The sequence below is a fragment of the Cimex lectularius genome, unplaced genomic scaffold (assembly GCF_000648675.2).
Source record: "Cimex lectularius strain Harlan isolate CLEC.00 unplaced genomic scaffold, Clec_2.1 scaffold20, whole genome shotgun sequence".
In the NCBI taxonomy this organism is placed as follows: Eukaryota; Metazoa; Arthropoda; class Insecta; order Hemiptera; family Cimicidae; genus Cimex; species Cimex lectularius.
This window is the reverse complement of record NW_019392641.1, coordinates 1,174,234-2,324,961: the sequence shown is the minus strand read 5'-3', so window position 1 is coordinate 2,324,961 and position 1,150,728 is coordinate 1,174,234. Positions and strand designations below refer to the sequence as shown.

Here is a 1,150,728-nt window from a genome sequence, read left to right as displayed (position 1 = left end):
TTCTTTTTCCTTCCACAACCTGACTACTTCATAAAAATATTCAATATCATCTCAAATAAGATGCTGATTAATTCAAGATAAGTTGGGTTGTCTTTGTTCCTTTTAACCAAAAACAATAAAATTTTAGGCTTTTGTCTTTTCCCTCTAATGTTCTTAGTTTCATAGTTTATTTTCATTTTTCAAAATAATAAAAAATTTTCAAACACAATATTCTCCAAACATACAGAATGAAATTGTACCATGTTGGCATGATTTGGATAAATATGTTATCACTATAGTCATAAGGTTAGCAAAAAGGACATATAATTGCATACAAATCCATGCTCTACTTGAAATATATAATACTTGGGGATTGCAATGTTAAAGCATCCAGCTAATTACCACGCTAGCGTTTCAAACCCTGGCATAGCCATGACTCTCAACGTGAAGTTCACTTTAAGCCTCCTGTTTGACAGAAGTTACATTAATTGAACCTTACGAGAGGAAATAATGTGCATAAGAGGCTTATTTTAAAATCGTTTATTACTGCTGTAGTTGAAGAGCTTATAATTTATAATTATGTACTTTTGAAAGTTCACACGACCTATCTTATTATAATAATTTAGCCCAATCCACTTTTAAATACACAAAATATTCTTGTAAAATTAGTACAAATTAGCAAACTGTTGGCAAAACCTTCTATTATTCAAATTACAAACATGCTTATGTTTAAAAGTATAAATAATCCATCACAAGTTAATAATATAAACTAATAATTAAATAATTAAAAAACATGTATAATTTTCTTACTCAATTTTCAAGTTGATGGGGTAAACAAGCTACCTGGTAACCAAGGAATGACTGCATTGATTCTCTACAATATTCGTTCAAAAACAAATCTTGACCTAAGTTTATGACTTTAGAAAACTCAGTACAAAAATAAATGTATATAAATATCTAAGTTATTTTACAAAATTTAATTAAAATAAGTCTAAATCGTTATACAGAATGTGAAATTTTCTATTTCAATCAGAAACACCCAAATATAACTAAATTTCAAATTAATGGAGATTGAGATAGGTCAATAATCAAAAATGTCGTTATATTTACAAGAAATATGTTCACAATTCATTTTTCAGCTTTTTAGTAAATCCCCAGTCTTGTAATAACTCATTGCACTGTGTCCTAGTGAGCTCCCGGAGAGGAATCCTTTTCAACTCCTGAAATTTGTTTAAATAAAAAAATTAGTTAATCAGTATTATAAATTATTTTAATTGATTTATTGTTTTTTATGCAAAGTATGGTAGAGTTGGAAAATTAGTGACACAAGCAGGACTCGATCCCATGACCTCCGGGGTACTGATCCTGTACTCTTGACACTATATATATTACAAATGATATTCTATTGTTACCTTGTATTCCTCAGTAAAAAGGACCAGTTCTGGTGGAGCCCTTGGCGTATTTTTAAACACCACTCTTTCACTGTTAATGTAATAAAATATTCCTTCATTCTTAATGGTTTCAATTGAAAGTACAATAATTCTTTATTAGGCTAAGCCCCATTTTGAAAGTCTTGTGACTTATAGTTTAACCTTTCATATTCTTACATACTTAAATCTAAGTATTTGAACTGTATTCGCTTAATAATCAATAAAACTTTTTTTATTTTTTTATTTATTTATTTTTTTTTTATTTTGCATATTAGCCATGACGAATTCTTATATATGTTGTTCCAATTGGGGGTTATCGAGAAAAAAGGGCCAGAGGCGACGGTGGGAATCGAATAAAACTTTAGTGTGAAAGAAGAAAATCTCAAATAATTAAACACCAAAATTATGTTTGATTAAGTTTGTACATCAATAATGGCATATGACTAACATAATAAAAAGCTAAAATATTCTTGCAAACAAGAAAATTTATAAGCAATTAAATAACAGAACATTTTATAAGCATTTTTGCTTATTTTATAACAAATAACTATAATGTATGAAAAATAGAAACTAATTTGAAATGTGCAAAAAGGTTTTTAGAGGGACAATAAAATATCAATATTTCTGCCCACTTAAGTGAACATTAATGCAGCTTGGTTGCTTCCGATCAAATTTGGTTGTCTATTCTCTCTGTCAGACTTGTTTGTGACTTTTTGCCATCTTCAGTGATGGGTGCATGGTCACAATTTAATAATATTATGCTTCAACCTTCTTACACACTGACCAACCATTGAGATGACAAAATGTCAGAACACCTGTCATACCGAAATGATGACAAGGAGAAGTCTCACAACATAAATTAATTCTTAAAAAAGATATCCATGATTAACTTTGGTTTTTGACCAGTATAGTTGAAATTTTGAAAGGATACTACAATGGGACATCATCAAAAATGAAACTTTTGACATCAGGAAGATTCCGAAGAGAACAACCACTGCAACTCTGCAAACAATTACAATATTATAAATTTAAAAAAATCTGTATTATTACTTTTACATTTAACTATTTATGTAAAACTAATTTAACATATTTTTCATAAAGATTGGTTTATTCATTTTTCTTCCTTCAGAGAACCTTATAAGCTTATTTCAGGTCCTACAACAGTGTTGAAGTCATGGTTTGAACTCTGATATTTCTTTAAACAAAAAAAGCATTTAGAACTTTGCTGTTTTCTCTTAAAATTGAGTTTGAATGTTAAATTATGGTTCTTCATTCAATCCTATCCTCAATATTAAGAGGGCAAGACTGATTTTGTCTTGAAGTGGCCAGTGGACATCTGCCTTTCTGAGGCCTGTTCTGTTCAGGAAGCACAGGATGGCCTGTTTTTATGTCAATTTAATAAATATTTGATAGATTTTTGATTGAAGTGGCTAAAGAGCCATATTCTAAATACAAGTTATAGCTCATGACCTAAGTCCCTGCCTTCATACTTTTTATGAGCTTCCATTGCATATATAATGACTTTTTTGAAATTGATTTGTATAAGCTCAATTCTGCACATGGATATACATACATACATGGACTGAGCTTGTCACTCCTCATAGTCAACTGGCAATTTCAGCTTTTGCACTTTATAATAATGCAGGCATTGAGAATCACCAACTTCAGGGTCAGACCTCGGTCTTATTCGTCCAATCCCCCCTTACTATCCACTCTATTCTAAAGACGGAGGCAGCCAAAAAATAAATAAAAACACTCAATTAATTATACACAATTTTTTCAAAATAAAAAATTTGCGTCACAGGCGGGATATATGTATGTTCGTTTTGCCTAATGTACTGGACTTTAGAAAACAACTGAAATGTATACCAGTAGATGCAACACACAAATACTTCGGACCTTCTAACACAGGCGGGATTCGAACCCACAACTTTCAGCTAAATACCCTTACAATTGGAATAAACGGGGAGTCGAAACGGGAAGTTTGTGGCATGAGCGACCGAAGTGACAGTAGCTCAAGTGGTATTTAGCCACTATTTAGCTGAAAGTCGTGAGTTCGAATCCTGCCTGTGACATGTTTCATTTTAAAAAAAATGTGTATAATTAATTGAGTAATTATATAATTAGGAATAAGCTGATAAAAATAATTAAAAAGTTAGTAGAAATAAAAACATTTTAAACCATTTTTGGTTGTCTCTGTCTATAAAATAGAGTGGGTAGTAAGAGAAAAACATAAATTTTGATAATAACCTACTGAATAAAAATAAAAGTAACAATATTATCAAGATTTGATAATATAGTTTTTTATTTATTATACTTCTTAAATATATTCTTTCATATTTCAATAAATTCATTCAGTTAGGGTAGTTGGAATACTTGATACTCTTCCATCACCCTCCACACATATTATATAACTAACCTAATTGAGGGTTTGTGGGGTTCTCAATATTCTGCCAAGGCCATTGTGCTCTACACATTCACTTCAATAAATACATTCACTCTCACCATACATTAGGGACTCAAAACACTATCACACTACTTTATACAGTAAAACAAACATTCCCTTCAAGAATTAGAACAGGGGACCTAAATACTTGCTGCCATGCTCAAGTATAATTCTCATATCGGGTGGCATTCGTACTCTCAATCTGGAGCCACGGAATTGCACTTTTAAAATAGGCGGGACACATCAGGCAACTTTTCTTTGTAGGCTGGACACAGCAGCAATGAATGCAGGCTTTGGCCCAAAAGAGAGTGTCAACCTTGCATGGCCTATCCTTAATCAGTTGAGGATGACCCTTCTTCTATAAGTCAGGTCCTCCGAGGGCCACTTATCAACAGGGCTCCTGATACACAAGAGCTTCTCTGCCGACCTGCCCATAGGTACTACCACTTTCTTTTATGCATTTTTAGCATCACAGGGCCAGATCACGGTTAAATCCAGAGGTTTGGGATGCCTCAGCTGCCTCGTCTGCCTTTTCTTTACCTTCCAGATGTGTGACTAGGGACCTAGACAACATCACTGTTTGGCTGAGATGCTATAGTTCATGGATATTTTCAACAATAATACAATGAGAGGGTCAACAGAGGACCTGTCACGGAAAGCAGTGAGCAAGGGAGTCACCTCAAGCACATACCAAATATGGTCTTCTAATAAATTTTGGAATTTTTTTGTGGTCATTACCACTTTTTTTAAAACTTCATTATGGATACAGGAACTGGAGTTGGTCCCCCTAAGCACTGCAGCTTTCTAGCTTATATTATATTACTTCTTAGTCCATTTTGGGGGCTTGGAACAACAGGTGTGTAAATTGAGCCCCTGGTGTTCTTAAATCAAAGTCAATTAAAGAATGAATTTAGAGTTGCTGAGATCCAATCCCGCCCCGGACCTTCTATTGATGAGTGCCGACTTTCATTGTGGGACTAGTCAAGAGCCTGATGCTTAACCACTCATCCACTGAGTTGTGAAGTCGTGCATAATAGTCATGGTGTCCAAGGGAATATTGACGTTTCTATCTAAGTTGAGTTGTTTTTGCCATCATAAGTAGCTTATTATATGAGTTTATGTTCAACTGATTTAGATCTGTGGTAGGTAACACATCTTCACAGCAGCAATCAGTGTAATTCTCATGGCACCCAAAAAAAACTAAGAGTTTCATATATTTTTGACTGCATCATCGGACTGACCACTCATGTACAATGTTCAATGGTACATCCTGAATTGTTTGCCCTTGCTTGCAACATGAGTACAACTAATTTTGCCTTTTCCCTGGATATATGCAGAGGTGGTATGTCTAAGCCAGGTTTAGTTAGAATCGCAAGACTGGCCTATTTACACATAAATTTAAGTTATATATTAGTCAACCACAACGAACGAAAAATCAATCAACCATTCCTTTCAAAATAAAAACGTTCGTTTTTCTCGACTCGACACTTGAAATTATTTCAGAAAGGCAGGTTTTGTTCATTTTTACCTGAATTTCTGCTTTGGCGACCGCCTCGGTGATTTCAGAGTCGTAAGTTGACAATACCAAGACGACACAGGCAAATAATGTGCCCAGTTTAATAAAATGAATCATTTTTGTTTTATTCAGCCAAATTATGATTCAAAAGTATTGCAAATTAATCTAATTATATAAGAAATAAAGTATAAATGAAGCGACGACAAAAAGAAATGGAAGAAAACCGTTAACACGTCGCAAGTGATAAGGATAAAGGAACGTCCTTGCTAAAACATAAATACAAACTACAAAGTGATTAGAATCCTGCTACAAAGAGATACGTTGTTGGATCGATGGTTGGTCGACCATCGATGCCTTATTATGTAAGTGTAAGATATTTTAATTTTTAACTTTCTAAAATCTATACGTATATTTATTTATTTAAGGGGCTAGCCCACGTAAATGTAACAAAAGTAACAGTTTACAATGTAAACTAATATTTACACACACAAAAAATTATACAACGTCTAGAAATGCACTTTTATAAAATCTGGGAAAAATAAAAATTAAACTAATAACAAAAATAAAATATAATTAAAAATATAAGAAATTAACAATTTAATTAATTTGATAAAAGTAACAACTACAACAACGATGACAAAAATAATACTAATAATACAAAATAATAACGAAAAATATGCAGTAAAGGATTTTTACCAGTTCCCAAAGCTTTTTCAAGGACAACTGTATGTATCCTTCAGGCCTGGGCTTTTCCTGTCCCAGGGGGAGGAATTTTTGCCAATTTTGCTTCTTCCTGGCAATATCTGCACAGACAATTCTGCTGCTCTGAGTCTATACATATGCTTCTGGAGTCAGCAGAGCCAGTTAGCAGTCAAACTATTATTCTAGTCTTACACGTCTTAGGATTTACTAGTTCTGCCATTAGTTTCTGCAATGGTCCTTTGATGAACTTTTTCACATGCCTCTGTCCTGGGCTACATTCCCTTATTTTCAATACATAGTCTGATGAATCCACGTTTTTGGCTGTTTGGTACGCCACAAAAGTATTCTGGGCCAATAGGTGTCCTCATCGAATTTTACATGGCTAATTTATCGCCCTCTTTGTTGCCCCTCTCGTTCCCATATAAGGGCAATGTTGTCGTTTTCCCCAATGTTTGACAGGGCATTGATGCAATCTCAAACAACTCAGGACTTTACTACTGATGCAGTAATTGCACTCAGTGCAGCCAGGTCCGAGGTCAGAATAGATGGCTAACCTTTTTATAACAATACCTAGCCTTTTAATCTCCAATAGCCAATTTTCAACTGTTGTTGTTCAGTTGTTCAATAGCCACAGTCTCTGCTTGAAAGACAGTTTTCAGTATTAGAAATATCAACCATTTTTTCACTCAAAAACATTATATTGTTGTATTAGTAACAACTGAATTTGCTTTCTTCTTCAGGTCCATACCTTTATCCAGAGTGTTTGAAAGACAGTGGCATATTACCCAAGGTTTATATAAATTGTCCTTGGTGTTCATACATTAGCTAACTTACATTCATACTTTGCACATACACTCACAACATACACACAAACGTGTGGTGTTTAGTGACCGTTAGGCCAATGATTATTTGGAGATCATGAGATGCGGTCTAGTGTGACGTAGGTTTTACAATGTTAGAAACGTGGGCACTCTCAACATGGCACACAAGAATGACACATCTACACAGAAAACAAACACTTTGATCCCTGAAGATGATCTCAATAAAGATCGAAACGTTGGCATGATAAAGAAAATGTTTTTCTAAAACCTATGTCAACCAGACCGAATCTCACGATCTCCAAATAATCATACACACAAACAACACAAGCTTTACATACTCATTACTTTTAAAACAAATTTATAAAAATTTATAACTTCGAATTTTGTCTTAAACATTTATATAATTGACCTTAGGCTATACATATTCTCATATGAAATAATTTCTTGTTAAGTCACTATTCACTTTTAATATTTTCTTAATTGGAGTGATCTATTTTTTTAAATAAATTGCAGTTCAATTTTTGTGTATCTTTTTTTTTTCATATTTTTTCTTCATATTTTCATATTGTTAATACTTCAGTGTCAACGGCGCTTTACATGACTGATGAATTCCGGTCACAATTGCTTCTGTTGTTATATTCGGAGCAGCACACAAGTTGGTAAATATGTAAAGGTGTTTTCGCACATACAGATTCTGAAACATTAAAAGTTATATTATTCGTTGTTGCTGTTATTAAAAAAGAAAAAAGTTTACTTTTGTAACTGATAGACATTTAGACGAAAATGTTTCGATTACTCGCTTGTAACAGGGCATATTTTTAGTTCCTAGTGTAGATTTTGAATTGATTATTTTTATTCTTTGAACCCAATCTATCACAGTTGCTGCTAACACCCTATTAACTAAGGTCTGAATAGTTTTCCTCATCTGAAAATTATTTTTGATTAGTATGTACAGCTATTTGATTAAAAATTGATGTAATTGATCCTGCCTTTGAATACAGAAGAATCTTATGTTTTAACAAGTTCTTCTTTTTTTCATTTTTTTCGTGGTCGTATTTTTTTGATAGTGCAATTAGAGGCACATCGATGTTATCTGCGACATCCTGTAAAATTAATTTAAAGAGTTAGTTATTTAAAAAAGAAGAAATGGTTTGAACACTTGCATTTGGCGCTATGGATATATTTTCTTCTTGTAAGTTGCGTTCCATATGGAAACCAATGAATTCTCTTAATTTTGTGTTTCCTATGTCGATGTCACCATATTCTTCAACATGGCTTGTGTTTGTTAAGGTTCTCACTTTTTCAAACTGATGATTTATGTCTTCTATGCTGCCTTCCTATCACAAAATTAAGATTTATTATTTTTATAATCACACAATAAATCAGATGGGTTACTCGGCTAGAGTCGTTAAGCCACACTGAGGTGAAAACGTCAGATAAAAACGTCCCTATACTTTCATCCCAAAAACAAGCGAATGAGCTTTCATGCGGATCTGCTGCAGTCATTACAAGTACTGGAATAGGAGAAAAAAGTCATTCCAGTTTTTTAAAGTTTCTTAAATACTTTAATAGAATTACTATTAAGATCATCTTGCAGTATATCATCAAACATCGAGCCTGAATAACAAGCTTCTATGTAAAATAGCATCTATAAAAAAAAAAAATTATAAAATATAAGATCGAGGATGAGAAAAAACATTTAATTTAAATAGAACTTCTTCTCAATCATCTCTCCAGCGATCACCTTCTTGAATTGTTGCTTCGAGGCCATGTCATTCAAGACATATGCAAGATCATCAGCATATAACATTTTATCTTGAAGGGACAGGTACCCAGGACTACCATGGTCGACAAAATTTACAAAAATGGTGTCATTTGGCCCACTGAAAATTGTTACTTTGAATGTAAATTTTTTAAATGAAAATCAATTCCCTGAAGCAAAAATTAGAATAAAAGAATTTATACCTGAGTATTACTTTTTCGCTGCCGATCCCTCTGACCCCAGTTTGATTTCCTTTAAGGACATTGAGAAAAACACTTGGATTTACGTCCTAATTGTATCAAAAGAAAAAATATTAACAACGCGTTTAAGTCTTTAAGCAAAATCACATACACTGCCAGTGTAATCTTTCGGTACGCCCTTGTAGACATTCGGTCCTCCTGGAAAGTTTATAATCTTCCCTGGAGTCGGATTTCTGAAATTTTCAATTTACAGAATATTATTTCTGAATATCGAACAACTGAAAATATTTTTAGGCAGATTAAAGGTTCAGAATTAACTGCTAGAAATTAAGTTTTTATACAAACTTTTTATTAAAGGCAATATCATCGACCATCATTATTACTATCTGCTCGTCGGGTATGCCATTTGAATGCAATATTTGATATGCGTGGCATATGTCAGCCTGAAACACGATGAAAGTTTTTTAAAGGGTATACTGAAAATTTTTATATACTGAATAAAATCTTTAAAGAAAGAAAACAAAAAACAAGGAAATAAATAAGAATAGTAGTTTCTGTAAATACCAGTCCATCTGTCAGAATACCTGATGTCTGTAATTATCGAATCCCGATGAACCGGCCACTAGTAAAGCCCATGCTTTACCACCATTTGGAAACGCGTTATGAATTTTATGGGAAAGAGACAAATGGACAACAAAAAGGAAAAAAAGGAAAAGCACGCTATTCTTCATGTTCAATTTGATTCACTCTACACGAGAAGTGTTTGGTAGTGGACTGCAGAGCCTGTTATTTATCACTATAAAGGCCTTGACCTTTCAACTGTTAAACCATTTGCCACAATAATGATTTATAAGGAAACAAAATTTAAGATTATTATTATCTGGGCAAACGAATTTGTACGTGATAAAACTTTGATATTTTTTTTTAAGAAATGGACACAGTTTAGTTTTTATTCCTTTTCATGAATTTTTTAAATAAATAACATTTACTAACAATTTACCATTATAATAATGAATCAAAGTGTGAATCACAAAAGTACTTGTAGTTTGGTCATTTCTTATCATAGCATTCGTACTGAACAAAATCATCATTGAAAATAATTTATATATTGTAGGATCTATCCTGTAATTGTTGTATTATTATCATTATAACAGGAATGGTTATTATTATTATTATTATTATTATTATTATTATTAATTTTTAAGGGCGTTTTAACGGCTAAGGTCATTTCACGCCCTAACATCCAAACCTTCTATCTTAGGTTAGCTATATCTCTTCTGAGTGCTATAAAGCTCTGACTCCAAACATTCACTCGTAATCTTATTTATCCTATTGCCATCCAAGCTTTAATTTTTCTTTTTAAAATTCTTAATTCGGAAGGCCAAATGCATACAAAATTCCCATTTTAAATTGCATAAAATTTAATAAATTTATAAAATTTATTTCTGTTTCTTTTTTTAATTAGAATTGTGAATTTTGTTCCATAATTTAAAAATNAAACAACAGGAGAGGGAGTCCTATTTAGAGGAGGTAATCGATTTCGAAAACCTTCTCGGCCCACTGGGCCGAGAGGGCCTTTGAAATGATTTTGGGAAATTTTGAAAAATTGAAAAACAGATGGCGTTTAAATAAAAAGAGAAAAACTAAATAAATAAATCTTGCCCAACCCTGAAACCAGGTTTCTAGAGAGATTCAGGCCCCACACTTCCCAACACTTCCCAATAGGGAATGCGAGCTACAAACTAGCACCCAGCAGACTTGTCTAATCGTCCAAAAAACTTATCCAGTTGAACTCACCTCACCAAAAAACACTTCAAAAAACGCTGGGCTGACAAAGGGACGTCCTAGCTTCCACAACACACCACTGTCATACACTTATTAAACCAATATACCTCAAAACTTCGGTTTTTTCTCGGAGCGGAAATTCTTGTTTGTTACACGTTTTATAGTCCTATTATTATTATTATTATTACTTTAATTTTTAAGGGTGTTTTAATGGCTTATCTTAGCTATATCCGTTCTGTGTGCTGTAAAGCTCTGACTCAAAACATTCACCCATACACTAATCTATCCCATTGCCATCCAAAGCCTTAATTTATCCTTTTAAAATACTTAATTTGGAAGACCAAATGTATGAAAAAACCCATTTTAAATTATGAAATTTATTCCTGTTCTTTACTTAGAATTTCGAATTTTTGTTCCATAATTTACACATTTCGTCAGACTAGCAACAGTCTCAGCATGAGTATATCATTGTTATCATTGTTATACTTATTATTATTCCCTTCAATTACTATGAATACACTATGCTACTTAACAGTAATAATAAAACAAAAACACAATAAAACTTTTTTTGAGGTAGCCATCTATTCTTATTAAAAAGGAATTGTTATTAGTTGTAATTTTGATATGGATAAAAAAATTCTGAAATTTTTTGTAAATTTTATTTGTCGATCAGAGTGTTGCACTTTATTTCAAGAATCAATCCTTTTTGTTTCTCAATACTTACTGAATACTTTCATAAATAAAACACGCTCATTTTATGCCCAGTACTTGGTTTACAAATTCTGGTGGTATTTGTAACATTAAAGGAGGACAATTATAGTTGCTGAAAGAGTTTTTATTTTTCAGCAAATTGAAAAGGAGGCTTTTCAGTTTCAAAAATTTAAAAGAAGCAGAACAAGGAGCAGAGTTCAGGACTGTTTTAAAGGCAGATCTCAAAAAGTAGATTTCAACAGTCAAACGAACTAGGTCTCTTTTACAATTGAATTGAACTTTTACACAAGTTAAGAAAAGTGAAAACAGTATATAAAGAAGTTTAACATGTCATTCTGTAAATATTCTGGTTGTTGCCTTAAAATAAAAAGAATTGTGACCTGCAGACACGATTTTTTTTTTTTTGTCAAATGACACCATTATTGTAAATTTTGTAGACCATGGTAGTCCTGGGTACCTGTCCCTTCAAGATAAAATGTTATATGCTAATGATCTTGCATATGTCTTGAATGACATAGCCTCGAAGCAACAATTCAAGAAGGTGATCGCTGGAATCTAGAAATTCTATTTAAATTAAATGTTTTTTTCTCATCCTCAATCTTATATTTTATGTATATATATATATATATTATACATGCTATTTTACATAGAAGCTTGTTTTTCAGGCTCAATGTTTGATGATATACTGCAAGACGATCTTAATAGTAATTCTAGAATGACTTTTTTTTCTTATTTCAGTACTTGTAATGACTGCAGCAGATCCGCACGAAAGTTCATTCGCTTGTTTTTGGGATGAAAACATAGGGACGCTTTTAGCTGTTTTCACTTCAGTGTGGCTTAATGACTCTAGCCGAGTAAACCATCTGATTTATTGTGTGATTATAAAAATAATAAATCTCAATTTTGTGATTAATTTATTGCCTTCTTGGCAAAGTGGTTTCAGAAAGGGAAGATCTACAATTGACCACAAAGTTGTTTTAGAGGTTGACATTCTGAATGCATTTAATAATGGCGATAGAGTCCTAGCTGTTTTCCTAGATCTAGAAAATGCGTCCGATTGAATATGGAGACGATTAATAATAAACTCACGTATTAAAATGGGTATTAATGGTAATGTGCTAAAATTTATTGTAAATTTTCTATCTGATAGACGTTTTAGAGTGAGATGCAGGACGGCTAAATCTAAAGAATTTATCCAAGAAAATGGGATGCCACAGGGTTATGTTCTTAGTGCCATGTTCTGCACCTATGCAGATAGATTGGTAATTTTATTTTGTTAGTTATAAGTCCTACTTAATAATATAACTAACAAAACAAAGTTACCAATTCAGATAATGCTTTATGCTGATGACATTTGTATCTATCTAAAGGGAAAAAATTTAAGTGTAATGGAAGAAAATATTCAGGACGCTCTGAATTCTGCTTCCGATTGGCTAACCAAAAATGGTTTCAAGATTTCATTGTCAAAAACTAAGGCGGTCCTTTTTTGCAAAGAGAAGGCCTCATACTAATATGTCACTTAAAATTCATGGCACACCTGTAGACTTTGCTGATTCTGTCCGATATTTAGGGGTAATCTTCGATCGTACTCTTAATTGGTCTAAACATTTGAAAACACTGAAAGCACAATGCTCAAATTCTATCAATTTTCTCCAAATGATTAGTGGAACGACATGAGGTGTTGATAGAGCTAGCATGCTAAAAAACTACCGATGTCTCATTCACTCTAAACTGGACTATGGGAGTTGTGCAAACAGCTCTGCTAGTGACAGAACATTGTCCATGATTGAACCGATACAAACACAGGTTTGCCATAACGGATTTAGATGGCACTTAGATTTAGTCCATCTATTAGTGTGCATGCAGAAGCCGGAGAATTGCCACTCAAACATCGGAGATTAAGACTTGATTTGAACTTTGCAATGAAAATTCTCTCATGCTTCCCATTTTCCATGTGGAAACTATTCCGTTTGAAAATACCCTGTGTTGTCATCGAAAACATTTTCCATCTAGAGTGGCTGCTCATTTACAATTAATAAATGCTGCGATCCCCCCTCTCTATAAAACTGGAGTTTCACTTAAACCACCCTGGCTGCTTCCAAAGCCTAATGTATGCTTAGACCTTACTAAATTTTCAAAGCAGAATACTCCCCCCTATATGTACAGTCAAGAATTTTATAAAACAATAGATATATTTTCGAATCCAACACTGTTTTACAGATGGTTCAAAAAATGATGTAGGGATGGGTGCTGCTTTTTTCACTTATAATAATAATGCACAGTATATATTTACCCTACCACCTATATGTAGCAGCTACACTGCTGAGCTTATAGCAATAGCAAAGTGCTTAACAGCCCCATCCAGGGAAACGATTGTCATCTGTACTGACTCTTTGTCGGCGCTATTGGCACTTAAAAATAACTTTTCTGTACATCCATTGATACAAGACATCCCATTTTCCATTGAATCTCTGCAAAATCAGGGAAATAGAGTAGTATTCATGTGGATTCCTGAACACTGCGGAATATTTGGCAATGAGAAGGTGGACCATTAGGCAAAGCAGGCCGTCCTTAATGGAGTTAAAATTACAAAAAACCCAAAATCCGATGTGACAGCTTGGCATAAAAGAAAGTTGGCAGTTATGGCAAAGAGAATGGGAAACAACTTCTAATGTCAAACTTAGGGAGATAAAAGACTGTGTAAAACCTTGGGCCTCATCTCATAGGGGTTCCAGGCACGAAGAAGTTGTCCTTGCTAGGCTCAGAATTGTTCATTGTAGGCTTACTCATTCTTATCACATGGCAAAAAAAGATACTCCGCTTTGTGATGTTTGTACAGAAAGAATAACAGTTAAACACATTTTGCAAAAAATATGAAGGAGAAAGACATCGGCTGGAAATTTCAACCAACATCAAAGACTCGCTTGGTGATGACTCCGACCAAATAGACAAACTACTAACTTTCCTTAAAAAACTAAACTAATTTCTGAAATATGAAGATCAAATGATATAATTTAATTAAAAAAATATTCATTTCTTGCAATAATCTGTATTTTACTCAATGTTGGGAGGTGTCTTGGGGTGCGGTTTGGGTGCCCGTTGGGTGATGGTTGTGAAAGGGTATCCAGGGCGCGTGATACTGCCAGGGCCCTGGTTTCCGATGTCGGGGGGTTCCTGGGCTGTGGCCCACTCACAACCCAGCTTGAAAGCTTTTAAGGCGGGAAAAAAAATTCGAGAAAAACCCGAAAATATCGAGAAAAAAATTTGTCCTTTTCGATGCAAATTTCGATTTTAAATGTAAATTTCGATGCGTCGGTGGCCGCAACGGTTTAGGCATTGACACGGCGCTCATCACTGTAAGGTAAAGGTCCCGGGTTCGAATCCAGCGGCCCTGCATTCAAACTCGAGATACATACTTCCAATTTTTTTTTTTTTCAAAAACACCGGCACCCTGAGGGTTGATATAATCCCTGATGTTGCGAACCCTGTAAAAAAAATTAGGCTCGTTGGACACGTAGGTTTGAAAAATACAAAAAAATACAAAAAAATCAAAAAAAGTATAGTCTTTTTCGATGTAAATCGATCTGCTGAGTCGAGTGGGAAAGGAATTAGGCTCGTAGAACATGTAGTTTTCAAAAAAAACGCACTCCAAAAAAAATATCGAAAATTTTTTTATTGTCTTTTTCGATGTAAATCGACCTGCTGAGTCGAGTGGAAAAGGAATTAGGCTCGAAGGACACGAATTTTTCAAGAAAAACGCAACCTCCCCCCCCCCCAAAAAAAAAAAAAAAATCGAAACAATTTTCATTGTCTTTTTCGGTGTAAATCAACCTGCTGAGTCGTGTGGGAAAGGAATTAGGCTCGTAGAAGTACATTTGTACATGGGCTTTCTGGCTTGACACAGGCTTTTTTATTTCACTTTGGCATACAAACGGTATCTGCATATGAGGAGTTCTCTCCAGTATATAATCCTATCCTATCCAAAACTGTATTTCTCTTCCTTTTCGGCTATGTCCCAAGAAGAATTTATTCGTAATTTACATGGTGGATCGGAAGGTGCTAACGGAAGCGGACCCAGTTTAGCGCTTTCGTTAAAAACAGTTTTCTTTTTGCACTGAAAACACGAAAAAACTTTATAACTATTTTTATGGTCGAAATTGGAGATAAATAGTGGCGTATTATTTCAGTTTTCATCAAAATACGATCACCTGTCAGACGATTTAAAAAAATAAATAAATAATATGTTTTGAAATATTATTATATAAGTGTATAATTGAAAATAAACTGTCTGGGTTTTCACAGAATAACAATAACAATTATAATATGTTAACAGGGGCAAGAGTGACATTTACTTCAGTTTGGTAACTTTCATTCTTATAATGAAACGAAGAGATTCTTCGACTGCGACTTCATCAACTGCGGAAACAGGTTCGGCGAGAAGACGTGGTTGTTGCCAGACCCCCAGCTGCTATTGTCTATGTTTATGTGTCCTCCTTTGGACAATATCTGTCACAGTCGGAAGTACAGTACTATTCCATTTTGGATTGATTGATTTCGAAACTTTGGTCGACACTGTATGAATGAATTTGAATTTGTTGCATCTACAAACTCCATTGGTTGATACTGATACTTTTTCACGACAAAGTGTCGGTTTTTAAATATATTCGATGTTATAAAGAGTGGCGCAGTATATTGTAGTTTTAGTTCGAATTTTGTATATATATTTTAGTAATAATTTTGTTAATAATTACTATACATTCAAAGAACGTCAATAAATTATTGTTTACAAACCTTGTCAGTTGGGAAAAAAAAACAAGATACGAAACAGATCTGAATAAAACTCAAATGTTCAGTCAAAATTGGCCTACGGCTCGTCATTATAAATTTTGGGTAAAACTAAATATTTTCCAAAGTTTGTTGTATTTTTTAACACAGCTGTTGCCAACACACATCCGGCTGTCCCCAGGTACTCAGAACTAAAGGTCTTTCTTTTTTGTTACGGATGTGTGCAATGGAAAGGTTCACACCGCCACTATTTTGAGCTCAGAGCAACAAGAAACCCACTCCATATGGCATCCTGGGCAGGACCGCTCCACTTACCTACTAGTTAAACAATTAAATAATTTATTAGCTACAGTGAAGCTATATATAGAGTCTGATTGGTGGGTTGTTCACGTGGCATAGGATTTTAGTGGGTTTGGTCAGCAAGCACCGACCACAGGGGAACACATCAGGTTTTTCTCGAGTAAGAGGACGAACAAAAGAAGATAGTCTCTTATCATCTAACGTAGGCTATTACACTCACATACCGGGCTATGGTAGATGCAGTTTTGTAAAGGTGATATCGCAAACTGTTTTGGTTCAGACGAAGTCTGCTGATGGAAGTAAAAATTTTTCCTTGGCCCGTTCATATTGATTAACCACGGCGCTATTTTTGATTGGATGCTATATAAAATGGCAGAAACTTAGTTACGCGAAAATAAATCAAACTGGCTTTATTATTTCTTCTTAGTGAACGAGCGATGCATGCGGTATTGAATATATGCATAAATTTATAGATTCATGGGGTTGTGTTCCCTTTAAGCAGTTCTATCACCAGTTCAGTACTTATAATAAATCGGTGATTAGGAACAAAGTAGGTCCCAAAACAATTTACTCAGAGGAGAAGTTTCCGCGAACTACCTGGGCCAATCAAAACAAACAAAATCAAAATATAGTCAAAGCTGAGGCTCGCATGTATCTATGTTATAATAGAAGCGGTGAGGTCCCATAACTTGTATGGAGAAAATGTTACAAAATATGTACTGCAAGGAAAAGTTTAATACCAGCAGAGAAAAATTTCTAGATGGATTAAAACTTAATTAGAAGAAAAATGCCAGGCTGGGATAAAATCTCTACTGCGATGCCCAACGTGGACAAATATCCTATTTCAGTTAAAACGCACCAGACCAAACTAGGCGCTAAAATGAAATGGGAAAGATGAAAAAATCACGTTCAAGAAAAGATCTAATTGTAAGAGTGTTTGTTTATCCTAGTTATTTTTGTTTTGTTGCTTGTCTGACTTTATTTGGCCAACCAATCGCCCTAAACGAGGATGGGTCTCGCATCGATCATGTTATGCAGATCAGAATTGCTGGTCGACAGCTCCAGTTTTTACTTGCTATCGACATGACATCAATTACATGCGGATTTCTTTATACTCTCCGAAAGCCAGTGTTTTGTCTTGTGCAATTCCTATATATGCTGTGAAACATAACTTTATGTGCAGTATTACAAATTCTATTTGGTTGGCTAAATTTGAGCACCTGAGTTCCAGTACGATCTTGAAAGAAAGGTTGTAAATTTGGCAGCACGTGATCAGTAAGCAGGATTTTGTGTTATAGAATCACTCGTTCTACACACCTTTCGTTCAACTTTGATAGTCTGATAGTGAAATGAATGATAAAGTGTAAAATGATCATTTTGCTTTTTAACATTTATTTTGTCGTTCCCGGTCATGCTAGTATGACTAGCCTTGTAGATGGAGTTTCTTAGACCAGGACGACCTCTTCTGCATACCGCCTCAGGAATAGATCTAACAGTAGAGAGTCAACCTGACTTAATTCAATGCTCCAAATCAATTGAAAAGTACAGCAGGAGAAAGTAAAAATAAGGACAAACCAACTGCTAATCAAAAAGGGATATATCAGAATAAGCAATTTCTTTTTTAAAATTTATTTCGAACTAAAAATTACAAATGTATTAAAGGAACAAGAGTAAAACAACTATTAAACAAACAACAGCTGAGATCACAACTAATATAGTGACGAACAAAGAGGGGTTCCATTTAGGTTTGTCGGTTGACGATTCCGTCGTATTCGCCGATCTGTCTTCAAAACCTACTGGCCCCTCAACTGCCGATGGCTGCGAAGGAGGTGCAGTCTCTCCCGGAGACCCAGGATTGTTACCTGATCTCCGTGGTGGAATGAACCGGGGAGCAGAGCCGCACCCGTAAGGATTGGTGCTGAAGAGGTAGCGGAAATGCCTTTCGTAATTCTCGTTAGATCCTGGAGGAAGATGGTATATCGCTGGCGGGTACATCCACTACTCGATATTCATGCACCAGTCACGACATCTGTTTTCTCATCAGTTTGGCCAATTTAAAGAATCTTTGAGCGAACATTAGCGTTACATTTCTGTTTTCGAATCATATTTATTATTTGTTAACAGTTGGGAGATTGAATGTATGCGTGATTTTGTGCGAGCATGTGTAAATTCCCTTGTAATAACACCTATTATTATATATACCTATGCAGATAACAGGGTTATCCTCAACATCCATCCAAATAACATTCAAGAGTCCCATGGTGCAAAACATAAAAATTAATTTAAAAAAACAGCCAGGTGACTTTTACCTTCCAAAAATGCCTCTGGACAGTCGCCAAGGTTTCAGTGCTTAGTATATTGGTTCCAAATAACAATGATACAGTACTACAGTCATACTAGGGCTTTATATAAGAAAAGTAAGAAATATAATTAAATTTCGCATTTGATCGGTTTATAAATCCGATGGTTATCTTTTACAGAAGCACACCTATTAATGCTAAATCCAAATAATTTATAGTCATAAATAAAACTTAAATCATAGTGAGAGAATGTAACAAGTTTACCTTTCTTGAGAAACATTTGATTTTTAGCACCAACGTTCGAGGTTGGTTAGAGAATTTTGTAAAGACCGGTAAACGACGAACTTAATTATAAGCTAATAAAGTACTGGCCGGAAAAAAACGCATACGACTTGTTCAAGAAGCATGGGCAAAAACATGCATCTTCGGGTAAAATCATGGCAGCCATTTATGTACTTAACCCGATTACTAAAGTTTGAAATTGCCAAAAACAGCAACATTGCATGTACTTTGATAAAAAATGATGAAAGAGAAATGCTTATAATTTCGGTTTACTCCACAAAATTCAAATATAGAGGAGGACCTCGATTAAATAACAAGCATAATAAATAAATATAAGCACATCCCTTACCTTATAGGCGGTGACTTTAAAGCCTACAGTCCTGCTTGCAATACTGACACGAGAGATAATGCTGTTATTGAATTCGTAATCTTAAGTGATTTGTGAAGAGTCGCCACATACCTTCCAGCGACCAAGAGGTTCCTCAGTAAATACTGCAAAAACAACATACGACGTTACATTTTCGATCATCCCTTTCCTAACCGAGAGACATTGGTGTTCTTCAAGGCTCTATCCTGGAACCCATTCTGTTCCTAGTATATTTCAACAAAATACCTCGCCCAAAGAACTTAAAAATGGCTATCTTGCGGATAGATACATTATCGAACAGATAGAAAGCTTCTGCAACCGTTGAAAAATTAAAATTAATTACAATAAAACCAAGGTAATAGTTTTCAGCAAGCCGTAGATCGTTGTTTCTCAAGAACATCCAAATTGAAGGTGTAACTGTGTGATTTGAAAGATTGATTGATTGATAGCGTTTTATTTTTCCACGTAGCATTAGGTTTCTCGGTCCTCTACATACAACGTGGATTAATTTATAAATAAATGTTATATTATAAAATACATTAAATAATTTGAGAGAGGGAGAGAGAGTGACTGACTGAGAGAGGCGAGAGAAATTATGTGAGAGAGAAAGAGAGAATAAGTGAGCGAGAGAGAGGGCGAAAGAAAGAGCTTGAGACAGAGAAACTAAGTGAGCGAGTAAGAGAGAGAGAGAGAGAGAGAGAGAGAGAGGAGAGATAGAGAAAAACTAGAAAGAGTAAGTGTGTAAGAGAGTGCGAGAGAGTCAGAGAGAGAGGAAAAGTTGAGAAAGAGAGAGAAATAGAGAAAGTAAGTGAGTGAGAGCGTGCGCGAGAAAGTAAGTGAGAGAAAGAAAGAGAGAGTGCGAGAGAGAGGTGGAGAGAGAAATAGAAAGAGTAAATGAGTGCGAGAGAGAAAGATATAAATCGAGAGAAAGTAAGGGAGTGAGAGTATACGAGAGAAATAAGTGAGTGATGCGAGAGAAAGTAAGTGAGAGAGAGAGAGAGAGAGAGAAAAAAAAAGAGAGAAATAGAGTGAGAGCGTGCGAGAGAAAGTAAGAGAGAGAAAGAAGGAGAGAGTGAGTGAGAGAGTGCGAGAGACAGGAGGACAGAGAAAGAGAGAAATAGAAAGGGTAAATGAGTGCGAAAGAGAGAAAAATATAAATCGAGAGAAAGTAAGGGAGTGAGAGTATACGAGAGAAAGTAAGTGAGAGAGAGAGAGAGAGAGAGAGAGAGAGAGAGAGAGAAAAGAGAGAAATAGAGTTAGTAAGTGCGACAGAAGGTAAGTGAGACTGTGTGAGAGAGAGAAGAGTGAGGGAGAAAGTGTTCGATGGGTCATACGAAAGACTAGCTTAGACTATACGAATTTTCGACAATTCGTTTTGTTCAGTGAATCCCTCACCTCTCTCACTACTAATTTTTTTTTTGTTTATTGCCATTGTTTATAATTGAGTGGAAAAGAGGAAGAAAATGTTAAATATATATTTTTTATTGGTTTTCTTAAAATATATGCATGTATTCTCTATTTAACGTTTTTGATATACAATAATAATAAAGTGTTGTGTTGAAATTGTTTTTTCAATTCAAATTTTTTTGAATTTTTTCATTAATCCGAATCTTCTTTGCATCAATAAGTGCGAATTACTGAGCTCTTTATTTTTAATTAGATTGAAATGAAGATATTAAAACTATTTCCTGCTCCCCCGATTGTTCCAGTAAGAATACTTATTTTACTGATCTAATATATCTATCAATCATTTTTTTATCGTTTTGATATCACAATAAAAGTTTCGCGGGAAAAAGTACTAGATAGTATCGAAATGAGAATGCCGATACGAGTGAAGTATCGATACTTGATCCGCAGGCTAAGGCGCGATGTGTCTGCGCTTCTGGTTCCGATCGGGGATCAGGCTCAGGCTCAGGGAGTAGTGACAGCCGACCGCCGACCAGTCCCGGCCACGGTGTCAGTGTGCCTCCGTCCGCCGTGCCCTTCTCTGACGCCCGGGCCTTGCTCGCGCTTCACGTCCGAAGGCCAACGCAAAACGCCCGCGCCTCGTCCCCTCTACATTGACGTTTCGCCCGTGCCGTCACCGGGCGACCTCTTCGCCGATCTCCGACCCTCGGCCCGTTCGCGTACAGTCTGCCCAGAAAATCGCCTCTCCACGGCCAGTCTTTTAAACGTAATTTCACTGGAGGGTGCGAAATGACAACCGAGGAGAGATTCAACGCGGCCGTCAGCGTGATACGGAACCTTCCGAAAAATGGTAACTTTTGTAAAAAAAATTATATCACTACCAAAATTATATGATCACACTCGAATGACAACGACGTAAAGAAACTACATAAATGACTTTAAAAACATTATTAATCTTAAATGACGATAGATTCACAGTTATCAATAAAAGCAAAACAAAAAAGTAATGGTACTTTATCAGTAATGAGACAGATAAATTTTCCAATACCCATCTCGAGAAAGATCTGGAATGACTCGGAAGTATTCTGTTATCCCCCTCTCGTAAGAAAAAATTAACAAGACCGACAATTAAACTTTCTCCACAGTTAGAAAGTTGCCCTTTGCTTTTATTTCTAAATTCAAACATGCATCCACTTTTGTGATTCGACAGTTGTAGGCTATCATCCTTGTCAGATAAAAACGTCAATGTATAACAGTTAAATAGTTATTTTTAGGGGTCTAATCAAAATATTTTTGTTATGCAACCTTATGAACAAAAAACAAAAACATGAATAAATGTAATGACTGTTTTGTAGAAACAGCTGTCATTGTTCTTTGGCTAGAAATGGTACCAGTTACAATAATCAGCCTACAAAACCAGGTCAACTTGGCATGATAAGCTGTCATTATCCTCAAGAAATTTCTGAAATGATTAAATTTTGTAACAAAAAAAAATCACAACCCATATTGTATCAAATAGAATAGAACAACATTAAATAACACAAATGAAAACACAATTTGCAGCGTTATTGGCAACCATCATGCTAGAATTGCCAATCTCAGCCAAAAAATAAACTTTTGAATTATTATAAAAACATTATTGCCCATTCTTAAGATTAATTGTTTAAGTTTTCATTACTATCATATCTGCAAGCTGAAGTATGCTAATTATTCTGTTAATTATACAGTTCAACTGCCATGTCATGGTACAAATCTAGATTTTTTTTTATTGCCTACACTTCTCACTGTTGAAGCTGTCATTGTTCATTGACTGGAAATGACCCCTGCTAAAATAACTATACAAAATCAGTACAACTTGACAAATACCCCCAAGAAATTACCAAAGCTATTCAATCTTGTAGAAAAACAGCAAATCCCTTGACACATCCACAATTATCAAATAGATTTTTTTAAAGTATTTGTTTGTAATCTATACATGTTAGGGTGAAATGTGATCACTCATGATAGATGCCATGAAAAACCAGCGTCGATTATGAAGTGGTGGGTTCTCGGAATGTTAATGTAGAGAGTGCTTAAGCAGGAGGGTTAGGATGGATCGAATCGTTGGTGGGAAATTTTTTGAATCATGAACAGATCAGTTTGTTTACAAAAGGAATTTTGAGCCTGTGGATAATAAGGTTAGTGGTAAATGAGTATCAAGGAGACAATTTGTCTGAGGACTTTCGATTAGGAGAAATGTATACAATTGGATGTTGGATAGTTTGGCAGAATGCCAGAGTTCCACCATCTGTCCAAAGTGGTCGCAGTAAAATTTTGTATATGGTTAGTTTAATGATTACATTAAAATATAATTTCAGGCTAGAATTGCCAATCTATAACCAAAATATAAGCTGTTGAATATATAAGCATTATTAAATTCTTCAATAAGGAAGCTAAAGTATGCTAATTATACTGTTAATTATGTATAGCACAACTGCCAAGTAATGGTACATATCTTCAGTTTCTTTTTTTATTACATAAACAGCTTTTTTTTTGGGGGGGGGGGTCAGTCAGCCGTGGTACTTTGTGGGTCATGTATTTGTATATATGCATATGTATTTGATTGTTGAAAACATGAAGTTATAGACGATAGGCTATGGGGTGAGTCATTGAATTATTATTTTGGTACAGACAATAGTGTAAAAACCATAAATTATTAATTCAACAAGAGTTCATTGGCACTTTTTAATCAGTGGTTGAATAATTAAAAGATTGAAAAAAGGGTATCTGTGTTTGGTATATAATATTGATTAAGCAAAGATTGATTTTTTTAAAATTAGTTAATTTATTTTTCTAGGTTCTTTTATGCCATCAAATGACTTGATGCTTACATTTTACGCCTATTTCAAACAGGCGACAGAAGGCTGGGAAAATAGAGGATTGTGCCCTCCATTTTGGGATGTTGTCAGAAGGGCCAAATGGGATGCTTGGAACAAGCTTGGCAAAATGCCTAAAGAAGAAGCTATGAACAAATATGTTGAGCAGCTTAACAAGGTAACAGAAGCGATCTTTTAAAAATATTTAAATTTTTGACCGAAAAGTAAAGGGATATTAGCTTGAAATAAGTATGGCCACTCTAAATTAAATTTTCCTATTTTATTTAAGATCAATTTTGTTTGATGTTTACGTAATAATGCATATTACTAATAGTAAAATAATTTCTGCCATACAGTAGGAATTAACATCCAACTACCCATTAGGCGTTAGATGTCCTGGACGATGGGTCAAGCCATTTTACAATACATTTTTCATACCGTGAATAAAACGATCATGGCTTTACCAAGATTTAAACCCAGAACTGCTAGCATGGCAAAAATGAGTCGGTTGACCTAACCACTCACTCCCCACATATTACTAAAAGAAAGTAAACAAAACAATTTTTGTGATTCGAGATTGTTAACTACTTGTTATAGTTGAAGGAAGTTTATTAAATGATTTATAATGAATGAATCTAATTTTGCTATACAAGCTAATTTAGAGATATTAAGTAAAAGAACAGATTTATTATTTTATTTTTTAATTGTACTCTAAATCCATAATAAAACAAAATATTTTTAAAGGCAACTTCATCGTGGAATGAACTATTTTCAACCATAATTGTACTTCTCTATTGTAGATTGTCGAGACTATGGCATTGACAGACAATGTGGCCAATTTCCTTACAAGCGTAAGCACATACTCCGGCAATGTTGAGGATATTGAAATGTCCATCGGCCCTACTTTGAGGAAAGTCAGGTCACAACCAGGTTCACCGTTTGGTAATTTTTTATATTACATAAATATTATTATGAGAATAGAAATGTAAAAGAAATTTTGAACTGTAACATTTTCAGTTTCACACGATACATCTCCAAATCGGGAAGTAGCATCTAATCCATCGAGTCAGTCTTCACCACAACACTTGTCACAACCTGTAGATGTAGACGACGATGACGAAGACTTCCTCGATTCTGTGGAGGAGGTATATTTTCTTCTGTCCTGGCTGTTCTGGTTATTGTTTTACATCTTACATCAGTAAAACTAAAATAATCGACTAATCAAATATTATAAATTTATTTAATTGTGTAGCTTGTTTAAAAAATTAACCAAACTATTCAACTCAGTAAAAATTGCCAGACAACAAAATGTTTTAAACAAAGATCGCATCTCACAATCTCCAAATAATCATTAATTAATGGTCACTTAATTCTACACGTTTTAAACAAACTTTGTCTTGTACATTTCCTGTGGTATAAAGCCATTATTAATACTTGTAAATTATTTATACTAAAAATAATAATAATTTATTTTTGTTTTAGAATGCAGATGTATTCGATTCATCTAAATACCATAAGAAAAAAGAAGCATCTCAGAACCATCATGAGTTGATGAATGGAACTGTCAAACCTCACAAAACTAAATTACAAAATGGGAACAACTCCCAGACCGCACCATTATCACAAAAAGGTAGTTTTATCGTTATGCAAGTATGCTACCAATTTTTGAATTGTTTAGAAAGAATTGGAATATTAGAAGAAAAACAATGTTTAGTCTTTTGATGTTGTCATGAAATATGTTTATCTTATTCAAATTTTTAGTTTAATTACTGTTTGCTGCTTTCATAACAGATTTTTTATATTTAAAAGTCCACACAATATAACTTACAAATTAATATACATGACTGACAAGTATGCAGAAATTAACTTCCTATAAAAGTATCTAATATTTTATCATTTAATTTAAATAATTTTCCACATAGTTCGCTATGTGGAATGTTACACAATGCTTACCAAACAGTGCTCCCACTATTCAAACTTGTTTTTATTTTTTTTAACTAAATTTTTTTTGCTATTGAGGAATTTAAATGTTATTTTAAAGTCCATTAATCAATAAACAGCAAGCTACTAAGTAAAATATTTTAATTTCTTTAATAAAATCTGTAATTCTCTCCTGATTAAAATGTTATCGAGCAAGAAGATAAAATATTTTTAATAGAGATTCTGCAGTTGTTTTTGTTTTTCCTATCGTATAAATTATTGATAATGAGGAAATGATCGGAAAAAATGTAATGCGGTCACAAAATTAGAACATTTACCAGTGAGTGAGGAGGAGAGAGAGTGAGAGATGGAAGAAATTACATTTTTAGAAGAGAGTTTAGTTGGATTAAATCTTATGTTAAAAATATTTCTGTAACTTCACAAATTGTAATCCATTTTTAGCACTATTTTTATTCATTTATTTTTTAATTCAATTGGTCATAAATTGCTGTTTAATATTATGTAAAAAAATACCATCCTTCCAGAAAATCTTTTACTATTTTAACCAAACAAAAACAAAGCTAACTTTCAAATTAGGAGTTAATCAAATAACCTCACTAGTATCTTCTAAGCTGAGGTTTATGCAATTGAGAGGTGTACTTAATTCGACTTGAATAGGGCTACCAAAACAAGAACATGTCATTATCATGCCAGATATCCATGTAGCCGTCAAAGCACTAGGCTCAAACATCATTAGTTCAAAATGTTACTTTAAAGTCCATTAATCCATAAACAGCAAGTTACTAAGTAAATAAAATATTTTAACTCTTTAATAAAGTCGGTAATACTCCTGATTAAAATGTTACCGAGCAAGAAGATAAAAAATAGCATTAATATAGATTCTGCAGTTGTTTTTGTTTTTTTCCTATCGGATAAATTATTGAAACTGAGGAAATGATCAGAAGATGATCAAAGTTGGTGTTGTACTGCAAAATCACATTAAACATATTAGGTATGCAGAAAAAAGTCAGCCTCTGCTGGGTCCTAGAACATGTGGGAGTAGGCCACAAGTAAGCTGACACCCTTACAAGAAAAGGGACTGCTGTAGCGCAGACAAGGCCCGAACCCTTCTGTGGCATAGGAACCCACTCAATGAGACAGAAGGGCATAAAGAAAATGAGGGAACAATGGAATTCACACATTGTCATGCAAACAATCCAAGAACCTCCTAACAAATTTCAGAAGGAAAGTAGTAATAGAATGTGTCAAAGGAAGCAATAAAAACCAGCGAATCCTAACAGGATTCTTAACAGGACACTGCAAACTAAATGGACATTTAAAGAAGATAGGTATAATCCAAGACGGTATGTGCAGATTTTGCAAAGCAGAGGAAACACCAACACACCTATTAACAAAATGTGGTTCTACACTTGCCCGCAGGAGGAATTTCTTGCACATACAATGTGACCGTAGAAGAAATTCAACCACTGAAACTGGGCCTACTAATCAAATTCCTTGATGAACAAGGACTCACCGGTGTGATATAGGCCCAGAATGGGGGGATACAACAGCTCTTAAATGCGCAGTATATTACATACCTCGACTAATACATCTACATCTAACTTTCAAATTAAGTTCACTAATTTCATGGTCCGCTTGACCAATTAATATATTACAATTAATTAAGGTTTTTAGTTGAGATAAAAAAGTCAATGGCACGAGCGGGATTCGAACCCATGACCTTCGTGGCCTTGCCATGGGCCAAAAATGGCAAACAGGAGGGAAAATTCAAAAGGTGCGGTTGAGATAGGAAGTTGATGTCCGAGCGGATCGAGGTCATGATAGCTCAAGTGGTAGAGCAGCGGCGTATCAAGCCGAAGATCGTGGGTTCGAATCCTGCTCGTGACACTGACTTTTTTATCTCAACTAAAAACTTTAATTAATTTCAAATTAAGCTTATTCTGTAGGAAAAATATTCCTCTTTCCAACGATGTATAATATGAAATAGTTTTTTAAAGTTTAAACCAAAAAAATATATTAACCCTCTCCCCATCTTGTTCTCTTTCTACACTATTAAAATGTTACACTTCAGTCAAAACATTTTTAACATTATAGAGAGAAACAAAATCATACGTTGAATAATTATCATTTGAAGCATAAAAATTGTACTTAAAAAATCAGAGATAAGGCAAACTTGAAAGAAATTATTTAAAGTATACTTCAGCATATATTTGTTTAGACTTTTGTGATTGTTTTTTTATATTTATTTTAAAGTGTATGTTTTTCTTTGAATAACTCCATTAAGAAATAAGAAGAGGGTTAATTAAAGTTTGATTTAGATTCAGTCAATGAAATTCTGCAAAGAGCGATTGAATCATTACGGCGTGACCTATCGCTTGCCAATGCAAAAGTAAAAGAGCTGGAAGATCGGCAGGTCATCGTAAGTTCAATTATCACACATTGAAACGAATTTTAACATTTTTATTTCATTGGAATTTATATTTTATTTTAGATGGCAAAACGCAGTTCATGTCTCAGCTTGTGGAACATGCGTAGAGAGACAGCTGTCTTTATAGTGTTATGGCCATTTTTTGTCTTTTTCATACTCAACCGATTGACCAGGAAAAAGCAATAGCACGACAAGACCATGTAAAGGAGAAGAAAATGAAAAGCTATCTCAAAAATAAGCAATTCAATTTTTAATCAGAGGAATACATTTTATTGAACTGATGTAAATAATCATCATTTATTCGATGAATATTAAAATATATAATTTTACCAAATATACTGTTTGTGGGCCTTAAGTACGAATTAGAAAGTATAAAAATATGTAATTAAAAATCAAGATTATCTTTGAGATGTTTTGTGATAATAAAATTGTTATTTTGTTTGGATATTTTTTTTACATTATAGAATTTTATTTTAAACTTTAAATAAGGCGGTTAATGAAAAAATGAATTGAACAACAATCAAATCAAATTTAACTGAACAAAGGTTAATTATCGTTGCACCATACAAATCATTTAAATGGTTTATATCATTGGGTCTGCCAATTTGACAAGTACATTAGCTTACAATTAAATTATTTGATAAACATTGACTGCATTTCATAGAATGTATAGAATACATAAATAAATTGTATGAAATATTCTTTCAATTTAATCCATTTACACATTTTTTTTCCTTTCAATTTGTTCAAAACAAAAACAGCAAATGGTAAGAAAATTAATTTTTTCCCCTATTCCTACTAGGTCACAACACAATACAAATTTGTAAAAAGTGTGCACATGCATGTTCCTAATTTTACAAGAGCTGTTAAGGTTGTTAGATGTAATATTTTTTAATAGGAAAAAATAAGATTTTTATAATTATTCTTTAAAAGTAGCATATTTGAGTGATGTATGCTTGCTATTCATCCTTATTTGCTATTGACATATTTCTAACATAAACGCTCAATTAAGTTAAAAAAATGTTGCGTATTTTTACTTTTGTAAGTACTAAATTTTTTTTTTTATTGCTTTGATAACGTTCTTTAAAATGACATGTTAATTTAATAAGGGTTGAAAATGTTCTGAAACTTTCAGAATGGGGACTGCAGTAGTGGAGTGATTATCGCTTGTAGACCCTGCAATCTTGGGTTTGATCCCACCATACCCCGCCAATTTTTTCATGCTCCCCAAAAAGTAAAAAATGAATCAAGCATTTGGCTAAAATGAAAAACATAAGGGTATTTTAAAAAGATATACTAGATTATTGCCAGGTTTGTCTCAGTTGCATCTATTGTCTGCACTGATATATCCAAAAGACAAACCAACATATTTCAAGTATGCCATGTTTTTGGTCCAAAATTGTTTAATTTTAAATTATATAAAAACTTCTTGGTGTTTGTTTAATGAACTTTATTTCATTAAGTCTTAAAGTTGTGGGTGCAAGTCATTAAACTCATGTTGAACCAGTACAGTAAATTATTAAGTGTTACAGAGGTTGGCACAAAGTCAAAACATGTTTAAGAAACATTAAAAACACAGAGTTTAGACGGACCCAGCATTGGTTCTACATCTAAGTTTTAATATGACATTTTATATTCATACATTAAGACAGTAGCAATTACTTAGAGTTATGGGCAAAAAATAAAAGACAAACTTGATGTCATTATATATTGAACTCATGTATAATAATATTACACAAGTATACTTATTATATTTGCCAAATAAGAGCATAATGGCTTATTTTATTCCAATTCTGTGTGGATTGAGGAAAGTTCACTTGTTGTATCAGGTTGAAAATCATCATTATCATCATTGTTAGATAACTGATCATCAACATTTTCTGAATTTTTACCATCGGAATTTGTTTTCTTTTCACTTTGTGCTTCGCTTAATACTTGGTGTTGTTCAAGATTTTCAGCATCGTTTTTGTCAATTGTAGCTTCCACGTTTTTCTCTTTAGAATTTGTTGATTGTTTAGTTGAAATGTTCGAACTCTCCGATGGTATGTCCACTTCTTTTATGGCTGATACACTGGAGTCTTTGGCCTCTTCGTTACTGGAACTGTCGATAGATTCCACTATTTCCTCTGTTTGTAATGGCAATTCCTTTTCATTTATCTCGATTTTTTTAATTTCATCTGGCGATTGTCTTTTGAGGACAGTGTAAGTTTTTATTTCAGCCTCGTCTGCAAAGAAGTCCTTTTCTGAGACGTTCAAAAGTTCTTCCTTGATCGACTCTTCATATGAACTTTCTGATGACACATCTACATTCTTAAAGCTCACATGGTTTTTCAATATCTTCTCATCCTTACAAAACAAAAAAATAAATATTAATACTTCTATAAATTGGTTTAGGTATATTTCAATATTTTATACATAAAAGTGAATACAAAACAAACAATAAAAAAGAAATAAAACAACTTGCCATGTAGAAAATAGATAAAACCTTGGTTTCTACTGAATATAAGCTACTCGTTTGATCAAGTTAAATTCATATTGTTTTAGAAGTGCTACTAAAAAGGGTTTATTTTCATTGGAATAATTTTGCAGCTCTTCAGAGAAGCAAACCCCAAACAATAAAAATTAACAAAAGCTAGTATATCTGCAAGCTTTCTCTGCTGTCATTGTTTTTCATAAGAAAAATTAAATTATATAATCAAAAACAATCACAATGTTAGACAGTTGGATGCATGGCAAATAACAAGATTTAGTGATGCCTTAATTACTTTTTATCATGGCAGTTTTTAAATAATTTCCTAAAATGGAATATGAATTCAGAAACATTACAGTACACAGTAATGTTAAAAAAATTCAAATATTTTAATAAACTTAGGTAAAGCTAAACTGTCACCTTTTCGGTACCATAATTTTTTACAAGTCTTCCTGGTTCGTTGAAATCCTTAACTAGAACATTTTCAGGTGAGGAGATGCCAAGTGAGCCAAGTATGTTATGCTTCATTTTTGAATCAACCAGTAATGTATTCAACGCATCAACAGCCTCGTTATCAGCATGGGTTTGTTCACAGTCTTTTGCCTTACGGTTTTCATTCTGTTCACTTTCTACGTTTTTTATTTTAATTGGCATTCCAAGCTCACTTCTTAATTGGTTAAGTTCTTTCTCTCTCAGTGCCTGAAATAAAATCATGATTTTCTTTGATAAATTCAAAACTGCATATTTTTTGAAAAATTCTGTCATACAGGATGGAGAGATTAAACCATTTTACATTTCTTTCATACTATACTCAATTAAAAATATACAGGATGGGCCGAGATTCGAACCCAGGTTACCATGCCCAAACCACTTGGCCACTAATGGAATTTGTTATCTCTACCTTACTGAGATTGTATTTGTTCTTCTTGTCATGCTTGATGAAAATTCTTTCCAAAGTGAAATCCGTGTAAGCCCCCCTCTTAAGCGCTTCATCCGTTATGTCCCTCAAAAACCGTACAGATTTCTTGTCAATTGGCCTGAAATGGAAAAAAGCTAGAATATTCCAATTCAAATAAACTTAAATTTAATTTTTAAACCTGTAACCATTGAAATTTTGAGTTTGAATAGCTTTGTTGACTGTGAACCTTACTGGTATGGTGATGTTCCCAATTTTCATGCTCTGATTTATTTTCGGACTGTCCTTTAAAAATGAAATACTTTTTCTTTATAAAATTATATACAAAAGAAGGTGCTTGCTTCATATCTAACTTACAATCCATACGTTCTTAAAAATATTACATTTTGTTTTCTTTTGAGTACTCTTTTAATAAATTATTAATTTCTATAGTGTTATTTCTATAACTATAAAACTTTATGACAATTAGTAACGATGCAATAACCATTGATCATTATCAATCTTTTCAAAGTAAACTTCACATACCTTGGTACAATTCTGTTTTGGAGGGTTAGGCCTAACAGCATTTTGCTGTGCAGAGTATCTAAAATTAGGCATTTTGCTAAAATTTTCTGACAAATAGTTGGGGATGCAATATTAGGTAAATATACATATTTTTACGCTGCTGGACAGTCTTCCTGAGGTTGGTGTCTACCTTGGGCTTAGCGCAGTAAAGACGGCGGTAGTGGTTTGCCATGTTCTCCCAGACAATGTTTTTCCCAGTGTAGTCGAGAGGGTAAGCTGAAAACATAAAAACCCAAGTTTGATATTACTAATGTATGATTTTTTAAATGTTTAATTTATTCCAGACATACATATATACTAGGCATTTACACACATATATACTCATACATATTTATATTAATACAGTTGGTAATTTCTGATTATTTTGGTCTTAATGCGTGCTGCTATTTACATCAAGTTTAAAACAATATCAAATGTTTTATAAATGTTTTCAATACTTTCTCCAATATTACTTTTTTTAGGTCAGCGGAATCCTAGTTGGCACCCTTTCTTGTTCCAGTAATCTTCAATCAAAGATGAAATGAAATTTGGTCATTACTCGTTACCAATCATTTTCGTCTATCTATCCTTGCTGGTTTGGTCTGTCAGATACGTTTCGACATTTTGCCATCTTCAGTGCTGGATCATGAATTAGACATTACATTTGTTATTCCTAGCTCTGTGCTCAATGACATAAGGAAGAATGTAAAATTATTAACTGAACAAACCCCCTTGATGACAGGCCATAATTGTAATGTTTTGGTCTTTCCATTTAAGTTTTGTTACTAAATCGGTAAAGACCAAATTTCACATTTTATCACCCCACAAATCACATGGAGAAATATCACAGATCTGGTAAATGTTAGGGGTGTGTCAATGATTCCCATTTGAACAAACAATGACTAATGTGTCCGTGTTCACTTAGAACTTACTTTTATAGTGATCTGCCAGTTCTCCAACTCCTTTCTATTAGCTAAATTTAAAAAGAGATTTCTGGTAGTTCTCATAATACTCTATGAAATGCAACTTCTCGTTTCTGAGCGATCAAGTGTTTCCTTTGACTCAATTAACGATTTCATCACTCCTTATTTTGCCTCTATGTCATTTATATTCATCGTCTCATTTCCTCTTGATGTCTTTGGGGAAATGGACCTGTAATTTGGGTCATTTTCAAGCATTTTGGTATATCAGATGCATTTCGGCATCTTGTCAAGACTACCACTGAAAATGGCTAGAAGTTCAAAATATATCTGACAGAACTAAAAGACTGAGGATACAGGACCAACAAAAATTACCATGTTGATTCTTTCAATTGTTGGATTATGAATATGTGGATTATCAATATCTAGTTTACTTACTTAAGCTGGAATTACAGGCCTATGTGGCCCTTAGCCTCTCTCACAAGACAGGATTGGTCTCTTGCCACCTCTTTCCAGTTAACAACTCTCATCGTCCTTAAATTTTTTCAACATCATCCTTCCATCTGATTCTCGGTTTCCCTTCCTTCTAGTTCCTTCCGCCTGTTCTTATATACTTATTCATGGTTTTTTCTATGTCATACTTATTTAAGGTTCATGTTTCAGCACCATAGCCTATCCTGTGCAAATTAATGCTTTATATAGATGCATCTTTGTTTAACGAGACAATAACTGTGAGGTTGAACAGCTTATATTTGATCATTTAATGGTAATATTTTTGTTTTAATTTCTTATGTTATGTTTTGTGATGTTAAAACTGATCAAAGATATTTAAATTATCTACAACTTCAAATTTGCAATTTTCCAGGGTGACAGTCTATGAAGTTGTTCGACGAGATAAGGAAGCCATTTTTAAATATTTGTTGCCTTTTCCTTCATGTATGTTCAATCCCACTATTTTTCCTTTATTTTCAAAAGTTTCAAAAACAATTTTTAGTGCTTGAACTTTTAGGCTTTAGATTACTATATCATCTGCGCATTTGACAAGTTTTATTAATGATGCTCTCTTCTTTTACAGTACTCTGGAATAAGTAATTAAATAGTGTAGCCAAGAAATCACCTTGTTTGACTTCATCATTAGTATGGAAGGTGGCTCCTTTCTTATATTCCAGCCAAGACCTCAGCTTTGATTAATATTCATTTTTATAAGTTTTCACATAATACGAAGCGCTTTCCTCGGTGTCTCTTTGCACACGTCTTTTGGTGTGAGAATTGCCTTACCAAAATGGCTGTACCGTAACTGGACTGATGCTTCACATTCACAAAGGACATATACCAATGTCTCTGGCTCCTGACAAAGTCGGCATGTCTCTGCTTTGCCCATCTTTTTTAGATGGTAGTTAAGAGAGCACTGGTAGAGATGTAGATGTAATTTTCAGGGTATTCAGACCCTCAGACCAAGATGGAACAATTTCTGCCATAAAATATCATGACTAATCGAATCAAAAGCTCAATAGGAATCCACAAGGCGAGCATAAACTGCACTTTTTTGCTAACTCCAGCTTGTTCTTCCAGTAGTAATTTAGCTGAATCTTCTCAAACTAATAAGCGACTGAGCATAATATTTGTAAAGATTTTAAGAATATAATTAGCTAAAGCAATTCCCTATAGTTGCAACAATATAACATTGAATGTATTATTATAGCAATGTAAAATAGACAAATATAAAACAAAAATGGCAGAATAACATACATTCATAACAGCCAACTTAAGAAGTCTTGTGGATCTTGTAAAAAGTTTTCAGCTTGGTAGATGATAAAAATAGTCATGCAAAACACAAACCAAAGAAATTATGTTACTTATTCATGATTTTGTTTATCATTTATTGAGTAAAATTAATCACCAAAGTATTTTTTAAAGGATTTTAATAAGTTCCATACTTTCTTGTTGAAGTCTTTGCCTCCTCAATTTCAATTCTAATGGAAATTTTGTCAATGAAATGATTTTATAAGTTTTGGGGGGTGAAATGATGACAGTCGGTGCAGAAAGGGGGAAAAATGGGAAAATTGGTAAACATAAGGATTTCACTCAATCCAAAGGTCATTTTGTCAGGAGGGAAATGTAAATTCTATTGCTTGGTTTTGTAATGTAAAACTGCAACTTACTGTCTCTCATCGAGTATCTCTTCGCTGTCAGAGACATAGTCAAAAAATTAGGAATCTTCAAAAGATTAAAACTGACGAAACGCAAACGACGAATTGCAAAAATAAAATAATAATTCAATTAACTATTGATTGCCAGGTCGAAATCGACCTTGTAATCAAACCGAAACGCTTGTGAAGTTTGAGACAATTTTTTTTGTTTTGGTTCGGTTGCCATGGTGCGAAAGATCTCGCCTTGGGGGAGTCTTCAGAAAAGACCTTGAATTTACAGATATTTTTTTCTGTATTAAAAATTAAATTTAATTAAGTGAAAGACTGAAAAGGAGGAATTTATTTCGAGTTTATTTGACGGGTTGGGTTTTTTGCAGTTCTTCCAACCCCCCCGTTTCTGACGAATAATCGAAAACTTTCACCAAGTTCGTAATGTTATCCTAAGTCGCGCAATTCCGCTCGGAAGAGAGGCTTCGTTGACAACGATATCGACGATGTGTGTTTTTGGTTACGCCCTGGAAACGATAAGGGCTATAGGGTGCATTGTGCAGTAGCGTGCCGAGTCCAGTGACGACGGGCTGGATCACGCTCTAGATTTTTGACAGCCTGCAGAAACGATGGGCATGTGTGTGGATTCAGCAGTAGCACTGCAGAGAATAGCTAGACATACGAGCGACGTGACGTCTTGCGATTTCAGCGATAGGTTCCATCTCGCCTCAGGATCTGGGTACGCTGGATCCTCAAATCGTCACGCCATTTCACAAAAAATAAATCTTTATAAACGCAAACAGTCGAGTTAAATAAGCATGTTTTACTGAGAATCCTTCGTTTATTTCACATCTGTAAGAACAAATTTTCCATTGCATTTCGTTATGCAACTAATCATCACGATTAATGAAAATTTCATTGTCGGACCTATTTTTATAATCGTCCTTTTTTTAGTATATACAATTTATTTATACATAAATTATTGATTGTCGTTCCATAATATAAAAAGAGAATTAAAATCAATTTAATATAACATCGTTTCTATAGGGACAAGTCGGTCGCCTTGTTCGAGTGGAAGGCAAGCACAGGATATGTTGAAGTGCTATTTTCACCGTTCACCGGGCATAAATATGCAGTTACGAGTGTAAGATTCTCGCCGAGATACCCGCTTCTTGCATCCGCTTCTGTTGATGGCCACATTAATCTGTGGAATATCAAAGTGGGTTTTTATCCGAACTACATTTCAATATTGTACGTTTATTGTGGATCTTGGTTTCTAGACAGGAGACTGCATCCAGACCCTGGTCCAGGCTAACGGAAGCGGGGTCAGGTGTTTGTCTTTTTCCCAGGACAGCAGCCTGTTGGCTTCTGGAGGAGAAGGAGGCATACTGTGCGTCTGGTCGATCACGCTTCAAAAGATTACACTGATTAAGTATGATCATTTTCTTAAGTAATACACTTAAGTTAAATTATTGAGTATTTGGTAGAGACACTGCTAATAACAATTCCAAAACATTTGTTGTTATATTATTCCTTTTTATGCGAGGTGATGAACCTGTAGATTGGTTTTTCTAATTTTTGGTGTATCACATGAGTTTCGGTCTTACGCCATCACTATTCGCCCACCACTGACAATCAAAATCTTGAGCATAGGCAGACCAAAACACCCAAAAATGACCGAACTACAGATTCTCATCTTGTTAATAAATAAAATTCCAAGCTGCAAGGGTTCAACCACCTACAATACAAATAATAAAACAACAGATTTATTGTGAGATTTTCTTTTGCATTCTCGAGGGGATGAACGTCTATATTTGTTGTTTCTGAATGTTTTGGTCTGCCAAATGCATTTTGGCATTACTGCATCATCACTCACCCACCACTAACAACCAAAATCTTAAGGAAAAGTTGACCGAAATGATCAGAATTTTCCAAACTACTGGTTTATTGTGAGATTTTCTCTTGATGTCTTCAGTGTGATGATATATAATTTAGTTGCTTTCTATCATTTTTTATGATATGCTATTGAACAAAAAGGACAAACTGACATATAGAATTTGGAGACGGAAATGAAAATTCCTGTCATTTTTGGTATATTAAACGTATTTCAATGGTGAGGAAATAGGCAGGGTGGGTCAAAAAACACCACTTAAGATGAGGAGACACTGTGTGGTTGACCAAAATGATTGGAACCAACTAAGCTACAGATTTAACATTATTTTGCAAAGAGAGAAAGATTCATCGCTTCTCAACATCTTTAAATCATTGTCAATATTCTTTTAAAATACTGTAGTGCTTAGTTAAAAAATTGATTTCTTAGATCTATTTTGTAATATTATTAGAAACTGTTATAAGCTTGTTAATATAATATTATTGATATTGTCTAGCTTCTTCATAGGATTTTGTGATTTTTATTAATATTGAAGAAATTTTCAGAGCAATACATGGACATAATGAAGAAAGTGTACAAGGCATATCATTTTCACCAGATCAGCATATTATAGTTTCTGGTGATGTCACAGGTTGGTGGAATCAAATATTTAAATTATTGACCTAAATTTTTGCCTTGGTAAAAAAGTATGTGCTGTGTATTGAAATTTGTTATTTTGTGAGTAGTGGAATTTTTTAGATATACTTAAAAATAAATTAAGCATATGGCCTGTGGTCACTTTTTTAATGTTATATCAATAAATAAATATCAATATTAATATTGTTAAATCAATTTGAAAATGTTGTATGTAGCTTGTATGTTCATAACATGCCAGGAAAAAATAATCATCAATGATAACATATTTTGTTAGTGATATTATTTATAGAAATCGCATGTTCAAAATCAGGGATAAGTAAGTTCAAAGGTTGATAATTGGTCTTGCCACTGATTTTAAATATACAAATATAATATAGGATTTTTCACAATTAAGCATTCTTAATGCTTTAACTTTTTAAAAGGTACATTCAAAATTTGGTCTTTGGCCGCTTTGAGGGAAGAAGCCGAACCATCGGCTTTAGTCACATTCCGGGATGCACACGACCTTGGTATTAACTATCTCGAGTTTTCCCCGGAATTCACATTGCATACTGGTATTTAAATAATCATTAGTTTTACTTCATAGTTTCATTATATTTATGAAATTTAGCCAGTCATGGCCTGTTGGAAAACATATACCTCTTGGCCACTTGTGGAAACGACCATACGATCGCACTCTGGCAAGTGCACATCATCACAGATGACAAGCAAAATACGTTCTGTCGTGCAACCGTATCAGGCCCTACGACACGTTTTATTGGACACAATTCGGCAGTCACTCAGGTGCGGATTAGTCCCCGAGGGGACCTCATCGCATCTGCATCCATAGACAAAACAATTAGAATTTGGCAGGTAAAGCTTAGTTATCAGCTTAAAACATTAAAAAAAAAGAATGAATAAAACTTGTCTATAAAATATCAAAAAGTCAATAAAACTCTCATTTACTATCACTTTTGCTATAATAGCTAAACAGTTGGTATATAACATTTTTCATAATTATATTGTTTTAAACAGATATCAAGTGGACGTTGTTTAAAGACTTTGGAAAAACATTCTAGATACGTGACTTCGTGTGCTTTTTCATCAGATCAATCACTTCTGGTATCAGGTGGTTACCAATTCGGTCGATTAAAACAAAAACTACTTGTCTGCCACTTTTTCATAGCCTTCTTTTTTTTCAAGGCTCCAATGACAAAGCAATAATAGTTTGGGACTTAAAAGGAAATCTCAACCTCCACTCAGACATTGTTGGCCATGGATCAAGACATTCTGTAAATCATCTTTTTTAACTGACGCCATTAATCTTTTTGTACAGATTTTTCTTTTCTGATAGAACGATTTTTTCAGCCACAATTCTTTTCAAGTGTGTTGTCAAACCCAAGTAAGGAAAAGGATGTTATACTTCTACATGAATTAGAAAACCATCTCTCTTCTGTTAATTCTATTAGTTTCAGTAAAGTTTTACTTGTCTCAGGTGGCAGGTTTGTTTATTCTTTCTAAATTAAAGTTTGCTAATATTCTAAAACTTCGAATATTTGATTATGTGGTTTGCTTTCACTAACTATTCTAACTATATTCAAAATAGTTTTTCTAGTATTTTCTCTTCATCTCAAATAAAAATTTCTAGTATATTCTATTATCTCATTTATTTAGGTTTTGTGCTTTTATATTTTCAAAATCAAAATTGTGGTTTTAAATTAATTACATTTCCTGCAAAAAGATTAGGGAGATTAGATTAGTAGGAATCTTAGTTTAAATAAGCCTTTCACACCGAAAGAAGACATGTTCTTCTGTGGATTTTTATCCCTTTGTTTTCTGTCCTTTCCACTCTATACAAATGCCTCCGGAATCTGTAGTGTTCAATTAGCAGCAGCAACTATAATTCTAGTTCTAACACGTACTAGATTTAGTAGTTCTGATATCAGTTTCCGTGATGATCTTTTGATGAACTTATTCACATGCTTTAGTCCTGGGCCTCATTCCCATTGACGGATCCATATTTTTGGCAGTTTGGTGTGCCAAAAAAGGGTTCAGGGATAATAGGCATCCTATTGTACTTTCCCTGACAAATTGCTCCTCTGCCTTGTGTACTCTGGTACCCAGACAGTTATTTTTGTAAAATAATGCAGTATACTATTGATGCAGTAATTGCTCTCAATATTGCCTAGTTGTCCGAGTAGATGGTATTCTTCTTTTAACAATACCTAGCCTTTTAATCTCCTTGGCAAAGTTCTCAATAGACAGTCTTCGCTTTAAGGACAGTGAGATATTGCATAATGATTGTTTGAATTCTAATCCTTGGTATATTACTATGAAAAGATAATTCACTTGTTTCCGGTAACATTTTCTATTCATTCAATTCAAGAGGATCAAGTGAACGAGTGGGCGTTAGGGCGTTCGACTTGTATTGCCTCACTAGCGGTCCTGGGTTCGAGTCTCCACATAGCCCATTGATTTTTAATTGATAAATAGCATGAAAAATGTTTTGTAAAATGGTTTGACCCCCCATCTGCAACTCCCAGCTGATAGAAATACATTAAGCCCTCCTATATGACAGGCTTTACTTTACTTACTTTTTTATTCATTCAATTCATATACTATTTTATTTTATTTTATTTTTAATACCAATATAGTTTACAATTGTTGCAATTTATTCCCTCTATTAGATTGTTTTGGAATTTTTGTGGCATTTTGTACCTTCTCTTCTAAAAAACGGCCTAAATTAATGAGATAATATAAATAATCCATAATTTAATAAACACAGGAGGAAAATAAAAATTATAATAATTTAACAAAATAGAGGTCAATATCTTTTGAATATGAACAGGGAAAAAAATGCTTATAAAAATAAAAATTTCAACAAAATATAGTCACCAGACACTGAAAAGTAGTGTTTTACAAAAATCTTTTTGGCATGTTATCTTATTTTCATTTATTATGTGCCATTATTTTTATAATGTTAGATTTGATTTTAGTGATCATAAGATTAACATTTGGAGATGGACCGGTGCGAATAATATCACCTTGCTACATAGCATAGAAAATGCCCACAGGTTGTCTTTTGTTTTTATTATATTTAATATCGCCACTTAATATATTTTATTACATTCACAGGTACACAATTAATCAAGTTGATATTTGTGACAAGACGGGGATATTAGCTTCTTGTTCTCTAGATGGGACAGTCGTTATCTGGGATCCAGAAGTATGTATCCCAGCCGTTCCCTTTCTCATCCTTTTTTAAATCAATTTTACCTTTAGCTAGGGAAAATTAAAAAATCCGGATTCCATGTGAGCGGTTCGGGTGTTCGCAGTGTAAAAATTTCTCCCGATTCCCACCTAATAGCAGCAGGTGGAGACGATGACCTGCTTCACATCTACAATTTGGACACATATGAAACAATTGCGTAAAGATTATTAAACTGAAACAATAAAATAAAATAAAATAACCAAAAAAACCCTTTTAGAAAAATGTCAATGGATAACGAAAGCTTGACTGGGATTAGTTTCACACCCGATTCCAAATACATCATGGCAGGAACAGGTGAAGGGCACTGCAAGCTCTTTTCGCTCATGCCAACCGTCACACCTATTTATATGTTGGAAAATGCGCATGATTTGGGAGTCTCTGGAATGGATTTCGCAGAAACAGTTCATGCTCAATTGAGTAAGTATGCTAGTTTTAAATAATATATAATACATAATTCAATGTCGACACAGTTGACCAATTTCTTTTGTACATGGATTTTGTAAAGTTTAAAAAGACAAGTGTGTGTACTTTGAAGGCAAGTCTTGATTGATTTTGTAGTATGCATTGTCAGTCTTAATGTTAGAGAGAGGCCTGACTGGGGGAGAAAAGTGTTTGTAGATGATGAAGACGGGAATGTAGGGTGTGGGAGGTCTCCATTTGCTACCAGGTGTCTTCTACACATTGGATACAACCTCAACCAAAGATGATGTGAGTGTCAAGGGCTCCTAAGAGGCAAAAAACCACGAGGACGAGATAACTTGTCAAACTGAATGAGATACCTGACTCTAGTCCCCAAAAGTTCAAAGACCTCATGAATATCCCTTCTATTAAAACATTATTTTTATTTTCTATTATTTGCTAGCACAAACAGCAGATATGGTATTGAAAACTGGGGCAAATATGACCTGATCTTTCTAGTGCTCAAAATTTGTCATTTTGAAATTTGCAAATCCAGTGTCGTCCTGTCATTTATTGTTGAGAATTGTATGTCAAAGCATGAGTGTCTATCTTTCAGTAACTTGAGCATTCAGTTGGCTGATCTTTTTTGACTGTCAAGTGATAGCATTTAAACATTTTAAAATGGTGGCTGTCAGTGGCTGCAACGGTTTAGGCATATGACTAAGGTTAAGGTCCCGGGTTCAAGTTCAGGGTGTACATACAAATGTAAATTTTTTTAAACAATTTTTTTGGTGGTTGGTATCAACTGTCTGACAACCAAAACGAGCATGAATAAGCTGATCAGGATGATAAAACCAGAAAATTTAAAAAGTTTAATTTTGTGTTTGATTTAAAAAGTGTAATAATTTGCATAAAATTCTAATTCCTAAATATATTGAATGCACTCAATGATGTAATAACTTAAAAATATTGCTTATAATAATTTGACACTTATTTGAGTTTTATCAACTTTTTTGTAGTAAATGATGGCAGGTATGAATTAGTAACTGCTGGCCAAGATGGTATAGTTAAAGTGTGGAACATAAACATCAACTGCTCGCCAGCAGTTTCTATAGTGTGGAATTTGACCGGTACGTGCATAGTTTTTATTTTAATTTACTCTCTCCTTGAAAAACTTCATTTTTCCAGGACACGGCGGAAGTGTCACGTGCGTTAAGTATTCACCTTGCCTGGCGGAGTTAATAGCTTCAACTTCGATCGACAAGACGTGCAGATTATGGGATCCAGTAATACCACATATATCTAGCAGTTAGTTTACACTACAATTTTCTCATGCTTCGTTAATTTTGCAGTACTCTGGGAACTGCCTTCATGTCATCGAGAGCCAACAGCGTGTATTGACGTCCTGCGCATTTTCACCGGATGCCACAATGCTTGCTACAGGTATTTCTGTTCTGAATTAATCATATTTTATTAACACTTTAAGGTAAAAATTCTATATAGGTCTTCTTTTAAATTATAAATTTTTTTTAGTAAATTAAGGAAGTAAGATAAAAATAAGGTTTTTTTATAGGCTCATTGGATAAGAATATTATGATTTGGAGATTACCGGGCATCATAAAGTTTAGATCATTCATGGCTAATGATAATTGTATTAATAATGTAAGTTATTATTTTATTTATATTAATCTCTCAAATTATTTTGTCCCAAGGCGAAATATAAGGCTTTTAATTTCATTACAGATCGAGACATGGAGTGTTGATGTTGTCAATAAGTGGCTACAATCTCAAAATTTTCCTCCAGGCAATCTAACTGGTAAAATGCTTTTAGAGACATCTATTGAAGATATTTTATCTCAATTGAACATTGGTACTTATTACTTATTCTTCATTTACACTTATAAACAATTGAACTTTCAAGAATTAGATTGTAGAAATGAGATTATTTACATCTATTAATTGTTGGATTTTTCAATTTTTTTTCAGATGATATGAGAAAGGAGCTTCTAGCCACAAGATTAGCCGAGTTAAGAAATAAAAACAAAAGCGGACCTCCTCATGAGTTTTTGTGCCCGATAACACACCAAATCATGCAGGACCCTGTAGTCGCATCAGGTAACTATTTCTAAAGCATTTAAGTGCCAATACATCAGTTTTTCCTAGATAATAGCTTGCGTATTTTTTCAGATGGCTTCACGTATGAAAGGTCAGCGATACAGTCGTGGTTTGCATCAGGGCATTGTACAAGCCCGATGACGAACTCTTACATGGTGTCGCAAGAGTTGAATTCTAACCGGTTGCTCAAAGAAAACATTGTGGCCTACCTTTCATTCTTCTAAACTTTTTTTTTATAATCACAATCACAAAAATTTTTTCTTTAAGTCTCAATTCTTAAAAGGTGGTTTAACCACGTGTTGTTACATATAGAAATAACTCAGGGTTTATAACGTGCCTTATGAAATGACTGTTAACAAGTTGTCATAAATGTTGATTTAAATTGTTTTGGCAATCATATTCAAATTTTTATCGCTATCGTTATAATAATACAAAACTTTTCTAAATTTATTATTCTTGCATTATTATACAGAAATTTATGCTAATATTAACCTTAAAGCAATTATAAATTAAAATAATATGAATTCAAAGTTTAGCTTTGCAATGCGGTGCTTATGATAATAAAAGCTTCTGCCAATGGGGGGTGCACTTTAATAATGTTTTTCCTCTTGGAAAACTCCCCAATGGTTAAAATAAATAGAATATCTAAAAATATATTTCAACAAGTTCCTTAAACGAACCTGATTACTTATAAAACTGAATGATAGTAACAATAATTAAAATTAATAATAAACAATAATAGATTTTTATAGTTAATAAATTATATTTAATAAGTTTTAACAGCTCTTAGAGATGTCAATTAAATTATTTAAAATACAGTCCAGAGCAAATCTCTTTTAACACGATAGAAAGTTTATTCTCAAATAGTCCAGCGTAATATTTATTAAATTGTAAAATAAACTTTACGTAAAAAATTATGTATTTACGAACCGACTGGATTGTTTTAACATGCACAATTAGTTATATGGAATGATCTAATTAAAAAAAGAGACCTATGGTTTCTAACCATATGCCACTAACTTATTTGAATTCTTAGATGTAGACAATAATTCGGCTTAAAATCATTATTCAAGTTATTTATTTAAGTATTTATTAGATGAGATTAGTCTATTAAAAACAAAACGAGTCAGCATCGTCAATCAATCAGAACGCTTTTTTCTTTCTGAATCGGGTTATGCAATTAATCTTAAAACATTTTAATTGTCTTTCACACGGATCCTTGCAATCATTCATAATTCAATCACTTTTTTTTTCAATTATTTAAATATTCTTATTAATAAATCATTATTCTTATCATAAAAGGATAAAATTAAGGCTATAATTTTTAATTTTTTTGGGGCTTGATTAAATGATAAAGGAAACATTAGTTAATCATTGTAGTACTTAGGATAAGTGTAGAGGCTATAAATTTATTTTTATAAATCCACTTATTTTTTATATGTTGTAAGGCTTGTTAACAGAAATTAAAGTTACCAAAGTTATACTTTATTTTAATTAACTGACTTATACCCCAAGTTTATTAGTGTCTATCAGTTTGAAAATGTCAAAATACTTGTCTAGCGTTTTGCCATATTTAGTGGCCGGTCATGATAGAAGCAGAGCGTGACAAATGGCTAAACCAATGACTGAAGATGGCAAAAGGCCAAAACGCTTCTGACAGATTAAAATAGTCTTGTCAATATACAGAACAAAAAAATCAGAAACATGATTCAGGCTATCCAGCAGCCCCCATGAGAAATTCTCATACTTTATAATTAATCATTACTTTTAATTAAGGTTTTTAGTTGAGATGAAAAAAAGTTAATGGCACGAGAGGGATTTGAACCCAAGACCGACTAGATACGCCACTGCTCTACCACTTGAGCTATCGTGACCTCGATCCACTCGGACGTCAACTCCCCATCTCAACCCCACCTTATGAGTTTTCCTTCCTTTTGCCATTTTTAAAATGTCGTGTAATCGGTTTGGATTCTCGACGACAATTGAAATGGCGACGGAGAGCTTTAGTGAAGTGTACTTCAGTTAATTCATTAAATTCACTAATTTCGTGGTCCGCTTGACCAATTAAACATTACAATTAATTAAGGTTTTTAGTTGAGATAGATCGAGGTCACGATAGCTCAGGTGGTAGAGCAGCGGCGTATCTAGCCGAAGGTCGTGGGTTCGAATCCCTCTCGTGCCATTAACTTTTTTTCATCTCAACTAAAAACCTTAATTAATTGTAATGTTTAATTGGTCAAGCGGACCACGAAATTAGTGAATTTATAATTAATGTCATGCAACTAAAATAAAGTGAAATTTCATTACTTTTAAGGGGGAAAAACATTAATTTTTATTAAGCAGGGAGACTTAATAATACATGTTGGGTGAAGCCATAACAGTAACTTTTTCACAATATAATATATACCTTTAATATATATACCTTTAACTCTTGACGTGAAGTCTTGGGGACGCAGTGGATATTTTTTTCAAAAATTTCCAACTACTAATGGGCAAAAAAATTTTTTTTTATTACCTTCAAACTAGCACTCTATATGGCATGCGAGTGCCATTCTTTCCACATTTTTTCTTTTTGTGGCCTAGTTTTGAAATTATTAGTCACCATCATCAGTGTATGTGTAAAGATTTTAAAACAGACGTCAAAAGTAATTACTGTCAGTGATTTTGAATGACGCTAAATTTAAAGAAAAAGTTAATATAGGTCACGCGTTTCTGATATTAGTTTGTCAGAAGGCCGGTAAGAGGTTTTTACTGAAAACACAGCATCAAAGGAAAAAATGTTTATCACAAAATTATCTTGAAAGTGAATATGACGTTAAAATGGGCATAATTGCTATTTTATTATTACGTGCTAATTTTGTTGTACAATCATTTTAAAAAAATATATTTTAATGTAATTAATTTAGTATAAAATGAAAATAATTATTTTGTTTCAAGCTTGGACAAAACCGCATGTTTCATGTGAAAGTCACATAAGGACCAGATTAACCAAATGGTCAAGGTTGGTGCTACCCTTCTGGGCAGTTAGGGGTTGACACGATTGATACTAGTTGAATTGACCTTGGTCAGTTACAGTTAGTTTATGTGTCAAAATCAGTGCCCAGTGATTTGTTAAAAGTTGGATTTTGAATGCAGCAGTCGGTTGAAAAATGGAGACGAGTGGGTTAAGCCTTTGTCAGATTTTTATAGAGCGAGCGAGCTTTAGAAGGAAAGTTGGATAAAGGCTTAAACACCTCCTTTGTGGATTTTAAGAAGATAATAAACATTGTTTTTTTAAATGTGAAGACCTGGATGACTTTTTAGCATCCCAATAATGGATTCCTTTAAAAAAAAATAAAATAAAAAAATCCTGACTGATCTTTGAATACATCCTGAAATACTTTTGACCAAAAGAACCCTACTAATATTACTCATTTTATAAGTAAGTCTACTGTAAATACAAAAATCAATAAAATAAGTTTAAAAATATAGGAAAAATTAAGAACAATTCAAAATTTGGTAAAAAAGGTAATTTTTAGTTCATAACTATACAATACAGATATAATACACAATGTAGTGTGCGTGTGCAGTGTATACACACGCACTCAACATATTTATAACAAAAAAATATAGTATACATGTACAAAATTTAATACAAGGCAAAGTTACAAATTTTAATTTTATTTATTCCAATACATTTGCTTTGTACAAAAATTTGTTATTGCTCTTTTGTTTTATAATTTATCTCCTCTGCTTTCTTAATGAAAATATTCACTTTCACACTAAAGAATGGTCATTTTGCATCTTTGAATTAAATTAATTAAATATCTACAAAACAGAAATTTTACTGCATTCAATGCAATAAAACCACTTCTTACAAATAATTTGCATATAAACAATAATACAATAATTACAAAACCGCAGCTACATGTTAAAAATTGTCTTTATGTACTGGATTTCTTTTCCACACAAACACTAGATCACATCAAGTTTGTATTTTTTTTCTCTACAATATAATATTATTTTGTACTTTCTCATATTTATACAATAAATAAATAAATACTATACAAGATTTATCAGATACAAGCTGGTGAGAATTACTGGATCTTAAATTGTCTTTCTTCTTACTATAATAAAATAGTTCACAATATCAAAAAGTATTAAATATAAACTGCCTAATTTATCTTCCCATCCAATACTTCTCACCATATCTGAGACACCGTTATACACACACAAGGCAGATAATATTCTTATGTATCTCAAAAGAGTGAGAGCAAGAGAAGAGAAAGGAAGGAAAAGAGAAAGGTATAACAAGGAGGGGGAAGGAATGTCGACCCTAGTCTTGAAATTGGTAATCCGAAATGGGCATAGGAGAGGAAATTTGTAAAATAAATTATGTACACATTGTTGTAGATTCATTTTGTACATTAAGGTCCATATAAAAGATGAGGTAGGGTGTTATTTACAAAGGGAGTGCCCAGGGCTTACAGTGGGCTCGGAGTGCGGTCACTCTCCGCTTGATTAAAAAACTGGACGGTATATTGCATGTAAGGCCGGTAAGGAGCCCTTTTGTTGCCAGGATCGTGCGATATCTGCGTTGTCCTACAAGGGTGGATATCGGTCAAAGCCTTTCCCGAAAACCACTTTGAACACATCTCGTTAGCCTCACGTCCCACATGCAACCTTGCCCACGCCGAGTGCCATGAGGAAAACCTTGAAAACATCCGCCTTGAAAGTCGACAGTGACTCTAAAACAATGTTTAAAATTACAGATTATTCAATGAACAAATATGATCAGTATTGACATAATTAAATTTTAACAATAAGGATTGCCAAGAAACGACTTTCATAAGTTGTTGATTCTATCTATTCCTCTGCACTAGCAGGAAAAAATTTTACCAGGGGTACTTGGGTGGTTAGGTTCAAATAAAAATGGCCAAAATTAGAATTCTCTTAATCCATTCAGAAATCAAGCACTTGCTTCCCCAGTGAGGTACTGAAAGTGTACTACTCACCCCTACCTTCACTAATGCACTGTGAGCACTACTCAGTAAGTTGGTTAAAACGGTAAACAACAGCTTTGTCTAAAAGCAGTAGAGGAGTCGGTGGCCACAATGGTTTAAGGACAAAGTGCTCATCACTGTAAGGTGAAGGTCCCAGTTTGAACTCCAACCCCTGAACTCGAACCTAACATGCTTACAAATGGGATTTTTTTAAGCCCTGCCCCCCAGGGGTTGATATATGACCTCTGCTGTTGTGAACCCCATAAAAAATAAAGAAATAAATAAAATTAAAAAATAAATACCATACATTTATTATTATTAGTCAAGTAATAAATAATTTATTACTTGGGTTTCTTTTCAAGAACTAGACAATCATCAAACCAATTTTCTTTTTATTGATATCCAGGCATCAGTCTACATAATAAAATAAAAAATTTATATCTTAAATTGTATTTTTTCCAATAAACATATGTATTGTTATTTACCCAGGCCCTGAATATGACCTGAATAAAAGTCGAAACATTGGCAAAAAATGAAAAAGGTGTTTTTCTAAACCACCTCATTCTTCACTGCTACTCACAATTTCAACAAATTATGAAACAGCAGGTAAGAAACATAATAAAAAAATGTGAATATTTTATACAAACTATTTATATAACATTAATTTTAATAAAACTTTGAAAAAACAAGATACCTAGTGTTTCTCATTATAGTAATTTAAAAGTTTTTATTAAAATTAATGTTACATAAATAGTTTGTATAAAATAGTCACATTGTTTTTTGTTATGTAGTCTGATACCGCCGAAATCGATATCAATAAAAAGAAAATGAGTTTGATAGTTGTCTAGTTTCAGAAAAAAAAAACAAAAAAAAACGAAGAAATCAAAAGTCAACAACCAGAGAAGAGTAAAAAATAATTTATTAGATTTTACTAAATGTAATACTTTAGTATTTTTCCAATATTAATTGTTTAAAACTTTCTATTGTTCTTTTGTTAGATCTGCACTTTTTCCAATAGTTTTCCAAATTCCAAATTCTCCACTCTCACTAGCACTAAAAGTAATAACTTAAACAGCATGAACTTCCTTCTTAACGTGAAGAGAGTAGAGTGTGATATAATGCCTTCATTAACTTTACAGAGGTAGGGATGAGTGCGATATCACACTCTCAGTATGTTCATACAGGATGAGTACAATATTATCTATCCTTACATGTGGTGTTTAGTGACAGTTAATGATTACATGGAGATTGTGAGGTGTGGGCTGGCTAACGCTATTGACTAACTCTCACTAAACACCACACAATTTAAACAATGTTTATAAATCCCAGGCCCTGAAGATGATCTCAATAAAGATCGAAACGTTGGTATGATAAAGAAAATGTTTTTCTAAAACCTATGTCACACCAGACTGCATCTCACGATTCAGTTACACATTAAGTTTTTGTTTCATCTAAATGTAAATTTAAAATGAGACCTGTAATTTCTTGTAATACCCTAAAATGCTGCGCGGTGCATCATGGGGAAAAACAATCTTCTGACTCTCAGAGCATGCACCCTCACAGTGCCTTCATAAAGTTAGGGATGAGCATGTGATATGCTCTAAGTACCTCACTTGAGTAATGAATAGTGCTGAGCGCCCTGAATGGGTTAAAAAAAAGGTAACAATAAAAGTTAAAAAAGTACATCCATCACAAGGGAAACACAATAAACAAAAGAAACTATTTCTGGCAGTCTGACAAATTTTAAAGGATGATAAGAGAAATAACAGAAACATGTAATTCAATTTAATAAAATAGTCGACAAACTCACCTCTCTTGCTCTAGCCATAGCTCCGTGTTTAAAAAGAAAGCTCTCCTTTATTGCTACATATACCTTTTTATCGTTATTGGAAGAACCTAGACATTTATCAGTTCCTCTGCTATCTCCTTTTATAGTCCTGATGATAACAAATGAAATATTAAAAATATATATATTTATAAAAACGAGGCTTATTATGTCGGGCAAAATGTTATTCTTACTTGTCATCTAGTTTGTTTTCTCTCCATTTCCGTTGGTTTAAATTCCTGATCAAGTACACCGCTTTGCTCCACTTCTCCCTGTCATTGAGGCTCACACCCTGAAGAAATTAGTACAGGAATGAACTAACAATAGTTTTCAAGTTTGAACTTATTTATTATCAAAACAACCTTACCGAGTCCGCTTTGTCAGAGACAGACATCGACCCTGTATGACGTGAAACTTCCCGTCCTGAGAATTCATTCCACTTCACAGATCCTTCGCTGCCCTTAGACCTAGAAACATCAGAGCATTCGGCTCTTCCTCCATTATCCTCTTCCTCTCCGTCACCCTCGGTGTCCAGCATTTCCAGTGTGATTTTGCTTTCCTTCTTGTACTAGAGGAAGAAAAAAGGAGGATTATCATTACGAAATTATCAAGAAAAAAAATCAACACTTACAAAATACATTTTGTAACAGCTATCACCAGCGAGACAAGATGACACAGCCTTATAATACGCAGCTTCTGCGCCCAACCTTGAGTTGGCAGTACTACAAAGCCCTCCAGTGCTTCCTTTATTGCTGAACCTCATATGCAACTCAGTACATTCGACACAGTTTTCTTCGGAAACGAGATGTTGAAGCTTAAAAAATAAAATAAAAATAAAAAAAATGAGCCATTAAACAAAGATCAGGACTCACATAAAACAAAAATGAGTGATTCAACTAATTGTATAGAGAATAAAAAATCACCTGTCTCACAGCATAAGAAACTATTCTATCTAATGTAAATCCAATGTAAGCATGAATGCCGAACATGTTTCTCAGCATATCCTCGTATGTTTGCGGGTCTAAACTACAATCCAGCACACTCTTCACCATATCGAGCATGACGGCATAGCAGTCTTGACAGTGTTCTGAAAAGGTAATTTGAAATTTTACAATTGATTTCAATGCATGTGGTGAGGAAAACGAGTACCAAATAAAATATTAATTACCGTTTGGTTTTAATCTAAGTGCAACTGCTGTAGATTGCCGCCGGTTTAAACTGTTTATCGCCTCTTCCTCTGCAATCTTAACCGACCGTTCAGACATTTTTGCCAATCTCTCGCATAATATCTGATGCAACCTAACGAATAGGTACCAATGGTTGTTGCCGTAAAACAGAGAATATGACTCATCCTGCAAAAAAAAAAAGTGAATATGAAAATGTGATAAAAGAGATCATGAATGTGAAAATTCTCACATGATTGTGGGGATCGTGTTTCTGTTTTGTTAAACCATCCTTTTCATCATCATCGGGCTCCTGTTTGATGTCAATAGCCATTTCTTCAGTAGAATTCATATCTGAGGACGGCTCTGGCAAGTTCTTGGGAGCAAGTTCATGCACCGGTTCGCTGTTGTTGTTGCAAGTTGGCGATGTAGACTCCTTGCTCTTGCAAACACTGTTGACAGTCGTCCCATTGTTCTCTTTATTTGTTGAAGGGTCGACATCCATTTTGTCTGGAATAATAAATTTACGTTCAACTATCCAGTGTTAGGTAGAAAAAAGATTGAGATTGAAATAAACAAATAATTATTATTAATATATTACACTGAAACAAAAGACTAAAAATTATAAACTAATGAATGAAAATTTATAATTTCTGTATTTTGATACTTAATTTTAGAATTACTTATTTTGCCAAATAATTTGCATTATGTGGTGGGTCAACCAATTTTCACATATTTTTTCCTAACACTTCCTTCTTCTTTAACTAATGGGCTCATCACAACATGACTGGGCTCATTTTATTCACGGTTTTCTTGTCAACATTTTGATATAACTTTTATTGCAAATAGTTATTTTAAACGCTGTTCAGTGTTAAAGAACTATCTGAAAATGCAAACCAAAAAATTTCCTAAGTCCTTTTTATCTCAAGAACGGCTTAACTTATTCACTTTTTTTTTTACTAATGGACATTTCGCTAAAACCTGCCCCTAATTAACATCATTATTATTTTTTGTCAGGGCCTGAATTTTATTTCCAAAAAAACTCTAGACAGAACCTTTAGTTTGTTTTACTTATTCAACTAAAAAAATAAGCAATTCAAAATATTGAACAGAAACTGAGAAAAAGGAACACTAAGGTAAAAAACATGACTTTTCACCAGAGGATTATTAGTTTCCATTCGATTTTTCACTTTTTGAAGCTGCACAAGTACTGCTGATGCTGATACATTTCTGCTAGATAGCACAGTTTAAATTATATTGAGATTAACCATTCTTAAACGCCATTCTGATCTGTGAATATTTTAATTTTTATTTTAAACAAGCACTTCCGGTGCTCGAAAATTGCCACCGATACAGAAAATGTTTTAGTTTCATAAAAATAAAAATACATTAAAAAATGACTTTTTTAATGCCAGCATTGGTTAACCCTCCCCATTGTTAAAATTAAAAAATAACTAAGGGTTGTAGAGGTTTAAAAAAAAAAAGAAATCATTTGGATACCTCCGATCATCCTAGCTTGCTTAATGCCACGTGCATTTCTCCACATCAGGTGTGATTGTTTATAAGAAAAATACTGTGATGTTAAAATGTAAATTATTATGAATTATTTAATAGCATTTACCTAATATCGACCAGACATCTATTTTTTAAAAATATTTTTTCAATCACTTTCATAAATAATATAAAAACTAATTTCTGTAGGCTTGTATCTGTCTTTTAAATCAAAACTTGCCAACTTAAAAGTTATCATAAGCCTTTTGGTTTTTTGTAAGGAGTCGCAAGTGATGAAAGTTTATCAAGAGCAACTTCCATGTATCAATAACTCCAGTTTTTCTGCATTCGCATTGTTAAAACTTGTATTAAACATACCATTGTCTCGTTCATCATCGCTCAAATCCTGCCGTGGATGGTGGAAAAGGTCTGGAAGGAAGTGTTTCAGCAATTGCTTTATCCTCGTTTTGTCCTGTTTGTGGATAGCCGTCTGACGCTTGACGTGGTGAATGAGAAGGTTGGCCGCATCATCAAGGACACTCTTATCACTATAGTTCAGTACAAGATGGGGGCCTGTCCTTTCACCGTCACCATTCTCATTCCTCTGCAACATAGAAATAATAAACCAATCATTTCCATCTTTTTTTTTTTTTTTTTTTTTTTAATTTTGAATTGTCTACTCCGTACCTGACCTTAGAACAAGCTTGAAAAGCTAAGGTCTTATCAAAGTATTATTAATCTAAGGAGCATCATTGATAACTGCATTGATCAATATTTAGAACAAGCAATGTTTAACTCCTGGGCATTGTTATATTGAACAATTTTCTAATGTACTCCATATTTTAACTTAATTAAGAGTTTTTAATGGTGACAATTTTTTAGATGTACGTATGTTTACTAAAATTTCATAAAAATGGGCACCTCACTGCCCATTCACACCTCACATTCTCGGGATTTATGGTAAACAGTATTTATTGCCATTTGTCAGTATAGATACCTGAAATTAATTTCTGTGATAAATATTTCTGCATTTTTTGGTTGTTTCCTCTTTTTAATCAGTCAGATGTACATTTATGAATATATTTAAAACAAATTCTAACACAATAACAACTTAAAAATATTTTTAAAACATGTAATAACAGTATCACAAGAAAAGAAAAACAAGCTAACAGGCTTTGTAGCAGATCCTAATTAAATCCCAAGTGTACAAGCCCAAAATCTTTTTCTTTTTTTTAATTTTGAATGAAATTTAGCTTAGTAAGTTCAAAATTATAATAAGCTGCTACATAAATTTTCACATAATTAATAAACCATACAGATAAATAAATAAATGTTCTTTTTTATAATCCGAATATCTCTGGAATGGTGTTTCTGTTTATAGTAGTTTTGTCAAACCCCACTCCTACTGGACATAAAATACATTTCAAAGATTATTTAACACATTCAATTAATACTTTTTTAAATTTTTGTTAGTTAATTAGTCAATTAAACAATCATTGGAGCAAGTGTCATGTAAAATTTTGAATTAAAAAAAAAAAAAAAAAAAAAAAAAAAAAAAAAAAAAAAAAAAAAAAAAAAAAAAAAAAAAAAAGGAAAACACTCACCTCATCATAAATTACTTCTATTTCGTTATAGAGAGATTTGGAACGGAGAGTTTTAAGATCATTTTGTTTAAAATTAATTCCTTGGTGATCTAAAGACTTGAGATAAAACTTTTCATTTTGGTCTCTCCACGTTTTGTTGAAACCCTGAAAAAAAATTAAATGAATTTTGTCCTCATGCACAATCAAGTTTTGTAATGAGCAGAAATGGCCCAATAAGAACCTTTTGAGCTTGTCGCCATTCTATTTCTTTGGCTTTCAACCTTCGTAGAACAACAGGTACAACGATGCTTGGGCTCTTTTTAAGACCTTCTACAACATCCACAGCCTTATCACCATATATCCTACGAATTGCTCTTATATGTATTGTTGGTGATGAACCACCAAGAGTGTCATCTAACCTAAATTTAGACAGTTCCTCGGAAGACATCCGAGACATCTTCTTTTGGATCCCGTCTAGAACTCTGATTGTAGCCGCGTTACACTCAATAACGAGATCCAACTGAAAATCAATGTAACTATTAATTTTTTTACTTAAAAAAAAAGAAAAGAAAAAGAAAATTTCAATCCCTACCTCAAATCTCTCATCTTCACACCGATATATATACTCTTCAAATTGAGTCTTCCGAGATGTGACAAACGTGCTGTCCTCGCTCCATGTGGGGAAAGACACCCAAGTGTCATTAAGCACCTGTTTGCACAGTAAGGACCTCCCACTACATCGAGGTGGAGGAATTGATTTGGGAAGAGCACAATAGCTTGCTCCTATTCGCTTACAGGAAGAAAAGTCTGAAAGGAAAATGCAAATAAATTACAAATTTAAAAAAAAATTAATACAATTGATTGTGAAATCACTAAAACAATTATACACAAACCTATATCAGCTGTCGACGCTGTAGGTAGAAGATCAGGTCTTGAATCTGTCCCCCGGTGGCTGACACTTCGATGTTCAAAAGATGTTGCGCTTGGGTGAATTGATGGGATCTGTGGTATAGGTAATGGCGTCGGAAGGGTGCTGCCGGTGTGTTGTGGCCCGGGTTGGTGTACCGGTTGATGAGGCTGATGGTGATGCGGATGAGTCTGATGTGACGACGAGGACACCGGGAGTGGGGGAGACCCGGGAGCTCCTCCGTTCCCGATTTCCCCAAGCAGATCTTTAAACCAACTCAGTTGTTCAGAGTGCTTCGCAAGCATCGGTGTTACCAACGTAAGCAATTCTGACTTTGAGATGACCTCTTCGTTGAAAAGAAGTAGACAACGAAGGAAGTTCTCATACACTGACTGGTTTCTTATCACTCTCTTTATCTAAACAATTAAAATTTTAATCAGTGTTAAATGTTAGAGTTAATCAAAATTTACATTATCACAAAAGTCTTAATTTTTAGACTATGAGACATCTCTCATCTCTTTTTATTATTATTGAGATATTTATTAGTCCATAAATCATAATGGTGGAATTATAAGTTTGCTTTTTCTGGCCATTTTGGTCTGCCTATTCTTGCTGTTTCTTTTATTCCTCCCCCCTTCAAATGACCAAAACAGTGAAGATGAGCAGATCATAATGGTTGTTTAATGTTAATGGTCTTTGGTTAGCTTGGATGATAACAATTATTTAAAAAGTAAATAAAAATAAAATGATTACAGGTTCAAAGTTTTCTCCTGAGCTGGGAAAACCAATTGATTGATTCTTCTGCCTCTTTGTCGGAGGTTGGGGTAGAGGTCCTTGGTGCGGAAGAGCCGGGCTGTGCGGGCGAAGGCTGCTGTCCATCGCCCGTGAAATCGTCAGCCTTTCGTTGTTATAAAGCTCAGCGACGTTTCTCTTGTTGGAAATTCCATCACGCCCACTCACCATCTTGCACAAATTTCCTTGCGGAGAAGACTTTGAGTTGTTCAGAGGCTCTCCGCTGCCACCTACTGATGAAATTCTCCCACCTTCGACATTCTGCCCCGAACGGTTACTTCCTTGGTACTTGGAGCTCAGATTTCCTTTTCTTTCGCTGATTTTGGCACCCTTGAAACAAGGATAGTACATAAATTAGTTTGATTTAGAAATAAAAATGAATGATCCACCAATTGTTGATAATAAACAAAACCAATTATGTAATTATAAAATTTAATACTGATTGAATTCCTTCTTAATTTAAGGGTAAATTTTCAGTTTTTCGAAACTAAACTAGTTTATATACACCAGTCTACATTAATGCATTATAAGCATATTAAGTTAAGTTGTATACTTAATGGATAATGATATTGTTGTTAAAATAATTTCTTTCAGAATAAGAAAAGTACTTACGAGTGATGCTAAAGATAGAGAGTTGTGGGATGTAGCATCAGGCAAAAACTGTCCAAATTCAACCAACAGATCATCATGGTTTTCAAACAACTGAGCGACTTGGGAATAAACTTCCGCCTCCGTCAAATGTTTTCCACCAATGCTTATTCCTCCTGTGCTACCGCTCTAAAAACAGCAACAATTATTAGCACACAAAAGAAAAGAAATGTCTGTATTTATTATTACCTTCACAGTTTTCTGCTCTTTCTGGTAAGTATGAAGGATCTCAAGAAACTTCTTGTATTTATCTGGCTGACCTTGAAACCTATTCTTGATCTTGTTTACATAATTGATAGCATGATTAAATTCAACTGGCTGATTGGTGGAGGTCTGCTGTAACTGGACTGCCGAGATGATGCTAGCCTGGTGATTAGCCGTTACAACACTGCTTGCATTGGGTGTCAGCACAAGGCTGGGCATGTTGCTAACGCTTGTTAAGGCAACAGCAGCACCCTGGACAGTGCTTGTCGGAGGAGTCACTGAGAGTGGTAACACGCCACCAGATGTGCTTATTCGGTCATTGACAGCACCTTTTATAGTCACTCCAGCAGAAGGTGTTCCAACAGAAGGATTAATACTTGAATTTACACCACTAAACATCAACAATGTTATTTGAGATTACAATACTTATTATAATATAATAATGCTGAATATTTTTCATACCTGTATACAGTTGATGGCGGTTTTTGCTGATTCGTCACCACTACACTCTGAGACTGGGTTGGTGTTAAAGGAGGTATTTCTGATATTGTTTGTAGTCCTAACGGATTTGACACTGATACTTGCAATGAGTAACCCTGTAAAACATATGTAATTTAATTAACAAATAATTTCCAACGGTGAAAATTAACAACTCACAGTATCGTTTGCTTGAACTTCAATTTTATATCCAGGTGGGAGGAAAGTGTTGAAACCAGAGATTAGTTCTGGGTAACCTTTGAATAGTTGAGACACTCTTGCTATAACTCCAGGAGTATCAATGCTGAAAATAATGGAAAGAAAATTACATCTTGCTCTGTTAATTCGGCAAAGAAATTACTGAAATTAACTAGGTTGGTGATAAAATTCATAGCACTAATTTTTTTTCTAAAATTGTTAAAACATTTGATACACACTTTAAAAATCATGATTGTCTATGCGTCACTGGGTGAGGTGAGCTTACAGGCCAATGATAAAGACATGAATGAAATCACTCTTTTATTATAGGACAATTATAATAAAAGAATTTAGATTAACGAAACTGAGAAGCAAGCCAAAAAAAAATGCTAAGCATAGAAGAGCAATGTGCCAAATAAAATCTGATTTTACATTACAACTAAGCTTTTCCCCCTAGTTTTCTATAAATAAACATTTTAGTATTTTCAGTAGTTGAAGTCTTAGTCCGATGTATCTAATAGAAAACAGTCCAGTCAGTCCAAAAACAATATGACATCACAAGAATAGCACCACACTTTAAGCCCTAAAGATGACCCAAATAACAGTCGAAACATCAGCAAAAAAAAAAAAAAAATGAAAAAGGTGTTTTTCTAAACTATCTTATTCTTGACCGCTCCTCATGACTTCAGCAAATTATGAAACAGCAGGTCACTAAGAAACACACACGCAAAATTTATTTTTGATTTGTGTCGAATTTCAACTTTCCCCCTTGTACAAGTGATCCTTATTCCTGTTAGCACTGTTAAGAAAAGATCTCGGAACAGCAGAGCCCTTTTGAAAATTATGTGGAATTTACAGTGATAATCTGAATGTGTGAGTGGTTCCGACATTTTTGCAATGAGAGACGAATCAATGACCAAGCCTCTTTGTGCAACACTTAACGAGTTTAAAAATGACGACTTAGTTGCAATGGAGGATAAGGACAAATTAAGTATACCAGAGCTTTCAAAGATTTTAGGTTAATCACACGACAAAAGAAAGAAGATCTCTGGGTTATCTGAGAAGCTGCCTTGGGGCAATGAAATCAACACCCACTAGCTCTCTACAGGTCGAAGCCAAGATATCTCCGCTCAGTGTCAGAAGACGAATGTCAGCAGGCAAATTCTTGGCTAAGCGAATTAATGACATCGACCACCCAGTATTGAGAAGCCTTGACAAACTAGCTCCTACAAGACTAACAGGATTAAGATCCACAAACCACCAAAATTTACACCTCCTTCTAGACACACACATGAAATTAAAGCAGTTAGTATTGGGAAACTCGATATTAGAACCTAGGCAATATGCACATTGGAAACCTGTGACTAGGCCGAGTGTGATATTAAATCCAAATCACCTAATAGGAAAGCCAGATGCGATTAATTGCTGCTATGAGAGGCAATTGCAGTTTTATCAAAGTTGTATACACAGATGGGTCAAAGTCAGACAATGGAGCAGGCGCAGCAATAATGACAACAGAAGGAACAGTATCCCAAAAATAGAAGCTTCCAGAAATAACCACCATCTATTTGGAAGAGCTCATTGCTGTACTACAAGCTCTTAAGTATCTAGCCGCAGAAAATCTAAAGCCGGGAATACACTTACCCGATACTACACCATGCGACACTACCTGATGCAAATCCAAACTTTGATTTTCCATAAAGTTGCATTACCCCTGTGCATATCTGCCCTATGCTAAGCCACGCTAACCTACTCTACGCTCTGCAATCCCCACTGTTCAGATTTACGTCGAGTCGCATCAAGTAAAGTTGAAGACAAAAGAACCGGACACTCATATTTTTATTCAAACTACACACCATTTTTGTCGAGTAGCATCAGAACAGGTCACCCATATTTTTTGTAGTTTATTTCAAACTATGTATATGTAATTTTGTCGTTATATTAATTACAACATTCTTATTTTAATATAACCCAAATTAAACGAGATCAAAAATTCACAAGTTTTTATAAAGATTATTTAATTACGATGGTTAGGCAGAAAATTTATCAAAACACCGGAATAACTTTATTTAAAACAATTAAATTTCGCTAACAATTTATTACATGGTTGTGCTCGTAAAATTTAACTAACAATTTATTTCATGGTTTTGCTCAAAATAAGGCATTAAGAACAATAGGGGCGTTGCGATTGTGATACTGACTTGTGACACACGCTGTCGACTATACGTGGCGTGTGCTTGACATCGGATAGATGTGCACACCCTGCCAAAACGTGGCAAGGCGTCAGGTAGCATCGGGTAGCGTTGCATGGCATTGCTGCACCTGGCTTAACACACAACAACGCAGCCATCGTATCAGACAGCCTTAGCGTACTAACGGCTTTAGAACATGCTAAAACTGAAGAAAACCTACTGATAGAGGAAATACTAGGGGTAGTTGCCGAATTGAGGAAAAATTAAGTAAAGTTCACTTCATATGGGTCAAAGCACACGATATGAATAAATACAACAAGGAAGTAGACCTATTGGCAAAAGATGCTGGAAAAATGGAAGCCCATTTAAATTGATAACATCATGCAATATCAAAGCACACATCAATAAAATGGCCAAACAAAATTGGCAACAAGAATAGTCGAATCTAAACGAATTAAAGGGAAATATTATGCAAGAATCCAACCTGCCGTTCCCTACAAACCATGGTTCCACAAACTGACTAGACCAAGGAACTTTTTCACTACCATTATCAGGCTTAGACTTAACCACAACCAACCTCCACACCATCTAGCAGAAATATCCCTCATAGAAAATGCAAATTGCGAATGAGACGGAGAAGCATATGCCGACCCGGAACTTGTCATATTAATATGCCCTAGCAGAAACAAAGGTAGAGACGAATTATATGAGAATTTAAGAAAGCCTGGAGTAGTGTTCCCAACAAATATATCAATATATTGAGCGACACTAAAAATATACCAGTATTGGACAGCATAATGACCTTTATAAAAAAGAATGACATCAAAATATAAAAGGCAACAATAACATGTATTAAAAATAGATAGTAAATTCTATAGTCGGGTGTCGGTGATGACTGGGGGGGCCCTCAGTTGGTGTCGGGTGCCTCGTTGGGCTCTGCAGAGGTCGTGGGCGCATTTGCCCTGGATCTCAGAGGAGATGTGGTCTTTTCCACATAACTATTGTAAATGGTTTTGTCGTCCACATCTTCTTGAAAAGACCTGATAAGACTCGAGATGCAATGACCCCTCCTGGCACTCATCTGGTGCCCGGTTGTGGCCGGGCTGCTCCCCCGAGTTTCACAGACACCAAAGGAAAACACAGGCCGATGCATTGAGGCAAAGAAAAAAAAAGTTATGTTGTGAAACGATTCAAGTGTTCCTCATGAATTGTCCCTGTGGAACAAGGAAGACCGCATAATTTGTTGCATTAAAAGTGGGTTCTTTACAATGGTTAACCCGAAGTAACTTTTACATGAACAATGAAACGCTGCTATCAATGTAGAATATTCGAGTAATAATTTCTTGGGAGCTGTTACTATGCAACTAAACCCTTACGACAAAGGTACAGTGTACAGTTGGAGTGTCTTGGGTCAGTGTTGAAGGAAAAATGTCTAGCCCTAGTTAACACCAGGCCTCACACAGCTGCACTTAGAATAAAATCGCCGAGATAACGATGACCACTTAAAAGGTGACCACAGAATGAACACAAAGGCTCTGAAAATCAGACTTGCAGATTTCCTCTCATATGTCATCAAACTTTTTACAAAAATAGGTATCTGCTGCTAGAACATTGGCAATATGTTATAGAAACCAAAGGATTTTTTTTTCATCTGAAAACCGGAAAAAACCTATGTAAACACCTAATATTTATACTGGTAATTGGATATGTTTTTAAAATAGTTTTTAGTTAAAATTAATTAAGGTTTTTAGTTTAAATAAGATAAATAATTGGTCAACCGGACCACGAAATTAGTGAATTTAATAGTTTTTAGTATTGAAATCAAACAATCTTGCAGATGGCCTTCCAATTTTTTCAATACTTTTGATTAGATCTAGGTTAGTTCCTGTTCTTTCTGGCTTGCTTGGTCTCATTAGTTTTGTCTATCAAAAATGTTGGGTCCTCATGAAGAAATGCCACTATTACAACAGGAGAACACAAAACATTTTTAATAAAACAACTAATGAAACTAAAAGAGAAATGTGTGTCAATAAATGACTGAAAAACACATTAAAGCCACACATATATTTTTTTAATATTTACGCTTAGAGCTTGAACAAGCTAAAATACTTAATTTTCATTACGAAAGTAATTGTAACTTAGGTATAACTACAACTATCTATGTATAGTTTAAATGCTGGAACATTTAGTATTGAATATAAATAAATGGAAAAATCCTAAAACCAAATTATTAAAAACCAAGACTCACTTCAAAACTTAGAGAACTTCAAAGTAACATTTGACTGTATAAGAACATTAAATCTCTACACTACAGAAATTATTAAAAAAGTCGTCTGACTTTGAATACACTATTTAGTTATTAATGACTGTCATTTTTATTACCACTGAGATTTGAATTCTTTCATTATCTCCAAAAAATCATTGTAGACTTGAGGCTGAGAGTTAAATTTGTATTTGACCTGGTCAAGGTAAGATAAAGCATCTTCCACCTTGAGTCTTTGGAATTGCGCCCCACCACTACTGCTTGTACTTGAAACAGTGGGAGGTGTGCCGCTGCCTCCACTGCTCCCACCTAAGTTTCCTCCACCACCCCCACTAGTTGTACCGACCTGGAATAAAATGAAAAAAATATCTCAATTAATTTTATAACTTTTTTGGGTTAATTTTGGCAAAATCTTCATGACCTACCTTTCCATGTCTAATATGCGACTGAACAAGGATCCCTCCATGAGGAGTGCCCCCCTGAAGACCTGAAGAGCTTTGAGTCTAGAAAATATTTTCAAATCATTTATACTGTGATAAGTTTAATTTGATAAGGAAAATAACTTATTAGTATTATGTAGTAGTATATTAGTACTTTCAATTTAAATTTCAAATTGAAATATTTTTTCATTTATTGACATAAAAAAAAATTCTAAACATAATTTACATTTAAACCATGCAAAATCGAAGACAATCTAATTTGTTATCCTTAAATAAAGCAACTTTAACATACAAATAAAATGACACTTATTTCAGTCACCACCACTTAATTATTAAAAGCTCACAAAAATTTGTAACATAATTTGTTCCATCAAAATGAGTTTACAAATATAAACCGTTTTACAATAGTTCTAAATTTTTTTTAAATTTATTTATTGTCTTTTGTAAGCAGACAAACTGTTAAAAGCAAAACAAGTTAAAGGATAAATGGTTAAACAAAAACTTACCTTTATAGCTGTGATAGAAGGCATAGTGGCATAGTTTGTTTGAATCTGATACTGTTGCACAGCTGGAACTTCTGACTTAATTCCTTGACTGGTATAGTTAGTTTGGACAATGTTTGGGGCTGAAAAACAATACAAATACGTTGTTTTATCACTACAGTAACTTATGTTTTTTTTAAATATTTTTAAATGTATTACCTGTATGCGGAGTCCGTTGTGTAAGTATTGCCGGGGTTACCCCGTCTACCTTCGTTGTTTCTTCGACCCTTCGCTTCATTTCAACACACACCGACCTCCCTTTAAAACAAGAATACATTAAAAAGCTGTTCATCACAAAATTAAATGTATAATCAACATTAAATTAAGGTATAAGGATTATCCTAATTAAATATCGCACCAATGGTAAATATTCTTTGGTATTTTAAAATTTGATGTGAAGGGTTGGGCCCAGTTAAGATTAAATCGCTCAATAAAAGTTTATGCATTGGAATTTTGAAACAAAATAAGCTTATAAATGTCCAAATTCTAGTAATATGTCTTCAAGCCGGTTAAACACAATGTTAAAAGTTCAACAGCAGAGAGTTACCATTACAATTTTAATACAGAATCGAGTTATTCAAATCTGTAATATCAGAATCATAAGATTTTAACGTTTTTTACATGTTTGAACCATTTTAATAATCTATAAACTTAGGAAAAAACGCTGAACAACGTAATACAAATTGAATAATTATGTACCTTTGTGGCATTGCAAATTTAAATTTGTTGTGCCAATATGTAACAATTTGGAACATGAAACAATATAAATATTTGCTGTTGTTTTCCCATCTTCCCAGTTGTTTAATGATCTCTTTAAATTTTATATGGTATCTTCAGGCAATCACATCACAAATGACAAAAGAAAACGTCACGACAAAAACATTTGTATCAATTTTGAGATATTATAATAAATATCAACCTTATAAGTTTATATTTATAAAAACAGAAACCAAGATAGGTGGGTGGCTTTTCTATTATTATTTATTATTAGTAATTACTAAATTCACTAATTTTGTGGTCTGCTTGACCAATTAGTAATTACACTTTTATTACACTGACAGACAAAAAATTCTGTCCTTGTACTTGTAAATGTTTTGTTTTTTTAATTATTATTTTCAACATTTATTTCATTTTGTTTACAAGATCTTCCTACTTTTGAGTATATTTTGTTTCAAAAAGTAAAAATAAACAATAATTGCCCAAGAAATTAAATAAATTAATAAAGATGATTTTTAGTTTTTTAATGACACGTGTTCTTCCTCTTTCATTGAGACACATTCATCCTCTTTGAAACACACCTTACATATTTTCTACAAGCTGTGAAATGTCCAGTTGAACCAGATTAGCCCATTTTTCATGAAGAGCACATTCAAGATTCTGAAATGAACCTGAAAGGGTTCTACAAGTTCTTATTCATTTCCGGAGCATATCATACAGGTTCGATAGGATTTAAATCAGGAAAATACTCTAGCCAGGTTAACACTAATGTTGTGGTCTTCCAGAAAGGATTAGACTAAGTGAGCAACACGTGGACTACCTCCTAAGTATGGGATATTGATGTAATCGAGGGGATAAGCTACACATGAGGTTCCACATAGCGAGCAGATGTGACGAACCAGCTCTGTACGACACCCCATTGATATACCTGCCCCAAACCGTCAAAGACCCACCTTAAAAGGATCTGGTTCGGGGAAAAATATTATCCTACATCACTCGTTTTATCACCATGAAGCATTCTGGAGACTGTACAGCAAATCTGGACTCATATGTAAAAAGTACAGCTGACCAACAGTTATCGACAAAAGTTCTGAGCTTTAACTGTAAAAGTTACAACTTTAAGCTGTAAACCCCCATGTGTTCAGATCAATTCAGGTCATCTGACGGAGAGAAAAGTTTTCCCCCCTTTGAACTGTTCATTGAAATATTTATGCACCACAGGCACAAAGGCACACCAATATTTATGCACCATCCCTAACCATCCACCAAAGGCACACTACTGTTGTAGATTGCTAGGTGAAATTATGATAATATAACGTGATTCCTGAAGACCCCATTTAATATTAAAAGAAATATAAATATTGTTTATAAATCTGGTCAACAATTAAAGGAAAATTCAGCTAAGCATTATAATACTAAAAATCAGTTGAACAACAAAAATAACGGCATGAACAAAAACCCAGACCAACTGCTTAATAAATAAATGATTTACTACATAACAATTTGACATAGTTTTAATCGTACCCTTTTAAATACGTGTGATCTTTGAAACAGCACCTGACACTGTGGTAGTTGATACTCAAGAGAAAATATAACTTTTAGAACATACACTTCGCAAAGAATTCCAACCAACAATATCAAAAAGTAAGGAAAGTCGTCAATGTTTTCATTTAAAGTAATAATTGGAGGGTTTCATCATCTGCATCGAATAGTATTCGATGAAAATTCATCCCAGTACGACAAATATTCGGTGCCTTTTGGACAGTCTACCTCTGGTTAATACGCAAACACAAATTATAAAAAACATTATATGGGATCTGTGAACTATACCTAATACTGTAGTAGTTGCATATTGATACATAGAGAGTACAACTTTACAGGATAGACTGCATAATTGCTTGACAAAGAATTCCTTGCAAAAATATTAACAAGTAAGAAAAGTTGTTAATACTTTCACTTGAAGTCATAATGTAGTGTCTAACCATCTGCATTGAATGCTTTGAATGGTTTTATTGTTGATTAAAACTCATCACAGTACGACAAATATGTAGTGCCTTTTGTATACCATTGGTAAATAGGCAAAATTATTAAATGAACATTATCTGTAAACTGTGAAACTGCATCTGATACTGTGAGAATTGCATATTGATAGACTGAGTGAATATAACTTTACAGGATACACTTAGCATAATTGCATGGCTAGGGAATTTGTTATTTCCATTGAAGTAAAAATTGGATAAAAATCATTTTGTTTCCCAGTATGGCAGTCACTTTTGAATAGTTATTGTTTTTATTACAACTTATAGGGTTGGTAGTTTTTTGTCTCTAGTGTTGATTGAGTTAATAATTTGTGCTTTTTGACAAGCAGAAATCGAGTACTGTATGTGAAATGATCGGCAGAAATTTTTAAAAATTTATGGGGCCAAATTGACACAAAATCACACGTACGTCACGACCGTCTTCGCCTTCCCCGACCTTCACATCACAAAATTCAGTATGTTGCTCACGACTTTAACAATGGAAAAAATGTGACGTTTTAAGTGGAAAATATGAATATTTCTACATGTTTAATCTTTTTACGTTACAAAATGATAATGAGAAAGCGGTTTGCAAGCAGAAACACTTTTTGTTTTTATAGGCGACTAGAGAAAATAATGAAGTCTCTAGGGTGCCTGGTTACTGCGCGGATCCATATAGGTATGGATTTTTTGTTTTCAATTTTTCGAAAGAGAAAAACGTTATTAGAAGGATTAATTTTTCCCAATATGTTTTAAACTTTCACCAGAGAAAATAAACACAAGGGGAGAGAAAATTGAAGGAAAATGCCGAGCAGGGATGTTGGCGGACCTGCTTCCCCCTCCGGACTTTCCGCGGAGAAGTCGACGAATCAATAAGTCAGAGGACTCGAGTTCCCGTGGTCTATTAAAAGGCGGTTGGGTTAGCTACGCTTCCAGGTGGTTTCTCGTCCGAACCGGTGGTCGAATGTTTTGTATTTCCATTTCGGACTGGATTTCGTCCCGGGGGAGCCCGCCCGGGAGGCCGGAGCCGCGATGATACGAGGTGAAATCCGTAGCAGAGCGGCCGAGTTGCGCAGACGTGATTGTTATTTTTGTAAAGGCGCGTTACCCGAGCGAGAGCCGCGCTGTTGTCAAATCCGGTGTTGCACGAGCCGGGAGAATTGGCAACGCAAGGCTAACGTCTCCCAGAAAGAGGAGAGACCGAAAGAAAACCAATCGGCTCGGAAAAGCCGTTTAATAGACGAAAATAAAGGTCGAATGGAAAAATTGAGCTTTATTCGATTATTGAACTAAGAGAAGAATAGAATTTAACTTCATTAATCTATTAAAAAAATGGGAACAAAAGAAACCTCATAATTCAAAAACAGTAAATAATGTACTCACCGATACATGTGTCATTTCGAATTCAGTGACGCACTTATCGTTTTCTTCTATTGAGAACGCACTCCTGTAAGAGATCTACTTCACAAAGGGGCACGGATAAGTTGTTAAAATCGGTCGAAATACTGAAACTTCCTCTCCGATCTCGAAAAGAGACATCCGAGTGGTAAATCCGACCCGGCGGGACGTACGGATCCGTTATCGCACCGCTCCTCGGGGCTGTGAATATCCGTAAAATATGAAAAGGCGAGAAGAGTGAAAAGAAGGACCGTCCGTCGACATGTAGGCTCGTTTGGGTTTTGAAGTTGTGACTTGTAGCAGAGTGGGCGAGTTCAAAGGAGGTGCCCCCACCTCTACGCCAGCTATAAACTCCTTCCCCCCGAACCACTTCGGCTCGCCCTACCTGAAGCAGTGCGCGTCACCAGATTAGGCACAGCAGAGAACAGCACACTGCACAGGCCTCTCGCCTAATCGAACAGACGGCGTGTAAAAGCGCGTCTCTTCAATCGACTCAGGTCGCTCCATCCTACCCAAACACATAAAACAGTGGGAATCTACCAAAAAATTTCACTCTAATAACAAACCGCACTTTCTTCTTCTATTATACAATTAAACTTTATTATACCTCATCCAGGAAGACTAGTTATACTTTAAAAAACACCTATCACAACCTTAAATAAAAATTACGTAGTTTCCTTCAGCCCAGTTGCCTATTATCTCCTTTATATTCCTAGACTTACTTAACTTAATCAATACAAACATCAAATAAACAATATTAAACCAATTGATATCTTCCTTAAAAAATTGCATCATGGATAACTAAAGTCATCCATTTGCTTGAATCCAAATCGGAAGAACTAGCTAAATTGAGTGTTTTTCCTTCAGTCATATCCGTTCTTGTTACTGGTATGATGGTCCTGGCAAATAGTGTGCGGCTTGCCTTTTGGTAACTGCTTCAACTTTGAAGTAGAAAAATAAAAATTAACGCAAAACCGATTATGTGACCTGTTGATTATATATTAAAATGCTGGATACGAGCATTGATATTCAGTTTAAACTGAATTATAAAGGCGTGAGTGTTTACAACTCAGTTTTTCATCCAGTTTCTACTTTTTTCCTTCAGTTGTGTCAGTTCTTGCTTTTGGTTTTGTGGTTGTTTTGTAAATAGTTTGCGGCATTGCCTTTAGCATTTTTCCTTTTGATGGCTGCTTCAATGTTTGAAGGAAGAGAAAAATAAAAATCAATGAAGAAATAGTTAATGAACTATATGAGCGTGGTGGTATAAACCTGCACCGAGAATTGACCAGAAAAGAAAAAGTCCGTACTTTTCAATAAGTGAAAGAAAGCTACAGCAGATGATGATTTATTCTTGGATCTACTTAGCTTAACAACACTAAAATTTAATGAACTGACTACCCAGAACCGGATATCTACCTAAAAAAAATTGCTCATAGCATGGCAATAATACCAAAGGTCATGCATTTGCCTAAATTCGTACAGAAACTAAACTCAGTGTTTACAGGCAACAACGTTTTTCATCCAGTTCTACATAAATGGAACAACGCTCCCGCTGCAGTCGCGAAATTTTCCAGTGGAAATTTATACGAATTGTCAGTTGACCGAAGATAACTCAGATCCCAAATCTAAGGGCAATTAGATGTGCATTTACTGTGCAGTTACTTTAATTAAGGGTTTTTATGATACGCTCAGTTTATCTGTCAGTATCCTGTCCCCTCTGTTCTCGTTCCAGATAGGAAGAATAAAACATAATGATTAATTAAACTATGATGTGGCTAAACACGCCGAACGTTTCCTGACCAGTTTCTCCATTTTTCTTTCAAGCCATCCATTATCGGAGTTGATTCAAGGAAAAATATAGGCTGTCTTCCATTAAGTCTTGACAACGAATTTCTAGGGGATGAACACATACAAAGCTTAATTACTGTCCGAACTGGGATATACTTGCTTAAGCATCTACAGATAAGAAAGGCCATCCCTCGATTCGACAAATATGGCTTTACCATGGTCCTCAGCCTCTGAGGCAAAAATTAAAAAGTGCAAACCATCCCAAAACAGCATTTTTAAGATATTTAAAGTTTCTTCTCTCTTTCTCTCGCTTATCCAGAAACACTAAATATGGGGGGGTGGCCGCAACGGTTTAGGCGTAGACACGGCGCTCATCTCTGTAAGGTAAAGGTCCCGGGTTCGAATCCAGCGGCCCTGCATTCGAACCCGACATACTTACAAATGGGCTTTTTTTTCAAAAACACCGGCACCCTGAGGGTTGATATGACCTCTACTGTTGCGAACCCTCGTAAAAAATAAAAAAATAAAAAAGATATTTAAACCGGTGCTCCTTCGTATGTTAGGAATCAAACATACCACAAACGACCCCTGATGTGACGACAGTTATTCAAGAAACCTGCGGACGACACCGTAAAGCACTCCAAAATCAACCCCAACCATTATGGAGGGACAGAACGGACAATTCTCCACCCCCTCGGCCCTTGAGTCGACTCAAAAGAAAAAGACGTTCTGGTGTGGCGAATGATAATATAATGTATTATAGAATATAACTCGATTCAACTGTGATAAAAATACTTCATAGAAACACCCTTTTACAGCTTAAGAGTACACTTTTTACAACTGCAACTAATTTAATGGCTACATAAATAAATAAAAAATTGTTTTCAATCTATAACAAACGTTAAACATAAGTAAAATTTGACAGATTGAAGATTTGTTTTCTGTATATTAAAGAATGAAAATGGGCCAAACAAGGTATGGGATTCTGTAAGAATTCAGCATTCATTGGCGATACCACGCAAATAGATAAGATAGTTGAATAAGCGTTTCCATTTAATCTGTAAGTATCAATAACATACAGATTACAGATAGTAGAATTGTTGATGTGGCTAACTAAATAGGCTCTTGCTTGTGTCCATCAAGTAAGACTATTATGCTCCTTACTTCACTATCAACCTCCTGGCTATTTATTTGCTCCAAAAGTTTTCCTAATTAAGTTTGATAGATTACACATTTCTTTCTTAAGTAAGTATTTCTGCCACTCCCGATATTTTCATACTACTATTGGTCGACAATGCTTTGCTGCAGCAGGTTTGTTGTAAGCTCTTTATTATACCTTTTTTCGTACATCTTGGGGTGTTTTTCCACCTTGTTTCCATTCGGAAATTCCCTCCTTTTGTTCCTTCCGGAAATTCCTCCTTGGCCGATTGAAACTTTACAGAGTTCTGATCTTACTGAGGACTAGCTGTTGTTATTATACGTTCCTTTTTCTTCTAGAACACTCACATATTATCTTTTGCCATTCCTAATATTTTCATATGTAGGCTATATTCAGTCAACAGACCTGCAATATACTAAGCTTTTTCCGGCTTTTCTAAGCCAAATCCACAGGCCTGTTGCAAGTGTATTATGATAACGTACAAAGCGGTACTTTAACATAGTGGTGCAACTTCATTAAAGATTATGTACACATATGTAAAAATAATAAATGCCTTGAAAAATTTCTGGAAAATCCATTAAAAGACAGCTAGATTTTCAGGTGGCAGTAAGTCGACTGCATAAAGGGCTCGGAACCATAAGGCAAAAAATTTAAATAATGGAAAAGACAATCTGAAACTTTCAACCGAACCCCTTAATTGGAGAAAGAAGGAAAGCACAGCTCGATTTGTAACTGATTACAGGAGATTTCGATGTTAATCAAGAAAAGGACGAGTCAAGTCAGCACCAATTGCGAGAAGAAATGGATTATTGGATCGGTTTTTATAATACGTATAATCGACAATTAAAAAATATTCCTAAATAATTTTGGCTTATTTTATAAAGGCATATCGATACTATCACAAATTTAAAAGAAAACCTACGTTGTCCCATAATAGAAATTTTTATTTATTTATTACCTAAAAAGTACATAGTGTCAAAGTAGCCTTTCATGAAGTACTGTGTTGATGTACTACCTGAAATATAAGGTGTGTGCATTGAATGTCCAAAACTTAGGCTTTAAGTAGTTTTTCTCTACAAAACGTTCGATAAAAAAAATTCTCGCTTGTATTTGAAAATTTTTGAAAAAATAAAATAAATTTAGAATGTTAAACGAAAAAGACGAGAAATTAAGTAATTTTAAAAAAGCTAAAATTTTATTTAAAATACCTATATTAAATGATGGGTAGGCCCTTGGTAAGAAATGAGAACAACAATTTTCAATAAACAACACCATTGGTTTATTCATGAAAGGTAGATGAACCATAATAGCCATTTTTTTTATACCTCAAAAGTGCATTGGGTGGCCAAAATTTAAATTTAATGAAGTAGTTTTTCTCTACAAAACGATGTAATAAAAAAAGAATATTTTTCTTGTGTTTAAAACCTTTTGAAACAAACCAATAAATTTAGAACTATTATCATGGTAAAATCAATTATGGTTAACTGGAAAGGAAAAATTAGCATCTCCTATACTAGAACAATTTCAAATTGAATTTAACCAAAGCGTTCATTTAGACTTTTTTTTTGTAAATCGAAAAAAAAAAGTGGGCACTTGTTAATAAGTGAGATAAACAATTTTCAATAAACAATACTATTTCTAAACGATTTTGGCTTCATGAAAGATAGTATGAGCCACAATAGCCATTTTTATTTTTTCACCACACCTAAAAAGTGCATTGGGAGGCCAAAACTTTCATGAAGTAATTTTTTCTCTATAAAATCAATTACTCGCTTGTATTTGAGAAATTTTCAAAGATTCTGATAAATTTAGTAGTTATGAAGATAAAATCAATTGAGGTGAACTAGAAAGGAAAAACTGCCATCTTCTATTTCCAGCGCTTTTTCCAAATGAATTACCAAAAGCCGGTACATTACGTGTTTTTTGGGTCAAACGAAAAATTAAATTTACGAAACATTAGTATAGTAGGATATTTAATTTTTATTTTTTTCCCCCGTCTGCGAAGTAAACAGTCGAATGTGAGTGGAAAGGTGTGCGCTGTTAAGTTCTGTTCCTGTTTCACAGCTGGTCCCCAAAAGAGGTCAATAGAATAATCCCTTCCTCCACCGCAGACTTATATTTCACAACGACTTCTTCTTTGTTGGATTTTTAAACACGGATTTTTTTTTAAGACAGAAAGCGCGGTACAAACGCGACGTGGACCTTAGGGGAAAATAATAAATGGGTATCAATCCGACGGTTGACCGACGCATAATACGGTTAGACATTCATGCGTGAACTGTTTTTTTTTTTTTTTTTTCTTTTTAAAAGGGGAATTTCTTTTAATTAATTCCACAAGTTATATAACGATTGTTTAGACAATCGGCCAACTGAATACTAGAGAAATTTAAAAAAAATTAAAATAAAACAAAATCCTTTTTTTGTATTTTTTATAATAAGATGCCGATGAACGAATAACGACATACAGACCCCTTGTAGACCACACAGTGATAATAAACCAAAAAGGTACTTACTCGAAAATCTAGAATCCTCCAGTCGGTCATATCGAGCGTTTTCTCTCCAGGACGAAAGCGTTTTTTGACCGTTTTCCCTTTTTTTCTCAGGAAAATGAAGACGAATTCGAAAGACGGGCGAGTTTTAAGTGGCCAAGACTGTAAGGCATATCTCTGAGCGTCTGAGATTCCGACTCCTTTGCCTGAACTGGTTTTCAATTTCTTATTTACAAAAGTAGATCGGATGTCGCTGAGGCGAGTTTCACATGCGAGGGCGCCTTGAGCTGAGGGCGAGCCGACAGCCAAGGTTGCAAACGATGGACGAAACCTTCCGAGATCGGTGAACAATTTTCAAAAATTGAAAATTAGATTTTATCAAACGTACAGCCTACGTCTTTATTAAGTATAATTTTACAACTTGCCAAATGATTATTTCATTAAATGCGTATAACTAATTTTTTTTAAACTCGCAAATCTTAAATTTCTTCCATTTTTCAAAACACCTCCCACAACATTGTTGGATAACATTTAATCAACTTGCTTCATTAATTTATTAATTTTTAAGTTTTTTATCTATTAACTTTAATTAAATCATTTTTTTATAGATGAATATTCATACCTGGTGGAAAAACATCCCAAGAGAGGCCAATAAAAATATTATATTATTAATGCCTTATTTGGCAAAAGTAAATAATTCTTTACAATAAATACCATAATTCAAGTGTTTAAATTGAAGAGTCTTTTCTTTTGGTATATTCAAGAAACTTAGTGATTGAACTATAATAAAAAATAAATTACCTTATTTTGTTACATGATTATAAATTAATAACATTTACATTTTATTTATTATGATAATAATAACATACTTTTTTATCAATAAATTATATTTTTTCCAAAACAAACAAGTTCATTTTCCATAAATGTATATAACCGAATTTGTTAATTGGCAAATCGTTAATTGCTTCCATTTTTCCCACGACAATTTGGATAACATTTAATCAACTTGCTTCTTTAATTTATTGATTTTTAAGTTTTTTATTTGTTAACTTTAATTAAACTATTCTTTTATCAATGAGAATACTCATGCCTGGTGGATCCAGGAGAGACCAATAAAAATGTAATATTATTAATGCCTTATTTGACAAAAAGAAATAGTTCTTTCCAACAAATATCACGATCTAGGTTTTTGAATTATAGAATATTTCTTTAATATATTGAAGAAACTTAGTGATTGCACTATAATAAAAAATAAATTACATTATTTTGTTACATGATCATAAATTAATTACATTTGCACTTTATTTATAATGATAATAATAACATACTTTCTTATCAATAAATTTTATTTTTTTATGTTTTCCAAAACAAAGCAGTTCATTTTTCATATATGATTATAACCAATTTTTTAAATTTGCACTTCTTTAATTCCTTCCATTTTTGAAAATCACTTCACCCAACTTTATTGGATAACTTTTTATAAACGTGCTTCTTTAGTGGTTTATACTATTTTATTGTCAATAACAGTACATATACATGCTGGGAAGACACCCCCAGGATAGACATATAAAACAAATATTTATTTTTTTAAGAAATATAATTTATTTGAAAAAAGAAATAGTTCTTAACAATAAATATCATGGATCCAAGGTTTTTGAATTAAACTTAAATAAAATTAAACAGTATTTTCGTTTTGCATATTTAAGAAAATTGATTTAACATTTATATTTTTTTATAATGATAACGTGTAGTATAACAATTATAATAACATAATTTATTTAACAATAAATTTGATGTTTTCCAAATCAAACCAGTCATTCCGTAAGACTTATTGAATTATGGCATATTATGAATTAACCGTAATGGCCATGGATTTTCAATAAAGAAGTATAATCAATTTTTTAAATTTGCAATTATTTCTTTACATGTTTAAACATACCTCACTCAACTTGTTGGGCAACTGTATTATCAATTTACATGTTAAATTGTTCAAACTATTTTTTATCAAGAGATTCATACCTAGTGGTATGAGTGTCTTTAACACAATAACACTGGTAATACCCCTAAGATAGACAAAAAAAAATATTATTATTTGACAAAAATAATTAGTTTTTTACCATAAATTTCATGGAGTCCAGATTTTAAAAATAAACTGAGCAGGAATTAGTCCACTAGGGCTGCTGAAGGGGCCAATAACACAAAAGGATTTTTCTAATATTTTTCATGTATACTACAACTTTGGATAATCCAACAAAATCAAACAAGGTTGAAAACTCGAACCACATTTAGCCTGGTTAATGAGAACATAGTTAAAATGAGTTTTTAATGGAAGGTAAGTGCATTGGCTTGTATTTAGTTTCTAAATATGAAAAAGCCATGTATGCAAAGGGGGTTAGTCTTATTTTTTTAATAAAGAAGTTAAACACCTCTTCAAATTGTTTAGATAAAATGCTCCTCCAGGCCTATGCCTCACGATATATTTAAGCCTCAGAAATTAAGTTGAAAAGTTAAAAACTTCTTTGTTTATATTACCTTATCCTTTGATGGGACTATGGGAGTATTTAATGTATTTCCCAGCCTCTTTTTCTTTTCACATTTTATTGCCAATACGTATTTTGTGTTTAATGCAAAAGCCCATTTCCAACGCTCAGAAACAAACTCCATCAAATGTTAAATTAAGTACAAACGTTTTAGCTTAGTGTTAAAAGTTAAACTATTCTTTTCAATTACCAGAGACCCAATTTTTATTGATTAGTAGCGAATGTTCTGCATTGTTTTGTACCATATTTATGAGTTTACATTTTTCTCTTAACTTATTAATACAATGCTTTGTTTGATATTAAACCCAGACAAATCAAGTGGCAATTATAAGCATGCTGGTTATTCCTTAAAAAAATATGTACATCAGTAAATCATGCAAGGTTGTGAAATAATATTGTACTTTAGAGGACTTAAATAATAAAATAAAAGGTTAAAATTTAACAGGAAATCAATCTAGGATACAGAGATAAAAGCCAAACTGGGTACATATAATTTTATTGTTTTTCTCTTATTTACAATATATTTCAAAAGGTTATTAAATTGTGGTAACCAACCAGTCTTATAGTAAAAGATAAACGAGGTCTGATAGAAGTAAATCATTTGACTGATGAGCTTTCAGTGATTACTTCACAAATTTAGTGCAACAGGATAACTTAACACATTTGGTGCAAATTTAAAAATAATTTGTATGTAGATATGCTCTTCTAAAGTACAAGATAGTTTGTACATTTTGTGCTTCACTGTGTATATAATATACAATAATGGCTATACTTGTGTCATCAATATTTACACAAATTGTTCAAACACTTCCTGCATTTTGGAAGAGACCATCTTATTAAAAATTCTAAACCAAGAATGGTTTTTTAATGGTGAAAGCTCAAAAATCAAAAGTTTCCTTCTGCTACTTAAATAATCTTTCATTCCTTTTTTCACTTATCATTACAATGGATTGTTTCGGGGTAATTTGAAAATTAAGTTTTAGTGATAAAATTGTTGAATATGAAAGATAAAAATATATATAATAACAAAATATCAACTTCAAACAACAATATAACAATATTTATTTAAAAAATGTAACACACATGCACTCACTCACATTCACATACAAACACTGCCTTCTGGAAAAAAAAAAAAAGAATGGAATGGTGTTGGTTGTTTAAAACTTTTGGGTGGCAAAACTTGAAAATTAAAAACTTTTTCCTGATGACATGTTTCGTGAGATGCTTATTACACTTGAGCTCCAGTCACCCGGGGGCGTAAAATTTCTATAAAACTTTGTTGACATTTTGTTGAAAATAGGTAACACTTCATTTGCTTCATTCGAAAGAGCCTGAAACACCATAGGAAGGAACACTAAACATTTGTTTATTTCTTTATTCGTATTTATTTTTATTTAGAATATTTATTTTATTTTATTTACAATAAAATAGTTAAGTGCCCTAAGTATACAGGGTACAGTAATTAAATCATTTCTAATGCCTAATGTAAAGCCAAAATATTTTCATACCTTCATATAAATAATTGCATCTGTCCCAAAACCGTCACAGGACAAAAGACAAAGATCACCATGAAAATACCTTGCATAGAGTCTTGAAATAGGAAGGCCATAACCATATCCTGTAAAATTAATTTGTATAAATGTAAATTATGAAAACAGAAAAAGGAAAAACAAAATTGTGGAATTATTGTAAGGTGAACCTGCTAAAGGCACAGTATGTAAATCCGATTGTGAATTTGGTTTAGGCGCAGTACTGAACATATACTGGAATAACTGATCTATTTGGCTCCTTGGGATGCCTCCACCTTGGTCAGACATCTGAGACAACATGTAAAAAAGTTTACCCAAATAGTAAAGGTAATCCATAAAATAGGAATACCTTGATGCATATATCTTCTCTACCTCGGACAACGGTCACCTCAATAGGGGGAAAATTTTCTTTATGGTATTCCATTACTGCTCTCATAGAATTCTTAAAAAGTTCAAACAACATGTGGTACAAATGAGATGGCACATATACTATCTTAATTCTTTCTTGTTTTTCAAGCTCTGAAAAAAAATTGGTTAATTTTGCTGTTCAGCTTTATATCTAATTATTATAATCAAATCATATATATAAATATTCTGATGTGTTGCCAATTATTTATATTCTATTTCAACAGGAAATACACTTTATAAATCACAAGCGTGTTGTGAGGTGGGTAATTACAATTTCATTAGTGTTTGAACATTTCTAAATAAATAAATTTGAATTTAAAAGTGTGTGAAGGAATATATGATTTGGTATTCACATAAAACAAACCATCATGTTCGGTGACAACTAGCTTTGGTGATGCAAGATAGTATCTATCACAGAGGAAGCTCGCATTTTCATATGCATCATAGACAACAGCAACAATATCGCAATTAGGGTCAATGCAACCGATGTGCATTTGCTTTGGCTCCTTTACTATTATTTCATTTCCAAAAAGCAGGGCTGGAAAGAGAGGAATAACACGTATTAAAACAAAACTCCTGGTTTTGTTCTCATTAAAAATGAATTTTCAAATAGACATAAAACCTCACTGTGTTGATTGATAAGCATTCTTATGCTGATGCGGGACATGAAGAACCGATCGAGGAAATACTGTATGCTAAGCTCTGTCTGCGCATCGATAGAATGTGACTCTTTCAACTCGAGTACCCCTTGTGCCACTGTTGGCACAACATCTGTGTGTCTATTGCGTATCTTGATCAACGAGTCGCAAAACCTTTTAAAAACAAATTATAAATCCGAGCTCATGGGTCAAATTGTTAAGGTTTACCTGTCAAGAATGTTCGGCGTGTAGTCAAGCTTCTCAAACTCGATGATTTCATTGAATGACTGGGCGTACCAATCATTAACAAGGGTAACAGAAGGCATTTTGAGTAAATTAGCCGGGAGAAGGTGAATCTCTTTCATAATATTGGCTAGTCTGACAGGAATCTCCTGGCGTAAAAATAGATATGATTTCTTCTCGCAAGCACTTAGTCCTAATTAAACAGATAAAAATAATATTAGATACAATAATTTTACAAGGCAATTTAGTGAAAAATGTATTCTTTAACTGCCTGAATTCACTAAATTTTAAGTTAGATCCCAGGTAATGAGGGAATTTCAGGCGAGGCAGCAGACATACGAGCTAAAAATGTAGCCTTATAACAACCTGCAGTCCCATGTACATTTTTTGCATAAATTAATAGTCACATTAAAAAGAACTGGAATCTTCAGTTACTAAAGAACACAACCAAGGCAACAAAAACCTACTAAAAAGTAACCCAATGAGAGAAAGAATAAATTGTACATTTACAGGAAGTGAAAATACCTCTTTAAAAAAATAGGAATGTTAACAGTTGACCAAATCAATTAGGTCTAGCCTGGCAGTAAGTCATTCTTGTGAATGTGAATAAAGTGTTTGGGATCTGGTTTGTGGTCAGATCACATTCTTATGATCTGACCAAAAACCAGATCCTAAACACATTAATCGTTGTGGTCGATTTCTTCTTCATCAACAATGTGAATGAAGAATTTTATACTTGATTAAACAAACAAAAATCTTCCAGAAAAACCATTAGCAGAGATCGGACACAATTAATAGAAGTTTAAGTGCTAAAGGGGGAAATCCCTACATCTCCAAATGGAAAGAGAAAAGAGCTAAGAACAGACCTAAAAACAAACAAAATTTACTTGTAGAATACATAAATGGTTTATTAATACATTGCTTAATACATTAATACATTACTAGATTTTATTGAAGATCATGGAATATTACTAAGTTATTATTACTTTGGTCTCATTTTGACAAATACAATCAAAAATATTCTAATAGTATATTTAGTATTTTGAATTTTATTTATATGTTAATTATATTGCATATGTTAATTGCATTGTCTTTAATGCATGGATTAATGGATCAGTAAATAAATCATTATCATACCAAATATTAAATAAAAACTAGTTTTTAATATTGAAATATTTACTGTAAGGTGTAAATCAACTTGATACTAAAACTAAAATAGTAACTAGCAATAATACATTGTTCCATTCAATTTATTCCATGAGCCGTAAAGGAATGACCATGAACATCATTTTAACCAGCAATTATTATTTCAGGATAGACTCCTGTTAAATCATTTTAATATAACGATGAAAATAGATTATCGACCTGCTGGATACAATAAGTTCTTTTCAGAGGAATTCTTTCCGAAGATCCTCTGAAAAGAACTTCATTTTAATACTTTTTGAAAAACAATTTACAAGAAAATATGTACGATGTAAAATTTATATGAACGCAAAATTTGTTACCACCATTTAGAAAATGATATTACTGCATTTCTATTTGGGTACCAGCATATAAATTTTTATGAGATTTCTTCTTGTGATATATATTTTATTCTTTATTATTATATAAACACATACATTGCGTAAGGGAGATTCTTATTTATCGTCATGAAAATATGCCCCTGTGATGTCCGCATTTGATGAAAATACTATCTTAAACAAACAGTGATAACAATAATAAAACAACAACCCCCCACCTATTTATTTTATATTGAAACCATTCAAAATATTAAAAAAACTAACAGATAAATTCCAACCTGAAGGTCAATTGTATAACAATATACATAATTAGATTTAACTCCAGGGGATGATAAAATAAAATGTAGCATTTGGTGATTGATGTATTATTTCAATTTTCCATTAGAATTGTTTTTGATAATTTAATAACTACTAATTCAAATGTAAAGCCAGGTTTGTATGAAAGATATTTGCTTCCTCCTGATATTACATGTGAAAATTCCCTGATATTTTGACCATCTTAACACACATATAAATTGAAATCAACATTAAATTTTCAAATTTTGACAAATACACATACTTGAACCCCAAGCTGAACACATACTTGAACTCCAAGCTGAAAGTATTGTATTCATTAGGTACATATCAAAACGCACTCACACCTTTTCATGTATGCCAGCAGGAATTTTTGAAAATAAGAAATACACTCCTTCAAGCGGCATTTGTCTATACTGATGGATAAAAAAGCTCCAGTCATGGTTGTTGCGTCTACATAAGACCCTAGCTAATTTCTTTACTCTGTGCAGGAAATGTCTGTAAAAACTATAGTACTGAGCTACTGGCAATATGCGAATCACTTAATTTTGTATGTTTTGACTAGTTACATGATTTGTCTGACAGAATCTGCCTTCATGCCTTGGACCACCCTATTTACATGAGCCCCAATGTTCAGGAAATATTATCAACATTGAGGTGTTTCCAACTACAGGGAAGAAGAGTACTTTTGTTTGGATACCTGGACATGCACATATTAAGGGAACCCACTTATCTTCAAATCCGGGACATCCCAAAGGGTGACGATTGTAATTTGCAAGTCAAAAGTTTGGTGTCAATGGAAACAGGTCTGGGCTAGCACACTTGAAAACAAACTCCAGGAAATAAAGAACTCTGTAGACACATGGCTTACTTCATATCAGGGGAGTAAAAAGTGGATCTTCCAAGGTTTAGGATTGGACACTTAGAGCCACCAAGGGTCACATAATGGGCACTCCCATCTACTTGCCATGCATCCAAACACATACATCACATGTACACACCATAGACTTCTATACTCCTCGCCGGTAAACATCAGGAAATACTAGGTGACAACCAGAATAATATACATAAATTATTTGATTTTCTCAAATTGGCATATTTACTCAACAAAATATGAGCTTCTCACATTGTTTGACTTTTCCCTTCTTTTTTATTAAGATAATTAAAATATATTAATACAGAAAATAAAATGTAAAAACAGTGTATGTGCGAGGTCTGGGGGCAGGGAGTCCGGGCGTGTCGTAAAACCCCAGTTGGTTTATGTAATTTTTAACCCCTGCACAAAGGATGTGGTTGGTGCCTACTCATGCCCTCCCAAGCTCGTAATAGGGGAAAACGTGCGCCAGGATCATCTGTTGCCACTACTGGAGTACCTGGGCGACTGTGGCCATCCATCTGCCCGCATACCTCTTACGAGATAGTTATTGGGGCAATCGTGACCCTTGGTAGTTGTCTTCAATAAAAAATGGAACTTTATAAAAAAAATAGTTTTTACGTCTGGGAGAGGGGGAATAAAAATTTCCTGATATTTTGTTAAGTTTGGCTAGTCCTCTTGATTGTGGCACAATGACCGATAATAATTTGCTGCTCGATTCTGTCAGTACATCCTTTTATCCAAAATTGGTCGATCATTTATTCAATAAGTTTTATTCAACCCTATGTTGCATACATGCACAGAATATGCAGATATCGCTGAATTGAAACTTCTGATCGGCAAATAAGAAAGTTGATGTTATTTCTGTTTTATTTTAAATCAAAACTCCGGATTAAAAAAAATCAAACTTACCGAAATCGACAAAATGTTTAATCGACAGTGGAGACGGATTAAACTGCGAGTAGAAGTCAATCATTTTTGACAAGGAGAACGTCAGGTGTGTGATCCTCATAACGCTGGCCACTTTCACATCACAAACAGGAAGAAAGGAAGAAAAGAAAATTATATTCAATTTGTAGAAGTATCTGAGTGATAACGAGTTCTGTGTAAGAGATAATAATCGACGGGATAAACGTAAATAACCTGGGAGTGGGACTCAGAGGCCCGCAAGGACGAATTTCCTTTTGGCCAAGGTCGTCGAACTCTCACTAATCTCTCAAAATTGGGAGGAATGGTTTATTTTCTCTAGATAAACCAAATTCTCGAGGTCGATCTCAAAATAAACCGATACGCCCGAGATATATACATTTTCATGACATTCGCCAAAATATTTACAATTTCGTAGCCTAGACTGCAAAAGTTTTTATTTGTAATTGTAAATATCAAATAAATGTAATTTTAAAAAATCCTTGTATTACACAATTTTGTAAAATAATTTTTAAATAAAAGCCATTATGAAAAAAATATAAAATTCGAAATCATAATAGATCACAATTGTATTGCTTGTTTGACCTTATTTGTATTTTTTTCAGCATGTCGCATTATATTTTATGGCGATATCAATTTAAATTGCTTATTTAATGTTTTAACTATTTTTGTCGAATTTACTTACTACACGAGATCTAAAATATAAATAAAAATTATTCTATTAATCCATTATTTCGATTTTTAACTACTTTTTGCACGTTAGGTCCAACGAATTCAATGAAGAAACCGTTCATATTAAGTTTGTATTTTACAAACCGACGAAGAAATATTATTACTACAGATTTAACTAAGTAAAAAAAATATATAAGTTTATCGCGGTATGTTAAATAATAGATAATGAATTTTTAAACGTGTTATTTCTATTGTCAAAACTTTCAAAATTTTGTGCTGATTTGTAAGAAGGCTAAGTAAACAAGTTTGACTAACCTTCTCTTTTATGAACAGTAGTGTAGTGTTTTGTTCAACGTTGTACTTGTTGTAATACTGGTCTGCTTGTTTTGGTTCGTGGCGACTTGCACAGTCTATTTAAATTTTTTTTTGGCAATTGGAATAAAATGATAAAAGCAATTCTAGTTTTCAACAATCACGGTAAACCTCGGTTGACCAAGTTCTACCAGTTTTTCGTATGTTGTTCCAGTAATGTGAAAGTACCTGTTGCATAAATACTTGATCCTTAGATGGGTTTGTTTTTTTAGACCGAAGATATGCAGCAGCAGATTATCAAAGAGACATTCCATTTGGTATCGAAGAGGGATGATAACGTGTGCAATTTTCTTGAAGGAGGAAGGTACTTTGAGATTTTGTACTTCGGTCTTTTTTTAATTGAATAAATATACCTTTTGTCAGCTTAAAACAGAAGTTCCATAATGTCAGAAAGTCAAAAGAGATTGTCAACATTTTTTTTCTTTGAGGTATGCGAGTCGATAAATTTTAAGTTTAACTTGTTCGCTATCAACTTAGATTTAGGCATCTCTATTCCAATGTTCAATATTGCATTGCGGATATCATTGCATCCTCACTTGAGAAGAAATAATGTTGCTCAGGAGTCTGTCTCGATGTTGAACAGCCTTTCAGTCGAGCCTGGCACCTGGGTTTGTTCTGGAAACACAAGAGCATCCTACCTTCTACACACTGTCTCATTTTTGAATCCTACTTGTATGACAGCTACTCAAAATGAGATCTTGCAGGCTGAAGTCCATGGAATTGAGGGATGTACTTAGTTCAACTTGAACAGAGGGTAAAAAACAAATATCATATCAGAAAATCACTAAGCTCAAACATCAAACATCATCTACACAACCTGGGCATATACAATGATGATACCATAAGCAGATCATGTAATGCGGAGGAGGAAACAGCCACCCATATCATCTCTGAATGCAAAGCAACAGATTTAATCTAACCTATGAACCTATGAAAAAATCTAGGGAATGAAACTGTAGTAGCAGTCAATAACTTGATACTTTTAAGAAAAAGGATTGAGACTATTGCACTGAACTAAGGAACTAGGAAGGTACACTAAACCAGAAGGCTGCAGTGCCTGGGGAGCACAAACCCCGCTTCCTAGTATCCTCATCACATCAGCATACCATACCGTACCAAGCTCAAACATCATTAGCTCAAAGATGGTGCTGAATTATAAAACTAAATGGTTCTATTTCTACACTGTATAAATATTTAAAATAATTTTAAAATGGAAACTCCTTTGATTGGTTGCTGGTTGAAGAAATATACTATTATAGGAATTTTATGAACTCCACTATCTTCTCTCTTCACTTTTTTTGGTTTAGAATGGCAGGTATCTCTTTTTAAGGCTTGTGAGACATTGGAATAAACTCAAAACTTGATGATGAACATAAAATGAAATGCAAAAAAATAAATGAAGAAAAAAAGGTTGTGTAATTCATAAAATCCCCATCACAAAATAATGTGGTCTATGAGGTGATGATGATGTGTTGCTCTGTCTGATGTGTGAGGACAGGCTGACCAAAATGACCAGAAACCGTACTACAAAATAATTCTAATAAATAAAAATAACATTATACTTGGGCATGATTGTATCTCTGGGTCTCTATAATTTTTCCAATTAGCATCTCTTATCTTATGTTATATTCGTAAAAACTTGAATAATTATTGATTTCAACTTCAACTTTGAACCAAGCACGTCAGGCTCTTTAATTTTTTTTCCAGCCTGATTGGAGGTTCTGATTATAAGTTGATATATCGACATTATGCGACGTTATACTTTGTGTTCTGTGTGGATTCTTCAGAGTCGGAGCTTGGGATTCTCGACTTGATACAAGTCTTCGTCGAGACGTTAGACAAATGTTTTGAGAATGTCTGTGAGCTTGATCTCATTTTCCATGTAGACAAGGTAAATAACAGAACTCAATAATTAGACAAAATATAATACATATGTTTTTAACGTTAAAATAATAATAATAAAAATACGAATTTGGTTGTTTCAGGTTCATTACATACTGAACGAATTAGTGATGGGAGGAATGGTTTTGGAAACAAACATGTCTGAAATTTTGGCTAGGATATCTGAGCAAAATAAATTAGAAAAACAAGAAGTGAGTACAGTACATTTGTCTTGACGTCTGTGAGGTGATAAACTGCATTATTTCTGGTTTTGTTGATGATCATTTAGGTCAAAAATATACTTAAGAAATGTTAGTGGAATATATTTAATGATACATTTCTTACCTAAAACTTTTGCCAACTTATAAATTCACTTTGCCTCTTGAGATCTAGAATTAATTACATTTCAGTTGATATTTTAATTTAATTAGAAAGGCACTATCTGGGCTGTAAAAATAAGTCAAGCAATCTATTGTATTTCCAAACCTTTTTATTTGATTATTTATTAAAAAGGTGAACTCTGAAAACTCAAGTAGTATGAGTTAGACTAGTCTTCTCCTACATAACAATGAACACTTGACAAGTGTTGAATAATCAAATATCTCATAGTGTTGTGTTATAAATGGGTTACCATAACAGCTATATATGTTTAATATAGTAATATTAACACTTACAACGCTCTCATCTTCTTAAAATGGTATTGTTTACATAGACCGGCCTAGCAGCAGCACGAGCTGTGAGCGCTGTCAAGAACATGAACATACCAGCACAGCTTAAAGAGATGAAACTTCCTGATCTGCCGCAGGCGATAAAGGATCTTAAGTTCTGACCACGAGGCTCAATTGGGAGGTCAGACGAATCACTTTCCATTCTCAACTCTAACCAGGGTAACAAGTGAGTATGGAATTGTACTCCACCCTCGCCTTTTTTTTTATCTTCCAATTTTTGTTTTGTTTATAGAGATTATGAGCCGATGTGACACAATAATAAATCATAAATCGTATATGATTGTGTATTGTGGCCAAGATCAACTCAACATTCCAACTAAATACTGATGTTCGATCAGAAAGGACATTTTTCACCTGCAGGGAATTGTGTGCATATATATTTATAATATTTTAATAATAATTTAAACAAATATAAATAAAATTTATTAATAAATCTTTTTTTAAATATTTTTATTATTATTTTTTGTTTGTTATATTATTACAAACAACTTTAATTTTTTTAACTACCCTTGCTTTTTGGCTATATGTATTTTAAATCTTGTATAAATTACGTAAAAAATAGAGCAGATTAAAAATATATTCACTTCGAATTATACATTTAGTAAGTCCATCATAACAATAAAAACCACTTTTCCTGCCTCTTTTTCAGCACATTCAATGTGGCTGACCTGGGAAGTAGCAACAGTAGTAGAAACAATTTGCTGCTGTGTGTATGGGGGGGGGTGAAATTGAAATTGCAGCATTGAACGTTCTAAATTCTAAACTATGTCGTATTATATTTAAGTAGTTTTATTATAAGTTATATTGAATTATTACCGAAACATACTTTGCTGATATTAGGACTATCTGACCAAGTTTTGCCTTATAACTTTATATCCATGAACATTTTTTTGTCTGTCTGTCTAAAAGGATAATAAGGATTGTGGCAGTTAACAAAAAAATAAAATAATTTTTTATAGTCTTGATTTTCAAATTAGATTTAATTAATGTAAAGTGCAAAAAAATTATTATTTTACATATTTTACCATCTAATGTAACATAAGGGATACATACTAAGCATCCATTTTCTTTGTGCCATTTATTCATTTTGAGACATTTATAGGAGATATTTGTGCCTTTTTAAAGTGGAAACACCCACATTTCTATAAATAAAAAACAGGCCTATTTAACCCTGGTGATTTTTCATCGATTTCACCTTCAGTTTGTTCCTTGCTGAGTAAGTATCGGCAACGTTCGTAATGTGATAAATTGTATGCAGTTCAATGAATAACTTCATTATTCATTTTCATGTTTTTCAATTAAGTAATTATTTTATAAATTCCAATCAAAGAAATGTTAGTTGCATACAGATTGACTGATCTTTTATTAATAGTAATAATAAACACATATAACATGAATGAAATAAAAATTTCATATAACATGAAATTTTTTTAAAATTTAAAGCAATTATAAAAATGACTAGATATACTGTTGTTTCACTATTAATTAATATTTACTAATGAGAAAACAATATGGTTTTTAAATGAAAATATCATTTTGTAATTTTTTTTTATTAAATACTAATTTCCTTGGTTTATATAGTAGAAAAATTTGACTTTTATTGCATGTTTCTTTGCATTTACAGAGTTTCCTCTTCAGTATCTAATAGTATACAAAAATTGCAATTATCTGATAGTTTCCTGTTCAATGTTATATCAGTATATGACACTTATGTATTTATCCTTATTTTTTCTATGAATGTCATGAGCCAGGGTGCCAGCATACCTTCTTCATTGGCACCTCATCATATCACTGTGGGTTCATTGTTACCCCAGTGGCCTCCTCATGAGCTATCCCTTGCTCCACAAGCAGTCCGCACCCTTCATAATGTTCCCAGTTCCCAGTTTACAGCTTATTGTACTTTATCCCTGGTTCCATATGTTTGGTGGCTCGCAACAAGTGTGAATTTGAGCCCCTGGTGTGCCGGTGTTCTTCCATCAAGGGGGTTGGGACCAAATTCAGGGTCGCTGAGATCTGATCCTGCTCCTTCCATTGATGAGTGGTCCCCTTAGGCGTCAGAAAAAGTCCAGAGGCGACGGTGGGGATAGAACCCACGACCGCGGGATCTACTAGCCGAGAGTCTGACGCCTTAACCACTCGGCTACTGCGGCCCCCTTTGTTTGTATTTACAGTAAGTTTTAATTTGATGTCATCTCAATATATCTTTTAATGTTTCCACTTCTTTGCAATGGAACCTCATCATAGATTGTTTAGGTAAATTCAAAAAGGGAAAATTCAAAATTTAAATTTACCTAAACAATCTGCCAGTATCCCCTTTAATGGCACATCATCATATGACATCAATACCAGATCAGTATAATATTGAAGCATTTGTACTTTGAAATTGCTGACATCTGACAGTTTTCCATTTAATGCCACATCAGAATATGATATCATGTTTACGCTTTGAAACTGTTGTCATTTGACAATTTATTCTTCAATACCAGTTCAGCATAATACTGAAGCATTTGTACTTTCAAATTGCAGACATCTGACAGTTTTCCATTAATCAGCATATGACATTGTGTTTGTGCTTGGAAATTGTTGTCATTTGACAATTTACTCTTCAATACCAGTTCAGCACAATGCTGAAGCATTTGTTCTTTCAAATTGCTATCATTTGACTATTTCCCTTTTAATGCGACATCAGCATATGACATCGTGTATGTACTTGGTGGTCATCTGACAATTTACTCTTCAATACCGGATCAGCATAATATTGAAGCATTTGTACTTTCAAATTGCTGACATCTGACAGTTTTCACCTCAGTGACATCAGAATATAAAACTAGTACTTTTGTTTTGAACCTGCCGTCTTTGACAGTATCCTCTTGTACCCAAACAACATTTAACACTTGTGTGTTAGTACTTTGAATCTTTGTAGCGTTTCTGCTACGTGTGGGTAATAATGACAGTGAATATAAATTGAGACTGGCAGTGAATTTCACTAATCAAAAGAGAAAATGCGTCAGGACAGAGATCGTAGGACGAATATACGAATGGCAGAAAACAGAACCCCACCTCGAAGGAACAGGGCACCTTACCCACATCCCACTTTCCAGCTCCCCTTTCCCCACCAATTATCCCCCACCCACGACCAATGGTTCTGTCATCCTGTGACCAGGTATCAACCCTCCAGCTGATGAGAAACCAGCTGTCCAATACCAACATATTATTATATAAACATTGGGCATTTCTCTTCCTTGAGGAGCATACGTGAGTAGAAAACTTAAATAAACGCCCTTTGTAGGCTGTCATTCAATTTAAAACGGTTCAAAGCCGAGCGAATTGGGATCGGACAGTCGTCCCGATTTCGCAAATGGCCAGTTCAAGTTGGTAGCAGCTCGGCCGAGTTGCTCTCGCCTGTCAGTTCCAAACATGCACTTGGTAACAGGACCTCATACCCTGTTCTCTTTTTGCAGATTTGACGCCTTTTCCAAGAGGGTTTTGCAAGGGAGCAGCGCCGAGACGAAGGAGGAATTATGGAAAATTATCTGATAAAGGCGAGAGGAAAGTCGTTTTCCTCAGAAGGGTTTTTATGACGATTGATTATTTTGGGTAAGTCCCCATTTTTTTATAACTCTTCTTTTTTTCTCTCTCTCTTTCCTATGCCAGTTTCCGTTCTATCGTCGATATTTCTGCCTCGACGAGATGGTTTTTCACTCATTCTCGATGATTAGGGACAAACCCAGTTCTGGGACTTTTTTTAAATTTTTTAATTTGGTGAATTAAAATAGGTCACCAGGCGAGTGAATGTTCTGAACCAAGTGTTTCCTCATACCCTTCAATATTACAGCAAAACACCAATTTATCACTGGTCCTTATGTCTTAAGAAATTTCGACGTCTCGATATATTATTAATTAAGTTAAATTCAAACACTTTCTACAGATATGCATTTATACTGAGAATCAATAGGAGAAGAGAAATTCCTTTTGTCATTCATAATAAAGAGGGTTTCCTCTGTTTTTCCTGTTCTTTAGGTTTTAGAAAATTTTACATTTAGTTTTGATAGGTTTTCATATACTGAAATCTTGTTAAAATCGAAATAATCTTTCATCTTAACACTGTCCTTCTTAAACAATAAAATATTTAAAATAAGCCTTTTAGAATTAAGTCACATCTTTTTTGTTTTAAAATGTTAAAATGGACAAAGAGCATTATACATTTATTTACATGTTACTGTACATTAGTTTAACACTAATTCACATATATTCCTCATAAATATGTTCAATTTACTAGCAAAAGCCAAGATTACTTTTGTTTGAATTTTTTTTTTTCGACAAAAATTTTCGAATAGAAAAAATTATATATCTTAAGATAACCATAGGTCAAGTACATACATTTATTTATTGTACTTGCAATATAAAACAGATTTTAGTACATTTTCACAAAAAATGTCAGTGTTGTATACTTGTGAAGCACTAATTCACATATATTCCTAATAAATATGTTCAATTTACTAGCAAAACCCAAGATTTCTTTGGAGTTTGAACCATTTTTCAATGGAATCTTTTTAAATGTTCAATTGATAAAAGGATGATATTTACAATGTCTTAAGATAAACCATACATCAGTGCATACATTTATGTGTTGTAATTACAATGTAAAACAGATTTGAGTACATTTTTACAAAAATGACTGTTGTACAGTTGTTGCATACTAATTTACTTACATTCCTCTAATATGTTCAGTTTATTAGTAAAATCCCAGATTATCTTTGGGTTTGAATCACATTTTCAAAAAATTCAAAAGAAAAATATACATTATACATGTTTTAACATACGTTATTACAAGAAGTCTTTTCAGAGGATCTTGTATCCAGCAGGTCGATAATCTAGTTTCATACGTTATTATACTTACAATGTAAAACAGATTTGAGTATATTTTCACAAAAAAAGGTGTACAACAGTTAAACATGATTTCACACTTATGTCCCCATAAAACTCCAAGATTATTGATGTCAATTAATTATTCTTTTTATCTAAGATGTTGGTTGAGATGAAAAAGATAGTGTCATGAGTGAGATTCAAACCCACGACCTTCGGCTAAGTCCAAGCCGAAGGTCATGGGTTTGAATCTCGCTCATGACACTATCTTTTTCATCTCAACCAACACTTTAGATAAAAAAGAATAATTAATTGCAATAATTAATATGGTCAATTATGACCACTAAACAAATATGGTTTACTGTTGAATAACTTAAAAGTTTCAAATAGAAAAGGAACATTATAATTGTATTTACATACGTCTTAAGATAAACCATGTCACTTAAAACATACGTTTAAATATTGTACTTACAAAGTTGAACAGATTTGAGCCATTTTCAGAAAAACGATAATGTTATACATGTTATTAATATATTCAAGCATCCAAGCAGCTTGAACATATGAATGAATACCTTCTAGTTCAAATAATTTTTCCCCCAACAAAAAAGTAATAATTTTGTTTAAATGTTCTAATGGAAAAATAATATTATAAATACAATACATTTATGCATGACTTAAGATAAACCATAAGATCATCCATGCATTTATGAACTTACAACGAGATTTGAGTACATTCAAATTAAAATAAAAATGTTGGATATACAAAGATTACTTTGAGTTCAATTTTTCCTTTTTTCAACAAAAAATATAAACAATTAATAGCTTTGTTATGTTCGAACGGAAAAATAACATTATAAATATATTTATATATGAATTAAGATAAACCATAAATTCATCCATTCATTTATGTACTTGCTATGAAATTTGAGTATGTAAAATTGACAATGTTGTACATCAGCTAATTGAAATATATTTCTCATAAATATCTTCATTATTATTAAAGGTAAGGTAAATTATCATTTAAGGTAAACAAATTCATCCATACATTTGTGTGATTACAAGAGATTTGAGTACATTTTCACAAAAATGACAGTTTTGTACTAATTCATATATATTGTTCATAAATAATAGCTTCGAATTTTTTTTAGCAAAAAGCCCCAATTACTTTTCAGTTTGAATAACTAACAAGCAAATATTTGTCTTGCTATATGTATCATTTTTCAATTATGCTAATTGTAGAAGCTGTAAAAAGTAGAGCACAAATTTATCATAAAATAAATGATATGTAATTATTGCAAAAAATTAAGTATGTATCATTACAAGTTCAATGGCTGACATATCTAATTGCTTGCTCACAATTCTTTGTAAAATTTAGTTAATTTTCTCCTTGTGTTTAAACACTGTAGCTTAAATATTCATTTCATCTGCAAATGTAGCAATTTGATTTATTTATTTGTTTTTTAAGTTGGAAGTTAGTGTGACACATCCAATGGGGTCTGGAGGTCATTTGTTTGTCGATGTTGGTATGATGTTGATAGAGGGAAGAATAGGCGAAACTGGGACGAATCTCGGATTTAGAGAAGGCCCTCATTGCCCTCAGTTCAGTAATTCTCCCTGTCTCCATAAGTGCCAAGATTCGTCTTTCCTTGTAAGTTTTATCACCCTGTTTTTGTATTGAAAATTTGTTTTGATTGTGGTTTCATCTTGCTTAGTGTGAAAGAGCTTGCAAGCTGAGGAAGCATATGGCCTTGTTGAGTGAAAATTGTGCACCGATGTGTATTGATGTCCTGTTATGCCCAGATTGTCTTTGCGGGCAGAATCGAGCCAATTCTACTAACATTTGCCAAGTAGCTTCTCCAACTGATTTGCTGATTGAGCAATGGACAGTCTCCATAATAAACAGGTGAGTCTTTCTCATGCACTTTTTTACTCTAGAAAATACAATGTATATGTTTCAGCCGAAACAGTGGGGGAGTGAATGTGCCTTCTGGTGCTGTGACAGAACGAGTCTTATTGCAAGCTCTTAGATCTCAACTTCATTTTTCTCAGCTCTCTGCTTGGTATTCTCTTGGAAAAATTAAACATGTATGTTACCGTTTGTCCCACCCGGTCGGGTGTTCTGGATTTACAAGGACACCTGTGGAACATCATTTTCCAATTGCAAATCTAACCCCAGACACATATCTGAAGGTATGTGATTTTAACATAATCTTCATTGTTTTAATTGAATGAGATCAAATTTACTTTAACTGTATGTCAGTAAGTTAAGATTAATTTACTCTAAAAATAATAATATTGTGTAAAACTAAGTATAATAAAATAAACATACATAATAATCAAAAGGACGACCAAAGATGTATACCAACATGTTCCCTCCCTTAGTAATAATAATTTGAAAATATATAATTCTTTATTGGCTTTTAAAATATTTTTGCTTTGAAAAAGTTATATTTTTGTCTTAGGTCAGTTTAAAGTCTTTACCAAGGATGGACATGATGCCTATTGTGCATTGCCCACAACATTCTGGTCCTTCAACCCTTTCTGCAACTGTCACTGTGTTTAAATCAGTCTTTGCCGAGTTAGGCCAGTGTCTGTTGGACCCGCCAACCCGTATACCGGCTGTGAGAAATGGTCAGCTTCCACCCTCCTCAACTTTAATGTACAACTTCTGTAACTATTTTCATATTTGAAGGTTTCATGCTGTGGAGAGACAGTAATAAAGATTCGTCACCTGCAAGAAGGCGGAGAATTTCACCACCGAAATTGAACAAACCGTCAAGTCAAGTGTACATAGGTATAAATTCCCATAACGATTATGCCTGTATTCTACCTGTTTGTACAATAATTATCATGTTATAATAGGTGTAGTAGATGACAGAATGCAGAGTGGTTGTAAATACATAGGAAAGCATCATTGTGAAGATGAAGTTGAGATTTCTTCTTGTAGCAAGAGCATATCGTCCAATCAAATTAACACCCAACAAAGCTGTTACTTTCCAAATTACCAAATAACAGGTAAAATATTATAAAATCTCTAAAATATTTTAACTTTATATATATAATGTAATTTTTTGTAATGTAAAAATCCCGAGACATGTAAATTTTTATTTTTTACCTAGTTTCTAATGAACCAAAAAGTTGATCTAACTCTCCAGGACAATGGAATACAAAGTTATATCTATAATTTTTTGACTCATAAGAAACTGGATGAAAAATAAAAGTTTATATGTACTGAGCTTTTTCCCAAAAATTCCCCAATAAAAAAAATGTAAGGGCAACAGAAGTTAAACTCCCACTGTATTCATTCAGGTACTGATAAAAGAATATGGTTAAACATAAATAATTGTGACTAAATAAACTTAATAATTAATAGTTAATGAAGCATTATTCTATTTATTAGAATATTCATTAAATATATTGCCTATTAAATGGAAATGACACTTAGTAAAAGCTATAAATTAAATATCGCTCGAGAAAGAAAAGTAGAATCAACAAAATAATATTATTATACATTGAACAATCAAAAACAATGTAGATTTGAACAAAACATTTCAAAAGCACAGATGGTAAACATGTTTTGTTTCATCGGTTATATTATGAAGGATTGATCAGTACCTAAAAAAGAAAAACTGAGACAGAGATTGTAAATTTATGAAAATTGTGTTATGAATTTGTAATTGCTTACTTGACAGGCTGAAAAGGAAGAAAGGCTAGCAAAATTCAGGAAAGGAAAAATTTTACTAATGACCAATTCAAACATATCTTCATTAGTACTTGTGGCACTAACAAATTAATTTCTAATAATTAATTATTACTATTTTTTCTAAAGCTAGAAGCTTGTTTTCTTTTTTCTTTTTTTTTTTTTGTAAAAATAAATCATAAAATGCACGGTTTTTTGTATATTTTTTAAATTAAAAATAAAGTAAAAGTAATAAATAAAGTTAAAAAAAAATCTAGATTGAAACATGCAAAAATACCTTCACTAATTCTAATCCTCTCTAACATGTAATTGAAATATCAACTGGAAAATATTTAAATAAATTATACTTATACATGTTTTGTGCTTTTTTTCAGGGCCAAAAGAAAAAGACGTATCAAGTGTAGGAAGAAACAACTGTGATATATCTGACGGACAATTGTTGGACGAAAGGTAATTCCTGTTTACCAGTTTAATTATCACTGTATATTTTTGAAGGATCGTAATGATTCGTTGTTCCCTGTTCAAATTGTCATAGGCTAAAATTGTATCAAAATAAGAAATAACTGAAAATTGACAAAACAACAAAAATGGATTTCTACTTACTTTTTTAAGGGGCCAGATGCAGCATTTACTGCAGATGGAGAAAAACAAAGATATTAAAATGAATGTGGGAAGTAGCAGGGCCGAGGTCCTCATTACTTCGATGCTCAAACATAGCAAAGTCCCTACTGCGGTAAATCCTCTTAAGCGTAAATGGGTGACAGGCTTTGGCACATCCCAAGAGGCTAGTTCAAAAAAACTTCTATCTGAAATAACCATCAGTAACAGTAAGAAGTTAAACCAAGAAAAAGAACACAATGATCTTGCAGAAACATTTAATCGGCTTGATATCTCCAACAATGCAATTGTATGTATTTTTTGGATAAGTCTGGTCATTTTAATGATTGGTCCCAATTGTTTTACTTTCTAGAATGAAAAGCCGAAAGAACGTTTCAGCTCAAAAAGAAAAGTATATGGAGAGGACTCTGTTCGACAGCTTAATAATGTAAAGACGTTAGCCATACCTTCACCTTCCAATCGTAATTACCGCCTGTAAGTATAGATAAAATATTAATAGCTATACCTTTCTCAAACATTGCAATTTTAGTTGTTGGACGACAGATTCAAGTTCAGAAGAGACAGAAGGAGAAAGTCCGGTTGGTATGACCAAAGCGAAAAATCACTTACTTAGTCAACGAAATTTAGCGTTTTCTGTGAACCAAAAGGATAAAAAGTCAAAACTTCTTAGGCCTTTGTTAGGTGAATAGAAAAATAGCACACTTCTCTTGTTTCAATTTTAAACGAATCTCTGTTTTTAGGCAATTATGAAGAAAATCTTTTATCGGGTAGATTACAACCTTCTTCAGTGATCAATGGTTTCACTGCTGATCTTGGCGCTAGCGGAACATTTTGTCCTCAGCATCTTCGTTTACCTGTAACAGTTTCGTTTTTTGCAATAGAGCCACATTCTACCCCATACTTGGTATACATTTTTTACTAAGGTGTTTGGATATGAAAACTTTTATGGGAATTATTTATAGGATTTATAATTTAAATAAAAAAGAAATGTTACCAGTTTCAAACTGAACAAACTTAAAAACAAAATTTTAGAAAACCAGCTATTCACAAGTAAAAAATAAATAAATAAATAGAAATAAAAAAGTAGGAAGAAGGTATCTTCTTCAGTTTCTAAGTTGCTTATAAAAAGACCACACCCATAACTTACTTTTTTTTTAATGTTTGTTATAATTTAACATACATAAAGTTTTGTACATATTAAAAAATCAACTGAAACTTCAATCAATCATGTAAATTTCAACACCCAACCCCATCTCACCACATGAATAACCATGTAAATTAATTTCATTTGAGAGAGAATTTGACATATTTTCTGCTATCTTTAATAAAGTTCTTGGACATTTTCTGTAACTAAGAATAAAAATTTTGGTTCATTGTCTGGTCACTTTTTTAAATTGTATTTTTAATTTTCTTCTTATTTCCAAAAAATATTTTAGTCCTTTTAGAGTATTGAGTTAAGTAAATCCCATTTATAATATTCATAAATAAAATTATACAATTAAAATCCATTTTAGCTATTATTTAAAGTTTTTACAATAGATATTCCTATATGATACGAGTGCTTAATCTTACTATGAGATGTCGCTCTGGAGTATCTATAGACATGAACTTCTTTATGATGAATCTTTCAGGGTGAGATCTTCTTGAATAAGAAGGGGTATACCATCCCACCGACCGGTACTATCCAGCTCACTCTACTCAACCCATTGGGCACTGTGATCAAAATGTTTGTTGTCGCATATGATGTGACTGACATGCCTTGCAATAGCCACACTTTTATTCGTCAAAGAACAGTTTCAGACCCCCAACGACCAAGTCATTACCTCATTCATCTCAGGTATCAAAGGAATTCATCCATCTTGAATTGACAAAAAGAAATATATATTATGTCAATTGCTTTTTTTACAGGCTAAGGAGGTCTAAATCTGGGAGAGTTTCACTTGGCTCCGATATCAAGCTAATTGTCAGCCGTCAGTATGACATTGACAGCTCGATAAGGCTTGATCTGGACACAGCAGAAAACAGTTCAGCTCTCAAAGTGATAACAGTGATGCCATTGAATCCAAAGTATACAGTGATAAAATAAAGCACATAATTTTCTTTCCCTCTCTCTTTTTTCATTTTAATTCGTTGTTGACCATAGAATGGTCTTTAATTAATAAGTACCAAAAGTATTGATTGAATGTTGTAAATTGAAAATATATTTATCAGTGGAGCTATATTACATTTGTTTCTCCAGGAGGTTTCCCAATTTGTAGTATTATTCATACAGAAAATAATGATATGTAATGAAATTTACAAGAAAAGAGGATATATAAATATTGGTAGGTTGATAGATATAAATATAAAAAAGATAAAAGTTTAAATATGGAGAGGGGGGGAGTGAGCGTGCGCTTGTGTAAATATATATATATAAATATATTTTTATTAGATAGTAAAAAAAATCTTTCTATAGTAACCAGAAATTCCAATTATTTAAAAATAAAAAATGTAATTTTCTTATGCTTTCATTGAATAGTCTTAAAATTTTGTTAATTAATTATGCTCTGAAGTTTGTCCTTATGTTTCACAAGTTGTAGGATGTATTGTGTATTATTTTTCTTTCATTGCTAATGTTTTGGAATGTATGAATTTTCAATAGATTAAAATGGAAAATTTGTTTAATAATATGACATGTGATAACTGAAATATTATCTCATAATATGTAATAAAGAAATACACTACGTATATTATAAATAACAGTATCTTATATTTCCATATCAAACAATTTTCAGTTGCACTATGACATCCTAAAATAAATATCTATATACATCATGTAAAAATGAAGCATAATCTAACAGAATAAGTTGAAATTCAATAAAGAAATATTATTCACAATAACCCAAACCAGCGCCTACTGACACAGGCAATATTCTTTTAATGCATTCTTTACTATTCGTACAGCATCAGCGGTTTGGATGAATCCCGGTGGTTTGGTCTGAAGAGCAAGAGCGCAAGAGGTCCCAGCTTTGACTGCATCATCTGTATGCCTGTTGTCCTCCCGCCCTACATGTCCAGGTACCCAAATGAATACCACCATTTTTCCAAGGTGTTCCAGCTTAGTGCATAGCTAGCAATGGCAAGAGGTGACTTGTCTCTAAACCCCAGAGCGCTTACAACCGTCGTGTACACACTGCAGTGCCTTTGCTAATCCTCACAGACTAAATCTTCACCAGTCCTTAAAGAGAAGGTGAAAACAGTGAACCCTGATTGAGTTCTAGGAACGCACTTCGGTAGAACAATAAATAAAGACTACTAAAGATTATATAATTAAATAAAGGGGATCGCTGTTGCCCAGTGTTAGGGTTTCTGACTCATATGTCTTGCAAGCAATTCTGGGTTTGAATCCCGACAGAGCCTTCAGCCCATGACTTTTTAATTGATGTTGATATGAAAAATATAATTCTGATTCTAATATAGTAATGTGATAATTGTATTCCATGCTAGCCTCTTTGATGGCACCAAGATCTGGATGAATTGTGACACTCACTCTTATGTTGGAAAATTTCTCCCTCAAATTTTCTGTAGTTATATTAATAGAAATTGTTACCCCATGGTTTGTTTTATTAAAGGTGTTGGGAATCAAACCAAATGGTTGAAGCTATTCCTACTTGGCGCCACAAACATAAATATTTAAACTTTTTTAAAATAAATATTTCATTTTTTTTAACTGCAGAAATCACGATTATGTTAAGATAAAGATATAATATACAAATACTTGTTCATGATTATAGTTTGGTTCAAGTTTTCAGTAGAATGCTATTAGAATGGTTGTACAGTTATAAGGAAGAATGGTTTATATTCTAAGTAGAGCTGAAGAAAAATATTTTTATTAATCTACCACAATTTACCTTAGAATATGAATAAAAACTAGAGGATCTAGAACAACCTGTTATAAGGCATTGTTGTAATTATTTCAATTAATCATACTTTTTATCTTAACTAAGTCTAGATAAAAATTATAATTAATTGAAATAATTAAATGTCAATTATAACTGCTAAATATATAAGGATTGTAATTAATTACAACTCTCAACACGACACACAAGAATGAGACAATTACGCAGAAAACAAACACTGATCGAAACGTTGGCATGATAAAGAAATTGTTTTTCTAAAACCCACGTCACACCAGACCACATCTCACGATCTCTGAATAATCATTGACTAACGGTCACTAAACACATTAATATTACACTTCTTCTGTTTCAAATTTTAAAGGATTATGGCAATTATTTAGGGGGCGTCGGTGGCCGCAACAGTTTAGGCGTTGACACGGCGCTCATCACTGTAAGGTAAAGGCCCTGCATACAAACATACAAAAGGGCTTTTATTTCAAAAACACCAGTACCCTGAGGGTTGATATGGCCTCTCCTGTTGTGAACCCGCATAAAAAAAAATAAAAAAAAATAAATAAATAAAATGAAATAAAGAAAAGGATTATGAAATTAATAAAATGACATCTTGAAAAAGACTTTTATTTAATATATAATACAAACAAATAAAAGCTTCTATGTACATATGAAAAAATAAAAATAAATACAATTTTAAATTGGCTTTAACAATATTACTGCAAAAAGATGAGTTGGACGAAGGATCATAAAACATCTGTATTATGTTATGGGGGGGGGGGTGAAATCATACTAACATTCTGATTGTCAGGTATATATTCAATTTCATCATCTTACTAACAATAACAAAAAAATTAACAAAACAAAAAAATAACAATAAAAATAATTAGTTTATCTCATTAAAATCACAATGATATTACTAAAAACAAATTATAACATTTAATCTCTAAATTAGTTGTGGGTGTGATGTTATGTCAGAGTCAATTTGTGTTTAAATGATATAGAATTATTATTTTTGAGAAATTCACTATTGAACGTTGTTAATAAACAGATTATGACACTAAAAATTAAAGTTTATACTTAACAGAAAATATATTTGCATGCCTCATTAATCTTCCACCATCTTTGTGCATGTATGTATGTGCACGTTCTATTACAATGTATGAACATAACCTGGGGTGGTGGGATTTAGTCTGTTATTTAACACATTCAGTATGGAGGAGTGTTTGCTTTGAGGAAATATTCTGCCTGCTCTATCTGGCCTCAGTTTGACCCAAGCTATTCTATCATGTGCTTCGCCCAACTCATTCAGACTACTGGATTTTTTTACTTATATTAATTGTTATAGAGAATATAATTTATTATTATTTTAGTTGGTCTAAATAATCAGTGATTACTTTTAATTATTACGCTAAGTACTAAGTAAAAAGTGTGACCTAATTAGGTTCCCAAACAATGAAATAGTGCCAACTGCATGGGGCACACTCCTGAGTGTTCTAGTTTTTTGAGCAAGTCAGTTCCAGACTCAGCTACAAAGGCCGTCAGGTGCTGCCGTACTGAATGTGTTAAACTAAACAATTAATTTTATGACGAATGTGAAAGCGTAAAAGAATCTTGATTTTACAGCTGAGTTAAAATACTTTTTTTTAAATTAGTATACAACTTGGAGTTTATTAATAAGGTAGTGGTGGGATACTTGAAGTAGTCTTACTATATAATAAAATACTTTTTTTTTTTAATTTGTTGAACTGTGTTGTCTTTGCTATCACATTAAGAAATAATACTGACTAATATGTATATCATCGAGTGTATTTTTACTTTAAACTTGTACATAATTTAAATATAATCTATTAGAAGCGATTATTTATACAATTTGTCTTTACATAATCACAATTTCTCTATTTACATCTTTTCATTACCATCAATTTTAAATCCAATAGAGGTAGATTCTGGTGTAGATGTTGCTAATGTCAAAGAGGGCTCATGGACAGTTTGGATCTGTAGAAGTTCAGGTTCGCTAACACTAGTGCAGACAAACCGGCTCAAAGAAATGCCTGCTTTTTCTGATTTGTTTTCTAAAAAATATTATTATATATTATTTATTTATTTATTATGTAGTTTAAATTACCTGGGGATGGTTTGTTCCAACAGATATCAGATAAACGCGCCCTGACAGTGTCAATAGGTACTACAGTGCTGTCTGCTTCCAACATTTCAGAACTGACGTCAATTTCATCACTTCCACAAGAGACTGGAGTCACTCCTCCACTACCTTCACAATCTACAGTCTCTTCTTCTGCAGGATAATTGAATGTTAAGGGTATAAAAGATGACAATGTTCAAAATCACAACTCACCTGGTGAAATTGGTGCGAAATGCATTAAGTTGTCCACTGTCTTGAATACCTCCATACTGTCTCTATGGTCTCTTCTCGAGAGAGTAATGGGATTCATACCGAGTCTGAAACAACACAGCTTTAACATGTCACAAAAAGATATAATTAAAATAATAACATCGCCACAATATCAAAATACCTCTGTGCAAGAAAGAATTCTGGAAGTGGGGTAGGAGAGGAAGCCTCACTTGATGAGACGAAACTCGGTGGGTCAGACCATCCCATGCCTAGAATTTTTTATTGGTTCAGTAATTTGGTGGACAACATTCGTATTGGAAAGAAAAAAAAAAGTTTACAGTAAAATAGGTCTTTAAAACATTTTTCTCCTTTCGTTAAATAAAACATTAAAATTGATATTAACACGTCACTACTAATATGGTCATTGTGATATGATTGAATCTTTCCAATTATTTGCATAACATTAAAATCAAGAAAAAGTGAGAGAAAGAAAAAGAAAATCATGGAACCTATTTGAAAATAAATAAATATAAGTTAAAGGAAGACCGAGAGCAGTACATTCTTTAAGGTCAATAGGGGTTGGTCAGGGAAAAACCCCCATCGCACCTTAAACAAAGTATTTATACAGAGTTTTTAAAAATTTATTTTTATCTATGATATTTCTGTTCTACTCTCGACAGGTTCTGTTGTGCATGAAGTGCATTAATTCCAATTCCTAGCCTTCGATGTTTAGCTTGATGGTGTTGTAAGCCGGTCACCTTCTTACCATTCTTACATTTATTTTTTTTCTTCTTATAAGGCTGGGTTCTTATTACAAGTTGGGAATAGCGTTAATATAAGTTAAAATAGTTGTAAAGAATTGTAAACATATGTTTCTTATGGGGCTGTAAATCTATCTAGCAGGGAGCAAAGAAAGGTTTCCCAAAAACCAAAGAGTTAATTAGTGTTGGAAGGTAGTTGCAGAGACGGTTCACCATGCGGAAAGTCACCATAAATTTGAGGTCATCAGCCAAAAGGAGGTTGTGTAATGGAAGTTCCTTAGGATTACAGGTTGTAGCGTGGCCGACCAGGTTATGACCAACTATTGCAAGAATGGAACTTTTCTTTTCTACTCAACCCCTGCTGAAAAACTGATATATAAGGGATTAATTTGAAAAGCAAATTAGTCAGTTGAAGGCAGTTGGAGAGTCAGACCCAGAGTCAGCTAGACAGAGGGTGTGGGAGGACACCTGCACAACTTCAACAGTCAAAGAGTGGCCCTGATGCAGGACGACTTGTCTGTCAAGGGTGTTGGAAGCAGTGGGAAGGAGGATAAACTCAGTCAGCCAAAGTCAAGGACTTTATTAGAAATGAATGGTGGAGTGAGTGCGGTGTTCAATCTTTTTAAAAAGATAGTTCCTACTCACAGTAATTGTTTTCCTGCGATCTGGACGAGCTTTTAGCGCATCATCAGGTTGAAGTTCTACAATCACGTCTCTCAACATGAATTGAATTTGAATATTCGTGACAAAAGATGTGGTTGTAGAACTCCTTCAACCTGATGATGAGCTAAAAGCTCGAAATCCGGATCGTTGGAAAACAACTTACTGTGAGTAGGAACTATCTTTTTAAAACAGATTGTAAAGGACTTTGTCCTGATGGGTCACAGAGCAGTGGAAGGCTCAAACACTCAGTTGTATGTTTGAACTTTATCTTCCCTCCACACAAAAAGTAACTAAGCCAGTTATTTATTTTTATTATTTTTTCCCACTCCTGTCTCCACTGAGAGATGGGCATACTTTTATCTGCAATTGTAGGCCATAACAGAAGATGATTTAATTGATAATGAAAGTGATAGTAGTGAAAGAGGATTGGTAATCATGTCAGGGAGTCTGAAAATAATTTCCATTTTTGTTTAAATTATCTTTCATAAAATTAGTGAGCAACGTTCATTTATAATAATATATTAAATGTGAAAAGCTTTTTTCATTTTAATTATTTTAATTTTTAGCCTCATCATTACACAGTTTTGACAGGGGTCATGGACAAGGAATTAGAAAATGTCTAACTCATGTCGTCCAGTGAAATATTGAAAGACTATGACCCAAGTAGCCTCCTATCACATACATCCAAGTTTTAATATAATTCACATTTTACATTAGTACAAATATTTTTTATATTGCATCAGTATATATGAGTGAAAATATACAGATTAGTATTAGTATATACTAAATATATTAGTTTTATATAGATTTATTGTAAATTTGCATGCATAGCTTAACAAAAAGTTAACCTACTGTAAAATGAAATGTAATTGTCAATTTAAATATTTTATTTTTTATTTTTTTTCCACAGAAGGTTTAATGTTCATGATCCATTTCATCAAACATAACAACGAGTTACAATTGAGCAGCTTTCTGTATTTATAGAATGAATGATCTTTCATTAACTTAAGACATTTTGTTTGGGAACGTGTATATGTACTTTATACAATGTATTCTTCATCATTGTTTGGTGTTGCTCCTATTTTCACTTCCTCTTCTTACAAAATGAAATTGCTCTGGAAAAGTTTCAGTAAAATATTTTCCCATTTGAAAAAAAAAATGAGGTATAAAATATATCTTAATAATGAAAAATGTAGTTTCCAATAAACACCAGTTGTATGTGTTTGTCCATGAAATTTGTCCTTAATTGTTTAATGATGTCGGATTTTAATTTTCATTAAAATTGTCGTACAGAATATTACCAACAATTTATTTTAAATTAGACCCATAAACACAATATGACAAAAATACACAAAAACATATATTTCAAATATGGTTTTTTAAATTTTTTATGCAGAAAAAGGAGAAATAAATCAATTCAATTACCTGGGGGTGATGACAGGCGAGGACTCGATGGAACTTTTGGTGGTGTGGATGCCGGCGTCTTGAAGGAGCGAGCCATCCTATCCAAGAAGGAGTCTATCTGCTTGAGAGAAAGGGCGTTGTGAAGCGTCTCCAATGGCCTGATTGGCGGAACGCCCCCGCAGCCTTCTAACTCATACAGTGAAGATTAAATTTAAAATTTCCAATCATTACAAAAATAACCTTTTGACATTTTAACAAAACAAGTTGTGCCATTAGTTCAACTAAATCCAAATTAACAATGCATTTATGTTTTTTTTTATTCTTATTTTTAAAAGAATAAGAGATGTCACAATTAAATCTGGCCCAAACTAAGAAAATGTTTAAAATGTAAGACACAAGTGCATGTTGCATTTTGCGTGCACAAAAACTACAGTTTAATGTTAATGTACAGTTTTTAAAAAATATATATTAGCATCAATTCTTTTAATTCAATTGGAAAAAAATCAAAAGAATAAGCCTTTAAAGTACCCCAAAAGAATATCATCAATCACGAAAGGTGTGTTTGTCCATAATATAATCATCTTGATCATAAAATAAATTATTAATAGTGAACAGCTGGCAGTATCCACACACCAAATTTGATTGCCAAATAGCTCTAAATATGAAGAAAATAAAGGCACACGTGTGTTGTATGATAGGTTTTGATGAGGTGATCAACATTGCTCTGTCAATGACTGCTGTAAACTTAGACAACTTTGAAAATTTCTGATTATTATAAATTCTGCTTGAATTTTTTTAACACTTCAATGGCTTATTTGATATCAGGGTAAATTTGTACTTAATAAAACCTATTAGACTAAGCAAGTAAATTAGAACTTGTCAACTGTATTTACACTACAACCTGAAGTAAGTGAAATATATACAAGCCCATTTTAGTAGAAAACATTTATGAAATACATATACAGGATTGTCTTCAAATAAAACATTTAACATTTTAAACATTTTTATCTATGATGAACATTGATGACACATTGCTTGGTGGAATACTGTGAATTCACAGCCACAAAATAATACATCTTTCTTGTATCATAATTGTAAGGCAATTGGAATTAATTTCTAGTCATGTTTTTAGATTACTCAAGATCTGGTCTTGTTGCACACAGATTTGTGAGAACGCTTATGTAGAACTGAGCTTCCTACTCCTAAGCTTAATGAGGGAGCCTTAAACAATGGCGTGCAAGTCGTAAAGAGGCTGATTCCTTTTTTAATCTAATCTAAACTAGACCTGGCTAATAATGTGAGCCTTAATGTGAGTTAAGCCTCTGAAAAAATATAATTTGTGCAGTTTGTTTCTCTATGTTACAAGTAGATTAAAATTTAAAAAAATATTTTTTCTATTATAATTAGTGCACTGTGCAAAATTACATTATATTATAATTTACTTCCATTAACGTACCTGAGACCGATGCGGTATTGGGAATGATGTCGGTGAGATTTGGAGCTGAAGCTGCTCCAGAGATGACAGCTGTGGAGAAGACACTTCTCGCAGTTTTGTGCTGCCCAATCAGAAAGAAGGACGGAGAGTCTCGACTGGAACCTGAGGCTGGACTGACTCTAGTCATTGCACCAGGTCGCTGAGCACGGAAACCAGTGACACTGTGCCTCTGCCTGCGTCTTATCTCTGTATGGGATGATGAACGGTATTTGTGGCTTTAGTTGGAGCAGATCATGATCACACAAAAGGGAACAAAAGTCAAGTGTTACAAACTTTTCTCCTTGATGATTTGTTATCACTATTTAATTTGTACATTTCCACTTAGACATGTGGAAGTAAAAGAAGAGTGATAATGATTAATTTTCCTATATATTTTGCTGAGACTTTTAAATTTATAGATTTGTAACAAAGTTTAACTGATTCCTGATAATCACCAAGTGGATATTTTGTTCCTTTCTCACAAAAATAATACAAATCACATTATCTAAACAAAGTTAGAAAAAAAGTGAATATCTAACCCTCTAATTAAAATTTTAACTACATTAGAGAAAAACCACCTACAATGGCAAATGTATTTTCAACTTTCTCATGTCTTCTTAAACTAACTCATTGACATACAAATTTATTGTCACTCTTTTCGACACCATGGGACTACCATACTTTTTAATCAACATATTTCTTTATTGATTAACATTTTTGAAATAATTACTGATTTTTAAATTTCATTTACTTTGTCTTTAAAGCACATAAAATATTAATTTATATATATATTTATATAATCTCTTACAGATTATTATAATACAGGACAAGTTGAAAATAAAATAAGATAAAATCGAGAGGCATTGAACAGTAGACGGCTCACTTCCAAACACCCTGGTCATTTATTTTATTCTCACTGTATTTCACTGTCAAGCAAATAAACGAGTTAAATAGATTTTACGATGCCCTGAAATATGTCTGATAGACAAATACAATAGTAAGCAGACAATGTTGATCCGGAAAAGCCAACAACTGGAATTTGATGAAATTGTTATTAGTGCTATAGGCAAAATTGTAAACCCCAAAAGAGAAAAGACTCTTTTGAACATAGAAGTTCACTACATTTTTAAATGCTATCAAATATAGGAAAACTATTTTTTACAGTTATTAAGTACATTCTTGGTAATTAGACAACCAACACCGCATCAGTCTGTGAACTTAGAAAGAGCTAAAAAAAATTAGCTTCTAACAATTTACTTTATACATAAATATATACCTATAGGCTTATTTTCTTAAACAAAAAACTATTACCAAGCATATTCAACTGTTGGTTCACAAATGTAGCAGTGTTACTATGAATGCCATAACTTTGTCGATCCCAATTCATTGTTTTTCCTAAAGCCCTTGAAGGGATGCTTCCTAAATGATAATGGACTATTAACAACAAAATTTAAATGAGTAGTAAGCGTTGGTTACTGGTAAACACACACTATATTATTATTAATTTTGTTATTAAAAATATATCTTTCATATATTTTTCCTTATTTCTTTGCTGTCATCAACTATTTTTTACAATAGGATATGACAATTCTTTTTTAATAGATATGAAGTAATTTCCTTGTAAGTAAGCAACCAACACCGCATCAACATGTAAACTTGGAAAGAGCTAACTAAAAGCCCTTAACAATTTACTTTGTGAATACGAATACTTTAGTTTTTTAGGGGAAAAAAAAGGATTTACCAAGCTTAATCAATTGTTTGTTTACAAATGAGGCAGTGTTACTACAAATGTCGAAATTCTGCAGTTCCCAATCCAGTTTCTGTTTTCCTACAGCCCTTGAAGGGTTTCCTGAATAGTGATAATACAAACATTAATAGTATTTCATGGATTTTTTAAACTCGATTTGTATTATAATGAATTTCAGTGTTTACAGTCAGCACATCTAGCACAATTTTTAGTTTGTTTGTGAAAATAAAAATAAAAATTTCATATATTCAGATAATATTAACAACTTTAACAATTGGTTTTTGCAGAAAAAACAATAATACTTGTAGTGGTATAAGATTTGATAAACATGTGTGAATAACAAATTTTCAAGTGGAATAATACAACACTAACTTTTGCAACAAACCAAGTAAAGTCTAATAAACAAACATCTAAACCATAACAGCAATAGTGAATTATAGTTAATGTATTTTTAATTATAAATGTGTTATATTAAAAAAAAATAACAAAAACAAAATACATATAACTACAATTCACTACCATCACTAAAATCCTTTAGATATTTAAAAATGATTGTGTAGTTTGTTAGAAAATAAATTTTTGACTTTACTTACCAACAGTAGTAGTAGGTTGTCGTACCGATTGTTCATACGATTTTGATTTTGTTTCAACACCAGGATTGGTTTGAAGCTGCTTCTTTTGTCTGAGAGACTGCCTCTCATCTTGGGTGCCATGGTTTGTTGGTTTCGGCCTTATGGGTATGGGATCAGATATAACATTGGTCCCTTCTTGTTTCTTTCTAATTTCTGGAGAGGAGGGCGGTGATTCCTATTGACATATTTGTGAAGTGTCATATATTTCATTGTGATAACAACAAAAATACAAAATACAAAAAATAAAAACAGACCACTGAGGAATTTTCTGGAGAACTTATAGAGTGGTTGGATTTATTCCCTTGGTCATTCCTCGAATGAGGCCGAAACCCAGGGCCAGGAGGCAAATCTTTTTGGACACAACAATTCACCCCAGGGCTGAAGTGAAGTTCCACGTGGAATCTAGAATATTTCTAATTTTAATTGAGTCATATTTTGTACAACTAATTATGTATGAGTAAATAATTGTATGTTAAACTGAGGATTTTCTTTTGTAGAAGAGAAAAACAGTCTTAGTACAAGTGTCCAATTTGGCCCTCTGTCTATTAGGTAATTTTTCCAATGTTTTGTTCATGCAACTTTTGAGGGATTTTAAAATGACCATTTGGCCAATCCAAACCTAATTTTCTTAACATGTTGACTGCTTCCTGTTTAGCCATTTTAGTTACCCACGTTGGAATCCAATTTATCATGTAAGCTAGCTCTACTTCTCTGGTATTTAAAAATGATGTAATTGATTTTTACATTTTTTTATAACATTTATCTAAGTGATATAAATTATGACAAACAGTTGTGTTCCCTGCAGTACTAAGTGAATGAAGTAGGCAATCTGCAGAACAGTTCAATTTGGTTGTGTAGGTGAGTAAAAGTCATTTCAATTATGCAAAATTTGTAAATAATTAATTAAATTAACAAAACACCTACACAGAACACTAAATTATATGGTTTTCACAGAATAAATAATTTAATATTGCTCAGGACAGTTGGCATCATGTGCATGTTGTGTCTTGTCTGTCGCAGTCTATATGTTAATAACAGTAATCCCCTCCCGGGCATGAGGGTAAACTGCGTCCACCCACATATTACACATCCCCCTACCTACACTTACACTGACATAAGTACACTAACAGTACACACCCTAGGGTTACCGTCCCTAGGAAGGTTCTTGAGACGAACTAAAAATCTCACGTCCTGGGATTGGCGACCCAGTACGTACATAACTCCGCCACACCTAACACTAGGTGGTGTGAGGGCGGGGGACATTGACGGTGTCTGGGCCTCCGTCAGCATGCCACCACTAATACACAGGCCGATGCACGCGGCCAAGGGCCTCGGAACCCGAATATAACAAACGCACATTACCGTGCACAAAACACAACAAATACAACATACAATTCTCTTCTGGAGGGGGGGATCTCCTGGTCTCTTTGGGTGTCCGTGAAACCTGCTCCTGTGAGGGTACCGGAGGAAAACTGGGTTACGGCACTCCCGGGCCGCGAGGTAGTACAGGGACCCGAACCCCGGACTAGCCACCGGGGAGGCTGTCCTATCACCTCGTGTATAATGTTGTGATGCCTAGTACTGCCAGCTGGCGACTGGATGGTTACCGTGCTGGGCATCGCGGCGGGCCCTCCTGAGGCCACACAGGGTGCGGGCAGATCGGAGAAGCACCCGAATGGGCCGGGGGATCACCTCCAAAGGCTGAGGATTGCACTCACATTGTACACATACAATCTTACAGACAAAACACAAAACTAATGACGATGAAAATGTTGAAGAAAATGGAACAAGGAGTAAAAGTGCCTACTCCGCCTAACCCGGGCCCGACCAGCCCAACAACACCCCCTCCCATCACAACACTCCCACCTCTCCCCAAGCCCTCTGCTTCCCAGGCCCATATCCCTCCACCCCTTGCACTCCCTTCAAACCCCCCACCACAACCATCCACTCCTCCTGCCATGATGGAGGATGACGGCTTCGTTCCCGTAGNAAAAAAAAAAAAAAAAAAAAAAAAAAAAAAAATAACAGTAATCAACTGATGCAATTATTATTGCAAAATTTAGATCCTGATCTATCATTAATAATCTGTCCAAAATCAGTAGGGAGGAATCTGCCAATGAGGCCCAATGCCCCCCCCCCCAGCATTTGCTGGAAAAGTTTTGTATACAGTTAATGTATATTGAAGTAAGATTTCCTTAAATTATAAATTCTTTTACATAAGCAATAATTTTTCCTGATGAATATCTATTAATTATTAATATGCATATGTAAAGTGTAATTCAATTTTCTTTGGATTTGAATGAAAATGTTAAAAATTTGTAAAATCTTGGTGAATAACTTTTCCTATGGTTTGCTGGACAATCAATACATCTATATAATTTTATTTTAATTTGGTCATTAATAATTCTATTAGTCTGCCTATCCTTGCTGAAGATGGCCAAATGCCAAAATGTATTTGACATTCCAACCCAGCTAGGATAGACATACCAAAATGATCAGTAAGGACCGAATTAAACATTCGTTCATCCTCAGACCATATTTTTAGTGAAATGAAATCTAAACTCTTATTCTATGAGGTATACAATTTCAAATTAATATTTAACTCATATAGTTAGTAAAATGATTATGAATAAAATATTATTGCTTATTATAATTTCTTATGATGACAATTGTAATTATATGTGTAAAATATGAAAGTCAAATTATATTGCATATTATTGGTTGTATTTAGTTTCTAGCTAGTAAGACTACTGACATAATGAAGTTACTCAAACTACTTTTAAACTTCAATATTTAACCGACAAGTTTTTTGTAAATAAGTAACTAGTATCTAAAGTATGTCACCTTTGTTCTGAACTTGGATCTTTGGTTGGATCTTCATAAAGTAATATCACAATCTGAGACATATAATTAATTTCAGACACCATGCTCACATATTCCATCGCCCTTCTCCACTGTTCATCCCTAGAGTTCTGCAATAATGAAATTTATTGTAAGAGTGCTGCATGTTCCGTTATTTTGTAGACATTGAGGCACTGATAAAAATAGGATAAAAACTCTGTAAGTTACGTCTAAATATTAAAAATTTAGCATATACTAAATCAATTTTTTTTAAAGAATAACAAATATCCCTCCAGTGTTTTCTGTTGCCCCTTGTATGCTATGTGTATTTTAATTTTATAAAGTAAAGTACTTAATATTTATAATTAGAAAAAACATTAAAATAATATTAAGTGTAATTACATATACACGTTCCACAACAGGAATTTTCACTGGTTCTTTTATTCTTGGATCTTCAAAAAAGGAAATAGACATTTCTGATGTACTCACATTTTCTTCGCCATTATTAATCAGCCCTCCATACCTTAGTACTGTCAATAGGGAATGCAAGTGGCTTTCACTTGTGAAATACAGTCGGGTACGGACATGTCTCCCAGGACTCGAAACCCCATGTGAATACCTAGTGTACAAAAGTATATTTTTTGGTGTGTAAAAAAAGATACTATTTATAAGGTTAAAAAATTTACCATGGATTTAGCCTATTGACGTTCTCTTCTCCAGTCTCCTCAATATTCCTTTGGAGATCGGCGCGTATTTTCTTCAAAAGAGGTGTACAAATACCTTGACTGATTGTTAGCTTTTCAAGCATTGTCATGCCATATTCCTGCAAATAAATATAATTATTTTCAACACTGGTTGAGAAGAATCTGCAATAAATTAGATCTGTTATTACCTGAGGTATAACAATATCAGCAAGGTATTTTGCATTTATGTACAGTTCTTCAGCTTGATCAAACTGCAGCGTATGCTGGTTATGTTGGAGATCATATTTTATACAATCATATATGTCGGGGATTTTCGATATATCGTACGTTTTATTTTTCTGACAGAAATCTTTCTCTATTTTTCCCCAACGCCTTCCCATCAGCTCCCAAGTCTCGCCATGATACAGTACTGCATCTAGAATTTAAAAACAAACTATATTTCATTGTATTTTCACAAATCGGTTGTAGAGATGATGACTTTTACTTCATGTCAAATAGTTTGTTTATGGTTTGTTGTGAGAATGTTGATATATGAAAAGGTTTTTGATTTTCCTCATTTCTCGAATTTTATATATATATANAATATTTAAAATAAACAATTCTGATCTATTATAATAAAACAACCTTTTGTTTTTGGATCGTCCTTCTTCAGTTTGACAATATTGACCAATTTTTGTATTAAATCTTGAACCCTTTCGCAAGCTCTGACAGGATTTTTCACAAAGTCAAGAGCCAGATTGATGGAAATGGCATTACAAGGGTTGATCGCAATTCTATCTTCAGCAGAGAAATCACGATCTTCCTGCATGAGGGAATGCAGCCTGGATTTTGCACTGAAAAAAATTACAATAATAGATAATCTCTCTCTGATTTCCTAAATTTACTTACATATCTTGGTGTTTGCTTGCATCGTAATCATTGTCGAGCAAGCCGTTGGTGTTTGCTGACTTCACCATTTGGACGAGGATTGGTGTGAGTTCCCCTTCAAGGGCAAGGAGTCCTTTAGCAAAAGCAGCAGCTGTCATTTGAACCCTTCCTTCATCAGAAGCGTATATTTTTAAATCGTGGCGGTATGTGGAGTGTAATCGGAGTAAACCCAACCCCTGAGTACCAGCATACTCTCCTGTAATTAATTAATTTCAAATGTTAAAAAAAGTTAAAATATAGGTTTTATTAATGTCCCCCACTTGTTCTCAACAATAAATAATAAATTATACTCAAAAGAAATTATTAGTAATTACAATTTCTTTAAAAATTGAGAACACTTATAATGATGTCTTATAAATTATTTACAAAACAAAAACAGAAACTATCAATTGTATAACTAAATAATATAGTCAACTATTAAAAAAGAAATTGATACTACAATCTGACAGCCTACAACAAGAAAGAATAAGCAAGCAAAAGAGAATAATCAAGGACAATCAAGGTAAGAACAATTGTGAAAAAAGATAGATATAAAGATAAGATCATAAAATACCTTTTTATGATCCTGAAGACAAAAGTAATTTTAATTTATGTTAAAAGAAAAAGAAAAAATGATCTGAACACAAAATTATTTTGGATGATCAACAAGAAAATTCATCAGGGCTCTGGCTTAACAAGGTAAATCAATTTTAAGCATTGCTGTAGTTCAATGTTTTTAGAATTACTCTCTATTTAGATGTACTCCTAAAAACTATCTAAAAGTCTTATTTTTTGAGAAAACACGCCTGAAAATGTTGTAGTTATTAAACAAATGTACATATTTTCAATTATAAACAGAAACTGATAAGAACAAAATCTAAATTTTTTTTTTAATAATTGAACTTGGTTTATGTAATATAGTAGAAGTAATATTTTTCTAGTTAAGTTTATAAGGTATGGAGTAAACATTACGTAAAACATGACAGCAAAAATTGATATACAAAATAAATATCAGATTATCACATGATATTATTTGTTCTCTACAATATTACACTGATCCTATGTAGAAAATCCTTGTGGAAGATCAAACACTGTTCTAAACGAGTTGAAAAAATAAATATGTGGAATTAAATAATGTGAACTTATCAACATGCTACACCCATTCCTTGATTAAATGAAGTAAGAGAATATATTTGAAAGGAAAAATGACATCATTATAAATGTAGATAAAAATATCGGGTGTGTGCATAAGTTTTTTTTCAGTATTCAGAAAAAAGTCAAACTTCAAAACATAAATATTGATAAAGTATAAATAATGATATAAATATAGCAAATTTTATTTTTAATTCAAAACTTAATTTCCTTCGTTTCTTATTACACACTGCCAATGTTCTGGTAGCTGAAATACCCCTTTTATGTAAACGTCTAATGTCTTAGAAGATGAAATCTGTACATCCGAATTTCAGCGTTTTCATCCCCTCCTTTTAAGTGGTTGTCTAGGGAGCAGAACAAGTAAAAATTGGAAGGGGCAAGGTCTGAGGAGTATGGAGGGGCAGGCATTTGTTGCCACCCGAACTCAGCAATTTTACTCTGAATGAGTGCAGTTGTGTGAGGCCTGGCATTGCCGTAGTGAAACATGACACAGTTAAACACTAGAGCCAGATGTTTTTTCTTCAATGCCGACCCAATGCTCTAGCTGCACACAATATACCTGTCGTAAAGGTCTCAATCCGTGGTAACAGTTTACAATAAATTATTCAACAAATATCCCACCCAGGCAATAGGACATTACAATTCTCATCCCCAGTGATCAAATAGGAAATTAACCCTTATGATTTATTCCTATTCAGATGTGAAATGCTATAAGCCTTGCAGTCTTCCTTGTTCCTGAGGGGAACCCTTGAATTGAGTTTCACAACGTAACCAATTTCTTCTTCTTTCTATTGTGTGATGTACTTGATATTTCTCTGACAGCTCTGTACAAATAAATTTTCTCATCCTCCAATGCCACTAAAATAAGTTGTCACTTTTAAGCTTGATCTGATTTGTCTCTATCCATTAAGACATCGTTGGAACTACTGTTGACTTTCAGTAAATAAGTGTAAATTTTACATCAATTTCAATAGACATGTGCTGCTCGATGCCTGAAATTGAAGTTTATAGTAAGCATGCCTCAAATGAATTTTCTCTGCTTCCCTGTTGTATGCATCACAGTTTATGCTAAATTGATTTTTGGGATCAACTATACATTTTTTTTTACAATCTCTTTCAATAGGGCATTTCGGGGGCATTGGTGGCCGCAACGGTTTAGGCATTGACACAGCACTCATCTCTGTAAGGTGAAGGTCCCGGTTCGAATGCAGTACACACATTTTATTTTCCCTCCCTAGAGGTAATGATGGATCACCTTCAAAAAAGTCAAAATTTGAAAATAACTTTGAATTTCATAATTGAAAAACTTATACACACACACCCAACATATATATCTAAGGAAATAAATTTAAACTTAATCTAATACGTCAAAAGTCCAATTACAGGCGGGTATTCATAATTTAGGAAGTGACCAGATAATAGTCTACATTTACATGTTGTGCAACTCAAACAAGCAAGTACAGTAAAAGATTTTTTTTAAGGATAAAGCAAGGAAAGTGCAATTTGCGAATAGAATTAATCTTGAGAATGAAATATAAAAACACATTAATTGATTTGATTTGTAACTACGTACAATAAACAACATATAACATAATTATGTATACAAAACATATAAGAAAAAAAAAACAATTACAATTCTACAAGGCTAACTAGAGAGTTAAAGGGAAAAAACACCTTAAAAAGTCAAAAGAAAATTACACAATGAGAACAGAAAGAATGTAACTATCTATAAGGCAATAGATAAATAAATACGACAAATAAGAAAAAAAATATCAATTGTCAGGCAAAAAAAAGGAAAATTCAATTATGAATTTATATGTGTATTATTCAATCTACAGTAGAAAAATACACAAAACCTGGTTACAGCAAGAAAACTAGATGCACTTGTTTTAGAAACTTTTACTAATAAAATTATCTGGAATGTTCGTTAATAGTTTACAGTTGAAAAGGGAATTTTAATACAAATTAATTACACCTATTTATAATAAAAAATAAAATTGTTATTTTAAACATAAAGTTTTGGAGACTATAATTAAAATAAACCTTATTTTATACAAAACAAAAAATAAAAATAAAAATAAACAAACCCAGTTTCAATTTACTTGATATTTAGTCAAAATACGACGTTGCAACCGAGAGGTTAAGCACTTCAAATGGATACCCACAAAAGGTAGTGATGTGCAAGGCAGAGGGAAACTTTTTGACGAAGAAATAAAAAGTAAAAGTGAACTGACCAGTGTAATGTCTACCTTGTCCTCCAGGATACATACACCTGAAGATACGGCCAAGTTCTTCCGCCTGCACTCGGCCTGCCGGTGTCAATTCTCCTCCCCACTTAACTATTAGCACTAGGCTTGGCTCACTTGGACCATCTGAAATAAATTGAATTATTACTATATTTTTAAAGTTGAATCTTGAATTCTCATACAAAATAGCAAATGTATGTTTGTCTAGTGAACTAATCTTGCACATGTTTTGTCTCAGAACGTTTTAAAAACTGTACTTAAGAGACAAACACAAAAACTTTTGAAATTAACAAGAATAACCTAATAGATATATTTTTACTACTTAAACAATATTTAATTTTTATTTAATATATATTTTGTTATTAGAGCACAAATTGTAGTTAATTATAGAGCTGTATATAGATTAAATAATTTTACATAAAATGAGCTATTTGTATAATTTTGAACTTATTTTAAAATTTTAGATTTTATTATACTCTCTTGCTTCAACTCCTAAACATTTACTAGAGAAAGCATCTCAGTATTAACAAAGGCAAGATAAAAACATAAAAGTACATTTTGTAATCATGTTTGAATTTCAACTCCGCTTCTTTGTATGAACCAGGGTTGTCACTCTGGTTTGCCCTGATGATCATGACCTACTATGAGCATGGCAGGGTGTGACCAGATAAAATAGGCTATCATGTAGGGAAAGTACTAATACGATGTGAACGGGGAGACAGAGGAGGACCTCCTGTCTGGAAGAAAAGCAAAACATAAAAGAAATGAGAATGGCTACTTGTAAACATCCAACTGCAGGTAGTTCTCATCCAGGAGTCCTGGTCATACAAAGGTTTGTCTTGTAAATATAGCAAGGTTGTAAGGGATACCAAATTAGAAACCATAATAACCTCTATATTGCAGAATTTATGGCAGATCCCAATAATTAATTTTAAGAAGGAAGTAGAGGCGATGACATCAATTTCCAGGAGGGGAGGGCACCATACTCAAGGGGTGTTACAAAGATTGGTAAAAGAGGGGCGTCGGTGGCCAACGGTTTAGGCGTTGTCACGGCGCTCATCACTGTAAGGTAAAGGTCCTGGGTTCGAATCCAGCGGCCCCGCATTTGAACCCAACATACTTACAAATGGGCTTTTTTTCAAAAACACCAGCACCCCGAGGGTTGATATAACCCCTGCTGTTACGAACCCTCGTAAAAAAAGGAAGAAAAAAAAAGATTGGTAAAGTAATGCAATAGAAGAAACAGTCTCCTGCTTATTGGGTGTGGTGTCAAAACCAATTATGAAACTTGAGTCACTCTTAAAATTTTTGGGGATAGAAAAATTACTAACTTTGAATGGGGGAGAACCCAGTTATGTTACCAGTACGACAAAAGGTGCTTGAAAGACAGCAGCTGTGATCCTAAACACTGCTACGTTACACTGTAACATTATTTTACATACATACTGTTAAGATAATACATAATATACAATAAATAACAAAGAAAATTGTGATCAAATTTACTAAAAATGAAAGTACAGTATCAAAATAAGATATCACCACTTTTTTTTTTTTAACTGTTTATTTCTACAGTTAATTTATGATTTGAACAAAATTTTCAGAGTTAAAAATTATTTCTGATCTAATATTTTAACCTTACAAATACAGTTGTTACCCTACATTGAGTCTCACCGTCATCACTGCTCGAGCTTTTGGGACGACCTTTAGGTTGGTACTTCATCTGAACTTTACGGTTTATACCCGAAAAGTGACCATACCTTAATAGGGGAAAGAAAAAGAAAATTAATTTAAAAAACAAAATATACACATAATGTCTAGTAGTAATTTCTTATTGAACATACATTTCTAATACACTTTTTAATTGTTCAAGCTTTGCTTGTTTTTCTGCCAGCTCGGGAGCAGCCCTCTGCTCGATTTCATTTAGTAGGAACCTAGCAATGTCCAGTACTTCCTGCAATTGCTTCGGCCTTTTCAATTTGACATGTCCATCTGTTAAACCTCCGTACTTCTCGAATATTTCAAAAAACCTGGCAGAACATTTTATATGAATGCGTTGCTTTTGTTTGTAATTTTCAAATCTGACAACTCACTTCTGATGCCTTACTTCAACTTTCATTTTCTGCTTTGGTGTTCTGTCGCCGTGTCTTATTACAGCTACAACACATCTCAGTTCCATCCTTTTAAAAAACAAAAATAAATAAAATGCCATAAAAAAGTAAATAGTTAAGAAACAAAAATGTATATTTACATTTTTCCAAAAGTTGTAGGTACTATTGGAGGATCATCAAGTTGAAACGGTATAGACCAAGGAATGTGAAGTGTGGGGGCCAGCTCTCTCAATATCATATTGCCCAGTATCTTTGCACAGTCATCATAATATTTATTTGAATTCTTAACAAAACTAAATCCATTGACATCACAGACAAATGATTTTCCATTGGCTCTAAAAATAGGTTTTATGTACTTACTAAAATTCGTCTTTAGCAAAGTAAAAATTAATTATTCAATTTAATTTAATAAAAAAATATATTATCCATCCAATTTAATAAAGAACTAAATAACAACATTCTACTTTTTATTGCAATACTTATATTGCAACCTCAAGATTTTTTTTATGTGATGATATATACAATCCAGATATAAAAATATATATATAAAAAATACTTGTATTTTGTTGATTATTACAACTATATGTATTATCATTGTATTACAACATACTTATATTTATGTAAATCACATTAAGCAAGATCATAAATTCATGAGTTTTAGTTAAAAAAATCTTTAATAATGATGGTCTGAAAAGAAAATTCACCAAACAATGGAAAATCATTTAGTGATAGATTACAATTTAACTCATAATTTATTATCTTGTTTTGCTCTTAACAACATGTGTTACTTCCTCTGGCCTTGTGGAGGGCCTTAAGTCTCCTCAGCATTGAGTAAATAAGCGATCGGATTTCACTTTATTAAACAGAATCCCATTCTTCAACAAGAGCCTTGCTAGAGGCAGCAAACAAATTCTGTAGAATTCAAGTCAGTTCTCCTGACGTTCGTGCTGGCCAAATCATTGTGGTAATCCCTATCCTCCAAGTAACGGGTGACAATTTAAGCTACACGCGCCGAGCATTATCATTCAGTAACATGAAGTTGTTCCAAATAAATGGAATATATGGGATCACAGCTTCCCAAAGAATTTCCTTAATGTACCTTAGTGCAAAGATCCATGATGTATGGTAATCAGTTCAGTACGGGCATGGACATTGATTCCACCCCATACATAAGTGACTGCTTTAGAAAAGGCTATGACCAATGCTTGGCACATGAAGCAAAGATTATTGACATCTTCACTGCGAGATGTATACTAGGCTATTCTTATGAAGCCTTCTGATGGCAGTTTTAGAGCTTACCCTTACATTAAAGACATTTGTAGTTGATTACCTATTAAAGAAGCCACCATAGTGGTAAGAGCAATACAAGGATTGTCTCTAGCCGTTATACATTGAAGACAACCACCATCTTTTCAATCAAGACTCCCAGTGGCCCTAAACTGCTGTACCTAACATGGATGTTAGAGCGGGAAACACCCAGGATCTCGGCTATGTAATGGATGTTACTTCCATCATTAGATAAAGCATCTGTCCATTAAGATTTTCTTGACTTAAAACCAAACTTTAAAAAAAAAAATTTACACAAATTTGTTTTTTTTTTCCCAAAGAAAGCAATTATAAAAATCAATTAACACACTCAAAAAGTTATTTCTGGAGAGGATGAAATCAAACTGATTTTTTTTTTTTTTAAATCTAAAGAGTGTAAAAGAATATTAGTAATGCTATAAAGATAAACATCCAGTTTTAAATGTTGTGTTTATGTTTTAAGTCAACTATTAATCTTTGCATCTAGTTATTACGGAATGTATGTTTTCACACAGTCACAGCACTAGCACTAATGTTAATACTGCACCCGGAGGTCACATGCCAATGCTGCTGGCACTCAGTGTGAGACATTAAGGATCAGGAGTGAGGTCTCCATTAAAGGTAGCCATATAGGAGCAGGATTTCCTCAATGTTCAGCCTGAACAGTCCAAGCCTTGAGGACTTCCTAACCGTGTGAGAGAAATCCCAAACAAAACTCAATACTTTTTCCACCTTGAAACTAAAACCACGAGAACAACCAACAACTACCAATAGTCAACACAGAACTAAATCTTTACCTTGAGAAAAATCCTCTTCTTGGGGGTTTGGTAGAGGAAATCCCAAAGGAAATCTTACGAGGATTTTTCCTTCCTAAGGATTTCCTGTACATGTATGGCTACCTTAAGGCATCGTGGTGGATTCTCAGATTGGGAATGTGAATAGAGGTTAGGATGGATGGAGAAGTTGAGTGAAATTTTTGGAATTGGGAACAAACCCATATTATCACACCATCTTTTTACTTGATTGAAGGCATTTGGAATTTAATACAATATGATGAAACAATTTTATCATATTTACCCTTTATCATTACTAACATGTCATCAGCATAACCTACAGTAAGGTATCTTAGCATATTTACTTATATAATTTGGTCATCAACTTCCAACAACCAGTCAGGAACCATACAAATTGAAATGTTTTGGTAAGATTCATTTGGATATTTCAAAATATTTAGTTGATTTTTAAATGGACAATCAATAATAAAATTTTACACTCTTTCAACTTTCCCACAATAAAAAGTTAGGTCTAAAACTGTTTATAAAAGAGAATTGTTATAAATGAAAACCTTTTTCTCAAATAACATGCAAATTAACTATAAACTTAAATAAAAGTTATTAATAGTAGTAAAATACCAATAAATAAACAATTACCAGATATTTATTATTATGTATAATTATTCAAAAATCGTGAGATGCGGTCTGGACCCCCCAGACTGCATCTCACAATTTCTGAATAATTATCGATTAACGGTCACTAATCACCACATATTATTATGTATGTTTACCTTAACAAGTCAAAACCACAAACAGTTTGTTTGAAAGCAAGGCACACTTTCCGTGAAATAAGTTTTTCTGCATTGCTCAAAATGACAGGGTATCTAATTTCCTTGCCCTCTGAATCACGCTCTACTTTTCCATCTAACGCGGGTGACTTTCTGGCTTCCGCGTGTGCATAATCCGGGCCGACCGTGTACACCTGGATATAAGGCATTCCGTAATTTACAAGTGGAAATTTAGACATTTATCACTTCACCTTCACGTCTGTGCCATCAGTTGGCATAAAATCCTCATAAATGTAAGACCCTGTTTTTCTCACTCTCGACTCAGGTGAGTATACGCTGCTACGGCTCCCAATTTTACGAAATAGGCGTTGGCTCCCACCTCCAGCTGATGTCGGATAGTATATATAAATATTATGGTCTTCTGCAGAGACCGGCTTCTCAACAAACGGTTTGTTGAATACAATTCCATTCACTTCGACATGATCCTCCGATTCGATCAGTTCATGCTCTGCAATATTTAAAAAATTTCACTGATAGTTCAATAAAAAAATAATAAATAAATGTAATTTAAAATGCATACGCATAGGATCTGTTGAATCCCTATCAAGAACTGCATACCTTGGAATTTCAATACCTTGACTCTCTAAAATTGCATAAACTTTCCTTCGGTCCTGCAAGCCATTAAATATAAGTAGATTTAATTCCCTTTTTGAGGAAACATACATGATGCTATTTGATTAAAAATTAAATAATAATAACAGATTATGATCTGCCTTCAAGAGCACTCTTACACATGTATATCTCTAGTTAGAGTAATATGTTTTGTAGTTTTCATTACAATAATGTTGAAGGAAAAATTTATGTGAATATATTTGAATAATTTATTCCTTAGAATCTATCTATTTATTTATTTTTAACTTAAAAATATACACAAATACAAAAAATATATGTAATCTTAATTTAATTTTATGGATGAATTGGTTTATTAAATTTACCTTTCTGTATTGAACCAGTACATATTGAAAAGGCTTTAATCCAGCAATGTCATTATTTTTTTTATTGAATGGTTTACTTAACTTATAATTCACAGAAATATTGTATTTCTAGTATTACAATGACAATCAATGGATAATCCATACGAATATTTTTTATCAGTGAGCAGAATGTGTCAATAAAATTAAAAATAACAAAACGGAAGGACTAGAAGGTAGACCTGTGATCAGAATAATCTTGTAAACATTCTCCTACAATTACTCAATACCTGAATATCATACTGCATGTTCAAGTTGTTGATGACATAAGGGTGACGCAAGTTTGAATATTGGAGCGCTTTTTCCAACGGGAAACCCTTGGAGTGAAAAGAGATAAGGCAGTCGCACAATGGCCATTCTTCCACTGGTTTCTGTGCCAAAATCAAATTGTTAACAATTCAATAATCCATTTATTTAATAAAAATTTAATCTACCGATACAATGACTTCTTCGGGGAAAACCAGGATCCGAATGTATTGGAATTCCGCCAGTCTTGTAAGGATTTCCCGCATGGGTTTCGATTGTGATTTCTTGGACATGGCACATATGCCGACAACGACCTGTTTACCACTTGCATCTTCGTCTCCATCACTCGAGCTTCCCTTTAAGGTTTAAGAAAAAAGGCTTGAGTTTTAATTTAAAATAAAATAAATAATAATAATATTGTACCGAAATGCACTCATCTCTGAACTACACAATTAAATGTCCTTTGATATCACTGCTGAGATCAAATAAAAAGAGAAAACATGACAATCACTTTTAGTTCAACACAGTAATTGCACAAACTTAAATGTACAAACTCCAAAACACAAAACTATACATAATATAATGAATGAACAAACAATGATAAAATTCATTGACTTGTTCTCAAATGTACTTTTCCAATTGACTAACGAAACTTCAATAAGGATAGTCGTGTTTTCACTTTTAAAAGTTAAGTACCGAGTATAATGTTTATCTATGTGTGTGTTGTGTGTGTATGTGTCCTTTGCTCTGTTTGTCTCTCTCTCTGTATATCTCACTTCCCCTCTATCTCTCGCTCTACCGCAATCCATCTCTAGCTCTGTTTCTCTTACGCTCACTCTGTCTCTTTCTCTATTCACTCTACCTCTCGTTACCTGTCGCTCTATTGCCCATCTATCTTTCACTCTGCCTCTCATCATCTCATGTCTCTTTCTGACTCTCTCTATATCTCCCTCTACTCCTCTTTATCCCACTCTATCTCTCAATCTCTCTCTCTCTATATATACATATATATATTCTGCTCTGCCTCGCCTTATCTCGCTCTGTCTTCTTTTATATTTCACCCACTAAAATTATGTGCCTAAGTTTAAATTCAATATGTTTCACTAAAAGTCTTACTGAATAGTTTATTGAAAAATCCATCGACGCCGGCTCTTTGATTTTTCCTGCTTTATTTTTTGGCTTTTTATTAAACAATTTCTAGGAGTGGGAATATGATCATTAATTCAAAAGGCAGGCCATTAACCAATGCAACGGGTAAAAATTCACCTTGCTCAGATCGGACCAAAATTCTTTGCTAAAGAAGCACCTGGCTTTTTTCATATCTCTATGCCAGCATGTCCTCAGATTAAACTGCCAACAGAATTTATTTAAAAAGTATAACTAAAATTATAATTATGAAAAATAAATTTCCTTTTAAAATATACTGCAAAATTATATGATCTATATCTAAATATCTCGGTAGGTTATTGATTGTACTTTATTAGTGTTTCATCATGAAATATAATTTGAGAAAAATCTTGTGAAAAACATCTTCATATAGAATGCTATCGGATTATTATTTCCTCATACCACGGGGAAAAAGTGGCTTTTAAATACATTTTTGTCAAATATGTAATATAAAAATCCTATTTTAAGACTTAAGTTAAATCCAATTAAAAAGGAATAGCATTTTCTTTTAATATTAAGTAAGAAATTAGTTTTAAATTTTACTACCTTTATAGTATTACTGGTATTATTTATGGTATTATTTCAGCTGAACAAACTATCTCCTTGCAACAAATTATTTGTGTTGTTATACTGTTTTTTAAAGTAAGTGTTGAAAAAAGGATTTAAAACTGGCTAACAAAGCGTAATGCGTAATGATGAATTACATTTTGCTACTATGCTACAAAAAAATAAAATAAAACAACTCTCAGTTTTAAGCTGTGTCACATAGTTACAATATCCTGAATATTGAGCACTTTGAGCATTCTACTGAAGACAATATTCTCTAAAAGTCAACTATCACTATCTGATCAACATACTATCTGTACAGCCTTTTGATAGGAGGGGGACTAAAAACACTGCCTTCAAAAAAAAAAAAAAAAAAAAAAAAAAAAAAAAAAAAAAAAAAATGATACGACTATTTCCATATGGCTATCAAAAGTGTTTCATAATCGTATAACCAGAAGTGGGAGAATTTGAACTTTAATGAAAACAACAAACCGAAGGACAAGGATAAAATTTGTTGAATGTAAACTAACAAATGTAATGTTTGTTAAAAAAGCTCAAAACACTAGATTGATTTCATTGTTTACAAATTAATATTGCATTAAAAATTGCTTGAAAAGGCAAACATAGCAACAATTAAAATAGAAACATTCTCCTGACATTCAGCATCATAGATATATCAACTACTGTTTAACATCTGCTTTAGAAGACAGCTCAAATATCAATAAAACAGGCCAATATAACACTTTTCTCACTTTGTAGTTATATAATTATTTACTGAAGTAGTAACAGAATGGTCCTTGGTATGTCATTTTAAAAGTTATGCAAACATTACTTTTAAAGAGCACTGTATTTCTACAATATTACCAGGTAACCAGAAAAGTTTGTGCAGTTTTTCATTTTTTATTGTTTTAATACCATTAATTAACATTTCTATTTACACAGGAGCATTAGATGTTTACAACAAATAACACCAAGAGGATAATGGTCAGTTCATAAAGAAAATGTGTCGACCATAAAATATTTTCTTTAGCTTGAGATGTGGTCTGGTGTGACATAGGTTTTAGAAAAACATTTTCTTTGGTGCCAACATTTCGATCTTTATTGAGATCATCTTCAGGGCCTGGGATTTACAAACATTGTTCACTTTTTTCCACATCCTACATGTATTTGTTAAATTTAAACAATGTTTGTTTCTTTTTTCACACATTTTCTTTAGCAGGGCTTCCAAACCCAGAATTGGTCTGGTAGATCTGTCTTGAATGACAACAAATTTAGGAAAGCTAGCAAACTTACTTAGAGTTGAATAGTGTTCAATGTAAGCAATGAAGCATTCACTCTTGTTTCATCGACTTGGGAAGAAGTAGAAGCTGATCAAATGGGTTCCTCATAAATTGACAATGGTAACAAGCTTAAGAATCAAAACATTTGCCCTTCATTGCTTTCATGGCACAAAGTAGATACGTTTTTTGGCCAGATTGTCAAATACAACGAAAGAGATCCTGTACACTGCACAGTAACTCATTGGACAAATGACCCTACCCATTGACACAAAAATCAATTATTCACCAATAAAAGTTGACCTTTAAGTTAGGTGGAGTACGGAAGGCATTGAACAATATGAACTCCTTACAAAAATTAAGCTTGGTTGGGAAGTCCTACCTCACCCTCTGTACTCTCCAGGTCTGCATGACTTCACGTTATCTCGGCAATTAATTGTGACAATGATTAAACCCTTTAAACCGGCATCAACTTTTCTGGTTGCCTGTTAAAAAGATAATGTCTTGTGATAATTTCTTGATATGCAATGGGCCACTGCCAAATCATTTAAAATTTTAAAATTTAATTTCACAAAATAATAATTAATTCTATGCCATTTTAAGATAAATAAACACATTTTTTTAAATAAAAAGCTCATTACTTGTTGGTTAAATCATTAACTAAATAATTAAATTATTTAATCAATGTTAATTTTTAATATAATTGCTGTTATTACATATAATGAATAATTGATATTAATGCCTGTTAATTTTAAAGAAACTTATACAAATTGCATACTTAAACCTTAAAATCCCACAAGGTTGTTTATATATTTTGCCATTTTAAATCAAATAAAAGCAAAAGTAACCACAAAAATTTTTAAAAAAATCACTCAACTCATCAAATATTTGCAGAAGAAGTTAATAGAAATTTGATGTTTACTTGTTACATTCTCAATCAACAGATGTTATTGTAAGCAGTGCAGAGCAAAAAAAAGGGTTATATAGGAGGTGTGCATACAAGTTCAACATTTTTACGATCACTTCTATGATCTTATTATTTTAGCGTACCCTGAACCAACAATAGGCGGGAGAGCCATCCGCATCAGTGATATAAATTTGTGGTAATCGTACAAGATTTAAATCATCGACCATCTTAACTTTGAATAGAGGTGTTTACCGGTGATCGATGTACTGAATATAATTAATGAAGGGGCTCTTCTGGAAATATCTGTGAAATAAACAAATTTCTTAGTACAGAATTAACCCAGTGCATGACCTATAGATGGAAATTTTTTTTCAATGGATTTTTATTACGTTTGTAAATGACAATTAGACGTAAAAAATTAAAAATTGGCATGCAGAAAAACATTGATTATGCATTCAAACCATAATTATTTGATAATTTATCACCACATAAATTAATTAATTCCTTCTATTGATAATACAGTCAAGCCCTTCACTAACATATAATTTACTTTTTAATTATGTTAACACTACCTGTATTTTAATTGTGAGGGGAATTTTTGATATAATTTGATATAAAAATTACAGATCAGTTGGAACAAATTTACATTCCATTGTGTATGTCAAACCTGAAATACAATTTCATTCCAAGTCTTATTTTTTTACCAGTTCTATACCTTGTTAAGTTTTAAAGGGAAACTGATAGACAGGGAATAACTTATTTTGGGCTCTAATATAATTTTAAATTTCAGACATTCGTTTTAACTGAGAGGGTTAAGAATGAAGGTTTTTCATATATTAAAAATTGTATGTGGAGGCGTCGGTGGACACAACGGTTTAGGCGTTGACACGGCGCCTATCACTGTAAGGTAAAGGTCCCGGGTTCGAATCCAGCAGCCCTGCATTTGAACCCGACATACTTACAAATGGGCTTTTTTTTCAAAAAACACTGGCACTCCGAGGGTTGAAATAACCTCTGCCTGTTCCAAACCCTCATTTAATAAATAAAAAAAAATCTAATAATAAATAAATAAAGAAATCACCCCATCACCACGGGTCCCCCCAGAACACTGTTCCTTGAGCCTTTCCGGCTTTTTACAGTGTCCAGGTGGTCGGTGTGAAAGGGGGGAAAAAAAAACATTGTATGTGAGAATGAATAGTTGCCTTACATAGTGGCCAAACCTCTGAGGGTGGTTAAACAACAGACATCTCGTTTATATAAAATGGTCTGGATCAAACATCAAATTAATCATGAAAAGATTCTCGTGAACATTTCAAATTTGTTTAATTAAATATTTTGTAATTTACCATACATCCTTTTCTTATTGGCATAGATATTACATATATTAATCACATATTCATTTTTTTTAAATCATTAGTGTATTAAAAAATAATATTAATAAAAACAAAATAAAGATAGGATCAAAACTGTTGATAAAAAGTATTTATACACCTTTTTTGTTATTGTTTTCATTTCCTTTTGCGTTTATTTACTCCCTTTTTATGTTTCTATCAGTTTCACTTTAAAGCTTCAACAGTTGTTTTGGCACTCATAAAACAAAGAAATTAATCACTTTTAAAAAAAATGACAAAAATATGAAAAAATTGCAGATTTTTTTAAACTCGAGTTTCTTCACAGAGTGATATGTTGTTAAACAGCAAATCAAAATAGAACCATAGGGAAATTATCCAAACAACACTTAATAATCCAATTTTAAGGCCAAATGGATGACACGGTCCATAATACCTTTGTTCAGCAGAAGTCAAAGTAGACCAGCATTAAAAAAGCATCTAATCGAAGGACAAAACCAAGCAAAAGAGTACATAAAAGCAGACTGCAGTCTTGGGACAATGTTGCTTTCTGGGATGAGCTTAAAAAAAATAAAAAATATTACGCTGCAAAAATGCCTAGTATAATAAAAGCTTAACTTAATGATCCTTAGTTACAACACCTACACAGTTGACTGCCTGAAGCTTTTGCTTAATCTAAACATAATCTCTTTATAAAAAACAAAAGATTTTATAAAATAAGAGCTTTGAGCAATGAGGGTGACTTTGTAAACTAGACGCTTGTCTCTGAGGAGGGTAAAGAGCCTTTTGCACATCTGTTCTGCTTCCCTTGCGTTTTATTAGAGTCTGTAGCTTTGTTAGTGGCTCCTCAGTTATATTTTATGTATTGAGCAGAAGAAAACTTTGCCCATGAGATACCTTTTTATTAAGCCTTAACAGATCTATCACAGGTTTTGGCCCTTTATTGGTTTGTTATAAGCCTGAGGAAATTTTCTTTGTGACTTTTGCCAGCTTCTGTCTTGGCATGTTGTTCCACGAGGTATGGTGTAAACATGATCCATTTAAAAATTGATTTTGTATGTACATGCTTTAGACTGAACCTCCTTGTAGTTTGTCTGCTTTTTCATTGACCTCTTGTATTTTGTACCCAGACAGACAATTCATTCTCTCTTTTATTCCCAGTACACTTCAGTCAAAGATTTTCCATCATGTGATGCAATTGCTTTGAATATAGTTTGGCTAATAGAGTAGATGGCTATCTTTTTCTCTTCTATTTACAGCCTTAATATCTTTGGCACTAAGTCAATTCGTCCCCGTTTTGTCAAGCAGAAAAGGTGCCAACTTTTCATTTAACCATTTTATCCTCCGTAAATACCTGATCTGGTGGCATGTTTGGTTTTTGAACCATGTATATACCAAGAGGAATTTTTCCTTTCTCCCATGCTACCCTTTCTTGTACCATAATTTGGTCCTTTTTCAATACTACCTAGTAGTCACTGCATTCACGGGTATGCTCAATTCAGCATCCGTTCTGAGTTATACTAAGTTTTACTGTCCTTTGACATGCGCCTGTGTTCAGCTGATTGGGGTTTTCCCTTGATGATAAATTTGAAGAGGTGGTAGATTTAGTAATATCTAAAGGTCAGTACAGCACAAATACTTTTCATCTCTGTTGTATGAGTGTATGACCCAACTATGAGCGTATGGCCAGGGGTTTCATCAACAAACAATTATTTATCGTAGGTGTTGAAAACCCAACATTATAAGAGCTATAAGAATAATTTAAAAAAGCAAATTTATGTAAGTAATTGAAGGTTAAAAAACTATCTATACACATACTGTTTGGATAATTGTGCCAACTGACGACGAAACGACTGTCCAGATTGTTAAGGATTGTCTTGAGTACTTGGCGAACTTACATTCGACCTCTGTAGACTTAAGGAACTTAAGAGGGTGAACATTGTAGATAAATACCTTTGTCGTCGTGGATCTAAGTACTTCCGCGGTCTCATGTCCTATATAGAACGCCGGACGAGTCTTTTTCAACCCTTGGTATCCATGCTCGAGCTCCGTGTAGGACATACTCAAAACTAAGCCGGCTCGTTCATCGTTAACAGCTCGTCTTAGCTCCACACCGTGAATCCGTACAACCGCATATGCTATCTGTCCCTTACCATCGTGTTTCAAAACATTCTGACCTTTTACAATAACGACACAATCCTTATCGGCAGAACACCGACGAAAGAAGTTTCAATCGGAGAGGAGTGTCATCGAGTCGTGACCGACAGCCTGGGTGGCCGGCTCAGCTCTGGTCAGCGATCTGCAGTTAGTCTGAAAAGACGGGACGATAACATGAAAACGGTGACACCCCCTCGATAAAACTGACCAAAAAAAAAAGAAGAGAAAAATAAACAAATTCCGTGTTACTTCCACGCCCTCTCGCTAGAGCTGATCAAACTGATATTGAACGTAACAAATTTAAACTTTTTTTAACTTATAAATAAACGCACTAGGGCCAGTATTTAAAAACGGAACGTACCACCATTGGGTGAAGTTCGTATTTAAACAACGACAGATCAAGCAGTCAGACTTTGAAATCTGAGCAGGTATCGCTAAAACATCATCTCAGGGTAAAATTTAAGAATTGGGGGATGGTGATGAAATTAAGAGGAGAGCACTATGGGACAGAACACTACGTGCAAAACACAAAATGAAGACCTCCATCACCCTCAGCTCATTATCTTAAATTACCAAGTTCATGGTACCGAAGCGGACCTGAACCTTTATCAATGGAGGACACAATTATCCCACAGTGTATTCAGCAAAATGAGTTTCTCAGCATAATAACATAAAGCTTTGTTTTACCTGTCCTCTTGCATGGTTGCAATTTGAGGCTGGGAACCTTTAAAGATGAGATGTGGACTAATAGGAGAGTGCTCCGAACACATTTTTAGAAAATTTTATTCTCCCTCCTCACAATCCTGGAACTAAAAAGAGTAAATATGTTAAATTTTATTTTGAGGCCATACATTCGTAAAATATAAGTTATTACATAAATACAGTATTCGTCTAATATTTTATATTATGTTCTTTTATTATTTATACAGGTAAATACACCTAGTAAAAGTTCTATAAAAGGTTAAACTTTCAGTAATCAACCATACACTGGAGAGAAGACTCCTCCAACATTATTTACAGTTAAAATTGCCTGCAAATAAACAAAGACAACTTATACAACTAAGACAGTGTAAAAATAAAATTGTCTGTAAATGGTCTCCAACATGTAATTGACACACAATCAATGTGCTCTGTCAGTTATCTCTTTGAAAAACTAAAATTGAGGGCTTTCATTGTCAATGAATGATATTTTTAGATGCATGAATATATTTTTGCATTTTGTAATTCTTTATTTTAGGTTTAGCGACATGTATTTAGGTTTCTTGTTTAACACGTCTTCCCCCTAACATATATGTTATGTAAGTTAATCTTTATTATTTAAGAATATGGAATATTTATTTTTAATTTGTTGGTCCTTGCTATTATTATTAATATTAATTAATTAAGTATACATCTTTATTTTTCCTTTTGACTCCCCTCTGTAATAGCTATTGCTGAAATGCAGTATGATTCTTTCTATCTTTCTGTAACATAAATTGTTGTAAGTATTGTTTTAATAAACATATGTATGAAAATAAAAAAGACGTGACAAGGAATGATAAGAAATTTAAAGAAATAACAGAAATATATAAACAAACGCAATTGCTATTATCCATATTTAAAAAAAAGAAGTTTTATTGACTTAAGGAAAGTAAAAAATGTCACAATTTAAAGGAAGTTTGTTCTAATCTAAATTGTAAAAAATTTGTATTGTAGTTAGATTTTAGAAATATTTATTGTCTCGTATTACACTGAGGAACATGGAAATTTAGTAATCTGATTAAAAGTTGACAGTCAATCATATTATCAAAGAGTTTGTAAGTAAATATCAGGTCACTATTTTGTCATCTTATGTTTAGTGGTTGCGCTTCTGCGTATAATATAATAAGTTTGAACAGTGTATGTTCTAGTAATTTTAAACCATAGAGAGCATATAAATCATCGCTGTACGTTTTTATTGAATTACTATTTTCTGATGTGGTAACCAAACTACTGAATAGTATTCTAAAAGAGGACCGTAGTCTTAAACAGTACAATCATTGTTCCGCATCCTTAAAATTTGTTGTAGTTTTATGTATGAAATCTAAAATTTGATTATCCTTATTAATTACTGAAGTGCAATGTAAGTTAAATGTTAGAGTGATTCCAAGGTTTTTAATGCTCGTTTGTTTGTCCAATTGGATGTCTTGTATGGAATTATTGTAAAAGACAATGTTACGTTCAAGACTATAACTAACAACTTTATACTTATTTACATTTAGTTCTACGATGTTGCATGAACCTCACTCTACAATATTATTTAAAGATTTGTGCAGATGATCAGCATCATGGATGGAAGTTGTAGCTTCTTCCAACGTAGAAGGCATATAATATTACAATACTCCCTCTTAAATTATGTTTCTTTGTAGTTTAAATCTGTCAATTGCATAGTGTGTAAACGGTAGATGCTCAAAATTAAATCATAATGTTCTTCGATTGTTCTATCTTATCGATGCCAGTATCAAGATATCTGTGGAAATTCGATGTTGCTCGTATCGCCTATCGCCTAGTATCGGAACGAAGAGTGCATAGGTAAACATGGCCGACTCGAGTTGAGTTTAATCTGTTTTGAATGCACCAAGTTTTGGCAGTCGGCGGTGATTTCAATGTCCGTTTCATAAATGTGGACATCGTAGGAGTCGGAACGTTCGCTCAGCTGTGTTACCGACCATCCAAAACGCGAACACACATACGAAAAGCGATGTTACGAGGCCGTTGTTGATCCCCTCATCTCTGTGATAATCCGAATTAGCGGTGCCAACAACTGAAAAAAAACGAAACATAATCCTTTAATATGTTGGAAAGCCTCCTGGCTTCGATACCCCGTCCGACGTGCATATGTGTTCACAGCTTCGTCTTGCTGCTTTACGTATCAGTTTTGGCCGCCCGAACCGACGCTCATGAAAGTATGTTTACACAGTTGATTTTTTATATACAAAAATACTGAATTCAATTTGGCATGAATACCTATGAAATTATACAAATTTTACATTTGTTCGAGCGATATCACAAAAAGTGGTTGTGTTTTTGCCATCCGTTAATTTAAACAAAAAATTACATTGTCTACTGTGATGTCTAGAGCCAGGATTTATATGCAATAAAAATCCTTAAATACACTACATAATATGATTTATATTATTATTTAAGCCTCAAATATGCCGTATAGTTTGCACTAAAAATATTAAAATACACAGTTTGAATGTCTGAGCCATCAGCCTGGCATTGACTAATTTTTTAAACCTAGACATACTTTTTGTTTTTTCCTAGTATACATTCATTTTGACTAGAAGGGATAGGGATAAAAGTGGCGGACACAAAGGCCTTCTGCATCTTGACCTGAGTAGATCTATTGTTCTTTCCTGTTTTTATAACTCACTGGCCAGCTTCAGGTTGTTAATCGACGTCCGTAGCTTTGCTAGTGGCTTGCTTGTGTCTTTTCCTGTCCTAGTTGCAAGAACCTGCAGCAACCTTCACATAAACATAAAATGTATTCTGCAGTCTCCTCTTCCTGGCAATATCTGCACAGTGTTTCTTCTGTCTCTGCTCCTATCCGGGGCATGTGCTTTCTTAAGTCAGTGCCCTGTCAGGAGGCCAACCAGAATCCTGCGATTGCCTTCCAGTAATTCCTTTGGAAATTTTGCAATGACTATGAATCTCTTTGCGTGCCTCATGCCTGTGGTATTGTTCTACCAAGTTTTGGACTCATTAAGGATTGATTTTGAGATATATCCTCTTTTGTGGCACGATGCTAGGCCACAGTAGGATTCAAGACCAAGAGAGTCCATGTTGGCTCTCTCTATGGCCAACATGTCAACTTTTTCGATGCCTCTATGCCCAGGGACCCATTCCAGGGTCAGGTCATTAGTGCCGCTGACTTATGCCAGGAATCGCATGAGGCTAGGGCCTTTACTGCTGTCTGGCTGTCAGAGAAGATGGCTATCTGCTCCAAGGAATGCAATCCTCGCCTTTTTATTTCCCTGGCACATGTTCTCTGACTGAGAAATTGTAGGATATTTACCTAGGTTTACCATCAGTTCAGTCATAGGATTCATCCCGAAACTTCAGCCCCTGTGCCTTTGTCAGTTTTGGAGCCGTCAATGTACCAGTAGGAGTTTGCCTTTAGAGGTGTACCTTTGACCCATTCTTCCCGTTCTGGTATATTGTTTGACAAGAAATGAGATAGAAAAATCTCTGTCCCACATAAGACTATATAATTATATAAGTCCCACATAAGTACTAATCCATGTATGTATTTGATAGTCAAAATTGACTGTATTAATTATTTTAATTAATTAAGTTTAATTTCATGATCTGAATTAAAATTTCCATTTCATGGTTGCTCCCAGTGCAGTTAGTGCTGTCCATGACGGATCCTCCACTGATCCTCTCTTTGTGCTCTTGTTGGAGCGATGCCATGAACTGGAGTGTCTTGGCAAAATGTTAGTTGTTGCCCAGGTACCTGGTGAAAAAAAAGGCAGATGAGGAAGCCAAGGCTGGGACGTCTTAACCACTGGACTTGCTTCGCAGGCTGGTCCTCTGATGCTAAAAATGCTTTAATGCTTATGTTTAAAAAACATTAAATCAAAGTGGTAGCATGGACAATGGACCTGATTGGTGAGCAGCTCTTGCTTCTCAAGAGCACTGTCGATGGGTGGCCCTCAGAGGACTTATTTTGTGGAGGATTTTGTAATCCTTTCCTGATTAAAAATAGGGTGTGCGAGGTTGACTAATTTTGGCTGGTATGCAAATAAAGGTAGCTTGATGTGCCCCATATAATAGTCCCCTGTTCTGATTCTTGGAGGGTTGTTTTATTGTATGTCAGTACTTAGAGTTTTGTTTCCCTAGTGTGTGTAAAAAGTAAATGTATTTATTGGTGTGAATGTGTACTGTGTAGGACCGATGGCAGAATTTTGAGTACCACATTGACAATCAATTAGATTAGTTATATAAGTGTAAACTACAGCGTTTATCGTTCAATAAGTATTTGTAAGTCAAAAAAGACGTTTCAATGTTGACAGAGGTAATGGGTGATTACCAGGGTGTGTGGTATCTTAGTTGCTTTGGTCTGTCAGACAAGTGTGGCATTTTGCCATCTTCAGTCATGTGAGGATTGGCTAAACAAAATAATCTTAAATGACCAAACCAAAAAAATATACATATATTTTCTTATTTTGTGAAATTTGGTTAAATAGTCTAGTTATAAATAGTTAAATGTGAAGTTACCTTGTGTAATTAAGCTGGTGTGATGCAATTATCCTCTAACTTTCAACTAGTGCACACATCTGTATTTTCTAAATTTATATGTATCTTTCACTCCTTATAAACATTTCAGCACTTTTGCCATAATGCCTTTTAGTTGCCCATTTAATCAAAATGAAAAGAAACAATATTTTTGTTGTTACAATTATATATATTTTATTCAGATGAAAGCAACAGTGTGTGGTTTATTAAAGAGCCAGAAGATGTGATTGTAACTTTGGATTCCGGTGCAATACTTGATTGCATTGTTGGGACATCGGATCCTAAAGCAGAGCCTATTATACATTGGCGTAGCAACGATGGCCAGGCAATCGATTTCTTAGGCGACCCACATAGTTCAGTGTATGAACAAATTATTTACAGTATGATTTTTTAATTAAATTTCATGTTTTTAAACTTATATTTACAGGTCTCAACTTCCTAATGGATCTCTTGTTATTTCAAAAGTCGTTGGACAGGAGCTTGTGAATAATGAAATAATTGAGCGATATTCTTGTATTGTTGAAGTCATTTCGGTTGGTAAAATAGTCAGTCGTACTGCCACAGTTACATTTGCCAGTAAGTTTTATCTAGTAAAACAAATATCAATACTTACACAAAAATTTAATTATAAATATTTATTATTTTAGTAGCACACAGTTTTTGAATAATTATTATATATTTAATTAAAAATTAAACATAACTGACTTGTTTTATGTTAAAATATTTAAACAGGCTATTTCCCCACCCCCACCCCAATAAACATACTAAAACATTTCACGATATATCTGTTTTTTGGTATTGTACCTTTCAAAATCACAAGAGTATCATTCATTTTTGTTTTTTTGCAGAATTGCCTTCATTAGATAAACAGCCTCAGAGTTTGAATGTTTATCCAAAACAGACGGCTCATTTCGCCTGTCACAGCAACAGCAAACCACAGCCGACCGTGACATGGATAAAAGATCAACTTCCACTAGTTCTAGATGAAACGAGGATGATCGTCCTGCCTTCGGGCTCGTTGGAAATTGACGAAGTCCAAGTATCAGATATTGGGAGCTATCAATGTAACATCTCTGGATTGGCTGGTTATCGACTAAGTGAAAAGGCTTTCCTCACTGTTTCACAAGATCTTGGTACAATTCTTGTTTTGAAATAAACGTTTCTTTTATATCTATCTTTGTGTATAAAGTATTATTTATTAAACATTTAACACTTCAAATATTTTGCTTGTACACAATGTGTATCGAGTTTTGTATCGTACTATGGTATATGAAATAAGGTAGCTGTCCGGAGATAGTCACCCCACAACTTGAGCCAGTATTTTTAAGATTTATAAAAATTAAGGTGATATGTTCATTGTAGTTATTATTATTATTATTAATTTTTAAGGACGTTTTAACGGCTAAGGTCATTTCAGGCTCTAACATCCAAACCTTCTATCTTAGGTTAGCTATATCCCTTCTGAGTGTTATAAAGCCCTGACTCCAAACATTCTCATAAACTAATTTTTCCTATTGCCATCCAAAGCTTTAATTTATCCTTTTAAAATTCTTAATTTGGAATGCCAAATGTATGCAAAAATCTCATTTTAAATTACATATAAAATTTATTCCTGTTTTTTAATTAGAATTTTGAATTTTTGTTCCATAATTTAAACATTTTCCATAGGCTTGTATGGCTAATAATAATAATGGAGTCAGATTAGTATAGGCTCATCCTTATCCTTTTATTCTTCCATTCAAGTATGATAGATAAACTAATACTACATAATAATAATAAGAAACAATAACACAATCTTTTTATTTATTTATTTTTTTTTTTGGCAGCCTCAAAAATTTCTGAAAAAAGAAAGAAATCTTGCACGCACAACTCTCATTCAAACATTAGCAGGCAAACATTCAATGGTATAACAGTTTGGGAAAGGGCCTAAATCTCATTATAAATTCCAATAAATTTGAGAAAGCTGAAAAGTGCTCTTCGAAAGGAACACTGGGGACCCAGTAACTCCTGTAAATCACTCGAAAGGTTGAGCTTTTTTGCCTAAAGTCGACCAAAATGTGTTTTACTGTCAGAATACATTGTCCACTTCACATACATCAAGGACAAGTTAGAAGGTTGTTGCCTATTAAAAGCCTATTATGGATTAGCCTGATGTGACCTATTCGCAATCTAGAGAGAATGACAAGTTCTTTTCTTTCAAGTTCCTCAGTTGGCCATTTATGTACAACTGGCTTAATTTCTTTCATACTATCTCTACAGACATTCCATCTTGCCACCCACTTTCGTTTGATAATGTTTTTAACATAAACGACTATATCATCTGGGTGGAGAGGAAATTGATCTGTTCTTTTTGGATGGTTTGCAGCGTTCTTTGCCTGTTGATCAGCTTTTTCATTTCCAGAAATGCCGACATGACTAGGAACCCAAATGAATACACATTTGTTAAATAATGTTCTGATTTCATAGAGATATTAGTGAATTTCATTGTAGTTAATTAATTTTCTTCTTCGTTGCTTTCCATCAGATGATATAAGAAATTTAATATTATTATGTATTTTTATAATTAGGATAATTTTATTACATACTAATATTTGTACTTTTAAGGGCATACACAATTATAAAGTCATGGCTGTCTGCCTACTTAAACATTTTATTAAGTGTTCTTTTTTCTTTATTTAGTTGTTTTTCCTTTTTATTTTCTGGAAGTGGCGAGAATAATGAACTCAACAACCTTTTTTTCCCAGCTCCCCTCTTCGTCGCTTTGGAGAGTTTATAAACAACTACATATTTTACATTATATGTATACTAATTTTGAATTTAGTTGACATATTGAAAATAACATTTCTCAAACCTATTAAAATGATCACTATATTGTGGTGTGAATCATAATCTGTTAACTGCCAAAGGTATAATCACATGAAAACAAAACTTACACAACCTACTTTTACAATTTACTTTGCCACTAATGTATACAAAATTGTTTAACAAGAAGTTGTAAATTTTTCAGAGGGTTCGTCAAGGAAAACAAGCCCTGAATTTATTGCTGAACCAAATGAAACAGTTGGGTTTGAAGGTGACACTATAACTCTTGACTGTGCAGCCAACGGTAATCCAAGACCATGGATCGATTGGCTGAAAGACGGCATTAAAGTTGATATGGCGTAATATAGCACTTCCATATTTGTTTTTATTAATTTAATAAAATTAATAAATCACTTTCTTTCTTTCTTTTTTTTCCAGTGATCTAGACAGTCGGTATGAGAAAGTTGGTACTGGAGCTTTGCAAATTACAAATGTGAGGGAATCTGATGCAGGCCATTATCAGTGCAGGGCAGGGAACAGTGTGGATTCAGTTGATACGCAAGCAACTCTATCCATTCATGGTAATATTCATCAAAGTGAAATATATTTTATAAAATATAAAATTGATTAATTTTAATATTTTATGTTACAGTTGCCCCAAGATTTGTAAAACATCCATCATCAATCATTGCAAGTGTTAATTCTGACATTGAACTCGAATGCAAAGTTTATGCCAAGCCTGAGCCGAAAGTCTATTGGCTTAAAAACGGTGATCATGTCGCCAACTCTAGCTTATACCTTCAAGTGGTGAATGGGTAAGAAAAAAAATTGAAATTTCTTATAAAAATTGCACAAACCTTCTTACACTGTTATTTTGTTATTTCATTCTATTTTCATTGATTTCGTCTCTTAGTAGTTCTAGTTAATTTATTGATAACATTTTTTACATTAAACGAGCTAATGATAAACAAACGATCTATATATTTCTCATAGCTTGTTTAAAGTTAAATCCACAATGTGGTTTGATGGAATTAAAATTCTATGATGCTAATAAAACATTATAATTACAATAATAAATATATTTATTTATTCTAATTTAAGAAACAACTTGCGTATTCTGGGGGTGATGGAATCAGATTATGGCATTTTTCAGTGCCTTGCATCTAATTCAGCTGGCAATATTCAAGCTGCTGCCCTTTTGACTGTGACCAGCACTGGTAATGTATTTATTTTTAGTGGTGTATTTAATGATAGTGACTCCCCTGATAGATTTTAACCAAAATAATAAAAACATCTTGTTTTTTCTGTTATTTTTTTATTTTATTTTAATTTTTTTACACAATTGAATATTTTTGCCTTTATTTATTTTTTACTGTTTTATTTTGTTCATTTTATTGTTTAGTTTTTAATTTTTTTTGTTTCTGTTTCCTTTTTGCCATCCTCTTTCCAAATCATGAAATGCTCCACCTTTTAACATTCATTGGCAAACAGTAACAAACTCTAGCAAACCTTCCATTCCTTGGTCTTCTTTAGAGAGCATTAGGTCACAAACCGGTCCTCCAAAAGAAGTAGAGGAGATCGCAGTGAGGCCCAAGATGGTTACTCTTAAATGGAAGTCGCCGGCTTCAATTCAAGGTGAAATTCTTGGCTATAGCATTTTTTACAAGGAGCAAGATTCAAACAGGTATGCCCATTTAAACATTTTCACATGATCAAGAAATTTATAACTTTTTTTTTTCTTGTTTCCAGGGAACGTGTCGTAAACACATCGAGATCTAATCTGGAAGAGACAAATATCTCAGGGCTCAGTCCCAATACAACGTACATTTTTAGAATCGCGGCAATCACTACAGCAGGTCTTGGCGAGACAAGCCGCGGCCATCTGGTCATAACGGCGCCAGAGTTAAGAGGAGTACCAAGCCCTCCTTTAAATGTTCATGCAATTTCATCCACTACAGAACTTAGAGTCTCTTGGTCAGAACCACATATAACAAATGGAAAGATAGACAAGTATAAACTTTATTATTATGAGGTATGTTTGATTTTTTCTCTCTCCAATATTATCTTAAATGTATACGCTCCAATTTATTTTGCTCTGCATTTGTATTGCATACCAAACAGTTAAAAATAAAGTGTAGTTTTCAGGCCAGTTTAAGAAGGTAACTTCTGTAACTGGCCGAAAGATAACAAAATTAAGATTCTCCAAAATGAAAAATAAGAAGGAAAAGAAAAAGTTATAATTACAAAAAATAGTAATTACTGATAACTGATTTATATAAGCTCAAATCTGCACATGCATGTAAATACATACACTCATGTTCATAGTTGAGCCTATGACTTTTCGCAGTCCACCAGTGATTACAGCTTTTATAATGTATAATTAATTAAGGGCGAGCCTTGAGAATTACCCACCCTCGGAGTTGGCAGTTCGGGGTCATACCTTGATCTTATCTGTCCAGCCGAGGTTGGGCTTCAGTGGTTGACAGCTAGGTCATTTCAGCCCCAACACAATCAGTTGATAGATCCAAACACTCATTATTTTTTCCCTTGTTTTGTTAATTTTTATTTTATTGGCTCCAATTCACTATTAAATACTTTCTTTCATATGTACACACCATTCCCTCATTTTGCATGGTGGAGTATTTGAAAATAGTAATTGTAAAAACTGTCTAATGTTAATATACTAAACTTTTGTTTAAAATAATTTTGAAGGACTTTATTGCTATTGGTGTATTTAAAAACGAATTAATAGCTTCTTTGTACATATAATAAAAAAAAAAATAATAATAATAAAAAGATCAAACTAGTCTTTTCCCCATATTTTTGATCTTTTATTATGTGAAGCAACCCAGTATTATTTGAATAAGTGATTTATAAATATTGAAAATATATTAAATATTCAATGAGGCAATATATATTTGCAAAATAGTTGATTTAATATTAAACACTCAAATTGTGATATTTCTCTATGTGGTTTGTGGGTGATAACCCTATAATTTGATCGTTACCGATCATTTTTGTCTGTCTATCCTTACTAGTTATCTGGCACTAAAAGAATAGGCAAACCAATATGATGGTAATAACCAAACTACATTTTTCATTTGTAAGTTCATTAGTATGATTTTCATTTTACAGTTTTCTTTAAATTTTTGTTTAGTATGATTCTTCAGAGGAACACCACATTGAAACGGAAGACACATTTTATACTTTGACAGGTTTGAAAAAATTCACAGAATATTTTGTATGGGTTGTGGCTTACAACCACTACGGACCGGGCATAAACTCTGATGAGATTACAGTCAAGACTCTTTCTGACGTACCTTCTGAACCTCCTACGAATGTTACCGTTGAAGCAACCAGCTCTTCAGTAAGTCGAATAAAATGATTTCTTATGAACTTGTATCACTTATTAATTTTACTTACATCAGAGTTTAACGGTGCGGTGGGATCCACCATCACCTGAGGGGTGCAACGGTGTAATCACAGGTTACAAGCTACGATACAGAATGCGCGATCGTAGAGGCCGTTCTGAAACTGTAACCACAGCTGGTAACAAGAGAGTTCATGTGCTGACTGGACTTGACAAAAGCAGCGTAAGTTTATTAAAAAAAAAAAAAATGTTAACTGTATTAAAGGAGTTTAATATTTACAATTTTTGAATACAGATATATCAAGTAAGGATTTGGGCTATTAATGTCAATGGAACTGGACCCCCTACAGATTGGTACACGATTGAGACTTACGAAAAAGACCTTGATGAAACGACAGTTCCTGATAAACCATCTGATTTAAAAGGTGATTTGTTGTCATTTTAAGGAAATTTAAGAACAATAAATTAACAGTTGGGGTTTTTACACTTTTGTTTAAACAAACTATTATGGGTTGCATACAAGAGTAAAAAAGTTAATTTCAAATATTTTAATAATCTAGAAATGTATCCTTACATGCACAATACTATGCTGATCAATTTGGCCAAGCTGGTTTGAGATGGATACATTTTCTTTGGCCTCTTTCTTCCTCAATCGATAGAGGCATAATCACTCTGCATCTAAAAGTGCCTTTGGTTGGTCGCAAATTGGATTTAATTTAATTGTTACAATCATTCATTTTTTTTAGTTTTGATATTTTCACCTCTTGGTGTAAAAAGTTGATTTATAATTCATATATACTATTTTCACTATTAAACATTAGCTAATACTCTAAGCAGATAAATAAAGCTTATTTTGTCCAAATTCATCTTTTGGTTTGGTGGTATCTCACGTGTAAGAGTAAATGGCACCAGCGCAGCACGGGCAAAATTGAGGTGCTAAGGTGAAGTGTGGGGAAGTATGAGTTATTTTTAGATAGTCACTAAATAGATCTACACAATGGTATAACCTTTAAACTTTAGGTGCAGTAGCCTCTCGAAAGTACACGTTTCTTTTGACATAACTTAACTTGTAGGACCCTCCATGCTGAAGACGTTCATCAAATTCACACTAAAAAAAATCCATCTTGATAAATTGATCAGAAAATTGTCATCTTTTCAGGAAGTAATAGTAATTTACTACTGAAGGGTGGTCTATTCTCTCCTGGAAAATGGGCTAATACCCATACTAGATTGTTTTATTTCCATTAAATATTTATTACTCCTCTATAAATGCCCCCTTCCCTTGTTGTGAGGCGAATATGGATAATTTTTGCCATGTGAGTGCTGGTTTAAATATGCCTTTTGGGATTTTGTTAATTTATTTCTTACTCTTGAAAACATATAAGAAGAATTAATTGATTGTGAGACAAGATTTTCTCTCACAAACAATTAATTATTGCTTTAAAACATTTGCAATTTATTACGAACATACCACATCTAAAGTGTCTAGATGATTGATTTAGAGTCTTCCAAGCCTTGCATTAAAGAAAAAACTGAAATAATGCTAATTGTAAAGTCTTTTCTTTAGATGTTTCTCTTGCTCCCTCTTTCTATTTGGTGTGTATTTGTTATACTCTTTTCTCAAAATGTTGAGCAGAAACTAGGGCCAACAAAAAAGGCTATTATTTTTGGTGGTTATTTATTTACATTGTGTAATGCTGTGGTAAACTAAAAAGAATTTTTATATTTTTAGCGAAAGCAAATGGAGATTCGATAACAGTAGTTTGGTCACCTCCAAAAAATACAAACATTCTTGTTCGTGAATATATAATAACATGGGGTAAAGGTATACCGGATGACTATGTTGAAAAACTCGATGGAAAACAGAGGCATTATGTAATAAAAAATCTTGGTTAGTATTTATTCCCTGAAAAAATCGCAGTACCACAAAATTCTGTTTTTCAAACATTTTACTTTTCTCAGAACCTAACTCTGAATATGTAATCTCGTTACGGGCTAGAAATGAAAGGGGTGATGGACCATTGGCTTATGAGAACGTTCGGACCAAATTAGAAAATATCGCAGAGCCAATAACTCCTCTCCTTCCGCCGATTGGGCTCAAAGCCACTGTTGTGTCATCAACATCAGTCGTTCTCTTCTGGACAGACACGACATTAGCCCCAGATCAGGTAGCACACTCAATAACAACATTTATTATAAAAGCTTCAATTGAAATTTTTTTATTGAATTGAATAAATTGAAAATTTTTAATTCTGAATTGAATTGCAGAAAATTTTCTTTTTTTTGACAAAATTATTTTATAAATTTATCTCTTAATATAAATTAACCTTGACTTTTAAACTGTTCTTTAAATATATTAAAAATTTAAATTTGTTTTACAATATTATCACATCTGAATTATTGATTTGAAATTGTTTTAATTTTAGGTAGTAAATGATGGGAGATACTACGTTGTTCGATACAACCAGTTTCACCCCTCTTCGTTAAATACAAGATACAGATTTCACAATTCAACAGTCCTCAACTACATGATCGACGATTTGAAGCCATTTACACAATATGAATTTGTTGTTAAAGTAGTAAATGTGAGTACGTTTATTTTTTTTTAATTTGTTACAGCCTAATTAGGGGTCTACTTTGTATCTTTTTATTTTGAGTATGAATTATATTTTTTTAAAAAGTACCAACACATTTGGAATTTTGATCTAAAAACATTGCAAGAAATAATTTAATTTGATTATTATCAATATTTATTAATAATTTTTGTAATTAATTTTTAAAAAAATTAGCTTGAGTTGAAGTTTTAACATTTTTACAGAACCATCTTTTCACAATTATTGAAGTAAGATTGAGATATTTTTCTTGTCAAACAGGGTCGTAGAGACAGCCCTTGGAGCATGACGGTTGCAAACACAACATGGGAATCTGCCCCTGGCTCTCCTCCAAGGGATGTGACTGTTGTGAACCAGAATTCGCCCGGTACTGTCAGTCTTTCCTGGCAGCCACCCAAAATCCCGAACGGCCACATAACAAGTATGATTAGAATGGATTTTTTATTGAAACCATGATAATTTCAAAAAATAATTGTTTAGGCTATGTCGTATCATACACGACAGACCTTCAATCAAAAGAGAGAGACTGGGTAACCGAGCATGTGCCAGGTGATAAAATGTCAACCCTTATCAAAGCACTTTCCCTAGACACGACCTATTATTTCCATGTCAAAGCAAGGAATAAAAAAGGATTCTCTATCAGCTCTCCGGTAGTTTCAATAACAACACCAGCCTCTGGTAATTTCTTTTTAAAAAGAAATTTAATTTAAAAAACTTATATCTGATCTTCTCTGATATGCATAATCTTATTAAGTCTACTAAATATGAAAGTTTGAAGTTTAAGCTTAATGACTTTGTTGTATTGCTTTCTTATCCTTTTTGAATTGAATATTATCCTGATATCTTTGTATTAGCTTTTGGTGCTATAGCAGAGGTTGGAAATTTAAACAAAGGTGAGTTATATTTAATTTATTGATGTTAACTTCCTGTTTGTTGTATTCTTGTTGTATTCTTTTATCATTATTTTTATTGAACTTTCTTTACAGGAAAGGGCCTTAGTAATACTACCTTAATGTACATAGTTATAGTAGCATCATCAGTTCTCATCACTTTGATCGCAATCTCTGTTGTGTTCCTTTGTTGTCGAAAGTCAAACCCCACAACCCCCGATCGCAGCAAAAAAGGGTGTGTGAAAATCAAAAATTTTACTTTTCAAGTCTGTAATTTTTAAAAAATGTCGAAATAGATTAGCTGACTCGGTCTAAATCTATTAAAAAAAAAAAAAAAATGTATTTAATTTGTCAAGGTATCCAAAAGGTGGAAAGGCAGGAGCCAGCAACATAAAACCACCTGATCTCTGGATACATCATGACCAAATGGAGCTCAAAAACCTTGACAAGAACCAAGATGGTATCAGCAGTAATGTTGGCGGTGGAACTCTACCAAAATGCAATGGAGATTCGACTCCTCCAAGAAGTGGCACATTGGAAAAACATCAAGATCAGTCCATTCATCGCGACTACCAGGCGTCTTATATAGGTATACATTTTGTGAAGTTAACAAAACAAGAACAATATTGGAATACCAGAGTAAAATTTCAATTAATTTTAAACTCATGTCTCTTCTAATTTTAACATCTAATTCTACTGCTGTTATTAACTTAGTGGGTGCAGAAAAGTTATACAATTGCAATGTAATGGATTTTTAAGATTGTAAATTTTTTTATACTGACTTAATTTATAAGGATGTTTTGCCCTACAAAAATTTGGTTGGTTTATACTCATAAAAATATTCTCACTGGTATATTATCATCGATTTAATTTTTACTCAACTTGGACATTATTTAAAGGATGAAAGCTTTTTTTTAAGCGATAGGTATTTTGCTAAAGAAATATCAAGTAAAGGTCAAACTAGTAGTTTCTGAACTATCTGGCTTTACAATTTTCGTACATGGCATCATAAGGACCCAAGTGAACTCATCGTTTCATTTACAATTTTTATATTTTAAATGCACATTTCTGTTTTTTCCCCTGTACCTCATTCATAGGATTAATGAAGCCTTACAAATAAATTGTAATTTTATACATCATTCTAATTTAATTTTCTACAATGGGGGTCAGTATATTTGTTGTATTACAGGCAAATTTAAGCTTAATGTTAGATGCATTTCCTACTTGTTATAATTCTTTGTTTAAACTTAAAGGGATTTAGTTTCTGCATTTTTTATTTGTTTATTCATGTATTAGTGTTAAAAGTTACCTTTTGTTTAATAGGTTCACACATTTTATTTAGTTCATATCACTTTTTATTTCTATTATTTTATTTTTGCCATTTTAACAAACCAGGATCTCAGTGCCAGCCATTACTTATGCCGGAAGAAAGGATTTCGACATTGAGGCGTGGACCCAAACCAAAACTTATAACTTTGCCGATTGATAATTCACACTTTAGGGAACGTAAGTCAAAAAGAACTTCTCTGTATTTCCCCAGTTTATATTTGTTGTATAAGTACAACTTGTTTTAAGTTTTAGTTTGAAGGGTTGTTACATGCAGTTCGTTTCGAAATATTTTAAAAATATTAAAATTTTTTGGGTAAAATTTCCAGCTGTGGCAACAGCCGCTCCAATCGGGGGGACACCAACTTCGTCTGCATCAATCAATCCAGCTGAGATGCGGCCACTCTACCCGAGGACCCAGTACACCTCAAGGGCCCATGTTACCATCGATCCTACAGGTTTCATAAAACGCAACATTTTGTTTTGAATAAATGAAAACGTTTGTTTTTTGCAGCCACTGAGAGCCCTTATGTTGTTCAACCCTCTACTTCGGTGACGTACGATTCAGCAAACCAGAATGTCGGAGTGAGAGACAATCAATCTAATTATGGGTATGGATTCAATTTTATTTAGTTTTTCTTTCCCAAAATAACAACAATATTTTCCAGAACAAGTGAAAATGCAAAACGGCTTCAAGGGCACCCATTAAAAAGTTTCAGTGTCCCTGCACCTCCTCCGCAGTCAGCTCCGACAACTCCCCAGCAAAAACATATAAGTAAAAAAAATTTTTAGTTTCTAGTTAGTTAATGAAAAACAAATTGGATATTTGCAAAAATGTGTTATCATTATGAAAATGAAGAGAAACATGAGGAAAAATGATCTTTTTAACACTAAATATAAATTTAGCTACTTTTAAGTGTTAACAAAAATACATGCTCACCTACCAAAATTTGTAATGTATTTTTTTAAAAATTAATTAAATAATGTTTTAATTGAATGATACATAAGCTCTATTTAAAAAATTTGTATTTTACAAAAAAATATTTTAATCGCCACAAAAAGCAAAACACTTCATGTATTTAGAAATAGAAAAATTTAATTTTTTTTCTATATTTTAAACAAATAATTGTGTAAAAAAACTGAAAAAAAGATCAACGGCTTCTTTTGTACAGAATCTTGAAATCCCTCTCGTCACCAAATAATTCCACCAGATCCAATCTTCCAAAGTCCAAGTACAAAAATTCTTTTTTCTTGGATGGTCGAATGTCCCCTTTTTGTTTCTGACGGGACAAGGCCTAGCCCGATACCCTGTTTATGTTATGTAACAATATAAAATATTAATCCATAGCTTGATCATATCTGACCACTTTTGGTCTGCCGAACATGTTTCAGCTTTTTGCTACCTTCAGTGGTGGTTTTGTTTCATAATAGCGTTTAATACTCACTGAAGATATCGGCTAAGAAAAATATTACTCAGGCAGTAGGACTGACTGTATTTTATATAATAGTAAATTTCATAATTGATATACTGTTTCTCTAACTTTAGTGCAACAGTAGAAAAATTAAAAAAATCTAAGATACTGGCTGAATTAAATTTTATATATTTGTAAATTTAAATATCAACAACTTTGTGGTTCTTTTCCAACATGCTTGTATATTGATATTCATACAAGTCAAAATTTTAACAATTTCTAGCCTACGTTTTTAAAATATAGCTGGTTTTTTAGTGGAAATATGGTTGTTTGATGTTTGTTTTTAGTCACTGTACGAGCACAGGGTTCAAGTCCTTTTAAGAAGTCAGTGTACGCAGGAGGAACATCAACATCCCCCATCCCAAAAGCCAAACTGTCATCCGACGAACTTCCAAGAATACAGGTACTTCTTGAATGAAACATTTATTTTGTAAATGAGCATTTTAAAATTAATTTTTTTACAGGCATCATATAGCACTGAGGAACTTAACCAGGAGATGGCAAATCTCGAAGGCCTCATGAAAGATCTCAACGCCATCACAGCATCCGAATTCCAATGTTGATTAATTTTAAAATACAACCATTTATTTCCCCATCCTCACCCTGTTTTTGTACTTTTATATTTAAACCAATGTCAAGTAATCATTTCCCAATCATGAAAATGCTGAAATAAAAAATCAAAATCACCGATTGACCAAAGAACAAGAACTTAAAAGTCAAACATATCTATTGAACTTATTACGTTTGGTGACTGAAAAGATACTTTTCATGAAGTTGAATTTTATGTCATAATTGATAAGTCTGATACTTTCTTTGTATATTAGATCTCATTTTGTTTTTCCTTTAATTAGAAGTCTGACGTTACAATTGTAAATAAGTGTATTATTTTCTTCTTTTTTTTTTCTTCAAATTATTTAATTTTATGTATTTATAATTGAAGTTTAAAAAGTAAGTGCCATTTATTTTCGTTTTATACTTTTGTACATTTCTGTTCTTTTTTATTTAAATATTGTGTTAGTATGTAATATAAACATGAAACAGACAATCGTTTGTAAGTTTGAACATAAAAGTAAATTTGATTTAAAGAAAAAAGGACTCAATTTAATGGCGTGGATTGTTAAAAGGCCCAAATAGCTCATAGATGTGAAAACATTTTTGTCAAAAGTGCCTAAACAAGAGAAAACAATAATAATAGACAGAAAATAAGTGTTTGCCCCTCAGTGTGATGTATTTATTTATTTATAAATGTTAATAATAGTTCTGTTGTGTTTGTAATGTAAGGCCGGAATTGGTCCGAATATGCTGCTATAAATATATGAAATGCTTTCTAACCAAAATTGAAAAAAAGTTTATTATAGTTACAAATATTTTGTATGGTCGGTTATACATACCAAAATAAATGTGTAAAGGAAAAACATCATTATAACTTTATTATTATTTATTTTATACAAAAATATTTTGAACGATGTTTAACTGATAAGCCAATTGAAGTTTATGTACGTTTAAACAAATTTTCATTCCATTCATGTGAAAAGACTAGCATTTGTATTTTGTACAATTTATCAATAAAACTACAATACAAACTCATCTGGGGAAAATTATTTCACAATTTACAACCTTTCACTTATCTTCAAGCTCAACAAATTTTATAATATATTACTGGAGGCAATTTTTTAAGTAATTGTAAACAATAAACATAAATTAAAAAATAAAACCCCGATACAAGTATTCACCAAGAAAGACATTAGGCAGATTTGATGTTACAAGTCGGTTTTATTGCTGTGAGAGAAAAAAAAAAGAGAATCATTTTTAAAAACTTTTCTTCGGACTACTATTGCACTATACCACACTATTAAATATGTAACTTTTTCAATTTCTAAATCTAGTTTAGGATGAACATAGTTTTTCTTTCTTAATTAATTTCAGGATGCTTATTTTCTCTTTGTAAATTTGAAAAATCAAATTTAATAATGTTTGGTCGTTTCCAATATTTTTTGCCTGCCTATCCCCTCTGGTTTGGTCTGTAAAAGGCATTTTACCATCTGCGGTGCTGCGAGTTGGCAGAAAGCTGAAACAAGCCTGACGGACCAAAGTGACAGGAAACGACTGTACTAGATACATCACCCATGGAAAAATATAAATTTAACATTAAAATTTATAAGTATAATTATTCGGAAATCGTGAGATGCGATCTGGTATGACGTAGGTTTCAGAAAAACATTTTCTTTATGGTGCCAACGTTTCGATCTTTATTGAGATCATCTTCAGGACCTGGGATTTGCAAACATTGTTTAAATTTAACAAATACATGTAGGATGTGGAAAAAAGTGAACTTATACAATGCAAAAAAAATATTTTTTTTATATTCAATCAGTTTTTTTTTTCACTTTGAGTGAGCAGAAACTTTGATTGAATATAAAAAAAATTTGCATATGTCACACCAGACCACATCTCATGATTTCCGAATAATCATAGACTTACGGTCACTGATCACCACACATTTATTAATATATTTCATCGACAGTTTTATTGAAATATTATTAGATAAATAATTAAATTCAGTACAAAAATACAAAAACAAATAATTAAACTTGCTTTATGCTAAAACTGAACCTCGCTCATCTTATCGAATAAGAATTCAACAAATTATCAAGTCTCAAGTGAGTGAGGCTGCAGATCCATTACTACCTGCCTGTTAAAACAGACCAAGTCTTTTTGTTTCAAACAAATCTGTTCCTGCTACTCTTAATGAGAGACATGAAAACATCAGATATCATAAAAGGCATCAGTATCCATATTGGTATCATAATATACACCGTTGGAATGTTGGAGATGATGTTCTCCAGTTTTAAGCAGAGTATGATGATCGATATGAGTTTGAGCAGGATGGCGAGCAGGTACCAGAGCTTTCTCTGGACCGAGTTGGGCAAGCGGTCCACGCTGTTCCTGCAGTAGGACATCATATTGAAGAAGACGTAGATCATGAGGATGCTGTCATAAAACCATAGCGGGATGAAGACAATGAACCAGTTCCACTGGATCCGCGAGTCCAACCGGAGTACAAGCAGCACAAGGAACACCAGCAGGACAAACCAGGTGAAAAGAGCCCGGTGAAGAACTGCCATGGATGTCCAAAAACTACGAGTAGCAACAACCCAAAGATTTACATTTTGAAACCTATTAGATGCGGTGCAGAATAGATATCGATTATCCTACTCATTACCTGCATCGAAATAATGGTATTGGTACTTCGAATGTATCGAAACAGAATTATCGATACCACTTGTAAGGGTTTAACAAATAATTTCTAAATTTTTTATTCTTATTTTGAAAATAAATTTGTACCTTTAAAGGGACAAATAGGGCTTTAAGCCCCTTACATGTGCATGTTTGAGAAATAAATTTAGTTTTGTAATCATAGTTATTCAGATATAGTGAGATGCGGTCGGGTGTCTCTACACATTTGTAATCATAGTAAAATAACAATAACAATAGAATAAAACAATAATTTTATTGTTTTTATTAATAAAAATATTATTTTCTTACATTAGCTAATAATAATAACAGGTATTTTTGTCTATAGCAACATGGAAATTTTTAAGAATAATTTCTTTTTTAAATTTTTTGGCTTTTGTTTAAAAAACAATAATTCCATTTGGCTTTTTTAAGTAAATTCACTGTCTTAACCTGGAAGGTGTTTTTGAATTTTTAATTGAAATTTGTTGATCACCAGATAACATTCTAAAATGTATAAGAGAATTTTATTGTGCCTTACACAAAAATTTTTGCCATCTCATACACATTATAAACCTGTATCACCAATTCTGATTACAACTTAATTTATCTGGAAGGATTCTGTTGCTGTAACATTTTACCATTACTATTGCCACAAGTGTCATAACACCAATTTTAAGTAATAGATAATATATAAATTCCTCTGGTTGTTGACTCAACCTCTACAGGTATCTGACAAAGATCCTTTTCTATATTTGAAGCCTTTGGGGAACTTTCCAAAACGCCTGTTTCATTCACAATTCTGTAATAACCACTGACAGTGAATACTTGTGAAATAATTTGATTTTTTTAATCCAATCCACAAAAATAAATTTAAAATATTGATAACTATTTTAATAAAAGCTTACCTTAATGCTTTCCTCAAGAGATCCAACACTTTGAAATTGTTGGTGTAGGAAATTTATTCCTTATTAGAAATTTCAGGGATAAAAAACTCACACATTGCTAGGTACATTTATTTGTAACTTCAAACCAGCAGTATGCATTTTCTTGTGTGTATTAGTAAAATTTTAAACTATGACAGTACTTTAACTAAAGAATCAATTATTGTGGTTTCACCTAGAACTGTGTGAACAAGCCTTTACAAATAAATTGTTTGCTTATAAGGTATTAGTATTATAGGGCAATTTCCACCTTTTGTTTTTTAAATTTTATTTATTAATTTGAAAATTTTGTACCTTTAACAAATATGTATCAACAATTGTACAAATTTAAAATGTTTGAACAAGACTTTCTGATTGCATTACATTTATTTTTTTGTCCAGATTAAAATTATAACAATGCAAAAATTTACTTGCATAAAAACATTTTAAACTAGAAAAAAAAGCTAATGCAAACAAAGAATAACAACTAGAAGAGTGTGTTTAGTTTAGGAACTCTTTAGGAACTAAAGTTGTGTTAGGTTTCAATACTATAGAAATATGTCAAAATGGAATGTACAAAATTGTTAGAATGAAACATAACAAAATGAAAAGCAAATTTTTATGAACAATATAAAACACACGTGTTTAAAGGTTAATTTTTATTACAATAAAAATAATCTTGTTGAAAAGACTTTTTATCATAAAGATTTCATGTTATCTAGTAAATATGCATTACATTAACGAAGAAAGGACAATTGGCTTCTTAAACTTCAGATCATTAAAAGAAAAAAAAGTTTATTTTGTGTACAAATAAATGGCAACAATTAGGCCGTATAGACCCAACACTTCTGCGAAAATCAAGATGAGAATCATTCCAACGTAAAGCCTTGGCTGCTGTGCTGTCCCACGGACCCCAGCATCGCCAACTATGCCAATGGTAAAACCTGCGGCGAGCCCACTGAAGCCTACTGCGAGACCGGCACCAAAATGAAGAAAACCCTTGTACAATGGGTATTTTTCTGGCACATCCAAAGCACCTGAGATGAGCACTGCCACGACCAACCCATAAATGGCAATAATACCGGCCATTACAACAGGAATAATAGACTTCATGATCAACTCAGGCCGCATCACGGACATGGCTGCAATACCGGTCCCAGACTTGGCAGTACCATAAGCTGCACCTAAAGCGCTGAAGATCATTGCTGAGGCGGCTCCCATCACTCCGAAGAACGGAGAATAAATTGGATTCGTATCTGTCATAATACTTAGGTTTTTCTTAGCTAGTAGTCAGTCTTTTATGTATGCAAGTTTGAATCCTTGCTTTAAATATTCTTGTTAGATCTTCCAAAGTCAATTAAATCCTGCAATTTAAATACACAATAATTAAATTAACTCTGTACATATGAGAAAAATACTGTTACAATTGTCACAAAACAAAATAACATTAAATTAACTCAAACGATTTTTAAAACACAATAATTATATTGGTTTTTGGAAATGAAATAAAGAATTATCTTTAAATAACTTTAAAATACTCTCTTCTATAAACATATTGACTGATTTTATAAATTTAATCTTTAGTTAAAATTTCTGTGGTAAAATAAACTCTACAGGATAAAGAAAATTCATTAATTATGCGCGTGTTAAAATGAATGGATAGGTGTAAATTTATGAATAATTTTCACTTTGTGGTCAAGAGTTCTAAAACCTTGGAATGAAACAACCAGTTTTTATTTTATTCTATTTTTTTTTTTTTTAATATATTTTCACACTCCCCTGTCCTCTGATCTGCGACAACTTCTCTGGGCCAGATGAGGGGATATGGGAGTCCGAAGTGTAAGCAAATTATTTAAAAAAAAAAATAATAAAATAAAATAAATAAATAAAAAAACTAAAACGAAACTGATTAGTTTCGTGCCATGTTTTAAAAAACTTGACCACAGATTACAAGAACACAACTTTGGGAAAAAACAAGATAAATCTACAATTTTCAATTTTGCATTATTAACCATGATATTAATATTACAAGTAAATTATTTAAATAATAGCTCAGAACCAATATGATAATTTTATTTTTTAGCGAATATATTGATGATTACCAATTTCAGAACCAAAGAACACTAGAATTGGATATCCTAACAATCTGTCATAATAAATCTAAATTATTTCTAAATGGATTCGTAAGATAAAAGTATTATCTTTCCCAACGTCATTTTCAATGGTTCTTTTGAAAAATCGTGACAAGTTGAACAAATAACTCCTGACATCCATCAACTTTCTATTTAAATTCAACAAACAAAACAAAACTGTTATCATGAAATTGACTGATGAAAAAGCCAATGTGACTAGATAAGTTATAACATTCCTAGGAGATAGACAGAATATTTTCATGAACCCCATGACATAAAGAATGATCAAATGACAAAGACAAACACAAATTCAATCAGATCTTCCAGAAAGTCATTTTTGTTTGTTTATTTTTTTCAAAGAAAATATATTTTATTAAAGTATAAGAAAAAAGAACAATTTACAAGTTAACCTTAAACAACATTTAGTTAATTAAAGTTTAAAATAATATTAACATTAATTTAAGAATTATTTAATTTGTGAACTAAATAGAAATAACAAAGCATAACAATTATAATTACATTTACCATTAAATTAATAGTTAAGTAACAAATGAATAAATAATATGCATAAATAAGTAATGAATAAATATAAAAAATATTTTGATTAGAGTAAGGTTACCATATTACAAACCAATGTCAAACATAATCTGTTTGTCTTTTGAGTTTATATATGAGGTATTTTAAATCCTCCTTGTCGTAGCAATATAGATTGGTGATATGTACATACCGTCTAGCAGCACACTTTTCATAAAATCTCAAAATTAATCTATTTTTCCAGAAGGCGTTAGATGTTTGCTGTAACTGTTTCTTTGCATGGAGCCAGCCTCCTTACATCCTGCGCACCGTGTATTGTGTGTCTCTATTGTTGTATAGACCTCCTCATTTAGCTTAAGGCTTCCTTCAGGCCTGGGCTTTTCCTCTCACAGGAAGCCTACTAAAACTTCGCACCAACAGAGGGACATGTTCCACCGTGTCACGGTTCCCCTCTTTGGTTGGTGGTTCCCCAGCAGTTCTCTTTTAATTTTTTTTTTATTTGTGGTATAAGTAATAGTTTATTTGACCAATCAACATTGGACAAGGGAGAAACAGACCTCGCCATATTGCTAACCATATTGTTTTTAACTATTTGAACTCTAAACAAAGTATAGTAATAAGTTTAGTATCGTCTTTTTTTTTTTTTTTTTTTGAAGTGTATATATATTAAAAAAAAAAAAAAGAATTTTATAATAACAGCTTCCTCTAAAAAGTTACACTTCAAAAAACCTTTTGGTTCAAAAGTTGCCTATCATCAGGTCAAGACATGTTTTGGCCCATCAATGGTGGGTTTTGTAGTCTCCTCTCATCCTTGTTACATTATTCATGAGTCACTGAAGATGGCAAAAAGCCAAAACATTCTGAGAGGCTAAAATGATCAGAAATTATCAGATTACAGAGTCATCAACCCGCAGACCCCACGAGGAAATCAAGCAAGATAAATTAAAAGCACGACAGGAAATTTTGGAGGACCTCATTCGACCATGAAGTGCAATCATGTAATTTCAAGGCTGGTTGAACTTCTTAACCTGTTTAAATATTATAATAATAAGTGATTAAAGTCTCAAGACTGATTCAAGGGTTTCAACTCTTTTTGTCTAGACAAATCAACTGGTTTTGGTATAGTTAAAATAAAAACCTATAGAATTCTATGTGTTTTTCCCCATAATGATATAACTCGATCAGTTTTTAACAAACAAGTAACATCGAACTTAATCAATAAGTACACCTACAAAATAGAATACAGAACATATCAATGAACGAACTTACAGAAAAATAACTACGTATATAACACAATTACGCTGAGGTACAGTACTTCAACGAAGCTTAGGAAAATTAATAATTAACAGAAAAAAAAGTGAAAGTAAAAAATTCACAAATGCCATTTTCTTAAAGCTCTCTTAAAGTGACGTTTTAACGTGAGCCACATTCTCGGCTGAAATTCGATCTGCACGGCTCGAAAAATTCAGACAATTGTCTGTCAATTTTTGAAATGTAAAATTACAGATTTAATAGCTCTTAGATAGGAACGAAACTACATAAATCATAAAAAGAAATGCACTTACCGTTTGAAACGGATTAGAAGAAAACAACCTACGATGCTTCCGTTGAACAAAGTTCGTTTGGAATGTCAACCTCAAAGAAAGAAATAAACAGTGTGGAAGGTTAACGCTGAATGGTTCACTCTACGACATAAAACAAGTTAATGACACAAAAGTGACGTCACACAACAAGAACAACATTTTGATGAATATTCCAACAAATATACTTAACATAATAATATAATATATATTTTACGGAATTAATCCACTTTACAAAAATGTTTAAATATATTGTAGAAATATACAATATATACATATTGTATTTATTATAACAATATAATTAATATTTATAACAATACAATAGCAAAATAAAGGAAAAATTACTTAAGTATTAAACAATATGTAAAGTAAGAAAATACCTTAAAATATACCTAAAAAAGATCACATTTATCATTGTTATTGTAAATTTTTAAATTGCCATTGTAAATTAATATAACATATTTTAAAATATATATAGATAATATTTTGTGGAGTATTTATAAGCATTGTCAATCCCTTTCACCTCAAAGAAGCTGACTCCTCATAGAAAAATTAATTTCTATCCCTACTTCCTTCTCCACTCCTTCAAAATGAAACATATGTAACCATAAAAACATTAATATCTCACTTACACTTTCAATACGACCCACAACCATGACACATCTGCACATAAATCACCCACTTGGATTAAACCTAAAATTTCTGTTGCGTACATCAAGTTCATTTTTAGATCTTACATGTATTTGTATAATTTAAACAATGTATATAAATCCTGAAGATGATCTCAACAAAGATCGAAATGTTGGCATGATAAAGAACATGGTTTCTAAACCTACAACACACAAGACTGCATCTTACAATCTTTATATAATCATAAATAATATTAGAAAACAATTACATATAAGTACAATAAATAAAAATGAGAATATTTTATGCATAATTAGTTGAATTATATTTAGTTAAAATTTTTAATTAGAAATAATATAAAGTTAAGTATGGAACTATTTTCATAAACTTAAATACATGTACAGAAGTGCAAGTTAAATATTTGTATGAAAAACATTTTATTGCTATAAAATTAATGAAAGATACAATATTTTAACTTAAAATGTACATGATAATTCAAGATTTAACATGTCTGCACACTTGATCGTAGAATGTAGAAAAAGAAGAATTAAAAATAGTAAGGTGTGGAAAATTATTGTCTGAACGAATCATTCTGTCGATAGGAGTAATTTTACTATTGCTATTAGAAAGGTAGAAAATATGAAAAAAGTCTGTTATGCCTGGCCATGTAGATAGATACTTTTATTTACAATATTATGAACAAATACAAAAGTAGTAATAAAAAGTATCAAAAATGACAATAACTAAGGCCATCTTTCAGAAGTGTGAACTAATAATCCATTTGAGAAAAGAAAAGAAATTGAATACAACACAAAAATAGTCATAAAGACCAAACATTTAACTTTAACATGAACTAAACTAAATCAAACCAAAAAATAAAATTCACTTTCTTCTGCTAAAAAAATAAACTAATACAAAAGAATAAAAGAAAAGTAAGTACATTACTTGATTAATAATTAAAATTTTTCACTAAAAAAAAAAAAAATCGTTCGCGTTCTTTACACAATTCATTAAATTTAGCTAATGGGTTCTGCTTAAAAGATTTACATCTGACACATGGTGTTCACAACTAAATTTTTTTGTTTCCTGGTGCTCTTTAATATTGGACAACGACACAAAAATAGAATTTATCATTTTCTTTCCTATTTCATAAGGAGCAGAGGTAAATTCTTCCTCGGATGTAGGGTTTATAGTTAAGATTTAATAATTCCCCTATAGCCTTGTCAAGTAGCTTGGTACAGAAAAGTTAATTTGACTAAATAAAAAAGTGTATTTCACGATCTCTAAATAATCAATAAGTAAAAAGGATTGTAAATAAAGTAATTAATTATTTTGAAAACAGAAAGTAAATCTGAGGGAAGTATACGTGTCTTTAGGGTATTTATAGTTTAGTCAATAGATGTTATACAAATTATTTGAAAGACAGTGATTTATCCATTACAGCAATTCACAAGGAAGCTCGTACCTCCCTACATATAATATATATTTATCACGTGTGCTAGTATTAAACATTGCAGACTGTGATATTGTGCAGTAAGAATTAAACAATTTAGTCGAATGGCGTGATTTCTAATTATATGGTAGCCATAAACAGCTTTTGCACAAAAAATAAAATATTAATATAGCCCTTGACTAAAACTTGATCTAGAGGGGCCAATGCATGTTTGATCCTTTTTAAAAAAGGACTGAACTACACACTCACCCCATCATTTATAATTTCTATGCATGTCTGATGTAAACACATTTAGTTTTATGAAAGTGATATTGCTGATTTGGGGCCAATCGCTGGCGTTAAATTTTAGAATGGGCAGGAGGAAGAACAGCATGCTTGTACCTGTGTTAAACAACTCAACAGAAGGACTCTGTCCATGACAAAATGTGTTTGGAGAAATAAAATTGTTAAAGCAAAAGAACTTTTTATATAATAATGTACATAACTTTACATTTAAAATTATTGTGTTCTGTGCACTAAATGAAGCATTATACAGCCCTTGATCACTATGGTGCCTCAGTCCATAAATATGTGAAACGAACGAACTATGGAAAAGTGATATATTGTTATGGAAGAGGACAAGAGGAGGGAAAAGAGGCGCCCCTCCGAAACATTAGAAGAGAACCGGCGGCAACACTGGGACGGTTGGCAACGCTGAGGGGTTGGTGTTGACGAGAGGGAAGAACAAAGAAACGGGACTAACGGGAGTACGCACGGAGAACTGCGCAGTTGTGGTTGTTTGGGACAACGGNAGGGGTTGGTGTTGACGAGAGGGAAGAACAAAGAAACGGGACTAACGGTAGTACGCACGGAGAACTGCGCGGTTGTGGTTGTTTGGGACAACGGCGTTTTGTATTCTAGCGACTTTAATTAAATTACTTTATATCAAATTCTATTTATTTTTAATAATCCTTACAATATATTATTAAATTTAAATTTATTGGATTATTAAATAAAGTGGTATGGACTGTCCAGCAAACAGCTGGAAAAATTATTTAGTCAATATTTTACACATATGCAGTATTTTCATTCAAATCCCAAGAAAATTTAATTACATTTTAATTAAGCATATTAACAGTCATTATGATTATTTATTGAATTCAGTGCACAGAACAGAATTTCAACAAGCCCAACACTTAGACTGTGATATGAGTCCAACAGAGGATGTTTGGTAACAATTAACAATATTCCCTTGCTGTTTTATACATTTCAGGGGAAATGTTTTTCTTAACTTCCCAGTATATGAGAGAATTTGTTCGTAGAAAAAAAACAAAAAACAAATAATAATCACCTAAATAGTCAATTGAAATTCTTGTACCTGTTTAGGTGTTAATAAAATCAAATTCTAAAAAGTAATGGTTCAAAAAATAAAAATTGACAAATGTTAAATGTAATCCATTTATGTTTAGTGTAGTAATTATTCTTTTTATGTAAGGTCTTGGTTGAGATGAAAAAGTTAAGTGTCATGAACGGGATTCAAACCCACGACCTTTGGTAAATCTCAACCAAAATTTTACATAAAAAGAATAATTAATTGAAATAAATTAAATATAATTAAAAAAAAAAAACAATTAAAGTAGTAATATACTATTGCCACCTCAAAACTTTTCCTTTTTCTGTATTCAGTATTGATTTGGATCCTCTGTATATGGATGTTGGAGTGTTTTGTGTACATTTTTAATAATTAGAAAAATACTGCAGCTGTACTTAAGTCTTAAGAGATCACATTTATTAATAAATGGAAAATAGCAATCACTTGTGCAGGTTGTCATGATTGAAGTTTTTGATCCGTAACAGTTACACATTTATTAACAAACAAAAAAAGAAAAGAAAATACAATTTCACTCTACTTCAAAAGTAAGATAGGATGAAAAAAATTACTATTTATTCACTTTAATAAATTTATCATCATGTTTAACTAGTAGTTACACGAAAAGACAATAAACTAGTGGTGCACTTCTTCCTCTTCATAGCCATCCGGAAGGGCATTTTTCTGGGGGTTATGAAATAAAGTATGGTTGCCGTCTCCCCATGGATACTTCTGTAAACAAAGAGGTTTAACATGAGAACGCGCGTAAAATTTCACAATCAGTTGTATCATAAAATAAATTCAATACCTTTGTTCTTATTCTAAGATGTTCATACTTGAAGTATTCTGTTCTTGAATGATCACCCTTTTGGTGCTCAAGATAGCAACTGAGCATGCAAAGAGCACAAGCTGGGAATGCGACGAAAAAAGTCAGTTTTTTCCAAAATTTGTGTCCACCTGAAAAAATTTCCATGATTAACAAATCTTCACTTCTTTACTATATTGTTAAAAACCTAGTACCAATCAAAAACAATTTTTTTTTTAAATTATGTCAATTCCAAGTCTTTCATTTTGAAAATATTGTATATATTAAAAAAAAATATACATATATTTTGTTAAAAACTGTATCCCAAGATTATATATGCGAGATGAAATGTCTTGTATAACTATAGTTTGAATCTTGGCTCAGCCCATGGCTTTGTAATTGAGAATAGTATGAAAGAAGTAGTAGAAGAAAAATTGTTTATTATCCACTATAAGTACGTTAAACATAAATACATGACATAGTACACAAAATTACCACTTGTTAATTTAACCGTCTATCAAGAGCTCAGGTCATCTAAGATATATTACATATAATTACTTTGAGAATTCACAAAATACAATGATTTAAAATAAGAGATTCTAATATCTTCAAATTAAAATTAAATAAAAAATTAAACCTACTAACTAGGACCAATCTCACAGTATAGTGCCATTTTTGTCCATCCCGCACTATTTAGCAGTCTGATTGCTTCATATATCATTACGTAAAGAAACTGAATGCTATTAATCGGAATTCTTTTACTATGGGGGGGGGGGAGCAAATGCATTTAAGTGATGTATATATGACATGTCCTCGCACTTATTCAGATTACATAGAAAGCATTTACTGCAGAAATTTCCCTCTTCTTCTTCAACACCATATGGCTTAGAATTAAGATGCAGTAGTTCCTTTGTATCTTAAAAATCTATCTAGCTGCATCTAACGCCTGAGTTCTTGACTAAACTAACGCATTTAATTTCTGGGTCAATGAATTGCTACTGCTTACACAAGTTAATTTCCCCAACAATTCCAAATATTTGAAAGGGAGCGCTTAATTGTTCGATATTGTACCTTCTAGGAGGAAGAGTAGGGATCAATAGCTCTGCATAGAGAGCCATAATGATTTATTCCAATAATCCAACTTACCATACATTTACAAATAAATGGAAGTGAACGATTGAATCCATTTTTATTACTATATTTTCTGGGTGTGATACCCCAGATTACAATAGTTCAAGAATAGCTCTTATTCTTGTAGCCACATAAAAAAATATATTTCAAAAAATTCTAAGCGTAAAATATATATTTAAAGAGAGTATTTTTGACCAAATGAAATAAAAATGAAAGAGAATAAGTCGGCTTGTTTGGCCAAGGAAGTTCGAACTTTAGTGATTTTTTTACCTCCGTGACCCCCAGCAGTGGCACTAGCGAATTCGATCTCTTTGCTATGCCTGACGGATGTCAGAAAGCTCCTCCTCAAAACCAGGCCCAAGAAGGACATTGTTTCTTATTACTAAATACCGTACGAAAGAGAAACCTGTAATAGAGACCAATTCTGAAAATTCACTGCCTCTACGATTTTATTTCTAGAAATGTCGACATAATGTAAACATCGATTATTGTCGTTTGAACATCGATATTAACTTGCCTGTTAATTTTGGAGAAACTGTTTGAACAACGTTTCAAGGGAGTGCTGCAAAATTTATATAAATTAACAATACTTATTTATTTTAAAGGTACAAACAGGGCTTTAAGCCCCCTTACATATACATTTATTAGAAATAAATTTAGTTTTATAAACAAAGTAAAATAGTATTAATAATAGCAATAATTATAAAATAGCCGAAGGTCGTGGGTTCGAATCCCACTTGTGACACTAATTTTTTCATTTCAACCAAAAACCTCAAATAAAAAGATTAATTAATTGAAAGAAGTAGTTTAGTCAAATCAGTATTTAGACCACTAAATATAATGAAATTACAATAACGATTTTTTTCTTTTTTAGTTAGATTTTATTTCAGTTTTAGTTTTTTTAGTTCAGGTGGTGTTAGTTTATTCGGAAAGCTTTTTACTTACATTGTAAGCATCTTCAGCCCTTATCCTAATATTATACTTTACTAAATCTATTATGTTTAATGGTATAATTAACCAAATTACTTCTTTCAATTGATTTTTCTTTTAATGTAAGGTCTTGGTTGACTTATACTTTACATCTAATAATTTGAAAAATTATTACATAATTTTTTCATTCAATTCATTAGATGTTAAGTATAAGATTAAGTTAAGGGATGAAGTTGCTTACAATGTAAGTGAAAAGCTTTCTGAAAAAACTAACAAACCGTTCGAACTAAAGCATTTATTGACACTCAACCTTTGACAATTATAATAATAATTATTATGGTTTAAAGATTGTGAGGTGCGTTCTGGTGTGATGTAGGTTAGAAAAACATTATATTTATCGTGCTAACGTTTCGGTATTTATTGAGATCATCTTCTGGGCTCAAAGTGTGTATATTCTGTGTAGTTGTGTCGATGTTACTCAGAAAATACTCCTTTTGAGCCCTGAAGATTATCTCAGTCAAAATCGAAACGTTAGCATGGTAAAGAAAATGTTTTTCTAACCTGTATCACACCAGACCACATCTCACAATCTTTAAATAATCAGTAATTAACAATCATTAAACTAAAGATTACACAATAATAATATGTTCCTTGTCAGTCTCCAGTGTGCATGAATTGTCAAGGCTCACATAACACCTTGGCGCGTTTCTGCCCAAAATATAAATATGAAACCCAAGTTTTGGAGCTGAAAGTGAAAAATAAAATAACGGTTAATCAAGCTATCATATAATAAATAAGATTATATATAATAAATAAGAAAAGCAGAAATCAAAAAGATAAAAAGGAAATGGGAAAAAGTGAAGGAAGAGGGAAGAAAAGGAGATGATACATATCATTTTTAAAAACTCAGATGCCATGGAACTGAAACAAGCCAGCGAGGGAGCAGAACATACTTCTCAGGGAAGGAAATTCCATAGTCCTGACCCTGCAAATGTGAAGGGAGGTTAACATTTTAGAGGAGTTTTGAAGGCTTGGGATACGATCGGTGCGTTTGAATAAGGAATATGGGAAAAAGTTTTTAGATGTTGAGGGCATTAATTAATTTAATTTTAAATATATATATATCACAACTAAGTTTACAAGTGCTTATAATTTAAGGTTGTTGAAGCCGTTAATGTAGGAAGAAAAATGATCCCTTGGTTTAAGATCATAACATTATCTAATGCAAGAATGATAAGCAATTTGAAGGCAATGAGCAGATTGAGAGTCTAAGAAAAGCAAAAAAACTGTGCTACAGTAAGAGAATGAAGAAATTATTAGGGATTTAATAAAGAGAACACATTTTAAAGTTGAGCACCATGCATCCAATGGTGTATACAAGAGTTGATAAAAAGAAAATGAAAGGAATACAGAGTCACATATTTTCAGTCAGACTGTAACCTAAAAAAATAAAAGGCAAGAAGTGGCAGCTCTCATATATATCATATACATATACTCCACTGCGACCTAAGTAGATTTATTGTGGAACCCCTATAAATTATAGCCATACCTTGGAAAGTGCACTTTTTCTTAAACACTAAGCACTTTCCTTGGTGCCTCTTTGCGAATCTTCCCTGGTATGAATAATATTTTGGCATTTAAAAAGCCATTTTTTGAATTTCACAACTTGAATTCACAAAAATTTCTGTTGAATCACCTAGTTTATTGTTTATAAAGTATTTTAGTTACAAAATAAAATCAAAGACAATTTCAAAAAATCAAATGCATAAATATTTTTTGGTCATCCTGCATTCTGTATAATGTACAGAAAATTTACACAACACAACTCCATATGGACAGTCCAAGCTTTGAGTATTACATGATTTTAAAAATGTTTACTGAGTACAGAAGAAAATCAAACTATGTTTACTCATTTTCTAAAAAATAAAAAAAATGCAATTAGTATTACTCAGCCACTAAGTGAATTGTAGTAATCTAATTCTGAGCAGTATCTATTTGAATCAGATATTTATTTTGAATAAATACACGTTGTAAATAAATGAAAGCACATACTGATATGAGTGGATATCTGGTCCCTATCCATTACAAAATACTAGAAATCTCTCTAAGTTGCAATGTACCCTTCAGTATGAACATTTATATTTTTCATTCTCCGATCAATAGAGATCAGAGATTAACAAATCAGAGCCAACTCCATTGGGAGACTCCACAGACTTTTGAAAATTATAAAATTACAAAAAAAAGATCAATTTAAAATAAACTGCATGAAAAAGTAAAATAAAAAAAAAAATAAAAATAGATAATTTGTATTATCCATAAAATTTTAAAAGCTCCCGCAGCTTTAAATTAGTTGTTGGAAATCAAATCCGGTGTATTACAAGGCAACATCTTGACCAACCAGCCATTTAATTTGATTTCATTTGTGAATTTGCAGTACTGTGCATAATAATTTAATGGGGGGGGGTAATTAATATTTTATACTTACACAGTTATTTGGATTTCAAAATTTTATATAATTCCTTAATTAGTTAAGTAAACGAGTGTTTGAATTTTTTTAACAAATGGATTGGCAACTGATTGGGTCATGACGGCAAAAATTCTATTAACATTCGGGAAAAAATTAAATAATGAAAAGATAAGAAAAATTTAAATTAATCTCAACGCTGGTACATATTTTTTGTTTTTTTACTATGGATTTTTATTTTCTTTGGTGTTTGATCAGCCTTCTCAGTTTAAATCTACCTTTAGGAAACTATGGATTTTGTTTATTTATTATACCCAATAAAATATTATTAATTAAGGAATATATACAAGCTATTTATCATAACTTGAAAGAATATAAAAATAAATTATAATATTTATTATGTAACAGATTTTTTAGACTTCTTCTCTTTTTAACTTTTCCATGTGGTTTTTGGTTTTATTTTTACATGAAATTTTTTGGACGTGTTTCGGGAATTTACACTACTATATATATATATTTAGTGATATATTTAGCTGTATCTTTTACATAGCTCTATGTGTAGTATATGTACCGCCGAAGCGAGTACTTCCTCTATATGTAGCCTTCTTTATTTATTCTATTGTGATATAATTTTAATTTAATAGATACATTTTTATATTTTTCTTTCTCTTTATATCCACTCATATTTGTGTTTTCTTACATTTACTTAGTAATGTATTAATTTATATATTGTGCTTACAACGTTGTTTGTTTTTGTCTTGTGATATTAGGCTTCCAAGCCTGTGTTTGTAATAAAAAAAGGATTATTATTATTAATAGTAGTAGTATTTAGTAATTGGTCTGGTCGGAGGAGGAAACCGAGTTTATTGGACGGTGCTGCGTTCGGCGCTAACGCGTCAAAACAATTGTAATGCGTTCCAGAGAACGATGGAGGGAGGCAGGAAAGAACGAAACTCGCCTGTTGGCAGTGGTCGCATGCGTGACCAGTTTCTAGTCGATCCCCGAGCCAGTCCGACCGCTTTATCGGTCTCCGACTCGAGTTCACTTTCGTTTTCCATCGGGAAAAAGTCCGTGAGGAAACCGAAAGCATGGCGTCTGCAGAATCTGAAAGGATATCGCAGATCGGCTTGGTCGCGAGGAGCCCCGAGGGTCACGCGGCCAAAGGAATGGCCATCAAAGGCCACGAAGACCTTTGGGTCGAAATCCAAGCGCACACGTTCAAAAACTGGGTGAACGAACACCTGAGGAATGTCGGCGTAGAAGTGCGCGATCTCGCACACGATTTCTGCGACGGAACGAGACTCTGTGCATTAGTGGAAGTGTTGCAGAAGAAAAAAATACGGACCAATTGGATAAAAAAACCTATGAACCAACACCACTATCTAGAGAACGTCACCGCCGCCCTTGCCGCCATCAACGAAGACGGCGTCAAACTTGTCAACATTGGTAATTAGACGTATTTGTACTAACGCAACTGATGAAACTTCTGCTATCAACTGCTGTCAAGTCCCATTTCATCACAGAAACCAAATTTCCGCGCATGCTCAATCAGACAAAAAATATTCTTTTTTAACAACATTCTATATAACTTTGATATTAAAAAAAAATTCTACACGCTAAATATTGGCAATTGTCTTGCCAGAAGGTAAAGTTGAATGAGTCAGTTCTACCAGGTGTCATTTCTTAGACTGATTTTAAATTTTTTTTGTCCGTCCGACACATCGTTCTTCATTGCTTCATTTTTACCGATTTAAAATTGTCATAATGTAAAATTTGAAATTGATCAACACCAGTTGTCATTTGATAGCGGTGTGGTGTTGAGTTAATAGACGGCCTTATTTGGAGTGAGCCTCGTTCCCACTTTTCGTATGTGGGATGTGTTCCTGTTCCGTACTTGTACAAATTAATAAACCGATTGCTCATTTCCATAATTACCAACCGTGCTAGAAATGCTAAAAATACAAATTAAAACGGGCCCAAAACCGATCTGCACGTTTAACCGATTAAACGACCCTTCTACCACTTTCTACAAAGGAATCGAACTGTGAAAAGCACTGTTTCAATCATTCACGGTTGGACAGAAGAGATTTCAATTCGTATTAAGACTCAGACGACTTAAACAAACAAGAAAACTTTTTGCTTTTATAATAATTTCCTATTGGACAAAACACATCTGAGGACTTGCATGGGCTCTGTGTCGAGTATATTTTTTCAATTCTGGGCTCAGGACGTATATTTCTTATGGTTAGATTGTTCAATCTTATTTTTTTTCAAAGGTTTTAGTCGATTAGATGATATAAATAATTAGATTATTACATGTGTGAGTATAGTGGGAGGGCAGGTAATGCACAAACATCCAATAATTAGTAGTTACTTCTATTTTGTTGTAAATAATTGAAATCGTAATTTAGAACTTATGCCCTTGTTAATACGTGCTAATTGGACCTTTTTGACCTATTAACAATTTTTCCTATCTGGGCTGTTAGCTGACATTGTGGAAACCCAGTTATCTGATGATGCTACCGCTATGTAATTAATTATTTCATCCAGCATTTTTTTCCATGGAGTATCGAAACCTTTACAGAAAGTTTCAGGCTATTGGTATAAATAATTTGATAATTACGTGTTCATTTTTTGTACTTGAATATGTGTGAGTGGTCGTGTGGGATGATGTTCTACGCTAAAAGCATCACGTAAAAAAGACCATATTTTATACTGGACCCTTTTGTGTTTTGTATATTTTGGCCAGTTGATTAAGAAATTAATCCTCGTGTTTTTTTTTTTTAAATTTTTCTGCTGACTTGACTATGACCGTGGGCCGTAAGCAGACATTGTAGAAACTTAGCTATCTAATGAGGCTACCGCTATGCGATTAATTATTTCCTCCAGCCTTTTTTCCAATGCTCCATGGAATATCGAAACCTTTTTCAAAAGTTTCAGGCTATTTATACAAATATTTGGATAATTAGTTTTTTCCTTGATTATGTGAAGTAAGTATGTGGGATGAGGTTCAACATTAAAAGTATCACGTAAAAAAAGCATGTTTTTTACAGGTCCCTTTTCTGTTTTGTATATTTTTGCCAGTTGATTAACAAATTAGTCCTCTTGTGTTATTTTTTTTTTCTGCTGACTTGACTATGACGGTGGGACCTGTCAGCTGATATTGTGGAAACCTGGGCTATCTAATCGTGCTACCGCTGTGTAATTTATTATTTCCTCTATCCTTCTCGGATCGAACGTAGAAATTCTAATTTTCCCCTTTTCTTACTTACAGTGGTTGGATATTTAACAATTTTTGTTTGCTCGTTGAGATGGGTCTCAATGAAAAATCAATAAATTAATAGTATGATTTAATTTTTAAAATATAACAAGCAAAGTGTTCAACGCCTTGACAGAGGAATATGCATGAATAAAAGAAAAGAATTTATTTAAATTTTTTTTTATTATTTAAATTTATTAATTTTTAAATTATTTTCTAAACATCAAAATGAAAAATATTTGCTTTTTAGAGATATTTTTTCCATGGGCCACTATTCCATAATTTCTGGTCGATCTTATTTAAATTTACAAATAATGTGATATTCTTCATTGTAGTTAAATCACATTTTGAGGTCTACAGACGTTTCATATCGTTTTGACCTTTCAGATTGGTTTGAGTAGGGTGTCAGGGTTATAAGGAGGGAGAAGCGCCGACACAAACCCAAGTTTAATTACCGAAACCCGTCAGATTTTTCATATTTTTTAACCATTACCCTTACTTAATTATTACCCCTTCGCTAAAATCAAGAAACAGCGGAAGTTGAGCTATCGTTGGGAATAACATATTCGAAATATAAAATATTTATCAACCTTACTTCTCTTCCTTTTTTTAAATTTTCTGTTCATAACCAGGGTTGAGGTTGAAATATGGAACTCAAAAACATACACTCGCCAAAGATCAGCCTCGCTATTTATTTATTATTTTTGCCTGTGCGTTTCGGCCTGTTCTACAGGTCTCTCATTAGGGATCTCATCAGGATCTGACATATTGGCCCTGAGGATGACGATATAAATCGCCGAAAGCTTGCTTGGTGAACCCTAAATATCTACTTAATCGCAGAGGTCTTACGGAAGATGCTTAAAAAATTTAATGTGATTACTGCAGGTCGATATAAACTCCGACTTTAATATAAATGAATAATTCTAAAAACTCCTGTAATACGTGAGACCGGATACATCGCCAGCGGAATTCCCATAACGGTTAGACAAAGGAGACTTCAATTATTCTGAATAAGAACTAAAATGCGCATATACGAGGACAAATGATTTGTGCTCCTACAAAAATTTCAGCTGAGTCTAGTTTTTGGGATTAGGTGTAGATGATTATAGAGAGTCTAGTAACAGCATTACACAGAGAAAACTTACCTATGATACAAAAGCCTGAACAATATTTATTTATTATCATATAACTTTACAGGGAAGGTGTAATATTCGGGGTGCATAATATACTGATCTCTTTAAGAGCTATTGCATCTCCTGTTGTACCTTTTAGCTCACCGGTGAGTCCTAGTTGATCAAGAAATTTGATTAATAGACCCTGTTTCAATTTTGAATTTTTTCTATAGATACGTTGTACATCCCACAACCCTTTCTCGTACGGGCAAATGTAGCACCATAGTTTGCTAGAAGGTTTGTTGGTGTCTCGTCTGCTTCTTTGTAGAATCTGCTTATGCCGTGTTGGATTTACCAACATTCTTCAAATGTCCATTTAGTGTGCAGTGACCTGTTAAGATTCGAAGTTTTTCCTTCTTCCTTTAATGCATTCTGTTGCATCTTTTTTTCCAAAACTTGGTAGAGTGAATTCTACTGTTTCTTCATTGCCATTTTGTCTTTTTGACTAAGATACTCATTGATAGTATGAATCAAATATGCCACAGAAGGGCCCAGGACCTATCAGCGGTATAGAAGCCCCTTTCCTTGCAAGGGCGTCCGCTCTTTCTCATTTCCCTTTACTCCTACATGCCCTGGGTCTCAGCAAAGAGTGACTTTATCTTGCATACCTATTCTGTTTAGTTGAATTTTACACTTCAGCACCATCTTTGAGCTAACGACGTTTGAGCGTAATGCTTTTATGGCTGCTTGGCTGTCTGACTGATAGATATAGGGAAAGGGGGGCCTTATTTTTATTTTGTGAGGCATTTCTATATATCAGTATCGATAGAAACACATTTACCGAAAAGGGCTGTTACGTTTTATTCATCTCCAGAAACACGACATGCGATAGCCGAAAAAAAGCTCTAGATTTGGTAGGGGAAATCGGTGCGATATGTGATAACAGAAACATGATTAAAGAATTTTCTTGGCGTAACTTAAAATATAATTTTATCGATATATTGTATAAAAATGTAGTACAAATTTAGGTGAAATATCTGTGAGAAATATTACGGATCTTATATCTGTGAGAAATATTACGGATCTTATAATTTCCGGAGACTTTAATGTAAGGCAAGTGAGGAGTTGATCTCGCTTAGTTTAGGGAAATTCGATTATCACGTACAACTTCAAGAATTGGATTGTCAACTTTCAAGGCAATTGGTGGCTTTGTGATTTTCTGTTGAATCTCACGTATATACGACATTCTGTTATTTTTAAAGTTGTTCTTTTTGAATCACCGACCCTTCAGCATTTAACCGAATTTCCCTAAACCTGGCGAGATCAACTCCTCATCTCTCTCTTACATTAAAGTCTCCTTGAATTATAAGACTCACAATACTCTAATTGATGAATTTGTATATATGTTTGTGTTGAGTTAAAATATTAAAGAGCAAGAATAGCGTGGTTTAATTTTTGTCCCGAATGGCTTCGCTTTGTTTTTATGTAGAGCTAAACGTCGAAAGTCAGGCATGGTGAAATTGGCAATGGCTCATCCTACATCGGAACCTACACACACACATTCTCGAGGACGGTCTTGCCCAATCTTGAAAGCCAAAACTTACAGAAACGCTGTAAAATATTCGATATTTTCGCCGGAGCACGCAAGGGAATTAACGTTTAAAAGTTGATGTTACTTAAAAAACAACATACTTAGGAAGATTCCTTGAACCTTTTTCACTTCGTCCATATTCCATGCGGTTGTTAAACATAAAAATCGGTCTTTCCTCAGCTACTTGTAAAATTTCCAACTACTCCAAATTTATTTTAGAACTTGTTATTTCCTCGAAAAACCTTTTATTTTTAAGCAATATTTTCGCCGCGAAGGAATGAAAACTTTTATACCTGTAAATTCTTAAATTTCGTGCCTTGTTCATACCACGCTCTAGCTATTTTATGAATTGCATTACTTTTCTAAGCTTAGGCGTCATTATTCTATCCACGGTCTTGCTTACTTGAACTGTGTAGTTTTCCTGGGCTCTTCTGGTCCATGGCATTGCCCCACGATCGGGTGGTAATATAACTTTCTCCTCTTAAGCCTTTTATTTTCATTATCAACTTTATTGTATTGTATATTAAATTTATTCTGCCGTCCTGTGTTGATACAATTGAAATAAATAATTTTCTGATGATGACGCTCGGGTAACACGTTCTCACACCAATATCACCTATCTTTTGGCTCTTTAAGTCCAAGAATGTGGCAGTTTTTGATACATTATTATCTTTATTATTTATCTTTAGGATTTATCTTTTTACGTTATCATACTGGCCCAAGAGATACACTGCCAGGAAATTTATAAAATCTTCCTATTTTTAATAATTGATTGCATTTTATTTCAAAAAGTAAAAATAAAACTGTAAAATAATCCTAATTGCTCACTTAAATAAAACAAACAAAACAATTTTAGATCTAGGTTTTTTTTTTTTTTTCATTTAAATAACGAGGGTTTCTGCCTCTCATTTTAATTATAATGATGTCTTGGCATACTTTAATTATTTACTACTAGTTGGACAACATGCGGACGGGCATTATCACTCATAAAATAGGATATTAGCTAATGTAATCCAAGATTGGCAACTCATGAGGTTCTAGATCCTCCATGAACAGACTCTGGGAAAAATTTCATTCTTGCGTATCACGCACTCATCTGTAAACATTTTTTAATGCCTTTGTAATTTTCAGGAAATGTTGACATTGTTAACGGTAATTTAAAACTGATTCTTGGGCTAATATGGTCGTTAATTGTTAGATATCAGATAGGGAGATCTAAATTTCCACCTAAGAAACTCATGCTGGCTTGGCTTAGGGTAAGTTTTATTGTAGTCGTAAATGAACCAAGTCATTTCATTTATTACTTTATTATAGGCTGTATTACCAGAATGTGAAGTCAACAACTTTACAACCGACTGGAATTCTGGCATATATCTCAGTGCGTTGTTAGACTACTGTGAACCTGGCCTTTTACCAAATTGGAGACGGTTGAATAAATATGAGAGGTTGACTATTTAAACTCCTTCAGAATAAAAATTTAATACTTCAATCTATCTATTTTTTGTTTTGTTTTAGCACTGAGAATTGCAGAAGGGCAATGGAAATTGCAAAAACGAGACTCGGAGTTCCACAATTGCTGCAGCCCGAGTATCTCGCTTCGCCACACCTTGACGAATTGTCCGGAATGACTTATCTATCTTATTTTATGAAAGAAGGAAGCCCTGGTTTCATGTCAACCCTTAAGTGGATCAATAATCAAATACCAGAGAAAAATGTCAGAAACTTTACTGTACGTATTTCCTAGTTCTATCTGAACCCAATTTAAAATTAAAATTCATTACTTCTATTATTAACCTTTTTTCCCCTCTAAATAATACACATTGAATTGTTTGTTTGAATGATTTTATGAGTTCAAATGACAAATTTTAAATTTGTATCATTCGTTCTGATTTTATTTTTATATTTATAGACTGACTGGAATGATGGAAGTGTTTTATGTGCATTAACAACCTCTCTTGGAGCCACTGCAAAGTATCATTACAGCAACGATCCCCATGTGTGGGAATCAAATTTAAACGCAGGTAATTATGTCATTGTTTGCCTTCAATTTTCTCATACCACAATTAATTCTCTAAAAATTTTGATGGCAGACATAAGCGTAAAAATATAAGTTTATTTGATTAATATTATCTGTAAATAATTTATCAAAGTTTAACCGAACAGTAATAAATGATATCTTGAGGAAAAAGAGAATCCACACCAATTTATACTTTACACAAAATTATAAACCAACATAAATATAAATCAGCTTTATAAAATGATCAAAACAACCATCCTACAATAGAAAAGAAGTAAAATAAACAATCCCCATACTTACCTTTCTTAACTTTATACCTCAAATCATGAATTTATAATAAATTCACATAATCAGTTGGAGAGAGGTACAATTGTTCCTAATGTATATAAAATTTATAACACAAACATAACAGACATATTTAAGCCTTGGAAGAATTGCAATGTTACTGAATAGAGAAATAAAGGGTTAATTGGGAAATAAACACTTTTGGAGGAATCAAGGTGCAATCAAACCAAACATATAAACAATAGATATCCCATCCATAGTTCAATTGCATTGTAGCAGTTGTAAGTTTTAACAGATTAAACAACTCTTGAGAATGCTCCTAACCTTTGAGGTTCTCATTACCCATAGCCTACAGACATATGGACAGAGAGCGAAACTTTTAAGCCACTCATCTGATGATGGCTATCAAGCATACCAATACTACCTGGTAAAGTAGAATGGTACAAAATTGAACCTGAGGAGTGTTCGAAGTTGGGTTTTTTTGTTAATCAAGAAAAAAATTAGAACATTTAGAGTACAGCCAAATTGCGAGCTTTCCCTCAGTGCCATCTCAACAAACACATATAATATGGTCAAATTTGTAGCTTTTATTCTAATAATCCTGTCATTTTGCTGGTGTAGTTTTATCAGGCATGTTTCAGTGTTTCACTATCATCAGTGGTTTGAGCTAAGTTGCAAACCTCAACAATACATACACTGATGGCATTTGTAGAAAGAGTGGAAATACATACTCTGAAAACTGCAGTACAAAATTCTTGGGTTGTAGAGCAATAAGAAATTACTGGAAATGACCAAACTACTGTAAAAAACATGTCAAACTGTAATCTGATCCATCTTATTTATTATAGGTCTGGCTGCTGGAAGCAAGCTGGGAGTGGAGCCTATTCTCCGCGCAAAAGACATGGTTGATCAAAATGTTGAACATTTAGGCGTTATGGCTTATGCAGCTAGTTTTCAATGGATTCCCCCGAGGCCACCAGCTACTACCCTTGTACAAGTTACCAGCTCTTCTCATACAACTCGCATTTACACACAGGTAAAGTTTGTAATGTCTACCCTGAAATTTATATAAAGTTTAATTTTTTTCTCTCCCCCCCCAATAGACTACAATTCAAATGGAGTTCCTGGATGAATTGGACAGTAAATTAATTACGGCTGGGGTAGTTGCACCTGAGGGGGAAAAAGTCGATTCACGAATTAGCGTTCACTCATCAGGAGGGAAAATTACTTTCACTCCAATGCGAGTTGGAATGCATGAGGTAATTCTGTTAATCCTTAAACATTTAAGTATTATAATATGTACAAATTAACAACACAAAATCTATAATTCTCAACTTTAACAGAAAGGTAGACATTTTCTTTCTTAAATCTAAATTGCCTTTTAATTTTTTAAAATTAATGAATCATTCAATTACACAGTAAAATTAGTTAAAAAGTAACTTTTCATTTAAAACAGTTTTATCAACTTGATTGTGACATTGATAAGCAGTCAAGTTACTTAACAATGACGAATTGCTCAACTATTAAAAAAAATTGCAAAATCAATGCTGAGAATCAAATCCAATGCCATAGGATATGACAATCAGTTGCTCCCACGATCTTGACCACCAAAATCCAAGTTAATAATTATTTATTAAATTAATTCCTAGACATCAATAAACATAACACAGAATTATTACTTTTATAAAACATCCTAACTTAATACTTTTAAGACATGAGTGTGCAAATAAATTAAAAAACTAAATGAAATAAAACAATACTCTTGAAAAAATTGTTATACTTATTTTTGTAATAACCCTTTTTTTAAAGTAACATTTCAATGGCTAAATTGAATTTGGTGACATGAAAATTGTAAAATAAGATTGCCTGCTAGAAAAGATAAAAGTACTTTTTATCCCAATCCGAAAATATTCCCAGCATAATGTACTTGTTTCTGTAATTATTTTTAAACTTATTTTTTCTTAGATCAACTTTTAAGTTTTACATAGTATTAAGTTCATTATATTATAATATGAGATCATGTTTGTGTCTCAGAATTGACTAGAAGTTTGCTTTACACGCGCACGCACACACACACACACACACACACACACACACACACACACACACACACACACACACACACACACACACACACACACCCCCCCCACACTCTTTACCACGGCTGGATTTGTATAAGTCTATGGGCCTGTCTTCATCTCTACTGCTGCTTCCTTGAATGAAGCTAAATTTTGGTGGAATTTCAAAATGATCCATTCCTTATTGGGTGCTGTTTTTAGTTTGCAGTGGCACATTTCTTTCTTGGTTCTTCTTTTTTGGTTCACCATTGTGCACCTTAAATGTAGGCATAGGCTTCATTTCCCTAGGTACTTAACTACTTGATCTTTGGGGTTCCAAGTGATTTGAGTGTTCAAAATTTGCAGAGTGTCTAGGTCGTCATTTTTTTTTTTAATTTAGCCCCATTTTTTATGTTCTAATATATTTAATGGGCATCATACCCAGGTTGTTCCAATCTACAGTAATTTATATTTAATATTACAGATAAATGTTTATTATGATGGTGAACTGGTCAAGGGTTCTCCCATTCATATTCGAGCTATGCCAGAAATAACTAACATTGTATACACTGGAATGGAACCTTGTGCTGTAGGGTCTATTGTGGAAGTTGTGGTACGAAAATACTTAAATAAACAGGTGTTCTTCTATGAAGTTGTTTTAATTTATTTTTGTTTATTTAAGGTAAATTCTAACTCTAATGGGTCTGAAGCTGGACAAGTCGAAGTTATTGCTGTTTCTCCCACTGGCCGGCTTCTCGATTGCCCAGTTAGCCAAAAAGGCGGTGTGTTTTCTGCCACTTTTCAACCGGATGAAGCGGGAGAATGGAGCATTCAAGTCAAACACTCGGGAAATCCAATTCATGATACACCTTACACCTGTTTCGTATTTGACCCGAATGGAATAAAAGTATATATATTCTTTTTTCTTTGAAAATTATAATTTTAAATTAAATAAATTTTGTTTTAGCTGATTGGAATAGACACTCCAGCCATTCCAGAGAGCATTCATAACTTCACACTGGACGCATCTGGCACTGGAGGGCTAGGTCAAATTACAGTAGATATTGTTAGAGATAAACAATCTATGCCCCATACCATTCAAAGGATTTCTGATTCCATCTACATAGTTTCCTTGCATACTCACAAACCAGGAAAATACAGGATTTATGTTTATTTTAATGGCAGTCAGGTCAGGGGTGAGTGATGACAATTTTAAAACTATAATTTTTTTAATATAAAACAACTATGTTTTAATAAATGTTTTAATTTTATTTTAAGGAAGCCCATTTCCTTTGCGAGTTGGCACAAAAGAACAGATTAGAGCAGAGAGACACTGTCAGTTTTCATTATACATTAATCTTTTTTTATAAAGTTAATAAATAATTGTTATATTTTTAGATTCAGTTAGAAATATGACTTCAGATACAAATGGTAGGTTTTTGGTGAATCAAATTCAGTTTGTCAATTTAATCACTGAAAATTACAATTAATCTCCTCGAATTTTAGAATCCTTGAGATCGTTGCATTCATCATTCGCTAGAGTTGGTTCACCGATAAAACGTGATTTTGCCTCTCCTAATCGTTCACAAAGTCCAAGTCCGCTCAACAGCCCTGTTTATAGAGCAAGTCCTCTATCTGTTCCAACTGCTGGTAACTATATAAATATTTGCCTAGTTAATGGTATATTGTTTTGTATATTTATAACTAAGACAATAGCATAATTGTACCAGATTCATATTATATGGTTCAGTTGGAAATAACAAATGATGATTGATGACTAACTTAAATTATGTTAGGACTAGATGAACAGTTTTTCCTGTTTGTTTTTTAGTTATAATTTTATTGACTAACATGTTTTTTTAAAGGCCAGGTCAATGGATACTCAAGCTCCTCATTAAGTCAATCATATCATCATGTAACTCGAACTATGTCTCCGATTTCAATCCCTGTTCAGCATGAGGCCAATTCACTTCTTAAAATACACTCTCCGTTGCATTCGCCAGGGATGAGGAAATCACCGAGCCCCCTTCACAGTTCTATACACCAGCAAAACTCTTCTATTCTTCACACTTCAAACTACTTAAATTCGCTGGAATCTTCGAGTAATGTCCGAGGTGGTATGCTAGTTACATTTTTTAAATGATGTCATTACAAAAAAAAAATAAATAATTGCAGTACTCTCTTCAGCTGGCAAAAGAAGGGATTCATGGGAAACTAATGATATACATTTTCCTGAAGGTATTTGAATATGCTTATAGATTTTATGATTTTCCTCCTTTACAAATTTCTTTTGTACAATTAGGGTCTAAAGTGTTTGGCAAAGCGTTGCAGTTGCTTCCCCTCAACCGAACTTCCACTCTAGTGCTGGATACAGATGTTCCATTAAATCAAATTACTGTTACCGTAACTCGTAAGTTTTTCAAAAATAAATAAATTTTATTTAAATGTAATCAAACTAGAGGATAAATAATTTCAGCTCCTTCAAAGTCCCCAGTGCCTGTTAAAATGTCTCGTAGCAATGGTCAGCACATTAATATTTACTTCACTGCCGTCGAAATTGGTGAACATCTGATTGACATTAAAATAAAAGACCAACGAGTGTCTGGATCACCATTTAGGTTAATTTCTTTCATTTTTTCAATTAATGCATAATTATTTGTTATTAAATCTTTCATTTCTTTTTTTGCAATTCTATTATTTAAAACATCAACTTTTTTTATAAATAAGTATGTTTCTGTTTTAGGAGTCATGCTTACAATACGCAAGCAATAAAAGTTGGCCAGATGCCGAATGGGATTGTTGGGCAGCCAGTAGAGTTTGAAAGTAAGAAAAAACTTGTGTAAAATTATATATTGTACGGTTTTACTAATTCAACTTCTGATACCATAGTTGATGGATCAACTGCTGGAAGTGGTAATTTGGAAATTCTTGTCAACGGAGGACATGTAACAAGTTTTGTAAGGAATTTGGGAAACCAACGGTTCTTAGCCTCATTTGTACCACATGAAAATCTTAGCCATCACGTTGAGATGAAATTCAATGGTGAATCTGTGCCAGGTATGTTATTAACATGTACATTTTAATATTAGTTGTACATATATTCATGTTGGACAAACATTGTTTGGACAGATTTGTGTTTAATTGATAGAAGGTTAGAGTGGAAAATTCACTGACATCTGTGAACTTTTCATTTGTTTTGCTAAAAACATCTTCATCTTAAATAAATATTTAAGAGTTGAACACATTAGTGTTATTATTTATTTTTACAAATGAACAGTGCAGATATTAGCTATTTGGGCTGAAATACAGACCAACTTTCAAGGATTCCAATAGTTAGAAATTGCATCAAATAGACAGAATCATTTGTTATGTCTCCTTAATTTGAACAGCTACAAATTAAGAGGAATTGACATTGTAAACTTTGGTGTATCATTTTAAAATACATTTGCCTAATTTTAACAATTATTTGGAGATCGTGAGATGCGGTCTGGTGAGATGTAGGTTTTAGAAAAGCATTTTCTTTATCGTGCCAATGTTTTGATCTTTATTGAGATCATCTTAAAGAAAATGTTTTTCTAAAACCTACATCACACCAGACCGCATGTCACAATCTCCGAATAATCATTGACTAACAGTCACTAAACACCAAACATTCCTAATTTTAACATTATTTGAAGCACGACTAATGTAATGTAAATTGGACAAATTTAATTAATAAACTAATACAAATAGAACTAATAAAAGTACTAGATATTCCAAAAAGTCCTGTTGTACAAAATTAATCTTGTTTGTTTGGGTTTGTGTGGTTTGGTTATTGGTTTGAGTGTAACATGTTCTTTCCTCGTCTAAACTTCAGTTTACTCTTTCTAAAGATGGTATTGGATTTGAATCCAGTCTTAGTTTTAAATTAAAATAAATGTGGCCAGTATCAAATCCAATGTTCTATATATTTTGCTTTATGAGTACAAACTCAGTTTCACAGAGGCTGAGGCTGCTTGCAAAATTCACTGGCGAAGACTCTCTGTTCAGAAATGTATGTTTTTGATTTTTGAAATTTCATGATGGTCATGAAATTCTTCAAGGCTTTGCCTGAACCAAAGAAAGAAAGGAAGAAAAGATAATCAATGAACAGCAACCGAGCAATTTAGTTAAATTGGATTCCAACCAAACTTAAGAGCTAGACAACCAACACAATCTCTGAATCAAACTTACATGTAATCAAATATAAAAACGTTTAAACCTCTTTATGACTAGTCTATTGTGCATCAAAAGAAGTGACATTTTTGTTTACAACAGATTTCATTAGTTCAAACATATCCCACTCTTTGGAACAACAATGACCATGATTATGCGGGTAAAATTAAAAAAGAAAATGCCTGGCGAAATGTGGGTGAAACCACATTACTCTACTTTTTCTTGTTTTTAATCTACTTAAAGGCCCAAGGCTACAGCTTCTAACTCGTCCATCGTCCATTATAAAAATATGACAGAATCAAACATCTACTCTTTAAACTGCTTGGAGAGGATTGAGAAGAGATGGATGGGAGGTAATTGAATCTAGTCACCAGGATACTTTTTGTACCTCATACCAGTATCGCATATGCATCTCTCATACGGATCACATTTGTGTGTACTGTGCCTAAGAGCTTTTGCCTCCGAGCAAAATTATTACATGAAACACTAATGTGGAAATTGCTGAATCAAAACTTCTGAAAAATAAAGATTAGAGAAAAATAAAAAGGAAAAGGGAAAAAAAGAAAAGGATTTATGACCTTGTTTCTCACTGGGATATTGAAAACAATGGAGAGAATTCTTAATGAATAAAATATTATTTTCTATGCAAATTCTTTGTGTACACCAATGTTTTACTTTTTCACTGTTTTATTTTAATAAAATTAAATTAAAATTTGTACAGGACTTAGTTATGGTGTTTAATTGCGGTAGACTTTAATGGTAGGACAAGATACAATGCAAGTGGAGTTTTCCTCGGTTATTTTTAATTATGCTAAAATTTGAGTGAATCCGGATAAAATGTTAATTATAAAATATTGTGCTATGCTTTTTAATTTTTTTTTTTTTGTCATTTTAGGTTTTGCGCTGTTAGCATTTTAATGATCGATTGTGTAATTAAAAAATTATTAGGAACGTGCAGGTGAATGGAAAGAAATAATTATTAAAATCTAATTGTTCGGTTTTTATTTTATTCATTTAATTTTATTGTTATCTATTGTTTTTCAGTGAGATGTATGTTAATATTTTCATCTCCGTCTTCCGTCGGAATGTATAATGTGAATCGTTTTGATCTCGATCTGCGCGACTTATTTCTGTCTGGGCCTCGGCGAAAACGGCAGCGATTCTCAGGGCTAATGAATCGTGGCCTGGCAGGATTTAGAAAGCTGGCCCCGGTGGAATTCCAGCCGCAATCCCGTTTTCTATGCGGCCCCTTTAAACGGCGGACGGTTGCCGGTTGTCGATGGGCGAGGGTCCGCGGACGCCGCTTCGCTCCCCGCCACGGCCACGGCGCACCAACCGGCAACCCGGCCGCCTTTCCGTTTCTCCAAAGAACGAAGATGCCTGTCCTCTTCAGTCAGTCCGCGAGTTCCGCGTCCGCGAGTCTCTTCCAACCGTTTTTCCTCCGTCCGCCGAGTTTCGTGTTGTCCGTGCCGGATCCGCGCGCGAGTGCATCGACCGTCACCGGCTGGCCGGGTCCCGGGTCTACGTTTGAAATCACGTTCTCAAATTCCTCGGGTGTCACCTTTGACCCCCCTCCTGATGTGAACCTTTCGTCAAATGACTTTCGTCCGGACTAGAAAAAGGCATTTGTCACTGGAACGGCGACCTCGTTTTAGTCTGGAATCGTTCGTCGAACTGAAATACATTCTAGATTCGATTTGAAACCTATTTGCGATTTAACCGATTAAAGTGAGTTACCGATTTTCGCAACTGAAACACAAATTTTTTTCAGTCCAGTTGCAACACGTTCCACTCTATCTAAACAACAAAAATCATGCCCTAAAGGAGTCTTGAGTTTTTATTTCAGTTTATAAACAAAACCTGGTTCAAAAAAACAACATTTTAATTTTATTGCAGCCAAAATATTGACTGTCTATATATTAAAAAACGATCATGGGTCCGATTAGAAAGGACTCAGTTCCATCGTCGAACTTTCGATGAATATTTCCCCTTCATCAGTCCTCTATTAATAATTCACTAAATTAATAACTTAAAAGGTTAAATTTTTAAAAATCATTTGTGTCATAGAATATACTGATCATGTTTGAACTGGTGCTATATGACATAAATTTAACTGGCTTTTATTCTTGCCACCACTCTTCATTCACTCCTATTACATATTTTCTTTTTGTTATTAAAATTTTTAAAATTTCCATTTGCCACGGGTTCTTATGCCAAAAATTTTGCCGGCTTTGCTGTGTGGAGACGGGCGGGTTTATATATTTTAATATTAAATTGAAATGTGTGGTGATTAGTGACCGTTAATCGATATTTATTTAGAAATCGTGAGATGCGGTCTGGTGTGATGTAGATTTCAGAAAAACATTTTCTTTATAGTGCCAACGTTTCGATCTTTATTGAGATCATCTTCTGAAGATGCCGAAGAAACGTGAAAAAAATGTTTTTCTGAAACCTGCATCACACCAGACCGCATCTCATGATTTCTAAATAAATATTAAATTGAAAATGGGCGCCACGCTGTTTAAAATGTGAAACGGAAACCGCGAACATAAAAAAATAAATAAATAAATAAAATAAAGTAAAAAAAAAAATATTTAGAGATCGTGAGATGTGGTCTGGTGTTTCACGATCTCTAAATAATCATTAATTAACTGTTTTTAAATACCACACATTTCTACAAGAGAAGAACGAAGAACAACATGATCTGATGAACAGATTTCAATTACACATGGACAACAAATAAAATAAAATAATAATAATAAAAAAAGAGTAATTAACTAAATAAAGGGTTGTTGTAAATTACCAGGAAGTAAGGCCCTAACCACCAAACAGGATATATGTGTCCTCTTACACCTAATAATTTTGGTAGGCCAATTAACTGTATAATTAACAAATTCTAAGTAAATAATACACAATATTTACTTACTCAAAAAGACGCATTTATTACTAAGGAAACTAACATATAAAACAATGATAAATTAATTTTCTACTCCAATTAATTATTTTTAATCTAAGAATTTTGGCTGAAATGAAAAATTAGTGTCACAAGCAGGAACCCAAGACCTTCGGCTCAATACGCTTCTGCTCTAACCACTTGAGCTATTGTGATTTAGATCCCCTCAGACACCAACCCCCATCTAAACCTACAACCTTTCGAGTTTTCCCTCCTTTGCCATATTTTCATATTTGGTGTTGGAGGGGATCGAAGTCACAATGGCTCAAGTGGTTCGAATCCCGCCCACGATACTAATTTTTCATATCAGCTAAAAACCTTAGATAAAAAAAATAATTATTTTGAATTCAATTATGACCACTAAACCAATATGGATTAATTTAATTTTCTACGTGTAACACTATAACAAAATGAGAACAAACTTAGACTAAATGAGCTTTATCTTAAAATCTAAATAAACTTTGATTACAAACTAAACGTTCCAGAGATCCAGTGTCCATCTACGCTTCTTGATCCCGATGATGTTGAAAACCCCTGCTTTCAGGAAAATGTGGAGCACCCTTTCCAAAGTTGGGTGGGCCCACTGTCCCCCCAATGATGAAGGAATTTTCTAAATATCCAGCCAGGCCATAGAAATATCCATCTCGAGGCACACCTTGCCTCCCTTAGTCCTCTGTCCCAACACACTCACCTACACTAATCCTCAGCCTATCCTAGCCCGTATTAATTTGAGATTGACACACTACCAACTTTAGTTCAGGAGGCATTATAATTTAGGAGGCACCCGGTTAAATAATAATGCATACATATTTTGTTATGAGCAAGGCTTTTATTTTTTATTTTTCTGTAATGCCAACCACATAAAAGTCAATATTTCATTGCATTACATTTAAGTTTTAAAATTGTCAATAGGACATTTATATTTGTTAGCCTTAACCCCTGGACTTTTTTTTAACATTGTAGTTTATAAATAAAAACTAATTAAAATTGAAGATTGATAGCTAATTATATAAGGGAAAAATTAACTCAAATACTAATAGATTAATATTTAAGTCACCATAAACATTTGCTCAAAAAAAGAATGAGCAAATTTGTCTTTTTTAGAATAAGTAAAAATGAAAAAAATAAAAATAAATAAAACATTCATTACAAGAAAAATGTCAACATTTGTTGTTTGAAAGTGGAAAAACTAAACACAAAAAATTATAGGAAGCTATTTTAAGTTTTATAATCTTGTAACAATAATAGAGAGTAACTTCAACATTATAGTTTAGAAGAAAAGCCATTACAACAAATATAAATTTTAAAATGAGAAAAAACTGCATCATAAAAGTACTCGCAATCGTCTGATAACGCCAGTTAATTACTTTATTTGTTATTTTATTAATGGTTTTATTGACAAACTAGTACGTGAAAGTACAATAATAAAAACTCAAAACTCGTGTGGAAAGAGATAATATAACACCATAAATACCAATTTATGTTAGATTTACAAAAAAAAGTACCAAACAATGTTAATTATTATACCAATGATATGAGAAATTTATAGTTAGTACGCAGTCCTTTGGTTTCTCCTACAGTCCTAAGACTTCTAAACTTTGAACAGCCTAAATTTTTACTGTTATTGAGTCAGATATATTTTTTTTAGTGCTTTTTTAAAATTAATTACTTTGAGATATTTTCTTCCCCCTATCTGACTTTAAATCAAGGTTAAAATCTGGTGAGTGGGTAGGAGTTTTAAGTCAGTGGGATATATAGGAATTTCTAAGTTCTTTGAGCCCTATATTTAGTGTCATATGATGTAAACATCAGCAGTCATCAACAGATGCTAAATTACCCATGCCAATTGAACCCATGGACCCCCACACAATAACACTCCCACTACCATGTTTCACTGTTGGCCTCCAATTCTTTATTAGGAATTCTGTATTGTTACAAAAGATTAAATTTAGATTCACTCCGATATTCTTCCGATTGGTTCTTATATATATATTATTTTTTTACACATCTAGGGTTTTATTGTATTAGATTGTGAAATAATGCGAGGTTTAAAAAATGAAATTAATTCATAAATTTTTAACAATTTTGGATACAGAACTACTTGCCTACACGATTTGCCTTATCAAGGAACAAGTTTGGGCCACTTGAAAATGGATTTTTTATTTGTCTAATTTTAATAATATCCTTGTATTCCATATTTTTGAAAGACACAGTTTTTAAGTTTTTTAAAATAATTGCTCCTACAGGACATAAACTTTGCCTTGATTTTTCACCAATCATTCAAAATAATACCTTCATTCTGTAAAGATATATATAAGATATAATATATATAAGATATATATATATATAGATTCTTAGTGAACAATGACCAATTGATTGTGGTTTTTGCTGAAGAAACTTTCAATTGAATGCTTGCACAATGCAGTTTCAATTGAATAAATATAGTTCCAAGGTTTTGCAGCAGTATTTTGTTTATAAATAATCAGTTCCTACTTTGGATTGGGTTTTTGACATTTTTGATGCTTTAATTTCCAAGTTTATATCTTTCAGCATATATTTTATTGCATTATTTTGGCAATTAAAAATAATTAAAACTAGGTCTATGTTGGGAATAATTAAAAACTTAATTACCTATATCCTTTTTGAACCACTATTATTATAATATATGAAGTAATTTAAATAAATTTAAAGTCTTATAGTTTATTACATTATTTGTGTTATTGTTTGTTATTAGTGTATGTAGTTTAGGAGGAATAGGCTATGAATAGATACTAATTACTGATTTTTATAAGCTCAAATCTGCACATGCTTGTAAATACTTATATTCATGTGTACAGAGTCACTTCTTGCCTGCAGCCTGCTGGCCATTCCTTGTTTTATAATTTACAATAAATTACCGGCAGACCTCTAGAATCACCCACCCTGTCTGGGTCGGTCAGACATGGGTATTATCCAAGTTTATAGATTTTTAATAATCAAGAGAGCGAAACCGTTTAGTTAATATACATCCTCAACAAACAGTTGAATTTATATTATTATGTTGTTCCAGGAAGTCCGTGGACAGTTCTAGTGATGAGTGGGGGACCAGGGCCTAAAATGGCAGCTCTCGGGGAGGCTGTGCGATTGGTTCCAGTCGATACCCTTACTTCTTTTAAGATATCAGCAGTGGGATATGGCGCTGAAGATGTTATCGCGAATGTGATAAGTAAGTATCTTGTATTGTATTGTTTAATATATTTCTAGTAATTGCAATGTGAAGTTTAAAAAAAAAATTGTACCTCTTATGTACACATATTATGTAGTCTTTAAAATTATATTATTATATTTTTATTTTTTATACACTTTATTCAACAAGTTTTTATTTAGTATCTATTATTTTCTATTAAAGACACTAGTGAACTCCTGTAAAATAATTCTTGTCATACCGGAGGGCTTTAGATGCAACTGCCCAGTTGGTGTCAGGAAGGATGGGTTTCACAATACCCATTATATTTCGTGGTCTGACTGACCAACTAACTTCTTTTAATTAATAAATATTTATGTAAGATATTGGTTGAAATGAAAAAGTTAGTGTCACGAGCGGGATTCGAACCCACGACCTGTCCGAGTGGATCGAAGTCACGATAGCTCAAGTGGTAGAGCAGTGGCGTATTTAGCCAAAGGTCGTGGGTTCGAATCCCGCTCGTGACACTTTTTCATTTCAACCAATATCTTATATAAAGATTTTACAATACATTTTTTAAATAATTATCAATCAAAAATCCATGGGTTCTTCTAGATTCATACCCAGAACCGCTAGTGTGGCAAATATGAGTCGACACCCAGCCATGTGGCCACTGTGTCCCTCATTAATGAACACTTATATAATATGTTACAAATTAATAAAATTAAATAACCAACGAGGGAAGTTATATGTTAAATTAGTACAGGCCTTATTAAATTTAAAATAAAATAATAAATTCTTATTATACACAATATCAATATTCTACACTTTTTAATAAGATTACACAATTTTTCAGGTCCAACAAAGAAAATATTACAGTCTTCTGTAATTGGAGAGGGCAACGGTTTATTTCGTCTTGAATTTGTCCCCACTGAGGTTGGAAGCCATGTTGTAGAAGTGAGCGTTGGCGGTGAAAAGTTGCCTGGCGGTCCTTTGGTCGCCAAAGTTTACAATTCGTCATTAATTCGAGTGACTGACGTGGCCAGTGGTGTAGTTGGCCAACTGTGCCAATTTAGAGTTGACGCCAGCCAAGCCGGGGAAGGCCAATTGGAAATATCGATAAATGAAGGAGAAGTGCCAAATCATGTGACAGTTGTTGGTGGTGGACGTTGCCTAGTCAATTTCACTCCTGAACAAAACAAGCCACACCTTATCGACATTAAATTCAATGGAGAGACTGTGCCAGGTAATTTGCTTTTACATTTTAAACTGGTACAAGATAAGGATGCTAACACCTATCTTTATGAATCACACCATGTATAAAATAGATTCTGCCAATATAATTGACTGTACATTTTTTTTAACTCCCAGGTTGTCCATTTGTTTGCTCCGTTGCGGATACAAGTAAAGTCAGTGTCAATTTGTCTAGCCTTGAATTGATACCAATAAATCAACCGGCCAAATTTCATATGAATGTCGATAGTTCAGGTTCTGCAGAGCTTGCAGTTTCTGTAACAGGTAAATATTCCGTATGATTTTATTATATTTAATATTTGTCTCAACTAAAAACCTTAATTAATTGAAAGATATTAATTGGTCAAGTGGACCATGAAAACTAGTGATTTATATTTAATGTTTAAATGCTATAATTATTTTTCTGTTTAAAGGTCCACATCATGAACTCCCTGTGCAAGTGACTGGAAATGTTATGTCAGGCTTTACTGGAGAATTTACCCCTCGGACAGTCGGCCCACACCAAATTTCAGTTCTGTACAATGGCCAGCCTGTGCAGAGTACACCATTCACAGCAAAGGCTTACGATGCTTCTAAAGTTTATGTTGGGACGATTCCACACGGCCATGTCGGGAATCCAGTTCAGTTTACTGGTATTAAGATTAATAATGCATTAAATAAAAAATCATTATATTTTTCTGTTGTTTTTTGAATATGTCTACAACTCAATTAATTATTTTTTCAGTTGATGCATCTCAAGCTGGTGAAGGAAATTTAGAAATAACGATAAGTGCTAGGGGTGTAAATATTCCAACACAGGTTCAGCCTCAAGGCAGCGCTAGATTTATGGTTAGCTTTATACCACTGGAACCAACCCAGCATATCATAAGTATCCATTTCAATCAAGAATCCGTCCCAGGTAAAATTTTATCAAACAAAGTTTAAAATGTTAGTTATTAACAATGGAATTTAATAGGTTCGCCATTTATGGCAATTGTGGCCGGTGATTTTCCCGTAGTCAGTGGAAATTCATTATCCACTGCTCAACTAGGAGTTGATTCACACTTCACAATGAGCAATGTCTCCACATCACTCGATGACATTGAAGTCACAGTTGAGGGTACCTTTCTTTTTTCTATTCTATCAATTTGTTTCTTACAATCTAGATTTGTCAACAGATTGTATTCTTTCTTCTGTCTTTCCAATTTTGCACTAAATTCGTTTAAAACTTCCTAAACCGACTATTTCAGGTGGGGACCATAGACGAATCCGTCACTATTGATTCCCTTCTGCACTTAGCACATTTCCTTGGGTGGTGGAATGGGTAACTATTAACAATTAACAATGTTTCCCCCTTTTCGGAATAAAATCAAACTGTCTAGCTTTGCTTTTAGAGCTTTTAGGGCTGGTTTCTAACTACTTACATATTCAACTCAGAGCATGTAGAGTGTACGATTACATTTAAACAAAATAAATTAATTTTAAACAAAAAGTTACCATTTACATAATAATCACATTTATACTATTAATGTTCGTGATGTACGAATAATTAGACATTATATATTTTCATAATACTTATACTAATTTAGTTGATTAATGGTACTTCACATATCCAATACCATTTCTAAGTTTGTAATATTATTAATACAATTTAGTGAGAGAAACATCCATGTAAATATTTCCTTAAAATTACTAAATTTTAGTTTTTTCAAAACCCAAAACTAATATTCATTTACAAAGACACACTTATCAACAGAGTATTCATAAGAAAATTAATATTAGCTTTACACGTGTAAGCCAAGCATGGTATTGCGGGGCAATAACAATAATAGTTTATGCAGTTATTTATTCCCTTCAAAATTATAAAACGGACGGATTTAGGACCGAGTGGACAGTCAGTTCCTGCTCAAGTTAAGGACACAGGAAACCAGACAGCGAGAGTGGAGTTTTGTCCTAAAGTTGTTGGAGAGCACAAAATTGCAGTTTTCTATAGGTATTTTTTTGTTTTAAAATTTTTGTCCTATAAAAACTACAGAAACGGTGCCAATGGTAATTATTTCATTTTCATTTCTCAAATGAAGGCAAGTACAAGTTGCCGGTTCTCCATTTGCGTGTAAAGTTTACGATGTGAATGCCATTAAGGTAAAACCGATCGCAGAAGGAATCGTCGGGCAAGCTGTGACATTTTTAGGCAAGTTTACTCTACTATATCTTGATGTCGATGATGAATAAACGATTTTTAACTATTTTCAACTTTATTTTTCAAGTCGAGACAAGCCAAGCAGGCCCTGGTAACTTGGAAGTAACTGTTAATGGTGGGCGAGTAGGGACAACTGCCCATACTCAAGGACCCCACATATACGCAATTTCATTTACACCGAGACAAGCTATTGTCCATACTGTCGATTTAAAATTTAATGGAAACAATGTGCCAGGTATCCATACATTACAATTTTTTTCTATCCATGTCTGGAAACTTAATTTTGAATTCTGTTTTAGAAAATTCAATTTTAAAACAAAATTAAACTTCAACAATTTGATTTGTGCAATTAGATAAGTTAATATTTTTTTAAACAGTATTTTGTACTTTGGTTTTAAAAATGGATTTTCGATAACAGCGTGTAATAGTTAATTAATAGTTAATAAATATAATAATTGTGTGCAATATATGTGCCAAGGATCAAACATGTGTGTTCCCAACATTGCAGTACCCCTCTAAATTTATCAAACATACCTTATTCTGAGTTCAAGTGAATTTGATGTTCAGTTTGGAAAATTTGTTTCTGTCATCCTTTGAAGTTTGACAAAAAATCTTAGAAAATTTTAAATCTTGTAAATTGTAAATGGATTTTTATCCATGAAATGTAGTTTAATATCTTCATGAAACTTTCTTCCATTTCTTTTCATTTAATCATTTTTGCCCGCCATCTCACACTGTTTATCAGTACTTAGCATTGAAATAAATGGGGATCGCTAGTAATAGAATAAATACTGACAAATCGAAAATAACCAGATTTGCCAATTGACAATGACTGTTTTGCTTTGAATTATCGAAAAAAAAAAAAATCTACAGCATCTCTCATATATCCTCTTTGATGCAATAAAATGCAATTTGTAGTCTAGTCTTAAGATAGCTTATGTGCACCAGTAAGATATGAGCAAGTTTCTATTGTGGGAAAACTTGCTAGCTAATTAGTACACCATCTCAATCCCCTACACGATGAGCTTTCATAGATTCGTATTAGACCAGAGACTATCTTTCTACTAATGGCGAATTAGATTTATATGCATACATATGTTGGGTGTGGATAAGCATTTTCGTTCAAAAATTCCCTATCTTTTAAATGTCTAGGGTGAGGAATAAGTAAAAATAGGAAGGGCCAATATCTGGAGAGAATGTGGGGCAGCAGTTGCTAGTCTAGTAAATGGAAGATTTTAGTTTAGCCTGGCATTGTTATGGTGAAACACGATGTTGCGTCTATTCACCAAGGATGGACGTTTTTCCTTCAACACTTCCCCAAGACGCTCTAGCTGGACGGTATACCTATGCAGTACCTTGCATGGTAACATTTCCCAATGAATTATTCCTCCCGTATTTTATCTTAACGGGTGTGGTAAATGCCTTGCTGAAATGATTGAGTTTTATAAAATTTCAAGGCTATGCTGGGATTCGAACTGTTAGCTAGAAGGATACAAGAGCGTGAAAAAGAACAATTTGGCCAATACATTCTCCAATTGTTCTCTCCGACAGAAAACAAGCAGCTTTGCCGGTTTATTTATGTACCATAGTTGATATTTAGTGTGTAATTGTGTTTGATATAACATTTTTGATGGTTTGGTTGCAGTTATTAGAGCTACAAGTAATAATTATTGACAATCTAAATCTTTTTAGGCAGCCCGTTTTCTTGTAATATCAGCGATGTAGGAAAAGTTTTCCCTCCATCAGAAGACAAAATCAGTGTGGGAAAAATAGCCAGCTTTAAAGTAGACTGTGGAAACCTGGGCCCACCCCAAGTTCAGGTACTTTTATAATTTATTCCTCGATAGCAGACTTGTACTTCATATTCTGCAGTACGTGCTGAAAGCTGATAAATCATTAATAATTGTTTGCTATTATTAATTAGATTATGTCAGCGATGCGCAATCCGCTTCCAGTCAACATAATTGAGCAAGGGAAACAATACATTGCTTCTTTTACACCCAAACATGTTGGTAAGTTGCATATCACATAACACTGAAAGATATTTGAATTAATAATTCATTCAAATTGATTAGGTGATCATAGTATTGAAGTAAAACTGAACAACAGTCATATCGAAGGAAGCCCGTTTCTACTAAAAGCTTATGATGCTACAAAAGTCAAAGTTACTGATATCAATCCTGGGCCAGTCGGCCGACCTGTGTACTTCAGTAGTAAGTCATCATTTTCAGTTTTTATTGAGAGAAAAAAAAGCAGTGTTTAACATTTGAATAATTTTTTTCAGTCAATGCGAGTGAGGCCGGAGCTGGAAATTTAGAAATTATAGTCGCAGTCAATGGATGCAATGTGCCAAATTATGTACAGAGTGAAGGAAACGCCAAATTCAGAGTTAATTTTAAACCAAAAGAGGCTGCTCCACACAGCTTGAGTGTGAGATTCAATGGAGAACCGATTCCTGGTAATGTTTTATATCTAACACCGTATTTCAGGAAATAATTTTTATCTTTTTTAATCATTATCAGGATCCCCATTTACTTGTGATGTATTCGATCGAGGAGAGGTCCTTGTCAATGGGCTAGGGGTAAAAATGTGTTGTGCCGGTGCTCCGACTTCCCTGCAAGTTGCAACAATTGAGCAGTGCGATGTTCGTGTTACATCTTCAACAGGACACAGACTTCCAGTGAAAATCGATAAAGACACAGAAAAAGGAATTACAACAGCGATGTATACACCAATTGAAGTTGGTATGTATGACGACTGCACTTAAATATATTCAACTCCAATCCCTTCATTTTTGTAACAACAAATTTTCCTTCACCCACCCCCGTTTTAACTGAGTATACTGTGGTGATCAATTTGAGCGTAACGAGTTAATCGTTATTAATAAATTTAATTTTGTATTTCAGGTAGACATGTAGTAGCAGTTGAAATAGATGGCCATCCTGTCAAAGGAAGTCCATTTTACTGCAACGTTTATAATGTAAATAACATCAAAGTCACAGGACTTGGATCAGCCAAGGTAATTTATTTTTATTATTTTAGTTACAAATTCATTCCAATTGTCTTTAATTTGTTCTTTCAGTTAGGAAAAGCTGTTACATTTTCCGTAGATGCAACAGAAGCTGGTGAAGGAACCTTGGAACTTGTTATTTCGACTCAGAACACGACAGTAAAAGCTGAAGTCAACGCAATGTCTAGGGGTCTTTATGATGTCACCTTTGTTCCGCATTTGCTTCAGCCTCATTTTGTTAATATAACATTCAACGATCAAGACGTACCAGGTTAGTACATATGTTAATCCACTAAGGAAAAAAAAAAATGTTTATAATAATTTTTATAGGAAGTCCATTGAGGTGTGATGTAATTGACGGTTCATCAAGCAAGACGACAGCTACTGCGCGGGGAGAAGGCTTAAATTCAGTAGTTTTAGGAACTGTTGGTTACTTTGAAGTCAATCCACACACAAGTGAACTTACAACAATTGATGCAATAGTCACAGGTGATTTTTTTCTATCATGAGATCTCATATTTTGGAAAGAGAATAGACCACTATAATGAATGAATTGTTTACAATCAATTGTAACTAAATTTTAGGTCCAAATAATAAGCAGATTCTGTGCAATGTTGAAAAATTGCCATCTGGTTTGTATAGATGTCATTATCAGCCGTCTGAAATTGGGACCCACTTAGTATTTATCACTCAAAAATCGCATCCGATCACTAAGCAACCTTTCAGCGTTCAAGTTTTCAATCCTGCAGCTGTACAGATATTGGATATTTCTGAAGCTGAGATTGACCAACTAGCCACTTTTAAAAGTAAATTGAAATCCCACTGCAGAAAGCTGTTCGTTAAATAATGCTTTCTTTAATATTACAGTTGACACTGAAGGAGCAGGTTCTGGAGCTTTATCTGTCTCTGTACGAGCAGCGGGTAATGATGTAAAACATACTCTACGTGAGCTTAATGGGTCAAACTTGTACGAAGTGGCTTACACGCCAAAGTTGAATATTACGCATAAAATTCATGTCAAGTATAATGGAGTTTACGCCTCAGGTAAATTTTAATAATTAAATTAAATACGTATATTTATTATAATGTTTAATATTTGCATAGGATGCCCGATTGAGGTTCCAATCCAGGACAAAAGCGGGGTAAGGGCTGTGGGGTTAGGGCTTTACCAGTCTTCAGTGGGAAAACGGACATCTTTCGTTATCGAAACATATGGCGATCCTTCTGAAATGTTTGATGTCATCATTACTGGACCCGGCTCATCTGCCGTTCCGGTAAGATGCTACCAGCAGAAAGACGGAAACCTCCTGGCGGAATTTGTCCCCTCCATCGTAGGTATGATGAACTCGGAAATAATCTAGTCTGACTTTATATTTTATTTTGATTTATTTCTTCTAAGGTTTGTACAAGATAGAAGTTATGCAGAACTGTCGAGAAATAAGAGGATCTCCTTATTATTGCCAAGTTTTTGATGCAACCAAAGTGAAAATTGATAATATATCCAACAACACAATTCCTGTTAATGACAACATATCATTCAAATGTAAGTTTTCAAATATCACTAGTTTTTGCTTCACTACAAAAATAATTAATATTTTTATAAAGAGAAAAATTTATGATGGTTATTATTTTAAGTGAATCGGAAAGAAGCAGGGTTTGCTGAACTTGACGTCACTGTCAGAAGTCCTTTGGGCCAAGACCTTCCATTGGTCATCAAGAGCTTAAATCAAGAAACTGATTTAATTGAGCTCACCCCTCCTTTGCCAGGAAAATATTCGTTTAATATCACCTATGGTGGTCAAAAGATTAATGGTAATTTCAACCTATTTTTTTAAAAATAATTTTTAGTTAAATTTTATATTTTCAGATTACCCTGTGACTTTTAACGTCATCGAGGGTGGAGTGGCAAGAGCGTGGGGCCCCGGCCTGTCAAAAGTATTGGCTGGATCTATAGCGCATTTCAACGTTAGCTGCGTCGGTGTGTGCCCACAGGACAGACCGGTAATAAATATTGTCGGGCCTGGAAGCAACCACGTCAACGCTTCAATTGTACCAAAGAAACAAGATCAGTACGATGTGAGTTATACACCACCAAAAGTCGGAATGTACGATATATCAGTGACATGCGGTGGAAAACATATATCAGGTTAGTTTTTTCCATATCACATTAAAACTAAATTACAGAATTATTTATTTTCAGGTTCACCTTATAGGGTTTATGTGGTTTCAATTGATAACATAAGAACTATCGGTGACAATTTACAAAATAGAATTCTAATGACTGTTAATGTACCTTATAAAATACTATTCGACCTATCAGAAGCCGGTTTAGGTATTTAAACATTAGTATTTATTCTTTAAATTATACAGTACTTTAAAAACCTATTATTTGTTTTAATTTTTACAGGTGAAATAACAGGTGATTGTAGTGGCCCACAAGGCAGTACAGTACCAGTCAATATCCAACAGGACACTCCCGAATCTGCACAAATAACCGTAACACCTCGATCTCCTGGACCTCATACAATATCATTGTTTTACGCTGGATTTCCAATGAAATTTTCTCCAATCAGTGCCTTAGCAGAGGCGGGTAATGGCGGCGTTAGGCTAATACTCACTGGCAAAGGGCTTGCATCAGCAATTTGTAATCAAATTGCAGAATTCAATATAGACGGTTCTCAAGCTGGACCTGGTAAATATACGCATTTTGTAAATTATGTTCTCATATGATTCACAACATAAAACATAATTAATTTTTGTTTAGAGCTACAGAGAAAAGATAAATAATCACCTCTCAATACATATAAATGTGCCAAAAAAAGCACATGGAGATTTTGATTTTTTTCTCTTTAATTTGACTTTGTTTGGTTGTTGACTTGTTTTGGTCGTATTTTTTGTTTTATTAATTTAAAAATGATTTAATAATTATAATTAGACTGAAAGTATTTGTTTTTATCATTGATTCTGAGGCAAAACTGCTTAATTCCTAATTCTATTCTAAATCCCTATTTTGATGTTTACATTGCAAATCATCAACAAGGGCAATTCTTCTTTAATTCTTTAAAGATGCCTTTATTCATTATTGGGTTGGTGGCACAAAACAAAACGATTATTAAATGCCTACAATTAGCGAGCAATTTGCCGTGCCATTGAACTCCTTGAGGGTAGAAGAAATGAGCTGTACCGGAAGGCTGCAAAGGTGTACGTGTAGACAAGGATCAGAAAGAGCATCTAAGAGCCAGGGACCAGCTGATGACCAAGTTATTAGATTTCACACCCTGAGTATTCACTTTTCCACTGCTTTTGAAACATCTCAAAAACTTCGAACCATTGGTGCTGAAACAGTGAGGAGGAGACTTGCAAAAATGAGTCTCCATCCCACAAATCTAGAGACCATCGTCGGGACTGCTTACTGTCTGCAATGGAACACTGACAATGTACAGAAACTGAATGTAGGAATGCAATGTTTTCAGATAAATCTGTTTTCTAATTATTCATAAAATCTACTTCTTTAAGCTTACCGAGCTGCTGTAGAGCACCACAGTCAATGCAACATTGCTGGAAAAGGGTCGTTCAGAGGGAGATAAGTTATGGTGTGGAGTATAATTTCTTTGCAGGCAAACAGTTTTTTAAAGCATTTTTAAAAGGGGGTTAATATAGAAATTTCCGTAACAAATATACTTGAGGAATATGTAGTGCCATTTGTTTTTGTTATTGGCGAGCAATTCTTATTTATGCAAGATAATTCAAGACCAACTTTCGCTACCAGTGTTATGCAGTACCATTGAGAGAGTGTGATTCGCACTCCACAAAAGTGATTTTTTAAATTAATTTTTTCAAGAGATAGTTTTATTTTCACATTAGCCAAATTTTTTAATAAAAAACCTTACTTATAAAAAACATAGGTGTTCATATTACTGAAGACAACTATATACATACAAAAATATCAAAATTTCAAAGTGCGCCACTTTTTTTTTATTAATTTTTTTTTGTAGAGAAGTGTATTAGTTAATTCTTAACCTTCAATATTATTATATCTTATTTATCTAACCAATATTTACTTAATCTCAGGTGTACCAGAAGTTTCTTTGAAAGGGATGAAAAATGAAATAAAAGTCAATCTCCTTCATTTAGATGACAACATTTATAAAGCATCATATCTACCAACAGCCGCAGGCGCGTACTTATTAAATGTGATGTGGTCTGGAAGGTAAATTTTAATGATAACATAACCAACTAAATTGATTCAAACATTCCAATTTTAATTTACAGGCAAGTCAAAGGATGTCCGTTGAAAGTCACAGTCACCGCGATGTGTGATTCCAGCAAAGTGGTTTGCTCCGGTGAAGGCTTGGGCCTCGGAACTGTTGGCAAGCACATCAGAAGTTTTATTGATACTCGCATGGCTGGCCCTGGTACTTAAATAATTCTATTCAATGTTATACGCAAATTAATGCGTGTACTTTTTATTTTTATTCCAAGGTGAGTTAAGTGCACACTGTGTCGGACCGCACAAAGTTGCTTATTGTGAGCTGTACGATCACGGAGATGGTACGTTTACATTGAACGTCAAACCTCAAGAAGCTGGAAGGCATACATTGACTGTTAAATATGGAGGTAAAAACTTCATAAATTGACTATTTAATAATAATTTATAACACAAAAATTATTTTGATGTTCTCATTGGACTTAAAACCTAAAATTAAATGTCCTATATGATTAAATGATGATTATGATTTATTCATAAGCTGGTATCAATTATTGCTGTATACCCTTCACATACTTTTTATAGGAGTTGACGTGCCAGGGTCGCCTTTCATCCTTAGAATATGCGGCGCTTCTGATGCAAGCAAAGTGAGAGTAGTTGGACCTGGAATTCAACATGGTGTGCTTGCAACATTCCAGAGTAGATTTATTTGTGACACTAGAGGAGCAGGTGCAGGACAGCTGTCCGTAAGAGTTCGAGGTCCCAAAGGTATTAACATATATTTGTTTAACAAATTGTACAAACTGAAGCATTTGACTTTATACCAGGTGCATTCAGAGTGGAAATGCAGAGAGGAAGCCAAAAAGATAGAATGATTATGTGCAAATACGACCCGACTGAACCGGGTGACTACAGGGTTGAAGTGAAGTGGGCAGGTGAGCTTGTACCCGGGTCACCGTTTTCTGTAATGATTTTTGATACGCAAGAAGAACTGAACAGATTTTTACAAGTGAGTTTAGTTTACAATAAAGTGACTGTATTTGCTATTTATAATAATATATAACGTATTTTATTTTTTAGGGAAATCAGTCTCCCACATCAGAACTGTATGGAAGTGTGGCTTATTCTACAGGATATGCTCATATAACACCATAAAAATTCTATTTAGTGTAGTGCTTTATTTTAATACTGTAAATATGTACAAAATGAGGAAGAGAGAAAAACTAATATTTGTATTGTGAAGTAAACAATTTATTATTGACATCTGAAATAACTTGTGGAAATTTTGAAACTCTATGGTAAAATGACAGTTTTTAATAATAATATGAATGATTTGATTTATTAAAAAAAATATTAAAACAAAAACTACATATAATCATGAGAGCAATATTAAACAATATTAATGTTTACAAATAAAATTTTAACAAAATGTATTTTGTCTTGTTTTTAATTTTATTTTTTGAAAAAAGATGATATTGACTTCGTACCTTTAGCAGCATTGGCCAATTCCTGAACTTTCTTCCCCACTTTCACCTTCTAAAATGTTCAAAAAGATTAATGAATTAATTATAATTAATCCCTGATGTACAGGAGGGCCTAACTACCAACTACACAATACTTTTATTTTCAAATTATGATCAATTAAAATAACATCGGCGAGGGTCAAAATCAAAGCCAGAAGTGAATGGCAAATATGAGCCAAATACATTGCCACCACAGTCCCATAAATAAATTATTACAACTAATTATTTGAGAGTATTTGATCTAAGTTTGTTACCAATTGTAATTTTTTTAAATTTAACAGAATAACCAAATGGCAGGCCCATTGATCTGCCTGGCTCGTTGGCTGTGTCTAGGTTGGTGGCCCTCTTGGTACCAGGTCTGAGGCATCCCTTCACGTATTGTTTTATTCAAGCTTTAAAGTCTGGTGGCGGCTAATACAGAAACGTAAAGCCAGTTAAAATAAACAAAATTTTAGTTTTAATTCTGCCCAAATATGCTCTTATGTATATATGTATAAACTGAGCCTGACTTCTGGTGGCAAGATGCAATGATCACCTGTTGGGCTGTTTTGGTGGTTTGGGCTCAGACCGTCTTATCTGTACCACTGCCGAACAGGGATCAAGGGGTTATCAACAATAAGGTCATTTCAACCCCCAACCCATGCAATTTAACCTAAACACTCATTCTTAAATAATTTCTTCTCATCTTCATCCTTTCTCTCAAGTAGGGTAATAGAATATTCGTTATTCCTCCATTACACTTTACCACGCATCTAAACAATTATACATAATTACCTAGTATAATTGAAGGTCAATACTTGACATCACCTCTCTTGTACTACACATACACATATATTCATGGATTTTACATTTCCATGAAAGTTCAAGCATCCTGCATACCTTCAATAAACGAAAGATTTATATGTTCAGAATTACCCATTTCCTTCAGTAATCAGAATAGGGGACATAAAGATTTGCTGTTGTGCCCGAGCATAATTCTTATATCTGGCGGCATTCCTACTCATAACTTATAATAAGCCAAGGAATACCCTCTTTATTAATGTGGGACACATTGAGCAACAATCTGCGTGTTGGACATATAGGCGGGCTTTGGTACAAAAATAAATATCCGTGTCTACTGCATATGGCCAATTTTGAATCAGGTTATGATGATCTTTCTTCTCCAGTTTCGATTCTTAGGAATTGCACAAGGACTTCCCACCTGAACCAGTCCACTGATGCTGTCTCTTTTTCTTTACCGTATTCTTTATTGTGTTGTCTTGTTTAGCGTTAGATAGCGATAGTGAGGTCTGGAATGTTTGCTTTCACCACACTGTCTGCACATTCATTGCCTTCTAGCCCTATGTATACAGGTTCCCAGATGACGTACAATTTTCTCGAGACACTCTAACCCAGCATTTCTTTTGATCAAAAACACGACGAAATGATATACTTAAAATCTGTCCCTTACGGCTTACAACTCAAGAAATTAGAGGACAGAAGGATGAATTCTACCTGGATTGCATAAATCTAAGAGTGTGCCAGATCGCATAAATTATGCTATTCATTAAAATAGTTTAGTTTTTTATTTAAATATTACGAGGAATTTTACTTGTGCTTCAAGATCTGAATATAAAAGTAAGCCCTGCCATACAAGAGTGCTTTACGTCAATAGTAGTTTAATTGACTGAAATCTTTAATAAAATATTAAGTTTTTGCAATGACTTGATTATTTTACATTTCATAAAACCTCGACAACTGTATTTAGACAGTCCAATCCAATCAAACAAACTCAACAACAAAGCATTAATGTGTATTACAAACTATCAATAAAGGAATATTATAAAATATTACATACCTTTTCAGGTTTTATTGCAACTGTAGCAGGTTTCTCGTTTTCATCCAGCTTTTGTTTTTTCCTAGGCCCCAGCTCAGATTCTGGCTCGTCTTTCCTTTTGTTTAAATTTTTTACTTGGCTGACGTCTGGTAATTTAAGAAACTTTGCTAACTTTCCCGATAAACTTTCGGATAAATAATCTGACAGCATACCAAATGCGTATCTTATGTAACTTTCTGAAAAAAAATTAAATACTTTTTTTAATTGACTGAAACTTATTTCAATTATACACTAGACTAATTTATGATCTCGTTTTATGAATGATGAAAGAAGAAAGAACATTATTTACAAAAAGAAAATACAACATAGTAATAAATAAAAAGTTCTTAATACACAACTGATTGTAAAACTCTGCAGAAATGGTGGCAGGGGGAATTCAATTTGAAAACAGGTATAAACAAAAATCAAACTAAACCTAAGATAAATAAAATAAAATTGTACCACAAGTACTCTGCACTCCCAAGTGCATTCTTAGAAAAACGAAACAGGTCTGTACAGTTTGAAGAGTTGAGTTTTTTGATGATTAACCTCTTGAAATTTTCTTAGTGCCCAAAAAGAGATCTAAAACTCAGCAAAGATAGAACACTCAGCCAGAAGATAAAAAAAGGTCTTCCCTCGCAATCAACAGATTCATCTCTCAATGGGGAGCAATTAAGGTAGATCCCTAGCCACCCAAGCTTGAAAAACCACCATATATTACAAGGGGACAACATTAGCTTTAAATTATAATCATTTGAGCTACAAAAACCTTTTGAATGGCCAAGTTGCTTTATTTTAATGAGCCAATTTGGAATAACTTTCAACAGTCTAGAACAAATGAATGTTTCAAAAGAAAAGAAAAAAAGTAAGTTTACAATCGTGGCAAGTGAAATTGAGCATTTTGAACCAGGTCAAATTGGCTTGATCACTTTGTCCACAGTAATTTTAGGTAGTCTGTCTTCAGGTAATGAGAGATCTGTTGTTTCCAAGCAGAGCTTGTAATTAGTAGTACAAGTTGGGAGTTAAAATATTTTCTAATGAAGAAACGTTTAAAGGATTCGACTAAATAATAAGTTTGTATCCCCAAACCTGAGAAACATAACACACCATCGAACTCATTTTATTCTATTGTAAAAGAGTAACGCATCATGATTTAATACTTTGACATATCGGTCACACAAAACTGTAAACTAATTAAACATTTCAATTAAAGAATTACTTATTTTTAATTCTCAATGGATAAATTTTTACAAAACTGTGATGCATGTCTTTTTTTTTAAATGGGTTTTTTCAACGATGATATCAAATCAACCTCCCATGAATACCCTCCCTGGTGGTGCTGAATTCGAACCATGATCCTTACACAGCGATGAGTTGAAAAAAGTAAACATAAGCAGTTTACATATAACTTTATCTTGGTCATTTCTGATTATTGTAGTCTGTCTTTTTGTCATTGTCAATTGTGGATTTGTTAATGGCACATCACCCTGCTTACAAATCTGACACATCACTGAAACACATCTGACAGACCAAATCAGCAAGATTACTTGTACGAGAATGGTTGGAGACAAGCAAACAGTAGGGTCATGATCCTGCAGACCTCGAGTAGTTGATTAAAAAAGGCAACATTAATTTGTTAATATCAAACAGCACATATGAAAAAGGCTTATTAAATTAAAAAAAAAAAAAATGACCACCATGATTGCAAATGCTTTGCAATTATTATAAATGTTTCTTTCATTCTTAAAACAAGATTTTTGACTAGAGCTTTATTTTCTAGCATATATGCATTCTTAAAAACAAAGTAATCCATTTGACCTACTGCAACAAGCAGCATGCCTGCACATTGTCTGCGAGTTGACGGAGAGGATTCCATCTTTGATGGACACTTCGGCAGCATTGAATTTATGTAATTGGCATTTGAATGCTGGCTTCAACCATGTGTACTAATATAAATTCTTAATAAAACTGTTACATTGCCCATGGGCTTTTTTTTTAAACAATCCAATAATAATTATTATTCAAAGATTGTGAGATGCGATCTGGTGGGACGAAGGTTTTAGAAAAACATTTTCTTTATCATGCCAACATTTCGATCTTTATTGAGATCATTATAAATATTGTTTAAATTTTACAAATGCATGTAGGATGTGGGAAAAAATGAATTTATACAATGCTAGAAAATTTTAGATTAAAAAAAAGAATTTATACAATGCTAGAAATTTATTTGATTATTTTATTAAAATTTTCTAGCATTGTATAAATTCATTTTTTTAAATTAAACTAAAACCTATGTCACACCAGACTGCATCTCACGATCTCTGATTAATCATTGACTAAACACCACACATTTCTAATAATAATATTCATAGATCTAAAACACTCACCTTCGTCTTCTCCATTTTCACTCTTCACAAAATTTGCTGATGACGTAATATTGCTACAAACTTGGTAACCTTGCCCTTTGAGTGCAGAAACAATCCTATCAACTTTTTTACTAAGCCATTTCAATGTCTTCTCCTCGTTATAAATATATGTATTTAACGTTTCATCCCCTAAATATTAAATTGATGTACAATCATAAATACAATTATTATTATTATTATTATTATTAAAAGGCTCACCTCTTTTGTCAGCTATTTGCTGGATAAATTTTATCCCTGAACTTTTCAAAAGGAGTTCGATACTAGGAAATTCCTCATCATAGACAAGTTGATCTAAAGGGCAACAACGTTTCTCCTTGAAAATACCACAAATACATAGATACATATATATAATATGAGGTTTATGTTGTATTTACCTTTTCGAAATAAGGGAGTATAATAAAAAGTGGATCTATTGGTGTAGAAATGTAAAAATTCCCATTTGATGATATCGAGTTATTAATGAATAAAGACCTGAAATACAATAAAGTAAAGAACAAACAAAATTGTTCATAAACAAAATACCATACATCAACCAACTTTATTAAACTAATTAAAACCTTTTATCATCCAGTTTAATGATCTCTTGAATTGTTTGACCACCATCACCAATTAAGTAAATAGCTTCATTTCCATGTTGTGGATGTCTTAATTTTACAATCTCTGCTTTTTCACTTTTGCAGATACTCTCTGAAAATAAACTTTCGATGAAACGGTATAAAATATATTTAAATATTCAGACAAACTTGAGCAAAGACAAAGGAGTGGGAATGGAAGGCAAAATCAAGTAAGAAGAAACTGTTGGTATAGATATGGATGCAGAAAGGTACAGTATACCAAAATCAAGTGCTCAGATGCACTCAATACAATCTGAACCAGGAATAGTAAAATATATATGGGATTATGGTGATCAAGTGGCTACGACGTCTGACTCGTATTTACAACGCTAGCGGTTCTGGGTTTGAATCCAAGCACAGCACATGGCTTTTTAATTGAGAAATTAAATTGATATTTTGAAATTAATATTGTAGAGTTGTTCTGACCATCATTTGCGACACCCAACAGCCCTCCTGTATAAATTACTTTACTTTTTACTAAAATAAAAACTAATCTATCATATCAAATTGAGACCGAGTATCTGACTCATATATGCCATGCTAGCAGTTCGATTCTTGGCATAGCCCTTGAAATTTTATTTGAGAATGATATGCAAACATATTGTAAATTGGTTTGACCCTTTGTTCAAAACACCAAATGGATAGAGTGTATGACATGATTTCCTTTTCTTCTTTTTTTTTTCCATGGTGAACTGGCAGAGGGTCTTTCTCCACATGCGGTTTAGTTGAGTTATTCAAACACGTTTCGGCATTGCCAACAACAGATCCTACAATTGATAGTTCCATCAACTAGTTTGGTGTGAAGATACAAGGTTGACAGGTACTCTTGAGATCATCACTGCCAAAATGTCTGGTACTTTTTTGTTCAATTGCACAAGCTTGAATTTTTGCGAATAAAGTTTGTAATTCATCATACATTAAAGTTTCCAATGCTTGTTTAATGTGATATTTTTAAACTCCTGCTTCCTAAATTGCCTCACAAGGGAATAAAGCAGCGAATGCATTACAACATGACCAAAACACTTCTGCAGAAGAGGAGTTTGTTCTATTGTATTGCTTGTTACCAATTTCTAATCCACTTATTCTAATAGGGTTTCATGAAGACCCATCACAGGGAGACTTCAACCTTCTTTGTATGCACTCTCACTAAGTGCATTGTGTACTTTGAACCTTCTGAAAAAAGAAGAAAAAAAAAGATAAATTAAAAGCGTCAGAAAAAAAAGCAGTGTCCTGGCTACTTTTGGCCGGAGGCCTACCTAAGGAAAAGTTCCACCACCTTAGTATTGAACTACTGCTATCTGACCCATTTCAAACAAGTAGTAAATGATATAATAAAAGAAAAGTAGCAAGACTGCTCTACATCTGTCTAATTAGAGATTATAGTAGAAGCTGGCCTCTATAATATCAGTATCTATTGTGCATCTCCATTGCTGTCTAGAGCTCCTCATTAAGATTAAGACTTTTTACCAGATCCCAAAGCTTTTTTCAATGACTCCCATGTGTACCGTCAAGTCCGGGCTTTTCCTCCAGGAGTAGGAAGTTCAGCCTACACAAGCCTTTGTACCTCTTCTTCCTCGTGATATCTGTGAAGGCTTGTTTCTGCCACTCCGAGTCTAAGCATATGCCTCCTGAGTTCTGCAGTGTCCAGTTAGCAGTCCTATTATTCTAGTCCTAACTCCTAGATTTAGTAGTTTTGCTGTTAGTCTCTATGATGGTCCTTTGATGAACCTTTTTGGTGCATGCCTTTGTCCTCGGCTAGCTTCCCATTGAATAGAGGGCTTATTTTTAATCCAGTCTGATGGCTCCAAGTCTTTGGAAGATTGGAATGCCAAAAAAGCATTCAGGGCTAATAGTTGTCCTATTTAATTTTCCTTGACTAATTGGGCTTCCTCATTGTTACTATGCCCTGTGTGCCCTGGTCCCCGCATAAGAGTAATTTCTCCAATGTCCGACAGGGCTCTAAAGCTAGGTTTCCACTACACGACTCACTCGAGCAACTGTTTCGAAAAATGTCATCTCGGGGTTAGTGATTTTCATGAGGTGAAAACATTTTGCAACCTAGAGGCAAAACAAGGTGAGCCAACAGTTTGCGTGAGACAAGCATACCATTTATAACTACACCAACTGGTGCATCATCGTTTGCTATCATGGTGATACTTTATGTTAAAAAGAAAAACAAACAAAGAAACTGCCAGTGGTGGATCAAAGGAGTATTTCGTTGGCGGATGCAATACAGGAACTGGCTTTTGGAAGGTAGCAGTTGAAACCATCGATGATACTATTAGAAACTTTACCCTTGATTTTTCACTCCTGTAGTTTTCATTTTCGCTTTAAGAGTACCTCATGGGGACGGAGTTTGTCCCAGTTTGATGCTAATTTCCTTCTCTGCATCCTCTCTCTTGTTCTGATGAGTTTTATCATTTGCATTCATCAAAAGCTGTACTCTGATACATTCAGATAAGTTGAATCCACTCCTCCTGATTCATTCTCGTACTCGAGACAAATGCGTTTACACAGTGTGAAACAAACAACATGAAACACTTTGATGCGCACTAAAAAACTGACAGCTGGTCAGCTCACCCTGAAAACATCCTTGAGCCAAAAGTTTTACAGTTCCAGCTAGGTCTCCACAATGGATACCCAGTTTATGCAATCCCAAATGATTCTCCACTTTACTGCTATGGTAATTGCCCTCAGTACCGTCTGGAAGCCAGTAAATGATACAATAAAATGAGTGTCAGTATTGGTAAACTATCTTAAAAGCTCTTGCATTTCTAGTACATGACCGCTTTACATCCCTTCAACAATTTGAACAGGCCCCATATTCCATTACTAGAAGATTAGTAGGGTCAGTGGAAGAATACTCCATCCCTAATTTTGGACTTATACAACTCCACATTGTGTAAGAGTAAATCAGTCAGGCAGGATGTGATGGGATGACACGACCTGACCGTATTTTATAAATCAAGTTCCTCCCTGAAGATGGCTTGAAACCGAAACGTAAACAAACAAGACCCGGTCAAGTGATTGAACATACGCTATTAATTGGTCTTGGAACTAATCTATGTTTTATTTTTACTCAACGGAAACTGTATGGTTCTGTGTTCTACCTTTGCAGATGAGAACCTTGCGTTTTGGAACCTCTTCTCGAGAAATAATGGGAGACTTCTGGACCTCTTTCTTTGTCATCCTTAAAATACAAGAATAAACGTTGTACAATTAAACTTCACCGATTGAAAACAATCGCGACAATCACTTATATCAAGCCGATCTTTTAAAAAAGGCAGAGCGATGAATACAAACAACAACAAACTGACTGCTAGTCTGCTACTTCATCTTCAAAAAATGACATAAACATAGCCTGCAGAAATTGGGCGGGAATGAAGGAACGATTATATCAACACAAGGCACATCGATACTATAATGATTTTTACCGGATTTATTAAACTGATTAATGTAATTAATTTACTAATATTAGTGTAGTTAACACGAAACATAATTTTATAAAAAATAGTCGCAGAGCTTTAAGAACTAGAAACAGGGGTGTTTTAGAATTTTTGAACTAAAATTGGTTTGATCACACAGTTACATATATGTGCAAACAGAAGAATGTAAAATATAATATTTTATCTAAAAACAAGGTTTTTCTTATAAAACAAATTGCATTAGAGAACATTAGATTCAAACAAAGAGAGAGAAACAGATGTATAGAGGAGTGAGCTTTTTCACAGCTAGGTTTGGACAAGGAAATACAGATGGTTCTATTCATTCCTACTTACTTTTACTTTTTGTTTTCGTTAACTAGTCCTAAGCGCTGAGTAAACAGAGAAGAAAGAACTGGTATTGTTCTTGGGTAAGTTGGGTAAGTCCCGATACCGTTGACATTTGACAGTCCCAGTATCGATACTTATTCCGCATCCCTTACTCGGCTACTCGAAATCGAGTATCGCGATGCCTATGCCTGATGCCAGTCGATTACCTCAAGTTGTCGGACACTCGCTTTACAGTTTACTCCATTCCGTCAAAAAACTTTAGTTTACGCTCAATTTGAACACTTTGGTGGCAAATTGAAGCGTCAGCGACTCGCCATGAAGACGCGAGTATTTCACCCTGAAGTCGGAAATCGGATTCGTGCCGTCCTCTAGAGTTTCTGGAGAGAACTGGAAATTTCCAGATGCGCTGTTCTCTCGAATTCAGCCCCTTGGTGACAAACGCACGATTTTTATTGCGATTTGACGTCTGGCCGTTTTAACAAAGTTCGACGTTGACCATGAAAAGCTTCTCTTACGAAACCAGGTCTCTGAAAAGACCGAGGCTTGGTCCTCCCGACGTCTATCCCCAGGAGCCTAAACAAAAAGAGGTCCGTTCATTTCATTGTTTACATTTTTCTTTTATGTAAATTATATAATATATATAACTTGTATATACAATAATAAGTAAACCGTCTCCTTTCGTTGTGTTGACAATCCTGTCAACAAACATAGATAGACTAAGACAAAATTAACGCACCACTTTTAAAATGTTTTAATGCATTGCACTGAGGTTCATTCACATTTTGGGTTGTAGAAACTAGCCGTTTAAACATTTTATTAATTTACAAAAAACATTATTAAGCTGGGATTCCACTGCGTGAAACTCACTCGCGCAACTGTTTCACGAAATTTGTCTCACGTTGTGGAGACCTAGCCAAGAGCGAAACTACTGACGTGAGAATGTTTTGGGGTGAGCCGAACAGCTATCGGTTTTTTAGTGTGCATTAAAGTGTTTTGTGTTGTTTGTTTTGCTTCGTGTAAACGCATTTTGTCTCGAGCAAGAGAATGAACTAGGAGGAGTGCATTCGACTTATCCGAATGTATCATAGCTACCGATTTTTGTAGGAGGGATGCTAAAGATAAAACTCATCAGAACAAGAGAGAGGATGCATGGAAGGAAATTAGTATCAAAATGGGATAAACTGTAGGTACTCTTAATGCACAAATGAAAACTCAAATGTGGTCTTACAGGAAGACAAGAGATATTCAAAGTCTTCGGAAGTCATCTGGGTAAAGTCTAACAAAATCATCGATGGGTTCTACTGCTATATCCCTGAAAAGACGTTCCCATATTGCAACCACCAACAAAATAATTCTTTGGTCCACCACCGGCATTTTGTTTTTCTTTTTAGCATAAAGTATCACCATGATAGCAAAAGCTGATGCAGCAGTTGGTTAGTTATAAACGGCTTGCTTGTCTTGAGTATACTGCAGGCTCACCTTATTTTGCCTCTAGGTTCCGAAATGTTTCACTCGTGGAAATGGTTAACCTGAGACAAGTTTCGCGCATTGGAAACTCATTTTAAGGTTGGAAAAATTGAAAGAAAACGGTGATCATTTACATTTCCTACCATTAAGGGCTATTGTATCCCTTGTTCTGATAGCACATCAGTGAGTTCTTCAAGAAATTTGTTTAATAGGCCCAGTTTCATGGTTGAACATCTTCTACGGTTCACCTCAACTTTGTGACAATACTGCTCCTAGATTAGAGTGGACTAGAATGAACGTGAACCTCCTGTACATCCCAAAACAATTCCACCTGTGGGCAAGTATAGCACCACAGTTTGTTAGCATACGTGTTGGGTTCCTCTGCTTCCTTGTAGAGTCTACTCGTGCTGTGTTGGATTATATCAATCTTCTTCAAATGCCCATTCAGTCTGTGGTGTCTACGTTAAGAATCGTAGTAAGATTCTTAGTTTTTCCTGCTTCCTTTCCTAACACACTCATTGAATGTGGGAGATATGGGATAATTTTAACTATTTGTTATACTCATTAGTATGCAACTTTAGTCCTAAATTGTAAATTAAACATTTATAATCGATTTCCTCTGAACACCTTTGAGTAGTTTCATTTTATCGTTTGAGAGTTACCAATCATCTTCTGTTCCCATCCTCACAGAATTTTGCTGGCTCAGATGTGTTTTGGCATTTTATCAGATTTCTTTTAGACTATACCCCAGAGATACCAAACCAAGTAGCAGTTACTTTGAACTAACTAGTATAGTTTCGTTATCATGATAACATAGTGGGATTTGTAGTTTACTAGTTTTCTCCACCTCTAGGAAATCATCCACCGAATAGGCTCTGGCATTATGCTGCATTAGCCAGAATCTCTTAATTATTTCTTATAAATACCTGTATGATGTTACAGACTTTCCATGCAAGACTCGGTATTAGCGTCAAAGGAAATTTTACCCCATCTGGGAGACATGCAACATGGGCGAGCGTACATCTATGCTGGGGGGGGGGTCATCTGAACCTGTGAGACCTATTCTCACCTCATCTGTAAATAGAATTTTCTCCCAATTTGACTATGGTCCAATTCACGTGTTCAGCTGTGGTAAGGAGAGATCCATGAGCTCTAAAGTTACATTCATTAAGCCTTTTTTTTATAGCCTCGGTGGAAATAGAAACATTTCAGGCTCACCTTATGAGATCTCTGATCTCATTTCCTGTGACACTGCAGTTGGGCAAGGTCAGGTGAAATAGGTTCTCTGATGTCTGTAGATGTAGGTCAAACCCATCCCTCGCCTTTTTCTCTGAAGCAATGAAAAACAACCCTTCTTCTCTATTGTGTTCACTCTAATATATGACTGGTGCCAATGAACAAAATTAAATAAAATGAAATCAACTTTGGGCAACATTCTACTGTTTGTGTTAAGAGGATTAAAATATTTATAAAAATAAAAAACTAATAAATGAACATTTAAAATAATAACTCATCATGAAAAATATTTTAAATAGTAACTAAAGTGAAAGATAATTTGTTTAATTTTAAAGTAGTAATAATAAGTGGTGCGATAATATTGTCTGTAAGCGGAATCTTATAATCCTGGCCTTTTTTAACAAGTATCTCTGTGCAGTATTAACATTGTGTGTTTTGAACAGGACGAACTGACAGTCACTAACGTGAAGCTCGGCTTTTCTGCATATCAGTTGAGCGATGAATTTGGTACTGCAAGGAATTGCAATGTTACTGCTTCAAAGGTAAAGAAGTTTCGAATTTTCATCCTTCTCCTATCGATTTCCCATTTTTGCTTAATACGTACAACAAAGGTCCCATGAACAATGCACAGTTGCAGTTTCAAAAAAAAAAAAAAAAAAAAAAAAACAGATATAACATAGTCAATCTGTTTTAAGTATCATTGTAAGTACTCACCAAAAAATAGAAAAATGGAGTAATAAAAACCCTAATCGCATGTATAATATTTGTTTCTCAGATTTGGAAGATTGGAGTATCTATATTTTCAAGGTGTCATAACATTGTCATTAGCCCCACACTTTTTTAACGTTGTATTTGCCAAATTTGTATTATTTTTAAATTGATCAAACCAGTCTCTTTCCAATTCCAATATAAAAATAGCATAATATCATCTCACATTGATTGAAATATTACTGAATAATTCTTTATTTGTCAAGATTGGCGCCTATTTTAATGCAATTATTGGAAAAAAAGATGAAATCAACACTCTGCCAGATTCTGGCCGGAAGAGGCAACAAATTAATCCAAAGGACAATTTTTGGCCAGCCACAGGCAGGACAAAAGCGGCAGTCGAGGCTTGGTTCAAAGATTTGTCGGGAAGTAAAGCATTGCTTTCCCTTTCAAAAAAGGTAAGAACCATACATCATTAGGCATTAGTTAGTTTTAATCCTTCCTATTTTTTGTAGGCACCTAATTTTAACAAGAAAGAGGATATCTACCCTCTACTCTGTGATTTTCAAGTACCCATGTTGAGAGCGGCTTGGTTCATAAAACTGAGCTCAGCGTATACTGTGGCTGTGACTGAGGCGAAGGGAAAGAAGAGGCAACTTCCAGATCCAACCCAAGGCAAGAATTATTTGTATTAAATATTTACTTTTCAAAGAAGTTTGTGGATATACACTAATGTTTACATTAATAAATAAAATATATTTCAAAAATAAAAGTGTATTTAAAATGTTCTAGAGTGGACCGCTTCGTTGTTAAAATTCCTTAAAGAGCAACTTAGCAAGTTACAAGAATTTTATCAATCGAGTTCACAAACAACAATGACTGAAGAACAGAAATCATCTCTAAAACTTTGGCACTACACAACTCAATTATCACGCTACTTGTACCAGGTTTGTTGTTAAAACTTTAAAATTTATATAACACAATGCTTGCCACAAATGGCGTTTATTTAAAATGTGTAATAAATTTTGTCCAATTTATTTCCTGTTTAGGAAGGCTTGCTGGACAGGCAAGAAATGCTTCAGTGGATTTTAGAGCAACTTGAAAAGTACAAAAACTGGCCACCAGCAGAAGATGGCCCGCTGCGTCTTGTCCTTCCAGTTGTCCTTCAATACCTCGAGGAATTTGTTCAAAATGAACTTCTCGCTAGGAAACTAGCATATATTTGTATGGGAAGGCTTGCACAACTGTGTAACAATCAAACCGCAGGTGGCGTCTCGCCAAATAGTCCAAACCACAATATGTAAGTGTTACTTAAAATTGTTCTGACATGCATAGAAGAAATTATATTGAAAAAAGTGTGCCAAGTGGATGGACAATATAACTTCCTCACATTTTTTGCTAGCACATGTGCATATATTAATCTATTTGGAATAAAATTTATAGGGATCATCCTACATAATTCCTGAAAATTTCATAAGAATCTGACACATGTTTTCAAGTATATAGCTGTGTGTACAATTGTACTTTTTCACATGTGCAGGCGATATCGTTTATACGATCACAGTGAAATTCATAGGGAATCCAATTTTCGTAATCTCTGCAAATTTCATAAAAATTCGTCTCATGGTTTTGGAGTTGTGATGGTTACAAGGAATTGATCACAGACAGACAAATTTGTTCAGAAGCGTCTGAAATACAAAATGCACAATGCAAAATGCAAATACAAGAGGAAATTTTCATGTAACATTTTGTCTACTTCCCACATGAATACAAGGCTTCCTTATCTTCGATAATTCAGAAGTAAAACAAAATCAATTCTAATTATCTGTGCATGATGAAGTCATCAAGCGAGGGATGGTTGGGAATATGTACACATGAATAATTGATTAATTATCATAAAAATGATTTCATAATATTTTTGGTTATTATATCTCTGTATTGTATAAAATATCTGATAATATTTAATGTTTTTAGGGTTTGTACTACCCAGAATAATACTGTCAGCAACTCGGCTGCTTCTGTCCTAAAGGAATATTTAAATTGCCCTCATCATAAAGATGTTGTTTTGTCTCTAAGTGTAATTATTCAGGTACTAAAAAAATTTTATTTTTGTAATCACTGGTAGATAGTAATTCAGCCATCAGGCTAATTTTTTTTTTTTCATTTCACCCTACATTATTATTTAATTAATACTATTTTTATTTTATTGAAGAACGGACTAGATAATCTCGTTGAGGTCTGTGGGGTGTTCACATAACTTGAATGTTTCTAATGCCTACACTTGCATTCGTCATTCTGGCATTTTACAATCGTTAGTGGTAACAGTGAAACTTCCCTGTGAAGGACACCCATTGATTTCGACCCCTTTGAAACCTAAAGGATTTTTAATATTAATAATAATATCAACCCACTACTATTTAAATAAAGAAGAGATGGTTTTCAAATTCACCAAACCTATTTGTGCAAAGAGCAAAGTTAAACGGCCCTTTGAAACTTTTATTTATTAACAGCCTTATTTTTTTAACTGCATAGTTTTAACAAAGTGTTTTATAAAATAAGGCAAAAAAATTGTTTTTGGTTTCAAAACTGGAGCAATATTGTGTGTTTGTCCAACCTTGGTGTTTACTGATGCTGCATTTTGACTAATCATCTTAAAAGAAATCTTATGCCAATTTCTAAGTATGCAAGCCAACCTTGATGCTTTTAAAATCCGTTTACCCTAAATGTTAAGGCCTTTTCTCGGATAAACGGGTCAGACAGTGGTATACAAATCTAGCATGGCAAAACCATGCAAAAGGCCAGGCTATTTTTGAAGAAAAATTTGTAGGATTGGTTATTTCCAAGTTTGTAAAATTGATCTAAAAGTTCCTTGTTATTCTTTAGAATTTCACTTCCTGGGTCTTTCTGATGGAAAATGTTGTGGCTAAATCACTCTTGCACACTTTTTTTCAGTTTTTAACTCATTTTAATTATATTAATTTTCTCTTTAAGTATCAAGGGGAGGTGTGATATTCTTGTGTTGAAATTCGAAGTCAAACTGAATAAGCACATAAACATGTTTGCGAAGTGGCATAATCAAAATATGCATATCAAATTCAAGACAAAATACGGAAGGCAAATAAAACACATAGGAGAAATATAATTTCTCAGAATTGTCCATTTTCAGGAGACTGCTGTCTGCTTTTGAGAAGAGTTTTGTAAATAGTCGAAAAGGTCGTTTGCCATCCTTTATTGGGAATGTGTGCTTTAGAGAAGATTTTAATGGGAAGACTGGGGGGGGGGTCACTGGGGTATCAGAATTTGTCGGTTCAAAGGAGGCGTCTGCTTTCTAGAGGTGTCTGTTAAGGGAAGTTTAACTGTAATACCATTAAAGAATAGTACAGGGTTGATTGGAAACTAAAAAACTTTGTAAAATATAGTATATAAACACAGTCGATAATTTATATCATGATTTTAGGTCATTACATTAGAATGTCCAACAGCTTTGGTATGGAATAGCATCGGTGAAGGGAAGTCTGCCTCTATGTTAAACGGTTCTCCTTTAGACATTCTTTTATGTTCACCTTCCTTGCTACCAATGCCACAAAGAAATTCCAACCAGCATTTACGGTAAGTTGGTACGATTATGTAGTTGAAAGCCTGAAGTAAATAACACTTTCTTTTTAGTAATCAGTTGAGAGCCGCTGAAGAGATGATAAAACAAAGGAGCCAAGCGGCAGAAAATAAATGGTCCTGTGATAAATGGCAACAGTCGTGTGCGGGAGTTAAGACTCAAAGAGTACTAACGGCTTTAGACGCACTAGATAGACATTCCTTTCACAAAGTGGACACAAACAACTCATTGGATACACTCTACCAAAAAATATTTCCAAATCCACCAGAAAAAAACCAATTTGTTAGTGCTTTACCGTTAAAATAAGTAGTCGTTATTAAACGTATTTTGAATTTTCAGCAAATAGAAAAAGAAGAACCGATTGTTAACTTGTTGTGCTGGTGGGCTGTGAGTGGTGTTCGTTACGGTGAACATAGAGCGATCGCTGTTGCCAAACTCTTGGAAAGGAGGAACAATCAAATTCAACAAGGTCAAGAAACCGATGTAACAGATGACAAAGATTCGGTAAACTCGGCTACACCAGGCCTGCCAGTGTTTCAATCACTTCTAATGAAGTATCTGGACAACGATGCACCAGTGTTAGGTTGTCTCATCATGCACCATAACTTTTAATAATTTGTAAATACCAAATTGTTTTCTTTAATACAGATGACACCAGTAATTATCCCACGAATCGGACAGTTTTTACAAATTTGGTACATTTGTTTTCTGAACTTGTGAGGCATGATGTTTTCTCGCATGACGCCTACATGTGCACATTAATTTCAAGAGGAGATCTTTTGCAAATAAGTGAACAGAATGGTAAAAAACATTTATAGTAAATAATTATGTTGAAATGTAATAATTCATTTTTAAACAGTAACAAATCCAGGTAGTTCAGCAAGGCCCAGTAGTAATAAACCTTTAGAAACACCATCTCAGATACATTTAGACAGTGATCCAACAGCGTTGTTCTATTTAAAACCTAGCAAATTACAGGTTGGAACATTTTTAAGTTATAAGTTTTGATGAAATTGTAAAAATTTAACATTTTTTTAGGAACATGGAAGAGCGATGGAATGTGATGATAGTAAAATTGATGACGATTTGGGCGAGTTATTGCAAACTATTACAAAAGAACAACAAAATTCAATGGTAAGCCTGCAAGTTAAGATTTAATTTAAATTGACCTATTTAGCACAATAAAATGGATTACTAACTTTCAATTAATTAATCTTTTTATGTAAGATTTTGGTTGAAATGAATAAGTTCGTGTCACAAGCAGATACTATACTTTGATCTTAGCCAAAAGGCCGAGAAGCGAAAAGTTAGTGTCACGAGCCAGGGTATGAGTCTACCCAGGCATTTAACCCCTCGGGTCTTGGTCGCCCACTCTACTTAATATAGTAATAGTGTCACAAGCGGGATAAAAAGATTAATTAATTGAAAGAAGTAATTTGGTCAACCAGACCACTAAATCTAATGGATTTAATAAATTACTAAGTAGACTACAAGTTCATCTTAGGAAATCTCACAATTAAATGGTCGATTACTAATAAATATTTTTCCCAGGATGCTCCTGATTCGCCGAAAGATGTTAGTGGTTCATTAGTGTCAGGTGGAATCAATCACCTTAATTCAGAAGTCGATAACTCTGGACTAAACGGAAAACCTTCAAGGCATCTCCTTTATACAACACATTTTCCTCTGCCACAAGTTAGTTTCGACTTTCATTTAATACTGACCCTTATATATTAATTTTACAAACTTTTAGGATGAAAGTTGTTCTCATGAGTGTAACCAAAGGCATGTGCTTTTATACGGTGTTGGACGAGTTCGGGATGAAGCTCGACATGTTGTGAAACGGACAGCGAAAGATATTTGCAAATTGTTTTCTAAAAAATTCAGCATCGATGTCGCTGAAGGTACTTTTAAATGTTATACATTTTTTTATTTGCCAATATGCCAGGCTAATCAACGAAATTGTAACATTCAGGTGGCAAAGTAAAGAAACATTCCAGAAATGAATTCAACTTTGAATCTACAACTGCAAGAGTACAGAATTTATCTTTTTTTGACCAGCATGTAGTTACATGGCAGTGCAGCATTACTGTTTATGAGATGATAAGCTCATTTGCTTCGGGTGAGCATCAACTAAAATAAAATATTATGTAATACTGATCCAGGCTATTACTCAAGTTTTATGATTTTCAGGAAACTCAAATTATCTTCCAGTCCAAGAGCATGTCGCGTTTTTATTTGATCTGATGGAACTGGCCTTAAATATTTATGGATTAATTGATGTTTGCATACAGGTACTTTTTACATACAGTCAGCTTAAGTTAATTTGAATTTCTTAATAATATGAACTCCTCATCAGGTCACTTTGTTAAATCAAAAAATTCTGAACATTTCAATACACTCGGTGATAGGAAATATTTTTCATAACAATTAATTAAGGTTTTTAGTTGAGATAAAAAAGTCAATGGCACGAGCGGGATTCGAACCCACGATCTTAGGCTAGATAGGCCACTGCTCTACCACTTGAGCTATTGTGACCTCGATCCACTCGGACACCAGCTTCCCATCTCAACCCCACCTTTTGAATTTTCCCTCCTTTTTGCCATTTTTCAAATGTCGTGTAATCGGATTGGATTCTCGACGACAAATGAAATAGCCACGGAGAGCTTTAGTGAATATACTTTATTTTAAATTTTTAAATTCCGCTTGACCAATTAATATATTACAATTAATTAAGGTTTTTAGTTGAGATAAAAAAGTCAATGGCACGAGCGGGATTCGAACCCTCGATCTTAGGCTAGATAGGCCACTGCTCTACCACTTGAGCTATCGTGACCTCGATCCGCTCGGACACCGACTTCCCATCTCAACCCCACCTTTTGAATTTTCCCTCCTTTTTGCCATTTTTCATAACAGGGGGAGGAAGGATGCTCTAATTTGAAATGGAGCCCCATGACCTTTTTATAATTCGAACTTTTTATTTGTAATATTCCTTCAAATTTCCACGTATTATTTCTTAATTTCTTTTAATTTTCTCTAGTTGTTAGGTTGGCTGTTCAACGTTCAATTTTACAGTTGATCTATTTCCGCTTTTTCGTTATTTTTACAATGTTTTTTGTATGTACAATTTACCATGTAATAACTTGGAAAAATGCATATCAGCTCTTAACGTTTTTTATTATTATTCGAATATCTTGATATTATGAATTATTTTTGTTGTCCCTTGGGTTTTCAAATTCAAGAGTTGAGTTATGTAAGTCTGTAATGTTTATGTAGGAAAAATTGGGTTTTGTGAACGTTATAGACTATTTTACTCCCTATACCTTTAGTAATATTAATACTAATGCATAGTTTTATGGTATATGATTATAGTGCTGTGCCTATTATCTCGCTGTTTTTTTCCATTAGATGTGGTTCATACTTTAAGAACGGCTAAAAGATCTTAAAAATATTTTTTGTCAAGCCTAATCATCCTTGTTGAATATATTGAAAAGTTAAATCATTTTAAACTGATGTTAAAATAAAATTACATTGTGGCCACAGCGGTTTAAAGGTCAAATGGCGACTCCACTGTAAGATAAAAGACCTAGGTTCGAATCCACTGGCCCTGGGATTTGAACCTGACATTCAGTCCCCCCCCCCCAAAAAAAAAGAAGAACATCAGCACCATGAGAGTTCGTATAACCTTATAGTTGAATTACCCTCTGATATGGGTTGTTCCTCGGACTGTTGAGATAAGCCTCGTCCTAGTTCTTTCTTCTTACGGCTTGTTCCTCTCCTTGAACACACAAACTCTACTCACACAACTGCTGACTAGATGGGTCGTTAATTATTTATAAAATCTAATTACCTTACTACTGGCTTAAAATGTAATGGAATTGTAACAGAATAATTATTACTATAGATTCTCAAAGAAATTCCCGAAGTTGAAGCTCAGCTGGATGCAAAAGGATCGAATTTAGTCAAAACATACACAACGGGGCTTGTTTTGTATATTGTCGGTGTATTACGAAGGTATCACTGCTGTCTTTTATGTAAGTACTTCCTTCACTACTCCTATGTGATTAACTAACTTGTTTATTTATGCTATTTTTTATTCTAGTATCTGGAGAACAGACTGTGGCAGTATTCGAAGGGTTATGCAGAGTTGTTAAACATATTTCAAACCCCGGCGACTGCTCTAGCGCCGAAAGATGCGTACTTTCACATCTGTACGATTTGTATGCTTCGTGCAATTTGCTGAAGACCCGGCCCCACAGCGCTGAGCCGTTCAGCAATGCCTATCCGAAAATCCGCGCCGCCCTTTACTCATCTCTAACCCCGAACCAATCTGGGAATCAGACTATAACACCTTTTCTGGCCGACGTTATTAAATCCGTCCGGAAAGGAAGTATGTCTCAATATTGACAATAGATTATTTTACAGAATAAATTTACAGGGGATGTAATCGTATAAAATGTTCAATTTTAGTGAAAATTGAGCCAGCGTGGTACAGACAGCTGAATGATAGCTCAAATAATCGTTACTCATTCGTATGCAATACAATAATGGCTGTTTGTTCAACAAATGATGTTGATAGACTCAACGATTTGGGACATCTCAGCGCAGAATTAACCGCCCATTGCAACCTGTTGTCAGCAGAGTGGCTAGGTACGTTAATTTAATTATTTACTTAATGTAATGTATGCATATTTTCAGCATTACCATCTAACGACTAACATCTTACTTTGTATGTGTGCTTAGTATATTTTTCAGTTTTCAGAAAAATAAGTCAAACTTTCAAAATATAAATTTATCTTATTTTTAATTCAAAACATAATTTCCTTACTTTTCTATAAATGAATAATAAACTGTAAAAACCATATACGTTTTTATAAAAGTTTGATGACCTAGAGAACAATTTTAGTCAAAAATTACCTTTTAAGAGGTTGTCTAGGGAGTACAAGTAAAAATTGGAAGGGGCAAGGTCTGGAGAGTATGGAGGGTGGGTGACTGTTGCCAGCCTAACTCGGCGATTTTACTCTGAGTGAGTGAAGCTGTGTGAGGAATGACATTGTGATGGTGAAACAAGATGTTGCATCTATTCTCCAGGGCTGGATGTTTATCCACAGTATACCCCTGCTGTAAAGGTTTGGCTATGTGGTAAGAGTTCCCAAAAATTATTTCTCGAATATCCCACCAAACAGACTCTAGGACCTTATGAGGATTCAATCCAGCTCTTGACATTGATGACGGTGTTTCATTCTTGTGGCAAATGATCTTTCAGCTGTAACATTTTTGTAAAGGACACACTTCTCATTTCTAATTTGACCAAATAGGGAATAAACACTTCTGGTTTATGCTTATTAACGCACAAGCCATATGGTATTTCTTATTCCTAAGGGACAATTCATGGGGAACTCATGAATCGAGTTTCACATTGTAACCTAGAGATCGGATCCTTCTTTCCATTGTGGGATGTATATGAAATCATTCTAATAGCTCTGCTTCATTTAATTTGTCTTCATCCTCCAATGCCACTAATAAATCATTGCTTTTAAGATCATTATGCTGTCAATAACAAGGCTGGTCTTTGATTCGTCACTTCATTACAAAAATGTTGGAATCACTGTTGGCACTCATGTTCAGTAACTAAATAAACCATAAATTTTGACAGGCATCAGCCGCTCTATGCCCCAGATTGAAGTCGTGTAGCAAGCAATGCCTCAAATGAATTTTATCTGCTTCCATGTTGTACGCGTCACAGTTTATTCTAAACAGACTTTTGGGATCAACCGCCCCTTTCTTACTCTTTCAATAAGTCTTTTCCGACTAGAGCTAATGGGGCTAGCAGGTAATAATTGATCACCTTAAGGTGGCCATTCATGATCACTCCTAGCAAAAACCACGTCAATGGCAAAACTGAACTGGCGTGCCCAGCTGGGTCGAATATTCGACTGGTCCAAACTCCATCGCGCCACTCCACACGACTATGGTGCAACGACGGCATGGCGCCTTCGTGAATGGGAAAACCTGGCGTGAACGGTGGAATATTGGAGCGCTGGCTTGGTCGTGAATGGGAAAACCCGCGTTTTTTTGGCGCAGTCTCCATCTTTCTGTCACTGAGCAAACATCTCCGTCCTACATTCTCAAAAAGTCAAAAACGTTTATTCTTTATTGGCAATGACATCCAATCGAGATTTTATTGTTGAGGTGATTGGATTGTATTAAAATGTACCATGCTTATGGAAAGTGGTGGACAATGATTACCACGATAGAAATAAAAGAAATTCGGTTCTCAACCAGTTGGTCGACCTTTTCAAAACAAAGGATACAAATGCAACGAGAGATGCGGTATTGATAACCCCTAAGTGCTGAGTTAGTTAATCGTAGTTGAGAACTTAAGTTCTTCGTAGTTCATCCCTGTAGCGAGAAATCATAATGTGGCTGCCAACCTTTCATGTAGAGTGATGATTTCTCTCATGTCTGTCTTTTGTTTTCTAATCAAAGGGGTAACAAGCTGGAGTAAATATAAATAAGACGCTAATCTTTTTTTTGTGTAAGGTTTTGGTTGAAATGAAAAAGTAGTGTCACGAGGGGATTCGAATCCACAACATTCGGCTAAAATCGTGACTTCGATAGTTTGATCCACTCGGACACCAACTCCCCATCTCAACCTTAAACCTTTCGAATTTTCTCTCTTTTTGCCATATTTTGGTGTCCGAGAGGATCGAAGTCACGATAGCTCGAAGGCCATGGATTCAGATCCCGCTCGTGGCACTAGCTTTTTCATTTCAACCAAAACCTTACTAAAAGATTAATTAATTGAAAGAAGTAATTTGGTCAATAGAACACTAAATATAATGAATAAATAAGACGTGAGTATTACTGCTTCTGTTCAGGAGCCACTTCTTACACCATTTCCTCTTTGGTTTTTTTTGCTTTTAATATATAAACAAACAGCAGCGTAGCACAAGAGATTGTCATCCATTTTGAGAAGGTAATTCACTGGCTGATGTTCGGAGCGACTGTCTGTGAAGCAGTCGTGAATGCCCCCTCAAATTTCAGGCTCTCCAAATGGAGCTGTACGGCTTGGCGCATTTGGAGCAATCGTGAATGGCCACCTTTATAAGGCGAAAGTCGAAATTTGATGGGGGAAAATGAAAAAAAAAACCTATGCACACATCCAATACAATACTTGTTCTTGCTGTTATTTTGTAGTAAATTCACAATAGTATTTGGCTTCTGTTCCAGGCGTTCTAACTGCTCTTTGCTACACTTCTAGTAGCCCTTCTTACACAGAAGTTACATCCCATGTTGACATTCATGACCTCTCTATTCACAATTCACTAGCATTATTCACTTCAATTTTAGTTGGTAAGTCAATAAAATTTCTATAGATATATTTAAAATGTAATATTTTAATTAAAAAGATAACTTTTATTTTATTTTTAAGCAAGGCACTGTTTCTCTCTTGAAGATTTTGTAGTCCATGTTGCTCTTCCATCCCTTATGACAGTTTGCAATGAAGGTCAGTTTTTAATTCTTGTTTTTGTTAATTGATAATTTACTATATGTGTGCATGAATGTGTATACAGGTAGAGGTGATGCTGATTTAGATGCTGAAGCAGGAGCTAGGTTAACATGTCATTTGTTGTTAAGACTTTTTAAAACAAGTGAAGTTCCTCAACCTGCAATGTATTCCGTTGGTAAATGAACAAGCTTAATTTGAATTGAAAATGATTTTTTTGTTGGAATCACTTACATTATTAATTTTAGGTACATCGCCGCATCCTCTACCGGTAAACTCTACTTCGAGTATTAAGTTAAGCTGCGATAGGCATCTTTTAGCAGCTGCACACAACAATATCAAAGTTGGCCCTGTGCTAGCAGTACTTAAGGTTTGTTTTATCTGCTCATCTTATTGAACAAATAATAAACTTATTTTTTTAGGGTATCCTCGTTGTCGGTGACGCAACAGCTGGCAGAGGCAGCCGTGGGAAAATAAAGCCTCATAAAATGACTCCTCCTAGTGGACAAGGAGAACTCAGCATTAGTCATATCTTAGGAACTTCAGATTCTTTGGGAGGAGCGCGTGATGAATTATTATTGGAATTGGGGTATTTTTTTTTTAAATTTCATTATAAAAATTTATTATTTTTGTTTTGTATAGATTTTAAGGTATGGTTGTCTTTCTTAATGTTAATTGATAGTCAGGGGAATTTTTTTATCAATTGTCAAAACATTATAATACTTTTTTCCATTTAATTTTAGTGGTGGAAACAATATATCTAGCAATGGAGGCTTGTCAGAGCTAGCTCAGTTGGTTCTTAAAGAAATGTGCAGCGAAGAGTGGGTGTTGGAACGTTGTTTGCAACGGCCTGAAGATCTTTGCACTCAGGATATGATGTTGGACAGTATGTTAACTGCAAAACAGGTAAATTCAATTAAAGATAAAATAGTTGGTTCTAGGGTTCATACATACATTAATAATTCACTTGTATAAACAGAATTAATGTAATAATTTTGTATAGACTTTAATATTAAAGCTTTGATGCAGTTTTGAGAATTGGATTATTTCTTGACATGAAAGTGAAGATTAAAAATATTTTTCTCTGAACTCTGATAAGCCAAAAATTCTGCACACTTGATGTTTTTTATTTTCTGCACCATAATAAAATTATGTTGTTAATTTTTCTCAATTTTAACAATAAATATTTCTTTATATTATCTTCAAAATTGGGATTATGATTTAGAGACTGGATTTTCGGTTAATCATTTTCATTCTCATTATTTACTTTTGGTAAATATTTATTGATTCTCATTCGAGTTGTAACCAAATGTATGCTTTTCTTTTATGCTTACAAGTCAAACAATTCATCAGCACTAGGAAGTACAAGGGGTATAAATATTTAAATGAGCTGCTTGAATGTTTAAAAAAAAATCTGGATTAATGGCTTTTTGCATCAGATTATATAAATTGACCAGAACACACTGAGATTCATGACTTTACTTTGCCTGAGAACACAACCATTGTTCTCACACCAGTTTTTTACAAATGAGTCCAAATTTGCTCTACAACTCCAGGCTTCATGTGGACAAAACGAGTGAGCGGAATGTAATTTTTTTCCCAGTGCTGATGTCCATTTCAAGGTTTTGATGGTTTGGACAGGGATTTCAATGGAGGGTCATACAAAGTTGGTTGTTGTTCCTAGAGGGTTGCTATATGGAACCGAATCACTGGGCAATCCAATATTCTATGAGTTGAACAAGAGCTTGTGCAACCCTTCCTGATAGATTCAAGAATCTTGAAAGGGCTCTTCATGATGAACGAGGTTAACTTTCTGTGAAGAGACTTTTCCTGGCTTTGAGAAAGCCTGCCAAGGCATCTTTAAGTTACAGTTAATACAAGAGGAGGAAATTTGAGTTATTGATGAAAAGCTAAAAAGAAAAAAAAGTTTTCCTGAGCGATTATTGTTTACATTTACTTTTTGAAACAAAATATACTCAATTATTAAAAGTATAAAGATTTTGTCAATTTAAAATCGAATAAATATCAAAAATAACCAGGAAAGAAAATATTTACAAGTTAGCAGAAATTTTTGATTGTAAGTTTAATTCTAAAAACAAAACTAATTTCTAAAAGTTTGTTGAATTATTTTTGTATTATTTTTTTTTACAATTTCTTCCATGCAGTTTTTTTAAATCAAGCTTTGTTATTTTTTTATCAACAATTTATCAGTAATATTCATTTTAACCTTTTAAGGCACAGAGACTGCTTCATATGATATGCTATCCTGACAATCCTGTCAGTACAGATGTGAATCTAGATCAAAAAACAATGATAACAAACATTTTGGAGGTAAATAAAAATACATTTTGTTTAAACAATAATATACTAAAAAATGTAATTATTATATTTAATCAGAATCTTGAGCTCTGGACATTGAGAGTTTCTTGGCTGGATATGCAGTTGATGTTAAAACAGTATGCGTCGAATAATCAAGAGTTAAACCAGTGGCTTGACATCGTTGCTAAAGCTGCGATAAATTTGTTCAACTTGCCAGTATCCAATAAGTAATACAAAATATATTATAATTGAGCATTTTTACTTTTGAAATTAAACCTCAAGTGTTTTCAATATTTACAGAGAAGACAATTGCAAAGGTAAAAACTCAATGTGGTTGGTTGCACCTCTTGTAGCGAAATTACCGTCAACAGTGCAAGGAAGAGTACTGAAAGTAGCAGGTATATTTGAGTTACTCAGTTTTAATAATTCTTTCGAAATTAATTGTACAAAACAATACAAATCTAGGGCAAGTGTTGGAGTCAGGAAATTGGTTTACAAACAGTGCCAAAAACAAGGGAAGTACACCAACAAGGCCATCTTCAGGTCCGCATATGGGGCACCATCAGCCATTTTTAGCACTGGTTTTAACTTGTTTAAAAGGGCAAGATGATCAGCGGGAAGGATTGTTAACATCACTGCAGACACAGTTAACACAATGTTTGCAAATAGTTAAAGAAGTAAGTTTAATATTTGTTTAAATATTGTTCAGTAAGAAATAATTTGATTTTTATTGTTCATAGGATCGCAATTACATATGTGAAAATCATAAGAGCCGGACTGCCATGCAAGACGCTTTGTTATTAAGATTTTCCCTAATTGGCGGGATGTTTGACACAATCCAACGCAATACAACTTTGACTACTGACTGGGCAATTCTTCTAGTTCAATTAGTCATTTATGGTGTTATAGATTTAAATAACAATTCGTAAGTTGAATTTATGCTGTTTTAAAGATGGAAGTGTGATCCAATGGTAATCAATGTTTTTTTTTCAGGGAGCTCTTTAATACGGTTTTAGATATGCTAGCAACCTTAATTCACTCAACACTCGTATCAGATTCACAGTCAGAGAAATGCGAGGAAAATAGAAAACACTATCAAAATTTAATGAAAAAATTAAAGAAAGTATGTTTCCTTGCAATTGTTTTCGTGTATTCATCTTCTTTTTTTTACTTATGAAAATATTTTGGCATGTGTGATTTTAGGAAGTCGGAGAACGAAATTCCCCTTCCATACAATATGTAAAACAGTTATTACCACTTCCAAAGAAGCAAACGGAAGTTATTGCCTGCAGCCCTTCTGGGCTGGTCACCGATATGAAAGGAAATAAGATTGCATTCGACTCGAGTGACAAACACGTAAAGCTAACTCGTCCAGCGACATCTCGCTCACATAAAATTCAAAACGATAATTTATTTTGACAGGGTCTTCAAGTCAGCGAGAAGCAAAGGATAAATCCATGGGATATCCTCGAAGGGCAAAAGAATTTGGCGCCACTCTCTTGGCCTTGGTTTGGTGCGATACGTGTTGAAAGGAGACTTTTGCCATTCGAGGAGACGCATAGGCTTTTACAGTGCCACACTCACTCGCTTGCCAAGAGTTCTGATTTTTATCTTGAGCCACTGCCTCTTCCTCCTGAAGATATTGACCCACCAAAGCCTGTATGTCTGCTATACCTTACTTTTACATTACTATGTTTAAATGTACACAGTCATTGATTCTAGTTTTTATTTTGTTGATTTTTCATTTAACTACTTATTCAGTAAGGGGTAATAAATTCAAATTTTATATATTTCTAGTTAATTTAATAGTATTACATTTTAATTGTCAAAAAATAATAATAATAGTTAAAAAAGTGGTTAGTGGCTGCAATGGTCAAGTTTTTGACATGGCACACATTACTGTACTTACAAATGTTTCTCTCTCTCTCTCTCTCTCTCTCTCTCTCTCTCTCTCTCTCTCTCTCTCTCTCACACCCCAAATTAATGACACCCCGAGGATATAATATGACTGACCAACATAATACCTCTGCTGTTACGGAAAAAAAATAAAAACCTTATTAAATTCTACTACCGAATAAATTAATGTCTGATCAAAATTAATAATTTATGCCTGTGTATATTAATAGTGCAATATACTTTTCCATAATTGTATGTAAAATATGTTTTTGTTTAGTTTTTAGGACATATATTTCATTGAAAAGTGTACATCTATCCTGTATTCTGTAAATTTATATATAATCTATCTATTATCCATTAATATTTACACAAATATAGTATTATCTTTTTTTAATTAAAATTTTAATTGTTAGCTATTATAATAGTAAATTTTAATTTATTTTTTCTATCTTTAAACATGGATATGTTGGAGCTTTACTATGAAATATATGTTTACTGGCTGTTAACCATTATAATTTTCAATTACAAGGCTTGCTTTTTACTTGACAATATTTTTTTATTATTTTTTATGTGTTCTCTACTTTCTCTGTAAGATAGTTATTCTAAAATTTTGTTTTGCTTAATTAAACACCAGTGTTTCTTTAAACCCATTAGTGTCAATATTTAATAAATAATCAGTTCTACAGATTAAGCAAGACTTGTATTTGTAATTAAAGTGGTAGTGGCCAACGATTATTTTTTAGTTCTCTACTTTGAAGCTGGAAAGAACAGAGAACATGCCTAATATAGTGTACTTGTGTGTATTGCGCTCAGATGAAGGGCGGACCCGGTATTCACGAGAGCACGCCACCCTCTGTAGACAGCCCGAGAGGTGGAAAGCGCCACATGGGAAAACAGGCCTTGAGTACAAGAAGGAAAAAACAGACGAACAAACCGGGAACTCCTGTCATGCAGCATGTTCAAGTTAGTCCTCTGAAATCTTATTTTTGATAAATTTTATTGATATGTTTCATTCTTGTTTAAAATGAAGCAAGGTGGCCCGGGACCACAGAATCAAATTGGTCAAATGGTCGGGCCGTATAATACGCAAGGGCAAGGTGGCATATTCCCTGGTGGGCCTCAACCGTCTCAATGGGGTGGTGCCCCTCCATACCAACAGCAGCATCCACAGCAAGTGTACTATCCACAACAGGCTATGCAGCAAGGTATAAACTATACAGCTTTAATAAAGGATTTGTCATTACAAAATTTTCTTAATAGGTGCAGGTAATCCTGCTGGTCCTGGAAGAGTGAACCAAAGCAAACAAGCGTTGTCAAATATGCTTAGAATGCGAATACCACCTTCAAGCCAGTACATAGGGCAAAATCAACCCCAAATGCAAAATTTCCAACCAATGCCTCGTCAAACTATGTTCAGGTACTGTTACATTATTGTTTTGTTTTTAAACATTTTTTCCTTCACTTTACTCCATTTGGACCAATATATTGAAATTTATGTTTTTTGTCATTTTTTGTACCAAGGCAACAAATACAAGGCATACAAACAGGAATGCAGGGTAACAATCAATCAAATCAAATGTTCCCAGCACAACAACAACAAATATACCAAAATATACAGCAACAAGGTATGTAACCCTGTTTTCTTAACATAAAATTCTAATTTCTAGTGAAGGCTGGTATTAATTAAACACAGTTCTACATTTACCCTTATCATATGCTTAGGAATAAATCAAAATTATGGTGGTTACGGAGCTGGTGGTATGGTTACAAACACAGGAATGTTCCCAGACCAGCCTATGATGAGAACTCCCGAGTACCAACAAAGAATGAGAGGCCCATACATGCAGGTAAGTTAGTAAATTATCAAACTCAATTTTTCACACATTAAACAATATTTTTTTACAGCAGGCTCCCAATGTCACTATGTCTTCTATGGGTGGACCTCTAAGTCAGAACCAGCCAGCACCACCTTACACAAGGCCCGGAGCTCCAAACCAGCAACAACAACAGGCACAACCGACTCCACAGCATTTTACTCAGGTATTATAAACCTTTTTTAAAACTTTGTATTTGTGTTAATTTTTTTATATTTTTTTAGCAACAAATGAATCAACAACGAATGAGGCAGCAGCTCATGGCGATGCAACATCAAAATCAGCAGCAGCAGTCACAAAACCCAACAGCAATTGTAGCCCAACTGCAAAGACAAATGCATTCAGGAAACCAACAACAAAACCAGCAACACATGTATCAGCAGCCACCCCCGTATTAATCTCAAACAAATGTTGGGTCCAAAATGTATTTGAAATATAAACTTGATATGCGTATTTCTCAGTAACGCATATTTTTTTTTTAAAAAAAGTATGGTCATGAACATGTGACATTGGTCTTATGTCCAAATTGTGTACATTTTAAGGTAAATTCGCTTCCATGAGTAAAAATATCTTTATGCAAAATTAAAAGTTAATAAGTTTAGAGAAATCGTTTATCTTACATTTTGTATTTTTGTTTTTTTAAATGTATAGAATATGTTTTGTTATTGTTTAGAAAATATAATTTATTTGTGTATTGTAAATAAAATGAGTATTTTTTTTATTTGCTAAGCATGTTTAAATTAATGCTACCTTGTTTTAACCCATACATTAATTTTGTATGTTTAAAAATAATTATTTTGTTTTCGCCAGCCTTGTTGTTTTCTATTTTTGATACTTTTTATCGAGGAGTCGGCCAGTTTTTAAATTAAAAAAATCCGAGACAATTAAAATTTATTGTTTGTAATTTCCCACGAGCCAAAAATTGTTGATCTGACTCTTCAGGATAGTGGGATCAAATTAGGGCTTAACTAGTTCAAATAGCAAGATCAATGTATTTTTTAATGGTATTTTAACACTGAATTAAATTGAAAATGTTTTTTAAATAATTTTAATTATTAATAAATTAATTGTTTTATGGGTTTCCAAACACACATAATTTCTTCAAATAACTGTAAGAAAAAAGGATGTAGTTCATTAAAGTGCGATTCAAACGTGTAAATTTTAGTCAGGGGAGTGGTTAAGGCATCTAACTCATGTTTGCTATGCTCGGTTCTCAGTTCAAATCCCAGCAGAGTACAAAACTTTATAATTAATTATAGTGCGAAAAAAGAATTGTAAAGTGGTTTGACCCCTTGACCACAACTCTGAAAGGGTAGATTAACCCTCTTATACGTCAGGAATTACTACTACTATACCACAAAAGTGTACAGGTTGTACCAGTGGTGTAGCAGCTCTTCCTAGCAAGGGATTTGGAAGATTGTACAAAGAATAAATTTTTCAACTTGAAAATAATTTATACTAATTGTAATGTAAGCAATGGTAGGCTGATGATTTTCTCAACATTTATGCAAGAATAATTAAATTGTACATACAAGATCGAGGGTAAGGAGAATTTGAAAGAAAGAAAAACAGTCAGTCCGTTTGTTGAGCTTTCAATGTATACATCCCATTCATTGGGACTTGGAAACTAGTTCTGATGATTTACAATATACAACAAATATAATCTGTGAACAACACAAAAATTATATGGGAAAATTTTTGATGATTTTGAACTATCGGTTGAGTCAAAAGTTGCAAGTTAGCAAATGAAGCCTTTCAACTAGTTCATCTTGATCTCGTGTAGCAATCTTGTTAAAAATTGGTCAAAATATCTACAAATACTTTCTAAAACTAAGGGAAAATAGACCTATTGCCAACAAATTACCATCTTTTCACAGCTCTCAACAATAGGACTCATCCCCAATGTTTCTGTTGCAATTCCAAATGACTGGACTTTGCTACTGGTGAGGTAGTTGTCTTTAGTGCTGCCTATTTTTTTTTTTTTATAATACCTAGCTTTCTTGGGATAATGTACCATAGTCACTGTCTTCTCTTGAAAGACTTATATGAATTCGATGAACCTGTAGGTTCTCGCCTTCTGTGATACAACCATAGTTAATCCACCACTAAATATGGCAAAAGACAGAGTATGGCAGATCAAAAAAGCAAGGAAAAGCAGTCCAATTCAATTGGAAACAACGAAGCTAAAAGCCAAAATGTTACATAAATGAAGACAATGGAAATTAAGTGATGAAAATTTATTGATTTATATATCTAAATATTTTAAACCTTTTGGTTAGTTAAAATGTCCTGTACAATAATTTTAGGCCGTTACAATAATGACTTTTCCCCTGATGAAAATCTAGAAAATTTCATAAGCCTGACCTTCAGAAAGAAGATTTATTCACTAATTTCCAAACTGTCATAAATATTGTGCACTATGAGCTTTCGATTCTTGGTCAAACCATCACTGTTGGTGATTATAGACCATCCAAAACTTCAGAATTTCGATCCAGGCTCAGGATTCATGATAATGCACGCCTGAAAGCATAAAAATTGCAATGAAAAAACAGACGGCAAAAAACAGACTTTGCCACGTCCTCCATGTTTTCCAGACCTGTCGCTAACAGATTATACAATATACAATAAGACTTAAGCAGAAAAAAGTTCTGTAAAACCAACGAAGTCTCGAGAAATCGGCTCTTTTTGACTTCAAATATAAGTTTTTCGATCGAAAGATTCAGGTCAATGAGGGTTTTTGAAAACAATGGCGATTATTTCAATGAGTGAAGGATTATTTTCCTTAGTTTTATAACTAGGCTTATTATCCCGCAGATCTCGATCTATTTCATAATTGTTTTGTGTGCTATTTTTCCATAATTTCTTGAAAGTCAAGACTGGTTAAACGTTAATATTGAATAAAAAGTTTTCTATTTTATTTTACTGAAGTTATAAATAATTGGAGATAGGAAGACGTCTAAATTCTTTAAGAATAGAGGGATAATGTTATTTTATTTTTAAATTTTAATATCTCTGGCTTTTTATTTTTTTGTTTGTTTTGTTAATTGACTTTTTGTTTGCCAGTTTTCGACCGACCATCGAAGATCGAACTCTCAAGGTTTTCGGTCGGTTTAATAAATTATCCCCAATTGAGAGAATGCCCAAATGGTCCTAGGGGAAGCGGGTTCTTGGGGAAAGTCGATAAAACGCGGCGAGTGTTGTTTTTAATCTAAAAAATTGTTTTTGGGTGGTTTTTATCCCGAGGAAAAGGCAGGAGTCCATTTAATAGTCTTAAAGAAAGGAAGGCGGGGATATTTCAGTGCCCGCGTAATCCGCTTTTTCTCTCTGCCTGTTGAAACCGTGCCTGTACCGTGGAGCGCGTACTCTGTCCAGATACACCGTTGAAATCCGTCTTTTAACAATCGCGATACGAGGAGTAAAGTGCAAGTCTCCTGGATAAAGTCACAAAGTCCTGATCTCGTGTAAAATTCCTCTTATGGCTCCAAAAGACGAGCTCCGACTCAAGAGGCTCGAAACAGGTTTTACGGTGGAAAACGCTCGATAACGCGAGACGGTCCCGACTCGAAAATTCGACGGTCGAACCCGGGCCACTCGTCCTCTTTCTTCTAAAATGATTTCGCAACGCGCGGAAATATCTTGAGTAGATAATCGGGTTGGAGAATAAAATTTTATTAGTGACCTTCCGAGGGAAATTTTGTCACGGTCGGAAAAAAAGAAGGTAATTCCATTTCTAACTACATGGGCTTTAAAGCGTTGGTATCAAAAAAATGGTTTTCAAGTATTTCCTCTTTTTATCTCCTGGTCAGGAACATTTCCTGAGCGTTCCTAATTCATAGAGAAATGAGTATCGAAGAGCCGCAAATCGTGACGAAAGAGGAATCGGCGGAAAGTACGAGCCAGGAGATAACGCCCCCGGACAAGAAAGTGGTACCAGTATTATTCGTCCAGCAAGGTTCTGCAAAGGATGATAGTACCACGGCCGAATCGACCAACACTGCAACTGCCAGTGCCAATCCTTTGCATTCGGTAAGTCTGTTCACCCCGATTTCGACCAGTTATATTTATTGCAATACGATTACGTCTTATTATTTACCCAATTGTCGTCTTGTATTTAGTTTGATTTCAAATTGGCTCTTTTACCTAGATTTTCTACCTGAAAAAAACATTCTGGTGGGGAATATTTTTTTTCTCTAAAAATATGAATAATTCCCTTTGAACGATGTCCTGTTGCAATGGTAATAAATCTAGTCAAAACCACTCAAGAGTACAATGAAATTTAGGTACAGTAATTTCACACAATTTGTTTTGTATGAACTTAAAAATTAATACACCCATAACTATAAAAATAAGGTACAATTATTATACACAATTTATTTTGTATGAAGTTACAAATTAATACATCCATAACTATNATGACTATGAAATTTTGGTTCATTTATTACACACAATTCGTATGCGTGAAGTTAAAAATTATTGCATCCACGATTATGAAATTTTGGTTCAATTATTACACTCAATTTATTTTGTATGAAGTTAAAAATTATTGCATCCACGATTATGAAATTTTGGTTCAATTATTACCGACAATTCATTTGTAGGAAGTTAAAAGTTATTACATCCATGACTATGAAAATTAGGTACAATTATTATATATAATTTATTTTGAATCAACTAAAATTATTACATCCATGACTATGAAATTTAGGTTCAATTACTACAATTCATTTGTTAGAAGTTAAAAAATTATTACATCCATGACTGAAATTTAGGTTCAATTATTATTACATGGAGGTCCTTGAAAAAGCTTTGTGATTTGTTAAAAAGCCTTAAGATGTAGACATCAATAGACCAATACTGGTCATGGTGAGCAGGTCCTAAAGAGGCCCAATCTTACTCTAATTTGAATCCTCAGAATTAAAGCCTCCTTCTCAAGACTTTAACATTTTCAGACAGATCATGACATCATTTCTATAATGAAAAATTATATAAATAATGATGTTTTGTCTTAATCATTTTCTAAACAAACATAAGAGAGATATGATAAACAAATCTGACACCCTTTATAAATTTCTATTTTTTATAAAGTGTCATATTTTAATTTTAACTGTGAAAAATGTCTAACAAATGAAAAGTTAACGTTGGTGGTCTGCAATTAGGGGAAAACATTTTATTGTCACCTGATCACTCCTTATTCATCACTGAAGATGGCATAAGCTGAAATGTGTTTAAATGACTTCTAAACTAAATCTAGTAAAGTGATCAAGTTCTGAGCATGTAAACTAATGAAAAGTTACTCATAAAATATGCAATATGATTTATTTTTGTTTAATTTATTAAAATATATGTGCATAAATACACATAATAAAATATACATAGTGTGTATTTTCTTTAAAACTTAGTGGCTAAACTTTTTTCTTTATTTTTTAACAAAACCTATTAAAAATAATGTGATGATTTAAAAGTGTTTTTTTTTCTAGATTGCAAATGGAAAGTTAATTCCTGTAACGGGGCCGAATAACATCGCTTATGTTGGAACTTTGTTCAAGGCGGTCGTTAAAGGTCAAGATTGCATTCAACAAAAGGTTCTGCTAGCTCCTATGAAAAGTAAGGATGGTGCTGTGGCACGAATCATCCTCCCACGTACAACTCAGACGACTGCGAGCACTACTCCGACTACGTTGACTTCACCATCGTTGAGTCTGATATTGCCTCAAAGCTCGTGTAAACAGACGAACAAGAATTATGTTGTCAGCCCTTCATCTAATCCAAAAGTCAAACAGTCGTCGATCAGTATACTTTCTCGTAACACCGTCGTTATAGATCCGCTGACTTCCCAACCTGTCCAGTCCAAACTGCTCCCGCCGAACATTATCAGGCAGAAAAGTATAGATTCAAAGATTATTACAAATTCTGTGATAAAACCGTTTAACATTCTGCAGGCTAAAAAACTGCTTGCTTCCAGTTTGGTTTGCCCTATCAATTTGTTAAACGCTAAAAATGATAAATCAAAATTGTCAGATAAAGAAAATATAACTTCTTCCAATTCAGCTGATAGTACTAATGAAAGCGAGTCAAAGGATGATTTAACGATGAAAGAAGAAACACCACAAGATGAAAAGAGTAATAGTGATGAAAAAATAAGTATTGAGGATCAAGAAAATGTGGAAAGAGAAATCAAGTCAGAAGTTATAGAAGTAAAAGAGGAACAATCAAGTGAAGAGGGGGCAGATTCAACATGCACACCCAAAACTGAAGAAGATGAAAAATGTAAGTTGAATCTATATAACAGTAATAATAAAACTATTTTTTCAAATTTTATTTTTTAAAAGGATAGATTTCACATAAGAAATTAATATAATGTCAGTGTATGATGTAACTTGATTTAGTTAATGAAAAAAAAACTTGTTCAATACACAAGCTGCAAAACACACAAATATATTTTTAAGGGGGAATTGTTAAAGTTTTATGTTAGTTGAAATTATCATGCTATCTTAATGATGTATGTATATCATATGTTGTTACAACTCATATAATTAAAATTTTGTAATAAATATTTAAATATCTTTCTGATAAAGATTGGACGTTTTGTTCAGTTTTGACATATCAAATTGTAGATATGTTAATGTATGGTTTAAAATTTAAAACACTTTTTAATGTAGATTTTATGAGGTTTTGAATGTAGTGTTGTGGAATTTTTTCATTCTCCTCCAACAGCTCCATTCTTAATAGCTGTCAAAAGTCGGGAATCACTAGGCCACTTTTTGCCCTCTTTGACAACTCGACCCAAAGGTGTTCGATAAGGTTTAAGTCTACATGCTGGCCACTCCAAACATTGAATTGAAGCCCATTCCAAGTAGTCACCAACGATCCTAGCTGTTGAGGCCTTGCACTGTTATGCATAAAAATAAAACAGTCGCCAATTAGTGGTGTATAAGAAACAAATTCTAATAACCCATTTTGAAAGTATCGCGCAGCTGTTATGGAACCCTCGATGAAGATCAAGTTTGTGCGACCTTCCATAGAATGCCTGCCCAAACCATAACACCACCACATCCATAGCTTCTCTGGAGTGAAAACTTTTACAGAGATTTATCGCACTCCTGTTTTTCTTTCGGCTGTCAGAAGACCTCAAACAAAACCTTGACTCATTCTAAAGCTAGATTTTAGTTCAATCTTACTACACCAGTTGACATGATTTCTTGCAAAACTTAACTGAGCTGTTCTATGCCTTGTCACAAATTCTGGACCAGTGGCAGGCCTTCTCCCTTGTAATCCAGCTTGTGAAAGTCTTCACCTTACAGAGCTGTAAACTGACATTAACATGTTGAAGATATTCCTTGACCTCATCAGTGGTAAAATTTCATTTACGGAATACATTCAAAACAATGAAATGATGATCTCTCTGAGATGACACGATGGCGACTTGATCCATGCCTTCTTGAGTAACCGCCAGGATCTTGGTAGCGATGAAATACCCTTCGAACAGTTGCTCTGGGAATGTTAAGTTTTCCCAAACCTTTTCCGCACAAGTTTCATTAGATAAAGAAACCAGTGATCACCTTTCACCCTGGCCACATTCGCTTGACTTCTTCTATCTTCCAACAATGCTATGATTCTAGCTTAAAACTATCATTCACACAAATTTGAAACTTAGAAATAATCCAACTTAAAAAATCAAACCTTCGGAACATTGGAAAGAATTAAAGAAAAACCAACAAAGAAGAGATTGACTTAGATTTATTTACAAAATCCAATTGTAAACCAAGTGGGAGATTTTATCAGTGTTTTATTTACCTTTAATCCTTTAAAACAGACCAAATATTGTAAGAAAATCAATGGAGGATTGTCTGGGAGGGAAGTAAAAAATATTAAGGGTGGCCACTTTTTTGCCTCTCACTGTAGTAAAACTTTTTTATTTTATTTTTAGGCTTAGATAACACTGACAAACAGTTGGACGTCGACCAACCTAAGGAAGAATCAATTAAAGAAAGTAAAAGTGCCAAGGATCCAAGTGAACACCAGAAAGAAAAACTTTTACCACCAGCTCCAAAAGAAAGGGCCAGGAAACGGAAAGGAATTGTTCTGGTGAACGAATTGCCCGTTAAAGTATTTGCCAGCCAACAGGAAAATCTTAAATTACTACCAGGTGCAGAAGAATTCGACCCTTTTAAGACAGTCGAGTGGGACGCCACAGGTCTTGGCGCATTGCCTGGGTGTAATATAAAAGTAAGTGAAATTTGTTATTGCAATGATACCAAAATACAGGATTTTTGAAAGTAGTGCATTGTAGTAGGAGATTTGTGCCATTCTTGATTTTTTTTGGGGGGATGGCATGCAGGACCCAAACCAGCCACAATAGATCTTAGATCGCTTATTCAAATTTTTTCTCGTGGACTTTAAAGGGGTGTAGGTGTATGTGTTGGCCACCCAAACCTTTTCTGCATAAGTTTCATTATATTGACATCTTATATAGCTTAAAACGTTTTGGAGAAAATACTAGTCAACAAAACCATATTTACAAAATTTTACTGTATATTAATAAAAAAAAAGTGCTTGCATTACTAGATAAAATTAACTTATGTGCAATTTATGCTATTTTTCACTTTTCACGAAAATTCATTTCCTGCATAAAACGTATCAATTTGTGGGGAGATGTATTGAACAATACGATAAAATTAATTCAGTGTAAAAATTGCATTAAAGACAACAAAAACATTGTCCCATGTAAAAGGAATCTTACCTAAACAAAAATATCACAACAAAATAAAAACAAGTTGATCAAAAGCTAGAATGTGCTTGATTCACAGAAGCAGTGATTAGACCAGGTTGATTGAAAATGCCTGCAAATTAAATTATATTGTAAAATATTTTATCGAATCCTCCTGTAATTTCATTATTAATTATTTTACTCTATGCAAAAAAAAAAAAAAAAAAGTTACAACAAAGGGTTCTATCACATGTCTTTAAACCTAGCATTACCCTAACTTTATGAAACAGCAGTAACTTTGATAATTTCAGATGACAATCAATGAGTTTGGGATGCTGGAAGTTCATGATGAATCTGTAGTTGATGGAAACTCAAATAGTTCTGGAGATAAAATTGAAGGTAATTGATCACTTATATTTTTATACTGTTAACAAGAACAGTTTATGGCTTTCATATGTAATTTGATCACCTCTATTTGAGATAGTTTTTTAATAAATTAATTTGTTGAATAATTTTATGTAATTCAAATTCCAGGAAAGCGGAAGGATAGAGATCCAGATGAAATTTATTGTTGTGTTGCATGCAGCTGCTATGGATTAATATCCGAATTCTACAATGAGAATTATTGCAGTGTAGCTTGTAAGGATAACCTGATTGCTCAACAACAAGCCATATGTAATAAGACAGAACAAGAGAAAAAAGTTTTCACGGAAAAAAAGAAAAAGAAACTCTTTAAATCGGAGTCGTCAAACCAAAAAAGTACCGATGAGGATGTTGATATTAAGACTAAAACACTTTTGCAATCCCCAAAGCAAGATGACACAGTGAAAGTTAAGAATGACGAAGTGATAGATTTAGACGATGACAGCAGTAGTTCAGATACTCCTCCTGTTTGTAATAAGTTGCCGTCTTTGCTTAAAAAATCCCTACAAGTTACAAAGTGTGAACAGCAAAAAGAAAGAAGAGTTTCTAGGACATCTTTTAAGTTTAAAAGTAAACTGGAATCTATACTCCCTCCTAATAAAGCAGCTAACAAATCTGAATTAAGAGGTTCGCAAATTAGAATTGTCGAAAATGCTGACAAAACTGTAAAAAAAAGATCATCGTATTTTGTCTCCCAAGATTTGGATCCAGGGGAAGAAGTCAAAGTTGAAATTGATTCAAGTTTCAATTTGGTAAGTTCTTACTCTTTTTTTTGTTGTTATATATTCTTTACTGAGCCATGCAGTTTTCACAAATTTGTATTTACAAACAATTGTGCTGATGAACCAATTGTAATTTTTTTAATATTATTTGTTACCCTGCTCGGCCAGAAAGAAAACCATCTGTTGTGGTGAGAGATATCAGACCAAGGCGGTCTGGCGATATAGTACAACAAAACCTTCATCCTCCCCGTCAGATTTATCAGATTTATCGGCCTTTGGGCCTGATTTTGTCGCTACATGCAATCCAGTTATACAAAATCACAAATTTCCCATGCGATCGTTCTACCAACTTTAGTTCTTTTAGGCAAAGATTGAGTTTTGTTCATGGTTAAAATGAGTGATCAAAGAGAAATATTTTGAGTAATTAAGCTGTAATTAAATATTTAAATAATTAGGTGCTGGTATTCCTCTAATTTTTGTATTTTGTTAATATTTCATATACCTCATAATTCTTTTCGTTTTCTTTCAATTTTGCAATGCTAATAGGATAGAGTTGTTTTTTCCCAAACCATACTCAATAACAATAGAGAAAGAAAAAAATGTGTTATGAAAACACTATGCTCACTAGAAAAATGTGATAGCCTAGACTGCTCACACATTCTATGTGACGACCTTATACTACTTACTACCATGACGACTGTTTGATTACTTTCTGTCACGTCAGATCCCTTTCTACCCCTGGGCCTTTTTATAGTTTCTTTTGATTTCTTTTTAGACTCCATTTTATCTTTAAATCCTGATAGGTACTCTGTAGTATGGGTCGATCCTTGGCCTGCTATTGTTTTCAGTTCATACTCACTTTGGTGACATATACTGATGACTCTGCCATTCTATCCTATACTCCGATCTAGTCATAGCTCATTGAACCCTTCAGCCACACCTGTATTCCATTGAATAATGATTCAAAAAATGGCAAAGCCACTAAGTCCCAAAACAAAACTTCATACTCCATCACATCACTCTGTATAGGGCTCTAAGCAAACAACTCACCTGGAATTTTCATACATGACTCAAAAAGATAGAACTGAACTGACAGTTCTGATTTCTCATAAGGATACTAGACTAAAAGACAACAGATCTAAACTCTCCCTTGACAAGATTTGTATGCAAGTCAATACTGAAACCGATAAGGATATATGGCAAATGTTACAATATCCGCAGAATCACCATGAAATTATGAATCTTTAGATCTATCGTCAACACTTCCTTCTATGTTTTCAACCGTCCAGAAGGACCTAAATATTCCCTTTTTAATTATTTATACTTTTAATCTAAGATTTAGGTTGAGATGAAAAAGCAAGTGTCAGTGGGATTCCCTTTTTAAATGAATTTGCACAGTCCACTACAAAAAATTTCACACTAACTTCCAATCTCTCTCTCTAATCCCCACATACAACATATTTCCTCCTGATCTCTTCCCAACAATCCTTGAAGCCTTAAAAGAGAGTGGTCTCAAAAATTACTCTTAGATAGTGTGAATGAATTCTGATTTAGGAGAGATTGGATAGCTCTTCTAATTTTTTTCTTTTCTTTTGAATTGTAGTTCACTGTAGATCAACTTCAGGCATACACCTATTTAAGCCTTATCTCACAATCAAAACTTAATTCTGCAAAAGCTCTTATTATGCCATTACTATGAATTTAAGCTGTTTAATAGAATGTACTTTAGTACTTATATTGTTTTCTATAGGAAGATAAATATGCTTTCCCTTGGGGTCATTATTTGTCCATGACATCATCAAAACCAAGTTGGATTCGTTTATTTAACAACCCTTTTCCAGACTGTGTTAACTCTTTTACTGTAAATACATACCTTGAAGCTATCGATCCTGAACATCAGTCTTATTTCTGTGCTGTTAAAATAGTCGAAGTAAAAGGTAATTATATATAATATTAAAAATAGTTTCATTCAGCTGATTAATTATTTTTTATTTCAGGATATAGACTACGGTTGCATTTTGTGGGGTATCCTGATATATATGATTTTTGGGTTAATGCTGATAGCCCAAACATTTTCCCGTGCGGTTTTTGTTCGCAACATGGTATTCAACTCCAGCCACCTTTAGGGTACCAGAAATCTTTTAATTGGCAGGTTTATCATAAGAACAAAGGGACAAAGCCTGTCCCTTACTGGTGTTTTCCAACTTTCAAATTGAACAATGTAAGATTTGGCAGCGATCGATTGGTAAACCAAAAGATCATAAAAAATGTGTGATTAAAATTTTAGATGACTCACAATCTATTCAAAGTGGGAATGAAACTGGAAGCGGTCGATAAGAAAAATACATTTTTAGTCTGTGTCGCTTCAGTTGCTGGAGTGATTGAAAGTAGAATTCTCATTCATTTCGATTCTTGGAGTGATGTATATGATTATTGGGTTAACATTTCCAGTCCATACATCCATCCGGTAGGGTGGTGCAAGGAGAACAACCATGAGCTGACCCCACCAAATGGCAAGTATAGACTACTTCTTGTAAATTAAATAAATTTATATTTATTTATGTGTGTGTCTGTTTAGGTTACAAACATACTCAATTTTCATGGGATATGTATTTAAAGAAAACAGGAAGTACTGCAGCCCCGGCAAAGGCGTTCTGTCTAAGACCTCATTTAGAATTCAAAAATGGCACAAAGCTCGAAATGATAGATAAAAGAGCTCCGCACTTACTTAGAGTGGCTACCATTTGTGATGTTTTACCGTATCAGGTAAAAGTACATTTTGACGGCTTTCCAGATCATTTCGGCTACTGGGTGGATGATGACAGTTCTGACTTACATCCGGTCGGTTGGGGATTTAAGACCGGCCATCCTGTAGAACCTCCTCCGACCAGCTGTAAATATCTTTCAAATATGTTCTATAAATATTAAATAACATGGACTCTTTATTTACAGCTCAATTGTTAAACGCAACTTGCAAGACACCCGGTTGTGTCGGAGATGGTAATTTTAAGGGTTTAGGCATAACACATAATTGCGTGGAGGAATGCCCTTACAGCTGTGAAAATATTAATTCGGAAAACCATCTGTCAAATCGCCTGAACTGCTTAAAAAAGAATAAAAGGTATTGATTTTATTATTTTTTAAAATCATAATTTATAATAATAAATATATCATAAAGTAAGTTTCAACGAATCTAGATTCATCAGTTTTTGAGTTCTTTATCACATTCTGAGTTCTTCATTATTTAAACTGTCATTCCATGTTAATTTTTTGTTCTTTTTTGATACCGAAACATCTTTGCATTTGTATCACTTTCAAAGATGTATGCAATTTTTCATTCTAAGAACAATTGTGGCTATCAGCTTCATGGTGCATCACAGATGATTATGGTTCCATTCCGACTGAAACCCCTTGAATTTCCTAATAGTAAAAAAGTTTTAAAAAGTGTGACAAGTAAGTTGAACTTACCAAAGGAGACAACATTCAAGAGTACAATCATCCACTTATTAGAAGGGCCTACATAGAAAACTTAGTATGTACATTTCCCCCTAACCATCCCATTGACTTGTACAACTTGGTCTTTTTCTCTGACAAACCAAACTTCGTTATCACTGTTGTTGTTCTGGCTGTATTAGGTCTGGCATTGTCCTTGTGAAAAATTCACCTGTTCAGGCGGGCAGGTTGTTTCTAGACCAGGGAAAGAGATACTCGTTGCAGTTGGCTTGAGTACATTTTTGTGATGGCCTCATGGCAGTTCTTAGTGCACAATGCCGTAAACAGCTTAATAGAACTTTTGAATAATTCAGGTTTCTACAGTCAATTATTTTCAGATGATGGTACCATAATGCTCAGGTAGGGATCCCCTGACTCTTCCACTACTGATGGAAAACGCCGTGGGATTGCTTTATGGGTGGTGTTGTGACAAAGGTTTATCAATTAATCCTGCTAAACTAGAATTGATAATGTTTAGCAGGAGAAGAACATCAGGTAATTTTAAAAACCCTAAATTTCAGGGCATAGAATTAAAGTTAGTGGATTCCATCAAATTCCTTGGTGTGACACTTGACAGGAAACTTGATTGGAAAGGTCATATTAATAAGATATACAGGAAAGGCACTATATCAATGGTACAATATAGGAGAATTGTCGATATTGATATTGATCGTCTATGGGCCGCTTAAGTGCAATAACATAGGTTACTCGAAAATCTCACAACTATTGAGTAAGTTTAAGGGTCAATTATTAAGCGTTAGTGATAAAAAGATTAAACCCCTTCAGGGAAAAAGCACTTTCAGGTAGTCATCCCTTGTGATTATAATTATAGTCTGGATGATGACCATCGTAACATAGACTGCTACACAAATGGATCACTTATCAAAGGTAGAGGGAGTGGTGCAGGAATTTACATACCAAAATTAGGAATTAGCATCTCCTCCCCTCTTGGCAATAACACCTCCGTTTTTCAGGTGGAAATCTGGGCCATCAATGTGTGTTGTAGAACACTTATGGAAAATAAAGTNTATATATATATATAGAGCTATATTAGCTAGAGCAAATGGTTTCATCGTTTACGTTGTTGAAGACTGACAAGCTCCTGACATGTTTGGCTCAAATCCAGTTGGAAAACTTCCCCTCAATTTGTCGTTAATCAAGACAGGAGATTTTACGAGACCGTGGTTCATCTTCAGTCTCTTCATTCCAAAAGCATACTTTTTTAATCACTCTTAGGCAGTGCGTTCACTTTTCATCACTGAATGTAGTGCACATTTTACAGCTGTCTCGTACAGCCTACGACAGCCCTAGTGCCAATTTAAATTTGTACAGTATGCATACATGATTTATGGGTTTTGTAGCCATAAGAAAGAAAATATTTTATAATTTACAATGAACTATTCAAGACTTTCTTTATGAACCAACCATTATCCTCTTGTATTATGTGATGCAACATCTAATCTATGTTAATAAAAATGTCACAGAAAACAACATCAAATGAAAAACAGAATGAAGAACTTTTCTGGTTTCCTGGTAGATTTTTCAATGTTAATGTCTCTCATAAGCAGACAGTAGAAAGAAAAATAACTCAGAATTTTATGGAAGGCATAAAAGTGATAATTTATAAGTTACATTTTAAGAGTTAGATGTATCGACCACTTTTTTTTACTCACGAATCTGGATCATGGTATGGTCATGATGAAAAACCAAATTCAATTGTTACTGTCAAACTTTTGACGCATTTTAAGGTCATCATCAGGGAAAAACTATCTTAAATATATCTACAAACTATAAATAAGTTTTTAATAGACAATTTCCAATTCCTTTGATTAGTTTTTTAAAATTTCTTTTGTTCTTTCATACCTTGGCAATGTTGGAACTGAGTTGGTCTTCATAGAAATTTGAATTTGTTTGTTAAAAACTTTTTGTCAATTTGTAGACATATTTAACATTGTTTTGCCCTGATGATGACATTAAAAGAGGACAAAAGCTTGGCGGTAACAATTGATTTTGCTTTTTCATCAAGTCTATACCAGGTTTCCAGATCACATATTTTAATCCAAAAATGAAGGTTGTAAATTTAATATATAATTTTTAATTTGTTTTCAGATTTGATAATGATGATATTATAGATTTGGATGTAGATGAATCTGATGGCGATGAAGAAGAAGACTCACTTAAAAAACGATGGTGAGCCTAAAAACTGCTGACAATTGAATCAGAGAAATTTTAGAAATGCTTTAAAACAAATTAATTATAGTTTTAAAAATTATAATAAGTTTATTCATTTCAGGTATTTTGTTCAAATGAGAGCAGAAGTTGAAAAAAACAATATGAGGATACCCGAAGACGTAAAACCATCAGTCGACAATGTTAGTAGTTCTGAGCAGTTTTATAGACCAGCTGAAAGCAGTGAAACTCTGAAAGTTAAATCCGTTGAAAAAATAAATGCATTGGAAAATATACGTGTCGGAGAATTGAAAACTAAAGAAGTTAAAAATGAAAATAAAGAATATTTCGAACACGAGACGAAATACAGCATTGAGCCCAAGGAAGAGTCTTTACCTTCAAAAAGTCAGACGGCCACGCCAGAACAAGAACAGTTTAGCGAGGACGGTGTTTCTAGCTGTAGCGGGGAGCAAATGGAGATGGAGACTACTTTCGAGGATATGGAATACGATTCCAAGGAATCTTACTGCTTGAGATGGTCCGTGGACGAAGTCTGTGATTATATTAAACACGTAACTTTAAGTTCTCAAAAATTCCAACTAGAGGTAATTTACTTACATTACTTCTCAATTACAGAATGTTATTTATTTTTTCTCATCCTCAGGAAATCCATGGCGATTCATTTTTAATGCTTTCGCTCCAAGATTTGATAGACTGCATGGGTTTGGATCAGGAACAAGCGAGTTTAGTTTATGAGAAAATTAAAATACTCCGACAAAAAATCAGTCCTAGCGATATGGCTTTTCGGCCATAATTTTAAATGTACTTTCAAGTATGAATTATAATTTTATTGTCAGTTTTTTAAATTATACATTATCATGTAATTGCTTTTGTAATTCTATTGTACAGTGTCTTCATTTTTTAATGAATCATAATTTCTCATGTATAATCTGTACAGGTGACGATATATATGTATATATACCGCTTAATATATGCATGAGGAGGTTGATACATATACATATTGCAAAAAGAGCCTTATTACGTAAAACCTTTTTCTAAACGTTTTGTTGTTTTAATTTTCTTTGTCGAATATAAGGGAAATAAACAATAATTGAAACATTTGTAACAAATTTCAAGACACCCGTTTTATTTCCCCAATATTTGTATATATTGTACACTTTTAACATTCTAGTCATTATATAAAATTGTTTCTATTAAATTTTTTTAACCAACTTTAATCGCATAAATTCTTTTGTCCATGAAAAATCAAAATCATTCCTGATCATTAAAAAAGTATGTATTGAAAAAAAATTCTAAAAACGGTAACACATAGGCCTTTAATAATTATGGTAAGGTCGCAGGGTGATGAATCTGCCATTTTTGATCAATTTAATCTGCTTATTCTCTATATTTATTTTACTGGCCAAAACAGTGCGGGTAGGCAGTCTAAAATGATTGGAAACTACCAAGCCAGAGAGCTGTAATTGGAGTAATCTGATCCTTGTCAGCCCTGAAAGAACGGCTCCAATGGTGTACGAATAAGTAGAGAGTATTTGTAAAGGTAAGCTTCAATTAATACTCAAGATCCTTGTACCCATCATGAAAAGCTTTCACATAATATTCTTTGCGCTCGAGGAAGGAGGATATGCAGTCTGCAATGTAAAAGACAATGGTGAGAGCAAAAGTCAAATAGACAGACTACAAAATTAAGCTAATGTTTTTGATCATGGTCGACAATTTTAAGCATTTTTCTTTTTTATTAAAAGCCCCTTTTTTTTTGTCATTAAAATTATCATTTTTATCACCAAATAACTAGTAGATATTCAATGGCACTTCCTTAAATGCCGAACATTCGATATTCAAATCTTGCCAATACACTTGTTTTAAGTTTCATAAAAGACAATCAATCCAACTGATAAAATAGATTAATCTTTATGTAAGGTATTGATTGAGATAAAAAAGTCAGCATCATGAGCTGGATACGAACCCACAACCTTCAGCTAAATACGCTGCTGCTCTACCACTTGGGCTATCGTGATGGCAAAAAGGAGGGAAAATTTAAAAGGTGGGGTTGAGATGGGAAGTTGGTGTCCGAGTGGATCGAAGTCATGATAGCTCAAGTGGTAGAGCAGTGGCGTATTTAGCCGAAGGTCGTGGGTTCGAATCCCGCTCGTGACACTAACTTTTTTATTTTAACCATACCTTACATAAAGATTAATTAATCGAAAGGTGTTATTTGGTCAATCGGACCACGAAATCTAATGAATTTGATCAAAATGTCAGGTCAATATGATTACATAATTTATATTTGTAAACCTGCTGTAAAGAAATTACAGAACAAATGGCAAACGGAAAATGTCATTTGTATGATTTAATACATAATTGATTTACATGAAAATTATGAAACAGAAAGTATATCGAAATATGACAAAAGATGGTTTTTTCAAATAAATGTCTACAGGGCCCTGTCAAACATTAATATTAAATGTTTTTGTATAAAATGTATATAAAACAATTTTCAATTAATTCTGATACAATCAATATAAATTTTATGTGAAATATGTTCAGTTCTAAAAATACGATTGTGTTTTTATCGCTGAACGAAGACACCTTCTCCAATAGCTTCATATTTATAAGGCCGGCCTCTGTTTCTTCCTCTGCAGAAAAAAAAAAAAATTAAACAATCTAGATAAGTAAAATAAAACAATTACTATATCAAATGTTTAATAATACCTTGAAGGGTGAAAGAAAGTCTTTTTCTCTGACCGAAATTCATCTGGATACATACATTCCAGCGTTATGTCTAAACACACCATGGCCCTGTGCACTTGAAACATGAGCAACGATTGAGCCCAGTTTGTTTCCGTTAAAAGTTCTCGCCAGTAAAAATTCACTTCCTTCTCCATATTCTGTGCGGAAAGAGCAAAAGTTGATTTTATGCTTTATTTTAAACTAAAACCAATTGTTTTACAAACATAAAATCTTACACTCAAGTCAGCATTGTTACTAGAATTCCACACTCTATCATTCCACTCTAATTGAAAACAAAATATCGGAGGAGCGATCGGGTAGTTGCTTTTCACCGATACAAACATAGTTAAAATTGCTGTAAATAAATCAAATAATATACACACACCGTTATTGTAAGTAAAAACAGTTGGTATACCTTGTTCCCTTGTTATAACGCTTTTGAAAAATATGTCGTACTGGGATATATGCTCTGAACTGCTCAGATGAGACGTCGCAGGATGGTGTTTGAAATCGTTCCACGTACACGTCTCCCAGTTTTTTAAGGTGCAGGATAATTTTACAGATCTCATTTCAGTCGGTCCTAATATGGTTCCATTTTCTAATCATTGGAAAAACAAATTTATTAATATGACCTTATAATAAGCAACAATTTTTACCTAATAGTTAATTAAGGGAATTAATTTTTTAAGCAAGGTTGTTTTTACTGTAATAAATTATCTACATGACCCTCGGCCCCACCACAACCAACTTTCAAGCCAAACTGTGCACATGAAATAATCAGAAAAGATATCAAAGATAATCACTATATTTTGTACATAATTGTGTAGTCATCTGTGTAATTTAAACAATGTTTATAAATCTCAGGCCCTGAAGATGATCTCAATAAAGATCGAAACGTTGGCACGATAAAGAAAATGTTTTTCTAAACCTACACTCGTAGGTCATCACACCAGGCCACATCTCACGATCTCTAAATAATCAATAATAAAAATAATCATTCATTCAATCAGGCAGCTCGAAAGCTCTCCTAGCTTACGTATTTCCAGGACAGGCTTCAGTTAAATATCATCAAATTGGGACTATCAACATAAGACCAATGTCAATTATGTCTTTTTTGTTTAAAGTCCATTTGTAAGTACATCAAGCTCGAATGAAGAGCTGTTGGATTTAGGATCTACACCTTACAGTGATGCACACCATGTCAACTGAGTTCAATAATCAAAAAATAAACCCAGTCGTAGGAAACGATCAAACTACTGAAATAAATATATCGTACAGTAGTAATACGTTAGACACCAATGAAAGTTAAATAGTAATCCCGTAAGAATTATACGATCATCGCATTATTGGAGATCGAGGATCAATTATGAATCATTTTTGCATCCTTCCATCACCCCAGGGAAGCCTCAGGGGGAACCAATACCCATAGACTCTTTTCTTCCATTTTGACCTAAAATATCTATTGTCAATAAAGTTTCTTCGAAACTGCTTCAAAATTTTTATCAAGGGTTCTTATATGATTGTTGAATGAACTTTCCAAGGATCTTTCCTATGAAGACGATCGCTGATCCATTAGGGAGAGGAGAGTTAATACTTTATTTCATGAGGTACTGTACTGGGAATTAACTATGTATAAGTTAAAATGAGCATACCAAGATCCAATATTTGTTTCACCAGAGCCACTCGAGACTTTATCCTCCTACTGATCTCTTTCATAATCACCGGTAAGTTGAATTTGGCTATTTTCTGTACTGGTTCCACACCTACTGAATCTCCAAATGTACCAAAATTGAGACCGCCCATTTTCTGTGCCCATAGGTACGGAATACCTACTTTACGTTGATCGAAATTATCTAGGCCGACCTGAAATAAAAATTGATCTAAATAATTTTTCCAGTAATTTGTTAACACTTACTTCTCTCAGCTGATAGTGATTAGCGACATTGGGACTTTCAATTCCGACATCGCCGGAAAATAAATTCATTAGAATGTTATTATTCTGCAACAATGAACTGAAATCGGTGTAGTGTTAATTAATAAAGTTATTAACGTTAAGATGGTGGTGGGAACAGGGGCTAATACCTGGCTGCAGAGCTTTTCACTTTTGTATGAAGAACCACGTTGGGCAGGACTGTTACGATTTTTAGCTTCATCAAGTAAAAAAATTCTAATGTTAAACTAGTTCCATCTACAACAAGCAAATTGAAAAGGTTGATTTCTCTTAGGAGTGGAAGATTGGATAAGATATTTATTATTAATGTCGACATACAGGAAAATAGTGTAAATAAACCTAAATAATACTTCAAAGTATAAAATAATTCTACATTAATGCATTCACTGACATAATTCTGTTGCTACTAAAAAAGTAACTTTTGAATAGTTTAATCAATTTACTAACAATAAATAGCAAATGATAGTCAACAATTTACAGGAATTGAGGTTAAAAAAATCAGCGTTCTAACAAAATGCCCTTTTCCACCATAAATGTTCTTGTAGATCTAAAAAAAAGCACAGAACCATGATATGTTGTGCCTGAGGTCTGTCAAGAAAACATGTACCCGTGGCCATGGTCAATATGCTAAGAATGTTAAATATATAAATATCAGATATTTGTCACGAAATGATGACAAATTCACAAATAATTCAAGTCTTTACCAAGTATATGATGTAACAACAAAACATACAAATTGAAATTAATACAATTTTAATTCAATTTCTCTCTTTGTGAATTTGGTCGTTACCGACCATCCTGGCCTGCCTATCCTCCCTGATGCAGTTGTAAGTAACAAAACTGATGCCCACCATTTACATTCAGCCCACTTCTGGGCTAGTGAGCATGATCAGAGGAGTGGTTATGGCTCGTGTCAGTGCAAAAGCCGAGTACAACTCTCATGGCAGTTTTTTATGCAGAAATCAAAAGGGACAGGCAGTGCAAGTGATAGGTAGGGAACATATACTTAATATTTTTGTATATAATATTCAATAATATGCAGATTGGAGCAACGATCGGATCCTGACATGTTTGACAAATTTTGTTTTTGAGCGACTATTATGGGTCCCTACTTATAAAAACCATCAATTAAAGCAAAAATAGGCAATGCTTGTCTTTTATTCGATTTTTGTATTAGTACCACAAACAATTAGCTTACGAACAATTAAAATGTCGAATTAATTAGTTCTGGGTTAAAAAAGCTGGATTTTGTTTTACCGAAAAACGACGCTCAGAAATAGTTTTTAGCAAATCACTTGAGAATGTAGTTCCAAATTAAAAACCATTTGCACTGTTGAATTTAATATCAAAAACCTTCAAAACAATGTATATTGATGAGTATCTTGTCACTTGAAATAGTTAAGCTCCTATTCGTAGACCACACTTTTTGGCCTATGTTGAACTAGACAAAAATAAGTGTACATTTGCCAAAAACACACACACCAAAGAAAAAAAAATTATAAGGGGAAACTGAAGTTAAACACTACCCTGTATAAATGCAAGGGCAGAGACTAGGACAACGAGAGTGATCAGCTACCCCACAGGATTTTCTACAATAATTTTACATTCTAGTCTGTAATTTTTTTCTTTCAAAATTGCGAAGGTATGATGCAATTAGATATGATGGAATCAGATAATTTCAAGGGTGAGGAGTTTGTGAGCCATGTGACCAGTACAAGATTTTAACTGGCTGCTCAACATGCTGATTGATGTAGCACTTTTGATATAGAGCCCAAATTTTATGTCTCGTTTTTGGACTGTTACACTTCCAAAACAATCAGAAGTAGAATGTTTCATTAATATTTAAAAATATTATTAATGATACATTTTTTTTAAATATTGGCCAGAGTAAGAATCAGAGAATGAGATGAATTAATTGTTCTTGGGGAAAGGAGGATAACATGAAAAAAGGCCAAGGGCGACAGTGGGAACTGAACCTACAATGACGGGTCTATAAGCCAAGAGTCTATCATGCTGACCACTTGGCTATCCAATAAATGATATAATAACATAAAATATACCTTTTAAATTCATTTTTAAATTGACAGACAAAGGATGCTTTGCTAATAGTTTTTTCCGCTTTAGTTCTTTCATTTCCCTTTTTTGACTCTTCCCGACATCCTTAAAAAAGAAGAAAAAATGTAGCACATTTACATTATGAATATTATTTTTTTTTTACAATTAATTAAGGTTTTTAGTTGAGATAAAAAAGTCAATGGGACGAGTGGGATTCGAACCTACGATCTTCGGCTAGATACGCCGCTGCTCTACCACTTGAGCTATCGTGACCTCAATCCACTCGGACACTAACTTCCCATCTCAACCGCACCTTTTGAATTTTCCTCCTTTTTGCCATTTTTCAAATGTTATGTAAAAGTTGGTGTCAAGCCGAAGATCGTGGGTTCGAATCCCGTTCGTGCTATTGACTTTTTTAGCTCAACTAAAAACCTTAATTAACTGTAATATATTAATTGGTCAAGCAGACCACAAAATTAGTGAATTATTATTTTTTTTATGAGGGAAATCACATACACCATTTTCAGATCCTTCGCTCGAAGAGTCCTTTTCAGCGTTTACATCTATAGTTTTCATAAGCTTGGCTTTTTCTTTGTCTCCAACAATGTCAACAATGATATTTTTATCTAAAAATAAAAAAAAAAGTTTAGACCAGACATATCACAATCATTATATCATTATTTTAAATAGTATTTTACCACAAGCTTCACTGTATGCGATAACTTGAACATACAGAAAATATAAAGCATGGGGTAAATATGAAGCAATATCACTGGTCGTGGAAAAACGATACGTCTGTACACCTAGCCTTTCTTGTAAAGGCTTTGTAACCTGAAATTAATAATTTATTAATAAACAGTATAATTTTTAAATTTTCATCTCTTAAATTTGTCTCGTATACGATTTCTCACCAGTTCAATGTAAGAAATTAAACAAGAAACAAAAAGCAAAATATTTCAAATAAAGTTTAATTACATTCAAAACTTCTTTGATATGCGGTGATAAACTATCTAGATCGTTGATTTTTCTCTCTATTAGTTTGGATATTGATGTTTTTCTTTCAACAAGCTGGTTATAAAGCAAAGAAAGCTCTTTTCTTTGATGTAATTCCCATTCTAATCTCGCCAATTGGAGTTGATGCTCATCCGTTTGTGTGATTTCCTACAAGACAAGATTCTATCATGCGACAACCAGAGAATATACAACAGCTACTCACCTTCCTCGAGATACTTTCTGGTGCATTTTTGTAAAATTCGTCAATCGGTACTAAATCTATCCCTAAAGGTTTAGACCTGCAATAATCGAAACAAAGCATTCAGCTTAAGTCAAGTTAATTGCATGCTCTTAGCGGTGAAAAGTCTTACTTGAATTGTAAGCATTTGTCTACTTCCTGCTGCAGTTTTTGAATTTCTGAGGATAAGTTCTGTAATTGTAAATGAAGCACGTCAACTTGCTGTCTGACCTTTGTCACGTTATTCCTTGACGTCTTATTACGAATTTTCTCTATTCTATTAAGTTTTTTCAAAATTATGGTTAAAAGGGCAGCGTCGATTTTCTTTTTAACCACTTGATCTTCCCACTAAACATCAAAGGAAATTAATGATTGATAATAATTTTTTTATAAAGAGGAAATGTTCACTCTTACCCCATCCGGCTTTTTAAACTTCAAATCAGCTATTTCTGTTATAAGTAGTGCAAATTCTGAACACGTCTCTCTGTAAATTTTTAAATCTTTTTGCGAATCCCTTCTTAAAGCCTCGTTGTGTTCAAAAGCTGACACTTTCTGGAATAGAAAAAATTTAAATTTGTTAAAAATAGTGAACAAAATGCAAAGAAAAATACACAATTTAGGATGTATGTATATAAAATTTAAAAAACATCCATACATGATAAATGGTAAGAGGGTACGTTTTGTTATCCGTTTCGACATCGTTTTTAACCGAGTCCGTTTGCTTTCCATTTGTTTCTGCAGTGTCGATCTTCCTTCTTTTCTTAGACGAATCTTCCTCTATGTCTTTTGTCATGACTGAAGCACAAAAACTTCAAAACCTAAAACTAAAAATATCAAACGTATTTTACATAATGGTATATTGTCAGAGTACACCAGTTAAACACCTAGCCATAATTTATCATAGTGCTTATCTTTAAGTCAAAGCACATAATTTTAATAAACAAAAACCAATACAAATGTGTGTATAAGCTCGGAAGTTAGTCATTTAGTATCGAGTTTACAATACAAAATTCACGTTTAGAAATTAATTACTTTTTATTTTTACAACATAAAAGTAAACAATACAATTAAGAAGAAATTCATCTTTTTGTACCATGTCTTACAAACGCTACTAAATTATTTACCTCAAAAATCACTAACGTAATACGTAAACACACATCTAGTGATGCCGGATATGACATAAAATAAATTATAAAAACGTTTTACAAGATCCCAAAATATATTTGAAAATAATAAAACGTAAAAATAAACAACGCCAGACGGTTTGAAAACTAAGCACTAGGCAGTAGCCAGTAGGTAGTAGGTACTGTAGTAAAACCTCCACAATGGTTAAATCATAAATTATTCTATTGATTTGCTGACTTAATTAAAGAATAAATCGATATCTCGTCTTTAACTGCGTTAACAAATTTTATTTATGACAACATATAACACTACATATACACATAACATAAATATAACAGCAATTAAAATTGTATGCAGAATAATAGTTCAAATAAACTGAATATGCCACTTCTGAACAGACAATATATACAAATTTCAACTGTTTTCAAATATTTCAAAAATTGTAATTTTACAAACTATTTCATTAAGCAGCAATTAACAGAAATTTCAAAGGAATTATAAATTGTATCCAAAACAATTGGAATTGGTGAAAGAAAAGTAAAATATTCCATATTCTGACTTATCGTATTAGTAAATTTGAACTGTTCTCACATTTTTCAGCAATTGTTTTGTACCCAAATGGTTCATTAAGCTAAAATTATCTTAAATATCACTGCAGTTATGAATTACAATATTAAAAATTGAAATAAAACAAATAATGGGAGAATTTGGATGTATGACAAGCCAATATATGTGCAAATTTGAACTGTTCTCACCCATTTCAGCAATTGTTTTGTACCAAAATGGTTCATTAAGCTACAATTAACTTAAATATCATTGCTGGTATGAATTATACTAATAAAAATTGAAACTAAAAAATAGATGGAGAATTGAGATGTATGACAAGCCAGGGGAACAAATTTGAACTGAATTTCTCACCCATTTCAGCAATTGATTTCTTATACACTGGATATATGAGTTACAATTAACTTAATTAAAGAAATTATAAATTGTATCAAAATAAGTGGAATTGTTTAAATAAAAGTGAAATATGCCACTTTCTGACCTGTCGGATTAGCAAATTAGAACTTCCTCACATTTTTCAGCAATTGTTTTGTACGAAAAATTAAGCTAAAATTAACTTAAATGTCACTGCAGTTACGAATTACACTATTAAAAATTGAAATGAAGCAAATAGTGGGAGAAGTGTCTCGTATGACAAGCCAATATGTCATCTGTCCGAGTTAGGTTGGCTGTAACGTCTAGGAGGAACTGAAGTCTCCTAATACCACTGATTTGGTTAAAAAGAAATAGCTTGCCCCACAACTGTACGCAAGGTTCGATTTAGGCTTAGGTCGAAAATACATGTATGTCTCTAGTATGACATGTCTTTGGTCTTAAGGGAGAGGGGTGAATTGCTCCAACTGAGCTGCCAACCGTGAACACTGGACAGCATCATCATTTGCTTCTTATGTAACCACAACGTCCCAAAGGGCGCTTTTAACTTCATGGGAATACTCCGCCTTGTTTTAAGAGAGATCCGCCAGAAATACTCTGGGAAATTGAGCTGGATAAAGAAGAATTTATCGCAATCCTTAACGGAACGGATAACTGGAGGAATCTTGTGTACCTTACTCATGCCCTTCATTACCAAACATGTTTGATCGACCACTTCAATTTTTAAAATCAAATTAGTGTATCTTAAATAACAAAAATAGGTATATAAGGCAACTTATACAGACAGCTAAGGCCATTGTCAATAATATCTTTTAGAATATGTAAAGTTAATGTTTTTACTCTTGTTTAAATAAAAAATTTATTCATTATATACAGTTTATTCATGCTACAATTCATAAACATCATTGTATTTACATAAAACATCAATAATAATAAATATGGGGAAGAGTACTAAATGTGCCAATTTTTTAATAAGTACCAGTAAAGTTTGTATAGATATTTCTTTTTTTATATATTTCTTCTGGCATGTACTGTTTATTTATGTTAAATTTATTAAAATATCATATAAATTATAATATACATCACATAAATGTCTTAAAATATAACTAATATTGGGAAATAACCAAAAGATCAGTTGTATAATAATTTATTTATGCATAGTCCCAAAATAGCGAATTCTGCTTTATTTATTTATTTTTTTAATGAATTATTATGGATGCCACTTACAATTGCAGTGCTATTTATTTTAATTATCATCAATAATCAATTTGTAACATTACAATTTGTTGGCAAAGAGATCACTTATTTCTTTCGAAATCAGCCGAAGTAATCATTCTTTCTTACGTTTGTGGTCTTAAATCCCTTTCATCCCTTCTTTTCTACAAGAACTACAAGAGTTTTAAGAGCCAAGTTTCAAATACACAAATTGTTCAGACCTAATTTTGCTAGAGTGCACTGGAGTACTGCTGAGAGTTTGTGGAGCAGTTTAATTTTTAATTTTATTTGTTTATTATTATCATCACTTTTATGTACATATATTCTATTCAAATGAATTTCCTCCTGTTCACTGTATCCTATGCTGTATAAGAACTGTTTGTTTGTACTAGCTTGTAAAGAAGTATTTTCTATTTTCTTTTTCTTTTTAAAAAAATAAAGTTATTTTTCAATTATTTAATCATTTAAAAAAGTGGCACATTCACCTCTTTCTTATTATTTTCCATTGTTAATGGCTAGTGTTCTCTTTATAATTAAATACACGTTTGACATCTAAAGTTACAGTGATTTCTTTCAAATCCCAAAGATCTCGCTGGGAACGTTATTTTTTCTAAATTCACTAGTTTTCGTGGTCCGCTTGACCGATTGATATATTTCAATTAATTAAGGTTTCTAGTTGAGATAAAAAAGTCAGTGTCACGAGCGGGATTCGAACCCATATTTTTTCTGTTAAACCTATGAATTCCAAATTACCGCGCATTTGGAACGAGTTTTGTTTTTTCAGATTTTTACCTCCTGTTGATTTTCTTTGATTATGCTGTCCCTGCTAGCTGCTTTGCACTCATATGAAAATGATGCACAGAAACATCAGCCATTAATTTTTCATTAATTCCGTCGATGTGGACTCTCCTCATTGGATATTTTTACTAGTTTTCATTTTTTTTCGTTTCCATATTTTTGTTTGTGTTTTATAATTATTGTTTCGGTAGTTCATTTTTTCATTTGATTCTTAAAGGTTTCAGAATTCATTTTAATGATATTTTCTAACACTTTAGATCATTTTTAGTTGAATTTCGCACAAATAAACAGTTATAGCAAAATAAAATTTTAATAAATGTAATAACTAAGGAAGAAGAGAAACTTGGAAAGAACAAAAAGGCAGAAGTGGCATTTTCGCTATTTCACAATACCATTGAGCTTTTGTAATTAATGAGATATTTGTGTTAACTAGCATAAATAAGCTATTTTATTTTATTGTATAATTGATACTTGTAGGCATTTTAATAAATAATTAACAAATGGAATAACTTACACATTTGCAGATACCAAAGGTCAGAAGTGGCAAATTTACTCTTTTGCTCTTTTACATTATTAATGAGTTTTTGTAATTAAGGTAATATTTTTTTTAACTTTAGCGCAAATAAACGATATGGCAAAAGCAATGATATACTAATGGAATGAATGTAGAAATTTGCAGATACGAAAAATTAAGACGTGGTGATTTACTCCTTTTTTCTATTTTTCCTAATTATTGATGTTTTATGTAATTTTACGATATTTGTTGACAATTTCTGAAACGCGTTTCGGCATATCGCCGTCTTCAGTGTGTCTCAGACTAAGTACCGTAACAACCAAATTTCAGGTTCATTAAGCCAGTTGTAGCTTTTGTTGAAAATTACTTACTCCGACGACGCGACACCAGAAATTAACAATTAACTAACGGTCTCTAAACACCACAAATGTTCATTATTATATTTTGTGCAATTTCTATTACGTTTTTGTAAATCTGAAAATGTACTGATGGACAAAATAAACACACCACCCTTAAATTTTATTGTATTTGGGTTTATTCATATTTTCCATACCAAAAATAGGTTTAGTGGTAAAATAAGATATAAGATATAGGGTAAAAATAAGATATAATATATAAGTGGTAAATAGGTATAAGACATTTAAAAAGAAAAGTTTATTACCTAATTCTAAAAAAACAATTACTGAGTAAAGAACAAAAAACAGAAAATTCAAAAACAAATATAAATGTTAAAAAAAATTGTTGTCCCCTTTAATGCAAACGTTTTCTTATTCAAAAATTCAATAGATTTCTGATAAAATCCTAAGGAATTCTTTCTCATTCATCAAGAACAGCCGTTTCCAACTCTTCTAGGATGTTTGGACTTGGGTTTCGCCGACGTTGTCGTTGCATAAGTTGGTTCCAAATGTGTTAGATTGGGTTCAAATCTGGACTTCGAGCTGGCCACGCAAGCATTCAATTCCAACCGCATTCAGGTTGGAGTCAGTCATCCACAATACGTGCTCTATGGGCATTATCCTGCATTAGCAAGAGTCTCTCACTGATGTAGAGGCAAATGGCACATGTTCTTCGATTATGTCTTGTAAGTAACTGTGAATTTAGAAATCTTCCGCGCTCAACAACCAATTCGGTGCGGGCGTCCAAGGAACTGCCACTCTAGAGCCTCGATGACACACTGTGGAATGCCACCTGAGGAACCATACAGCATGGGGCGTACATTTCTCCTGTGCGTCTCCATATGATATTACGCCCATTTGAAGATTTGTGGCCAACTCTCACCACATCTGTAAAGAGAACTCGTCCCCAATGTTCCAATGTCCAATTCACGTGTTCCCGTGCGAATTGAAACCTGGCCATTTTCTGAGACGTGGTTACAAGAGGTCCACGAGCCGGATGCCTAAGAACGAAGTGTAAATGTTTAACAAAACAACTACATTCTGGCTTTATCAATAGTATTGAAATATCGATTGGAAATACGAGTAGAATAAATATATTTTGGAACTATTTCAATTTATTAAAAAAGTCCAAATTTTGTCCTGATAAAATGTTTTAAAATAATTTATAAATTTATTTAGAAATCGTGAGATGCGGTCTGGTGTGACGTAGGTTTTAGAAAAATATTTTCGTGCCAACGTTTCGATCTTTATTGAGATCATCTTCAGGACAATGTCAGGGCAAACATTGTTTACATATAACAATTACATTTTAGATGTGGAAAAGTGAATTTATACAATGCAAAATATATTTTTTTATATATTCAATCAAAGTATTTCTACTCACTCAAAGTGTTTGTCTTCTGTGTAATTGTGCCATTCTTGCGTGTCGTGTCGAGAGTGCCAGTGAGATTTTGCTATTTTTCGTTTATATACGTTGGATTTTGAAGGGGTGGGAAAGGATGTCGGTATAGAAAAGACATTTTTGTATAAGACTTCGGCTTCTTTGAGGTGAAAAGAGCCGACGAAAGGAAACAATGTGTTGGTAATGGTTCGGCCAGATTATCCTTTCATGATTATATAGAAAGAGATAAATAGGAAAAGGAAAGTTAAATTGTTGGGAAATTAGACTATGTGAAAAATATTTGATGTGTGGAATGTAATGTGATGATATAGGTATGTTATCTGTATTGAATTTGATTAATGATATTGGCGTAGCTGCGACTGAGTTTACATGTATCTGTTCTGTAATTGATGCTGTGTTTATCTCTGTTGATATAAACCATTTCTAAGAAATTACGTTTATGTTTGTTTTGTTCTGTGTGTAATACTTTTGGATTTTGAAGTCGAAATTGTGTTGGTGTTCAAAATGGTGGGTAGCGAGTGCTGTAGGATTTTGCTTAGGTTTTTGCAATCATAGATATGTTGCTTTACTCTCTTGTCCAGATATTGGGATGTAAGGCCGATGTAAGTTGCCGGACAGTTTAAACAGTTAATCTTGTAGATTACGTCAGATTTATTTGTTAATGGTGTGGGATCTTTAATTTTGGAAAAAAAATTTGAATTGTTTTATAATTTTTGAAAGCTATTTTAAAGTTATCGGACGAGAGAAATGTGTTTAATTTATGTGATAGGCCTTGGATAAATGGCATGGAAATGTATGCTGGTTTGTTTGTATTCGATAGATAATTTATAAAGCTCTGATATGCTTTCATTTTCCAATCTCTTGGCCAATCATTTCTCTAGCGTTTAATCTTTAAAACCATCAACTTGTTACGTTTATGAATAGAAACCCTCTTACACTTGTATAATTCTATCTATAATAACTGTTACTCTTGAAGAAGTACTGAAGATGATCTCGTTTCTAATGGTAAATAAAGTGCACGGCCGGATGGAATACATAATAAAATATTAAAATATTGCGAACTTGTTATTGGTCCCATTTAGGTTTCTCTTTTTAATAAATCCCTATCTACAGGAATTTTTCCTCTTTTCACTTCAAAATAGTTATACAATTCCGGTTTTTAAAAATAGTAATAAAAGTAATATTTGTAATTATAGATCAATTTGCGTACGACCTGCTGTAGGCAAAGTTTTTAAAAGTATCATATTAAATTCCTTAAACCCAATATTTAAAAAAAACGTTATTACTCATAATCAATATGGTTTTCATTCGCAAAGATCACCATCGATATATTAATATCTTTCAGTATTTTCCCGAAGGACTACAAGTTGATTGTATTTATAATGACTTTTCAAAAGCTTTTGATCATTTTGATCATAGGAACCTACTACAGAAATTACAAAAATTAGGTGCACACGGTAAATTATTATAGTTTTCATCCTATTTAGAAGATCGAATGCTTTAACAAATATTCAAATCTGTAATTTCACATAGTTTTCTAGCAATTTCTGGAGTTCCTCCAGGGTCGCACTTTCGGCCTTTTCTTTTTAAAATGTATAAAAACGATATCTCTTATTCTCTTCCATCCGTTATGACCGCATTCGTAGATGATTTATCCTAAAAATATTCTTAAAGACTAATTCTGTTTCAGACTGCTTACAACATCAACATGCCCTAGTAAAACTTAATAAATGGTGTTCAACTTTAATAATATTCTTTAAAATTCTGACAAATATTCAGTATGACTTTCCATAAAATAAAATATCCTATCAAATTTAACTACGCTATATCAGACTCGCTCCTAATTAGACGTGAAATTGTTAAAGATCTTGGCATCATAATTGACAGATAAATCTTCACACTCACATTAATACAACTATTGGTGTAGCAAATAAAACTTTAGGATTTATTATATGGCATACATTTCCATTTTCCAGATACAGTTAAAATTTCATACACTTCCACTGTAAGGCTAATATTACATTGATTACTGTTCACCTCTTTAGCTCAATCCACCCTTATCAGCCGCATAGAAGCAGCTCATCAAAAGATTTTTACGCCTGATAATTACAGAACAATCAAAGAAAACAGAAATCGTTAATGTCGGGATCTGAAATTGACGTATTGCAAGGAAATTCTTTGATTGCATATTATTACATAAATTATTACATTTCGTAACTGATTGCCCATTACTGCTTAACCGAATTAATTTTTATGTTTCGTCTTATCAGTCCAGAAGTCAATAACACTTTTTATTTATTGCCATAGAACTAATTATGCCAAATTGAGTTTTACATTAAGAACAACAAATATGTTAAACTCGTTCAAAAATATAGATATATTTAATGTCAGTTTAAGTAAATTTAAGCACATTTTATCATTAGAAAACTGAACATTGAATCATTACTATTAATTAGATAGTTTTAATACCTAGTTCAAATTGTTTCAATTAATTTTAAATAGTTTCTGTTTTTTATTTTTTGTATTATAAATATTTTTAAATTTATGTATTGCTATAGCCTTTATACTTTTCTGTATTCATTTGTAATTGGGAAAGAGTAAAATAAATAAATAACTAGAACCAATAGCTATCGCAATGTACGGATATAAAAAGCCAAAAATGTGAGATTTACTACAGTTTGCTTTACTCTTTTTTTCTCAATTGTTATTGATGTTGTATGTAATTTTTATGATATTTGTGATTGATATTTATAATTTATTAAATTAATCCATATTTGCTTAGTAGTCATAATTGACCATATTAATTATTTCAATTAATTATTCTTCTTTTCTAAGGTTTTTGGTTGACATGAATTGCCGAAGGTCGTGGGTTCGAATCCCGATGGTGACACTAATTTTTCATCTCAACCAAAAACCATAGATAAAAAGAATAAGTAATTTATACTTTATACGGTATTTTTGTTAAACGTAACAGGAAAAAGCAATTCATGGTTGAAAAGATAAACAAATTGAATAAGAATCAAGATTTTGGAGTATTCAAAAAAAATTGAAGTGACAAATATATTTGTTTTTACTATTTTTCTTTTTCTATTATGTCTTTCTATTATTCTATTATTTTATTTTTTCTATTTTTTAATTATATTCTTTTTTTGTTAAACGTAGCATAAATAAACATAGGCAAAATAAAAATACTACAAGTCCTACATATTTACTAATTAATTGAATTCTAATTGATTAGTTGTGTAATATCTATCACGCTTTTTTAAATAGTAGTGCGAATAAATAATTTATAATAAATTAATGGATAAAATCAATTATTATTATTATCATAAAATTAAGAGATTAACTCCTTTTTGGCATATTTTTGGCATATTCCGTTATTATAGAAATGTTTTTGTAATTTTTATGATTTTTTAGATAAACCCACAATAAATAAAATGTTTATATGAAAGAAATGAATAACAAACAGAATAAATATCAAAATTTGCAGTTATCTACAAGTCAAAACTGACAGATTTACTTCTGATTGCTATTTTCCATTATCATTGATATTTTTGGTGTTGTGATTTTTACGATATTTGTTATAATTTCTATGATATTCTTTTGCAGTACATAGCAACATAAACGGTTTATAACAAAAGTACAATTAACAAATGAAAAAAACACCGTACTGATAATATCAAAGTGGGAGATTTACGTCTTTTTGCCATTTTCCTTTATTTTTTGATATTTTATGAAATTTGTATGATATTTGTTGTAATTTCCATGATATTTTAAACGTAGAATAAATAAACATTGCATATATAATAAGATGTGGTTAACAAATGGGAAAATTATAAATTTGCAGATATCAAAACGCCAGAAATGACTGATTTGTTCTTTTTCCTCGAATTCCATTATTATTGAAATATTTCCGTAAGTTTTACGATGTTTCTAATAATTTTAATTTAATAATATTTTTATATTAAAGAAATGTATGACTGGTAGAATAGTTATTGAAATCAAACATTAATATGCAATTTATATTGCTATGATATTTATGTAAATTGGGCCATAGTTGGGACGGAAAATATTATAAAATATAGAATAAATCATCATAATACATAAAAAATCGACCCTCCTGCGCCATCTGCTGCTCGAGATTAACTCGTAAACCTTAAAATAAGCGAGAAAAACGCAAAATAATTTCACTTATTTGTAATTGTTTGCTAATGATTCTACCCTCCTGAGTCGATTGGCACAATAACTAAGGACGAAAGCAAATAAAATGTAAATGTGAAAATACTGCTATTTTGTCAAACATTTGAGACAAAAAGTCTCTAGCCTTAACTAACGCTAAATAAAACATGTTCCAAATCTCTCAGGAAATTATGATGTATATTTTTCTGTGTCAGCAGATCAATTTTATGTTCTAGATTCCAGGTGTACAAGCTCTACGCAGTTTGAAAAAAGTAAAAAGGTTATTTGTCAGGAAATTACTTGCACTGCTAACCCATACTCCTAAGTCAATATTATCATAAAAAATATCGTAAATGTTGTTATATTAAAAAATCATAAATATTAAGAGACTTCTGCTGATCTGGGTTACCTCAATAGATTAGAACTTTTCCAACATTTTCAAACGTTATCATCTTCCGAAGCATGGTTGTCCAGATAACAGGTCAAGAAATTAAAAAAAAAAAAATCAAGGCTCGCTCATTTGAAATATTTATTAAAGAAGCACAGTTCTCTAACTTAGCTGATGTAGACTGGCCTGGTCTATTTTCAATCCCTTTATCGAAAACGTGCTCACTCATTGAAGAATTTTTCTCTATTTAAAGTCCTCTCTCATAGCTTCCCTTGATTTCAGTTATGAGGTTAAGAGATAAGGGTATCCGCTCTATGCGCAACCCAATCCATGGCTGTATACACTATACAGAGATACTGTATTTGTATAATGAGATACAAATGCAGTATCCTAAGCGTTTCACCCTAGCCACAATGATGAAGCAAAGTCTTACCTAACTTCCTCTCTCGGTCATCTACAAACATACCACACTTCGATTCTCACAAATTTTAATTCTCAAAATTTATTAAACTACTTCGTCACCACGTTCTTGGACAACTCTAGCTCTAAATCCAATACACCCATACAAGTGTTTTTCCTTCAACTAGACTAATTCAATTTTTGAATGGACCGAGACCATGGGCAATCATAAAGTTTGCCTATACGCTTGGAAGTAAGGTATGAATTTGTTCAACTATTCCATTTTTTATAAATTTTTTCTAAGAAAATTTAACGCTATAATTTCTCCTTGTTTTCTTCACTTTCCTCCAAAAAGATCTATTTAATTTATAAGTATAATATAATTAATTAAAGTTTTAGTTGAGATAAAAAAGTCAATGGCACGAGCGGGATTCGAACCCACGATCTTCGGCTAGAAACGCCGCTGCTCTACCACTCGATCCACTCGGACAAAATTAAAAAGGTGGGATTGAGATGGGAAGTTAGTGTCCGAGTGGATCGAGGTCACGATAGCTCAAGTGGTAGAGCTGCGGCGTATCTAGCCGAAGATCGTGTGTTCGAATCCCGCTCGTGCCATTGACTTTTTTATCTCAACTAAAAACCTTAATTAATTGTAATGTATTAATTGGTCAAGCGGACCACGAAATTAGTGAATATAAGTATAATATTGAACCAGTTGCTTTTGGTGCTTCTAATATAATTACAATTATATATATATATATATATATACAAGCTCTACGCAGTTTGAAAAAAGTAAAAAGGTTATTTGTCAGGAAATTACTTGCACTGCTAACCCATACTCCTAAGTCAATATATCATAAAAAATATCGTAAATGTTGTTATATTAAAAAATCATAAATATTAAGAGACTTCTGCTGATCTGGGTTACCTCAATAGATTAGAACTTTTCCAACATTTTCAAACGTTATCATCTTCCGAAGCATGGTTGTCCAGATAACAGGTCAAGAAATTAAAAAAAAAAAAATCAAGGCTCGCTATAAGGCTAATATATATATATATTACGTTTCCTCAGCTCAAAATGACGACCTCGGACGGAATTTAAATCAGTGTGATTCAGTTAGACTTGCAAAACGACCAAAACTCAATGTGTCATGTAAATAATAAAGCATAGTCAATCTATTTAAAAACGACTTACGTTTCCTCAAAGGCATACTTACTGGACATTGCCATTTTTTTAAGTATCATCTAGGCAGGTAAAATCAGCTAAGCTATCAGTTTTCTGCCGTGACTATTTATGTGGGTTTTCGGTCCTGTATGCAGATGTCTTTCAAATTCCCCTTTCCATCTCACCTCCTGACATATGTACAAGCTGCATATGTAAGGATTCAGAAGGATTCAATTATCCCCTGGGCCTCTTAAAATGGGCTTAAGTTAAACGTAGAAAAGTTCCGGGCTATTGGGTTTGGATCCACTTCTCTCCTCCATACCTTACATCCTATCCCACCTTTTAAATAAACCATATTTCCTTATTACTCCTTACTGCTTTTTTACCCTCCAACCAGTTCTGTCGAGCCAGACATTTTATCCCGTTTCTCCACCACTTTGATTACGGATTAGGTGGGTTCGAGACTCACTGGGGAGCTTGAAGATGAGCTTGAACGTCTAATGAATTATTTTGTAGATTCTTCGTCTTCCTTATGACTCCCACGTGACTGATGTGTAAAACGATTTGAAGGGGTTTTACCCTTTCTACCAAGTTCCAACTTTGGATTCTTCCTCTATCAAATGATATTCCCATCTTTACATATATGATCTTATTTTCAGACCTCTTTACACTCCACTCAAACTTTCTGGCTTCTATCCGCCTAAACATAGAACTACTGCGCTCAATCATTCCTTCCTCACTCTATTCGCCTATTCCTTTTCCACTTTTATAAAAATTTATGTATACATACAAAGACGTCAACCGACATAAGGGTTAATTACGCCTTAAAAGTCTGGCATGATGTCACTATTATGGCTAGATTTCTAATTTGAATTTTTGAAAATAGATTAGTTTTCTTTAGAAATCTTATCAGCCTACCAATTGTTATGGTGTTATCTCCTAGAATTTCTGAGAGGCAGCAGTATGGCATATTACTTTTCCTTTCGTCCTCTCATGCTCTGCAGGCTCTGAGAATATGTTTTACAGTAATGGGCACGTTACACATTACACAGGTAAGGGGGATCTTCCTTGGCCATGATATGGCCATGTGTGAGTCTCGTGTGTCCTATTCTTAAACGAGTTAGAACGGATTCTTCATGTCTTGAGGATCGAAAAGAAGATCCCAAAGATTTGGCTTGGGGTTTAACTTCTCTCATTTTAGCATTTCTATTTCCATACCAATCTCGTCGTCACGCTAATTTTTTCCAAGTGCGAATGAAATCCTCATGGGGAGTAAAGCCTGATCGCCATGTTCTATCGCCTGTTTTGCGGCTTTATCCGCTGCTTCATGCCCAACGTTTCCACATTTAAAACCCGTTTTTTAAATTCCTTACAATTTGGCACCGAAGATTTTTAATTGCCATTCTAGAGCATTTCATTTTTTGATTATGTCCATCCTGATTTTTTGGAACTACATATTAAGATGATGGCTAGGAAATGAATTCCTACCCATCACCTTAGAACATTTTAAAATTATATGTACTTTTGTAAATGTACATTTTTATACAACCTTACCAGGCTGCAATCTTTGTAAATATGTTGCATTCAAATTTAATTATTCACGGGAGCTTTAAGTCCCAAGAAGAAAATTTAGTTTTAATCTAATTTCATTTTTTTGTACGAAGATAGGTAATAGTTTATTTTAGAGCGGCTGGACCGGGAAGCACAAAATTTAGCCTATTGTCTAAGGTTCTGTTTAACTATGGAATGACCTCGTTACCAACCATCACATAATGGTTCATTCTACGCCTAGAAAACAAATTAGCTTTGCCGCTGGTCGGCCTAATTTTCTCCACTCATTGAAGATTATCCAAACTCCTTTTTTGACATAAAACTTTATTTCTTTAGAGATCGTAACAAATTTCAGTTATTGGATTTGTACAGAATATAGATAATTGGTGGCCTCGGTAAGTGCGGAAAAATGAAGAACGGCTGCTGGAAGCAACAGCATCCCATGATATCTTCCCATTCCCATCTCTACATACATGATCTCCTTACTTTCAGATATTCTCTACAGTCCCTCAAACTTTCTGACTTCTATCCGCCTAAACATAGAATTATTGCGCTCAGTCGTTCCTTCCTTATCCGTGCCTCCAACCTATCGAATGCCCTTCCTCACTCTATTCGCGTATTCCTTTTCGGCCTTTCAAACCCTTTTTTTAATTCCTTACAATTTGGCTCCGAAGATTTTTAAATGCTTCTTTAATTTCTATACTAAAACATTTTCATTTTTTTGATGGTGTCTATCCTGATTTTTTGGAACTCCATAATAAGATGATGGGTAGGAAATGAATTTCTACCTACTATCTTAGAACATTTTAAAATTATGTATGTGCTCTTGTAAATGTACATTTTTATATATCTCTATCAGGCTGGAATCTTTGTAGATATGTTGTATTAAAATTTAATTTTTCAAGAGGACTTTAAGTACCAGAATAAAATTTAGTTTTAATCTAATTTCATTTTTTTGTACGAAGATAGGTAATAGTTTATTTTAGAGCGGCTGGACTTAGAAACACAAAAATTAGCCTATTGTCTAAGGTATTGTTTAACTATGGAATGACCTCGTTACCAACCATCACATAATGGTTTAGTCTACGCCTACAAAACAAATTAGCTTCAGTTTTGCCGCTGTAAGGCCTAATTTTCTCCACTCATTGAAGATTATTTAAACTTCTTTTTTGACATAAAACGTTATTTCTTTAGAGATCGTAACAAATTCGAAATGTTTTTTCAATTTCAGTTATTGGATTTGTATAGAATAATAGTTAATTGGAGGCCTCGGAAAGTGCTGAAAAATGAGGAACGTCTTGCTGGAAGCAACAGCATCCCAGGACCTGTTGCATCCACCCTGGCCGGGGAGAGGGAAGCTGCGGGGCTGTGGTGGCTAGCGGTGTGGGGCCCGCCGGCAGTCCGACGTCGCCCGGCAAACTGTTCGGTCGTTTCCCACAGGATCTTTCTCATTAGCACTCCTGACCCATTTTTACCTTGACGGCATCGCTTCCTCAACGAGGTGAGTACCACGGCCGGTTCACACGTGCCGCGGCCCGATGAGATATGGGAAATGGGAAAAATACGCTGGGCCATTACGGAAATTTTCCCGAGGGGGAAAATGATAATATGTTTTCTTTATCGTCTTTTCTATGTACTGTGTTTTCATGTAAATAGGAAAAATTCTAGATAAAAATCTTTATTTTTTAATTTTTAAAAACAATAGACCTCACAAACTCTTACATTAATATTTAAACATTTTTCGAATATAAAAATATAGATCTCTTACCATTATTACCCAACCGACAATATTTTTTCAATCGATGGGCACTATTCCTATCTAATTGGCGTCTAATAGAAACATAACAACTGCAAAAAAACCTCTTACCTACGTTATTTTTTTAAAATATATACCTTTCGTGAAATTTAATGATTACCTCAGCTCTCAATAGTTCTGACACCAATACTTAATTTACACACAGAAAAATTTCATTATCTAGACATAATAAAGGAATGTGTTTTCAATATACCAACTTTTCTCCAGAAACTAGTCATTTTATCCTTATACATTCGAGCCTTTATTTATTTATTGTTTTGCTGCAATGTTTTTCTTTGTTTCAAAAATTTATTAGTCTTGTTTATTATAAAAAAAGAAAAAAGAAAATTATATGTTGCTTATTTGTGTGATTGCTCTTGTTTGATTATCCTGATCCGCCTGTTCTCGCTATATTTCCTCTGCCGTGAAAAAGGGCGAAATGTGTCATTAAAATTTGGAACACGCGGACCATTATTCATTTAAAGTTAAGTTCACAAACTTGGCTAAACAGTTTAAATCCGTGGTGGTTATTGATAGTATCTTCGAGAAACCATTCATGAACTTCTTAGGTAGTAGCCAAAAGATTTTACACGGATGCTGTACAATTTCTATCATTTACCAGTTCACTAGTTGTAACAGTTTTATTTGCCAGTCTGACCATATCTGAACACTCTAGTCTGCTTGTTCTCACTATATTTTCTTCTGCTGGTTAATTTGGTTGTTCCGTGAAAATTTAGAAAACTGGATAATTTATGTCTATATAAATTCACCGACTTCGTTAAGCAGTTTAAATCCGTGATCCCTGCGTTCATGGTAAAAACAGGGCTCATAGTTTGATCGTATCTGATCATCCTGGTCCGCTTGTTCTCGTTATATTTTCTTCTGCTGGTTGGTAACGTCAATTTAACTTTGATTGTCCCGTGAAAACGTGGAAGACTGGATATTTAACGTTTACGAAAATTTAAAATTTTGACTAAACATGCAATCCGTTATTCGTGCCTTCTTTTTTATTAATATTTTCTAGAACCAAATCATGACAATCTTAGGTACGATAAAAAAAAATTAAATAGGTGCTGTACAATTTTTATCATTGATCGTTCAAAACACCAGTTCTAATAGCTTTATTTGACAGTTTGATAGCTGATTATTCTGTTCTGCTGCTTGTTCTCGCTCTATTTCCTCTGAAGTCAAAAAGGTCGAAATGGGTCATCAAAACATGCAACAAGTGGTCCAATATTTATTTATGTAAGTTCACAGACATAATTAAACAGCTCAAATCTGTGGTCCGTCCGTTCTCGCTTGATAACCTTAGGTACGGTAGCAAAAATGTTTTACACGGATGTCCTATCGTTGATCGTTCAAAGTAACAGTTCTAATAGTTTTATTTGCCAATTTGGTCGTATAATCATCCCGGTCCGCTTTTCTCGCTGTGTTTTCTTCTGCTAGTTTGTAAGGTTAATTATTCTTTGTAATTTAGACAACCCGCGAGTATTTAGACAACTCGATAATTTACATTTATAAAAGTGCACAAACTTGACTGAACAGTTTAAATCCGAGGTCCGTGCGTTCTCGCTCGTTAGTCTTTTCGAGAAACCAAGAATGAAAATTTTAGATATGATTTAATTTTAGATACTTTAATTAAAGATTAATAAATAATAATTAATACAGGATTAAAGTACTTTGGTATATTCAAAACAGTTCAAAAATCAGTCATATCAATGTTTTAACTGTACCATGGGCATTGAGAAAACTGTATATTTACCTTATGTTAATAATAATATTTCAATTATACAAAATTGACTAAGTAGTTTAAATCCATGATCCATAAATTATCGTTGGTAGTCTGTTCAAAGAAGATAATAATAAAAATCTTATGTACGAAAAAAGTTTCGTTAGTAAAAGTGATTTACCACTATTTCAAGAAATAATGTTCTACTATTTCTATCGTTGATCATTAAAAACATAGCTAATAGTTTTATTTGTCAGTATTATCCTATCTGATCATCCGTTGGTTCTCGCTGTATATGGAATTTCCGTCGAATCGGGTTTGATTAAGATAAAAACTTAAAATACAATATATGTTGTTTTACATTTGGACATTTTTAATACTTGATACTTAGTAGTATTGTAAAAAAACTTTACCACGTTGTTTAAACCTGATGCCCGTACATTTTCGCGATTTGACTTTCGGAACTAGACAAGAGACGCATTTTGATGAATTTTTCGTTGACATAGCGAGTTGTTTTTTCCATATAACATTCTTTATTTACAGCTTTTTCTAGTAAGTAATAAACTGTATAATATTGAAATTTTCTTTTCTATCGATGTGTCCTTCAGGATTATCCATACCTACGTTATTAAGTGTGGCAGGAAGAGCAATATAATAATTTATTCCCTTCGGAGTTGAAATTTTATAATATTGAAATTTTATATACAGAGTCGAGCGGGTTAAGAAATTATAGGTGTAAAATGAAATAAAAATCATAATCACAAATCATTACAAATTTATTAAAATAAGGGTTAGAAAATGTTTTTAGAAAAATCGGCAACAAATTTAATTTAACGCTCAGATCCTACAGTAATAAATTGCGTTTGAATTTTACAGTTTTGAAATATTCAGCAACCCCGATCGCGTACTTGTCGAGTTAATTATTCATGGCCCAACTCGGAGCGTAAGGCGCACAACTTTTGAAAAAGGCTAACGTCTTGAACTGGTTTCAACTTTGGTAAAATGGGGAAAATAGGAAATAATTATTGTCACGCATGCCAAAAGTCGAGTCTAATATCACTGCTAGTAGAAAAATAAAAATAAGAATTGTCGATAGCAAAACAAACGCGAAATCGACCATCTGAAATATTCACAACAAGAGCAAAAATAAACCAATTGAAATGTGCAAAAACAGGAACAAAACTCACTTTCCGAAATATACTCAACCATAGCAACAATTGACCAATAAAAATACCCATAACAAGAGCTATAATTGACGAAATGAAATATGGATAACAAGAGCAAAAAGAAACCAACTGAAATATCAAAACACGTGCGAAAATTAACCATCTGAAATGTGTACAACAAGAGCAAAGATTAATCACCTGAAGTATGCACAACAAGAACAAAAATGCCCATAATAAGAGCAAAAATAAACCAACTGAAATTTGCACAACAAGAGCAAAACTTAACCACCTGAAGTAAGCACAACAAGAAAAAAGATTGGCTAACAAAAATGCCCAAAACAAGAGCAATAATTGACGAAATGAAATATGCACATCAAAAATAAAAATTAACTAACTGAAATGTTCAAAAACAAGAACAAAAACTAACTCTCTGAAATATACACAACAAGAGCAACAATTGACCAAATGAAATATGCATAACTAGAGCAATCTGAAGTACGCACAAAAAGAGAAAAATTGACCATCTGAAATGTCCGCAACAAGAGCAAAATTTGACCAACGGAAATATGGCTAACATGACAAAAAAACAACTGAAATATGAAAGACGAATGCAAAAGTTGCCAGTACATAACAAATATAGTTCATATATTTGGGTTTTGAATTATTGTCAAGTTTTATATTACGAGAAACGTTTGTTTATATAATTGACGAAATCTAAAACGCCCGAGATAATGCTGTTAATGGACATTTTCGGAAGCTCGCTCGACTTCAATGATGTTTATTTTATTTTGTATCTCAGCTTATTTTGGTATTGGACACCTCGTCCTTCGAGGAGACGAAAATGGAAAACAAAGAAGCCGAGTGTATACGGAAAAACGTCCCGCGCAAACGTGAGTTAACTTTGAAAAATCTTCGGTCTCTGCAAATAAATATTACCTTTTTCGGTTTGATAAGCGATAAGGCGGTTTTATAACCCTAGGTGCTCACTTTACACCAACCTGATTTTGGATAAAAGGTCTGAAAAACGTCCAACGAACTGATTAACACACCTTTAATTAACAGAAGCGTCAGTACTGTTGGCAACATTTGGCAGTCTTTGTAGAATACTCGGCCAAATTTGACGGTCTATTTCGGAAAATCAATGCCTGGGTTAAAAACCCTATTTTATTTATACAAAGATCGTAAGATCTATAAATAAAACAGGTATCATTTTGCCTGCATTTACCATGTAAACCCTTTCATAGCTTTTTCATACCGACAAAACAACGATTCAATGTAATGATCCCTGAATATTTCGATAAATAGGGAGCGTTAGTCGGAGCTTTAAACTTCATGAAAGGGAATGATGCTCATGACAGATTATTCGCAAAACAAAATACGCAAACAAGACTCTATATTAGATTAATTGATCGATTGTATTGTTTAGTTAAAAAATAGAAAAAATATAATGGAGAGAAAATTTATTGTCTAGATTTACATCTGGATCCAATAACAATAACAATTTTTAATTGATTATTCTTTCTATGTAAGGTCTTGGTTGAGATAAAAAAGACAGTGCCACGAGCGGGATTCGAACCCACGACCCTCGGCTAAATACACCCTGCTCTACCACTTGAGCTCTCGTGACTTCGATCCACTCGGACACCAACTTCCCATCTCAAACCCACCATTCGAATTTTCCCTCCGTTTTGCCATTTTTCAAATATCTTGTAATCTATTCGATTCTCGGCGACGAATGAACTGGCCATGGAAAGCTTTCGTGAAGATATACTTCATTTTACTTATTAAATTCATTAGAGTTCGTGGTCCGATTGACCGAATAACGTTTTATGGGAAGTTAGTGTCCGAAGTCACGATAGGTAAATAGCAGCGGCGTATTTAGCCGAAGGTCTTGGGTTCGAATCCCGCTCGTGACACTGACTTTTTTATATCAACCAATATCTTACATAAAGATTAATTAATTGAAAAACGTTATTCGGTTAATCGGACCATGAACTCTAATGAATTTAACAATAACAATGTTACACGATATTGATTGTTTGCATAACTTGAGGAAGTTTTTCTCTTTAATTTGTCGACGTGTTTCTGATTAAATCAATTACGTGTATGTGTGGGGAGGGAGAGAATAAAACAAAACGTTGAAGAGAGCAATGCAAAAATTAAGAATAAGGGAGGGAGAGAGAGAGAGAGAGAGAATAATGAAATATAGACAGTAATGATAGTAACTAGAGAATAAAACAATGTAAAAGATATAGACTCAAAGTAAGAAAGTGCGAGATTGATAAGAGGGGGATATATATATATATATATATATATATATGTAGTAGTAAATAAAGAGAGGGTGAAGGAGAGTGAGATGGGGGGGGAGGAGAAAAAATCAGTGAGGTACAGAAAATAGATAAATAGATTGAAATTCATAGATATAATCGGCTAAGTATTTCTACATAGATTCATGTTGTTTTATAGAACAGTTATACAAATTTACCTAAAATTTTCGTGCGACTTTTATAAATTGAAGTGGGCGTTTACTATAAGGAAATCGAGCGTATTAGAACGACTCCCTGAGAAACACCTTTGTTTCAAACCTCGGCTACTTTTTCATACTGAGGAAGAGAGTTGGAATTCTATTCAAATTCATTTCCAATTGTTCTGTGCAAGTAAAATGTTTTTATGGTCGAAAATGAGAAAACGTTATAATAAAACCCTTCTTTATTGTTTTGAAAAGAAAAATTGGTCGACAGGAGGAAAAGATTTAAGGAAATACGATATTTTCTTCGTTTTTTAGTCAATTCCAACAATCAATACATCGTTTATATTCAAATGAATTTAACTAATTATCCGCCTAATTGTCCAGGAATTCCGCGGTGTTTCTGATATTTTTTTTGCTTCATCATTACGTCCTGTCAATTGAATGAATGTGGATTGAATGAAGCCCTAACACCCACGAGGCACTTCACATCGAACGGGAAGCAGGTGTGGAAGCTACTCGTATATAACTTTAACTTTGCTTAAGTCTTATCTGGGAGATGTGCATGTGAAGACTCCAATCCAATCCCTCCAGACTGGAGTTCAATTGAACCCAGATTTCACGCAATTATTGGATTATCATCAATCAATTTTTTGATCCATTAACTCAGAAGAATAATTTTCTGCTCTATATTAAGGATAAAATATTTTTAACGTATAATTTTGTAAGGCCATAAGCTCCACTAATGTCGAGAAACAATCCTAGAACGGATTTTTTATATGAGAAAGCGATAAACGTGCCTGAGCATCCAGTACCGATAGATTTTTAATACATACAACCGTAACACATACTGGTCGGTGGGAACTTGAAGTTCCTCTCTAGAAAACACTGAAGTGTACCTTTTATTATTCATTCGTACATTTTATGGACACACGAGACCAAGGAAATAGGACGATACGAACTGATAAGGTCGGAAGGTTTGTTTGGTTCTAAAATTTAGATGACTAAAGTAACGCACCAAGCCTTTGGAATCTCTCCTTTAAACCAAAAATGGTTAAATAAATGTATTGGGTTGTCCGGAAAATAATGCAGGATTTTAAGTTTTCATTAAAAAAAATCTATATAAAATATTCTGTTTACGTTTACAGGATTACTCATTTGTATGAATGTCAACACTTATTAATCCTCTTCCAAATGATATTGTTTGTTTACCTCTGTAGCATTCCGCTACTTGGAAATAATTCAGTCATCCTTATAATGTCAAAGCGAGAATTTCGTACGATTTTCTTTTACGAGTTTAAACTCGGCCGAAGCGGAGCCCAAACGGCTAGAAACATTAACCAAGTCTGGGGCGAGGGTTGTGTTAATGAGTGCACTGTGCAAAGGTGGTTTAAAAAATTTCGGGAGGGAGATTTCAGCCTTGAAGATGAAGAAGGTCGTGGAAGGCCTTCCTCTCTTAATGATGATGTTCTGCGATCAGTGGTGGAAGAAAACCCCAAAACAACTGTTCGAGAACTTGCAGAGCAACTCAAAGTCAGTAAAACGACCGTCGCTGACCACCTCAAGGCGATTGGAAAAGTGAAAAAACTCGAAAATTGGGTTCCACACTCATTAAACGATCGCCAAAAAAATCAGCGCTTTGATGTTTGTGCATCACTTCTTTGTCGAAACAAAAATGACCCATTTCTGGCCAGAATTGTTACATGTGACGAAAAGTGGATTCTGGACAGTGGCTCGACAAAGGAGAAGCTCCAATACATTTTCCAAAGCCCCCAACTCATCAAAAAAAGGTAATGGTTACGGTATGGTGGGCTTCATTTGGTTTAATACACTACAGCTTCTTAAATCCTGGCGAAACCATCAATGCTGAATCATACTGTAACCAAATTAATACCATGCATCAGAAATTGGCAGTAATGAAGCCCTCTTTGGTCAATCGGAAAGGGCCCATTTTGTTGCATGACAACGCTCGACCACATGTGTCACGTGTAACGTCACAAAAATTATTGGAGCTTGGCTATGAAACTTTGCCTCACCCACCCTACTCTCCGGACCTCTCGCCTACTGACTACCATTTTTTTAGACACCTGGACCACTACTTACAACACATAATATTCAAAAATCAAACGGAACTGGAAAATGCATTTATTGACTTTATCAATTCTAAAAATTCTGAATTCTACTCAGACGGAATTAATAAGTTACCAACACGTTGGGAGAAATGTATTGAGAGTATGGGAAATTATTTTGATTAAAGAACATTGCTTTAAAGTAACTAGTTTCTTTTTTTTTGTTTAATACCAAAATCCTGCATTATTTTCCGGACAACCCAATAATAGTTTAAGTTAACGGACACAGGGAGGTGACCGAGTATGCTGTAGTGGATATCCTCCGAACCCGGATCACTATTGATTGATGATTTTTTGAGTTTTTCTAATTCCTTAAGGGTGTAGGGGTCGTTATATCTATTTCAGAAAATTCTTTAAATTCTTGATGAGAACCAGCTTACAACAAATTATTTGTGAAAACTTCCGTCCAAGCTCCTATGATAATGGGAGGAGGACGTAGAACTGGATATTTTTCAACATTTTCAATTTCAAATTTTTTAAGTTTTTTGTTAGGTGCTTCGGATGGCGGGGCTCCTCGCCCCGCTGTGAGCAGGCATGGTTTATTTAAAAATTTTCTTCCACAATAATAAAAAAAAAAGAAAAAGAAACTAATAATGTGAATAAGAAAGAGATTAAAAAGCAAAGAAAAAGAATTGATTTTTATATGGATCTCTGTAAACTAAATCAGTAGAGCACAAAAAACCCGTCTATTCTTGTCAGAGTTGGTACTGTTTCTGGTAGTTCAAATGTTTATAGTCAGGTGATCTCCCTGACTATTATTTTTCTATTTTTATTACATGTAATAAAGATGAAACGACAAATATCCATATCAGGGGAGAAAAGAAAGTCCATAATAATTTTTAAACAAATGAAGGATTCGTCGTGAAGTGAAAGGATTAAATTGTTGCTTTTAGTAATAGTAAAAGTCGATTGGTCATAATCCAAGGATTGTGTTGTTTCATGCAAGTCCAGATCGGATAGAAAAAGAAGACAATGGGGGTTTAAAGTGTTCCTTTTAAGAACGTAATGAGACGTCAGGGCTGTCAGCACGTTATCGTAACAGTTTCAGGTCCTGCCTAGAGGATCAGACGGAATCGGCGTCCAATCAATCAATCAGGGCCGGTGAGAGTTGATTGCTGGTTATGAAGCAAGTTTACGTACTGTAGGAATGTTGACCCCGGCGTTCCGTAACCCGCAGACACCCATGCTGTAAACAAAGGGGACGTTCCTTAAGGGACCCAGGTCTCGGGTTTTCCTCCCTCCTCGACTATTCAACACATGGGAAGCGTGAATATTGTACGTGAATGGAGTTAATATTCGTCGGTGGTATTCGTATTCCTTCATAGGGACCCTTTTGATCACCTATGCCATGAATGAAAGATTAGGTCTCGGTGATGCGGGCGTTTCTGAGAAAAGGCGCGTTTCCACGACATTCAGAAGGCCTGATTTGGACTTTTCTCCTGGGAACAGGTCCGGATTCTGGACTTAGTTGTGTGTTGCGCATATCTTTCGTTTTATCTCGTATGAGAACAAATTTTTTTTTTCAATAATGAGAGTGGTTGAGAAAAAGAGGTGAGGGGAGAGAGTTAGATAACGAGGAAAAAAGTTAAATATAGATAGTGAGGAAAGAGAAAGGAGGGAGGGTGACGGAGAGGGAGAGGGAGAGAGAGAGAGAGAGAGAGAGAGAGAGAGAGAGAGAGAGAGAGAGAGAGAGAGAGAGNGTGGAAAACTTGTGAGACATCAAGGAAGATAGCAGAACAAATTTGTTTTTCTTCAAGAGATTTTTCTATTACGTCTAATTAGTGCTTAGTTCAGCTGTATGTACGTAAATAGTTGGATCTAAAACTGAGGGATTTAAACGCTTAAATTTTTAAGCTTGTAACAAATCACATCCAGGCTTTTTTCTTACTTTCGTTAACAAATTCAAAATTCGGTTCGTACAGAATTTTCTAACTACACGTCTGCACATTTTTTCAAAATGGCGCCCACTTGAAAAGGACGCATGGAACTTTAATTTAAGGAGGGAGATGGAAGCTTAGCAACGGTGTGGGGTCAGGACCCTGGATAGGGACTTGACCAAATAGATTACTCGCCTTTGTCGTAGCAACCCTATTATCCCACCGTTGACCTTTTTCTATTAAACATCCACTCCAACCCTTGCTATTCCCCCCCCTTTAATGCTCTGCAGGAGACAAAGTTAAATTCTTTTTAACGAAGCATAGAATCAGGGCACTGATTACAGTTTCACTTTTTAACAAGGGCCCAGTTGTTTCAAAGAGAGACATCTTTAAAACAAACGATCAACATAGAAAGGACCTTTTTTCGTTTTGTTTAAACTGTAGCTTATTTTATGAGTAATTCTATACACAACTTCTGAAACAAATATTTATTTTAAGCCGCATATTATTTTAAGTTTTGTTATATTTATAATAATCGTTATCAAATAACGACTGCTAAAGTTCCGCGAAACTCATAATGGCAAAAATTCACGTCAACTACTTGAAATTAGCATTTAAATTTATAAATCCTGTTTGGTTGCTTCCATTTCTCGTTAAACCTCAAAATATGGATTTATGTAGATTTATTGAATAAACAAAAATATTTGTAGAAGAAAGAAGAGGGAAGAAGAGAGAGAGAGGGAGATGGAGAGGGAGAGGGAGAGGGAGATGGAGAGAGAGAGAGAGAGAGAGAGGAGAGAGAGAGGAAGAGAGAGAGAGAGAGAGAGAGAAAGAGTGAGTGAGTGAGAGAGAGAGAGAGAGAGAGAGAGAGAGAGAGAGTGGAGGAAGGGATTGAATAGATTTTACATAAGTAAAGAGTGTGAAATAGTCAGATTCATGTTGTAATGAAAATTTACTTCAAATGTTTTGGAATATTTGTTCTAGTAGAGCGACAACTTGGTAAATTAAGTCATTTAGTAAGGGTATTTATTCGACTTCCTGAAAGACATTTTTTTTTACACCTCGGTTACTTTGTTATACTAAGCAAGAGAGTGGGAAATAATAAAATAAAAAGTGTGAAATGAAGAGAGTGAATGATAGAAACTGGGAGACAGTAAAAGAGACTGACGGAGGCTGTCGTTACATTTTTTGTTTACTTCTTTAAACGGTGTCGCGCATGCAAGTGACAGCATTAACTTAGTATTTTTATGACTACAGGATCTTTGTTTCACAAAATAGAATTTGTATTTTTTGCATGTTTCTGTAAATGCGGTATTAAACCTTTTTTTCATGTTTCATTGTGTGCATATTAGCTGGCAGCCGCCGCGATGGTTTCGACGCTCTGCATTTTTATCGTCCCGCGTACGTCGAACTGGCTTGTTCTTCCGGGAAAGCTCATCTTGTAAAAGCGGTTATTGATTCGTGGCCAGATTATGAGAAAAGCGTTCAGCGGAATCTCAATTTAATTAGAAAACCTGCTCGGCCGTTTATCATCCCGTTTACAGCACCTAAGTAATATTTAACACGAGAAAACCACTCATCGGATACAGATTTTCATAATGACAACACCTAATAAGCACGAGCTTAAAAGGTATCATAATAAATTTAGTCTCGCCCTCCACATTATTAGATAAAGTGAATTGAAGTTTAAAAACAGATATATTTTTTAGTGTAATTTTGTTCTTCGGTCGTCTTGATCAACTACTCGCTGGTTTGGTTAGGATATTTTTTGAATGCCATGGTTGAAAGTGATCATAAATCACTCACAGCACGGTTTATGCTTCCTGTCACATTACTGGGTTCAATTACAAAATCATTATAGCGTGTAAACGGTTCTTTCACGTGGCATGACTTTTCGGTGCAAGTCATGCTGTTGGACTCTAGCCATTTAGCCTGCGAGTCGATGAACTTTTGCCGTCATTTTTGCCAAACAGGGTAGGTACGAAAGACAAAATTAGTATGGTAGGATTAAGATGTTAAAAAACAACTCATCTAAACTTAACTAAGTGACATCTTTTAATTGGAGGAGCCGAATATCCGGAAGATGTTTGCAATCTCAAATCGATCAAAGTCAAGTATCAGATTGAGGAAGTCCTCGAGGAGGGGTTTCCGAGGTCATGGCAGCCCTTGGACTTCGACCTGACCTCGGACCAACAAGTAACACAAATGACGGGAGAAACTGGAATAATTCCTTAAGCGGTGCAGGGAGGGGTCGTTGACAAATGAGCCCATTCACTCTTGTCCCTTTCTCCCCCGGGACTTTATTACAACCTTCTCATTCATTAACGGGGCCCTTTGTGAAAAGTACGAAGGCGTCTCTTTTTACATCTGTCAATTACCGATCGGGCGCCCGGCTTTCGGTTTAATTAACAAAACCGTGTGTAATTAGGCCGTTCACTCACAGGATCCCGAGTTTCTACGATGATGCACGATGATGGGTGTTCTGCGCGTTACGCTCGTCCCCACGGTCCGCTTATTTCGCTGTACCATACGTAACATTTATTGGGAAAAACACGGAATGCACTAGATAAGATAGTAATTTTTATGTGTAAACTGCCAGATCCAGAACTGAAGATACAGAAACACGTCTAAATCGACTAGGAAAAGATAGGCAGACCAAATACAAGTTCAACATCCCACATACAATATGGAGAAATTTAACAATATGATAAACAATTATAAAGTCAGTCATTGCAGAAATTGTGAGACAGCGAGGTGTGCAGGTTGATGAAATTGTAGTTCAGTGTTCTCCGACTAGATCGGTCCGTTTATAGTCGCTTGTTACGCCTGTCATCAGTGATCGATGGGTAGTTTTGTTGCCCGATTTCCAGGATTTTTCGATTTTATAGTATCGAAAAAATTGATACTCGATAAATTGAGCTGGCAAGACGTTTACTTAGGAGATTCTTTAAATATTTCCCCTAAGATATTTTGTAGTCTGGTCGTTTCGGATCATACTGGCCCGTCTTTCTCCGCTTGTTATTTCTGCTACCTCCGACTGTTTCTGTACCATTAAAACTTAGGCATTGTCAATTACATAAGCGTAACAATTGGCTTATTTACCGTAGCTGAAGAAGGGAAAAGATCGGAGCAGTATGACAAAACAGCGAATACAGACGGACCAAGATAATCAAAAACGGCCAAACTACAAACAATTAAATAGCAAAACTATTTAAAAAAACACGTAAACCTTTCTTTTTTTGGGTATTTATTTCTTCTTGTTATCTCATCTTTCTTTCTTTTCCTTCTATTTAATATTTCTGTTCCTTTTAGCATTTTTAACCTTCATTTTCTACTTACTGTTCAAGTACAATATCTTTTCTCTCTGCCTTCTTCATTTTCTCATTATTTCTTTTCCATCTTGATTAATGTAATAATCCGTTAAATCTATTGTGGTTGTATAATAACTTTGTTAGCATAATAATTGCAAATGTTACTTTTCCAGTAGGTTAATGGACTGTGACATGTGCTGAGGATGCTACTTAATAGCAGGCCTCTGAGTTATATCATCGTTTTCACTAGTTGAATGACTAGATAAGTAATTACATCCTAGGCTATGCATATATTTTTGAATCATTACTGTAGTGACCTGCTTGTAAACACTGATTAAAGATCGGATCAACTAAATGGAACGAGTTATCTGATCATTATATTACTTATTTGACATTGATTATTTGACGATCGACAGTAAAAGGAAAAGAAAAATATTTGAAGCTTAAACATCTCTCACCGATACCACATTAAAAATCCAATATATTCCCAATGCGGGTTTGAAAAGAAATTACCTTTTGAAACTTTTTTAATACGTATCGTAATTAAATCTGGTCATAACCCCTCGGGTGTATGAGTTACAACACAATTCTAATTATTCCCCGTATAAGCAGCATGTGGAAAAGATTAATATCTTTTTGATGAAAGAACAAGAAGATTGAAACAGGGTGTAAAAGAACAAACGTAGAATCGCCTCGGGCCGCCGTCTTCCGATTAAAATAAACGGACAAGACTAATAACAAATAATAAACTCACGCACTTACTGTTGTTTTTATGCTGTATCGTCGAAGCGATAGTTCTCTGATTGACGAAGACATTTGAAGATTTAGAATAACCGGTGGACTAGTTATTTTCCCCCCGCAATAAAAAAAAGCTACTGGCGAAGGATTTATCTGTATCAAAAAATGTTTATTTACCTGATCCTTCCATCTTTTTTTCTCTAGTCCTAAAATTAACTTTGTTTGTTTGAGGGGCATCTTTCCCCACCTCAGAACATTGAAAATCTCCGTGTTTTTCTCCGTTAATTTATAGCGTGGGCAATTAAAGTATTGGGATTAAACTTTCCTCTCAAAGGTCAGGGATAATTAGAAGCATTTTTGGACAATTTTAATTTGTTTAATCTTTTCTCCTAAACATTTCTAACCCGATTAAGCCTTTTTGGGAAAACACACAATGTAGTTTAATTTCATCAAAAATCTCAGCATACAGAATGCTCAATATTTCCCTGAAGAAATAAGTGATAAGAATAAGTCGGTTCAAATCTGTCTTGTTGTTTATGCATTTTTCATTATAGGTTTTCTTATCAATTTATTTAATTTCATTACTGATTAATAATTAAATTTGCCATGAACCGTTCACATTGTAATCAATCCACTCACCTTTTTGAGATTCACCACGATTATCACCAAATATGTTTAGATTATTTGTAATTTTATTAAGTTTCGTAGTCCCCTTGACCAAATAAATTCATTTCAATTAATTAAAGTTTTGATTGAGATAAAAAAGACAGTGATTCGAACCCACGACCTTCGGCTAAATGTGCCGTTGCTCTACCACTTGGGCTATCGTCATTTCGATCCACTCGGACACTAACTTCCCATCTCAACCCCACCTTTTGAATTTTCCCTCCTTTTTGCCTTTTTTTTATCTCGAGCAAAACCTTAATTAATGGAAAATAATTTATTTGGTCAAGCGGACCACGAAACATAATAAAATGTAATAAGCAAAATGAAGTATACTTCATTAAAGCTCTCTGTGGCCATTTCAATTGTCGCCGAGAATCAAATAGATTACACAATATTTGAAAAATGGCAAAAAGAGGGAAAATTCAAAAGGTGGGGTTCGGATGGGAAGTTCCCAGTGGAGTGTCCTAGTGGATCGAAGTCACGATAGCTCAAGTGGTAGAGCAGCGGCGTATTTAGCCGAAGGTCGTGGGTTCGAATCCCGCTTGTGACACTGGCTTTTTTATCTCAACCAAAACCTTAATTAATTTAAAAAAAACTGTAATATTCTTTTATTATATATGTATATTACACATACACGCACAGGCAGAGTACCTGTATCGATTCTCCATCACAAACAGTCCTCCTCGCTCATGTAGTCAAGTACAACCTCAAACTTAACCACCTGCTATTGGAGTGCAAGAGCCCAACCGGCCAGACTTCCTTTACTGCAGCAGACAAGAGACAGGAGACTCAAGGGTTAGAAGGGCTACGGCAAAGTATGCAATTTTGAGATCGGATGTCTTGTCATATTTTGTGAAGCTAGTGAATGCCATTTTTATTTTACTAAACAATTAAAACTTTTCATTCACGTGTTCAAAATCTATTTTTTCATTTTTGTAATTGAGTTTGATTAGTTTTTATTTATTATTTATTTTTATACTGTATTTTTTAACAGGTCATTAATCGGCATCATGCATGTAACACACACACACACACACGCACACACGCACGCGCGCACACACACACACACACACACACACACACATACATACACACACACACACAATAAATGTAAGTGTACACACACACACACTCACCCCCCCCCACGCACACACACACACACACACAAATGTAAATTAGATGCCAAAAAATCTTTTTCGATTATCCTAAATCTGTTAAAGCTGGAGTCTACCCAGCATGGACTTTCAGGAGACATTTACGTGGGGTGATTTCCGTTCCCACATTTCCCATTTTTTATCTTAAATGTAAATTTCTTCGATACACTTTGTAGTACGCTTTTATGAATAACAGGTAATCTTGAAATATTTTGATTTCAAGGCGTTTGGCTGTTTTGGTATACTTCCACTTTTAATTTCATTTTGCTTTAGATTTGCATATTCAACGTCCTTTAAAAGAGAAGCCAGGGCCAGGTTGTTTTTTTGCTTAGTTTTGCTGTCTCTTCAATCGGATGGAGAGGAAAACGAGGGTGATTTCGTAAGGGGTGCCAATGTCAAAAGCTTTGTTGACATGATAGTTAGTGGCTTCTATCCATTGGCTGATTAAATAGGCCCAAGGCTATCAGAGGGCTTCGTCCCCATGTGACCTGGGGATCAAACGGCCTCATTAACGTTAATATATCAAATAAAATCGACCCTGTGATGTTCAACATGGGAGGTCCTTTTGCGTCTTGTGTATCCCTTTGCAGAACACAGTTGTTTACGGTTTAAGAACATCTTATAGCAAAGTATTATATCTTTGATTGTTTCCGTTCATTCGGTCAGCTTATCCAAAGAGGTTTTCGGTCGTCAAAAAATAACACTCAGGACACTGACTGACGACGTAGAAATTTGACAGACTGATCAACCAAACAAGGATAGAATAGCGTTCACAAATTATTCCATCCGTAGATCTTAGAAATATTAAAGTGATACAATTGACGCAAAAATACACTGAAACTGCGAAAAGGCGTCTTGACGAAACCAATGAAAACAGACGGACTAGGATAATCAGTAACGATTAAGTTTTAGGTTCATCACTTGACATACCCAACAACATTATATTACATCGTGAAACAATCGAAAATGTACGTACTTTATATCTTTGTATTTGTATTGCTTAGCCATCTCCGATTGTTTCTGACTTCTCTTACTGGTTTTGGCTCTTAGCCATATTTCGGCATTTCGCCATATCAGTGGTTGATCATGTAAAGGAAAACGATTAACAACGAGTAGGACAGACAAAACCAGTTGCAAGCATCAAATCTTGAGATTTCCTTTAAGAGTTTGCGGGATGAAGAATCTATGTTTTGGTTGATCATCAAATGAACCAACAGGAACTCATTTTTCATCACAGATCAAAACAGCGAGGTTAAGCGGACCAGAATAATAAAAAATGCTTCAACTGTAAGGTCTATAAAATCAGGTTTTATAAGGAAGTTCGTCCCCTTTTCTCTATTTTGGTACATATATTCTCACCAGCAGATCAATAATAATCTAAATGACCAGATATAACAAATCAATAAACAATTTCTTAACCTTCATTACAATATTAGTAATCAATAAATTTCTTTTAAGATGAGTAAAACTTGAATTGTGAGATATTAATTCAATGCAAGCTATGTATGATATTTCTGTCTTCTACACGGTGACCAATTTGAGGTTTGGATGATTTAAAAAAATGCAATATTGATGAAATAACTGTTGAACCAACAACTGAAACCATAACGACGGACCAAAAGATTGAGGATAGGAAAACGATCAAACTACAAAAACTTGAACACAGAAACTAATTTTACGCAATCTCCCTATACAACAAATGTTAAAGCCTTAATATTTATAAACTAGATATTAACCTGAAATTCGGTTGTTTTAGATCATTCTGAACCGCCTGTACATACTGCTTATCAAATCGTCATCGATCGTCAGACGGTTTTTGTGTCTATAAGACCTACCACTGAAGAATTTCATCTTTCAGCTAAGATATATTAATGGGGTAAAAGCCATTGTAAGATTGTTTGTGGAGCCACCGAAGTGATGATGAGTTTGTTTGGATCCTATCAGCCTGGTCTCTTTTCTCCTTTGCTTGGTCTGTTAGACCCGTTATCGCATCAGTGGCTTATCTATCAGTTATATTGTAAATTGAGTCCCTTTAAGACTAACAACTATGACAGAACACGATAGGCCAAAGCGGTTGGAAACAACCATACCACAGGTTCTCATCCTGCAGGCTCAAGTGTAAATGTCACGATTTTATGCTTGTGAGTCCGCGGTGTGATGAACCGTGTTCGTTTCTCAGCCTAGTTCGTCTGTCCTGGCTGCTTCGGTATGTCAGACGCGTTTCGAGTTCGTTCAGAATTTGCTCTGTCTGTTATTTCCTCAATTTCGACCCTATATAAGATCAACCACTAAAAAAGGCTATTTCCCCCTGGAGATATACTACTGAGATTGCTCATGTAATAATGGTAGTAATAATAATTAATAGTAATGAAAGTGAATTAGTCGTTTCCTATTACCTGGTTTACCCAGCTTTGCTGTTTCGGTCTGTCAGACAAGGTCCTTAACCACTGTAATTAACAATACTTAGAAATATACAGTTAAAACCTAAGTACAGTGTACATATTGTTTGACGTTCCTGACGCGATGGTGCTGTAGTTTGTTCATCTCGATCACCCTGGTCTGTCTATCCTACTTCTGTCGGTAGTGTCTTCAGTAGTTGGTCTGTCTGTTATTTCTTCAATTGTACGAGTCTACGTAGACTAAAATGTTCGGTATCGCAACCAAACTACACGTTCATCACCCCAGACCAATCGAATTCTCACAATTAATTTTTTTCTAATCTTCAAAGGCTCAAAGCGTTTATTTAATCGTGAATTACAAATTACAGGCCAATAAAAGACTGAATTGTTTTGCCTGGAGTATTCCATTAGACACTGTTCTGCTTGTGAGAACCAATGTACCAAAATAAAGCAATTCATTTACAATTTCGTTATAAAAGCTTAATTTGTAGATGATATTTGGCGTCGAAGAGATGATTTTGTAAAGTGCGCTTTATTATTTATTCTCCCAGTGGGCTTGGGGCTGTTCTCACGGAGACGGGATCCTTCTGGTATGAAGACGAATCTCAGAGGACACCTACGGTAATTCTCAAGGAATACGTCGAGAATTCATTACCGTCCCGGCCCTTGACGTGCCTTGTTCTCTCGGCCCTGAAAAGCGTTCCGGGCCCCTGTTTCCCGTGATGGGAGTTCGCCCAAGGGCTGAATCCTTAAGAGGGGCCCTTCGGCCTGCCAGATTTACGGCTTGGTGCAGGTTAGGAGCCACTGACTCGAATTACACCGTCTCTGAGCTTTAAAAGCTCTACCGGAGCGAATATTCCGACCATGCTCCTTAAGTCGAGCCTTGAACGGTTCAGCGAGCAGACGGGAATTAGCAAATATCACCGTAAAAGGGCTGGGAAAGCTGATATCGGCCCAACAGGGGGGAGGGATTTTTTTACAATTTCACAAAATTGAGGCTTAACAGTTAAGTCTATTTCAGGGTCGGCTCCACCTGAAAAGCTCCCATAATGTGTTTGAACGGGATCGTTACAATGTATTGGATCCGCCTTTTCTCATTCTTCGCAGGCGTTTTGATTTTACCTCTTAATTAAGTATTCTACAATGATCGAAACGCAAAAAAAGTAATCCTATGAGTTGTTAAATATTTGGAAATGTAGTCGAATAATATTATATAAATAATATCATATCAAATATAGCATATAAAACAATGAATTTTCAGGAAGATATTTTCAAAGCACAAAATTCCTGGATTAATAGCAATAATTCTGACAAGAAAATTCTCGTAAAAACATGCTACTCAGATAATTATGTATTATTATAACCTTTTTTCATATCAACACACATTGCCGAAAAAAGTAAAAGAATAAAAATATACAATTTATTCTGCTCGATCAAGAAAATGTATTCTTGGGCATGAAAAAAGATCCAATTATTTATTCGATTTTCAATTTTTCCAATTTTATAAGGATAGATCGGGACATGTTTTTCTACAAAAAAAATCGATACTCAGAAAATGCAACTCAAAATACATCCCATATAAAAAATAAATAACTGTTCGCAACGTGTGTTTTATTGTGGGTTGTTTCGTGGCTTGGTCGGTATCCTTTTATCCGAGCTGGTCAGTCAGGCGACTCATTTTTTCACTTGAAGGTTTGTGTTTTGTTTTATAACTTAAGTAAGGTGATGAACCTTTAGTTCTATCGTGATTGTATAATCGATGTAATAACAGACAAACCAACCACTGAAGCCATAACGAGTCTGTCAGACCAAAGCATTAACGATTAGAAAACTTAAACGATCGAAAACGATCAAACTACCAAAAATTGACATATGAAAAAAACACGCAAATTCACTGTACAATTTAATATTGGCTGAATCAGAAAGCCAATCAAATTTTATCTGAAATTTATCCTTTCTTTATACTTAAGCATAGCCGGTAATGATCGAGATGTACAGTCGTCAAGGAAAATTCAGGATGAAGGAAAGGTGCGATGAAGGTGCCAGTTAATCCGCTGTAAAATTTTCTTTGATAATGGTCATGAAACTGTATTTTGTTCGTTTTAAATAACCCTGGACTATAATTGCTGATTACCAGAGGAAGATTGATTGCCTGCCTCTGATTATCAGAGGCGTTTTGGTTTCAGTAGTTGGTTTGTCTGTTATTTCGTAAATTGTGTCCAACAAGATTAATCACTAAAGAATTTCATGTTTCATCTAAGATGAAAGCTAACTGTAAGATTGTGTGGGTGTGGACGGGTTGATGATCCAGCAGTTCCAATCTGGTCCGTCTGTCCTCTCTTCTTTGGTCTGCCAGTAGAGTGTTGTCTGTTATTTCGTAAATTGTGGAACCTCAAAAATAAAACCTAAAATCTAAGCAAATCTAAAATTTTCATGTTTCCCCTCAGAAATATTAGCTCGCTGGTCCCAATAAGGCACAGAGCCCAATGTTGTCATTCCTTTTCAGAAAACCTATTACGTACGATACAAAAACAATTTGGCAAAATTCGACGCACAAACATTACATAAACCATATTGTAATCTGTCCGTTTCGGTAATTCTGGTGACTGGTCCACCTTTCCTCATTTTGGGTTATGCTGTTTTCATTGTTTTTGTGCATGTTTGTCAGTTAGGTACGGTATAAGTCCAACCAAATAAAATGAGGAGAAATAAGTAAAATTCTTCTGTTATTCCATTTTTTAGCAACTTAAAACAAAATGCCACCTAAACTTCAACATGGAAACGAAGCAAGTAACAGCCCAAACGAAGAAGAATTGCTCAGAAGTTATATATTCAAAAATATCTAGGGAATAACAGTTTTGGCAGTCGAAAAAAGGGGATTTTTCTACGATCCGAGTTGAATTTATTCGCATTCCAGCTCGTTCTAGGTCGAGTGGCTGTCCAGGAGCCCACTAATCCACACTAAAGCAATAGCCGTTTGTCACTCGGTTGAGAACTGGATGATTTATACCTGGGCACAAGGACGGACCGAACACGAATCCAGATTTATTATGACACGCTCTCTTTTGTTGAAACATTAACAACCACTTGATATGTTGAATAAATATGCTTTTTTTTTAAATAATCATTTGATGTTGATGGTGGGTGTTGGTATGCGAGTCGGTGAACATGTCAGGTTGAACCGTCACAGGGTCCTACACTCGCGAGTATTCAAAGCGACTATCTTATCAACTTGGACTTGGACTGAATGATCAGAAACCGAGAGACAGTTCCTCACTGAAGATGGTGCAAAGCCGATACGCTTTTGAATAACATCAACAAGAGTTTAGCCTGACTCAGTAGATGACCCAGTTTTCAACAATAATTTCAAGGAGAATTCAAGGTGAACTACATATATAGGTACTGGTTACTTCTAAGAAGTACTAAAGACTTCAACATCATCCTCTTCCAGAAGTTATTTGACATTTGGCTATTTTTGTCTAAAATTTAGTTTTTAGCCGATAATGATGGTTTTGAATTATTTATTGTGCTTTTGAATGAAGCTAACGAGTGTAAACGTCCTGCATTAGCCGGGATAGAGTCGTGGGTCCTCCATGGCAATGCAAAGGCTCATTTTTCGTTGTCGATGCGGCAAAAATTGTTGCATTTGGACCGGTGCATTCTTCCTCGTCCGACACACTTATTTCTCATAAATATTTTTGTATCAATAAAAGATACGACTATGTCAATGTGCGGATTGTGAAATGGAAACAGTTAAAAATCTATAGTTCATGTCAAGAATATGTTTGATCCGCGTCCTCCCCTGGTCTCTGGGCGATCTCTTTGAGCGCATTTAGCCGGTAAATTGGATCGCAGAGTCTCGCTTAATTCAGATCATGCGATTCTGCCCGGGGGGAGACCCGCGAAACAATGACGGGATGTGGCGCCGGAAAGCGGGGGGGCCTGGCAAATTTTATGTGCCGTAGATGAACGGGCGTCATTGAACTCGTCCGCAGATTAGAATAACGACGGCACTTTGAAAAATAACTAATTTTTTTAATCTCAACACTTTCGAGAGTACAATATACAATACTGACTGGGCTGTTTGCTTTGTTACAGATGTTACCGGCCTGAGGAGAAAACCCGAGGGCATAAACTTTACCAAGTGACTTTTAAAAACTCTTTAGCTGTTATGCCATTAATGAAATCTTAAGTTTTTTTCAAATCCTCATAGGTTGAGAAACATTATTAATATTACAATATAGCTATTAACATAGCTAATAAATAATCTTTTTCTAATGACGATCATAGGCGATAAAATGTATATAAATAATGTAGTTTGTCCGTTCTTAAATCACACTTTCACCAAATCACTGCACCCCGCAATACATCATGTGACGTGACGCGTTTGAGACGTCTGGCTAGGTGTTTGAAGTCTAAGATGGTGGGATAAAGCGGCAATATAGTTTCCTCTACTGTTTCCATTTTGAGCTCACATGGGAGGTCTTAATTTCTGATGTACCAGGGTGCATTGACTATTCCTCTGGTTACTATATTCTGAAATCTTTGTATGATTTGATGATTGATAGACTTGTCTGTATTGAATTTTCCGGTTAGTGAAGTTCACATGTACAGATTTTTCTTTTATTCACCTTTATTCTCCATTTTTTCGTCCATTTTTAAATTTGGGAAATGGAGTTGTTCAATATACGGATCGATCGAGCATTCCTTTCATCAACCACCATATTGAACTTGCCGTGGTATGTTTACTGCTAGATCGCTATTGAAGAGCAGATATAGGATGGGGCCTAATGCACTTCCTTGTGACATTCCAGCATGAATCGGTTTGAGATCCGAATAGACCTGCTTTTTGTTAATTCGAAGTACGAGTCAGCAAGGTAGATCGAGCAGTTTACTGGAATAGTTTCTTATTTTATGGTGTGAGACGTTGTGAGACGTTCATGCCAGACTTTATCGGATGCTTGGGCCACATCTAGGAAAACAACCGAGTATATTTTTTTTATTCAGTGGATCTGGTCAATTGTAAAGTGCTGTGAGGGATGAACAAAAGGAAAATCTCTCTGGACAGAGGGAAAGACAAAAGGAAAAGAGGTAGGAGTGTACTATTTTTTTATTTTTAATTTAGGGAAGGAAGTTATATTCCATCATCCTAGTGTCTGTACCACCTAGGCCTTTTGCTTATCAAAATTATGCCAGTATGTTGCCATATATTAAAAACTAGTAGGCTGCTAGTCCTGCCTGAAGCCAAACTGCTCTGACATAATGATGCTTTGTAGCCAGTACATATTACAATTATGTGCGTATATGGTTTTTCTCCCAGTCACTTCAGTGCACCCGGCGGACATATGTTAAAATAAACCAGCAACGCTGGCACTCAATATGAGGAATTAAGGGTCGAGGACGTCTCGAGGTCGTTTAGGGCGACGTGGTGGATTCTTGGTTGCTGATGTGGGTGTAGAGAGGGTTCGGGCACTAGGGTTAGAATGGATCGAGACGTTTGTGTGGAACTTTTGGAAACGATAATGGTCTGTACTGGCAACAGGAATGTTGAGTTCGTTTTTAATAGTGAGGTTAGAGACTTAGTAAGGAATTTTGACCATTTGTCTGGATGACTTGGAGGAATCCTGCAGTTCCTCTCCGTATCCATTCTAACCCTAGTGCCCGAACCCTCTCTACACCCACATCAGCAACCAAGAATCCAGGTAGGAAGACTTCCTATGCGCCAAGTCTTCGGTTAAGTTGTGTCTTACGTCTGTTGGGATTCCACGACAGTCTGCTGTCTATGAACGGCATCGTCCTACGTCAGTAGCTTCTTGTTGCTGAAGTAGAGAGGATGGCAAGGTTGTTTTTTCAATGTAATTGTACACTGGGTACTTTTACCAAATTTCTTATCCTCCATTTTTTAAGTATTTATAAATGATTTCTAGTGAGTGTGGGAGAGAGAGAGAGAGAGAGAGAGAGAGAGAGAGAGAGAGAGAGAGAGAGAGAGCGAGAGGGAGAGAGACAGAGATGGAAAAATGATAAAAGGAGAATGTCAAATAATTAAAAAAAAAATGTAATTTATTCTTTTTTCCATATTGACCATATCCAATTAAGAAAATCCTAAATATGCCTTCTGGTAAATTGTTTTATATAGAAAAATTAAATTGTTCATATAACTTCAGCTTGCAGTTGCAAAAATTGCCTCGAGTATATAAAATTACAGTCGTGCCGAACACACCAGATGTGTCTTTGATCGGGGCACATTCTGAGAATTTAAATCCGTTTTGATACAAATTGCTATCTAGAAAGGACATTTGTCTGGTTAATGTGTCGAGGGTAAAGAAATGTCGCGTGTGGACAAAAAAAGCTCTAATCTCCTTTGTCTCATAGAATTCAAATCCGTCTCTCCTGACCACATGCCACTCCTTGTGGCATTCAGTCGACAAGAGCGATCATGAAGATCCGGATATAATCTGAAATAAAAACGCTCAACTGATGTTCGTTTCTATTCGTCTGATTCGATTACAAGAGAAAATGCCTTTTTATGGCAATTATTACAATTGTTTTGCAGAGCTGTGTCCATATTTGTCCAGGGCTGTTTGAATATGGATGAAAATATGGTAATTCACGTCGTTCTAGCCGCAGAAGCGCAGAAGACACGTTGATTGTCATTTGCATGAGACTTTTTTAGCGGCCTTACACAAATTGGCGTAATCGAATTGTCTCATTTTTTGAAGGTATGGGTTCGAATAATCAACTTGGGCCCGCCTAGTCTAGTTTTTTTATTCGCATTTCTTTAGAATTACTTCTGTGTCTTTCCGGGACGGTCATACAATTCCAATCTATCGAAATTAACTAGACATTACTTATTATATTAATAATAATTCAGATCAGCGGATTACGCCTAATTTCTCTTTTCTTTTCGTTTTGAACACTGAGATACGTCTGACAAGGTCTCTAAACGATGTTCCGTGTGACAAAGTGTTTAAGTTGGTTATCTTTCCTGATCCCAATTTATCCAGTTGGTGGATAGAGAGATTAAGTGCGTTCACCCTTGTGGCGTTTGTAAATAAATACAACCGGACAAGAAAAGACACCTGGTTGCTATTATTGTATGAAAAGTGCACCGGATCGCCAAGTGTAATTTTAGATAGGATGAGCAAGCGGTCGGAATTTAACCACTGCCTAAGAAAACGCGATCCCTGGCAATGTCATAAAATATATATTTTATGAGTTGACGTAAGTAGAAAACTAAAGTTTAATTATTGAACACACACACAGAAAATGAAGAAAGAATTTTACACTGTCTGACATCCTCGCTCACAACATTCAAAGGCTTTTGAATTTCTTTTTCTTGTTTCCTTTGTTTTATTCCCACTTTTTCTCTCAATCCCTCTATTTATTCATCTATGCTTTGAAGCTTTTTGTCTTTCTCACCCTCGCATTTTTTCTCCTCACTACATCTAACTTCATCACTCTCTCTTTTCGACACACTGTATCCCTAATGATCTCTCCTCTTTCATCCTTCTTAGCCATTTCGTTTAATTCCTTCATGTCCTGCCATCCTCTCTTTGTTATATTTACCCAGGTAGAGCAGATGTTACTAGCACGCCAAGATCTATTGCATTTATCGCTCGTAGTATACTGGTGAATATACCTAGACACCTTTTTTCCTTTTCAGTGCTCTTTTTTTACAAATTCTTGGACAGAATGGGCCTCAGAAAAGAGGGTGTTGTAAGTTCAGTTTTCCCCCAAAAATTTATCCTCTTCGATCCATCTCAAATAAATCCTTGTGCCAATCTCCCATTTAAAGTTTGTGCCCGTATAATGTCAAAGAATTCAAATTTTACTTTTTTCAAGATTCAATTTCCACGATTTTCCACTAGCATTGACAGACCTTAGAATTATGTTTATATTTAAGCTGTCCTGGATGTTTTGATGGTTTTCTATTAGGGCCAGCAAGATAAGATAACGTCAAATACTTCGTTAGGTGATATACTTGTAGTTTGGTTGTCTCCGACCATCCCCTTATCCTCGCTAGTTTGGTTTGTGAGATGCGTTTTTTCATTGATTGGTCAGTGAGGTATTTTATTTGTTGACTCTTTTTATACGTTTGTAAATCTAAAGTTTAACTATAACTCAATAACTCAACTAACTATAACTCAACTGCTATAACTATAGCAGCACGCTGCTGCCAGTTTATTAGTTTCAAAGCCCAAATCACGTCTCATTAGTTAATCGTTCTGTGTCTGATTGTATTCATTGTTCGTTTTTCATTCTTCGAAAGTCTTATGCAGATGAGATCGCACCTCGCCCCGTGTCATTTAAATTGTTAAGACGAATACATTTGTCATAAAAAATACAAGAATGCCTCTAGTTTTTACAGCCGATTTAATAAAATGTATCGTAACTTTGCTTCCGATCAGTCGGATGGAAAAGCCTTTTGCCGGCTCTTGCGTTCGCAAACAATCCAACCAGAGGCGGAAGCGGATCGGCCTCCGATACTTTCACGGATGGATCCCTCGTTTTATTTCTTGGAGGCCTCCTTTTTTGTTATTTACAACCGAATAAATCCATCGCAAAGGGATAAACAATTATAACTTTCTCCCAGCGTGGGCTCACGGGCTGATTAACATACATTTAACATAACGTCTGGATACTCCAGGGGTGTTGGTCAAAAAAGGTACTAATACCCCGGTAATTACCCAGGCTCAGCTCTCGCCTATTAAAGTTCATTTGCTTATCTCTTAAGCTAATTAGATGATTTATGATTAAAATCTATCTTCACGACCTACTGTCTATTTTAGGTTAAAAAAACTCCTCAATTCCAAATATTTTTTAAAACCGAATGATCGTGCGGGTTTTTTTGAACTCAAGCAATCTAATATCTTGGTCCTTAACGTCAAACAAGTCAGGCTATGTTACAGGAAGAATAAATGCTGAAACCGCCTTAAAAAAAGTGAGGCGAGGAATAAAAATATCCATGTGTTCCTTTCGGAGTTTAGACGATCAGAGGTTTGACTTGGAATTAAGAGTTGATATTAGATATCTTGTTGAATTTCTTACGAGCCAAAAGTTCAAAAATGACGTCTTACAGTGTTAAAAAAATTCGGTGAAACAAATCAGTATGATTACTAGTAAATAAATTTAACCATGTATTGTTAAAAATTGGAGACTATACATGGCGTAAGGGAATATCCAGAAGACTTGTTTACAGTGTAGTACCCTTTTTTGAAAATTGATCTGCCTAGCAGATGAGGGATCATTCTTACTCGGGTTAGAATTGGCCATACGTGATAGACACAACACGGTCAGAGAAAGTTTACTCGATCGTCCCTTGTTTTTGGAAGAAATATGGGTGCTCCCTGTACAGATCACAAGATCGAGTTTATTTATTAGCATGAAAGGATTTACGCGGAATGTTGAGTACCCCATCCATTAGATTAGTTGTACAATTTGTCCTTTTTTGGTGTTTAAGGAATATCTAGTACTCCATGGCCCAAATTGATCCTATATAGGAAATAATGTATTTACAAAGTGTTCTTATTAAGAAAAACATGCATGCGCTATGAGTTGAAATCTAATTGTCCTTCCAACATCGAAATAGCGACTGACATAATCCATTTGCCTTTGTTTCCAGGATTATTGGAAGATGGACTGAAGAAGCCGGGGCCGGTTCCGGTTCGGCTCGGACCCTCGGTAAAAATGTGAGACGATGACGTCCCTCTGTGGGAACCTGACGTCCGCGTTGGGGCCGCGTTGCTTCGTCGAACTGTCCGCCTCCGTCTCCTCGGGCGTCCTGGCCTACGTGACACTCCTCCTCACTGTCTATCTCAGGTGGTCTAAACCAAGGTAATTTCAATGTTCTCACTATTTATTGTTTGTTTGTCTACTTGACTATTTACGTAATGTTCAGGGGTTCGGTGTTTTCGAATATTGCTGACTATTTTTTACAAATTGAAAAACTTTTATCAAACGTGTTTTAATTTTATTGCTTAATGTTTTTAAATCCGATATTATTGAGGGGTTTCTATGTTGGTTCTGTTTGGCTCAATCCCAGAAATGAATATATGTCGAATGCCACAGACCTAAACTTACTTCATAATGTTGTTATAGACGTTTGCTTTTTTATTTGCAATTTCTTTCCAATAGCTAGTAAATCTGATCGTATTTTAAGCCACAAACTTCGTTTTCTATCTTCTCATTCCAGTATTATTTACGGCCTAGCGTCACTCTACAAAATTTACAACAATTTCAAAAGAGAATTTTTTGTTTATGAATTTAATTTAACGTGAATATTGCTTCGTTTGCTATTTTCTGTTAAAATTTTGTCTTTGTTTCTATTCTCGAATTGTTGAACATTGCAATTCCTTTAACATGCTGTAAATGTCCTCTAGAAGCAAATTAACCATCAAACAATTGAATGCTCCGTAACATTTCCACAACTTAGCGTTTTCGATGGGTTTTTGGGTAAAGACCACCCCCAGACAGATAGGCATGGTTAGGGGGGATGGATAGGGTTACAAAACAGGTCTGATTTGTAAATAACCCAAAAAAGAAAAATATCAACATAGTTATAAGTGGGGTAAACAGTCGGAAAAACAGACCCTTAAAAGGTTTCAACGCGATCAATCTCTACAGGGACCTTGTAACCGAAATGGGCCTGATACCTGCAAGAAGATAACGTTTGTTTGTCTGAAAAGACAGATAGCCGATCTTTGAGGAAATAAGTTGAAGTTAAGGTCTACAAACGTTAGAAAATGCTCACTGGAAAAAGCAATAAGGCAGCGACATGAAAGTAAATCAGAATTGATGAAATAGACATACTCCGACAGGTGCAAAGTGCAATAGAAATTGCCACCAAAAGATCGCGGTGGCTGAGCGGTTAGGGCATCCGACTCGTACTTGCTACGCTAGTGTTCCTGGGTTCGAATCCCGGCAGCGCCCATGTATTGTAATTGAGAATAGCATTAGAAAGAAATATTGTAAAATTATTTAACCCCTCATCCGTGACACCCAAAGGTTAGTTAGATTTTAAGCCCTTTAAGCCCTCCTGTAGGACAGTAATTTCTTTAGTTTACTTGCTTTTACTTTGAACTTGATGGGAAGAAGGCCTAGGGTTTTATAGAGGCGGCTGTATCGACTTTTTGCGGTTATGAGGAAAAAGTGGGATTTGAATCTCTGTTTGGCTAGGATGTATACATAGTAACGAACTGGGACGGTGAGGTATATACGGAGGATTTTGGAGTAAATTGACTGAATTTTAGCACTCAGAATTTCGCCCCCTTCAGTGATTGGTTTACTAAATAATAGTAATAATGCTTTATTAAACATAAAAAAAGGAAAAAAGACAATTTAGATTTCGAAGCATTTAAGGCCATGGATCTTGAATCCGTCTACCAGAGGTCGTTGATTAAACAATCAGAAACGAAAAAATACATAATAAAATGAAATAAAAGTTATAGCCTACGCAATAAAAAGAAAAAAAAGGAGACACAACAACTGCCAAAATGCGAAAGAGAACAGAAAAACAGGTTATACAATAGAAATCAAAAATTAAACTCATTAATTAATTCATATCTGTAGTTTCACGCATGCCTAGCGTAATGAATTAAGGGCCGCGAATTTGAGCCACTCAAAAACCGTAACAGGTCAACCCTGAGGTGAGTGAAACATCCGTGATGCAACAACCGAAGCTCACCCAGGGATGAGCACTCCGCCAAGAAGTGGGATACAGTTTCAATAGAGCGCGAATTACACAAAGAATAGATTCCCAATTCCCCTCTGATCCAAACAGCCGAGTTTGGTTGGTTTACTAAAGGGACACGATTAAACAAATAAAGTGATAATGTCGAAACAAACAGTTAGGACAAGTGAGTGAACCACGATGGCCTGATACATCCTAACTACAGGTTTCATACACTATATATCGCAGGTCCCATATAATAAAGTATGTTGTACGAATTATTCCATTGTCGATCATACTGGTCCGCCTAGCCTCGTTAATCCCCCTCTGGTCAATGTGGTTGCTTTTACGTTATCCAAAATGCCTTTTGTGTCCTGGCACCCAAGATATTATCTGGTTGGTTTGGTCTATCAGACACGTTATGCATACGTAAGTAAACTAGATCAGATAATCAGTCCGCTACACACGTAAGTAAATTAATTTATATACCTATAATGATGATGATGGATACTAGGAAGCGGGTTTATGCTCCCAAAGAACTGCAGCCTTCTGGCTTATTGCATCTTCCTAGTTCTCTAGTTCAGTGCACTCGTTTCAATCCTTATTTTCAGAAGTATTATTATTTTTTTTTTTGTATCCTAGGTTATGTTTCCATTGAACCGTTCCTTCACATTATAAGTTAATCTGCAAATGGGATCATCGTTGAATATGCTTATGTTATGTAGATGTTTTCCCAGATGCCAGTGACCAGTTAGTAGTGCTATCACGCTTCTGAGCCTCCCCAATTGCAGCAGTGCGTGTATCAGTCTTGATAACAGGGTTGTTTTTGGATAATTTACTGGGTCTAGCCCCCCATTATTTTGTGATGGAGGATTATGTATTGTTATAGTTATCCCAAGAATAGGTCCTATATAACGATTTGCAGATCCTCCTCTGGCCAATGTGGCTACTTTTACGTTATCCAAAATGACTTTGTGTCCTGGCACCAAAGATATCAGGTTGATGTGTTTCTCCAAGGTTTCGAAGATTTTGGGTGCATTCACTGACTAGTTTTGATGTGATTCTTTCACACGCTAATTATTTAATAGCTGCTTGGCTATCCGACCTTATGAGGAATTTTTGCCAGTGTAACCTCTTTTAAGATTTTCCAGGGCAAAAGCATTGATGGCATGAATTTCTGTTTGAAAGATCGAAGTGTACTTCCCGAATGAGTCTGATTGCTCTTATTTTGGGCTTGTACAAAAAGCACCGGATCCGGTTCCATCGTTTGTTTTTACCTGTATACATATCATTGTAACTGATGCTCTCCTGAGTTCTTCCTCTCCTTTATAGTCTGTTGAGACTTTATAGGATGTTGTAAAGAATGTTTCCGGGATAATATATTCCAACTTCATTTGTAAGAATGGGCGTCTGATTTTATTAAATATGGTTGGTGACCGAATTGTTTAGTTACTATCCTATTTGATTGTTTTTGGAGCTTAAATGAGCTTTTCGTACTTTCTCCTGGTACTGGAGGTAGGTTTAACAGAGTTTCGAGTGTACTTGTAGGGTTTGTTCTCATTGCCCATATGATAGGCATATGGGCTTTCTAATCTTTGTGTGCTGCTTAATGCTTGGGAGCTAGTTTCTGTTGAGTCTTGGTTCAACAGATTAGTTATTTTGGGCCTGATTACTGCCGTGTATAGTCATATACGTATACAGAAGAATATTTGTATAAAATGTAAAAATATTGTATAAAAGGCCGCTTGTCATTCTTTTCCGTTTCTTTTTATCCTCTTGGTTCGCTTAGCCTCGCTGGGTTGGGCGGACCAGATGACCTAAAACGGCCAAAGTACAGTTACAATTTCGCAAAACCCAACAAAGTTCATTACAATAAAACACATTGGACGGCAGTATCCCATTTCCTAGTCCGCCTAGCTTCATTGCTTTAGTATTGTATGTCGTACACACTCTCATTGAGTGGTGGGACTGTGCCTATCGGTCGCGTTACAAGGTCCTCATGCTTGTAAAATGTACTTTTCTCTTTAGAGACTTAATTAATTCTTGATCTTTATATACTAAATTATACAGTTTATGCGTTTTTGATCCTCCTGTTCCGTCTAACTTCACTGGTTTGGTCTGTCAGACGCGTTTCCGCACTTTGCAATCTTCAGCGGTTGTAAAAGGGCATAAAAGCGACTCAATTGATCAAATAACACCTATCCCAACTGCTGAAAAGACAGATACTCGTCTGCTGTATTCAGACTATCAAGGGTAGCCGTAGAAGAATAATCAGAGACGTCCAAACGACAAATAAAAACAACAATATAAAAATAAAACATAAAAACAATTGATCAAAGATTCCCTAGTGAATTAACATGCTGTTTTGTTCTTTACATGATTTTATCATCTAGAAAAGTCAGCAAATCGGGTCGAAATTCCCAAATCAATCAAACTGATTGTAAACTAGACTGAAGTTAAACAAATTTGTTTATCGGGTGTTATAAAGAAATATAATTTTTCCTTGTTGAAGCCTAATTAAAACCGATAATTGTTCCCTTGGAATGTAATTTATTCGGAATGTTTGTGTGACAATATTGCGGTAGTGATTCTACCCAATTGAGAGCTAAAATTTGTTGACTGCGGTATTAAGGATAAATATTAGTATTTTATTTATTTTTACTCAATTAATTAATTAATTTATTTTTGTCGTATTAAGCATAAAATCTTATATAGACGTACGCGTTGAAAGCTCTCATAATAAATTAGTTGTGAGTTAAATAAAAGGCAAGATAATACACTTTGATTAATTGTCGTTAAATCTTTCTCGTTGATGGGAATATTTCTAAAATCGAGGTAGGCCAAGTTCTCAGAGGGTTAAAAACGGCTCCATTCATTATGGTACTAATCTGCGTGGGCTAGGAAATTTCATTAGTCCTTCTGCCTCTCGACCTCGTTTTATTCTTATTGGAACTTAAAAGTTCCATGTACACTGTAGCTGAAATCGGCAGCCTAGCCTCTTCGAAGATGGACGGGATTTTTGAAGAGAAAGCTGATGATTGAGCGGTAACGATCTAGTAAGCTATCAATCCAGTTTTAACACGCTAGATCCTCAAACAATCACCACTCTCCTATCTCGAGAATATCTTAATTGTAAGGTAATCAGTGAGAGCCGGGGATGTTGACACAAGGAAAATCACTCCTGATTTAATTAATTTTTCCTTTCGAAACTATAATCTGACCGATTTCTATAAAACCCGGGGATTTTAAATTATTTTGAATTTGATTAAGAACTAATAGTCGTTGGGTAAAGCGGGTTAATCAGGATTGAAGGCGTTCTATTTATATGAAAATGAATTCGTGCCTGGAAGACTTTCGTGTTAAAACGTGCTAAGTTTCACATTTCGACGAAACTATAGGTCATTAACAAGTAACAAAATATGAATTAAATCCACTACTTTTCATATTTTCTAATTCTTCAATACCTTATTAATAAAGTTCAAAATGTTAAAATAATTATCTTGAGTTTAATTAGTTTACTGTGAAAAAACTCGCAATAAACCTAGAAACAAGGTAGAAAATCAAGAGCTTTTTAAAGTATTAAGAGAGAAATGACTTTCTTACGAATCTATGGCACTGTTCAACCAGTTATAATAATATTTTTTTATATTTTCAAAAATTGTGAATACTTTTTTTTTCAACAGAGATGATGCGAGGAGGCTTTTCAGCGGGCACACATTGCGGTGCGTCCTCAGCCTCTTATTCCTTCTGGTCCACTTGTGCGAATTCGGCGAGATCCTGGCCGGCGGGAGGTCCTGGATACTGGCCGGGCTATCATGCTTCTCTTGGTTCTGCGTCCAGGGCTTCTACTTTACGATTGAGGTAAGATCTACAGTTCAACCGATGGATAATAACATATTAGGGTTAACCGTAAGAAAATACAGTTGGCTTATAATTCAGTGCATCTTGAACTATGATGACGATGATAATGATGAATATGGAGACGAGGAAATGGGGTTTTATGCTCCCCAAGTACTGAAAGCCTTCTGACATATTGTACTGTTTCTGCCTTAGTTCAGCACGTTCAACTCGATCCTTCTCTTAAGAAGTATTAGATTATTGACTGTTGTTGATAAATTTTTTTATCCTTTCGTTGTATCTCAGGTTATGTCTCCATTGAACAATTGTTTAGCATTCGAAGATGGTATGGGTGGTGGTTTCATCCTCCTCATTGCATAACCTTCAAATGGGGCCATCATTGAATATACTCATGTTGTGCAGATGTTTTCCCAGTGCCAATGTATATACAGACTACTGTATACTGTAGACAATAGTCCTCTTACATTTGAGGGTAGAACTTTCGTTTTACTATCAACTAATGGTATATAGTCCTATCACTTCTCTGAGACAAGCCCTCTTTAACGATGAGTTTACCAGTTTTAGTGAGGGTTCTTTTATCATAAGCTTGCTGTGTCTGGCACTACCACAGTTTGACCCTTCTCTTTTTATCTTTTTTTGGATCCGTTCTGAGATGGAGGAATCTGTGTTTGCTTTTGCATCTCAAGTTTAGGTCCACGGCCTATATTATCTTCTATTCCTTTTCTGGCCAGCTTGTCTGTCTTTTCATTACCCAAAATTCTTTTGTGTCCTGGCAAGATGTCAGATTGTCACCTTTCTCCAGGTTTTCGAGATTTTGGCTCCCTCCACTGGCTAGTTTAGATACGATCTTTTTACATGATAATGCTGTAACATTGATAGCATGTTTTTCAGCTTAAATAACTTTCACTTACATACAACACCAAGAAATCGGTGGATAATTCAAGATTAAGAATCAAATTATCAGATTACGTACATAAAAACTGATTTGTACATATAGAATTTGAAAATTGAATTTCTAACAAAGTGATGTGTTTTTACATACCATTTCTATGAATTAATACATATTTATTCGGTTTTTGTTATGAGATTTAATACAGATTAAAATGACCTTTAAAAACTTCCGAAATATCAAGAATATTACCTCTCAACTAAAAAATAAAACACAAAACACTAAAACGAGCCGCACCAATGCAGAATAATTTAAAGGAGGCCGTTGGACAATTCACGCTATACTAATTCTCAGTGCTGTTAACCAGGAGCTAAATTTACTTTAACGTTAATAATTTTTTCCTTCGACAACCCCCAGCCCTCCGACTGAGTCCATCCAGGGCTAATGTAGCCCCCGGTGTTGGTAACATTCCAAGAGGCGGTGGCCCGTTAAATAGCCAGGGGAGTTTCTAATAATACAGTCATCGGCTGAGGTGACAGGGATTTCGAGATTTCGGGTGTTTTATGGGCCTGGGAGAGGAAGCTGGATGAACCGACACGGCTCGGCTACATAAATTATCCCTCCGCCCGAACGAAATCGTGGAAAAGACCCTTTTGAAACGACGTTAAACTTATTTTGTCGGAGTTGATTTACTATTTTGATACATAAATCTTAAAATTACAATAGTGTTCCTCATGCATAAGCGTGAAATAATTCACAAATATAATCTGAAAAGAATCTGATTGGTAAAGACTCCTTACCAATCAGAAAACATTCATGACGTTGAGAGATTTCGTCTCGAGGCCTGCAGGGAGATGAACCTGTAGCTTCGTAGTATTGTAGTCTGCAGGACGTGTTTTGCTTTGTAGTTTGTCTGTTTTTTCGTCAATCGTGTCTCTTTTTGACAAATTTTAATTTTTCCTCTAAAATTTACTAAAGGCATTTTCGGAGGTAAAAGATAGTTTTTAGATCTGCGATGTTGAAAAAACGTATAAAAGAGACTCGAATTACACAATAACGCACAGACCCTCCACTGAAGTTGAAAAACCAAAATGATCAGAAATGGCTTTCAGTCCGTGTTCTTAAAGGAATTAAGCAAGTGTTTCGAGGTAAATCAGCGAAGATATGCTGATAAGGATCATAGAGCCCACTAACTTTATAAAATCTGATAATGTCTTTTTCATTTGCTGCCAGTATGTATATATATCGTATGGTCATCTATGATGGTAAACAGATTCATATATAAAGAAGAATATCCATATACAAAAGACATAGCCTCGCACTACTTCGTATAACGTTGTTTGACTGATACGATAGAGCAAGCACCAAAGAAGGGATATCAGATAGACCAAAACAGCGAGTATATGGGAACCGGGATGATCGAGAAGCACCATTCTACAGGTGTTTCTCACAATTTCGGAAATACGTTCGTCCAACTTGCTTTTCAAGTTCCCAAATGCCAGCAGTCTATCTTTAAGAAATACTACGACAAGTTAAATTAAAATAGTATAAAGTAAGTGTAATACTATCGTCCAACTGAATTTTCGGTGTAGTTGGGCCTTTTTGATCAACCTGGCCCGCCTAACCTCGCTGGTGTTGGATTTGATCAATCGTGCCCTTTCGTAAGAACTTAATTGTTCAGGTGTGTTTTGACTGAAAATAGTGAAATGCCAGAACGCTTACGTATTTCATACGCCAGTAGTTTGGTCGTTTTTGATCAACTGTTTTTGATCATTTTATATATTAATCAAAGTTTCATGTTTTTTACGTTTAATAATTGAGTCTTTGTCTCAAATGTAAAAGAAGTAAATTGCTAGGCAACATGAAAAATAATAATTTAAAAAAAAATGACGGACAGATAAAATTTGTTTTAGATTTTTAATTAACATGTCAATATCGCGTATTTCCTCCCTCCTCTTGCCTTAATTACACGTCGAAGACGCCTCAGCATACTTTCTACCAGTCTGGTAGTCTTCGTTGGAGGTTAGCCCATTTTTTTACGAAGATTCCTTTCAAGATCGTGGAGTATCAGGAAGTGATGGACGTGCTCTCGTCTTTTGAAGTTATTCCATAAATGTTCGATGGGGTTGAAGTCTAGAGAAGGGGCTGGCCAGGCTAAGAACCTGATGTTATGCTGTTGAAGGTAGGTTTGTACTGAGGACATGTGGACGAGCATTATCGTGCAATAGAATAGGATTGTCGTCGATTTGATCGAGGATAGGCAACGCATGATGTTCCAAAATTTCATCCGCATAGCGAGTGGCCGTAAAAGACCCTCAACGAACAACAACCAACTCTGTGCGACTCTCCATTGAAATTCCCGCCCACACCACACTGAACTACGTTCAAAAGGTTGGCTCTGGGAAAAATTACAAGCTTAGTAAAACCTATCATTTCGACTTCTCAACACTGTTTCACGCCCATTTGAAGATGGTAGAACAAATCTACATTCATCGGCAAAAAGTACAGCAGACCGATCTCCAATGGCTGTTCTCGAGCAAATGCCGTGAAACTCTGTGTGTTCTGGTCAATTCTGGTCCTCTTATAGGGCGAAAAGCCCATCAGTCCATACGGATTTAATCTTCGAGCAGTGCGTTCAGAAATTTGGGCACCTCGAACTTACTGGAGCTGATGAATCGCTTGAACAATAGTAACGCCAGTTTCTCAAAATTCTCAAAGTCAAAAAGCGGTCATCCCCTTTTACTATTTTATTACCCTAGGGCGTCCAGAACCGCGGCCTTCTATGGTAGGACCCAGTTTCTGGAGAACGTCAAACACCGTCTCGCAGAGTTTCGTAGGGAACTGCAATGGCAATAGCCGCATACCTGATGGAACTTCCATTATCAATAAATGCTACACGGGCAACTTCCTCAGCACTAAGTGGCATTTTTAAGTTTAAAAATTGAAATTAAGAAACAAAGACGAAACTGAACAATTTATTGCTTCAGAATAAAATAAGACTGAATTAACATTTTAAATTGAGTAACAAGTAAACATTTAAAAATCCTTTATCCGTGTTTTGGATTAAGGATTAAGTGTGTTTACCTCTAATTGATATTCCCCAATTAAAACATAGCGTATGCAAATATTTTCTTTAATCCAGAAAATGAAAAAATAAAATCAATTGGTTGGAATTTTTTGCCTGTCAGTGTAACTTGTTATTTGAGTCGCTTTATGACCCCGGTCCTGGAGAAAACACCTGGTAGCGGTCGCCTTTGAACGGGATTATCTCCTGTTTATGTTCCATTTTAATGCCTGTCGCCGGCTTAGTCGATATAAACTGCGGCATGACGCCGTGGCGCGATAACGGATTCGCAATTGGATCCCGAGGGCTGACCCGTCCCTGGCAAAACAAGGTTACACCAAGTGTCGACTTGGCGATTTCGTTGCATCACATAACGACTGATAAAACGGAAAACACCAGCTACTTTCTGCAGTTTTCTTGCAGAAATCTAATTTTTATTATTATTTGTTGTTACTGCTGGTATTTCCTCTCTCTTTCTCGCTCCTTCTCAGCCTCTCTCTCTTTCTTCTCATATTCTGTCTCTCTCTATCCTTGCCTTTCACTATCTTTTTTATTCTCTCTTCCTCTCATCCTTTGATTCCCTCTATAGAATTACTTTCCATTTCACTATTCTCCATCTTACTCGATGCTTCAGTTCCAAAAGGGACTTTAAGTACAAATTATTGAAATTTTTGTAAGAAGAAGAAAAAAAGGGGTAAATGTTCACGAGAGGCACACTAGACGACAGATGCATGTGCAATCTCTTCTAAATTAATTGGCTTTTGTAGTTTGACAGTTGAGCACAGCCAAATGGAAGTTTGTTGACTCGTAGTCAAATGGTTTCCCGATTGGGCGATAAGTAAAACCTTTTAAACAGAATAAACACAGGCTGAATTAAAAATCCATCCGACAGATTAGCTGTGAGGGTCCCGTGCGGAAAGAGTTTCACTTAGGTCTACAATCAAATTCGGATTAATAAAATAATTTTCGACTTCATCTGTCACCTGGATATATCGCTTTCCGGCTGTTCATTTTGACAAATGATCTCAGGCGGTTTAGGATTGCAAGAAATTGACGCTTTTAAATTGAACAAAATCAATAAGACCATCGGATGTAAACTTCTTTAAAAAGGAGACTTTTGAAGGTTGAGAATCTTCCTAATTTATTTTGAAAATCCAAGTTTTAATGGCTTTTAAAGCGGATGAAAGTTTTGAATAATTATTTAAACAACCCGATGTCCCATTTCCAAAAGTTCTGCTTTAATTAATACTGGACGTGATGAAAAGTATGTCGAATAATTTAACCATCAGCAACATTTTGTTTTGAACTCAAATTTTATCAAACAAATCATTCTGAAGAAATTCTTCGTGCAGTGAGTCCAGCAATGTGAGAAACATAGTAAACATGAACTTTGGCATATTGAAATTGCACGTTATTACCCTTGAATATTGGTCATAAGTCAACGGATTTCGGACGCAAATCGGTTTTGAAAAGAACTCCCTAGACAGGTTTTCGATATGCTCCTAAATACTACTAGTTTCTAAGTTTTGGTTCATACCTGTCATTCCTGAAATCAGATCAGATTCTACCATTCAGGTTAATATGTATTGTCAGATCTGATCCTGCCATTTCTTTAGTCAGATCGGATGCTGTGATTTCTGTTGTTAGATCTTGGGCTGGGATTTCTTTTGCCAAATATGATCCTGTAATTTTTGTTGTCAGATCTGTTGCTGTAATTTCTGTTGCCAGATTTGATGCTGTAATTTATGTTGCCAGATCTAGTACTGTGATTTCCATTGCCAGATGTGATGCTGAAGTTTCTGATGTCAGATCTGATGCTGTGATTTTTGTTTTCAGATTTGATGTTGTAAATTCTGTTGTCAGATCTGATGTTGTAATTTCTGTTGTTAGATTTGTCGCTATAATTCCTGTTGTCTTATGTGTGCAGTAATTGTATTTCTTTTGAAGTCAGATATTATTAATTGTAAATTCAAAGTTTTACATAAATTAATTTCTGTCTCAGGTTCCAACTGACACTTCACATAAGCAAAAAAGCATTATTTTTTACTGCTCGGTCTTTGCTTCTTTTGATCAAGAAAATTAAATCCTCGGCAACCTTAAAGCACAAATTGAAATGTAATCTATTTTTTAACTACTCTTCAAAATTTGTGTACACCACTTGAAAATATTACTAAAACTGTTCCGTGGAACAGTGTGCATATAGAATGTATACGTTATTTAATTTGAACAAAAAGAAATAGTTTTATTAGTTAATTTTTGATAAGTAGTGGCAATAATTTGAAATATTCATACCCGATACCCAGATAAATATAAAATGTACGTTTATTTTAAGTTATGGGGAAACAATTATTGCGGCATTCATGTAATTTACACCAACATGCTCGTAACATAATATCCGATTAAGTAAAATATTTGAGTCGCCAAGCATGATTGAGAATAAAAAAAATGTAAGTTGTAAGATTTCATTTTGAGGTCTGAGGGGTGATGAACACCAAAACAGGGAGGGTAAGCAGATCAAAATGATCGGAAACGATCCAAGTACAAATATAAAAACATTTCTTAAAAAATTAAAGGATATTATTGAAGAAGCTTTTCTTTGCACATTCGTTAAACGAGGGCTGTACCTATAATTTTATTTTTATTATCGTTTTCCAAGCATAGTTTATAAATTCTCTTTGCCTGCTATAACATCGCTGAGTTCACTTTTAGATATGCAACCTGCCGTGCTTGCAAAACCGATTATGACTGTCTGTTTGGTGAAAACATTTATCTTTGGAAGAGTCAAGTATGATTTTTACGATTTTCTACTATGTCGGCTATTCTTCGGCCATCTCGTTAAGAAGAACCATTAAAATATTTCAATAATTGTGGCGTCTTGCTCGACTAATCTACCCGTGTCGAAACAGGCCAATGGACCCCGGATGGCAACCCTACCCATTAACAAGGTGTCACACCGAGTTATGCTCATTTCCATAATTATCGGTTATTTGATTATGGGACCCATCGCTCAACCTTCTGCCAAGCTGGCGTTTGGCAAATTAGAAACAAACAAGAACTACTTTGTTTCTTTAAACGATTTCCCAAACGGTGTTTGATAAGTTAGCCTGATTCTCTGTTGCGGTTCAGCGACATATTTTATTGTTTTATTTTAATTGCCACTTATAGGCTTTAGGCTTGATTCTTGGCCATGCAATTAAAATTTCCTTTGATAATTTGAAAAAATGTCACAAATCCACAACTGAAGATTGAGAATAGCTTAATCTCTCCCGAATATCAGTTTATAAGATTCTTTTAACACTACATTGATCCGTAGGTCGCGTTTCAGCATCTTTAGTGGTTGGTCTGTTAATTCTTTTGACAATCGAGCCCAGAAGCTGGCTAAAAGGCAAAACGTGTAAAACATAGTATGTTTGTATTTTGGATTTTAATATTTAATTTTTTTTCTCGATAAGCATTAAAATGTAGTTGTAAATACAATCGCAACTGTTGGCATCAAATGTTCACAATAAAATAAGAGTGGATTATAACATAGAGCCAAGAACAGAATTATGGTGAAATTTCATCTCCAGGTGATGAACCTGTAGTCTGTTTCTTCTACGATCACCCTGGTCCTCCTGCCCTCGCTGTTTTGGCCTGTCAGACGCCTTTCAGCATTTTCAGAGATTGGTCTGTCTATTGTTTCATTACTTGCGTCCCTTGATAAAGACCAACCAGTGAAAAATGTTTATTGTTTTCCATAAGATGTACTTATGGAATGTCAGATTCCATTAGTTGCGATCTGCGAGGTGATAAGTCTACAGTTCGGTTCACTCGACCAGTCGTGTGACCTTATAAAACGGACACGATTGACAGAACAACAGACGAGACCATTCACGGAAGAAAATTCATGTTTCCCCTAAGATATGGACCATAACATACTTTGCTGTAGTTTGTTTCTTTCGCGATCAGCCTAGTTAGTCCATCTGCCCTCTCTTTTTTGGCCTATCAAACTCATTTCAGCATCTTAGGTAGTTGGTCTGTCTGTTGTTTCGTCAATATTGTCCTTTTATAAAGACCAACCACCGGAAAAATTTTAATGTTTCCCGTAAGATGTACTAATTTCAGATTGCGAAATGATAAACCGATAGTTCGGTCCTCTCGACCGGTCAATTGATCTCATAAAGAGACACAATTGACGAAACAGCAGACCAACCACTGGAAATTGCCTAATGTTTCCCCTAAAGGTAGCCATTATTCCTACACATGTAGGAAGTCCTGAAGGAAAAAGCATCCACGATTTCCTTGGGGATTTTCCCTACCGAACCCGCGCTCACAAACAAAGAGAATTTTCTTTGCTAGTTCTGTGTTGACTGGTGGTGGTTGTTGGAAGTTATCGTGGTTTTGGACTCAAGGTGGAAAAAGAATTGACTTTTGTTTGGGATTTCACTCCCTTCGCGGCCTGAAAAAACCTGTTCAGAATGGTACTTCGTTGGGTTCTGCGAGATAATAAACCTGTAGTTCGGTCGTCTATCGTCCTGGTCTGCCTATCTTCGCCGTTTTCGCCTTTTCAGACTCCTTTTAACAACATTAGTGATTGGCCAATCTGATGTTTCGTCCCCTCTTATAAAGAACAACCACTGGAAAAGATTTAATGCTTCTCGTAATATGTACTAATAGATTACATAGGATTTTGCGAAGTGATGAACTTTTAGTTCGGTTTCCGATCTGTCGTTTGATCTTTCAAAGGGACACAATTGGCGAAATAACGGACTTACGAACCATTGAAAATAGTTAATATTTCCCCTGATGTAAAACTAATGGAATGTATGCTTGTATAAGGTATTTAGGGGAATCTGCGAGCTGATGAACCTGCAGTTGTTTCTTCTTGTTTATTTTGTTTTCTCATTTTTAGTAGTTAATCTGTTTCTCAATCGTGTCCTTTTTGCGCGGTAGAAAACCCCCTTCATGATACAAACCAGCACACAAGATATATATATATATTACGAGGGTTCGCAACAGCAGAGGTCGTATAAACCCTCAGGGTGCCAGTGTGAAAAAAAGCCCATTTGTAAGTATGTCGGGTTCGAATGCAGGGCCGCTGGATTCGAACCCGGGACCTTTACCTTACAGTGATGATCGCCGTGCCAAAGACTAAACCTTGCGGCCACCGACGCCCCTTCACAAGATAGTTAAACGGCGAAACACTCCCCAATTTTGAATTTTGGATTGTAATATTTTATTTGTCGCATCGATAATCTTCAATCTGAAAGTTCATTTTTAAAAATTGAATACCTGAATGTGCAAAAAGCAAGCAAATCGAATACGACCGGTAATACAATACTGGATGGACCCAGAGACCGTAACGCTCAACTGTTTCAACTGTTATACAAGTGAATTCCACCAGCCGTCCTATTTCACGGTTCGGCGGATATATGTGCTGGGTAGTATGATTTTGTCCGACATGTCAAACAGTACAAGGTGGTACATTTGTTTAAAAAGCCATTAACACACAGGGTAAAAAGCCGAATAAAAAATGAATTCATTTGGATCTGGTCTGATAACAGATTTGCATTGTGATATCGCCGCAATATATTCCGTTTATGAGGCGGAAAATTCATTAGACAGGATGCAATAATGGAAGGTAGAATAAAAATAAAATCCTAGATTATTTCTACACTAATGTCGCTCTTACACAAGTCAATTTTTTGTTTAAAATTCTAACACCTCTAAAGTCGCATAGAGGAACAAATAATATTGTTATCAGCAGTCGATTCAATTTACTTTTACAATAAAATGGTAAATAAATCCAAAATCGATCGTAAAGAATGTATATTATCAGAGTTCTTCTTGAGTACAGTCGGAAGAATCTCCACTTGGACTCAATCTTCTTCGTTTTAATTTTGAATGTGTCAATTCCCCCTTTTGATTTGTATGGTATGCAATGTTTTTTTTAAATTCCCTATGACGTCTAACATGATTAAACAGATTCAGAAAAATGCTCGTGTAAAGTGAGAAATTGCATCGCTACATCACGTCGGTTATGGTAGCCGGCCAGCCGCTGTATTTCCACCGTTCTTTGAAATCTGTCGAATAAACACCATTGAAATCTTCTTCTGGATTTATTCCCGGTACGTGGATTATTTTTAGACGGCCTGCACATCTAGACGCGCGGATTCACCGTGACGGTCCGCGGCCCGTCACAACAGGACAATAAACGTGGCCTACGGCCTTCTCGATTTACGACTTTATCGGATATTATCTCAGGAAAAATGACTGCGTAATATCTCCAGGATCGGTTTTTTGCAGAAGGAAGAACCGGCTGGCTTTGGTGAACCAAGTCCGCCGAAGCATGCTAAACCACATTTGATCGTGCAGCATCAAACACAGACGAAGGTGAACTGCGTCATACACATACGTGAAAAATAAACAGTCAAATATACCCAATTTCATAAAATAGTTAAAGAAAGACAAACTACAATAACAATTAAACAAATGGAATGATGTTACTGCTAAGGATGCTCAAATGCGACCGAAAGGCCCAAATATGTCGGTGCATAACTATAAAAATTCCAGTGGTTGTCCGTATGTTATGGACTGGAGCCAGTCGGCATTCGTCAGTTTGTGCCTATTTCTTCTAGTCATGTGGATTTTGGACGTATGTACTGGGAGATTTAAAGTTAAGGTCTTCTTATGTGACTAGTCTGTTGCTTGTCATTCTTACTTAGTCCGCCTATCCTCACCTTTTTGGTTATCAGACGCGTTTCTTCATTTTAACGTCTTAGTGATTGATTCGTTTCATGAAAGATTTTACACAAATGATTCGAACTGCTGAAGGTGCACAAATCTGACTGATTATATTGCTATAAAAATGCCAGGTACCACCTTTAGTGTGGCCATTTGTGATCTTCCTGGGAGCATGCTTTTGTCGAGGGTTTGTGGCATAAAGCTTGTCGTTGTTAAGAGTATGAAACTAGTACGCCAGGCCGAAAATATGAAGATAGTTAATCGAAAATGAACAAAAACTACCAAAACTTTGTTCAATTCAGGATTTACAAAATTATAAGACCAATCTTCACCTTTAAACAAAACTAAGCAAAGATGTCCAAAAGAGGGTCGCTTGTATCGATAAAAGGATTGCAATAACACTACTTGAAATAATCAGATGGGATGGAACTCTGAGATTGCAAGGGATTTCTGGGCCGACTTAAAATGAGTGGAATGAGGAAAAGGCAAAATTGTTAGCTCCAGAATCAAGTACTCGAAACCCATGGACAGCAGAATTTTCCGATCTCAGAAAAGAAGATAATGTAAAAAGTAATAAACGGTTGAAATCTACAAAAGCAATAATGAAGGCAAATTAGGTTGTTGTTTACAGTATCGTCCCCTTGTTGGAAGAGACTAAAAACTATTTTGCTCTTGCATAAAACTACATCTCGCTTCGAACTGTTTTATAAATATTTACACGCTATTCTGCCTTTTTTGTTCCACAGAGCACCTTATTTGGGTCCTCTCAGTTTCCATCTGATTCGGGACGATGAAAATTCGAGTTCTGCTATGACTGCCACGGAAAAAAAACTTTGTCAATCCAAAACAAAGTTTCTTCGGATCGATTCGGCCGCAAGGGACTTGATAATTGAATGTGCATATGCTCCCTAGATGTAAAATTGTTTCTTGGACTTAACGTGTTACTTTTAAATATTGCGTTCATTATTAAGAAATATTTGTACTGAGGTATTTGTTTCTAAGTGCATCTTTTACCCCTCATTTATTTTTTTATTAATATAAAAAATCCAAAAGAATATTTACTAAATATCTTATTTTAACAAATCAGATTGTATGACTGACTGTTAATATTTACAGTCATAATAATAAATAATTATAATAATTGTTATAGATTTTTGACTAATAAAATATTTTATTTCAATAAGTTTAATCGTAATGTACATCTGGTTATGCTATTATGTGGGAAATCGGCATGGTTTTCCGAAGTGTGTGACCGAGGCGAAGATTAAGAATGATCATTGAATCTCTCGCGCCCTAGTTCCCGTGTATTACTCAACAAGCAAATTTCACTTCGTTGTTTTGTTATTATGCTGATATACATATTTTTTAATAATGGGAGCCCACGGTAACAGGTTTTAAACGACTAGTGTGTTTGAACTTAAAGGCCATTTTAGAACGAGTAACTTCAGTTGCAGCATAGCTGTTTTTCTTTTTCTTTACTATTAACGAGGTTTAATAATAATTGTGTCGATATTTTTAAAATGAGAGGTCCTTAAGGCATATAAAACGATAGCTGTGAGGTGTTGATCTAAAAAATCAACTTAAGGGGCTCCATCAATAGGTTGTATCATATCAGCATGATAAGCAGTTTTATTAAACCTCGGTTTCATTTAATCTTAGTGTTAAAGAGGCCCGTTTTACTCTCAACTCCATAGACCGACCAACATATTTTCTTAATTTTAGTTATTCTTAGTTATTTGTTTTTACATAATCGACATCTGGTGAAATGTGTAGCTTCAAACTGCCTATCTTCAGCAAGTTTTAGCATGTTATTGCACGTGAATAGTTAATCTAATATCTGTTTAACGGAGGTTAATTTTTTTAACAATCTATTTCAAGATAGTTAAGGATTGGGAAAAAATCTCTTGCTCTTAGATAACAACAATTTGTAGTTTGTTTTCAGAATATGTTTACAAAACGGATAATGGGACTTGACATGCAAAATGATACACAGAACCAAAACTAAAAAGAGACAGACATGTCCAACGGAAAAACATCAGGACATGATATGATATATAGGATCATATATATATATATNATATATATATGTATATATATGATAGGATATGATCGGTGATGAATAACTAAAGATTAAAACTACAAGTTTTTCCACCTTGCAAACCTCACAATTCCTAGCAATATTTGCCTCCCTTGCTTTGTATCATATTTGCATTTTGCTTGCTAAAATTCTGTGTAGTAGGTTGATATCAGTAGCAATGTTGCATGATGATTACTCCTATTCTAATCGGGTTCGGTTATATATAACATATGTTTAGTCCGATGAACCAATCTTCTCGGATAGCCAGGCGGCATTATAGGCAACCTCCTCATTGGTAGTCTGACATTGGGAAAACCAACAAAATCATCCTTGATTGGGTATCCGGGCATACAGGGCAGAGGAGTAACGAGGAAGCCGACAAATTGGCTAAGATCAGCTACCGTCTCTGATTCTATGTTTGGATTCAAATTGCCAAAAAAGTAGATCCATTAGAAGATAGTTTAAAAATAAGTCCTTGCTTCAATGGGGTTGTATCCAAAGACAGAGGAATGCGAAAGAGTTTGTTAAATTACCATCGCAGAAACCGTTGAACTACTAAACCTAGGACGTTTTGGACTGCTCACTGGACATTGCAGACCCTGGAGACTAAAGTATAGGCTCATAGCAGCAGAAAAAGCTTGCAGATGCAACTTATGTTCAAGACGATGAAACATGAACTTTGTTGGTGCGAAGGCCTATGCAGGCAGATATTTCTACTCCTGATAAAGGAAAATCCATCCAAGAAGGATACAAACTGGTGCCCTTGACGAACCTTTTGGTGACGAAACTGGTAAAAAAACTTAAGCTTAACGAAGAAGTGTAGGCAATGCTCCATCATTGCCTACACTTCTTCGTTAAGCTATTATATTATTGTATTAGCCAATAGACCAACATCTTGGTGCCGAAGGCAATAAATACGGCTCCTAGTAATCTCAATTCTAACGTTTGTCCGAGGATCGATGTACTGATGATTCACAAAGAAAATTAAATAAAGTGATAATCAGCCGATGCAGACATTTGTACATCCCTAACTCCCGAATTCTTAAAAATCGTTGGTTGGATTTGGCCGGTCAAACCGAATATGCCAATAATGTATTAGTGTAATGACCAACTTTTTAATGCAAATCAAATATGCTTGTCAAAACCAGTATAATTGCAATACGCTAAAATTATGCTTTAACCCATGTATATATTATCCAATTTGTCATTTAATGATACAGAACGCTGAAGAATCAGCGGATGTTTGTGGTTCATATCAGGATGTAATGGTTAAAACTGATTAGTTGTAAATTACTGCGAAAGAGGCTTTCAAATTTTCTTCTACTAGCTGACCTAGAACTATTTAAATAAAATATTTTCTTAGTGATGTCTATTGAAGGTTATCATTGACCACCATTGATTCATTCTTTTGAGAATATGTATTTAAGAACAGAGAATAACAGAAGATAATTTAGGGATTTGATATGTCAGGATGTATGACTTTAATGATGTGATGTCTTGTGTTTTCAGAAATATGGCAGGGCTCATTATTTAGCCGCGACGAGCCTGTTGTACCTTGTGTGCGGCCTGGTGCGCGGAGTCCTGCTGTACACCCTACTGGAGGAGATCGACATGACTTACGTCTCAACCCTGCTTTCAGCAGTCTCGTCGGCCCTCGCTTACGCCGTCTCTCTGAACGACCTAGTCACCCTAATAAACGAGGTAAGTGGAAAGTAAAATTTCACGCCAGAGGAACCCCGAGTGCCATACCTATCGAAGGCTTGCTTCACATCTGGAAGAGCAGTAGCAATGATGTCTAAAACGCGATGGCACTGTTTAACAGTGGAATGAGAACGTCTGAACCGAAACGGTGATATGGGATAAGGTTATAAGAATGAAGGATGGGGAGAATGTGTTTAAGCAATTTTTCTAATATTTTGCCCAATAAAGGCAAAAGGCTAATCGCACGGTAGGATGCTGGAAGGTTACGTGGTTTTTTAGGTTTTGGAATCATTCGGAAGAGGGAAAATTTTCCAATTTGTTTTAGCTGAAAAATTATTTGTTTATAATACAGCTAAATAAAAATCGATGTTTTAATTTACGAGGTGTTCTACATATTAGAGTAATTATATTCTTCTTGATAAGTTAGTTATCCAATTATAGAATTTAGAAGTTTGTTTCAAATTTAAATGGTTAACTTTAAAGAAAATGAGTGTATTTTGCTCTTACATTATTCTTACAGTCCGAAGTAATTTTTTTTCCCACTAACAGCTGTCCAAACAGGAAGAAAGTAAAATACCCCTCTCTGTGTGATATATTCCCACTATTTGTTATAATAGCCCAAAATAACCGGGATAAAAATAAAAATTGATTTTTATATCCCAGTTTAAATCTCAAAGAAATTAGTAAGAAAATGGCATGAAGATTTTATGGGCTAAATGATACAATGTGAAGGATCGGACTCCAGAGTATCATTGGTCAACTACAATAAACAAACTGTTCTATTTCCGCGTTGCTGTGACAAAATGAACAGAGCTAAGTGGCTTTTTTTGACACTCCATTATTTATAGGTGCTGTGAGAGACAAAGGAGGCTGGCAGTTCAATTGCCGCTAGTTGGCCGCTTTGGCCCTATTAGCCGGCCAATAAAATGACGCAAGCCAATTGACTCCTGGATCATTCATTAACTTCTGAAGCTGTATCCATTCCATCTGGCTATTTCGTTATCGACCCACTGACAATGGGGCCGATCCGTTGATTTCCCTTCAAACGTCAACCCACGAAGACGACTTCTCGTTATAATGATTTCCACAAGCGGTTCAGGATAATCCGGAATTAACGTTGGCCTTGTAACGAATCACGTCGGACCGTTTAAGCCAGTGATAAATGAGAACACTTATTAAAAGTTTACGTCAGTGATAAGAAAAACTTAAAACTTAAATCACATGTGTGAGCAGTCATTCCCTCCAGCTACAGTCCAACTAATTAGGACGTTGCTTTACTAGCTCTGGACTGAAAAAACCTCCTCTTACTTTCTCAGTACACAAATATTTCACTTTAACTACTATTAATTTATTCGAGAAAGTTGGTAAAAGTGGTGCTCGCTCTGCCAAGAGGTTGAAATATTCTATGAACATTTTGTATTTATCAATTAATTAAGGTTTTTAGTTGAGATAAAAAAGTCAGTGTCACGAGCGGGATTCGAACCCACGATTTTCAGCTAGATACGCTGCTGCTCTACCACTTGAGCTATCGTGACCTCAATCCACTCGGACACTAACTCCCCATCTCAACCCACCTTTTGAATTTTCCCTCCTTTTTGCCATTTTTCAGATGTCGTGTAATCTATTTGATTCTCGGCGACAAATGAAATGGCCACGGAGAGCTTTAGTGAAGGTATACTATTAATAATATTAAATTCACTAGTTTTCGTGGTCCGCTTTTGTATTGTATTTTGAAATTATTTCAAATTCAAAACATTCTCCAAAAGGGTTTCAGTTATTTACAATTTAAATCCATATCAAAAACCAGTAAAAAGTTAAACATTTGGTTGAAAAATAATAGCGTTTACTTTGATCATCTGTCTCATCCCCAGTTTTCGGGTTGGACATGAAAATTACAATACCCCTAGGATATAAGCATTTTTTGTTTTCTAGCATCGTGAAAGAAAAGCCTCTGTTCCTTGGTCGAGTTTTCAAGTAACATAACTACTTCATCAGCAATTTCAAACTTTTATTTATAATTTACTATTATATTTAGTGACAGTTAATTAATGATTATTTGGAGATCGTGAGATGTGGTTTTATGTGATGTATGTTTCGAAAAACATTTTCTTTATTGTGCCAACGTTTCGATCTTTCTTTAGATCATTATCAGGGTTCAAAGTGTGTGTTTTCTGTGTCACAGTTTTGTGACGTGTTGCGAATGTGACACATCTACACAGAAAACACACACTTTGAGCCCTGAAAATGATCTAAAGAAAGATCGAAACGTTCGCACAATAAAGAAAATGTTTTTCTAAACATACATCACACAAGACCACATCTCACCATCTCCAAATAATCATAATTTACAATGTTAACAAATATGAATATCTACTTACAATATTGAAATTTATGATTTCAAGCACAATGGAATTGAGTTGATTAGTTAAAGAGATCACCCAACAGTCTTAGAATAAATAATAAATGTAATAAAATTACATAAAAAAAGAAAGAAGTTCTGTTTAAATCTTTATGATAGACCAAATTAATGCTTGAAAAGTTTTCAAGTAGATAGAAGTTTTTTGTCATAAGTTTATCTTTTTTCTCCGGCTTAACCTTTATTAAATTTTTATGTCATGGGGCTTATGCCATTCTCCCATGTAATTTTCAAAAGAGTAGAAGTAGGATTTGGCCAAAAGAAAGATGAGTTCATTAAGTTTTCATCTTTAAGTTTAAAACTAGCAGGAGGATCTTGAATTACAAAAGAAATATCTTTTTTTTTCATCGATTTATCTTTTTCATGGGTTTATCCGTTTCTCAGGTTCGACAGATATTAAATTGGGGTTAATGCAATTCTTCCATGGAATTCTCAATGGAGTCGAAGTAGGACAAAATAAAGATGAGTTAATTAATTTTTCATCTTCAATTTAAAAACTGGCAGGAGGATCTTGAATTTCAAAATTTCCGTGTTTTCACCCCTTTTCTCATGTAACTCAGAAACTACTAAAGTTAGGGTGTGGTTTTGACGAAAAAAAAAAATAAATAAATAAAAATAAAATAATAATAATAATGATACGTTTATTTGATTTCTCCCCTTCGATGTATAAATACATAAATTAAGTGCTTGAAATTCCAAATTAAAGACTTTTAACTAATTTAGTCGTTTAATGCTTAAGAGAAATTTAATTGTTGCATATTCTATCCTTAAATATAATTCCAAAACGAATCGACTACGGTTTGGGGTTTGACAGGGAAGATAACTTCATACAATTTCGTACTCATAATACAAAACCTAATTTAGTAGAGGTTTCAAAATCAAAATGGGATATTTCTCTCTAATTTATTCAATTCATGGAACAGAAATGAAATAGAGGTAATCCATCCTCTAATTCAGATTAATGGTAGGGGGCTCGACAAAATTGGAAGATTAGCTCCTTAACTGTTCACATCAATGGAAAATTTAATGAAGTAGGATTTGCAGAGCAATACAGACAATATTTCAGGGCAGAAATCAAGCAGAGGTATATACAATTCTAACCCCTAATTTAAAGTCGAGTTGAGTTAGAGGCAAAACAGGGGATGAGCCCATTCACTTTCTCACCCCAATTAAAACAATTAAATACAAATTTAAAGTTCGGAAATAAGGGTTTCTCACTAATTTATATATTTCTCATGACAGAAATTAAGCAGATATCCATTTCTCATTCTTAATTGAAAATTCAACTACTTAGCGTTTGGTTTTTGGAAAAGGACAGACTAGTTCATCCACTGTCTCACTCCCACTACTAAAACTAACTGATTAAGTAAAATTCTCACTAGTTTATCTAATTCGCAGAATAGAAATTAAATAGAGCTTATTCAATTCTCAACTCTAATCCTGAAACGAATTGAATTTGGGGTTTGATCAAAAGGAAGAACTTCATACAATTTCTCACCCCATAATATAAAAGTTGAAGAATTAGGCATTGAACGATGAAAATGAAAAGATACACATTAATTTATCTATTGCTGAGAACAGAAATAAAGTAAATATCTATCCAATTCTCACCCCAATTCAGAATCAATCGAGGTGGGGTTTAGGGTTTGGCAAAAGGGAAAATGAGTTTATTCACTTTCTCACACCAATTAAAACTAATTAAGTAGAGATATAAAGATCGAAATGAAGGGTTTCTTAAACCAGAAATGTTTATATATTTATTTTTCAGAAAAGAACTTATATAAACAGAGAATTATTAAAATTTTTATTCAGTTTTTACCTCTAATGTGTGACGAATTCTCAGACTTTCATACAATGGCATAAATTCTAAAATTTAAAGTGCGAGTAGTGTTTTGAAATTATGATTGGCCATTTCTGTCGCCTTCATATCCAAATTAAACTTTAATATTGAGCCCGACCAGGTCAAACTTCATGCAACCCCACTGGCATATTCTCTCCTAGGGGTTCTTTCATTGTTCGTAAATATATAATTTCGTTTTTTCCACCTACAAGAAAATATCCCGTATTTATTTATAAACGCGGGGCCGACGAGTTGCAATTAGCTCTTCCTGCGTTGCAGCAACCATATCCGCGGTTCACGGTCAGACCAGCAACGCCATTTATTTGCCTATTTCAAACCCAACACGTGGCCCTGCCGGCATGCCAACAGCATTTGTTTTTACACGGTGGCGACGTCTGGGTATTTCGTATACTCGTAAGTCGTAACGGAATTTGAGGTCCTTTTGAAATGTAAGGGTTTCCGGAATATTTATATATAAGAGAAACTTTGAACAGATATAAAAAGGAAGTTGCAAAGATTACTGCAAGATACTATAGAAAGAAAGTTCTTAGAACTGATTCTACATGTGCTCAAAATTTTAATTGAGATTTTTGTGCTCTCTCAATTAAACCACTCTCACCAGATAAATTTGGTTTGCTCTAAGATTGCCGATAAGATCTGAAAGAGAGGTACAATGAAGCCCGGTTGACATTAATCAAAAATTAAGGCCAAACATCGGTCTTTCCCCGCATTGTAACCCCTGACGATCAATCACGGCGTTTTGACAGTCCATCGGTTTTTCAAAGCCTACGAGAGCGGATGTTGGGCGCGATGCAATCGTAGATACGGGTCAGAAAAAATAATTCCTGACACCATCCGGCCACTGTGAACGCCGCCGGGGGAAATAGCATCCGCTCCCGTTGGAGAACACTTGGGGATGAGGTTTAGAGAAATCGATAATGAGTAATTTGAAGATTACCTTTAACGAGTGAACAGGGACTTTCTCCTGGGTGCCCACCTCAAAATCCTTATCATAATTCAAACTTGACTAATTTTTTTTTTAAATTAAAGGGGCCGCAAACATAGGGTCCGGTTGCTGGAAAAATTTAGGTTTAGTTTTCTTCGTCCACTGGATGGAACAATACCAAAAACCGAACAGCAAGAATAAATAGATAGGACTAGGATGATCACGACATAACTCTCACCAGATATGAGGTGAGACCAGACCAACGAACAAAACTATATAATAAAAAAAGGACATTTTTATTTTTTTCCAAAAGAACGGCTGTTTCAGCTATAATTAAAAATAATAAATCAAATAACAAACTCCTTCCCTATCTATCTACCTCTCTCTATTTCTCCCTTTTGCTCTCTCTCTCTCTCTCTCTCTCTCTCTCTCTCTCTCTCTCTCTCTCTCTCTCTCTCTCTCTCTCTCTCTCTCTCTCTTTCTCTCTCTCTCGACATTAACAAGTAGACAGTTTAATTATAAGAATCTAGAACCGCTCTGGTGTATGCGTGGGTGCTTTTTAAAAGCCTTTTTAAAATTTTTATTCTTTATTAAGCAATCAATCTCTCTTATACCATTTTATTGCAAACACCGAGAATACCTGAGGTAAACTTGATATAAAAATCATTGAAAATATTACCACATCAATTGTGTTAATGGCTTCATATTATATTATGAAAGTATAGAAATTCAGAAAGAAGAAGGAAATTAGAAAGTGAATGTTTGTACTAAATAATAAAAAACGTATAATAATGAAATTAATTATTGAAACCAACAACAAATAATAATGAAAAAATAGCCTGGTGTGAGACTCTACATAATGTTTCCGTATATAATTCGAAGAGAAAAGTTAGAAAAATCAAGAAGTGATGCTTATGAAATGTAGAACTTCAATAAAAAAGGATAAACTGTTTCTGTATATTTAAACAAGTTTTGATTATATAATTAAATATGTTATAATGTAATTACCGCTTTACTGCATCCTCTTAACATGCTTGGACCCAAGATTTGCCTTTACGTTAATAATTTATTGAATTTAATATACCGGGGGTTGGGCCGGTCCAGATCAATTTTATCCTCGTGCCACGAAACGGCCAAAGTACAGGTTTATCATCCAACAGACGAAAGACTTATAAAAAAAGTCATTCAAGTTTAAATATATTTCGTTTGCGTAAAGAAAGAGGAAATGGAGAACGTTTACGTTTCTGTTTACACGACGTGGGCCGTTCGTTTGCTAAATAATTGACATCTTTTTTTACGGAGCTTGGAGCCGAATTACTATGGGCTCCCAGACGAATAAATACACATCGACAATGGCCCTTTGTTGCCCTTACCGCCCTAACCGGTTGACTAACCCCGGCCGCGAGTCTTCCCGTTGTGGGCAGGGTCAAATTTATATCCTACAATGAAAAAAATTTAAGAACACGTAAATCCGATAAAAGCGTAAGAGAGAAAATTGTAAAACGAACTCAAACCGTGCAAGCTTCGAACGCGCCAATTTAAATTACGGAGATTACGATTTAATCAGTTTTCTAATACCCGTTGCGCCAAGGATCCTTGGCTGACCATTTTTCCACACGAGTGCAGGCCCAACTACCTTAGGGTACAAAGCGATAATTCCAGCAAAAAAGAATTAGGTCTACAATACTTTTCTAGGGTTGTATTTCAAGCCAATTTTGCTTTCTCTGAGAGACAGACTAACCAGCCGGGTTGCAAAGTCCTGAAAATCAACGAAGATAGGCGAACCGGGATGATCAGAGACATCTAACAAATAAATAATACTCTTGTTGAGAGGTAAACCATTTTAAGCACAAATAATTTTTGTGTTAGGTTTAATCAGAGATTCTATAGAGCGGGAACAACCAACAAATACTTTAATTTCTATAAGGATTTTCGTTAAGAAATGAAACAGCATTAGTATCTAGCTGCTTTCCCTTATTCCTTCAAGCCAGACATTTTTTTAAATTTTTTTCCTATTCTACCATGGAAAAGTTTTAAATGTTGACATTCCGTCCGTACAATGTTAACAGTCAATTAGCCCTTTCTTGATATTTACTGGAGGGCCGAGCCGTTCACTCGAGGGCTTTACGGCCCTAATCGCCCTGATGGTAGACATAGGTTTTTTTTAACTAACTCATCAATTTTAGCCCCGGCATCGACATCGTTCCATCATCTCATCTCGACTTCTGTTAATTGGTAGTGTTAAAGACATCAACCTTTAATTGAATGTTTACTACAATAATTGTAGACTGTAGTTATAACCTACTTTATCATTACTTTCAATCCTTATTAGGCAATATGATTAACACGACAAATAGTGCGTTTGAAAATAATTCTAAATCGTTCGGGCACCCGTAGTATCGTTAAGATAATCTATTTTGCAAGGTTACGGCGAGTAAATTGATATCAATACAGACCGTATTATAATTTTTTAAGTCGATGACAGTATAGCAAGTTACACTACAAGCAATCAATGGTTATGAAAAAGAACGTTTGAATCATATGAAACTGCGTTGGTTATTTTGTTCTTTAATCACTACTGATCATCATCATACTGACTTCTGTGGACAGACCGTACCTTACAGCCAAGAATACAAATCGAGTTAGTTGACAGATCACTAAGCAAAATCGACCTGCAAGACAAACCACGATTATGGGAACATGCCAAACCATATATAAATAGAGAGATAGATACATAGATAGAAAGATAGAGAGTAAGAGTTAGAAAGAGAGAGAGAGAGAGAGAGAGAGAGAGAGAGAGAGAGAGAGAGTGATGTAGAAAGAACTAAATATTTGTAAGATAAATAACAAACACAGACACACATTGATAGAAACTGAGATATAGATAGCCGTTAATAATTATTAGGTTCAGGTTTTATACCCAGTATTAATTGTACCTGAGAAACCAGTTGTAAACCGAACTACTCGCATTAAAAAGGGCTGAGCATGTATCCTACTGAACATCTAAAAATATACAAAATTAGCAATGTTTGGATTGTTTAATGTCTATGTATCATCTCCATAAAAACTAAAACGAATCTGATACACACTGCTGTGCTGATCCATCGATAACTCAGTAAATCAAAAGTAACGGTTGACAACAAGCAAACGTAAATTTTGACAATCATGTACAACTCTTCTTCTGGAAATGCCATATTTGTGTCCTATTTCGATTTTTTTAAATGTATTTTTTGGGTACCAAACATGCATGGGAGGTATATTTTAAATTTATAAACAAGATTTTATACATCTTTCATTATTAGAAACTGATAATTACTTGGGTGGGGTTTTTTAAACACGGCAGATCATATCAGTTTTAGCTAAAATACTAATTGCGGATTAAATTCCTGGAATTCAACATTCACTATACTTGACGTTCTGGTTGGTTAATCAATAATAATGATGATGTATGAATGATGAATGAACAATAATTATGAATGATGTAGGCAAGATTTGAGAAATTTAGCATGTAAGACTATTCAAAAATGCTGCATCTGCTGAAGACCATTCGATGATCATTTGATGACCCTAATCGTATTTTATTGGACCATCTGAAGTTACTAGGGCATCTTGAAGAATCCATTTGTGTGTTTACAATTTGTGAATTGTTTACTTCCTAGAACGAGATTGATTTCGTCCTAACGGGCTAATTCGAGTCGGAGCAGCGTAAACAATCCGAACCGCATGAATATTCAACAGGGTGGAGCTCAAGGCAAAGCTGGTTTTTCTTCAGCGTCGTCCGGTCAGAAATCGACTCCGGCGGATAAGACGATTTGGGCAACTCCAGCTTATCCGCCCTTCTGTTGAGCATGCCCACGTTCCGCCCCTGTCAAAAATCCGCCCGCCGTCCGATCCTCGGCCCTTTGTGCAACCGGAGAAACGGATTAACGCGAGCTCGTAGGCCGAAATAGGCGGGCCAGGACTTTTAATCACAGGGAATTCTTTCTTTACGAGATACAAAAAAATAGGACGAATATCATTTTAGAGCTTGATGTTAAAAACCAAAACTTGACCTCTTGATTTGACAACTTGGAAATGGGACATCAGACGATTATTGAAGCCGAGGATGACTTCTTAGCGTGCATCATTTACACTAAATACTTCTGATCCCTTATAATCGTGTCAGCATTCTATGACACGTCAGACAAGTAATACGATGAAGTAATTAAGGGAATGTTTGTTGTGCACGATGCTATCGGTTAATTAAATGGTTGAAATTTAGTATACAGGGTGTTCGGCGACTCGTGTTACAAACTTTGACCGTAGATTCTAAATTCATAATGGAACCAAAAAGTCCTGATTAATGGTCCGAATTGCAGCAGTTTCGGAGCTATTCCACATTTTCTGATTTTTTCATATTTCACGTCCTTGCTTAAAATAAACAATGATAACGCCAAAACTAAAAGGTTTTGGACAAATCCGTTGATACCATTTCAAACTACGTTAAATTTCCAATAAGATGTGATCAATAATAAACTTGTTAACTTTGTGAAGTAAGGGTTTTAGTAGCGACAACTTTGAAAAATATTTTTTTTAACGTTGAAAAACATACTATCGTGATTCTAAACTACTATTTCCAAACCTAGAGACCAGAAAATTTCAGAAAACGTATTTCATTTAATATCCTTTTTAGTGGTGCAATTTCTTTTTTAATTACTTTTTTCAAAGATGAAGAAATTGATGAAGGAAAAGAAAAAACCGTGGTTGAAGGATTGGTCAAGTGGAAATAATAAAGGGGTAGTCAAGTAATAATAAAAAATAAAAAAATTAAGGAAATTTTGAATGTATTTATTAAAAGTTTAGTTACTGTTAATTTAGAATGTGAATAAAGAGAACTTTTTCACAACATTTAAGACCGAGTTTGGAATATTAAATCCCAACCTTTTATTGTATATCCTATTACCTCGAATCCTTCTTAGTAAATTTCGTTCCCGGTAATAATCATTTTTAATTTTCCTGACTTTGCTGCGAAATAGGTCGATAGATGAAGGGAGAAAGAAAGAGAGAGAGAAAGGGAATGAATGAATGTAGTTTTATTTAAAAAATTCGTAAATTTAGGTTGCGAGAGGAAGAGAGAGAGAGCGAGAGAGATAGAGCGAAGGAGAAAATAATACACAGCATAAAAAGATAGAACTACTTAAATACATAAATAGATAGGGGAATTGAATACATACATTATTTATGTATGTAAAAGTAAGTTAAATTGGATTTGACTCTGATTATCACAGAATTTTTTTCTATACAATTGACCGTTATATTTAACATATGACCATCCCAAAAAAATTTAATGAATTCCAAAAAAAGTACAAGTTTTTATGTTGTTTTTGTTAATTTAATAGCTCTATCCGGTTGGCCAGTTAGTGTGTAAACGGGTGTTTTTCTTAATAGGAACGAAAAAGTTTAAAATAAAACTAAATAGAGTTTAATTTGGAGTATAAACTGTCAGGAAGTAACTAGAACAAAAATCTAATCTTCTTCTCGTTTTACCCACTTAATACCTGAGTAATTCTAATTTATTTCATTCCCCTAATTGGTGCAATCATTTTTTTAAAGAGTTTTTTTAAGGGATAATGGATTACTTTTTCTCTTTTATTTTTATTAGAAGGTAGCCGTTTTACCCTTAATATACAGACGCCGACTCTCAAAAAAAGACTTTTTAAGCGATTTATTTACATCGAATTATTTTGATAGATGTCGTTTTTTTTCTCAAAGTCCAGTAGCCTAATGGCCAGCAAGTATGATAAATTATCTTAACTCAAACTAGTTGAAATAATTGAAACTATGCGAGTTAATTATTTTAAAGTCACCCCTCATGTTTATTTATGCGCTCCGGACCCATCAGTCATCGTTGAAGCCACCACTTGATCCACGACTTGACAAACACTTTCAATCCTCCTTTAACGACAAGTGCAAGGACCTAACTGTTTGGACAATGTCATTTTATTAAATCTTTGAATCAATGCAAAGCGAGGAAAGGGGGAGAGAGAGAGAGAGAGAGAGAGAGAGAGAGAGAGAGAGAGAGAGTGATTTAAAAGAGAAGAGAAAAGGAGAGAGAGAAAGAAATTAGGAAGAGAAGCAAAGGGATTGTGAGAGTCACGAACAGGTGATGAGCGAGAAACAGAAAAAGAAGTGTTACCTAATCAGATAAATAGAGAGAAGGGAAGAAACAGACTAGAGAAAAACAAACTGAGAGCCAAGGACAGATACAGAGGGAGAGCGAGAGATAGCAAGATAGAGGGTGAGATAGGAAGATAAATAAAATGAGGGAAAGAAACGGGCAGCAGAAAACAAACAGAGAAGCCGGGACTGAAAAAGATAGAGTGTGATATAGGTAGACCAATTACTAAAAAGAAGTAGAGAAGCAGACAAGCACACAAACAAACTTAGAGACAGGGCAGAAATAGAGGTAGAGCAAGAGACAGAAGTTAAACCGATTAATAAGAGAAATAAACAAAAATACGGGGGAGATTGGAATAGACAGATAAATAAAGCGGGCGGGTGAGAAACACGCTGACAGAATGAGTGACAGAAACGGGGGGAGAACAAGTAAGAGGTATAGAAGGGGACAAACGTAGCAAAAAAAGAATATTTACTGATTGATCGCTTTATAGACAGAGATAAAAAGATAAATAAATAGAGTGATAGATATAGATAACTAGATAGATAGATAGATAGATAGATAGATAGATAGAGAGAGAGAAAGAGAGAGAGAGAGAGAGAGAGAGAGAGAGAGAGAGAGAGAGAGAGACGAAAAGCCAGAGAGAGAAGCAAAGGGACTGCGTGAGCCAGGAGCACACAGATAAGTAGATTGAGAAACAACAGAACAGATAAGTAAAGATTGAGAGAGATACAGATATAAAGATAAAGAGAGAAATAAACAGACAGTGAGAGAGAACAGAGGTTGGTTAGTGCATTTTATTTACACCAATTGTATTAGCGTAAACAAATCTTTGGCGCGGATCTAGTGATCGCATCACAAATTGAAAAATATTGGTACCTTTTTTATAAGGAATGATAAACTATGAGTATATACTGGAATAATAATACGAAGTAGTTTTATCTTTGACTATTTATAATAAATTGTTTAATTGTTCCCTGAAAACCAAGCATGATTTATAGCGTTTTTATGAGCATGATCACTAATTTTTCTGTCTGGTTTCCAATTTGAACGTAACATCTCGTCTGCCTTCTCCCACGGTACTTCATTTTGAAGATCCAGCCATCAACCTATTAACTATACTAACAATCATGTCGGAAGATGCACTTAGTTATAACGACAACTCGATTAGGGTCAACCGGTGGAAGACGGTTCTTTTATGTTTATTGATGAACCATCATCAATATTTATAGGTGGGGAATACGACCACCCCTTTACGGGTTTTTAATGGTCAGAAGTTGTTCTCGTAACAGTTTTTTCAAACATGGGAAGAATATAGCATCTAATGTAAAATCGTGTAAACAATTCCAGAACAGCTGTTGTAAAAGAAAGCTGCTTCAAAAACTGTCTCTATTTTCCCTCAGGGGACACAAAAAAACACCATATTTTTTTTTTACTTATTCATCCTCCCTTATAAATAAAATTACTGGCGAGTCCCATGGAGTTCGTGATCCTCGTGTTTATTATACTCCTTTTAGTCGGTTACTATCTCATAATAGTCCCGATGGGAAAAGATTAATTGGTAAAAAGGTGTGGACAAAATGGGGTCGGTGGTGATTGAAATGAGGGCGAATACTTTGGAGTAGAATCGTATGGCTTTGATCACGCTTCCGATCATCTACATATAACGGGCTCGACGGTCTTGCGTAGGCGTCGGATTATTTTTTTCTTTTTCTTATTTTCTCCCCTGTGCTGGTTAATAAATGACCCATTAAGGGCATATACCCAGTGCCATATATCACCGCTTTCTTTACCAGCCCACGCGACCTGGCTACTGACGCGGGAAAAATTATAACCGGCCTCTGCTATAAAATTAAGAAAAATAATGATATTCTGTATTTCAGAACCCTTAAATGTATGAGCAAAGATTTAAAAAAGTATTTTCTGTATTTATTTATTTATTATATCCTATTTTCCGTAGGTAAAACTTGAAAAAGATGAAAGGAAGCTACCTCTGGGAGAATACGAAAGCTATGTCCACAAGCAGTCTCACTGGTTCTCCAGGTTGACATTCTTCTGGCTGACGCCGCTTCTTAGGATCGGTTACACAAATCCTCTCGAACCGGAAGATCTCGGAAAGCTTCCTCTGGAAGAATCTGCCGCCGAGCAGTACCAGAATTTTCTAGATTCTTATCAGAAGATCAAGGTATAAGAAATATTTTACAATTTTCCTAGCCTCAGAAGCAATTCAACAACATCTGAACCTCATTACCCACTGGTGCAATCGATGGCTGATTAGGTTGAACGAGTAAAAAGCCAACAAGTTACGTTTACGCTCAAACCTCAAACCTGTCCACCAACGCACATTTACAACAAGTTAATACCACCATCGAACCAAGTTCGCTACCTTAGGCTTTACTTAGAAAACAGACATACATGGAATCCACACACAAGATTAAAATGACAAGATCTTAATAGAAGATATGGACTTCTCAATTACCTACTCGTACCAAAATCAACACTAAGCATACATAACAAACTAACCGCTTACAAAACACTCATTAGAGCTATTTGGACTTACGGAGACGAACTGTGGGGCTCGGCCAAATCATCCAACAGCCAACGAAGTCAATATTTTCAATCTAAAGTTCTTCTAACCAATCAACAAAAAAAAAAAAAAAATAAAATAATAATAATAAATAAAAGAATTAATAGAAGAAGTGAAAGATTTTTATCCGAACATGCTTCCTCAATTTCCACTCTAAACTATCCCTCCACCCTAACCCATAAACCCTAATTCTTTCCTCAACGTCTCATCCGTACAATCCTCCACGCTGTTTAAAACGGCAATAGCCATGACCTACCTTAACACACCCAATAAAATAAAAGAGAGTTCCAGCACTGGTTTCTCTCCCCACTGCCTCTACATCTGGCAGATCTGTGATATTTGTATATAACTACTATTTGCTCAATGTATATTTTGTGAAGATAGCAATAAATAAAATAAATAAGTAAGTAAAAATTTTCCTTTTAGAATATACATTTTCTTGTTTTAGAATGCAAGGGGTGTCGCTTCCCTCTGGAAATGTTATTTCCACTGCTACTGGAAGAATTTCTTCGTAGGCGGCCTCCTGAAGCTCATCGGAGATTTCGTCGGCCTTATCGCCCCCCTAGGTATCGCCGTCGTCATAGATTACGTCGCCTCGTACCAACAGCCTGCCTCTCAAGCCCCAAGTATCACCCAAGTAAGTCACCCGACTTACTTTCAAAAGAACACCTCACGAGATACAATTTCCCAGGAGGACTTCGTCTCGGTGAACGTTTTCCTCAAAAACGGTTACGTCATGAGTATCGTGATATTCGTGAGCGCGATCGCCCAGGCCAGTTTCTCCCAGGCCAGCACGCACATAATCAACGTCGAGGGCATACGGTTGAAAACGGCGTTACAGGTGAATCTTATCCATTCTTCTTTTATGCTATTCACTGAACAAGATTTCTTAGGGGATGATTTATGCAAAAACGCTAAAGTTGAGCATATCGAACAAGGACGACGAATCTTCAACTTCGGATAGTAAATACGGAACGACGACCAATCTAATGTCAGAGGACACTTTTAACATCATGACTTGCTTTTGGATCGGCCACTACATTTGGGCTATACCCTTGAAGGTAAACCATTTCATTTTTATTATGACTAATCTTCAAAAATAAAAATTGATATACTATGAATGAGTATTCATAATCGTCCTTATTCCTTCATAGTGAGCTCTTCATAAATTGACCAACCTTTGATGATACATATATTTAATAAGAAAGCGAAGGTAAAATGAAATTCCTAAGTAACATTAGGTTTATCGAGCATCCAGTCCAACGACAGTCGGGATATGCGGGGGAAGGGTTTCATGACTAAAAGACGTTATGAAGAGTTATGTATTAGGAGGAACTCATCTCATTGCGATCTTATCGTTGATAGTGACCAATATCGGTTTATTGTTTATTTCCATTATTATCTAAAACTCTTAATTTAGCTTAAGGATTTTAACAGACCCAAAAGCTTTTTGTTAAGGGCTTCTATGTGTCCAGGCCTTGATATTCCTCTCCCAGGAGTAGGAATCCCAGCTTGCACAAGCCTACACAAAAAGAGGACATGTTACGCTATTTCTTCTTCTTTCTGGAGGAATAGGACTATTTGTACAAGCGTGTTCGTGCTACTACGAGTACTCACATTAGTTAGATCTACTATCATTCTAATACTTAGATAGTTGTTGCGTTTCTGCGTGTCCTTACTAGATTTTTCAGGCCTCTATCTTGGGAATTGTCAAAATGTTTTTCTAAACCTACGTCACACCAGAACGCATCTCACGAACTCCAAATAATCTTCTGAAAGATTTGATCTTATCAATAATCATCTCTTTTTTAATCTCATCCATGGAAAAATAATAACGTTTTTATCTGCCCTTTCAGATATCGGTTTTAATGTACCTGCTATACTGTCAACTAGGACTGAGCGCGATAATAGGTGCATTATTTTGTATAATAACTATGACCCCTCTGCAATTCCTAATCGGAAAGAAGATGTCCGACAATTCGAAGATAATCTCCGTAAGTTTTCCTTGCCTATTTTCCGAACAGGAGTTGAAATAATCAACGTTTCAGAACCTCTGCGACGAGAGGTTGAGGATGACGAATGAGATGCTTCAGGGGATCAAAGTGTTGAAGCTCTGCGGCTGGGAGCTTCAGTTTTACTTGCGTATCATGTCGGCGAGGAACAACGAACTGCGGTATCTCAACAAAGACTCCTTGTTCTGGGCGTTAATGAGTAAGTTAAAATTGTTCAAAAATGGATTAAATAATTTAAAATGGATTTTTTTGTAGCGTTTTTCACCCACACGTCGTCATCGCTAATCACTCTAGTCACTCTCGGAGCTTATTATTACCTCGAAGGGACAAACTTATCGGTTTCGAGCGTCTTCTCGGCCCTTGCGCTTTTCAACCAACTGACTGTTCCTCTTTTCATTTTCCCAATTACCGTACCGATAATAATTAGCGCATTGGTAGTTATAATAATTGAGTTTTATTTTTAGCTTGTTTATTAATTCGAACAAATTTTAGACAAGTACGCAAAGGCTCGAGGACTTTTTGGCCCTTCCGGAATCGACCAGTTACTCGCCGTTGGACGTTTCAAGCCACGTTCTGAAACCTGGCAAAACCCAACATGTAATATACAAAATTTTATAGAAAAAATATATTGTTTATCGAACAATTGAAAATTGCCGACAGACGGAAAAGGACAGACTTTTTGGCCTCGGGGGTATATCTGAAGAGGCCGACGACAAGAACTACGACGACGATCTCCGTGACGAAGAAGACAGGTCGAAGGAGGAGAACGCGTGCATTTTGCGAGAAGCCGGATTTTCTTGGTGCGATCAGGAGAAGCCTGGCCTCTGGATCAACAACCTCAACATCCCAAAAGGTAAAATTTGAAATCGGCCCGGCCACGACGGAAGAAACAACTCGCCAACCTTCCAAAATCACTTTGTTTCAATTAAACAGTTTGTCAATTGTTTGAATGATTTTCTTTTTATATTATGTACTAAACTATAATAGTAAAATATACTAATATAATAGTAAAATATATTATATGTATTCAGACTTCTCTGAAGGAGATAACATTCGGTTTTAATTTTCGGATATAAATTATTATAATTAAACAAGAATTACATCAGAGTAAACCTAGTGGGACCAATAGCCCTTGTTCATTCCTTTTACGTTCATCATTTAGCAGATTTCCTTATTATGTATTTCATATAGTTGAAAATAGAAGACAAAACGTCTGCCAAGTTGGTGGGCAGTGTAGCTCTCACATTTGTGCATGAGCATGTTATAAGTCCGTTTGAAATAAAATTCATAGAGGATCATCTAGAAACTAGAACAATCTCTGAAAATTTATAAAAATTGGTCTCATAGTTTCGGATTTTTGCGGATTACAAGTAATTGACCAAAGATAGACAGACGAACACGGAACTAAATTTGTTCAGAAAGGTCTGAAACGCAAAATGCTAGTGAAAATTTTTACATTGGAGGACAAAATTTTTTTCTCTTCCCGCATGAATACAAGACTTCCCTATACTCGGTATTCGGAAGCAAAATGAAGTATAGTTCTCTTTTCATAATTTGGCATCATCAGCATGATACCATTTATCGTTTTTGCTCTTTGCCGCAAAGGCTCCTAAATCATTGATTTTCAGATAGATCCAATTAAAGCGAAATCGAAACTTCTCCATATACAAAAAAAAATAAATAAATAAAATAAAAATAAAAATAAAAATAGTAAGCATTATACAAAGACACATTCGCGGAATTTAGAACACTGTCGACAGTAATAAATCTACTGAATTATACCACTCAAAAGTACAAAAAATCAGAAAAATAAAATGAAGGTGCAAAACTAACGAAGAAAGTAAAGTGATATTAAAGTGGGGGTAAAGCAGTGCGATCTTTTTAGCCCGCTGTTATTTAATCCTTATTGTGTGCTCGTAAAAATGGAAAAATATACCTGTATTAAAATAAATCAAAAAATGGTCTAAGTCGCCTGACCATGCCAATAAAACTTTTAATAATCAATACATGTAGACCAAGACCTTAGATTAAAAGTATAATTAATTAAAACTTTTAATAACATATATGCTAATAATAATTCTATCGTGTTTATAATGTTTAAGGAAAGAACATAATCTGAACGGTGAATTGAATTTTCTAAAACTCTGGGTCAACATAGGATTTGTTGTCTGACAAACATAACTTATTTTCGTGAGATTTCATCCTGTTGTCAGCGGGATGATGAACCTGTAATTTATCCTTACCGATCATCTTGGCCTGCCTATCCTCGCTGGGTTGGCTGTCAGATGCGTTTCGGCATTTCGTCACCTTCAGTGAGTCGTGGAGTTCTGTTCACTCAAATCTGTTTTATAGGGTCGTTCGGGTGGGAGTTAGGTGCGCGTATTTGTTTTTTCCTTTTTTTTTTAATTTTCCTGTGCTTTTGATAGTATTTGTTTAAATGTTCGATGTGTACTTTGCTTCCGAACTACCGAAGGTAGGGAAGCCTTGTATTCATGCAGGAAGTCGAAGAAATGTTTGTCTTCCAACTTTTCAAACCTTTTTGAACAAATTTGGCTCCGTGTCTGTCTGTGGTCAATTTCTTGTAACCGGCAAAACTCCGGAACCATGAGACCAATTTTTATGAAAATTTCGGAGATTGTGCGGGTTGTTTTCTAGATGGTCTCCTATGAATTTCATCCCATTCGGATCAACGGTATAAATGCCTGTGCATAAACAAGAGTAAAATCATGTATACATCCGAAACCATTTGTGCAATTTTCAGGGATTATATAGGTTGCTTTCTAAATGATTCCCTATGAATTTTATTCCAAATGGATCTCATTTCCCCATTGAATTTAAAAAACCTATAGTAATCCCATAAATCGGACCCAAAAAGTGATATAATAAAGTGATACTAACAACTACAGGACTACTACAACTATTACCTACTGCATGTAGTATTGCTTGAAAAAATTTTCAGTATTGGTATCAAAGGTTTAATTTATTATATAATTAAATCTTGTTTGTTAAATATATCTCAAAAAAATAAGCCAAACTTCTAGAAATCAGACTAATATTAATTATAGTGTTCCATAGGGATATGTTTTATGCCCTATACTATTTTTAATTTACATTAATGATTTACTTAAATTAAACCTTTCTGGTCAAATATTGGGATTCACTGATGGCACAGCTAAACTTTTTTCTGGCAAATAATGATATAATAAAAAATATTAACGTTGAAATAATAGTAATTAAAAAAATGGCTGGATAGTAATTTCTTACTATTAATTCACTTAAACATAAAATCATTAAATTTGGTCTCTCAAATCAAAACAACTTAAATGAAAACATAGTATTACATTCTTGTGTAAATTCATTTACCCGATTTTGCCCCTTTCTAAAGAAGTTAAATATTAGGGAATAATTTTTGATAATACATTAAACTTTAAGTTTAGTATTGATGCTTTGGTAAAAAAGTTTAGAAAATTATTTTATAAATTTAAAATTTTAAGAAATATTCTTCAGCCAGATTTAATGAGGTCTGTTGATTTTGCATTAGCACACTCCTTCACTAACTCACTCCAAAAAATCTAAAATTTCTCCCAAAATTATTGCTCAAAATTCTTTAATAAAAATATTGCTAAATAAACATAGAAGGCACAACACAAAATAGCTCTACATTGATTTTAAAATGTTAAATCGAACAATTATTTTTGATATATCCATGTATTTATAAGCAAAAACTTTTACCCATTATGGGCTTCAATTTCACAAGAATAAGTGCACTAATAAAATTTATTTTTCCTAAAATAAACACTTCCATGCATTATAACAATTGATATAAATTCCTTTCCCTCTTTTGATCAATTAATTTCTTTAAACATATATAATTTAAAAAAGTTAATTTTAAAAGCAATATACTAATAAAATAATTATTTAAAAAATTCTTTCAAATGTCAATAGTCAAATAAACTGAATGAATACTGCTATCACTAATTTGCATAAATATTTTTTCATTATTTTTGTAATATATAAAATTCTTTGTGAGCTCATAACTCCTGCTCTCAAGCAAGTTAAACTTACTGAGAGCAGACTGTTCATTTTACATTATTTTGTTCTACATTATCATTTAATATTTCCTCAGAATAATGTATTCAATGTCTTGTCTTATATGGAAAACAACTTTTGCAGGATAAATGTAGCAAATTATGTAAAATAAAAATGATATTTATGAAAATAAAGTTTTGATCTTTTGTTTCAGGGAAACTGACTGCAGTGATTGGAAGAGTGGGTTGTGGCAAGACGTCGTTTCTGCATGCACTACTTGGGGAGATGAAATGTGTGTCCGGCCTCATGAAATGGGAAAAGTATTGTAACATTACAAAAAGATTGATATTTTACGAACTTTGCGAATTAAACGATCCGATTTTACAGGGGTGTCTCTTTCGCCTATGTGTCTCAGCAGCCCTGGCTCCTAAACGCGACGCTCAGGGAAAACGTGCTGATGGGGTTGTCGTACAAGATGCGCAGGTTCTCCAGGGTGATCGCGGCTACAGCCCTCCAACCGGATATCGACATCTTGCCTAACAAAGATCTGACCGAACTGGGCGAGAAGGGTGTCAATCTGTCTGGTGGACAGAGGCAGAGGATAGCCATCGCCAGGGCACTCTATTCAAAGGCCAATGTCATCATACTCGTATGTTATTCTTCCGGATGATTCAGACAGGGTCTTTAATCATAAAATTTTTCAGGACGATCCGCTCTCCGCTCTTGATTACCATGTAGCACAGCATGTATTCGAGCATGGAATCATGAACCTAGTCTTGAAGCAGAGGAAAACTGTAGTCATGGTCACTCACTCGCTACACCTTCTCACTTATGCCCACAAAGTCAGTACTAACATTAAATATAGTATTGTTTATAAACATAAATGTCACTTTAGCTAACAAATCTTTTTAAAAAAATTAAATAATATATATTAAATATTTATATAATATTTAATAATATTACATTAAAAATATTTTTTTTAATTATTAAAAAAATTAAAATCCTTCTATGCCAGATCGTCATTAGTATGCCTACACTAAAGTCCTCCTTAATTCTAATTGATAAACAATTATCATCCTTTTGTGTGATATTTTCAGCATCCAATCTCATTAAGTTATTAAAAAATAATATAATAATATACGTCTTCGACGGGACGTCCATCAATCACTCATTCAGATGCTTTAAGTATGGCAATCTGTTTGGCACTTATTAATGTAAACAATTGGATGTCAATTTAATTTGGAATAGTTAGGGTGATCTAGATCTGAAACTTTCTCATATTAATATTGCTTTTCCTCCTACCATCAAATCACACAGTATGTCATTGTTTTCAATCTCGGCATTTTTGTTTCTGAAGCTGTTGTTTTCTTAACATCTCCTGACTGCTAAACTGGGGCAGTACAACACCACTTACGGTTGTGTATTTGATACCAACTTTTCATTTCAGGTAGTCGCCCTCGAAAGTGGCAGAATGAGAGCATGCGGCAAGCTGACAGACATGGAACTGGTAGATGGTGTTGTGACCGGAGTGGACACGAGTGGCGATTCGCGCGGCAGGACTGCCAGGGAAAGGTGGCAGTTGGTGAAACTGGTGTCCAGGATCGGGCACCATATCAGGCAGCAAAATATGAAATATCAGGTGATTTGAATTTGATGATGAACAAAGACAGGAAATCTGCTTTAGGAATCATACTAATGGTAAATCATTGGTTATTTTGCTAAGTTTAAATGGTATTAAGGGTTTTTATAAAAATACCATCAACTGTCAGTTCTTGCGATGTCTCCTATCATCCTAGTCAATAATAATAGGCAGCCCGGATGATCTATGATTAAAAGCTATAAAAGTTTAACTTTATTCTAAAAAGAAATATGAATCTTCCTCTTTCAAGAAAGTATGCTTAGTTTTTCTGCTTTCCTTATGAGTACATAGAAAGCAGTAGCTTCTTAGGTTGACAGTTGACCCTATGATGCCAAATTAACTGACTGAGCTTACCCAGTTTCGGCCGTTTTCTGTTTCAGAACAAGCAGCTATTCATACCATTTCGAAAACGGCTTAGCACCGGCTCGGAGTATTACTGGGCACAGGACCTTCCACTGCCGAGCTCGATTGACGGCGAACGAGACATGCCACTACAGAGGTCGACAACGCTTCCTCGTCACAGGCCCGTTGCCAGAGCAAGCTCGTTGCAGCCACACTCCTCGAGCCACATGAACCCAGTGACCAGGCAGGCGTCCAGCCCGATCATCAACCAGGGCACGAGGTTGTTGTTATCTACTCAAGCTTATTGTTACATATATACTTGTTCTACCTTTTAGACTTGATTTATTCTTTATTCTCAATTTTCAGGGGAAGGACTTACACTTTTGATGGTGTGCCTCCTGGGGGTAACTTGCTCAAGCACATTTTTATGTCATCAAACAAGTAAGAATAATGTAAAACAAATTTAAACATGTTTTTATCGATTTGTTTTGTCAATGTAGAAACATGACTGGAGTTGAGCCTCAGACAAACACAAACAGCAGTATAAAAGAGAAAAATCTCTTGCAGAGGCTGATGTCTACCACTTCTATAAAGTAATATGCCTACTTTTTCTTGCTTCAGCAGTAAACATAATTTTTTTTTATTATTTCAGATCTGTGGTGTTCAATGAAAATGAAAAACGCCCAATCCAAAGGCTTCCGTCTACCTGCAGTGATTACAGTGACGAATGTTATGACGAGGATGAAGATCGTAAGTGGTTTTGGTGTAATGTTTAATTTGTTTACTTACAAATGTTTATAGAATGTATCCTGATTTGGTTTGGACTATCAGACTTTTTTATGTCTTTATTGAGCAGTTGCATTCCAAGTTGGAAGTATTTGCATAAGCTACAAATGGAATCATCTTTAAATAAATGTTTTTCGACTATAGGCGTTTTTCAGATGCCAATGACCCTAACACTCTCCTATGTTTTACCCTGTCTAATTATACCACTTTATGGACATCTCCCTTTAGTACTTAAACTTTCATCTGGGGCGTCAATAATTCTAATCAGTAAATACAACGCAAAATAATGAAGAGAAAAATTTGTCTTTTTTGTCAATCTTTATTATATCTTGAAATAATTTTGTTTCTTTTATGAAGTAAAAATTCTTTCAGGGGTATGGTACATCAGTATATTTGTGTGTTTGCTCAATACTCAAACTGTTTGTCCTTGCTTCTAAGATATTGTTGGGCTATTAATGACTGGTTTAGATGTGTTATATTTACATCCTAATGCCCTTATGATTTGTACTTAATTAACTCTTTACAGACTATATCATAATAAAAATTGCTTTACAAAATCCACTCTAACTGAATTTGCTCTATTTATTTATTTCAGTGGAACCTGATTGGTGCGGAACCAATACAGTAGAAGAGCGCCAGTATGGTACAATATCACCCTATGTCTATTTCACATATTTACGAGCCTGTGGAGTTGTAGCAGCGATCGGCTACTTAATTCTAGCCATGTCATGGCAGGTGATGCGAGTCTACACAGATTTCTGGTTGAGTAAATGGACCCAGGGCTCAGAGGGCCATAATGATGAAGAGACCCTCTACTATCTAATCATGTATACCGGTCTGTCCTTCACATGTGTACTAATATCGCTCTTGAGCAATCTTCTGGGCCAGTACAGCGGCGCTCGGGCAAGGCGGAGATTGCACAAAAATATGTTACTCTCGGTCGTGAGGCTCCCGCTGAAGGTGTTCGAGACCACACCCCTTGGACGTATCCTAGCAAGGTTTTCAACTGACATAAATGTCATTGACAAGGTAAGATAAACCTAAATTTTGGTCATGTGTTCACTGGTCAGTCTACTCTCACTGGTGTAATTTTTCATGCTATCTTCAGTAAAGAACAATTTGGAACAAGTGAGAGTAGATGGAATCACTTCATTGGGTTCCTGAAGAACCATCATTAACTTTAAATTAATTATTCAGAAATCATGAGATGCGGTCTGATGTGATGTAGGTATCAGAAAAACATTTTCTTTATCGTGCCAACGTTTCGATCTTTATTTAGATCATCTTCAGGGTTTGGGATCTCAGTAAAGATCGAAACGTTGGCACGATAAAGAAAATGTTTTTCTGATACCTACATCACACCAGACCGCATCTCATGATTTCTGAATAATTATCGATTAACGGTCACTAACTACCACACATTAACTTTAAATTTTGATCTTTCATTATAACCATAATATATGTTTAGGGGTTTTATCTAAGGTCTCGGTTGAAATGAAAAACTTAAGTGTCACGAGTGGGATTTGAACCCAGAAGAGGGAAAATTCGAAAGGTTGAAGGTTGAGATGAGGTGTTGGTGTCCGAGTGGATTGAGTCACAATAGCTAGAGCAGTGGCGTATTCAGCTGAAAGTTGTGGGTTTGAATCCTGCTTGTGACACTAACTTTTTAATCTCAACCAAGACCTTACATAAAGAATAATTAATTGAGATTTTGTTATAACGTTATTCTCTTGTTTTCTTTTTAAGAAATTGGCGACTTCAATTCAGAGGCTGATTCAATTTTTGCTACTGTGTTTCTCAGCAATATTGGTAAATTCCATCGTCACACCTTGGTTCCTTATATTAGCAGTTCCTATCTGTATTTTTTATTATATCATACAGAGATTTTATCGTTGTTCTTCAAGGTAAGGTTAAATAAAAATGTCAGTGTGCATTTTACTTGCTTAACATAACCTAAATCTTGTAACAAATATATATAATTATCGTAATGATAAAAACTTACAGAGAACTGCAAAGGCTTGACAGCATGTCACGAACCCCCATACTGTCACATTTGACAGAGACGCTTTCTGGCCTGGAGACAATCCGTGCTTTCAAGCAGCAAAGGAGATTCACAGTGGCCATGTTCTATAAATTTGACAGTCACACCAATGCCTTTTTGATAGCAAATTCTGCCACTAGGTGGCTTGGAATTGCTCTTGTCAGTAATTAAAATTTAATTATATTCAGTTTAAACTGGCCGTTTTCAATACTTATCTATGAATTATATTTTCTATAGGATTATCTTGGTGCAGTTATTGTCCTTTTGGCAATGGTTGTTTCACTTGTGTGCAGTGCAGTCGTTCCTGATGTTGTGACTCCTGCGTTAGTCGGACTCGCAATAAATTACACCCTGCTTGTTCCAATATATTTAAACTGGGTTGTAAAATTTCTATCAGATGTTGAAATGTACATGGCGGGCGTCGAGAGGATCTGTCATTATATCAAAATGCCATCGGAGGATTACAAGCAAATCAACCAGCGTTCATTCCTCAAGACAGTCATTTCACCAAAGGGCCTGATCTGGAAAAACTGGCCTTCGAAAGGGATGATCAAATTTGACAGAGTTTCGCTCCGCTATGACCACAGCCAGGAGATTGCTGTTACAAACCTCAATCTGGTGATACCTCCTGGGCAAAAAGTATGTATATTTTTTTAAAGTATATTTTTTGTTTAGTAATACATGTATTTCAGGTTGGTATTTGTGGAAGGACTGGAAGCGGAAAATCTTCTTTAGTCATGTCTTTATTCGGCATGACTCCAGTCATTGAAGGAATTATTTTCATCGATGATGTTGACATTTCAACAGCCCCTCTGCAATATTTGAGATCACGTTTATCTGTGATACCACAAGATGTTATCATGTTCAGCGGCACTATTAGGTATGCACTTAAAATTAAATAAAATCAAGCTTTACAGTAACGTTTCTTATTTTTTTAAATTAGAGAAAATCTAGATTTAGACAGTCAATATTCTGATGCACAACTCTGGGAGGCTTTGGAACTGGCACAGCTCAAAGAAATTGTCTCTTCTCAACTCGGCGGACTAAGTAAAATAAATAAAAAAATTGCCAGTTTTGTATTATTTCATAAATCTCACATTTTAGATGGTTTAGTGCGAGAAGGAGGGGTAAATTTGAGCTCGGGGCAGAGGCAGCTACTGTGCCTCGCCAGAGCAATATTACGTCAGACAGCCTGCCTCATTATGGACGAAGCGACAAGCTCATTGGATGTAACCACTGAGAAAACGTTGATCCATGCTGCTGAAAAGGCGTTTGCAAACAAAACTATAATAACAATTGCTGTACGCTATCATCACTTCTTCCTTAATACAATAATAATCAACATACTTTTTTTTTTTTCAGCATCGGTTGACCACGTTATTATCATGTGATAGAATTTTAGTATTAGAATCGGGGAGGATTGTGGAAGACGGGTCACCTGCTGAGCTTCTCAACAGGTCTATGGGCATCTTCTCAACAATGCTGCGTTCCGCCGAATCTCATCACAACACCCACCCATGACCAAATGCGCTTTTGTTTAAATTGACAGTATTTTGTAGACAATGAAAATAAAACACGTTAAACTAAGGACTTATTTTATGTATGTAAAAAACACATTTTAATTGTAAAAAGAAACTTGTATATGATTAATAAAACTTTTTTAAAATTAAAACTCTTTTTTAATTACTTTATTTTTGGATGAATATGGTGATAAGTTATTTTTAAGTGTTTTCAGAACAAACTTATTTCAGGTAAACTTAAATAATTTACTATTTTAAATAATTATTTTAAAGCTAAAGATGAGTCATAAATTTATGAACTGTGATAACGATATTTGAACTATGATGTGGATTTGATTTAAGCATTGTGAATTTAATTTACAAAAATCAATCTCTTGAGTTATAAATGGTGTGAAACAGGGAGGAAAGTTTAGGTCTGAATAATAATGATAATTAAGAGACAACACTACTCAATTTAATAATAAATCCACTTACTTATAATGCACCTATAAAACAAGTGTTTTACAGCTTTCTCAAGACTAAAAATGAAAATGATTTCTTTATATAATGATTGTAAATATATAATACATGAACAAAGGATCACATCACTAATCTAGAAATTACAAAATTAAGGTTACATTTCTAAAAGCTTAAAGTATCCAACAGTTTGACCATATCTAATGCCATCAATGGAGGGAAACCTCTTTTTGTCGAGTAAAATTTAGGACACATATACAAGGTAAAAATGAAGTATGCAAATTAATCATACACAACCCCCATTGCTTCCAAGACACTCTTTGCACATTGCTTCTTGGCATCTTTTTTGTTGGTTCCTAAAAATAATGCACTTTGTATTTACATATCTATTCTAATGGGTGGAATATTTGCACATAAAATTACAAACCTGTTCCTTTGTATGCTTTTCCATCAACGATGACAGTAAAGGTGAAGGTGAGATTTGGAGGGACGCCTTCACGACTCTCTATGTACTGGGAGCCTGGCCTGACCTGGTTTAAAAGCTGAACGGGATGCTTTTGGTTCGCATCCACAGGGAGTTTCTTGACAGTAGCCCCGGTTGGTGGTGGTACATGCTACAATTATATATATATTTTTTAAAATCAATACATCAACCAGATACCAGCTGAAACGCACCTTTTGAAAAATTCCAGCAATACCAGCATTTGCAGGTAGTTGAAAACCCTGGGACTGCCAATCAGAGAAGAGCTTGTAAAGGGCAAAACTGGCCAGGGAGCCCCATGGCACGTCGTCCTCAGCGATAAGCCGCCTGGGCTTCTTTGGTTCTTCCCCATCTTTCTTTTCCGAACTATCATCTCCCACAATAGACATTTCTACATCTTCACCTGTTAAATTCAATTTATTTAAAAACCATCTAAAAAAACAAAACAAACTATTTCTAAAAATTTACAAGTTGAGTTTGCAGAGCTGCTTAGTCTGATGTTGTTTTGCTCAAGTTTCTCAAGTAATACTGACTTAAGAGCATTCTCGCTTGCAGCTTGTTTTGCAGCAGCCTTTGACATCCCCTGTCCGATAAATGTTCTTCCACCGATCTGGAACCATTTTTGAGATGAGCAAATTATTCCATTATATTGGAATACAAAACATTACCTCGACTTTAACGGTATAGGTCATTTGATTGGTTGCATTTACATCCTCTGATATTGTTAGCTTGAGTTCAGGATGTAGCTCATACAGAACCATCATGGAATTCTTTGGAGTCAATAGTGCTTTAAGCCTAGCATTCTGCCTCCTTCTGATTATATTCTTAGAAATTTTGGTACCTGAGAAACCTGAAATATACACAAGTGAGTTTTCAGCACATCAAAACAATGACCATTAATTGATTGTAACTATTAGCAACTAGCAGCAGCACTAATTCATATCCATTACTTAAAACCCACCTCAAGGAATGTACAAAATAAAAATGAATGAAAATATTATTTTAGAAAACAAAACAGGCATGCATGCAATACTTTACACTACTGATCCAAATTTTTACTTATTTATCAATTTAATACTACTATAAATTTGTTTTAGGAAAAAAGTATAAACCTACCTCTTCGGGCCCAAAACCTGAACCTCTTTCCACTTTTAACTGTAGGGCCACCTTCATGGGATTCTTCAACTCCTTCCTGACCGTTATCACTGCTCTGAGATTCCGCTGATAAGTCTTTCTTATAATCAGCAAGACCAAGTCCTGGGATATTTTGGTCCTCATTTTTTACATGGACCACAGGTGGCTGGGTTTGGGGTGGCTGTGGCTGTGATGCAGGAGTTTGTTGTACTGGTGCTGGTGGAGGAGTTTGCTGGTTCTGTTGTGGAGCCGGCTGCTGAGCTGGTGGCTGCTGGGCCTGTTGTGTTGGTGGCTGCTGCTGTATCGGAGGAGATTGCTGTGGCTGCGGTTGGGGTTGGGGCGATGGTGCTGGAGGGTGCTGCTGAGGCGGTTGTTGGTTGGCAGGTTGCTGGGCCGCTGGTGGGATTTGATGGTGCTGCTGCTGCTGCTGCTGGCGCTAAAGGGGCACATCAGAACGCTATGCATTGACTGATACGGTGAGATGACCCGAGACCCGAGACTACACTCAGCCCATACAGTTTTTCAAGAAACCCATTTACCCATTTTAGTGCCAAATACTCCATTTTCTGATACTTTAAGGTAACAAAAATGGTATAGAATCTTTACATTGCATTATGGTTTTATATATATTTTTTTTAAAGATTTGCTACCTTAAGTACAGACAAACAAAGGATTGAGGCTAGAATTCTGAAAGGGTAAATGGCGTAATAATGCTATTAGAGGGAGAAAGTAGTGAGTCCGAGTGATCCTCTGCCGCAATATTGCTTAGCCCTGAGATGTGGCAAAGGGGGAAACAAAAAAGAAAATTGTGAATTCCACACCAAGACTTCTTACGCTATTATCTTTCACCAAATGCTCAAAAGAAAATCTTTTACATCTAATCACTAATTACTTTTTAGTTTTTTCACAAAAATTGCCTAAAATACTATTAAAAGGATTGCAATTTGGGTTCTTTTTTTATTTTACTTTTTAAAAAAAAACATATTTCACTTTTATGTTATTTAAGAAGTTTTACTTACATTTTTATTAAAGTAATTTGAAAGCAAGAAATCCTTTTAAAATAAAGAAGGCAAGTTTTGGCAAGACAAAAAGTAAGAAGTCAATATTGAAAAGAATGTATTTTCCATAAGCTTACAATATGATGAAGTTTTCAAGTGTTCTCGTTTGACTTCTCCTGACTATCAGCTTGAATCGGACAAGTCACCATGAAGACAAGCATTCACATCGAACCGGGATGAAGAGAAGGACTATTAAAGGCCAGAGAGGGAAATGTATAATTTAATCAAAAGACAAAACTGATCATTTTAAACTGTATGTAATTACAAATTTCCCGGCATAGACCGATAATTAAGATCCATCCAACTGCCTCTTACCGGCCCCTATTGAATGCTCTTCCTCCAGTCACTTGTCTATTTCAAATAGATCGGTACGGAGAACCCATGTGATGTATCTGACTGCAAACAACTCGAGCAGTTAAACAGGAAATAAGAGAAAACTGTTTTCTTGTTACATTTGGAACAAAATACAACAAAATATTCACAAATCTAAGGATTATCCAACTTTCAATAAACTAGATTAATTAGAATGAATTATAATGAAATTAAATCAGATAATAAATTTTAGTTTTGTTTATCATTTTAATAAAATATTTGAAGCCTTATGGCTGGTTTGATTATATTTAAAATTGAGATGTTAGGACGAATTTTTATTTTATTTTATTTTTTTAAGTAAAAATAGTTACGGCTTTGTAGTTATTCAACAGAGATGTTAATTTGCTTCCATCTTGAATCTAGAATTTAATTCAAGAGAGCAAAACCAAAATTGGTGATGAGAAATACTACACCCATTTTAGGTACCTAGCGTAATTTTAATCAGTTTAACCTTGATATAAATGCAATGAAAACTTAATTTTTTACTTTTTAATTAGAAAAATTTGCTAAGTAAAATACAACATTGTACTTATTGTTTAAAAAAGTTGAGACAAATAAACAACTAATGTAAACTAAAATGTATTTAAATTAATAACTTGAATTTGTTGAAGCATTATTAAAAATGGAAGACAGTATGCACAGCATTACCAGAACAGCTTTCTGCTTTTCATTATATTGAATAAACAACTGGTGGGTATTAAAGAAGACGTGCTTCAGTCACCATCACGCCACATCTCTCAAGTAACAACATTTTATGGTGATAAAATATCTTTCATAAGTTAGGTAGGTACAGCAATGACAAAAAATGTCAGCCTGCACATTCAAAAGCGAAGACTTGGTATTTTGGCTTACACTCAACAAGAATTGCCATTTGTCGAACACTTTTCACAGGTGTAGAATTGTCCATAAATGATAAACCAATTGGACTCAGTACTATTGGGGTAAAACTTGAGTTCTGATTAGTCTAGGCTTTGTCTGAGGTCTTCAAAGAAGGGAAGAATATTGTTTTTGGAACTTTTTAATAAAAGGTAGCTTCATCTTCATAGATAATTCATAAAAAACTGTGAATTACTTGAGGATGTTGTAGTAGTTTTTGAGATTTTTATTTTCATGCATGGATATGCCATACCAACGATTCTCATTATTGAAAAGGACTTTGTTTCAGTATTTGGAAGGTATTTTTATGCGATTATAGACCCTAAATAACCATGGCATGAGTTGTAAAAAGTCCAACACTGTATGTGATTTGTATGTATAATAAAAAAATAAATAAATAGATTAAAAAATTGGTGACTTTTTATGTAGATTTCTTGATGAACAGATGTCTTTATGTATTTATCTTATTTTTAGAGAAAAACGCCTTTCAATATAACATTAAAATGTAATAAATACATATATATTATTGTGAGATTTCCTCTTGGGGGTCTGTACGTTGATAAACCTGTAGTTTGGCTTGTTTTCCATCATTTTGGTCTTCCTTTCTCTCTCTCTCTGTTTTGGTCTGTTTGACACATTTGGCACCTTACCATCTACCTGCAGGGTCTGTGGGATTCTTGATGTCTCCAAATTTTCTATATACAAATGTAAAGTGAGTGGGTGATATATGAAACTAAGTTCCACTTGTAGGATGTGAACTATGTTCCCCATCAATGAGCCAGGGATATTAAGAGAAATGAGGTATCAACATAGACTTTTGACATGCCTGAACAGCGAGAACAAAAATCAATGAAAACAACTTTATTTTAAATTAGAGGTTAAGGTGATTTTCCATGATCCATTGAACCTAAGTATAATACTAAAGAAACAATAGGTTTTTTTAAAAGTGAATTATGATTATTTAAGAGTGATAAGCAAGCTTGATAAATTTGAGTGATAATGAAATTTTATTTTATACAGAAATCAAATTTTTTTTTATTTAAAGAAGACGTTTTTATTAATGTATAAATCAGTGTGCCTGTCATTGACTCAGATGATATGACAATCGTAAACTAATTATACAAAGTACAAAGTTACATTGTTGACATTTTATGAGAAATATTATTTTTTGTGAACTGGCACAGGGTCAGTAAACACATATTGAACCGGCACTGCATCTAACTACCCTTGCAGGTGATATGTGTTTACTGACTCACAGGCCAACACCTATCAGCTTTAACACAGCCACCAATGCTACTTTGAAAGTATATACAAAAATTAACAAAACCAAAATGTTGAGGACTAGGCAGGGCGATGCCTACAATTCAACATTAACTTTAATTTTGTTTGATGAGAAAGAACAGGTAGATAGATAAAGTGATCTGGGGTTTTTCAATTTTTTATCAGCTTCTCATCCAGTGCTTGGTCTGTATGAATCATATTTTGGGCTTTTGTGTTTTGCACTATTTAAATTAAAAGTAGGAAATAGGAAGAATTCAATCATCTAAGGCAAAATTATGTTTGTAGAACTGGAACAGTTTCTTGATGTCCAAACATTGAGTAGCTGGACATTATTACTACTTCCTGTTGTCAGACATGTTTCAATTTTTTGCTATCATCAAAATTTTATACAACATATAAAAGGAACTATCTCAGAAAAAATATTACCAAAACCAATAACTGAGAATGCAAGATGCACAAAAACATCTGACGTGAAGATTGAGGAGAACAAACTACAAGTTCATCATCCCACAGACCACAAAAGGAAATTTCACATTAGTAAAGAAAATTATTATTAGTATTTAAAAAAGAAATGGTATTTAAAAATGATTCAGGGCATGATTGATGACTGACATGGATTGAGGTTACATGAGTTTTTTTACTGATTGATTATATAAAGTTTCGATGTGAAGGATGATGAATTTTATAAGAAGAACTTTATTTGTTGTTGGTTGGTGAAAAAGAGTAAATGGTTTAAATGAAGTTTTACTTTGTGAGTGTGCGTTTATTTTTACTTTCATATTACTGTGAAATAGGGATTGTTTAAAGTTTGGTAAACAATGTTTATACACATGGTGGTAGGGCACAATAACAATTACAAGTAATTAATGTTTGAGGTGTATGATTGTACATTATCCAACCTGTAGTGTACAATACACTAGAGTGGAACGACAATAAAAACAATTGATTATTAAAATTTTAGCCTCTTACGGAATCAAATTACTAATAATTTTTTGTGTTTATAAACCAGAGTATGGTTGATATCTGACAGAGAGATGTTATATGACAGTTTCCAACCGATTTCATAAAGCACTACTGCTGCTGACAACGTAAAGAGTTAAAGTAAAAACAGTATTCAAATTGAAGCTTTACTTGGTTAGCTTACTTTACTTACTACTTTACTACATTTTATACTATGAGAACTTCAATTTTTGGACGACCATAAACTCAATTTGTTTTTGAGCTAAATGAGGGGAAGGAACAGTTTTATTAAAAACTTTTATTTCATGTTTGATGCTTTTTAAGTTCCATACTGGTAGATACAATTTTAAAAATGTCATAAGAATGGCAATTAAATTAAAATTTGAAAAAATTAAAAATAATAATCAAATGTGGTCCAGGGTAAAATAGCAGGTTAATTTTTTTAAAAGTTTATCACATTCTTTTAATATCAAAATGTAAGAAGTTTGTTACTTTAAGCGTGTTAATTTTTTTTGAAGAACAGTGTTTCTTTACTAATGAAGTATTTCAGAATGTATTGGCTAATTATTAATTTACATGCCACATCATCTTGGGCTATGCATTTAATTCCCAGGATACATCCATGTTTTCCAACTTCCATCTGAAATTATCAAAAAAATCGAGCCTTCAAGAACGTTGGATAGCTCATAAAATGTTGAAGTTTTTAGCTGATTTGACATTTTTTTAAATGTAATGTAATAAAGCTACAGTTGATCCAAAATTAACATTTCACAAAATTCTTGATGTTTGTGGAGTTATTTTGTAAGTAGGCTGGCAATTTTTAGAACAAAAGTGGACTAGTCTAAAAGGAAATTCAGTCAAAAAATCTAAAAACGGGATTAAAGGTGGGAAAAGTTGTGTTAGAGTAGAGAAAATTACAGTTTTACGTAAAGAAACGAGTTTTTCTCAAATAAACCCTAAAAAAGTCATAACTTTTGAACAAATTGAGCTAAAACCATGTGGTTTGCGGCATTCTACACGACTTTAGATGTACTGTGATTGAATCTTTTTTAAAAACAACTAGCTGACCACCCTGTATTATGGTCTTTGTTTCTGGTTTCATTGTAGAGCAAGTTGGTTTAATGATAAAGTTACTTTCATTTAAATCTACTATACGCTATAAACTATAAATACTAGATTCCGCAATGTGCAGGTGAAGTAAAGTAAAACTATTATTCTGCCTATTTAATGCCTTTATCAGGATTATATTCTAAAACTTGAATGAAAATTTTCATAGTTTTGTAAACCTTACATCAATTAAAATTACCTATAATAAAATAATATAAATAAAACAAAAACAATTAATTTTTATATTTTGACGTAACTACTAAGGGGAAAAAATAGACACACCAGGTCTCATAAAAAATATCTTTAATGTGTGTAAGAAACTTAATGGTAAAAAATATAGTATGTATTGAGTAAAGACTGGAAGTTCTGATTGAATTCCCACAACACGCTTCTTACAATAAAAATAATAATCATTAAAAAATAAATAAATAAATTGGGCTTCCACACAAAATAATTCTTTCTTTTTTTAAATGTTATTTTCATTTAGTTAGATTGTAGTCCTTGGGAAGGCATTAAAAAGGCAGAAAGGTTGACAACTTGAGTTTTTCTTCGTTGACCTCCCCTCCCCAATACTCTTACAACATATTTATCAGAAAGCCAATAAAAAGACATCAAAGTTATTTCATTTTTCATAACAAACGAGGGTGAAACATGTTGGCAGTTCATTTATTTGTACTCCACCACATTCGATAACAAACTTTTCCCTCGGTGGATTCGCTGTGATATGCCAGCGGTGAGTTCTTGACCACACATATATGTTCACCAGTTGAAAACCTATTACCGGTCAAAACATTGATTAGATTTTGAAGGTACAGTTACCAGACCTCAACCCTAAAATTTGTGGCAACATTTACACATGAAACTTCAAGATAGAGTAGTCACCAACAAAGCATTAAAGAAATTATGTATATCCAACTAAATAATAGTTAAAAAAATATATCGTTTTTAACAGGTGTCCAGATATTTCTGTACCCTCAAAAAATTGATTTTTTTTAAAGCTTGGTAATGCAATTATACTGAATTGTAACCTGTTTTTCCTTGTTGACTAATAGTTTGTACCTTAATCACACATGAAAAAAAGTCATTTATGAAACTTGTGGTTTTTCCCTTGTATATCCCAAAATTGAATTAAGGGGCAGGTTTTACGAAAAATTAAAGATACTCACTGTATATAATTTCTTATAGCCCACCCTTGCACCTTGGGTTGAAATTTTGGATTCCATGTCAGTTTATAAGGGGGGCGGGGCGCGTTAGTAACAAACATGGAGTAATTAATGTTTCAGGTGAAAAACCTGTCCGTACGTTTGTAAACATGAAATAATTATGTTTAAACGGCAAAACGACTGGTTCTTATATAAATCTGTTAACCGTTTGTTTTCCATTTAGTTTTTGAAGGATGTTTAACTTTCTAAAAGAGAGTCTGAGACGCTAATTATGCCGTAAAATAATAAAACTAAACAAGTTCAACCTGTTGTTTTAAATATATGTAAAACAAAAGAAATCAGCCGGCCGGAAAGTCAAATAGGAAAATATCGAGCGGCTTACCCTGGTGACAGGCGGATTGTAGTTCTGGTTGTTGAAGTTCTTGTGGCCCGTGCTGTAATGCTGGGGCGATTTGTAGTTCGGCCTGTTGTACCTGATACCTGAAAATTGACAATCACGTCTATTTAATGAAAGCGTCCTGTGGCCGGCCTTACGCCGGGATGCAAATCGGACAGAATTTGACTTACCACCACGGTGAGACATTTTACCAAGTTTCGTCCCGCTGGCAGTTTATTCCGTCAAAAGAGAAAGGAATATATAAGTCTTGGAAACGTCGAAGAAAAGGGGAAAACGCCTGACGACAGTCGATGTGCAAATGGCAGACGCCGACAATCGGCTCTCTGGCTCGCACAGGATGCCTGGATAGGGCCACGGACACAATCGATACGTCTCACCGTAACTATTTTCAAAAAAACAAAACAATCTTTCTAAATTCTACGCAGAAAAAATAAATTAAATTATATAATCTAAAAAGTAATTATATAATCTTTTTATAGAGGATTATATAGAAAAAAGGTCCTTTGCAATCCAAAGGGCTGTGACAAAGGAGGACGTTAAGAACTTGGGCGCGTCTGTCGAAAGGTCCATCGACGGTGGTAAGTCCTAAATAATATTAAAATAATAAAATAAATAAAATTATTACTGGATATTAATTGTTAGTTTGGTAAGCATTCAACTTGAATCATTCTTTTGAAAATACTAGATGGGGCATAACATATTAATCCAGCTAGCAAAAATGTGTTCCATTTCATCATGTTGAATTTTAATCAGTGGTAGAAAACGTGTGGGGGAAATTATTTTTTTCAATTGTTCCTAAAGTCTAAGTAATAACATGAAAGTATTAACGAAATGTGTAACAGAAAATTGCACACAACGCAAAACTTGCGACAAAATTAATTAACATGTGAAATTAATAATAGCAAGGCCTCTTTTATTTTTGGGGGCTTCATGAAGTCGGCTTTTCATCGAAGATAATAATTTTTTGGCTATGTCAGAACCGAGATTTTCCTATTCTTCTTTGACTGCTTCAGTCAGGTGACATTAAGACCGGGTTAAGATCCAGTGATTGTGGGGGTGCTTTCAGTTGGCGTGGAGCGTTGTGCAATAACCATTCCTTCGTTTTCTTAGCTAGTTTCGGGTCATTATCTTGTTGGAAAAACAAAATTCGAAATAATTCCAAATTTCTGGGATGCTAGATTTTCTCTAAGGCATACAAAGACAAGCGATTGTATATAGACAATTTAGAGACGGATTCACATCTATAGACAAGCTTTTGAAACAAAATCACAGAACTTTTGACTCATTTGAAATGGGAGGCACGAGACAATTCTTATACAAAGTTGTGCAACATTTTGTAATGTGAAAATTTTGGTAGACATTTTCTCTGAGAGGTGTGGCAAATGGTTGTATAATGCTTTATATATAACTTCACGAATCCCTTCAGAGATTGTATAATGACTTCATGGACAATCTGAGATAGAGCTTGCTTTGATATCCTAAAAGTGTACATTATGCTGGTGAATGGCTCTCCACTTGTCAGATAATGCAGTGTCACTGCCAATCTAAGAGATGGTGGAATGCTTTCTCTAAATCTGTTTTCTTTTTTCTTTATTTTTCCACTTAAAAGCTGAAGCAAAACTTCCAAGTCACTTGGGGTCAGATGAGAGAAGTTTCGGAAACCCATGCTGTCTTCCAGTTGCAAAGTTGACAAAAATGAGGTCCCTCTGGAAAAAGTTCTTGTTTCCACCATCTTTTCTTTCCCTTCTTTTCATTGTCTATGATTATCAATGCACAAGACGCAATCCCAACAAGGTCAGCCATATTTATCAACTTACAAGGAACCAGCATTCAAGTCTGTACAGAAGATAAAACTTTTTAGACTGTCTATATACAGACAGTCCCTATACGCGTCTCTAGACAATCACTCGACTGTATGCAGGTGTGTACAAAGCCTAAGAATGTCTATTGGTCAATTTTGCAAATTCAACTCTTTTTTTTCTGTTGACTTTCCTGATCTAGGTCTTTTTACAGGCAGATCATGCGCTAAGAACACATTTTTTAATGGTATTACGATCCATTTGAGGTTTTACAAATGTCGTAATCCTTTTGAAGATCTAAACCAGCACTAATATAAGACTCATAGTTCCCCCATTGAAGAATCAGTGAGGTCTTTCTAATTTCTTTGGCTGTCCCGGTCAGTCCTTACTTTCCAAAGTGTCATTAGTTTTGTAGTTCTGGATGATTATTTATACATTTGACCAATTTTTGCAAACACTTTCAAACACAATTTTTCTTAACAATTTTCCAAAATTACATTGTTGTTCTATTAGTCGACTAATTTCAACCCCGGCAATCGATTATGAGGAAATATTTATAAGATTATTGCCTTGCACGATTGATTCTTAAATATTAGCAACTAAATTTGAAAATAAATGTAGATAAGAATTTTTTGTTGCTGTTGAAAAAAGGAATTAAACCAAAAGAGTATTCAAACAAACAAAATAGTAGAAGTAATAAGTAATTTCTTTTTTCTTAAAAAAAAGAAAAAAAAAGAAGTTATAAAAGAACTAAATTCTCAAACTATGAAATGAACATACAGTTAATATTAAATATACTAAATATGAGTTATGTCTGCACTATGTAGCATTTAGAAAAGATTATTTAAATTATGTAAGAATATAATATGTTATCTCGTATTACTGGCTGTAGAGCTTATACAACCTCTGTAATAACTTGTTCAAAATAAAATCACATCTTGCCTTGAGGAAGGGTCACATATACATAAATCCAAAACGTTGGCGTATTAAAAAAGAGAGCAATAGCAATTGTTTTTTTTTTGTCTGAAAACTCACAAAAACGTATTGCATAGATAAACATAAACAATATTTTATTATATGAAATTTGTTTTGAGAAAAGGATTTATAAGTTTACATGTCACGAGATTTCTCTATCTACTCTGCAGAGTGATGAACCTGTAATTTGGTTGCTACCATGTTACATAAAAAAATGTGTACAATTTTGTTAGACCACTTATTTTAGATCCATGGGAACAAGTGTGGGTGGTTACCATTTAATGTTTTTTTCCTATAACTCTTCGTTCTTAAAAAAAAGTGGATGTCGCATTGAAATAGAGACACCCTGCACATCTATGTTGATTTTTCTTGGCGAATTTTCTATAATTTGTACAGACTGTGACACTTATTGGACCTTTTTTCCTTAACCTTTTTTTTGCTATATACCATGGGTTAATATTCTCTCCAAAATTGTAATGTTTAAAACTGTTTAGCATAAAAATTTGAAAACATAAAATTAAGGGAAAAAATAATTGAAAAGAAATTTTATTAGATGAGTGGCATAAAAATGATAACTTTATCAAAAATTTTGTTGATTCCGTGTCAAGAAGGCTTCAGGCAGTAACCGAGAGGCAAAAAAGTGGCCACCCTTAATATTTTTAATTATCTCTTAGACAATCCTCCATTGATTATCTTACAGCAATATTTGGTCTGTTTTAAAGGATTATAGGTGAAACGCAGATGAAATCTCTCACTTCTGTTTATAATTGGATGTTGTAAATAAATATCTGAATAGTCAATTTCTTCTTTGTTGGTTTTTCTGTATAGCTTCTTTCTAATGCTAAGAAGCCCTCTCTCATCACAACACACTGTAATGACACATCTACACTATAAGCCCTGAAGATGATCTCAATACAGATCGAAACGGTGACATGATAAAGAAAATGTTTTTCTGAGCCTACGTCACACCAGACTGCATCTAACAATTTCCAAACAATAATTACCATTAAAACTCAAAACTTCCGAGATACACATACATTCTCAAACCTATTTGGATATACAGGACCAAGCTTATGGATCGGCCAAATATTCCAATGTTCAAAGATTACAAAGTTTTCAATCCAAAATTTTAAGACTAATTGTTTCTGCCCCTTTTACGTAAACAATAACACCTTCACAGAGATTTTCACATGCCAACAGTTTTTTCATCCATCAAAACATATTACAGAGGTTTTAATGGTAAATTACAAAAGCACACTAACACACAAATACAATTACTACCATTCCCACAATTACCATGTAAATGTCTAAAAAGAATATCGATAAGAGACCTCTTCAATGATAAATATCATTTTATTAATGGGTAGTTTTCTCTATAACGCCCGTAATGCCACAAACATAAATTATCAAATCTGCTGGTTGTATATAATAAAGGTACAGTTGTAGATACAAATAAATGAAGTTAAAAAAATTAAGTCACTAAATACTGCACATTTATTCCGTGAGATGGCGGTTGAAGCACCTTAGGCGTTGTTCGGTCGGAACCGGCCGGTACGGGGCGCTGGAATCCGTCCGCCATTGCTGTCAGCTCCTATCCGGTTGGCTCGTTTTGCCATTTTCCTTTCCACTAAACCAGTCCGTGCTGAATCGCAAAACGGAGAGGGTCTCTCCGCCGCCGCCTCACTTTGACAGATGTAAACTTTCGCGTCGACCCAACCAGCAGGATAGCCGAAACAGTGCCGAAGTGCCGGGATCAGTGGATATGAGCGACGCCTCTTCCAAAACGGTGTTAGCCCAATTCGACGTCGCAAGTGTTTCCCCCGAATAAAGTGCCGGACATGTCCAGCCAGCTCATTCGCTCCGGCGAGTGCAGGAAGTTCTCGCCGAATATGTTCAACAAGACTAAGTGCACCAATTGCTTCAGGCAGAAGGAGGAGCACAGCGCGGAAGCACTCGAGAGCAATAGGGTAAGCAGAAGAATTTATGTACCAAAAAATAGACGGCATTGTTTACCCAGCGGGACGTAAACAACACCGCCTCTTCCGTCTTTATTCAGCAGCGACTGCAGAATATGCAGCAATCTGTTCGGTCTTGAGCTGGGCCGGCTGAGCGCATTCTGCTTCGCTCTCGTCGGTCTCTTAACAATCGCCCTCCCGGGCCTCGGGCAAGTCGAGCCTTGAAAACAAGAAAAAACTCGTTCATAGACAATTATGCACAAACCAATTAATTATTCTATTGTTTATTATTCGCAAAACGTTCCACTGCTTTATTAAAAAACAATCAAACTGCCTTAACAACAACCAAAACAAATTAAAAATTAAAACGACATTTCTGTATAGGCATACTTTATAGTCTATTGTTAAATGATCTTTTATAATGTGCCAGGGAGAAACGAGAGACTATTCAAAGAATAAAAATGAACTATATATTAAATCTGTTGAAAAATTAGCATTGAAACGTGCAATCCGTCCTTAAAAGAAGCATGAATTCATATATTTTGACTTTAAACTGCTGGATTGTTTGCACTATGTACACAAACGTTTTGAACACCTGGCGGACACTTTAAATCCATGATACATATAGTTGAGAGATTTCATCTTGGTATTTGTGGGGTACCTGGCTATCCTAGCTGTTCTCGTCATTCAGGCGCGTTTCGGTTTCTCGACATCATCAGTAGTGTGTATTTATCATTATGATGCCCACCACTGTACGAGACAAGACCAAAACAACGAGTATAAACAGAACAAAATGGTCAGGAACGGCCAAAATACAAAACACAGGAGGGTGTTTTGACGTTGAAGCTGCTAAGATGAAAAAGCAGAGCGTATAAACAACAAATTCCCAATAATTCACCTTTTTTTTTTAAAACGCATATTAACGAAATTGAACCCATACAAATCGAGTTGAACCGAGCATTTAGAACAAGTATTATAAAACATTAAATTATGTCTTTACTCATGATTCTAGTGATTTTTCGTGTTAACGTACTTCCACTTCTTAGATTGATTTTGTCCTATACTTGAACACATTCAATACAATAGGGTAAATGATATTTGTGATATTTCGGGAAAAAAAACTTTCGTTTTAATGGTAGACGAGGTCTCATCGTATTCGATATTGGCAACTGAGGATTAGCATAACAATAAGAGGCAGGATGTTCTGATATCGATACATCTCTGCCGACATGAGTGAGCGTTTAAAACCAACACAGAATTAGCCATGTACGATAAACATGTATTTTAGGATAAATTGAATCTATAGAAATTTAAAAAAAAATAGCTGAGGGCTAGTAGTTGTGATAAGGAAATTATTTCGAAACGAGGTATTTTAATGTTTTTTTTAAAGCTTTTATTAAAGGATATTAACTTTATTTCTTCAATAATTTTTTCCTTTATGCCATTAGCCCATATGTGCTATGGACTGTATATTATACGTTACCCCATTAAATTATAATTAATATGAATATGAAAAAATGATTTCACCATATCTTTTTAAATAGTTAAATTTGTCAGTGAAAAGTTTTATTGCCACGTCCTTGACAAAATTTTTAGATTTTCCATAAGGTTTTTCTTATAATAAGAAGAAAACAGTTAATTTGACGTGTTTCAAAATTGAAAGTGGAATATTATTTTTCTTAATTGTTGAATTTGTTAAGAGCCAGTCACAGCAGAAGAAAAATTGTCTAGATGGACATTATTTATTATTTAGTTATTTTTCTTCAAAATAGCTGTTAATTCTTTGCGTGGACTGGAGGTGCATTATCTATCAATACTGTATATTTACAGTATAACTAAATACTTTTAGTAATATAACATACATGTTATATTTTAATTTGTTGAAGTCGTGAGGAGCAGTCAAGAATGGTTTTTTTTGCACATTTTTTCTCTTTTTTTGCCGACGTTTTGACTTTTATTCGGGTCATCTTCAGAGCATAAATGTCATAATATCAGTCATATTCTTGTGGTGTGATGTAGTTTTATTTTAACTTTTCTTTAGCTTCTTGTTTGTAATATTGTTCATAACATTTATCCATTTTGTTCATTACAGTATTGTTTACATTTAACTTTTATTTAATTGTATCTATGAGTTTGTATTAGAAACCTGACTGGTTTTTTCTTTTATGTAAAAGGGTTAAGCCGTTAATTATTGTAAATGTAAAAACACGCACATATACACATACAAACCAACAAATGTTTTAAAACCTGCTGTGGGAGGGGACAAAAAACAACAAAAAAAAACAACAACAACGGAATCGTGCTCGAAACTCTTGTTATTTGTGTGTTGTTCTATGGCGAAATGTGTTTTCTGCTCTGTTTGACATCGGGCTGTTATTTTTTGAAAGTTTCTTTCATTGATTCGTAACGCCTCTCGAAATTTGGTCAATTCGGCCTGGCCAGTCCCTTCGGCCGGTCATATTCTGTGAATGTGCCAATATTTAGAAAGTGTCATTCTTCGGGGTTCAACGAACCGCTTCGGATAAACCACGGCCAGATCCACGCGGATTACGTATTAATCCGTTATCCTTCCCACTTTTTTTTTGTACAATCGGTTATCCGTTTTCGAATTAGACCTTGTTAATCGCAGCAGGAATGTCAATTAAACTACGTGTTTTCTAAAAATAAAACTAGGAAGAAAGGCAAGACCACAAATTAAATCTACTAATTTAGACTGAAACTGATTGTCTAACTGAACTGTATAAATCTTACTGAACAGTCTAAATCACTTTACTGTCCTAAAAACCAAAACAAAGGTGGAAAGTAACATCTGTATAAAAGTCAAATTCTGTGACACTTCTATAAAAAAGTTCTATAAAAAGGCAAGATATATATCAAATAAATCATATTAAAAAAAAATGACTTTCGCGTCTGGGCTTGATAAATTTATGATTCTAGTTGTACATATTTTGTTCTTACGGTTTTGGCCGACTGGTCTTGTAGTTGATGGACTGTCAGCATTTTGATGATATTATGATCTCAGGCTAGACCTGTTCTGACTGTGATCCTCGCGCAGTCGTCTAATATTCAGTTATTATTAGTGTAATAACTCTTTGTTTTTTCACTTTTTTAGTTTATTATGTTGGGCAAGGTCATATTATTTTTTTTATTTCAATTTAAGCCTTTAAGCCATGTTGAGTAGATCACCGTTATGATTAAATTCGTTTGAAGATTGGGATCTTTTCTTTTCTTTTATATTCCATATCTACCTGACCGAGCATCCCTATCTTCAAAAGAATTTAAGCTATATAGATTTATATTTTCTTTTTACTAAACTTGTGTTAAAAAGTTTCATGGAACTTGAATGGGGTTTATTTTAAACCGTGAACGTTATACCGCGATGGCCAAACTGTCTTCTTGGGGTTTTTACGAGCCCTTATATTGTACATTTAATATCATCCGGACTTGGAATGTATCCTCCTGGGTTGAATTTACACGTTTCGACCTCAACTGGTAGAACGAGAGTAGGTATTTTCAAGGCCGCCGTAGCAAATCGCATAGCCGGCTGTCATTATTAAATCGTTAGTCGGAAAAATCTCGACCCTTTGCCACCGACAGGTTGTTTTCACCTTCTTTCAGTTTAGAAATATGTGATGCACAGCCTGAATGTAAAGTGGCTTTAAATGCTTTGTCGACGCATTGGCAATTAAATATTTTTTTTTTACATAGTTATGCTTTTCTTTAATGCCCCTTGTCTGAATCATGAACAATTGAATTATAACCTTGGGTTAAGTGCATCCTGTATTCCAGTAGCATTGCGATTTCTTTTCTAAAATTACAAAACGCGTTGAAAGAAATATGGCTTTCCTTTACTTCTGACGTCTTTTCTAACTTTTTGATCTGTTACTGTTTACATAAATTGCCACAAAAGAGTAACAATTGCCTTAGTAACAAAATTTCTAAAAAAATGAGGCCAATCAATTAGGCTTGATCCTATGAAAAAAGTATTAGATTGTAAGAGAATTTTGTAAAATCGTAAAATAGATATATGGCAGTAGAATTTTTAGACTTTTATTAGTATGCCGTACACGTTTGTGTTATTGCCAAGTTGTAAATTTTGTTAGCCAATTCTCGATATGTTCTTGGTATTATTTTATAATAAATATCGTGCTTACAGACGTGACCAGTAAGGTAGCCAGGTCCTAAACAGGTTTAAATGTCACACAGTTCGATGATATAGAATCCATCTGAGTGTTTATTGTTTTTATAATTTGAATCTGGGAAATATTTTCTTTGGGTGCCTTTAATTTATTAAAAAGAAAAAATCTTTAATATAAATAAATGTACACTGTTATAAAACAATAGATTGCAGTTTTAAAAATATTATTATTTATGTAAATTATTACTGGGGGGCACAACCGGTTGGAAATGAGGATTACAGTCTTATATTGGGGGGCATGAAGTTGCTTAACAAAACGTACGTAGTATATTTTTGCGTAATAAGAAATAAATATTCTCAGGGTTCTCTTCACCAGGTTGCTCAAATCGAGTAAGGGATCAATTGTAATTTGATCTTCTTCGATCATTTTGGTCATCTCGCCATCTTCATTGGTGTGTTGCTGTATTGGGTCAAGACTCAACGTTAACAAAAGCGCAAAAATGGAATTGTCAGTTGCCTGCCGGCATTTCTTAATTTTTAGTAATAGGTCGGGGTTTCAGCAGGGTTAGGCATCAGGACATACCCACAACTGAACATGGCAACAAGTCGAAGAGCGTCTGAGAGACTAAAAAACCGAAGTTAGGTAGATAAAAATGATCGGAAAGAGGAAACTAAGTTCATCACGCCTCAGACTCCGAGAAGAAATGTCACAATTTTTACCTAAAAAAATCAAAGTACCGTACGATTTTTTGCGGAAAGGACTTAATTAAGATTACAACATTACTCCTTAAGGTTTTGTAATGGGGTTTAAATTTGCTCGTTCGCTATGCTCGATATGAGGATTAGTTAAAAAAAGTGTGTAAATCAAAATTTTGGGTCAGGAAAATAAGCAGGGTGAAGCATCCACACAAACTGATCTCTGAACACAAATAATAAACCAAAAAAACAAAGAAATAACCCACTAAAAGATCGGAAAGTTCAAAGTACAGGTTTATCTACTTGTGGACCTTAAAGGAAAATCAACTTTCGTGCTAGTGAACGTATTTATTCGTTTAACATAGGGTAATTTTTCAATCCTTACTGTGATTTTAAGCAACTAGGGATATTTTTTTGTGTTATCTATCCGTTTGTATGGTTGTTTTTAATAATCCAAGCTCGAATAAATTCAATGATTTTTAACTAAATTAAGGTGAACCATAATGTCAAAGAGAAGAAAGTGCCATATATTTTATTAAATTAGATCATGGATTTACTTACTTCAAACAGTATTTAAAGTAGAGTAGGAAATTATTATAATTAAAAAATATATAATTATACGAATTTTATTAAAACAAGTTGCAATGTGTCATTCAAAATACGTTTACACATTTAATGTCTTGTCCTAAAAAAAGATTAAGGAAGAAAACATTAAAATGATGATTTATGCGTTCCTTATTTTTCAAAACTTAATAAACAACTTTTAATATTGAAAATAGATTTGAAGAAAAATGGGGTTTTGTGTTGTTAAGGACACGGATCCTAGCGGTCCCGTTTTCAACACCCACAGCCCTTGTCACAATGTCAGAGAGACAATTTTTTCTGTGTGATATCCCTGACCAGAACACCCTCGTTCAATAATTAATCAATGCAAGAATAAATCATAAAGCCGATGTAAATTAGTGTCCTTCGGCTATCCCACGCCTTGCGGAATTACGATTAAATTGTCACTTCCATCTTTTTGAGCAAGGAGAAATTGAAAACACTCTTCCGACAACTGGCTTTTATGACAATCGTGATAAATGTGCAGTAAACGATTATTTGGTTTTCCTTCGAAGATTTTTATCTGTAAGATGTACAGTAGATTCTGCTCGAAAGCTTATAAATAAATGAAAAAAATTACTTATTAATAGCATCTTGTTCTTGAGGGATAAATCACAGGCGTAAGACAGATATTAAATCGAGTTTGAATAAAATATTGCAATTGATAAAACGTTTCTTGATTTATTGCACGTTTGGAACAATATGAAAAATTAATCCTTTGACGGTTCAGAATTGTAACGTACAGAAACTGTTCCCCAAACTGTTTTTTTTGTATTGCAAAGAAGATAAGCATTGATTATAAACAGTCTGTCGATTTGTTTTCTTTGCCGCCTAATGGCAATATTGTGTTAAAAAGGGTACGTCTATTTATAAGCGAGCCGCATACCGAAGCAAGATCCCAGACCGTGACATTAACAAATTTTAATAATCACATAGTTGCCCCACGGCATCTCGTCGATAAGAAAATGCGGTGGTATTGAGATATTTTGACCTTCGGGACTTCAATGAACTGCCTGCGCCCTTGAGACGTTGCCATAAGAGGCAGACACCGTTGGTATAACTCGTCGATTTTTTTAAACCATCCTGTCAAAAACTATAATTTTGCCGCGTTTCCCCATCGCGAGGGCAATTTTCGCTAGGCAATTTTGCTAATAATAATCGATACACATCACGCAAGTCCGTAGAGAGGGATGTGGGCTTTTGTCTCTTGGAATTTCTCCTTGGTTTGTGTTTAATTAAATATTTATCTATTCAAAAAATAAAAAAATCAAGCATATACCTATTGTACTGACTTGGGTGTTTAAAGCTTTGTCTTCAACCCCTACGTTATTCATTTCTTAAATGGCCGACAGGTACTGACAGTAATCCTCCCTTTAATAAACGTCCATAAGTACCTCCCCATGTTTACAGTACTACCGAATACGTTTGTTCCCACGGGTATTTATTTACGCTTTTTATGTTTTTAAAGACCCCGAATAAACCTCTGAAAAGCTTTTAGGGCTTTTATGCGATTGGTTTGGGATAAATTCTTGTAATTTGGTCTGCCTATTCTTGTTGTTTTAGTCTGTCAGATACACGGATTTTTGCCATCTTCGGTGTGATTTATGGTTTAATCCCTTATAGAATAGGGGCGAACGTTTAGAGACACAGACAAACATCCACTAAAATGATCGAAAACCAAATTTCAGGTTCATCTCCTCGCAGACCCGCAGACCCCAGCACAATAGATCTGCTTAGGTCGAGGTGCAGAAGGCCCTGTGGCCGCCTCTTTTACCACTATCCCTATCTCCGCAGATCCCACGAACCTCCCAATTGATATTTGTGATAGGTAAATTGTATACATGCTTATATTTTTCGACTGAAAGCATGTCCACCACATACGTTCATTCGGGTTTAAAGGTCAAACAAAATATTCCTCAAGGAGTTTGACCTTATTTTACAGATAACATGGGCAAATGTTTAAATTTGTCCTCTCGTCTTTCAGCGGCTTGTGTTCTGTTTCCATTTTTTTTTGGTCACGTCTGTTTCCAAAGAAATCCAACGACAGTCGAATTCGTTATTGTTATTATAGGATAAATAAAACAATCCCATATCGAAATAATTAAAATGGCTAAATTTATCCTCACTTCTTTCAAAATAATATAATTTTTTTACTTCTTTCCTTTTTTTAATAAATAATTGGATCCTTCTTCAGTATGGAAATGATCCCTGGATTAAACTAAATGCAAATGGTCTCACATACTTTTTGCCTTCCTTGAGCCCTGACCCATTTTTGTTTAGTCTCTATATCATTTTTCTTCAACCCCTAATGATGTTACAACGAATGTTATCCTATCCGAGAGAAGACTTCAAAGACACAGTTGAAACGATTTTGTGTACTTTGTTTCTCGTATTTATACAATTATAAATTCACACCAAACACAAGAATCACAGGGCATTTTGTTCAATCATTTTAGTGAAAATTCACCTTGTGTCTAATTTGCCTTCGAATGTCCGAAAATGATCATCGTAAATTATCTTCGTTCTGCGCTTAATTATTTTCAAGGGTTGACATTATTATTACATTAAAAAATATACCAGAAGATTAGATGTAAATTAATGAGAAAGTCCGGCTAATTTGGAGGAACGTATTTTAGAAAATGCTTATGTCATAAAAGTGAAAGTGAGAACAAGATATCGCAAATTTTTGGATGAACAGGCACTCAGAAACGATTCTTCGTGGTTTCAATTTCATAAGGGTGAAAGGTCGTCTATTATGAGATGTTCAACGTATGAAATTAACCCGAGAGTTGCATAAATCTTTAGGCACTATTTGCACAGGGTGAACGGTGGCAATAATTTTTAACGAGAATATTTGGGGGGGGGGGCAGGAGGGACTTATTCATATGTCTTAGGTACTTGTTTCAAGTACTACACGATCTGTATGACTAGGGGAAAAATCCTCAACACTTCGACCGTATTCATAGTCGAACTCCGAGGACATTCCAGGAACAAATATTTGTTTTGACGCAGAATATATCGATCCTTGAAGATGTTTATTTGTGTTTAAATAAACATTGGAATCAAGTATGATGTTATAATTCTAAACTTCTTCTGGGTTATAAGAGAGTCTTGTAAAATTCTCTACGTGATATTTCGTATCTTATCAAACATTTTGAAAATAACAAGAATTCAGTTTGGTTCATAATATTGTAAACTTTTTGGGAATAAAGCTTCGGTTAATAAACGTTTAATTTAATGTACATTTTTTTCAGTCAGGTCGCATATTTTATAATAATCAGTGATTTCAGTAGAATGCATTATAATTTTTTTCTGATAATTTACTATTGGCGTATTTGAAGGACTTTTTTTGAAAGAGTGATTGAGAGGATCGGAAGATGTAAGAATTGAGTGATGGGATAAGGAGAGAGGTTACTGTGTGAACGAGATAAGGAGAGGAAAAGTCTGTGTTAATGTCGTTGTCGTGCATGCGTATGAAAATTGTCGTACGCCCGCTGCACTCAGTTTCCCACATGCTTTAATGTTTAATGTAACATTGTGTTTTCTAATGTCTAGAAAGTTAATGCCAAAGTCGTTCTCTTTTTCTTCTACCGTGCGATCTTTTCGAGGACATTATTCAGATTTTCAGAATGCCAGTTACACTCGACATCCTGCTTTTGTCCACGATCTCTGGAATTTACGTAGAAATGCGCTTGGTTTTACCCCGCGGTTTTCGTGTAGTTGTGTGTTGTGAATTTGAAATACACAAAACTGATTATAATTATAGGATTGATTTCACTGTTGACTTATCTCTAAAAAACTTCGCCTTTTCAAATCTGGAAATATTCGTAATTACTTTGGGAATCGCTGTAGATCCGAGATATCCTTGAGATTAGGTAACAATGGGCCAGGTGGGGGGCCCCTGTTTGACTAGGCCACACCTTGGTTCGGTGAGAGGAAGGAACTGAAAAGTTCATTCATCACAGTTAAGCCTAGTTGTAAATAGGTGGACAATCGTGCGGGGTTCTGTGGAGAAAGTCAGTTGGTGCAATCTCAATCGCGATCCGAACCCTCCCATTAGATCTTACACTTGCCCCTAAACATCCCCGGTGAAAGCTCCGTCCGTCCACCATCCATCTCGTCTCTTTCTCATTCCGGCCGGCTCTCTCGCTGGCGAATGTGACTTTTCTAGTACCGTCTGATTTATTTACGCTGGCTTGTTTTCTTGGGATTTCTCGTTACTTGTTATCGGAATCCACTTTTGCCGCTTTACGGGGGCTGCATGAGCCGAGGGAGCGCCTCATGAATAAAATTACATACCTTATTATACAAATCGTATTGTAATTGTATAATAAATGTAAGGAATATCGTATCCTCAGGGCTTTCGGCCAAATCAAATTTGCTATAGCTTGGGCAGGTTTCTTTATACATAATAAACTTTTCAGGCTGTACTTAACACCTTTTCGTATCATTGAAAATTTTAATGACTCTGCAATATTTTTATTTTCGAGTTATTGTGAATTTTAAATGTTCAATTAGGAAATAAATATTTCAATCGCCTTCTTTCTGTATTAAGTTAGATTGATTTGATATAACAAATTACCCATAAAATCAGTCTTCGATTTTGTTTCTATCAAGTCTAAGATAACAAGTCAAACTACGAACTATTAATCATTTCAGTGATAGCATTGTTTTACTTGATTTATTTATAGTTCTAATCGAGGGATCATACATTTTTATCACTTCAGATTTTCACTTCTTTTTAGTTGATGACGAAAAAAGATATGCTGGGAGTGATAAACGGAATGGGCGTGAAATTTATATAGTTCGCTTATAAAATCCGTAAACCAATCGAACCAAGGCTACACGGGCTTTCTCCCGATTTCTCCGAATATGCACGCGAACACGATGCATTCGGATATATATTATATAATATAATTCATTAATATGCACCGGTGTGTACGTATAATGAGAAATTTAGTTTATTTTCGAGAACGGCCTCTTGTTTGTTCAGCGTTGTTATTTAATCATTCGGCTTCCCTCGAATCGTTTGATTTCAGACGTGCCGAATAAAATGTATTCATTTAACATTTAGACAAAATGTAAAGTTTAGGATAAAGAGAAAGCTGCAAATTAAAGGCTAACCCATCCGCCACGCCACATGCCCCCAATGACATTTTAAACTTGACCTTTTAGGAATATCGAGTTACCAAACTAGTTCGAAAAACATCAAATGGACGGAATGGGTTTTGTTTGACGGTATATAATATGTACCTTAAATTCTAATTCCATACCATTCGAAAAACTTTTTTTTGCAAAATAATATATTGCCCCAATAAAATAAGTATAATTCGGAGTTCATTTGTAAGATTTCTTCTCGTCTGCGGAGTTATGAACCTGTAGTTGGACGTTTCCAATAATTTCTGTCCGTCAGTGTTCACTACTCTCGTCTGTGAGACGAGTTTTGGCATATCGCCATCTATACAGGTACGTTTGTAATGATGACTCACTCTCCTTATAACCCTAAAAAGGCTACTGGTCTGTCAGGCAAATTGTAGTAAGTCGTTGGTCCTAATGTCGTTAGAAAGTTGTTTTTATTATCTTAATAAACACAGCCGATACTTATAAACACTTTCTTGACGGGAAACATTTTAGACCTTAGAAGAACAGTGAACACTTTGCAGCCGTTAATAAGCTACTCGCCTCCTCACGGAATGTAAAAGTTCGGTTGGTCATATGCTAAGATGCACGTCTGGTTCAAGGTTCGCCGTGTTTGGACCCGGGCCATCTCCGGTGCCGGGCGTCTACGTATCTCCTGTATCCTTGAAGCCCGTGTTTAATTACTGACATGGGCGAGGGCCTGAGGAATGCGAGCGTTGGGAAAATACCTGGGCTACCTGCGGGCGAACCCGGGACCGGTCCCAAAACCCAATTCTTACCTTCAGCAGCTGCGATCAAGATGAAGGTTCGGTTACATTGCGAGTACGTGACTCCGCTGCCGTGGCCAAAACCCGGCGCCTCGATTTGTGGCTTTGGTCTGGAATAATATCTATTTCAACAGCAGTGAGATTTTCCGCTCATGTTTTATTTTATTTTTAGTTACTAACGTTATTGGTTTTTAATCCACTTCCATTATTTTGCTACATATTAATTCTGAACAATGTACATCATTACTTCTACGGTTGTATGGTACATGGAATAAGTCCAGCGAAAGTCCTTAACAGTTAACAGGAGCCAGTAAAGAGATTGTTTAGACATTTCAACAACATATTTAACATAATTTTGCAATGCAATTTTGATCAAATACCAGTATCTAATATTTCTTTCAGTCAGAAATTATGTCGACTGTTCGTTTACGTTTGAGTACCAGTTTACGATATTGTGAGCTGTGATAGCAAAGTGTATTCTTGGTAGGAATAATGAGATGACATGGTATTGCTTTATTCCTTATTACTTCTTTAAGTTCGGGGGTGCGAGGGAAGCAGTACACTATTTTTACCTTGCTGTGGCGTATTTATCAGGTGTAGTATTTCTGTTGAAATTGTATGCTGTTTATGTACCAATGCCGAACCCCAGAGCGTTCACCCATATATTGTTATAAAAGAAAGTGAAAGCACTAGTGACAACTATAATATTTTTCGGGGTAAACATTTCCTAGGAGAGTTTTTAGTTGCTGGGTTAAGTACGACTCCCAACTAGAGGGTACAACTTGGACTCGGAAAAATATTTTTAGCCCTTTTTCAGTTGCGGAAGTATTAACTTTTATCCACGGGTTCATTTATTAATTTACTGTGTATTTCCCGAAAATGTATTAAAAGTGTGTTTTTACGTGACCGGTGATTATGACCTCAACTGTCAAGCAAATAGTAAATACATTACAAAACTATTCGATACACGTGTTTATACAGGTGGATTATAACAATAAAACCCTGACCCAAATATAACACTGTTCTCTGCTATGTCATAAATCAAAAAGCTTTTATTTGCAGGCTATTTGTATTTTTTGAGTCATGAAGGTTTTTGCTTTCTAATAATGACGGTTGTAAAATTACCATAAAAATTGTAATTGTTCGATAACAAAATATTGAAAATAGGCGTGGAATATTTTTTTTCTCTTTCGGGTTTCATCTGAATAACGTCACAGGTACTTACGTTTTATGCAGCCGCAAAAAGGTTTGATTTTATTGAGCTTCAGTTGACCCGATTCCGTTAAAAAAAAGCTTATTTATTGTCCAATTCCTGTAGGACTGTTTCTTGTTAGTGAGAAACCACTCCCTCCGACGTACATAAACCTGGTTTTTAAACTAGAAAGTTTAGCTTACAAATTGGCTTCTGCAAATTTCCAATCCCGACTAATAGGAGCGTGTCTCATAAATACGCATTCGCATGAGTCCGCGGCCAAAAATTTCGGAACGTTCTTTTTTGGGGGATTGGCCTCGGTATGGGGCGCACACGAAGTTTTTGACTTTTTATGCCGGTAGAGTTGGAACAATTTCATACTTTATGCATTTTAATACGTTTTCTCTTATGGTATTACAAACTTGTATTTCGCCGGGGATATAAACGTTTTCCTTTAATTTCGTGCCGTTTGTTTATGGGCTAGTATTGAAATTAATTAAACTTTCACCCGAATTGAAAAGAGAAAATCGATCGGATAATCGCGAGTGATGAATAAATCAATAAAAGTTTAATGAGCTTTCTTGTAATCTCCACTCTCGTTTGTTCGATCACGCGTACGTGCAGGCCAGAATTGAAAATTGAATTTTTTCTCTGGCAATATCCGTTGGACCAAATAAATCTTCAACACGAGAAAGACTACATATATTTAAATAATATAAATAATATTTTACCTGATAAGTTTTAACACGATTCTTATTGGAACAATTGACTAAAATACTCTTTTATATTTCTGTATTTTTCATCTTCTTTTATCTAAGGAATTGCAATTTTGCATTATTCATCATTAATTATTTGGACTGCGATCTGCTACTGGCAATAGTTTAATTTTATTCCGTCACGCACGTTATCTATTTATATCTGCAATAGCTAATATTTCCCTCAGTAAAACTTTGTAAAAATTGTGTCTGAGTCAATTGATTGCATCATATTTGAGTTAGGATTTGTATCTTGGCTGCCTGGACATAGGCTATGGTCAGTTGTTGATTTAATTAATAAATACTATTTGTTTTCAATCATTTGAAATGTTTTTTGGTTTCAAATTCACATTGACAAAAACCCGCTGTCTTAACTAGCAATTTCGAGCATAAAATAAGTGTTGTACATTAAATAAATTTTTCTTGTATAAATTAAGATAGATTTTAGAACTCTCTGTGTTGTTTATAGTTGTTTGATATTTGATTTTATTAGTCAATCTCTTACGACACGAATAAATCAAAATTAAGCTTTTGTTATAATTAATCAGTAGATTTAATTTTTAATGGTGGAATGAATCACATTATCCCCGAATTAGGATCTTAATGAGTAGAAACAAAGGATAAAGCTGCATGCTTGTGTTGATTTTTGTCATAGAATCTCAGTAAAAGGGGATCTTGCATAAAGGATGTTATTTGACGTTGGCCTTCTGTAGAGCCATATAGTTTTAACAGATGAGGGTCAAATTCATGATTAAGATAAAAGGGAGCAAAAACTGACGGTCTGGTACGACTCGGCGTTACGCAACGATAGTTATTTGTGTGGATGTAAAACAGGGAGTGTTTATCATAACGGACACGTCTTCATCTCTTTAAAAATAGCCGGCCTACTCGAATTGCGACATCTGTCAAGAATACATCACGGAACTGTCGCCTTTTCTCTTAGTCGAAGCTGTGCGATACGCTGCAGCGCGATCGCCTAACGGTCCGAACGAGTTGTATTTGAGACCTTTTTGAGCAACTGACCAGGCTTGCACAATTCGATCCCCTCCACGGAGCTTTAACGATTTTTGTAGCCTTTGAGTTATTTTTTTTACAAAAAGGATTATTCGCTTCCAGCAATATGGTTACTTTGTTGTTGAAATAATTACTGCCACTCGATATACTTGAGCGTAACAAAATTGGTGCCCTAATGGTGAATAAACTTATCCTGATAATTGCTAAAGGGTTATCTCGTAAACACGATACAGGAAGCCAAAATACAAATCCCTCAAGTTAAGTAAAACTGTTCACACTTTGAAAACCGGTCTGGTTTATGTTTGATTGTAATTGATCAAGCGTCTGGCAAGATTTGATCCAGTCATCTTATTAAATCTTCAGTCAGCAAATTCTGCCGGTTTGCTTCACATTAAAGAAGAAACTTTCGCACATGGCCGTTAGCTTTCGAATAAACGGTTCTTTCTTGGTGAACTTTTTAATCGGGCGTATTTTCTCGATTTTGTGGATCAGGTTTCACTGGAGCGTGTTGACGATGTAAACAGAAGTGGAAGTGGTCATTGCAGCGGTCGACTAGCGGTCGTCAACTCTCTTTGGAAAGTTGCCGTGAATGAGACTCAGTTGTGGCGAGTTGTCGCCGCTTCCCATTCGACACCTGTTTCATGCGTTCTCAAACATGAACTTTTCTCTCGTTGTGCGACTTGCGTTAACCCCCTGTCATGCTGTACTTGAAAAACACAGCGTAAAAAGGTTTCCCCACGCACAAGACTATCGACTCGTTTTCAACGGCCTGGAAAAAGTAGTCTAGGCTAAATGAGCCATTCCGTCATGGTTGGACCGCTCGTATTTCGTTCCTTCCCGCATTTTTAGAAGATTGAGCAATCCTGACTTGTTCCCACTGACTCGCCTGACAACTCGAGAATGACCGATTTTATATTCACTTAACAGTGTGTGTAACTAACTAGATAAGGGACGTAACAGTTCTACGACCCAGTCATCAGTCATCCGTCGATCGAAAAAAATAATGACCAAAACCACAGAAGTCCGTTGATACAAGACGGTACCTCCTCGGCTTAACAGTCAACTTTTCACAACCCGAATCACACACTAACAAATATGAAACAAGCTCGGTGATTAAACATAAAAATAACTAAAAGAAACAATATTTAATGGTAAAGTACAGTTCGATGAATGGCTCAGCATTTGATTGATAATACAACTAGTAGAATACACCAGATTTTTGTTCAGTTATAATTATTTTCTGTTTAATTTCAAAAACTTCATGTTTGATAAATGTCTTTTCATATAATGCATTTAAAATAAAGAAAATGTATAAAGGAGATGATTTCCCTGGTGGCAAGGTTAGTAAAAAAGTCTCGATCTGTGTTCAGCAAAAGAGTTCATTTTTAATCATTTCGCAAGTATAGAAACGTATTTTATTTTGAAAGTTCATGCATCTTTTCCTTCTTCTGCTCGCGACTCTACGGTGGGGGAGTGGCAGTCGGTTTTCTTCTAGCCGGGTGGAAAGTCATGTCTTCGCAAATTGTCATGTCACATAATGGCCGTTTTGACGTGGAAGATTGACTCACGTAGCCTTTATTACTGCGACCGACAAAAACCTCATCATAATAAGAAAGGGGCGGAGGACGAGGATAGTGAGAGGGACGGTCTGAGAGACAATCGCGCGGTATCGGGGAGCGAAAGAAAAGAAAATAGGGTCAATTAATTTAACGTTACAAAACCCCTTGCCTAACGTTTTTAACTGTCGCGCCCTCGAAAAATTGCTGCCGTCGGATCGCAGTAAATCAATTGCCGATGTTAAAAAATTGCTCGTATCACTAGAAACGGTAACAGATTGCCTCATCTGATATTCACAATTTGCAAAATCCGTATAACTTTCGTATGCAATCTTTCGTATTCAGCATAATTTCTCTTACTTATTGTCAAAGCAGCTTAAAAAATGTCAAGACGTGAATGTCAAGAGATGCACGATAGTTATCCATATAATGGGTACGAGGTAGTTCCTCATGGGTCCATTTTTGATACCATGTCCTCGTTTTGGGAGCTCCGAGATGATGGGTTTTCATCTCATAATGATTGATGATGGATGAGAGATTTTCACCTCTTCGAGCATAAAGACTGTTCAGGTTGCCGATGATATGGGTTTGACCTATGGTGATGTTACAACTAAAAATAGACAGTAGTATTTAACCAAATCAATCAACATTAATTTACTACAATGGTCCTTGGCCATAAAAAATATAATAATAAATATAAAATATATATATTTATATATAAAAGGAAATAGAGTTTATTGGTGTGATGACGTTATACATAGCTAGACGATTCCAAAAGTCATCTCTGTTGTATGCAACCGAACAAACCAAATTCGCCATCTCTTCACGTCACAACTCTCAGTACAAAAACCCAAAAATGTCCTTCATTCGTCCGGCAAGGGGCATATCGTGGAGGTAGGTATACTCATATTAATTGTATCCAAATCAAAAGAGTAATAAGTACACTAGCAAATGGGCCCTGTACAATCTTGGAATTTCAAATGTAGCTGCAACGTACCAGAACTACACAAGGTCTACGTATGCCGTTCTTCGATGACTGTCGACCAAAACAGGTTCAAACGAATATTTTGCAGAGATCTGCTGTAGTGTTTTGACAAAACAATGGTGCTAATTTTAGTTAATTAATTACAAAATTTGTCCAAGTCGGCTACAAAAAGTTCTTCCGACTACGATGTCTATAAATTTATTTTACTTTTCCTAGACATTAGTTCTATAATTCATATTTGTGCCAAGTAGTCTGATAGACTAAAACATTGATGAAGGCGGACATGTAAGATCCGGAAAGGGCAAACTACATGTTTACCTAGTGGGTCATAAGTAATTCCAAAGGAACATCCCAAGTTTAGTAAAACAACATATCGTAGGTTTCAAAGAAAGCTCCCATATTGCTTGACGAACAGCTCTTGAGTAACAATATTGAGGTTTATATTATTTCTTGTACTTTTAACATTTATTTATGAAAGGACTGACTGCCAGATGCCTCTATGTGGTAAAGCATGCAGTGTTTTTATATTGTTAGCATTCAGGATTCATTTATCGGAGGAATTTATTGCGATAGGAAATAAAATAAACTTGAAATTAGTTTTGATGATTGTGACTGGGGCCGCGGAATTTCCACTTCGTCAAAAAACAAAAAAATCCTCCAACCCACCTCTCTCTGAAGGAGTTGTCCCTTTTCTTGGATCCATGAATAATTGAAGAGAGCCTTCCTCGCACGCATACCTCTTGTTATCTTTTTGTTCTTATTCATGGGAAATCACATTGTCCAAAGCGGACACGTGCTCTAGTTAGGTAATAGCTTCCACGTGTAACTAACAGAGAAATTCAAACTTAATTTGTAGAATATGTAATATTTCATAAAAATTAATTCTAGAAAGGACGAAATATAAAATATTGACTTGTTTTTGTTTTTGTTTCAGGTATGTGAAACTTCATGTCATTTTCTTCTTTTGTATTCGTAAGTTCATATCTTTCTTTGACCTCCTGATTGATAATGGTATTTACTCTGCTGACTCTGCTTACAAAAGAGTGTAATAGGAAAATGGGGAATTTTTTGGAAAAAAGGATGCGCTATTTCGCAATAGGTCGTCCGGTCAGATAGGTTCAACACTGGCCTAATCTCCTCTTATGAACATTCGGTAATATACATAAGCAAGCCCGGGCAGAGCGTATCCATGAATTTTACATTAACTGATACGGGAACCGTGGGTCGTTTCTCTCACGTTTGTTATAAATTGAGAGAAGGACGGAGGCGTAATTGAATCTTGATGTGACGCAATCAGTTTGGCACTTGGAATATAATCGACTTGATTTATCCCGTACGAACGGTAAAGCATACCCGTTGTTAAACTTAATTTCTCATCTCAAAAAGCAAATATCGGAAAATCAATCGGCCCCCAACAACTTCGGCATTATTCACCGTCGATACAAATTGATTAGACAAGGTTTATTTTGATCTATTATTTGCATCAAATGTTCTTTTTAATCGCTGGATCGTCCAGGGATGGGAGGGTCTTAATTTATGCTAATTCGTCGCATCCTCTACGAACATCCGGTCTCTCTAACCAGAATCTATGTTTAATTGTGTTAATTTCTACGTTGCTGCTGTTGATTCATGTCCGATGTCACACTCGCTCGTTCGTCTGTCAGGCCGCTTCGGCATCCAAAACCGCAGGATGCCGAAACTGATAGTCCAAAACATCGAGGATAGGCAACTCAAAATGATTACAATGGATCAAGCTGGAGGTTCTTCAAATTACAGCAGACCTCATGATGAAAGCACACATACTAAAAAAAAAAATACATACAATTTACCATGATTAAGTATGAGCTAGATCAAGATAAAAAAATGTAATACGTTTAATTGTAACATATTTTGTTGAAGTTACGAGGTCCTAACCGATCATAGTGGTTCGCCTAGTCTCGCTGGTTTGGTGCCTGTTAGACGCCTTTCATTATTCTGTGGGTTTTGTAACCTGAGTCCGTTTTACAGGTTTATATACTTGATGGTACAAGTTGGTAGGCAATGACAAAACAAATCATTACCCCGTATAGTCCCTCAAAATATCTTACATTGCATGAGTACATTTTTGTGAACATTGAATTGTTCAACAGTTAGTTTTATAGAAAGACAGGATTGACGAAATTAAAGGAAGACTGACCGACGAAGCCACACGATGTGTTGACATTGGGTTAGCTGACAAATTTCAGTGTTTAAACGCGTCTGGCGTAAAGCTGATGTCAAAAAAAAAAAAAAAAGATGGTGATGAATGGTGATTCTCTTGTGGTGTATGTATTCTGCGTAGTTTCTTGTTTAATCGGATCAAGTCGAGACAGCCCGTTCAATAAAAACTGATACTAGATCCACAGGTCGATAACCACAGTGGATCGATTTCTTCTCCGGTTCACGAGGAACACGGCCCTATATCGGATTACGCGTTAAAAGCTCGTGCCTGGAAGCTTTCCGGTCTAATTCTACTGGCCGAGAATGACCATCGAGCTCGTTCACGACCTGCCGTTTCGACCGTACACAGGTTACAACAGCCGGGAACCCTGCTGTGTGCTTGTTCTTTGCAGCCTTTTGCACATCCGGTCAACCTGTCGAACATTTGTTCGGACGCAGTAAAGTTACGAAATATTCAATTTATTAAAAAAATAACTCATTTACTGGTTTTTATCGGAGGTTTAAGAAACTTTATTTTATCGGTTATAAATTAATTGACGTCATTAGGAGCATTTGCGCACATTATTTACTACATTCGTGTTTTACTATAAATAAAGTGGGTATAATAAATTTTATTTTACAAAACCTTATCTAATCGTCCTCTGTTTGCCTAGACTTAAGAAAAAAGACTTGTTTACTCAAAGATATGAAATTTGTCCTAGTTAGAATTTAATAATTTCGTTTCGCCCTCTTGATTCGAAATATTCTTGCATTTTATCCGCCAGTGAGATTCTTTTTTTGATCGCGCATCGAATAAATTGGACAAACCCATATCAACGTTAATCGGAGTCAAATGATGGTTCTGGATTTCCGTGCATTCGCACCATCGATAAACCGATTTCCTCCGTCCGAGGGCTATATTTACAGGGTGCCAACTATTTTACGGGCCTCGGCTGTAGAATTGGCCTTGGTCACTTTCGGTCGAGTTACAACATACGCCATCAGAGTGGTTATTGATCTGGCGGACTTGTTTGCATATTAATGAGTGATTCATGCCGCTGTACGAAGTGTTAACAAGATAATAGAATCACATCCCCAAGCGGAAGCTACCCTTTGAAGCAAAGGCCAATCAAAAACAAGGCATAAGTGAATATTCATTTCCTATAAACGCATAACGCAATCTTAGAAAACCTTGTTTCATTCTACACTCTGAAGTATTTCTAGCTTAGAATAAACAGGATTTGTGTGGTAAACAAATCACAATTGAAAGTCAGGTTTCCTTAAATTGGAAAAAGTCCGTTAATGTTCAACCTCCGGCCCGTCGCGTGGTAGAACGAGTAAAATTCCCGTCGTTAATTGAAAATCCCAGAGGTCAGCATAGCCCGACAAAGAGTACATGTCTATCTGTTGGCATTTAATGAGACTCGGGGGTGCGGAATCGAAGTGACCAATTAACGGTATCTTCTAGGCGTAAGCTGCCGATCATGGAAATTTATTTGGTTTTTGGATGCCGGTGCATGATGAAAGCACAGACAAGGCAAACATTGTTAATATTTCGTCTAGGCTTATAAGCCCAATTCATATACTTTTCTAATTTTGTCTTACTTCGTGATATAGGATGTATATGAAAGAGCTTCTGTTCTGCTCAGAGCCTTCGTATGGACTTTGGAACCCGCTAAAATAACGAGGTGGGGTTCGTAATTTTAATTGTAATACTGTATTGTAGAAAGTATGAAAATGTTGCAGCATGATTGATGTAATATTTCTGTTGTAATTGTTATTATTGATCGTTTCGAGATCGTGAATAGTAATTGTTATTATTATTTGTATGTTCTGGAACCAGCGAGAGTAAACGGAAAAGTGATCAGAATCACATGGAGATAGAATTAATTTCTAAGGAATTTAGCACAATGGGTTTTTCCTCGGTTCTTGCTGTAACAAGACCCACTTTTCGTCTGTTGCACAAATATCACAAGAGACACTTAGTTTGAGCAGGTGATCAATTATACGACTACTACCGTTACTAGAGAGTAACTGTCGCCAATTTAATTGTGTTAACAGAGCGAAAAGTTATTAGCTGACATCTGTTAGATGTGAGACGTATCTGGGGTGTTTTTTTTTACCAGTGTCTTCTCGCTCGCTCCTTATGGTCGGATACCCTTAAATGAAGAAAACGGGTTTCATTGCACACGGATAACTGGGAAATGGAGTTAACGGTGTATAGGCGGTAATTAGGCGCAAGGGGACTTCACTGGCGAAGAAACGACGCACTTGTCGAGTTATTACGGAAAATGGATTCAATTAGACCCAGCTAATGGGGACTTATTTCGTGTGCACTCGTGGTGAAATAAAAACTACTCTTTGGGTGAGACGCGTGTCTAGGGTGGATGTTGAAGCACGTACAGCTAATGGCGATGGTTTAAAGTTTTTAATTTCAATAAAATGAACATAATGTCCAGCAGTGCAATCAGTGCAAGGGTACGCTCTGTTGATTTGTTAATACGACGGTTCAACAATTCCGCTTTGACATGCGAAGGGTAAAATAAGTGCTTATAGGTTTAGACTTTTAAGTAACACCAAAAGCTGTGCATAAAGAAATTTCTTAGCATAGTTTCGATAGTAAGAATGATGCGATAGTCGGATGAATGGTGCAAATACAAAAAATGTAATTGTCTCGATAGATGGAAGATATATTTTTAATTCGGTCGTTTTCGATGATTTGGTATGCTATCCTCGGCTTCTCGCATCTTCAGTGATGAATCTGTGTTAGTACATCTATTGTAACCCACCACTGAAGGTGTGTGACAGACAGACCAGCGAGAATGGGCAGACACAAAGAGGAAATTTCACAATTTTTAATTTTGGCAATATGACGACTCGTTAACTGCACTATATCGATAGAAATTTGATGCTTCAGCAGTGACGTGTTCAAGCTGTTTTAAGCCCTCATCACAGAATTAGGCCTGTGAAAAGTCATTTAAGAGTCGATGAACATATGGAAGCTGGCACGAAGGACATTTCAACTAGGACCACTTTGTGTCCATGAACAATCGAATCATGGAGGGCCGCTTAGGGACGGGCATTGTCTGCACAAAGAACAGAAACACGTCTTCCTAATGAAGACGACATCGGCAAAATAGGTCGAAGAGTTGCGTAACGCCCGTTCTGCAGTCGCGCTTTGGTTGCCACGTCCCATGACTTGTCACCGGATAATCAGTAGAAAGTACAATCAGTTACCATTGTTACAGAAACCGGGAGCGACGAAAAACCTATCCACCGCACTTAAATCATTTGTGTATATTCTCATCGTGACTATTCGGATTCTTTCCTTAGGTTCAATGACACAGTCTAATTATTTCCCACAGGATCGACACGAAAACACACCTCATTAAGATTATTAGAGCACAGTAAGGAGGCTATTAATTAAAGTAATGACATTTGTAATATCTTCAACAAACATTCCGCCGTCACAAAGTTCATATTTAAATCTTGAATATTAATAAATCCTCGAGAAATAAATAGCTCCTATTACTACCAGAGATATAGGTACTCAATTAAAAGCACAATTTGGAAGAAAAAATTCACTCTGTTTTTAATTATTTAAATAACAGGTGATTAAACGAACGAGGCGGAACAGGTTTATTTTTTGTTATTTTTCTTGAAATTCCTTTCTTTCTAAATGACTCAAACTTTGTCTTTTGTAACCTTCACGTCAATAAATTGTACTACGTGGACACGACACTGCTTTGTGGCTTCCATTAAAAACGATCCTACCGCTATTATTTAAACCTCTAACCTAATAAATCGCATTCTAGCGTGGTCTAGTTTCCCAAGTTTCAGTTAGTTAAAACAGAATATTCGAAATTTTTGATTTACTACCAACTTTATGGTGTATAATACAATGTGCTAAGCAAATTGTGTTTAAATATGATTTACCTGTTCATTTTTATCAAGTACAGATATATCACACACTTTTCACTGATGTGTTTTATTATTCTCTATTATCAAACAGAGAAACTGGCGAAATTGGGCAAGTCTAATCATCGTAATGATAGTTACATTCTTTTAGAGCCTTTTTTAGATTTGTTTCACTTTTCGAATTTCAGCAACTGCTATCGTAGCTATCTGCTAATACTGAAAGGAAACGGAAATCCATTAGATTAATATTCCACAAAGTTTTTCCGGATTTTTAAAATAAATCTTGTGTTTGTTGTAGAAATTTTTAGATTATACCAATTTTCGTAACAACCGTAATAGGCTTTATAACTATATGAAAGTTTCTCGGAAACAATTGTTTGGTATGCAATCATCGTACATTTATTCATATGCTGCGTCTAGCTTATCGCGAGCGTGTTGGGGCAGTCGCACTGTTTTAAATAATTCATATTTCTTTGTAAGAAAGTAAAAGAAAAAGGAAACCAATTAATCGTTCAGTTTCGCCGAGAATACACGTGTGTAGAAATTTTCTACTGGTTCAAGTTTTACATGGGTAGGCACTTGTTATTTATCATCAGAGCTGCGTTTTCAGGTTTTCAATTTATGTTATTCCTATCTTGTTGTTGGAAAATACACGGTTCAATGCAAAACACATATCTCAGAGCAAGATACTATAATTGCATGTTGTGTTGCTTATTTCTTGAGGAAATAAAGCTTTTTTTTCAAGAAAACAAACAATGGGTTCTTGATATCTCTTCGTGTTCGTTTCTAAAGTCACGTCATACGCTTTGCTTGTGTTTAGTGAACATTATTTCTTACCATAGGCCAATCTGAAATGTTGACGCATATCAGCCTAGAGTGAAAAGCTCGTATTATTTATAAAAAAAATTCTATACCATCTCTCTCGATGCTTAAGAATTCAATAAGCAATTTCGTTTCTCGTTTTGAATTCGTTTTCAAGTGGTCAAGTATAAATTTTTTCGAATTCTAATAGGTTTAGAATAAAGGTGAATTTATGCGACGATCGTGGACCAAGATAGACAACGTCCAAGGGTCACCCGAAGATTGGAATCCATTCCAACGATCCTCGCTCCTCGGGAAGAAAACGGACAATCCCGTCCATAACAAGGAAAAGCCTGCATTCGTAAATAGAAACGGAGTCGCATGTCCTCCATGACGAGGCAAGGCCTCATATTTCGCTGGTGACGCGGCGAAAATTGTTGCCCTACACCGACTGGAACGTCCTACCTCACCCCATATTCGACGGACGCAGCACGTTCACGTTACCATTTATCCCTGTCAGTTGAAAAACACTTGAAAAAAAAATATCGGTAATTGAGGTAGTAATCTTATTTTGTATTTGTTTAAATTTGTTAGGCCAACAAAATTTTGTTATTTTTGTTTTTATTATATAAAAAGTAAATAGTACATTTGCCAAACAAATAGATAAACTTACACTGCTCTCGCCATAACAACTAGTAGCTCGAGAGCAGTCGTGGCGTCTACTTCTTATACAAACATTTAATAGGCTGGGAAAAAAATTGTTTCTTTTTGTATGATTGTTTTAATTGAGATTTTTTGGTTTTATTTTGAATAATTGAATTTTGTTTGTTTACTGTAAAGAAAGGGATATTATTTTGTAATATGGGGCTTTATTTTATTTCTATTATTTCCACTGCACAACAAAGATCGGCTAAATATTTTTTAAAATTATTTTTGTCCCATTCGGCACGTATCTTAATAAAAAGTACCATATCATAAACTTACTATATATTTTTTTCTCTCTTATCCCTGTTCTTGTTTCACATCGCTTTTATACATTTTATTATTATTTAGGCTTAAGCGGCGAAGCAAATTCTAAATAAAATATAATACGTACTAGGTTTATATAGTTTCTAATGTTACCCATTTAAAATTTAATTTTTTTTTTTTAAATTACTGTTATAGTGTCATGCTAGTCGCTTTGCCGATCAATTTAACGCCTCGACATTTCATATGAACCATGATCCGATTTTCAACCCTTGCGCAGATATTCAGCATTTTTCCCCAGCTTTTGTATCATTCCGGAGGTGCGAAGTTTGTGACACATTGTTAGGAGATATCATATGTAATATTTTTTCGGAAGAATTTGTATAAGAGTGAGATAAAAATTTAAACAAAGTTTGTTTAAATGTTCACTGATATTCTCATTACGACATCTTATTTGACTCACACGTGTACTTCCTCTCGCATTGTCGTATTATTTACCTTACATTACTCTTAAATTTTCGTTTAAAAATTTCAATAATACAATATTCAAAATATGTGGTCCAGATAAATGTCATCAGGATGTTTACAAGTGAATACACTCCCCTGCCCTTATACGGGCGGATGTGTAATAAACCGGCCCCAGATTTACGTACCCTTTTCGTACTGAAGAGATTTTCTCTTAATACCGTATAAATTACCACGTTGAATTTTAATATATTTCTCTTCCTGGTGGACTTCATGCTGTATAAATGAGGACCGTTAGAAAGTGGCCTCACAATCTCGGTGGATGCACTTTTATGCCGGCCGTCCGATTTTAAATCGCAAGTCATCGGTTTATCGCGCATTTATAATAAATATGCATCTCTGTAGCATCTTTCCAACACGTCACGGTATCCGTTGAATCGTTTGGGGCAACATTAGCATTACAGACAGATAGGAATTTTTATTTATTATTGGATCTCGTTTGTGTGGGAGTGATTTAAATCCCAGTTTGACGTTGGATACCTTCTGGTTCGGTATCGACTGAACAAGCTCTGTCGTCTTGCTTGATTGGTATTACGGCAATCCGAGCAAATCCAAGAAAGGTCGGTCCTGGGCGTGCACGCGGCAGAGATGAACCGGCAGATAGTAGGTCGCGTCACGTAACATTTTGACGATGTTTTACGAAATGGTTGAAACGTCAGGCCGACCTTAATCTTTACGGTTTGTCAAAATAACTCGGGGGCAAAAAATCTACCCCGAAGTGCTCAAAATATTCTGTTATTGTGATGTAATGGTTGGCTGGACGGACCCTTTAACCCTTGCGGGTCTTTTGGCCGTTACCTATCATCTTCGGTCCCGCCTTCGCGTGTTGGCGGGTATATCCGTTTCGGAATATAAAAACAGTACTTCTAGAATAAAATGAGTAAAAACATACGGAACTAAAACATAAAAACAAATGGTTATAACAATAGGCTCTTATCCATTAATGGTGGGACAAGTAGAGAACAACAGTCAATTCTAAAAAATTTCGCAATTGGCCAACTACTTCACTATCCGAAAAGTAACAAAGTCAGTTCTACACTGTTTAATCCAGACCTTAAAAACTTATCCATAGCTGAATCTACATCTATTTCATATAAAGTTGTCTTATATCTTCTGGTCACGGTTCACCGTGGTACCCAAGAGAAGTAATGTACTCATCATTCAATTTATCTAATTAGGACATACTTCTATTGCTTATGATGTTCGGCAGCTCCTCTAAAATCAACAACATACTTTATTTATTTTACGTTTTTACTCTTGGTTTTCGATACTCAGGGCATCGATACTGTTATTTCGATACCGAATCCATTTAGAGGTGTTGATATTATAACACCCCCTTATCTTCATGTTCTATTAGTTGTTCAATAAATTATTTAAATTGTATTAAATTAACGTACTCATTTGCAATATTCTGTTGGAGGTTAACTGTAGTATACTGTCATCGCAGATGAGCCCATTAGATTTTTGTGCAGGTGCTAACGTTTATTTGTTATTTATAACTGTCTAAGCCGGTATCTTTGTTTATTCCGCAATTAATATCGAAAATGTTATTTTACATTCTAAATTACCCAATACTGAAAGTTGCCATATATCAATGGAGTACGTTCTCTCTTTTTAACGTGAAACGTAGGCCAATTTTCGACCAAACCCATTGTTTATGAATATAAATTAAATTTTACGCCGGTTAAATATAGGACGAATACCGAGTGTGAAATGAACATGGGACGAGAGAACGGGAAAAAACAAGACACGGATTGAGCAACCATGTCATTGTCAACCATTGTTAGCTTTGTAGGACGGATGAAGATAACGCGTACGACACACTCACGCTATTATTAGTCATTAACATAAGTTAACAAACAGATTACCATAATTGCTGATAATAACGCTCGCATTTACCTGTAAGGGAACGAAAAACATTTTCCCGATATGTTCGGGGCCTCCGGGAGGATCGCCGAAAAATTGGAAACGGTGCGCCTCTCCGGGATGTTTAACGGTGTCCGCAACGTGATCCCGACAAAAGGCCAGCCGTTACTTTTAAATGTTATTGCCCGAAGGTGACGAAATATTAGCTCATGCGTAACGGTGGTATAAGCTGTTTAGCGGATCTTCAGATTAGCTTCAACCAAAAGCTCGAAGTAACCGTCGGATTCGAAATCTAACATATGATCTACGTTGAGGTAGGAATTTCGCCCGGACAACATTCCAAACATTTCTCCATCGAGGTTTGGGAATTGGCATTTCTTTAAATCAGACAAATTTTCTTTATCTAGGATCAGAAATTTGATTCTACACTCTCAGGATAATGCAGTATGTCGTACAATTAATTTATATAATTTATACAGGGTGTAGCATTTCAGAAGATTCAGATCAGAAGATAGAATAAATCTCTAATGTTTGGTCATCAGTATCTTGATGTTCCAGTCGAATTTTACTTAACAATATGATAATCTGCCAACGATAATATCAGAAAATTGCAGATGAGTAGTTACAATATAGCCAGGCTTTTTAGGTTTGTAAGATTTCCTCAGGGTCTACGGCGTGATGAACTTTTATTTCGGACGCTACCGAATATTTTGGTCTGCCATTCTTTTATGTTTTGGGTTGTGAGGAGTTTTTAAAATATCATATTAAAAAATGATTAATCCAAAGCATTAAATTATATAACGTATTTTTCTTTTTTAATAAAATCGTTTATTTTTTGTTTGGTATTCGTTGAATTGCGTGTTTTCTAATCTAATCTTGTGAATTATTGACTTTTAATCATGGTTTTGGGATAACCTAATCGAATTTTCTACAAAAGTACGGCGGTTTGGTGATAATTTTCCTGGGGTGCGGTTTTATTACTTTATGTGATATCAGATGTGCTTTATGCTCGCAAGATTTAACTTATAGCCTGGTTCTCTCGCTGTTCGGCCAGTCATACGCGATTTGGCACTTTGCCTTCTTCAGCTGTTGACGAATAACAGACTGACCAAAATACTGACCAAAATGGCAGGAAATGATCAAACTCTAGTTTTTCATAATACCCATTCAGTGTTGTTTGTTTACTAATATGTTGTTTACTCTTTTCATATAGATTAATTCGTGTTTACAAACAATTAAATTTATGTTTCAATTACTTCTTTTTTCAAACATGCTTGGTTATTCTTTTTGATTGACAGTAGTGTTATTTTTTAGTCTCTAAACAAACTTATTAACCAGCATAGACCGAAACTGTGATGATAGCCTGGCCGAAGGTAACTATTGACAGTCATTAGTCATGGCTTTTAAATTGAGGAATTATCATTCGGTAAGAAAATTACAAATACAATTGCGTTTGTATGAATGTAAAAGCTTAGCCGGGTAACAACGAGAAAGTTATGTTTTATGCTATTTAGGTAACTTTAGAAATTTCGGTAAGTTAGCTATATAGTATTAAAATATATCTCGACACAACATGAAAAGGGAAGAAAAAACAATATTAAAATATATTAAGAAAGCTTGACATCCCCCCCCCAAAAAAAAAAAATAAAATATATATATACAGTTTTAGGAGAAAAAAGTTAATATATTTTCACAAGCAGAGGCAGAATATAAGATAATATATTTGCTCAAGACTTTTTTCCACCTGAAGCGAGTTATTTGTTCGTTCACATGTCCTAAACCTAGGCCCCACTTTATCCGTTGAAAATAAATAGCAGAGAGTAACAAAAAATAAACAAAAAAAGAGGTAGAGGAATCCGGCAGAGAGGCTTGAATGATAATGTTGGCAGCGTTGCTAAATGGATTCACCGATGACAATGGATAGTTGAAAAGGATAACAGTCGCCTCTGACGACCGCTGCCCGGCTTCACACACCCGGCCCAATGCCCCTTCACAATCCCCTCACAAAAAAATCTGTTAATTCTTGGAGCTCTAACAATTAGAAAAAACAACAACGAACAGACATTTTAGAAAGAATTCTCCCTGAAGGGTGGAATTTCGCTTCTCTGTTCTGTGGGTATACAGACGAAGTTAAGGGTGAGAAAACTCCATTTTGTAAAGTCCATTGGATTCTGATTGTTTCAGCCGTCCTGAACTTTACAGTTCGTATCAAAGCAGACGATTTATACTTTATATTACGGTTAACTACTAGAAAGTTAATTTAGGTTTGGGTAGAACTTTAAGTTCCACGTTACGAGAAACATCTTCATTTTTTGTGTTTTGCCAAATTAGATTTTCCGACAAAGTCCCTTCGTATAATTTAATCCAGTTCGTAGATGGAAATGGCTTTCAACTTGAAACGCTAAGGGGGGGAGATTTTCTATAGAAACACTATGGAAGGCTTTTTGCAACCATCCTCGCAGTTAAATTCGGTTAGCTTAGCTTCTACTAAAGTTGAATAACTTAGTAAAGCCGGTGGTTTTACGACAAAACTAATTTTTTCTTTTCATATCGGGATTACTCAGTTAGTAAACTGCGATGCAGGCATCTTCTAAGGCAGTTTGATTACGCAACAATAGAAACACAACAGTTTCAAAGTTAACAAAATTTTTCTTATAAATCTCAAGAAAAAGTATAAAATAAATTAATGTGTAAACTTTCAGAGCTAAGCAAAATCGTATTTTACATGTGTATTCACGCAATCGTTTTATTGTGTTAAATATGTTATTGTGCTAGTAAGACAAGTAGTAAGTGATCGACCTTTCGATATTTTCATGTGCTAACGTGCTCAGCGAAGATTGTGCATAGGTTTTCCTTTCTTTTAGTTCTTGTTCATGATTGTCAACTATTGATTGATTTTATGAATATCAATAAGTAAAAATGTAGCTGTTACGTCTGTCTGTATGAAAGAGCATCGATATAAATCATTTGATGAAATTGAATTGTATTCTTCTTTCAATTGCTTTTCTGTGATTGTTCCATTACCAGTCTTACTTGCTTCCTTCTTTCTGATTCTTTTGCATCAAGCCAAGTACAAAGTTAACTGTTTTTTAATTAATTTTTCTTGTTTAATAAGGGCGAAATATATGAAAGCAGAGGTCATTTTCATTTTGGATAGATCTTAATTTCTTGAATATCTTGAGGAAGATAAACGCAAGAATAGTAGATTGATCATAATGTAATGTATCCTTTGTTGAAGTGGAAATTTTTTTGTGAGGGTCGGATTTCCACCATTTGTGGTACAATGTACGCTGTTACTCCTCTGTCGAATATAATTTGGCTCCGGGATCGTGTAAAAATGTTAATAAAGACGTTAATGCTTGAAACCCCCTAGCCATAAATTATGGCCCCAAGTTTCTCCGTCCTGGTTCCGACCTTTGCATAAGGGTTATACAACGTAAGTCATAACTGTTACTAATTGGCCGCCTAATTGCTGGTAACGCGCTCCACACCGTTAGCGGCCCTCTTTCTAAAGAAAACATTAATTGTGGCCTTTGGAACAAAGTTCGGCGGATGTTGACTTATTGACCCGGCTGGAAATTCGACTATGTTGCGATTAGAATTCAGGCTAAAATTGACCCAGGGTCGCAGTCTGTAAGTTCAGAAAGTAAACGGTATACCAGACCATTTTCACTGGCATATTGTTCACTGTGAAAGGTCATGTAGAAACCTGATTTTAGATGCGTTGAATATATATTTTATGTACCCCTTCTCGGTTTCAATGTTGGGTTCAATAAATCTCATATTGGTATTGTTTTAATTTGTATTAGTTTTTACAAAGAAAGCTTGCTTGCAAATCGTGCATCACCTGGGTGAAATTACGGTAATTTCTTTGGCCTCCAGGACATTTCTCAGAGATCAATTTCTTCCAAACAATATTATGATTTTTATGCTAGTCGTCCACGCACAATTTACATAACGATCCTTATGTAATGATAAACTTATACTCATCTTCTTTCCATTCAGTCAATAAATATGAAAATAAATGGCTGAGTAGTTGGGTGTTTCTTCACAATCCTCACTCTTCTTTAAAAAGATCATATGGTGCTGTTTTGTTTTTCCAGCATTTGATTTGTGTCAGTTGACACCTTTTTCAATTTACATTTACGAGTTTTGGTAGCAGTTTAATCAAACCCACTATCAACCACCTCTAAACCTATTAGGGAGATATTTATGAGATTTATCACTTCGGTTTCGCCCAGGTGGAAACGCTTACAAGATTTGATCAATTTGTAGGTTCAGCCGAACGTTAGATAGCAACCACCGTGTCGAATATGGGGACTTTTATTTCGTTAATTCCTTCAATTTCTTTAACGGGTCTGTAGGCGTAATTGTAACGACCCACCTAAACAAAAAAGTCGCGCGATTTGTACACAGAACTTGCAGACACAAGTAGTAGTTTACACACAAAAATCTTTCAAAGGATTTATTTATTTATTTGTTAGGTTATATAATGGCGGCTGCATCTAATTCTGAGATATTTATATTTTTGCTATAATTTATATGTTTCTTTTACCTGTAATAATTTGCGATCAGGTAGTAATAATAATTGGATCAAATTAAAATGTATTTTTTTGCATGAATATTGTTCTTTTCTTTTTCGTACATCTTATCCCGATTTCTGTTGGTTTTTGTTTTATATTCCTCTGCTTAATACTTTTTCTACGTTCTTGCGTATTTAGAAGCTTAAATCACGGATTCAATATATCAAGTTTTGTGCTAAAATTTGGTTTAAAACCACTTTACTACTACTATTAGTACTTTAAAAGGAAATTTAAATTACTGATTTGAATTATTTATTTTTCAGTATAAACTTCCAAATTATGTCTTTATTTGTTTAAAATGTATATGAATTTTGAAAAATAGTGGTGAGGTCTGTGTAGTGATGATGCTTAATGGTACTAGTTTTGTAACTAATCGTCAAAACTTTTTTTATTTATTTCATTACTACCTGTATTAATACTTCTTGTAATTTGAGATTATTTATGTATTTACATTATACACTGTATAGTCGTGAGGGGAGTCGCCAAGCAGGTCCCGAGGCCATCTCCGCTTTAATCGGCGGACAGGATTGTAGGGATGGATTATGCTGGACATGAATTGGACTAGTGGGTTGGGGTGAGTGGAGAGTTTATTGTGGAACTGGGTGTATTTGGTCGGGATTAATTTATTTACCAAGGGTATTTTGAGGTCATTGTGGTGGGTGGCGTTGGAGACATAGTAAGGAGCGTTAACTATAATTCTAAGAACTTTGGATTGTAAGGATTGAATTCGTTTGATGTTAGTAGGTTTAGCGGTGCCTTACAGTTCTAGTCCGTATGTCCAAATCGGTTTCTGTAGTGTTCTGTACAGTGTTAGTTTGTTTTTTGTCGACAAATTAGATTTGCGTCCGAGTAGTTTATACAGTAGTCCGAATCGTCTATTCTGTTCCTTTCTTTTTATTTGGATGTGTTGTTTCTACGTTAGTCGTGAATCAAGTTAGAGCCCAAGATATCGTACGTAGTCAGCTTTGGGAATAGGGATGTTGTTGAGGTGTATTGTGTGAGGAGTTTTGTTTCGGAGGGTAAATGTAAAATGGGTGCACTTGTTTTCATTCATTTTTATTCTCCATATTTTGCTCCATTCTGCAATCTGTTGTACGTGTGATTGGAGCTCCTCCGAAGCTTTTTCAGGATCGGGATTGGACGAAAGGACGGCTGTGTCGTCGGCAAAGGCTGCAAAGAGCGTAGAAGGTGTGGATGTCTGATGTGTAGAGGAGGTACAAGAGGGGTCCGAGTATACTACCTGTGGTTCTCCCGCTCTCACAGGACAGAAGTCGGAGTAGGCCGACCCATCGTCAATAGTAAAAAGGATTTCTCAAAAAATGTACTGTGTTTATAGAAATAATTAAGGTGGGTTGATTATATCAATGCACATTTTTTAGAAAGCATGGTTTACTGGTTGATTCTACCTGTTAAACTAGTTCGAGAGTAGAACCATCTTTCCCAAAAAGTGTAATGTGTTTGATAAAAAATAATTCTACCCTTTTACCTAGACTCTTAGTAGATATTAAATTATCCTTGAATCGATGTTATATTTATTTACGTCGTTTACGTTTGTATAGAATCTTAGATAATGGAGTTTGAGTTCATGGGCTCAAATTAGGGAAGAAATAATTTTGAAAGAGCTCAAATTAGGGAAGTAATAATTTGGAAAGAGGCTAAGTATCGTCACGGCGAAACATCGAAATAATGGGCAAAAATGGGCCAATATGCCTTCTTTCTTGTGGCAATAAATCGCCGAAAAACGAGTAGAAAGCTTTGTCTCTCCGGTGGCACGTCCAGGGAAATCGGCTGAATTTGGAGGGGGCCCCGGGTGACCCTGCTCGTCGGCGGCGACCTCCTAGCACGGGTAGCCGGCAACCCCAGACCGGGAGAAAATACTTTCTAAATGAAATAATATTAAGGGTCTGGTCGGATGGGGATCAACTTTCTACAAGAGGGACTGGTCATTTTTTCCGTCCCTATTGTGAAATTGCAGCCGGTTCGTGGTGCTTGTATTATAGTGATTTGTGTTTGCGGTATCAATTAAGCCGTGAACCTGGGACAAGACCCAAGATTTTCCTGAAAGGACCACTAATCTCGGCCTTCTAACCACCCTTTAATTCTCTTCGTGAGGACAAAGAAATTGTATTCTTTCTTATATTATAAAAAATTATAAAAATAATTCCAATCTCGTGTAAATCAGTCACTTCGATTTAATCCCGCAAGCTTAAAATGACGAATTTTTCTTTTTCTTATCATTGGTTAGCGACGGCATCGTCATAGATCACAGGTCGCGTTCATGGCCTTTTGATTGTATCTACAATTCAAGGAGAAGAACAAATCATTCCAAATAAGCTTCGCAGCTATGCGGACACATTAACCTACTAACGAGGTTATTTATTATAGATCAGTCAATTCGTAGATCATACATCAAAGAAGACTCTCTAATAGCTGATGTCACAGGTTGTTCTTGTATCGCAATTCTTGCCCTAGAGGAAATCATTCATCAAATAACCAGCCTGTATAAGCTGACCACCAAAACGAACTAATACCGTTAAGACATAGTCAATTGGCAGATTATACAACAGGGTTGAATATTCTGCACCGGATGTTAGTTTGTCATTGTCCCTTTACCTATATCGTGATTCTCGGCTTACACCTTAACAAGAAGCGAAACTAGATGGACACTGTATTCTCCGTGCTTCTCACTAATGCTCCTACTAAATAATGGCAGAGCTTACTACAAAGTCATGTGTCGTACTGACTTCCCTTTGGACAGAGTATTCCTCAGTTTTTTAACCTGTTTACCAATAAACAACAATAATCAGATAGGCAATCTGCCCAAAATTGCCATGTTAACGTAAATAGGTTTTTCATTTGACAGTCGATTTATTTGAAAGGAACACGTTAGACATTTGATTTCTTTATTTGCCATAAGAAGGACAAACAGCAGGGATTACGTATCAACAGTATGAATCAGGGTTAATCCTAGACAACTGATGTTCCCGAAAGCCACAGGGCCGAGACAAATTGGACAGAACGTTTCCTCGTTTTCTTTCCCCTTTCCCTTCCAACACGGCTAATTTGTCAAAGTTTCAGCTTTGCCGGCTCGCCACAATGGCCGATACGCTTTTTTGCGCATGTAGGTTTACACATTAGGCAGGCGTACCGCAGCATTAACTTGTCTCTGTCGTCCTTTGCAATATATACGTGGTGCAAATAGTGTGCTTCGTGGCGAAGGCTTTAAAAAATTGCATTGCGTCGCCGCTTTCTGCACACCGACAATCATGAGAGAGAGCAACTTCGACCCTCCTGTCGAGATTTTTTACCAAAATAATCCTCTCTCGGATGGTGTGGGTTAATACAATATCCCATTATCATATGTCACAGTCCGCGCCTTTCCTCCTCATTATCCTAGGATACATATTTTCACATGGCGGACCGCCCATTCTTCTTTGGCAAGGTTCCGCTATAAATAAACATGCCGGCTTAAATTTAATTTGGCGCTTAATGTACCATTCATAATTCACATTCAGGCCGCTCTGTATTTATATAACGTTTCGCCTTGGATAATTTCCTATTTTACATTTCCTAGGTCAGACTTAAACGTCACTGGATTCAGATAAGCCTATGGGGCCTACCCGCAGCAAACCGAATAAAATTTATCAACGCTTAGAAATTTACATTAAAATCCATAAGGATTTTCATGAATTACAATAAGTCGCTAAGTCAAAAGATGTTAGAACCAGAAATAATTTATGCGCTAGGAACCAAGGTAGACTTATAACTCGATCTCGATATCTTTGAAAATGCCTTCTCTCCAGATAAGTTGTTAACGTTCGTATATCAGCATAATAAAAGCATACAGTATTATTTCAGAAAAAAGGAAAATGTATTTCGTGAAATACTTTGCTGTTTGCCCCAAATTATTATAATTTTATTGAGAAATTGATTTTTTGGTTCTGTTTTTATATACATTTTCATTTATTAATTAACATCTTGTAAGTAGTTTTAAAAGGAATGTAAATCAAATTTTCAGACACACTTTGCCTCAAATTATTGCCATGTTTTTATTGAACAAAAGCCCCATTATACGTCCTATAAAATGTGACAAATTGATAGGAGGACGAATCACCGGAGATTATCTTTATGATTGTTGTTACAGATGACTCACAATGGCGGGCCAAACAATCTTATTGTAGGCTGATTTCCATTGTTTGAAAAAAAAAATTACCAAACAATCTTTTATAAAAGAAGGCAATATTCAATGAAAATTAGACAATAACCACTATTATCAAGTGAATCTAAAAAAATATAAAGCAAAAACAAAATCCAGTTGTGTCATACATAGATTACATTGATGAAATTTTTTTCATTAAACAGTTTTGAAGAAAAAGAAATGCATTTTTTATTTTAATTTAGTATTTTCTTTTCTTTTTTTTCTTACCTGTACTTGTACCTCCCGGGTAACCGGTAGTTTGATTTTTCTGGAGCATTCTTTTCTGCCTATTCTTGTATTTTTCGGATTTTAATCTAATTAATTTTATATGCATTCCGTAAAACACAAAAACATTTATAGTGTAGTCCAAGATAATTGTCGTTCAAATGTGGCCTATTACAAGTCCAAAACGCCCGATTCTATGACTAAATTGTTTCGCTATCTCTAATTAATAATAATTTTTTCTTATATGTCAATCTCTTAACTTCAGTGAAGTATTTATCTCCGTTGTACATTAATTAGCTGTTTTTTTGCTACTTGGAAAGAGAGCGGAGATAAACTGTTATAAAAATACTTATTAATCTTAAGTGTTCAAAATTAATCTTTCAAATTTATTTTCCCTGTTTAAAGGAATGTCATTGCCGCAGCAAGGGCAAAGTATTTAAAATGGCATTTTTTAAACAGTTTTTCACCGATAATAGACGAATAAAAACTCATGGAAAATGGTTTGGATTTAAGATTTTCTCATAAAGGGTAACATATATAAATAAGTAACAGTTAATGTTATTTTTTGTTGTCTAGAAAATAATTTATATAAATGAAATAAATTAGACGGGATAAACCTTAAGTCCAAATAATACTCAGCGTTAAATATGAGTTACGAACAACCTAACCAAATCTTTAATCCTTTGCTATTCATTTTATATTTCTCAGCTAATTAAATATGTCTAGGAACTTTTAAATCATATCAAACTTTATTTTATATGATTTCATACAATTCAAAACTTACAACTTAATAACAAATAGAACTTTTTAATATACCTGTTCTCGACATCATGATAATAATTATCGATAAATTTATTAATCACATTGGACTCAACTTTTATTGTTAGGCCCATAGTATATGTTAAGTTCAGGGTATCTGTAGGTAAGAGTAGTTTGGTTTGTTTCGCGTTAGTCCTTGGTTCTTTTAGCTTTTGATTGACCTTATAATATTGTAATTATTGCAGTACAACAATAAATAAAACAATATTTCATAAGCTGATTGTTTTTTCTATATATTTAATAATTTGAAATGGTTAAACGAAATTCGATTGGGTTCAAATATAAAAAAGGGCAAGATTTGATTTATTTTAATACTAGTACTCAGTTTTATTCTTAACGGGATAAAACATATTTCATGGCTATCCTTTCATTGTCGTTGGTAGCGAAATTGGTTAACTAAGTGGCTAAAATTTCTCATCGCATCTGCCCATATATGTACACCGATAAGAAAATCATGCATGGAAGAGAGTCAGAGGAGAGGGCCCATTGCCATTTTTGATTTTATGCCTTGCCACCCATAAATAACATAATCTAAAATAGATCGAGCAGTATCCCTCAATGTTTTTAGGGTTAAATCGATTAACCGCCGGTCACATTAGATCGTTGAGCCAATATTTAAACGAGTTCATAAATCGTCGCCGGGGCTTTTTATCACCGTAATTGGTCAATGGATACGTTGGAGGCTGTGTGAAAGTCGCATAAAAATGACCTTTACTTTCGTCCTTGGCGTTGCTCTGCGGCCGGTGTAATACAGTCATTTCTGAGATATTTTCCCCGGCCGAATGTCTCGGCTTCTTCGTTGCACAATTAGTATGTAAAATTCATGCACTGGGCGCGTTGGTGGCCAAGCAGTTCGAATCCTGCGAACGGTTTCTGCTGTTGTAACTTGAAAGAGGTGAGAAATATTCCTTGATCATAAATTATGTGGATTCGGAATGAAAGTTGCATTCCAATAGTTTTTAAATGTATTATTAGGTTTATTTGATTGATTGCCGGACCGTTCTCTTCACTCAATCACATCAAGCCGAAGAACGATTCCATGAATCTAAAGCCTATTTAATACAAAAAATTTAAGAAATCAAGTTGGAAAGTAATTAAGTTTCCTTAGATAAATCTTACGTTTTAACATCACCCATATTTTGATCTTTTATGTAAAGTAAATTCAAATCTGGCCATTTCGGATCAATTTGATCGGCCTTTCGGATTCTCTTTCAAGTGGTCGTTGTATGCGTATAAACTTAATGGATCTCTGAAAAATAGCGAATACTATAGGCATAACATTGTCTGTTAGTCATTCTACCCTTTATCAACCTTGCCTACCAGGTACCTATAATTGAAGCCGAAACGCGTCTAACAGACCAAAACTAACATAGATGAGCCTAATTTATAGGGAAAGGCCAATTTATAAATAAAAATTACTTATTTTTATAATTGATTTTTATGAATAAAAATTAACAAATTTTTGATTTGACAATTATCTGGGGTCCATTTTCACTATTGTACATTAACAACCAAACAAAACTAGCTCTGACAATTATCTGGGATGAAAAAGGAGCCATTTTCGCCAGAATTGCTCCAACACCCAGTCATACTATTGCTTTGTGGAATATTTGGTATTGATTTGTAGCAGTACACCAACTCCAAACCAAACTAAGGCTTGGCCAATTATTTGGGATTGATACTTTTCACCAGCATCGCCCAACAACATCAGCCCTGAAGATTAAGTGGGATTGATCCACTTTCTCAAGCACACCGCTAACGAAAAAAAAATAGCTTTGACAACAGTTATGTGGGAGAGCTGCTTTTCGACCAAGAATAGACAGGTCATACCAACACGTAGACAAAGTTTAGCCCTGACAATCAAGTGGGATTGCTGGATTTTCACCAGTACACCAACACTAAGACACATACGCTCTGGTAATGTTAGTTGTAGTCTAATTTATATTAGTTTTCTCGCGAGCCTTCAACGCCTGAAAATACGTCGAACCAGTGCTTTGCATTCATGAAGAAAATCATTTAAACAACCTGGATTTCGACGAAACGGGAACTCCTTAAGGTGGGTTTAAAATTTGCCAGGCGAACCCTGTAATTTTCATTTATAACATGCCATATATAATTTTCACTGGGACCAAGTTATTGCCACAACAGATTGGTGCCCCTTCAGGAGCTCATCAATATCATTTGCTCCCTTTGCCACCTACCACTCTTCAGGTTGAAAATGGTACGATATTTTTTTAAACCATGCGAAAAATATCAGAATTTAAATTCGGCCTATAATTTCACTACTGATATACAGAGGAAACATTATCATTAAGTGGAAGAACGTTTGGCGGCTTAATACCAGATGAATTGTTTCTAATACGTGCCCTCTCACACAGATTTCCAATATTGTTATTTCCACTACTTTAACCGTATCGTACCTTCGGCAGGGTGGAATTCAGTTCAGCCTTGACAGAATAATCCACAATCTGCACAATTGGCGAGAGTCGAACTTGTATATACTTTCATGAATTCACTGTAATTAAGCCAATAAATTGGCAATGTGCTATTTCGATTCGGCGACCTCGGAGTAGAAACAAACAGGAACACTTTTTACTTTTTAACGTTTTATATGTGGTGTGTGGGAATTAAACAGAAATTGAAGCAAATACAAAAACTGTACAATTTGTCAGATCAAAGCAGATGTCAGACTTGTTTGCAAAACAGTTTACACAACAGAAATTCTAATCATGAACAAATAAAAAGAGCGTGTGTTTATTAACAGAAGGCAGTCGGTTGGTAGTTCCACTGGGGTCAAAGACTCCGTCCATTAGCGTTGAACAGAAGCCGAAAAGACAACCGACTCCCGATTCTGACGGCTTTCGGCTCGAAAGTGAAAGATTTTAGCCTTAAACGGATAATGGAGCTACCTTATATTGAAGAAACTGGACCAGGAAGGTTTTTTTTTAACAGGCGATAAAACACCCAGGGGTATAGAAATTTTTCAGCGATGAAAATGAAGAGAAAGCATTTCTTCAACACCGGAGGTGAACGTCCTGTCGGTGCCCTTTGATCTACCGCAGACGGATTAGGCCGTCATTGATTGAACCGCCCATCAGGGCCGAGCCGAGTATCATTCATCTAATATTTGACTTCCTGAGATCCCAGAGGTCTGATGAGTTTTAATAAGTCGGCAGAGCCTTGAATTTATTTTTCAACCCATGAATTCAACCGATGATTATAGTAAATTAAGAAGAAAATGTCCACTTTTGTCTTATTCACTTTACTTCAACAAAAAACATGTATTGTAATTATGACCAAAACTAGGACTATTCGATGTGGTAACATTTGAAATTCCTGCCCTATTTTATGGAGTAGATTGTTTATTTTATTTTAGTGTTTAATGGTGCATTATATTTATTTTTAATAATTATAAAAAATTGTATTAAATGAGAGTGACGGAAAAAGAGTTTGTGATTGAGATAAGGTGAGTGAGATAAGAAAAGAATGAGTGAGATAACGTAAGAGTGAGTGAGATAATATGGGAATAAATGAGATTAGGAAAGATTGCGTGAGGTAAGGCGAGGGCGTTAGTGAGATGACGAATGTGTGTGAGTGAAATAAGGAGACTGTGATTGAGAGGAGGTTGAATGAAAAGAGAGAGAGGGAGAGGGATGAACATTATTAATTTTATCAACACTGTCAATTCAGTGTAAAAAAAATCCGCTCAAAAGAAAATGTTTAAATTGTATTATATAAAATAAATTAGCATGATACATACAAGAATTAATCATTACAGTGGTTGGAATAAATGTGATTAATGATGGCATAATAACAACTGCCTGAAAAAAGTTATTGCGCGAAAGGAGTAAAGTGTGATCTCGACCAATTTAAAATTGCTTTAACTTCAAGAGAATTGTTAGGACGTGGAACATATTTTATGTAAGTTTGTGTACATTTAACATATGAGAAAATGTTTGACGTTGAAACACCGAAGGCGAGAAGTAAAGGGAGAAGCTGATCGTATACACCCTCTTTTCATTGATTTGTCCCTCCTACTACCCTCCACTTTATCTTTTACGAGTCTGTAAAAGCTGAAATATATTTGATGGCATTTTGAAAAGACCATAAATACAAAGTGTGGAATAATGGGCACAAATTTGTCGGATTGTGTACGCTTCTAGTTGTTTCGAAACGGTCATGCAATATTTATGTTCAGCCTTTTTTTTTTTGTTTTTTTTTTTAAATTATAGCACGTTATTTGTTTACTTTAAAATAGTTTAAAATGGATGGTTTATTGAAATTAAATAAGTTTTGTAACTTGTCAAGTACAGCCGTTGCCATAGAAAACCCTCGAGTCCTGGATAATAAGTCGGTCTTGACTGTATTTTGTTTTGGAAGACTATTTAGAAAATAATGTCGGCCAAGCAGTATCATCAATCATCGTCAGTATCAATCAATCATTTGTTTATTTTCACTTCGGTGTTGACCTGTGTCTTGGGACTCGACCAAGTTGGTCAGGGACGACCATGATGACACAAGCTCGCACACCAACTAAAACACAACAAACTGATCATATTTCTAATTGGGAGTGATGTTTTTGTTGCCTCGGTTGAATTGGAACTTGATTTTATATTTATAGTTATAGTACTTGTTACTTTTGATTAAATTTATAGCGTTATAGCGGTCATATCTTTCCCGTTTGGTCCCGTCTCACTTCAGCTTCCACGGCGTATTCCGTTGCGCTTCCGTCGTAAAAAGTGGTACAGAATACTTATCGTAAGTTAATTGTTCCGGATGGTGGAGGCCTAACTACAAAAACCCAGACCCGTTGGTTGTCCATAGTCCTGCAATGAGGTCGGCCCAATTGATTTGTCGTTCGCTCACTTCCTCCGCGACACGATTTAGCCACCAGTCATTTGTTGGCCGGCGAAAATCATTTTCGTGGGACTGCCCATTTCCCGGACGAATTGAGGAAATGAATGACAAGAACGCCTCACGTACATGCTGATTATGGGAACAGGCTCAAGGACTTTTTCCCTCCAATGAAGGCTTTTGTAAGCAATTTCTATTAGTGTTTCTATTATTGTTTATAATCCGGATAATGGTCCGAGACTATAATTTTACAGGAAACGCACATGGTAACCAATAACAGAAAGGATATCAACTACATTCACCGAATTTTAAAATGGTAGTAGGAGGAATACCTACCGTGTCTGTTATATTTAGTACATTGTTAGCAGTGTGCAATTAAACAGAGGCGTTTGGTCTTCTCTTACCATACTGGTTTACTTAACATCGTACGTATGTGTAGACTGTCAGATGTAGTTAGGTATTTCGCCACATACAGTTTATCTACATCCAAATTGTCCTTTAGTGTGGGTTTTGTCGCCATCTTAAAGGGAGTCAAGTGAAATCACAAATAATTATGGCAAAATGTTGAAACTAGTTACGATGGACTTGGATGATCGGTCTTGATCACTCCAATGGCCTCAATAAATATCATTTATTTTTTATTTTTCTTGGTTAATATAAATTTCAAATAATATCCTAACCAGTTCAATTTGTCAAGAAATTAATGTTGTACCTCTTCACAAAAAAAAGTTTTTTCTTTTCATATCCTAAAATCATAGCATGATGATTATTGTTTTAATTTATGTCAAACACACCGTCAACGAATTTGAACTTTCTTCGATTCTTTTTTACATAAAATGAAAATGTAAAATAATTACTTCTTTATTCTAATTGTGCGTAGGAAAAAATCCCATTTAGCCCTGATACTTAGTTGCCTACGTCCATCTTGTTTAGACATTTAACAATTAAGTTACTAGTTATTAAGTCATTTAAATTCAATTGGATTTTTTTGTGTGCACGATCGAGAGATAAAGTGTGACACGTAAAACATACATGTGTGTGCCTTTTATTTTTTAGTCCGTTTTATTAAAGCAAAATCAATTTAATTGTATATCATTTGTGGCCAAATTGAATTAGAATCAGCCCACTAAAATTTGAAAATGTGCCCTGGTTAACAATTGTTGTTCAGACGCTATTGTTAGCTGTTAATAATACCCCTTAGTTTTTTGTAACCTGAAACTATACTTGATTGTTTATCATTATGAAATGTTATTTAATCATTCTTGAACATGCCCACCTAACTTGTATAATATGTAGTTAACAAGTTACTGTTCCTAGTTTTATTGTACGTTTCTGACCAAATCGTAGTTGTATAATCGTATTTTGTACTTCTGCAATTGGAAATGTGTGTGTCTTCGATTAAATAATATGCTTCGCTAAATAGATGTAAATTTGAGAAATAGCACGAATAGGAATTTCATAATTTAATTGCTGTGAAACATTACTTCACACATAGACTGTTTATTTGTAATATGTTTCGGGGCAATTGCTTGCACTTTTTTTGGTCATTTATTGTAAAAGGGGGAATGTGCTCTCTTCCATCTTGTTGGTCTGTGGGTATAGTATCATATATACGCTACGTATTTTGTACAATATGTTTGTATTTGTAAACATTTTTATTTGTCTTCTACAAATGGAAACGTATTATCAGACACACGCTTGTTATATAGATGATTATTTCTGTATTTCATTATTAGTCACTAACGTGTTTTTTTTTTTTGCAGGTAAGTTATCTTTGGATTGCTTGTGTCTGTCCCAGTGTGGTAAGAAATGTATATATTTTTCATACCAAACTGAATGCATGATCTATCTTTAAAACCATCCACATATCATGAAATTGTATCAAATCGTGGGCTTAATTTTTTTTGCAACCCGCAGACGTCTTAGCTGACCATGTGATTGTGCTAATGAGTACGTTTGTGAAAGGTTGTCTCTTTTGAAACTGGTCGCGCTCACACCGTCCGAATGAAAACGTGCTGAGATAGTTTTAAATGCCAGAGTGAAAACAGGTCCTTTTTCGAATATGAAACCACGCCACTCCTGTTGCGATTTGGACACCTCCCCGTCCTTTTGGGATCGGGTTTTTGCGATTTTCAAGAATGAATTCGCCGATCACGATTCCGCAGTGCTGACCTTCAATTTTTGACCGGCTTCGCTTTCACCGTCCCCAAAAATATTGATCGAAAAACAGCTGAAAATTCACTTGAAAGCAAAATCGACTTGGATAAAATTTGACCCGTTGGACCAGATGTCACGTTTCACAGTTTGTGCGTGTTCGCAGTGTTAAAAAATGTCTTCGTCCTACGCCTATGAGTTTGATTAGCTCTCTGGAAATTAACGTGGGCTTAAACTGGTTGCTTAAAATGCATTGGAGCCGTTTTACTGCTAGATTAAATAACCTACGCGGGTTGTAAATTTCCCACATCGCGCAACCCAAGTGGCATCGTCTTGCATTTTTCGTTTTCTGGCATCATCTTTCCCATCGCTTTACATTTTTCACATCCACCCAAACCAATAAGATGTTTAATTCTTATTGTTTTTAACTTGTCTTCCAGATGGATAGCTGGTGCTACTGCCTTGTAAGTGGAGATTTCGCCGAATTACTCGGCAGTCGAGTGAGTTGCTAAACTATCAACTATAGAGAGTTGACATGTGCTTTGTCTGTTTTTGTTTTTGACTAGCTGCTTGTAGTGGGCATAAAGTCGCTTTTTGTTTTATCAATGCTATTAATTACAATCAAAGGCTTTTAGTCAAAAGTTGTTTTAAGTTTTTTATTTTGTTTTTGAAATATTTACTTTCCTGGCATAAAACAGACGAACTCTATCCTGCCCTTTCTTCCTATTTTTTATTTAATTTACTTTTTTATTCTGTAGTATATGAATGCATATTTTTTTAATGCAAGAATATGTACAATGCCAAAAATTAATGGCAATTACTTCAGACTGAATTTAAACATTAATTAAACAACGGGATCAATTTTAACAATTGCTTGTATTTTCGCTTCATTTTTTACTTATTTGTTAAATTTGGTAAAACTTTAACTAAGCGTGGTTACGTAGTTGGAACGTATCCGTACCATCTCGACCTGCTTTTCAGAAATATCCCCAAGTTTAAGCCTGATTTTTTAAGACAATATGCTGAGCCCACCATGAACATTGTACTTGTTGATTAATTAAAAGCCCTTCCAGAAAAGGCCGAGCATAAACATTAACTTTTGTATGGTTATTGATCATTTCGTATGTTTATCATATTTTTATCATTGATTATTCAGAAATCGTGAGATGCGGTCTGGTGTGATGTAGGTTTCAAAAAGACATTTTCTTTATCGTGCCAACGTTTCGATCTTTATTGAGATCATCTTCAGGGCCTGGGATTGACAAACATTGTTTAAATTTAACAAAAACATGTAGAATGTGGAAAAAAGTGAATTTATACAATGCAAAAACTTGTTGACACAATAAAGAAACTGTTTTTCTGAAACCTACATCACACCAGACCGCATCTCACGATTTCTGAATAATCATCGCCAAATGGTCACTAATTACCACACATTTTTATCATTGTTTCTTAAATGAAGGAACACAATATACAAATTACAACTGACACTGACTTTTTTATCTCAACCAAGACCTTACATGGAAAGAATAATTTCTTCATTGAAAGATGTGACTTGGTCAATTGACCACTAAAACGTAAATGAATGAATATTTAATAAGTACGCAATCTTGGCTCGTAATCTCTCGCTCTTTTATGCTATTTTGCAGTGATAGGAATGCATATATTGCGGGGTGATGAATCTGCCTATCTTCTGTTAGGGCATTTTGCAGTGATTACTCCTAGGGCAGGATTATAAGCAGGGTATTGCCTACTTATGTTTGGCATGTTAAAAGAATCAATTGTTATTAACCACGATCAAGAATTCACAAAACTTATTTGAAAAATTATGAACAGTTCAGAGCATTTAACACATAAACATTTATAATGGTCGTTCACGTATGGTCGTTTTAATAGCACGATAACCCTTTAAACACGATCCAACGGTTGGGTGACGAGCCTAAATATTTTACATATAAATATATTTTTAATTTTATTAGGTTGAATGGCCGTTTTCGCCTGTACGCCAGTGAAAGTGCTGATTTTTCACCTTCTAGTTAACTAAATCAGTTGCTCGAGTGATTTCACACCCGAAGAAGCCTATTAAGTTCCTTGTAATTCTATTTATTAGAAGCCTCATCTGTTCCGTTCGAGCAGCCAAGCACCCAGTCGTTGCCTATCCGACTTTCTTGGAGTGGAAAAAGTCCGAAGCGGGTCTATTAAAAGCGTTCTTTCTGCTAATCCTCCCTTCTAATGAAAGTCAGCTAATTGACTCCAGTCGAAATTCCTAAGGGAAGCTTGTGTCCGTCGACCTTTTGAAAATCCGAGCATTTGGCCAAGAACGGCCAATTTCACCGGGGAGCTTTCACTTTCGTCGACGGGCCTGTTTTCAGACACTGCCCCCGATCCAGGGTGAATGTTCTTAATGTAGGCTTTGAATTGATTTATTACGATATTTACAACACTCAGTAGTATTAATTTACTAATATATAATTATTTTATGTTCCACTCTGATACTTTCTGTTCACGTCCGCTGGATGATATGACTCGTTCGTTGTTTCGGTTAAACCTGGTCTACCTGTGACATTTCAACATTTTGGTTGGTTTGTCTTTCCACATATTTCCACCACTGAACATGGTGAGCTGCCGTTTGGCTTTGGTTTGTCCTTTATAAGTGACTAAGCTTTTAGTCATCGTTGCTGGTTTTGCTCCATGTGTACCACTAAAGACGGTGTCTTACCAGGACGATGCGAATGTTCAAACCACATGATAATCACCCGTAAGATTTCAACAATAATTATAAGTTCAAAAATGATATAATTTTTAGAACCTGAGGGGGTACGCAAAACACAAGCTGCTTATTAAAAAGCTTGTTACGTACTAAATTTCTACTTTTATGAGAACCAATCTTATCTATTATTCATTTCATTAGTTAGCGAAAACATTTGACGAAATCACAGACAAATCAACCATGGAAGATATCTTAACAAAAGTGTCTTGAAAGGGAACTTCATACCTTACAGATCTCTACAAATTATCTCACAATATTATTGATAGTTTACTACGTATAGGGTTTATTTTTTATTTTTTTTTTACTAGCCTTCATGATTTTCACAGTTATATTTTTACCAAATAAAACATCACTTTCTCTTATATTTATAAAGTTTTGTTGGTATTTTGGAAAAACTAAAATCCAACCTTTAAAAAGAACGTTGAACCTTGAGCGTTTGTAACTGGAGAACTCGAAAATCCAAAAAGGCTGATGATCCAAAACGACCTAACTACGCGTCATAACATTCAACAGACGAAAATTGACAAAATGAGGGAATCTGATAGTTAAAAAGCTGGTACGTAATAAATGTATAACTTTGTGAACTTCCAGTACTATCTTTAATGGTTAATTTATAATTAATTATTAATTAATAAACATCATCTAGTATCGTGAACTTATGCAGTTACTTTTATAAACCTCTTTAATCTGTCAATTTATCCCAGACAGGTATGACTATTCTAGGAAAGATTCCCTAATATTATTGTACATTATTACCACGGGGTCGTGGGTTCGAATCCCGCTTGTGACACTGACCTTTTATCTCAACCAAAACCTTAATTAATTGAAAATTGTATTTTATGTTTTTGAAACGTGACCAATAGTGTTGCGTGATCTAAATATAAAGGAATAAGTAATGACATTGATAAACAAGTGAAACCATCACTGATCAGGAGGTTTTTTTGTTTAAATATGGAAGTCGTCGGTACTTGGTCTTGAAGGTGTGTTTTATTCCAAGCGGTGAACCAATTAACTGTAGTAGCCAGCTATTTCTATTCCCCAAGAATAATGGAAAATTCCCAGACGAAAATAAAACGGTCTCGGTAGACGCTTGATCACTTAAACCACGTTGCTTCTAGGATGTAATTCCTGTCTGGTTTTAGAATTATCCCCGTTCTAGTTTCTTGTGTACGATTTTTTCCTTTTTTTCTGTCCTCGGTGAGTGTTTCGTGTTGTCAACCCTCCTTGGCGTGTTTGAAAAGGTACAAGGGCTACCCGAACCGTAATCATGCGGCATCTGCAGGCCATTAGCCACGCGGCCCGACCGTCTTCACACTTCCTCCGATGGCCTTTTTGCAGCAGCGTTCGCAACGGGACGGGTCCGTGCTCCCTCGTCGATCCGCCCCGGCACAAAGGACAATAAATATTCATAGCTGTAAATATTCATGGCGGCGGTGGTGAGATGCGGTTAGATAATTGGCTGTCTGGAGCGGGGAAAGACAAAATTACAACATAAGAAGTAGGGTCGTGTCTCAAAGACAATGCTCATCCTATTTTTTTGGCCTATCCTTTTTCTCCCCCGCGCACTTCCCGTCAGCATTTTTTGCCCCCATCGGTTTTGTTCGGCGCCGAGCTTGATCTATGACAATAACAACTTTGGTTATTTCCTCCGTCTAGAATCACTTTCCGGTCTATAAATGTACCTATCTTCTCTCCACGGATTCAAGGCTAATCGTTATCAGCTAAAAAACGGGGAGTGCCGCATACGGAAAAATCAATAAGATAATGTGCTGACTCTTACAGTTACTCTATAATTGGAAAGAATTCAGACAAAACCTCTTCGTAAAGTTAGACGTGTTTGGTTCAAATACTTTTCAAAACTTTTACCCAAGATAAAGTCATTGACATGCATCGGCTCAACTTGTCGAACTTTTCTGTGGGGGGGGGGTCTAATTTTCTATATTCGGAATTCCAAACTTTTACTAACTTTGTGATTTCCTCAGGAGGTCTATGGGGTGATGAATTTGTAAGTTGGACGATTACGTTCATTCTTGTTGCTTATCTTCTTAATCTGTCACGCGTTTCTGCTTCAAACCATCTTCAGTCCTGGGTCAGGGAATTAAGGGCGAGACTCAAATGCCTACCATTGAAAGTAACGAATGACCGAAACGAGGGTGTCAATTGCAACAAATGTTTGTTGATTGTTGTTGTGTTGTGATTTGCTGACTCAGTTTGGTGGTTGTGATAGGCTTTAAATGAAGTTTCCAGACAAAATACAAAGGGAAATTACACGGACCGTTCTGCCAACGGGCAAACATGGTTTGTGAGCTTCGCTCTTATATCCCTGATCATTGAAGATGACGAGAAACGACTATGACAGACTAAAATAGGGACAATATGTAGAAAATTATCGGAAATTACTAAACTACAGTAAAAGTTCGTTGGATGTCTTACGTTGTTCGGCTGTTCTGATAAGGATGGGCTGAAAATGTGGTTTCTGGACAAGGCAAAGTGATGTTGCGCAGACCGTCTTGCAAATGTCGCGTCCAAAAATTGCTCCATTTTTCCAGTTCCAAACTGCTTATTGATTTAGACAACATACGAAAACGTTTAAATGTCATCAGTTTTATGACGATTGTGTTAATGCTATTCAACGAAATCGATTTTTCCTTGAGAATAAATATTGACAAAACAATGTATTCACTCGGCGTTTATCGAGAACTTTCATCATCCCGGTGTCTTTAAACAATGGGCAATCATGGAAATCTGATAAGGATTTTTCCATCCCTCGAAACCAGCCTGCATTTCGATAAACCTTCACCTTGAATCTGAAATTCATTGAAATTCTTTCAAACCTGTCAAACTTTGTAATTTTGCCTACATTAATTTAGTTCAAAATACATTAAAACGAAAATATGCATATCTTAAAATTACCCGATGTAATTCTTAACAGACAATTAATTATACAATAGGAAAAAAATCGAACAGATTCTAATGAGCGTTTTAATGTTACATAATATATTACGTAACAACTGTGATAGCATTTTCTTTCTTCGTACAGTTTCTTTTGTTAAAAATATAAAACCTTAAAGTTATTAAATTAATTAATTATTCGATTATTATTTATTCTATGATAAGCCTGTCTACGAATATAGTTTATACGATTTTCTTTGCTGATAAACCACGTTCCTATTACTTGTGAATAGATTTTCTCTTTACCTTTATGTACCAGTTATATGCAGGAAAGATCAGAAACATTTTTTCTCGTTTTTCGGTTTTTTCTTGTTCAAAGAATAATTTCCAAAAACTTGCAACTACGTTCGAAATGTTGATAACCATGATGTTAAAAAAAATAGATAATGAAATGTTCAGTTATTTATTATGTATCGTAATTATTAACGGAAATAATCAAACCATTTTTTTAATTTTACTTTTTTATTAATACATTTATTTAATACAACTTGTGAAATGAGATTATCTATTAATTTTACAATGACTAATTTAGAAATAAATAAATAATAAATCCACTTTAATCCCTCATTAGTGTTACAGTTTGTCTAGTGAGTTTATGTAGGATATTTCTTTAGAACTAATTCAAATGGCTTAGTCGTCCTCATAAGTAGTCTCACGATGTGCTGTCAACGGTAGCAGGCGGCTGGCCTGGTATTTGGGTTGTTTTGAAGACGAAGGTAGTGCTTATAAGTATACCGTGTGATCTCCGTGTACTGTTCAGAGATGAAGATGTTCAGATCTTTGTGTATGTCGCTATTGCGAACATACTACGGAGCATGTACCACATTTCGTAGAACTTTGTTTTGGAAGCGTTATATTTCTTCTTTGGGCACATCCTCAAAATTGTATACCATATATTCATATACATTTTAATTATTTCAATTAATTATTCTTTTTATGTAAGGTCTAGGTTGAGTTGAAAAAGTGCCTCGAGCGGGATTCGAACCCACGCCCTTCGGCTAATTAATTGAAATAATTTATATGGTCAATTAGCACGCTAAATATAAATGGATTAATATATAATAAATTTTCATATTGATTGTTAATCATTATTTTATTTTGTATTGATAGCCGGGAATTCTTTGACGGCAACAAATAAAGTTGACCGTACTTCAAATCAAGTTCTGCCCTTTTCTTTTTAATACGTGCTTTCCAATTAATTTTTTATCTATTATTATGCCTAAATAATCAAACCTGTATAATTCGGCGAAACGTGAAACGTTAACTGGTTAACTGGTCAGCGAGTTGTTATTCGGGGATAATATAATTAATTAAAAATATAATACGTAATGAAAATTTTAAAAATTTTCGATCATTCCTGATGAATCGTTTCTTAAAGGCACTTTCTGCATTTCTCTATCTTCAGCAGATCTCTTAATTTCACGAAGCATGATAGATATCGACATACTCAACATTTACGTAATATGGCGAAGTGCCGAGGGGAAAAATGACCATTGGTTCATTATGGTACTCCATTAAAAAAAAATGCAAATTTATGGTTAGGTAGGTTTATAGTGTGTACAAATAATTGATACTTGGGTACACAGAGGGTAATTTATCACCACGCCGCCCACCGTGTTTGAAGAACATTAAGTACACGCTTATTAGGTAAATCGACATTAGTCAAACTAGTTAAACGGTATATTAAAAAACGCAATTGAAGATTTCTTTCTGAATGCACATGCTTGTTTAATAATTTTTTTTGGAAATTAATTGCAATAACTTTTACCTGCAAGGGAAACAGGCATAATAGAATCATAACTTTCTGTTAAAGGGGATGTCGGTTTCGGTGAATTAACATTCACATCATTCACATAAACCGGTTCATACGCATAAACTTTTTTTTAAAGATTTTTTTTTGGGGAGGGGGAGGTGAAGATGCTTTAACTTAAAGTTCTTTTGCCTGAAATGTATTGAAGGAAATGTTTTAATTCTCTTCTGAATTTTTCGGTTTTTTCGATCGAATGTGCTTCCAGTTTCACCGTCAATTTCGAGAGTCTGCATGGGAATATGATATTTTAAAAAAGGCCTCCGATAACTGCAGATACGAAGAGGCTGTAAAAGGGAAAGCTGGGTGCGTTTTTTATCTCTCCTCCCTTCTGCGGGCCGCGGCCGGTAAACGGCGAGCCGTCTAATTGCCTACTTTCCCTGCGAGGGTCGTATAGACAATAAGCTCGATCGATGCTTTCTCTAAACACATGTGTGCGGTCCACGTGGGAACACGTGAAACATCGGAGACCCGATGAAAAACATTCGGCCGGTTTCTCTCTCAGATTAGGTTGCAGGCAGGTGAAATTTGCCAAAATACAAACCTTTCCTAATATGGCCCGGAAAGAATGAGAGTCCTTTCGTCTTGATTAAACCTATCTATTAAACCAATAAACGACATTTATGCCTTCATACAAATACAATTTAGCTTTTCATTTAAATGAAAAACCAGAATATAAACATTATTTTACGGTTTCCAATATGACTAATTGAAATTAAATAATAATTCATCTCGAGGCTCTCGGGGTGGTGAACATGGGATTTCGTTTTGTCGGTTGGTGCTTTACCCTGCTTATAGTCCTAACCTGTCCAGAGATGAAGCGTGAATAGCGAAACTTGTCCTACATGCAATCAGCGAGTGTAAGCGGACAGGAACAAATACAAATAGTAATTTCAAAGAAAAATATTCATAGGATCAATTTCACTATGTATGATGCTTTCAAATTCAATGTGTTGGTGGTTAGTATTTGGATGGTATGGTAGATTACTATTTTCTGTTTGCATCCGTACATAATTTGTTCAAATGTGTATCAAATTCAAAATGAAATATATGTATATGAATATACATGAGAAAACTGATTATAATAATTACGCAGACCAAAATAATCGGAAACTTTCTAAATTTATGATTAAATATAATAAAAATTACTTTACTAAATAAATAAGCGAGGATTGACGGTTAATTATCCTTATACCAAACGACGTAATACATGTACGTAATACATACATGTGTGTAATTATCTTACCATTTTTGCGTGTACCATCTTACATCTGTGGGGTGATGAGCTTGTATATAAAATATTTAATGCAGGGCCCGTTTCCGCAGTGGTGGCTCCGGGTTATAAGCAGGTAGAGACGCTGACATAGCCCTTTAAACTCGAAAGATCAGACCAGCATATAGCAGCCCAGGTTGCATAACAAATGAATCATATAAAGAGTTCTTACAGACATAATCCGCCTAATACATACCAAATCCGAAATGCCCAAACTGCAGAACTGTAGGTTTATCCCTGAACAAAGAAATTACATAACAGATTTTTCGATAAGCATAAGTAGTACATAATGCGAGATATAATATAGTTATATTATCTCTTGCATCATGTATTACTGTACGTCTGTCGAAAAATCTTTTATGTAATTTCTTTGTTCTGCAGTTTGGACATTTTGGATTTGGTGGGTATTAGGAGGGTTAAGCCGGGAACACACTTACCGCACCCACGTTTTGGCAGGGTGTGCACATCTATCCGACGTCAAGCGCACGCCACGTACAGTCCACAGCGTGTGTCACAAATCAGTATCACAATCGCAACGCCCCTATTGTTCTTAATGCATTATTGAAAGCAAAACCATGAAATAAATTGTTAGTCAAATTTTATGAGCACAACCATGTAATAAATTGTTGGTTAAATTCATTCTATCAATAAATGGTGTTTTGATCAATTTTCTTCCTAACCATAATAATTAAATAATTTTTATAAAAACTTATGAATTTTTGATCTCGGTTAATTTGGTTTATATTAAACTAAGTATGTTATAATTAATATAACGACAATATACACGTAGTTTGATAAAAATATGACTGTCCGGTTCTTTTGTCGTCGAGTGTACTCGATGAGACCCGACGAAAATCTAGACAGTGGGGATCGCAGAGCGTAAAGTAGGTTAGCGTGGCATAGCATCGGGTAGATGTGCAGGGTGGTAATGCAAACTTATGGAAAATCGGAGTTTGGATTTCCGTCGGTAGCATCGGGTAGCGTCGCATTGCGTAGCATCGGGTGTGTCCCGGCTTTATGGCAGTGGAACGGCGTAAGTAAGGAGAGGTGGAAACAAAACCCGACTACTGTGTATGTCTAAACACGTCTTTTAAAGGGCGTTGGTGGCCGCAACGCGTTATCTGTAAGTTAAAGGACCCGAGTTCGAATTCAGCGGCCCTGCACTCGACCCCTATTTTACATACTTACAAATGGCCTTTTTTTCACACATTGGCACCCCGTGGATATAATCTCGTAGTTGAAATACCTACCTAGTAAAAGAAAAATTGACAGACCAGTCTAGGTTAGGCAAAGCAGTAGATCCAAAACGACCAAAGAACGAATATAAACAATATTTGCAAAGCAAAAGAAAAAGAATCTTACCAAAGCACTACTAATTCACAAAAATATTAGGAGATTTATGGTGAGGTCAGATGATGAGCAATTGTTTGGTCATAACCCTCGCAGATTTGGTGATCAGGTGGTAACGCTTTCGGCATTACGTATATTATATTAAACATACTCAGGGTTCTGTCAAGCGTTTCTTTTTTTTTTATACATTTGCAAACTATGTCTCCGAAAATCACAAACTCTGAGAAATAAAGCCCAAACCTACAGAAAATGATGTTCCTCAAAAAACCCATTAATCTGCTTGTGTTTTCGATTGCCTATACGAAATTTCACGAATTGAATAGTTAATAACTTTAGAGGTTTATGGTTTACTAGGTTTACTTTATGAATATGAACTCTGTTTTTCTGTATGTACGGTTTTGATAAAACCTCACGGTTATTAGTTTTATTGGGTTGTCCGGAAAATAATGCAGGATTTTAAGTTTTCATTTAAAAAAATCTATATAAAATATTCTGTTTACGTTTACAGGATTANTTTTTTTTTTTTTTTCAAATTTTCATTAAATGTAACTTCATAAAATTATACCACCAGGCTATTTTTCATGACGGCGGGATTATTAACTCCCTAAAATTATGTAATCGACATTTCAGTTGTTCTGAATATTGTAATATAAGGTTTTGTGTTACAAGCATTTTAAATTAAGACTAATTTTTTAAGGTTAAATATTTATTTGCTCGACGGTACGGAATACCCCGTAGATAAATAAGATATTGTGATAAGTGAATGTTTACTGACGTTTAATGCTTCACTTAGCAGTAGATACGTCCAAATCAGTTGAATAAAATGTTAAATTGCGTCGTTGGGCCCCAGCATCACCGTAAATTACAGAACTGCATTTCCGAACTTGCTCGTTGCAATTAATTGCGTAGACGGAGTGGACCCGACATTTATCCGAGATAGACTGCAATTAAGAATATTCCGTGCTGTTAACTGTTGATCGCTAGCACGCAGGGGTAATAATATGTGCTGTCACATTCCCTTTTTAAGGCAACCGAGGTGAATCAGAATGTACCTTTCTAGAAAACAATATAATTCTGTTTTACACAGTGGGCTGTAATCTGAATGAAACTGGGGTTTCTATTTCGGTATGCTGATTCATTTCAGCTGACGCGAAAAAGTATCCCCAGCTATTTTCGAACGGTACGACACACGGGGATAAACTATGATTTCACGTTTCTAACCCTATTCGAGGTTCAGACGATTATTTGAGATAAATCCCATTCTAAAGACTCCATAAAACCAAATATGGATTGATTAAGTCTCATTCCTTCCTCAAAAGTGTTATGAAACTTACTAAGTAAATGAATGAGTCCAGGCAAAGAAGATCAAACATCATTTTACATTTTCTCACACTTTGTGCTGAAATGGCTTGTAGCGGCGATAAAAATGAAAGAAACCTTTGTTTTTTCAATGTTACCCCTTACCTCCTATTTGCTCCGCACTCTGATAATAAATGTGGCCAAGTTATCTCTGTACTTATGTTGACAAAAAGATTTGCCTTTGTTCCGCAGTCTATTAATGCATGTGCCAGGGCCTCTTTCTGCAGGTTCTGCACTTCAATGCACCTGGTCTCATTCTATGATGTCTATTATGTCTGCGGTCCTTGTTTAAATTTCCAGATTTTCATTCTTCCTCTTAAGCATGCTGAAATTTCATTGATTTCAAATCTTGCCTAACTAATAGGATTTCTTGAGGCACAGGATTCAATAATGATATCCACAGAAGCCCCACAACAGGATGCAATAAAAAATAATTAGGAGCACCAGTGGTAACAGGATCCAAGATCTTCTATATTATCAGGATCCAATAAAACATTTTAAAAGATCGTAACGTGATCTAGTGATAAAATTCAGAGAAGCTTTTAGAGAAACAGGGTTCGACAATAAAAATTCGCATGAGCTCCTAAATTATCACGAATGAATAACAAATGCTCGAGAAGTTCCTAAGTTTACAGGAGTCAATCGAAAAAATGTAGCACATCTATCGGGATCCTAAGAAACATTTCAGAGGAGCTAGTTTTCCATTTCTTGCTAGGGTAAGATATTGTACTAAGGAATTGGTAAGGACGGTCTATTCCAAACCCAGGGTTTAATCTAACCAAACTAACAGCTAATCACGGTACATACTTAATATAATTTATATTATACCACTCTGAACCACCGATGTTCCACGCAAGTGGACCTGGAACCGTTATCAACACTGGTTGATAAACATACAGTGCCCTTTATTCTTAGTTATTATTTTAAATATTAGTTATTCAGGAAGTCGATATTTAGCGTTTAAAACATTCGCCATATTCGATGGACAGCTGCCTATTTACTCTTGCACTAGCCCACTTTTCAGAGCTTCACTCTTGAACAACACCTGTTGTTGAATTAAAATTGTTAAGCGTAGCTTTTTATAAAAGCAATAAGTCAATTTTGCCTTTACCTGTTGGCAAGAGTTGATATGTAAACTTTATTCTGCTGATATATCTCCATCCTGAACTAAAGAATATTAGTCTAATTATTATGAAATGGATGTGCTACTATTGTAGTAATAACTTAACATATCTACATATTTACAATGCAAAGTTAATTAGCATTCACACCAATTAGGTACGAGTCTTGAGTGTCTTGAGCATCCATAACCTTCAACACAACTTATACTGTACTGCTTTTCGTATGCCATCTGCAATCAATAAAGGTCGATGGTAAGAATGTGTGAAAAGTAATATAACGTTGTTTTGGGTTATGCCGTTGTTTTCTATTTATGTTTCTATTAGTCTATGTTGACTGACAATTTCAGTTGTCCCCAGGATTTTTTAAACTGCAGTTGTTGAAGGGAAACCAGGCTGAAAATCTTCCACGGCTTAGACTGCTTTCGTCGTTTCGAAACGCTCGTGAATTTCATAACAAGGCCAAAGGGAGCATATTAATATTCTGAAGAAAAAAAAAAAAAAAAAAAAAAAAAAAACAATACCCGGGAGATAGTTGGGGGATGGGAAACTTCCCTGAGAAATCGGGGGTGTCCGACTTCGCCGTGCCCAGTGTGTTTCGAGTCGTGTTCGCTCGCGTTTACTTTCTCAGATATATTATTGTGAACTCTGATTTTCCTGTTCCTGAAGGACTGCGAGAAATCAAGACATCTCATGGTAATCACAAATTCTTACTTGTCCGCACTTTCCTTGGCACATTTCCTCCTGTCCGCATCGCTCCATTTGCCAAGAATGAATAAATCTGAACCTAAGTAAAATTTTATACATGAAACCATTTCTAGATCAACGAGATTAGATACGTCCAGATTGGTCTTATCTGGCTAAAATATTGTCTTTTAAGATTAACATTTCACATTCTTAAGATATCTGTTTCATACTTTAATATTAGTGCAACAATACAGTTTTGTCAAAATACTTTCGTTCACACGTTTGGTTCTTCATATTTAAACTTTATTGACTGATTATTAGATTTCTAAACATTTCAGTGTCAACAAGCCGATAAAATGACTTGAAGATCATAAATTATGCCATCAATATTCCCGTCAACTTTTGATATGGATTTCCCTTATTAGTGATGCTTTTTTATAGCCGGTTCTTGCCCGATTTGCATATGAACTATCTCGGACGTTGTGCCTATTTTTACGGACGATGGCCGGATCGATTTTATGCTCGTTTGGTGAAAGGGAATTAAAAAAAACAACGATATTTTGGATATGGAGAGAACTAACTGGTCGGCCAGGGGTGACGAAATATTTGTAAGTCGGTCAGGCGAGATGAATTCTCAGTCACCAATTATACAAGTTTTTTCCTCTTAAATTGTTAAATCACAGGGAAGAAAAACCAGTCGCAATGTGCGACTTAGGATATATCATACGTTATGCAGAATACCTGGTAACAATCATAAAAGGGAAGATTGAAGACACTGTCAAATAGCCCTAAATATTGTAGGAAGATGGTGTGAGGATACGGGTTTAAATTTAAACAAAAATCTCATACCATATGTTTTTAGATAGTTCTATTTAACCAAACGAATTATTCAAACTTTATAATGATTCATAAATTTTATATAAAATCACTCACAAACGCATTCATTCATTATTCATTGCTAGATTTGTAACTTAAAAATGGTTCCGCATGTCAATATTTTCGAGTCTAAATACATATAATGTTTGGTGAAATCGATATAATTTTTATTTCTAAAGGAAAATTGCCTCAGTTAAGTATTATTAATCAAACGTATGCATGTACATTGAAAAAAAATTTAGTTAATCTGAGCAAAATTGAAATATATTGAAATACTGTTCTTTCATTCATAAGCATTGCCCATTGTATTATGGCTTCCGTATTTTACACGGTTTCCGGTATAGACACAATAACACATTTGTTAATTATCTGTCTGCAGTGTTATACTGATTTGGTGTATACCTGTTGACATTGCTGTTAATGGCTCGGCGAGTCTGGCGATTTCGCTTTTAGGTAACGAAGCCAAACGGTAGCCCGATTGATTAATGATGAGTGATAATTACGGACCTAATCGTACGAGATTCGGTTAACGAACTGCATGTGAAGAAAAAAAGTCGATTTGATTATGAATCAATTACGCAAGATAAAACCTTGCCGGGGCGCTATCAATCACGCAATCCCTTCGCTCTTTCCAAAAAACCGCCACTGTGGATATGAGATACGGATTCTTTATTGTTTGAAAACGTGACGTTTTCGCCTTTCGTCCCACGGATCAGTATTTTTGTTGGGAAGAAATATTTCCCGGGATATCAAATAACAATAAATGGCTTTAATCATGTTTTATGATAGAAAGATTAATGTTACGAAAATATTGACCAACTGTATAGTGTTAATTTAAATTGCAAAGTGTGTTTAAAAAAAACCTTCTGAAAGAAGCATCGGATATTTGGTAATTATATTGCATGAGAAAATCGTACGAGGAGCATTACCAAAGACCGTTTTCTGTAACTTCAATTAGAGTTCAATTAGCCATATCGTCTGGCAAAAAGGGTTCTCCTGTAGTCCTTAAAGAGTCCAAATCGTTCATGGTTGTAGTCGATGTGGCAATGAGGTCGTTTTCCCGTTTTTAGAGTTGTCCTGTCACTGGTAGTGCATATTTAATCCCGGAAGTCGGTCAGACTATTTCTCCGTTAAAGCCGATTTTTTTTTATTAAAGCCTGTGGCGAAGTGACTGACACAAGGTGGCTAGCGGTGTAGCTTTCAATGATATACAGAAAAAAAAAGAATTAGAATAGGGCGAAAAAATATCCCGCATGAAGATCAAGGTGATACGCTTATAGTGTGGGAGTTTATAGATTTCGAATTATTTTTCCTTTTCCACGCTTGGGCACATTATTAAAAAGGATTGACAGGCCTCGTCCAGGGGTTTTTTGGCAACGCACAATTTTTACGCCATTGTGCCATGAGATTGGGAAAAACTCCTGCGAGTAACGGAATATTCGATATGGTAAAAAACAGTTAACAGTGTTATCTTTGCCTATATTATGCAGAAGTCTAATTGGTATTTATAAACATGAAATTCAACTGAGATGCTAGCGTTTGAAAAAATCATTTGATATAGGAGTTATTCCACTAGCTTGTATTTTTTCAAAGAGTTTTCCCTTTGAAGATTCTCCGACAAGAAAAATGTGATAATAAAAGGCGTGAATTTGCAAGCCACGTTTGGTCTATGGCTCATGATTCTACAAAGTAAATCGGCTAAACACGTTTTTTTCTAAATTTGTTTGCATGGATTTCACATGGGTCTATGAATTACCAACAAACAAAAGTTCTCCCTTAAAAAATGCAAATAAGCTCTTCATTGTTTTGTCATTGTTATGTCGATTCTCATCGATTCATTTGTTGACCTGCCAGCTTACAACTTTACCACGTACAACTTTGACAATACTGATTTGTCGCTATAAAATTACATTTCATATTTTAGCCGCATTATCATTTCTTATGTGCATTCTTGCTTATTACAAAATGCCTAATGAAAGAGTGTCCGCTTTGTAATTATTAACCTCAATACAATGAGAAATGTTTCCATGTGAGAAAAAGTCCGAATCAGGAGTCGATTCATAGCATAACATTTCCGAGGAATTGCACCACATTAATTTTGTCATTAAGCTTAAGATAAGCATGTGTTTCTTTAAGATATTAAAAAAAGACCCTAGGGGTGTAGGTAACGCAGCGTCTATAGACTCCAATGTCAGTGTTTGTTTATAACGCGCCCTTTAAATAGCTGTCGTAACCCCCCTTCCTGTACTTTATGGTACACTTGTGTTTTTACCCGTTCCAGCGGTTTTAACTCCCTGGAACGTTGTGAAACACTTCACTGTGAATAAATGTTACTACGAACTCTGCTAGTAAATTTGTCTGGTTTGTGTTAGCATCTCTGCTGGTACACGTGGCTGGGGTGAGTTGGAAATAAGGTGATGTGACGTGTCAGCTTGAAGGACAACAACAACAATTTGGTGGATTGGGTGATCTAATGTCTCATCGATTAGGTTTACATCTTGAAGAAATGGAAAAAAATCTGGATATAGAATGATGTTTTTATATAATATATCCTTCCAAGAGCTGCAGCATAATATTTTCTGTATTTTATTGTGCAGTTTGGTGTTCTTCCTCATTGATCAGTACCACTTCCGCCCTGGGCAGTTATGAAACACTTTCCATCGAATATTGCTTATTTTAGAAGGTAATATGCCTCTCTGCTTTGAAGAATGGAATTGGAATACAAAAATTTCTCATGGCCTGAGGAACATCTTGTATTTAGTGTTATACGGTTGGTTTATTTACCAATTTGGAACCTGACTATTGTTTTTCATTCTTTGGCTAGGTCCTGGAAAATTGGGAAAGCTTTGGCTCCCCAATGTATGTATTTTTTAACGGTATACCCGTGTTTTTTCATGCTTCGGCGGTAGTACTTCTTGTAAAAGTCCAGAAACACTTTCCTGAATAAATATAGCTCGCTAATTTCTTAGCTTCTCCCCTTGAGATTTGTGGTAGGAGGAAATTTGGATGAGGGTGGGTTTTCTGGACATGTGGAGCATCGAGCAATTTGGTACAATGTAGTTAGACCAATGGCCCATTTTGAACCCTACTTCGTCTTGGAAAATTTTTGATTTCGGTATTTTATGTTACACCCATTGTTTTCCCAGTTTTTTTACGGTGCCACTACTTTAGGAATGATCTGAATCTGCAGCTTCGGGTAGATTTTCTTTTTTTAGAAAACTTTAAGAAACGATTGTCCTTACAGTTTGGCAACGTTGCCTACGAGAAAAGTTTGCTGGCTAAAAAATGTCGTCTAAAAATTGAAACGTCCGCCTTGTTTTGAATTAGAAAAACTTAGAAAATGCGCACTGCCGTTTGAGTACCGAAAAGCGATCTTATTCTTGGCTCTTTCTTCGCCTTTTTGTCTCGCAAGACGACCTGTTGCAAACGAGTCCAAAGGGATGACAAAGGTGTAGGTGGAGTCACGTCTCCATGACCGTTACAGGGCGCCCATCCTCTCGCAACGGGAGTGACATAACTACACGTCCGTCGCCAACATTTAGGCCGACCCCTGGGGCACTACACCACATTGGAAAATAGGTTAATTTTGCACCGAGGAATGTATGACGGGAAGGTCTGAGGCAGATTTTCACTGGCTTGTGTCATCTTAGATTCAAACGAAAAGACTCTGGACATGTATTTAATTTTTTTAAAAACATTAATTCATTCTTTAATTAAAAAACAGCTTTGATAAAAACTCAACTACATTGTTTGAAACATAATTTTTCCATTTAGACTTTTTACATTGGAAGTTCATACCTTTTATGCGATCTCTCGATAATATTACACTTTTAAAATAATAATATGTATACATAACCCACTTCCCCTAAATTTTAACATGTTTGAAACATTTTAAATAGTAATTAATAATTACTTTCAAGGACAATCTTCTAGTTTGCTTTTGTGATATCTGTATGTGGGAAATGTATAGTATAGATGATATTTTTTTCTTAATTAATTTCTTTATTATTGGCTACGGTTGTCTCAATTATTTGTCTTATTTGGGAACGAATTATACTTAATTTATTGTTATATTTGAAAAAAAGACATACGGTTTTGCAAGTGCGATGGTCCTGCATCTGTATGATCTAAAACCGTATATGATCTCATATTTACGAACAGGCATGTTTATATTTGCTCCATTTGAACCGTTAAACAGGCCAGCATGAGCGTTTTGCTTCATATAGCGGAAGGCGGGGTCGTTCTCTTGCCCACGGCCTGTTGAATTGGAGCACTGGACGTCAAGTATTACACAGGTTTTTCCACCAATAAAACATAGTTTACAATTTACATGTTTACAGTGCGAATACAAGAATTTGTTATATGTTTATTCACAGTTATGATTCTCGTGAGTGTTCCTCTTCATAATTTTAAAACAAATCGCTTCCAGGGTTGAAATACTCTATTGGGTTCACGTTGCACAACAACAAAAATTTATCGTTTCTCTCTAACACGAGCTTATTCATTCAATATAATTTATTATCTAGTTTAAACAATCCCAATGAGCTTGTTAACATTCAGTAATATGTTTTGAACATTGATTGATAGTTTAATATAAAAATTAATGTCTTCATTTCCTTTTTTTTTCCCTTGCTGCTATTTATTAGTTTATGAAATCAACAAAGATCAACAAAACAGTCCTTTCCAAAATCAAATTGTACCTAAGGACCACAGTAATGGCAGTTTACAAACAAACCGTCAAATTCAAATAAATATAATCTTCTGGTTCGTTTTTCCCATTCACCTCGTCGCTGTTCCTGAGGGAGACCCTAACACCGATTAAATTTTATGATTAAAATTTTGAATGGGGTCAGATACATCTAAATACCTTTATAGACACTTCGTTTGACAAGAGGTCGTAAAGGGAGGGCTATGTTAATGTTCATAAACCTCCTTTTAATGTTATTTTCTTTCTTTGGTATTTTTATATTAAGATGACTTCAAAGCTTTTGATGGTTCCCTCTTTCCTGCGAAGTAGTGAAACAACCAGCTTATAACAATTTGATTTCTCGCGGTCAAACATGAGTTTCATTTTATAAATAAATATAATTTTCTACTATGCTATAATAATAAATAAGAAATAAGCACTACACCAACAATAAGCATATAAGCAATAAATATGAAGACACCAAAAACCCCTCTATCTATTTAAAAAATCGAATAAGTAAATAAATTATAATTCTGGTAGCTCATTTCTATGGATGTGTATGTAAACACGAAGTCCTTGAAGTAGTCCTATATATTTCATAATTTTGTATGAGTTCGTGTATCGGTGGCTTAAAGTGTTAGATGTATGGACCACTTTGTTTCTTACAAATAAACTGAATCTTGGTATGGTCTGATGAAGTTGGGTAGTAGATAGGATGCTGGTCAACTGAACGGAGATATATTTTCTCTTTCTTCCGAAAGCTCGTCAAAAATGGCTGTTGTTTTATTCAGTCGTTCAACACCCGATCTATACTACCTAGCTCTTTCTTATGGTTGATTTGATACTCAACAATATAACGGACGGGTCTGATGAAGAAGCAAATTCAGTTTTATTGCCAAACTTTCGACCTGCTTTAAGGACAGCATCATCATGGTTTCATATTTCGTTGAAGAACATTGCCAAGGACTGTCAGTTGGCAGTCAGTCCTCACCCAGGCTTGGCAAAGTTGGGACTGAGTCGTTGACGGATTGGTGGCCATCTTTGAGTAAAACATTCTCAAATACTCTTTCTTTTTCTTATTTCTTGAAAAGGCGAAAGGTCATGTATACAAAATATCAATATTTTGGTTATGAAGTAATCTGGAAGGTCCCAAGTAAAGACTAGCCTCTGTTTAGGTTTGGAATATATTCATTAGTCAATCTTCTTTTTTTTTCTTTTACGTAGTCTTTCACTTGTTTTCAGAGTCGCGTTTCTGAGCCATTCTTTTTCATGCGTTTCAAGACTATCTTATTTAATAACGTCCTCTCTTTTTTTTAAGTGTTACGTTTGTTCTTAACTCTAACCTAACGGTGCTACTGGTACTGCTGTCTGGAGTGCTGTTGCGGATCCTGCTTTATATCTTAGCTGTATGCTCTTCTTTGGCTTGTTGTTTAGAGAAGGAAACCAAGCTGTTCAAGGTTTATAGGGAAGTACATGCTTGTGTAGGTTGGTGAGAATACCTTAGGTCCTTTACCCTATTGTGTTTTTGAGATTCGACTTAGCCATGCATAAGTACATCTAGTTGTTTCCTTCAACTTCATTGCATGATGTGTTGAGATTCGTTTTTTCCCCAATACAACGCCAACACCTTATCTTCCGATTCGAGAAAAAAAATCAGTAAACGCTAATAATTTATTGATGGCTAAAAGACTTGAAGTCCTTAAAAAAAAAAAAAAAAAAAAAAAAAAAAAAAAAAAAAAAAAAAAAAAAAAAAAAAAAGGCTTGAAGTAGCGTTTTTCATACAATTTTGCAACGCCTAACGAATAGTTTTTTATATAATAATGGTAAGCCGAAGGTCGTGGGATCGAATCCCGCTCGTGACAATAACTTCTTCATTTCAACCAAAACCTTACATAAAAAGATTAATTAATTGAAAGAAGTAATTTGGTCAATCAGACCACTAATATAATCTATTTAATATACTATTTATTTTCATGTTAGTTTTTCGATTTATTTTTTTTGTTAGTCGCATTATCAGAATTATAGACGGAACAGCCTTGTCCTTTACGGCTATTGGAAAAAGACAATACGCTCTATGAGGAAGAGGAGAATCGGAGTTGGGCAATTGTCATGGTTCCCTGAAAATCCGTGAACATATTGACATTTAAAAACCCAGGGAAAAGGCTTGCGGTCTGGCATTAATTAGTGTCTCAAATCTAGCGTTAAAGCGAAGGCATCTGGAAATAAAATCCTGGCCCTTTCGAGCCAAGTTTGACGTGTTTGTCGTGATTTTTTGTGGGGGCCCTATCCCTGATATATATGCATTATCCACTGCTGTTGATTTATTATTGTTGTTAATTGCTCTTTAAGGTTTTTACCCAGATTGACTAGTGAGACTCACGGACCCAGAAAGTGAGAGCAGATGATAGGCAAATAGTAGTAACGTATGTCATCCGCGAAAAATTCTATCTTTTACGAAAATCATAAACAACACTCCGGTTTTTCAAGCCCCATTGCTCCCTTCGTCTATTTACTGCTAATTCACATCCTGAATTACTTAAAAACTAACCCCAAAATGACTTAAAAAACTTACATATTATGTTACTAACGAAACTAAACCTGTGGGAATTTTAGCGGGAAGAAGTCAACTTCGCTAAATATAAAATAGCCTTCAACAGATTTTCTGACCGCTTATTAGCCAGAAAAAAACACAAGAATTATTAATGATCGATTGATTATATTGTGAGAATTTCTGTCCGGGTCTGGTGGATGATGGGTAATTTCAGTGTGTCGCAGAATCTTATGAATTCAGTGGTAGGTTTGTGTGATTCACTCTACTTAAAACCCGGACTGAAGATGGCAAAATGCTGAACGCGCCTGAATAACCTAACTGCAGGATGAGAAAGTTTTTTTTTACCCAATAAACCTACCACTGAATTCATAAGATTCTGCGACACACTGAAATTACCCATCATCCACCAGACCCGGACAGAAATTCTCACAATATAATCAATCGATCATTAATAATTCTTGTGTTTTTTTCTGGCTAATAAGCGGTCAGAAAATCTGTTGAAGGCTATTTTATATTTAGCGAAGTTGACTTCTTCCCGCTAAAATTCCCACAGGTTTAGTTTCGTTAGTAACATAATATGTAAGTTTTTTAAGTCATTTTGGGGTTAGTTTTTAAGTAATTCAGGATGTGAATTAGCAGTAAATAGACGAAGGGAGCAATGGGGCTTGAAAAACCGGAGTGTTGTTTATGATTTTCGTAAAAGATAGAATTTTTCGCGGATGACATACGTTACTACTATTTGCCTATCATCTGCTCTCACTTTCTGGGTCCGTGAGTCTCACTAGTCAATCTGGGTCGATTTATTTCCCCTTTCTTTTATCAGGGCTGCCATTTGTGATGTAAGTTTAGCAGTTGCCCTTCGTAGGGATGGTTAATAGTTAGCATAATTGACTGTCGCTTAAAAATTCATTTCAGTTGTCGCTTCCAGATTATCGTATATGTGGGTCTTTGGTTTCTCGCTGGTCAATCTGGGTTGATTTATTTCCGTTTGCTTGAACCGTTATGTTCCAGTTTGTTTCTCGAAAACTGTAAACTGGAGCCCTAGATCATTATTATTTTTCATTGAAAAGAGTATCTCAACGTATTTCTATACATTCTAATTTATTTTGACACGTTTGGTTACGTTTTCATTGAGTAATCGTGTAGTGTGAGGTACCAAAGATGTACCTGCCAGCGTTAGGAATTGGAAAATCTATTTTCTTTGTGTATTATTTATATTCATTGAAAACCTAATTGTGAAAAATCGTAATACTCTTTTGTATAACATAGTTGGTAGGAGGGCTATTATTTTAATAAGATTTTTTTCTCCATAAGCGACAATTTCCTTTGCCTCGCTAATGGAATCTAGATGAGCGTGTGTAATTTTAGGCCTGGCTAAAGAAAATCACGGCCGAGTCAATTCGTAATATATCGAAAATTATACACATACAGACAATTTCCAGGTGGGGCGAATCGTGGTTCTTTTCCCCTCGAATTTCTCGTATTCGTGTCAATGGGAATCTCCCGGGTGGTTAGACGGGTAATTGTGAGCACGCCATCGCGGCCCGTTTTCGCAAGTCTCGTCCTTTTTTCGAAATTTTTTTTATAGTTTCTTGGAAAACAAATCCGAAAATTAGTCGGGCTCCATAGTGAAAATATTTGTACGCGGGATTGAGATTGTTCCAATTACATGGCAAATGAGTGAAGTCGCCCAGCATTTGCCCACCGATTGTTATAACTGATAATTCCAACTACAGTCTAGACTACCTTCGATTTATTATCTATATTAGCCATATAGCAATAAATCTAAAACTAGCCAAACGTCAATTAATAGAAATACACAAAACATTTTTTTCTGCGTAGAAATGTTTGATTGTAAGTGGGTTTTTCTCAACAAGCTTATATATAAAACAAACACTCATCAAGAAAACATTATTACATTTGTCAGTGATCCCATTCAGAAAATATTCTTTTTATCCATAGTTTTCGATTGGCAAAGAGATGATTCTGTTGAAACGATTATCTCATTCAAGATCGTTATCTGAAACAGGTCATTGTGTTCGTATGAAGTTAGATCCTTGATCTCCCTGTCCTCCTCGTCACGCGTTATGTCCTGGCTGTCTTTTTTATCTACAGGGCATTTTCAATGCGGACTAAGACAGAAAGAAAGGGTTTATATCTTTTTTCTAGTTACCCTCGTAAATAATTATAATATGTCTATTTGACTATTGGTTTTGCCCCTTAATAAATAGAAAAGTTTTTTTTATCACTTAATTAAATATGAAACAGCAAAGAGTTAGTAATATATATCTATTTGTCTTTTTTTCTTTGTCGTTTCTTCTCTCTATACCTATTTCCTCTTTTTATTTGAACCCCTTTTATCTTACTCTCTCTCTCTCTCTCTCTCTCTCTCTCTCTCTCTCTCTCTGTTTATCTCAACTCCTTCTTCCTTTCTTTTTATTTTCCTCTTTATCTCTTTCCCTCCCTACGTCTATCTTTTCTTTCTCATCCTTTTCCCCATTTTTTATTTTTTCTTCCATTATGTTTCTTTTCTTCTTTCTAGTCCTCTCTCTACCGTTTTCACTTAACCATTTTTCTTTCCATCTTGGAAAAAATTACATTATAAGAATATTCTTATTAAGAAAGCAATTATTTTGGTTTTGAGTCAGTCATCTTGGGTCTTCTAGAGAGAATTCTGTCTTTTTTTTGCTGTCCTTAAACCTGACAGTTAATATTTGACTTGTGAGATTTACTCTTTAGGTTTGCAGGGCCATGAATCGTTGGACCCTATCGGATCATTTATACAATTTATCAAAATATATATGAAAAAAGCTCTTCAAGTACACATATTCATAAATAATTATGCACCTGGTTAACATGAGTAGTTAATTCACTTACTAATAACATTCTGCAATATGTACAATATTGCTTCTATTGGTATGCAGTATGCCGCTATTTTAGATAGTGTGCAGCCGTGATAATTAAAATTAACTGCAAAGTTTACGTGCTTCCATCGTTAAAATGGCTGAAGCTTTTATATACCACATCCTTTGTGATTTTCCATAGATTTTTGCCACATAATGATGATTTGTTATGAATTGGATAATTATTTAAAAAATGAATTTGTTTGAACTGCCTAAGAACAACAATTATTCAATTTTTGTAAATGTTTTTAATGTAAATAATATTTATGAGGTCAGTTCCTTGAGAACTGGGTTTCTCTGTTGTTTGGTACCATAGGTTATGGAATATATATGAATAAGGTTTCGGCGATGGGCTAAAATGTTTTAAAATTACATTTACGCCTTCTTGCTAATTAAACCAAGTTTAAAAATAAAGAAAGGGAAAAACGTAATCCGGAAGAGGCTAGATCGTAAATTCGTATTAGCCACGATTTACATTTTCCTCTTCCCCGTACCGATATTTATAGGTCAATTATCCCCCTCCAGACCTTCACGCCTATTTGTCCATTGGACATAACTCATGTTTACATATCGAACCGTGCGCGTCAATAGTCATTTTATGTTAATAGGCCGACCTTCGGGATGTCTCCATTGTCCCAGGCGACATTGATGGATATCCTGCCGAGGGACCCGGGGTGGAATCTCCGAAATCATACACTATCGGTTACGATCCGGCCTTCCCACTTGACAAGTTACTCATTTGGCCATCGTAAAAGACAAAAAAATCAATCATTCGCGTAAATACTGTGTGATTAATTGTATCTTTGGCCTACGGCTTGTTCGGTTGATTAATAAATATAATATCGCACTATTTGATCTGAACAATGGCATAGTCTTATATCATTTCCTAGTGAATCGAATTGCTAACCTAGCGTTGTTGGATTTTTCTGCAAGTATGACATGGTAGAAATTATCATATGTTAAATTAATGTTTGATTAACAATATATTTGGGAGCGTTTATTTTATCTACTCGTAAAACGTATCTTTTCAACAATATCAAAATTTCCCATTAGTGATTGGTATCTTTACTAGAGGCAGCAGTCAAGTATCTTCACAAGTATTAACTTTTTCTAAAAATAAAAGTATTAGTAATAAAATAACATTTATTGTCAACAGGCAATCCCTTTACCCAAATTAGTAAATTGTAAATTAACTATTTATCTTTATACTTTTTTGTTTAATGATCTTGAAGAGGGAAATTGTCATGCAAAAACTATGTTGGCGTCGAGAATTATTTTGTGCAAGGCTGGGAATCGAACCAATGACCCCATCTCCGACAAAACTAAGTTATCTAAATTAACCAATAATTTTATTTGAAATGATTTTGCATAATGTTGTGTGGATGGCGTCATGATTGTATGAAGACTATGTCAACCATTCTGTAGCTCCGGTTAATAGTAGCACCACCATTTCTGGGAAGGAGAATTTGTTGAAAAGTTTCCATATTTTTCGTTGTTTATTTCTCACGGAATCCTTTCGTGAATGATTCTTCTTCAGTCCGGCAAAATTTACGGTGGAATAAGTCCTTGGATGTCGATAATGGATGTTCATTTGGCTTTCCCCACTATCACCAGCGAAGTGTATTGTTACGCAGAATCCGTTTTTCATCTCCTCTTCACTATGTTTTTTATGAAATCAATTTTCTATTTGGTTCAATAAAAAAATAATTATTTTGGTTTTGAGGTGATCATCTTAGACCTTCCAAATAGAATTCTGTCTTTTTCATCCTAACCTGACAACAGTTGAATGGTGTGAATTGCTGCGGAGGTTTGCAGGACCATGAACCTTTTGACCCTTTAGGATCATTTTGGTCTGCCTATCCTTGCTGGTTTTATCTGTCGGACCACCAAGTTGGTCTATTATTTCGCCGATAAGGACCCAAAAATTTGATTCTCTCCTTAAAATCACCTGTAGTATTCAGTGTAAAGTGCGGATTTTTAATTCAAAGCATCTCAGTGATTACCGGCTTCTTAACCATCTCCATTAGTGGGTTTTCGTGGTATTTTTTTAGACAAGCTCCTTTTAATTGAACTTTTATACAAACCAAAGTCAGACAGAACAAAATACCAAGGATGCTGCGTATTAAAAGTTAGGATGTCAATAGTCACTACTATTGTTGAATAAATATTTTCCCTCCAATCTGTTCAAAGATGAAGACTTCCAATTTCCGATTTAAGTATTAAAAACCAAAGAAAACAAGTTCCTCCAAAACAGCATGTTATTGCCTAATCCGAAGATTTTTATTCATCCATTTTTTTCGTGCTTGTCAGATCGAAGACTTTACTTTACGACACCATTCATAAGAGCAGGATCGATAAAGGCATGTTATAAAAATTCTTTGCCCCCTGATAATACTGGCAGGGCATCAAATAAACAAGTTTTGTCCCGTGGCGTGGGTGATCAACGGGAACGATGTTGAGCTCTCTGCCGTCACCTCGTCGTTACGGGCATCTCGACGTCCCACTTTCTCATCTGATTTGACGTATATGATTTGTACTCTATCGGCTTTCGTCTTGTTTAGATTGGAAGGAAAGTGTTTGGGAGAGAAGAGCCGTCGGATTGGATAAAAATAAATCCTCGGAGTTGTCGAACGGAAGGAAAGTTTTCTTAATTAATCAATTCTTTTTAACTACACGATTTAAAACAGTCCAAGGATCTTGTTAGAATCTTGATGAAATGCTTTTTTTCCGTCTTGTCGCAGGGAATTGTATTAAACAATGATCTTCGGGTGCAGAAAAGAAATCATTTAAAAAGAGTGATCCATGTCAAAAGAGGGGTGATACAAATCAGTAATTTCCGATGTTGTATTGTCACAGTGATGGATTTTACGAAGTGCAGCCATAACAAAACAGGAAACTTAGTCGAGTTTATTGTTTGTATAGAACTTCCTGTATGCAATAAATGAAGCTTTAAACTTTAAACTCACGTTTGAAACTTCCATTTAATGATAAAACACCTCACAACATAAATTATTTGCCTGATATTATGCGCCTTGCTTCCAGATAATACTAATGACAGTGCATATCCCCAGGATACAAGTTTTATCGAATAAAATAGCAGTAATCAGCAGGTTGTATCAAATACGGAAACAGGTCTGGTGTAATTAGAGTCTGAGATACAAAATAAATCATTCCGTTCGTTAATGATAATTGAAAAAGTAGATTTTTTCGATTTATTTTGTATGATAGGGTAATTTTGATAGATTGAGAGATTGACTGGTGAGACTTTAAACGTATAATTGTTCTTTCATCATTAAACAACTACCTTTTTCTAATGTATTCGAATGTTTGTTTGTTTAATAAACAAACTTCCTTGTAAGATTTACCTGTTGGGCGATGAAAGGTGTAGTTGGTCGTTTCCTGTCCTGGTCCGCTTATCCTCGCTGGTTCCTTCCGTCGAAATTTTAGCATTTCGCCATAATCAGCGATGAATTTTATACATCCAAGGTACATGGATGTAAATTCCTACCGCTGAAGTTGGCAAAATGCGTCTGACAGGTCAGACAAGAATAGACAGACCAAAACAAGGTACAAACCTGGTTAAACCGGTTAAAATGTATGAAGTACATCGGATGAGAATGAAAAGGGCAATTGCTTAAGTAACAACGGAACTTTTAATGTGATGGAAGACCAATTATGTTCATGTAAGATGAAAGAATGAAATTAAGAGGTAATTGCCTTCATCTGAAAACGAGGCGTCGTCTTTTCGACATAAAGCAGCGGAGTATTCTGGATTCTCCAGCTTGAAGGAAACAATTACTGGCTTAGAATAGGCTTTGTGAGGTGTATTTGTCATAATTTTATGGGGCGCTTATGGGGTTATCTTCCGTTTCCACCTGTTAATTAAAACGCGTTTCTCCCCTTCATGACAGAAGGAATTCGTCGTGCGCTCTCTGAATTATTTAAATGCGGTCCGGTGACCGAATTCAAACCGGAATTATTCTTATCACGTAGGATAAATGGGCGAAGGCTTTAAACGTCACGACGACAGTTTTCGCATATATAAATAATTAAAACCATTTCTATTTGGTCAATAATCGACTAGTTCAGGTACAAATAAATGATGAAAAATAGGCAAGAAAATTTTAAAAATGTTCACAACACCTGGGCCAAGTGTCAGTCATTATTCTTTAAGTTGGCAAATACCAATCTCCAAATCAAACATTCATTAACATTTTTAGTATAGTTAATTTATTTTTAAGATACAACATTCAAATTCTCAGTAAATATCCTAATTTCCCCAATAAAACTTACGAGAAGGAAGAATAATTCAACCGGAATACAATGTTGTATGGTGTACATTTATCTTGTACAGCACGATATTTATGGAGTCTGGTCAACTTCTGCTATAGGCATATATAGAGGAACGATACTGACATTTATATTGGTGTCGAAAAAATTCATCTCATAAATCAACCGATGCCATGACATTTTCCGTATCCATTTTCATTGGATTTTTTATTACTTAAACAATTAAATGTCGATTCGTCTTGAACTTGATTAACAGTTGAACTGTTCAACAGGATGGTCCCCAAGTATACGTATTTTAAATTTATCCCACCACTTCCAATAGTTACCGTCAGAAATCAACAGAACCATATATCCGGTTTAGAATAATGGTTCAGATTAAATTCAATGAAATCAAATCCCAACGAATAACCTTTATCCTTTTGCTCCAATTTACTACAACTCTGTTACATTCTCAGGAACTAATATTCTTTTTGCTATTTGGGATTCATGGATAATAGACTTACTTGGAAACCCCACTCAGGAATCAAAATTATAGAACGGATACGACTTCTTGACATCAGATCGAAACTCTCATTAGAAAACGACTCATCTGCATATCATTACTAAAACAAATCTGGAATTACGGAATTGAACTATCGGCTTCAACCAGGCCTTCTAAAACCTACAATCCAGCCAAAAATCCTTTGATCCATTGCCCAAGCTCCCTATTTCGTATCCAACATTACTGTACGTACAATTAACAAATCCCATTTGTCCTCGAAACAGGAAAAGTCGATACAGACTCCTCAATAAAACCCTTGAACCTCATCACAACCCTTTAGTCCGATCTTTCATCCCGAACCCTTCCCGACAATCCGCTAAGTTGCGTGATGCGGCCAATGGCCTAGATTAAATATTTTATGGTGTTATGATAGGAGTGTAATCAATGGATTACTTCTCTACTCTAATATTGCTATATGTACTAAATTTGTGAAGACAACTAAGCTGTTTGTAGCGTTGAAAGTAATAATAAATTACAAGATCTTCAGTCAGCTTGGTCCACCTATGCTACCGGTACTGAAGCGTCAAAAAGTGTCTGACGGTCTAAACCAGCGAATTAGGCATGGAATTACAGCCTAATCACCTCTCGAATACCCTGATTCCCAAAATTTATTACAATAAAAGCATCTCTCTTGTTGTTTACACAGGATTCTATTAGAATTTTAAAGGACAGAATTGAGGAAATAGCAGGCATGCCAACCTCAGAAGATGGCATACCCGACAGATTAAACCTCGAGATAGGCAGTCCAAGATCTTGCTTGCTCTTTGAGTATTACACCGTTTTTTCTTTCTTTCTTTTTTTTTTTTTTTTTTTAAAGAAAAAACAGGTTTTGCAATTTTATACGAACTTAGAGTAAATCAATCCAAAAGCTAATTTGATGAATTAGTACCGTAATCATCAAACAGTATGAAATGCATTCGCGCGATTTCTAGAATTCCAAGATTGTAAGGTGTTTCTAGTTTTTTCTGTGTTGAGTAAGCGACTTCGTTCTGCGGTCGGAATTCATGAAAAGTGAACTTCTCGATAAAGCCGTTAATGAACCTGTTGGATTTTATGTCTTGTCTCCACCGGCGTAGATAATCGCTAATTGCCAATTTGCCCGTTTCTTATTGTGCAACACCGTTCATAATTTTTAATACTCGTTTAAATGGTTTCTAATTAGAACTCTAGTGTAATATGAGGCGCCTGTTGTGTTACCGGCGTTTATAAACAAGCCTCTCTCAACCGGCCCCGTATATTGGCCCATTAGCGATTTTCGTTTCGCTTCTTTTTTTTATACGGAGGTGGACGAAATTGTAGGTTCCTGTCGGTAAATTTGGCCCAGCGTAATCCGGCCGATTTGTATTCAAACCTTATTCACCCTCCTTCTCTGTTGCGCGAATGTAAATTAGCACGGCCGAGCAGGTCATTATTTTTAAATGTGGGTTATCCAGCGACACAAATAAAACTACCGATGGCACACTGAGATGAGGCTGGAAGTTGCTCTGCAAATCAACTAGCTCGGCAAATTGGCATTCGGCTTCTTCCCTGATTTTCTACTCCCACTGGACCTTTGAAAACTACATTCAATTCCCACCTTTTAACCATATTTTTCCTTGGATTTTATTTAAATTTTAATTACCTTCCCATTCCAACCTAACCGAGCTTCTAAAAATAAATATTAGTCTACATAATGCTAAATTTTTATTATTATGATAAATTTATAGATAATTATTCTCTTTATTTAAGGTCTTAGTTGAGATGAAAAATTTATTGTCACGAGCGGGATTCGAACCCACGACCTTCGCCAAATACGCCTCTGCTCTAACCACTTTAGCTGTCGGGTCTTTGATCCACTCGGTCACCAACTCCTCATCTCAACCTACGACTTTCGAATTTTTCCTCTTTTTGCTCTTTTTTAAAAAGTCGTGTAATAGGATTCGATTCTCAGCGACTTCTGAACTTGCTGTTAGTCAAGTGATTACTTTTGTACATATTATATCAATCCATATCGTATTAATTATTTAAATTAATTATTCTTTTTATCTATGGTCTTAGTTGAGATAACAAATTTAGTCTCACGAGCGGGATTCGTATCCACGACCGTCGGCATTTTCATCTCAACTAAGGCCTTAGCTGAAAAGAATAATTAATTGAAATAATAATTGCGGTCAATTATGACCGCTAAACATATATGGATTAATATAATGGTCAGTTATTGGGTGCCTTAGTAAAAGAAATATAACGCTATTTTTAATGCGTTTTTTTGTATTTTACCAAAAATGAATAGTTAAAGAGCTGCAAGTAGATTTATGACGTATATAGTTGAAAAAACATTAAAGTTGAATATTTGCGAAAGGATGCAGAATCGAACCATAGGTCATACGATCCTTTTTTTTGTTGTATTTGAGGTGCAGAAGCGCATGAGAAAATTTGTCGTACGAGTAGCGAATTACCCTGTCCAGGGTATAAACATATTCAGTTCAATAGTCCAGTTTGATAGCAACATGTACAAGCGGTATTTCAATATATAAAAGCTACACAAACTTTAATAAGTGTTTGAAAATAATTTGGATGATGTTTGAAAATAATATTTCAAGGAAAATAAAGTAAGAATTTTATAAAATGCAGGAAAGCGTGTGTGTGACACGTTCAACAAAATGATACAATTTATATATTTAGTTAGTTTTAATTTTAAAGCTTGTATTGCTCTTCCAGTTTCTACGAGTCTTTCCATAATTCGCTGGTCCCATTTTAATGAGAGAGTTTGCTTTTGATTAGATTATAATTTTTGTTCATTTTTGGTGTGACAGAAACAATTGCACCAATGTAACCTGATTTCTAGTAGTGCAAAGTATATTTTTATTTTTAATTTTTTCCCCTGTTGTTTATTGATAGAAAATTAACGGTTTTGTTTTGTTAACGTTCAAATATTAAACCCGTTGAACATACGCATTGTATGCATGTTTGTGATTTTTCTTTAAACTCATTGTTTTATCATTAGGCAAGTTATTGGCTTTTCTCATCAGCAGCAGCAAAAGTTGGTTAGTTGTTGATGGCAACTATCCGTTCACCGGCTATAACAGTGAAAAAAAGGACTGTAATGATTTTTCCTTTCCCTAAATGCACCAGATTGATTCAGATGGGTCTAAAATTCCAGGTTTTTTTATAAACCGTACAGGCGTTCCGAGGACCACTCCTAGTTATACTCGAGAAGGTGAGTTAGGAGGTCTGTTAACGGTGCTCAAGCCCACTGGATATGAGAATTCTAATTAAGGCAGATCTCGTTTCCGAAGGCTCGGTCTCAGGTTGAAAACCTCATCCTTTTTTGCCCACGAGCCCTTAAAACTGAATTGCGCAAGGTCAGAAAGAAGGTAAAGATATCAGGTATTACTGTCGATCACCCAGCGCGGTAGGAAAAAAGGCGTGGGTGGATATTTGGCCGGAATCCTCCGCGAATCTCTTGAGGCTATCTCGGTCCGTAACTCCTCCGGGTAATACACCGAGATTGAATCCAACAATGGATCACGCCCGAAAGGGTTATTCGAAATTATTCCATGTTTCGGACTGACAGGCGAGGAAGCACGACCCGATATCCCTGCTGCCAGTTCCAATTTCTTCGGCGTTTTTCCTTTCGACGATGGACGCACGTATTTTATGCGCTTTCCCCCGGTGCTTATTCCAGCTCGTTATCACTCGAAACAAGTCGATAAACTCTTCCGTTCAACGCCACTGAAAAAGTCTATCGTGAGAAAAGCCCATCTGGCCGAGATGTTAAAAGACCAGACATTTTTAGGGAATCTCGTCATCCAATTAGAGATTTTCAACTTTAAGTAGCGGAAAAAATATTTGAATCCTTTTAGGCTTTCCCCCAGACATATATATGTACAATAAAATTTTGAAACCCACAATTATCGACTTACCTTTTACAATGTACGGTTACAAACATACATCGCAGAGATGTCTTCATTTAATATTGATATGCAAAAAATAACTGTTTATCATAAAGATTAAAAAAAAAAACTCTTTTAAGAAATTCATGAAAATCCAATAGAATTAAAGAAATGTTTTCTTGATAATCTTGATTTCACTCACAAATTCAGGTCGCATATGTTATAAGATATTTTTATGTTCAAATGCTTGAAAATTTTGAGGGAAAGGACTTTGGTTTCAACCTTTCTAGATTGCTCTGAAATTGTCATTATAGAAGGAAGCATAGATTGCTTTAGCCCCGTTAGTGATAAACACCCGTTCTTACATCTATGACTGTAGTCGGTAAATAGCTTGTTAATATCACAAATAGTGAGCACTTGAGGGAATTTCATCATTAATCACTACCAGGGCCCTTATCGACAAATTGGCTTGATACAAAGGCTTTTCCAGGAAATCGTCTAAGTCGTTATTATCGTTAAAAGCTCTAAAGATTCCAATACGCCCTTAATTGAGATAGCTCGGATAAAATCCTTGTCGCCGTTATTGCTGGAGGGGGTCCGGGTAGATGAGCAGTCACATCGTTGTGTATTTTGTTGAAAATGAGAACGGCATTTCTTAACACTAAAATGTGATATAGTGTCGTTTGTCAGCGTGAACAAGGTGAACAGGACTCGGACGTGTTAAACTGGATATGAATTCGGTCCGATCCTCGATACCAATCCCCTTTCTCCGCAACCCAAGACTGCCGTAATTGAAATCCCCTCCGTGACCACTCCTGTAGGTCGACAAGAAATCCTATAAGTGGAAAATCCCGTATTGAACACAGGTGAAATTGCTTTTCCGCAGTTGTTCGAGAGGTTTATCAGAAGAGGTGGGTGGCATGTTGGGAGGTATGTCAGTACTCGTGGGATTATCGCATTCCTAGCTTAGGATTGACATCCCTTATACAATTTATGTTTACAATGTAATAACTTATTCTGTTTACGGTAGCAGGACTAGCTCTACCTTAACCAACCGCAATTCCTCATTAAAGATGGCATGACGCCGAAACGCGTATTAAGGCAACATAAACCAAGGAGTACACGGACCCAGAAATATCAGCTATTAAAGTAATATACAACAACTGTTACAATTAAAGGCCACAGCTAGAAGATGTTTCACGTTTTATGACTTTTATGATTATTGCGTAGATGCTTTCCAGTTTTCAGATAAAAAAAATAGTTGTTAAAAATTCGATTTCTTTGTTACTTACTGTCTTATTCACGTCTACAGATTGTATACGGACAGGTCGATTTTTGTCATTGTCATTTTCAGATGACAATTTTAACTTGAATGTTTCGAATTGTTCATTAGCTCAAGTAGTCTTCTGACTTAAGCAGTGGTCTGTTAGTACTGAATAGGTTAGTATTAAAGGTTCTTCTATGTTTCAGTACAGAGTATGCTGTTGTTGTTATAGTTTTGAGTGTCAGATTTTCGACCTAATTTATTGATCCGAATCTAAATTTAAAAAGGTCAGGTTTGTTAGATGGTCGTAAAATAATCCATTTTATGTCGTTTTTATAGTTGCAAGGCCACACGGTGAGTGTAACATCGACGCGCAACATATAAGCGTTACGTTTTCAGCGTCACATCGTAGTTGTTGCGCATTGGTTCTATTACAGACTGACTGATTTTTCTCACCTGTATATTTTTTCAATGCTGACGTTTTTTGTTGCAGGCGTTGATATGATCTCAGGTTTCAAAATTTTATAGTGGTTTTCCATCTAAAGAATAGGACAATTCAATCGATCTTTGGCTGGAAAAACTCCATAAAATAGAGAAACCTGAGATAATATTTCAAAGTTAGTTTAGAAAAGTTGACTAAGAAACCTAATTGCTATAGCACGCTTGTCTGGGACCCAAATGACTTCTCTATACTGAGTCTTCTAATTTTCATCTTTTGGCTTGATTTGAAAATAATCAAAATCTCAAAGAATGTCGTTATCATTCTGGCAACATGTTTGTGTAATCTGTTAACTCCTGAAGTTTTCAATTTAAAGTAATTGGTATGTACAACATTTGAATGCCACAATCGTCTTTAACGTTCCTTTTGGATATTTTGTCCATGATAATTAGGGGCGCAGAAGCAATATTCATAATTCTGTCTTTACTACTACTTAAACTTGTTTGTATCAGGACTATGTATGTGCGATATCGCTGCATCTCCAGTATCTACCTTTTCATTCATGTGTTTGCTGCGACATAAGAGGGAAGAGGTCGTTTCACCCGCTCCTCGGAAATTAATAATCACAACAATCAAGTGAAAATTGCGCAGAAAGGACCGTGACAGGAACAATTATGCTATAGCTACGATAAGCCATCTCGTCGGTTGGGAAAACAAAACGACCGAAGTAAACAGTGGGTATGGGCGGTTGCCCACCAGGCGCCCACCGGCTAAATATTAATTACATCTTTCTTATATTTAATTTTCTTATCGGCATTGACGTCCTGGAAAATACCTACGTCCTACGGCACTGCCCTCTCTAATTATAACGTCTTCGTTTTGAGGTGTTAATCGCGGTTTTCTGAATTTGCCGAATTTACAGGTCCATAAATATTTATGTATTGGATCATAATTACAAGAAAGGCCCGCGGAGCCAGGTCCACAGTACTAAGGGCGTAATTCAGTCACGCAATTAGATGAGTGACGAATTGCCATGCCTCTCTTTTACTGATTTACGAGCCATAAATCATATGGAAAGCCGTACACTGAAATAAGGACGAGAGGCTGCTTGCTTTACAACCCATTTTTATACAAAAGTGGTCTCAATAAACCCACTTATGAGGTTGACAAAGCTTCTCGATTCTTTTCGTTTATGCTTTTCCTGGTCTGTTAGACTGCTGTTTTTTTAGTTTTGCCCAATTGATATGTGAAGACATCGAATCAATATAGCTTAACGCAAATTTCTGCACGTACACTTTTTTATAGAGCACCTTTAAGTGATTATTTATTCGTTTAAATATCATCACATTTTCTTGGTAACTAAGAACAACTTTAAACTTACAAAAAAGACGTTCCGTTTTTAATTTGTGTCGTGGGTAAGCTTTACGATCGTTTCTTTCCAATCGTCCTATTCCGTGCATCCACATTGATTCGGCCTACCAGACGCATTTCGGTATGGGTTACGAAGAGGTTTATTCACTTTCAAAAGTTCATCAACACTATGTAAGATTGCAAAATGCTGAAACACGCTGAACAGACCGACCAAGCGAGTACAGACCGATCAGGATAATCAGAAAACGCCCAGAATACTGGTTTGCCCCTAGAAATTAAATGAACCGAAAGAATTTAATCAAGTTTGATTATCTTGGCATAAAAGTACAATTAATTTTTTTAACTCCTTACTTTCTGTCGAAAGCTCTTTTGAAAAAGCAACTCTTCCTAATTCTAAGGATTATAATACCCGCAAAATACGGTCAGTCCAGTTTGATGTTATATTCTGGAAGGGTACCGAGCGATGAGACGTGATAGCTCTTTCTCAAAATGAATTTTATGTGTGAGAGAGAGCGAGAGATTTTCTGTTTTGTATTCGCGTCTGACGATTTGCCTTTGACGCTGCAATGATCTAAAGATCAGTTCAATTCTTTTTTACTCACTGGGAATTTTTTCCTTATCTAAGCCATAAATAATAAAAGACGGGAAAGTATTTTATTAGAATATACGTTTACAGGAAAACAAACGATTGCTTTTATTGTCGGCCCAATAAATAATAGATGATTGTATATATAAATACTTAATATATATTAAAAAAGATGGGGCTATGCGTAAAGTTCTAGGTTTTCGTCTACCATACATGTCTTCATTTGTACTGGAAGTTTTATTAAAAGTTTTTGATCATTATTAATAATCCATTAGAGTTCGGGGTTCGATTGACCAATTAACGTCTTTCAAATAACTAATCTTCATGTAAGGTATTGGTTGAGATAAAAAAGTCAGTGTCACGACAGCTCAAGTGGTACAGCAGCGGCGTATTTAGCGGAAGATCGTGGGATCGAATCCCGCTCGTGACACTGACTTTTTATCTCAACCAATACCTTACACAATGATTAGTTATTAATAATGATTTATTGCTTTATTTTGTTGAAATTGCCAAAATTGAGTTGATAGATTGTTACCAAATTGGCTGAAGAAAATTGTACGATTAAATTAAATTTTATCCCGATTTGACCACCTTTTTCGCTTTCCTTTCTCAATCTAATTTCTTCCTTTTAATTTCGTGACTTCCAAGGGATATGCATGATGAAGACGTTACGCGTTAGTAACTGTGTGTACAATTGAAAAAAATTCTTGTGGATTTTGTACATTCAATCGTTTCGATCAGCCATATGACTGACTAGATAGTCCGTCAATTTTGAGACTTCAGTTTGATCCTTTCAGATCATCCTGGTCCACCCATTTTCACTGTTTTGTCTATTAGACATCAATGGTTTTGATCCACCGTATGACTGGATAGTTATTCAATTTTCAGACTTCAATTTGGTCTTTTCAGGTCATCCTGATCCACCCTTTGTCTCTATTTATCTATCAGACACCAAAGGTTTTAATTATCCATATGATAAGGCTTGATAGTACTATTCTCAGACTTCAGTTCGTCTCTTTCAGATCATCTTGATCCAACTATTCTCGCTGTTTTGCTTATCAGACACCAATAATATTATTATTTAATATTATATATACTAAATAGTATCTCAATTTTCAGACTTCAGTTTAGTCCTTTCAGATCGTTCTATCCATCCATTCTCCGTCGTTTTCCGGTTTCTCCATTTTTCAAAATCAAATTAATTATAAGCAACTAACATGTGGTTAGTAAACCAAAAGCTTAGTTTTAAATAGTTTTACGAAAGAACAGACTTGCTCGCCAGTTAGCAAATCCCAGGCAACGCTTTTATCTCAAAACTTCTTAAACTTAACAAGATTATAACCATCAGCACAATTTGTCTATTTTATTAAAATTTATTTAGAAATTACAACCCAATATTTCATTATAATTTAAGTCGTATAAGTATAACTAGTGTAACACATTTATTTTTATTTACAGGCGGCGAGAAAGGTTGCCAAATGTGGCTATTTGTTCGTCGCTCCGGGCTGGGACTTCACGAATCCCGTCAACAGAACGAAGGTAAGAACTCAATATTCTTAAATGAATTTGTTCATACTTCATTGACATTTTCGCAACGCCGTGGGTGTGCCGTTGGCCCATAAAAGGCTGAATCGCCGACTCAGACGTCTTATTTACAGTGATATTTGCCGTCTGTAAATACCGCGCCCACTTCTGCCGCCCTGGAAAAGCGAAAATGCCGGAGATGGATTTACAGCCTTTTGATCTCCGCCGTCATAAATACTTCTGGGGCGGTTTAAATTTATTGCCATCCGAATCGAGAATACTTAGAGCCGATATCGGAGCCAGTCGATTTGACTCGGACTGAGTTACGGTACCGCAGATTCATCGCAACCGACGTCCGTTACTCGGCGGACGATATTGACTCGTACTGGTCTCGATTTATTCACGCTCGGCGGGCCTCTGTTCAATCTGGTATGACTGACAACCAACATGTGGATAATACGAGTGTAAAGGCTTATCTCTGAATATCAAACGCGAACCGAATCCGATTAATTGGCCTTGTTGTACGAGCCTAAAAAAATCGAGAAATCGCAACCGAGTCCTATTTAGATCGAAGCGACAAACTGAGATATATAAATTTGATTATGGAACAAGTTTAATTTATCTGGGTCTTTCACAAGAACGAAAAGGTTCATGATATCATGTAACTAATCATGTTCCTGCAATCGATGAATTTCGACAAGTACAAGGTGTATGGTGTAGATTTATGCTCCTACATGAAAATCATGCTATGGTGCTGGGTTACAATTTTATCCCACCTACTCGAGTGTTCGCCAAGTCTCGAGACTTATCAATCGTAATGGACAACAGAGAAACTGATATTGGCGCAGCTGCGGTCACTGTTTTGTGCAGTGGCTACAAACTAATAAAAAAAATTTAACAATTTTTTTTGTATTTATTTGCTTTTAATTTTTTAATTTATTGTTTTATTTATAAAACAATTTATGATTTGAAAGAGAGACTTTCCAAATTATTGGTTCTGTTTCGTAAACATCGAGGAACTACAAAACTGTTGCTTTGGCCAACCCTTTCCTAATAATTAAAAAACAAAACAAAAAAAACTTGTTATTGGTGTAAATTAATACATCTATACTAGTTACGAATCGTTTATTAAAAAATAAATAAATAAGAAGTATACATACCTTACCCAATTGTGAACTGTTAACAAAAGTATGTGTATACGTCTATTTAATGCTATTTATTTTTCATTAATAAACGATTCGTAACTAGTATAGATGTACTAATTTACACCATAAGAACAGTTTTTTATATATTAGGAATGGATTGTCCCAACGCTACAGTTTTGGAGTTCCTCGATGTTTACGAAACATAACCAATAATTTGGAAAGCTTATCTTACGAATCATAAATTTTTTTATAAATAAAAAATACACTTAAATATATATTTTTTTAAATAGTTTGTAGCCACTGAACAAAACAGTCACCACAGCTGCAGTAAAGACAGTTTCAGTGTTGTCTATCACGATTGGGTAGAAAAGTATAGGACTCGAACGGCACTTGGCGAATAAATATTCGCTGTTTCCGCAGGTTATGCAAACCCCGCATTTGTGTTCACTAGGCACGCTATTTGGCGAATGCAAAGACGAGCATCTCGAGACTCGGCTCATATTCGGCGGCAATCGTCATTTGGCGAATACCGCAGTCTGGAGCCACCTTTATCCGAAACTCGTAACCATAATTCCGAATTGGTTGCGTAAACTGTAAATTATTATTCTACCGAATATCTGTAGGCGTTTTTCTTTCAATTATGTATTTCAGAATTGTCAATTTTCATTTGAAGAATCTTGTTGACGCTATATTATGTTTACTCGTAGTCGTTTCCAATCATCGTCTGTTTTCTTTTCTCAGACTCGTTTTGGCAGTTTGAAAAGCATCTTCATTGGCTCGTCACGGTTGGTTAAAGCAGGGTGAGGCAAAAACACAAACCATGTTACATCACCCCTACAGACAACATGAATTCTTGGTTGTTGGAATTAGCATGTTTTGTACTACTTTATTTATGAAATTCTGTTGGCTGTTTCCATCCATTATCGGTTGCCTGTTTGCGCTAGTTTGGCATATCAGAGGCTCAGGGTTAAAAGCCAAACCACAATTGAACATGTCGCAGTGTTGAATAGTATCTGATGGGCTTAAACAGGGATGGCAGGCAAGTCAGGATGATCTGAAACGACCAAACTACGGGGTTAAACAACACTTAGACTTCAATGAGATATTTCACAATTTTGTTTATTACTAAGCAGTTACAAATGTTAAGGGCGATTATTGATTATATTTTAGAGTTAAAATATATATTTATTATTTAATTCAGCTGCACGTTTTGGAGCCCTCGAGGGTTTAACGCCCTTTCATGACAAAGGTTATCCTTGCATCATTATGAAGGAAAATGAGAAAAACCCCGCTCTTAAAGAGAAGGATAAAAAAAAATTAATTTGTTGGTGCACAGGTGTGTATTTGCCTCGAGACGCGTTTCTTTTTCACATTTCACCATTGATTGGTCATGGTCGCCTTTCACTTTACAAAAGGGATATTTGATTTTCCAGCCTTTACATATCGGGATATTTGGGTTTAATGAGGCTCGGCGATTTTCCACGGGCCGGGTCCCACCTTTTGAAAACGGCCCGCGAGTTATTAAATGAGTTTTATTAATATTGAATAAAGCGAATTTCGACCGTGAGAGTAAAAAAAGAAGGATTGTTTAAAGTAATTAAATGCCCGCCAAGATTAAGGTTTTTCAAATCCATTATTCTTGACGCACGACCCTCCAGGATTGAAATGAAGTGGAACTAAGGTTACGTGAGCTCTTCTCTGTCTACATGCTACCATTATTAAAAATCTTTCTGAAATTATACGATTTCATAAAGTACATTTCGGATATTGTATGCATCTGGTAATAAAAAGTTAAAAAAACACAATAGAATATCGTTTGTTTGCATTTGCATACATCTTGATTTTTTGATAAATAAATGCTGCAAATTTAGTTTATTTCCTAAAGAAATCTTGTCAAAGTCCCATATTTAAATAAATAGAAGGCCTACAATTTTGTACTAATTGAGTTGAGTTTCAAGTTCATTTTAAGTTTTTAATTCCCCCCCTTTTTTAACTTGAAATTAACTTTTTTAAATTTGAAAAATCCTTTCGTGGTAGTATTAGAAGTATTAAAATAAACCTTAGTTATGGTGGTATGAAGTAAAACCAAGCAAAGAAAGTCCTGTATATATTTCTGAGAATTTTTTTAATATAAAATAATTGGGCTCTTAGAACATCCAATAAAATGAATTAAAATTAAAAATGATATATATTAAAGATAAAAATAAAGGTATCATCTATTAATTTGAGAAATTGTGTTTTTTTAGAGCCCCGATTATAATATATTTACAAAAATCCCAAATTAAATGAGGAATCCTTTTTTTAGATTTAATTTTTAATTTAAATAGTACTTAAATTTGATATGGTTTTCTAAAAAAATAGTAATAATTTTAAATTTCAAATGTTAGAAATTTTACTTTACGGGCTTACATTACTAACTCCTAGGTTTTTATGATGTTTTAAATAATGGGTTAATTTGAAATGAAACAGGATTTATTGGTAGTTAAAAACGATTAATTAACAATTAAAGATTTAATTTGAAGGTAAAAAGGGCTAATTTGAATTAAAAAGGATTTATTTGATGTTAAGGATAGTTAATTTTTTTCTATTATTATAATTATTATTTACACCTGTAACTGCAGTTACAATAAGTAAATTTGGTAATTCATAACATTATAAATATGATGGGAGATGCCACCCACTGGTGATGCACCTTCATACTGAAGCATATCCCTAGGTGCTTATACACCTCTTCAGCCGACCTGGATGATTTCCAGGTTGGGTTATTGTGGACATGTATTGTCGAGGAGGTTCGGTACGCAGATAATCCATATTCAGTTTAACTTCACTAATTTCGTGGTTCTCTTGACCAATCAATGTATTACAAATATGTAGAGATTAGTGACCGTTAATCGATAGTTATTCAGATATCGTGAGATGCGGTCGGGTGTGATGTAGGTTTCAGAAAAACATTTTCTTTATCGTGCCAACGTTTCGATCTNCGACAAATGAAATGGCCACGGAGAGCTTTAGTGAAGTATACTTCAGTTTAATTCATTAAATTCACTAATTTCGTGGTCCGCTTGACCAATTAATATATTACAATTAATTAAGGTTTTTAGTTGAGATAAATTCCGTTTAACTTTTCCCAGTTTTTCTATAATCTGTATAAATTTTAAACAGTGAACGAAATCGATGACTTGATTAAAGAAAAGAAGAAAACTTTTTTTAACAAACCAGTCATTCCGGATTAAATTTAGTCAACCATAAACGTCGAGAATTTTGGGAATAAACTAAAGAAGGAGCAAGTACAAAAAACCCCAGAAAGCTTGTTACAATACGTCGACGGTGAGTAAAAAACTTGAAAGCCACGCATTAGATATTTATCTAAATGTTAGTTTTTGGAGATACCGGAAAGAACGGTTCCCGTAACCGGCGGCCTGGTCGAAGTTAATTGTTTTCCATAGAAAAAGTCCTAATGGTTGGAAAAGGATTGTCTGTTTTAAAGAGCCGGTCGAAGAAGGTGAAGTTATTCAGAGGAGAGTGGTCAAGGACCGATAAAGAATCGGAAGATCCACCGCGGTTCGGGTCTTCGGGGACTTTTCAATTTCGAAGGCAGGTCTTCGAGGATACGAGGCCCATAAAATAATGCAGATTTAAATAATCGCCTGCTTTATCAGAGGTGATCTCATCCTTGCCCAAATTCCTCCCTGTTTTGAATGGGAATCGTTCGAAACGGGCTGGGGTATAATTTTCGCGCAGTTTTATTTTTATTTCTCGAGGATGCCGGGACAGGAAGCCTCCGGTTGATCAAATCGGCATAGCACATATTACGAGAGCACACTTCGTAAAACCGTTCTAAAATTATAGAAGATATCGAGTGTGAAGAAAGATGGTGTTCAGCTGAAATAAAATTCTCCAATTGGTATATTCCAATTTAAAAAAAACACGGAAAATTCCAACTTGTTTCACCTTTTCCCCGATTTTAAGTTGAGTTTTTCTTGGCGACACTCCAAGAAAATCATACCAAAGGGTTAATTATTGAAACAACGTCGACTGTTTTATGTAGGTCCCACCACGAGGTCCTTCGAAAGCGGGTTTTTTTTTTCACCTAACCCCTAATGTCCGACCGTAGTGGATCTCCTCCGCTGGTCTTTATTACCCTGGCTGAGAGAAAAAAAAGTCCCCAGTAATAAGCTTATGAGAAATCTTAATTGTGCGGAGTGTTGATTGCCCCCTGGTCCTTAATGGGAGTTCCTTGTTCACGCACACGTACGCGTACACGGCCGCGTTCCTAGTCTTCCAGGGTATCGTTATTTATGTTCAGTCGTTCGTAGCACGACGTCAATACATAATTTTGGACCGGATGGTTTTTTGCTACTTTCTTGTTTAAATTTTCTTACAAATTGACGTCTAATTCGCTGAATTAGGTTTGAGAGGGAGCCCTCGTCTAGAGTTTATTGTATTTAGTTTCATGTTCTTCTCTCTTCTTTTTTTTTAAGTTAGTCACAGCTAATTAATTATAACATTAATTTTCTCCGCTCTGTCTTTTGCCAATAAATATTACCTTTCACTCCACTTTCATATTTAACTAATTCTATTTGTTAGTCCCTATCACGATATGTTTAAGTCGTTTATATGAGGATATAAAAATCCAAATAAAAAAGTACGCCTTCACTTTGCCTTAGAATTGTTTTAACAATCAAAATAAATGCCCTGGTCCGCCTCTCGTCGCTGGTTTTGTCTGTCATACCTGCTTCATCTTTCCTTTTCTACAGAGGAAGGATGACGTGAGTATTAAAATTTAGTGATAATTACGGTATTCAGTCAGCCGATGTATAAAGTTAAATGTGTAATTGCGTAATTAAGATAGTACAAAAATACGCCAAATCAACACTTTTCGTACTAAATTAACCCTTTTTTTCAAATTACAGATTTTTTATTTAAAAAATTAAGTCTTTCTGTAAAATATAAAAAGTCCTCAAATATGGTGTCAATGTAATCACGTTAAGTAAAATTCCTGCATTAAAAAATATTTAAAAATTAAAAAAAATTAACTATTAGAAGACCATATGAGAAAATAAATAAATAAAATTCTACGTATTAACAAATCGTTAAAAAAAAATTAATATAAAATAATAGGGCTCTTAATAACCTCAGTTCTCACATTTCTTAAGTTAAAAAGGAGAATTTTTGAAAAATATTTTTTTAAATATTATTTTAGATATTAATTATATTCAATTTTCAGTTTTTAAGAGTACAATTATTTTATATTTAGAACCATTTCAAATTAAAAGAATAATTTGGTTTTACATTTTATTTCGTATATATAATTTTAATAAATAATATAATTTTTCATTTTAATTGTAATTAGTTTTTATATGGACATCTACGAGCCCAATTATGTTATATTTAAAAAATTTCTTATGCATTTTATGCCTTAAAGAATGGGTTAATTTGAAGTTAAAAAATTGAATTTCAAAATTTTAAAGTGTTTCTTTGAAGTTAAAAAGGGTTATTTCAAAATTTAAACGGTTTAATTTGAAACTATAAAGGGTTAATTTGACGGAAAAAGTTTAATACGTGTGCGGCGTTTCGAGGATGTGATTGATATTGCATTTTTTCCTGCTTCGATCCTTCATTTCCCAATTTAACTTGTTACTTACTATCTGATTCTTTTTTTGAAAACTTCCATAATAAACTATTAGCACGTGCTAAGTCATCCACAAGAGTTAAAATATAGTACACTTACTCATTGATTAACAGTCGCTTATATAGTGTTAGTGTCGATTGTACTGTGTTCAAAGATTACAATCACCTCACCAAACATCTCTACTTAACACACATAGCAAAATTTTTTTGAAAACCCTAATATCGAATAAACTGATGAAAGTATGATAAATTCTGTACTTAGTACTTATCAGACACTCCTCATTAAATGATGAATGCTGCCATGTCGACTAATAGCCTTCTTTCATGCACAACCGATTTTTTATATGGATGTATCGATTTGTTAATAAATAATGTAAACCTATAGTAATAAGAGATTATCTTGAGGCCTGCGAGGTAATAAACTTGTAATTTGTTTCTGATCTTCTTGGTCTGTCTATTTTCATTAGTTTGGCCAATCATGCGAGTTTCGGCATGTCAGCATCAACGGTGGTTGATTTCATGTCTACCATGAAGTGTTGAAAATGGTAAACTAATTGAGATAAACCACACAATCAAGTACGTTGAATAAATTGACGAAGGTCAAATTATGTAGAATATGTTTGGCCCATAACTGAAGTAAAAATATAATATGTTTAATATTGAGTGGGATCGTCGATGCTCTTCTCAGACCGGATCTTATCGCTTGTTTTGTCTGTGAAATATTTTACGGCGTTTTCACCGTGCTTCTTCCATTCAGAAGACGCTCAAAGTCAGTTCAAGCTGCAAATTATTGATTCTTATATCATTACTTGAGAACTGGGGAAATCTGTGGAAGCAATTGTATTAATAATAAATATTTAATTAAAGTTAGTTGTTTATACTGCTGAACCCCTGCAACAAATAGTCTTACCTAAAAAAGATAGGATACTTTTGCCTTAATCCTTGAAAAGAGGGTCAAGGGACAATTTTAATGTCTCTCGCACAGTTCCCCGGATGAGACAAGGCTCGTCCTTCACCCTCTTCTCGTTTTCATCGGTGAAGAATTCGAGGGTGCGGTCTTGTGTTTTGTTAAACAACTCGAATCGTCTCAATGTGAAACGAGTCCGGGGCATATATTCGGGCCCGGCCCACGCTAGGGCCGATGGACTTTCACGTCCGACCGACCTTCGGAGCCCTTCTCGGGCCTGGATCGTGCATCCCCGGGATGCCGGGAGAAGAATTCCAGAGGTGGCCGTATAACGTGGGGCACGGCCAATTATCCCCACCGGGGACGACTATCCCTCCATCCCTAGACGACTGAGTGAGTGGCAGATAATTTATTAATCAAGGACGCTCTGTGCGAGCCACTAATGAAGCGGAGGGAAACGTGCTTTCAGCCGAGGTCCTCCGGGGTCTTTTTCCCAAAACGTTTCCTTTTCGATGTCAGCTTCCAAGAACTGACAGCAGAAACTAAGCGTGGTAAGTAGTCATTTAACATTAACGGTACGATCAGTCTGCTTCTTTTTCCTGTTCAAAGAGACTACAACACAAGTACTCTTTTTAGCGAAAAAATAATATTGTATTTTTGATTGTAAAAATTAATATTCCAACCTCTTGGAATAGAATCAAGCTACTACAAACATTTCACTACTTTGCTTCTTAAAATGCTCATTTGCAAGTATGTCGGGTTAAAATGCACGAACCCTGGATTGTAACCCTGGATCTTTTCCTGGCATCGATTATATGAGGTTTTGAATGTAGTTCTGTTGACTGTCACTGGGCGTCTTTTTACCCTCTTTGACAACTCGTCCCAATGCGTTCGATATACTTTAAGTCAGGACTACATGCTGGCCACTCCAAACATTGAATTGAAACGCGTTCCAAGTAGTCACCAATGATCCTAGCTGTGTGAGGCCTTGCACTGTTGTGCATACAAATACAACAGTCGCCAATTAGAGGCGTATAAAGAACAAATTCTAATAACACATTTTGAATGCAGCTGATACGGAACCCTCGATGAAAATCAGAATGTGCTCCCTTCTATAGAAATGCCTGCCCAAACCATAATACCATTATCTCCGTTGCGTCTTCTGATTGAAAATATTTCGAGGATGTATCATTCTCCGGTTGTTCTCCAAACCCTCTCTCGCCCGTCAAAAGACCTCCAACAAAACCTTGAATCATTTGAAAGCTAGATTTTAGTCAATCTCGCTCAGAACAATTGACGTGATTTCTTGCTAAACTTAACCGAGCTGTTCTGCGCCTTGTCAGGAGTTCTAGACCAGTGACAAGCCTTCTCGCAACTCAGTCCATCTTCTGAGTCTTCGCCTTACAGTGTCTAAACTATCATTTCTACCTTGTTGTAATGGTATAGTCTACTTTATTATTTGATCTCATCAGTGGTAGAATGTCGATTACGGAGTACATTTAAAACAATAAAACGATCATCTCTCTGAGATGTGACACGATGGTGACTGAAATCACCTGAACCCTTCTTGAGTAACCTCCATTATTTTGGTAGCGATGGAAGACCCTTCGGACAGTTGTTTTGGGATTGTTAAGAATCCTGGCTGCATACGCTTGACTTCTTCCTTCTTCTAACAATGATGTGATTCTAGCCGATTCTGTGTCACTTAACACCATCAGTTAAACAAATTTGAAACTTAAAAATATTCAACTTAAAACCAGATTTTATATTTTATTTACCACCAATCTTTTAAAAATATGTTTATTAGATAATCAATGAAGAACTGTCTAAGAGATAATTAAAAATATTAAAAGTGGCCACTCTTTTTTCCCCTCTCAGTATATATATATATNATTAGTGCAAATGTACTTTTATATATATATATAAAGTACATTTGCACTAATTATGTGTCTTTTTTCTGCTCACCTTTTTTTCTGTTGCTTTATTTGCTTTGCAGTTGTTACGAAATAAAAGAATGATCCCTCTAACGTAATGGCCCCGGGTTCGAATGCAGGGCCTCTGGATTCGAACCCAGGACCTTTACCTTACAGTGACCGACATTCTCCCAAGGTTTTTTCAAACAATGATGGTTTATATAACCTCGTAGTTAAATTTAAAAAAAAATTAAATCGGACGTCCTTCCAAGCTAAGTTCAACTTCTATCAGTTCCATGATTGAGTCGTGCTGTTTTTATCCCGATATCTATGTAGTCAGAAGTCGGGCGTTGTAATTCATAATTCCCAAGGAAAAATGATCTTCCATGATCAGTTCTTTAAGATTGACCAATGCAATTTAATCCTTCATTCACGATTGATTCGCCGACACGGAGCGGATCGGCGGACCAAATGGTAAAACACCTTGTCTTCATTCTTTATTACGTTCTTTACATCTGAATTTGCAAAAATGAAAACCGATAGATGTTTCGTAATATTCGTTCACGACTAGTTGTCGTGCTTGTTTTAACAGAGGGTTTCACTTTTTTTGGTTTCACTGTATTTTTCAATGAAAACATGCTGTTTGTTTGTTTTCTGTGGGTTGTGTTTGTTAGAAATACGAATTTTTCCCTTAAGATGGAAAATAATTTGATGTGGGAGCAAAATGCTGAGCTGTTCGCTTTTCGGGTCTCTTGGACGAGGGGTCAAACCACAGAACAATTTGCACTAATTTCATCTCGGAATAGAAAATTGGCACGGTCAAAATCGAACCCGGTCGTACGTGACTTGCGTCGGCAACTGTTGCCCATCTGAAGCGAAATGATACAAATAAAATATAAACAGTGCAAAACGACTAAAACGGAAACATTCCACTCGTAAGGCGGAGTTAAAGAAGTCCGTCGGATCATTAAGGAATGTCAGGATTGGACTTGAAAGGCCGGCCAATCTTGGCAACTTTTCCTACGTAAACTTGGCGCCAACCCAACTGATCGCAGGGTCAGAATTAATCCTTTGTTTTTTTCACAACGATCAATACATCAGCAATACTACAATGGTTTAAACCTGAAAATTAGCATTTTCAGGTCAATTAATGGCGCATAAACTTTCAATTCAAGGCAGTTCAAAAACTATAGCTTGGTCATTTTCCAACATTTTATCCAGACTATTATTTCTTTTGGTATATCATATATGCGTTTCAGAGGTGAGAAAAGGATATAAACAGGGTGTGGCACTAGCACAGAAAATTAATCTACATAACGAATGCCAGTTTGCTCGTATGATCATGACTGATATATTGATGATTAAAGACCTGATTTCCGTGCAGTAAAACTTGCAATAAAAACATGGAAATGTGTACAAATGTGGCACAAAGTGTAATAAAGGAAAACTTTTATTTACCAAAAAAATTAATTATTGTCTTAAACATTGTTCATGATAGATTGTTTATTTTTTAGTCATTCGACCATCATATATTCATCTTTACACCCAATGTATGCCTTATGCATATTTGCCAATGCCAGACAATATATTATGTGTATTCGCATTGGGGGGAAGGGTATCATGGAAAAATGAAAAATAACCACTCAGATACCGCGTCCCTAATATAAATTTAAAATATATTTCGTTCTCATTTTTCACACTAAAATAGGGGTAGTCGTAGTCCTGCAGCCACCACATTGAACATTCGGTACTACAAACTGAATGGGCTTCATTTTTTAAGTGATTCTACTTTGCTTTCAAGCCGATGAAAGATTGAGAAATAAAACGTGAGAACGAAGCAAGGTATGGAAATGGAAATTGAAAACCTCAATCGGTTTTATATATACTATAAACCCATAAAAACGATCTATTTTCACGTTGTTTTTATAGGTAAGGTAAAAATATAATTTTGTGCAAAGTAAGAATAGTGTCAAAAGGACGTCGTTTCCATGATTCCAATTTCTGTCTTGGTTTCTTTGCGATCGGAGTGAGCAATAAAAAGAAGAAATTGCGCGGAAATCCGCTCTTTATTGATATAATTATGGGTTCTGCACGGCGGTAAACCCTATGACAAGTTTGGCACTTGGCCATCTTCACTTTGGGTTTTTATTGGCGCCGCGCCCTGCTTAAAACCCTGACCTACCACTAAAGGTGAAACTCCGCAAAAGTAAAGAAGAGGAATGTTTTAAAACGATTTAAACATAAATTCGTATTACGAAATGCGTTCTTTCAAGGACCGTAAGAACATGAGAGCTTTGGATTTTCGGCCAATCCGATCATTTTTTGTTCATTACGTACGATCTTATTTTCTGAAAGATCCTTGATCGCGGTCCAATCACCTGAAAATTGTCTTCTCGGCAATCATCTCTTATTTTTTATATCGATCTCCTGCATCCACAATGCAAGTCTCCAACATCGTTGAAAATCTCAAAATATCAATCCGGCATTCTGATCCCTCATCAAGGATATTTTAAGTCATCATTCCATCCGCTTTCTACATTATTACAATAAATTAGGTATTAAAATTGATTCCTTATTGTTAGGTCCTTTCTATACTGGCTGCGGACTTTCATAAGCTCATTATCTGACTTACAGTTTATAAATTTATGACCATATTGTTTACTTATATTTATGTATTTATTTCATTGCGTGAATGCCTTTGTGGTTGTATATTCATAACTCATGTTAATCCAGCGTGTATCTGTTTTGATTATATTGTCTGTATTGTATAATTGATGTTATTAATTATCCTCGTGTAACTTATAGAAAACGGTGAATTTTTTTATACGTTGATTCCTCAGCGTACATCTATCCGTTTGATAATAATTTTTTTGTTATTTATTTTTATTGGCCTTTCTGTAAATGATTTTTAAGTAGTAAAGTTTCAGCTGTTGAATTCGGGTTTTTAATGGTCACACTTCCAAATATATCGAATAGCATGGAATTTACTTTTTTTCAAGGTCTCTGCTATCTAGAAGAAGGATGGTCCGCGACATTTTTCGACTAGAAATTGTCACATAATGTCAAACGGTCGTCATAGATGGGCCAATTTTGTCATGCGACTTGAAAAGTACGGCAGTTATCCTTATTACTCATTTTTGAAACGCCCTCGGTCCGATAATTAAGTCGTCGAATTAACAATCGCTGGGGAAAGTGTGCCAGGGGAAGACAAAACTCACCCTGGATGGACTTAATCATTGCTGACTCTTCACTTATGAAAATATGTCAAAACTACTCCAACAATTCTGAAAAAGTCTGCGTAAATTCAACATTTGTTACGTCTTCTTCGCGAAACGAAAGATTAACTTATTTTTATCTTTTATTAGCATTGTGGCGTAAGCTTGCTTTATATCCATCTTTTCTTACGGAATATCCACATTCTTTTAATGACGATGTATTCGTAACACTGTAATGATTTGGTTTTATTTTTTTCATATAATTATATCCGGATGCTTGTAATTTTATCGTTCCCATGTTAAAGGAAGTCGTCTTTTCCCTCCCAAACATTATGTAAAATAATTAATTATTTATATTAAGTCGGAACAAGTTGATACAATGGTTTTTTATTTCTGGAATTACAACAGGAACTATTTCTGGTGATTAGCGGAACTGCTATGAACAGACATCTGACAGGATTATGAAATCATTGTTATAACAATGTACCTTTTGTATACTAGATGCGGTAGCTTTTTATGCTAGAATATTTTTTATGTTGGTCGTTTGGCTTCTCTTTCTTTGTTCTATTGATTTTGGTAAGTTTGTCGTACGTTATATAATTACTTTTTCATAATAATTTACATGTATTAATAATTAAAGTATCTTATTATTATTATTAATATAGCGTTTGCGCTGTAGAAAAATGAGATATTTCTTGCAAGTAGTGAAGCCCGAGACAGCGTCTGTCAGACAGACGGAATGTTAAGTTTGTACAACTTCCCAAGAGTTATTGGACGAGCCAGGGTGGTATTCTATTTGTAGAACAATTCATTTTAATACTTGTTTGCATATATACGATAGTCGAGAAATGTTTTTGAATTTTCCCCGTCTCGAAAATCAACATATTTATGGCTTTGGGACTATAGGTCAAAGTGTTTTATGCCGCAATGGCACTATTGTGTGGCAGTTTTGTAATAGCGCATGGGAAAAAATTGGAATTCACCGACAGTGCGCCGAAGAACATTTTTTAAACGTTTGCAAAATTGTTTTTCCCATCGGAGGCATCAACACTGAAGATTATCAAAAAGCTGAACATTACGATAAACAGCGTTGGAAAGATGTGATGCAAGCGGTCCATTATTTGATTATGAATGCCTTTACCGATTAAGATTGACGGATTATGATTTCCTTCTAGCGAGCTAAGGAGCCTTTTGTACCACGTCCATAAAACTGGACAGTTTTGCTGCTACTAGTAAGACTTATAGCTCACTATCTAGCTTTTTCATTAGCATCCACAGCCCTGATAGGGGCTCGTCAATTATACCTATTGGATTTAAGTTTTTCTTGAATATTCTTTTTAATAGACCTTCACCTAACAAAGCAGATAGAGAGATCCCTTTTGAGAAAAGGCTAAAGAACTTTTGTGTAGGGTCTATCAAGTAGGACTACAGTGCTCCTCGTATGGTTTATAGCTCACTACGTAGTTTTTTCCGTTAACTTCCGTAATCATGATAGCTGCTCCTTAGTTATATTTAGTGTATCTAGCTTTTAATTGCAACTTCACAAAACATATACCTACACAGGCATTCTTCTACTCCTCTCAATATTGTTATATGCTTATTTAATCAGTACTGTTCATTCAACAGATCTGCACTAACAATTTATTCCGCTTTCTTGCAGCAGTTTTGTAAGAATAAGTGAGAATTTCATGATGAGAACTTGTGTCTCTGTTTCTTGGGGTATTGTTCCACCAAATATTGGTTTTTAGCAGTGTCCATTTGATAATTGCTTTTTTTTATAGTAGCTTGGAATCCGATGCGTGCTGGTCTTACTTTTGTTGGGGGAACCAAGTTTGCCTCTTCACAGAAAAGAGGCAATTTGTCCTCTATTCCTATTTCTTGACATATTCCACGTCTTCTCGGATAAACCCGATAAATTTTTATGCTCAATCCATCCGGTTCTGACTAAAAGGCGAGACAAAACATTCCCTTTATTATAATTATTCCGGGCTTTTTTTGGTAACTGACCAAATAGACCGATGTGCCATGGAAAAAGTTCACCCCCCCCGGACTCGTAATTGGAATGAGCCGGGAGAAGAGAAAAGGGCGAAAGTCCGAAAGGAATTAAATCAAGAAACGAAAAGGCCCCAGAGGAAATGGAAATCCATCCGTATTTCGCTTCGTGAAAGCCAAGGTAATCGGTGGAATCCGTTAAATCACACTAATTGCAACGTTTAGGACACGAGAGACATCATCAGGGCAAAACCGGCCCCTTTTAATATTTGTTATTTAATAGCCGGCTATCGCTTTTACTTTAATTGGAAGGATCGCGGGACAACAACACCACTTTTTAACGTCAGGGGGAGGTGGTTAATAAAAAGAAAACGAAATAATAATAATTGCCGATTTATTTAACACAGATTAAGATGTTGTTATAGCCGTTAAGATATCAAGAAATTCGGCTTACTAAAGTATATATATTTATTATATTTTGTAACGTACTAAAACTGAAAGTTTCCTGAGGTTTTGACAATAATTACGCATTACGAGATCTTTCGTTATTTTATATCTCAAACTGCTACATCCCTAAACTAATTTTATCGTTGTTTTATTACTGCACATTCTCATAATCATAATTGTCTAGTTTCACCACCTGCAATTGTGACAGAATGGGACGATAAAAAACAGAAAATAATTTAGTATTTTATGAGCCTCGTGCACAGCGAAAAACCTAGATGATTACAAATAACGTTGACACTTGAGTCTTTATGTATAATGCTTTTAAGAAAGTAAGTCAAATTTACGAACAGCGTTTTTCGGAACGCTGTAAATTACACGCGAGCATAATAATAATAAAATAATAGTTTAGTATCTGATCTATTTATTGTCTTTATTTTTGCTCATTTCCCCATTCCTTCGCTAAAAACAGTATTCGTTTAAAAAAGAGGAGAAACAATTATCAATGGGAAAAGGTTAGATGTAAACTAGTACAAAGAAAAAAAGACATGTCGCGACAAATCAAATCCATGCCTTACGAGAAGGCACATTATCGTATAGTTAGAAAACAAGTGATTTGTAGATCATCCTGGTCCTTGCTGAGCTCCATTTTCAATAGTGGGTTTGTTTTCAACGAAAACTATTTCTCCATAGAGAAAAAGGTAAAATTAAGGTGATTGTTTGGTCGTTTTGCCAGAGTTTCGTCTTTTCGCCATGTCCAGGGATTGGTTTGCGGCCTCGCCCTGCTTATAAACCTCAGCCCTGCACCACCTCAGAACCCCTAGCGTTAAAAATTGTTGTGTTTGTTATTACGTTTTATAAGCATGGGAAAATAATAAATTTTCAATAAAAATTCTGAATATTGAATAAGAACATTGATTTAGCATGACATATAAAATCAATAATTGATATGAATCTGTTGATGATCGAATCGTTTTTTTGAACGACTTGCGTCGTTCATTGTTTAATTACAATATCAACATAGTTATCTGCCTCGTCATTATTTCAACCAGATCATAAAGTGTGTAACGAAAAATGTATTACGGGTCGCCATTTACGACATATTTATTTTTTGGAATTGTAAGCTCTGACTTCATGAAATATAAGATACTCACATCCTTTATTTACTGAGTCTGATTACATTTAAAAAAATCTAATATTGAGGTACTGTGTTTATACTACCTTGTGATGGTCATGTGGCTTCATCGCCTTGGTCCGTCTAATCTCCTTGATTTTTGCTGTGTTTCTCTTTATCGCCATCGGTTTTTGAAATATGTCTTGCGCTTGTGCTATAAGTTATAACATCCTCGGATTAGGACTGAAAAATATTTCTTGTCTGAAAAAGGCTTGAGGACTTTTTCATAGGTGAAAAGCCGTTCGGGGCTTAGCGCCGACTTTCTTCCTGCAGAACGCCGAATGTGGGAAAAAGAAACCCACCGGAACGACTTTATGCAAATAAAACGCATTCGGATTTCCTACTTGCGCGGCTAGCGATTAACATTTAGACGATTGTCACCCAGAGAGAAATTCGACGAGTTCCGTGCACGCTCAGACAAAAGGCGAATCGAGCCAAGGACGGTTTTCGGACTTTCTCCAGCCTCGCCCAACTGCGAACAATGGGCCCCTTGTAGGGCGAAAAATCGGAAATAAACCGAAGCCCAATTTGGAGAATGAAGCATCTGCGAAGTTCGTAACTGTTATGAAAAATTTGGCATTGTAAGAATAAACAACAATGTAAACCGGCTAGGCAATGCCATATTGAAAGAAAGCACCCTTTGGTTCTTCGCTTCGTAATAATAAATCCATTTGAAATTGCTCTGTTATAGTGATAGTTGGGTTAATTGTACTGAAAATTTCCATTACATCGGGTACTGAGATCTTTAAGGTGACCTTTACTAGTAAGCCACGTAGTGGTCTTAGGTTCATTTCCCTGTGTTGCCCATATGAATTTATATTGTAAAGCATTAAGAAATGGTGGCCATACACTTCGTTCGCAACATCCACTATAAAGTTCGGAACGTTCTGGTCCGCTTGCCCTAGCTACACTGCCCATCAACAAAAACCGATCACCTAGTTTTTGCGCGAAAAAAGGAGCAAGTTTGAGAATGCGTTTTTTCTCAGACTTTTGAATTACAGATCTGCGCGTATTTTTTACGAAAGTTTACACTGAACAAGGTGGTTTTGTATTGTTTTCCTAGCTTCAGTCTTTCTTCAATAAATTCAAACATTCAATAATATGGCTTAGCTCGGAAGACGATTTCCTGGCTCCACAGCTCAATTTAAAGTTTTTGTAAAAAGTGCAAAAATTAACATATACCCGAATTTTTGAATTGACGAAAGACTGAAGCTAGGAAAACATTTAAAAAACCACTTGCTCAGTTGAAAGGTTTCTAAAATGAAGTCTAGCGCAGATCTGTGACTTAAAAAGCTGTGAAAATATGCGCTTAGAAAGTTGGCCTTTTTTTTCTTTTCTTTTTTGGATGGGCAGTGTAGTTTTCAACGCAAATTCCGTAGTGGAAAGTTAAAATCCATTTTGTTTGTTCATTTCTGGTCATTTCAGTCCGCCTTCCTTTCTATTTTAGTCATTCAGATGCGTTTCAGCTTCTCGCTAAGCATGTTGAGGCTGCTGGACGGAATAAAATGACCGGAAACCATTGAAGTAAATATATATTGGTTAAGTTTTTATCTTATATAAAATTTCCACTTTAAAAAACATTAATTAATATGAACGAATAGGTTACGAATATGTTTAATAGTAGAGCTGTTGGCATTTGGAAAACGCATAACTGTATGGTAATTTGGATGAATTAAAAAAATTAATGTTAGGTTTTACGGGCGTGAATGTATGCGCATATCGTGTATTCATAAGCGTGTCGGTCAGTTTTGGAATTGCGAATATCCATTTTGCACATGGTTTTCGCCTCGGAGGTTGTCCAATTGGCCACCTAACAAGCTGATTCCTGTTTTCTCGTAGCATCTCCTTAACACGAACGTCCCTCGGCGAATAAATCAACGTTGTCACGTTTATGCACCGGAGGCCCAGGGCGGTTCACGGTAATAGACGCCAAGGGTCATAATGGTTCATGGGTTTCCTAATGAAGGGGACAAACGGCCTGTCGCCGGCCGTGTCGACCTGCGGGGTGCGGCCGGACGAAACCGGTGGAAACTGTCCGTACGGTCTGGGGAGACTTTCTACAGGGGAAAACTATTATTGGATCTGCATGAGGCAGGAGCCGTCACGCTTCTGCTGCGATTGTAACTGGCTCTTCCGTTAATTGCGTGTCTGCAGCCCAGATCACCAATCGCGCCGGCCTTAAACGGACTTCCCCAGAAACTGACCATCTGAATAGCAACACACCTTCCGGCCAATCTGAATAACATTAAAAAATACCGTTGAAGAGTCCAATTCGTCGTTGATTCGGGGTAATGGAAAACATCAAACAACAACCCCCCCCCCACACACACACAAAACAAAAATATCAATGACAATTAAAGTTAACTAAGTCTATGTCTACGTATTATATCCTGATTTGTCTTGATGGAAGTCGGTAGATTTTTGCTATTTATATACTATCGTTTTTTTTCAACGGTTACATTAATTAATTAACATGAAGATGTATCTTACCTAATTCATTCCTCGTTTTGTACCAGTCTTCGATAAGCTCAAGATGTTTTGGATGTTGGCTGTTTCTCATACTAAAACATCTCTCTCTTTTCGATTTTGAAAAATCATTCTATTTGGTTAACATATGAAAATTAGAAATGGTAGGTGTAACTTTAAACCCACGAGTTAACTTTAACTGAACTGTAACATCAACGGAAATTGACTTAACGACATTGACAACAAAATATACAATTAACGCTCCTTTCTGTTTTTCTCAGCTAGTGAAAATTGTTGTTTATACTTGAACGATGGTAATCGGTTGTTATTTATTGAAACGATGAGATTTTAACCTTGGATGCAAATTTTTTGTTTTTTTGTTAAAAGTTTCGAAATTTTCCGCTACTCCGTTTTTATTAGTGTTGGCTACGCTAGAGACTGGTTAAGCACGTTTATCTCCTACTATCTCTAACTCATATGTTTTTGCAGACATAAGACAACACTACAAATATAGACAGTTCAGTTTGCAATTTAGAAATACTCGACAACAAAATTTTGAAGGATAATAATTCCGAGTCTTTAGGATTTTTTAATTGACAAATTTACCACAGATACCGTCGATTTTTTTATGTTTTATATATTTCTTGACTCAAAATATATCTAATTTATAATGTTTACTATAACGTTCTAGCAAGGCTTATTTTTATTCATTAACAACTAATCAAATCCACTTTACCTATATGCTTCCAAACCGCTGGTTGAAACAGGAGTGGGGCCTATTGCTAATTATCAAACAAGTTTGTTATTACTATTGATGTAACATATATATGATTTAAAAAAAAATTAATTTCTTTCTACTAAAATTCAGAAGATCAACCAAAGCGAATATCACTCGTACCTCATAATCAGAATAAAATAGATGTCTGAATGTTACATTCTGTTCATACAACAAGCATAGATATTAAAAATTCAGCTGCGTAATGAGTTCATTCTCATAAATCTCTAAACCTCTCTATGTCAATCTATTTATTTATCAGTTTATCTATCATGTATTGGCTATTTATCTTTTTATTTCTATATTATGTTTTTGTTTATCTGCCCTTCTTACCTATCCATTATTTATCTACCATTTATCTTGATATCTCTCGGGTCAGCTACGTGTTTATCTACTATTATTTATATCATTATTTTGATTATAAACAATAGATGCTTTACAAATTCTTCTAATGTCAATTATTCAGAAATCGTGAGATGCGGTCTGGTGTGATGTAGATTTCAGAAAAACATTTTCTTTATCGTGCCAACGTTTCAACCTTTATTGAGATCATCTTCAGGGCCTGGGATTTACAAACATTGTTTACATTTAATGTAGGTTGTGGAAAAAAGTGAATTTATACAATGCAAAATATATTTTTTTATATTCAATGAAAGTATTTCTACTCACTCAAAGTGTTTGTCTCTGTGTAATTGTGCCATTCTTGCGTGTTGTGTTGAGAGTGCCAGTGAGATATTGCTGTTTTATGTTTATACGCATTATGTATTTATGTATACATAATGTAGTTGGTTATCTATATACCTATCTATTTATTGGTTTTATCTATCTACCGACGTAGATATCTAAATATCTACGAACTTGTTTATCTTTCTACCTGTGTCTACTATATATAAATATCTATTTTTGTGCTTACTTACATACCTATCTACCGTTCTATCAATCAGTCTACCTATGGAATCAGTTACAAACTTTCTAATTTTCTACACATATCACTAACACACTCACGTTCACTCTCATCCTCGTTTATGCTGTACAAAATGACGCACACTTATAAGATGTTAATAATTTAAACAAAATAATTAGACTTTAGGTTAGTAGGCTTGTGTAAAGAAAACGTTTTGCTTCGCAATATTTTGGACGTTAACGTGTTTATTTAATAAACGTTTTTCACTGTAGGTTTATTTAAAAATGCAAATCAATAGGTAAAGGCGCACTCAACCCGAAATCATTTATTCGTCTAGTGATAGCTCATTTTATCAATGCCAGTGCGATTACTTCGTTAATTGAAAAATATCAATATTAAAAAATCCATTACAGTTCATGGTCCGATTGACCAATTAACATTTTTTAATTAATTAATGTTTATGAAAGGTATTGGTTGTGATAAAAAGTCAGCGTCACGAGCGGATTCGAACCCTCGACCTTCGGCCGCTGCTCTACCACTTAAGCTATCGTGACCTCGATCCGCTCGGACACCAACTTCCCATCTCAACCTCTCACCTCTGTTAAATACATACCTTTTATAAATATTAATTAATTGAAGAATATTGACAAAGTGGTTGAATCTGAAAAAACACGTGAAACAAAAACTAAGATAATTAAGTATTGTGTCTGTCAATAAAACCATAAAATAAAATAAATAATTTAATTTACTTTCTTGTAAAAAGGAGTGTATTATGCGTTAAATTCCACTTTTCCTTCCTTTTAGTAAATGGAAAGGTATTTTTCCTTTTCATCATTGCTTCTTCTATCTTTTCATAAGTATGCAGTTTTATATAAAAATAAATTATAATTTCGTGTGTGCAAATATGAAGATTGAAGTAGTTACACATAAGTCAATTGTAGCCATTACATGACATTTTCGCTTATTTCTTCCTTTGCCTTAGTTTATACCATGGCTGATTGACTGAAATTTAATAGAATATGATTATTCATACTCGTGATGATTTCTATGTTTAAAATATTTGTTTTCTTTTGAAATGTATTGTGGCCTTATGTATATCATTAATTCTGGTGTTTGGTTGTGTTAGTGTGGCATTTGTGAAGTTAAAGTTGTTTTTGATGTGCATAGGAAATACCTTATGTTGTCGGCATTTCAACAAAAAAGTTCTCTGATTGATAGCCGATGCAAATTCTTCTCAATGTTGGCGATGTCCTTCAGAATACTCTTTGCGTGGTGTCCATTAGTTGAAATTTGTTCATAGAATCACATGTTCTTCTTCTTCTCGTGAAATGACTAAACACCAAACATTTAATAGAATAATTGAAATGTTCCAGTAGATTGTACATCCAATTTGAAAGTCTTTACCTTCCAGCGGCGAGAGGAGAAAAGCAAACGTACACCTTTTATCCCATTCGACGCGCGTAGGGCGTATGCATCGGCTTTGTGAATCCGAAAACAGTCTTGTCGTATATTGAATGTCAAGAGGGCCTCTTCGGAAATGCAAATCGGCGCGAAAATCTTTTCCGAATATAAATCCATTCTTAAAAGGTAACCAAACCGACCGGAATCGAGTTGGGCATTCGAATCGTTATGGCTGTGGGTCTTTTTGTTGGGCTGGTACCGAAAACTACGTGTTCGCCATTGTGTAACGAGGATGTTCAATGAAAACGGACGTACGGTGGTGCCCAGTACCGTTAAAACGTGTTTATTTATTACACGTTGTAACTGTAATCTTCGTTTTAGCTAGGATTTTTGACACAAGCAGAAATTTAAACCACAATTTCTCATTTTTATTTAGTTAATAGAGAGTCTGAGTGAAAAGGTTAGATATATAGAAGATCAGGGAGGAAGTATATTAGTCTCATGGTCATGACCATAACCCTATTCCACGAGACTCTACTATATAGTAAAAAGCTGGTCGATTGCATAGAAGATACTTTTAGAGAGAGTAAATGATAAATCGATAAAGTGAGTGATAAATAGAGTTAGTGTGTATGAGTGTGTTTGAGCGAGTGATAGAATGAGTGTCAGTTGGGATTTATAGATAGGATGATTGTTAGAGAGACAGAAAGGTCGTGTATATCATATTTATATGCACATATTAATATTTATATATGTGAATATTTGTATTATGTATTTACGAATACGCAAGTAAGAAAAACGACGACAGTTAATTTTGGTTAATTAAGAATCCAAACACTTGCTTGATCAATAATGATTTTTGTAAAATCTGATTTGATCTTGCTAACCCTGATTTTTTATATAGATTTATATTATATCGAGTTGTTAGTTAATTAGACTTAAAATTCAATTGGATATGATGTGTTCCAATCAAGTTTTGTTAAACTTGTTGATTCTACGTGGAGAGATCTTTGTTGAATTTATATTTGCCATCTTAGGACGATTGAATATTTTATTTGAACGATTAAATCTATTGTATATTTTAATTGCTATTGTGGGCATTAGCCTGAACATGACAACAGACATGAAGGAAATTGATGCTTAAAATATTCAATACATACAAATAAAATATTGATTAATTTAGTTAGGCTAATAAATCACCGGGAACCCTTAAATGTGCGTTGGTCAATTGTTTTATTATTATAAGGTTGAAGTTTTACCAAACGACCGGTTTAACTGACTATTTAAAATTCAGTGCTTTTCTTTTATGGTTGAATTATTTCAAAGCCCAACATAGGATACTAACTAAAGAATCACATAAATCATTGCTATGCATACATTTACAAGTCGGTCATTGAATTAAATCTACTGTATTATTTTTTTCGGAATTAGTCAACGTTAATCGTAGAATTGAGTAAACAGTAAAAAAATTATACTTTCATGAAGCCCTGAACTTTGGGGGACCAATAGTTGTAGTTAAAAGTAGAACAACAAACCATTTCGCCAGCTGTTTCCGCCAGATGCAATCGACTTGGAGCAACTGGAACTAATATTTGATTAATAAGAAATACGTGTATTAATTTTTTGTTATTAAACATAGAAAGTCGGTTTGTAGTGAAAGTGGAACGTAACTGGATATTAGAGATTTTTATCTGCGAGATTAAATGAAGACTATTTCATGGACGTTTCACATCTTTTTATTTATTTTTAATTCAACTTTATTAGTTTCTGCCCAGGTCATGTGATGTAATAAATTAGAAAATCTTTTTGGGGATGTTTTCACATTCGAGACACAAAGTGAAACGACGTCTCTTTGGGTCGTAAAACTATCAATTACAGCGGAATGTCAAATCAGCGAAAGTGTCAAGAGAAATACGATATTTTGAAAAGACCGTCATTTCCCGTTTTACGACGCAGTTGCCCGTCAAAAATTACGCGTTTTATCGCCTGTCCCGGTGTATGTGATGAAGATGATGGATACTAGAAAGCGGGGTTTGTGCTCCCCAGGCACTGCAGCTTTCTGGCTATTCTATTGTACTTGGCTATTCTACTGTCGCTGCTACAATTTCATTACCTGCTTTTTTTTTGTTATGTTTTCATGGAGCCGTTGCTTCGCATTCTAAGATGGTATAGGTTTCTGTTTTTTCCTCCCGTTTGCATAATCTGCCGAAGGATCATTGTTTATTTTTATCCATCCATTCAATTCACAACCAAAAATTGGTGTCTCCATCTGTGGAATGGTAGGTCAAGAAGAATAAATAAATTTCAATAACAACCTCTAGAACAGAATGACAATATTATCAAAATAAGATAATGCAGCTTGTATGGGATTATAGTTGAATATGCTCATGTTATGTAGTTGTTTTCTGAGATGCTAGTGGCAGTTGATAGTTCTATCACACCTCTTAGCCTGAGCTTCTTCAGTTGCAGCAGTGATTTGCTAGTCTCGGTGAGGGTTGTTTTAGCATACGTTTGTTGTGTCTAGCGCTCCTAGAGTTTATCCATTTTTCTTTTTTCTATCTGTTCTGTGATGGAGGATTCTGTATTTGTTTTTGTTACCCCAAGTATAATTTTGTCTTGCAGATCATCCCGGGTCAGTGGGTCCGCTTTATCGGTAACCAGAATTCCTTTGCGTTCTGGCACCCAAGATATTAGGTTGTGTTTCCCCAGGTTTTAGAGATTTGGATGCATTCACTGACTAGTTCTTTCTTGATTTCTTTGCGCGCTAATGCTTTAATAGCTACTTGGCTATCCGATCATATGGGGATTTTTTTCCAGAGTAACCGTTTTTACGATTTTCTCAGGCACAAGCATTGATGGTATGAATTTCTGCTTGAAAGTCCGATGTGTATTTCCCGAATGAATTTGATTGTTCAGATTATGGGCTTGTACAAAAATACCCGATCCGGTTCCTTTGTTTTGGAGCCGTGTGTATACCATATTGTATCTGATGCTCTCCTGAGTTATTCCTCTCCTTTATAGTCTGTTGGGACTTCATAAAATTTAACAAATGTTTCCGATATCATATAGTCAGTCCGCAATGATATATAGGTGCCACAGTGATATAAGGCTTGCCAATCTTTCTATGCTTCTTACTGTTTGGATAGCTAGTTTTTGTTGAGCTTTGGTCCACCAGATTGGTGATCCATAGGTTATTTTGGTTCTTACTACTACCGTGTATAGCTAGTGGGTCGTTTTCGGTTTTAGTCCCCCCCTTCTTATAGCCATTAGCGACATTTTACCTTTTGTTATGATATGCTGCAGGTGAGGGTTCCAGGTTAACTTTTTATCAACGATTGTTCCTAGGTAATTAACCTAATTTTTTAGTTGCAGCATTTCATTACAGAAGCATAAGCCGTGTATTTCTGTGTCTTTTCGTGGTGAAAGCAATTAGATTAGTTTTATAAGGGGTTCGCTTTAAATCCCCGTTGTGAACATCATTGTTCACCATGTTTAGTGCTCTTGGGTGAGCTCTTTTAATCTCTTTCCAGGCGTAGGCAACTTTTCTCCTAGTCTCTCGATTTCGGTCGTAATCCTCTTTTGAAGAGAGAAAAATTCAACATCAGGATTAAGCCTTTCTTATAGAACGTCAGATCAAGAAGTTTTTATTAAGTTGTAATTTTTAACTTGTCAGTCATAGGAAAACAGAACCTAATCCCAGGATGTTTCCGGGGACGGTGAAAACGTCAACCACCGGGGAAACTGACGGCGATTTCCTCGTCCTTTTCAGTTTCACTTTCTTTTGGAAAGTCATTGTTTACTGGACCTTAAAACCTACACCGGACGATTGGTTTCGGTTCGGTGTTTAATGCAGAACCACTGGGAATGACTTATCTAAATTACGAGACGTTTCTTTCACCCGGAAAAAAAAAAACAAATAGTCAACTTTTGTCTGTTTTACGTTGATGCCAGGCATTTGTATTGTACGTTTTTGATCATTTCGCATTGCCATAATAGCTTAGTGCTCTATTTAATAAACCCTTGTTATGATTTGTGTTTCATTATAAGATTTCTAAAAAGATCATTGCTTGGTTTTTGGTCTCACGTTCCTTGAGTTCGTCGGTCAGTTATACGTATTTCAGAATTTTACTATCTTCAGTGATTTTGTTTCCTTCATGTCTATTATTAAATCAATCGTTTTAACAGACTTGTCTCTAAAACATCCAATATGTAAAAATGTTGGTCTTGTAATCGCTGGTTTGGTATGTCATGATATATCCTTTCATATTATTTTCTGCTATACTTTCCATTAAAAGCCACCGCTGAACAGGACGATCCGAATGTACAAAAGTATATTTCATGCAAACTGAACCTGCCTTGGTCCGATCATCATGTCGTTCGCAATCTTGAGGGAATTGATGGTGGTGCCTCATCTTGCTTATATCACTGAACCACCACTGCCAAGTTCGTTTGGTATACAGGCTGACCGTTATATAATATATTATATGGATAATTAATTCATCCGTTATCCACACATGTACCTGTTCATATAGTATAACGATTTTTTCGAAGTCCTGATGAAGGCGATATATTCTACTGAAAGGTCGATAAGAAAATAAATGCTGTTTCTGTCTTCCTGGCCTCATCCCCAATCTACCTTTTTGAAAGAAAAATATACAGGCTGACCAAATTCCTTCCTTCGGGAGTCGTCATACATTATTAGTTCGCACACGCCAATAAAATTGCTTAGTAATAGTATTATACCATTGGTCGGTTTTATGAAGCGACAGACCGACTATTGAAAAAAAATGAAAAGAAGAAACCCGGCTGACAGATCAAAGCAGTGAGGATCATCATGAATTAATTTAAGACTTTATGATAAACTGTTCGTAATTCTTTGTGTGGAGAGACCTATCAACAGTCCAGTATTGACGAATTTAACTTGTTTTCAGTACATAAAACATCAAGTTAATTCAAAAACTTCGCCGAAGTTGAAATTTCTCTATATGGAGTTGAATATAAGTCTTCGGCCGGTTCACAAGCGCTTCAGTAAACGTCAGGAACGTTGGGCGTGATTTCCTCGTAGTGAAAAAAACTTCTCGCCGACGAGAAAGAATACCGAATGTAAAGTTAATAACCAACGCCCGGAGGGTCGAGCGATTCCTCCGAGGGCCGTGACTCTCTTCGGGAACGAGGAAGAAATTGACGAATAACGCCTTCGAACCGCTGCTTTCTAAGAAAGCTCTCTCTGCAGTTGCTGCACATGGCTGCGAGATGTCACCTTGCAGAAAACCAGCTTGGAAAGTGGATGGACGACCGGCATTGATAAAATTCGACGCCGGCTTCTTTGATTCTGCTTTCTATTTTTTTTAAACGCCGTATTTCCTGGGGCCGTTTGTTGCCTTACGGTCGGTTATTTCCTTTACAAGATAAACGGCACAGCCTTTTCTTGTCTGCTGACATGCGTACGTTGAATAAACAGGTCGGAATACTGCTCATGTTTGGAAGAAGTAAACAAAGCTAGAGTGATGATTTGAAAACTACAGGACAAGTTTTCTTCAAGTTATTAAAACTTACACAAAACCTGTTTTTATTACACAGTTTTCTCATACAGCAAATATTTATTTGTTATAAATCTCGAATATAAATGACCTTTTATAACAAATTGATTTCTTATTTTGGTCCTCGGGGTGAATATGTATTTTTTTTTGTTCATCCTCGGCATATCAGCGGTATTTTGTATAAGTAGTGTGTGTATATTGTATCAGGGGTATAAGCAGAGAGTGACACTACCACCAACCAACGAAGATAGCGAAATGCCGAGACATTTCTCATGCGTTCATCACCATCATCAGAAATTTGATCATCTATTGTGACCTATCAGTCTGGTGTAATGCAAACATGAGTGAAATCTCATTTCATCATGATTAGGTTTTTTTTGGGGGGGGGGATTTTATAAGTCGGTACTTTTTCAGTCTGCAGTATGTTGAACTTGTAGTTTGAATTATAGACCATTCTCGTCGGCCTATCCTCGCTGTTTTGACTTTTGAGATAGATAAAAGTTATAAGCATTGTGAGACACCTACACAAGTTCCCCAAGGGTTGTAAGCAGGGTGGGACACCTACACAAGTCCACTGAAGATTGCAACCCACCTGGATGGTGTGAAATGACCATACTACATAAATCCGTTTACTCGTAAATATACTATCATCAAGTACCAGTAAAATGTATCGAGTATAAGAAAATAAATAAAACAAATATTTTTTAAATAATCCATAAATATTTAGCAGTTATAATTGGTCGTAATAATTATTTCATATAATTATAATTTTTAGCGAGCCTTTTTCATCTCAACCAAGACTTTAGATAAAAAGCATAATTAATTGAAATTTCTTATAATAAAAATTTATTCTAATTGTAATCTTTTTTCTGTTTTAGGTAAGAATGACTGCTCTGAAACTCGGCTGTGGATAAGTAATTTTTGTTTGGCCTTTATACAATACTAAAAAATATATTGAAAACGGCGTCAATGTGATCATAACTGACTTATTATTTTAATATTGACTGTTAAATTAATAAGCTTTACAGAGCTTTACAGCTTCATAGTTTCAGTAAGACTTTGCTATCTGGTCGATATCCATTCGCATAGAATATTCAAAGCACGTCTCATGAATATAATATCACGTTTTATGACGTTTCACGAGTCGATGATTGTTGACTCTCTGACCTGCCGGACTTTAGGCATAAAGATGAAATTGAGAGAAAGATTCGCCATTGGGACCGTTGAAACTTCATTTCCATTTCGTTAGAGATAAGAGTGCATGCCAATTTTGTACAAATCATGATAGGAAGTCAATCCGACAATCAAATTACAATAATTTATCATTTTTTTCTGCAAGAGGGCAATGACTTTATTAAAAGCGTAATGGATTGATCTAGAATAATTTGGAATTCATTATGTATTATATATCCATTATAAGGAGGAAGTGGAACGAGCGTTAAGAGGTCAATGTGCTTTGTTTGTATGGATTTGATAAAGAATTGTATGGATCTGTTAGTAGAGGAATACCGCCCAATTTTGTCACCGGGCAAGACTTAAAAGGAGTGACGCTGAAAAAACACAATCCTACGACCAAAATCGTTCAGAAGCGGGATTCCGAACATATGGCATTCTTCACCAGCTGGTATTAACAGGGTTTTTGCCCCGCGGCCCTTATCTTAAGTGGCTCTTCTTACTTGGTTAAGTGCTTAGGAAAATAAACAAGTCCCGCTTTTGCAGGCCGTAGCGCCAGTTCCTGCTCCGGCCGGTCTATGTGGACATGACCGCCTGTCGAACCGGGCGACGAACTTTTGACAATTTCCCTAGTTTTTCGAATCTCGGTGCAGATTGCGTGTAAACGTTTTAGCCTTGCTGGCAGTCATTCATGGCACATCCCGACCGGCGCTCACGCACAATATAATTGCACCTATTTCCAGCCAAGAATATCTAATAACACGGCTCCCTACTCTAATTGTTGTCTGGGAACTACCCACTTCCAACCTTCGAATCGGACAACAATCAAATTAGTCCGTGGAAGAAGAAAAAAGCAGTAGGACGTTCTTTTATGCTTGAACCCGAACTGTGTTTTAGCTGTAACCGCATATTTCACCGCGTTGAGCATTTTAATTGTTTTTAGAAGGCGTAGCAATTTTGTTTTACTTTTGGCCAACAAGAAATTCTCACCATCACCAGTCCGTATCAAAAGCCTCTGCCGTACCGCTTTTTTACTCCTAGCCCGGTCCGAAATAAACAACCGGTCCTTCTTCAGTAATTTGCTTGTATGACATTCCTTGGAATTCTTGTCGAAGGTAAAACGAGCCTTCGTCCATGTATCAGGACTTTCGTACTATTATTTACGACTTAGTTGAAGCTACCACCTTGAGGAAATGATTTAGCGCGGTCTGGTATTTTCCCCGTAGGAGCTCGAAAACACGGATCGAGTCGTGGAGTAAATCGTGCTATCTCGTATCTTAATTTTTCTCCTCCGCACGTCTACGATAATCAAAGGGGTTTTGAATCGTAGACAGTAGTTTGATCAATATCGATCATCTAGACCGGCTATTATCGCTGCGAATCTGTAGTCGGAATCGTTTTGAATCCACATTTTCTGTGGTAGTCTTAGTGGAGTTTCGATTATTCTTAAAGTAACAAATATTTTTGGAATCATAGTTTGATCTCTATTTGTCGTACATAAGCCAGTTGCGGGGTGTTCGGAGTACTGATAATCTTGTGAACGTGATCGGCACCCCTGATGACAATATGTGCTGTAACGTTGGGCGACCTTTCTGCAGGTGCATGGTTTATTCAGCAGCGTAGGATTTCGAGATTTTTAAGTCTCTTTTTGGATCAATCGAGGCAAAGTTAACAAAATGGTTCGGAATAGTGAGCACTTTGATCAATATTGAAAATTTAGGTAGTTTATCAATTTTCAGATCTATAGTCGGAATCGTTCCGAATCAACATATTCTGTGGTAGTCTTCACAGAGTTTGGATTATTCATATGTTGAGATGAACAAACATATATTTTTATTATCAATGTGATAACAATTTACCATATATGTATGAGCTTGGTACATGTGGGGTTTCTTGGGCACTATCCAATGTGAACGTGACAGTCAACTGATGACTGTATGGCAAAACTGAGGGGTTGTCTGTTTTCAGCAGGTGTATATCTCGATTTGAGCAGCAACGATTGCAGATGGAATCGTGACGCCTGATCTCTCGTCTTGACAAGAGTCGGTCGTTTAAAACCGAAAGTATCTCAGGACTATCGCGTTAGGGGAACGTCCGGTCTCAGCAGGGAGGGGTTCCTGGGTTCAATGCCCAGAGTGAAAGTGGACAGGTGTAGTACGGAGATGTTGGGGGCTTTCACCTTTTGGGACCGCGTGCACGGTGGTGCAGTCGTTCCGATTCGACGCCGGCCCCGCCCGTGCATTTAGCCGACTCTTCGCGGCCGCTATCCGCTACAAAAACACGCGAAGCTGTTACGGGGACTTTTCGGGGAAACGACACCTTCTGCCTTCATGTGTTGCACAATTCGGAAATTTCCTCAGCCAAACTCTACCCTTTCATTTTCCTTTGTGCCGTGTTCGATCCGTTCCGAATCCAGGTCGCTTTTTTACTTGTCGGTTTTCTTCCTTCTTCAACATTTCCAAAACATGTACAAGCTTAAAAGCACTCGAGGTCTATCAATTATCTAACTGTTATATCAATATCCAACAGAATTGCCTATATAATGCTGTTATGACATACGAGAAAAACTGCCGTAAAGTGCTAAATAGAACGTGAATTTTTAACAAAACTTGGTTTTATAAATGACCATTGGTGCTAAAATACAAAATTGCATTCTAGTCAAATAATTAAAAAAATATTTTTTTATTTTTACATAGTGTATCAGAAATTACAAAAATTGTATAAGGATATTTCCCACCCGACTTAGAAACACGAGGTTGACACACTGACACATACGTTTAGGGGCAAAGCCCGCGTTTGTGCAACACATGCAGGTAGGTCACTAGATGTGTCCCACTTATATTGAAGGTGTGAAAAACAAGAAATCAACTTATAGAAAAGAAGATATGGTTGTATTTACAAGTTACTGATAACACATTAAACAACCCACTATGCTAAAGAAAACATCCGAAAAAATGAAGATTATGCTTTGTTATAAAACAAAGTAGATTTATTCGTGATAAGTATAAGAATAATACCCAAATTTAATAAGCATAATTATGTAAATTCACAGAATCTGAATTGTAGTAAAGGGATCATTACTACCTGTCTTAACCCTTGTTGATTTAATCATAATGCGTCCCCGTGGAAGATTAAAATGTGAAATAATTAAATTTTAAAAGAATGACCTTAGAACAGGAGCTACGCGGTTGACATAAAGAAGATCTGGTGGTAAAATTCGCGGATGTGTCTTGTGTACATTCAATAAAGATTATTTAATGTATCCCACGTAATTAATGGATGCGAATAATAAGTAAATATATTTAGAAATTTATCAATATAAAAACCTTAGAATATCTAAATTATAAAAGAATGATTGTTTTGTCTTGACTTAGAATCGGATTTAGCGGATGGACACAGACGTTTGCGTTAGGGGCGAAGTTCGCGAATGTATAATATCTACAGATAAAGAGTGCTTAATATGTATTACGTAATTAACTAGAATAGGAGTAAGAATAACGGGTAAATAAATTTAGAAATTGATATAAAAAAAATATAAATTCGTTAAAACATTCCATTTGTTTACAAATTCACATTTCCTTGAGGTTGTGAATTGTAAAAGTTAGTTCTAACCTATCTTAGAATAAGACTTAGATGTGACAGGACTTATTTAAAAAAACAAAAGTGTATTTTTCACGCCCTTTGGACTTAGAACTGGGAAGCCGGGGTCCGATGGTTCTGTCCCGATTTTGCAGTTTGAAATAGTATTCATAGACCATCGGTCTATAGTCAGATTCGCCCGTTTGTCTGTCTTGGAATTTTCCTTTTGTTAATGTTACACCATAGTCGAACATTATGGCTACAATTCCGTTAGTTCGTACTCAGACGGGAATTCAAATTTTTATACGAAGTCAAAGGAATCACCGTCCTGTTTCCTACCCTCCTGCTCCTTCTACCTGCAGGGGACTCAATGAAGGAACATCGGTCTTGAAGATCAAAAATATTTGACGAAAAGAGGACTGTATTTGAAAGTTTAATTTAACGATTGCTTAGAGCTTACTCACCTGAAGTCTCAACTACATGTCCTTGGCTCTATACAGAGCCTGTAGCCTACAAGCGAGTAATGTCACATTTCGCGTCATTTTGGTCTTCTGTTATCGAAGCGGTTTATAAGTTGTATTTTGTTTTACTGAATTGCTCGTTATAATCCCCCGTTAAAATTGGCATTAAACTGAAATACTTGGGAGTGAAAATTAAGAAACCAGCGAGAATAGATAAAAAGAGTGTTCAACAGTTCAATCTGACTTTATTCAATGAGTGAACATGCATGTGTGTGTGGAAATGTATTTTCATCGTTATTGGAGTTTTTCTGTTTAAGGTCCATTTTCTAGGATACGGCTATATAGAAGGCTTAAAATTTACAGAAAACCTATCTCAATATGTAGACACTGCTGTCAGAAATCGGACGCTAATGACATTTGATCGGGCGATCCCGGTACGCGTACCGTTCTGGTCCAAAGGGCAATGAAGACCCTGTCAAAATAAACGATCCGGGCCGACAGAGCCCTTCATTACTCACAGTCGGCTCGGGCCGTCCGTTCTTCGGTTGAAGTAATGGAAAAAGTGTTTTATTGAAGGCCACTGTCAAAACATGACCTGTAGTTAAAAATGTTTTCCCTTGTGGGTTATTTAAGGAATTATCAAAAGCTACACAGAAGTGAATTAATAATAAGACAATAAAGAAGTGATAATGAGCTTGACTTTTGGCAAGTAAGCACAATAAAAAAATCACCTTGTGTTACACATCGCACCATTATATCGCCTCTGTTGATTCAAGATTATATCGGGTTGTAAAATAAGTCCGTAGGCTTCTTTAGCGTACATATATTCAATGAAAATTACGCGGTACTTTTAAACAGTTTTAATCTGTATGAACTATGTTATTCACCTATTGCCACCTTTTACGTAATTTTGTAATTCTCCTCTCAGAGTCTGTCGGTTTGTGAGCGATGAACTAACTCCTCGATGGGTTTTCTGCTTCAAGTAATGTTTCCCCCGTTAATAGTGTTTTTCAAAGCCCGGAATTAGTGATAATTTGGTGGGGCAGCGTCAAGCTAATGCGGTGAATCGGGTAGCACATACCAACCAAGCTCCAACAAGTTCTGAAAAGAACGAGCGTTACCCTGGTAGAAAACCATCCACCGCAATTAGGCAAAGCTTGTTTTTAGTAATTTTCTGACTTTGATAGTTTGTGTGAAGTATACACTTGAATTAACGTTTTGTTTGGGCGGAAAAAGCTCGTAATAAAGAACCCCCTTCCAATCTAACCAAATGCACTACAACCTCCTTGGGACCGATGATGGTGATGAATATGGAGACTAGGAAGTTGGAGTTTTAAGTGTCCTCAACAACTAAGCCCTCTAGTTTACTGTACTTTTCCTAGCTCCTTAGTTCAGGGCAATCGTCTCGATCCTTCTCTTAAGAAATACTTCGTCATTGACTGTCAATTTTGCAATTCTTTTCCCAAGGTTATGCCTTCGTTTAGCTGATGCTTCGCATCCGAAGATAATATGGGTGATGTTTCTTCCTCTCCATTCCATAAACTACAAATCGGGTCATCGTACCTATGTTATGTTGATGTTTTCTCAGATAGCAATGACTGGTATTAAGTTCCTGTGAGTTTACCCTCTCTAATATAATTTAATAATATAATCTAATAATATAATATATATAATCTTATAATATAATCTAATTTGACAGTTTCGGAGAAGGTTCTTTTATCATAAGCTTGCTGTCTGGCTCTCTAGAGTTTGTCATTTCTCCTTTTGTATTTTTTTAAATCCATTCTGAGGTGGAGGATTATGTGTTTGTTGTTGTCATCCCAAGTATAGGTTCAGGGTATTTAATGGTCCTGCAGATCCTGCTCTAGCCAGTTTGTCTGTTTTTTCATTGCCCCAAAATCCTTCGTGTCCTGGCCCATGTAGCCCGCTTAGGTCAAGGTATCATCAGGTTGTTAAGTTTCCCCAGGTTTTGGAAATTTTGAATGCATTCCCTGACCTTTTTACAAGCTAATGGTTTAATAGCTACTTGCCTATCATTTCTTATGAGGGTTGTTTTGTCAATGTAACCTCTTATAATTTTATTTGTTCTAAAACACAAGCATTGATAGCGTGTATTTCAGCGTGAAAGATTTATTGTGAGATGGTAACATAATTAGTTCAATGCTCATATTTTGGGCTTGTACAGAAATGATCAGGTTCCTTCATTTGCTTTGGAGCCAACAACATCCCGTATCATTGTACGTGATTTCCCTGCTTTCTTCTTCTCCTTTGTACTCCGTTGATACTTATTGTAAAGAATGTTTCCGGGATCTTATGATGGGTCACTATAGGCCTTGGTGTCCGATTTTATTTATCATTGTTGTTCGCCCGAAAAAATTGCCCGACCCACTCTTCATCATGAGTTATCAATCTTTTGAAAAGTCGGTAGTCTAGCATTGCATTTTAGGAGAAAATCGTAGATCGATATGTGGTCCGATATATTCTTCTCAGTCAACGAGCTATGAACCCTTGTGTGAGATATTTTAAGTGTCCCTGCAGTGTATTTTACCACAGGTTATTTGTGACAAAAGCTTGAATTTGGTCTTCATGAAGGTCAAAATGTCCGCATCAGAATCAAACCACTTACTAACAGTGCTTCGTACTAGAGTGTCATTATGAATTAATGACCGGTTTAAGCTGTGGTTTTCTTTTTCAGCAATAAAAAGTTAAATGGCGAAGATATTTTTCCTCCATTTTAAATTAGCACAACACCTTATAAAATACTAGATCTTGAACGAAACTGACGCATAAAAACACCTCAGATAGTCCCTTTTCGGGTTGTGCGAACAATAATTACTAAATAAATATTGCGTTAAAACACAAGAGGGATAAAATCGAATGATTGCCAAACGCTAGTACTTATATTACAACCCAATACATGAATTGATCCTTTTTATGGTTTGTCTTAATTTCAGTAAACACTACAATTACCAGTCTACCTTTAAAACATTTATTATAGTTTTGAAGTTTCCGATCAACCTGGACGTCAATCCTCGCTGAACTAATCCCAGACGCGTTTTTGTTTTTCCTAATTTGGCAGGTCGGACCAGTTACGTATGGCAAATCAGGTTAATCAGAAACAGTCAGACTACTTGGTATGTTATACTATTCTAGACCCAAGCCTTTTTAAGTCAATAATTTATATAAGTATTCAAAACGTCGCCATTGTGTTACCCGAAAGGCCTTAACATTCCTGACCTGTTAACACCCATGAAGGTACAAAAATTAGCAAGTTTTGTTATGTAAATCATTCACGTATTCTTTATCCCAACAATATAAATAAATATTATTAAAAATGTATAAGTAAACCTTCAAATAATGAATAATGTTCGTGAGGATTCGAAGTAATTTTATAAGGTTTCGTCCACGCCTCCGACTGAATTAAACCGAGTAGGAAGATAAGCCCAATAAATTATTTTCAATAACGCAATTCGATTTTCTTGGGGTCCTTTCAAGGGCGTGGAGTATGTTGACGAGGCAATAAATCAACAACGACGTTCCGCGGTATTTGCAGAGGCAAAAACGGCTTTTCCATCGTTACTGGCGTACTATATGGAAAACCATGTTCTGCATCTGGAGGAACAATGCCCCGGGGGTGGTGAACAATGAACACAGGAAATCGCGCCCTGTTCCGGCCGGGAAACAGGATGCAGCGCGGTCGACGTATTTGCTAGTCGCAATATCGACTATTCGAAAAAAATTATAAAAGAACCTCGATGTTTTCACATTTTGATCCGGTTCGTAAAACCTGCACGACTCACCCAGATCTTTAAGTTTTAAGCTGAAAGTAGTATTTATATTATATTCAGAATTGATCTTGTTATGATAAAAATGTGTATTTTAAAAATACTATGTTAAAAATTGTATACACGTCAAGAAATATTGTTGATTTTAAACTTTAGGTCATAACGGATTTATTGTTTCATGAAATCAATGATATTCCTCAGGGGAGTTTACCTACTCCGATATGCGGTTAGCTCGCTCGTACCTCACTTAAGCCAGATACCCAGGAGGTCGTCGATTCCCAATGGGGAATCTAGCCTAAAACTAACCGCCATAATACAGTCGCACAAATAAATACATTCACACCTATATAATTGCACATTCTGATTAGTCGGTGGAGTACTCGTTTCGAATATACATCAAATTATACTCAATATTAATATTCAAATCTAAATTAGGGTCGATGTGGTACTTTTGTACGTATTCCACCATCGACTTTAAACACTTATACACTGCTGAAAGGGCGATGGTGATATTACGGTATATTTATTTATTATTACGGTATTTTATAAGTACGGTGTATTTCACCATCAGCCCCTCACCTCACGCCAATAAATACTGAAACAAAACATGACAGCTGTTGTTTAGGTGTTTATTACTTTGTATAAGTGGCTTTTTAAAAACCAACACACGTCTATCACAGAATCAAGAGTAAAGAAATGGCTACATATACAGAAATCTGAAACGTGAGAAAAATTAAAATATGAGGAAAGTTTCGAATGGATATTCGAGCTGTTTGATAGAGAATAATTTAAAAAGGATCGCCAACCTCGTGCTCCCATTATTTTTAATTAAATCGCTTAACCCACCGGCCGGTTAAGACGAATGCACGATGTAATTAGAAATACGCCGGTTGTGAAGGCACAAAGGTGTGAGAACAACAAATGAAGTGACCGCAGCGTGAAGTAAGTAGCATTCTAGGTAGGAGAAAGAGAAAGAGAGAGCATAAAAAACACATGGGAAGACGTACAACCCAGTTTAATTTACAGACCACTTGCCCAATGGTCTAGTTCCCGTGTTTGTGTGCAGCCGACGCGTGTGGTCATGGACGTATCAATTTTTTCCCTTAAAAAAAAAAAAAAAAAAAAAAATCATCCGGGTTCAATTGCTCGGCACAGAATTTGTTCGTAGACAAATGACTGTCCAGGCCATTTGCGACACCGTTGGCTTCCTGCAATTAGTCACCGTCTCCAATGGACCGTGTCTTCATAGTAATAACTCAATTTGTACATTTTGCTTGTTATCCTCAGTTGGGCATTGCTTCATACAATTATTTAAAATTGTGAGATTTCTTGAGTTCTGCGGTGTGATTAAGCTATAGTTTGAATATCTGTCATCTTTGGATCCTATTTTCGGTTCTGTCAGCCGCATTTGCTCTCTTCAGGGATAGTTTTCTTCTTAATATTGAATGTTTTGATTTATATATAGAATATGGCGTCGAGTGCGGATGACGAGATAGGCAGGAATTTTCTGGGAGCGGTTTCTGTTGAAATAGTTTCAACTGGCTGAGAATTTCATTAAGGATTGGCCAAGAGCGTGCGTGCGGTCGCCGGTGGGGAAGATGGCACAAAGTAATAATCGAGAGACCGTCCGTCACGATCCGGCGGAGAGATGAAATGTCAGTGAGCTCGTGAGGACGGATCCGAAGGTCCTTGCCGACGGAGATGTCAGACGGCTTCACCCTCCCGGTCTCACGTCCTCGTTGGTTTTTTCCTTCCCCTCTCCGTTTCTCCAGGACCTCTGGGAGATTCGGCAGAAGACGGGAGCAAGCGGATCGATTTCCCATTGAGCCAGACATTTCTCAATAGCCCGGGTTCGAATTTGAATAAGATAAACCTATTGTTCGTCAACCTGAGCCGTCACGCAGGCGAAATTACGGGTTTGGAAATCCAGAGCGCTTTTTTACTAAGCTCATTCCAAATTCAGCTTTATGATAATTCGATCGGAGTGGGCTCAAAGTGAATGGCCGGTTACCCTTCGTAGAAACAATTTCAAACTCAGTGTGATTTCATTAAAAATTCATTTAGAAGAATGTACACACACTGATTTTGCTGACAACTAGTACCTCAACGCATAAACGTAGGCTTCTTTTTCTTAGTTTACTGTCACCTTTAGGTCTAGGCTGAACCTTAACAATCAAGAACATAATTTTGTGAGATTTTCTCTCGATGACTTTGTGTTGATGGGCTTATTGGTCCTGTGGGCACAGACGTTGTCAAGAATTCGAAGCTCGTCAAATATACTAAAACAGCTAGAATAGAAAGTTTAAAATTATGGGATGGATTACAACATTCACTTTACCTTTCCTCTTTTGTAGAAGTGGCACACTGAAAAACAACAGAGTTATAACTAGGTACATCCTGTCCCAAGGATAGGCGATCTTTCGATAGGGGAACCCATAGCACCACAGCTATGTTGATTTTTGTACTTTTGCAAGTTTCTCAACTCAGTTCAGACGACTCGTTTCTTCTTCTGTGAAGAAGAAGGGCATTGGCTGTTGTTGCTTCAACTAGTTCTTCCTCATCTGTCGGTATACAACACTGTTTTTTGAGCTTCTCATTCAATGATGTGGCAGTGTTTTCCTCTCACTGCATAATCTACAAATAGTGTCATATTTGAATATGTGTTTTTTCGATAATAGTAACTGCCATACCAGATGCTCTACCTTTCTAATCGTAGCAGTGTGGTTGCTAGTTTTGTCGGGTTTCTTTAACTACTATAAATTTGTAACTGGCACTTCTACTATTTGCCCTTTTCTCCTTGTTTTATATGGACCTATTTTAAAATAGATCTTATATTTCACCGAGTTATACCAATTATCGGTTCTGGCTCATAACCGGTCTTTCAGATTCTGTTATGGCCAGTTTGTTTATCCATAGTTGTCCCAAGGTTGTTGTGAATTTATTCGAGCCTATGTTGTACCCATGTGTTTGGTTTTGGTTCTTCAAGTTACAGTTATTATGCTAGCAATTGCTGCATTGCTCTCGCCTTAGGAGTGAGTTCAAACATGGCACTAAACAGTAATTTGTGGCGGACTCGCACTATCCTTACAAACAATAGTCACACTATCCTTTTGATTTACTTAACCTTGCTGTTTCGGTCTGCCTGTGCCCTCAGACCTTTCACTGAAGGTGGTGAAAAGCTAAAATATGTCTGACAGATGTAATCAGGGAGGGTAGGTAGTTCTAACTAATCATTATACAAAATACAACATTATTTTTATCCTTGAAGGACAGAAGAGAAGACCTCCGCTCAAAATGCGATAAAGTAAAACAATGCCAAAATGCATGGATTACCAGGCCTGAATTATAGGGCACGATCAAAATACGGTATTAATTTTATCCTTGCTGTACAGAAGAGATATCTATATAACGGATAGTACACAGGTACATCATCACTATTAAGCCCCGTATCGTTCCTTTCGCAGAATATTCAAAGGATACTTAAGTTAGATTTTATCTGGGACATATTCTCTTAAAAAGGGCTGACAATAGTACCGTTACTCTACAATTAAAACATCTATTCAAATGTGACCTTATGCTTTTGTGATAACGACTACCATTAGACTTCAGCGTTCTAAGAACCATATGAGACTTATGCTACATTGACTTATTTGAATTCGAGTAAAAATATGTTTGAATTACAAAACAAGCTTTTCGAAAGAAAGTCGATGAAGAAGGTTCGTGCGCAACACAACGTTCCATAAGGACCTAAATTTGCAAAAATACTGAAAGGTAAATACACAAGACTCACTTTGGAAGAGTGGAGAAAGGTACCGTCGAAAATATTCTTCTTCTTGTGAAGTGCTTACATCTTCGCTTATCACTCAAGGCGTGTGTTGAAGTCTGTGGTACCACGTTTGGAATATAAATGCCAAGTCGCCATCGTGCATATTAAGCCTTCGGTGGATTGTTAAAACCGTAGGAAGTTAACGGATATTACAATTCAGTGATCGCAAGCAAGTTCGGTCATTCTTCCGTTTGGAGATTTTTCCGGATTAGATAAATCCCTCAAATTGCATACATAAGAATAAGCGGAATAATAAATACGGCCATTTTCAACATAGACTGATTTTTTTCAACATACCATTGAAACAAATCGGCCTCTGTTAAATTGCCCGCCTGTCCAAAAGGTTAAGCACGACCACTCCAAAAATTGTTTCTTATTGATATCTAGGTTTGAGCACGGAGAGCCGGGCAAACTCGCGTTATGAAATCCGAGAAGATTGATAGCAGACGAGGAACAATATTTAAGTTGATGAGGCCTCCTTCATATGCCTACCGTTGGCCATCAGTCATAAATTCTTAAGCAAACTAATCAATTTGCTCAGTTAATTGTTTCGAAATGGTCCTATGTGCCGTTGGGTTCGTCAATTCTTCACAGTGGAAAAACATTTCCTCGATGAAGAGTGTCTAGGAGAATAAACACTATTTTAATCATTTTTATGTAAAAATTATAACATGATTAATTCAAATTTTAAAATTGCTTCAGATATTTGTTTAAATATAAGGAAGACAAAGGTTGCAATGATAAAATACGCATATGTCAGAGCTTATTTCAACACTTATCCCTCGTTGTTGCTCAATAATAAAATAACGCAAGGTAGTCGGAATGTCGAATATAGAAATATTTTCTTATCACGTTTGTGGCATTCGACTTTTAAGGTTTGAATTAATGATTATTAAGAATTAGTTATTATTAAGAAAATAAGCAAATTTAGGACTTGTATGCATTCAACACTGGAAATATGATGGCTACTTTTATTTATCAGTCATTTCGATTATCTAATAATCGTTAGATTTGGCTAAAAACGATCCTAGGTAGCAAAAATTGTATGAATATTTTGATCTTGTACTTAATTAAAGGCGAACGTTCTTGGAGAAATTTCATAGCAGCTAGTTCGGTTTCTCCAGGCGAAATAGTCGTGTTATTTTTGATTGTAGTCACTATTTCTAGGGATTTGCTCCGTTAATATTAAGACTACTGAAATCGTTCCAATAAATCACCTTTAATCATAAGAAATTTATAAATGTCGAGCCACAAGTTCTTTTTTTATACCTGACACGGTAACCCAACCCACGAGGTTTGATTTCTACTTATTCTTTTTATCATAAGGTACAGGTGGATGTGATAGGATTTCGAAACGGTCCAAAGGACGTTTTATAAAAAGGATTTGACGAGCCGGTGTTATTGAAAAGCGGTGTAGGAAGGCGTTTGCCACACATCAGATATACCCTCCACCTTGCTCCAACCCCCTCCAAATTGTTATTAATTATTCATCGGGGTTCGGACAAGGATATCTGTACCCGCGTGGGTACCCGGCCTACACACGATTTCGTTCCAACACATGTTCACACTGCTCATAGTTTCCAGGGCGCGTTGTCGCGTCGTCTGCCGGCCGATACGTCAGAGCGAGACTTCACGGAGACCTCGAAAGGTTTTCCCACCGGCCGAGTCCCGCTCGTTAGGGAAGTTTGACACGGTTTTCATCTGCCATGAGGCCTCGGTTACGAAACCGGACGTAGAATGCAATCTTGCATGACACCCCGGGTTTTAACATTTCGTTCCAAAGGATTTATGGATCCTCGACTGATAATTACACCGTCTGCAAGTTTTTCACGATAACGATCCTTTTCTGAAGAAAAACCTCTTAATTTGACGTCGTGGGTAACACACAACCGTTTTGTAATTCCTCTTCAGTAAAGCTGTCGTTGATCACATTATACAATAATAAATTACTGTAGTCGTTAATTAAATAGTTTTTGGTTAAAATAAACCATAATTTCTAACAGTACTAAATAACGGTTGTCAAGAAAATATTGATTTTTTCAAATAAGGATTTTTAAATTTTTATATTTGATAAACTGTATTTATTGATTTTCCAATTAATACAACTTGCAACAGGCAAAAAATATGTTATTTACCATGCTATGCATATACATATGCACATACACAATGTCATATGCACGTTTATATGTCTGGCGTGATTGATTTTTGGACAGCCACCATCCAGTAAAAGTCACCGGAATTGATTATGGTGTAAAGTCAACAATAGGACCTAGTGTTGCCGAAGCTAGAAGATCAGATGGTCGCGATGCCACCTGCGTTCAGTCTTCTATGAGGGTTGGAAGGATAGGCTGAGTTAGGCAGGTTCCGAATTAACGGATTGTCATGATAGGATTATTTTGGAGTGAAATTTATTGTAGTGGTAATGGACCAGGTTTGGGACGTAGGGTGTTTGAAGATCTGAGTGAATTGTATGATTGGTAACGTAGAGTAGAGCATCAACTATTGTGCGAAGGATTTTGGATTGTAGGGATTGAATTTTGCTAAGATTGGAACACTTGGCTGTCCCGTACAGTTCAAGTTCCTATGTCCAAATTGGGGCGATTAGGGTAGTGCATAATAGTTTTTTGTTAAGTACTGTCAGTTTTGATCTTTTATCGAGTAGTTTTTTCACCATTAAGGTTACAGTAAATTCGCTTTAGTCCTGTTTGTGGATTCCACGTGTCTTTTGTCCGAGTAAAGTCCAATCTCCAAGATATCCTATACTATTCGCTACATGAATTGGGTGTACCTAATAACTAGGCAAGTGAGATAATTTTACGATTAAGAGTGAAAACTACTGAAACTATTTACATTTTTGATTATTTACCTTGACTCTCCACTGTCGATGCCATGGTTCAAACATACGAAGATGGGCATATTGTAAATAAAATATAATACGTACTAGGTTTTTATATAGTTCCTAATGTTATCCTCGTACGTTTTATAAAAATTACATACATTCATTTTTTAAATTAAGTTATACAGTGTCATGCTACTTGCGTCACAAACTTTGCCAGTAAATTTCACACTTCCAGAGAATTGTATTCAGCCTCAGAACATAGTTGTCCAACTCAAAGGTGGAATTAATCATATCTATAAAGTATGAGAGAATTTCTTGTAAATCGCGACAAAGACATCCGTTATTATTATTATTATTATTATTATTATTAATTTTTAAGGGCATTTTAACGGCTAAGGTCATTGCACGCTCTATAATTTAAATTTTCAATTTTAGTTTAGCTATACCCCTTCTGAGTGCTATAAAGCTCTGACTCCAAACATTCACTCATAAACTAATCTATCCTATTGCCATCCAAAGCGTTAATTTATCCTTTTAAAATTCCAGGCCAATGGAAGGCCAAATGTATGCAAAAATCCCATTTTAAGTTATAAAATTTATTCCTGTTCATTAATTAGAATTTCGAATTTTGGTTCGGTATTTTAAATATTTCCCATAGACTTGTATGGCCAATAATAATAATATTAAAAATAATACAATAAGAAAGATAGCTCCCAAAAAAAAAAAAAAAAAAAAAAAAAAAAAAAAAAAAAAAAAAAAAAAAAAAAAAAAAAAAAGTGTTTATGAGTGAATGTTTTAGAAACATTAAAACATGAAATAACCTTTGCAGTTAAAACGCCCTTAAAAATTAATAATATTCCATTTAAGTTTGTGCTCTTTTTGAAAATGACAAAAAGAAGGAAAAATCGAATGGTTGTAGGTTGAGATGGAGAGTTGGTGTCCGAGAGGGTCGAAGTCACGATAGCTGAAGTCGTAGAGCAGCGGCGTACTTAGCCGAAGGTCGTGGGTTCGAATACCGCTCGTGACACTGACTTTTTTATATCAACCAAAACCTTACATAAAAAGAATAATTAATTGAAAGTAATAATAATAATATTAATAATGGAGTCAGACTAGCAAATTCTCAGCAAGAATATAGGCTCATCGTTATCCTTTTTTTCTTCCATTCAAATACTATAAATAAACTAATGCTACTCAACAATAATATATATATATATATATTTTTTTTCTTTTTTCTTGAGCTAATTTAATTTGTGATTTTTGGGCATTGCAGTTTATTACTCCGCAATTTGTATTTTCTTTTATTTCATTTTTCCGCTCCGGCAGCCCCAAAAATTCCTGGAAAAAGAAAAAATCTTTCACGCAGAACTGTTATCAAACACTAACAGACAAACATTCAAAGGTATAAGAATTTGAAAGACATCTGTTATTTGTTATTCCATACTGAATGAACAAGATATTATCATGTACGCTTTGTAATCGTGAATGTCAATTTTTAAAATGATTTTGTCTTCTAGTTTTTCAAGAGTTGAATGAATCAAAATAATAAAATACGTTACGCAGTATAAGCATAAATAAACGCTAGTTGTGCATGTATGATAACAAAGATTGATGACAAATAGGCCCCATTTCGCACGATCCTACTTAATTCGTATATTTATGATTTGGTACCGTCACCCCTCTTCTAAATACAGTGGTCATGTTTATCATGGTAACCATATTTCACGCTTATGTACACGCAGGGTGTTCACTCGAGCCTCGTCCGGCGTCTGCCGAATTCCTCCTCGCACATCTCTACGGGGTTATCAGCATCTAGGCGACATCGCACAAAGCACGTTCCCACCGTATGAAACACCCCGTGTAAACATGCAGTTAGCGGACATTCTACGCCTTTCTCATTAGACTAGAGGCAGGAAACCGTTCCTATCTCCATCTCGGAACCTGAGGAAAACAGCGTTGGCCAGGCCCTGGAAGACGTGGTTTACAGATTGGTGACACAGTTAATGTGGCAAATATATTTTTTTCTTTTCATTAGTTACTGCAATCAATGTTAGGAGTGGAAAAACCTTCTACCTACTTGTCAGAGTATAATAGTTCTGATTTGTTCAGCCTACGCCTTTTAGTTTCATTGTGTTCAGTTTTGTATTTGAGCGGTGTTTGGTTTGTCTCTATGGTTTAGTTAGTGGACTGAAACTTATCAATTGTGATGATTTCAGGGCACGTCTGTACTTTAATTTTTTTTACTAAAACCCGTTCTGACGTGACGTCATTTTCAATGTATCCTCTGACAGTCTTGCGCTCTAACTCAGGAATATATTCTTCCATATTAATTGGCTGTTCGTCTGATTTCGTATGGCTAATGTTTCCTATTGCTTGAGCTAGTTTTAATGTAAACCGTTTGTAGCATGTTTATATCGGTCAGAAATTCACAGTATGTCTAACTTGGGAAAGACAGAAATGTCGTTAGACGTTTAAAGGAATGAATAAAAGTAAGCAATACACTGCTTGCTTTGGTTCAAGATCGGCATTCGCAATACTCAGGGTTATAAGAAGGGCGAGAAATAAAGAATCCCACTCGTGGATTGAAAGAATCCCACTGCACTCGTGCAGAAAAGGCGAAACGCAACTTAAGAACAAACCACAAGCTCATAACTCTCACAATAAATACGAGACCTGTCCAGTTCGAACCGATATTCTCACATTTTCGGTCCAACCCTTTACTGTGTAATTCGTAAAAATTGTTCCAATCGAAATAAGCACCGTTGGCCGAAGTGGGTTCCGGGTCGGATAATTTCGATAATTCCCTCCCTCCTCCCTGCCTTACTATTAATATTGGATTTTTAAGCCGTAACTTGGAAGTAACATTAGACGCATAATCGTTCAAGTAGCAATACTGGCGTAATTGGTTCTACTATCGAAAAGAAGACCGTAAATGGTTTAGCACCGTGCAAAACAAACGATTAACCCTAATCCCTAATTTGCTTTTTATTTTTTTAATTTTTTTTTTTACATTTGAGATACTTTTATTATTGAAATGAATTATATACATGATTTTCTTATCGTTTTCTACTTTTGAATGGTGTTATTGCAAAAACAAATATTTTAGGCAGTTTAGTTTATCCTGCTCACTTGAGGACGTCTTTCAAGGATAATTCATGTCCTTTTCATTTAATATTTATGCCATTATTCAAGTGAAGATTTTTGGATTTTAAGAAGAACAAAACACTTAAATAGAATATTATTTTGTAGGTTATTTTTTTATCTTAATGTTTTTTTAATGTCCCATGAAGTAAATAATTTAAATGAGAAATAACAGTCTTGTTGTTCAAATAGTTATTATTATGCGTCTAAGCCAGACTGTTATTCAAGTCATTTGAACTTTAACAAAATAAATAATTCATCAGTTTACGAAAACAAAATGCGAACAGAACACTTGAATAAAAATAGATTAGCAAATCAGTCCTTATCAAAGGACATGTAAAGAGTTATAAAAGTCATAGTATCGTAAAGATTAATAGGCCCTTTCACGTTTTGAAGAAGACTTTATAAATAGCAAGGTCGAAAAAAATAACGCTAATGCAAATGATTTCTTGACAGTAAAAAACAAAAACAAAATTATTCCACCTATTTGTCGCTCATAAAATGAAAAATGTGCAGATCTGAGGGAATCCTTGAATAATTATTACTTTAATAAAGACAAATATATGAGTTGAACATCTCTTTTATGTACGTTATACTCGGTTTGTTTGAAAGCAAACACTATTACTTTGATCCGTTATACCTGAATATGGTTACATTACAAGGTTTATGATCGTAAAACATTTTTAAATAAATACATGATAAATTATTTAAAAAAAATAGAAACGTTCTATTTCTTGACTTTTTTTAAATTTTTATATCATAGCTTACAATAATATTCTGTATTATCTCACTATAGCGGAGGAGAGTAGAACCCATTAATCCGAGCTGTTTGGGACTGACCACTGTTTGGATTAGCTTAAAATAATGCAGCAGCTTGCAGTAAAACAATTTTGGTAGTCACACTAAAGTATGTGATGTACACAATTGTATGTTGAAAAATGAAATGGAAATTTTTGACAAAAAGATGAGTATAGTGCAGTTAAGTCGATTCGAGTAATTTTCTTCTACCCGCAGATTTGTCTTGTATGCGATTCGGCTTCTTGCCCTCTTCTGTTTTCAATAATAATTGTAGTTAGATAGATCTAGAAATAGATTCTTCCACACGGTTTGGGTATAGAAATGGCCTGTAAACCGCTAAACATACTAAGAAACATTAACATATCGACAAATTTAAAACTCACCACTGAAGATAGCGACAAGTTGAAACGCGTCAGACCAAAACTTTCGGAATAGTCAAAAATCATCACCAATTATCCTCATAATTTTAGGATTAACGTACGTCAGTTTGATACAGTTTGAATTTACATAGAAAATACACTACAATTGCATTGACAATTTTTCCTTTCCGCCGACCAAAATTCTGACTCCACTGTATCTCGCTCTTTCTATCAATTTAGCTTTTCTTTTAAGCAATAGATGAATTGATGACTAATTGTAATGCTGTGTTGGGAAAGGATTTAGCGTGGTGATGAATTAAATGATAAATGTACGTAGTGCGATTTAATGGCTTGAATTTACGAATTGCGCTGACTTTTCGTTCGGATGGGAGATTTTTCGTTCATTCCTTCGTGAAGATTATGACTTAACCAGGCTCAGAGGGGACGCCGATTATTAATAATAGACTCTCACGAATGGTCGTGGATGTGTAAACATTTCGTCATAGATAATCTTCCGGCGAGATTCCACATACCTGAAATGTCAATCTTTCACCAGGAAGCACCACGCCGTCTAGTCCGGATAGGTTTTGCATGGCCTTTTCTCATCGTGACTTCCTAGCTCAGCATCGCCTCTTATTTTATATAATTTTTACTGTGGCGCAACTTTGCCGAGTTAGTCGCCCTTTTTGTCTTATTCACCGGGGACCGACGGCGACTTTTCGTTAAGTGAAAATAAACAACTGTTCGTCCGTTGAATGTTTACTTTCTGGAAATAGTTATCCTTTTTTGATCACGTTTTCTATTTAGCGCTGAATAAATTTTTCTATCCCAATGAAAATATTGAAAGGAAATTTAATCATCATCAAAAACGCTCTAATAATTTGGTGGTTTAATATAAACTAATTAAAACTTGTTTCCTTTTGATTTATTTTTTTGATTTTATTTATTGAAAGAGCCATTAATTCATTTTATTATGAGTGGGCACATGGGAAGTTTTGTTCGGATCATTCCTCAATGTTGATACTTTACTTATCACCGTGCCCTAAATTTAAACAATATTTTTGTGAAAATCATACAAAATGTTTACGGTTCTCTGGTGCCTTACTATACTAATAATTAAATCGATTAAACTTACAAAGTGGTACCTTTTTAAACACTTGATTTATGCTGAATGCGCGAATCAAATAAACATAAACATTACTGCAGGCGACTAAAGCACAACTGAGCTCGACAGGAAATAATTAAAACGAGATTTAAAATACAATAGCACGGACATAATTTCAGCTAGTCAGAAAGCAACAAAGACATCAAAACGCTATAAAATAACCTCTGATTTTTCGGAAACTTTCTCGAATCCTAAAAGTTCCATCTAGGTGCTGGGCCAGCAGCAGCTTTCGTACTTATTGGTGGTACTGAACTAATGACTGTTCAAAACTGTTTAAAAGTGGAACAGGCTAGTGTTGAAAAAAGCCTTTTGAGCAGAGAAACACAAATGAAGAATTATTTCAAATGGAGGCGTTCTCCCTCGTACTGAGCAAAAAGGAATTAAGGACGATGGCCTATCTTCTCTGGGTTATTGAATTACCACCTGGGAAAATGTTAAAACTGAAGAAGAAAACTTCGAATTTGGAACATGCCCTAATGGTTTAGCTAAGTAGCTGCGGGTACCGTTTTTTGAAAAATACAAAGCCTAAAGGAATCTCCGAACACACTAAGTTTGAACACAGAATAGGACCTTTTTCATAAAAGATGTGTAAAGTTGTGACTGGACAAGGTGGAAAATCATCCAAGTCTTTTATAATTAAAAAAAAAAAGATATGAAGATTTATAGAGGGCATGCAATCGCAAAGAACGTCCCAGGTTTTTGATTCTTATGTTTGTCACGTAGCTAGGTTCGATTCCAGTCGTTGTACTTGGAATTCTCTTTGTGAGTTTGAATATATAAAACTAGTAAAACCATGTTGTAAACTGGTCTGACCTTTCGTCCATGACGCTCTATGCTGGACGTGAATTCTTTCTACATGACAGGAATTACAAATATAATAAACTTTTATTGTTATTTATAGTGTTTGCCTATTTTGCATATTGGTCTTTTTTATATGTGGAATGTTTTTTTAATAAAAACGACATATCTCAGATTATGTTTGTAAATAAACTTATTTTTAATGATAGTCCATTTTTAATCAGTTAGTAGGTTGACCAGTTTTTTGATGATTCGGTTGGGTAGTTTTAATATAAATAGTAGAGAAAAAGATTCCAAACTGGTTACCTTTTATAGCAAAACAACAAATAGATTATCTGCCCTCAATTATCATAGTGACAGGTTACAAGGAGACAATTATCCACAATAATCTCCCCTACCGGTTTTGGCCGGCGCTCGTCGAAAAATCCCATCTGCTAGCATTCCAGGGAAATGACGGCTCGGGGTGGAATGGGTTTTTTTTTAAAAAGGTCCTTCTCCTCCTGACTCGGTACGAAAATTCGCGAAAAGATAAAATCAGAAAGAGGGATAGGATTCGTAAGAAGACGGGGGAGTCTTAGGGGATAATGCAGGGCCGGGGAAGTAATTGACTGGCATTAACCGATCGAAATTGTTGCCGTCGTGGCTGGGGAAATGTGTGAAAACGGCGTCCCTTGTTGGCCCAACAGTCTGTTATTTCCTTGTCAAATTAACTTGAATTGTTGATATCTGCTGGTCTAATTGCCGTCGACCGTTACGGCGGCACCCCTTCTTTAAGCCGGTCCCTAAGACGTCGGATGACCAGAGACCCTCAAATTCGAAAAAGCGAGCCGCCTTGTTTAATGGACTATTTTTGGGGCTTAATATCACTGTGACAGGGGAACATGCTATCAATTCAACGGCAATTCATGCTCATCCAATTATCGTAATGCATTAACGACCCCAGAAAGACATCCGCGTGCTCGTTAAAAATAGTATTTATGATGTTATCAATTTTATATTGTGATATTTACTTAGCATGATTTACTAGACGAAACTGATGGGGACAAATTATTGCTCTCCCTATTATATATGTACTATCGATGTCCATTCAATAGGAAATATGGGGGCAACTCCGTTTTATGGGATTCTATTGAACAAGGTTTGAACAAAACAAATGAAAGGAAAGTTTGCAAAAGTTATTGTTGAAAGTTGGAAAATTGGTGGGGAATAAATTTTTGGATGAAGGGTTAGAGAACTAATAATGTTATTTATTCTAAGGGCTTTAGGCGTTGGAAGGCATAGTTGTTCCGCACGGTTAGGAAAGTTTGCTATAAAATTTGTTTTCCGTCTGTAGATTTGAGTTTCATCCAAGAAGTTGTCTTGTGGTCTGTATCAAGTCCACGTGAGTCCGAGGTTTTACGATCGCCGGGTTATAATATCTGCTTTAGAATATGCATTTTTCATTGTCGCTTTTGTATTAGTCTTAATTTTCGATTAGCTACACCGATCTGCCATTGTATATGATATGTTTGGTGTCTTGAGAAGGTTAAAGTCTGTAGGTTCTGGGTAAGATATCAGATGGATATGTTATGGTTTTAGCGTAACGGTAAGCCCATAATTGCGTTCACGAACGGAAAAATGGTTTAGGAAGATTATTAGAAATTTGTCTTGGTGTGTGGATTAATCATTTTAATTGATCATCCATGCACTACACCAATCTGCAGCACTTAAGCCTCTGGATATTTCAGCGATTAAGGATGAAGGAGATCGTTGGGTTTAGCTTCGCTTGCCGAATAATGTGAAAGATTTATCCAAACTACATCTGATGTAGTGTTAACCATAAGTTCATAATTGCGTACACAAACAGTAATGTTGTTGAGGAAGATTATGAGACATTTGCTATGGTGTGTGGATTAAGCGTTTAAACATTTAAGTATTTACTTTTGTTTATCTATTTTTCTACAGGTCATATCCTCCTGGATGTCTTGAGAAGTAACGTTACAAATGGGTAAGGCATTAAACGGATGCGTCAGGGGCTAATTACGCAATTAAAGTGTTAGGTTATCTACATCTTCCGAATGTTGTAAAAGAGTGGTCCAAATGCGGTAGAGTTGGTTCTAGGTTAACAATGATTCTATGATCTTATAAACAATCAGATATAAGGACGGGTTTATCATGGAGGAAACTAGAAGTATTTTCTTTTGGAGGTGTTAATCCTCGATCACTACACTAATCTGCAGTGACATATGCTTCTGTCTTGAAATAAGATAGTAGATAAGTTTCAATTCAGTTCTTTTCTTAGAGGCGTTAGTTATATGTAGCTGAGGAAAGCCTGCCGGTAGTCTCCATAGAAAAGAATTAACAACCTAAAAATATCTAATGGGCTCTAACAAAATGCAGAGCGGGCATTCTAATTAGATGGAGATGCAAAAGATAGGATATCCCTACCCCTAAATTTAGCTGGGTACAGTCAGCGACCTTAAATATTGGAGTCACTACATTGGAGCTGTGTTATTGTTATATTTTTCGTTGTTATGAGAGGTGTTCGGTCACTCTGGTCCGTCCATCTTCGCTGTTTTGGTACAACATCTGTATATTTCGATTGTATGTCAGTCGATTCTTTGTCACAAGACCCTTGTAACTACCGAAACACGTCTGGCAGACTATGAGTAAGGGGTGTAACAAGGACGTGATGCAATTTGTATTGGAGAACTTTGGGCCACAGATTTTACAACTGGTTCCTGTCCTTGTGCGTGATAGGGAACCATTTCGATATATAGAGATATTAAAAACAACCTATCCTGTTTTTAAAATAGTTAAAATAGATCACTAGTTGTGCCACTTCCTTATATTGCATCGGCTTCGGGAATTGATAGTAACGGTAAAAAACAAATCGTCATTATCATCCAGAGATTCCTCATAAAGGAACAATTTCCCTAGGTTGAAATACAACTTTACAACCTCCAGCTTGCAGAAATGTGCCAAAGTATATTTACACGATTTATCGTTACTAATAGCAATTTTACCATTTGCATAGTAATTAAATTGCTGTTAAAGAATCGTTTTTCATTCCTGTCTGCCTAAAAAAAAGTTCAATGCCATCCTAGGTGTAAATAAAGAGATTGAATGACTCTGCAGCCAGCGTTTATGCGAGATAAAATTTTCAGAGAACGCCATTAATTTTACAATTTCGATTGATTTATGCGACTAAGTTAGGTTTTTCCTCTTATATCGCAATAAGAGACATGATAAGTACCAAAATGGGTTACAATTGCTATAGTTCACAATAATTTACTATTTTAATACATTAGGGTTTGTATATCGTATAACAAAAATTCTCTAGTATTCGGAGAATTATTGTTTATTAGCTAAAATATATTTGCATAAACTAAACAATATTTATTTTTTGAGGCAGAAATACTTATTCATTTAGATAAATTTCGATAAAAGATAAACACACACACACAGACCACACACACACACACAGAGAGAGAGACAACACACACAGAGAGACAACACACACACACACACACACACTCTTATTTATTATCAAAATGCATAAATACCCTGGCAATATGTTCTTCTTGATTGTGATAAACTGCCTTCCTGCTGTGTGGTTAATGTGGTTAATGACTTTTATATCATTTTTGTATAAAGTTAAAAATTCCATTAAAAAACAGAAAATTCAAGCCATATGTGTTCCTTGTCGAGTCTACTCTGATCGCTGATCTCCAGCTTTAAACGACGCGATTAGTCATTCCTTGGATATCTAAATCATATCCCGTTCTATTAATCCGTTGTCTAGTCGGCTCGCCTAATAGGGAAAGAGGCCTTTTATTTAAATACCAGAGCCCGAGGCGTATTTCCTCGAGATCTGCCAAGGGTCAATGATCACTTTTATCCTCGCCAGATGCTGCGATTTTGCATGATCGATGCGTTCGTCCTCGCCCGCGATTTCGCTGAAACCGTACGTTTTCGACTTGATGGAATTCAGTCCAATTTTTGCTTGGATGGTTAATTGAATCATCAGAATAATTAAGGTGATGTTGTCAAACCAATGCAAAAAATAAGGTTGGGAAGTTGACGACAACAATCTGTTGGTAAAGTCAAAAGGTTCCTTCTAACATAAATAAATAATGTATGAATCTAATCATTTAAACTTGTTGAAATATTGCATTTTTAATTTTTTGGTGCCAGCTTTTAGGACAGTCCAGCCAAAACTTGCCTTTTGTATTTTGTTTTTACGCAAAAAAGGTGTCACAATTCACAATTTAAGTAAATTTAGTTTAACTTTGATAAGGAAACAAGTGTATTTAGTCAGTTTATAATGAATTTCCAAATCAAATTTGTACAAATATTGACATTGGCATAATGGAAAATAACCTCGGGAAATTCTGGTACTATCCTTATTTTACGATATTACCAAATTCAAATTTACCATTTTCACAGTGGCGAACAACAACCTTGTTCATAATCAAAAGATCACATGAGATAAGAATGCGCATAATAATTCTTTTCTATTAATAGCTCTGGGAAGTGCTGATTTTCGATATCCTTGTTGCCTGAGAAACTGCCAGCTCGGCTCTTTCAAGTGCTTCGTCTATGTTGGAATAGTTTCGATAAATCAAGGCTTGCCGTTTTGAAACAAATGGGATTTTAGTTTCTATTTAAGCACGCCTGCTTACTCGCGCGGGACTTAGGGGGCTTGTCAATTAGCCGGGCAAGAGGGACGTTGAGGACCTTCTGAAAAATGAGTAAAAGCATCACGTCTTTCTGACAGATTAACAAGTTCCCTGTGTTACCGGTAATCAATCATTCTTTGGGCAATTTGTCCATGCGCGTCGGTATTTCAGGGATAAGTTGTAAGAACGGGAAATATCCCTGTGAATGTTATTACCATGCTTAACAGATTTTTTTTTAAACGGATAAAAACCTGCTAGCAGTGCGTAATTTCCGCAAAAAAATTAATTTATACAAATTGGAATCCTATGCCGAAATATTCTGGTGTTGAAAGCACTATAAAATTTTACATATTTAAAGCTGAAAAAAAAAAATGAAATACGCTAAGAATGAGTGTTCTCATTGCCAGGTTTTTCATTAAATTGTAACAATTTCTTTTAATATAAGCAATTTAGCAAATAGACCGAAACATGGAGATTGTGAAAATTTTTCATGACGCTTATTAGTTTCTCTTTAAGAAAAAAAATCATCCAACTTCACGTTGTGCATGACGAGAATTATAGAAAATTTATTATTATTCAAGAAAAAGTAACAGTCAGAAGCACGGAAGCATAGCAATTATATCAATGTTTTAATGCAAAAACGGGATTCCGAATTTGCACTGAAGGAAATGAAATGTGAAATACGATGATGCATATTCATATATTATTTTTCCAAAATATTCAATATTAAATGACCAAATAGGCTGATTTCCTGGATGTCTGCTTTAACTTACAGACGATGTTTGTAGAAACTTTGATATTTTACACCTGTATTAATTTTATACACGATTAGTTGATTACCGTATGAAAAATGATTCTATGTGGCAATAAAGATTGGCATAGATCATGGGGAAAGCGAAATGAGCTTGCATTAACCACTAATGGCGTACTTCAACTAAGATGCGTCCGGTGGGAAGAAGAAGTCCTACAATACACTCATTAACGGTAAGCTCCTTGATATACTGTGTCCAATCCGGCTAATAAAATTGACTCTCGACGAAAATCGGTTTGCATTAGGGACAAAAACAGATCTTTTATACAGCCGTACCAATTTTGAGATTGACCTCTTGCTTTAGCCATTAAATCCAGCCATTTTGTACAGATTTGATTCTAAATTATTTAAACTTCAAGCATGGAAGTGTATTGTAAATGTAAATATACGTAAGAGTCAAATCTGATTTCATATTAGTAGGTAAAGCATATCCATATTGAATGGACTTTACACTCTGATCGACAACCCGCAGTCTTCCAATAGTTTGACAATTTCCGCAATTAAACCTCAGCTTGCTGAGAAATCATCCGTGCGTCGGACTTAGACGGAAGGTCATAAAGATCTCTTGTACGAAGAGAAGAAGTTTTATTGGCCGAAGACCTGTTTTCCGCTTTGAATTCTTCCGAGGCGCGCGCATACCAGGCCCGACGTAGGACTTCCTTCACTGGGCCTTAACCGCGGGAAGCACCGTTACGGACTTATTCCCTTGTGAATTTAACAAAAGGTCCTATCAAAATTTGGATCCGTCCAGGCTTTTAATCAACTCTTATAAGATAAATTACGTTAATAATTGAAAAAAATAATTATCAACGCTTTGATAAAAAAAGGTATGCAGTGAAATTTTATTATCACGCATGCCGCACATGAATTCAATTAATTGGCAGGGTTTAAAAATCTCCTTTGGTGAAATTCTTTTTAAACTTTATATTGTATGATTATATGATTTGGTGCATACTTGTAAAAGGACCGTCACGTAATATTTCTCAGAACATGAATTTCCTCTTTGCTTTAGGAGATTTCGCTTATAGTATGATAATGTTTGAATAGGAGTGTTGAAGGGGTGAAAACGAGATAGTGATTCCCATTGCCGAAAATGAATAGTTTAACCATCTGCGCCAGGAGATGAAAAAAATACTCATATGAATCTCTCGCATGTACTTAACTTAAAAACCAACTTGATATTGGTATTTTAGTGTTTCGGATGTTTTTTAAATCCATCTTTTTAATCGGGGGTATGCCACCGGAATGCAGTTACTTCAGATAGGGCGTGAAAGCTATTTTTATCAGTGGGACACCAAATAAGAGGAGTTCTACCCGTGGGCGCTGTAAAGAGCTCTTACGAAAAAACCGTTCCGAATATGGCCAGGAGAGAGTGTCAAACATTCAATCCAGAATCGTACGATCCGGAATAGAAGCCCAGGTCGAACTTGTAAGCTTCTACTTACATAACGCGACAGAATTTACATTGTTCTCCAGAACGTCTACACAATATACCAGTTTCAGTGATACAATTATACCAGATTTGTATATTATTCAGTGTACAAGATTAAACTCTATATGCAGTTCTATTCTGCCAAGGAAGTCTTGAAAGTTTTTAAATGAAAGATAAAATTATGTCCGGTATTGCAGTATGGTTGTGATTCTCTCAGTTTCCCATTTACAGAAATTCTATGTTTCCTTCAATAAATCGGTGCCGCATTATTATAAGTTAATTCATTTTTTAGAAGTGACACGGGGTGATAAGTTGCCACCGTATAATAAGGTACGGTTTTAACCCAACGAAGTGTTTGAACGAGCACGTAAAGCCTGAAATGCACGAGCTAACATTGCCATTTCGTTTCAGTCTGAATATTCATTATTTTCTGTGAATTTTTTCTGTAGTTTTGAGGTATGACCTGTGTTTGGGTCGATCATTTAGGTCTAGTGCTGAGATTTTCTCATATTTCTTCATTCGTTGGCTTTTGCTTTGTTCAGGGTGTTGCATCAGACAAACACGTCTGACTGACCAAACTAGCTAGGACAGCTAGACGAAAATGATCGGAAGTGCCAAACTACAGGTTCATCATCCTGCATACCTCAAAACTATAGAATACAATTTTTATGCTTTCCTGAATAGAATTCACTTTCACTAGTGGAACCGACTACGTACGATTTTTGATTCTAACAACTTTCGAAACCTTTCCCAACTTTTGGAATGTAAACCCTCTCTTGCAAGAAGCGACTTAATCGTGCAAAAATGCTTCAAAACCAGCAAGCTGTAATTTTCGCGTACGGGCGCAACACCTAAGGCCTGGTTAGCATTCGAAGATTTTTTCTTGATCCTTGCTTGATGCATTCTGTTGCTATTTTCCATCCGAATTTGCTGGAAGGATCTTGGATTGTTCAATGTGTGTCTCCGCATTTTCAACCTTTCTTTTTGTCTAAGAGTAAAATATACACCGATATTGTGAATCCCTATGCCATAGAATGATAGATCAATCCTTTCCTTGCAAAGTTGTTCCCAATGTTGTTTCTCTTTATTCCTACATGTCCGGGTACCCTGCAGAGAGTAACTGTAATTTTGCATACCTAATCTACGTAATTTAGTTTTGCAGTTCAGCACCATATTTGCAGTGCTCTGATAGCTGCCTGGCTGTCAATGATAGTGTATGTATATATTATATGTCCTGGTTTTGTATCCTTCATTGAACAGAGTGCATCTCTCAATGCCTAGACTTCAGCCTAGAAGATACTAGTGTACTTTCTCATGGGTATCGAATACTCCAGTCTCCATACCAGCAGATGGAGCCGTCCTCAACGGAGAGATTTTTTCCCTATTATTTTATTTTGTATTTAGTCTGTCCGGAAATTTTGTTTGAAATCAAACGTCCTGTTCATGCCATCCTTGGGGCTTTGAATCCATCACACACCCAGATATTTACAAAGATATACGAATTACAAGTTGTTAACATTGTCTTTAGGCTTTGAGATGATGTTTCTGAGTGAACAGACACCTCTAAAACTACTCTTAAAACCTTCTTGTTTAAGAATTTTACCGATTCGTTCTGATAGTTTCGCAATGAATGGTAAGAAACGAAAGCCTAATGATTCATTGTTGGTGGGGTGGCTGAGTCCGATTGATGCTTCTTTTAAAGTTAATTTTTTGTTCTTTTTACTAATAATCTATGGTTAAATATTTCTTGATAACCACTGTTTTTAGCCAAGGATTTAATTTTTTGTATTTCTTTTTTATAATTAGCAGGTGTTTAGGTATCTTGAATGAAAATTGTTCTCACACATGAATCGAAAAAGCCGTTGGAGGAATAACTAGGCTTTTCTGTCTTCAGTTCTTTTTACAGGTTCCTTTCAAAGTATCCGAGCTCTTGACACGGTTGTGCCTTCTTCACCGTTTGACACATAAACTCGGTTTTTGGCGTGCAGAAACCCGGGCGTGTAATTTCCACCTGTGTCACGTGTCTCCGGGCTCGGTGTTTAAAAGGCATTAAAACGGTCCTTCGATGTGTTCTCGGCTTCGGTGGTCGTGAGGTTGTACCGTTTTCCACATCCTCCCGATTCCTTCCTCGCACCTACCAATTCCGTCTCATTCTAGTTGGGCAGATCCGTCAATTATTGGATTCACCCTGCCGGCTGATTATTGGCCAGAGCTTTCAGATTAATTCAGATTCCTTTTCTCCGCCCGTTAAAGGCGAATCTGGACCCGTAAGTTGGCCACATGATGGACTCATGATTAATGCCTATAGGCGTTCCTTGGGAAAAGTGCGATCAGCATTTTTTTAAAAACTTAAAATTCAAAATTTCTGCAATAATACATTATCGCCTGTACATAGATCAATACCGGTAATTATTTGAAGAAAAAAATTCAAATACCCTGCGTCTATGTTGTGAACAATAAAAACAAATAATTAATTATTTGTATACATATCTATTAAATTACTGCGTTAGGTGCATATTTTTTCTTTATTGTGCAGTAGGTTGGTATTGTATTGAAATATTTTTAAAAAACTTTATATTTCCGTTACATTTTTTGCTCATGTTTCAGCTTTGATGTTGCTTTCAAATGATCAAAATCTGCTCTACGTTAGTTTTAAATATGTTGCGCTGTTCTACCCTGGATAGTTTCTCTCGTTTTTTTAAAAATATTTTTATATTATTTTGTGTTGTTATATTTTATTTTTCACAAACAGTATAGTTTTTCCGACATTAATTTATATACAACGTTTGATGGTGCATTGTGTTTATTTTATCCTTACGAGAGAGGTTATATCAACCGACGGGGTGCCGATGTTTTTTGAAAAAAAGCCCATTATGTCGAGTTAGAATGCAGGGCCGCTGGATTCGAACCCGGGACCTTTACCTTACAGTGCTTACAGTGATGAGCGCCGTGTCAACGCCTGAACAGTTGCGGCCACCAACGATCCCTAACATTATAGTTATTTTATATGTTATCTTTTGTATATATTTGTCAAGTGTTTGTTGGTTTTCATAAAACGAATATGGAAATATACACACACATCTCATGGTTTGAAAAAGAGGAATCGTTATAATATGATGATAAATTGACCATTACATTAATTCTATGACGACCCCTCTCAGCAAAACATGACTTTCCACCTTATTTATACGATCGGCACTTTGAGGAAACTTTAATGCCAGTTCGAAGATGGTAAATTAGAATGATACAGCACAAGAGTAAAGTGATGGAAACCAAAAGGCGTCGTCGGACTGCCGGTCTCTAGCGGCTTTCTTCAGACTTGTACCGCTAGTAAATTAAAAACCTATTATAATAATTTATCGGGAGATTTTACCTCTTTTGGCCGGTAAAAGTGTAATATGATATTTCGAATGATGAAGTGACTAAAATGGAATGAAAAACACACCGGCTACTTCCACGGCCGGATCGTTTCTGGCCACAAATTATTTGTGTTGCCGTGATTTATTATGACTAAATATGTAGTTTATTCAATCCAGATTCGCATAGTTTCCTTCTCAAACCCGTTTTAGGTAGTTATCCTGGGGGGGAAAAATTCCCCGAACTGATAGAAATTTATGAAGATTACCGTGATTAAAAAGTACGACACGGAAAGACTGTTGTGAAAAGAACTGATCTTTCTGTTTGTTTTTCGCAACGTTATTGCTAATATTGTTTGGCAAACGGAACCCTACAATTTATAAGGTGAAGCTGATTTCGTTCAGAATAGGGGCGTATCAACCGTTGTACAGTTTGGTCTTGTTTACAATCACCGAGGCTATTACCCTTTAAGTGAGAAAGAAGAAAACGGAGGAAAAACATTTCTCCTTCCGATTGGACAACACGGGATTGGCCATGGTCCACACTATTCTTTATTTTCTTAAAAAGGGCTCGCATTCGATTGTCTCCGGATTAAAGTTTTGGCTGGCGGAGAAGAAATAGGGGCAGAGTAATTTACACCGTTTTATCTGGCCTTTTTGTCGTAAATTGTAGCCGATTTCCCGCAGGCCACTCTTCCTTAACTGCTCCTCGTTGTCCTTAAGTCACTGGAAAAAGGTGTAATTATGACGGCTTTGTCATGGTGGTCCTCGTCCCAGGGATCCTGCCCACACTTCTATCTCCGTGTGGCATTCCTGTGTTTCTTGGTGTTTATTGAAAGCCATTTAAATTCACGACTTTCGAACTGGAACGCCTGGTTCTAACTTTTTTTTTTCAATTTTACGACCATTACTGGTCGTAGTATTAAGTGTTTTAACGGTGCAATCTTTGGACAATCTAACAGTACAACCATAAAGTGAGACTGATATGGACTACAAGCTAGACTGGGCGACTTTACAAATATGGACATCATTCGTGTTTTTCTTTTTTTCATTTCCAATCGCTCTTTTGACACCCAATTGATTTGCGATTCATCAATTTACCTTGCCGCCCTTCCCCGGAAATATTAAACCGGTGCGAAACCGTGGAAGGTCTTATTGACTGCCGCTTGGAGACTGAGCCGGTCGGGTTGTTTTTGAGCTAATTAAGGCTTAATCGAATTCACGAGTGAGCGGGATTGATAATTCTATATGCAAATTATGAGTTCCTCTTGTAAAGGGCGGTTGCGACCGCCTGGGAGAAACTCGACCGCCTATTTTTAATTTTGACTGTCATTGGCGGCGCCTTCTTCCATGGGATGAACGGCCGTAAATTTAGCAGACGCTGTCGGCCTCTCGAGGAGAAACTGTATATGAAATCTCCATAGTCATTATAATATATTAATATAATTATTTTATATCGTATAAAAAGCGTTACAAAGTCTGTGGTCGTTTCTCGCTTTTAAGCATATACATACATACAAATTGACGTTCATAAAGAATTTGTTGTCGTTTCTTTGATCCTCCCTTGGATATTTCATCCAGTAATAGCTTGAAAGTTGTGTTAAAGTTTCAAGGTTAAATTGCCATTTTGAGATATTGGCATATATTAAATAAGCACCTCGCCTTTCAACTTCGATCTTCCGCCCTTGTGCTATCTCACAATCATCCATCAAATCTGGCCGGGCATACCGCTAAAAGCGTCAATAATTAAAATTTGACGTAAAATAAATTAGTTTCCATGGTCCAAATCATTGATGAGTATAAAATAGAACGAATTTTATCTATGACCACTGCCGTTCTAAAATTTTATATTATCGCTATGCCTACGTGACCTTGTTTTCATCGTGGTAGAGGCAATCTAAGCGACTAGCAGGCTTTACAATGTGATTTCTCCTTGAGGTTACGAGGTGCTAAACCTAAAGTTTGGTCGGTCCTGATCATCCTTGTCCGCCAATATTAGTTGTTTTGATATGCCAAGGAATAAAGGATATATGCAGGACGACGTACCATTCGGAAAGACCAAACTACTTTAATCAGATGGCTTGTAAATGTACTTAATATACAATTAGACTTGACCTAGTACTAATATTAATGAATAATATGTATATCGTGTATAATGAAGCAAATAAATCATTATTAATTAAAATTTATTCTAATTGACATCTTTCTTCTGTTTTAGGTAAGATTGGCTGTTTTAAACCTCGGCTGTATAGATAAGTAGTTAAATTTTAAATTTTTTAAATCTAGTCTCGTAATAAAATTAGCCAGCGTTAAATTAATTAGTTTCAAACCTTATTGTTGATTGACATTGAACGTTTCAGAGATGTTTTTGGAGTTTGGGCACTGTATGATGAACCCATTCGTTCAACGAACGTCTCATGTATCGTTTTCACGCGTTCACGTTTTTATGAGGTTTCATGAGTACATCATCACATCAGACCCTTCTGATGTGTCGCACTTAAGTATGAACTGGAGCTAGAAGTATTTGCCATTGCAACCTTTATGTCTGTCCGCGTCTCGCACTCTAGAAATCCAATGAAAGTTGAATTCTATCCTTTTTAAAAAGATAGTTCCTACTCACAGAAAGTTGTTTTGCAACGATCCTGATTTCGAGCTTTTAGCTCATCATCAGGTTGTAGGAGTTCTACAACCACGTCTCTCGACATGAATTGCAAAAGTGAACCCGCCGATACCCCCGCTAACGCGACGTTCCAATGAGAAGATGATTTGTCTAATGGCGCTCAATTCTGAATTCTATGTCAGATGGGTGTAGGCCGCCAAGTTTAAACCTCCTGTCTACCTATTTTTTATTTTATTTTAGAAATCTTACCTTCTGCGTATCAGGAACGTTTCATTAGTTAGTCATATTCAGTAGTGGCTGTTGTGTCTATGGTTGGACGAGGTTGCGTAATTAATTTAACGTAGTCTCCGAGAAGGTCTAGTTAGAAGCTAGAAGCTAGTTTGGTTTGTCAGCAGTATTTTGTCATTGAGCCATATTTAACAAGTGTCTGCTTGCTGTTACTTATATTTCCTGTCCGATGAAGGCTTGTTTTATGTATAGGTCAGGTTCTGAGCGCTAATAATCAATTTAGGTGTAGATCGATCGTTACCGATCATCGAGAATTTATCCTGGTAATTCTTACAGCCACCACATACACCAAACAATTACTGAAGTAAATTGGCGCACTCTGGTATAATCTCAATTTTTAAAAATAAAGAACGAAGAATTTCTCTATAAGTGTGAAATTTTCTATTTTGCTTTTTGTAGGTCCTCTTTTAAAAGGGGTCGGTGCTATGGGAAAACGATTGATTTACCCGATTATTAAAATATGAGAAATGAAGTCTGCATCAATTACCGGCTGCATCACGTCTTCCGTGCCGGCGTGAGCCTTGACGGTAATAGCAGCATTACTGCACACTTCTTCCACCTGGCAAACAAACCTGAAAGAGAAAATGGAATTTGATCCCTGTTTAAAACAACTCAGAATGTAATAAATAACCGGGCCGATATATCAAGTCAAATTATAGATTTTTTCGAAGTTAATGCGATAAATAATTTTCTTAAGTAAGAGCTTGTTATCGACGGGCGTTATTCAAATCGCAGCGGGCCTTCGATAGAAAATTGGCCGTGGCCATTACGGGAAAAACAGTGTAGTGCTGTTCTGTTCTGCCATAAGGACTATTATAATTATAATTCCCTGTTATGTTTATGTCCCTTTTTCTAATAGTGTTTTGATAAAAAGCCGACCTGTAACGGTAGATCCGCTGTGTACGACTCAGAATAGGAATGGCATCTTGACTTTTTATTTTGGGCCCATCGGTAAACATATAAGGACGCTATAAATCATAATTTACTCTCCATAAATGTAAACCAATCAAGAGGCTCGACCTGCATAACATTTTTCCTCTCCCTTTCTGCTTATAAAGTTTGTTTTACTAGGTCAAAAGTTTTAAACAAATGTAGTATGGTGCCTATGATACTACATAACTATATTTACTATACTATATAAGTATATTTTATTTTATACTTTCGCACTATGTTTCCTTATTTAAAACCTTTTGAAGGAACCAAACTGCTTAATTTATGATATACAAATAGTCAGGTAGTCAAATAGCCAATTTACCTAAAATATCGATGTTATTGATTTGTATATATTGTATATAGTGTCTTACTCTCGAATAAGTATAAAGCAGCGGGAAAAAAGTTCGATTGGGCGAAAACATTGGACCCGACGGACCGTAGGGAGATTTTTCGCATTTGTCAGGCTATCATTACTTCCTCGTTCATTAGGAGCGTGTAAGTCTGATGGATGTAAGTACAGTACTTAGAGGCGAAGGAGTCGGGTGGGTGTTGTCTAATTTGTGAATTTCCCGTTGGCCGTTAGGAACGGACGCACGTACACTGCCCACTTGTAATGCATTTCTATCTGTGTTCATCGCACACTTGTCCTCTTTTCTCGTAACTGTATCCCGGCCGAGTTTGATTGCCGATTCAGCAAGGACACGTCTGGACTACCGGGTCGAAATTAGTACGATCTTTTTCTTTTCTTTTTTCACCGGCGGGGCATAATAAGACGATTCATTGTTCGGGTTGTTGTATGATTAAAATCAATCTTGACCGGTCCATCCTCCCTGGTGGTCTTAGAGAAGCAGCAGTACTTCATTTACCACCAATCAAAATAAAAACTTGAAAGGTTAGAATTTCTATTGTTAAAATTTCTTGATTACATATGACAATAAAATATGTTTGTAATGTATGTAGGAAAATTGTATATAGTTAGTGGCTCTGGAAATTGAACTCGAAAACTTAATTTCGACACAAAACTCAAGTATTAATTAACGTCTCTTTTTAACAACTTATTCTCAAGTGAGTCCTTCTTCCCGCCTACCGTTTGAAGCATCTCAGGTCACTTCCGACATGTATAAACTTTTCTAAATAAAGTCCTTACGAACATTCTAATAGGTGTTATCTCCTTGGGCCCGCCTAATTTCGCTCGGTAGACTTAGTGAAATCTCTTTCGATAACCAAAGTTAGCAAATTTTCGTTAGTCTCAGTACTAATCCCATGTCAGGCAATTAATCTATTTTTATTGAACCTATATTAACGACGATAGAACCAAAAGCGGGTTAGAATTCGTCAGACTCCAAATATACAAAAAATTTAAAGGTTGAAGGGTTAGAAAACTGGTTACAACCTAAAAATATGAAATACATCAACATTATGACGTCTTCGCGAATATTTACTAATTAACTACACTGTATAGATTTGTTTTTTCTCTGGGTCCGCCTAGTCTCGCTCTGTGGTTTTGTTCCATGTTTGTTGCTTGTGTAAGCAAATTTAACGCAACCTTATAAGATAACATTTTTAGATTTATAATATAACATGATAACATTTTTAGCATAATATTAACATAATTAGCACACGCAAAATTACTTTTAAAAAATAACATCAAGAATCAGGTTTTTTTTACTGAAAAACGTTTTTCGATTCTTTCGTCTATGCAAAAATAATTACAAACCTTGTCCCTTTCTTTTGGCCTTCGTTGCTTCATCTCTTTTCTCAAAACACTCAACAAATTACATTATTATCTCTCGAAAAATAGAGAATCATATTTTGCATTCTGTTGCAGATCGGTTTCAAAAACTTTATTACATATGCCCTTGGACTACAAAGTTTGCAGGTCCTATCGTGATCCTTGATAATTTTGACCAAACTGTCTACTGTCACCTCCCCTAATCTATTGATTTATTATCATCGGATTATTTAAATTTTGCAAGATTTAGCAATCATCCTATGAATACATCAGCATAAAACATATTCACATATGTATTTATTAGTCATAATTGACCGTATTAATTATACTTTTTATCTGTCTTGGCTAAGATGAAAAAGTTAGTGTCACGACCGGGATTCGAACCCACGACCTTCGTCTTAATAAGCCGCTGCGCTAACCACTTGAGCTGTCGTGATTTCGATCCATTGGGGCAGCAACTCCACTTCTCAACTTACAACCTTTCGAATTTTCCCTCTTTTTGCCATATTTTCAAATATCGTGTTATCAGGATTCGATTCTCAACGTCTTATGAAGTGGCCATGGGGAGATGTTAGCGAAGTAATACTTTTTTAATTATTCTATTAATCCAAATATATGTATTTAGTAGTCATAATAGATAGTTGAGATGAGGATTTGGTATTCGAGTGGAACGAAGTCACGAGAGCTCAAATGGTTAGAAGTAGCGGCGTATTGAGCGACCCGAAGGTCGTGGGTTCGGATTCCGCCCGTGACAGTAGCTTTTTCACCAAGACCTTAGATAAAAACTACAATTAGTTAAAATAAAACATGTGGCTTACCATAGTAAAAGTATCTGTTGAATTAATAATGTGGAATTACTTTTAGTTTTTTGAAGGGTCTTAAGGTGATACTGTCCCGTCGAATTAAGCTGTTGTCATTTCTAGATCTTTTCCACCAATAAATCTTCCGTGGCTGGAGCTACTCGAAAATCTTCCGGCCCTGTAATCAGTAATTACACGGGCAAGAAATGATGAGGCTTTAATTTGTATCTCGGCCAGTCGTTATTGCTGTTTTCTTCGGGGCTCCGTCTCTGATTTAGCCCATTGCAAACAAACAAATCATCTCTGCGGTACCTCAAATTGATCTTTTAATCAATTATACTTCATCGAACTACCTACGTCGGTCGCATAAAAAATAATATCCTCTCCTTTCGTGTTACTGTCGGCTCCGTTGCGGACGTAACGGCCTCACATGGCAAATACACGGTGTAAATTTTCATTAAAACATTGACAACATTGTTCTATCGTCAAGTGCGATACGGCATGGCAAGCAATGAGAAAATAAGACAGTCATAAAATAAGGTCGATTGGCTAATAAATGTACAAACGCCATTCCAGGTCAATTTTACACTTATGTAGTGATGAACAATAAAACAACTTAAAGTTGATTAAGTGAAAATATCTTTATGAAATATCTTATTTAATACTATTGATATATAATTAATACCTATATATCTTAAACAACAAATCAATCTCACATTCGTAACAAAATATATATCAACTTTTGTACACACATTAAAGTGTTTACATGGTAATTAGTGGCAATTAATTATCACTATCTAGACAAGAAGAATAGACTTACCCGTTCCCATAGTTTCTACTATCTCTATGATTACATTTCGAACAAAAAGATTTGTTATTAAAGATATCGTTAGACTTTTGTTAAATTAAGTAGTAAATTAGGAGATACAACCCTGAATTCTTTCAAAACATTGTAATTATTTCAGTGATGAAACACAGTTCATGTTTTAAGTAAAAGTAAATTGATTCGGAAATTGTTTTGTTGATCGGCGAGTCAGTATTTCTTAATTATAGCGAGAGTAGGCGGACCCAGAGAGATAACAAATCGATCCAGATGTATATAATCTCTAGCCATAGATAAGTGGGAAAGATGGTATTTAGACTAGTTGATGCCATATGACTGAGTTTATTTGTAAGTATATTTTCGTTAGGTTAAATAAAATTCTGACGCAGTTGTGGGGTTTTATTTGATGCATTATTGAACTCCATTGCATTATTGAGGCCCAACTAAAAGTAAAGTAAATTAATTTTTCGCCCTACAGGAATACGTTTAACTAAACGCTAGTTTTTCGCAGACGAGGGATCATACAGCTTAACAATACCTTTTTATATTATAATCAATAATGTAAGCATTATAATCAATTAGGTGTGTCGGGATTCGAGCCCAGAACCACAAGCGTGGTAAATACGAGTCGGCCACCTTAGCGATTCGACTACAGTGATCCCCGAGTTTGGTTAACATCGACCGGGGACTGCGCAAGGGCACTCTCAGACAGACCAACCACTGAAGATGCCGAAAGACGTCTGACAGAGCATACCAGCAATTGCAGGAATGATAATATTCATCGTGAGATTCCTTTATAAGGTTTGCGGTTTAACCGGGACTTTCTTCATAATTTAAATCCACCTGTTCTCGCTGTTTTGATCTGCCAGGTGCCTATCGGTATTTCGCCAACTTCACTGCTTGTTGTCTTTTGAGTTTTTCCCAGCTCCAGAGTCTGATGAAAGGCTACTGGCAAGATGTGGTATAACCTAGAGGTTTGTAGTATACCAAAATGATGAAATTGTTACAATCGCATAAACCTTAGCTTATACGTCTATAAATATTAATTGCCAGGATCGTAATAGCATATGTGATATAAAATGATGTACGAAATTCCAGGGAATATGGCGAATTGCTTAATCTTGTATTAGAGACCCAAAACAGCTATGCTTAGGGGACCAGGTTGATAGTAAACGACAAAAAATCACTGTTACGGTATTTAAGAAAGAATGAATTTAGTATATTTGCTTAAGGCGTAGTTCAAATGATTTGTATTTTATGTAGTTGTGATGCTTTATGTCCTCAACTATCTAGGATAAGATCCACCAGACTTTGGTCATACTTTCTTGACACCCGTTATTAACAATTCAAACACCCTGAAAAATTCAATAAAACGGTGGGAATTTTTAAAATTTCAAATTACACACATTAGGTCTAGTGGAATAGCGGAGATTTTTGCATGGTTCGGCAGTGCGGACCACCTGGGGCGTCTTGAACCGGATAATGAACCTCACGGTAATACACAACAGCGATTATGTATATTAAACACGCCGGACACGAATTTTGAAACTTACCTTTCTCCGAGCCGGTCGGTGTTTTTCCCATGGACAAAGCAGAATGTTATCCTACAAACTATTTTTGTCCGAAGTCATCCTTCTGAAATATTATTTTGGCCTGTCGTCAATCACGTTTGTCACCGTATTAACCCTGTGTTTGTATTAGTTTTAATGGGGTACCAAGTCAAAATACGGAAATTCCTTCAGATATTTATGTTATTGCCATGATAAATATGATATTCTTCAAATAAGATATAATACGGATTCATATTTATAGTCATAACTCAGTACGGCCGTTACTTGTCTCGCAGCATTCCTTGCTATTTCCAGGCCCGTTTATCACCAATTTGAATACCGCTAACTTCTACTTTCATTTAACATTGATTCCACGAGTGTTACTAACGATACAAACGTGTTCTCAAAGAGCATAAAATTAATTATGTAAACTAAACTTTAACTGTATACTATATGCTTTGTAAATCGCTATTATCCCGTTACTACAGTTTATAGTGATCATTAAGCATCCTTTAGCATACTTCTTTGTTTCAACTGTCAAATGTAATATTTTTAACAGTTATTTCATATTTCAACACTTATTTATATTGTACTAAATTTAATTAACATGAGTAATATATGACTTATATATTGTCTATGCCATTTTCTTTTTCAATTCGTTTATCTTCTTCTGGTCATTTATAAACCACAGCAATCTAAGTAACATGCTTCTTATTATACTGCTAGAGGTTTTTTTTAATAAACGTTTTCTTCTGTTTGAAAATACTTTAAATTGGTCCTGTTCTGTCAGATGATTGTAAGCTGAATCGAATCCTCACAGATCAGATGTCGAGGTAACTTGTCTCTTGTTGTACATCTAGGATATACTGTCAAATTGTAATCCCTCATGGGGTGTGCTGTGTGAAGGAACCCGCAGATTGATCGGTTTTGATATTTTCGCGCTGGTGCAGGAGCTTTCTCATCTTGGACCAATGTATTCTCATTTCGGTCTGGTGAATGAATGAATGAATGAAAAAGTACTTTATTAGATAAACAAAAGAGAATAAAAAAAATTGTACATAAACAAAAAGCACATTTCGGCAATGGTTATCAACCGTCTGCCGGAGTCGGACTATACATTTTTAATAAACAAGGAAAATATTTCTTCTTAAGGAATAAACAAAAGAGAGAGAAAAAGCTATATAAATAAACTAAAATAACAACATATCTATTTATGCACATATAAATAAATAACCAGGGTGTCTCTGATATATACAGTAAACATTTAATAGTTGAAATAAAAAACAAGCGTTTTCCTGTAGTTCCAGGCTTCCATCGCAAACTTTACCAGATTTAAAGACTCGGGGTTATTTAATAAAGAGATTAGGTGCTCTCTCGTCAACGTGGGCAAGCCTATATGCCGTGCTCGGAACTCAGCTAAAACTGGGCATTCTGCTAGAAAATGAAAACAGTCTTCTCGAGCCTGCCTGTTGCAGAGAGAGCACCTATCGGAACTATTGACTCTTTTGGGGTTATAATTGAGGTACAGTAACTCGCACCTAATTTTGAAAAACCAGCGAGCTAGCGGAATGGACGGAATTTTAGAATCTTGCGCTATGTTCAAGAAAGGTTGACTGATATTAAGGTCCTTAAAGAGCAAAATGCACTGGTGCAGGAGCATTGCTATCTTTGGCAAAGATATGGTCAAATTGTAAGCTTTCCTCGTAGGTTCTGTGGATAAAGAACCTGTAGTTCCGTAGGCTTCGATTATTTTGCTCTGGAATAATATTTTTTCGTATTTGGAAATTATATTGCAAAATTGTGAGATTTTCTCATCGGTTGTGTTGTGTAATGAACCTGTCGGTCAGTTCTAATCATTTTGGTCTGGTGCAAAAGTTTTTTCATTTTTGACAAAGATATTGTCTAATTGTGAGGTTCTGTGGGTGGTGAAACTGTAGTTCATAGGTTTTATGATTATTTTACTGCGGTACAAGTGTTTTCTCATCTTTGACAAATGTATGCTACCTTCATGGTGTGTGCTGTCTTTTTCAAAAGATAGTTCCTATTCACAGTAAGTTGTTTTCTATCTCTCCGGATTTCGAGCCTACAGCTCATCATCAAGTTGAAGGAGCTCTACAACCACGTCTCTCGACGTGAATTGCAAGACAATTGGTGTGTGCTGTGTGATGAAGCTATAGATAGGTCGGTTCTGATTAGTTTGGCCTGGTATAGGAGCTTTTTTTAATAAAATTTTGCCCTTGTACAAGCATTTCTTATCTTTGACAAATATTTCCTTATTGTTAGATTTCTTGAGAGAGTCTGCTGTGTGTTGAACTTACAGTTTGTTAGGTTCCGATCATTTTGGCCTGGGGGTTGCCTCATCTTGGCAATTGTTTTGTTTATACGTAGCAGGTGTTTTGAATTTCGTGGGCCGGGCGTGGGTCCGATCGTCCCGATATCGGCAGAAACCGCCGATGACAGACGCTGTCAAAGATTTCTGTGGGAGTCGTAGCGCGTAGGACATTTACAACCCAGCCCCGCCTAATAATTCCTTCCCATTAGACGAGGGATTTATTGTCATCCCAGCCCAGCCCGCTCGTCGTTCGCCTTGTTACTATTTATTCATAGTTTTTTGTTTTCCGCAAGACAAACTGCGCGTTTTACATAAATTGATCATTGTAGATGTATTAAACGAGCTTCTTTACATATTCATCGGAGCATTTTTTACATCCTCGGTTCGGCTTTGCCGTTAATCCACACGCCGCGGAGGAAGTTGCTAAACTCTCTCATTGTGCCCTTAAAAACGATTTATCGCGTTTTTTTAAAACCGTAAATCACGCCATCCTCCGGAACGGTATATTGTAAAAGAAGTCGCGAGATTTATTTCATTAGATATTCAGGTCGTCGGATGAGAATTGCCGGTAAGATATGTGGCATACGGTTTTAACGAAGCACGCATTTCCTCCCCGAACACGAACGTTCCTACATTTCACCTGCAAATTCCCTTTTTTAGAGATGCAGAGCCGTTATGGAATGTAAACTGAGACTTTCGTCCGTTTTCACGCTTTCACGCAATCTCAATGATCCTTCCGTTTACCGGCTTCCAGACTTAATTAGATCTCTTTGCATGCATTATCCAAACTAATAATACTAATAATTTAAAAATATCGCCTGACCAATCATATTCAACAACCGTACTCTTTATTAACAATATAATTATTGAGAAAGGAGTTTTGGCAATTATTCAACTATTCTGTTTATGTTACATTTCTATATTATTAGAAAATTACCGCATATCCCACCCCATCGACCAAAATTGGTTCTATATACGATTTATCTACTTGAATCCAGATAGGAAGAATAGACTGACAGATCAACTGTACTATGTGTATGTATCCACAGCTCAGTTTTCCATTTCTTTTGTTCAATTCTGTCCGTCTCCTTTTATTGAAATTGTAGGTCGGTGGACCTCGGAAGTCACTTGTCATGGGTTACAGAAAACATTTCGCCTTGTTACGGCTGTTTAAATTCACTGTAGGAAGTGACAAATGAAAAGCCGTTCAAAATGTGATATGTAAGGACCAAAGAAGCAAGGTACAAAGGTCGGAAGAAGCACACTTGGTTATGTAAATATACTTTAAGAATTTCACAGTTCAGAAGTAGTCTGTACGATTATTTGGAGGTCGTGAAATGCGGTCTGGTGTGACGTAGGTTTTAGAAAAACATTTTCTTTATCGTGCCAACGTTTCGATCTTTATTGAGATCATCTTCAGGGCTCAAAGTGTTCGTTTTCACGGCACTCTCAACACGACAGACACGAATGACACATCTAACGGAATACAAACACTTTGATCCCTGAAGATGATCTCAATAAAGATCGAAACGTTGGCACGGTAAAGAAAATGTTTTTCTAAAACTTACGTCATACCAGACCGCATCTCACGACCTCCAAATAATCATCAAGTAACGGTCACTAAACACAACACAGTAGTCTGTACGTTGCAATAAATAATTGAGGCGGTCCCTTTTCTCTGCTTCGCGAAATTTTCTATCAACTGACGGAATTGTAGGAATATCTGAACAAACTGTAATTTGAGCATAGAGAGCTGAAAAGCGCAAGTTTTAGGTATAGTATTAAATCAAACAGTTTCATAGTATTTTTGGTTGCAGTTTACCTTTTGGGATAAATAATGGTGATTTTTAAGAGTAAAGATGCGTTTCTAACGGTGCTAAGAGTTAATATCTTGAACGAAAAAGGACCTGACGGACAGATTTTCATTAAAAGGCAACATCCTCCGAGGTGGATCGCCTTCTCTGATGATTTTTCCCATCACAATCCTATCTGCGCCGAAGAGCAAGGCCGAAAGGTGATAATTGTCCAACTACAGCAAACAATTATGGAAAGTTGGTGTGTAATGTATACTAGGCATTGTTCGAGAAGACATTGTACCAATCATTGTGACACATGTTTATGTTTCCGATAGTCGTTTCGTACCACCACGTGTGCTTATGCATTCACCTTTAGCTTACACGGTTAATTTACCTAGTCGTAAAGGAAACTAGGATGACAATTTAGCCGACATGAGATCATTATTTTCCTCGTTATTTCCTGCTTAAAATAATTGGATAAGGGACAAGAATAAGGGCCGGGTGTATTCACAACTAGGACGCTGAAAGATAAATGACACGTTTATTTTTAAAATTTAAATTTTAGTACCAGCAATGATTGTGTGATTTCTCTTTGAGTTCTGCGTAGTGAGGAACCTTAGTTTTCAATTATCCTTCTTGAGTATTCTTTCTTTGGCGTGAACTGAATGATCAGTTTTGCATCTCGTTTTCTTCAATTTTCCAGAGTCTGGTGAAGTCAAAGTCTCGAGTCCCTTTTTTAATATGTTTGTTGGGTCGTATGGTCGGGCCATTTTCTGTATCAAATTATAAATTTATGTGGTATTGATATCCCTCAGCATTGTAATTTGCATATTATCGTTTGTTTCGTCATTTCAGTTTGTCAGTTCAGTGGATGTGTGTTGTCTTTTGCTCTTCCCTGTCCTATGTACTAATAGTCAATTGTACTCAAATGTACTCGATAATACTGGACTCTCTATCTTAGATGGCTTGGCTTGGCAGACAAGTTGCGGCATATAACCATGGACAGTGTTTGTTAGCTTATTTTTCTTGTGTTCATCCCTATTTTAAAGTCAAAGTTATTAGCCAAAGAGGACTGTTTTCTGGTGTTGTTCCCAATCTTGAATACGATGAAGATTGTGTTGTAGTTTGACCATTGTTCTTACTATCTAGTAAGTTTAGGACATCACCCCCACATCTCCAATATTTAATTATGATGAAATATGAACACAAACTTACAACTAAAGAATAGGAAATGCCAAGACATCGCTATTAGATTAAAAAAGATAATATAGGCAACCAGGATCGGAAAATATTAAAATTACAAATATATTTTAATGTTCATTTGTTATTCCATACTCAAGTAAATCTCTGAGGGAACTTTCAGCAGAAATAACGTTAAATTATTGGATAGACAATGTGCTGGTTTTTTAAAATATTTTTATTTTATTTTGTTATTTTGTTTCCAGAGATGGCAGAGGAGATGGTTCGTCCTTTACGACGACGGAGAACTGAGCTACTCCCTCGACGAACATGTAAGTATCGTCTTTTATGTTTACGGCCTTGCACCACGCACAGGGGCACGTTTAACGATCAAACATGGGTGTACGAGGTTCCGTTCCTTCCCGTTTTACGGTCCGGGAACTTTTGGTACTCTCCCAACACTTTACGCGACTTAGAAACTCAATCAACTCGACTGATCGGTGTCAGTCCGTTTTCGGGTCACATGCCCGTGCCCGGGATAACGGAGGATCCGAAAACGGCCCGAATCCCGCGAATTGGGTCGCCGCCGTAATTAATTAAGGACTTGACTCGTGGCGAATACTAAGTCACGACAGGTGTGAGAGCCTGTCGAAGTCCGAAGAAGGCAAGGGGGACGGCCCCTCGGAAATCCACACTTCGCGATGCCGCCTTTTATCAATATAATTTTGAAAAATATTGACGGGGTTGGCGTACTCATACTAAAACGTGTTGGGACCTTTACCTTACACCTTACGCCGTGTCGGAACCTAAACCGTATCTGTCACAGACCTCCCCCCCCGAACATTCATTTACAAATAACTTAATTTATATTGGCTTTATCATTAAAGAAATTGATGTATTTTCCATTGCTTCTCGTTTTTGGTTTTGAACTAAGATTGAATTTTAAATGTGAAATTTAAAGAATACGGAAGTAAAACATCGCTTGATCATATCTGACCTATTTAGCACATATATTTTAATTTGCCTTTAATAAATACTACGTCACCTTGGCAAAACTTGTTTCTTCAATGACCGCCTGTCCCTGTGTTCCTTTTAAAATTATAATAGGTGTTCAACGAAGCTAGATGGACCCATTTGTAGTTTATACAAGAAAAATCTGCAAATTACTTACAAGACTATCCTGTCAAACAACTATTAATCATGCCAGTTATTATGAAGTAATGATAACAATTTTATTATTAATAAATTATAAATAAATTAGTTTATTATGTAATGATTAATGTATTTGGACTGATATTAAGAGTTTATTATTTAAGGTTTTTTTTTAATTTCCCAAAGCATGAATGAGTAAGAAGGATCCTTCCGGTAAACTCGGCCATTGGCAAAAATTGACAGGCCCCACTACGCATATGTGCCCGGCGCTTTGTGGCCTTTTTGCTCCATATATTTATTGCTTATACCGCAATCTGAAATGAGATCAGCGAGTCGTTTAAACTGCTTGGGTGTACAGGAATTAATCGTCTGGTGGGACAATTACATTCCGAAGGCCGGGCCGATCCGATCGTTTCAATAAATAATTAAGAGATCACGACTTTTAAACCGTTCCATCGCGGATTGTTTACAGAAGGCGATTGTGCCAATTGTTCGAATGGCACATTTGCCTCTGTGGCCTGGATACGCAGATTAAAGTGAGTCTTGTATAGTTTTTCATTCTTTATTTATCGTAAGAGTTGGAAATTTGACTGCTTTTACCAGCTCTACCTTATTTAATACCGTGATAAGTCCAATTATCGTTACGTGCCCTTATAAAAGTAAGAGAATGTTTAAGAAAAATGAATTACGTCACAAGTAAGACGTACACAGTAAACATTTTGAAAATCACCTAAGTCCTGTGGTACAGAGTTATACAAGATTTAAATGAGAAACCGGCTTTGCGCAATTTCCTAAAATCCCGCTAAGCTGGTCGCGAGTTGAACGGCGAAAAATGGGTCCACTTGGCAAAGTCTGTTCAAAGTTAATAACAGACGCAATTTTATCATGATAGGTTTTGTTCGTTTTTCGAAATGGCCTCGTGTCGAATCGTGGAAAATGCGCCCACTTGACATACATCCTTTTTAGAATGTTGGAAAATTTTTAAGCAGTATTATACACAGTCTTCAATACGTATAGTTGAAAATGCGATAGCATGCGGACCAGAAATGTTTACACACAGTATCAATAAAAATTCATGGATTACTGGCCACAACCTATGAGGTTTTTTAACTAACTACATTCTTTTATCACCATACGTTTTGAAATGTATGCAGTGTGATGACAATGATATAAAATAACATTATTTATGACAGCTGATAAATACATAGTAAACGGTACCAAATCCCCTATCATTGTGGAATAGAGTTCTACAAGTATAACATTTGAAACTGCACTGAGGCATTTTCGTCAATTTCATGTATCATAATCGTTTTCATGAACGGACACGTTCATATTTCAATACTTTTGTAGATAGTTTCCGTTAGAGATGGACATTTTCTTAAGAAGCTATGAAGGTGGACCAGTGTAGATTTCAGGTCGAGCCAATTACAACTCCTAGATTGTAGACGACAAGCTAGGATTTTTCTCACCTTTCCTCATTTCCTTACGTTAGAGATTCCTTAAGTTTATCTTACGTACTTCACGTTAGAGAAGGCATTTTATCTTTCTACGTATGGCTGAAGAAGCGATGACAGACGGACCAGTAAAGATTTGATTAAGGCCGATCCAATGGCAGTTTTCATCGATTGCTGAACACAAGCTGTGATGTTTCTCACCTTCCCCCAATTCCTTAACGATCTTTGTGTTAGAGATGGAATTTTCTTGTTTTACCTCTGGCTGAAAAAGCAGCATTTGTACCAGTGATGATGTTAGATCGATTCATTCATAGTTCATTAATTGCAGGCCACAAGTGAAGTTTCTCATTTCTCTCCTTTCCTTTTATGTTTATTTATTTAATTCTATCCTATTTACATTCCGTTAAATACTTTTGTTTTACATCCGGTTGAAGAAGCGACGACAGGCGGACCAGAGACGATAACAGATCGTCCATCTACTACCAGTATCCATAGATTGATATCCACTAGCTATGAAATTTTTTATATTTCCTTATTTACTCATCTCCATACGATTTAAAATAAATACAGTTTAACTATAATCATAAATTGTTTATAAATAAATTTATACAAATTGGAAACAATATTCTAACATCGCCTAAGTATAGGTTGATTGTTTTTCGGAAAAATTGCAAGTTGAACCAAAAAGTAAGCCCGTTTGGCTCACAGCCTTTTCAGTTGACAGGTAAAATTTCGAGTTTATCCAACATACTCTACATTAGAGAAAGACATATTCTAGAAACTCTGGCTGATGAAGCGATTACGCGCGGACCAGTGAAAATTTTAGATCGAGACAGCTCTATCGCTGGCCACAAGATGTGATGTTTCACACCTTTCCTCCTGTGTCCTTAAGTTTATGCCACATACTTTCCGTTTGAAATGGGCTTTTGTTGTAAATCTGGCTGAAGAAGCGAGGCAACAGAGTTATACAAGTTGCAATTTTGAAACAGCACGTACACAATTTCTTAAAATCCCGATATTTCAGTTTTTCTTAAAATGAAAGTTGATGCGAGTCTGACCTCGAAAAATGAATCCGCTTGGCACAGTTTATTCAGCGGGCGAGGAAAATTTTGAATTTATCCTACTAAGTTGCCGTTAGAGATGATTTTCCTACAACGGGTCGGGTACGGCTGGCTGACGAAGCGATAACAGGCGGACCAGAGAAGATTGCTGATCCGACCGCGAACAGTTCATCGATTGCCGACCGCCAGCTGTATCCCCATTTCCTTATCTACGTACTCTTTTGAAATATATGCCGTGTAATTATAATGCTAATAAAAACCCGCAATGTTTATCATATTTTTTATTCGCTTGTTTGTCATTTTGAAATTAATTTTCAAAATAAATATTCCCAACTCGATTTCGAACCGTTGTAATATATATATTTAATACTGTATAGATGTAATATTTATAACCCTGTCGAGTCTGAACTGATATTATTCAAACAGACGTCACATATGTAATCGTTTTGAGATAGCTTGTATATTAATTGTTGATATTCGGAAAACGGGTGTGGTTGGAAAACAACCGACTACTCATTTAATTTATAATCATCCCTGAGGCAGAGATGGTGAAGATTATGACACCGGCTTCATCTTGTTGGACGACAATATTTCTAATACTTTTTTTTTCTCTTCATCTCGATATATCATAGTTTGGCGTATAATCTGCACCGTATCTGCCCTGAGGGCGATTACAAATTAACTAAGATTCGCGATTTACTATTCAAAACACGGAAGACGCCTTCTCGTCGTTTATTCGCCCCTTTTGAAAACGAGAAAAACTTATCTCTACTGTTTCGGATTTGTGAAGAGATTCTGAGGGTGAAAAGATTTTTAATTACTGCCGGCGCATGCTGGGTGTCAGAGGCCCTAATGAGTCTCGATCCCATGTGGGACATTGTTTCGCAACCTCTCACAATAGGCGTTCCCAATGGGTTATTGATTGCGTGTACTCCCGGAAAGTATTCGGGATTTATGGGAACGACGTGCACGTTACGAAACCGTACGGTTGAAAGACAAGAAACGATTTATAAACTTCGGTCAAATATTAAAATGAGTTTTGACCAGGGCCCATTTTTTCTGTCATCGTTAAAATGACTCTGGCGTTCACTTTTCCAGAAAAGGTTAATACTACCATGGCATTAGACTTTTAAACGTGTTTTATCATTCAGAAGTGGGAAAGAACACTATAAATAAGTTTCTTTAAAACCTTTCCGAACGATTTTGACATATTAAACCTCTTGATGGTCCATTCTCTTTTAACTGTTTTTTAACACACCTTATCTTTGGAAGTTTTCACACGATATTTCAACATGTTTTTCCTTCTGTTTTCTTCCATCGACATATCTAGAGATATTGGTATTTCAGTAATGCTACTTTATGATTTCTTGTTCTCTGCTGTGTGTTTCACCAAGATTCTGAAACTGTTCTTTTAAAACATTTGACGACAATACTATCTAAAATCAGTAAATACTCTCTACTTAAAAAGTTGTTTTATCACCTTCTCGCTGTTTTTTGTATTGTTTGTAACAATTATGTACAAACTTAAGGGGAAACGGAAAAACTATGCCCTACATTAAAGCTTGTATTGCAACACATCCTAGCCTAGATAATTTTTTATTTATTGTTTTAAAAAGTAGCATAATAAATAACATTGTTGAAAAGGGAGATATAATGTCAAAAACCCCAAGACAAACTTCAAAACTAGCCACTTTTTTTTTCTTCTTTTTTTCTTTTAGCATACAGACAAAGTCCCGTGAGTAGTGCCCAGGTCCAAGATCCCGCCAGAATAGAACCAGACCAGGTCAGCCCAGTACACCGCCGAGCGGTCGGCCGAAGTGCACCTATTAAGTATAGACATTTGACATTTGGGCAACACCACCCCGATTCGGATGCTTCAGAAAGATGCGGATAAAAACCACTTACATCCCCTGGTGAGGTCGTGGAAAAGTAAGCATCTTCCCCCCAGTCCGGAGCACAACTTGCCCTGTGCACTTTCTTCGACCCCCTCGTCAGCACCCGGCCCGCCCAGACCCATCCAGCGGAATACCAGCCCACTCGGCTATCTGACTTAATTATATGTCCAACCCGGCGTTCTGTAGAAATTCATAAATTCCTCTATAAACTTTTCCGTTACTTGATGCCAACATGCTCTCAAAACAAAACGGCTTAATTACTTCTTTCAGCAGGAAGAGTCGGTCGAAAAGAGTTGCTCTAGTAGTTTCGTGCTCCGTACAGGAGAACACTAAGTGTTTGAGGGTCTCTGGTTCGTCACAGGTTGGGCAATTTGACGACTGTCTGAGTCTGATCCTATACAAATGAAACCGCAGATAGCATGGTTCCTCAACCGCGTTGAAACTGAAAAGAATATTTTGCTTCCGTGTTCGTTCATGAACCAAGAAACAGCCACCCAATTTTGAAAGTTACAATGTTCGCTTACGTTTATAGCAGCCCGTGTTGACATGTTTAAGTCGTAAAACTATGCAAGTTAACGGGCCCTGACAATTAACTTTTTGTTTACTAACTTTATTTTTAGAACTCGTACGTGAATATTCGCCACTTGCTGACCCAAAACGTCTCCTGATATGATCTCTTCAACTGTTGCTGCAACTAACGGCGCTGTTAATTGCCCCAAGAGTTGTCCTAATGAGAATCAGTCGCCGGATCTCTCTCTCTCTCTCCTATTACAGATTGGAATCTTTAGCCTAGTTAGACGAGATCTGTTGACCCTTTCGCTCTCGTCGGAGCGGAAAAACGGAAGGAACGTTTCCAGAGAAAACCGACTGTGGAAGACACATGTGGGGCGTCCAGCTGGCAGATTTCCCCACGGGATGATCCGACACTTCTTTCAGGATATGTTGTACGTAGATAAAAATAGGAAAAAATGAAAATGATTTGAACATGGTCAACATTGACCACCGACCAAAATTAAAAGGCAATACAAACAAATAGATAGTATTTCATGGTAGTACATTTTTAAACATTATATGCTGGTCAGTCCTTAAAAAAAGCGAATTTTTTATATATATAAAAGGCAACTTATAAGAAACAACAACAGCTGTTAAATCTTCATCTGCATAAAGTAGTGCATAAGTAGTGAATTTTCTAAAGTAAAACATCACCATGTTCTCTGCCCACTATCACGGTGATTTTCAGGCAGCAAAAAAAGATCAAGGCGTGAGCCAATATTAAGTGGCCAGAGATTTTTTCCCCGCGAATTCTTGCCAGAATACGTAACGTACGAAGTAGTCAGTCTATTATGCATTCTGCCGCATAAGCAATTAGTTCCTGACAAGAAGACGGCTGACGGCTAACAAAGAACAATCATTAAATTAAACCACCGCCAACGCGTTTAAGGATAGAATCGGGTTTCTGGGGCGCCGTTTCGAATAGAAGATATCCTTACGTTATCAGGGTCTAAGGGCGTAGGATAAGTACGATTCGTGTGGGCGTGCCGCACCTTATCTAGTGTCACCCGGTCGCATTCCATGTGGCCGCCTGCTCGAGTGAGAATCCAAGTTCAAGATCAATTAAACTCCGGTATGTATGAAGAGAGGAATGTAGATTGACCCACAACACATAAAGTTGGGTCGTTTCCGTACATCCTATGCCCGTCTTCAAATGTTAACGGTTTATAACTCAGCGAGGATAAACAGCATAGACTTAACTACAGAACTTAATATAAGTTTTTGTCCCACCAGCTACTTTAACCGATAGTATTATAAGCAGTAAGAATCCCCACATGGCTCAATATCTATCTATATAATGTTTAATATATATTTCGTCAATCAGTCTTTTTTTAAGCGTACCAACCCCAGTGTAGAGGGTGGCGAGTGTAGGTCAAAGCAAGGTTGATAAGAAATGACGAACTTACATCACTTAAAAAATGGTTATTGTCCACCCAGCCACCATATCTGATAAGATGATAAGATCTCAATTTCGTGGTGCCTGCACAAGTTCGACATAAATTTTGTCAGTTAATTTAGTAAGAGTTACTAAAAATTAAGATATCAGGATGAATAACATGTAGCTAAGTTATTTCCCTTCATTTTGGTTTGCCTGTTCAGGTTGATGTAACATTGCTGCTTTGTCTTCACCAAGCGTTCGGTTCTTTTTATTAAGGCTACTTAAGTCTCTACAGGACGATAATATTATTAAATGATTTTGCCTTATAGTAAATGAATACAGTTTTTCTTTAGAACTTACGGATACTCAGTTCAAAGCCGTAAACAAAACCTGCTCCTTTGGCTTGTTCAGTAAGAAAATGATTTCTCACGTCCATCAGTTCTCACTGTTTATAAAGTAAAAGTACTAATATACACTTTGAACCCAGTGCAAAATCTAAAGCAAATCGTTTGTATTTCCCAGGATTTCTGATATGATTGAAAAATGGGTCTGGAGGATGGAAGTGTGTAAATTCGTGTGATTTTGTCCGTCTTTATCTTTTTCCTTTCCCTTCTTTTTATTTATCGGAATGGGTTTAACGATTTTTTGTACTAACCCAACAACAGAGGATAAGCCAAGTACGAGAATGATAGGAAATGCCCTAATTACATCACTCAATATAGATTTTTGTCCTCCGACCGCTATAACTTATAAGGTTTCTAAGCTTTATAAAGTTTACGGCTCAACAAAAAATAATAATAAAAAAGGAGCTACAAAGACAAAAAATATATCATCATTAGGTTTGAAATAAATGTTGTTAGTAGAGTAAAATTACTTCTAAGCTTTATAAAGTTTACAGCTCAACAAAAAATAATAAAAAAGGAGCTAGAAAGACAAAAAATATATCATCCTTAGGTTTGAAATAAATTTTGTAGTAAAGTAAAATTAAAGAGATTTCCTCTTTTTGCCAGGATGATGAAAAAGTCTATAAATAATTTCCAACCATTTTGGCTTGCCTATCTTAATTTTTTTCGGCAATGAGAAGGTTAGGGGTTGGCTTACAAGGATTTTCGAATCATGCATGTCTTCTGAATCTGCTGCTTTATCTTTGACAAGCTTTCGGAATTTTACTAAGCCTTATTACGCTGGGCTCTGGTCAAAAAAGGCAAACAAGAGCGTAATATTTGCTTGGTTTAGAAGGCAAATGATTTCTCAGGTCCGTCTCTTCTCGCTGTTTATATTTACAAACGTACACTTTGAGTGCAATCTTCACCTGGAAGAGATAACAAAATCGACTTGTATTTTATCGGAACTAAAACAAAAACATTCACATTTACTCATTAATTCTTATGATTAGCAAATTTAAAAAAGTTGCCTCGTTGTACGTTTTATTCTTGTAATTTGTATTTATTTTTTCCTTTTTTCTTCTATTATGGGGTATTTTTAGGCCTTCTAAACGAAAATGATAAGGCTTTATTATTTGTATACAACTTATTAAGCAGTTTTTAAAGCCGAGGTTCGACGTTTCGGTATGTTTCGAGCCATAGTTATGATGGTCAATGTATTTTATTTGATAGGACGTAGGATAATGGATATTGTACTATGACTGGTGCACAAAAGATGCCGAAAAGTCGTATACCAATCAAACCACGCCGTCGAATTTCGGCTTTAAAGAACTGCTGCTTAATAAGTACGTTTAATTTTGATTTTGTGCTCTAAGTTAGTGTATGCGACCGAACATGTGGCAGTTAAGTTGTAGATTTTAAAGAAATTTTGTTTACGCAATTTATTCAATTAATCGCATGTTTTTTAATCGCCTGTGGGTCTGAAAGCCGAAACATAGCGAGAAAAATCGGATCACGATGATTATAGAAGTAAAATGCGGGAAAATGTAGGACAGTACATACGAACCGAGTAGGATATCCAAGGACATCCGTTATTATAGAAATTGTTGTTTGATTTTGTATAGCACTAGATGAAACACGAGGATTGTGGATCAAATTCTGTCAAGTTCGATAAAAGCGTTTATTTTTTCTTTGTGTGTGAGACGAAGATAGATGTTCCTTTTGGTTGAATTTTCTGTTTCCATCTCCCTTCTTTCAATGGGTCCGTCCATTTCCGACGAGACGTATTCACTTTATACCGGCTGAGGCGAGAGTAAAAATGTTTACGACTCAGGTGCTTTTACAATCGTTTCACGACCGGGCGGAAGATAGCTGCCGGGCGCCGGTCGAGTTCATGCATTCCTCAGGGCGGGTTGAATTAAAATTTCCCGGTTTGACAAAGAGGCTCGTCTCAGTGACTTTCTCGTCGATAAGTGCACTTTTACACACTTGGGAATCTTATCGTGAGGACGGAGTATCCGGGGAATCGGGACCGGTTCCTCCAGCCGGGTTATGGAAAAAGGAAGCTTTTACGCTTGTTTACGTCTCGTCTCGCCATATGGTGAATCTGTCGATCTGTTGATAAATACAGGCTGAGATGTGGCACGTGTCACTTAACGCAACGGATTCTATCCACGGCCGTTTCCTCTGACTTTTCTCGGTCAACGTTTACCGGTGGAAGAAGCTTTTTTGCTGTATTTCCACAACGCAGATCGCTCCGTTATAAAATTCCCGGTGTCGAATCTCCTAAATAATCTGTGAGTATACATTATAAAGGGATGAAATTGTAACAGGGTCTTCAACCTTTTCATGATAAGGAGGATTGTGACATCTCTTATCTTAATTGTTTCAAGAGATAAAAGACTTTTCCAGTTTTTTTCTCTGTAATCGGTGTCTGTTTCGAAACCGAAGGTTCACGTGATCTTCGACTTTCCCTGCGATCACAACGGCCTTCGATTTGCATATAAGAACCGTTGAAAATAGATTACGGCCCAGAATGACAGGAGGAACGATCGCAGATGTTGAACAAGCTGAAATAATGATACGGTGATTAGCAGTGTCTCCTATAACGGTGTGCGTAGCAGTGTTCCATTTCTGGACGCAAAGAAGCGGAACTTTGGCGGATTTGATTATTGCATACGAGCGTGATTACATACGGCCCGACTACCGAGAACTAACGGGCCACGTGTATCGAACCTCCGAGAAATAAATCCAATTTAAAGCCGGGGGTCGTGATCGCACCGTGATAAAACTCATGGAGCGCCGCTAATTCCAGATGAAAAGCGGCTAATTTGTGATTTTAAGTCATGCGACCTCCTGATTCGGATGATGCTAATTTCTTACACACAGAACCTGGAATAAACAGTCATAATTGCTGCAGAAACCTTGTTACAAATTATTTCTTACATCTAAGGTCATTAAGTGTATATTTAATCATGTTTTGAACCAATTATACTTTGGATGCTTTTAAAGACGTCTAGTTTTAGAATGGCTTATATTTCAGTTCGGGCTGATCATCCTGGTCAGTCTACCCTCTTTGGATTGGTCTGTCAAGACGCTTTTCCACATTTCTCCATACTGCTGGGCTTCTGTCAATTGATTTACCGTACAACCACAAGTGGAATATGCAGAAGTATAGAAGAATACATGGACGTAACTCCAACCCTGTCGTAAAGTATCATAATAAAAAACAATAAAAAGCGGAGATTTTTATTCATGTCTGCGATGTGACGAACCGGTAATTTTGTCGGCTCAGGTCATCCTGGTCTGCCACTGCATAAATATGATTCACATCGGTGATAGAGAAGTGCTGAAATGCATCTGACAGACCAAATTAGCATGAAAAGCCGGAACCGGATGGTCTGGAAATACCTAAAATGATGATTATAATAAGAAGCGAGGGTTTTGTATTCCCCAAGTACTGCACATTATGTCTTATGGTATTTTTTCTAGTTTCTTAGTTCATTTCAGTTTACTCGGTTATCATGCATACATAGGTTCTGGACCTATATATGGTCTTGAAGATCCTCCAGTCAGTTTGCATGCCTATTCTTTACCAGAACTCCTTTGTGCCTTGGCACTTCAAGATATTGCCAGATTATGTTTCTGGAGCCAATCATAATCTCTTAAAACGTAATAGGATGTTATATAAAGGATGTTCCCGAGTCATATAGTAGTCCTTATTTCTACGAATGAATGACTGATTTAATTTCTTGTTGTATGCCCAAAATATTTAGTCCTCATACAATTTTATACGACCTTTTTTTAAGCTAATTCTGCAGCCAGTTGTACTCTTTGCAACTCTGGTGCTTAGATTTATCTTTGTCCACTGTATAGTTTTTGGTCAGCTTGTTTTCGTTGGAAATGACGTTATTTTGGTTGCAACTATTGATTGATCATGTTAATCATCGGTTAAGGCGTTTAGCAGATAGTCAAATCTTTGAAGCCTTGTTGTGTAAGCACTATGAAATTTCATTTATGAAAATTGATTAATAAATTTCTCCTCGAATAGATAGTTTCATTCTTTTTTGTTTGTATGGATTTTGTTTTTGTTACAAGCTGTTAATTAAATTGATTGGCAATTCAATTGCTTCGCGTGGATTCAACGCTGTCTCATTATCAATCTTCGTATCCGCTTGGTCTCGCTGTTTACCCTCGGCGTTCTGATTACCACTATATCTTGAACCGATTCGGTTATTTGTGATTTTCCAGACATTTGACCTCAATTTATCCAAACATTTGATCGGTCAGATAATAAGTTCTGGGCCAACAAACTTCATGAACTCGACTGTTTATTAATTAAATATTGATCTTGTTATTAGCTATGTTTCTTTTTTTAACACGTTCGCTGCGCTGATTAACAGTTTTTTTTCTGACTGTCGACTAAATGAACCAAAATAATGTGATTTTTAAGTTTTTTGTTAAACCGAAAGACATTACGTAATTGTTTGGAAGATTAGGTATTTTTAAAATAGATTTTCCTTAGTGACTGACCGTGAATATTCTTCCATAGTTTCCTTATAGTTATAACACTTTTTATATATTTAAAAATATTTACGTTAATCTTAGTTTTCGACCATCCTGGTCCGCCTAGGCGCGTGTTTTTTTGCCTGTCGTAATATAAAATGTAAATGTTATAAGGTGTTTTTTTTTTTAAAGACTGCTGTTAGAAACTTAAAACAAACATTAAAACGAAAAAGAGAGAATGAATTAAATATGACTTTCTTATTAAAACCACTGACGCTGATTATTATTAATGTAAAATTATCAGCCATTAAAACAAGTTCAGATTGATTTTCTGTAGTTTAGTGTAGTCGTTATAATTATTTCAGCTACCGTACACTTTATACGTTCAAACTTTACACGAAAGTGTCAATTAAAAGAACCTGATTAAAAGTGATTTCCGTCTTGAAGATTTGAGATTTTTTATTAATTAAAAATAATGATGTGATAAACCGACATAATCTGTAAGGAAGTTGCTCCGATGGCCTTGATAGATGCACGTCGAAAATCGTGTCCTCGTTCATTCTCCCGCACCGCCTTAATTTATATTTCATTTTAATTATAATGAAGGATTCGCACATTTGCCAAACAGGTAGTCAGGATTGATGGTTAATTATTATGATTACTGCCGGTAAAGTTGGAAAAACAAAGACCATGGCATTGTATCTATCTGTGATTACTCAAAATCGATTTTTTTGCACCTTTGACCAGGTAGAGGACTTAACTTGTTAAATGTTTCTAAATGAAGCACGACGCCAGGTTTGGAATTAGCGAGAATAGTCAGAATGACCTGATGATTTATACCTGAAATCATTCCAAGATTTAAATTTTTTTTTGATATTGAAAATTAGGCGCTTTTTTTAGACAGGCGTTGTCTTAAGCGGCTCTCGGTCATCTTCCGCTACAACAGACAGAAGACCGTTGGCCAAAGGATTAAGCGAAAAATCGATCGTTTTACAAAAAATTAAACTGGATTTGGTCAAGAAAGTGTTTTCGTTTCTCGTACAAACTGTAATAGAAAAATAATATTTTAAAAAATTAAGTTTTTTGGAATTTTTTTATTAAAAATATATGGGTTTTCTTAATGCAATTATTTGTCGAAATTGATATAATTTTTGTAAATAATAACGGTCAAATATAATCTTAACCTTCTTAGGAAATAAGACAGCAGAACATATCTTGCCCGGTTTGGAGCTTCAATTAGTTTTTCGCATGTTCTTAATGCTTATTTAGTATAATCTTAACATCATCACTAATCAGTTTAATAAGAAATAAATTTGTGCATCGGTTGATCAGAAGCGAAAGGTTTTTTTTCTTTCTTTTTTTTTTTAAATAAATAAAACCGCCGTTTTCGATTTCGACGAAATCGTCGGTCTAAAGATGGGCATCCTTTTTACATAATGCCAGGATTTCTGACAGGCTCCAAATTATCCGTTTGCGCCGATTTACAGTCGGCATCGCCCATGAGACGCTAAGTAGGTACCTATTAACATTTCATTGGGTAGCCCCAAACCCGAAAGAGTGGCGAAAACCCATTCTCCAGCCCGGTTCTCTGTAATTATCGATATTCCCTTTTTATCACGACTCGAATCCATTTCGTACGCCGGCCGGCGTTCGTATCGAGGTCCGTTCTAACGCCTGTTGATGGCTAAATGCGACTCCTGACAGGATAAATATTGAAACTTGCACAGAGAAGGGAAAAAGACTGAGGAAACTTCAAATATGTCACAACAAAACATCAAAAGGAAATCCATTTATCTCCCCCTCCACTAAAACCTCCATTAAAAATTAAATGGCACAGGGTATGAAAACCCAACAGTAGGCCTGGAGGTCGATTTTTATTAGTTGTAGCTTAGCCTGACAATTTTTTTCCTTACAAACAATTCATCGAATTAGGCTAGCACAGTCTTATCTAATTGAGTGTAGAACTTCCATTTAATTAAGGTTTTTAGTCGAGATAAAAAAGTCAGTGTCACGAGCGGGATTCGAACCCACGCTGCTGCTGTACCACTTGAGCTATCGTGACTTCGATCCACTCGGATACTAACTGCCCATCTCAACCACACCTTTTGAATTTTCCCTCCTTTTTGCCATTTTTCAAATGTCTGTAATCTATTTGATTCTCGGCGACAAATGAAATGGCCACGGAGAGCTTTTGTGAAGGTATACTTCATTTTAACTTATTAAATTCACTAGTTTTTGTGGTCCGCTTGACCAATTAATATCTTTCAATTAATTAAGGTTTTTAGTTGAGATAAAAAAGTCAGTGTCACGAGCGGGATCCCGTGACACCTTAATTAATTGATAGATATTAATTGGTCAAGCAGACCACGAAAACTAGTGAATTTAATGAATGTAGAACCATGACATTTTTAATTCTCAATTTAATAATCGGTAAAGCTAAGCATCTTCTAAGTCATGTTGAGCATAAAAATGATTGGAACACGTACTAAGGCATTTTCCTCCTGCTGAAACTCCATAATGATTTATTTTTAACATATCATTTAAAAAAAAGTTAAATCTTAAGGCCCATTTCAGTAAATAGTTTAAAACCGCACCACCACGGTAAAAGTCATAGTCCTTTTTAATGGCATTATATTAAATCAGTAATCAGGGGGAAATAAGTTTGGGAGAGTTGTTCCTATTTCAGAAATCATTGTTTCTCTGGCAATGTTTATTTTGTTGGTGTTAATATTTTTTAATTGTAAAGTACATTTTCTCTATGTGTGAAACAATTAAATATTTTTTCCACTTGTTATACCAACGACCTCATCAAGTTGGTAATATTATTGTCAGCTTACAGCACTCTAAGGCGAAGACTTTCAGAAACTGGATTACATGCAAGATGGAACTGCCGCTGGTCCAGAATTTCTGACAGAACAGCTCGGTTATGTTTCGCTAGGAATTATATCAATTGGTGTGAGGAATTGGACTAAAATCTCGTTTTCGGATGAGTCAAGGTTTTGTGACGGCCGAGAGCGGGTTTAGAGAAAGAAGAGGAGAGCAATATATCCCCTGCTACATTTTCACTCCCGAGCAGGTACACAGGTGGCGGTTTGGGCAAGGATTTTTTACGGAACGTCGTACAAACGTGATCTTCATCGAGGGTTCCCTAACAGCTGTGTGTATTACTTATAGTATAGTATAGTATATGTAATGAACGAAAATTTTATAAATTGGCATTAGCCAGTCCATTCCTAATTAGGTGGTGGAGAGGGATATCTCTATGAAAACAAACTTTAGATTGACATAAGTACTTAACTTTATTTACAAAATCCCGTATACAAATATCAACTTGTTCAGAACGGAATCAATAGGTATGTAAAACTCGATCCAATTTCAAAAGTGGTAATTTGAACGTTAATGATTAATAAATTAATGGGAAGAGTTAGATTTTTTTAGCCTTCACAAATTTGGATAGGTTGGGTTTAATTTTTGATAGCTCGAGACGGAGTCGGGTTCAGCATCTAGACAGCTTTGGTATTTGGTTATGGTGGCTGTATAGATAGAAAATCCGGATTCACATAGGTAAATTGTGGCAAATGGAAACGAAACACGTTTTGCTTTTTCAATGACCGGTTGATATTGTTTATTTCCTTGTCAAAAATGGGGAAAACTATAGGACTCGAAAATAAATTTCAAGGTGGTATCGAGTTCTTCTGTCAAACATTTTTATTCAATTAATGATAGACTGGTTGGCTTTTCGAAATTGAAAACGGTTTGACCACCCATTCTGGTCTTGTGCATCAGCTATTGGGATGGAGTGACCATACATTTTTATTCTGTTGTGATCCATGCTAAGAAAATCAATCTTATAAATCTAAACATATTTAAATTTTAAATTATCTCTGTAAAAGCTGATCATGAATAAACTAAGAAAATATATCGAACCTGTTTTGTGTTTAAAAAAGTCTAATCACATCCATGTAAGAAATGCACATTACAATGATAATTTATGTCTAGTATGTTCTTTATATTAAAAAAATAAAAGAAATTAACGCAGGAAAACATTCCACCTCTTTCTTCTCAACAGATTCAACCCTAAACTGGATTTTTCTTTTGAAGGCTCAACTTCGTCATTAGCATCGAAATTTGTGATACTCTTCCCATGCAATGAAAGACGCTTCTCATTCATTTTAATAAAAATATCTTATAAATACGACAGTATACATTGGCCGTTTCTCATAATTGAAAACGATTATTCGGAGATCGTGAGGTGCGGTCTGGTATGACGTAGGTTTCTTTAGAAAAACATTTTCTTTATCGTGCCACGTTTCGATCTTTATTGAGATCATCTTCAGGGCTCAAAGTGTTTGTTTTCTGCGGAATTGTGCCATCCTTGTGTGTCGGGTTGAGAGTGCCACTTAAGAATGGCACAATTCCGCAGAAAACAAACATTTTGAGCCCTGAAGATGGTCTCAATAAAGATTGAAACGATAAAGAAAATGTTTTTTTTTAAACCTACGTCACACCAGACCGCATCTCACGATCTCCGAATAATCATTGACTAACGTCTCTAATCACCACATTTAATTGAAAACTCACTAGTTTTCGTGGTCCGCTTGACCAATTCATATCTTTCAATTAATTAAGGTTTTTAGTTGAGATAAAAAAGTCAGTGTCACGAGCGGGATTCGAACCCACGACCTTTCCCCTAGATACGCCGCTACTCTACCACTTGAGCTATCGTGACTTCGATACACTCGGGCACTAACTTCGTAATCCCAACCCCACTTTTTTTATTTTCCCTCCTTTTTGCCATTTTTCAAATGTCGTTTAATCTGTTTGATAATTGAAAACGTTGGCTAATTTGAAATTATTGTCCATCACCAGTGATAACAATTCAGAACGTAATTCCAGTAATCTATCGTTAAATCGTAAATTTAAGCACAAGCAAGCCCTAACTTCTGTATTGATCAAGGCTTTCCATATCGACATACAGTATTGTGAAAAGTATTGATTTCAATAGGCGCAAATTGATATAATTAATAATTTGAACATACTCAACCTAAACTTTCTTAAAAGTGGTTAGCATTTCTTTTATATAGAGCTAAAGCATGTCTGTGGAAAACACAATGACTGCTGCTGCAAAATAAAAACTTTCGTTTTCAGTACACATTTTTAACAGTTTTTTTTAAATTTCTATTTATTCATTCTCCGTTTATTTTTGTAATTATTACTTTTTCTGGAAATTTAGGGGGCGTTTAGGGTCGGAACACAGTTTGGGAAGCCCCGAAATTGACCGCATTTAGAGATTTTAGAAAATGTAATTAGAAACCTAGGTGTATGAGTCGGGGTGTGTAATATACTGCCCTTTTAAGAGCTGTTGTATCCACCGTTCTGTGCCTACAGCACCACCGGTGAGTCCTAATTCATCAAGAAATTTGATTAGGAGGCTCGGTTTAAGTGGTTGAATTTCTTCAACGGTTACATTGTACGTCCCAAAGCACTTCCTCCTTCCGGCAAATGTGGCGACACAGTTGGTTAATAGGTGTGTTAATGTCTCCTCTGATTATAAACCTAACCTATTCTACTTTTATTGGGAGTTTGTAAGGGATTGAAGGCATAATTATGTCAATTCCAGCAGTTTTTATTTTTAATTTATCTAACTTCATAGTCCTGGTAACTGTTATTGCTTTCTGTCACATATGTAATCACATGACAAAAATTACTAATGTTAACGTAACAGATTGATTGGCCTGTTAGATGCCGTATCGTTCAAGGGTTGAGGGAATGATTAAAGTTACTTGTTCAAATTTTCTTCTATAGATGATTATGTCATTGCCTTTTGTTTTCTCTGTTAATAGAAAGGTCATTAAACTACGCTCATTGGGGGTTAATTACTTGTAAAAAAAATTTCCAATTAGGGATTAGATTTGAAATGTTATCCTGACCCCAATTCTTATGTAATTCGTCGTAAGATTTAATGTTTTGTGCCCATTATATATAAAAGAATAAATAAGTATTTGTTAGAATTTCAAAAATCCACATAGTTAAAATGTCTTGGAAGGCGTTCAGGTTATCTTCACGTTTATATTTACGTAAGAAGTTTTCTTTTTCTTTTTAAGGCTGATTTATATTTGTAATCCTTATCAAAACAGACCGGTTTCTTTTCGAAAATGAACTCTACGATTTATAGGCCGAATCAGTTTCCGTTTCTACACCGCACACTTGTTCAGTTGAGGTCTGATCAACGTTGACCATCTCCGGCCATTCTCGCTATTGTTGCCTATGTACCGTTGGCCCTGTGGAACGTGCCAACACCATTGTGTAACACTTAAATTTCCGTCCGTGATAACGACCAAATCGAACCGTCGCAGAAATAAAAATACGTACTAAATAATTGGGTCAAAATGAGAGAAGAAGGGAAAAGAGGCTGAACGGGAATTCCAACCTGCCGACTTTGTTTAATGATGCAATTTTGTAATATTAACATTATGAACATTCTTTTAATCTATTAACACAGCGATGATGATAAATCATCTGTTTTAGTGTAAGAATGTAAATCAAGGGGACGTTTTGATCATTCCTCAGTTTATTTTTAAACATAATTGGTTGACATTTCACGATACTCACACATGAAATATTAGCCTGAGTTGTAAAAACAAGTGAAGATCAATTTACGAAACAAGAGATCTATGCATTTATTAACGATTCAGGATATCTAGAGCATCACACGAATATACCAGAAAGACCTCTCTAAATAAATTTTCTCTGCTAGTGTTCGATTCAAACAGGTTATTCCTAGGTTTACTAATATCCTTTGTGGGGTTTAATAATGATTAATTGATTTATTTCATTTGTATAATTGTTTCATGTAAATTGTTCGTTGGAATTGAATTTTATCCTGCTTAGACAGACCACTCTTTGATCCTTTCTTTCCCAATCTAATTCTTTTATTACACAGTGTAACTGAACAGACGTCAATAAATCAAAAGGTTATCCTACATGTCAAAGTGTACTAAAAATCTCAGTTTTCAAAAGTATAATTTTCAATTGTTTTCAAGATATATCACTTTTCAGGCTACTTCAAAACCTTTCCCAACTTTATTACATAAAGTTCTTTTCTCTCATGAAACCTTTATCCTAGTTTAAATTTGATTACCCCCAATAAAAGTTCATTAAATGAAATTTTGTTTTTATAATTGTAACCTTAAGCAGGCAAAATACAAAATCACTTAAATGATAAACTTTTACTACTTTACAAAGCTCTTGTCCGTTGTATGTAAAGTGTTTAGATTTTCTTGGTTCTAATACTTACACATAAAGAAAAATTGAAACAAAATTAAAAAGAAAAAATAACTAATGAGCTATAAGTAAGTGTTTAATTTCTAAAGCTTAGTTATCAACAGTATGAAAATAAAGTTTAATTTCTGAATATTTGAATTTTTGGGTAACAAACTCTTAAAAAAAATTAGTCATTTAGATTTTGAATCTTCTTTTAAAAAATAATTCAAAAAGAATGAAAGTAATCACTACTACACAAAAAAAGACTGGTAGAAAATTGAACACAATAAAAAACAAAAAGCTCTAAAATTAAAAAAAAAAATGTTCAAAATTTCCACCTTCTTGAAGAATGCAAATCTGACATTGATTTCTGGCATATTTGTACTGCAGTATTTTATATATATATAAAAAATAATAAAAATTAATTTCAAAGTGTTTGCAATGCCCTTTTTATTGGCGTAATCAAATTTCTACTAATACAGTAGGTTTAACATTTTATGTGATAGTGGAGGACTTTATGGAATAAAGTTCTTACAGGATGAACCTGAAAAGTGAAATATCTTGAATACAATATTGAGCATCAGACTTGGGACAATACGGATTTTTTAAATCGAATTTGACGTACGTTCACCTACTGAAGTGTTGATATTTGTGCACGGGACACTGTTATAGAATCGATTTCGAAAGTTGGTTTTATTAGTACTCTGATGAAAATAGTTTTGATCCTTTTTTTTATTTTTTTCTTGTGTGATTATTTTCTGAAAGATACCATCACCACCTGTCTCATGTGGTAGGTAACCCAGACCGTGTTGATCTATTCTCGTGTGCTATTATTTCCAAAGTAGCACAGCTACATCACTAAATTTCTCGATTTTAACATACCACGATTATCACAGTTTGCTTGAATATAATAACAAGACAAAAATGTCCGTATTATGTAATTAAGACATCTCTTGTTGATGATATTCATCCAAATGTCTATCCATTCTCAGACTGTAGCTTAGAAAATTTTGATCTTATTCTCAGTGTATTGTTCTGAAAGTTATGCTTCGCTTTGTATCTTCAGTGGTAGTTTTGTGTCGTAAGTATCTTGCGCCTCTTCTGTAATGGAAACAGAAACTGTAATGATAGATAATAATTTGCATTTTAATGTCACTTTTTATTCCTTGGTTTATCTAGTAGATGGGTGTTGCGAGGTCGGGTGGTTAAGGCGTCCGTCTTGTATTTGTCACGCGAGGGGTTCTGAGTTTTATTTGAGTTTAATTTGGAAAAAACTTGTAAAGTGGTTCTCTCCTCTTAGTTCGCTTCACCCAACGGTAACTTCAGACGTCTTGGGTGTTAAGAAAATGTCTAATTCTTGATAAATTGTTAAATATTTCTTTTAATTAACTGTTTTAATTTAATGTTTTGAAGTCCTTCCAAGCCTGGAGAACATGGTGCTTAATTTGAGTCGAAAGATATTAGATTTAGATATAGCCTTGCAGCACCACTGACAAGGAAAAAACAGGATCTATAACACGGTCTCTTGATTAAACACCTGAATTTTTTTCTTTTCGGGGCGTGCCAAAAATCCCGATTAATGACCCTATAATGCAAAGTTTTTCACACCCGCCCCTTTTGTATATCAATCCGAGGATCTAAATTAACGATATTCGGATGCAGAACAGACGCGATAGGGTCGGAATTAATTTTCGAAAAGAAATCTCCAAGGATACGTTCTCGTGATTTTCTTCTCACGTTTCGGAAGATTCGGGAATTGATTTAAAGCTGGGATTAATGATAATACAAATGGATGGCTCATTACGCTAATAATCCCTCGAGGTACCTTTTCACTTTTCCAACGGCATGGATCTCATACACGCCGTCGACAATACACGCCCTGCCAACTAATAACAGACTTCTTCAAGAATCGTTTCGGATTTTCAATTACAACATAATCGTACCATCTGCTAAACTGAAAATTGACCTCTGACACCATTAGCGATTGATCGACGTGTGTTTTTGTTATTCCTCACGGTAAACAATTCATTATTTAAACAAAAATATTGAAATGGCTTAAAGCCAATTTGTGCTAAGAATGAGCGATGTTTTGACGTCTTTCACCGCTTCTTTTTCTTTTCGAAACATCAGCTCTTTTCGAGGTTCCCACCCGTCATGCACATCGACACTGATCCATAAGTGCCTTTTCAAGTCTTTATCATGCCGTCTACACGATGCTGGGTATAATCAGACCTTAATCCTCATGACACGTGATGTGTAAGACTGTACAACTGTGTGATTGTACTCGTTCACAGTTTCCTATTTTTTGTACCCGGATTCGTAAATAAAAACCTGTGCCTCTTCACAATAAATAGTATTTGCTTAATTTGCAACATATCTTGTTGAAAATGAACAGATCAATATAGATGAGCAGTTTATGTTGATCCGCTTCGATCATCCCGGTCCGCACGTCCTCGCTGGTTTGCTAGATCCGTTTTGGCATTTTGCCATCTTGAATGGTTTTCAAGATAAGCAGTCCGGTTTTAATTATAAGTTGTGTGTAAAAATGGTTAATGAAGATACAATTTTGGAAGTGCCATCGGACCGGACCGTAAAGTTTAATCAGACTGCGTTCTATTGTTTAAATTCAATTTATTGCTAGTTCGAGTCTATCAGATGCGGTGCGCTATTCCCATTTCAGCAGTGGTAGACTTGCTTTACATTTGGATATTACCAGACCATGATGATCGGAACGACTATTCTACGGGTTCATCTTAGCAGATATTATCATAATATTACAATTACACAGTCCTTTTGTTCATAGAAACCATGAAGGTCGGGTACGTATAAAGATTTTCTGTTCGTAAATGATGTTACATTTACAAAAAGGAAATTTCCTGCTTTGTGTAAAAATGGTTGAAGAACATGTAGTTTTGGAAATGCTATCAGAATATAAAGTTGAATCAGACTGCGTTTGCGTTGTTTAAATTGGATTTGATTCGAACTAATTACACACTTTGTCTATTTAACGTTCTGTCGTTTCCGATCATCCTGGTCCGCCTGTCCTCGCTGGTTTTATTCTGCCAGATGTGTTTCTACATTCTTACTCTGCTGTGGTAGACTTGCTTTACATTTGATTATTGGCAGACCTGGATGATCGGAGACGACCAGACTACGGATTCATCACCTCACACATCAACAAAATCTTACTTTTTGTTTATTTTCGTCAGTTCGCAGACCTCAAGAAAGGACCTATCGTTTTATGTTGAAGTTAATTCATATCAGACACTATTGTTTAAATTGATTCTTTAATCGGTTAATTAACGTGGGGAACGGGAAATGTTTCCGGATTAGCGCCGACTTCCGTGATAGTCGGCGGTGAGATCGGTGAGCGCGTGATTTACCGGATGAGTGCCGCATTTGATACGCTTTCTCCCAAATCCAAATTTACGTACTTGCACGAATTTGTTATTTCCGCGGTGAGTATGCTAGAAATTGTGAAAATGAAAGGAAGACTGAAAATGTAATTGAAGCGAGGCGGGCTTTTCTTTTTCTTAACGTGATATGCGATTTGGATTAAATTTTTTGAAAACGTTGTCGACATTTGCTTGTTTTAACGACTGGCTATTTGTAAAAGGTACCTGTCGTTTTAAGTCAGGAAATTAAATATTTTGTAATCAGTTTCTTGTAAACCGTTTCAGTGTTTTAGTCTCAGGCCACCCTCTGCGTATTGCCAAACCGAAGAAATGTGACGAATCGTGACTAATAAACCAACTCTCGCCCCCGGGAAAGCTCAAACTGAGTCGGACCTTTTTTTACTTGTTCTCCGACAGCTTCGTGTTCAATGAATTACACACGAATTACATTCGCAGGGTTTGTTAGACCTGTCTATTGATTTCAGGCGCACGTTTTCCCCACGAAACGTCGTCCGAGGGCAAACACGACCCAACCGGGAAGAACGGGGGAAAGTCGAAGGGCCCGCCTTGCTAAGAACGGTCGAACGACAACCGACCCGGGGTACAGACTATCACCGACGGTCGCCCATCCCCAACAACTTGTCTGAATCAACCCAAAAAGATCCACCAGATTCTTTAGCCAAGCATTGGAAATTCGCGGAGATGCAAACGAATATGGAAAGAAATAACAGTCAACAGCTTCTCCTTATGAATCATTTTGCCTTAGAGTTAAAAAAATGTTAATCTTCAAGTATACGGTTTATAGAGGAAACTATTAAAGTTGACAGTCTTCTTAAGCTAAGGGAGCCTGCTCTCGACTCATTTTTTTAGCAATTTTTCAACTTAAGTACCACCCATTAAATGAGCAATTACTTTATACAGCCGGCTGGTCGCTACCGTATTAAAACCGAATCTGTTATATCAATGGGGAGATTTGATATACGGCTGTCATTTTCGATACGAAATTTATAAATGTTAGATGTTGCACATTGATGTTCATAAAATGCATAAATAAATTCCTAGGATGCTTTTAAAGAGTACCTTATTAAGATTATGTAAACATTTCTTTCAATAATAAAGATGGAATACGGTGGGAGTTAATTCTTCCTGTAACGTCGATGGTTTACTTCAAATGCAGTCACCTTTCCATCTGCGGACAGGGTTCGGTAATTAAATTCATAATCACATATCAAACATCACGAAAACATTTAATGATACACTGCTTACTACGATGAATAATTATCTTACATTTCCCTTTCTCTATAAGAAAATGCTACAACATTGTGACCTCAGATATGGTTCAGCTGAGCATCCCATTATCCCTCACAAGTTGATAATAAGACGTTCTTAGGTTTTATAGTGATTATTACGGTTTTATTTACTTTACGTCTACCAACTGCAGACAGGAAATTGTAAGATCTCATATCTTCGACTACACTGGAACTATCACGCACGACTTAATCGGCAAGAATTGATAAAACGAAAACCGTCAGGACTTTATGATAAACTCTATAATATATCATTACGGGACATCATCGAACCCACCTTCGTAGACAAAATGTCACCACACAAATACATGGCAAACAGACTAAAACCAGTACCACTGGGAACAACAAATACACCAAATTGGAAAGTGCCTTATTAAGAGTCTGTAAACGTTTCTTTCAATAATAAAAATGGAAATACGGTGAGAATAAATGCTTCCTGTAACGTTTCTGGTATGTTAGGTAGATAGACGTCCTTGACCTAATACCTATGACATCTCCCATATCTCTAATTCACTCACTCACTCCTCACCTTATTTCTCCCTCTCCTCCGCCCTCTCTCATTTAACTATCTCCCTCTTTCTTTTATCTGCCTCTCTCTAAAAAGATACAGACACAAACCATTGTTGTTGTTATTCCTGTTAATCGCTCCAGCCCACTCACTGTAGTACGGTTATTCCGCTTTTCACCCACCGGTTTCTCAAATATAAACCTAATTCGATAAATATGTATTTATGATAGTGTCCATCCTAATTTTGTGGAACTCTATAATAAGTTGATGGGTAGGGTATAAATACGTACGGCATATGCAAGATTCAATTCTTGTTAGTGTGAGGAGTTTGATGATTTTAATCTTAGAAAAAAAAAGATTCGTGAAATTTATGACTAGAACATATATATATAGAGACTTCAGCACTAGAATACCGTCATCAACACCTATTCCAACATCGGGGAAAAGTGAAGAGACCGACGTCTGTGCTTATCTGATCTTCGTCGTTGACCCTCAAAGGAAAGAGCCACTTCCGCACTTTCGCTTCCATTCACGTTTGACCCGCTGGGATCGAGGTGAACGACAGCGGGTTGAACTCTGACAACGACAAAGGGCCGGTTAATGAGAACGATTTAATTACGCGGAGGTGTCCTGGAGACAATGATAGCCTTTGGAATGCTAGTACTGGGCTCCAGGCCCCTCCTGGGCCATTATGTAGCCCGCATTCTCTACCCCTCCAACATTTCTCGCCTTTGCTCCACTCCTCCGGATGAATCCCAATCTCAATCTATACGTCTCATATGTACCAGAGGTGTCAAATGTCCTGATATACCCAAAGAGCCCTACTGATCATGAAGTCCTGACCTTAATTTTTCAGACCTTAAGGCATTACGAAACGTCAGCGGAAAACAATTATAAAGGCTGACATTAATAGTTATTAATACGCCAGGTAATAATATTATTTCTTTCTAATAACCTCCATCTCATTATATCATTTTAAAAGGACGTAATTTAGACACGTTTATCTAAGCATATAACATCTTCCATAGGAAAGTTGTTCTTGAAAGTTTTATCGACTTTGTAACACCGATATAACATTACAAAATTTTGGATGAAAATATATCATGTGTTTTGTTAATCCAGACATAAAAAGATAAAAATCACTAACAAAGTTTTTTTTTTGCAGGTAAGTTCTCATGAATGAAAGGCCCTCTTTTTAAACAACTTCAGGTGATCGTTTTCTAATAGCCACCATAGTCAGTCTAAAAATACAGTGGTAATAACACAGCCATATGAAGTAAGAGAGTATCTTATAACACGTTCCGGATGAAAGTTGTAATTAAAGGTTTCCAAACTCTATTGAGCAAGGCAAACGGAGGCTATTAGTTCCAATGGTTTTTTTTATATCCCAAACACATTACTAGACCCAGTTTTGATTGTTCGCTTTGATGAGTAAAATGACTAAATAGTCTAACTTGAATTAAGAAGTTGCAAAGATTAAATTGGCCTTCACTTCTTTCCCGTAGCTTGTATTAATTTCAATATGTAAACAAAAATGTTTCATTGCTCCAGATTGCAAAAAGTTATTTAAACTTTTGTTTGTAAAAATATTTTAAACCTGTAGTTAAAACGTGTACAAACTTGAGTTCCTCTCCCCCCATCAAAAGACTTTTTGCAAGTTAAAATATTTATTAAATTGATCAGCAAAATGTTTCAGACTTCGGTTTGGACCAAAATAGTTTTAACTTATAGTTACAAATGCTAAACTTCAGGGAGAAGAAGTTTAAACTTTTAGTTTCTTTTTTTTCAGGGCTGGAAAGTTTTTAATGAAAAAAAAGTTTGTCAGTTTGATTAGGAGAATGTCTCATACTTAAAGCAAGGAAGAGGTTTGAAACAAAGCATCAGAAGAACGTTTCACTCTTCTGGCTGAAAAAAGGTTATATTGCAAAAAGTTTAAACGGCTGATTAGAAAAAAAGTTAGAAGGTTTAAACTTTTATTGACAAATGTTTCAGATTTCTATCTAGAAAAAATGGTTACAAACTATTGTATGCAAATTGGTTTAGACTTCTGGCTGGAAAAACTCTTTCAAAGTTGCAAAATTATATTGCAGACTTTTTGTTGCAAAAAAAGCAAATTATTTAATTCTTAATTTTGAACATACATAATCAATTTCTTGGTTAGCCAGGAAGGGATGAATGAACTCATTGTAACTTGGAAATTATTCAAAACTTGACGGTTTTCATAGCGTGTCCGTCGTGCCGCTCGAGACTACTTAATTAGCTGAATAGGTAATAAACTTAAATAAAGAAAATAGCGTGTTGCTGTTATGAATTATTGTGCAAATAAGCGTTGTTTAGTTCATTCAGGAAAACAGTGTAGTCTTTTTTTTATTACAATACCGTTTAATAAGTAATAGAATAATTAATCTAAGGACACACCTATTTACTCTAAAAGGAAAACTGGAATTAGTTAATAAGATTTACATCCTAAAAAAAAATCCTTTAGTTTTTTTTCTCTAGGGTTTCCGATATCTAGGTCATTTCAGCCCCCAACTAAGTCTATATTCTATTTACCCTTTCAAACACCACATTCATACAATAAATACATTCATACACATAAATACATCCATACAGTACACTCAATCCGTTTGGTCGGTGGAGTACTTGATATTCCTCCACCGACCTATACTTCGACTAATCTAGATTGGCGATGGAGTACTTTTATAAATATTCCGGCATCGACCCCGAACACACTCTCACGCTCTCAACGTTCGAGGGGCGATGATGACGATATATTTCACCCTCACCCCTCGCCATTCACGCTAATAAATACATGCACTCAGCTTATTATAACGATGTTGGTCCGCATTTATTTAATTTTAGGGTAAAATAATAATAATAACACCCTCATTTTTCTGGTAAACAAAATGTTTTATTTTCATGTTGAAGAAGGAACCCGCGGGGTGAAAAATCGCCCTGGGTCGTTATTTCCCTTTTCCGCACGGATTGACCGCGCCTTCCCTTTTCAGCCCCGTCTCTTCATAAGCAGTTTTGTTAAACAATAAGTGAGACTTATGGCCTATCAATTGCGTTCTAATTTCGGCCTCCTTTCCCTGAGATGTCGTTGCCCTCAGAAAACAATCCGATCCCAGCGAAGAAAATAGTATGTCGAAAATATCGGAGGGACAACAAATAGAACGTGCTTGAATCTAGGGCGATCTTTTAAGTTTTTTCGCTCTTGTTTGCAAAAGTAAGGTTTCAAACTTTAGTGTTAAAATTTTTGTACAATATTTTTCATATTATGTATGTATAGTCCATTTTATCCTATTAGGCCAAGGTCGTGGTATTGTTCCTGAAACGTATTTTTGAAGTAATTGTCCATTGCGCGTAATTGGTAATCCTTTCTCCCTCTTTTTATCTCTGACCTAGAGGGATTTAAATAAATACATTAGACAGTTCAAGGCGGGTTTTATAAAAAGTGAGAGGCTTAAACCCGTTTTCGGGCGAAATACTCCCTGAGGTCAAATTTGAATATGTTCTTTGGCTAGACAAAGTGTTGATCGAACAGCTAAATGGATTTTTACACTCATTAAATTAGAAATGTATGGTTTTTTTAAATACTATTTTTAAGATGTACTGTTTCTTGTTTTCTGTACTTACAACCTGTTAATCCTAAGTCTTTGCTGATTTATATTATTCCCCCATGGTTTTATTTTCTGTTGGGTTATGAGTTCCTAAACATTTCCTCTTGTAGTTAATTGTAGCTCCGCAGTCCCTTGGAGTTTTTTCTCCTTCGATCTTTCTTAGATGTCCATTGAGTCTTCACTTTCAAAGGATCTTAGAATTCTTCATGTTTCTGCTAATTCATTCTGTAACTGAACCCTTTTCAAATCTCAATAGGAGATTTGTAGATTACTTCAGTCCAGTGATCGTGTTATTTCCTATTCAGCAGAAGTAATCAGGGCAGAAGATTTTCAGTTTGTAGGTTCTAGGGAACAAGGGAATTATTTTTAGCCCTTTTGTATACAAAATTAAATGAGCTCTTGAAAGTATGATTGTTTTTATTCACACTAATCATCTTTAAACATTCCACATGCCAAAAACATCTGAAATGTTTTTTAAAAAAAGACCTGAAATGTTGAAAAGAAGGGCTTTTTTGTACTTCACAGTTTACTTCTTAATCAAAACCTCTGTATTTTTAGCAGGTTTCTCTGGCTAATAGTACATATCAGTGGACGTCCGACTATTTTCTCTCGCGCGAGTCCACTTAACAATACTCCTCTCCTTGGCATCTCATGTATGGATTTTATTCCGTAAATAATTTACAGTTCCAGCGATAAAATCTTTATTGGATTAATTAATATGAAGTTAGAGTTAAGTTAATAGTATTAATTTATATAGGATTAATAGTATCCAATAGTATAATCGCATTTTCAAGCAATATTATAAAATTGAGGGAGGACCGAAGCTTCTTTTGTATCACCGCACTGGATGTATCACTGGCATAATAAATCCTTTCAGGACACTTCGTGGTTCTTTTTTTGTACGTCTTTATTATATCTTAGAGAATTCTAAGATCCTTTGAAAGTGAAAACTCAATGGACATCTAAGAAAGATCAAAGGAGAATAAACTCCAAGGGACTGCGGAGCTACAATTAACTACAAGAGAGTAATCTTATTGCTATTGCTGTAGTATATGTACTAAATTTGGTGAAAGATGTTTTTAGTGTTTCGCGAGAATGTATTTATGTACGTGAATGCGTGTGTAGTACAAGAGTGTCGACGGCGGAATGGCACAAACCCCATCGACCCTCACATAGAAAAGGTATTGTTTTGTATATGCAGCTGTTGCGTGAAAAAGAGTGATGGAGTAGAAGACTATCTAATATAATACTCCATCATCCTTCCTGAGCGACCGGTATTTAAATAAGATGGCACGTATTTAAGAATGAGTATTAGAGTGAGTGTGTTTAAATGAAAATTGCATGTGTTTGGCTGAAATGACTGTTTTCTTGTCGATAACCCCTTGAGCCTATCTTCGACGGGCAGAATTGTGCCTAAATAAATCAAATTCAAAAATCGTACCAAGAAAGAACGTCCTTGTTATTGTGTTACGAGATTTATTTTTTCTAAAGTTAATTTTAGTGTATTAAATAGAATTAGAACGGTTGAAATTGTCTCAATGTCTATCTCGCGGCGAATCTGTCTTCCATCCATGCCGTACCCGGGTGAAATGAGGGTTCGCCATTCGCCTTTCTTAGCTTTCCGTCGGGCGAAAGGTGCCCAATTCTCATCTGAGCCGGAACGCTATTCACTCTTTCCACCTCTACCTTTTCTCCAAATCCAGTTTTTTGGAAAGCGCCTGTACAGAAATTTTCGAACGTTTCCATCCCAAGGACTCGTGCGCCTGGAAGTCGGCTGCGTCGTCGGACGAGCATCACCCACCGGAGATTTTATCTCTTAGGTGTACGCGTCCGTTCTATGCACGTTTATAAGTGGCGCCCTATCTCCTCACTGGGTAATAGCGGCACTTATAATCATGTTTATTGCCTTCCTGTATGTCAGGAGATCCGTCCGTGATAGCTCGGAAATCCTCCTGGGAGAAAAGTCGATCCCCTATCTCCACACCTATTAGAGGTTCGCTATTTTCTCAATACTACAACTTGCGAAAAAATGTTTAAACAGCTTTATATGGTTGTTGGAGAAATAGGGGTCAAGTTCTCAACTCACCTGCCAAAAAAGTAAATTATTTCTATTACTTTCCAATATGAATTTTTTTCTATCTCGACAGTTGTCTTTTTATGATTTCATACGTCCTCATTATTGAATATTACATAGAGCAAAGGACATAAGTTTTAACGTATCGATATGTACATTTTAATCACTTATTAAAGAAACCTAAACTCAGGTTATAATATAGCCAAATTTAACATGTAACCGTACTTGGGGGTGTTCTTCATCTCTCTGTCTAATGTTATTTATTGGAAAATAAACAAGAACAAAAATTATTTTTTCTAAATATCTATTTTGATAATCAATATTTTGACCTTTCATCACACCGAAGAGTATTTTGTTAGCAGTTTGCTTTAGAACGCATTTACAACCGAAATTCAGTCCGGATTTTAGCCATAATTGACATATTCTTTAATTTAATTTAATTTTTTTACTAACAGTTTGTTGATATATTCATTTACCTCCTGGCAGACCGAATTTTCAATGCATTACGGTACCTATATTTTACAATTATAATTTTATTTTAATAGTTGAGTGTGATTATTTTGTTAGATATGTTAATCAATCACTATTACTTGGTATTTGGTTAACATATATTTTATTATTGATAGTAGAAATATATTTAAAGAATGAAATTCAAAGAGGAATTGCCAGGAAAAGACTTTGTGTTAAGTGGACAACCGCTAGGAAAAATAGTCACACTTCAATGAATATTAGGAAAGGACGAAACCCCCCGAAATTTCGAGACCGTATTAAATAAGGACTTGAAGGACTTGAGTCAAAAGAACCAGAGGGTGTCCTTGCAAGGAAGAGCTTAGTCAGTGATCAATCAGTCTGAAACATTTACCACATCAGCATATTGTAAGAAACAACAGAACTTGACCAAGTTTTTGACTTAATTATGTTTTCATTCCAGTGAAATTTCCATTACGATGGTACCCAATGAAGCATGGGACATCCCTTAATTTTATAATATTGCTTGACAGTGTGATTATAATATTTGTTATTTATGTTAATCAATCATTATTTCAATTCTTACTTTTTAGATTTTATCATTAATACTAGAAATGTATTTTTTTTTTTTAATCAAACGGGACATGCCAAGGAGAGAAGTTGTGTCAATTGGGGTAGTGCGATAAATATAATAAGTCAACAACCGGAAAAGAAGAGTAAAAAATATATAATAATAATTATTATTTAATTTCAACAAAAACCAAAGAAATCAAACTCACACGTTTGTTTTCTTCAGAAGAGACTTGAAACAAAGCTGGCCCTGACTGTAGCCATGTCGCCCACGTGGTCTTTGTTTACCTATAATGGATATTTGTATTTTTAATAGTCATAAAAAGCTTTACAGTGGGGTGTCGGTGGCCGCAACGGTTAAGGCGTTGAGACTGCGCTCATTATTGTAAGTTAAAGATTCTGGGTTCTCGATATATAAATGGTAAAAAAAAAAAAAAAAAAACGACACCCCGAGGGTTCAAATAACTTCGTAGTTGAAATAACCTAGAAAAAAACAAAAACTTTATAGATAACTATTTTTAACGCGCTTACAAAACCTTTAATCAGGCATTGTTTTAACCAAATTTGACATCTAACCGTACTTTGTCTCCATTTCACCAGATTGGTATTTTGATTCCTGTTATTAAATATACAAACAAAAATTAAAATATACTATGAATTATATAAATGTAATTAATAGACCATATTTCCGCAATTATAAATTGATACTGGAGATTTCTCTATTTTATAGAATGAACAAACCGTAAAACCGAACAGAATTTCATATTTGATACAGTATTTTACTGCTTTATATAGGTTCAAATTTGCACATGAACGTACACAAATACGCACGGGTAGTTCAGCCTATCACTTCTCACAATCCAGCACCCAATTCCAGCTTTTGTAATTTACTATAAATTACCGGCAACACCTTGAGTATTGGCAACCCTTGGTCAGATCTCGGTCTGATCCGCCCACTCACCGATACTACAGGGGCTATTAGCAGCTAGGTCATTTCAGCACACTCACTCTTAAATGCATCCATTCATTCAGGATGGTAGAGTAGTCGATATTCCTATATCATCTTTTACACATTATATAACTAACCTAATGGTCGATGGGGTAGTCAGTATTCCGGTCCCTCTCACACTACATATTCACACCAATAAATACATTCATTCTTTAGCACTCATTAGGAATACAAAACCATCAGTACTATGTGCTATAAAACAACCCGGTTTCTTCCAAGATTAGGAAAAGGGGACCTAATAATTTGTCGCCCTGCTTAGCTACCATTCTCATTCTGGTGATATTTATAGCCACCGAACAACCTTTCTCTACATACTGGACACATAAGCAAGTAGTCTATATTTTTGTTATATAGTTTAGAGATTATTAATTAATAGAACTTTTAAATCCACGTTGGTTTAAAAAAAATTGCTTGCTTACGTGTTGGTTTCATAACAGATGTATTAATAGATGAGTGGGCTGTGCTCGCGTTAGGTGGGTGTTTGTGAGCCACATATTTTTCTCATTATATTTTATGTGTTTTTTCTCTTATATGAATAGAAATATTTCTAACGATTTTTTTTCTTCGAAAACTTGAGATTATCGCAGTTGAAACTGCATCGATCTGACAGATTATGGTTGTTTCAAAGCAGTTTGCGGGATTAACTTAAAGTCGTAATCATAATATTGACAAAAATATGAGAAAAAGTTCAATATTTCGTTTTATGGACTCTTTTATAAAGTTCTTCAATTGGATTAAAATTAAACATTATAATACGGTATAAATTTGGGTCTACCAAAAGAGTTTTCGACATTATTTTCTCTTTTTATTTATATTACAATAACGTGTTGTTTTTTCATTTTTGGGATTACGAAAAACTCATACGAGATAACATTTTACGCAACTGTCAATTTGTAATATTTAAACTAGTGGAGGACAGTTGGCCCATTGCACAATCGCACTATGACTAATTGTACAAAAAGATATTTAGTTATTTCCAATTAACTCCCGCCTTGCCTTTCAATTATGCGAGATGCCATTGATTAATTACTTTTCGAAGGTGATGTTGTGAAAGGGGAAGTTTTATTAATACGTCATTCAACGCTGCTTCGCCGATATGCTTCAATGATATCGTAAAAACGATTTTTCTCTTTCTTCATTGCTGTCTTTTTCATATTTATTTATTTATTTCTAACTACTAGTTATATAGCATATCTTGTTTTTTATACAGAAGATAAAATAACTTGATATATCATAAAATAGTGACTAGCAAGATTGTTATCAAGATTTTGAAAAAAAAAAAAAGTAAGGGCGAGGGAAATTGTGATGATAGTTAAAATTGTAAGTTGTAACGCGTAGGGTTAGTAATTGCTCTTTACAATTTCATCATAGAAAATGGAATCTAGTCATTTAAGATAATTGTAGTAAATATCTATTGTAGTAATTTAAAGCAGCCGGTTAGTATAAAAAAATTACTTAGGGATGTGTAATCTTAGGTAGTGAAGGTCTGTTTTGCAATCTGACACGCAGGATGTTGCGATGAACGGTTTCAATGTTATCATGTTTAAAATTGGTTTCCGGTCCGACTGTTTCCAAGGATACCTATGAAATATTTGGTCACGTATTCACCATATGGTTTGGACAGTCGTAAATATCCTCGGAAAAAATAAATTCGAAAAAAGATGCTTGTTTTATTTACACGTGGTTCGTTTTCTCTCCGTTCTTGAGGTTAATTTGGAAGTTTACGACGCCGTAAAACACGGGACCGGAGATAAATCTGACCGAGCCGCTTTTGGTCAGAGGCGATTCCGTGAAAGGGCGTTGGTCACGGTGTGTCCTATCCGCGGACCACGCTACCGCACCCCGAACGCACGTCTCTGCGGGCAGGGGAAAAAAGTTTTCGCAGGCCCGGAGGATATTTCGGCTCAAAACAGACGTGATCGGGTTGGGCAATCCGTGTGCTAAAGACTTGATGCTTTTATAACAGCGTCACGTGTCTCGAATTAAAGGACTTTCCAAGCAGGGACGGTTTCCAGTGTGAGGGAGATACGTGCTGGCCGGGTGGAGCAGGGTTGCACAAGCGTTGCACAAGGGAACATCTTCTCCTGGGAAAGTGCGACCTGACATTTGCCCTCATCAGACCCTAAACACAGGCCGGGTGTCGACACGTCCAGTTGCAAAACCGTCGAATTTGGGTCCGGATGGTGGTTTTCACAGTTTACTTCCAAGCGCGCAATTAGGGAGGAACCGGTGCCGCGGAGCGTGCGAGAAAGCAACAAAGAACCAAGGCAAAAACGTAGATAAGGAGATTATCACATCTACACTTTTCCCTTTGCTTTTTTGTTTGCCTTTTTTTTTGTTCAAAGCGCTTCGGATCGTGTATCACTGGATACAAAACACGGCTACGGACTGTAAACCACATTCATCTCCTTATCCTTTATATTCTTTGTACAGTGATGCAAAGTCCGCACTTTCCTAACTTCAAAAATTGTGGAACGATTTCGCCTATTCATGTGTCAGATGTTTCAAGAAAAGGCGAATTTGACTCCATAACAGAAAAAAGTCGATCATCGATTAGTTAAAATGACAGTTCTTTTACTCCATGACCAAGAACAATGTCATTGACTAGTTTTTATCACCATCTTCTCGTTTTAACTAAGAATTTAAAGGTTTATTTAGAAAAGGTCAAAAATTGCTCACCTCTGGCCGAAGTCCAGACACCTTTTGACCTCGACATCGGTACTTCGAGCTTCGTCAGTAACTGTTAGCGTACACAAATAATGTTAGTAGCACACCAACCGGACACGTCCCTTTTCAAAATGGCCCACCATGACCACATTTTCCACACTTGCTTTCAACTTTGTTAGTGTTGTGTTCTATCAGAAATCAAGGATAGTTTTAATCAACTGCGGATAAGTCAAGATCTTGATATACCACATCCAACAAGTTTTTATTTTTCTGCTTCTCCAAAAAATAATCTTTTCGAAAAATATGTTTATCCTGTCTGTAGTATTTTCTCTTTTTTATCTTCATAAATTTTATCTACATGTAGCTTGATTGTTTCTTATCAACTTTGCTCCGCCTGTCGTCGCTGCTTCGGTTTTATCTTTTTACCGTGTGAGTTTATCATTAAGTAGCAAATCAGCTGGATAAAGAAATTTTTTTTAAGTCTTAGGTGAAATGTTATTTTTTCTACAGACACCATACAAATAATATTATGTGTATTATAACCATTTACCTTTATCCTGAACATCCTGATCCTCTATGTGGGTTTAGGTTTGAAGAGGTTTGCTTAAAACTTAATTGCAACCTGTCCTACAGACCAAAGCAGCGGTAATTAGGTTATCACGTTGATCGAGAGTGGGCAATATGCAATTTACATTCATATTGGTTTTTATTGAAAGTAGAAAAAGTGTTTTTAACGTTCTAGGGTCCAAACCCATTTATATTTCCACCAAACCCATAGACCAAACTAGCGGGGATTGGCGGACTAAGATGGTCAGATATGAACAAACAGCAGGCACCTCACTTATACCACATCTTACATTTTATAAATACATTTTTCTGTAGTTAAGCTAATAAAAAGACGCTATTGAAAAATAACATACACGCCAACCTCTCAAAATGTTGATATGGTGAAATCCATCCGACAGATTGAACTAGCGAGGATAAGCGGAGCAATATGGTCAGATAGAAACAAACAACGGTACTTCACATATGCATATCTTACATTTCATAAATACATGTTTCTGTAGTTACGCCAATAAAAAGACTCTTGAAAAATAACATTCGTACCAACATCTGAAAATGATGATATGGTGAAATCCATCTGACAGATGGACCTGGAAGGCGAAATAGGAACAAACTGCATTCACCACCTATGGAGGTTATCCCATTCCTTGCAATTCAGTAGTACATTTTTCGCAGGTTAAGCTTATAAAAAGACTCTGTTGACGAAGTAACATACAGACCAACCTTTGAAGAAGATATGACGAAACGCGTTTGAGAGACCAAAATAGCGTGGATAGGTGGACCTGGATGACAAAACACTAATTCAGACATTTCCCATATATCTAAAATGCCTTGCATTTCTATAGTACTTTACCGTGATTAAGCTTATAAAAATACACGATTGACGAAATAACACACAGCTCAAATTCTGTTGATAAAGAAATGAAACGCGCTTGGTTGATAGACCAAAATAACGAGGATAGGCGGAGCAGGATTTCTTATACCAGGAAACTCTGGCATTTTGAATATGTGTACGCACAAAATCCCCAATTTCAAATAGTTCATTTCCTGAATGGTTAAGCGTATAAAAAGACACGTTTGACATAAAATAACACACAGCGAGGAGAGGTGGAGATGCATCACCTCTCAAGTAGAAATCTCACGATATTTTTACTAGTTTAAGTACAACAAAGTCAACTGCAAGATATTGGGTGATACAGTTGTTGTTGTAAGGTTTTTCTGTTTGACCTGTGTTAATGTCACTGTTTTGAGGTTTTAAAAACAAGTTTATGATGGGGAGAAAAATGCCTTTTGTTTGAAATGAATGCCAAATCAGCTTGATTTTCGCGCGATACAGAAAAGTAACCTTGATTACCACGTTGTTATATGATGTAATGCGTACATCTGCATCATCACTAAAAGTGTTATTATAACGCGCTATTTGTGGCAGTAGCGAACGTCCGACAAGATCATCGATATATAATTCTGCCCGACCATAAAACGGCAGATTACGTAAGAAACTAGGTATTGATGAGAACGTGATTAATCTTTTAAGTAGACTTGAACACCTTGTTAAACTTGAAGCTATATTTTTCATTATGAGTCTTGCCAAGTAAACTGATAAGAGGAATCGCGGCAGAGTCGATTCGTCCCAATCGGAATTCGAATTATGGAAAAATGCGAAATCCGTAGCCTCCCCTTTCTCACCGGAGATCCTACGTCGACGGATAAAAGGCGCTCCGGGCCGCCTCCTTTAATCTGTTTATTGGCTGGTAATCCTCCCCCAGATGATCAGTGATAACGGCTTACTACTCGAACGAGGAAGTTGTGCCCGGCGGATGTTTTCAGGCAGAGGTTTATCCACCGTGTTAATAAGCATCTTGTATTCTGGCTGGGGTTTCGTGAGGGAATGTGGACCCGGCACCCAGCCCTGTAAATCATCCCTCCTCGGACGACCGTCAAATTTGAATTTCGACGCTACCTCGGTGACGAATCGGTTTTCCGGTCTTGGGTTAATTAAACTTTTCTTTTATACTTTAAAAACAAATAATTGAATTTTTCGTATCCGCTACCGACTTAGCGCGTTGAATTGATGGTAAATTATAATGACAGACGGATGAAACGGTGAATAAATTCTCGCCGTTTTTATCATTGCGATTTTTTTCTCATGGGGGTTGCTGTAATGAGCCTGTACTTTCGATGTTTCCGATGAATTTAATCCTATTTAGATTAGACTCTTTTCATTTAGAAGGTGTATAGCCTCACCCTGCTTATTAGCTTCTCACATCTGATGATGGTGCAAAGCCTAATCTCTCCTGACCAAAACAGAGATATAAAAGAACCAAAAGGTTCGAATACGACCAAACTACAACTTCGTGACTCCGCAGGCCTCAAGAGGAAATCTCACAAATTTATCGTATGGAAAATCGCAAAAACGAACGGACTTGAAAAGTCACTTAGATCTTCAATTAAGGTTCAATTGGTGTTGCAACGATTGTACCTAAGTTAAATGTATTATTACTATCTAGTACGAATATACGTGAACGAACTTTAGTGATTTGCCTGCTGATTGTGCTAACATGTTTAGCAAGGTTATTCGGGGTTAATTGGTTTTGTGACTTTCGTTCGTTGTTAAACAATTAATTAATTTATTGCATATATACGTATAATTAAAATCGCCTTTATGGAAATTGTTCAATGGAATTGAATTTTATCCTGCCTCGACCAATTTGTAGATCTGTTCTTTCTCATTCCATTTGTCAACATCATTATTGCCAACAAATACGTGGTAGGTAAACCTAAGTTTAGTGTTAAAAGGGTTTAGTCATTAGCTGGCACACTGTTTTACACACCCAAGAGATTCGAGTGACTCTTACTTCCAAAATAGAAATTTTGCTCCACATAACGCTTAACAGAATTAGTTTCAGTATATGTAATTAAGACATCTCTTGTTAACTATGCACATCCAGATGTATTGATCGGCCATGTGACCAGATGTCAATTCTCAAACTGCATCTTGATCCATTTAGTTTTTCCTGATCACCTATTCTCTGTGACTCCGTACATACTGTAGTTTAGTCGTTTTGGGTCTGGCTATTTTCATTGTTTTGGACTGATGCTGAGCCTTTTCTTTATTTTTGGTGTGTGTTTATCAAGAAGTGATTTATAAAACCAAAATGACGGAACGTTTAGTTTACATCTCCACCGCGCAGACCTAAAGGAGAGATCTCATGATACTCGGATTGCTCTAAGAAAAGAATCTGCATGGCATGTCGGTAAAGAATCCAAAAGTAAGAAAGATACGATATCCATCGTCTTCTCTGCTAAATCAACAATGGGAAGCTATGCAGAGAGACAAAAATCGGCCCATCAAATTTTTCCTAATATCATCTCGTTGCGGGTTGTTCTCGAAGAGTTGAAATCACTTTATGGTAATACCTCTACTAGAAAAGTTCATATTGGATGTACATTAACCTGAAAGTCGTTAATTTTTCACGTGGAAATAAAATAAAAAATCATTTTTACAGCCGTTTAAAACTTTTCGAGGGGAATGTTCCCATCCGTCATTTCCCACGAGATTTTCTTATAGTCTTTGCAAAAAAGTCAACTTCGTGATACTAATCGATGCGTAATCCCGTTACTGTGTTTAAAATAATCTCAAGGTTAGCTTGGAAAGCTTGATTATCCCGGATCTCTTCATTTCAGTCTTAAGGTCTTTTCAGTGTTAATTATCGAAAAAGAGGAAATTTAACAAAAATAGAACCTTACAATTGGTCAGAACTAACAATTATTGTACTATTTACATTACTTGAGTCTAAAGTCGCAATTGGGACGGTACTAAGTGTAAATCCCACGATTCGCACGTTACTGAACGCACTCAACCCACACAGTGTCTTTCTATAAATAGTACAATCCGCGAGCTCAGCTAGTAACAGTGTACATAACAGAGTTTTTACGAAATGGTAATTATACCGATAATGGGCCGATTTGACATATATCGTGACGGTTTGATCGTAATTGATCATTTCTGCTCGATCTTTTAGCAATGTCGGACGACGGTGAGACGTGTTCCGACATTGACGCCGTGTCCGTCTCACCATTGCTATCTTATTCCGTTAAAAGGGACCCCACGAGGAAAACTTTCCAGAAGATTCGTTCAAGTTCAAAAAGGCATCACATCAAGGACAGGGATGGCGTGAGTTTCAAGGCTTGTAATTCAACCGAGAGGAACGGATTTCGCAATAAATATGTTCGCTTCTCGTCTCTATCAGAGATCCGAGTAATTCATAGGTCTCTTGTGAGATTTGCGAGGTCTCCGGGCCGTCTCGTCTTCGCTTCCTGCCTGACCTGAAACCGACCTGGCGTGAGAAGATGAGAAATGACAATACGTAACGACGTTGCCCAATCGCAATTACGTGTACCTTCCCTCAAAACTGCTAACAAATACTGAATTTAGGCGTAACAGAGCTGATATATGTTTCTTTTACTTCATTTATTTGTACATATGTTATGTACATATGTTTTATTTTACTCATTTTATTGTACGTGTGTTATGTAGAATCAGCACATTGAATAATTTATGTTTATGGTATTACCGGCGTTATAGAGAAAGCTATCCATTGGCAGCCACACTGGATGAATAAAATAATATTAATCATTTAATAGGTCTCTTATCAGATCGTATTTTAGTGTGTTAGTGTGATTTTGTAATTTACTATGAAAATGTCAGTAATATATTGTTATGGATGAAAAAATTGTTGGCATGTGAAGATCTCTGTGAAGTATGTTTAAGTGAAAGGGGCAGAAATAATTAGTCTTAAAAATTTTTAATCTCTGAATATTGGAATATTTGGCCGATCCAACAGCTTGGCACTCGTACATCCAAATAGATTTGAGTAGCTATGTGTGGAATGTTTTGATTTTAATGGTTATTGTGATTTCGGTTGAGTAGATAATAAAGAAGTTTAACTCGTCTGTTTTTTAAATCGTGTGTATGGATTCCTCAAATGTAAGTCCTAAATAGTTAACTTTGTCGAATTGATGAACAGGTTGATTATGTAAGTATAGGCTAAGACAAGTCTCACGACGGAGCGTAAAAGTGATGTATAAGTCACAATTTTAAAGGGTTAAACTTTATTTTCCAAAGATTTCTCCAATTTTTAATTGTTGATATGTGGTTTCCTAATGTAATTGAAGCTTGTGTACAAGACTTGATATTTAAATTGATGATAAACAAATCCCACTGTCTTTTATTTTTTTAACCACGAATTTATTCCCTGTACATGGTTTGATGGATATCGACTACGTTCCAATCATTTTACGACCCTGTATTTTTTTTACTGGTGTTTTACACAGGGGTGACTCTACAGGGCTACCGCCCGTTATTTTAAGAAATTTATTGGGCCGTTGGGCGAACGTACGTTTATTTTTGTTAAATGCCACATCGCATTTTCTCTATTACAACATTTCAAAAGATGTCTTATTACTATGCTCTGCCGTATTTTGGGTTTATTATTTCAAATTTTGTGAGGTCGGAGGCACAGTTTACGTTTTATGATACTTGATATAAGATATTTTATCATATCTTTACCGCGTTCCGATTGATTAGTTTCGATCCTACTGCTAGGCAACAGAAAGCCAGTTTTCTCCTTTTGCTGCTGATCCCTCAGTAAGGAGGAAAGATTCAGTTAGTGAGAGGCTGTGCCCGAGGTGATTTGTTGAATTTGATTTTGGATTTCTTGCTATCTTGTTACACCCTGCTTATACCCTTAACCCAGCACTGAAGATAACGAGAAGCGGAAATGCGGAGATATCAAAACAGTGAGGATAAGTGAACCAGTTATACTATATGGAGTTAAATAAGATTATCATCTCGCAGACTTCAGCAAACTTTTACAGAATCATTTTTTACACCAATTATTTGCCTCCACGTATTATTTTTATTTTGTATGGTTTATGTCCTCCAAACTTCATATACTTTAATAGTTGTAACATGGTTTCAGATCATCTTGGACTCTCATTCATCTGGTTTGGTCTGTTAGTCGCGTTTCGGCATCTGAAGCTGTGAGGCTTTGTTTTCGCCCCTCCCTACTTATAACCCTGGCCCTGCCGAAACCAGGGTGACAGGACAACGCAGATAGACATAAACCAACATGGTTTTTCGCTTGGAGTCAGATGTTCCCCCCCTTTTTTAATGGGGTTGATACTGTTGATTATTGATGCCGTGTTGATTGCTTCGCGTGTACCCATTGTCAGTCGCTGTATCCGCTTGTTCTCGCTGTTTGTCTCAGTCAAATCGTGAACGAAATAAACTTTACTAGGACGTCATTCTTGTTGGTGTATGAGTTTCTGGGTCACGCCATCTTCAGTAAAGAAGTTGAAAAACTTATATTCGTTTGTTTGGAATATTTTTATGTATTGGACAAAAATTTTGGAAGGTGAGGTAATTTCTATGAAGTTGATTGAAAAGCCACTTAGCTTAATAATAGTAAAAGTTTCCTCACTATAATTTTTTTTTTTACGAGGGTTTGCAACAGCAGAGGTTATATCAGCCTTCGGGGTGCCGGGGTTTTTGAAAAAAGCCCATTTGTAAGTATATCGGGTTCGAATGCAGGGCCGCTGGATTCGAACCCGGGACCTTTACCTTTACCGTACAGTGATGAGCGCCGTGTCAACGCCTAAACCGTTGCGGCCACCGACGCCCCTCTATTATTTTATTTATTTATTTTTTTAAGTTTTGTACCTATTGTCTTAAACTTAGGGGATTTCTATCTACACTTAACATTCTGCTTTGATCTAATAAGAAGTTCATATTTTGCCTTATTACATTATGATAATTGTCTTCAACAAAAAAGCTCATGGTATGTCGCCTACCAATGTTAAATTTTAACTTAATACGGCATGTCGTCACATCGTTTGAAAATTATTCAAATGTCTAATACTCAATTATCATATTAATTTTTAATTATGGTCGTACTATCAACAAAGCGGGACCACCCAAGGCGACGTTTTGGAGTTGAGGCACGTAACGTCGTCGTTGTACCGGGGTCGAGCTCTTCTGCATATCGGCTGCAGTTCGATTTCGCCCACCGTTACTCCGTCTCGAATCACGCACCGCTGGGCACATTTATTGTGTCAAACCGGACTGGAGGAGAAGAAGGGAAAAAAGTCCGCGCAGTAAGACGATACGTAAAAAGCTGCGGTTTGACTGGCCTCGAGAGCCGTGGTTAACTGACCAGCTCCTCGATCACAAAAAATAAATAAACAAATAAAAGAAAAATGGTATCAACATATTAAATCAAATTTGAAAAAACCGACGGAAATCCAGTTATATCTCCCGGTCGATTGTCAGTTTTATACCTAGTAAGAACCATGCGTAATGAAGGCTAATGAGATTTTTTGTTCTGAGCAGTCACTCGTCTTAAAAAAGAAAAAAAAGAAAGGGGTTTGAGCACTTCATTAAGTCATGAATAAACATGACCGCATATTCTAGATGATGTTTAAAAGTGATGACACGTTTCAAAACATTCCGTTGAAAATCTCGAAAACATAATATCTTTGTATTCAAAATTATATAATTAGTATGTAAAAATGTCAAGATTGACATCAAGTTGAACAATTTAGAAATTGGATTGCGTTCCCTGTTGCTCTTGATGTTCTGGGATCTTTAAGATCACTCCTAGCCCATAGACCATATAGGTCAATCAAGGTTTTTAGTGCAGGATTTCCGAGTCCGCATGAAGGCTTCGAATCGAATTACCCATATGATTTGAATTTTGAAAGCATTAATGGTCACTTATTTTTTCGCTAGCACACTCCAAACTGTGCATCTATAGTTTGTTTCATACTATTGTTCCTACTCTGTTTGGGTCAGTCAGGTGGGTTTTCAGCTTCTTGCCATTTTCATTGGCGGGTTTTCACCATAATTATTATTAAAAAAGTGATTAGAAACGAATCTGACAAGCCAAAACAGCCAAGATTGGCAGAACGAAGTGGCCAGAAACGGCCAAACTACTCTTTCACCTTTTTCCCCCCTTTAACACTTAAACTTTCGTCTATTCTGCCGATCTCTGTTAATGAATTTTCTGGAAGATTTTCGGGTTTTTTTAATGTAGTAATGAATTTTTATCAGCTTCATCAAGGTCTTTATAGTTGAAGAGCAGTTTTCTCAGGTACAATGGACGTAGCTGTTGTGGGGCAGTTGCATAAAATATGTTGTGTTGTTTCTGCCTCTTCCAGATTTATTCGACATTGGTCATCTCATCGTACTTAACTGGACAAAGATGCCTGTAAATACCCGGTTACAGTGCTTTATTCCTTTCGGTTGAGTACGATTTCTTCTTCTTCTTCTTCTTTTTTTTTTTTTTTTTTCCTGCGGGTAGTCCTTTGGCTGGTTTAATCTCACAGTATTTGTTTTGTTCTTATCCGAGATTCCAGTTCTTTTTTAATTTGGCTGCAGTTTATGCTACAAAACGCTGCTTCTTTTTGACCCGCCTTAGCGTTAGGCTATTTGTAGATCGCAGATTTTGTGAATAGAACTGTCATTTACAAAAGGTAAACATAATTAATACTAGAGTGAGTTTTTCTCTAGTGGATCAAAAGCCCATTCAGGTTGACGAAAAAAGTATACTTTGTTCCGGTTTAGAATATTAATTATATGCTGTTATTTTTCAATATTTCTCTGGTATTGGCGAAGAGTCAGGTGCAAAATGCCAGGGCCAGGTATGCTGTGAAATCGAACTGTAAAAATAAATGCTTCTGCATATGAGTTTTGAATGTTAACAGCGGGCGTGCAATAAAAATCTATTGAAACCCACGATTATCCCTGGACGATTGTTGAAGCGGTTATCTAGCTCTGCCTGCCGGACTATTATGGCCAGGACGAATACCTCCGCCTATCGTTAAAGTTATATTCGCGGGATAATCGCCTCAGCCACCGGCGGTCGAAGACGTTAAGAGCGGAATGCCCGACCGGCTTTATAAAAGTGAAAGAAAACTCGGGGATAAACAAACTTAATGGTGCCTGCTAGTAAAATTCTGAGGAAAGGATCTGTTTGGCGAGACAAAAGTTGCGACCTTGTATCGGTTGAACCCCGCCAATTGACCGGGCAAAGGTTAAATTTGGTAACGGCAGGAGGAAAAGTTGTTTCGTGGTTGGAACTCTTGCCTCACCTGGATTTTTGTTGCCCCGGCCAGCTTCGTTCCTTATAATGTCCCTTTTCATTAAAGGTTTTGAAATTGATTATCGAGGCGGGGATAATCATGGATTGTGATCGCGTTGCTCAATCCAAGCAAAATCGACTCATAGCCTTACAATGGAATAGTTCAACTTGTAGCCTAAGACAAAAAAGATTCAATTTCAGGGATATTGAGGTTGACAACACACATTTCAGTATCTTATAATCTTATCTACCAACAGTTTGGTCTTTTTGGTTATCCTTTGCCTATACTCGCCAGTTTGTTCTCTGTTCATGAAATATCTTAAGAGCGAGAGGAGAGGAAAGGAGAGCTAGATCGATAGCGAAAATTGAGATAAATATGAAGATAGGTAGACAGCAGCGAGAGAGAGAGAGAGAGTAAAAGAGAATTTGAAAGTGTGTGTGTGTTCTTCCTCATCCCTGGAATGAGGGAATTTATTGTTGATTTATTTACATGCTTCCATTCCAGTGATTACATCCATTTCTTCTACAAAATTATCTATATTTATATATTTTATTAGCTATTTACATACATTTTTTTCTCTGGCAAAACAAGATGGTGAATTTATAGTAATGTTAAGTCTATATTGTTGAGGAATATAAGGCACGAATACTTCAGATTTTTTTTTCAACCAGTTGATTCTTCTTCAAAGGCCAAGATCCCTCTGATTCAAGGGTGATTCCTCGTATTAGGATGCTTCTCTCGATGTCATACATTGGGTAGGAGAAAACGATATGTGTGTGTGTGTGCGTGCGTGCGTGCGTGCGTGCGTGCGTGCGTGCGTGCGTGCGTGCGTGCGTGTGTGTGTGTGTGTGTGTGTGTGTGTGTGTGTGTGTGTGTTAATGAATGAACGTTTTGTGAATTTTTCAATTAATTATGTTTTTAGTTGAGATGGCAAAAAAGGAGGGAAAATTCAAAAGGTGGGGTTGAGATGGGAAGTTAGTGTCCGAGTGGATCAAGATCACGACGGCTCAAGTGGTATTTAGCCGAAGGTCGTGGGTTCGAATCCCGCTCGTGACACTGACTTTTTTATCTCAACTAAAAATCGAATTAATTGAAAGATATTAATTGGTCAAGCGGACCACGAAAACTAGTGAGTTTTGTTTATTGATGCTGCAAGAAATTGTCTCAAGTTATAGGTTGAAAAAGTGAGAGTAAATGATAGAGGAAGGGAAGACAGAAAGAGAGACGGTAAAAGAAAATAAAACAAATAAACTGACAATGAGAGAGAAAGATAACGAGAGAATGAGTGATTTAGTAGGAAAGAGAAAGAAAGTATGTGAGCCCGTGGGAGAGAGTGAGAGGCTGAGTGAGTGAGTGAGTGAGTGCCTGTGTGCGTGCGTGTGAGAAGGAATGAGTACGTGAGACAGAGTAAGTGAGTGAATGAGAGAGAGTTAGTGCGAGAGAGAGAGAGCGAGAGTGTGAGTGAGAGTGAGGGAGGGAGGGTGTGGGGGAGTGAGGGAGAGAGAGCGAGAGAGAGAAAGAGAGTGAGTGAGTGATTAAGTGGGAGAGAGGGAGTGAGTGGGTGAATAAGAGAGAGAAAGAGAAAAAAGAGAGTGAGTAAGTAGGAGAGAGTGTGAGTGAATAAGAGAGAGAGTGAGTGAGAAAAAACTATCCTTAATCTGACGCGAAAGGAAAATATTTGTTTATGTTAGGCCTATAAAACCCATAACCTATATATGTAAAATAATATTTACATTTATGTGTGCATGTAAACTCATTTTTAAATGTTCTTTCATTTGTGTCATTTTATTTACTTTTTTCTGCAATGTATACTGAATTATGTGTATTGTGAAAATATGACATTAAAGATTAATTAAATATGCTTTTCTTTAGCCGGAGACGGTGCCCCAGGCGAGCATTGACATGAACAAAGTCATAGAAGTGGCGAGCGCCGACGAAGTCACAGGCAACCCTTTCAGCCTGGCCATCACATGCCCCGACATCGTCCACTTCGTCAAAGGGACTTCGCGAGAAGAGGCGAGATTCTGGACAGACGTCTTGTCAGTTTTCCCCAGATCCAAGGTATGCTGTTATCTTTTTCTTTTTTTTTTATAAATAACATACTAGACATATAAATTATCATTCTAATGTGCATTTGTTACATGTATGTGATTAGACTTTTTTTAAAACACAAAACAGGTTCGAATGGAGTTATTTTCTTAATTTATTCATGATTCTTGCTTGAACAGAGATAATTTAAATATGTTTGGATTTACAAGAACGATTTTCTTAGCATGGACCACAACAGAATAACAATATATGGTCACATTAATCGTGATATTAAGTATGATCATTGTTATCCGAAAAATAATATATTGCTCTTGTTATATACATACATCATGATATAATTGATTATTTAAGCATTATATTTGATTAAACCTAGAGAAGTTATTATTTGAATGAATTTAGATTTCTCAATAGTTGGTATTTTCATCACAGAACACTACAATTTGTTGTTGTGTTTACCTAAATCATGATTTTTTCTTAATTTATGCATGATCTTGAACTGATATAATTTAATAATCAAATATGTCACGATTGGCCAAGTTACGATTTTTCAACTAGATTACAACAGAAGTGAATAAGCTTTTCAGTCATAATTTAAGTATGATCATTGCTTCACAGAAAAAAAATGGGCTTAAAATTTTTCTTTTTTCATCACTCGTCATTTAAGCATAATCATAAATTAAGCAGAGAGTATTTATGCTTAGATTTGTCAAGATTTTATTTTATTTAACACTGAAGATAACGATAGCTCAATTGGATTTGTATAAATCTACTACGTGTTTTATGAACAATTATATAGCAATAAGTTTATTTGTAAATAGGTTCTGATTTCCTAAGGCACGATTTTTTACGTGACGACAAAAGCAGAGGACGCAAACATAAATCATGATTTCACCGTTGCAGCATAAAACAAATTTTTGTCAAGTTTTTAAGATTTGATTTTTTTTTCAACATATAACACAACAATCCAACATATAATACTGTGTGTGTGCGGTGTTGTTATAAATCCCAGGCCCTGAAGATGATCTCAATAAAGATCGAAACGTTGGCACGATAAAGAAAATGTTTTTCTAAAACCCACGATCTCCGAATAATCATATATATGTATTTATTCTATGCAAGAAGGGGCGTCGGTGGCCTCAGCGGTTTAGGCGTTGACACGGCGCTCGTCACTGTAAGGTAAAGTTCCTGGGTTCGAATCCAGCGGCCCTGCATTCGAACCCGACAGACTTACAAATGGGCTTTTTTCAAAAACACCGGCACCCTGAGAATTTATGTATTACTATGTAAGTAGTTCGATTGGGTTTACATCAACGCCAAATTTATGATTTATGTCCTAATTTTTGCACGGTCATTGCTGTAAGCTTCGGCTAGAACATAGGAAATTTAAATGTAGTAGTGCTGGATCAAGTTATCTCTCATTTCCGTACAGATTTTTGTTTCTTAGCCTGGATGACAGAAATATATGGTAGAAAACATATAAACCATGGTTAAACATGATCATGCTTCATAGAACATATTGAAATTGGTCCAAATAGCATAGAAACACTAAACCATGATCTAACTTGATCCTAGATTAAACGGACAGTTTACAGATAAGTTTAGATTTGTCATGATTTTTCAACATACAAAACAATAGTAGTTCATTTGGATTTATTTAAATATAAAATCATGACCTACTTCTTGATATTTATATGATCATTGCTTATGATTAAAATAGGCACGATTTTTTCATGATTGTACAAAGTATAAAAAAGTATATAAAAAAATTTAAGAAAATGGGTGGTTCCATTGTATTTTTGAAAAATGTGCATTCATGATTTTACACGCGATTTTAGCTTAAGAAATATAATTTATTATGTATGTTCACATTTGCCATGTTATGATTGTGTTCGTTATTGAAATCCTACATCATGAGTTAAGATCAGATGTGCTTTACTTTTTAATATATCTGGATTCGTCGTTGATTTTTAACAGTGTTGCATTGAAATTTTCCCTAATTTTTGCCTGTTGTTGGCAAACTTTGAACCTTTGAGTAAAACCCAAATCTACCTGTTTATATTTGTTTTTATTCCTCTCGTCCCAAGATTGTGTTAATTGAACGTCGTAACACGTGTTCACCGGAGGGGGAGATTTTGGCTTCCAGTCAAGGGACGGTAGAAACACGTCTGGCCAAGACTACTTCTCGGGTCTGGGAAGAGCCTTGGATCTTGATAAGGCGAAGCCGTCGAAAGGACAACCTCCTATGAATATTAACGCCGAGAGCCATGGATCAGACCTAGCCCTATCGCGAACTGTGAAATCGCCAGTCATTCCCATGAGCATTTATCATTTTCGCCCGGTTCCTTTTCGTCCTTTAACCCCCGACAATGCGAATCGTTCCCTGAGAACTCACAAATGAATTAGAAAAATTGGTAGGCCTGCCTTGATTTTTACTTTTTAAACGAAAATTTCTTTATGGATGTCCCAGCCATTGACACCAAATAAAACCAAAAAATTAAAACACTCCAGAATTGATTTACATTGCACATTTGCCATTGGTCAACACACTCAATCTAAATTATTAATTACATCATGTTTTATTTTCAGGACATACTGTTACGATAAATCTAACCATCTTAAATCTGTCCCATTTTACGACCATGTTTAAAATCTGGGCTAGAAACTATATATTATAAAATGACATTTCGATCAATACATCATCAAATGACAACACTGGTCAAAATGAGGCCAAGATCAAATCATGAACTAGATCGTATAGTCAATGAATAAGTGCAATCAATCAATACAATTGTTTCTCACGATGAAAAATCCTGCCTTGGCAAATTGAAACATATTTAAATTCCAAATTATCTCTGTTAGAACAATGATCATGCATAAAACAAGAAATAGATCGTAATTGTCTTTGTATAAATTCAATAAAAGTTATGTTTTTTTATCTGGAAAAATCGTGACATGTAAAATTTAAAGAGATGCAAATCATTTTTTCCTGTTTAATAAGGCCTTGATAAAATCATGAACTATGTAGATTCATTTATTCAATTATTAAATTAATAATCCAGTCTGCTCATTGTACCAGCAAAGCCCAGGCATAAATCAAGACGTTAATCATGATTTTGTCTTTGTATAAATTTATTCTGACTATGTACTTACTGTTGTGTTAAACTTGAAAAACTATAGTATCAAATCTTGACGGATCTAAACATGCCTGTATCTTGTTTCTTTAATCTATGATCAAGCTTAAATCATGATATCTCATAAGGTTTTACAGCCATCGCAAATTTCCTTGAAGATGGACTGTAACGATTTGTTTTCAATGTTAGGACCGAGTCGTTCATCAAGGAAATTTGTCTTCACCTTTAAAAAAAACTGCTTTTACCCGCGACTTCGTCCAAGTGGGACTCGTTTTAATGTGTCTTTGCAGTGTGCTAATATGGCTTTCTAATATAATGTCTCGTTTCTGTTTACTTCGGTCTGTACATGATAAAAAATTGTCAATATGGTCCACTTAGGGATGGAATTTCAAAAAATCCTTTCTTAGCGGCTTTCCATGCCATTGTAGGAATGCACCGTCAAAATTTCAACCCTTTAGATCCAGCGGTTTGGTCTGTGTTGTCTGTCAGCCAGTCACGGAACTTTTTTAGATGGCCCGACTGAATTTCTCTTGAACCAATGACGTTATATATATTTAAAAAAAAATGTGTTAAATATTTTTAGTCTAGTTTCAAATGTTTTCCCTTTTTTGGAGAAAAATTATAAAGGGTACCTTATGCCCAGTTCAACTTCAAAATTTCAAATATGACCCTATACATCCTGACACATCATTTTAAAGGATATTTTACGCTAAAAACACTGGTACAATGGGATTGTACCCAAAAAATCACAAAGTTACGGCAAAAAGTTTGAAAAAACGCATTTCGTTGTTAACTCCAATAATTTGCTTCTTCACTATAGTATTAAATTACATTAAATGGCCTTTATTGCTTACATTCTGTCATTCTTTTTCAAACTCGCATTATGAGAATAAATCTTAATTCCTGGAAGTAAATAAATTCCTGAAAAAAAATCCCGATTTGCGTTTTGAATAAATGCATTTCTTTATTTATTTTTGTTTTTTAGTGGGTTCGCAACCGCAGAGGTTATATCAATCCTCGGGGTGCCGGTGTTTTTGAAAAAAAGCCCATTTGTGAGTATGTCGGGTTCGAATGCAGGGCCGCTGGATTCGAACCCGGGACCTTTACCTTACAATGATGAGCTCCGTGTCAACGCCTAAACCGTTGCGGCCACCGACGCCCCTCGCATTTCGTTGTTAATTCCAATAATTTGCTTCTTCACTAAAGTTAACATTAAATGGCCTTTATTGCTTACATTCTGTCATTGTTTTTCAAACTCGCATTATGAGAGCAAATCTTAATTCCTGGAAGTAAATAAATTCTGGGTCACATAGGCCTACTTAAATCATTAATGAGATTATGATTTATATTTTCAAATAGTATCTATTGTATTAAATAACTGTTTTATATATATATTGGTTTCCCCTGATGATGACCTTAAAATAGATCGAAAGCTTGGCTGTAACGACTGAATTTGCTTTTTCTGTGATCTATGATTAAAAAAATCGCGTCTTGACACATCTTAACATATACATTTGTGATTTTTTTTCTATGAAGTAATGATCATTCTAAAACCATCTAGTAGATCATGATATTAGTTTTCAAAAAATGCCACCTCACTGCTATCATCCGTAATGAAATATTCACATCTTGACAAATCTCAACATAATTCAATTTTCTCTCTTTCAAAAATGATCACTCATAAATCGAGATGCAGGTTATTATAACAAATAAACGTTTACTATAATAATTTTGTTATTTAAAAAAAATCATAAACTACCAAAAATCCTGATTTGTTTTTTTTAATAAATGCAATTTTTTTTATCATATTCATGTTATTTTTTTAAACTTATATCGATTCTCTGGGTCACATAGACCTGCTTAAATCATTAATTAGATTATGATTTATGTTTTCAAATAGTCACACTACTGTTAGGTTTTTAAACAATTTTAAGCATTTTCAAGTTTGAAATTTTATTTATTTAATTTATGATTATGATCAATAATAATAAATCAATAACTAAATCGTGATTTAATTTCCCAATAAAGAAATTCTTGTTTTTTATCGTTGTAAATTAATTTTCCTCCGTTCCATGATCTCTAATGAAAAGAGGCCAAGCTTAAATCATTGTTCAAGTAGCCCATGGCAGTCTGCCAATTCCCTTATATATAGCCGGTTCCTAAAACAACGACCAAGAAAGTGGTGGTTTATTAAGTCCAAGCACACGAGGCAGAGTGCCATTTTTTCCCACAGTTTCAGAACATCGTTTGCTAACTAAAGAGGTTGTGGAATGATTTGTAGTGTATCATTTGCAGCCTAGCTTTCTCCGGTGAACTGTGTGAGGTTCACCATAGTCAAGTCAAGTCTGTAGAATATTGTACAACAGTAGTTTTAATGTAATATATGGAGTTCATTGGTAGCTCCTGCAGGCTTATTTTAAAAAGCAAAAGTAGCGGGAAAACGATACAATAGAAGAACTTGACCTGATACGGTTGAAGAACGATGGTGTCGGTCCGTTTGATGAAAAATAGATTATAGAGGAAAAATGGAGATACGAGATGGTAGTGGTGGACTTGACTAAACCGTTCTCTCATCAATCACTCGAGCTTGTGGATCCAGTGCCGCTGGAGTAAAGGTCCCAAAACCCTGCCCATTCATCACCAAATCGTCTCAATTAGAGATGAAAGGTTAGAAAGCGGTTGCATTGACGGAAAAGTCGTGGCCGGCATTACCGGCTCGTCCCACTTTCCGTTTCCGGCGGAATCCCATTCTCCTTAATATCAATTCCTTAATACGATCCTCAGACGGATTACTACAATGAACTCCAGCCAGGTTTCACGCTTTATCGCCGTTCGGCTCCAATTCACTTGGAAGCGATTAACTCCGAAGGTCGCTTTCATTCACAATAAGTGAAATTTTTCTTATTGTTTTGTTCCCTTCTTCTTTCTATTCTTTTATTTCATAATCAACTGCCGGATCGTCTCGGCAATATCGGAACGGTATAAACTACGTGACTAGTATTTCAAATGAGTAAGCTTTTGATTCCATTGGGTTGCAGAAACTGTTATTAGCCGACGCGGCTCAATAACGCTTCGTGATAAAACGTAAAGTATTAATGTTTCCACATAGGCGAAGAAAATACGATGAGGTCTTAGGACCTGTCGTCCCGACCGTCTCTTTCCCCCTTATCGACGAGAATCATTGATTCCCACGTACAAGACAAACATCGCGAGACTGCAGGTCGTGCAGAATAAGTCCAGGAACTTTGCAATAGATTCTCCTCGATATACTCGTGTATACACACTATGACAAACTTAGGGCTGGCGATGAAACACATGAGATGAACCACTCTAATTTTTTTTTCCCTTATGGTCTAGCATATTGGCCATATATATATANTATATATATATATATTGTTGAGTTTTGAAAGTACAGCTCAAAACTCTACGTATATATATATATATATTACGTTGTTACATATACATATATATGTATATGTAACAACGTCCCGTTGACATGATCGCCACTTGTGAGACTACGCGCGATTGTAGTGGCCGCGTAGCCGATATCGTGGAGGCATCGTCAGACAATGGAGATGAACATTACCAGAGAGAGTTAATAACATTAAACTAACCGAGTGTACATAATCGATTCATTTTTAGATAAGATTTTATATGTAAGCTATATAAGCATGATATTGTTTATTGTAAACCTAATTCCGTAAATAAATTAATATTTTTAGCAATACGTTGATTTTGTCCCTATCGATATCCAGCGACATTATATATAACATATATATACATGGTACATTAATATTGTTTTATAATAATAATTTATCAAACCATAGTGACAAATCAAATACTTTGATCAAATCACAAAAAATAGTTACACGGAAATAATAATCTATCACGGAAATCAATCTATCATCATCAAGGATAGATGGACGGCAGGGATGAACCTGTAGTATGGTCGCCTCTGATCATCCTGGTCTGCCAATCCTCGCAGGTCATATTGTAGAAAAAGGACTCGACAGACGAAATAACAAAGACCGTTGATTATGGCGAGTAGCCGAAACTTGTATGACAGACTAAACAAGCCCGGTTAAGCAGACCACGAAGATAGAAAACGGCCGAAGTGGATAAATAGAATTTATAAAAATAATAAGAGAATAAAAAATTACTTTGGCTATAATATATGGCACCCGAAGTATAAAAATAGTAGGGAAAAATTTACAACGTCTTGTAGAAGGACTAGATCCTGGTTGAAATATCTCATGGTTCGGTAATAGTAGTTATTGCATATTTCTGTAAGTAAGGTTATGTAGCAATCCAATAGTTAAGTAGAAAAACCATAGTTACACAAAAATAATAATTAGAGGAAGTAGAAATATCTTTACACAGAAATAATATTTAGAAGAAATAGAAATATCGTTACACAAAAATAATAATTCGAAGAAGTAGAAATATCGTTACACAGAAATAATAATAATAGCGTTACACAAAAATAATAATTCGAAGAAGTAGAAATATCGTTACACAGAAATAATAATTAGAAGGAAGTACAAATATTGTTACACAAAAATAATAATTCGAAGAAGTAGAAATATCGTTATACAAAAATAATAATTCGAAGAAGTAGAAATATCGTTACACAAAAATAATAATTAGAAGAAGTAGAATTATCCTTACATAAAAATAATAATTAGAAGAAGTAGAAATATCGTTACACAAAAATAATAATTAGAAGATGTAGAAATATCGTTACACAAAAATAATAACTAGAAGTAGAAATATCGTTACAAAGAAATAATAATTAGAAGAAGTAGAAATATTGTTACACAAAAATAATAATTAGAAGTAGAAATATCGTTACACAGAAATACTAATAAGGAGAACAAGTAGAATAAGACACTAATATTTTAAACGTTCTTCATATAGAAAGCCATGAATGTGTGGTAACATGGACGGAAGATGATGATGAACTGTAGATAAATTGTTTCTGAACATTTTTGCCAGCTTTATGTCAACATCTTCCCTGGTCACATCATGGTAAAGGGTGACTGAAAATGTCTATGTTTCCAAAAACAGCAAATAAAAACGTGTTCATCGAAAAATGTCAACAGACAACTTTCGTTGGCGACTGGTTCCCTCGATTTTCATGGGTGCCAGTTAAGGATCTGTGATGTGTTGAAAGGCGATGTGTCAAAGGACAGCCCAAAACTGGAAAATCGGATTTAACACCGGACCGGTTCCGGATCCGAAATCCGTCGTGTCGTGCCGCCAGTGTCGTATCGAACCAATAAAAACGGCAAGTCATACCCTTCCCCGAAAAATTCGACCATTCTTCAACGCTCCACGCCCTGATTACCGACGATGACAATTTGGACCGTGATCTTTGATATCCGAACCTCCTAAAAGGATGACGGTAAAAGAAGAAACCTGATCTTTTGTTTATTATAATTTAAATTTCAACTGTGGTCCGTAACAGAAATTTCTATTAAACTGTCTTTAGATGAAATTATATTCAGAGCAATTGCATTATAATCATTTTAATTGTATAATGACTTAATGAACGCGTTATTAATTCGGCTTCTAAAAAAATACGAACGAGTGGTTTTCGTATCGGGAAATTAATTACGTCTCGATTAAACGATTGTTTTAAGTTCGATTATGATGCTCTATGCATGGGAGGCAGTTGAAAGGGTTATGCAACGTTGTTTATCCCTTCCTTTGTATATTTAGCCGGCTAACATGGGAGTTAAGCGTTGTCAATCACCGGGTAATTGGTGCTTCCACGCTCTATGAGTACTTAGGCGATGTCGAAACCCTTGATCGCCTTAGATTAAAATGTCGTGAAACCGAAATAACCAGAAATTCCGACACGCGGCTAATCGCTAGGCCGATTGCTTAAATAAATTTTACCGTTTAAAGTTTATGGGGAGAATCCGGGTTTTTTTTGGGAGGGGGGCGTACATTACCATGTCAATACTGATCAATCTTAATCGAATCCGCGTTTTTTACGATCATCCTGATAGGTGCCTTATCGGCTCTAGCACATCCGGCAATATCCAGTTTTACATTCGTGCACAGTACCCTGAGGAATCCTACAGGCTGATTTGAGTGTAGCATTGCGGTCTGACCTCTCGTCCACGTCGGCCAAAAGGTAGTTGGACGTAGAGCCTTCCTGCTCAATAAAGATTTTTCGAGTCTGCGGTTTATTAACCTAGGCTGAACAAAGCCACGTATTGCAGCCTACATAAAGTTCACATAGTTCTGGATTGAGGAAAACTTTAAATTATATTAAGTGTATTTCAAGGAACCAGGAGTGAATTTGCGGCCACCTCCTCTTCTCTGTTGTCAGTCCAGCCGGAAACGTAATCCTGCCTAAGGACCAAATTATTTTAAGCTTTTAATCTTAGAAACTTAACAAAATATCGGCTAATTAATACTATTCCGGACTAAATTAAATTTAAAAGGGAATAGTCGACACTTACTGGAAAGATAAAATTGTACAAGTCGACCTGTTTTGGGATACCAGTTAAACCAAGATCCTGCAGGACTGAAGGGCGTACAGTACCTACTGGCAGAGCATGCTGCAGAATCTAAGGCCTAGTAGGTGAAGGTACTGGCGACGATGATGGCTGCGGTAATAATAATTTTAGTAACTATTTCGATCAAGTTATGCAGGCCGTGAGAATATTATTAGCAAAAAGATTTGCTCTACCTCTTCCCTTTTATCATTTATCTTATCTCCTACTTTTGTCGTTCCATACAGACATAAATGGCGTTTCACAAAAGCAACATTTGTTCGAAAAAACGTTTTTCTTTAATTTATTGTGGTTTTATCGTTCATTGTTCTAGGTTTAACCCTAGTAACTTCAGAAATGAACCCTCCCAGGAGGAAAAAAGGAGTTGACAGGCTAATATTATTACGGCCTAAATTCACCTAATGAACTCATTCTCGACGCTTATTGCAATGTGAAGTTGAACAGGACCGTTGAAAGGCCTGTTTTGGTGCACCAGAGAAACATGGACCCCTCTAAAGACCTACAAAGTATGCTGGTGTTAGATAAAGCTGCAAAATCTACAGAACAGAACATTAACGACTTGGCGGTGAAGGGCAAAGTAGTCTGCAATTGCAAAAGAACTTTCAGCAACTACTTGGATGACATTTGGAAGACTGAGTGGGCAGGTCGCGAATAAGTGCCGAATAGAATTGCCTGCTGTCCAACCGGAAACTAATCGTTTTGCCCAAAGGCCAAATTTATGGTTAAAACTTAAGTTGTTTTTGTTCTTCTTTTATGGTTTGACTAATTGTAAGACAAATAAGGAGCAGTGTACGCTAAAAGAACTTTGGATCAGGTTTGGCAGACTGGGATAAAAATGTGAAAATGAATGATGACATACCCTCGAAGTTTCTTCACTTTATCCAAAATTATGAAGGTCCATTACTGGATTTTTCCTAAAAGGCGTCCTCCAGATTCTTACCTGGATAGTTGCTCCACTGGTGAGGATGTGAAGGGCGATGATGGAGTTTAATAGGAAGATAAACTTCGCACATAATTAAGTTAAATGATGATCTAATGATCAAGTCTAGTTTTGTACTTAATAATCCCAATCTCTTTCAAGTGTAAATCATCTAATAACATATACGATCGTGACTGGATTAGTTATTAGCGTTTCGCACCATCGTGGTTCAATACGGTTCATTTATCAAACCATCTGAGAATTTCAGCACGGACATAGTTGGGATGGATGGAACAGCAAGAATTAATAGCCCAGAGGATGAACATGGCAGGTGGCCAACTTCAAAAGACCCTTCCATATATTAAATACCGCAATATATTGTACATTTTCTTGAGTTATGCAGTTTCTTTGAAATATATAATCGATATTTTGACTTTGTAAAAAGAGATGGAAATTCGATAACCATAGGCAGGCCAAGTTGCTTTTTTTCTATTGTTTCAAATACTACAGTAATTATTATGATTCGAATAGATTAGTTTTTATTAGTTTTTGTAATTTATCCTCATGGGTATTTAACATTAATAAAATTTGCACGGATTTTATTGCTTTTTGACGGAGAATCCAAGTATTTTTCCCTTACAAAACTAAACATAGCGGACAAAGTTGTATTTCTTTTAATTTTTTTTTTTTGGGGGGGATACTATTTTTTAAATAAACCCCTTATTTTGATATAATTGAAATATCTTAAATTCTCCCCCCATCCAATTGAATTTCATTTACCTTATTTCCTTTCCGTCGAGTTGTTTTAATCGTCCCACATTCGAACCGATTTGGCGCTTTAACCCTTTAACTGTTTTTTAATATGACTTACCTGGCCGGGCTTTATAGCTTTCGTGACGGCCCGGAATTTTAAAGAAATATATTTTTATTATGCAGTTTGTCTACAGAAAGATTTCGCGAGTGTTTCCTCTCCCTTTTGTCCAAATTTAAATTTATCAATTTCACTATTAAAATTTAAACTTATTACTTCAAAGATTAGCTACGAATTTGAAGTAAATAGAAAAATATGCTCGGCGCTTTTCTAACATATATTTTATCTTTATTTATTTAGAAATCGTGAGATGCGGTCTGGTGTGATGTAGGTTTCAGAAAAACATTTTCTTTATCGTGCCAACGTTTCGATCTTTATTGAGATCATCTTCAGGGCCTGGGATTTCTTTCTGAAGATGATCTCAATAAAGATCGAAACGTTGGCACGATAAAGAAAATGTTTTTCTGAAACCTACATCACACCAGACCGCATCTCACGATTTCTAAATAAATATCGATTAACGGTCACTAATCACCACACATTTTATCTTTATTCGTTATTTCGTATTTAAATAAAATGTAGATATTTTTGGCCCATCCGTTAATTAAAATAGCTTTTTAGGTTGATTTTAATAAATGTTTTTTATGCATTTAATTTTCAGAAGATTTTTGTTATCGGCGAGAGAAACTCCAGAGGCGGAATATGACTAAAAATATGTGATTAGGAATATTTTCATAATTTTATCTCCCTGATGCCTTATCTTAAACGTCTTTTAAGCATTAGTGGGCGTAAAGTAGGCTTTAATTAACACAAGGCCGTAAAAATTCAAAGTAACGGCAGAAGGCGAGAGGGACAAAGAGCGTTATTGACTTATCATATTCACTTCCTAACCTGCCTACGATAATAAATAAATAAAAAAGATCAGCGGAAATCGAGGAAATAAAGGCCGACTGGGTCCCATTTTAATTAAGTCCATAAGCTGTCTTCTTATTTGCCCGCTTGTTTGTCAGATTCTTAACAATTGGGGTTTTATTAAAACACAGAAGATTCAGGTTTCCATTATCAAATATTGGGTACGACTAAATCCTGGGTCAATGGGATTGTATTCCAGGATAAAGGCACGAAAAAAAAATTATGAAATCGCAAAAACTCACGAACTTAAACCTAGGATGTGCTACGACTGAAATAATAGTAGGACTGCTGACTGAACACTGCAAAGGCATAAACATAGAGCATAAGAAACAATCCTGTTCTGTTTGTGTAAGACCTACGTATAAACGATCGTATAAACAATTTAAGATTAACAAAAAGGTTCAGACAATAATAGAGATTGGAGATAGACCAATATTGGTCGCGGTGCGGAAGGCCGTAAACAGGCCGACTTCTTTTAACCTTATGCCTTATCTTTCAATTAATTAAGGTTTTTAGTTGAGATAAAAATGTCAGTGTCACGAGCGGGATTCGAACCCACGACCTTCGGCAAGATACGCCGCTGCTCTACTACTTGAGCTATCGTGACTTCAATCCACGTTTTTATCTCAACTAAAAACCTAAATAGTGAATTTAATAAGTTTAAATGAAGTATACCTTCACTAAAGCTCTCCTTGGCCATTTCATTTGTCGCCGAGACTGAAATAGATTACACGACATTTAAAAAATGGCAAAAAGGAGGGAAAATTCGAAAGGTGGGGTGAGATGGGAAGTTCGTGTCTGAGTGGATCGAAGTCACGATAGCTCGAGTGGTAGAGCAGCGGCGTATCTAGCCGAAGGTCGTGGGTTCGAATCCCGCTCGTGACACTGACATTTTTATCTCAACTAAAAACCTTAATTAATTGAAAGATATTAATTGGTCAAGTGGACCACGACACTAGTGAACTTATGCTTTATTAATTAAAATTAAACATAAAATAATTGGCAGATAAGAAACAAACCCCCTTTTATTTAACTTAACCCTTTTTAACTTTAAATTAATTATTTTTTACTTCAAATTAACGTGTTTTTTTTAAGAATTCCAAATTAGGCGATCCTATGAAATATAAGCATGTAAAGTAAAATTCCTGTTTATTAGAGAATTTTTTGCCAATGGAAAATAAATGAAAAAAATAATTAAAAATTGTATGAAAATCAATTCATTACGTTTTTAAACTATTTAAAATATAAAAATAATGATTTTTCTTTTTATATAAGTATTTTTTAAAATATAAAATAAATGGGCTCTTAAAAACCATATGAAAGTTGATTAATGAAATTACGTAAATTTACAAATATATAAATCAAAATATATAGAAATTATAAATATATATAAATAAAGGATTCTTCGTTTCATTTAAGAAATTGTACTTTTTAAGACCCCCCCATTATTTTTTGTTAAAAAATCTCAAATTAACAAAAGAATAATTTGCCTTTATATTTATTTAGTTTTGTATAATTATTAATTTGAATTTTAATAATTTTTCATACCATCAAATATAGGGATTTTATGGACTTTATGTGCATATATTTCATACCTTTTATTTACAGAGGATATTTGAAATTTAAAAAGGTTAATTGAAAGGTAAAAAAATTCTAATTTGTATGTAAAAAAGGGGATTTGGAATTGAAGATTAAAAAAAAATGTTGATTTGAAATTAAAAAATTCAATTCGAAGTTATGGCAAAAGTTAATTTGAAATTAAAAAGAATTAATTTGAAGGTTAAAAAAAGATTAATTTGAAGGTAAAAATGTTAAATTTGAATCAAAATGGTTGATGTTGATGTATAATAATGTTAATCGTAAAACAGGTGAATTTGAAGTTAAAATTTTTTGATTTGAGTTTAAATAGGAGTAATTTGAAGGGAACAAGGATCAAATTGGCATAAAAAAGCTGTTCCCAGATTCTGTTTAAAGACATCAAATTCTTTTTATCTTTCTGGAACACCCAAAAATTTTTCCTCTGGTTATGGAATTGTTTAAAATACTAAATATATATAATGTATTGTGAAAATGTTTAAATATTTCCATTGAATTATTTAATGTATATTGCATAGCCTAACATATTCATTGACAGCTTTTGTTGTGTTTTCTGTATGCTTAAATTTTGCTTTTTTTCAGGGACGCCACAAAAGGAACGCCACGTTTCCTGGGACTCAGTCTGCAAGTAAGACCACTCACATCCTCCAGACTCCGCCCATCAGAGGTAACTGAAAACCATATTATCTTTTAAAAACATCGTTTGTCATAAAACAATTCCTAGGATCACCAGGTCTGGCCAACGAGGCAGCCAGAAACCAGTACAATACAAGGATTTCAACACCTGTCTGGGAGGGTGATGATGTATTCCCGACTAAAGATACCGCATCACCGACCAAGTCTTCTCCGATTGAGCAAATCCCACAGACAAATACCAACAGCGAACCAAGAAAAGGTAAACATGTTTTTACTTTTTTAATGACTTGTATACAAAGGAATTGAATTTTTAGTTTATATGGGATCGCCTCCGACGAGAGATAAGGTTGATGAAAAAGGTAGGACGCGCAGAGTGGCAAACAGGGAGAAAAGAGGGTTGAAGTCGAACAGGAGTTACTCAGAGGATATAACGAAAATGGTCCCCAACTGGCAGGACAAGCCTCAGACAGGTAAATGAAATTCTTGTAATTTTTGAAATTTTTTACTCATTTTCATTTGATTTGTTCAGGCCATCCAGAAGTCTCTCACAGACTCTTGTTAGAAGAGTATGAAAGCGAGTGCAAGCTTAAAGACATTGCTGACTCGATTACGAGGCCGAGGACGAGGTCGCTCCAAAACTCTCAGCATTGCCTCGAACCAACCCGGGACGGCGATGTCACCTCCCACAAACAAGTAAGGGGTGATCCTGACGGTTGCGGGTTGGACGTGTCGATCCTGAGGTATTCTCCGAGTGACCTACGAGTGGATCTTCCAGCCGAGGAACTTCTGAACATCAAACGTGGCTGGCTCATGAAACAGGGGCAAGATAAGGTAAAGACATTTTAACTTTGTGTTTGAAAATTGCTAATTGGACTTTTTTAGGAATGGACTAGGCATTGGTTCGTCTTAAGAGGGAATGGCCTTCTTTATTACCGTGATCCTAAAGCAGAAGATCAAGGGATTCTTGATGGAGTTATTGATCTGTCCGGCATCAGCAATGTGACAGAAATGCAAGTGCAAAGAAACTATGGCTTCCAGCTTACGGTAATATTATTTTATAATTAATTTTATGAAATTTTTTAAATAATTTTCTCTTTTAAAGACCTGGGATGGAAAACAATATGTTCTTTCTGCCCTCACTGGTGGAATCAGGGCCCATTGGTTGACCGCTCTGAAAAAAGCAGCTGGAATACAGGACTCTTCTATAGAACTTAGTTCACCCGTTCAGTAAGTTTTTTGGGATTTTAGTTTTTTAAATTATATTTTTAACAATGGACTATTTTTATCAGGGAGCATGATTCTTTGGTTACCTCGACACCGATGACGCCAAGATCTCTTCTGTTTTCATCCGACGATGAATACAGAACAGCATCAGAAACTGGTAGGCGAGAGAGCGGCGAATGGGGTGAAGCGCTCCCGCCTTCACCGCCTCTCAATCGAACGCCTATGTCCAAAGTTAAAGAAAGAGCACGGTATTTATTTTGCATGCAATTTTTGAGGATGTTTATGTTCATGTAACTTTTTTCTTTTGTAGAGGGGTTTCAAAGTGGAAAGGATATGGTACGAAACGATCGAAATCTTCTCCTCCGAACTCACGACGATCGACACTTGATTCAGTTTCAAGCCGTGATCTGATTGTAGCATGTAATCCTACAAGTCCCACGTCAAAGGTTTGTGTAAGAAGTTTTATTGTTTTATTTTTCTTTCTGACGTAAAATATACATTTTTAGATGAAAGAGTTGAATGAGGACAGTGCTGATTATTCATTGTATAGAGAAAAGAGCAGTAGTCAGGAGGAAATGAAGCCAAAAATCAGGACAGCTGATTTAGTCGCTTTGGAAAGAAAAGTAAACAAAAGTGTTTTTAATATATTTTGTAATATTTTTGCACAATTTTAAATTTTTTAGGTTGAAGATTTGATGAAGCGTGAAGAAGAAACCGGTAAACAGAGGGCGAAAGACACCGCAGAGTATGAAGCATTAAAGAACAGGTTCGTTTTTGTGAGGCGATTAATAAAAAAAAGACAAAACAGTTTATTTTTTCTCTGTTCAGATATGTTGAAGAAAAGTGCAAATGGGAAAGAGCAATGCAATCAGTTGAATGCGAGCTCGAGGATGCAAACACGAGATGCGCCAGCCTTTGCGCCGAACTAACCGAGCACAAAGAGATGGAAGAAAAGCTTCAAAACGAACTGCAAAAATTAGAAATTCGGCTGACCTGTGCAATAGAAGAGAATGAAGCACTTTACCGGCGAGTCCAGGAACTTGAGAAGCCGACTTTGGCCGTGAAGGACAGGTCGAGGAGTGTCGATTCCCTTAGTGACCTTACAAACATTGATCTTGATCTTGATTTCGACCAACTTGATAAAGACAGGTAAGGATTTATCCACTTTTACAACAAAAGATTTTACATTAAAAAATTTTTCCCCTTAGAATTGCGGAAGAATATACCGATTTGAGAGCTAGGTTTGAAAAAGCTGTCAATGAGATCAGAGCTCTCAAGAGAGAATTACGAGACTCGCAGGCTGCTGCAGATTGGCTGGAGTTGAGTGTCGTTAGTGCAAGGCAGGAAGCGAAAGGACTTAGAGAAGAATCTGATGCTAGCAGCAAACTCATGGCTGCTAGAATTCAAGATCTGGCAACTAAACTTTCCTCTGCTGAAAAACAAGTAAGCATAATCCAATAATTATAACTACAGTTGATTATTCAGAAACTAACAATCTTTCTCAATAGATTCGTACGCTGAAACAAAAGTTGTCAAAGACTGAAACAAGAGAGAAGAGAAGGTCTCTGTCATTAAAAGGAAGGGAATCATTTACGATTTGCAAAGAACTCGAGGATAAATTGACCGAGTTGGAGAACAAGATGAATATTATTGATCCCACAGCCATCCCTGAAGTACCCGAGGGGCCTTCATCGCTTGTCGTCGAGAGTAAAAAATCAGATAAAGTTTCTGCCCGGTTGAGGAGAAAATCGCTCGACAGTGCTACGAGTACGGAACCTCTGAAGATTCTGCTAAGACTGAGAAACCTCGAGGCCAAGGTAGCCCAGGCGAGCGCTTCAGATAACAAGAAAATTGAACTAAAACTATTCAACGGAGAACAGGACGAGGTAGATAGTCCACAGAAGACTGAGATGATGAATGAAGTGAAAAAGATGGAAAACCTCCTTCGAGCCAAGTTGATCGTGCTTGCAAAGAAGAAAGAATCCTTAATCAAAGCAGGACAGTGGTCGAATGAAGCTAAATTAAACCTATTAGCAGAAAAACTTGCTTATGAGTCCGTCCTTATTGGCCGCTTACACGATGCAGTGATGGAAAGTAAAGGTTTGGATCTTACCGATGCCGAACGATTGATCATCAGTCTCGATAATAAAATCAGCGGTGGGAAACCGAATATCGAAACCTCTTTAGATTATTTGGTAAAGTCATTGGCTAAACATTTATCCCAACAAGGAGTGAAAAGAGTCAACAGGAAGCCAAAAGATAGGAAAAAACAAGATCCGGTTGTAAATGAACTTCTGAGCAAGAAGAGTGTGATTGATGCCAAAGTGAGTAAGTACATCGATGAAGTCGTCGATCAACTGGCACAAGCTTTTGCTGTCGAGAGCCTTGCCGATGACGCAGGGATGGACCGCAGCAAAGACAAAATACAAGCCGCATGGTCTCTGGCCCAAGAGGCCGTAAACCAAGAGTTAATACAAGCAGAAATCTCTCAGGTTTTAGCACAATGTTCGCAGACGTACCGCAGCTATATAGAGAATGAGAATCAGACGAGATTTGCTGGAATTGTAAAGGATAGGGCCAATTTGGAAATGTGGGTTTCTTTAGCTGATGAAAATCTGACTAATGATATGGGAGTGGCCCTTAAGAAACTGCAAGACGAGTATACAACGAGACTGCAAAGACTCAAGGCGGAAAACACCTCTCCTATTAGACCTACAGAAGAAGATGAAGAGAGGTCAAGGGAGCTTTTGATCCAGTTTGCAGATGTCGTCGCACACAAGTCCCTCCTGGATGCAAGAGTAGCCGTTCTGTGCAACGGCGAATACTCCGATCTTGAGACTGAGCACATCCCTTTCGAAGAGAACAGCCTCCTCTCCGAGATACAGTTCTTATACGTCAAATTCTGCCGCGAGCTTTCGCAAGATTCAAAAGACGAGGAGAAACTCAAAGACGCCATCGAGAAAGTGAGCAAAGAAGTCAATTGCCTGGAAAGAATTCTGAGGCCGGACGCGCCGTGCGAAACATTCGAACACTGCGCCGACAACCTGATAGACTCACTCTGTAGGAAATGTGAACATCTCAAGGAGAAATTGGTGTGCTTGCAAAAGTGCGCCGAAGAAAAGCAAGAGTGCTCTAGCTGTGCAAGTTTACAACAAGAAATTTCTAGGTATGAGTTTGTTTTAATCTGCGATTTATGTTTGGTAAATGAGGTTTGTTTAATAAAATTGCTTTCTTTTCAGGCTTGAAACTAATCATAAGTCTGAAATCGATGAGCTTAATAAAAAGCACAAATCAGAATTAAACAAAGTGACTGCTGATTTTGAACAACAGAAGAGCAATTTGGTACTTTTCATAGCTGTATTACTTTAACCTCTAAGAAAAGGATATTATTAAACTAGTATATGATTTTCCAGATTCAAAGGTACAAGGAGGAAGAGGACAAGCTGATCGATAAAAACAGAAAACTGGAAAAACATGTAGATTCCTGGGACGCTGAATACAACACCCAGGCTGAGGACTTGAAAAAGTACTCAAAGGCACTCAGCTCGTCAAGCTCAGATTTAGAAGAGGAGGAAAACATGCGTCATCGCTACCAAGCTGAAATCCAGCATCTGAGGGTAAGTCGTTTACTCATAGATTATCATTTTTACGTTTTTGACGTTTTTTTTGTTTGTCTTAGGCTGTTTGTGAAAAGGGGCTCGTCGGCATGGAAAATTCACACAAAAGACAGATAGTGGAACTGCAAGAAAAACACGAACGTGAGCTGAAGGCTCTCCGGCTTGAAAAGGACCAAGCACTTGCTGAAGAGACTCATGCAACACTAGCAGGTATGTTTCCCATGCTGAAAATAAACAATTTATAAACAAAAATGCATTTTAAAAAAATCAGCTGTTATCTTATTTAATCATATTTATATTTAGTTACAAACTGATTTACAACTACAACTCTATTGTGACTATTGTGATTTTGTATGAAATCGTTATTTTTTATTAGCACTTGATGCAATGAGAAAGGCACATGAGGCTGAGGTGCAGAAGGAAGTGGCCAAGTTCAAGACGGAGTACATGAGCAAAATGCAGTCCAATCACGACATTACCGCCCTGCACAAACAGCACCAGTAAGTTTTAAACCTCGAGATCGTCCAAGGATTCCATTTACAATTTTCAACGTTTCAGGGCCGAGATGGAAGAGATTAAAAAAGAGATTCTGTCTCTCTCTGACAAGTATTCCATAAAATGCGTCGAGAGCGCATCCCTCGAGGACAAGCTCCGCGTCGCCAATCAACAGCTCGCCCATGCCCACCAGCACATAATGCAGTTAGATGCAAGGTACGATCAATACTTATACTCTAAAGTACCTGTTGGCCAGGTAGGATTAAAGGATAAGATAGTACGTAGAGGGTACGATGCCCTTGAGTTTCCAGAGATAACCCAAGTGTTATACTCGATTGAAAGCAGTTTGGATTTGGATTTATGTAGGCTCAAATCTGCACACACATACAAACATATGCTAAGTTGGGCCTATTCACTTCTCGTAGTCCACCAGCAATTACAGCTTTAGCTATTTACAGTAAATTGCTGACAAACTTGAGAATCACCCATCCCAGGTGTTGGCAGTCCTCAGTCATATCTGTCCAGCTACCGAGGTTGGGGTCCGGGAGAGGAGGGGGTGCTGTCAACAGCTAGGTCTGTTCATCACCCAATTGATGGGGTACTCGATATTCCACCATCACCCTATCACATCACACATACATGCTAATAATACATTCACTCCCAACACAAGCTATTATTACTACATATAATAGAACAACCCCATTTCCTCCAAGAATTGGAACAGGGGGATCCAAAAACGCCGTTCTCAAGTACATTTTCAAATCAGGTGGCATTTCTGTGCGCTTTCTGTATGGAGCCGAGTTGCACCCTTCATTTAGGTGTGGCACATCAAGCAACCTTTCTCTGCTTTGGTTCAAAAGTAGGACAACCTCGCATATCTTATTCTTAATCATGTGAGGATGACCATTCTTCTACAGTCAGATCCTCTGAGGGCCACCCATTGACAATGCTCTTAATACATTTTTTTCCCTTCTTCTCGGGAAAAAAATTAATAAAGCTTAAATAGTGGCGGGACGAACCGAGAAGAGAAGCACGAGAAGCAGGAAGCAATTCGCGGCTTGCAAGATCCTGATCGGGATGGCACTGGGTCCGAGATTGGAAAAAAAAAAAAAAAAAGCAAGGAGATTCAGTTGGATATAGATGTTTCGAGGAAGAGGTGGTCTCCGCGAGGAAAATAAAATATTGTTTTTTAAAAAGTGTATGTGTGTGTGTGTGTGAATTGTGAACCTAGTCGGGCTGATCGAAGAGTTCCTACGAAGAGGAAGGGGGCTGATCCCGGCAAGTGAGGAGTGATCCCGTGAGTTGGTACATTTCCAATTTCTTTAGGCCTGATAATTCTGGACTAGAGACATTAACTATAAATTTCGGCCTTTTGTTAGCTTTTAATTTAAAAGGATTTGTCTATGTACTTGTAAATAGAATAGTTTTCTTCCTTCAGTAGAACAATAGTTCTACTCTTCTTTTCCTTTTTATCCCCTGGTTTCGGTATTTATCCTTCCCCAAAAATCCTCAACGTAACACCTATAAATAAACTTTCACCTCCTCACCAACCATCACTTGTCTCTCCCTTCACCACTGAGCTACCGCCAACGTACGTGCAGCCGCAGTAAGGAAGCTGTAACACTCTTGATATGTGAGAGCTTCTCTGTCTACCCAGCCCATTTATGCTGCCACCTTCTTTTAATCACGTTTTTTGTTGTATTCTTAGCGTCAGAGGTGGTTAAGTTCGGTGGTTGGGACATCCCGGCCTAGTCCACCTTTTCATTACCCTCCAGACCTATGCGTCTAGGTATTCAGACAACAACCACCATTTAGCCAAGACGCTCCAGTTTGTGGTATCTCTACAACAAAAGCACTATGAGTGGGTCAATGGAAAAACCTCGCTGAGGGAGTAGGTGCAGACTAGGTAGGCAGAGCCACCATCTTCTTGAATCATTCCAAGTGTGTACAGTATACAGTTCTACCGTGTAACTCGTACAGTGTAGCGGGAGTGACCACGAGGTGGACGCACCCTCGTGATACATAGCACTTGCCACAACTTCATCAGTCTTAAGCCTAGTACGCACTGAGATTCTTTGAATCGATTCATGTTGCGGGGGAGAGTCGGGGCTGCGTAGATTCATTGGTGCGATGCAGCCCCGACTCTGCTCCGCGACAAAGAACCGTGTCCAGACCAAGATTCAATTCACAATCATCAGTTCCTGTGAAAGACAGAGGAACTAGCACTCAGGAATTTCCCTTGCTCTTTTTTGCAGTGTACGTAGCGCATCCAATCAGAAGTGCATTAAAAAACCTGTCATTTTAAAGTGTGCATTTTTTTTCAATGTCGGCGACGGAAACACTGAATTTTTGGGTTAAACCGTTCAATGTTTATCTTTTCAATCCCCGATTTCTGTATTCCGTGAATTATACATCCTACAAACACCGATGGGAATGCATGCCTTCAGTAAACTGTAAAGTCAACTCGGTACTCCACAAGACAGTATCAAAATCTTCAAGAAAACACTAACTAGAACGTTAACTAAACAAATGAAGCAAGAGCGTTGTTCCGATTGACGTCCGCACTGGCAAATGTTGCGCAACATTGAGTCAAAGAACCCCACATCGGATGGGATTTAAAAGAGTCTGAAAATGCTAGCCTGCAACACACCAGATTCATCGCAACAATGAGTCGGGGCAGCCCGGACTCAGGCTAGACGCAGCTGAGACTCTCCGGAGATGCATAGAGTTGACTCAAAGAATCCCAGTGAATACTAGGCCTTAGACCTGTCTGTAAAGACGAGCTGAAAATCTTGATATAACCTCCAAGAACTTAGCTTGGTATAGGTTTGGTGGAGTAGCTGACTTGGCTAACATGGCAAGATATTGCTGAACGAGTACAGCGGGGAGAACCCAGGGCGGAGTTGCCGGGGTGCCTAGCTTGAGTGCCATTTAAGTGTCTCACTAAGGCTTTGCTGAATTGTATTCCTAGAAGTCAGAGAAGTGTATTCCAGGTCTGAAGTCACTCGTATATTCTACTGTACTGGCATTTAAGGATCGCACCAGAAAGCGGATGTCACGGTTTGGCAAGGAGGGTGAGCTGCTCCCTCCGAAATTTGGGCAGCAGCACTCCCAGCTTCAGCACAGGCTGGTCAAAAGGTTTGTTCTGAATGCACCAGAGTCCCATTGAAGACCTACTATCTGGGTCCTCTACAGGCACGTTTTTTGGGCTGAAGAATAGGTCATGCAACCATAAAACAAGATTGACCACAGCAGCGAGTCAAATATTTTCAGGAGGGTCTCCCGTTCCCCCCCACCTGCTGTGACCAATGAACTTGTGGGTGGATATAGTTTGATAACCACGCCTACTCATATGTACAACAATTTATTGATTTATTTATTTACACGCTATTAGATCAAACGTACTTTCCGCTGGCTTAACCTTCCTCGTCTCTGGTCACGTGCTCTACCAGCAGTGTTGCCCCACACCACTCCCCTCTCAGCGGCCAGGTCAGCTTATGAACTAGGTATAGCGTCCGGGAAAGCGAACTTAACATCCTGATCTTGTACTTCTTGATAATGATGGAGGTTCTTCATTAAATGGAGTGTTTGTCGGTCAGCTGGGTCAGTATGTGAATTCTGAGGATCGGCTAATACATATGCAGGTTTAAGCCTATCGAAATATTAGACTTCTTCCCTTTAATTTCCACCATGAAGAATTTAGGGTGCCTTTCCAAGGCAGGATATGGTCCTTCATATGGTCTATCCAAGGAAGCTTGTATATGATCCACTCGGACGAAGACATGAGAACTGCTGTGGAGGTCCTTGTGTATAAAGGTTTTCGGCTGTTGTTTGTGCTCTGATTGTCTTGGTTTAAGATTATTGAATGCAAAGCGTAATTGACTGACTAGGCTAGGAAAATCTGGGTTAAGTTAGGGCTCTTCAAAAAAATCGCCAGGAATACGCAATGGAGTACCATATACTAGTTCTGCAATGTACGCTTGTGCTGTATCATTGAGTGAACATCATAGACCCAATAAAACCATAGGTAAGATGGTCGTCCAATCTTTCGAGTTGTGAGCCATGAAGGCTGACTTTAACGTTCGGTGTAGCTCTATTTTACCATTGCTTTGTGGATGATCGGTTACAGTATGAGTGAGTTTAGACCCACAAAGTTTAGTCAGTGATATAAATAATTCCGAACGAAACTGTGTTCCCAGATCGGTGACAATTTGATGCGGGCATCCAAATCTCGCAATCCAGCCTTCAAAAAAAGGTTTGTGAATTTCATTCCGCGGTGTGGTTGCGCAATGGTATCACTTCCATCCAGTTAGTGTAGCGGTCAATGCAAATTAAACAATAGCAGTAGTCGTTAGACGTTGGAAGTGGTCCCACTATAATGTGGATGATGGAGAATCGTACTATGTCATCAGGGAAGCGTTGTAACGGTGCTTTATTACGTTTAGTAACTTTGCTGCCCTGACACACCAATTGTGAATAGATATAGTTTGATAACCACGCCTTCTCGTTTGTACAACAATTTATTTAGTTATTTATTTACAGCTACTAGATCAAACGTATTTTCCGCCAGCTTAACCTTTCTCGTCTCTGGTTATTACATTTTTTCCTTCTTCAAAAAAAATTAATAAAGCTTAAAAGTGGCGGGACGAACCGAGAAGAGAAGCCCGAGAAGCAGGAAGCAATTCGCGGCCTGCAAGATTCTGATCGGGATGGCACTGGGTCAGAGTTTGGAAAAAAAAAAGAAACGGAAAAAAAAAGCAAGGAGGATCAGTTGGGGATAGACGTTCCGAGGAAGAGGTTGTCTCCGCGAGCAAAAGAGAATATTGTTTTTCAAAAAAGTGAATGTGTGTGTGTGTGTTGGTTGTGAACCGATCGAAGAGTTGTTACGAAGAGGAACTGGCTGATCCCGTGAGTTGATACAATTCAAATTTATCATCAGGCCTGATAATTCGAGACTGGAGACGTTAATTATAAGTTTCGGCCTTTCGATAGTTTTAATTTAAAAATATTTGTCAATGAATTATAAATAGAATAGTGTTATTAGTATCATCGAATTTTTTTTTGTTATTTTTTTTTATATCGTATTCTAAACTCTAAGTAGGCTAAGTACCCTAACAAATCTTCTTGTGTTAACGAATTAAGAAGCAGGAAGAACTTGATAATTTCGCTTCCAGCATCCTGGTTGGAAGCGCCATCAGGAAGAAGAGCGCCAGAAGCGCTGCATCGCTACCCTTCTTTTTTTCCACCTTCTTCCGATCGTCCGACTTTTCTTTCCTTTTATCCCCTGGTTTCGGTATTCACCCTTACCCAAAAATACCGTGGCGCTCAACACTTATAAAAAAAAACTTCCACCTCATCACCGACCATCACTTGTCTCTCCCTTCAACACGTTCCCCCCCTTCTCCACTGAGCTACCGCCAACGTACGTGCAGCCGCGGTAAGTAAGCTGTAACATGGTCACGTGTGCTCTACCAGCAATATTGCCCCACAAGCTTAAATAATGTTATTACTTTCCTTCTCTTCACCTCGACACCAGCTATATGTGGCTGCCCTCTAACTTTTGATAAAATGTGAGGCCACTCTATATACCTTATAGCAGCGCCCCTCAGGCAGAGCCACAGAAGGCTGTGGGCCCTCAGCCTATAAAACTGGAAGCATTCGGTTTTCGATGCAGAAAAGGTGAATCAAGTATCCTTCTCGGCTCTTCCAGCCACAACTATCACTGAGTGTATCACAAGGTCCACTAGGTCTTTCTCTTAAGGTCGTCAGCATACAATAATTGTGTGATTGGTCGGGAACACCTTCAGCATTACGATCGAGAAAAGTGTGACGCTCATCACTGAACCTTGAGGGACTCCATTTTCTTGAACAAAGTCCCTGGAGAGCATGGGCCCCAATCTAACATGGAATTTTTGGTTTGTAAGGAAAGTCTCAAGGGACCACTGGGGTAATTTGCCTCTAAACCCAAATAGCCTTACATTCCCAAAGTATTGCATATCTCCACGTGGTATCATATGCTTTCTTGAGGGCAAGGTGTGCTCTCTCTTCAGAAACGTATTATGAATGCCACTCTTGAGAAGGCAAGCATGATCGATTGCGGAACGGAACTTCTACACTTGCTTTTTCATCTCAACCAAGACCTTACATTAAAAGTATAAGTAATTAAAAAAAAATTTATCTTGATAACAAAAAATTGATTTTATACACCTCCTGAATGGGCTCTTAATAACAAACAAAAATACTTCTTTCTTGCATTACATATGAAAAATGTACATGAGTCCTGACTGAGTTTAATTTTTCAGGAATAGGCAGTTGAGGGCTCATCTCGTCGTAGAAGCAAACGCCGATTCTATTTCAAGACTGCACGAGCACACTGTAAGTATCCAAACGTTTCAATCACTCACGCTTCTTTTAATTAATAATTCTGTATATATATAATTTCACATTTATTTAGTTGATTTTATTTTAAAAAAAGGCTTGGTACTCTTTTTCAAAACTGTGACTACACTTTCTGAATTTAACCCGATGGTTTTTTTCCACCTTCTTGTTTTATCTTCTTCATTCTATTCTGTTAGAAACTGTAATCACAGTGTATATTATTTAGCAACTTGTAGTTTTATATTACAGAGCATGTAACTCATCTGCTGTAGTTTTATTTTATTAAGTTTATATTGATTTTTTTATTTTTTATTAAAACCCTCTTCTTTTTATGCATGCGACTAGTCTGGTGGGAAATAATATTCATATTTAAAAAAAAAAGCTTGATTATAAGTAACATTAATTAAAAGTTTTCTCATAAACAAAATATTTCTTTTTTAAACAATTTGATTCAATCAGTGTATATAAATAACCAAAGCATAAAAATTAATAGAATTAATTTATAATAGTTTATGATTTTTTCCTTAAATTTTGATTTATTTTATGTTTTGCCATTGACTGTAGAATATACATTGTAATTTATAATTATATACTGATTCGAATGTTCTCTGCACCACGCATGGAGACATAGACTAATAAATAAAGCTCGGCACAAAGAATTACAATGTATATAACTGTAAGCACAAATAAGGTAATTTGCAATACTTATAAGTGGGCACTGTAGTTTAATGCATGGTGTGTTTAGCATGGCGTGGGTGTGCCGATGAATAGCCAACCACGGGTGGTAAACGCCATACCCAAAAAGACAGGTCAGTGATTTACTATTAATTTCTAGTTAAAGACTAATTTATTCCGCTGATTTTGCTTTCTGTATATTTATTAATTGCTTTTTTATTTATCCACCTTGAACTAACATGTAACTTTCCTCGGTAATTGCGTTTGAAATTTATTACATTCGTTTTGTCCGTTTTCTTAGTTGCCATTGGAAGTGAGCCCAACCCGAAGCCCAGTCTGAACGTAAGACATCTGGAACCTCCACCTCTTCCAAAAGCAGGTAATTTTTTAACTAATCTTATAAAACTATGTAAAAACAAAATTTTAAAATATTTTGAGGATTAAATAGTTATAACTTGACTGTTCTTATAGCTGTAAGTACAAATAGGTGATTAATTATATAGCTATAAATATACATGTATGCTCTGAATCACCCATACACATCAAGTGTTTTGGCAGTCCAGGTTGAAAACACAGTTTTATCCATTGTGCTGTCAAAATTAGGCTCAACGGGCAGTCAACAAAATCATTTCATCACCAATACGCATGCAGTTTTTAAAGCTAGACACACTCTCACTTTTTCTAAAAGTGCCCCTAGACGGTCAAGCTGCTTGATCAAAAGCTGGAGCTGAACGATTGAATCAAGCGTGACTATCCGTGTATGAACCTGTTTGGCGCTTGAGTCAAGCATTTACGGTGAATGGTGGAAAGTTTGATTGAAGGGAATTCTTGAAGAGGGCGCTTGACCATCTGGGAGGGTTTCGATTCGCAAAGAACATTGATTAAATGTTCGTGAGTGAAGCGGTTTCTCAATTTATACCACTCCTTTGACCTTCCTCTTCTTGTTCTGCTTCTGCAGTATGGTATGCAATAAAATATTCCTGCTTCCTTCAAGAATCAATACTCAATCTGCTCATCAACATTCCCATAATGGGTTGCATTCCTACACGCTCTCTATATGGAGCCAAAGAATTGCACCTCTCAATAAGGTAGGACACATCGAGCAACCTTTCTTTGCCATACTGAACGTAAACTCCGCATGGCTTGTTCTTAATTATGTGATGATCCCTCTTTTATGATTCAGATCATCTAAAGGCCAAACTCTTGATACATAGGAACGTCTATGCCGATCCGACCCACTGATTTAATTTCAACTGCCATTTCATTTTGATCACATTTTTTACTGCATTTTTAGCAACAAAAAAGGGCTGGGTTGCTCTGGTTAGGTCTGGAGCACATCCAGGCTTAGCCACTTCACCCGTGTTATTTGTTACTCTCTAGACTTAAGTGCCAGGTATCTCTGCAATGAGAGCATGGCGAGAGGGTCCACAGAGAAAAGACAGGTCACAGGCAGCGAAGTTATTACCTTGAGATGAAAACCTGCTAACCTCTAAGTTCCAAGATCTTAACTGGAGATAAAAACAAGGGTTACAAGGTCCTAATTTGGTAATCATATGGCATCTTATGAAACAACCAGATAAAATGTCAAAATCATCTTGGACAAGTTTAATAAGAAGGACCCAAAATGAAATTCCCCAGCTCGAGTACCATTGCCAGTATCATTCCATCCCTAAGGTTTCCCATGATTCTCATCCAGGTATGAATTCAGATCCTTGAATATTCATGCTAATAAATACAATCACCCTCAGTATACACAAGATATCACATGTCCCCTCCATAAGTCAGAACAGATGACCAAAAGTCTCGTAGCCTGCCATGCTTCAGCCTATTTGGATTTAGTTATATCTAATTTTAATATGTATTTATAAACAGAAAATTAAGTTGGTAAGTTATATTTCTTTTGACTAGTCATAAATTAAGTATTTGTACCTCTAGCCTTTGCCTAACTTGGTAAAGACTGAGGATAAAGTGGTGAGATTTTCCCATTCTACACTAATCCCAACTCTTCAAGAGTGCCTAGGTTTTGACGTTGAATACATCGCCTAAATTAGTACCATACGTGTTCGATTTGATTAAAATCTGTACTCCAAGGTGGCCAATCAGTGCTCTCAAGTCCAACCTTATTCAGTTTTTTTTATTTTATTTTTTTTAAGATGTTTATTTTATTTATTGCTATCTGTACATAATATACATTGAGCAAATCTGACAGACCTGTCAGACCAGGAGGCAGTAAGGAGAGAAATTAATTCGGTTGGTTAGATAGAAGGTCACGACGCCATTGTCGTTTTAAACGTCGTGGAGGATTGTAAGAGTGAGATGTTGAGGAAAGAGTTAGGGCTAGTGAGTTAGGGTGGAGGGAGAGTTTAAAGTGAAAAGTGTAGAAGCGTGTTTGGATAAGATCTTTGACGAAAGGGATTTTAAGATCTATATGTATCGTTTGATTTGTGACATAGAAGGGAGCGTTGAGCGGTGGAGAATTTGAGATTGAAAAGACTGAATTCGTTGGATCTTATTCAGTTAAATTCTCTAATTTTCGTTGTCCGCTTGACCAATTAATATAATTCAATTAATTAAGGTTTTTAGTTGAGATAAAAAAGTCAGTGTCATGACTAACTCGGGCGTGAGTTAGTGCTCGAGGGGATCGAAGTCACGATAGCTCAGGCGGTAGAGCAGCGGCATATCTAGCCGAAGGTCGTGGGTTCGAATCCTGCTCACGACACTGACTTTTTTATCTCAACTAAAAACCTTAATTAATTGAATTATATTAATTGATCAAGCAGACCATGAAAATTAGTGAATTTAATGAGTTAAAATGAAGTATACTTCACTAAAGCTCTCCGTGGCCATTTCATTTGTCGTCGAGAATCCAATACGATTGATTACACGACATTTGAAAAATGGCAAAAAGGAGGGAAAAAAAAAAAAAGTGGGGTTGAGATGGGAAGTTAGTGCCCGAGCAGATCGAAGTTACGATAGCTCAAGTGGTAGAGTAGCGGTGTATCAAGCCGAAGGTCGCGGGTTCGAATCCTGCTCGTGACACTGACTTTTATATCTCAACTAAAAAACCTTAATTAATTGACTTATTTAGTTAATCATCCACGGTGTTGTCCCATTGTCCAGCAAGAATGTGTGGTGTTTAGTGACCGTTAGTTAATGATTATTTGGACGTCACACCAGACCGCATCTCACGATCCATTAGCAAGAATCTTTCACCGATGTCGTGCACAAATAGCACTTCAAGCTCCTCAATAATCTTGTAAGCTTTGAGATGAACACTGACCCATACAACTTGGTTCACCCCAGAACAACAATAAGTGTATGTATCTTTTTTCCTGGTCATTTTGTAATATTTTGACCAACTGAAGTACCACCAACTGACAATTTAGTTCTTACGAGTTGTGCAGCACACAATAATCTTAAGTACCTGGTCATCCTCTAGTACAAAAAGCCCGTTTGTAAGTATGTCAGGTTCGAATGCATTGCTGCTGGATTCGAACCTGGGACCTTTACCTTAAAGTGATAAGCACTGTGACAATTCCTAAACTGTTGCGGTCCGTTGTCCAAATTTGCATTAAAAGGTTTTTTTGTTTTGTTTTTAGAGGTGAGAAGGTGTCCAAGCATCAGCCTATGCGGTATGGTATCGAAGAGAAGGGAGGAATTCGAGCGGAGATTCACCGCTCCCGCAACTTGCTCACAGTCAAGCCGCGCCACTCTCATTTAACCAAAACCATACCTAGACACATTTTGTTTGTTTGTTGTTTTTCATGGTTTTTCCTTTTTAATTTAATTTTTTGTGAGCTTATACTAACTCGTTGATGGTTATTTGTGCCAAAAGCCCTGTAGAAAAGTGCAAAAGAAAGTTATCCCAGTGACCTTATTAAAACACACATTAACGGTCCTTATACCATTTACACCAAAGCATATTTATTAAACAGATTAAGTTTTTATATGTAGTTACTCTCTTTCTGTTTGCTTGTTGTTCTTTCCTTTTTCAATTGACTTTTTTTTAAGTTTGTTACCGCAGTGTTACTTATTGTAAAATACATTTTAACGTTTGCAAAACCTGTTTACCTTAGACGTCTATTTGTTCTAGGTTTATTATTATAACATTACTACTTTTAAAAGATAACAAATAAAACAAGCCCTCCCAAGGGTGGAGATATGTTTAAAATTAATAATTGTTTTCAAATGTCTGTTGATTTATGGATGTTGAAATTGTTATTTAGCTTATTAATGAAGCAGTTTGATCTTTAAGATTGGGAGTTCTTCATGGAATATTTTTTCACCCAGCAGTTCTGGTAATAATAAACATATTTATCAGGAGGACACCTCCAAAAAATAAATAAATAAAATAAAAATAAAAAATAAAAAAATTGCTCAAAAGTAGTTTTTATTATTATATTTATTTTCTCTATTTCTATCTCTTTGTTACAAATCTTTTCTGTTAGTTTTAGGTTCTCTTTAAACACACTAATCAATTTTGTTTTGTTAAAATAACCAATTCACCCAAATTTGAATTGTTTCGTACAACTTTTATACATACATTTATAAATATACATATTATACATATGAATATATATCATTATAAATAGATGCAGATTATTGTAAATAACATCAAATGTATCAAATTTGTATTAAATACTTAAATAACTTTCTAAATGTATCTATTGTAAAAGTTGTTGTTGTATCGTAATATAACTTTTTTATGAAAATTTTGGTTTTATTTACCTGTACGAAGTCTAGATGAATACAAAGTATAAAAGTACCTTTTTATCATCATTCTGGTCATCTTATCCTTGATAATTATTAAATAAAAAGGACATTAATTACAAGAAAACATGCAAGCCAACTTGTCAAAGTTAACAAAATGTCTGATGGTTCCTGGAAATACACTGTTGAATCTAGGTTCAAAGGCATCTGATTGCACCTGAAAGCAGATGTCCCAGTTTGGCTAGGAAATCAGTCCGTTATGTTTTTTGTTCAGGCTAAAAACGGGTCTTAAATAAAACACCTTTGTTCATTTGTAAAGTTTTATATTTGCTCTCACCATTTTTTCCTTTTTCAAAAAGATTAGTGCTTTGTATAATTATAACGTTAGATATAATGTACGTTTATGTACAGTGAACAATGAATTCATTAAAATATGATGTCAGGCAGTAGTTGGTTTGTTAATTTGTTTTACAGTGAGACCAAGTAATCTCCAACGCACAACATTTTTTTACTCACTGAGGTGTATTACATATTAATTATTCTAATAAATACAATCAATATTTATATATCATATAAATGTACTTTCAATATATGTACAATTTCCTAATACAAATATGTAAATACACTTCCAATATGGAGTTACTAAACGTGAAGAATTCACCAATAAATTCCAAATAAAAATAAACAATTGAAAAGTGTATCTTACTTATTAGTCAAATCCTTTTGCTTGGAAATGAAAAAATGCAGGGTTGTCTTGCATTTGTTTTGACAAAAATTTTTCGTTCAACATTCCAACAAATGTAGTTTGTATTTACACGAGTTTTTCAATTTTCTTCAGTAGGCTTTCAACACCATATAAAATGACCTTCATGGAAAATTATCATACAATCTCGTTTCTTAACATTTTTAAAATTATTGATTTTTACAGAAACTGCCTAAAATCATTTCAGGGGGGAAAAAAAGGAATAGTTAAATTGTCTTTGAAAACATTGATGTGAGCCTTAAGGGCAATTAAAACCCACACACATCGCTAATGTATAATCTTTTTGTTTACATGAATGTAAACATGTTTTTCTACTTTGTCTATAATAAAGCTAAGAGAAATCTGAGTGTCAAAAATGTCATTGGATGGAATTAGATTTTGTCAACAACACTTGTACAGAGCAATAAAACAGACACAAATAGTATTGCCTTTTTGAATATCATATAAAATAAAATTGTACAAAACAGATTAATTTTATTAGACAATAGAACATTTTTATTTATTAAATAATTAGATTTAATTAATTGTATTTCGGAAAGGGCGAGAAAAAAATTATAATTTGGTGTCAGCAATAATTTCTCTTCACAAATTGAGAAAATACACTCACAAAAACTATCTCATACAATGTCCATTTGTTTACAGTATAAAATATCGTACATATATTATTTCAATTATAATTCAATTTTGTATCAGCATTTTGAGGACTGTGATACAAAACGTTTCAATGATTCTCTAACATTCTTTATCATGCATCCGTTAATTTTCCAATTAGTTGTGTATAACTTTATGCATACTTTGATTTCAAAAATAGGCAAATGAATCGGCGGTTGTGAAAAATAATCTGTGAATGTTGATCTTGGACGATGACCGGCTTGTTCAGGCGGTCGTGAATTCAAAGCTGTCTCGTTCGTCTACTGAACTTTCCTTTCTGCCTGTGTGAAAATTAAGAAAAGTAGTTGTTCGAAAAAAAAAAAATCCAAATCAAAACAAAAGGCTTGACTATCTACACTAATTTATAATTTTAAGAGTTAACAATATTTTACAACATTGTAGTTATAATATATATTTCAAATTATAGAAAGAATTTTGAGTTTTTTAGGCTGAATTGATAGAATAAACAAGCGTGAAATATTTTCAAAACACTGTTCAATTATATAAACGGGAGTCGGCAAACTTTTTGGTTTTTGAAGTCATATGATTATTGGCTTTTCAGCGAGGAACGTTTTGTCTCATCCATGTAGGTCCTTATGTGCCATGTGGTCCATCGGATGTCGCTAACCGCAATAGCCTTACAGACAACCACCGGATCCTGCAGTGTACAAAGGCCTAGATGGTGCAATGCGAAACATGCTGACCCAGTTCCAGTTCAACATGTTTTTATGATAAGAGTTAAATTGCAAGCTGATAGAAACTCAGGGGGTTTCACTACAACTTTCGTCCATAAGGCCTACACTCATGGATTTTCGATCAGGTACAAACGCGTTTTGACTTTGCATCATCTTCAGTGAAATCTGTCTTGTTTACCCTGTGCTCTTTGTATACCTTCTGTCAGTGTCGTTAGGGGCATTATCAGCGGCTATTTTACATCTTTTCTTTGTGTGTCATTAGTTTGTAGCTTTTGTGGTGTGTTAGTTTCAATTTCTTCTTTTGAAGATTTATGTTTTTAATTATGTAGAGTTTTTAGTAGTGTGTGTTTGTTTCTGATGCATTGCAACTTTATGCATGGAGAATGCATTTTCTGATATTTTTGTAATCATTTATAGTTCGGCATTATGTGCAATTATTGTCTTAGTGCAACAATTTTGTGTTGTGAATGGTATGATTGTGCATTTGTTATGATGGTTGCGGTGAGTTTTCTGTATGTTTGGAAGTAATTTTTTTTTTTTTGTTCATTCTAGTGAATGTTAGGTATAAGAACATACAGTATCAACTTGATTTCTTTTCCACGCAACTTTTAAACCTGCAGGCCAAAGTTTGCCGAACCCTGATGTAATCTATAAACTTCAAAGAATCAAATCAACATTTAAGCTTGAAATTTGGCTTTTCTAAAAATTTCAGAATTTTATAATTAATGTGTGCTTTTTAGTGGCCGGTTGTTTAATAATTTGTTGGATTCGTGAGGAGTGATCAAGAACGAGGTAGTTTAGAAAAACACCTGTTTAATTTTTTGGTCGTCGTTTCGACCTGTATTCTGGTCGTCTTCAGAGTATAAAGCATGGTGCTATTTTTGTGGTGTTTTATTGGTTTTGTCACAACAAACGCACAAAACCAATATGACACCACAAGAATAGCACCACACTTTATGCCCTGAAGATGACCAATATAAAGGTCGAAACGTCGGTCAAAAAATTAAAAAGTATTTTTCTAAACTACCTCATTCTTGACCGCTACTCACGAATCCAACAAAAAATTTAAATTTATAAATTATAATTAATATTGGACATAATAATAAATTTACGCACTTACCAACAATATTTAAAATTTTAGCCCAAGAACAACATTTTAAAATGTATAATACTTTTACAAAAAAACAACAGTTTGTGCCTTTGAGGCACGGAGCAGATATGCATTAATTATTTACATTTTATTTAAGGCAACTTAATAATTTTTAACAATTATATATCAGGCTGATCCAATTTTTTCGTCTTAAAACTTACTCTTAAAAGTTAAAAATTACTCAAATTTCTTCTTACATTCTTGTAGGTTTTTTTTACCATTAAAAACATACGTAAGTTAGCCGTTAGGCCTTATAAATTCAATATTACACAGTATTCATTGATTCACCGAGCGAAACTTTAATGAAAAATTGTTTTGTTAAAACCTTTAGAAACTTTTTTAAAAAACATTCCAATGAGTCATTGGTCCCTAAAACTCATACAACCAAATTTTTTTACAACTGAAACAGCGTAGTTTCTCAATTTCAGTTTTTTAAATTTTTTTCTCTGAAAAACCAAAGGAAAAAAGCGGGTTAGCCCCAGAAATTGACGGCCGATTAAAAAAATAACCTAAATTACAATTATAATTTTACTTATATTTACATGTATATTTATAACCCTTTTTTTTTTTTTTAAATCAGAGCTTGTATAATCCTGTCCTTTTCCTATAAATACGAATGCCCAGGAGTAACACAGCTAGCAATAGAGTAACAGACGATCTAATTTCTTCGTAGAACGATTAATTAATATACTTTTTGTTTTCCTTTCCATTATAATCTAAGATAAATAACATTGAGCTATAAACGTTTTGCTTTTCCTTATGAAGGAACAACAAAATTCCTCATTAAATACAATAAAATATATTTCCCCAAATATATTATATTACGTAATTTATTTATATTTCTTTATATAATATAAATCGAGATCCTAAGACAAAAGTAATTTTTTCGTCGCTAACAAACTAGTTTTTTTTTCTTGTCCATCTAATACATGTTTATGTTAAAGATTATCTATTAATATTTGTGTTTTATCAAGTTTAACAGCTTTTTTCAAATGGAGGTTATTAAAAAAAAATTGCACAACGCAACAAATAATTTTCGAACGGCAAAACTAAAGGTCCAGACTGCTTGGTCGTTAGTCGTGGTCTATAATTTTCTGTTTGAAAGAATACTTAATACAAAAATTAAAGAAACCAGTAAAGTCTGGCTGTGCAAGGCCTCGATCCCCCCGTGGGTTTGTTTTTCCCACCTCCGAGGCGGGAACTTGCCTCTGAACGAACAATCCCCCGGAACAAATTTGAAACGGCTGAAAGCGTTTGCGTGTAGGAATCCTCGAGGGCCCGTTGACCGGCCTAAAGGACGGCGGCGACGTGCGGCTTGGCAGTGGTGGACGCGATCTCAGAAAGGGTGACGTCTATCGGTTTCCGGTCGTCGTAGAGCGTCGGTGCCTGGAGGATGATCCCCGCGGTACCGACGAGCACGGCGAGCGTGAATATGAGCAGGAAGAGGCGATCCAGCACCATCGCTACATACTTCCAATCTTCCTTCACCTGAAAAAATACACAACATGATCTACTGGTAGTACAGACTACTAACGGGGGAAGTTAGAGGGTAAAGGAAAGTTGAACAGATGATCAGTAATAAGGTGTTAGGATTATGACTACGCACTGCTACCAATGACATTTGGGCCATTGTACATCCTCACCATAATTTAAAAAAAGCTCTTCGTACAGCTTTAACAGACCGCAAAGCTTTGTTAAGGGCTTCCGCGTGAATTCCCAAGTGGTTATCCTCGTAGGAACCTTCACAGATAGGATCTGAGGTCCCGACGTCAAAATTAGAAATAATATGGCTTTATAACAACCACTAATAACATGGATAATTCAAAGATGACTCAGTTTATAGGTTATGCATTGAAGAGAAAGATCCATCCATATTATCTTCGAATGCGAAACTCCTGCTTAATGGACACATAACCTAGGGTCTTTTTAAAAAGATCATCAGGTTCTACAATCTGATGATGAACTATAAGCTCGAAATCCGGATCGTTGAAAACAACAAACTGTGAGTAGGAACTATCTTTTTAAAAAGATTGAACAACACACTCACTTCACCATTTATCATTTCTAATAACCTGGGGTTCTAAAATAACCCGGGAAAAATATTAGCAATAATGATTATTTGGAGATCGTGAGATGGGGGTCTGGTGTGATGTAGATTTCAGAAAAACATTTCTTTATTGTGCTAACGTTTCGATCTTTATTGAGATCATCTTCAGCGCCTGGGATGTATAAACATTGATTACATTATACAAAAACATGTGTAAGCGTGTCTCTTCTGTTTTGGGCCCAACCCTGAATTCGGAGAACCGAAAACAAGGTCCCAGAGGTTTTCTTATGATCGGACCTGACTACATTAATTTAATTTAATGATCAGGCACCTTTTTTTGATATACAAAATTCCAATATTCAATTCAAACCAAAATAAATACGAGACCAAAATATTAATTAAATTTAAATCTTTTATTACAATTTATTTTCAAAAAAGATTATTTTTAATTTAAATAATCTTTTATTCTATAATAAAACCTATTTCAGAATCTACAAACATTAATTTTAAAATCGACGTTAATTCTCGTTTTATAAAGAAAAGTAAAAGTAAAGAAAATTATTATTATTAATTTTTGACCACCAATTAAAAAATATAATTAATATTTTAACATAACTTTTAAAATCAAATGCTCTAGCAAATATAGTTTTCTTTATAAAAATATATTTTTTGCGACAACCAATTAGTTTTTTGACGTCTAAATATAAAATTTACTCACTTGAATTGTGTGCACACCAAAGTTTTCTTTATTACAAATAGATAGCTCTTAACCCATGGAAGACAGAAAGGGAATTTTTTTTTGAATGAAAAAATAGCCCTTTCCTAGCCCCTACTCCTTTCACTGTCAGATGTGTGTGGAGGGGCATGGCGTTACATTCAAATCGAAACGTGACACATGTAAGATGTGAAAATGAATGTGTATGTGAAGATGTGAACAATGATGTACGCAATATAGAAATTTTAGGTTTAATCAAAATATTTGTATTCACTCAGTGTGTTTTCTTTGTAGACGTGCCACGGTTGTGTGTCGTGTTGCAAATGTTAGTAAGTCGTACGATATTAATGTTTTTTGTTTATATATGTTTGATTTTGAAAGAGTGGGGACGGAGGTAAGGATATAAATTCATTTTTCTATGAGGAGTCGGCTTCTTTGTGGTGAAAGAGACCGGCAATGGAAAAAACGGTAACGGTTTGTCGTTCGGGCCTAATTAGCTTTTCAGGATTATTATAGAAGGGATTATTAGGGAAAGGAAGAATAAACTGTTGGGCATTTAGACTATGAATTTAGAATTGCTTGATGTGTGGAGTGTAATGATAGTTTTATAATCTCTTGACTTTGAGTATGCCATGCGAGGTTGACACACTCTTGTTACATACACTTTTGCGCCAGAGGCTGACTGGTGTCCGGTATAATTGAGAAGTTATCATTCCTTAATAATAAATAGATACAAGAGTAGGAAAGCCATCAGGGATGAGAATGGTATTAGAACACGGAACAACCATTTGGTCTCCCAGTTTTGTATTTATTACTATTTATATATTTTATTGATTTATTATTTATTATATATTTTATTTAAACTTACCCGACGTGGTGATGGTGCTTGAATTAAGAAATAAGGCGCTAAAGTTATACCATGCGTGAATTTAGATCTGTGTTGCCGGATGGTATAACCGAAGCGCCGTTTTCGTCAGTAAATTAAAAACTAAATCTCTCCCCTCTTTCTCATAATATATGTACATATATATTCTTTACAGATAATTCAATTTATTTAAAATTTAATAATTTATTGTAAACTTAAACTGTATTATTAACAAATAACATAATGTCAGAATAATAAAATCGAAACCAAACATGTAAGAATCTTTTGTTTTTGTCATAAATGCTGCTTAATGTGATATGAAATGTATTATTTACCTTTTTTTAGAGAGGAAATTTAGGGTAATGAACTGAATTAAGCTTAAAACTGGACTGTGGGTCGGGGAAACGGTCGTTATAAAGTTTCATAATTTACATAAAAGATAAATTAGGAAAATTGATTTAAATTGAACTTGGTAACAAACTCGTTCGGTTTGAAAAAGGAGACATTGATTTTATACCATTATCTTATTTTTTTGTTTTTGTTTGTTAAAAAAAAGGATGTTGTTGACGAGCAAGCAGTCTGTATTCTTTAAAAAAAAACAAATTAAAAACATAATCCTTCATACTGGAATTATCTCCAAAGCTGTATTGTTCGACGTACAGCTGTTTAAATTGAGGACACTAACTNATATAATTTGTACTATTACATATATTATAATATATGTAATTTATTACAATATTATTGTATTATAATATTATTATATTATATATTATTTGGAGATCGTGAGATGCGGTCTAGTGTGATGTAGTTTTATAAAAATATTTTCTTTATCGTGCTAACGTTTCGACCTTTATTTAGATCATCTCCAGGGCCTGGGATTTACTGACAGTGTTTGGGTTATACAAACACATGTAAGATGTAAAAATGAATTTATACAATGATGTAGGCAGTATAGTAATTTTAGAATTAATTAAGATTTTCAGTTGAGATAAAAAAAGTCAATGTCACGAGCGGGATTCGAACCCACGACCTTCGGCTAGATACGCCGCTGCTCTACCACTTGAGCTATCGTGACCTCGATCCACTCGCACCCTAACTTTCCATCTCAACCACACCTTTCGAATTTTCCCTCCTTTTTGCCATTTTTCGAAACCTTTCGAATCCCTCTCGTGCCTTTGACTTTTTTATCTCAACTGAAAACCTTAATTAATTGTAAGATATTAATTGGTCAAGCAGACCACGAAACTAGTGAAATTAAATAGAAATTTTAGGTTTATTCCATGTATTTGTACTCACTCAAAGTGGGTGTTTTCTGTGTAGATGTGTCACTGCTGTGTGCCGTGTTGGGAATGTTACTGAGATAAATGTTTTTTGTTTATATAACGTGAAATTTTCATTAATATATACAAATGTATACAAAAATATATAAAAATCAAGTTATATTACAAGTGGGTGGAATTTTTTTTCTGTTAGTGTATATGTTATTTCGAAAAATACTGTTCGTTAAAAATACATTTACCCTTGTTGAGTCTTCTTCCCGTTTTGTATGATCGGCTATGAACCTGACGCCATCGATCGCTTTGTGCAGTTCCGGGCAGTGGTGCCAGTGGAGCCTGGAGACGGATCCGCAGGCCGGAGGAGGGATGTCGTCCGGAAGGGGCGGCAGAGCCGGGGAACCGTGTATCCTGCAGCTGGAACCGCTGAGCCCGCCGGACAACTCCATCTCCCTCCTCGCCCTGGTCACCTCGAAACACTCTTCGCCGACGAACACCCCTCGTTCTGTGTCCTCGATCCCGGACGGACCGCTCCCGGCCGCGAACCTCGGCGCCCCCGGATAGTCGAGGTCTTCGAGAGGCGGGAAACCCTCCTGGGAGCCCTCGACCAGCCTGGACGCGGAGTCGTGCGTGTACAAAGAGGGGTCCCTCAGCTCCAGCCCGTTGCACGTCCGTACCATTATCCTCTGCGATCCGGTGACACTGTCCGACAAATAGTAACCGTTGCTGTAAACATAGTCCTCATTAATATTTATCAACGTTATACTAAAAAAAGGTCTATCTAAATATCCCAGTTGCCGCAAGACAGCAAGTTACAATAAATTGCTCGCAAATCAATGTGAACCGTTTATCGAATATCTCCTTTTTTAGAAAGAAACATAAAATCATGCTTGGTCCACCATGATTTTGCGAAGGCGACGGCTTTGTGAAGTCCTGGTCAGCGTTGATTACCGACGTAGAAGGTGTGACTGCAGACAGACGAAAAATCATGAACAAATTGTATCACGCTTTCCTCGATATCATACACATCGCTGTACAATTTTAGTTTGAAAGTCGACATCAATTTGTGAGCAGTTTATTAAAGACGAGTGCAATTTTATTACGATACTTGTTCTACATCCTCTGAACTAATGGCAGTCATAGCTGTACGTCTACGCAACGAAGGAGCAGGCTTTATGTAAGCTCTACATGGCGAAGTACCAAAATGAAGTTAATCTCTTTATACCTTCTCCGGTCGATTTGATATTGAGGCCGTCTCATGACAAGCAGCCTGGGCAGAATGTGGATGAACACCCTTTTTACCCAAGGTGACATCGTGTGCGTCTGCGGCGACCTGAAGTGCACGTTCAACACCACCACCGTAACGCATATGCTGTGAATATAAAATCAAGTAAAAACCCATCCTATAATATTAAGCACTACCTTAATTTACCTAAACGTATCCAAAATCATTGTGAAAAGTACAAATTTCCCCAAGAGAGGCACAACGAGTGAGGTAGGTGGAATAATTTCAGCCAACAGCAAGAAGAACACAGTCAACGATAGGAGGATGGATATGGAAAGACTAACCTGCACGCAAAGAGAGTTTTTATAAAAGATTCTTATTTTACCTTTTAATTCCAGAATCGTAAACTCTCCACCTTTTCACCGCTGTCGGATGGCAGATAAAAGACTAGCACTGTCAGAAAGGAGATCCCCATGCAGGGTATGATGAGGTTGACGGTGTAAAAAAGCGTCTTCCTCCGCATAGTGATATTAAACGTAATGTCCAGGTAGGGTTCATCACAGCAAGTGTAAAACTTTTCGTGTCTGAAACATTCAATCCTGCTTTGAGACTTTCAAATTAAATAAATATTTGATAAATTTAATAATTAACAGAGAAACTCTTTAATCTTAGTGAGAGGATTCAAGTTTAAAACAATCTCGAAAGATCTATCAGCCTTAAAAATGTAATAATAATAATAAAAAAACCTTATACTATAGTTTATTTTGATGTTAAAAAAAAATTGAAATTTGAAAATGTTCCGTTTTTAAGTTTGGTTACGTAACGTGTCATTTGGTAGTTTCCAATCCGTCTTGTGTACGTATTCATGACGGTTAGGTCTGTCAGAATGCGTATCTGTATTTTGACAAGTCTAGGGATATAAGCAGGGTGAGGCAACACAAACCCACCAATAAAGATGAATAAAACGCCAAAACGCATCTGACAGACCAAATAGGAAAAATAGCAACCAACCTCCATTTTACTATGGGTAGCATTTGTATATTTTTGTGTAAAAATTTGTCGCAAGCTCCATAAAATTTTCCTAATTTTAGTCGGGTAATCTTAGTAAATATTACTTTATTAATTATTATTACTATATTTACTATTATTAATTATTTTGAACAAGCAGAGATTTATTTTGTAGTTTTGACGGTTCCGATCTCCTATGCACATTGTACAGGGATATAAACAGGGCGAGTATTAAGACCTAACCAACTTTAAAAATTAAAATTCATTGAAATATTAAGAAGTTTGATCGTTTCCGATCATTCAGGTTATTTCCTGACTGGTTTGATCTATTAGATGCGAATCAGATTTAGCAATGTTCTACCTCTCTACCATTTTGCCTAACGGGAACATTTGTCTTATTTTTGTATAAAAATATGTTGGAAATACCATACCACAATTTTAGTTTTATAAGCATTGTAATTTACTGCAATTAGAGCAGCATGGAACTATTTTGTAGTTTGGTCGCGTCTGATCCTTATGGTCTTTCTATTCTCGCTGATTTGGTTTTTGGGGATCAACAAAAATCTACTAATGAAAATGGCGAAAATGCCGTAAAGCGTCAGACGGAAAAAACAGCAAGAACAAAAAAAAACGAAAATGGTATCGTGTGGTTTATTTTTGTGTATAAATTGGTTGAAAACGCCACGCCCAAGTTTTTGTTATTTTAATTAGGTAATCTTAGTTTATATTGCAGCAATAATAGTAAATTACTACAATATACAGCTTGGTCATTCTAATCTTCTTATCCTTGCTGTTTTCGTCTGAAGTCGCGCATCAGTATTACGCAATGATCAGGGATATAAGCAGGGTGCAGCACCACTAAAAAATGGCGAAAATGTCGACATTTATGGTCAAGCAGTGAACTGTTTTGTAGTTTGGTTCTATTGGCCTTCATACCTGGCTCGCTGGTTTGGTATGTACCTTTTGTACTTTTCGTAAATGTATTACGCAATGTTCAGGGATATAAGTAGGGCGAGGCTTAAATTAACACCCAGAACTAAAATTAGAGAATAATAGACGAGCATCAGACACACAAAAACATCACAAATAGTCAAACGAAAATGACTAATCTGCATTTCATCATTTGTAATGTCGGACATTTTTATGTGCAAAAATTTGTTGAAAACTCTAACTTAAATATTTCTTGCAAGTTTTATTGTGTAATCTTAAGTAGTTTGTTGTGAAATACTAAGTAGTTTGATAGTTTTCGATCATACTCTTCTCCTTATTCTTATTGTATGTCGCCAACTTCAGTGAGAGTTTGAGAAACAAGCTGGGTGAGGCAGCAAAGCACAAACACAAAAACAGAACAATGTTTGAGACTGGGAGATACACAAGTCGCAAAACAATACTCATAAACCCAAAGAACTGGTCCGTCAGACGTACATGGGCATGTCGCTTCAATAAAGATCTGGGTTATAAGCAAGGTGAGGCATCTCCTCACGGCAAAAAATATAGAGCTCATCCCTTTGCTCCAAAACGAAAATCTCACAGTGGAATATCCGCCACAGCATGAAAAACGTCAAATTTTTTAATCAAAACATTCCTCATTATTAACAAATAAAATCGTTTCAGCATTGCAGTGCAAAACAGGGTAAACTCCGGTTATTAGTTTAAAATATTTGTAATTTTGCGCATTACAACGTTTAAACCAATTAAATAAGATTAACACAAGCAAAATTACATAACTAGAGTCAAATATTTTAATTGGAGTTGTACTCAAAGATCCACATTACAAGAATTTAATTAAATGTTAATTGAGATCGGAATGAGAAACGCCTGTACTACGAGAACTGTTTTACAGTTTCAAGTAATTTTAGACTAACTCAGTTTTACCTAACAATGTATGTTTCATATTCTTGTAAATCGTGTAAGATTTCATTTTATCTGAACACCAGTCAAAATGTGCTCAAAAGAACAAGAAATAACGATATCGTTATTAATAAAGAGAAGAATAAAAATTCACCTGACGGCAGGAACTTCGAGAATGTCCCATTCAACGGACGTGTAGAATTCGGAAAGGTCCACTCCTATGGCAACTACGTTCGAATCCTTCACCTCGTCCACGTGTCTGAGATCGACCTGAGAAAAAAACAAGTCAACAAACAGTTCAGAAAGCTGAAATTTTAACTCAAAACCAAAATATATTCAACATTATTTAAACAAAAAAATCTGTTGTTATCTAAACGAAATCTATTTCCGTGAATAAAATGTAGAAAGCCCACGCGAATTTTGTTGTGCCCCTTTGCGAGGAAAGGGAATAAGTTATGTTTGGCAAATGACCGTGAGGAATAGGGCGGCTTCGTTACGACGGGCAACCGTCTTGAAAAAGTCCCCAACTTTTCCACCGTCTCACTCAATTTTTCTTGAGTCAAAGGTAGTTTACCTCTGGGAACAAAGCGTGCCTGGCTTGAGTCCAGTCTTGGAGGAATTCGGGTCATCCCCCAACGGTAAACATATACATCATCTCCTTTTGAAAAGATTTCACCAAGTAAACTAGATTTTTAGCCCACCCTTTTCCCCCCTCGGCGCGACGTCGACAATAACAACGGCTGTAACAATATGGTCATTAACCGTGACGATAATAAAAGGCGTTATGGTTGGACTGTGAAAATTGAAGAATAATCTCGTTTAATTTTTTTGTTTAATACAACTGTTTTGTCAAATATAAAATAAACAGAAATTTTCTAACATTAGCATTCTTGCATAAAAATCATAACGTTCTCTATATTAAAAATGTTAACATTGAGTATTTATTTTTAATTATAATCATTTGGCTATGGTAACGAAAAATTCGAATGCGATAAATTTCAATCATTGAAATCGAAATCATTGTTTTAAAAAATATCGTTAAATAGATACTACGTTTACGGCTTGAATTAAATTAAGCCAATTAAATCTAATAATCGGGAGATAAACATTATTATTTCATGGCCACAACTCAGGAATAAATAATTAAAATGTAATCAATGATCAATTATTATTAATGTTACTCGAACGATTAGAGTTTGTAGCACAAATTTATTATTAGCGAGTTTGGATGATTTTTATGCGCATAAATATATATATTTAATATAAATATATATCTCTTATTTAATATAAATGTGCAAAAAGTTGGCATTATCATTTATCTAAATTTAGGTTAATAGATTTAACTTGAAAAATGGCAAGAAGGCTTAAAGTAAATTATCAGGTCAAACTATGTACTTATGATGAGTTACCGGAAAAACATGGAGAAGTAGAAGTTTGTTCTTGGTTATTGGGATATAAAAAACTCATTAACAAAATCAAATAGGTACATTTTGTTTGCTGAAAACATGTCAGTAGAAATAAACGCCAAAAAATATTAAAAAATGTAAATAAAAAGCTACGGCTTTCGAATCGAAGAAAATCAGATGAAAGAAGCATCAAATCGCCAGATGTTGACGTCCTTCAGGAAGAAACTGTTCCAGATGTTGCGCTCGGTCACCAAAGGGCCGAAAAGAGAAGTGACTTTATTCACATGTTAAGCCAGAATCCACGGCCGCTTTTCCCCGGCATTCCTCGGGTCGATCCCCATCGCAGCAGACGCACCGAACACAAATTTCAAATGTTATAAATACTTCCATATTTAAAAAAAAAAACTCGTACTGACATCAACTTTACATAAATAACACATTTTTTCGAAAAATAATATTGTATATATTCACTAGTGTTCGTGGTCCACTTGACCAATTAATATCTTTCAATTAATTAAGGTTTTTAGTTGAGATAAAAAAGTCAGTGTCACGAGAGGAATTCGAACCCACGATCTTCTGCTAGATACGCCGCTGCTCTACCACTTGAGCGTGACCTCGATCTCAGAGCAGGTCAAGTGGTAGATCAGCGGCGTATCTAGCCGAAGATCGTGGGTTCGAATCCCGCTCGAGACACTGACTTTTTTATCTCAACTAAAAACCTTAATTAATTGAAAGATAATTAATTGGTCAAGCGAACACTAGTGAATTTAATAAGTTAAAATGAAGTCTACCTTTACTAAAGTTCTCCGTGGCAATTTCATTTGACGCCGAGAATCAAATAGATCACACTACATATGAAAAATGGCAAAAAGGAGGGAAAATTCAAAAGGTGCGGTTGTGATGGGAAGTTGGTGTCCGAGTGGATCGAGGTCACGATAGCTCAAGTGGTAGAGCAGCGGCGTATCTAGCCGAAGATCGTGGGTTCGAATCCCGCTCGTGACACTGACTTTTTATCTTAACTCAAAACCTTAATTAATTGAAAGAATTGTATATATTAAAAATAACATTTTAAAGTTAATAAGTTAATTATTTTTTTGGAGTGTTTTATTATTGTTGTTTTATTCACATATTTAGAATTATAGTCTTAATGAAATTGAAGTGATTTACAATACAATTAAGGCTACGGTTACTATGAATGCGAATTCTGACGAAAATTTGTTCTGTCGAGTTCTGACAAGTTCATCCGAACAAATAAATACTTGTTTTCCAATGAAAGTATTTATTTTGGCTGCGAAGTGCATGTGTTTATATATAATAAGAGAATCGAATCCCGATTAAACGACATTTGAAAAAATGGCAAAAAGAGGGCAAAGGTTTGAGATAGCTCAAGTGATTAAAGTAGCGGCGTATTGAGCAGACGAATCCCGCTCATGACACTAAAGATTAATATAAAGCAAGAAATCGTGAGTTACAATTACCTTAGAACAAATTAAAAGTATGAAATACCAGTTGATTAGAATGGCTACCCAACTCAAGACTATCATGTACTTTGAGCAAGTCTTTTGTGATTATTCCCTTACTAAGCAAAATAGTTCCTTCAAAAAATTAACAAAACATACTTTTTTTATTACATTTATTTGATATTTACAACTACAAGTGATATATTAAGTAAATATGTTCGTATATGTTGTATTATCATTTGAGGCTCTTGTAGGAGAAGTTTCCCCTTCACACTGATATCTTGTTCAGTCTTTACTCAATGAGAAGGTCTCGGGGCCACTTTCGCTTTAATCGTCTTGGAGGATTTTCAGATATTCCAACCGGAAGTGATAAATGTCGTACGAATAGATTACTGTGTGTGTTCAGTGATTGGTGAAATTTTTTATAGCGGGTTTTGATGAGTTCATGTACAAACGGGATGTGTAGATCGTTATGAATAGTGTAATTTGAAACGTAAACAGGAGCATTTATAATTTGACGGAGAATTTTAGATTGGATTTATTGGAGACGCTGGGAATTGGAAGCCTTGGTTGAGCCCCAGACTTCACAACCCCAGAGAAGTCTAATCACTGTTTTATAAATTAAAAGTTTGTTTTCAATGTCTAATTTTAATCGTGAGTCAAGTAGTTTTTTTAACAATTTATAACGTCGGTTGGTTTGCTGTTTTTTCAGTCCTGTGTGGGGAAAAGTCCATGAAAAGTCCAAGATAACGCACAAGGTCAGTGGTAGGCAATGGAATTCCATTTATACTCACCGCAGGACAGACATTTTTACGTGAGGTAAAATTTATCTGTGCGCTTTTCGTTAGGTTTATCTTTATTCTCGACTTTGTGAACCATACTGTAAATTCATTCAGGTGTTCAAAACATACAAAAGAATTTATACATGCATTGGCTCAAGCGGTTAACCCAACAGAGTCATTCTTGTTATTGATGCGGGTTTTAAAATCTCCCCCCCCTTTGAATTGGAATATTTCCCGGAAATACGCAATCCACTTTTGCGAAAATGTACCAAAACTTTTAGGTCTCATTTGAATAAATAAATTTGATACTATTAGCTATTACTTTGGCATTAAGAAAATGGTTAGGTCTCTTATTTTATTAAAGACAAAGGGGTTACTATTTAAACTGTTTTTTAATAACTTTCGGTTATCGAAAAAAATGAGTGTTGCATTGAAAAAAGCCACCCTGTAAATATAATTGTATACGAGTTTTAAAAACAAGCTTTTCAAATATATAACGTTTTGGAATAATTAATTATTTTTTTGAAACTTCGATAGTAACTGTCCTACCGAGGCGGATACGGCGTTAAGGACCGACACTTCCGCAACACTTACAAACATTGCCGGTTTAGTATATCTGTTCAATTTTACACCTTAACACGCCGATTCCTATGCTCAATCTGGACGATTTATTATCAAACAGTTTCGCTTAATTAATAGACCAATTAGTTATTCTTTTCATCTAAGGTTTTTGGTTGAGATGAAAAATTAGTGTCACGAGAGGGATTCGAACCCAGGACCTTCGGCTCAATACGCCGCTGCTCTAACCACTTGAGCTATCGTGATTTTGATTCTCTCGGACACCTCTTTTTCCCATTTTTCAAATGTTGCGTTATCAGGATTCGATTCTCAGCGACTTATGAAGTGGCCACGGGAAGCTATTAAATAAAGTAAATACTTCTTTTAATTATTAAATTAATCCATATTCGTTTAGTAGCCATAATTGACTATATTCATTATTCCAATTAATTATTCTTTTCATCTAAGATTTTAGGTTGAGATGAAAAATGTAGAGAGCATTCTTGACAAATGAACAATATACTTGGCCAAATTTTGACAATGCTGAATCCAAAATGTTATATCAAAATCTGTTATTAACATATATTCCAATAAAGGCAAAAATAAAGGATTATCTAATACCTCCGTCATGTCTTGTTTACGCCTGAATTTAAATTTTATTTTTTGTTTTAATTTAAGTTGAGTTTGTTTGGTCTCGTTGCCACGGGAAAAGAATGTTTACGCCTCCCGTTGCTATGGGAACCAAATGTTATGCTTTTGGTTGCCATGAGCACCAGTGTTTACACGTCGCCGTTGCTACGGTGAATTGTTTTGTATTTTTCATTACCATGGAAACTTCTTTTTTTTGTCAAGTCCAGTCAACTGGACCAGTCGCGTCTCAACCGCCAAGATGACAGCATACGCTCTGTTTCTTACATTTAGATGTTTCAGGCAGTAATTTTATATAAGTTATTTTGTATTATAAATCGATAGTTCAACGTTCTGTACTGTTCAACAATACGGGCGTTATTATTATTATTCGTCCGCCGCACTAAATCAGTTGTATTCTGTGTCTTGATTCACAACGACCGCACGCCTGACATCTTCCCGCACCGCAGCTGAAGTGGACCCGACTTCATAATCTTTCCCGCACAACCGCAAGGCCACGTCACATCTATACATCAAGAGTACTCACAAGAGAACTTTTAGTTTAATTTAAATATATATACTTTTTTTTTGTATCTTCATTTTAACTTAGTTTTTTCTTTCTTTTCTAAATTCATTGAAGAGCTCTTCCGTTATTTCTCTGTTTAATTAATTTTTTAATTTAAAACTAATACTATAATTTTATTTGATAGTATTATTATTACAATAAGAAACTAACTTTGTTTACCTTTGCCGTAACTTTTTCTTTAATATATTTGTTATTTCTATTAGATAACATTTTATTTGCATGTTATTGCCTATTAACGCTATCTTTAAGGATTTTAATATACAGAAGCTCTACATCTAATCAGGTGAGTGATTTGAGTGGCAAAGTGTCGTAAAATAGATCTGACAACACATTTGGGAAAAGGATTACCTCCCACAATCGGACGAGGTCGCTGAATACCCAACATGTCTCTTAACCATATTAATTCAAATTTATTTAATATAAAATATTATAGAGTATCTGGCAAATGATTGTTTTAATATTTATCCAGAGTTAATTTTTCAATATGATCTTTTAAAGATTGTTTCTGCTACAATAAGGAATCTGAACAATATTCTCGAGTTTTGCGATGGCGAAGGCTGGATATCACGATAGCGGCTTATCCCTTCGAAATGCTTAGTTATTTTAATGAGATCCGCCCTTAAAAGCAAGTGGCAGTGATGCCTGAGTACCAGGACGGCTAATAAACCTAAGTTAATGTGAATGATAAAACATAGAATAGGCGAGAGACCTTCATAATATTCCGAATTATATATAGGATTCTCCAATAACATTTTTACGCGTGTCCAAATTCTCAACCTCACGTCTTTTCTAAGCTGTACTGTATTGATAACATCTGATAATGAAGGTGCATGCATATGTAGTCTTGTCAACAGGTGATGGAAATGCGTGACAAATCGACATTTAAATCAGGTTGGACGTTATAGCACAATCAATTGTGTTAAGGTTGTCTGATTGTGTTAACTGTCTATAATCTGTAAACCTTGCCACTTGATTGTCACTGATCCTGACCATAATAAGTTTATGGATTTTGGCAAATGCATAAGCATGAGATATCCTGAATTTACGTGTATTTGTAAGGTAATAAATTTTAGAAGGTTATGTGGGATTTTAAAGAATAAAGATAAAGATTTTTCTCTAGTCATATCAATTTCTGAAGTCAGCCACATCCTGCTAAAAACGAAAGCGATATTAAATTTTGGTCTTAATTAATTTATGTCATCCCTGGAATGGGAAACACCGATACCATCATCGGGCAGTTGAGAAGGTTCGGAATTATTTACACGGTTTTATGAGTTCAGCCTGCGAAGGGGAGGACATCGACGGGATAGTTGTACGCATGGGATTTGAGCGGAAGCTGTTGGTGATAAATCCTCGTTGAAAGCGATGTCGGCCGAGGGAGCTGTTGGCCGAGCTGACGGCCGAATCAGCTGATTTACAACAGCTCAAATTTACTTCCATTTTATCTCCATTGGACCTCGGCCGGGGCGGATTGGCCAATTTAATGCCGCTGTTTTACTATCCTTGCTATGATTCCGATTAGTGAGAAAAGTGCTTAACCCAGATTAGCTGGGTTGGCCTACTGATCAGTGATGAAATTCGTTGGGTTTAGGCCAAAATCCTTCCACCCTCTTTGACTCCATTCTGTAGTCTGATATATCATTTCAACTCCAATAGAAATTAACAAAAATTGGCCAACTGATGTGCCGAGAGCATTAGTTCAAAAGTGAACCTACTCACATGCAGATTTTTAACTAGCGAAAGGCAGAGCGCTGGCCAAGTTCCAGCTAGCTGCCATGTGTATTTTTACTCCAACCAATTCACCCGGTTTTTCTCACCCTCATTCCTCTGCTTCCCCTTAATTTGGGCTTTTAAAATTTGAAACTTAAATTAAACTTAGCCAATGTAAAAATTTGAGTAATTAATATTAACCCATTTCGAAAGGGGATAATTTCAAAATTTGCCTTTTTGTTACTGACTGACTCACATATCATCAATATTATAAAGGTACTTACCGAACAGCTAGAAACGTGAAATTCGCTAAAAAGGTAAGTTTTGTATAGCAAGTAAAGGAGAAAATCGGAAATGTGCATTTTTCTCAAAATTAGTGCAACTTTAGGGAAAGAGGGTGTAGTAAATTATAAGGCACTTCACGTGCAGTTAGAAACATGAAATTTAGTACAAAGATACGTCTTGTATTGTAAAAAAAGTAAGAATCATCACTGTTCTTTTAATTCACTACTTTCGTGGTCAGCTTGACCAATTAATACAGGACAATTAATTAAGGTTTTTAGTTGAGACGAAAAAAAGTCAATGGCACGAGCGGGATTCGAACCCACCATCTTCGGCTAGATACGCCGCTGCTCTACCACTTGAGCTTTTCATCTCAACTAAAAACCTTAATTAATCGTAATGTATTAATTGGTCAGGCGGACCACGAAATTAGTGAATTTAAAGAATTAGATAGTCATGAACATTTTCCATTTGACTGGAATTATTCTTATTGTGGAGAGACATTTTAGTTGAAATGAGTCTGCAATAGGCATTTGTGGTAAACAAGTGTGAATATTCGAACAAAACAAAGCTGGTAGCAACTACACGGCCATCTTCTTGCAATCGATCTTGCCAATTATATTTGGTTCCTCGCGACGTACAATTAATTAAGGTTTTTAGTTGAGACGAAAAATGGTAAAAGGAGGGAAAACTCATAAGGTGGGGTTGAGATGGGAAGTTGATGTCCGTGTGGATCGAGGTCACGATAGCTCAGGTGGTAGAGCAGCGGCGTATCTAGCCGAAGGTCGTGAGTTCGAATCCCTCTCGTGCCATTAACTTTTTTTCGTCTCAACTAAAAACCTTAATTAATTGTACGTCGCGAGGAACCACATATAATTGGCATTTGCTAGGTAAAATAATTCTTAAACTAACTTGTTTTACATTTTTAATTATTAATAGTATGTATTTATGAGACTTTTATTTGAAGGAAATTAGATTCATCAAATGGCCAGTGATTACATAAACCAAAATTACCCCTATCTCTTATTTTCTCCCTCACTCCCTTCCCCTCTCTCTCATTATCGATCTATCTAAATATCTCCTCTATCTCTCTCTAAATAATTGATATTAATCAATGAAATCAATCAAAATTTAAATACATACAAATTTAGAAATTATAATAAACTAAATTTTTGTCTGCTTCTCTGTCACTCTCAACACACTACATCACTAGATATACTTTGAATGAATAACAATATATATTGTTATATTTATATCTATATATTTTTTTTTATCTGCTTCTCATTTTTATCTGTTTTATCTGCATCGCACTTCATATATATATATATATATTTTATACCAGTAATAGCCAACGCACCGCCAATAGACCTTGTCCTTAAAGAAAGGGTGGTCATCCATCAAAAAAAGAAAAATGAGGCTATTGATATGATGAAGCAAGCCAAGGAGAAATAGACTGGTTCCGAAGCACAACGGGGAAGGAGGCAAAAGAATACTTGGGAAAAATGACAAGGGCATCATGGCAAGAAAGATGGACAAATAGCAATAAAGGTCGACTAACATCCAAATTTTTCCCAAGCGTTGAAAAAAGGAAAATGGCTACGCCCCGACTACTGGACCACCCAAATGCTATCAGGACATGGAAACTTCGCAAGCTATCTTCATAAATATAAGAAAAGAGAAGCCCTTTATGCTCCGTTTGCAGCACTGAAGAAGACGCCGAACATAAACTCTTCAGCTGTATCAAATTCAAGGCAGAAAGAGAACGTTTGCGAAAAACCGTCACCTCAGCAGAATGGCCGCCTAATCTCCAAAAGCTAGTCTGTGATATCAAATCTTTTGGAGCACAAAAAGACTTTGCCTTAAATGAACAAGTCCCTATTTATTCTAATTATTAAGTTCTAAATATTGTTATTATTGTTAGAGTTTTATTACCGTTATTTATTTATTGCATAATTAAACATAGGTTTAGGTTTAGGGTTCCGGGCTGTTTTCCTCTTCTTAGTAAGAAAATTTTAGATAATATAAATAGATAGAAAATAAAACCAAGGAAAAGTAAATGTGCAAGGGGAAACCTGCAAGGGAAGACCTTTTGTTTTATGTTCTAAAATGAAAATATGGTCCCTTCAAAAACCGACCAGCGGTTTCGCCTGAAGGAAAGATCGTTGGGAGGTATTTTTATCCCATTTATTTGAAATCCCTTAGATATACAAATTTGATTAAGCTAAAGCGTTTGTCCGCCGGTATGGGGTCTTCCTCAGGTACGGCGGGGTGGTGGAAAGGGTAAAAAAATATATGTATATAATTTTCTCATATACTATATAGTTTGTATTTGTTATTGCAATTATTTGATTCTCGTCTCCGATAGTGTGCAAGGTTTTCAACTCAAGCTGTTAGAAAGTTCCTGTTTTCCATTAAAACCGACATTAGGCTTACTTTTATTTTCTCCGCTTTTTGTTTCAAGAGTGCTCATCTCAAGGGCGAATCCAGCTCATTTTTAAAATGTTCCGGATTTAATTGCAGGATAAAAGGGAGCGTAAAGAAGGGCAAAAAGGCGCCCGGAGGAAGGTATTTCCTTCCCCTTGCCCCAGGTTTTTTTTTATTACCGCCAAGGCAACAACGTCCTCCAGCCCTAACATAGACAGGATGGTATTTTAAAACGGGAGTCTTGCAGCAAGGCCAAGGATGCAATCTACCCGGGACGACCGGGAGGATTACAAGTCCATTCCGTTCCTACAGCGATAAAACCCTTTGCCAACTTTGGTCATATAGCTACGAGGGGACGCAATTAATTCCTTTAAGCAGCACTCCAACTAAACCGTTGAACCTACCAACAGGAAAATTTAGACCGTTACCGGATAAACGCAAATTAAGTAAACCTTTAAACCTATTCTTAAATTAAAAAATAATGTTTGTATTCAGCCTTTTATTTAACCTGTTCAATTCACGGTAAATGATCATTTTTGAAAACTCATATGCTGCGGAAAAACGCATTATTAATAAAATGAATAGGGCACACTGGATTACAAATTAATGCGTGATTTTCCTTATAATTTGTATTCATCTTTTTATACCACCTTCAATAATCATAACATTTTTTAAATTATACATTTAGTCATAAAATGTATTCAGTTTTTGTGTCTGTAATACAAGGAGAATCTTACATTTCTCAAGTAGGGCACCGTGGATTCTTTTTGATTAAAACTTTAGGCAAGGACTGCATTCGTGGGGAATATATTCACCGACTTTCTCTGTCATGTTTAGCATCAAACAGACTTTAGTCCCTTCATTTGTCCAATAATGAAACAAACTTTTGCTTTAAAAATAAAACCAACTCACAGGGTGCCAACATACGAGTTTATCCCCTGCTATTATTAAAAAGTACTCAACATAGAAAAAAATCGAACAGTAGCAGTTGGAAATGTATGAATTAGTGTTATATCATTGTGATATAGTAACAAGTATCCTTATAGTTTGGACTGACCGTAGCTATTCGTGATCAGATAATTAGATTTGCTCAAACCATAACATGTTCTCTCTCTCTCTCGTAATAATAGTAAGTCATATTTTGGCTTTTCGGAAGCAAGCTGGATATAACATCTTCAAAAAAAGTATTTCAATCATAAATGAAGGTTATGCAACAACAGAAACTAGGCGTTATAACTTGAATGTTACCACTGAGAAACAATATGTACAGAAATTATTTATACACATTCTACATTACAGAAAGAGAGAGAGAGAGAGAGAGAGAGAGAGAGAGAGAGAGAGAGAGAGAGAGAATAAATGAGAAAGACAGACTGAAAGAAAGACATAAACTGAAAAAGGGTGTGAGAANGAGAGAGAGAGAGAGAGAGAGAGAGAGAGAGAGAGAGTGCGGGAGGGAGAGAGAGTGGGTGGGAGAGAGGGAGGGAGTAAGAGAAAGAGTTATATAGATTGATGATATATAGGTAAGGATCAAAATATATATATACAGAGCAAGGAAGAAAAGAAGATAGTGAGAGTGAGAGACAAAGACAGACATGAATGGAGTAAGATAAAGGGTTACATAGAATATAGGCAGGGAACAAAATAATATACGTAGATAACTATAGATACAGAGCGAGAAAGAAAAGAAGATAGGCTAGGTAAGAGACAGAGAGAAAGGGAGTTAGACAAAAGGTTCCATGGATTTAAGGAACAAGATAGATAGACAACTATAGATAGAAAGTAAGAAAGAAAGGGAGAAAAAGAGGGAGAGAGAGACAGAGCAAGAGAGAGAGAAAGAGAGAGACGAAATATGGATAAATTGCAAAAATCACTTTGACGAGATTCACGTTCACGAGGAAAATTGAAACGGCTACAAGCGGCGTTGGAAATTAGGATTCTATTTGATCGACGTCCTTTGTAGTCAATAGTCAATAAGTTAGTCTTTGTTCGAGTGTCGAGTCGACTCCCGGGCAAAACTTCACGATTAGTTAGTTGTTCATCCGTTCAATCTCGGCATCACAAATTGAAAATCGATGCGCAAATTCATAAAGATAAAATTTATGAGGGTGTTGTTTTCCCTTTGTGAACCCACAAGGATCGAATGAAAAACCTAATTTTTTATATAAAAAATGGCTTAAACAGTTAATGGTAAAAGTACAGATCATGAATTATGTATCTTGTTCTATGGCTAAATATTTAGCGAAATTTCGAGAAATTTATGTTTAGCAAGACGTAAACTGTTCAGGTAAACGCAGTCAAGCATACATTTTTCAACAGCAATATTTTTCAGCAATTGTCTTACAAGTTAGAATGAACTTTTTTTAGTATACTTTCGTATTGCTATTGGTTTATTAGTAGTTGAAAAGACATTTGTGATCGTTTTATTTACCTGGAAGCCATCGTACGTCCAAGAGCCGAACTTCATGACGCAGGTCTGCTCATCGAACGGAAAATATTCAACATCGATCTCGCAGGAAGACTTGTAAATGGCAGGGGGTTTCCACTCGACTCGGCCGGTGTAGTTGAGCGTTGCTTTCGTCGCGAGGGTCACCTCAAAATTTCCGTCGGCGCTGTGAAGAAAAAAAAACCATCACTTAAGTAACTTATCTTTGGACGATGTCCTGTGCAATGCAGGTCAATGAAGCCTCAAGAATTTCTGAGTAAAAGTTGCTTAATATGACTAAAAGCTGATAAGCTGATCAACAAGCTGACTGTATAGAGATTCTAGCCTAACATTTGGCCGTTATCCTTATTTAACAATTTACTAAATTTTTATATTTATTCTTTTATGCCAAGGAGCGCAATTTAAGAAGAATTTTTAAAAAAATGTTTGACGGTTCAACTTGACAGGAATACTTATAACAAAAGTATTTCCGGTAGTTTACCATTAAAAATACAAATATTTTATCACTGTTATCAGTATTTACTTATGTTTTAATTAAAGCCTGCTAATACTGTATATCTTACTGTATATTATTATATGGGTATTATTATATACCCATGTCTATCTAATAAGCAGATATTACATTGTCCAAATTTCAATTTAAATAAAGGCAATTTATTATTATTAAACAATTACGCTAGTTGTTAAAATATAAGTTAAAAAACATTTAAATTTATTTTAAAAGTCTCTCCTATATATTTGATGCCAGTAGAAATAAAACACGGAGAGCAAGATCTTTTGACTTATTCTGACGGATGAGAAAAACGGCTTTTCATATTTTCCAGACGTTCGATGATCGCTTTGATCTCAGGCAATACAAGAAATAACGCTAGAAATTCATTTTTTTTATTTTGAACCTTTTGGACGTTTAGCAGACATGTTTTTCCTTTTTGTTATATAAAATATTTTCAGTTTTCGGATAACAGGTACATTATTTGAATAAATGAAAATATGTGACTTTAGATGGTTGAGTTTATAAAAAATACAGCGATGAAGTACAATGATTTAAATATTTATGACATATGCATTTGCGCTTGGAATGTATTTCGAACAGTTGTCGGATTTTGTTGAAAAATACCGTTTTTAATATTTTCACTGAAACCCCTCTGGATTCTGGGAATGCTGATGAAAACGTTAAAGAAATATCTTGGATTTCTTGATGTAGGAAAGGACAATTGAAATAATGATATGCTGGGCCGGCAGTGGGTCACTTATTGGGTCCGTCATCTCTCGCGGGTAGCATCGACCGACTCGCAGACCACCCAACATCAACTCCAAACTTGATGTGACCTAGCAGATAAACGTTACCTTGATAAACTACTTCTTTATTTATGTCTATCTTAAAATTTTTTAAAATGCTATTTACGTATTTACAGCGTGTCCCATGGATGATGTTCACCCTTTCCCTAACTTCCTTAATTTTGGTCCAAATTGATAAATATTTTTTTAGCGTTGTCGTTATGGTCTGTTGTATAGGTATCTTTTGATGTATGCGCATTTTATTTTTTAAAGAAATAATTTGTTTCTTTTAAAATACATGCTATTGTAGTATTCCTACAGAATGAAAGTGTATCTAGTAAAACTTTCAATTCAACTTCTATGAAAATTAAGATATCAAACCCGGACCAACGAAAAGTTTTTAAAAATGAACTAGTTCGGAAATCTCTTTGTTACGTCAAAAAACATTGAACCAAAAAGTTATTTTATGAAACCGATGAAACATCTAAAAACTAGACTTAAAACGGTTTAGTACCAAATTAAACCTTTTTAATTTCAAATACACTTTTTGCGCTTCAAATTAAGCTTTTTTAACTATAACTTGTAGAAGAGTTGGTGTAAAATTATGTTAGGAAACCATATAAAAATGGGTTTAAAATACAATTAAAATTTGATCAAAATAAATGTAAAAACCAATGATTCTTCCCTAAATATGTTATTGTTTTAAAATATATAATTATTACAATAAAGTTAATAATTAATAATTATAATTATAATAATAATAAATTCTCTTCTAAATAAATGATAATAAATTCTCCTATTAATTTAAAAAATTTAGATTTTAAAAGCCCGATTATTTTGAATTTATTAACGATTATTTAAAACATCTCATATTAAAAGAAAAATCTTTTTTAATATTTAATTTTATATAATTTTAAATTTTAATTGTAATTAATATTCATGTGGTTTACTAATAGCCCAATTATTTGATAATAATTTTTTAAATGAAGAAATTTTATTTGTTTACATTTTTTATACCACATTCTAGAGTTTTATTTGTTTTAAGGAAACTGTTAATTTGAAATTAAAAACAGCTAATTTGAAATTAAAAAGTGTTAATTTGAGTTTCAAAACGGTCAATTTAAAAAATAAAAAAATAACAATTTGAAGGTAATAAAAGATTAATTTACAACTAAAAATAGTCGATTTGATGCAATAAAACATTAATTTTAAATTAAAAAAGACTAATTTAATATTTAAAAAGTTACTTTGAATTTTAAAAACGGTCAATTTGACATTAAAAAAGGTTAATTTGAAGGCTAAAAGATTAATTTGCAATTAAAAATGATTGATTTGATGCTATAAAAAACTAATTAAAACTTGAAAACAACTAATTTGAAATTAAAAAGGGGTAATTTGAATTTTAAAAACGATCAATTTGAAATTAAAAAAAGGTTACTTTGAAGATTAAAAGATTAATTGGCAATTAAAAATGATTGATTTGATGATATAAAAGATTAATTGAAAATTGAAAACAACTAATTTGAAATTAAAACGGGTTAATTTGAATTTTAAAAACGATCAATTTGAAATTAAAAAAAGGTTAATTTGAAGGTAAAAAATATTAATTTGCAATTAAAAATTATTGATTTGATGTAATAAAACATTAATTTGAAATTAAAAACAACTAATTTGAAATTAAAACGGTTTAATTTGGATTTTAAAAACAATAAATTAAAAAAGGTTAATTTTAAGGTAAAAAAAGATTAACCTGCAATTAAAAATGGTTGATTTGAGGCAATAGTTTAAAACTAAAACGGTTTAAATTTGAGGGGAAAATGATTAATTTAACGGGAAACAATTAAATTTTCGAAAATTCTACAAACCCCTTATTTTACTAAGAATATTTTTATCTCTATAATTAGTATAGTTTCTTTGTATAACTTTTTTGATTTTAGTCGCACTGAAAAAGTGTCATGGCTGAATATTTTCCAGATAGAACAAAAAGACATTCGCTTGGGAGATCCTTCTTTTATCTGCATGATCATGACGCCTTCTTTTTTCCCCCTTTGTCACGGAAAGAAAATTTACGCCGGTGAGAAAAACGACAGAGCCCGTCGTAAACCCTATAAAATCCGACTGTAGACAAAAGGAGAAGCGACGTGCTTAAAGGGGGGTGAGACGTGTACAAACAGTGCCCCGGCCTACCTCGGATTAGGATATTTATTAGCCCCACATGTTTCGGGCCTTGATGAAAATCTATACACGTGTCTCCCTGGGAAGGTGATATGTCAGCGGGAAGGTGTTGTGAGGAGTGTGACTTGTGGCGGAATCAACGAAGACTGAGCACCGTTCAACGGTATAACACAGCATCGGTGTGTTCGTGTAAGCCGAGATAGAACAAGACAAAGAGCATGCCACGCGAACGGCCTTAAATAACCCCGTACAATTCCTCTCGACGGGCTCTTATGAACATATCACACATGGGAAATGAACATCCCTTGATTGAAATAACCAAAACGAAAATTATCTCCATCTAACAAGGGGCTACGGAAATAGGATTACCGATTTTAATAGAAATATTTTTGGGAATTCTTAGTGGAAAAACTGTATGCATGTTTCTGAACATTTTAAAAAAATTTATGAATTAACATATTTATGTTTAGTATTTAGTGCCCGTTAATTAGTGATTATTTGGAGATCGTGAGATGCGGTCTGTGATATAGGTTTAGAAAAACATTTTCTTTATTGTGACAACGTTTCAATCTTTATTTAGATCATCTTCAGGACCTGGAATTTACTAACATTGATTACATTATAGAAATACATGTAATATGTGAAAATTAATTTATACAACGATTTACACATAATTTTAGGTTTAACCAAACTATTTGTACTCACACAAAGTGTGTTTTCTGTGTAGATGTGTCACGTTTGTGTGTTGCGTTGAGAATGTTAGTGATATAATAATGTTCCTTGTTTATACATGTTTATACCAAACGATAAACCATTACCTCATTGTTGGTCCCTTTCACGTCGAGCGAGCAGGTGGGATGTGTGCAAGCGCATCTCGCAAAACTGTATACCTTTTTCTCAATCCAAATCCTGAGAATGTGCAGCGCGTGCTCCTAGGAGACTCCAGCAGACCCTTCCCAACTCTTTGTTACAAGGGGAGTTTCCTGGTAATAATTGTGCAGCCTTGAGAATGTAACGAACTCTCTAAAGCCAAGCTGGTCGTGTTTCCTGGCGTGCATCATCGCCTTAAGCAGAATCTGCATGCATTTGGAAGACAGGACCAAGGAATCGTATAGTGTGCGAGGATGCTGAGACGACGCCTACCTAGTCCCCGGAGATGCGTTAAGGGAGTTGCTGGCATGAGAGCTGGCCGCGAACGGAGGGTGCTGTAGCAGAGGCACACACCGGTTAATTTACCAGATCCAGTCTAAATGTATGTTTTGAATATATAAATACGGAAGGGGGAGGGTGCATATGTACTGCGGGGCAGTGTATTTTCGTTCCAGGTTCAAGCCCAGCTTCTTGGGTGAGGACTCGCAGTGGTTGACTGGTGAGACCCCTGGCGGGTACCTAGAGAAAAGGCTGTGTTTCATTCGTGGCCGTGGACGTAGTACTTGCGCATGACCTCTGCATGATCGGATTGCCGAGAGAGTACAGCCAGAGGAGCTACGACTTGCTGCCGACGTCCCTCGAATGCGTGAAAAATGGTGGACGGGGCGGGTGCTAATCGGTGGCGGCCGACAGCGCGGCCTTTACCGAAGGCATGGTCTACTCCAAGGGGTGGTTAGAGATTTCACTAAAATCGAAACCGTGGGCGTATCCGGAGGTTTCGACGCTAGCGGAGCCTCTACACCCAGAGAAACATAGTTGTCGTTTCTATCTAGGGAGTACGTGGGAGACTTTGCCGATCCATTTCTACCACCTTTTGGGTATCCCTTTACGCGCGGCACTGGTTAAGTGCACAACGTTAACCCACCCCCTCGGAAGAGGCAAGCGGGAGAAGTCAGCATGTCATGTGGCGGTAGCCGAGTGGTTAGCATGAGAGACTCTCACGCCGCGGTCGTGGGTTCGATTCCCACCGTCGCCTCTGGCCCTTTTTTCCCGATAACCCCCAATTTGAACACACAAGAATTCGTACTATGGCTAATATGCAAGGCCAATAAAAAAAAAAAAAAAAAAAAAAAAAAGGCTCTACTGTGAGAATGTATTTATTTGCATGAGCGGTTAAATGTAGAACAGGTCTGTGACGGAATATAGAGCAAATCCTCAGACCTGTCAAACTAGTTACGCATAAAAAAAGGTTTCGTTACTCTCTTTGTGCACGTATATATGCGTGTTACTATAATATCGATTGAATTATGACCCATCCCCACTAGCGAGAGGAGATGCTCATTAAGGATGCTAATGTCCAATGTATCCCACATTCCTGCAGATGATGAATCGCCCATGAAGGGACTACTAAGCTATTACCATAGATATGCAAGAAAAAACGCAAATAAAGCTATAACCAAAGGTGTTTTGCCAGAACAAAAAAGGTTAGGACACAGAATGTCTTGATGTGTCTTACTTCCGAAGGAGTGGCATATGTAAATAATTAAAATGTGTACAATTGGAAGTATAAATGCTTTTGTAGATCAATTAAGAATATAATAGAACTGAAGTCCTCACATTGTTGCCTTTAAAGTTTATCAAGTTTGAAAATTATCCCTTGTAGGATTTACTAAACACTACTTTTCTGTTCCTAGGATTGTATTAAATAATCTTTAATACTGGCTATTTTACCCAATAAAATATTTTTAACAAAAATAAAAATACGGCGAGCATCACGGTAAGGTAAAGGTCCCGGGTTCGAATCCAACGGCCCTTCATTCAACTCGACATACAAATGGGCTTAAAAAAAAAATAATACAATCCTAGGAACAGAAAAGTAGGGTTTAGTAAATCCTACAAGGGATAATTAAAAAAAAAAATGCCGGCTCCCCGAGGGTTGATATAACCTCTGCTGTTGCGAACTCTCGTTTAAACAAAATAGTAAATAGTACAGATTTGAGGCCAATATTGCAATCTTAAGTATATTTATTCAATTTATCTATTTGTGTAATATTTCTATTGCTCGTAAACATTTAAAAGCGGGTAAAAAAAACAGAGTTTAAAAAATCCGAATCAAGACTCTTCAGTTTGAACAATTTTTTCTGGAGCAGCTACAAATAGAAACATATAATACAAGACGAATGTAAAAGAATAAGAATGTACAAATCATTTTGATGAAAAAGTAGTTAATTCATGGCAACGTTTGGCAATCCTTGATATTCTTTGAAATAACTTTTCCTATAGTTACTAAATTACTAAAAATTTCTTAATAATAAGATATTTCATTTGGAGTCTATTTTAAGGCATTTTTGGTTATTTTACACATTTTTACATTTTTCACTAAGAAAATTAGGATTCAAGAAATTGGCTTTATAAAAACCCCCAAATAACAAAACGTTGATGAGGAAGATAAGTGTAAAATAGAAATTAAATAAAAAACAAAGTATTCAAACCGCCGGCAACTTTGTAAAACTTGTTTAACCCAGAGTACAGATAAAAGAGCCTTTCTGGAATTAATAAAGCACAAGGTAAAATGAGAAAGTTTCATCGGATTAATAGCTTGTCTAAAAATGGAATTTCATCATGAATTCTGTCGCCATCTGGGCCCCCCAATCAATCTCATTAACGATTGAGATCTACTGCTAAAATTTCCAATTTTGAAAATCAGCACGATGAATCATTGCGACGTTGTGCAAATAATAAAATTGAGGGAACGTTAACTTAAGTGAGAAGTTCGATAAACGGAGTGGAATCAAGAAAACTACGTGTAAAACGTACATTACATATTTTTATTATGTTGAATGTGTTGTTGCATTTTTAATATCACGTTTTAACCACTTTGAAACAATAAATAACAACCGTCGTCGCCTATAGGGGTCTTTAAACCGCTTCCTTACAACATGATCCAGCTAAAAGCGTCTAAGCCCGTTTTGCATTTTCTAAGACGAGGACTTACTTGTTATACAAGACGATGTCAGGTCGCCATATATGATCTGAAGGTACGTGGAGCATTTCTACGCCGCCGTATTCTTTCGGATCCCATTGGAGTTTGTAATCGTACCATGACTGAAAAAGACAAAAAAACAAAAAAATATTAAACTCACATGTAAGTAGATCAAATGTAAGTGTTGAATATTGCCTCAATATACACTAAACAAATTAAGTAAAACTTACTTTTCTAAAGTTTAAAAAATCCATTTTAATATAAAAAATTTAATTTAAGAAAACATGAATTTTATCTTTTAAAAACTATGTAAGACCGTTTGTCAGACCGTATGGAAAGCAAGCGTTGACAGGTACTCACTGATTACTTTCAAAACAATCCACTGTGACCGAGGACTTTTCTTCCGCATTTTTTTATGACCACACATTTATGGCACAATTGAATAGCTTTCATCTCTCTATGCTAAAAGTGGGGATCCCTTTTTTTTAGAACTCTAGGACTAATCATTATGTCTAAATCACAAAGTTGAATATTAGATTTAAAAAAATGATGACAAAACTATACAAATTAACCAATGATAAGTATTTACGAATTAAGTTACTCCAGACTGTAATAGACTAATATGGTTGTAGAAAGTAGTCTGAAGGGGCAAGGCTCTGATCAAATGTGGTCTGCCATATGGTGTAAAAACGGTGATAGAAGAAAATACATAGATTAGAAAGCTGCAAAAATTGGTTTTCTATCAATACAAAATAATTTTTGCCCGAAAAAAATAAAAAATAAAATTGTCAAACAAAATAACATACATTCTTTTTATAAGTCAATTTTTCATGACAATTGAATTCTTTTTAAAAGTCTACGGTAAATTGCAATTAGTCCAGTTAATAATATTGTAAATTTTAGCCTATTGACAAAATTGAGTTCACCATCATGGTTTCTAATGTTTAATAAGATCTCGAGAAAGTGTATGAAAGGAGGTGGAGATATGCGATATATCGGAAATGTCGGGACATTGGTCTTAGAGGCAAGTTGAGGCAAGTTGCCCCGGTTCCTCGAGGCTTCGTGAGATACATGAGCTTCCCGAGTACTCGTCGTCACAAGACTAGAGGATCTTTAGCGTCCGCACCTGGCCTATTCGGCCATATCGGACGTTTTGATTCTCAAGATGAGAGCACCTCCGCATACGACGGAGTAGTGTTACCGCCGCAGCATTGGTGTAGAGGCGTCTCAGCCCCGAAGGGCCAAAACAACCTCGCTCTCCGCTTGTCCACTCCGAATAGTCGGGCCCTCATTGTGCATCGGGTCGTATGACGCGCGCAAAGGGCTAACAAGCCGAAATACATCAGCCTGTTCTCCCGCGCACTCCCTAGATTGAGAAGACCACTCTATCACCCAGAGTATTGGGGCTTCCCATAGTGTAGAAACTTCCGGATCCGCCCCGGCCGCGGTTTCGTTTAAAGTGGAATTACTAGCCACCCCCTAGAGGAGCACCGGCTACGGTAAAAACCTCCTTTCGAGCTCAGCCTACACCTGCCATGCGCATTCGAAGGACGCCATAGGCTCAGCCTAGGTGGTCCGATCTTTCGCTTCCCAAAGTGTACCACGCCGGTCATACGCACAACAATGCAAAGCATACTCGAGTAGGAGAAACCGAACTACCTCAATCACAAGTGTCCATTCCTCACAAATATTGTGCTCGTGGTGAGCGAGAGACTTGGCCTTGAGAGACTCTTCCCCAGCGATTCGAACCCCTGAATCGCACATGAAGGTAAGGGGGAGAGTGTTCAGTTCTCCCCCGTCGTCAGAAAGAAACCCAGATCAGTCAGGTAGCCGAACCAAGGCGCAGGGACACCAGTCTTGGGCCCCGATCCCCGCTCACGATACCACTCGCCGTCATAGGTATTCATTCTTCGTATTGATGCTCCTCATGGGCCCGGAACCCCAACAGAAGCCTCACAGGCTCCCTTAGGTGCCTGTTACTACTCAAGGGTAATTCCACCACCCACTCGGAAGCTTATAAAGTCTCTCCCACACGAGATCGGTGACGTTGAGGATTTATTAATCAGTTCAATCATCCTCGTTGGTTGCCCTTTGGTGAGCGACAGAGACCCCAGGATTCCACCAGGTCACCTTTAAGGGTGCCCGCTACTTTCCCAGGACCAACAGCTTCCCCCAGAGCTAAGAGACAATCCTCCACCACCAAGCCTAGACCGCATCGGAGTTATTTATGGGAGAGCGGTATGAACCCTCTCCCGGCATCAACGACTCTCGGCGTGCGACCACAGCCCTCAGGACTTCGTAGGGAAGCCATTACGGCCAGCCGCTACTAACCCAAGGGCCGCAGAACGCCCACTCAAGAGCCAGAAGTCTTCACTTTTGCAGGCTAGGGCCCGCACTGGAAGTATTTCTTTGCGGTTTCCATTTGTTTTTTTTTCTCCCCCGCGACCAGACCGGCAATGAAGTTTTACGAATGGAAGAATCGAGATTCCTCAGTATTATTCGAGCTCTCTAACTAATTCTTTAATGGCTGAACACAAGAGATTACCCCCCTTCTGCGGTATCTCACCAAAACCCTCAAAAGGCAACTCCTCGGAGACCCTTCCTCAGTGATTCGAGCCCTTAATCGCACATGGAGGAAAAGGGGAAAGTTCCCAATTCTCCCCCGGCGACAGAACGGAAAGCAGTCAAATAGTCGAACTCAGACAACGGGGACACCTGTCTTGGGCCCCGATCATCGTTCCTGAATACCTCCCGCCGCCGTTCGCCGCCCCATCTATGGTCGACGCAAGAGAATACCCTTCTTCTGCGGCATCTCGTTGAGATCCTCCAAAGGGCGAACACCCGTCAGTAATACAAGCCAGTCTTCCATGACCGCCGAAGAAAACTCGCCCCCCTTCAGCGGCATCCCATAAGAGATCCTCCAGGAAACGACCATCCCCGACAGTCATGTATTTGCTACACCAGCCTCCGTCGATACAGAAGCCCTGCTCATCCATATTCCAAACGGCAGAGTTCAGCTCATTTTAAAAAACCAACGCAGCTCGCCCCCTTTAAAATTGGGCTTCTTCAGATCGAACAACCTGGAGGACTCCTTAACTCTTTATATAATGAAAGGTGCGCCGGCCACCCGATGACCATCTGGGATCCCTGTTCCGATGCTTAGACGAAGCACGGTTGTTTTTTATTGCATAATGCTGATATTGTCGTGCACCCCAGTGTGTGTGTAGTGTGAGAGGGTCGATGGCGGAATATTGAGTACCCATCAACCCTCAATTAGGTTAGTTATATGATAGGTGAAAAGGGTGATGGATGAATATCGAATACTTCCACCCCCTAACTGAGGCAACGGTATGTAAATAAGAAAGGTTGCATCTAAGATTGAGTGTAAAAGGGGATTAGTTTTAGGAACTGATTACGAAACCTGCCGTTAATTAATACTAAATTGCAAAAGTTGGAATTTCCTGTTGACTGCGAGAAGTGATGACTCAATTCTGTACACGTGTGTATATTAATGTGTAAATTTGTACTTATATAAAACAGTTAATTCCTATACCAATATCAGTTTAAACCAAACACTTACAATTATTTCTAAAAAATATTAATTTTAAAGAACAAACTCAGTTATTTATTAAAGAGTTAGTACGGAATATTGGAAAGAAGAAAAACTTACAATTTCCAGTTATTCTATATATTGTGTGGGATGAAAAAACCTGCCGTGGAAATTTTTTTATAGATTTTCTAAATTGTCTTCCTTGGTATTAAACATTTTAAAGTATTATTTACATATCCAACGTGTACATGCTAAATTTCGTTTCATAAAAAAAGAATTTTACTTCAACTTAAAGAAATGATTTCAAGTTGAGAACATTAAAAAAATTAATATATGCTAAAGCAAATTAGCATTTAATTTTCAGAATGCTTTTTATTCGTATATTTTTGTCCTCATTTATGCCCATTTCATTTTTTAATAAAATAAAGCTGTAAATACAAATTTGTGAGTGAATACTATTATTTTAATCATAAACAAAGCAATGTAAAATGTAACTATTTAATGATCTATTTATTAAAACGACTGAAAAATCTCGGTCGAACCGTTAGTCGTCCATTAATTATTATATATACAAAACTATAAGTAATAAAAATATGTACTCTCACTTTTAAAGCTTATTTTGTCCAAAAACATCTTATGCAGAAAAAATTGCGCTCAGTAGTTTTTACTATACAAAGTACGAAACAAAGTGAACATTGAGGTCTTGAGAGTGCTATATGATACTATTCAAAGGATCTGTTTTGATTTGTTTGAATGTTGGGTTAGTGAAAATTATTTCATAAAAATTTTATGACTTCAAAAAAGAGCAATTAGAATTACGTATAATAAGGAAAGAAAACATTGCAATTGCCAATTTATAAAAGACCAATTTCAAAAAATCCTTCGCAATGTGCGATATAAAAACACGAAATAATATTGCCTTGTCTTATCCTTTTGTATCAAACAGAAAATTGCCAGTAATTGTGAACATAAAGGAATAAATGTATGTAATAATTAAAATTGAATAAAATAATTTTTTCTACGAGCCAAATGATAAATTCAATTTAAAAAGTAAATCAATGTACACTATTTATGACTATTTCAAATTGTATCCATAACTTGATATCTGACGATTTCTTAACATAATTTTATTTATGTAGCACAAATAAAAAATGTTCCGTTCTATTAGTATAGATGAACATTTCGAAATTGATGATCGAGCCAGTGTGTACTAACAATCTACTGATGAAATCATCCGTTACGACAAAACCCATTGTTTTCTCTTAGAAAAGAAATCAAATCACAGAATGGGAAAAGTTGCCCAAAACGAAAACAATGTACCATTTTAGCATTTTCAATTTTGCCAGGTCCGAAATTAAAAAAAACAAAACAATCTTAATTAATCATTTTTTCATCTAACATTGATATTTAGTAAATAAAGTAAAATAAGTGAAGTAATTCCTGTCATATACGATTAATAATAACCTCAACGTTGAATGTCATAAACGAGGGGAGACGGAAATTCAGAACCACTTTATAATATTATCCAAAATTATTATTATTAATTAAAACTTCATGGACAATGCCAGATTGTCATTTATGTCCAAATATTAGACGGAAATTAAAACAAAATACGCACATAAAATCAGATTTTAATGATTTTGCACAAAATACATGAAGTAGATATGCCAAATAACCTATCATTTTGTGTTAATTTAATTACTTTAACTTTTAACTTTTAATTAGTAGGTCTTTTAAAATTACTTAAAACTTATTAAATTCACTAATTTCGTGGTCCGCTTGACCAATTAATATATTACAATTAATTAAGGTTTTTATTTGAGATAAAAAAGTCAATGGCATGAGCGGGATTCGAATTGAAAAATGGCAAAAAGGAGGGAAAATTCAAAAGGTGGGGTTGAGATGGGAAGTTGGATCGATTGTCGATCGAAGGATTGTCCTAGTGGATCGAGGTCACGAGCGGCGTATCTAGCCGAAGATCGAGGGTTCGAATCCCGCTCATGCCATTGACTTTTTTATCTAAACTAAAAACCTTAATTAATTGTAATTATTTAAAACTATTTACTTCAGAGCCATACAAAAATAGAAAATCAATTTCAAAATTCTGTAATCGTTGATATCCAGAACTGCGCAACTTGAATAGAATTAAATGGCTAAAATATTTATTCGACAACCGGTTAAAGGTTCCGAAACAGTGAACGTTCCCGTCGGTTTGCGATCGTGGAACTTGGGGCTGGAAAATTGAAATTAGCGTGAAACATTACCAATAGCACAGTCGACATCCCTCATCCCTCAGATATAGAAAACGGTTCGATTGCTTTCCCATCTGGCCGAACGAGGGAAAATTCTACTTGCAAACTTTCCCAAGAGAACGATTTTATAATTAATTAATTGTTTGTGGGATAAGCTGTGAAAAATGTAAAATATCAATTTTTTAGATATTTATAACGGTTTGACCAGCTTGGTGTTCTTGTAATAGCTGTCAATGGAATCAAACGTGTCATTTTTCAGTCGAAACAGTATGCTAACATCATACAAAAATTGAATGTTTTATTGAGGCTTGATAACAAAATGTCTTTCGGTTTAGGTAGAAAAAAGTGAGAAAAGTCCACTCAATTCATGATTGATGCCAATAAAGCTTTTCCTCCTAGACTCCTCATAACTAATTGAGTTGTATTATTTCAACCAAAAGAGTGGAATATTTTATCCCCGGTCCTCAAACAATTGAGAAAGTTAGCAACTTCCCGTTTCACTTTATAAATTATAAAGTGGCTCTTAGAAACTTCATGCTTCCTACTAGTTCACAATCATTTCTGAAATGTTTTAACTTAACAGGATATAAAAGATTGTTCTTGTGGGTAATGTCACTTTTTTGATAAATGAAAAACTATACTAGAGAAATGAGGCGAAAAGAATATAAAAAACAACACCACCAGCTTGTTTTAAACTTTTCCTTAGATGGCAAACTTCACGATGTTATATTGGATATAATCTCCAGGCAGAGGTCTTCCAGGTGGGTATCTTACAGGGTAACAGGGAGAGGATTGTAATGGGCAGAGGAAAAATCTTCCTGACGCTGTCAGGATGATTTGATTGGGGATAGGATTGATGAAGAGGAGGCTTAGAAAGAAAGGGTTTTTTCAAAGGAAAACACAACGGTGGAAAATAACTCTGGGAAATTTCCTGCCTAGATGTTTCTCTGTATTTTTTAAAATAATTTATATTTTTCTTTGTGCTTACAAAACATAACTTTTTACGTTTTAATAATTAAAACTTAAACTAATTGTTTTTTTTTTTAAAGAAATAAACTTTTGAATGAAATTTAACCATCGTCCCGGTCCGTATGGCCTAGCTTCGACATTCCTACTGCTTTCCTTGAACTGTTTCCCGAGTTTTACCTTTTTAGTCAGACCTAACTTAAAATCTGGAGATTAAATCCACCAAACTAACAACCATAGTAATATCCATTGACAAGTGAACTTCAAATCCCTTTGTTTATCGTGTCGGAGATCTTGAGGGAAACCATGAAGATCAGGAAGGATTGGAGTATCGACAACTACGTAGACCTAGCCTTCCCGTTTCAAAAAACGTGAAATTTTTATTGCCTATAAATAGTCCAACAAGAAGGAGATTAAATAAGCCTAATTCTTCAGAAATGAAGGGGATAACGAACCAATCGATTTTTCATCAGCATTATGGAGAATCGAAGTCACGATAGGTCAAGTGTTTAGACCAGCGGCTATTAAGCCGGAGGCGTGAGTTCGAATCCCACTCGTGACACTAACTTTTTCATCTCAACCAAGACCTTAAATTATAAAAAGAATAATTAATTGAAATAATTAAAATGATCAACCAGACGACTAAACATAACTGGACTATGGAGAATTATTTTCAGATGTTTTCTTCGTTTCTACCAGACATGAAAATGGTAATGAAAAATAAGCATGTTTACTTCTCAGGAACGTCTCGCAATCAAATTGAATGTGTCCTTAAAAAATCTATTAGTCAAGGGAAGTCTGAAGTTATCGACGGGTCTCATTCGACCATACGTGGTGATATGACAAGTACCGTTTAGTCCGATCGAGATTGGTTGTGTGGCTGAGCGACCTTTCGACTGGATAATCTTGGGATGGTGGCATGACAAGCTTGAACAGTGCAACTTGCAATAATTGATGTCCTCAGTAGAGCGGTGTATACTAAAAAAAGGCTTCTCTGAGACAAAAAAATCGGACAACAGGACCTTCTGAAAAGGCCATCAAAGGGCTAAAACACAGGACCCAAAAAATCAGTGGTCTTCTAGATTCAGGAGCTAAACGTTCACTTATCTTCCAAAGAACATCTGAACCTCTTACTTACTGGGATGAAGACAGAACAAAAGTTATAATTTCAGTTGACTTAAATGGATAGCTTTTCTACTACTAATCTCTAATAATAAGGACTGTAACTGGATTTCTACTTACTAGCGTAATCTCACTAGTGCAAACCACAAAAGCTTTTGGCTATTCACTTTCCCCCTCTGATACGGTTCACCCATCCTTGTAGCGTACATGGAGACAACCAACAACCATTGGGGTCTACCAGAAAACTAAACCACAGCGGTCCCTGACTCAAACCATTTCCGAGCCTGATCTCAAAGTTCTGTAATTCAGGAGCAGGCAACTGCTCCTATTTAACCTATACTCAACATGTAAATCATACAATAAGCTCAAAGCACTCCCAACGAAAGGCCATCTGTTATAAAAATTAAAAAAAAAAGATGTCAATTTAGCACAATATCAGAATATATTATATTTCTTTACCAAGTTTAGAAGGTCTTTCAAGATCTTCATCCTTAATAGCACATGCTAAAAAGATCCCCTTCGGGGAAAAAGCACTTTCAGGTAGTCACCCCTTGTGATTATGATTATAGTCTGGATGATGACCATCGTACCATAGACTGCTACACAGATGGATCACTTATCAAAGGTAGGGGGAGTGGTGCAGGAATTTACATACCAAAATTAGGAATCAGCATCTCCTCCCCTCTTGGCAATAACACCTCCGTTTTTCAGGCGGAAATCTTTGCCATCAATGTGTGTTGTAGAACACTTATGGAAAATAAAATTAAGGAAAAAGATATTAGAATCTTCTCTGACAGTCAGGCTAGTCTTAGGGCATTACAAAAAGATTTGTCAACCTCACGACTGGTTGAGGAAACTATAGATCTTATCAATAGGATCTCTTTCAGGTGTGAGAACAAGGTACCCTTATTGGATACCGGCACATAAAGGACACCATGGCAATGAAAAGGCGGATGGCCTAGCCAAAGAAGGTTCTAATACTGCATTTGTTCGACCACAACCGGTATTACCTCACTCTATGAGCACAGCAAAAGAGAGTATCCATAACTGGGGCATGAAACAATTCCTTAGGGAGTTGAATTTATCCCCCGGACACAGGCAATCGAAAGAGTTTGTTAAGGCGATCAAACCAGCTGAATCGAAATGGCTATTCTCTATCTCAAGGAAGGGAATTAGGAGGCTGATAGGTATTCTGACGGGCCACTGCCCACTGAGAAGACACCTCTTCATAATGGGTATCCTACCAGATCCTTTTTGCCGCTTCTGCGAAATAAAAGAAGAAACGGCAAAGCACTACCTCGCAGAATGTGATAGGTGTGCTAGGTCTAGATTTGAAATCTTTGAAGGAGAGGACATCACCAAATCACTTCACGAGATAAAATGGTCCAAAATCTTGGGGTTTGTGAACAAGTCCAAGAGGTTTATGCAGGACACGTGAGCCGACCAAGTCCCGGACCTTTTCTGGACGGGGTTCGAGTCTACCCAGGCATTTAACACCTCAGGTCTTGGTCACCCATCCTGCATAATTTATGTATATATATATAATAACACATGGGCGGAAGGTTCATACGGAGTTACACATGAATAAATATATTGGTTATTCAAATTCTCCTTTAGCTTAAAAAATTGAAAGAATTTCGGTCGTAATGTTTTAAAAAATTACTGAAAACCGAAGGATATCTTTGTATGACTTTCGTTACCATAACGCGTCATCTGAACTCTTTATTTTTGTTAGTTTCAACGTTGACCAGTTAGTCCAAGATACCGATCACACCCTGGGCGCAGATATTTGATATCGAAGAAACAATACCCCGGTCCTTCAGGAACGGAAACTTTATCACCAGGAGCCAAGTAAGCGAAGCAAAGTTTCCTAGGAGCGGCCATTGTGGCCTCATTTACCCTGCCGCCAACATTATTACTAACTTCGACTTACCTTGTCTACCCGGCACAAAGGCTTCCGCTTTATCCGAATATAAATCAAGACCTCCCCTGAATAATTACTAAAGAGAAGTATTTGATTTTTTTTAATAGTGAAACTTCAGTACTGAGGATGGAAAACAAGCGTTTTTTTTAAATTCAGATTTAAACTTTCATCTTTGAGTTATTCTACCGAGTTCATACAAGAGATAAACACAAGTGTTGGGAGAAAAGTCGAAGTTCCAGCCTGGATAAGTGTTTACCAGAGAATTTCAGCTAACAAAGCGTCGTACGAAGTTGGACAATTGTTATTACAACTTGGTATAATTTTGAAAGGAATCTTTTTTATTGTTTTTTTTATTTTCCTCTTTTGAATTTCCATATTCACTCTGACATTAAAACAGAGCTGACTGAGACGGCATACTCTTAACTCGTATTCCAAATTACCATATCATCCTCTCAAACCATACCAAGAGGGATCTCTCTGTCTTTTTTTGGTAGTTCTTCTTAATTTTATATATTTTGCCCTCGTATCCAGCGTGTAATTGGATAAAGGGCATGAACCGTGCAGCAGCTCAGCTGCCGAGTCAGTTAAGAGGGGAATTTTAATGAGTGGTGCAAATTTATAAGCAGAGCAAAATGAATAAATTCAGTTTTATGTTTCACTTTCCCCTTCTGCTCTATAAGCAAGCGTATTTACCCCTTCTGTGCCATGTCTCAACCCGATGTTGCGCTGAGCGGCTATTGATATTTTAACTGTTGCTCAGTCGTTACAAGCTTTACAGATCCGGGCAATTCGTGAGGGTAATTACAGTAGAGACAAAAAGGCATGGTCATCTTTTCGAAATCATCGAACATGAGAAAAAAACCATTTAACTTTCACTCGCACAAATTTCTCACTCGTTACCTCTCCTCGTTAGCACTCGCTCTTTTTCTGTCTAATGAACACACCCACAAACCAAACATACAACCGTACAAACTCGTGTTGCCTTTCACTATTTATTTCTCTCTTTGTTTCTCTCTCTATCTCTATTTATATATATACATATATTACATTCAAAACCGTGTAAAATTGATGGTACATCGAATGCAAGCGGTGATCATCGCAAAAGGATGAAATACGCCGTACTGAATTGAATATTTTCTTCATTGTTTTCATAGCAATATTTCTAGTAAAATTGTTTTAAACAGTTTAAGGTTTATTTAGCTATCTTATATTTTTCTTTAAAAATATCCAATAAACAGCAAAAAGTAAAAATTATGAAGATTACAAGTATTTACTGGAATAAAAAACGAGGGTGGCGGCCTCTAAGTGTTTCTGTCAATTTCTCTCCTTCTGCCTCTTTCTCTCTCTCTCTCTCCATCTATCTAACTCTCTTTTTTACTTTCTCTCTCCACTTCTATTTCTATCTAGATCTCTATCGTTATCTTTACATCTATCTGTCTCTCTTTTCTCTTTTTAACTTTTTTTCTCTCTCTCTTTTTCTCTCGTTATATTTCTAGGTCTCTCTCTATCTCGCTCTCGTTCTATTTTCAGCTTTCTCTCTCTCTCTCTCTCTCGCTCTCTCTCTCTCTCTCCTTCTATTTCTATCTACATCTCAATCTTTATCTTTACCTCTATCTATCTCTCTTTTCTTTGTTTTACCTTTCTCTCTCTACTTCTATTTCTGTCTATATCTCGATCTTTATCTTTATTTCCATCTATCTAAATATCTATCTCTTGTTTTCTCTTATAACTTTCTCTCTCTCACTCTCTCTCTCTCTCTCTCTCTCTCTTTCTTTCTCTCTCTCTTTCACACACAAATACATATGCCAAAAACTAAATTTTTCTCTCCCTCTTACTATCTTTAAATAAAAATATACCTATAATCTAAAATGTTCTCCGTTAAGTGGTATGAAGGTTTAAGAGAGCTAACTTAACGTGATTTAAATACTGCGACAAATTAATCCATCCCATCGTATATCTATTTTTTTTTCTCTGTGTCTCACTGTGCCGATATGTCTTCGTTCTGATGGTCTCTCTATTTTTACCCCACTGCACACAATAGAATTCCCCACAGAAATCCATACAGAGGATGTATAGCATTCATTATTAACGTACTCTAATTTAAATTGTTGTCAATAGTATTTGTTAGTACTACGCTATATAGATTCCAAAAATAATTTCCAACCAGGTGGTTAATAAGTCATGAACTTGTAAACGAGACAAACTTAATGCTTAGGCTTTACACCATTTCGATTATTCTGAAGTCGATTGTCATTTGCAACCGACCTTCCCGGTTTATTATGTTTGATGGTGCACTACAAATTATAAGACAATTAAAAAATGAACTGTTTATTACTTATTCATCGATGGAATTATATAAAATTTTCTCCGATAAACAGTCTGCAGTTTGAATGTTTCGTCACAAAACTCAAGTTTCTGACTTTCGGCTCAAAAACAGATTAAACGTCTCAGCAGTTCTGTAGAGGCGTTAAACCAACGGGAAGGGTAGAAGATTGCACCGACAGTTTGACGTTGGAAACACAGATCTCCCGTCGGGTTTCAAAGAATCTTCGGGTCGTCTGCGGGGGGGAGGGTTCACTGGATCGATCCCGATTGAAATTTCCTTTTCGGATATCAATTCTGGGTCGGATGCTGGGGTGAAACCCTTCCCGGAATGGTAACGAAGTCATATCAAAGAGGAACGGTTTCCGCTATCGATTACTTTTTCCATGTTATTTAACGTCAACATGTAAACCGGTCTTAATGTCTTACAAAGAAATATAAGAAAACAAATGGAACAAAAATATATTAAATATAGGCATAAAGTGAATGTTGCAAATATATATACATTGGAAAATTAAAATAGGTATTTTTTTAAATTTTAAAGAGCTTTTTGTCTCTGTTCTGAGTGACGTTATAAGGCAATTATGGCAAACGAGAGGATTTAATTTAACATAAAATTAGATGTTTGTTCGTTTCAATTAAAATTATGTGTAGCAAGGGGTAAAGCGAGTATGTGGCCGCAAAGTTGAAAGTTCACCAATTGAATCTATAGCATTTATGTATGTTTTCATTACATAAATCTCGTAATCAGTCGATGGCTGTCACCCGCAGGAGAGAAGGAAAGGCAGAGTGAGAGTTGAAAAAGTCTTTACAATCCATTTTCTACCTACTTCCCTTTGAGCCACAATGGGTTTTTCTTTGACCTAATTTTCCCCCAGGCCCGGGGCGGCTCTTCAAAACCGCCTTATCTGCTGTCTACTTATAAGAAAGTTTCCACGGATACAAAATGGCCTTATTTACGTTTTTAACTCCGCATTTCGACAAAGGCTGAGGCTGGATCTGTCACCGTGGAACGAGGAGAGGGCCATACCGGTTAATCTGTGGGAATTAGGACCTTTTAAGTCCTATCATATAACCAACTCCGCAATTACTCTAGGCTTATCTAAGACCTTTGCAAGGATATTTCAATAGATAGATAAAGCCCGCATGGCAGGTTGGCACTAATAGATTACATTCACCAAATGCATTTCTACTTCAAGGTATATTTAACCCTCTCGATCAAAGGCGTGTTTCAACGAAGATAACAAATTCAAAAGCAAAAACGACCATAAGAAATTTTGTTTTTATCGCGTTTTTTTTTTCACACCTTCACTGTACACGTATTGTACGTCACTGATCAATGTAATGTTTACTATAAAAGAGTCTTCAACAATGTTGATTGTGTGATTCAGCATGTTTTATCAAAATTTGGACTCTACGAGAAACTACATAAACCATACTGGTATAATTTGTACACTTTGATCATACTTCAATTGAAAAAATCAATACACAATCTACTCAGCTTTTCCACAGTTTCATCATTTCATGAGTAAATTCAAGATAAATTATACTGTTATAATTATTTTTACTACTGATCACTGATTTAAATAAGTTCAAATCGGCACGTGCCGTACGTACATAAACACGTGTCCAGAGTTGAACCTATCACATCTTGCAATCCATCGACAACACCAGCTTTCGTAATTGATAGGAAAACGAAAGTATCATCGGGTTGTAGTATGTACGCTTGTAAACTAGAAGACCAATTATTCCTTATGCCATATTTATTATAATAGCTATGTATTTCCAAACAATAGTGAGTTTTCAGTAGTATGTATAACAAAACAATCGTATTTTCTCCAAAAATCGTGCTAAGCACATATCGGATGGTATTCCTTCTCATACTTTATATGGAGGCAAGGAATGGCATCCTTCAAATAGGTGGAACACCTCGAGCAACCTTTCTCTGCATGCACATCATCGGGCTTTGGTCCGTATGGTAAAAACGGAGGTCGTCAACGTACAACAATCGTCTTATTGGTCGGGGTCCGCGATACCTTTCACAGCGATCGAGAAATGTGTAACGCTTATCACTGAACCCTAAGAGATTCTATTCGCTTGAACAAAGTCCATGAAATGCAACCCCAACCTAACCCGGCATCTTCTGCTTCTCACGAAGCCTCGAGGAACCGGGGTAGCTTGCCTCAAAGACCAATGTCCCGACATTTACGATATATCGAATATCTCCACTTCAGGTCCTCCGAGAGAACCTACGAGAGCTTCTACGCCATATCATGCGGCTCTACGGACTTACTGATCACTGATTTATATAAGCTCAAATATGCTACAATGACCCATGGACAAAATTGAGCTTATCACTTCTTGCATTCCACCGGCAATTCCAGCTTTTGTGATTTTCAATAAATTGTCGGCAGAAGCGAGAATCATTCACCTCGGGTGTTGGTGTTTACACGTAGATAATACGTGTAAATATGAGGTTGCCATGCCCCATGCGTTGAAAATGACAGTGGATCTATGTTCATTGTATAACTTAAGGGCAAAACTGGAAATGGTTCATTTTTTGGCTATATGTCCAGTATTAGCACAATTCAGAATGCGAAATTTCTGTCCATATCTCCTCCCCCACTCCTTCAAAATCAAATATATATAAACAAAAAACATTAATCTGTCACTAGCACTTTCAACACGACACACACGAATAAACCTAAAAGTTATGTATTGCGTACATCATTGTATAAATTCATTTTCACATCTTACATGTGTTTGTATAACCCAAACACTTTTTGTAAATCCCAGGCCCTGAAGATGAGCTAAATAAAGATGGAAATGTTACCACAATAAAGAAAATGTTTTATAAATTTTTGAAGTCGCGATAGCTCGAGTGGTAGAGCAGCGGCGTATTGAGCCGAAGGCTGTGCGTTCGAATCCCGCTCGTGCCACTAGCTTTTTCATTACAACCTTACATAAAGATTAATTAATTGAAAAAAAGATCAAAACGTTGGCACGGTAAATAAAATATTTTTCTAAACTATTAATTCACTATTTTCGTGGTCCGCTTGACCAATTAATACAAGACAATTAATTAAGGTTTTTAGTTGAGATGAAAAAAAGTTAATGGCACGAGAGGGATTCGAACCCACGACCTTCGGCTAGATACGCCGCTCCTCTACCACCTGAGCTATCGTGACCTCGATCCGCTCGGACATCAATTCCCCATCTCAACCCCACCTTATAAGTTTTCCCTCCTTTTGCCATTTTTCAATTGTCGTCAATTCTCCGTCGCCATTTCAATTATCGTCGAGAATCCAAACCGATTACACGACATTTGAAAAATGGCAAAAGGAGGGAAAACTCATAAGGCGGGGTTGAGATGGGGAGTTGATGTCTGAGTGGATCGAGGTCACGATAGCTCAGGTGGTAGAGCAGCGGCGTATCTAGCCGAAGGTCGTGAGTTCGAATCCCTCTCGTGCCATTAACTTTTTTTCATCTCGACTAAAAACCTTAAATAATATTTCTAAACCTACATCATACCAAACCGCATCTCACGATCTTTACTAATCATTCATAAACGGTCTCTAAATATTACACATTTTTTATACGATATATGTTTTTTTTTTTTTTTTTTTAAATATTTGAACGCGATGACCATTCAATATTTTTAAATATATGTAATCTTATAGCGTTATTATTTCTGTAAATAATATTGCTTTATCGCTTTCTTTACGTTTGTTTTCTTCTCCATTCTTTTTATTAATTATTATTGTAACAGAACTACTTATAACTCTCCTCGGATATCCAAGCCGTGTAAGTTTTTGAGGTTTTTTATACTTTGTAAATTCGTAATTATTTGGCAATACTTATCCTTTATTATTACTAGTACGGCCAATATATAATGTTTAAGCCTTATTAAAACAAACTATATTGTACAAACAAACAAAAATAAAAATAAAAACTGCCATAATCAACTATAAAATGTTAAATAAAAGGTGATCGACAAAATAAATCTACCAAGGCAAACTGACATTAAATGTAATGGGAATAAAATCAAATAATCGTCGAACCATTAAGAAATAATGTAATTATAAAACTTCCCTTTACAATTTCTTGAATTTTTCCTTCTATACGTTTACAACTGTTGATTCTTTAGCCGATGTAATTGCGAATGAAATAAGTTCATCAGAGGCGAAAATGTATTGCTCAAATACTCTGAATTGTCGAATCTGATCAATCAATTCACTCGTAAAAGCTGTGCTATAAATTGAACCTCATTATAATTTTCAATCTGAACGAATATAATTGTCACAGAAATTTTTGTACGCTGAGTTTTGACTAAAAGCCGGAGACGAGCGAGAGTTGTTTTTGTCGCCATCCACTAAATAATCCATAAGGGAGAAACCATCGTTAATTACACGGTCTTATCATCTCAATTATTAATAGCGGACTAATTCGGATAGGAAACTGCTTGGGGCTAGTCATACTAAACTATTGAACTAAGGGCTCTTGTCTATTAGAGCGATGAAGGGATAAGTACGGGAGGGGGAGATATTTCCCTTAGCGTACTCCAGGGGTTCCTGGCTCGATGAACCGGACCCTAAAGTCCTTAGGGGATGCTTTGCTTTCTAAAGGATGGTTTGACATACCTCGCAGCCAAGACAAAAGCAAAGCCGATTGCCAATTCTTGACACCCAGTCTTAATATGGGCAATGTTCCGGCGACTTAATCGGAAAATAAGTACAGTTAACAAAGTCTTAAAGTTTTACAAAATAAATTAAAATGTCGAGAATGGTTCAATCTGTATCAATCCTTTTACCTTTCAATAATGAGATAACGTAGAACTGTCACAGATGATTGTCTCTTGGTCTTCTCTAGTGATCAGCTATGACTTCTCTTTTTCTAACGGATTTTTTTTGTCTGTTTTTACCGTCACAGCTTCAAACTCGCTTTCATAAACCCACCAGTCCGTAGCTTTAATTCCAAGTTTAGCCAGGCTCTTTCATTTTTCTCGGGCAAATCCTCTTGGAACAAATGATAATTCAAGTCATTGGTCTCATTTATCCTTTGAAATTAAGGGATGCTCCATTCTCCGGCTCCTGCCATATCTAGAACTTTCATTTTCTCGGCCGTTTCGATTTATTTTCATTATTTATTTGCAAATACATTAAGAAATGCTTAAATCGTACTTTCTGTACAAGGCAAAATATAGAGCACTCAGAAAACTTCATGAATTTTCTTCTTAACCTTCATTTGTTTTAAATATGTTTTATATACACTCGTTAAGTTTGATTTATAATCGTTTTTAGAGGGTATAATGCCCTGTTGTTTAATAACATTTTCATTATTGTCTGTTAGCATTAACTTAAAAAAATGTTTTATGTGTATTAACCTACATCCATGAGGTAATAACAATGTTATGCAGAAACAGATCAGGAATAAGAGTTTAGAAACTATTATCTACTCCTTAATGCCAGTCAGGGACCTCACTATTTGAACAAGCGATGATTAGAAAAATACGCAAATTTAATCAGTCTAGTGGACATTCTCATAGTGACTGCAGGCTAGTACAGAAGTACCTTCCTAAAAATGACTATATTACTTCTATACTTGTTTAATACCGTGCAATTGTTTGATTATTTTCCCGAAACCAGGATAATCTCTAGAGTAATTTTTGTCAAAATGAGTAAATGGGACCGCAATAAACCACCAACCCATCAAGCTTCTCAACGCCATAAGCAAAATCTTAAAAAAAGTATTTTAAGGTGGCTTATACTAAGTATAAAACGCTAGAAGTGCATAATCCAATATATATAATATATATTATATATATTATATATATTATATATAAATATATATATAAAATATATATATATAAATTATGGTTTTGCGTGTATTAAACTAGTTTTTAAAAAGAATACTATTTATTACACAGCAAGCAAATAAAAAACTGGAATAACCACTTCCAATTAGGGAATCTTCGGTCTATACTCGATGAAAGCCCGAGACGGATTCAATTAAAAATATTAATATTAGCAAAGGCTTGGGGATGTAATGAAGGAGGGGTTACTTGGAAGTGAATACGTGTAGATGTGATAAGGGAGGAATGTGAAGGGTTGCAACAGATAAGGGTTTAGCGAGTGCGTAATATATATATATANCCATTTGAACATGATTTATCGAAATTTAGTCATGACTAACTATATTGTGACTAAATTAGTCATGCGTCTTATTTAATTACTAGTCATGACTAATTTAGTCATCAATCACATATGGCGACTAATGACTAAATTAGTCACTTACTACCAATCATGACTAACAGTCTGAGTGATCAATCATTAATCATTAGACATGACTAATTTTTGCCCAACACTGATCCAAACTTATTCTGAATGAACTACAACCAGTATCGACAGGCTTCGCTATACACAAAAGTAGTGTTACAAAAAAATTTAATGATAAAAACACAGAGATTTGGTTTTACTGTACCTTTGTAAGGCTTTTGACTCTTTTTTTAGTAAATAATCAAGCAAGAAATTATAAATAGTAAGACTTACTCGCCCCTAATACTTACATTAACAATTTCATGTTTTATGACCCGTTACTATACATTATGTTTAGTTTGTGTATATGAACATAATTATGCTAAAAATTATTAGCAAAAATTACCCCAGAACGTTAAAAGTCATTAATTTTTTTAGATTGTATTGTTTTCCCACACTTTGCAAACAAGTATTTCATAGAAGTTATGTTTTTAAGAATATCTTTCTTTTCTAAGGATTTTAATCAATTATATTACCTTTTTATTTCTTCTTTTATCTTTTGCTATTCGTGTGAATATTTGTTTTGTTTCTGTATGATTTATCGTCTCGCTAATATTTATCGGTTTTCCCGCCTCACCTTCAGCTACTTATTAACTACACCACTCGCCCGGGCAAAATTAATTAGTCAAGCAATGAATAATTGCTGCTGAAGAATTTAATGTCTAATCGCATTTGGAACATGGGCCTTTTATACTTTCAAGCCGGTTGGAAAGAAAGAGCCGATTAAATTCAGTTGTTTTTTCAAATCTCAATTGAAACAATTCCTCACTCAATTTTAAAGGGGTGAGTTATGTTTGATCATTTTCCATTGATCAGCCGATGTCTGTTCCAACAAAACCGTCCTTTAATTAGATTGGGCCATTAATATCGCTAATTGGAAATACTACACCCACTTTATATTCATAATGCACAACTACAAGTTGGCCGGGGGATTATCGTTTATTACGAGGGTAAGTAAATTGTTTTAATAATCCTTAATTGGGCGGGATCAATTTCGTCCATGTCGAGAAGATTACATACTATGCATACCATGATAAGTTTGCTTGATGAGTGTGTGCTTTTACAAAATTTACTTTACTCTTTACCAATTAAAATTTAATAACGTGGTCGTGAGTTCGATTCCGTCCGTCGACCCTGGCCCTTTTTTCATGTAAAACTTCCCCCTAAAAAAATAAAGTATATGTAAAAACAATTATGTAAATTTTCAACCTGTTTTTCTATAAATTATATATACAGAATGTCTTTTTAGGTATCCCAGCTGAATTTTCCTTGAACCAATGACGCTATCAACAAAACAAAATATACGCGTTTAATATTTTTTAGTCTAATTTCAAATTTTTACATTTTTTTGGAGAAAAATTAACAGGATACCTCAGGCCCAGTTCAACTTCAACATTTCAAATGTGACCCTATACAACCTGACAAATCATTTTAAAAGAGCATTTTCCCTCCTTTTTGCCATTTTTTAAATGTCGTGTAACCTATTTGATTCTCGGCGACAAATGAAATGGCCACGGAGAGCTTTATTGAAAGTATACTCCATTTTAAAATTATTAAATTCACTAGTTTCGTGGTCCGCTTGACCAATTAAAATCTTACAATTAATTAAGGTTTTTAGTTGAGATAAAGTGGTCACGATAGCTCAAGTGGTAGAGCAGCGGCGTATCTAGAAGAAGATCGTGGGTTCGAATCCCGCTCGTGCCATTGACTTTTTTATCTCAACTAAAAACCTTAATTAATTGTTATTCAGATATCGTGAGATGCGGTCGGGTGTGATGTAGGTTTTATATACCGACTTCCTTCCCCACCCTTTCAAAACCAAACATATATAAACATAAAACAGCAAAATCTCACTGGCACTCTCAACACGACACGCAAGGATGGCACAATTACACAGAAGACAAACACTTTGAGTGAGTAGAAATACTTTGTTTGAATATAAAATATAGTTTGCATTGTATAAATTCACTTTTCCACCTCCTAAATGTAATTGTTAAATGTAAACATTGTTTGTAAATCCCAGGCCCTGAAGATGATCTCAATAAAAGATCGAAAGGTTGGCACGATAAAGAAAATGTTTTTCTGAAACCTACATCACACCCGGCCGCATCTCACGATATCTGAATAACTATCGATTAACGGTCACTAATCTCTACATACTTAATTAATTGTAAAAAACTATTGATGATAATAATATATGTAACATATTGTATGCAAACCTGAAGATGTTGACAAGCGTCTGGCAGACAAAAATGGCAATCATAGGCGGGCCAGGGTAATGAGAAACGAGCAAACGACAATTCTAAAATTATTTTTATGCCTGACATACCATCCTGTGTTTTTTTAAACTGCTAAATCTCATATATCTTTATAACTTATATAGCAGCAGTCCACACCGGTGCCTCATAGCGACAAATAGTGCTCCGATGTAAAATTCACCTCTTTTATGAAAGAAAGGGGATGGGATGGAGTTTGTTACACTGGAGAGTTAACTTCGTAGTGGTCCCGGAGCGAAGGTTTGTTTACAGTTGAATAAAATATTAAAGAGAAGGTTCAGTGGCCATTGGGAGCCGTGCATTATAGAAGGATGCCTCAAGGGCTCCACCAGTTGTTTTCCCTTACCTGCTCCACCCAGAGGTTCGTTGTCATTATCTGGTTCTTCAGGTTCTGAAACATAGAGGAAAAACAATGTCAGATTCAATTTCGACTTGGTACAAAGTATAAATGACTTTACCGCAGTGGGAACTATTGTAAACGATAACCACTTTGTACAATTACGGTATAAATATTTCCCAGTAGATTCGTATCAATTTCGACCTCTCATCCTTGCTTAGGAAAACACTTAAAAAAAACTAACTGCCACATTTGTATAAAGACAATAATTTTCTTCTTTCATTAAGGAAATCTATTAAAAAAAAGAATTTTCGATTATAGAAAACATACGCCTTTAACAAGATTAAATAAAACTATATTATTATAAAATTGTTGTTGCATCATTCCAATTTTAGGATTTTATTATTCACATACGTAATACAATAGAAAAGATAAACGGTGGAGTGAGCGGGTTGTTCAATTCTTTTTAAAAAGTATCTTTTTATCTCGACCAATAACTTTCATAAATGTTAATTAATTGAAAAATGTTAATTGGTCAATCGGACCACGAAACCTAATGGATTTAACAATTAAACTGAATTATATCTTCACGAAAGCTTTCCGTGGCCTTTTCATTTGTCGCCGAGAATCAAATAGATTACACGATATTTGAAAAAATGGCAAAAAGGAGGGAAAATTCGAGAGTTGAGGTTGAGATGGGAAGTTAGTGCCCGAGCATCGAAGTCACGATAGCTCGAGTGGTAGAGCAGCGGCGTATTTAGCCGAAGGTCGTGGGTTCGAATCCCGCTCGTGACGCTGACTTTTTATCTCGACCAATAACTTTCATAAATATTAATTAATTGAAAAATTTAATTAGTCAATCGGACCACGAACTGTAATGGACTTTTTACAAAGATAGTCCCTACTTACATTAAGTTTTTAAGCTTAAATCATAAGTCATTTTAAGCTTTTAAAAACAACATAATGCAAGTAGCAACTATCTTTTTAAAAATATTACATAATACAGTATTGGTATATTTTCTCGCATATTAGCCAAATCAATGCACATTGTTGGCACCTAGCTTACGCTGAATTTTTCTGTCAATTGATTTAGAAAAGGAAATGGTTACGATGATAATAAAGATACTGATGCTAAGCTGGTTTGCCAGAATTGTGGCATACTAAGTTCCAACGTAATACTGTAATAAAATAATTAAGTAAAATAATAACGTTTCAGCTCTACACAAATAATTCATGTAGAGCTAGAGCAACTTCTTATAGGTTTTCACAAGTACAACCATCCACAAGGGTGCTGGTATGATAGTCAGGTGGAACTCAAATCTTTAACCAAGTCAAAATGTGTGATGGGGTTAAATGGAATCCTTGAAGGAGACATTGGAAATTATGTACTGACCATCGCCGTAGATCCTGGCCACTCAGTGCACGGGGATATTTGCCAGGCCGACTTGCTGGCTAAGTTTGAATATTTTTGAACCTTACTAGTACTGTGCTTCAGCGATTTGTCTCAAAAAAAGACATGTTAAAAAATGAACCGTTAATCAGTTCAAATCCTCGTTGCTGAACTAGTTGAAACGCGAAAATATTCAGACGGATCGCACGTAAAATTTAGAAAAGAGTTACTGTAGAGGGTAACGGATTTTTTTCTCCTGACTAAACATAAAAGGACATACATATCGGGTAAAAGTACTGACAGAACATACATTGTGCCAATTTTTCCAGGACAGTTCGCAGATTCAGGTCTGTGCTGTTTTTAAGGTCTAGCCAGGCATAGGTTTTGACTATATGGTGAGGCAAAACCGCCATAAATGTGTTTCACAAACCACGCTATGGAATCTTATTAATAGTCTAAGACATTCAAAATTTACATAATAAATTTGATTTAAGTGGTGGGAAGATTGGGCAGTCCAGTAGATTCGAGACCCATGTGTAGTTCGCAAAAATCCCATGTTGATTGATCGAGTCGTATGTCTTACTTGTGCGCACATAACCGCAAAATTATGTCGCTTCCACTGTGAGAAGGATGATTATATTTCATTGTAGAGTAAGTTTGTGCTAAGTTGTGCGAACACGGACGATCAAGAATTGTACGTAGTCGGGTACAGCATGAGACCAGTAGATCGAGATACAAAAACCTTCGTGGCCAGCTTTTAAATTCCAATCCCATAATAAATAATGAATATGTGACAAGGTTTTAAATGACTTAATGTGTTAATAGCTATGATGTTTATGTGTGATAGTTAAGCCAATTAAAAAAATATGTATAAAAAAATAATAGCCAAACTCGGTCCATACGATGTGTGGTTTCATGAAAGACACATTTACTGAAATTTCAGACCAACCCTAGTCCATAGAAAGAATTGTTGGTTTGGGAATTATTTCTATGGGTGGTGAAACTTCAGCATGTTCATCTACAAAGAAAAAAGGGTGATATGGCCAAACTACAATTAAAAATTATCTTAGTGGTTAGTAAATGAACTGTTGACAGTATTGTGACCTATTAATCAAATTAGATTGATTATTAGCTTGGTCACAAGGTATTTCTTATAATTCTGCCTAATTCAATTTTAGAAACGTGTTTTACCATTGTTTATTGTTAGCAAAAATTAAATTGTATACAGGATGTGAACTTAATTGTTATTTTGTTTTCCAAAACCTAGTCAACCTAAAAAAGCATTTCAACGTTCATTTTTTTTCAAGCATTGCAATAATTACAATTTTTTGATTTCTGACAAATTTAAAGTATGAAGCTACAATTGAATATGTACGTTACTGTTAAAAAAATATTTTTTAAGAGATGGAAAAACTGTAATATTGCCATGTTTAAAAGCAGAGCTTATGTTAAAAAATACTGTGTACATTTTCTAAGTTGAGCAGTTTTCGAAAAAACTAGGGAGGACACTAATAATTTGAAACTATATGAACGAATTTCAAATGATTTACGCCATTTTTATGAAATCGATTTAATTGATGAATATGCAACTAAAAATGCAATACTAAAATGTCGCTTGCTATTTGAAAAACACAAATATTTTATGAAATTGAAAAAATTGTAATTACTACAATTTTTAAAAATAGAAACTGCCACTAAAACTGCTACTGAAAGAAAATAATACTGTGCACTACTGGAGGAAATTAAGAATAAGTTGGAATGAGCAAATATCGATTATGAAATGTGGAATTCTGGATTGTGATTCTTGAGACCGAAAAACTACGTTCAGTTTCTTAAGAAATTATTGGGGTGAAATTTTATTTGAATATACGAAATTGGTTTTCAACTGTGGCTTTGAATCTAATTGAATCTTGCCTGAGATAATAATAAACATATCAAACACCCAAGACGCCCAAACGTATCTGGCAGACAAAACCAGCAAAAACACGCAAACCATATTGGGAAAGGACTGTGAATATATTGATGCATTACGACTCACCGGTAATAATACAATTAGCGACGGTACAGTAATACTAATGGCTGATTAAAAGGCACAGTATAAAATCCCTGCCATATTTAATCTTAATCTTAAAAAAAAGCATTGTGTCAAAAATAAAACAAGGCTCAACAATTGGAATTTCAATTTCTATAGTACATGAACAAAAATTCGTCCCTTACAGGCGTACGTTTAATGAGGTTTAATGAGTTGCAGCCCTTCCACCCTTAGCAAACTTTTCTCATTTCCTTTCTTCTGGGCCGACTGCTTTTCAAAGCCATCCCGAACGGGCGATTAGTTAACCGAGTTTAAATTCAAACAGAGATGGCTTACGGTTCACCGGATCAGGGATTAAGAGGGGACAATATGGAAAAACGCAATTTTTTCGTTAGTCTACATAGAACAAACGAATAGTTCGTTTATTAACACGCTAAAGGTTTAAAAATATTATTTATATTTATAACCATCTCCTTCATCCCCTTCTATAACGATTGCGAGGATCCCCTTCACACGAAGCAACTCGTTTCACTCACGAGTGTAAAATAAAAACAAAAAAATATCCGTGCCACAAACTCAAACAAATTAATCGCAAAAACACAAAAATTGGGACCTGACCCAAATAAATTATAACAATAACTTCACTAATTTTCCGCTTGACCAATCAATATCATTAAATTACGGTTTTTAGTTGATATAAAACATATAACAATAACCTTCTAAAAAATAAATATATTCAGATTAAGAAATAAAAGAGAAATAAGTGATCTGTGACATACACAACTACTTGCCATTTACACAAAAATAGCAGGTGTCTTCAACAACTTGAAAGAGAGTCCTTCCTCGTCCTTTTCTGTCTCAGCTCGCACTGCCGAGCCTGCGGTTGGGCATTAGCTTATCCTTTGAGATAATCCTCGTTGTTTAAAAGATTGTTATAATATTTATGTTTTTCGCCTTTCAACTTTCACTTGTTATTGGCTCTTCAATGAAGATGAGAAATTGGTTAGTCTGTCAGACTAAACAAGCGATTACAGGCGGACCTGGAAAGAAAAGGAGGCGAATGAACTGGCAGTTAACCGCCAGGCAGACCTCAACAGAAAGTCGCGCAGTTTAATTTTTAATTTCCCAATTGTATAAATCTACCGGGCATTCGGGTTTTTAATTATGAAAGCTTTAATTAAGTTTAATAATGGCCAGGGGGAAATGAAAGAAAGGCGTAAATCTTTCTAGCTTTCCCTTTGATTTATTTATTTCTGTTTTTAAATCGAAACGCAATTGTGAGTCGAAAATCCGCCAAATCTTTTATCGCTTTAAAAATCATCTTTTTTCATCAATTTTTAAATCGTTAGTTTTTTATTTATTTATTTAGTTTTTTAAATTAAATTAACTCCGGTTTTATTATAACTGGAGAAGTTAAAAGTATACGTCTTCAAAAATTCTTGAGTAGGAAAAAGTGTTTTTTTTTTTTTTTGGTTGGTTAGTAGCCAAAGTCTGACGGACTGAAACAGTAGAAATAGGCAGACCAATCATTCTTTAACTGTTTGTAAAATTACAATTAATTAAGGTTTTTAGTTGAGATAAAAAAGTCAATGGCACGAGCGGGATTCGAACCCACGATCTTCGGCTTGATACGCCGCTGCTCTACCACTTGAGCTATCGTGACCTCAATCCACTCGGATCCACTCGTGCCATTGACTTTTTTATCTCAACCAAAAACCTTAATTAATTGCAATAAATTAATTGGTCAAGCGGACCACGAAATTAGTGAATTTAATTAATTAAAATGACGTATACTTCACTAAAGCTCTCCGTAGCCATTTCATTTGTCGTCGAGAATCCAACCGATTACACGACATTTGAAAAATGGAAAAAGGAGGGAAAACTCATAAGGTGGGGTTGAGATAGGAAGTTGGTGTCCGAATGGATCGAGGTCACGATAGATCAAGTGGTAGAGCAGTGGCGAATCAAGCCGAAGATCGTGGGTTCGAATCCCGCTCATGCCATTGACTTTTTTATCTCAACTAAAAACCTTAATTAATTGTAATAAATTAATTGGTCAAGCGGACCACGAAATTAGTGAATTTAATGTTTGTAAAATATTACAATTATTAAATTGATTCATGTTTTTGTCATTCTCCTAAAGAGATATTATTATTATTATTTTTTTTATTTTTTTATTGGCTTTATGATCTTTGCATATTAGCCATAGTACGAATTCTTGTGTGTTCAAATTGGGGGTTATCGGGAAAAAAGGGCCAGAGGCGACGGTGGGAATCGAACCCACGACCGCGGCGTGAGAGTCTCTCTTGCTAACCACTCGGCTACCGCGGTCCCCGGGAAAAAGTGTTAAAAATGGTAAAAACTGAAAAGCGAAAGTAATTTTAAAAATATAGGATACGTATTAATAAGACAATTCGAATATTCGATTAAGAACAAGGACCTCGTTCGGTTAGATAGAATACGGTTAGAAACTTTCGGGATACAATAAGAATGAGTGGATAGGAAGAGTTTAAGTTTAAAAAGCATACAACAAACACTATCAAAAGATTGTGCCACATCTAGGACCGCCCTCTCTGTTCTTCAGAGCAGATGAGATGGCGTCGACAAGATCGTCGTTGATGTGGACGAAGCCAAATCGGTGAGAGGGGATCATTTTATGAGCATCTTGGATGGGTACTAATCGACTTAAAAGGAGTTTTTCGGATATTGCAGGTAGAAGGCTGATGGTCTGTAGGAGAATATGTGGTTGGGAGGTTTGTGAGCTTTAGTAATGAGATTAACGACGGAATCTTTTTAGAATAGAAGATAGTGAGCGATGGCATTTCACCAGCTAAAGATTTATTCCTAAATCGACTTATTTACTCTCACCAGATTTGACATCTGTGAACTTCTATCTCTGGGGTTACTTGAAGAACAACGTGTACGATGCTGAGTTATGTCCTATTATGAACAGTGAGGAACTCAAAAGCAGAATTGTTGAAGCCTATGCAACAGTTACACCGGAGTCAACAGAACGAACACTTAATAGGGAGAGTTTGTGAAAAGTGAGCGTATGAGTCAATGAATATGGGCGCCAATTCGAACAGATGCGTTAGAGTTATTATTATTTTATTTTATTTTTTTACTTTTGAAATAAAACTTTCATTTATTTATATTGATCGTCTGTGGAAAGAATAAGCAATAATTAAATTAACACAATTACAAAAACGGCTAATTCTTTTAACGTTAAAATTTGACGCCTAATACAGAATAGTAAGTACCTCACGATTCAGCGTTAAAATAATCATGTGCCACTCTCAATATTCGCGTTAAAATTGCTTACGCGCAATTTTCGATTTTCGCATCACTGCACGTTTTATACGATTTCATGAAATTTTTCGTAGAGTTCATACCTGTAATAAAAATTAGGGTTTTCTATTGAAACAAAGAAAGTTGAACAATTTCGCAAAGTGCACATGCGCAAAAACAAAATTTTTAAATACTACTGAAAAAATTAAATGGGGGTTTACCAATGCAACTTTGTGATGATCATATATANCCCTTTATTCCTTTAGTTGACTTTGACCCTATGGTTGCTGTTTTGATTTGTCATGTTTATAAGTGTATTGCAACTATTCGGGTTATAAGCAGTGCGAGGAATAAATCAAACCCAACACTGGTGATGGCGAGAAGCTCTTGGTTGGTTTAGAAATGTGAATCGTGTATTAACTTTATAACATAATTAGCTTAAATTAATTTCTCCAGCTAGTGGTTCAGTTCTTGTTTGTATTCAAGACCGCATCTCACGATCTCAAATAAACATTAATTAACGGTCACTAAACACCATACATTTGTTAATATTCACTAATTTCGTGGTGCGCTTGACCAATTAATCATTAATTCAAAATTGGCAAAACGAGGGAAAACTCATAAGGTGGGGTTGAGATGGGGAGTTGATGTCCGAGTGGATCGAGTTCACGATAGCTCTGATGGTAGAGCAGCGGCGTATCTAGCCGAAGGTCGTGGGTTCGAATCCCTCTCGTGCATTTAACTTTTTTTCATCTCAACTAAAAACCTTAATTATTTGTTAATATTATTGAAATCACATAAAATGTACATGTACAGTCCATTATTATTCTTATAAGTGTATAGGTTTAAAATAGTATAAATTTATACTTTAATTATCTGAAAAATGATAAATTTACGGGGGTTCATCTTTAGTTGGGACATCCAGCATCTTGGGGTTAAGAAAACTATGGCCTTTTGTGGGAGGTTTCGTAGTAAGCTGGAGGTAATTAGATCATGTCCAGCGGATTTGTGAATGTGGTTCTTACCTTCAGAAGGATTAAAAGGTTTAAGGGAGAGCTACAGGAAGTGGTACTAAGGTTACGCATTATCTGTTGTGCGTGAGGGGCATCATTTATGTCTTGATGAGAAATAAAGTTGGACTCTAAATGTGTTGTATTGATTTATTTTTCACGCTGCTGAACCAGAGTCATTAAGTAAACAGATAGAGAATCAACTGAGTACTATTTTAATATATTTTTATTAGCGGGCCAGAGGGAGTTATCGTGTGTAGAAAGGGTGGTATTTGTTGTATTGGGAAGAGGAGAGTTGAGTTCGTAGGAGCATAGTTAACCGGTTGAGTGTTCTTTTTATAGGAAGGATAACGGGATTGTTGCAAATGCATTCAAGCTTGACGTTTGGCTTTTAAAAGGGAGTGGTTGTGGTTTGGAAAATTGTCATCAGTGGGTAAATTGTTGTTCTAGGAGAGGATTGTGCCAAGGAAGTATGGTACTGATGAAATTTACAAAGCACCGTCGTTGGCAGATTTCATGGAAATATTTAAGTTTAAAGAGAAATGAATGTTTTTTGGGAAAAGTTTCCAGTTAACTGTGCCATGCGAAAGTGACGGTTTGATTTATTTGGTGAGTGGGATTATGTTTAGGGTAAGGAGTACTGGAAAGTGATCAGAAGATTTATAAGCAGAGAATAAAACTTGACAAACGTTTTAATTACACGTTTAAAAACTCGACTCGTAATCAAATAAGGGCTGTAAGAAGATTATTTCGACGGGGGTGGGGCCGCAGGCCATAAGATTGATTATAACATTCCAGGCTGAAATTAGGGGGCCCCTAAGTAATTCATTGACTCCAGTCAGGGGCGGTCTTACAGCTGTAATCTTGCTGCGGCGTGAACCGCCGGATCTGCACGCTTGTTTCTACAGATGTGGAACTTGTATAATTAAACAAGTGCCACCGTTTCTTGTCGGCTGGTTTGGACAATTGGCCAATACGTCAAAAGAGGATCGAAATGACCCTTTCTTGCAATTTACTGACCATTAATCACATGTCAGAGACAGTTGGGCGATTTACAGCGAGAAAAAGCTTTCGTTTATCATGATCATGCTGTACCATTAAAAATTTAAACGGTTTACCATTCCTTGAGAGGATTTCTTTGTTCAGATTAACACATTCAACATAATAATTTTGTAATAAGAAATATTTGTTCTATTTTTCCAAATACCTTTTCGAAAAGCTTAAAAACTGTTGGTCGTAGATTGTACGGGACTATAATTTTTCTTACCTCGTTTGGAGGTTTCCCGTTTTGGTACTAGGGATATATTTTAGGGTAATTGAAGCAAAAAACCCCTTCGATAATTATGTTAATATTTCTCCAGTAACAAGGTCAGATTCTGGCGTTTTTTAATAAGAAAGTTTGTGCTATTTCTTCTGTTGTAACTAGGTTTATATTTTCTCATTTTGAGGTGATCATTACTTCTCGTAACCTGCCACTAATGTTTTCATTTGGTTTAAAAAAAAATTGACACGGTAACTGGTAAAATCTTCAGGTTTTTCTGTTACCTCTCGCTCGTACCGTCCTGGTGGAACTTGAGCAATTTTGACGTATTATTTAGGTAAGGAGAAAGTAAATTGAATAATTTTGAATATTTGTAGGTTTTTAAACCTAGCTATCCAACAGTAAAATCATATTTCTTAATTTTATATTTAATATCATGAAAGATTCACAATCGAAAATTTCCGACCGCGAGGCAAAAATGTTTTGTTCATTTCAGCCCTTGTTCATCCTATTATAATTAAAATATTTTACTATTTCTTTTCATTAAAATTTGTTCAGTATACAACGAATACAAACGAACCTCATATTTGAACGTTAGAAGTTCTGTCCATAAATTTTCCGTCATTGAGGGAGATAGGGCGAGAAAAGGGCGTAGTGAATAAAAAAAAAATAAAAAGAAAGAAAGCAAAATGAAAAACACATCTCATATATCTCATGCAAATACAGTAAAACCTCGTTATGGCGTTTTTGCGCGAGCACGATGGCAGCACAACATGGATTCCGCTTTTCCTCAAGCATATATTCATTAAATTAGCGAAATTGTATTACTTCCAAATACAACAATAGAATTGGTTACTGCCATACAGTATGATCAGTTTGATTACGAGTTTTTTTTCTAATTTTATTACAAATCGAAACAAAAATAAATTGTGGCTTTTTTATATCGGGAGAACTATAAAACCATATTTAATATAAAAATATAAAAATTGATAAAGAGATAAAAATAGAAGTTATTTAAAGAAATATACATTTTTCAATTAATCTTAGTGTGTTTAATGTGTTTAATTTAAAATGGTTAGATCTTCTTTCTGTGACTGTCTAACAGGACTTCTGAAGTCAATTTTGAACCTGTTTTCCTTTAAATTTAAAAAACAAAATAATTCCCATTATTTTTTTCAGATTTGCCATTTTTTAACTTTTCCCAGATTAATATTTTATTCATGGGGCTCAATCTTTTTCATTCAGAATGCGGTCGTTGGTTCGAATTAATATGCAAAGTTCATAAGGTCATTAAAGAAGAAAAATGAAATTCTGACACGGTCTCTTGTTGAACAGAGCCAGAAAGAGGAAGGATAATTGCAACTAAAAAGTCAATGAAAAACCCCTTAATTGTTAGCATGTTCTAATACTTTATAAAAGATTAAAACTGGTCAAATCCATCCCATTATGCCGATCGTCGTTCTTAGTTCTTTTGTTTAAGTTGTTGATCTTGTTCCATTTTTAACATTAAAGTTTTGCTCTATATAATTCTCTCATAGATTTTTAAGGAAGTTATAGACGTCGAATTTAAGGTTGAATTTAGATGCATAATTTTCTTTAAATTTATTTGTTACCTATACAGAATTGTATATTATACTAATATGTTCACATGAATTATAAATCACACAGCACAACACTAGCACTAATGCCAGCACTGCACAGGTAGAACACATGCTTTGAGGAGCCAGCCATTGCTGGCGCTCAGTGCATGACTAGGTATCAAGGAGGTCCCGAGGCCTTCGTCGGTTGAGGGATGAGTGGATAGGGTTCGAGCAGTATGGTTAGGATGGTTCAAAAGGTTGGTATGGAAGGTTTGGAATTTTGACTGGATTAGTTCGTTGGCAAAAGGAATGTTGAGGTCTTTGTGGATAGTGAGGTTAGTGACATAATAAGGTACTTTGACAATTTGTCTAAGAACTTTCGATTGGAAGGACTGGATGCGCTGGATATTGAAAGGCTGGGCAGTGCCCCACAGTTCTACTCCGTATGTCCATATTGGTCTTAGTAAAGTCTTGTATAGTGTTAGTTTTGTCTTAATTGTCAAAGTCGATATCGGTCTTAAAAGTCTTCGTAATAGTCCAAGTCTTGTATTAAGTTGCTGTTTTTTAAGTCTTGTATGGGGATTCCACGTCAGTCTGCTGTCGAGATATAGTCCCAGGTATTTGACTTGAGTGGAAACTGGTATCTCTTTGGTGTTGATGTACAATGGAGGGCAAGCCTGCTTTTTCAGCGTAAAAGTACACGGAGTGCATTTTTCTTCGTTCAGCCTTGTCCTCCATTTTTTACACCAGTCTTCGATAAGCTCAAGGTGTTCTTGGATATTGGAGGTAGCTTGGACAGGATTAGAGTTACAGGATAAGATTGCGGTGTCGTCCGCGTAGGTGGTGATAATAGTGTCAGGATTTGTTGGTAGGTCAGCAGTATAAATGATATATAGGATTGACTTCCGAGAATTCAGCACCTCACTCTGAAACAGCGATCAGTTAGGTAGGATTTCATTAAAAGGTAATAATGGGAGGGTAGGAAGCGCTTAAGTTTAAAAACCAGACCCTGTCGAAAGCTTGTGCTATGTTTGAGAACGCGCCCAGGCAATACTCCTTTTTTCTAGGGCCGAGAGATGGTGTCGACTACTCTGAAGCATTGTTGGATAGTGGAGTGTTGGGAACGGAAACCGAATTGGTGAGAGGGAATGATGGATAATAAATTGCTCCAACTCGTTAATTTTGTACTTAACCTATTTCATGGAAATAGCGATAAGTTGAACCTCTTTATTTGGTATTAGATATTGATGGATGTTTTCTTTAACCCTCATCGTACTGCAACCTGATTTTAAGGAAGATGTATGTTTTTCCATGTGCAATTCTGAGATAGGACAAACATCCACGTCATAAAAAAAATTTGTGTTTCCTGTTTAGAACCCCATTTGCTTTCCAAATAATTTTTCAATATTGTTTTATTAATTTTGGAAGCAATTAAAGTTTCAAGAATGTTAATTCTTTGAGAGATTGACTGAAAAGCCACCATTCAATAATTTTTCTGCACGATTTAATTCGGCGGTGTTTTTATTTAGAGTCACTTAAGCAAATGATATTCCTTTCGAAAATTGTACGGAGATCACCTTTGTACACGGAATTTTGATATTTTTTATTTACTTTATTTTAAACTTTATTTTTTTTAAGGACCAACACTTTTTCTCGTTTATCAATCCCCTCCCTAAGCAGAAAAATTGTCAAATCGCATTGTATGTCGACGATATTGTCATATTTACTTCAGCCTGGAGGCCAGAAACAATTATGAGGAGACTAACTGAAGATGCAAATACCCGTTTCTGTAACCGGTGGAAACTCAAAATAAATTCCCCCAAAACTGATGCCATAATTTTTACCTGGCGTCGCCCTATCTTTAAGACCAAGTATCTTCTAACAGCTTGCAAATTCCATGGGGTGAGAAAATCAAATACTTAGGTGTTATTTTGGACAGGAAGCTCAATTTCTCCAGTCACATATATGAAATAATAAGAAAAGGGAAGGTGGCTACGAGCTACCTCTTTTTGCTTTTGTGCCACAACTCAGTTTCAATAATAAACTCCTCCTTTACAAAGTTGTGGTAAAGCCTGTCCTCCTGTATGTCTGCCCCGGAATTACACCTCCAGATCAAATTGAAGAAGTTACAGTGCACATAAAATACATTTCTGAGGCCGGTAACCTCTTCGAGCCGCCGCACTACAATTAGCCTCCTCCATTAGAGTACAAACATGAGAATGACATACGACGAAGCTAAACGGCTCACTAAAAAATTTTCAATAATCTGATTGAGCACAGAAATCCCACATGCCAAGAAATCGGAAGGTACCCTACGAATACCATTTGAAAGAACAGGAGAATAAAGCATATACTACACTAATAATCAGGCTATAGATATGGGTACAGATGTGTATGTGTGTGCATGTATGCACACTGCAATCTTATAAATTATGTATACGAACATGTATATAAATGTACATACGGTGCATATTTGTTTGATATCAGTCTTCTAATTTATTAATGTATTTATCTAATTTATTGTTTATTTATTCATTTATTAACTTATTTATTTAATTTTTATTAAACTTAAATTGATTAGCGTATTTATTTTGCCAAGTTACTGTTACATTTTATTATTTTTATGTTGTTATATATTTACACATATCATTTACTCCTGTGACATCGTTAAAGCTATTTTATTCAATATGTGCCTGATTTCACTTTGCTTATATCCTATTTTTGTGGGTTTTTTGTAATTTTTCCACGAGCACAATATTGTTACTACCTCTATATTTAGACTAGGGATCAAATAGATCAATAATGGTAACGGGATGTAATAGTGCTTCGCCACTTCCCCTGAAATATAAAGGAATGTGTTCTATGTAAATTTAATTCGAATGATATTTTTTACTCCCCGCCTTTTTTCTAGCTCTCGCAATTATGCATCCCCTGTGACAGCATGTGCCTTAAGGCCAATTATACCCATTTAGTTGAGACATACATTTGGAGTGTGTCTTGGTTTGGTCAGTGTTGTGAGGTGGTCTCCGAGATATTTCACAAGTGATGTAGCGTTACTGTATTTATATGTAAGCTCAAATTTCTGACACCTTTTAGATTGGATTTTATATATTTTGTTGATGTTTTCATTGGAATCGAAACTAAGCAGAACAATGGCAAAGGAATTCTGACTAATTTCCGTAACTTTGATTTGTTTTGTACAATATGTTTACTTTCATAAGCATGTCTCTTTTCAGTCCCTTTCTTGTTTAGATTCATGGGGTTTACTTTTATCGCTTTGGTATGCGGTGGAAGTTGGCAGTTTTTAGGGCTGACTTCTTGCTGTGGGAAATTCGGTCTCTTCTTAAAGGCACAAAAGGCAACAAATATATTCCCTCCTAAAATCTAATTTATTTATAATAATGTATTTTATTATTATTATTCTTTTTTTCTCGTTCTTGTATAATTATGAAAATACAGACAATCGACTTATGTAATGTAGGCAGTATGGAGGATGCAGTAAATAAAATTAAGTCCTTCCAGCAGTGGTTGGGAGGGAAAAAGGAATTCTTTTTAAGAAGTCATTTCAGAGGATCTTCGGAAGATCCTCTGAAAAGACTTCTTGTATCCAGCAGGTCGATAATCTAGTTCATCGTTGAATTCTTTTTAGTTTCGCTTTTTATTTTACCTTAACCTGCCCAATTATTGTATATATTTTGTGATAGTATATCGTTTATTTGAAAAATATGTTATACACGGGTAAAGTTATAAAAGAATACTTTATCACAGAAGATAGACTGTATCGTTAACAAGTGATGGTTTTTTAGTAATAGAGGAGGAAACCCAATGAATATTTCATGAGATAATTTTTCAATAAGTATTCCACGTCAGGTGTATACCCGTTCTCCTGATGATTAATAGATAATTTCCCGGAATCTCCCGTGCCGCATCGAAAAGTTTCGAAAGCACCGGAGAAAGGAAAACAGTTTGTGGGCTGATTAATGTGAAAGCGTTTTTTTCTCTTCCCTCCTCAGTATTTCGTCCTTTAAAACAAAATAGAAGAAAAGAAGGATATAAATTAGGGCCGCCGGAGACAGTTGAAGTTCACACGACATACTAGAGATGTGGCCCGGGGACGGGATGACCCAGAAACCTTCCCTCCTAACCACCATTTCCACCCCCTTTTGCCCACCCGGTATCGTCGCATATGCCGTCCCCCTTTTGCTCAGTCCTGTTCGCTATTAGGGCCTAAAAGCGCTTTCCGTGAGGATCACAAATTTCTCTCTCGTTCGCCCTAATCCATGCGCCGGCAAATAAAAAAAACTAGGTAAAGCAGAAATAAATGAAAAGAAACTCTCTTACATGGCTTTCTCAATGTTTCGCATTTTCCTTGCGACAAAGATGGATAAAAACAATGATAATTAAACAAAAACAATTTAAACCTATACAATTATTAAAACAATAATGGCCTGTATATGTACATTTTATGTGATTTCAATAATATTAACAAATGTGTGGTGTTTAGTGACCGTTAATTAATGTTTATATGATATCATGAGATGCGGTCTGGAATACAAACAAGAACTGAACCACTAGCTGGAGAAATTAAGTTAAGCTAATTATGTTATAAAGTTAATACACGATTCACATTTCTAAACCAACCAAGAGCTTCTCGCCATCACCAGAGTTGGGTTTGATTTATACCTCGCTCTGCTTACAACCCGAATAGTTGCACACTTATAAACATGACAAATCAAAACAGCAACCATAGGGTCAAAGTCAACTAAAGGAATAAAGGGTCAGAAACAAATGAAGTATCAGTCATAAATACATCAACACAACCTTATCACCANGCTATCGTGGGTTCGATTCCCACCGTCGCCTCTGGCCCTTTTTTCCCGATAACCCCCAATTTGAACAACATATATAAGAAATTCGTCATGGCTAATATGCAAAGATCATAAAGCCAATAAAAAATAAATAAATAAATAATAATAATAATATCTCTTTAGGAGAATGACAAAAACATGAATCAATTTAATAATTGTAATATTTTACAAACATTAAATTCACTAATTTCGTGGTCCGCTTGACCAATTAATTTATTACAATTAATTAAGGTTTTTAGTTGAGATAAAAAAGTCAATGGCATGAGCGGGATTCGAACCCACGATCTTCGGCTTGATACGCCACTGCTCTACCACTTGATCTATCGTGACCTCGATCCATTCGGACACCAACTTCCTATCTCAACCCCACCTTATGAGTTTTCCCTCCTTTTTCCATTTTTCAAATGTCGTGTAATCGGTTGGATTCTCGACGACAAATGAAATGGCTACGGAGAGCTTTAGTGAAGTATAGGTCATTTTAATTCATTAAATTCACTAATTTCGTGGTCTTCTTGACCAATTAATTTATTGCAATTAATTAAGGTTTTTGGTTGAGATAAAAAAGTCAATGGCACGAGTGGATCCGAGTGGATTGAGGTCACGATAGCTCAAGTGATAGAGCAGCGGCGTATCAAGCCGAAGATCGTGGGTTCGAATCCCGCTCATGCCATTGACTTTTTTATCTCACATAAAAACCTTAATTAATTGTAATTTTACAAACAGTTAAAGAATGATTGGTCTGCCTATTTCTACTGTTTCAGTCCGTCAGACTTTGGCTACTAACCAACCATCTTCAATGCTATATTGTATTGATGCCTCTACGGTCTTATAACCCGAATAAATGGAAAGTACTGATAAACATCTTACAAATCTAATCACCACTATAGGGTTACCAGAATGGTCGACTCAACACAAGGAAGGGTCAGAAACTAAAGCCGGCTGGAGTCATCATTACACTACACAAACATACCAATGAAGATGCCGAGAAGACAAAATGCATCTATAAGACGAAAACTCCAAACATTTCCATTTTTAGTGAATTGATCTGTTTAAGAATAATAGGGAACTACACCAAAACAGTGGTATATTCCAAGAAAAAATATATTTTTTTAAAAGTTTATTTTAGTATTTCTATCCCCCCCCTACTTATACCCCAAATAACAGCGAACTACAGTTACACATCTTTCGGACCAAAAAAAGCAAGCGTATGCACACAAACAATTTCGAAAACGACCAAATTACAGGTGAAAATTATTATTTGCTTAACTATGGTTGACGGACGCTAAAAGTTAAGTAACAAAATGCTTGCCGTAATTGCCTAAAAATAAATGGACATTTTTGTAAAGTACATGACGATAAAACAGAATTTTTGTGAAACGCGAGAAACATTTCTTTTTCAGTGTCACAATAATTTGTTAATATGGACTGCATTTTTGAAATAGTCGAAATAATACGATCAAGATTTATTTTATTGAATAAGACAACTGTTTGTAAATAAAATGCTCATTTTATAATGTATTTTGTAATTTATAATGTAATATACTGCATGAATAATAAAACCAGGAGATATTGAAAAATTTTACCCTTTCTGTTGGATCGCAGATGTTTTATAATGCTAAAATTTTTAGTTCCTCTTTAATCTAATCACATCTGAGTGGTGCTCCTCGAATGAGTGTTTTCTCCCTTGAGTCACATTTTATGTATATTTTGCCATTGCATAAGGAATTCAGCTCCAGGTACCATCCATTTCATTACGCCTGTCGCTCTTTTAACGCTCGTACCGTCCATTTTTACCCCCATTACTTCATATTATTTTCTTAACTTTCTATATTTCTTTATATATAATATTCCCGTTATATTCTAGTTTATGATCATTGCTGTCTAAGTGTATTTCCTTGCTTCGTCGAAACTATCACAATAAAACATTATTTTTATTATGAAAATAATGTATTTACCTTCCTGAAAGATTTTAAGTATTTAAGAAATTTATGGTTTCTCATACCAAATAAATAAATAGTATTTAATTATTTCAAATTTGGCCATTTAAACAGATTCCTAACTTACAGAAATCCATTTATTAACAAAGACAAAAGCTTGGGTATTTTGATTAAATTCCTTATCATTTCTGTTGGTAAGTAATTGCTAATTGGTTGTCGTCGAACTGTAGATTAATTACCTACTCCTGATAAATGTTTAGAGTTGAATCTAACATTTACCCTTCTCACGAACCAGGAATGGACAATTACACCAAATAGACCTGGAAATTAGCTCAATCGCGTATAGCTAAATCTTTCTCGTGTGGACCCTTTTGGTTAGAGTTTTTTACTGAAATCGTTGGAAGTCACGTAATTCCACTCCTCGCTTTTACCAGTGGTGAGTGAAGTGCGCTTAGGAGCCTGTTAAGAAAGATGAGACTGGCCTAAGGGTCCCTTTAGCTGGATGCGAGGGTAATGATGTTTATTTTAAACCCCGTTAAAAAGATTGATCCAATTAATTTCTCTTCGATCTGAACGATTTCCGAACTCGCGGGACCCTTTTTTTCTGATAATCGACAACTCCGATTATCGAAGTTTAGGTTAAACCAATAAATAAATTTCGTATTAGTATCGGCAAACCGAGAGCTGCTTATAGTCACACATTTGTACATCTGTATATCCACTTTCCCAATCGTTGTTTAAACGACAAAACAAATTGAAACCGGTCGAATCGCGGGAGAAAGTACTTATTCGTTATTTCTCCGGGTCACGCGAGTTCAACAGGTCTCTCATGGAGATGGTTTAAGAATCTGTTATGGATTGCAAGTAGTAAAACGGCCGAGCAACAAGTTATTGTCTAGGGAAACGCTTTAAATTGGGCTCCATGTGATAGGAATAACAATTTTCCATTGCGAAAACAAGTCAACAGCACTGCCAGAGAAATTAAAAGATTTGTCAAAAAGCGAAAGATCGTTTGGATATTCTTTTATTGATCTAACATCTTTTATGAAAAAAATTAAATATGTGAATAGAATATTTCGTGAAATTAAAAGAAAACGTTAAACAGATTACTAAAGTTCAGTAATTGTTGCTTAGTTAAAAGTGTATTTATTAAATTTTTAAAAAAATACAATATCTGGTGAGACCAACGACGGTTTTTTTATTTAAAAAAAAATCAAGTATCGTAGAAGTATTTTTCTCGAACTTTGAAGGAGTTTTCGATTCAATATTGTACTCAATCAATGGTAAAAATATCAAAAGGTCTTCACATAATGCAATTTATACATTCGTAAAAATCCCTTTTCGCAAGTAAGCTCGTCTTTTATAATTTTATACGTCAGAATTCGTTCAAGAAAAAGTTTCCAATTTTTTTTAAATTTATGATAGATCACACCACTTATGATCTCTACTATCGACTGAATATTAATCCAAAATATCAAAAGATCTTCAAAACATGCATCTGAATGCAACTTATACATTTGTAAAAATCCCTTTTTGCAGGTAAACTCTCTTTTATAACTTTTATACGTCACAATTCGTTTAAGAAAAAGCTTCCAATATTCTTTTTTATTTGTGATAGATCATACCACTTATGATCTCTACTATTGACTCAATATTAATCCAAAATATCAAAAGCTCTTCGCATAATGCCTCTGAATGCAACTTATACATTAGTACAATAAAACTCCCATTTCCAGGTAAATTCGTTTTTTATAAGTGCCAGAATTCGTTCAAGAAAAAAGCTTCCAATTTTCTTTTTTATCTTTGATAGATCATACCACATATGATCTCTACTATTGACTCAATATTAAATTAAAATATCAAAAGCCCTTCACATAATGCCTCTCAATGTAGCTTATACAATTGTAAAAAAAAAATCGTGAAGCATAAGATAACCGGCAGAACGATAATCAAACACAATAACAAACCGAGACAGAACCATGGCTTCCATTTTTGGGCGGTGTGACCTATATTGAAGGAATTCAGACTTAGGTGATTTGGCAAATTGTTTTTAGAAAAAATGAAGTAATTTCATTTTTGAATGGGCAGAACTTGGACAGTCTCTACAATTATGTTTTGTATTTCCTAAAATACAGAGCGTTATTAATCGATAATTTCAATTATTAATAAAGTATTGTGTAAATTATGACTATTAGTATTTGTATTATTAACATTATTAATATTATTCTATGTTGTTGTATTTTTCTTTTGGCAAATCGACAGACAGCCTGTGGACTATTGTTTAGGATGTTTTATGTACTGTATATTTACTGTAAAATAATTTTTGTTGTAAATAAAAATCATTATCTATCTATCTACATTTGTAAAAATACCTTTTTGCAGGTAAACTCGTCTTTATAAGTCAGAATTTGTTCAAGAAAATGCTTTCAATATTCTTTTTTATTTGTAATAGATCTTACCACTTATGATCTCTACTATTGACTCAATATTAATCCAAAATATCAAAAGCTCTTCACATAATGCCTCTGAATGCAACTTATACATTTGTAAAACTCCGATTTCACAGGTAAACTCGTTTTTTATAAGTGCCAGAATTCGTCCAAGAAAAATGCTTCCAATTTTCTTTTTTTTATTTGTGATAGATCATACCACTTATGATCTCTACTATGGACTCAATATTAATGCAAATATCAAAAGCTCTTCACATAATGCCTCTGAATGCAACTTATACATTTGTAAAAATCCCTTTTCGCAGGAAAACTCGTCTTTTATAACTTTTACACGTCAGAATTCGTTCAAGAAAAAGTTTCCAATTTTCTTTGTTTATTTGAGATAGATCATACCACATATGATCTGTACCATTGAATCTATATTTATCCAAAATATCAAAAGCTCTTCACTTGATCAAATTACTGCGTCCGTCTATGCCTCGTCAGTTTCTCATTGAAAATTGTGTGAAGATAAAACGCAAATAAAATTGAACCAGGGAGAAGAGATGGACACGCTGATGTTGTCAGTATCAAATAGTTTAGTCATTTCCAATCATTTTGATCTGTCTATCATTGCTCTTTTGATCTTTCAAAGTCGTTCTTCCAACTTTAGTAACTAGTATTTATTATTGAGTTAGTATTTATTTAGTATTTAGTATTATTTTATTAGTATTTTCTTTAGTATTTATTATTGAGTTATCGTTTCGAATTAACTCTTCTCAATGATCCTCCTACGTGTGAAAAATTACTCGCATAAAACATCTTATCTTGTCTCAGCAGTGTGACAGATAATTTTATAGGTGTTATCGGCCTGTTATAAACGGTAAAAATGGCTGTCAAACATTTGAATAGCATCGTTATTCGACATCACCAAGGCGTCGCTATTCCTTAATTGACATTTAAGTGTTCGGAAGAGAAACCTAAAACAGGGGATGGAGTTTCAAAGGGGTGATAACGCTCACGAACATTTAGTCCGACGCCCCTTTTCCAACGTGGGACTAAGTGATTGGCCTTGATGTAAAATTGATGCGACAACATCACGACCCGTCCTCACCTGGGGCAGGCGTTATCAGACAATATAGCAATCTGGCCTTATACAACCTCATCAGAAATCCAACGATGGATATATATCCTCAAAACCTTCAACAGAAACCCAATAAAACGATAACATACATTTTTCAGTGAGTAACAATAGGGGGCAAGCAACCATTAACAAGAAAATGTTTATAAAACAAAAATTTATTTATTGTAAATTTTACTCCATGTTAAGGTTAAGTTTAGAAAGAATCATCCTCTTCGATTTTAAAACAGCTGGAATAAACCAAGTTCGGTATGTCCTTACGACATGGAAACTAAATTATCCGAAACATGCAAAAAAAAATAGAATCTGTCAAGATTAATATTGTTAAACAACCTATTTTCTGTATCGTCTAGATCTGATTATATCAAAATTTTATTTCTTTCTTAGTTTCTTCTTTTGTCTACTTTTTTCTTGACTTTTTTGTTTTTTATCGTGAATTAATTATTACGTAGGCTTTTAAAGTTTAAAGTTTTATGGTGTAGAGTTTATTTTTTGTGATGTTTTGGCATCTTTTGTAGCACAGTTATGCTGTCGGATTCTCTGTCAGGATAGGGTCTAAGTTGGAAGTTTATGATCCGTAGTTCTATACAGCTTTGCTGTCATGGAAATTCGTGGTGGGAAATAGTTACAATTTTAGTAGAAAAGAAGGTGAAATCTGTTTTCATAAAAAGTGCCTCCCAACGAATTGCCTCCGGGTAATAGGTTTCCAGATAATCAAAACCCTTCATTTTCTCCACTGTTCCTTTCTTACACCCTCCTTTTATTACAGAGCGGAAAAATTGGGGAAAAAAGGAAACTACTCTAGAGGCTTGGTAATTCAGACGTCCAGAAGGGCTTGAGTAAATAAATATCGTTCTATTTAAGTAAAAAACAAAAATTATTATGGAAGGAAAGTTTACAATTCTATAGTATAGTAAAAATCGTTAAAGAGAAAGAAAGTATTTCTTTTTTTTCCCTTCTTCTTATTATAATTTTATATTTGGCCAAGATGTTACAGAACACCAGAACTACTTCAAATATGCAATTATTACACGCCGTTGCACGGTATTCGTGTTTATAGCCGTTTTGAATGTTTTTGCTCCCTTTATTTTATCTCTGAACGCGCCTTGGTCTCGATGTCTCCATTCGAACTAACGCCGTTGAAATGACATTTTCGTCGACTGCCTTCCTGGGGGCAAGTTCAGACTTGCTGTCATACCCAGATTGTTCTGTGTGTGTTTTTTAGTACCGTGACACCCCCGGCATATGGGAAATTAAACTGTTCCGACAAACTTTTTCTTAGTCAGTTTTCAAAAGGAGAAATAAAACGAAAAACAATATGGACGGCACTTCATTCGAACTTATTGTTAGACAGTAAAAGTTACAACGTAATGAAGGAAATTCTACTATACTATTTTCTTTTATGAATTTAAGAATTCTCAGCTTACTTTTATCTTATCTTTTGTTTTGAGGAATTTTTACAATTTATTTCAACATATCAATAACAAAAGAATAATTGTAGTTATATAATTTATACAACCAACGCATCTGGCTCTCATTGGTTTAAGTGGCAACTGTAATAAAAATAACATTTTAACAACCAAATCTTCAATATTTTTAATGCTTTGTGTGCTTACATCATCCTCGATTCGTTAGAATATAAAGCTAATAAACTGAATAATAATATTATTTAACATTATGCGACTTTTAAAAAATGTAGGCACCATTCAACATGTACATAATAAAGTTACTGGTTTTTTACCCAAACAGATAATATTCACGCAAAAAATTCATTTTGAGTCTCAAAATTGCTTTATTGTCATCCCCAGTCGAGGAACGACATGATTGCTGCCCAGATTGAAAATTTAACTATCGAAATATTAACACGAAAAAGAATATAGTCAGATTAATTTGGGACTTAGAACAAATTATATCAAACATTAAACAGTTCAGGGGAAAGGGGTTGTGTTTTCTTAAAACTTAAAATTCTATTGCCTATAATAGAATTTTATATACGCCAGAACATATGGATATATCATATCAACATATTTATTTTTTCATTTGCATTATTCTTTGGTGATATGGGTCCGCCTATCAAAAGTGGTCAATTTGGATAAATTACTCGATATTATAACTTTCCTTGTATCGTTATTTTATTTAGGAAAAAACGATTTAGGATTTGTGCCCAATATACAATAAAATCATTTGCAAGCAAGCAAGCCCACATACAAAAACTTTATTTTTTTCTGTCTCTTCTCTCTCACACACATTCTCTCACTCACTTGGATATTTTAAAATATTTTTTATTTATTTTTAGATTTTGAATGATCACATAATATTTTCTATTTATCGTTTGAACCAAATATGAGTTTGAATTTCAATTTTTTATTTACCATTTATTTACTTATTCATTTGTTATACATTATAAATTTTGCCTTTAAATTCCTTAAAATATTTCCTAAACTACAACTTTTGGAACATCTCTTTCTAAGGGATATTACACGTATATTGATAATTATAACAATTTTATCGTTACTGTTCATCCATGTGCTTTCGCCGTGATTCTGCAAATGGCATTTTCAATTAGTCATTTATGCTTGGAGCATAATTGCAATTATTAACCTCAGGAGTCACATTTTTGTTTTGTTTTAAATAGTTAATGAGCCACTTATGACATTTAAATGTTAGTTATTAAAGTCACAGCGCAACGATAAATAATATTTGTGTTAGTTCGATTATTGTTAAAACAAGGAAATGATGATATGTCCATATAAAACGTACATTAAAGGGTGTAGTTATCTATTACCACTTATATCAATGTAATAAGATTGTTATGGAAAATTCATTATGGCTATAATTAAAATTTTAAAAGTGATTTGGGAACTAAAATGGTAAATTGGGGTGGTCTGCGGTTATTTGTATAATTATATTACTATTATGAGTAGTTTTAAGATAGGAAATTGAGCTAAGCTTTGTTTTCAAAATGTTATATTCTTTCTTAGTATATAAATGATTAATTTCGTCAGTACATTTTGGTATAAATTGGTAATCCGGCATTTTAAAAAAGTACCCAGCTGAGAGTTCAACTGGGAAATCAGCGAGGCCGTTCTTCAATGCTCCAAAGCACTTCGCAGTGAAAATCTCAAGAGACAGACATTGGGCGCGTGTCAACTGTCTTCTTAAATAAAAGCGTTGTTTCCTCGAAGTGGAAATTTCTGTTTACAGCTTTTAGCAAAGAAGAAAACGGGTTATCATGCTTAAATTTATTATATACCAACTTATAAAGCTATTTAGTAAAAAAAAAAATACAGAACTATCTTAATAGTAGTTGTACATTGAACTGTGTTAAAATGCCGGACGTTGGATCCTTGACGGGGAATTGTGATGAACAAGCGAATGATCAACCGGCACTCTCACTTCATTTGCCATTGAGTCAAATTGGAAAACCGCGCCTCGGGGGGAAACGGAATGAGGGACGTATGCCGAGATAGGGAATCCGATTAAGTGTGAAATTATATGTCCCGTCGACCGTCGCTTTATACTTTCTGATGCTTTATTGCCATCCCCAGTTGAGGAACGACGATAAATTCCCGTTTAACGATAATGATTGCTGGATGCTCAGATCGAAAATTTAACTATTGACATAGTAACACGACAAAGAATATGGTCAGTTTAATTTGAAACTTAAGGACAAATTATATAAAATATTAAACAGAATAGGGGAAAGAGGTTGGGTTAAAAAACTTGCCTATGATAGAATTTTATATATACCAAAACATATGAATAGATCATATCAATATATCTATATCTATTGATGTACTATTGTAATTTTACTAATGTTTAAAACAGTGACAGTCAAATTTATTGCCTGTAATTATGGGGAATATAATATATATATATATATACATATATATCAAACTGCAGTTAAATAATATCATATACAGTTAATTAGGCTCAAGAAATTACACAAACGAGAGAGAGAGAGAGACAGGAGAAAGAAGAAACATATAGCAGACAGAGAAAGAATGAATAATTGACGTTTTATTTAGATCCAACAGAATTTTTGCAAAAAGTGAGAAAAAGGAAGATGCGAGATTGCGTGAGAGGGAAAATATTTATAATGAGTATTTATAATCGCTGAATTTTCGCCAAATGTGAAAAAGAAGAAGAAATAGAGGATGCGTGAGAGAGCGAAGAAAAAAGGAGATCGAGAGCAAAAGCGAAAGAAAGAAGAAGAGATGTTAAAAAATAACGACAGAATGAGAGTGAGAGCGAGATAGAGAGAGGGAGAAACAGGCAGTAGACAGAGAAAGAATGGATATATGGCGTTTTATTTATAACGACAGAATTGTCGCAAAATGTGAAAAAACGGAAGGTGAGGGAGTGCGTGAAAGGGAAAGGAAGAAGTAGAGAGAAAAAGGGAATGTTACAGAGAATTAAGAAAGAAAAAAATTGAGAGAGAGAGAGAGAATGAATGAAAAACAGAAAGAACCTTAATGAATGAATACAGTTATATTTATAATCGCTGAATTTTCGCCAAAAGTGAAAAAGAGGAAGAAATAGAGAATGCGTGAGAGAGAGAGAGAGAAGAAAGAATGAGATGGAGAGCAATAGAGAGAAAAAGAAGAGAGGTTAAAAAAATTATAGAATAAGAGTGAGAGCAAGAGAGATACAAAGAGGGATGGATGGAGGGAGAGAGAGAGAAAAAGAGAGAGAGTGAGAGAGAGAGAGAGAGAGAATGAAAAACAGAAGGAACTTTAATGAATAAATGCCGTTGTATTTATAATGGCTGAATTTTCGCAAAATGTGAAAAAGAGGAAGAAATAGAGAATGCGTGAGAGAGAACAGAAAGAATGAGATGGAGACCAAAAGAGAGCGTCAAAGACGAGATGTTAAAAAATGACAGAATAAGAGTGAGAGCAAGAGAGATAGAGTGAGGGAGGGAGAGGGGGAGAGAGAGAGAGAGAGGGTAAGAGTGAAAGAAATAAAGAAAGAGAGAATGGCAAACAACGTGAGAGAATTAATGACAATTTATTTATCGTCAGAAAAGAGATTGTGTGTGTGTGTGTGTGTGTGTGTGTGTGTGTGTGTGTGTGTGTGTGTGTGTGTGTGTGTGTGTGTGAGAGAGAGAGAGAGAGAGAGTGTGTGTGTGAGAGAAGGAGAGGGAAGATGTTTTATAGGAACACTTATAGGAATGCACTGAGTCTTGGTTAAACAAACTTGAAAAAAATAATGTTGAATAATTTAGCCAAATTGACAAATTAATTGTTTTATGTAGCAATAACAGATGGACCCTATTATCAAAAATTTATGTAATTTAAAAAAACGAGAGGCAGTGAGTACGTGCGCATTGTGTGAAAGAGACTGTAAAAGAAGTATATATCTGAGAGGGAGGATTGATTTTGAATGACTTGGGAATTCAAAATGGTGTTTTGTGTGTAGAAATAAACTTTTTGTTAATATACCACACCCATAAATGTGTGAATGTTGCCTTATATTTTTAACGATTCGCTTAATGGTAAAGAATACTCAGATCGAACTGACTTAACTTGAGTTAATGGTGTAATAAGTGGAAGATAATGGAACCATATAACACAACCATAAACCATGAAATATATAATTGTTATGTTTTACTGGATGCAAATCAATAATAGTTAGAAACCGGAATTTGTGCTTTTATGAAGTAAAACGCTTAAAATAAATTTATTGCCCTGATGAGATAGCTAAAAAATATCTGTTGATTTTTTTGATGTATTGGATATAAGTTGTGTTAAGTTTATCATGGCAAAAATTAAGGTTTTAAAAGAGGATTAATGACTTCTAAATACTTAAATGGAACTGTGTAATGCTGTGGTCTTAAGTTTCTTTCATTACGATGCAACGTTTTACAGACTGAATTTAAACGAAGCCAGTCCATATTGTTTTTATTTTTTATTTTTCCTACTTGTATTTTAGTATGTAGAAAAATTTATCTGAATAATTGAATTTTCCTTATGCCGGGGGGTGAAGCGTGTGCATACGTAAATTGCAAATTTTCTGTGAATTCTAGTGAAGGAGTATCGCGTCGACCAGTTCGAGATATGTAAATTCGACTAAAACCTGTGATGAATCCTGTATGAATTGTACTCGTCCTGCAGGACGAAGGCGGAATTCCAGCAGGAGAGAAACAAAGAGCGTTATTATGCAGATGGGGCTCAGGCCTCGACCAGGCCATGCGAGGACATTTTTCATCTCGGGTCGCCGGGCGGCAGAGTCAGCGAGTTTTATTCTTGCAAACCCAACATTCTACCTTCCTTCTCAACCGGGATCTTTTTTTTTTCCACTTTCGTTTTATTGTTTTATTGTCCATTTTGTTTAAGTTTAAGGATCCAAAGTCTTGATTTACAAACGCCGTTAGGTCGTTAGCCGGAGGGTTAAACGGGAATTGCCGGCTCGCTATCTCCCTTTACGATAGATTACACTCTTGATGGCTTTATCCAGCTAGCAACCATTTCGGTACTGAATCTTTCGAACAGGCTAGAAGAATATGCTATAACTTTTACATTATACATAAATTTAAGGGATCTGTTGACCTGTTAGATCCAGGTAATAGAGTAGAAAGGTGACAATGAACTGAGAGTTCAAAAACTTCAATGTCCGTGATATTTCCTGAAAGTTTGGTCTGTCCGTTCTAATATTTTTGTCACACATTTTTTTCTGCTCCATGTGCTTTTTTTTATATTAGAAAATTCAACTTTCAATTGAAGTTTTTTGAAATTTTTTACGCAGTATTTTTAAATATTACTTAACAATCTCCCTGTCTATACATCTTTCTAATTAACATTTCAACAAACAATTATTTAAAATAGAGCTTTAATTTTCTTCGGTTAGTTGATTTTTTTTTTCAGAAAGAAAAATATTAATCCAGGGGTCTTTTCATCCCACTGTGAGCAACCATTAACTATGGCGTTTCTCAACAAAGGAATGAACCTTCCTTTGTGTATTTTTAATTCCTCGACTGAGCCTGCAGATGTTTTTCGTTTGGTTTCTTCGAGGTCAAACTCAGACTCTTATTCCGATATTTACTTAACAAACGCTATTAGTACAATAGTATAGAAATAACAAAACACCAAATAACAAAAATTAAGGAACGTCCTTTTTGCCTTCTTCGGACGCTAGCATTTAAGAAATTTATAAACGTAAACAAAGACATGATGTAAAGAATGGAATGAAACATGGTAATACATTACCGAGAGAGAAGAGTACTTATTTACGATTACTTCGGTTTGAACGTGACTGACACGTCCATATAGACAACTGACAGTTCTTCTAAGCATACATGGGGCCTTTGGACTTGTTTAGACATGACACACAAAATCTAACAGTTAAATGGAGAGTATTTGAATTTAATTCAGTTCCAAAATGCATGAAAAACTGACAGTTCAAGTGAGCATATTTGAAGTTAATTCAGTTGAAACGTGACGTCATGCACGAAAAACTGTCAGTTAAACTGAGTTTATTTCTCATATTTCAGGCAAACATGTAAATCTGATAGTTAACTAAGTGAGTTTAAGTTCATGCCAATTCAAACGTGACATCACCCATCGAAAACGAATCGCGGTTATTACAATTTGCATTTGACGTCACCGACGGAATAATAGGAGTTATTTTAGTTCTAAAATGACGTCACATTTAGAAAACTGATAGTTAACTGCCCGTGTTTGAGGTTTATTACAGTTCAAAAATGACGTCACATATCGAAACTGTCAGTTAGACTGAGCTGTATGGAAAATAGTCCAGAAGATGCCAAAAATGGAAAAATGCCAGATAAGCTGGGCTTGTTGTAGGTTAGTTCAGTGACCTCATCCGTGGATTAATTAGTGCCTTTTAGATTATTTCGGTTCAAATATGACGTCACGTATCGAAAACTGATAATTAAAGGGAGCGTGTATGGGAATTTAAGTTCAGACATGGCGTCAAACATGGAAACTGGCGGGAAAATTTAGTATATTTTTGGTTATGTAAGCTCAAACATTACTGAGTGTATTTGAGTTTGTTTCAGTACATGACATCCAACGGAAATCAGACTCGACGTATTTGGCGGACTTTCAGTTTAAACTTAACGTGAAGTTATTTAAGTTCACAATGACGTCACCGATGGAAATCGGATAATTAAACTGAGATTATTTAGATGCAAAAATTAGGTAACACCTGGAAAACATACAAGTAAACTGAGCATGTTTTAGGTTATTGCAGTTTCAATATGACTTTATCCATGAAATCGTACAGTTAAAATGCTCTTAATTGAGATGGTTAAACAGCAAGGGTTTGAAAATATTTCTGTTAAACGTGACGTCATACATGTAAACAGCTTATTTGTGGATATTTCAGTTTAAACATGAAAAACAGCGAAGTTATTTCAGTTCAAACATGAAGTCATCCATGGAAAACTGTCAGTTAGACTGAGCATTTACGAAGCCGTCTAAATTCAAACATAAACGCACAGGAACTGCCAGTTAAACTGAGCTTAATTAAGGTAATTTCATTTCATACATGAATTCACACATGGAAAACTGTCAATGAAACTGAGCTTGAATGGGGACCTTTAATAATTGGCGAGAATTTTAATCTTATTTTAATAACTTTTTGAGATGAACTATAAAAGTTAATCATCATAATTAAAAATATTTGTATCAAACATCAAATATTAACAGGCAAGATTATTAACCGAGAATCGTCCGCTGGAAAAGGCTGAACCATCTTGCAGTCGTTTTATGAACACCAGGGAATAGAAAATTAGCGAGCTGGGAGCAGAAAAGAGAGGGCTTCGGCCGAGGAAGTTTCGGATATAGAGGATTTACGATCCCATTCCCCAAAATAAATAACGCGAGAGTACAGGTATATAATAAACAGGAAATGGTATTTTCCTTTCCTTTTTCTTTCTCTTTTACCGGTCTGTACAGAGTTATCGATAACAGAATTACGATCTCTGTAAGTGTGTCTTTCCAGAATGGTGGATTTTCATAAAATCACACGCGAGGGAGTTTTTGTTATTTACATTTGATTGAGTTAATCAGGCAGTCGGCTTATATCCCAGGCGATATCACGCGCGGACAAAAGCCACGAACTCTCCCACACGGAACTCAATTTTTCCAATCAACGCTTTTCCAATCCCTTCGTCCCGAGGAATAAATCAAACGGCCGGCCGGGTCGCTCCCTCGCCCTGGGAAAATAAATAACACGGGAAATAAGAAGGGAAGAGTTCTCATTGGACCGGAGCCTTCAAAAGAATCGCTTTCGGGTTCACAAGCGACAAACGGAGAGCTTTTGAAGCAATTCACTTAAAGCGAGCATTTCTCCCTTTGTCATGCTACAAGGACGCGACCCGGGGCTCATTTCTCGTTGGCCAGTACCAGTGTTTCTTTGAACAATAAAGAGTTCCGTTTTTGTTTTTTCTCGTCCCGCTTCACCGTAAAAACAACCGTCGCTATTTTCATCCCTTCAAAGAGGAGAGCTTAAATTTAAAGAGTCTGATGATTTTTTTCCCTCCCAGCCCTCTTTTATTACTGCTACGAGCCATCCCGTTGAATAATGATCGACGTCAGAGAAGAAATTGTCTGTTGATTGTATTAAAATGATCCCTTAAAAAAACACTAAAATTTATATAATATGGGAAATTTTTCCTTATTTAAAAGGATAGAGTTTTAAACGACCTAGTTTATTCATGACTCATTTTAATTTATTATAACTATGAAATACAAAGGTCAGGATATAGAAGTGGTAAATCGTTATACATACCTAGGAGTACAACTGACTTCTCAACTTTCTTGGAAACCCCACTTCTTGGAGAAATCGAGTTCGGCCAAGTTTGCCCTTAATTCTGTTTGGAGAGGAGCAATGATGCAGCCCCAGATCCCGCTAAAGGCTAAGCTGCATATATTTAACGCGGTCTCACGCTCAATTCTGTGCTATGCTGCACAAGTATGGGGATCAGAGGAATTCGTGGAGGTGGAGAGGGTGCTATGGTTCTTCATACGAAAACTGTTCAGTCTCCCAAACTACACTCCAGTTTACATACTGCACATTGAAACCGGCCTTCACCCAGTCTTTCTATTCACGTTGACTTTGAACGGTCGTTATTTGGTTAAGGTGCTCTGAATGGACCACTCCAGATTCCCCCGTATGGTGGCTGAAGAGATATCATCAGGCTGGGGATATCTTGGGCTGCTGACTGGGGTAGACTGGCGGACAGGGTGGGAGTGGGTTTGTCTTTTTCGCAACCCGAGAGTAAGGGTCTCTCTCTTCAACTCCAGTCAATTATTAGTCGACTGAAAGATACTTTTTTGGTGAGCAACGTAGAGAGAGTGCAGGCTTCCCGTCGATACCGTATATATAGGATGCTGGATCACGGAGTCAGATGTGCCAGCTTGTTTGGGGACCAAAAGACAAATAAGAAAATTACAGACATACGTTGGATCCTGAAACTGAGGGGAGAATTGCTGAACCTACGACATAAGCCGTATGATCTCCTCACCCAACAGGAGTGTGAGTTATGTAATTACCGGGTGAAGGAAGACATATACCACTTTGTCGCGGAATGCCCCATTCTGTCCCCCTACCGTTTATCTGCGTTCGGCGAAAGAACCGTATCAATGGACAGATGCATCAGATTGCTCAACGGACCAGATTGGACAGACTTGGTGAATTATGCTAAAGCGGCCTGGGCCTATCGAAGGCTAATATTAAACGAATTTAATTAGTAATTCTTCTCTCTTCTTCTCTTTTACTCCCAATTTCTTTGCCTCCGCTCTTTCCCTTGATATTTGGTGTTTCTGTTTCTCCGGTCTCAGCTCCGCTAATTGATTTTTAATTCTCAGTTTTGTGTCCTTTTGATTTGGTATTTTGTTATAGATGTTACACTTAGCATAGACTTAGTTTAATGCATTTGTACGTTTATTTTACAGGATTAGTCAATAATTAATCCAAGCCCCGGCAGACGGTTACCTTGCCGTATTAAGTTTATTTTCTTGTTTGAATTATATGTAATTTTTCTTTTTTCTTCTTGTGTGCAATAAACTTATTATTATTATTATTATATTATTAACTATGAATTGATATTACGAAAGCTAAAGTTAAAAAGGTGATTTGATAAACAGTATCCAAGTTTTCTAAATATATATCGAATTAATTTTCTACTCTGCCTTCCGTTTGATTGGCAGTATATTAATTCTACACTGTATTAAATTTTATTTAAACCACTACATTTGCTTGATAATTCTTTCATAAAACAGGCGTTGAGACGTTGAAGCATCTGCTAATTTTTTATTTTTTTTATTATGAAATGCACTGGTCGTATGAAATGCATTGGTGCTATATTATACCAATACCTTACATAAAGATTAATTAATTGAAAGAAGTTATTTGGCCAATCGGACCACGAAATATAATGGATTATACCAATAATTAATTTTATCGTAGTGGAAACCCATGATTGGAAAATTCTGAATAGACGGTCATAATTGTTAATTAATAAGTTAATCTTAATTAGTAATTAATGCATTAAAATCCAGCTGGAAACATTTCATGCATTAACCTATTTACTTGGTCCGATTTTCAAGTAATTGCTTAGAAAAGCTATGGCCCAGGTAACCATTCTTCAAAATTAAATATGTTCTACAACGATTGCTGAGGTCATGATCCCAAAACCATTTTTTTTAAGTTCCACCTTTATTTCATTTTTGTTTTTAATGTATGGTGTTCAGTGACAGTTAGTTAATGATTATTTGGAGATCGTAATATGCGGTCTGGTGTGACGTAGGTTTTAGAAAATTATTTTCTTCATCATGCCAACGTTTCGATCTTTATTGAGATCATCTTCAGGGCCTGGGATTTATAAACATTGTTTAAATTATACATATACTTGTGGGATGTGATTTGTTTTTATTCGTCTTATATTTCAATATTCGTTAGAGGGAAATGAGAGAATGCGGTGAATTAATATTGGGGGGAGGGTAGGGTGAAAAAACTGCCGAGGGCGACTGTGGGAATCGAACCCACGACTGCAGGGCCAACGAACCGATGGTCTAACACGTTCATCATTCTGCTTCCGGGGTCCTTAAAATTTTAAAACTTAAAATGCTAAAGAAAATTACTGAGGCGCGAAAAATGACACCCCACCATCAGTGTGGATTCAGACGAAAACACGACAGTACTCGACGATTGGCCTGGTCCACCGAATCGCCGAATTGAACAAGCCTTTCGGAAAAAAAATATTATCGGCTTTCCCTTATGTGGCCACACTTTCGATAACGACTCAAACCGATCCAAACCGGAGTGCCACTAGGGCTATTAGGGCAGATATTCCACTCGTCTCTTCACTAGCAAAATACCTGAAAACCAGAGTTAGGCAAAATCTAACTAATTCAATCATGATTAAGAATTTTGATTGAAGTTTAATCATGATTGAATTAGTCACGAGTAAATTAATCATTATGTGATTTAATCATAATTAATTCAATCATGAGGTATGACTAAATCATATAATGATTAATTTACTCATGACTAATTCAATCATGATTAAACTTCAATCAAAATTCTTAATCATGATTGAATTAGTTTGATTTTGCCCAACTCTGGCTGCAATGACCAACATACCAAAATCCAACCGGCTCCGGATAAAAATTTTGAGATGAGAGTCGTGCTCAAGGCCAACCTTCAAAAATTGTTATCATAAACGAAAACCAAAAGTTACATAATTATTCTGCATGTCTATTATATTACAACCAATACCCCTAGATGGTGTATTTTCCAAATAATGTAGAAATCTCTCCTTTTAAGTGGAATAAATTTTAATTCAAAGAAATATTTTTTACATTGATCGGTTATGTAAACATATTTACTTTACAAAGCGTAATTTTATTTTATTATTATTATTATCATTATCATTATTTTTTGGCTTTTCATAACGATGGAGTTTTACATATAATTGGAAGATTGATTTTTGTTAAATAAGGTATTGAAGGATTTTCGTTTTGATGAAATAAATTTCTGTTAAAAAATTTTTTAAAAGTGATGAAGTGAATTTTTCATTTTTTGAGCACCCATTTGAACATGATTTATCGAAATTTAGTCATGACTAACTATATTGTGACTGAATTAGTCATGCCTCGTATTTAATTACTAGTCATGACTAATTTAGTCATCAATCACATATGGCGACTAATGACTAATTTAGTCATCAATCACATGGCGACTAATAACTAATTTAGTCATCAATCACATATGGCGACTAATGACTAAATTAGTTACTTACTACCAATCATGACTAACAGTCTGAGTCATTAATCATTAGACATGACTAATTTTTGCCCAACACTGCTGAAAACGAGGAAAATACCACGGCAACGTTCAGCGATGATACGGCAATTATGGTGGTTGGGAAGACCAAATCAATCCAGAAACAATACTTCAATTTTCTAAACCTATGAATAGAAGATAGATAATATCAAAATTATATAATTTCCAATAACTAAAGTTTAATAAATGATTATTTAATTCTATATGATTTTGTTTTTAATTAGTAGGCATGTTTTACCGATAATTTTATTGATAATTGGAATATTTACACTGTTAGTACGATGTACCTTTTGTGTTTCTACTTCGATTTAATCGATTCACATGATATCAAAAATCATCCGAAAAGGAAGAAAATAAAATCTGCAGATAAGACATCCGTCGACAGAGAATGGTGTGATCGGAAAGTAGTGCCACATGGGACTGGGACCTGTTTATCCAGCACATCGAAGATTTCTCTTTCATTATTTGCTGAACAAAACAAAACTCGAGGTAAAACGTGAAAAGTACGGGGAAAGAAAGAATCGCCGTTAGGGCAGAAATGCGATTTTTAAAAGAGAAATAACACCACATTAAAGTTTCAACGTGACAAACATGGTAGATTAATGTATACCCTCGTTGAGGCTAGGGATGAGTGATCAAAGGGATTTATTAACTTGTTCGTACACGTCTTTCCTTTGTGCTCTCATAAATTTACAAACAAATTATTCAACGGCTCTTTGTCTATGCACGTGTTCATTGTAAACTAGTCGATTCCGAATAACAGACGTTGAATAAACCGATTGACCCGATTCCGGAAATCGTAACGAACAAGGTTGTTTATTTTATTGTTAGAGAGGGAAAAATCTATCGGGCTTGTTGTAGGTAAAAGGCAAAGGTGAGGAGAGGGCGAGTTTGGGGGAAGCCATTGTTGAAGCCACGTAGCTCTACCTCCCGGCGTGGGTACTTAGGAAGTCTATGGATGAGGGTCGCGGAGGGTACTTAAAGGCGATACCGTGGCATCGATCTCCCCGAAAGTCCTAACATCGACCGAGATTAAGTGCACGACGACAGGGGAAAGATGGCGCCGTGGGAGGGAGACCTTCCAGGAATGGGAGAACGATAAGGAATATTAAATTCCCATTAGAGAAGACGCCCTTCGGTGACATGCTGTAAGGTGAATACAGACCGGTCGGCCTTCAATCTCACTTTTACCTTCAAAATATGCATAAAACGCCGTAACGCTAGTCATATTGTAAGTAAATCGATTTATAACTATAATTCCTAATATCCCAACAACTCCAAAGGCATCTCATGAATTGACTCGGTTGATTCAACGCATTGAGAATTTTGTCCGCGAAAAAGATATTCTAAGCGAATTTCAAAACGGTTTTAACGTGTTTAGTCGACAGTTAGGCATATCTTCTCATTTACGAATTTAAAGCGACCGAAGACTTCTTATTCAAAAGATTGCAACGCCGGATTTTCATTTGCAAATTTCAACGCACCAGCGATCTTTTTCGCACATTCAGGTTTCATAGTTAAAATTAATAATATGACGTCGCAATGTATCCATGTTGAGTGATGCGTCCTCAACTCCATGTTGTTCTTCCTCTTTATAAACGAACTTCCTGATATCCTAGACTAATGACTAGCTGCTCTAATATCTCAATTAAATGTCTTCTCTATGCTGACAATGAAGTTCTAGCTCGTTCTCCTGCTGGCTTACCTTGTTGCGATTGGCTCATTGGAAAGTATTGTTCTCAAAGGAATATTTCCGAGAATTTAAATAAATAAAAAAATCATGGTTTTTCGTATGGAAGGCAGGCTAGGGATCATTGGTTCTTCCAGAGCAAAAGTATCGATGTTGAGAAGTAGCATTTAATTGAATTCCCCCGGCCTTTAATTCCAGCAGGCGATTTAACAATCAATACTGACTTAAGTACTTTTTATTTATTATTATGTGGAATTATCTTTTTGTAAATAAAGTTCCTTTTTTCACTCGTTTCATTCATACCTATAGGAACAGAAGCTAAGCCGCTCATCCCTGTTCTGGTCCAGGTTGCATAACTTAGTTCTAACAGGCAAAACGTGTCTTTTGTTATTTGTTGTCAACCGCTTGATCTGAAATCATCATCAGTCAAATTTCAGCTGATAGGTCTTTTGCTTAAAAAATCATCCATGTTATAATGTTCATTTATCTGAATGACCGTAATCTATTAATTAGCATTTAAACTATAGCGATATGTTTTTTGTTCCGTGTTTTTAAAAAAAAGCTTTAAATTTCTTCCAATTGCTTCTGTATTTAGAAACCTCAGCATAATATTATGCCATTTGTGTATTTAATTGAGCCGTAATTTGATAATAATTCCTAATCACATTGCCTGACTGTGAATTTAATTGTATATAGTCAGTTTGAATAATGGTTTTTATGGTCCGCCTAGTCTCGCTGTTTCCCGACTGCCAACAACGCTCCAAACGGACAAACTATATATTATGCAATACAGCTAACGTGTTTTATAAAGTAAAACTTTTAGCATAAGACCAACGACGAGATTGAACCCAGACGATCAGTATTGATCCTCCTGACAGTAAACTATTATATGGAATAATAATGGCAGGTTTTTTGCGCGACGTCGATCAACTCTCGAAAGATGATGACATAGCATTTTTATAAGGAATAAAAATTAATTAAGTTTCCAGGCGGTGAATGGAACAAAGTTTTCTTAGTAAAGTTCTAAATCGGTTATGCTCATGACATTAAAAAAAACTACATTAATTTTGTTTTGTTGATGATTTTTATTATTTGTAAACCGGAGAGAGTCATATCGGAAAAACACACATTTTCCGAGAACGCAACTGTACCATAAAGGTAGGTCAAGTATCTACAGTAATGAACGAAGGACTAGAGTTAACTTATGGGAAATATGCGAGAGACCTTCAGGTGGAGACATTACTATTGCTACGAATACTTTTCCAAAAAGATCCAAGAAATTGTGGACCATAATAACAGTACGCTTGTTTGGTACCTCGGCACATTTCATAAGGGAAAAGAGGAAGCCGATAAATTAACCAAAGAAAAACAGATGAAGGCATTTATCGACCCTGAACATTTTACCGTACCAAATTGTCAAAAAGCGTCCAGCAGACAAAGTGTTAAGAAATAAGTGGTCGGTTTAATGGAATTGTATTCTAGGCAAGAGGCATACGTCATCAAAAGACCATCGCAGAAATTATCGTCAACACTAGTAAACTGGACATTAATTGGTCTACTCATTGGACACTGCAGACTCCAGAGGCAAATGTATAGGCTCGAAGCAGCAGAAAAAAGCCTGTGCAGATATTGCGAGGAAGAAGAAGAAAAAATCTAATAAAAACTCTTAAGCTTCACGTAGAGCTCTAGATAATAATGGAGATTGCACTGTAGACAATATTATGTGTGATGCGTTAGTTTAAAGAGGCTGGCTCCTCTTAACCTTACCTTATCATAAAAATAATCGCAAGTATAAAAAGAAGAACCAACAAGAAGAGGAAAAAAGAAGGATACAATCTTTGGGCACACTGATTGATCTTGTAACCAAGTGGCTTGGATTGGCGTAAGACACGGCTCTCCCCACCTGACCAAGCGGAGGGCCCAGCGAGGCTTAGCTGCCCCACCTGGTGACTGGACGGTCCAGGCCCTCTCCGCTACCGTTTATCTGTAGAGTTGTACGCTTTGTTAATTATTACCTTATTTTATGTTATTTTCTATTTACCTTTTGTAACTGTTTTTCTTGCTGATACGCGAACCCTACCTCACCGGCGCTGACTGGTCGTGAGCATTAATATTATCTTTTATAACTTAAACTAAGGTGAGTCCTTTTCTCTTTCTCATTTGTCGTTTTTTTGGCTTTTGCCTGGCGCCCAAGTTTGTTAAAATTAATTTTGTTTTCTTTTTAAATCCATTCCTTATTCGGTTCAGGTCATAATCTAAGAGGAATGTATCCCCAAAATTAAGTACGCAATGCTTTGGGCATGTGCACAAGTATGTAAGGTTCACATGGCCTCCTAAATTGATAAATTATTATTAATTTGTTTTGGATGTTTGGAACTTGTGGTGGATCTTAGTGAATATAAGAAGACTAACTAACTCTAAAATATTGACCGTTCAATTCTATTGTTTTAGGTACGGATTTATTTTAACATTTCTTTTGGTTAATTGTTCAAAGTTCTGTGAATAATAAAAAACTATATCGCAATAGAATAACGCCATTTTCAGTGCAGAGTTACATGTATAATGCCGAAATCGATGCAGTTGAAATTTCCTCAACATGGGGTTTGACGATGGTGGTTTANCTTGTTCACAAACCCCAAGATTTTGGACCATTTTATCTCGGGGCGTGATTTGGTGATGTCCTCTCCTTCAAAGATTTCAAATCTAGACCTAGCATACCTATCACATTCTGCGAGGTAGTGCTTTGCCGTTTCTTCTTTTATTTCGCAGAAGCGGCAAAAGGGATCTGGTAGGATACCCATTATGAAGAGGTGTCTTCTCAGAGGGCAGTGGCCCGTCAGAATACCTATCGGCCTCCTAATTCCCTTCCTTGAGATAGAGAATAGCCATTTTGATTCTGCTGGTTTGATCGCCTTAACAAACTCTTTCGATTGCCTGTGTCGAAATAAATTCCACTCCCTAAGGAATTGTTTCATGCCCCAGTTATTGATACTCTCTTTCGCTGTGCTGATAGAGAGAGGTAACACCGGTTGTGGCCCGACAAACGCAGTATTAGAACCTTCTTTGGCTAGACCATCCGCCTTTTCATTGCCGTGTTGTCCTTTATGTGCAGGTTACCTTGTTCTCAAACCTGAAAGAGATCTATTGATAAGATCTATAGTTTCCTCCACCAGTCGTGAGGTTGACAAATCTTTTTGTAATGCCCTAAGACTAGCCTGACTGTCAGAAAAGATTCTAATAACTTTTCCCTTAATTTTATTTTCCATAAGTGTTCTACAACACACATTGATGGCCCAGATTTCCATCTGAAAAACGGAGGTGTTATTGCCAAGAGGGGAGGAGATGCTGATTTCTAATTTTGATATGTAAATTCCTGCACCACTCCCTCTACCTTTGATAAGTGATCCATTTGTGTAGCAGTCTATGTTACGATGGTCATCATCCAGCTATAATTATAATCACAAGGGGTGACTACCTGAAAGTGCTTTTCCCCGAAGGGGTTTTAATCTTTTTATCACTAACGCTTAATAATTGACCGTTAACCTTACTCAATAGTTGAGAGATTTTCGAGTGACCTATGTTATTGCACTTATGATTCTAGCTGCCCTCGCTAATTAGTCTGTAGCAGCTGATTAGTGCTCTGACCTTAACCTCAATGTGAAGTGGTGAGGTATTAGTTATGATTTCAAGTGCTAGGGTGGGTGTAGTTGAAAATGCTCCTGTCGTCATAAACAACCTAGTCTTTGTTACCTTAATTTATTACTATTCCCTTTATTTCCTAGACCTTTCCACCACACTAAAGCTGCGAAAAAGAATCTAGGTAGAATAATTGCAGTATATAGCCATTTGGCTACCCATGGTTTGATGCCCCATGTTTTACCGACAATTCTCCTACGTTGTACCATTGATATGGTGCCTTTCCTGTATATGTTATTAATATGAGATGTTTTACTTTGTCCCTGATATAAGGCGTAAAATTCGATAGTTTTCAATTATCAGTCTGAGGTACATGATAGTAGACAACAGACAATATCCCGCCCTCAAAAGCTTACTCTCCTGTATGCATTTTTATCACGAGGGACCGTACTATCAACGAGTATCTTAAAAAAGAAAATAAAACAACAAGAAACTGGGCAGAAATAATCCAAATGCTTTTTTGTGAGATTTGAAAAGAAAGATACCTCAGAATGCATCAGAAAGAGTCTTGGAATCTTACCAGGCGTGACTGAACTTATTAAATGAGAATCTCAGAAAGATTGAATTCCACATGTTGTAGATTCTGCAGGAGGTCTAGGAAACACATCACACCTCCTATCAAACTATGTCGCTACAGATGAGGAAAGTCAATTAGCACCTACAACTTCAGCCGGGTCTAATAATAAAATTCCTTGATGAATTAAGAATCACCGGTGTACTGTAGGTACAATAGCTGCTAAAGAGCGTAATGTAGCTACAATCCTAGAAGCTACATCTAAATTTGTATTTGATATATTCAAAGTATAGTTTTGGATTTATTATCTATTGAAAGAGATTAAAGTAAGTAGAACGCAAACCTATAATATAAATTAACGTGCAATTTTAATATACTTTATGTATTTTTTTTAGTCTAATATGAAATGTTCATTGGTGAGTGTTAACATGCGGCAAAAATTAACCTTCTCCCCTCATATTAAAAATTGACAGCCCCCTAAGAGACCGCAATAAAACGGGCCTACAGCAAAAAAGTCTCTGAAGCGGACATAATAAATATTCATATTGGCGGCATACTTGCGACATTGTGTAACTGGAAGAGTGGAATGGCGTTTGAAGTTAAATATACAGATGCTGCCCATTGTGCTCACGTTTGAGATACGCGACGTTACAGAGACCAGGGCTACATATTGGATTACCCGGCCCTCTTATCACCACCCCTTTTCACAATGAGCTCTCACCTTACAACTGCCTTTTTCCCTTTTTTCCTCAAGGATAAATAACATTGTTTTAGGCTCAGGACTTGTGCCAGAGAAGTGATTTATGGCGAGAATATTTCGCTTTCTTTATTGGTGATTTCTTCACTTACCAAGGCTGAATTGGAGAAGGACTTACAGGAAAATTCTGGCAAATTGCCCTTTAAATATTTTCCTTGTAAGAGGAGCTTTTGTGTTAGATTGGACAAAATTGATGGACGGCGGATTCTATTTCGGCTTATTTATCGCCGCATAACAATCACGTCATCCTTTGTTATAAATCAATTTTGTGTTAGTACAGCAATATTTCTCCGAGATTTTTATCAGAAACCATAAATTTAAACAGACGAAGAAAAGATCACGGATATAGTATTGAAACTAATACTTCATGACAATTAATTAAGGCTTTTAGTTGAGATGAAAAAAGTTAATGGCACGAGCGGGATTCGAACCCACGATCTTCGGCTAGATACGACGCTGCTCTACCACTTGAGCTATCGTGACCTCGATCCACTCGGACATCAACTTCCTATCTCAACCCCACCTTATGAGTTTTCCCTCCTTTTGCCATTTTTCAATTTTTTTCATTTGTTTTTCATCTCAACTAAAAGCCTTAATTAATTGTCATGTATTAATTGGTCAAGCGGACCACGAAAGTAGTGAATTACTAATACTTCAGTTGGTAAAATTGTACCGAAACTTAAAACACCTTCTACGGAAGTGATACACAAAATTGGTGTGAGTTCAAGCTTTTAAATTTTTTGTCAGGAAACCTCTTGCAGAATTTATTTTATTTTATTTATTACGGCGATTCGCAACATCTAAGGTGGTATCAACTGGTAGACTATGACCTAGCAGTAATTAAAAACTGTTTCATCTCAAAAGCAAAATCACGTTAAGTTAGTAGAAAGGTGGTGTGAATATGGGTCTAGGTGTCAATACGAACAAAACCACACTGGTACCTTTCAAACGAGAAGGATGCTTAACCTAAAAGCACACAAGTTCTCCAAAGGAAGAAATATATACACTGAGAGACAAAAAAAAAGTGGCCATCTTTAATATTTTTAATTAACTCTCAGACCTCCATTCATTATCCTATTACAATATTTGGTTCGTCTTAAATGATTAGAGGTAAATAATACACACATAAAATCTCTCACTTGTGTTTACAATTGAATTTCGTAAATAAATCTTTGAACAGCTCATCTCTTCTTTGTTGGTTTTTCTGTAAAGCTTGTTTCTAATGGTATTATTTTTAAGTTTTAATGTTTGACGTTCTCAACATGGAAGGTCATATCATTCCCCGGCGTTCCGTCATATCATTCCAGTTTTGAAATGAGATTCGAACCTGAGACCTCTACGGTGATGAGACACCACAAAAATCAGGCCCAGCAGTCTATCAGGGATGTTAAAAATTGCGTCGTACAACTATATTGCCAATTGTCAGATATCGCTTCCTTCAGGTTGCTTTCTGTCTGGTCGGGCGTAACCGTCGTGCTCTACAACATCCCTAAAACTCCAGCAGGTTTAATCAATACATATTTCGTATTAAAAATTCATCTAAGAACCACAAACAGAATGAAGACACTTCAGCATGACAAATTATAATAAAATTTATCAGTTTCTCTCTTCAGATCCCAAGATTATCATGTTTTATTAATTAGATGAAATATGACAACTAAAAAGCTCATATATTGGTGGTTTTTTTTTCCGGGGGCTTCCAACAATAAAGTCATTTCAGCCCCCTGTCAGTGCACTGTTATGGCCGATGGGGTACTCAATATTCCGCCATCGGCCCTACAGTCTAAAAGATCACCCACTTACAACAAACAAATAAATAAATTACTTACAAATAAATACACGACACAATAAAACACAACACAGATACACATATTTACACAGATATTCACATTTTATACACTATTTACAAGTGAGGAAACACCCCGTTTCTCTTAAAAAGCGGAATAGGGGATCCAACATTTTACTTCCTCGCCCGAGTACCGTTTTTATGTCGGGATTCATGCCTACTCGCTCCCTGTAGGTGGCCATGGCACTCCTCGACAAGATGAGACACTGAGCAACATTTCTCTACAAGCGGGACACCTGTGCGGGTTTTGACCCAGAAGCAGATGTCCGTGTGTCAGACGGGTATGGCCAACCCTCAACCGAGTTAACACGATCCTTTCATTTCGTTTCAGATTCTCATGAGGCCATCGTTCAGTCGTGCCCTTAACTCGAAGGAACTTCTTGGACGACCCGGCCCAGCTTTCGCTGCCTCGTCTGCACGTTCGTTGCCCTCCAGCCCGAAGTGTCCGGGTACCCAGACAACTACTACCAGGCGCTCCAGCTCAGCATATCTTTCTAAAAGGAGTACGACAAGAGGGCCCCTGGTGAATCTGTCCTGGATTGCCGATACTGCACTCAGGGAGTCCGTACAGACTAGGAAGGCAGAGCCCTCATCTTCTCGAATCACCCCGAGTGCGTGCCAGATCGCATAGAGTTCCGCAGTGCCGCGGGAGTGCCCATGAAGTGGACGAACCCCCTTATACACGGCGCAAGCCACACCCTCGCCGGTCTTGGACCCGTCCGTAAAGACGAGACGAAAACCAGCGAATTCCGATCTGAGTTCTAAGAATCCAGCTCGGTAGAGATGCGGCGGTGTACACGACATGGCTAATACCGCGAGGTCGTCTCGAACGAGTACGGCTGGAAGGACCCAGGGCGGTGTCGGTCTGTTACGCAGCCCGAGTACCGTCCCCAGTGTCAGACCCGCCCTCCCAAGGGCTTCGCTAAAGCGAATTCCTGGGGGTTGCGTCCGAGTTCAGAGTCGCTCGTATACTTGGCTATAATCATTCTTCAGGATCGTGCCCATCAGGGGGTTGCCCGGCTTGGCCAAGAAACTAGCCGCGAACTGAGGGTAAGCCGCTCTCTCTCCCGAAATCGGGCGGCAGCACTCCCAGCTCGCAGCAGAGGCTGGCCAGGGGGCTAGTTCTAAACGCATTCGATACGGCTCGAAGAACCTGATAGTAGAGCCTGTCGAGCCGCAAGAGGCGCGTCTTTCGGGCCGATGAATAGGCCATACACCCGTAGAACAATCTCGAGCAAAGCAAAGCTTTAAATACTTTCAGCAAGGTCTCCCTGTCCGCTCCCCACCTGAAGTAACCAATTTGCTTTAGGAGTCCGAGGATTTTTCTGCAGCGGACTTCGACAGCTTCGATATGCGACTGCCACCTTAACGATGAAAAGTCATATATTGTTGATATTATTTTTACAAATACTTGAAAAATGTCATTAAATTTGCCATAAAAAATGCTACGTTTTATTTCACGACACGATATATTTGTCTGAGATTGTAACCCAGCGAAAACCTGCTTTACTGGGGGTTTCAACGTTGATCATTTCATTTTTAAAGAATGGAAGCTTATTGAAATTGTGAAAATCGAAACCAATCTATTATTACCCAATGGGTTTTAGAAAATTACTTTTTTCTATCACGTGAAAACGATCCTGTTACAGGCATAAAACTTATTTATTTTTGAAGAAAAAGTATATCTGCATACTTTTAGCGAAGCAATACACATTATTTTACAATAAAGGATATTTTTAGGGGAGATTTTTTTCCATGGATAGCTTCTTATATAGAAAATACCACGGCGTTGTATAAGAAAAACTTTTGTCGGCGTAAAAACCGGCCGAATAGTTTACGAATTTTTATATTAAAGAGCGATTCCGCCCTTTGTGCACCGTCGGATGCGTGTAATCAAGTTTCTCCCGGTATAAACTCTTGCTGGTAATTTATCCTTTGGTAGGGCAACAGGATTTTTTTATTGTGTTATAAAAAACACAGAAGAAGCCACTACACGTTTATTCCAAGGTTTTCTGGCCCTCATGAATGTTACTTTTACCTTCGTGATTTTCAGGAAGGTCGTATTTCGAGAGAAACGACTTTCCAGCGGGCACGAATTATTACTCGACGACTGATAAATGATTACTATTTTTCGGACTTTTCTAACAGAAAATAGTCTTCATCATTCTACTTAGTTGGGTAAAGAACGGAAATTGGTTTTCTGTATCAATAGCAAACTTTCCAAAGCTATAATTTATAGTATCACGTAACAAAACTAGCAATATTTGACTAAAAACAATTCCAAAATTATAGACATAACTTTTTTAATTAAAACTATAACGTGTGTTTTTTTGTGACCGGTTGTTTAATAATTTATTGGAGTCGAGAGGAGCGGTCAAGAATGAGGTAGTTTAGAAAGACGCCTTTTTAATTTTTGCTGACGTTTCGACCTTTATTCGGCTCATCTTCAGCTCCTGGGTGAATTACAAAACATATGTTCATTGGAAAAAATACAATACAGGCGTAAATGTAAACTTTGAAGCAAAATTTCATATTCACATAAAAACACATAAAAAATGCACACAGTATGAAATTATTATTATTATTTTTTTTTTTACGAGAGTTCGCAACAGCAGAAATCATATAAACCCTCGGGGTGCCGGTGTTTTTGAAAAAAAGTCCATTTGTAAGTATGTCGGGTTCGAATGCAGGGCTGCTGGATTCGAACCCCGGACCTTTACCTTACATTGATGAGCGGCATGTCAACGCCTAAACCGTTGCGGCCACCGATGCCCCTACAGTATGAAATAAGTACTTAGTTCAAAGTACGTATATTTACATTGTATTTTTTCCAATCGATTAAATTGTTTTGGATGTTTATCGACCTGAAGCAAATTAGGTTTGGGTGATAAGATCTTCTTTAGAGGTCATACGGAGCAAAAACAACTTTTTGGGTTGTGCCGAGCTTTCAGTGGTGACAGTGGAATATACCACCGAAAGCTCGGTACAGTCCAAATAGTTGTTTTTGCTCCATATGACCTCTAAAAAAGATCTTATCATCCATATTTAATTGCAAATTATTAGCCGTACCAAAAATCAACAAATTTTCTTCATTCATTCGTGTTGTGCCTTTAATTGTACATTCGAGATCTTGGGACGGGCCGTGTTATGTATTTAATTGCTGTACCTGATCGGGGACGAGTCGTTGAACTCCCGTAATGAAGAAGGCTTAAGTAAAAAATTGAAAACGTTATGACAATAAAAAAGAATTCTCACAAGATAAAAAATATATATGATTATATATTCCTTGTTTTTAAATGAAGGAAAGCTTGGTAGCATAAAACAGACAACTAGAAAGCAAACATTTTCTTTTATTGTACTGTTAGAAGACTGGGCGAATTTCAACTAGCGTGACTCCCGGATCTTCCAGCAACTTCTAGGCTAGCACTACGTTCAATATAAAAAAATTTCGCCACGGCGCACAAGTTGAAAAATATAGGGGTTATTTAAGATAAGTATGAAAGATTAGCGACACCGACTGGAAAAGGATTAATCTTGAGATTATTGATAGATTAAAAGAATTAATGGACGGCATATTTCAATCTTCTTCACCGATTCACCTTGTCTGGTTGTAAATTAAGCCATTCCATTAGTTCTTTTCCAGCAGGTCCATTTGCTCCGAAATGAAGAAATAACGTGAAAGGTGGTGTCTTAAAACTCTTGAGTGTGAAGTTCTTCGTGAGTGGGGATATTCTGAAAGCCGTAAATATCATTTTGCACGTCGAGAAATGTGCTGACCGACAAAACTGCGCCTGTGTTCTCTCTTAAAAAGAGAAAAGTCACCACGAAGTGGCCAGGGAGATAAGAGAAAGGCCATCCATCAGGCGCGACGACGATAACGCGGTTAATGCAAGAAATTAGAGATAAGCGTGGTTCAGAGTGGTCACAAGCTGTGAACCATCGGGGAGATGATTTACAACAATGTCCGGAGATGGTGAAAACAAGCGGAGCCGTGTGTCACAACCCCTGGTCTGAAGCCCGACTTCCCAGATCTTGTTAAAACTTCTTAATGCCTCCAACAAGTCACACTCACTAACTCAATTAGTTTGTTTTCTACCCCCTCGTCCGGTTTTATCTCCTTACCCTAGTTAGCCGATTCTTCCTTCATCTTCGCCTTTGCACGTCCGCCTTGGAAAAAGTCGGCGGTAAAACCTTAAAGCAGTTTAAACTTTTTTTTAGAGTCGGGTTCTCCACAGGTCAACAACTTTTTTTATGTGTTTCGACAAGGGATTAACAATCTCGGGAGAGATTCTTTTTCCCAAGTGATGAAAGGATTGTCTTAGTCTGAAACTATCGGTTTTTGTGAGTGATGAACGATTCGTGAGAGGAAGGAGGGCTCTTTACCCAGTTTCGAAAGGCATGAGAAAAGTCTGAGATTTATAACAACAACAAACAACAATAGAATGATAAATCTGCAAAAAGATTGACGGACGGATATTTCTTATATCCCCCTTTTTCTCCTATCTGCAGTAGAACAGTCAGAAAATTGATTTTTGACTTGTTCAAAACAATTGTTAACAGTATTCAACTGTATGTGGCGAATTGTAGTCAATACACGTAATTGGGTGTCGAAGACGACAAAACCAGCGAGACCAGGGAGACGATGAAGTTAACAGGAACTAGTTAACCGAAGCTCTTTCAACGCCAATCGAACTTGACCAACAAACCAAACGCTTTGAAACCATGTTTGAACTTCATTCTCACCAACGGTACATGATTTTTTAATATTTAATAATATGTTGTGTTTCATTTTTGACATTTAACTAAACAATGCCGAGAAACAATGTATTATTGGGTAGTTTAGGCTCATTTCAATTAAAACTTCAATTAGGTTAGTTTAAAAAATCATTACCATCATTTAAGGTTTTTAGTTGAGATAAAAAAGTCAATTGCACGAGCGGTTGAGATGGGAAGTTGGTGTCCGAGTGGATCGAGGTCACGACAGCTCATGTGGTTGAGCAGCGGCGTATCAAGCCGAAGATCGTGGGTTCGAATCCCGCTCGTGCCATTGACTTTTTTATCTCAACTAAAAACCTTAATTAATTGTAATATATAAATTGGTCAAGCAGACCACGAAATTATTCTAACTTAAGAAGAGGCAAGGCCAACCTTAACTATACGGAAAAACCCAGTCCAAAAAGGTATACTTTTCTTAAATACTATTCAATAAATTTGATTCTAATAATTATAGATAATTAGTTAATTAGTGTATCTGAATATATGTGGAATAGTTTTGGCTTATAACAACTTCCGAATATAAATAGTTTTGATGTACAGAATGTGAATTTTGGGGAAATAAATTGTGAAAACTTTTTTATGTCTCAAAGGATACATTATTTTAAAAGTTATGTTTTAAAACATCTAGTTAATGATTATAAAAATCAATAACATGGTTAAATCCTTAAGGCAAAGTAAAAAAATAATAATAATAATAATAAATGATCAAAATCGGTTCAAAACATTTAGAGACATTTATTCGTGATAACGTGTTTAAAAAAAATAGCATCAAAAAATCGTCAATATGGCATTTCAATGAGAACGTCTACTTTGTCCGAACCATCACTGGCGCGAGTTTCTGCAGCCAGGAGTTCAGCAATCTACAGAAATCTATAAAGCCTAACGAGCTTCAGAGAAATCATTTCCAATGCTATCAGTCGCTCGGGTAATTCCGTCTTAAGAAAACAATGTTGGCAACATATACCCGGTTGATGTAAAATCATACCTTTCTTATCCTCCGTGACTTTATACATCAGAAAGCTTGAGCCGACGTCATCAGTAAAATAATCAATCGCTCCTGCCAATTTCAGCGAACTTGACAAAAAGTATTACCGACCTCTCAACCAGACTAAGATAGTTCTCGGTGGCGACTTAAATAACAATAACTCGTTGACTTCATGAAAAATGAAGTCGGCTTCAACTACTACCACAGAACAACACTAGTTTTGATTGTATGTTCACCAGGACATTGATATTCATATTCCTTCTGTTCCTTACTTTTCATCTACAGGCGATTGTCAAAAAAAAAAAAGTCGGAATAAATGTCATGTTTTATGTTTATATCAATGTCTCGTTTTTATTTCAATCCAATACGTTAAAAGCAACTCGCTGGCGTAAACGATTCACATTGAGCCAACGGCCGCGCCTCAAACAGAGCATTACCTATTTTTTAACGAAGTATTTTCACTGAATTTCTCTTAGGGTGTTTTTACATTCATCCATTCTTATTGGGCATTTTGAAATTTTGCAGAATGTTCTGGACTTATTTGTTCTCAAAAACCATTCTGGACCATCGAACTCTTTGTTCAAGAGTGAGGCGCAGACAATATAAAATTCATTCTCTATTCTTATTTCTCACTCAGAGCCATACTACCAATGACCTCACTAGACTCACATGACCTCTGAGCGCAGTTCGGCTATCAAAGCAGTTGTTATCTAATTTTATGGATACAAGTAAGTTTGGGATGTCGTATGTCAGTAATGTCGCGAGGAATACCTACGATTTTGGGATAGATATTCCGATGCTCTACAAGTTATCTCCCGAAGCAGAATGTTTTAATGTAGGTACGAGAAAAATTGTGCTCCCCTATTTTTTATATTTTTTTAATTTTTCTGTTTTGTATAACTCATTGGCCACGTTCAGATTGTTAATCAACCTCTATAGCCTTGCCATCGGCTCCTTAGTGTAAGATCTAGCTTGTGATTTCTTCCTGTCCTAGTTGCAAGAACCTGAACGTACATAGACCTTCACAGATACATACAATTTGTTTTGCGGTCTCCTCCTCTTCCTCGCAGTATCTGCACTCTTTCTTCTGACTGTACTCCTATCCGGTGCATATACTTTCTTAAGTGGCAGTCCTGTCAGGAGTCCAACCAGAATGTTGCGGTTGCTTTCCTTCTATGAATGAAGTTTTGCGGATGGCCCTTCTATGAATCTCTTCGCGTGCCTCATGCCTGTGGTATTGTTCAACCACATTTTTGACTTTTTATTATGGATCCATTTTAAGATATATCCGCTTTTGTGTCAAAAGGCTTCTTTGGCCAACATGTCAACTTTTTCGTTGCCTCCAAGCTCCGAATACCATGGTCAGATCATTAGTGTCGCTGACTTCCATCAGGGCCTCCGTGCAGTTCCAAACACTGTTTGCCTTCGCCACGCATGAGACTAGGACCTTTACTGCTGTCTGATTGTCAGAGAATATGGCTATCTTCCGGGAATGTATTTCTAGCCTTTTTATTTCCCTGGTGCAGTGTTAAATCGCTATGATTTCAAACTGGAAAACTCTAGCATATCTACCTAGGTTTACCGTCAATTCGTTCTATGAATAAAAATTGAGACAATCAAATATCAAAAAAGTAGAAGCTACCTGTACGTCTATTCTGAGTTTATCGCTTTTTTGCAATAAACTTTAACTGTACCAATTTCTCTCTGAAATACGGTAAAGCATTTACAATGGGAAATTGTCATTTTAACTCCTGATTTCTTTTTATGAATACTGGCTCCGACGCTCTGTTTAGTTTTCGAACCATGTACCAAATAGATTCAATGTTCACATGCTGCTTTTTATAGTATTATGTGTTTTTCGTTGTAAATTTACACTTAGAAATAGTGACCTATGAAAGCATTCTCAGTTTTATATCCTTTTGAAATTTCTCTATTGATTGATTTTATCAGCTTAATATACATTTTGCATAACCGAGCCTGTGATTCTCGCTGCAAGCTTATTTACATATTTTTCACTTAAGTAGGTAGATGGAATATTAGATATTCCTCCATCACTCATTATCATCCATGTAAACAACTATATATACATTACCTAGTCTAAGAGAGTGTCGAAGGCGTGGCGTACTTCATACGTCCGCCAGGACACTCTTTTATTCCAATGTCACGTCTACAGATATATTGTAAAGTAATTCACATATTATCACCAATTTTATTATATAATGAATAATAAGATTGCCTACAATAAATAAAAGCTCTTTATATACCGAATTACCCTAGGGACCGTGCTCGAGCAAACAGCCGAATTCATTCGGCATTCCACTCACCCACTATATGTACCAAAGGAAAGACAACTTTACGTTTTTTTGTCATTTTTAGTTTTCTGGCGTTGTGAAGTTGACATTTAAGCCCTATGTCCTTGCATGAGAATATGTGCGACTGATTATGGATTAGAATAAAATTTGTGATTTTTGTTTGCTGTTCTCAAAGTTATGGCGACCATATTTGACAGATCTTGTGTTTGTCAATTGTCATGTCGTGAGCTGACTGCATATTCTGAAAATTGAAAATCGTGATTTCTGTCGTGGAAGATAAGAAGAAACTTGATTTTCTTTCCTTGATTTTCCACAGAATAAAAGCGTAAATATCACTGCGTAAAGAATTAAGTAGAGACAGCCTTATTTACCATCGGGGTTTATTGGCCGTAACATTTCTTTTTTTACATTTCGGTCGCCTTTTGTGTGGGTAAGAACTCGAAGCGAGTTAAACGACAACGACCCTCAATAAACCTATTTTGTTACATTAAAAGTCTCATTTTACGTTTCCCCTTTTACTGTGAGGTAAACCAGTCGTTTTTTATCTGGAGTTTAAGTCGAAAAATTAGACAGATAAAACCACTGGGAGAAAAACCACGAGTTTTCTTACAAAAATCAACTAGGTTAGTTATAATTCATAAAACCGCCTTAGGATGAAAAAAGCGGATGTCTAACATCCGGCTTTTCCAGGTTTTAGTGTATCGAGCTAAAAACATTTTCCATATTGCAACGGGGCTCGCGTATACTCTTAGCTGGTATGGAGTTCCTAAAGAGCTTTCTGTTTTATTAAAGACGGCGCCCTAAATAATATAGGAAGACGTCGCCTGAATTTTCGCCCGTTCCATCACAACTTAGCCCTCCCGGCGTATCAGCAGGTGCTTCCACGCGTAACTACTTTGGGGCGAAGTTTTTGCCCATTATTGATCGGCCCAACTGCCGAAAGGGTCGCCCGGTGAAATTTTGATTCCGACCCGGCTTACAGCGAGTTTCGGAATCAAACGTGTTACATTCAATTTGCCTCTTCAGCCGACCACTAATTACTAAATTATGCTAGTTAGTAGTTTGCTCAAGTTTAAGAAGTTGGGTCCTCCTATGACTACAATGAACCGACGCCAAACATTACAATAAAATACCAATCCAACTGACACAAAACCAAATTGGTTACATATTGGTGAAATCTGATATTCCAATAAAAATGTTCTATATAAACACAGAAAATAAAAAATAATTATTCACAAGCAACAATATATAAATTTAATATTAATGAACTAATGAGAGATAAGATTTTTACGAAAAATGAAAAATGTTGAGAACCACATTTTTATATATTTTGTTATTAATGTGTAATTTTTGCCATTAATCAAAGAGGTAGATTAATCTTCAAAACGGTTTTGCCTTTAGCTTGAAATATCACATAAGTGATAAATATTTACTGATAATAAATAAATTTTATTACTTTATTTTTATCGCAGTTGCTGTGCAGTTTTTTATGAAACCCTACAATCCGAATAATAAGAAACATTTTGCTACAACCAATAAATTTATCCTTATTGATATTGTCAGAGATGAGATTTCAGGCCCGATCCATAACCACTAATGTTTTACATATGTACTTAATAACATATAAAATTTATGTATTTTGACTTCATATAAACACAGAAATTGTAATGCATTCTACTCTTCTTTGCCTTTAGGTTGTGACTGTATAATAGTTAAATGTTGAAAAAAAAATATGGACGTCTTAACCATCGAAAACTGTAGATACTCAACCACAAGTATATTTATATTAGTACTTAAAAATATATAAAACTTACGTAATTTTAACTTGGTATAAACAAGGTAATAACATATTAAATATTCTATTTTTATTTTTGTTCTTATATTGTTACTAAATATTAACAAAAGTAAATATATAGTCGTTTTAATCCTCACCAAATTATAGATAATAATTGATTGGTAGCATTTCATATCAAATATAAATTAAAATAAATTAAAAAATAACGTTACGATCAGGGATAAGATTTTGTATCAGATCATGGATGGTTCGATAAACACATTTTTATATATTTTGTTATCAGTGTGTCCTCTTTTTTCCGTTAATCTAGACAACAAAATCAGCTAGATTGATCTTCAAATCGGTTTTGTCTTTACCCTGAAAAATAAGAAAAGAGAAAATAGTTACTGATAATAAATAAATTTTATTACTTTATTTTTATCGCAGTTGCTGTGCAGTTTTTTATAAAGCGCTACAATCCGAATGTTAAAAAACATTTTGGTACAACCAATAAATCTATAATTATATTATCAGAGATGAGATTTCAGGCAGAAGCCATAACCACTAATGTTTTACATATGTACTTAATAACATATAAAATTTATGTATTTTGACTTCATATAAACACAGAAATTGTAATGCATTCTACTCTTCTTTGCCTTTAGGTTGTGATTGTATAATAGCTAAATGTTGAAAAAAAAAAAAAATGAAAATATGAAAGTTTTAACCATCGAAAACTGTAGATACTCGACCACAAGTATATTTATATTAGTACTTAAAAATATATAAAACTTACGTAATTTTAACTTGGTATAAACAAGGTAATAACATATTAAATATTCTATTTTTATTTTTGTTCTTATATTGTTACTAAATATTAACAAAAGTAAATATATAGTCGTTTTAATCCTCACCAAATTATAGATAATTATTGACTAGTAGCATTTCATATCAAATATAAATTAAAAATTAATGGTACGATCAGGGATCAGATTTCGTATCAGATATGGATGGGTTCGATAAACATATTTTTATATATTTTGTTATCAGTGTGTCCTCTTTTTTCCGTTAATCTAGACAACAAAATCAGCTAGATTGATCTTCCAATCGTTTTTCTTTACCCTGAAAAATAAGAAAAGAGAAAATAGTTACTGATAATAAATAAATTTTATTACTTTATTTTTATCACAGTTGTGCAGTTTTTTTTTTTTTTTTTTTTTTTTGCTGTATAATATTTAAACGTTGAAAAAATGAAAATATGGACGTCTTAACCATCGACAACTGTAAATACACGACCACAAATATATTTATATTAGAACTTAATAATATATAAAATTTATGTATTTTTAACTTAGAATAAACAACGTAATAACATATCAAATGTTGGGTGATTAATGACTCACTAATCACCACACACAGATGTGAAAAAGAATGAATTTATACAATGCTAGAAAATTTTATATTCGATCGAAGTATTTGTACTCACTCAAAGAGATTGTTTTCTGCGTAATTGTGCCATTCTTGCGTGTCGTGTTGAGGTGCCAGTGAGATGTTGCTGTTTTATGCTCATTTACGTTGGATTTTGAAGGGGGTGGGGAAGGAAGTCGGTATAGAAAGACATTTTTGTATAAGGAGTCGACTTCTTTGAGGTGAAAAGAGCCGACGATTGGAAAAAACGTTGGTAATAGATCGGCCAGATTATCCTTTCAGGATTATATAGACGGGGATAAATAGGAAAAGGAAAGCTAAATTGTTCAAAAATTAGACTATGCAAAAATGTTTGATGTGTGGAATGTGATGTATTGGCGTAGCTGCGACTGTGCGACTGAGTTTGCATGTGTCTGTTCTGTAATTGATGCTGTGTTTATCTCTATTGATGTAAACCATTTCTAAAAAGTTACGTTTTTGTTTGTTTTGTTCTGTGTGTAATATATTTGGATTGTTGAAGTCGAAATTGTGTTTGTGTTCAAAATGGAGGGTAGCGAGTGCTGTAGGATTTTGCTTGGGATTTTTGCAATCATAGATATGCTGATTTACTCTCTTATCCAGATATTCGGATGTAAGACCGATGTAAGTTGCCGAGCAGTTTAAACAATTGATTTTGTAGATAATGTCAGATTTATTTGTTATTGGTGTGGGATCTTTAATTTTGGACAAAAATGTTTCAATTTTTTTATAATTTTTAAAAGCTATTTTAAAGTTATTGGACGAGAGAAATGTTATGTGATAGGAATGGCATGGAAATGTATGTTAGTTTTTCTGTATTTGATAGATTTGATGTGGTATTATTAATAACAGTGGGTGGTGTTACTGTTGAGTTGTAGTTGATTGTTCTGTTGATTATGTGTTTAGGGTAATAATTGTTATGGAGGATCTGTTTGTATCTTTATGTTCTTGTGGTGAAATGATTCAAGGCTTAGGGTAATAATTCTGTGAAGTAACCCTTTGGCCGTGTTTATTATTGTATGAAGAGGATGGTGAGGTGTATAGCAGCGCTCTGTGTTTCTTGGTTTTTGATACCAATCTGTGATTAATGTGTCATCTGGTTGTTTTATTACGAGTGTATCTAAAATTATTTGCATTGTATAAATTCACTTTTTTCCACATCCTACATGTTTTTGTTAAATTTAAACAATGTTTGTAAATCCCAGGCTCTGAAGATGATCTCAATAAAGATCGAAACGTTGGCACGATAAAGAAAATGTTTTTCTGAAACCTACATCACACCAGACCGCATCTCACGATTTCTGAATAATCAACATATCAAATATTATATTCTTATTTTTTGTCCTTATATTGTCGCTAAAAATTAACAAAAATAAATATATAGTCGTTTTAATCTTCAACAAATTATAGATAATTATTGATTGATAGGATTTCATATCAAATAATGAATTAACAATTAATGGTATCAGAGATAAGATTTTGTATCAGATCATGGATGATTCGATATACAATCAATGTGTCCTCTTTTCGCTTTCAACAAATCGGTTTTGTATTTTTCCTTAATAAATTCCTAAAAGGACAAATAATTATTTAGAACAAATATTTCCATCGAATAAATAATTTCGATAATAAATTAATAACTAATGATTTGGTAGTGATATTATCAGAATATGATTTTGGGCGAAATAAAACTTTTATTTACAATAATTTATGAAAGAAAAACATCGGATATCTAGACATGGGAAAAATCTGTTTGTTTGAGGTAGTTGCAACGCGTCTGACAGACCAATGCAACTTATATAAATTGTACTAGTTTACATGTTCGCTACGAGATGATAAAATAAAATTGATCGTTACTGATCATTGTGATGTGCCTATTAACGCTGAGTTTGTACGTCAGGCGCGAAATGTGCCTGTTTTAATGCTTTTCTTTACGCAAAAGAACAATTGTTGTAAAATAAATATGTAAAAGAAAATAAATTTCTCAAAGCATTACTAATGATTTGGTACGACATCGAGTCAATGTCGTCGTTACATTTGTCGATGGAAAAATAGAACGGACCCATTATTACAGCTGGTCGGATCGCCCTGGTGTCACTGGCTTGTCATTTATTTTGATATAGTAGCTCATTGATTTATTTTAGCTCGATCTGTGTACATTGTTCATTTTTTCGTGTATAATGTAAAAATAGACTTTGAATGTTGAACGACATGAGTTTGTTTGTGATTTACATGTTATTTACCTCTAAGCTTCTCAACTTCCAAAATATCATTTTTTCAGTTCGAACTATTTAGAAAAATAATAAATACCTGAATTTTTGTCATACAAAAGTTAATTTCTTAACATTTTTTTCGAAATGTGGTTCGTTTTGTACTAATAGTTTTGTACAAGCTTTATTCGATAGAACACGTCCTTAAGCATATTCTATAACAGCGACTAAAATTATGGCTCATAGACTTCTTTTATAAAGAAAATGTATGGATGGAACGACGTTAATTACGATTTCTGAAAATTTTTAAATAGAAACATGTAGATGTATTGCTTTATATCTTTTTCTTATGTCATATTTATTCATGCTGTAAAATATAACGCCCAAATTTAAATTTACAGCCGATCCTCTTTAGAAAACGGTTTTTCTTCGGTCTTTAGTGGTCGAAGTGTCCCAACGAAGAGAGAAAACACCCAAACGGCGGACCTTACATCTGCTAAAAACAACAAGCCAACCGCCTCATTAATCAAAAAAAGACCATCCCTTCCGTCGTAAGTTAGTTTTTGAGTCGAGCAATTTGCCAGGACCGCGGGCAAGCATTAGGGATAGTGTTTTGGCAAAACCCCTGTAATTTAATTATCCTTGGCCCTGATGTATTTTGAAGGAGGATCGAGAAGAGATCTCCTCCGACCGCCGGATGCTCCGGTTTAGCTTCCCTCCTACTAATCTCGTCTCAATTAACGTCTATTCAGGATCGCCGTCTGTGCCGAACATGGATTGACGGATGGGATTACAACGCTGGTGGTAATTTAATAACCGGAAATGTCGAATCTTGAGGAGGGCGGAATCCGTAGCCAAACGTTTACGTTGTAAAGTCCGAAAAGTCGTCGGTTGATGTTAATAAACGGTGTGCGCCGTTCAGACGTGCATTACCCGGCGTGATTACCATTTAACGAGGTGCGTTATGCTCTCGGGCCCTTGATGGAGGAATAAAGGCCGCCCTCCATTTGGTGAAAATGCATAATTTAAGGGATTTGCCAAGAAACCCTACCCTACTATAATACACCTACTGTATTTGCCAAATATCGAATTTGCTCTCCGTAAATTGAATTCAAAATTGTTTACCTTAATAATTTTAATCTTCCTATTAAGGGAATACATTGTCTGGTGAATATCATTTTTATTATGTACTTAAATAATAAATATTTTTTTGTATTGAGATTTTTTTGAGATATTATCAGATATTACTACAAGAATCTAATCGTTTATTAAAAGGTATTATATGTGACATAGATAGAAAGAGAGAGAGAGAGAGAGAGAGTAAAAAAGAGAAAAAGTAAGTCAATGAAGGTGGAAATGAATGACCGAGCTTATTCGATTATTCCCAGCTTATTCCCAACTTTTCCCCAGCTTTAGTCTAAGAGTGCAGAGAAAAAGGGAAAAAGAAAGAGCGTAAGGTTAACAGAAAAGAGGAGAAAGACAGAGTGACATAGCGACTAAAATCAAATGGGCCGATAAACAGATAGGCCTTCCATTAAATTGTGCCAAATGTTTAGAAGAAGATAAACATGGGGAAAAGGGACAAGAGAGAAAGAGTAGAAAGAGAGAGAGAGAGAGAGAGCGAGAGAGAGAGAGATAGAGAGAGAAGGAAAATAAGAAAACAGGTAGACAGACCAACAAACCGAAACAGTAGAAGAAAAGAAAAAGAAAGACAAAGAGTGAGAGCGTGAGGAAGAGTAAAAGACAGACAGATATACAGTTAAAAAGTCAGCCTAACAAATAATCAAAATAACAAATGTCTATTCAATGTATATGTCTTGTTCAAATAAATAATTTGAAAAGCTTATCCAGGTTGCATGGATGATAGGTTAATCAATACAGCTCATATGTAAAGCAATTATAATTTTTAAAAATCTCTTTTTTACTACCAAAGATAATTTTTTAAATATAAAACTTTAACCTTAATTGAGCATAGTAATTTGAATTAGTAAAAAAGGCTTTGTTTTTTTTATTGTTAGAAGCCATTTTTTGGAATTCGTTTTGAAATTCACTCAAATGTTATAGGAATTTAAAAATACAAATGCAGAAAAGCTGGAAAAGATAACCCACAAATTCAAGCCATGTAAAAGGTACGAAGAGAATAGTTTGCATTAAACTTTCCATAAACCGGGTGTATAACCAAGGATATCATATACCCATCGATAGGATAACAACGGTTAAAGTTTATCCCACTGCTTTTCCTCGAAGCAAGCTACTTGTTCGTCGATCGTTCAAGTAATGATACTACAATTTTTTAAGAGCTGATGCTGTTTTCTGATTACGTCTTGAATTTGCGAAGAGCTCGCATTCTATCGATATAAGAATCTCGAGAGTCGCAACAAGTGACTATGAATATAAATTGAACGTGCTGTTTATTTTGATTTTTTTGCTTAAAAAACTAATGTTTACAAACCTCGAACAGAACTTGTAACCTTCAAAACATTAAGCTTTTTGCGCAACTGGATTTAACACGTTGCTTATAAAATTCATTTAATCATGTACATATGTAACATTTACCTTATTGTTAATAGATGATAGATAAATTATGAGGCCAAATATTTGTTGTCAGATGGTACAACCCTTCTGACCAGTTATATTATCTCTCTTTCTCTCTCTCTCTCACTCTCTCTCTCTCTTTCTCTCTATCTATCTATCTCTTTCGCTTTCACTGCTTTGCCTTCTCTCACACTATCATTTTCTGTCTCCCACTCCTTATCTCTTATCTCTCCTTATCATGTATTCACGTTCTTTCGATCTTTTATCTCTCCCTCACTGTGCTCCAATTACCTACCTATCCACCTTCCCCACGTTTTCTGCCTCACTCCCTCTTTCACAATCTCCTTTGTTTTATTTACCTATCTCTCTTTATATCCTCTCTCTCTCTCTCTCTCTCTCTCTCTCTCTCTCTCTCTCTCTCTCTCTCTCTCTCTCTTTCTCCCTCTCAACAAGTATTTTACTATACTAATCAAAAATAAATAACAGAATTATGGAAAACCTCAACAAAAAATGTGCCTTTATGTTATTAAAAGTCGACGACATCAGTTCTAAAACATTAAATTAATAATCGTGTGTCCGAACTCGGAAAAAAGATATAAATTGCTATCGTTTCGAAATGGCAGATTGTTTTTTCGTAAATCAAAAAAGAAAATTACGTTGTTCACATTATCAGGTCAAATGACGATTTACATAACCTTCCCCCACCTAAACACTGGACCCATACGAATCCTTTAAATTGGAATTTATAAAGTGCCAAAAACCAAATTAAGCCACATAAATGTGCAATCGCTAACTGCTCATTGGTATGAATTCAATAAAATTTACAGTAAAAATCAAATAGACATAATTGCCGTCACAATAACGTTTCTTAAACCTTTACTACCTACCTACCAGCATCATTCTTTTTAACTATAATCTGTTAATAACGATACGACCAAATATAGATGAAGTGGTGCCACTATTTACATAAAAAATAGACTCAATTATAAAATATTAAAAACATTTTTAGAATTAAAATATTGATAAACCTGAGTTCATAATTTCCGAAATGATTACTGTCATAAATTTCTGTTTTGTGTTGTTTACCGACCCCCTAAAATTGGTTACTTTCACGAAGCGTTTGAAGAAATTAACTCATTAGTAGCTGAATGTAATAGAATAATTTTAATTGGAGATTTTAACTCAAACTTTATATAAACTCTAATGATAAATGTAAAATTGAACAACTTCAAATCTTAAATCTAATTTACTAAATTACTTTACATACGTACTTCTTGAACCTACGTTTAATATCAAAACTAGCAAATCAACACTAAATTTGACTTTCTAAAGATATAAATAATATACATGCATTTCGACAATTTTCTTGTCTTTTATAACAATACAACTTTATTACCATTTACCCAATGTTTTGGGTAAAATCATGTAAATCTAAGAATTCTTATAAGAAACATCTAAAAGTTTTTCTCTAATTAGATTATGTTCCATCATACTCTGTACAACGTCAATAATATTTAAGAATATATGTAGGCAGTAAGGAAATTATGTTTGTATTAGACGCATTTTGAATCTTGAATTATGTAAACTTTATTTGTATGTAAGAATGCTCATTGAATTACGAGACCTTATAAATAAAATGTTCAATTCAAAATTCAATTTTCTCGCTCTCTCTCACTCTCACTCTCTCTCTCTCTCGCTCTTTCTCTCTCACTCTCTCTCTCTCTCTCTCTCTCTTTCTTTCTTTCCGTTCTTTTTATCTTGGATTTCTTATTCGTTTGTTAATGTTTGTGTGTAATTTGGGTTTCTAGAATTGTCTATATTGGTTCTACCATGCAGCCTGACTGTAAAATTACGAATACGTTATTATTCTCCGTGTCATTAACTTTTTTCAAAAATATAGTGTACAGTACAGTATTAAATAGGATAATTCTCCGATGCGTGAATATTCTCGAGCTGACTTTTCTTTTAAAAGAAACTTCTCTTGAATGTCGAGGTACGAAAAATTTTTGTTTTATGATTAAACTTGAAGAATGAAAACTATATTGTTAAGAAAGCATATTTTTATGGTGGTGTTTTGTCTGTTGAAATGATTCAACGATTTCAGGGCGACAAACACAAAACTCCCAAAAAATAAAAGCGTACGTTTATTTGTTAAATTTGTTGTTTGTATAAAGATTATATTGATTTTTGATCCTGAATGAAAACAATACCGATTTTTAAACAGGCATGATAATAATAAATGGTAACAATAAGTTGAACAATAAAATAATACCATTCATTCATATTCGAGCTGAAAATAATTATCCCTAATTTAATCTTGAGCTATTGGGTTGTCCGGAAAATAATGCAGGATTTTAAGTTTTCATTAAAAAAAATCTATATAAAATATTCTGTTTACGTTTACAGGATTACTCATNACCGAAATTAATAAGTTACCAACACGTTGGGAGAAATGTATTGAGAGTATGGGAAATTATTTTGATTAAAGAACATTGCTTTAAAGTAACTAGTTTCTTTTTTTTGTTTAATACCAAAATCCTGCATTATTTTCCGGACAACCCAATAATTAAAGAATAAACTTATCTTTGAATGGAAACTTTGAATGGCGGCAATTCGATTCCTTCCAGAAAATTAATTGAATAAGGGAATTAAGATGATTTAAAATAGCAGGGTGAGCTTAAATCCCTTTACCCTGGAATCGTGTCATTGTACGTTCTTTGACCTAGATTTAGTGATAAGTCCGTTGAAAGCGTCTTGTGAAGTAGTGTTGGTCGGTTGTGCCAAGATGGTGATAAAGGAAAGGGTTCCACCGGTGGCATTTGCATTGCATACCTCACGTCTTCTACTGCCGAGTATATTATATCCAACCCAGGGTATGCATACATGCATGTACCTGGGGCGGTAGGGGAGGTCAAGGCAGACTTCATCGCTTATTCATCCGTCATCGTGGCGGTGACAGGGGTCTGAACTTGGCGATGGAGGGAGCATCTATTATTCCCAAGCTCCAACGTGGATTTAAGCGGATAATGATTTTTCGAGATTGATTGTTCGTTGTTGTTACAAGTGCGGGCTGGAAGATTCTGCCGGGGTTTAAATTCACATTTCGATTCAGAACTGTCAACGTTGACAACCGAATAGATTATTGTGTCCATATATCGATTCGAATCAGAATCACGTGATTCACAATGAATCGAAAAACTTCCATAGCAAACGATAATGATTTGACTATTGAATATTTGTACATTTGATCAATATACATGTTATCACATCAGTTTTGTCAGCAAAGACATGGGTAATGGCTTAGTCCTAACAACAAGCTGAATGAATGAATGAATAAACATTTATTAAAAAAATACTTGTACATTATGTTACATAACATTCGTTAAGCTGGGGAAGTGGCGGGGCACTGTTACGTCCTATTTCAAAACTTTTTACGTTGTAAGCAACCCCTTCCTTTCACGCTAATAAAATCTTTTACTAGTCAGACGACATACACTCACCCCAGTGTCCTCGATATTCCTCGGGGCGGGGTTGAATCCTCTCCACTTTCGCTAATAACTTTCTTTTATTCTCCAGACGTCACACACTCACCCCAGAGTACTCGATATTCTTCGAGGCGGGGTGAAATTACCCCTTCCTTTCATGCTAATAAATTAAATTCATTCCAATAAATTAACATAAAGTCAAACACAGTCACAATACAAACACACATAACAAAACTATATACATTTAAAAAAACCTATAGTCCTTAGGTTCCGGAACAGCCCGCTGCCGTGCCCCAAGACTACCCACAGGTCCTATGATACGCCAAAATATTGTCTATATACAGCAATCCTTCTACAATTGAAAAGGTGCTCGACCGTTATTCTATCCTTGCATAACGGGCACCTACACGATCGCTTTCCGACCAGAAGGTGACCGTGCTGTATTCTTGTATGACCTATGCGTAGTCTTGTCAGTATGGCCTTTTCCCTTTTGAACCTTGCTCCGTGGACGAGGGACCGTCTTCTTTCTTAACTTGCCAAAGTTTGGCAGGGTTATTTCTATTTCTACGAGCCCAGCGGTTTTCCCATTCTCTTTTTACAGAATTTGAAATTAAAAGAAAAGAAAAAAAACTATTTTAAGTGTTGGATTCGTCGACATTTTACTCACAAATAATCTGGATCGCAGTATGGTCTTGATGAAAACATAAATTCAATTGCCTCTGCTAAGCTTTTGACCAATTTTAAGGTCATCATCAGAGCGCATATTAATTACAAATTATGATTACATATTTTGTACACTTGAGTCAACAATCAATATTACTGTACAATAACTTACCAAACAACCTTAAATATGTCTTCCAATTGACTTAATTACATTTTCCACGATTTCTAATTTATGTAAAGGCCGACTCAGTCCCAACTTTGGCAAGGCAAAAGTTGTAAACTTAGGCTCTCCACTCTCTATCGAAATCCGCCACTTTTTTTTTAAATTAATAAGACCTCAGTTAATAAGATATAAATTGAACTTTACTCATAGTATTGTAAACTGAATGTTACAATTATTATTTTTCCTTTTAGTGTGAAGAACCTGTTTTATTTGTCCATTGAGACTTTTTGTAAATTATTTCAAACTTCGAAAAGTCGAAGTGCCAACTTGTAATTGAATGTTTTGATAGTCCAGTACCAATATAGAAAAGGGGGATCGTTTCAAAATTATTACTGTTTTTGTTTGAAAAAAAAAATCAGAAACACTTGGAAATCGAATAATTACTTTTTGTGTAGCAAAACGAATATCAACTTTATTTCTTGCTCAAAAAATATTTGAACCTAATTTGCGGAAATGCTAAATGATATTTTACAACCCAGAGCTGTTACGAATTTGCAAATGGAACGGAATTGAAAAAAATTGCTTTTTGTGAATATCAAAAAATATCAACTGTTTTAATGCTATTTCATTTCTTTATTTTGTTTATTTGGTTATATATTTCTTCTACTTTAATGAAAGCGAGTTTTGGGTTTTATATCTATTATATAATTTATCTATATATTTACAACTTTTTTCATTTACCACAACATTTCATTATTACATGTAATATTTTCTTTTCTTGCTGTAAATAAAGAATTGATGTATTATAAAAATTTATATAAATATTTAAAATATTTTGTTTTTATTGGTTTTTCAATAACCTAATTTTTATGGCAGATGAGAACACGGTAATAAAAATAACGGATACAGAGCTAGTATTACCAAAAATTATTTCATTGAAATTGGTGTTTCCACGTCCTTAGACTCCCTTTCTCAGTGTATTAACGAAAGATAAAGATCATTGAAATATTAACAGAACCAATTATGGCATATTATACATAACTTAATTAAACATAATTGTTTAGGCTTTGAAGGTATGTATTTTGTGAAAGGTGCATATCAAGTAACAAGAGGAAATACACACATAAAATTTATTATTTATTTGATCGTAGTTGATTGTGGAAAACAGTCTGTGGCAAATTGTACGGCTTGATCTGTTATTGAAAGGTGTGAGATTAAAGGCGATATTTATTATTTGGCCTCTGCCAGACCTGACAGCGAAATTGTTTCCATTTAGCAACGTTCTCCAAAATGCCAATTCTATTTTCAATCAATCAGCCTTAATGGGTGATATACATCCGGAAATGCGAATAAACAAAAACAACAATTTTTTTTCTAAAGGTCGAAGACCGATTTTCCCGAGGTGGAAAAAAGAAAAAGGCGACAACTCCTCTTAAAATCCGCGGGAGCAGGCCAATTAGCGCTAAGCTCACTTAATCATCATCAGGTGCCCTATCTTCATTAGCCAGGCCCAGGACGCTGAATTCAAATCTCTTTCTGATTCCTCAGTCTTCTTATTCTATAGAATCCATACAATACAGGTCGCAATTCTTTTATAAACTATATTTTATGGTTTTTTGATGACTGGTGCAAAGAATCAAATTACAAAAATATTCCAAAATATTTAAGCAATCCGAATCTCACTTTGTTTTATTTATTTAAAAATTAAAGCCACACAAAAATTTGGTTCTGTTTCAACATCCTGATCTGACTAATGTCACTGGTTTGCAAAAAATCGCAAAACGACATTTTTGAATTGTGCAAAATCAATAGATTGTTTCACACGCGTTTTTCAAACCAAAAATAGCAAAGATAGGCGTACGAGATGATCCACAACGTATAAACGACAGGTCAATCCCACCTCAATAATATCATAGAAAAAAAGGATCAATAACCTGGCAATAAAACTTTAACCGTTATATCAACGCGGCCTTATGTTATTTCCAGCTCATATTTTAAATCAATCAGAGATAAATCGGTTCTGGAACGATCTGTTTAAGAGCAGACAAAGGATTTATTTCGTAGTCATTAGCAGGGAAACGATTTTTCATCCAGCTTATTCGGTGCCAGTCCATTGGCGAAATGCTCCATCCCCGGGGGAAATTCGTCCAAGTATGTGAATGAGCCGTAGGCAACGCCCATTTATATTAAAAAGATGTATGAACAATGGTCTTCAATTTCCCTTTTGCTGCAATGATTTATTGACCTCCCGCCGAAAGTCCTGATTTAATTGTTCGCGCTTGTATAACAAGTGCTAGTTTTTATGAAACGGTAAGTATTTATTTTCATTTATTTTATTTTATTTACAAAATGAATAAATTTATCTTGTATTTTCTATCTTCTATCAACTAAAAACATAAAGTGATCAATATAAAAAAAAATGTTGTATTTAGTTTACACCATAATTTTTATAATGTTCTGATAAATGTTATTGATTTAATTGTTCAGGCTTGAATAAAAAGTGCAAGTTTTCATGAAAAGCTAAGTATTTATTTTCATTTATTTTAGTTGATTTACAAAATGAATAAATTTATCTTGTATTTTCTATCTTCTATCAACTAAAAACATAAAGTGATCTATATAAAAAAAATTGTTGTATTTAGTTTACACCATAATTTTTATAATGTTCTGATAAATGTTATTGATTTAATTGTTCAGGCTTGAATAAAAAGTGCAAGTTTTCATGAAAAGCTAAGTATTTATTTTCATTTATTTTAGTTTATTTACAAAATGAATAAATTTATCTTGTATTTTCTATCTTCTATCAACTAAAAACATAAAGTGATCTATATAAAAAAAATTGTTGTATTTAGTTTACACCATAATTTTTATAATGTTCTGATAAATGTTATTGATTTAATTGTTCAGGCTAGAATAACAAGTGCAAGTTTTCATGAAAAGCTAAGTATTTACTTAAGTTTTACAAAATGAATAAATTTTTCCAAGATTTTCTTTTTTGTATCAACTACAAACGTAAAGTAATCATTAAAAAAAATAGTTGTACTTATTTTACACCATGATTATTGTGCTCTGATAGATGCTATTGATTTTTTTATGCCAGTATGTGCGGTTAATCTAAGGTTCATATTACTAATGATGATACTACTGATACTTCATATTACTACTGATTTATATTACATATAAATTCATGTATGGTTGAATGCCTCTAAAGTCTCTAAGTTCTCACAATATCAAAACAAGTTAAACAAACATTTTCATTACTTTTATTAGTAGTTTTATTAGCATTATAGCCTGACTGAGAGTCTTTATCCGATGTACCCACATTTTACATGCAACACTATGTTATCGATTGAAATTTACATTTTTGCGTTATGGCAGCATGTTTTTAATTTGTTTTTAATTTTATTTTAATTAATTACTCGGAAATCATGGGATGCGGTCTGGTGTGACGTAGGTTTTAGAAAATATTTTCTTTATCGTGTCAACGTTTCGATCTTTATTGAGTTCATCTTCAGGGCTCAAATTGTTTGTTTTCCGTGCAGATGTGTCATTCTTGTATGCAGTGTTGAGATTGCCGATGACATATTGATATGATATAATGATTCAATATCTCACTGGCACTCTCAACACGACAGACAAGAATGACACATCTACACGGAAAACAAACACTTTCAAACCTGAAGATGATCTCAATAAAGATCGAAACGTTGGCACGATAAAGAATATGTTTTTCTGAAACCTACGTCACTGCAGACCGCATCTCACGATCTCTGAATAATCATTAACTAACGGTCACTAAACACCACGCTTTTATTTTAAATTTCAAATTTTAAAACGATCCTACGGGTTAATCTGTCGCTAATCCCCCGCGGCCATGTTTATCGAATTTCAAAGAGATTTCCGGATAAAGTGGCAGTTTTTGTCTGATAAGCCCTCCCCCCTCAAAGATTCCTTTGTGAATATATAACAAGGGTGCCGCCGGATCGACGGCCCGTTTTATCCGTTGATTATAATTTTGAAACACGTTTATCCCCGTTCTCTTTAATAACGTGTATTGTGCGCAGATCGGTGACGGGGCGAATTTCACCCTCCGTTGTAAAGCCCTTCCGACATCCATATTTACTTATCCATATAAATGACAAACATTAAACTAAGTTGAAGGTAACCTCTAGGGCCTAAGATTATTCACTTTCAACTTCTTCATCACGACTTACTACGTTGTATATACTAATATTACACAAAACAAATTATAACGTAAAGTCATAAACAATTTATTGGGTAGGAACTATAAGCACAAACAATTCACTTGAAAATATAATAAAATGATCGTTGTAAAATAAATCCAATCCTAAGAGGAATACTACTCTTAAGTTGTGCGCTTTGCAAGGTCTTAACGTTTCTCATTTAAAATGTATCCTTTATATTATTTTAATTGTCCAATAGAAAATTTATGGCCAAACATGCCTGATATGAAGTTGCACGATTGGAGAAATACGGCGCTAAGGTTATACAATAAAGCAATTCAAGTATGTATGGCCAGATAGTATAATGTCATTTTCAGCAGAAAACTTAATGGTATTATGTTAAAACAAATCTCTCTCTCTCTTTCTCACTCTCTCTCTCTCTCTATCTCTATCTCTATCTCTATCTCTATCTCTATCTATCTATCTATCTATCTATCTACCTACCTATCTATCTATCTCTATCTATCTCTGTCTCTCTCTCCTTCTCTTTATCTCTCGTTTAATGAATGGTCAACAGTTAAAAAAAGTAGAAAATGTCTGCTTTTCTATTCCTATGCCTCGCCAGAGGCAGGATGACACCTTCACTGTATTACCTGTTCTTCATCGGACCGTTGACAATCGACCCGGTTTTCCCGTGGTCGTGTGGATGTTTCTTTAAAAAAAATTGGCGTCACACTGGTTTTTTTTCACTTCAGGAACACAACAATAAAATAACAATGTCCTCTGTATTGCTGAAAAAACATAAAAAAAAGATAACAAAACAAGCTCTCTTTGAAAAACACAATCGCGTGAAATAAAATAAATGTCCGAACATCGTCCTGGTCTTTTCCTATCGTTTGCCCCCTCGAAAACGTGAATTCTCCGCTCCACAACGGCAAGAAGTCCCAAAGAAATAAACAAAAACACACAAAATTAAATCTTTTTTCCTCCGAAGCGTCCAAGATGGAGCGTCGCCTGTTTTTCCACTCATCGCTGATGTCCCTGCTGAGTTCCGGCTCTCAAGGACCGCCCACGGATCTTCAGCCCCTTGCCAATCTCGCTCAATCTTACGGAGGATGTCGTATCTGACGGAATCTGGTCACTCCAGTAGTAAATCATTTTATTCGGAATTAACCAATGTATGGTTGTTTTTTGGTCAATCTTACTTTCTTTCTCTCTCTTTCTCTCTCTCTCTCTCTCTGAAAAGCTAAGTATTTACTTAAGTTTTACAAAATGAATAAATTTATCTTGTATTTTCTATCTTCTATCAACTAAAAACATAAAGTGATCTATATAAAAAAAATTGTTGTATTTAGTTTACACCATNTCTCTCTCTCTCTCTCTCTCTCTCTCTCTCTCTCTCTCTCTCTCTCTCTGCCTTTCCCTCTTTCTCTTTCTCTCCCCCACAGATACACAAAAGTGATCTGCACACTGAGGTAAATAGGTAAATAGGTAAATATACTATGCTTCACATTTATAGCGTCAATTCCCTGAGATATATGAGACTACAATGTTTATTTAGTTAACTAGGACTACTTTGGTAGTGTCGATGCTTTTTGACTTTTTGACTTGGTCACACATAGATAATAAATAAGAGTGACACCTACATTATATATTCTTTTAGAACCTTTATATTATTTTTTAGTAACAAATACAAAACGATCGTAGGAATTTAGTCTACCGCCGATTTCAAAAATCATGATTTATGATTTTAAAATCGACCAATATATTACAATAGACGGAGTACTTCAAGAAAGTTAACATTTTACTCTAGTCTGTGATGAAAATCGGCCATTATGAATCTCTCGCTGTCATTACATTAATTAAATTAATTAATTATTTCATGATATATTATGATTATTATTAATTATTTTAATTGTACATTAATTTTATAATCCTTTATTTTGAAGAAGAGAAAAGTCATACTGAAATAGGTAAAATAAAAATGGGTTAAAGCCACATCCCTGTATTACTGTACATTTACTTTCTGATACGTTCGCCCTCTCCCACCCGGCTCAGCCTCCAAAAGCAGAATTTAGAATGGTTAAGACTTTTGTGTGAACCCTGCGTTACCCAATTTAAAGAAAAGTGTCCTATAGTCCTACACGCTCACAAAATCAACAAACACCAGTTAACTTTTTGTCCTGATTTGACCAACTTAGGATTAATAAAGATAGAAGAACCAATATGTTTACCGCCCGAAAGTCCATTTTATTGCTCACTAAGCAGTACCAGCATAGAACTTTTCTCTCTCTCTCTCTCTCTCTCTCTCTCTCTCTCTCTCTCTCTCTCACGCACACACACAGATATATACACGCACTTCAGTCACAATATTATTAGTTTGTTCATTATTGATATGCTCCTACTAAACAAGTCAAGGTTTGTGTCGTATTCGCTGTGAGACAGTTGAAGGGATCTCGTTTGGTAGTTTCTCTAAAAAATAGCACTCACTTTTTCTCACTGATAATTTTATTTTATGTATTTTTTTAAATCAATTTCACTTTTAAAGTTCATAATTTTCATGGATAAATCATGGTTTATAAAAAATGCAATAATCTGTAATATGTCACGGAATTTGATCAAATTTCGAATATACGATTGATAAATGGCCTAAATTTAAGTGACATTAGACTGTTTTATTTATTTGAATTCGCCGAACTACGTTTCTAATTTTACAGATTAAGATGACAATTTGAACAAAATGTCATATCGAATCAATGTCATTGTCACCTAATTACATTACGACTTAAAAGACCTAATTATAATTAATTAGACATGACAATTTATATGGGTTAATTCACACATCAACCTCCTTTTATTATGCTGTTGTCTCAATAAACTGAGATGGTGAAAGCAGTCAACTACAATATTTGAGTAATTGTTTTATATTATTAACCACTTCAAAATTTTGTATAGTTGAATTATAGTATGTTTTTCGTAGCCCTTTGTAAATCCCCTCCATAAATTCATTTCTTGTTTTGTTGGGAAGAAAATATAAACATACCTGCACGAATCCCACTGTCAAACAATTTACAGCAGGCCGTAAGGATTTATCAATATTTGGAATGAAGGGGGTAAATAAAATTTGCAACGAGCAAAGAATGGGGGTTTACACGTTTTCTTTAATGCTTGACGGCAGCACTACGTTATGTTGCTCAAGGATAAAAACAAACATTGAAAACTCTAGGAAAGGCTTGTTTATGGCCTCCAACACATAATCCGCATCGGTGATTGTGTCAAAACGACACAATTCTCAAATAAACCGGACATAAATTTTTGACAGAGTGTTTGTTACACACACAGTAGTCGTTAATATTAATTATAAATACATTTTTCACAATATGCTTTTGTTGTAAATATTTTTACTGTTATTATTTAAAAGCTAATCACAATAAAAAGGAGGTAGAACTGAATATCCAGGTGGAAAATTATGTAATGAAATTTTAGAACTTACTAACATTAACTCTCATAAAATGTTTTGTTTTGTTAATGTTATTTTAGCATCATAATCGTTAAAATGGTATAAAACAACATTACAAACCTTTATGAGATTAAAGCAATTATTATAATTTAATGTGCATTATTTAATATTCATAAAATTTACATTAAGTTTCAATTATTTTTTGTAAATGAATAGATTGGCATGTAGGTAGTTGTACATTAATAGCTTTTACAAAAAGATGTATAACAGTCAAGTTTTAAAATTTTTAGTGCTAGAGTAACAGCACAAGAACATAAAATAAAATCGGCCGGATATCTGTTTCAATCGAACAGCAGACAACTAATAACTTTCACTCACATGCATGATTAATATATATTAAGTATGTGGTATAAAATTTATTTATTTAATTATCCACTTTAGTTAACCTACATGAAAGAAAGTTGCGTGAATAAAGAAATACGGCGCTAAGTTATACCATGCAGGAATTCAGGTGTGTATTGCGGAACGGTATAACGGGAACGCCGTTTTTACCAGAAAAATCATTGTTGTATGTTAAAAGAAAAATAGCATTCACTTTCTCTCTCCGTCCCTCTCTCTCTCTCTCTCTCTCTCTCTCTCTCTCTCTCTCTCTCTCTCTCTCTCTCACACACACACACACACACACACTTTTTTATTGATTGCGCAAAAAATGTTTAATAGTCATGTTTTATGTTTTTTTAAAGGCAGTGTAGCAGCAATACAGAATAAAATTTTATACTCTATTGATCGGCGGTCAATTAATATTTCATTCATATTCGGATTTTTTCCTAATCTCGCCACTTTGTTCTAGAAACCCTCATTACCAAAGGAGCGCCGGTTATTTATTGACTTTTAAGTAATAGAATTTCGTTACACACGAAGAATTGTTTATGAAAGGGAAATTTTTTACAAAAGAACCTGTCTATTCCAGGAGGTTTTATTGTCTTTTTCCGCTGGTTCATTATATAATTAAAAAGGATCAAATAAGGCTTACGGGCACTGCGGCAAATACCGTCCGAATAAAGAGAAAAAAAATGTTATTAGAGTTCACAATCCCTAACGCTGCTTATAGCAGGTGGCTTATTACAATGTCTCTTTATCCCTTACTAAATAAACTTATGAAAGGCTATCAAATATTCCTTTATAATAATTTATTCTTAAGATTAAAATTTCAACGTTGGAAACCTTGATATAAAATTAATCTTTATTTTTATATTTAATACAACCATTTTATATGTGTATGCAATAATTAATTTTTTCTTTTACCTTCTCCTGGTTTCCATTGTTTTACCTTTACGTATCAGTTCAAGTTTGACATTTAGAGTTACTTAACACCATGTGCACTCGCCCTTTTTTTTTCTCTCTTTCTCTTTCTCTCTCTCTCACTCACTCACTCTCTCTTTCTCTCGCTCTTTTTCTCTCTATCTCACTCTCGCTTTCTCTCTCTCACTCTCTCTTTCTCTCTCTCACTCTCACTCTCTCTTTCTCTTCCTCTATCTATTTATATATCTATCCATTTATATAGCTATCGATATATCCGTCTATCTAGCTATCTATCTCACTGACTCTCATTCTTTGTCTTTGTCGGACTTTCATTCACTTTCTTTTTCTCTCTCTCTCTCTCTCTATCTTTCTCTTTTTTCCCTTTCGTCCCCTTTTTCTCTCTCTTTTTTCTCTTTCTCACATGAATGTTTTTCGTTTTATATATTTTTATATAGCCTTCCTTAACGCGGCCTGTCACATGCGTAACGCATTTTCCATAAAAATTGAAGGCTCCCACGAGACGTTTCAATTCCGAGGCACAGCACTATTTTGCGGTGTTTTTCCGTGTTGTCCGAAAGGTAAGGGTTCACTAAATCGGAAAATAACAAACATCCAAAACGCTGCTGACAGTACACGATAACCAGAAACGATCAAGCTGCAGGTACTCATTTAACAGATCTAAAAATCATTCTTTTTGCAAAAAAAAATCACCGATTTTGAGTAGATAATCAAAGGAAATCTGTTAATTTAGACCGTTCCCCTACTGGGAAAGTTCAAAAACAAAATTTACTTACGACATCTATCAGCTGAGAAAGTTTCAGCTTGATCTTGACAGTGAGCGCATCTGTGACGTTGATAACAGGGCGGACGAGCTTGTTGTAGTTCGAGAGAAGATCGTCGTACAGCCGCTTCGCATCCGGATTCCCTGAACATCCTGAAAAAAGTAATACAGACATTTTAAAGAGATTGACAGTCAAGTTTAGAATTTCAGACTCTTTTGACTAATTGTACTTTATCAAGAACTTCCAGTGTTAAGTCAAACACAGCTAATAATTAAATATTTCCTGTTAATAAATCAAATTTACCCACTTCAAAAATATAAATTTGAATAGTGTCAAGAATTTAAACGTTGAATTTATTAATTTCAACAACAATCCTACTCTGATTCATGCTGATACCTTATATTATTAAGTTCAAAATTGTTTCAATGTGTTTTGTTACATTTAAACAAGGTGTTTGTATCTGTTTTTAGTCGGCACAAAGGCTTTTTGCGAGGGTGGTCACTATTATCTGAACGCAAAGCACAACCCTCGGCAGGTGGCAAAAGCTTTATTGACATTAAAGTAAAAACCTGTACATTCGTGAAGATATTCCATCCGTTTTTCCAACGGATCGGTATGCTACAATCATTAATTGACTGATGCGGGGTTAAACATATGTTTATTCATTACGATGGAACTCAAGTGTTGTGTATTCACTGTTTACATCTCACAATTATTTTAAGTAAGTTGTAAGAAAATAAACTGCTCAAAAATGAATAGGAATATTTGTAATTTATTCTTATTCTATTAGCTTTAATCAAACTAATCGATACATTCTTATTTGTTGGATAAAGTTAGATAAAACAGAATAGAAAATAACAACCAAAAACAAACAAATGTTTATCTTCATTTTTAATAAAGAGTTTACTTAAGAATAGTAAACATGAAGATGATTCATTTTGTCAACAAACACCTTTTCTCAACTTTTCACCATTTGAATCAACTTGTATCCTCTTTAACCATGAAAAGATCATCTGGAATCAAAAGTTTGCAATATTATTGTGAGAATGGTCATCGAGGTCGCCGCCAAGGAATCGCAGAGGTAGGTAGCGTTTCTCAGAACATTGTCTCGCGGGCTTTAGCTGGTAGTGGATCTCAGCGTTAAGGGAGGACAGAAATATTGTCTTTACTGCAAGACAATGCAAGACTGCAACTATTTTCATAGGGCCCGCCAGATTCTAAATGAATTGCAAGATGCTTCGGCAGGCATTTATCAATACAAATGATTCGTAATAGTTTGTGGGAAATTGGCCAAGTATGCCCCTTTGAGACGCAGCAAAAGCCTGCCACCAGCAACTCAGAAGGATAGGTGCAGCGAGCGTCTAAAAGAGAACACCAATGGAATGCTGTTATGTTTACTGATGAGTCGCGTTTTAGGTGAAAGCAGGCACCGAAAGGGTCTACCGAGAACAGTGGATGCGTACAATGGCTCAGTTCGTGCTCCCATCGGTGCAGTTTGGAGGAGGCGGTGTCTGGACTGGGATTTACACTGGAGGACCAAGTTGGCTCCATATTGTTGAAGGCATCTTCACCGCAATCCGTTATGTCCAAGAAATTATCGAATCCATCACTCAAATTATTTGGATGACAATGTCAGACCTCATAGAAGCAGAGTTGTTCATCAATATTTAGAAAACCTGGAAATTTCCCATCTGCCCCTTCCCCATTGTTTTCAGACTTCAATCCCATTGAGCACATGTGGGCTGTGTTGCAGAGAAGGCTTTTCTATCACCAACCCAAGCTAAATCCAAATCCATAAATTGCTTGAAATTAACAGTATGCCTAAAAGCTACACAGAGGTTTTAGCTAACATAAGACTTTTATTAAAGGGGCTTGGATATTTCAGCCCCGATCGCATGCGAAATATTACAACACACTCAATATGTGTTCACACATATAAATACAATCACACCCATATACATTGCATTCATTCTATTTGACAGACGGAGTACTCATTGTTCCTCTATCGATCTGCATACAATAACAAATTTATCTAATTGGGGTCGATGGGGTACTTTTATAAATATTCCGCCATCGACCCAAGTCACGTTCACAGCTTAAGGGGCGATGGGGATGTTATTTCATCATCAGCCCTCCCCATTCATTCTAATAAATACACTCACATATGCAAAACAAAAAAAAAATACAAAACACATATTTTGAAGACTATATACAAAAAAATTACCAGTTCCCCTAACAAGCGTTGCAGGGGACCCTTGTCCGAGATCCATTCTTAAATCCGGCGGCAAGCCTACACGCTCTCTCTGCGGAGCCAAGGCATGATACGCCTCTATTATGTGGGACACATCGAGCAACCTCTCTCTGCACAAGGGGCACCTGCGCGGTCTTTGGCCACAAAGCAGTTGCCCGTGTCAACCGCGTGTGGCCAATCCTCAGTTAGGTACACAATCCGGCCTTTTATTTTTCAAAATACCTTAATTAATTAAATTTTCTCTCAGTAAAAACAATAATTTATAATAAATTTTAATGCAATTTATGATAAAATAAAATAAAAATTCTAGGGCAAGTTAATACTACAAAATTGGCAATGTCCCTATTCATTTTTTGAGCAGTTTATATGTCAAAGAAATATATTTTTAATCACATTGATTCTCTTTTTTGAAATGATCTCAATAATTGTCATTCCTAACCGCTTCCCTTAATTTTTCACTCACGTTGCTGGTTTGAGGCGGCGTCGAATATTCCATCCGTCCCATTTATCGGCACTGGAGTTCAAAGCAATCATCAGCCAAACCGCGGTACGATAGACCGGAAAGTGAAAATTAAAAATGGACCAGCCCCGGGTTTGAAAGGGAGTTGAACAGGGCCCAATTGCCGCCGGCCGTCCGGTCGCTGAGCCGTTTTAATGCTAGCCGACTTTTTTCTTATCGCCGTCTGTACGAACCATTTAACAGAAAAGCGTTTCCAGCGTTGGATTATCACTGAGTCTTCGAAAATTAACAGTTAATGAAACGACTGAACGTCTGTTTTTCTTGTATGGTCGGTTTGTAAGTTAATGTCGTGTTTTTAACGAGTTCCATCTTCTTTAACCGACTACATCGTCAATTAATTTTTCAGTCTTGTTTCGTGTTCTTTGAGACGTATTTCAGCTCTCTGCATATAAAAGCCATTGCAGATTATATCGTCTTCATAATTTAAAAGACGGATAAATAATTTTTTAAATATTTTTGCTTTAATTACGTTTCAAATGAAATCATCTTTTTCAGTTCCATTACATCTACCATGTATTTCTGCATAAAAATTATATATCTGTAGAACTTTAAAATGTTCCATACTCTAACTTAAAATGTCTCCTTTTCATACTTCATATCACAAATTGTGGAAACATTATAAACAATAAGCACTTTATTAATGGGAAGAAATGGATAGCACAACAAAGGATATAATTATTTCAATTAATTATTCTTTTTATGTAAAGTCTTGGTTCTCTAACCACGAGCTATCGCGACCAAGATCTTACATAAAGAGAATAATTAATTGAAAAAAGTAATTTGAACAATTAGCCACTAAACATAAATGGATTAATACTTAATGGATATAATGTTTAAAAATTGAAGAAAAGTATATGCTACCTGGATAGTTTTGTCATAAAGAAATTTGCTAATTTTAAAGTTAAACATATCAAATGAAAGAAATCGCATTTGTTTCCATTTGTCAATTTTAATCTAAACCGACCAAACCAGCAAGAATGTTCATTACTGATCAATCTGCTAATAAATTAGTCTATTGAACCTAAGCTTGGTCAGATTATAGAATGGAAACTACCACAAATGACGAGAGGCAGAGACAGTGTAAATGGGTAAGTATAAAGAAATGAAATCTTAATCTAATTTTACAACATGAACGAACGCGAGAGGCCACAGAGAGATATCCACTGAACATGGTTTACTGGTAAACTAAAAAAGGCGACTGGCTCACCAAACCAGAGGAGAGACAGATTTGGATGGTCAGAGATCATTTTACATCAAAATTTGTACAGAGAAATCTGGACATTTAACCTTTAACCTAATTTTACAATAGCGATAAACGCGAGAGACGACAGACAGACATCCACTAAAGATGGTGAACGACTGGCTGAACATACCAAAGAAGAGACAACATGTCCATAGATATACATTTCTAAACAGAAAGCAAAATATTAAATTTTACAACAGAATAGAATTCAAGAGACATACAGACATCCATTGAACATGATGAAATGATGTATCATAACAGGCACACCAACCTATTTTAGAGGCAGACAAGATAGCAAAATCATTCCACTTGTAAATCCAGAAACATAGAAATTTAATTTTACAACAAAAGCAAACGCGAGAGGAGACAGCTAGACATATTGAAATTAGTTAAACAATGAAATATGACGACCATTCAAGGGTAAAAAAATAAAAAGGATGGACGATCATTTCACACCTAAATTTGAATACAGAAATCTATAGCTCTGAATTTACGACAGAAAAGAATGCGAGCATGCAAGCAGACGTATTTTAAAAATGATTAAATTCTGTAACGTAACTGGCACAACAAACTTCAATAAAAACATTAATATAACCTTACTCTAATTTTACATAAACGTGAGAGAAGACATGCAGACATCCAGTGAACGTAGTTAAATGGTTTAAACCAATGGCACGTCAAACCAAAGAAAAGACAGCGACGAAAAAGAGATACCAGAAGCAAACATTGACTGAACATTCCAATATTATCATGTTAAAGGGACATTCGAATATGAGAAGTCCTCTAGTCGTTAGAATAAATGGTCATACAATACCTTGCCCCAAAATGTTAAGTTGTTAGGTGTTACTATTGGGCGAGGAGCAAAATTTGAAACCCACACTAAAGAAATGAGTGGAATAGTTGTACCCAAGTACTACCAAATAAGAACCATAACTGAACCCGGGTAGGGTATCTCCTATAAAAGCCGACTTGTTATGTACCGATCAGTATGTGAATCAACTAAAGCATACGCGTCACCTGCATTGCCAAGGAACATCAAAAAAACAGGTTGAGCAGGGCTAACAAAAGCGCAAAGGAAAGCATTACTACTGGTCACGCAAGCCGATAAGACAACATCGACGGAGGTTACAAATTATCTCAGAACAAATGCCTATAGGTTTGCGAATGACCTAATAAATACAGTATGAGACATTATATATAATATACGACCTAGTATCAATGCTACAAATGTCGAAGAAGTCATTAAGGGGCAACGACAGAATGGCAACGTCGGTGGGACTTAAATATACCAAAGGACGCCATACATACCAGATATTCGTTATCATAAGACCTAGATGATGATAAACTATTTCAACCAGTTGAGCGGAAACGAGAAGGTTCATTAGAAATCTAACAATTTATGATTGATGGTAAGTGTTGTACAATAAATTTTGCTCAAAATAAGTAAAATTAATAAAACTATAATTTTGATTGTTTGGTGATTAGTGACCGTTAATCGATATTTATTTAGAAATCGTGAGATGCGGTCTGGTGTGATGTAGGTTTCAGAAAAACATTTTCTTTCTCGTGCCAACGTTTCGATCTTTATTGAGATCATCTTCAGGGCCTGGGATTTACAAACATTGTTTTTGTTCCAAAATGTAATTGTAATATGTAAACAATGTTTGTAAATCCCAGGCCCTGAAGATGATCTCAATAAAGATCGAAACGTTGGCACGATAAAGAAAATGTTTTTCTGAAACCTACATCACACCAGACCGCATCTCACGATTTCTAAATAAATTCTGATTGTTGAAAGTTTATAGGTATAATAAAATTGTTTTGTTGTAATCAAAAAGTCATTGTGGGTTTTAAAATTGACACATTTCTAAGCAGAAAGTAGGGTTTTATGCATCAAAGTTTCCTTTTGACCGTTCTTATCAGGAAACGGACTTTTCCCGGCGGAATGTTTCCGGACAAAATGCGTTTTTGGACGGGTTCCAGCAAGACTCGGAGAGGGCATCATTTGGAGGTTGAGAAAAAACCCGCCGTGAGAGCAACTTTCGTTCTATCGGAAATTCATCCCGAACGTGGAAACAGACTGACAAAGGGTTTAATAGAAAAAACTGGTTGACGTGGACCCGGCCGTCCGTGTGATATGGAAATGGGAAACTCCATGGCGTGAGATAATGAGCAGTTCTTTGAACTTTGGCTCAGCCTAATACCTTTTAACGAGGGTCACCCCTTTCACGTCGGCAGAACCCCCCGCTGGGGCCTTAACGACTCAATAACTTGCATAACAGACCAAGAACCGTGTTGCTCTTTGCCCTTAACCCTCGTTACTGCCCTTCAAACTTTGCCGACTCGGGAGGAGGAGAACGGAAAGTCCGACAGGGACACTGAAAGGAGATCGTTACTTCATACAATAAAACCATTTAACCCCTAATGGCAAACTAAATGGGCGAAGGCTTTGTATGGAAACATACAGCGTCTTAAATCTTCGTTAAGACGAAGACGCGAGACTATAATTCATCCTGATAAAAAAATATTCCAAAATAAACAAAGTCTGAAAGAATAACACATAAATTTTTTATTGACAAGCTTCTGTTGGTGTTGTTTTGTCATTCATGCTATAAAATGTTCTAATTTAATTTTACTTTTTTCGCTCATTGTAAAATAAATTATATATACTAACTTTAACATAAACCTGACCTCCAAATTAGATATATTTATTTCCTGAATAATTAATTCTTATTGAAAAAAAAAATAATAAAAGTAGGATTTCAAAACTAGTAAAAATAAATTGCAGTGTTCCCACGAAGACCAACCGGTGTAAAATAGATAACTAAGTATTGTCAACTAAGCTAAAATATATCGTTTAGCAATTAAATCTTCCATAAGTAGTTTATTGGCCTCGTGATACTCAAAGATCAAAGATAGTGGAAACATTTTTCCTCGCGGTTTCCAACCTACGCAATCTGGAATTGATAACAACTTACAGTTAGCGGAACATCTAGAAGTGACTAATATACACTTCCTTGTTGACGTTTTATTGTCCTATTAAGAATCACCGAATTTCTTGAAGTAATCGGGTGATGAATCTATAGTTTGTTCCGTCATACTGGTCTGGACGATAAAGGACCAAAGCAGTCATGTCTCGTTCTCCTAAGGTTGATGGATTAGTATAAGTCTGATCCGTTTAGTCTCGCTTTTCCTCTTTTGTCAAACGTGTTAAGTGTTCAACGCCATCCATCTTCAACAACGACTAGACGGTTTGAAACCTCAATTATGATATATCATCAAAATTCAACGAAAGATAATACAATAGTAAAAGTGATAAATACGATAACAAATGGACCATTTATAAGTATATTTAAAATTCCAAATGAAAGTATATAATTGCATTACATATATAATAAGACAGGTACTATTTTTCAAAAAGGATTTCAAATAATCCTTTAATAAACATAAAAGGTCACCCGTTTATATGTTTTTCTGTAAGTAGCATTCTATAAAATCTATTATCTGCTGGCAGATGTTTGGCCAAATTGAAATAAATTTAAGTTTTTATTGTATGTAATGTATTAATATTTTATGTTTATAAAAAAAAGAAGAATTCTGTACACCCTACGATAAATAAACAAAAATTATTGTCCATTTGACAAAACTGTCTTTGTTTAATACGTCACTAAAATTGTAACATGTCGATATAAATGTTTGTGTGTAACATTAATGGCAGGTACTCCAGGAATTTATTTTTTTGGAGCCCTGGATTCGGAGGTAGAACCCATTGGTTTTTTTTTAACGGGGGCAACACCAAAGGTCATATCAACCCCCTGGGGTCCCGGTGTTTTTATTTATATCAAAACGCACTGAAAACGCTAATAATTTTTGTTTTTCAAATCACCTTATGCTTTTACATATTAGCCAGATTCTATATTCATTAATATTTTTATTATTTGTATTCTTGGGTGAAGAAAATTCCAGGGGCGACGGTGGGAATCGAACCCACAGCCGCGGGGTCTGCGAGATGAGAGCCTTTCACGCGGTACACACTGATGACGTTGGAAATAACTATGATTGAAATATTTACTATATATTTTTTATTTATAACTAAAATCATTATTTTATAAATATTTGTATGCATCTTTTTATTTTGCGTATACCTTTGTCAACCCCGAACCTATTTTTTTCCTACGAGGTTCGCAACAGCAGAGGTTATATAAACCCTCGGGGTGCCGGTCTTTTTGAAAAAAAGCCTATTTGTAAGTATGTCGGGTTCGAATGCAGGGCCACTGGATTCGAACCCGGGACCTTTACCTTACAATGATGAACGCCGTGTCAACGCATAAACCGTAGCGACCACCCGGGCGTTTCTAGGTTTTCAATGGTTTGGGGTTCTATAGCCCCCCGAACCATTGAAACGAATGATTATTTTATTTCTTTGTTTTTGTACATAAATAACTCTTTTTTTAAAATATCGGTACAGATCTCTTCAATCTCTATGTCAATTCTTTAAAAAAGTAATGTTGTCAAAAAATAAATATCTTTGTCGAAATTGAATGGAGAACTTTGCAAACGACCAAAACTGCAAATCAACCGGTTGAAATACTTACTAGAATTTTGGTTGTTTAGTCAAGTGTGTTCGTCGCTAGACGGTTCAAATTTCAATATTTAACTAAAACGAATAAACAAGCTTCTTTGTATAAAAGTCGAATACAAATATCCTTGGAGCGGTTCCTGGCGTAGTCATTACTACGATTCGAATGTTTGTTGTTCAGCTTCAGGAAGCTTGTTAAATTAAATTATGCGCCAGCTGTGAAGCTCCAATTCAACAGAAAACCCCATTAAAGAGAAACAAACCGCAAAATGGAAATTTTAATGGAAAGTTGGCATGGCGCGGCATGGGGAAACGGCGATTGTTTGATGTCGCCTTAGGTAAAAACGTAGAAAACGGCCCCTTCGGCCCAAAAGCGTACAGGTAAATGTGTTCTCCTTTGTCTAACACCCGTGGAGCTTGTTGTTTTCTAGTTTTATAATAAAGGCTAAATCTTGTCGGGGGTAGCCATAAAAGTCAAGCCGGGGTCATTAAGCCAAGTGGGGAATTCTCAGCTTCCTTTTTGTTACTTTCCTCTTCTTTTCTGAGCGTTTTGTATTCCAGCTTTCCGTTTTACTTTTCCTACAGAGGTTTTGTAATACTGTTAGTTATTCTAAGGAGCACATTTATAAACGATTAAGAAATACATTTAGTCTCGCTTAGTCAAATGTAATTACGCATTTCTATCACTAAATACACAATTGCAGGAGAAAGCACTTTCTTTAATTATTCTGTCTCTAGTTCAAAACATACTGATTTCTTCGCCGTCTCATCAGATAATTACTTTTTAAAACTAATTTCATTTCTATTATTGTTTCATTTTATGAGATAATATTGTATCAGCATAACTGCTTCACAACTTTAAATTTTTGCATTTTCAGATACATGTCTGTCAAGTCAATTTATTTAATATATAAATATATAAATATTATATTAAATATTATATTAATTTATAAAATTGTACCATTATAACTTTAAAACTTGTGGCCAGGTTTTTGAAAAACAAAGAACGAATCAACCTGACTATAGTTTACAAGAACTACATATTTGAGAAAAACGGTATTAATCTACCATTCAAGATTTGTTATGAAATTTTGCCCAAATGCAAAACTAAACATGTATTGATCATAAATAAATTTATAAAGATAGTATTTCCATGGTCTTTATGACCAAATATCATCTTCTTTCTGATATTTCAAAAATTACATTCGTAAATCATTTTTCGATTCGAATTTTTTTGTTTTAATGGTACAGTAAGTTACCATGTTAACATAGGGATGAAAAAATGAAAAGAAACACAGTTAATAGTGTAGTTTGTGTATGATTAATTGAGTTTATATCCATCTATTCACCCCCAAAAATACCGGAATACAAATTTTTGGGTAAGAAAAATCTTTTTCCGCTCCGCGAAAATCTCAAAAATTGTAATAACTTTGAAATGAATCCACCGATACAAAGAAATTTTTAGAGGTATTTTGACTCCATAAACTACACTTAATTTCACAAACCTGGCTTTCGTTAATAAATTATAACCGGCGGTAAAAACAAAATATTTGACGAATTTTTACTTGTTTTATTCATATTTTTTAAACTGATAATGGTATACAATCTCAACATTGCTAACTAAGAGAAAAAAATATCGTCCTTCCCAAAGGTATTCAAAACCCAGAATTTGGATAAAATTCAGAGGAGTTATGAATTTTTATATGGAATAATGGACATCAGAGACACAGAAAAATGCTCCCGTAGGATCTAGTCAAAAATGATTATGTTTTATTGCTGTAAAAATTTGAACTTAGATGCTTTAAAGAGTCTTTAAGACTAATTCGAGTTTACTTTTTTAACAACATAATTTTTAACAACTTTACTGGAAGCGTTATTTGGCTTGTGTTACTTCCCCATATAACTTAATAAGCCCACATGTTATTTTATTAACATATGTTAAAACATACAAACAAGCCGACTGATATACAATATCCTTGAAATACGAGCAGTATAAAGGCAGACCATATTAAAAAAAAAGCTATTTATATTAGAATTTCATAAAAGTCTCAAATCCTAGAACCCATTGGCAAGAACATGTTCATAATATTTTTTGACTTAGTATCAACATAAAAAGCGTTTTGTACATCCAAAACCCGAACATTTCGTATGCCTACACAACGAGAATAAAAATAACAGAAAAATTACTTAATTATATTTTTTTAAATGAATTGTCTTACCTACAAATTTATTTAGAATTCGTGAGATGCGGTCTGGTGTGATGTAGGTTTCAGAAAAACATTTTCTTTATCGTGCCAACGTTTCGATTTTTATTGAGATCATCTTCAGGGCTCAAACTGTTTGTCTTCTGTGTAATTGTGTCACTCTCGACACGACAAGCAAGAATGACACAATTACACAGAAGACAAACACTTTCAGCCCTGAAGATGATCTCAATAAAGATCAAAACGTTGGCACGAAAAAGAAAACGTTTTTCTGAAACCTACATCACACCAGACCGCATCTCACGATTTCTAAATAAATATCGATTAACGGTCACTAATCACCACACATTACCTACAAATGTTTTTCCACATTGATACTCTATATTATATACTACTCCACTTTGTTCAAATGCAGGGTCGCTGGATTCGAACCCCGGACCTTACAGTGATGAGCGCCGTGTCAACGACTACCGTTGCGGCCACCGACCTCCCTACGTTGCCCCACGTTATGTTAAAGTTTGGATGTTAGTAATAAATTTGTCTGTACTATTGTTTATGTACATATCTCGTTTTCTTCTTCATTTTGAACCTATCTCAAACCAGTTCAGCATGATCATTAATCGGTTAATGACATAACTTTTCCATGGCGAGGTTCAGTGCAAGACTCTTTACTGTAATGATATTAAGTTCTGTTAGCGATTAAATTCTGTAGCTATAATTTCATTTTTTGAACAAATGAATTTTAACAAAAAAAATACAGTGTTTCAATTAAAATATTCTATTTTCATGGTCTTTATGACCAAATCTTTTCTTCTTTCCAATATTTCACAAATTAATGTTCGTGAAAACCAATGTTACGAATTGACAACAATTCTTGTACATTGTTGAAAAACGTTTTTACAAGCGAAATATGTAATTATTTTCTCCAGTATCTCACTACGACACAATTTTTAGCTAGTAAAAGTTTAAATTCTCAATTTTGTTAAGAATCTTTGAAAATTTACAGCGAGACAATTAACACGAAATACGACGAACGTCAAAACAACCGTGGATACACCAGGCATATCAAATGCGTGCCATTAATTATACTTATTAAATTCATTAAATCTACCCGAAGATCGTGGGTTCGAATCCCGCTCGTGCCATTAAATTTTTTATCTCAACTAAAAACCTCAATTAATTAGACTATTTAAGTCAAAGAGTGTTTGGCTAAATCTGATCTATTTTTCAACATCTGACACTTTTCTTATTCGATAGGTTCAACTTGTTTAACTTATTTACTCCAAAGCTTTTTGGTTTGGATATTAATAATAAACGAACGATGGTTACTATTGGGTTGTCCGGAAAATAATGCAGGATTTTGGTATTAAACAAAAAAAAAGAAACTAGTTACTTTAAAGCAATGTTCTTTAATCAAAATAATTTCCNTCGGACCATGGACAATATGAACTTTTTTGTTCATTTTAGGGTGAAGAATCTACTGGAGAAGTTTGTAGCACGAGTAGCAATTCACCCTGTATATGTAAGCACGCAACTGATAGTGTTTTGAAATCAAACATCTCTTGTGTTTGAGCTCGTGCATTTTTCTTAATATTTAAAGGTACTAAACTTTCAAGAAAATGTTTCCTTTATAATTTGTCCTTTCCCCTTTTCCCATTTCAATTTATTTTAAACCGTTTTTAAAATATGTAAAATAAGTTTTTGTTAATGAATTTAAATTTATCGTTGGGCGTAGAGAGAAATAGATAACGCTTAAATGTACCAGTTGTTGACCGAAATAATCCGCCTTCGGGGACCGCGGTAGCCGAGTGGTTAGCAGGAGAGACTCTCACGCCGCGGTCGTGGGTTCGATTCCCACCGTCGCCTCTGGCCCTTTTTTCACAATAACCCCCCTCCCCAATTTGAACACACATATAAGAATTGTCACCATGGCTAATATGCATAGTTCATAACGAAAAAAAAAAAAAAAAAAAAAAAAAAAAATCTCCGCTCGGCGGTTAGATCATTCGGTTCCCAGGCTTTGACCACTTCGATTCCATTTTTGTTTTTTCGATACTCGGGGAAATCATCGTCCCAAGTAATTGGTCTCGCCTGTTCTCGAATCAGCCAAAATAGTGAGAATCACTGGCAAAAAATCTCGCTGCTCGACCAACAGAAGCAGGAACTTCGTTCGATCTTTGCTTACAGGACATCTGGAATCTCACCGCAGGGATTTCGAATCTCCTTCGTCCATCGATCCATCAACGTGAACCCACCATTCATCGACATCTTACTTCAAAATCTGTATTTATTTTTTCGTTTTAATTTTGCATACAAGCTTGCTTAATCTTTTTTTTCACCTCAAATGTGCGCAGGGGATAATTTAAGTAACAATTATTAATTTCATATTATTCACCCCCTTATTGTAGATTATTTTGTTTAGTTTTGTTACAAACTTTTAATAGTTAACACTTATTTTTGTTAATTTCTGTTCATATCCGATAAAATGGACTAAATTGAAATTTGATCTAAGATTATCCGGATCCGGTATTTTTTTGTGGTCAACTTTTGTTAATCAATCGATTACATTATTTTGATTTACAAGTTAGATTTTAATTTATTATAATTTTGTTTGATTATACCCTGTTTGTTATTTTAATTTGACTGTTTTATATCAGAAGATATTGCATGTTAGTTTTATTTCATTTACTTTGTACTCTTACGTCAAACGATAATATTGCATTGCGTCAGATAATTTCCAAAAGGATTAATAAATTGTTTGTCATTTTCAATATTAATTTCATTAACACCTATTCATTAATTTTCATTTATTTATTATATATTTTATATTATTATATATTTTCTCCGCTACCTCCTAGATCATTCTCATCCTCTCAACCGATTATAGAAGTAGGAAATCCATTAGATCGGCTATAGACCGGCATCTATCGCACCGGGTAAGGAGATTTGTCCTTTCAATTATTTAGAAAGACCCCCCCCCCCAACACCTTGGATCGAATCGTCAAATTTTGAATAAATTCACTTCATCCTACAAGGCATAATATATTTAAACTGATAGCTCAGATATTCAGACGTTAGCTATACAACTACAAAATTACGGATGGTTGTAATTCATCAACATTTATTCAACAAAGTTTATCAAGTATTTAAAAGGATATAGCGAATGGGTTTATTGCCAAGAAAGAGATATGTGTTATAAGACTTTTGTTTTAACTTTTACAATTTGAACCGAATTAAATGTTTTATACGAAATGGCGTCGAATCTCAATGTAATAATTATATTAGGCACCACGGTGGCAGAGTGGTTAGGACGTCCGACTCATATGGCTACGCTAGCGGTCTTAGGTTCGAAGCGTCTTACAGCCCATGCATTTTTATTTGTTAATAACAAGAAGAACGTATTGAAAAGTGATTAAACTTCGTTAACGACACTGTAACGTCACAAAAATTATTGGAGCTTGGCTATGAAACTTTGCCTCACCCACCCTACTCTCCGGACCTCTCGCCTACTGACTACCATTTTTTTAGACACCTGGACCACTACTTACAACACATAATATTCAAAAATCAAACGGAACTGGAAAATGCATTTATTGACTTTATCAATTCTAAAAATTCTGAATTCTACTCAGACGGAATTAATAAGTTACCAACACGTTGGGAGAAATGTATTGAGAGTATGGGAAATTATTTTGATTAAAGAACATTGCTTTAAAGTAACTAGTTTCTTTTTTTTTGTTTAATACCAAAATCCTGCATTATTTTCCGGACAACCCGATATATAAACCCCATTATTATAAAATTGTGTGTACTTTTGTCTTATGTTTATAATTCGATTTGAACTGATAATTTTTAATTCTCCTTCGAATTGCAACTTAACACCGACTATCTCGCGCTAAATAGTAAAGCCTTGGTCGGCGTGCAAGTCACGTTTCAATGAAGACGGTGTGTCAGGACGAAACTAGCAGACCTGAAGTGTAAGCTGATCACGATTATACGGGGACGATGAAACTGCGAATAAATGTTCGGTTCCCGGTTGTAAAACTAAATTCTCAACCAGGGTTTCCTCTTATTTACATATTCACAGTTTTAGGAACGGAGGAAAACTATGAAAAGGTAAAGAGAACAACTTTCGTTGTAAAGCTTTGTTTTGTCGGCTGTGAGTAATGGAAATTGAAACTTTCACGTTTTCGGATGTATGTTTTCACGAGTGTTACCAAACACGCTTACGCGAATTCTGAAAAAGCTTAGCCTGCTAAAACAAACAACGATATCTTATTTATAATAGTTAATGTTTTTCGTTCATTGAGACGATTAAAACCAACCGTTAAAAAAATTATAAGGTACTATGATGTCAGCGGTATCAGGTGTCAAATCAGTTTATAAAATTAATGATAATATTTTATTCACATTAGATTATTTTATACCAATATTAAACAATATATTGAAATACACTCCAAATTTTTTTTTTATTTTTTATTTATTTTATTTTTTTTTTTTTTATTGGCCTTATGATCTTTGCATATTAGCCATGACGAATTCTTATATATGTTGTTCAAATTGGGGGTTATCGGGAAAAAAGGGCCAGAGGCGACGGTGGGAATCGAACCCACGACCGCGGCGTGAGAGTCTCTCATGCTAACCACTCGGCTACCGCGGTCCCCCACTTCAAAGTTAAATATGAAATTTATAAAATAGTTACAAAAATAAAAATAAAATATCTGGCCTGCGGTGGCTGGATCTAGAAGGGAAAGGCATACCAAGTTCACACAATTGTGTAAAAAAAATATCGTGGTAGACTGTAATTGAGCTGCAGCACTCTTCGGAAACATTATAATGCTTACAAAACTAAAATACTATCAACAATGGTCGCATCAGTGTGCTACCCCATCGGTTATCCGTCACATTTTTCATGTTCGCAGATAAGCATCAGCGCAAATTCTGTCGTAATTTTTAGTGTGGTATCCATCTTTAGTAGTCTCGCAGAAATTTATTCACTAAACCTGAGGATATAGACTGATAAAGAAGCTGAATGAAGAATTCTTCGATTCGAATGCGTCAGATAGTGAAAATGATCATGAGAAAAAAGAAGTGTCAACAGAAGATTGAGGCAGATTCAAATGCAAAAATAATTCACATCGTAGAACATGCTCAGACAAACTCTCTAAAATGGCATCCGTGGCAGGACCCTTCGTAGAGAAGCTTACCGACGAACGATCTGCAGAAGGATGCCCAACTAATGGAGACTTTCAAGAGTGGAGACAAACTGTTACAAAAAGTTTTCGGAGGGGCATACATCAAAGAAAAGAGAATGGTAAGTGTTTGGTTATAATATTTCAATTTTATAGCTATAATTCAAGGATCGGAATGAATTATTGTGTGGATCTAATTGATTAGCGTGAGTGGAAGGTTTCAACCCCAATTAATAGAACGAAGAATATTAAATCCTCTGCGGTAGTGAGAATGAATTGCAATGTGAATGTAATTTATTAGCGTGAAGGAGAAGCGCATACCCAATTACCCTAAGAAATATCAATTACACTGGAATAGTGGGAACAAAGTCAATTGTGTGAATGTAATTTATTAGTGAATAGAGGAGTTTATCCCCAATCACCCCGATGAATATCGAATACTCTGGAATAGAGTGAATGTTAACCAGACTATCATGTTTCTGTTTTTATGTGCATTTTGTTAATTTATGGTCAATTGTCAAGGCCTTGAATGTACAAAGAAACTAGCAATATAACGTAAAAAAAAAGAATCTTTTAGTGTCATATCATATATCATCGTAACTTGTCGGGAGAAATACCAATAAAAAATGGCATTTAAACGCGAAAGAAATATGCAAACAAACGCAAATAAATAGAAGGCTGGCGATTAATGTAGTTTGCCAGCCCATAAAAAATATTTAGAAAACCTAAAATAACAAATTCGGACTTGATAAGTATTGTTGGGTGCGTTCCTAGATGTAGCGGGGACATTTGATACTTTCTGGCAACTGGGCATGCATTGCATTTCGTACCCCCTTATTTCCTTATCTTGAAATCCTACATAATCGACCGCTGCCTCAGGGTGAAGTGCGGCAACGAGATTCAGAAGTTAGACAGATACAAGCCGGCGTCGCACAAGGGAGCATTCTTCGTCCCATCATTTATATCGTTTATACTGCTGACCAACCTATACATCTCTACACAGCGGACGCTAGCACATTTTCTTCTCTAATTCGAATACTAATTAAGCTACCTGTAACATCTCAGAACACTTTGACATCATCGAATACTGCTGCACAAAATGGAGAAATCTGAATGAGGTCTGAAAGAGGAAAAATATACACAGTGCACGTTCACATTGACACAAACATTCTTGCCCTGAACTGTATATCAATAACAAAGAGGTACCGGTTTCAGTTCAAGTCTAATTCTTAGGACTACACCTAGACGCAGACTCACGTGGAGAACTTAATTAACCTTAATTAAAAAATAATCCTTGGAATAACAATCAGTCAATAAGTAAGATTTTTTGCAATAAAATTATATTTTTGTGCAAAGATAAAATTTTTTTTGACTTTTATATGCAAAATTATAACATAATTTACATAACAATTTAACAACACCATAATAAGGTGAAAGAAAGTTCTTATTGACAAAAAAAGTACTTTCAATTAAAAAGGACTTAGGGTCCATGTAATTGTTTTCCCTCCAATAAGAACAATTGAATTACAAAAATAGATTAAATTTTTAACATTCTTTATCTATCACAATATTGGCTTAGTCTCATGGAACTTCTTTTCTTTCAGAATTCTCATTATAGTGTAAAATAGAAAAAATAGACGTTTGCATACAAATGATAATAATAGACTGGATTGGAATTCAACTAAATATCAAATTCTTACGTTAGCAATAAATCTTAGGAAACGTTGGCTTTGTTTTACCATTGGCATTTAATGAGAAAATACCATTGTGCCATTTTAATATGGTCGCATTCGTAACATAGCGTGTTATGGATCGCTTGGATTCAATATCATAGCTTGGAAAAGAATGTTGGCCCGTTTCACTACGTTTTCGAAGTTCCCTGAATACGATGCACGTATTAGTTTATATTAATATTAAAATCCTTCGCATCTTTATTTTATATCTTAGGCATCTTTTTTTTATATTTTTATTAGGACGAGGCCGAGGTTTATTGCGAATAGGCCGACGTTCTTCGGTTTGAACCTGAAGCGCAAGGGAAAGTCGAATTGATTGGAATACAATCATGTGCGGTTTTCAAGTAAAGTTTTAAATAATTAAATCAGAGAATATTGAACCAGGTCGGAAAACATAGGGGCCGGATTATTCGAACTCATGTTTACTGAAAGACTTCTTTCTCTGGGAATTATGACTCCTGAAACTTTTGAAACGGCAGCGTTTAACAAACAACACCAATAATTCATATGTTTTCCAAACATAACTGTACGTTAAGCTAGACTGTTTTCTTGCCGTTCCCAAGAAATTACAGAAACTTTTAAAGAGAAAGTATACATTGGCATTACTAAAACTCCTAAAACTATGGTATACAGGGTGAATTGCTACTCGTGCTACAAACTTCTCCAGTAGATTCTTCACCCTAAAATGAACAAAAAAGTTCATATTGTCCATGGTCCGATTCTCAACCATTTCAGAGTAATTTCGCTTTTTATCGATTTTGAAAGATATCACGTCCTGGCGTCGGAAAATCGTGATATCTTNAAAATGCATTTATTGACTTTATCAATTCTAAAAATTCTGAATTCTACTCAGACGGAATTAATAAGTTACCAACACGTTGGGAGAAATGTATTGAGAGTATGGGAAATTATTTTGATTAAAGAACATTGCTTTAAAGTAACTAGTTTCTTTTTTTTTTGTTTAATACCAAAATCCTGCATTATTTTCCGGACAACCCAATAGTTATATCCATTTTATAATATATTATATTATATTGGACAAAGTGCTGGTATTTGTGGACATGGTGCTTTTTTATCGAGCTCGACTATCTCAGCTCCTAGTAAATTTTTAGAAACAAATGGCTCCGTACCATAGTTTGTAGTTTATAAAAGTCTGGGAGATAAGTGCGCCGAAATGGGAAACATAACTTCTCAGGGAATGCTATTTTATACTCAAGCTCGAATATATTTAGCTTCTAGGTATTTTTTAAAACTAATTCGTCACTATGTTTATTTGACTTTTATTGCTCTACAACATGCAAAAAATAATTTCAATATCACAAAGCGACTTGGATAAAATTACCAAAAGGTGAAACCATATAACTTTTTAAGAAAAGCTATTATCTGATCCAGCTGGAATCTTTCTCTTGTAATTAGAGATCTGATAGACTTTGTTACATTTTCAGAAGGTAGTTTTCGACATAGAATATACAGAAAAAGTCTTTGAAAAGGGCAAGCGAATTTAAAATTCAAATCAAGATACTCCAGAACACTTGATTCAAATATTTTTAAAAATGTGTATATCGATATATACACGACATATATCTTAATTAGAAAAATAAAAATAAATTATTTAGTTATTTTAACATCCACACAATAATATATATTATGTAATGAATTTATAGTAAAATTTGCAATTTGATCAACTACCTATCATTCTTTTACCATTCTCACTAAATCTGCTTATCTTGCCATTTTTCAGTATCTGGTTCTATTCTTTAAAATTCAGTCATGACAGACGCACAGAACGAGTCTGACAGAACAAAATCGAAAACGATCGAACTTGAAGTGGTTTTTGGTACAGTCTTTTACTCGGTCGTCTTAAAAAGGTTAATGAGGATCTTTAACGTCCGCACCTAGCCTAGTAGGCCTTATCGGACGTTTTACTTCTCAAGATGAGAGCTGACGCACCTCGACATACGACAGAATGGTGTTATTGCCGCAGGATTGGTGTAGAGACAGTTCAGCCCCGAAGGGCAAGACAACCTCGCTCCCCACTTGCCAATTCCGGGTGGTCGGGACTGCATTGAGAATCAGACGGTCTGCCGCGTCCAATGGGCTACCTAAGCCGAAATACATCAGCCCGGTCTCCCGCGCACTCCCTAGAGAGAGAAGGCCACTCTATCTCCCAGAGTATTGAGGCTTCTTTAGCGTAGAAACTACCGGATCCGCTCCGGCCGCGGTTTCGTTTAAAGTGGAATTGCTAACCACCCCCTAGAGGACTACCGCCTAAGGGAAAACCTCTAATCGAGCTCAGCCTACACCTACGTGCAAAACATACTCGAGTAGGAGCAACCGATTCACTACCCGTTCTCATCCGCCACTACTCATGCATTCGAGGGACTTTCCAGCATAATCATAGCGTCCTCAACGCTTATACGCTGCCGTCCGATCCGCCGTATCCCGTGAGGCCGGGTATATAACAGTGGTCATACGCAAGCTTCGTGCGAAGGTCACAGGTAGAAGACAGCCTCTTCTCTCAGGTTTTTTGTTACAGTACCACTTTGAGCCCCCTATAAAAATAGATTCCTCAGGGCATCATTCATTTTCTAAATATTTACTTACAGTATTCTTGATCCCGGCCAACCCCCTAATCCCTGCGGGCTAATCAGGGTATATCGATCACGCGAGCCGACCTGAGCGACGTCATTAATCACACTCAACGTGCTTGTCGAACTCCGGCCGAAACTCATGTGAGCTCTCACTAAGTAAATGACTCGTCGATTGTTCACGCGGAAACATGGGAGAACAGGCGAACATTTTATGGTTAATGTAGTCGTACACCAGATAGTACAGGAGGTAATACCAGGTACTTTGGGGTACTTTTCGCACTACGGAATTTATTACGTTAGAAGGGGAAAATATTTACACACTTTTCAAAAATTAATTATTAAGCAAGTCTATGCTTAATTTATTTTTTAAAAAACTATAAATCAGGAAACATCTATCAATGTGTACATTATGGAAACCGACTGAGATAAACAAATTTCGTTTGACCTCTTTTGAAGCATTTTACATTTTTAAAGACAATTAAAAAAGCTGTCTAGAGGAGTTTTTATATTGTAACTAAACAACACCCTCTATTATATTTTTTCCAAACAAGTCCCTTGACTTCCAACCCACTCTCATAAGCACATTGTCAATCGATAATAATAGTAATTCTTTTTTGAATAATACCTCTTCCCGAGGCAATATCGGCCAGGACCGGAAGACGGTAGACGTGAAACAGTTTTTCACGGAGGAAGCGACGATATTAGAAAGGGCAGCCGCCCTTGTTAAGACGTCAAATAACAAGACCTAAGTTATTTACAGTACGTGTCTCCGTCCTCGGTCGACACTCAGGCTCTTCTGCGGCATGGGTTTTACTGGTGGCAAAAACGACGCGGCTCGAAATTACAAAAAGAAATCACTTCTTCCATTAGGAATTCATGTCAAGAACTACTTATATTTTTAGGGCATGGTGTGCAATGTGCACCTCTTTGACTATATCTATTAACAATGATCTCAGACTTGTTAAAACATGGTTATCTTCTAACTGTTTACTTTTAAATAATGATAAATCCAAAGTCTTACATTTTGCATTAAGTAAAAGATTAGTTTTAAAGAACTTCAAATTTTGTTTCCATACATGTCTTAATTCATTTAACTGTAACTGTTCCCCATACCAATTACAAATAATACTAAATAATTAGGTGTTATTAGACTCTAGGTTAAATTTTAAGTTACACATTGATTCTTTGGTTATGCGATTGAGAAAACTCCTTTATAAATTCAGATTATTAAGAAAGATCCTAAATTTAAAATTGTTAAAATCAGTTTATTATGCTTTGGTTCAGTCTATAATATGGTATTGTTACATGGGGTGGAACCAGTAATTGTTATTTAAATCCATTAATAACTCAAAATTTTCTTTTGAGAACTATTCTTTCTAAACCTTTTAGATTTAATACCGATCAATTATATGACATTTTTCAGGTTCTAAAATTTAAACAATTGATTTTCATATGTTCTTGTATAGGTCTTTAAAAATAACCTTTTTGCTGAATCAAAACAATGAGTATCAAACAAAACAAAAAGTAGCGACTAATATTTTTATATCCAAAGTAAACACTAATTTTTACTTCAATTTTTCATTAAATGTTGTTTTTAGGTTTCTTTATAATCATAAAATTAATTTTAACAAATTTAATTCTTACTACGATTTCAAAAATTTATTACTGTAAAAATTTTCAATTTATAATTTGAACATTCTTTGTTGTATATTTGGCATCATACGGCAATTATGGTATTCTTTTGTTTCTATTTTATCTTTATTTGAATTTATTGCAATTTATTTTATTTTTGTTTTCTCTCATCCTAATTTTGTTTTTTCTTTCATTTATTTGGTCATATATACCTTCTCAGTCATTTTGATTTAATTTTTAGCAATTTTGTTCACTGACATAACCTCCAGCTTTTAGGTGACAGGCTAAATGTGCAGATTGGTTAAATGACTTAATTTTGCTTATGATTTTATTATTTTATCCTTAATTTTTTTTCTCTATTTATGTTTTTTCTTACTGCAGTGCTGTACTTTTCGCAAATAAATTTATTATTATTTTGTAATATATTTGTCAAGGTCAATCAATCCTATTACGTGGATTGAATTTGGAGAATCAATGGTTTTCTCATGGACAATTATACGGCAAAAAAAGTAAACTTCCTAAATAATATTTGACATACAAAAATAATCTCTAATTTAAAATTATTTTCGAACAGTATTTATTAGGATAATATTTAGTAGTATAATTTTTTTCAACTTTTTTCGTTGGAAATAACAAACTGTGAGTATGAGCTATCTTTAAAGTAGTTTAGTTTGTAGAAGTTCTGGATTGCTGGGTTTTCAGTGATTGTAATGTCCCAAAACCACCCCACCCATACCCTTGTACACACAATAATGGTGACTTTATTGATAAAATTCACTTCATCGGCACATATTCTAAAATAGAAATCATTGTGATAAAATTGTATGTTGATGCCTTGTTGCTCGACGAAGTATGAAATGTAGTCAATTACTTTTCTTCGCATTTCTTATCAAAGTACATGCCCGAGTAACCGAAAGTGAAAGTCAATTAATTCCAAATCTTTGCCAATACCCGTTTCCCTAATGCTCGTCGGATCGGCGGCGGTTGACGGCTTATCCCGGAAAGATCGGCTCTGTTGTTTCGGCGGATTCTCAGATCCGGGGGTGGCATACACGCGCCCCGAGGAATCTGTCCTATTGTCGATAAGAGGCATTGTTGTCGCTCAATTGCACCCCTCGGGCTTGGAGGCCATAAACAAGTTTCGCCCCGGCATAAACGAGGAACACCCTCCTAGCTCCTTAATTAATTGGGCAGGCCCGTTTCAATTCCACACGGGTCGAGCACAATTGGAAGATTCCGTGACGACGGAGACGAAGGCGTGCGACGGTCGAAGGGCAACACAACCCCTTTAAGTACCAGCGGGGCTTTGTTTCCGTGGAAATGTCCGTTAAATTATAAGATACGAGAATTAATAACAGTACTCTAACGCTCACAGAATCAATGTTATAAAATTAAACTCAACTCACAAGGGGACGACCTTTTCATCTCAACCAAGAACTTAGATTAAAAGTATAATTTATTAAAATAATTAATACAGTCAATTTTGTATTAATATAGTCAACACTTTAGAAATATGAGCAAGGTACTGCATATTTTTATACGTACAATGTCAGCAAAAGTCTGTCTGTTCGACCTTTTCTGTGTAAAACTGATAACATCATCGCTAAACTTTTCATAATCTTCTTAAATTAAAGCATTAACGTATAAAACGTATAAAATCCTGTTGATTGGTCTTTTCCAATCATTCTTGTCTATTATTCTTGCCATGGGCCAAAGTATTTCCTAGTTTTTTAATGAGTTAGGATTATAAGCAAGGGTCATCAACACAACCTGAAATTCGTCTGACCGAACAGAACACCGAAGGCAGTTGGCCCTGGATGATCAGAAACAGCAAAACTACAGGTCATCACCCTGCACACCTCCGATTTTACATTGATAGATGAAGATATAATTTACAAGGATCACAGCCTCCTAAATTGTTATCTGCATTTGTTTTGGAATATGTGATACTTTAGTGAATTAAAAAAATTAGGAGGCCATGAGACCTTTACAAATCACACTTCCATTGTTCGAAGTATTTTTGTTTTTCAGGTTTAAAAAGTATAAAGAACTAATTTTGTACTATGGAACCAATTTGCATCAATAGTTTCGACGTTGAACATAGAATGGATCTTTAGTTAACGTAAGAAGACAGAATCTAGAATTCTGAAATATTAACGTTATTTTTAATTCATAGATATAAAGTTTTTACAAAAATGGGCCTGTTAGTCTTAAAACAATATTATTTGTTAAAAAATTTAAACAACTTAGGAACAACTCCGTCAAAACTGGCGTGTATGTTAGTACTACAATTTTTATTGTGATGGACGATAATTTGCATATCTATAGCTTAGGAAAAGGTTTAGAATTGTTTTTTAATAGTTTTTAAAAGTAGGTGTTATCGAGAGAAAAACACATATCTGAAAAATATTCCTGAACTTACAGTATCCTCCCTTGTGAGAGAATGTTAGTGTAAAACTTTTAACATTTTTTACATAATAATAAATATAAAAATGTAAATTTACTTTTTTTATCTTGGGTTGGACCAGGCCAATTTATCTATTTACAAAATTTATATCTTTTGAAGTTCTCATAATTTTTTCTCGTAACATTTCTATTTTCTAATAATCATATATTTATGAGTTTTATTTTGTCAATTTTAAGACTATTAATTATTTACAAATCATTAGTAATTCAACTGCACAGAGGTTCATTCAGGTCAGTTTGGAAGAGAGAAGAGCATTTCGTCATAATAGAGGCCAATAAAACTATTCGAATTGGTAGCATCCAAGTGTCCTTAATTTAGTCACAGGAATTCCAGGAAGTTCTCGGAATTGAACATTTCAGAGGGTGGAGTTCCTCGGGTTTCGCCCTTTGGAAACTGGAAACGAATGAGCGGCCGGCCGGCAAAGGGTTCGGTGAAAATCGGTCTTGCGGTCCAGCAGAGACTTGCGGTCGTGAAATACACGTGGTTTAGCCCGGTCGGGCTACGGAAAAATCGCTTTTCCAACTTTTCCTCGGAGGATTCCTTATTTTAAAAGTATAATTTATTAAAATAATTAATACAGTCAATTATGCTACTAAATTTACATACGGATTATCGTTTAATATTTTTTGCAATGTCAGCAAAACTGTGTCTGTTTCATTTTTTCTGTGTAAAAGTTCGTTGAAAATCAAGCTTTCTAGAAAGAATTTAAAAGTATACAGGAATTTCTATGATTCTGACCAGGTTTTTAGGCTTTGGAATCATTCGGATGGTGGAAATGGATGGAAATTTGACCTTTAAATAGAGTTTACCTGCAGATAAAACAGTAAAGTGCTATGAATACAGTAATACCTTAATATTAAATTTTATTACGCTAATAAAAATTAGTGTATAATTTTTTTTAAATTGTTAATAATCAAATTAAAAAATAAGGATTTTAATTTTCCAACGGTTGAGGGGTTGAAAAATTGATATCCAAATAAACGTAAAATACCCATTTTAAATTATTTATTTATCACAATGAAAAATATGTATTCAATTAATAAAAAATTCTAAAGCAATAAAAAATTTGAAAGATAGGTGTGATCTGTTAGGGTAGATCACGATTCATCATTATGGAGTTCCTCACCTCTTTCAAATATTGTTGTGTATCTTCAAGAATTTTTTGAGCCAAATGTTTCTGTTTACTAAAGATGATGTAGATTTTTATAACTAGATTGGGTTGGTATATCAAAATAGCCTGTTCTCACCGGAAAAAAAAAGCTTATACAAATGGAGATTATCTCGCGGTACCTTCTATCACCAAACTCATCAAAAACCCCGATAGAAGTTTAAAAGCCGTCGTTTTTTTTTTTTTTTTTTTTTTTATATACAGGCAAAGAATCGGGTTAGAGATAAAACCATTTCGCAGATGTTTATTGGCCGTGAGAGGTCGGCTGAACGGCCCGGGAACCTCGGTTCCGCCCCATTCACCGCGAATAGTTCAGGCCGGCCTGGCAGTTCCCACGCCACCCTCAGACATATTCAACGTGGAGAAAGGGATCACGGCCAGGACCGGTCCCTTTGATCCAAATGAACAAAAATGCAAATACAGACCAAAACGAGATTTTTTTTTTTTAAATTTTTTTTATTGGCCTTATGATCTTGCATATTAGCCATGCATGGTACGAATTCTGTGTGTGTTCAAATTGGGGGTTATCGGGAAAAAAGGGCCAGAGGCGACGGTCGGAATCGAACCCACGACCGCGGCGTGAGAGTCTCTCATGCTAACCACTCGGCTACCGCGGTCCCCCACCAAAACGAGATATGTCCCGTAAAAAACATTCGAAAAGAGGTATAAATATCGCACTAACAAATCCCGAATTTCCTTATTTGGAAATTATTATATCACATTTTTAATCAAACAAATAATTTTAATGTTATTACAACACACGCATAAAAAAATACAAAAACTTTTAACATCTTCCATTTTCTCATAAAAGCTACGCTAACAGCGTACTATGAAGTATAAGAGCTTGTCTCAAATATATTTAAATTTAATCCGTCTGGCAATCTCTCTCTTGCTGTGATCTTGGACGGAACGCGGCTTAGGGTGAATTTTATTTAATTGAGTGGATTATGAAGGTTCAAAGGGTTCTAATCAAATTAACGGATGGTTTCCGGATATCGACCAATAGCACATTGATGCTGATATCACGATATCAATTATCGGATAGAATCCGGCTTAACCGGGACTTTCATAGGCTATTTAGGGTCATAGATAGATAATTATCACCAAAATTCTTTTTGTAAATAATAGGCAGGAATGAATACGCCTTCCAATCATTTTGTTTGCATTTTTCCAACGTTTTTCAGAATTAACATCTTTTTTCTATATTTTGTCTGTAATTGTAATGATTTACACCCTTCGTCAATGCCTGTACTGAAAATAGACATATTAGGGATGAAACTCGAAATAACGTAACTCGCCTCGTTAATTCTGTACAAAAATGTGGCATATCTAAGTTGAAACTCAAATTAACGTGACTCCCTTCGTCATTGTCTGTGCTGAAGTTTGTCTTATCTTAAATGAAACTAAAAATAAAGTGGCTCGTTTCGTCAATATCTGTACTGAAACATGGCACATCTCAATCGAAACTCAAAACGTGAGCTGACAACTTGAATAATACTAGGGGTATTCAGGATCTTTGTGTTAACCCTGTTAAGTTCTGTTATATCGAGAAAAATGATGACGTAGACTTGTAAGAATCGGCTAGTTTCTAAGAATTGCTCGATCTAACAGGCCAGAGCCAATGTTAGGTGTTAGGTCGAAAATGTAGTTACATTGCTATCCGTTAGGGCGTAGGTAACCAACATGGTAGCCATGAATCTAACAGCTGCTTTTTGTTTTCACGTATTTTTATTCTTAAATGATAATGACGTTTTATGAGATATAAAATTCAAAAATGGCAAAAAGGAGGGAAAATTCAAAAGGTGAGGTTGAGATGGGACGTTGGTGTCCGAGCGGATCGAAGTCACGATAGTTCAAGTGGTAGAGTAGCAGCGTATTTAGCCAACGGTTGTGGGTTCGAATCCCGCTCGTGACGCTGACTTTTTATCTCAACCAATACCTTTCATAAATATTAACAAGTGTTAATTGGTCAATCGGATTACAAACTGCAATGGGGTTAGGTGTTAATTCGAAAATGTAGTCACATTGCTATCCGTTAGGGCGTAGGTAACCAACATGGCAGCCATGAATTTAACTGAACTTTAAATGAAGCTGTTTCTTGTTTACACGTATTTTTATTCTTAAATATGCATTAATTAAATCAGACCAATAAATTTATTTTGTTAATTTCTGACCTTATACATTATCGTTTCATTCATGATAGATACATCCCCAAACATCTTAGGATACAAGTCAGGTTTGTCGGCATGAAGCGTGTCATTTGTTAGTACTTTTCCGGTGCCTAGATAGCATTTTGGATGAAATAGTTGATTAATTTTCCTTTTTTATTCCGGCATCTTACAATTTAACACAAAAGAAAACCAAAACAAACAACAAAAAGCCTTCAAGGAGTGTTATAGCTTTATTTTTGGTTTTGAAGAAGGGGGCATTCACGATCTTACTGGACATTTCTCTATTCGAGTTAACACGAGTTAACATCTTACAAACATCGTGAATACCCCTACATTCTGGGTCGATGTATGTGCTGAAAATCATCGACAACTACATTGCTCACACACGTAAATTGGAATAGTCAAACTCGTAATAGCGCACGTACGATATTGGCTTTTTAATTGTTCATTTACTACACAGCTTTTCTAATATTGTAATACCAAAAATAAATCCGATCATTCGAGATTGAATTATGAGTATAACGGTAATTAATAAATCAAGAAGGTATGTTTTATTCAAAAGCCGACTCAGGCATTCTCCTTCTTGTACCAGAGGGATTTTTATATATAAAAAAATTACAAAGTGCCTTTTTGTTATGGAAGGGCATGACGGACGTGACCTCCCGGCTATGTCCTTTTACTGATCTCACTGATTTATTATTAAGTAGTGAAGATGTTAAAATTTATTCAGAACCCATTCCAAGGGCTTCGGAGAAAAGAACGGAGTATTATAGTACACTTACTACACGATAAATCTTTACTTAAACCAATATTGTTCGTCTATTAAATTTGATGATGAGATAAGAATAATTTGAGTCGCTTATATTGTATGAATTTGATATTATTCATCGCTCCTAGTTTAAATGAAGCAATACTTCTTATGGAACGATTTTAAAAATTATGGTTATAAATAACCGATCACTACTTTTATATGAACAATAAAAAAAACTTTAATCATTTGAATTAATTAAGGTTTTTAGTTGAGATGAAGAAAAGTTAATGGCACGAGCGGGATTCGAACCCACGATCTTCGGCTTGATACGCCGCTGCTCTACCACCTGGCCTATCGTGATCTCGATCCACTCGGACATCGACTCCCCATCTCAACCCCACCTTATGAGTTTTCCCTCCTTTTGCCATTTTTCAAATGTCGTGTAATCGGTTTGGATTCTCGACAACAAATTGAAATGGCCATGGAGAGCTTTAGTGAAGTGTTGAAAAATTGTTCGTGGGTTCGAATCCCGCTCGTGCCATTAACTTTTTTTCATCTAAACTAAAAACCTTAATTAATTGTAATGATTTAATTGGTCAAGCGGACCACGAATTAGTGAATTTAAAGAATTAATATGAAGTACACTTCACTAAAGCTCTCCATGGCCATTTCAATTGTTGTCGAGAATCCAAACCGATTACACGACATTTGAAAAATGGCAAAAAGGAGGGAAAACTCATAAGGTGGGGTTGAGATGAGGAGTTGATGTCCGAGTGGATCGAGGTCACGATAGGCCAGGTGGTAGAGCAGCGACGTATCAAGCCGAAGATCGTGGGTTCGAATCCCGCTCATGCCATTAACTTTTTTTCATCTCAACTAAAAACCTTAATTAATTGTAATGATTTAATTGGTCAAGCGGACCACGAATTAGTGAATTTAATCATTTGTTTCTATATTATGATACAGATATCTTACATTTCAAAATTGTTTTTTTTTTTTTTTTTTAACTTTTTTTTTGTTTTTTACAACTGCATTCTTCGACGCAACAAGTAAAACGGATAGTATTTACATATAAAATTATTAACGGTAGCGTGAAAGCTTGAACAATTACCATCGTTAATCAATACGATGAGCGAGATGCACTCCATCGTAGGAGACCGATGTCAATTGTTAAGGTTGTCGCGGGGCCACCGACGCTTCAGTCTTCTGTTGGGATTATTAGGTAATGTGGTGGATGACAGGTTTTGGACGAAAGGGTTCGGATGATGGTGTAGTTTGGAATGGTACGTTTTGTAGCGGGATTGGGCTAGCTCGGTAACAAAAGGGACATTTAGGTCGGTATGGATGGTGTGATTGGATACATAGAAAGGGGCTTGTACTATTTTTCTGAGGATTTTAGATTGAAGGGATTGGATTCGATTGAGGTTGGAACGCTTAGCAGTACCGTAAAGTTCAAGACCGGATGTCCAAATGGGGGCCAGGAGGGCAATGTAAAGTTTTATTTTGTTTATTAGTGAGAGTTTTGATCGTCTGTCGAGTAGTCGTTTAAGCATGAAAAATCGTATATTACAGTCTGTGCGTTTAAGTCGTGTATGGGGGTTCCACGTCAGTCGTTTGTCCAGGAAGAGTCCGAGGTATCGTACATGGTTCGCAATTGTTAAGTTCAAAATTGTTAAGAATAAAATCTAATTTTAGTATAAATACTCTTTACCTAATCCTCCGCTCTTATCTAACAGAGCGGTTCTTTCGGGTCCGACAAGGATCAGATTACTCCGAATACTGCTCTCAGGCCGCGGGAGTACCGCAGGGCAGTGTGTTCGGACCAATCATCTATATCCTTTATACTGCAGATATTCCCACGAAACCTACCACCCTACTTGCATCCTTCGCCGATGATACAGCTGTACTATCTTCCAATTCCGATCCTGCGGTTGCTTCGGAAGATCTGCAGGAACATATCTTATGTATAGCAGATTGGTGTAGACAATGGAAAATGAAGATAAACGAAAGCAAGAGCGTCCATGTCACATTTACACTCCGAAGCAAACCTCTTCTCACGATATACTACAACAACGTTCCTATCCCCAAATCCGACTGCGTTCGCTACCTTGCGTTCCACCTAGACTCACGACTAACGTGGAATCAACATACCCAACTGACAGTACAAAACCTAAACAGACGGTATGGTCTACTGCACAGACTTATAGGACGACTGTCTAAACTATCGACAAAAACCAAACTTACAATTTACAAAACACTACTACAACCGATTTGGACGTACGGAATAGAACCGCTAAACCTTCCAATATCCAACGTCTCCAATCCTTTCAATCTAAAGTCCTCAGATCCATTGTAAATTATGTCTCACATCCTTATTATGTCTCAAATGCTACCCTCCACGACGACCTTCAAATTTCTTATATCCAAAAATTTATTCCCCAAAAATTTACCAAGTTCCACAAAAAACTCTCCCACCATCCAAATAGTCTTGCCCAAACCCTGTCCGATAGAACCCATCCCTACAACCCCATAAGGCGTCTTAAGAGCAAATGGCCCCACGACCTCCTTTCCGAGTAAACTGTAAAAAAATATATAAACAAAGTGAAGAGGGAGGATAACATTGATTATTTTCTCCCCTCAATGTAAATAGTTGTACATAAGTTCATGTATCCGCAAATTATATATTGTAAATAATAATTACAGATTGTAATAAAAAAATAATAATAATAATAATTTTAGTATGTGGGCGACTTGGGTGTTTGCTGTCGATCGTAATAAATATTTTGCCGTTTATCAGCCATCGGTGAAAACCCAAATCCTTACAAGGAGAAACAAAGATGTACTGTCTCAAAGATGATCAGTGCTGTTAAGGCCGCAAATGCTCTTCCTCTCACAGACTACCCGACCCGAGACCATCGATCGAAAATACACCTTAAACGACAGCACAAAATATTAAACGTCAAAAAAAAGTTTTATTGTGACAAAACGAGATAAAAGTTGGTTCTATATGTAAAAAAAAATATTTATTGCTAGTTTTATTTTACTCTTTACTTTATAGAAGTGAAATATTTATTATTTTCAATAATGGGGTTTTGTAAAAAAGTTTTGTCTTTTAATCGTTAGTATACAAAATTGATTTATTTGTTTACGTTTTTGTATTTCTGCTTTATTCATCAGCTTATCATTTAAAAGCTGGACTTACTTATTTAAAATAGGCTGCACTTTTTCAATGGTTTATGTTGGTTCAAGATCCATCAGGACGACGCATTCCATTATCCTCGTATTATCTCTCCTCGGCTCTGTTTGCTCCTTCACTTCAATTTTTCACCATAATCTCACATTCTAATCTCTTTCGACGTTGTTTGTCTTTTGGGGTGGGACGGGTAGAAACTTTGGTTAACGCATGAAGCCCCTTTTATTCATATAATCATGAACGAATTTAAAAAAAAAGTTCCTTTAATTTGTAAGTTATGCTTTTATTATTAGATCTGCGATAGCACAGAGATAGAGAAAATGGTATTACTTTTTCTTATTAAGTTTGGTCATTTCTGTTCTACCTGTTGAATTAAAAAAGACTGCAAAAAACGATGCTGAGTCATATTTTCAATGACCAAAATTCAACATGAATGTTGCATAAATGAAGCATAAAATAAATAACAAGTCTGCATTGACATTATTAACAAAAACTTTTACACCTGCTTGCGTGAGACTTTATCGTGGCTGGGAATCGTCCGAATTCAAATTCGAAGGGGTCAAATTGTTCGAACAGGCAACCCGTGATGTACATATTCGCCGTTGGACCGGTGGAAGACGTGACAATCAATCCATGTAATTTATGCACGTGATGACAAATGTCATCCGACGGCAGGACACAGTTTACAACTCGCTCGAGTTTGCCCTCGACCAGAGATCAAGTGGATGTTTTAAGCGCATCCCTTTCGCCCCATTTCCCAAAGGGGTGAATGGGCCCCGGGGGCAGCTGAACGGCTTCTCAGCCTTCGAAAAAAAGAGGGGTGGTTTCTGCCGATTGAAAGCTTTTTGAATAATCGAAGTCGCCGATGAACACAGCCTGAAAGCATCGCGGGAGGAAAGTCGGAAAATATTCTTACTTTCTTTACCCTCTCAACAAATATGTACTTCTAACAAAAAAATAATGTTAAATCTTATCAATAAATTAAAGACGTCTTGTTAAAGTTGGATCTGTATATGTCGAAGAAGTTAATTGAAAAATATCCTCCTTAGATTGCAAGCGTACAATCTTTCTTCAGTAGCACAGAATTTAGAGACATTTGCTAGAAACTAAATTTAAATAGCCTTCTTAAAATCTTAGAGCATCTTGAACAATTAAGTTAAATGCAGCAGAATTAAATGCAAAATCAGAGTGTTCTAGGTCCTGAAATAGTTGATACCCCTTTGAGGACTACGCACGATGTTCACAACTCTGAATGTTGATCACCTATAATACTGTAGCTCGGTTGTCGCCAATTATATTTTCTACACCAATGATGATGGGGCCGAAACTCTTCTGTCTGCCTCCAAAGAAAAGAAGGTCAGGCCAAAATGATCGGAAATATACAAACTACAGAATCATTATCTCGCCCATCCCATTAAATTATTTTACATAATTTTTTCCCGCATTCCGATAGTACTTTGTCGGAAAAATGGGATCTGCGAGGTGATGAAATGTAATTTGACTATTTCCTATCCCATCATCATAGGTAGGTTAGTTTTAGAACAGTACGGTCTGAAACGACGAATCGGTCGTAAAACGTCGTTCTTAAGAGAAACTGTATAATAAAAAAGTAATAGACATTTTGTAAAAGGATTACTTTTTATGTGCGTAAAAGGACCATTCTTGATTATCGTGATTCAATTTGATTTGAGAACAGCATAATAAGAAGCTGCTTATCATTTTATTTTAGTCCCTTGTTTTTGTTTTTAAGCTATCAATCCATCCGATCATGCAAATTCTATACACCCACAACTTTGGTAACAAAGTTTGACGAAAAATCATTTTGCGGTATACCAAACTTCCAAAAATATATATTAAAATAAAGTCCTCGGTTCGATGATTCAGGAGTCTTTGTTTCAGAACGATAAGCATGCTAAAAAGTACACCAAAGAACCATCAAAGAAACTAACGGCAGAACTACTAAAATTATAACGTGTTAGGAGAAGAATAATATATTTATGAGTTAAGCAAGCTTGAGCAGGTATTGCCAGAGAAAAGAAAGTGATCAGCGTGTACTCACCTCTCGTCACTAATAAATAATAAAAATACGTAATTCCTATATTGATTTGTAAAATGATTAAAGGTTTTGGTTAATTTAAAATAAGTTCTAGATTTTTGTTAATTATGAATATACTTTTTCTAACATCGGGACATCTTTGATTCGTTTGGTTATTTGGTTTTCCTACTCCTACTAAATTTTTGAGTAATGGGATCTCCCGTCTCGTGTGGAGCTATCTCCTCGTCGCCTTCCTTTATTCGTTTTGATTGTTTCTTTAATTTTTATTTTCAAGGTTTGGGGATTGCATAATGATTTTAAAAATCCTGTCCTCTGCTGATCTATTGTGGAATACCCTTGGAAAGTGCACTTTTCGTGCGTCTGCGCGCACCTTTTTTGGTGTGGCAATTGCCTTACCGATGTGGCTAAACCGGAACCGGGCGAGGTTAAAACATAAAACGAGGTTATAAGACATCAAATAATAATTTTATAACTAACCTGTCGAGTTGCTTTATTGGCAGAAAATCTGGAGCACCATTTTAAAAAGAAGTTCTTATTCACAGTTTGTCTTTCTATTTTGTTTAATTTTGTCAAGTTGTTTAATTACCTCAGCACATTTATATTTAGTTTACTACTATCAACCGATTAACCAAGGAATAGCTTCGTTGTGTCAGTTCTATTTTTGGGACAAATTTTAAGTCTTTTTGTCTCAAAAACAGAACATATAAAACATAGCTTAGTTCATCGGTTGATTGTAGCAAAATAAATACATAAATAAATGTGTTGAAGTAATTAATCCAACCATGAAAAATAAAAAAGATAAAAACTATGAGTAAGAACTATTTTTGAAAAGGTAAATCCACATATTCACCCCACCGTCATCTATAAAAATCTGGATGTTACGAATTTTGTACATTGATTTTATAATTTTATGATATAACAAGCCACCGTTGTATATCTTTTTACTCTGATTACTCACGTTTCAGTACAGAAACTTCAAGTTTCCCTAATTAATAAATAGAAGAGATGATCGTTGCGGTTTATAAACTATAGAAGTTGTGGAGTTGAAACGTTTGCATTCCAAGTCTAACAGCCGCATGCGGGCCCAAATATACCAGCATGGTTAAATACTAGATTTTATCCTCACCAAATATTACAAGTAGGGAGTAAATATTAACCAAACTTTATATAATTAATTATTATTCATTCGGCTTTGTTTTTAGTATTTGGGATTTTTTTTTGAACTCGACCCTGAAAGCATGATTATATAAACGAAAACATTATGGGTGTTATAACTTTTTTTTTGACAATTGATACATGAGTACTAATTAACTTCACCCTTGTTTCGACGTTATACAATGTTTTTAATAAAATATAAAATAATTCAATTTGTAGTAGAAATCCAAGGAATTCACAATTTCAATCTTATCAATTTAGACAGGTTCCAATCAAATCGTCAGCTCAGTACGCTGAACACGTGCAATTTCACCCATCATCCCGGCTAACTTTCGGATTGAATTATGATGCCAAATCGGTGGATCGGTAACGGATGTCTGGTCCAACGCTTCACACCTTCGTGTTTTCTAATCTCTCTAGTTTTAAATAGAAATTAGCAGTTCAACCCATAAATCTGAAAACCTGGTAAAACACTGTCTCCATTGATCAAATGTTTTTTATGGGCATCCTACAACTTGGTCATTTCAGCCCCGAGCGCATGCGAAATATTACAAGACATTCAATACGCTTTCACACATATAAATACAATCACACCCATATACATTGCATTCATTCTATTTGATAGATGGAGACTCAATATTCCTCCATCGATCTGCATTCAATAACAAATTTATCTAATTGGGGTCAATGGGGTACTTTTATAAATATTCAGCCATCGACCCAAGTCACGTACACAGCTCAAGGGGCGATGGGGATGTCATTTCATCATCAGCCCCTCCCCACTCAATCTAATAAATACACTCACTCATGCAAAACAAAAAAATACAAAACACATATTTTGAAGACTATATTCAATAAAAAAATTCCCAATTCTCCTAAAAAGCCGAACAGGGACCATTCTTAAATCCGGCGGCATGCCTACACGCTCTCTATTTGGAGCCAAGGCATAACACGCCTCCATTATCGAGCAACCATTCTCTAAATAAGGAGCACTAGCGCGGGCTCAATTGGAGCTGCCAGTTTTGATCCATTTTGTCATAGATGTGTTTTATTGACTAAATGTTTATACACATACAAATTTTAAAAAATAATGAGTGTAAAATAAAGAAGACTTTAGTATTGAAGATTAAAAAAAGTTCTGATTTAATTTCGATGGACTTTTTCATATGGAAAATCTTTAAAAGTGGAGCCTATTCTGTACGCGCTTTAACGCATAACTACGAACGATTTCATAGACAGGATTGCGGAATCCTGAAAATTTGTCACGAAACGATGTCAAGCTTATATTGTTGAACATTTTATTTAATTGTTAAGTGTTTGCCTTGTTTAAAAAATTTGTAACCAAAAATACGAGAGAATGGTATTAGAAAATATATTTCATGCTATTTAACTGTTTTGTCTCTGTTTAAATGAAAAATTATTTATTTTAAAAATATAATGTGTTCAAATGGCATAGAAACTTTAGCCAGAAGGGAACAAAAACTAGTGTAGAATAAAAAAGGTGGATATAAATATGTCAAAATAATTAAAAATATAATTTTCTAACAAGTAATGTTTCAATTTGAAATTAAATCCATCTTCTATCCATTGAAGAATCGATAAATGTTTTATCTCCTAACATTCTTATTAAAAACGGTCGACCCTAGAGGTTCTTCCTAGGGTCCTTCCTATTTGAAATATATTCTTTAGACATTTTTCTCTCTAACAATATTATATTCATTGTTTCTGACGACACTGTAATTATAGTGCTATATCGTAAAACACAACTACTGTTTACGCCGTAACGATTACTCGGGAAAGGATTTCTGAAAACCCCCCCGCCGTGTTTCCGGCCTCGTCGTCGGCCGGATCGAGGCTTGAATTCGTTGTGTCGTCGTCTTGAGCAATTGTAATTTTATATAAGTCGTGATCCAGCTTAAAGTTTATTTTATTTCGTTTATTGTCTTCATTTTATGAATTTATCGTTCCGGAGACATCTGCGTGGTGACTCCCGACTTTTCCTGTCTTTTCCGGCCATTTTCCTCCTTGCATCCCCCTTTACCTCAGTTGAGGTAGCTGGACTATCGTCACCGGAGGTGAGTGTTTTTTTTTCCTTTTTATTTTATAATTCATTTTATTTCAGTTTAATTTTAAACCCATACGGTCCACTTGATCAGACAACTACATTTAAACTTCAAACCGACTTTTTCTTCGAGTGATGTATACATTAAACCAAATTCACACAAGGTTTTTTAACCTTTGTTAAATTAAAAATTTGTAGAAAATCCATTCTGATCTCCGATTTTGTGAACTACCTGGAATTAGACTAAAAATGTTCTAATCCGACTAAAAAAGTGGAAGCTTTAAATATAGATACTGAAAACCCCATCCCGACTGATATGGATTTCCGGGATTATGTAGAGATGGACAATGAGATATAACTAACGCTGAATCTGCCGAGCTATAAAATTTTTCTGCCAGAGAACGATCTAAGGAAGAAAGCAAAACTGGCAAAATGAGTCTTACAGATCAAACAAGTGTGAATAAACATACCAAGAAGATGGAATATGCCAAAATACTAAAGGTTTATTTTTTGAAGAAAATAATAGTACTAAGTACCAAGCCTTTAAAATAATAGTGTCTGTTTTGAGGTTACATCATCGTTTGAAAAACCTCGCAGTTCCATCTTTTCGTAATTATATGAACATTTTATGATTTTATCCTGGAGGGTATAAGATTTTCCCGATGTTATTACAACAGAGATTGGAATACCTGGTACCTATCCTGGTTAGGATTTTTAGGGCCAGTTGAAGCTTTAATAAAGATACTTTAAAACCCCTTCCCGACTGATATAAATTTCCGGGATTATATAGAGATGGACGAATAATCAGATTAATCCAATCCCTCCAATCCTAAATCAAATCCTTAACGATCCTTTCTATATCTCGAAACAATCCACAATGACCTCAAAATCCCATTTATCTTTTGATCTCAACTCTCGATATAATAATTTCACTAAAAAATTAAATTCTTATTCTAATCTCTTAGTCAAACAGCTTTCCTATCGCATTTCTTTGATGACTGTTGTGAGTAGATAATCAAAGTTATATTATTTTTAATAACGAATAGAAAAACAATTTCTGAACTGAGAAAGCTATGTCGAAATTAGTAAATTTTCTTCGCTTTCATTATCTTTGCACTCTCATCCTCATTCGTCTTTAATTAAGTCTATGTTAGAATTTATTTATCATAAATCCGAGTCATCATAATTGTTCATGGCACATTGTCGAAACTATTTCGGCATCATCAATACGTCCCGTTCTAAATCGCACTGTTCCTTTATGTGATACGCCATGGAAATCACCCCTGCCCGAGTGCATCGGCACTAAATCGTGGAAAGCGGTCAGGAGCGATATTGTCCTATTGTCATTTCCTCCCTTAACTAGATTAAGCCTGTTACGGTTGCTAGCCCAGCCCTTTGTGACCGAGCAATTCCTGCAGTGGGATTGCAGTATGAATATTAATGTAATAACAGGACTGTTAACGAGATCTACTCCGAATTGTCGTGCCTAATTGAGCTTAAATATCTTAAACCTAATGCTTGATAAATTATCATTTCCTTTAGAAACTTTAATGTCTAAAATGTTTAGCAAAGCAATATTGTTTGGCCAAACAAAGTCAAAAATTAACAAACTTCAAATAATGACCTTTATAAATTTAAATTGTGGGAGCTTGGTCTATTTCAATACTCCTGGTTCGCCTAACTTTGCTGCTTTGAATCTCCATTTCACGATTTTCAAATGAGGATTTTATGTTTTGAAGTAAAACCTTTATCAAAATTCTTTCAACTCAACAATTATTTCGAGCTGTACAATCCCACTGTTCTTCAATTTCATAAAACCTTTATATTGAGACTGATTGATATTCGAAGTATATCATTGGCAAAATGGCGAGACACGTTTAGACGTGATAGACACCATAACAGTGAGGATATGCGATCCAGGTTGATCAATGATGAAAAATTCCAAGTTCATCACCTCTCCGACCACAAAAACATTTCATAGTTTTAAAAATTGTCAAAATCCTCAATTGTTAAATAACATTTTAAAACAGAAACCCCACTACTATTGCTGGAGAAGAGAAACCTTCCCTTTGTATTTATTGCAATATTTGGGAGTTAAATTTGGTTTGATTATTCGTTGTCAAGTGTGTTTTTTCATTTTAAAATCCTTTTTATGGCATGTCAAGAATAAAATATCATAGCACTAAGATTGCCTAATGGATTATAAGCAGGGTGGTGCAACGAAATGCCAAAACGCAGATTACAGACCAAACAGCAAAGCTAGGCGGACTAAGGAAACCAAAAATGACCAAACTACAACTGCATCACTTTCCCGACCTCAAGAAAATGTCAAAATTTTTCCATCAAAACCTCTGTTTCTCGATTTGTTATTTATGTAAAATTTGTAATATTTTTTATTAATGACAAAAATAATTGGCAAGGATTATATACGTAATAAAAAGGAAATAAAAAGGAAGCCATGTAGAAAGCTAAAACCCATCAAGTTGCTTAAAATACCAAAACGCAATTGACAAACCAAACAACAAAGTTCAAGCGGCCCAGAATGATTGCAGATGTCTCAAACTGCGCCGGCTTCAACGTCAAATTAAATAACTTTTCCAAATTAATCGCAAATAAAATTGCAAGGCATGATCCCCTGGGATTTTGATTGAAAGCGATTAGGGGATTCGAACCCAGAACCTTGTCAATCACCCTAATCACTTTGCCATCGCGGTCTCCTGAAAATTATAGTAAAAATACTAGCCACTTGAAAGCAAAATCAATTTATTGAGTTCGAAGAAATTTCGAAAGACGTCTGTTCGAGAAAAACCGTGAGGCAAACGACTATATCACTAACTCAAATCAATGAAGATTCCTTTGTGATGATTGACTTTCTTGAAGTGAAGAAAACTAAAACAAAGTAAGAATATTATCAAGGTAAAATTTTTTAAATAAAAACAGCTAAAGATGACTTAAATAATTAAAATCTGAGTCTAAATATAAGGTTTACACGGCAAACAGCGCAAGAAATTCATCACCAATGTTGTTTTTAGCTGATTTAAATGATCGATTATTCAAAATATACATCAACACACCAAATAAGCGGGAGAATCGAGTTGATGAAAAATTCATTAAAACAAGATTCGAAACTGATCAATATGCAGGATCAAACGTTCACTGATGAGTTATTGCCGAATAAGAGGAAAGGGGGAAGGAAATGCTGAAAGATCTATAATTTATCAACCTGCAGAGATTTTTATAAAATGACACCCAACGAGATTTACAAATGAATAAGAAGAACATGATAAAAACAAGTCGAAAATATCAGTTATAAAAAAATATTAACCCAACTTAAGGTATTTCCATTTTTTATGGTGGTTAATAATGTTTTGATTGGTCTGTATTGCAGTGTAAACTCGGAGTCACTAAATCTTAAATCATTCAAAACAATGCGAGACTATTGTTTCGCCCAAATGTCAATAAAGCTGTTTTGATTCAATTACATTTACACGTTAAATCTTACGTGCAATGCAGATGAGCTTAGCGAACTGTAACAGCGTTTTACAGTTTGATAAAGAAAGTACAAAAAAGTTACAAAAAGATTTTCCCCTGCAAACAATAATGGATTTTTCAGTTCCACATAGGCCTGAGGCATTTTTGGCGGTTATACCGGAAAGCCTTTTTCATCCCTTTTGTATTATTCCACTAATCCTGTTCGTAATAAAGTAACTTGGTGAGTTTATTGTACCTGGGGGAATTGTTATTAGAGTTACAGGGACAACTCCAGGAGGAATGGACGTACAAACAAAGATTTTTTTCCTGGCTTGAAGCCAAGATTTACCGTTGAAGAATAAAAAATAGAAACTTACAGCAGATTTATTCCACTCTTTACTATTGTTAACAGATAGTATCAAATACACAACTGATCATATTTACAAGCACTAGAGAGCAAACAGTCTAAAATCTACATCTGATATGAATATACTGGCGTTTTTGAAATTTTCAGTTGAGTGATATGTCCTTTTTTATTAGCATGCTCTTATTAGTTGAGTTTGTCAGACGAGCTTCATCATTTAGTCAATTTCAGAGCTATGCTATTATTTTTAGGCGTTAAAATGAAAAGAAAAAAACATTCATTTAAATTCTGTGATAATATTTTGAATGTTGCTAAGTAGAATTTATCATTGGTAAATCCGTTTTTGCAATTCATAAATCGCAGCAAGGCTTCTTGCAGTGAACCTGAAAGTGATCAGCTAACACACTACAATTCCGAACTTAAAGATTTTTTCTATCTGTACAGAGCGTATTCTTTAAGGTTTACGTGTAAGCGAGAATTAGTACATTTAGTTCAATTTACAACAACAGAAACTCACATGCATCAGCAGACAAGAAGCACGATTCTTTGGATTCCTGAATTTTTAAATTTACTAACGTTGAATCTGCCGAGCTATAAAATTCCTTTCTTCCAGAGAACGATCTATGGAAGAAAGCAAAACTGGCTGGAAGATGGCAAAATGCGTCTTGCAGATCAAGAGAGAATAGAGAACTGGAGAATATAGAAATATCTTTCGATATTAGCTCGTGTAAAGCCATTAGAATGGCTGTGCAAGTAAAAAACACTCTAACAACCCAAGGGATATTAGCAATGCTGAAGGCGGGATAGTAAGCGCATAATTTGTTCATCAGAATATGTAAACAGTACGAACATAACGTCCCCAAGGTGGGGTACTATTGCCTATTATTTGGTTGCTAGCAGTACATCATTTACTTAAAGAGCCTAACAGTTTAGGATACCATACAATAGGTCACGTAGATGACCCGATAGCAAATAGAAAAAAGAAATTCTATGACACTAAAATCAAATGTAAAACGCTGTAAATGTTTCATTTAATTATTCTTTTCATCTAAAGTCTTAGTTGAGATGAAAAAGTTAGTGTCACGAGTGGGATTCGAACCAACGAGCTTCCGCTCAATACGCCGCTGCTATAATCACTTGAGCCTGTGTCACTAACTTTTTCGTCTCAACCAAGACCTTAGATAAAGAGAATTTTCCCTCTTTTTCAAATGTGTAATACGGATTCGATTCTCAGAGACTTATGAAATGGCGGTCGGAAGCTGTTAGCGAAGTGATTATTTCTTTAATTATTGTTATTCAGAAATCGTGAGATGCAGTCTGGTGTGATGTAGGTTTCAGAAAAACATATTCTTTATCGTGCCAACGTTTCGATCTTTATTGAGATCATCTTCAGGGCCTGGGATTTACAAACATTGTTTACATATAGATACATCACATTACATTCCACACATAAAATATTTTTCACATAGTCTAATTGTCCAACAATTTAGCTTTCCTTTTCCTATTTATCCCTTTCTATATAATCCTGAAAGGATAATCTGGCTGAACCATTACCAACACATTGTTTCCCTTCGTCGGCTCTTTTCACCTCAAAGAAGTCGAAGTCTTATACAAAAATGTCTTTTCTATACTGACGTCCTTCCCCACTCCTTCAAAATCCAACATATATAAACATAAAACAACAAAATCTCACTGGCACTCTCAACACGACACGCAAGAATGGCACAATTACACAGAAGACAAACGCTTTGAGTGAGTAGAAATACTTTGATTGAATATAAAAAATATATTTTGCATAGTATAAATTCACTTTTCCACATCCAAAATGTATTTGTTAAATTTAAAAAATGTTTGTAAATCCCAGGCCCTGAAGATGATCTCAATAAAGATCGAAACGTTGGCACGATAAAGAAAATGTTTTTCTGAAACCTATATCACACCAGACCGCATCTCACGATTTCTGAATAATCGATTAACAGGTCACTAATCACCACACATTTAATTATTGTATTACTCCATATATGTTTAGCGGTCTTAATTGACCATAGTAATTATTTCAATTAATTATTCTTTTTACCTAAGGTAATTAATTGAAAAAAATAATATGGTCAATTATGACCGCTAAACATATAAGGATTGCTATGAATACTGTAGGATGGTGGTGTGAGAAAATGATTTCAAACATAAAACCAAAGAAAACATACCTCATCCCTTCCAGAAGCTAGGAAACTAAACGAAAATCCGCTATAAAAGTAAAAACCTTAACTTTCTTCGCAGAATGTGTCCAAAGGCTCAAATGATAGGCAATAAGCTAAAGATCTACTAAGCATGGCCAGAGTTGCACCAAAAACTGGGGAATACACTCTTGGATGGCGTAAACCACACTACAACGGTCAGACTAGTAGTCTAGGCTCTAGTATGGTGGCCAACACACGGAACAAGGAGACACTAAACCAGCTACCAACTCTACAAAAGACTAGCTTCTCATAAATATAACAGGGGCACTGCATACCTGCCTTACTTTAGCAATAGAAACCACTCTCGACCATTCACCCTTACATAGTTTGTACAAAAGGTGGCTTTTCTAAGTAACAATATACTATAGGAAATTATAGATCAAGATCTATATAAACTGCTCAGAAATGAATAAGGATATTGCCAGTTTTGTAATATTTACTTTTCCTAGGATTTCTATTTTATTTTTTAATCATAAATTGCGTTTTTTACTGAAGAGAAATTTCATTAAGGGATTGTGAACAAAATAAAAGGTTTTTATCCGTAATTTTGTTTATTGGACACAATAATTTTTTTAAAATACTTAATGCAATGTTATGTCCTCTGTAAGCTAAAACCTTTGTGTGCCTGTTAGACATATTGTTAATAAGGTCTTCACTAATTTCATAAGGAATTTCACTCCATGATGTTGCAACGCATTTGTTGCAGGTCAACTAGCTGCGGTGATCAAAAAGCCTTCTCTGCAACACATCCCACATGTACTCAATAGGATTGAGGTCTGGAGACAATGAGGGAAGGGGCAGTTGGGAATTGCCAAGGTTTTTTTTTTTTTTTTTTTTGTGTGTGTTCAAATCGGGGGTTATTGGGAAAAAAAGGGCCAGAGGCGACGGTGGGAATCGAACCCACGACCGCGGCGTGAGTGTCTCTCATGCTAACCACTCGGCTACCGCGGTCCCCGAGATCCTTGGTTTGAGCGATGTATTCCTCGTTAATTTCTTGGACATAAAGGACTGCGGTAGGATGCCTTCAACAATATGGAGCCCACTTCGTCCTCCAGTGTAAATCCCAGCCCAGACAACGCCCCCTCCAAACTACATCGAAGGGAGCACCAACTGGGGCATGATACGCATCCCCTGTTCTCGGTAGACACATCGGCGCCGGCTATCACTATACAGACAGAAACGCGACTTATCGGTAGACATCGGTAAGCATTCCAATTGGTGTTCTCTTCTAGGCGCCCGCTGCACCTTATCCTTCTGACTGGTGGAGTCTCAAAGGAGCATACAATGTGAGCCCAACTGACCACAAACGATTACGAATCGTTTATATTGATAAAGAGCTTGCCAAAACACCTTGAACTACATTTAGGATAGGTAGTTTTTTATTTCCACATCCTGCCAGGTGGGCTATGGAAAAGATTCCATCTTGCAGCAATGACAATAATTCTGTCCTCCCTTAGCGTCGTATTGTGCTGTGATCCACTACCAGGTCTCCTATTGGCACTTCCAGTCTCTCGGAAAAGGCGAAAAGACGATAAAAGGTGTTTGTTTACAAAGTGAGTAATCTTCATGTTCACTATTCTTAATTACATAAGAATATAAGATTTACATACGTTATTAAATATGAAGATTAACATTTGTATGTTTTTTGTTTGTATGTTCTATTTTGTTTTATCCAACTAACAAGAATATATCGCCTAATTTAATTAAAATTAAGCGAATAATAATAAATTACAAATATCCCTATTCATTTTTGAGCAGTAACAGTGGAGGATTTTTACAACCCTTATTCAACCCCTAAACAAAAATGGAATCAATTCTTCGACAGTTCCTCACTGCAAATTGTGAGCTTTGATAATGTAATTTTTTAGTTTTGAAATTTTTGTTAAGGTTAGGTTATCTGACTTTTCAGGTCATCCTGTTATTGTAATATGAATTGTAATTACAATTAATTGTCTTTATTTCTTTTTCCTTTATGAAATTATTTGGGGATGATTAAATATTTTTAAGGCTTTATTTTGTTGAGTATTTTCAAGAGTATCTTTTAAGGATTTATTATAGTTAAAGAGAGATTAACTAGACATTTGGTTGTAATTTTAACCTGATTTTGATGAGATCTCCAACCATTTCTTCAACGTTTCAGGATTTGTATAAAGATGATATCTCGTGATTAGTGTCATTAGAGACTAACCAGGAGGTAGATGGTTTAAAATGGGAGAACTGTCGGCCGTTCATGACGCTGTTGGTCAGTCTTTCCGCCAAGTTTCGGAAACTTTAGAAATTGACTCGAGGACCCACGGATGTAAAGCCCCCGGGCCATTCAGCCAACAATCCTGCCGGGCGAATCGCCCTAATTGGATTCCACAAATTCCTTCCGATTACCTGGCGTTATTTCAAATGCCAAAACCTCAAATTACATCTGACAATTTTCCTGGCGTTTATGAGTTGAAGGTCGAGCCGTCTCGCCTACTTTTCTTAATCAATTTGAACTGCTTTTGTTTTCGAGTGGAAAAATTAAACTCGAGGTCTGGAAAATGGAGTACTGTCACTTCTTCAAAAGGGAAATTAGCCTCGGGTTAGTTAATAAAATCTCTTTTTTTATGTTTTGTAAAACTCTTTTTTGTTTGCTTCGACTTTCTTAAAAACGGCGTTTCGAGCGCCTTTTCCTTTTCTTTATTGTCTCGTTCTCACTTTGTCGCAAACCAGCCTTTAACTTTAGCGATTCATAAATTCACAATTTCTAATCTACATAAAAAGTAAGGAAGATAAAAAGAACTGCCAGCAAAAGGCGAATTTACGATGCACAACGCTTTTGCTTTTTTTCAAACTCTCCGTCGCACATGTGTGAAAACAATAGAAAAAGGCCATTTTTCTTCTTTATTCTATTAAGAAACTTTTTATTAAAAAATCCTTTTTTTTCGGACCAAATATATTATTTGATTCTAATGATTTATTGTTATATTGAAAAATAAAAAATATGAATTACGCAATGCAATTATCATTTAATGCAAGTACAAAAGCATAAAAGCTAATAGGTGTGGCTGAGAATATCCCTAAAGATGCTGTCATCCTCAAAACCTCAAAATATGTTTGTAAATAAAGTAATCCGACCAAAGTTTCTAGGTTTCATGATAAAGTATACAGTTGCCATCCAACACTCATCGATCTTTATATACAGCATCATAAATCCAATTTTCATCCTCGTCGCTAGTTTTCCACCGACATCCCGGCGGTTTTCAAGGCAATTTGTAAATATTCCGGATTTTATTCTAATATTGTGCTTACCGAGCGTAGGACTCAAGTCTCAAAACTGCTAATACCAAGTCGGTCCGGTTGTTGCATCGGACCGACATTTCACGAGTGATAAAGGATTATTTTAGATTAAAGATTTAAGACTGTCATCAGTTAAGAGTTGAATGAACTGCCCCAGCTGACTCTGCATTACGAGTTCATATAAACCTAGCGCTTATCTTAAACAGCGCGTATTTCTCCCCGTTCTTCGGACGTACGACATCCTTCTGACGATTCTCTCGCTTTTTCTGTTCTGTAATCTTCTTTGTACGTTTTAAAGTAAATAAATATTTTATTAAAAACGGCCTTTGGTGTTCCAAACTTATAACTATCGACATAGTCAGTCATCAATAATCTTAGAATAAACTACCACTGGCACCGATGATCATTGCAAGCACTAGCGATACTTTTATTTAAATGGCGTTCGTTTAGTACAATTTAATCCAGCTTAATTTCACTTCATCTTTTATAAGTGAGATGACAACCAGATAAAGATTAAATAAACTATAATTAAAATTATTAGTTCTTTGAGGTCTGTAGATAAAATGTAATTTAGTTAGGTCATGGTCACTGCACCTCTCCTGATTAACTGTTTAGTATTAAATTTTTGTGAGATTTTTCCATGTAGTCTGCGGGGTGATGATAGTTGTTTCTGATCATTTTGTTCCGTCTACCTCGTTGGATCGGTCTATCATTTAGATTAAAGTTTTGCAGAGCTCAGAATATTTCGGCTGCTTCAACTCAGGTTAGGAGTCGTACTATAGACATTGGGATCAACTTCACTAGTTTTCGTGGCCCGCTTGACCAATTACTATATTTCAATTAATTAGGGTTTTTAGTTGAGGTAAAAAATTCAGTGTCACGAGCGGGATTCGAACCCACGATCTTCGGCTAGATACGCCGCTGCTCTACCACTTGAGCTGTCGTGACCTCGATCCACTCGGACACTAACTTCCCATCTCAAACCCACCTTTCAAATTTTCCCTCCTTTTTGCCATTTTTCAATCAATTTTTCAATTGGGATCAATTTGAGAGAGTGGTTTATACACACGAATTAATAAACAGGGTGTTTTATTTCAATGCAATTTTTTCAGTTACCGCTATTGTCAAAAATAAAATGATAATATTGAACAAAATTTAAAGTTTAACTGAAAATTAATTTTAAAATGTAATATTTCAATTAGCATGCAAGATTTTTGAATTTTTACTGTTCTACAATTTGCATGCCTTCGCGTTTTGTACATTTTTCTTTTGAAATAGTTCTAATTTGTGCTTTTTGATTATCACATAATCTTCGATTTGAAACAAATACGATGAGACTAAATCCATTGGAAATAGGCAAAAACAAAGGGATAAAAGTAAGAAAGGATAAAATACAAAAACCAATCCGGGGACATATTTCTGTTGGTGGTTATAATCGTAAAAAGGTTTTATGACTATCGATTATAAATCAGTCCGTGACCGTATTACTTCAATTACTCCCCTTTTCCCTCCTTTTTTATTATTTTCATTAACAGAAGGAAAGTACGTTGGACTGAGTATTTTTAGACACCCGAGTACGTTGCTGGGCGTCGAGCGACACACATCGCATTCGTTAATAATAAATTTAGGATGCCATAAAGGCAAGAGTCCCTTAGTTAAAAAGTTTTAATCTTTCGGGAGATATAAGTACCCCTTGTTAATTGCCTAAGTGTAAAAGGCTGATCATTCACGGGAAGAGGGACCCTAATGATGGCTCCCAGGGTAATAGCATTACCCGGAGTGATAAAGTAGTCTTTATTAGTGAAACTTTAACTTCTACTAATCCATTCATGTACGTTTCTTATTCTACTCGAGAAACTTTGCCTTGACAAGTCCCCACAACTTGGCCCGTTCGACTTCGTTAACTCTGAAATTTTTATCACCCCTGTCAGCCACACCTTTTATTGTATTCCGCCGATTCTGTTGGCAGTCTTTTCCACTCTGAGGCTTGCTAAAATTTTAAGTATAGTTGTTTACTTGAGCTACGTTTTTAATTTTATTAACTAATAAATGTACACTCTGCGAAACTAGCTGACGAACATACTAAGAAAAATAGAAATGATGAATGATGGAGTGAGTGTGGTGTTCAATACTTTTTAAAAGGATAGTTCCTACTCACAGTAAGTTGTTTTGCAACGATCCGGATTTCGAGCCTTTTAGCTCATCATCAGGTTGAAGGACTTCTACAACCACGTCTCTCGACATGAATTGCCAAAGTGAACCGCTGATACCTCCGCCAACGCGACGTTCCAATTAACAGCTGATTTTTTTAATGACGCTCAATCATTTTTTACAAATTCGTTAATAGAATTCTCGGTAAGTTTTTGCTTTATGAGTTTAGTGCATTCTTCAGCGGGGATATTTGATACTAAAACACAGTTGTTGGGCATATTGATGTTATTTAATTCTTTTATCAGTTCTAAAGAATTGTTGATACCGAATGTAAGTTTAAATTTGGTCTGGGTTTTAATTATTTTGTCAATTTTACTTGCAAGTTTATGGCATGGAGAATTATAAAAGGATACTACTGGTCTTATAGGTTTGTTTTCCTTATGAATTTTGACTGTACCGTATAACATTGGGGGTTTCGGGTTCATTGGTATTAGTTTTTTAACTGCATATTGGTCATCTGAGAATAAAAAATCACTTTTTTATGGATGTTTGAACTCGAGTTTTTAGTTTTAAGGTGGGATCTTTTTGTATTTCTTTACACTCATTATTATTCTATTAACGAATTTGTAAAAAATGATATAATAGACCTCTTAAATATATGTCTACTATCTAATTATTGTAAATTCAATGATAAATTTTACGTAATGAAAGGGTTACCAATGGGGTCTCCATTATCCCCACTTTGTGGTGAAATATTCATGGATAATTTTGAAACAAATCTTTTCAAATCAAAGAACAAATTAATTAAATATGTTCATTTCTGGAAACGCTATGTAGACGATATTTTATGCATATGGTCGGGAACATTAGAGGCTCTCAAAGAATTCCTACAACTAATTAATTCTCTACACCGTAATATAAATTTTACATTGGAAATTGGCAAAGATGGTTGTTTGAACTTTTTAGACCTAAAACTGTCCATAATAAACAACCTAATAGAAATAGACGTATATAGAAAACCCACAACTACAGACACTATGATACCAGCGGATTCTTCCCACCCATGGTCCCAAAAGGCTGCTGGTTTCATTTGGCTCATAGACCGGATGTTAAAACTTCCGCTAACACCTGATAACTATAAAAAAGAATTAAAAACTATTAAAACCTTAGCAAAAAACAACGGGTATCAAGAAATATTTATTGATAGGTTGCTAGTTAAAAGAATAAAAAAATTAACTTTAAACGAATCAACAATAGGACTCAGCCACCCCACCACAAATGAATCATTAGGTTTCCGTTGTTTGCCATACATTGGTGAATTATCGGAAAAAGTTAGTAAAATTTTTAAACAAGAAGGTTTTAGAATAGCTTTTAGAAGTACGGGTTCACTTAAAAACATCCTCTCAAAACCTAAAGACAAAGTAGACAACTTGGCAAAAAGTGGGGTTTACCAACTCAATTGTAATGATTGTGATATTAAATATATAGGACAAAGCGGTAGAGAAATAAAAACAAGAGTAAAAGAACACTTGCCTAAATCGAGCAAATTTTCGGAATTTAAGGACCATCTAAAAGAAACAAAACATAATTTCAATTCAAATTTAAATACAAGAGTGTTACATAGTTTCAACAAAGGGAAAGAACTAGATTGGTTTGAGAAATTTGAAATTAAAAAATGTAAAATTGAACATGGTGATAAATGCATTAATAATATAACAGATTTTGATCTACCTCCCATTTTAAATATGTACATAAATAATATCAAACATCCAAATAATTAATCTAATTATTTTAATTGTTATTATTTTTATAGTAATTTATAGTAATATTAAGTATTTATTATTCTAATATTTATTTGTGTTATAATTTCCGCGGTTCGCACGTTCAAATTGAGCGTCATTAAAAAAATCAGCTGTTAATTGGAACGTCGCGTTGGCGGAGGTATCAGCGGTTCACTTTGGCAATTCATGTCGAGAGACGTGGTTGTAGAAGTCCTTCAACCTGATGATGAGCTTAAAGGCTCGAAATCCGGATCGTTGCAAAACAACTTACTGAGTAGGAACTATCCTTTTAAAAAGTACTAAGAAAAATACTCATAATAATTGTCTGTTTACTATCTTCGGTAGTTTTGTCCTACAAACGTTTTAAATAAAGCATAATTGAGCTGTATCGTCAATAGGTATCATATAAGCAGCAGGACTTAAGGAAATCAAATAACTTTAACAAAAATGAAATCTTCACTACACCACCATTATAATATACTTATATAAGTTATAAGTTACAAAAAGTTATGTCTAATTATTGTTTTCTTCAATTCGTGGTACAGAGCAGCTACACTTTCTCACGGATGTAGGCTCGTAATATTCTTAGAAACTAAGTAAGCAGCATTAAAATGCATTTTCTCCCGATTCTGATCTATGTAGGGGATATATTACAATTATTCACTCTATTTTCATACATAGAAGTAGAACATTCTCAACTGCTGTATACAGTTAGTTAAGTAAAAGTTCTTTTTAAAAACACTTCAGTTGATTTGCCTGGGTTATATTCAACTCGACTGCACGACGCATCAAAAGCACCACCACTATCTAAAGCTCCACCACCACTAAATAAAGCAGTCGTACATATCAACTCGCTGGTGATCGGAAAAATGCGCTCGTCGGTGTATTTTGAATGAAATTCTCAATATAACGAATAGGTACTCGTAAAAAATTTATTAACTTCCAGGAATTAAAATTTACCCTCAAATGCGTATTCAAACAATGACAGAATGTAAACAATAAAGGCAATTAATGTTTAGTGAAGAAGCAAATTATTGGAATTAACAACGTAATAAACCAAATTCGTTTTTCCAAAAAAAATGCCATAACTCATAAATCATATTTTTTTCAATTTGTGCGTTTCTTTCAAGATTATTATATATCATTTCATTATTTTTACGTAAGGTAAGACTTCATATCTTTTCTGGATTTTATCCAAATCCAACGTTATTTCAAGAATTGGAAATATGAAAAGCTCTTCTTTAAGCCATCGTCAACAAGGTTGAGAATTTATGTCATTATAAATGTGAAGAACCCAGATGAAATCAATAAACAAAAAAGTTTTATTCACTACTTTTTCGTGGTCCGCTTGACCAATTAATAACATTCAATTAAAAGTAGGTTTTTTAAGTTGAGATAAAAAAGTCAGTGTCACGAGAGGGATTCGAACCCACGACCTTCGGCTTGGTACGCCGCTACTCTACCACTTGAGCTATTGTGACTTCGATCCCCTCGGGCACTAACTTCCCATCTCAACCCCACCTTTTGAATTTTCCCTCCTTTTTGATCTCAACTTAAAAAACCTTAATTAATTGAATGTTATTAATTGGTCAAGCGAACCACGAAAAAATATTGAATTTAATGAGTTAAAATGAAGTATACTTCACTAAAGCTCTCCGTGGCCATTTCATTTGTCGCCGAGAATTCAATCCGATTACACGAGATTTGAAAAATGGCAAAAAGGAGGGAAAATTCAAAAGGTGGGGTTGAGATGGGAAGTTAGTGCCCGAGGGAATAGAAGTCACGATAGCTCAAGTGGTCGAGTAGCGGCGTATCAAGCCGAGGGTCGTGGGTTCGAATCCCGCTCGTGACACTGACTTTTTTATCTCAACTTAAATAAAAAACCTTAATTAATTGAAAATTAAACTTTTAATTTTTTATGCCCTGATGTAATTTATATAAGGAAGCAAAGTTTATGTTCTTACATGACGTATTTTCACAAACATTTATAATCAGTGGTTTTAGGCATGCAAAAAGGAATATAAATAAAAATAAGAATCTCAGAAAAATAATAATTTTTTAATAGAAATAAGAGTTTTTACCTATGTTTTCTGCCTTTCCTGTGTGTGTATTTTTTATGGTTATTAAATATCATTCAATTGTTTTACGTACGTTCCCGCTCGTGCCATTGACTTTTTTATCTCAACTAAAAACCTTAATTAATCGCAATATATTAATTGGTCAAGCGGACCACGAAATTAGTGAATTTTTTACGTAAGATTAAAAAAACGATATGCAGGATTGTATTAAATAAGATTACTTACATAAAAAGTTATAAAAACGAAAACACTGAGTAAAATAGGCCCAAAAAAATTTGTTTAAAAAAATATTCTTATTTGTTTTAAGCAATCTTAAAAGCCAATAATACGAATTTTTATGGCCTGGAAAACTATAAATTTTTGGCCGGATTAGCCACAGCCATCCCTGTTCCATTACCAAGAAACTAGCAGCATACTTTCGACGAGGAGCTGAATATGTTCGGGAAAATCCAAATTCCTCTCTCCGAAATGTTGGAGGTTTTCCAAAAAATAAAATTAGAGATTGACTCCGGACTTAAAACTTTTAGCCGTATCGCTTTCATCTTGTCCAGGGACTTTGAGATTCAGATTATGATAGGGGTCTAAATGTCGACTGAAAAAAATGTTCTTCCATACATCCATGGACTGATGAATCCAAGTTCACCTCTAATGGCATACTAAACCGTTAGCATGTTCGAAAACATGAGCAGAAGCAGCTCTGGCTGGCTTGTCTGGCCTGGCTGGGGAGCCTGGGCTGGTTTCCGATCGACACACTTTAAATTTCTGTAGTATGGCTGGATACCTGACGGTGAAGCAAAAAAAAAACATAAGCAGAGGAAAATCCTAGAATTTTGAACTTTTGTCCTCATCAGGTGGTTCACAATATCAACGTATGGTGTGGAATTCTGGGGAAATAAAATAAGTGGGCCTTATTTCAACGAAAATAATTTAATGGTGCTCAGTTTCTCAATTCTTTGAGGTAGATTTTACCAACACGGTTAGATGACGTTCTACTGCAACAACGACAAAGAATGATTCTCCAGATGAATGACCCGCACACAATTCTTTGCAGGTGAGACTATTTGAATCGTCACTTCCGGTATAGGTGGATAGGACCTCATAGCCTGATTCATTGGCCACCTCGGTCACCCGATTTAATTACACTTGATAATTTTCTGTGAGGCCATTAAAAAAAAAGTGTCTACGCCAATCATAACCCAGCAACCTCAGTTGACGAACTGAGACAAAGGAAAGAAAATGTTTTCCATCTATCTCACCTGACTCTTTTGCTCTGAGCACCGGTGAAGAGTGGTTAAAAATGGTTAACGCAAGGCAGTTCGAACGTGAAATATGATCATGCATAGTAAATCAAATGGAAATTTTTTTCCCAAACTTTTTGCCATAATATTGTCATTTTTTGACCAATTTAAAATCCGATTGCACCATTGTTTTCAGCGTAAGAAAACCTTTAAAATAATATGCCAGGGTCTGTAGGGACGTATTTGAAATTTTAAAGTTGAACTGGGCCTGAAGAACATTATATAATTTTTCTCCAAAAAAGGTAAAAATTTGAAACAAGACTAAAAAATATTAAACACCTATTTTTTTAAGGAATCTTTGGTTAAAGGAAAATCAGTCGGACCATCTAAAAAGGACACCATTTATTTATCACCGAATTATTTTTGGTCATTGAAAATGAACTGTTTTGTAACAAATAAAAAATAAGATACATTTTGACTTACCTAATACTCCCAATTATAAATTCCCACGACGAGCAACAGAATTTTTTGTTCTTCTTAAACAATCGACATTTCTATCAATATAATTAGGCTACAATACAAAAAACTTATATAATGATAATTTATTGTCTTTGTTTTGCAAGTATTTTTCTTTTCTTATTGTTTTCCTTTCCATTTCTAAATATTTGCAATACAAAGACGTTTGTTCATCTTTCAAATGAAGTCAAGAACATGGACCTATTTTGTTTTACTATAAAGCAATTGTTCACCATAAAATTGTATAATATCGTATTTATGACGATTTGGTTATGTAAAAAGTTTAATTCGTTTACAGTGTATCAAGAAATTATTCATCCACTTGGTTTTTTAATTCTTTAATTTTATTTTTTAATTAAAACTATTTTTTATAAAATCATTTAGACGATTCATTGATATGTTTCTTGTAATTATTTATTATATACATATTGAAATGATAAAAAATTACATTCAAAATCAACAACCTCATAAATAATTACATAAAATAAAATTACAAATAGGTAGGACATCTATTATACATTTTACTATGGAAACAATAAACTATTATTCTAGCCAAATTTGTATCATTTAAAACCTACAACAAAACCAACTCCAGTCAAATCACCGGTCCGTTAGAAAGAAGCTTTACAGAAAGACCAAGAAAAAAAAAATTGACTCTTGAAAGATTGATTTATAAAATCCGATTGTAAACACAAATGGAAGGTTTTATTTGTGTTTTATTTACCTCAAATATTTTAAAACGGACCAAATGTTGTAAGATGATCAACGGAAGATTGCTTGACAGAGAATTTAAAATATTAAGCGTGACCTTTATTTTTGCCTCTCAGTGTATACAATGTGGTAAGTTTAGGAGGCGACAAAGAGCGGAGGTCATAGCCCGCCCACTGCGTACTATTTTACTGTTCGGGTCTTTCACCGTATTTTTCAACCTGCAGACATCAGGTTACATAGTGTAAGGAAAAAGAAAGACAACGTAAAAATAAGGAAACAGTAGTGTAATTAAAAATACCATCATATGTTAAACAACATAATTAAAAATTAAATTAAGTATGGTTAGATAGATCTACAATAATTAAGTTCAACAGAATCGGAAGATCAACTGATAACTATACTACAACGTACAATCAGCCAGAAAGCTGCAGTGCCTGGAGAGCCCAAACCCCTCTTCCTAGTACCCTCCATCCGATAACTATACTATAGTTTTTTTATGTTTCCAACGTATATTAAGCCATACTGAGGTGATGATGATACATTAAAAGCTTGGCAAAACTAAGTATAGTTATCTGTTGACTTTTTTTTTTGCCTTATGATCTATGCATATTAACCATGGTGACGAATTCTTGTATGTGTGTTCATATTTGGGGGGGGGGGTTATCGTGAAAAAAGGGCCAGAGGCGACGGTGGGAATCGAACCAACAACCGCAGCGTCTATGAGCCGAGAATCTCTCACGCTAACCACTCGGCTACCGCGGTCCCCGTTGACCTCCTTCCGATCCTGTTTTGTCATTGAAAAATTAACTCATTTTTTAAGACATCTATAAGATAGTTTATTGAATAGTTATATTGATTTTTGAATTAACTGTAAAAATATTTATTCTTAGGGAGTAATTAATTTAGGCCTTGATGATGACCTTAAAATAGATCGAATCTTGGTAGTAATAATTGAATATGTTTTTTCACCAGATGCGGATTATGTGGGAATTTATGCTTACTTTGTAAAATTAGACAGTATTTCAACTTTCAGACAATATTTGTCTTGTAAAACAAAGGCGTAATGGAATACATATGATAGCCCTTTACATTTTTCAAGAAATTTTATTTTTAAAATGGATCACAATGTGCCAATAAACTAATCTGTAACGTTTTCTAACGTTTGTTTTAGTTGTGGGCATGTAATTGAAATTTTGTGTGTGAAAATTGAATTATTACAGTCGTAATTATACAGTGAAACATACAATTCAAGTATAGTATAACAAAAATATCATATAATATAAGGGAAAGAAACTCTTCAGGAATTAAACATGTATCATTTTATTGATATATTTTACTCGGAATTGGATAGAACAATATGTTTATAGTTGTTGACGTCTTCAATCTTTATATAACGCATATTTCTTCCTCAAGAGCGTAACCGTTGGCATGTTCAAGATTCGACCCTCGTGTATCACAATACGCCGCTCAATTGTTATGCATGAACTCCCGGAGTAAACATCTTACCTTATGTCGACAGGCATTATGTGTGGCTAAACTACGCCCCCTCCTGTTTCCTTCAGTAGGTTTACTTACGCGTAAGTTATGAGAAATCCGGCAGTATAGTCACCTGAAAAAAAATATTTCGATAAAATACTGGGCGATATTATATATTGTTAATAAAGCTGGCTCGGTTTTAGCAAGCAGAGGAGAATTGGTAATTAACATGTTCAGCACTTCAACTTGTCTAAGCCTGTCGAAAACACGGCTCAGGAACCGCAAGGTGCCTTGTTAATAGTTTACATCGGAAGGATACAACATCGTAGAGCACGGACATTTCTGTTTTGTTACAGTACAAACTGTGAAACTGTGTTAATCGTATCAAGCTTATTGTGTTAAAAACTTCAATTGTAAGTGTTGGATTAAATTCTGCAGAAGGCATAAATCAACAAGAGTTTCGCCTTTATAATAAAACCGAATGATTAATTGCAGTTGCATTATGAAAATTACTGCAGATGGGGCAAAACTCACGGATACTGCCTCAAAACTTCGAATATTAATATATAATTTAAGCGTATCCTTCGTCACCGTCTAATTGTCCAAAAAATATGCATTTCTTAAGTTGTTAATTAATTTTATTTTTAAGCATCGTTCTTAAATTTTACATAGTGACAGAATTTTCTGGTTTTTATTGCTAACTCTCTATGAAAATAAGATTACAAACTTCTTAAAAAATTGTATTCTCTTTCTCTCTATCAATATTTCTCTTCCTGAATCCCAACATCGCTCAAAATTTTTCTTTCTTTCTTTTGACTATCTCTCTCTTTCATTACCATTCTATTCTGTTATACCTTCTTTTCTAACAACACTCATTCTCTTAATCTCACTTTCACTTTCTATTGCTTTCATTATCCTTCTTCTTTCTGTACAATTTTCTATTCCCAATTCTTTCTTTTTTCAGTTCTTTCAGGTTCTTTTCATATAATTAATTTTTCCTCTTTCTTTGTTTCTCTCTTCTCCTCTCATCCTCTCCCTCTCTTTCTCTCTCTCTCTCTCTCACTTTCATTTTTTAACATTCGCAATCTTTTTCTTGTTCCCTTATACTCTTTTTAAATCTCACGCTTTTTCTCTCGCCCTATCTCGTAAAATTGGAAGACACGCGAGGCATTGATTTTTAGTGGATGGCCGAGGAAGGAATTGAAAGTAAGAATTTGCTTCATCCCGTGACATTTCTTGTATTGACATTGCTCTGTATCTCTCATTCTCTTTCTCAATTTTTCGCTCGTTCTCACTTATTCACTTATTATTAAAAAATAGAATATCCCTCTTTTCCTCTCCTCTTCTTTTTCTCTCTTTCTTTCATACTCAATTTCTATCTTTCTAAATATCTATCTATTTATCCTTCTACATTCTTTAATCTTTATATTTTATCCCCTATTATACCCTTACTTTAAATATTTTTCACTCTGTTACTCTATATCTTTCTCCTTCATCCTTTCTCTCATTCTCTTTCTCCCTATCTCTCTTTCCCTCTCACTCTCCCTCTCTCTCTCTCTCTCTCTTTCTCTCTCTCTCTTTCTCTTTCTCTTTCTGTATACCTATTCGTCTTTCTACCTGTGTACCTATATCTTCATCTAAATGGCGCTAATGTATAATGTGTAATAAATGTTGAGACAATGTGAAAAAACGTACAAGGTAAAATCAATGTAACATAGTAAGTACCGGTGTGAAAAGAAGAAAATGATATTTTGGTTAAAATATAACTGTTCACCATTGAAAACAAGATGTGAAATACTGTGTACAATGAGTCTAATAAAACGGCAGGTGTTCCAACAAAGTGATTATTCCCGGCTTTGGCCATCCAATCTTTTGTTGTATAATAGCCTTTTCCCCACAAAAAAAGTTGTCGAAAGTTGTGTAAGTCAACTAATGGAGATGTGCTTTTGATGTCTATTTAGTTTCGCATGATCGTTCTCTCTAATTCGAACAAAGTTAACATTTACATTAACATATATATGTTAGAGGACGTCCTCTTTACACAAAGATGAGTAATTTTATTTACCAATGGCAAATGTAGAATGTTTATTTTTTTCTTTATTAACCGAAAAAGCTGAAAGGAAATGACGGACTGTTTTGTTCTCTACACTTTTACTCTGTAAAATATTACAATACCCTGACTTACTTGTGATAATTCTATATGGTAACGTTTTAAAAAAGATTACATCATGAATTATATTCATAGACCAGAAATTGCTAAAATTTTATTAATTATTAATTGTTTATAGTCATATAAATAATTAGTCAATTTATATTGCCGTGTTGGAAAATTCTAATTCTCTTAAAATGGAAATATGCTAACGCTACTTTCTTTCTTTGTAGATTCAGGTAAAGAAAATCAACAAAAACTGTATAAACACTGGCTCTAAGCCAAAGTCTACAGATTTTCAAGTATGTAGTTATACTATTATATATTCCTTTTAAGAACAAGGTCAAGCTGTTTGTTCAACCTTATTTCATTTTTTAATAATTAATTATTTTATGAAATCGTTTCTAGTGTATCTTCGGCCGGCGCTTAGAACCAACACATACGCAACACACACAAGTCATGCGGGTTTAGTCTATATTGTCAAATATCACGACGACTTATTCCCCTGGTAAATCAGTACTATTATCATAAAGGTTTTCCATTTGTTTATTTTTTTAACTGTAACATTAATTTTATGTCCTTATATTATGACCTGTTACCTACATTGTCGCAAAAGTGAATGATTTTGGAGAAAGTTGGGTAATTTTGGATATATGAGGGTTGGGATTTATCTATGCCTATTGTGTTTCATTATAAGGAACAAGAAGAAAGCGAACATAAATTGTTTTAACGGGATATTTTTTTAAATCAACACAATCCAATAAAAAAACATCAATGATAATAACATTTAAACTTCAAAAACTTACCTAATAACTTAATTTTGTCAAATTTGAAAAAATATGATGTTGATATCACGTCAGTATAAATACCTCGGATTTTAGTAGAGATATCAGACTGGCGAGGAATTTTCGAAGATGACCTCAGCCGGGTCAATCTGTTGTCTCTGCTTGGCCAGCGGATTACCTCTCCTCTTATCGATCACTATCCGTTTATCGTCCGGCGAGCAATCAGCCCGTTTTGCGAATTCCCGTTAATCAGATTTTCCCGTTTGATTTATTGAGAAAATTTCGTATCGAGCCAAAGCTGCTAGTCGGTAAGTGGTAAACTGCAATTCGGCACATCGGCAATGGAATAGATGGTTCATCAATCACACAGGTTATCAATTATTCATGCCTCGTCCGCGGATGTAAGGAACAGTTACAATTCAATAAGTAAACAAAAAAGTACAAGTGTTTTCCTTTACCTTTATTTAGATTAAAATCCTTTTCAGTTTGGTACTAAAATAATATGACTTCAGTAAGCAACAAACCTTAAGACACTTAAGAATATTATTTTGGAAATCTTTTTTACAGCGGTCAAAAAAAGTCAAATATTTCTGAATGGGAGGTGTGTGTGTGTGTGTGTGTGTGTGTGTGTGTGTGTGTGTGTGTGTGAGAGAGAGAGAGAGAGAGAGAGAGAGAGAGAGAGAGAGACAGACAGAGAGAGACAGAGAGAGACAGAGAGGGATTGAGGCAGTAAAAGAGAGAGTGTGTGAGAGGGGGGAGTAAGGAACAACGTGGGATGGAAAGCGAATAAAACAACTTAGGAGTAAAACATATAGTCCAAAGACAAAACAACACGCAAACTGATAGGCGTTCAAATTGAAGAAATATTCAAGGCAAAAGACAGAAAAATAACTAGAAAACAAGAAATATATAACGCAAAAGGACAAAACTGCGTTGATCTCAACGATACTGTCAATATTGTTTCAGCACCAAAAAAACTATAAGACAGACTGGCGTCCAAAGGAGGAAACATGCAAGGAAAGTATAAATTTAAAACATTAAAAATTACACAGAAGACAAACATTTTGAGCGAGTAGAAATACTTTGTTTGTATATAAAATATATATTGAATTGTATAAATTCACTTTTCCACATCCTAAATGTAATTGTTAAATGTAAACATTGTTTGTAAATCCCAGGTCCTGAAGATGATCTCAATAAAAGATCGAAACGTTGGCACGATAAAGAAAATGTTTTTCTGAAACCTACATCACACCACACCGCATCTCACGATATCTGAATAACTATCGATTAACGGTCACTAATCTCTACACAAAATTAAAAACGTTGAAAAGAAGACATAGATGAATTTGACATTTGAAACTACGATACCCGTACGATTTGTTCATAACAATCCACCAATGATTAACTAAAACAACAATTGATGCATGAGAAATATAATGATTAAAGAAATAGAAGGATTAAGTCAGACAGACATGCAAGAAAACATATAAGGTCAAGCAAAGGAACAAGTGAGATGGAAAGGACACATATGTCAGTCAATCGAGTTAAAATCAAGGATGACAGCAGAATAAAACAATAGAATGGGTTAAACTCTAACAACACAATTTGTTGCCAAATTTGTCCAAAATGATTTACTTTTGATAATACCAAAAAAACAATTGTTAGAAGAGACAAAATGATGAAACGGATAGAAAATTAATAACAGTTACAGGCACTCAAACCGAAACTTCTATTCGGTAAATAGTAGAACTGGAAACAATTGGGAAAAAAAGAAAACCCATTGATTTATAAAACGAATTTACATGAAAATATAACCAAGATTTGTTCAGAAGGACTTATTTATGATTATTTACAAAAACCAATGTACAGAATTAATAAAACAATGAAATTAGTAGAACATAAAAAAACTCATACAAGCAAATTGAAAAACGCAAGATATAGTTCAATTAAGATAAAAAGAAGACATCCTTGTGTAAATAGAATTGATAATAAGGAAACCCGCAACAAAACGTCTTACGTCTTATTGACTGAAAAATAAGAGGGAAGAAAACAATCGGAAAACCTACTGAGTAAATAACAGAAAAGCGGAAAATCAGAAAACACGGACCACAGAAAAAAAGAAGGAATAAGATGTATACAATCGAATTTAATAACAAGGATACCTGCAAGGTTTGGTCAAAATTAATCAGTTGAAATGATAATCTAAAAGGAAATTAACACAGGAAAAAAATTAGAAAAATTAAAAAGGACAAGGCAGAGACAAATAAATCGAGAAACGAACCAGACAAATGTGAACCAAACAGAGAAGAAGAAAATTGAAAACAAGACATGTATAAATAAAAATTATATCAATGTTAACAGCACGATTTGTTCAGATCTCTCCGGGCTCACAAAACAACAGGTAGAAATAAAGAGAAACAAACAGAAGCCTCAATATGAAACGAATGTCTAAGAAAATTTGCAGCTATTATGATTTATTTCTTGAAAATCAAAATAAAAACACAAAGTACATTGATGGAAGTTTGTTTTAAAAACATCGATACATTTTAAAGGCTATCTTTTTGCGCAAATGAATGATTCATTTTGTGCAATCGTTTTGATATGGGTTCTGTTTCTGTCGATTTCCATGAGCCTGAGGGTCGAGGAAAAAACTCGCTAATGCCCGAACTGTTCCATTTACAATGGTATTTGACCGGCTTTGAGCATTATGCGACTGGTTGTTTTCCCGACCATAACCGTGACCGGGGGGCGTTACAGCCAGATTTTATTCGTTAACAAATTCTCTAGCAATCAATCGGCCGAAAGCTGTAAATGCCGTCTCCATAAACGCTCAATTATGCGGAACATCCAACTCCATTCCTTAATCCTGATGAATACTAATAATATTAACCGTTTGGGCCAATCCTCGGCTCTCACGATGTCGGAGAGAGAAATTTCATCGACGCGTGCAAAGAATAAGTATACAATAATTGTTGAAAAAGACTACTTCTGATGCTTTTTTTTCGTATTCCATTCATTTTACTACTTGTTTTCTATGCGTTTTTTTTTCTGATCCTCAATTTTGAGAGGTGTTTCGCAAGGTCTAATGTTCATTTTTAATAATGTGTGTGTGTGTGTGTGTGTGTGTGTGTGTGTGTGGGCGGGCGCGCGCGCAATTATTATGGTATGAGATATAACAGAACGATTGAATTAGGACACTTAGCAATGGGTCACATTAGCACGGTTTGAGATGCCTCGAATTTTTACTAAGTTCCATTCTATCTTAACTACGTAAACGATCTCGTTATTTTATTTGATCTTATAAATATGTATTTATAATGCATACATTATATTTGAACCATAAGATGAAATTAATTTTGAAAATTGGTTTCCTCTTGTTTATCATCTAAGCATTCCATTGACATATAAATGAATATTCTTACGTGTAAAAGTAACAAAATAAGTATAACAGCATTATTCAGGTAAATACATTCATTTAAAATAATGGCCAATTAAATCTGACAATAAATTCTTTAGTAACGAAAAGACAGACACGGCAGAAGAGGATCAACAAGACTATATTTTGGTCCTTAAACATTAAATAGATAAACAAAATAAACGAGGAATCCTCCATCACAGATGAATCCAAACAAAATAAAATGAAAAGTGGATAAACTATGTAGGTGCTAAACCCAGTAAGCTTACCCTCACCTCCCTTAACTAGATTGACACTTTCTGCTCCAGTTAGAGAGGGCTAAGCTCAGAGAAGATAAAGTAAGTAAAGTCTGTACCGGTCATTGTCATCTGAAAAAGCATCTACTTAACTTGGGTATATTGAAAGACGACTACACTTGTGTGTTATGCAGTAAGGAGGAAGAAACAGCCACACATAATATCTTTGAATGCAAAACGATCAACGGAGATATAACATGGGATACAAATAATACCCAGGAAAAAGAATTTTAAAAACGACAGTCAATGACCTAGTTTTCCTTAAGAGAAGGAGTGTGTTGAATGCACTGAACTAAGGATTGTACAATCAGTCAGAAGGATGTAGTGGTTGGGGAACAAAAACACTCCGACTTCCTAGTATCCATATTCATCATCATCTAAAGTAAGCGGCACGGTCGGTGGTATCAATATCATGGTCGATAAGTAGCCCTGGGAGGGCTTTGATTCGTAGAAGATGGTTCATCCTCACCCAATTAAACACAAGCCATGCAAGGTTGGCACACTTTTGAACCAAGCTCAAGTTTGTGTCCGGCAGGTAAAGAAAGGTTTCCCACCTAATTTAAAGCTTCTTTGGCTTTATATATAGATCGTGTAGGAATTCCACACGATATGATAATTTGCTTGAGCGCACCAAGGTTGTCTGTTCAGAATTTTGACAAAACAGAATGTTTATCGTATACATACTTGATAGAGTCTCGTCTTATGCTTCTGTGCATATTGAGAATGAATGTATTTATTAGCGAGGATGTGTGAGAGGGTAGATGGTGCAATATTTATTTCACCATTGACTATTAATTAGGCAAGTTATGTAGTATGTGGCGGTGATAAATAAATCACAAGCTGGAATAGCCGGCGGACTGGGAGAAGTGATAGGTTCAGCTCGGCACACGTGAATACGTATTTACAAGCATGCGCGTAGGTGAGCTTATATAAATTTAGTAATAAAAAATCATGTAATTCTTCTTGGTTTAAACATCTTTTACTATCATTTTCTATTTAATTATTTTTACCTTAATTATTTGTACCAGCATAACCTAATACTATTAGCATACCTTATTACCTGCATAACTTTATAAAGGTGTGTAAAAATACTCAACCCGTCTTATTATGTATTGTTCATTATAGATAATAAATTACAATTAATTAAGGTTTTTAGTTGAGATGAAAAAGTTAATGGCACGAGAGGGATTCGAACCCACGACCTTCGGCTAGATACGCCGCTGCTCTACCACCTAAGCTATCGTGACCTCGATCCACTCGGACATCAACTCCCCATCTCAACTCTCGTGCCATTAACTTTTTTTCATCTCAACTAAAAACCTTAATTAATTGTAAAGTATTAATTAGTCAAGCGGACCACGAAATTAGTGAATTTAATAGATAATAAAGTTCACTGTACAAAGTGAACATTTTTCGCTGAGGTATGGTATCGAGAAATTCATTGCTTAAGAATAGCTTTTCTAGCAACCATCCTCCACCAGGCATTCGGTCCCATAATTATTGGATTTTTCTAGTAAATCAAGATTCGAGTTCCTTTTTAATTTGTTTGTCGTTTATTCCACAAAATGGATTTTAGAATACGTTGTTCCGAGGCTAGCTTTTTAGGAAGAATATTTACCTCGTAGTGTGATATTCTCTCATCACCTGGGACCCTGCGCCATGACTTACCGTCTGGCTATTTGTATATTCTATATGTATGTTATTAACGAATTAGTTCAAGTTTAGTATTGCATTGATGAAGTTTGCTTGTATGGTACATGATGAAAGCGTGTGTACTTTTTTCTTTAAATATTTGTTTACTAACAATGGACATTTACCTATTGTCATTTAAATTTGTATTTTATGATTATTCGGAGATCGTGAGATGAGGTCTGGTGTGACGAAGGTTTTAGAAAAACATTTTTTTTATCGAGCCAACGTTTCCATCTTTATTGAGCCCTGAAGATGATTTCAATAATGATAGAAACGTGGCATGATAAAGAAAATGTTTTTCTAAAACCTACGTCACGCCAGACCGCATCTCACGATCTCCGAATAATCATTAACTAACGGTCACTAAACACCACATAATTGTGTTTTACATTTGTATTTGTTTTGTAATTTTGGTGTTTTTGATTTTACTTGACTTGCTGGTTTTAATCAAGTTAGCGATCATAGAGAGACCGGGATGACTGGAGATCGAACTTTTAAATGCACTATTCGTACGTTGAGCAAGACGCATACACAGTCCTCAACCTTTATCAGATCTACAAATGATAAAGACGTCAGAGACAACAGGCAAACGTCCACTAAATCGTGGACTGAACTGATCGACATATTTCTAAATTAATACATACAATCTGACATGCATTACATTTTGCAACAGAGTATACCATGAGAGACGACAGGCAGACATCTACTGAAGATGAAAAACTAGCCAATATACTTTAAATGAATACATAGAACCTTCAATTCGTTATACTTTATAACTGGAAACACCATGAGTTCAACAAGCACATATCAATTACAGATAGTCAAATGAAAACCCTGACTGTTATACTTCTAAATTAATAAATAGAACCTAGTTTTTATTAGACTTTACGATCAAGAACGTCACGAGAGACAACAGCCAGACATCCACTGACGATAGCAAAATACCTAAATCTATCTACCTCGGAATCAGTACACAGCACCTTCATTAGACTTTACAATAGCGAAGAACGCGAGAGACATCAGTAAGACCTACTGAACTTGATTAAATCACGAAACGCATATAGGATTAACCAGGATTAACGGAGATGATCAATCTACTTGTAATTGACATTTGGTACATAGACCAGCTTCATGTCTAAAATCCAACGTTCATCATGCCCTACAACAGAGTCTAACGTGAGGACAATAGGTGGACACCCACTAAATATGGTTAAATGCCAGACAAATCTAAACGAGCCAAAATGATTACATCCGAATTTTTTAAAGTTTCTTGAAAGTGTTGGCCTTTTTGCAAGGAAAATATTGAATATTTTCATGCAGATTTACAAAATAAGCAAATTTGTATTAGAGTCTGATATTTCATTATTTTTACATTAGAAAACTTGTTTGCAACATGTTCCAGTTTTTGAAGAAAATTCTTCGGTGTAGAAATGCAAGCAAGACGTCGATTTAAGCACGCCCGACTAAGCCAATAGAGGGTTAATTTGATTCACCAGGATGCCTGCACGTTCCTTGTTCAAAGTTTGCAATTCAGTCGATAATCCTACATCAAAGGGGCTCAGATTTATCTATCTTTCAACGATTTCGAAGAAAAAATAAGAAGAATGCATAAGGAAAAACTAAAAGGAAGTAAAGGTTATTTATGATCATTCTAGCCGTTCATATATCAACAAAACATTTCAAAAATAATAATATTTAGCTAATAACGTTTGTAAATCCCAGGCCCTGAAGATGATCTCAATGAAGATCGAAACGTTGGCACGATAAAGAAAATGTTTTTCTGAACCCTACATCACACCACACCGCATCTCACGATTTCTGAATAATCATCGACAAACGGTCACTAATCACCACACATAATATTTAGATTTGAGAAAAACGGATATTTTACTCCGACTTTTTCTTGAAAAACCGTTTATTTCACGATTCGCCTCGTGTGTTTTCCCTTGAAAATATGCAAATGAGTTAAATTTGCCTGCCGTTTCTACACCGTAACTAAAACGTCACATGATAAATGTGTCTTAAATGGAAGTGTAGGTGTTGATCGGAACGTGGACACTGGGGAGAAAGTCGGCCGGCGATAAATCTCGAGGGGCTCTCACTTAGGGTAGTCTTCCGCCGCCCCCCACTGATTTATTGCCCACCCCCCCTGTAATTACGGGCTGGTATTCCTAGAAGGGCCTTTCGCCGGAACATCCCCCGCGGGGGTCCAAAAAGGGCTAACAAACCAAAAGCCAATGCACGCTTTCGTATGACACGTTTTAGCCATTTCAGCCCCGTTGGAGGTAGTATAAATTGTGTTTCAAACTCCTAAAACTCAATAATTGTAAAAATAAAGTATAAATACGCAAGTTCCAAGCATCGATGACTCAAATGAACGAGGATTACAATTAAAATTTAAAAGAATATGATTTTTTTACAAGCCCTAAGAGCAAAGTTCCACATCAAAATGTTAAAACAAATTTTTTACGAGGTTTAATATTTGTTCGGGAAGGTTTTGAACCAGTTGCAGGCTCCACTAAATTTCCAAATCATTAGTAATGAATACATCTTGGAATAAGTTCAGGCAAAACAAACACATATGGAATATATTACATTATTACAAAAAATGATTATTCGGAGATCGTGAGATGCGGTCTGGTGTGACGTAGGTTTTCGAAAAACATTTTCTTTATTGTGCCAACGTTTCGATCTTTATTGAGATCATCATCAGGGCCTGGGATTTATAAACATTGTTCAAATTTTTAAAAAAAATTATACAATGCTAGAAAATTTTAGATTTAAAAAAATGAATTTATACAATGCTAGAAAATTTTAGTTTACAAAAAATTTTAATTTAAACAATGTTTATAAATCCCAGGCCCTAAGATGATCTCAATAATGATCAAAACGTTGGCTTGATAAAGAAAATTTTTTTTCTAAAACCTACGTCACACTAGACCGCCCCTCACGATCTCCAAATAATCATTGGCTACGGTCACTGAACACCACACATTATAAAAAATGTGTGGTGATTAGTGACCGTTAATCGATTTTTATTTAGAAATCGTGAGATGCGTTCTGGTGTGATGTAGGTTTTAGAAAAACATTTTTTTTATCGTGCCAACGTTTCGATCTTTATTGAGATCATCTTCAGGGCCTGGGATTTACAAACATTTTTTACATATAACAATTACATTTTGGATGTGGAAAAGTGAATTTATACAGTGCAAAATATATTTTGTATATATTCAATCAAAGTATTTCTATTCACTCAAAGTGTTTGTCTTCTGTGTAATTGTGCCATTCTTGCGTGTCGTGTCGAGAGTGCCAGTGGGATTTTGCTATTTTGTGTTTATATACGTTGGATTTTGAAGGGGTGGGGAAGGATGTCGGTATAGAAAAGACATTTTTGTACAAGGCGTCGGCTTCTTTGAGGTGAAAAGAGCTTCAAAATCCAACGTATATAAACACAAAATAGCAAAATCTCACTGGCACTCTCGACACGACGCAATAATGGCACAATTACACAGAAGACAAACACTTAGAGTGAGTAGAAATACTTTGATTGAATATATAAAAAATATATTTTGCATTGTATAAATTCACTTTCCACATCCATAATGTAATTGTTATATGTAAACAATGTTTGTAAATCCCAGGCCCTGAAGATGATCTCAATAAAGATCGAAACGTTGGCACGATGAAGAAAATGTTTTTCTGAAACCTACATCACACCAGACCGCATCTCACAATTTCTAAATAAATTATAAAAAATATTTAAGATTATTTTACCCTGATGATGGCCTTAAAATAGCTTGGCACTAACAACTGAATTTATATCTCCATCCAAACAATATCAAGATCCAGGATTATTCGGTCGTGAGTTCGAATACCAACATAACCCTTGGTTTTTAATTGAATATAACGTGAAAAAAGTATTGAAAAGTGCTTTGACTCCTGACTGGTAAGGTGGATGTTAAGCCTTCCAATATCACAGAATGTATTTTATTTCAATCACCCACGATGAGAGTTGTGCTTGAGCATGGAGTATTTTCGTTACCTGTTCTATAGGGTGATGGAATATCGAGTACTCCACCACCTTAATTGAATTAATGTGTATAATAAATAGAAAAGAATATATTGAGGAGAGTGAGTGTGGAGTTGTTTTAGGTTGAAAAATATCACGCATTGGCGTTGAAATGACCTCGCTGTTGACAGCCCCTGGAGCCTAATTCAGGTGGAAATGTATTTCCAACAATCGCCAACCTCCTAAAATATTAGCAAATATTGATTCAAAACCAAGGCCTTTTGGACTTTCTTCAATGACACAAACATTAATATTTTAAGCATTTGAAACAACTTTTGAAACAGCTCTTTGTTATATAAAACTACAACAATTCCATAATGTAGAATATGTGACACATTAAATTTTAAACAAAGTAATTTATAGAAATTGTAACGTCCGATTTTAGAAGTGAACAATACAATTTTATTTATAAATCAAAAATTACAGACGCTTTTTAATAAATAAATAATTTTCATTTCAGCATATTTAGTTTGCCCTTTTCTTCAAGAATGTATGTTTTGTTGTAAAATAACTATTGTTACAGTAATTACAAAAAAGCGAGACGGAATAATAAAGTTTGCAAATAGAGCTTGGCGATGTGACGTCAAACATAAAATAAATACAAACCAAAATACTCAAATCTTTACAAAATCACCTCTTTTTTTTACATAAAGAGACGTTCCAACAGAATCGTCAACTTAAAATGGTGGATATGTGAGGGGTAACAAGGCAAATATGAGGCGCAGACAATCGATAATGAGCAAATTGCGTGGACGACAATTCCTAAAACAGTAGAACGTTCAGCAACGAAAATGCGATTTAAAATTAATTAAAATATTATAAACCTTTGTATTTTTGTATTTCTGGTGTTAATTTTTTTAATGACAAGTCAATGTTTTAAACAATGGAATCTAGCAATTGGAGATATTTCTTGTAGTACAAATAAAAAAATATTACAAACAAATCTATAAAAATATTTAATATACTATAAGTATTTTATATGTATTATACATATGTAATATACATATTTTTACATTTATTAATTAAAAGTTCTTATTTAAAAATGTACAACGACCAGACCACAATGTACATATTCAAATCAGGTGGATTTTCGAGTGTCGCCCGTCACCCTTTTGCTTTTATTATTGTTTACATAGGCAAAATGAACAAGATGGGATTATTGTATTCGGTAACACTCAGAGCACGATCCGTTGAGCACGATTAACAGCCGATTTACCAATCGTCTAATTAATATGGTCCACGCGGTCTCCGGTTGTGAATAACACGTCCGCACCGCCAGATGAACAATCGTACAAAATAATATTCTGGTCCTTTAGAAACTGCTTAAAAAATTATGTCGCTTTATGGGTGTGATAATGTTTTTTTTTTTAATTTGATTTTTATTTAAAAAAATATGTAACTCGATAACTTGTGAGAAATGTATAGCTATACTGAGAGGCAAAAAGTGGTCACCCTTACTATTTTTAATTATCTCCTTTTAGAAACTGCTTAAAAAATTATAAATCGCTTTATGATTGTGAGAATGTTTATAAGATATATTTTTTTATTTTTTAAAATATATAACTCGATAACGTGTGAGAAATGGATAGCTACACTGAGAGGAAAAAAAGTGGTCACCCTTACGATTTTTAATTATCTCCTTTTAGAAACTTCTTAAAAAATTATAAATCGCTTTATCATTGTGAGAATGTTTATAAGATATATTTTTTAATTTTTTAAAATATATAACTCGATAACGTGTGAGAAATGGATAGCTACACTGAGAGGAAAAAAAGTGGTCACCATTAATATTTTTAATTATCTCCTTTTAGAAACTGCTTAAAAAATTATAAATCGCTTTATGATTGTGAGAATGTTTATAAGATATATCTTTTGTTTTTAAAAATATATAACTCGATAACGTGTGAGAAATGGATAGCTACACTGAGAGGGAAAAAATGGTCACCCTTACTATTTTTAATTATCTCCTTTTAGAAACTGCTTAGAAAATTATAAGTCACTGTATGATTTTTATTTTTTTAATATATAAGGATAACTTGTGAGAAATGGATAACTACAGTAAAAGGCAAAAAAGTGGTCACACATGATAACTTGTGGGAAATGGATAGATACACTGATAGGCAAAAAAGTGGTCACCCTTAATATTTTTAATTATCTCCTTTTAAAAACTGCTTAAAAAATTATGTCGCTTAATGATTGTGAGAATGTTTATAAGATATATTTTTTATTTTTAAAAACATGTAACTCGATTACATGTGAGAAATGGATAGCTACACTGAGAGGAAAAAGTGGTCACCCTTAAAATTTTTAATTATCTCTTAGAAAATCCTCCACTGAATATCTTACAATATATTAGAACAATATTTGGTCCATTTTGAAGGAAGGGAGATTTAAATTTAAAAAACATTTCTTGAGTTTACATTTGGATTTCGTAAATATATCTTTGAATAGACAATCTTCTTTCTTCTTTGTTGGTTTTTCTGTAAGGCTTCTTTCTAACGTTCCAGTGGTTTGATTTTTTTTAAATTGGACCATTTTTCAGTTTCCAATTTGTTTGAATGATGGTTTTAAGTGATATGTTTCTGCTAGAAATATAACATTGTTGGAATATAGAAGAAGTCAAGCGTATGTCGCCAGGGTGTTTAACATCCATCGTGTCACATCTCAGAGAATATTTATTGTTTTGAATGTCACTCCGTAAGCGACATTCTACTGCTGGTGAGATCAAGCAACAACTTCAACAAGTTAAAAATGTTGCAAGAAGGACTGTCACAGGCACAAGACAGACAAAAGCTCGGTTAAGTTTCGCAAGAAATCACATCAATATCTGAGAAAGATTGGACAAAAATCTTGTTTTTGGACGAGTCAAAGGTTTTGTATGAAGATTTCTGGCCGAGAGAAGGTTTTGAGGACAAAGGAGAGCGATATATCCCCTGCAACATTTTCACTCAGGAGCAGGTATATAAGTGGCAATGGTGGTTTGGGCAGGCATTTCTATGCAAGGTCGTGAACTTGATCTTCTTCGAGGGTTCCCTAACAGCTGCGCAATTGAAGCTGTGTTATTAGAGGTTGTTCCTTATATGCCACTACTTGGCGACGGTTTTATTTACATGCACGACAATGCAAGGCCCCACACAGCTAGGATGGTCGATTACTACTTAAAACTTAAACGCTGGTGGTGAGCAGCAAATAGTCCCGACTTAAATTCCATGTACCACTTTTATGAAGAATTGTCAAAGAAGGTTTGCAGGACATAAGAATGAGGCTGTCGGAGGAGAATAAAATATTACACAGCGCTTCATTCAAAATCTTATAAACTTGACACCACGTTGAATACAAACGGTGATCAACGCAGGAGGCGAAAATACACCATACTGAACGAAATATTTTATTTATTGTTTCTATAAAAACAGTTTTAGTAAAATTGTTTTATTCAGTTTAACATTTTATTCAATTTTTTATTTACCTATATCTTTTATTTTTCTTTAAAAATATATTAGAAGAAAAATAAGAGAGCTAGTTGGATACGAGCATATATATAAAATATTATTTTTCAGGCAAAAAAGGCAATTTCAAAGGTGTAAAATAGTCAGGGAATCACACAAAACTCGACATTGTTACATATAACTGTGTTTTTCTTATATTCTCAAGAAATGAAAGGTAAGAATAAAGTGTTTAGCCTTTACAAATTATTGAACATTTGCAACATTGTACGTTATGTCTAAAGCATCTGAAATGCTTATATTTCCCCAGGTGAGTATTAAAATTAATTAAAACCAAGAAATGAGCTAGATTCCACCGAGCCGGCCATAAATCCAAACAAATGTGACAACTCGTTCTTCCTGGACAGATAAAAGTAAACTGGGTTTAATATAAAATAAAGGAAACTGCCTAGAATAAAATTTAATGGACCACTAAATACAATTGACGGTTGGTATGGTTCACAGCCGCGGGGAACACCGTCATCCAATTATCCTTAGTCCAATTACTCTAAAAGTATTGAAAGGGGACTTTCTATTCTAATTTGATGAATAAAGTATTTCACCGGCTTGTTTTGTCACTATGAAATTTCAATTGCAAAGCAGAGTGGGATCATCGGTAGTTGGTGCTATTTTACCTCACTCTATATTACTTTTTTTTTTTACTATATTACTATTATTAGTTTAGTTGATAGATCTTTAACATTCTGATCATAGGGCTTGCACAAAAGTTCCTAATGTACTACTAGTCAGTTATTAATCTAAATACTTGAGATTCTAGAGTAATACAGCAGTAATATCAAAAGTTGTTATTGGTAAAGGATATATTTTCGATTACCAGTTTATTTGTGCTATAATTATTAGCAATATTTGGTAGTCATATAATGGTATTATATTAATTTTTGTTGTTCCTATTTATTTAGTTTTTCATGTCTATTTCTTGACGATTGGACGGTTGTATGTATTTTTACTAAAACCTATCTTTGAATTTATTGAGAATGGCCCCAGGTGTTTAACAGCTTGATGTTTGAGGTCATTTTCTCGGACTGCAGTTGATTACCAGGTCCTGCTGTATAATAATTCACGGAGCCGGGAAATTAGGCCCATTACGGCAAAGGGGTGGTGATTTTACTCCTCAAGAAGATCGACTCCTGGCCAATCGATTCGGCCGCATTGACTCCGTACGGAATAATTCAATCACGAGGGTTCACAGGTCACAGCGTACCGTTAAAAGGGTTTTATTTAATTAGCACATCGACCCAAAATAAAATCTAAACTGGTTTAATTAACGAATTTTAAATTTCATGACATCAATCGTGACATGAATACAGTATCAATTTGAAAAAATTAATCGAGACAGGATCTGTTCGGACAAGTAATAAAAATTATTAAAGATTGGGAGGACACATAAGCTGCACTCCACCTTCATCATTTTTAATAAGTTGTACTGTTTGAAAAAAATGGACAATGTCGAAAGTGTTCGGTTTTTGCTGTTAATTTTTATCCTCTTATCTACGCTTTTGAACTGTCAAAGGTGTTTAGGCCTCTTCCCATTTTTATTTTTAAATAATGTTGATTAAAACCCTTACTAAAGGGGGGAAATTGAAATGCATCTGACATTCAAGACAACTTGGACGGAACAAAACCCTCAGACCGCAGGTACATCACATCAACAGGAAATCTCACATTTTAAGAATGAAATGAGGCGAAATCTGGAGTAGAAGAAGAAGAAGAAAAATAACTTTATTCTGGGACTGGTGTCCCCTAAGAATAATTTACATGAAATAAATAAAAGAAGTTCCTTCTATGAAGTTAAAAGTTAAAAAAAAATAGAAATCTTGGCACAATGTACCAATAAGACAGGACAGAAGAAAAAATTACGAGAATATTAAACAAAAATAACAAATGTTAACGTGAGGTCTCTGCTTGGAGGGAGAGGAGGTGATTATACAGGTGTGATTTAAAGGAGGAATAGGAGGCAGCGTGACGAATAGAAAGGGGAAGGGAGTTTCAGAGTTTAGGGGCTCGGATCAGAAAGGATCTTTCGAAGGTATGGGTTGTATGTTGCGGAAGGATAAGGTCGATTGGGGATGAGCGGGTCTTACGAGTGAGATGTGAGGAGTTGAAATTGGAGGGATTGGATTATGTAAGGAGGACGACGAGTGTAGATGGACTGGAAAAGAAAGCAACCTAGGAAATACTGTGCACGGAAGGAGGGGAATAGCCAGGAAAGTTGGGAATACAACCCCGACACACGTGATCCCCGTGGAGTGCCGTACACAAATCTTACGCAACAATTCATAATACGCTTCAATCGCGCGTTCTCCCCCTCCGAGAGACCACCGTATGTCAAAAACCTATAATCGAAGAAGGGAAGTATAAGGGAAGATACAAGGAGTTTACGGGTGGAGAAAGGTAAGAGAAGCCAGGACCGACGAAACAGGCTGAGAGAGGCAATGGAATGGCGGGAAATTTGGGAAATGTGAGAATGCCAGGAAAGGTTTTGGTCAAAGACTACTCCTAGGTTTTTAACCGAAGAGCAGAAGGGGATGGGATGGTTATTTAGCATGAGAGGGGGGATGCTGGGGAGGGAAGGGAGGGAATTGAGGAATTGCCTGGACCCGATAATTATGGCGGTGGATTTACACGTATTGAGGACTAGGGAATTTTATGGGCCCATTCGTTGATGGAGTTTAGGTCTTTTTGGATCTTGAGAATGGCCGAGTGAAGATCGGAAGGGTGGAAGGGTATGTATATTTGGGAGTCATCGGCATATAGGTGATAGTTACAGGACTGGATGGAGTCGGGCAGATCATTGATATACATGGAAAAAAGGATAGGAGAGATGCTAGAGCCTTGGAGCACCCCAGATTTTAGAGGGAGGAAGGAGGAGGTAAGGCCATTGGGAAGGGAGACAGCTTGGTGGCGATTGGTAAGGTAGGAGTGGAACCAACGGATGGTGCTGGCGGAGAAGGAAAAAGATTCGAGTTTAGAGAGGAGAAAAGAGTGAGGGACAGAATCGAAGGCTTTTGAAAAATCAAGAAGGACAAGTATAGTAACTTTCCGTTGGTCCATTGCTAAGTGGAGGTCACTGGTAAATTTTATTAGTGCTGATTGGGTGGAATAACCTTGGCGTAAGGCAGATTGGAGGGGGTTGAGAAGATGGGACTGTTCAAGGTGCCTGGAGACTTGTGCTTGGACTAATCTTTCTAGGGGCTGCAACATGAAAATTCACAAATTCAACATACTCAATGAAGGCGTCATTAATTTCTTTTCTACTACCTTTTTTTAATAAACATTCGTTGACTTACCAATTCCACTGTTAAAATTATGATATCTAAATTTGATTGTAAAACTCAAAAATATGTACATTTTTCCAACTAAAAAATTTAAACTCGAACCAAAACGTTTTCGGACTCCAGTGTGTTATTACCAAGTTCCGAACAAAACAAAAATTTTAAAAAAAATGAATTTATTTACAAATCAAGTCTTAAAGAAAACAGTCAGAAAACCTTTCCCATAAATTGGCAAAAACCAAGATTATCGAGGATCATGATAATCGGAAAATAGATAACTAAAGATCGTCACCTCACAGAAACCAAGGGAAAATTCCCCAATTTAGTTTCCCACAGTTTTTCCTTTTCTGGGGCAATTCGGATCCTTACTTTTGTATGAAAAGGTGACCGCGGTGGCCGAGTGGTTAAGTTGTCCGACCATTATTTGCCGAGAAAGAGCTTTGTTTTCGAAATCAGGTGGGGCCCACAGATTTTTACTTGCACTTACTTCCTTCTATGATAAATAAACTCAGGTGATTTACAAATCTATTGGGTTCTATGATATTGGGTTTGAACCTCGGTATAGACCAATTTTATTGAAACTGTGAGACTACAGCTTTACTTCACTATTTTGACCTGTCAAAAGCGTTACCGCGTTTCATCCAATTTGATGAGTTTCTGCTTCTAGGTATTTTGTGGTCGAATTTGATCTTCCTGGTCCACCTAACTCACTGGTCAAACTTGTCTCCAATGATTCACTGCTGCATTTGAAACAAACCTCAGTTAAATTACATTAGTTGATAAATATGGAAGGTTTCTGTGTGGCGTGAGGCCATAAAACTCCTAAAGCCGCAAGTTGGCGTTTGCAATTTTGCTTTAGGGTCGGACTTCTTATCGCGTGGATATATTTGTGTTATCATTCGGTTGAACGTGTTCAGATCCACGTTCAAGGAAGCCTTGCCAATTTATCTTACAGAAACGTAGTTAGTCACGAGAATCTCATTTGCCCTAGTTATATCATTACAATCTCAACGAGTAGGTTGTCTTTTTCTTTGAAATTATGAATGTTAAAAAAGATAACCAATAAAATAACTTTTTCCCCCCTAGTGAAGGAAAACGACTCCAAAAGCACGTTTCCCTACGACAAATTCCTTGGAGTGGAGAGATTTATTGTTTCTCCTCTCACTTTACCTTGGATAAATTATATCCAGAAAAGTCTTAACTTAGTATCTCCTAAAATAAAAAGTTTTCTTATTCCAGGACAATGACCGATCTTACAAAGAAAGCATTGTCCGACAAATGATATACAGCATGATATATCACACTCCTGATTGATTTGTGCGTTGAAAATAGAGAACGCAAATTTATTAAGTTATTGTTTTCTTTAATCATGTAAACCATTTATTACCATATCACCAATGGTCGTTATTTTTTAATTTTTTTTTTTTTTTACACTTATCAATATAAAACAAACGGATGATGGCGAGAAGTCGATACTTGGCTGATATACCTGAACAGCTAGAGTAGGCATATCATATCATCTGAAACGAGCATTCTTCTTGCTTTACATAAACTTTATTCTTTAATGTTGGATATTAAACTATTTAAATATATTATAGACGATTATTTGTAATAATCATTAATTAACGGTCACTTATATTATAGACTTTTATTAATGAAAGTCCATGGTTTAAAAGAAAAACACTTAAGACATGGCACCATTACGTTTTAATTGGATCGAAATCTACACGTCAAGAGAATTTTCCGCCTTACACGTAGTAACATCCGAGGTTAATTTCCCCGGTTTCCTCTTCCATTCTCACCCATCCCCTTTCTGAGGGAAACCGCTCAAGGGGGCGGTTTTTTAATAGAAGATATGTTTCTGCTAGATTTACCCCGTGGCCTAATCTGCCCGCATCGCGGTCTTTTGAAGAACGTCTATTTATAACTTTTCCCTCATAATTGGATTTGCAAGAAAAATATTCTAGCCTGGCTCATTAATGCCCAGCAGGCTACCCCACCCCTAGCTCCACCCCGCGACCTCAGAATGATAAAGGTCCTCGTAATTGGAGACCCTCCATCTTGTAATTACCGATTATTTATTTATTGCTTCATTATTCATACTCATAATGCGTAACGCGGTTGACAGGTAATTTGGGATAGGTGACTAATTACAGAAAGCAATTTTTTTAAGCGTTCAAAACCCCACTCTCAACTGAATTTATAATATAATTTGAAACTAAACGTCTAAAAGCTAATTATTACTTTATCCACAAAATAATTATGCCGTTTAAGGCTTATATTGATTTAAATTTTAAACGTTTATCCCAATAATTAACTGAATCATAAATTACCGAAATTTAATGTTACGAATAGCTAATAAATACTTGTTATATTTTTGTTAGGTAGTAAAAAATATAAAATTTAGATCAAATTTACATTCAATTCGAACAAGAAAAGAAAAGTACTCGATTGACAATATAACAGCAGGCAACTTCTTCATGATTTCAAAATGCATCAGACAGAAATCCTTGGCAGATGGTCAGTGATATTTCGTCCATGATTGAAATTCGCCAGTTCAATTTAATTAATTCCAATTAATTAATGCGACGTGGAGACCGAACCAGCAAGGATAGGTATCTATTATGTTTCTATCAATTGTTGTAAAACAGAGAAATCATTATTCTATTATTTTTGGTTTTGTAGTTTTAAACTTGATTAACGCTGTATGGTTATGTATTATGTGTAAATATTAATTATTCGAATTTATTTAAAAGTGCCACTATGAAATATAGAAATTGCGCATTTCTCCGAAAAATATTAGCAACGTTTGATTCAAACCTAATTCAATTTAACTTATTTTAATGTCGCAAATACCAAGCAATTTGTCTTTTTGGAAGAAACTACTACAGTTGTTTATTATGATGAAAATGGTAGTTTAAATTTAAATTAAAGCAGTAAATCTTAATGTTAATGAATGAATGAACAAACATTTATTTAAAAAATACTTATACATTATGTTACATAACATTCATTAAGAGGTGAAGTGGCGGGGCACGTTTACGTCCTATTTCAAAACTTTTTCCTATCAACGCACCTAGTCCTAGTTTGTTGTTATTTTTAATTAATCAAACAAGAAAATAGTGGGCAATTTTTTTTTTAATTCGGAATTAATATACTCCACTCCCGCTCTCTCATGGAGGAGGCCAATTCTGGTGTATCGAGGTAGTGAGGTTATAAACCTTAGAAATTTATTTTGGACCACTTGCAGTTTTTGGATGTTGGATTCGGACGTGTAACTCCATGCTGGGCAAGCAAACAGCAGCATAGGTTTAACAATTACTTTATAAATAATTAGTTTATTTTCAAAGCTCATTCCACTCTCACGGGCCATCAGCGGAAATAAGGCTTTTATAGCTATTTTACCTTTCGTAACTATACCATTTATATGCCTAGTGAAGTGAAGTTTTCGGTCCAGAGTTAAACCCAAGTACTTTACCCTTTCACATCACTCGATTTTGTGTCCGTGAATTGAAATGGTTTCCCTGAATATTGGTCGTCGTTTTGTGAAAAATATGGCCTCAGTTTTGGGGACATTAATCCTGAGTTTACAGCGGTGACAAAACCAGCAAATCCTGGTGATGCTGTCATTTAATCTTTTCACAATTGTCTTAGGCCTCCAGGATGAACAATAGACAGGAATGTTAATGTTCCTACTTTAAAAATGGCAAAAGAGAATTTCATTTGATGTAGCATGAACGCTGAACTACTGTGTTGTTATACAAAAATCACTTTCCATCTTCCACATTTTAATCCTTTAAGAATTGGATCGTAAATTGTAAACTTTGCAAGAAACTCCTAATACACCCTGCTAATTTTCTCCATCTGCTGAGCTGTAATTTCTCCCCTTTTCAAAATAAAACAACATGGAACAGCAAAACTAGGCTCTATTTTAAAGCCGTTTTAATAAATCAAAACAGATTAAATTTGTTTTCGAGGGTAGTAAAAATAAGAATAAATAACCGTTTTTCTAAGAGCATACATCGTGATGAAATATTACATTTAATTATGAAACTATGGGGTTGAACCAAACCAATCTCTGCAAAATCAAGATTCTATCATCACAGTGTTCTATGTTTTTTTATTTATTTTTTATTTCTATGTTTCTTACCATACATAACGAATTAAATATGCCTTTTATAAAAAAAAATTCAAAAGCAATATTCTTTACATACACAGGCACTTGACATCTCAAGAGACATCTGCCTCGTGACCTGCGCGCCGAGAGGTGACTATAATTATTCTGGGTTTTAGGAGTGCTAACACTAGATAACTTCTCCACTCGATTTAATGCTCTGTACTATCTCACAGCGCACTATGTAACTTATTGCGCCTCCGCAGATAGTTATTTTAGCAATTAAAATATAATGAATGAATAAAAAAGAAATTACATTTTCGGAAGTGTAAAACAAAAAACATTCATACACATCATTGATTACAAACCGTCTGGTAGAATGGGGTAAATTATAATTAATAATGCAGATTACTATAATTGAAGACAAGAAATTTATTGCTAAATTAAAACTATCATTTTTCGACATAGGGAAAAGCGAGAGACAACAGGCAGAAATCCCAATGAACATTATTTATTTAGAAATCGTGAGTTGCGGTCTGGTGTGATGTATGTTTCAAAAAAACATTTTCTTTATCGTGCCAACGTTTCGATCTTTATTGAGATCATCTTCAGGGCTCAAAATGTTTGTCTTCTGTGTAATTGTGTCACTCTCGACACGACACGCAAGAATGGCACAATTACACATAAGACAACCACTTTGAGCCCTGAAGATGATCTCAATAAAGATCGAAACGTTGGCACGATAAAGAAAATGTTTTCTGAAACCTACATCACACCAGACCGCATCTCAGGATTTCTAAATAAATATCGATTAACGGTCACTAATCACCACACATTTCCAACGAACATTGCTAAATGCAGATATTTATCTAGTGTCCAAGCCAACAAATATGGCCACGTTATGATGGTTGGAGAAAATCAATTCATATCTTAATCGTTATATTGAAATGACAGAGATAAACGCGAGAAACAACAAGCAGACGGTATACAAAACCTGTGATAATAGACATATGACGATGATCAATACAAATAATCCACTGAACATTCCTAAAGGAAGAAATGTATCTAACCGCAATGTGATGGTCATAGCTAATCGATCAACAACTATGTACCTCTAAATTAACTTTCATCAGATTTTACGATAGCGGGCAAGCGAAAAACAACGCAGATATACACTGACACTCCAGAGTACAAAACCAGCGATACTAGGACGATTACAATGTCGGATATGATCAACAAAACAAAAATGACAAAAAAATGAATTTATTTACAAATCAAGTCCTAAAGAAAACAGTCAGAAAACCTTTCCCATAAATGGGCAAAAACCAAGATTATCGAAGATCATGATAATCCGAAAATTGACAACTAAAGATCGTCACCCCACAGAAACCAAGGGAAAATTCCCCAATTTAATTTCCCACAGCTTTTCCTTTTCTGGTGCAATTCGGATCCTTACTTTTGTATGAAAAAATGGCCGCGGTGGCCGAATGGTTAGGTTGTGCGACCATTATTTGCCGAGAAAGAGCTTTGGTTTCGAAATCAGGTGCGGCCCACAGATTTTTACTTGATAATGGTTTTGAAAAATGTAAAATGGTTTGAACCCCTCGTCCGCGTCTACTAACTGGTAGCTGACATGAAACCCTCCCGAATAACAGTAATGAATTACTTTCACTTCCTTTCTTCTATGATAAATAAACTCCCCGCGCAGAAGAAATGTATCTAACGGTATTATGATGGTCATAGCTAATCGATCAACAACTATGTACCTCGAAATTAACTTTCATCAGATTTTACGATAGCGGGCAAGTGAAATACAACGCAGATATACTCTGACACTCCAGGGTACAAAACCAGAGATACTAGGACGATTACAATGTCGGATATGATCAATCAAGAAGTACGTAAAGCGTAATCTTTTTCTGGCTTGAAGAAATAGACGAACGTGAGAAGTCACATACAGACATTCCCTGAATATTTCTAAACGCAAAACCGGGTATAGTGTGCAAACCAGCAAATAATTGGCACATTACGATGACTGTACAAGATCAGTCCAAATTCAAATTAATCCAGAGAACCCTACCTGCTCAATTCGTTTTAATGGGGCGAATGCGAGGGAAAACATGCAGACATCCATTGAACATAGGTAAATAAAACAATTGACGGAAAACCATGGATGAGTGATAGATTGTTTCGATCGGAGAACAAATTAGAGACATAAGACCTGTGTGCGTAAGAACCAAAGATGGCTTAATGAAGAAACGCTTCTGACAAAACCAGTTATGACAAGCAAGCCAAATTGGTCAGAACTACTTCGTATTCTGATTGAAACTTATAGAAGAGAGTAGGTGGACTCAAGATAAATTATTTTTGTTTCTTATCGTCGTTTTCATTTTTAAATGTTCTATTTGTTATTCTCCTAAGGCCTTGGTAAAACAGATAATATTTGAGTTTTTTAAGTGAATTGTTGTATCTGCTTCTTTTGTTCTTCTATTGCTTGCTTCTTTATAGTTAATTATTCTTGACCCTTAATGCGCAATCATTAAACGGAGAGTTCTTTGCTCTCTGGGAATCCCAAACGTGCACTGAATTAGTTACTCGCTTAAATAAGCTCCTTTTGGTGATTTCGGTGTAACTAAGCCCGAGTTGGAGTAAACCTGGTAACTATCTGTGACAAGTTGCGAGTGTATGTGCTTTAGGCCTCGTCGGCCGTCCCAGGGGTGGTTTTAAGCAAAGTTCCACAGCCGAGAGTCGCTCGTCCAACTTCCGCTCACACAACAGTACAAATAGTAGAGAGAATTGTCGACTATATAGCTCTTGAGCAAGTTAAATTGATTCTCCTAACTGCTCAATTACAGTGATGTCGTCATCTCGTTGTAACTCGGCCACACGCGACATCATAAATAATTTTCGACCGTCATCTTGTCTGTAAATACCGTTCCAAGTTGGGAAGAGTTTGAACGGAAAAATAATTCGGCCGGGACTTGGCTTTATTTATGCTCCACTCGTGCGTGTTCCCAGCTTGATAAATGGTCTCCTTTTCGGGTGGATCGCTGAGCTTTCCCGGTGAAAAATAATCAATGATCCGAGAATGAAATAACATAACAGTCGAAATCGAACTAGCACCAGCGGAATAAAAGGGCGTATAATCATTTCAATTTGTTTCCACCGTGTCATCGTGAAATGTATTTTTTTTATCGCTGTAAAAACAATTAAATCACGCTTGGCCGCATTGGCCTAATTGATGAAATCATCGAACTTGTAACATTTTTAATACATATAAGTTATATACATTATATTGTAAACATATTAGTTATAGCGTTACTTGTACAGAAAAATGCACTCGGTTATCAGATGTCGATTAAGCACAATTGAATTTTTCCCCGTTAACCCTAGGTGACTTAATAATGGACCGAGGGTAATTGTATTAGATTCTGTATACGTTTCCTCGAAATGTACATCGGCGGAGCTACTACTTTTTAAATAAACGTTTTTAAAAAGGAAGATCTCGAATAATTATCCATAATTTATATATTTTATACAATAATCATTGATTCTTTCATTCAAAGACAAGGTGGATCTGTAATAGCTTGAAGTCCTGCCATTGTCCTCCACAACCAGAAATCTCCATCACCTGAAGAAATAGGATAAACATAAATAAATATATAATACACGATAAAAGGCCAAATACATTATGCTTTAAAATAAATCCAAACACCTTAAAACAAACAGTAACACAACATAATTTTCAATGGCTCGAGAGGTTTTATCTCAATTAAATAGAAAAAAAATTAATTTCTTAATGTAAAGATATTGAAAACTTGCTAATAAATCTACACACACAAGGTAGCATATTAGGCCCACTGCTTTATTTGTTATACACCAGTGATTTTCCGAAAATAGATGGAGTAAAAATTGCAACGTTTGCAGTTGATACAGCGGTGATATCACTTGGACCGACTATCACCCATTCAACCAAAATCCTCCAAAATGCATGTAATAAGATAAACGAATGGACAAAAAAATGGAAAATCAAGCTAAATTAACATAAATCAGTTCATCTAATCTTTACAAACAAAAAGGTGGACCATGTTCCGTCGCTCATAATCGATGGAACTACTATACCATATAGCAATACAGCTAAATATCTGGGAATGACCTTAGATGCCAAGCTGAGATGGAAACAAGTGAAGAAAAAAAGGACAGAAATAGGTTTAAGATATAGGCAACTATACTGGTTGATAGGACGTGGCTCCAATCTTGCTATACAAAATAAAATATTATTATATAAACAAGTCATAAAGCCTATGTGGACATATGGTATCCAACTATGGGGTTGTACCAAACACAGCATTATCAAAATCATACAAACACTCCAAAATAAAATCTTACGTAACATGGTCAATGCACCTTGGTACATAAGGAATAAGGACTTACATAGGGATCTTAAGATCCCTGAAGTCACGGCGGAAATACAAAGATTTGCCGCCAAACACCAGGCTCGCCTCAGCCAGCACGAGAATGTGGAAGCGACCAAACTCTTACATAACCGAAACATGGTCAGAAGATTAAAAAGAACAAAGCCATATGAACTTGTGTAGTTAAAAATTAATAGTGAATAGTGAAATGTAAATCTTATTGTACCAGAGGGTTTATAAGAATGTGAACATTTATTTATTCTATAATATTATTGTAAAATTAATGGTTGGTCTAATAAGACCAGTTTTAATAAATAAATTTAATTAATAAAAAAATTAATTAATTTAAAAAAATTAATAACAGAAGATTTTTCACATACAAATAGCCCAACAATTTTTTAATGTAATGATGTTGAAAACATGCTAATAAATCGGAAGCATTAATATTAAAAGTTTTAAAGAAAAAATATATATAAATACCTAAACTCCTTTTTCATATCGGCTAGCCTCTTTATTGTAAACAAAAAAAGATCTAAAATAGTTGTATTGAAACCCCTTAAGTTTTTGTAAGATATCTATTTTTATTTTTTCCGACTTTATTCTACCAAACAAACACAGGGTATCGCATTCACCGTTTTCTTTTCAAATACGAACATAGTCTGTTTGTTGCTTATTCTCATAGAATACTTTTTACGAAAAATTAAATTTATTTAATTGAAATCAATCAATAATGTTCCAAAATACAATTTTTAAAATAATAATACAGAAGTTTGGTCTTTATAATAAAGCTTTGGTACAATTAACATAACCTTTCAATATTATAATTTTTCATTAAAAATTAGAAATATGATCAATGTGATTGCATGTTTGGTTTTTAGGATAATGTGTAGAGATTAGTGACCGTTAATCGATAGTTATTCAGATATCGTGAGATGCGGTCGGGTGTGATGTAGGTTTCAGAAAAACATTTTCTTTATCGTGCCAACGTTTCGATCTTTATTGAGATCATCTTCAGGGCTCGAAGTGTTTGTCTTCTGTGTAATTGTGTCACTCTCGACACGACACGCAAGAATGACACAATTACACAGAAGACAAACACTTTGAGCCCTGAAGATGATCTCAATAAAAGATCGAAACGTTGGCACGATAAAGAAAATGTTTTTCCGAAACCTACATCACACCCGACCGCATTTTAGGATTATTTTTTATTATTTTATTTTTGCCAATTATAGAGGGCTTAAATTAGTGAATAACATTGCTGATATTATTATGGTAAATTTAAGTAAAATTATTATGGTGAGATTCAAGTTTGGAAAAAAAATAAGTTGGAAAATTGCCTGTTTAGTAAATAGTTCATGAATTCGAGCTTCTGTATTTTCACCAGAATTAAATGTTCTTTCGGTAAAAAAGAATCCTACTTGACCTCAATTTAGAGACTCAGAACAACAGCATGAAGACGATAAAAACATTCAACACTTTTAAAACTATAAAAAACCGAGTGGTTAACCGATAAAAAAATGACTCTGGTTAAAGTAAGCCAGAAATCCTTAAAATACGATATACTAGTAACAAAATTTAAGTAGTTTGAATACATTCAAAAATTATCATTGTCAGAACGAAAAGAGTCGATTGTAAGATAAAATTTGATAAAAATGTTAAACATAATGCATGGTATCGTAGAACAATTATGTATAAGTTGTACCAAATGTAATAACAGGATAGAGGTTGTATTTCTGAAGAGTTAATAGGTTATTAAAATATATTGATATATATACTATATACAGGATAAATTGCAATGAGATGTAAAAAAAATGTTATGATAATAAATTAAATAAGATTTTCTTACTCACTCCATCGAGAAGATATGATTTGATAATTTTTATATAAAAAGTGGGCTTTTAAAACGAACTGATAAATTTTATCGGTTACCTAGGTATTTTTAATCAATCAAAAAAATAAAATCTTGGTTAAATTATATGCAGAATTTTTTGTTGAAAATTTCAAATTTTATTTAAATTTTAGTACCTTGTTATTTTTCTTATGTTTTCAAAAATTCTTAGGTTTATTTGTATTACTTTCTTTTCATCTTTATAGTGACAAACGTGAGCATGTGTGATTGAAAGTGTGACAGTGTATGTTTTTGAACTATCGAATAAGATAAATTGATAAATGAACGCATAATTTAGATTGGGGGAGATATATTTGGTCATACTTGGAACCAATTAATTGCAACTTAATAACGTCTGTTTGTGGTCGATAGTCATCAACACATTCATAACCATAACAATACATGTGTGTATGTCTCAATTTAATTAGTTACACAGCAATCAGGTAGATTAAATTTCCGAGGTATATATTATGACAATAAATATATATGAAATTTGCACAGGGTGTTAGTTTTATTCTCTGTATTTTATTTGTCTCAATTGGTTGGTTTCATTTTTGCCTATCCTTTCCGCCAAGGTTGTTTATCTTTATTATCAGGTCAGCAGTGAAGGATCAATAAGGATTGCATTGGAAAGGAATGAAGATGACAACGCCCTCGTTCCGACCCGAAATGGTCTCCCGGATGGACGTGTCCTTATTCTTGTTAAATGATTCTTTGAAGAAGAGCCAAACGGTCTTATTATACTTTTTATTGTCAGTTTAGGACTGATTTCATTACATTGTTATTCACACGAAGGAAAGGGAACTGTTAGTCGTAAGGTTATATCGAAGAAAATACACATTTGGAGGAATTCTCTAAAATTTAAACTTTTTTATTGCTATATTTTCTCCCTGCGGTTATTATTTTTATATATTTTTAAGTGATAAATGTTTAAGAAATTTGACAAAATTAATAATAAAAGTAGCGCGAAAGACGTAAACAAAGTATGTTTTAACCCTTTATATTTCGTAGTCCGATTGACAAAATAAATTCTTTCCATTAATTAATCGGCTAAATACCCCGCTGCTCTACCACTTGAGCTATCGTGACTTCGATCCACACGGACACCAGCTTCCCATCTCAACTGACAACCTTTCGAATTTTCCCTCTTTTTTGCCATTTTTTCAAATATCGTGTAATCAGGATTCGATTCTCGGCGACAAATGAAATGGCCACGGAGAGCTTTCGTGAAGATATACTTCGTTTTACTTATTAAATCCATTATATTTCGTAATCCGATTGACCAAATAACTACTTTCAATTAATTAATCTTTATGTAAGGTATTGGTTGAAATGAAAACGTTAGTTTCACGAGCGGGATTCGAACCAACGACCTTCGGCTCAATACGCCACGGCTCTACCACCTGAGCTATCGTGACTTTGTAAGAGTTTTTGAGTATAACTATATTAAAAGTGTGTGCTGTTTATTGACCGTTTGTCGATGATTATTCAGAAATCGTGAGATGCGGTCTGGTGTGATGTAGGTTTCAGAAAAACATTTTCTTTATCGGGCCAACGTTTCGATCTTTATTGAGATCATCTTCAGGGCCTGGGATTTACATTGTTTAAATTTAACAAATACATGTTGGTTGTGGAAAAAAGTGAATTTATATAATGNATATATCTGATTGATGATGATCTCAATAATGATCGAAACGTTGGCACGATAAAGAAAATGTTTTTCTGATACTTACATCACACAAGACCGCATCTGAGTAATCGCTATATTAAAAGGTTGACTCCCTGCATATGCATATAAACTCATAATCCATTAGGAGTTCTCAGCGTGCTTGAAAACGATCACTGAGCTATAAATCTCCCAAAAGTAAATACAAAGTTTGTAAATGAATGTTTGGGATGCAAGGTCGGGCTTGAAGCTCAGTATTTGCTGACAGGCTTGCCGCTAAAGCTCTTTTAATGGACCGATTCAAACAAAATTATATAAGGCCGTGTTTACACCTCGTTATCTTCAGCGAGGGGGAGCGAGAGGTGTTAAATGGAATAGGGGCCAGGGGAAAGAGAGGTTAAACCCAATTTGGACAAATTGTGTTAGATGGCCGTGTGTGTTTTGATATGGTTTTTAATATTAAACTGCTATTTCCTTTATTCCTATTTCGATACATTTTTATTAAGTGCAAAAAATCTGATTTTGCTGATTGTTTGAGATTTTTTATTTGGGTAAGTCAAGTAGTTGTAACATTTAAGCAGTTCTGAATGTACTTAACCTTCATTTGCAAAGTGGGAAATATACAATCAGTACAATTTTTAATATATTACTTATCCAATCATAATTTCTTTAATAACAGCTGGCAAGATTTCAACAATGTACAAATGAAGTTTGAAATAAATTCCAGTTTCATCACTCCTCCAGAAATGAGCATTCTAATCATGAAAGCATTGGTGGCTTGATTATATCTGCACCGTAAAATGATTCTTGTCACACAGGAGGGCATAACGTTCAACGTTTCCAAGTTACACTCATGTAAAATTCCAAAGTAAAAGGAATATGACAAGATTTAAACCAAGAACCACTATAATAGAAAATATCGGTTGTAAAGTCCTTTAAGGGATTCCGCGGTCCCAGTCGAATGTCGGTCACGAAACCTGTTCTGATAAGTTCAGATCCAATCAAGATCAATCGTTGTAATGTGGCAGGATTTCTGTAAACCTGATTACAAATTAATAGCTAGAGAGAAGTTACTGGACTACTTACCAACCGAATTACCTTCATTCCCTTCACTCCTCATTTTTGAGTTAACCTTTCTGTAAAACCACTATCTTTTTAAATGAGTAACTAATTTAAACAAAACTTTCATATATAAAAAATAGTTTCCTAATACACTTTAATTCAGCGAAAGATCTTTTAATTACACAGCATGTCTAATATATAAATAGATTACCATTTTACACTCGAATGTAAATTAGATATTTTTTACATAAACTCTATCGCCGTTGAATTAATTATTAATTTTTTTTCATTTTAATGTGTTCCAACGCTATGAATAGACGGTCGGGATCAATGTTAACGTGAACGTATAAAGCATGTAGAAAGGGGTCTTTCATATTTTATACTTCACTTATTTTCCTTCACAACGGCCCGGGATATTTTTATGTCAAACGTGAATTATTACTTCTTTTTATATAGATTCCATAAACGTTATTGGCGCAGGCGCGTTTGTTATGAGAAACCTTTTTAATTCTGGGCGTGGGGTTATCAACGTTTGAGAAAATAAAAAAACACTTTATAAAGTTTCATGTTTTGTTTTTTATCTAGTAAATAAATGACATTGATAATTATTATAATAAAAATTATTTGCACTTCTTCTGGCCTATGTAAAACAAAACAAACACTATATTTTAGTAATGACGTTGATTCGCACTTGACAGGCAAGAAACGATCAGTTTTTTCCATTCAATCTGTTGTCAGTTAATCAAATTTAAGTGCATTAGATATTTACAATTTATTATTTTCAGATGAGCTTATATAATCTCTGATGAGTAAACAAACTTTTAAAATATAGATTTTATTTTATTTTATTTTTTAGAATAGAATTTTTTGTTTATTTTATTTTTTTTGCCTTTCTACAATTCACTCAAGCCTATTATTTTGGGGTTGTCTACAAGACTTGTTATTTCTAACGGTCACTATTCCCTGAGAAAAATATAGTTGGCGCACAAACTATTATTATTTTCTCACGAACTTTTCCACCGAGCTACCGACACCCATGACTTGGGTTGGTTGCAACGAAACTCGTGACAATTTGTGTACAATTTAAGCTTCGTAAAAAACATTACTGCGTATGATTTGGTTATTTAAAAACGAATGTATTGAATGGAAGCGGACATTCGCGGAAATACAGACTGGCTATATGATTGCAGAAACATCTTTTGCGATCCTGATTTATATTATTGGGTTGTCCGGAAAATAATGCAGGATTTTGGTATTAAACAAAAAAAAAGAAACTAGTTACTTTAAAGCAATGTTCTTTAATCAAAATAATTTCCCATACTCTCAATACATTTCTCCCAACGTGTTGGTAACTTATTAATTCCGTCTGAGTAGAATTCAGAAGTTTTAGAATTGATAAAGTCAATAAATGCATTTTCCAGTTCCGTTTGATTTTTGAATATTATGTGTTGTAAGTAGTGGTCCAGGTGTCTAAAAAAATGGTAGTCAGTAGGCGAGAGGTCCGGAGAGTAGGGTGGGTGAGGCAAAGTTTCATAGCCAAGCTCCAATAATTTTTGTGACGTTACACGTGACACATGTGGTCGAGCGTTGTCATGCAACAAAATGGGCCCTTTCCGATTGACCAAAGAGGGCTTCATTACTGCCAATTTCTGATGCATGGTATTAATTTGGTTACAGTATGATTCAGCATTGATGGTTTCGCCAGGATTTAAGAAGCTGTAGTGTATTAAACCAAATGAAGCCCACCATACCGTAACCATTACCTTTTTTTGATGAGTTGGGGGCTTTGGAGCTTCTCCTTTGTCGAGCCACTGTCCAGAACGTCTAGTGTTATCGTAGAGAATCCACTTTTCGTCACATGTAACAATTCTGGCCAGAAATGGGTCATTTTTGTTTCGACAAAGAAGTGATGCACAAACATCAAAGCGCTGATTTTTTGGCGATCGTTTAATGAGTGTGGAACCCAATTTTCGAGTTTTTTCACTTTTCCAATCGCCTTGAGGTGGTCAGCGACGGTCGTTTTACTGACTTTGAGTTGCTCTGCAAGTTCTCGAACAGTTGTTTTGGGGTTTTCTTCCACCACTGATCGCAGAACATCATCATTAAGAGAGGAAGGCCTTCCACGACCTTCTTCATCTTCAAGGCTGAAATCTCCCTCCCGAAATTTTTTAAACCACCTTTGCACAGTGCACTCATTAACACAACCCTCGCCCCAGACTTGGTTAATGTTTCTAGCCGTTTGGGCTCCGCTTCGGCCGAGTTTAAACTCGTAAAAGAAAATCGTACGAAATTCTCGCTTTGACATTATAAGGATGACTGAATTATTTCCAAGTAGCGGAATGCTACAGAGGTAAACAAACAATATCATTTGGAAGAGGATTAATAAGTGTTGACATTCATACAAATGAGTAATCCTGTAAACGTAAACAGAATATTTTATATAGATTTTTTTTAATGAAAACTTAAAATCCTGCATTATTTTCCGGACAACCCAATAGATTATTAATATTGTGTGTTTGTCGATGGAAGACGAGTACTGCACCGACTAATCAGAATTATTGCAAAGTACGTAGGGGTGAATGTATTTACTTGTGCGACTGCTTTATAGAAGTTAGTCAGTTTTAGGCTAAATTATATTTTTCATGCGCTGGGGAAATGTCTTACCTGCCGAAAGCCCTCGTTGGATCCATAGCCCGTGGTTGGGAAGCGACGATCACATGGGCATCTAGCTTAAGGGAGATACTACCGACCCAGCCACATAATAGACGGAGTACGTGAACTCCCCCGAGGTAATAGACACTATGGTCGGGGGAGTGACTTCGGGGTGAAAGTCCAACATGTGTATGTTCACAGATGATCCCATTTGTAGGTTTGCATCGAGAAGCGAACCATGTAATCTTTGAATGCGAAGTAACCGATCAATGAGACAACCTATGATACCATATAGGTTCGGCGAAACGAATTGCAGCAATAACAGTCAATGTCATTCTAGTTCTTAAAATAAGGTTGGAACGATTTGAACTGAACAAAGAAACTAAATAAAGACTAAAATTCTGCAGTGGTTGAGTAGTACCAAAGAGAGTAGTACCCCTGGTACGCCAATCCTGTTTAGGCTTTTCTACCATATGGCTTTCGGTTTTACACCATTTTTAAACTGTCGAGGATATGCGGACCAGGATTTGACATAAATTGTATTGTAAGATTGACATAAAGGCAAATATATTTGCAGAAATAAAAAAAGAAATGCTTGTTTAATTACAATTTATATAAATGAACTCTCTCAAGTCAAATAAAGTAACTGGATCGGTAGATGCCATTAAAGTATACTTATTTAGAAGGCATAGTTTCTTCGGAGCAAAAAACAAACATGAGAAGATTGGGTGCTAAAACTGTTTTACAAGGGAAAAAAGTTTCTAAACCCTTACATAAAGCCTGAAGTAATAACGCCAGCTAGGATGAGCAGTCTACAGTTTGGTCATAACTCTTTGCGTCTTTTTCTTGGTTTAACATTTAAAAAGAATAGTTTCTTAATTGGTTTTAAAACGTTTTTATTAACAGAATTTACAGCGTACGGTACAACTCAATAACTCAATTCAACTTGACGCAAACGTTAAAAAAATCTATTATTGTTTAAGGTATTTATCACATTTTACAGCTTTAACACCGAATGACTCAATTTTTAGAAAAACCTTAATCTTTTAATGCTTCGTAATTTCGTTCTTTGTGATCATACTGGTTTAACTACCGTGCTATTTCGGTGTTGGGTATGTGTTGATGCCTGTCACGCTTATACCCTTGCCCCATTACTGGAAAATTGGAAAATACCATATTTATTGCAAATTTGTTTTATTGATGCATTTAATTATAAAATTCAATTAAAGATTTGGGAATTAACGTTTCGGAGTGGCAGGTGTGAACTTATGATTGGGAGAGGGTCCAAAGTTTATACAGGCGTCTATATCGACGTCTTGCGGTGTCATGGATACATGTGATTTGAACTTTTCTGTGGATGGTAAAAGGTTAGATACGAAGCACGTAGTACTGGAAAGATATCCGACTGGAGTGTCTTGATTTTTTGCAGATGATTAAAACGCTTGGTTGAACCACACAGTTTAATTCCGCACTTACAGGTTGCAGTAATGATGCGTAGATGAGGCGTTTGTTTTGGAGTGAGTGTTTTTATATGAATCAGGTGTCTTTTGAGTAGTTTTTATTGTCTGTTTAGTTCAATTCTTTTAAGTTCAGTGTGAGGAAATTATACTGTCGATATAAAGTCGCAAATAGCGGTTGACTTGATTACTAGAAGTGGAACAGAGTTATGGTAGACGGAAAGGGAATCGATAGGAGGGAAGGTAATTACTAGAATTTTGTTTCGTTGAGTCTGATCCTCATTTCTTTTACCATTCTTCTAAACAAGAGATCATTCTGGAGGTTGTCCGGTTTGATGAAAGGATGGTGGGATCGTCTGCATATATGAGGAGTCCCGATTACTCATCGTCAACAAGACAAGAGGATCTTTAACGTCCGCACCTGGCTCATGGCCTTATCGGACGTTTTGATTCTCAAGATGAGAGCTGACGCACTTCTGCATACGAGGGAAAGTGTTACCGCCGCAGCATTGGTGTAGTGGTGTCCCGGCCCCTAAGGGTCAGTAGCCACGCTCTCCGCTTGTCCACTCCGAATGGTCGGGCCTGCATTGTGCGTCAGGTCGTACGCCGCACGCGAGGGGCTAACGGGCCGAAATACATCAGCCCGTCCCCCCCCTCGCGTACTCCCTAGATAGAGAAGGCGACTCTATCTCTCTGAGTGTAGAGGCTCCTCCAGCGTAGAAACTTTCGGGAACGCCCCGACAGCGGTTTCGGATTATAAAGTGGGATTGCTACCCACCCCCTAGATGAGTACTGCCTACGGACAAAGGTCTCTTATCGAGCTCAGCCTACACCTGCTGCACGTAATCGAGGGACGCCATAGGTCTAGCCTAGGTGGTCCGATCCTTCGCTTCCCCTGGATTCTGGAACATTTCTGTCACCCCGTGGTACAGATGGCCATACAACCCTCCCCCGTCTTTGCAGACAGGATCTGGTGCACTGGTCATATGAGGAGTCAACAAGACAAGAGGATCTTTAGCGTTGCACCTGGCCTTTTGGCCTTATCGGACTTTTGATTCTCAAGATGAGTGCTGACGCACCGCCGCATACGACGGAATGGTGTTACCGTCGCAGCATTGGTGTAGAGGCGCCCCAGCCCCTAAGGGCCGATATATGAGGAGTACCAAATATCGGGATTGATAGGAATGCATACTGTTTGCAAACATATATATATACAGAATAAAGAATGAGACAGGGGCGTCTGTGGCCGCAACGGTTTAGACGTTGACACGGCGCTCGTCACTGTAAGGTAAAGGACCCGGGTTCTACTTACAAATGGGCTTTTTTTCAAAAACACCGGCACCCCGATGATTTATATGACCTCTGCTGTTGCGAACCCTCGTAAAAAAAAATAAATCAAAATAACAATGAGACCAAGAATGTTGCCGTGCGGAGCTCCCCCTTCGGCATATAGGTTGGGGAAGATGTTCCGCTTCTTTCTTGAAAGTACTTATAAGTCCATAAATGTATACAAAAATTTAAATTTACAACAATTGCCAATAAATTAACAATTATCTTACGAAAAATTAGACTTGAAAGGTTTTCAGTTTTTGTGTTTTCGTTATTCTTAATTGTATTATATTGTATTATGTACAGTTCGTATTAGTATTTCTCGTTGGTTAATGGTAGTAAAATAGACACAACTGTTTACAGCTTTATTAAAGCATTTATTTAAGGAAATAATTTTAACAATCGTTTGAAGGCTGGGTTGTGGTTAGATAGTCTTTTCTTCAGTAAAAGAGGGCCATTTTAAAGCGGAAGACGAGGTCACCATTGTCGCTGATGGTCGGCCAATAAAATAAAAATTTAAGGCGAGACCGATCGTATCTCATTGTGGGGTCGAATTTATTTTCGCAGCCGGGACGATTAAATAAATGAATCGGGAAGATTCGATTTCCGGTCCTGAATGGAAAACGATCCAGTTTTTTTTCTCCCCCTTTTGTACAGCGGAACAATGAGAAAAAACGGGATGTATGACATATTCCCGTTTGTCTCCGGTAGGGGATAAAAATCAAATCTTAGAAATAAAAGTGTAGGTTATTGTTTTTTCTACAGCCCTCCTCGGTTACCTGTTAAGCGCGTTATAAGGGATAAAGCATTCATGAATATTCACCAAGGGGACAAACTTTTAAATAAAGACCAAATTTACCATATTCCAAAAAAAACAACTCTCTTGTAACTATTCTAACTGTGTTGATTATTATTGATCTCAATCTTGCACTGGATAGGATTGAATTGGGACTCAAGGGTTGTTTATGTTCATAGTCACCATTGAGTAGTTTAGGTTATTATTTCAATTACCGCTCGTAAATAAACCATTCAAACGATTCCTATAGTTGTTCATAAAAATAAGTAACAACTTTTACCTCATCCGAAATTATTTATTTCATATTTTCTACGTGGTTTTAGTAAGATTGCTTTACAAGAATCTCAGGTGAAAAGTTTTTCTTAATATCCAACATTTTTTTTGACATAGTTTACCAAGCGTACCAAGGAGCGGAGAAAACAAGTAAAAAACCATCCGTTCGAGGGAGGAGACTTTTCGGAGGAGTAAACAAAATTCTGGCCACCTCCCAAAGCTGACACCTTGGCCCTTAAGGGTCTCGGGACTGTTTTTGTGAACGGATGCGACGTCTTTCCGACTCCTTTATATGCCTTCTAGCAGTTAACATTGATTCAAGCTACGTACCATCCTGAATTTTCCAAACGGTGCCACCAAATAAAAAACAAACATTACGCCGTGGGAGAATTTATTATCTTGTTATCGGAGGATTTCCAAATGAACACCACTGGCTTGAACGTGAATTCTCATAGATGAATTTGAACTGTTGAATATTGTTTGGGGTTTAAATTTGTGATTATTGTTTATGGCATTATAATAACAAATTAGGTAGGTGCATAGGCTGCACTGTAAAGGATGGAGGTTACATTTTCGCTTTAGACTGGACGGGGGTTGATCAAGTATACTGTAAATTTTTTATTTTGTTTGTTAACAAAATTTTAATTATAATAATAGTTTCCAAGTCTTGTTTCTAGAAAAACAAACAACGGTGGAGATTTTATTATGTCGTTATCAAATTTGACTGCAAAATACCATTGTTATAAACATCTAACTTGTCCAAGAATACAAAAAATGGTCGATTTTAACTGTTGAAGGATGTTGCGGATTTAAATGATTAAAACATGAATATTTAAAGTTTACATTTTTTTGTGGTTAATTTAAAATAAGTAAGTACATTGGCACTGTACAATTAACCAGAAGAAGGTTTATTTTTAATGGACGAGTGTTTGATCCTGTTTGCTGTAAAAGTTTTGTTTTTTGTTTGAAAGTTTTAATATATAAATAGTTTCCTTACAGTTTCTTGGAAAAATAAACATTATGCCGGATAAAATTTTATTATTTTGTTAACGAAGGATTTTTCTACAAAACACCATCGGTCCAAACGTATAACATCGCCAAAAGTCTCCATACGATACGATAACTTTTAATTGTGAAAAATTATTGCAAATTTAAACTTTTGAATATTATGGCAGATAGAATGGTGGTAAATTAAATAGGTATGTGCATTAGCTGCACTATAATCAGAAGGGGGTTATATTTTTTATGTAGAATGCAGGAGTATTTGATCTCATTTACTACATAAGATTTGTTTTGTTTGTTTTAAATTTTTAATATTTTCTTATGGTTTCCTGAAAAAAAAAACATTACGCCGGAGGAGATTTTATTATCTTTTTATCGGAGTATGTTCTAGCGAAATATTACTGGAATAAATGTTTAACATCGCCAAGAATATAAATACCTATAAGATAACTGCTGAAAATTTTGTTTGAGAATTTAAATTAAGAATATTGTTGCTGATACGTATACACATGTACAAATAAATGTACACCCATAAAAACATATACGTTTACTCATACACAAAGTATATACGTTTTACATGTGAGAGAACGGGGGGGGGGGTTTTTTCTTAAGAAACGAAACAGGGGCTAACAATAGGCCCGTCCGCCCGAGTACCATCTTTATTGCAGGTCTCATGCCTACTCGCTCCCTGTTAGGGACCAAGGCATGCACTGTCGATCACATACACTGAACAAACGTTCTCTACAATCGGGACACCTGCGCGGGTTTTGCCCTTAATCGAGTTAACAAGATCATTTCCTTTTGGAGGAACGTTCTGTGCTGCACTTAACTCGCAACAGTTTCTCGAATAAACGAACCAATGACGCTTTAATTATTAATAATGGTTTGTTATATTCTAATGAAAATAATGTACTACACGCAAATCTAGAAAAAGTAACCGATTGTTTTATTTCAAATTGACATGTCCCAGTTTTTTGAAAAAATGATGAAATCTAAAAAAGAATCACCTAGACGATTGTGCAATTTTCAAATAGAGGAACTAAACAATATTTTGGACATAAACATGCCGTGAAAGAAGAATACAAGCGAGGTTGGTCGGACCTTGAAGATCCGAAAGGGCCAAAATACAGATCCCCATGAGAAAACCTCACAATGAAATCACTTTATTTCAAACCCACAAATTCATAATATTTTAAAACATATTTAAGGAAATTATTATGTTTAAGAAAAACTGTTATTATTATTCTTAACTTCTTTGTAATGTTTTTCTTGGACGGCTTTTCGTTTTCTCATAAACTTCTTCCATTTGGTTTGGATGCTTTTAAAAGAAATCATAAAATAATCCTCCCGCCGAGGAGTGCAAAGTCTAAAAGGGCTTTGCACCTGAGTACTCTTGCTAAAGTTTACAACTTTTATACTTTCCTCTTATATGTTTTTATTTCGGCAAACTCAGGAATAAGCCAATATTTAGTGACCTTTTGTTGCTTCTTAAACTGTCTGTTTGCTTAGGATGAGCATATGCCGTTTTAGGTTTGCCTCACTGGTTTGGTCATATGCCTTTATCAAAAGTAATAAGGTACTTATTATCTTTTGAATTGTCCTGATGCTATTAGCGAGTAGTAAAAGTTAGGGAATTGTAAAAAAAAGTTTTTTTTATTTTGGTTCGGCACAAATAAGCCTCAAAGCAATTATTGAGTTAGTAGACAATCTTGTCAGAAAATCCTCTGAATATTGTCTTAGAATAATGATTGATTGACCGAGTCTGGTACTCTTAAAGAGCCTGCGAGTAATTTATATAATAAATTTAAACAATATACTATGTCAAAAAGGATCGAGGGTATGGCACTCCCATGGCAACCTTAATTGCCAAGATTTTTTTTTTTTTTTGCACACAACATTACTGTCATCTTCCGTCTATCATAACTCGATAAAAACAAACATTTGTTACGTAAATGGGATAGTTCGTTGGCGTTGAACGTTATCTACCGACACCTAGTTCAAAAGCAAAAAGCGTTTACGCTCAATTTATTTAACTGAGCCAACTATCCCACTTTCCACCCATTGTTCATGTAAAACACACCATTTTTACGCCTCCAGTGCAAACAAATAATCACTTACTCGCCTATTTACTGGCAGATTTTTTCCAACTCTTTCTTATGTGAAATTTAAACACGATTTATAACATAGGAAAAATAACATAAACGCTATATCGTTTAATCTTAACGTAACATAAAGATTAATTATTTAATCGGACCATAAAATCTAATGGATTTAATAAGCAAAATGAAGTATATCTTCACTAAAGCTCACCGTGGCCATGTCATTTGTCGCCGGGAATCAAATAGATTACACGACATTTGAAAAATGACAAAAATGAGGGAAATTTGAAAGGTGGGGGTTGAGATGGGTAGTTGGTGTCAGAGCGGATCGAGCTCTCGATAGCTCAAGTGGTAGAGCATCGGCGTATTTAGCCGAAGGTCGTGGGTTCGAATCCCACTCGTGACACTAGCTTTTTTATCTCGACTAATACCTTACATAAAGATTAATTAATTGAAGTATTTAGAAACCTTGGAAATATAAAAAAAATAAAGCTGTTATAAATTTAAAAAAGAACTATTTTATCTTGGGTGAGAACTTCAGATGGGAAATTGGTGTCCGAGTAGATCGAAGTAACGATAGCTCAAGTGGTAGAGCAGCAGCGTTACAAGCCGAAGGTCGTGGGTTCGAATCCCCCTCGTGACACTGACTTTTTTTATATCAACCAATACCTTACATAAATTCACTAGATTTCGTGGTCCGCTTGACCAATTAATATCTTTCAATTAATTAATGTTTTTAATTGAGATAAAAAAAGTCAATGTCACGAGCGGGATTCGAATCCATGACGAAACGCCGCTGCTCTACCACTTGAGCTATCGTGATCTCGGTCCACTCGGACACTAACTTCCCATCTCAAAAATGGCAAAAAAGGAGGGAAAATTCAAAAGGTGGGGTTGAGATAGGAAGTTAGTGTCCGACTGGATCGAGGTCAAGATGGCTCAAGTGGTAGAGCAGCGGCGTATCTAGCCGGAGGTCGTGGGTTCGAATCCCTCTCGTGACACAAACTTTTTTATCTCAACTAAAAACCTTAATTAATTGAAAGACCTACATAAAGATTAATTAATTGAATGTGGTTATTTGGTCAATCAGACCACGAAATCTAATGCATTTAATAAACGTTATAGAATATTTAAACTTTTTTCTCTTCATTGTGACCATTATCATCAGTTCCTATCGAACTACAAACCGTTGTAAGAGACTTTTTGCTCTAAGAACATACGAATTAACCTAATATGATATCTTATAAGCGCATAAATAACGTTAAATGGGCTATGGAAGTCTAGCGGTACAATGTATAAGAAATATGTTTTTTCTCTTTTTCATAAATCTAGCTAAAGGCCACTTTTACCCAGTGATAAGTGTGGGGGATAGCATGTCATAGTAAATTATGGAGAGCCCAACTGTTCCGGAAGACATAATATAATATGGCTGAAGATATAAATATTTTATTACTTACCAAACGAGAGCAAGAGGGAAATTACGGCGACCCTGCACCACGAAGTTCATCTTAAACTGCGACTTCGATGACCCCGCTTGACCGGAGCGACAATGCAGCATCAGCCTTGCCCCCTCCCTCTTGCTTAAGATTACACTTACAATATTCACAATATGAAATAATTACAAATAAGCAGTTTAAATTGAATGTTCTTGCTCTGATTTGTTATATATTGGACTACCAAAGTTAAATCGATAGTGTGATTGAGTGTCATCAACAACGACAATAAACATTAAAATGAGATTTCGATTTATTCGATTCAATCCGTGGCAATACATTTCCAACAGGCATTAAGAACCAGTTCCAATTAGTGCAAGCTTGGAACAGCCGTTATTGGAATTGAACCAATGGCGAGTTCGATGCGATTATTAATGTACCTTCATAATCCCCGAATGATAAATTGAATACTTTTCCCTCCTTTTTTTCTTTACTTTTTTTTGTCTAGATCTCTTTTGTGAAACATCTAAAGACCATTACCATAAATGAAAGTGCAAACAAAAAAAGAGGAGAGAACTCGCCGTCGAAGCAGGAGTAAAATCGAAAGATTGAAAGAAAAAAAGTCTTTTCAAAGTATTTTAAGGTAGACGTAATTTTATAAGGGCAACTGTTAAAACTGATATAAAAGAGAATGAAGTAGCAAAAATGCAAGAAAGAAAGTTGGGGTCTTAATTCCGAACGGGAAAAGAATGCGAATGATCATTTCAGACTTTGAAATAAAAATTATAAATATCTCTACTTAACACAACTTGAAATTATTGCAAAGCTAATCCATTTAAAAAATTTCAGCTTACTCCTTCTTCTTACTTACATTAATTACAAATGTTTTTTTGCAAAAGCTTAATTGTTAAATATTAGCAATTTTCTACATAAGAAAATTACCAATACATCAAGCTTTTTCCAGTTCTTTCATCATTTAGCAAATTCATACATTTCTATCAGTTAAAATGTTACTAAAATTGAACGAATGGTTTTAAAAAGAAACTTATCTCTTTGTGAAATTTTTAATTGCACTTTCATCATTTTTATATAATTTGTAATTGAAGTTCAATAAACCAGATAATTTTAAAATTTTTCAAGATATTTCCAATTTTTTTAAATATTTTAATACAAGCTATAAACTTCTTATATCTGCTCCAAATTGATCAGACATTTTAATTCACACCAGTATCTCTGCCAGAAGATTTATGGTCATCAATAAAGCAAGGACTTAATACAATAAAAATCTCAAATGTGCCATATAATATGTACTAATAAAACCTTTACCTTTCTAAAGAATTTATTTATCACTGAAGGTTAAAGGTCCCGGGTTCGAATCCAGCGGCCTTGCTTTCGAACCTGAAATTACTTAATGGACATTTTCGTAGATGAATACCCTCGTAAATAATAATAAAACCGCAAATATCTAATGCTATATACTCTAAAAAAAATTCATAAATACGCAGCATGATTGTCCAAGACATCAACCGATTAATACTTCATATCTTGAACCCAGAAATATTTTTTTCTTTTTGGCCTAGTAACTATTCATTTTGAAAGGAAATACAGTGATACAAAAAATATGTAATTTAAAATATTATAAAGAAATGAATCTTAATTAATTTCATGATTCGAATTAAAATTGACGATGAGAGACATTTCAAAGTTAGTTTCTGCGAAACTACAGCAATTATCGCTCAACAAATATTTTGTACTCGAAAAACGCTTTTCAACGTCGACACAGCAGAGATGATGGGAGTGTATTTTTCGAAACGTAAAATTACTGGATCGAACATTCCCTTTAAATTATTCATAAATCGTGAGATGCGGTCTGGTGTGATGTAGGTTTCAGAAAAACATTTTCTTTATCGAGCCAACGTTTCGATCTTTATTGAGATCATCTTCAGGGCCTGGGATTTACAAATATTGTTTACGTTTAACAAATACATGTAGGATGTGGAAAAAAGTGAATTTATACAATGCAAAATATATATTTTTTTAACATATTTCTATTGTTTTTCAGAGTATTTCTACTCACTCAAAGTGTTTGTCTTCTGTGTAATTGTGCCCTTCTTGCGTGTCGAGTTGAGAGTGCCAGTAAGATATTGCTGTTTTATGTTTACATATGTTCAGCACACATTCCCTGTAAAACAACTTTATGGTTTTCATTTAAGATTTCATTAATTTGCCCTAATACAGTCAATCCGGGTTTTTTTTGTCGAAGATGCTTTATAATTTTTCGTATACTATAATTCACTAATTCATGTTTTGCGTCGAAAGGAAAAATTTTAAATTGTTATTTTAGAATAAGTTAAAGCTCACACATTCTGTGCATTTTTTAGGGATACTAGTTTGAAAATATGAAACTGTACTGAGATTTATTTTTGTGTTTCAAATATGGCCACTTTTCCACAACCCGACTCTCAGAAAAACTAATTTTTCTGTAGAAAGCAAAAAACTGCAACTAAAAGTTTTGGAAATAGAAGCATCAAAAGAGATGCTAATCATATCCAAATCCATATTTCTATTGTATCAATTGGTATACGTCTTTGTTCCTAGAAATTTAACTGAAATCCGAATCAAATATTAAACTTTTTTTTCTCATGTTATTAGTTGCATTTTCTGTTTACGCCAGTAGTAAATTTAAGTTTCGTAAATAGTTTGTACGTTTAATCTTTCTTTTTTTGGGGGGGAGGGCATGCTGCTCGCGTCCATACGTGATCCCTGGTTCAAGCTAAATGAGCACCAGTTCGCTGTAGCAATCATTTCTTTTTTTTTAAGTAAAATTGTATTGGGATACAAGTTGCCGAATGACGGTAAATCAATAATGCCGCAGGCTTAAAAAGATTAATCTGGTAGAAGCGATCATCTTTCTTTCTTTCGAACGAAAACAATGCAGAATATAATACATCTTAAGATCGTCGTGCCAGAAACTTAAACGCCTATCTAAAGTTTCCTGCTTAGTATGACAAACTTGCTTTGATATTTCCAAACCTCGCTTCGTCGGTCATCCTTTCACTTTTAAAACCAAGACAGGCCAAACTATTTTAAACAAAATGCTCGTCAGCCTCTTAACGTATTAGTTTTGGATTCATTAGGAACGTTATGTATACATTATTATATTATGTCAAGAATTAAGATGATATCTAGTAAAGCTTTCACAAGCAGGAATGTTTGCCAAGACCGACATATGATGATGCGGTGTAGCCGTGCGTGCCCTCAAATGTATTCTGTACGCTCATTACATGAAATTCAATAAAGCAACCCTCGAGGATTATAATTTCATTGTATTTCCCCAGGCAAAATCAGTGCGCTGATAATTTTAAATCCGTAACAATTACTGAATTTAATTGTTTGACGGTAAATTCAATTCGTGAAAGGGGTTCGAATAAATATTTCACATTGGATCTATCCTCTATTCGTACATAATTAATAAAGATTGTTTCTGAAGTTTGTATATCTTGACCTCCGGCATGGTTTATTCCTTTCGGTCTGAAAATCCGAGACAGTGTATTAGCCAAGTCGTGTGTAGTAGGAAAGTGGAGGAGTTTTTAATGAAAGTACTGTGTTTGGTTGGATTACCCAGGCCATTAGCGCTGTTTAACCAACCCCCGAGCCGGCAGCTTCCCCCAGGAACTAACCCTTTAGAGGCCGAACTCTCTTCCGGCCTCGACCCTTCAACAGCCAAATAAAACACAACGGACAAACCGGTAGAAAATTTAAGTATTGGTAACAACGAAACATGTTAAAAAACTGAAATACCCAGTAGAGAAATATTTAAACTTTTCTAAATATAAACGAGACACTAGTAAAGGATGAAAGACGTAAAAAATACGAATCGTGAAACAAGGATTAGGCGAATAATACCTTGGAATGACGCGGACGCAGATAAGCATAAGCCCTTCCCTACTTTATGGTAAAGAATGCTAAAGAAAAAAAAACTGTCGGCCGAAATGGATAAAGTTTATGACGAGCAGCAAGAAGAGGCGAACCAATTGTTATAAATTTTATCATAAAATAAAATGAATAAAAGGAAATATATAAAATTTTACGATATATACAAACTAAAAAACTATTATATTTCTATTAAGGCACCAATGAATGAGTTATGTTATATTGGCGTAGAGTGCTTAAATTAAATTTAGCGAGTAAGGTATAAACCTTATTTTGTTTTACACTCTCTCTCTCTCTCCTTCTCTCTATCAATCTCATTCCTTCTTCTCTTTCTATCCATTCTTTTCAAAAATAGATTCTAGCCAAAATAGATTGAATGAACAATGCTATCTGAGCAGTTTTTTGATTGTTTTACAAATAAGCAATGTTCCATCAATATAAATACTCCTCTGTAACTTGTAAAAGTTTATTTTTTCGAAATGGGCTCTGAAAGTAAACTAATATACAATAAAATAAATTAAATTAAATCTATAAAATTTTACTATATATACAAACTAAAAAACTATTGATTATTCGGAGATCGTGAGATGCGGTCTGGTGTGACGTAGGTTTTAAAAAAACAATTTCTTTATCGTGCCAACGTTTCGATCTTTATTGAGAACATCTTCAGGGCCTGGGATTTACAAAACTTATGCATGTGGGTTGTGGAAAAAACGTGAATGTATACAATGCAACAAATATTTTTTATATTCAATAAACGTATTCCTACTCACTCAAAGTGTTTGTTGTCTGTGTAAATGTGCCATGTGAGTTGAATTACTTTGATTGGATATAAAAAATATTTTTTGCATTGTATGAATTCACTTTTTCCACATCCTACATGTATTTGTTAAATTTAAACAATGGTTGTAAATCCCAGGCCCTGAAGATGTTACAATTTAAATACAACCATTGTTTAAATTTAACAAATACATGTAGGATGTGGAAAAAAGTGAATTCATACAATGCAAAAAATATTTTTTATATCCAATCAAAGTAATTCAACTCACATGGCACATTTACACAGACAACAAACACTTTGAGTGAGTAGGAATACGTTTATTGAATATAAAAAATATTTGTTGCATTGTATACATTCACGTTTTTTCCACAACCCACATGCATAAGTTTTGTAAATCCCAGGCCCTGAAGATGATCTCAATAAAGATCGAAACGTAGCACGATAAAGAAAATATTTTTCTAAAACCTACGTCATACCAGACCGCATCTCACGATCTACGAATAATCATCGACTAATGGTCACTAATCACTCCAAATTTTAAAAAAACCTATTATATTTCTATTAAGGCACCAATGAATGAGTTATGTTATATTGACTTACAGTGATTCAATTATATTTATCGTGTAAAATATAAACCTTATTTTGTTGTTCTTATTCTCTCTCTCTCTCTCTCTCTCTCTCTCTCTCTCTCTCTCTCTCTCTCTCCCCTCTTTCTCCTCTCTCTCAATAATAAAGGTAAGTGATGTTGAGATGAAATAACAGTTGATATGATTTTAAAATAGCGATTTCATATAATGTAAAAAACATTAAACGCATTGGTCAATTATCCAACAGCAAAGATAAGCGAGGTGATCCATCACTGCAGTAAACCTATAATAGTTCTTCCTTAAGAACATTCGTAGCTTTTTTTCAATAGCACGTCCAAATCATGATTAAGGCTTTGAACCAACTAAGTTTGCGTGAGCTATGGCTTCTTCCTTACAACAATTCCATCATCCAATACATCATGGTTTCAATTCGTATTCTGAAAAGAAAATTTAGCGCAAACAAAGAGGCTAAAATACATAACCACTTCAATCTGAAATGCCTGGAAGGAAAAGGAGGAAAGTTTTGACAAGTGACAGGTGACAGCTTTTGCATCAGAGCCCGCATTGTCTTTATCTGTCAGAGCTGCTCAGCACAAACGACTCTAACCAAGGAAATAGGACGTCCGTTTAATCCTCCTTTCTTCCATCAAATCCTTTCAAACCGTCATCTTTAATATTACCCGATGGGATAATTAAAACAAAATATGTCTTGGCAATTCAATTATGTGGTATATACTGAGGAGAGATGACAGTTAGGATGGAACTTGTGCTTGTTTGGGGAGCGGCGTGGTTTTACATACAGGACTTGTGTTGGATCAAGTCCAACGACCTGTTGTGTTATTTTCATATCACATGACCTAATTCATTTAAAATAGAATACAAAAAAAACATGAATAAACCGTCCACAAGACGTCTTAATTGTACGGTTTTGAATAAAGCATGCAAAAATAGATTGAATAAGCATTGCTATCTGAACTGTTTTTTGATTGTTTTACAAAAAAGCAATGTTCTATCAATAAAAATACACCTCTGTAACTTGTAAAAGTTTATTTTTTCGAAATGACCTCTGAAAGTAAACTAATATACAATAAAATAAATTAAATTAAATCTATAAAATTTTACTATATATACAAACTAAAAAACTATTATATTTCTATTAAGGCACCAATGAATGAGTTGTTATATTGGCGTAGAGTGCTTAAATTAAATTTAGCGAGTAAGGTATAAACCTTATTTAGTTTTACACTCTCTCTCTCTCTCTCTCTCTCTCTCTCTCTCTCTCTCTCTCCCTCCCTCCTTCTCTCTATCAAACACATTCCTTCTTCTCTTTCTATCCATTCTTTTCAAAAATAGATTCTAGCCAAAATAGATTGAATGAACATTGCTATCTGAGCAGTTTTTTGATTGTTTTACAAAAAAGCAATGTTCCATCAATAAAAATACACCTCTGTAACTTGTAAAAGTTTATTTTTTCGAAATGGGCTCTGAAAGTAAACGTCGGGGTTGGTAGCCGTGACGGGCTTTTTCAAGTAAGGCACTCCGGGGTAAGGATTAAGGGGCAGAGGGTAAATCGGATGGATTTACGGCCCCTTCTCGAATTTACATGTGATGCGAGAGGGGTTCCGCACGCTGCTGGTATTCTGAAGCCGGGGGCACAGGATTATGTGATATCGAGGAGAAACCCGACACCAGAATCGGCCTTGTTACATAATCCGGGAGAGTTGAATTTCCATCTATAGGGCTGTTGTAAGGTTCGCGCGGCAACGCAGCGTCCTCTCTTCATCCTCTCGAATCCCCCATTACGTCTATTGGCCCCTGGATTGTTTGGTCTGTCGACACACAAGTAAACCTAGTGGTCGGGCAGCAATTTCAAATGTTTCAAATCTAATTGCTCATTTTACACCACTTCTGCATTTTACTTGCAAATTCATTCAAGTGTGAAAGTAAAGAAATATTTAGCACATAGGTAATAAGCATTAGTTATTGTTTATAGGCTTTATTATAGCAAAATTACACATGTCGTTTATGAGATAATTCAAGTGTGTATTCAAATATCAAATCAGTCCATTATTCTCATTTCGATTAAACTGCAAAACAACAATAATTTTCTATTATTCTAAAAACCTTCCCCATATTTGCACGGATCACCAACTATAAAAAATATTTGTGCCTTTAATGCCGTTTGTAGCAAGAAATAAAGGATAAATGGGATGTTCATCTTTTTGTGATAACAAGGTCCGTTGACGAGGAGAGGTTTGATGGGCGCAATCACCTCTGCCGGGGCCATTTTGCCCGAACGTAATGAAAAAATCTCATGGCGACAGGAATAGTTGTCTTTACGGATATTCTGCGGTTCTAGCTCGACACCACTCAACTGAAGAATAAATTTGTCTGTTATTGTTCCTTGTCATTAAAGAAACGAGCTTTATATAAACCAACCTACTGAATATTCAGCAATATTAATTACTAACATGGTAATTTGGATATGTTTGTGGATATTGAGATTAAAAAATAAACCCTCTTAATTGCATTGTTTAATTAACATGAAGAGTTTTAATATGTATGCACCAATTTAAAAAATTTAGGCAAATTTTCTTTTGATGCTTTTTCGTGGTTAACTTCATTCTGATGCCATTTATACATTATAATTATATCGATTAGGTTTCGTGGTCCGATTGACCAAATAAATTCTTTGTAATTAAAAAGTTTTTAAGTAAGGTATTGGTTGAGGTAAAAAGTCAGTGTCACGAGCGAGATTCGAACCGACGACCTTCGGCTAAATACGCCGCTGCTCTACCACTTGAGCTATCGTGACTTTGATCCACTCAGACACCAACTTCCCATCTCCACCCGACCTTTTGAATTTTCCCTATTTTTCGCAATTTTTCAAATGTCGTAATCTATTTCATTCTCGGCGACAAATGAAATGGCCACGAAAAACTTTAGTGAAGTGTTGAAAAAGCAAAAAAGGAGGGAAAATTCGAAAGGTTGGATTCAGGTGGGAAGTTGGTGCCCGAGTGGATCGAAGTCACCATAGCTCAAGTGGTAGAGCAGCGGCGTATTTAGCCGAAGGTCGTGGGTTCGAATCCCACTCGTGACACTGACTTTTTTATCTCAACCAATGCCTTACTTAAAAATTAATTATAATTATATTTGGAGATCGCGAGATGCGGTCTGGTGTGACGTACGTTTTACAAAATCATTTTCTTTATCGTTCCAACGTTTCGATCTTTATTGAGGTCATCTTCATGGCCTGGGATTTATAACATTATTTAAATTTTGCAAATACATATTGGCTGTGAAAAAGACTGAATTTATACAATGTTAGAAAATTTTAAATTCGATCATAGTATTTGTACTCACTCAAACTGTTTGTTTTCCGTGTAGATGTATCATTCTTGTGTGTCCTGTTGCGAGTGCCAGTGAGATATTGCTGTTTTATGTTTATATACGTTCGATCTTGAGGGGTGGGGAAGGAAGTCGGGATAGAAAGACATTTTTACATGCGGAGTCGGCTTCTGTGAGGTGAAAGGAACCGACAATGGGAAAAACGTTGGTAATGATTCGGCCTGATTATCCGTTCAGGATTACTTAGACGGGGATTATTAGGGAAAGGGAAAGCTAAATGATTGAAGAAATAAATTATGTAGAAATGTTTGATGTGTGGAATGCGATGATTGTATTATATGTTATATTAGGTTTTGTGTGATGTGATGATGTTACATGTATGTTTTCGATATTGAATTTGATTAATGATATTAGCGTAGCTGCGACTAAGTTTGCAGTTGTTCTGTAATTGATGATGTGTTTATCCCTGTTGATGTAAACCATTTCTAAAAAGTTACGTTTATGTTTGTTTTGTTCTGTGTGTATTATTTTTGGATTGTTGAAGTCGAAATTGTTTTGGTGTTCAAAAAGCCCATTTGTAAATATATAGCGGCCCGGCACTCGAACCCGAGACCTTTACAGTGATGATCGCCGTGTCAACGCATAAACCGTTGCGGCCACCGAAGCCCCTGTTATATCCTTTTTATCGTAAGAAATAATTCATTGCATCCCCCCGATAGAAAATTAATTGTTCTCTTTTACCGGCCTACATGATTTTACCTTCAGATCCGCAGGGTCGTCTCGCTCCTCCTTTTTTGACTTCTTTTCTTCCACACATAGAACTAATGCCTTTCGACATTCCTTGCTCTACCTGATGAATACCATTCAAGTTTAAGGCTCTTCCCTTTGACTAACTCTTTTTATCTTGCCACTAAATGTCCTTAATTGTCTCTTTTTAATTTCTATTTTAGAATATTTTTATTTTATATATATGTTTTAAATACTTTTGCATAGCGTTATCAGTCATGAATTCTTGTATATACGATGTAATTAAAATCAATTATTCATGTGGAAACAGTCTTTCCAGAAAAGGTTTTTTCTTTTCAAACCTATCAGACTTCTGAAGAGACAGATTTCTGAAGGTACTGGCGATTTTTGATTGAAGAATTTACCTTCTAATTTCGTGTTTTAAACTAAAAATACTTTTGATTTATTTAATACGTTCTATCATTAAGTAGTTTGTTTTCTTTTTAGGTGGATGTTTGATTAAATTTGGGTTGAGATGAAAATGATTATTAAAACCTACCTGTACCTTCGACAGTAAGCTAATGCTCTCCCTTACGGAAAAAAACATAATTTCTGTTCAACTTCACAATAAAGATACTAAAATAATAATTATATTATAATTTATATCATTATGATAACTTTTGGATGTTAACGAGCAGATGCGAGGTAAAATTTAACGATTGAAGTTTGTTCCGGTTTTGTTTTATATTTTTTTCACGAATAACTTTATTTCGAAACCTTTATTATACCCTGTAATTATAACGTTGGAATTATAAAGTGAAACTTAATGATCATGACGGTGTAAAATTTAACGAGTGAAGTTTCTTCCTCTCATGTTTTTTCACAGTTCCTTCGTGAGTGAGTTAATTTTGATTTTATTGTTAGTATTCCCGAACTGTTTACGATTGATGTGAGGCAGACGAGCATAGCACGGAGGAAACTCTTGTCCAGGACATCTGTTTTAGAGCTGCCTCTTGTTAATTGCTCCGAGGGCCGGTCTCCGCCCTCGCGGTACGGTATAATCAGGGAAAAGCAGTGGGTGCTTCGCTGGACCGCGGCCAAATCAATTTCAACCCCTACTAGAAACCCCGAGGGTTTCATATCGACGGTGTACGAGGTCGATTAAAACGCGAATTTCGACTCGAGAGGTGATTTTTGGTACAATTCCGACCGGAATTGTTGACTGGTGTTATAATTGGAGTAGAAATAGACGTTTTCATCACACGTTAAAAAGACAAATTATTAAAGGATCCGTTATGGGTGGAGGAGGAAGGGTATTTACAGCGAAGTGGGGTTGTTTTACTTCATTTGAAACTAATAAAATTTTGTTTAAACTTCTAATTAATTAATAAAAAACAGTTCAGCTATCTAAAGACCTTACAAGAAATAGGATGATCTTACATACATTGATGTTCATTATCATACCATCGCATAAAGCTCTCTCTCTCTCTCTCACTCTCACTCTCACGCTCACTCACTCTTTCTCTCTCTCTCTCTCTCTCTTTCTCTCTCTCTCTCACTCTCACTCTCTCGCTCACTCTCTCTCTCTCACTCTCACTCTCACTCTCTCTCTCTTTCTCTCTCTCTCTTTTCTTTTTTCTTTTCTCTTTGCAGATTCTCCCGTACTTATTTAATAACTGTGAAAACAAAATATGAAGTTTGTCACAATATTGGGAGAAGGCAGGCAAAATAACCCTTGAACGGTCACTAGTTTGCGCTAATAAAAATAAGTGATAAGTCATAAACTGATGTAACATGGAATTAATGCTAAATTATCAGATAATGTTATGTTAAAAATTAGAAAAATCTCTCAGCACAATTAATTAGATTTATAAAGAATCTGAAGTTTTTACCTGGTCAAGCAAAAAAAAAAAAAAAATATATATATATATATATATATATATATATAATTTCAGGTGTTTCTAGTGCATCTGTTTTCTAACTTTTTATCATTTATGTACCTAATCGTTTTCACTGCTTTCAGAGATGTGTGTGATTGGTTTTATATGTGGGTGTGTGTTCATATTTTCCCCATGTTATATTTGTCTGTTGTCGATCAATTTTTGTATGTATTTTTGTCTGTATAGTTAATAATGTTTGGTGGTTTGTGTGAAATGAGTTTTATTGAGGGTTTTTGATGTATAAGCCTGCAAAAGTTTCCAATTATCCTTATTCTTCTATCACTATTTTGGTTTAAATGTTTATGCATTTTGCTATTTTTTTTTCGTGTGGGTCCATTTTTTTACCTGTTCTTTAAGTCGGGGTGTATTTATTTCTTATGGGTTATTTGTTAATTTCTTTTTTGTAGGTTTGATCAAAACCACAGAAATTATTGTTTCTTCCCTTTTCCCAAACAAAAGCTGTATTTTGCAAAAGTTTTAATTTTAATTAAATTATACATCGATGTTGAGTTGTGGGATGTGCAGTCATACAGAAAACAAGCATGGTGTTCAATTCTTTAATTTTCCAACGTTTCGAATGGTTTTCATTCTTTTTCAAGGCAACGCCTGGAATATGATTTTTTGCATTATTTTACATATATTACATTTGTTTTTACATAATTTCTGCAAATATTAATTTCTTAATACTAATTTTTAATGCTACATTGCTCACATAGTTGCTCAAAATTAGCACAACCCAACAATCATTGAATATAACAGTCATAAATAAAAGATAAATTCTACATGTTATTGTTTACAAGCAACTACTATTATCATTATGCATATTGAATAGGTAAGCGCCTGGTATGTATTAAAATGGGAAATAAACCGGCACTGACACACACAAAAAATTGGGTGTGGGTGTCTAAATTTGGACTTATCTGTACAACATACGGAAATTCTTCAAATATATTGAAATTTATTCAAATGTATTTTATAGAACCCGTAGAGCTTACAAAAGTTTCGGGAAGACTTGTTATTGTTGTTGTTAAACCGATCGTCAATTGACTACTCTACTCGGTTTGTCTATTCTCCCACGAGCTTACATGTCATTCAAATGCGTTTCGGCTTATGCTATCTTCAGCGAAGAACCTGTAACAACGTAAACCTAACAGAGTTTTAGGCGGCATCTAAATGGTGAAAGAGTACACAGACACAGTAAATCAATCGAGATCAGTTTAACATGAGTTCACCCTCTTGAAGACCAACAACTACTACCACCAACTTTAATAATTGAATTGTTCAGTACCAGTTTACGTCATAAAGGGAGAGGAAATAGATACGCCAACTCTGAAAATGGCAAAATTGGTGATAGAAACGACCAGAGAGGTTTATAATCTCACGGCCCCAATTAAATATCTTACCCCTCATTCCGCCAGTTCATTTTAAGGTAATGATTGGATTTTTAAAAACAATATTTTATTAAAATGTCAGTTTGCATTCCGGCAATGGCTTAAACGCCCAACAGTTTTGCAACACACGCAAGTCGTGCGGATTTAATCTTGTTAATTTTCCAGCATAACGTCCCTACACACTAAATCTCAGCAAACAAAAGCATCCAATATATGGGGCCGAACGTTGGCCGCCACACATTGACCATCATCCTTGGGTCATCCTCATCAAACCGATTGGTTGGGGGGGAAGGGAATCGGCCATGTGGAATCGCAGTCAACAACAGCAACCCTTTTGGTGTTACAGCCAGAAGACCGAATTTTGACCAAAACCAACCGCTTCGTTGGTTCTGATTTGCTTAGTGTGTACGCGCCTTAGGACTTTAGGGGAGTCGGTGGCGCCAATGATTGGGCTGAAAAAAAGTTCTTTCAAGAGTTGTTTTAAAATATTTTTTTCCAAAGAATCTTACAGTTTTTTTTTTAATTTTATAATTGTTTAAGTAGTATTTATTCTGGATTGGTTCTTAAATTTGATCTAACTAACCGACAGTTGTCTTAAGCATTGTAAAAGTACAGATAGTGTCAAAAAGCCAAATTCTATTATACGGTATATACTACATGATAAATAATCACATATGGTAATAAATTTTACGCTGTCATTATTATTGGATGTGTATCGATCCAAAACAGTCGCAGATAAAATCTCTGCACCTGAACAAGTTGTAACAGCCGTTTAGAATGTTGAGAAGTCTGAATGGGTGTATAAGTGTTTTCATTAAATAATTCTGCGGCGGTAGATACGATAGAAAGCACAAGGGGCCTAGGGAGAGGCTGCCAGCCGGACCCGGAGCAGAATTAATTAAATTTCTGCAATCAATGTTTGGAATGGGTCTGGGGGCCCCGGACACCGATCTCGTTCCCGGAGGTTTCGCCTGTATTTGTGTTAGTTCCGGTTCCGTTTTACATTCATTCCTTGGGGCTCCTCCCGGGCCGAGATAACGCTTCACTTGTTATTCAAAACCTGCAACACGCTCACGACCCAGGTGCTAATTAGCATTGAACAAATCCCTAACTCCCAGACGAATGTTTAATTCCGCTACCCTTTGTTGGGAGGGAAAACAATTTTCTTTACGCTCTCCTGGCCACGACAGGGATTGACACGAGTCAATGGACGGCACAAATTGGCTACGGATGAACGTCGAGACTATGCGATGTCGGCATGCGCGAACGATTAACCATCTTTGACCCTGTAGGAAAGCACTCGATTTTTAATTCATACTCTTAACTCCCCCAAACCTGATTGCAAATAAACAGTAATTTTTTCTGATGAACTAATGATTAATCCTGAGTTTTATGAGAAATAAATATTACAAATTTATACAAAATCCAGGCCTTATAAAATCTTATAATCCCACCAAGTCCCACAATAAAACGGTAAATTATTCTCAAATAGTTGTTTGAATTTATCGGTCGATCCATTCTCTCCTATTCTCTCTGGGAATTCATTCCGCATTACTGAAACGTATTTGAGAAGCAGATAAAGCGAACTAAAATCGGTCTCATTGCGGTAGCCCAGCAGCTATTGATTCTCTAATTTCTCATTTAACCCTTTCCAAGAGCATCGCTTCGTTTCCACCACGCCCCCGGACCCTATTCAACGTTTCAACATCTACTTAATTACTTCAAGGAAAAGTCAGCCGACGATATTTTTCCTTACTCGTATAAAAAAACAGCCAAAGTGCTTATTTTTCAAAAGCAAACTGGTAAGTTGATGTAAAAGACCTGAAAGCATTTAGGGACAATTAAGGAAAAGCTAACTAGGCAAAACAAAAACGACATTCGCACAAATTGGGAAAGAAAAACTAACAATTAATAAATTAGGCACGCACAGACGAGACAACACAACCAGAAGAATAAAACGGCATGGAAGGACATTCCAATGTGGAAAAAAAACCAGAAAAAATATAAATCATAAAGAAAAATTCATTTAGAAGCAATTACACAAAATCTAACCATACAATACGCTACGAGACATCCATCACAATTACATAGAAACTAACTGACATACTTTCACTGATAATAAAAAATTCCATCGAAAATTATGGCAGATTAGGTACTCTGAGTCCCCAAAAGGGAAAATTTTTAAATCTATTCAGCCACAAAGACTATGCAAAACTATCTCACTGCGTTCGGACCATGCACTATGTAAAAAGTACCTTTACAAAATAGGATAAAATATAGATATGCGATTAATGCGGGGAAGAGGAAACAACGAAACACATAATCATGAGCTGCCCAAGTTTCCAAAGGAAAAGACAAAATTTTTCAAAAAATTGTCACGTTTAGTTCCCCTTCCTTTCAACTATTCAACGCTGTTAGATTCTAAAAACTTAGTGTACTTATGTGTACAATCGTTTCTAAATTATATAAAACATGATATGTATAAATTAAAATTAAATAGTTAACATGGCTATGGCTGCAATAAACAATGCTATATTTTTATAATTTCGAGTTAGAATAAATTATAACTTATTTTATTGCATGAAAATTGAAATTTTGTTCTACGTCTAGAAGAGAAAGACATTGTTACTATAAGCTTAATTTTATTAGAGCTTGCTGTTTACTTTAAATGTAACAATATCATAATTATTCTGTTTAAATTTGGTTTAAATTTTAATAATGCTTTTGCAACCAGGGCAGAAAAGATCGTAACTAGTAGCATCTTTTATTCTTTCTGGCGCATATGCAAAATAAAGAATTACACTGATTTGGCCTCTCATTAATAGAGAGATGTCCCTCAATCAAAGTCTCATTAAAAATGGATTGAATAACTTCAATAAGGACATTAATTTCGTATTCCCGTATTAGATTTTGGCCCAGATCCATTAAACTTTTTTTTATCCGTCCCTCATTTATCATCGTCTCGGTCTACCCCAGGAGTTGAAACGTCGAGGAAAAATAATTTCTTTCATTTCCGATATCTAATTCAATTTCTAAGACATTCATCCCTGAGGTCGAACTAGTCCTATCATTGGCTTTGAAGCTTGAGAATTTTTAAAGGAGATTACTTTGGAGTTGAACCCTTGCCCCCTTTTGGTCTCTTTTAACACAAATTTACAACCGTTCGAAGTTCGACTCGGTTTAAGCCCAGTGGTGTAACGTGAGGCAGCTTTTAATCGGATCTGGATTTGAAAGTCCCTAACGGAGACCTATCAACTGCCACAGAATAGCATTAAAGCTAATCTCTTTTTTTTCCACGATAGACATCCAGAAAAATTAGATTTTGAATTAGCAAGGCAAACTATGTAGCTCTGGGCCAGTGTTGGGCAAAAATTAGTCATGTCTAATGATTAATGATTGATCACTCAGACTGTTAGTCATGACTGGTAGTAAGTGACTAATTTAGTCATTAGTCGCCATATGTGATTGTTGACTAAATTAATCATTAATCGCCATATGTGATTGATTGTAATAAAATAGACATGTAGAATAATTATGTAACTTTGGTTTTCGTTTATGATAACAATTTTTGAAGGTTGGCCTTGAGCACGACTCTCATCTCAAAATTTTTATCCGAAGTCAGTTGGATTTTGGTAAGTTGGTCATTGTAGCCAGAGTTGGGCAAAATCAAACTAATTCAATCATGATTAAGAATTTTGATTGAAGTTTAATCATGATTGAATTAGTCATGAGTAAATTAATCATTATATGATTAGTCATACCTCATGATTGAATTAATTATGATTAATTTACTCATGACTAATTCAATCATGATTAAACTTCAATCAAAATTCTTAATCATGATTGAATTAGTTAGATTTTGCCCAACTCTGCTCTGGACATCAGTCCAAAAGTAAAATGAAGTTCTAAAAAGTTGTATATTTTTAAGCAGAAAAAACAAACATGATAAAAGATGATAATTTATTCAAGAAACAGTACAGCTCGATTAACTAATATGTAAAACAACTGCCGCTGATCTAGTTTTGGTCATTCAGAAGTTTTTATACTTCGCAATCTCAGGGGTTGGTTTGTGCCAAGTTTGAAACGAATAAAAGGACATGAGCAAGAAAACAGCACACAGGCATGCGACCGAAATGAAGTTAAAAGTGACAGACCTAAATTATTTTCTAATTACACCACAATTATTAAATTAGACTACTCTATTAGAAACTTTACTCTAGAATTAACTCAATTAGAAACTTTGCTTAACTGATGTTGAATTATTAATACAATTTTAGCACTGTTTATTAAAGAAGAAAATTTAAAATTAAGAACTCTCAGAGGTATGTGGGATGATGTTCCTATATGGTCATTTTTTATCAATCATGATCCTCTTATGTTCGCTGGTTTGGTATATCAGAGGCTTTTTGAAATCTCGCCATCTCGCCATCTCAGCCATCTCAGGCAAAAGGACTTGAGTAAACTTACCACACAGACCAGCTACCAAAATCGGATCGAAAGCGACAGGCCTTAATTTACTAGTCGAACCAGAATTATTTAACTTCACAACAGTAAAATCATTGAGAAACATGGCTTATCTGATGTTGAATTTGTCATAAAAGATGCTTAAACAAACAGGGTGAATCTTTCAGTTTTACCCTGTTTCGTTTATTAGAGGAAAATTGAAAATTAGGAACGTTGAAAATTTATTAATCAAAAACTGCAGTTTAGTCACAGACAACTAACAAAAATTTATCAAAAATGGGCCATTTTTTCCAGAGGTCTGTGAGGTGACGGACCAGTGTGCTCGTTTTTCATTAATCTGGTCCGCTGACCCTCGCTGTTTTGGTTTCGGAAACGCCTGACCACATCATCGGCGGTCGGTTTGTACCAAGGTCTGACTTTTCGAACAAATACAAGTAATTTATAATAATTAATTAAATAAAACACAGTCCAACCACCAATATAACATTAGATAGAATGAACATTTCCCATTTGACTGGAATTATTCTTATTGTGGAGAGTCATTTTAGTTGAAATGAGTCTGCAAAAGGCATTTGTGGTAAACAAGAGTGAATATTCGAACAAAACAAAGCTGGTAGCAACTACACGGCCATCTTCTTGCGATCGATAATGCACTTAACAAGCAAATTTAGTCATAAGCACCATTTCGCAAACTGCACTAATTATATTACAAGTGTCTACACCAACTAGGAAATTACGTTATTTATCATAAAAGAAAGATAAACGTTAATTTTATTACAATTAATTAAGGTTTTTAGTTGAGATGAAAAAAAGTTAATGGCACGAGAGGGATTCGAACGCATGACCTTCGGCTAGGTACGCCGCTGCTCAACCACCTGAGCTATCGTGACCTCGATCCAGTCGGACATCAACTCCCCATCTCAACCCCACCTTATGAGTTTTCCCTCTCGTGCCATTAACTAAATGGCAAAAGGAGGGAAAACTCATAAGGTGGGGTTGAGATGGGGAGTTGATGTCCGACTGGATCGAGGTCACGATAGCTCAGGTGGTAGAGCAGCGGCGTATCTAGCCGAAGGTCGTGGGTTCGAATCCCTCTCGTGCCATTAACTTTTTTTCATCTCAACTAAAAACCTTAATTAATTGTAATGTATTAATTGGTCAAGCGGACCACGAAATTAGTGGTTAATTTTATTTGGACATCTCCCCAGTAAACATCGAAACAAACGAAAAAAGTATACAAAGTAGTGTAACTGGGCATAAAGGTTAGCATTAAACACCCTTACTTCCATGTCTGCAAAATGCTGCATGGCAGCGACAGTGGAATAATACATCAACAGTAAAACGACTGCTAAAAGCAGCAGAAGAGATGAAAATAAAACTGACCAGACTGCGAAAAGGACAGACCAGTTGACACACTGTTCACCTGAGAGACAATGAACTTCCAACAATTACTCAAACTTTTAGGGTCGCACCGCCCAACATATTATCACTAAATGACTAAAATATCAGCAAAAACTTAATAAACTAGGACTTACAAACGTAAACGGGAACGATATTGAGAGAAGGCGAGACAAATATAACAAAACTAGTAGAAGTTGTACCTATAATAATTTAAATTTATAAGAGTAGCAACCATTTTTCAGGCAAAAAACGCATTTTTTATGTATCATCAAGCTACTACTTTTATGCATAGTTTAAACTTGTTTCATGAGCTTCCGAGCTTTAGAAGTGCTTCAAGTAATTTTTTGAAAGTTGAGATTGTCTCTTCAATGTGCCTTGCCTAGATTAACTAACAACTCGCACGCTGCTTGAAGGCTTGTGTCTTTTATGTGTGCTCTGTGTCAAAAACTAAGTTTTAATATCAAATATTGACTGTGAAAATCCGGAATCGCCTTTTTATGGCGTCAATGGGGTGGTAAAGCTTCGACCTCAATCAGAAAATCGCATCTCCTGGAAAGTTTTAATCTCGCAACTTTCGATACCCTTATCAAAAAATGTCTTCATAATATTGAAACTATTTAGTTTTCATGCAATTATAGACAAACAATCGTATCCAACAGTTTGTTTTAAAAATCGCTTAGGAGCAGAGGATGCATTTTTTGTGTAAAGAAAAGGTTGCCGTAAATTAACGAAACCACTATGTTTAAGCACCCTTGGCTATGAATTCACAGTATACACACAAAAAATAGCGCAATATAAGAATAGTTAAAAAAGAAGAAAAGGTGTTTGTTTAAAAAAAATACCACACCACCGCGAATATTGTTGAAATATCGTGAAATTGTAGTTTGTTGCTTCAGCAGGAGGGATAGACTCACCTGAAACAGAAATGCATATCAGAATTAAAATTTATTGAGTAAAATTGTAGTTAAATAAAAAAGAAAATAAGGAAAAAACAGCTGTTCGTCCGAAGAAAATAGTTGTAACTCTCTTAAGAAAAATATTGTTTTATTTTAGGTCTTGGGTCCGCTTGTTCTCGCCACACTACCATCACACCGGCAAAAAAATTAAGACTCATTAAGTAAATTTTAATTTAAGTGCAACATTGAGAGATAGTAAGCCAAACTGTTTTTAAATCGCAGTTGTGAAATGTCTAAGAAAGGGAGAAAAAGCGAGATTGGCCCGACCCAAAACATCAACATAAGTGCACAAAAACAACTAGCGGCAAATTCGCACGTTGGTTAATCTGTTTAGTAACGTCAAAAAGCCTTAAGACTGCATTTCAACTGTTAAAAAATCTCGATAATTTAAAATATAAAATTTTTTGTAGAATAATAGAGAATAGAAGAATAATACACTACTGAAAATAGTAATGTGCTCGAGCTCCTCGGATACTAACAAATAATAAAAAAACGTCCTCAAATTTTTCTCTCCGATCATCAATTCCTTTCATTTCATTTTGTCATAAAAAATTCAGTTTTGTCATTTTTAATATATGTCCTTTCTGGGTACATTAATATTTCAGTCATTCATTTATCTATTATATTTAGTTTTTATTTTCTTAGCATTTTATATATTTTTATTTTATTATTGTAAATCTTTGACTTTAATGCGGTTGTAACGTGGTGTATTGCTAATGAATTGAATGTCTTTTTTGTCCATATTTTTCGTGTTTGTTGGCAGTTTTGATGTCTTGTGTCACTGCCAGCGGTTTGACAATTTCATCGTCTCCGCTTCGCCTCTTCTCTTTTGGCCTCTTATGGCCTAAAACTGTCACCATTTAGTCTATACTCATCCGACCCTACTTTTCATATTAAACATTTTATTTTTATATTTTGTTATTAGTATATTTTTGTATATATACATTTTTATACTAAAATGAATTGCTAAAGGAAACAATCTCGGGTAACATTATCATTAAATGCAGGTACTAAAATATATCTTTAACAGTTAGAAAATTTCTACAAATTAAATATTAATTCGAGCCTATTGGATAATTCAAACATTAAATAATCAGTAATGTTTTTATAAAAAAAACAAACATCTTGTGTAAAGATAAAGGATATCAATTCCCAATAGAGATTCCCAATAGGAATGGTTAACTCAATTTCAAATGTTCGGGTCAATAGCTGTCTTAAACTAAAACGTGTCCTACTTCTAGTAAGATCAACTTCAACGTCTCTATAGATTATATAAAAAGTCACATGTACAGAAGACTTGATAAAAAAAAAAGACAGAAAGTGCTTTGTTAATCTTTAAGTACGTATAAAAAATCATCTTGGTAACAAACGAAAACTATGTTCATTTCCAAATTTAAAACTAAGTAAAACTTTCATAATGAGGCGAGAAAAAGGTGGATAAATGTAAATATAAAAGGGCTCCTGGGATTCTGTACTGGAGTCAGATGTTGCGGCTTGGTTCATTCCGATTAAAGGAGGGAGTTTTGATTAATTCGGGTAACTTTCACAAAGTAGAACATGTTTCGCTTGTGCTTTCACTGTGCGCTCACTCAAATTGCTGTAAAGCACGCAAACTAAGCACAGACGAACTACACGCTTAAAGAACTCGAGGGAGCGTTCAAAGTCCCACGACTTCACCTATATTATACCTCGAGGAAGTGTTGTGAGTCTTTGACATAAAAAGTTTAAAAATTTCCTATTTAAGAAAATTTATTAAGGTTTATTTTCTATGACATTCATAGCTTTTCGTTATATTGTATTTATTTTTTAACAAATTAAACATTTTGTTTTTAGCACCAAAATGTGATAAACACATAATTTCTTTCTTTTCTGTCTGCCTCTCTCTTTCTCTCTCCCTTTTTCTCATTCTTTTTTTCTCTTTCACTCTCTATCTCTCTCTCTCTCTCTCTCTCTCTCTCTCTCTTTCTCTCTTTCTCTCTTTCTCTCCCCCCTCTCTCTCTCCATATAACAATATATTTTCCTCCATATTTTCCATGGCATAATAACAATACAAACACCATTATACGGATTTGATATTGTTTCTCATTTTAATGTAAAAAAAACTAATTTTACAAGTTCTGAAAAAGCATTTAAACTGCCGTTGTGTCATACACACATTGTTTGTAATTCATTCTTTCCTAAATCTATAAAACTTTACAATAATTTATCCAATATAATAAAATCACGTAAACATATTTATAAGAACCTTTTCTCTCATTGATTATATTCAATCATACTCTTTACAATATCATCAATATTTAAAAATACATATAGTGTCAGTAAAAAATTATGTTTGTATGTATGTGTTTTGTATTTTGAATTATGTAAACTTTATTTGTATGTACGAATGCTCGTTAAATGTAAGAAAGCTTTGCTAGTTTTTATAGATAAAATGTTCAATTCTCTCTCTCTCTCTCTCTCTCTCTCTCTCTCTCTCTCTCTCTCTCTCTCTCTCTTTCTCTCTCTTTCTCTCTTCCTATTTCACTCTCTCTCTCTTTCTCTCTTTCTCTTTCTCTCTTTCTATTTTTCTCTTTCTCTTTCTCACTTTTTGCAGTAATAAATATTTATTTGGTTTTATCAGGTTATTTAGTTTATAGTTTATGAACTCTTTCTAGGTTCCTTAGTCTATTAAAATATTTTTGGTTCTGATTTTATTTTATTCAGACCTTGAAATAAAACTAAATGTCGACGTTTATCTAGTTTTGCTGGGGGTTGCTAATAAAATTGATTTTAAAAATATATGTTTTTGCTTTTATAGGTGTTAGTCATATTGGAAAAATAATTCAAATCCTGTCCTGTAAACTGAAAACAATGTATATCCTTTATTAGTTTTAAAAAAAGAAGGACGAGTTTAGGAACTAACGATTTAATTGAAGAGGCTTCTCCAGCCACATCTTGAAAGTAAGAGAGTGAAAATTCGGCTTCCGTCGTAGTATATAAGTTGTAACACGAACGATAAGTCCTTTCATAAAATCACTCTTCCCTTTACGTCCTTCTGTTTACGTTTACTGTTTGGACAGTGTAATTGGTGTACGGAAGGTAATAATAAAGTCATTGCCTGTAAAATGGTGGTAAGTGGGTCAGTCCGGATCCCAGCTCGATGTTGTATAACTGTGTCACTGAATTCAGAGAAACCCTTTGTCTCCTGGCTATTCAACCCGACGATGGCCTCTTCTTCTCCTAACTGCCTTATGGCCCATTCTACACGCTCTCAACCCCCTCGGGCTCGCTCTCGCCCCCTCGCAACTACCCACTTCCCTTTCGCCCACAGTGTCTGGTATTAAGGAGGGCCTTACCTCACAAACGGCACTTTAACTTGAAACAATTGGACTTCATTTGGGAAGAAAGCGTTTCCGACTCGGGTTTTAAACAGACCTTTTGTAGGCCGTTCACAATTTGCACTGCATTCGGATCAGACTTTTAATTGCTAAACTTCAATCAGGCTCGAAAGACCCAATGTTTTTAACAACTTTAGACTCACCGTCAACAAATATACAAATTTCTTATATGTTTCGAATGAACGGCACTCTCAACACGACACATCTACACAGAAAACAAACACCTTGAGCCCTGAAGATGATCTCAATAAAGATCGAAACGTTAGCCCGATAAAGATAATGTTTTTCCAAACCTATCAAACCAGACCCGATCTCACAATTTCCAAATAATTATTTCGAATAAAGAAGACATATTTGTGTGTTACACAAGGATGAACAAACTGCACTATTATCACAACTTTGTTCAATTTGAAACGTAAATAATATCATAAATTATTATTACACGGGCAAAAAGTACAAATATGTGTAAGAAAAAAAATGTTCAGTAGTTAGCCGTTCACCAAAGTAAAACGCACAGAAAAAAAAATCGGTCAGTTAAAAACAGTATGACAAGAGGAGTAAATCTCGACCTGCTTAATTTCATAATATTAAATGATGAAGATTGCGGTATGAATTAAATTACATTCCATTGCATCTCTTTCATGCTTTCGACTATTTATTCAGGGTATTTATCAGGCCACTGATTCAGAAAGAAACATATATTTATCTGTCATATTTATCTGAATATGTAACCTTGATCCGTTATTGCAATAATAAATAATAAACCTTCCTTAGAAACCCCTTGGTTATTTATCATTATTTATTTAATTATTACAATATTTAATATTACTTTTAATTCGATTAGGTTTCGTGTTCCGATTGACCAAATAAATTCTTTTCAACTAATTAATCTTTAGGTAAGGTATTGGTTGAGATAAAAAAATATGTGTCACGAGCGGGATTCGAACCCATGACCTTCGGCTAAATTCGCTACTGCTCTACCACTCGAGCTATCATGATTGGTTAGTTGACACCCTTTACTTTATTATGCTCTATTACTTTTAATATAACTATTAACATTTTATTATTACTATATTAAAAATGTTTACAAATTTTTGAGTAAAGATGAATTTTAGATGAAAATGTAAGTAGGTTTCTTTCTGTCACGCTCTCTCTTTCTCACTCACTCACTCTCTCTCTCTCACTCTCTCTCTCACTCTCTCTCTCTCTCTCTCTCTCTCTCTCTNCCCTCTCCCTCTCTCACACGCACACACACACACACACACACACTCTAGAATTGGGAGAAGAGGGTCTCAACTAACCAATTACTAAAGGTGAAGCCACATATTGAACTGATCGATTCTGATCACTTTATTGGGTCCATCAATTCTCGCTGGTTTACGTTGATTTAAAAAAGAGCCAGTAAATTGATTAATGCTGTTCAACAAATTTGCAGGCAAAAATATGTCAAATTAGTTTCTCGTTTACTTAAAATTTTAAATACATTTAATGATATTCAATGAAAAGGATTATCACCCCACGAAGGGAAGACAGTTTGATTCTTGCAGACTGATATGTACAATCAATGTGAACATTTATTTGTCTGTAATCGTATAATATTTTTGAAAATTTGAGTTTAGTTAGGAACATTTGTGAATTGGACACCTCACGACATGTTTTACATATATATTAGATGATATTTATTGTCTGAAAATAATACATTTGCTACATAAACTTTACAAATAAGAAAAAATATTTTTTAGCATAAACGATCCCGCGGTTTCCTTATCGCCAACGCCGATTGATCAAAGTCAGCATTTATGCTCACGTGGAATGAAATTTCGCAGTTCTTGTTTGAGCATGAAGCAATATGACAATTAGAACATTTCCTCCTATGGATAAGAGTAGTCTGTTAGTCGGTACGTTGGGGGGGGCTCTTCTGCTTCTCCGCAGACTTTTGCACCGTGAAACCAATAATTCTCAAATACTCATTCAGTCCGAAGTACCCCTTTAGGTATCCTGTAATGATTCGGAACCTTCCCGCTTCCTTTGATTTATTCTATTATTTCCAAATCAGGCTAGGATGTTTTTGGATACAAATCCAGTGAGTGAATTCCATCTGTCTCCATTTACACTATGTCTTTTCCTACGATGATCGTTGACAGTGTGGATCGCTATATTGCAAGGTGAATTTAGCTAATTAACTATTTAAATCATTCGTCAAGGTAATTTGGCGTATTTTATGTATAGGAAAAGTGACCTGTTCCATTAAAAAACAGCTAACTTTCAAGTTATAAAGCGGCTTTACATAAAATTGAAGAAGAAAGGTCAATTCTACTACGTGGTAGGAATAAATTTTTGTTTTTGTTTCTTGTCAGTACTCATTCCTAAGCCAATTTTTGACCGAAGGCTTAACTCCACTTTTCAAAAGGCTTTCAGATAAATCCCTCCCCGTTGAAGGGTGTAGAGGATTAGACGTTCTTACAAAGTAAGCTCTCGTGCTATGAACGAAACGATATTCGTTTAACGAGCGGCATAAATTCGCCGCGATTCGCTCTTCAAGAGGGCCGACGAGGTTGATAAAGACTGACAAGTAGGAGCTATTAGAGCGAAGGGATGTTAGGCAAAGCCCCTTTCACTGCGTGCAGACATTAGTCAAAGCCTCCGTGCTTAATACGCAGGCGGGTTGCTTTTTTTTAAAACGGCCACCGGGAGATATCTAACGGGATTACATCTTTTTCCCCTTTCCTTAATTGAATGCACTTAACGTTATTTATATCCCCAACGAAATGAAACATTCCAGCTGTCTGGAATTTTGCGGTTCTTACCCCAGATAAAATAGTTCTTTTTTTAATTTATAACAGCTTTATTTTTTTATATTTCCAAGGTTCCTAACTACTTCAATTAATTAATCTTTATGTAAGGTATTTGTTGAGATAAAAAAGCTAGTGTCACGAGCGGGATTCGAACCCACGACCTTCGGCTAAATACGCCGATGCTCTACCACTTGAGCTATCCGAACCTCGATCCACTCTGACACCAACTTCCCATCTCAACCCACCTTTCGAATTCCCCCCCCCCTTTTTGCCATTGTTCAAATGTCGTGTTATCTATTCGATTCTCGGCGACAAATGAAATAGCGACGGAGAGCTTTCGTGAAGATATACTTCATTTTACTTATTAAATTCGTTAGAGTTCGTGATCCGATTGACCGAATAACTTTTTTCAATTAATTAATCGTTATGTAAGGTATTAGTTGAGATAAAAAAGTCAGTGTCACGTGCGGGATTCGAACCTACGACCTTCGGCTAAATACGCCGCTGCTTAACCACTTAAGCTATGGTGACTTCGATCCACTCTGACACCAACTTCCCATCTCAACCCCACCTTTTCGAATTTTACCTCCTTTTCGCCATTTTTTAATCTTAACCAATACCTTACATAAACATTAATTATTTGAAAAAAGTTATTCGGTCAATCGGACCATGAACTCTAATAAAGTTTCTAACTACGTTATCGGAACAGTATCCCTAAAACGACTACCTTCAAAAGCGTTTATTCAGGATTGGTGTCATAGATAACCTTATATGCCAGTTGTGGAACCAAGAGGAAATGATGCAAATCACTAGCCAGTGAATCTGTAGAAGATACCGAAACAACCAAAATTCATTATACATGAAACCTAAGGTGTTCATATTTGTTAACCTATTGACAAAATGAGAGTTTTTTCTAATTTTTTTCAACCCTATGATATCGTTGAATTCATAATTCCGTATCTGTCTTGCCAAGTCTACAGATTCACTGGCTAGTGCTTCGCATCCATTTCCTCTTGGTTCCACAACTGGCATATAAGGTTATCTATGACACCAATCCTGAATAAACGCTTTTGAAGGTACTACATCAAGATGTAATCCACCTCATCTTTTAGTTCTCTCAAAGTTCAGCACATCTCGCTTATCAAAATCCAGGCTTTTCAATATAAATTTGCATATACGGTTCAATTTTACGGTTCTTTCTTTTCGGAAAGTGTTAAAAATTTCTAAGGAATATTGAAAAGAAACTCTTTAATAGTGAACTATCTGGTTAATGTAGTACATTTTCCTGGATTCTCTGTTTAGGAGTGATATCGAACAGTTAAGCATTTGTTAAATGCTAATTCTGCACCCAGCTACTCCAAAGAGACGGAGAGGAAAAGGAGACGGCTCGAGAGAAGTCGCCCTCATTTGAAATGTACATTGGCCCGGTTCGGGCTGCGTTGCACTCCTGAATATTTAAAAGCCCGGCTCGGCCCGTTTGGACCCCAATGAATGAAACACTTACGGCTCCGACAACATATAAAAAACTTATGCGATCCTAAATAGAAATAAGAAACGGCAGAGTAGAATCAAATTTAGGGTATTGCGGTTAGTGACGTTTTAAACAATTTATACGATTTTTTCTACCAAGCCCTTTAAATTAGTCAGTTCAAAATAAATTAAATGGTTAAAACAGGAGGTAACGAAACGAGCAAAGTGTATATAGTTTCAAGTTTCAACTAATGTCTGTCGCCGAGTGGCCATCCTTTGGATGAGTCCTCTTGAAATACACCCGGACTCCTGGAGTGAGGAAAGTACAAGGGCACAAAGGATGAGAAATCGTATTGCTCGGCCGTCCAGAAATTGTATACTCCTTGTGTTTTACTTACACAGACCCTTCTTCAAACGTTTATTACTCTTCCTTACCTTCCAAATAAACAATAATCACTATATTTTTAAATCATTCAAATCAGAAGCAATTCAATCAATTCCTTCCCATTACTAAAGCCCCCCGTTATAAAACTTCATATAAGTACTATTTTTCCTCAATGAACTCATCATTAAATTACAGAGTTGTGAAGTTGTGCTAAGTATTCTGTGAATTTATTGAATAGTTGTCTGAAAGTTTATTCGCATGACCGATCAATTTCTCCTTGTAATATTCAATTTTAAATTAAAGTCCTGCGATCTTCACGTTCCGATGTCCTGTACAAATTCAAATAAGTGTAGTAGAGAAATCCTCAGTAATTTTGCGTAGACGAAATTAATTTAGGGTCAAATAAACAAATAAAGACGTATTCCATTTGGGGTTTTATTATGTTAAACACTTTCTGTAGTTATACGGAAATTTTTTGATGATACGGAAAGATAGAAAATGGAAAACATAAATAAGAAGACATGAAAAGATTCATCATAAAAATTAATTTGATTTATCATTCTGGTGACAATTCATAATTGTTATAAAACATGATTACTTTAAATTTAAAACTTACTTTCCTAAATTATGAATTTAACATATATGTTTAAAAATTTACGCGAATAATGAATGAACGAATTTTATTTGGATGGATATTTATATTTGGATTATATGTGGCACAATTTTATAGGAAAAGATTTATTTAAAAGAGCAATAACATTTTCTTCTGTGTTATTTTCTGAGAAAATACAAAACAAATAAAACCTCAAATGACGTGAATGTTTCAAAATAAACGAGACAATGTTTTATTTGTATTTACAATGTTTTAATATCCTGGATAAATGCGTCATATTTATAATATGATTTGAGAACACGTGTCTTTGTAGATGTGTCTATATTTTCAGATGTGTGTGTTCATGAATGTGTGTTTATTTGTGGATATTCGAGTACGTGTGAAAGTGTTATTTTATGGATACGTGAATTTTTTGCGGAGCAATGTAGGTGCGTTTGTGTACGTGTGTTTCTGAATGTATTTTTGGGTATCTGTGGCTGTTTATGAATGCTTATAATTTGCGTATTTGTGAGTGTTTGGGAAAGTGTGTTTGCTTATGGATAATCGTTAACTTGTATTTGTTTGTGAATACGCGGTTTGGTATTTCGTGTTGTTCGTGAAAGTGTGTCTGTGAATGTCTTTCTGAGTATGTACACGTATTTGGTTATGAAAGTATATGATTTAGTTTTTGTGGTTGCAAATGTGTGGTTTTGTGGATATCCCCCTTTATGTGTTTGTTTGTGAATTCGTATTTTAAATAAAACAATTAAAGTTAGTAAAATAAAGTTTAAAATAATTAATTAATTTAAAAAATCAATGTGACAATTAACAAGTTCTTATTTTTGATGGCATATGTTTGATCAATACATCCTCTAAATTAGGATTTGTCAACAATGTTCATATGACAACGTATTATTGTATAAAAAAAGATTTCTTCTATTAGTTTAAGGTTAGATAAATTATTTAAGATAATACTTCATCACAATTTGCTGGAACTTAACTTGAGTTTCACGAAGTCAGCAAGGAAAACGTGTCGTTTTTATTTGTTAACACGCTTTATATATGCGTAATTCGTATCCAGAGACACTTCTTCGAGGATGTCCTCTCGTTCTGAATAAAACGTTTCTTGGAGGAAAGAAAAGCACTATGCCAGAGATTACCGGTCAAACAGTTGCGGTAAAATAAGCGGCCCAAGGATACTACTCTTATCCTGACTGAAGGGAAAAACGTGACCTGAATGGAAATACTTCCTTCTAAACTCACTCGCCCCCACGCCTTTCATCCGGATTCGACCGGCCAACCGGATCGCCCTTCTTTCCCCGGTCAAGTTTTAGGGGGAAATTTCACTCGGGCCTCTACTGCCCTGCGTTTCGAAGTCATCAGACGAAGCAGGAAACACTATATTCAATAAAATATTATCCGTTTCGACGGTAGAAGTGTTTGACGGAAAGAGAAAAGTTAGGTAGTTTACCAAGAAACTCAACCTATTCGAAGGATCATGTTATGGCCTCAAGAAAATACAACTATTGGAAAGCTTTAACCTACTTCGCGATGATAACTGCGCTCCAATTTTCTACTGGGTCATGGGATGGAAACAACTGCAAAACTGAAATCCTTAATGATTTTTCCTGTTTATCCTTTCATTAATTTTTGAATAAAAAGGTTTACAGTTTGGAATTATTGTCTCACATTATCTAAGTTCATTTTATCGACTTTTGTTTCTCCTTGCTGTACTAGGATTAAGTTTCAGTTCGGCCGGAAAGGACGGGTTTCTAATAACCGAAATTTAATTTAGGTCGCAGCTGGCCCCTCAAGGTTACCTTTCCGGGTTGTACGGGCCATCGGTGCTATTTAATAAACTCGGCGGTTTACCGACTTGAGCGTGGCAGAAGGGGCTTAATCACTTTAACGTTTATGACTTTCTCACTTTTTTATAGAGAAGGATAAAAAAGACCGGGAGGATTTTCATAAATGTAGCACAAGTTCGATCGAGATGAAGAAACGGTTCCCAAGGCTCTTTTAAACTTTTTCAACTTACATAGCATTAGCTTAATACTAGCCTTGAAGCTGGGATATTTAAAAAAAATCTCTACTAATAGAATTTCTTTATAAAGATTTAGCAGTACAAGAAAAACTAAGGCTTTCAGCGTAATAAAAAAAAAGCTTTCATTGTTCCTTTTCGCTCACATTAATTTAATGATATATTTGGTGCGTCGTGTAATGAAACAACACGTGTTGCAGACATCATCACTTGAAGGATGTTTCTGGTCCTAAAGGAAAATTTTTCTAAGGAAAAAGAAATTACTTATTCCAGAGGTGACAAAAAGATTATTTTATGGATAACACCAGGAATAAAAAGGTCTCCTTTGATTAAAAGATAACCTTGGTTTTGTCAAATTACAACATACATTTTTTTATTCTGATATACTCTATCTTGTATGCAAAAAAGATTTCTGTTTCAATTAACATCAAGAATTGCAAATAGTTTCTTCTGATTTCAAGCATGCCTCCGGGTACCAACAAAAACTTTTTTAGGAGAGGAAAAAATATTCTATACTAGAAATTATTGCTAAAATATGAGGTCGTCCAAAGATGTCAGGCGCTTTACCGGATCTGAGACCGACTCTGCTTAATGCCTTCTCACCTTCCTAGTGAAGTAGACAAAGGTGCCCCGTGCATGTCTTCTGGATTTGTTCTTAATGAACTTAATGAAATAACAAGTAAAGTCGTGCAATACACTTGCCCTCATTATTCTGGACCGCCTCCGCCTCAACCCCTCTTCTGTCATTCCTATCGGCCAAAAACTTATCTACCCAACGCCGTTTCTGAGTCCGACTCACGCGTTCATGACCAAACCCTATTATTTTGATGAACTTTGTTAAGCACGTCTCTCCCCGGGAGGTATAACCTTCTTTACGAAAACTTCTAATTGACCTGTGGAGCCAGGAAATCGTCCTGGACCGGAGCCCTGTAACAATCGATAGGAAATTCTAATAAGCTTTCAATTGGTCGCCTTCCATTTTGCCAGATTTCTCAACAGTTGTCGAGTTATTCGCGATTTTGTAGCAAAAACCGGGTTATTTACGTGCTCATGGAAAAAAACCGATCACTCTCTCTCTATCTTCCGATTTCACCGGGCACAAACCTATTGTTTCAATACGTTATTCGTAGCCAAACTGCCCCAACACCTGAGAACTGGGAAGGAAAAGCTGAATTTCCGTGATGAGGTGAACAAGTGGTTATCGACAGCAGAAGCATTCCACATCCAAAAAGGTCAAAGCAAGAGTTGTCGCTTCCCTGTTCACTTTTTCGAAAAAGTCCTCGGAACAGTAAATGTATAGAGTAATATTTGTGAAAACATGACGTTTCAAAATTTATGCATTCTTGAAAATCGGGGAAAGAGGATCGGTTTTTTCCATGAATACGTGAAAAACCACATATTTTGGCCAAAAGCCGCGTATAACTCGAAAACTGGCAAAGTGGAAGGTGACCAATTGAATACTTATTAAAATGTCCTATCGATTGCTCTAGGGCTCAGCTACCTAGGACCATATCCCGGCTCCACAGCTCAATTTGCAGTTTTCGTAAAACGATCAAAAATTAACATGTTCCGGAATTTTTAATTTACTGATAAATGACTAATGCTAGGAAAACATTTAAAAAACCGTTCTGTTTAGAGTAAAATTTTCTAAAAAATTGAGACTTAGCGCAGATCTGTGACTTATAAGGCTGAGAAAAAAAATATATATATTTAAGATTTCTCTACTATTCTTGGTTATTCCAAATAAATAATAATAAGAGTGAGTGTGTGTGTGTGTGTGTGTGTGTATATATGTGCGTGCGTGCGTGCGTGCGTGCGTGCGTGCGTGCGTGCGTGCGCGCGCGCGTGTGTGTGTGTGTGTGTGTGTGTGTGTGTGTGCGTGCGTGCGTGCGTGTGTGTGTGTGTGTGTGTACCGCCGAATATTAACTATTCCGGGGAGTAGCAATATGACAAAAAAACGCGAACCTTTTATTGGAATCCTGTGAGCCTATTATTTATCAAGTTGTTGTCAACTTTCATATTTGTTATTAAAAAAAGAACAATTTTCTTAAAACTGGCAGATTCTTCTTAAAACTGCGACATGGAAAAGCCAACCTTGCTTCCTGTGGCAATCGGCCTAACTCGGTAATTAAATTAAGAACACGGAATCAAGCTGATTCACTTAAGACGGAGTGCTTAGTTTCTATCGAAGTTAATATAACTAAGTAGGGTTGGGATAACAAGTGGGGTGAGACTTTACTTGTGAAATGGCTCTAAAACCCTCCGATTTAGACAAATTTTAATTCCGGCTTCAATATTTATTACAACTTTTCAACTGAAGCATTCTTATTACGAGTTTTGAACAAAATCCACAAGTAGACGAAACAATGGGTGAAAAATTCACTCTCTGTGTCCCATTGAAGTGTTCTAATTATACAACGCTTTACATACCTAAGTGGGCAATCAAGTTACCTTGTATTTATTTTAATCATCATAAAAAATTGAAGTTAACGTGGAATTAGTCTGCTTTAAAAAACTATTCATACGAACTATCTGAAACTATTTACTTAAGATAACTGGAATCTCTAACTAGACGGCTTGATAAACACTCTAAAAATGGAATTTTATATATTATTAATAGAAGATTTGCCATTGTTTTTATTGCTTGTATATCACAATTGATGTCTCAAATATCTGCAGCGTGAGGCAAGGAGCCAGAAAATCACGATTGAACAACCAATTTGAATTTATTTATTGCTTTAGCGATATCTCCTGAACGGGTATTCGGAAATAACATACGACGTTTTCAAAAATAACCCAAGTATTATCTTAAATATTTAACATTAAAAATAACACAAAAAAAGGAAGAGTTCATTAAATCAATTAGAACATATACAGTAGTGCATTAAAACCAATAAAAAACACATACAGTCAAAAAAGTTTTAAAAGTGAGTTTCTAAAGCCAGCGTATCATTATTCACCCAGGTAATTTATCGCCTTATTTAACTTTCGATTGAGCCAAGCCATGAGCAAAAATGGTTAATTATAACCGCTACAGGGAAAGAAGCGAGGGATCTGTGATCAGCCTGTAGGTGACAGATGTCCGTCCAAGGGTGGTCCTGTCAAAAATTTTTAAAACTCTTTAACCTGCACTCCTCCTCCTCCTATTTAATTAATGGTAGTCAAATGAGTAATTTTTAGACTTAATTTCTTAACTTTAATTTCAAACCGCAAAAACCTCAGAATTAAATTTTTCTCCTTTCATATATATATATATATATATTGCAGTTTATATATATAGCACATATAATATAGCAAAATATAATTAGTTCACATTTGTAAATACAAGTATTTTTGGATTATTTAATTCATCATTACTATAAAATAGCATTTTAATTTTATCTGAAATCCAATAGTCCATCTGACGTCCAATTTTCTGTTTGTGAACTGTGTTAGAAATTGGACAAGTTCAATAGATCCATAGACACATACGTACGAACCCACCCTTACACATTTACACGCAGTTTATAACAACACAAACAAGGCGACTAAACCACTTAAAACTGAGAAAATAGCTAGGAGGTAGGTACATTACAGAAAAAAGACTCGACCACGAAAGGAAATGAAAGTGGTAAAATAGACCTCCCTTCAAAATAGATTATTACCAGCGGGATTATAGAGTTGGAGGTTTAATTGATTGCTAATTAATTATCAACTATGATTATTGTTTCAAATTTAAATAAATATTTATTCAGAAATCGTGAGGTGCGGTCTGGTGTGACGTTGGTTTTAGAAAAACATTTTCTTTATTGTGCCAACGTTTCGATCTTTATTAAGATCATCTTCAGGGCCTGGGATTTACAAACATTGTTTAAATTTAAAAAGTACATGTAGCATGTGGAAAAAAGTGAATTTATACAATCTAAAATATATTTTTTATATTCAATCAAAGTATTTCTACTCACTCAAAGTGTTTGTCTGTTTTCTGTGTACACATAATCATCGAATAACGGTCACTAATCACCTCACATTCAGGTATAATAATAACAAATTCTCAGCAGAGTACATTGAAGCGAATTAAAAATGTCGTAAATTATAACTTTATTATTGTTATTGTAGGGGTGAGCGTGTGACTTCTGGAGATAAAAGTAAGGTGTAAGAGAAAAGGGAATGGGTTCGACCCGGCCTCGAGGAATATCGAGTACTCTGGGGGAGTGAAGGTGCCCAGACATTTATTTATATAGCGTAGTAATTTTATGTATTGTATGTTTTGTGTATATTCTGTAATACAACCTGAAGTACAAACGAGAGGCTAGCATTTTAGGACTTGGCGTACATATAAAAGTACAGTCAATAACCAGATAGAGACGCCCAAATGGCTGAAGTTTAAAACAGAATACGCGTGAAAGAATTTAAAAAAAGCAGAGGGCCAAGCGATGAACTCAGATTTAACCACAAAACATCCACTGTTATTATTGTAAGAAAGACTAGATGTTCATCGTCTCAAAGGGAAGAAAATGTACCAGTACTGATACTTAAGAATACCGAAAAGTGAGCAAAATTAAGTAAAATATCCCTTTCACAGTCTAGATTAGAAAAGAGTACTTATTTTTTTAATTGATTTACACAATTTTAATGTGAGCAATTTTGATTTTTGGCTCTGTTAATTTTTTCGTTTCGGCAGTTTGAAATAAGAGAACGTTCTGAATGTACTGAAACCCCGTTAACTACATCATCGATATAGAAATTTGCGAATGCGCGGAAGGTTGAATGCATGCATATTAATGCCTTGTTTCCCATTTCCATACTCATCACGTTTGTGTTTAAATTGCGAGTATTGAAATAATTTTTTATTTAAAAAAAATTCCGTTATAGCTGGGCTGGGGAATTACCGAATTTATAAAAGCGCTTAACGTAACACCCCCCCCTTTAACTTGGCTTACTGCTCCAAAAGAGAATTTGATGATAACCAGGCGATGAGAGATTTTCGGGAGAACGTTACAAAAAATAATTTAACATTTTTGAGCCACTAATATTTGACCAGAAAAAATTGAATGATGCAAGTAGTGCTGAAAGATTTATTCATTATTCTTTAACATATTCGCATATTAAGGGATTTATGCAGATATCTCCTGCAGTGCTACTGTTTTACGAAAAGAATTGAAAATTCATTTTAAAAAAATATAATACGAATAAAAGATCTTAATTAATCTCTCTTTCTCATTCTTTGTTTTTTTTTATATCCAACTCTTCCTTTATGGGGACAAGAGAGATCTCGGTCGTGGGTTAAAAAAACGGTTCATTCATCAAGATACTATATTTAATACGGAAAACACAAAACTATTAACAATAAATAATAAAAATTGACACTTGTTTTTAATATGTGCTTGCGAATGTAAGCATGTGAAAGTTGTTGGTTGTGAATGTGGTGTTTGTAAATGTTTGCGTACGATGTGTAGATGCGTGTGCTTGTGAATATGTCTTTATTAACTTGTGTGAAAGGTGTTTTTGAATTCTTATATATGTATGTATATAAAACTTAATAACATGTTAATTTATTATTTTGATATGTTTTTTCTTGTAAATTGGTTAATTTTTAACATCCTAAAAAACTTTATTGCCTTAAAAGTTAAAAAGGTAATGTTTAAAAGCCATCCAAATTTGGCTAAATTTTATACAACAGAAATACGGCTAGTATTAGGCTTATTGACCATCTACAATATCTCTCAAAAACTATGTACATAAAATTTAATGTCATTCAAACTCTATTTACAAATTAAAAATAAACTGTAGTTTTTCCGAGCCGACACAAATTCAACGTTAAAAGCCAATTGTGTGGGCTCAGTGAGAAAGTTAAACACCGAATTGGCCTGGGAACAATTTAAAACCATTTTAATAAGCTGGTAATAATCGAGGCGTTTTCCTCCATTTCCTTTCTCCATTACTCCGTCATTGGCGCATCCAGCGGTAGAGAAATCTCTTTTCGTTAAGACGCAATCTATATTCAAAGAGTAAAGCTTTTCAGTGGCCCGACAACAATTATTTATAAATTTAATACTTTTACCATTCGAGGTCTGGTGGAAGAGGGGCGGTGGGACGAAGAGTGTTTTGAAACTGTTTAAATAATACTGCACCTCGTGTCGATGGAATTTTTAAACGTAATTACATGGAAAGGCTTTTCGGACGCAAAGTCTCGCCCTTAATGGGGCCGGCCATTACCATTTTTAATTGCCCGACTGGAAACATTTCGTCAAATACTAAAGGCAGCCTAACAAAATGGATATGTTGATATTTTTATTATTTCTGCTGGAAATGGAACTAATTTTGAACATAATAAACAATCTAAAAGTTCGAAATTATTTACTTGTTAAATCTCCTCATAAATATATTGTATTTGATCAATATTGATATGTCTTTTTAAAACAAGTTTTTTTCATTACTAAGCACGTTTTTGCCATTTCTCTACATGTTCTTACACACAAAAAACTAAGGAGCCATACATTTATTTACAGAAAATGACTTGTACAAATTGTTAACTTCAAAAGACTAATGAAACTAAAGTATTTCATTTCCAATTTAACACCACGTATGGAATCCTCGGATAAATCAGGGCAAATTTGGGCAAAAGAAAACCCCCAATTATGCCAATACTTCGTGCAGAAGACATGGTCATAACAGAACCGTTTCTAATTGCTGAGCGTATAGCTCGTCATTTTGAATCTGTTTCTATATCCAACCTGGTATTCGGAGCGTTTCACGTGGATAAAGCAGGAAGACGATTTTACTTGTGCAACTGATGAAGAAGAAGTTTGAAACACTCTTCTTTAGCTGAACTGTATCATGTTCTAAGTCCGGCAAAGGAATCTTCTCTGGGAAGTGATGAAATCACATGATTAAAAATCTATCTCCAGAAGGAAAAGTAAAGCTTTTGGAGTTATTTAATGAAATATAGGGTGCGGGATATTATCCTGAAAATTGAGGGAGTCGGTCGTGACAACCATTGCTAAGCTAGGTAAAGATCCTAGCCTCCCAGAAAATTACAGACCTATTTCTCTAACACCATGTTTCGCAAGACATTGGAAACCATAGTTAACAAAAAGTTAAATTGGTTTATTAAGAAAAAAGGTCTGTACGGTTAATACCAGGCTGGGCTTAAAAAGCACTTTTACTCTGAAGATCATGTAGCGCTCCTAGAAAGTGCTATTCAGAACATATTCTTAGAGAGAGAGAGAGAGAGAGAGAGAGAGAGAGAGAGAGAGCATGCTTTGGCTGTCTTCTTCGACCTGGAAAAAGCATACGATACGACCTGGAGATTTGGAATTCTTAACAAACTCTATGGTTACGGTTTAAAAGGGTACATAGCTAAATTTTTTTAAAAAAGCTTTCTCAAAATGAGGAGATTCCGGGGTTTTTTCAAAATTTCGGTGAATAAATCAAGTTACTTTTTTATTTTTCTTTGCGTAACAATCTCTTCACTGACTGTTTTTTTCTAGTAATCTATCTCGCATTATCTTTCTGCTGCATTTCTTCCACACCAAATCCAAAGTCGAGATTTTCTAACTATTGAGTACGCTTCGATAGTGTATAATAAATTGCGAGTCAAAAATTGCTAGTAGTTCAGTATATTCTTCTAAGACATCAATTTCTGATCGTGAGAGTATTAGTTCAAAGTTTACACTTGCTAATTTTAATATTTTCTTTATAAAAAAATGAGTAACAAGGGCAAATCTAACACGGAAGATAATTGAATAAAACATAATATAATCCATTATATTCCGTGGTCCGATTGACCAAATAAATTCTTTCAGTTAATTAATCTTTATGTAAGGTATTTGTTGAAATGAAAAATTAGTGTCACTAGCGGGATTCGAACCCACGACCTTCGGCCATTGCTCTACCACTTGAGCTATTGGGACGTCGATCCACTCGGACAACTTCCCACTTCAACCTACCTTTCGAATTTTCCCTCATTTTTGCCATTTTTCAAATATCGTGTAATCAGGATCAATTTTCGGCGATAAATGATATACTGAATTGTAAGTTTGAACAGAACAAAAATATGTCGATGGTGGGTGTGGTGTGTTAGTCATTGGATCCGTTATCACTCACGGGTTTTTGATATTATTAGTATCGGTTTTGCGCCAACTTCAGTGAGGAACCGTTTGAGTTTCTGTTTAATTGTTCGTGTAGGTTCTGATATACCATGGGATTCAGACAGTTGTTTCTACGGAAGTTGCTGTTAGGTTGGGATCGATGTTCGATGGACTTAGTTTTTTGGCTTATTTGTTTTGTTTGTTTTAATGACATTTTTTAACGTTTCGTGTTATATTAGATTTACCATCTTTGAATGTTATTTGTTTGGATATTTCTAAGTTCTCTAGGAGGTTATGTTTTCGTCTGTATTAAGTCAGTTTGTACGTTTTTTACTCTGTACGTGATGTTTTGTAAAACATGATGAGATTTATAGTTCTGACCAAAACTGTAACAATAGGTGGGACCAAAATGATCAAAAAACGACCAAAATAAAAGAAGGATAAAACACATAAAAAACGTAAATCACATAAATAAAATCGCAAAAAATTTCAATTCAATTTTATCAAATTAAGTTACGTTTTCGTTCTTTTCTCATTGTACATTAGTCATTTTGCTGATATTGTGTTTGGTTCGTCATCGTGATTTACTAAGAGTTTGGAAGTATTTGAAATGTTTTCTTAATCGATCTTTTAATTATCTTCCAGTCGGTCAAATATATTTGTGTCAGCACGGGCGTTTGATGACATAAACAACGTTATTGTCTAGCTGGTCGATGTATAAACCTTTACCTGCTTTATTATTGGTCCTAAGTGCTGTTATTATTCCGAGTTTGTCGAATAAAATTGTTATTTTGTTTCTTTTCCTTTCTAAGTGAATACTGGCAATCTGTTGTTTTGCGTTGTTTCCTTGTCAAGCCCAAAACAGCGAGGATAGATACCAAAGTACATAAAATAAAAACACAAATTTAACTCACAAAAAACAGTGCAAAAAATTAGAAAACAATTATATCGCAACAAAAAGTTTAACAACTACTGCTTACGTTTTTTTCTAAAGGTGATTATTTCTAAATGAAAATAGAGATAAATCGCCTATCACGAAATCGTTAAATTTTTGATCTTTCAGTTAAATCATAATCACAAGAATTGTAAAACTTATTAAATTCACTAGTTTTCGTGGTCTGCTTGACCAATTAATATTTTTCAATTAATTAATGTTTTTAACTGAGATAAAAAAGTCAGTGTCACGAGCGGGATTCGAACCCACGGACCTTCGGCTATGTACGCCGCTACTCTACCACTTGATCTATCGTGACTTCGATCCACTCGGAAAATTCAAATGGTGGGGTTGAGATGGAAAATGTTCTAGTGGATCGAGGTCACGATAGATCAAGCGGTAGAGTAGCGGCGTATCAAGCCGAAGGTCATGGGTTCGAATCCCACTCGTTACACCGACTTTTTTATCTCAACTAAAAACCTTAATTAATTGTAAAAATTATATTTAACATAAGAAGTGTTATTTCATTGGAATTTTTAATATGGTCATATCCGAACGTGTTAGAAAAAGTAATTAATCTAAACTTTAAAGTTAGTACAGTTCGTATGAAAACGATGGTGATATAATCACCGTGAGTACGACAATTAAAAAACTTTTTTATTTTGAAATAGTTTCTTTCAGTCATAATAAATGGTCTTTATTTCAACATGCATCATTATGCTTTGTTGTGACCGTTAATCGATGATTATTCAGAAATCGTGGGATGCGGTCTGGTGTGATGTAGGTTTCAGAAAAACATTTTCTTTATCGTGCCAATGTTTCGATCTTTATTGAAGCCCTGAAGATGATCTCAATAAAGATCGTAACATTGGCACGATAAAGAAAATGTTTTTCTGAAACCTACATCACGCCAGACCGCATCTCACGATTTCTGAATAATTATGCTTTTTGTTTCTTGTTTTTAATTGTAACTTGTAATCATTGATAAAATGCAATTATTTCATCCTATAATGAATTAATTAATTATCAATCATTCTATAATCAATTAATTGAAAGTTCATACAATCGAGAGCTCATTTTCTCTATTAAGCTAATTAAAAAAACGTAAACAATTTCCGGGAAAAAATTAATTATCTGCCAAACTTGCGACTTATTTTAAGGTCATCATCAGACCAGAACAATCATAAAGAAGTCTACAAATTGACATAATTAAGTTTTTAATACATGATGTCAAATTTCTTTCGACTCAGAACCAAAATTGCCAAAGACTGTAACGTGTGCCCTCATATTTTTACCTTAAAATAGGTAGAAAGCTTGGCAGATAACAATTCAATTTTTTTGTCATCCAGACCATGCGAGATCCAGATTTTCGTTATTTTATACTAAGTCCATACATCTAATACAGTTTACAGAAACATTTGTCCGACTTCACCTCAAATTTCGGTTATATAAAAATTCTCTACTATTTTCCGGTCAAGGGAAAAGCAAAAGGAAGTACAGTTCACGGGAAAGCAATTAATAGCCCTTCGTGTCTCGAGATCACGTAAGCCATTGTAGAAATAATACTTTCCTCGCTCGGAAACTGGCGAAATAATTTCAAACGTCAAACGAAACTGCGGCAAAAGATATCTTTGAAAAATTACAATTAGAAATTATGTGAAAAGAGGCCGTTTACTCAGCAAACATACAAATTTTAACCTTGGCGAATAAAGTCACGAAACTCTGTTTTTACACCAGAACTTGGGCAATTATTACACCAAGAAAATCCAATATCAACGTTATAAGAACAGCGTTACATATTTATTTACCGGCTTAAATACTCTGGTAACCATTTTTATTTGTTTATACACAGATTGAGTATGTTGATTGGTTCCAATCTCCAGGTCGGCCTGGTCTCGCTTTTAATCACAAACATTGCCATCCGAATTTTGGCGTATTCAGGGGTAAGTTTGAATTCAGCTTAGAAAATTAATAAAAATATAATTCCGCAAATTTTAGCCTGAAGAAAAATCTCTTTCTGATTTGTAGCCTGTTCATGGAGGCCCGCACTCGCACATCACCTTTATGAATATTGCATGGCATTAAGTTTTTAATTGCCACTTTTTTTTCAAAATAAGTCCCTCCCATTAAGCACTTGCACTAAGCATAATCTCGTTATATTATTTGATATTATATAAAATGTAGGTTATACATTCAATATATTTGAAAAATCACTTTTCAGAAAATATCTTTTTTCATCAAGGCTGCTGGCACATCGAAAAAATCGTTTTCAGAAAAATAATTTTCAATTGCAAAAGTGCTTAAACCTCAGCCACCTCACTGAGAAAATGGGCTGGATCGAAGGGAAGATTTCGGAGTCGAGAATAACCCGGGGCGAAACGAGGTCCTTGTGTGTGCGAGGATCGCGGAATGAAACAAGAGGGGGCGCCGCTATTGGCGAAACTAGGCCATGCATACTAAAATCCTGGCATAATCTCGTCTCCTCGAACCCCTCACCTTCGAGATTGGCGCGGGGAAGGATGAAACTCGAGTAAGAGAGGCTGACGTACCGGCGCGGGGGCCGGAGACCCGGAACATTTTCCACCCCCGCGAACACATCCCCCGACGATGCCTATCCCCCCGAACAATCCCATAAACCGTCAGGTAAAGAACCTTGTTACCAGCCCCTCTTCAGACCCGGAGAGCAATCAACTCTCGGTATTTTTATTCTTTGCACTGTTCCTTTCCGCATCGTCCAATCATTCTCTCGTTTTTCAAAAAAGAAGGTTTGAAACGACGCTAAATCTTCCTCATTCGCGACAATGATGGGCTAGCAAATTAAATTCTTTCCGGCGCGATATATCTTCTTTAAGCTTTCTTCATTCCAACGACTTGAGCTCCGCATGACTTATGAACTCGTGGCATTTCCCTTTCATCCGTTTAGTACATCGTAGAAGAGACATTCGTTCAAATAACTCAGGGATTAAGTACTTTAAATGAAACACATTATGGCGTCTATAACAAAACCAATAAGTAAAAAAAATTGCTGTTCAAATTACAGCCTTGCTTCTCCAAAATTACATTTTGGCTTAGGTCGACAATCAAGGGTACAAAAACCATAATAAGTGTATGTCTGTTTCTGCACATTATTAAAAAAAACTAAACAATTTACTTAAGATTATAGGAAAAATTATAGACAACATATAACCAATTAATAGCTTTAATGTTACGCAACCACTACTGGTCTTTTGTCCATCTCTGTCTAGAGATCTGTTAAGCTTACAGCTTTTTTTCAGATTCCAAAGTTTTGTATAGGTGACACGTATGTCCTTAATGCTCAGACTTTTCACCCAGGAGTGTAAGAATCTAAGCCTTCTTAGCGTTCGCAACAACAGAGAGCATATTACGTTCTTTCTTTTTCTTCCTAGATAGATATATACTAACTGCAATATATAATTCCTCACTGAAGATGGCGCAAAGTCAAAACGCGTTTAACTAAATTCAATTTCATTTGTAAACCGGATATAGTCAGAATTAACGGGGATTCATTTCTATCTTTGAATCTATTTCTATTTTTGAATCTATTCTATCATTTTTATCGTGATTTCAAATTTTTCAACATATCTGAATTTTAGGATCATGGAATCGACTGGAGATACCACAACCTTGTACGACTGGAAGTTCCGAAGTTTTAATTGTTCCTGCAAGCAATATTGTGCGTGCATATGTGTGATGAAGAAGAAAAAGAGGGTAAAGAGTATGAGAGAAAGAGAAAAAAGGAGGAAGAGAACGAAGAGAGTAATTAATTTTAACAGTACAAAACCAGGGATCTACCATTATCCCAGGCCGCTCCTAGCTGAGTAGTCTGACCCTGGGAAGGGTTCAGAGCTCTTCATCAGAGATGTAGAGGTTAAAGTTAGTGAGTTGACTTTAGAACGAAAGCCGATCTCTAATGAGATTCGTAGTCAGAGTCAAAATCTGAGTCCGAAAGTCAGATGTAATCACCCAGTCCGGAGTCTGAGTTCTGAGGTGAAAATTATGTTGTACCTCAAAACAATTAGTCATAGACTGTAATTATAAACAGATTTATAAACGGTTGTGTGTGTTTGTGTGCGCGCTGAGGAAGAGAAAGAAGAGAGAAAGAGAGAGATTTCATCAATAGTTTGAAGTGTTTGATAAAATCGGGTTTTACTTTTAAATCATTTATAATAAACTCTGGCACGAAGTGACTGTTTTAAGATTTCCTTCAGAATCCGTGCATTGCGTTCTTAGGCTATAAAAACGCAAACGTGAAAACAGAGAAATGAATAGAATCAAATAAAACTTGACGTCCGGAAGCCCTTCGTGTAGTGTCAAAATGACACGTAAAAAAAAAGGCACGTCACGGCAGCAAAAGTCATATCAATAACTCATCAGTTTATTTGCTTTAGACCAAATATGAGACTATTTCAACCGACCATCTCCCAATTGTTTTTCACGAAATGAATAATTCAACAGCTGTCTGGTTTATTGTAATATGAATGTTGACCACGTGGTGCACACAGTCAAAGTGAACGGAAAAGATATCAAAATTTCATACGAGGGCTAACTGCCACGAGTGTCCTATATTGCCAGACTGGCCACAATAAATTTTAAAAAACACATGGCTATCAAAACAAGTGTAGGTAACAAGTTTCCAGTAGGGAAACATTCAAAATTCCACGTTGAAACAAGATTCAAGATAGCAGTTATAAAATGAATAATGGACGATGAAAAATAACGGTTAGCAAAAGGTAATAATTTTGAATCAAACCAAATAACTGAGCCTATCAGACAGAAGTTATCGTGTAATTTATATCCGACGTTTGTTATTTACGTACGGCATTCTAAATGCCGAGGATTTTTGTCATTCTCCTACTAACAAAGATACAGATACATGCTTTTCTTAATAACCGAGCGTTTAGTCAGCCCAGTGAAGCATACAAACGATAAGGAACGTATCGTTTTATATAAACATCGCCAGGATTTGCAAACAATAGTATTAGTTGTAACGAGGGAACTTCTCGACAATTAATCTAGACGCATATTTAACAGCACTGTACTAGATCATCGTTGTATTGCGCTGTAATGCGCACAAATGTTGACACAAACTGCGTTGGTCGAGGTTGGGATTCTCTGCCCCTTTATTGAAGATAACCGATAAAATATTGAATCTGAATATCCCAGTTTATCCCGTGCCCGGGGAGTCGGGATTTTTATTTCGTGTGAAATTTCCTCTTTCACGATAAATATTTAAAGTCCAGATGGATTCATGTTACGTAAGTAATGTACATTTTATATTTATGTTGGACCAACTAAAATTCCACGGGTTCTGCCGGGATTCTAACCCAATACCGGCGTGATAATACGAGTCGAACGTCCTAACCTTGCCATAATAAGTAATTTAAAAAATTAATTTTTAATTGTGTATGAATGAAATAGATTTTTCATCTTTTCGTACATGTCTTGAATATAGTCTCCAGTAGGATACTTACCATAATCCGACTTTTATTTTGATTCGCTGTAAATCTCCTGTGAATTTTACATGGGATCCTTCTATGTATCTGTACACGTGTTTCAAACCTGGGGGTGTTAATCTACCAAAAATTTAGAATCATTACGACTTTTTGTGGAAAGCTACTAGGCCAAAGTACGGTTCAGGGCCAGAAGTATTCATATCGGCTTCATCCTTGGCACGTATTAGTCTGGCTTGTTACTCTGAGTGCCCGGGAACCCATTTATTTGCTAATGACAACGGCCAAAGATTTCATGCAACTCCAGAAACATTTTGACTTCACCTCGCATTAGGTTCAAATTTTAAGAGCTACCTGAGTGTCAGAGTAGTATTCTAAGAGATATTTTCTCTAAAGTATTTTTAAATCCCTGCCCCAGTGTTCTACTGTTATAATTTTGAACTGAAAACCCATACATATCCAGGTTTCTTGTCAGTCCAGTCTTCGGATTTATTCCTAGGACACTTGCATTTCATGTTTTTGGAGCTGTCAGTGTACCAAAACGAACTGGCCTTCAAGGCCATTCTTGTGACAAGTCTTCCCTTTCTGGAGTGATGTAATTAATTTGTAGCTGTTAAAGTTGACTTTGGCAGTAGAGACATCAGTTAGCATACCTAGTAGTCTGGTTGCAGTCTACTTCTTCCTTAGCTTTAGCTGTTTATTAACATGGCCCAGCTTTTAGGAGTTTATGAGTAGTTGCTTTCGCTTCTCCTCGAATGAGTATGTGTAGCGTTAGAAGGTTTCGTAAATAGTTCCAAAGCTCCGATTGTTCTCATTGCTCCAGTAGTTCTAGGGCTTGTTAGACCGATTAAATTTGATCGCCTTAGCAGTACTTGGTCCAACACAATCGACCTGTGTGTGAAAATTCGTTAAACAACTCGAGTGTATAGCCATAGCTTTTGGTGTTTAATCCCAATATTTTTCTTACCCAAATAATCTGAGCTTCTTGTTTTCGTTTTCTTAGGTGTTGGTTTCGTTACACAAGATATATAACTGTGGAAAATTGAATCTTTAGCCAGTAGTGCACGTAGAATATTAAGGTTCATTAAATTCTCAAATGATTTATCTTATACAATTAAGGAAATAACTAACCAACAAATTACCCAAACGCATCTGACAATCAAAAACAGTAGGGTTAAACGGACTAGGATTTGATCAAATGGCGTAAAGACTATATAAAAAAAAACATCAAAAACAAAATCTTACATTTAGTTAATCCAAAAGAAGATAAGGCTTTCCATCAGTGCATTTTAATGATGTAATATTCTATTATCCAATTAATTTTGTTTACGAGATTTTTCTTTTATTTGCAGACCGAAAAGACAAAATTGAACACAGCAGTAATTGGTAAGAAACTAAATATAGACGGAAAATGGATAACGTCAGTGGGAGCCAACGTCTTTCCAAACAAGGGGACACCGCGAAAAGAGGAAAATCACCTCATAAAGAATTTAAAAAGAAAGGGAGTAAATCTAAGATAAAGGGGTCAAGGTCTAGCGGCTCTCGGCACTCGCCGAAGAGGTCAACCACTGTCATCAGCACCAAGGAGAAGACTCGACCTTTCAAGTACCCCGAGAACTACGGAAAGCGATGCCCCCTCCCGGTTCCCATTTTCCGGGACTTCTCGCACCGTATGGCAGCCATATCCCAGAATTCCAAACCCCGTTCCGCCCCGAAGCCGAAACCCAACCACGTCTACTTGCCGCCGATTTACTGCATCCTGGCCACTCTTCCCAAACTCCCCAAAGATGCTTCTAAATTAGATAAAAGCGATAGCGGGATGTTGACCGCCGACTCCTCGGTCATCTCGTTCAAAAGTGACGTACCTCTATGTGCGCGTCCTGTAAGAAGGAAACCGCCAGCCGAAAAGGCCAAATAAAGATAATTTTCGTCTTTTGCAGTCTGTTATTTTTGAAGAATAAAATCACCTATTTCCTTTAAAAATGTATTCATTTATTAATTTAACAATCGCAAAGACCTATAAAAATTCCCCTTCTTCTTATCGTCCTATTAGTTTGTTACTCGGTGCTACTAAATTATTCGACAAATCAATTAACAAAAAAATTGCTACTTCAATCAACATCTTACCAGACCATAAATTTGGCTTTCGAATCCACCATTCCTCCACTCATCAACTTCACCGGGTTACAGATTTCATTACCTCATGTTTTGAGCAGAAACTGTAAACGATAGGAGTGTTTCTACATGTTTCTCAGGCCTTCGACAAAGTATAAATACAATTAAAATTATTTTTACAGCAGGCCATTATATGATTATATAATCATACCTTAACGAGAGATTTTTCGCAGTATACGAGGGTAAGAATACTTTTGGGATGGAAGTAGTGCTTGCAGGTGTGTTACACGGGTCAATGCTCGCTCCTTTGCTGTACACAATTTTTAGTTCTGCTATTCCCACAAATGAGAAAGCACTTACCGCCATATACGCAGTAGACTCCGCCATATTAACAAGTCATCCCTCTTCTACACAAGCCTCACATATTTTACAAAACCACATATCAACAATTGAAAAATAGAGCAATCTTTGGAAAATAAGGTTTAACCCCTCAAAGTCAGAACATATCACCTTCACACTCCGTCGTTAGATTTGTCCTAGTAGATACTTACACAATGAACCTGTTCCTCAATCGACAAAGTTAACTATTTTGATAGAAGACTAACTTGGAATCCACACACGATTAAAAAACAGACACTCAACAAATGATTTAAAATGCTTTATTAGCTACTCGACCGACAATCAAAATTACCATTCAATTAATTGAGGTTTTTAGTTGAGATAAAAAAGTCAGTGTCTCGAGCGGAATTCGAACCCACGACCTTCGGCTTGATACGACGCTACTCTACCACTTGATCTATCGTGATCCATCCACTCGGGCACTAACTTCCCATCTCAACTCCACCTTTTGAATTTTTTTGAGATGGGAAGTTAGTGCCCGAGTGGATCGAGGAGAGTAACAGCGTATCAAGCCGAAGGTCGTGGGTTCGAATCCCGCTCGCGACACTGACTTTTTTATCTCAACTAGAAACCTTAATTAATTGAATGATATTAATTGGTCAAGCGGACCACGAAAATTAGTGAATTACCAAATATCAAAACTTTCGATATACATATACCAACTCAAACCTGTTAGTATGTAAGGGTAGCTTATGTATAGCATGTAGCTTATGGATCGGCCACCTATTCCAATATTCAAAGATAACAGTTACAGTTTATAAGATTATTTGAAATCCAAAATTTTCAGACTTATTTTTTTCCTCGTTTTACGTAAACAATAACACACTTCACAGAGATCTTCACATGACAAATGTTTTTTCATCCATCAAAATATATTATAGATGTTTTCATAGTAAATTACAAAATCACACACACAGAAATACGATTATTCCATTCCCTAGCGCGTAAACGTCTTAAAAGAATATGGATAAAAGACCTCTTAAATTATTAATATCATTTTATTAACCCACAGCGGCTGCCAATGGATAGCTTTTTCTACAACGCCTGTAATGCCATAAACATAAATTGAAATCCAATCTGCTGGTTATATATAATACATGTTCAGTTGTAGAAACAAATAAATAAAGTATTTAAAAAAACAGTCGCAAAGAGCAATTTGATTATCCCAGTAGACTTAGCTTATAAGCGGAATCACCTCGACAATTTACAAAAAAAAAAGAAAAGAGGCAGGAAGGGAGGAAAAATGAAGTGGAAATATATTTATTAAATCTAACAGGGTCGTGAGTCAGAGAACCAATAACGGTGTGATTTGCATTCCTGTCAGGATCAGGTGACCACTGGTTTTTCACTCAGCGGAGAAAAATACTCTGTAATACAGCCCCAGTTTTATCCTACCTGGATTTTCATAACGCGAGCGAAAATCCCACCTTAAAAAAACCTTTTTTTTCATTTGACAAAGTTCCAAATGATTTTCGAAGTGACAGTCTTCGTTTATTTCGCAATTTAAATTAAAATACGACGTTCAGTTTTACCAACACAGAGAATACATTATCCTTACAACCTCCACCCTTAACACAGCAAAAAATATTTTTAGTGGTTATATATTTCAACTATTTATTATTTTAAGCCTGGAGCCAACAATGCTAACATTTTGCTATAGTATTTCTCTAATAAGTAATAACGGTTGTTGCTGTTTGTTTTGTATAAAGTATTATGTCGTTTCTACTCGTACTAGTTGTCCTTTTTAAGGCGAAAACGAGCTAGCCAATTTGTTTCAACCGACCTACTGGGGTGAATTCTATTGGAAAAAAGCTTACTGTTTTATGTAGAGATTAGTGACCGTTAATCGATAGTTATTCAGATATCGTGAGATGCGGTCGGGTGTGATGTAGGTTTCAGAAAAACATTTTCTTTATCGTGCCAACGTTTCGATCNGAAGATGATCTCAATAAAAGATCGAAACGTTGGCACGATAAAGAAAATGTTTTTCTGAAACCTACATCACACCCGACCGCATCTCACGATATCTGAATAACTTACTGTTTTATTTAATTTCCATCGAATCTCCTGTTTTACGTTATTTCAGTGATGTACAAAAGCCTTGAAAAATTCTATCATTTTAAGAATGTTTTTACAACATTTTGTTGGGTGAACATCAAATTTTCCTTTGAGTTTCTCATTGATTAATATATGAAAAAAATACTTATATATTACAATAATTACAACGTGCTTTACAACACCATAGTTAAGCCGATATGGACTTACGGATTGGAAGTGAGAAGTTTAGTCAAACATTCCAACATCCTCAGCATTCGAACTGCCCAATTTTTAATCCGACGACAAATCCTTGATGCTCCATTTTATGTATCGAACCTAACTACATACACAGACATAAAATCTTCGGTCAAGATGAAATCCGTTCCCGTTACCACAAATTTCACAAAACCCTGCAAACCAGCGTAAATCAGGATATCGAAATCTTGCATCCCGATTAATTCAATAGAACACTCCTCGCCATCTGAAGAGACGATGGCCGCGAGGTCTCCTACAAAACAAACTGTAAAAGTGATAATGACATAAGTATTAATTACACAAACAACATTTTAGCACCATTGGAGGACTACAAATGGGTATTTTGATTTTATATATTGCATTTCCTACCTCATTATTACATGTTACCGAATTGAAGGTAGTTATAATGTACTGCAAATTAAAAAAAAAAACAAATAAAATAGTATATCATTAGGTAAAAATACATAAATACAGAAACTTAAATATCCTTAATAACCTTAAATATCCACAATCGTCTAAAAGGAACAGGAACAAAAACATGTTATTCTATAATATTTTCCATTATGATTTTGATTTCTGCAACGTATTTGATAATGAATGACATATACGAATGACATATTGACCCCGTTTATCAAGAAAGGAGTCAGAAAGTTTTGTGAGTTATCACACATGATGCACGATGTTACTTGTATCCTAAGGCCGACATTGTATGAAAATGCCACCTGGTCCTTTTCTTTTTCTTCTTGTGAGGGGGGGGGGGGTTTGCCTTGAATAAATCGGGCGCCGGCTGTTTTTCCAGTGGCAGGATCACAATGAGACTAATGGCCTGGTTCTCGAGCCGGCTAATATCTAGGGGCAGAAGACTCCTCCGGGTCGAAGAAAGGATCGATTTGTCAGAAAGAAATCCCGAGTCGTAATTGTGCCGGCCGTATAGAATCTCTCCGGCCCATTATCGCCTCTGGTGAAAAATAATTCTGCCACGTTTTGGGTAGAAAAATAAAATACAACATTAAATTAATAATTAATCGCTCTCATCTTGATCGTACTTTATAACGAGTTTTATCCCCGTGATAAAATATCTTTATGTCTCATCATCACGGCGAAAACGCTATATGCCCAAAATTAATATACTTAAAAATTAAGGGATGTTTGTCATTTTTGCCATGCCTTATCATTAAAATGATGATCGCTGATACAACATGTTTTTATGCCCAAATCGTTCTTACCAGGCACAATAAAAAAATACTATATTATTAACTTGATATAGTTGTATAAATTACAATCCTATATGCGCAATATGGACACGTAGTTACAAAAACATTTCATATTTGAAATGTACATAATAAAATTGATCGTATCCTTGATGACCATTCGTGCAGAACCCATTTGTGATTCCACTCCATCGGGCAATGCCGGATACTTTGTGAAGAAGGTAAAGTCCCAACAACATCACGCCCACATAACTAATACTTCAGTAGCCATACGACATTTTGATGACATGGGCGCACCACCACAAATGGCGTTGGAAAACAGGTCTGTCCAAACTAGCAAAGATGGGCGGCCAAGCATAATCAAAGACAACCAATTTTCAGATTCATAATCACCCAGAGCAAAACAACATCATCCAAGAAACCATTACATAATAGACAAGTTTAAAATTGTTATACTCCATCTTGGAAACTGGTTAACCCTCTAGTTTGTTCAATTCCGCGCTTTACAATTCAAAACATCAAAGATAAGAAGATAAGGATGATCAAAAATAAGTTGAATCTTTTATTATAAAAAAAGTTGTAAGTTCATCGTCACGTAGATTATAGGCAAAATTCTCCAAGAATCATCACCCGACAGACAAATTGAAAATTTTGATATTTCATATAAGTAATCTTCCTGATGGTTTACCTGTTGTTTAGTCGTTTCCGTGTCTGACTGGCCAAAATTAGCCTAGACGGGCCAGGATGATAGAGTACGACCAAATCACAGATTCATCCATCCGCATACCACCGACAAAATCATGAATCATACAAGTAAGTTTAAATGACTTAGAAAATTATGAACAGATGAGTATATGTAGCAACTAACACCGATCATTTACATTATTTACACAACAAAAAATACAAAGAAAACGAACTGACGAGCACAATTAAGTCAGAACAAGTGATGATCAACGTTGTCTAGATACACCCATTTTTAAACATTTTAAAGGAACTCGACTAAAGTTAATAAACTAATCACTGAAGATGGCGAGATACGAAACGAGCGTGCAGACCTGAGTAGCAAGCTTAGTCTGACCAGGATAATCGGAGACGACTTTGCAGGTTCACCACTATGTTCACCTAAAACCACCTACCACGTTTTATGACTATCTGTATATCTTGTAATTTATGTATTAATTCCTGCTAAACAGTAGGACTTTTCAAAAGTACCGTTATGTGACTTGATAGAAATCTATAGATTGGAAGTTAATCTAACTTAACCATAGTAGATTAGAAGTTAACCATAGTCACTTGTTGAGTAACCATTTGTCTAATTTGTAAAATTGTAAATTGCAATCTTTATGTTTGTTGCTACTGCTCGTTATTATTGTATAAGTTTTGTTTGTATTTAAGTATGTGTTTATTTAAAAAATAAAATAAAAATGTAATTCGTATGATATAGGAGGGCCAAACTTTGTTTGATAGTTACCTATCATTGTGGTCTGCCAATCCTCGCTGATTTTTGTTGGTTCTAACACGTTTCCCCTTTTCTCCGTCTCCATGTATGAGCAATAATTGTGAAAAAATATCCAATTACCCGAACACTGTCAGGGACAAGGGGTCAAACCACAAACGTACAAATTTGTATAAATTCACAATTGGAAAATTTCCTGTTCTACAAATCGTGAAAAGACATACAAAAAAGAACTCTTCGATTACATTCAACATCATCAAATACTTCAAAGAATACCCTTTACAATCATTTTTTCATATTATTTTCAATTAAAATTCAATGGGCTCTGCCGTGATTCGAGCCCAGGCAATTACTGGTCGGCGCCCTGCTACTGGGCCACCGGGGTCCCTTTGAAATAATATTTGAAAAAGTGGCCCAAATATGCATTTCTTATGTGAAGTATTGTGTCCAGTTGGTTCCACCATTAAGACTGACTCACCACCTCTGTTTTTTTTCACCTGCATCTTTCTAAGGCATGCGATACGGAGCTCTCCAAGAATGTGGATGATGTTTTCCAAGACATTAAGATTGCGCGCGTAAATAAGCTAGATTCCATAGACAATTATTTTCGAACTGTTTATATCATAGAGAATGATAATTTTTATAGTTTTACATTAACAAAGAAATTCGTGCGGCAATTTGTTACGAAGACTTTTCAGGACTTCTGCGTCAGCAGTCAATAGGTCGCCGAAGGATAAAAGAGATAAGGATCATTCACCATTTTAAACACCAAATAAGCAAAATATGTTCTTTGTAATTTACTAATATTTGTTCTTAATATGTTCAACTTTTAGTACTGATGTAAGGTTTTCTCCTATAACGTTTCAACATTCTAGGGATAATAAAATGTGTGCATGTCTTTTTAGAAAATTGGAATCAATTGTGTAAAACAAAAGGCCACTGGTTAATGGTTTTATATATGGCTTGGTTCATGGAGTGGCGTTCTACTTCAAACGACTCCATTGAAAAGGCGAAAGTATTAAAATTGAAATAAAAACTTTCCCGCAGGAACTGCATGAAAGAGAAGGCAAATATAATTAGCACTGAATAAACATAAGGAAGTGGGGGTAAAATGGTGGCTGTTCAATCACAGTACCAAGGAGTTTAATAAGTATTTTAATTACTTAAAGGGTAAGGAAAACTTTCATGGGGGCGACTGCGGGGAGGGAAAATGATTCCGTAGGGTGAATGCCGCCGGGAGGAGACGACGGCGCGGGCGTAACCCATGGAAATTGCACGGGCCCGGTTACGTAAATGTACCACCACCAATTAACATACGGCGAACACCTGGGCCGTTAATAAAATAAAATTACGCCCTTTTCCAGCCCGGTTTACGCGAAAATGAAAACATTCGTCCGACGGAGTGGTTTAATGCCGACCCAGCTTATCTGCATCCCCGCCGGCGGAACAGTCTGGTTGGGCAAACAACCCGGACCCCGGTTTCAGCCCGTTTTTATCTATTTAGCAATATACATTTGAATATATTATCTTTACACATTGATTTGGATTATTTCCCATAAATTTTTACAAAAAAAATCTCCTCGTTAAAAATATAAATCTACCTATTGGAAAGTTCCCTTATACATTGTAGATACGTTATTACACTACTATTAAATCTTATTTTTTAATATTATCATAAAGCCAATCTACAATTTGTTTCAAACGATCATTTTTTGACTTTAATAAAAACTGATTTATATTGGTTTTCTCTTCTAAAAAAAACTTTATGATCATAACATTATTCGACAAAATGAAAATAATATTGGCATACTCTTTTTTCTCATTACTTTGCAATGAAGAAACATTGAAATCTTAAATTTTTTATGCCATTATGTTATTGATTAATTAAAATCTCATAAATTATTTCTATGGATTGTTTGTCAGTCTTAAAGTTTAAAGTTAGCGAGATCTTGCTCACGAAATCAAACAGTTCTTTTGGTCTGTTGTTGCCCATATTTCTTTTTTTTTATTCTAAATATGTAAAGATTTAAGTAATTTGCTTATCGAAGGGCAAAAATAGTAATTTTAAAGCGAAAACAGACTATCTAATATTGTTAAATAATGATTATTTGGAGATCGTGAGATGCGGTCTGGTGTGACGTAGGTTTTAGAAAAACATTTTCTTTATTGTGCCAACGTTTCGTCGTTAATGAGATCATCTTCACGTCCTGGGATTTTGAAACATTGTTTCAATTTTACAAATACATGTAGGATGTGGAAAAAAACGAATTTATACAATGCTAGAAATTTTAGGCTTAATCATAGTACCTGTACTCACTCAAAGTATTTGTTTTCTGAGTAGATGTGTCATTATTTTGTGTCTTGAAAGGATAATCAGGCTGAACAATTGCCCATTTTTTCCCTTTCACTTCAAAGAAGCCGACTTATATAAAAATGACTTTCTATCCAAACTTCCTTCCCCACTCCTTCAAAATCCAACGTATATATACATAAAACATCAATATCTCACTAGCACTCTTAACACGTCTCAGAAGAATGACACATCTACACGGAAAACAAACACTTTGAGAAAGTACAAATACTTTGAATGAGTCTAAATTTTCTAGCATTGTATAAATTCATTTGTTTCACATCCTACATGTATTTGTAAAATTTAAACAATATTTATAAATCCCAGGCCCTGAAGAGGATCTCAATAAAGATCGAAACGTTGGCACAATAAAGAAAATGATTTTCTAAAACCTACGTCACACCAGACCGCATCACAAGATCTCCAAATATAATTATAATTAATTTTTAAGTAAGGTATTGGTTGAGATAAAAAAGTCAGTGTCACGGGTGGGATTCGAACCCATGACCTTCGGCTAAATACGCCGCTCCTCTACCACTTGAGCTATCGTGACTTCGATCCACTCGGACACCAACTTCCCATCTCAATCCACCTTTCGAATTTTTTTGCCATTTTTCAATACTTCACTAAAGTTCTCCATGGCCACATTATTTGTCGCCGAGAATCAAATAGATTACACGATATTTGAAAAATGGCGAAAAGCAGGGAATATTCAAAACGTCCGGTCGAATATTTTTAAACATCACAGGTTGTTAATTTTTTTGACTTCATTTGTTTGTATGTACAACTGTATATGTATTATATACAACCAGCAGATTGGATTTCAATTTATGTTTATGGCATTACAGGCGTTGTAGAGAAAGCTATCCATTGGCAGCAGCTGTGGATTAATAAAATGATATTAATAATTTAAGAGGTCGCTTATCCATATTCTTTCAGACGTTTACGTGGTAATTGTGGGGATTGGAATAATAGTATTTGTGTGTGTGTCATTTTGTAATTTACTATGAAAACGTCTGTACTATGTTTTGATGGATGAAAAAACTGTTGGCATGTGAAGATCTCTGTGAAGTGGGTTATTGTTTACATTGAAGGGGGCAGAAACAATTATTAGTGTTAAAATTTTGGACTTAAAACTTTGTAATCTTTGAATATTGGAATATTTGGCATAAGCTTGGCACTCGTACATCGAAACAGGTTTGAGAAGGTATGAGTACGTCGAAAGTTTTGATTTTAATCGTAATTTTGATTGTCGGTCGAGTAGCTAATAAACATTTTAAATAATTTGTTGAGTTTCTGTTTTTTTTAATCGTGTGTGGTTTCCAAGTTAGTCTTCTATCAAATGTAAGTCCTAAATAGTTTACTTTGTCGGATCGAGGAACAGGTTCATTGTGTAAGTATCTACTAGGACAAATCTAACGACGGAGTGTGAAGGTGATATGTTGTGACTTTGAGGGGTTAAACCTTATTTTCCAAAGATTGCTCTATTTTTCAATTGTTGATATGTGGTTTTGTAAAATATGTGAGGCTTGTGTAGAAGAGGGATGACTTGTTAATATGGCGGAGTCTACTGCGTATATGGCGGTAAGTGCTTTCTCATTTGTGGGAATAGCAGAAGTAAAAATTGTGTACAACAGCGGAGCGAGTATTGGCCCTTGTGGCACACCTGCAAGCATTTCTTCCATCCCAAAAGTATCCGTACCCTCGTTTACTGCGAAAAATCTCTCGTTAAGGTATGATTATATAATCACATAATAGGCCTGCAGTAAAAATAATTTTAAATAATTTTTTTATTAAAATTAAATTGTTAAATAATTAAATGAAATTTATAAATATATCTGTTTTGTTTTTGTTTATTCGAATATACTTGCGGTCAATTCAGCGAGACTCGAATACCCACGCTCGTTAAGAGAAATTTAAGAGCCCGCATTTCCGTTTGTGATTTGCTTTCCCAACAACATATGAAACATATGAAATACGTATTCCGTAAAACGACTAAGTTCGACAGAGATCATGAAAGATGGTTAACCTCATTAACCACATCTAAAGGCCAAGTTAATCATAACATCATGTTTCGAATTTGGTCTGACTTGGTGGAAATCAACGGTATCGTTTTTCATACTGGTACAATTCCTATTATAAAGTAATAGTAAATATTATTGATACAAGGAGCTAATATAGCAAAATGTATTCATTGACCTTGCTCGGAGCAAAATTATTTGGACAAGAAACATCAATTAATAAGAAAGGTGTAAAATTATATTTTTGGAATATTGTTTAATTTTAATCCTTAGTTTTAAACCTATGTTAAATATAATTAACTTGTTACTAATTTACATTAAAAAAAATTTTTTTAGTTTAATGACTAAAATAAACTAGATAATAGATTATTTACTAGGCTTATTGAATTTTTTAGTATTCAATTTACGATCCAAAAAAGAACTGTATGTTTCTTTATTGTGCAACAAATTTCACACAAGAAACTCAAATTACCACCAATAAATTTATAGATAAATTGTCTCATCATCTTCAACTTTATTAATCTAGCAAAAATCTCTGACTACATAACTTAATTTAAAATAAAATCCGGTTGGTTCCTACTCATTGCGGGAAGCCACTTAAGTTTGTAAAAAATCATGCCCGATGCTCATTTTATACAGCAGTCTGAGTGGAAGGAAGGACTACAGAACACGATAGTCTATGTTGGGTATGCTACGTTGTCAAATGCCTCCATAAATAGTCCTAGTCCAGGTCTGGGGCTGAGCAATACTCCATGTTGTCTAAAGCCAAGGATATCGCATCGACTACTCGAAAGCCATGATTAAATGAATGAAGACAAATTGATAGGCAGGGATTAAGTGTTGAGAGTCTCATATGAAAATAAATGTTTTAAGAAAAACTTGTTAACGATTTTGGATTAAATAAAAAGGAATTACGTCTATAAGGGGATGGTTTGTGTTGGTAGGTCACTGGAGGGTTTGTCGGGTTATGATATTTGGATTATTGAGATAGTTTCCACTGGATGGTAAAATAAGTTGTGGGAACGAATTGAATCTAATCAAAAATGTTTGTAAGTTAGTTAATAAGTAATTAAGTAAGGCAACAGTTATGTTTTATCTAAATATTCTCTATGATGTCTAACTAGTTTTTCAAAAAATGTAAACACTATAATATTTTTATCGTCTCTCCTTGCGATCTAAGTATATTTTTTTTACTTGAAACTTATTCTATCTGATAACGCCCAGCAAGCTCAGACGTTATAGCGAAGCAAGTACATTGTCGAAAGAGTAAATGCCTCGAGGGGGAAACTGGAGAAACTTTTCTCCTTGCGGTGGACCTTTTTGATTTTTTCGTGAAGTAATCCCTCGTGGGAAAAATGGTTTCTCGGCCAACCAGATTTTTGATCAAAAACTTCCAAGTTAATACAACTGACCTGTAAGTAGGGTGATCAGCAGTAAATAGAGGAAGTCGGGACGGTTCCTCATCTCAACATGGCCGTCGCTACTGCGTCTCCACCCTCCCCCATCACCACCTGTAACAATAAGAATAATAAACTATTATTATTTTATATAACTGTATATAGTGTTTATAGTTTTTCCGATGTATAATGCGAGAATCTAACCAGCTACTAATCAATTGGAATTTATGTTCCGTGAGACGGGTTATTGTTTGTACCAACGTTGTTTAACTTATTGAACTTACAATTTATAACATTATTAAAGAAAGGTATTTATGAAATGTTAGGCAAACTTGGCGCTATGAAGGAACGCGAATGCATGAATACCACCGACGAGAGGTAACATGCCACCGAAATTCCTGAAACTTTAATTAATAGGAAACGTTGTGAATAAAATATACGATTTTCATCAGAGAACCCAGTCTTTAATAAAAGGTGGTTCCAAATTATTCTCTTTAATATTTTCTGTTTTAAATAACTATCAAGAAAAAGGCGTTGCAAGAATAAAATGTAAATGACAAAAAAAAACCTCTTTGTCTTTCTAAAATACGACTTCTTTAATCACAGGAAGGGCAAATATTTAAATAGGCGGACTGATTTTCTTAAGAAGGCGAAAATGAATAATAAATTTCAAAGTGGTGAAGAGGGCAGAAGAAAAAGGACGGGGAAATGGGGCAAATCGAAAGATAATCAAACATCTTTTCTGGTCGGACAATTATCCTTTGTATGAGGTGGGTAACGATCCGAATCCTTTTTCCCCCATCCTCCGGTTCCCACCCTGAAACCTTCAAAAATTCACAATTCTGTCCTTGTCCACCCTTCGGCCGATCAATGAGATTAGCACGATTGTATTCACTCCAGGACACTATTCCTCGCCCTATATCAATACTATGAGCATTACAGTTTATATATTTTTTGAGTTGCCTGTCTTAAAATGTTCAAATCTCTTCTTTCTTCTTCAAGTCTCAAAGACCATTTTTGTTTACTTTTACTAATAAAAGATTTAAATGCGTGTACGAGGGTACATAAAAAATAAAACCGTAATGTGGAGCTTTCCTTCCGGAAATCAAGAAAAGAGGAAACAGTTCTTACGCAGTTGAAAATAGGACAGAGTAGTCTCACTCGTGAATATTTTACTCGTCATTACCCCCACCAAATTGTACAAGATATCGTGTTCTAGAAAAAGGTCAATGAAACACGCAGAAGATAGAAAGCATTTAAGAAATAAATAAGGGGTTTGAGGATGGTATGGGTGTCAAGTGTGCACATCGGCAAGGTGTGAGGGCCAGAACCGAACCCTGAGGAAGACCAGCATAACATTGCCTTCAATGACTCGTTAAAAACGTATAGCTGTGAACCTGAAATAGTAGGCAGGAGAAGGAACAGCTTGCCAGGGCGACAAACAATCAAAAGCTAGTCTTAGGTAAAGAACGGTACGAGGATTGTACTACTTTAACTTATAAAGGATGAGGTACAGTCAAATGCACGATGGCGCTGTTGGGCAGCTGACTGACATTTACGAAAACCAAATTGATGGTCTGGAATTTATTTTGAAAATTTAGAACTGAAAAAACTTTATATGTAGTTTTTTCAAGAGATAGGGAAGAAATTTGTGCGAAGAATTGAATAGATATGCAATGAATTAAGGATATGGTGGTCTTTTTGTCAACGCGTTGGAGGATTTGAATGTAAGATTATTCTTGAAATCCATATTAATCTGGCTGCATATTTTATAATTTTTTTCTTTGATACAAACATTTTTATTATGATAAAGTTGATATTGCCTTAAAAAAAGTCCGACCAGAAATAAGTTTTGAAAGAATCTTTCTTCAAATCTAAGAAACTTTTAATCGACTATACGATACGTGAGAGTGGCAGTTTGAGGATTACGTTAAGTAAATTTGGTATATCCTAGTGCTTTCTTGTTGGTTTTCTTAAGATGTCTATTTCACGTTAATCTTTAATCAAAAGCTACCCCTAAAGAATGCATTATTTATTGATTTTTAACGGTTAAAACGTATTTTAACTTCCAGATTTAGCTTCTTTTTCTATTAAAAAAAAATATGGTAAAAGATGGTCTACCAACAATGACCATAAAATCTTGATAATACTTTACATGCGGGGAAGCAACTGTATTGCAAGTTTTTTATTCCCATGTTCTAGTTTTATTTGTAACTTTTTATAGTTTTTATCCATTAAAATTGTTTTGGCTTAATGGTACAACACTTTGTTTCAAAGAGTTAATAAAAGATGATGATCATAAAGTAATATTTAATAAAGTAGCATTAATTTAATGCTAGTAGTATAATTTTATATATACAGCCAATTGGAAAAGATTTGATTAAAATGGCAAACGAAAGATATTTTTTTAATAACAGCTATATTCAAATTTTAGGCTAAATAATGGCATTTAATCTTATTGCATTTTACAGCGAAATCGTTGAAAATTTCTGTGACTTCGGACTTTAAAAAACATGGTCAGATAATTTTGACAAACATTCTTCTCAATGGTTCATAACTTTTTTTTCTATTGGCGACCAATCACGAAAACCAAAACGTTTTCATTTCATGAAGAAACCCCCCCCCCTTCCCGACGAACAACAATCACTTTCAGGTAGCCCGGGACCTCATGAAGACTTTTATAAACAGCGTTTCGGACTCAAAGACCGGCTTTGTTGTCTTGTGAAAAAGGAAATAAATAAAGTTCCTTCAAGAGAACGCCCAAAAAAGAAAACGGAAAAAGTCGAAACGACAAAAGGAAATCTTATTTGTTGGGGAGAGGAGAAAATTTAATAGAGCGTTTGTAGTCTTCAAACCTAATCGGTTTAGTTTTTTTTTAAGATTTATCCATTTCTGAAGTCTCACTAAAAATATATAACTCAGTATTATAATTGTTTAGTTCGTATTTATGTTTTATATAAAATTTATGTAAAATTTGTGTGCTGTACCGAATTTAATTGAGGCAAAAGAAGTTTCAATCTATTAAATATTTTATTTTGACCTCTGATTTTCATTATTTTGGTTATTAACATTTTAATTGGTTGTGTGCAGGCCAATTTTGATATAGAAAATGAGATATTAATAAATAAAAATCATACCGAGTTCATAATAGTAGAGTAAAAGTTTCTTAGGTTTGAAAAAACATTCTTTTGAAAGTTATTTCTAGTCGGACTTTTTTTATGGCAAGATCAACTTTATTATAATAAACAAAGTTTATAACAAAGGAAAAATGATGAAGTATTCAAGACAGATTAATATGGATTACAAGAATAATCTTACATTAAAATCCTCCAACGCGTTATCAAAAAGAACATAATATCCCTTGGTTCATTGCATAGCTATTATAATTTGGGTGATGATTATTAAAATTTTAATTTTGAATGATAACAAAAAAGAAGGATGAAAACGCGTTTAGCTCTAATTCGGGTCTGATGGCTTAAATTACTAGAATACAAACCACCTTTAATTTTTTTATTTTATTTATTCATCCATGTATGACAAAATGCACATGAAAGTAAAACACCCAACAGATTACTTAATTTCAATGAGGTTGCTGATAAATAAATGTAATTTGTAATACTCACATGGCCTCCTAAATTAATGAATCACTGAATGTAAGAAGATAGAAAAAGTGAGATATTAACTGTTATTCAATTATATTGGTTTAGCAATCGTCTAACGTCATTTAAATACTGAGTTACATAAATTTACTGTGATAAGTCGGAAAAAATCAAAATAGTTTATGTGAGACAAGTCAGATTTGTCCATCTCTATGTTCATGCAATAGCCATTTTTATTTTTCATGTTTAATTTCTATTAGTAGAAAAGAACAGCGTTCTAAGGACCGTTTTATGTATATATATGCCTGACAATTCACGTTTCATTCTGACTTTAAAAAACAGAAGGAAAATACATATTTTCCAGAGGAAAGAAAAATCAGCAGATGGAATGGTATGCATTGTAAAATGAAGGTTCGTCTTATTCGGCTGACGTCCAATTCAATTCCAGCCCTGAGCCACAGCGAGGATGTCAGGGGTAGAAGCATTGGAATCTATTCTACATTCAGATAGGTCAGCCTGAAGATCCAAACGGCGGAATCCATCTTTAATAAATAAAAGGGAGAAAAATTGACCCCACGAGTGACATGCGTCCTTTCCTTTTATTAATATGACACGCTCACCGTGGCGACGACCCTTCAGAAAAGGCTGTCAATAACCGCCTACGTATAAACAAAATATTGCTTTTTGGCCAGACCTCAAAAAACATTTTCCGTCGAATTATTTTCAAACTAAGCTTTTATTTTGAGAGATATTAGGTAAGAAGAGGTTTTCAAATAAGAAAAATATTTATGGCCAATTAAAGAAATGCAATCTGTTTCAATTTGCATTTGTTTATGTAACGGTTTTTTTGCGTTATTCTTTGCGAGATTTAATGAGATTTACCTTTCTAAAAAATTTATTATAGGGTATTTATTTTACATTTTATTTTAGGCCATCGATGGCCGCAAAGGTTAAGGTGTCATGTCGACTCATGATGGTAAAGCAATGGTCCTAGTGTCCCAACAAATTTACGAATAGGGTTCATTTTTTTTTTTCAAAAACAAACTGCTGTTACAAACCTCCGTTAAAAAAAGTTGATATTATTTTCTCAATAGTCGATGTTTATATGCTGATGCTGGGTGTTGGTCTGCGAGTCGGCGGTTGAAGTTCCAGGAGTAGTTCAACAAGCCCGCGAGTGTAGAGACCCAACAGTGACCCAATGCCGCGGTTCAGCATGTTACATAAAAAGACAAAAATTGTCACCATGTTTTTTTTTAGTATATACTTACTATCAANTTATTTATTTACTTACTGAATATTTTGTAAGAAAAATAGAAGATGTAGCTAAATAAAATAAATTGCATAAAAATTTTGATTGAGTAAAATTATTTTATCAAAAATGTTGCTATAGAAACTTGAAAAAAAAAGAAAATATTCATTTTAGTACGGAGTGTTTCCTTCCTGCTTTCTATGCAGTCAGAAGACCTTAAACAAAATCTTGACTCATCCAAAAACAAAATTTTAGTCAGATCTTGCTCAGACCAATAACGTGACTTCTTGCGAAACTAAACCGACTGTTCTTTGCCTTGCCGGAAGTGGCAGTCCTGTTGGCACGTAATACCCGTTATCAAAGTCTTCGCCTTATAGTGCGTAAACTGATATTAACATTTCTAACCTGCTAAAGACATTGCTTCATCTGAACAGAGGTAGAATGTCGATTACGGAGTGACATTCAAAACAATAAAACGATCATCTCTCTGAGATATGGCACGACGGCGATCTGATCCATGTCTTCTTGAGTAATCTCCAGTGTCTTGGAAGCGATGGAAGGCCCTTCAGACAGTATTTATCGGAATTTTAAGTATCTGACCACATATGGTCGACTTCTCCCATCGTCCAACAATGATGTGATTCTAGCCGAATCTTATCACTTGGTTGTTTACTGGTGATGTTGCTTTACTCTCTTGACCAGATATTGGGATGTAAGACCGATGTAAGTTGCCGGATTTAAACAGTTGATCTTGTAGATTAGGTCAGATTTATTTGTTATTGGTGTGGGATCTTTAATTTTGGAAAAAATTGTTTGAATTGTTTTATAATTCTTGAAAGCTATTTTGAAGTTATCGGACAAGAGACATCCTTCCCCACTCCTTCAAAATCCAACGTATATAAACACAAAATAGCAAAATCTCACTGGCACTCTCGACACGACACGCAAGAATGACACAATTACACAGAAGACAAACACTTTGAGTGAGTAGAAATACTTTGATTGAATATATAAAATATATTTTGCATTGTATAAATTCACTTTTCCACATCCAAAATGTAATTGTAATATGTAAACAACGTTTGTAAATCCCAGGCCCTGAAGATGATCTCAATAAAGATCGAAACGTTGGCACGATAAAGAAAATCTTTTTCTGAAACCTACATCACACCAGACCGCATCTCACGATTTCTAAATAAATATCGATTAACGGTCACTAATCACCACACACTTCTGAAAATTTTTGCCTTACAGAGCGTAAACTGATATTAACATTTGTAACTTGTTGAAGTTGTTGCTTGATCTCATCAGCAGTAGAATGTCGATTACGGAGTGACATTCAAAACAATAAAAACTCTCTGAGATGTGATACGATGGATGTTAAACACCCTGGCCACATACGCTTGACTTCTTCTATCTTCCAACAATGTTTAATTCTAGCAGAAACATATCACTTAAAACCATCATTCAAACAAATTGGAAACTTAAAAATGGTCCAACTTTAAAAAAATCAAACCACCGGAACGTTAGAAAGAAGATTTAAAATTCAACAAAGAACAGGTTGTCTATTCAAAGATTTATATACAAAATCTAATTATAAACTCAAGTGGGAGATTTTATCTGTTTTATTATCTCTATTCCCTTAAAACGGACCAAAGCTGTAAGATAGTCAATGGAGTATTGTCTAAGAGATAATTAAAAATACTAAGGATGACCACTTTGTTGACTCTCAGTGTAGTTATCCCTTTCTCACACGTTATCAAGTTATATTTTTTTTAAATAAAAATCATATTTTATAAACATTCTCACAATCATAAAGCGACTTCTAATTTTTGAAGCAGTTTCTAAAAGGACCGGAATATTATTTTTTACGATTGATCTTCTGGCTGTGCGGACGTGTTATTGACAATGCGAGACCGCCTGGACCATATAAATTTGACGATTGGTAAATCGGCTGTTAATCGTGCTCAACGGATCGTGCTCTGAGTGTTACCGAATACAATAATCCCATCTTGTTCATTTTGCCTACGTAAACAATAATAAAAGCAAAAGTGTGACGGGCGACACCCGAAAATCGACCTGATTTGAATATATACATTGTGGTCTGGTCGTTGCCTCTTTTTGAATGTCAACTTTTATTTAATAAATGTAAAAATATGTATATTATGTATGTATAATAAATATAAAATATGTACAGTATATTAACTATTTTTATAGGTTTGTTGGTAATATTTTTATTGTATACTACAAGAAATATCTCTAATTGGTAGATTCCATTATTTCAAACATTGACTTGCCATTAAAAAAATTAACACCAGAAACACAAAAATACTATTTTTATTAATTTTTAATCGTATTTTGTTCGCTGAACGTTTTACTGTTTTAGGAATTGGAATACCATCGTTCAAATCATTTGTTGCTAAATAAATGGCTTTTCCAGATAAACCTTGGTGTTCCAAAGTTTCGAAGTTAACATTCATAACATTTCAGGATTACATTGTGCTTTTACAGTTAGGCTTAATTAAAATAAAGAGGAATCACGAAACAAAGAATAAACGCTCGTACCCAACTGCGAGGGGTTTTTTTCCCCGTTTTGGAAGAATCAGCAGACCGTGAAGAGTTTACTCCTTTTTTTGTACTGCACTCCTCGGAATGAAGGCAGCGGAGAGCAAAAACCTCGCACAGACGCTTCTTGCCTTATCAAACTAATTGGTTGGGGCCTTTGAGCTTTTATTCTCTTTTCTTGGTCCGTCCTGCAAACGGCATACGCAATAGCATGAGACTATAATTTCCTTTGTACGCCGGCTAAAAAAAAGTTTACACTCATTAAAATTCGCAAACTAAAAAGTTTCACGCCTTTAAAAGGGAACGCAAAACGTTAACATCATTTATTTTAAGGCTTAAATTTATATTTAATTTCTCTTGGAAGTTTATAAAGCCTCTATTTACAAACATAACCAGTACTACTGACGACTGGAATATGATGAATAACGAAATATTAATTATAATATTGATAACACATGTACAAACAAGTGAATAACAATTTTACAAAAAAAAACTAAATACATAACAACAGCACAAAAAAAATGTACACGAGATGATAGAGGATTAACTGAAAAACACTGCATTTTGCGGATTATATAAAGTAATAGTAAAAAATTAATACATCATGATAAGATGTTGTCTATTTAATAATTAATTGGTATTATACATAGATTTATTTTTGTCTCAACCAATACCATACTTAAAGATTAATACTTAAAGTTACGATAGCTCAAGTGGTAGAGCAACGGTGTATTTAGTCGAAGGTCGTGGGTTCGAATCCCGCTCGTGACACTAATTTTTCATTTCAACCAACACCTTACATAAAGATTAATTAACTGGAAGAAGTTATTTGGTCAATCGGACCACGGAATATAATGGATTATATTATGTTTTATTCAATTATCTTCCGTGTTAGATTTGCCCTTGTTACTCATTTTTTTATAAAGAAAATATTAAAAGTAGCAAGTGTAAACTTTGAACTACTACTCTCACGATCGGAAATTGATGTCTCAGAAGAACTACTTGCAATTTTTGACTCGCAATTTATTAAACACTATCGAAGCGTATTCAATAGTTCGAAAATCTCGACTTTGGATTTGGTGTTGAAGAAATGCAGCAGAAAGACAATTCGAGATATATAACTAGAAAAAAAACAGCCAGTGAAGAGATTGTTGCGCAAAGAAAAATTAAAGACTAACTTGATTTATTCACAGAAATTTAAAAAAAAAAAGGTAAAGACATTCAGGGAGAAAGGGAAGTACAACTGAGCCTTGTTAAACGTTGGACAGGCGGGAAAAATGATACGATTTGAGCTATACGAGGAATGATTCGTTCAATAATACTGACGGTCAAATTTAAGAAGAAGAATTCAAAAAGTTATGCCTAAGCCGAGGTGTTTCATGATGTTTTCTTAGTCTACAAAAGTGTACAAATACCGTTTTGGACAAAGAGAATTTGAAACCCACATCCTATGCTTTCCGTGACAATGTGTCAATTGTCCTCCCACGTTTTGGAGAGTTTTTCCAGACAAGTAAAAGCAAAGATCATCGGCATACAAAGGCCTGACTATGCAATCATCTATATTATCAGCCAGACCGTTTACCGAAATAGCAAATAAAGTGACACTCAGAGATCCAAACTCTAAGGAATCTCGTTTTCTTGAATTAACGTACTGGATAAGGCGATACCTAATCTCACCTGGAATCTCCTCATTTCGAGAAAGCTTTTTAAAAAATTTAGCTATGTTCCCTCATAAACCGCAACCATAGAGTTTCTTAAGAATTCCAAATCTCCAGGTCGTCTCTTATGTTTTTTCCAGGTCGAAGAAGACAGCCAAAGTATGCTCTCTCTCTCACTCTAAGAAAATGTTCTGAATAGCACTTTCTAGGTGCGCTACATGATCTTCAGAGCAAAAGTGCTTTCTAAGCCCAGCCTGGTATTAACCGTACAGACCCTTTTTCTCAATAAACCAATTTAACCTTTTGTTAACTATGGCTTCCAATGTCTTGCTGGAACATGATGTTAGAGAAAGGGGCTAGGATCTTTACCCGGCTTAGCAATGGTTGTCACAACCGACTTCTTCCGTTTTTCAGGATAATATCCCGCACCCCATATTTCATTAAATAACTCCAAAAGCTTTACTTTTCCTGCTGGAAATAGATTTTTAATCATGGAGTATGTGATTTCATCACTACACAGAGAAGAGTTTTCACCGGACTCAGAACATGATCTAGTTCAGCTAAAGTGAGGGGAGTGTTCCAAACTTTTCCTTCATCAGTTGCACAATTTAAATCGTCTTCCTGCTTTATCCGCCTGAAACATAAGATTTGAGCTATACGAGGGATGATTCGTTCAATAATACTGACGGTCAAATTTAAGAAGAAGAATTCAAAGAGCTATGTCTATGCCGAGGATTTCATGATGTTTTCTCAGTCTACAAAAGTGGTGTGATGGGAAGTTGGTCCGAGTAGATCGAAGTCACGATAGCTCAAGTGGTAGTTCAACGGCGTATTTAGCCGAAGATCGTGGGTTCGAATCCCGCTCGTGACACTGACTTTTTTATCTCGACCAATACCTTACTCAAAGATTAATTAATTTAAAGAATTTATTTGGTCAATCGGACCACGAAACCTAATGGATTATTCATAGAATTGAGCTTAGGACTTTCTCACCGCTTGCCACGCAAATAAATGCATAACCAAAATGAAAAAGCTAACAACGAGGCCAAAAAAAAAAAAAAAAAAAAAAAAAAATGAAGTTTTGGCACTTCGGGTCAGACATAGTTCTTATCTATTCCGCCGTCGAAGTTAAGCTTATAAAACATTCTATTCTATTTGCATACCATTCACATAGTAGGTTTAGTCCACCGTCATCTTTCACATAAGCCGCCTACATATTCACACTTATAACTTCAATCGAATACAAATCTGGACATTCACAAAAGAAAACACAAAAATCTATCAAATACTATATGCAATATAACAGCCCTGTTGGACCTCAGTGGCCGAGTCGTTAGGACATCCGACTTGAATTTGCCACTCTAGCGGTTCTGGGTTCGAAAATCCCACCAGACGACTGAGAAGATAAGCGACCTACAAAACGTCGATTAGTCCTCGCGTATAGTTGGAAGAACAACAATGGTTTTAACTCCATTTACGACACATGATCCATGTCATTTGTAAATTCAACTCATGTTGTAAATAATGTTACAGATTGTAATAAATACATAAATTTTGTAAAACAGTTAAGTGATAGTATTTTGTCATTTTATTACAATAATTTAAAACAAAAGGATTCATATTGTGTTGCTTCTCTGACATTATCACTCGCTAGGTTAATCCTATATTTTGTCAAATATCTTATATAATTAATAATAATTGATGTAAATACGTATTTAGTAGTGGTTTGAGTGATCCTTGTAGTGATATCGCCCTTGATTTAATTATTTATTTTTTGGCATTATAGTTTGTGCATCAGGCATTGATTACATTTTGAGTAAGAAACAAGTTTACTCGTAAAAGTTCCTATATTCCTTAACTTCCGTAATCACAACTTTGCACCTTTTGAGGAAAAAATCCTCCATTTGTAGCAATAAAAACTAGGCCGGCTTTAAAAGTATTTACATCCAACTCATCCCTACTTCGAGTGATTTATATTTCCGAGAATGAAGGTACAGCTCCGTGTTATCCCCTACTGATGAATTCATTATCCGTTCATCAATCATCAAGGCCAAAGTGAAATTCCAAGCAGACTTAGAACGAATCTGCGATTTAATTAAGGTAGGCTTAGATTTAGATTAATGCTAAAAAGCCACTTATTATTGCTTGCCATTTTTTAAATCTGGATTACTTTCCTTCGCCGAAATAATTTATCTTGACCAGATAAGTCTCAAAAACGGTTTATTAATGGTTATTTTTATTACAATTTTATCATTTTGAAATTCATGGTTTTCTTGGGTGGTAATGTTAATGTTTGTACATTGGTCGCTTTCGTTTCTTCCACCTATCCTCGCTGTTTTGATCTGCTATGAGAAGGTGATTATTGAATCAATCCAGGACGAATTAAATTTAAAGAAAAATTTTGAAAAGATTATTATCTTCTTTTTTGAAAAAAAAAATAAATATATGGGATAGTAGATTTTCAGATTTAATTCTAAAAAATTGGGGTGAATATAAATGTTTGATATCCATCTCCAGCATTAAATGATATCATACTTACCACGGAGAGAGGAGAGAAAAATAAGTGAGTAGAAGGGAAATCAAATCAAAGATGTTCCAATATGGAACGAGTGACAAAAAGAATTTAAAATTTTAAAACTTTTCTTTTCATTTCTTGTCTTTCTCACGTTTTAGTTCCTTTAATTTCTTTTCTGTTTCTCTGTCTGATATGAGAGTAACCAATTTCTCTTTTCTTTATCTTTAGCTTCTCTTTACATCAGGGCCTCGTCAATAATGGATAAAATAATATAAACACAGATCAAAATAAAAACAAGATAAAAATAGATTCATTTCAGCAGGAGGAAAAATGAAAATAATCTAGTCCTTCTCTTAGCACATTTTTCAACGTCACTTTTGAAAACACGTGAAAGACAGGATCAAAGGACAAATAAGTATCAAATCAAATCATTTAAATAAATAATCTTCTATATAATAATAACCCGAAATAACTATAACCAGACTAATTTCAGTTCTCATTTTTTTCCATACTACAATATTTTTTCACATAAACATAGAAGGATTTCATAATCACTGTACATACAACAGATTTAATGTTTTCATTTAAAATTGAATAATTGTCTTCTCTGTTGGACCAACAATTTCGCTTTTTAGAGGACGCTGATTTGTGTAATTAATGGAATCCTGACTGTAATTAAATATTTCTGCTGATTGCAATCTGTTTTGTAATTAACATTACAGCAACAGAGTTTTGGAATCGATAACAAAGACAAAATTGTCGAGCTTTGTAGACTTGTTATATGGTATTGGAAAAAATATATTGGCTAATATTTTCGAGTGCAGGTTATCTAAATAGTAATTAAATCTGCAGAAATATAATCTAAATCCTAAATGTCGTTTTACGAACTAAATGTCGTGTTCAGAGACGCGAGGAATAAGATTTTCATTTAGAAAAGGGTAGAGAGAGAGAGTGAGAGAGAGAGAAAGAAAAGATAGGGAGAAAAAGGTAGAGAGATCATGGGAGAAATGAAAAGAAATAGAGCATGGGATAGAAAGTGATAATGAAAAGTGAATGAAAGTGGTAGTGATGTAAAGACCTATAATTATTAAATACAAGATTTTATAAATCAAAAACCTAAACATTTGGAAAAGCTATAACAGAAATAAATGTATTTCAACGAAAGAACCAAATAAAAATATAATTTTTAGCAACTTCGCTTGTTGAGTCAATTCGAGCACGACAAAAATCATGAAAACCAACAAAAATGTGTCTACCCACATTCAAAAGAAAAGGTAATAAACTGATTTCAAATGATTCCGTCATGCTCAAAGAGGACAGTCCAAATATTAAATTGGCCCAAATCAACACTCGAGTTTCCAGATTCCCAATGAAACATCGTGCCGTCTCGTCATCTTTCGACAAAATAAACCAGTCCCACTTAAATAAATACGAGGACGGTTTCTCTCGGTCTGTAATCAATTATAGCTCTAATTCGACCGCTCACGAGCTTTCTACTACTCTTTTTAAATAGTAATAAGGGCAAAGCGGTTGCTTTCTCTTCAAAAACACCCCGCATTGTAAATAATAACCATAGCTCGGTTGGGCTGGTAAACTTTTTACAGAGGAAAACTCGTGTTTTTTGTTGCTGTTTTTTGTTCTCGTTTCGTAGGCAGGTACCAAAAAAGTATACACACTTTACGACAAACGCATCGATATAAAGTCGCTTCCTGTTCGATAGCACTTCAGGCCGTGAGAAACGTCCAATACCAACAATAAAAATACTATATAGAAATATGTAAACACTGTATCAGTTACAAATTTTAAAAATAGGGTGTTCAAATGGCCCACTTTGTTCAAACAACATTTACTCTACATGCTTTCATGGCCCAGATAATAAAACAAATACTCCAAAAGTCTTTATAATAGCTCGTTTTCTCTCTCTCTCTCTCTCTCTCTATATATATATATATATATATATATATATATATANGTGACGATCCTACATATATATATATATATATATATATATATTCTCTTTTCAGACTTCTCTCGTACTCATTTTATAACAGTGAAAACGAAAGGTGAAATCTGTCACAATATGGGGAGAAAACAGGGAAAATAACACTCGAACGGTCACTAGTTTGATCTGATAAAAATAAGTAATTAGTCATAAACTGACGTTACATGAATTTGATGCTAAATAATCAGATAATGTTATGTTATAAATCAGAACTACCTCTCAGCAAAATTAATCAGATTTATAAAGAAACTGAATCTTTTACAAGGTCAAGCAAAATATATATATATATATATCATTTCAGATGTTTCTATTGTATCTATTTTCTAACTTTTTTATCATTTATATACCTAATCGTTTTCACTGCCTTCAGAGATGGGTATGATTGGTTTTATGTGTGTGTGTGTGTTCATATTTTCCCTATGTTAAATTTGTCTGTCGTCTGTTATCGATTACTTTTTGTATGTATTTTTGTCTATATGTTGATAATTTTTGGCGGTTTGTGTGAAATGAGTTTTATTGAGGGTTTTCTATCTTTTTTTGTCATTTATTTACCTAATTGTCTTCACTGCTGTCAGTGGAGAAGATGTGTGTGATTGGTTTTATATGTGGGTGTGTGTTCATATTTTTCCCCATGTTAAATTTGTCTGTTGTCGATAACTTTTTGTGTGTAAGTTAATAATTTTTGGTGGTTTGTGAGCTTTTTGATTTATAAGCCTGCATATGTTTCCGATTATCCTTATTCTTCTATCACTTTAGATTTAGGTTTAGATGTTTGTGCATTTGGACATTTCTCTCTCTCTCTCTCTCTCTCTCTCTCCCTCTCTCTCTCCTTCCTAAACCACTCTCTCCTGTAAAAAAGTTCACAGTTTCTCAATGAAAAGCCCAAGTTACGACTTAATCTCTCCCATCATCATACCCCAACAAACGAGGTAAGCCGTAAAATTACGGCTTACCTATTTAACGGATGACGCCCAAGAAAACCAAGCTCTAACCGACTCGGCTCGAATTATATTTAGAATAAAAATAAATGAAAAAAATCTGATTACTTCAATAGACTAACCACTCTACATAACTAATGAACCAGCCGAGCAATATCACGGTCAACCTCACATGGCTGTGTCCTCGCTCTCATGCTTCACTTGTGAGTATAATATGATTTACGTCAGACTTGCTCTTCCATACATTTATTTCCTAAACCAAGAAAACCTTCCTAGCTCCTACCGACCAATCAGATTTTCGCTCATTATCGGCAAAATGAAAAAATCCTCAAACAAATGCTCAATGTAACCATACCAATTCCACGTCACCAATTCGGCGTTCAGAGTTACCACTCGACTATCAAGCTCATCGCAGTGACACATCCATTCCTCCTGTGCTAACGTATTGCCCGGATATGTTCTTGAATTGTGAGGATTGCTGTAACGGCTTGATAATAATTACCGAAAGAAATAACAGAACCCTTTTCATCGATTTGTGTCAATTTTTCTTTTTAATGTCTGTGCAAATTAATTTTCAAACACTTTCATCAACGTGTTGGGTTGCCTCAAGTGGAACTTAGTCCTCTGGTAAGTGTTTGTCACTATATTCTTCATTAGGTTTTTGACTTTCTCGTCCCCCAATATCATTTCCCAAAGCGGCATTAAATCCGAATTTGACATTCCGCTTTTATTTTTCTGCTACGTGTTTGGAGTACTTTGCTCGCCTTCACGTCTTCATCCGTGGAAAATTCAACAACGTTACTCATCTCGCCGGTGCCTCTGATTATTTTTGTTAGAACTGCTCTAACGGCGTGATAACATGTATATAGAAATAAAACAGAATAACCAGAACCTCTCTATATTTACCAAACAACGAAAAATTCTTTAAACTAAAAATCAATATCATCTTCTCCCACATATTTATATTTATAAAACAATATGTGACCTTTAAAATAAAAAATAATTATAATGAGAAAACAGAGTTGTAATTTATTCACTAATATACTATTAACCGTAAAGATGTACACAGAATTCAAGGATTTCAAATAGTAAGTGTATTTTTAATACAAAAGACACAAAAAACATGAAATAATAAATTCTGTTTAAAAGGAATTGCAAAGGAGAAAGGCAAAGAAAAACTGTACCGTTTCGTATAAACTCGAAATCCCAGCTCTGCCGGTTTAAAGCCGACCAATTGCACCCGGTGGAAAACTAGGAAAAGTCGACAGGTGAGAGGGATACGCCTATTCCCATTTCTTCCGAATAAGTCTTCCCATTTTGTCTTCAAATGGCTCTGTGCGACATTTTCTTCCTTTTTTACGACGCGCCTGATGTACAGTAAAAGCTATAGCGGAACGTTTAAGCTGTACACTGATTGTTGTTATAATTCCATGTTTTTCGCGTGATCAGAAACACTTTCTGGGCCTCCGTCGCGCACATCTCGATATACAACAGTCAGAACACACATCATAAGAATTTAATTTAACGTTAATTACTAGTACATTAAGCAATTAACAATAATAAAACATTATTTTCAAAAATGAAAATTTAAACTCTGTCGATGGACACAACACGTGCACATACTACTGTTTCTGCCTCTATTATATCTATTATCAAATATATTTATCAAATAATAACAATCCAGTAAACCAAGCATTTGAATGATTTTTAAATCTTCTTAAATCTTCGAAATATTAAGAAGTTTATTTACATATTTTTCACAATTTTTTTATCAAGCTTAAAACTCTATTTCATACATAATTCTTTTACTTATTGGACTTGTTTTGGTCGCCCCTGGTTCATAAATGTCTATAAGATACTTTCAAAAACTGTCAAGAAACTTTTCTATCTGACAAGACTTCGAATCTGTCGAACTGGTCTTGAACTTCAGACATAGAACTTGGTTAAATCCCTTTCTCCAAGTGACTTAACGGGCTTAAAAAGCTCTCTCAGAGCAGTGGTGAGGTCGTGTTTAGCCAAATTAGATAAGTTGTTAGCTTTGAACTTGCTTTTTTTAAGAAATAATAGATTTATAAACATTAATTAATAAAACACCGTAATTTTGTTATGTAAAATTATATTGTTTTGATAAGTTTAATGTCAGCTGAAGGTTTACGGAAAATTAATAGAAATGATGAAGGTGGGATGAGTATCCCCAAAAATTTAGAGTTGAAAGTTTACGGTGTGTTGCTCATTAGGCTGTCGGATTTAACAGCATCTAATTGTATGAGAAAGTTACTAAAAATCGATAGTTACCAATTTAACAAGTCTTTCAACGTTTCTTTTCAATTCTAACAATCCTTTTAAGTGACTTCAAGTCTGCGCATGGATTTTTAATAAATATAAAAGTAATTATTTTAAAGTAAAATATTATTTCAAGTAATTATTCTTTTTATGTAGGGTGTAAGGTTGAGATGAAAATGTTTTTGTCACGAGCTGGATACGAACCTAAGGCCTTCGAATCCCGCCCATGTCAATAAGTTTTTCATCTCAACTTTACACCTTACATTAAAAAAATAGTTAATTGAAATAAGTAATTTGGTCAATTAGACCACTAAACATAATTGTAAAATATTATATTTAGTTTATATTCAAGATTGTAATCTACGTTCGCAAATTCTGTTCCATATCGCACAATGCCCCCTGCTTATTCCCCAAGGGTTTTTATAACAACGACGGATTCCATAGGTATAAAAAGCATTGAGGCCAAGTTAATTATATCCTTTTGTTAGTTTAGAGAAAATAGAGCCGAGAACAAAGAGGATGCGGAAGGGAAAGGAGGGACCTGGCCTAGATTAGGCTCTAAGGGCGTCTAGAGTGCTGGATTGACAAGGGAAGGAAAAGGAAGGGTCCCAGGCATTCTGCCCTGACAAAGCCCGGTTTGTCCCTTTTTCACCACCCCACACCGAGTCCGTGTGCAACTCTGGATTGTCTCAGGAGATACCTCGTTTTGGTTTCAATTAAGAAAACTCTTTTATGGAAAAATCAAAGCAACGATTGCACAACAAAATTGGAGCATCATTTTTTCCAAGAGAGTGGTCTCTTTAGAATAATTGGCTAATTGTCGCTCCAGTCGAAGTTGATTACACCAAAATTCTTGAAAATAATGTAAATTTGAACGCCTGTGATGGTATTATACAATCATAGTCTTGTATATAACTTCCAATCATACTGGTCTGCCTATTCCACCTTTGAGTTTATATCTCTATGCATAGTGTACAATTGAAAAAGTTTTTATTTTGTATTGTTAAATTTAGAAAACATCGAAATGAAACTTTCATTTAATTATCAGACAGATTTTACACCTCAAATTCAACCTACTCCTCAAATTATACTGGTTATTTTATATAACAAAATAGTTCATTTACGTTAGAAGTTATGATTCATTTAAGATTTTGAATCTATTAAATAAATTCAAACAGATAGATAACCATAATTAAAGTAAAGTATTTCCTGTCATATAGGAGGACTTAAGTCCAACTACTCGTTGGGTGAAGGACGAGATTCAATTCTTTTATAGTATTTCCAATTTTTTAATAATAAATATGAATTTCATAGTATGGTCAATCAAAAAGCCATGGGCTGTGCCGCGATTAGAACCCTAAACCGCTAGTGTGGCAAATACGAGTCGGATGCCCGAACTACACGGCCACCATGGTCATTATTTGTTATATTATATGTATATATATATATATATATATATCGTTAAATTTATACTTTCACTAAAATAATTTTTTAATAGTTTAAGTTACTTATGTTGTTGATTAATTTAATCAGATTTGTTTTCAATGCTTTACAGTTTAGCCAATGTTTAAACTTTGTCAATTTGCACTAGAGACCGTATGGTGAACCTTTTTAAAATCGTAAGTAAACTAATTTAAATATTTCAATGTTTTGTGTGTGTGTTTGGGAGTAATGAAGAGAGAGAGAGAAGAATAAGAAGAAGAGAGAAAGTGAAAGTAAATGATCATTGAAGTTGGATAAATGTCGTTATGTACAATATTGACTAGATAATCCTGAAAAATGTTTCTATAATTATTATTTCTCTTAAGTTTTTATATCTTTTAGACTGGTAATCTTAAAAAATTACAAAGCTGTTCTATTAACAGTTTGCGATCATCCTGGACAGCTTATCTTTGGTGATTTAGTACGTGCGTATCACCAATTGACCACTTTCTATATATTGTAAAAATAAAAAGGAACTAGAATAAACAAAACAAATGCTCCTCTATGCACAGAAGCTGATAAAGAAAATATGACATTTCCAAAGATACTCTCGGAAATTCAGGCAATAAAAGAGCTAAATGCTTATGCTTTCAGCTTCAAACTAGACTGGAAAAGCCTCAATTGCTTTATGGCTCTAGAAAAACACAATTAGTTTACTTTAAAGTGGGTTTCGAGAAATGAAGATATAGAAGGAAATGAACATGGTGACCAACGAGTCAAAAAATGGGCCAGCCTTCACGGGGCCAGAACCACAACTAAGTACAACAGAGTTGGTGCTAAAGTAGAACCAGATGGCTTGAGGAAGAATAATTTTTTTTTAAACATGTAAAAAACCAGGTTAGAGGCAAGCTACGAGATTTATAAATATCTCAAAAATGAAGGCTAAGGAACGCCTCTCTCAGCAAGCAATGTTAAACTAACTTTTTTTTTTTACTATAGGCCTATTTGTCGACCACTCCCTCTGAACTACATCTCGACTCTTTCAGGAGAAACCAGAGACATTGGTACATATCCTTTGTGAATGTGAAGCATTAGCCCGGTTACGGTACAGCTATTTAACACAAGTAGGGCAATTATCACAACAAAAGAAGTACGCTAAGAGGCACCGAGGAAGCTGCTTAATCTTATAGGAAAAAGTGCACTTTTCAAAGTACGGTTATAATTAAAGGGGCTCTATAATAAACCTACATATCTTGCAGTGAAGAAAAAGTTTTGAATCCTTATTTGACCCCTTTAAAAAATAAATAAAAATTAAAGCAACACAATGAAGATTGTGACGCTTGTGATTGAAACGCATCTGATAGATAACACAGAAGGGAGAACACTAGAACGAACGAACTGTAGGTCTACTCCGAAGTCCTCAATATAACTTACGATATATATTAAAACAACGTTAACAGTGGGATATGACAGTTGGGTTATAATCTGAAGTCAATGAAAAAAGCCAAATTAATCACCTTAATCCGCACAACTTTCCCCAAAACGTGCAATATTATATATGTATAATTTTGTTCCACTGTAATTACGAGAGTACAATTCTAAGTGGGCGGTTACAAAGGGCTCGTTTACCCGGATATTACCGCTTATTTTAGATGGTGCAGAGAAATCGAAACTTTTCATATCGTACCACTGCATCACATATACGAGTATAATTATATATTTCTAATTAGACGCAATATAATGATGATGAATGGAGGAATATGTGGTATTACGAGCTTAAATTAAACCCGGTTTGTTATTTAAAATATTCAAAAATCCCCATCATAAACTAAAACAGACCTGCCTAATTATTACTCACGCTTTATGAAATATTTCTTGAACTGGTGCATGTTTTATAAACAATATTTTTATATTATCGTTAATAGTTGTTTTCAGAAAAAAAAGCCTCAGGTAAAGCCTAATCTCTACAGTTTTTATTTATTTTTTTTTTAGTTTAGGTCTGTATTTTCATGAATGATACAGAAATAAAGTAACAATATTATATAATAGATCCATTATGTTTAGTGGCCTAATTGACCAAATTACTTCTTTCAATTAATTATTCTTTTATATAAGGTCCTGGTCGAGATGAAAAAAAGAATAATTAATTGAAAGAAGTAATTTGGTCAATTAGGCTCTAAACATAATGGATTTAATAAGTAAAAGAAGTATCACTTCACGAATAGCTCTCCCTGGTCACTTCGTAAGTCGCCGAAAATCGAACCCTGATAACACGCGATTTGAAAAATGCCAAAAAAGGAGGGAAAATTCGAAAGGTTGTAGGTTGAGATTTGGAGTTGGTGTCCGAGTGGATCGAAGTCACGGTAGCTCAAGTGGTTAGAGCTGCGGCGTATTGAGCCGAAAGTCTTGGGTTCGAATCCCACTCGTGACACTGTATTATTTAATAGGCTAAAGACATCGTCATGGTTTAACACCATTAGGGGAGTCTTGATAACTTAAAATTTCGCTCAATCTGACCATATGCAATCTAAAATTTTGCCATTTATATCTTAACTAAATATAACAAACAAAAACTGTTCTGCTTTCTTAAAAGGTTTTTAAGTTTTGAAGTCATAAAGACACAAGTAGAAAACGTTTATTCAATCGAAATCCCAGTGATGCCTCAAAGAATCGACCAGTCGGCCTCTAGATCTCTATTCCCTCTCATTATAACCATCGAGATATTTGACATTGCAAATAATCTGTAAGTATAAAGGGGAAACTGTTTTTTCCCCAAAATACTGAAAGAATAAACATTCCGATCGGCAAATAATGCATAATGAAGCCACCCTTTCTTTCGTTCCATGCCGAGTGAACGAGCGAAAAGTAACCGATTTCAGACAATCGTTTACCCATTTTTTTCTGCGTTGGCTGTACCACCCATTTCATTGTCCTGCGACCCTTTAAAATCCCTTTCTTTAATACAAATCTTCGAACAGAATGAGTGTACAAAGGAGGAAGAAATCGCGAATTCTATCTCTTCCTCGACTTAAGTTGAAAAGAATTCGCTTTAAAAGACGAAATTGAGTTAAATTTATACTTTCTTTTATAAGTATGGCAAAAAGAATACTACCACATTAAGTTTCGGTAAAAGTTTTTACCAAAAGTTAGGTTTGTTGCAGTTTTCAAATTTATCCTGTTGAATAAGTTATTGTTCTTTAAACATTAAGCCTGTTTTATTACTAAAAAGCATTTTTCTTTCAGAGGAACATCCTAAGGACTTTTTTCTAATTTTTATAATAAAAGGTTTTAAAAATGTTCTTGTTTTCAGTATAGCATGGATGCCAATACCATGAAAGTTCTTTCCTTCAGAAAACCGTGAATGTCATATTTCAGGAATCTTTTGATTACCTTGCTGTTTTTTATTTATTAACTTGGCAGAATCGCCTGTCTTTCAAAGTAGTGGAAAACCTGTTTGACTTGGGACCGAGAAGGTTCCGGGGTCCGGAATCCCTTATCAAAGGGGTGTTTGATCGAGTTGCCATCGGGAACTCTCTCGACTTTATGAAGCCGAGGAGTCGCAAATCCAGTTGCCCAGTTATGACCGACACGTTTTCGCCACGAGTATATTTCAAAGTCGTATCACGTACTCCCTTTGCCTTCCAATACTCACGATTGCTTACCAAGATTTCCTTATTGACTTTTCAATACTGTAATTTGAATTTCTTGCTGGATTTTTTTCTTATGGGACAAGTCATTCTTGGAATTTTCAGTTTTGCTCTGTTGACATTCAACAATACGTATGAATGATGGAACAAAATAAAATCTCGTTTCTCTGCTTAATCAAGCCAAAAATGAGCCTGTAAATTTGAAACTGTAAATAAGTATGGAGGAAAAACGCAATTCATTAGTGAAGGGAGGAAAACTTGTAGCACTTGAGCTGAAACGTGATACCAAACTTGCTACATTTAATTTTTTTTTTAAATAACGATAAATATTTATTCAGATGTACGAAAAGCTTTAAAAATAATTAGTAAACGCTTGAGAAAAATAGATAAATTATACGTTTTATGTACGCCTAATGTAATAATCTCATTAGGTGCCCCCGAATTACTTTTTTATAATAATATTTATTTGTATCCTGCACATGAATTATACACATTACAAATTGTTTTTAATGGTATAAAATCCCGGGCAAAACGCTAAATATACCAGTACTGCACGCGAAGGACACGTATTACGAGAAGCAGCCAATGCTGACACTTAGTTTGTTATTGGGTTTAGGCGCGGATAATCATCGACTAACGGTCACTAATCACCACACATTAAAAAATTATTTTTGTAATTTTGAATTATTTATTCATATTTCAATTTTTAATTATTTCCTCATTTATTTATCGAATTTACCTGCTATAATCTAGAGAGAGAGAGAGAGAAAAGAGAGAGAGGGAAAGAGAAAGTGATGAAAAAGATAGAAAAGAGAGACTCTTTGTATTAATAATAAAGTTCAGAATTTTGAAACTGCTAGGTCTTCTAATTTTAGCATAAAACATTATATTTCAGATCATATATTCAATACATTACAAAATATTACTCTTTGTAGTAAAACCGATTGTTTTAGACTCTTTTCACCTTTCGCAATTCGCAATCTATTTTCACTGCTTCATTGTTATTTAAGTACCTCCTTTTAAAAAAAATCGAAATTTTCGTCAAAACGATTAACAACAAAAAACACACCAAACAAAATGAGAAATGGACGAACTGTAACGATGCCAGACAGTAAATTCATGGTTATATAGCCCTCACCAAAACTGGCAACACAATTGCTACAATTAGACCAGGTTAAAGTGGCAAAAATGATAAAGTATCACCGGTAACTGGTAAAATACCTACAGAGCATGGATATGATGTCCCTATTTACAGCATGTGCAACGAGGAGGAAGAAACCGTCAACTATATTATCTTTGAATGCGCAATGGCCTAGCATATCAAATTGACCCGGGAAAAAAGTACAGCAAGTCTGCCTCTTAAAAGAAGAATCGAGTCAAGTGAACTAAGTAACTAACAATAAAAGTGCAAAAAGACAGAAAGTGCAGAACTTGGTTCCATAAATATCCATTTATTTAAAATTAAATATTTAAATCATGTAGTAGCTTTATGTAGTAAAGCATATGCTTTCGACTGTTTTCACCCACCTTTCTGTCAGTGATGCTACCGATTTGGGAAAATCAAACCCTCTTTGCCTAGTATTATCAATTGCTATAAAATTATATTTATTCGTAGCCTGTATTTATAAAAACACTTATCATACATTTTTGGTGTATGATTTTTGTCTCGGACTGGCGATAAGGTCAAACTACACCAGAAAAACAGTCTAAACAAAACATATGAAAATAATTGAAAAGCGTATGGTCAAAGCAAAAGTAAAAATGTCTCTTAAGAAGTCATGTTAAGTTGAATCAATTTTTTTTCGTGAAATATTGAGACAAGATTTGCTATAAGGTTTATCGTTTCCGATCATCTTGGTCGCGTACTCTCGCTGGTTTCTATCTGTTAGTAGACTACTTTTGTTTACTAAGTCTATTATGTTTTTTAAGTATTGACATGTTGATATGATTTTTAAGTACAGCTGTGTAGCGTGTTTTGAAAGATTATATGCCAGGTCAGAAAAACATGTGTACTTTCGTGTCGTATGTATTTGTATGTTTTTTAGATTATAGGGTAGAGAAAATTTGGTCTTTCGGTTTGACAAGTAATTTCTGTTTTTCATTTATTTTCAAATTAGTTGTATGGTTTTTTGATAAGTTTTGCGTTTTGTCTGTGTGTTCCTGCGAGTGAGCATTGTCTTTTCCATTATAACATAAACAGGATGTTTTGCTCGTCCTTGTACAGTCTTTGGACGTCCATTGTTAGATGATTAACTGCGGTTCCACGTCTACTATTGTTTGTTTATGGTTTTGTTCGATGTTTTTAATTAGTATTTAAAGTACTCAAACATTTTTGTGGCATACATGCTGTTTGCATACACATGTTGTGTCACTTATATTTTTTCGCCATTGTAGGTTTTGTCTTTTAAGTTTGAAGTTTATTTATGGATTTTTGTGGTTAAGTCTAATAGTTCATTAGTTAGATGTTTCTTATGCAAGTATGTTCTTTTTTTATATTGTATATACTTTTCGAGCATGCATTGTAGCGGTTTACGAGTTAATTCCATACAGATACCACTTTTGTTCTATGCACACATAAAAAACTGTTGTTGCATGTGTATAAAAGCAATGCAACCAGTACGCACGAGGTATGAATTATTTATGTATGTTGTGTTTTGTATTTGTATTTTACCATTTTATTCATGAAATGAATAATAAATGTCGGCCTCGAAAGTCGTGGATGGAAACATCAAAGCGTTTGAAATTAATATGCTTCAAGCGTTCCAAGCAAGAACTTGTACAATCATTAAACGCCATGGCTTCCATTCAACAAGCGTTAGTTGGTTTTCAAGAACATATTTAAAAATAAATAATAATTTTCCTTCTCCAAGCAATTAATTTTTTATTTTTTAATATGCGCTTCAGGGCTCATCTGCCAGCCCCCTTATCAGGCATACTTGTACTTCAAACATTACACTAATTATGGATGGCCGGAAATAAACAAATTAATTGATTGGAGAAATTTAATAAATCACCTAACTAACCAACCAATAAAATAACCAAGTGAAACGAAGAGCTGGAGATTAATAATTTTCCTGAAATTGTCACAATATATTTTAATACATGAATTTTTATTAATAATTAAATACTAATAACTAAATTAGACAAAACATCATGATTGTTTTCTTTTACAATGCTTCTAAAATGAGAATAAACTTCAATATAGTTAAACACAAAACAAAAACTCAGGTTGACCTTTTGGACTGATTGTTTCTTGATTTGCTGAAGTTTTCTACGGGATTAAGAACTGCTGAATTGCTCGGCCTTCGTTCAACGAAGCACACTTCCTGACAATTTAACAAATTGCTCACTCTACTGTTCACATTTTAGTCCGAGAAAAACCATATGGACCGAATGTGCATTTATTTCTTGGAAAACGCAAATTGTTATTTATTCTATTTCTCATTAGAGAATCGTCATTAATTTTACTCATGCGAAAGCAAGTGAGAAACGCTTAGCGATTGTAATTTGAGTAAAATTTCTTCCTATTCAAAAGTTTTCACCACTCATTTTTATACCTACAATAAATCTACCACCAATTAAACCTTTTTCCAATTAAAACTTGAGTCTGTAATTATATGCAAACAAGCAAGATATGTAAAAAAAATTGTGTAATTTTGTTCAGAAGTGTACCTTTAAGGAAAAATTACCAATTCTGTACAATGCAAACTAATTTCAAATTTTAAATGTTTCAGGGTATTCAAAAATGTTTTCTTAGCTGTTCTGGCGGTTTGACGTAATTTCTCATCTCACATCTGTAATCATCAAAGGGTAAATAATATGAATAGGTTTTGTCAAATTTTTGCCAGATGCCAAAATTTGTGGCAGGCCAAACCAGCGAGGATAGACGTAGCATGGATGATTGTAGGCAATCATTGTTAGTATATGAAACTAAGCCCAGCATGGACGTAGGCGAAAATCAGTAGGGAAACATCATACATATTGAAAAGTGCCGAAACGCGCCTGGCCAAAACCGCGATGATAAGCGGATCATGATGACCGGAAAGGACTAACCTAATTTTGAATTGTCTTAGAATCAGCCTCATACATTGAACTTTTATTACAGTCTATCACGGGGACGAACGCGAGATACAATAGGAAGACATCCACTGTATATGAAAAAATGGCAAAACGCATCTGACCAGCGAGGACAAGAGAACCAGTGTGAATGGAACAACCCACCTAATCCCAAATTGACTATTAAAACATGATTCAGCCCCACGCCTAGAACCCAACCAACATCAGGCTCTACAACATAGAGTTTATCTGGAGATCGGGTGCTGGTCAACTGAACAAAACACTAGCCATTTTTGCCGAGCTTTCGGAAATATATTTTCTCCTTCCTCAGGGCCTATATATTTGTAATTAATTCAGGTTATTACTTTATTTATATAAAGTATTACAATACCTCAGCAATTACTTAATCTCCTAACTCTATATTATGATATTCAACACTACAACTTAGACTAAGATAAGAGACAATACGAAGACATCTATTGAATATGGCAAAATTCTGAAATTCGCCAGTCATCAAGACCTCAAGATAGACATCGTGATCAGAAATAACCAACCTAATTTTAAATTGACTGTTACTAAACAGAATCAGCCTCATACATCCAGTACAATATTCAACAAACGCTACAACTAAGACGAGAGACAATAGAAACACGTACAGTAAATATTAAATAATAACGAAACGCGTTCAATTAACAAAACAGCAAAGATAAGCGAGCCAGCGTATCTAAACAACCAACGTATTCTTAAATTGACTAACTACGTTATACATTTATATTAATTTACATTACTTTTTTATGTGGTGATAATTGACCGTTAGTCGATGATTATTCAGAAATTGTGAGATGCTGTCTGGTCTTTTTGTGTTGTCTGCATTTCAACAAAAAGGTTCTCTGATTGATAGCCGATGCGAGTTTCTTGTCATCGTTGGCGATGTCCTTCAGGATACTTTTTGCTTCGTATCCATATGTAGTTGAAATTTGTTCATAGAATCCCATGTTCTTCGTTCTTCTCGTGTAGAAATGTGTGGTGATTAGTGACCGTTAGTCGATGATTATTCAGAAATCGTGAGATGCGATCTGGAGACCAGACCGCATCTCATGATTTCTGAATAATTACTTTTTATATTAGTTTACATAATATTAATTTATATTAATACATTAATCAGCGTTACCAACTCACCATTCGTCGAACTCTCCGACAACAAAATAAAAACGACCAGGAATCGAAGTGGAAGAATTGTAATTATTCAATTGTTGTTCTTCAAAAGCAGTAATGCATAGTACTACAAATACGTAAGTATGTTACGTTTTATGTTTACTTTTTTTAAATAATTCAAGATATAGTGAGCAGCATTAAGTGCAATCCATTATATTTAGTGGTTGGTGAGCTCGAACTCACGATAGCTTTTTTTTTTTTTTTTTCTTTTTTTTTTTGGCGTTATGAACTATGCATATTAGCCATGTGACAAATTCGTATATGTGTGTTCAAATTTGGGGGGTTATTGGGAAAAAAGGGCCAGGGGCAACGGTGGGAATCGAACCCACGACCGCGGCGTGAGAGTCTCTCATGCTAACCACTCGGCTACCGCGGTCCCCCCTCACGATAGCTTAAGTGAAACAGCTGCGTATTGAGCCGAAGGTCGTGGGTTCGAATCCAGCTCGTGACATTAAAACTTTTTCATTTCAACTAAGACCTTACGTACAAATATTAATTAATTGAATTAAGTATATATATTTTTAGATTTAATGGATGAAATTAAATAAAATATATTCTTACGTGTAGTTTCTGAAAAAATCACTTTAAAGAATTAATTAAAAACTGAACAACTAAAGAAATTCTTATAAATTCACTGAGAATAATTTCGATCCAGAGGTTTTGTCTTAATAATAAATCATAGATTAAGGAAAACGAGAATATAAAGCACATACGGTATTGTAAATATTAAGTGTTTTATGTTGATGACACTAAGTCTGAAAAAAATTAACAAAATAGTTTAAACAGTTACAAATAAGAAAAAGTCCCCGCGTAAATTATCCATAGTGGTTGAAGGGCATTTATTTTATAAAAAAATTGACGAAGCTTGAATCAATAATCTAATAGGGTTGCTGATGGACAGTTTGTCTAGTTTCCGATTAGAAACTAGCAGGCGTTGCATAAATTAAAAATGAGAAACTTTCCTAATCATTACCTACCTTTGCTAGGAAGAGTAAAGCGACTAACTTGGAACAGATTCAAACAAACCTAAAATGCGCGCGAATAAAGCTGGCCCACTCGAATAAATGTTTTTAACTAGATGCCTCCCGGCCTTTTTTCACTTTTCTCCTCTTTCAATCGTGTTCCTTGAACAACGTTAAATTTAATCATAATATTCCGTTTCCTGGTGATTAAACTTCCAGTGGAAATCAGAGAATCGTTTGGGAAAGAGATTTTTTCCAAATGAATTTCGGGTTGCAAATATCATTCACTAACAAATAAAGTTTTAATTTTCTAAACATCATTAGAAATTTTGATATTTATGTTAGGAATACAATTTTAAATGTGAATGAATGGAGTGCTCCATTCAAATCGCAAATTTTTATTTAAAAAACAGAGTTCCGATCCCTTAAATATTTGATAATATAAAAAAAACGAATCTATGTAATGTTTTGAATCAAATTCATATTAATTTTTCCTTTATAATATTCGAATTTTCATGGCTGTGGACCCATATTTTATGAAATTTATGTACTCATACAAGCATTTGTTAATTTTTCTCATTTTGCCAATTACACCCACTGTTATGAAAAAACCAAATCAAATTTATGGCTGGGGGTCGTCTATCGGAATTTTCGATAATTGGGAGATTATCGTGACTTCTTGGTTGCTCAATGAAGAGTGAACAAAATTTGAAAGTGAGCTTTCCTCTCTCCGCACCCTCCCTAAGATGTCAATTTCAACTCCCCCCCCCCAGTAAGAATACCAAACAAAGGAACTATACATTAGCTGGCTCTGACAAGGGTAGAGGGTTTCAATGACAAGGGGATTGCGAAAGTCAGATGAAAATCGTCATATTTCTTTTAATACGAGGTTATATGAACCAACGGGGTGCCTGTGCATTTGAACAAAAAGCCCATTTGTAAGTACGTTGGTGATGATCTCGTCAGAGCCTGAATTTTTACCGCCACCGACGCCCCTGCTTATGTTTAATTTAAAAAAAGATAACTTCAAGGGATTGTCATTCAAGTACCTTAGATCATTGTTTAAACGCAGGTGTGAAGGGCTGTTCCTAAACTCTCTGCGTCGCTTTCACCATTTTAAAATTAAAATAAGTTCGGATTTCAAAAATTATATTTCAAATTTCACAAAAATAGAATATATTATGGAATATATAATTCAATTTATAACCTAAGATACATTATTATTATTATTGTGGCTTGTTTGATGATTAATTCTGTAATCATCAATAACGAAGATAACTCGTCTAAAAGTTAAGTAATATTTAAGTATTCATTACAAAGTGGGAAATTAATCAAGAAAACAATAATGACTTGAAAGTGGAAAAGCCCGGGAACCGTTTCCGGTCGGGTGTATTGTTTTAAAAATATGGCTCCTCGGATTTATGCTGAAATGGTAGTCAAGAGGCTTTCATGCTATTTACAACTCCCAGTTTGGCCATTCGCAGGATTTCATTGTCACTCCATCTTCCTTTCCTCGACCTCCCCGTTTTATCATTGGCGTGGGTGGTGAGCTCTTTCGTAGCGTTTAATCCCCATCCGCCCAATTCAATATCCTAAGCAACTTCAGATTAGCTACAACTATGTGTTTAAACTTATAGGATAACTGAACATATATGTAATTTCCGATCCACAAAAACACCGGGAACACACGAGAGAACTGTTTCATGTACGTTTTATATCGAACTTTGAATACATTCGAGAAGGGTTTTTTTTATGGTTAAAATTTAATACATTTAATTCTCAAATTGTTCAAATTGAGTAACTCTCTTAAAAAACAGAAGGATTGCTATAGTATGGATAAGCAAAAAAATTTTGATGCTTCAACGTAAATTTTATAAAATGTTGGTTCACTGCCATGAAAATGCAATAGATATGAGGCGATTTTAATAACTTGTGCCTTTATTAAAGGAAAAACTACAGTAAGTAGCATGAATATGATTCAAAATGCCGTTAGTTTCTCCGTACACTATCAACCAGATCAAATACTTGACGTATCGGATTTTCATCAGAATTTACGATTTAATTTCAAATTAAAAATAAAACAAAGTATAATGAGTAAATTTGACGTTTTTCAAGGAGTTTGATTAAAATAGGGAGAAAGAGAAGGCTTATGAGTATAGAATGTCATTTATAAATGTGCAATCTATTATAAGAATGCTTTCTGTTTATTTAAACAACATATAATAGTATAACATCTATGGTATACACATTATTTATTACCAAATCAATTATGTATGTACCTGTATCTTTTTATATCCTTATGATCGATGCATATTTAGCTAAAGTGACGATTATTATGGGTATTTATATTGGGGTGGGGGGAGATTGTGAAAAAAAGGCCAGGGGCGACGCTGGGAATCGAACCCACGACCGCGGCGTCTAAGAGCCGACAGTCTCTCGCTAACCTCTCGGCTAGCACCAAACCGAACTTAAGCAACACATTCAAGCTGATTTAGTCTCTATATAGTCAACAGCACGATTTGAAGAAGTGGGCCCGTGTTCTGAGGAATAGTCTGAAGATGCAAGGGCGGTACTGCAGGGAAGACCTGAACGACCAAGCTCCCAAACATTCAGGAAAGTCTTTGTTTTTATGTTGTGAAACGTGTAGACGGGTGTTGTCTCGTGGAAACAAAACTTATTTATAATTCACTAAAGGCGTATATCGCCTCGTTTATTACGTCTAGAACGTCTCCATGAATAACATCCTCAGGATTAAATATTAATCAAAGTATGTTTTTTTTCCAACGGAACAGGGTGAGGTTTTTTGATCCATTGTTCGGAAAAGGTAGTCTTAAGAAGCAAGATCCTCAGGGTTAAAGGGTGACTGCGGTATAGCCAAGAATCATTACATTTCGGATTTTTTTATGTTATAAAGCGAGCAGCTGGACCTGGTTGAAACGGTTCGTTATTATTCACCGAAGCTGGGACTTGCCTCATACAACAGTTTTGTGTTTTCTCTTTTAGTAGTTGTTTTTGTTTTTTCCCCCTTATTAACATTCTTATCTCTAGTGAATTTGGCTTATTAACATTTTTTAAATTTCTTATAATATTACAGTTTATTAATAAGCATATTTCATGGTTGAAATGTCATACAAACACCGAACGTATGGATGGCTAATCACTTGTTCTTCGATTGGACAGATCAATAATATCAACATAATTGGAATGCTTTCAATATCACAATTCGATATTGACTTGCTAAAGATCGTTCAATATGGACAATGTTTGTAATCTTCGGCACACGAAGGATTCCATGATTGTGCGGAGGCCCGCGTAACACGCTGCCTCGTTGAATTCCGGAATTTCGGGGATGGTTGGTGCCCCCAAATTGTTCTTGACTGTTCTGACTCGGCCGGTTGAGTCCGGAATTGCGACACGATGATCTGCGCTGACGGCCAAATGCGGTTATCAACACCCTTATCAACAGGGATGTCTTGTCATCTGGCCCCTCGGCCATCGATTTAGCCTCGGCCAATTTCGGCCATGTTAATTTTGAAACTGGTTAGTTCAAAAGGGACATTAATTAATCATTTATTTAGCCTAGTACTGGCCACGTCCTTTGACCCCTTGTAGATTACAGCATGGCTCATTAATTTTATTCTTGACTCAAAAACTTGTAATACAACAAATTTAAATACATTAATTGATAAGTAGATACTAGGATTAAAAATATTAAATAAAACTACGCAAAAACATATAAAATCCAAATTATAAAAGGAAAACAGCCAAACGTTTTAATGTTAAGGAAAACAATAAGATCAATGATAAATTAAATATAAAAAATCAATAAAGATCAGAAATCTCCTAACTGGATACCAATGGTATAAATCATGAAAAGGAAAGGGTGAACAACTTACACGAAGAAAAATCATCACAAAAGTCAAATACAAAGATATTTTAAAAGAAAATCGAAGAAGTTTTTACTTTTAAGTAAACAAATCCATACACTGAACACTCTTTAATAAATTATAATCATAGAATAATTATATATTATAATTTTTATTTATATATTACAATTTATAGAAAGGAAATGTTTTAATTAAAGAACTTTCAACTTTTAGCTTTCAGGGATAGATTGAAAAATCTAATGACTGCCTTTTTCATAGTAAAAGAGTAAAAAACCACTTATCTATTGAACTAAAAATTGCATAAAAAATTTCACTTTATTATTCATATTCGACTTTGATTTCAGGTTTATCGTCAAACGGGGATAAAAGAGAGACAGAGAGAATGGAGTGTGAATATGCATTAACTTCCAATTTAAATTCCAGACATAAACAGACAGGGAAACTGGCAAACTGACTCGCTGTCTATCAGCCTAACTGGCAGACGTAAAAACAACTATAACAATGAATACTGTTTAATTTCAACCCAATTTTTCTTCCTTTAGCTTTAGTTTTATATCGTTCAAAAGCAAAATATAAAGTATAATTGTTAGCTAAAACACACAACGAAACATTTGTGAAAGGTTTTACATTGGATAATGTAATATGAATAAGAAATGAACATGCCGAAATTAATTATTAATATTGTACTCAGTTGATGTTTGATGTTTTGATTCAATTAATTTAACGTTCCTTTTCCATTGTTTTATTTCTTTAAAAAACACAGATTAAATTGCATTCAATAGACCGATACATGTATAAATTTCATACTTATTGATAAAACAGAATCGGTTTATTTTATTTTATGGGACTTACCGGTATAAAACAGCGCAAACAATGTGTTCACATAAAGTCCATTGAGGACAAAAAAAACCGAATGTAGATTTTAACATCCACAGAGGACATTTTACAAGGGACTGGAACAAAGGAGCGTTTAATTTGGGCCAGGAAATCCTTTGTCCACCTGTCGTCATTAAAACTGTCCAAGTGATTTACATCAAATTACCTTTCTGCGTTGTACAAACATATTTTCCCCATATTTCGCTTGTATATCTCACCGATTTCTTCTAGGCTGTATTAGGTCGTTTATATTTTTTTAAATAGAGTTCTGTTTTGAGTAAATTCAGTCTAAATAAACGAGGTTATTAATTTTTTTCCCATCCTCCGACAGGCCTTTTAATTGATATCAGGAGTTGTTACAACAATAAATTTCAGTACGCGGATTATCTGTTTTAATTAAAAGATAAGCTCACATTTAACGTTCAACTCTTCCGTGACATAGACTGAAATTAATTCTCAATTAAACCGGCATAAATGGACGTAAAACCGTGCGATAGACAAGCTTGGAAACAATCAAGAAGCACTTCCCTGACCCACATTTATTTTACTACTACTTTTTTCAATTATGATCGTCATAGCGTTTAATGTTAAATCAAATTAGTATCGAATTGATTAGTTTGAAATATTATGACATATCTTATTTGACATTGCTGGATGAACACTGTGCCGTGTACGCCTCTTGCTAACGGACAGTTGGCATCACTTCTTTTCTCATCTTTCGGGAGTTTTCCTCTAAAGAGAGACTTTTATCAACATAACTGTATTTCTAACTATATCGATAGATACTACGTGTGAAGTGTAGATTTAGATCTACATTTCAATTACTGAAAATTTTCCCTCCTTGAGTTTTGCTAAGATTTAATTGTTCTTAAACTAGGTTTACCAAACTTTCCGTAAGATAAAGTACTTCTTTTTCTTTCTTTTAACGGCAACTTTTGTGGATCGGAGCCGTTTACAAAAAGTTAAACTAAAATCATGAAACGATAAAAAATATCGTAAGAAAATAAGATTGGACGTGGGGGAGAAGTTAATAAATCCTCAGAAACATTCTAATTCGGTTAATCTATAATTTTGTACCATATTTAGAGGTCGTTTTAAGAAGAAGTGATTGGTAACGCGACTTAAAAAAAAAGAAAAAAAGCGAAACTGTTCTATCCCCTACACAGATGTTTTCTGTACTATTAAAGTCTGTAAAACGATAGTCTGTATGACAAGACAGTGTCTTTGTCCTTTAATTAGAGTATCACCTAAATAGTGGCGTTAAGTACAAAGAAGCTAGGCCGCCTTCACTCCAAGGACACCCTTAAGGTGGGTAATGTCATATTTCTTTTAGGAGCCCTCCATGACATGGAGCCACCCGGAATTTGGACAGACCCCCGTATCTCCTACCTCTCAAAAGAGCGAGAAGAGCGAGTGGACCTGTTCAATTTTTGAAAAAGGACGATTTTTCGAAACACCTGTATTGTATTTAGTAATTATAAAAGATATATTGTGACATTATATTTTGTTTGATCGAGAAGACTTGTTTTTAGTTTGTATTCGTTTATTTTACTTTCACTTTCATTTATTCATTGCTTATTTATTCGACTTTGCCATATTTGATTTTAATTTTAATCACGTGGTGGATTTATTATATTAACCTACGGTATAATATGAAAAAGGAATCATATATTCATGGAAAGCGCGGCAACCAAAAAAATCATCCTTTCATTTTCCTTGTCATCTTACAAATAAAATTGGCTCATTTTGCAATATTTGTTTTCAATTAATCAATCAAATCTTTTTTACGAATATTAAAACCGTATTCACTGTATATAACATCAGTCGGCCCTTAGGCCACCCAAGACTAATTTGAGGTTAAAGTAAACTTTATTTCCAACTGATCAGCACCATGTATACATTTCACAACGCTTTGTTATAATTATGTTAAGCGTAGCATGAACGTTTATTATTCTTGATTTTATTTGTACTTGAGAAATTTCAGCTTTGTTTATCTTATCTTTCAGGTGAATAGAAACACGGTGAAAACAGGTCTTTAATTTCTATTCGCATGGAAATTAAATCTTACGACCACGCCTGCAACACTGATATCTTATAGATAACGAAAAGTATTTATTACAGTTAGAATGACTAGAAAGTATTTATAAATGTAGCCGAAACTTTTCCCAACTTTAGGAGTTTATCAAATATTTATTTCTTGCTATTTATCAGTTTCAATGGTGTGAAGTGTTTATTTCTAAATGGTTAGTAACGTTTTGATGAAAAGCCATAGCATATATGGTATATTGATTTGATTGACACTACATACAACTATTCAATTCACTAATTTCGTGGTCCGCTTGACCAATTAATATATTACAATTAATTAAGGTTTTTGGTCGAGATAAAAAAGTCAATGGCACGAGCGGGATTCGAACCAACGACCTTTGGCTAGATACGCCGGTGCTCTACCACTTGAGCCATCGTGACCTCCATTCACTCGGACACCATCTTCTTATCTCAACCCCACCTTTTGAATTTTCCCTCCTTTTTACCATTTTTCGAAACCTTTCGAATCCAGCTCGTGAGCTTTAGTGAAGTATACTTCATTTTAAATCATTCAACTCACTAATTACGTGGTCCGCTTGACCAATTAACATACTACAATTAATTAAGGTTTTTAATTATTGATAAATGATTTAAATGAAGTATACTTCACTGAAGCTCTCCGTGGCCATTTCATTTGTCGTCGAGAATCCAATCCGACTACACGACATTTGAAAAATGGCAAAAAGGAGGAAAAATTCAAAAGGTGGGGTTGAGATGGGAAGTTAGTGTCCGAGTGGATCAAGGTCACGATGGCTCAAGTGGTAGAGCAGCGGCGTATCTAGCCGAAGATCGTGGGTTCGAATCCCGCTCGTGCCATTGACTTTTTATCTCAACTAAAAACCTTAATTAATTGTACTACATACAACCATGAAAGACATAAAAAATAGCAGCGTTTCACTTCTTACTCTGACATTGTGTTAAAATCTTTCACCTTTTTTAGCGTTTGTTTTAGATCGGAAGATTCAAGGTATTAAATTAAATAAATATTTTTTTTGTTATAATGGTATATTTCAATACTATCGTTGTATAGAGAAAAGGTAAAATCGGATCAGGTGGAATCAGTATGAAAGTAAATATTTTTATATATAAACGGTTATATAAAGCTTTGAAAAGGGATTTGATGGCGCAGTGGATTTTCCTTGAGAATTAGGAAATGAAATAAGTTAATCGGATGAAAGTGCTCAAGAACGACCTGGATAAGCATTGCTTGGCATTTACGAAATTAAGAAAAAACAACATTCTTCAAACTTGCCTATTATAAAAATGACCAAAGAAACCTTATTTTAAAAATCACTCATTATTTGGAGATCGCATACCTCTTTGATTTATAACGATTTTGTAGAAAATTATGGAAAGTATTTTTTATATGATTATGATGAGTAAGATTTTATATGTATATCAATCTGGTAACTAAGGCATTGGACAACAGAGTTGGCTATTTATAAAGAACAGCAACCCTCGGCAAATATCATTTTGTGAAGATGATCTTTTACCATTAACGAGCCGTCAGTATGATAAAAATGCTGTTCCCAAAAAAATCGGACAAAACAAAAAATTTAAACATACTGTCTGTTAATAGAAGTTGTAAAATAAATATTGTAATCAAAATACGTTTTAAAAAAATATAAGCTGCTTGTCAGACAGAAGTATCGATAAAATTAATCAATATATCGTCTATTAACGATAATAGGCAATAATTTGCCATGTTAACCTATTATAATTTTTATAGATAACACAATTTAATGATTAAAGTGATTTCTAGGAATTCGAAAAAAATAGTAATATTTTTTGCCTGATTGACAGAGAAGCTCTCTCATATCAAGAACTTATTAGAATTAGCCTTGCCTACTATATAAATCTATAAATATTTTAATACAAAATATCGATGCGTCACCCTAGGAGGTCCTAATATAGATTAAATTTGAATTAGGAATTCCTAATGTCGAATAAAATTTTCATACAGGACTAAAACATATATATCTGTCAGGTTGAGAAAAGTTGCGTATTGTGTTCCTGATAATTGAATGGTGCCTTCTTTGGCTCTGTATAGAGAGCGAGTCAGAACGCCACCCATTGATTTTGTGTTTAAGCACGACACCGTGTATCTGGACTCTCTGTTCCGATTTTTGGAGGAAGCAGGAGAGTGTTAATTTATGAATGTCTCGTTCCGTGTTTCGAGTTTTTATTCTGAGATCGTCTGTATATATTAGCGTGAATATGAGAACAAATTTAACTAATTCAGAACATATGTGTAGTATGAACCTACTAATATATAGGGGACCGCGGTAGCCGAGTGGTTAGCATGAGAGACTCACGCCGCGGTCGTGGGTTCGATTCCCACCGTCGCCTCTGGCCCTTTTTTCCCGATAACCCCCAATTTGAACACACAAGAATTCGTACCATGGCTAATATGCAAGATCATAAGGCCAATAAAAAAAAAATAAAAAAATATAAAAAAAACCTACTAATATATATCTATTCACTGTTTGGCGCCTTGCAGGATGTCTTCTTTATCTCGCATCTGAATGTATTAAGTAGGCGGGTCTTCCAGCATAAAAAACATGTATTTTTCTCAGCATCCTGGCTAAAATTTAGACCCACGTTTTGCCAACGTCCCGTTAGCAGAATGTCAACGTATGTTTTAGTTTCTATTTCTATTTTACTATTTTTTTTTTCTAAAGCCGTTATTTTTCTTTAAATTTTGATTAAATTTTTTATTTTGTAGGAGAATAAATTTGAAAGTTGCGCCAAGGTGACGTCAGACTGTGACGTACTTAAATCTATTGGTCACTTCTAAGAAGGTTATTGGTTTCAAGTGCTTATGTATAGAGAATATTAAAGAGCGTGTGTTTAAAAACGAAAAGTCTACGGTTTTTTTATCCGATCCACTCCTGAAAAGGCCCTACAATTTTGATATTTTTTCCGCCTTTTGATTAAATAGGATTGTCCTTCCGGCCTGTACAATTGTAAAAATACATACATTGCATTTATCATTTAAGGAATATATCAGAATTTTACACCCAGCCGTATAATTTTTTTTTTTACAGTAATGGAGAGTTTCAAATTTACACTTAATTCATTACAACATTTATATATAACAATATTTATATATTTTTGTTTTAAATTGCATTGGCAAGATTAGATGCAGGACCAGGGGACAAGGGTAATCTATGATCTCCATATTTAATTTTCACTGTAATTAACACTACAAGTTTCAAAATTGTTATTATGTGTTCATATATTTTTTAAATTATTAATTAGAGTTGAAAGGTTTGAAGAAGAAGGAAATATTGGTGGGCAAGGAACTAAATTTAACGTGATATTTGACAGCTCGGCCTGTTATTGAAAATTTTCAACATTCATTGAATTCAACATTGTTTAGCCTGACACATTTAAAATCCATTTTTTGATTTTTTTCTCTCTTCCTTTATTTTCTTTTTATGAAATGAGGCACGAAGGAAGTACACAAGCGATTGTCCGACAAAGGAGAAATTCTGCCGGCAGGCCGTCGCTATTACCTGCCCCCTGGGCAAAACACCACATAATTAGTACGCTTAATTAAACAGCCTGGACGTTTTGCTTAAGCATTAGCGGCGTGAGTCGAACTTAAATGCTTCGCAGGGGAAGTTTATTGGGTCTATTAATCTGATAGAACGCCGGGTGGACTTCGTCCGCTCACTTTACTTTCTATTGATCGTTGCTTCATTAGTCGATTTCTTGAAAATTCATTAGAATCAGCTTGTTTTTTTTGTTTTTTTAATATGTTTGGGGATGACCAGTGTGTTATTCAAGTCGTTTATTATTACGCTCCCTGCATATTATTTTGCATAATTTCCTTTAAAACTAACGATTTCAACTTTCAGGCACATTTCCATTTCGTCATATTTAGTGGTTGGACAAGTGGGCCCTTTTTATAAGTATGTAAATCCGACATACAAAATTAGTAAGATTTAGCGATCCAAATGATTTAAAATGTTCTTTAAAATAATTTTTTATACAATAATAGAATTACATTCTGTTTTGACTTAATTCAATGCGTATGTCATATCTAAGAATATAATTGGGGTTGTTTGGTCAGCTTAGTCATAAATAACCGTTCACGCCCTCTCCTTTAATTTTTGATTCTGAAGTTGTTCAACTATTATCGATCATAGAGATCTAGTTATGTCCTCTCGTTAGATCCTTAAATCCTCAACAGCTTTGTTTAACACGATTCGAAAATTTTAATTTCAACTGAGCTTTCACGTTTTAGGCTTGATGTCAGAAAGATTTGCGACTCCCTGATAGCTGTATTTCCGTACTACAGTTCACGAGGGGGAAGGGTTGACGGAGCGATTCATAAAAGCGGGATTTCAACAGAGGCCAACTCGTAATAAAATAAGTCGACCCATTGTTTGTACAAGAGCCATTGTTCCACGACAGGAGAGATGCCCAAAAGAGAGATAGCCCTCGAAGGAAAGAAAAACCATGCTGGAATAGGATTAGTTTTTGTATTGTCGTCGTCCAATATTCCGTCATTTGTCCTGTTTGACTCGACAATAACTACCAAAATGACAAATATTGGCGGACCCAATTCATTGTCGTGTTAAATCTCAATCTTTCTTATTTATCGATTAAAATAACAATTTAAAAAAATGAATAATATTGTAGATGTAGATTTGTTTGAGGTGGATAAAGACCTGTCTTAGCCCTTTGATCAGCATAAAGACTAGAGTCATTTGGGATTGCAGTAGGACACTGGGAGACTTTGGTGACTACAAAATCACCTTGTCGGGGTATGACGGTGCGTATGGCATGTAGGGCAACGACGTAAAAAGGCAAATACCAATGGATGTTTGATGAGGAGAATCAGACAATGCCTTAAAAATAAGTTTAATGAGAGTGTAGCCTAGGACAGTGGCATGAAAAAATGTTCTTCAAAGGACTCTCGCAGAAATTAACGGCAGAACTACTACATCTAGGGGTTACGACTAAAATAATAGTTGGACTGTTGACTAAACTAACTACACTCCGGAGGTAAAGATTCGGTGGGGCAAAAATAATCCTGTACAGATGTTGTCAGGAAGAAGAAGAAACCGCGGATAGAGAGGACATTGGTGCGAAGACTTATATAGAGACAACTTATATACGTTCTGGGAGTGAAAAAACTCGGACTTGGAGCATTACAAACGGGAGTCCTTGAAAGTTTTGGGATATGGTAAAAAGCCTACTGGTCGCGGTGCGCAGGTAGTAAAAAGGCCTACTCCTTTTCTAATCTAATCTAATATATTAGTTCTTTTTGGCAGAAACTACACAGGTCAACTTCTGCCACTCCCAATCTTTACAAATGCCTATTGAGCCAGCAATTTTCATTTGAAATACGTGCGATGATCCTTTTGTCTGTCCATGATCCGGGTGTTTTTCCACCTTTATACTTGTTAACCAAAAGATTTTTTTTAATGCTTCTGAGAGCACCGGCCTTGGCTAGTTCATCTGCATGGTTTTGTCTATTGTATTTCTGCTAGTGCTGTCACGTAGTCTCTTATAGTGCATGTTATCTTCTCAGATGAGGCCTAAAAATGATATAACTACAGCAATTTTATTTATTTTTAAATAACACATTGAAATTTAAAATTAAAAGTAATGATTGTAAAAAAAACTTTTGGTACAATTAAACAAAATTTAGTAAAGATGGCATTAACTAAAATATATTTTTCTGATTGAACTTCTCATTTTTTTACTAATTGGAAAAACTATACAGGGTGTCCCAGTTCCTTCTGACGAAACTTAGGGAATCGATTCTACTCTTCGTTTGGAGCAAAAAATGCTCAGGAGAAAATTTTCGGAAAGTTCTCTATTTTGAAGATATTCGTCAGTTTAGGTTTTTTCAACTTTTCACTACCTTACCACATAAAAACGCTTACAATTTCCAAAATGTTGAGACTACAATAAATCCAATTACACCGTTTGAAAGAACGCTAAATTTGCTGTAAGATACTTCTATTTTCAATAATCTGAATGACATAAAATGTTAGCCAATATCAGTTGGAACATGTCAAAATTACAAAATTTAAAATTTTGGTCATGATTGCACGTTCTACTGAGGTTACAAAAAAATAGCTACAACTTGACAAATTTCACAAAAACTTCTTCTTCTTCTAATATGCTTTACGTTGATTTTTCAACTCTACTAGAACGTTATTTAAAAATCTGGATATATCAACGTAAAGCATATTAGATGAAGTTTTTGTGAAATTTGACAAGTTGTAGGTATTTTTATGTAACCTCCGGAAGTTGTAAGCGTTTTTGTGTGGTAAGGTAGTGAAAAGTTGAAAAAACCTAAATTGACGAATATCTTCAAGATAGAGAACTTTCCAAAAATTTTCTCCTGATCATTTTTTGCTCCAAAGGAAGGGTAGAATCGATTCCCTCAGTTTCGTCAGAAGGAACTGGGACACCCTGTATATAATTGTAAAAAATAAAATTTATTCCTACTAAATTCTTTGGACAGTAGATACCTTAGTGCATTTATCGTTAAAGAATTATTAATTGTCCTGTGGTCGCAATTTAGACGATTCCCATTTTAGACCTAGACTTTGTATTTTTACAAGTAAAAGGAGGATGTTAAGCCTATCCCCTGTGAATAGTTGTGAATAATTGTAAATTGTCATTGCACCAGGACATCGAATGGGACACAAACACGAGAATCGTATTACTCTTAAAGTGTCGGCAATAGTGACATTTGTGAGAGGATTGCCAGATAAAAATGGATACGGTCTGAAAAGAGCAAAACCGGGAACGAATTTATGCCTAGCCTTGCGTAAAGGGAGTCCGGATGAGTCCATTGTTGGATCGTTAGACGTGCAGGCCGCCCCATACACGGGCACAGGGACTAGACCGTGCTCTCGACGGGAGATTTTATGTGTGTCGGGCCCCTTGGCCCCGTTCGGCTTCAGTTTGAGCCTGATGTAATATATTATACGGTAATATGAGCAAACCTCGAAAAGATTATTGCGTCAAAGCTTAAAAGTGATATAATGCCATAATTAAAACGAGCCGGAACGGTGTTTCTCATCGCGAAACGGGAAAGTCACGTTCGGGATAATATCTCAATCTCCTGGAAAGGGTTTTACGAGATTTCTTACGTTCCCGATTATCAGCTTACCTTAAATTTGATTTTCAACCTACGAATTTTTGTTTTTAACTCTAGCCTCTATTTATTTTTCCGTCTAGCATCAATTTTTCTCTTCTGAACAACATCAATATTTAAACAACATTTGCCATTTCCCTCGTCATCATGTTAATTATGTAATTCACTTACCATACATTAAATTGTTATTAAATAAAAATGACATTGCAACGGTGTTCAAATTATGATCAGACCCCGCTCTGAAGAATAGCCGAAAAGGGTCTGCCAGGCCTAAATTATCGAAAACGACCCAACTGCTAAATATTTACTTATTTCAAGTATTAAACTTAAGGTAATGAACCGAATAAATCTCGAATCTTGGCTGTAAGCAATACTTCAAACTCGAAAGAAAATTACTTGTTTTAAACATTTTAAGAGCATTTTATTTTGTTGTAAAAAGAGTTTGTTGTGTAAAAAAATAAGATTTGACTTTGTGGTTATCGTGCTTTCTTAATATATCAAAATTAATAGTTATATCTTTGAAAGGAATCTAGCAGTAAATTTGAAAATACACACCACTGAATTTTCTGCTGTTGTTCAAAACGCGAATAACGTATTTGTTGAAAAAAAAAAATAAAGGTAAATAATAGCTTACAGCCTTCCTGACGATTAATGAATTAATAAAAACAAAATTTATTGATTAATGAACCTTGTGATATGAATATGAAGATATACGTCAGTAAAGTTATACCATGCAGGAATTTAGATCTGTATTGCCGGATGGTATAACCGGCGCGCCGGTCTAACTAAGAAAGATTAACTTGTCAGAAAATGCGTTCTGATCGTAAAGGAGACTTGAATTTTATACGATAACGGATTTTTATTAGTAAACGATCATTAATATTTATTTACGATGTTATCTAATAATTTTTGTTCAAATGTTGTGATATAGAAATTTAACAATAAAGCATTGTAATCCATTTAGCTGCAAGTTTTCCACGATCGTCTTGTTTTTCAATTCTTACTGCATTTCATCTATTCCACTTGGTTTCTTTTTTTATTTCTATTGTTAATTCGGCTATCATCCAAACGCATATAATTTAAAAAAGAGGAATTTTGAAGGTATACCCGCAATTTGACAGCCTTCCGGGCGATTTAGTATTCTGATGCATCTCAGCTATCTTTGGATAACGCTTCCGGTATTAAGCTCTTATCAGACTTCCTTACCGAGTCTAGGTCCTTCTTAATTACCCAATCAACCCGCCTATCTCTTCTCACTAAGTGATTTCGGATATCGCAAACATTTTGGGAGATAGCAAAAGATGCCTTGTGCGTTTTAAGCCTACATATATTGGCCAATATTTTACCTCAAATATCTACGTTTTTATCATAAGTTACATATTCATTTTTTGAAGGATATAACATAGGTTTGGGGAGATCAGCTTAGAATTTTACACAAACTGTACTGCCCAATATTAAAGAAACACTACGACTTAAACCAAATTTTGAGCACCGACTTATTCAAAGTTGTCATGCATTGTTCGTGTTTTTTATTCCATACAAATATCCTTTCCTTTAACGATAATGTATTTGCGGTCATTCTACAGTTTTAAACCAAAAGTGTATAAATAGTATAGTGATACGAAAAGATGAAACTCGTTCGACAATTCAGAATACAAGATGGAAATTTCATTATAGTGCTTGTATTCACATTTTACCTTATTTCTCACCCTGCTGTAATGATTAAAGTTCACGACCTTGTTTATTAACTTAATTATTAAAGCGTTCAACTTATGTTATGGCGATAGTTTTATTACTTAGATTACTTTTCAAATACCATTTTGACTACTGACAGAGAAAGAGGGCGGTAAAAAGAGAGGAAGGGAGAGGGACAGGGGACAAACAAACAAAAATAACTAACGAAACGAGAGATTGAAACGGGATAATGATACATAAGGATAATGCGTGAGAGAGAGAGAGAGAGAGAGAGAGAGAGAGAATATAAATTGATGGATTCGTAGAGAAAGCAAAGAGAGAGGGAAAAAAACAAACGAAAAGAGATAGACAGAAATCAACCAACATGAATAGAGGAATAATAAAACAAATAATGCTTAACCTGACAGAGAGAAATAATAGAAATTGTCAGATGATAAATTTAGGGATATAGGAAAAAGTCAAAAAGAAGAAAAGAGGGAGAGAAATAGACAAACTTAAAAATAAAAAATAGGTAGATTCAAAAACAATTAGGAAAAGAAGGAGATAAGAACAACAGACAAAAAATAGATAAAAGGCTAATTAAAATAGATATATGCAAGTAGAGAGTAAGAAACACACTAAAACTATATATATATNGAGAGTGAGAGGGAGAGTGAGAGAGAGAGGGAGAGAGGAAGAGAAAGAGAGGAAGAGGGAGTTTTATATATATATATATATAGAAAGAGAGAGAGAGAGAGAGAGGAGAGAGAGTGGGAGTGAGAAAAAAGGAGGAGAAATATAGACAGACAAAAATATATAGACAGAATAAAGGACAATAAAAATATGTGTGGATAAACACAAAGGGAGATAGGAAGATCAAGAATTAATTAAAAAGAAAGAGTATAGACAAAGAGGAAATTTATAAATACGGACACAGAGATATAATAGAAATTGACAAGGAAAGATAAAGGACAAACGGAGAGGGAGAGATGGAGTGAGATATAGTGTCTGACTTTTCAAATAACTTTTTATTGCACTTACTTTATTCACCTTATCTTTTGTTAATAATTTGTTTTCACCTATTTGTTTTTATTGTTTGTGTTACTAACTTTCTAACTTTAAAACTTAAATTTTCTCTTGCTAAGGAACTTTAGAGTTTTGTTATGTATTCTTTCCATTCCATGCAAGGTATAAACCCGACGAACAGGAAAATATTTAAACAAAATTCTCCCTCCTGAAAAGTCGTTGGGAGTTGTTAAAGCTGGGAAACAGCGGAATGTTTTGTCTATCTGCAGGGGTGGAGGTTGTTTGTGAATCGCTGTCGACCTAATCGATTCATTGCGTGAGCTATGTGTTTGTTTGAACCCCGGCCTTCAGGGACGTCTGTCTTTTACTTTGACTCCAGCGTCAAAAATCACCACCCCTCTGAAACTTCTCGCTGGTTTTTGGGTTAGAAACTTATATCCACAATGGTATTAAGAAAGGCAACAAGAAAATAAATGTTTCTGACATTTATTCACGAATAGTTTACAGTGAGTAGTGTACGTACGTGTTTACCATCTTCATCAACCAGTTGTAATGGACAACATGTCCTCTATTTTCCATACTTAAAAATAAAATAAAAAATTCATTTAAGCATTTTTTTTGTTTTATTTTAAGAACTGATTTTGTAATGAAATGTAAATTTTCATTTTTTTATTATAAAATGTTTCTGCGATCAGAATCGTTATCTATTAATCATCTCCTGAGTTAATTAGAAAGAAAAACAAATTTGAATGTAAAATATCTTACGCATCCCTTTCGGTTTAAGATGAGGCATGCATTTAGTGGTTTTTATAAAATGGTTTAATCAATCATTGTTGCTTTTCTTTTATGTACACGAAAACTTCTGTAAGAAATTGAATTTCTTTCAAAAAGTCTCAAATGGTTTGTGTGCTAAAGTATTCTCTAGTTCGTCTAAAATTCTAAAGGCATCTCGGCCTATCTCATACAATGTTTGCGATATTCGAAATCATTTAGTAAGGAGAGATATTTTTATATTGGGTAATTAAAATGGACCTAGGCTTGGTAAGGAAGGCATATAAGACCTTAATGCCGGAATGTGTTATCCGAAGAAAGTCGGGATGCATCACCGTACCAAATCGCCCGGATGATTGTCAAGCTGCAGGTTTACCTTCAAAATTCCTCTGTTCAAAACGTAAGTTATTCGCGTTTCGGATGATAACGAATGAAGAAAAATAACGAACCAAAAAAGAAAAGATAAACAGGATAGTGATGAAATAGTTACAGGAAAAAGAGAAATTGGCTAATAATGAAATAGCTGTACGCAAATGGGTATCAATCAAGCCTTAACATGTTAAATGTCTATATTCTATCTCATATCAGTAACCTTTTTTTCTTCAAATATTGTTTGCCACAGTGAAACTTAGCTCTAGCACTTAGCTTCATATTCTACCTGTTTTCTATATCTTATTACTTTAATGCATATGTTAACGCCATTTTTCGGAAGTTGAACTCGTGGTCCTCTCCGTCCGGCCCAGTTCGTTCTTGTCACTCGAATAGTTCACGTCGGCGTTTGCAAATCGTTACATTGAATTTTGTTTATCTTTTTTTTATTTCTCGCAATCGGCGTGGCTAGATCACCGGCAGCGGTTATTCGAGAAAACGAGGTAAAGGGTATCCCGATTTCGTTTCTCCTTCACCGTCCCTGCCCTTGCTTTTATTCACCTCCCCTTTACCTCAAAGAAGTCGAATCCTCATAGAAAAATGAATTCCTATCCAAACTTCTTTCCCCACTCCTTCAAACTATTGTCGTTGACTAATCGTGAGCTTCGAGGAGTAGGCTGGAAAGTGAGATTTCTTTATTTTTTCTCTTTTTATTTTGAATTGTACCAAATTTGTTTTTTTAAAGAACACAGTCCGTTTGCTCGTTAACAACATCCCTTTTTTCTAACAAAAAAGCATGAGATAATCGTATAAAATGTCTCCTTTTTCAAACCGAACGATTTTGTCGCACCCACAGTCCAGATTTAAGCTCAATAAATAATTCATTTCATATCACATTAAGCAGCATTTATGGCAAAAACAAAAGATCCTTACATGTTTGTTTTCGTTTTTATTATTCTGACATTATGTTATTAGTTAATAGTACAGTTTAAGTTTACAATAAATTATTAAATTTTAACTTAAGTGAATTATCTCTAAAGAATATATACGCACATATATTAAGAGAAAGAGGGGAGAGATTTAGTTTTTAATTTACTGACGAAAACGGCGCTTCGGTTATACCATCCGGCAACACAGATCTAAATTCACGCATGGTATAACTTTAGCGCCTTATTTCTTAATTCAAGCACCATCACCACGTCGGGTAAGTTTAAATAAAATATATAATAAATCAATAAAATATATAAATAGTAATAAATACAAAACTGGGAGACCAAATGGTTGTTCCGTGTTCTAATACCATTCTCATCCCTGATGGCTTTCCTACTCTTGTATCTATTTATTATTAAGGAATGATAACTTCTCAATTATACCGGACACCAGTCAGCCTCTGGCGCAAAAGTGTATGTAACAAGAGTGTGTCAACCTTGCATGGCATACTCAAAGTCAAGAGATTATAAAACAATCATTACACTCCACACATCAAGCAATTCTAAACTCATAACCTAAATGCCCAACAGTTTATTCTTCCTTTCCCTAATAATCATCCCTTCTATAATAATCCTGAAAAGCTAACTAGGCCCGAACGACAAACCATTACCGTTTTTTCCATTGCCGGTCCCTTTCACCTCAAAGAAGCCGACTCCTCATAAAAAAATGAATTTATTATCCCTACTTCGGTCCCCACTCCTTCAAAATCAAACATATATAAACAAAAAACATTAATATGTCTCTATAGCACTCTCAACACGGCACACAGCAGTGACACATCTACACAGAAAACACCCAGACCCCCAAGTGCGTACAAATGCTTTGATTAAACTTAACAATTTCTATATTGTGTATATCATTGTATAATTCATATTCATATCTTACATGAATATATTTATATATATATAATACAATTTTTATAAATGCCAGGCCCTGAAGATGATCTCGATAAAGATCGAAACGTTGGCATGATAAAGATAATGTTTTTCTAAACCTACATCACACCAGATCGTCTCACGATCTCTAAATAAATATTAACTTCTTAAGATGAATTTAATTGTTTTTAAAATAAATTTTCAAATCGTTCCCGTTTATTACAATACAATGTCGAACAAATCGTTGTAAATGAATTTTTGAAAGTTTGTTAAAAAAAAAAAAAAGGTTTCAATGCAATTCAATTACCAAAGGCGTCTTCTTCGAAAAAAATCAATTATTAAATTTTTTTCAATTTTAAAATTATTTTATGTTTCTAAATTATCCGGTTGATCATCGAAATTGTAACATTTTCATTACTAACGCAATATTTTATATTTATCATATATTTAATAAAAATAATTAGAAAATATCTTCATTTATTCCAAAAATTTTAGTATGTTAAATTAAATTATATATCCGAATTGGTTATTAACCAACTCCACGGACCAAAGGCACACTATACCTACACATATTTTTTTACAAAATGTTTCTTCACATTTCTCTTTTATAAACAGGAGTTTTTTATTTGATCGTTTAAAGTTAATTCTAATTGTATTAGATTAAAAGCAAGTATAATTGCAACGGTTGATTTACGTTAAAAAACTTTGTTGTCGTCTGTTCTTTTTTTGAAGAAGAAGAAATGACGAGTGTGTATAGAAGAGCTGAGGGTAACTATAGCGACGCGTATCGTTACCACATGTCAAATCGTACGCCTCAGACACATTTTCAGAATGAAAGTATTGTTTTAGATATCGTTGAACTGAACAATTTGTTCTTTTTTTTTGATTAGCCAATAAAGCCCGAGAAATTATTTCCTCGATAGGTAAGAGGAAAGGAATGGGCCACTGTGGTGATTGAGGATAGGTGGGGATATGAAATATTCGAAATAAATTGGTGCTTCCACGACCCGGGTAGAAAAGCGGAGGCGGGCCAGCGGCCACTTAGTATCCCTGATTTACAACTGCTCGCCCTGATTTAAAACCTGCATAAAGCATGGGAGATTCGCTTATCGCACATACTGTTCACTTAACATTGCCGCCCAAATAATAAAAAGTAATTTATTGACGCGCTATTTCCGTCGGGTACATTAATTTCCCCCGCAGGAAGTTTGAAATATCTCCTTTCTCACGCTCTGATCGCTTATTTACGAGAGCAATCTTCATTCCAGTGGATTTTTAGGTCACGTCACCTTTCAAAACCGATTTTGCATGCTCGGTAAATTGAATGGATATCCCGCTTTTTCAATATTGTAGAAGATACGAATAAGAATATACACAAACACGATTAATTTCAGCCATTTTGTAAGTTTGGACATTCACAATCTCTGCTACTTTCTGAATTTTAAGAAACATTTATTTAAATAATATTTTATTTCTTTTGTAGCAATTTACACCAAAGGGTACCAAAGAAAGATATACCTAAATTACACACTTCATACACCGGAAAATAAATAAAAATTACACGACGGAACACTCGGTTTTGCTTTCTCCGCCAATATTCAAACTAAGATAAAGTTTAGAAGCAGGAACACAATAAAAGAAAAGTGAGACCTACAACTGAAACTATATTCCTGTGATCAATCGGTCTCGTAATGCATTTTCGATGTTATCAATTTTTATTTCTCACGACCTCCAAACAATAGTTATCAATTTTGTCCATTTTCTTAGACAAAGAGTTATTAAATTTTCAAAGCACTGAAGTTCTTGGTTTAATATAAATATAATTGTGAAATTTCTTTCTGCATTTTGGCCTCCTGGACCACCTATCATCACTTGTTTAGAATTGGTTAGGGTGTAAGCAGGATGAAGCGTCAACACAAGCCTACTACTGAAGATGCGAAATACCAAAACGTGTCTGACGTATTAAAATGATCCGAAATGGCCAAACTGCAATTCATTTATTTATGATATTTTATAATACTAGATTTAACATACTGAGTTATGAAGAATGATAAACCTGTAGTTCGAACATTTTGACTTAATCATCCTAATCCGCATACCCTTGTTTCGGCATTTTCTTTTAAATAGCCTTATGTCCTGGCATATTAGCCAAAGAAGAGCACTGTAGTACGTAATATAATATCATATTTATTTATTAAAGGTAGGGTAGAGTGAAAGAAAGGCCAGGGGCGACGTTGGGAATTGAACCCACAACCTTTCTACTAGTCGAGGGTCAACACGTCACTCAGCTACCGTGGTCCCATGGCATTTTATTTTCAATAGTAGATCACGGGTTTAACCAAGGTGTTGCAAAGCAAGTTTCTTCTGCACGTCTTTTGCATTTGATACAGACAAAATTTTCATTTTGAAAAGGATCCATTGTTTAATACGACAGGTAAATAAAAAGGGTCAAACAAGAACCATGTACAAAATAATTTACCCTTGCTTCATCATATTTACATCCTTGATTATATTTACGCTAGAGAAAAACCAAAACCAGTCCGACTGACCAAAACAAACAGAGAAAGGCAGATCAAGATGATCTGAAAAGACCATTTTCAACTTTTAATGCTCTCAGTTGTAGTTATTTTTATGTCAGCCACCTATTTTTATGAGAGAGCTTAATTTCAATTTTTTGTATTTAAATTGAAAACACCCAGACTAGTTAAAAACGCCTGTGCTAAAACAGTATGCTACAGCATAAAATCCTAAAAGAATCAAGTGGTAAAAAGTCCTATTTTATACTCCAACTCACGAGGACATCATGCAGATTCGTCCTCGCATAATGATTCAAGCTTCACTCCCCTTCTGAACAACGGAAAAAATGAAAATATCTAACGATAAATCAAACAACTGACAAAGATCACACACTCGCAAATCGTACAGTCAAGACATCCAACATAAACTTCAGGTACAAAAAAGTTTATTCATTGTTTAATAATCTTTCTTTTCTTACAGCCATTTTCAATACAAAGTAGTCCAAGGTAAAGTCATAATTTCATCTAGACGTTTGTGCAATATTAAAACTTATTTTCATTATATACACATTATACATATACAGTACATCATAGAAAAACTTTGTGTTGTTAGAAGACGAATATTTAAACTTTTAAAATAACGAAAACCCATTTACCTTATTACAATATTAAAGCTGTGCAATATTACAAAGTTTGAAACACACAGAATACTTAAAAAGTAATCAAAACGTTTGCATTAAACTTTCACTCTTTATCACGAAGGTATAAAAATGTAATTTATTCCTATAACAAGTTTCACCAAGACCTATTAATACCGCATTTCCTAACTTTACAATTTTATTTTTCATTTAGTTCGAAAATGAACGAAATAACGTGCTTTTGAAAACACCTTGATAGTGGATTTATTTAAAAGATAAAAGAAACAGATTACAGCTTTATAAAAATGAAAAAATAAAAATGTTCATGTGAGTCTGAATTATTTATTGACGTTTTGGTATATTATTTTTGCGTTTTAACGGCTAAGGTCATTTCACGCCCTAACATCCAAACCTTCTATCTTAGGTTAGCTATACCTCTTCTGAGTGCTATAAAGCTCTAACTCCAAACATTCACTCGTAAACTAATTTATCCTATTGCCATCCAAGCTTTAATTTTTCTTTTTTCTTTTTAAAATTCTTAATTTGAAAGGCCAAATGTATGCAAAAAATCCCATTTTAAATTACATATAACATTTATTTATTTCTTTTTTGATTAGAATTGTGAATTTTTGTTCCATAATTTAAACATTTCCCATAGGCTTGTATGGGTAATAATAATAATAATAATGGAGTCAGACTAGCAACAGTCTCAGCATGAGTATAGGCTCATCCTTGTCCTTTTATTCTTTCATTCAAATATGATACATAAACTAATTCTACATAACAATAATAAGAAACAAAACACAATAACACTTCTTTTTCTTTATCTTTTTTTTTTAGGGAGCTATTTTTCTTATTTAAATTGCGATTTTAGGCGTTGTAGTTCATTACCCCGCAATTTGTATTTTCTTCCATTTCATTTTTCCGCTCCGGCAGCCTCAAAAACTTCTGAAAAAAGAAATCTCGCAACTCTCATTCAAACATTAGCAGGTATTCAATGGTAGAACAATTTGGGAAAAGGCTTAAATCTCATTATAAATTCCAATAAATTTGAGAAAGCTGAAAAGTGCTCTTCGAAAGAAACACTGGGGACCCAATAACTCCTGTAAATCACTCGAAAGGTTGAGCCTTTGCCTAAAGGGTTGTAAAGTGGGACAGTCTACCAAAATATTTATTTTTTATTATTTACATTACAATTATAATAAAACGTAATTACTGTTTTAGAATAAATAATATTCTTTCAGAAAAATTTAATGCCTGAGATAAATTGTTTGCACAGGGTAGATTTATGGTTTTTACAAATGGTAGCATGATAAGGGTGAAAAGAATGTTGTTCAATTAATATTTACAACTATTCAGTGATTCTTCGTACATCTAACATTTCCTTTGGAAGACAATGTCAAAGAAGGAATACTACTTGCAAATTCGTTGGGAATGTTTAAGAATAAATCTTTTTAAAGAAGGGTTTACTTAAAATTTAATGGTAGTAAGCTTATTTATTTATCATTTTAATACACTCCTTATCATTTTTTAATGAAAACAACAAAATTTCTCGGCGGTAGCCGAGTGGTTAGCGTGAGAGACTCTCGGGTCATAGACGCCGCGGTCTTGGGTTCGATTCCCACCGTCGCCTCTGGCCCTTTTTTCACGATAACCCCCCCCCCACAAATATGAACACACAAACAAGAATTCGGAACCATGGTTAATATACATAGATCATAAGGCAAAAAAAAAATCTCCAATTCTAGAAAGCATTACTTTGAAAAAATAAAGCAATGATTCATATAATGAGATTGTTAGATGCCGCACATTTTTTTCCAACAAAATGCGTTTTAGATAAAACCATACTGTCTGGTATCGCAAAAGACTGAAATGATGTTTGGAGGAGTGTGTGGCGTTTCAATATAGGCTATACCAAGTTATATCGGCTAAAGAAGCACCCAGTAAATATTCTTCCTTACGCAGATAAATTAGTACCAGGTCGTAAAATATAGAAAATCGATTTTATTTTCTCTGCATTTTCATGCGCCGCGACCGCCGTATTGAAGAATGTCCTATTTATATTCATTCTAAACTGAATAAAAGATCGCAGTTTCTCTCTAGTGAATTTGGCCCAAAAAGTTTTTTGGATGTAACGAGCTTTCAAAGGAAAAGTTTGTTATGATACTCAACCGTCTTGGGTGGGAACCGTAGTTCAATACGTTCGTCAACCGAACAATGTCAACTGAATTCGACCATGAATAATATTAGTTTAAAACTCGATACGCCTCAGCTTTATTGTGTTTTAAAATAGTCACTGTTTATCAAGTTTAAATAAAGAAATCTTTTACATTTTATTTAAACAAATATATCATGGCTTATTGACCACAACCTTGATAAGTGCCCACTCTAAATAAAAAATTTGCTGGCCTATAACATGGGTGTTATATCAGTATTAATCTTTTTATAACGGTTACACATTTATAAATTCATTTCATTGGCTCAGAAAAAGTTTTACTTGTCTTATTATGAGGTTGTTTAGTTTTGTAATTAAAGGATGAAAGCCTAAATTAAACATGAAAAGAATATTAATGAGTTTTATCCCTTTGTGTACTTTGAACCCTGTAGAAATTCTTTCAAGAAAAAGATGAATTAATGGAATAAAATTACCGGTGTGTATTAACTTAAAATTGTATTTAATCAATGAAGTGTTGCAGAGTATTTTGTTTTGTTTTTGGTTGTTTAGTAGAACGGTAATTTCAGAGGATTTTATTATCCAACCATTATTTTATACCAGAGCGGGTTAAATAAAGTCGGCCTTTACTCATCCGGCGTGTATTTTTTATGTAGACCAAGTTTGTAACGGAAGAGCTTTCCATCTAGATGTGCTTTAATATATTGCCCAGACTTGTTGGTTTGGGAATTACGAGCTTGGAGAATGAGTGTAATATAGGAACACCGGGGTTTCAAGCCGGCTTTGAGGAGGGCTCGATGTGAAAAGAGAGAATTTAAACGGGTGGATATTTGCGCAGGGGAAAAATTCTGTAGAAATCGCCTTTTATACACAACAAAACTTCAAAACTAAGTATCGAAAAAATTAAATACATTACAAACCATCAAAACAAAACTCTCTAGGCATGGCATGGATTTGGTCCCTTTTTTTAAATATATAATATATATGAAACATTTTTTTTTATAGAAAGCTGATATTTCTCTATCGTGATTATAGGCAATCCATTAACATATATTGGAAATCTATGTTAGATGTTCTAGCAATTAGTGGTAAATATCGTTTTATTTTTTAGAAATGTCTTTAACTTTCGAATTTAAAATAATTATTAAATTATTTAAAATTTAAAAAATATACATATAACAAAACTTCAAAAGCATATTTTTTATTGATTAACTTTTTTATTGATTAAGCTGTATGGCATGAAGTTAGGTCAACAAAGAAATGCGGCGCGAAGGTTATACCATGCAGGAACTTACATCTGTATTGCAGAATGGTAGCACTGGAGCGCCGTTCTTCTTAGAAAATAGAAAAACATAAATAACTCCAAAAACTAGTTGATTAAATAATAATTATTTGATTATAAAATATTTATGAGTTGATTAACGAACCGATAAAACCTCACATAAACATAAATTCACGTGTGAAATGCGGAAATACAGTAATAATACCGACAATTGCTATATTATATAGCCATCATAACGTCGAAGTACGTTAAATTAAATGTAACCCACTTTTGTTTTATTATTATGAATTCTTTGGTGCAATTATTCTGATGATTTAAGATCTTTTCTATGTGAAAAATTTTATAGATAGATAGATAAGTGTCTTTATTATTTACAATCTTGTTACATAATGTTGTTAATATGATCTATTTACAAAAGTAAAGACATGCATGACCACTGGTTGTGCAAACTGTTGTGGGTGAGTTGACCTTGCGACCTATTACATTTCTTTTATATCATAATTAAATTAAATAATTCTCTTTTAAACTAATAGCATTGCATTACAGTTAAAGTTTCATTGACAGAATAATAATATCAAACTAATAATGACTTTAGGGCTAATTTACAATTGTATATAAATCATATTATTCCTTTTTAAACAATTACTAAATTCTTTTACACTTCATATCAGTATAAAACCATAATTTAAATAATATAAGTGAAGATAAAGTAAAGTATCGGGCATATTCAGTACCTTTATAATGTAATCGTGGTGTTTAGTTTTTATATCTTTTTAACGCTTTCTGAGACGCGGTGATAGATTTATCGCAATCTTTGTCAAAGAATTATTTTCTGGGAGTTTTAAAGCCATATTTCGGGTTGGGGTTGTAATTACCGGCCTGTTTGATCATTTGATTGATAAAAGTAATTTTGAGTCGATAATTTCTGTCCCAAAATAAGAAGAGTCAGGCAAATTTTTTAATTTCTTCTGGTAATTATGTTTATAACGATCACGCCATATCAATTTCGGGTAACGCGGTAAATGTACTGGGTCATTTTTTTTTTGCTATAGTCACTTTGCAAGGATAGTACTATTGGCATATGATCGAAGAATATTAGGGTGTCTATAAAAAAAGGAACGAACAAACCGTATAAATTCAACCTGAACGCAACAAAAGTCGATTACCGAACTTCCATTTTTATTTTTAAAAAGTTAACTCTCCCGCTATATCTTGGCTTGTTCGACCGTTAAGTATTATTAAATTAAAATCATGGAGCATGTCTACTAATTTTTTACTATTATGGATTATTACCTTGTCCTTAAATTTTCTACATAATATTTCTATATTTATCAGGTACTTTGACAATTCAGTTGAAATTTTTGCAACTCACCCACTCTTGCATTGAAATCTCCAATCAAACAGAAGTGTAAGTTATTATTAACATCATATAAAAGTCATTTTCCCAATGATTACAATTAAGGTACACCGGAACAACATAAAAAACAATGTTTTACCCAGTTTAATCTTGATCATGTTGTATTCCGAAACACAGGTGTGTACGGCAACACCCGCGGTCACTAATGTCGATTTGATCGCGAAGATACAACCTCCGGATGCACGTTCCATCCGGCTGAGTGCCGATCTCTTTGCAGGAATCCATATTATTGGGTGATTCGGGACCAGCGGACACGAATGTTGAATGTTTCAAACAGTAGAAAGACATCAAATTTTGTGACATCAAATCCGAATTCGCAGTTTCCGTTTTCATTCCATGTACGTTATAAGCCAGGATATCCAGCATTCTGTGTTTTAGCTGCTATCTTGCCCGTCCGAGCTTGTGGAGTTCGACTTGCGTGAAAGTTGCTCGTTCTCTCGTGGTCCTGACTCATAAGCAAATCGTTTGAGAGACTCTTTAATGCTCGTACTATCTACTGACTTAACTCGTTTTCCTGTGTCGTCTCTGGTGCCCTTCGATAGAGAAACGTTTTCCGGTGGAGAGTTCATAGTGCGTTTATTTCCTTCTGAAAGCTGCTGTCTACGTGATTCCTTAGTTGTTTCTTTTATTGGCTCTCTAATTATCAGCTTATCGTATCTGATTACCGCATATTTGCCGTCCGCCCGTGCGTTTTAAAGTTGGAGGCGCAGCATTTTTCTTTTTTCCCGTGCCTGCTTTGGGTAATCTTGTAAAATTTTAGTTCCTTTCAATTTAGCCGACTGCCTTAGGATCGATATTTTTGTTTTGTATTTGACCAGCTCAATTAGGATTGGTTGCCTGTTGTCTTCTTTGGAGTTTCCCAGTCTCCTTACAAAATCGAAATCATTTGGTGTGATATTCAAGTACATTTTTTCATTTATTATGTTGCATACAATAAATTCTAATTCATTTAAATTTGCAAATGTATGCGATAACCCAAAAAGGATTATGTTTTTTTTTACTTTCTTCTTTCCAGGGCGCATACTCGTTCGTCGACGTAGTTCATTTTTTTCTGTTTCGTTTATATGTTTCTTAATATCTGCAACAATTTTATTTCTATCTAACTCCATTTCTTTACACAAATCAGCTCTCAGAAGTTTCAACTGTTCCATAATCTCCAAATTAAATAAATATATGAATTGAGCGTGGCGGAATGTTTTCAAATTATTGTTTCCACACCAGTGTATTTGTTTTTCTTCTCAATCTGGCTCGTTGATAACTAATACTGGCAGAATTGTAAATACCTAGATACTAGCTACAATAATAGAAAAATGCGTACGCACCTGTTGCTCCCCTCTTTGCCACGGAACGGATATCCTCACTATTTCCCGTAGAATCTATTCCAATATCCAATTTTGCAATTACAAATAATCATTAATGACTTATTCGTATCTCGATACCGCTTTAATAGCACTTTTCACGGCTACTATTTAATTCGTATGCAACAGTTTCTACTCCCGTAGGACACTGTTAGCACCGATTTAAATCAAATTAATGCAGAGCTCAAATTAGCGTGACCGTTCTGGACAGGCTTTCAAAGTCAACTCAAAGTGAACAATTTTATCATTTAAATCATTTAAAATTATAAATATTTGTAAAAAATGGTCGAAACTACAAATGTTCGTTATTTAAATAATCTTATATCTTCTTTTGACCGTACTTATGTCTCTTTAGATATCTTTTGATATTTATTTAGAAATCGTGAGATGCGGTCTGGTGTGATGTAGGTGCCAGTTTATCGTGCCAACGTTTCGATCTTTATTGAGGTCATCTTCCGGCTCAAAGTGTTTGTCTTGTAATTTTGCCATTCTTGCGTGTCGTGTCGAGAGTGCCCATTTGATAGTTTAACCATCGCGTAGCTACTCAGTCAAAATAAATTGTTAAAAACATTTATACATAATAAATTTAAATCTTCAAGAAGAGATACGTCAATCCTTGTGTACATGAGATGTTGTGGAAAGGGAGTGTGTTTATATAAATGCCGATTAATATTTTCATATGGGTTTCAAAATGTGATTTGCCATATAATTTAACTGGTACATTTTGCACTTTTATTTACTTTTTTTAATAGACAAATACAAAGTAACTAAAAATTAAGTCGATCTTTCATAAATCATATCAGCTCGAGACATAAACAATTTAATCGGTTTAAAAGAGACATAAGAACGTGTGGTATCAATGTCACCAGATCTGACTCAATATTTGTTCATCTGAAGTGTGTTTACCCACGAAAAGGAGTGACCTTAGAAACACTCGTCTTTTCTCTCTGGCCGGTACATCGCGAAAACGTTTCTTTTTATGATCAATAGAAATAATAAAAGTCGAAAGGCTGGTCGATATTTCCAAATCGTAGGTCGAGGCCAAGTTTCCGTTTTAATCACGGCATAGGGGGTGAGACATACAATTTCCTGTACGTTTCGTTTCAGTCAAGAGAGAAAAGGGAGGGAATGAGGTCCAATATTATTGGTTTTTCCCAGGTTCAATATAAACAACTCATAAGCCTCTGAAGATATTAGGCCCTTTGTAAGAAGTTCCGTCTTTCGCCAATACCGTAAGAACTACCTGAAATCTGCTCGAAGTCCCCTAGATATCATTCTTTATTTTCATGTTATTGATCATTTTTAATGTTCGACAAACCTATTATCAGTAGATTTAGAAAAACCTGTGACATATTGGCCAGCCAGTTTTCTTGGCTTTTAATTAGTCAACACAATTTCCATCTTCAACATACCTTATTTGAAAATCAATTTATATTTTATTATACATTGTTTCAATAATGATTTACAACAGGCAATCATACGACTTGACACCCAGTGTAATAAAATTTCATTCATTAAATATATAACTCTAGATTGATAATTATGTATTAAATTTTCTTACTATCTATATAATTTGATAGTGGATTTAGAGGGTCAAAAAGGGTATTTTGGAAGCAAAAATAATCGTTTCAATACCATAACAGTTGTATTTGTTTATGATTTAATCATGGGGAGTGAACTGTTAGAAACATGTAACACAATGTTAATGCGTACCCACTTCGTTTGAGATCCTGGACGTCATTAAAATCCTTTTGGGGGGGGGGGGTTTATAACGAACCTTCTATAAATCATTGTGCCGTCGAGCGAGATTAGTTCCACCGGTTTGTGAAATCTTCAGCTCAATCTGTACCTTGAAATGGATAGATGAAAGGGAGGTCGAAGGGTGGATTTTATCAAAGAGGTAAGGGTGGGAGACTGATAACGGCCAAGACCTGATTTATAATTGCAACTGGGCGAAACCTCTTCATTACAGGAAATTAACTTGTCCAACTAACTTCGTGGGGGTTGTATGGCCAACTTTCGCCGACTTATCTACACTCAGCGCCTTCCACTTTCAGTTATTTACCTATTTTTGCTTAACGTAATGAAAAATACTGCCTGAGTGGTTGATCCTTTCAATGTGAAGCAAGCTGTTTACGAACTGATGAAGAATTTGTTTTTAAATACCTTTCTATCAGTTAATATTATCATCTCTAATTTATACATTGGAGTTGTATAGACTGAAGAGTTTATTAAACGTTACAATTTCAAATATAAAAGAATATCAGGGTAAAATAATATTACTTTTAGAACAAGAGGTATAGACACAATAAAAAGTAGACGAAGAAGTACTGGTCTCGGGAGTTTTTGATACTTTTGATCTGTATAAACCCTTTCCTAACAATCATAAATAAAGTTATACCGACAGTTGCAAATGGCCCAACTAGGCATGATGTTCAAAACTGACTCTCAGATGAGTGACGCTATTTAAATACAACATACATATAAAAAGTAGGAACATGAGATCAATGCCAAATTTGGTATGGACTAGATTTTATTAAAAACAATGAGCGAAAATACATTGTATGGGTATTACGGAACTGAAGAAAACATGAACAACTTTTAATTTTCGGAGGATAGATGATTTGTGGCATGTGGAGCAGAGTGACTGGAGTCAAGGAGAGTTGCACCAATATTAAAATTTTTCTAATGGTTTAACTTAGTGTAAACGTACTTGTTTTAAGTAGAGGTAGTATGGCTAAAATAATAAATTCATGTTCACTGAAAAAATTGGTTAACATGCATACTTTTCCACTTTATTCGATGGAAATAATTATTTGTTCAAAGTTTTAGTGTCGTTGTTAGTTGTAATAAATTGTTAACACAAGAAATTTCGTTAGTTCAAACCATTATAATAACCAAGACATTATAAAATTAAAAAATAAATATTAATATTCCTTCGTGTTTGTTTGTTGTTTTTTTTTGTTTTTTGTTTTTTTAATACATAACCTGAATGGGCGTTGGACTCATAAAAATCATTTACTAGCAAAACATTACTATATTATACTATATTACTTTTATATATTATTTTATTATGTTTATTATTACTTTAATCTATTTAAGTTCTGTTATTTTTTATTTGCTACTATGTTATATTGTATATGATAAATTTTTTACTGACTGTTGGATATCGTTTCGTTGTTTATCTGGATGTTTTTAAGATGGAATTTTTAGAATGACTCTGCTGATTTGATTGTGTTAGTTAATATGGTTAGAGTACATATTCAAGTTAACGAGTGTAACTTTTGAGTATAATTCTAAAGGGTCTGTAAATTATAATAACTTTTAATATTTAATATGTTGGTTTTTAAAACTTAAATTTTATTGATTAAAAATTAATTGGAGACATGGCATGTGGAGACGCCATGAATAGGATATTTGAAGTCAAAGAAAATTTGCGGGTAGGCTAGGTACCAAAAAGAGCGGAAAAAAAGGAACACTTTTCCGTTGAAACCGGCCCACCTGATGGATCAAGATAGCAAGGAGTACAGGGGTGGGTGTATTTGGCCCTGGAACCAAATACTCAGAGCCCATGGGAAAATACACAAAGAATAGGACACATAAAGAAAAATATTATCTTCCAGGCCGAAGTTCTCGGAATTGAGAGATATATTTTTCGTTAGTTCTACCTGAACAAAAAGTACAAAAATAAAGACATAACTAACATAATGTCAGTTAGCCAGACAACTATCAGAGCACTAAGCTCAAACATTATTACCTCAAGCATGGTGCTTAATCGCAAAACTAAATAAGAGAATTAGGTATGCAATATATAGTTACACTCTGCTGGGTCCCAGGACGTGTAGGAGCCCTTGCAAAGAAAAGGGCTACTTACTATAACGCTGATAATTTGGCCCTTTGGTGACTTAGGTATTTACACTACGAGTACCTTAGACAAAACGTCAGAATGAAACTGAGGAATGGGTGAATTCACTAATGGACCCAAAAGTCCAAGAATCTTCTAGCGCACCTACAAACAAACTAAATAGAAGGAAGTGCTATGAGTTGTTTAACGTAACCGCGAAAGAAATTCTGCTATTGAGGCAGTGTCTAATAATCAAAATCCTTGATGAACTAGCACTCTCCAGTGTGCTGTAGGTGCATAACGGGAGATACAACAGCTCTCAAACCACCCCTTTATGACATCTTAGGATGATAGACTTGTGGAACAGGTCGAAATACACCGGTAAAAATAATAAAAAGTTCCTAAGGCTGATCCTTGGCGGGTATATGTTTTTTATGAGTTCAACAATTAACACCAATCTTTAAAAATAGTTGCATATTAGCCATGGTACGAATTCTTGTGGGTTCAAGTTCAAATTGGGGGTTATCGGGAAAAAAGGGCCAGAGGCGACGGTGGGAATCGAACCCACGACCGCGGCGTGAGAGTCTCTCATGCTAACCACTCGGCTACCGCGGTCCCCTTAAAAATAGTTACAAACTGCATATTCAGTACAAGTACTGATGAGCAAAACCGCCGAGTTTCAACCTTGGGTGGGGGGGGAGATAGTCAAGTACTTATGATAGCTATCAGTTTAAGAGGGGTGACCAAAATTTTATTAATGCTTAATTGCCTTGGAGCGGAAGAAGATAATTAGGAATAGCAGAACTAAACCAACCACCATCCACTTCGTCTGCAAATACATCAGCACACATTTTCTTGAATTATGAGTAAAAGTAATTTTTTTATATATTTTTTAAGACATTTGTTTTACTTAACAAGTACAACAATATCAATTGTTCTCTTTTCATTTTATTTGATTACCGTTGTACGTAATTATTTTTGTTTAAATATTTCATGCTCTTTTCAAATTACTTATCTATACGGAGCAAAGTAAAATGTACACTGTATTGGGTCATGGCTTACAAAGTTATTACAGTTGTGAATTCCGGGCAATTAAACTTCACAGTAAAAGCGCTTTTCAGTTGGTAGAGCTACATTTTAGATTATTATCACACTGTTGAACTGTTCGTATTTCACCGCGTACCCTCTAAGAAATTACAGCCTTCTATGCCGGCGAGTGACGGAAAATAGTCAGAAGAAAACTAATGGGGTCGGAATGAGCCGGTTTTACGTCCTGCCTAAGGCCTTCCCAAGGCGGTCAAATCACTTATTCAGGCGAATACGAATTTACGACCCCAGCCCCCGGCATCCGTCTCAATAACTTGTCTTTTTATTAACTTTTAACATTGCAGCGCTCATTCGTCTACGGCTCTTCATCCCTCTTCCTTCCGTAAGCCGCATTGACGTAATGGAATGGCAGGTAAACATTACTACAAGATTAAATTTCGTGGTAAATTAGACAATATTACCATTTTTGATAGTAGAAATGATTGACACTGATAACAGTATAAGCAAGATTTGGTTAATGACATCAACAAAAAATTATTGAACTTGCCCTGGGTATTATATCCAATCAAAAAGCGTTTGTGCTTCGCGCTGTTTTCGGTAACTAATAGGAACAGTTACTTCCTAACTAAAGATAGATTCACCATGCGTTCTCTGACTGAAATCAACACGGTTTTTGAAAGTGTCACAAAACGCCTAAGATATAAAGAAGTAAAACTAGATATAAGGGGACGCTTTAAAAAAAATTAAAATAAATGAGATGGCTATAAATAAGAAAAAACTCAATTTTGACAGATCTTGAACGTGTTTCCACGGTATGATCTTAATACGTAATATATCCGCTATAATATGCAATATGTCCCACGAGAGACTGATAACAGAACCGAAAAAAATTAAAACACAGAAAAGCTGAGGTAGATTCAAATTTAATAAATCGATCGGTAGATCATTAAAATAATAAAACAAAACAAACAGAAAACAATCAAGGAAGATGAGAAAATAAGAAGAAATGGATATTAATCATAGAGATTCTACAATAGATCTATATAGGTCGCAGTTTAGTGTAGATTGGAATCGTTACGTGACCCCCCTCAAAAAATGGAGAATTTTGGAAATCATGTAGAATAGTAAGCTAAAATGCTGCTTAAAAACTAGCAACCTCAGATTTTATATGAGGTATTCGCGCAAATTGTGCTAATAGTGTTAAGAACGTAAAAGTCGTCAAATTTATGTCGTCAAGTTTGGTATTTCGTGAGCCTTTTTTACATTATGCTGTCGTTTATATAATAGATTTAAAAAAAGAATAAATTAGATCGGAAAATTTATATTAATATTTTAAAGAGAGAAAGGGGTTTGGTTTTAGGATTATCTTCAATTCATTATATATTTCTCGCTGGAAAAATGGCGAGTTTCGCACTGACATATAAAGGTCTAAAAACAGTTAAAAATGATGATTCATTAGCAAATTACGAAATTACATAAATTTCCTTTTATTACAATAATTTATAATAAAATTTGTGATTTTTTTTTAATTATATATTATATATTGAAAAATGGCAAAAAGGAGGGAAAACTCAAAAGGTGGGGTTGAGATAGGAAGTTGGTGTCCGAGTGGATCGAGGTCACGATAGCTCAAGTGGTAGAGCAGCGGCGTATCAAGCCGAAGATCGTGGGTTCGAATCCCGCTCGTGCCATTGACTTTTTTATCCCAACTAAAAACCTTAATTAATTGTAATAAATTAATTGGTCAAGCGGACCACGAAATTAGTGATTTAATGAATTATATATTATGTCGAATTAAACACAAAAAGTTTGTTGTTTTCTTGTTGTTTGTTGTTCGTTTTTTTTTTTTTTTTTGTGTACGTACGTAAGAGGTAATCTCGAAATCTACTGGTCCGATCGGTGATTAAAAACAGATTTAATCTATCGACGAATAAATGTAACGCCGACATACACCCCCGACCTTTCACGACTCTTACAGAGTGATTAGAGAAGGATGCCTTACTTCACTAAAATCGTCCACAGTCAACAGTAAAGATGGCGAAGAGGGATTAGAGAAGGATACCAGACTTCACTAAAATCGTCCACAGCCAACAGTATAGGTAAAGATGGCGAAATGTGGAAATGCGTCTGACAGATCAATTTAGTAAGGATAGGCAGACCAAATTACAATTTTGAACTGAGGTCAATATGCTTAAGTTTCATTGTTTTTAATAATAAAAAATGCGTAGTATTTATTGACCGTTAATTAGTCATTATTTAGACCTTCAGTGACCTACCACACACAGACCGCATTTCACGATCTCTTTGGATCGGATAATCGATTTTGCACGTATCAAATTGCAATCGAAAAAACCCAAATACCATGAAATTTCCCTTTTTTTATTTGAGATGATAAAGTTCTCTGTTGCCCCGTTTACAAGCTGTTGCCGATACAAGCGCCCTTTTACTCGGATACGTGAATTGAACGGATCCCAGCCCCTTCACTCACAACGTATCCCAGTTCGGAATACATCTGCTTACATTATAACGTAGGTCGGCCAAAAGGAGTTTTCGATGAGGATGAATGGCTTAAAAGCACCCCGGGATCCGCCGATTCTAGAGCATTCTTCAGTTCTCGAACTTTTTCCCTTCCCGTCTGTTTAAATGAACAGGACTCACAGTTTTTTTTTTTTTAATCTTATCCCCTGAAAATATAAAACAAAAGTTTAAGTTTGAAGTGTTTATGTAGTTTATTTTCTTATTCTTCGTAACTAATTTTTATAATTAGGGGATAACATACATAACATATTTCTTATACTCCCACACAGAGAATATAAGAAAAAATATGTTAACTTACTTATATAATTTATAAATAACAAAAGGTGGATGTAAGCTTTGTATTACCTTGTATTGTAAAATTATCACATTTTGTAACAATGTAATTTAATTTATGCTGGGAGATGTTAATAAATCACTGTAAATAAACTAATAGCACAAACAAAACTGTTGTAAAATCAAAAATATAATGCACAAAAAGGAAAAAAAACATTTTTAAAATGAAGCCATGTTGACTGAACATTTTCATAAGCCGTCCTTTAAAAAGGAAACAATTTTGAACAAGTAATTCAACTAAAATATACAGCCTGTTAAGTCTTAAAAATCTGTTTCAATATTGCCTTTTTTACATGTAGTTAAAGAGGTTGAAATTAATTTTAAAAGATGTTCTTTTAAGTAGCCGCAGGGTTGTTTTTCCTCAGGTTGAATTATTTCAGGTAAACAGCGTTTTCCCGTTGTCACTTAGTACTTTATGTTTTTTGGACTTTGGCGCATTCGATAAATATTTTTACTGTGGGCTCCATTATAAGTCCTAGACCACACTTTTGATGAATTGACTTTTGCTGTTCACTCTAGAAATGTTCTCGGAACATCTCTAAATTCAAAAGGATTGATCTAAGTTGGCCTGTTTTGCACACTTCAGCTTCCTCATTGCCCTTATTTCTGGTATGTGCTTTTACCCATTGCAAATACATCCTCCACCTCAATTCCTGTAGTTCTTTAGGATGTTCGACTAGTGGAATATTGTTGCGGCAGTCTAATGTCCGAGTTGTGCTACATTTTTCCCGAGGTTGTTATTAAAGTTCTCTAAATTCTTCCTTGAAGTGGCTCAGTTACTCATTCCAATATTTTACGTATTGGTATAAATTGGAGTGATGTTATCAAGGTATTATGTTATTTCATAATTTCCTCCACCATATTCAATTGTGCTATCATCTTTATACGCCAATTAAAAGGACCCAAAAATTATATTAAAATGTATGCAATGCGGTGTATATTTACTACCAAGAACTTTCTACAGATTTCGAATTTGTTACCGATAATCTCTATTAAGTTTAGGCGAAACTCGCTTGGGTGTCTTTTGTCTGACTCTGTTCTAAGGTGTTATTCAACAAAGTATTGGTCTTTAACTTAATCTATAAGGCAATCCCTTCTTCTCAATAGGGTGAAATCCATCCTGCATCTTACTTCTTCTCTAAAGTTCTTTGTCGACTAATGCCATTTGTTTTAGCTCTAAATCGATAGGGGCTTCTCCTGCTATGACATGTTGGACAGTAGAAACTTTTTTGTCTTTCTGTCCGTGGCCGCAACGGTTAAGGCGTTGACACGGCTTTTATCATGATAAGCGTCCCGGCCCTAAATCATACTTAGAAACGGGCTTTTTCTGAATTAAAAAATAATAATAATAATAAAATAAAAACACCGACACTCCAGGGGGCGAACCCCCATTAAAAAAACTGATTTTTGCACATTACTCTGCCTCTCCAACGCGTATACTTAGTACTGCAGTATAGCTCCTGTAAATCATAGCTCTTTGACATGTTCGATCTTAGTCTGTAACCCGCCATTTAATACTTCAATTATTATAATTATGTTTACTTTTTTAACAGCGACCCTAGCAAGTAGATCTTTATCCTGTTCCTTTTATTTTCTAAAAATTGGATTGCATTTAGATTTTTCCGAGTTATAAAATTTGTGGCTGCCCATCGTTTTACTATACTAAAGCGTATAGCATTTAGGCGCATTTTCCGCTCAAATTTCTATTTTTCCTGACGTTATGAGGAAAACATCACAAGTGCATAAATTTCAGCACCATCTGGGAAAGGAAGTTTTAGAAATGGTCAAAGAAGATTGCCTTGCGAGAATTTGGTCAATTGTGTGAATAATTTGTTTGTTCGTGAAGTTTCTGACTGTAAAGTAATTTCATGCTAATTGGCATAAGTTCCTTGGATATTCTACATTTCTGAAATGCTTTTTGATGTGTGTCTGTCTATTTGTGTGTAAGTTTAAGCTGAAAAGAATGTTTTAATGCTACTTTATAGGATATGTTCTTTTAATAGAAAAGCTCTTCTATAAATCCAGATTCGATGCAACTCAGAGTAGATTCCGTGATGGGGAGGAATTTCTATCCCCGGAAATTTCTTATTCCCGAGGTTTCTCATGCGGCTCCGAGTTAGGTCGGCCGATGAATTAGACATGAGACGGCCGATGTGGTTTCTTGATGGTTTGTCGGGAGAGACAAGGGGATGAGGAGAAAGGCCGCAGGAGATCTACGCTTTCCAACTTTATTTCGCCACTTTTCCTTTTACCGGCCCAAATATAACAGATGGTCAAGTTTGGAAAAGCACGAAACTCGTGCTTTTTGCGTCTTGGTAGGTAAATCAGCTGAAATATTTATAATTCGAATACGGGCGAATAAAGTAAAGCAATTTCATAAATTAAGTTGGTTTTCGAATAACTTTAAATGCAAATCAATGGCCTTGTCACGTTAAATATATGAACTTTTATTAAAATAATATAAAGATATTTTTTAAACGGATTATCACGAAAGGTCACACGCAAAGGTTAATAACTTCCGTACTGTGTGATATGTGTTAAATCTCACGACAAGTAAAAATTATAGCGTGCCATTGAATGAAACGGAATTTTTATCATGCATACCAGATCAAATAGTGTCATTAATTCCAAACACATCAACTCGTCAAACCTTAGACATTAATAGGATGAGGCAAAACCTGTCGGGAAGAGGAAATGGAACAATTTCCCTCCATTATTACATTGAAGTTGGCAAGGGCGTCCAGGCCTTAAGTCTTTAAAACATTCGATAAATCAGGCAAATAAGTCATTATGTGTAACATAAATTGTGCAATAGAAGTAAAAAGTGTCTTATGGGTTTTTCTTGAATTTAAACGATCTTATTGGAGTAAATATTGCGCCAAAGTAAAAAAAACCTTTTTTGGCTTACATTATTCATTACGCCCCGAACTTTTATCTTTCCGCTATAAATTGAAGCATTACATTAGATTTTATTTTATCTACTTTCTAGCAAATACGATGGTCGTATTTTAAATGCAAATCTCAAGTTAAAAGGTTTCTTTTTCGTTCAGATCCGCGCAATCACCACTTCTATTGAGTTTCCAAGACCATGCTAATTATCACGCACTTATTTGAATTTCAAAGATTTGATCTTTGCTGGCTCCTGATAAGGACTCGATTCTTATTCGGGAAATAAACCCGAGAGGAATGTATAAGTCTGAAGCTATTATTGTGGGGCAGTCCATTATCTGCTAGGACGCCCAGGCACGTATGTATATTCTTCATCTATTCATCCATTCAAAAGAAATTGAGTTTTCTTTTTCATTTTATCCGTCTACCTCGTCCGGGTAACCTCGTTCAATCATCTGCTGCCTATACCCCATTACGGGACTTCCTCTTTTCAATTTTCTTTTCTCTCATTCCAACCGTGCACACGTTTATGTAACTTCTTTAATTCAATTTCTTCACACAACAAATACTTTTCTATTAGAAATCTCGGTTGAAAGGAGTTCGAGGAGGAGAATATTGTTTAATACGATTGCAAATAGCATATTTTAGTTTTTGTGAAAAATTGAATAGCACATTTTAAACTTTATTTTATATGACAGAACAATGTCTGAATTGGTGTTGTGTGTAAATTTGCGTTTGATTAAATCTTCTAGCGTCTCAAATTAAATTTCGGATAACATCAGTGAAAGCCCGCCTTCACAGACGAATCATATTACAAAAGAGATTTTTTCCCTTTGTTTTTTTTCGACATAATTAAGGAAACGTTTGAGGTGATTGCCCTCTCTGTGCTTAATCCTAAATAATTCTACTTTTTTTGCCCCTTTCTTAAAAGTTACCAAAGAAACTTGAGATTTTTAATGAGGCCGAGTAACTCGGGAAGTGAAATCGTGAAATGAAAATAGGGAGACAGTCTTTAATTCAGATAACGGACTCACTTCCTTCATAAGGCTTCGCCGTTGCACGTTGAATTTGTTCTTTCACCCTCTACGCACAGATAGCAAGTATCTTGAACAATGAGTCTAATTTTACGTAATTAAATAATATATATTTCTATGAGAAAAAGCGACGGAGATGATCAGATTAAGTGGATTCAATAATTCATAAAATTACAGCGAAACCATAAGAAATATGCTTTCAAGTCCTACAGATTTGGTTTTAATGTATTATACCAATCTATTATGTAATAACATAGTTTTTGTTATATATATGCAATATTAAATAAAAGATAATGTTTGAAAGGACATTTTTTATCCATAATTTTATTTTTTTATTAAATTGATTTTAACAATTATTACGTTATTGTCTTTAAGGGTTTTTTAATGTGAACTGTATTTCACTCTCAAGTTTCTCTGGGAAAGACCGGCGCTGGTTAAACCATTCGGCAATACAGATGCAAATTCCGGAATGGTATAACTTCAGCGCCCTACTTCCACATTCATTCTGCTTATGCCATTCAACTTTTTAACATTTACTATTAATAATTATAATCAATACATTTTTTTGTTTATAAAAATAAATTTATAATAAAAGACTAGGCTGTATAATTTTGTTGGGTGGTCCTAAGACTTACTAAGCAAATATAAAGTAAATTTGCCAGGCGGAGAAAATAAGACGGCGATTTTTCTTTTTTTTCCTTTTTTCTTTAGACTTTTCTTCCTCGAAAATTGTCCACATTTACCTGCATCTTATAATAACGTTTTTCTAAAATAGAGAAATAATAATTCTTATGTAGCATTGTCGAAGAGAACTTATGAAATTTTAACAACAATTTGGTTATTTGTTTCTTAATTGTTTTTATTTTGTAACATTCCACAATTTTCATAATGATTATTTACCATCAGGAATACATTTCTTAGTAATTGAGAAAGCAGAAACTTATTTACATTTTGGATGAAAAATTTCAAATTTTCTTCTAGCATCATTTAATTTAAATTTCTCCATCTTAGTTAATGAGCCCACAACAAGTTCATACTTTTTTTTTATTTTTCATATTGGAATTTTGAGGTGTCATTAATTATAAAATAGAAACAACTTAAGCATAAGCTTATAATATTTTTAAAATTTAGAGCACTATCAAGTACCCATTTAAAAAAATTATTTACTCAAACAATTTATCATCTAAGTACTCTAGAACTAATATTTACATTGTCACTGTTAGAAGAGAGAAGAAGAAAACGCTATTAGAATTTGATACTTCGAACTAATGTGAAGGTTTTCTAACATTTCTCTCAACAACTTAGCTTATTTTAGAAAGATTAAACCAAATTTAATGCTTTCATCTACTGTTTATTAACGTTTTTAATTATTACCTTCTGCTTAAAAAAGAAATGATTTGTGAGGTTTAAATTTTTCTTAATACTTTTGAGTTCTATCAATACTATATTGCTATATTTTTTAACTTTTCATCTAAACTCCATGCATGTCACAATTTCCACATTTCTTCTACTTATTTCTAAGAAGATTTTGTTCTACTCTAGAGGTTGACAGTTAGACATACATGTTAAAAAGCAAAGCGGTTTGAAATTTTGCCAAATGTCTTTTGCAGCAATTAGAACAGTACTTAGTATCATGTCACTTCAAGTAGAGAGGTGTATTACAACTTCGTGAAAACAGTATTTGTCAGCAGTTTGGTCAAACTCATTATCTCTGGCAGGCCCGTTTCCACTGTTATTCTAGCCGCTGAGGCTCGGCTCATTTCCACTGGAAATGGATCCTTTTTAATGATCTCACTATTCTTGGTAGGAAGTTGATGACATCTCACGGAAATGAAATAACATTCAAATTTAAACGTGCTTTGCGTGATGCTTTTTGTTTTTAAATTACACAGAAGGTTTATTTAAGTAAAAACGTGTTTGGCTACATGTTGAATGCGAGAACTAACTTTAAAAAGTCTATGTAGTTCAAACTGTACGTTAACTCTTAATCCACCCAGTTAAAAATTATTTTTAATCCATTAAATTTAGTGTCTGATTGACCAAGTTACTTCTTTCAATTCATTAAGGATTTTAGTTAAGATAAAAAAGTCAATGACACGAGCGGGGTTCGAACCCACGACCTTCGGCTATATACACTGCTGCTCTACCGCTTGAGCTATCGTGACCTCAGTCCACTCGGACACTAACTTCCCATCTCAACCTCACCTTTTGAATTTTTTTATCTCAACTAAAATCCTTAATTAATTGAAACATATTAATTGGTCAAGCGGACCATGAAAATTAGTGAATTATTTTTAATCGATTAAATTTAGTGTCTGATTGACCAAGTTACTTCTTTTAATTAATTAATCTTTTATGTAAAGTTTTGGTTGAAATGAAAAAGTTAGTGTCACGAGCGGGATTCGAACCCACGACCTTCGGCTCAATACGCCGCTCTAACCACTTGAGCTATCGTAACTTCGATCCAATCGGACATCAAGTCCCTCTCTCAACCTACAACTTTTCAAATTCTCCCTTTTTTTTGCCATTTTTCAAATGTCGTGTAATCAGGATTCGTTTCTCGTCTACATATGAAGTGGCCATGGGAAGCTTTTAATGAAGTTATACTTCGTTTTACTTATTAAATCCATTATATTTAGTGTCTGAATGGACCAAATTACTTCTTTCAATTAATTAATGTTTTTATGTAAAGTTTTGGTTGAAATGATTTTTAATGTCTTAACAACATTTTTATTAATTTTAAAGAGTAAGAATTTTGCTTTTTATATTACAAGTATTAATATTTCTAATAGGACGTTACAATTAACAAGTTAATTAAATGATGATTGTGAAAACTAAAGTGAGTGCTTTATGAGTTGGATTGCTCGTGTTGGAATTTTTTCATACTTTGGCCTTTCCCCGATAACTATGGTTTGTTAATATTTGCTGTACAGAGATTTCACGGAGAGAAAAGGTGTTTTTCAATCTGTTGTGAATAAATCTATTAGCATTTCTAAGATAAATGGTACATAAATCCACAGTTTTGTTTTTTGGTTGATCCACTAATTTTTGGACATTTCGAGGCAATTTTAATTTCTTTGATCACTCTGTTCCGTTTACTTTTGATGTAAGAGTGTTTCAGTTGTGTTTTCAACGCTTTCCTAGGAGCTCTGCAAATTTTTGAACATTTACTTTAAAGGTCTTAAAGTCTTAGGTTATTTTTTTTCTGTTTATTTGTCCTGTACGATTGCTTTAGTTGTGCTTTTACCTTTTCGAATCTTCAATGGTTGAATCAGGTAATATTTTTAATGTAAATATTATAAGTAAAAGTTTTTAAACAATCGATAGCATATGGATTTGTTGGTTGATCTGCCAATTGATGCAATTACATTAGCAATATTTACGTCTTCGATTACTTTGGCCCGTTATTTTCGGTGTAAGATCTTCCAGAGGTATTTTCAACTTTTCGAATCTACAATGGTAGAATCTCGTAACTTTTTCATTATTAATTTTCAATAAATTAACAATATTTGGCTTCGATGGTTGCTCAGTGAATTTTTAAATATTTGTCAGTTATTATGACATCACTAATCACTTTAGTTCGTTTATTTTTGCTTTATGAATTTTCCAGGTGTGTTATAACGTTTTTAAAATCTTATGATTTTGTATCTGGTGTCTTTTCTTCTATAAAAGTCAAATAAATTAGCTGTATGTGGCATCGGTGGTTGCTCTGCGAGACGTGAAACATTTTTTTTATATTATATATTATATTATTTTATATTATTATATTATTATACATTAGTCATAGTCCCGATCTATATCCTTCGTTTATCTTTTCTGTACAAGCCATGCAAACATGTTTTGGCGTTCTGCTATTTTCAGTAATTAAGCCTGGTATCATTTTACCTATAAAAGTCAAATAAATTGATAATAATTTGCTATGTTTGTCGAGCTGTCATAAAAATTTAACCTCTTTGATCACTTTGTTCCAATTATTTTCGCTGTACCAATTTTCTAAATAAGTTTTAACGTTTTCTACAATAGGTTTCACCTCCTTTTAATGGCGAATGTTAGATAAATCTATAATCTTTGAAAATTTTGATTGATTTACTAATTCTGAACATTTGTTTTCAATTTTAGCCTTTGATACAATATATTGTCCGTCTATTTTCAATCTACGAGCGTTTCAGGTGCCTTGTAACGTTTTTCTTTTTATTTTGTTGAATCCGGTATTATTTTCCCTTTATATACCAAATAATTCTATAATAATTTAAAATGATCATTACTAAATGATTTAATAAGATTTGGATAGGTTCCTTGATAAATTCTCTGAATATTCTTTAACACCTTTTATTTATGAATAAATTATACGTGAATATTCTGTCAAGTTAAAATGAAGTACATTTAACATGTAAGGTCATCACTAGAATAAATTAAATTATTCAAATTTGTCGTATAGGCAACCGAGGAGTGTAATATTACTGCGGGACTACGGTTCAAAATCCAGGTAAACCCACCGGGACTTTTTAAGCCCTAAAGCAAATAATCACTACGAAATTATTCAAGAAATACCCCTTGTTCCCCGGCCCTAACTATTTTTTAGAGGTTTCCTCGAGGGGATGAAACTCCACTCGAACGCCCAATCTCCAGGACGTTGGAAGAAATAAGTCCTTCGCTCGATGCCTCCGGCCCCGCCCAAGAACGTAAACGTGTAATTGAGCTTAAAACCCAGTTTCAACTCTTACCCTCGCAACTTCACACGAGTTTAATTAAACATTCGCCCGTCGCTAAGTTCGGCATCGTGATTCCTCTTTTATGCCCCTGCAAATAGTTTTACAAGACGTTTAATAGAATCTTTTCAGGAGAGTTTTTACAATTTCGGTCTTGTTGCTCCACACAGGATAGTTCTCCGGGAGTTCCAGGGTTTAATCTTGGCCCGAAGAATGGAAAGGGAAGCTCCCAACATTCCTAAAGCTCAAGGCTCTTTGCTTTTGTTGAAATAACCCATTTAATTATGATCATAACACTTCTAACTAGAATTTAATTGCAAAAAATATTAGAATTTGTAGACTATTAGGATAAAATAATTTTGTATTATTGCAATATAAAATAAATGACTTATTTTTCAAATACAATTTTACCTCCCCTCTTATATTTAATATCAGATTAAAAATTATATCCGACTAAAAATAAATTTTAAATGAGATCTTTACCAAGAATAGCACTATACGTGGTTTTGATGATGACCCGAATAAAGGTAAAAACTTCGGCAATAAAATGAAAAATGTGTTTTCCTAAAATATATCTATATCTAATTTATTTATTTAGTAATATTACTTGTAGTGTTCTTACTTCTCACTTTCTGGTTCTAATTTTCTTGTCTAAATTATAATTAATTAATGTATTTTTTTCAATAGAAATGGTAAATATTGGATTGTGTACATCCAATTACATGTAGTCAGTTTTAAATATTTAAATAAAAATTAAATGAACAATCATAACAAACAAATATATTTTAAAGCTTGCAAAATCTTTGTTTTATCAGGTTTATTTACGAAGATGTATAGAAAATTTTTCAAAGTACTATTCCCTTTTCTTGTTTTACAGTACGTCTTTGTTAATACTCGAATTCCGGGGTTTAGCCGGATTAACAGACAATACAATTGAATTAGCGAAGAAATGGAAAAAGAAGGTGATGTTAAAGTAAACAGGAGCAAGAGAAGAGAGAAGTGATGGAAAAGTGGCATTATCAATCACTCGTGGGGAATTCGAAACGACTTCTCCCGCTTCTCCCTTGACAGAAAAAATACCACGAATCGAAAAATACATAAAGGACGTCGACGAATATCTGAATGTTGGAGAAGGAACCGATAGTATATTTTCATATATGAGCCAATCCGATTTACATAATAAATTGGAAAAAAATGGCTAGAATTTATTTTTTAGAAAGAAATGTGGCCCTCTGATTTAGAAAACTAAAACATTTACTCCTACGGATTTAGAATATAAAAATTACTCCAATAGCCAATTATAATAGGTCTATGAAAAGCAGTGTTCGAATTGCCAATAAGAAAGACAGCTGAATTAATATAAAATATTTTTAGAAATTACCGCGACCAACGGGGATTTTCTGTGAATCTAGAAAAATCTAAAATAATTGTGTTTACAAAAGGATGCAGATTGTACTCAAGGGAATATGGTGCTATGGCGTCGGATTGAGGTCATAAACAGTAATTAAATATCGTCCTTAAGATTTTATTTATTTTTTTGGGGGGGCAAATTCTTCCTAAAGGTTTCAGCTCACCTTCGATCGCCTGATATCATGTAAAAATTTGGAAATATCAGAGATGTGAGAGTTTAGAAAAATTAATAACTCTGTTACCTGGATTTGAGAGTGTACGAAATTGAAGATAAGTTCTGTACATGCACAAGGTACAGTACCTAGGTACTAACCGAAACCTAGCTCATTTCTTTGCTTGATTTCTATTGCCGACCTCTTATTAAATTTGCTCGCACTCCGAAGTTTTATACATCTTTTCAGTACAGCAATTCAATTTTTAGATATTCTCGCTTGTTCACAACAATTGTTTCGATATTATCTATTCTCCTCCTCTTTCGCTTTTGCTCTTTTTCTGTCTCTCTCTCTCTCTCTCTCTCTCTCTCTCTCTCTCTCTCTCTCTCTATCTCTCTATTTCTCTCATTTGCAATCTTTCTCTTACTCTTTGTAAAAAAAAACTATTATCAGGGCAGCATCACTATGACGGAATGACAGTTTCCAAGATGTAAATATTATCTTTCTGGATTGTATAAGTAGAATTTATTAAATAAAGCTTTATTGTTATTATATTAAGTATATAATTTTATTTATTATTATTTATGTAAATTATTTCCACTTTTAATTGCACAAAAATTATCGTTGTTAGATTTCTCCATTTGGTCTGCGAGGATAAGCAGGCCGAAAATGATCGGTAAAGACCAAAATTTAAAAACCTGTTCTTCAGTGAGACTTTTGTACACTCTGAAAGTGTTACTCTGAAAGTGTTTAAATATGCAGAAAAATCATTCCAGTTCAAACAGTGACCAATTCTACGTTCGTATTTTTCATTATACGGATTATTTGATAAAAAGAGAAGAAAGTTTTTATTACAATACTGTTAAAAGCTTTTCTACTTGTTTGAATTTTTTTTTTAACCCGGCAGATGAGAATTTTTAACTTGGTTTTCCTAACAAAAGGTGTAACCAGCCAATTTAATTATGAATTACTATGAACGTTTGTTCGTTAATTTTTTAAAACGTGTAAAAGATAAAAAAATATTATTTTTAATAATTGGTTTTCTTCATTTTTTTAATTGTATTAATGTTATAAAACATGATTTTTTATATTAATTTTAATATGAGAATAAAATTTAAAATGTATTAATCGCATTTAATTATTATTTTATTTTATTATAATACTGTTTGCCTCTATCTCTGTACCATCTTCCTTTTTTTAAGTAATTACATAATTCATATTACTTTTTTGTATAAAGTGACATAAAATATCCTAAAAAATGAGATACCCAGTCAATTTGATTATTAATCAATATAAACTTCTAATTGGCTTATTGTTAATATATAACTTTTTAAGTCACACAGAAAGGAAAAATATTATATTTATTTATGATTTATAATTGTTTTATATTTAATTTCAGATAAACATTAACAATTGATTCATTACTTTTAATTATTAGCTTTCTAATCGTATTAATTTTATCTTTTTATATTTTTCTTTTTTATGTCAGAATTAATCCAAACCTTTTACACAAAAAAAGTTAATACTGTTTTTTTGTTTATTCTATTTATTTTATTTATTTATTCCACATTTGCAGTGCCAGATTACTTTTTCTAATACTTTGTCGTTTTTATTTTCATTTTGGTTATTACCTTCGAGTTTATACTTTAATTTATTCCATTAGAACCATCCACAATGTTGCTTTAATAAAACGACTGTGATTGCCTCATTAAATAGTTGGTATGCAAAGAGCAATCTTTCAGTTCGGACGCATAAAAATGTGCATGTGCAAAGTTTGTCTTCACTTACACATTCTCAACTTAAACAGTGCTGTATTGATTCCATTACGCGGTAAAATTTATCTAACCGAAGTTGAAATATACCAGAGATATTTGGCCCTTTTTCAATTTGTAGAGACAAGTCAATCACAAATTGCCTTTCTATTTTTATAATAGTTGTAATTTGGTTAATAAACGTTGAGGTAAAAATATGAATTGAACGAAACAGCGTTTACAATTGAATTAATTGAGCAAGTAATCGAATGTCAATCAGGTCAAAACTCGTTTATTTTTAACTTTTGTACGCTCCTTAATGTTAGACTAATTCCTAAAAATAGACAAATTTCTTTTGACTGTTTAAGCTGGATCATTACTTTTAAACAGTACAAGTTTTATGTGGTAAATTATGAATAAATTGTTTTTTATAGATTTAATATAAACATGTTGCCTTGGTTATTTAATTAAATAGTTCTGTTTAGTAGACTAAATTATATTAAATTTAATAGACAACCTTCTGTGCTACTGTTTAGTAAGCATTGTCTCTTTTAGCAATAAAATCTCTAAACACATTGGTGCAGATTCATAAATACTTTACTTTATTTTCTTTATAGAAGTGTTTGAGATTGTTTAAAGTTTTTAACGACTGGAATTAAAGATTGGATTTTATTGGAGTATTTTTGTTTTGTGTTTTTTTATTTTATTTTCTTTAATACCTTATACGAGTCGAGAGGTGTTGACCACCTTAAGCCCCGATGTCACAAATCACTGAACACGCGGAGGCGGTCGTTCCGGGATCCAAGGGCGAACTGAAATGATGAGGGGGCGGCCTGGAGCCGGCTCAGGGCGCAGGCCTTTCGCCCTTTCTCTATCTCAGCATCCATCTCTCCCTTTCCCTTTCTCCCTCTCTCTCATTTTCACTCTTTTCTCTGTCTCGTGCTACCTCTGGCGAAGGAAAACATTTTTACCCCGGTCCCACGTTCGGGCGGTCATGGACAAAAGAAGCACCAAGACGAAAATTTATCGGTTCGACGTTATTTTCTATTAGGCCGTCAAAAAATAAAAGCTCTTCGGATATTTCCCCCTTAAACATTAAGCGCCAGTCAAACGTTATTTTTAAAATAGTTATTTATTCGCCCAAATTGGATATACGAGTCGTTTCTTTTTTTCGGGTTGGATTTGTAAAACATGAGGACTGTTTGAATTTTCCTCCCATCCATTGTTTTACAACACATTTCCCGACTCCTAAATGGATCGATGATAAACGTTTCAATAATTTAAAACACAGTAATCAGAAGTAAGAACGCATATCAAATATTGAATAATACTAAACTTATCCAACTTTAACTGACAACTTGAACCGGTCGTTCACTAAATATGACGCCCCAATCAATTATACAAATAAATAATAAATCGAAAATCCTCTGCATATATTAATTTAAGATTATTTGTGAAAATACTGCAGTAAACGAGTTATTCCAGGTAATTGAAAAACTGGCCTCTGATATCAATTGACCAGCAACGACAGGCACTATTTTCATGATAAAACTTAGAAAAAATTAGAGATGAGACTAATTAGAAAGAAAACGCTCAGTTCATTCGCCGACCTATCAAGAAATATATCCGCTTTATTTACACAGTGAAACTAAATTAATCATTTTAAAAGGTTAACAAATATTTTGACAGCTTTTTACAATCTTGAAACCTAAAATTTCAACTACATTAACAGAAAATAAAAGTAGATATAACACCATAACAAACAGGGCCACTTCATTCTATCAAAACTAAATTTGTTAATTTAATAGTTTATCCTATTTAATGATTATAATACACCCAAAGTCAAAAAACGTACACAAGTATTTATTTTTTTAATTTCTACAGTAAGTAGGTATAGAGATTAGAATAGTTGACTTATAACGTATTAATAATTCGTTGTCCAGCACCAACTTTTCGAGTGAGCTTTCTTTAAGCAAATAATATTTCTTTAAGAAACAATAAATTTGAGTTTAAAAAAAAAATTTTAAAGAATGGTTTTAAGTCGAGATCTTGCCAACGACGGACGTAAATTCTGTTATATTGCCTAAATCCTGGGTGTGCCGATTTCTACAATCCACAATGGTCTATAGCGGTTTAGGGCCCCCGGAAGTCTCTATCGACGAGACATAATGTTCGACCGCATACGACGGCTAAAAACGATTATTCAAGACGGTTTAGTACTCTTAATTTCATGTCATTTAATGGGGTTTTTTTCAAAGGAAGTCAACTACAAACGGTCCGTAATGTATGGGTGAGCTCTAAAACAGTATCAGAAGGCTTCGTGAAAATAGCTTAGCTTTTAGACGGCATTGAGATACGAATGATGACTATTTGTAAATTAGTATCTCGCTTGGACACTTGGATATTGAGGGGAGTTCTCTTCGCAGACGGTGAGTGGAGAAGACGTGGATACGTATGGGGTGGGAAACAACCTCCATGCCCTACCGACCTGATTATCATACAGAATGGATCTCTGACAGCGTAAAGTCCGTTGAGGAAGTTCTTCTGAAAGCTCTGGTTCCAACGCTTCATTTATTGGGGACAAGTTCGAGTTAATTCATGTAGCTCGACTTGTCACCTATTTGGAGGATGTAGAGATTATTACAATTAATTGGCCAGCACTTTCTCCTGACATGAATTCTACAGGGCACTTATGGAACATGATAAAGAGACTACTTAACATTGTTCGTCGCCTCCAACAAACATTGAACAAATTCAAATCGCTCTTGTTGAAGAATGGGATTCGTGTTTCTCAAAATCCGGTCGCTGATTTAATCGATGCCTATCAGACTTTTTTATCATCAGAAGTTAGATAGATAGATAGATATAATGATTCAGGGTATGGTATACTGCGCCCTTTAAGAGCTATTGTATCCCCTGTGCTCTGCCTAAAGCACATCGGTGAGTCCTATTTCATCAAGAAACTTGATTAATAGGCCCGGTTTCAGTGGTTGTAGTTCTTCTATGGTCACATTGTACATCCCAAAACACTTCCTCCTGCGGGCTAGTGTAGCTCCGCAGTTTATTAGTAAGTGTGTTGGTGTCTCTTCTGCTTCTTTGCAGAATCTACATGTGCCATCTTGGATTATTCCATTATTATGTTTTTATCATCATTAAATGATTTTATGGTGTTTTGATGGATTTTCTTTCAAATCATCATAATTAAATAATTTTTATTAAAACACATGATTATCTCATCTCGTTTAATTTGGTTTACATAAAATTACAAAATATACATTACAAAATAAATATGTTGTAATTTAACAATGTAATTGACATTAAATTTTTATGCATGTGTGAACGTACATCAATACTTCGGGAGGGTACATGTCCAATTCAACAACAAAGACCCTATTTCTCAATGTCTGATTCTCAATTTATTCGAGAGATTCTACTTTTCAGGTTACTTAAACCTTTCACAACTTTAACCAAACATTTTACCCAACATTTCGATTTTAACGCTAAACCAAAACATTTTCTGCTCAAACACATTCTAAAAGTTATATTTCCTACAATTTTTCATCTAAAACTGGAAAGAAAATGCTGTCAAAAACATTTTCTAATACAATTAAGGTTTTTAGTTGAGATAAAAAAGTCAATGGCACGAGCGGGATTCGAACCCACGATCTTTGGCTAGATACGCCGCTGCTCTACCACTTGAGCTATCGTGACCTCGATCCACTCGGACACTAACTTCCCATCTCAACTGCACCTCTTGAATTTTCCTTCCTTTTTGCCATTTTTCAATGATATTAATTATATACCATATTAATTGGTCAAGCGGACTTCGAAATTAGTGAATTTAACATTTTCTAATGTAAAAATATCATGTTAATCCTGTACGATTTCTCTCTAATACTTGAAAAACTTGTAGCATGGTCATTTTTGACATTTTCGTTTGTCTATTCTCAATTTTTTTTCTGTCAAATGCATTTCAGCTTTTCGCTTGTTTATCAATGTGTTTTGTTATTTTTGTCAGTCGTGTTTCTTTCTCTGCTGAATACAAACCATAAGAAAACGCATGCCGTTGCTTTCACTCACCCTGTTTATACCCTTGATCCCCAGGGTGAGTTTTACCATCACCTATCTTCAACTACTTCTATACATTTGACCAAATATACAAGTCTTCACATTAACACCTTAACCTTAATAACATTTACCGTAAACAAACGTTGATTTATCATTTAAAGTAAAATTACAGTAAGGTCGGAGCATCAATAAGAAAATATAACGAATCACGGAGAAAAACGTTGCTCTTTGATACAACGAGGAAAAAAGGCGGGGTATTAAAAAACACAGTTATAATCAGCTGTTTGATAGATTCAGATCAACAATAACAGAAAGAATCATATCTAGAAAAAAAGAGAAAGAGACTGTCCAAAAAAATAAAGAGAATGGGTGGTGAAAGCATAAAATATATTCTTAAATAAGAAAAAACGAGCCTTGATAAACGATGACAAATAGGATAAAAGGAAAACGCAGTGTAGTAGGAGATAAGTTCTTCTAAACAGAAAAATATAAAACTTGGTGAATAATTAGCTATTTACATAAAATAGAAACTTCAAATAAAAAAACCTCTCCTCGATATTTGTCGAAATGAGCAAACATTAAAAGCAATGATGCTATGAAAATAAACAAGAATTTTTTTTTTTATTTGCTTGCTTGTGTAAATATTACATAACTTTACTGATAAGGTGAGATAAAAAGTTTGTTTCTTTCGAAAAATCAATTAAATTTTATTAATTTATTGTATTTTTATTGCATTGCATGGCACAATGTACAAAATTGATATTTTATTAACTAAACTATATAAAGAGATCTTATAAAAATTTAATAACGTTATTGCAAGGTGTTTAATTTTTTTTTTATTTGATGCCCTTCGTCTTTCCAAATTAAAGGCTCTGTAGTGTTCAAATTATTTTTTATCGTCCTTTTTTTTAACATTGTCTATGATTTATAAAATACTAAAATTTATTTTACATACAAGAGGTTTTCGAGACTAATAATAAATAGTTAGAAACGCAGTTAATAATATTAAACATTCGTCACTCGACATACTTTCGTCTATTGTTCTCTGAGGACATTTTTTGTCAAAATAAATGTTTATAATCTCTTATATACCTGCAGGAGACTAAGAGCAGGATTAATTTTAATCAATTATATTAGAAGGGGATTAGTTTCTCTCCTGAGAGAGGATGACAGTGCGTAAATAAAAATGGTCACCGTTTTTCACAATAGATATTGTTGAGAGGAGAGGAGTGATACAAAAGGGGACCGGAGTTAAATAACCGTACAATGGCCAGTTCCGGCCGGTGTTTCTAAAATATAACAATAACCCGTTATGTAACTGTGTTTATCTGACAGAGATGTCGGCAAATCGGCTCGAACAATTGCGACTTCCAGAATTCTTAGCTCGTCTATGTAATTAAATTTACATCTGACAACATGTTTGGTGGGAAAATAATACCTTTCCAATAGATTTCCTTGCAAATTATTTTTCCCTTATTTATTATTTACGTAATAAACATAATACCATTATAATATTATTTTTTTCTTTTTTTGTGCATAAGAAAGAAATATAATACGCCATAATTTCAAATAAAAATGTAATTAAAGTGAGCAATTATTAAACAAACGATATTAAACCTAATATAATTTTTTTTAATTGAACAAAGAAACACGGCGCTAGAGTTATACCATTCCGAAATTCCGCTCTGTATTGCACAATGGTATAACGAACGCCAGAACAATACTGTTAAAATATTTCACTGATAATTTTTTTTTATCGTTATGTGCTTAAAAGTAGTATAGTAAGATATAATTAGTGACCAACGTTCCTATTGTTTTATGTTAAAAGTCGATCAAAGCTGAAGTCAATTAAAAAAGTTAAAAAAACTCAGACTTCGTCAAGCTTTCGAGGAAATTTACTACGAATCAATAATTACTGTTTTAAATGGTTAACAGATATAAAATATTTATGTATGTATACATCTATAATGGAAATTGATGATTCGTATTTACTTAGATGCAGGAAAAAGAAAACTTGACAAAGGATCTGAACGTTTCCTTCTTAATTGGATTCAACCCTGATCACGTTTATGGTAGCTGTAAGAATGTATTATTTTTATTATATTTGTTTATGTCCATTCAATATAGTTTTGTTTTAATTTTGTTATCTTGTTTAATACGTATATAGTTTTTTTTTCACTTCTTTTAATTAGACAATTTTTTACCGTCAGTCTTGAACAGTAAAAAGATACAAAATAAAGACGAACTTTTATTTGTTGTTTAAAGTTAAACTTCAGTTTTTTGATGGGAAGGTTGTTCAACGATTCGGCACTCCAAAAGTCGATTTCAATTTAATATGTTTCTAAGACGAGCAGCGTTTTCACAAGGGTGAGTAACTTGTAGCTTTATGGAGAATGATCCGATCGCTAAAATATGCAACGAAAAGTGCAGTTATGATCCGGGACGTATGGAGTGTTTTGCGAGCAAAGGAAATTCTCAGAATATAACCCTCTTTATTATTAAGAAGAGCCATCGCTATGCTCCTCACGAAATATCCTTATTGAAACCTTTATTTCAATATAGTTTCTACTCTACCGTGGCAGCCAGTTATTTTTCGTGGGTGAAACTCCACGTGACCAACACACTCTTGACCTTTAAGACAAGTAACAAAAATAAATAAGCATTAAAACCATACAAAAAATATAATCTGAATTAATATTATTAAGATAGTTGTATTTCGCGAAAAGAGGAAAATTTGCATTTAAAAAGAATAAAAATTGCTAAGAAATTAGTAGAAAACACCCCTTATCAAGGTATGCAGTGCCAGGATATAAAGACCTCTTTCTTAAATTACTACTGTTATTAAAAATAAGTAACAAAATTGCACACAGAACTCGTGCGAGAACGCAAAGTATTTTCTTTCCTGGCTGTCAGTTATATTACGAGAGTATTTTAGTCTGAGTGGCTGGCATCGTTTATAAGTCGTACTGAAAGAATAAAGAATTTTTAATACAACATGCCCGAACCAACTATAGAAACTTTGCAAAATTAAAGTTGAAGACACTTTACTTTGTTTAGAAAATGAAATAGTTAAAGCTAGAAATTTAATTAAATATTCAAATCATTTGAACAGTTTGCACCTGCACCTCTTTACGTTTTCTTAATTTTATAAAAAATATGTTCAGTATTTATTATCCAAATCTATGAAGTTTAGAAATACTTATTATTTTGTTCTTTCTTTTTATTTTTCTTATATTATCTTTATTCCTTTTGTGTAAGCAACTTTGTAATTTTGTGTGAAATTAAACAGTTGTACTAGTTAATACCTGTACTTCCAATCATAGTATACAAACTGAGAAGAGGAATGTAAAGGTTTTTTTTTTATAACGATGATGATCATAGTATTAATTAGTAAGTTTTTGGTTGGTATATTAGTTTCTTTTTTGTTTAGTAGGTTGGTTTGTTGAATTTTTTATGTTTTGGGTGATTTGATTGTTCGTTTTTTTCATTTGCTACTTGATGTGTTAGGCGCTTGGTGTATTAGTTTTTTTTTTTTTTTTTTTTTTTTTACGTATGGGTACGCTGAGAAGGCAAATCCGGTTTTCTCAGCTCTCGCAGCCACTACGTCTATCGCCGATTGCATCCTACCGCCAACCTCCGCCAGATCCTTACCTGAGTGGTAGAATCAGAGGTCGTCGACAAAGAGCATTCTCCTTGTCTGCGGAGGGACGCGGTCAGCGATACTATTCACCGCAACCGAGAAAAGCGCAACGCTCATCACCGAACCTTGAGAGAAACCGTTCTCCTGAACGTAATACCTAGAAAGAACGTTTCCCAGCCTGACTCGATACTTACGGTTCTCCAGGAAACCCCGGATAAACCGTGGCAATTTACCTCTCAGTCCGAAATCGTGACATTTCCGAAGTATCGCGTATCACCACGTAGTATCATACGCCTTCTCGAGGTCGAAAAACACGGCCGGAGCGTGTTCTCTGTTCAGGAATGTGTCATGAACGTCTCCCTCGAGCTGACAACTATGATCTACTGCGGAGCGATGCCTACGGAACCCTGCTCGGTACTGGCTGTAAAATCCCTTTCTCTCAAGGTGCCAGAACAATCGACCGTTCACCATGGATTCCAGGATCTTGCTCAAGTTGTCAACGAAATCGGTCTTAACTCGTGGCCAGACTTGGGTCCCTACCCTTCTTGAGGATCGGTATAATGAGCGCTTCTCGCCAACGATCGGGGTACTTGCCTGAGTCCCATATGTTGTTGAATAATTCCAACAGTCACACTTCTCGCCATGGAGAAGGAGTCGAAGCATCTCATATAGGATACCGTCACACCCGGGGATTGAATTCCGGGAGTACCCCAACGCAGATTCGAGCTCCCCCATTGTCATGGGCATGTTGTACTGTTCCATCTCGGTGCCGGAATATGATTCAGAGCTGGATACAGCAGCGAAATGCAGCGCCAACTCCTCGGCAACATTCGTAGCCTCCGTCACACACCCCCGATCGGTGGTTAGTATCGGCACCGAGGGAGGTTTATACCTGCCAGAGATAGCTCTGACCTTCTCCCAGACCTCCCTGGCTGAAGTACACACTTCGCCAGGCTGTAGTTGGTTAGTTCATTGACTAGTTGGTTGGAATGTTAAGTTGTGGGTTCTTTGAGTGAAATGAATTGCTTCTCAATATTGGGATAATTCCTTGAAGATATTCGTCACTTTATTGATCTCGCAACGTATTTGGACACTACACAATACGTACAACCAAGATTCGTGGATAGAAGTTTAAAAAGATATGTTTAAAATACAACAAAGCAATCTTTAATTATTTTTTTAAAGAATTAATCTTAACAATTACTGATATTTTAATGTGTTTTTCACTGTTAAATACTATGCAAATATCCACTAATTACGGTAGGTAAATTTTTCGATTCACTGCAATATGCGATTTTCAATTAAATGTCAATGTTTATATTACAAAATTACATATAATATAAAATACCATTATTATATCAAAGAGCTAATTAAAATAATCAACATAGTCTTTTATAACTTGATTTTTTTCATATTATTTGCTCTTATTTTGTATCTAATTAAAATTCCAATTAAATAATAGTCTAATTAAAAAAATAAGCAAGTTTTTTGTTAAACTAAAAAAATGTTACTTTAAGCCACAAAATGTCCAATTGTTACAATTCATGCTTTACATTTGTGTTTACCTTTTAAATATTTTTCTTTGTAAAAAATGTAAATAAGTCATAAAAAATATTTTTTCAAATGGTTTTATTTATATAATTAGCCTTATACAAACATTGATTGTCTTTGAAAAATATTCCAATCAAGATGACAAAAAGGAGAATAGTAGGAACGAACTGTTGAAAATTAAACTCATTTATATCAAGAACAAAAGGAGTTTATTTGAAAGTCCTCGGCAGCATACAAACTAGCAGAAGGCAAGTTAATCGAAGAAAGTTAGAGTGGCAACTGGAGTTGTTTGTGTTTAATATTAACCCGTGGGTGGGGCAGGCTGGAGCGGGCTACTTGAAGGATCTTTGAGAAGTCAAAGTCGGCCAGATAAAACGATGTGTTATTTTCCTGTTTTCAGCCGTCATTCAAAAGTTCCTGATTCCTTAATCAAGCAGATGTCTCGAAACGTTTCCCCCATTCCGACCGAATTGGACAACTTTTCAAACGTGGTCTCAAATCTCAGCCATTTCAATTTTCGTCGCAAGTCTCAATAGAGCAGCCTTACTAACAATAAGTTTTGAAGTTGAAAAAACAACCGCGAGTGGCACAAGGACCCCTGTACAAATTAAAGCGCGTAATAAAATAAAAAGAGAGAGAATAAAGTTATTTTAAATACAGTTTATCAATTTGTTTGTTGGATTGTTTTTGTATTTGTACTTCTCAGTATTCAAATTCCTTGAAGATTCTCGCCTCTTTACTCGTTTCGTAACGTTGTTGGGCATTAATCTAAACTTTAACAAGATTCGTGAATGTTATTTTGATAAAAAAAAGAAAAAAAAGCTTGGCTGTTAACAATTTTTGAAATTAAGTGCTTCTCAACATTCGGATAATTCCGAGAAGATCGCCACTTTATTCGTTTCGTAACGTTGGACATAATTCGTACTAATATCGTTTATAAGTTAGTTTGCTGATTAACATAGAAATATAAAATACATTTAAATTGCTCTTCCTATTCTTTTTACCCAACCATATTATGAATACATGCAAATGTGGTGATTTTCAAAATTACGAAATAATTTAATTTTTAAAATACTCCCATTAAATGGATATTCTAATAATATTAATAAAACAAATATAGTATAAAAATATTCAAAACATAAATAAAATTAAATATAATATAAAAATTTTCTCAAAAAAATATTAATAGCCCAAGTCAGAGCTCAAAGACTACAGGAAAAACAAAATGAAAATAATATTAAAAACTTCACATACTTATATCAACAATATATCAGAATATTTAAAGAAAATCAGAAAGAAAAAATAGGCAGAACAATTAAAACTTACTTACACTAATGGTGTTGATTACATAAAATTTGGTTTTATACCTAAAACTAAAATAAATAGTTTATACCCCCCCCACCAAATAAAAGATACTAAAAAGATAAATCAAACAAATAATATATTTTACTCAATTAATTGTGATGAATGTGATAAAATAGGCATCGACCAAACAAAAAACATGGGTTGAAGAACCATAGCAATATATCATAACATATAAAATATATTTAAAAAAGTAACACAGCCTTTTCTCAGCATATAAACTACTCAAAACATACACCCATTTAAAATTATTTTGAACAAAACCCTTTTAAAAGACAAATGTTAGAATGCATATATATTACAAAAAATAATGAAAAAACTTTAAATTAAATAAACTGATTACAGCCAAATATCCCTAGTATGTTCCGATGTTTAAAAAAACAAAAAATTCACAAAAATATATAAAAATAATTACATTTATTTTGTTAATAATTAAAAAATACATAAATAAAGCTAATTTAAAAATCCAATATTTAAAATTGTGACTACTAACTCTTAAAATAATATTAAAACTTCCTTAATGTTAAATAAATATTATAAAAAATTTAAAATAAATTTATTACGAAAAATTTCATAAGAAAAAATAGTAAAAAAACATCAAAAATTATATTTCTAATTTAAAAAACAAATAGTTTAACAAAAAAAATAGGCCTTCTTCCATTTGGCTATGCGGCTTGTCGGCAAGTAAATTTTTCTTTTTCTTTATATTGCTAAAAAATAATACAATGTAACTTAAATCACAGATTCAAGATGGTCATATCTTTCAAAATATCATATCGTTAATAATAAATTATAAATTTAATACAATATAAAGTAAGCTTTTTAATAAAATGTTATAAAATATGAATATCAATGTCCTTTGATAAAAAATATAGTTCTGATGATGGGTGTAAATTTTTGAAACAAATAAATGTAAATAAGTAATGTATTTACTTTTTTTATTAAAAACACCACATGGAAATGTTTTCTAACAAGCCAAGAAATAATTGAGACATTTATGGACGTAATAAAGCTAGCACTGTTTTTTTTCTGTATTTTTTTTAAGCTAAAGCTGTATAAATTGTTTATATAATTGTTTAAAAAAAACGTAAATCATTTACAAATAAAATATGTTTAATACCAATAAAAATTTAGAACTACTTTGCAAAGTTAAAACGTTGATAGTTGCAAAATTCAGTATTAACAATGAATATTTGTATGATTTTGTAAATTTATTAACGATGTTTTATGTTGACTATGTTTTTTTTAAGAGGAAAGAGAAATTCGTCTGAAGCGCGTTGGCAACACTGGGATACATGCTACAGCGTGACTGTCAGGTACCATATTTAGGAAAATCGTTTGACGGTTACCTCCTCGACCTGTCCTCCCGTTATTCGGAGTCGTTTGAGAATCCAGTTAAATTCTTTTCCACGATCGCTTATAACAAAAAAGACGGCTTTGACCGCGGACCGGTACCCACGAAGGAAAAATGGCCAAGATGGTTCTGCGAGTGAGGACGAAATCCGGCATGAACGTGCTCGTGGATCACTTGAACCCAACCAGCACCCTCCTCGAGCTGAAAGAATTCGTCTCGGCAAAGGTGGACATCCCGGTGGAGAGGATGGTGATCCTTAGCGGCTACCCGCCCAGACCCCTGGAGCTTTCCATGAACGACATCACCCTGGAAGTGGCAGGGATCAAATCGGGCGACTCTCTCGCCGTCGAGGATTCTCCTCTGCCCAAGGAGCTGGCGGCATCTCCTCCGAGACGGCACGTCATCGACGACCAGGGTTCGACGGGACTCCTTCTCAGGCAAGTCGTACCGGCCGACAACTCTTGCCTCTTCACCAGCATTGGATTCGTACTCGGAGGTACGCTTTATTTAATTGATCAGCTATACTGGGTCAGTTGAATCCATAACACAGAAACCCAGCATTACATACTTGTCACTAGTCTAAGCATCTACTTGCAATAAGTTAAGTAGTCAGTGAGGAAATTTTGGTCCTTTGCATACAAGGTACGTCCTCTTATATTGGTCAATCTGGGTGATGCCGTGTCAGAAATGTTGATGAGCCAGGGTCTCCTTCATTCCATTCAATTCTTCGATATTTAGTTTTTAAAATTTGACAGTAATTAATGATTGTTTGTAGGACGACAAACAGGGCACTTATCTTTGGCCTTTATTTAGAGTGTCATCTAAGTAGAGGTTTTAATACAAAGAAAATTAATCTTTCATGCCGATGCATCTGTAACTGCCCTGTACACAGAGTTGTCCCCTAAACACGGAGAGTCTCTTATCAGCTGTTCCACTTTTTTTTTTTTTTTTTTTTTTTTTTTTTTTTTTTTTTTTTTTTTTTTTTTTTTTTTTTTTTTTTTTTTTTTTTTTTGCATGCATGTTAAATGCCCAGTTGTCTAAAGGCTACATGCCCAGTTTACCTGAAACAGATTGGAAGAATAAACTGAACTGAATGTAGCCACAATTTTTCTCTTGATTAAAAAAGGTTAAGCTCTCTTTAAGACTTCAAGAAGATCCAGGAAAAAGAATTGCAGCAATGACCTACTACTTCTTAATAGATGGATGGAGTCAATTGAACTGAACTAAGGATATAGGAAAAGATCAATAAACAAAATTCTAGTATTCTATTATTATGACCCAGTATCATTAATTTTTACCTCATCCTATTTATTTTAGCAGTTTGGTTTTGTTTTTTAAGGTTATTTATCACATTATAGGTCTTATGTCCTAGGTCCTAAATGTACCTTTTGGTCATAACATTTGCATATTTATGTTATAGGTAAAGTAGACCCTTCGTGTGGCACTTACATGAGACAGATAATAGCTGAACAAGTGGGTTCAAATGAGGATGAATATTCAGAAGCTATCCTCGGTAAGCCAAACAAGGATTACTGCAAATGGATTCAGAAGCCAGAATCTTGGGGTGGTGCAATTGAACTGGCCGTACTCTCAAATTTTTACGGTATGGAGATAGCCGTCGTCGACACTATGAATGCTGTGATAAATAAATTTGGTGAAGACAAAAACTACGAATATCGAGTGTTTCTTATATTCGACGGGATACATTACGATCCATTGTACAGAGAAATGATTGGGGTAATTAGCGATACACTTATTATATATATTTTTTTTTTATCTTTGCGTTAATCATTTTGTTTATGGAATAGGGGGAGATGAAAATCCAGACAATGTTTCTAAGGTCAAATGAAAACGCTCTCCGAGAAGCAGAAGAACTTGCCCAGGAAGCAAAGTCAAGCCGACAATACACAGACGTCAACCGTTTCACACTAAAATGCCTTGTCTGCCGTGAGAAACTTCAGGGGCAGACCCAAGCCCAAGCCCATGCCAAAAAAACGGGTCACATGAATTTTGGTGAGACGACAAGTTAACAAATACAAAAAAATAAGGGAAAAAGCCCCTTTATTAAAATAACGTCGCTTGACAACCTGCTCACTACTTTGTTGTTGTTACTGTAATTAATTACGTTCCAAAGCTTGAAATCTAGTTTTGTGAGTACAATTCAATGATCTTCAAGTTTTACATGCAAAACAAGATTTTATAGTACGACCAATCTTGCCTTGGCATGTTTCTTTTCCTACGTAAGAATAGTGACATTGTTGTATGTAATTATTTGATTTGTCATTGTTGTGACATACAACAATGATACAAAATCCATAATTAAAATATATAAATATCAAAACAAATTCAGTTAAGAATGTTCCAAAACATTGTTAATCCTTAAATTTAAACAGTTATATTTTATAAATCTCAAATTTAAAATAGCAGGTAACTTGGGATCCATTCTTACTTTATAGACTTTATTTATTAAAACAGTAATTTCAACCAGTAGATAGGCTATGCATAAACAAAACTTGTTTTATAAAAACAGTACAATTGAGCAATAGCAAAAGATAAAAATTTATATAAAGGACTCAAAAGCACTTATTGAATGTGTGATTCAATAGTCACCTTAAACAAATTTTTATATTATATTTTAAACTGATAGGGACTTTTTGTACTTAACCCATGTGCACAATGGACTTGATGTGCACTATTTTATTTTTTATATTGTTAGGGAGCCAGCTGGGTTTTTTTTTCTGTCTTTTTGTCCCTACAACCTCCTGGTGTTGCTGGGTGATTATCAGTTTTCGACCAAAACTACCAACATGATGACATATTTACTAAAGGTAGAGATTTTCATAGACCAGTTGTACAGAATTGTTATGGTGCATATCCAGTTATTTGTAAGATCTGTTTTTGATATAATACAAATGGTATATGCTGGTAATTACAAGCTGCAAGTTAACATGGATGGGGTGCAGTGTGAGACATACTTGATCCCGATGCTCGAGGATGTCTTGAAATTGACAACTGTTCTGAATCGTCTTTTCCAACTTCACACCCTAAGTTTTAAATCATTGTCTTGGAATATTGATAGGTTTTTGTTACATTAACATTACATTTTAATCTTGGGTTTTATGTTATTTACAAAGGTTCAATTTTTTTAACCAACATCTTCCATCCTTATCAATTTTATTAGAGTATGTTGGTGAATTAATGATACTTAAAAAATGTTCTTTGCTTAATAGAATCCCAAGCAGAAGCTAAATTGAAACAATATTCTCAAATAAAGAACCCTGTTTTCCCTCTTTTTATAATTCCATAAATTAATTTCTGTTATTAAATTAATAAGAGTGTTACAGTTACATTGACTTCACATAATGCATGTATTTGATTCATGGATTAGCTTTACAGCCTCGGAATATATTTTTATATGTAAGTCATATTTAAAAGTCAGCCTAGTCTAATGTATCATAATGTGTATATCTTAAAGGTATGGTATTTGTTCAAACATATTAAGGTTTTGTACACATTATTTTCACTCAAAATTAATTAGCTTAAAAATGAGATTTTTAAAGAGTCAAATGAGTATGGTTGAAAAATTATATGAAATGGTTCAAAAATATTCAAATTGAATAATATAATTGGGTACCATATAAATAATAAAAAGTACCTGTTCTAATTCGAGTTACGAAAAACTTTCTTTCTTATATTTATTTATTAACCAAATATTTTATTAATCAGTGAATGCTTTAATTTGTATCAATTGAAAATTCTGTTAATTTTAAGATGCATTTTATGTTCATTCGTTACAAAAGGTTGAACATGAGTTTTCAAAATGTAACAGTCGAAGATTTTTTGCCACTTATTTCTTGCTAATCTGCTTGAAAAATTGATGTTAAGTTGTTACTCTTTTATAAAGCATAGTGGCTACCCAATGATTTATATAAGACTAAAAACAATTATTTTCATATTTAGTGCAGTAATGATTATAGGGTTTTTTTTTTTTTTTTTAATCCCTTGGCTTAGAAATAATGCAAACCCAAAATATCGTATAGACTAAAATAAGTGATCTCATAATTCTTATATATGATATCAACCAAAAAAATTATGTGGTTGTGTACATATTGTTAAATAGATTAACTAAAGTGTCAATTCAACATCTAGTAAATGATATCACTTGTTTGTAAAACTGGCTAATCTCTTTCTTTCTTTTTATATATATATATATATATATATATATATGTACGCTGTCTTATGACTGTAACGAATATGTAAAAATTAAGGGGCCTTATGAATATGCTAAAAAGTATCTTTTGAGGGGGAAAAAGAATCAGTTTTGTAAAGGAATTTGTAGTATATGTTTCATTGTAATAAATCGCAGGTTATTCATTAATTATTGTTATGGATTGCAGTAATTTTTTTTATTGAAACTATGAATTTTATTTCCTTTTTAAGTCCCTCCTCCCCTCCCATATATGTTAGCAGACACTGAGGTAATCTACCAGACCAGGCGGAGGCATGGTGCTTCACCTTAAAGACCTTGAATAGCTTTGTGGGAAATGAATGCAGTGATACCGCGATGAATTATGGCCACCAACCATAATTATTTTAGACTGGTGGGGGTCATTGGAATAGCCGTGTCCCGTACAAACAATAGATGCACCATGGTATATGAGAAACTCAACTTCATCGAGATTTAAACTTCCTTACTTACCATCAATGAATTTATTACGACTGAATTCAAAAAGTTCCACACTAACCTAAGTCTCGTAAACCATGTCAACATGGAACAAAAGGTGAAGGACAGGCTCAAACCCCGTTTGCTTCAAGATATTCTCTAGCTGTGCATTCATTCCAGTTAAAATCATGAAGTTGACTTTTCCCTGTGATATCTTTATATATTATTTTATATATATAACCTGAACTGTTAATTTTTTCTAATAATAAAAATAAAATCGTGGCCATACACAAAGAAAGATTAAGATATGATCAGCTAACCCAAAATAAAAAAGATTATAAATTTACATTAGATAGTTTGAACAGTATAATAGTGTAACAGAAAACAAGTTTTCTCTTTAATGACTAGCAACTGAGCCAAAGAAAATATAAAAAGAAATTGTGGTACACAATTTTACAGCTGCAGGGATAAAAGATTAAGTTGGAAGGATTTTCATTTTTATATATGTAAAACAATATTTATTTGTTTTAATCTTTATTTTCCATCAAAAATCACATGATTTTTACCACAAAAAAAAAAAATTGTTCAAAGTGTACACAAAGATAAAAATTACCAGACATGTCTGTAACTGATTTCAAATTGGATTGCATTGAAGACAACACGGAAGTAAATCACGAGGCATATTTTGACAATTTCCCGCTCCACTTGATCGACAAGATATTACTTTATTTGCCGATTTCATCCCTCGGAGACATAGCACTTGTCAGCTCGCTGTTCAAGTCAAGGGTTTGTTCCGTCCTGAGGGAGATATTTTTCAGACTGGACTCGGACATAAACGAAGAAATCCAGTCTCTCAAGTTGGAGATAATGAGGATCCCATCGGAGGAGGAGATCGTTCTACTCAGGCTACCTCTGTTCAGATCTTTCTTCATATGCGAAATGCTCAGAGTGGAGCTGAATGTCTTCAAAGTCGCTGACAGGTGCGAGCTGTATAGCAACCGTCAGTCCATCCTCGGTATGGCAAAAATTCTCAACCTGTTCAACAACTTATATGAAGAAGTGAGTCACATTTTTGTTTAATATTAAAAAAAACTTTTTTTTTTCAAATATATTCACCAATGAATACATCTGATATGAAAATTCATTGTAAAAAAATTAATAGAAATAAAATATTTTATATTCAATTTACTTTTTAATGTCCAAGTTTTACTTTTTTAACATACATTGGTATTGGTAGACTCATCGGAATCCGAAGGCCATTCAAATCATTGTTATGTGACAATGATTTTTCACTTCAAAACAATTCTGTATGTTAATCAAATGTATATAAAATATTTTATTTGTTTATCCAAATAATTTACACTGAATTCGTTTATCAAAGAGCTTAAATTAATTGTTTTCCTCATCCTAGCTTCACTGGATGAGGAAATTAGTTTAGATATAAGATGTCTAATATAAGCACAATCATCTACACACTACATTTTTAAAAAAATGGGTCTTCAGTGTCCTCAAGAGTTAAAGCATTGACATAGCGATTTATCACTGTAAGGGTCCCAGGTTCGAATCTCAGGGCCTCTAGTTGCACCCACAATACTTACAAATAGGCTTTTTTTTTTTTTTTTTGAGTCGATAAGTCTTCGTAGTTTTTTTTTTTCTGAAGTTTGAAGATAAATATTTAATAATTATAGTCTACAAAACGAGAGCTGCCTCCTTGGCATGTTAATGATGGATACACTGTTTCAATGGCAAAGTTGACCAAAACGTACTTAGAACTTAGGGCGAATGAAGAGGCGCACGATGAATATTTTGGATGTCGTATTCTAGAACTCCTCAATTTATTTTTGTACAAGGTTTACAAGATCAAAGTACGATATATCCCATTAGCTAACTCATGCACAATAGAAGCGCAATATGAAATATCTCAACAGCAGGTAACAACCATGTTTTAAACACAATGATTATCTTATTTGAACGCCAGTATTTCCAGTTTATTCAAGCACCGCCTAAGCTAATTGATCCAACTTCACATATCCCCACATCCGAAGATAAAAAAAACATAATACGCTTCTTAATGAACCTGGTGAGGACCAACAGCAGGATCATCTTGAGAAATGAACAATACTTCCGAGAGTTGGAGGGCACTCGAGGGTATGTCCGGTTTGTGTAAACATTCAATTGTGTCTTATTTTATTGAATTGCAGCACGCAATCGCACGAGTTCTTGTTCGGCACGACGCAGACAACAATGCCAAGGAGTCGTGTATTATCAAGACAGTTTAGAGAGTACCGTGTGCTTCCGAACCCTGTTAGGAAAATAGAGCTGAATGACGGCCTGTACGAAATCGAAGAAGAGTTCAAGACGAGAGATGTGATACTGCATCCCATTCAAAGCACCTGCGGGGTTGGTAACTGTTTAAAGTGTAATTTCAACCGTGCATCGTTTGTGCTATTTCTTTCCTGAGTACATCGTTTTAGATGCTTGAAGATATTCAAATGCGATGTAAAAATGCGTTGCTCGATGGATACCTTGCCGAGGCATGTGGCTGATAGCTGGCAGAGGCTTAAAGTTGACCTTTTCGCTGGAAAACTCATATCCAGCCCACTTTGGTCAGTTCTGGCCCATCATCTTCGCAATGACTATACCCCATCAGGGACTAGAATCGGTGGGAATAACATTCAAATGCGTAAGTCACAATTTAAATACTAACGTTTAGTTGATCGTTTCTAATCATTTCGGTATACTACATTTTACATTGAAGCCGTGTCACATGGTTCAAATTAATTGGAGACACGACCAAACTACATGTCCATAACCCTGCATAAATTTTTGTTTTGTTCTTCCAGCAAACTCACTGAACTGTGTAATGAACTTAAGGAGTACTTTTCTCCACAGAGATGCGGACTTGATTCTGAGATTTCAAGAGCCTTAAATAGTCTGCAAATGAAGAGAAAAAATCAACTGGACAAATACAATACAAAACCATTATTATTTTATCTTTTACAGCTTTAATTACAAAACAAACAAATACATTAGCAATATCTTTAAAAAATAATAATTTAAAGGTATTATGATTGTTCGTCTTCCATTCATCAAAATAATCTTTTTGTAAATTATTTACAAAACTTTTTATATGGCACATGCAATCTGACAGACATTGGCATTTTGCAATCTTCAGGGGTCAATCTAACTGTTCACATGTTACAAACTCGTAAAAGTGCACGGTTGATGAAATAACGCAGACCAACCACTGAAGTATGTTTAGGCTGGATCAGGTCTGATCAAACAGACTACACAAATAGGTGCGATCGAATTACTCTAAAATTAACCAGATATTTGAAGCTTCTCCACTTGTCTTGTAAAAGTTAAAACTTTTCAAATTGTTTGTGAAATTTTAAAACAAATATAATTTCAGAAATAATTTCTGGCAGACTAATGGATTTTTTTTATTTTTTTAATAGTGATTGGGTTGAAATGGAAACTTCCTTCTGCTTCAATAAATACATTTTATTGTGTAAATTAATGTAAACATTTATTATCACAAAAATTGTAGACATAAGGCAACAACTTATAAACAAATTAATAGTTATAAATCTAAAACTCCCATAAATATTAAGTATAAATAATAAAAATAGCAGTTGCACCTTCCATGACGATAATTTAACTCTTACTTGAGCAATCGCCATAACATTCCATAGAAGGCTTGTTTATGAAACTTTTGTCTTTTTTTCTTTCTTTCCTTCCTTCAATCAGAAAATAAATCATTAACAAAAAATCTAATTTATCCAAGCGTTCTGCTGCTACTTTCAGTTGCTATAGTAAATATTTTGTACTACTACATTTCAACCAGTATATTTAAATCATCTGAATTTGTACATTGCAAATATACATGATGTACATATAAATCCTTGACTAGCAAATTAAGGCAGAGTTCGAAACAAAGGAACACGAAAAAAAAGGAATAAGAGCAGCAAAAAATAGCACAAAGGTTATTCCCAATTTCCTTATTAATCTCGCCATTATAAAGGCAATTTAAAATACAAACGCTAAAAATAAAATCTATGAAAAAAAAAAATACAACGAAATGAATAAAATGACAAAAAGCATACCTATTTTGTACACTGTGCTCATTTTAACCCAGACTAGACAAACGCTTAACCATTCAAACATTCAACTCTCCTCGATATTAATATTACACAATGTACACAAAAACATAATTGTTATAAATTTTAAAAAACAATTATTTTTTTATGCATAATTAGAAAAGTTATCTTCTTTAACGATTAAATAGAATAATAAAATAAATAAAATAAAAATATTGAAGTATTACATTAGGACATAATCACACTTATTAACAACATACCAAAAACAAAACTAAGCAGCTTAAATTTAATTGCTTATCACAAGTTCATTACATATTTTCTCTTAAGCTAATCGGATGTATCATCAGTCTTCAATACAGATTTATTTTTTTATTTTTTAGGGGGAATTTTTCATCACCTAACTTAGGTAAAGTGATATGATCATTTTGTATTATTATTTTCATTGAAAACAAACAAAAAAAAATACAAATTATTCGTTGATTAAACACAAAACAAAGACATTACAAATATATGATAATTGTAATGTAATCCCTTTGAAAAATTAACACGAACTATCCGAAAATGTATTGTCTTTTCAAAAAATAAAATAAAAATAGAAAAAAGATTTCAATGAAAAATGAAAATTAGGAAATAAATCTCAGCTGCTTCTTCAGAAAATGGTTACTTTTTTTTATTAAATGCTATACACTATAAACAAAACTATCTCTAGTCTTCTTTGTACGGAGCCGTCGCTGCGCCACTGAAGAGCTGTCAAATCCACATTCTGCCTCTTGTAGCGAAAGACAGCATTGACCTAAGTCTAAAAAACAAACAGGCTGTCTAAAAATTAGGAAAAAAGTCTTGATAGTGGATGTATTCAGAAGTAAGAATAACATTAGGTCGAAAGGTTGGGATAAAGTTAGAGGGTTTTATAGAGGCGACTCTATCGACTTCTGGTTTTGAGGAAAAATTGTGTGATTAGTAAGGTTACAAAGTAGAGAGCTTGGCAATGGTTCGGACGATTTTTTACTAGTATGATGATTCTTTAGGTTGGAATACTTGATTAAACCCCACAGTTCAATTCTACCCAGATTAGTTGTAATAATATTTAGATGAGTCATGTTTTCTAGTGCGAGTTTCGATCTGTTGTCTATTCAGTTCTATTATTTTGAGTAGTGTTCCAGGCAAGTCTTTTGCCGATGTAAAGTCCTAAATAGCGGAGGACATTACTTGCTCCGAAAAGAATAGGGGTACAGTAGATTGAAGGAAAGGTATGGCAAAGGGTAAATTGGGTTTCGTTGACTAATCCTCCATTACTTGAATCATTCTTACAAACAGGAGATACGGGTCCTGGGGGTTTCTGAAGGTTACTGGGTCTGAGTTTGCTGAAAGGATGGCACTATTGTCTGCATATGTGCTTACTTATCAAGATTGATAGGAGTGTCTGCGGTGTATGATGGGTTGATGATGGAATTAAGGACGCTGCTTTGCGGGACAAGCACTTTAGCATACTGGGTGTTCTGATATTTGAAAGTCTATCAGACAGATAAGATTTTAGAATAAGGTGAATGAAGGATGAAATGATGCAGTTTCCAGAGCAAGCCCGGGTGCCAAACTCGATCGAAGGCTTGCTTAATGTCTGAGAAAGCACCAGAGCAGCATACCTTCCCTCAAGGGAGGAGTCTACCACCCTGTGACACTGCTAAATAATAAAGTGATGTAGCTATATATATATTTCAATCTGGATTTTTTTTAACAATTTAAATTTGTACGACATTAAACTTAGATTTTCCTTTACAACACTATCAAAACAAATGTTTAAACATAAAATAACAATTTATTAATACTAGTTTCTGAACAAATGTGTGGTATTTAGTGACCGTTAGTAATGATTATTCAGAGATTGTGAGATGCGGTCTGGTGTGACGTAGGTTTTAAAAAAACATTTTCTTCATCGTGCCAACGTTTCGATCTCAATAAAGACGTTTTTCTAAAACCTACGTCACACTAGACCGTATCTCACGATGTCCGAATAATTTCTGAACAAAGCATCTATCTTGGAAATTATAAGCTTATAAATAAGTAACATCGTGAATAATCTATCTGCCATTGTCAGTCTGTTGACACACTGAGAATGGTGTCATGTTGAAACACATCTGTTAGACCGGCCCAGGGAGGATAAACAGACTAAAATGATGAAATTTCAGGTTCATCACCCCACAGAAAACAGAAAAATATCACACTTGCACTGATAAATATTATGCATAATAATATAAAGATAATTAATTATAGAAATAAATATTTATTTGATGTTCCAGAATTATCCAAAAGTCTCTGAAGTTAGCATTTTCTTTATTGTCACTTTCTTTTTTCTTTTCAACAACTCATCAAATGATGGGGGGGATAATTTCACAATACTTGTCTGCACTAATATAAATTATCAGCAAAAAACAATCAGGGATTTAACCCAGGACTGTTATACAACGTGTAAATCGGATACCTTTACAATCTTGACCAAATTTTATTACATGTGGGAGGGCAGAGTTCGATAATTGATTAAGGGATAAGAAAAAAAGAGACGAACCTGTTGAAAAGTTCCTTACAGACAGGGGTCGTGAATTTGTTGAACAGGCAGAGAGCGGTCACAGTGGCGAAGAGGATATTGTAGGCGAATACAATTTTAAAATTCCCAAGCCATACAATCTTACCGTAGTGGCCGAGAAGGTCAAAATTTGTTATACCTAAAACATAGAACAACAAAATTTAAAAAAAAAAATTAGCTTCTATCACAGAGTCCCATCGAGTGAAATTTACCTAGGATCCTTGCTAATAGGGGAAGGGCAGAACTTAGAATTAGTAGCAAAGCGCAGTTTGCTATCAGGAGGGAAAGTGGTGTTTTTGCCCTTCTCGGCCTTAACCTTTTTAGAAATGGGACTGAGTATAAGCCGACACAGGATGTCACCGCAAGGTAAAATATTACCACAACTTCAATTGTTGCTCCTAATGGGCCCAATTTGGATAATGATGTAATCCCAAGAGTAAATTGCTGAAATAATTTTAAAAAAACATTATTGACTCATAAAATATTAAGACCTAATTAATAATACTTACAGCGGTGCTTTTAGGCAATGCTTTAACACCAATCAGTAGCATAATCGAATTAACAAGAACTAAAAATATTGTGATGATTGTTAGAACAAACAGCACCAACATGGCCATTGGATATATAATATTCCTTCTGAATGTTGATGTGGCCTTTTGTTTTTCTGTTCAAAAAATAATAATAATAATAAATTAATTGTAAAAAAAAGCAGTACAAAAATTAATTTAATAAATAAATCCCTTAGGTGATGTATCAATGAATTTTACTTAAAAAATTACAACTTACGTAGCACGTCTCTCCTCTGGATGACACTTTCCAGTCTTTCTTTCAGTCCAGTCTGCAAAGCACCGTTCTTGAGACCAAGTACACTTGCGTCTTCCTCGTTCTCAAGGAGTGCAGGCGACATCGGTTCTGGCTTGATGTAAGACTTTCCAGTCATAGACACTAATTTTATTCTGGAATTGAAATTTTAAAAGTTGTCAGACAGAAAATAACAACGTATCGAAAATAGACTCTGTACCTTCTTTTTAACAAATCCTCTTCCATGAGCGTTTTGTAATATTCTTCTTTGATGTTATGGAGGAACTGCGGTTTGACCAAAGACCTACTAACTATTCCAAAAAGGCTTATAAAACCCAAAGGAGTAAAAACTGTAAAAACAAATTAAAACAAAAATAAACGTTTTGAAAGTTAGGAGAAAAACTAACCAACAGAAATACATTAATCACTTACTAAGCTGTAAAATAACTCCCAGGAAAGATATGCACGAGTATAGAAACGGCAAATAATATGTACTAAAATCTGAAAGAAAAAAAGTTAAAATTTACTTTTACTATAGAATTAAAAGTAAAACTTACTTTGGAACGCGAAATAGCCCGATTCATTTGGATCGAGCAACGCCGAAATTACATATGTCAGACCGAAAACTATAAAAATGAGCAGAACTAGCACAGTGCATGTTTCATAAATACGTGACTTGACACTCTGAAAAAAAAAAATCAAGTAAAATAAAAAAATATGCTTACAATTTTATTTATTTTATTTTATTTATTTATTTATTTTTTTTTTTTTTTTAAGGCAAACTCACCCTCCGATATCCTGAAAGGCCTTCTGACTCGGTGAACAAGTAAGCAAACGGAAGCAGGCCAAACAGAGAAACGTTGGAGAACAAAAAAACCAAATTCCATATACCTGAAATGACAATACATTACTTTTAATGACAAAAATTGACTACATTATTAAAATTTAAAATTAATTCTTAAAAGTAAATATTAAATAGAAGTTAAGATAACGGTGCCCTCGCCTCATGATTGGCTGGAAATATAACTTCTTTGAACAAAAATAGAGATTTCTTGATTTTTGTTGTGTTTTTTAAATTCTTTCTTAAAAATATTATTAAACACATTAATAAATTTGATAACAAAATAATTGAGATTCCATTGAAATGATTTACACATAAGTCTAAAAATAACATTGAAAAGTAATCAGCTAAAAATAGTATATTGATTGTAGTTGGATAGATAATGAAAAACAATTATTTTTTTATTTTTTAGATAAATTTACTCTATTACTCTTTATAATAAACTAAACAAACTCAATATTACTGTGATAATTGATGTTGATTAAAGTGTTGACAAAATTTATCAGACCAGTAACGATAACTGTTAAGATAATTTCACAAAAGTTAAAAAGTTATTTAAGCCAGTACGACTCATTTCAAAAGAAATGTTTAAAAGTGGAACAGTGTACGTTCTGAAAAGATAACATTATAATTTATCAACATGAAAGTGAATCGTTTTTAATTTTTTTAAAAACATTTATCAATGAGTCTGAAATTAGATAAATAGCAATAAATCGTCAACAAAAAGAGAAGGAAGTCATTATTCAGACCTACATTACATTTCACGCTCAGGTAAACAGAGATTGTTGTCCAGCCTACAGCGCACAATGGAAAATCGTTACCCGCCCCGGCCAGGAAATTAATAAAAATAACTTACCTTGAATTAAAGAATGATTCAGCCATTTGACATAGTAGCTCTTCGGATACAAGAGAAGTACTTCGTTGCTCGCAATCGACGATGGTAAAAGTAACGCAGCACAGATAGTCACGGAAAGTGCAAAAACGCATAAATACATACTGAAAAATTTGAAAACGTACTTTTTAATATAACAATTATCACAAAATAAAATTATTTGCTCTAAAATAAATTCAAATAAGGAAATTATTGATTAATTTTCTGGTATAATCAATAATACATAATGAAATTGAGGATTGAAGTGGGGCATATTTAATGGAATTTATCAGGCAAGGTCATGAACAGGAGTAATGAGTTTCATGTCATCATCAATCATTTGTCTAAAACCATTGAGTTCACATCTTTGTGGCAAAACCATTGAGATTCAAATAGAGAAAAGTTTGTCTTTTTTGTGCAATTACACGTAATGCATAGTAAACAGATATTTATATATATATATATATATATATACTTAATGATTATAATTATCTAATTAAAGATTAAAATATCAACGGGATCAACTATCCAGTGATTATATAAATAATACAACAACATGTATTTTTCATCTACAACGCAGAACTAATGGATTTGATTTATTTTGTCTTATTTTATTTTTATTTTAGGTTAACTATTTGGTTTATATAACAGAAAGAATCAATATAATTTGTAAAGAATGTCAAAATTATTTAAACTTCTGTGTCAGATTTGTAAGTCTCGACATCAATTTAACTTGACTTCACGACTGACTTGTAAACAAGGCAATATATTTAGAAAGTTGTACGTGAAGGTATTTTTTATAACTTGCCAGCCAGTGAAATACAATCCAGAGGCCACCAATCCTATTTTCAATTTACAACCTTAACCTCGTCGATGTCAATAGCTTCTGCAACTGGAGATGGCTTAGGGCCAAAATCAACATCAAAACTAAGGGCTAAAAAACAATATCACACGCATTAAAATTCTAAGCCAGCTTTGAAAGATACATCACAATTTTTTAAATTAACCAACCAAGGAATGATTGAAATAAGAAAAAATCAAATATTAATGATTTTTATCTTATGAAGAACTTTTATTCTGACTATGGATGATTAACAGAAATTGGATCTTGACCATGTCTGATCATTTTTACCTGTGGTCTTCAAAAAACAGTCGGAAAGAAAAATTATTAACAATTCATTAACATATCTGTTATTCTGTGAGTTTTAGTCTGCCTTTACAATGCTGAAGAAGAAATCTCACAACGGAAATGCTATTGGAAAATACACTTATTAGTGCATGACAACAAACAAGTATCAAATTTAAATTTAATCAAATTACTCAAAGAAAGAATTTTTTCTTAAAGAACTCTTTAGATTTAGTTTAATAAATTCTTGTGAAAGTTATTATTAAGGTCTGCAATGTGATGATGAGCCTGTAGTTTGTTTCCGATCATTTTGGTTTGGCTAACCTAATATTTTGGTCTCTCTGAGAGATGATACAGGCCCAATGCTGAAGACAGACAGATCAAAATTATAAGAAACAATTAACCCACAGCTTCTTTTTTTAAACCACTTACAAAACCCATTTATCCAACATACATATTATCAGGTTGTGGCACTATACTTCTCCACAGGAAGTTGGGGTCTTACAAATTAACAAAGGAAGAAATCCTACAAATGGGTCAATTAATCAATTGATGAATTAGGGCTCGCTTGTATATGTACACTACGAAGAAAACATTAGATCTAAAAAGATTCTGTGTGTAATGAATGACAATGAATTCTGCATCGACCCAGCTGTTTAATTTTCGATATGCATAAGTACATCTGATAGATTAAACTAGCGAGGAACGAAATGAAAGAATGATTCTTCAGTTCTGTATTTTGTTTATGTCAATTATCGATAGCTTCTTTTGTTTATAAAAAATATTGTTTTCTTGGGACTTTCACGGATTGTAAATAGTTTTGTTGTATATGTAAGACATTTTGGTCTGTCAGCCTGAGAAATGACAGACCCAGCACTGCAGACAGACAGGCCAAAACAGCATGGAGTTATAGGATTAACAATTAGTCGAATTTCATGATGAATTAGGACTCGCGAGTGTACATGTGTGTACAGAAAGGAGGATACAATAAAGGATACAATATCATAACCATCAAACCAGCTCTTAAGTTGTCGATATTTAGGTAGAGGATGAAAAGGATGATTTGTGCTGTTTTCCTTTTTGGAAATCATAGTTTCTTTGGTTTATAAAAAATACTGAGATCTTGTAACTTTCACAGATAGTAAAAAACTTCCGTTATTATACAGGAGACATTTTAAACTTCCGTTATTATACAGGAGACATTTTACTCTGACAGATAAAGAAATAACACTACCAAACTGAAGTCAGACAGATCAACTTATCAAAAATGAACGAACTATAGCATAATTTTATTTTAACAATATTAAATCCAGCACCCGACAAACTTCAAGTCTCCAACCAGGTCGAATTTTGTGACTTACAACACAGCAGTGAAAAAAATGGACAATCAGAACTCACAAGCGTGTCACAAACCATGAAATTAAAACATCTTAAATCAACCCAGTCTATTGTTTTAACTTAACGAATTGTTGTGAAATTTCATCTTTAGGTCTGCAACGTGTTGATGAGCCTGTAGTTTGTTCCTTTCTGATCATTTTGATGTGCCTAAACCTTGACGTTCTGTTCTGTCAGGCTGAGAAATGGCACAGAACAAGCACTTAAGACAGAAATAAACCAACTTTGGATTCTTTATAAAGAATTCGCACCCAACATACTTGCCATTGCGTGACTGGACCAGGTCACGGCATTATACTTGGGACCTACAGTACAACCACGTAAGAATTGCAAAAATACAAATGAGCAATCAAATTCCCTGATGAATTAGTACTCACAAGTGATATAAGTAAGTCTTAAAGGGTGAAGTATGAAATAACCATGAATTTTTCATCAAACGAGGTCTGAAGTTGTCCAAAACAGCCGACAGCAACACTCTTCCCCTTCTGAACTTGCTACATGCTTTTCTCTAACTTTCTCCTTTAGTAAACTTTTTAAAAATCTTTGTATTGTTCCGTATTCTAGAAGAACCTTTGGTTGTTGATTTTCTGCTCACAATTTCGCTAGTTTATCTGCTCTTCATTTCCCATGATTCCACAGTGGCAAAAACATAGACTTTTAGGCTGCTCATAGGTCATGATTACCTGTGGGCTCATCTCCATTGTATAGGGATTGTGGGATAACACCTCTTGTACCCTGCGTGGCGAAGATAATATGACTGGAACACATCTGCTGAACCACTGTGAAGCTCTAGCCGATGAAAGATTGCCTCAAAGGGAGGAAGCTGAATTTTACCACTTGAGCAGACTATATTGGGCTGCGCGCCAAATGATGTTAAATCAACAGACTAGGCAAAAAAAGTTCTGAACTTGCAGTTGCATAAGGCATCTGTCATATAAAAATATTAAAGATGGAAAGGATAATTTGTTGTTTTTCTTTCCAAAATCATAGCTTCTTCACTTTATAAAACATACTGTTCTTGTGACGTTCGCAGATCGTAAAACCTTTTGTCACATACGAGACATTTTGTCCTTGCCATTTTGAACTGGCAGACAAAGAAATGGCACTGACCCAGCACTGAGGATTGTCAGGGAGACCAAAATTTTCAAAAATGAACCAACAGGATAATTTTTTTTTAAACAACTTTAAACCCAGCCCCAACAAACTTCATGTCTACAAAAGGATGTTTGGTGACTTACAAACGTTTCAGTGAAATTCCCTGATGAATTAGGACTCATGAGTATACTAAGTACAGAAGTATGAAGTAACCATGAATTCTTCATAAACCTGGAAGTGTTGTTGATATGCATAGAGGCATCTGACAGATAAAACTAGCGAGGAACAAAAGGATGATTTGTGCTGTTTCTTTTGTTTATAAAAAAGGTATCTTCTTAGTATCATTATTATAACGAGACATGATTGATTAAACTGAAAATATTTATGCATTGGATGGGTGGCAGGAGAAATTTGGCAGACTGGAAGGCGAAAACATTTGGCATTCTTTTAATAATTATCAAAAATAAATAGCCGTCCCTGAACGACGAAGCCTGAGCCACGAATAAATAAGTCCGAATATAAAAACACATAAAAGAAAACAATTCTATTCTCACCTAACTTTGTAAACGGTCGCTTCGTCGTCGTCGGTTGAGAAATAGTCTTCACGGTCCTTTCGGCGAAGCATATCAATTATGGTGCATCCGAGGATAAAAAGTACGACGAATATCAAAAGGAAGATCTGAAAAAATTTCGAAAAAAAATTGTTTTCCTATTGATCTCTGAATCTGTCAAATCTCTCGTCTGTCAAATAAAAGTGAGAACTTACGACGTATTCCCTGACTGTGTTGTGGAAGATCCTTTCGCGAATGTCGACGTAATCGTCCTCCTCTTCCATCTTAGCTGTCAAATCAAGTCCCTGAAATTTTTAAGTCAGGTCCGTGTCGCACTCCACTCTCTTTCGCCTGCTCCGGTGCATCAATCGCATTTTTTTCACCTCGGCGCGGGATCTGTCATCGGAATGGCGCGTTAAAAGGCGAGACGGGAAGGGCCCGTATCACATTTTGAATTTGGGCGACGGAAAATCTGTCGACGGACAATTTTGGTGGGGCGAAGTTGGTGAGACGGTCCAAATGTACCCGACCCAAGCGAATTTCCTACTGGCGACTCAATCACTCAACGATCAAATGACGCAGGCCTTTAACCTTCCACTACCAGTCCCGTTACCGATGACGGTTCTTTCAAAGCAAAGCCCTTTTCCCTCCACGTTTGACTTCTACAAAACAAATACAATAAATCAAATCTTTTAACAATTTTATTGCCTTTCTGGGACTTTCTGACTTTATCGAATCAAAAAATCCAAGCAGGTAGATTCTCATTCAGATACGCCTTTCTTTCTAATCCCTAACGGTTCTTGATACAATCCTTGAAAAGGTCTATTTGCCCACTTCCCCATCGTCCCAGATAATCCTGATTCACTTGTTCTCGCTGTAATATCTGTCAAAAACCATGATCCTTAAAATAAATCCTGTCATACTTATTAGCCAGTGGAAAAAGACAAACTTAAAATAAATTTTATATAAAAATGCTTTTGAATTTCGCATCAAACAAAAACATACCCATTTTCACACAAATTCTTTTATTTTAACTACATGTTACATTTATGAAATTAATATTATATCAATTAAACATTCTTTTTATCTAAGGTCTTGGTTGAGATGAAAAAGTTAGTGTCACGAGCATGATTCACATCCACAACCTTCATTTTTTTCATCTCAATCAGGACCCTAGATAAAAAGACTATTTCATTGAAATAATTAATTATGGTCAATTATGTCCGCTAAACGCTAAATATTATAGTTTATTAATACATTGATATTAGTGGTTTAATTGAGCATATTAACTATTTCAATTAATTATTCTTTTTAGGCAAGGTCTTAGTTGTTAGCTGATTAGACAACATTTGAAAAATGGCAACAAAACAAAAAAACTTCGAAAGGTTGTAGGTTGATTATTATTTGTGATCGTTGTAGGTTGAGATGAGGAGTTGGTGTTCGAGTGGAACGAAGTCACGATGGCTCAAGTTGTTAAAGTAGCGGCGTATTGAGCTGAAGGTCATGGGTTCAAATCCTGCTCATGACACTAACTTTTTCATCTCAAATAAGACAACATAAAAAGAATAATTAATTGAAATTATAGTTTATGTGGATATGATTGTCATCCCAGATAATCCTGGCTCACTTGTAGTTCTTGCTGTAATACCTGTCAAAAACTGTGAATATTAAAAGAAATCCTGTCATCCATATTAGACAAAGGAAAAAGAAGACAAGGGGAAACTGAAAATAAATTTTATATAAAATTCACTAGTTTTCTTGGTCCGCTTGACCAATTAATATCTTTCAAATTAATTATGGTTTTTAGTTGAGATAAATTTATATAAAATTCCTTTTGAATCTTGCTTCAAACAAAACCATATTCATTTTCTCAATTTTCTCACAAATTCTCTTATTTTAATTACATGTGTCACGGTCTGTTCTTGATTCAACAAGACGGGCCCAACTTGAATCCTTTTTATTAGAAACAGAGCCCCAGAGGTCTTGATCGAACCTGAATACATCCGATCAGGTGCGTTTTTATAATAAAATTTAATACAAGTTTGAAAACAATTTATTAATTGCACAAGAAAATAACAATTTAAATCAACTAATTTCCTTTTAAACTTTAAACAAACAAAACTTTTCAAATTTAAATAACAGTAATTTCAGGCAAACAGTTTGCCCGACCGTTTGGAACGAGGGTGGATGTGTAATCACTGTTTACAGTCAATCCACTGTGGACCGAAGCTCTCTATTTTAGGGAATCCAACACTTTTTAAATTCTTTTGAGGATCGCACACTTCTTTTTGTCTCTTATCTTCACGGAATGGACTTGTTCACTTCTAGACTCGACTGTCTCTACCCTCATTGTCCCAATCCACTCTTCTTTTTTTGCTCTATGCCTAATCATGAAATCTAAATCACAACATTGTCACATTGAAATAAATTGAAATGTGACACATGTTACATTTATTATATTAATGATATAGTTTATATGGATTTATATGGATATATGATGATTTAACAGCCTTGTTTTCCCAGATAATCCAGGTTCATTTGTAGTTGTTCCTGCTGTAATACCTATCAAAAACTACGTATTTTCTCAAAAAATCTTGTCATCTATATACGAGACAGTGAAAAGATTTCTTAAACTAAGAATAAATTTGATATAGTTTGTATAAAATTGGTTTTAAATCAATGCATTAAACAAAACCATGAAATTAAAGTTTTATCAATTTGAAACATATTGCTAATGAATTAGTGAAAAAAGACAGTCCACAAACATTGGTCTGAATTGTTGCAATTGACCTTCATACTTTCTTGTCAATTGAAAGAGTTCATTATCATACAAACTATCTTACTTTTCCTACATGTTATATTTATTATATTATAGTATGTATTGACTTGAATTAAATAACAAACTTTACCACAGCCACACACTGAACATTAATTGACTAATAATCTTCCATAGCTCTTAGAATGTATTTTGTTTTTTCAATGGCCCAAAATCCCGTTCTCAAATAACAGATGGCTGTGAGGATGAAGAATTTTGAGCTGATCGTGTAGAGTAAGTAATTTATAGAGCCATTGATCGTATATTCCTAAACCAGAACTGTTTCTTTTTGGAGGTGTATATTTTATAATGGCCCTTATATTGCTCTTTCTCGCTATTCTTACTTCTCATTTATCATTGAAATGGACACATTAATGTATTAGTCTATTTTAAATTATATTTCATATTTCAAAACAAACAATTAAGTTGAGGAAAAGAAAAGAATATTAATTTTATTTTATATCATTATGTACCCCTTTTTTATGGTTGGTTTAAATTTGCTTTATTTTTTATTTCAGATTTATGTAACATCAATTATACCTAAATAAATTAATACATTGTCAATAGAAATACTACTAATTAATAATATATATTTTTTAAAATTAATTACTACTGTTATAAGCATATTTTTGTCATTACATTGCTGACTGTGTTGATCAACATATCATCACTCTTTGTATAGCAATGACCTGTATGTTCATGAACAATACAATACAATGTCAATATGATGAGTGATGATCATCAAAGGAATTTTTTTCTGCTGGCTGGTGATTTTTCTATTAAAAAAAAAAAATCTTTTTTAATGGATTATCAAATTACCTCCTTTACAAACTGAATTTTTTCAATGCGTCGCAGACCATTATGGTCTGCCTATCCTCACTCTTCGCACAACCACGACCTACATGTTCATGTATGACAAAATAGAATGACAAAAGAATAATTTATTTTTAGATTATTCCAAAATTTTGTATTTTTATCATTATATTATTTATAAAATAATTATTTTAATGTAAATTAAATTATACGAGATCAGAAATTTAATACAAAAAAATTTAATTATAATGTTTTGAAAGTATATTCAACAAACACCAGAAAATCATACAGTGATCAAACAAATTTAACTAACAATTCATTATGAACCTGGTTTTGTTCATAATAACGTATAAATTTTAATCTATTACTACATTATTTTCCGGTGTTTTGGTGGATTTTTATTTCAAACCTTCCCGTTTAAATAATTTTTTATTAAAACTCATGAATTTTTATCTCGTATAATTTAATTTACATCAAAATAATAATAATAATTAATATATTACTATTAAAATAAGTATATTGTAATTAATATAACATTTTTTTTCTCTACATATATTTTACTACAGAATTTGTGATTTTTCGATTTATTTTTAACATGAGAATACCTCTTTTTTTTCCTTTTAAAGGGGGGAACGCAACCACCAAGGGTCATGATTGTCCCAATGACTAACTCATTATCTAATAGGTAGAAAGAGGCGTACAGATTAAAGCTATTTCTCTCAATTTTATTCTAACAACTTGTAAATCTTTTTTTTCTCTTCTCTGTTATAAATCTTTTCTACTTTTTATATCTTCTGATGGAGACGAAGTCGCGGCCTCGGGAGATGCCCCTTGATCGTTTACCTCCTGACAAAACAGAGTCGATTTTCACGAGACTACCATTATGAGCTTAATTTCGTGGCTGCATGGCTGACCGTTACGGTCCGCCTATCTTCGCTCTTTGAACAGCCTGCTTGTTCACGAACGACAAAATACATGTCAATAGAATATTTTTTTACGGGTTTTTGTCAACTTTTTTTTAGTTTTATAAAATGAGTTACCCCGTTATAAATTTAATTTTGTCCCTAGATCGCTAAACGTGATGGTCCCGGGTCCGCCTAGACCATTGAGTAAGGTCAAACAATTACAGGTGGATTTTATTGTTTTTTATATGTAAAACAAACAAATTTGTTTTGTGTGGTACTAACTTTTTTTATTCCTGTTTATTTTTGAAAATTTTAATTTTTGAAGCGCTGTTTTTTTATATACGTGATTTAATCCTTTATAATATAATGTTTGTTTAATAAATAGACGTTTAAATGTTGTAATATAAAATTAATGTTTTGTTTATTAAATTTTGTTATTGTTTTTTTTAGTTGTTTTTATTTGTATTTTTCTATTTGAAGGAATAAGTGAAGGATTTGATTTAGAAAGTTGGTTATAACGAAGGCTGTGGAAAGGTGGTGATTCGTCATAGTCATCAGACGCCATATTCCTGGCTAGCCGTTCACTTTTCTTACCAACCTCTCGCGTTGCGTATTTCTTTCCGCCCGATAGTTTTAGTAAAACTCAGTCAACCTGGAGGACATGGTGAAAAATGAATTCGAGGTAAGAACGACGTCTTGAATTCAAATAGAAACACAACAAATCTCATCAATAACGATTGATTGATATACAAATCCGATGCCGGGTTTTTTTCAGGTCTCGAAAGAGCCGGAACATTTTAGAAAGATTTTCATAGGAGGCCTCGATTATCGGACGACGGACGAGTCTCTCCAGAAGCATTTCGAGCAATGGGGAACCATCGTGGACGTCGTCGTCATGAAAGACCCCAAGACGAAAAGGTGATGGAATTTCCTTTACTCTCAATTGTGAAACGCACGTAGCGTCCCTCGGGACTTTTATCGATTCGGCCCCGGCCGCACAACGCTTCCACGCTTGAACTCCACCTAAGCGGAAAATTTTTTTTTCTCTCTTAATTTCAGTTTTAAAAATTCAAAACAAAATTAAAAAAAAAAATAAAATAAAACATTTAAGTTTAAAATATAACCGTGAAAAACATAAAAGAAGTTTATCGTGAAACATCGGAGACGCCTTAACTAAAAAGTTCTCCCTCTCTTCAAAAAACGTTTATAGATGTTATATTAAATTGCGGAAAAAGGACGATTGAGTCTAAACGGTCAATATAATTTCAAAAATTGATCGTTTCCAGTCCATTCTAACGTCCGGAGAAAAATCGCCAAATATGTTAATTTTTAACTGCTGTTAATATTTATTTTTAAAATATTGTGTATCTAATTTGAACATAATTTCTATATTCTACCAGGCTTAGTTTCAAAGTTAACAAATAACAGTTGGGGGTGTAATTAACGTTTTCCACGTTTTTTCTCCCAAAGTAATTTTTTACACCACTTTCTATACTTGTTTGCACTACATTTAAACATTTTTTAAAACAAAAGATTAAAAATCGATCAAAAGTTAAAAAACTTTGTGTGAATTCAGTGGAACATGGTTGTTCAAGCTGTGAGTCATTTCTTCTAAGTTAAAGCGTATGAACAAATCTTAGTTCACTGTTTTCGGTTCTTTTCAACTTTTACTCTCTACATGTTGTTTTGTTAGATGACAAAAAAAAAAAAAACATAAATAAATAAAACAATTGTGCAAACCATCAAGTTGGTTAGCAATATAGTTGAATCCAATGGAAATTAGTTGTTCAACTATGAGTCGTTCCCAACAAGTTGAAACATGTGAACATCTCAGTTGACCATTTCCAGTTCAACTTTACTCAGCACATGTTGTGTTTTGTTAGTTGACAAAAATTTTAAAAAACAATCATCAATTATAGTTCGATCTAATGGAACTTGATTAAGTTGAAATGTGTGAACATTTCAGTTGGTTCTTTATGATTTTCAGTTCTAAAGTGAAGTTCTTTTTTTACAGTAAGCATGTGGATTTTTATTTTCTATATAAACACTTTTTTCTAATGAGCCTTAATTAAGTGTTGACTTGAAGTGTGATGGTAAAATTATTAAAATTTTATCATAGGTATTGAGTGTATGCATGCTTTGGCAGGTTTTTCAACTCCCCCTCCCTGTAACCCCAGCTAGTCTCGTTAGCTTTGGGCCTCTTTCAGACGAGGTGGTTGGGATGATTCAACTAAGTTGCCTGGTTGACTCTCATCCAGTTTACTGCCGTGTGAAGACTCGGTTTCACATCAGGCAATTCGTGGAATCAACCTCTCTTCCCAAAGGGAGGTCAGTACATGTTAGGACCCGAGCAAGAGCTCGTTTTGTGCTTGTTCTAATGCAAAAAGAGAAGCAAAAAAATAGGAAACCCAGTAAAGAAAAGCGTGGCACGATAAAGAAAATGTTTTTCTGAAACCTACATCACACCAGACCGCATCTCATGATTTCTGAATAATTAATTAATAAGGATAAGCTTAAGTTGATAACTGATTGAGTAATGTGCATATATAACTGTATATAACTTATAATTTAGATTTCTTATTTAGAAACTATATAATTATGATAAGCTAAATAGGCAAGTTCACCAGAATTTATGTTGGATCTATTAAGTCAAATATAAATGCAATCCTAGAGATTTTACTATCTTGTACAAAACCTCTACCAACCTAGTTCTTCGACTGGAGCTTCATTTATACATACCCCTCCCCCCCATCAATTGTAAAATAATTATTTTAATGCAGTGTTGAAACATGTTAACTAAATACATTTGTGTCTCTAAATAGAATGTATTGATTGAACGGGTTTTTGTAATAGGGTTTTCTGCAAAATCAATAGTTTTGGTAACCGGTAACAATTATTTCTTAGGTCAAGAGGATTTGGTTTTATCACCTATTCTCATGGGCACATGGTTGATGATGCTCAGAACAACAGGCCTCATAAAATTGATGGAAGAACTGTTGAAACTAAACGAGCTGTTCCAAGAAACGTAAGTGTTTCAGTTGCTCCAAATAAAGTAGGATACACATTTTCTATATTTACTTTATAGTTTATTGAATTGTTTCTAAACTCAGAATTTAAAATTGCAGGACATTGGCAGGCCGGAAGCTGGAGCAACTGTGAAGAAAATTTTTATCGGAGGATTGAAAGATGAAATTAACGAAGATGATTTGAAGCATTATTTTGGAGATTTTGGCCAAGTCTCCAATGTTGCCATCATTGTGGATCGTGACACTGGAAAGAAAAGGGGTTTCGGCTTTGTAGAATTCGATGATTATGATGCAGTAGACAAAATTTGCTGTAAGTTAGAATACTTCATTTCAGTTAAAAGAAAAGTCTTATGATAATTATTGCAGTACAAGGCTCGCACATAATCAACGGAAAGAGGATTGATGTGAAAAAGGCAATTGGGAAAGACTCAGGAAAAGGAGATCGTGGAGACAGGGGTTCCGAAAGGACAAGCAGAGGACCCAGAGGCTCTGGTGGTAGCTGGGGAGGTTCTCGTGGCAGTGACCGCAGTGGTAACTGGGGTAATGGAAACCAACCATGGGGTGGTTCTGGCGGTCCATGGGAAAACTCCAACCAAGGTGGATGGAGTGGAGGCAGCGGTGGTAATCAAGGCGCCTGGGATAGTAACGGTAGTGGGAACTTTGGTGGAGGCTACCAACAAAATTACAGCGGTGGTCCAGTCAGAACGACTGGATTCAACAGGCCCGCTCCTTACTCCGGTACGTCTTTCTTTATACCTGCAGAAATATCTCGTAATGTTCACATATAGTGAATAAATTAGGTGGCGGAGGTGGTGGACAAGGAGGAGGAGACTGGGATAACAATGGCTACCAAAGCAGTGGCGGTGGTAGTGGATACAGCAGCAGACCAAACCGAAACACAGGCTCTAGTTATGGCGGTGGCCGGTCTGGAGGATATTCTGGTAAGTGTACATTGCGCTTTCTACATAAATAAAATATAAACTAAAACAATACTTTTAGGTGGTGGCGGCGGCGGCGGCGGTGGATATGGAGGAGGCCAAAGAAGGTACTAAGTACTAAGGAAGAACTAATGACTTCCGAATTTGATGTGAGTACTTAATTTCTATAATTAAAATTTATATACTTTTATTACATTCATAGTCCCTTGTAATTCACCTTTCAGCTAAAAAGCATGAGAAAAAGTTATACTATACATACAAATTCTAATTTTGACTGGTTTCAAATATTTGCTGATATTTTCGCAATGTTGACCACATTTTAAATATTTTTTCCACCTCCTTCCCATTTTTCTATTTTTTTAAAGTCAATTTTTGTTTGTTGGTATGTTAACAACAATCTGTTTTGATCATTACTTTCCAGGTGGAGACTATGTGTTGATTTAATTTTATATATTTTTTTTAAATTTATGTACTTAGGTGCAATACTTATTTGAAGGATTACTGAGTTCAATAAGTTTTGATGCTAACCACAAATTAACATTTGCATAGATTATACTTTTTTAGCATATTTCTGGGAAGCTGCAGTTCATTAGAAAGTCCTACTAATTGGTTTATTTTAACAGAATTTAATATTTTAGCCACATTATTGAAATGGACCTCGACAAAAATTTAATTGCGAAAAACAACTTTGGTACATTGTGTCCATTGACTCCTTTTTACTGGGTAAAAAATTAATATTTTACTACCAATCAACTGCATTAGACTTCATTTAAATAAGGTTGATTGGTGAGTTAAGTAAGCCAAGTAGAGAAATGAAAAATGCAAAGAACGGATAAAACATTGAACCCATTTAATAAACGTTAATAAATTTAAATAAAATTTGTTATTTTGTGGTTTTTTCAAAACAGATTGACCTTAACATTTTAATAATCTAAATGACATTTATATTAATAAAATTTTAAAAAAAGGCAGAATGCAGAAATTCTGAGAGATATTTGGTTTTTCTTTAGGGGAAGAGTCAGATAGTGAGAATTTTTTTATTTAGAAAGGCTTAGTTAATTTTTCTAAGAACAGTAAAGTTTAAAATAATATAGTAGTTCATTGACGAATTTGTTTCTGTATTCTGACTAAAATTCAAAATAACATCATGCTATAAAGATGTATCTTTATAGATTATACTTTAGGTGAATTATATTTTTAATTTTATCTATTTTGTCTCAACGTAATGCCAATATACTGGAGCCATCAATAGGCACATTTTTCTTTTATTTTTCTCTTCACTTCAGATGTTTGAAACATATTGGTATTAGGTCTGAGTGTAGCCTAGGCTCTGGAAAATTTTACCCAAGGGGCCGGTGTATGTAGATTTTTTTTTTGTTTTTCTAGAATCAGATAGCTTATGATAAATTGTATTTTGATGGTTCAGGTGGCTAGGATGAGTTAGTGATGATGGCAGGCGTATTGACTAGACAGGAAGGCTAAAACCCAGAAGGTGTTCAAGTTAGGACCAGGATAGGAAAGTCACACAAATTAGGATAGTTATTACTCTGCTTACAACAATATATATACATATTATATATAATTCATATTGGTTTGTATAGTAAAAAAAATTATTTTGTGACAAGAGGGCTTGCATTTTTATTTATTTTCTTACTGTGCTGTTTTTATTTATATATACATATATATACTTTAAAATATATTGAATTTTGAAATAATAAATAATCAGAACATTAAGATTTATTTAATCTTAAGTTTGTCAAGTGTAGGATTAAATGTTTTTAACTAATTCAATTTAAATTTTAAATTATGATTTAATGGACACACATTGTAGGGAAACGCTTTTTAGACATTTAGAGATTTTTGTAGCACGTGATTTTATAATAATATGGATAATAACAATGTTTTTTGTACTTGTTTCATTTGATAATTAATTAAATGTAATTTAGACATTCTATTAGGTATTATTATTCTTCTCCATTTCATTAGATTTAAATCCTGTCTTAGTTTTCACATGTTCTTTTAAAAGGAGAGAGAGGGATTGCTAAAATTTGCAAAATACTCAGCTCGATTATTATCTCCACTAATTTTTGTTATTTAACGAACAGCAAGAGTGCCTCTCAGATTTTCTCCTGTTTCATGTAAATATAATAACTGAAAATATTCGATCCATCTTTTAACACAAATAAACAGACAGATTTTCTTCAATGTTTTGGATTAACATTGTCTATTTTGTGTTTTGTTTCATTACACATCTCCAAAACAACTGATTCTGGGGAAACCTGCCAAATACAAATGGAGGTAAGATTTCTACGAATAAACTGAAATTTTTAAAAAACTTTATTTTTCCTTTTTTTTTCAATATTATTTTTATGCTGCTATAAAATTGAAAATAAATAACTTGTGGAAAATACAAATGTGTTTGATTTAATTTTAACCAATATTTGTCTTATCACTGTTGGATATATGCTGATCACACAATTTCATGACGTCTCTTAGGTTAGGTAGTGTGGACTGTGAATGATTGTGACAATAAAAAGTAAAATGTTTTTATTTAGTGTCAAATATTAATTTTTATTGCATTTGTTTTATTTATGTTATTATTATTATTATTAATTTTCAAGGGCGTTTTAACGGCTAAGGTCATTTCACGCCTTTTATTTATGTTATTTCTCATTGTTGCCTCTTTTATTTAACACATTCATTGCAGTCGTCGTCAGAACCAATGCACTAAACCCTCACTATATACGGATGTCATTCCAGAACGACACAGCTCTTTTAGAAAAAACCCATTTCAAAGCTTTCTGTAGAATGTTGGGGTATTTTTGGAATTGAATCGGTGTCACATGCCTTTAGTATCTCTTTGGCAAAGTTACTGTGAAGACTGTAAATGATGGTTCTACTCATAAATTTGTTGTTTAAACATCTGGATTTCAAGCATTAAATGCTCATCATTGGGTTGAAGGAGTTGTTTAATGCTTGAAATCCGGATTGTTGTAAACAACAAATCTGTGTGTAGAATCATTTTATTATCATAAACACAAATTTTCGATTTGCATTTTTTAAACGATTTTTTGAACAAGAATAAATTAATCTAAATTTTTGCCATATCTTGGCAGAGTGAACAAGTTAATCAAAACATATTTTGAAGATCACATGTTTCGGATCATGAAACAAGTACTTTTTTATGGTTTATTCAATGAAATTTTCAGGTACTTGTAACCAAATTTAATCAACAATACATGAATCATTTTGTTGTACTATTTAGTACCTATTGCCATCTTCCATGTAATTTTGTCCTCCCAGAACTTTAGGTTTTAATGATGTTTTCTGCAATCCTCACATTGTTTCTTTCATTAATTAGGCAAGACCCAGAATAAGTGAAATTCTGAAATACCAGGCGAATACGCTGGGTTAGGGAGCATATCCCAGCCTAGATCCATCAAATTCAGCTTTTGGAGTTTAGTAGACACTGCTACTGTTTTCTTCTCTAAACAAAGGACTCACTTTGCACACCCAGAGAGCAGCTGGATATGTTAATTGACTCAAAATTCATAATTAACAGCCATTTATGCTGGGATTGGAAATTGACATTTCATTGCAGGTAACAGTTTCCAGGCAACGTTCAGCTTGCAGCAAGGTGAAACATGACTTTTTCACCATCCCGACTTGTAATTTTAACAATAAATTGAATGTAAACTAACTTAATATTAGTTGACAATTGTTTTTTGTAGATTGGACCTGATAGAGCCCGCCCTATACTTACTATGGATGTGCACTCGCTCCCTTGCTACTTTACTTACATTAAATAAACAATTTCTGTCACTTTCCTTCTGTTTTATTCTTCAATATTAACAGGATTCATACCCCAATGTTATTTTAATTAAAGACATATGAAACAAATCATTTCCAAATCCTAAGAAGATGTCAAAACGCATCTGACAGACCACAGTCGTGATGAAAAGCAGACTAGAAACTACAGAAAAATCAAATTTAAACTATTCTAAATAAATTTTTAAAAAAAGTTGGTATTCTATAAATAAAAGAGTAAATGTATGTAGGTGTTTTATATTTGACATCTAAAAAAATTCTTGTTTGGTGTTTTCACATTTTAAAATACATAGTTTCCAAGATTTACCACTCCTCAGGGTATGTCCTGTGATCCTGTTAAAACAGAAAAAAGTACTTCAAATTTTAATTTATTTTAATGGCTTACCGATCTCTTCGGACGCTCTGATTCGTCTTTTGATGAAGCATTTGTATCAGCTAGGGTGTTTTTTGAGGCTAGTTTGCCTGTCTTTAACCTCTTCTGTTCAGACGAGCTTGATGGATGGTGTTTTACGCTGTCTTTGACTTCAGATTTGCTTGGCCTTATGTTCATGCTTGATCCGATGGAACTCTGCATTGAAAAATAATTAAAAATTCAGTTTTTTACATTTTTCCCCCTTACTATTTCAGTATTGGCCAGTTATTGTTTTTACATTAAAAGTTAATTTTATATAAACAAAAACAATCTGTACAAAAAAAAAATTTAGAAAAAAAAGTGAAATATTGGTGGTACAACAGTGTACTACTTGAATATGAATGGCTGTATCATAAAACTTAAAATTAGGAAATTTTCTAGAATGAAATTTTGAACAATTGATTGTCGTTGAACTCAACAATTTTTACTGGTGATAGCTTATACTTACTCTGTTACTTCGTTCTTGTCTGGTCTGGAAAAAAAAACTAAAACTTGAAATATACATTCATTCGAGTAGTACTTAGAAATTAATTTTTCTCACCTTACAAGCTAAATCAAAACAATCAGTACTTTCCTGGAAAAGAATAATTTAAAACAGATTTATGTTTGTGTGATTTATATTTAAGCTATAAGTTAATTATGCTAAAAAGTATGGAATTTATTTTATGTAATTTAATTTGTTTTCATTGTAAACAAGGAGGGAAATATGCTGAAAAACAATTGAACATAATTTAATAGTGATTGTATTTTTGTTCGTTCTGAAATTTCGTGTTTTTCTTTTCTATCGATGATCTTGAAACTGGCAATCTCGACCCCCTGTTTGTCATCCTGACTATCCTAGTTGAAGCTCTGCGCTTTGCTTCATCGCTGTTTATATAATCTGTGTCAGGTGAGTTAGAATGTATGCGACACTGGGCAGACAAGTTGCATTAAAGGTTCAATTTAAATTTAAAATTGTTTAATAAAACACTTACTTCTCTAGGTATTGCCTGAGAAAATGGGTCTTGCTGGAAAATTGAGTTTTTCAAGTCATTGATGGTGTTTTCATGTGAATAAATAGAGATTAAACAATTTTAGTTTCAATCATTTTATTAAAATAAAATCAAAGATAAATAGGGCAGGTTCGTTGTACAATGAAGCTTTCCTTTTGAATTTCTGTGCTAGTTTATGACACAAACAGAGAAGTTACAGCAGTTTTGACTACTAATTCAAAAGGCTAAGAATATAAATTGTATTAAGAAGAGCTGCACAATAAACCCTACTGTGGTGGCAATTACAGTTATTCAAAAGAAAAGTTTAATAAATAAAAAAAGTGTTAAGAGCGAAATAACTTAAGCAAACACAAAACAATAGCTAACAAGCATCTAACAAAAAATCAAGTAAAATTTGTTATTGATCAGAGTTTACAACTGAATAACATGTCAATGTTGAACCAGCACTGGGTCACTAGGCTGGTTTGATGTTAGTGAAACGTGTTTCAGCTTTACGTCATGTTCAGTGAGAAACTTCCTAGAGGAAAATGGCACAGAGCTAACATTTGAGTAACATCAAAGTCTGCAAAGACTTAGTGCCAGTTCAACATTACTCACCAACTCACTGGTACCAACTATCAACTTTAAAATGTTGATGATATTAAATTAAAACTTACTATATTTTTAATGGGTTCAACTGTATCTTTTGTGTTTTCCATTGCCTATAAAATGAAATTCTAAAGTAGTAGTCAATATTATGTAACAAAATCTCTTACATCTTTGAATTCGACTGAGTTGAACATTTCTACTTGATCCTTAATAAACATATTAAAAATGTAATAAAATTACAATTTTATTTAAGGAACAAAAAGAAATTTACATTTGTCTTATGGATTGTCTTCATACTTTCTTTTGAAGGCTGAAACAAATTATATTAACAAACAACATTCAACGGGTTTTTTATCCTGTGACTTTGGCTTTGACCAAAAATGACTTTTCGTTTAGAGTTAACACAAATAAGATTAAAAATTGGAAATAATTTACTATTCTTACAGATACAGTGTTCTCGGTGTTTGTATCAGTTTGCTGGCGCTGCTTGTCGGCATCTTTTGACTCCGGTGTTTTTGCCAGTCCTGGGCACTGAGCCGCAATAAATAATTCAATGACTTCAGAATTTAATAATTGAGCAATCAAACGTTCTCTTACTGGTATTATCGTGACCTTAGATTTCTTGATAGCCTAAATATATACTTCATATTATATATTTATATAATATATATATTTCAATAAAATCTTAGTTTTTTTTACACAATCCTTTTATACATGTATATCCTTGATCGTTGATTGGGTGGACTTGGTTTAAATTGTTGTAGTCATTTTTTAAAATTAATAATGATCAAATGGCAAACATTTCTGTAGTACCAAATTAAAGTTGCAAAATTTAAACACTAAAAACCTTTTTGCTTTTTTAAATATTTTAAAAATATTCTTAATGTACTGCTTGTTGTTTGTTGTTGTTATTTGATAAATAACAAAATCGTTAAACTTACTCTTTTTGGTCCTTCCTTGTCTTTCTCTGGCTGTTTAAAAAAAATCCATTAAAATTATTTCTTTACCTATCTGCTCATCACTACTCACTGATTTCTTGTCTGAAATCTTAAGATCTTCTTGTGGTATTTGCTGAAAGAAATGCCTTCGCAAGTTTAAGTAAACATATCTTGCAATAAATTTATTTCAAAACACTTACACGATCCATACTTAAACACTGTTCCCTTAGTTTTTGCTAATGGTTGAAATAATACATCCTTTTCAAAAACCGTTTGATAAATAAGCGATACATCTCAAGATACTTACCAGTTCTTTTTTCTGATCTTCGATTTTCTTTAAAAACATCTCCTTAAATAAAAAATTTATATTTTTTAAATGCTCTTGTAAATCGTACGTAAACATATACCTGTTTATTTTTGTTATTCAGTGATTGGTTCTGGAAAAGAAAAATTACTGGTGCATTTTAAATTATGAGTCGATAACTTATAGAATCATACTTGTTTTTTTAATCCTTCGTCCTCTGAATCAGGCTCGCTGTGCTTCTCTGGGCTCTTCCTTTCATTTTCAACATTTCTAACCTGTTTTTCCCCTGACTTCTACCAAAAAATAGTGTTCCATTTATGTTGATGATGGGTGTTGGTCTGTGAGTCGGTGAGCTCATGCTGAACCGACATAGGGTCACTTTTCTTCCATTTTTTGAGTTGAATTACTCAAATACGTTTTGACATTGTGCCACTTTAGTGAGGAACTTCTGAACTTTTTGTATTTATGAGGAAATGAAATTCTTCACTGAAGATGGTGCAATTCTATAATGTGTTTGAGTAATTCAACAACCCTTGAGTGACAACAGACCAAATAGGTACCCTGTGCCAGTTCATCATGTATCGCATTTGATATTATACTTAAACTTACAATTCTCTCAACGATCGGGTCCTAATAATAATATAATATCATAATAAAATAATATTTAAAAAAAATTATAACTACTCACTGATTTCTTGTCTGGAATCTTAGGACTTTCTTTCCCGTTTAGCTGAAAAATTTTGCACATTTAAAATATTAACAATTAAAAACTAATTATCTAGTGAATCATCATAATTTTTAATATCATACAATACGTACACACTTCAAAAACATTCCCCTTAAATGTTCCTGGAATAAATAAATAATTAAAACAATGAATTAATAATTGTACAATAAAAAAAACTTTACCAGCTCTTTTATTTGTTCATTGATTAACATTAAATTCATGTTCTAAAACAAATTTTAAATATAGAAACATAATCCTCTATTGTTAACTTATTGTGTACCTGCTGGGCTTTGATATCTGGTGAATGATTCTGGAAAAAAAACTAAAACTTTAAACTGCAGGTAACAAAATAAACTAATTATACTTGTTTTCTTGGTCTTTCGTTCTCTGGCCGATGGTCGCTAGTTTCCTCTAGGCTTTCAGACGAACTCTATCAAAATAAAAAATAAAGTTTTGGGTTGAATTCTTCTACTATTCTAAAGATAAACATACAATTTTCTCGATATCCGGTATCTCATGACCAGCAATCTAATAATATAACAATGAGGTTATAAATAAATAAAACATTAAATCAAACTTTTCTTTAGCCTTACACTTTTTCTTTTGTTTTCTCTTCTGTTCCTCAAATTTGCATTCTGAAATTTTGTAAATGTAAATAATCATATTTGGGATATAACCTTGGATATGTTGTTATAAAGTTTTTCCTTATAGTGTATGATTACATCGAATTTGAACGTTTGTTTTATGTGATCACATCACATGAAAGAGGACGTTTTGTATATTCAAGTTAAATATCAGGGGATGTTTTGTGAAATCCTATAGCTACATTCAAATTTCAGGCATTGTTTTGTACGATCACATCATCTGTTATCGGATGAATTGTGTGATCCCACAAAACTATATGGCTTTGTTGTGTGATCCCATAGCTCCAATCAAATTTGAGGGATGCTTGATTTCATCCCTGCCAGAAGATTTTAGAAAAAGTAAAAAAAAAATTTTTAAATATTTGTAAAATCATTTAATAAAATTTACCTTATTCTTCTTGTGTGTTGGCCTCCTTAGGACTTCATATAAATCCTGTTGAATGTCTTATCTTAATACTTTATTATTTTGAGGTGATTTAATATTTATTTACCTCACTGCTTGAATCTTCCTGAGGTCTCTGAAATCCACCCAAAAAAGAGAACAATACTTTTTTAAAATAGGTTAATAATATAAGCCTTATATACAAGTATTATACATTACATACAAGTTTAACTTTTAAAAGGCATAAGTTAAGAATTGTTTAAATGAAATTCACCTGTTTCTTTTTTCTTTTTAGAAGTATATATTCTTCTCCAGTTGAATTGCTCTCCTAAAAAATATATAAAACCACTCATTTGTATATATTTAAAAAGAAGTTTTTTTTTGTCTAATCTATTCAAAATTTACCAGCCAAAATGCCTATTCAGTAAAAAAAAGCTCAATATAACAAATAATATCTGATCAACATTTATTATTTACTTCATTACTTTGCTAGTTTTTCTGAATAACTGGAAATTGTTTTAATTTTGTAAATATATGGCTAAAGTATTTGTTTTAATTAATATTTATATAATAAATGTAAAAACAACATTATTGTTATTTTTTAATAAGAAACAAGTCTTTCTGTTTTAACTTACACTGTCAACGGTATCATCATTCATATCCTGAAATAATATTTTATCATGATGAATATCACTCAAAATAAATGCAAAAAGTTATCTGACCTTATATATAAAAAGAAAGTTATTATATTTTATTGTTATAAGTTGTAGTTATATTAAAAAAAATACCATTTTCTTCTTTGGGTGTACAACCTTCATTTTAGGACAATGTTTTTTCAATGTCTGAGGGGAAAGTAAAAATTTTTGACTGTATTTGTTAATTTTTTTTTTACATAAAAAAGTATTGATTTAAAAAAAACCTGCTTACCATTTTCTTTTGGTGTGTTTTTCTTTCCTAACAAATGATACTTTATTACTTAATGATACTTTATTGCTTTACTTAAATTTATCTCTTTGACCATACAATACCTTTTCTGGAGTGCTTGGTATGAAGTGGATAATTTCCTCAGATGAATCCTGATAAATTTACAATTATTGCATGCAATATATATGAAAGCAAATAATGTAAGGATAGTTTAGTTTTAAAATAATTAAATAGAGAGTAATAAAAGATATATGCCAATACACAGTAAATGTGTAGTTCCCGTGCAAAATGTATACATTGTTTATATGAAACAGAGGCTATCATTTTCTTATTTATTATTTGATAACAAAAAAAGGCAGACTAACTCTTACGGAAATAAGAGAAGGGTCACAATAGATCTCTTAATTTGCAGTGGAAGCAAGAGAGTCTGTTGTCACCATTGACCCCAGAATTGAAAAAACAGCAACATTAAATGCAACAAAATAATTAAAAATTAATGTTCCTCTTGATAAACTTACTTTATCAGATTGATTATTATGCCCATCTTCAGAAGATTTCTGAAACTATTCTTATATTTATTAGAGAGAACAAGTTGCTATCGCTCTAAATATCATTTTACACAAATTTATATAAACATTTCCTTAAACACTACTCACTTTTTTGTTCTTATAAGCATTCATTCTGTCATGTGGTATTGAACCGCTCTGAAACAAATCGTTCGACATTTTTTAATATTGTTTGGGCGATTGGTTATAAAATAACTTGCCTTTCTTTTCTTTTCATAATCTGTAGGTGTATGAGGTTTGATTGTGGTTCGGGGGTCCTAAATTATTGAGAGTAATCAGTCATATTACAATTGATATTACCATTATTTTACAATTAATTAAGGTTTTTAATTGAGATGAAAAAAAGTCAATGGCACGAGCGGGATTCGAACCCACGATCTTCGGCTAGATACGCCGCTGCTCTACTATTTGAGCTATCGTGACCTCGATCCACTCGGACATCAACTTCCTATCTCAACCCCACCTTATGAGTTTTCCCTCCTTTTTGCCACGTTTCAAATGTCGTGTAATCGGATTGGATTCTCGACGACAAATGAAATGGCCACGGAGAGCTTTAGTGAAGTGTACTTCATTAATCATTAAATTCACTAATTTTGTGGTCCGCTTGACCAATTAATACATTACAATTAATTAAGGTTTTTAGTTGAGATGAAAAAAAGTCAATGGCACGAGCGGGATTCGAACCCACGATCTTCGGCTAGATACGTCGCTGCTCTACCACTTGAGCTATCGTGACCTCAATCCACTCGGACATCAACTTCCTATCTCAACCCCACCTTATGAGTTTTCCCTCCTTACCATTACTATTGATATTATTGATTTACTTACCTTTACTCTCCTTGGAAAGTTGTCAAAAGTCTAAAAACAGACCAAAAGTCATTCAGGCTCAATATAAATTTAATTTTAAACTTTTTTTTTTAAATATTACATTATCATTTTCCCGAGAGGACAATTCAGCTATCTAAAGTATAAAAAATATATTGTTAAATTGTTTATATTTTTATATAATTTTGCTTTATAGCCCACCTTTGGTTCCATCTCGACTTCTGAGGAATCCTGAACAAAATTGTAAATTAATATTACAAAAATAAAAATAAAAGAAAGCAAATTATATTTTATTACAAACCCTCAAAGGATCTGAATCATACATTTTTTCTTCTCGTTCTGCTGGTGAGGGCCACTGAAAAAAGATTAAATGCGTTTACTAAGTTAAAACATAATTACGGCTGGAAGTGACTTACAAGTTTCTTTCGACACGAGTTCCTTTTCTTCTTATTAATTTGTTAACATAAAGTATTAATTATCAATAAAAAATTTGGATTAAAAACAACAAATTTTGTCTATTGTCAAAGAATGCATTGGCAAAATATAAAAATGCCTATTCTTGTTCTCTTTTGTTTTAAATACTTTAAAATTGAACTTGCCTTTCTATTCTCTTTGTCCGTGTGCTGTTTATTTGCTGACCGAGGACTCTAGATGAACAAGGGTTTGTTAGTAGGAAATTCTTTAAATTTGATTTACTTCTTACCTTGACTTTACTGACAACGATTTCAGATATCTAAAAAAAAAGTAAAACGGTAAAATTAAAAATCTTATTTTTAGCGACAACTATCTTACCTTTGATTCTCCCTTAACGTCTGACGGGTGCTGACGAAATATTAACTAAAATCATAAATTAGAAAATGAATAATTAAATGTTAGCACAAACCCTCAAAGATTCCAAATCCGAAAAGTTGTCTTCTTTCTCCCACGGTGATGAACACTATTTAAACATTAAGGAAAATGTAATCATTTATATTTTATGGGTACGCCATAACTTGCCTTCCTTCTATTTTTATAGCCTGTCGGTGTACGTTGATTGAGTGTACACTTATGGTCCTAAATGAGTGAGATTTTTATAAAAAATAGATGTGGTTTCTAAAATGATTTGTACCATTACCTTATCACACCTTGCACTATTTTCCCGAAGAGTCTAAAGACAAGTCATTCAGAAATAATTTCAGAGAAACAAAGTTTGATTTAGTATTACCTCATTTAACAGATTGTTTAGCTCCGAATACAAAAGAGCGACCTTAAACATAAAAATAATAATTTATTATATAATTTATATAATTTTTATGTACATTATCCTACTTTTGGTTCTTTCTCAGCTTCTGTATAAGAGCGCTGTAGAGGAAATAATTGATATCAAAAATAAAAACAATAAACATTAAGAATTTAATCCAAACCCTTAAAGGATCTAAATCAGAAAAGTTGTCTTTGTCTTCATGTGACGAACTCTACATAAAAATGAATAATTTAATTAACAACAAAATTTAATTAAAATAACAGAAAATGGAACTTACAGGCTTATTTTGGACTGTATGCCTTTTCTTCTTGTCAATATACAAATGAGAATATTTCTTGTAATTTGTTTTTTAAAAATAGTAAATTATAATATTCTTTCTTACTTTACGGTTATGCTCGGCATATATTAGTGCAATTTTCTGAAGCTACAAATACACAAAAATAGCATGTCCATCCAGCATGATAAGCATAAATTTAATGTTTTAATATAATACTCACTATGGAAATTAAGCGATCTTCCAACTGGCAGGAATCTAATCTATTCTGTAACCAACAGTGGATATAATAAAAATTGTGATTACTAGGCATTTATTACCTCTAAGTGTGTAGCTTTTGGTTCATTTCCCTGAAAATATAAATATAATTTTTTTTTTAATGGTCAAATACAAACATAGTTATATTTATTATTCTTAAAATTAGACCTGCAGAGGAGATAATGATTGTGACAAATCAGTTTGAATGTCATCACGTTCCCTGTAGACATTTGGCAAATAACCATTCTAGAATATAATGTATATTTTACTGAAAGTTTTGAGATCCTGAATAGCATCTTAATTCTAATTAAGAAAAAAAGGTTTCCTTAAAACTACAAAGACAAAAATAGGGCATTTAAATCTATAAATATAAAAATAATATGACAATTATAATTAAGATATTCTTCGGAAAAATGAAATTTATAAAAATCTTACCTCTTTGTCGGACATTTGGCTAGTATCATTTGTTGATGAATCAGTCTGGAATGAACATTCACAATTTAATTTTTGAAAATACTCTTAACATTGGAATTGTAAACAGTTACATACTTCCGAATTGAACTTTTCATGCGTACCGTTCGTTCCTTTTGGTGAATCTCTTCTGTCCTGGAAACAAAACTTCATCTTTAACATGATGTCCAATCAAATTATAACAACAAAATTAGAACTGTTTTTTGATCGGCAAATGTCGTTGCTACATCAACTTACGTTAACAATTGGAATTTCTATTGTTGGCTTGTTCTTAAAATTGTGCAACTGGAAATGTTAAATGGTTGTATCAAATGGCAAAAAATTTTGATCTCATTCATTTATGTTAAAAAAGTAATTAAACTGTCCTCCTACCTCATGATATGCAGAGCTAGTTGTATCCTCAATATTATTCTATGAAACAAGACATAATTAAAGCATAGAAAATTTTCTTATATTAAATTATTCTATTTATATATTAAGGAAATTCAATGACTTTTACTAATCAAATATTTAATTTTCACCTTTCTTTTTGTGCCACTCTGATCAATCCCTTTATTTCTTGACTTCTTTACTTTTGGGACCTTAAACAAATGAAGAAGTTTACATTTTTAAATGCATTCTGCATGAATATTTGATATTANTATATATATAATTACCAAATATGTTTGATCCTTAACATTTCTTATGAGATATTTATCTTCCTTCTGTTGAAATAAAATTATAAATACAGTTTATAGAAATTTACTTTACATGTAAAGCTATTATTTCATTTAATTAGAATGATTTTACCTTCTTATAGTATGCTTTTCTGCGTTTTTTGAGAGACGTGCCAAGCTTATTAAAACAAAAATAGAAATGTTTTATAATAACACTAATAAACTTAAAATAAAAATATTTTACAGTGTCTTTGCCTGCATGTTTGTCCTGAAAAAAAAAAAAATCTGTTTAGTTTATATTTATTGTAAAAGATATTTTTTTTTACCTTGTCTGTCCTTGACCCTTCCTGATCCTATAATTTCACAATTATAGTATTAATCAGCTTTCTACAATTAAAAACAATACCTTGAAATGTGAATGTGCTGCAATTGCTTCTGCTACTTTCTGCAAAAAATCAATATCATGTATAAACAATTAAGCATGTAATATATCTAAAAAATATCATACAATAAGAATCTCATGGCAGAGGCAGTCTTTTTCACAATGTATCTGTAACGGCTAAAAGGAGAAAAATGATAATTAACGTCAATTTATCTGTGACATAATTTTCTGGAATACCATTTTTAAAGAGTAATCTGCGTTTGAAGGACTGGCATCTTTCTGCTGTATAGATATTTTTTAAAAAATTTAAAATTAATTAATTATTTTTAATATTCTGTACATTTACCCCGTGGTGAGGTTCTTTATCTGGTCCTGATGTCTTTCCAACCATCTAGATGAAATTGATTACTGTTTGCTGAAATATTATTAAAGATATTTAATTTTACCTCTTGATGCAATTCATTAGTCTGTAAAGGTGCTGTGTCCAACCGCTAACAAATATAAACATTTTATTAATCTAAGCTTTTAAGAATATTTTATCATCAGTAGATTGTACCTCTTTAGGACTTTTTTCTACTTGTGTATTTTGTTTCGGCGCCTGGAAATAAAACTCGTCAATTCGTTTCTTCGGCATGTGTAATTATAAACTTTTAAATAATCTCAAAAATTGCCCAGAAAAGAAAACAAAAATTATGTTTATTGTATTTTTTCTTTTCAATTTGTCAAAGTTAAAAAATGCATCTATAGCATCAAAACAAAAATGCTCAAATCAATTAGTCTTGTAAATCAACAGAAACTGATGGATAATTAGTAGAAGACTTGTTTGTGAGATTTAATAATTGTTAAAGTTGTTTGTGTTTTTGGTTTCAAATTGTCAAAGAAAATGTAATTATGTATTTTTTTTAAAAAAGTTTGTTAATGGGTATAGTGAATTTTTTGAAAAAAAAATACACATGTGTTTTTTGAAGCAAACAAAAGTGCAAACATTAAATTTGAACTAATTCAGACTTAGTTATGAAATCAATTGTTGTGCTAGTTCATTTTAAATCCCACTAGAACCAACATATTCAATAATAATTAATACAATTTTTTTAAGGTACAATTGTTTTAACAATTATAAATTAATTTTAAAAAAATAAAAATTCATCTATGGTATAAAATATATCAGAAACTAGTGAGTTCATGTTTTTCTTCATTTTTCATTTCTAGAGTTTTTGATAGTTTTATCTAAACCACCAATATATTCTTTGAATTCCTTGTATTATAAGAGTGAATATGGATTAAAAGATAATTTATTTGCAAAAATATACGCACCTAAAAATATAGAAGGATACTCTACTACAGACTCTTAGCCTAAGGAGGTAACTAACCTTGCCCATGATTGAAAAGGCTGTTTTACACTTATCGCTTATTTCTGACTTTTAAGGTCTTAATATTAGTGTCATTGGGGCATAGAATAACATCATAATCAATGGTTGAATTTAAGTACGCAAGGAGATCAGTCGCAAAAATTTTAAATTATTTGACAATTTAGGTTTTATTATTTTGATAGTGTCCATCCTAATTTTGTAGAACTCAATAATAAGTTGATGGGTAGGAAATAAATTGTCTTTCTCACAATTGGTGTGGAAAAGACAATTTATTTCGTTCCCATCAACTTATTTAGGTTTTAGGCTTCGTAGCAAATAAATCAGTTGAGCCTTTTATACATAAAAACTCAATGTGATCTCTCCAGTCAATTACAGACATTTTAAGTAAAAAACAAATGTATTATTCACGTATGAGGACTAAACTGTTCACAGATAATCAATATTTGGCGTTATAAAAAATTTCAGAATTTATTTCATTTGCAACTTCTAATAATTTGTTTCAAGACGTGTAATTAACATGCAAAGAGGTTTGTAAGATTTGTGCAAATATGACAATCAAGTTGTTATTCAGAAACAGATGTGGTGCTGAAATTGACCCTTGGGAAACACTAATTTTCAAAAGGATATCTGAATATTTACCATCGAATGATATCACTCGCACTCTACCCAAAACTCTTATTAACATTTCCATAGAATTGCAATTTTTAAACAAAATCGCATGGGGGGCATACAGTCAAAAGCCACAGATTAGTTCTAAGAACAGCTGCATATTTATCTTTTTGAAAAGCATCTAGAATTTAATTTACTGGAATCACTGTCACCATTCATACATTGATCATTAAAGTCAATAATTATACATATTTTAATTATTATCGTCTAATTATGGCATTCTCTTTGTTTTACTTCTTTATTTATCAGCAAACCGTTAATAAAATTAAATTATGAAAGATTAGTTTTATAAAACTGCTATTATAAGAAGATAAGAAAATTTAAAACTGATGTTTCAAAAATTCAGTTTTTCTATACTCACATCTTTAACTTCTTTAATAACTTTAAAATGATCGTTGATGATCTTTAATACGTTTTTCTGAAACACAACAATATCACCACATATATTTATTCAATGGTTAATTATATATTATTATTTACTTTTAAAAGCTCTGAACACATAGAAAACAACCCGTCGCAAAACTGTAATTTATATTATGCTTAAACAATATTATATTATTTGGTGATGTATGATTAAAATATAATATCCTTACGACACATTCCTTCTCGGTTACTTGATTTCTTTTATCTTGGTGATTCTAAAAAAAAATAACAAGCATATCCATTAACAATATTTGAAAATCAATAGCAGCAGTTAAATGTTTGTGCAACTGGATTAACTTACTCCTTCATAAAAAAAAAAGTACATTACTAACATTATTATCATTATTAGTACAAAATATTTTTTTTACGTAAGGTCTTGATTGAGATGAAAAAGATAAAAAGAAATAATCATTTCACTAACAGCTCGCCATGGCCATTTTTATAAGTCGTTGAGAATCAAATCCTGATTATACGATGGCTAAAATGGCAATAAGATGTAAAATGCCAAAGATCGTAAGGTGAGATGGGGAGTTACTACTGTCCAATAAGATCGAAGTCACCATAGATCAAGTGGTTGAGCAGCGGCGTATTGATTCAAAGGTCGTGGGTTCGAATCCAGCACATGACTAACTTTTTCATTTCAACCAAGACCTTACATAAAAAGAATAATTAATTGAAACAATTAATATGATCAAATTAGACCACTAAACATAAATGGATTAATGCAAACTAAGCTAATATGATTTATACCTTTACCAATTTCTTTTTTTACCTTTTCAGAATGGACGTGAATGTTAGGCTGTAAATAAATAAAATAAATGTGTTAAAACTCATCCTCATTTTGGGATTTTTTTAGTTTTATACCTGAGAAGCAGATTTAAAAACTTTGTCTTTAGGTTTTCTGTTTGCTTTGGACTACAAAATGATAATTGTATTAGTTATAAACCATATATAAGATTAAGTAAATAAGACCTTTTTTAAGTGGTACATTGTTCCATGATTGATGTCAGCCTGAAAAACATTAATTATAACTAATCAATAATAACAATAACCTAATAGATACTCACAGATTGTGATCTTATTTTTTTATTTTTTTTCTAAATTGAAAAAGATGGCAAAATGATTAGGAACTCTACGATATTAATATTATTATTATATATATTACATTTTTATGTACTCTAATGCAATACTTTCGAGATTTGACCTGGAATTTAAAAAAAAAAATTAAAATAACATCAATAGCATTTTGAAAGCTAATCTAGTTAGCCAAAAGAAATGAACTTTCTTACTTCAAACATTTTTGCAAGTAATTCCTTAAATATAGGATCCTGAAACAAATGATCCGATTTAAAAACAAAATTATTGTACCCTAATTTTTCCAGAGAATGAACAAGATTGAAATGAAAATAATAGAAAAATGCTTCAAAGCAAACGACTCATACGTTCATCAATTCAGTGAAAGCTTCATCTTGCCCGACAGCCTAAACACAAATAAACAAATCAATGCATTCATTTTCAAAAATTTAACTTTCAACAGAAATTTTTACTCCAAGAAATATAAATACGAAAAAATGTTTCAATTCTTACAGTTTTCGTTTTCCCCTGAAACAAAATATTTTATTTTCTATTTAAAAAGTTTTGTACAGAACATTTTTTATCATGAATACTGAGAAAATACTGATTTTGAATAATTGAGCCGTAATAATTCTCACAGAAAATATAAGATTTTTAAAAAATCTTAAGGATATCCTTATTTTAAGGATATTTGGGCATTGAGCTTATCATTAGTTTCTATCGTTCTAGCTCCAACACATTCATTACTTTTAAAAGTTAATTCTTTTTTGGTTACAGCTTTTTATTTTTGTGTATTCACAAAACAATAATTGTGCAGCAATGAAGAAAATGCCTGTTAATTTAACAACCTTTACTCTATACCATCGTACAAGAAGATTTAACTTTAAGAATTAGCATTGAGCAACGACATTTTAAAGTTTTTATTGATTTTTCGTTTACAGTATATATGTGCTTACACAGACACAGTTTTAATTGTGGGCTGAGGTTCTGGCTATTCTTTCTTTTCACTGACGTAAGTCTGCACGATCGAGTTATTCGTACAGTCTTTGTCAACTGACGCTTTTGAAACTATTTTCAACTCGGCGAGCAGTACATTTTTAATTTTAACTGGCTGCTGTTGAGATGGCTCTCCAGGATTTTTGTCCATATTAAATTCCTCGTCAGGAATGGCATTTTGCTGGAATAAGAAAAGAATTTAAAATTTCCAAATTCAAGTAAACAGTTTGTTGCTAAAATGTTAATCAAACTGTTTCTAAGTTTGCTTTATAATTATAATATAATTGCTATGTAGGTGTAAAGAATGTTTTTGAATTATTATAACTAGAATATGGCCATTTTTTTTTCATGTGTACTAAAAATTCATCACAATTGTATTAATTATTGTATGATAAAAATTCAATAATTTTGTATTTTTCAAAATAAATTATTATTATACTAGTGCAATATTTACCTCATGTATAATTACTGGTTTCTGCCCGTGGGGGCTTTGATCAAGTTGGTCCTATAATAATAATGAAAAATCTGCTTATGTCATTATAAGGAAGGAGAATAAACTTTAAAAAACCTTTTAAGTCAATCAGAACTGATTAAATTATTGTTTAAACTTTGTTATGCAAAGTCATTAAATAATGAATGGTTGGAGTCAGAATGTAATTTAAAATATGAAATATAATTAATATATAGCCTGTGCTGGTAATATTTACACACCTCGTCAGCCTGGTGTGATTTGTGTTCTTCATGCGGCTTCTTTGATGTGTGTACCTTAAAAATTGAACCAGGTAATCGGTACAAATGACAACTTAGACACATCAGTAACATACAGATCCCTAACGATTGATTGAATATGTAGTTTTTAAGTTTATTATGTTTATATTTTTAATAGAATATGAATTTTTTATTGAACATTGGTTATGAGCTAATCAATTACTTTATTTAATTGTATTTACCTGGTCTTCAGTAGGTTCACCCTGTATTGATTCCTTCAAAATTGACATACATTTTTTTTAATCATTCACTTTCTATACTTATAAATAAACTATAATTACTTGCAACTGAGTTTGCTCATTTCTTACATGTGAAGACGGGGATAGACATTGTCGCCTGAACTGCCTGTTAGGGGACTGGAAAATTGGAAAAGTTAGAAATCAAATAAATTGGATAGTGTCAAATCATTTTTACCTTGCTAAGAGATCGTGGATTATCAACCTTCGTGAAGAACAAAAAATTAAATTATAAAATTCAGTTTACAGAAACGGTACTGATACATACTGAAACTGGGCGGATTAAAGCAAATTCACTCTGAAACAGACAAAAAATGTATGAGATTTTATCTAAATTCATATTCTATTTTTAAGATCTCACTTCGGAATGTTCCTTCCTGCTTCTACTCAGTGATTCCTAGTATATTATTAATTATCAATCAAATGGAGTATATCTGACTAATACGCTTTCATATAATGTATTAAAACCTTACCTCATCGGCAAAATGTTCAGTTTGAATTAGAAAAGCCTCCTGAAATTTTAAATGTACAAAATAGACTTTTAAAATATTTAATATTGAGTCAAATATTAACAATATCCTAACTTCTGCTTTATATTATTTAAAATGTTTCCATAATTTATTAGCTTGTTAATTAGAAAATATTCATGACAAATATTTATGATGAAACAAAAGTAAAAGTTAATATAGTTAAAACATGTTGAGTATAAATGAAGTCCTCATTCAGATTTTTATTGGTAATTACACTGCATTACAAGTAAAGATATAAACGTTTAAAAATGAAAAAGTAAACCTGATGCTGGGAATTTCTTCTATGTTTTAGCTTCTCACACTCCTAAGTAAAAGAAAAAATATATAAACCAATGCAATAAATACTTTAACCGTTTGATACAAACCCTGTCTTCATATTGCATTTGCTGTTGACCACTCTCTGCTGGTTGATTCTCCACATTGGATTTCTTCTCCTAAGATGTATTTATTGATATTTCCATTATAAAAACAAAAACAATATCTGACTTAAGTTCTGAAATTAAACAGGTACCTTTGAATTTGATGGCCCTAGTGTGTTTTTAGGCTTAGAGACAATCAGGCGGGAAACTTGTTTGGGGTTGCCAGTATTTTCTGGTTTTTTTGATGTCTGAAACAATTGAAAAATAATTATTTTAATAAATAAAATGTTAATCAAATAAAAATTCTTCTGCTTTTTATTTATTTTTTTTTTGTTGAAGTGTTCCAATTTTTATTTTATTTTGAAAGCGAAGCTTGTTGGAAAGCTTTCAAAACAAAAATATAAAGGAGTATTGTATTAAGCAAAACACCATCGCACTTTCATTCATTATAAAACAAAATTAATGAAGGCTAAAGTGCACAAGTATAATGGACACATTCTTAGAATTTTTGAACAAATATATAAAAAAGAAAGAAAAGAATTTAAAATCTCTTAAAACATTAATTTGTTTTTGTTGTTTAGTTGTTTATTAAATTATTATATACTTACACCAGCAGTTCGTTCTTTAGGTTTGTGAGATGAAGAACTTTCAGGTTGCTTGTTTTCGTTGGTTTTTTTTTTATTGATGGCATCATTGAAGAGGTCATCTCTGGAACCTTTACCTCCAGCGTTATTTGATTTTGTCATTACATTTTCTCGGTCCTGTAAGTTTTACTAGTGAAAAATATAGTCAGTATACTGAACCGATTCTCGTACCAATACTTGGGCAGACACGGGATTGTATTCATTGTCGATAACCAACCTCATATCTACATCCTCCCTAAAAAAGAATACATGTTGGACAAACATTCTGCTGTCGTGATAATAATAAATTTTACAATTCAGAATCCCTTTCAGTATGCACTGGTCTGACTGTGATACCAGGATTGTTTCCATCTTCTATGACGACAAACTCAAAATTTTGTATTATCTTCTTTTTGTTCTTGCCTTCAAAAAATACTTGAACCATGAGCTGAAAGGAGAGAAAAAATATGATAAAAATAATAAAAAAATCAAAGCATTAAGAATCAATCAATTTATATTATTAATATATTCTATTTTTATGTTGTATTAAAGCTAAGAGAAAATTGTTAGAACGAAATAGGCCATTAAATTTCTAAGAATTTGACATTGCCTAATTTAATGCAAATTTATATTTATAACTTATCAAGAGGTCAACAATGCATTAGTACTTTCTCTAATTATATCTATCTATACTTTATATTCAACAAACCACAACAGATAATTTACAAATCTTTATGCAAGTTTTTATATACTTTTTTTTTTTTTTTTTTTTTTTTTTTTTTTTTTTTTTTTTTTTTTTTAAATGTGAATCACCTATTGCATAAGACAGTACAAATTAGTAAAAGGTTTGATACTGAAAATACTCCCTTATTATATACTTCAATAATAAAGCATCTAGACAATTTTTATGATCCATGATAGTTTTTTGTTGAGGTCTGTGGAGTTATGAAAGTGTTTTGTTTGATCACCTTGATAATACTGATATTGGTCAATCTTCTAGGATAGGAGAGCTTTAACTTAGAAGCAAAATTTCAACTTTTATAGCTCAAATTTCTAAACAAGAATTTTTTATATTAGTAATACAGGCAGGTATTTCATATTATTTTATGTTGATATAATTTCTTTTATAATGAGATTTAAAAAATTGACAGAAATAAATTTGGCGTCAGATATTTCTGCCCGGCCATTTTATAACAATATTTGGCCAACTGTATTTCAGAAATGAACAAAGAAATTATTTATTCACTCTTTTAATTCACTTTCTTCTGGTAAGCACTACCATCTAGCAACCACGTTGTGTAACATCGCGTCTTGGTTGCTGAATTCTCCGCTAGATTACCTAGACCCCGTGAGGGCTAAAAGAAGAAACGTACTGCAGATTGCCGTCCCATTACCGTTCTGTTGAACCATTCTATTAATTTGTACTGTTGGTGGTTGCGATTTACGGCATAGTTTTTCATAACGGTAGGATTTTGATTGCCAGTCGTTAAACAAGTGTTGGATTTTTAGCAAATTCATCCATGATGCCTATGACTATAATATCCTACTGCCTTGCATAGACACTCGCGCTTTACGTCCCCATGGTACAATTTGTTTTTCAAAACGACTTTAATGTAAGAAAGATCTCGATGGTATTTTAAGGAAGAACACTCGTACCTTCTTCTGTTGCTGTTCTGCCATTGCTAGAGGTCAAAGCATTCCAAATACCCCGAAGCGCTCAGCCCTGTCTGTGTGAAGCACTTAAGCCTGTAATTTTTATGTCGGCAGTTTGAGCCTGCCTTATCGTGTACTGTGTTTCAGCTGATCTAATCCATCGTACCAACAACATATGTCGGGATTTTTCTAATTCTACTTTGTTGGGAAATTTTCTTTGAACATTCTAACCCTCTACCTAAGTCTTATAACTTCAAACGCCAGCAGTCTTATATTGGAAAAGGAGTCTACGATATTACAATATGCAACAGCGTTTTCCTCTTACACGATCTATTTACAAAGCATATATACTTCAGCGTTGTATATAGGCATTTCATTTTACATAGTCAAGTTTCTATTTTTTTATTAGTAGCTTTAGATATTATGAACAAAGGGTTTTAGTGAAAGGATTACACCATTTTCTTTATTATTAGCTTTCTATAAAGATTTATCCGGTGGAAAAGTATGCCGATGTATTTAGTCCTGTAATGTCTAACTGCTGTATATGTATCCCATACTCTCGTGCCATCTTTAAGGTAGATGATATTTGAAAACAATTATTGAATTTCATCCCCGTGGGCCTTGATTTACCTGTAGCTGGTTTACTTTTAAATCATTGTTGCTGATTATCAAAGCATAAACACGATTTGTTTTGCATGTTGGTAATAATACATTTTGCTGATAGAACGTACAGTGTTTGACCTTGTGCTTTAACACCACCAAACGAGTCATGCTTAAGCTGCTTATTAATGAATAAAAAACTGTAATTGAACAAGACAATAGTCTAGCCAAATCCACTGTCGGCGTACTAAATTACATTAAACATTGTTGCAAGAATTGTGGGATTTATCCGAATGGTCTGCGGGATGATGAGCCTGTAGTTTGGCGACCGTTTTTGCCTGAATGGAACTGATCACGGCGTAATGCTGATAGTCTGCACTTCTGCAGTATGTGGTGTGCAAAAACAGGTGGACCAAGATTCCAGGGACATTCCAACTGAAACCAATTGTTCATATAAGTCATTAATCGTAGGCTTTGTTTTGTTACAAAGAAGAGGTATATGTGATTCCAACTGCAAATCAGCTGGTTCGAACAATGGAGACTTAACCACATCTACGATAAGTTGTTTGTTTCACACTGAAGATGTTCACCATCACATGGTATTCATCACTGAATCATTCATCACATAATTGAGCCTAGTTGAAATCGAATTAACGGTATGCTTTAATGGCACATCATCTACTTTTACCCTTGAGTTTAGCATATGCTGAACCTTAAGTCATAGGCAATACTATAGTCGATAAAGTTGGACGTAGTACCCAAAATCTGACCCAACCAAATTCACGTTGCACATCATAACTGCTTAAACGGAAATGACCCGCAGTACTACGCACCTACACTAGTTAACGTTGAAGCGTAAACCGTGTTACTGTTAATATTTATTTATTTGTTAGTGCACAGCTAGCCTTCGTTTCTTCTTTTCTTTCTTCTTCGTTTCTAAACTACCGCGGTGCTTCAACTATGCTCTAAATAGGTACGCTAAACTGAATCCGTAGACAGCTGGGTTAGCAGGCTCAGCTCCAAAGATGGTCACGACAGTCTGTTCATACCAGCGGTTCGTAATTATAGAAAACTTCCCCATATATGCCAACACATTTCCCGAACTAAATGTTCTTCCCGTTTTCCTAAACATGTTAGAATATAATATAAACGACGTTAAAGGCTAACTGGGATCGGAGAAATTAGCAGCCTTGATGATGGTTTTAAGTGATGTACATTCGGTTTGAATCATAGCATTGTTGGAAGATGGAAGAAGTCAAGCGTACGTGGCCGGGGACTTAACGTTCCCAGAACAACTGGCCGAAGCAGCTGTTCCATCGCTACCGAGATTCTGGAGGTTACTCAAGAAGGCTGGATCAGGTCACAGCGTGTCTCATCTCAGAGAAATGATCGTTTTATTGTTTCGAATGTATTTTGTAATCGACATTCTACCGCTGTTGAGTGTTTGGAAGTGATGGACGAGTTGTCAAACCTGAAGTTTAACCATTTTTATTCGTGTCCATACTTTTTTTATGTACTACGCTAAATAGAATAGCTAGTGTTGGGTCCAATGATTACACCAAAGGAACAATCTTCTGACATTCCGTTTAAATTAAAAAAATTCATGTTATTTATCTACTGCGTGTTATACAAGCAGCGGTAATTTAGTCTTAGGTATAATCGATGACTGTGTGTAGATTTGCTCATTGATGACTAGTATTTCCGAACAAATTCGTTTTCTGTTTACAGAGGTGTGGTTAGGGAAGGTTAGGGTTCCGATATTTTACCGTCCTTGCGTCGAAAGGTGCAGCCGTCCCTGTTCGAATATCCGGCAAAGTCTATCTTTTCGTGAACATTGAATAATAATGATGAAGCATAAAGAAGGGCAAAGCTACCGAGCCGGCCTCGTCGACCTGTCGCAAGGCGCGCTGACGTTAGGGACGGCGTGGAGTGGCCGGTTTGCCCCCACTATACACGGAGGCCTCGTTCGTACTTTTCCGGCCGAACCCGACACCATATTGCGTCCTTTCTTCATAACAAACTTGTAACGTTGTTTCGGTCCGCCGTGCCCTGCTTGTTTTTCGACCTTGTCTGATTATCAGGTGAGTTGTTCTAGACTTTCTTTTACATTTGTCCGAATTTATTATGATTTGACAGTCTCGTTTTTCACTTTTCTCTGTCGGCTTTTACCGATCCCCACTTCGGCTGAGCGTCCGACCAACACGTTGAATTTAACCTCAATCATTTATTTTCGCCTTTCCTTTTTTTATGGTTCTATTACTTTTAACCTTTTCTTCTCATTATTCACCACTCTAAGCGAATGTTTAAAACTAAAAATCAGTATATTGATACACAAGTTACTGTTTAAGTTACTAATATAATTTAATTTTAACCTTTCTCAAGAAAACATGTTTTTAGGTTAAACCGTATCACCGGCACATACAAAATAATATTCACACAAAAAAATTTTTTTTTCTGTTTTTCGTTTCAAATTACACAAAATTCTTTTGTCTGAATATTGGGATCTATAACCCATAATGAAACCAATCGCAGAAGACTGGTATAAGACCTCCCCTTATCTGTCGATGAAGTCATCTTGCCAAAGCAAAATTTAGCCTTGTCACACATACCTAGGCCTAAATCACTATTATACTACTTAACGCAGTGCATAAAAAAGTATACAAACAAATATAAGCCGTTTTCGACATTTTATTTTATCGAAACTTCAAATTTTGGGTTTGGTGTAAGGGAGGTAAGCCCTTACCTTCCATGAAGTCATATTGCGAAAGCGAAATCTCGCTGTCCCACAACCATGGGTTATACCCAAGCATAAATTATTACTAAACACATACAAAAAACCTTATTTGTTTCCTATTAAAAAGAATTTCTGAAGACTTGAACTTGGGTGTAAGTCCATAACCTTAACCATCGATGAAGTCATTTCGCCAAAGCGAAATATCGTACTCACACAGCCAAGGCTTATACCGAAGCCTAAATAAAAACTACTAAAATGCGAAAGTTGGGATTTTTTCTCAGTGGGTTAGTCAGGGATCTTAAGTACTATCTTTTTCTCCCTTTTCATTGATGACCTTTGCTCTATACTGAACTTGAAGGGGGTGTTCGAATTGACATCTCTAGGCCTTTTTATATTCTGATGATGTTTTGTTTTGAGCCGAAAATCGTGTAAATTTACAGAGGGATATAAAAACATAAAAGATATTTCGAATAATATAATCTTACTATCAACCTCATCAAATCCGAGGTGGTAGTTTTTAGAAAGGGTGGTAGACTTGCACGTGTTGACCTTTTTCTCGCAAGGGATGACAGTGAAATTGTCATTAATGTCTATTGCCATGTCTATTTATGTCATCTTTGGGGTTATCAGCGGCACGATGTATTTGAGAAATTCAGAGATTTTAAATCAAAAAGCTCTTTGGCCTCACTACTAGTTACATGTTGTAAAGAAACATATCTACAGACCTATTGATTGTCACACTGAGGGTTTACTTTAAGCATATCCGGAACCTATCTGATTCTCGCCTTCCAAAAATTGCCCTTGAAATAATAAAAAGCAATACGTTCTTGTTATCATACTGGCTTACCCCTATTCAGCAAATATTACCCCGTATAACTTCTGAATCAATAATATCCCTGAATGGAAGATTAACCTTGCCACACTTCTTTTAAACGTTAGTGTGCATCATCAAGAGGAGTCTGTGTGGCTTGCACTGGCATCAATTCGCTTTCAACTGTACAAAGACCTTGATCATACGGTTCCTTATTACCAGTTCATTTCTGATTTTAACTGGTATCTGATTTAGGGTGATTTACTTTAATTTCATATTAGTCTGACCGTTAGCCAAAATGTATGTTGAGTTTTTATCATTTACTCTCCGCTTACTCGGTAGGAGATGTATATAAGATTGATGGGGTGATGCAAGACAGTTCACTTACTTCCGTTCCATGAATATGATATTGGTTTGTCAACACCGTTCAGTCGAATACCCGGACGAGATCATTCTTTTCGAATGGCATCTGCCACAAAAACATTGACCTTGTGACAAATGACACATATTGCTCTCTTAGTAATCTTGTAACAGATACAAAACTAGCTTTCCTTCTTTTTGGTTCGAAATCCATCTTTTCGTCCAAGCCGACAGAGATTTCCATTTCGTACGCCTGATGTCCTGGCGCAGTAAACCAACTCCACCATCAAGGATACCGCAGCCAACTTTAATAACGTTTTCCGATCCATATTAAAAATGGGGGAATGTTGAAAATTAGGAACAACTGATCTTTTCCTGTGGTTCAAGTTTCAAAACTTAAGGTTACTTGCTTGGCGCACCCACCGGAAAAGTATGTCGGTTTGTTGTACAAGATTTTTATTAAGTTAACTTGTAATATAGGGACACTGTTTCTTTGTGGTTGTCAATTAAAACTGTACCTTCAATTTTTTTTTATCAAAAAACCTACTCGCTTAAAACGGCCTATACCCTTAACTGAGTATTTTTACGCACGGAAGTACTTCGAACTTCCAGAAAGCATGCACTACGAAGGCGTAAAAAAGATGCCGCAGATCGCTGTTCTGCAGGGTGATGTGAGGTTCTACTTGAAGGGTGATGTTCTATTTGAATGTACCTCAAGAGAAAGTACGAGCTTGGAATGATCGGGATCTTTGATGGAGCCGTGAGTTGAAGAGAATTCTCCCCGGTGGGACCTCAGAAGGGGAGACTCCAGTTGTTCATTAATCAATACTCGCCCTCCTCCCGGTGCTAAAAATCAACACTAACATGACTACAGCGCTTTAAGAAGAGGAACTTTTACCAAAACCGTTTACTGCAAAAATACTTAAGTGGTTAATATTTATTAGTCACTTACTTTTATCCTTTTTCGTTGGACTTGGGTATTGCTCCTAATTGACAATCAGGCATTAAACATTTTTCTCTTTCGTCCAAATATTGAATTCATGATTTTATTAAAAAATCATTGTAATTGAACTCAGGATTGCTATCCACAAATACATTGGATCCGTCACCGATGCACCCGGGAATTTAAAATTTTTGCAGCATCTGAAGATATGCTGGTTTATTTACAGTTTGTCCTCTAGTTCGAACGCAGAACCGCTAGAGTGGCAAACACGAGTCAAACGATCTTACCTCTCGGCCACCGCGGTCCTCCACCTATAGGTCATAGAAGTCATTGCGAGGTGCTGGTGTTATGGTACAACGACAGAAGATAAAAATTATGGTACAACGACAGAAGATAAAAATTGTAGTACTCTTCAAATGGATAACCTCTCCTAAAATTTATTGTTGGCTTAGTTCTACCGCATCTACTTTGTTGTAGTTATTGCAATGTACTAAAGCACTACAAAGAAACTAGTTTAAAATTACTATCTTATCTTTGCGGGTCCTGTCCTCCCCATGAGTTTATGCCAGAAGTTACTTTCATTTGAGTTGCAATATTCACCAGCAAGCTACCTAAGCTTAGGTTCCAACCTTCCTGCTTGTGCCCAATTGTCCATCCATAGTTAAAGATTACTTATCACCTAATGAATAACCTCTCCCAAAATTGGTTTGTTCTACCGCTAATACATTGTAATTGCACAAGCAGATTTTGTAAAGAAGCAGAGGAGACATCAACACGCCAAACTGTGGCGCTACATTTTTCCGCAAGAGGAAGTGCTTTGGGATGTACAATGTAACGTAGAAGAAATTCAAACACTGAAACCGGGCCTACTAATTGTTGAATTTGGACTTACCTGTGTAATATAGGCACAGAACGGGGGATATAATACAACAGCTCTTAAAGGCCGCGGTATAATATACACCTCGACTAATACATTAATATCTTCATTTAGACAAACCATTGCGAGGTACTCATGTCATATAGAACGTAGTTTAAGATGTTACTGGTATATGGAATGTCCTCATCTAAACTTCATCTCTAGTTTAGTTCTACCGCTAATGCCTGTGGCGGGAGGTTAATTGGTAAAAAGTAGTTTTCCATATTTTGTACGTTGATTACGATGCAGTATCATCCACCCTAATATTGGTGACCCCTGCCCAAAAAACCTAACATTAGTTGTTGGTAGTTGAGTACTACCGAGTCATTCCGGTTGTGAAAACTAACGGATCTGGAAGATGGCGTTCGATGAACGTCAGGCAACGCCATCCAAGCCGGACGACCACGACTTGAAGTCGCAAGAATCTAAGTAAAACCCCGGTTCGCACAAGTAGGGGCACAATTCCGGAACGCTTAACTATCCAGAGATCAGTCGAAGTACGATTTGGTAGTGACGTCGTAGACAGCAAGGTGTTAGGCCAGATAATCGACAGTATTCTATCCCCTCCAACTCAAAAAGAAAATACTTAGCGGATCGCCACATGTTGCCGGCTTGGTATAAAGAAACAGTTAAAAATTATGGTATTCTTCAAGCGGATAATCTCTCCCAAAAATAAATTGGATTTACTTTTAGTTCTACTGCTAATGCCTCTGGTTGGAATGCATGGTATGGCAGAATGTTTAAACTGTTCTATGGTTAGGGATCTAGGTATATTTTATTGTTTTGTTTTTTGTATAGTGTCCCTATCGCTTTCAATTTAATTACATATCATGTCCAGCGTTGACAGCGAGGGAGTGGTTATCGGAGGTATGGGCTATCGACCAACAACAACCTTGCGGCGGAACAGGCAAAAAACGGCATCGACCCACGATATGACCAGGGACCGGATTGATCTTTCAAAACCCTGGCATCTGGCAACACCGCTTACGCACTTGCTCATCCGGCAATGCCGGTTCTACTAAAAGGTGGGGGAGCCAGGCAACAACCCAACGCTCACTGCTCAGCCGGCGGCGGCGTTCCAAAGCTACTCTTGAACCTCGGAACGCACGCTTTTACATTGGGAGAGTGCACGTGGGTTTCCATCCAAACCGTTATAATTCATTTATTAGGCTTTTCCTTTAGATTGATTGATACCTTTATTGGTATGAGCGGCCGATGTTGATTTTTTTAACTGTTTTTTACTGTGTTTTTTTTCTTTAAAACTGAATGTTATCCGATTGAGTCAGCGGTGCAATTTTGGGTGGGAGTTCGGGTTCCCACCGAACAGGTTATCGTTTATACACAAATCAAAATAGGCCGGAATCTTATGTAGATTTGTCTTTCAGATACGCATGAATCAATGAGAGGATGTAATTTGTGTTATTATTTTCGTTAGTTTTAACGGCGTCATGCAGAATATGCCGATGACGCTTCTTCTCGATTGCTGGGAGGAAGGCTTGAGCATGACCCAGCTCAAGTTTCAAGAAAAAGCCAACAGCGAGATGTCGGAGTTCGAGAGAAAGATCAGCGAGGTGTACGACATGGTTGGGTAAGTTGATTACAAATCTACATTCTTCAAAATTATTAACAACATACGCAAAGTTAGCAATTGAGTTTTTTCTATACAGAAACAATTGTTTTATATTTATCAAAAAAAGCATACCGGTGTCAAAATGTAAATGCATCAACCTACCATCAAGTGCCAGAACTGAGAATCCCAGAAATGCTCTACCCCCTCCATTTGTCAATTCTGCCACTACCAGATTTTTCTTCAGTGACACATACCAATCTAAAAAAATAAGTGCCAAATACCAAATTTGCTCTAAATCATTTAACATTTTTTATGTAATTCTCACCTTCAGCATTATAAAAAAATTATCAATTTTATCAATATTAGTATCACTGACATTGACAATTCAATAAATACGCATTCAATGATTGGGATCCGATTGTTGGGAATTTTTTGGAGGATTATTTGCTTTCATGTAAATTCCAGCATCAACGATGATTAGGTCATCCCACAATTATGAAAAAATCCTTTAAATTTCGTACTATTAACAAATTGTAACCCTGCCTTCAGTAGTGGTCACTATTTTTCTTTTTAATAAATGATTATTTCGAGATCATGAGATGCGGTTTGGTGTGACGTAGGTTTGGAAAAACATTTTCTTTATCCTGCCAACGTTTTGATCTTTATTGAGATCATCTTCAGTACACAGAAAATAAACACTTTGAGCCCTGAAGATTATCTCAATAAAGATCGAAACATTGGCACGATAAAGAAAATGTTTTTCTAAATCTACGTCACACCAAACCGCATCTCAAGATCTCCAAATAATCATTAATTAATGATTACTAAATACCACACATTTTTAATAAATTTTGACTAACCGTAAATATAACAAATACTAAAAATAATCGTATTCTATCAAATGTAAAATTTATAAATCCTTCACTCTGTAGAATTAAATAAAAAAATAAAGCTTCCTATATTTTTTTTTTTTGCACATGTCTCAATGTTTGAAGCACAAATTTGTTTGGTCCTCTATAATGCCCTGACATTGGCTCTTCTGACGATTCGTTCAGGCAACGGCCTGATTTCTTAACTATATTTTGAAATACATAAAAACTGAGGATAAAATAAATTTTGTTGTTAACCATTTCTTCATTGACGTAATAACAATCCATAAATCAAGGCGCAAAACAGTAAACAACTTGATATTATGACATTTAAAAAATAAGTAAATATACTTATAAGCACTTTAAATAAATGTTTATAATACAAAAATGCATCAGATTTGTTTCCAACAAAATCTTGTACAGCATTTTTCAAGTACAAATAATTTTAATGGTTTATCGAGTGTTAGAAGAGATGCTGAAAATTTAATCTTACCTAGAAGATGATTAAAATTATTATTAGAAAATGCTCTTATTTTGCAATGAAAATTTGAATTCTTACTGAAAAGGTCTTTATTTTAAAAAATGTAATTACTACCAGAATACAAAGAGAAAATAAAGGAAGAATTTCCAACTTCTTGGAATATGGCCATCCTCGGTGATAAATTGGAGGGTCAGGACTTAATAGAGTAAGGAAGGGAATTCCAGAGGTTGTAGAAACGGATAACTAAGGAGTGACTAAATGCGGTCGATTTGTATGCAATAGATTATAAATATAGGAAGGGCACCAAGACACCACAATACATACTTACCTACTAACAATTTGTACTAACATTACATTCAAATAAGCTTATTTTTTTTGTTAAGGGTCAATAAGTTGGTTTTGTTCGATATTTCAGGAACTATTCTCAATCTTTTAATGCCGCTGCACCTACCACTCCCACCACATCAAGCCAGCTGATTCTTCCGGTAATAATATGAAATAATCTATACATATAATAAAATAATAATTATATTATTGGTTGAAGAATGCCCAGCAAACGCCCCATCTAAATGGATCATATGTTGTCGTCGAGCCAAACAACCAGCTAAAGTTAGTTGTACAACCCGTACCTGCAGTGTCGCAAACTGGTCGTGAGTTTATTTTTTCCTTTAAACTTATTCATTTGGCAATTTATATATATTTTTATGTTTATGTCTAATTTCAAATTTTTTAGAAATTGTACCAACCAACTCTACCCCTGTGAGATTGCCTTCTACAGTGGGCCTTGTAAGTCTTAATGTCTTCAAGTTAATTTTTATGCATGAACATTTAATAACATACACATTATTTAAATAGAACATTTTCACATCACTACTTTAGGCAGAATGTTTATTAATATTGTTTGTAGAGTATAAAACATCGTTCATCATTCCACAGACCTAAGCAATAAATCTCATTAGTTAGTAAGATCTCGGTATAGTACGCAGTTTTCATAAATCTAGATGTAAATTGTGTTCAATTTAGGTCTGTAGTAGGATTGAGCCATTTGTTAAGGTTTTCTCTCCCTTTCTCTCTCTATCTCTCCCTTCTCAAATTTTGTATTCTATGTTTACATTTAAAAAATTAAAATATTTTAAAACTAACCTTTGATTTTAAGTTAGTTTTAATTAATTATTGTTTATTTTAAACTAAAACACTTACCTACTTAAAAAGAGATAGCCCTGTATTGTATTTCAGAATTCACATTGCTTTGTTTCAAGCCCGCACTAACTTTTTTTGATTAGTAATTAATCTAGTTTTATTGGTGGTCATCTCATTCATTATTTCTTATGTCATTAGCAAAGCTTTAATTTTTTTAAAAATCTTTTAAAATGTAATAAAGGGAAATGTCTTTTCTACAAAGGATGAGTTCAACGGCATGGTAGACATCAGCGTAGGCAGGTGTAATGTTACTTCAATATCTTCTGGAACTGGAAGGAAAATCTTGTTTAAGGCAAGTTTATAGTGATAAAAGTAATAATTGTAGTCATGTCAGGTTGAGATTATACAGTATTTAACTTTCAGACTGGTATAATTATCCTTTTTTTTTTAAAGATAGTTCCTACTCACAATAGGTTGTTTTCCAACGATCTGGATTTCGAGCCCTTAGCTCATCATCAAGTTGAAGGATTTCTACAACCAGGTCTCTGGACATGAATTGCAAAAGTGAACCCGCCGATACTTCCGCCAACGCGATGTTCCAATGAGAAGCTGGTTTTTTAATGGCGCTCAATTTGAATTTATGAAAAACGGGAATTATACTATAATTATATATTATAATGGTAAATACTGTAAGAAATTAATTATAAATTAGTGATTAAAGATAAAAGATAAAAAATTAGAACAATACCTTAATATTATTAAATTATTATAAAAATAATAACAATTAAAATAATTAATTTAATTATTTGGATGTTTAATATTATTTACGTACATATTTAAAATGGGAGGTAGATAAAAATCTGATATATTATTAATGCATTTATCACCATGTACAATTTTACATTTTTTATTTTCAAATTTCTCAAACCAATCTAGTTCTTCCCTTTGTTGAAACTATGTAACACTGTTGTATTTGAATTGAAATTATGTTTTGATTCTTTTAGACGGTCCTTAAATTCCGAAAAAAATTTCGATTTAGGCAAGTGTTCTTTTACACTCATTTTTATTTCTCTACCGTTTTGTCCTATATATTTAATATCACAATCATTCCAATTAAGTTGGTAAACCCCGCTTTTTGCCAAGTTGTCTACCTTGTCTTTAGGCTTTGAGAGGATGTTTTGAAGTGAACCTGTACTTCTAAAAGTTATTCTAAAACCTTCTTGTTTAAAAATTTTACTAACTTTTCCCGATAATTCACCAATGTATGGCAAACAACGGAAACCTAATGATTCATTTATGGTGGGGTGGCTTAAGTCCTATTGTTGATTCTTTTAAAGTTAATTTTTTTCTTCTTTTAACTAGCAACCTATCAATAAATATTTCTAGATACCGATTGTTTTTTGCTAAGGTTTTAATAGTTTCTAATTCTTTTTTATAGTTAGCAGGTGTTAATGGAAGTTTTAACATATGGTCTATGAGCCAAATGAAACCAGCAGCCTTTGGGACCATGGGTGGGAAGAATTCGCTGGTATCATAGTGTCTGTAATTGTGGGTTTTCTATGTACGTCTATTTCTATTAGGTTGTTTATTTTGGACAATTGTAATGATTGTGATATTAAATATACAGGACAAATTGGTAGAGAAATAAAAACAAGAGTAAAAGAACATTTGCCTAAATCGAACAAATTTTCGGAATTTAAGGACCATCTAAAAGAAACAAAACATAATTTCAATTCAAATTTAAAACAACAGTGATACTACTACTAAATACAGTGATCGTTTCAACAAAGGGAGAGATCTAGATACGTTTGAGAAATTTGAAATTAAAAAATGTAAAATTGAACGTGGTGATAAATGCATTAATAATATAACAAATTTTGATCTACCTCCATTTTAAATATAAATATAAATAATATTAGACATCCAAATAATTAAATTAATTGTTATTATTTTTATAATAATTTAATAATATTAAGGTATTATTCTAATTGTTTATCTTTTATCTTTAATCACTAATTTATAATTAATTTCTTACAGTATTTACCATTATATTTACTTGTGTTATAATTCCCGCTTTTCGCACGTTCAAATTGAGCGCCATTAAAAAACCAGCTTCTCATTTGAAATTGGTTGCGTTGGCGGGAGTATCGGCGGGTTCACTTTTGCAATTCATGTCAAGAGATTTGGTTATAGAAATCCTTCAACCTGATGATGAGCTAAGGGCTCGAAATCCGGATTGTTGCGAAACAACTTACTGTGAGTAGGAACTATCTTTTTTTAAAAAGGATTGAACACCGCACTCACTCCATCATTCATCATTTCTAGCGGTATAATTTTTGTTGGTTTTGTTCTTTGTTAATCAATTTGCCAAATCTTTTGTGTGCCATTGACTTCATGTGTGTTATTTATGAATATGGCTCCAAGTGTTGAAACATTGGAAAATATGTTTTTATAAACTAAACATTTAAAAATGTGTCTTCTGTCTTCCTGGCTGACTCCTCAATGAAAAATTACCTATATTTTATAAACATATTTGATCAAATTGTTTTATTTAGCATTCTATTAATCTTCAATTGAATAATTTGAAATTGAGCCTCAATGTTGTAATAAAACTGTTTAAATTGATTTAATTGAACCTCAGCTCTTATTTTTTATTCTTTTTTGGTTTGGTCTGTCAGACGTGTTTCACCATCTTTTTGGTTGTTGATTAAAACCAGTCACTAAAAATTACAAAACACAGACCACCCAAATTGTATAAACTACATTTCAATTAGTTTGAACATCTCCGATCATCCTGCCCTTCTATCTCACTGGTTTGGTTTGTTAAATGTTTCATCATCTTTTTGGTAAACAGTCACTAAAATTGAAAAAAAACACAGTCACCGAAATTGTTTTGCTTGTCAGATACATTTTATTCTTTATTATTAAGTATAATACGGGGAAAATTCCCAAGTAGTACAGTCTTACATAATAGTTAACGTAACAACATTTATATATGAGTAGTAAGAAATATGTATAAAATTTAAAAGCAGCATAACATATGCCAAGTGCAAAGTTAAAAGTAAATCTGGTACATAACACAGTACAATTCAAAATATAAGCTTCATAGAAATAGCACAAATTATTTATTGCCACATATGACAACTTTATTCAAAGTTTTCATAAAGGTATCACATTCAAGCCCAAAACCTCTATGCTGTCAAAATTATCATCAAAAGCCCACTGATAAAAAGAGATTGACCCACACTGTCTGTAACGAGTTTGATGAAATTCAGAATATTAACATCTCTTTCCTTCTACTAGGAACTAGGAAATTTTTTTACTTAATAACTCCAGACACTAATAGATCCCATCCACCAACTTCCATAAGCAACATATGCCAAGGACCAAACTACGAGTTTCAAGAGCCATGAGCCGGCATTCCTGAGCCCAAGCACCATATTCCTTTTCCTCCCATCTGAGCCCCATTTTAAAAACCATGTATTTCACGAACCTTTTCCAATTTGATTGAATAAATTTGCAAATTCCAAGGAAACCAAACAGAAGAGTCTAAAATATTCTTAATAATACCAAAAAAGTTAATTTTAATGGTTTTCAAATTGGTAAAGTCTGAGGTGTTGTCTCTTTTTGCCATACATCCAGGTTAGGGTCTTTATGACATAACATAACTAAAATATAGTTGTTTTAAATTATGATCCTTTTTTTTAGCTTCATGATTTGTTAACTTTTTCATGCCACAGACTGGAAGAATAAGAAATTATTATCATCTCCAAATATTGGCCAGATATCCAGTGGTGTTAAGTTAGTTGCCCTTAAAGTGTATTAAATTGTAATTATATTATTAAGTTAAGAATTGAAGATAAATAACAAATTAACGGGTTGATATTAATAACTAGTCTTGCCCAGTATGTATGAAATTTTTATGTTGGTTATAAGAACCCGTAGCTCAGGGTGCTGGTGGTTTTGAAAAAAACTCATTTGCAAGTATATGCTAGATTCGAACCCAGGACCTTAGAGTGGTGGGCACCATATCAACACCTTAACTGTTGCAACCACCATTACCCCTCTATGAAACATTAAATAACCATATTAGTTTTTATTATACCCAAGTATTTTCTAGGTGTATCTAACTAAATTAAAAATATCAAGTGTACAGTTTAAAAAAAAAGTATATATTTTTTGTTGCAGCCGGGACCAAGATTTGCACCAACGCAGGTAGTGTCAGCTAGAAGTTATAGTCCACTTGTAAGGCCAGCGAATATGCCTGTACAAATAGGTAAATAGTAATATTTGTCCTTATGTGCACTGAATAAATGCAATTATTAACACCTACAAAACTCAGTATTTTATTTATTTATTTTTTTTTTTCTAAGCTGGTCAAAAATCAACATTAGTTCAAGCTAGTTCATCACCAATTTCCATTGCTCCAACAACAGTTCAAACTGCTGCAACACCACCAGTTCACATTATTCCTAAGATTACTCAAACGCAAGTTCAGGCTGCTCCAGCAGGACGGGACTTGCAGATCTTAGGGTTACAGAACAACGCAGTCCCTCCTTGGAACCGGCCGGTCAAAAAGAGAATATCAAACAGTGAGCCTCAATTTCTCTTGAATATCTTCTGTAAAAAATTAACCAATTTTAGTAAATTTAACATTACATAATGTACAATATGTATGAACTAAGAATTGGTTTATACTTTAACCTTATAGTAATGCTTGTTTCTTTCTTTCTGTTTATTTTTTTCTAATTTCTCTTCTACAAATATGAAAACCTTTCACCCACCTTATCAACTACTAACTAATAAATTTAATTTCTAGCTGATGTTGTGGATTTGACTTCAGAAGACGTTACAGGAGATGAATCCTCTCACATAGGAGGGATTTTGCCCGAGGATGAAAACCTTTCCAGAGATGAGACTGAAAAGACATTTCCTTCATTGGTTGTTGTTGCAAGAGCTTTTATATCCACAAAAAGTATAAGCACAGCTAATGAAAATTTGGCTAGAAGTCGACTTGGTATCATTGGTTTTTATTATTATATTTTGAAGATTTCTAACAGAATGTTGATGTGTCAATTTATCATTTACAGATTCCAAAGTAAAACAGGTGCTGGTTCTTGGTCCTACTGCTTTGACGGAATACCTCCTTCAACAACAATTGATAAAAAGTAAACAGACATGTAGAACACATAATACACCTTGTAAATTAGGAATGTATAGCGAAGCATCGAAGCTGCCCAATTCAGGAGGATATGTTTGGGTCAGCGAGTGTTGTCCTGACGTCCTGACATCTGTAACATCAAAACAGAATGATTAAATTACCTTAAAAAAAGAATGAAATAAATGTTACAATTGCAGGTTTTTGCCGGATCCATATTTGAAGGTGCGCCTCACCCTCCTACGCTCATTTTAAAGCTCATTTATCATTGGGCCTGCCAGACATCTGTACAAAATGTCTTGCACTGGGTAAAGGTCAGCAATATTTATGTTAAAAAAATGTACACCTTTCTCCGGTCGGTTTGTGTGGCTGTTGTTCACCAGCATTTCCCCATTTTAGGAGGCCCTGGCAAAATTGTTGAAGTAAGTAATAATGTAAATGAATCATTAAATTTAACCTTAAATCTATCGTACTTTCCAGGTCGGTTTGATTAGCTTAGGAACAGGTACAACATCAGGGAAGAATATATTAAAACGGGTAAAAGTTGAAGTATTAGGTATCTATGATCAGACAAAGCGTTGGATTAGGTTAAAAGCACTGGATCCTATACCGGTAACCATGAGATTTTTTAAAAATAATTACATTAAGCCCTTACAATTAACTGTATCAAATTAATTTTCAGGATACTGAAGCTTACAAAAGAAAAAAATTTCTTCGGTGCTTACAGACTTTAAAGCAATACATCGACAAAGATTCAATCATTGTGACTGACATATGTGCTGATGATCCAGCATGGCAAAGCGTTGGATTCACGCATGTCGAACAATCTAAACAAACAGGCCTTTCGAATAAAAATGTAATGAATTACATTAGGAATATAATACCGAGAATGTTTCAAGTAATTATTTCTAAATAATTTTAACTGTTTGTTTATCACACAAATACAAGATCTAATAAGAGTGAAATTTTCTAGAATACTTTATCACTGCTGTCACGACAATTGATCCAACAGTTTTTCGATGAGCTAGTATGGAGGGAGGCATGGGGCTTCGTATCTTGCAAAGCCTATGCCAGAATTATAAGGGATATTGTAGAACTTACACGACTAGAAACAGGTAGGGGATAAAAAATAATCTATTAATAAATAATAATAATAAAAATATAATTTGTAGATATACCACTTGTTAAGATTCTAGTTAAAATTGCGACGAATCCTTTTAAAAATTGGCAATATGATAAATGGGTCGTGAATTGTTCTTCATTGCAGGTACAATATAAAGATAAATTTGTTGTTTAAAAAATATATAAATTACATTTTATTTTGATTTTAGGACTCCAATTTGGCATTACAATCAACAACGTCTTTAAATATAGATTCACCTTTTATGGTAATATGATTTATTATAAACTTATAAAACTAACTTTAGAAAAATTAATGCTAACATGCTATCTTTAAAGCAGGATTATACAGTAAATGATCCTGAGATTCAAACTGAAACACTCCAAATGACAAATGCAGAACGTGTCGGAAATAATGTATATCTCGAATCGTATTATTATGGCAGCTACGAAGGAGAGAATATTAGCAAATCTAATCCTTTATACATGGAGGTAATAAAATCCCGCTTTATTTTGAAAAATCAAACCGTAACAGATGTTCTTTTGTCTAGTGTACTCTGTGTTTCAAAGATTTTCGAGATAACGCCCAGTTCTCAGATCATCTCATTTTGCACGCACTCAATAAAAATTTCCCAAAGTGTGAAACGTACAAGGATGTTTGTAGAATATGCTTAAAAGTGCCCAATATATCGATGAATGCTCATGTGAATGCGGTAAGAAACTGAATTTTCAAATTGTGTCTCAGTTTGTAGGTGAAATCAAACCTGTTAATAATTTTCTAATTTTTAATCAGAACCACAAAGAGCCGATGAATCAGCTGAGGAGTTGCAAAATCTGTAATATACAATTTAAGCAAGAATATATGCTCATCAGTCATATGACTTCAAAGCATAATGAGCTCGAGTTACCATACACATGTGAAATTTGTTACTTCCGAACCTCAATTTTTGAAGACATACAAAATCATTTTTCAGTGGTAAATGTGGCACTTTTTTTTATAGTTATCCTCATATTAAATAACTTCTGATTTTAGGCGCACAAAAATATTTCATGTGCCCAGTGCCCGTTTTGTCTCAAAATAGTCAACTTAGTCAATGGTTTAGGCGAAGACTTGTTACACAATCAACTTTATTTTATCAAACATATTCAGGTAAGTACTGATTATGACATGTTTTATATGTTTTATAATCTGTGTTTATTTCAGAGGCATCAACTTCCGTTTAGGAGGAAATGTGATAGATGCGCATTATCTTTCACTAGTTCAGCAATACTGAAGGATCACATAGAAAAAAAACATACAGCATGCAAAACATTCCAAGGTAATTAAAATAAATATACAGTACATTTCATGTATATTTATTTTTTAAACGGTAGATACTTTTCAGGTATAACAAGGTATAAAGTAAGTTCAGGGAAAGGAATTTTAATGTCAGTACCATCAACACAAGTTCCAATCACTTTCCCCCCCGTGGACGATTACAAATCGTACAAGTACCAATTCCAGATTCCAGATGATTTTAGCGATAATCTGACATTTGATGAAAACTTGACATTTTTACTGTGCCAGGAATGCGACGGGCCCCTGTCCTCAAAGCATTTCACGTATGTGGAATTTATGATTTGAAATTGGGCCAATTTTCAATTTAAGTTTGTTACAGACGCGAGCCGATGGTATGTAAAATCTGTCAAAAGTACAAGACACACTGTTCGTATGCATTGTGCGAACACGAACTCATTTGGCACGTGAAAGACACTTCCAACGGTGTTGATTATTCATGGTTCGAAAAGGGCAGCTTCAGTAGCCCTTCGATGCAAAAACCTCTTCACTGCACCCAATGCCTTTATACTTCAACAGATGGAAATGAGATGGGTAACTTAAAATTATTTTAACCTTATTAATAAATCACATCTCATTTTGCTCAATAAAATATATTCAATATGTGGATTTGCTATAGATGGATAAAAATTGTTTACATTGACTTTTTTTGCAATGTTCCTTTATACATTTTCTAAACTTGGAATATTTTATTTTTACATAGCTACCCATATCATGACAAGCTGTCCAACAGCATTTTGTACCAAGGATAAAAGGAAGGCTCAGTTAAAAACAGGCAGTGACTTTATCCCTGAATCAGTAAATAAGCGTAAGTTAAGTTTATTAAAAGCTTGACAGTTTAAGAATGTAATTTCTTAAAATTTGTTTTCGAATAGTGTTTTTATCCGAGACAAAAATTCAGTCAATCAAGCTATCTTTGTAGTTAGTATTGTTCAGTTCAGCGCCTTAAATTTCACTTATGACACTTTTCTCGTGGATTATTTTGAAAAAGACAATGTTCTTTTCCAGGTAAAAGGAAAAAGAAAACTCCTCTTACATTAAGGAAGAGAAGAAAAACACAACCATCGCTATGCTCCGATGAGGTGAATTTTTATTTACTGGCAGTGATGATAGTCATAATTTAATTTTTTTTTAATTTTATCTTTTACCAGTCTTCAGATGATTCGACCATCGATAGCATAAAGTCTTCCAATTCTTCACAAGATACATAGTAAATGGTGAAAGGGTTCAATGCAGCAGACAGAAAGGAGAACAATCTAAAAGTCACACCCCAGGCAAATGTTGACATTTAGACAGCGTTTCAATTTTGTATATATGTATAGGTTGATGTCTATTCCTGTTTTATAAAATATGACAATTTTCATTGATTCCTCATCAACATGAATGAAACGCTACTTTATAAATATAAATATGTATATATATGATTGTTATGAATATACACTACTAGGGAGTAAGTTTGATAAATAAATTATTCATATTTTTCCTATTATTTTTTCCTTGGACCTTTATTCTTGTAAACAAAATAGTGAAAACAGAATTTTTTAAAAGTAAAAACAATAAACAAACTTTTAACTGATCTGATGACTACTATATAATTACAGTCGACTCTTGTTGATTCCAATTTCTTAATAATACGATATCCTCAGGCACCAGCTTATAGGGTATAAAAGACCCTCTGAAGGTGCTCTTAAACAATTTTTAAAAATTCACCATCCCTTCCAACATTTTTTTCAGCAAAATAATGATTTAAAAATGGGATATTCTCTATAAGTAGTGATGTTTTTGAGTTTCATGAGTAGGTGCAAGAGTGGTTGGTATAAAAATCTTCAAATGTACCATATAATTTGCACTAAAAGTATTACAATGCACAGCATGAATGACTATAATTAACTTTTTTAACCTAGGTATATTTTCCTTTCTGGTCTAGTACATATTCATTTTGAAAGGAAATAGAATATAAAAATCTCAGTCGCCAAATTTCTTATAATGTCATGAATAAATAATGCTCATGATCTGAATTAAACCCTTAGACAGGTAGGGTGACCAAAATTTTAGTTACTTGGCACATTCGCCAGTATAGGGTCTCTAAAGTATAAGACGGTGGAGGATGGGCAAAAAAAAAGATTGAATTAAAATTTACAGTAACATACAGTACAACGTTTTTGTAAACTATCACAACAGGAGTTTATCTTAGCAGGGTTGATTCTTATTTTCCACTTTCCAAAGTTATTTTCTATTTTCTTAATATTCTTGTCTGTTCACTACAACACTAACATGCCAGTAAGAAATAAATTGCTGCATCATCAGCAAATAACGGCAGGCCTGCTAACTTAGAAAAACCATTTGGGTATATCAAGAATAGTGTAGGGCCTAATATTGATCCCTGTCATACCAAATATTGTGGATGGATAGTTGAGTTTTAATTTTCAACATGGATTGAACATTGCCAATTTGTTAAGTGTAAGGCTAAAATGTACTAGATAACTGAGAAACTAGTATCAATCGTCTGTTTTAATTCCATTATGCCAGACCGTATCAAAACCTTTAGTTATGACTTATGATCAAAAGTACAACTACAGTGTACTTTTTCTTATTGAAATTGATATTTAATATAATTAGCCATTCTTCATAGCTGGGTCTGTATGGACAAAGCGGGCTGAAAACTGAATTTACTTTTTTCAAAGACTTTATTTACTGCACTCAGTAAACTTCTAAACAGTAATTCTGAGGTTCCTTTGGGTTTTTTACTGGCTTGTACAATATTATTAATCCATATTTGCATTTAGTAGTCATAATTGACCGTATTTATTATTTAATTAATTATACTTTTAATCTAAGGTCTTGGCTGAGATGGAAAAGCAAATGTCACGAGTGCGAAGATTGTGGGTTTGAATTTCACTCGTGGCACTTGATTTTTCATCTCAACCGAGACTAGATTAAAATGATTATTTTAGATGATTTCCACATTTCTGCAAAGCATATTATAGATAAAAGACAATTCAATGTATAAGTTAAATAATAATAATAACACTTTCGTAGTTAGATTTTTAAGATGTAGTTATTAGAAAGAAATATATATTTGTAAATATGAATTTATTTAATTAAAAATTGACAAATTTTATTGCTCTGATGATAAAAAGTTCATCAAAAATTATAAATAAAAGTATTCTTTTTTGTCCTTATTTTGAAAAATTGATTGTCAATGATCGAATCAAAAGAATCGACTTTCGATTCTCAAGCACATCATCAGTCTCTGAAGAATAACCTCCTTTTAGACTTTGGTGCACGTGTTTACCAGTTTCGGCCAATTTGTCCAGTCTGTGGTGGATTTCAGTCAAAAAGGGCAAATTAACGACTACTCAAAATGACAATTTACAATTTCAAGAAAATTGCCGTCGTGCCGACGGCAAAGGTGGGTTTTTATTATTTATTGTTTATATTAACAGTACTTTGTCTCTTTGCAAAGCTTTGACAGGAGAGAGTCATAGAAATCCCTAATCATGAGCTTTGTCTTTGTCTCTTTCCTAAAACCCATAGAAAATATCCATAATTTTTTAGTGTGGTCAAAGTTTTTAGTGTATGACATTGAAAGTGCACTCCCAGAAAAAAAAGTTCTATTTCTATTTACTTATCTACAAAACTTGTGCATTACTTTAAACTGACAGCTAATGCCAAATCATGCATAAATTTGAAGGTCGGATGTTAAATTAACAAAGGCTGCACCCTTTGCTTGATTCGTCATTTTATTCATTTGAAAAATATTGCTCAAGGGTTAATTGGTTTCGATGGTTTCAGGATTTTATAGACATTATGCTTTCAAAGACGCAGAGAAAAACGCCAACAGTCGTTCACAAACACTATAAAATATCGAGGATCAGATCGTTTTACATGAGAAAGATCAAATTCACCCAGCAGAATTTCCATGAAAGGCTGTCTCAGATAATACAAGAATTCCCTAAATTAGACGTGAGTTTTTGTGTCGTCAATGTCTTAGTTTGTGCAATATTCTATATTTATTTGTATTTATTCAGAACATACATCCGTTTTTCGCCGACCTGATGAATGTTCTGTACGACAAGGACCATTACAAGCTTGGGCTGGGCCAGTTAAATCAGGCGAGACATTTGATTGACAAGTGAGTGGTTGTTATTTATTTAACATTTCAAAATTTAATTTTTTTGTTCTGATTTCAGCGTTGCTAAAGATTATCTCAGGCTTCTTAAATTTGGTGATTCGCTGTACAGATGCAAACAGCTTAAACGTGCAGCATTAGGAAGGTAGGATTAAAACTTCCATCTTAAAACAATGCAAAAGTTATTTAAAATACTATCAATAAATTTGTAGAATGGCGACTATAATGAAAAGACAGAGTTCAAACTTGGATTATCTAGAGCAAGTGAGACAGCATCTTTCCCGTCTACCTGCTATCGATCCTTACACAAGGACAATTTTGATTTGTGGGTTTCCCAATGTCGGCAAATCCAGCTTCGTCAACAAGGTTTTTTTATTTAATATGAAATTTATTCCCTTGTTATGTTCTTCTTTTTTTTATAGATCACGAGGGCAGAAGTTGAAGTCCAGCCTTATGCATTTACCACCAAAAGTTTATATGTCGGTCATACCGACTACAAATACTTAAGATGGCAGGTGATTGACACACCTGGAATTCTTGACCATCCGCTTGACCAGAGGAATGTCATTGAAATGCAAGCTGTTACAGCTCTTGCCCATCTCAGAGCTGCAGTCCTTTACTTCCTCGATCCTTCTGGTCAGTGCGGATACGCACTTGACGAGCAAGTCTCTCTTTTTAATTCGATTAAACCTCTTTTCACCAACAAGGTACACAATTTAAAAAGTAAAAAATTTTACTCTTTCACTCATTTGCCTTACTTTCACAGCCGGTAATTGCAGTATGCAATAAAAATGATGTGCTGAGCCTTGACGAACTTTCAGAAGAAGGCAAAGAATGTTTAAAAGTGTTCACTGAATCAAACATTCCTATACTGAGCATGAGCACAGTCACTGAAGATGGGGTCATGAACGTTAAGCAAAGGGTAAAAATATAAAAATCATCTATCAATAATATAAAAAAATTAAATTGAACTTTGTTTTAGGTGTGTGATGAACTTCTTGCATTCAGAATTGAAAATAAAGTCCATGCCAAAAAAGTCGATGGTATTTTGAACCGTTTGCATGTCGCTTACCCGACACAGAGAGATGCCAAAGAGAGACCGCCATTCATACCAGGTATTTTATATTTTTCCATACTTTTTTCCTCCAGTGGTGTCATGTCTACCATATTAGCCAAGTTGTTCTGTAATGAAATGCAGTTTTTGGAGGATGGGAAGTCTGATGCCTCATCTGCCATCACATCAGTTCCCTTGTTTGTTAAACAAAGATTAAACACGACATTATAATAGTTTTTCCTTGTGCAGATTCTGTATGGTTGAAGAAACTTGAGAAGGCGAAAGCACTTCAAGAGAAAGAAAATATGGAAAAGGAAGGTGTCACCGAAATGGAAGTGGTTAAGAAGAAACTGGAAAGAGACTTGGAAGTCGATCTCGGCGATGACTATATCCTGGACCTTAAGAAAAATTACGACCTTCCAGAAGAATATAAGTATGATATCATTCCTGAAATCTGGGAAGGACACAACATTGCAGATTATATTGATCCAGATATCTTCAAAGTACTTAAACTCTTTCAAATTTGTCAGAATGATGTGTTGAACTTGTTAAAATTTCTTTTTTCTTTTTTTAGAAATTAGAAGAACTTGAACAAGAAGAGGCTTTAAGGGAAGAGGCCGGATTTTATGCATCTCCAAAGATTGAGCTTGACTCAACTCTCAAGGACATCAAAGAGCTTGCAGCTCAGATTAGAGAGAAGAAAATACTAATGAAAAATGAATCAAGAGTGAAAAAGTCGAGCACGAAGTCAAAGATGCCTAGGACAGCAACTCCATCCGTTAGGGCTAGGTCGGTGACCAGACTCGCAGACGAAATGAGCACCCTCGGTGTTGAGCTCGATAAGAATGACGAGAAAGCCAACTTCAAGAGGACAAGGGGTCGTTCGCGCTCCCTCACTCAACCTGCTTCCAAACGTATGAGAACAAGTTCAGAAGGTGGTTACAGAAGCGTTTCTAGAAGTGTTCCAAGAAATATTTCCGGAATTACCAGCTCAGAGGTAATTATTATTATTTTTGAAAGCATTTTTCACAAACTATTACTGATGGTATTTATATTGCAGACAAGGATGAAAGTGAAGAAAATAGCGCACAAAGCGATCGCAAAGAAGGTTGGCAAGAGGGGTCTCAAAGGAGAAGGAGACAGGTTCATTGGTACAAAAATGCCCAAGCATTTATTCTCCGGCAAACGTGGCATTGGCAAAACAAGTCGTCGTTAAGCTCTACTTTTTATGTACTTGTACATACTGGAAATATTTATAACCAAGAGGTGTTTGGAAGATTTTTTCTTTTACCTTTTTTAATTAAATATTGCAAAAATATTTAAAGGATTTAATTAATTTTCTTCTGGAATAATCTATTATATTATTGTTATCAAATATCTTAATAAGATTTATTTACAGAATGATGTACTTAATCAAATTGAACCCAAGAATTATCAAGTTTCGTCTTGAACTCACTTCTTCCCCAAAAGGCTCAAACTCCTTTCTAAAAAAAAGAACTTTTTTTTTTAAGGATTGAACATCACTCCATCATTTCTATAGCTGAAACTTTCCCTACAATAACTTATTGTTGATAGAATTAAAGTATTAATCCAATAATTAATTTTAAGTTATTCACCTGAATATTTCAGACTGTAGACAATTCATTTATTCATATATAAAGTAAATAATGTAAGTAAAAACTATGGTAGTCAAGTGGTCAATCTTGCAGTTTCACTTCCCACCATTACGACTGAAATTTTCTTTTCTGTTCTCTTTCACCCAAAAAATATAAAAAGCATTTTTCAATGTTTATGGTGATTTATTTAAGGTCAAAAAACAGAAGCAACTTTTTTCAATAATCTTTGAAAATAATCACGTTCCCAGGCAAATAATTTTCAAAATGAGTCAATTTTGTTTAAATATTTGTTGCATCCTAACTAAATTCCTGGCATTTTCCCTAATAATTTGAAAAATATGAAATTGTTTTGATCCATCCTTGTTGGCAAGTTATGAAAGTTCTCTACTTAATCAAATTTATTGATTATTTTAGCTTCCGTCATAAATCACTTTAGGAAAATAGATGTTCTACTCAATAGTTGAATTTATTCTGCGATTACGTTGTACGTCCCAAAGAATTTCGTCCTGCGAGCAAGTGTAGCACTAGTATAGGCATGGCATTGGGAGACTTTTCCTTGCAGAATCTGCATGTACCGTGTTGCATTATACCAATCTTCTTCGAATGCCTATTTAGACTGCGGTTCTGTTGGCATGTTCGTTATGGCTCTCTCTCTCTTGTAAACTCTCCCGAGATATGGCAAAAAAAATTTTCTTCAAAAAATGGAAAAAAAGGCCAAATCGAAAAACTGTCTTCACAGTAACATGCCAGTGCGATACTAAAGGCCTGTAACACTGACTTGATTCCAAAAATACCTACACCAAGTTTTGTAAGTTCTTTTTGAGGCCATAATGAAGAAGATTCCTGTTGGGATTCGAAGTGTCTTCCTACTTCCTTTGATGCATTCTGTTGTTTCTTTCCGAAACTCACCAGGAGGTTCTTGGATTGTTTGTCCAATGAGCACATTCCACTGTTCCTCATTTTCATTTTGTTTGTTCAGGTTAACTAAGTACATCCATTAACTACATGAACGTTGATCTGAATGATACTGGTGTACCCAAAGGGTTCTGAATATTTGCTCCAGTCCAACGCTGGTAGGCCCCTGTACCACCTTGCATTCTAAATCCATCAGAGTACCAGCAGATGGTGCGTACTCAACATACAGGGCCTTTCCCATTTTTACTTTTTATTTAGTACTTAGGTCTGTCCAGAAAGGAAAAGAGATAAACAAATCATAAAAAGAGGAACATTAAAAGTTAAGATTTTTTTCTCCTTAAAATGTAAAATAATCACAAACACAGATTAAAAAAACTTGAAATTAAAAGTCAGATATATTTCTAAAGTAATTTTAATCATGTTATCACACTTTGAAATAGTTCTTTTTATAAAATAGAATACATCCCAAACATAAAAATTCACAATAACGTTTTCTTTCTCTTATACTTAATTAGTACAAGGGCATTATAAAATTTGCCCCGACTGACATCAGGTAACACGTGTTCAAGATTTCGAGCATATTAAGAACACACTATCGTAGACACGTTTCAGCATAGATTTGGGATTTTGTGAATAGAGCGTTCTCATGCCCGTTTTTTCCACCTGATAAAATATTCAAAACATTAATACATATTTGTTTTATTTAAAAATCACATCATTACCTCGATGACAAATCCTAGACTTTTTATAATTTCTGTAACAACTTCAAAACTTGGTTCGATCGAATCTTCATTCAAAGAGGTCGAATAGTGGTACTGGAGTGGGCCCAAGTTGATCCATACACCTCCTACAAAAATTTAAAAATATTTTATAACTATAAAATTTAAATGAATTAAGTACAAATTACCAGGCTTGAGTACGTTGTAAATCTTCTCGATAAAAGTATAAATGTTGTTGGCGCAATCGATAAAAAAACAAGTTGCTACGCAGTCCCACTGTTCGTCTGAGTTGTAGACCTCCAAGAAATCACCGGCTACCATTGAAAACCTTGAAGTGCCGTACATTTTATAAAGCTCAGATGGATCGACATCTGGAAACCTAATGGGCGCCACTTGGTCTTCTGCACTCATGTTGTTGTCGCATTGATGCACCCAGGGGTAAAGTTCATAGATTTCAACACCTCCGCTTCTACAAACATTAATTTAATTTAAACATGATCAAAATATAGCATTCAATAACGTTACCTGTTTAAAATGAAATTCGATGCAAAGAGCATGAACAAGGAAAATTCATTTCCTTGGCAGGTGAAGCCTCTCCTGGCTATTTCAAAAGCGAGCCGTCCTAGGCCTGCCCCGGGAACTAATACATGGATGTCCTCCCTTCGACTTTTTTTACAGATTAAGACAATGTCGGCTGAACGAACGGCTATATACTTACCACGTATCAGCTGGAAACCTTTCTTCAATAGCTGCAACTATTGGTTCATAACAAAGGAGCCTTTCCTCGCTCCCGTCTTTACTCCAGTCCCTGTAGAATTGCTTCAGTGTTATCTGCACCTTGTCGACATCGGCAACAGTGAGCTTTGGTCTGGAAGGCTGGAATACACGTTTCAATTCATCTGTTAAGGGGAAAACTAATGAATCTTCTCTTTGAGAGAGAAGGTGGGTGAATGGCCTACCGGGTTCTGTTCCCAGTCATGTTGTACGTTCTCGAACAGTTTTTCAATGTCCTGAATTATTAGCCTGATGATCCTCGAATTCTGGTCAATGCACTTTACCAACTGTTCCAGCTTGTTTCTATATTTTTTCAGCGCTACTTGTTGAACTTGCGGCAAAGTGTTCAAATAAGCCAGCCTTTTGTTAACAATGCTTCTTGAAAAGTTTCTATAAAATTTTCAAATATTTACTCACAAATGTAAATTAACCCTCTGTATTTTTACTCCATTTAATTTTGGAAGCACATAAGAAACAAAAATTTACTATTAATTATTTTGTTCTGTTTAAAAATTGTAAATAATTTAAATGCACTCCTTTCTTTTGCTTTAGTCTCTAATATTTGTTAACTGTAAATATCTGTTTCTCCATTATACTTATTAATTGTAAATAAAGTGAAACTAAAATGTAATTTTGTTATAACAAAGGTATGTACAGCATGTAGTATTTTCGGGCCAAATGAAACTTTTTTCTTTTTAATTGAAAATGGTGCTCACCAGGCTAATATAAATGTCAGCACTGGTAAAACCATGTAAAGCAAACAATAGCGAATTAATGGCCAAATTAGAGGAGAAAAGTGAGCACCTGAAATTCTCACAACTTTGGAGTGTATGGTTGAAGAAAATGGTGGACTGACACTTAAGGAAATGAAACATCTCTCAACGATTGCAGTTAACGTAGGACTTACTGCAATTCACAATGCACTGGTTTCTTTGAAAATAACTTAAAAAAAAAAAAAGCGCCATTGGAAATCAAGCAAAGAGTTGCTTTAACCTATGATGAATGGGCATCTGCAAATCATTCTCTCCCTCATTTATCGATGAATGTTCACTTACGAAGAAGCATAGCATATTAAAGAGCAAACACCCGCGCATCATCACAATCCCAACAGCATGCAGCCAGAATGTGACACTTATGTTGGCCTCTAACAATCAAGGTGTTTATCGCCATACAGTAAAACTACTGGAAATTGCAATGGAGAGAAATTCTGTGATTTCGTACAAGAACTTTGCAATGAACTCAATGAACTATCCCTTAACAATTCGCCACTAGTCATGGATAACGCCACTATCCACAAAATAGAACAAGTTCAGCAAATAGTGCTTTCTTTTTCCCATCTAATTTCTTCCTCATTCACCTTAACTAAACCCTGCAGAACTTGCATTCTCGTACATTAAAAACCTTGCCAAAGGACTTGTGGCTACTTCCGGACCAATTACAAAATCTGCCTTAAGTTATTCATCACAGCATGAACTCCCTCACCCAAGCACATCTTCATTGACTTTATGTTAAAGCTACCAGCAGTTGCTGTGAGAATACCCCTACACTAAAACCATTTATGTAATATGTTTCGTGATGTGCGAGTTGTACTGTATAATACAAGCATATTGACTTTTTTATTTTTTTTTTTATTTCAACAACCCTCACAAAACCTCAGGTTTCATTTAAAAAGAAAAAAAGTTTCATTCGACCCGAAAATGCTAATATATTAAAAAAATAAGTAAATAAGAAATTTGAAAATATTAAAAACAAGTGGTTAGAGAAGTGGCGTATTGAGCCGAAGGTCATGGGTTCGAATCCTGCTTGTTCGCACTATTTTTTTTCATCTCAACCAAGTCATTACATAAAAAGAATAATTGAAATTATTTAAACATTAGAATTTTGTTATGAAAATTATCCACGCAGGTGTCTGTGGTGCAAGTTAAAAATTGTTTGAACAACACAATGAAAACAAATATGTGCAAACAGTACCAACACCTACATAAATATAAGTATTTTTCTACCGTGTCAACTCTTTTTATGAGTTTAAAACAGATTTTTATTTAAGAATCAACTCATTGGTTAATTAATAGTTATTGACTGTTTTATTTATTTAGAGTAGATTAACTAATTTAATTGTATTCATATAAATATGATTGTGATCAAAGGAGGCGGAGACAGCAAGGCCTTGTCCTTTGATCTGAAAGGTTCTTTTAGTGACAACGAAGCCGGGCCTTGTCACTAAACGTTAATATAAGACCACGACAATCGCAGTTTACACGCAACAGGCTTCCTATTAGTTATATATATATACAAAAATCTAAAATGAACCTACTTGTATGCTTTAAAAGACTGGATGATTTTGAAGAAGTGCTCCCTCTCTTGAAGGCTCTTTTCGTCGAGTTCCTTATCCATTTCCCTGTCTGCCGAGGCTAGCCGAAAGGAGGAAATGTCATGAAAAACGCAAGGCTGAAGACAGGCTGCACAGAACGAAAGGCGACTGTCGAGTGCGGGCGCCGTCTTCGCCGGGCGTGAAGCGTTCCGAGGGAGGAGCGTTCAAAAGCGCGCAACAGAGAAGTCCCAGTGACGAACCAAGCCCAAGAGGTTCAGCTTCAGACTTCAGAGACAGATATTTTGTCTCTTTCCCCCCGAACGCCAGTATCGGTGCCAAAACAAAACACCAACCTAACAGGGATTGGATAATCGCGGGTGAAGCGCTAGCGTGCAATAGAGGCAAAATTTAAAAAATTTCCACCTTTGGTAATTTTTTTAATGAATGAATAAATGAAAAAATAACTTTATTTATAGAAAGAAAATACATTTATATACTTAAGGAAGTATAACAGAAATTAAAATAAAAACAGTTCTTATACAGCATTGATTATTAAACCGTCTGCTGGAGGTGGTCCTCTGATCATCACTTGCTTAGAAAATAATATGCAACAAAGATAATAACAAATATTAAATAAACAAAATTAAATTATATTTAAACTGTTAGTGCTTCTCAATATAAAATTAAAAATTTAACTTCTCCACGAGCTCTATGCCAACACAACCAGGTCTAAGTCATCTTGGGAATTAAGTTTTGCTATAAATGGGGTCTCAAATCTCTAGTAGTTCCAAAAAGAGAACTCAAAACTCTAGTAATTTCCAAAAAGAGTCAAAACTCTAGTAGTTCCCAGAAAGAGAACTCAAAACTCCCAGGGAATGGGATACATCCAAAAAAATGAAGATGTCTTTCCTCGCGCAGAAGTTACACAGTGGTAATTTTTTGTAAAAAAAAAAGAAGCATTATACGTGTTTTAAAAGTAAACAAACTTCACAGAAGTTAAAAGATCTTCGGGTGGAATCGTTTTTATTCTAAAAACAAATATTAAAAATTGTCATTTTTAGTTTTAAAAAAAATTAAATTTACTTTTTTGGGTAAAAGGTGTAAAAATATAGCATATCACATAAACAAACAAACCTTAATAAACCAAAATATATTTAGTTTATATCGATAAATAAAACGATTTTTAGTATATCCACCGCCGAAACGAGTATAGGAAATTTTCATACATTCACAGATGTGCAACAAGGCTGCGTGTTAAGTCCGCTACTCTTTGCGTAGTTTCATAATGATATATATAACTGCTTGTAATAAACGGAGGTTTACAGATGAGATTTTAATACTGATAATAGATAAACGTAAGGAAAAGAAACATTATACATTAAATGTGTCGGTTTTGTGAGCAAACAAATTTGCCTTTTTTGTGGGGTAAAGTAATAATAATATACTATTTCCTTTGCTACTAATAATATAATAAAGTATAGTAATATACTATCTCCATAAGCATTTAAGTAAATTGTACACTAAAAGGAGTTATAACTAAGTAAATATAATTTGTGATGTAGGAATGGCAATTATTGTCTAAGACAATAATTTATTTCCAAAGAAAATCATTGTTGATATTTTACTATGTAATAACTAATAATATAATATATTATTATAATTTTAAAGATAGCAACTCCTCTGACTATGAAGTGTTGTAATCTGTAATTATCGAAATAAATTGTAAAATGTTTAGTTATGAATAAAGACTTATATTATTTATTATTGTTATTATTATTACAACGATGTTTTTTTTTTTAATAGAACAATTCCTACGATTTAGCGCAGCCAGCGGAATCGCCAATCGGCGAAATTCGTCTTGCCGCTTTTCTGTTGACCGTAACCTACGCGTGAGAGAGGAAATTTTGTATTTTGTGGTCTCATCGCTGATCACACCTCCTGTCTGTCCGTCGAGTATCGCTTCGCGTGCCAAGTTTTATGTTTTAGGACTTGGTCTCTCCTCTTCGAAGATGGTAAGTCGGCTGGGGGATTTTGGTCCGTCCCGTATCGCGTCGTGTCTCACCTTTTCCCGTTTGACAGTAGCGGCGTTTTCGCCTCCACCGGGCTTTACGCGAGAAAGCACTGGCGGTTCGCTTTTTGAACTTAATTGTCAAGTTAAAATTTCAAGGAAGTACGAGAGTTTTCGAAAAGCTTTCAACCATTTGTTGACATCCTTTTACACGATAAATAGAGCATAAACTAGAATTTAAAGAAAACCCTACATTATTGGAAAGAGCAGTAATTTGTTACAGTCAATTTTCTAATGACTTGCAAGACTTGTCTAAAATCATTCGGTTTAAATGTTTCGATTTTCACCACACTGAACTACCCTCAACAAAAATTGTCACAATTAAATGAATTGTGATAAAAAAAATTTGCTAACTAATGTTAAAATAGCTTAAATAAACTATCCATAGATGCTAAAAACGATGAAACTGTACCTTGATCTTTTGTCCTTAAGTTTTTAACTGGCAGCCTGTTTCCTTTATCAGCTAAAAAATTTCAACATTGCATCCACATCATAATCGAGTTATTAGATTTATGTTTTATGTAATCATTGGCCTGTAAGAGGTTCGTTTGATCAGGTCCGGTGGTATCATGTGTTCGCTTTTTCCTGACAGTAGAAATGTTCGAGTATTACAGTTCTTTTGATCTATAAGTCAAGCTAAAATTTCAACAGTGTGCATCTACCTACACATAAAAAATAAATAAGTGGCACTTTACTGGGTGAGAGGGTATTCAGGTGTATGGCATGAGATGATAGATAAATTGGCTAAATCTACTTCATTGGGTAACTTCACCGTTGTCATGCAACTTTAATTTTTTTTTTAAACCAGGGTTGCTAACCGAAAATTCACAGATGTGTTGCGAGCTCCTAGAAATGGTGCCAGGATAAGCTGTGCAGTTTTCAGGGGAACTCCTCCATTTCCTGTTATCCATAAAAAAAAAAGTCGTAAAAAGTAGATTTTTACACTAGCTTAACTCTTGGTCATTGATCCATTTTCTATACAGAGCCAGGAGTTAATAGGAAACACTCTTGTGGCCACTCGGATGTTGGCTCGGAAACTGTTCTTTAGGAGCTTGCTATTCCTTCGGCTCCCTTCTGGTATTTACCTTTTTTAATGCTTCAGACCATACCTCGCACCTGTAGAGCATGATTGGGTGATAGATTTGCTGAAGGGCTCACAATCTTTGTGATCTCAATGTACTAAGAGCCAATGGAAATTCCTGAGGTCTTAACATCCCAGCACGAAAACCTAATAATTGCTCTTTAGACTATCACCAAAAGTAAAGTAATTTCTATTGTACAGGAGGACTTAATTTTATGTTTCTCGATTAAAAATCCATGCGCTATGACCTGATTCCAGCCTAAAACTTTCTAGTCATGCCTTGGTTTGATATAAAATGTTTTTATGTGTTAAGTAAATTGTCATCTTTTTTTTTCTCAATGAAGAGTTTGTAGGTTCCTCGTTCTGATTATTCAGTATTTATATGGGTGAAAGGGATCTAATTTTTTTTACAAGTCCCATTCACCAAGATATATTAGAAATATATTATCTAGCTCAGTTGTCTTCAATCAACCTGATATTATTATTGCTGGCTTTATCCCATATGAATGTTTCCTGCAGTGTGATATTTTTTTTATTTCATTATTATTTTTTTGCATTAATAGCACAGAGAAGATTAAGAACAAAATTCCAAAACATATGATGATCAGAGATGATCAAGCTACATAAGACTTAGATTAAGATTTGATTAGGAGCTGGCCTCTTTACAGGCTGCGCACCATGAACAGAATTGCTTTATTGTGAATTACATAGCTGCCTAGAGACCTTAAGACTTTTTACCAGATTTCAAAGCTTTCTAAACAACTCCCATGTGTATTCTTCAGGCCCGGGCTTTTCCTCTGCCAGTAGTAGAAATCTCAGCTTATAACTTCACACCAACAGAGGACATGTTCTGCTGTTTCTTTCTGGCAGTATCTGCAAAGGCTTGTTTCTCCCATTCTGAGCCTTTATGTATGCATGCCTCCAGTCTGTGTGCCCTGTTAACAGTCCAACTATTATACTAGCTCAAGTACACCTTAGATTTAGTAGTTCAGTTGTTAGTTTTTGTGATGTCCTTTGTTGAACTTTTTCGCATGCCACTAACCTGGGGTATATTTTCATTGATTGGAGGACATATTTTTAATACATTGTCCATCGATAAACTTTTTTGGCAATTGGTAAGTTGGTTCAGGGTCAATAGGTGTCCTCATCTAACTTTCCTTGGCCAATTTATTCCTTTTCGTTGTCCCTATACTACAATCCCAGACAAGAATGTCCCCAATATCTGAAAAGACCCTAATGCTATCCCAAATTAGTGGATTTTACTACCGTTGCAGCAGTTGCTCTCAGGGTGCCACCTAGCTGTTTAAGTAGATGGCTATTTTCCAATTGCTAGGGGCATCTTACTCTCATAATTGGTTGGTTTCTCAAATCCCATCATAGTCCTTGATATTTTATTGCAAAATGGTCAGACCCCTTATTCATAACACCCAAAACTATTTAATTTACTTGTCAAGGAACATGGGGGATAAGTTATTATAAATTCTGAAATTTCTTTCTTTTCATACTTTGTGAAAAGATTTTAGGTTGTCCAGTGAGATACTTCTATTGATTAGTATTTGTATGCTGTAGTCTGTCTGAAAAATGCCTGGTAATAAATATTCTTAGACTTTGGATGTGCAATTCAGAACCATCTTTGATATGATATTCAAATTCTGAGCTCTAGCTACATTTTTTGTATTGTGTTGAGTGCATATCTAAATTTTTATTTATCAAATATTTATTTAGAATAAATAAAAAATACCTTCTTATTTTAGTTTAGAAACCAGTATGACAGTGATGTTACTGTTTGGAGCCCTCAGGGGCGACTTCACCAGGTTGAGTATGCAATGGAGGCAGTTAAACAAGGTGCGGCGACTGTTGCTGTTAAAAATAAATCACACGCCATTCTTGTCGCCTTGAAAAGAGCAACTTCTGAACTCTCAGCTCACCAGAAGAAAATAATACCTCTGGATGTCCATATAGGCATGAGTATCTCTGGGCTTACTGCTGATGCAAGAATATTAGGGTAAAATATTCTTATAATAATATATAAAATAATAATATATAAAATATTAATATTAATTTTTTTTTTTTTTTTTTTTTTTTTAAACATTTGTATTTGTGACAGGAGACACATGAGGACAGAATGTATGAGTTATACATATTCCAATGGAACACAGATCCCCGTCATTCGCCTTATGAATAAAGTTACGAACATGATGCAGCTGTGCACCCAGCGTTACGATAGGAGGCCTTTTGGGGTCGGCCTTCTTGTCGCCGGATATGATGTATGACAAACAATCAAAGGAGAATTAATAAACTGAAACCTGATAATTTTAATTTTTATTATTTCAGCACGACGGCCCTCACATATTTCAGATATGTCCTTCAGCCATTATGTATGAATGCAGGGCGATGGCGATTGGTTCAAGATCTCAGAGTGCAAGAACGTACTTAGAAAAACATTTAAATGAAATCAGTACTTGCCCGAATGAAACTGAACTCATCAAACACGGCCTTCGAGCATTGAGGGACTCGAGCCCCAACGATGTAGACTTAAATAACAAGGTATTCATCAATACGTTCAAACACTTCTTAGAGAAATTAAAGTAAAATTGTCTTGCAGAATGTAGCAATTGCTATCGTTGGGAAAGATAAACCATTGCAAGAGTTCACAGAAGAGGAGACGCAGGTTTATCTAGATATGATATTGAGTGAGGAGAGACGAGGAGGAGGCCCTGCTGTGGGTACCGCTGCCCCACCAGGTGACGCTTCAGGACCAGCCTCCAGCATAGGCGTAGATCAGCAGCCTCCAACAGGCTCTGGGGGAGAAGATGCTTCTCAGATGGACACCCAATAATAACTATTACGTTTGGCTCACAAGCTTTATAATATTTTCTACAAGTTGTCCTATTTTTAATAAATGTTGTGAGATAGTGTGGACTTCATTTTTCTTTGCTGTTTATTTTTTTCCGGTTAAAACAATAAGGTATTTTCAAGGTAATTAATATTAAATTACATTTTTAAGGATGATAAAAAATGAGGTTACTTTTTGTTTATTGCTTTTTTAAGATCTTAAGCACTTTTTAAATTTGAAAAAAGTTTGTTTCTTAATATATTTATTTAATTTCAGTGCAAACAATCTAATAAACACAATGATATCAATAAATTTGAAATGACTGTTACTCCAGAAAAATAATTGTTAAATACAAATATACATTTATACAATGTTTCGATTTGTTTTCCAGTTATGGTGTAATTACATAAACTTTTTTTTAAGTTTCGTTGTCTTGAATATGGCAGGATGGCTATATGGACAATAGTACCCATTCATACTGACATGCGATTAAAAAATGAAAGAAAGTGGTTTTAAAATTTTATATTTTTATGCACATGATGCCGCCTTCATTTTTTCATTCTCATCCTCCTGACAAGCCAAAGAAGCAAGGAACTCCACTATCGTTCGTGTCGGCCTGCCAGTCATACCTTTCCTGAGGTATGACCAGGTTTTCCCATCGGTCCTATTGACGCCGAAAGTGTCCAAATGAATCCAGTCAACCGAGGGGACAAACTCGTGAAGAAAAGCTGCACAAGAGCCTGTAGCTCCACATGCTCTGTACAAGTCGCCTGTATCTGCTATTTCATGGTCAGAAATCTAAACAATACATTCATTATTATTTTATATATTTAATTCTTTTTTTAAATATATGTAGAATTTAATTAACCATTAGATGGTAATATTCCCAAAGCGGCAGTCGCCAGATTCTATCACCAGTGTGAACTCCGGCTATCCTCATTTGCTCATAGAGTAGATCATTGTTGGTGAATACGACTGTTGCCCCTTGGCCCATAATTTCACCCGTCTCTCGGCAAAGCATACCGACATCCACGATAAACCTGATAAATAGTTTTATAAAAATTGCTTAAAATAATATTTATTATTATTTACTTGGGATTGTAGGTAGATGAATAAGTGATGGCATCAGTTAAAGATATCCTTCCATCAAAATCAGTATCGTTCACTATTATTGTCTTTCCGTTCCTCGATCTGATAACATCTCCCGGTTTGTAAGCGCATGAGCCAGGCATGTTTTCAAACAGGGGGATTAACGCTCTAACATTTATCGGGAGCTGAAGTGCTGAAGCAGCTCTGCACACTGCCACAACCGTGCCTGCTCCTGACATATTGCTCCGGCTATACTTCATTTCCTGTCTGTTCTGAAATTTTATAAATTTATTATTAGAATCTTATTTAAGTTAATAAGAATGTGTGGTGATTAGTGACCGTTAATCGATAATTATTCAGAAATCGTGAGATGCGGTCTGGTGTATGATTTCTGAATAATTAGTTAATAAGAATGTAGTATTAGTAGCGTACTTTCAAGCATAATCCACCACTGTCGAAGGTTACACCTTTCCCAATAAGAATAATTGGGGCAGTATCGTGGTCGCAACCGTAGTAACTAGCTTCGAGAAATACCGGGGGTTCACATGAGCCTTTAGCCGCTGACAAAAATCCTTCCATATGCATTGCTTTCGACCAATTGTGCACTTTCACTTCAACATTGACATTAGCTTTTGCTAAGACATCAACTGCCATCTAAAATCAATTCTCGTTTAAAACATAATTTTTTTAAAAGCTGTCTCCCTTACTTGAGCAAAACCTATAGGCGTAAGAAGGTTGGAAGCTGTTTCAGATAATTGTCTAGATAAATTTTGTGCGGCGGCTTTCTGAAGGCCTATCTGCCAACTTGTGTAATCACAGTCATCAAAAAGCTCCAGTCTTGGTATGAATCTAAAAGAAAATATTGTTGAACGCAGTTATTTTAACAGTTAGAATGAATTTTTCACATTTGTTGTTCGGGACTTTTATGCTCTTGATAAACCCACATCCCCATAGCAGCACCTTCTGCGCTAGATTCTGCGTGGCCGAAGCTCTCGATATGTACAGTTCTTGCATGCAGCTCTTGTAGTTTTCTAACACCTGAACCTGCAGCGATTCTTATTGACTCTTTCCACTCATCCATCTGTTCACGCTCGTTGTACCCTACACATTCTTCGCCTAAGCCTACCACAACGACAACATTAAATTGTGGGTCTAAGTCATAAAAAACCCTTGTTTCTCCGAGGCGAGGTATGGGTCCAGCCTTTCTCACAAGCTCGTCTAATTTGCCACCGTGGAGTTTATCATATGCTTCGGATGTTTTTGTTTTAAACCCCACTCCCTCTTTCTGAGGAAAATGGTGAATGCCCAATAGCAAACCAGACATTTCATCTAAAAATAATTTATTTTGTGTCAAAATCCACTTAACAATGCGCTAAAGATCCACCAAAGTAAGAAACAGTGATTTTATATAGAAATTTATTAAAATAATCTTGAAATATAGCTATCAATTTAAAATATTTATACCTTGGTCCATACAGTTTGGACGGAATCTGGCCGATTGCACAGAACTTACACTGAATTCACGGACAAAATATTTTTTAATGATCTTTTGATATATATTCATTTTGAAATTATAAATATAAACTAAAAATATAAAATTGAAAAATGGCCACAATTTCATACAATAAATAATTAAAAGTTAAAAACCAATTTTTAGTACAAACAAATTTTAAGACAAAAAATTTTGACCGTAAACAAAGAAAAATAACTAAAACAATTTAATTTGAAAATAGCCAAAAACAGATCCACATGGTAAATAAACACATTGTGTCATTTAGACAACTGTATATTATAATATACACCAGAAAATTAATTTATAAAGTTTTGCTTTCCTTTTCTACATATATAAAAATAAAAAATAAATCAATTGTATGTGCTTTTATTGTAATTGGATTGAGCAATAACTAAGCCTGGTTGTTACCAACAATTTAAATTTATCAAAATAATAGCTTTACTATGAAGAGTACACATTTTAGATAACAAACTCATTTTTTATGATCGTGTCCTCCATTAAATCTATTTAATTTTTGAGAACTGTGGTGCTGACCAACTCATATTTGCAATACTAGCAGTTATGAGCTCGAATCCCTGCATAGCCCAGGGCTTTTTAGCTGGTAATAATATGAAAAAACTATTTAAAGTAGTTTTATCGCTCTTCCCTGACATTCAACGGGTAAGTAGACGTAGGACTCCTGTATAAATGAAAATTATATTTCAAATAATTAATTTTAATTAATAATACTTCTATCCTTTCTCTCTCACAAATAAAATAACTTCACTGAAGATGGCAAAATGATCGAGGAGAGGGAGACAAAAATGATTAGTAAGAATCAAATTATAGGTTCATCATCCCGTAGATCACAGAAGGAAATTTCAGGATAAATGAAATAATAAAGTAGAACTATAAATAAGTACAAAGCTCAGTATTAAAAATATGCCTCACCTTCAAAATTTTTATGATTAACTACTATTTGCATATTTATTGCTGTTCATGTCTAAGCTTTTCAAAATTTATCAACTGCCATAATTGTAATTATATTTATACTATTTACATTTATCTACTAAGATACACAACAAGAAAATATTAAATCACAAAATTGTGGAATTTGAAGGTAAATGAATGTATAGATCATTATAATTTTGCTGGTTGAGTGTGTTATTTAATCTACTACATTTTGATTACTTGCTATAAAACACTTTTGTCAAACAACTGTGATAATAGTCGTTCCAGGATGGTCAGAGACAATCAAACTACAATAAAATAATTGGCTTTCTTATTTATTACGAATTTATTTTTAACACAATTGAAACATGCCTTTCCCTACATTCTCGCTCACTTCTTTTTCTATTTAATTCTTTAAAAGCTAGCTTTAAAACATTCTCTCCCCGAACAAGCGTGACAATTGAGGCCCCTATTGTTCCAGCCAGCATAACAAGATCTGTATTTCCAACGTACCGCTAAATTTGTATAAATACAAGCCTCTTCTCATTAAGAATCAGCCCATTTGCCAGTTTGATATCTCATATGAATGTTTGATTAGTGGTAAAGTATGACCGATATAATTAAATTCATTCTCCTCTGCCGTGAGTATTAACAGAATTATTATTATTTATAAATTATCCCTTTGAAAGTTTGACAGGGACATTGATGCAGCATGAAAATCCATTTTTTTAAATTATTATTATTAACTTCATTAAATATTTCATACATAGGTGTGCACTGCAACATAATACAAAAAAATGTACATTTTTATTTTATTCCAAAATTTCCATAAAAATAATATTGATATATATATATATAGGTAGTTTAGGTACAAAAAGAAAATAACAGAAATTTACAAATATAACAATGTACAGATGCTAAAAGCCATATTTAGCCTGAGTTTGTTTTCTAGTCATTCTGTTGTTAGCCCATTGATTCTGGAGTTCAAGCTCGTTAGCTTTGGCGTGTTGCGCCAAGTAAGTGATTTGGTGTTTTCGTTTCGACATGTGTGTCCCTTCGAATTTCCTCTTGCCAGGGTTCGGCGTCTCTTTGGAAAGCTCCTTTACAAGCCATTGTTGGGCATCTCCGACAAGAGCAGAGCCGTCGACGTCGATAAATTGCTCCGAGATGGCCTTGCGCCTGTCTTTCGTCCCACACAGCTTTGCCAATATTTCATCGTTTAATTTGACCTCTTCAGCCGGCTGACCCGGCTCACCTTCCGGAAGCGGCACTTCATCCAGGGGAACTTCCTCGACTACAGGCTTTTCCATCGATTTAGCGACTTTGTGTTCAATTTCTGAGAGTTCTTTTGCGATCTGCTTCGCTGTTGTCGGATCGACTTTGATATCTGTTTCAGGGGCGAAGAAAAACGAACCAGCCTCGCCTTCGTTGTCACTTTCACTATCCGATTCTTTCGTCTTGACAATTGGCTTTGGTGGTTTCGGCTTCGGGACTGGTTTAGGCCTCATCAATGATGTCGGTTTCAACTTCATCTTCACTGCATTCGAGACCATCTCACTCTTGGGCTTTGGCAATACGGCGAAGAGGCCAGAACCTTTCTTCGAAGGTGGCATGTTTTGATGCTTCTTGACTTCAGTCTCTTCAGCAACAACTGAAGGTATAGGGATTCGGATAGGTTGAATCCTGTGCTTATCCAACAAAGACCACGCTATGTCCAGTCCCACGTTTTTCAAGCCTACACTCTTCGGCAAATTGGTCACATCCTTGGCATCATCTTTGATAACGCTTTTTGACGTGCTAGGAATCTCTTTTTTGTCCTCATCATTCGCCTGTTTTGCAGGCTGTTCTTGTTTCTCTTCTTCCTCTTCGTAATCACTTGGCTCTCCATCGCTGAATTCGTACGCTACCAACGACATATTGATTTAGAAATTCGAAGTAATTCTTCCACAACACATTTCTTCTTGGTATAATCGTGTCTCTTATTTTAAATACAAAAGTTATTATACAATTACAATAAATAGCAAAGGCCCAAATTATTAACACAAGAAACTTTATTCATAACCTGCTCATCAAACAACTAAAAAGTGAACTACGGTTACAACAGCATAGGTTCTATTTAGGAGAGGGAGATGACGTCACAAAAGGAAATCCCTATTGAACATGAAAAAATTATTACTTTAACATAAAGGGCTGTTGTTTAAAAATACTCATAAAAAATAATAATAATAATAATAAATAAAATAACCATTAATTTGATATTTTGTTCGATCGATCTATTTTCTAAAATTCATTGTTATTTAACAAAAATTAAAATCTGGATGAATAGAACAATTTTGTTTACGAGCTTTTTTATTATTATTATCAGATGTTTAATTATTGTTAAATGATAGAGTATTACTAATTAAAATAAAGAATATGATCTCTTATGTGGTTATGTATTTGAAGGACCAACATCTCGCATACACATTTAAAACTTGCATTAATAATGACAAACGATGAGTAATTTAAATAATGAATAATACAAATGGCGTGATAGTAAAAATAAGTATTTAAATAAAAACAAATATTATTTGTAGATCGTAAGATGCGGTCTGGTGTGAGGTAGATTGAGAAAAACATTTACTTTATTGTTCCAGACCGCATCTTACGATCTCCAAATAATCATAACTAACGGTCACTAAACATCACACATAAACAAATATGTTATGCACTTTTTATTGTTCTTTAATCCTGTCTATTCTTGAACTTAATTCTCCATTTTGATCACCAAGTTATCTCAAATATCGGGTTGTCCGGAAAATAATGCAGGATTTTAAGTTTTCATTAAAAAAAATCTATATAAAATATTCTGTTTACGTTTACAGGATTACTCATTTGTATGAATGTCAACACTTCAATCCTCTTCCAAATGATATTGTTTGTTTACCTCTGTAGCATTCCGCTACTTGGAAATAATTCAGTCATCCTTATAATGTCAAAGCGAGAATTTCGTACGATTTTCTTTTACGAGTTTAAACTCGGCCGAAGCGGAGCCCAAACGGCTAGAAACATTAACCAAGTCTGGGGCGAGGGTTGTGTTAATGAGTGCACTGTGCAAAGGTGGTTTAAAAAATTTCGGGAGGGAGATTTCAGCCTTGAAGATGAAGAAGGTCGTGGAAGGCCTTCCTCTCTTAATGATGATGTTCTGCGATCAGTGGTGGAAGAAAACCCCAAAACAACTGTTCGAGAACTTGCAGAGCAACTCAAAGTCAGTAAAACGACCGTCGCTGACCACCTCAAGGCGATTGGAAAAGTGAAAAAACTCGAAAATTGGGTTCCACACTCATTAAACGATCGCCAAAAAAATCAGCGCTTTGATGTTTGTGCATCACTTCTTTGTCGAAACAAAAATGACCCATTTCTGGCCAGAATTGTTACATGTGACGAAAAGTGGATTCTCTACGATAACACTAGACGTTCTGGACAGTGGCTCGACAAAGGAGAAGCTCCAATACATTTTCCAAAGCCCCCAACTCATCAAAAAAAGGTAATGGTTACGGTATGGTGGGCTTCATTTGGTTTAATACACTACAGCTTCTTAAATCCTGGCGAAACCATCAATGCTGAATCATACTGTAACCAAATTAATACCATGCATCAGAAATTGGCAGTAATGAAGCCCTCTTTGGTCAATCGGAAAGGGCCCATTTTGTTGCATGACAACGCTCGACCACATGTGTCACGTGTAACGTCACAAAAATTATTGGAGCTTGGCTATGAAACTTTGCCTCACCCACCCTACTCTCCGGACCTCTCGCCTACTGACTACCATTTTTTTAGACACCTGGACCACTACTTACAACACATAATATTCAAAAATCAAACGGAACTGGAAAATGCATTTATTGACTTTATCAATTCTAAAAATTCTGAATTCTACTCAGACGGAATTAATAAGTTACCAACACGTTGGGAGAAATGTATTGAGAGTATGGGAAATTATTTTGATTAAAGAACATTGCTTTAAAGTAACTAGTTTCTTTTTTTTTGTTTAATACCAAAATCCTGCATTATTTTCCGGACAACCCAATAGTAACATAATTGAAAAAGTAAAAAATAGATTGTTAAGATATTTAGCCTATAAATGAAAATAGGGATACACAATAAAATTGTACTGAGACAACCTTGTAGATGTCTATTGATAATCTTAAAAATTGAAGATACATAAGTGATAGTCTGGTTTTGTATAAATAATTTAATAGTTTTTCAGAAACCCTGAATTATTAGAATGAAAATATTTTAACATTCCTAAAAAATTGACAAGGACGACTAAATTGTTCTTTTCTGCTCCTATAATACGTGCTTGTAGGCCCTCGAATTCACTTGATACGGACATATTTAATAACTTATATTATACTTTTAAAATGTATCTTCAGCCATGATGCAAAAAATGTGATTTATTTTTACGATTTATAATGTTGTAAAGTGATGCTATGCCATAGTTAAATATTTTTTTTTCAATTAGGAACAACAGTTTTAATATCTTTTTACCTTAACTGGCTTATCTAGCTGTTTTTTTTTTTATTAAAAAAATCTGTCTACTATATATATTTTATATTTCACGCTTTTGAAGATCAATTTCCTTCAACTTCAAATCTAAACGGGATTTTTTTAATATTATATCTATTTTATTTTTAACAATGGTGTTAGGTGGGATTATTCAGCCAGAAAAGAACAAGATGTTTGTCACCTTTTTGTTCTTTTTTAATGGAACATTTTGCTCCTTTTGTAAAGCACCCCTCACTGGTTACATCTGGAACAAGATGTAGGTTATGTAGATTTGTCAAAATAAAATTTAAAAAATGAACCATCTTCCACCAGTATAAATTATAATAATATAATCTTACAGTATTACAGACTATTAATTCCAATTGTTTATACTAGAGGATGTTGAGCCATTTTTTAAATTGTATATTCACAAGTTTTTTTACATCTTATTCCACACACTTTGAAAAATGGAGCAAAACGTTCTGAAACGTAATGTGTAAAGAATTTAAAAAAAAATCTGGGATAAGGCCAAGAGGATAGAAAACATCCAACCAGTACTTTTGTCAAGCTTTGGATAATGTGGAAAACTTTTTTTTAAATTGGTCTTAACCTTGACTTTTTAAAAAATAAATAATTTTACACTTTTTTGTCGGATTTTTTCATCTTGGTTTATTATTATTTTTTCCGGCATAAATTGAAGATTTTGTTAGAAACAAGTATTAGTTGACTTCATAAATGTTCTGGTTAGTTGTATAGTAGAACAAGTCACAGAAAAAATTATATATTATAAAAGCATAACCATACATTTTAATGTAGTGTCATTTTTGAGTTTGTAGTTCATTTTCCCATTTGAACTTTCAGAATGCATGATTTCTGGTGGTTGGGTAAAAGCTGAGGAACCTGACAAAAGTCTTTACTATTACGATTCTGACCATGACACAAAATTAAACGACAACATACATGCTGATGATATGAACTTTGTTCCCGTAATGGTGAGGCGTAATGATTTCTTCCTCAAGGCGTCTAAATCAGTGCCGAGAATCGGCAGGAGGAATGACTTCTTCTACGCCAAGACACACAAGTCTGTGCCCAGGATTGGAAGGAGGAATGATTTTTTCCTAAAAGCCTCAAAGTCCATACCGAGAATAGGCAGAAGAAATGATTTCACATCAGTTAGTTTTATATTGTTTTAAAAATGTTTTATTTAATTTTTTTTAAATATTGATCATTTACAGCAATCGGACAAGGAAGGAATAATGGATTGGCCCTGGTTTAGAGAACACGAGTACATACCAAAAGTATTAAAAAAAGATACAAGTAAGTAATTAAAATGGTTAATTTGGTTTGGTTTTGTTTTTTCACTTAATTTATTAAATATAATTTTCTTTTAAGACTATGAACACCTTCAAGAAGGGAATAAAGAAATACCAGAAAGTCGACAACAGCCTTTAGTTTAGAACAAAGTTTATATTATTATGAAATAAAAAACAATTTATGTCTAAATATATAATTGGTGCTTGATACTCAAAGTATACTGGGATACATATATTTCTTAGTTTTAATCTTAAAACAATGTAGTTTTTAGTTATTTTAGTGTATGAATAAAATCCTACTAATATAAAAATTAAAAATCATTTTCAATTCCTTACTCTAAACCCTCTAACCATCTGAAATTGCAAAACAAAACTGATTCTAGAAATAAGAAAAAGTATTACTTATGGTATTGTATTACTGCATTATAGAAAAGTTCTGAAGATGTATGGAGATTAGAGAAACACAATATAATTTTCAACAAAAGTAAGTTTTACTGAAGGTTATTTAACAGGAATATAATATAAAAAAACAAGTAAAGTAGAACCAAACATTTTTTATTATTTTATTTGGGTATTTTTTGGAGGCTTCTATACATACCTAAGAGACACCGCACCCAACATACACTATGGAACCCAAGCCTCTGTGATGCATAGAGTATTTAGCCTGGAGGCCATCCCAACTGCCTCCCACCAAGAACGTGCAAATGGAGATGATATACGGACTGAGCACCGTCTTTCCCGTTGTTCACAACAAGTCTGAAACCATTGTCTAGTCCTTGTTCTTTGGCAACCTTGCTAGCAACAAACATAAGGTGACCCAGGAGCTGAAATAATTTTTGAAAATCAAGGATCAATAAGCAGTGATGGAGGATTATTCATAAATTTGTAAGACAAAATTAAAAACACTAAAGGATTGTGAGATTTGCATGTTGCCTGTGGGCTGATGAACCTGACATTTGTCATTACTGATAATTTTGGTCTGCCTAACCTCGCTGGGTTTATCTGACAGCATTGGCATGTCTCTATATGAAAAGACAATGAATGAAATGTAAACATAACAACACAATTAATGACCAAATTTCAAATAACTGAAAAAGCCCAATACACTTCCAGCTTATTTTTCAGTTTATCTGAATTCAGATAATTTATTGCACTAGGTGCATTCTCATTATGCATTCAACATTTATTTATTTTTCCCAAGTTACTAACTTGTTATCTTTGCAACAAAAAAAATTTTTTTTTTTAAATGTACCTTGGTTGTTTGGTCTGTCTAACAAGTTTTAACTTTTGCCATCTGTTTGATTTTTTACAGACCAACCAATGAAGATGGCATAGAGCTGAAGACATTGCCAGACTAAAAGGCAGGCCAGAATGATTGAAAACGTCCAAGCTACAGGTTCAAAACCCACACAGACCTCAAGAGGAAACTAATATTGTGGGAAAACCAATAAATGATAAAAACAAATTATGAAATTACTAACAATAATGTCTGTACAAGAATCATTTCCAAGCATTTGTATTACAGAGTAAAGGACAAATGCACGAGGAAACCCAGACAAACATGATACAAAACAACGAAATACAGATTCAAGACCCAGCAGTTCTCAAGAGGAAAACTCAAAAGTATTATTAAAAGGCAGCGATTGAGGAACTAAGAATTCATCTGACAGCAAAAAGAAAACAGATTTTTTTTTACAAAGTTAAAATTACTGACAAGGCTAAAACTATCAAAGAAAATACTTGAAGATTTTGAAAATAATTAATTTAAAAAGAGCAGAATGGAAAGATTAAAAAAAAAAAAAAAAAAACTTAGAGCTCTTCTGTGGTATACTGAAGTCTGATAGGTGGGAAATGTTATGAGAATGGGCAAATGGGGCCTAACTATGAGCTTCTTAAGGCCCTCAAATTATCCTTCAAGCCTCTCAGGGCACAGAATGTCATGTTCATCCAACACAAACTAATGTCTTCCTTCTTTTGACACAAGTGATAAAGACTGACAACAATCGGAACATTTTCCAGCCCAAACATTCGATGCTTGGTATTGCGCTACTGGATTGTAGGTTTGAAGTTCTGCCACGATGCCATGAACAATCAAACATCCAACGTTGGAAGGTAGTATTGTGTAGTGCCAGCTTTATGTCAGTATTTGCATACTTCTTTTTAAAAATTAAATAAATATAAAAACCATACCCCTTCATCTTCTTGGGTAGTGTCTGACAACGTGGCAACTGGCTTTTTCGGGATGACTAAGAAATGGACCGGTGCTTGCGGGTTGACATCATGGAACGCCAAGCACTGCAAAGATAAAACATATGAACCCGGACTCATAGAGCTAAGTCTTAACGTCGAAATACCTTCTCGTCCTCGTAGATGAACTTTGCCGGTATCTCTTTTCTTATTATTTTGCCGAAGATCGTATCACCTCCTGGAAGAGCTTTCTGAGCTTTCGCGACTTCGTCCGACATCCTAGGTGTGAGGGCGAATGTGCGGCGGGACGATCTGTTGACCGTTGGCAAGTTTTTCGACAAAGACTTTCCAACTGCAATGGTAAAATGGAAAACTTTAGACACCATTGGTAGTCGGATGCCGAATGGGAAAGGTTATGGTTCTCTGTTTTTCCCCGCCACGTTCAAATCTATTTTTAAAATATTTTTTATAGGCTTTTTTCTTATTAATGACAGGATTTTGAAATACTCAAAATTAAGTATAAAAAACTTTCTACTAGAAAATAGTAGTGTAAAACTTAAAAACTGATCTAAGCTGATTATGACATGACATTTATGACTTTATCAAACACTAAGATTCTTCTTGTTATCCATTAAATTTTGAATAAAAACTCCTAATTTTGGTGATCTATTTGTAATTAATAATTATCAGAGTACAATTACCAATATTTTATTATTATTTATTGAACTTAGTAGTGGTTTGAAATACATTCCGTCTCTGACGTTAATTCCTTGTAGGGAGTCACTTTATACTTCAAATTTCAAAGTTTTTTAGACTCAACTTCCTGTTAATAAAAAATTTAAGAATATTTTAAGCAGAAGATTATTTTTATTTTAAAATTGCCTGGAATTTTGAAACTAGTAAACTTTTATTTTTAGTTGAACCTCTTGCCAGAACAGAACGTTGATCAAGCACGACAGCCGACAGGTCATTGTTATAAGCAGCATTAGTCATCACTTGACCCAAAGGACAAACAAGCAAAAATGGTAATTCTGTTTTTTCCTTTATCTAATTGAATAAATTGTGTTTTTTATTTTATTACCATTTCTGAATTTCATGTGCTAATCCGTTTTATCGTTTCTAGGCGTCGTACTCGGATGATCAGTTGGCAGGTGAGTTAAACCAGGTCACATCTCATCATTTGAGTTGCGACACACCCAATCCCGCACTTAGTTGACCATATTAGGTATCAAACTCGACTTTGTTCCATTTTCCTTTTTTCGACCGACCTCGGTAGAGTCAGTCGTCACCTCGCCATCCCAGTAAGTGCAACAAACAAGGGGGAAAATGATTTACGGTTTTGAAATTGTTAATAAAGTCATGACTTCCATCGAGGGTACCGAGTCGATTCGCTTTGGGTCTATCATATTTGCATAATTAACACTATTAATTGGTTTATTCTAGAGTTTCAAGAGGCGTTCCAGCTCTTTGACAGCAGGGGTGACAACAAAATTCATGTCTCGCAGATCGGAGACGCGCTCAGGGCCCTTGGTCAGAACCCGACCGAGTCTGAAGTCAAGAAGTTCACCAACCAGCATAAACCAGGTATGATTTATTAATTCACACTTGAAAAATAATATCAAAGTTAAGTTATAAGTTATATATAAGTTTATATAAAAAAGTAACTACAGTGGAAACCCACTAGTCCATACTAATTAGCATTGAGACCAGTCTAGATAAGCAGAATTTTGGATTAGCCGATTATCTGGAGAGATGTAAAGGCAAGCAGTAAAATTGTTCTTACCAACTCTGCTATTAAAAGACATTTTTTAAATTATATTTATCTTATTTATTTAGAAATTGAGATGCGGTCTGGTGTGATGTAGGTTTCAGAAAAACATTTTCTTTATCGTGCCAACGTTTTGATCTTTCTCAATTCACTAGTTTTGTGGTCCGCTTGACCAATTAATTAAGGTTTTCAGTTGAGATAAAAAAGTCAATGGCACAAGCGGGATTCGAACCCACCATTAATTGGTCAAGCGGACCACGAAACTAGTGAATTGAATAAGTTTAAAATGAAGTATACTTCACTAAAGCTCTCCGAGGCCATTTCATTTTTCGCCGAGAATCAAATTGATTACACGACATTTGAAAAATGGCAAAAAGGAGGAAAATTCAAAAGGTGTGGTTGAGATATGGGAGGTTGGTGTTCGAGTGTTTCGAGGTCACGATAGCTCAAGTGGTAGAGCAGCGGCATATCTAGCTGAAGATCGTGGGTTCGAATCCCGCTCGTGCCATTGACTTTTTTATCTCAACTGAAAACTTTAATTAATTGTTTCGATCTTTATTGAGATCATCTTCAGGGCCTGGGATTTACAAACATTGTTTACATATAACCATTACATTTTGGATGTGGAAAAGTGAATTTATACAATACAAAATATATTTTTTATATATTCACTCAAAGTATTTCTACTCTTCTGTCTTCTGTGTAATTGTGCCATTCTTGCGTGTCGTGTCGAGAGTGCCAGTGAGATTGAAAATGTAACAAAATCTGCAGGAGAGTTTAGATTGGGCGAGACCACAATAACTGACCATTAATAAAATTTATATCAAAGAATTATTACCTCATGTTTTACTTCCACACTATTCACATTTACAACAAATTAAATTTAAAATTAAATCTGACATGATATATGTTAAAAGTAAAAAGCAAAAATTAGCTTAAATAATATTTATTTATTATTATTTTACATTTTAAGTAACTGTATGAAGCAAATATTCTATTATATAGTCTTACATTATATAGTAATGATCTTGTAAAGTAACATATGACTATCGCATATTTTTTATTTAGCCTATAATTTATTTACATTACATGCATAGCATTCCTTTCATATTTCATCGATTTATTTGTTTATGGATTTTTCCAGATGAAAGAATAAGTTTCGAAGTCTTCTTGCCAATTTACCAGACGATTTCAAAGGGTAGATCGAGTGACAGCGCTGAAGACTTTGTTGAAGGTCTCAGGCATTTTGATAAAGATGGAAATGGGTTTATTTCGTCAGCCGAACTTCGACATTTGCTTACGACACTTGGCGAGAAATTGACTGATGAAGAGGTCGAACAGCTTCTCGCAGGGCAGGAAGACTCACAGGGAAATGTCAATTACGAAGATTTTGTCCAGATGGTCATGTGCGGCTAAAGTCAAGATTCAAAACACAAATATATTATACATTTTTTTCTATTATCTGTTTATCTATTATGCGCTAACTTATTCCAATTGTACTAAACATTCTATAATTTCAATTTATTAATTTGTACATTTTTTTACTACTTGCCTATGATGTTTTGAATTTTTTTTTTATTTAAATGTAATTAAGAATATTTAGAATTCTATGAATAGATTATTTATAGTTAAATGTCTCATTTCTGTATAACTACCTTTTTCATTTTTAGATATGATAGTTTGTTTATTTTTGGCCAACAAATGGTTAACTATGGTCTTCATGTGGTAGGCCTTCTTCGTTTTCTTTGTAATCAGAAATCTTAATAATCCTGCAATCAGTAATGCTTAATAGTTAATATAAATCATAATTTTGTTATAATAATTAGCAGATGTTTTTATTTGTTAGTGCCGGCCAAGAAATAGCCACAATAACATTTATCTAATAATAAACTAAAGCAAGATCCTCTCGAATGACCCCACCCACTGACGCTGCCCGTGTTTCTTTTATCATATTTTTCTCTGTAAGCTTAGCTTCAGAGGGCCTGATCTTGATGGTCTGGTCTGGGGGAAGTGATATCCTGGCTTTTGCCGCCTCGTCCCAACGTCGTGTCTGGGTCCTCCGGGAACCCAGACAACTACCACTGTTTTTCTGAGGCGCTCCAGCAAGGTGTATTTCTCTAACAAGAGCACGACGAGAGGGTCTACAGAGAACCCGTCTCGTATAGCCCAGACAGTGCTCTTGTAGAAGGCAAGAGCCCTTCTCAGTCCATATCACCTGTAGAGTGTGCCAAATCACGTACAGCTCTGCTGTGTATATGCTGCAATGAGGGGGCAAGGACAGAAGGTGGTCAATCCTTTGCTATACACAGCACATGCCACACCATCGCCAGTCTTGGACATGCCTGTCAAAACCAGTGTATCTATTTAACTTAGACCTGTAGAGGTACGCAATTTAGGCAAGTTCACCAGATCATGCTTGCTGGCTGTCAAGGTGTTGACAGGTGACTTCTGTGAGTCCCTGTACTAGCGCAGGAGCAGGGTTCATGGACAACAAAGGAGACCAGATCTCCCCTTCCAGATGAGGTTTGTAACATGTAGTGTTTTGTGCGTGGTACTTTGCATTTGTTATCCTCGGGTTTCAAGGACCTAGGACGTGTGCATCGACCTGTGTATTGGTGGTGGTTGCTGACAGGGGGCCTGGATGTCCCCCGATGTGCAATGAGTGCTTGGAAATCCTCATCAACCAGCAGGGGTGCACCAGCCACCAAGTCCCCCTTGCAGCCGTCTAGTGTGAAGCATGGCAGCATTGTGCCCATACTGGGGCACCATTTCCAGTACATGATACTGCATTCACCCAAGAACCTTCCTAGGGGCTGTAGCCCTAGGGTATATATAATGTTAACGTGCTTATGGTCTTCATAGTGTAGGTGTATGTGTGTTATGTATGTGGACGCAGTTTACCCTCATGCCCGGGAGCCACACTGTTAATACTACGGCTTGAAAAACATAAACTTGGCACATTGTTATTACAACTACATCAAAAGAATTGATTATATAAAGTTTATTTTTATAACAACTGTATCAAAAGTATAAATTATAAACTCTACATTGTTATTACAACTGTATCAAAAGCATAAACTAGACAGTAGACACACTGTTACGTCAAATTATCCTAACGTCATGCTATAGTTGGGAAGTATTTGAAATGCCCGTTAGGCGATGGTCCTCGGAGGTTTTGAGGCCCTCGCGCTCTATTTGATATTTCGACCGTTATTCATCCTATAAGGTTTTACTTGTTAAACTGTTGAGCATCTTGAATCAGCAAGATAATAACTAGTTTTGCCAGAAACATTTAACAAACTTTCATCATGGAAGTCGTAGAGATACCGACTGAGAAAACTGAGCAATTCAACACAACTATTGTAAGTCGTTTTTCGAATTCTAATTCTGACCATGTTTTATATGTGAAATTTAAATAAATTTATTGCAAGTTACCAGCCCTTTATTTTGATTAGGTTGTTATTCGATTTTTTGTTACTTGGAGAAGAAAAAATAAATAGTCCATAACATAGATTGGTTTTTTTCCAGAATGTAAGTCTTTTGGACGAAGCGGGAAGAAATTATATTGACAATATTAGACAGATAATGAACGAGAGTGTAAAGGAAAATCGAGGAGGGCCAAGAGAATGGACTATCCAGGACTTCCAAATTGGAATGCCATTAGGCAGAGGTCAGTTCGGCAGGGTGTATTTGGCAAGAGAAAAGAAAACTAAATTTATTGTCGCTCTAAAAACACTTATAAAGAAAGAACTGATCAAAGGACCAATGCAACACCAGGTATGAGAAAGCTAATCAATCGACTGAAACCCGTTGGTCTAAAATTATTTGCTTTTAGGTTTTACGTGAAATAGAAATACAGTCACATTTGATCCACCCTAACATCCTCCGTCTGTACACGTACTTCCATGATGTACAACGGGTTTATTTGGTGCTCGAATATGCCGGCAATGGTGAGCTTTTCACTTTCCTCCAGAACCAGAGAAATAGGAGGTTCAGCGAGCGGCGTTCTGCAAAGTATACGTACCAGGTGGCCGACGCGTTGGAATACTGTCATAAGAATTCTGTCATGCACCGTGACATCAAACCAGAAAATCTTCTTCTCGATGTAAATGACAATGTTAAAGTCGCTGACTTTGGTTGGTCGGTCCACGCCCCGTCAGACAAGAGGAGGACAAAGTGCGGCACATTGGATTATCTCCCGCCGGAGATGGTCGAGCACAAGACTTATAACAATCATGTCGACCACTGGTGTCTAGGCATCCTTTGCTACGAATTCCTTGTCGGTAATCCCCCTTTTGAAAGTGAAGACGACAAAACGACTTACGAAAAGATAAAAAAAGTCCAAATACATTACCCCTCTTACCTGAAACCCGGTTCGATTGATCTCATTTCTAAACTTGTTAAATACGATCCGAAAGATAGGATTTCTTTCCATGAAGTGAAGACACATCCATGGCTAGTTGAAAATAAGAACAAATTTTTAATGGAATGATTAATTTTTTCTAATTAATTAAGTTTGTAACATTATTCTATTCAAATATTTATTAAAAAAATTTCCAAACATTTGGCATAATATAAGCCTTTTATTCAATAAATTGTCTTTTTATTTATTTATTTTTTCTTTTTGCTGTGCTGTATTCAATTTTCTGTTTCTATAGTTTTAAGTTGATGTTTAAAAGTGTATTTGGCATCTTAGTTCTTTGTTACTGTTTATTAACTATTGTATGTTATGAATTTTCAGTTGTCTTTAATCTGATTACTTCAGTAAATAGATGTGCAGTCATAGAATCTGTAAAAAATTTTAAATTGAATAAAATAATGCAAATTATTTGTGAACATTCTTTTGGATTGTATACAACCGTTTCTTCTTAACCTAATTAATTCTTGCATTTGAATGTGTGGTATTTAGTGACCGTTAATTAATGTTTATTTAGAGATCATGAGATGTGGTCTGGTGTGACGTAGTTTATAAACACATTTTCTTTATCGTGAGGGCATTCTCAACATGACACCTTATAATGACACATCTACACAGAAAACAAACACTTTGGACCCTGAAAACGATCTCAATAAAGATTGAAACGTTGGCACGATAAAGAAAATGTTTTCTTAAACCTACATCACACCGCATCTTACGATCTAAATAATCTTGTATTTAATTATTCGGAGATTGTCACTAGGTGAGAGGTCACTAAATACCACACAGTTGTATTTGAAGTTTAGTCATTTCTGATGCTTTTAGTCTTATCATCTCAGTTTAGTCGAAACGCTGCTGCAGATCAAAAAATAAACAACCAAGCTAGGTTTATCATCTTATAGACAACAGGAAATCTCACAATTTTTTATTATTAAATGTATGAACTATTTTTAATACATGCATCAAAACAATAAATTTATTTTCGGATTGTTATTTTTATGGTTAGTTGGAGTTCTTTCTGTTTTTGTTAGTAAAATAGAATGGTCGTTAAATACTGTATGATATTTAGGATGTTAAGATTTTAAATCATTAAATTTTTACTCAAAGTGGCAAAGGACTATTTATCTATTTACTGTACAATTAGATGTACTTAAAGTCTAGCATAACATCAGTATAACAGATTGCATAGTAATTGTATTCTGATTTTAAAAAAAAAGTTCTTTTTATAGGAATATGACGCATTTAACTAATTTCAAACTGTTTCTCAAAACTGAACAGAAAAATAATTAAAAACATGAAATTGTTTTTATTTTGTGTACAGTATTAGTACACATGTTTTTTGTTTATTTGTTTTATACCCATTTTGGTCCTCTTTAATGTCTCTTTTGAACAGAACGCCTCATTGAAAGTAATAAAAAATTATGATTTTGACCAAACTGAAGATAACAAGCAAACTAGGATCTCTTAAACGACTTGGGACTAAAGAGGGGAGCTCAAAATGTGATGAGGTATATTCCTTTTTTTAATTCTGGGTCCCCTGGCAATTTATATACTATCATCTTTGAGTCTGTAATTGATCTTATTTTATAACCATAATGCGGAATTTGGCACTTTCCAAGGTGACATTTTGTTATTTTTTTAAAGATATGTTAGTTTCAGTAGTTCTTTACCCATTACATGTTCGGTTGGCACAAGTGCGTTTTCCTTTACTAGTTTCTAGTCCTTTTCTTCTTCAATTCTCTCATTAGGGTCATCTTTTGTGTTTGGTAAAACAGACATTGCTGGGATTTTTGTATGGCTTTCATCACAACATCAGAATGTAAACATATTGAGTATCATGAAACAGATCAATCTGTGCAGATTGTCGTTTTTCAGGTCTGTTAGTGACCAGAGACTTACTGGAGTAGTCAATAAATTATTTTTGGATTTAACCCTCCAAATGTTATGTTTTAGTTTTCTTTTTTCTTTGATTAATTTTTAGGGTAGATTCTGCTTGTCTATAAGTTTAAATTTCTGGCTTGGAAGAGGGTATTACTTTATATGTATACTCATCTTTGAATTATGCAAGATTCAACTTAGATATTAATTGTCCAGCTATGCTCTATAGAGCTTCCACTTAAATGTTGTGTCAGCTAGAGCCTGCATTTTTCTCGATATATTATGCATGTCATAGGTGAAATAATTTTATCTGCTTAATTGATTGGTTTAATATTGTATTTTTGTATAGTATACTTTAGTAAATATTCTTTTTATATTAATTACCGAATTAGATTGTCTAAATGTAGGAATTTTTTTAAATTCTTCAAAATTTTTATATCGTGAACATAGCCAACACGACAATGTACAAAATATAAAAAAGTGAACGTAGACAGAACCAATGTTAGTTCATAAGCCTTTTTCTTGTTTATGACGACAGTCGAAGTGTGTTTTCAGGTAAGTAACCTTCCAACTATCGGTTGTCACTTTGTCAGTCGCTGTCATTGAGTTGTTATCAGACAAACAATGCTGGGCACGTTTACCGTTCTGACCTGTTTTTTCTCAAAGCGCCTTGTGTTTTAGGCCCCTGATATGCCTCAGTCGACAAAGTACGGGGCCAATTCTGAGGACTACAAGCGGATTTCGGTTCTGGGCAGGAGCACAACCGGTTTGGCCACCGTCCATCTGGCCGTCCACAAGCCCTCAGACAGTTGGGTGGCCCTGAAACAGTACAACTTAGACGAACTCGACAGGGAGAATGCAGACTTGATAAAGGTAAAACTTGGCTTTTTTCATTTGTTGGTATACCATATTTTTAACAGATTGTTGTGCTAGTGAACTAATAAAATGTATGAGGCATGATTATGCCTTATGTAGTATGAAAAATACATTGCATACTTCCAAACCTACATAATATTGTTCACTGTTTCTTTAATAACTTAAATTTATCCAATAGGAAGAAATCATTTTAATGCGTCAACTTTCCCACTCGTGCATTCTCTCTTCTTTTGGCTCCTTCGTTTCTGGAAACAACGTAGTATGCATACTGCCGGTGATGGGCTTCGGCTCTACAGCTGATCTCATAGCCAGGCACTTCCCAACGGGTCTCCCCGAGCAAATCATTGTCACCGTTTTGAAAGCAGTTCTGCAGGCACTTCAGTATTTACATTCCAAAGGAATCATCCATAGGTGAGTCAAGCTTCTGCTAATCTTTGCAACAAGAAAAAAATTGGCCCAACATATTATAAATTAATTGATGATATATAAAAATGGAATTGGAAATTGGCTTGACAAAAGTTGAACTTTTTGATGATCAGCTTATATAATTTTGAGATTTTTCAGTGTTGTTTACTGGTTGATGAACCTGAAATTTAGTTACTGATCATTTCAATTTGGCTATCCTCATTGGGTTGGTATATCTGACTTATTTTTAGCATTTTGCCATCTTCAGTGTTGGGTCTTGCTATTTAAACTTCACTGATTGAATGTGGAATGTAAGAGAGAAAAATTGGCGAGCCAGAATTCCTTCAGATCATTCTATGAAAACCATTCTGCCACCAATGATACAAATCCTGTGATTTGAAAGAGTCCACTGTCAATTAAATTAATTTTCAATTTAGACATATTAATTACCTAATAATTATTATTTAACAGTAATAATACATAAACTACAGTTTTTGAACTTGACTCTCCTTGTTCTTGACTGATTTGGTTTATTGGTTTTTCGGTTGACCCTTGATCGGATGATTGGTCTCAAAACAAAAGTTGAGGGAAGAAAAAGCAAAGTTCTGAGGCAGGATGGCCAAAAACCTTATTTCAAGGGTTGTACAGTCTATTATGTGCAACAGCCCGCACACATTCCCTGTGAGTCCTCAGGTGCACAAAAGTCCATCCTGTTGACTTAATTCCAAATTTATGACAACCTTAGCTTGATGAGCCGTCTGCGATTTGCAAGATCTTTCCCTTAATAAATTTTTTGATTATTCAGTTGATTATTAGGTTTCTACACCCTCTAAGTTTGGTCTAAGTTAATCGATAATTATTCAGAAATCGTGAGATGCGGTCTGGTGTGATGTAGGTGTGATTTATCCCTTTCTATATAATCCTGAAAGATAACTGACCGAACCATTGCCAACGTTTTTTTTCCCTTCGTCGGCTCTTTTCACCTCAAAGACCTTATACAAAAATGTCTTTTCTATACCGACTTCCTTCCCCACCCTTTCAAAATCCAACATATATAACATATAAAAACAGCAATATCTCACTGGCACTCTCAACACGACATGCAAGAATGACACAATTACACAGAAGACAAACACTTTGAGTGAGTAGAAATACTTTGATTGAATATAAAAAAATATATTTTGCATTGTATAAATTCACTTTTTTCCACATCCTACATGTATTTGTTAAATGTAAACAATGTTTGTAAATCCCAGGCCCTGAAGATGACCTCAATAAAGATCGAAACGTTGGCACGATTAAAACGAAGAAAATTTTTTTCTAAAACCTACGTCACACCAGACCGCATCTCACGATTTCTGAATAGATTTTGTAAATGTTCCTTTGTTTCATTTGGGTTCCTTCCTTCTAAACCTTACATTACCTTTGCTTTAACAATTATAAAAAATTATAAATTAAAACGAGGAAAAAAATTAAATGATAGTCGGTTGATGAGGAGGTGGTGTCTCGAGGACTAAAGTTATGACTCACATGGTAGCCAGGGTAGTGATCCCGAGGTTGTGGGTTCGAGTCCAGCTCTTATTACTAATTTTAAAAATTAGCTTAGATAACTAACTTAATAATTAGTTATTAACTTTTAACTTAATAATTAATTCCCTAGTTTTTGTGGTCCGCTTGACCACCTCTATGAGTCACGATAGCTCAAGTGGTAGAGTAGCGGCGTATCTATCAAGATCTTGGGTTCGAATCCCACTTGTGTCGCTGACTTTTTTATCTCAACTAAAAACCTTAATTAATTTAATAATTAATAATAACCCTTAGGATAATTTTAACAATTATAGTTCTGTTATTTACTCTAACTTATTTACTTTAAGTCACATTAAAAAGACACGGCTTACTAAAACCTAAATCAAAGTTATATATTCTTCAAAGCTTAGTAATAAAAGTCAGTTAAATGGTTTGCTTCTCTATTCATTTCACGTGTTTGATGCCTTATATATTCAACAAAATTGTGTATATATATTTTTTTAATTGTATTTATCCCTAATAACTAAACATGTATGTTTTCATTTTAACTGTAGTGGGTGGTGATTCATTGACAAATAAATGTTATGGATGTTTGCTGTTTGTCTAGGGCAGTTCGTGGAAGCCATATCCTAATCTCTTCAGACGGTTATGTCAAGTTGGGTGGATTTCGTTATTCCTGTGGTTTGGTGTCATCTGAAAGGTGGAATCGTAAAGTGCACTCTTTTCCACCCAATTCAGAGCCTAATTTAAATTGGCTTTCACCGGAGCTTTTAGAACAAGTAATTTATTTTGTTTCTATTTTATTTGAATCTATATTTTATGGCGATTGCTCTGTTAGAATCTTGAGGGGTACAATGAAAAATCTGACATCTACAGTGTTGGTATAACGGCTTGTGAATTAGCAAATGGAATCGTACCGTACTTTGGTACCTGCAAGACCCTCATGCTGACTGAAAAAGTCAAAGGATTCCATCCCCAGCTAATTGATGCATCAACATTTATTCCCAATGGCCATGGTAATGTTTGTTTTTAAACTTTTTATATTTTAGATTTTTACGCTTTCATTATAAAACTATTCTGGTTGGTATAATTGGATTTGTTTGCTCTTTAGGTGAGGAAGACGATGAAAATTACAAAGAAGACAACGACGAAGTATCCAGGGTGGTGAAGACAAGAAAATTTTCTGACATGTTCCATTCTGTTACTGAGTACTGTTTAGAGCGGGACCCAAATATCCGGCCATCGCCGAAGCAGATCTTGACTCTACCTTTTTTCAAGACGGCTCTATCGCCTCCTTCCCTTGTTCAGACGCTGAAATCGTACATTGACCCTGCTGACTTTCCCTATCAAATCCAAGGTAAAACTTGAATCAACATATTCAAAATAAAACCCTTCAATTTTACTAATTGTTTGGCAGAAGAGGAGAACGCAGACCAGGTAGCATGTGAGTTGATGAATAACCTGGAACTGGATCCTATCAAATGGGAATTTTAATAAATAAACTAGTTAATGTAAATATAGTTTATTATATTTTTCTGTAATTAATACATATACAACATTTGATACAAAACATTATTTTGTAATAAAACAAAAACAAATGTATTTTGTAAATAAAATTATTGTACATTTAGTCATTTAATTGTATTTTTTTATTCAACATCTTGTGTGGGCAGAAAAAAACAAAAAAGCCCTGAGAATAACATAAATAAATAAGTGAACAAAAGTCTCAATTTGTAAGATTACTTTCTTAATATATTCCAGAGAAATTTTTACAATAATATTTATAATTATTTTTAAATTGATTAATACCAAAACATGGAAAGTTCTTCTGGAAGTTCAATACGTGTGAGGGGAAAGCCTATAACTCTTTTTACGCTTTTTATCAGGAAATGTATGAGGATTGAAGAACTTAAATTTTTTATTCGGTGTGTAAGAATGCTGAAGAATATTTTCACTCGTGTAACGATTAGTCTGGTTATAGTTTATCTGAAATTTACCCACCTTTTATTATTATTACTACTGAGCCATCATAACCATGAAATTTTAAAAATTAATTTTACTTTATTGTTTAAGGTGTACTTTTCAGGAAGAAAAATGTCATGGTTGACTTTTTTTCTGAAAAAAAGGTGAGAATCGCTATCATCAGACCCACTTGAGCTATTCTTGGCCAGGAAATCAAAATTTAAAACATCAAATGATTTTTTGTTAGAGAAAAATTCCAATTGTTTGTCCGATCTTCCGACATGACAGTATGGTTCTTTATCTTCTTGAACTGTCTTCTTAGTAGCTCTGAAACGAACTTGTTAACAAATAAGGAATATTTTATTAAATTAAATTAAAGAACCTTGTATCATTATGACAGACGTAATTTAATAATGGCATTTCCCTTCTATCGCTTTCTGACTTTTCTCTTTCAGCATTAAGTCCATCATTTTTATGGCTATTCTGCTCTGATGTACACGGCGGTAAACTATTTTCTTTTTTCTGATCAATCAACTCAGTGTCCTTAAGCGCTGTATTCTCTCCTCTGTTAGGTATTTAATAATTAATAAATTTATAAGTGAACTATGAAGAAACAAAAAAATAATACGCTATATTTATATTCATCAAGGAAAAATCTTCTTGGTTGGGTCTGTTCTGGGCCAAAGCGAAAATATCCTCATTCATCCTTGCTTTTTGAAGAGGACTGTATGTTTCTGAAATAGCTCAAAAGATAAATTTTCTTGTTTCCTTTTTATATTTATTTATATACTCACCTCTGTGGCAGGTCTTACCGAGCAGTACATTTTCAAATATACCCCTATTAACACTCAACTAAAAGATAAAGTTTTAATTATCTAATTAAATAGTTAAATGAGAATGAAATGTACTTACAGTCGGTAATTTTATTTGTTTTCTTTTCGATTTACTTTTCTTTTTCTCCTTTTTCTGTTCAGAGGGAAAGAACATTACTGATTAGAGTAGAAAACTGCAATTACTTTGTTCATATAAAAACTAATAATAATACTTTTTTATTTGATGATTTATTTACATCTTCAAGAAATCTTTTTAACTGATAATCCTTCCCTTCGTTCTACAGAACAAAAATTGTATATTCTTAAGTATGAATGTATTTCTACAATAATAATTAATGGCCATATATTTACTTCGTCCATTTCACAAATTTAAAAACTAAAATGTTAGAAAAAAACAGTTAATTAACATTTATTTTTAAAATGGCCCAAATTTTTTCCCCAGACAAACCAATAGTGTTTATTTACAGTCATATTCATCCAATTGAGTAAACAAGTTCTCAAGGATTAGCTCAAGTATCTATTTTCCTGACGAATTTTACCCATGGGCATGAAATGTGATAAAAGAAGATAAAAAACTAGTTTTTCATGCTCAAATATTATAAAATATTCAAAATAAAAGGTTCAAAAATATATAATGTCATTATCCACAATACTAAAAAATGTTTTCTCTCTTCTATCAAATTAAATGTTTTCTGATTAAGAAGAAAATTTAAATTTAATTTCAAAAAATGTTTATAATACGTTTCTTTATAAAGTTGACATCAAACATAGAAAAAATGTTAAACTGGCTGTTACTTGAGCTAAAATTAATTAACTAGGAATTTAAATAATTTAATATTGTAAATTAAATATGGTTTATAAAGCTAAAAAGATTGATTTTTAGATATTGTAATATTTCTAAATTCAGTACCTAACCTCTTATACAGCACACTGCTGTTAAAAACACAAATATAAAATCATAAAGTAGACATTGTTCTATCGTTGAATGCTTTAAACTTACCCTACTCAGAATAAGCCATACATGATTGGCACATAACTAATACTTTTGGACCAAGCCCACATAATACTGGCTCTTTGGGAAGCACCCACCCGGGTGTGTGAGACTTGCTCCAACTAAAAAACCGGCTCTTTTCCCATCCTGGAATCGCTATGAGCATGGCATCAGCTGGGGCCACCTCACTAAGCACTGGTGTTTAAAAAAAAAACCAGTTCCAGATTCATCACCTAGACCATCAAGCATCACCTTGTTTTGTAGCAGTACCATCTTTATGAAGGCTGCCATCCTCGTCCTGCCATTGCGAGACCTAATCATTATTCAGACGACATTCTCCAGTGTGATATGTCCCATCACTGCCTCCAGTTCAAGGTATTCTGGTGGAAAGTCGTCAAAAATGCATGATGAGTCTTCCATCTTCCTCATCCTGCTTAAGTACAAGCAGAAATACCCATGTCAATGGTCAAATATAAAGTATGTATTCCATCGCCTGCTGATATGAATCATTTGCACATATAAATATATTATTATATTTAAGAATTGAAGAGAGTGAGAAATTTGTTTGAGTCTTAGCCGGCCCTGGAACCCGAGATCAGTTGCACAGGAGGTCAAAATCGGTGTGGTCACTAATAACAGCTATAATTTTTATAACAAACACTTTTTCCCTTGAATGCTTTATTCACGTAGTAAATAGTAGAAGGTACAAAAAAACAAAAACCATTGAGTAAAATCAATTTTTGTGGTAATTCTTTATTTCCAATACTTCCAATAAAAATAAAAAATAAATAGAAAAATATGAAAGGAGAGAAAATGGAAAAAAATCTGGAAAGGAAACACAGGAAAGTAGACGGGAATTTGGCCCCAGTATCAGATAACATTTATTCTTTCCAATAACATTTTTTTTTCTTCAAATCTGTCTGCAAACTATAAATAAATAAAAAATAAAAATGTGTTAAAAATATTAAACATACTCATCTAAATGACATGCGTATCGTTTAAAACATTCCTAACTTTGCTCAACATGCAAGTAAATTTAGTAATATCAAAAATATATCCTATAAAAAAAGCTCATGTCTTTTTTTTTATTGGCAAATTCAACAATGCTGTGGGGGTTGAAAGCAATGCCTACTGGGCTTTCTGTACTGCAAAAACAATTGGTAATCAATACATATACACCTTGAAATCCAGGTGTAATATGCACTTGAAGTTTTTCCCCTAGATTAATGTTTAACAGCATAAAAATATGAACAGCCTACTTAAAGTCCTGTACTCTAAGCAAAACGAGAGTAAAGCTAATAAAGGACTCAGTTTCTACTTGATTGAAGGAGCAGAATTGGTTTAGATCTTTAACAAAAAGTTATGTTAAATTATGAACGAAACAACATAGGCAAGAAAAGTAAGCTATGAAACAAGCTTTTCCCAGTAAAATCATAAAGCTAACTTATGTTTATTGTGTAAATTACTGGTGTGCAATTATATTGTTTTATTAAGCATTTGGCTATAAATGTGTAAATTAATGTTTTTAAAGATTATTAAACATATTGAATGCAATGCAGAGTACATGAAAGTTGTCTTCAATAATTCACTGCAGTTATTAATTTTTTTTTCTCTTCAACATTACAAGTGACACGATTTGGGGAATTTGGATTTTATTTATTCATCAATTTTCAGAGTAAATTTCATTTAAATATTTATCCTTGCAGAAAAACTAGGATTACAATTAACAAGATTATAACAAATGTTATAATATAATACATGTATTTATATTATTTTAAAAAAAATGTTTAAATGTAAAAATGTTTGAGTTAATTTTTTTAATAAATAACGTTCTTGCAATATCAACTGTTTATGTCAAAAAGACATTTAATGGTCCACGTTTTTATGCACTTTTTCTCAAAATTGAGCACATCATATTTGATTTGGCTTAAAACATTTATAAAGAACCAATTCAAGCGTGTCAGTGTCAGTGGCCACAACGGTTAGAAAAAGAAACAAAAAACTGATTCATCACCCACCCGGCTACCCATTTTGGACGAGCTGTACGCGTTTTGCTGCTTTATCCACGCTTGGCGCTTGTACATTTCCAAGACGAGAAAGTGTAATAATAAAATATTGGATTAAGCTTAGAATGCTGTGTATCTAAGATGATAGCAGCATGCCCAAAAGAAGGCACAATGGGCTTTGTCTTGTATTCGATGAAGTCTTATTTCTGGAGATTATTTTTACTTTAAAAGGCACTGAAAGCAGTGATCAGGTTTTTTCAAAAATCTGCAAAGCGTCGTAAGGATTTTTTTAAAAATTATAAGTCATACTTCTATATATAAATGATGTGAAATAGTGATTATCATGAAATAATTTTGAGTATATACATGTGCTTTGGATGTGAATTTAGAAAATTTTCAATTAATGTAGATTAATTTTATTAACTAATGTTTTTTTGTAACTTAATTCTTGTACTTAAATTTAACAACTCTAATATTATTCTAAATCATCACTTTAAAAGTTTTATTCGTTATACTTTTGCAGTATATCCAAATCTTACATTTAAGCAATTCACATTTTATAATGGCTAATATTTTGACCGATTAACTTCTTTTGGTTTTTATGTGCAAATTATTTGTAAGAGTATTTTTTTTTAATCCTAAGATTGTGCTCAAATGACTTCTAACAAAATATACGATACAATAATGTATATAGTACAAATAAAACTAATTTTGCAAATACAAATAAAGAACCAACTTTTTTAAAATTCTCGCCAATAAAAGTTTTATCGTGCTATGTAGTTCAGACTCATATTTTCAGGATTTTAAACTGGGCGGACTTAAAGCTTTGTACTTTCTACAAAATTAGAAACATTCAGTTTTCTTTTTTGCTACGGATCTTTCTCTCTGGTGGGGTCAAAGAAGAGGAACGAAGGAGAAGCCCTGTATTAGAATGTAAATATATCAACAGAGCCACAAAGAGAGGATAGAACCATAAGCAAATAAATAAATTCCTTTATCTTACTAAATAAATAAATATATATATGTATGTTTAAATATATAATAAATCTTATATTTAAATAAAAGGCTAACATTAATCCTGCATGGAAGTTTTATCATGGATTGGAAGTCAGAAAAATGGCTATTTTCAAAACTATTTAATACATTGAAATTTTAAATGCAGTACTTTTCAATGTTTTGTTTGGCACAAAATTATGTTAGAACAGGCTATAAAACAAATTGTTTCAGTCAAATAAAAAAATATTTGAAAAACCAGAATGGGAAAAATTTTGGAGGAAAGGTATTCAAATTTTGATAGGTTGAAAATTCTATAAGTAAAAACTGTTGTCTGTGATGTAAAAAAAAAATTACTTAATTGGTTCTATTTTTTTCTATTCGTTAATTTATTGATTAATTAATATTTCAAATTTTTATGCAAAGACAGTTGAGAAGAAAAATTAGAAATAATAATTAATCATAAACAGGTAACTAATTAAATTATTGATTAATTAAGTTAATGTTATTTTCAATTTGGTGTTTGTTTTACAAAAATAGTTTTGGCTTAAATGGGGGCAAACAGTTTAAAAATTAACCAATTTTCTTAATCATGGACAACATTGTAAAGATAAAACGCGGACAATTATACTTATTTCCTTCCACGCTGAGATAGGAAAACTACATCTATACTGCCGAGAAAGATAAAGTTCTTTCTACCTTTCAAACAAGTCGGAATGTGCAAATCACTAGAAAACCGTTGGATTTTCACAAATTATTAACTATTTATAAATGAGCAAACCAATGCAGAAAAAAAATTATAGGTGATTTGGAATGTTTAAAGCTTAAAATTGTAGGCACTCAATTGTACAATTTTTAAAACTTTTTTCCCAAGAGAACTGACAAGTTTGAAACTGTTATTTAACCTAACTGAAGAACTATATGTGGAAATGAACGATGGAGTGAGTGCGTTGATCAATCCTTTTTAAAAAGATAGTTCCTACTCACAGTAAGTTTTTTTCCAACAATTTGGATTTCGAGCCCTTAGCTCATCATCATGTTGTAGAAATCCTTCAAGTGTACTATGAGTAGGAACTATCTTTTTAAAAAGGAATGAACTATATTTGTTCTATAGAATATAATGAAACTTAAATTATTAATTATTACAAATCAACTTAGAGTTGATGATGGGTTTTGGTCTGCGAGTCGGTGAAACGATTGAATTCGTTCCTCACTGAAGATGGTGCTATGCCGAAATACTTTTGAATAACTAAAAAAAACCGCGAGTGGAGGCAGACCCTGTGTCGATTCAACATACAAATCATCATGCTAAAGGATAAATCCCATCAGTGAAATGCATGTGTTTGACTGCTCCTCCACATAAATTAATTAAAACTAAGGTCTCAAATGAGACTTAAAAGAGCAAATAGCAAAATTGTGTTATAAATGAAAATGTAAAAATCTTTTTAAAAAATTGTTTTTAACAATACAAAGCAGTCTTTTCTTTAGTTCCATTCTAACTGCTGCATGAAAGAAAATTTTGCATTTGGCAAGGGTATGAACACTTGTTTCTTCTCCTTAGAGGTCAGGAATTTTCGATATCTAATAGCCAACAAACGGGGCTAAAAATCTACTAAATTATCGACATATCACAGGCAATCAAACGACTTGAACTTACAGGTATATTAAATTGGAATCAAAATGGTAAGGAGACAGCAGGTTCAAAACTCATTTCCATTGACCACAGATTCCATTGACTGTTTTTGGCTTTCATCAGAGTATTTATCACTATAATATGAAGATCCACAAAATTTTGATGAACACAGATAAATGCACGGATTGCATAGGTTACGACAATGAACATTTATAACTGTTAATCATTATCTCAACATTATTAATAATATATTACATGTCCTAATATTACAATATCTTCTTCTTTTTCATTTTTTTCAGTTCATAACGTCCTTATGATTAAGGCTAAACATTATTTATATATAACTTATGACAAATAACAATAATTTATAACACCTGTCAGGTATATTCTTATGTAAATGATATATCGATGACAATAAATAAGACAGTCTACAAGTGGAATTGTACTGTTGATCTAAGCTTAGATCATTTACATTATCATTTCAAGAGTGCAACAAACTAATATGGCTTTAAAACCTTGTATTCAAAAATAAATTATATTTTTCAAAAAGAACACGATTCATAGATTCATTCATTGTAATGGTTCACCTGATTCTGCATGATTGCTAAAAATCTAGAATCAATAAAATCTAATCATGTTATAAACCTATAAATGTTAAGATTATACCAACAAAAATATGACGATAGGAATTTATATCTTTAGGAATTCCGTTAAAAACATAATATATAATATATACAGTCTATAGACAAAAGCACAACCTATACAACAACCTTAAAATATTAATTGTAAATCCTATAACATTCCCCCACCTTGGAAATTCAGGTCTTAAACAATACAAAAACCAGTATTATCGTTATTGATAATTATCGTTTTGCCTGATATAACTGATTTCTTCACTGAGAAAGAAAGTTAAACTAGAGAGACATGATATTGACCAATAACGTTACATAATGTCATTGATTTAACCTTTCTCTCAGATTAGCAAGAAATTAGAACTTAATTGTTTCTAACTTAATAAACATATTTTATTTCATTCAAAACATTGATAATAAATAAAACGAGGTAACTGATTTTAATCATTACAGCTATGATTTTTTGAGAATAAAAATTAAAAGTTTTCACTGAATAAACTTGGAAAAAAAATGATTATATTATTTCTAGGTATGTAAGATTATTCCATAATTATCCGTATATAATTTAGCAAATAGTTTTAAGCAGACGACGTCCCGAATCCGGTTTTCCAATTCCTAACAATCTTTCTACCACGTTGATTTTCCCTCTGGGACCTGATTACAACAAGGGAGAGGGGAAAATTCCAAACAAGGGAGGAAAAGGAATTCTACTTCGTAATCATACGAGCCAGATATTGACGTCGTTTATGTATTGTCATTGAGCTATTATGTCACCCAAGGACCTCTCAACCTGAATCGTCGATCTCTCAAGCCGGAACTTTTCATGCAAGAGGGACTGCGCCCTCTGCAAGACCTCCTCCTTGTCGGCAAAGCCACCTGTTAAAAATTACAATCTTCAGATAGTGACAAGATTTACCTACAAGTTAAAAAATATACAGACCAACAGCTAAATGGGCCGTTGCGATATATTTTGCAGGGCTGAGAGCCCAGACATGGAGTGAATGAACGTCTTGAACCCCTTCCAACCTTGACAGGGCAGTGTGTAGCTGTATATAGTCCAGCTCTGGTGGAAAACTTTCAAGTAACACCCATACGCTTTCCCTTAGCACCGGTATTGTTGAGCACATTACTAAAATGCAGCAAAGGAATGTACACATTGGGTCAACAATCTTTGCTGACGGCTAAAATAAAATTTAAAAAGTTTAAAATCCATTCTAGTTTAAACTTCTATTGAGAGACATACATAAAATTTTATGACTAGAGCTGATATAAAAACTCCCGTGCTTTGAATAAGATCACCTATTACATGAACTACAGCGGCTTTGACATTGATATTGTCCTCATTGGAAGCTCCACCATGATGATGATTATGACCATGCCCAGTATGTAGAATACAACCCATGCTAAATTTAACCAATACAATTTATAATGAACAAAAATAAATCTTATAAATATATTACAAACATGATGTTAATAGCGATCCCGATAGCAGATACGATAAGCATAGCATCCGCATGAATTTCAAAATCTGCTTTAACTAGTCTTTCAACAGCAAGATAAATAAAAATGCCGGTGAGAATCCATATTACAGAAATGGAAAGTAATGCACCAAGAACCTCTGTGAAAAAAATATAAATTTTAAATATAGTCCCAGTTCTGAGAAGAAATTTATTTTAAATTGATAGTTAATATTAGCATTATTGTTACATTAATTTTTTAAAGTAAAACAAAATTCTGTTATAAACTCAACCAAACCTGCTCTGTGATATCCATACGTAAAACGGTTTGTTGGAGGTTGACCGGAAATCCATACGGCAAAGAGGCCCACAAGGAAGCCAACACAGTCTGAGAGTAAATGCGCAGCATCAGTCATGACAGCAAGGCTCCCTGCTATGTATCCTCCAACTAGCTCAACCACCTAAAAGTCAAGACAATCTCATCCAGGCATATTTCTTAACTTAATAAACTTTCAACAGTCACAGGCAAAAACCGGCTTACCATGAACATCAGGCACATAGTAGTGGCAGCGACAAGTTTCTTCCAGGCCTGTGAATTTGTCATTGGCATTGGTTCTTTGCAGTAATCTCTTACTTCAGGTGGATTATAGTTGTAACCGTCCTGACGCCCAGCAAAATTCAAAAATCTATTATTTTCAAAAAACTCACTGTTTTCAATACACAGAGTGTCCAACAAACAGGCTCAAAAAACAATACAAAAAAATCTAAACACTTGTTAGTTCATTGAATGTCAATAAACAATCATTTTCTTATTAATTTATGTAATAAAAGTTTATTACAAGAAAATATATTTATATGAGGTAAATTTCAATTTTGTTTTTTGTTTTTAATGAACTTACTCAAATATACAAGTAACCTATTAAGAATTATAAATGGTTGCAAAAATAGTACAAGCATTGTTAAAATTAATTCCTGTTGCATCAAGAGCATGATTTTGAACACTCTACATATGTTTTGATTACTTTCTGCACTCCCAAGGGTAATTTTTTTTAATAGTTGAAATCAAAGATATAACAAGTTAATTTGACAAAAAAAAAAAATCACAAGAAAAATATTTTTAAATTCTAAAAACAGGCATAATCGAGTAAAGTATCTACCACGGTCTCTAGTTTGGAATCAGCAAAATCTTGAGGTTTGTCCAGTAGAAGAACAATACAGAACAAGACATATAGAAGAAATCCAACCACTAAAACTAGGCCTAATAATCAAGTTAATTGATAAATTAGTATAGGTACAGAATAGGGGATACAATAACTCTCAAAGAGCGCTCTGTGCTAAATTAACAAAAATTTTACATCTACATCTATTGATTTTATACAATCAATATGAAGGTCTGATACTTCCTTTTGTTCATCTTAATGAATAAATCATTGATATATGTAAATTTATAAAACATCTTACCAAATGCAAGAGAATATTATATTTATGTAAATAATTTAAAGTTAAGAAAGGGATTCCTGTCATACAGGAGGACTTAACAGGCTTAATACAAATGGTAAGATGTTTGCAGCAATTACATACTTATGTAAAAGCTACACACATTTGTTGAACATTTAGAAAACAAATTTTAAAACCATATTAAAAAAAAGACAAGAAAAAGATTATAATGATTTATTGTTGAATAAATAATAAATAAATAACCTTGTCTTCATTGATTGGTTTTTCATAAAAGAACGAGATTATTTTTTTATGGAACATATTTACTCTATGTTCTCTCATATGATTCAATTATTTTATTATGTTTTATGGTTAATTTTCTTACTTCCTTGTTTATTCAACAGTTATTAGTGCTTAATAGTTTGTCTGTTGGAATATTTCTTATTTAAAAGTTCTCCTTTGCTGAATAGTAAATCACTCTTCAATCTTTGCATCTTTTGTTAATTCATTCAAAAGCATGCCAGAATCTGTGAAATCGTTTACAAGCAGTAGACCTGTCAGCAGTAGGCCGGTCAGCAGCCGTAGCGGTGAGAGTGACAATGAACACGTTATGCTTATTCTTTCTTCTAGGCTCTTTCTATCCACTGATTTTATATTTTAGCGAGTACAACAAGTATTAGAAGCAATTGGTCATTATGTAGCAATTTCTCTGATAAATATGAATGTGTCTGCAAGGCACACCATACAGAGCCTTTACGAGACATCAAAGCTTATCTATCTCGTAATATCCTTTCGTTCATAGGAGATAGAATAAAGTACAAAGACTGGATTCCATTGTTAAAAGCTATAAGAGGAGATAAATTTTTGCATTTTATTAACATAAGAAGTCGTTTGTCATCGGGATGTGGTAATCCGCAAAATCTCCTCTGTACGAATCGGCCAAAACTGTTTATACTTTCTTTTTTTTTAGTTATGCTAGACAACATAAACTGTGAGAAAAAAGTAAGAGATTTTACCAAAGGGCCGGTAATTTTCACAAAGTACATACTGATAAAGCTTATTAATGCTTTGTCTGAATGTCTGTCCCAATCACGAGCATTGACATGTCTTCAACTGCAAATGCTACCTTTGTACGGAGAACCAATGCAAATTTTGAGTGAGGTGAACTAATATCCAAGTATTGTTATTTTTATTATAAGTATACAACATATGATTTATTTTTGTGTTGGTGTCTAATCGAAAAAAATAATTATTAAGAATTGCATTATTATTTTTAAAACATTTTTTGTTGTTGCCTTTATTTAAGTTAAACTATAATAAATGCAACACTTCTGAAATATTTGTTTTTTTAATGGAACAGTCAAACATTTATTTTGTGATAACAACTTTTGACTTTTGCTCAGGCACTGGAACAAACTAAGTCTCTACAATATCTTTCATTGCCAAATTGCAAAATTGGTGATGAATATTGCGATGTTTTATGTAGGGCCGTAAGAAATACCACTTGTTTGATATCATTGGATTTAACAAACAACTGCCTTTCCGAAAAGGGTGCAACGAGCATTGCAAATCTGATGAAGGTAGTGTAAATTTTGGCAGTCGTTTTAAACCAAAATTTCCTATAAATTTTGTAATTCAAAAGACCCAAGAGATAGCAAGGTATGGTGAATGCTGGAAACATTCATTGAGATATCGGAATGTCCCAAACGAATTAATACCGGGTTTAAGAAGAATAACAATCAACGATAATCCTGATATTGGCGATAAAGGGCTTAATGTTATGATTGATGTGTTATTAGACGATTTCTGGATCAAAGGTATCCAATTAAAAAAAAAAAGTTTACACCACTTAACCTGATTATGTGACAGCTGTAGATATGCAAAATTGTGGGATAACTGATTGGGGGTGCAATCTAATCCAACAATTGCTTTGTGTTGACAACGAGATTGTTGTTTTTGATGTTAGAAGAAATCCAATTACAGATATAACAATAATAGCAAACATCGTCCAAACTCTAGCGATTAATTCGAATGACGAAGATAAAGCAAACGTAAGTTCCATTTATAAATTAGTTTATTTTTAATTTAGTATTTTGTTGAGTAGTACGGGTGGATAGATATTCAATCAAATACTTCTTTGGCTACTAACTTTGGATCATCAGCTCGCAATAACAAAGCAAGATCTTCGAGCGATTTAAGTACAGTGAGGAATAAAAAGTAATAGAAATGCAAACAAAAGTTATTTATAAGTTCTAAAAATTTTAAAAGCAATTTTAGTGGTAGCCAATACAGCATTAGAAGTTCTGGCTCACTGATGTGTAGTATTCCCAAGCAAATTCCTCCGAAAATGACAATGATAAAGTAATGTACATGCAATATACATAATACAAATTATCCTATTTAAAAAAAATGTATTTTTATTCTAGGAAATACCAATCGCAAAGCCCAAACCCAAAAGTGTCTCCTACTCTCACGTAATTATTAATTCTTTCCAAAATAATGGCAAAATTTTTGTTTTTCACTTTTTTTTTTTTTTAACAGTATGACAGATATTATGAAGAACATGGAGAAATACAGTTCGATAAATATTCAAAACTTTGCGATCAGAACGAAGGTTCCTGATAAACCTCAAAGAAATGGGCCGATGAAAGCAATATCACAATCTGCAGTCACAACTTACATGAACAACGAAAGGTAAATGTTCAATTGGGTCAATTTATATTATTAAAGCAATAAGTGTATGAAATGAAATACAACTGGATTGGGGGGTGGTATGTGATTTCCTTTCATGGTGTGTATCAACATTTCTCTAATGTGTGCTTTGGCTAAAAAGTAGGACTCTTGTATTAACAGCATATGGCCTGTACTGGGTCAGAAGGGTCTCTTAAATTGGCCAAAGAGTTTGATGAGAATACCTATTAGCCCTGAACCAAACTACCAAAAATGTGAGTACATCAGGCAACGGATTAAAAATAAGCCCTCAGTTCAACAGGAAAGTACCTCAGGGCAGAGGCAATAAAAAAGTTCATCAAAGGACTATCACAGAAACTAAACAGCAGAACTAATAAATCTAGGATGTGGTCTCGGAGTGGCAGAAACAAGCCTATGCAAATATTTCCAGAAAAAAGTGGAGACAGTGGAAAATTCCTCTGTTGGTGCAAAGGTTTATGTACATACGAATACTTTGGATCATGGTATGGTCTTATAAGACGATCTAATGTATTAGAGTAAGAGTGAGTGATCCAGAGTATTCAAGAATAGAAAAGTGGTCGATACATCTAACACTTAAAACGCAAGGAGAGGAAAAGCTCGGGTTTGAAGGATACACATGGTAAAAAATCTTTGGGATCTGGCAAAAAGCCTTCAGCTTAATGAGGAGCAAAACAATAAGATGCACAATAGACTGGTCATGATACAAAGGTTGTAAAAGAGTCCAACTTCTTTTTCTAATCTAGTCTAATTCTAGTTATTTAAATACAAACATGAGTACCATGTTTAATAAACAACTGCTTAATTGTACAGTTATAAATCATAACTGAAAATGTTGAAATAAAATAAAATGAATCATTATTTACAGGAACACTAATTTACCAAACTCCATACGGAATAAAAGTTTGCCACAATTGTGCTCCAGAAACAGTGGCAGATCTCGACCTCAGTCTTCAGGAGATGGACTTACCAAAACATTGATTAAACAACGTCCTTTGGTCCAGAGCAGATCTACAGATTGCATTAAAAAGACTGAAAATCCAAAAAACAATACCAAAACCAAAAATTTGAATGGCATAGAGAAAAACCCTACCAACAGCAATAAGCCAATTGTAAAAGAATGTAAGAAAAAGTTGAAACGATTACAAGAGGAGAGTTTGTCGGATAAAAGCGAACCTAATGTGTTCAGCAATATTTCCAACCACTCTATCAATTTCATGCATGAAAAACTAAAACAGAAGGTTCTTACAAAAACAGTTTCCAAAGAGAAAATAAGATCAGTGGATATGACACTGAGGCAAGAGTCATTCATATTTTCAAACATACAATTTGTAATAATTTCACTGGTTAAATTTTAGCTTGAGTTCGGATGAAAGCGACCTGGAGTTTAATTTTATAGAAAGGAATCGGATCAACAATATACAACACACATTCCACAAATTCATGAAATCGCAGGAACACCGTTCAAGTGATTTGTAAGAAAAACATTACTTACATTTTTATTCATTCGCATCACTTAATATGTTGTTTTTAGGGACAGTTCTTCTGAAGACGAGACAGTTAATTATTTTCGAAGGTTGTTACTTTGTAATATAAAGAATGTAAATGTATACTAATGCTGATTTCAATATGAACAGGTGTCTATCAAATAACAAATTTAAAAATGGAAGTGGATTTACGCTCGAATGACGAAACTGTCTTATTTGTACAATTTCAATTGACGATTCAATAGAGGAGACAAAGAAATTGTTGACAGAATAAACTTGTTTTATAATAATTATTTCAGATTACTATTCAATTTTATTCCATCCCAAAGAAAACTCATGAAATATTAATGATATGGTAAATCAAAATAGATCATTAACACATTTTGTTACTTTACAATTAAAAAAATTAATCTTCTTGTAGTGAACTTTTGGTATTTACATTGTCCTCAATTTTGAAACATAATAACAAACAGAGAATAAATATGAAATTAAAGCACCATTATTATGACCATATAATATAAATATATTTGTCTAGTACGTAAATATTACTTGTATAAAATGTTTGAAATTTTTTGAGACATAAAAATATTCTAAAAACTTATCAAACCTGACAAAGGTTTTTTTATTTAAAAAGTTAGATTATATTATTGTTGAAATTTATATTAAAATTAGTTTTTAGATAGTCTGGTAATGTATTATTAATTTTCCAATAATTTTGGCCAAGACATTCTCCCTGCCAGACTTTTAACCTCCATGATGCTAAAAATGCATTAAAAACCATGATTAAAAAACAGTGTCTGCTGGATCGGCAGAGAAGCTTTCATGTATTAAAAGCACTGTCGATAGTACGTTTTTGAAACATATGAATGGTAGAAGAAGGATCATCCTCATCTCATCTCAAGAATCAACTTCATGTATTAAAGAGTAAGTGAGATTATGAGTGCACTTGTTCTAGAAAATTGCATTGGAGGCTGAACTGACCAGCTGATAGCCCATGGAGCCAAAGCCTGACCCTAGACAGCTAACACCCAAGATGGGTGATTCTTGAAGCCTTTGTTGTAAATAACATAAAAGCTGGAATTACTTAGTGGATTGTGAGAAGTGAAAGGCTCAGCTCTGCATAAATGGGTATGTATCCACATCCATGTGCAGAATTGAGCTTATATAAATCAGTAATTCGTTTAGACTAAATTGTGCTATTTTGTACTGACTTCCACCTGTTATACTTTCCAAATTAATTATTTTTGAACCAAATATTTTGGTTCTGAAAATCACTCAGGGATATCTTAAGCATAAATCACACATTTAACATAAAGCTATGTGATAAAGTTAACACTCTTACTCCCCTTTTTTAGGTGGATACCCTGTATAAGGATGGTAACCCCTGCCAATAGCCATAATATGCATTTAGTAAGAGCTTTTTAGACCCTTGTGCACCCAGGCTTCTGAAGAGAAAGATACGTTTGTTTAGTGTTTTTTTATTGTGAAATCACAATGAGAAACCCAGTTTAGCCTTGGGTCTTATGTGCTAATAGCCTTAGAGAATCAGGTTTTTTTTTTACAGATTCTGACATCTCTTAAGCCAATAGCAAGGGTTTTTGTTTTTGAACTACTAAGATCATTTTTGATAAACCAATCATCAACTCTTGTAGGTCTTCATTTATTTATTTATTTTTTAAATTGAGAGCCAGATTTTTGCTTTGTCATTTTTGTCAGTACATGAGTTGTCATCAGCAAAACCAATTACGAAAATGTGAGCAAGACTCATATGACTCATATATAAATCATTTGTTTGAGGTCAGTTTCATAAGTCTGATTAAATAAATTTGATATTTTAGCAAAGTTATAATGCAGTAATTTTTTTAAATAAATGGTATTCGGGTCCAGGAAACTGAGTACTGAAGAAAGACCTTCTACAAAACATTACAGACAGTAATTACGAAGGTTTTTCTGTATTTAATGGCTTGGAAACCAAACTGACAAGAGCTAAATAATGAATTGGTTTCAAAATATTTGTAGATATTTTAATTGTTTTCAAATATTATGGAAAAGATAGGAGAGCAAGGAGATAGGGTTGTGATTTACGTTATCATTTTTGTCTCCTATTTGTAGGGAGGAAGAAAAAGAGTTATTTTTAAAATCTGCAGTTTGAAAGAAAAAAAAAATCGCTTTGTATAAGCATTTATTATTTGTACGATAGGTTGTTGAATATATACTGCAGCATGGAATTTTATTTATTAACAGAACGTTTTCGACCTCATGAAATGAGTGTGTCTTCAGTGTTAATTACATTTGTCTATACAATGGACTTCCCAATAATGTGTACTAACTACATACATTGTTGGGAATTCCACTGGATAGACAAATGTAACTTGGGGTTCGGGAATGGGAATATAGAAGTGGGCAGTGATATTAACAAAATTGTCGGTTGGTAATAAGTTTGTAAAATAAATCTGATTGATTCAATGTTAAGGTAGTTGAACAGATCCTCTGTTTTTAACTGATACTCTGTTCAGGAGGTTGATGATGCCACGATGATGTCTGATATCATCAACCTCCTAAACAGAGTATTAAAGCTGAGGCCCACAAATCCGACCACTATATCGGATTTTAAGTGATAACTGAATTGGAACGAATGGAAAATATGGTTAAATATTTTTTTTCTGTAAAAATTTGATGGAAGGAAAAATTCATAAATTTTGCATGTAAAACTTTGATTTTAAACAGAAAAAATGTCCTTTGCGAGTGCAAGAAAGTAAAAAAGTCGATATTCGTGAGGGGACGAAATAAAAAGCGATAAAAAAAATGAATGTGAGAGCGAGCGAGCGACGGACGGGATTAAACGCAAGCAGCGGATGAATGAAATGAATGGACTCACGATGCCGTTTAAAAGAGGGACGTCGGCTTCGTCGTCGGGGCAAATCCTCCTCCCGGGCCCGGGGGCGGCTGTCGCCGCCGTCGTCGTCTTGTCTTGGGCTTTCATGTACGGAGGCGAGTCGGACGAGTCGCCGTCGCCGTAATAGGCCGCCTCCGACCTCCTCATTCTCCTTTCTCGGTAGTATTCCTCGTGTAACGGGTTGATGCGGATGCTCCTGCTATGGCCGGCCATCCGACGACCTCGCTCGGGACTTGGGGGCCGTCCGGACAAAACATGCACGTCGGAAACTAACTCGGTCCGACGAAGGGGCGACTGTCGCTAGCGGCAGGAGGCGGGCTTCCCCTGGCTAACGGGCGGAGGGTCAATGAGGGATTAGACATGAGTTGTGGAATGGTCGAGTCGCTGATAAGATGTAGATCAAAACATAAAATAGATAAGGGAGGCTAATGTTTCATTTGATAAATAGCAGCTGTTAACAACTTACTGTTAACAATCATGGCGGACACTTGTATCCACTGATAACAACAGTCTAGACAACAGACTACAAGCTGCCAATACTGGTCACTTAAGACGTTACCACAAAATTTCTCTTTTAACATAAAACAATAAAATTCTTAAGCGAGTCAAAAATTTACAATTTCAATTTGCATTACATTTTTTTCATTAACTTTATTATTGTAATAAAAATAAAAACACATACATTGTTAACTTACAGAATAATTAATTTTTATTGTATAATAATAATATTAAATTTGATGGAATTAATTCAATTTACAAAAAATATAGAAATATACAATACAAAAGCAAAAATAATAAAATAAAGAAAAAATATTGAAAATAGTGACAGATAATTTAATTTAAAAAATATATATAATAATTCATGAATTAAATAGTCGTTATTAGTTAATTAATTACTAGAAAAAGATAAACATTTCTTAACATTTAAACAAAATATTAAACAAACCAAATTCTTTTTATTTACATAATTATTTAATTTTGTGCTTATTATGAAGAAGTGTACCTATGCCTCACTCAAGTGTAGTGGAATATACTTATAAATTACATATAAATTTCACAATTTGGGTTCATTTATAAATTATTAATAGAATTGATTGTCCTTTATTACTTTCTTGTCTAAATTTTCGTGTTCAATTCTATAATCAAAGACTTTTTGAAATTTTCTTTATTTCTAACATTTCTGATGTTTAAGGAATAAAGGTTTATTAAAAAAAAAAAAAAAAAAAAAAAAAAAAAACCATTTTAGACAAAATACATACATATTTTTAGTAAATATGTAATATAAAATATAAAACAAAATATTATAAGAAGAAAAACAAAATAAATTTGGTATGATTAAAAGAACAATTTTAAAATAAACAAAACCAAATTTAAACTAATATTATTCTTTAAAATTATTGGGTACGACATGATATTTCAATTTTCAGAATTGCAATGGTGACAATCAGATCAAAATGAATTTGTATTGACTAAAGGAGTGATGTTATTGGATATATTTTTTTCTTTCCAAAAGGTAGATTGGGGATGAGGCCAGGAAGACAGAAACAACATTTATTTTCTTGTCGAGCTTTCAGCAGAATATATCGCCTTCATCAGGACTTCGAAAAAAATCGTTATACTATATGAACAGGTACTTGTGTGGATAACGGATAGCCGGTAGACGTTCATATAATATAACGATTTTTTTCGAAGTCCTGATGAAGGTGATATATTCTGCTGAAAGCTCTACAAGAAAATAAATGTTGTTTCTGACTCCTGGCCTCATCCCCAATCTACCTTTTGGAAAGAAAAAAAAAAAATTTAAACTGAGAAGGCTGATCAATCACCAAAGAAAAGATGTGTTATTGGAGTGAATTTAAAACTTGAAATTTCTATTGGGTTTAAATTATTTCTGGTCATGAAATTTCTCTCTTGAATCCAGTATGTTTAAACTCCACATCTTCCTTATTTTATTCCAAATTCTCCTCTAGCTACGTCTAGTTTTTTAATAGTTGATTAAACTACACAAATACTCTTAATAATGGACATATTGGGCATTCTCAATAATAATGGATATATTGGTTTTCCAGTTGTTGTTTTTTTAAGATGCATATGCCATACAATGCCCATTGAAAATACTTATTCATTCAAAAAATTATCAAACATTTATTCCAATGAAATCACCTGATATCATTGTTTGCGAGGAATTGAAAAGATAGGCAAAAGATTAAAAAATGTCCTCTTGTAGCTTACGCCGTTTATTTTAAGACAACAGTAAGACTTAAGTTTATATAATATAATATACATAATATTTTAATTTCTTGCATTTTTCATAAACAATTAACAAAAATTAAAATTTATTGAAAATTATGAATAATGTTTAACTAACATAATTTAATTTTTTCTCAAAACCATGAAAACCACTTGGACAGTCTATTCAGTGAATCTGCCGGGTAATATTTTTACCTATGTAACGTATGGTGTATGAAATAATGAGAATATTCTGTGCTAAATAAATGTTTTATCCTGTTTTAACTAGTTGAAAATGTTTCCCAAATGATGAAGTTTTAAAGCATCCCTGATGAAGTCAAAATCATCAAAATCTGGATTGAAACTACTCTCTGAACCTGATCAATGTGCAGTTACATAAAACTATATGCCTTTCTCTTTGTACAAAAATTGTAAATATTTTTTTATAGTGATTTATAGTATTTCTGTTATATATTTTTTAATATATTTTTATCATATATTTTTGTTATACTTTTTACTTAATATTTTTTTATACTCATTATAAATGTACATATAATAGCCGCTCAACCTTAAAATTCCTCTGGATTCTTACTTGCATAAAGTTCTTGTTTCTAATCAAACCTTCTTTAATATGTACGAGAGTACAAAAATGTGCAATTATGTACAAATAGATACTTTTCTCTTTGTCCAAAAATTGTAAATTATGTATATTCGTATAATTTTATCAATATGTGCGTAACTTTAAATTATTTTATGCATATATTGTTATTGCAAATTTTATTATTCTGTTTTTTTTCTGTCTCCAATTTTTTGAATGGCTTTGTTAATATGCAATATCACATTGTTTTATTGTTAATTTTGTTCCAAAATAATTCGAGATGAAATAAATAGATTGCTAAGAATTTATCGCAATTAAATAAATTTCCGGTTTGAAAAATAGAAATTCGCGAGAGAGAAAACTCGTGAGTCCATTTACGAGCTATAGAAATCAAGAGTGGGAGGGCCGGTTCTAAAATAACAAAAATTCACTTTAAGTTCAGATCTGAATAGAATTTATTTAGGGTCATCGGATGTGTCGGGAGTTGTGAGATATGACTCGCAAGGGATGAAGTGAGGCGTGTGGCCTGTGGCGTGAGACGTGAAGAGTGCGTGGTGGGGGCTCAGCCGTGGTGGGGCGGCCCGTGAACGTCGACGAACGGAGGCGAACTCCGCCGAGGCAGATCCAAAGATGGCGGTGGAGGCAAAGAACGAGAGGTTCTCTTTTCTCATGTGAGTGAGGCTCCGACAGAGAAACTCGACTCTCACGGTCTAAACCGGCGGCGCTCCATGACAGCAGCCTAGCAGGTAAGCCTTGGGCGTCTGGGCCTTTTTCCGCCCTCGTCCTCCTCATCCTCGATCCCGTCCCTCTGCGAAACGCCTCCCTTCCCCGAGGGAAACGCGCCACTCGGATTCATTCCAGCTTTTTAAGGGCCGGGGCGAGTACTATTTTCGATTCTGGCCGGCTCTCCGTTTTACGCCTCTTTCACGTTCAAACCCGATACTACACTCGTGACGACGTTGTCAGTAAAAATCCGCCTCTTTTGCGTCTCGGCCCGTCACCCATTCCGACGTCGGCTCGGTTAAAAATACAATCTCGGAAAATAACATCAATCCTTATTTAGACCATATAAACTCGAGACGGGCCTGTCCCGACGATAAGATAACACCCAGTTACGGACGATTTTTGACAGGTGGTTGTCGAACGCGTACGACGTCGTCGACTGTTCGTCAGACAGCCGTCGCCGGCCAGGAATGCGCCTGGCGTCTGACGACTACGAAATCCCTTACTCTGCGTCTTCCTCTATCAATGGGCCCTTTGTCTGGCCCCATGCCGATTTCACTCCTCTCCTCTCTTGTTTATACTACATAACTTGGCAAAACAATCTCACCATTCGACCGAAAAAAAGTAAACAATATATCTCTAGTTAACGACTTGCATAAATAAATATAAAGAAATATAAACCGGCGTCTTGCTTTTCCCAAAGCTGAGACTCCGACTATCAGTGTGCTTACTCATCCATATTCACAAAACACCAGACCTGTTTATTGTAGTCTTATCGCCATCTGATATTCTTAATAATGCTGAATTCAACATGTAAATCATCGAAGAATTTTTGACTTGGGGCAGATTTCAAAACAAATATTTATATAGGTAAATCTCTTGCTCTGCATCGACCTAGCTTCTAAAGCTGTCAGTTCTTCCTGGTAAGCCGTTGAGCGAGCTACGAGGACTTTTCTGCAAATCTGCATTTTTAAATCGTGAGTGCTTACCGATTGTAATAGGATCCCTCGAATGTTATTCTCTCATTTTAAAACACTTCCATTTTAGTTTCTTAATTATATTTTATTACAAGTTACTAATTTTTTAATGTCACTACGCAATTCAGTAAAAAAAATCGTTATGTTATCTCAACTGTATTACGCTTATCTTTATTAAACCATAAATTGCTTATATACAAAAGATACAATACACTTCTGTTCAGCTTTTTTCTCTGTATAATAAGCAGATATATTTTTTCAACATCATTTTTATGGGACCAATTCAATAGAATAGGAATATGAAAATATCCTTCTTCTCTAGTAAATTTGTACCAAGACAAACACTCAACATATGTATGATATTCTTATTTATGTTTCATTTTCCTGCACCAGCTGTTTATTAATGTTCCATTATCCATTTCTTTCTATTGACAACATTGTTGCAGCTTAATGCAATAAAAATGCATACATAAACTGTATCAAAAATATTTATTTAGAAATCGTGAGAAGCGGTCTGGTGTGGATGTAGGTTTCAGAAAAACATTTTCTTTATCGTGCCAACATTTCGATCTTTATTGAGATCATCTTCAGGGCCTGGGATTTACAAACATTGTTTACATATAACAATTACATTTTGGATGTGGAAAAGTGGATTTATACAATGCAAAATATATTTTTTTATATATTCAATCAAAGTATTTCTACTCACTCAAAATGTTTGTCTTCTGTGTAATTGTGCCATTCTTGCATGTTGTGTCGAGAGTGCCAGTGAAATTTTGCTATTTTGTGTTTATATATGTATATAAATCCCAGGCCCTGAAGATGATCTCAATAAAGATCGAAACGTTGGCACGATAAAAAAAATGTTTTTCTGAAACCTACATCACACCAGACCGCATCTCACGATTTCTAAATAAATATCGATTAACGGTCACTAATTACCACACATGTATCAAAAATATTTTATTCATTTTTACTTATGAATTTCTGGTATTTTGACAAGGCATGCTTCATTATGTATTATTCATTCATATGCATATACTTCAGATACATGCGTAATGAATCTATATCAGCAGAAATTTATTTACTGTGATGTTCCAATTTTGGCATTTTGATGAGGCGTAGGATGCTTCAGTATATATATGTATCAGATAAGTACACATGAATCTATCAGCAAAAGTTTATTTATTGTGATATTCAGTTTTATCATGTTGATTCTTGTCCATGCTATAGATATTCATAAATCCTCATACCAAAGACACGCTTCCTTCTCATGCCGTTTATTTATAAAAGGAGTTCATGATTCATGCTATCATAAATGATCAAACTTTCAGAAAGATTCTAGGTTTAATATCGTGTACATATATGTATTTTATAGATTCCTATGTATATAAGGAGCAGGATATGCATTTTGTTCATTCTGGCATGTTGACAAGAGCGATGATGCTTGAATAAATAATTTATTCCTTGTTATGTTTATATACAAAGCCATTCCTGATTTATGCGATAATTAGATACAAACACCTCAGTTCAATTCTATGCTTAAAATATATATTTTTCTATTTATTGTATTTTATAATTATAAGAACAGAATATTATTTTAGTTCATTTCTGGCATGTTGACAAATGCGGTAAATAATTCATTCCATCTCTTGTAATTAATTTGTAATGCCGTTCATGATTAATGTAATCACCAGGTATCTACCGACCGGAAAGATTCTTTGATATGTATCGTACACTTGTGTTTTGGATACATATAAGGTTTTGTATTCATTTTTGGCAGTTTGACAAGAGTAGTGGTGCAACATTTCAATGTCATGCTGTTTATTTGAAAAATCCATTCATAATTGTTGAAATCTCTTGATACAAAACAAATCAGAAAGATTCCTTTTGTTTTGGATTTATGGATATATTTATAAATATATTTGTATTGTATATACATGCATGTGTATATGTGATTCATAACGGGCTATTCGTTTCTGGCATATTGACAAGACATGATTCATTCCACAGTTGAAAAACTGGGTCAGTCATGCTATCATCAGGTACCAAAAAAAACCATAAACACATATTAATTGATACACATACAATAATGAAAGATGTGAACAGTTAAAATTAATAGGAGGTGTCACATAAGATACTTTATACTATTTTCAATTACATTCTTCCAGGAGCTATTAATACAAGTTTAGCGTAAGTTTACAAAATATAATTTTTACAGGAAAATGACTTATATGGCTTAGATTAATCCATCATTCTTGAGTCTACATTTGATGTGTATATTTTCTTTTATTTACTTGATTGTGTTAGATTTCCGCATGCATATCACGATTTAATTTTTTTCTTTCAAATCTACCTTCAGACCTTAATCTTTATTTATAATAATCTATTCAACAAGTACATAATTTTTTTAGTTAAGATCATATTTTGTATGATAAGAAATGTCATAAGTAAACGGAAACTAAGGTGTCGATAAATTTTTGCCTAGTTCATTTATTAGATCTTTCAGGTAAATTGAAAATAACGTTGAAGATAAAAGACTACACTGGGTCAGATTGCTATTGAGTGTTATTAAATAAATTAATCTGATAAGCCTATTATCACTAATTTATATCAATGATAACTTTCTAAGTATAGAAGTAAAGTAACAAGTTTATTCATGTTAAATTACATTGTCTGGTTAGTGACAATACGTTTTTTTAAGTTTGATGGTAATGTTTAAGTTTCAGCTTCTAAAACTATCTTATTCTTTTGGCGCTATAATTTGTTTTTTGAAGTGATAAATTTTAATGTTTTGCATATCTTTACGCCATTATTTTCTTTAGTTTTTAAACAGCCAGTCAATATTTCATCAATTTTAATGTATTAATTTTATATGAGGGGAAAATAAAAAATAATGTTACATTTAAAAAAATTGTTATTCTTACTACTTTATTAATTTTTCGTCTTTGAATCTACATAAGTCAAGTTGAGGAAGGAAACCGTGATAGCTGAGTGATCAGTGTGATAGACTCTCCACTCGTAGACCCAGCAGTTGTGAATTCGATTCAACACCATCGCCCCTGCCCCTTTTTTTCACGCATATTAATAATCGATGGAACCATGTACTTACTAATACGCAAGCTCATAAGGCCATTAAAAAAAGGTTGAAGAGCGTTCATAGGTAATTTTCTTGTTACAAATTACCTGTATGCTCTCCTGCAATATATGGTTAGGAAACGAAAACCACGGCGGCCGAGTGGTTAGCTACATATGTGGTGCTGGTTTGGAATCCCAGCTAGCCCATAACATTTTATTGTAAAGGGTATTGGTTGTTAAGTTATGAATCGCTATAAATAAGCTCCTGTATGATAGGAATTACTTTGTTTTCATATTATTACATGAATACATGATTAGTAAGCATTTTATGTACACTTTTAAATTGATTTGTTTAAAACAGTCCATATCAAAACAGATATTTAACGTATAAAACGTTTTCTTTTCTTTAATCAAATAGGCTATATATCTCTGACGGATTTGACATGAAATCTGTACGTGAAGTAATAAACAGGATTTTTTTTAGGGTTTATAACGCAAATATTTTTTATTTCTTGACCCGGATTAAGGGGGACAAAGACACTTAAAATTTATATGGTCCATTGTGGGAGAATATAATTTCCTATAAAGAAATGAGGAATTTCTTATCAGTTAACATTGATGCAGTCATAGCAATTTTTGGATAAGGATAACATTTCTTAGACGATTTTTTAATAGTAATGATGTAGAATTGTTATATAAAAAATTTAGGAAAGAAGAAAGAATAAATAAATAAATTAATTAATTTAATAAAGAATTTGCGCTTTATTACTACTGTACAGTACTCATTCATCCAAGTAACAAAAATCCCAACCAAAGTAACAAAAAATTTAAATGCTGAATGATTTTTGACTCATAATATATATGTGATCGTATTTTTTTTGCAAAAGAAAAATTGACTTCTCTTGTATCATGTAAACCTGCTTTAATTTTCAATATTATGGAATTTTAACTTATTTATCAGAATGTTTGTATAATTGAGCTTGTTTGTTGTTTGGAATATACTATGCTTCTTGATTTAAATAATTTAAAATTGAACTCACTGTACTTGTATCAGCAGTTATAATTTTAACTTCCATTGTGAGATTATCGATTTCACTTTTGATGTTCAATCTGGGGGAAAAAGATAAAACTTATTTTATTAAACTTATTTTTAAGCAAATTTAAATTTATGTTTAAATATGTATTTCCTTATTCTAAATATAATATTATTACAGCAGGCAAAAGTGAATAAGTGAGAAGCAGTCAGAATTGAAGTTTCAAATAGCCCAAGACCACAATTATCCCGACTGACCACAACAGCATCAATCATGTGTACGTATTGTTTTTATATTATATTACCTTGAGACTTCCTCTCCGATTTTAAACCTCACAACCTCCTTTATTGACATTTTGCTGTGTTCACCTCTTCTCTCCTTTTGACGTTTTAACGCTTGACTAACTAGCCAATTTTATATACGTTTAGTGTTAAATCCACAGGTGGAGTGGGGGATTTGTGTTATTTGTCAGGAAAGAATAGACTGCGCTATAAATTGTGAATCACTTTCAATTCCTTTGTTGAACTTAACCCAGTTTTATTCTTGATGCCTGTCCGAATAATAATTATTTAAGAGGCTTTGACATCAAACCAACCCACAGATTACAAATTAGCTTTATGCCCATGCGGATTTGATTATTATGTAATGATGACAGGTATTGAATAATGATTCGACTGTCGGTCAGAAGTTGAGCCTTTACATTAGAAGTGGTTTGAGTAGCTGTTCATGCAATCTCTGGTATTGATATTTGTCAAAATTTTAACGGGCTGACGGCATTCAGTTTTAGTGACCATCTGTTGAAATTCAATAATCAGGCATTATATAAAACAATTTATTTGTTAAAAGTAAAATTATCACATAACACTTCTACCAATAGAAATGATGAATAGTGGAGTGAGTGTGGTGTTCAATCCTTTTAAAAAGATAATTCCTACTCAATACGCCTTCAGTAAGGCACTCACTTCTACCAATTCATGACACTTTGTAAAATAGTAAAGAACAAACATTTATACAAAATCAATAATAATAATTGTACATATAACAAAATATTACAACTTATATTTATCTCTTGATGAACTGCTGAAGCAGCAATAGATCACTTATTGGGACCTTCTTCACTCGCAGGTTTGTTGAACCTCTCAAATAAGTGATCCAGTGCCAGTTCAGCATTAGTTCATCGACACCAACCCAGTATCAACTCTTATATTTATTTTACCTTTTATAACAAAAAATAAATAACAAAAAAGCTTTCACATAGCTACATTACATTCCAAGATATATATTTAACACTTAAAAAAAAAAAATAATAATAATAAAATTTTTTTTTTTTTTTAAATGTGGCAGTCGTTTGGGACATCTCAATCATATTTGTCATGTTAGTAGTTCTGGGTTCAAATCCCGGCATAGCCCTTGGAATTTAACATAAAAATAGTAAAGTGAGTGTTATGAGGCTTTTTATTACATGAATGGATTTATGCAAAAATAAGAAGTAAATTATAGGGAAAAAAATTAATTTGGTTTAAAAAAAGAAACCTATAAATTGTGGAGACAATTAGGATTAAGGAAATAAAATAATTTTCCCTAGCATAACTTTAAGTTCAACATAGAAATAAACTTCTACTTCTTTCAGAATTAGTATTGTTCAATTTTGTAGCATGGATATTATGCTATTATATCAGTTTGGTCTTAATTACAGGTATGGGGAGGGAGTTGGTAACGGCGTGTATCTTTTGTTTGCTGTGCACAACACACGCCCATTGCTCTTCTCACCATGATATCAACAATTCCCATTCAGTCAACGTCAAGTATAACGATGGCGGAGGCGGCAAGTTGGTCCCAGTCTCACACCTTGCAAGGTAAAGTGTATGATTCAATTCTCAAACTAGAATACTGAAACGGTATGTTTCCAGCGTCAAGCCGAGACATGTAAGGGAGGTGAAGCCCACAACCAGTCTCACGGGCATCTCAAATGAAGACTACACACACTTTGTCTTCTACACATTCGGCAATGGGGAAATCCTGACTAGAGGAGGATTTGAAAAGCTCCTGGATTCTCTTAGGCTCTCGATCAGCCAGGATACAACAATAAAACAAAGTATTTTGATATATTGTTTATTTTCTCGATTATTCAATTGAATAACTTTAGCTAAAAGGTCCATTTTGAATAATTAAGTCATTATGTATTGCTCATTTATTTCATTTTATTACAAAAATCATTAATTTCTGTAACTCACAATGTTTTTCATTCATTATTAATAATGAAAGAACAATTTTTCATAGTACAATGTGAAAATAATCATAGAAAACCGTTATTTTTATAATTTTAATTTGTTCGGGTGTATTTTTTTTAAACAGAAACTACTTTTTCTTCTAAAAAAAAAATCATGTTAGAAAACAGTACAAATGGGGAAGATCAGTTGCTATGAATTCTTGAAAATATAGTGTGTAGCAGCCAGAAAGTCAATTATTTGACGGTCAAGTACAAAATATTTTATACAGATCAAAATAATTAATTGAAAAATAGTAGTAGTCATAAGTTTGATTGATTTTTTAGGTTGTTTTCAGTAATTTGTAGATTCTATGAATAAACATAAACATGAACAGGTAAAAGAGTTATGAAATTTTGGATTATACATGTAGAAATATATCAATGATAAATGTTTTATTAATGGCATATCTACTGAATTTAGAAATTAATTATTCCTAATGTATAGTTGGGGAAAACTATTTTATTTTATATTAGTTCTATTTTTAGCTGTTTCACGCCTAAAAAGATAATTATAAGTAGGACTTTTTTATTGTTATAAGTTGGAATTTTAGTAAATATAATTATAATAATTTCTAATATTGTAGTTTAATCCTGTTTCGCAGATTTTGTCCATTAGATTATGATTCATCCATTAGATGTTTCGATTTTGACAAAATGTTGAAATAAGTTTAATAGACAAAACCAGCGAGTATAGATTTGCCAAGATTGATCAAAGATAATCAAATATGTTCATTACCTTGTAGATGCAATAAAATTTCCCTAAATAAATTAGTTTATTATCATTATTAGATTTTAATTAATAATAAATGGGCTTTTCTTTCCTTTTGTTCTCAAAAGACTGCATTTTATTATTTAGTTACAATTATTTTATAAAGTATTGATTTCTCTAATGTTTAGATGAGACAACAAATAAAAGGATATCGAAGAATTCAACAACAAAATTAGTAAGCTTTGGTCAACTGATATTTTATTTTTTATACAAATAATTGTTTTACTTTTTTTTTTGTCCTAAAAGGAGTGTGGTAAGCTGTTGCCAGAAAACAAGAATGAGATATCCCAAGTTGATTACAGGGAGCTATGTCCTAGAATTCTGTACCAACTGATGCCAGAGGAAACTGGCGGTTGTTTTCACAGGCCGACCCACAAGCATTCGCACCATCAGCATGAAGATAAATTTGATGATTCTGGCTCGACTGCTGCAGGTAAGGGATATATAATTATTACAGTTTGTTTTGAAACTGAAAGAGATTGTTTTCAGCATGGGTGTATGCTAGTATTAGTGTCGTCTTAATTAGTCTTTGCGGTTTGCTGGCTGTAGCTGTGATACCATTAATGCAGATGTCTCTGTACCAAGGGCTCTTGCAGTTCCTCGTAGCACTCGCAGTTGGCACTCTCTGTGGTGATGCTCTTCTCCATTTGTTGCCACATGTAAGTTTTCATTATTTGTACGTCTATTTCCTAATTAGAAAACTAATTTCATGGGTGTGTAGGCTATGATGACATCGCACCCACATCATCATGCTCATGGCCAAGGAAGCGAGGAAGAAGTGGATCAACATGAAATAAACTTGTGGAGAGGATTAGTTGCAGCACTGTCCATTGTGTTTTTCTATTTCATGGAAAAATGTCTTTCATTAGTTACTGAGTGGAAGAAAAAATACCAAAGAAAAACCAAGGTAGTGGTTTTTTTGTAATTTTTTATTTTTATTTGCTTCTTTAACTGGTTTTGTTGTTTGATAGACTAACACCAAAGTGAGGGTTATGATTGAAGATCATGGTAACGAGGAGGCAGAGGCTCGTGTAGGTGAAAAATTATGTAAACATAAATACAGTTCATATCCTTACTGTTATGGAGAAATAACAAGCAGTACCGGTAAGTCTGATTTTTTTGTTTATTTAAAATATCCCCACTTTAAAATTGGTTCTGTAAGCTCAAATGATAATATAAAGACATAAGAAGGGGAAAATAATTAATTTTTGTTGGTTACAACAATCGTTTCTCTATACCAGAGAAGAAACTTGATATTTCTTGTGAAATATGGTAGGTATGAATTTTTCAAATCGCCATTCAAACTAACTTCATTAATCATGTAATAAAATGTATATAATAAAAACATCTATCATTAGTTACATTACAAGACATTAAGAAACTGTATACATAAATAAAATGAGAGAGAGAGAGAGAAACAGAAGTTGGAGAAGAATAAATTTATTTTCAAATATTATTTTTAAATGATATTTATTATTAGTTAAAAAATAAGATAATGAAAGTTCTACTAAGTTCATAATTTAACACATCAATCAAAACTAAAGAATTGATCAGAAAGCCATGTGATAGACTTTTGACTGAATGACTTTTTTTAAAGTACTTTTACATGTTAAAATTAACACTAATTTGTTAAAATGCAACTTAATCCATGGTATATAGTCTCCATTTATAATTTTCTGACATCTTTCAGATAATAATTGTACAGTATCATCATCTTAGGAGGGAGGGGGTCAACAAATTTTGGCATTAAAAATTATTATTTACTTAATCCATGTTAGCATCTATGGTTAGTTAATTAATTATTCTTTTTAATGGGCGAGATTAAAAAGATAGTGTCACGAGCAGGATTTGAACCTACGACCTTCGGCTCAATAAGCCGCTGCTCTGATCACTTGAGCTATCGTGACTTCAATCCACTCAGACATCATCTCCTCATCTCAACCTGCAACTTTTCGAATTTTCCCTCTTTTTGCAATATTTCAAATGTTGCATAGTCAGGATTCAACTCTCAGCAACATAGGAAGTGGGGTGCTGTTAGCAAAGTAATTACTTCTTTAATAATTATCATATTAACACATATATGTTTAACGGTCATAATTGACCATATTAATTTCACTTAATTAATCTTTTTATCATAATGTCTTGGTTAAGATGAAAAAAAAAAATTTGTGCATAGTGTAATGTGCATTGTGTAGCATAATGGCAGATTTGAAATGTTGAGCATTCGATGTGCTCGATTTAAAAATTAAAATTTACACAAATCAAACGCATCTACGAATGGATTAATTCAAATATACAGAAGGTCCTCCTATTCGGTGGAATTACTTAAACATAGGCAGAACTGTGTGGCTTCTTTCTACGAAACGATACGTCGCAAAAAGTGCACTCAAAAGTTGAAAATCAAACTTAAATTTTAAAAACCTTTGGTGAAAAGTCATGTTTTTTTATGTTCATGTTTTCTTTTTCTTGACTTCTGTTCAATATTTTGAAATGCTTGTTTTTTTTAATTTAAAAAGAACTTAAAACTAACGGATTTATATAGTGCTTTTTTGTAAGTAAAATACAGGCCCTAAGAGGGGGAAAAAAACAAAAGGAATGATGAATGTTAGTTAAGTGGTCATCATTGAATGATGACAATTAAGAGCAGATTTTTATGAAATATTTAATGTCGTGTAAAAAATTAAAATAATATAAAATTAATATAAAATTTATAAAATATAATTAAAAAATAATATAAAATGAAAATAAAAAGTTTAAATTAATCCGTTCTTGAGAAAAAGTAACACCAATTCAGGTAATTGTTTAATACGCGTTTTCAGACAGTATTAATGCTGAACAACAACAAAATTAGCAACACTGTAATTTTTGGTGCTTCACAAGAAAGCCACCAATAAAATGGGATCAATCGCGTTGTGAATGAGTTATTAGTTTAAGATATTAAATCAAAATGGAAGGATTAGGAAGAAGAATCCGAAAATGGGTTGATCCCCCTCCTTAATAGCTTTGATTAATCCATATATTTTTTCTAAAACGTATCTAACGGAAAAAACCAGAGAAAATGGACCCAGGATTATTGGGAGTGAATGATACAGAAAACAAATAATTGCAACTAATTATTCACTAACGAAGGTTGATTTTTCTCTAATATTTACATATAATGTCAATTATAAACTTTATTCATACACATACCACCAAATTACCTTTGGGTTTCATGCTTATAAATGGTTCATTTAGCTCTTCCTCACTGAAGATAAATCATTGATCCCCCTCCCCAAAAAAAGCAAAGTGCACACAGATACATGTTAAAATAAATTGGCTGTGAGTTGGTTATTTTCAACTAAAAGCCTCAAGTTGGCCTTCAAAAAAAAACGGCCAGATTACCAACAACCTTTATACGTATGCACATCTGTATTTGTTTGACTGGCACTCTTTCTTTTACTAAAAGTAGAAAATTAATGAGTGAAATTTTATGTAACTGTAAACTTTAGTCTATTGTCTTGAAATATTGCTCAAGGCCAAAAATCTGACAACTATCTGATCAATCTAATATTGTATGTTATTAGCACGAATAATTAAAAATCTTATAAGCTTGAGGAAAATAAAACTACATGTTACATTTATTGTTGCTTTTTCCTATTAATCAAAGTTGTTTTATTGTTTTGTGCACTCTCAGAGCTGTGAGATGTACGCTGAAGGAATTTCATTTGTATAAAATGACTAGGGTTGTTTTATTAGATGGTCATCGAGTTGGAGGTGAGTCGGAAATTAATAACATCAGCAAGATGAGAGATGAAAATGGGACAGCCAAAATTCAGGAAGTTGGCGTTCAAGAGGTAAGCCTAAAAAGATTACTTGAATCCAAATAAGACACATTAAAAAAAAAAATAATAATAACAGTATACATTTCTTAATTATATTAATAGCATTATTTTTAGTTTTCTGATTTTCCTTGCAATTTCAGGATGTAGATACACACAAAGAAGATGCGCCTGGTTCTGAAAAACAACTCTTGGAGACGCCAAGCGATGTGCACAGTGACTACACGACTATAATCTTGAGGTGAGATTCAAAGAGAAAACAATATGATTGCATTTACGGTTTTGATGAGCGAAGTTTTCTAATAGCTTACAGTTGCTTTTATGATAGTGTCCTGCATATGAGTCAAACTGAAATAATTTTATTGCTTAGGACAGAACGAGATTAGTTCTTTGGCAGCTCATCAACTGTGATTATATAATCTCTTAATTTTGATGTGAGTAAAAAAAATATTGTGGACGTGTGGATCACAGCCACACAGAACTGGCTAGATGGTGAATTCTGGGAATTGTTCTAGGACATTAGACACTGATTTCAATAGGGTTGTTCGTTTAATTTCAAATTTAATAGGCTTGATTAAAACAGGAAAACTTGTCTTGAAAAGTTAGTTATAAAAAAGCAGACTTCATTTTTTCTGTTCATTTTGATGATGGTCATTATGTTTAATGTTAATTTCAATTTATTGATTTTAACTTACAATTTGATGGGCTGGTTAGAAAAAATTCATACTGTATTGAATAAGGGTTGTACAAGTCTTGCACGGTTCTTTTCTATTGTACTTAAGTGGAGCACAAGTATAAAGAGATGGTCTTACAAATGTTTTGCTACTTAACTAAAGCCTTTTCAATGATTTTGTTGAGTGTGGTTAAAAAAAAAAAAGATAGAATTAAAAATAAAATAAATGGCGTGGTCTATGGAGTACCTCAGTATGAAATCAATTTTGTTGCTGGGTGTGTATTTGTGTGCGTTTTATTTGATTGCATCTAAATAAAAATTATTTTGGCACTTTTTTTCTTACAAACTAGTTAAATGTGCAGTAATTTAGGTTTAAGTAAAAAAAAGGCAGATGAAAACAGTGTATCAACAAAGTCAAGGATGATATTTAACAAAAATAAGGCAGATATTTCCCATATTTTATTATTATCGGGTTGTCCGGAAAATAATGCAGGATTTTAAGTTTTCATTAAAAAAAATCTATATAAAATATTCTGTTTACGTTTACAGGATTACTCATTTGTATGAATGTCAACACTTATTAATCCTCTTCCAAATGATATTGTTTGTTTACCTCTGTAGCATTCCGCTACTTGGAAATAATTCAGTCATCCTTATAATGTCAAAGCGAGAATTTCGTACGATTTTCTTTTACGAGTTTAAACTCGGCCGAAGCGGAGCCCAAACGGCTAGAAACATTAACCAAGTCTGGGGCGAGGGTTGTGTTAATGAGTGCACTGTGCAAAGGTGGTTTAAAAAATTTCGGGAGGGAGATTTCAGCCTTGAAGATGAAGAAGGTCGTGGAAGGCCTTCCTCTCTTAATGATGATGTTCTGCGATCAGTGGTGGAAGAAAACCCCAAAACAACTGTTCGAGAACTTGCAGAGCAACTCAAAGTCAGTAAAACGACCGTCGCTGACCACCTCAAGGCGATTGGAAAAGTGAAAAAACTCGAAAATTGGGTTCCACACTCATTAAACGATCGCCAAAAAAATCAGCGCTTTGATGTTTGTGCATCACTTCTTTGTCGAAACAAAAATGACCCATTTCTGGCCAGAATTGTTACATGTGACGAAAAGTGGATTCTCTACGATAACACTAGACGTTCTGGACAGTGGCTCGACAAAGGAGAAGCTCCAATACATTTTCCAAAGCCCCCAACTCATCAAAAAAAGGTAATGGTTACGGTATGGTGGGCTTCATTTGGTTTAATACACTACAGCTTCTTAAATCCTGGCGAAACCATCAATGCTGAATCATACTGTAACCAAATTAATACCATGCATCAGAAATTGGCAGTAATGAAGCCCTCTTTGGTCAATCGGAAAGGGCCCATTTTGTTGCATGACAACGCTCGACCACATGTGTCACGTGTAACGTCACAAAAATTATTGGAGCTTGGCTATGAAACTTTGCCTCACCCACCCTACTATCCGGACCTCTCGCCTACTGACTACCATTTTTTTAGACACCTGGACCACTACTTACAACACATAATATTCAAAAATCAAACGGAACTGGAAAATGCATTTATTGACTTTATCAATTCTAAAAATTCTGAATTCTACTCAGACGGAATTAATAAGTTACCAACACGTTGGGAGAAATGTATTGAGAGTATGGGAAATTATTTTGATTAAAGAACATTGCTTTAAAGTAACTAGTTTCTTTTTTTTTGTTTAATACCAAAATCCTGCATTATTTTCCGGACAACCCAATATTTTTTCTATTCGAATAATTAATATATACAGATTTTTTTAAATATATATTTTTTCTGATCAGTTCTCCAATACTGTAACCACTTGAGCTACCAACTTAACTTTGAGACTTCAATCTCCCATATCATAAAATTCTCATCTCGATTTCCCTTTTTTTAAAATAACGATTGTACTGTGTAGAGTGGTTAGAGCATCAGAGAATTGATCCGAAGATCGTGAGTTTGAATCTTGCCTCTGACACAAATTTTTCATTTCGTAAAATTGTGTATAATTAATTGAGTATATAATAATAAAAAAAATGGTATTTCAAAAAAGGTTTTCAGTTGTATGTTCGAATGATGAAATAAAGTAAAGCATTTAGAAATCCCAAAAAAGTGCAGAATCACATTTTTTTATTCTTTAATTATTCAAAGTTTAAAATTGTATTACTTATTTGCAAATTTATGACAAGAAGAGTGAAACTTAAAAACCCCAACTTAAACAAGAAGTGGAAAGCTTTAAATTAAAATGTGAGAATCACCTCTCGGTGGGATCTGAAAATACTGAGACCTGGTGGTGTGTCTCACCTCTATGTGAACTAAAAATACTGGTTCAAGGGGCTTGTTATCAGATGTGATAGGAAAGTACTCTTGTAGGGAGCTTTCTCTCAGTGTAATTTGAATTTTTTTTCTTTTAACATTGTCGTTAAAGAAGTTTAAAAGCATTATTGTAAAGGTTTTACTTCTTGATGTGATCTGAAATTCTGACTCGTTTGGGGATCCAACTTCCTGGTGTGATTGAAAGTGAAAGTGATCTTGTAAGAGTTGCACCTCTTGACGCGATCTGAGTTTGTGGGTCTCACCTGTAGATGTGATCTGAAAGTACTCTTACTTTTAAAGGACTCCTTTCTTGTGTTTTCTGAAACCATTCACACATTTGAAAACTGCGCAGTTAACATGTTTAGTAGTATAATCTTGCTAAGCTTTAAAAATTATTGAGTTCAATCTGCTGCCTTTTTTAACCAACATTGTAGTTAGAAATTTTTATGAATTGCGTAACAAAAATCTTGAGTGATTAAGGGTGAGGTAAACTTAATTGTTATTACATTTATAAAAATTAAAATTAAAAGGGATCATGTGTATTTTTGAAAACTATTTTTCTGTTTTCTTAAAAATAATGAATATGTTAAAGTGAACAGTAAATTAATAAATTTCCAATTGGTCAACTCACATAATTAATTTGCATGACAATTTTTAATATTGCATAAAGCTAAAATTTTCTAAGATTTTTAAAACTTTATTGGTTAGGGAACATGAGACCAGGCACCATGGGCATGCACACACTCACGGCCATGTCCACTCAGCACCCGAATCCCTCGGCTCTGTGGCATGGATGGTCGTCATGGGCGATGGTATCCATAACTTGACAGATGGGCTTGCAATCGGCGCAGCGTTTGCTGCGAACATTGGTGGCGGAGTGTCGACAGCTGTAGCTGTTTTCTGCCATGAGTTGCCCCATGAAATCGGTAATATCCATCTCAAATTTTTAATCTTGTTGATTACTAATAGCAGGATTGTTTTTTCCCCCTAATAGGTGATTTTGCGGTGCTTTTGAAAGCTGGGATGTCAGCTAAGCAGGCCGTTTTCTACAACATGCTCTCTTCATTTTTGTGCTTTTTCGGAATGTCTATCGGCATAGTATTAGGTCACAATGACCATGTTAAATTGTGGGTCTTTTCTGCCGCTGCAGGAATGTTCCTTTACATTGCATTAGTTGATATGGTACACACTAACATGAAATATTAATTTACAATAATAGCCTTAATGTTAATTTCTGCTGGCAGATTCCTGAGTTGACTAGTAGCCATTCAAAAGAGGGTGGATCTCTTTGCCAATGTCTTCTGCAGCTTGTAGGACTCCTTACTGGAATTGGAATAATGTTGCTGATTGCACATTATGAAAGTAATTTAATGACGTCTTTCCAGAACAAATTTTAATATGAGTAAGTGTTCTTATAGTTTTTTTTTTTTCTTGTTGTTTACCAGTGGCTCTTGACAAGCTTCTTGTTTTTTAATAGACACCACTGAAGTACTGCAATTAATAAAAGCAATTACCTTTAAAAAAAAAATTATTTCAGGTGGTGAATTAAAGATCGGGGAACAAGTAAAAGGATATTTCATGCTCAAAGCATCACACGTTGAAAACAACTGTACAGACTTGAGACAAATGATGACCAAATGTTTATGTAGATGGGGAATTTTCCAAAACCAATTATTATGACTTGTTAATTTTATAGGATGTACATATTAACAATGCAATTGTTTCAAAGCTTTGTTCATGCCCGGTGGCTGTATGCCTAATGCTTATATATATATACTTTTTTTTATCAAAAGAAAATAATCAAACTCAACTTCTGCCTACACTTCTTTTCTTTTTGTCATTCTTTCATTTTTTTAAATATATATTTTTTTAATGTTTTTTTTTGTTTTTTTGTTCAGAAACAAACAGTTGTGACATCACAACAACAACCGTTTTTTGTATATATTAATCTTTTAACTAGGGGGAATTTTTGTTTTTTCATAAAATGCATTCCTCATACATATGGAATATATAATAAATGTCTCATAAATATAAAACTGTTTATACTTAAAAATATAATGTATAAACTTGTAAACATTTCATTTTACGTTTCCAAAAATTAATTTTTAGTCGTTTGTATATATTTTAATTAAATGAAAGAAACATTGTCCCAAACACATTGTCGGGCACAAGTACTGATTTTTGTTTACTCGATTGTTTCCTGTTTGATTATCAGTTATTTTTATAGAATAATTTTTAATGGTATAGGATATACAGATCTGTAAAAAGAAAATTCTGTGTGTATTCTACTTAATTTTTATTATTATGTACTTAAAGAATTGTATATTTTTTCATGGCTTTAGTGCTTTCACATTTTTCTAAGAAAAAAGGTTTAATAAAATGTATAAAAAAAACTACTTATGTTGTAAAAAGTATAATTTCTAAATTTTTACTAAATTCAAAAAAAGAAAGGTCACTCGGAATGTCGTAAAAGAACTGAAATGTCATTAATTTATTTGTTTTAGGTATTCATTAATTGGTTGCTACATCTTTGCTTTAACCAAATCTTTTTTGATTAATTAAAAATAATTTTATGAATGTTTAAAAAAAATAATAAATTCGATAATAAATTGCCTAGATTTTTTGAGAAAGAAACTACCAGGACTTCTCTATTAACGCATGACATCCCCCCACCTCAAAAACGTACACATACAGTAAAATCTGTACAAGCAGGCACAGTATCAGACTTTTTAAATAGCTTTGAGAGCTTGTAAAAAGTCATACACACAATATTCAATATCATCCTTTGTAGTTTCTCTTCCAATGGAAAGCCTAACAGTTCCAAGAGCGTCTTCGTGCGTCAACACTTGCAAAAGAATTCCTTAAAAATAAAAAAGTGAAAAAATGTATTAGAAAAAAAATCATTATAATATACCTGAAGGTTTTTCCTGGTTAGCATGGCATGCTGCACCTGTACTGGCTATTACAAGTTTACATCGTTTTAAAACTTCCCTTCCGCTTCTACCAATGAAGCATAGGCTGATTGTATTTGGAAGTCTCTCTTTTATGTCAATAAAATTAACTTTCGCTTCACATTCCAAGAAAGATTCCTATTTTAATGGTTTAATATTAAATTTTGATTCATTGTAAATAATATATTTTTACACCTGTATTCTTTTTTCGAAATATTTTCTTATGTATAATTGTTGGGTCTCATATAACAATATATTTTCAGAGACAATTCTTGCTGCTTCCCCTAATCCTATAAACAGAAATGACAAAGATATTAAATAAATTATTATTTTAATGGAATGGTATAATTGTTGTTTTCAGCTTATTAAAACCTCAGCCTGCTATTTTTTTTTTTTTTCAGATTATAATTCTTATAATTGCACAAACTTACACTGATTATATCCCATGTCACTACAATTATGTAAGTTAAATGTATAGAAAAAAAATGTTTAAATTGGTTTCAGTATAAGTTTATATTGTATAATAAATGCCCAATTTATCATAAAAATTTGAATGTTCTATCTTAATTATCAGTTATCCTTCGTACATTTGACCAACTCATTGTCATTATTTTTAATATCTAGATATAAAAATAAAATAATAGAGAAAATAAGGAAAATCACAAGGTATAGTACCAGGTAACCAGAAAAGTTCTTGCATTTGTTTGTTATTCTTTCAATAACATTATTCAACATTTCTATTAAATAAGAGGATTAGATGTTTACATCACTTAATACCAAGGGATAATCCAATAGTTCACAAAGAAAAAGTGTTTTGAGCAAGTTCAGAGTAAATTATAAAATATTTTCCTTCTTGTGGCTTCACCCTGGTGATGAACCAATAAGTGAGCACACTGCCCAAAAATGGTCCAAAAAGTTTGCTTCTGGAAAGGAGGGGTTCAACCAGCCTGGTTGAACTGTCACGAATGGTGACAAATTGAGGGAAGCTATCAAATTTAATTTGAGTCAAACGTGTTAGGAGCTTGCCAGAGTGAAACCATTGCTCTAGCTTACATTGACTTGGGGAGACGGAAGGCTGAGAAATGTATTCCTCAGAAATTGACTGACAGTAATACGCTTCAGCGTATAAACATTTTACTTCTTTTGCTTTCATGGCTCAAAGTATACTTATTTACTGGATTGTCACATGTGATGAAAAATGGACCTTGTTCAATAACACCAGAAGGTCAATCGTACCATTGGCTGGTCACCAAATGACCCAGCAGCCTCCATTTATGCTAAAACTGAGTATTCACTAACATAAGGTGATACTTTGTGTTTGGTGGAGTACGGCAGGCATTATGCCAACTGCAATGAGTATCTCTTGTCCTGTCCTAGAAACAACCTGCTCTCGTTAAAAGAAAAGGTTTTTCACCAGAACAATGTGAGACCTCACACAGCCAGATCAACAAAGGATGTGATATAATAAAGCTGGGTTGGGAAGACCCACACCCTCCATACTCCTCTTAGGCCTATCTGACTTTCACGATTTCTTTGCAATGGACAATCATATGTGCAATTAGGAGTTTAATAGTCACCAACAGCCAGAAAAAATAAATCCTGGGACCCAAATCTAGTTTATAAGAAGGGCATAAATTATTAACTTGGGATTAACTTGTTGGGAAAAGATTATAGATGCTGAAGGAAAAATAAAATATTTCTAAATTAATTTTAATTGTGACAATAATTATTAAACCCTCTAAACCAGCACGGACTTTTCTGGTTACCTGGTATAAAGAAATGAGATTCCTCCTGTACAGAAGGGCACTTCTGGGTGTCAATGGTTACGGATCTTTCTCAATTTAAATTATAAAAAAAAAAAGAATTTTTATTTTTCTCTTAATTGTTAATAATACATTTTAAATATTGTTAGTAAAATTTTACTTAATGTACGGAAATAAAAGTAGTTGCTAGAAAGTTTAAATTTCCAACAGTTAAATTGAACTAAAAAAATTAAATTTTTGTTTATGTTCTTAAAAATGAATTTATGTTCATAATTTTCCTGCAGCAAGCAAATTAAGTATTCTATCAAAAGCTATTTTTATTGTTCCTCTGATCTTCCTTGCCTGCTTATTTTTGCGGGTTTAGCCAGACACCATTATTTTGTTAATAAATATATAGCAAGATGATCTTCAATTGATAAAACCAGCAAATTTTTTTTACAAATAAAAGTTTCATACCTGCAATACACATTGTGTTTTCGGTGCCAGACCTTAATCCTTTCTCTTGTCCACCACCAAACACCAGGGGTTTTAGAGGACATCCTGTTCTTTGGTATACACATCCGATTCTTGGACCATAAAACTTTAAAATATAAAAGTCTATGTTAACTTCATTGTCTGACATGAGTATTTTTTTAAGAGATAGCAAACCTTATGCCCAACCACTGTCATATAATCCACACCAAGAGTATTTACATTAACGGGAATTTTCCCTATTGCCTGTGCTGCATCAGTATGAAGGAATATCTTGCCTAATGTATTTCGCCTTGTATTTATAAATTTCAGTTCTCTGAAACCAAACAATATAAACATCCTCCATTGTAAATTATAAAACTAATCAAAATGTGTCTCAATTAAGTATTTAATCCACCATCCACCAGCAACTCCCATATCATACATTTATGCTTTTAATACATTCACACGTTCTCAAAACTTGCAAAAATCAGCACAGTGGAAGCAGACAGGAGGGTTCATCAAGGATTATTTATCGAACTTATAATAAATATCCAGTTATATCCAGCTTTTCAATTAATTAAGGTTTTTAGTTGAGATAAAAATTTATTAATTAATTGAAAAGAATTTATTTGGTCAAGCGGGCCATGAAACCTAATAAAACTAGGAAAGAACATTCTACTTGAAACAAATTTAGACCATAAAGCATAAATTAAATAGTATTTGCAACATTGCACCAATCATATCCCAAGCCTTCAACACTCCTCTAAAACTTTAGCCTTATTTTTCAGAATTGCAAGGTAAGACTTCCCCAGGAAGTATATTATGCTTCCTCGCTGGCTTGTTTCAAGTCCAGGGCATCCAAGTTTTTAACAACGACATGGATCCATCTTCCTTTTTTTCCCATTTACTTTTACCTTTTTTCTCTTTTGCTTTTCTTCCATAATGTGGTTTCATCATGTTACTTTTATTATTATTTTACTATGTTATAAAATTAAATTTATTTCTAATATATCTAATATGTAAGGGGGCATAAAGCCCTATTTATACCTTTAAAATAAGTAAATATATCCTTGTTGTGAGTTTGAAAAAAAGCTTATTTCTTTGAACAATTCGGTGAATAACGCTTAGGGACCTAATTAGACAGCTATCGGTTTATGTATAGACTATTTAGCTTTATATTTAATCGAATGCTAAATATTTCAGGAATGTGAGTCTGGTAAGAGAATTCAATTTGAAAAATTGCGGACTAAAGGCTTGTGGGATGTCGATTTGAAAATGGACACGATATATCCTGTAAGGCCGCAATACAAAGGAATTGTTTCGTTCTCTTTTTAAGCCGGTTTAGAAGTTCACCAAAAGTTTAAGCCTTTCTTTCAAGTCCAAATCGAAAAGTGTAAAGTCAAAACTTGAGTGAGCGATTGGAGCAGGGAGCCGTTTGAAGAAGGCAGGGCCAGGGAGTCCATCTTTACTCGATTCGGCAACAGTTGTTAACCTTACCGTTGTTCGAGTCGGATTGTAAAACAAGGGGAATAAAAGTTCGGCTGTTAATTAAAATAAGTGAGCCGGGTGCGCGTGTGTGTCCTGAAGAAGTGAATCAGGTCGCGAAGAGACGGGAAAAGGCGATCCTCGCGTATTCGAGCCTTTTTGGAGAGGAGGATCCACCAGGAGAAAAGAGGGCGTTCGAAGTGTCGAAATGGTCTCTCTTCCGAGGAGAATAATAAAAGAGACGCAGCGCCTCCTCCAGGAGCCGGTGCCCGGGATCAGTGCTGTCCCGGACGACAGCAACGCCCGCTATTTCCACGTTATCGTCACCGGGCCGGACGACTCGCCGTTCGAGGGCGGCCTCTTCAAGTTGGAGCTCTTCCTCCCCGAAGACTACCCCATGTCGGCGCCCAAGGTGCGCTTCGTCACGAAGATCTACCACCCGAACATAGACAGGCTCGGCAGGATTTGCCTAGACATCCTTAAGGACAAGTGGAGCCCCGCTCTGCAGATCCGCACGGTCTTGCTCTCGATTCAGGCTCTCCTCAGCGCCCCCAACCCGGACGACCCTCTGGCCAACGACGTCGCTGAGTTGTGGAAGGTCGACGAAGCCGAAGCCATACGCAACGCAAAGGAATGGACTCGCCGCTATGCCATGGAAAACTAATACATCTCTTACAACAACAACAAATCAATCGAAAAATCACTTCAAAACAGAAGAGGACATTCATTATTATACATAATGTGATATACATAATATAATTATATATTTATACCGTACATTAAATTTACTCCCCTTCCTCTGCAGCATAAATACCCCATGAAAACCAATAGCCAACCATGAAAAGATCTCTTCTTGAAAACACTTCTATACGAGAGTGAGTTAGCAAAGTCGAGTTCTCATATTTTGTTCTTTTTTTTAGCTCACGGCATACTTTGCATACACAGTAGTACGGTGTGCACTTGAAAAAATGGAAACTCGTCCCAGAATTGTGCGATTGGATGCCGTTATTATTATAATTAACATTATGATATATATTTTTTTTGAGCCAAACAATTTTCGTAAAAGTAGAACATACGTTTGTTGTATTTAAAATATCAATGTGTGAAAGAAATTTTATCCAGGAAAAATTGATATACGAGGAAATGTGTACGATATGCATTCTCAGAAATATAATTTGTTATCGTAATCCTGTTTATTATTATGAATGATCCCATTCCTTTATAGATCGTGCCATACGAATCCTGATGAGTGGAGCTTTTTTCAGAAGGAAACTTTATTTTAATGAATTACATCATTTTCATTTTCACTGATTAACCCTCTACTTGCAATTTATCGTGCCAAGGAGTTTTTATTTTCTAATCGATATTTGTGACATGCTCAGATAACGTTTTAATCATTCTGGGTTTTAATCATACAGCATTAGATAAAAACTAAAAATGGGGCATGGTTAGTAAATTATACAGTCTCCAATGATTAAGTTGTTGTAGCTGTAGTGGAAGTCTAGTGAGATTTACTTTTTTTTTTTTAACAAAAACATTTCTAGTCTAAAATTATAAAAACATTTAATCAAATTACTAGGTCATCGAGGGATCAGATTGACTATTTTAAAAGCTCTATTGTGACATTCATTGAACTTGAACGCTATTATGTAAGTTTTTTTTATGCTTTCAAGGTTGGTCAAGCGAGAAAACATTGAAAAGTGATTCTATGTGTAGTAAATCCCACAAGAATTATAACTTTGCAATAGATTATAACTGTGATACATTTTAATAGGCTTAATTTAGTTAGTGTTTTACATATTTATTTCAGTTATAGTCATTTTTTTTGGCTGATTTGTGTGTTTAGTACGTTTCTGTCTATTTTTAACTAATTTAGTTGTATAACTGATAATTGACTTACCTTCCAATTTCAGCTACAGGAAAAATAATTCCAGTTTCATTATTAGCTAACATAATTGTAATTAGGCAGGTTCTATCAATAATTGCTTCTAGAATTTTACAAGATGAAACAGTTCCACTTTTGTTCAACCCTACATGCGTAAGATCTATTAAAAAAAAATAAAAAAATAAATTCTGAATTACTTTTATTTGTTACAGTTAACAAACCGATTTCTCCTTTATCTTTAAGGTGCTGAAGGAGTGCACGTGTTGCATCGTGTTCGACAGTAGTTGTTATTACATGTGGTTTTACTCCTAGCTGGTGAAACTCATCAACAGTGCTTCTTATGATCATGTTGCTTGCCTGGAAATAATGTAATAATAATTTCTAATTTATTGTTGTAGAGTATGGTAACTCACTTCAGTCCCACCAGAAGTGAATATAATTTCTTCATCCTCTGCGCCAAGCATATTTGCCACTTGCTGTCTCGATTTGTCAATAACTGCTCTGGCTTGTCGTCCCAATTCAGAATCTGAGCTTGGGTTGGCCCAGTTGCTGACCATCACCTTGGACATTACTTTTACAACTTGCTCGTCTAATGGAGTCGTCGAGTTGTAATCGAGATAAATCATATTTTGTCACAGTTGATGAGGAAAATCTAAACAATAACAACAGTTTTTTTATTATATATATTTTTTAATTTGTTGTTAGATCATCTCTGATTATCTTGGTCTGTACATTCCTAGTTGGAAACGTTTCAGCATTTCACCTCTTCATTACATGACACAATAATAAGCAGGCCAGGATGTCGGAAATAGTTACGCCATAGATTCATCACTACTTTTAACAATTTTTTACCAATGCTATCCATAGTTTTAAGCATTTCAAAAAATTAGATCTTTAACTGATTGTTAAATATTAAGAAACCTGGCAATAAATGTGCAGATGACGAGGTGAAAGCCAGGACAGCCCACACTCCATACTTCAATATCCTAATATGACCCATTGGTGCTAAACGAACAATAGAGAAGGTGGTTTAAATAAAAGTTGGCCGCATCAGTGGACTTGGTCATCCAAGAAACTTTTCCATATGGGGAGTATGATTGTAAGTAGCACCCAGAGAGTCTAAACGGCAGGATCATTCTAACAACTCAATAAATTTAACAATTTATTTCCTGCTTTTGTTCTTAATAAAACAAGAACAAAACTAGGTAATAAGTTACATTTTAATTATTCTTTCTTATATAAGGTCTTGGTTGAGATGAAAACGTTAATCTCACAAGCGGGACTCAACCCACAACCTTCAGCTCGATACACCACTGTTCTAACTTTTTCATCTCATCTAGATAAAAAAAATAATTAATTGAAATAATTAATACAGTCAATTATGATCGCTAAACATATATGGTTACATTTTAATGTGATTTATAATTTTTATGTAGTGCAGTTGAGTTGAAAAGATTAGAGTCATGAGTGGGACTCGAACCCATGACCTTCGGCTCAATACGATGCTGCTCTAACTTCTTGAGCTATCACTACTTCGGTACCCCTGAGACACTAACTAATCATCTCAACCTACAACTTGAGACAATCTACAACTCAAATTCTCCTCTTTTTGCCTTATATTCAAATTACATGTAATTGTTTTGGATTCTTGGCAAACTTGAAGTGGCCATGAGGAGCTGTTAGTGAAGCAACATTAATCTTTTCATCTCACCAACGCTTTACATAAAAATTTTGAATCACTTTCAATAATTGCTCTGGTTCAGCAGTAGGACTAATAAAAACCAATTCAATTCTTATCTATCACTAAATGATTTTATGGTGTTTTGATGAATTGTTATTATCATAATTAATGATAAAATCTCATGATTTCTGATTTCATTTAATTTGGTTTGCATTATAATAAGTATATTATAAGAAATATATCAATAAAAATGCATGCAGTTTGAAATAAACAACATTTTTGTTTTGTTGGAATAATTAATCTTTTGGAGCAAGGGGTGTAAAAAAAAAAAAAAAAAAAAAAAAATACAGGGGCCACAGCTGCGGGGTCTATAAGTAAGAGTCTAATACGCTGATTACTTGGTTACTACAGTACTTAATAAGTAGATTAATTTTATCAGCAATATAATTTTCACAGTGTAACAAAATTAAGTAAATGAGCTTTTGTGAGTTTTATCCATATTGTTTAATCAAAATTTAGGACATATAGCTACTTAAAAATAATAATATTAATAATGTTTTATTTAACTATAAATTAATACAATACAAAAAAAAGCATTAATAATAACAACTATATTAATCCATATATGTTTAGTGGTCATAATTGACCATATTAATTATTTCAATTAATTATTCTTTTCACTCAACCAAGACCTTAAATAAAAAGAATAATTAATTGAATTAATGATAACAATGGACTACTCTGTTTTGTCAAGTATAAGCATTACTTAATGAGGATACTTTTATGCAAAAAGAAGTCATTGGATCTGAAAACCATTTTAGCCACCTAACTCTTTGTAAATTCTTAAACTATACTCACTAGCAAGAAGTAGGTCAAATGAAAATATCTGCACAAATGTTTTCTGCAGTTGGACTAGTTGGATTTAGAGAATGCTTTCTTTTTTGAAGAAAAGTAGGAATTTTCACATGTAGTTTAATTTTTATTCATAACATACAACCTTTTTTTAAACATATTTGAAGTATATCGTGTTTCAGTGGCCCTGAATTTAAACGCTGAGGCTCTTATAGTGATCAGTCACTGGGTCAACATCTCAATAATGTCCCTTTATATATAGATTTCACAACTAATGATTTTCTGGAGTCTATGTGGACTCCAGAACTCATATTTTTTGTCTCATAAATTTGCCCTGAGGAAGGTGAAATATATATACCAAAAGCTTGGCAAACTTATAAAAGTTTTGTTCATTAAACCACATCCCTAATCTACATCTATAATTAACAACTGCTGGTCAATAACTACATCTGTACTGACAATGCATTTTGTAAATGAGATATTTTCTGCTATTCTTACCGACACTGTTACATTCTTTTAACCAGGGCCTTTAATGCATTTTTAGTGTCAGAGGGTTGAATAGCGGTGGTTAAGTTGGAGGCTGGGATGTCCTGGACGCCTATGTCCACCAAATCCAAGATTAAAGAAAAGAAAACTACAATAATATTTATTAATCTGTGTTTTTTAGTGTCCTGCTTAACTAAATTGATTACATAATTTTTATATAAACTTTTATAACCTCTGGCTCATGACACTAATTTTTCATCGCAACCACACTTCATATAAAAATTATAAAATCAATTTCAACATTATTTATATTTCTCAAGAGAAAAGCCGACATATCTGATAACTGTTCCAAATGACTGTTTGTCGTTTGTTAACTTATTTATTTATCAAAGAGCTACAGATTGATTTATTTCTACATAAATATTTGTCATGTCAAAAATGGTTTGACCAATAAAGATGTATCTAATGCTGATCAGTAAACATGAAGGGAACAAAGAGCAATTTTATTGTCTAAAAGACTGAAGTGAATGTAGTAAGCTAATAAATGTTATTTATTTCAGGGGATGAAGTAACACAGTTATTTGGACTTAAGGAATTTGGCCTGAGATTAAAAATAAGTACTGTCTTGAAGGAGAAAAAAAGGATAATAAAAAAGAAGACCATGTTATTTATTCTTGTCGTTCTAGTTTTATAATTGTGTCTGAGAGTTCCCCACGTCGTCACAGGAAAGTTCATCTCTATTTTATTGTCGTGAAACCTAAACAATTGTGTTTTTATTTGAAACAAAATACCCGTAGTGCCGTTCACTAAAGGTAAACGCGATAGATTCCGGGGGGAAGAGAAGAAACAAGTAGGGCAGCCGGTCATGGTCCAGTTGGAAAATCGGGACTCGGCCGGCGTCAACAAATTTTGACTTTTTCTCGTTGGTAGGAGCAAAAAAAAATTAATTTCGGAACCTCAGGTGATTCGTAACAAAATTCAAAATCATTTTTGAACAGATGAATTTGGCTCTATAGGCATCATAATATCATACAGATCGTCTGTTTACCATTTTGTTTTTTATTTATGTATGCCACCCACAGGCCAATAAGACCTCAAAACGTGTACTTTGAATTTTTATCAGGGGCACGCAATAGGAAATTAGACATCAGCACCCGTCCACCGTTCGATTGTATAGCCTGTGAATAAAAAATAGTAAAAAAAAAAAAAAAGCAAGAAAAGGATGCAATTCTCTTTCCAGTTAATTGTTGCTCTTGCTTTCCCATTTTTTATAACCGGACAGAGGATCAATGTGAAGGAGCTCAAATGTCTAGGTAAGTGCACACTATTAAATTTTAAATTTACTTCAAAAATATAAATATATAAAATAACAAAATAACGATAACAAAATTTAAATTATCAGTTCGCTTTTTCACATATTCTGTATGGACCACACTCAAAACAGAAAATAAAATCCATCCTTCTTTGTATTACAAAACATATGTTTTAGATTTTATTTATTCCACATTTTGTCAACACCTACATTTATAAAATATTTATTTCAGAAGGGTACCCAGTTTTGCTAGGAACGTGCTTTAAAAAATCATCATGTAAATTTGCATATAGATACCTATAACCTACTTGGTTTACCTTAAACAATAATCGTTGATTTTTTTTTTTGTACCGGTTATTCTCGATTTACCGTAGTGAGAAAAAATTTCTTGTTCACACGCCGATTTGAATTTTCTGTTTTACGAACTTTTATCTTTTTATTTAGGACGAGCTATAAATGTGTATAAAAAAAACTATTTGGCGCTGTTACCGATGCCGTTTATACTTTTCCCTCGTATTTTCGAAATCTTTTGAAACCAAGCTTGCCTACATAATTATTTTTAAACGTTTCCCACGAATTGTTAAAAAAACTGGCATTAGTATTTAAGCAATTTTAAACACTCAACGTAGTATATAGCAGTTTTGTGGAATAAATATGTAAAAAGTGCTTGGTTTCAGATTGTCTCATTTGCAATAGTAGCCATACACAATTGCAAACAAAATAAAATCAAAGAAAATTTTTTTATTTGACCAACCCTCTATCTCAAACTATTCCAGTATTTAAAGATTTGTAGAAGATTGAAGGTTTAAAAGGTAAAAGGGTGCTTATTATCATACCAAAAACTACAATTAATGCAAAGGGATCTGGGTTAAAGTGACAAAATTTCTGCCCTGAATTTCCAAGAACATACCTTGCAAGTGAATAGAAATATGCTGAATGATGACAATGACAAACTTTAAAAATTTCATTAGTCAGACTCTTACAAACCACTATTATGGACGGATCTAAAATGAACAAGGTGTTAGTGTAGGGTGAAATTGACAAAATTTGTTGTTAGCATAATCCCTTAATTTTCTAAGTGTAAATTCATGTAACAGTACAGAAATGCATAGAAAGATGAACAGCCAATACAGACTCAGAAGTTGTTTATATCTCCATGCTGGTCTGCTGTCTAACATATCTCCATCCGGCAAAAAGTAAAAAAGTAGGGACTATAAATATAATATAAAATATAATATAAAATATAATATAAAATATAATATAAAATATAATATAAAATATATTATATATATAGGGGAATATAAAAGTACAAACCAAATTAAAGAAAATCTTATTTTTGACAAACTCATAGAATCTCAAACATTCAAGTGTCCAAAATTTAAAAGGAAAGTTATCAAGGTACCCAGGTAAAATGATAAAATTTCCACCGCAGGACACATCCCCTTAAACTGCCAAGAATATATTTATCCAATCAAACAGAAATATGCTGAAAGGTGAACTGACTCCTAAAATAAATTTAAAAAATTTTATTTGTCACACCCTTAACAACCATTATTGAAATCGGAGACTTTCAGGAGTAAACAAGTTCAAAATTTAAAATGGTAGTCATGATATAGATCATGAATAGCTCAAAAATGGGCAAGGTGTGAGTACAGAGATAAAATTACAAAATTCAGGCATTATGCTCTTCTTTACTCCAAGCTAGTCTGGTGTTTAACATATCTCCAATAGTTGGAAAAAAAACACCTAGCTGACAAACTTGAAATATCATTCATTAAAACCCATAGAAAATATTTAGGAATATGAAAGTCCAAAATTAAAAAGGGGAGGCAGTATGGGGCATAAATTGATATAAATGCAGTAAGAAATGGGGGTAGTAAAAAATTACAAATTTGCTACTTGGAAGAACCCCTGGGACACGACTGATTTTGCACTGAGGCGAATTTTATGTATTATGTTGGCTATTTTCTATGTAACTAAAATTTATTATAACTAATAGTTTGCAAGCGTGTGGTTGAAGAAATGGAGAAGGCCGTGGACAAAGTTGACCCAAAGAAGAGGGTCGAGGTCGGAACTTACAGGCTAGATCACAAAGGAGACCAAAGCCAAAGAACAGTAAGTTCAAAAACAAGCTGTATTTAAAAAAAATAAGCTGATTTATTTTTGTATCAGGTTGAACTGAGAAAGTCGGAAGTTTATCTGACCGAACTGATGGAGAAAATCTGCAATAAAATGGACGATTATGTCCGAGCCAGGTCTAAGGCAACGGGTCAGCTCCATGTCATCCCACTCATTACTGAAGATGGCCAAATGAACTCACTTATCGGTGAGCTGGACATAATTCAAGATTCAGACTTAAACAAGAGTCTGAAGTTTTATGTAAGTGTTTGCATTTTAATTTTATTAATTGACATTTTTTTCTATTGAATATTACTTTTGTTTTCAGTGTGAAAATATATTAGAAGAAAATGAAGATGGTTTTATAAAAACCTTTGCCAACATGAGTGAAAATCTTGACATAACTCTCTGCTCAAATGTCGCAGGGTTGTGCAATGAAAAGGTACAAGATGAATACAAATTTGAAGATAGTCATGAAGAACTTTAATGAAACTTTTGAAGGTAGTTGTTTTGTTGCCGTTGGTTCGTGGGTTTTATGTGTCAATTCATACAATGTGATCCGATTGAATTTTCATTCTTTTACAATAAAAGTTTATTTTTGTTAAATTGTTTACACCATAATGGTATTTATTTTACCCTTAATAAACTAACAACAGTACCTTTTATAACGGAATAAAATAATAGCTTCAAATTCAACAAGAGTAAAATAATGAACCTGCTCATTCATTACATTATTTTTAAGCTAATTTTTAAACAAAAATTTGAGATAAAAAAGTCATGTGATAGATGGGATTTGAAGTCACATTATTTGTTCAGATGGTTAGAGTATCAGGGTACAGTACCAGAGACTTTGGGCTTGAATCCCATATGCTCATTATTATTATTAAAAAANAAAAAAAAAATCAATCAATTTGAGATTATTGTAACAATTGTGTATAAGGATTCATTTAATGAGTTTTTTAAAACAATCTGGGCGTATGAACTAAATCAATGTCTAAGTGTTGGATATATTGTCATTAGTGTGAAGTGGTTAAAAAAATGTTTATCTACTTAATTGTTTTTTTGAGATAAAATATATTCATCTTGTTCAAGGCTGGGTTTGCTGCTGATCGCTCGTTACAAAATATTACAAAATTTGTATTTTAAAATATAAATTTTCTTCTTCGATTATGAACATATTTGCATTTCTACAAATCATAAACAAGAAACTTTTTATTTTTATTTCAAGAGGAAAATTACACAGAAGTCGTTAGTGTTTTGTTCTCATAAAGCTAACAAAAAAGCAAATTGCTTTGGAAAAATTTTCACAATAAATCAAATACGCCGATACAACCTTTTTGATTTTACAAACTAATAAAAAGGACAGTGCAAAATAACACACAGACAAATCACAAAAAATAGCAAACTGCTGAAAAGTGACTGACAACCAAGACAAACCCACAAATTATACCAAAAGCAGGTCAGAAGAAATCAGTCAGATGGGACGGAAATAGGAGCCAAGTATTTTAAATAAATAATCAAAGGTTCTTTATAACAACTGAAATGCCTACTGGAAATAGGACTATATAGAAATCTACGAAATATGCGAGAAAGAAGAATCGTCACATTCTCTTCAGTTGTGAAGCCACTTAGCTGTATGTGACAATCTATAGATGAACCCCAAATCAGAACTCATTAGTGTACTTTTGTGTTTTAAAAGGTGAAAATAGTTTATTGGTTTGAAGTTTGTACTTAAAGTTTATTCTTTATGGATGTGAATGGATAGAGGTTAAGTTTTGTTCATAGATATATGACTAATTAAAATTAAACAAGTGGAAGTTTTAACTTCTTACCATTTATAATGATTTTTCATTGAAATAAAGTGAAAAAATGTCTAAAATTTCAAGTAAGAAATTGCTTTAAGTTGTAGATAACTAAAATGTAATGTTTTTAATTTTCGAGTCGATTGAAGTTCAAACTTTTTAATTGAAGTCTTGCAGCTTTGTGATCACCTTCGTTGGGTTATTACGACTTTTACAGCGAGACTATGCGTACCTGATCTGTCAAGGCGTGTGGTGTGCTTAACTTTTAACGGACGTGGGATAATTTTTTTCGAAACTAGTTCGACCGCGGGTCGCTTGGCATCGTTGCACTTGGCGTCCCATGGGTTTGTGAGGGGGGCGGGTTGATAAAAAATAAAAATGGACGTTACGCTCCTCTGTGATTTCTACGCTTTGACAACCGCAGAGTTATTTTGAGGTGAGTTGGTTTTTAATGTTTTACGTTAATGTTTTATTCCGACGGCGTTTATGTTGAAATCGCCTACGAGCCGAAATCGTCGTCTGTTTCACGGCCGGTATTTCCCCGGACGGAATTAATTCGGCGGATCCCAACGTATAAATAACACCGGCCATGTTTCTCCCTTTTAAACTCGTATTTTACCTTAAAAGCGGAGTCTCGTCTGTGGCCGGGGGTGGAACGACGATGGAAATCGACCGCCCCCGATTTGCCGGTCGCCGGGGACCGTTGTGACCATATACAAAAATTGGTGGGAAACCAATTTTTTTTTTGGTCAATTAGCACTACGATCACCGTTGGCCAGTGCGCCGATTTGTTTTCTGGCCCTTTCCCATCACCTTCAATAATATCCCCAAAATACAACAATAAAGACAGTGGATTCATTTAATATGATTGTATTTAACAAAAACTATTCTTTCGGTTATAACCACCATAAAACAAATCAATGGTGAAAATCACTCTTATTAAAAAAAGTTTACTCTTTTATAAATAATTTCTGGTTTAATAACTTGCTCGATGCTTAACCGCCCATTTTTAGTTCCCTCCTAGCTATCTAGGTATTACTCAATATTGTGCAATTCAATTTTTTCACATCAAAACTGCCTTGTGCCGTTGAAAATAACCCAAGCATGTTTTAAATGATTAAAAACAATCATAGTTTTGAGTTAATGAGTGTATGCCAAACATTTGGAACAAGGTGGACTCAGGAGTCACGCCAAAATTGGTCTGAGTGCTGTCACTTTATATTTTTTTATTACTTATAATTCACCAAAATCCCATCTCTTTATATTTCTTTGTCAGTTTATTTATTTTTGCAGTAGAATAAAAAATTTCCTCTCCAGCGTGAGAGATGCTCGTGCGTAGTGCCAGGAAGCGAATGAACTAATTATTCAACAAGTAATATTCTTAAAAATAATTTATTATCATTTAATCATTCAAGTTTAGAAAGTCGCTGACTCCTGTTCAGTCGTCTGGTGTGATTATAAGATTCTATTGGATAAGGATAGGGCAAGTCGATTAGTGTGAAAGGAGAGTTTATTGTGTGAAGTGGAAAATGTTTTGGGGATTATTTTTTGTACTAAAGGGATTTTAAAGTCATTGTGAGGGTTGGGGCCGTAGTAAGGAACATTGATTCCGTGGACTTTAAGTTGGAAGGGCTGTATTCTTTGGATGTTGGAAGGTTTAGCGGTGCCAACAGTTGTAGTCCGTACCGTCCAGATTAGTTGACGCAATCAAACACTCGATTTGCATGACAGTAGTCCAAAACATTGGACATGCACTACATGCAAGAATGTGTTAACAATAATTAGTTATTATTTGTATTTTTTTTATTAAAAACCAGTGATACTTTAAGAGAATTTCTAAATATTATTTAAAAACCAGTGATTCTATCAGTCCTATCCAAATAATATTTACAAAATATATAAATGCTATTAGTGAAACAAGGATTTATTTGTGTCTTGTTCATCTTTGATAGTCATGGCATGTTTATTTTTGTTGGTTCATCCATAGTGATAGTTTATGACTGTGAGAAGATAATAAACAATAATTTATTATTATTTAGTGTTTTACGATTAAAATACAGAGATGTTATCAGACAATTTAAATATTATTTTAAAAAATATTAACACTATTAAAGAAACAAAGATTTATTTGTTCATCTGCGTTAGTCCTGGCATGTTTATTTTTGTCTGCCATTTATGACAGTGAGAATGTTTACGACTCATAGGAGAAATGAAACTTGATGTTTTTTGTATGGGGAAAGAAGTCAGAAGGCAAAACTTAGTTTGTAGAACTATTTTGTATCATTTTAATATTTTGCGCCTGACAATAGTGAGTTTATCAAACAATTTTGAAAATGTTTAAGACTCATAGTCATGGCAAGTTTATGTTATCTGTTGTTTATGACATGATTAACGCAGACCATGATGTTTCCCACAAATTTATTACTTATTCTTAATTTAAAAAAAGGAAGTGTTTTGTGTGTTCAATGAAGTCAAACAGTGAAACTACCATCTATAGAAGACCCCTGACTCATGTCAAAAATGAAACGGGACAGAATAATAGTCTTTTGTGTTCGAAAACCTCTTTCATAACAGGTAAAATTCGCTGTATGTAAGAAATCAAGTCTGATGATTGTTCACAGTAATAGTTTAATCCATAACAGTAAAATTTAAAGCCTAATAGAGAAACAAGGATTTTTTCAAGTTGACCTTTTCTGCTTTTCATGGCATGTTTGTTCTTTCCGTCTGTTGTGTATTAAGAGTGAAACTTATCGAAAGTATTTGCTGTGTCTGGAAAAGACAGAAGGTGAAACTTAGTGAAGGTTGATGATGATAGTGATAGAATAGAACTTGATAAAGCCAGAGGAAACAAGGCTCTAAATTAAATGGACAAATAGAACTTTTGCAATGTGCTAAGAGGTACCAAAGTTTTATCATAATTTTCATCTCCTAATCTTCTATTTTCAAGTGTATGAAAGCTGTATGCGATATAAGCTATTATTGAGTTTTAAATTTATATTTAAAATCGTACTAAACTAAAGCCTGGTGAATCGATCAGTTTCAACATTATATCGAGTGTTTATTATTTATTTACAAATGGGAGTAAAAAGAACCTTCTATAATGAATTGCTAAAGAAAATAAATGACCTTATCCTTTCTAGTGCAGACCAAGCAGAAATATTTAAAATAGAACTAGTTCATTTTGCAAACATATCTTTAAATCAAACATCTGGTGAGAAATATATTGCTACCTTTGGTGAGATTCTTGTCTGAAAAATAAATATATTGGAAAATTTTGGTGAGATAAATTCTTGACTAGAAAATATTTACATATTGCTAAAAAAAAACAAAATAAATAAATAAATAAAGATATATCTTGGATAAGATATCTTGCCTGAAAAATTGATATATGCATTTGAAGGTTTCAGTGAGATAATTCTCAGTCTAGAAATGAGTTAGCCTTTAGCAAGATGGATTGCCTGAAAAATATTATGTTGAAAAGCTAGGTAATCTTGCTTTTGAAATATAAAAAGAAGAAAAAGAAATCTTCGGTGAGAGTTCTAGCTTAAAAATTGCTATAGTGAACGCCTTTAAATACCTTGACTAATTTCTTATCTAGAAAATATATATTGTCTGTTTTTATTGAGGTATTGAAGTATCTATCTATAAAGTAGATATATTGAAAACCTTTGTGGTGAGATAATTGGTTTTACACGTAAAAACCTTTAATGAGAGTTTTGGCTTTAAAATAAATATATTTAAAATACCTTAGATTAGAAAAAGATGTACCTTAAAAGTAGATTTAATGACAACAAATATTTGGCCTTTAAAAAAAAAGAAATGTTACTTTGGTGAAATTTTGTGCTTGGAAATTAGCTATACAAGAAATTTTCGGTGAGATAATTTTTATCTAGAAAATATGTCATCCTTTAGCAAGAAACTTTGCTTAAAAATATATGTATTGTTTTGGAATATATATTACAATCTTTGATGTGAGTTCTGGCCTAAAAATAGATACAATGAGAACTTTTGAAATATTTTTGACTTTTAAAAACATTGTGTTGTGCATACAAAATAGATATATAAGGGAAATGTTGCATCCTTTAGTTAAACAGTTTGTTTGAAAAATAGATATGTTGAAAACCTATGGTTTGATATCCTGGTTTTGAAATATATAGTAAGCAAACGATCTTGCCTTTGAAATATAATGTATATGTATGTATATTGACAATCTCTGGATGTATAACTTATCTTTGAGAGATGTGTTGCTACTAGATGCAGTTATGCCACTGCTGTTAAAGTCCTTTTTTAATTATTGTCTTTTGTATAGTCATTTTATTCAGTAAGAAGGATTCTTAATTAGTTAATCATATTTTGTTTATAAAAAAAGAAAAATAATCTAGATATGTAGTATGAGAAGTTGGATTTAGCAATTTTTAGTTAGCCTTTCAATGTTTGTAGTCAAAATTATGTTGGTTTATATTTAAAAAACGCCATTTTTTTTGGAAATGGATAGTTCTTGCTTTGTTGTAAATTTAAGTGAACGTCCGAAGGAAACGTAATTGAGCATTGGGTTAATTCTATGTGTGATTTAAAAACAGTGGAGAATATTTGATTATTTCTAGCCGGGACTGTACTTTCGTCCTTGAATCCGCCCGGCCCCGCTTCGCCATCCCCACCAATCCAACGGTCGCCTCTTCCCCACCAAAAGCTCAAAACGTTCAACGTTTCTGCTTTCCAACTAAACGGAGAAATGCACCGATAAACCTACAATGAAACTGCGAAAACGGGTTTTCGTGGCAGAAATATTTTCAGGAAAATTTGGGCCTTATTTGCTTATGGAAGACTCTTGATTTGTGTGTTAAAATAAAACATTGTCCCAATTTTCTGGTTCTTTGAATAGCAAACTTTGACCAAAATATATCCATCATAATGAAAAGGTTGTTTGAACAAATCATATAAATTTTGAATTAGCATACTTTTACTGTTTTTCTTCTCCCTCTCTCCTCACGTAATACAAACAAAAAATAAGTCTCTTATAGATAAAACGTCTTTTCTTGAAATATCCAATACAAACCAAGTAAAAAAAAGAGAAAAAAATTCTCATAAAATTTAGTCTAGTTGAAAATGAAGCCATTGAAGAAAAGAATTTTGTTTGCTTGGCTTCTTTGTGCAGTAGGTTCATACAAACGTTTTGTTCACGACTGCTTTTATTTATTTTTACAATTTGAGATATATTTCTATTAGAAGGAAAACTAATTTTTCGCCATTATCGATTCCTCCAGCTTGTTGCCCTAGTTCGCGCGCGCAAGAATTTGCCGATAGTGTACATGACTGCAATTTGCCCTCTCTGTTCCAACCAATCTGCATTCTAACATCGTTAAAAAAAGATAACATTTTAAAGTGAAAATACTGGATTTCGAACGGTACAAACTAGAGAAAAAACAAACTCTTTACACCATTAAAAAAAATTTAAATTTGAAACATCGGCCGTTAAATGATCTTAATTCAAATTAATAAGAGATTTGGTTAGAATGGTCTGGCATGGCAAAGTAGTTTCAGTTAGCAACATAAATAATGCGTTAAATTAAAAAAAAAATTATACATATGTATATCTAAGTATATATTATTTAGAACAGGCATCAGTAAATGACTAGGCCTAAAAAATAGTGTTTTGTTTAAGTATGCAAGATTAATATTTAAAAAAAAATATTTCTAGGTTTTGTTATTAGGAACATTTATATATTTTAAATTTAAACTTGGAACAATAATTTTAACTGTTATTGTAAAATAGAGACGCGCACTTGCGTCTACACGCTCACATTCTCAATCACACTTACCCACAATCGCATAAATGACAATACTAACAGACGGTTGTAAGATTTTTTAAATCTTCTTTTTCTACCATTAATTTATAAGAAAATTAATGTTAACGCGGTATATCGGTACTTCGAGTTACTTTTTTAACTTGTTAGGTAAAATACCTGGGCTAACATGTGTCGCACACTCATTCACAAGTACGCGCATACGCACTCACTAATTCAACTAAAAACAAGCTATTTACACATTAAAATAGGCAGGTATATAAATTGACACACACTATTAATTCATTATATTTGTGTTTGTCTTCTTTTATTTTTCAATCAGAGCAGTTGTAAAAGTCAATTTATGATATTATTGTTGGTTTTTAAGTATTTTTTAGATTATTATGTTAGTTCTTTGTTAAAGGGTTCAATGAAAAGAATAAAGATCATGCATTATTTACTTCTGTCAGTATTAGTTCGATCATGAAAGTTCGTTAATGATGTGGACTCATGCTAAAGATTTTTTATTTATAAAACGACATAATAAAATTCATAAAAATATAAAGGCGGGGAAATAGAGCATTGATTTATAAAATTCGTTCTTTGTAAATTTGGTCGATTTATACATATTTGTATTTATTTATTTTAATTTTTCCCATAAAAAAGTTGTTATACAAGTGCCAGTTTATGACATTTGGGAAGATCATTGCATTGTTTGATGCAGCATGAGAAGTTCATCGTCGGTGGGACTCGTCCTTTAAACATTTTTTATTACTGTCTAACACTAATAATAACAACTTATAAAAATAAATAAACAGTGTGTGTAGAAATAAACCAGTTATGTATAACATTGAATCTTCCACAATTTAGTTAAGATTTATGTATTTATTTATCCCCCACACACACAAGCAGGGAAATTATGTGTCCATTTATGACATAGTTTGTTTTTGAGTAACAGATTATTATGCTAGTTTTTTGTTAAAAAGTTAGCAATGAAAATAAGATTTAGGGGTGCTGTCAGTATTTGTTGGATCCAAAGTTCATTGATGGAGGGACTCGTCCTAAAGACATTTTTATTACTTATAAACAGCAGGGATTAAAACTTTTAAAATAAATAAAGGTTTATTGTAGAAATAAAGCAGCGATTTATAAAATTGAATCATCGACAATTTGATAAATTTTTGACTGTATTGATATGTTTTTCTAAATAAACAGTAGTTGTGCAGTTGTAAAAGTGTCAATTTATGGTATTATTGTTGTTTTGTGAGTATTATATATTATTCTTATTCTTTGTTAAAGAGTTTGCAATCAAAAGAAGGAAGATCAGTGCATAGTTTATTGCTGTGATTTGTTTTGTCAGTATTAGTTCCATCATGAGAGGTTCGTCGATGGTGGGTACTCGTTCTAATAACGCCAACGTTTCGATCTTTATTGAGATGATCTTCAGGGCCTGGGATTTACAAACATTATTTACATATAACAATTACATTTTTGATGTGGAAAAGTGAATTTATACAATGCAAAATATATTTTTTATATATTCAATCAAAGTATTTCTACTCACTCAAAGTGTTTGTCTTCTGTGTAATTGTGCCATTCTTGCGTGTCGTGTCGAGAGGGCCAGTGAGATTTTGCTATTTTGTGTTTATATACGTTGGATTTTGAAGGGGTGGGGAAGGATATCAGTATAGAAAAGACAGTTTTTTTTGTATAAGGCGTCGGCTTCTTTTAGGTGAAAAGAGCCGACGAAGGGAAAAAAATGTTTCGGCCAGATTATCCTTTCAGGATTATATAGAAAGGGATAAATAGGAAAAGGAATACTTTGAGCACCCTCGACACGACACGCAAGAATGGCACAATTACACAGAAGAAAAACACTTTGAGTGAGTAGAAATACTTTGATTGAATATATATATATATATAAATAATAAAACTATTGAACATATATACATATATGTAAACTGTGGGTGTGGAAATAAAGCAGTGATTTAAAATCGAATCTTTATTAATTTGGTCGATTTTTTGTAAATTTAAATTTTCATACAGAGCAGTTGTAAGAGTGTCAATTTATGATATTGGTTGTTATTGTATTTTTTTATTTAGGTATTTTGAGAATTATTGTGCTGGTCTTTGGTAAAAAGTTGTCAATGAAAGGAAGGAAGAAAAGTCCATTATTTGTTGCTGTCATTTCTGCTGACAGTATTAGTTCGTTCGTGGGAGGTTCTTAGATTGGGATTGGTCCTAGACATTTTTACTGATTGGGCCGGACAAAGATCGCCTTCTTTTCCCGTACTACCTTCTTCCAAACGAAGTTTTCTTCGACTTTTTCTTTATACTGTTTTATTTTTAGTTGAAAATCCGTCGGTCCCCGGGTTTTGAGGCGAGTACGGAAAACGTAGAACGTCAGTCTATTGATTAATGTCCTCCTCTCCTCGCCCCTTCGCCAACGCTCGCCGCGCCGCACGCATCCTCGGCCGGCTCGGCTGCCTCCGACCGAGTTCGCACCGAGCACGAGACCACTTCCTATCAAATTCAATTCATCACAACTCCTGGGGTTCTTGGGGGCAAACAAACCAAAAAAAAAAAAAAAAAAACCTGGACGCGTTTCTAATCGGCCTGGGCGTTTTTTTCTCAATATTACGCGACTCTCCTGTGCGTTTCGCCGGTCGTGGCGACCCGTTCACGGATAATTGGTACGTCTACTTATTGATTCTTGCCGTTGTCCAATTTTTCCTTTTTTTTTGTCACGGTATTATTTCTACAAATGAAATATTTTATGCGGTTTTGCCTCTGTAAAATTTTTCTAATAAATATTTGTTTTCTTCTAATCCATCAATTCATCTTGTTTTTATATTTTCAGGTGAATTTCGAAAAATCGTGTCCTCCGATCTCCGCCTATCCTATATGAAATGTTTGCACAAACTAAGGTAATTAATATATTTTACATTAAATTTCAACCATTTCGAAAAGAGCAAAATGCAAAAAGGAGAAAAAAAGGCTAACTTTTTCAAATTTCCCGCCAAAAATATTGTATACATGTTGGAAATTGGCGGTTGTATGGATTTAAATTCAAACAGAAAAAACTTGCACATTTCCTTCCACAAAAAAGGCACATAACACAAGAAAGTAATTTAATTTAAATGGATTTATAATTTTTATGTAAAGTTTGGTTGAAAAATTATCTTCATTAGTGGGATCTACAATTCCCGCTGTGACATTAATTTTTCATCTCAATCACACATTACATAAAAATTATTAAATCAGTGTGTGGTATTTAGTGACCGTTAATTAATAATTATTTGGAGATCGTGACACACGGTCAGTTGTTTTCTTTGTCATGCCAATGTTTCGATCTTAATTGAGATCATCTTCAGGGCCAGGGATTTACATTGTTTAAATTATACAAATACATGAAAGATGTGAAAAAAATTTATACAATGATAGAAATTTTGACTTAATCGAAGTATTTGTACTCGCTCATGTGTCATTACTGTGTGTCGGGTTGAGAGTGCATACCTCTACACAGAAAACAAACACTTTGAGTCAGTACAAATACTTCGATTGAGTCTAAAATTTCTATCATTGTATAAATTCATTTTTCACATTTTACATCTATTTGTATAATTTAAACAATGTTCATAAATCCCAGGATGTGATCTCAATAATGATCGCAACGTTGGCACTATAAAGAAAATGTTTTTTAAACCTACTTCACACCAGACCACATCTCATGATCTCCAAATAACCATTATTAAATAAATTTAAATCATTACTTTGGTTAATTAGGACCAACTAAAATATATATTGATTAATTCAATTTAAATTTGACAGCAAGGTAATTTATAATTTTACAAATGTGTTAATAATGGGCATTTTTAAAAACATTTTACGACAATTGCATTTCATTTAACAATTTTATTTTCATATTTTCTCTTCCAGAATGCCTTGGCTAAGGAAGAAACCTAAAAGAGGTGGCTCCAGATTGGAAAAATCGAAGAACAAGTCTACCCTTGTTCAAGTGTGTATTGTCCTATTGTGTTATTTTATATATTCTGAGTTTGATTATTACCTATACCTTCTTTTTATTTGTTTTTTAGGCTTCCACAAATAATGTTCTATCCGTTAAAAACAAGAACAAATTAAGTAAAAAACAGTTTAAAAAGTTGGAAAAGATGATTCAAAAAGAGAACATTGGAAATTTGGTAAGTGCAAATATTTTTAATTATTCCATATTTGCTTAGTGGTCATATATATTAATTATTTTAATTAATTATTCTTTTTTCTCAGCCAAAAACCTTAGATAAAAAGAAAAATTAATTGAATTTTTAATTATATTAAAATGTATCAATCATACATATACGTGTAGAAAAAAAGTTTAGTAACTTGTACGTGTGTAACCATTACCTTAATTTGATTTTGAGCTAAATGAGGGGTAAAAAAACATGCTGGTAGATAAAATTTAAAAAGAAAAAGTCATAATTAAGAAGGTCCATTAAATTAAAACATTAAAAAATCATTTTTTGTGTTACACAAAAATATTTTGACATAAACAAGTGGAATTACTATTTTTAAATTAATCCTTTTTTATCTTGAAAGTCAATATGTACGTTTTATCCATTCCCGTTGGGAATAAACTTTGTTTAGTTAGGGATTTATCTTCATGCAATGCAGTTATAAAAATGGGATCTAGTGGAAAAACAACTTCATTAGAGCACCGGAAATTGATTCGGTAAAACTCCCTCTATGATGAACATGCAAGAAATAGGTGTTTTTGTCGGTTATTGATGGGTGCTAATTCAGGATAGGTAAAGACACTTCATCCTCGTTATGCATTCTTAATTATTTCACCAAGGCAATTTATTATTTGTATAATTTACCTTTAAAAATCTCAAGCATCAAAAGAGCTCTTTTAGTTTTACATAAATCGCATGACATGTAGGGTAACCCAAAATACAAGAGACAAGATGTGCCCATTTGGCCAATAAACGGACCAAACATGCAAGGTGGGAGTCGTAATTTCCACCAATCAGATTCAACCATGTTAGAGCATAGGGGCAAGAATTTTTGGTTTCTTCGTGAAAGAGAAGTTTCGAAGAAGAAACTTTCCCAGAAAAATAGGAAATTCACAAAAATAGATCACTAAGACCTGCTCAAATAAAGACAACAGGATTTGAGGAGAATTGGAACTTCTGGAGAGGAAAAAAAAAGCAGAATTTCCTAATCGCTGTGCCACCACACAAAATTTAAATATAACAGCTTTTATTATTTCTCATTGGGTCATACATACCTAGCCTTCCTTCCTGAAGCGTTTTTTTCTTAAAAAAATAAAAATAAATAAATAACAAACATAAGAGATAATCTTTCTCATAGAAAATTAATACATTTTTACTGTTCATGTCTGTTCTAGAGGGGTGAATTAATATATGTTAGGGACGGATGGCAATGTCTGCGACTTATGGAGGGCTTTAATTAAAGAGGGGTTTATTTAAAATGCCCTACTTTTTTTTGCCGGGGAATGCATTGATTGATTGTTAAGAGAGATGGTCGCTATAAAGGGATTTTACTGTACTTCCTTTGCTAAGGGATAAAAAAACTATCTGAGAAGATCTTAATCCTATTAAATATTTCCAAATGCTAATTTATTTCCTTTTGTAAAAAAGTAAAGCCTTATCGGTCTTCATATTTTTGGACGGCTGTGCATTAGAGAAAGTTTCGACCATTACTGACCTCTGGGTAGTTTTCGATAATAAATATTCCTCTATACCTCAAATTGAATTTATCTGAATTTTCACCGGACAGTGTAAGCTAAGTATGGAAAACTCACTCACCTTCATGGAGTTTATAGATAGTATATGTAATATATAATCGACTTCACTAGTTGGGATAATTCTGTAAGTTGATTAATAATAAAGAATATATTAAAAAGTATGGTAGGTGAGATTATTAAAGGACATGAATTTATTAAAAGAATTGTGGCTACACCTCAGCTAGGTGACCTAACTTACTGTCCAGTAGTGATAAATATGACATAGAGCTTCAAATATTTGTTCTGAATTTCTAAAATATGTAGGTACTGATTTGAGTGTGCAGCGAGAATGAAGGACTGTCAACAAGGGCACAATTCAAGATCTTAAGAAAAAAAAAGCTCTTTACAAGTACTGTAATAAAAATAACAGAACAGTATGTTTCTTATTAGGAAGATGTTATTTTCTGTGATGCAGCACAATTTAATTTATTTACGACAGAAAGGTATATATGGAATTTGAAAGAAATAATTTAATGGAATTTAATATGGAATTTAAAGCCAGAGGGGGATGAGTAAGAGTATGGGGTCCTTCCCTTCATTTGGTGTTGGAGATTTGACTTTTTTTTTCTTCATTTTTTTTTACGAGGGTTTTCAACAACAGAGGTCATATCAACCCTCAGAGTGCCGGTGTTTTTGAAAAAAACCTATTTGTAACTATGCTGGGTTTGAATGCAGGGCCGCTGGATTCAAACCCAGGATTTTGCCTTACAGTGATGAGCGCCGTGTCGGGGGGGGGGGAATTATGAATAAAGTGATGCACAGAGATGTTAAAAAAAAAAAAAAAAAAAAAATCAATGCTCAATCATTTGTGAGACACTTTTCGACAGAGAATATATCAAACTACACATTAAATTTCAAGGAATATATTTACTCCTTGTTTTTAGCAGGTGTACATATTTTTGTAACATAAAAAAAATAACATGCTAATTTCATTATATCATTTTAATTTTTTTTTATTATACTAATTTTTACCTTAATAAGGATCACACATGAATAAAAACCTTTTATGAAACTTGTTTTTTTTCCCTTGTATAGCTCAAAATTACATTAAGGGACAGGTTATTTGAAACTTAACAGTTACTTTCTGTAGTTGGTTCATCATTATTATCATGGAAATGGTATAAAAATTAGACATTGATAATGGCATCAAACCAAATTGTCTTATTTGTTGCTTCTATAATAACTTGAAAGTTAAGTAAATAATTACCCATCAATAAACTAAGTCTATAAATCTTGAATTTAATAAAGATTAAATTCCAAGTTCCCTTATCAAAAGTCTGCAATTATGTTGTACACCCATTACAAAGTTTATGAGTTATTTCGAGCTTTTGCCATTAAAATAATCTATCACCTCTTTATTTCATTTAAGGATTGTATCTTTTTGCGATGGAACCTCATTATGTATTATTGTTTACGTAAATTCAAAAACCCTTTGTGGCAGCACTTTTTGTAGAATTTTTCGCAAAAATTCGCGTAAACTAAGTGTTTTTTAATATACCTAAACAATAATATCGGGGGCGTCGGTGGCCGCAATGGTTTAGGCATTGACATGGCACTCGTCACTGTAAGGTAAAGGTCCCGGGTTCGAATCCAGCGGCCCTGCAGTCGAACCCGACATACTTACAAATGGGCTTTTTTCAAAAACACCGGCACCCCGAGGGTTGATATAACCTCTGCTGTTGTGAACCCTCATAAAAATATATATAACAAAAAATATACCACCTCATTGTTTGTGATAATTCTTTGCATACGTTTATTCAACCTTTACAAACTTCTGAGGAACCAAATTAATTTTGTAAGAAATATTCTTCTTACTATTTCTTTTCCAGTAAGTGATAACTTTAATGAAATAATTTAAATTAAAAAAGTTAAAAAAAACTTTTTTTTTTTTTAAATCAGAAATGGTACAACATAAGTTGTTTTCAGGTGCCGGAGGAGAGCAAAGAAAACTGCTGGGATATGGAGAACCATAGGTTGCACCATATTCACAGCAGTGATGGTTATGAACCATTGACCGGTTCTGAAGAGGAAGAGATGATAAGAGGCCTTTCCGAAGAGTTGGCAGTTTACGCACCTGTTGTTGACGTCAATTTGGGCCCTGAGGAAGTCCTAGGCGATGGTGTTTACGAGGATTTGTCACCTGTCGAAGGCCACCATGAAACTGACGAATATCTCGGATATTGTGACTATGAAAACCAGACAATATGCCATCCAGTACAAGAGGTTTTTATTTTTAATTAGTAATCACATTATAATTTATTAAATGTTTTGATTTTTCCTTTTTATAGGAATGGGCGTTTGATCCGTATCTTTTCATTAAACATTTGCCCCCGTTAACATCAGAAATGCGTGCACGGTGTCCAGCACTGCCTTTAAAAACGAGATCTTCCCCGGAATTCTCATTAGTCCTGGATCTGGATGAGACTTTGGTCCACTGTTCACTCCAGCACCTTGAAGATGCCTCATTTTCATTTCCAGTATTATTTCAGGTATTTTAGATAACAAATTTTTTAAAATAAATTTTTTATTCAGTTGATCTTGTCTTTTAGGATTCTTCTTATACCGTATTTGTGAGGACAAGACCATTTTTTAAGGAGTTCCTAGAGAGGGTTTCGTCACTTTTTGAGGTGATACTTTTTACTGCTTCAAAGCGAGTTTACGCGGACAAACTGCTCAACCTGATCGACCCGACCAGAAGGCTAATCAAGTGAGTAAAACTAATAAAAGACTAAAAAAAAAAATTAAATACATGGTTGTTAAATTGCTCAGATATCGGCTATTCAGAGAGCACTGCGTCTGTGTAAATGGGAACTACATTAAAGACCTTTCCATACTTGGCCGTGACCTCTCGAAAACAATCATTGTTGACAATTCACCTCAGGCATTTGGTTACCAGGTATGAAGTACATTTGTTTTACCTCAATTTATATTTATTTATTTTTTTAAACAAGATATATTTTTATTTTAGTTGGAAAACGGAATCCCTATTGAGAGTTGGTTTGTAGATAGATCTGATTCTGAGCTGATGAAGCTTCTCCCCTTCCTGGAAGATCTTGTATATATGGTAGGCTCGTAGTAATTTTCACATTTCAGTAATGAAAATTAATCCAAAATAGACAATTTGTTTTTGGCCTTGTGTTTTTCACTATTATGTTTTATTTCAGAATGAAGACGTACGACCACACATAAGAGACAAGTTTCGTCTTTTTACCTTCATACCACCTGATTAAGAAGGTCCATCTCAAGTACATACAAATTGTTTCCTTATTACTTAATCTCTAACAAAAAAAATTTTTTTTTACTATAAATTATACCATGTTTTAAATGAATAAAAAAAACTTTTATTATTGTTAATTGTTAATACACCATTTATATTTAAAACTTTATTACTAAACTTCATTGTGAAGATTTGAAAATTGCTGTTTTTGCACACGATAGAATACACTTTCTTTTTTTTTTTACTGGACATCAGAAAAATATAGAAGTACAACTTATTTTTGTTGTGAAATTTTAATTTAAATTAGAGAAGACAAAAATTATTTTTCTGATCTCCAAAAATTATTTGTTTTATACACTTTCTCTTTAACAAAATTAACAATCCAATTTCACTGCTCGCAAGAGAGGTCTCAACATTCTTGAATTGATGAAAATTAGTTTAATTTTAACAATAATCGTGTTATAAATTTTCTCGTTTTTTAAGTAAAAAAAGAAAAAAATACATTTCATGTCAATACCTGGATGTATTTAATTATTCAAGAATGTTTACCTTCTTAAGAAAAAAATTATATTGTTATTTTACAATTAATTATTTGTATATAAAAAAAGAGGTTTAGTTAACCAATGTTTTGGAGTATTTAATTAAATGTAATAGTTATAAATTAGACATTGGTATTATAATCAAAAATCGAACAATCAACATCATTTTTTCTCTTTGAACAAGTTCAGTTTGATTTTGAGTGTAATTATTTAAAAAAAGTGAGAATGGAATCCCTGTGAATATGTGATTTGAACGTTTTTGTATAAAATGTGGATGTAAGTACCAAAATCATGCTTGTAACCAAGAATTGTAATTATTTAGGAAAAAAGTGAAAAAGGGAAGAAATATTGTTCAAAAAGAGTTATGTTCCTATCATAGGTATAAACCCTGTTGAAAAATGTTGTTGGTTTTTTTACTGAAATTGTTTGTTGTTGAGGAAACTCTAGAATATAAATTTTTGAAGTGTTAAACGGAACTTTTTCACGTGTAGCATTTTTTGTCATCATTTCGCCCCTTCAGTAAAATTATCTCAATTAAAAACTTGAACATTTTTTACAATTATTCAATAGTGTCAACTTGTCGATCTTCCATTTATTTTTAACAGCCCTTCCTTACAACACTGGATTATAATTGCCTTTTTAATTGAGGTGAAATTGTTTGAATTTGAGCTGTTTTAAAATATAAACAATTTCAAAAATGTATTGACTTTTTCGTTTTTCAATACCACCCTTCCCTGTATTCAATTAATTTATTACTCAATTGTTAATATTTTGGGAGTTTAGGGTATGAATAAAAATGAAGGGCCGATGATTGATTTAAGAAAAAGTGAATTATCACATAATACATTTTATTTTGTATAGATAAAATATACACATTTTTGGCTAATAAAATCACATTTATACCATTACAATTCACAAATGCTTACAAAATAACACGAGAAACTTGTGCCCATTTTGATACTGAACAAACTCTTCACAAAATACACTAAACATTATATGAATTTGGTTTTTAAAATTAAAATACTCCTTTCGGCCTCAAAGAGAAAATACTCATTGGGTAAATAACAATCGTTAAATAAACGTCGTCTACAAGCATAAAATAGTCACAAACAATAAATAAATAATGTAGGTAACATTGACTTGGATATTTACATAGGGGGAAATACATTTTCTGTTATGTTATTGGTGCGTCGTCATCGACGTTAGCACTAGATACGAAAACTGTGTTGTACCTCCTCACTCTCAAGGCATACAACCTTTCGGTCACTCGATACCGCTTTCCAAGTAGGACCAACACACCCATGGCCGCTAACGACAGGCAAGGTATAAGGACCCACAGTGTACCTGAAATTCCTAACAAAAATAATTAAAAATAAAATGAAATCAATTAGGATTTAATCATTTACCTTCGCTGCTGTAATTTAACTTGCTTACAACTTCCTGAGGTAATACTGTTGTAGCCTCATTGTGAGGTACACATGCATTGTTAACATATGTAAAATTTTTCATACATTTGCAGATACCCTCATTGGATGATTTGTCTATTTGGTAGCAACTCTCGTTGTCATTTCTACAAGGCTTTATTACGCTTATACTGCATTTATCTATAAAAAGAAAATTAATTTTTCATCTTTTAATTCATATGTCTATGTAAGATAGAGCAATAAATCAAATAAAAAGTGAAATATTTAGGTATGGCTTATAAGGTGATAATTGTCTTCTTACTTTTTACTTAATTAATGGTTTGTCTATTTATCAATTAATCAGTTTGTAAAATATTAAGGCATATCTGATAAAAAATAACTACTAATGAAGATGATGAAGTAATGGAATAAGTCAGAGGCACAAAACTAGTGAGGGTAATTCAGCTAAAAGTAAATATAGTTCGAAAAACAATACAAAATTAACGTACACATAAGAATGCTCTCAAGAAGTAATTTTGCCTTCCGAGGTATAGAAAAAAAGCGACTGTTTAAATGCTAGTGTTTTACAGGAAATGTTTCATTTCCTGTCACAAAACAGATGACTCAATAAGCTCGATTAATTCTAAGCTATCAATGTTATTTTATTCTTTCTTTATAAGGCGTGAAACTTATTAGACTATAAATAAAATATCAATAAAAAAGAAACTCTAGAATAAAAAATTAACATATTAGAGAATAACCAGAACTATACTTGTAATGAATGATCAGACTAGCAGACATTTCTGTAACTTTTTCTGCATGAACAAAATATATTTAACAAATATGAATATGGAGGACAAATTAGCGGTGAAGGAAGGTATAATCTGTAACTTTATTGTCCGTCCCCAAATAAGCTGATATGCCTGTTTTCACTGATATTGCCCATAAGAAGTCTGATGCAATACCAGAGGCGATTGAATATAATGTATAAAACTTTTTGTTGTTTCTTAAGGCAATCTAGATGTTTAAAGTATGGATAGTTGGATTTCTTACACAAAATCACAAAGAAAAATTACTTAAAATTACAGGAAAGAATATAAACTGCTTACAATATACAGTAAAAAAATGATATAATGGGTTTATGGGGGTTTCAATTAATGTCACTGTTTAATGTATTTATTTCGTATTTTGGAACTCAATTTTGTTTCTCTAGGCAATCTGGATGTTTGGAGTTCGGATAGTTTATTGCTTATGCAGAATCACAAAGAAAAATTACAATTACAGGAAAGAATATAAACTGCTTACAATATACAGTAAAAAATGATATAATGGATTTATAGGGGTACCAATTATTGTCACTGTTTTCTGTATTAATTTCACTTTTTTCAAATTTGTTTCTCAAGGCACAAGACACATTATAATAAACAAATATAATAACTTTGTCGGTCAATTTGTCAATCTTTTGATTACATGTACTCAGACCCCAGACAGCCAACACCCGAGATTCCGAAATCTTGCTGGTAATTTATTGTAAATTACAAAACTTGGAATTGCGGACAGATTGCAAGAAGTGATAGTCTCAGCTTTAATTGTGCGTGTACATTCATGTGCGGAGCTGAGGCTATTAAAATCAACAATCAGTAATCAATTAGTGGCAGCAACTTGATTCTTCTCAGGAAAAGAGTTTATAATGTATGTCTGGAAAAGTGGTTTGTAGTAGTGTAGAATTTCCCCTGGTGAAAACTTGTTGCTATCCAATATTTTGAAAAGATGCTACTTTATCAAGGACAAAGGACTCAATTTGGGGAGGGAAGATAGTATTGTGATTGGACATGAATATAATTGAGTACATGAACATACATGAAGTTATGAGGGTTAGCTAGGAGTTCTTGTGTTTATTGAATTGTAGTAGATCTTTGAAATCAAAAGATTGACACATGATTTGGGCAAACACCCAAGGTCCCCAAGGCTTGCTCGTCATTTATTTAAATTACAAAACCTGGAATTTCTGACAGATTGCAAGAAGTGATAGTCTCATATTTGATTGTGCCTGTATATTCATGTGCAGAGCTGAGCTTATAATAATCAATAATCAGTAATCAATTAGTGGTAGCAACTTGACTCTTCTCAGGAAAGGGTTTATATGTAAGGAAAAGAGGTTTGTAGTAGAGTAGATTTTCCTTTGGTGAAACCTTGTTCCTGATCCAATAAAATTTTGAAAAGAAGATGCAAGTTTATCAAGGATTTGGAGACAGAAGATGGTATTGTGATTGGACATGAATAATAAAGTTAAGTACATGAACTTAAAGTTATGAGATTTAGCTAGGAGGACGTGTGTTTTTCAATTGTAATAGATCTTTGAGGCCAATAGATTGGGGCAAACACCAAAAACTATCTTACAATATATAGTTAAAAAACAAATTTAATTGGTTTTTATAATGGTTTTATAGGGGTTTAAAGAACAGTCTCAAGTACTAATTTCTTCTTTTAAAACATTATTTTTTAAGACGATTCAGATGAATGGAATTCAGATAATTGGATTTCTTCTGTACATGGTTGTGCAAATAAGATTTTATAATATCAGTAATCAGTAATCTAGCATAAAAAGTTGTAAGTTGTAAAAAAAAATTTGTCAAATGAACATGTAGTGGATAGTGTTATTATCAAATCAGGTTTTCTGTTAAATAATGAGCCATGCAATGTATGCAATTTGTTTAAAAATGCAAAAAGTTTAAATTTACCGAATGTAATTTGTAACCGAAAGATTTGAAGTTGAACTACATGCAATATGCAATACCATGGACAATTGCGTTTATTTCCAAACGTTATAAAATAAAATTTAATTAATAAAAGGCGCCGGATCGGCCAAAAAAAGTAAAATATTGCAAGAAAACGTTTAATTTATTTTTAATGTTCAGGCGATTTACCTCCGGCGTAGGCGTTTTGTAACAAATTGAACAATATTGCCCAGTAGTAGAAGAAGACGATCCTATTGATATCAGGCTGCAATTTCATTTTTCCGAGTTGCGATCACTGTTTCCGATGGGATTTACTACGTCGTCTGGCTAAATGCATAATAAATCTGTTCTGAAAGATCAGCAAATAGCATTATCGGGCCTGGACTATTGTCAACGTCGGATAATCCGTACTCTTTGAACCCTTTCAGCTCTTATCTGACGTTACCAGTTGCAAGTTTGCCATTTCTTGACTTGCGATCGTCCAAAGTTGACAACCTCCAACTGAAGGTCTGAATTTCTGAAACTGGGAAGAGGGACGATTTCGATTACAGGCTTTACAGCCGGTTACGTTAGATATGGGGACTTTCTGACGTCGTCACCCGAGAATTTCATGATTTAATTCCACTTTTTATTGTATTGCTACGCATATCATCTATTTTAAATGATTCTTGACTTCAAAGATCTATTACATTTCAAGAACACGTGACCTCCTAGCTAAGCCTCATAACTTCATGTACTTCATATACGTACAATTACCTAACTTTATTCACGTCCGATCACAATACCATCTTCCATCTCCAAATTGAGTCCCTTATCCTTGATAAACTAGATCTTTTCAAAATATTATTGAATCAGCAAAAGGTTTCACCAGAGGAAAATCTACTACTACAAACCTCCATTCCAGACATACATTATAAACTCTTTTCCTGAGAAGAGTCAAGTTGCTGCCTCTAATTGATTATTGATTTTTATAAGCTCAGCTCTGCACATGAATGTACACACAACCCCTATAAAACCATTATATAATTAAATTTGTTTTTTAACTGTATATTGTAAGTTCGTTTGTAATCTTTGGTGTTTGCCCCAATCGTTTGGCTTCAAAGATATATTACAATTCAAGAAACAAATGTCTTCCTAGCTAAACTTCATAACTTTAACATGTACTTCATATTATTCATACCATCCAATACCATCTTCCATCTCCAAATCGAGTCCTTTATCCTCGATAAACTGATAAACTAGCTCTTTTCAAAATATTGTTGGATCAGCAACAAGGTTTTACCAGGGGAAAATCTACTACTATAAACCTCTTATCCAGACATACGTTATAAACTCAATTCCTGAGAAGGGTCAAGTTGCTGCATTTATAGATTACTGATTATTGATTTTTATCAGCTCAGCTCTGCACATGAATGTATACACACAATCAAAGCTGAGACTATCACTTCTTGCAATCTGTTGGCAATTCTAGGTTTTGTAATTTACAATAAATTACCAGCAAGCCTTGGGGACCTTGGGTGTTTGCCCCAATCATTTGTCAATCTTTTGACTTCAAAGATCTATTACAATTCAAGAACTATGTGTCCTAGTTAAGCCTCAAAACTTTAAGCTCGTGAACTTAACTTTATTCATGTCCAATCACAATATCTTCTTACATCTCCAAATTGTGTCTGTTATCCTTGATTAACTAGGATCTTTTCAAAATATCATTGGATCAGCAACAAGGTTTCACCAGGGAAAATATACACTACTACAAACCTCTTTTCTCGACGAACATTATAAACTCTTTTCCTGAGAAGAGTCAAGTTGTTGCCACTAATTGATTACTGATTATTGATTTTTATAAGCTCAGCTCTGCACATGAATGTACACGCACAATCAAAGATGAGACTATCACTTCTTGCAATCAATTGGCAATCCTAGGTTTTGTAATTTACAATAAATTACCAGCAAGCCTTGGGACCTTGGGTGTTGGCCGTCTGTGGTCTGTGTACATGTAGTCAAAAGATTGACAAATTGACCAACAGAATTATTATATTTGTTTATTATAATGTTCTAAATAGCACTAAAATACAGAGTTTATTATACAATACTTAGGATTGTAAGAAGAATCAATAAAAATTGAAACTGAAAATAAATTAACCTTTGAAATGATGAATTATAAAAATAAAGTTTTCCATAAGAAATCAAGTGTTTTTATTTGTCATCTGAATTTAAAATTATCTTTTTTTTTATATTTGAGTTTAAATTTCTATTATATTTATTAGGACTTAAGAAATAATTTCAGGCAGTTCACAATAGAAAAAGTAGAATTAGAAGAAAAAGTGTTTCAAATTGTGTACAGAAGAAATGATAGATCAATTAGTTTTTGTATCTCTTCACGCTAAATTGATGTTCGTTTAACACTGGTTTCATGTGCTGAATTCTGCGTAAGGTAATTCAAAAATAATACATGTTAGCTTTGACAATGGTCAGATGGACCAACAAAGGCTGTTTGGTAGGCTTAAAAAAAAGTAGTTTACAATTTTTACTTTGATCATGTGCACATATTGTTTTGTCACATTGCACAGTTGTTCAGCAATTTTTGTTTTCCAGAAGGATATCACTTCCTGAGGGAAACTAGTGAATTGGAAAATTTGACAAAACCAACAAAAAATGTAGGTGACAATTTTTTATTATTATTGTTATATTTTTAATATATACATTGAAACATAAAGGTAGAATATTAAAAATGATTGCATTATCTGAGGAAAATGTGGGTAAAATTTAGGGTAAAACGTTTTAAATGAAATGTGCATATAATTTTATTGAAATATAAAGGTGTGATTGGTTGAAAGAAATTAAAGAAATTTTGAAAAATAATTCAGTCTATCGCATAGAACTTCTTTTAATTATTACAAACCATGAAAAGTTTTAGTGTTTAATTTTACTAAAATAAAAGCATTCAAGTGAGGTTAAAAATTTGTGATTAAAATAATATGCCTTTTTTTGAAATGTTGGAAGAAATATAACTGACCTAATTTTCAAATATCGCATACATTTTTATTTATTAGGACTGATTTACATGAAGATGAAAATAAAAAAAGAAGAAAACATTCTGAGGTATGGCAATTATTACAATAATATTAATGCCGATTATTAAGCAATAATGACATATTTACATTTAATGTTAGCAGAGCTCAAGGCATCAAGGAGAACTTTTAACCGAAAAGAAATCCAAAAGGTAAAGTTGCCCGTAAATTTGGAATATTTATTTTAATTGTGAAATACATGCTGATTTTTAATACAGGGAGAAGTATGATTTGTTGAAAAACAAGCTTGATGGAAGTTGGTAAAACCTTATTTTTGGAAAGATACATTCTAAATAAACATTTATTTATAAATGATGCTGGTTTTAGCAGTGACTTCTGAAACCGATTCGTCGACAAGCAGTCATGACATAAAGGCAAGGAACTCAAAGAAGAGAACAGCAAAAAACCTACATAAACTGAAAAGCGAATTAACAAGGTGGCTTCTAAAAAAAATTGTCTTATTAAAAAAAAACACGAAAATTAAAAATAAATCTGTTTGGTTTTATTAGTGTTACATATAAGGAGAATAAACTGAAAAGTGAAGATATATATGATTTTTACAATAGGGAAAAACATGATATTCGGGCTGCAGCTTCTCAGGTGAGAGATGTATTTTTATTGTGAAGCAGTCACCAATTATTTATATTTCAGATGCAAAATTCATTTTCTGCAAAGATTAATGGGCCAAGATTGCCCAGTCATGTTCAAAAATTTGTCAACAGCTGCGTACCCTCTTCTGACAGGGATGTGCTTAATACACAAGAGATGTCATTAGAATCGTAATTATAATTGTTAAAATTAAAATTCAAAATAAACTAATTATAAAAAAATTAATATGTTTTTAGTATGGGTTATTATAATGAAATTCTTCCTTGGGAATCAATGTCTATTCCAAAAAGAAGAGAACTCCAAAGTGCAATTTATGAAAGAGTTACTAACCACATGTAATTAAAATTCAAAACTTAATTAAAACAATGTAAATTGTACTTAAATAATCTAATTTTTGCTATAGCAATCCAGATATAATCTTGGTAATTGACAATCATGAGTTTTATTGTCATAGGATTGTTTTACAATCTTACTCTGAATATTTTGATTCAATTTCAAATTTGGAGCATCAACCAAGTTTTCATGTTAATGAGGTAATATGAAAAGCCAAATATTTTTAATTTTTAACAATTAATTCAAATTTTGTTTGTTTATAGAAAGTAACACGAAAAGCTTTCATAGCAGTCTACTCTTGGATGCTTTCAGAAGGACAAGGTGGTTTAAATTTCATAAAAAAAAGTAACATTTTGGAAGTTTTAATTGCCGCTGAAGTCCTGCTAATAAAAGGTAAATTACAATTTGGTTTAAAAAACAGACAATTTTTATTGTTGAAAATCTAAAAATCCATTTTAGACTTGGAAGAACAATGTCATGCATTTCTTGACAGTAAGGAGGCTTTTTCAGAAGAAAATGCTTTTTTTGTTTTTATGGATGCTTCTTTTTGGAAGAAATCCTCTATTAAAGATTTAATGGTGCCAAGGATACAGAAGTTTTTTCTCCCACTGGTCAGCTCGTGGGATTTCACACAGTTGAATGTTGAGGATTTATGTATTATATTAAAGTCAAATTTTATCGTAATTCACTGGTAAGATTTTACATTTTTTATTTAAATTATTTACCAAGTTGATTATTGTGAACTCATAGTGAATTGGAAGTGTTCATGGCGGCAGTGCGCTGGTTAAAAACAAACTGGGATGAAAGGAAGAAACACCTTAATAAAATAATGAAATGTGTGAGATTTGGGTTGATGAATCCAGTCCAGCTTGTAGACATAAGAAAGAACCCAGAATCTCCTGAATTCTTGGAGATTACAACCGATAAAAATGTACAATTAATGATAGAGGATGGCTTGGCGTAAGTATTAACAGCATGCTTTGTTTTCACCCTTATAAATGTTTATTTTGGGTAGGTATGCCGTTGAATTCACTTTATCTGGTGGTTCCCTCGACCATGAGAACCGATGTGACCTTCTGAAGCTGCTCATACCAGAGCAAAGAAATTTTGCAAAGACAAATAAAGTAAGCCGACAAAATAAATTGATATTTAAACATCAAATAATCAAATTTTAATTTTGAGGACTATAAAAGTTATCAACATTTCCTTGAATATCTCGATGAGATAAGGAAAGACTTGAGCAGTTTTAAAATTGAAACTAGACCTGAAAATTCAGAAAAGTCTGTCGGCTTTACACCAGATGCGACCCAGTTTAGCACAGAGACCAAATTAGGCTGCACCACAAGACCTTCCCTCACCAATATCTTATATGGTAAAAATCAGGTAAATATTTCACTGTTAATTATTCTGTGTAACAACATAAAGAAAATTAATTTATTAGGCTGCTGACAATGAAAGCCAATTGGGAGCATGTGGTGACTCTATTTACACTTGCTCAACTTTAGTAAGCAAGACACCTTCTGTAGAGTCAAGAAGAGGTCTCAGTCCATTCAGAAGAGTCACATTGAAAGAAAGTGCTGCAGTTGTCATACAATCAACATTTAGAGGGTACAGGGTCAGGAGTAAGATACACCAATTACCTGAGAATTCTGAAAGGGAAATCTCATCCAAAACTGAAGTTGAAGCTGGAGGTTCAGTAGAAAACAGGCAAGATGCAAGTACAAATTGTAGAAAGGAAAATGTTGAAAGGTATTCCTTAAATTTGATATTTTTGTGATTCTAGTTTGATGATTTAAGACTGGTAATACATGAAATGAATTTTCTTGTTTAGTTTCTCTAAGTTGAATGACAAATCGACTACAAGTCTGTCTCAATTTTCCAACTCAAAACAAACCATCTTAATTTTTGAAGGGTTGAGCCCATGCCAGAAAAATAACCAAGTCAAGAAAAGCTGTGTAGTTTTCAGGTACTGTCTCTATAATTGATATAAATTTATGTTGAAATTAAGCAATTGTGAGTTAGAAATAATCTTGGAGAAAGTTAACAAAGAAAGAAATTTCAAATAGTGCTTTTTATGTATTTAATTATAGATACGATGAAATAAATAATAATTGGGATGTAATTAGTCACATGCCAAAGCCTAGATATTACCATGGTGTTGCAAAACTGCGTAGTAAAATATATATTGTAGGTATGTTTAATCTGCTATTTAATGTAAAGTGGCACCGAATTGAACATTATCGACAGACTGTTATACTAAATTTCAATTTATAACACAGGTGGCAAAAATCAAGAAGATGAACATCAAACGATGTGCACGGAATCTCTGAGTTTTGACCCTTTCACCTTACAATGGAAAGAAGAGCCACCTTTAAATACTCCTCGCCAAAGCTTTGGTATTACAACACTCCATGGGTTTCTTTATGTCATTGGCGGAGAGGCCAATAAGAGGTATGCTTAACTAAAATTATAGTTTTTTCTGATAACAGTAAATTTGTCCAATATTTGTTTCAGAGTACTTTCATCAGTTGAACGGTACAACCCTGGGACAAAAATGTGGGAAGAAGTCAAGCCACTCCCTGAGCCTTGTCTAGGTGTTGCAGCCTGTTGCTACGACAACCACATCTGGGTGGTAGGAGGAATGAACAACTACAAGCAGCAGATTAGCAGTCAGGTTTACTGCTACGATCCAGAGGAAGATGTGTATGCATATTTATAATAATTTTACAACATGAAGTCTTAAGAAAATAATTTCAGGTGGATCAAAAAAACACCTTTGAGATATGGCAGAGCATTTTCCTCACTTGTGAGCCACAACGGGGTACTTTATTTGGTCGGAGGGGCGACAAGTGAAGACAACAGAATAGTCAGTGTTGACGCTATTGATGTCTGGGATGTTAAGACATTGTCGTGGAAACTTAAAGTAAACATGCCTGTACCAAGACATGGGCACACTGTTGTATTTTTAGGTATGTTATCAGCCTAGTTAAAGGCCTAAGCCAGTTCTAAGAGATTTATTTCAGAAAACAAAATGATCATCATCGGAGGAACTTCAACTCAATATGCAAGAACGTTGAATCATGTTGATATTTGCTGCATGAAAACAGGGTCTTGGAGTAAAAAAATCAAATCACTTCAGACAAGTATTATTGGCCATTGCTCAGTCAATTTGCAGTTGAATACCAAAGACCAATGACATTGTGCTGTTTTGAATTAAAATAAATTTAGTATTTTATGAATTAAAGTTGCTGAAAATCGTTTAAAAAAATATACAGATAGTAATTAGATTAGTAAGATAAACGCTCAGAAATACTTTAATAAAAAATAAATATCTTTACAAAATATGTTCTCATTAATGGCAAACGTAGTTTAAAATGCAGAAGGAAATAAATTTTCTTTTTTTTACATAGTAAAAATATGTGAAATGTTTGTTATCATTATTGCCCTTTTTATAATTTATGAGTTAGTATATTCATAATCATTTGTCTTTGAATTTCATACTGGATGGAAATTTATAAAAAAAAATTGTTTGTAATAATGAATGAAGGTCTTGATCTATAAACAGAAAAAACAGTCGTGAGTTATGCAATAGGTTCATCTTAAATAAAATTCAATACTTAAATAATTGAATCGTGCTTTTCTTAAAAAACTGAAATTAAATCAAAGAAAACCTCTCAACAATGAAAGAAAACAAAAATTGCTCTCAACCATAAATTTTAAAAATTATTTGTAAAACAGGATGTCTAACTGTTTTACGTAATTTGGTTGTATTTTTGCCTTTCTTCACACAAGCCGGGTGAATTAATTGAAACATTCATGAGTGGAGAAGGCATTTACTACTGCTAAGATAAATGTGGAGCATAACTGAGATTTATAGCAAGTTTCCCCTGCCTGAATACCTCCTATGAAATAATTAAAGGTGCAATTGCACTAAGGACATTCATTAATAAATATGCTGTTCAATCAAAACCAAACTACTTTTTGTTTTAATATTGTTTTTGCTTTTTATATGTCAGTACTGATTGGAAAATAATCACAAAACCAACACATATAGTTACAAAGACAGAAACTGAACAGACATTTCAGACTACTCTATAAACTACTTCTAACATAAAAAAAATTAAAAAATTCAGTTTTTCCAATTCATAGTCCTCAAAATTGTAGTCAATGCTCAATACCACCCTCCACAATGACCTCAAAATACCCTTTGTAAAAAAATCAATCTAAATTTTACATGTTCCACGAAAAACTGTTCTACTCACACCGACCCATTTGCCCAATTCATGTCCAAAATCCCTATAATCTTGTCAGACCAGTAAAGCAGATATGGCGCTGGGACTTCCTTGCAAAGAACCGTTGAGCAGGGTTTGGAGGGCAATTAAGGCTGTTAACTTCCATAAAGATGTTTACTGTGCCTATGTGATTTGTAAATATGTATCAAAACATTACATAATGTATTTTAATGTACAGATGGTATTTAAATTTTTTTTCTATATTATACTATATTTGGAGCAACTTTATAAGTTTCAGGCAAGTTAGTTGATTCCTCTACAATCCTTATCCTTTTCTTCCTATATCTAATGAGTTTTAAAAATGTTCTATTTTATATTTTCAGTTTGTTACTTTATATTTGATTAATTTAAACGCGATGTAAGCTATAAATGACAGAGCATAGCCAATTGCCTATAACTTCAGGCACAGTGATTTTCGCTTTGTTTAGTCTGTCAGACTCATTTCTCAGCCGACCCCCAACAAGAAATTTTACAGTTTAAAATAAAAAAAAGTTATAGTAGTGAAGAATTATAATAAAGAAAAACTAGAAACTGTATTGCGACGATTGGTGACGGGGGTGACTGTACAGCGCAGAAAATCGCCTAATCACGGGGTTATTTCTTTACTATCAAATTTCCTTAATTTATTTTCCTTTTCTCTATAGTCTTGTGCGACAATATAAAGTTTAATACAAAAGTCTATATTTTATAGCAATCGGTCTTCATTTTTTTAAAGGAAACGATACAGAGGCGAAGTTTCGGCCTGGGTTTGATAGGAATGACGACCCAGCCTATTAATCAGTAGGGCCTGGGCAATTAGCCCTCCGAGGAATGAATAATTAAGTCAGAGTTATATGTAAACAGGATAATAGATTTAGCCGAGTGTCTTGGACGGATACCCTCATTTATCCAGTTTCCGGCCGCTGATCCGTAAGTCAAATCAACGCCCCTAAAAGTGCCATAAAGCAGTTTCGCTCAATTCCTTAATTTATCAATCACAAAACTTTATTAAACGATTAGAAAGTCATTTGTTTTGGTTTGATAGGCAACACATTTTCGGGGAGCGATTACTCACAATAAACAAAATAAGTTTTAGTAACATACAACATTCAAAACCTAGTAAAACTACTTTCAGTAAATCTAATACAAAATTTAGCTACCAGTACCATGAAACCAAATTTCTGAAAGTCCCGCTGATGTATAAATCGATATTTCTATATTTTCTTAATAAAACTGGCGGCTCTTGGATTGACCT

General features: G+C 34.4%; 52 protein-coding genes, 3 long non-coding RNA genes, 1 other non-coding gene and 1 pseudogene across 142 annotated transcripts; 28 read left to right on the top strand and 29 right to left on the bottom strand.

The window, feature by feature from the left end:
* Positions 1-504: 504 nt before the first annotated feature.
* LOC106661506 (selenoprotein M-like) lies at positions 505-5,654 on the bottom strand. Its single transcript, XM_014384961.2, has 4 exons — positions 5,384-5,654; positions 2,341-2,411; positions 1,392-1,461; positions 505-1,199 (listed from the first exon to the last, which is right to left on the bottom strand). The coding sequence occupies exons 1-4, from the start codon at positions 5,486-5,488 to the stop codon at positions 1,101-1,103; spliced, it is 345 nt and encodes a 114-aa protein (XP_014240447.1). The 5' UTR covers positions 5,489-5,654; the 3' UTR covers positions 505-1,100.
* A 1,621-nt stretch (positions 5,655-7,275) lies between these two features.
* Positions 7,276-9,649, bottom strand: LOC106661504 (legumain-like). The gene is made up of 11 exons (XM_014384960.2): positions 9,441-9,649; positions 9,202-9,299; positions 9,008-9,089; positions 8,860-8,945; positions 8,639-8,777; positions 8,473-8,542; positions 8,290-8,408; positions 8,058-8,231; positions 7,884-7,997; positions 7,649-7,819; positions 7,276-7,588 (listed from the first exon to the last, which is right to left on the bottom strand). Exons 1-11 carry the CDS (start codon positions 9,585-9,587, stop codon positions 7,463-7,465), a joined length of 1,326 nt encoding a protein of 441 aa, XP_014240446.1. The 5' UTR covers positions 9,588-9,649; the 3' UTR covers positions 7,276-7,462.
* An 11,554-nt stretch (positions 9,650-21,203) lies between these two features.
* LOC106661572 (acyl-CoA-binding domain-containing protein 5A) lies at positions 21,204-28,462 on the top strand. Its single transcript, XM_014385082.1, has 7 exons — positions 21,204-21,643; positions 23,630-23,826; positions 24,449-24,590; positions 24,666-24,793; positions 25,131-25,278; positions 27,908-28,008; positions 28,081-28,462. The coding sequence occupies exons 1-7, from the start codon at positions 21,583-21,585 to the stop codon at positions 28,201-28,203; spliced, it is 900 nt and encodes a 299-aa protein (XP_014240568.1). The 5' UTR covers positions 21,204-21,582; the 3' UTR covers positions 28,204-28,462.
* A 1,249-nt stretch (positions 28,463-29,711) lies between these two features.
* On the bottom strand, positions 29,712-35,232 carry LOC106661471. Of its 4 annotated transcripts, none has more exons than XM_014384888.1 (7): positions 35,029-35,232; positions 32,054-32,183; positions 31,929-31,986; positions 31,585-31,688; positions 31,389-31,524; positions 30,908-31,186; positions 29,712-30,363 (listed from the first exon to the last, which is right to left on the bottom strand). In XM_014384888.1, the coding sequence occupies exons 1-7, from the start codon at positions 35,063-35,065 to the stop codon at positions 29,800-29,802; spliced, it is 1,308 nt and encodes a 435-aa protein (XP_014240374.1). In that variant the 5' UTR covers positions 35,066-35,232; the 3' UTR covers positions 29,712-29,799. The 4 variants fall into 4 exon arrangements, with proteins under 4 accessions (XP_014240374.1, XP_014240377.1, XP_024085418.1 ...); XM_014384891.2 differs by lacking the exon at positions 35,029-35,232 and adding an exon at positions 34,616-35,000; XM_024229650.1 differs by lacking the exon at positions 35,029-35,232 and adding an exon at positions 33,305-33,396.
* A 255-nt stretch (positions 35,233-35,487) lies between these two features.
* On the top strand, positions 35,488-44,783 carry LOC106661469 (WD repeat, SAM and U-box domain-containing protein 1-like). Its single transcript, XM_014384886.2, has 20 exons — positions 35,488-35,743; positions 36,052-36,223; positions 36,285-36,436; positions 37,441-37,526; positions 37,954-38,085; positions 38,142-38,383; positions 38,546-38,639; positions 38,714-38,802; positions 38,879-39,012; positions 40,507-40,584; positions 40,646-40,736; positions 40,793-40,938; positions 40,999-41,198; positions 42,200-42,310; positions 42,369-42,466; positions 42,533-42,623; positions 42,754-42,842; positions 42,924-43,050; positions 43,167-43,295; positions 43,368-44,783. The coding sequence occupies exons 1-20, from the start codon at positions 35,634-35,636 to the stop codon at positions 43,517-43,519; spliced, it is 2,523 nt and encodes an 840-aa protein (XP_014240372.1). The 5' UTR covers positions 35,488-35,633; the 3' UTR covers positions 43,520-44,783.
* A 2,641-nt stretch (positions 44,784-47,424) lies between these two features.
* Positions 47,425-72,764, bottom strand: LOC106661428 (paired amphipathic helix protein Sin3a). Of its 2 annotated transcripts, none has more exons than XM_014384804.2 (23): positions 72,596-72,764; positions 63,162-63,260; positions 62,967-63,085; positions 62,446-62,523; positions 62,140-62,366; positions 57,548-57,671; positions 57,353-57,486; positions 56,876-57,281; positions 56,651-56,815; positions 56,000-56,368; positions 55,233-55,662; positions 54,932-55,146; positions 54,581-54,859; positions 54,361-54,504; positions 53,135-53,360; positions 51,519-51,775; positions 51,271-51,454; positions 51,026-51,189; positions 50,734-50,916; positions 50,470-50,670; positions 50,297-50,394; positions 50,088-50,214; positions 47,425-48,022 (listed from the first exon to the last, which is right to left on the bottom strand). In XM_014384804.2, exons 2-23 carry the CDS (start codon positions 63,238-63,240, stop codon positions 47,759-47,761), a joined length of 4,473 nt encoding a protein of 1,490 aa, XP_014240290.1. In that variant the 5' UTR covers positions 63,241-63,260; positions 72,596-72,764; the 3' UTR covers positions 47,425-47,758. The 2 variants fall into 2 exon arrangements, with proteins under 2 accessions (XP_014240290.1, XP_014240289.1); XM_014384803.2 differs by lacking the exon at positions 72,596-72,764 and adding an exon at positions 67,121-67,736.
* A 2,826-nt stretch (positions 72,765-75,590) lies between these two features.
* Positions 75,591-81,976, bottom strand: LOC106661526 (pyruvate dehydrogenase (acetyl-transferring) kinase, mitochondrial). The gene is made up of 8 exons (XM_014384991.2): positions 81,530-81,976; positions 77,915-78,122; positions 77,676-77,860; positions 77,413-77,586; positions 76,990-77,159; positions 76,811-76,928; positions 76,620-76,729; positions 75,591-76,442 (listed from the first exon to the last, which is right to left on the bottom strand). The coding sequence occupies exons 1-8, from the start codon at positions 81,627-81,629 to the stop codon at positions 76,299-76,301; spliced, it is 1,209 nt and encodes a 402-aa protein (XP_014240477.1). The 5' UTR covers positions 81,630-81,976; the 3' UTR covers positions 75,591-76,298.
* A 548-nt stretch (positions 81,977-82,524) lies between these two features.
* On the top strand, positions 82,525-85,639 carry LOC106661527 (AP-3 complex subunit sigma-2). The gene is made up of 6 exons (XM_014384992.2): positions 82,525-82,728; positions 82,801-82,892; positions 84,296-84,479; positions 84,574-84,681; positions 85,182-85,363; positions 85,430-85,639. The coding sequence occupies exons 1-5, from the start codon at positions 82,660-82,662 to the stop codon at positions 85,296-85,298; spliced, it is 570 nt and encodes a 189-aa protein (XP_014240478.1). The 5' UTR covers positions 82,525-82,659; the 3' UTR covers positions 85,299-85,363; positions 85,430-85,639.
* Positions 85,640-88,340: 2,701 nt separating this feature from the next.
* LOC106661556 (protein FAM214A) lies at positions 88,341-96,602 on the top strand. Of its 3 annotated transcripts, none has more exons than XM_014385050.2 (15): positions 88,341-88,452; positions 88,659-88,794; positions 91,529-91,711; positions 91,776-91,966; positions 92,022-92,253; positions 92,526-92,694; positions 92,756-92,857; positions 92,926-93,078; positions 94,138-94,213; positions 94,376-94,670; positions 94,734-94,855; positions 94,911-95,062; positions 95,122-95,285; positions 96,013-96,218; positions 96,290-96,602. In XM_014385050.2, the coding sequence occupies exons 3-15, from the start codon at positions 91,553-91,555 to the stop codon at positions 96,465-96,467; spliced, it is 2,199 nt and encodes a 732-aa protein (XP_014240536.1). In that variant the 5' UTR covers positions 88,341-88,452; positions 88,659-88,794; positions 91,529-91,552; the 3' UTR covers positions 96,468-96,602. The 3 variants fall into 3 exon arrangements, with proteins under 3 accessions (XP_014240536.1, XP_014240538.1, XP_014240537.1); XM_014385052.2 differs by lacking the exon at positions 88,341-88,452 and adding an exon at positions 88,468-88,601; XM_014385051.2 differs by lacking the exon at positions 88,341-88,452 and having other exon boundaries at positions 88,608-88,794.
* Positions 96,603-98,985: 2,383 nt separating this feature from the next.
* On the bottom strand, positions 98,986-129,519 carry LOC106661358 (inositol hexakisphosphate and diphosphoinositol-pentakisphosphate kinase). Of its 27 annotated transcripts, none has more exons than XM_024229611.1 (29): positions 129,496-129,519; positions 122,672-122,755; positions 122,522-122,602; positions 121,594-121,761; positions 121,387-121,530; positions 120,709-120,799; positions 120,380-120,636; positions 120,132-120,322; positions 117,403-117,597; positions 117,245-117,331; positions 116,996-117,181; positions 116,814-116,911; positions 115,143-115,280; positions 111,739-111,973; positions 111,475-111,683; positions 111,039-111,265; positions 110,833-110,969; positions 110,549-110,765; positions 110,150-110,277; positions 107,560-107,707; positions 107,267-107,480; positions 106,668-106,775; positions 106,238-106,345; positions 104,909-105,133; positions 103,474-103,638; positions 100,806-100,893; positions 100,628-100,731; positions 100,400-100,567; positions 98,986-100,346 (listed from the first exon to the last, which is right to left on the bottom strand). In XM_024229611.1, exons 2-29 carry the CDS (start codon positions 122,723-122,725, stop codon positions 100,174-100,176), a joined length of 4,344 nt encoding a protein of 1,447 aa, XP_024085379.1. In that variant the 5' UTR covers positions 122,726-122,755; positions 129,496-129,519; the 3' UTR covers positions 98,986-100,173. The 27 variants fall into 27 exon arrangements, with proteins under 27 accessions (XP_024085379.1, XP_024085324.1, XP_024085327.1 ...); XM_024229556.1 differs by lacking the exon at positions 129,496-129,519 and adding an exon at positions 128,605-129,035 and having other exon boundaries at positions 115,158-115,280; XM_024229559.1 differs by lacking the exon at positions 129,496-129,519 and adding an exon at positions 128,605-129,035 and having other exon boundaries at positions 115,158-115,280; positions 116,826-116,911.
* Positions 129,520-131,335: 1,816 nt separating this feature from the next.
* Positions 131,336-148,126, top strand: LOC106661359 (neogenin). Of its 2 annotated transcripts, none has more exons than XM_014384674.2 (27): positions 131,336-131,732; positions 134,250-134,427; positions 134,495-134,643; positions 134,916-135,200; positions 137,075-137,228; positions 137,308-137,450; positions 137,522-137,684; positions 137,971-138,086; positions 138,403-138,553; positions 138,619-138,901; positions 140,027-140,236; positions 140,298-140,462; positions 140,535-140,664; positions 141,972-142,130; positions 142,202-142,407; positions 142,666-142,824; positions 143,113-143,272; positions 143,332-143,529; positions 143,706-143,744; positions 143,838-143,976; positions 144,098-144,330; positions 145,137-145,247; positions 145,397-145,525; positions 145,582-145,678; positions 145,736-145,842; positions 146,827-146,942; positions 147,004-148,126. In XM_014384674.2, the coding sequence occupies exons 1-27, from the start codon at positions 131,621-131,623 to the stop codon at positions 147,100-147,102; spliced, it is 4,191 nt and encodes a 1,396-aa protein (XP_014240160.1). In that variant the 5' UTR covers positions 131,336-131,620; the 3' UTR covers positions 147,103-148,126. The 2 variants fall into 2 exon arrangements, with proteins under 2 accessions (XP_014240160.1, XP_014240159.1); XM_014384673.2 differs by having other exon boundaries at positions 138,361-138,553.
* Positions 148,127-149,259: 1,133 nt separating this feature from the next.
* LOC106661292 (transmembrane protein 60) lies at positions 149,260-149,664 on the bottom strand. The gene has a single exon (XM_014384582.2). The coding sequence runs from the start codon at positions 149,662-149,664 to the stop codon at positions 149,260-149,262; it is 405 nt and encodes a 134-aa protein (XP_014240068.1).
* A 1,676-nt stretch (positions 149,665-151,340) lies between these two features.
* Positions 151,341-155,038, bottom strand: LOC106661360 (V-type proton ATPase 16 kDa proteolipid subunit-like). The gene is made up of 2 exons (XM_014384675.2): positions 154,928-155,038; positions 151,341-152,060 (listed from the first exon to the last, which is right to left on the bottom strand). Exon 2 carries the CDS (start codon positions 151,957-151,959, stop codon positions 151,492-151,494), a length of 468 nt encoding a protein of 155 aa, XP_014240161.1. The 5' UTR covers positions 151,960-152,060; positions 154,928-155,038; the 3' UTR covers positions 151,341-151,491.
* A 3,803-nt stretch (positions 155,039-158,841) lies between these two features.
* Positions 158,842-160,754, bottom strand: LOC106661316 (cytochrome c oxidase subunit 6A2, mitochondrial-like). The gene is made up of 3 exons (XM_014384616.2): positions 160,577-160,754; positions 159,179-159,327; positions 158,842-159,102 (listed from the first exon to the last, which is right to left on the bottom strand). Exons 1-3 carry the CDS (start codon positions 160,674-160,676, stop codon positions 159,007-159,009), a joined length of 345 nt encoding a protein of 114 aa, XP_014240102.1. The 5' UTR covers positions 160,677-160,754; the 3' UTR covers positions 158,842-159,006.
* On the bottom strand, positions 160,748-170,216 carry LOC112127944. The gene is made up of 3 exons (XM_024229545.1): positions 170,066-170,216; positions 161,870-161,981; positions 160,748-160,868 (listed from the first exon to the last, which is right to left on the bottom strand). The coding sequence occupies exons 1-3, from the start codon at positions 170,160-170,162 to the stop codon at positions 160,748-160,750; spliced, it is 330 nt and encodes a 109-aa protein (XP_024085313.1). The 5' UTR covers positions 170,163-170,216.
* LOC106661376 (filamin-A) lies at positions 164,663-196,414 on the top strand. 2 transcript variants are annotated; one of them, XM_014384705.2, is made up of 50 exons: positions 164,663-165,146; positions 170,794-170,918; positions 170,977-171,107; positions 171,178-171,391; positions 171,572-171,683; positions 172,813-173,000; positions 173,068-173,223; positions 174,506-174,634; positions 174,704-174,928; positions 174,989-175,217; positions 175,300-175,356; positions 175,420-175,452; positions 175,528-175,671; positions 175,887-176,135; positions 176,209-176,259; positions 176,324-176,431; positions 176,498-176,639; positions 176,765-176,844; positions 176,911-177,078; positions 184,218-184,373; positions 185,188-185,577; positions 185,703-185,849; positions 185,999-186,217; positions 186,310-186,483; positions 186,541-186,684; positions 187,446-187,557; positions 187,646-187,755; positions 187,832-187,999; positions 189,457-189,584; positions 189,689-189,776; positions 189,840-189,977; positions 190,049-190,222; positions 190,287-190,508; positions 190,671-190,783; positions 190,847-191,045; positions 191,105-191,263; positions 191,359-191,580; positions 191,642-191,818; positions 191,879-192,109; positions 192,174-192,317; positions 192,410-192,586; positions 192,642-192,920; positions 192,975-193,106; positions 193,182-193,466; positions 194,846-194,984; positions 195,047-195,189; positions 195,257-195,391; positions 195,567-195,749; positions 195,809-195,990; positions 196,062-196,414. In XM_014384705.2, exons 1-50 carry the CDS (start codon positions 164,789-164,791, stop codon positions 196,134-196,136), a joined length of 8,244 nt encoding a protein of 2,747 aa, XP_014240191.1. In that variant the 5' UTR covers positions 164,663-164,788; the 3' UTR covers positions 196,137-196,414. The 2 variants fall into 2 exon arrangements, with proteins under 2 accessions (XP_014240191.1, XP_014240190.1); XM_014384704.2 differs by having other exon boundaries at positions 176,197-176,259.
* On the bottom strand, positions 196,217-204,783 carry LOC106661378 (ribonuclease H2 subunit B). The gene is made up of 8 exons (XM_014384709.2): positions 204,656-204,783; positions 204,510-204,589; positions 201,343-201,472; positions 201,160-201,256; positions 200,984-201,098; positions 200,747-200,914; positions 198,342-198,556; positions 196,217-196,517 (listed from the first exon to the last, which is right to left on the bottom strand). The coding sequence occupies exons 2-8, from the start codon at positions 204,586-204,588 to the stop codon at positions 196,434-196,436; spliced, it is 888 nt and encodes a 295-aa protein (XP_014240195.1). The 5' UTR covers position 204,589; positions 204,656-204,783; the 3' UTR covers positions 196,217-196,433.
* A 434-nt stretch (positions 204,784-205,217) lies between these two features.
* LOC106661377 (mediator of RNA polymerase II transcription subunit 12) lies at positions 205,218-226,272 on the top strand. Of its 2 annotated transcripts, none has more exons than XM_014384708.2 (41): positions 205,218-205,759; positions 208,319-208,417; positions 208,850-209,041; positions 209,099-209,258; positions 209,376-209,530; positions 209,633-209,883; positions 210,558-210,672; positions 212,041-212,192; positions 212,250-212,478; positions 212,536-212,779; positions 212,845-212,997; positions 213,056-213,174; positions 213,235-213,330; positions 213,748-213,891; positions 213,950-214,100; positions 214,172-214,318; positions 214,390-214,490; positions 216,101-216,230; positions 216,299-216,586; positions 216,667-216,846; positions 219,430-219,552; positions 219,632-219,706; positions 219,774-219,884; positions 219,955-220,076; positions 220,129-220,295; positions 220,450-220,612; positions 221,942-222,037; positions 222,104-222,252; positions 222,326-222,423; positions 222,491-222,702; positions 222,766-222,950; positions 223,019-223,148; positions 223,229-223,381; positions 223,448-223,684; positions 224,711-224,884; positions 224,952-225,126; positions 225,182-225,338; positions 225,443-225,546; positions 225,644-225,768; positions 225,827-225,961; positions 226,020-226,272. In XM_014384708.2, exons 1-41 carry the CDS (start codon positions 205,670-205,672, stop codon positions 226,191-226,193), a joined length of 6,261 nt encoding a protein of 2,086 aa, XP_014240194.1. In that variant the 5' UTR covers positions 205,218-205,669; the 3' UTR covers positions 226,194-226,272. The 2 variants fall into 2 exon arrangements, with proteins under 2 accessions (XP_014240194.1, XP_014240193.1); XM_014384707.2 differs by having other exon boundaries at positions 222,308-222,423.
* On the bottom strand, positions 213,382-213,500 carry LOC112128018 (annotated as a pseudogene).
* Positions 226,273-229,113: 2,841 nt separating the features above from the next.
* LOC106661518 (lethal(3)malignant brain tumor-like protein 3) lies at positions 229,114-242,429 on the top strand. Of its 2 annotated transcripts, XM_014384979.2 has the most exons (14): positions 229,114-229,513; positions 229,602-229,821; positions 231,273-232,062; positions 233,723-234,021; positions 234,814-234,901; positions 235,037-235,677; positions 237,398-237,584; positions 237,645-237,868; positions 237,935-238,160; positions 238,226-238,540; positions 238,600-238,768; positions 241,249-241,329; positions 241,433-241,913; positions 241,973-242,429. In XM_014384979.2, the coding sequence occupies exons 2-14, from the start codon at positions 229,636-229,638 to the stop codon at positions 242,120-242,122; spliced, it is 3,837 nt and encodes a 1,278-aa protein (XP_014240465.1). In that variant the 5' UTR covers positions 229,114-229,513; positions 229,602-229,635; the 3' UTR covers positions 242,123-242,429. The 2 variants fall into 2 exon arrangements, with proteins under 2 accessions (XP_014240465.1, XP_014240466.1); XM_014384980.2 differs by lacking the exon at positions 229,114-229,513 and having other exon boundaries at positions 229,520-229,821.
* A 1,158-nt stretch (positions 242,430-243,587) lies between these two features.
* Positions 243,588-250,609, bottom strand: LOC106661465 (THO complex subunit 5 homolog). Its single transcript, XM_014384882.2, has 16 exons — positions 250,421-250,609; positions 249,952-250,120; positions 249,711-249,848; positions 249,430-249,644; positions 249,282-249,357; positions 249,041-249,226; positions 248,764-248,896; positions 248,582-248,691; positions 248,071-248,170; positions 246,142-246,247; positions 245,975-246,071; positions 245,712-245,922; positions 244,475-244,657; positions 244,296-244,414; positions 244,042-244,217; positions 243,588-243,965 (listed from the first exon to the last, which is right to left on the bottom strand). Exons 2-16 carry the CDS (start codon positions 250,087-250,089, stop codon positions 243,899-243,901), a joined length of 2,055 nt encoding a protein of 684 aa, XP_014240368.1. The 5' UTR covers positions 250,090-250,120; positions 250,421-250,609; the 3' UTR covers positions 243,588-243,898.
* Positions 250,610-264,769: 14,160 nt separating this feature from the next.
* LOC106661463 (ATP-binding cassette sub-family C member Sur) lies at positions 264,770-339,176 on the top strand. Of its 5 annotated transcripts, XM_014384877.2 has the most exons (30): positions 264,770-264,864; positions 286,893-286,938; positions 292,417-292,628; positions 298,146-298,323; positions 312,583-312,774; positions 326,094-326,318; positions 327,169-327,357; positions 327,412-327,561; positions 327,614-327,781; positions 328,577-328,714; positions 328,769-328,931; positions 328,988-329,166; positions 329,225-329,329; positions 329,393-329,585; positions 332,976-333,081; positions 333,149-333,410; positions 333,466-333,603; positions 334,209-334,400; positions 334,781-335,025; positions 335,109-335,183; positions 335,243-335,335; positions 335,395-335,492; positions 336,124-336,557; positions 337,275-337,432; positions 337,533-337,728; positions 337,807-338,208; positions 338,262-338,449; positions 338,513-338,616; positions 338,674-338,870; positions 338,932-339,176. In XM_014384877.2, exons 3-30 carry the CDS (start codon positions 292,492-292,494, stop codon positions 339,088-339,090), a joined length of 5,064 nt encoding a protein of 1,687 aa, XP_014240363.1. In that variant the 5' UTR covers positions 264,770-264,864; positions 286,893-286,938; positions 292,417-292,491; the 3' UTR covers positions 339,091-339,176. The 5 variants fall into 5 exon arrangements, with proteins under 5 accessions (XP_014240363.1, XP_014240364.1, XP_014240361.1 ...); XM_014384878.2 differs by lacking the exon at positions 286,893-286,938 and having other exon boundaries at positions 334,781-335,022; XM_014384875.2 differs by lacking the exon at positions 286,893-286,938.
* Positions 339,177-339,521: 345 nt separating this feature from the next.
* Positions 339,522-348,709, bottom strand: LOC106661363 (double-stranded RNA-specific editase 1). The gene is made up of 8 exons (XM_014384681.2): positions 348,545-348,709; positions 348,360-348,457; positions 341,143-341,596; positions 340,695-340,876; positions 340,495-340,636; positions 340,221-340,429; positions 339,973-340,159; positions 339,522-339,901 (listed from the first exon to the last, which is right to left on the bottom strand). Exons 1-8 carry the CDS (start codon positions 348,558-348,560, stop codon positions 339,828-339,830), a joined length of 1,362 nt encoding a protein of 453 aa, XP_014240167.1. The 5' UTR covers positions 348,561-348,709; the 3' UTR covers positions 339,522-339,827.
* A 3,980-nt stretch (positions 348,710-352,689) lies between these two features.
* On the top strand, positions 352,690-587,303 carry LOC106661361 (protein outspread). Of its 2 annotated transcripts, XM_014384676.2 has the most exons (27): positions 352,691-353,115; positions 397,476-397,535; positions 435,190-435,270; positions 509,266-509,331; positions 555,842-556,030; positions 570,497-570,581; positions 570,639-570,809; positions 570,865-571,020; positions 571,080-571,381; positions 571,433-571,594; positions 571,653-571,777; positions 571,840-572,022; positions 572,085-572,220; positions 572,281-572,397; positions 572,458-572,540; positions 572,603-572,923; positions 572,983-573,217; positions 573,283-574,940; positions 575,014-575,116; positions 575,188-575,391; positions 575,454-575,601; positions 575,768-575,891; positions 575,950-576,102; positions 582,189-582,261; positions 583,010-583,073; positions 583,241-583,318; positions 586,539-587,303. In XM_014384676.2, the coding sequence occupies exons 1-27, from the start codon at positions 352,987-352,989 to the stop codon at positions 586,658-586,660; spliced, it is 5,328 nt and encodes a 1,775-aa protein (XP_014240162.1). In that variant the 5' UTR covers positions 352,691-352,986; the 3' UTR covers positions 586,661-587,303. The 2 variants fall into 2 exon arrangements, with proteins under 2 accessions (XP_014240165.1, XP_014240162.1); XM_014384679.2 differs by lacking the exon at positions 583,010-583,073 and having other exon boundaries at positions 352,690-353,115; positions 586,539-586,884.
* Positions 536,759-544,719, bottom strand: LOC106661364. 2 transcript variants are annotated; one of them, XR_001339700.2, is made up of 3 exons: positions 543,053-544,719; positions 540,798-540,876; positions 536,759-537,820 (listed from the first exon to the last, which is right to left on the bottom strand). It is a non-coding gene; the product is annotated as an uncharacterized LOC106661364 (long non-coding RNA). The 2 variants fall into 2 exon arrangements; XR_001339701.2 differs by having other exon boundaries at positions 544,277-544,719.
* A 4,451-nt stretch (positions 587,304-591,754) lies between the features above and the next one.
* Positions 591,755-948,592, bottom strand: LOC106661487 (acetylcholine receptor subunit alpha-like). Of its 3 annotated transcripts, none has more exons than XM_024229480.1 (12): positions 948,513-948,592; positions 870,922-871,020; positions 713,383-713,522; positions 640,550-640,594; positions 619,490-619,599; positions 612,157-612,337; positions 600,048-600,163; positions 597,450-597,618; positions 597,242-597,378; positions 597,035-597,181; positions 596,055-596,535; positions 591,755-592,396 (listed from the first exon to the last, which is right to left on the bottom strand). In XM_024229480.1, exons 2-12 carry the CDS (start codon positions 870,971-870,973, stop codon positions 592,199-592,201), a joined length of 1,776 nt encoding a protein of 591 aa, XP_024085248.1. In that variant the 5' UTR covers positions 870,974-871,020; positions 948,513-948,592; the 3' UTR covers positions 591,755-592,198. The 3 variants fall into 3 exon arrangements, with proteins under 3 accessions (XP_024085248.1, XP_014240414.1, XP_024085253.1); XM_014384928.2 differs by having other exon boundaries at positions 596,055-596,511; XM_024229485.1 differs by lacking the exons at positions 870,922-871,020; positions 948,513-948,592 and adding an exon at positions 769,662-769,684.
* Trnag-acc lies at positions 765,021-765,093 on the bottom strand. Its single transcript has one exon. It is a non-coding gene; the product is annotated as a tRNA-Gly (tRNA).
* On the top strand, positions 856,672-859,600 carry LOC106661488. The gene is made up of 2 exons (XM_014384929.1): positions 856,672-856,945; positions 859,018-859,600. The coding sequence occupies exon 2, from the start codon at positions 859,077-859,079 to the stop codon at positions 859,581-859,583; it is 507 nt and encodes a 168-aa protein (XP_014240415.1). The 5' UTR covers positions 856,672-856,945; positions 859,018-859,076; the 3' UTR covers positions 859,584-859,600.
* Positions 948,593-959,552: 10,960 nt separating the features above from the next.
* Positions 959,553-963,804, top strand: LOC106661555 (ubiquitin thioesterase OTU1). The gene is made up of 3 exons (XM_014385049.2): positions 959,553-960,264; positions 961,189-961,505; positions 961,577-963,804. Exons 1-3 carry the CDS (start codon positions 959,883-959,885, stop codon positions 961,796-961,798), a joined length of 921 nt encoding a protein of 306 aa, XP_014240535.1. The 5' UTR covers positions 959,553-959,882; the 3' UTR covers positions 961,799-963,804.
* LOC106661477 (protein Lilipod) lies at positions 963,729-978,424 on the bottom strand. 3 transcript variants are annotated; one of them, XM_024229463.1, is made up of 12 exons: positions 978,008-978,424; positions 977,796-977,920; positions 973,611-973,750; positions 972,701-972,804; positions 972,471-972,597; positions 972,346-972,414; positions 972,134-972,263; positions 971,899-972,068; positions 971,622-971,776; positions 971,325-971,556; positions 971,095-971,251; positions 963,729-965,466 (listed from the first exon to the last, which is right to left on the bottom strand). In XM_024229463.1, the coding sequence occupies exons 1-12, from the start codon at positions 978,074-978,076 to the stop codon at positions 965,433-965,435; spliced, it is 1,512 nt and encodes a 503-aa protein (XP_024085231.1). In that variant the 5' UTR covers positions 978,077-978,424; the 3' UTR covers positions 963,729-965,432. The 3 variants fall into 3 exon arrangements, with proteins under 3 accessions (XP_024085231.1, XP_014240395.1, XP_014240396.1); XM_014384909.2 differs by lacking the exon at positions 963,729-965,466 and adding an exon at positions 967,921-969,330 and having other exon boundaries at positions 978,008-978,418; XM_014384910.2 differs by lacking the exon at positions 963,729-965,466 and adding an exon at positions 969,263-969,346 and having other exon boundaries at positions 978,008-978,423.
* LOC106661478 lies at positions 964,985-968,503 on the top strand. Of its 4 annotated transcripts, none has more exons than XR_001339742.2 (6): positions 964,985-965,490; positions 966,120-966,362; positions 966,419-966,579; positions 966,633-966,831; positions 966,906-967,114; positions 967,275-967,431. XR_001339742.2 is itself a non-coding variant. In XM_014384911.2 (6 exons), the coding sequence occupies exons 1-6, from the start codon at positions 965,050-965,052 to the stop codon at positions 967,358-967,360; spliced, it is 1,338 nt and encodes a 445-aa protein (XP_014240397.1). In that variant the 5' UTR covers positions 964,985-965,049; the 3' UTR covers positions 967,361-968,503. The 4 variants fall into 4 exon arrangements, 2 of the variants coding, with proteins under 2 accessions (XP_014240397.1, XP_014240398.1); XR_001339741.2 differs by having other exon boundaries at positions 966,410-966,579; XM_014384911.2 differs by having other exon boundaries at positions 966,410-966,579; positions 966,916-967,114; positions 967,275-968,503.
* Positions 978,425-982,868: 4,444 nt separating the features above from the next.
* Positions 982,869-988,629, top strand: LOC106661537 (heterogeneous nuclear ribonucleoprotein A1, A2/B1 homolog). Of its 2 annotated transcripts, none has more exons than XM_014385010.2 (8): positions 982,869-983,007; positions 983,101-983,243; positions 985,230-985,350; positions 985,451-985,661; positions 985,718-986,089; positions 986,140-986,292; positions 986,351-986,438; positions 987,716-988,629. In XM_014385010.2, exons 1-7 carry the CDS (start codon positions 982,987-982,989, stop codon positions 986,401-986,403), a joined length of 1,074 nt encoding a protein of 357 aa, XP_014240496.1. In that variant the 5' UTR covers positions 982,869-982,986; the 3' UTR covers positions 986,404-986,438; positions 987,716-988,629. The 2 variants fall into 2 exon arrangements, with proteins under 2 accessions (XP_014240496.1, XP_014240494.1); XM_014385008.2 differs by having other exon boundaries at positions 985,230-985,377.
* A 298-nt stretch (positions 988,630-988,927) lies between these two features.
* Positions 988,928-990,116, top strand: LOC112127914. The gene is made up of 2 exons (XR_002910773.1): positions 988,928-989,957; positions 990,021-990,116. It is a non-coding gene; the product is annotated as an uncharacterized LOC112127914 (long non-coding RNA).
* Positions 990,117-990,338: 222 nt separating this feature from the next.
* On the bottom strand, positions 990,339-1,004,243 carry LOC106661458. Its single transcript, XM_014384861.2, has 73 exons — positions 1,004,233-1,004,243; positions 1,004,138-1,004,176; positions 1,004,030-1,004,080; positions 1,003,938-1,003,964; positions 1,003,336-1,003,380; positions 1,003,223-1,003,264; positions 1,003,104-1,003,160; positions 1,001,260-1,001,301; positions 1,001,150-1,001,194; positions 1,001,050-1,001,094; positions 1,000,941-1,000,985; positions 1,000,830-1,000,880; positions 1,000,728-1,000,766; positions 1,000,648-1,000,674; positions 1,000,566-1,000,589; positions 1,000,455-1,000,499; positions 1,000,322-1,000,369; positions 1,000,187-1,000,246; positions 1,000,038-1,000,076; positions 999,903-999,950; positions 999,744-999,800; positions 999,630-999,674; positions 999,363-999,440; positions 999,257-999,286; positions 999,160-999,204; positions 999,045-999,086; positions 998,940-998,969; positions 998,823-998,873; positions 998,728-998,760; positions 998,624-998,665; positions 998,534-998,566; positions 998,416-998,472; positions 998,303-998,356; positions 998,212-998,256; positions 998,123-998,152; positions 998,019-998,066; positions 997,836-997,865; positions 997,721-997,774; positions 997,621-997,650; positions 997,523-997,555; positions 997,423-997,452; positions 996,795-996,851; positions 996,685-996,732; positions 996,547-996,591; positions 996,133-996,180; positions 996,032-996,058; positions 995,893-995,946; positions 995,740-995,766; positions 995,379-995,432; positions 995,214-995,240; positions 995,111-995,155; positions 994,672-994,713; positions 994,571-994,606; positions 994,443-994,508; positions 994,359-994,388; positions 994,261-994,302; positions 994,171-994,200; positions 994,040-994,081; positions 993,961-993,981; positions 993,546-993,644; positions 993,455-993,484; positions 993,355-993,396; positions 993,248-993,283; positions 993,139-993,180; positions 993,051-993,080; positions 992,554-992,739; positions 992,381-992,419; positions 992,277-992,315; positions 992,178-992,222; positions 991,071-991,103; positions 990,978-991,001; positions 990,503-990,685; positions 990,339-990,450 (listed from the first exon to the last, which is right to left on the bottom strand). Exons 2-73 carry the CDS (start codon positions 1,004,153-1,004,155, stop codon positions 990,421-990,423), a joined length of 3,294 nt encoding a protein of 1,097 aa, XP_014240347.1. The 5' UTR covers positions 1,004,156-1,004,176; positions 1,004,233-1,004,243; the 3' UTR covers positions 990,339-990,420.
* Positions 1,004,244-1,005,144: 901 nt separating this feature from the next.
* LOC106661459 (activating signal cointegrator 1 complex subunit 2 homolog) lies at positions 1,005,145-1,009,585 on the bottom strand. 6 transcript variants are annotated; one of them, XR_001339737.1, is made up of 16 exons: positions 1,009,408-1,009,585; positions 1,008,066-1,008,199; positions 1,007,944-1,008,007; positions 1,007,737-1,007,889; positions 1,007,281-1,007,376; positions 1,007,135-1,007,203; positions 1,007,032-1,007,073; positions 1,006,713-1,006,751; positions 1,006,601-1,006,636; positions 1,006,508-1,006,537; positions 1,006,418-1,006,444; positions 1,006,285-1,006,359; positions 1,006,186-1,006,218; positions 1,005,947-1,006,065; positions 1,005,690-1,005,740; positions 1,005,145-1,005,416 (listed from the first exon to the last, which is right to left on the bottom strand). XR_001339737.1 is itself a non-coding variant. In XM_014384862.1 (16 exons), exons 1-16 carry the CDS (start codon positions 1,009,429-1,009,431, stop codon positions 1,005,231-1,005,233), a joined length of 1,113 nt encoding a protein of 370 aa, XP_014240348.1. In that variant the 5' UTR covers positions 1,009,432-1,009,585; the 3' UTR covers positions 1,005,145-1,005,230. The 6 variants fall into 6 exon arrangements, 5 of the variants coding, with proteins under 5 accessions (XP_014240348.1, XP_014240349.1, XP_014240350.1 ...); XM_014384862.1 differs by having other exon boundaries at positions 1,005,947-1,006,000; XM_014384863.1 differs by having other exon boundaries at positions 1,005,947-1,006,000; positions 1,006,312-1,006,359.
* Positions 1,009,586-1,011,972: 2,387 nt separating this feature from the next.
* Positions 1,011,973-1,028,927, top strand: LOC106661550. Of its 7 annotated transcripts, none has more exons than XM_014385042.2 (26): positions 1,011,973-1,012,085; positions 1,017,204-1,017,356; positions 1,019,104-1,019,173; positions 1,019,233-1,019,338; positions 1,019,422-1,019,474; positions 1,020,091-1,020,180; positions 1,024,017-1,024,104; positions 1,024,202-1,024,420; positions 1,024,648-1,024,845; positions 1,024,919-1,025,121; positions 1,025,187-1,025,408; positions 1,025,467-1,025,598; positions 1,025,669-1,025,884; positions 1,025,960-1,026,101; positions 1,026,159-1,026,253; positions 1,026,318-1,026,374; positions 1,026,445-1,026,597; positions 1,026,657-1,026,818; positions 1,026,899-1,027,081; positions 1,027,139-1,027,255; positions 1,027,310-1,027,424; positions 1,027,491-1,027,707; positions 1,027,764-1,027,975; positions 1,028,145-1,028,249; positions 1,028,450-1,028,523; positions 1,028,593-1,028,927. In XM_014385042.2, the coding sequence occupies exons 2-26, from the start codon at positions 1,017,217-1,017,219 to the stop codon at positions 1,028,650-1,028,652; spliced, it is 3,429 nt and encodes a 1,142-aa protein (XP_014240528.1). In that variant the 5' UTR covers positions 1,011,973-1,012,085; positions 1,017,204-1,017,216; the 3' UTR covers positions 1,028,653-1,028,927. The 7 variants fall into 7 exon arrangements, with proteins under 7 accessions (XP_014240528.1, XP_024085205.1, XP_014240526.1 ...); XM_014385040.2 differs by lacking the exons at positions 1,011,973-1,012,085; positions 1,028,593-1,028,927 and adding exons at positions 1,016,630-1,016,899; positions 1,028,317-1,028,362; XM_014385038.2 differs by lacking the exon at positions 1,011,973-1,012,085 and adding an exon at positions 1,016,632-1,016,899.
* Positions 1,028,928-1,030,685: 1,758 nt separating this feature from the next.
* LOC106661595 (nucleolar GTP-binding protein 1) lies at positions 1,030,686-1,033,997 on the top strand. Its single transcript, XM_014385108.1, has 11 exons — positions 1,030,686-1,030,853; positions 1,031,237-1,031,407; positions 1,031,473-1,031,576; positions 1,031,635-1,031,718; positions 1,031,786-1,031,939; positions 1,031,996-1,032,280; positions 1,032,340-1,032,495; positions 1,032,556-1,032,688; positions 1,032,877-1,033,130; positions 1,033,202-1,033,624; positions 1,033,688-1,033,997. The coding sequence occupies exons 1-11, from the start codon at positions 1,030,806-1,030,808 to the stop codon at positions 1,033,841-1,033,843; spliced, it is 1,968 nt and encodes a 655-aa protein (XP_014240594.1). The 5' UTR covers positions 1,030,686-1,030,805; the 3' UTR covers positions 1,033,844-1,033,997.
* A 1,557-nt stretch (positions 1,033,998-1,035,554) lies between these two features.
* LOC106661615 (carnosine N-methyltransferase) lies at positions 1,035,555-1,039,292 on the bottom strand. Its single transcript, XM_014385136.2, has 7 exons — positions 1,038,966-1,039,292; positions 1,036,837-1,037,041; positions 1,036,596-1,036,753; positions 1,036,403-1,036,543; positions 1,036,066-1,036,346; positions 1,035,881-1,036,005; positions 1,035,555-1,035,821 (listed from the first exon to the last, which is right to left on the bottom strand). Exons 1-7 carry the CDS (start codon positions 1,039,043-1,039,045, stop codon positions 1,035,723-1,035,725), a joined length of 1,089 nt encoding a protein of 362 aa, XP_014240622.1. The 5' UTR covers positions 1,039,046-1,039,292; the 3' UTR covers positions 1,035,555-1,035,722.
* Positions 1,039,293-1,040,747: 1,455 nt separating this feature from the next.
* Positions 1,040,748-1,045,117, top strand: LOC106661560 (proteasome subunit alpha type-1-like). Its single transcript, XM_014385055.2, has 5 exons — positions 1,040,748-1,040,974; positions 1,043,866-1,044,116; positions 1,044,219-1,044,378; positions 1,044,446-1,044,658; positions 1,044,717-1,045,117. The coding sequence occupies exons 1-5, from the start codon at positions 1,040,972-1,040,974 to the stop codon at positions 1,044,948-1,044,950; spliced, it is 861 nt and encodes a 286-aa protein (XP_014240541.1). The 5' UTR covers positions 1,040,748-1,040,971; the 3' UTR covers positions 1,044,951-1,045,117.
* Positions 1,045,118-1,045,454: 337 nt separating this feature from the next.
* Positions 1,045,455-1,047,804, bottom strand: LOC106661559 (cytosol aminopeptidase-like). Its single transcript, XM_014385054.2, has 7 exons — positions 1,047,501-1,047,804; positions 1,046,942-1,047,365; positions 1,046,744-1,046,885; positions 1,046,469-1,046,690; positions 1,046,040-1,046,308; positions 1,045,816-1,045,987; positions 1,045,455-1,045,745 (listed from the first exon to the last, which is right to left on the bottom strand). The coding sequence occupies exons 1-7, from the start codon at positions 1,047,655-1,047,657 to the stop codon at positions 1,045,476-1,045,478; spliced, it is 1,656 nt and encodes a 551-aa protein (XP_014240540.1). The 5' UTR covers positions 1,047,658-1,047,804; the 3' UTR covers positions 1,045,455-1,045,475.
* A 234-nt stretch (positions 1,047,805-1,048,038) lies between these two features.
* Positions 1,048,039-1,054,637, top strand: LOC106661408. 2 transcript variants are annotated; one of them, XM_014384772.2, is made up of 4 exons: positions 1,048,039-1,048,209; positions 1,053,868-1,054,178; positions 1,054,242-1,054,323; positions 1,054,399-1,054,546. In XM_014384772.2, exons 2-4 carry the CDS (start codon positions 1,053,873-1,053,875, stop codon positions 1,054,461-1,054,463), a joined length of 453 nt encoding a protein of 150 aa, XP_014240258.1. In that variant the 5' UTR covers positions 1,048,039-1,048,209; positions 1,053,868-1,053,872; the 3' UTR covers positions 1,054,464-1,054,546. The 2 variants fall into 2 exon arrangements, with proteins under 2 accessions (XP_014240258.1, XP_014240257.1); XM_014384771.2 differs by lacking the exon at positions 1,048,039-1,048,209 and adding an exon at positions 1,048,579-1,049,120 and having other exon boundaries at positions 1,054,399-1,054,637.
* On the bottom strand, positions 1,049,310-1,050,579 carry LOC106661406 (proline-rich protein PRCC). Its single transcript, XM_014384769.2, has one exon. The coding sequence runs from the start codon at positions 1,050,393-1,050,395 to the stop codon at positions 1,049,397-1,049,399; it is 999 nt and encodes a 332-aa protein (XP_014240255.1). The 5' UTR covers positions 1,050,396-1,050,579; the 3' UTR covers positions 1,049,310-1,049,396.
* Positions 1,051,984-1,068,893, top strand: LOC106661405 (STE20-related kinase adapter protein alpha). Of its 4 annotated transcripts, none has more exons than XM_024229378.1 (7): positions 1,051,984-1,052,005; positions 1,065,251-1,065,442; positions 1,065,624-1,065,856; positions 1,067,985-1,068,156; positions 1,068,216-1,068,393; positions 1,068,489-1,068,734; positions 1,068,795-1,068,893. In XM_024229378.1, the coding sequence occupies exons 2-7, from the start codon at positions 1,065,260-1,065,262 to the stop codon at positions 1,068,869-1,068,871; spliced, it is 1,089 nt and encodes a 362-aa protein (XP_024085146.1). In that variant the 5' UTR covers positions 1,051,984-1,052,005; positions 1,065,251-1,065,259; the 3' UTR covers positions 1,068,872-1,068,893. The 4 variants fall into 4 exon arrangements, with proteins under 4 accessions (XP_024085146.1, XP_014240253.1, XP_014240251.1 ...); XM_014384767.2 differs by lacking the exon at positions 1,051,984-1,052,005 and adding an exon at positions 1,064,004-1,064,199 and having other exon boundaries at positions 1,068,798-1,068,893; XM_014384765.2 differs by lacking the exon at positions 1,051,984-1,052,005 and adding an exon at positions 1,064,004-1,064,199.
* On the bottom strand, positions 1,054,854-1,056,930 carry LOC106661410 (histidine triad nucleotide-binding protein 1). Its single transcript, XM_014384776.2, has 3 exons — positions 1,056,674-1,056,930; positions 1,056,510-1,056,614; positions 1,054,854-1,055,143 (listed from the first exon to the last, which is right to left on the bottom strand). Exons 1-3 carry the CDS (start codon positions 1,056,890-1,056,892, stop codon positions 1,054,979-1,054,981), a joined length of 489 nt encoding a protein of 162 aa, XP_014240262.1. The 5' UTR covers positions 1,056,893-1,056,930; the 3' UTR covers positions 1,054,854-1,054,978.
* Positions 1,057,436-1,059,735, top strand: LOC106661409 (myosin-2 essential light chain). Of its 2 annotated transcripts, XM_014384774.2 has the most exons (4): positions 1,057,436-1,057,531; positions 1,057,630-1,057,657; positions 1,057,950-1,058,090; positions 1,059,419-1,059,735. In XM_014384774.2, the coding sequence occupies exons 1-4, from the start codon at positions 1,057,529-1,057,531 to the stop codon at positions 1,059,688-1,059,690; spliced, it is 444 nt and encodes a 147-aa protein (XP_014240260.1). In that variant the 5' UTR covers positions 1,057,436-1,057,528; the 3' UTR covers positions 1,059,691-1,059,735. The 2 variants fall into 2 exon arrangements, with proteins under 2 accessions (XP_014240260.1, XP_014240259.1); XM_014384773.2 differs by lacking the exons at positions 1,057,436-1,057,531; positions 1,057,630-1,057,657 and adding an exon at positions 1,057,772-1,057,881.
* LOC106661411 lies at positions 1,059,734-1,064,957 on the bottom strand. Of its 2 annotated transcripts, none has more exons than XR_002910768.1 (2): positions 1,064,362-1,064,957; positions 1,059,734-1,060,043 (listed from the first exon to the last, which is right to left on the bottom strand). It is a non-coding gene; the product is annotated as an uncharacterized LOC106661411 (long non-coding RNA). The 2 variants fall into 2 exon arrangements; XR_001339722.1 differs by lacking the exon at positions 1,064,362-1,064,957 and adding an exon at positions 1,061,322-1,061,366.
* On the top strand, positions 1,061,367-1,063,217 carry LOC106661407 (aurora kinase C-like). Its single transcript, XM_014384770.2, has 3 exons — positions 1,061,367-1,061,636; positions 1,061,803-1,062,051; positions 1,062,110-1,063,217. The coding sequence occupies exons 1-3, from the start codon at positions 1,061,583-1,061,585 to the stop codon at positions 1,062,764-1,062,766; spliced, it is 960 nt and encodes a 319-aa protein (XP_014240256.1). The 5' UTR covers positions 1,061,367-1,061,582; the 3' UTR covers positions 1,062,767-1,063,217.
* A 129-nt stretch (positions 1,068,894-1,069,022) lies between the features above and the next one.
* On the bottom strand, positions 1,069,023-1,070,729 carry LOC106661318. Of its 5 annotated transcripts, XM_014384620.2 has the most exons (8): positions 1,070,621-1,070,729; positions 1,070,524-1,070,548; positions 1,070,252-1,070,450; positions 1,070,134-1,070,191; positions 1,069,968-1,070,073; positions 1,069,722-1,069,904; positions 1,069,438-1,069,666; positions 1,069,023-1,069,378 (listed from the first exon to the last, which is right to left on the bottom strand). In XM_014384620.2, exons 3-8 carry the CDS (start codon positions 1,070,324-1,070,326, stop codon positions 1,069,214-1,069,216), a joined length of 816 nt encoding a protein of 271 aa, XP_014240106.1. In that variant the 5' UTR covers positions 1,070,327-1,070,450; positions 1,070,524-1,070,548; positions 1,070,621-1,070,729; the 3' UTR covers positions 1,069,023-1,069,213. The 5 variants fall into 5 exon arrangements, with proteins under 5 accessions (XP_014240106.1, XP_024085133.1, XP_014240104.1 ...); XM_024229365.1 differs by having other exon boundaries at positions 1,070,252-1,070,345; positions 1,070,409-1,070,729; XM_014384618.2 differs by having other exon boundaries at positions 1,070,524-1,070,729.
* Positions 1,070,730-1,074,748: 4,019 nt separating this feature from the next.
* Positions 1,074,749-1,086,922, bottom strand: LOC106661423 (zinc transporter 2-like). The gene is made up of 7 exons (XM_014384793.2): positions 1,086,396-1,086,922; positions 1,078,426-1,078,545; positions 1,078,183-1,078,345; positions 1,077,892-1,078,045; positions 1,077,671-1,077,830; positions 1,077,368-1,077,608; positions 1,074,749-1,077,303 (listed from the first exon to the last, which is right to left on the bottom strand). The coding sequence occupies exons 1-7, from the start codon at positions 1,086,624-1,086,626 to the stop codon at positions 1,077,182-1,077,184; spliced, it is 1,191 nt and encodes a 396-aa protein (XP_014240279.1). The 5' UTR covers positions 1,086,627-1,086,922; the 3' UTR covers positions 1,074,749-1,077,181.
* LOC106661422 (centrosomal protein of 78 kDa-like) lies at positions 1,079,560-1,083,872 on the top strand. 3 transcript variants are annotated; one of them, XM_014384792.2, is made up of 14 exons: positions 1,079,561-1,079,908; positions 1,079,983-1,080,228; positions 1,080,292-1,080,482; positions 1,080,725-1,080,901; positions 1,080,964-1,081,138; positions 1,081,191-1,081,372; positions 1,081,426-1,081,538; positions 1,081,590-1,081,682; positions 1,081,748-1,081,795; positions 1,081,863-1,082,015; positions 1,082,899-1,083,327; positions 1,083,389-1,083,505; positions 1,083,565-1,083,606; positions 1,083,668-1,083,872. In XM_014384792.2, exons 1-14 carry the CDS (start codon positions 1,079,839-1,079,841, stop codon positions 1,083,717-1,083,719), a joined length of 2,088 nt encoding a protein of 695 aa, XP_014240278.1. In that variant the 5' UTR covers positions 1,079,561-1,079,838; the 3' UTR covers positions 1,083,720-1,083,872. The 3 variants fall into 3 exon arrangements, with proteins under 3 accessions (XP_014240277.1, XP_014240276.1, XP_014240278.1); XM_014384791.2 differs by having other exon boundaries at positions 1,079,560-1,079,908; positions 1,079,983-1,080,482; positions 1,081,599-1,081,682; XM_014384790.2 differs by having other exon boundaries at positions 1,079,560-1,079,908; positions 1,079,983-1,080,482.
* A 2,519-nt stretch (positions 1,086,923-1,089,441) lies between the features above and the next one.
* Positions 1,089,442-1,107,527, top strand: LOC106661370 (zinc transporter foi). Of its 2 annotated transcripts, none has more exons than XM_014384695.2 (15): positions 1,089,442-1,089,986; positions 1,095,233-1,095,329; positions 1,096,749-1,096,908; positions 1,096,963-1,097,147; positions 1,098,219-1,098,265; positions 1,098,337-1,098,523; positions 1,098,580-1,098,749; positions 1,098,812-1,098,997; positions 1,099,062-1,099,194; positions 1,101,826-1,101,923; positions 1,102,052-1,102,149; positions 1,105,624-1,105,841; positions 1,105,910-1,106,097; positions 1,106,160-1,106,317; positions 1,106,453-1,107,527. In XM_014384695.2, exons 2-14 carry the CDS (start codon positions 1,095,326-1,095,328, stop codon positions 1,106,310-1,106,312), a joined length of 1,827 nt encoding a protein of 608 aa, XP_014240181.1. In that variant the 5' UTR covers positions 1,089,442-1,089,986; positions 1,095,233-1,095,325; the 3' UTR covers positions 1,106,313-1,106,317; positions 1,106,453-1,107,527. The 2 variants fall into 2 exon arrangements, with proteins under 2 accessions (XP_014240181.1, XP_014240182.1); XM_014384696.2 differs by lacking the exon at positions 1,089,442-1,089,986 and adding an exon at positions 1,090,918-1,090,940.
* Positions 1,106,791-1,122,627, bottom strand: LOC106661371 (selenocysteine lyase-like). 3 transcript variants are annotated; one of them, XM_014384698.2, is made up of 9 exons: positions 1,122,323-1,122,627; positions 1,113,866-1,114,104; positions 1,113,674-1,113,809; positions 1,113,468-1,113,612; positions 1,110,278-1,110,416; positions 1,110,086-1,110,209; positions 1,108,062-1,108,156; positions 1,107,830-1,108,004; positions 1,106,791-1,107,775 (listed from the first exon to the last, which is right to left on the bottom strand). In XM_014384698.2, exons 2-9 carry the CDS (start codon positions 1,114,076-1,114,078, stop codon positions 1,107,645-1,107,647), a joined length of 1,158 nt encoding a protein of 385 aa, XP_014240184.1. In that variant the 5' UTR covers positions 1,114,079-1,114,104; positions 1,122,323-1,122,627; the 3' UTR covers positions 1,106,791-1,107,644. The 3 variants fall into 3 exon arrangements, with proteins under 3 accessions (XP_014240184.1, XP_024085098.1, XP_014240183.1); XM_024229330.1 differs by lacking the exon at positions 1,122,323-1,122,627 and adding an exon at positions 1,121,936-1,121,959; XM_014384697.1 differs by lacking the exon at positions 1,122,323-1,122,627 and adding an exon at positions 1,118,101-1,118,462.
* On the top strand, positions 1,111,392-1,112,754 carry LOC106661375 (ubiquitin-conjugating enzyme E2 N). The gene has a single exon (XM_014384703.2). The coding sequence runs from the start codon at positions 1,111,776-1,111,778 to the stop codon at positions 1,112,229-1,112,231; it is 456 nt and encodes a 151-aa protein (XP_014240189.1). The 5' UTR covers positions 1,111,392-1,111,775; the 3' UTR covers positions 1,112,232-1,112,754.
* On the top strand, positions 1,113,733-1,120,507 carry LOC106661373 (protein seele). 2 transcript variants are annotated; one of them, XM_014384702.2, is made up of 6 exons: positions 1,113,733-1,113,820; positions 1,117,032-1,117,469; positions 1,117,554-1,117,784; positions 1,119,783-1,119,898; positions 1,119,956-1,120,162; positions 1,120,230-1,120,467. In XM_014384702.2, exons 3-6 carry the CDS (start codon positions 1,117,694-1,117,696, stop codon positions 1,120,386-1,120,388), a joined length of 573 nt encoding a protein of 190 aa, XP_014240188.1. In that variant the 5' UTR covers positions 1,113,733-1,113,820; positions 1,117,032-1,117,469; positions 1,117,554-1,117,693; the 3' UTR covers positions 1,120,389-1,120,467. The 2 variants fall into 2 exon arrangements, with proteins under 2 accessions (XP_014240188.1, XP_024085105.1); XM_024229337.1 differs by having other exon boundaries at positions 1,117,032-1,117,784; positions 1,120,230-1,120,507.
* Positions 1,122,039-1,136,630, top strand: LOC106661372 (CTD small phosphatase-like protein 2-B). 2 transcript variants are annotated; one of them, XM_014384700.2, is made up of 10 exons: positions 1,122,039-1,122,139; positions 1,130,347-1,130,413; positions 1,131,426-1,131,504; positions 1,131,584-1,131,688; positions 1,135,219-1,135,515; positions 1,135,581-1,135,781; positions 1,135,842-1,135,999; positions 1,136,062-1,136,188; positions 1,136,261-1,136,356; positions 1,136,457-1,136,630. In XM_014384700.2, the coding sequence occupies exons 2-10, from the start codon at positions 1,130,391-1,130,393 to the stop codon at positions 1,136,520-1,136,522; spliced, it is 1,152 nt and encodes a 383-aa protein (XP_014240186.1). In that variant the 5' UTR covers positions 1,122,039-1,122,139; positions 1,130,347-1,130,390; the 3' UTR covers positions 1,136,523-1,136,630. The 2 variants fall into 2 exon arrangements, with proteins under 2 accessions (XP_014240186.1, XP_014240187.1); XM_014384701.2 differs by lacking the exon at positions 1,122,039-1,122,139 and adding an exon at positions 1,130,069-1,130,179.
* A 1,245-nt stretch (positions 1,136,631-1,137,875) lies between these two features.
* Positions 1,137,876-1,141,726, bottom strand: LOC106661502. 4 transcript variants are annotated; one of them, XM_014384956.1, is made up of 4 exons: positions 1,141,379-1,141,726; positions 1,138,455-1,138,652; positions 1,138,201-1,138,401; positions 1,137,876-1,138,134 (listed from the first exon to the last, which is right to left on the bottom strand). In XM_014384956.1, the coding sequence occupies exons 1-3, from the start codon at positions 1,141,464-1,141,466 to the stop codon at positions 1,138,223-1,138,225; spliced, it is 465 nt and encodes a 154-aa protein (XP_014240442.1). In that variant the 5' UTR covers positions 1,141,467-1,141,726; the 3' UTR covers positions 1,137,876-1,138,134; positions 1,138,201-1,138,222. The 4 variants fall into 4 exon arrangements, with proteins under 4 accessions (XP_014240442.1, XP_014240444.1, XP_014240440.1 ...); XM_014384958.2 differs by lacking the exon at positions 1,141,379-1,141,726 and adding an exon at positions 1,138,961-1,139,042; XM_014384954.2 differs by having other exon boundaries at positions 1,137,880-1,138,401.
* Positions 1,141,727-1,143,399: 1,673 nt separating this feature from the next.
* On the top strand, positions 1,143,400-1,148,446 carry LOC106661500 (kelch-like protein 40b). 6 transcript variants are annotated; one of them, XM_014384949.1, is made up of 22 exons: positions 1,143,400-1,143,623; positions 1,143,785-1,143,846; positions 1,144,243-1,144,291; positions 1,144,366-1,144,412; positions 1,144,479-1,144,516; positions 1,144,588-1,144,696; positions 1,144,770-1,144,860; positions 1,144,912-1,145,039; positions 1,145,106-1,145,204; positions 1,145,273-1,145,402; positions 1,145,466-1,145,595; positions 1,145,662-1,145,893; positions 1,145,953-1,146,162; positions 1,146,218-1,146,326; positions 1,146,385-1,146,585; positions 1,146,644-1,146,951; positions 1,147,034-1,147,168; positions 1,147,293-1,147,393; positions 1,147,482-1,147,653; positions 1,147,717-1,147,905; positions 1,147,960-1,148,171; positions 1,148,226-1,148,446. In XM_014384949.1, coding segments are annotated over exons 2-22 (2,865 nt in total). In that variant the 5' UTR covers positions 1,143,400-1,143,623; positions 1,143,785-1,143,844; the 3' UTR covers positions 1,148,399-1,148,446. The 6 variants fall into 6 exon arrangements, with proteins under 6 accessions (XP_014240435.1, XP_014240436.1, XP_014240434.1 ...); XM_014384950.1 differs by having other exon boundaries at positions 1,144,363-1,144,412; positions 1,144,591-1,144,696; XM_014384948.1 differs by having other exon boundaries at positions 1,144,363-1,144,412.
* The last annotated feature ends 2,282 nt before the right edge of the window (positions 1,148,447-1,150,728 follow it).

Bases quoted from the DNA above. Each gene is read 5' to 3' on its own strand.
- LOC106661506 (XM_014384961.2), bottom strand. From the start codon at position 5,488: ATGATTCATTTTATTAAACTGGGCACATTATTTGCCTGTGTCGTCTTG. The intron at 2,412-5,383 runs GTAAAAATGAAC...AATTGTTTGCAG, and splicing joins TCGCCAAAGCAGAAATTCAG to AGTTGCAGTGGTTGTTCTCT. The intron at 1,200-1,391 runs GTAACAATAGAA...AACAAATTTCAG, and splicing joins TTTTTACTGAGGAATACAAG to GAGTTGAAAAGGATTCCTCT.
- LOC106661504 (XM_014384960.2), bottom strand. From the start codon at position 9,587: ATGAAGAATAGCGTGCTTTTCCTTTTTTTCCTTTTTGTTGTCCATTTG. The intron at 9,090-9,201 runs GTTTGTATAAAA...TGAAAATTTCAG, and splicing joins GATATTGCCTTTAATAAAAA to AAATCCGACTCCAGGGAAGA. The intron at 7,820-7,883 runs GCAGGATCAATT...AATAATTTTCAG, and splicing joins AGATTCTTCTGTATTCAAAG to ATGAGGAAAACTATTCAGAC.
- LOC106661572 (XM_014385082.1), top strand. From the start codon at position 21,583: ATGACAACCGAGGAGAGATTCAACGCGGCCGTCAGCGTGATACGGAAC. The intron at 23,827-24,448 runs GTAACAGAAGCG...TCTCTATTGTAG, and splicing joins ATGTTGAGCAGCTTAACAAG to ATTGTCGAGACTATGGCATT. The intron at 28,009-28,080 runs GTAAGTTCAATT...ATTTTATTTTAG, and splicing joins TGGAAGATCGGCAGGTCATC to ATGGCAAAACGCAGTTCATG.
- LOC106661471 (XM_014384888.1), bottom strand. From the start codon at position 35,065: ATGTCTCTGACAGCGAAGAGATACTCGATGAGAGACA. The intron at 31,987-32,053 runs GTATATTTACCT...GCCTAATTTTAG, and splicing joins GTCCAGCAGCGTAAAAATAT to ATACTCTGCACAGCAAAATG. The intron at 31,525-31,584 runs GTTTAAAAATTA...TTTCCATTTCAG, and splicing joins CAAAATTTCAATGGTTACAG to GCCAATTGACAAGAAATCTG.
- LOC106661469 (XM_014384886.2), top strand. From the start codon at position 35,634: ATGGGCATGTGTGTGGATTCAGCAGTAGCACTGCAGAGAATAGCTAGA. The intron at 42,311-42,368 runs GTACGTGCATAG...TCATTTTTCCAG, and splicing joins TATAGTGTGGAATTTGACCG to GACACGGCGGAAGTGTCACG. The intron at 43,051-43,166 runs GTACTTATTACT...ATTTTTTTTCAG, and splicing joins TTTATCTCAATTGAACATTG to ATGATATGAGAAAGGAGCTT.
- LOC106661428 (XM_014384804.2), bottom strand. From the start codon at position 63,240: ATGAAGCGAAGGGTCGAAGAAACAACGAAGGTAGACGGGGTAACCCCG. The intron at 51,776-53,134 runs GTATGTTTAATA...TTATTATTCCAG, and splicing joins CGATGATGAACGAGACAATG to ACAAAATGGATGTCGACCCT. The intron at 50,215-50,296 runs GTAAGAATAACA...TGTTATCATCAG, and splicing joins GAAAACAAACTAGATGACAA to GACTATAAAAGGAGATAGCA.
- LOC106661526 (XM_014384991.2), bottom strand. From the start codon at position 81,629: ATGAGGATCACACACCTGACGTTCTCCTTGTCAAAAATGATTGACTTC. The intron at 78,123-81,529 runs GTAAGTTTGATT...CTGTTTAATTAG, and splicing joins TAAACATTTTGTCGATTTCG to GACTAAGTGCTTGCGAGAAG. The intron at 76,443-76,619 runs GTATGAAAATAT...ATGGTGTTTCAG, and splicing joins ATGCAATTATTTATATGAAG to GCTCTTTCGAATGAAGCAAA.
- LOC106661527 (XM_014384992.2), top strand. From the start codon at position 82,660: ATGATAAAAGCAATTCTAGTTTTCAACAATCACGGTAAACCTCGGTTG. The intron at 84,480-84,573 runs GTAAATAACAGA...TGGTTGTTTCAG, and splicing joins TCATTTTCCATGTAGACAAG to GTTCATTACATACTGAACGA. The intron at 84,682-85,181 runs GTGAGTACAGTA...TTGTTTACATAG, and splicing joins ATAAATTAGAAAAACAAGAA to ACCGGCCTAGCAGCAGCACG.
- LOC106661556 (XM_014385050.2), top strand. From the start codon at position 91,553: ATGGGGTCTGGAGGTCATTTGTTTGTCGATGTTGGTATGATGTTGATA. The intron at 95,063-95,121 runs GTGAATAGAAAA...CTCTGTTTTTAG, and splicing joins ACTTCTTAGGCCTTTGTTAG to GCAATTATGAAGAAAATCTT. The intron at 95,286-96,012 runs GTATACATTTTT...TGAATCTTTCAG, and splicing joins CACATTCTACCCCATACTTG to GGTGAGATCTTCTTGAATAA.
- LOC106661358 (XM_024229547.1), bottom strand. From the start codon at position 128,712: ATGTCCTACACGGAGCTCGAGCATGGATACCAAGGGTTGAAAAAGACT. The intron at 117,598-120,131 runs GTAAACATACAT...ACCTATTTTTAG, and splicing joins TGTGGTTTTGACTTGTTAAG to AGCCAATGGAAAATCATTTG. The intron at 110,278-110,548 runs GTAATTACACTT...TCATTATTGCAG, and splicing joins CTGTTGTGGAACGTGTATAT to AACTCTAGGGATGAACAGTG.
- LOC106661359 (XM_014384673.2), top strand. From the start codon at position 131,621: ATGTTGGAAAGCCTCCTGGCTTCGATACCCCGTCCGACGTGCATATGT. The intron at 143,745-143,837 runs GTGAGTTATATT...CTTTCTTTACAG, and splicing joins GGTTGGAAATTTAAACAAAG to GAAAGGGCCTTAGTAATACT. The intron at 145,843-146,826 runs GTAAAAAAAATT...GTTTGTTTTTAG, and splicing joins TCCCCAGCAAAAACATATAA to TCACTGTACGAGCACAGGGT.
- LOC106661292 (XM_014384582.2), bottom strand. From the start codon at position 149,664: ATGGCAGTTCTTCACCGGGCTCTTTTCACCTGGTTTGTCCTGCTGGTG.
- LOC106661360 (XM_014384675.2), bottom strand. From the start codon at position 151,959: ATGACAGATACGAATCCAATTTATTCTCCGTTCTTCGGAGTGATGGGA.
- LOC106661316 (XM_014384616.2), bottom strand. From the start codon at position 160,676: ATGTCCTTCTTGGGCCTGGTTTTGAGGAGGAGCTTTCTGACATCCGTC. The intron at 159,328-160,576 runs GTAAAAAAATCA...AAATTTTTTCAG, and splicing joins CACTGCTGGGGGTCACGGAG to GTGGACACAAATTTTGGAAA. The intron at 159,103-159,178 runs GTATTGAATTTA...CTTTGTTTACAG, and splicing joins ATCTTAGAATAAGAACAAAG to AAGTATCCATGGGGAGACGG.
- LOC106661376 (XM_014384704.2), top strand. From the start codon at position 164,789: ATGGCGTCTGCAGAATCTGAAAGGATATCGCAGATCGGCTTGGTCGCG. The intron at 185,578-185,702 runs GTAATTTGCTTT...TTTAACTCCCAG, and splicing joins CAATGGAGAGACTGTGCCAG to GTTGTCCATTTGTTTGCTCC. The intron at 186,218-186,309 runs GTATTAAGATTA...TTATTTTTTCAG, and splicing joins GAATCCAGTTCAGTTTACTG to TTGATGCATCTCAAGCTGGT.
- LOC112127944 (XM_024229545.1), bottom strand. From the start codon at position 170,162: ATGAAAATAAAAGGCTTAAGAGGAGAAAGTTATATTACCACCCGATCG. The intron at 161,982-170,065 runs GTAAGCAAGACC...TTTCACTTTCAG, and splicing joins AGGAAAACTACACAGTTCAA to CTCCAAAACTTGGGTTTCAT. The intron at 160,869-161,869 runs GTAATCTTTAGT...TAAATTTTGCAG, and splicing joins AAGGAACATATTATTATTGT to CACTCCCTTGAAACGTTGTT.
- LOC106661378 (XM_014384709.2), bottom strand. From the start codon at position 204,588: ATGACAAAGAAAGAGGTCCAGAAGTCTCCCATTATTTCTCGAGAAGAG. The intron at 201,257-201,342 runs GTTTTAATTAGT...ATTGTATTTCAG, and splicing joins ATTAAACTGGATGATAAAAG to GTCTTTATTCATTAATAACT. The intron at 201,099-201,159 runs GTAAATACAACA...GGTATTTTCAAG, and splicing joins TACTCCCTTATTTCGAAAAG to GAGAAACGTTGTTGCCCTTT.
- LOC106661377 (XM_014384707.2), top strand. From the start codon at position 205,670: ATGAAAAGCTTCTCTTACGAAACCAGGTCTCTGAAAAGACCGAGGCTT. The intron at 209,884-210,557 runs GTAAGTGTTACT...TAATGTTTTTAG, and splicing joins AATAGTCCAAACCACAATAT to GGTTTGTACTACCCAGAATA. The intron at 223,149-223,228 runs GTATGTTTCCTT...GTGTGATTTTAG, and splicing joins TAATGAAAAAATTAAAGAAA to GAAGTCGGAGAACGAAATTC.
- LOC106661518 (XM_014384979.2), top strand. From the start codon at position 229,636: ATGAGTATCGAAGAGCCGCAAATCGTGACGAAAGAGGAATCGGCGGAA. The intron at 234,902-235,036 runs GTAATTGATCAC...TTCAAATTCCAG, and splicing joins TTCTGGAGATAAAATTGAAG to GAAAGCGGAAGGATAGAGAT. The intron at 238,541-238,599 runs GTAAATATCTTT...CTTTATTTACAG, and splicing joins AGAACCTCCTCCGACCAGCT to CTCAATTGTTAAACGCAACT.
- LOC106661465 (XM_014384882.2), bottom strand. From the start codon at position 250,089: ATGACAAAAGACATAGAGGAAGATTCGTCTAAGAAAAGAAGGAAGATC. The intron at 249,358-249,429 runs GTAAGACTTTTC...CGATTATTGCAG, and splicing joins GACAAATGCTTACAATTCAA to GTCTAAACCTTTAGGGATAG. The intron at 244,218-244,295 runs GTAAGATTTTAT...CTTTCCGCACAG, and splicing joins GTAACAATGCTGACTTGAGT to AATATGGAGAAGGAAGTGAA.
- LOC106661463 (XM_014384875.2), top strand. From the start codon at position 292,492: ATGACGTCCCTCTGTGGGAACCTGACGTCCGCGTTGGGGCCGCGTTGC. The intron at 327,562-327,613 runs GTGAATCTTATC...AAGATTTCTTAG, and splicing joins GGTTGAAAACGGCGTTACAG to GGGATGATTTATGCAAAAAC. The intron at 328,715-328,768 runs GTAAGTTTTCCT...TCAACGTTTCAG, and splicing joins ACAATTCGAAGATAATCTCC to AACCTCTGCGACGAGAGGTT.
- LOC106661363 (XM_014384681.2), bottom strand. The intron at 340,430-340,494 runs GTAAATTTTTAG...TGAATTTAACAG, and splicing joins CAGCTCTGCAAACTCAACTT to GTGAAGATGTAGAAATGTCT. The intron at 340,160-340,220 runs GTGCGTTTCAGC...ATATAATTGTAG, and splicing joins TTGCTGGAATTTTTCAAAAG to CATGTACCACCACCAACCGG.
- LOC106661361 (XM_014384676.2), top strand. From the start codon at position 352,987: ATGTCCAGCCAGCTCATTCGCTCCGGCGAGTGCAGGAAGTTCTCGCCG. The intron at 556,031-570,496 runs GTATGCTGTTAT...GCTTTTTTTCAG, and splicing joins CAGTTTTCCCCAGATCCAAG to GGACGCCACAAAAGGAACGC. The intron at 575,602-575,767 runs GTATGTTTCCCA...ATTTTTTATTAG, and splicing joins GACTCATGCAACACTAGCAG to CACTTGATGCAATGAGAAAG.
- LOC106661488 (XM_014384929.1), top strand. From the start codon at position 859,077: ATGGATAACGTCAGTGGGAGCCAACGTCTTTCCAAACAAGGGGACACC.
- LOC106661487 (XM_024229480.1), bottom strand. From the start codon at position 870,973: ATGAGGAACCGTCCCGACTTCCTCTATTTACTGCTGATCACCCTACTT. The intron at 612,338-619,489 runs GTAAGTCCTCGT...TTTTCTTCACAG, and splicing joins GACATCGTCTTGTATAACAA to CGCCGACGGAAATTTTGAGG. The intron at 592,397-596,054 runs GTAAATGTATTT...GTATTTTTTCAG, and splicing joins GGGAAGAAGACTCAACAAGG to GTGAAGGAAGATTGGAAGTA.
- LOC106661555 (XM_014385049.2), top strand. From the start codon at position 959,883: ATGGCCAAGATGGTTCTGCGAGTGAGGACGAAATCCGGCATGAACGTG. The intron at 960,265-961,188 runs GTACGCTTTATT...TTTATGTTATAG, and splicing joins CATTGGATTCGTACTCGGAG to GTAAAGTAGACCCTTCGTGT. The intron at 961,506-961,576 runs GTAATTAGCGAT...TTTATGGAATAG, and splicing joins TGTACAGAGAAATGATTGGG to GGGGAGATGAAAATCCAGAC.
- LOC106661478 (XM_014384911.2), top strand. From the start codon at position 965,050: ATGTCTGTAACTGATTTCAAATTGGATTGCATTGAAGACAACACGGAA. The intron at 966,832-966,915 runs GTTGGTAACTGT...AGATGCTTGAAG, and splicing joins CCATTCAAAGCACCTGCGGG to ATATTCAAATGCGATGTAAA. The intron at 967,115-967,274 runs GTAAGTCACAAT...TTGTTCTTCCAG, and splicing joins TGGGAATAACATTCAAATGC to CAAACTCACTGAACTGTGTA.
- LOC106661477 (XM_014384909.2), bottom strand. From the start codon at position 978,076: ATGGAAGAGGAGGACGATTACGTCGACATTCGCGAAAGGATCTTCCAC. The intron at 972,598-972,700 runs GTGAGTTTGCCT...TTTTTTTTTCAG, and splicing joins GCCTTTCAGGATATCGGAGG to AGTGTCAAGTCACGTATTTA. The intron at 971,252-971,324 runs GTAAATTTCACT...TCTATGTTTTAG, and splicing joins CCTATTAGCAAGGATCCTAG to GTATAACAAATTTTGACCTT.
- LOC106661537 (XM_014385008.2), top strand. From the start codon at position 982,987: ATGGTGAAAAATGAATTCGAG. The intron at 985,662-985,717 runs GTAAGTTAGAAT...TAATTATTGCAG, and splicing joins TGCAGTAGACAAAATTTGCT to TACAAGGCTCGCACATAATC. The intron at 986,090-986,139 runs GTACGTCTTTCT...GTTCACATATAG, and splicing joins CAGGCCCGCTCCTTACTCCG to TGAATAAATTAGGTGGCGGA.
- LOC106661458 (XM_014384861.2), bottom strand. The intron at 999,441-999,629 runs GTAAGATTTTTA...ATTATATTCTAG, and splicing joins GCCAAATGTCCGACAAAGAG to AATGGTTATTTGCCAAATGT. The intron at 993,397-993,454 runs GTATATGTTTAC...TTTTTATTTAAG, and splicing joins TGAATAACAAAAATAAACAG to GAGATGTTTTTAAAGAAAAT.
- LOC106661459 (XM_014384862.1), bottom strand. From the start codon at position 1,009,431: ATGGCAGAACAGCAACAGAAGAAG. The intron at 1,006,752-1,007,031 runs GTTTACTTTTTC...TTAAAATTTCAG, and splicing joins GAAGAAATTCCCAGCATCAG to GAGGCTTTTCTAATTCAAAC. The intron at 1,006,219-1,006,284 runs GTAATTATAGTT...TCAATTTTGAAG, and splicing joins ATGAGCAAACTCAGTTGCAA to GAATCAATACAGGGTGAACC.
- LOC106661550 (XM_014385038.2), top strand. From the start codon at position 1,016,775: ATGCCGGTTCTACTAAAAGGTGGGGGAGCCAGGCAACAACCCAACGCT. The intron at 1,019,339-1,019,421 runs GTGAGTTTATTT...CAAATTTTTTAG, and splicing joins TGCAGTGTCGCAAACTGGTC to AAATTGTACCAACCAACTCT. The intron at 1,028,250-1,028,449 runs GTAAGTTAAGTT...GTTCTTTTCCAG, and splicing joins CCCTGAATCAGTAAATAAGC to GTAAAAGGAAAAAGAAAACT.
- LOC106661595 (XM_014385108.1), top strand. From the start codon at position 1,030,806: ATGACAATTTACAATTTCAAGAAAATTGCCGTCGTGCCGACGGCAAAG. The intron at 1,032,496-1,032,555 runs GTAAAAATATAA...ACTTTGTTTTAG, and splicing joins TCATGAACGTTAAGCAAAGG to GTGTGTGATGAACTTCTTGC. The intron at 1,032,689-1,032,876 runs GTATTTTATATT...TTCCTTGTGCAG, and splicing joins GAGACCGCCATTCATACCAG to ATTCTGTATGGTTGAAGAAA.
- LOC106661615 (XM_014385136.2), bottom strand. From the start codon at position 1,039,045: ATGGATAAGGAACTCGACGAAAAGAGCCTTCAAGAGAGGGAGCACTTC. The intron at 1,036,347-1,036,402 runs GTAACGTTATTG...TAATGTTTGTAG, and splicing joins TCGAATTTCATTTTAAACAG to AAGCGGAGGTGTTGAAATCT. The intron at 1,036,006-1,036,065 runs GTAATTTGTACT...AAATTTTTGTAG, and splicing joins TTACAACGTACTCAAGCCTG to GAGGTGTATGGATCAACTTG.
- LOC106661560 (XM_014385055.2), top strand. The intron at 1,044,117-1,044,218 runs GTAAAATATTCT...TATTTGTGACAG, and splicing joins GCTGATGCAAGAATATTAGG to GAGACACATGAGGACAGAAT. The intron at 1,044,379-1,044,445 runs GTATGACAAACA...TTATTATTTCAG, and splicing joins TTCTTGTCGCCGGATATGAT to CACGACGGCCCTCACATATT.
- LOC106661559 (XM_014385054.2), bottom strand. From the start codon at position 1,047,657: ATGAAATTGTGGCCATTTTTCAATTTTATATTTTTAGTTTATATTTAT. The intron at 1,047,366-1,047,500 runs GTATAAATATTT...AATTATTTTTAG, and splicing joins TCCAAACTGTATGGACCAAG to ATGAAATGTCTGGTTTGCTA. The intron at 1,045,746-1,045,815 runs GTTAATTAAATT...TGTATTGTTTAG, and splicing joins GGGAATATTACCATCTAATG to ATTTCTGACCATGAAATAGC.
- LOC106661408 (XM_014384771.2), top strand. From the start codon at position 1,049,087: ATGACCGATATAATTAAATTCATTCTCCTCTGCC. The intron at 1,054,179-1,054,241 runs GTTAGTTTTATA...GATCATTTACAG, and splicing joins GAAGAAATGATTTCACATCA to CAATCGGACAAGGAAGGAAT. The intron at 1,054,324-1,054,398 runs GTAAGTAATTAA...TTTTCTTTTAAG, and splicing joins AGTATTAAAAAAAGATACAA to ACTATGAACACCTTCAAGAA.
- LOC106661406 (XM_014384769.2), bottom strand. From the start codon at position 1,050,395: ATGTCGTTGGTAGCGTACGAATTCAGCGATGGAGAGCCAAGTGATTAC.
- LOC106661410 (XM_014384776.2), bottom strand. From the start codon at position 1,056,892: ATGGTGTCTAAAGTTTTCCATTTTACCATTGCAGTTGGAAAGTCTTTG. The intron at 1,056,615-1,056,673 runs GTATTTCGACGT...TTATCTTTGCAG, and splicing joins TCATCTACGAGGACGAGAAG to TGCTTGGCGTTCCATGATGT. The intron at 1,055,144-1,056,509 runs GTATGGTTTTTA...AAATTATTTCAG, and splicing joins CTACCCAAGAAGATGAAGGG to CTCCTGGGTCACCTTATGTT.
- LOC106661409 (XM_014384773.2), top strand. From the start codon at position 1,057,833: ATGATTTACGGTTTTGAAATTGTTAATAAAGTCATGACTTCCATCGAG. The intron at 1,057,882-1,057,949 runs GTACCGAGTCGA...GGTTTATTCTAG, and splicing joins AGTCATGACTTCCATCGAGG to AGTTTCAAGAGGCGTTCCAG. The intron at 1,058,091-1,059,418 runs GTATGATTTATT...GGATTTTTCCAG, and splicing joins CACCAACCAGCATAAACCAG to ATGAAAGAATAAGTTTCGAA.
- LOC106661407 (XM_014384770.2), top strand. From the start codon at position 1,061,583: ATGGAAGTCGTAGAGATACCGACTGAGAAAACTGAGCAATTCAACACA. The intron at 1,061,637-1,061,802 runs GTAAGTCGTTTT...GTTTTTTTCCAG, and splicing joins AGCAATTCAACACAACTATT to AATGTAAGTCTTTTGGACGA. The intron at 1,062,052-1,062,109 runs GTATGAGAAAGC...ATTTGCTTTTAG, and splicing joins AAGGACCAATGCAACACCAG to GTTTTACGTGAAATAGAAAT.
- LOC106661405 (XM_014384765.2), top strand. From the start codon at position 1,064,113: ATGATTTTGACCAAACTGAAGATAACAAGCAAACTAGGATCTCTTAAA. The intron at 1,064,200-1,065,250 runs GTATATTCCTTT...CTTGTGTTTTAG, and splicing joins GGAGCTCAAAATGTGATGAG to GCCCCTGATATGCCTCAGTC. The intron at 1,068,157-1,068,215 runs GTAATTTATTTT...TTGCTCTGTTAG, and splicing joins CACCGGAGCTTTTAGAACAA to AATCTTGAGGGGTACAATGA.
- LOC106661318 (XM_024229365.1), bottom strand. From the start codon at position 1,070,326: ATGTTCTTTCCCTCTGAACAGAAAAAGGAGAAAAAGAAAAGTAAATCG. The intron at 1,070,074-1,070,133 runs GTGAGTATATAA...GAGCTATTTCAG, and splicing joins CGGTAAGACCTGCCACAGAG to AAACATACAGTCCTCTTCAA. The intron at 1,069,379-1,069,437 runs GTAAAATTAATT...TAATAATAAAAG, and splicing joins AGTACACCTTAAACAATAAA to GTGGGTAAATTTCAGATAAA.
- LOC106661422 (XM_014384790.2), top strand. From the start codon at position 1,079,839: ATGCCAGAATCTGTGAAATCGTTTACAAGCAGTAGACCTGTCAGCAGT. The intron at 1,081,139-1,081,190 runs GTATCCAATTAA...ATTATGTGACAG, and splicing joins AGACGATTTCTGGATCAAAG to CTGTAGATATGCAAAATTGT. The intron at 1,083,506-1,083,564 runs GTAAGAAAAACA...TGTTGTTTTTAG, and splicing joins GAACACCGTTCAAGTGATTT to GGACAGTTCTTCTGAAGACG.
- LOC106661423 (XM_014384793.2), bottom strand. From the start codon at position 1,086,626: ATGGCCGGCCATAGCAGGAGCATCCGCATCAACCCGTTACACGAGGAA. The intron at 1,078,346-1,078,425 runs GTAAGCCGGTTT...CTTGACTTTTAG, and splicing joins CTATGTGCCTGATGTTCATG to GTGGTTGAGCTAGTTGGAGG. The intron at 1,077,609-1,077,670 runs GTATGTCTCTCA...ATTTTATTTTAG, and splicing joins CTCTAGTCATAAAATTTTAT to CCGTCAGCAAAGATTGTTGA.
- LOC106661370 (XM_014384695.2), top strand. The intron at 1,096,909-1,096,962 runs GTAAAGTGTATG...GTATGTTTCCAG, and splicing joins CCAGTCTCACACCTTGCAAG to CGTCAAGCCGAGACATGTAA. The intron at 1,105,842-1,105,909 runs GTAATATCCATC...TCCCCCTAATAG, and splicing joins TGAGTTGCCCCATGAAATCG to GTGATTTTGCGGTGCTTTTG.
- LOC106661375 (XM_014384703.2), top strand. From the start codon at position 1,111,776: ATGGTCTCTCTTCCGAGGAGAATAATAAAAGAGACGCAGCGCCTCCTC.
- LOC106661371 (XM_014384698.2), bottom strand. From the start codon at position 1,114,078: ATGATTTATCTCGATTACAACTCGACGACTCCATTAGACGAGCAAGTT. The intron at 1,108,157-1,110,085 runs GTATGAAACTTT...TTCTGTTTATAG, and splicing joins AAACACAATGTGTATTGCAG to GATTAGGGGAAGCAGCAAGA. The intron at 1,108,005-1,108,061 runs GTGTAAAAATAT...CCATTAAAATAG, and splicing joins ATTTCGAAAAAAGAATACAG to GAATCTTTCTTGGAATGTGA.
- LOC106661373 (XM_024229337.1), top strand. From the start codon at position 1,117,694: ATGCAATTCTCTTTCCAGTTAATTGTTGCTCTTGCTTTCCCATTTTTT. The intron at 1,117,785-1,119,782 runs GTAAGTGCACAC...TATAACTAATAG, and splicing joins GAAGGAGCTCAAATGTCTAG to TTTGCAAGCGTGTGGTTGAA. The intron at 1,119,899-1,119,955 runs GTAAGTTCAAAA...TTTTTGTATCAG, and splicing joins GAGACCAAAGCCAAAGAACA to GTTGAACTGAGAAAGTCGGA.
- LOC106661372 (XM_014384700.2), top strand. From the start codon at position 1,130,391: ATGAAATGTTTGCACAAACTAAG. The intron at 1,131,689-1,135,218 runs GTAAGTGCAAAT...AGTTGTTTTCAG, and splicing joins AAGAGAACATTGGAAATTTG to GTGCCGGAGGAGAGCAAAGA. The intron at 1,135,516-1,135,580 runs GTTTTTATTTTT...TCCTTTTTATAG, and splicing joins TATGCCATCCAGTACAAGAG to GAATGGGCGTTTGATCCGTA.
- LOC106661502 (XM_014384956.1), bottom strand. From the start codon at position 1,141,466: ATGAAATTGCAGCCTGATATCAATAGGATCGTCTTCTTCTACTACTGG. The intron at 1,138,653-1,141,378 runs GTAAATCGCCTG...TTCTTTTTATAG, and splicing joins ACAAAACGCCTACGCCGGAG to ATAAATGCAGTATAAGCGTA. The intron at 1,138,402-1,138,454 runs GTAAATGATTAA...TATTTTTGTTAG, and splicing joins GTTAAATTACAGCAGCGAAG to GAATTTCAGGTACACTGTGG.
- LOC106661500 (XM_014384948.1), top strand. The intron at 1,145,403-1,145,465 runs GTAATATGAAAA...GTTTGTTTATAG, and splicing joins CAAGTTTTCATGTTAATGAG to AAAGTAACACGAAAAGCTTT. The intron at 1,147,654-1,147,716 runs GTATGCTTAACT...TATTTGTTTCAG, and splicing joins GGCGGAGAGGCCAATAAGAG to AGTACTTTCATCAGTTGAAC.